The 949777-nt window shown below is 41.7% G+C and overlaps 6 protein-coding genes, 6 pseudogenes and 37 gene segments (V, D, J or C); 23 read left to right on the forward strand and 26 right to left on the reverse strand.

Annotated features, from left to right (window-relative positions):
* Positions 1–45572: 45572 nt before the first annotated feature.
* On the forward strand, positions 45573–923058 carry LOC127235735 (ribose-5-phosphate isomerase). 2 transcript variants are annotated; one of them, XR_007835730.1, is made up of 10 exons: positions 45573–45872; positions 52521–52581; positions 54170–54225; positions 57446–57505; positions 58849–58913; positions 59522–59590; positions 60229–60370; positions 62517–62616; positions 66290–66469; positions 923048–923058. XR_007835730.1 is itself a non-coding variant. In XM_051203109.1 (9 exons), exons 1-9 carry the CDS (start codon positions 45609–45611, stop codon positions 66382–66384), a joined length of 912 nt encoding a protein of 303 aa, XP_051059066.1. In that variant the 5' UTR covers positions 45573–45608; the 3' UTR covers positions 66385–67224. The 2 variants fall into 2 exon arrangements, 1 of the variants encoding a protein (XP_051059066.1); XM_051203109.1 differs by lacking the exon at positions 923048–923058 and having other exon boundaries at positions 66290–67224.
* Positions 97795–101129, reverse strand: LOC127235741 (Ig kappa chain C region, A allele-like). The segment is given in 2 exon segments: positions 97795–98326; positions 100828–101129. Coding segments are annotated over 2 exon segments (330 nt in total).
* Positions 107565–111486, reverse strand: LOC127235830 (probable ribosome biogenesis protein RLP24; annotated as a pseudogene).
* Positions 129038–136905, reverse strand: LOC127235831 (immunoglobulin lambda-1 light chain). The gene is made up of 3 exons (XM_051203262.1): positions 136587–136905; positions 130815–131108; positions 129038–129156 (listed from the first exon to the last, which is right to left on the reverse strand). The coding sequence occupies exons 1-3, from the start codon at positions 136903–136905 to the stop codon at positions 129038–129040; spliced, it is 732 nt and encodes a 243-aa protein (XP_051059219.1).
* Positions 144593–157395, forward strand: LOC127235832 (Ig kappa chain V-III region PC 3741/TEPC 111-like). The segment is given in 2 exon segments: positions 144593–144692; positions 157067–157395. Coding segments are annotated over 2 exon segments (429 nt in total).
* LOC127235834 (Ig kappa chain V-III region MOPC 63-like) lies at positions 164075–164613 on the forward strand. The segment is given in 2 exon segments: positions 164075–164148; positions 164285–164613. Coding segments are annotated over 2 exon segments (378 nt in total).
* LOC127235835 (immunoglobulin kappa variable 4-1-like) lies at positions 175939–176626 on the forward strand. The segment is given in 2 exon segments: positions 175939–176020; positions 176220–176626. Coding segments are annotated over 2 exon segments (456 nt in total).
* On the forward strand, positions 192102–192768 carry LOC127235836 (immunoglobulin kappa variable 4-1-like). The segment is given in 2 exon segments: positions 192102–192150; positions 192353–192768. Coding segments are annotated over 2 exon segments (465 nt in total).
* On the forward strand, positions 203105–205832 carry LOC127235837 (immunoglobulin kappa variable 3-11-like). The segment is given in 3 exon segments: positions 203105–203153; positions 203315–203599; positions 205828–205832. Coding segments are annotated over 3 exon segments (339 nt in total).
* LOC127235838 (immunoglobulin kappa variable 6D-21-like) lies at positions 206417–207040 on the forward strand. The segment is given in 2 exon segments: positions 206417–206501; positions 206694–207040. Coding segments are annotated over 2 exon segments (396 nt in total).
* Positions 208386–214787, forward strand: LOC127235839 (Ig kappa chain V-VI region NQ2-6.1-like). The segment is given in 2 exon segments: positions 208386–208461; positions 214474–214787. Coding segments are annotated over 2 exon segments (390 nt in total).
* On the forward strand, positions 226687–227481 carry LOC127235840 (Ig kappa chain V-II region 26-10-like). The segment is given in 2 exon segments: positions 226687–226735; positions 227108–227481. Coding segments are annotated over 2 exon segments (423 nt in total).
* Positions 234229–234755, reverse strand: LOC127235841 (Ig kappa chain V-IV region S107B-like). The segment is given in 2 exon segments: positions 234229–234539; positions 234707–234755. Coding segments are annotated over 2 exon segments (360 nt in total).
* LOC127235842 (Ig kappa chain V-V region L7-like) lies at positions 247114–247705 on the forward strand. The segment is given in 2 exon segments: positions 247114–247190; positions 247395–247705. Coding segments are annotated over 2 exon segments (360 nt in total).
* Positions 250986–251611, forward strand: LOC127235843 (Ig kappa chain V-IV region S107B-like). The segment is given in 2 exon segments: positions 250986–251064; positions 251298–251611. Coding segments are annotated over 2 exon segments (363 nt in total).
* LOC127235845 (Ig kappa chain V-VI region NQ2-6.1-like) lies at positions 256354–256976 on the forward strand. The segment is given in 2 exon segments: positions 256354–256408; positions 256585–256976. Coding segments are annotated over 2 exon segments (441 nt in total).
* Positions 264944–265457, forward strand: LOC127235744 (immunoglobulin kappa variable 1-39-like). The segment is given in 2 exon segments: positions 264944–264997; positions 265124–265457. Coding segments are annotated over 2 exon segments (372 nt in total).
* On the reverse strand, positions 270608–271141 carry LOC127235846 (immunoglobulin kappa variable 1D-33-like). The segment is given in 2 exon segments: positions 270608–270939; positions 271053–271141. Coding segments are annotated over 2 exon segments (399 nt in total).
* Positions 296662–297204, reverse strand: LOC127235743 (immunoglobulin kappa variable 1-9-like). The segment is given in 2 exon segments: positions 296662–296984; positions 297111–297204. Coding segments are annotated over 2 exon segments (372 nt in total).
* LOC127235847 (immunoglobulin kappa variable 1D-33-like) lies at positions 306165–306512 on the forward strand. The segment is given in 1 exon segment: positions 306165–306512. A coding segment is annotated over 1 exon segment (348 nt).
* On the forward strand, positions 314805–315412 carry LOC127235848 (immunoglobulin kappa variable 1-39-like). The segment is given in 2 exon segments: positions 314805–314861; positions 314994–315412. Coding segments are annotated over 2 exon segments (468 nt in total).
* LOC127235849 (Ig kappa chain V-IV region S107B-like) lies at positions 329636–330259 on the reverse strand. The segment is given in 2 exon segments: positions 329636–330030; positions 330201–330259. Coding segments are annotated over 2 exon segments (444 nt in total).
* Positions 348254–349934, forward strand: LOC127235850 (Ig kappa chain V-IV region S107B-like). The segment is given in 3 exon segments: positions 348254–348313; positions 348481–348858; positions 349882–349934. Coding segments are annotated over 3 exon segments (480 nt in total).
* Positions 352557–353066, reverse strand: LOC127235851 (immunoglobulin kappa variable 1D-33-like). The segment is given in 2 exon segments: positions 352557–352879; positions 353000–353066. Coding segments are annotated over 2 exon segments (390 nt in total).
* Positions 354283–354910, reverse strand: LOC127235738 (proliferation-associated protein 2G4-like; annotated as a pseudogene).
* LOC127235852 (Ig kappa chain V-IV region S107B-like) lies at positions 361982–362544 on the reverse strand. The segment is given in 2 exon segments: positions 361982–362316; positions 362485–362544. Coding segments are annotated over 2 exon segments (384 nt in total).
* LOC127235853 (immunoglobulin kappa variable 1-5-like) lies at positions 374885–375380 on the forward strand. The segment is given in 2 exon segments: positions 374885–374942; positions 375061–375380. Coding segments are annotated over 2 exon segments (369 nt in total).
* On the reverse strand, positions 383307–383814 carry LOC127235854 (immunoglobulin kappa variable 1-39-like; annotated as a pseudogene).
* LOC127235856 (immunoglobulin kappa variable 1-5-like) lies at positions 392494–393015 on the forward strand. The segment is given in 2 exon segments: positions 392494–392551; positions 392663–393015. Coding segments are annotated over 2 exon segments (402 nt in total).
* LOC127235857 (Ig kappa chain V-V region L6-like) lies at positions 471754–472267 on the reverse strand. The segment is given in 2 exon segments: positions 471754–472076; positions 472198–472267. Coding segments are annotated over 2 exon segments (378 nt in total).
* On the reverse strand, positions 483600–484151 carry LOC127235858 (immunoglobulin kappa variable 1-6-like). The segment is given in 2 exon segments: positions 483600–483946; positions 484078–484151. Coding segments are annotated over 2 exon segments (396 nt in total).
* LOC127235859 (immunoglobulin kappa variable 1-17-like) lies at positions 496259–496767 on the reverse strand. The segment is given in 2 exon segments: positions 496259–496581; positions 496701–496767. Coding segments are annotated over 2 exon segments (378 nt in total).
* LOC127235860 (ornithine decarboxylase-like) lies at positions 500263–500956 on the forward strand (annotated as a pseudogene).
* LOC127235861 (immunoglobulin kappa variable 1-39-like) lies at positions 508756–509286 on the reverse strand. The segment is given in 2 exon segments: positions 508756–509078; positions 509208–509286. Coding segments are annotated over 2 exon segments (372 nt in total).
* Positions 517380–517877, reverse strand: LOC127235862 (immunoglobulin kappa variable 1D-33-like). The segment is given in 2 exon segments: positions 517380–517702; positions 517823–517877. Coding segments are annotated over 2 exon segments (378 nt in total).
* On the reverse strand, positions 526240–526804 carry LOC127235863 (immunoglobulin kappa variable 1-9-like). The segment is given in 2 exon segments: positions 526240–526562; positions 526706–526804. Coding segments are annotated over 2 exon segments (378 nt in total).
* LOC127235736 (serine/threonine-protein phosphatase CPPED1-like) lies at positions 530001–530860 on the reverse strand (annotated as a pseudogene).
* On the reverse strand, positions 538214–539271 carry LOC127235740 (Ig kappa chain V-II region 26-10-like). The segment is given in 2 exon segments: positions 538214–538848; positions 539213–539271. Coding segments are annotated over 2 exon segments (579 nt in total).
* Positions 543891–544447, reverse strand: LOC127235864 (immunoglobulin kappa variable 1-16-like). The segment is given in 2 exon segments: positions 543891–544273; positions 544393–544447. Coding segments are annotated over 2 exon segments (438 nt in total).
* Positions 561709–562231, reverse strand: LOC127235865 (immunoglobulin kappa variable 1-39-like). The segment is given in 2 exon segments: positions 561709–562031; positions 562152–562231. Coding segments are annotated over 2 exon segments (372 nt in total).
* On the reverse strand, positions 566772–567327 carry LOC127235867 (immunoglobulin kappa variable 1-16-like). The segment is given in 2 exon segments: positions 566772–567154; positions 567273–567327. Coding segments are annotated over 2 exon segments (438 nt in total).
* Positions 572962–573463, reverse strand: LOC127235742 (immunoglobulin kappa variable 1D-33-like). The segment is given in 2 exon segments: positions 572962–573284; positions 573403–573463. Coding segments are annotated over 2 exon segments (378 nt in total).
* Positions 583114–583634, reverse strand: LOC127235868 (immunoglobulin kappa variable 1-39-like). The segment is given in 2 exon segments: positions 583114–583433; positions 583561–583634. Coding segments are annotated over 2 exon segments (369 nt in total).
* LOC127235869 (immunoglobulin kappa variable 1D-33-like) lies at positions 591473–591967 on the reverse strand. The segment is given in 2 exon segments: positions 591473–591792; positions 591913–591967. Coding segments are annotated over 2 exon segments (369 nt in total).
* Tacstd2 (tumor associated calcium signal transducer 2) lies at positions 615745–617437 on the forward strand. The gene has a single exon (XM_051203108.1). The coding sequence runs from the start codon at positions 615810–615812 to the stop codon at positions 616761–616763; it is 954 nt and encodes a 317-aa protein (XP_051059065.1). The 5' UTR covers positions 615745–615809; the 3' UTR covers positions 616764–617437.
* Il23r (interleukin 23 receptor) lies at positions 637876–690658 on the forward strand. The gene is made up of 11 exons (XM_051203102.1): positions 637876–637945; positions 642324–642620; positions 651652–651775; positions 658421–658581; positions 664187–664332; positions 669192–669348; positions 681444–681530; positions 681716–681721; positions 684090–684186; positions 687858–687948; positions 690009–690658. The coding sequence occupies exons 1-11, from the start codon at positions 637876–637878 to the stop codon at positions 690636–690638; spliced, it is 1866 nt and encodes a 621-aa protein (XP_051059059.1). The 3' UTR covers positions 690639–690658.
* On the forward strand, positions 723501–783107 carry Il12rb2 (interleukin 12 receptor subunit beta 2). Its single transcript, XM_051203111.1, has 15 exons — positions 723501–723621; positions 725370–725654; positions 726982–727096; positions 727936–728120; positions 729098–729240; positions 730696–730846; positions 738538–738617; positions 758665–758881; positions 763746–763946; positions 768795–768893; positions 768984–769142; positions 773916–774053; positions 774487–774577; positions 777803–777902; positions 782041–783107. Exons 1-15 carry the CDS (start codon positions 723546–723548, stop codon positions 782578–782580), a joined length of 2580 nt encoding a protein of 859 aa, XP_051059068.1. The 5' UTR covers positions 723501–723545; the 3' UTR covers positions 782581–783107.
* On the reverse strand, positions 790514–805273 carry Serbp1 (SERPINE1 mRNA binding protein 1). 4 transcript variants are annotated; one of them, XM_051203107.1, is made up of 8 exons: positions 804778–805273; positions 801147–801297; positions 800458–800598; positions 800259–800330; positions 799620–799694; positions 795358–795535; positions 792440–792613; positions 790514–791346 (listed from the first exon to the last, which is right to left on the reverse strand). In XM_051203107.1, exons 1-8 carry the CDS (start codon positions 805256–805258, stop codon positions 791290–791292), a joined length of 1329 nt encoding a protein of 442 aa, XP_051059064.1. In that variant the 5' UTR covers positions 805259–805273; the 3' UTR covers positions 790514–791289. The 4 variants fall into 4 exon arrangements, with proteins under 4 accessions (XP_051059064.1, XP_051059061.1, XP_051059063.1 ...); XM_051203104.1 differs by having other exon boundaries at positions 799620–799739; XM_051203106.1 differs by having other exon boundaries at positions 800259–800348.
* On the forward strand, positions 822061–823067 carry LOC127235737 (40S ribosomal protein S2-like; annotated as a pseudogene).
* Positions 923059–949777: the final 26719 nt, after the last annotated feature.

A 949777-nucleotide genomic window follows, 5' to 3' on the forward strand; every position in this document is an offset into this window, starting at 1 on the left:
ACACTCTGGGCAGGTCCCTTGCCTACTCGGAGTTAGCTGGTGAGGCAAAATATGGGCCGTTTTTCATGCTTTTGTTCTGTTTTACTGGTTTCTCTCTTATTATTTTTTTTTTTTCAGTTTGCTTGACTATTTGATTTTTGGTTGTTGCCTCCACCCTACCACCCATTTTTGATTTTGTGTTAGAGAAAAAAAACATGAAATTCCCCTATGACAGCGTCCCTTACCAGCAGGAAGTAGTTTGGAAAGAACAACGCCCAAATTTCCAAATATTGTCTATAAATGTTTGTTTTCATTTAAATGGACTTTGTTATATAAAATAAATAAAAAAAAAAAAAAAAAAAAAAAGAAACACCAGAAAAAAAAAGGACATGAAACTGAGTGGGTAGGGAGGTGAGGAGAAGTTGGGCGAGGGGAAAGAATCCCATAAAAATATATTTTGTATGAAAAAAGTTAATTTTTAATGTAAAAAGTTTTTACTCTAAGTATGTTTAATTGTGTGTGCTTGTGGGTGTCTGAGTGTAGGTTTGTACATGTGAAGGCAGTGCCTGTGGAGGCCAGAAGAAGGCACAGAATCCCTTGGAGCTGGAGTTACGGGGGTTCTGAGCTGCTTGATGTGAGTGCCAAGAACCAAATTATTGTCCCAAACAAGAGCAATACATACTTTTAAGCACTTAGCCAGTTCTCCAGACCTTCTTTTTATTCTTGGAAAGACATCAGCCATGGGACTTCATTTTTAACTAATCACCTCCTGGCAGATTTTTATCTCCTAATTATATTCTCAGATACTAGGGATTAGGATTTCAACATACAGATGGGAGGGGCATAGTTCAGTATATAACATCTGCATACCCATAGATGTGTTCTTTCACTTTATCCAATGTTTTACTACCTTCCCTATGAGGCACCTCCTACCCACCTCATTAAAATGGAAACCCTTACAACCTCACTTCCTATTCTTTTCCCCTGATTTATTTCTCTCAGACCTTAAATGCTACACATACTATTTTTCTCTTTATTGCCTGTGAAGCGCTACTTGTATGTAAGATCTTTGATCATTTTCTCATCAATGCATTGTTAAGTGCCTAACAAAGCTCAGGTGGTAGTAAGCATTGAGTAAATATTTATTGGATGAATAAATAAATACTTAAGGTTGGAAAGGAAAGAAACAAGTATACAGAAAGAATGTTGTTATGGATAGAAGGAACTATGGACACAACATCCTAGACAGCCTGAGAACACAGGCACTTTCTACTTTGCATGGAGAGATTAGGAGGCATTCCTAGAGTATAAATTGTTTGGAAACAAAGAAAAGTAGATTTAAAAAAAAAGGCTCAAACAAGTTTAGTTATTCACTCAAAAAAGTAAGTGATAGATTATAGTAAATTATATGAGGAAGGCACCAGAAAATGAACATCAGATAAAAAATAATTCTTAACAGCCCACTTAAAATTAGCTGGTGCATATTTTACTGGAGACAGTCTTCATGATTTTGTAAAATTTTCACAAAGTGATTAGGGCATGAAAGAGGCTATTAATATAAGCTAATTAATTGGGAGTCTGCTTAGATCTGTAAATTATGTAAAGGTTTTGTTCATGAATTTGTTTCTTTAGAAGTTAGGGTATTTCATGGCACCTGCCTGCAGTAATTAATAAGAATGTGACCAACACCGTTGTCCTTGTTCTTCTGAAGCTTAACAACTATACAGGTAGGGAGACAGACATCAATGACTATGCACCGCTTGCTCGCTTGCTTGCTTCCTCCCTCCCTCCCTCCCTTCCCCCTCTTCCTCCCTTCCCCCCCCCCTCTCTCTTTCTTCCTTCCTCTCTCCCTCCCTCTCCCCTCTCTCTTACTTCCCTCCTTCCTTCCTTTCATCCTCCCTCCCTCCCCCCTTTCTTCCTTCCTCTCTTCCTTTATTTATAAAAACGAAGATAAGTGCTCTAATGGATAGAGTACCCGAAAAAGAGCAGGGATGGAAATGCTAATAAGGACCATTCCCTTTACTCAGGGAAATGACAAGCAAATCTTTCTGTTTCGGAAAGAGAAAACATCATGACTCAGAAGCAGCTGACTGGGGTAATAACTTGAAGGGCAGAAAAGGAAGCCTGCCAGCTTCCGGTCAGCATAGCATGTCATAGTGACAGACAGAAGCTCTGAACCTGGGTCTGAGTGTCTGGGGGAAGTGAAGGGAAGCGGGGACTAGGCATAGCAGCTGGTCAGGGAGTCCTGGCCAGGAAAAGATGCCTGTCACTGAAGTGCCCTGAGCCAGGGATGCTCTGAACAAATAAGATCTGAAAGGAGCTTGGTCTAGAGGGTCTGTGAGATGGATCTGAGCTTTAGAAACTGCAAACTCAGTCATTTAAAGGAAAGGGAAGAGTCTCTCCTCTCTCATCATTTATACCCAGACAACATGTCTGGGTATAAATAACAAGAGCCTTTTAAGCAATGACTAAGTTTATTATTCTCCACAGCACAACAGTCCCAGGAAACAAGCCATTGAAGCCATCTTAATATCCAACAAAATAGACTTCCCACCAATACCAGTCAGAAGAGACAGGGAAGGAAGATACTTACCCATCAAAAGAAAATCCACCAATATTACATTTTTACACTTATGCATCAAGCACCAGGGTATCTACTTTCATAAAAGAAACACTATTACAGCTAAATTTACATATAGATCCCACACACAGTGGTAAAGAGCGACTTCAGTAACCTCCTCTTGCCAATTCACAGATCATCCACACAAAAACGGAACAGAGAAATGCTGGAGTCAAATAACATCATCAATCGCATATAGATACAGAGAGGACATTTCCCCAAGCACAAAAGAGTATGCCTTCTTCTCAGCAGCTCGTGGGACTTTCTCCAATGGCCACATTCTTAGACACAAAGGAAGTTTCAATAAATATAAGAAAATCGAGATAGCAATGTTGCAGCCTACCTGAGCACCAGGGATGAGAGTTGTTTGTTTGATTTGCCTTTTTGTTTTCTAAAGAGAGAGCAAACACATGGAAAGGGTGAGGAGATGGGAAGGATCTGGCAGGAGATGAGGGGAAATCATGATCAGAATATGTTGTATAAAAAACTGATTTTATAAACAAAATCAACCTAAACTTTACTTTTGAATTTTATTTATGTATTTTTATGTGAAAGGATGTTTGACTGCGTGTATTTCTGAGCATCATGTATGTGTCTGGTACCCCTGGAGGCCAGAAGAGGACATAGAGACACTGAGATTAGAGTTACAGACAGTTGTGAACTATCATATAGGTGTTGAGAATTGAACCTGGGTTCTCTGGAAGAGCAGACAGTGCTCTTGGACAATGAGCCATCTCTCCAGTGCCCTCACTGTGCTCATATCTTTTGTAAAAATGGTTCTTCAAAGGAGACAAATCTTTTTTATTTAATTTTTAACTTTTTGGGACAGGTTCCTGCTACATATCCCTGGCTGTCCTGGAACTGACTATACAGACCAAGCTGGCCTCGAACTCACGGAGATCCTCTTGCGTCTGCTTCTTGAGTGCTGTGTGGTCCCAGCGGCCTGGTCGGAACAACCCAGCAGCCACCCAGACACACATCTAGGGCTTTGAGTTGGCACTCCCCAACATCTTCCCCACTTAGGATCTCCTGGAACATGTGAAGAAACTGGTCCTAGGATCTCCATGACTTGGGGTTACTGCAGGGTATCCAAGAGGAGTTCCGGTAAGGGTCCAGTACTGATGGTGTACCAGAAGCCAGAGGTTGTGGTGACATCTTGTTTTTCCAGTGAACTTGCAGTGGCGGCCACATCCTAGGAGCGTGGCTTCAGGTGTGCAGCCCTGACCCCCTCATAAGGAAGAGGAGGGGCTGGCTTGCGCTCTTGGGTTGTGATCAGAACTTTGGAAGGGCAAAGACTGCATCTTCAGGAGCAGGAAGACCGTGGCAGTTATCTGTGTGTTTCCCTAATAAATACCTGTTTATCATTTACCTTGGATCTTGTGGACTCGTTTAAACCCCGCCTTGAACCTGTCCAGCAACACATTAAACAACGAACATTTGCAAGTAAAGCTGTGTGGCCAAAAGGGTGTGCTGAGTGATACACAGCAGCTCTCAGTGCCACAGAGAGGGGGCGGCCGACGAGTGATGGGTTTTGGTTTTGTTCTCTTGTTCGCTTCTTGTTGTGTTTTGTTTGTTTTCAATTAATTCGTACTCTTGTTTTTAATTTTTACTTTTTGTCTTTTTTTTTTTTTTATTACTTTTCTTTTAGTTTTCCCTTGGGGGTACACTACAAGGGTGAAGGGAAGATGCAGAGGGAATAGGACATGAGTGTGGTTAGGGTCCATGATGTGAAATTCCCAAAGAATCAAAAAAAAAAAAAAAAGAATGTGCCACGATGCCTCTTCTCTTTCTTTTCCTTCTTTCGTTTATTTATTTATTGATTGATTTTTGAGAACTCATATAGGTGATGGACTACCATGAATTCTTTAGGAGCAACACACACAACACAGCTGGGCACGGAAGTGCCCACCTTAAAAGTCAGTTTGCGGCCAGCCTGTTCTACATGGTGAGTTCCAGGACAGCCAGAACTGTGGCTGTGAGACCTGGCTCAAAGAAAGGATGAAGGAGGAGGAGAAACACAGAAAACTTTAAAAAACTTTAAAAATCGAGAAAACAATGCAGAGTTAAGTGAATGAGAGAAGGAAATGGGGGCAGGGAACAGGTCAGGGTACATTATATACTTGTGTGAGAATGGCCCTGGATACTAAGAAAGAAGAAGAAGAAAATTCACTTTTGCTGGTAAGCCACAGCGTTCTAGGATGGATAGTCCCATAAAATTACCGTGACAATAGTGAAGATAGTGAGTCCTGGGGTAAAACCAATTCCTGTGGTTAGGAAGGAAAGAAGAAGCTGCCATACTCAAACAGAGCAGCATGAGCCAGACGAGCAGGCAGGAGACAGGGGCGTGCATCCGAGCCACTCTTATAACTTTATCAACTGAGTTATGAAGCAATTAGAGTCCTGATATGGTACAAAGAGATACAACAATTCCTCAAACAGTTTGACAATTTCTATTACAATTAAGCATACACAAAGTGATCCAATCTCACTCTGAAGTCTTTTAAGAGTACTGATTTATTTGCAACCAGGTGCTGGGTCTGTGGGCCTTGAAACAGCACCAATACTGAAATGTGCACAGCTCTGAGGGGGCCCTAGACAACTGCCCAGATCTTCTTTGCTTTCACTTCTCTTCTGAGGAGGTGGAGAGTGCATTCCTTCAGGAAGAAATGGAGGTTATGTGGAGGAGAGGACCATCCCTGGAATTGCCCAGTGGCCCGCTGTGTGCTCAGGATCCATCTGCCTGCTCTCCTCGCTGGCTCTCACAGTGTATTGCTGGGGTCTCGCTGGCTCTCACAGTGTATTGCTGGGGTCTCGCTGGCTCTCACAGTGTATTGCTGGGGTCTTACTAGACGCCGTCTCTGATCTCTTACACTGGGACTCTGAGTGTCCACTTTCATCAGGTGTGCGCTGAGGCTACTTCTCCAGGTGTGTCAATGGTCACTTGTATTGGGAATGTTCTCCTGTTCCACGTTTCTACAACACTCCTCCTCTTCCCTTTGCAGGGAAGGTTTACACAGTTTTATTATCAGAAAAATCAAAATAACTAGGTAGTAATAAGCAACAAGGGGCTCAGTCCTTCTTGCTGCCCTTGTAGAGGACCTGGGTTCAGTTTTTAGTACCTACACCGGGCAGCAAACACCTACCTTTATTACTCCAGCTGCAGGAAATCCAATGCCCCCTTTTGTCTCAAGGACACCTGGGCTTATGTGACACACAGATACAGACACACATTTTCTTTTTAATTCTAAAAAAAATGTTAAGTAGCATAAATGCCAAGTATAACTTTATATGCCAAAGACTGTATAAATACAATATTTCTTGTACAAGCATCATCAGTATGGCTGGCCAGTGCTAATGTTCTGTAAGAATGGAATGAGATGATTAGGGCTTTGTTGTTTCTCATTTATATGATAATCTTTTAATGTATCATAGGATCACCTGGTTAGCTCTTTTTTTTTTTTTTTTTTTTTTTTTTGGCACCTGAGGGTCCAACCTTGAATTTTGTGTCTATAGGACTGACAACAAAGTAATGCTATTTGAACTGTCAGAGGCAACTTAGGAAAAAGAGCTTTGTTCTTACGCTAAAGAGATTTATTCCTTCTAAATACCAACCAAACTGCTGGCGACCTCCAAGAGCAAACACTCCACAGTGGTTCAAAACAGGATGGAAAATGCTTCGAGAATGAAATCCTCACATAGCTTGTGGCTGCGTACCTGAGCCAGGCAGAAAGCAGCCCACATCCCCGCTGACAGCACTGTGTGATCTCAGCATAGCGCTGGAGTTTCATTAGATTATCACCCGTTGGGCATGTGCTGGCTCTAGAGCAAATCTCTTACTGACTTCGTCCACCGATTATATTAAAACAGCAGCAGCAACGGCTCTTGGAAGGCAACAGGCAAGGACCAAGGCATCCAGGACCGGACGGACTGAAAATGAAGAAAAAGAAAGCCACTAAATCAAGGTACTCGCCTCCTCTGTGTCTCTGTGTCCCCCCTCTGTGTCCCCCCCCTCTGTGTTCCCCCTCTGTGTCCCCCCCTCTGTGTCCCCCCCTCTGTGTTCCCCCCTCTGTGTCCCCCCCTCTGTGTTCCCCCCTCTGGACACTTGCTGAATTATAAGGAAGACTGTCAAGGCCTCCGGAAACTTGTAGCTTAGAGAGATTTTTAGAGTCTCAAGAGGCAAAAGAAACAGAATGTAGAGGGGAGGGCTAGCCTGGGAGCCAGGATTGGAGGGCTGGGAGAGCAGCAAAATGACCAACACTGAGAATCGAGGCTGACGTTGTGCCCTATTAGTCTATCAAAGTGTTTGCTGATTCCTAAACCAGCAAGCAAGAGATCGAAACTGCAAGCAGACGGGGGCAAAAAACAAACAAACAAACAAACAAACAAAAAACCACTGAAAGTATTGTTCTGAGGAGTTGAACGTGCAGGTCAAGTCCAGGATTACAGCCCTGATGAGCACCTCCAGCTTTGCTGAGACCCTGGGGGCTTCAGATAACAGCACAACGGGGGAATACACTGATGTCAGAAACTCTAACAGCCTCAGAGAACCAAATTCCCTAACTGAATCAGGGAGACAAACAAGACATCTCCTAGAAAATGAAACACCATACAGAATGTTCACAATTTACATCAACTGTTGCTAAAATGTGACCCAATAGTGATCATATTCATAACTGATTCAGTAACGGAAAGCCTTTCCTTTTGTTTGGACTGTCTGCTTCTGTCTTTTCATCTTGAAGATTACGTGCATCTCTGATGTGTGTTTCTTATAGGCAAGTTAAAAAATAAAAAATAAAAAAAAGGTCCTTTTCGGTAGACAGTGACGACTCATGCCTTTTAATTCCGGCACTCAACAAAAACTGGAGTTACAGGTGGTCATGAGCTGCCGGACATGGGTGTTGGGTATCATACCAGCCAGCGCCCTCTGGAAGAACAGCAAGCACTCTAGACCAGTCACACACTTTAACGGTTACTGTTCACACTTTCTTATAATTTTATATTTGTCACTGTCTACCTGTATTTGTCTTGAGCCATTCTATATTAAGGTTTCTCACCGAGTTTAGTTTATAACCTTTTATGTGACTTAATTGAGGTTTTTGTTTTAAAGTCTGATTTTTTTCATTATTTCTCATCTCTTTATTGAAATTCTCTTCCTTATGCCGGGCTGGTTTCCTTATTTCAGTTAGATTTTTATTTATAATCCTTCGGAATTCATTCATTTCCATTTTGTTCTTTTGTTTTTTTTGGGGTAGGGGATTTTGTTTTTTAAGACAAAGTTTCTCTGTGTCATCCTGGCTGTCCTGGAACTCGATTTGTAGACCAGTCTGGCCTCAACCTCACAAAGATCCACCTGCCTTTGCTTCCCAAGAGCTGGAATTAAAGACATGTGCCACCATGGCCCATCTAATTCATTCCCTTACTGTGTTGAATATTCTTATAATCACTTTTTCTTTTCAATCGTTGGGATTTTATCTAGTGCAGTCTCATTGCTATGGAACTGCTAATTTTTGGAGGAATCGGGTAGTCTTAAGTTCCAGGGTTCTTGCATTTCTGAAATGAGCCATGCACATCTGGCTGTGTGGTTTAGGTGAAATGATTTGATCATCTACATTTTCTCAGTTGAAGTATTTGTACTATTCAAGTAGGGCTAGGTTGAGGCAGGATTGAGGTAGGAATCCCCTCATTGGACTACAGATGGAGCTCAGTAGCTAAGCCCACAGATGCCTGAGCACCACTGCAGGGACAGAAAAACTGACTTCCAAAGCAACCCTAGCTAGTGGGTAGGCCTACTATGAAAATCCAGTGACAGAGCTTGGCATGGTGGCGCTCATAATCCCAGCACTAAGGAGGCAGAAGAAGTTCTGTGAGTTCAAGGTCAGCCTGGGTCTACATAGTAAGTTCCAGGTGGGTCTACATAGTAAGTTCCAGGACCCTGTCTCCAAAAAAAAAAAAAAAAAAAAAAAAAAAAAAAAAATGTTGCTTAGTGTAGAAATCAGAAAAAAAAATCTGAGTAAGACTATCCATTAGTATTAGATTAGCAGAGAAAAAATAAAAGGGGAAAATGTAAATAGAAAAGAAGGAAAAATAAGGGCGAGAGGAGACAAGGCAGCTCCGGTCAGTGAGGAAGAAGAAATGTAATCACACAAACCAAGACTAGCCCAACACTCAAGAGGTCATCTGAGAGATTCCCAGGCCCAAGTCCAACCTTTGGGAGAGGCAGCATAAAGAGAAACAGACACAGACACAGACACACACACACAGACACACACAAACACATACACGCAGAGACACAGACACACACACACAGACACAGACACACACACACACACACACACACACACACACACAGACACACACACACGGGGGTGGGGGACCCGCGTGCAGCAGACACAGGACAAACTGACCCACAGCATTAAATCAGATAGTGAATAGCATCTGTCAGCATGCTGGCCCTCACCTGAATACAGGTGCAGATCCTGTCATCTTGCTTTTTCTTCTCTTTCTATTTGTGTTGGTGGCTTCTGACCAGAGTAACGCCTTTGTGGTATTTCATTTCCTGTGTTGACCTTTGGTTGTTTGCTTGGCAACCATAGGGTATCGTTTGTGTGCTGGGCCTGAGGAATTGTAACCAAAGATGTCTTTAAGTCTCTGGGTACTAGGAAGGGCTGCCAGGAAGCCCTCCACTGACCTACCCTGGATACCAGCATCTTTAAACACTTAGTACTGCCCTTTCCTCTTCCAGAAAACTAGTAAGTCTAAATCCAATCTATAGTTCAGCCAGATTTTCTGTGTGCTGGCACTCAGCAAACAACAGTCCCTTGACACCTGCCCTGTCGCCACGCTGCCACGTAGTCAAAGGAGGCACCCTTGCCTCTAGAGCCACCTAGTCAGTTTCTCAGCAATGGTCTTTTAAAAGCAGCTTCTGCAGGTTGCTTTGGTCAGAGGCTGAGAGGAGATGATTTCCTGAAATGTGTATTGTGTGTGGACCCAAAGATTACTGCCTGGATGAACTGTAAATGTACTCAGTGATATGCCCAGTGTGTAGAAGGGGTACATTTTGAATCTCTGTTTCGTTTATTGTTTTGCTTTTGGTCTCTACCAGCATATGCAGCTGCCATAGGCTCTCTGGGTCTCTCCCTCCGTCCCTCACTCCTTCTGCCCCCCCACCCACCCCATTTTGCTCTGCTCTGTAAATCTGGTTCTGAAACTAGAGTGCAAATATTCAGCTTTCTGTCTGAAGCTTGCACTCACTTTGCACAAGGCGCCGAGTCCACCTGAAGGCTTCCTTGCCTCTGGCCTCACCTACTAGTGGTAGCTCTTTTCTTGGCTTCCATACAACCCCGCTCATCTCTAGCAAGCACTTACCATAAGGCATTGGCTCACCTGTTTAATTACCTGCTTCCTCTCAGGCTGTGACTTCCTTAAGGCAGGTGCTATGCCTTCCTAACTGGGTCCCTAGGGCCCGCCCTGCAGGAGGCCAAGGAGCTTTGATCTGTTCCTCTCCCCCTGAGTTTTCTGCCTTTAACACTCTTCCACTCAGTTAGCAGCTAACCCCATAACATCATATCTATTCTCAGACAACCAAAGTAGGCTTCTTCCTGAAGTCAACCGCATGCCTTACGTCCAACCCTGCAAATATATGAGAAAATAAGGGCTCCCACCGCGCATGACTGGCACACCCGTCTCAGGAACACTGATGGTCAAGGTGCTGGTTGAAGCGTTTTATTCAGGCGAGAGCTGTAGTCTTCTGGAAGAGCAAGTAAAGAAAGTAGGGAAGGGGGAGGTCAGAACTGGGTGTAGGGCTTGAGAGCAAAGCACAAACTGGGAGATAAAATCAAGGGAGGCAGAAATCGGCACTGTGGGTGACAGTGGAGTGCAGACAGAGCTTTACAAAGCATGGAACTTAAAATGCAACTGGATATATGTGCACAAAGGAAGGAAGGGGGGTATGAGAGTCGTGTACTTGGATTTTCAAGAAGGCTTTATAAAATGTCAGTGCCTGGACCCCACTCCAAGAAGTCTGACGTAGTTAATTTCTTGTGAATTCTTCCTGAGCCTCCTTATAAAAATTCAGCTAAGGTAAATACTTATGGCTTTTCCACAAATTTGTATAATGTTGAAACACCATTTTTCACTACCATCCCCTTCCAAAAATTAAGACTGAGTGAACCCCACCCCATCTTTGTTTTTGTTCTTTTCAAGACGGGGCTTCTCTGTGTAGCCCTGGTTGTACCAGAACTCGCTCTGTAGACCAGGCTGGCCTCAAACTCACAGAGATCTGTTTGCCTCTGCCTGAGTGATGAGATAAGGCACGTGCCACCACTGCCTGGCTAAGATTAAGTGCTTTAAGACCTATGTTAAATGCTAAATATCAATTTTCTCTTAAAGTAAGAAAGATTTCTTGGAGAAACCACTTACTTGTTCTAGATTTGAACAAGAAATACACAAGGAGATTTAGGGATATCCTATCTTAAAAGAAAAAGAAAGACAGAAAAACAAAGAAAGAAAGTGAGTTGATGGGGTGTGGAGAGATGCCTCAGAGGTTAAGAGCACCGGCTGCTCTTCCAGAGGACCAGGGTTCAACTTCCAGCACCCACATGGCAGCTCACAACTGTCTATAACTCCGGTTCCAGGGGATCCAACACCCTCACACAGACATACATGCAGGCAAAACACCAATGCACTTAAAAACAAATAAATGATTTTTTTTTTTTTTTTTTTTTAAAGAAAGTAAGTGAGTTGGTTTGTAAAGACTAGAAGGATCACACACAAAGAATTCAGGTTCTGGAACTAGAGAGAAGGTTCAGCCCTTGTAGTGCTTTGAAAGAAAATGGACCCTAAAGGGAGTGGATTAGGGGATGTGGCCTTGGAGTAGGTGTGATCTTGTTGGAGGAAGTGTGTCACTGTGGAGGCAGGCTTTGGGGTCTCATATATGCTCAAGTCATGCCCAGGGAGACAGTTCACTTCCTGTTGCCGATACAAGATGTAGGTAGAACCCTCAGCTACCTCTCCAACACCATGTCTGCTGCACTGTACTCTCAACTGTAAGCTACCCAATTACATGTGTTCCTTTATAAGAGTTGTTATGGTCATGATGTCTCTTCACAGCAGTGGAAACCCTATGACAGCAGTTAAAAGTGTTTTCTTGCAAAGACCCATGTTTAACTCCCATCCCTCACTTCAGCTGCCTTGTAACTCCAGTTCCAGGGGATCTGATATCTAGAGCTCTCTTCTGGCCTCCTCCATGGCCAGTGCGCACGCGCACGTGCGTGTACACACGCACACACACGCACACACTACTAAATATAAAATGATAATTTTTTTAAAAATTTGGGTCTAAACTATGGAGACTTACTGTGGCAACAATGGGAACAGGTTAGTGAAGCCCGTAATTGTATAATGATATTCCAAGATGAACGTTTAGAGGCATCTAGAAGAACTCATTAGTTTTAAAGCTAATTTCAAGCACACTTGATCACTGAGTGATCAAATAGAGTGAGAGAAGTGTCTCTTTATAGACTAGTCTAGCAAATAGATACAAATGATAGGGTATTGTCACTCCGTTCCCCTCACACTTGAGAGGATGGGAGGCTGCACTGAGGCAGGAGAATCATAGTAGAGAAACAGCCCAGTGTGACAAATCTCAAGGTACATAGTATTGCTTAGAAGTCATCTTTTCACCAGGAATGATAGCAAACATAGCCACCACTCAAGCTGCCTGAGGACAGAACTACCAGCTCTTGGGAAATACACGGCATAGAAGGATATTGAACAATTGTTCTAGTTTTCTCTCTGTTGCTAAGGTAAAATACTGACAAAACTGAACTTAGGGAATGTCGTAGTTGAGGTTCCTATTGCTGTGAAGAGATACCAAGAGCACAGCAACTTTTATAAAGGGAAACATTTAATTGGGGCTGGCTTACAGTTTCAGAGGTCCAATCTGTGGTGATATTTTGCTTATGATTTAACAAATAAAGCTCGCCTGAAGATCAGAGTGCACTATTTAGCCACACTATTTAGCCATAGAGGCCAGGCAGTAGCGGTACACCTTTAATTCCAACACTTGGGAGACAGAGGCAGAAGGCTCTCTGTTAGTTCAAGGCCACCCTGGGCTACACAGAATTGATCCAGTTGAAATATAAACGGAGCTCACACAAAAGTGATCCCAGCACTTGGAGTGACACATCTTTAATCATGGCACTAAGGAGGCAGAGACAGAAAGAGGAGTATAAGAGAAGAATATAAGATGGGAGGAGGCAGGAGCTCAGGGCAGTCTGGGTAGCAGTCAGTCTGAAGTAGTCTGAGGACAGGATTGCCCCTTGGGTCTGAGATAGAAGTAAGAGCTAGTGGCTGGCTATTTGGCTTCTCATTCAGCTTTCCCCATATAATATCTGGCTCCAAGTTTTTATTGCCAGGTGATGCCTACACCTTGGTTTTTCCACTTTCCTCCCTTATTCTCTCAGTCTGGGACCCCATTTTCTAGTGTAGTACCACCCACGCTCACAGAGAGATTCCCCTCTTGTGGATTTTTTTTTTCTGGAAATATCTTCCCAGGCACGCCAGGAGTGCACTCACTAATCTAAATGCTTCCTTCTCCTTTCAAGCTGACACAAGCAGTATCCCATAAGGGTCCCCATGTCTTTCAGCAAGCTGGAGGAGTGCCCAGGCCTTCGGGATCAGTCGACGGGGACTCTGAGGGAGTGAGAATGAGGGGACAGGAGACTCGAGAGATGGATCAAGTATCATTTAATGAATGTAACCACGGGGTTTAAGTGTGGAGAGATGAGGGAATGGGCCAAAGGGAGGATGTGAGGGAGGCAGAATGTCCTTACAAGCAGGATGCAGGTGTTCTGCTGCTATAAGATAACTTGCTATACGATAAGCCTGCAGCTGGGACTCTTTCAGGGTCAGGCTGCATCATATGCGTAACAGGGGAAAGGAAAATTACCAGTATGTTAGTATCTAAGAGAGTAGCAGGAGAGATGGCTGTTAAGATGCTAACTTAACTTTGCTCTGGGGTTCCCCACAGAGGAGGTGATTGCAGTCAGGGGACAGTAGGGCTTTCTTTCAGGGGGTCCTAGTTCAGTGGCTGGTGATAGTTATGCCATTATGGGATAATTTTCTGTAAGGCTTAGATGAATGTTAGTCAAGACTCTCCTGTGGTGAGCCACATAAACCAACTCGTTCCATTTTTGGAGAAGGGATTTTAAAAGGCTGTTTCAAGGATATGGATACCTCACAGAATTAAAGGGAAAACACCATGGCTTGGATGTGACATGCTTTCTCAAGGACTCCTGGGCAGAAGGCCAACTCCCAGCATGGTGCTATCGAAATGGTGGGACTTTTAAAGGTCCTCTAAAAACATTTTGTTTACTTACTTTTATTTTATGTATGTACCTGGGTGCAGATCTATGCACAATCTGCTTACAATGCCTGAGGAGGCCAGAAGAAATCATCAGATCCCTGGAAATGGAGTAATAGATTATTGTGGGCCTCCAAGTGGGTGCTGGGAATAGAACCCAGGTCCTCTACTCTTGAAGAGCAGTCAAGGCTCTTAACTGCTGAGGTCACTGCTCTCAAGCAAGAGTAAGGGAGTTATTTCCCACAAGAGTGAATTGTTATAAGAGTCTCAGCCTGACCACTGAGGGTTTGGCTTTTGTCTGGCATCATGGTATCATCCTCTTACTTTCTCTCCTCAATGGCCTCAAGGGAACTGAGCAGACACTACTGCCATGCCCTTGAAGCTTCAGAACTGTGAACTTGCATGCTGTTTTTCTTTATAAACTATTTAGTTGCAGACAATCACTATAGTAAGGGATAGAGATAGACATAGAGATAGATACCAATGCTGACTAGGAAGTACAGGAAGCAGGTCAGGTTTGAGGCATTCTAGGAAGCAGGGACTACTGGACAGTCTCTCCAGAGACTCCCAGAGAGGGAAGAGACCTGGCTTAGCTTGGGTTATGGGTGTATTCTGAGCAAGGGGAGGGTAAGGCCCCTTAGTCCTCTCATGACCAAATACAGAGGGTAAAGGTGAGATGTGTTCCTATAGGGCACATGGGATGAGGACTATGACAGATATCAGGGTTGGACAGATGACTCAGTGGTTAAGAGCACTGGCTGCTCTTCCATAGTCTGGGAGTCAATTTTCAGCACCCACATGCCAACTCACGAAGGGCTATGGGGGAGCAGATGTCCTCCTCTGTCCTCTGTGGGTGCCAGGCAGGCATGTAGCGCACTGACATGCACACAGGCAAAACACCCATGTATAGAAAATAACAGGTTTTTAAGGCAAATGATTGATGTCTGTCACTGAGAACTTCCAGGAAGACTGGTCAGGATAACCTGTACCACTGATTTTTCTCCTGATTAAGATAGCCTGGCAAATGGGTTATGTTAGAAAATTTCACAATATATAAATTGTCCTCTCTTTCCTGCACAAATAAGATTTCAAACTGCTTGGATAGTGTGTATGTGTATGTGGTGCATCTCTCTCTTTCTCTCTCCCATATATATATAATATATAAAATTATTACATAAAAATCATATATAATATTTAAATATAAACTATATAAATATATTAAATTATTGTACTATATGAAATTATTATTAGAGTCTTATTCATATATCAGACTGACCTTGAATTCACTATGTAGCTGTTGGTCACCTTGAACTTCTGACCTTTCTGCTTCTATCTCCAGGGCTGGGACTGCTCCCTGCACCACCTGGTTTGTGTGACACTGGGGATCAACCCTCCCTCGGTGACAGAGCTGTCTTGCAGTATGGCCCACATCCTGTTCCGGGAAGATGAAGGGGTAGATGACATGGGGGTTCCAGGTTCTCGTCCACCACCTGTCACTTAGTAGACACTCATTAAATATTTGATGATATAAACGACAGGCAAATATATGCGTGACTAGCCTGAAGGGTAGTGGCTGGACTTGTTCTGGAATGACACTCCAGGGCCACCACCCTTCTCTAGCACTGAGTATAGAAAGTCCAGGAAAAGAAAGAGTTTAGTAAAGGTCAGTCGTGTCCCCACACTCTACCTCAGTCCCAGCCACAGCCAGAGGGAAATGGCCAGCGGGAGGCTGAGCTGGCACGGACGACCTCTGGTCTGTGTAGAGAAAGGCAGCCTGTACTTTGCGCTGACCGTGTACACATATCCCCACACCTTGCTGTCCTTAGCAGTCTGCAGCTCCAGGACTCTCCTGGTCCCTGGAAGGCAGCTTCCCTTGACTCAGAAGCAGGGAATGCGCTCTGCCCGTGCACTCTCCTGATTGGCTAAGGAGTTGTGCTTTCAGCGTGGTGGCAGTCACCTGACTCCCGAAGCACCGCGGCGCGGCCGCTTCTGCCCCTTTTGCCTGGGTTGTGTTTTTCTGGAATGCCCGAGGGTGGGGCTGTGGCCGCTGCTCCGGGGTGGGGCTAGAAAATGCTGCTTTTATCCCGGGGAGGACAGGCAGAGCTGGGGAAGTGAGACCTGAAGGAGATACTCCCCTTGGCCACTTCCCTGATAGTCCCCCCCCTTTGCTAGTTTGGAGGTTGGAAACTGCCGTTTAATAGGAAAACTCTACTTTTAGAACTGAAAAGAAGGCAAAAGACAGGCATTTTTCATACACAATGCTGGCATCCCGCATTCCCGAGAACTGTAAAAGTTCTAGTACCTGGGACCTGCTCGGCCAGGAGGGTTAAACGCTGCTAAGGGTCCTTTGGTGGGAGAGAAACCTCTCTGGGAAGAAACTGAAGCAGTTGTGAAGGGACTTGTGGCAAATGGAGGAATGCCTGCTGGTATTCACAGCCAAATGAAACTCCTCATCAGCCCTGGCCACATCGCTCCACGCCTGCATCTGGGTATTTCTCGGTGTGTGTTCCGGGGTGAGGTGGGTGGGGCGTCTATTTTTCTGCCCGGGTTCTTTCCCACCTGCGCATCTATGGTGCTAGAATTGCAGGATTACGATGGTGCCTCCGCCCCTGGTTAATGCCGTGCTGGCATTCAGGCTTGCTAGGCATGCACTCTGTCAACTGAACTGTATACATCCTTAGCCCCAGATTTTGGTTGTTGCCATTTGGTTTATATCTCTCTTTGGTGGCTAACGGAGGAATCTGTAATTGGTCTTTTGTATAACCAGGGCATATACTTAACTGAAACCAGAAGAGGGAAACTTCAGGAAAAGCCCTTTAGATGTAAAATCCCAGTCCTATTATGATAAGGGACAGAGCTTTCGTGGAAGTTTTGTTGGGGGAAGGGAAGGGAGTAGGGGAAAAGGACAGAGGAGAGACGGTGAGCAGAGAGATAGAGATGAAGGGAGAGACAGGCAAAGACCTGCCTGTGTCTTCAGCAACAGCAGAAAAGAGAGAGCGGTGTGGGCAGAACTTGTCTCTTAAAGGGACCTTTTGTGCCTGCCAGGTACTGCTTGCTATGCACGCAGGGGTGACACACTCTGCCAGGTCCCCAAGGGGCGGGGCCAGGTGTGCCTAGATGATAACCCCTATGGCTGCATCTTAGTGTAGCATAAACTTCTAGCAGTGTAAGGCTGTCACAGACCCAACAGCCCTTTGTCATACAGGATATCTGGGCAGAAGGTGTTCAGAGCCGCAGCAAAGCCACTACAGTTTCCTGTTAGTGAATGACAGGCCTGAGCTCCAGACTCAGCATATTTGCTACTGGAGCAGAGCAACTGAGCAGAGACTGTGGGAGATCAGCTGGAGAGGGACAGGTCACAGAAGGGACTCTCAGACTAAGGGACTTGTTCTCCAAGCAAAAGGAGCACGGACAAGTGGAGCAGGAGGGCGCTAGGAAAAGAATCCCTTTTGAGAAACACTAATGTGTGATGTGTGCTTGCATGCACACTTCATGTTGGTGTGCATGCCACAGCGTGCATGTGGCAGTCAGAGGACAACTTTCAGGAGTCAGTCCTCCTTAGCAGGTAAGTGTCAGGGACCATAACGTGGGCCGTAACCTCAGACCAGAAGCTCAACAAGGACCTTCCCCAACTGAGCCAGTCCAGGGAAACTATATTTGAAAGAAGATTACTTTGCCATTAGTTCACGTGTTACATGAAACATGAGTCCATAAAGCTGCTCCCTTATACACCTCCCATGGACAAAGAGGCTCGAGAAACCTTGTCTGTTTTAGTTTTTTGTTTGTTTTTGTTTTTGTTGGTTTCTGTCCTGAAACTAGCTCTGTAGACCAGGCTGGCCTCGAACTCACAGAAATCTGCCTGCCTCTGTCCCCTGAGTGCTGGGACTAAAGGTGTGTGCCACCAATATCCAGCCTTGTCTGTTTTAGTCTTGGAGTCTCCTGGTGATTCACAAAACATTTGTTTTCAAGTCTCAGAGAGAGAGAGAGAGAGAGAGAGAGAGCACTTGACTCTAGACTTCTAGCTAACCTCACAACGAACCCCTCTTCTTTAACCACACCAGCAGCTTTGAGATATGGTTGTAGGTAGCTTGGTTTTCTGCAGCAGTGTGCTGGCCTATCAGTGGAAGAGCAGGCAAATCTAACCAGCATGCCCAAGTAGCACTAGAAAACACCTCAACCGTTCCGTGACATGGCCGTTACACACAGAGCTTACAACTGCTGTGGCTATCTGCACAAGACTGCACAAGGTCAACCCAGTTAAAACTTCAGCCACAGAGGGGGAGGGGCTCCCAAGGTCCCACCCCTAGCAGGGAAGCGAATGGCAGTTGATGGAGGCTGAGAAAGAGAGAAGCATTTCTTTGGCGGCTGCCGCCATTGGTAGGGTTCCACTCCCCAGTGATGGCCACACACGGGCATGTGGGCAGTACTGACTGGCCTTGTGGTTCATAAAAAGAGAGAGAACGAGATAAAGTTGGGAGGGAGATAGGAGATATGTTAGAGGTGGTGGGAGGAGCTGGAGTGGGGAATGAGTAGATGAACGTGACCAAGGTACATTGTACACACGTGAGGATCTTCACACAGGAGGACAAAAAGGTCCCACTAATAGAATATTATGGAACTTAATATGTAGCGCGTTTGGCAGTGTCCTGCCAGCTACTTCCTGTGACCTTGCAGGTAGAGCCGGGCCTGTTTGTGGGTCTATGTGTATATTCTTTCTTTGACGTAGGGCACAGTGGTACTGAGCGGGCAGTTGACCCTGAGGCCCCAGTTCACAGTCTGCCCCACAGTCTTCTGCTGTATCTTACTGCCTGCTCTTATTCATGGGCCCCTTCGAGGTGGCCAGCAGGGAGAGGCATTGCCCCCGGGAGAGTAATAGGGCACAGCTCATGCTTCATGGCTCCCTTCTTAATATATTCCTCTTGGTCTCGGAGCACAAGGCTTTACATGGGCACACTAAGTATGGGTACTGGAGAGAGCCGGACTGGCAGGTGATGAGCGTGTGTGTGTGTGTGTGTGTTCAGAGAATTGTTTACCGTTATTATTATTATTTTTTAAAGATTCTATTTATTTATTATGTATACAGTGTCCCAGTGTCCTGCCTCCATGCCAGAAGAGGGTCCAGACCTCATTACAGATGGTTGTGAGCTATCATGTGGTTATGTGGTCGCTGGGAATTGAACACAGGACCTCTGGAAGAGCAGCCAGTGCTCTCAACTGCTGAGCCATCTCTCCAGCCCCAGATTATTGTCTGTTAAGTATTTATTTTTGATGAGTATAGAATGAGCTAGACATCATTATGACATTTTTGTGAAAAACTGTAGAAGTTCACCCTCCCCGTCTCCTGAGCCTTTCCATTCCCAATGGCCCCTCCAGCCTCCTGTTGTCCCTAGCCTCTTCCTCTTCCTTACCCTTTGTATTCTTTTGCCTGCTCCAGCCTTTCTCATCACCTGTTACTACCTTCTCTTTGTCTCCTGACTAGATATTGAGGCTTTATTTACACTTACCTCTGTTTATATGTAAATACTATAGGCTGGGGTCTTACATAGGAAAGAGAATATGAGTCTGTTGTTGTCTGCTGAGTTAGGGTCGCCTTGCTTATATTATACTTTCTGCATCTATCCATTTTCCTGGAATTTTCATTTTTCTCCGTGGCTGAATAAAATTCCATTGTGGTATATGCTACAGTTTTACTATCCATTCCTCTGTCGATAGACATTTGGCTGGTTCCATTTTATATGTGTACACATGTGCATGAGTGTGGGCACATGAGTACCGTGATGCACTGTGGTCAGAGGGCCGCTTTCAGTAGATGTTCACCCTCCACCTTATCGAGGCAGGGTCTCTCTTGCTTCTTCTGATACGCTTCATATTACAGAACAGCTGGCCATGCACTGGCTCGCAAGCTCCCGGGTGAAACTCTTGTCCCTGCCTCCCATATCTCCTTAGGAGTGCTAGAATTATAGATGTGCCCTGCCTCGTCTGATTTTATTTATTTTTTTTTTTTACATTATTTCTGGGGATTGAATTCAGGTTGCCAGGCTTTTGTGGCTAGCCTTTACCTGGTGATCCACACCCTGCCCGAATGATTAAGGCTAGCAAGTCTGCAATGCACGGAATGAGATACAAGCTCAGGGAAGAGTTAGCATTAGTGTCAAGTTGAGGTTTTCCTCTAGGAGCCTCAGTCATAGTTGATAGTTAATATTGTTTGCTTAACATCTTCTGCTGCAAGTACAAATCTCATTGAAAATATATTTTCACAGTGACACTCAGGCTAGGGTCTGACACCAAATGGCTATAATGGCCTTGGCCAACTAAACTGTTTCCTTAGGGGTCTGTGGAGTGGGCCCATCGCATCAGACACTCCTGGGTCATGTGAGGTGACTTTCTTCTTGGGCCACTGTCTCCCTTGGAAGCCTGACTCCCATGAAGGTCAAACCCTAACTGAACACTTACCTCTGATCCAAGGTGACGGATGAAGTGAATGGAGTCATGGTCCTAAACCCATCAAAGCAGCCTTGGTTTGCATGAAATTTATTTTTTCTTCTTTCAAAAATTCCACTCCCAAAGAGTGTCTTCAATAGTTGAACATCAGAAGTTTTAAGTTTAATTATTAAAAACTCATAGAAGGCCAACAGAGAAATTAAAGATTAGGAGCTGGCTATCAGTCAGTAGCAGGAAGGCAGCCAAACAGCCTGCATTCAGTGTTTGGAAGACTGAATGGAAATAGTTAGGGTGTCATTGTGTACTCAACAAGGAGGTAGGGCAGGTGACTGGACCTCTTTGGGTCCAGATAGGACAGGAATGGGTTTTTAAAATGTAAAATGTCTTCATAGCATGTGGGATATAGCTCAGTGGGTAAGATGCTTATCTAGCATGTACAAGTCCTTCAGTTTTATTCCTAACATAATATAAATAGGACATGTGGTCCATGCCTATAACTGTAGCACTTAAGAGAATCAAAAGTTCAAGGTCATTGTCAGCTATGTAGCAAGATCAAAGTCAGCCTGGCATTCACGAGACCTTGACTTATAAAGAACTATATATTTATGTTATTTTTATGCAGCAAGTTTTGCTCATCAAGGTCATAATAACTGTACATATAGAGGGTATGGTGTGATGTTTCCATACACATTAACAGTGTATGATGATCAGGTCAAAGCAACTGGCCTACCTTCCACTTCAAACACTTAGCATTTCTTTGTGTTAGGAACATTCAATTCCTGCCTATGAGATTCAAAGTCATAGTATGTTTTCAAATATGCAATCAGTTGTTGTCAATCATAGTTACCCTACTGTGCTTTACAACTGTGGAAGTTATTCCTCCCAGCTGGGCATGGCGGCAAACTCCTATAAAGCCCATGGGAGACCGAGGCACAAGCCACGTTGTTATGTGTAGTGAACTCTGTCTCAAACAGCAAACACTCGAGGGCCGCTTCACAGGAGGGAATTCATGCCTTGTGCTGTAAGCCTGCAAAAGCCCATGGCTGGGGAGGTCATAGGCCTTGGGGGAAACCAACCATTGTTGTCTTGCTTATTGGCCATGTGTCCAGCTGCCTTCAGGACTTCTGTTTGTAGTCACAGGTTAGTGCGCCTCCCAGCCTTGGTCCGGGAAACTTCTCTTCAGCGGGAAGCAGTCAATGCAGAGACTCCTCTGTGGAAAACGGGAGAATAAGGGACTGTTGAGGGCTCAGTCCTGAAAGGGGCATCGACACCAAGCTCTCCAGGGCACGGGGCACATTGTGGAAGAGGGGCTGGAGAGAGCGTAAGAGCTGCAGGATGGGGAAGGGTGCCATGCAATGCTGCCCAGCATGACCCAGCATGGGTGGAGAAGGGGCTCTCGAGGCTCCTCCCCCTAGCTGAAGAGCTATGGGCAGTTAATGGCTGCCAGGGAGGAAATGTCAATTATCTGCCTTTTGTTTTTTTTTGTTTTTTTTTTTTTTTAGAAGAATTTACATGTATGTGTGTGTATGCGGATGTTTTGCCTGCATCCGTGTCTGTATATCATGTGAGTACCTGGTACCCACAGAGACCAGAAGGCATTTGCAGATGGGTGTGAACTACTACCATGTGTGTCTTGTGTCCTGGGATTTGAACCCTGCTTGGTACCCTCTGTTTTACTCTGTCCCTCTATGTGAGGGCACTCTAGCCTGGCTTATAGGGCCATGGGCTCTTCCCCTCCCTGACCCTCTATCCTCTCCTGTTATTGGTCCTGCTCTGGTACCCACTTGGGCATTCTCCTTTCCACTACAAGCGGATGACTCAGTCACAAAGCCCCCAGGAAAAAGAAGCAGTCCCCTTAGAGGGATATGTCTCTGATTTCCTTATCTGCCTAGGTCTTTCTAACTCTTCCTGAACACGACTAATACAATATATTTTAAATCATTGACAAGGTGATAGCTTTTTCATTATGAGTTTTTCTTAGTCAATGAATACTAGAGGATTACTGGGCACGGTGACATGTACATGCAATCCCAGTGCTCAGGAGACAGCCCCAGGAGATCAGGAATCCTCAGTGAGTGGGAAGCTAGCCTGAGTGACTGAACCCCTGTTTCAAAAACCAGCAAACAACAGAACTCAAACCAAACACTAGAAAATAACTACCAACAATTACAGGTTTCGATGCTTTTCTTTTACCCACTGAAAGAGCCCTCATGTATATAGAAACAAGTGTTATGGTCCGATCCCTCTTAACTTTGACCTTGCATGGCCCAGCCTTGTTTTGGCTGTGATTAAAAGGTAGCCAGAGTTTGTTCACAGCTGAGCAAGCAAAGGAAAAGGCCAGAGTTTGACTAGAACTGCAACCTCTCGACTTACACGCACCACCTTGCTTGGGGATTCCTCATCTCTTGTTCAGTTTAGAGGTTTTGTTCTCATCAGGAGGATTCTGACTCAGAGACACAAAAGGAGAAAATTCTTCTGGACCTGGGCGCAGCTTGTAACAGCAATATAATGCTAAGTCCCAGAAAATCCTGATGCAGGATCTAGTCATTGACTTAGTAACAGCCAGTGATACTAATTATCAGTGAAGTGTGGGGTTGGGCGTATTGGACATCACCTTCCCTTTAGGAAGCTCATTGCTGAGTAGAAATATATTGGTGACTGTGATGGCTGAACTTGGTTAGAATAATCTGGGAAGAGGGAACATTAACTGAAGAAGTACCTCTCTGATTGGCCTGTTGGCTGGTATGTGAGGGTATTTTCTCTATTGCTAATTGATGGAAGAGGGTCCAGCCCACCATGGTAGTACCATCCCCGGGCAGAGGCCTGGGCTGAGTGTGACCCTAGGACCAAGCCAGTAGGCAGAGTTTCTCTGCTGGTTGGCTTCCAGCTCTCTCCTTGAGTTCCTTTGCCTTCCCTCAGTACTGACTATAACCTGTAAAATGAAATGAGCCCTTTCTTCCCCAAGTTGCTTTTGATCATGGTGTTTGTCACGGAACAGCAACAGAAACCAAACTTAGACGGTAACAAAATACAATAGCAAAAATGTCATGATGGAGAGTCAGGAGCATGATGAAAGGGACATAAAGAGAGACATTCAAACATTTACCAACTCTCTCCCCCCTTCTTCCCTCCCCTTCCACCCCCACCTGTGAGTCCACGTGTTTGAGCAAGTATACCTGTATGCATGCCTGCAAGTAGAAGCCAGAGGTTGACATTGTGTGTCCTCCTCTATTTTTCTCCACCAAAATTTTGAGTTACTCTCTCACTAAATCTGTTGCTCACTAACAGGCTAGCCTGAGGATTCACTTGTTTCTGTGTCCCCAGTGCTAGGGTTACAGAAGTGCCACCACATCCAGGCTTGTTGTTTATTTGTTTTATTTTTGTAACCCGAGTGCTGGAAAGCCAAGCTCAGGTCTTCATGCTTATACACAGCAAGAACCTGCCCCGCTGAGTGGTTTCCTCTATAAACTTTATCTCAGCTGACCAGGATCAACCAAGTCAGGGTTACTTTTATAGACGTCTAAATCTGTGCTCTCAAGACCCAAGTATGAGAAACTCAACTGCACCCTGTTGAGGGAGGGGGTGAGAATGAGTCCGCTCAACAGTGCCTGTGACTACCAGGTTGGGTCTCGGTTCTCCCACGGATGTTTGCAGGGCAGCTCGCCTCATTCCCCAGCTGCTACACTTCTCAGGTGATGTCAATAGCAGAACCACGAGTCACTGTCACGAGTTGTCTGTGTCCGTTCCCACTCTTGTCCTTGCCAGACCAAACACACCGATGTGTAGGCAGCTGGCCCTGGGTCCCAGAGCCTTGTTTACCTTGAAATTCAGTAAAGTCTTTGGAGTGCGCCCGTTATCGACTTACAGGCTGTCTTCGGACACACCTTGCTGGGGCCCAGCTTCCTTCTTTATCACTGTCTCCCTATGTTTCCATGACCCAGATTTGGGGGAGGAACCCTTCAGGGCACAGCCAGGGCCCAGATATTCCACCTTTGCTGGATTCCCTCTCACTTCTTTCAATCATTTATTCAGCTGCTACTCTTAACATGCTAACTCTGTGTTTCTCAGAGCAGAAAGAAGAGTTGTAACATGTTCTTGAAGGATGAGATGCTGAAGACGGATGGTTTTTGTTGTTGATTTTTTTTTTTTTTTTCTGAGACAGGGTCCTTACTATGTAGCCCTGGCTGTCTGGAGCTCGATATATGTAGAACAGTTTGATGTTGAAAGACAGAAATCCATCTGCCTTTTTGGGGGGGGCAGGGTTTCCGTGTATCCCTGCCTTTCCTAGAACTCACCCCATAGACCACACTGGCCTGGAACTCAGAGACCCGCCTGCCTCCGCCTCTTGAGTGCTGGGATTAAAGGCGGTGAAGCCTCACCTGCCTTGTCTCACCCCTGCACGGCCGTTCACCTTCTGCCTGCCAGACTCACCTGCCACCTATTACCTGTTAGTCTCATCTTCCACCTCCAGGCACACCCCTGCTTTCATCCTTCGCTCTGCACACATAGCATCCTGGGTTCTGGCAAACTTGAAATTTCCTGTTTCCTTGGTGCCGTTTCCTTTGCCTGCAGTACTCTCTCTCAAGGGTCAGCTGCAGCCTCTCCTCCCAGGACAAGTTTTCCCATCGAATCACTGGGGTTTTTCCAGGCTCTGGTGACTCAGATTTGCTTATGGATGTTGTCCCAGAATTCAAAGGGCATCTTTAGACCCAACTGACAGCCGTGTACAGTGCCTCATGACAGAACAGGCTTAGTGGCAGGAGAGGAGAAAGTAACCCTGAAACCCATCCGCATGGTCCGCACTGACACGCCCTTCCACGTTGAGAGAAGCCACCTCTCGACAGAGTGGCCAACCCGCTGTTCTTTTTTCCTAGTTTTGTGAGATGTGAGACTTTTAGATTTAAATCTGAGAAAGTTCCGTGAAAGCTTCAACAAGCTGGTTACTCTCTGACCAGAGATTTCTGAAGGAAGTTCCTGAAGTCCAGGTGTTCACAACCTTCTAAGCCTTTCTCAAGTTTGAGAAGTCAAGGACTAAATCATGAATGTTTGTAGTACCTTCCTACAGGGAAGGCTCAGAAGGAACACACCCTGCAGGACACACACATCTTATCAGGCAGTGTGCTGGGTGGCTGACATTTTATACAACTCTGGCCCCAAGTCCTTGTATACATAGTACTCACTGAGGGGACTTGGTAAATATTTGACAGACCATTAAACAAAGTTTAACTAAATGTACTGTTGGATCCTTTGGCCCAGAAAAATCTAAAGAAACTGGATTGTTCCAGAAATTCTTCACAGCAGGAAATAGAAGAAGCTCACAATCTAAATATAGCTAGTCACAATTTCCTGTGGCGACCAAGTCTGTCAGTCAGTGGGGGTGGTCTGCCACCTAGTGGCAATGATAAGCATTGCTCCCTGATAAAGTGCAATTTCTGAGTTGGTTGAATTAACTGGGTGCAGAATCAGAGAATGTACGATCTGGAAAAATCACTCTTTGCATTTATTTATAACAACTGCAATAGAAAAATCAGACACAGGATATTTTCAGATTATTTGTGAATGTTTGCACATGAAATCTTGTAATGGGGTAAAGAAAGAGACCACACGCTAAAATCTGCTGATGGTCTTCTGCACAAGCTCATGCCATTTCTAGATCTCACTCTGATTGGTGCTGACAGCACAAGGAGTGAGCCTTAACTTCCTGTTCTTGCCCCTACGCCTTCACTCATGGACTTGACCCTCAGAACCGGAATCCAGATAAAATTCTCTAGTCAGTTGCTTTCGTCACAGTGTTTTATCACGGCCACTTGAAAGTAGAGAGGCTAGTAGGTATGAAATAATTCCCTTCCTCCCTCCCTCCCTCCCTCCCTCCCTCCCTTCCTCCCTCCCTCCTTTCTTCCTTCCTTCCCTCCCTCCTTTCTTCCTTCCCTCCTCCCTCCCTTCCTCCCTTCCTTCTTCATGCTTTCTGAGAGAGAGTGTGTCTCACTATGTAACCCTGACTAGTCTGGAACTTGTTTTGTAGACCAAGCTGGCTGTGAAATCCACCTGCTGCTGCCTTCAAAATGCTGAGATTAAATATGCCCAGCATGGATATCATTTCTAATTAACTACATTTCCTATAGATATCATTTCTAATTAATTACATTTCCTACTGCCTAGTGATGTTGATCATTTTTTTCTCTTCAAGCCTTTTAACATTACTGTACCCTCTTCTACAAAAGGCTGTTTTATGTTGCGTGATTAGATTTTTTTTTTGAGTTATTTTAATTGTGTGTGTGTGTGTGTGTGTGTAGAGACTAGAAGAGGGCATCAGATTGTCTGAGCTGAGTTACAGGCAATTGTGAGCTCTCTAATGTGGGATCTGGGAACTGAACTTGGGTCCTACGCAAGGAGCAAGACATGCTTTTAACTGTTGAGCCAGCTCTCTAGTTGGAAAGTTTTGTTTTGTTTTGAGACATGGTCTCTCTAAGTAGCTCTAGCTGTCTTGAAATGCTCTACGTAGATCTAACTGGCCTCAAATTCACAGAGATCTGCCTGCCTCTGCCTCCCAAGTGCTGGGATTAAAGGCGAGAGCCAACAACACAGCCTGGGAAGACAGTGTTAATGAGAGATTGTCTAGATCAGGTTGGTCTGTGCATGTGTCTATAGTCTATAGTGGTTTCTCTCGATTATTGATAGACAAGACCCAGCCCACAGTAGGCAGTGTTACTCCCTAGACATGAACTACATAACAGTAGAGAAATCTAGCCAAGCAATGAAAGGAACAAGCCAGGATTCATGCCTCTCTCTCTCTCTCTCTCTCTCTCCCTCTCTCTCTCTCCCTCTCTCCCTCTCCCTCTCTCTCTCTCCCCAATCTTGACTGTGGACGTGATGGATTGTCTGGATTGTCTGTTTGGTTCCTGTCTTGACGTTCTGAGTTGACGGATTATAAACTATAGTTCTAAGTCAAATACATTCCTTCCTCTGTCATGTTTTCTGTCAGGATATTTGCCATAGCAACAGACATGAAACTTGGACATGCCTCCCCCACTTTGTAACTGGTTTTTGTATTGATTTTAATACTAAGCTCTGAGTGATCATGTGGCCTTTAGATCTGTTTGTGCTATGTGTACAAGCTTAGGCTGTATTGTTTGAGGATTATTTTCCTGTGCCTGTGGGGTTTTTTTCTTTTTCTTTTTCACTCAAACAAGGCACAAAGTCTTTTACAGAGCAAAAGTTTGAATTTTGGCGAAGTTCAATTTATCAGCCTTTCTTCATAGATTATGTTTAGTGTCCACTTAAGAATCCTTCCCCAACTAGAAAGGGGCTGTGGAGAAGGAAGATGAGGTCTGAAGGGGGCAGGGGTGGAATTAGAGAGAGCAAAGGAATTCGTGTGACAGAAAAGCAAAGGAGGGCTACTGCGGGAAAGGGAAGGCCAGTGGCAAACTCCGTCCCTATAAAATGCAGTAAAATATTTTATTGCCTCTCTGGGGGCCTGGGCAGCCACTGAAGAATAGGGATGAAGGATAACGATGTGTGTATGAGCGTGCAATAATGGAGCCTGTTATTTTAGGTGTTAGCTTTAAAGAATTAGTGTTCTTTGAGGTTAAGCGATTATTCTGGATTGCTCGTGAGGCCGGGGAGTCTTTGGTCTATAGAAGGGAAACAGGAAGCCAGAGTGAGTGTAGTCTCGAGATGTAAATGCAGGACCAAGATGATGGACACAGGGGGATGGGGAGGTCCCCGAGCCAAGAGTTTCAGGCAGCCTCTGCCACTTGTAATTAATGAAGAAGAGTCTAGCACCTGATTCCTCTAACTCTGCCTTTATACTTTGTTTATTCTTGTCACTGCACCACAGCCCCACGTGTGCTTTCAAAAGCTGTAAATCTTACACAATTTCATACTGGACTTTCACTATGCCGATTGATCCATTCATTCACCACATACTCGGCACTTGCCACAAACACGCCAGTCTTAACGACACAGGACCTAGGATGCAGCTTAGATTCTGAATCAAGGAGTTTGCTCTCTAGAGGGCAAATGAATGTAATTATAGGTGCATGATGATACACAGGGGAGGTCCAGATGAGACAGACCAGAGACAATGCATAGGATCTGACACACGTATACCAATGCACATGAAATACATTTAATTAATTAAAACAGAAATCTAGATAAAGCTGAGTGGGAAACGATTTGGTTTGGGGAACCAGGCTTTTCCGATGACCACTCTGGGACAGGTTTTGTGCCCTAGAAATGAAGGGTTTCCTTTCTTGTCCCTAGAAGAAGCACTTACTCTGGGAAGGCCAGAGCCAGTGAGAATGAAGGACCAAGCGGCTTGAATGTGTGGCCTCTCATCCCTTTTAACTTTGACGGGGGTGGGCAATGCCTAAGGGAATGGAAGACCAAACTCAGAGGCTCCAGCTTCCTCTACGGAAAGCCTCCAAATGAGTGCAACTTTGCTCCAGCAAGGCTCTCAGAGGGATGCTGGGGGTTTGGAAGGCACCGACCCAGGGAAGCCTCTGGAAGAAGCCTCTTCAGATTTGCTTGCTTTCTCCTACCTCCGCTATGGGCTCTTTACTATGCAGAGAATGCCATTGAACATATCTTAGGCCCTTTCTCAGCCGACATGTACTGGGCCCCAGGGACAGAGGTACCAGACAGGCACTAGTGACCAGAAGTCAGCCTGAGGTAGTGGTTGTCAAGTTACTGTCTCATGTCAATGAGGGATAAAGATGTGGGCTGGGAAGAAATAGAGCAGAAGCAGATTTTAGCAAGAGAATTTAAAGGAAGACAAGAATTTCAGGGAAAATGAGAGAAACTCCTGAGAGTCAGAGGGGCCCTAAGAAGGGGAAGTCCCTCTGGGGTCTACAGGCTTTTCATAGGACTTAGGGAAGAAGCCAGACGAAGACAAAGCCACTTCTATTGACATTGGTTGCTCTCCTGGGCACATTAAGTCCGAGATACTGCAGGGTGGGGGTGGGGTGGGGCACACATCCTGCATCTCCCTCTGGCTCAGCCACGGAGAGACAGTCACATGCTGCTCATGTGTGCTTGCATAATTAGGGGACAGTCATGTGTCGAAGCCCCCCGCCGTTCATCTTTGAGTTCTGCCTTGTTAGCCGCTGACCTTGGATGCCTCGCTGCTGCTGGCCCTGACCCGCTTTGTTAGTTGATGCTCTGGAGCTTGGCTGTTAATTAAATTATATTCTCTCTGTTCCCACTTTTATGTGATCAGCTTGTAGTTTTCATCAAGCAAACGTCCTTACTGCCTAATTTAGGCTTCGTCACTAAAAACTCCTTTTATTGGAGGTGACTGCTGCAACACTACCTTTTAGCCACTAGGTGACAGCAACACTCCCACGCCACCAAAAATCTCTCTGGGAGCAAGCATGAGGACTGTGTGTGTGTGTGTGTGTGTGTGTGTGTGTGTGTGTGTGTGTGTGTGCGTGTGTGCACGTGTGTGTGTCTGTGTAGCTCTGCCTGCTCTCTGCTTTCTGCCTGCTGGGATTAAAGGCATGCACTACCACCACCCAGCCAAATATCTGAGTTCAAATTCACCATCTACTTTAAAAGCCGTGCCACGTAGATCAGAGACAGGAGAATTGCTAGGTTTGCCTGTTACGATCCTGGCTCCAGGTTCAATGAGAGACCCTGCTCAAGGGGAAAAGGTGATAGAGCAGGGAGCCTGACGTCCTTGCTTACACTTGCCCCCCCACCCACATATACTCTCCCCACCTCCTCTTCAAAGTGCAATGAGGATTATACCCTTATAACCTACCCCTGTCAACCTACTACCCCATCACCTTTTGACATCGATTATTACAACATTTAAAGTGAAAGAGTTCCTTACTTGAAGACCTCCCTGGAAGGGGGTTCATGCTCTGGGGAGGTGAAAACTGGTGAAGATTGAAGAGAAAGAAACTTGAAACTGGCTGCTGACACCTACTTGATCCTGGCTAAAGGGATCATCCAGGGAGCACAATCCCCTGTACATTTGAAAGGTTTGTAGTTGTCACAACTAAGATGCTGCTGCCACCTAGTGGTGAAAGGACAGCGCTGCAGTCCCTGCTCAACACTCAACTGTGTGAGTGAATTCAGCGCTATCTTTCTAGAGAGATCCCACTGGATGCCAGAGTCCCATGAGCACAGGCTGCGGGGGCCAAGGACTCCCACCCTCCCCTCCCCCAACAGCACCACACCGAACCTGCTAGGAATTCCACCTTTCAACTCAGCACACCTATGCCTGCAATTTACTCAATAAATCATTCTTTTTTATTTCTTATTTCCTAGTACTTCGTTTCTATTCTTGCATATGTATCTCTATGCTTTTGCTTTTCTTTGCATATTGCTCAGTGAAATCTTAGGACTGTTGTTCATGTTTCTCCACTTAGTTTATTGTAAGGTATTCTTTTTTAATTATTTTATTTTAGATGTATGCCTGATGCATATCTGTGCACCAAGTGTGTGCCTTGTACCTGTGGAGGCCAGAAGAGGGTGTCAGATCCCCTGTAACTGTAATTACAGATGGGAATAGCTACCATCTGGGTACTGGGAATTAAACCCAGCTCCTCTGGAAGAGCAGCCAGTGTTCTTAGCCACAGCCAACTCTCTAGCATTACGAGCTACTGTTTACTACAGTAATCTTCAGTAGTTTAGTAATCTATATTCTCTTTATCCACACCTCATAAACACCCTACTTATTTCTGCATCTTTTCTACTTTTATTCATCCTTACCCTCCCCTCTTTTTACTTCATAATTTTAATCTCCTACAGATTTAACAATCTACAAAATCTGTGGACCCTAATCATATCCCAACTTCCCTCTCTCAGCTACTTAAACCCACCTTGGATATTTTTCTTTTCAAAACTGCTCAAATATGAATTCTTATACACACCCACTCTAACTGTAATAACTAAAATCAAAGGATGTGCCACACTGGCCTTGGTTGTTTATCCTTTAGCAGTTAATGAAGTCAAAGGCGCCACTGTGGCGAAGGGGTGTGTGTGACATCTGCCTAGTGGCAGTGGTCAGCAGTGGATGGTTCTCCCAGGTAATGCCCACTCGGAGTGAGACAGTGTGTCTGTGAGGCACACAGAGTCCTGGACCGAACTCACACCCAACCCCACCACATCCAAGGTCCACTTGACCATCACAAAAACATCAAATGAAAGAACACAGCTTATTTAAAACATAAATCAAATAGAACACCAGGAGACACATAAATTGCAATGCTGTGTTATACACACACACACACACACACACACACACACACACACACACACAAAACCATTGACAACAAAACATTTCTAAGAGTATTGACCCGATAGTAATGGTGTCTAGCAAGAGTGAGTTAGATAAAAATACCAGACAGAGGACTCAAAATAATGATTATAAAAATGTTCAAAGGCACAAATGAACAGCTGAATATGAGATAGAAATTCATCAAAGAGGCAGGAATACAGAAGAAAACCCAGTTTGAAATGCTGACCACTAAAAAACTAAAACATAGTAAATCAAATAAAAACCTCCATGGGAACTCTCAACAGTGGATCAGAGGGAGGACAGAATGTCTGGGCTCTGAGACATGGCGGAGGAGATGGAACAGTCCAACAGGGACAAAGTAAAGCCGTAAGAAAGTACTGGTGAGAATTTCAAGATATACGTGACACTCTGAAAAGGGAATCTACGGATGACAGGCATCGAAAAGGGTGTAGATTCTAGTTCTAAAGGTATAGGGAACATTCCCAAAATGATCAATAGGAACTGTCCCAGAGTCAGGAAGAGAGATGCCAATCCAGATAAGGAGGCATTCAGGACACCAACCAGACAAGACCAGGGGAGAAACTCCCTGTGCCATATTCCAATCAAAACCCAAAATACACAGGACAAAGAGAATAGAGTTAAAGCTGCAAGAGAGAAACACTGTAGTACACATACAGGCAGGCCCTGAACATATTATTATCCAACTGGAACTTTAAAAGTGAGGAGGTCAGCCTGGCGTTGGTGGCGCACACCTTTAATCCCAGCACTCAGGAGGCAGAGGCAGGCAGATTTGGGTGAGTTCGATACCAGCCTGGTCTACAGAGCTAGTTCCAGGACAGCCTCCAAAGCAATAAAGAGAAACCCTGTCTAGAAAAACAAACAAAAAATAAAAATAAAAGTGAGGAGGTCCTGAAAGATCCCAACTGCCAATGCAGATGACTATACCCAGCAAAGCTGTGTGTGCTGACTGCACGAAAAGAAAATGTTTCCCTGATGAATCTAGACTAGAGGAGTTCAAGAACATTCAGCTAGCTCTCGGAAAATACCTGAAGGAGTCTTTCAGACTGAAGAGTGCAGCTGGCAATTTCTTTGGGTCACCAACCAGCTCCAAGATAAAGGCCTGGAGACTTATTATTAATCAAGAAAGCTTGGCCTTAGTTTAGGCTTGTCCCACTAACTCTTTTAACTTCATTTAACCTGTTTCTATTCATCTATGTTTTTCCTTGAGGCTTTCTACTTTCTTTTCATTCTGTATGTCCTACTTTTCTGCTTCCTCCATGTCTGCCTATTTACTGGCAGAGGACAGGATCTGGAATTTGAGATTTTTAGGGCTTTTTAGACAGTATTTCTAAACTTTTAGCTTCCTGGGGTCATTGGAGAGTTAGGCTGTATTTTCATCCTTACAGGGTTAGTCTTGTAGGTCTCTGGACATTTCTCTAGGGTCAATTTTCTCTTCAAACCTATAATGGCTCCCTCTTTTATGGTATCCCTCTCTCTCTCTCTCTTTTTCTCTTGTCTATTCCTCCCCTGACTCAATCTTCCTAGTCCCACGTGCTCGCCTCTCCTCCCCTTCTCTTTCTCCTAGCTCCCTCTCCACTCACTGCCCCCCCCATATACTCAGGAGGTCTTTTCTCTTTCCCCTTCTGTGAGGGACCTTGTATGAATCTCTTAGGTTCCTCCTTATATCCTAGTTCCTCTGGCAGTGTGAATTATAGGCTGGTGATCCAGGCAAGCACATATTTACATAGCTAAACAAATGCAACACATCTTTGCATAGTTAAACAAATATTCTGCAACAAAAGAGAAAATCAAGTCCATCAATACGGCGGTTGGTGGTGGTGCACACCTTTCATCCTAGCGCTTGGGAGGCAGAGGCAGGTGAACCTATGTGAGTTTGAGGCAGCCTGGTCTTCCAAGAGAGTTCCAGGACAGCCAGGGCAGCACACAGAAAAACCCTGTCTCAAAAAACTAACCCCCCTCCCCTGCTCAGGCAGAAATTAATAAAATAGAAACAACAACAAACCCCAAAATGATATAGAGGATCAATAAAACAGAGTTGTTTCTTTGAAAAGTTAAAACAAGATGGATAAACACTTAGCCAAACTAACTGTGGTGGTTTGAAAGAAAATGGCCCCAAAGGCAGTGGCTCTATGAGGAGGTGTGGCCTTGTTGGAGGAAGTGTGTCACTGTGGAGGTGGGCTTTGAGGTCTCATATGTTCAAGCCACACCCAGTTAAACAGCTCACTTCCTGTTGCCTGTGAGCTAACATACAAGAACTCTCCATTCCCCCTTTAGCACCATGCCTGCCTGTATGCTGCCTTAGTTCCCACCATGATGATGATGGGCTAAACCTGTGAACTGTAAGTGAACCACCACAAGTAAATGTTTTCCATTGGAGCTGCTGTGGTCATGGTGTCTCTTCACAGGAATAGAAACCTTAACCAAGACACTAACCAAAAGAAATAAAGAGAAGATTGAGTTTAATAAAATTAGACATGAAAAAGGATCCATTACCACAGATACCAATGAAATTCAGAAAAGCATTAGATCTGACCTACAGAGCACATAATGGAAAAATGTGGAAGAAATGGGTGCATTTCTAGACACAGATTGTAAGCATTACAGCTCAGATGGAAAGGTGTCCTGGCAGCTGAGAGCCAAAGAACACCAAAGTCATTCCGCACAACATACCTCACACAGAAAAGTTATTGGAAGAGAAAACAAACAAACAAACAAACAAACAAAGAAAAACCCAGGAGGTGACTGCCTCTGCTCCCAAGAGAAAAAGCACCAAAGGCAACAGGGTGCAAATCCGGGGCTTATATAGAGTTTCTTGGAAAGGGGGATGGGACTGTTCAGGGTTGAGATTGGTGGGATTTCTTGTCTAGAGATTGGGCTTTTTACTCTGTAGGGAAGTAGTCCAGCAGTTAGGGCAGTTAGAGTGTTCTGTGGGTGGAACCTGGCAATTAGAGGTCCTTGTGGGAGGGGCCTGGCCACTCATGTAGCTTGAGGGACTTACACAGATGACCTTATGAAAATTACATCTTGAGATAAACAACTTATACAGAACTATAACAAACAATGATGTTGGAGAAGTAATAAAAAAACTTCTCAACTTAAAACAAACAACAACAACAACAAAACACATGTCCAGATGGAATATTCTTAAATTTTACCAGCTTTCCAAAGAACTCAACACTGATGCTTCTCAAGCCATTCTACAGATACAGAAAGAAGTCAGGGACAACATCTAGATTTTTATGAAGCTAGACAAAGGTGCAACAAAATATATATAAATCCAGGCCAATCTCTCTGGTGAACACAAAGTCCTCAACCAAATATTTGCAAACTGAACTGGAGACTACATCAAACAGATGGCTCACCATGATGCAGAGATTATTCGATACAAGTAAAGCAATGAATGAGGGAGGAGGAGCAGAAGTGGGGGAAGGGAGTTCAGACCGCTCCATGGAAGGAACTTTCCGGGAGACAGGTTTCAGTGCTACAGTTCTGCTTCATTCCAGGGGAAGGGGAACAGCGGCTGGGACATCACCTAACTAGCACTGGGCTGCACTGTCCTACCATACAGCTGGAAGCACAAAACCTAATTATCACGTGGGCAGCATGGGAGAGCATCTGTAGGGATCTGTGTCAAAGGTCTCGAACCAGGCTTAGGGACAGCTTCTGGACAAGGTCAGGCCTCTGAGCCTACAGACCCTTCCCAGGCATGTAGGGAGCCCTGCTGCAAAGGGAGACTTCCATTTTGTGCCCAGCCCAGACAGTTGTCCAGACATGGTGAGCTGCAACCTTAAGTGCAGGATGTGCCAACATTTCTTAGATGTCTGTCCCCATTTTTACTGTTGTAGCAAGATTTAGTTCCCTTTATCGTCCTCCTTCTCTACCCTCACGGTTCTTGGAGCTCCACTGGAAGGTTATCAGGGGAACTGGGTGATAACTCTGAAACAGGGGTGAGCTTCCATGGGTGCTGTGGGCAACAGGGAATAGTTAATGTGGATGTTGGTGCTGGGGGAGGGGTTCCGAGTTCCTTGGCAGGGCATGTCTGGAGGAGACTGCTCACACAGGAGTTGTGGGTGTGAATGAAACAGATGAGACAAGCTGTATGGGATGGATGGGCTAACCACAACTCCATACTGAGTGTGCTTTAAGGCGACATTGTCTCCTTTGACACTTGAGTTGGGGAGGAATGGTTTGTGACTGTCTGTTTACGTCTGTGCACCAAAAGGCCTGAAAATGGTCCCGGATCCCTTATCGGCATTCCTAGCCTCTACCTACCAGATGCTAGTAGCACTTATCCAATTGTGACAATAAAAAGAGTCTCTACATATTGCCAAATACCCTATAATGGACAGAACCAAACCAAACCAAACCAAACCCCACACATTCTAAGTTGATAACCACTGCTATAAAGATTGAAAAAGGAAAAACAAACAAAAAATGGATCCACCCCCATCCAGTAAGAAATTGTCCTAGATACATCACTCCACTTTGCCCCTAGAACTACATGGCCTTAGTCAAATAATAGGAAGATAAATAAATTGCAATATGGTACATTCCATTGTTAAGTACACAACAGGGTGGTAATGTCATAGCAGTGAATCATTTTGGTCATCGAGCACTGAGTAAGGTCCATGCATTTCTATGGATCTAATAATCAGCATTGCTAGTAGACAGGAAACCTGCCCTTGTGAAAAAAGGAGGGAACAATAGAGGCCCCAGGGTGCGTGCGTGAGTGTGTGTGTGCGTGCGCGAGTGTGTGTGTGCGTGCGCGAGTGTGTGCGTGAGTGTGTGTGCGTGTGCACGCGCGTGTAGCAGGTCAGAGGACAACTTTCCAGAGTCACTTCTTTGCTTCCACTGTGAGACCTGGGGATCACACTCAGGTGTCTGGGTTGTGGCAGGTGCTTTTACTTGCTGGGCCATCTCAAGTTCCAGAGATACATGTGAGCCGGGAAAACTGCAGTCTCTGTCAGGGTTCTCAAGGCTGGTTTGCAGCCATGCACAAGTACTTCTCCTTCCCTTCCTGTCTGTCTTTCTCTCTTTCTTCTTAAGATTTTATATATGTATTTATTATGCATAGTATTCTGTCTGCATGTATGCCTGCACACCAGAAGAGGGCACCATGTGGGTGCTGGGAATTGAACTCAGGACCTCTGGAAGAGCAGCCAGTGCTCTTAACCTCTCAGCCATCTCTCCAGCTCCCCCCACCCCACCCCCCACACACTTTTCTTGATACCGTGTTTCTCTTAGCCCTGGCTGTCCCATAACTCGCTGTGTAAAGCATGCTGGCAACAGCAGCAGCAACAACAGCAACAACAGCAGCAGCAGCAGCAGCAACAACAACAACAACAACAGCAACAGCAACAACAGTAACAGCAGCAGCGACAGCAAAGCCACTTCTCATTGTTGTCTGGGAATGGTGGCATGCGCCTATGGTCACAACACTGCGGGGACGGAGAACCACAAATTTGAGGCAGACGTAAGCTGTCTAGTGAGAACCTACACTGTGGAATGTTCATTTACAGTAGGTGTAGTTGGAATGTCATTGGCCTCATAGTCTCACAGGGAGAGGCACTGTAAGGGGTGTGGCTTCGTTGGGGGTGGGTGTGGCCTTGCTGGAGGAAGTGTGTCACTGTGGAGGTCTGCTCTGAGATTCCTTTACTCAAGCTTTCCTGAGTGTGACAGGCAGTTGACTTCCGGTTGCCTTCAAGATGAAGCACGCTCAGCTCCAGCACATCTGTACACGCTCAGCTCCAGCACATCTGTACACGCTCAGCTCCAGCACATCTGTACACGCTCAGCCCCAGCACCACATCTGTACACGCTCAGCTCCAGCACATCTGTACACGCTCAGCCCCAGCACCACATCTGTACACGCTCAGCTCCAGCACATCTGTATACGCTCAGCTCCAGCACCACATCTGTATGCCCACTGCCATGTTCCCTGCCATGATGATAATGGACTGAACCTGACACTTAAGCAAGCTGCCCCAACTACATGTTTTCTTTGTAAGAGTTGCTGTGGGGCGGGGGCTGGAGAGGTGACTCAGTGGTTAAGAGCACTCACTGGTTGTTCTTCCAGAAGACCTGGGTTCAATTCCCAGCATCCACACGGCACCTCACAACCATTTGTAACTCCAGTTCCAGGGGCTCTGACATCTAAACACAGACATTCATGTAGGCAAAACATCAATCAATGTACATCAAATAGATAAATAAATAAATAAAAAGAGTTGCTGTGGTTGAAAGACCCGCAGAGCGTGGACCTTCACGCTCCCACTCAGGAAAGGCGACACCCTAAATCACTCACGAGAAGCGGTCTCGGTGCAAATAGCATGAGGAATTTTTATTCCAAGTGCACTGGGGTCCACAGTCATGCACCACGCAGGCAGGGGTAGAGGACTGAGGACCTCGAGGGCAGAATTGAGATGGCTTTTATGGTCATGGTATCTCTGCATAGCAATAAAATCCCTAACTCAGACACAGTGTGAAGATGTGTCTCTGCCAAGGCACCTCCTGATTGGTTTAATAAAGAGCTGAATGGCCCATTTCTAGGCAGGAAGAGGTTAGACAGGACTTCCGGGGACAGAGAACTCTGGGAAGAAGAAAGGCAGAGCCCTGAGGAGATGTGGGACAAGCAGGATGTACAGGAGGAGAGGTAACAACTATGAGTCACGGCGTCAGAACACAGATTAATAAAAATGGGTTAAGTTATGAGAGCTGGTTAGAAGTAAGCCTAAGCTTAAGGCAAGCTTTCATAATTAAGAAGTGTCCATGTTGTTATTTGTTTGCTAGAGGCCCAAGGAAAAACACAATTACAAACCTACTTCACAGAAAGGATCTTAGTTTGTTAGCACCTGGAAGCGGTTCAGAATCCCAACACTAAAGGTTCCAGAAAGCCATCTGGGAGGCGCTCTTTTCTGTCCCCTGGCATCGCAGCGTTAGGGCTCAGTGATCAGTTCTTGCCACACTTGCTCATGCAGGCTGAGCTGGTGACATGAAGAGAGCATTACAGATAGCAGAGCGCAGCTATGGCGGAGAGCAGTAAACAGTGCCAGCCAGCGATCAGCTAGCTCAGCCAGAGCCAAGGTCCTGATGCCAGAGGCTTGCACAGAGCCGAACACTAGAGGACACCACCTGATGTCACCACCACTTACAGCTGTCAGATGTCAGAAAGTTAGCAAAGGCCAGACTCCCAGTTTTCTTTTCCACCCGCAATAGATAGGATGAGAGTGGGTGATTGGTGGCTGTGATGGTTGATTGTCATGGTCAACTTGATATGTCTGGTAACTCATTGTATCCACGAGGAAGTTCCCAGAGTTAGACTCACCCCGAATGAGGGTGGCACCATCCATGTATTGGTATCCCAGAATGAATAAAAAGATTTAAAAAAAAAAAAAAAAAAAGCCAGGTGTTGGTAGCACTCAGGAGGCAGGGACAGGTGGATCTCTGTGAGTTCAAGGCCAGCCTGGTCTACAGAGCAAGTTCCAGGACAGGGTCCAAAACAATACAGAGAAACCCTGTCTCTGCTTCTGTACCTTGGATCAAACAGCTGCTGGCATGGCTTCCCTGCCATGACGGATTTATCCTCCCAAACTGTGAGCCAACTTAAATCCTTTCTTCTTTAGGCTGCTTTTGTCACAATAACAAGCAATGTAACCACTATAGAAAAGCAGTAATAGGGTGTGATTATTGCTTTGACTACTCAGCTGTGCAGTTCCTAGACTTCTGGAACTAGTTTGCAACAGGGGCCTGGAAGAATTTGGAGCTGTGACCAAGCGGAGTCCTAGAATGCAGAAAGCAGAGCTTTGTGGGCCATTGCAGTAGGAAACTGGAAGACCAGAATGCTGAGAGAAATTGCATAGTCCAGGCCCAGTTTAGGAGATTGGGTTAGAAGCCATTCATATTACATTCTGGGAAGGAATTTATGCATCCTGCCCATTTCTCAAGCAGAGGAGTGAGGCTGAATTTAAAAGTAGACTAAGTTGTTTGGTACAGATATTTTTTATAGCTTACCATCTGGGACGTGGCAGGGTAGCTGCTCTTTGTCAGATCTATAGTGACCACCAGTAGAAATACATGGAAAAATGAAGGGAGTGTGTGATTGAAGTATCAGATAAGGCAGGCTGGGGAAAGCAACTGCAATTATTAAAAAGATTAGCACCATTAAAGAAAAAGCTTATGCTTTACACTGGGGCAATAGGAATGGTACTCTGGGGGCGTGGTCTTATCCATGAAAAGCTTCACACTTCATTCAAAAGGAGAGAGAGCAGGCCAAGAACACAACTGTTGCAGGATATCTGATCATAGTGTGAACCCGGGGAATGTGCTAGTAAATGAAGAAAGCTGCTTCTAGCTGTGGTGTGGCTCAGCCCTAGCACACACCTTTAATTCAAGAGCTTCCTGCTTGAGCATCATAAACAGGATTAAATAAAGTCATCAGGTCAAGAAAATGAACGTAGGATTATTATGAAAAAACCCATACAGTTGTAAGAGGGAGTCAGGTAGAAGTTAGGGACATTGAGTATGAGGAGGTTGGTTTGAGATGCCCTTGGGGGTGGGGGCTTCTGGGATGTTGGTGGAAGATGAAGGCCATCTGGGTGCTCTCTGCCTCTCTGAGCTACCAGGCTTTTACCCCAGTATTTGGCTCTTGAGTCTTTATTTGGTAAAACAGAACAACTGAGATTTGTTAAACAACAACAACAACAAAGCAACAGAAGGCATTCTCTGCGTAAATCAACTACCAGGAGAAGCTCAGCTACTAAGGTACACAGGGGCTACCACAGTTGTGGTACACAAGGGCCAGATTACATCTCAAGTAGCCAGGAGAACTTGACAGTGTTATTGAAACTGAAAGATCTATGGTGTCATGGGGACTTATGTGGAAGTCATTGATATCAGACAATATATAGCATGCCTGGATTCCATGCAAGGGTCCTGGAAGACTCTTTTGTATAGTCTGCACAATGACCTATGATAGCTGTACTTTTGGTTTCAAATAAGGGCCTTTATTTATTATACAGCATGAAACATAAAAGAATTAATACCAAGGAGTATATATAGAGAAGCAGCAGACCATAATCAAACTGGGCACTCACAAAACCCTGCAGAGATGGCTGGGGTTGGAGAGTCATTAAATTGGGACTTACAGCACCCAGCAGAAACAGGCTAGGAAAATGTTGTTGAAGTTAGCTGGGAGTTTCTAATTCATAGTTTTCTCTCCATGGATGCCTTTCTGGGTTCTTATTCCCATTGTAGGCACTGTAATTTCAAGAGTAAACAACAGTAAGCTCTGTTGGACATGGTTTACTAACACAAGTGTTAGTATTCGGCATCTGTGCTGGCCTGCCTGTAAAGGATACATCCTCAGCTGCAGCCACTAAGAATAGCTGTGCACATATGCTACACTCCCTTTTAAAAGGTGGGCCTTGCCCCTTCCATCTCTTTCTCTCTCTCTGCCTCTCTTTTCTCTTCCACCATTCCTGTTCCCAGAGGCTGGCCTCTCCTCTTCCTCCCCCCTTTCCCCATTCCCCTCCCCAAATAAAACACCTCTCCCTATGAGCTTTGTTGCATGACATCTTTTTTCTCTCAAGGCACTTTATTTTTAGCAGTTTGCTCTTTTCCATTCTCTCTGTCACAGACTCGGGGATTGGGGGGGGGGCAGTTTGACCAAGGTCAGGGAGCTTTGCAGAACACTTGAGATAAACATGCTTCTCAGATCTATGGGGGCATCAAGGAGATAAAAGAGGCTTCCTGTTCTCTAGTTCCATTTTAACAAGCTTAAAGCACAGGGTAACTTATTGTACTGTGAAGGCTACTGATGAAGCTATGAAGGTTAGGTTAAGTTGCAATAGAGACCCCAGGACGCTGGACACGCAAAGACTTGGATGCCCACCGAAGAAAGCTGCAGGCACCGAGTGGAGCTGACCCAAGAGAGAAAATATGTGTTAGGTGGCTAGAAGTTCAGGGCTACCCAAGGATGCTGGCTGGAGTCAGGATGATGCCAATGAGAGTTGGTTCCAAATGCCGAACATGGAGCTACAGGATTTGGTGTTTGCCCTGTTGGGTTCGAATCTTAGTTTGATCTGATTTTTCCTTGCTAAGCCCTCATTCCTCCCTTTTGGGATGGGAGTGCTTACTTTGTGCCATCGACTATTGAATGTCTGTAACTTGTCTTCCCCTCCCCCACAAAACCAGGGATTGAATTTAGGACCCCATACATGCTGGTCATGTGCTCTGCCACCTGCAGTGGTTGTAACTTAAAAAAAAAAAAATGTTTTACAGGGCCTCACAGAGAGCCTTAGTGTCAGAAGGAACTTTGGGTTTTAGACAAAGGATAGGATTGTTAAGATTTTGGGGATTAGAACAAATGGACTAAGGGAAGGGTACAGGTGATCAGAAGGGATGCTCAAAGGGGTAGCCTATGAAAGTGGAAGTCCAACTGAGTGTTGTTGAGATACAAATAACAGTACGGAGTCTTTTTGAGAAGTTTTATTTGTATGTATGTGGATGCCTAAATGTATATTTGTGCACCATGTGAATGGCAGATGAGAATGTCCTCTGAACCTGGAGCTAGATGTGATTGTGAGCTGCCTGATGTGGGTGCTGGGAAATGAACCCAGCCCTCTACAAGAGCAGCAAGCACTTATCTCTCCAGGCCATGTTGTAGTGAGATCTCCACCCCGCCTGCCCGCCCGCACCCATTGCACTGACTACGCCCCTGGTCACAGGTGCAGATGTGACAGGGAAGGCCAGGCCTGGGGTCCTGGACTCCAGCTCGCTCTCTTGCTTCCTGGTTGGGTTGGGGAGAGCATCTGGGTGGCAGGGTGACATCGGTGGAGCGGGGACCCTCGGCTGTCATCTGTTTCATTTGTAATTGAATTCTCCCTGAATAAGCCTCACTTAACCTATACTGAGTTCAGTGAATCTTAATCCCCACACTTTACCCTGTCTTTCCGTTTTTGAAGCCAGGGTCTCACTGTGTTGCTCCAGCTAATCTGGTACTGCTACCTAGGGGAGCCTGACCCAGAGCTCTTAGATACCCACATGCTTCTGCTTCCCAAGTGCGAGGATTAAAGGTATGCACCATCATTCCCTACAAACACATATGAGTTAGACAATGTGCTCAAAACCAGAGCACAGAGCATAGTAAGGGACAGAAATTCTGTATGCCTGGAAGTGGAGTGTATTGTTGAGGTACACATGGGTTGGGTGTTAGTTCATCTTGCTTCTGACAGACGTATGTTGAGGAGCCTTTGTATGTTTGCAGCAGCCTGATAGCCTCTACAAAGGATGCATGATAAGCATAAAGTGAGTAAAGAAAGGATCACAGAAAAGTCCTTAGTGGGTGGTGTGATCCTAACTACTGAGAACATGCGGCATATGGGTTGAAAGTTCAAGGGCTGCCTGAGCTACAGAATGAGGTCAAGGCCGGACTGGTCAACTTGGTGAAACCCTGTTGTTAATGGCAGTAGGGTATGTGGCAGAGACACAGCTCCACAGGGGTGAGCACTCAGGGTTCTGTTCAGACTTCTCTGATGAAGCCATGATGAAGCCAGGATTCAAATCATAGTTCAGTTTGTTACAAAGGATTTTATCACACATGTAAACATGCGGTTGGCATAAAGAGAGATACCATCTGCATTGCACAGTTTTACGTCAACTTGAAACAAGCTTGTCATTTGAGTGGAAGGAACAATTGAGAAAAAGCCTGGATAAGATTGGCCTATAGGCAAGCCCGTAGGGCATTTTCCTAATTAGCAATTGATACGGTGTAGTGAGACAGCCACCCCACCTGCACCTGTTGTCCAAACGGGCGCGGTCACAGGTGCAGACGTGACAGGGGAAGGCTAGGTCTGGAGTCCCCGACCCCAGCTCCATCTCTCTTGATTCTGGTCCGGTCATGGATTGCAGCCTTGGGAGTGGGAACTTGCTAGTCATCAGTTTCTTATGTAAGCGATTTCTCCCCCCATATTTAATCCTGTGTATCTTAATCTGTGCATCTATAATATGGGAGGGTCCTGGGTGCAGTAAGAAAGCAGGCTGAGAAAGCCAGGAAGAGTGACCCAGTAAACAGACCCCCCCCTCCCATGGCCTCTGCACCAGTTCCTGCCTCCAGGTTCCTGTCATGGCTTCCCTCAGTGGTCTGTGATTCAGGGTATGTAATCTAAATAATGCTTTCCACTCCAGGTTGCTGTTGGTCATGGTGCTTCATCACAGCTAACTAAGACAACTAAGGTCACAAATGTAGGTGTGGGCTCAAGAACATTGTGTGCCTGCTTTTGGTGGCTCCTGAAGCTAAATTTCTAATGGTGACTGAAGAGCTTGCCCCCTCCTTTTTTGGTAAAGGAGACTATGGAGGGGGTTCCTGAGTGCACTGGGCAGGGTTACAGTCTGATAAGATAAAACTCAGGTTATAAAAGTTGCAAATAGGTGTGGCAATTTACCTTTTATTGTTCCTAAGGGTTCTTGGAAAATTCTAGCTCTTAGGGTTGTGGTGGTACACACCTTTAATCGCAGCACTGGGTAGGTAAAGGCAAGATGACCTCTGTGAATTCAAGGCCAGCCTAGTGTACAGTAGTTCCAGGACAGCCAGGGCTACATAGAGACCTTATCTAAAAAAAAAAAAAAAAAAAAAAAAAAAAATCCTAACAAGCTGGGCAGTAGTAGCACGTGATTTTAATCCCAGCATTAAGGAAGCAGAGGCAGGCAGATATCGGTGAGTTCAAGGCCAGCCTAGTCTACAGACTGAGTGCCAGGACAGGCTGCAAAGGTACACAGAGAAATCCTGTCTAGAAAAACCAAAAAACCGGCAAACAAACAACAACAACAAAACAAAACAAAACACCCCTAACAAAACAATAAAAAGAACTTCCAGCTCTATTGGATGACATACTCATGTAATACAAGTTTAGGAGAATACTCCAAGTTCCAGGCCAGCCTGGGCTACACAGTGAGTTCAGGCTAATGCGATCAAGAACTTCCAAGTGTTCAGCCAGCACTAGCTTCCTGCCTGTAAATGGTGGTGGTAAGAATTCCCCATCCCTTACACTGCAGCAAACTAAAGGCAGAGAAGGAAGCCCAAAGTTTTGATTTTTAAAATTACAAGTCGCCAGGAACTGCAGGGTCGGTTTCTAGAGGGACACACTGGCCTGTGCGCGGGCACTTAGGCTCCATCTAGACACCATGGCATCCAATACCAACAGCGAAACAATGTCCAGGCAGGAGCTACTGGCTGAGTTTGTGATTCTGGGTTTGTGAAGGTCTTGCGCAGACTTCAGAAGGCCTGGGTGTTTCAAGTGTATGTCACCACGGAGTGCCTCTTTAAGGCTGTGAGTTGGTGGCTCAGCCAGTGAAGTACTGACATAGGTAGGTGTTCAAGCCCCACTACCCACGTTGTCAGATAACGGACTCCAGCAAGTTGTCCTCTGACCTACACAAGCCTGTACTCATGCACACAAAGCACAACTTAAGTAATAAAATGCAATTAAAAAAAAAAAGTTGTGTTGTTAGAACTTGACAGAGGACTAGCCCACAACACAGTATTTTCTGGGGAAAACACGTTTTCAACAGTTCTCTCCTTTTTTGTTTTGCACTGCATTTTGAATGCGTGTACATCCAGAAAAGTTCTTGGAGTTCACGTAACGGTGTAAACACTTTACCTCAGGGCGGGCAGTTGTTGGCTTTCTAGACAGCTGCTCTCCCGACCTTCCTGGACGGAAAGGCGGGAGTCAAGGCGGGGGAGGGAGGGGATTTGCACACTAGGTCGCGGGCCTTGTGGGGCTTGTAGTCCAGATTGCCGCAAGGCCTGAGGCCGCTGCCGCACCAGGACTACATTTCCCAGCAGCATGCGCTCGGCAACGCGCGCGGATCAGGTCGCGCCGGCGAGCCGATTTCCGGAGGCGTCGGGGGCGGGGCGGCCGCAGAGGCTGGAGCGAGGTGGCGGGATGCAGCGCCCCGGGCCCTTCAGCACCCTCTACGGGCGGGTCCTGGCCCCACTGCCCGGGCGGGCCGGGGGCGCGGCCTCGGGCGGGGGCGGGAATAACTGGGGCCTCTCGGGCTCCCACGTGCAGCTGCCGGGGCGTGCACACTCCGAGACCCGCGGCGACAAGGCAGGCTCGAGCGCGGGCGGCCCAGCCCCCTCCACGATGTCCAAGGCCGAGGAGGCTAAGAAGCTGGCGAGCCACAGGGCGGTGGAGAACCACGTGAAGGTGGGCAGCTAGTGGCGGCGTGATGGCTTCGTGCTGCGCGCCCAGGGCACCGCCAGGGGGGAGAGGGGGGTGAGCCCTGTGTCCGAATTCCCGCTGCTCTTTCCAACCCCTGGGGCGCCTTGTAGACGTCGAGTCGGTGGGTGTGGGTGTCACCTCTCCCCCCAATAGAGCCTTTCCCCCAGAGACCCCTGTCGGGCTGGAACCGAGTGCCTGGCATTGCCTTGTTTAGAAGCTGTCAGGCTGTTAGAGCCTGCCTCCTAGTCAGCCCGTTGAGAATGGTGAGCCCCGAGGCTCTTGAGTTCTTTCTTCACTTCTCGTTCCCCGGGTTTGCAAGGAGTTTTGGAATAATTTTTACTCCAAATAAATCCCTCCTGCTTGGGAGCTTGAGTGCCGTCTTTACAAAGAAGCCATCAAGTTCAGCCTTGCTGTTGACACGGCCGGCTGGGTGGACACCTGGAGATGCTGTTCTTCAGGTGGGGCCCAGATGTTTAACAGTTACTCAGTAAGGTTGCGTCCCCACTTGGTTTGTTAAGTGGCAGGTGTGCTGCTATGAGTGGACTCCTGAAGTGTAGTTGGGTTTGCTGCCGGGACTGGTTAATTATCTTAAGTTATCTTAACTGTATGACTGTATTATTTCTGCCGCCCTGTGGCCGGAGTTTCCTGGTCTCGTTTCCGACTTCTTAGATAGGGTTATCGGAATCCATTTCTCCATAAAAGGAAGTTGTTTTTTTATTTTTTCGTTTGGTAGTGCTGCGCTGCACAAAGTTACTCTGCAAATGATGGTCTTAGAGCTTTGTCTATCTTCCTGAAGAGTGAGGGCGGCCTGAGTGGGTGGGTCCGGGTCTGATAACCTCTGGCTGGCTCAGTCTGTTCTACACCACTCTTGTTTCAGGCAGGGCTCCAATGCTTCTCTGTTCTGGTGTAGCTTTCTGCTCCTTTTAGCATAGGGTTTTATAGGAGAATTAAGAGGGTGTAGGTATAAGCACGAATGTAAAATGTGTGATTTGGCTCTGTGTTTGGATTCGGGGCCACAGCTGTAAGACTGGGACGCTAAAATAAAATTTCAAAATACCTCCATGAAGTAACTTAATAGATTGGTAAATGAAATCTATACCTTAAGAGAGCCCATTATCTAGTTATCCTTTTAATGTTCAGGAGTACATGCCTCCTTGACCTTTGCTTTTATAGTAAGGTATTTGATTAAATTAAAACCTGCAAGCCTTCATTCATCTCATGCTAGAGTCCCCAAGCACTGAATTCTAGCTATACTCAAACATGTTAGCAGGAAATCCTTGGGAGATCTCTATTGGGTTTTGGGGCTATCTGTTAAAAGAGGGTGGTTTGTCCTGTAGGGTTTGATTCAAAGGGCTTTACTATTTCCAGTTTTTTCCTTGGCTTCCTAAGGACATTAGGAGAGTACACTTTCCTCTTCTTATTTGGAGACTCGGGCTGTCTAGCAGCTTGCCAGGAACTTGATATGTGGACCATGCTGGCCTTGAGTGCTGGAGATTAAAGGTGTGCACCACCGTACAGCTATATCTACCATTATGTATCTATATCTAGCATTATAGATTTGTGGCACCATGCTCAGCTTCCTTCAGTTGTTCATGACTCCCAGACACTTGTGACCTCTGTTCTAGTCCTCTGTGCATTTCTCTTGCCTAACTCCCTACGACCTCTGCGAGGAGAGTCCTCGTTATCTGCAGGTTCAGTGTAGGGCGCCGTGAGGCCATGGCAATGTTCATCGGGTTGTGTAGAGTGCGAGCTGACATATGGTGGTCGTGGTTATGGTGGCCCTTTCCTAGGCTCTCTGAGTTTGGGTTCTCAGCCCCAACTGACTGTCTCTACTTCAGGGTAGATGGACAACTCCGAATTCTCAGGTGGATCTTTGTCAGCCACCTGACTCTGCCTTGGATAACTGAATCTCTGCGCTGTCCTCGTGGCCGGTTGCTTCATCCTTTGCTGTCCGTGAGGCCTGGGCTTTGTTTTGAGATTGCTTAACCGGAGGAAAGTAGTGGGCAGACACTAGTGTTACTATTATTATTATTAGTAGTAGTATTTTGTTTGTTTGTTTGAGACAGTCTCACTAGATGGCCCTGGTTACTCTGGAATTCATTGTGTAGACCAGGCTGGCCTCAAACTCACAAGAGATTTGCCTGCCACTAACTGTCAAGTGCTGGGATTACTCAAGGGTCTACCATACCTAGTGATTTCTGTTCTCAGTCTTGTAGAAGCCTGTTTTACTATCATACTATTCCAGACTCATCAAATACCCCCAGAGCCTTAGCCTCCAGATCCAGTCTCATAGATATTTGAGATCACCCCATTGGACACTGTACTGTTGAGCATTGCCCATTAGAAGGGCTGTCAACTGTTGGGCCAGTTTGCAGGCAGCCTTTGGTCACTTCTAGTTGGTTTTGACTAGGGTACAGACTCTGGCTCCTGTCCTTTTATTTCAAGGTAGCAGGCCTTGCAATTCAGCATTTCTGATGTGCTAGGTTCATCTGAGTGCAGCTTGACTGCTGGGAGCAACACAAGATAATGAGGAGTCTGATAATCAGATTTTCAGCCTCGGGTCAGAAGTGAAGGTCAGATTAAGTTTACCTAAGCTTTAAGAAATGGAGACGTTAGGCAGGGTGGTGGTGGCACACCTTTAATCCCAGCACTCTAGAGGCAGAGGCAGACAAATCTCAGTGAGTTTGAGGCCAGCCTGGTCTACAGAGTGAGTTCCAGGACACCCAAGACTGTTATTCAGAGAAACTCTGCTGGGAAAAAAAAAAAAAAATTGGAAGTGTTCACCATGATTTGAATACTTTTCATCTTGACATCTTTAGCTGTTTTAAATGCTTTGTGTTGTTAGTTTCCTTTACTTGTATGAGTCCTTGCATTTTTGGGTTTGTGGGGGCAGCTGATGGCTTTATTAGCTGCTTTGCTCTTGTGAAGGCACCCTGGCAGGTGGAATCTGTAAGATTGGCTCTGGTGGGCTAAGCCTCTTGGTGTATTAGGCGAGTTTTGAACTGTTAATCGGGGCTTCTATCTGATTGAAAACATAGACATTGCTGGGTATGGTGGCGCTCGCTTTTAGCTGGGGCATTTGAGAGGCAGAGGCAGGCAGATCTCTGTGAGTTTGAGACCAGCCTGGTCTACATAGTTCCATGGCAGCCAGAGAGCTACTTAGTGGGACTCTGTCTCAGTAAACTAGCAAACAACCCACAGAAGTTTAGGCCCCCTCACTTCTAGAGCTCACCCTTCCTCCTGCAGTCACCTGTTGTAGGCTGTTTCCACCCAGGAAAGGAATCCTATTATGTGTCCTATATCCAGAGCCTCTTTCCTTCCACTCTGCTGGTGCAAGTAAGGATGATGGCCTGCTTCCTGTCAGCATTGAGGAGTCTCTCTGTACAAGAAATCAACAGAGAAACCTCAGGAAGATTCTTATGGACTCTCCCAGGGGTCCTGATGATCATGATAAAATAGGGAAGGTAGCAAGAAGTTTGTCCACATTGGCACTGTCGCAAGCATTTAGCGTGTGGAGACGACTCAGCTACAGAGCGAGCAGGCAAGGAAGGGCAGAGCCTGGATGACTGCCTCAATTTACTGGGGTTAAGTGCCTGTGTCTTCTTAAAGCATAAGTGAGGATTTCCTTGAGACAGTAGAATATCCTTCTCCCCCATCCCTTAATTACAAACCCCACAGCTTGTACAGTGTTACCATTTCAGGTGCCTTTAACTTTGATTTGTGAACTTCTTTATGCAGTCTGAAAAGAGACCTCCCCCAACAAACCCCCCAAAAGAAAAAAACCCACAGAAAATGATGGATAAAGTCTTATGTAGACTGTGGGTAGGAGAGGCCCAGCTGGAAAGATTTTTAGTGTGTGATTGCCATTAGGATTTGATTTGTTTTTTCTAAAGTTTTTGTACTTGTTGGTCATTTTCTGTCTTTTAGGTTTAGTCTAATTTTGAGAAGGACCAAATGAGGCATGGGGCTCTGGGGCTCTGGGGCTCTGGGCTACCCCTGCACAGTTACTGCGGCTTTTTAGTGTGGGGGATGAGATGTTTTAGCTGCAGCCCTTGGTTTCTTCCTCCTACAAGGAAATTTCACAATGGCCTTTCCCTTGCCAAGTGAATGCTAATAGTTGTTCCACTCTAAGAAATTTGAGACGCCGTGCCTTTTCAGCAGTCCAACTCCTTGAATTGTGGACAAGTTGTGTGTGCTTGATAGGGCTATGAGATGATTTTCTTTGTAAGGTAACATGATAAGGACATTAGCTGTTGTATGTCAGCATTATATTAAACTCATTAAAGTAATGCTACATGAATAAAATGAAATGAATTTTTAAAGACTGGAATTTATTGTACAATAAATGCAGGATAATAACCAGTCGCATCCCATGGAGCACAGTGAGTTGGATTTTATGGATAAGATTTGCTAACAGTTTTCTACAGGTTGAAATCAGCCTTTGGAGCTGTCAAGTTGCACACACTCTTGTAGGATGGGTAGTGTAGGCATGTGGCAGGGTTCTGCTGAAGGGACCTAGTAATGTTTGACTTACTTCAGGGTCATCAGTCCTTGTAGTGTTGCATGAACCTGTGGAGTGGGCTAATGGGTCTCTAGGTCATATAGGGGTCATTGTGAAACTAGGCTTTATGTTAAGACATGCAGGCTCTCCGGTATTGCTTCTTGTTTTTTATTGAAACTGAGTTTCTCTGTGTAACAGCCCCGCCTGTCCCAGAACTCACTCTGTAGACCAGGCTGGCCTCAAATTCACAGAGATCCACTTGCCTCTGCCTCCTGAGTGCTGGGATTAAAGAGCGCCGTCACCATCTTGGTGGTATTGCTTCTTGGTGGAAGGCAAGTGTAGATCTTCTAGGCCAGTGGTTCTCAACCTTCCTAATGTTGCGATTCTTTAATACAGTTCCTCATATGTGGTGTACAGCTGTACAATTATTTTCATTGCTACTTTATAACTTGTGATTTTGCTACTGTTTTGAGTTGCAATGTGAATATCTTACATGCAGGATATCTGATGTGACCCTGTGAAAGGGTCTTTTGACCCACAGGTTGAGAACCACTATTCTAGGCAGTGTTCAGTGTTAGCTGCAGCTCTGGTTGGCGGTTTTGCTGTAGCCTGAAGGGTGTTCCCAGAAAGTTGCTTAGGAACCAGTTCCATGTTGGTTTTGGTAGTTACTGCTGCCCCTCTTCTTTTTTGTGGTCTACCATCTGATCATAGGTATCTTCTCTTAGGATGGCAGGCTTAGTGTGGGCACGTGTTTCTTGTTCTTTGTATTTGGGAGGCAGAGCAGATTCTAAAGAGACTACTACTTGCTAAGGGCCCACAAGGTGACTAAAAGCAGGATAAAAAAGCCTGTCATCTTTTGTCTGTACCCTTTACTTTGAGTTAAACACTCGCTTAATTATGCACATGGGTACGTTAATCATTCATGGAGTGTGTTGGTCTAAAACTCAGTGCTGTCTGTCTTCAGGGTGAAGGTAATGGAGCAGTTTACTGCCATCAGCTCTTACAGTGTGCTATTCCAGACCCTCAAACATGCCTGGAAGTCTCCAGTCATTTACCTAGACCTGTGTTTCGGGAATGATGGAAATTAGGCAGATCACTCTGTAATGTAGCCACCCTCCAGTAGGAGCTGTCATGTCTTGGATGCTTCCTTCAGCAGTGAGGATATCTTTGAAGCACCGTGTAGAATCTTAACTGAGACAGTGATCAAACAGTTCAGCATTGCTTAATGATGTGTCCCTCTTGTCTTCCCCTTCCCCTGTGTAAAATGAAAGCTCATATCAGAGCCCTGAAGATGGCTGAAATGCTTGATTTTCTTTTTTTCTGTGTAGTAAGATCCTTTCCTGCTTTTCTACCATTACACCTGTATCTCTGGGGTGAGGCTGGGCCTAACATGTTAGCCCTCGCGGTATCAAGCTTCCAGCCTGGGTTCTGGCTATAGAAATGCTCTGCCTGTGAAGACTTCCTAAGCTTTCATTGTCTTCCCATGCAGAGTAGGGCCCCTTGGTGTTAGCTGGGTTACTTGGTGTTAGCAAGGTTTACTCCTGAAGTCACTTCCTATTCTCCCTTCTCTTACTGACTTCAGCAGGGTTCTGGGTGTGTCCCTGAGGTTCCTGTGTGAAGATGGTAGTCCCTGCGCTTCGAGACTTGCACCAGAAAGCCCAGCTTTCCACCCTTACCCAGGCTGTTTTTTTTCCCTGCTGACCTTCTTCCATTTATTTCCTTCCCTTTTCCTCCCTTGGATTGGCCAGGGATCTTTACTGTTTTTTTTTTTTTTTTTTTTTGTTTTTTTGTTTTTTGTTTTTTTTTTTTGTAGGCCAGTTCTGTGAGGCCAGCTTCAGTTAATGTAGAATAATTGAGCCAGTGTTTCATGTGGGGTGTATGTAGGGAAGAATGGTGAAGTGGGGCGGTAATAGTGTCAGAAAGGAAAGAGGAGGGCTCTTTGGGCTGGGTAGCGGGAGGGATAAAGAGCAGCCTTGTGGGTACAGCTGTAAAGTAGGCATAGATAGGATCGTGCCTGCCTGCCTGCCTTGCACCTGTGCTAGTGAACTGCTGTTGATGATTTCAGTGCTTTAAGTCTAGTCCTAGGGAGTGAAACTACTGTAATGAATTTTGTTTTTCCTTCTTTTTGGCAGAATAACCAAGTGCTGGGAATTGGGAGTGGTTCTACAATTGTCCATGCTGTGCAGCGAATAGGTATGTTCTCAAACTGTTTGCTGGATGTTTCTTGTGTGTTCTGGGATAGGAGGTGGAGGAACGGGAGGGAGTGGGCAAAGGTTTGGCGCTTGTCTTAGCTCCCACCCAGCCCAGCTTTGCAGAGCTGGGTAGAGTGGGCTGCTCACCTCAGGTTAGTTGAGTGTTTTTGTTGTTCTTAGTAAAGAGAGATCCTTGACCTCTTCAGCTGACGTTAGGAGAGCCTGCCTATGTTCACTGTGTTTGGCCAGAGGGGAGGGATTGACGTAGGTGAGGCCTTAGCAGAATTTGGTACACACCCATCAGGGTTCCTGTATGTGGTCTCAGGTTTCCTCTGAAGCCTGTGTGTTTTCTTAGGCAAACAAATTGAGGTCACAGTGTCTATGACCCAAGCAAGGATGAGGCTCCTGTAGTTGGTGGCTGGTTTTGTAGGTGTTGACTTCACTCTGATTGGGTCCTGTCTGTGCTTAGGAGAGGCTGAGACATTATCAGCTTCCATGGCTGCTCAACAGGTTCTACTGGCCTGTTCTTTGTTGGTAAAAACAAAGCCTGGAAGAGGCTTGCCCAACCTTCCCATCTTCCACAGGTGCCAAGGGTCAGAGCCCAGGAGACAAAGCAAACCCTGGTTCCTGTTGTGATCAGGAAGTGGCTATATTCTGGAGGTGATGACTGATTGGAGATTTAGTGACCAGTACATCTACTTTAACCCTGTGTATGGAGAATTTTATGGCACAGGAATTACTGTGGATTCAAGGAGTGACAGACATCTCAGCCTCCCAAGAGACAGACTTGATTAAAAAGACTTGGCATTTTAAGAATAAAAAAATTTTAAAGACTCATTAAATTAAGATTTCCTGAAAATTTAAAATGAACAAACAGATTTAAAATTAATAGGTACCTTTCCCAATCTTTAATCATCCTCTGGGGCCTATAGATCTTTATATCTTATTAAATGCAGATTGAAGTTCTGATATTTTCCTGGAAAAGGCAAGGTAGGATTGTAGTTTAGATCGAAAAGTAGGCCACCAACCACACCTTTAATCCTAGCATTGGGGAAGCAGGGGCAAGCAGATCTCTGAGTTAAAAAGGCCAGCCTGCTCTACAGAGTTCAAGACAGCTAGGGTCACACAGAAACCCTGTCTTGAAAATCCCCCCGCCTAGCTCTCCCCCAAAAGAAAAAGGAAGAGAATGAAAGATCACTAAGGACCACATTCCAGCCACTGGTTAGCTGTGTGACTACCAAGGTAATTTACTTCTCAGTGACTCAGTTTCCTCATGTGTAAAGTAGGGGTGATAGTTAGAACTTTTGTCTTGGGCTGCCAGGACTTAAAATAAAAGGCGGATGCATATACAACTGTTCTCAGATTGCAGACACATAGCCCAGTGGCCAGTGCTTGTCTCCCAGGCTCTCTAGTGTCCCTGCCTGCCCAAGTATGGAGTGAGGTCCCTAGCGTTTCCATCAAAGATGGTAACAGTCAGCTGTGAGTGGGGGATGGGCCTTTCCCCTTTGGCTGGATTTGGGAATCACACAGGTGACAAGAAAAGTCAAGTGTGGGAATGAAACACTACCAGTGTGACTCTGTCTCCACAGCTGAAAGAGTGAAGCAGGAGAACCTCAGCCTCATCTGCATCCCCACATCCTTCCAGGTACGCCATGGCCCGTGTTCCTTCTGTGTCTTAACTGCCGCTGCCAGGTCTTTGTGTTGTCATCAGGGCGGTTTTCCTTGAAAGAGCCAGGCAGCAGCAAGCCAGCTGACCAAGCTCTTGGGTGGTGTAAGGGTTTGAGATAGGGTCTCAGTATATAGCATTGGCTGACATGGAACTCGTTGTAGAGCAGATTGGCCTTGAACTCATGAAGATCTTCCTGCCTTTGCCTCCTGAATGCTGGGGTTAAAGGCATGGGTCCCCATGCCCATCTGGTCTTTTAACTTTATACATACTCATTGACTTCAAGGCTGTTTCCTCACGCAGAGTACACAGAGACAACTGCGTGGTCTTTAGCCGTGTGGACTATTGCTCTGTTAACAGATGAAGACAAAAGAATTTGTGCAGTTGTAGAAATGCAAGCACAGTGTGTCCTTTGATTTGAAGCACCCGGGGCTGGATGGGGAAAGCTGGAGAGTAGCATGACCAGGGAGATACGGCTGTCTGTTTTCATCTGACTTTGCAGAACTTTGTTAAGAATTTGCCATTGTCCACGATGGCTGTTTCCATTGGGGTTCCCCAGAGAATTGCTGTACAAGTGGATTTATAAGAAAAGAAGTTGAGTATTCCCACAATGGCAGGTGTGAGAGCTGGGAACATTGGCGGCTGCTTAGTCCATGAAACTGGAAACTCTGTTTTCTCTGTTCTTCCCTGACCCCTGTCTTCCCTCCCCATCTCCATTTGATCCTCTCTTCCAGCCCCCCCCCCCAGTCTATCCATGACTATCCTATTTTCTCTTCCTAGGGTGGTCCAATCCACCCCCTGTCTCTTACTCTGCACCTAAACTCTGGTTGTATGGATTATAGTCTGCTTTTCAAAGACTTAAGCATCTGATATTCACTTTTAAGTGAATATCATCCATTTACTTGTGAATTTCATTTTTTTAAAAGCTGAGTAATAAATACTCCATTGTGTAAATGTACATTTTCTTTATCTTTTTATGAATAGAATAGTAATGAACATGGTTAATCCAGCATCTCTGTGGTAGGATAAGCATCCTTGGGTATATGTCCGTGAATGATCTAGCTGGATCTTGGGGTGGGTCATTCCCATCTTTCTGATAAATAGTCACACTCATTTCCATAGTGGCTTGTTGTCGACTTTCTTGGGACTGCCAGCTCCCGAATAATAACTCTTCATTAGTTATGAAAATTTGGCCTTAGCTTAGGCTTGTTCTCAACCAGCTCTTAACACTTACATTAATGTGATTATATTTACCTGTGTGCTGCCATGTGGCTGGTTACCTCTCCTCAGCACAGTAAGCCCAACTTCCTTCACATCTGGAGAATCCCCTTCACCACAGTAAAGGACCTCTCTGTGAAAACAGGTGTTTGGGTGTGGTTTGTGCCTAATCTGGCTCTGAGAGGGAGCCCCACTGTGGGGGGGGTCTCCTTCAAGCCCTCCTGAGTACAAACAGACTGAGAAAGAAATTAGGGAAACGCCTTTTACAATAGCCTCAAATACTATACTGTACCATACCGTGCAATACCATACCCTGGGATACCTCTAACTAAGCAAGTGGAAGCAGGGAAGAAAGTTAAAGTGGCCGCTTTCTGACGCATAAGAGAAAAAGGGAGGTCTGTGTGTGAATGGGCTAGGATGGGGCCATATATATTGACTGGGCATGTCAATTAGGTGAACAAAAGGGGTGGGTCTTTTGATTGCTGGACTTTAATGCTTTGCTAGCTGGACCTTGGAAGTCAGCCTCAGGAGAAAGTGGACCTTGGGGGCTGGCTTCAGGGATGTAATTTAACTTGTTCTTTTTGTTTTTTCTTTGCTGCTTTCTTCCTCTTCCCCCCTCCCCCCATGGATCTTCATGTGGTTTGGGCATCAGGATAATTAATTGCCTTGTGGAATGAATTGGGCACTGTTCTCTATGTTTCTATTTTGTAGAATAATTTGAGAAGTATTGATGTTAATTCTTTGAAAGACTGGTAGGAGAAAAGACTGGTAGAATTCTGTTCTAAAATTAGCATTGGGCTTTTTTTTGTTGTTGCTATTTGGGAGACTTAATTACTGCTTCTGTTTCACTATGGGATGTAGGTCTGTTTAAATTGCCCTGGAATTCTGTTGGTGAGCCTTACCTCTGAGGTTCCTCTTCAAGTTTCTAAATTTTTCATTTCCAGTGTCTTTCAGTTTGTGTTTTCTTTATTGACTATTTTTCCACTTTCATGTTCTTGAACTGTTTATTTTATTCCACAGTTTGTATTTTCAGAGTTATTGAAGGATTTATTCATATCTCTTCAAGGTCCCTGATCATATTTATAGTAGCCATTTTGAAGTTCTTGTCTTGTGTTTCATTCATATTTCAGTTCTTAGCACCTACTGTAGTGAGGTTGCTGGGGAGACATACATACAGTCCTGGCTGTTACTGATTGCATAGGCATCTGGGTTTGGGATGACTGTAACTCTAGGTGTTGATATCTGGTCTTGTCTTTGTTGGGTAAGTATTCTGTTGCTTGGTTCCCATTTCCCTCTCTGGATCTTAGAAGAGTGTGGTGGCTGTGGGTTTCCTGATAGGGAGTGCTTCTGAGTCTGTGCCAGATGTGGCTCTGGGGATCCCAGATGGAACTTATTCATAGTATTGTGAGCTGACATGCAGGACTGGGGATGAGGTAAAACAAATAAATAAAAGACTCAGAGACAGATATTGGGGTTCAAGCTGAAGATCAGGGAAGCAAAGCTGCCGGCCACTAGCCCTCACCTCTAGCTCTGGCTGAAAGGGCCGATACACACATGTGCTCTTCACCAAGTCTCAAACTGCTGCCCTTCTCAGCCTGGCTGGAGAAGGAATGCCCAGTCCTTGTTTTTTTGAGACATGGTATCCTTATTTTAGCTGAGGCTACATTTGAATTGGCTGTGTGTCTGAGACTCCCAGATGTATTGTTAGAAATGTTAGGAGCACCCTGACATTGTTTCCCAAACCAGGGAGGGGAAGCTCTTAGCTCACCTCTGGAACTGTCTACCCTGTGTGCTACAGTCCCAGAAACTAGCAGTCAGCATTGCTTTTTGTGGGCCAGGGCTCCCACCTGTTGGTAGGTGTGTTGAGGATATGAGAGAACCTAGGTCAATCTTTAAGGTTTGGAACATCAAAAGAATTCTGCAGACCCTTGCCATAATTTCAGAGTAAATGATTGTGGTTGATTTTTCTTGCCCTCTCCAGGCCAGACAGCTTATCTTGCAGTATGGCTTAACCCTCAGCGACCTGGATCAACACCCGGAGGTAAGGCAGGGAGAGGAGAGTGAGGACTGTATCTTTTTCTCCTTTTTTTTGGTGATGGTCTCTAGTTGTTCCTGGGCTCCAGATATCTTGGCAGGCCCAGGAAACATTAGTCAATTAGTCAATTCTGACCAAAATCACAAGCAGAGAGGTCATTAATTTCCAGTGTAGGCATAGTACAAGTTAGCATCCCTGAGATGTAGCCTCTAGGTCTCAGCACAGGTATAGTAAAGGGGATGTGGACAGCCTCAGGGCTGGGCCATAGTCTCCTGAAAGTTCCTTCTTGTAAGTGAGCCGACCTGCATAGCAGAGGGAAGAAGTCATTATCTGAGGCAGCTGTGGCCATTTGAAAACTAGTGTCTGTGGAACATGCTGTTAAAGTCAGGTGTTGTCACCCAGAAGAGATTAAAGCTGAGCGTGAACAGCAACCCTGTTACCCAGTCCACCTGAGCTGTCAGGGTTATAGGGCGAATTTAATCTGGACAGTGGGCACTCTGGCCATCCCAGTGGATGGGTGTGGAAAGGGTTGTTTGTCATTTGCTTAAGTGGCAGAAGCAGAATCGTAACGTGTACACTTCAGGCTCTAGAGCAGTGTTGTAGCAAGAGACTTTAGTTTTTGCTTAGCTGCAGAGACACCATGGCAGGCCAAGAGAGGATCATTGGAGGGGAAGATAATAGCTGTGGGTTTGTGGGTGATTTGGACATAGTGGGGCAGGCATGGGGTGGGCATTTGACAGGGTCTAGCAGTCCATGCCATGGAGTACATGGTAAACATTGGGAAGGACCTCCTGAGAGATTTCTGTGGGCAAAGAAATTATTTCAGGATTGTATCAAATGTTTGTCATCAGAGATAGATGTCTTAATATTCTTGTCCATTTGATAATGCCTGTGTCTGTCCATGTTAGTGATATCTTTGGATCAGTTTTACTCTGCCCTGCCCTGCCCTTTTCATTACTGATCTTTCTTGTCCCCTTGGAATTTAATGCTCCAGTCCTGCTGTATATCTGTGTATGGGCCTTTAGAGGGCTCCACCCTACAACATCATCTTAAATGTTTGCCCTTGCCTGCCACCCCTAGAGTCAGTGTTTTAGCTCCTTTGGGAATGCATGCTAACAACTCCACTTTGTTCATGGAGAGCAAAGGAAGCAAATGTGGGGGCAAGAGCTGGACAGTGTATGCCTTACTTAGGCCCTCAGTTCCTTTTTCTTGTGACCCCTGCAAAGCACCTTTTAGTCTCTTTGGGTGGTTGAGTGGAAATAGTGGGCCCAGCCAATAGGCTGCCAAGAACCTGATGAGCTGTCACTGCTTGGTTTGGCACAGTAGCTCAGCTCCTTCCCTCCTCACAGATTGACCTTGCCATCGATGGTGCTGATGAAGTGGATGCTGAGCTCAATCTCATTAAGGGCGGTGGGTGAGTATTGTGGGACTCGGTTGCTAAAGAGACTCTCAACTACTCCTTAGCAAAGCAGGAATGGGTTGTCCTGGGTACCCGTGAGTTTGTCTTCCTATTAGCACATTGATTCCATGTGCCTTTGAGCCAGCCTGGTGTTTCTGATCATTCTTGGGTTAGAGGGTTAGGTCTGTGGCTTTGTGTTAAAACTCTGAAGTCTGTGATCATTTGGGAAACTCTTCCTTTATTTGGAAACACCAGAATGACACAGTGTTCATGGGTTTTTATGTTATGTAATCCTGGCTGCAGGTATGAAGTAATTACCTGGAGAGACAGGGTCTGGGCAGTGTGCTGTCACATAGTTCTCAGGACATGTCTAGAGATGTCTCCCTAACACAGTGCCTCTCGGACCTCTCTCAGAGGGGACGTGCTTGGCCTGAATGGAACCATTGTCCACTTCCTAGGTTTCTGTTGGACACAGGCTAATGGTTCTGTATTCCATTTACTAGAAAGCAGCAGCACTCTCTTTCAGTGTCAGGATTGAGCACGTTTGGGGTTCCTGTGTCTGACCCTAGTCCCTAAATTAAGATGATCTCACGCTAATGTCCCCTTTCCTCTTCTCCTGTCAGAGGCTGCCTGACTCAGGAGAAGATTGTGGCTGGTTATGCCAGTCGCTTCATTGTCATCGCTGATTTCAGGTACTGGTCAGTTCTGTGTTCCAGCTGAGAAGGTTTATGGGTTCCCAAGTCTTCCCCATGTACAGAGAAGGAACTTGTAGAATAATACAGAAAGGACTGACTGCCTGCATGCCAGGAGTCTGGGCAGTCTGCTGATCATCGCCACACTCTTGCATGGACCTCATGTTTGGGGATGGGGAGGAAACTGTTAGCCTGTGGGCATGTGTTTTCAGAGGGAACCTCAGGAAGCAGGACAGGCCCTGTCCACAGGCAGTGACTCAGCACTTCCCCTCTCCTCTGGGGTCAGGCTAAGCCACACGTGACTGTGCTGTGCTCTGCTCAGACTGTCATCTGATTTTTTTTTTCCCCAAGTAGCCTGAGGGGCCCTTGTGCTGAGCATGCTAGAAGAGATGCCTGCATAAGAATTTACTCAAGAAATACTATAGCTGCAAGGAAAGCCTAGGCTAGTCAACAAGCCAGCAGAGCAGGTTTTAACGTTTTTGCCACATTATCCAAGCTTTTCTTTAGTAGAAAGCAGCCCATACTTCTGAAGTGCCCTGTACTTCCTGATCCCTTTCCCTCCTGCTGTCTACTTAGCACCTTGCCTGAATATTTGCTTGTACGTTGAACTTACTTAAATTGATTGGCATTCTTTCCAGGAAAGATTCAAAGAATCTTGGAGACCGGTGGCACAAGGGCATCCCTATTGAGGTCATCCCAATGGCCTATGTCCCAGTGAGCCGAGCTGTGACTCGGAAGTTTGGGGGCGAGGTGGAACTTCGAATGGCTGTCAACAAGGCAGTAAGTGGTCATCGGGGGCTTCCTAACACCCTGGCTCAGTGTGCTTCTGTCCTGCTTCCTGTGGTAGATAGGCCCCTGAAACCTCTGTGTGTGTGTGTGTGTGTGTGTGTGTGTGTGTGTGTCTGTCTGTGTCTGTCTGTCTGTCTGACCGTATAGAGGGGTCATGCTTCCCTGACGTTCCTGGGGGATACCAAGCCTGAACTGCCCAGTGAGCAGCCTCCAAACACTGTCTTTTGGAAGCTCTATGGGGCAGAAAGTTTTTCAGATTCCCTGGTGTGATATTTTCCTCTTTCAGCCCTTTTGAGGCTATCCCTGTAAGAGTACAACTCTCAAAGAGCATAGTGATAGTTTAGAGCCAAATATGAGTAACGAAATACAGATTTAGGTTACCCCAAATTCTGCATTCCAGTGAGGTAACAGTTTTAAATTTGTACAGAGACAAAACAAAAAAGGTCACAAATGACACTTTTCAAATACATTGGAAACACTAGGTAGGCAGGTCACAGAAAAATGGGGAAATCTTAGCTCTGGGCCTCAGCTGTCTGATAGTATCCTTTTGTTTTGTTTTATTTATTTATTTTTGAGACAGGGTTTCTCTGTGTATCTCTGGTTGTCCTGGAACTCACTCTGTAGACCAGACTGGACTCAAATTCTCACTGAGATCCACCCCTGCCTCCTGAGCGCTGGGATTAAAGGCTTGGGCCTTTACAACCCTGACTCTGGTAGCATTCTTATTTTGGCTGATGGGAAATTATGGGTGGGTGTGTCTACATTTCAAAGGGTCTGTTTACCTTACAAAAGGTGTAGATGGTTCAAGATAACCTGCCTCTGGATGAGTGACAGTCTAGACTCCACACGCCCTTCCATGACGCTCCAGTTGGTTAATGTCCTGCAGAAGCCTGGAGGGAGATGCTGATCTTTCCAGGAACTTTCTGCTCAAGGCAGCACCACACCTTTCTTTGTTTTTTTCTTCTGCAGTGTTAGGAATAAGGCCCAGGGCTTGTTGAAATAAGAGGCAAGGACTCTAGCCCTGAGCTATTGCATTCTCCTTCTATCCTAAATGTAGGAAGTAGACTTTGTTTGGGTGGGAGGAGAACACAGCACCCCAGTAGAGATGTTTCTCTTAAGTTTCTACTGTGGGTTGCAAAGAACTTTTTTCATTTACGTAAATAGCCGAAAGTAATGAACCAAACTGAAGTGTATGTAGCTGTGAGGAAAAAAATTGGTCACTAACTGTGTCCTGCCATGCTTTCTTGACTTTATTGAAAAGGAGCTTTAGGAACTGGGTACATGGTGCCTCACAGAGGCCTTAGCCCTCTCCCTTTGCAGGTTTGTTTGATGAGAGGGTCCTACATAGTTAAGGCTTCTTTGAACTTGCTGTGTAGTTGGGGTTGACTTTGAACCTGTGATCCTCCTGCCTCTGCCTAACCAAGGACTGGGATTATAGACATAAGCCACCACACCTGGTTTACCTTTGTATAGTTTTAAGTGGACTCCACTCCAGGCTGCTGAGGAGTCTTACTTGCCTATGTCAACATTTTATTGCTGAACAATCCTATTCTCTAGTGTTCAGTGGTGTTGAGGACTTCAGGATTCACAGCTAAAACTTTCCATCCCCTTACCTGTTTGACTGTCCCATCTTTTTTTTTTTTTTTTTTTTTTTTTTTGAGACGATTTTTCTATGTAGCCCTGGCTATCCTGGAACTCACTCTGTAGAGAAGTCTCTGTAGAGAGATCTCAAACACAAAGATCCAACTGTCTCTGCCTGCTGAGGGCTGGGATTACACACAGGCAATTGTCACCACTACCCAGATGCTCTGTCCTTTAAATGAGACATTGATGGGGAGGATGTGATGTGAAGTTGGTACAGCCTTCTCTCTGTTGAGCTCTTACTATTTGCACCTCTGTCCCCCCTTTTGCTGCTTAAGAAACAGATGGCTCCTCTTAATTCTGTACCTGTGTGGCATTCACCTTAAATCCAAGTCTCCAGACTCAAAGCACACGCTCACTGCTTGCTGCTTTACACCACCTTCTAGGAAGCACAGAGCGGGCTCAGAGCCCATCAGTTAGGACCCCTGTCTAATTGTCCTCTTTCCTTTGCCTACCATGGTTTCATCCTTGGTCACTGTGGAAAATTATCTCGTAGGGGCCTGTGGTGACGGATAATGGAAATTTTATCCTGGACTGGAAGTTTGACCGAGTACACAAGTGGAGTGAAGTGAACACAGCTATCAAAATGACTCCAGGTAATCTGAGTGGTATTCACTGGGCATAGTCTCCATCCTTTCATAACTACCTGCTCTTCTGGCCACAGAAAGCATGATGGACATGTGCTTTGTGGCACTTAGTTTTGTTAAACTTTAATCATCTCCTCTTTCTTGGCTTACGTAATAATAATGCTAATGTGTATATATTTTAGTCTGAATTGGAATAGCCCTGGAGCTTGCTTTGAAATAAGGTCACCATCTTTGGGAGAGATCCCTCTTCTCTTTTCTAGAAGTTTAATTGCAGCCTCTTTGATCTTTTTTAGGGAAAAGCAACCCACAGGCTTACCCATATGTGACCCATATGGTTACATATGATAGGCAAGGTGCTATGCTTGTATAATAATACATGGAATTGGTTCTAGATTAAAGCTGATGTAAACCTGGGGAAGGCTGTGTGAAGCCATGCCTGCAAATACTGAAAGTGATGATTCTGTTGGAGAAGTAGCAGAAGTTTAGTTCACAGAGAATCCTCTGTTTGAAAGGTATGGGGCAATTTCATAGAAGTGATGTTGATCTGGGTATTAGCAGCACATTATCTAGTCACTGCTTAGAGTTCTAAACAGTTTATTTGGATTCTCACTTGGATGATGTGGTTACAGGAGACAACATGGTCCGGAAGTAAGCTAAGTGATTTGTCTGTCTCTTGACCTTGAACTTTTAACAGTGGTGTTACTTTTATTTAATATGTGTGTTCGAGTATGTGCAGTCTGATGCAGGTGTCTATGGAAACCAGAAGAGAGCATTTGTTCTCCTGGAGCTGGACTTAGAGGTAGTTGTGTGCTTTCTGACACAACATGGGTTCTGGGAATTGAACTTGTGTCCTCTACAGGAGCAGTATTCTCTCTTAAGCACTGAGCCATCTCTCCAGCCCTTAGACACTGAACTTGAATGCTCACTTGCTAAATGCCATGCTGAAGTGAGGCCAAATGTGTAAGCATAGACTTATGCCAAGGGATGGTTAAGTAGGAATTGAGGATCTACTTGGATGAAGATTGGGGGAGCTGGGTAGAGATGAATTGGAGCCCAGGCTTAAGAAATCTGGAGGATCAGAGCTTGTAGGAGGCTTTTAAAGGAGATGATCTGAAAGGCATCATTCTTGCAATGTTGAGGAACAGTCTCAATCTTACGTGGGTAGTGAGTTTATCACAGTACAGTGGCTGCTGGGGGAAGACTACCTGGATAAAGATTGCACCTGAGCTTTAGCAGTATGGACTTGGAGCCCCTAGCTGACTGCTGCTGTATGCCTCAGTTTCTCTTCTGTAAAAGTGCCAATACCTACCTCATAAGGGTTAGTGTGAGGATTAAATGAGTTATAACGATGACCACTTAAAACAAATGTGGATGAATAAAGGCCTAGGGAGAAAGGCTACACTGCTGTCATCATTAATTAACTACTACATTAATGCGCCTGTAATCCTGGTGCTTGGGAGGTGGAGGCAGGATGATCAGTAGGTCAGGGACTTCCTTGGCTACATAATGGATTTGAGGCCAGCTATGTGAGTCCTTGTTTCAAGAGAGAGTCCTGGCTGCCCTGCCACTCTGTAGACCAGCTGGCCTCCAACTCAGAGATCCGCCAGCCTGCCTCTGCCTTCCTAGCGCTGGGAGGAAAGGCGTGCGCCACTGCCATCCCTCACACCTTTCCCCTTTTTGTTAGATTTTAAGTTATTTGTGCTAGCTGGGAATGAAGCCAGTGTGACTGAGCTCCTTCCAAGTCCAGACTCTCAGTCTTTTCCTCATTCATTAAGTAAAACATGAATTACTCTGTTACCTTAGTGTTCCCTCTCCAAAAGGCCTGGAAGGCAGGAGGAGCTAGAGGATGGGCGGGTCATGCCTGATGATCAGACTGGCCCAGGGTAGAGTGCAAAGTCGGTTCCTCCTGTGCCCACCAGGGAGCTCTCTTGCTCTTCCTCAGGCCTTTCTTGGCCTTTGTGACTTTGAAGTGTTGGATGTGAGGAAGTTTTGTCTGCATTGCATGAAGAATCTATGTCTGGAGACTTCAGGGTTCCACCGAGAGTGTGAGGAAGATGGCGTGCTACCACAGGCCCATCCGTGGTTTGTCGTTGGCTTTCCTCTTCCTGCTTGCTGTTGGGAAACACCCAGGAAAGAGGGATGGGGCAAGCTTTCCTGCTTATTCCCAGATGCATTTGCACAAGCGAGACACTCAGCAAACAGCCTCTCAGTGTGCTTCATTGGGTCTTTGCTTGAGTTTTTTTTGGGGGAGGGGTCAGTCAGTTCTAGCACTTTGTTGATCCGAGGCTCCAGAATCTGCCCTGATACTTGTCCGTGGCCTTTGAAGTGGTCAGAGCGAGTGTGGAGCACGGAGGAACACTGCTTCGTTCATTCTCAGAAAGCTCTAGTTGTGCAGGCAGTTTGTGCTAGGACCTTCATCCTTTAGTCACTCAATTCCCTTCTGCTTGTGTATTGAGGGCTGTCTACAGATGCTTTAATTTTACTTTATCCTTTGGAAATTACCTTATTCTAAGCGATGAGTGAACAGTGGCAAATGTTACTAAAAGAATTGTATGGCCTTTTCTGAGACAATCTTCCTCAAAAACACAAGTTGAAACTCCCATTGACCCGAGTAATGGCACACGGTGCTCAGGTGTGTTCTGTGTTCTCATTACACAGTGACTCACAAAAGACTGACTTTACTTAAAAACAAACGATGGTGATATTCCAGTTTTGTGGTGAAGTAACATAATTTCCATAACTAGATCCCTGCTAGTGGTCATTTGCATCTCTAGTCTTGTGCTAGCATGGAAGTACCATATCAAAGGATTGGTCTCATTTTACAAAATGACATTAAACTCTTCCCCACATTAACATACCAGTTTACCAGTACAGGGAACCAGTGCAGGTCCCTGTTTCCCTACACGAGGTTCAGTACCCTTTGATAGTTGGCCAGTGTTATTTCACTGTAGGATATGTGTGTTTGTAAACATTTTTGATGAAGGCCATATATAGTTAATTCTCATTGCTGAGTAGTATTCCACTGTTAGTATGCCTGCGCAAACAAGTATGTTGATATATTCATGCTACTGTGTGCATGTGTGGTGCACTTGAGCACATGCTGCATAGATATGCGTGTGTGCATCCATGTGCAGAAGCCAGAGGGCGATGTTGTGTGTCCTGTCTCTTCGAGTTGAGTCAGGTCTCTCACGGAGCCTTGGGCTGTGGACGGTGGCCAGCAAGCCTCAGCAATGCTCCTGTCTATGCCTTCACAGTCTGGCCTGTCACTAGAGAGCTTGAATGCCCTTTGCAACGCTGGCTTTTTGTGATTGCTTTTTAAAGACCCGTTTGATAGTCACTTTCCTTTTGGTTTGTCTTTTCCTTAGTGGCGTGTATTCTGATGTGACTCCTTGACTGAAGATGCCTGGGGGAGGGGTCTACATAGCATAGTGGGAGGATGAGGAGGAGCAGCTAACCTTGACTCTGTTAAGGATGAGCAGAGGCACACAGAGCAAGCCGTGAGGTAGTGGGAGGAAGAGGTGCCAGGAAGGAGCAGAGATAACCCCAGTCTTTCAGTTGCTGGGAGAGAGCAAGGCTTAGTTGTGTGTTTTGTCTGGTGCTGTTTATGTTTGCTCCCTGAGACCCTGGATGGCGGTGTGGTGTCTGGAAGCTGGACCTTAATCTCCTATTCTTCATTCTGCAGGTGTGGTGGACACTGGCCTGTTCATCAACATGGCAGAGAGAGTCTACTTTGGGATGCAGGATGGCTCAGTGAACGTGAGGGAGAAGCCCTTCTGATCCTTCGAGGAGCAGGGTGCTCACCTTGAGTCTCCAGGCCAGGCACAGTGGACATGCCTCTCCAGGAGCCTTTGCCTTAATGAACCTTAATGTAGCTGTCCACAGTGCCAGAGTGGATGGCTGGCCACGGGTGGGTGGGTGAGGGGGTAGTCAAATCCAGTCCTATGAAGTATTGCTATGTGTCTTTTTAAAAAGAAATTTAAATATATATATTTTTACTATTAAAATATTCAGTTGTTTTTTATAAAATAAAACTTGATTTTATGTTTTATATGAAACATTTACCAAAAACAAAAAAATGTATAAAAACAGGAGGTCAGGACTGTCTGTGAATGCTTTGACTCGACCTGTTGGTTAAGTTTCTGAGGTTTTGGATTTGCTGAGGAATAACAACATGGCATTTCCTTAAGCCAGCCAGCAGTGTCTCCTGATGCCTTATGGGAACCCTTGTTTACTTTCCTGCCATGCTCTGTTCCGCTTAGGTTGTTTTCAGGGTACCACTCGCAAATCCTGATTACATGTTTAAGATCAGGGTCACAGGGGCCTGAGTGGGGCAGTAGGGCTTGTAGTGACTTGGGGATAAACTCCCAGGTAGATGCACCTTCCCTGGGACCCTGGCTGTGCTTGGGTCCTGCTGTTGGAGGCACGCGGTGGGGAGCTATTGCCTGCTGGCAGAGCACAGCGATGTGAGATGTGAAGCACTTAATTTTTGTTGTTGAATGATTTTCTTTATGTTAATATTGTTTGGTTCTCTAATAATACTTGTATGATCTGGCATCAGAAGCTGTCACTTCTTTGTGCTGTTCGAAGGTTGAAATAAACATTGTTGTGCCACTTTGACCTTTGTCTTGACTATAGACTTTTGCACTGCAATGGGAACCAAGTTTGCTCACCTAGGTTGGGGTCCATTTGGGAATCTGAGATAGGCCAGGCAATGTGTCCGTCGTTTCCGACAGATTATCATCTCCTTTACTGAAAAAGAACCGGTGAGCTGCAGAGGCCTTTGCTGCAGGTGTTGGACTTTTGTGCCTGAGTGAGGGCAGCATAGTTGAGCACCTTTGTTCATGTTCAGCCGCTCTGTTCTACCTTCCATCACAGAAGTAAAGGGGACTGGACTTTTCGTTTCCCTTAGTCTAGTGTTCAGATAAACAGTCTAGTAAGCAGCAGATAACCCAGAAAAAGCTTCATAGAGTAGGGTAGGCCGTGACCAGCTCAGCACTAGTTCCAGAAGGGCCTCATAGGTCTATTCTGTTAGCCATCATGCTAACACTGCAGTTGTCTCCAGTTTAACCTCTGCTTTGAAGCTGGAACTCTGTTACATGTGTTGACACCCAAATTCCTCCTGAATCAAGTCTCACAATACAATTTAACCGAGACTGAGCCTTCAACAGGCATTTTCCAGCCCGGTGTGGTGGTATGCACCTTTAATCCCAGCAGAGGCAGGTGGATCTAGCCTGGTCTACTGAGTGAGTTCTGGGATAGCCAGGGCCACACAGGGAAACCATGTCTCAACAAAGAAGGCATTTCCCTCCTTGCTGAAGTCTTTTTCCACGGTGAAAGGACTCTTAAAGGTTGTTGCCTCAGGTGCTGTTACGAAGGTCAGCGTTAGGACTGTGTTTTAGTTGGCTTGTCAATAACCTTTGTGCAGAATGAGCTGAAATTTGATAGAACAAACCAGTTTGTGTGCTGTGGATTTAACTCATGGATAGAGATAATAAACAAGATTAACTGGGTTTCAGAAACACCTGTTTGCTCCATGTCGCATGTAAATTTCCTCTTGGCTTCACAGGCTTTGGCACATGTGACCAGACTAGGGTTTTTGAATGTTAATGTGAGGTTTTTCCTTCTCTTAGAGAAAAACAACACCTGGTAGGCACGATAGGGCAATTTAGAGGTAAACTTTGATGAAAGATTCAATTAAAATGTAAACATTTCCACTGAATTATTAAATGTGACCTTGCAAGTGATGCACCCAAGAAGTCTGTGCTCTATCTCAGGCATGTAGGGCACATTGGAGTTTGGATTAAAAATAGATATCATATAACAACGCATATTTAAGCTTGCTTCATGTAGTCAGACATGGTGACACGTGCCTTTAATCCCAGACCTTGGGAGGCAGCGGCAGGTGGATCACTGTGAGTTTTAACCCAGCTTGGTCTGTATAATGAGTTCCAGGACAGCCAGAGCTACATAGATCCTGTCAAAAAACAACACAAAATGATATTTGTGTTTGTGTGTTTCTGTGAGGATTGTGGGTTCCCCCAGAGGTGAGAGGAGGGTTTTGGAAACTGAGGCCTGGAGTGACAGGTGACTGCGAGCTGCCTGATGTGGTGTGGGCAATGGAATTTGGGTCCTCTGCAATTGCAGAACAGTGCATACTCGCTAACCCGGGTCATCCCCAGGCCCTGAGTCTGGCTTCTGGGAAGGTTTGTAATCAAGGCAGGCTGCCACCTTTCTGGGAGGCATATGAGGAAAATTGTGGGGATTTGGGTAGAATTGACTCAGTTTTGGCTTCAACTAGAACTCAAAGTGAGGAAGGAAAGCAAGGATTTTTGCTTTGAACTTGCCCGGAACACTCTACGGGAACTTTGACCCGTCATTCTGCAACATCTTTGAGTGTACCTACATTTTCAGAGTGAGAATGTGAGGCTCTGTTTAAGTACCTGGTTCAGATCAAGCCCTGGAAAGCTGAGCAGACTTCTGTCTGCTATTCATGCTTGTACTTCCGGGTTGTTGTAGTTGTAATGATATATAAGAAGGTTTTTAAAGACCTGAAGTTAGTGAATGGTTCTGTGCACATATGTGTGCTTATGTAAGTTCATGGCTAATTCTGTTTATTTCTGTAGTATTGAGTTTTCTTTCAAAGAAAGGGGATAGAACATTGCATGTCACCTCTTTGGAGAGTGCCACTTGTCTAATCTGTCACAGAAGGGACACATAGCAGCCACCGTTTCTCCCCATCTCCTCTGTGCTCCTCCCTGATGAGTTCTCTGTATGAAATGGGGCATTGGCCATGGTAGGCATGGCCAGGAAAAGTCGATGTGAGTTTCTTTCAACCGTGGTCAAGTCATCGACCCATTCATTTCGTGCAGGGAAGCTTGCTGTGGGTAGCTTTGGGGATGTCTTGGTCTTAAATCTCAGAGGGTCTGTGTGTGCTTACAGTTAGTAAAGATGGAGGCTTTCTCTGGGACCAAGTGCTGGTAGACAGCAGGAGTGATCTTGGGGCAGGCATCTTAACATTTTTCCCTACATGAGAAGAAGAGCTGTGGGCCTTGTAGAGCAGCCATGATCAGCCAGGATCAGGCTGTCTGGTCCTTTTTGTGATTTTGGTGGTGGTACTGTTTTACCTGGGTTCACATATGATCATGGAGGGGTCTTGCTTTTCTTGACATGAACAAAGAGTGGCCTTGCCTAATGGCCACTGGAATTGTTGATGCTTACCAAAAGGGCTCCTGGGCTTAGGAGTGGGTGCCAGGCTGGCTGGTCGCCATCCCAAGGCCTGACTCAAGCCAGACCAGCTGTGCTAGCTCAGGCAGCATTCCTTTTTCTTGAGATCAGAGGGCCTGAGCCTTGGGTTAGCAATTCTTCACACCTGTGAGTAACTGGAGCGCAAGCTTGCCATGAACTGGGCACTGGTGCGGATGGATGACTTGGGGTCCCAGATACGTTATAGCTTCAGCCTCAGACTTCACTGGGACCACGGCAGTTTCTTCCACCCTGAGATGCCAGACTGCTTCCTTCCTGTCACACGTTGCAGCTGATGCAGCCAGATTTAGGATTGCATCAGCCCTCACGCCACTAACCTAGTAATCAGACGATGTTTTGAAAGGTTCAGTGTCATTGTGTTTTTTTTTTTTTTTTTTTTTTTTTTTTTTTTTTTGTAACTGGGCTGAATCACAGAATTGCAAAACACTCCAGGATAGCTTAGCAATGAATTGGACACAAGTGGGTCTGTCTCAGCTGGTAAACATGCAGCCATGCTGTGAGAGATGAAACGATCATTAGCTGCGCTTGGGTGGAGGCATAGCCCAGGGAAGGAAGGACAGCTCTTCCTTGCAGCAGTGACTCCATCGTTTCCTGGACAGGGTGTTATATGCAGGTTGATGAGTACAACAGATTCAGGTTGAATCCCCCTTCTGTTTTGCTGGGTCACTTGGAACTTTGGCTCAGCAGTAAGGTGGGAGAGGAAGTAGCTGTCTCAGGGAATTGGATTCCTGGCTGGTGGCATCTCTTGTCAGGCACTGGCAGTCAGACTCACAAATGGCCCCCGAAGACAGAACTACCCTCTGAGGGGATGGTTTGGCATCTTGAGTTTCAAAGAGGCGAGTGTGTTAGCCCTCTCTTCAGAAGTTGGTCTGAATGGAGACTGAGGCCAGTCTGCTGTCACTGATGAGTCCTGATGATCCCAAGTTCTGATCTCTGAGTTTAGTAGTTAAGTTTGGCCCATGTTCCTCAGTGCTGAGGATGTACCCCTGCCCCCCCCCCCCCCCCCCGCACCCACCAATGCCTGGCTATAGATGGGTCTTAATGTGGTCAGGTAAATAAACCACTTGGGGGCATTTCACACAGTGTCATTGTGGGACCTACTTTATAGGTGACAAAGAGGAGAGAGCCCATCAATAAGCTGAAGGGACCCAGAGTTTGTCTCAGGCTCCAAGTTATGCACTTGGTGAGAGCAAGAGTCGAGGCTACTGGAAAATTCCCCCCTCCACTCTTTAAACTTGCCAGGGCCTCTGTCGGCCCAATATGGTGGGGATGGGGACCAAGGCAGGGGAATGAAACCAGAAGTAGATGGAAAACGACTACTGCGGAGCTTGGTCTCAACTATGTAAAAACGATACCACTAAATGCTGTTAGGGATAGTTGTCTTTGCTAATGGGTCGATAGCTGCCTCTTATTTTCCTGTTTTCTTTGAGAGACATACGATATTATTAACATCAGAGATGGAAGGTTGTGTGAGTGAAATGCCAAATAACGTTTTAAAGAGGTTAATGCCAGTTAAATGATGATATTTTAGATGGATTCAGTGGCCTCAGAGCTTGGTGTACTCCAAGGCAGTGGCCAGGAGGGGGAGCTCCAGCCCAGCACTTCAAGGCATCTTGTCCAGGCTGGGCTGGGATCTTGGGGATAATGTGTGTGTGGCCTTGTCAGTCCCTTTCCTAAAAGCCTATTATTTCTGCCTTCATTTCAGAGCAGTCCTTTCTCTTTGGGAAAGTTGTTGCCATGGTTCCTCAGGAAGCTAAGCTGAACAGCGGAACTCACGGGTTCTTCCTGGTGCCTTTGGGGTGTCTGGCGCATGCTCATTGATGTGCCCATCGACCAGAGAGCCTTACTCTACTGGTTATGCGTGGCCTAAAGGGTCTTGAACTGAGGCGCTTAGGGCTCTTAGCTCTGCATAAAACATGCCCCATAAAACCCGCTGTGGTATTCCCCTAGTAAATCCTTTAGGTCTCTAAGTTTGTTTGCATTTCTAGTGTTTCTCCAACATTTGACTCTAGGATAACATCCGGGGCCAGTTAACCAGCAAACCTGCAAGTGTAGTTAGTTATGCTGTGAAGTGGTCAGAGGGCATTTTCTCTCCGCGAAGATGTGTTATTTTGAGTATTTGGTATGTCAGTTCACTGCCAAGCCCTTGGATTTTTTTTTTTTTTTTTTCCTCTTAAGCGCAAGAAGCCACCGATAGCCGGACATGCTGGCTGAGTCGGGGTGCAATTCTGCCTACCTGATGCCCCTCACCCCCACAAGCATTTCGGGCTTGTGGGTTTCCCATGGACATCTACTGACAGGTCATCACGGGTCAGAGGAGGTTGTTTTAGGGAACATGAAAGTTTTCCTAGGGGAAAATGGGTCATATTTCAAATACTGGACATTCTAAAGCTACACCAGGGCTGAAACCTAGCACAGCTGCAGTCCTAGGGAGCCATCATGGGCTGTCACTATGAGTGACACTATGGGCTGTCACTAGGACTCCCACAGTGACTGCTGCCAACCTGCTGCCTGTGCACAAACTGGCCAAGAGCTGCACCCTGGGCTGCCACCCAGGCTATGTCCTTCGTCCTCACAGTGTGCTCTCCTTGTGTGTGGGATCGGTGCATCAGGAATTGTTGGAAACCCCGAGGGAGGCTGAGGAGATTGAAGGATAATCTTGTGTAACTCTTCATAGCTTGGCTTTTCCAAGTACTCCTGCCCTGCATGTTTTCCCGAGCAGAGACAGTCCTCGTTAACTTCCGTGGCTTTCCCTACCAGCTTTACTAAATCCTGTAGTTTGTTGTAGTCTTAAACTTGTGTTTTGGAAAATGAATTAAAACCATGTACAGGAACAGATTGTTTTGCTGCAACACAGACAGTTTGTGTAAGCAAAATAGAATTTTAAATTACATTCATTTGGTTCCTGCTGAGTGGTAGAATGTGTCTTCCTCTTATACCCAAGGCCCTGAGTTTGATCCATAGCAAAAACAAACAAACAAAAACAACAAAATGTCTCAATAAAAAACAAAACCAAAAGCCAGGCACATGCCTTTAATCCCAGCACTCAGGAAGCAGAGGCAGTCAGATCTCTATGAGTTCGAAGCTAGCCTGGACTTCAAAGAGAGTTCCAGGACAGTCTCCAAGCCTACAGAGAAACTCTGTCTCGAAAAGCCAAAACCAAAAAAAAAAAAAAAAAAAAAAAAAACAAAAACAAAAACAAAAAAACAACAACAAACCAAAAAGCAAAACAAAAACCCTAACCAAACCCAAAACAAATCAAAATAAAGGTATGCTTGTAATTAAAACTGTTAAAACATAGAACATAGCCTGGATTCGTTAGGTGTGAAGATTTTGTTGCTGAACAAGTGCTATCCTGACTGCCAGTGGCAGAGGCCAACACTGGCAATTCCTAGGATTTTGCAGAGCTGGGGTTTGCATTTCTAGGCTAGTGCCCAAACATCAGTTCCCAAGAACAAAGTCTTGTTTTCCTTGAAAATGAATTCTCATTTTGTTGAGATATAGTTTACAGGCAATAAAACCCACAGGGCACATGCTTATTCCAAAAACAAACTGCTGTATAATGTGTCTGCATGTAAAGTTCTGTATGTTTCAAAGTTTCAAGAAGAGAGTAATCTTTCCTCTGAGTAGTCTTGATTGTGTTTCTGACTGCATCTGACATTCAATGATTATAAATTCCATTCATGGGCACCCTTTTGTAGGCACCCCATAAGATTACTTCTAGTCCCCAGTTTGTACATAACTGTACATAATGACAATGGAGAAATGATCCAAAGTAGTTAATTAAATACAAAGTTTTCTAGAACACATTTTTTTTTTGCTGAATAATTTTCTGTACTTAATTATCTCTTAAAAGAGATACAGAAAACTATAAATAGCTGTAATTTTATAAGTAAGGATAATTGTAAAGGAAGTCCAGAAGTCATTCTTTGTTGTGTTTGTGAGGCAGGGTCTCACTCTGTAGACCAGGTTGGAAGTGTGCTATCACTTGGAACTGTGGCTCTGATGCTGATAATTTAAGAGAGACATTTTGCCATTCAAGGACAGTTCACACAGCCCCCTTTAAAAAACCCAGTTCTTTTTCTGAGTCACTGGCTTAAGAAGTTCTCCGTTAGATCTAAAATGCTTTATTAAACATTTCTCAGCCTGGGGGACGGGGTAGTAGAGAGGAATATTTTCCATGGCTACTCCTCTGTTCTATTGCAATATATTGTCAGCTCAGTATTTTCCAAAAATTAGTTGAAGAGATTTCCAGCAGGCAAATCGGTAATAATGTGTATTCATCCTTAGTTGCTTTTCTTTAACATGCTTTGGAAAAACCCAAGGAAACAAGCAGACACACACATGTGGGAGTTAGAGAAATGGCTTAATTAAAACATGCACCTTTCCCCAGACATGCTCTCATTAATTTATTCTTCCTAGACAGTTTTGTAAGCACAGCATATTCTCAGAATGTCTTAACCTGCTTTTATAGCTTATATATCACTAGACAATGAAGAGTAATTGGTGATTCGGTTTACGCAGGCAGTGAGATATTACCTTTCTGATCATTAATTCCAGCTGTTAGGAAACTGTTAGCCTGAGTATTTGGTTAGCTAGCAGCTTTCTGCTTCAGGAGCTGGAGCAGGTTCTCCATGCTGTGAGATGATCTTGACTGGCAGAGAGACATCGGCTTCATCTCTGTTTGAAACAAGACAGAGAGGTTGAAGTTATGCTTGCACTGTGAACAGTGGCAAGTTTTTCTGCTTTTTCTAGTTCCTGGATAGTGCTTATTATAAAACAGTATTCAACATCAAGAAGTTATTAGTGTATATTAATCATATATACATATTTGTCCTAATATGGCTTATTTTGCTTAACATAATGATTTCCAGTTCCATATATTTCCCTACAAATAACATAGTTTAGCTCTTTATGGCTGAGTAAAATTCCACTGGAGGGGCTGGTGAGATGGCTCAGTGGGTTAAGGTACTTGTCACCAAGCCTGGTGACATGCATTGGATCCTGGAACCTACATGTTGGAGAGAATCCTCTGACCTCCACATTTCTCCCTCCCCACCCCATTCACTCTCTCACACACAATGTAATGAAGAAATTTCGTTGGGTATGTATGCTATATTTTGTTGTCCATTCATCCATTGATGGACATCTAAGCTGATCCATAGCTTGGCCACTGGGAACACTGTTGCAATAAACAAGCATTTTGAAGGAAGACATGTTAGCACTTGCCTTTAATGCAACACAGACTCTACATTTTGTCTAAGTTCTTTTTCTAATCCTTACTTCTAGATACATGCATTTTTACACAGGGCTGATTGTAATAGAATTCAATGCTGCAAATATCTTCTTAACATGTCGCTATCCATGTTGTTAGAAAGGCCTTGGAAGTTTCTTTTCACATGATAGTAAGTTCATTGAGATACTTCTCCATATTTCCATGGCCAGCTCTCCCCTTGTTGGTCACCGTGCATTCTACTGATGTTTGCCTTTTTATTTTATTACTAATACTTTTGTGATGTTATGGATTGGACCTGGAGTCTGGAGCATGCCAGACAACAGTTTGACCATGAAACACATTCCCTGCTTTTAAATGGTCAATGTTTAGATAAAGGGTGACAGAATTTTAGTAGGTTTTGACATGTATTAACCTAATTCTCTTTCAAAAACATTATGCTGATGTATAGCACCAATTAAATATTTCAGAAGTCTTATTTCCAACCATGTGCAGTTTATTTTTCAGTTTGTTTTTACACATCTGTATCTCTTCTCAAAAAAAAAAAAAAAAAGCTTGTAGGTGAATTTGCATGTGTGTTGATGTTTACTGTGAACATTGAGTTCCAGGTACTGAATTCTACAGATGTTCTCTTACTGAAAATTGCAAAAATGACCAATTTAGCTCCCGGACTCACTTATGGCCTCTGGATGTTATTTTTCCATCTGTAAAGTAGTTTCTGTTTCTGTGATTGCAGGTGTCTGTACAGAAAGAGGGAGCTGGGGCAAGCTGGACCTGTTGTTCTAATTACACAGAGAAAAGTAAATACAACATGGAGTAAATCAGATTCAACAGATTCAGAGTTTGTGAGGAGAGCAGGCCATGGCCCATCACACCTGGAAAGGCTTTTCATGAAGTGAATCCTCGACATCCCTCTGAACAATTTTCAGAGGCTTGTCTACAAGTGTAATAGACTGCAAGGAGTTGTTTTTGTGATCACTACTCAATGTTTTACAAAATGTAGGCATTAGATGAAGAATACAGCCCAGTGTCACATTGGAGAGGAACCAGAATCAGGTATTAGTGTCCTCAAATCCATTTTTCTTTTTTCTTTTTTCTTTTTTTTGTTGTTTTGAGACAGGGTTTCTCTGTACTGCTTTGGAGCCTGTCCTGGAACTTGCTCTGTTGACCAGGCTGGCATCGAACTCACAGAGATCAGCCTGCCTCTGCCTCCCAAGTACTGGGATTAAAGGTGTGTGTCACCAACGCCAGGCTTCAAATCCATTTTTAAAGTTTTATTTCCTCCACGTAACTATTTTGAAACATCTAAGTGTCCATGTCAGTCCATGTGAGCATCCTCAGCACAAAGAAAGATAGACCAATTGCTTTGGCAATTTTATCCAATTGTTGACACTCAAGCCAGAATATCCAGACATTTCTAGACTTATTGTGTGTTTCCAACAATTCCTTTATTTAAACAATCAGGACCATCTCCTGTTCTTTTCTAGAGATGTCTGGGAATGTAGGTGTGATTTGGTTCAGATATTCTTCATGGTCTGTGGAGGTCAGGAGCACTGAGAGGTCATGGGTCAAGGTGTGTCACAAACTCAGGACATTTGCCATTTTAGTTCCTCTTTGCTAGTTCCCTTTCTTAGAGACGTATTTCTCTAAGAGCCTCTTCATTTAGTAAAATTAAAAAAAAAAAAAAAAAAACAGATCCAAAGGGAATACTGCATGGCCTCTTTTCCATATTAAAAATCAGCTTCAAAGAGAGTGCTGCATAGCCAGGTGTTGGTGGCACAGACTTTTAATCCCAGCAGTCGGGAGGCAGAGGCAGGTGGATCTCTGTGAGTTCAAGGCCTTTTCATGTTAAGGTGATTGTTCCCACATTATGCTCAAAGAAAGGATTGTGAAAATTCTTCACATGGCTGTACATAAATAGCAGCTTGTTAGACATGAAGAGACAAGTCACCCATCCAACTAATTGCCTCATGTTACAGACAGGGAAATGGGGGCTGAGTAAGCTGTTGAAGATTGTGGACAAAGTAGAGTCAACCATGGGCTCCAGTCTGTTTTCTAGGACTGGATACTTGCTATAAAGCTCATGGCCTTTTGATACTTGCTATAAAGCTCAGTCTATGAGTGGAAACAGATCCAGCAAGTGTCAGTCATGACTGTGAGCATCTTATAATTATCAAGACCTTTGTAGTTAATAAACTTTTTAAAAAGACATCTGTTCAACTATGTTCATAGCAGCATTGTTTGTAATAGTGAGAACTTGGAAGCAACTTAGATGCCTCTGAACTGAAGAATGGATAAAAAAGATGTGGTACATTTACACAATGGAATACTACTCAGTGGGGGAAAAATGGAACCTTGAAATTCGCAGGCAAATGGATGGAACTTGAAGAAACCATCCTGAGTGAGGTAACCCAGTCACAAAAAGAGGAACATGGCATGTACTCACTCATATATGGATTTTAGACATAGAGCAAAGGATCACCAGCCTACAATTCACACCATCAGAGGAACAAGGATACAAGGAGGACCCTAATAGATTCATACAAGGTCCCTCACAGAAGGGGGAAGGGACAAGATCTCCTGAGCATATGGGGGTGGGGTGGGGCAGGGAGTGGAGAGGGGGAGAAAGAGAGGGGGAGGAGAGGAGGGGAGAGGAGAACATGAGGGACCAGGAGGATTGAGTCAGGGGATGAATAGACGAGAGCAAGAAAAGAGATACAGTAATAGAGGGAGCCATTATAGGTTTGAAGAGAAAACTGACTCTAGAGAAATGTCCAACTACAAGGAAGACCCCAACTAAACAATCTGAGCCATAGTGGAGAGGCTACCTTAAATGCCCTTCCCTGATAATGAGATTGGGAACTAACTTATATGCCATCCTAGAGCCTTTATGTGGTGGCTGATGGAAGCAGAAGCAGACACCCACAGCTAAACACTGACCCAAACTCCTGGAATCCAGTTGCAGAGAGGGAGGAGTGATAAGCAAAGTGGTCAAGACCAGGCTACAGAGACCCACAGAGACAGCTGCCTGAACAAGGGGGAGCTCAATGACCCCACACTGATAGCTGGGAAACCAGCATTGGACCCTGAACGTGGGTCTCAGTTAGAAGGCCTGAGCAGTCTAAGGGACCTCTGACAGTGGAACCAGGATGTATCCCTGGTACACGAAAGGACTTTGGGATAACCTTCCTCATGGAGGGATACTCCCTTAGCCTAGAGGCAGGAGGGAGGGCCTAGACCCTACTCCAAATGACTTGACAGATTTTGATGATCCCTCCTGGAAGGCCTCACCCTCCCTGTGGAGTGGGTGGGGAATGGAATGGGAGGGAGTTGGGGGGTATGGGAGGATGGGAAGATGAGGGAACTGGGATCGATATGTAAAATAAGAAAAAATAATAAAAAAAGAAAGGAAAAAACCTCTTTTTAAAAACATTTTAAAATCGATTCTTTGGGAATATCATATCAGGCACCCACAAAGCACCCACTTCCCAGTCCCTCTATATCTGCTCTTTACCCTTGTAGCATCCTCCCTTTGCAAAGGAAAACTTAAAAAGAAGTAATAAAAGTAAGAAATAAAAATACAAATAAGAATATTAATTAAAAAATAAAGAAGAAAACAAAAAAACCCTCAAACATACAAACCAACAATAACAACGACAACAAAAGGCAAGCAAACAAAAATCCCTTCTCTCCTCCCTCTTCCCCTCTTCTCTATGGTCTCTTCATTCGTCTCAGTGGCATTGGGAAACGCTGTGTAGTAGTTAGTACATTCTTAAACACACAGAGGCATAGGTATGTAGAAGAAGGATTATTTAACGTTTCATGAAATAGTCTTGATGCACTAGCTTTTTAAAAATACTACTTTCTTGTGATTTATGAATCATCAAAGGAAAAGTCATTAATGAAAGGAAACTATATGTACTGTTTCTATTTTACTTTAGTCACGATCCTTAAAATAATATTAATTTTAACTCTACTCATTTATTAAGTAAGGCAATAAATGTGGAAATTTCTGAGGCTACTTAGCAAACGCTGGATATTTCCTTCTGTCTGTAATAAGGTATTTTATGGCGTGTGTGTGTGTGTGTGTGTGTGTGTGTGTGTGTGTGTGTGTGTGTGTAGGTGTATGGGAGTGTTTGTGCATGTGTGTATGTATGTATGTATGTATGTATGTGTGTGTGCACACCAGGGGACAACATCAGGTGCCACTCACCTTCATGCTTTTGAGACAAGTATACTTTCATGGGTTTGGAGTTCACCAAGAAGGCCAGCCTGGCTGGCCGGGAATCCCAGAAATCTAACCTTTCCAATCCTGGGATTATAAGTGTGTCACTTACTGTTCATGGCTATTTTTAATTGGGATGTAGGGATCAACTTACAAGACAAACACTCTCCTTACTGAGCTATATTCCAAGCTCTGAATTGAGGTTAAAAGCAATTATGTGTATATGTATGTGGCTGTGTATATGTTTATACTACACGTGTATGGATTTTACAGAGGCCACAAGAGGATGCCAGTTCCTGGAGTTACAGGTGGTTGTGAGCCATCAGATGTGGGTGCTGGAGTCTTAACCGGGGTCCACTGCAAGAGCGGCAACGGCCCTTAGACACCTAGGCAGCTCTCCAGTCCCTGAATTGAGATTCTTTACTTCATTTTTATGTGAGCACTGGGGATTTGAACTCAAGCCTTCATACTTGCACAGCAAATATTTTAACACACTGAGCCATCTCCCTAGCCCCATGATTTATTTGTTTTTTCCTAAAGGAACTGAGTTTGATGATTTTAAAAAATTGTACGCAGTAAGTCTTCGTCAGGTTTTGTTAGAGAAAGATTGTCTAATACATGATTTAAGCAAACTTTGAAAAATCTTTCTGATTTGAATGGCAGATTCTCAGAGGGAGGAAGGTCGGTCTGTGTGTCACTGGGGAGATGCTAGATGGGATTGTTGCTTTTATGTTCTGCTGTGAAGACACAGAATAGTGAAGCCTCTAGTCTGAGCTTTGAAGCAGTGTTCACATGGATTTATAACTATAAGAAGAGAGGCCTGCAAAATGGCTTTGTGAATGAAGGCACTTGCTAGGAAGCCTGACAACCCGAGTTCAATCCCCAGAAGGAGAGAACTGACTTCCCCAAGTTGCCCTTTGACCTTCTTTACGTGTATGCTGTGGCACTCTTGTGCGTGTGGGAGTGTGTGCGCATGTGTGTGTGCGTGCGCGTGAGCAAATAAATAATATAAAAAAAATAACAAACATTTGCCCCCCCCTCGATCCTGCTCTACGTGCTGTTCTATTACCACTATAGCGATAGCCACATTCAGAGGTGTGCTTTGTCATCTAAAGGTTACTCTTGGGGAAACTGGGGTGTAGCCACTGTTAGCAATTGGGTCAAGACGAGTCACCTGGCTTGAGGAAGAGCTAAGGTCATAGTCAGGTTTGTTGACTTCACAGTTTGTCATTTTTCCACTGCAGTTTTGTTATTATACTGCAGGCACGATGGCTAAGATGTTTTCCTTCCTTTACTGACAAATCATTCCAAGTCATACCTGTTTCCTTTCCCTTGGCTGCTGAGCTTCTTCTGGCCAATGGCAGTGCTGGGCCCTCGTGAATTTAATTTCCCATTCTTTCTGCTCAATCAGCAAACCCTGGGACTACACACGAGCCAGGATACTCCCCTCTGACTTTGCCTTGTCTTTTCCCTTGGTGTTGGGGGACAAACTAGAGGACAGAAAAACTAGGAATCCTAAGGCAAAAAGACTCTCCATCTGGATGGCCTGCATGATGACAAAACTTGGCTCTCTCACTGTCGCTCATCTAGCCCGTGCCCTGCACCTTCACGCCAGCCTGGCGTTGAGAAGCCGGTTTTCGTTTCTCCTTTTGCGCAGTCCATCTGCACCGCACAGGTGCAGGCCTGGGCTCTTAAAATAGAAGCGTTCTCCTGTGTGATGTGGCATGGTGGAAAACCCCTGGCTTCCTTAGCTCTTGTTCAGATTAATGAAATGATGATGCGTCCCTACCTTGTGGCACTTGCCTGGCTTCTGTCAGCTCTTTCAATTCTCAGTTGACGTCTCTAGTTTTTCCGTTTGTGAAGCAGCACCTGCTCTTGGCAGTGTTACGTTCCTTCCTAACTTTGGTTTCCTGTGCTTGTGTTTCTCACTAGGTCTCTGGCTTTGGAATTCTCTCACCTTGTTTGATTCTCCCAGCCATGCTGTTATAGTTGGGCTAACCGTGGTGTTTGATATTTAAAATCCTTTGCCTCCCCATTTTGACACCACATCTACCCTGTTGTAGACACACTCGAAAGCTTGATTAGGTGCTCATGTGTGCTTAGAATCACAGGAAACGAGAGGTGATTCAGTTTAAAGTTTGGGATGGACATTTCCATGACAACTGCTCTTACTTTTTAGCATAAACATTTAGGATTCTTCTCAGAATCTCAGCATCTTGGGAGATTGTACTGTAAAAGGCTGGTATTCATTAGAGTTTACTAATTTCAGCAACTCCAAGAAGAGGGTATTGTTACTAATTTACAAGGAAGACAGTGAGGCTCAGGATCTGCTAACAGTTCCAGCTGGCACAGTACTGTTTAGCAAGTGTCTGGCTAAGCAACAAGGGAATGGTTACTCTGGGTCAAACAGTTAGCTCCATTTCCTCTGCTCTGAGCTAGTGATTGACGGTGAGGGTAGAAAATGTTTGAGATGAACCCTCTGATCTCAGTTTTATTTTTCTATTTGTTTACTGTGATGGTGATCAAGTTCAGGGCCTTGGATACGCCAGCCACCCCTCTACTCTTGGGCTACACTTCCAGCCCATTATCAAACAAGCCAACAACGTTTTCATGAGACCAAATGAAACATTTACAACATAGATTGTTAAGAAATGAGCAATTTATGAATGGGCTAAAACGTACCCCAGGCAGAGCAGGTGAATTCTCACAATGGTGGAGGCTGTGAGGAGCCAGCCTAGCTGGTCATTCTAGGAAGAGCCGAGACCACAGCTAGGAGCTGAGACACCAGGTCAGCTATGGGCTGTCAGAATGAGAACAGTGCAGTGTGGTGATCAACGCCAGGCCTTGGCGAAAACAAGTGCTCTGAGAGGACAGAGTGCAGCATACACTTGTAATTTTGTGGCTGATCCAGGGGCTGTGCGTGGAATATCAGATAAATATCAGAAAAGAACCCGATGTGAGAACTGAAAGTCATAGATGCTACTAGGGTTAGACATTGATAGGCAGATTTAAAAGACTTTCTCTTTAATGATTGACATAAGATACTTTAAAAAAAAAAATACTGAATCGTGACTGGGTTGAATAATGAAATAGTCCCAGCCTGAGCTCTCTATCTGTCTCTGGGGCAGAACTTTCTTTCTGGTTTTCATTGTGTCTTAGCCTTGGATGGACGGTTTTCTTAAAGAGCGTGGGATTCAGCACACACAGTGGGTGATGGGGCTCTGTCCTGCTTGACTTGCTATGGATCTTCTTTCCCAGGTTTTCTATAGTCCTGGCTATAAACCTAGTACTGAGTCCAAAGGAAGGGGCGGCTCTGGGAGCCCTGATGTCAGGCTTGAGGAACTTGCCCTACTGTTCCTTTGGAAAAAATGCCCAGTCCTCCAAAGACTAGTCAATTCTATAGAGGTATAAATCCTTTAGAAGAAAGAAAGAAAGGAAAAGAAAGAAAGCAGTATGGCAACTCTCAACTTTCCAAGTAGACAGTGGGGAGATTTACATCATCTTCATCTTGAAGTGTGTGTGTGTGTGTGTGTGTGTGTGTGTGTGTATGTGTGTGATTTGTGTATTTGGATGTGAGTTCAGACGCATGTTGCTTTATGTGGAAGTCAGAGGACAGCTTGGGATGCTGGCCTCCACCTTCACTCTGGGAGAGTCTCTTGTTTGCCACCACATATGGAAGGCTGGTTGGTCCACGAATTTCCAGGGATTATTTTCCCACCTCCCAGGTCACTGTAGGAGAGCTGCAATTACAGATGTGTGCTTCTGCGTCTGGGTTCTGGGGATCTGAACTCAGGTCTTCCTGCTTGCACACATGGCAAGTGCTTTGACCACTGGGGCATCTCCCCATCCACACATCTCTCTTGGCTCAGGGAGGCTTCAGTCTCAAAAGACCTTACAAACTCGGGAAGCCCGGCTTTTCATCAGTGGGCTGAATCCACGCAGCACAGTGGCCAGCAGTCCTTTCGTAGGGCTTTCCCTTCCAGGACCTGAACAGCTGGGCTCTCGCAAAGAGAGGAGACCACACAACACAACTGTGACATTTGTCAGCCTTCAAGATGTTGGTTTGATTCAAGGCACATCAGTTTAAGCCAAGCCAACCCAGGGAAACGTGTCTAATGAAATCATCCCCCAAACTGAAGAGTGTTTGTGCTGGTGAATGCAGTGACCAATTCCTGCCTGCATTAGAAATTAAACAGGATGGCTGACATGCTGTGGCCTTTCTGTCACTGAGGGGATGCTCACGGACACTTCGCATGCCACAGACAGATTCTCAAGGTTAAGAGTGTAGAGAAAAAACAAGAAGGACAAAGTTCTAAGCCCTGGTTTTTAATCTTGTTTCAATGTTAGCTGCTAACAAGGCTGAGTGAATCAGGCCACGCGAACAGTAGTCACTTTTAAAAATAAATCTAGAATGTTTACAGGCCATATTTATGTATGTCTATATTGTAATAAATGCTGAAAAATTAAAAAAAAGGTTTATTTGTATAGTTAAATGAGGTTAATTTTTCTGGACACACACACACACACACACACACACACACACACACACACACACACACCTGTTCTCCAACTTGATGAACTCTTACATGGGGCCAAATACCTCAACCCCAGTGTAGTCTTGCCATCTTGATTCTAACAGCAAATGGCCATGTATACTCAGAGGTAGTGAGTGGTGCCTTGGTACTGAGTGGAGGGTTGGGTTGTGGAATACAATTGGATTATCCAGAGGCAGGAGAAGTAAAAAAAATAATTCCTAGCTGCCTGGCTTCAGAAGGTACAGTGTGCTGTCCTTGCAGCAAGCATCTCTGGAGCTTCAGGCATCAATACACAGATATGATACAAGGACAGTAGAAAAGTAAGCAGAGCGGATTGTTTGTGCAGCAGATGCTCCGGAAGCTGGAGACATCGATCCAGGCAACTGATTGTGTGTACAGAAGGCCTGAATGCATGGGGCAGGTGTGGGAGGTGACTTCCTCTCTAGATGGTTCTGCTCCTTCACCTGTAAACAGAGGGTAATAATGTCACACTCTGTCAGTCAATGTACTCAGAAAACAGATAAATACACCCATGCGTACAGAAAAACAACTCTATAAACCCTGACAAACATCAACAACTCTTTTGCTCATCTATTCACTTTTCAACAAGTGCTCTGACTAAGGCACTAGGCCTTGTACAAAGCTCTAAAAGCTATAAAATTATATAAGGTTCAAGGTGTGAAAAAAATCCTAGTTCAGGTTTCCAATGAGTGTAGATTCATTCAAAGCTGAAGTGTGAAAATCAAGAATGGTTTTATATAAATCCTCTCAGATTGGAATTACAATTACACTAAATGACTTGGCGCACAGTTTTCAAGGGAACAGCATCAGTTTCTGCTTAATGGACTATAGAGTTTATGAAATATATTTCTAAAAGTTAGCTGTGTAAAATTTATTATTATATGTATTGTTATTTTGTGGTACTTGGGATTAAATCTAGGGCCTTATACATGCTAGGCAAGTACTCAGCCATGGAACTATATCACCAGCCTTTAAAATACATATTTTTTTTTTCCGTGATATTGAGACAGTTTCACTAACTTGACCAGGCTTGCCTCAAACCTGCTCTGCAGCCTGGGCAAATCTTAAATGTGAGATCCTCCTGCCTCAGCTTCCCAAGAAGCTGGGATTTCAAGTTTGTGCTACTGGGCCTAGCAGGTTTGCATTTTAACAGGAAATACTTGGAACTTGCACAAGTCAAATACATATATGATTGGTGGTATTTAATAAACATTGACATGGAAAATCAGGGAGAGGTTGAGCATGGGGAGGCCAGTAAGAGACTGTCATTACAGATGCTCTAGGTATGATGTATTTCTTCAGGTCAGATGGAAGGAGAGCCAATCTTTTCATTGTTCAAGGTAAACAGCCCACAGGAGTGTTGAAGTTAACAGATTCGGTAATAGTGAAGCCATTTATGTCTCATTATCATGGGGCACTGCATGAATCTGGGAAGCAAACTCAAGTCCTCTGGATGAGTGATGCACGCCTTAAATGCTGCCCTATTCCATGTATCTGTCTGACAACATGGGTGACAATGTTATTTACCACTGTTGTACCAAGTAGGTCAGTGAAACAAACGTTAGGAATTTGTTTAGTAACAGGATGTAGGATTGGAAAGAAGGGATGCTTTCCCTTTTCTTATGTGATAATTAGGGCTCACTGGATTTCTGAACAATAGTGTGTTAGAAAAGCACAGAGAGGCTGAGAGCAGACAGAACCAGCAGCAGACCAAGAAGCAGTCTGGACATAAGCATGTACTTATGCTTGCGTGTACTCATGCTGGGGGGGGGCGGCACTGGGATTTCGGCACGGCCATTAAATATGTACGGCTATTTTGCTTCTACAGTTCTAGGACTTTGATACTTTTTCAATAGTTATACTGAGAAGATTCTGTCTGTGTCTTCAACATTTACAACCCTAAAAGGATACACGGAATGGATGGCAGATGTGAATAAGTCAAAGGCAAGCCATCGCAGGGTTGTGAAGCATGAGCCTTTCCAACCCTTTGACTGCAGTGGGCCATATACTTACTGAAATAATCCAAGGGATTACCTCCCACTCTTTTCCTGTTTTCATTATTTCCACCTCTGTCATCTTTCACCCTGTCTTTTTTTTTTTTTTTTTTTTTTTTTGCATATAGAGTATTTTTTATTTAATTTTATATAACAAAGTCCAATTAAATGAAAACAAACATTTATACACAATATTTGGGAATTTGGGCGTCGTTCTTTCCAAACTACTTCCTGCTGGTAAGGGGCGCTGTCTTGGGGGATTCGAAGAAGATTCAGATATCCTAGCTGTAGTCTGTAGGGCTGTTTTGTCCAGCTGTTTGGAATGTAGGATCAGCTTGTACTCTGTTTCAGGCGGTCTGGTGTGATCAAACCACATTAGTCTGGAAGGAATCCACATCTTTTCATTTTCTGTTCACCCTGTCTTTTAAAAAATCTTTTCCATATAGTCATTTAGATTTTTAATTGTGCATATTGTAGAACTAAAGCATACATAAACATTAACTTGCTAAATAAATTAGTTCATAACTACTCTTACCCACAGAGTATTCTCAATTGTTGTTTCAGAAAGAAAGAAGAAAGGAAGGAAGGGAAAAAGAAGGGAGGAAGAAAGATTATTTTTTCAGAGGTAGGGTTTCTCTGTATTGTTTTATAGCCTGTCCTGGAACTCACTCTGTAGACCAGGCTGGCCTCGAACTCGTAGAGATCTGCCTGCCTCTGCCTCCCGAGTGCTGGGACTAAAGGAGTGTACCACCAATGCCTAGCCCCTAGGAAGGAAGACTTGAGATGGTGGCTTGCACACTTGTAATCCTAGCACTCAGGAGATAGAGGCAGGATGATTGTGAAATTGGGTACATTGTGAAATTCCATTTCAATAAAGCCAAATAAACAAAAACTAAACCAGAACACACACACACACACACACACACACACACACACACACACACACACACGCGCGCACACACACACACGGCAATGGGGGGCAGGGAGAGAAAGAGAGAGAAGGAGGAGACTGGACAACTGTAGAGGGTGTCAGATTTAGTGTTGGGCTGGTTAACCTCAATCCAGAATTTTCTCATGACTAGATTGTTGTTTTTGGCATATGACAAAGCAATTATGTAATGGGAACCCCTATGTGGAACCTTAAGTCTGTGAAAGAACACTGTGAACTGAATAGGAATAGATCAGAGGCCCTATTTCTCCTCCTCTTCCTCCTTCCCGGGCAACACATCTGAGCTTTTGTCTGGAGACAGGCTCTAAGCTGAAGGAAGGCGAGGGACGAGTGTGGGTCATGCTCCAGCACCAGAAGGTCTGGGCTTACCACTTCCTCCTGGTCCTAGAGTGCCTTTCCCAATCTTCCTCTGATTCTAATGTGCAAGTCACACGTACAGACAAAACAATTCAGGAATGCCTGTGGGGGCTAACAATTATAACTCTCATAACTTCTGTGTTAAATACATCTTAATTCCCAAAGGTGGCTCCTTTTCTTTCTTCTTCTTTTTCATTCTTCTCTATCTACATCGTTAGTTTGTCCTCTTAAAAAATGGAATGAAAGGCCAAAAAAATTCTTAGGCATGAAAGAGTTTCAGTAAACACACCATCACTCCCTGACTGTGAACTGAGTGGGTAGGAAGGTGGTCTTGGTTGGTTTGTAGGTCAACAAATATTTGTGATATTTTAGTGTTCAGGGTCTCTTTGCCCACAAGGGTAAAGAGTACACCCTTAACCCATGGTCCTGGTGGGGAAGACAGCTGGATGGTTGGATTTCTTGAAACTCTATGCTCATGGTTAGAAAGCATATTTTTCTTTTTCTTCAGCATTATTAGTCTTTTGGGAAATGCATGTTGTATCTTAACCTGAAAAATTTTCTAAGCTCCTTTATGGCACTGGATGGTGTGGATGGGGCAAATATGTAGAGTTGACCAAGCTCCTGAAGTCTGGGGGTTAGACACAGGACTTGCAAACAGTATCTTCACCTTGTGACTCATTTTCTCTTTCCAACAATGAGGGTTTTTTTTTTTTTTTAATCACCTTTTTCCTGTTAAATTGGTAAGTGTGTTATTGCATATTGGAAGAAACAAATATTTTAGTCTTAACTGGAGAATTCCTTGTGGGATTACTGTATGAAGATATCTATAGACCCCAAAAAATTGTTAGTAAATAAGAATATGAACTAGGTGATAGTGGCACATGCCTTGATCCTGGGAGGGAAAGGCAGGCAGATCTCTATGAGTTCGAGGCCAGCCTGGTCTACAGAGTGAGTTTCAGGACATCCAGGGCTACACAGAGAGACCCCATCTCAAAACTTTCCCCCAAAAAGAAAAAAAAATAATTACAATTATGAACCCTGAACAGTGCCACAGGCCTCTAATGTAAACACTGGATGGTGGAGGCAGGAGGATCACTATAATTTGAGGCTACCTTGTTCTTCATAGTGAGTTTCAGGTCAGCCAGGGCTATATAGAAGGGGGTTTTGTCTCAAAAACAAAATAAGCACAGCAACAGCAACAAAATTATCAAACAGATCAATAAAAAAACTTTTTGTTGACTATATTGTTCACAGAACGAAATCCAGAGGCAGTTGCATGGAGACACCAATAACTGGAATGAACCAGCATGGATGGATGGATGGATATATATATATATATATGGAATCACATTAGGTGGGAGAATTGTGGGCTTGAGACCAACTTAGGCTTCATAATGAGATTCTGTCTAAAAACCATCCACAAACCAGGTATGGTGCCACATGCCTTTAATCTCAGAATTTGGGAGGCAGAGGCAGGTGGATCTCTGGGAGTTGGAGGACAGCCTGCGCTATAGAGTTAGTCCCAGATCAGCCAGGGCTATATAAAACTAAACAAAAGACAAAAGTCCATGAAATGAATGAAAATGACTGCTCATATATCCAAATACACATTTTTCTCTCCTGGGTGGTGGGCTTTCTTTGTGAAGGACATATAACTTAGCCTGAGTTGGGTAGGAACCAACATCTGGGTGAATGGATATGAGGATGGTCATATGCATGTATTGTAACAAGAAGAGAGTACTTCTGTTGTGGGCGGTAGTGCATTTGCTGACATCTATCCTGAAAGGCTGATATAGTCCATCTCTATACTTCCAAGTCTCTCAGCCTTGAGATGACCCAAATACTTAGCACAACTATTTCTTGCTGCTCTCTGGTACTTCCAGAACCTGCCCGGGCCTCATGAAATATCTTTTTCACATGTATTACATTGTACATGGGCCCAGTGACTGTACCAGAACTGTTCAAGGGAACTGGTTATTCCAAGGTGAGCTTTGACAGTGGAAGAGTATTAGGACTGGAGACCAGCCTGGGGCTTGAGATAGAGTAATATCAAAAAAAGATGGAGGTTGGTGCCATATTCATCCCAGTGTTGGATACAGCCTTGGCCAGGTGCTGGGGTGGGGGGGCCGGTGTGTGAGGCTTTGGAAACTTGAAAGGGCGTGCAGTGTACCACCCAGCCTGCTGGAGGAGGATGGGAGTGAAAGCAACAGATGTGCCTAAGGTTCTGTTTTCAGTTCCTCAAAGGGTCTTCTTCACCACAGCAGTGTGACCGTTGCTATGGCAGCTGCTATCTTGGTCCATGGGACACTCCCTCATAGGGCAGCATTACTTTTTTTAATCTTCTCAGACCAGTCACCATGAAACTCAATAACGAGTCTGGGGTGGGGGGATGGGTGGGGAGATATGTGTGGGTCCTCAGTACTGTAAAGAAATGGTGGGAGATGTTGGCTCATAGTAGTTTTCTAAATGAATCTAATGCTCTTGGAAAAGTCAGTAGAATCTTCTCATTATATATGTACATTTAGATCCTATTGCAATTCAAAAACATAACAGGTAGAAAATACTGGCCTCGAATCTCAATTTTGTCTCTTAGTGACCAGATCTTATCATTCAATCTCCTATTAATTAAGCAGCTGGTAATTATTTTGGGGACAGTTTCTATAAGCTGGTTTGAGCTTGAGAACTTCCTGCCTCAGTCTTCTTAGCAATGGGATTACAGGAGTGTACAACTACCTCAAGTCTATCATTCTGTCTCCATCTTTTCATTTCCTCATTTGTTAAATGAGTCATTTAATTTCTAACTTGTTCCCTACTGGGATATTCACTGACCCTTTGCTTCTGGAATCAGCAACTGTATGCAAGGATTAGTGAAGGTGAAGCATTATTTTTGAATTGGGCCTCTTGATCGGCCCATGTTGGACTTAAATGATTGTATGATCTTATTCATGGCATTTATCTCCTCTAAATCTTAACTTCCAGATCTTTAAAAAAAGAGGGTAATGCTTCAGGGGCTTCTTGAAGAGACAATGACGTGAGTCGAGACACTGTATCCATTTCTGTTAACAGAGTAAAACTGTTGCAATTTGGAATCTGTGGAACCACCACAGGCTAGACGTCTGTCTGCTGGTTTCCTAGTTTGAAGAGACAATGATGTGAGTCGAGACACTGTATCCATTATTGTTAACAGAGTAAAACTGTTGCAATTTGGAATCTGTGGAACCACCTCAGGCTAGACTGTTGGTTTCCTATCTGATCATCAGAGTTTTGAAGCTTTCTTTGTCTTAGGTTGGGGTCTATTTCTAATTTGCCCTTGAACATATGATGGAATCAGAGCTTATGTATTTATGTAGATGGCTGATAGAGAGTGAAAACCCATTTTTGTTATCCATTTGAGCTTATAAATCAATGTTTAAAAAAATTCTATGCAATGCTTACCACGTGGAAAGCTTTGGAAAAGGCTGTGACTGATGCACTCCCTTCTCGCTTGATGCTGTGGTGAGCAGTCTGTGCCTATTCAAGGGTGACGCTTCCACCTGTGTTAACCCACTGTCTCACAGATCCAGAAACATCGCTCCAGAAATTTCTCCTTTTGTGCTGCACTCTACATTTGTCACCTCTACGGGACCCTTCTCGTAAGCATCAGCAATGCTGCCATTTCTCTGAATTTCACATGCATCCTCTGCAGATACCTTCTCTCTTTCTGTCCTTTCTCTATTATTGCCTCATTTCTCTCCCATTTTCTACTTCGTTCCTTGACATAGTTTTCCATGCATCCTCTATCCAACTTTCTTCCCATAATTTTCTTTTGAATCTTTTCTGACCAAATTCTTGTCCTTACCTTCTATAGAACCTCTCTCCTTTAGTTCACCAATGATCCTCTCATCATTGAGTCTGTCAGCCTATTTCCACTCCCGATCTTAGGTGACCTCCAGAATCCATCAACACAGTTGAAATGCTGATCCTCGTTGTAACATTTTTTCCCCCCTTCCTGATACTGGAGTCTAGTATCTTGCCATCCTCCTAGTGTCCCTTAGCCTCTGGGGAGTCCTTTCTGTCTTCTTTTCTCGTCTTTCCTCAATTTGTTAGCTTGCTAATGCTGGAGTGCTTTCCAGATCAAGGCTTGGGTTTCTCTAGCCATGCTCTCTAGTGGATCATGGTAGCATCTCTGTTTCCAGCATTTGCCTCTTAGTCCTGATTCTGGACATAGTATCCAGCTGTCATCTCTGCTTGGTTATCCAACAACTGTCTCAGAATCAACATGTTTGAGAAAGATCTCCTAAGGCCTTAGCAATCAAGACACTGTCTCCTGGCATAAGGATGGTCAATTAGATCAATGAAATGAAAGAGGAAACATAGATATAGATTCAACTTACACAGCCAGTAGAGTTTCACAAAATATTCCAAATCAACCCAATGGAGGCAGGAAGTCTTTCTAAGCAAATAGTGCATATTCATGTGGAAAGAAGGAACCCTGAATCTCACTTCACAGTATACACAAAAGAAGTTTCAGCAAGTCCTGGCTTGTTCTCCCAAACCTGTGCTTTCTATTGGCATCATGTTTCTAGTTAAGACAACAGAGTCCTTCCAATTGTAAGATGAAGACTCAATTTACCCTTGAATCTCAACAGATACCCTGTAGTGTGTCTTGTCACTCTGAGTTTCTAAGTAGCACCATGTCTTGTTTGGACTCCTGCCCCACATCCATTCTTGAGGACTTTTCAGCAGGGTACCCAGAGGAAGCCAGACATTGTCAGGTGAAATTTATTCTTTTAGCCCCCAATCTCTCTATCACCAAGAACTCCTAGTCTTAAAGTTTGGAACTACCAACCCTCACTCATTTGAAGTAAAATTAATTCTTTCTGTGATTCTGGAGGGTCTACTTGACCTGCTTTGCATCCCTGTAACCCTGAGCTGTGCACACATCAGGCACAGGTATACCTTAGGACTTTCCATTGCTATTCATCAACACCTGAGAAAGAACCTGGTATATTGTGGGTATTTAGTAGACATTTGTTGAATGAAAACATGAACTGGAAATCACATTGTTAGGTTTACAATTCCCCCAAACGCCTTAATGTATTTGATAGGATTTGTTCACTTTCCCTGTATATGGCTTGGTTGTTTGATGGATTATAAGAGCATTAATGGCAGGAAGTAGGGGTCATTCCTCACCTGACTGTATATTCTCCACTCTTGGCAGCACCAGAAAGGATACAGGGAGTGACTCAGCTTCTCTTAGTCTCCTGCATCATATCAACATATGAGTGCTTATGAGGTCTACTTGCATTTGAATCTTAGGGAATATATGTTCTGGGACAGTGATGTAATTATGACTTATACTTTCATAACTACACTGATACAATCGCAAGCAAAAGCATTGAGGGTATTTTCTGCAGATTAATTGACTAGCATGAGATAGAATGGTAAATAAAGAATGAATTGCTGGGAGCCACAAATTCAGCCTTTCCGTAGTTAGAGGATCTGAGGCAAGTCTTTGCCAGTTTCTCATCTGTTGCCCCCAAGCCTGATCAGTGCTGGGGATTGAAACAGGAGCCTATGTATGCTTGGCAAATACTACCACTGAGCTGTGCCTCTAGCCTAGAACTGGGTCCTTCTGTTAATGTTTATCTAATACCTGGTAAGGTATAGAGTGTGATTCAGGCAAACACCATCCTAGTTCTCCATGCTTAATATCAAGTCTAGGAACCTATTGTTAAAACTTGAGATTCCTTGCCAGGTGTAGTGGTGCACACCTTTAATCCTAGCACTCAGGAAGCAGAAGCAGATAGATCTCTGTGAGTTCAAGTCCAGCCCGGTTGGTCTACATAGAGAGTTCCAAGTCAGCCAGAGCTTTATAGTAAGACCCTGTCTCAACAACAACAACAACAATACCTCAAACAATCAAGCAAACTGCACATTTAGCAGTTTAGCATAATCTAGACAGTACTATGTGATAAAAATAGAATATGAGACATATATAAAGCCCCATTATAAAAATAAGCCTTTGAAATTAAACTTATTGATATATTGATTTAAGCCAATATACCCATAGTATTAGTATCTTGATGTGTAATCAAAATCTAGATTGTACCATAGCAATTATTAATTATATACATATTGTACAAAGTTTTCAAATTTGGTGTTAAAAAAGTTGTAGCACATCTCAGTATGGACTTCCCTCCCTTCACAAGGGTACCCATTATAAACAACCCTTCAACAAGAAGATAAAAGGGGTATAAACACCAGCTTACTGGGGGCATGGTTGTAAGAAAGAAAAAGGTGTTGGTGGGTTGACACAAGAGAAGAGTTTCGTCTTAGACTCATCAATAACTTTTGCAAGACCAATTGCAAATCACAGACAAGCACACGTCCATCTTGACTTCCTGTTCTCCTTCCTGTTTTGTTTCTTATCCTGCATCAACCAGCTTTGCTTCCTCTTTCTCCTCCGTCTCCCTCCATCCCTGCCTTAATTTCCGTATCCTCCTCTCTCCCTATTGCCCTCTCCCCCTTTGTCTTTTCTCCAAAACAACTTATTAAACTTGTTAACTTCTCCAGCAGCAAATTTTAGGAAGCACAGCTGATTCTGGAAATTCTTTCTTTTTAAAAGAAAAGTTTTAGTTGATTCTTGGAGAATTTCCTGCATTTAAATTATTCACTCCAGCTCCTTCACTAACCCCCCCCAAGTCTACCCCTACCTCCCTACCCCCCCCCCCAACTTCATGGCCTCCTTTTGTTTTTAAAATGACCCATTGACTCCAGTTTCTGCTGTCTGTGTCCTCCTGGATGTGAGGTTTATTCACTGGAACATGCTGGACCTAGCAGAAGCCACATGATTAAAGCAAACTGACTCTCCCTTTCCCAGAAGCCGTCAACTGTGCATAGCCCCTCATAAATGCTGGGGGCTTATGCATCCTTTCCCACTCTGAAATTCTTTCATTTATAGCCAAAAAGTTAAAAATGGACAGCTACCGCTCATTCAAAGTCACAGAGGAACCCATCCTGAGGTGCAGACATTACAGCTGGAAAGGCACTTTAAGTCTCCTAATGCAACGCTCTGTCTTGCTGACAGGTGTGGGGTGAGAGGAACCAGGATGGAGGGGAGGAATGTGGGTGACTTGATAGAAGTGACAGGAGAAGGTGGTGGGCTAGCCCTTGACCCAGTCTGTGACACTAAATTCCATTGCCCACTATTGAGAGGTTCTAATTTTTCCTACTGTGTTTTTGTCTCAGTATAATCTACACAGTGCTCCTAAGATGTCTAGGCCTAATTATCCAGTTGCTGGCATTCCCCTCTGTACCATGGTTGTGGGCTTGCCTCTTCTCTCCCAGTATCAGGCAAACTCCACAGTGTGCTAAGAATCTGTCTGACCTATCTATGGGTGGGGAACGCCATGCAGGGCTTTCCTAGTTTTCCTTAGCAGCTCTCCTCCGTCCTTCTCCATCCTTCTACTCACTGTGTGGCTTTGGCTGGCCTGGAATTCATTCGCACAGACCCACCTGGTTCTGTCTCCTGAGTGTGAGGGTTGCTCTGTTTGCACCCACTTTTTTTTGTCTTCCTTCTTTAACCATACTGTGAGACTCATGGGACTTGGTGCTGAAGACACAGTCCACCCTGCACCTCACTGAAAGCACAATGTGCCAGCCTCACTGTGCTTTGAAGATGTGGCCTGCAGCGTGTCTAACCATACACATTTGGTGAGCCTTTCAGCCTTTACAACTTCTTGCCTGTCCAGTGATTACCTTCATTACATGCATCGAACACATAAGAAATTGAGTCCTGTGCAAGGTAACAAATTACACAGCCAGTACATGACACAATTGAAGGTTGATTCCACAGTTTATATTTTAGAGCAGAAGGCTTGTATGTTTCTTACCAAGAGAAGCGGTCTGGATCTCCTGTGTGGTTGATCTTTAATTTGTGTTGACTTGAACTTTCCAAATGTGAGGGACTACAGAGGCCTGTGAGTGGACACATCTATCTCTTGGCAGATGAACACCTGTGGGCCAACACAAAAATTTAGAAGGAAGGTCCTTGGAAGCTAAGTGATCCTTTTGGCTGTCTGCACTGTACCATTTTCTTGGTTAAAACAATAGGCTAGATGTCTTAAGCAAAAAGGTATTGGTTGTGTTGGCTTCCTCTGGATACTTTGAGGGAAAAGCCATTTCATACCTCTTTCCCAGCTTTTGGCTGCTTCAGGCAGTCCTTACTCTTCCTTGACATGCCACTATGTCACCACAGTCTGTCTCCATGGTGATATGATGTACTCTCTGGTGTCTCCACATCATCAATCTCCTTCTGTATATAAAGAAGCCAAATATTGGATTTAGGACTCATTTTGATCCATTATTTGGGATGTCTACAAAAGATTTGTCTTTCTAATATGCTTGGTTTATCCACACATACATTCCTTATAGTATCATGCTAATATAAAAGTTAAGCAGACATCTCACCTGGTGGGGAATAGTTGTTTGGGTAGAAGTGATGCTGCCGAGTCCCACTGGGAAATCTTCTTTGATGAGAATGCTTTGGAAGCTTTCAGGCTCAACCCATATCTGTGGCGACATTCTTCAGCTGTGGCAAGCTGGGAGATTGGCACTGATGGAGGTCCAGGAGGTCCTTGAGAATGTAGGCCAATGACTAGCGCCGACAGCTGGGCCTATGTGGGCCCAGTGACAGTGTGGGAAGTTCAACAGTCACCGAAATCAGGGCCACACCAAATTTCAAGTCCTCTTGCTGATGGTTATTAACACAAAGGCCAGAGAAGCCATGTCTCAGGAGCACCTCAGAGTGATCCTGGAGATCATTCCCAAAGTTCCAATTTTTGTATCATTTTTCTGGGCAGTAACTTTGTGCTATCATGGCTCACAGCTTGAGGCTGGTTCACTAGTATATCAACATCACCTTAGAGGTAGTTCATTAGTATATAAAAGTCTTTCCTGGGCATAGCTTCTTTATGAGCTGCCTGGTGGCCTCTCAGGGACTTGATTCTGAGGCTTAGGTCTTACTATAAGATCTACCTAGTGTCAAACTCAGGCATCATATTATTTCAAGTCACACAAAATGGCTTTGAGTTACACAATTTCTTTTTTGTTATGTTACTAACAAGTATGGTCTCATCTTTGATGTGACCTCTACCCACTTTGTGAAAATAATTATTTATTGCATAATTATATTATAATGGCAAAACTAAGCATTTGACATTGGTGCAATGTGTGTATCTAGCTCTAAAGCATTTTATCTCCTATCTAGGTGACCTTAACCACCACTGTAATCAAGACAGTGATTTCATGACCATGAAGAGCCTCTTTGTGACATCCACTTGATAGCCATATCTGTTTTCTTGTCCCTATTATCCTTAGCGTCTAGAAATCTGTGATCTGTCCCTTCTCTCTAATGGTGTAATTTCAAGAAAGTTAAATAAAAAAAATGGGGTATGTGACATTAGACTAATTTTTCCCCCCACTAAGCACACACATGCTCAGAATTATCTATTGTGGTCACTGTTGTAGTTAAGCCTTGAGCATACATATGTTTGAGGAGCATGATTCAACATAAAACATTTATTTTCTCTTGTTTGGGTCCTGATGGATCTGGTTCAGAATCTTGCCCCTCAGAAGAGGATCCCAACACCACAATATGAATTTTCACAAAGTGACAGCTCACATTGAGAAACTGAACACCCCCAATCTCCAGAGTTCCCTTCTTACTGTGTTATAACCTATCCCACTTCCAGCAATGTGCCTCCTAATTTTTAATTTTTTTTACCCAGTTTTAAACTTATGTGCATGAAAAGACCCAGCTGTCTCTTTCTTTTTTTTTTTTTTTTGCTTACTATCATGTTTATGAGATTGCTTTAGTTGTATTTCATTTATTGAGTAGTAGCTCAATTGTGAACATAACCAAATTTTAACTGTTGGTGGATGTTTTGGTTGTTTCTAGTGTTAGACTTTTATAAATGAGTCTCTGAACACTGGTTGCTGCTTAAGGTCTCTGGTGTGCAGGGACAGCCATATAAGAGTGGTAGAGCCAAAAATAATGATGAATACCTCTCAGCTTTATAGAATCTTTCCCTAATTTGGATGAACCTGTTTAATCTCACAGTATAGTGAGTCTCAGAGTAGGCCGTGGACAGTGTCCAGCATTTCCAATGGTGGATAGGAATCAATTCACGTTTAAAAACACAACGAAGGCCTAAGAGCTCATGGAGCCCAGGTGCTTTGATGGGCACAAACCTTTCCCTATTGCTTGTTCATTTAGGTTGTCTCCACTTCCTGTGGAGACTCTCCATTGCTTTGTCAAGTTTTCAGGTTGGGCTGAATCAGATCACAGAATGTGTCCCTTTCTGGACTTTGAGGACTTAGGAGAGGAAAACTAGGAATCAAGCCTCCTCCAAGCCACCACATCTCAGAGGGGCGAGATGTGAATAGTACTTGTGAACCTTAGAGAGACCTGTCATGTAGAGGGCAGTCACAGGTGATGGATGATTTTATTTTACTGTTTTAAGTGTATTGGATTTCAGGGCAACTAAATGTTTAACTTCTTTAGACGAGAAACCAGGTAACTGGAAAAAACAACTGTTAACCTTTTAATGACAAAGGAGACAAAGATCTCAAGTGCAAAGATTCACTTTATTTAATGTCTTCCCCAAATATTAGCCAAGGGAAGGGACAAAAGCCAAGGGAAGGGAGGGGCAGGAGGTGGTGGGGCTTTGGAGGACTGCAACAGGGGTGGGTAGTCTACGGAGAAGGCGCCAAGACCTTAGGAGGGAAGACTGAGGCTGGTCCCAGAGCAGGTGGCGGTGCCTCGGGACCTCTGGCTCTAACACTCATCCTTCTTCAAGCTCTTGACAATGGCTGTAGATGATGTCTTATGAGTGACCTCACAGGCATACAAGTTATGCCTCTCATATTCTGCTTTGTCCAACGTGAGGGTGCTGCTCAGGCTGTAGGTGTTGTCTTTGCTGTCCTGGTCAGTGACACTGTTCAGGACACCATCTCGTTGTTCACTGCCATCTATTTTCCACAGGACACTGATATCTTTGGGGTAGAAGTTGTTCACGAAGCACACGAGTGAGGCGCTTCCAGACTGTAACTGCTCAGTGGATGGTGGGAAGATGGAGACGGTTGGCTTGGCATCAGCCCCTGAAGAAGGAAACACAGAGGATGTATGAAGTTACAGGAAAGGTCTTTCTTTGGGTGCATTGTGTGTGGAGAGTCACATTGTAGACAGACGCACAGAAAAGCACATACATCCTTCAGAATAGAATGAAGTTAGGAAGTAAACCTATGCAGTTCTTGCTGGTTTTGAGTTATCCCCTAGTTCCTGGCGACTTCTTTGGGAAGTAAATTGTGTCTGACCCCTTGAAGCTATCCCCAGACTTCCTTCTATACCTGTCTGCCCTGAATCTGTGTTCCCCGTCAGCTGCAATGGTTCTAGGCTTCAGAGAGAGAAAACCAGCCAGTTTATCTGACACCCCTGGGGTTTGGGAGTTTGAACACACAAACACATAAGGTAGGAACAGAAGGTTGGTTTTCCTTTTCTCCTGCCTCTTTCAAGAATTCTCTGATATCAACCTTTCTATGGCTTCCTTTGGTGCAGCCAAGCTAGACCCACCGACAGGGACTTGAGCCAGAGTCTGTGTTTGGGTGTATGTCCAGCAACTCTCTCAGCTCTCGCCAAGGCCTTCAGGTGAGACCTGGGTCCTGGTCTGATGGTCCGTAACCACATGGGGCAATTTTTAGCCACACCAGAAGAGGTCAACTGTAATCTGGGCCACCTGCCTGAGAGGAACTGGCTGGCTTCACTTCTGACCTTTAGCAGCTGTCAGATGGCTTTTTGGAAATCCCCCCTCTGTGGGGATGCCAACCCTTAGGTGACAGAGTGATAGTAAAAATGAAAACCGAGAGCCCTTTACCAAGAAAAACAACAGAATTAAGGACAGCTTTTCTCCCCCTTTAAATAAATCAGGAGTTGACATTGTTTTAAAGTAATTAAAAGTGGTTAAATAACTTGAATGACTCCAAAATGATTTCAAGAGTTTTGAAAGGTCCTTAAATGGTTGTGGTTGGCTAGGAAAGGGCCAACCATAAAAACATATTAGTAAATAATTCTAGAGGCTACAGAATTAAAATAACCAGGTTAAACAATTTTCTATCACTGAATTAAAGTACTGGACTGGAAAAAATGTTTATGCTAAATTTTTATTAGTCATATTTTTGCACAAAGAAAAATATCTTACCTAACCAGTTAAAACATGTCACAAATTTATCTTATTTTAACCAGTTAATGTGCCATATAATTTAATGGAATTTAATGAGAGCTTAGTCAAAGTAGATTTACCATGACTTAATGGCATACGAGTGGTGTTAATTCAATTTCCCTGGTTTGATTTTACTTTCAAAGAATTATATGCACTAATATAACACTGGGTATAAAACAGTTTTCTGCCTTTTATAACTCTCTAATGAAAAATAAGGGAATATAATGATAAATGTATTTTACTTCTGAAATCTCTAATAAGTCACCTTTTCCCCATGTTAGTGTACTGTCTGTCACATCTCTATTCTCTTTCCATTAGCGGCCCCGTTCTTATCACTGTGCCTCAGGAAAATGACCCCCAAGCAGCAAAGGGCGCTATGGCGGGGTTTGTGTGACCCTTTGCGACCACTCTGAATGGTTGGCATGGCCGCGTAGTCATTCAGTCGTAAAGAAGAGACTGCGGACCATTTCAGCCCCTCGTTGGCGGTAGAAAACTGACTGGGGAAGACAAAGGGCCATATATCTTGCACAACTGTGGCCATTAAAAATATAATACTATTTCTACTATTATAGTTTACATTCATGTAGAAATGAGACAAAAAACGAGCCATCTGCCAAGTACTTGTTCTGCCAAGTCTCTTACTTTGACATTTTTGTGACACATTTTTGACTTTAAGAATCGCATTTCTTCAGACTATTCAATAAGTCACCTTTTCTACACCCCAAGCAGTCATAATTTTAAACAGTTTGCTAATTTTTATTTCAAGGCATGATACTGATGATTTTTGTAGTTATAAAAAAAATGAGACAAAAGAGGGAAAGCCGCCTAAGGCCCCCTCACTCAGCTGTGCGATGCCATATGTAATGTAAAGGTCAATGCAGTGCCTGAGGAAATTCAATACAAGTGAACATATGCCTGCCCTTGGCGCTCCAAGCCTCTCTGTTCACTGCAGTTTCCACCCTTGGAGTCATTCAGCTGATCTCAACAGAAAGCTTTGCTTCCACATCCATTTTTACAGCCCAACCCAACTTTAGTTCTTGTTCATCCTGAAGTACCTACATTCCGCCTCTCCCCAAGTCTCCTACTTAAACTTTTAGAAGCCAACACTTCCAGCAGTTAGCCCCAGATAGGCAAAAACGACTTAGAGTTAATTTCCAGGCTAATCTCTTGACAGTGATCACAGTATTAACTACTTTTTCCTCAACTAAAGCCTCCCTTTTTTGGTCCCTAACCTCAAGAAACAGATAATCTGACATTGATGAGCCCTTTCTAATTTCTCAAGATGAACAGATTTTTCTGCCACTCAGCTAATTTTTGGAACTGACTTTAACTCCTAACATGAAAATCATACACATAAAAGAAAGATGAGAAAGATGCACTTACGTTTCATCTCCAGCTTGGTGCCAGCACCGAACGTGAGCCACAGTGAGGACTCTGACAGGTCCCCTCAACAAAAACCTGCCTCTGAAGCCAACCCAACTAGACTGGCCAAATTCAGAGGAAAAGCCCAGCTCTTTCTTCTCCATTCTCTCGCAAACCTATTCTCACAAGCCTAACTTGAGTTTCTTTGCTCAGCTGTCACTCTGGCTATTTTCTGGGACTCTTCTATTGATGTATATGGGTCACCAGGAATGACTTATTTAGCCAAAATATCACAAACTAACATAAATGATACAACAGAACCAAAATGTCACAAACAACCGAGCCAAAATCTACTTACGTTTGATTTCCAATTTGGTCCCTCCGCCGAAAGTGAACCACAGTGACTCATGTCAATGACCCCCTATGCCAAAATCTGCCTCTGAAGCCAGCCCCATCAGATTTGGCAAACTCAGAGAAAAGCTGTTTCTTTCCCGTCCCTCTCACAAATCCCAGTTTACTCACAAGTCTGTCTGTCCAGCCTCTATACTGGCTATTTTCTGGTACTCTTCTATTTAACTTTTGGGTCACCAGGAACAGTTCATTTAATCCAAAACATCACAGACTCACACAAAAGACCCAATGGGACCCAAACTTCATGAACAGTTGAGTAAAAATGTACTTACGTTTAATTTCCAGTCTGGTCCCTTGACCGAATGTGATTCACAGTGATCTACTTTGACTTCTCCCTCTACAAAAACCCCTTGATGGGCAAGAATCCCTCTTTTCCCAATTTAGTTATGCTGGTTTAGAAAGCCTAAAAATTAGCCACTAGCCAGTCTCCTGTGGAACAATTTTCCCTCCTTAACACCTAGTCTGAGAATGAAGTTTGTCACATCCCCGAAATCTCATTAAGGAAAACACACAAAAAAGAACAAAGTAGCCTGATTAGACACAGCGAAGAATCAGTTGAGAGGGATACTTACGTTTGATTTCCAGCTTGGTCCCGGCTCCAAACGTGTATACACACTGGTATCCCTTCACTTCCCCCCCATACAAAAACTGAGTATTGCCTTCTGACTACTGAGCAAGACTCTGTCTAGAACTATCAGTTGTCTTCATTATTACATTTGCACTTCAGAGGCCATGCACAATCTATTCCCAGCTTTGCTTACAGAGTTATTATTTATCTTGGCCCTGGAGAATGCCAGGGTCTGGTTTCAGAGTCAGATTTTGTACTTTTAGATGAAGAGGCTATGAGACATAGACAATGGAGCAAAGAGAGTTTGGATTCTACTTACGTTTGATTTCCAGCTTGGTCCCGGCTCCGAACGTCCACCACAGTGGTAGTACTCCATTGTCTGGCTGTACAAAAACCCTCCTCACCGAAGAGGAACAGAGCAGTAGGTCAGCTGCTAAAGCTGAACCCCTTCTCCAAGCATGCGTGGAAGCTCTTGGGCTTCTCTGACAGAGACATATTTATTTTCATAGGCAAGGCTTGAATTTGTAGAATATAATATATTTCATTATGTATATATGCTATTACACATTATATCTCTTTCCTCAGCAGCTTGCCATATAGGGCTGCTTATCATTTATTCATTTAAAAATAAAACAGAGGCTGGAGAGATGGCTCAGCAGTTGATGGCACTGGGTGTTCTTCCAGAGGACCTTATTCCCAGCACCCATGTCAAGCAGCTCACAACAGCCTGTGACTACAGCTCCAAGGGATCTTATACTAGCTTTTGGCCTCTGTTCCCCCAAACACATGGCACTCACTCACACATTGATAAAATAATTAAAAAAACCAAATAAAATAAAGAAGAGCCATTTGTTTATAACATTTCCTAGGGTGAGTGGGTATAGGAAATTCTGCAAATTATAAACTTTGATATTAAGTCAGAACTCAGTTCCATCTCTCAGTTAATAATAACTAAGACTGATTTTCTATGCTTTAATGCTGTTTCATAGAAGGTACATTATATATCTCTATCTCAAGGTTCATATCTTTGAAATGTACTTTGGAATTGAGTTATGGGCAACATATGGTAATGGGAACCATCAACAAAGGAGAAAGATAAGCTTTTACTCATGGAATGGTCTGTTGTTACAGGGCAGGTAGAACTCAGGTGTCACTGAGATCAAACAAGTTTATACTGCCTTTGGAGTTAGTGTCTCCACAGCAACCAATTAAAGATACCGAAGAACTCGCTTTGAGTGCTGGTTTATTTACTATAGCCTTGTTTAATCATCCATTCCCATCCTCTCCCTACCATGGTAAACTCCTTACAGCTCTACCATGGCCTTCAGCATTTGCAAAGCATCTTCTTTGCTTCTGAACACTCTGCTTTCCCTAGGATAGCTCAGAAACAGCTGTCATTCAATATTCAGCTCAAGAATGTCTTCAGACAGGTCGTTAGGGCTATAGAACCTATTTACTCTTAACTGCTGTTGGATTCTCTCTTTCCTAGTAGATGGCAAGATATTTGCTGTTTTTTTTTTTTTTTTTAACAGATATTTGGGAACTGTGGTCAACTATATATAACTGACAAGCACTAATCAGATATTTGCATAATAAGTAAATAAAGCAATTGAAAAATCAATAATCAGTGAGAGTAATCTACAGTGTGGCTGCAAGGTTAGTACTAATCATTACAACAGCCAACTTTCCTAGAGAAATTGCAAATGTAGCCAGATTAGAAAGCCCAGTTTGTTTTTGTTAATGGGAATTTTGCTAATCTGGACAGATTCTACATTGTGTTTCACCAGAAGATGGAGAAAGAGAAGAATCGAGTTGGAAGTAGAGAGAAAATAGAAAGTAAATGTGTAAAATAGCTGATGAACTTAATCAATACACATCCTAAAGAGAATGGAGAGTGATTTTCTCCTTAGCTATAGAAGTGATATAAACTATAGATTGACATTTGTTGAGAACTGATAAAATGCCAGGCTCACTATATTTAGCTATCCCATAAGACTCTATGAAGTAGAAATTAATATCGATTGCCTTATAGCATTAAAGGGGAGAGCTTGCACCTGAATCTACTGCTTACGTGCTTAGCACTCTTTCTGCAGGGTGGACACCAGTAACACAATCACCCGACAGAAGCAGTATGTATGTGAGTGAGTATTGGAATGGGAGGAAGGAAAACTCCTTAGGCCATCCTGGGGTGGGAAATGAGTCACTAAGTGTACCAGACATCTGTACACATTGTACTGTTACTTAAAAGGTGAAAAAAAAAATCACAAATAGCAATCCATCGATAGGAGTTTGGTTGAGCTAATTTTTGTAGAGCACAGAGAACACAAATCAGTCCACTAAGAGGAAAACCAGGTTTCCTCTTAGGGGGGGGGCAATGAATACTGTGTATGGCCTGACACCATGGACCTTTGAAAATGGATCCTGAAGTACAGGCTTCTTCTAGAAGGTTACACCTGCTGTGCTTGACAGTTTCTCCCGGGTCACTTTAGGAGAACTAATGACACATTCTGTTCTCCTGTCTATTGTATATATGCCTTTATATGGCATATTCTTTGACTGTTACATACACTCATTTGATAATAGGTCATTTCTTACATTTATTTTATAGTTGTCAGAAATAGACTATGTCACTGGAGGGGGGATGTAAATTCTGACATTGCCCCTTTTTAGTTTTCTCTATTCATTTTTTAAAAATTCCTTTAAACAGAGTTCAAAAGCCTCTCTGGTTCTGTGTAGGAGATATTTTTTCATGTACAGAATTGGGGATTGTAATATGGGAGTGGGCTAGATGAGCTGGCACTACAACAGACACGGTTCCGAGTAAGCAAGATTTAGTTTGAACAGTAGATGACGCTGGTAGCAGATAATCTCTATGAAGCTGTGTTCGGCCACACAGTGGTAGCTGATGGGGCTGGGCTCTCTATTCTAGTAAACGTGCATTGCTGAGAACTCTTCGAAATGTTTAATATGGGACTCATTATTTGTAGGCAAAGGATGTGTCAGGTGCATTTATGAGGCTTTGCTGGGATCTCTGCTTCTACAGTGTCCATGCTGGGAATTAGTTGATCTGTTGATGAAAGTCTACATATCAACCAAACAAACTGGGTGGTCCCTGGACTTAATGCATCAATTCTGAGGGAAACATTCCAAGATACTCATCCTTAATATTGCTTCCCATTTCACGCTCAGGAAAGCCAAATAAATTCTCAGAGTAATTTTTAACGTGTTTGTGAAGAGGAAGGGAGATGGAGAGGAAGAGAAAGAGGAAGAGGAAGAGGGAAGCCAGTAAGCATAACAACACATCTATGAATTATCCTAAATGCAATTCACAAGTTATGTCAGCGATATTCCTTAGATATAACAATTCCAGAAACACGTTTCCTTTTTGCCATTATTAAATAATTTTGCCACCATTAAACAGTCTTTTAAGGAGGGCTTTTTTCACATTAGCAACACAGAAGATCACACAACATGTCAGAAACAAACAATTTTGTTCTCTGCAATGTTTGAGGGGTGTTGGCTTCCCTACCTGGTACCGGAATATCCACCTTGAAGCCTCCTGTTCCACATTTCCTTCTTAGTTTATCAGTCATGATTGAGTCCTGGACAAGCAAGTCTTCTTGCTCCAGGTGGACTTGTCTTTGGAAAGTAAATTCACATTGTAAGAGGCAGGCTGGTCCCCTTGGCCAGAAAGGAGGGAGTCAAAGTCATTTGAGAGTGAGGTGCCTGCCCCTGCTTGTCCCTGGAGAAAGGCATGTGGGCACAAGCCAAGTCCTTTCCTGCCATGTGCATGTGTGAACGCCATCAACACGACCCAAACTCTGGTCCCATCTGGAAAATACAGCTGCATCTCTTGTTTTCAGAAGGGCTTAGGCTACAGCCATTCTCCGTCAGATGGAAGGGAAAACAGCAAGTGGGCGGGGCTTACTAACCTCGGGGGCGGGGCTTACTAACCTCAGAGGGGCTGAGCCACTGACATTTGCATATTGGTTGCTGTGGGTACCAGCTCACTTTACCGGGCCTGGTGAGCTGTATTCTCTGTCTTCTCCCATGTGCTCACCACTGACATACTGTGTGTGGTTGTTTTTTGTCATTCTTAGTTTTGCTCCCAAGGTGATGTGACTCGGCATGTATATGTGTTATATTTGGGTGGCCTCCTTTGTATCAGTCATTGAGGAGGAAGGCGGTGAGCTAGCCAGGTTGGAGAGGCTGTGTCTTGTCCATGGACTTGTAAGGTTATTTGTGCTAAGCAGAGGAAGTTAAATTTACTTCCTAATGTAAGACACAGGATCTGTACATAAACTTATTAAGCTGAGTAATGTTTCTAGGGGGAAAGCAGGCAGAGGGATGGGAACCTAACTGCACCAAGCTGCTCCAGTGAGGGCAGTGAAAATTGCCAGGGAAGTACTTCTGTTCACATGTATGCTCTGTAGAAACAGTCAGCTGGGTGGCCAAGGGTTGGATACATGATCTTCAGTGAAACCGGGCAACCGAAGAAATTGAAGGAGCGTATAGAGATCGGCCGAGGTCTGTGGGCGACGACTATAACTTTCCATTCTAGTCATGTACATACATGCACAGTCCCTACAATAATGGCCTCCAATGAGAATGAAATAGATGTAACACGGACAAAACTCAAAAGAATGATTATAAGCAAGCTAAAAACATCAAAGAAGAATACAAGCTCCTACATCCCAAGAAAGACAGACAGTTGAATGAAATTGGGAAGTTGGTGCAAGGTATGAAAGAATTCAATAAAGAGTTAGACACATCAAATAAAAAGAGATAGTGGGGATAAAAACCACAGTAAGTCAATTAAAAAGATCCATGGATTGTATCAAGGAGAGGACAGAATTTGAGCTTGAAGATATGGGGTCTGGGAAGATTCCAAGGACAAATGTAAGTTAATAAGGAGTTATTGGGATACTTCTAAACACTCATACAAGCACGAGAAGACCAAATATGCAGGATAAAGAATGTGTACTGAAAGCTGCAAGAGAAAAGCACAAGTCATATAAAAACCCCATCAGAAGAACAATGGATTCCACAACAGAGACCTTAAAACCCTGGAGGGCATGTGATGACGAATTTCAAGAAAGACCACTCATCTAACCCAGACTCCTATACTCAGCAAAATATGTTGCAATGATGGAAAAAGAAAAACTTCCCATAATAAAACCAGGCTAATGGAATTATTACCACTAAGATAGTGGAATAAATTATTAAGAGTTAAAAGAATGATAAATACATTCAGAGGCTGCAAGAAACATGGGATGTCAGGACAATAGTTAAATAAGTAAAGATCAGGAAGACACTATAAAATCAACAAAATGATAGAAATTAATGTATGTTTCTCAATAATAACTATGAATACCAATGTCTCAGCTTCCCAAACAAAACTTACAGACTAGCAGGTTGAATTAAAAGTACAGGGTCCATCTATTTGATGCCTCAAAGAAACACACATTATCATTAAGGGTAGACACTGCTTTCACTGAAAATGGAAAAATGTATTCCCAGCAAATGGAACTAGAGGATAAGCAGGTATTACCATTCTCATACCAGAAAAAATAGCCTTTACGCCAACAGTAGCCAAAAGAGATCAAGAAGGTTGTTTTGTATTTTTAAAGGACAAATTCACTAAGAGGGCATTACTATTCTAAAAAAAAAAAAAAAAAAAAAAAATGCACCAACACAGGTGGGCCTAAATTTATATAAAAACCCAACTAAACATAAAATCACATGTTAACCCTGACACAGGAATAGAGGTTATGTAACCAATCAATAGTTTAGGAACCAACAGCCTCCACCGGTTTCCAGTGTGCACAGGGCTGCTTGCAGGCGGCACCATTAGGAAGCATCCTCCATGTCCACATCCTCCTGTAACTGCTGTACCATTTTTTTTTAATTTTATTTTATTCCAGCTGCTTCCCTTGCCTGCAAGAGGAGCCGGAATAAGATGGATGTTCTGCTTGACTTCTTTGATGTCCTGGTTGTTCATTATAAACTTAGCCTGGCGTTTCTGTTTGATCTCTTTAACTCTGTTCATTGCATCAATAGTTTTACTCCATAGCTCTCACTGGTATTTCACAGGTTCATTTCTTCATTTTTTCAAATTCAAATGAGTTGTCCACCGTGAGCTCCTTGCCAGCTGCTTTCTGGAAGGCTTTAGTTAACCTGACCTTGCGTGGGTTCCTCTTCTTCTTAAAGTTTTTATGACACTTGGATTTGCAGAATCGGAACACCTTGCAATCGTGGATGAACATCCTGCCGTGGCCAGGGTAGATCGGCCCGGATGACCGTCTATATTTCTTTATTCAGTTCATCTCTTTTATTGATTGGAGGTTTGCACTTTTGTTGTTTGTTTTTGCAGTTCTTTATATATTGTAGGTGTTAATCCCTGATTAAAGTATAGTTCGCAAAGATTTTCTTTCATTCTGTAGCTTGGCTATCATTATGCTGATAATATCTTTTACTGTGCAGAAGCCTTTTAGTTTTATGTAATCTCATATGTCAATTCTTGAGGGTATTTCTTGTGTCATGGAGGTTCTACTTGGAAAGTTCTGCCTATACATACTTTAAATTTTTGTTTTTTTTTCTATGCAGTTGTAACTTTCAGGTTTTAAGTCAAAGCCTTTGATACAACTTTGAATTAATTTTTGTGTAGGATGACAGATATGGATCCAATGTAGTTCTTGTGGATGTCCAATTTGAAACATTTTTTTTCTAGTGCACATATATGGTTTTGACACTTTTGTCAAAAAAAAAAAAAAAAAAAAAAAAAAGGTATGTCCACAGGTTTATTTCTGGGCCTGTCACAGTTCTTTGTTCTACATTCTGTTTTTGTGGAAGTACCTTACTGTCTTAGTTACTATGGCTCTGTGGTGTCATCTGAGGTCAGGTGATGTGATAGTTCTGGCAGGATTCTTCCTGCTTAGGACTGACTGGTTTGTTTACTCATAGTCTTTTGTGTTTCCATATATGTTTAGTATTTTTCTAGTACTGTAACGAATGTTATTGGACATTTGGTGAGGATAACAGTAAGCCTGTAGATTGCTTTTGCTAGTATAACATTTTATACACATTTCTGCCAATCCAGGAACATAGATCCCTCTTGCACAATCTATCCTTTTCTGTGTGTTTGTGATGTTTAGTGGGTCAATCTTCCTTCTCTGCATAGCATTTTCAAAACTACCTTCTGTCATGTTGACTTGATAATCATGAGCTCAGATTCTGCTATTCTCATACTTTAATTAGTTATCAATTTTAAAAGAGAAGCATTGGCATATATATCAATCTTGGTTGTTTGCTATTTCCTTTCAGGGATTGAAGTATATTATTTAGTGATTTCCTGACTTTTAGAGTTGCTGATGAGAGATTTGATGTATTCTGGCATTTGTGTTATGTAGATGACTTGGTATCTCCCCCTTCAGGTCCCAATATTTGTTCTTTGCTTAATGCTTATTATTATATTATCAATATTGTTTAAGGTTTCTTCATGTAGCCCTGGCAGTTCTGGAACTTGCTTTGTAGACTGGGCTGGCCTCAAAATCAGAAAAATTCTCCTGCCTCTATCTCTCAAGTGCTGGGATTAAAGGTATGTGCCACTATGCCCAGCCTATTTCCTGATCATAATATGGTATAGAGGTTTTTAATCTTATAAAGTCTGTTTAGAGTTCTGAATTCCTTTTGCATTTCAATGTCTCTTTCTTTTTCTAGACAGACTTGGGAAAAAGGAAAGACAGGAAAACAAATATAAAGAATGAAAAAGTTTAAAACCAAAATGAAGAAAAACCAGTTTAAGAAAATTATAAAACAATTAAAAGTATCAAAATATTACTCTCTCTCTCTCTGTGTATAAGAATCATAGGGATAAACAAGAAAGAAAGGACAAAGAAATTAAGAAAAATAACTACCCTAAGCTGTAAAGATGAACAAAATTAGATGATTGTATGAAGAGGGTTAACAAAAATATGAAAACAAATACAATACAGCAAAAATTCTGCTGAGAAGCGTGGGGGAAAAGAACCTCATGGAATAAACAATAGGGAGGAAGAAAGTCGGCGTGTGTCGGAGCAGCTTCCTCTACAAAGCATACTGAGGGGTGGAGACAGCAGAACTTGTGTTTTTGCTGAGTCTGCATTGTTTAAGTGTCTGATCTTCTGAGATGGCTTCCTTGTTGCTGACTAGGGACCTCTGCTGGCCCCACTGAGCTTTGCGGTCTGTGTTTCAACCTCCCGAGAGGGTGCCCAGGTGGGGTTTCTATCCATGGCTGATCCCGATGCTGGAGGGATCTCACTAAAACTTGTACCTGGATTTCAGGATGTGAGAGCTGTGTGTGTGTGCTTGTCTGAGGGTAGGACTTCTCTGCTGAGGTTAGCTCCTTTCAAGAGCAGCTTGCTTCCCTTCTCCGGTCTAGGGAAGTCTAAGTGGGAGGCAGTGTCGAGCTATGAGTTCCCTGTCACACTTACCTCCCCCCCTTCCTTTTCAAGGACCCTTTCATTTTCTTTCTTTCCTTTTTCAAGGTAAGAAAATGCATTTCATCACTTCAAACTGCAGCAGCCGCCACCTGAAACATATTATCAATTACTATTTTGAGAAACACATGCTTAAAAGTTGGTTTGATACCATTTAAAGGTTTTTTTTTCCCCCGTAAAGTGTGAGTCCCCAGACACCATCCACCTTGTGCTTGAGACAAGGGTCTCTCGTAGACTTGGAATTTCACCATGTAGGCCAGGCTGACTTCTCCGTGAGGTCCTAGGCACCCATCTGTCTCTGCCTCCTGTCTCACCATCTCACAGAGCCACTGCACTAGGTTCTTACAAGGGAGATCTGGACCCCGATCGATCGTCACACTTGTAAGGTTAGTGTGTGGATCAAACCATTTCCCCAGCCAAGAAAGGTGGATGATAGGGTTTTTTTTTTTTTTTTTTTTTTTTTTTTTTCTCATGAAAAGCCATTTCTCACATGCTTCCTTAGTTTTGTTCCAATGTTCCAAGTCCCTTCCTCTCACGTTGAAGTGTCTTCAGATTATCTTTTCAGCCGTGTTTATAGCATCCAGTGGCGTGTGAGCTCTAATCATTCTACCACTTTAACTTTCCTGAAATGTTTATAGATTCAGAACTGTAGGTGAGTTTTTTAATAGATATTTTTTCAGTAGCACAAACAAAAGTTTATTGATAACACAATAAATATACTTCAGTCAACTTTTTGAAGCCCAAGGAATAAGATCTGAATTACAATTTATATTTTTTGCTTTATGTTTTACAAACTCCATCCATGTCAGCTGTGGAATTTTGATCCTGAGTGATACTGTTGGTTTCTTGTGAGGATAAACTCTGAACAGTGGCCAAATCCTTAATTTTTCCCGTCCAACCACTTTCGTTGATCTTTCTAACTCCATACATTCCAGACTGTTCCATGGATTTGTAATACACTTCCAAAATGAAGGGAAATGAAATCTTGGCTCAAGTTCATATTTATTTATTTATTTTTCGAGTTCATCTTTTTAAACAAAAAATATGCTCCAAAATCAACCACAAGTTCAGCGGCTAAAACTTTAAAGATCTTCCTTGCCAGTGGGTTCCATGGTCCGAACCACCCGGATGTCTGTGCACCTGGACAGCGCACGCTCCTCTTTTCACTTTCTTAATGAACTGCTGAAATTCTTCCTCTATTCCTCTCTTTGTGACAAAGTCCATTTTGTCCCCTGACTCACCTTCCTCAGCTCACACAGAGGCAGTCTTCTGTTTTACCCTTGTAATATTGAAGTCCGGGTCCTCCCTTGCACACCACCGGAAGAAGCCGCACCTTAGAACACTAATCACTCATCGTGATTGCAGACAGCTGGGAAGGATGCAGAGCCAGAGCCTAGTTATCTTGGGTTATCTTTAGCCCCCCTCAAGCGGCCATTTAGTGACCCGTGAGGCTGTTTCCTGTCCTCTGCGTGTGACCTAACATCTTTGTGGTTATTAGGTAAATCCTTTGGAATATATGAAGGACCCGGCTTTAATTCCCTATCTAGGTAGGACAGAAGAACGACAACAAGCCATTTGATAACAGTAAAAGGAGGGGAAGTTAATTTTTTTTGGCTTTCTTTTCTTTTTTTATTTATTTTATATAACCAAGTCCACTTAAATGAAAACAAACATTTATAAACAATATTTGGGAATGTGGGCGTTGATCTTTCCAAACTACTTCCTGCTGGTAAGGGGCGCTGTCATGGGGGATTCTAAGAAGATGCAGAAATCCTGGCTGTAGGCTGCAAGGCTGCTTTGTCCAGCTGTTTTGAATGTAGGATCACCTGGTACTCTGTTTCAGGTGGTCTGGCTTGATCAAACCACTTTAGTCTGGAAGGAATCCACAGCTTTTCATTTTCTGTGGAAACAAAAATAGAAATCCCTTGGGGAAGTTAATTTGTAAAGATGGAGTTAATTATACAATTTGTGTATGTCTATATATGTCAGAAATGCTGTTTAGATAGCAAAAGTGAAAGCAAATGAAAGGAAATGCTTCCTGCTCAAGGCTGTGCAGAAGCTGTGTCAGCAGATGGCAGTGTTGTATAAGCAGTGAGCTCATAGAGCAGCGAGCTCACAGAGGCCTGGCCATGGGTCACTGACTGGCCCAAGAACAGAAGCAGTGATCTGAATCTGCTCAGCCCCCCCCCCCCCCAATGGGCACAGGCTCCACTGTTTCCTTTCCCCTCCCCCTCTCTCTGTGTGTCTGTCATTTTTGCACACACACATGAATGAATACCATATATAGGAACATATGTATGCTTCTCACAGACCAGAACATTGGTTGTTTTTTGACTTTTCAGACTTTACTTCTAGAATGTATGGATAGTTTTGACACAGAGAACAGCGACAAAAACCACAGTCAACAGAACCAGCTTTCAGGCTTTTAGTTATAGCATCCTCCTTTAACAAATCAACAAGAGGCAATGTTTCCTAGATGATAAATTGTCTCACCAATACTGCTGTTTGTACACAGGTTATCTGAAATAGCTTTGTGGAGTTTTAATAGCTGTGGAATTAGATGCATGAAAAAATGATACAGAACAGACCTTGTAATCTGGCCAGTTTGCAGTAGGGACCTTTCTTGTGTGGTTGCAAATCGATTACTTATGCTTCGGAGCTCCTGGTTTGGATATGTATATCAAAAAGGTTGTAATATGGGCCTGGTGAGATGGCTCAGCTGCTAAGCCTGATGGCCTGAGTTCAATCCCGGGGACCCATATAAGGGACCTATGGAAAGAGGGAACTAACTCATACAAGTTGTCCTATGACCTCCACACATGTGCCATGGCATGCATTACCCAACCTCATGCACACAGAAAGTAATAAATAAATAAACAAGTGTAATATAAAACTTTGAAAAGCCCAAATTGTGGATTTATTTACAAAGTCAGGAAGTCTGAAATTAGATAAGCTGGGTGTTGGCAGCACTTGGGAGGTGGAGGCAGGAGGATTAAGACTTTGAGGCCCTATCTTAAACAAATAACAGATGCAAATACTGTTCCTGTATAAGATGCTGTACTTGCATATAGCCCAAGAGCAGCCTCATGTTTACTTCAAATCATTTCTAGAAATGATTGTTTAAAAATGCCAAGTTCAGGCTGGGCATGGTGGTATATGTCTGATCCCAGCACCTGGAGGCAGAAGCAGGAGGATCTCTGTGAATTCAAGCCCTGTGTGGTCTACACAGCAAGCTCCTGAACTGTGAATTGTATGGAAAGACCCCGTTTAAAGAAGAGAAAACAAAACAATTGAAGTTCGATACACATGTTATGTAAATATTTGTAACACAGTGCTGTCTAAGGTACAATGACAAGGAAAATGTCCACAACATTCAGACAGATGAAATGAAAGAATATATTTGGAACTGGGGTACTGCTCAGTGGAAGTGTACTTGCCAAACTCTCTGCCTTTAATCTCAAGCACCAGATGCTCTCTCTCTCTCTCTCTCTCTCACACACACACACACACACACACAGGCATACAGGCACAGACAAATAGACACACAGACAGACAGACACACACACACACAGGCATACAGACACACAGGCACAGACAAATAGACACACAGACAGACAGACACACACATAAATCCCTCCAAATAATTTTTATTTGAGGTTGGTTGAATGTTCAGATGGGAAACACACTAATATAGAGGGCCAAGTTTACTCTATCTCTGCCTGGCCCACAAATATTGAGACACAATATTGGACACCACTCACTGAACCTGGAGATATAGAGCTGGTTGCTGCATAGAACCTTCACCCATATGCTCTGTTGTCTTTGGTGTGGGAAGGTACTCTGCAGGTTATAAAGAGAAATAAAATGTGAACAATAATCCAGCCACAAAACTTCGAGTCACGATCTGTCCTACCTGCAAGATACACTAGGGCAACGGTGGCACAAAACTTGTGGGAGTGACCAAATAATATCATATTTGGTTCCACAAGATGGAACCCATATCCGAGAACCAGAGACTACACATTACAGAGACCCAGGCGAAAACCAAACACTACCAATCTTAAAGGTGGCAATAAAATGACCACTAATGACATTCTGCAATATGCATAGATCAGTGCCTTATTCAACCATTATCAGAGAAATTTCCTCCTGCCAAAGATGGGATTCAACACAGTGACCCACAGCCAGATGTTAAGCAGAGACAGACGGAGAGAGAGAGAGACCTTGAAACACATGGCTCTAAATGGGATGTGTACATCTATCCCCCCTCAGAGCTCAAGGAACCCCAAGGATGGGGAGACAGAAGGAATGTCAGAGTAAAAAGTATGGAGGGTACCAGGGTCCTCTAAATCAACTGAGCAAAAGCCATATGGACTCACAGAGACTGAAGTTGCAGGTACAGGGCCTGCACAGCCTGCATCTGGTCCTTGGCACATTGCAACATGAAACAAGCAAACAAACAACGACAACAACAACAACAACAAAACCAGGGACAGATATTGGGGTTCAAGCTTCAAACTGAGGATCAGAAAAGCAAAGCAGCTGGCCACTAGCTCTCACCTCTGCCTCAGGCTGTAAGGGTTGATTCTGTCTCCACAAACTCTAGGGCTGGGATTAAAGGCATGAGCTGATTCTTTTTCAGATGGACACAATCTTGTGTAGCCCTTCATGGCCTTGGACTCACAGAGATCCAGCTGCCTCTGCCTCCTGAGTCCTGGGATTAAAGGTGTGCGCCACCACTGCCCAGCTTCTACAGCTGCCTTTGCATTCTGATACTTCAGGCAATCTTTGTTATATCATAAATGATATATCATCACAGCATATATCAGAGCTTTAGGTGTAGTGTTTTTGTGGGACTCCTGGATGTGTGAATGAGTGGGCCTATGATGCTTGTGTTTTCTCTTGGGCTTGTTTCCATCTGTTTGTTTGCCTTGTCCAACCTCGATGTGATGGTTTTTGTTTTATCTTATTATAGTCTGTTAAAAGTGAAGTTATCTCCTTCCTTGCTCTTCCTCTCTGTCCTTCCCACAGCTCAACCTTCCCTATCCCTCATGTTCTCCTCCTTCTCCCCTCCCCATTCTCCTCCCCCCTCCCCCGACACTTCCAGTTTCCTCAGGGGAGCCATTAAGGGGTTAATGAGAAACCTAGCACAAACTAGCCAAGGTGTTCTGCTCTACTGAGATTAGGTAATCAAGGTGGCCTCAAAATAGCCCTTGAACATTTGCACGAGCAAGTTACAGAAGCCAAAAAGAAATTAGTCATATCATAACAAGTAATTGGTCATGGCTGTCCATTTCTGAGTGGGGGGTCACTAGGTCGGAGTTACAGAGAACTTATATTTCAGGGACTTTCCCTGGAGAAAAACAGCTAGTGGGGATTAAGATGGATGCCTAGCATAAAATGGAGTTTCTTTAGTCATCACAATAGTTTCACAAAAAATATAAGAGCATTTAAGGTGGTTTGAATGAGAATCCCTTCCTCCCATAGACTCATATATATGAAGTCTGGTTCTGCAGTTGGCGAAACTGCCCAGGAAGGATTAGAAGGTGTGGCTCTGTTGGGAGGTGTGCTCTTGTTGGAGAGATAGGCCATTGGGGGTGGGCTGTGAAGCTTCAAAAGTCCACTGCCAAGCCACAGTCTCTTTCTCTTGGCCTGCTGCCCGTGGATCAGGATATGAGTAAGCTTTTAGCAGCCATTCCTGCTGCATACCACCGTATGCTAGCTGTGGTGGCCATGGATTAACCCTCTGAAACTGTAAGCAAGCCCTCAACTAAATGATTTCTTCTGTAAGCTGCCTTGGTCATGATGTTTCATTACAGCAACAGCAACCCTAACTAAGTTATTGATGTAACTCTTTCTTACACACATAGTGATCATGAACAGAGTTATCAGCTAGCCAGATTGGTGTGTTTCCTGGAGACAAACAGGCCAGACAATGGTAGCAAACCAGCCTTGACAAATTTACAAGGGCATACTGCAGGCTGATTTAGAGTTGAATGGACTCATCCACATGTTACCTACATGCTAATGTCCTTACTCACACCCAGAAACCTGACAGTGAATAGGCTGACAGCAGCATTTTCTGGTCAGCATGTCTCTGCAGATGTACAAAGTTTGGGGCTATTAATGAAACCACAATCCAGGCACTGGATTAGAACCTTGAGTGCCCATCTTCTGAATAGGCCAATTCCTTAACTTCCCTCAGCCTCAGTTTTCTGCCAAAGAATTTGCCATAGTTGCAAAGTTTAAAGTATCTCCAAATTGATAATTCAGATGAAAAATATTTAATATAATATAATATTAAAAGATCACTCCAAAACAACAGCGTTTTACTTTGTGGATAAGGAAATGTTGATAAGGACTTACGTTGTGCAATATAGCATTTGAAAGGTTGACTCTGTGTGTGCTATGTCAAATTCCTGCCACTAGGTGTAGTCAGTGTATAGTCTGGGAGAAGCATCAGTAGCTCATGATGAAGAGTCCCTGACAGTTGCATGTTGTGATGTGCTGAGTGGCCCGTGTCGGCTGACTTCTGATAGGGTTGAGTGGGAGTGGTGGTGGCGGAGTCAAATGATGGGGAGAGAGCTAGGAATCAAGTTTGACAACCTGAGCAAACAACCTCCCATTTCCCTCTCCCCGTGTGAGTCTGTTTCTCATGTGTAGAATGACAGATGAGATCAGTCTGATTGTCTGAGATACTGCAATGTTTGAGCTGGATCGCTGCAGGAAAGGCAAAGGACTTCAGCATGGTTTAAAGGATGACGAGCTACCATTCCCTTAAATTTGAATAAAACAGGTCAGCACTTAAATTTGAATAAAACAGGTTAGCAGAGGGCCGATGACAACTGGTGCTTTATTAATAATAACAATAGTTATTATTTTAATGATCTCCCAAATCTTCTAATTTCCCAGGGAGACAGACTTGTGGTTCCTCAATGGAATGTGTTAGAACATTAGATGTCTGACCATTTAGTAGCAATAAGTCTTACATTTTTTTCATTAGCATTTTAATTTCACATTAAAACCGAAGAGACAATCTTGGACAACATTATTGATTCAAGCTTCTCCTTGTAGCTGTGCCTTTCTGCTCATAGTTCCCCCTCATGCATTAAGTTCTCTGTACTGGGTTATCTTGTGGGACTCATCTATTTACATTCCTTGTCTGATGATCTCAGCCTGTATCCTATATTTGCACCTCTGACTCAGCCTGTTTCCCTAGACTAGGAGACATTGCTGGCTGGTGTTTTGTCAGCATCTCGGAATTCTAATGTGTTCTGCATGAAGTCCTGGTCCCACATGCTTTCCAAAGCTGCTTTCCCTCAGTATTACCCAGCTCAGAAGACACCGTTTCAAATTCAGTGGTTGCTCAGGTTCAAATACATGCAGGAGTCACCTTTGATTCTGTGTTTCTCGCCCATTTCACAATTGCTGTGTCAGCAAAACTTGTTTGTCTAGACTTTAAAATACAAGATTTATTTGACCATCTTTCACTACCATTGCAAACAGGAGTCCTGAGCAGGGAGACACACACATTCTTACACATATCAAAGGAAAGGGAATATTTTTTTGTATAGGCTGTCTCAAAGTTCCTAAACAATACAGCAAAGTATCCAGTGTCCCTGCAAGGAAACCCTGTATTTTCTTTTTGGGGTAGTGGAGTAGGACTGGAGGGGAGTTTTTTTTTTTTTTTTTCAGATTTGGGAAACGCTTTCCACATAGAGGATCATCAGCTGTCTTAAGGACCCCATGGAGGCGAGGGCTGTGCTGTTTAATACCTCTTGGTTGCATTCAGAAGGCTTAGACAAATGTCTCTATGGAGCATAAACCTCACAGCTAGTGGTAGATAGCAATGGCAAGTAGAGGGTTCCGTTAGATCATGCATCTCTTGGGCAATTGCAATGAACTGATGTGGGGAAATCTCCAAGAATACCCCCATTCCATTTCCATGGCAGCTGTAACTAGTGGTTTCTGGGGCACCATGCCTTCAGTGTGGATGATGTGGTAGTTGGAATTCTTTAAAAAGCAATCAATATCAGCTTTAACAGACACAAATAATGAAATTTATGAGATACACATTAGAAAAAGAAGAATAGACTATGTTTTGGTCTGTGCTTGCTAGCTTTCTGTTGCTGTAACAAAGTACCCGAGACAACCAATTTACAATGTCTCAAACTTTGTTTTCGTTCACAGTTGTGGAGGTTTCATTGATTCTGTTGCTTTGGAGCTTCTGGTGTCATGAAGGGTTTGTTTGAGGATCATATAGACTCGCCCCATGTTTAAGATGCAAAAGAGAGAGAAGATCCTACAATCTTTTTCTGAGGTAACAGCCTCCACGACCTAAAGACCTCTCACCAGGCCTGACTTCTGAAAAGTTCTACTGTGTCCCAGTAGTGTGCTAGCTGGGATTCAAACCCTGAATACTTGGAGATTTGGGAAACACTCCAAACTCAAGTTATAGCAGTCACAAATTCATTGAGGAAGCTGGAAAAGCAGGCTCAGAGTTGTGCATGAGACAGGTGTTCCCCTGTCATCCTATGAATCTGCTAGATGTGCTCATCACTGCTACTGCTGAATTCTGGGTTCTGCCTTGACTTCGATCTTGTTGCTTGCCATGGCTGCCTTCAGGATTTTCACTTGCTTTTCTCAAATTAGGATGACTGAAATCTCTAATCGAGGTGGCACTAGAGAGGCATTGTGAAGGCGGGCAAGCTCACTGAACAATTCATTAGTGTCCATGCAGTGTTTCATAAAAAGTGTTACACAAAAATTGACACCCAGATGTGTAGTGAGATATTCACTCTGTCTGCACCTGTGGCACTGACCATGCTCATTGGGGGTGGGGACAGGGGCACTGGTGACCTGGGGGAACGAGGGCTGGGGAAGAGGCCCCTGAGTGCTCTCTCGCTTGCTGGACAGGGATGGAGAGCACCCTAGGGACCAGGAATCTGCTGGCGTTCACCTGTCTCTGTTGTAAGTTATTTCTCCCCGAATAAACATTTATTCAGCCTATCTGTTTTTCCAGATCCTTATTAAACCACGATACAGATGTGTAGACTGGAAGTATTACTTGCTATGAGAAAATGATAGAATTTAAAAGATAAGCTTTCATCTAAACAAGCAACAGTGGAGAACCTTCATTCACTTCCTGCTAGGGTCTATGTGAACAGATAAGAAGCCCTGCCTTAAAGAATGTAACATGAATTTAGAATGTTTTTAATAGCACAGTTGCGTAGGTGGTTTTTAACCTCATGAGATACCAGACTTTGGACTGGAGAAGTGGTGAGAGGTGGCAAAGGACACAAAGTAGAAGTTGAGGGACCTAATTTTAGCCTCAGGTCTATCCTGCTACATAACTGATCTGCTTGAGATGTTTGTGGCATGACATTTATTTCCTCATGCCAAGGGTGTGATGGATGATTTCTAAGATATGTGTAGACTTTTGTCCTCTAAATAATCTAGGAGAGGAAGTGGTCTTCCTTGGGACTATTAAAGTAAGGATGAGCATCAGAGCATAGGCTCCTACAGATATAGTAATCTTGTACCTTCAGTTTCTCACTGAAATAACTTTTATGCACATGCTGCCATATGCATTGAACGCCTGAGGGAGGTGTGAGCTTCTAGACACACTGGGAAAAAGCAGTTAGAGTGAAAAGAGTTTTTAAAAAGCACTACTGCATTTTGACTGTCAAAGTAGTAATTTTATAAGAAAAGATCAACACAATAAGTGTCTCTTACTGTTCTCACTCAAATTTTCTTTTGAACAATTATATTGATCAGGGCAGAGTAAATTATATCATGCCTTAAATATCAGTGCACAACACCCTCTCATGTTACAGTCTATACCCTACCACTGTCAACAGGGGCCATGAAGATGCTTTGTTCCATACAGCTGTTCGAAGGCCCCTCCTGCAGAAATTCCACCATCTGAAAGACAAGACCGTTTTAGTTGCTACTGCAGGGAAAGAAGGGATGAAAGAATGTATACTACTTGAATGTTAATTTTGCACCAATAAAATAATTTTATTTTTTAGAAATTGCAGCACTGTATGTATGAACATAAAATGAATGTAGACTGGTCAAGTAACAGAGAGGACTCAGAAGTAAGTTCACACAGGTACAGTCACCTGATTTTTGATAAAGATGCCAAAAAACACGCATTGCAGAAAAGACAGCCTATTCCAAAGTGGTGATGGGAAATTAGATGTCCACAGGTAGAAGAATGAAATGCGATTCTTATGTCTCAAAATGTGCACAAACCAATTCAATACAAATTAGTGACTTTAGTGTATGACAGAGGGAAGAAGGAGTACCCCAAGATATGGAAACAATCACCTGGAAATAAAAACAAGCATTCTCAAATAAGACTGCACAAAATTAAAAAGCGTCTGCATAGCAAAAGAATGGGAGGAAAATCTTTGCTAGCTATCCATCACAGAGGAACAATAACTGGAGTTTATAAAGAACTACAAATGGTAAAACCAACCCAAAGAATCTGGTCAATATCTGGACAAATAAAAGACATTTCTCAAAAGATGAAGTGCAAATGAACAACGAGTATATGATAAAAATGTTCATATCTTTAACCAACAGGGAAGTATTGCGGTAAATAAGGATCAGGATAAACAAATAGGCCGAATAGATGTTTATTCAGGGAGAAATAACTTACAACCTAGACAGATGAACACCAGGAAATTCAACCCGATCCTCTCCTGTCCGAGTCACACCAGCAAGAGAGCGCCTTCCTGGCCCCCTCCGACCTCCTTCCTCAGGTCACCTCCGCCCATCGCTCCACCCCCAATGGGCGTGGTCGGTGCTACAGAAGGACTACCTCACTACAATTCCCCTTTTAGTCTAAAGAAAAGATTTAGGCTTAATACAAAACTATATACAAAACAGTGAATAACAAGTGTGCTCTAAGAAAAGGAAAATCGAGAACAAAATGACCTACATATCTAGTCCTAGGGTGAGGGCATAATGGAGTTTACAATAGAGTTGTCCTAAGCTGGAAAACGTAAGTCTAGTACCTAATATATCTAACTAGGAAGAGAGAATAATAGTTGTGATAGTTTAATCTTCAACCTCATCAAGACCTGAGAAGGAAATTAACAATACTAGAGTAGACAGGAAATGCGGATGGACAACTTCCAAAAGGTGCAGCAAGGACAGAAACAGCAAGCCACCTGAACAGTCACCCTAGGTCTCACAGCGACGTTGGTACACCCAGATTTGGCTAAGGCCAAGAGAACTTGACAGACCACAACAACAGCAGGGAAATAGAATGGCTGTCTTACCCTGACTTGGCAAGGTCAAGCAGTCTTCTATATTTGTCTCCTGCAAGCACATAGGACTGCATGTCCAAATCAGTGGTCAAGGTGGGGGCAATTCTATGCCCAACAGGCCATTAGCTGAGGCGAGATTGAACTCCAGCAGGAGCAACAACAGTGTCCAACATATTTTCGGGAAAGTGCACGGTGCTGTCAGGAGCAACAGTGTCTCATGTCAATGGAGTACTAATATTAAAACATTTAAATGCCATGTTCTGCATGTCTATGAAGTGATTGAAGATTAAGCATCTATATCTGACTAATCTCATAGGTACAGGAAATGTGAGTGAAGATAATCTGTAATACTCGGGAACTTAGCTAAAAAGACTGATTAAAACTTTCCTGAGTAAAGCAGGAACAAATACTTAAACAATATAACTATTTACATATACCTACAAGTAAATCCCTAAAATAGAGGTAGAGTATAAGTGTCAAGACAAGAGGTAGAACTATAAAGGGCAGCAAGATAAATATCCCAATTGTATCAATATACAAAATGTCTTGAATACAGGAAAAGTATACATACATAGAATATGGTAAAAAATAATGTGCATAAAATATTATAAGTGGAAACATTTAACACAATATAACAAAATATAAACTTAATTTTACATAGCTTACCACATAGGAATACATAACAATGTAAGCTGTAAAATACTATCTCATTCATACTCAAATTCTCAAGGAAATAGGCTAATCTACTTATATCCCATCTAAACCATACCTTTACCCACCATTCCCTATTCCTGTCTAAAAGATAAACCCGAGTGTAAGCATCACCCAATCCCAAATAACTAAAACCAACCCAAAGACGATGACTATTATCCCAAAATTCCAAGGGTAGGGAAAGGGGGCGTAGTCATATTAAGATTACTTCCTGCTGAAATGGGACGATGATTGCTCCAATGGATCCTGTAGGAAGAAAATTTTTAGCAACCAAATTTGTCAACAGAACTGGCTGTGACATATGTAGTTAGTCACTGTGTGGCAGAAAATTCTTGACTGTAGTTCTATTTGAAACTGGCCAGGGTGTAATAAAAAGGTGCACCATTACAGCTAGCTAGTCATGAGTTGACCTGGAAATAAAAACAAGCATTCTCAAATAAGACTGCACAAAATTAAAAAGCGTCTGCATAGCAAAAGAATGGGAGGAAAATCTTTGCTAGCTATCCATCACAGAGGAACAATAACTGGAGTTTATAAAGAACTACAAATGGTAAAACCAACCCAAAGAATCTGGTCAATATCTGGACAAATAAAAGACATTTCTCAAAAGATGAAGTGCAAATGAACAACGAGTATATGATAAAAATGTTCATATCTTTAACCAACAGGGAAGTGCAAATCAGAAGTACATTGAGATTTCACAGAACAGCTATCATAAAGAAAGCAAAGTAATGGATGTTCAGGATTGTGGTATCCTCTGGTGAGAGTGCAAAGTAACCCAGCCACCATGGAAGTTAGTATGGAGAGTTCTTGAAAACCTAGATTTAAGACTAGCATATGACTCAGTTGTACTACTCCAGAGTGTATATAACGGCAGGACTCTAAGTCAGCACATCACTGAGATGTGCTCACTGATGTGTGTCTAAGCCATGGAACCAGCATAGGTGCCTGTTAATAACAAATGGATAAAAAAAATGGGGCATACATGAGCAATGGAATTCTGCTCACTCATAAAGGAGAATGAAATAGCACCATTTGCTAGAGAACAGATGCAACTAGAGAGATCATTATATTAAGTAAAAATCCCTCCAAAACAAACAAACAAACAAAATACCCAGTCTTAGAAATATTAGATTCCCTTTATGAAGTCTAGATTTCAGACAGATACATAAAATTACATATGTGCATGAGATATATACAGGTATTGCTGTGGGGATGCAGGTAGAAGAAAAACAGGGTAGGAAGTAACTATTGTTAAACTACATGATGCATTTGAATTTATTATGATATTCATGAAGAGTTTACCTATGTGCAATGAGTTAGAAGAAGGTGGATCTTAGTGATTAGTAACTAGGTGGTTGTAAATAGTTTTAGAAAGGGTTAATGTTGGCCAAGTAGGGATTTTATTCCAATAAGAGTGAGTTCTTCACCAATGGCACAGACTCTGAGAGCAACAATTAATAAGTGGGACCTCCTAAAACTGAGAAGCTTCTGCGAAGCAAAGAACATAGTCAACAAGACAAAACAGCTCCCTACAGAATGGGAAAAGATCTTCACCAACCCCACATCTGACAGAGAGCTGATCTCCAAAATATACAAAGAACTCAAAAAAACTAGAAATCAAACTACCAAATAAATGGGATACAGATCTAAATAGAGAATTCTCAACAGAACAATCTCAAATGGCAGAAAGACATTCAAGGAAATGCTCAGCATCCTTAGTCATCAGGGAAATGCAAATCAAAACCACTCTGCGATTCTATCTTACACCGATCAGAATGGCCAAGATCAAAAACACCAATGATAGCTTATACTGGAGAGGATGTGGAGAAAGGGGAACCACTCCTCCATTGCTGGTGGGAGTGTAAACTTGTACAGCACTGTGGAAACCAGTATGGCGATTTGTTAGAAAATTAGGGATCAACCTAGCTCAAGACCCTGCAATACCACTGTTGGGCATATACCCAAAGGAGGCCCAGTCATACCACAAGGACATTTGCTCAACTATGTTCATTGCAACAATATTTGTAACAGGCATATTTTGGAAACAGCCTAGAGCCCCTCAACTGAAGAATGGATAAAGAAAATGTGGTATATTTACACAACGGAGTACTACTCAGCAGTAAGAAACAATGACATCCTAAAATGGCCGTTACTAGGAAAAAAAAACAAACAAAAACAAAACAAAACAAAACAACAACAACAAAAACAAACAAACAAACGAAAACATCCCAAATGAGGTAACCCAAAACCAGAAAGACAAATATAGTATGTACTCACTCATAAGTGGATACCAGACATAAAGAAAAAGATACCCAGCCTACAATCCACAATCCCAGAGAAGATTGAACCCTCTTCCACAAACAGATGGAAGCAGATGCAGAAATCCACAACTAACCAATGGGCCAGGCTCCTGGAGTACAGTCGAAGTGAGGGAGGAGCGATAATATGAACAAAGGAGTCAAGACCATGATGGGGAAACCCACAGAATCAGCTGACCTGAGCTAATGAGAGATCACTGACTCAGGTCTGACAAATGGGGATCCTGCATAAGACCAAACTAGACTCCCTTAATATAGGTGACAATGGTGTGACTGGGATAATATATGAGGCCACTGGTAGTGGGTTCAAGATCTAATACTAATGCACAAACTGACTTAATGGAGCCCATTCTATATGGGGAGATACCTTGCCCAGCCTAGACACAGGGGTGTGTGAGGTGGAGAGATGCCTTGATCCTGCCTCAACTGTTCCTGGTGGAGGTGGCGGCTGCGATGGCAACTGCACTACACTCTGGTTGTATTCTGTTTTTTAAGTGAATGATTACAGTGAAGATGAGTAAAGCACGTGTTTCCAATTTCCCTTACACAATTAAACATTTTATGTATTATAGGTGAGAAAGAAATTATCCCCGAGAACCTACATATGCTTTCGTCCAGCATTTTGCTATTACAGAGTGTAAGCAAGCAGGGTATTTCTCTCAGCTAGTTCTTTTACTGGCAGGCTGTATTTTCCAGTTACCAGGAAAGGATCACTCATTTTATCATCTCAAAAGGTAATCTTATAAATAATCTTAAAAGAATCACAAATCTAAACTTTTATATATGAAAGACAATAAAATCTACTTTAAATCCTCATGTATGCCCATTCATCAACCATTTTTTTTTTTTTATATCATGAAGCTGAGAGCAGAAATGGGTACAAGGGATTAATTATCATCTTTGATCACTAACCCATCTTAGCAAGTCAGCAATAGTCAGGCTGCCATTGTTTTTGTTCACTGACCTCAATGAGTCCCTCACTCAACTATTAAAACTGTGTCTCTCTAAACTTTAAATTGTTTCCCAAGATTTTCAAAGCCATTAACAAAAGCATCTTAACCTAACCATTTTTTTTTTTTACACACAGTTGCTATTTCTGGAGAGACCAGGAAAATACACAGTAACAATTTCTGGAGAGACCAGGATAATATACTGTTAGGAGCAGTTTTTCTGCCTGCCTGGACCCAGAGCCCCGCCAGCCCCAATTAATACACAGAGAACCAAATAACACATAGAGATGCTGTATTAGATATAAAGCGGTTAGCCTGTTACTAGCATTACTTATTGGCTAGCTCTGTCTTAAATATTAACCCATTTCTATTAATCTAAGTGTTTCCATGTGGTCTTATCGGAGAGAATTCTGCTCTCCCTGTCCTACATCTTGAATCTCCTCCTACCTCTTCTTGAATCATCCTTCTCTCCTAGTCCCGCCTATCTTGCCTTTTTAACATAGCAAAATATATAACAAAACAGTTATCAAATAAGAACCACAGTTAACAAAGTTCAATCCATTAATATTTAGCAAGATTTAAAGAAAATATTTTTATCATCTATCCTATGTTTGTGAGTCTAAAGTCCTATATGTAACTTATCTTTAATCCTAACTAAGGAAAACTATAACCATAACTATCTGTCTTCAACTCTTTCATAGACCACAGAAGGATAATATATAAATTCTAGAAATGGCAGAGACAACTCACTGCCTGGTCAGTCACCTGAAGTTCTTCTGTAAAGTTCCATCTTCAGCCTATAGGCCATAGTGTGTCTGGCAGACTCTTCAGCAAAGCAGGAAACTTTAAACTGTCTTCTTGTATTGGCAGTTTGTCATTCACTTTTCTCTGTGTCCTGCAGACTGTCTGGCAGACTCTTCCATGAAACAGGAACTCTGTAGCAATGTCCATCTTGAATCAGCAGTCACTTTTCTGTGGGTCCTGCATGTCCAGTTTATACAGCATAAAGTCAAACAGTTCAGACAAGACCAGTATCTTGCCTAAATGGCTAATCTTGCCATATCGAAAGCAAACTTCATAATGTGTTTCTTTGATGTCCATCTTCCTGGAGCAGTTACGTCTCACCATCAAGAAAAACCCTAAACCATTTTAAATGCCATATTCTGTAGGTCTTTGAAAGGTTTGAAGAATGCCTATCTATCTCAAATACATCTCTATATATCTAGAAAATCTAACTCACCTAACTATAAGTTTTGACTATTATAGGTACCGATCTATAATCTGTACTAAATTATACATTACATTTATAAATGAGCTATTTAAATACAATACCTAAACAAGAGGAGAAATATACATATCACAAAATTGTCCTTAAATTATATCAATAAATGAAAATCCATTCCAAGACAAAGTAATCATTTCTATACCATAATCCACTTTTTACCTTCAAAAAGAGATTGGTTGTGATCATTAACCATTTATAACCAACTCCATATAAATGAAAACAAACATTTATAAACGATATTTGGGAATTTGGGCATCATTCTTTCCAAACTGCTTCCTGCTGGTAGGGGTTGCTGTCATGGGGATCCTAAGAAGATGTAGAAATCCTGGCTGTAGTCTGCAAGGCTACCTTATCCCAGCTGTTTTGAATGTTGGATCACCTGGGATGCTGTTTTAGGGGGTCTTGCTTGATCAAACCATGTTAGTCTGGAAGGAACCCACAACTTTGCATTTTCTGTGGAAACAAAAAACAAAGAAATCCTTTTCCCCAGTAACCTGTCCTTGGACTTATATTTTGAAGTAAAACATTTTTAAAATATATAAATTGGATTAATTCAGCAGTATTTCTTTTAAAAGTTTTTGTTATTTCCTCAGAAGTCAAACAATTTAAAGACAATACGATAACATACAGTATCCAGATTCATTTTGTGCTTACCATCTTTACATGGCTTTTACTCTATTTCTTCTACTTGTATTTTTTCATTTTTTGAGACAGGGTTTGTCTGTGTAACTTTTATCTGTCCTGTAATTAACTCTGTATATCAGGTTTACTTTGAAATTATAGAGATCTGCTTGCCTCTGCCTCCCGAGTGCTGGAATTAAAGGTGTGTGCCACCACACCTAACTACTCTCTCTTTTTATTATTCTTTTAAAAACCATTTTATCCTGTTTCTTTTTCTCTCCCGAGCCTACATATATTTTAAAACACACTGTAAACCGTTAGAGGCTTTTCTTAATCTGAATCTGTCTTTACTTTAAATCTTTATCTTTTTCTGTCCACGAGTAAACAACAACATTGCTAAACTGAAAGCCACAGCTGTATTAACTGCAGTCTATCAAAGATGGTGGTGGGTACTTTTACTGCCAGAACTACTTTGCCATCCAGCAGCATGAAGCCAGCTTGGAGATGTGGTCACTGCCATTGTCAGCTCTCCTATGCACCATTCACCTGTTAGCAGAGCTCTTTAAAGCCTTGTGGTTTTTTTTGCCACTTACGCTGAGTCAGGAAACCTCCCTTAAAGGAGCCGTGTAAATCTCTGCTTGTCTCTAGCAAAACCAAGAAATATGCTGTTACCAAGAAGCCTTGCTTGTCTCTGTTCTTTTGTTTCTAAAACCTCTTTAAAAGCTTTTGTTAAGTTTTAAGTGGAAGTTCTTAGCCACATTGCTGGCGTCATTTTGTTAGGATATGGATTTTCCGCCAGCCTGGGCCCACAGCCGAGCCACCCCCAAATAATACACAGAGACGCTGTATTAGATATAAAGCTGCTGGCCTGTTACTAGTGTTTCTTATCGGCTAGCTCTGTCTTAAATATTAACCCATTTCTATTAATCTAAGTGTTTCCACGTGGTCTTAACTTACTGGAGAGAAAGGCCCGGAGTCTGCTCTCCCTGTCCTCCATCTTGAATATCATCTCACCCTAACCTTAAGTCGTTATTTACAGCTTTGTTTTAGCTATGATGACACCCAAACCTGTGCATACCACAGTCTGTATGACCCCTCAAGAGGAACTCAAAAGTCCTAGCTGTGTGACACTGCCTTGTTCCCATTTCCCACCTTTTGCAGCCCCTGCTTTATCAGGAATGGGGGCAACACTACATCCTACCTTTATATTAATTTTCCCACTAAACTAACCTCCACCCTAGTCCCTTACTATAATTGTTAAAAGCCTCTAATCATCAACATTCTATTTGAACTAACACTATTATGGTATAAAATCATTACTCTGGTTAAACAGTACAGCTTAGGAGGAAATCGTCTTCATAATAATCCACAGGTAAAAATGCCCAGTAGAACAGGGTATTTCTATGAGATAACCACACTACACTAAAGGCAGCGTGGATCCTCCCACATCCATTCACGCCGTTGCTGATACCAGAGAAAAATGGCAGCAGCAAACACGGAAAAGCACAGCGGCAGCAGGGGACATTCTGGAGCCGGAGCCCTAGGTGCCTGGCCCATCTGAGACTCACCCATCCGAGCTTTGCTGCTGCTGGGTCAGTCTCCTAAAGCTCAATTGCCCCCTGCTGCTTCAGTGACAAGGTACAGGTACACCTCAGTGAGAGCAGAGATGCGAGGACTCATAGAGCAGATGTAGAAGGCTGGGTACTGCTCAGCTCCCAGTGTACTTCCTGGCCAAAGATACATAAAAGTAGGTTGTTTTTCTGCAATGACATACGGGGGTTTGAATGAAGGAGCCACAGATGCCAGAATGTTACCCCCTGGTGACTATATTTTCAGGAAATTCAGGAAAAGCCTATATTCCCCCCCCCCTCTCTCTCTCCTGCTCCAGGTGACTGCTAAGACCCAGAGATCATAATGCTCCCTCTGGAGAAACTGCATTTGGCCTGTGACCAGATTTGAGATTGTGAGATTTTGTAGATATAATAAAGATACAAATCCCGAGTACTGGATGTTCATTTAAACAGAGATTGACCTGGGTGTGCTTGACTTCATCAGATCAAATCAATTAAAAAGAAGCTGTTTTCTCTTTGCTGTGCATCTCCTTGCCGGTGTGCTAACTGGGATTCCACATGTCAGGGAAACCTCTAGCCCACAGTTAGTAATGGTGTAGCATACCCAGCCACACGGTTCCTGTGTAAACATGTTGACTGAGCTTGGAAGGAGATTCTTTGATCACCCAGATGAGAATGCAGCCATGATAATTCCTCATCTACAGCCTATGAGAGCCTGAGGAGAGAATCCGGAGATACCCTGCTCAGACTACAGGTGTTGGGGTCTTAAGTCATCAAGTTCGAATTAGCTGTTGTGTAGTAGTAAGAAACCTACAGTCTTGTGATGCAGGACTGTAATCCTGAAAACTCTCAGGAGATGCGCATCTGAGAAATATTGTCAAGGATTATTCTGTTGAGTGTTCCTGCTCCACATGGGGAGGATGCAGAAGCGCAAAGAAGGCTCATGTAGAAGAAGAAGGTATCCGGGAAGCGAATCTTCCATGACCAGGGCTGTGCACTCTTGGTCCTCGAGGGTTCAATGATAGGACAACAAGAAAACGAAACTGAGCTGGTTGCGATGTCGTGATCCAGCAGTCAGGGGGAAATAGACAGTCAGGTTGCAAGTTGAGGGTCACTGGGCACTAGATAGTGATTTCCAGGTCAGCTCAGGATATATAGTGAGAACTTAATTCCTCGCATCCCCAAAGAGATAGTGAAAATGGAATTATAAAGGAAAGAAAGCAAAGAGAGTGTGTCCACACATGTAGAAAATACTGTGGGAAACGGCGTGACTATTGGACATGGGGAAAGACACAGCTGATAAATCCAAGGCTGTGAGCCCATGTTGGTGATGGATACAGAGATGCAGGTGAGAATCAAGGCAGTGAAAGCAGCTGTGGCATTTGTGATCTATGGAAGAGGGGGTTGTCATACCAAGCACATAGAAATGAAGACATGTTAGGGTCAGAACATCAGCTTCAATGTTCAAAGCTCTTATTTTTAATGACACAGAAAAAGTTTTTTTTTTTTTTTGTAAGTTTAAAATTGCTGTCTAGTTAATCTATTGACTAGAAATGCTTTGGAACTAGATCAGAGATGCCTTTATTAGCAAGCAAATAGTTAAATTATAAAGCATACAGAGTGGGACAAACACACATAACTGTTTAAAAAAAATTTCTATTTCACAGCTTCCTCCTTTTTGGAAACAATATGTTCAGGGTTCCAGGGCTGAGATGTACTGTGAAAAGACACAGCTCAGAGACGGAGTCTCAGTGAGCGGCAATCCCAGGAGGTTTTTGTTTAGCCCTGCAGCACTGTGGGAGGAAACTCCTTACTCTGCTGACAGAAATAGGTTGCAGCATCATCAGCCTCCACAGGATGGATGGTGAGCGTGAAGTCTGTCCCTGACCCACTGCCACTGAACCTGGCAGGGACCCCAGATTCTAGGTTGGATCCTGCATAGATGAGGAGTTTGGGGGACTGTCCTGGTTTCTGTTGATACCAGTTTATAAAATTGTAAGATGCTATAGAGACACCCTGGCTGGCCTTGCAGGAGATGGTGGCCCTTTGCCCTAGAGACGTGGTCAAAGAAGCTGGAGACTGGGTCAGCACAATGTCCCCAGTGGAACCTGGAATGATAAACACATATCACTGTCACAGATACACTAAAAGCAGTCCAGTGTAAAACTATCATGCATGAGGAATCTATAACAGCAGTCATGAGCTATGTTCTGAGGAGCTATAAAACAAAAGAGAAAATTAAAACTAGCAAAATGCCATCATTTCAATGATCATGACACCAAAGCATAAAAACCAACTGTGGCCACAATGGATATGCCCAACACTGCATCCTCTCACCTGGAACCCAGAGCAGCAGTACCCACAGCAGCAGAGCAGCTGACCCCATCTCTGAGACCTGGACTAGAGGCTGCTCCCTGGGCACTGCAAGCCGCCTTTAAAGATGGTGTGAGGAATCTGCACTGGGGTTGATGCCTCCATATGCAAATCAACCCAGAAGAGCTTGACTTGGTGCTCACAGGACACCTGCTCTTGTGTCACCCTATGGCAGTTAGGATTAGCAAAGAGTCCCCTTGAGTGTTGTAAGCGGTGTATCCCAGGTGATTTTGTGCTGGCCCTGTGGAATCGTCACGTTCTGTTACTGTGAGTGTCCATGTGGGGAGTGCACTGTCCCTGCTCTGCTGTAAGGATGTGATTTGTAGGAGCACTCTGATCAAAAGGATTCAACTTAAAAATAAGTCTTTTACTGACTCTTTGTGGGTTTCACAGCAGGCAACCCAATTAAACATCTCCTTGTCCCCCTCGCTCCCACCCTGCAACCTCCCCACAAAACAAAATGTAAAAGTAAAACCAAATCCCCCAAACTTGAAAAACATCTGAGCATAGAAGCTGTGGTGTGGCCCACTGAGTCACACAGTATATACCCTGTAGCCCACGCATCTTTACTTGTCAGTATTTATTGAAGAGTCACTCATTGGTGTAGTCAAGGCCTCTGGGTTCTGCTGCACCCTCATTGGGAACCCTCTTGGACATCCTATCGTTGCCTCGTGTTCTGGAGATTCTGTAGCTCTGGATCTGATCGTCTAACCCCTTCAGCAGTTCATAGGTGAGGTGGGGGTTGGAGTCGGCTACTTTTTAGTTCTGGTTCTGGGCCTGGGTGGTAGCTGGGATGGTCATTCTGCCAGCTTTCTCTCATCATCCCCCGGGTGAGTTCTCCAGCACTGCTCTGGCTAGCTCCACCAACGTCGCAAGCTCAAGGGGCAGCAGCTCTCACACCCCAGGGTCACTACCAGGGTCAGCTCTACTGTTTTCCCCAGGTGAGGTGCAGGGCATCCTCTCCGGATTGTTGCATTTGGTGAGGACGGGTAAGACCAGCACATCTGTTTTCATGCCCCTGAGGTTGACTCTTCTGCCTGTCACAGGTGGCAAGGGGTCAGAGGGAAGGCTTGCTTCCTTTACCTTGCCATCCCAGGGCATACCAGGGAGGGGGCGGGGCAGCTCTCCTGCTCTCCTGCCCACAGGCCTGGCTATCTGAGCCCCACCAACAGGGTCAGCTCCAGTGTATTGCCCTGGTGAGATGCCATCACTCTTCCCTGTGCTGAAGCGAATGATGGGCAGGGCCAGTTGTCCCTCTCTTGTGGTCCTGGAGCCGGCTCTCCCCCCTGCCACATGGCAGATGAGGGGGTGGGATCAGTCCCGCTGCTCCCATGACCCCCAGCCTGGGTTTTGGTGCAGTAATCCTGGATTGGCAAGGCATATCCCTTGGACATCAATTTGGTCACAGGTAATGGACAAGACTCTGGGCGTTCACACGGCCCTTGGTGGAAAAGGGAGCCACAGACATCTACACAGACCCTCTCAATTGTTTTAGAGTCATGGACCAAGTCATGGCGCGGAAGCCGTCCAGACACCTGGCCTTGAGTGTCTGCAGGGCATCTACCTCCACCCACTCCTACTGCCCTTGCCTGTTCAGGTCAGGGGTGCCTCTCTCCTCAGAACCTTCACAATTCTGCTTCTCTTTCCCATTCCCACCATGTACTCACGTACCCCATGGGTGCCTTTCTGCCAGGTGGGTGTGTTTGTGGGTCAAATCCTTTCCACTTCAAGTCTAGAGACCTGGGGTGGAGCTATGCTTGTCCTCTAGAGTCCGTCAAGCCTAGACCAGAGTTAAACTTTTAACAAATGTCTTTGTATTTATTGTATATAAGTGAGCATCCTGTCTGTATGTTTGTGTACCTTATTTGTGCCTGTTGTCTTGGATGCCAGAAGGGGGGCATGGGATTCTCTCTCAAACTAGAGTTACAGATGGTTTTGAATGTGGATGCTGGAAAGTGAATCCATGTCCTCTGGGCCAGCTCTCCAGGCGATTTTTTTTTTTTTTTTTTTTTGCTGAGAAGGTAATTGGAAAGGTGCTTACAGCAAAGACTGATGAGTCTGAGTTTGATTCCCAGACTCCACATGGTGGAAAGAAAGAATGAACTCATGCAGGTTATCCTCTGACTCTCTCTGGTGAATGCACTCCACAAGAAAATATTGCTTCCTTATCTTTTTTACGTATAGGCTCCCATTTAACTTTTGTATATCCTTCTGGATGTTTTTTTAGAATACGATATGAATTATCAAATTAATAGCAGCCATGGCTGACAGTGTATACATCCCAGGTCGGTAGTATAGCTCTTTTAAAATTCCATCCATAACAGGAAATTTCTGGATGGTGCTATTTTTCTAAATTCCAGGATGGTGATATTTTTTGCCATTGGCATGGGAGTAGTTAACAGATTGTAAAAAAAAAAAAAAAGAAAGAAAATTATTTATCAGATATTTATCAGATTAAGTTGCAAAAATATCCAGTAATTTACTTCAGGTGAAATCCCAGATACTTGTCCTGTGTCTCAGGGTCTCATCAGCACAGGCAGAAAAGATGTGGTAAGCTAGTGGCAAGCTCCACTCTCTGACCCTCAGACAGGCTTTATTTGTGCAAGAAATATATAACCTCGTGAAAGTCCTTGTGGAGAGTTAGTCCTTTATGCAGAATACTCAATATATTTTTATAACCAAATTATGCTATACACATAATATATAATAAAATAATGCCACACATAATCAGAAAATATAGGGGAATTTTCATATTATGTAATAAATCCATAAACATTTTAAAATTAAAGTATATTAATTGTTGGATAAAATTTGGACAATTTTCATAGACTAATCCATAATATATAACATGGCTTATGTATAACACAAAATGTTACATGGGTTATATGCTGGAAGAATATTTTGAATTATTTTGCTATATGACAAATGTATTTGGTTATATATTCTGTTATTTACATAAAAATGTAAACAATAGGACCATTATTGTTTGTAGAACACCTATCCAGGACCTTCTGGCTTTCAGAGTTTCCATGGAGAAGTCAGGTGTAAATCTGGTAGGTCTGCCTTTATATGTTACTTGGCCTTTTTTATTCACTGCTCTTAATATTTTTCTTTATTATGTATGTTTTGTGTTTTGATTATTATGTGGTGATGGAACTTTTTTTTGGCTCCGTCTTTTTGGTGTTCGGTAAGCTTCTTATATTTTCATAGGCATATCCTTCTTCAGGTTGGGGAAGTTTTCTTCTATGATTTTGAGGAATATATTTTCTGCACCTTTAAGCTGGGATTCTTTGCCTTCTACTATTCCTGGTATTCTTAGGTTTGGTCTTTTTGTGGTGTCCCACATTTCCTGGATTTTTTGTTAAGGATTTGTTGGATTTAAGATTTTCTTTTGTGGATTAATCTATTTCCTTTAGTTTATCTTCAGTGCTTGAGATTTTCTCTTCCATCTCTTGCATTCTATTGGTTATGCTTGCATCTGTAGTTCCTGATCGTTTACCCTTTCTTTCTATTTCCAGCATTCCCTCAGTTTGTGTTTTCTTTATTGTCTCCATTTCTGTTTTCAGGTTATGGACTGTTCGAATTGTTTCCTTCATCTGTTTGTTTGTTTGTTTGTTTGTTTTTCCTTAGGCACTCTTTGCTTTCTTTAAGAGATTTGCTGATTTCTTGCATTTTTGGGGTTGTTTTTTCTTCCATTTATTTAAGGGATTTTTCTCATATTGTCTTTGAGGGCCTTTATCATTTTCATGAAGTTGTTTTTAAGGTCATTCTCTTCTGTGTCATCTGCGTTGGGGTGTTCAGGTTTTGCTGGCCTAGAATCCCTAGACTCTGGTGTCATGTAAGTCTTGCTGTTGTTGGATGTGTTCTTATACTGTTCTCTTCCCATCTCTTCTTCCTCTCTTCTCTAGTGGAGGGTGGAGGGGCAGGGCAGGAATGTTACCTGATGCTGGGTCCTTTGTTCTGCCTCGAGGTCCCTCTGGGGAATTCCGTGACTTTAACTTGCAATGATGACGTTTGGCCAGCAGATGTTGCAGGTATATCACCAAAGCTGGCCCAAGCACAGCTGTAGGCAGCCTCACTGGACATCGTGGGAGAGAGACATGGGGATGGGAGAAAAACCCGTGGCAGAGGCGGTAGTGGTGGCTGACGATCACACTGGCCGTGGTGAGCGCGTGTGGAGGACTGCACAATACTCTAGAAAGTCAGGCAGTCGTGTGTGTGTGTGTGTGTGTGTGTGTGTGTAGTGCCCTGGGCAGTGTAGCCGTGGAACGTAAGTGGGGGCTGAGAACAGGTCAGGAGTGTACCCAGCATTCCCGGCAGGCATTGCAGCCACTGAACATGGGTGGGAGTGGTGGCCATCTAACCAAGCTAATGAAGCATGGTGGGTGGAGGAGGCAGGCTCTGAGTCCCATACACTGGTACGGAAGACGCCTATGCCCAGTAGTTGCTGATGTCAAGGCGGCTAGGCACTGGCTGGCTGTGGGGAGTAGGTCACATGGGCGCCAAATGAGGGTGGATAAGAAAGTCCATGAACACCCAAATAAAAGAATAACAATTATTTATTTGGGCAATACTCACCCACTGAAGATAAATAGCCTCATTAGTCTTCTTCCCCTGGAGGCTCAGTATTTTCCTTTCCCTTATAAGGGATCACCTTCTGCACACAGAAGCCACGCCCTAAGACTGGTACCCCAACTATTTGGTGGGAACAAATTCCCACTTCTCCAACTATTGGTGGAACGAACTCCCACCTCTCTCTGTTTCTCTCTCTCTCCTTTCCCCAAGAAATTTGTATTTATTATCTCTTAAAAACACATAAAAAACCTCCCAGCAATATTAAGTGTTAGGAAAGTCAAAGGAGGAATACTGAATGTGGGAGGGAAGAGGCAGAAATATGGTCACGGAGACAGGGATCTCCAAGAGAAACACGTGTCAATAACAATTTAAATGAATAAACAATAATTAAGATACAGTCATAAAGGTCTATATTTTGTTAGAAAATCACTAGATTATGAAGTATATAAGATGAGACAAACATGCAAATCACTTTATAAAAGCTTGCTTCTTTGTTTAAGATCTCTCCCCAAACAAGACTAGAGCTGTGTATGGAGATGTCAGACAGTAAAGGACAGCTCAGAGACTGAGCCCTAGTGAGCATCAACCCCAAGAGGTTTTTGTTTAGCCCTGCAGCACTGTGGGAGGAAACTCCTTACTCTGCTGACAGTAATAGGTTGCAGCATCATCAGCCTCCACAGGATGGATGGTGAGCGTGAAGTCTGTCCCTGACCCACTGCCACTGAACCTGGCAGGGACCCCAGATTCTAGGTTGGATCCTGCATAGATGAGGAGTTTGGGGGACTGTCCTGGTTTCTGTTGATACCAGTGCACAAAATTTATGCCATATGCATTGACACTTTCACTGGACTTGCAAGAGATAGTGGCCTTTTGTGTCATAAACACAGACAACGAATCTGGAGACTGAGTCAGCACAATGTCACCAATGGAACCTGGAATCATAAACACACAGACCATGGTTACACAGGTTTAGAAACCTTGCCAGCAAAGGGATTTTTCATTAAAGAATTTAAGACTCCTTGTGGTCATCGCTTTGAGAAACCAGAAAATCAAAGGGAATGGGGGAGCTTAAAGCCAATTACAAATGCCTTAAATGTAATGATCAAAAACTAGAGGCATGGAAAACCACGGAGGCTACAGTGTCTGCTCCCCACACTTCTCTGTACCCTCTCACCTGGAACCCCGAGCAGCAGCATCCATAGGAGGAGTGCATTTGTCTCCATCTCTGAGTGCTTGAAAAGAGAATGCTTCTTAGTTAGAGTCCTATCAGCTGACCTTAAAGGAGCCTGGGCTGTTGTATAGTAACTCAATATGCAAATCAGCCCAGAAATGTTTGTGCTGGTATTCAAAGGGGCACCTGCTCTGGGTTCACCCATTGGGAGTTGGTGTCAGCAGACAATTTACTAGAGCATGGGAAGTGTATCTTAAAGGAGCCTTGCAGCCTGTTCTATTGAGTCTTTAGCCTGTCATCTTTCTGAGGTGTGATGTGGGAGCGTGCACTGTGGATGTACCATGTACAGAATGTAAGTTATCTCAGGAACAACTTGATCCTTCAAAATTGTACACACCCAAGTGAACATATTATCCAAGAGGGAATGGAGAGTAAAGACTTAGACAAAAGTCACATATTTAATTCTTGGCATGTTTCCTTATTTTCTTTTAAAAATCTGTGTTTCAGTGTGTGTGTTGTTGTCTGTGTATGTTTGTGTGTTTGTGCCTGCTCTTGTTGGAGGGCAACCTCCTTGCCATGGCACTTAGAAGGAGGTAAGGGTATGGGTTTTGCCTTCTGCCTCATCTGAGACAGGGTCTTTTGTTCACCACTGCTCACGAAAGGCTGCCTGGCCCATGTTCTTCTGGAGATTCTCTGGTCTCAATCTCTCATCTTGCCACAACATCACTCTGAGTACAGTCATGTGCTGAGCCTGCCTTGATGTGGGTTCCTGGGACGCGAATCAGGTTCTCACACTTATGTGGCAAGCATGTTACCCATAGAGCCACCCCAGGCCATTTTTAAAAAAAAAATCACTAAAGGAAATTCTTCAGGTTGAACATAACATACTTCTTGATCATGCCCAACCTAAGCCCCACATCTTCATCTGTTTTTTGCATATGGTTGTTAATATGCATTTTCATTTATAGTGACTTCATTCTTGTTGTTATTGACTTATGATTTAAATTTCTATTCCTTAACATTGGGACTTTTCTTCAGTGCAGCAGAACTACCCTCTCATAAGGAAAGGACACTCAGTACCCTCTGACAGAAAGAACACAAGACGATAGGACAGAAGATGTAAGGAACAAGGGATGTTCCTGTGTGGAATGCAACACAGATATGCAAACAGGAGCAACCATTGCAAAGGAGGTACTTGATCTTGGCCCCGAGGCAAGAGATTTGGCAACAGCTCAGAGATGAGCCCTTTAAAATGCACAGAAGGCCCGAATGCGCTGGGTACGGTGAAAGGCTGGGCTGAGCCATATGAAGGAGGACAAAGGAGTTGAGGTGTGAAAGCAGACACTGGCCTGATACTAACACGTTGTAATTTGACAAAGAAGGATGAGGCTCATGTATAGCACAAAGAGAGGCCATGGGTCAACAGTCAACATTAGCTCATGTGAATACTACTTAGTGGATGTTGTGTTTGGCACACGATGAAGAAAATCGTAGTGATCACTTGTTTGTACAAATAATGCTTGTCTGGAGATCAGAGGATGGAGCTTACTACTAGCTAACCACAGAGGTTAGGAGGTGTGTACAGACAGATAGGAAGTGAGATGGCTGAGCAGAGACAGGAAGTGAGAAGGCGGGAGGAGAGAGGGTACAAGCGGGAAGAAACAGAGGCTAGCTCTCTTTTCCACTGGGAATCTAGTGAGGTAGGTGTGGCTGTGGCTTGCTCCTCCTTCTCTCTGATCTCTCAGCATTTTCCTCTAATTCTGACTCTGAGTTTTATTATTTAGACCAATTGAAAACTCCAATTACATTTTGGCATCCAACGTGGGTCAACAATTTTCATATAAAACCTAACGAAAGCTTAAAAAGGGATTCTAAACACAAAATGACAGAATCAATCACAGGTTCTTGGTAGCAAAATTTTCTCAGGTGGGCTTTGTTTGCTAGAGGCAAGCAGAGACTCAGCTCTTTTAAGAGAGGCTCCTGACTCAGTGTTAGTGGCAAAAACCACAAGTCCCTTTTAAAAGACCCTGCTACCAAACACTTAAATGGTGATTATGAGCAACCAGAGACATTCTTCTTGGGGGTGACATGAACCTAGAAATTCCACAGAGTTCTGGCCATAAACATGGCTCCCACCAGTACCTCTGCCATGAAACTAGACTCTCAGGAAGCCAAGGAATGGGGTGGAGCCAGCCTGTGATTTAATCCTAGCTGTGCTGTTTAGCAGATTAAAGACTGATGTGGTCAGAAAAAGATAGAGATATACAGTAAAGACTGTCTCTGGAGTTTCTGTCCAGCCTGGTCCTGCTGCCTTTCAGCCCCAAATAAACACACAGAGGCTTAAATTGATTATAAACTCTTTGCCCAATGGCTCAGGCTTCTTATCGACTAGCTCTCTCTTAATTATTAACCCATGACTATTAATCTAGTTATTTCTACATGGCCTTATCTTACTGGTGATTGCTAGCACCCTACCTTCCTGGTAGCTACATGGTGTCTGTCTGGCAGTTTCTCTCTGCCTTCTTCTCCCCAGAATTCCCCTCATCTGGTAGCCCCACCAATGTTTCCTGCCAGAATACTGGCCCATCTGTGTTCTATTCATCAACCAATAAGAGAAACATATATATAGAAGGACACCCCCCACCATCTCCTCTTTTCTGTCTAAATAAAGAGAAAGGTTTTAACTTTACAACATAGTAAAATTATATATAACAAAACAGTCATCAAGCAAGAACTATAGTTAAGACTATTTGGTCCTCTAATATTTGGTAAAATTTAAAGAAAATATTCTATCATATATCCTATCTTTGTGAGTCTAAAGTTTTATATGTAACTTATCTTTTATCATAACTAAAGAAAACCATAACTATCTGTCTTAAACTCCATCAAAGACCCCAGAAAGATAATATATAAGCTCTAGAATTGACAGATTTTGCCGTCTGGACAGAGAGATTTTGTTTTCTGTAATACTGGGGCATCAATCTTCAGCCTGTAGGCCTAGCGTGTCAGGCAGACTTCTCAGTGAAGCAGGAAACTTGAAACTGTCCCACCTTTATTGGAAGTTGGTAATTTTTCTCTGTGTCCTGCAGAATGGCTGGCACACTCTTCTGTGAAGCAGGAATCCTGAAGGACTGTCCCATCTCATTTTGTCAAGTTCAGCAGTCACTTTCCTGTGGGTCCTGAATGTCCAGTTTATACAGCATATAGTCAAACAGTCCAGCCAAGAGCAGTTTCTTGCCCAAATGGCTAGTCTTGCTCCATAATGAGTATTTTCACTGTCCATCTTCCTTTCTGACATGTAATTGGTATTGCCAGGAGCAGTTGCGTCTCTTTGTCATGAAAACCCCTAATAAACCTTTTAAATGCCATATTATGTAGGTCTTAGAAAGGTTTTAAAGACTACTTATTCAGTTGAAATATATCTCTGTATATCTAGAAAATTTAACAAATACAAGTTTTGACTATTAGAGGTTGGCATCTATAATCTGTATTTAATTATACATTATATTTTTAAAAGAGCTGTATATACACAATATCTAAACAGGAGTTAAAAACATACCTATAACAAAATTGACCTTAAACTTGTATTAGTAAACCAAAATTCATATCAATGCAAAGCATTCATTTCTTTTTTTATTATTTTTTCTTATTTTACATATAGATTCCAGTTCCCTCTCCCTCCCTCCCTCCCATGCCCTTCCCTCCTTCCATCCCATTCCCTACCCACTCCATAGGGAGGGTAAGGCCTTCCAGGAGGGATCAAGTCATTTGGAGTAGGTTCTAGGCCCTCCCTCCTACCTCTAGGCTAAGGGAGTATCCCTCCATGGGGAATGTGCTCCCAAAGTCCTTTCGTGTACCAGGGATATCTCCTGGTTCCACGGTCAGAGGTCCCTTAGACTGCCAAAGCTGAGACCCATGTTCAGGGGGTCTGGTTCTGTCCTAAGCTGGTTTCCCAGCTATCAGACTGGGGTCCATGAGCTCCCCCTTGTTCAGGTCAGCTGTCTATGTGGGTTTCTGTAGCCTGGTCTTGACCCCTTTGCTCATCACTCCTCCCTCTCTGCAACTGGATTCCAGGAGTTCAGCTCAGTGCTTAGCTGTGGGTGTCTGCTTCTGCTTCCTTCAGCTACTGGATGAAGGCTCTAGGATGGCATATGGTAGTCATCAATCTCATTGTCGGGGAAGGGCATTTAAGGTAGCCTCTCCACTATTCCTCACAAAGCATTCATTTTTTATATCACACTCCCTTTTTTCCTTTAGAAAGAGATTGGCTGTGATCATTTACCATTTATAAGCAGCCCCTTTTAAATAAAAAAAAAAAACCCCATTTGTAAACAATATTTGGGAATTTGGGCATTGTTCTCGATAAACTGCTTCCTGCTGTTTGGGGGCACTGTCCCAAGGAGATCATGAGAAAATCCAGAATCATGGCCAACTCCTGACTGTAGTAGTCTGCAAGGTTGCATCATCCCAGATGTCTTAGATATTGGATCACCTGGGCCACTGCTTCAGGGGCTCTTGTTTGATGAAACCATATTAGTCTGGAAGGAATCCATAGCTCTTCACCTTCTGTGGAAACAAAAAACAGAACCTCTTTTCCAAAGTAACATGTCTTTAGACTTTAATTTTGAAGTCAAGGCATTTTTAAAATACAAAGATTGAATTATTCCAGCAACATTTATACTCAAATATCTGTTAGCAGCTGTTGCTATTTCCTCAGCAGTAAACAATTTAAAGACAATGCAATTACATACAGTATCCAGACTTTCTGTATATTTTCCATCTTTATGAGGCTTTTTTTAATTACTGTATTTCTTTTCCTTTACTTTTTCATTTTTTTTTTTTTTTGAGACAAGGTCTCTCTGTGTATTTTTGGCTGTCCTGGAATTCACTTTGTAAACCAGGCTGGCCTTGAACTCACAGAGATCCACCTGCCTCTGCCTCCGGAGTGCTGGGATTAAAGGCGTGTGCCACCACACCCAGCTACTTTTTTCTTTTGGACTTTTTCTATCCTTTTTCTTTTCTTTCCCAATCCTATGCGAATTTTTAAACACACTGTAAATCATTTAGGGTTTTTTCTTTTTCCTGAATCTGTCTTTACTGTGTATATCTTTTTCTGACTCCCTTAATATAGGCAACAGCGGTATGGCTGGGGCTGTATATGAGACCACTATCAGTGGGTCCAAGATCTAATGCTAATGCCCATTCTATATGGAGAGATACTTTGCTTTGCCTAGACATAGGGCCGGGGGTGCCTTGGCTCTGCCTCAAGGAGATGATGAGACAGACTTAGTAGACTTGCTAGGGGAGGCCTTACCCTCTCTGAGGAGCAGATTTGAGGTGGGGTGGGGGAGAAGTGTGGGGGGTGGGAGGAGAGGAGGGAGGGGGACAGGGATTGAAATGTGAAAAATGAATTAGTACATTAAAAAAATAAATCTTTACTGAGCTCATGGCCTGATATGCTGCTGATATCCATGGCATGAGTGATAATGTGTAGAAACTCTGCCATTTATTTTTTACTACAGTTATTTACTTAAATGGTTTCATATCCACAAATTCAAGGCTGAATTCTCTTCTATAAAAATACAAATAGGAACAGATTAGATTCAAATAAAGTCCTGATCTGTCAGTTCTGTGTTCACAGCCAGGTTCAGTCATAATGAGAGGGAATCTGGGCAAGGTGCTCTGCATGGGACAGGGGGACTTAGGACAATCCAAACAGACCTACACCCTACTGTTGCTTGCTTGGTGAAGGCCTACTGATCGCTGTAAAAAGAAGCTTCTCTGACCAAGGTTAAGGACAGCATAGATCTAGTGGTGTAAATATAAATATTTAGAAGGCAGTTTGAGTATGTGACCATTTAGCAAAACATCCACAGTTAGTCTTCCCATAGGATCTATGACTTCCTTAGCCATGGGTTTTTGGCCAGGTTTACAGTACTAAGAATGAAATCTTCCTCTGGAGCATGCTTATACTCTAATCAGAAAAAGGTTGACTTCTCCAGTAGCAGCCATGGGTATATCCTGCCTGGCAAGTCATTTGCCTAGCACTGGATGAAATCACTGATACCTTTTCTCCTTTTGCAGCCTGCATTGGGTCTTCCAGCACTACAAAAGCTACCCAGCAAGCAGGGAGTTTCTTATCCAGTTTGGGACTGACTTTTCTATGTCCAGCATCCAAAGGGCATGGTAACTTTAGTAATAGTGTCTGACCAAGTAGTTATGTTGGGAAGCCAAGAGTGATGGCAATAGCCTGTGTTGTTTTGGGTGCTTTGAGGGCTTCCCTGACCAACAAGTCATAGTACAACAGCCATGCCTAGCACTGTGATTTTTACTTAGTATTCCATGGCTTCTGAGAGCAGACTTGTTCACACATACAGGGAGTCTCTTTTCAAATTCTTTTAAAAGCAATTTTAAATGGCTTATACACTAGTGGGTTTTCATAAGGTTAACTGCTTCCCTCCTTCCCTCCCATCTCCTTGCTCTCATCTTATTTACGCTGAATCCACACTATTCAACCCTTGATAGGGCAATATAGCAAGGATATTTGACTTTAAAGGTTGCTGCTGGAATTGCTAATTTATATTACATGAAAAACTGTCCTGAGACGAAGACAGAATTTCTAAAAGTTTCTGAAATTTTCTGAAAAGTTAGAAAGTGACTATGAGCTGAAGAAAGATGCCCCAGTGTCCAGAGTAGACTAAGAAGAGAGGGGCAGAAGGGAGAGGGAGAGGGAAAGGAAGGGGGAGGGGGAGGAGAGAGAGAGGGAGTGAGGAGGAGAGGGAGGGGGAGAGGGAGGGAGTGAGGAGGAGAGGGAGGGGGAGAGGGAGGGGGAGAGGGAGAGGGAAAGGAAGGGAGAGGGGAAGGGGGGAGGGAGTGAGGAGGAGAGGGAGGGGGAGGGGGAGGGAGTGAGGAGGAGAGGGAGGGGAGAAGGAGAGGGAAAGGAAGGGGGAGGGAGTGAGGGGGAGAGGGAGGGGGAGGGAGTGAGGAGGAGAGGGAGGGGGAGGGGGAGGGAGTGAGGAGGAGAGGGAGGGGAGAGAGGGAGGGGAGAAGGAGGGGGAGAGGGAGGGGGAGATGGGGAGGGAATATTAATTAATGTATCCTGCTTCCTTTTCTGCCTTTTAGTTGGACCCCGTGTCTTTTAAGTCTCTTCTGTGCATGACTGAATACCACAGAGGAGACTGAAGTGATGAGACTCCTCTGTGTAGCAGTCAGTTATGTGTTTTTCACTGTCCACATACTGATTGCTCAGCTGCTTCTCTCAGAGGAATCCCTGAGTCTAGGGCAGGTGCGGTGAGCAGGCCTATGGGGAGTTACTGTTCAGGGCTCAGTCATTGTGGGAGGCATCTTCAGTGTTTGAAGACAGTAATAAACTGCAAAGTCCTCAGGCTGAGGGTCTTCAATAGTGAGGGTGAATTCTGTCCCAGATCCACTGCCAATGAACCTGGCGGGGACTCCATCAATCCTGACTGAAGCATGGTAAATGAAGGTCTGGATGGTCTGTCCTTGTCGCTGCTGGTACCAGGACAAGTAGTGCTTCCCGTCTGTGTAGAGGAGGCTCTGACTGGCTCTGCAGGTGATTGAGACTCTCTCTCCTGGAGAAACGTGAAGGGACGCTGCTGGCTGAGTGAGCATGATCTGTCCCTTGGAAGCTATAACCAGAGGCATAGGGAGACACAGAGAGGCCGTGAGACACTAGGTTAGAGGTTGCTACTATCCGGAGGCCATAACTTGCCAGATCTGGGCTGCAAATGGCTTTTGCTCCTTACTGCTTTCAAACACATACAAACCATCCTCTAGGGAAAGTCAACGTGACATGTTATCTTACCCATGACACACAGGAGGAAGAGGAGGAGTGGGGTTGCCACCATATTGCTGCCTCTCAAGCTTCTGAGAATGCTCTGGTCTAACAAGAAGCTCCATTTATAAGCCCCGATCATGGGGAGGGGCCAGTGAGAGATGTTTAAGCAAACCCAGATGAGAATAAAGGCTGAGCAAATGGGGTGGATGGTTGTGGTTGCACGTGGCTACCACAGCCTCTCATCCTACCCTGCCTTACCCTTACCCCTGAGTGTCACAGGTGCTGTGACTATTGGGTGACAGCCACCGCTACCTCCAGGGTAACCAGCAGTCTGGGCTGAGGGAGATCTTTCTCATGAGTTAGTAACTCCACAGAAGGAGGGCCGCCAGTCACCCCGAACCTGCAGGCATAAGGCTCATTGCTGCTCTGTGAGGCCTCAGACAAGGCTCAGCTGCCCCTGTGACTGTGGGGCACAGACCCTGTTGATTTGGAACACTGCTTCCACCATTTACCTGGGCATGGTACTAAATTGTGACCTGGACACAGCTAATCTAACAACTCAGGAGGCTGGCTAATCTTTATCAATTTATCCTCAGGATGGGTTTAGGCCTTGATCTGTAGAGATTTTCATTAAATAAGTTGAAATCATGAGATGGAATCAGACAAAATTGTTATCATGTTCCCCCATGATACTCATTTCTACCTGGACAGTTACTACTCCTTTTTGTTAGGTAAAATTAGAAAATCCCACAGTTTTGAGAGGGACTCTTGACTAATGTTCCTTAGACGTTTCCTGTCACAGTAGAGCCTACTCTGGAGGCTTGCACATGAACACTTACTCAACACTCTATGTCTCTGCATCCTTGGGCATCGTGGGTTGTCTGAGGAAGAGAGTGAGTAGGTGGACATCTCTCTCTCTTTTCTGGATTCAACTTCCTCGGGCTCCCCCAATGTGAGATAGTGCCCTTCTGTACCCTTGTTAGGAGTTGCTGCCTCTTCCAAAGTCTCTTTCTCTTGGGCACTCAACTCCTACCTTGCAATGCAGGGCCCCTCCCAGAGTTAGTTTTAGTTCACAAATCAGAATCAGGAATGCATTCCTTGTTGACACAAAAACACAGCTCTCACATCAAAGGGGATATGAGAGATAGTTTATTCTGGAGCCAAGTCTGAGTGACCACCGATCCCTGAAACAAAGATTCAAGTTTCCTAAAATACTGTGTTCCAACTTGGCAGGAGTTTTATGAAGATTATATAGTAACTGAACAAAGAAAGCCATAGATCAACACACTTTTCAGATTAAATTGGTGGAAACATCAGGTAGACCAGTTTCTGAAAAGCGAGGAAGTCCCTGGGAGTTGAGGTCTGCAGAAGATTTTCTAGAGTAACTCGAGCACATCCGAAGGGACTTTATGTCCCATTGTGTTCACTCTTCATGCCCTAGCCATTCCGAAGAGGCATATGGGGGATGCCCTGCGGGTGCCTTAAGCAACATTGCTTCAGGAACACTTTGCTCTCTCACAATTAACCCAACAATAATACATTTCCCATTATGATTCTGTATAAGAAAAGGAATAATTTGGGTTTTGTAAAAAAGCGAAAGGAGCTGGCCTGGTACAGATTATAGGTAGAAGTCGTTCCACCTAGATGGCCTTTAAGCCAAATCTACAAATGTCACCAGGCACTAAAGAGGTTGATAGGGATGAGCATGGCCTGCAGATGAATGCAGGGATGTAAAGAAATGGGCAAACTCACCCCACAGTGAGTAAAGCAGGGTCTTCCTATCCTCTAGTCCCAAAGGTAATTCTGGATCAACTCAACAACCTCACAGATCGAAGAGTCATTCCACTTGGCCCTATTCAGAGCGGAGAGCACCCAGTCCCCTACACCATCTTTCTCTGGAAGCTAGAACCAAGGCAGGGTAGTCTGAATGAATGAGAACATTTCTCCACAGACACCCCCTGCCCTTTAGAATTTTTCCCCATGCATTTGAACACTTGGTTCCCAGGTAGTGGTGCCGTTTGGGGAGCTTATAGAACTTTTTGGATGTAGAACCTCCCTGGAGGAAGCATGCCACTGGTGTTGGTTTTTGAGTGTTCATGGTCTCCCCTCCCCTCCGCTCACGCTTTCCTTCCTGTGTGTGGCTGGCTGGAGGTTGAGCTGTGACCTCTCAGCCTCCTGCTTAGGGCTCCTTCCACGGGGCCTCCCTTGCCATTATGAACATGTAGCCCTCTGGACCTGTAATCCAGAACAAGCTCTTCCCTGAGTTGCTTTTGATGGTGGGATTTTATCACAGCACCAGAAAAGAAATGAATCCAGGGAGCATTCTAGTAAATATACTTACTCATAGACAAACACATCAGACATTATAAACTAAAAATATAACTCAGGCATGTGGTAACTACATGTATGGCGTTTGTTTAGAGCCGAAAGGATGGTAGAAGGAAGGGCCTGTGAGGGATTGGCAAGTTGGCAGGGCTGTCCCCTCCAGGGACTGTGGGGTGCCTGGTGCTACCTGGTTCAACAGCAGGAGCCTCCTACGCCCAGTGCTACCCCTGTTCTGCTCCGCCCCACCCAACCCCACCCCATTGTGCCCTGCTTGGTTTCCCCAAAGGTGGCCATTCCTCATGGAAGTAGGAAGGGCAGATGGCCCATCAACCCGCTGAAAACTCTTAGAATCTGCTTGCTGTGGACCCTGAATTGGAATGGTGAGCTTGTGACATCTCAGCTTTAGCCACAGCTTCGTTCCAATGGTGCTGCTATGTGTTCTGCATGATGTCAGCCAGCCCAGCCTGGGCCCCTGGAAGAAGGGCTTTGTACAAAGTGTTTCAAGAATGGCAAAGGTGTTTGCTTTTGTTTGTCTCGTTTTCCTGGGGAAGGAAAAGGATGCAGGATCTAAAGCATCCTCATTGAGTTCTGATTGAGTAGCCTCTGCTTGTGTCCCATCAGTCACCTCATTGCAAGCATTTTGCACACGATTGTGATTTTTTTATGTCAAAAGAAGCCAAAAATTGCAATACTATTTTTAGCAGCCAAAAAAAAAAAAAAAAAAAAAAAAAAAAAAAGAAAGAAAGAAAGAAAGTATAAAATGCATACATTTTTGACTTGAATGTTTTGGGTGGCTATAGGTGCAAGGGGGAACATTCGTCCCTTCAGTGGGATGTTTGGAGAAAAGGACCCAAGAGAGGGTTGTTTTGAAGGCACTGTCTAGGGATTAAAATAGTATCATAACTGTGACTGTTAGAAAAGAAGTTAATAAAATCAGTTGCTCCCCTCCCTCTAAGGAGGGCTTCACAGAACCACTGAGATAGAGCAGACACCACATCTTGGCTTTCTTTTGTTTGGGGGAGCAGGAGGCCTTTATTTTGTCTCTCCTTCTGTGCTGTGACCCTGAAGTGACAAGACTGTTACTTTGTAGCCATGGCTGACTACATTGTACCAATAACTAAAACCACGGTTGGAAACATTGTATCAATAACTAAAACCACAGCAATTGTACGCAAGCTAGCCAGGGAAACCCAAGAGCTACCAGCCTGTGCTCAGATGTTTCAGAGGTGGAAGTCCACGGCAAACAAAAGGATGTCATCATTAATTGTAAAGCGCTTGGTAAAATTCACATTTACAGAATAATAAAGTCAATTCTACCCCCCAAGCCCCCCCAACCCCCCCAAAACAAGAACAAAACAAGAGGAGACAGCAATTGTCATCAGAAACAGATGCAGAGACCCACAGCCAAACACCAGGTGGAGTTCAGGGGATCCCAAGGTAGAGGGGAAGGAAGGATTATAGGATCCAAAAAGGTCAAGGGCACCACAAGAAAATCCACAGAATCAACTAACCTGGGCTCATAGGAGATCACAGAGAATGAACCAACAACTAGCAAGCCTGCACAGGTCTGACCTAGATCCTCTGCATATACGTACAGGTGTGTAGCCTGGTCTTCTTATGGGGCTCCTAACAGTGGGGCCAGAGGCTGTCTCTTACTCTTTTGCCTGATCGTGGGACCCTATCCCTCATACCGGATTGCCCAATTCAGCCTTGGTATGAGCGGAGCTGCCTAGTCTCACTGTAACTTGCTATGCCACGTTTGTTGCCATCCATGGGAAGCCTGCCCTTTTATGGAGAGAAACAGAGGAGGGATGGATGGATGGTGGTGGGGTCAGGGACAACACACTGGGAGAAGACGAAGGAGAGGAAACTGTAGTCAGGATATATATATATAAAAAAATCAGGAACAATAAACAAAAGATAAAAAGAAGAAACAAAGAATGCAAGAGCCAGAGAGTGGGGAAGAGTGATGTGAAATGCCGTCTCCTGAATATGATTTCTCTGCCTCACTCATGAACTCACAGCAGTCGGAGTTACCTATACGCTGGCATAGAAGGGCTTGATGATCTCTAGGTGCAGATATCTCTCCTTACTGAGGACATGCCTGCACCTGACAGTTTCTGGGAGAAGAAAATAACCTTTCCTCCTTTAAGTTGCTTTTGTCAAGTCTTTGCTCACATCAGTGAGAAATAATCCACTGATTATTGTGTTAATTTATCATGGAACATTTGAAAAAGTAAAACAAATCCAATAATAATATAATTTCAAATGTAGTCAGCTAGGACTGTACACTTGAAATGTGCAGAAATGTGTACCTGCATTCAGTCATTTTGTTGAGCTTTCTCGCCACCTTTTGGAAGGATATGGAAGTACAAAGAAGGGCCAAGGTAGAGATAGGAGTAACTAACCTTCTGTGACTGCGGGTGTATAAGCCCAGGCTTCTAGAGTTATCCATCTGCAATGGTGGAGCAATTGGAAAATGAAAAAGAACTGGATAAGATGACACATTCCTGGAATCCCAGGACTCAGCAGGAAAAGACAGGAGGCCCATCAGTTCAATGTTAGCAGGAATGCACAGTGCATACTAAGTTGGTCTGGGTTGTCTAGTGGGAACTTGTCAAAACAAGCAAAAAAAAAAAAAAAAAAAAAAAAAAAAAAAAAAAAAAGACATATAATGTATCTTAAGAATAAGGAGATATTTTGGAATGGACACAGGGAGGAAGTCACTGAAATCAAAGATGCGGAAATAGTTGCAGCACAGACTTTTATTTTTGAAAGTGTGTAGGAAACTGTAAGGTAAGGAAGTAGAAGCAATGAGAAACTATTAAGGCAAGAATGTAAGTCTGTGTCTGAAAGTCAAATAGCTGATGATTCAACTGTTCAAACTCCTTTTAGTTTAAGGAGAAAATTTTATTTTTGTCAAAACAATTTGCTTTATACAAGAGGTTACTGAGCCTAAGAATACTTTGAGAAATAGCGACAGAGATGTCTTTCGTAAGTAATTTCTTAAAGAGTAAGACATTTAGGATGAGACAACCACACACCAGTTTAAAGATTTTGTTTTTAAATTCAATTTTTTTCAGTTTTTAAAATTTATATGATTGATTTTAAGATTTATTTTTATTATATGTGCATTGATGTCTTGCTTGCATGTGTGTCTGAGTAAAGGTATTAGATTCCCTGGAACTGGAGTTACAGCTGGGCCCTCCAGAAGAGCAACCAGTGCTCTTAGCTGTTGAGCCATCTCTCCAGACCAGATTTTCTTTTTAAATTTTAAAAAATGCTATTTTACTTTTTCTTGAAAAATTCATACAATATATTTTGAACATCTTTTCTTCCCCCATTTAATCTTAGATCTTCCTCACCTCTCTACCCACAGAACTTCATGTTCTTTCTCTCTTTGAAACAAAAATAACAAACAAGAAACCAAGACCTCCACAAACAAAAAATCAAAACAAGAAGGTAAAAAAACTGAAAAATGCTCAGACAAATAATGAAACAAACATCCTACAAAATACCATTTAGTTGTTTGTTTTGTGTTGGTCAACTCCTTCTGGGTAAGGATCTATCTCAGTCAGGAAGGGAGTGTTTATGTGTTGAAACTCTGCCATTTTTGTTACTATAGTTATTTCCCTAAATGGTTTCATAGCTACAAAATCAAGGCTGAATTCTCTTCTATAAAAATATAAATAGGAACATATTAGATTCAAATAAAGTCCTGATCTATCAGTTCTGTGTTCACAGCCAGGTTCAATCATAATGAGAGGGAGTCTGAGCAAGGTGCTCTGCATGGGACAGGGGGACTTAAGACAATCCAAACAGACCTACACCCTACTGTTGCTTGCAGCTTTGGTAAAGGCCTACTGATCGCTGTAAAAAGAAGCTTCTCTGACTAAGAGAACAGTGCAGATGTTGGGGTACAAATATAGATATTTAAAAGGCAGTTTGACAATATGACCATTTAACAAAACATCTACAGTAAGTCATAGGGTCTATGATTTCTCTAGCCATGGGTTTCTGGCCAGGTTTATAATACCAAGAATGAAATCCCTCCTGTGGATCACGCTTAAACTCCAATCAGAAAATGGTTGACCTTTCCAATATCAGCCATGCCACTACTGTACCAGTGGGCACAACTGTCCTGGAAAGTTAACTGGCAAATGGATATTATTTCAATTTGGTTTAATCATGGTGTTGAGAATCAGAATAATCAATGACATTTTCAGAGGCCTAATGAAATGACAAAGGGAATGGGTTCTGTGTCCTTGCTCAGGGCAGAATTGGCAAGGTCTAGTCTGAGATAGGGGCCTGGGCTTCAAAGGAGTTAAGATTTACTTCCTGGGAACTGGACTTTCTGGGAAGGGACATACTATTTCATGGTGTTAAAAATAATAAATGGTATAAGGATATGAGATAAAATTATTTACTATGAAGTCTCATGGTATTAAAAATTATAAGGATAAAAGATAAAATTATTTAATGAATAAAGATTTGTATATAAAGACTGAGGTGAATATATGTTTATAGAATAAAATTCTAAAAGATTCTAAAAGCAAGTTATTTAAAGTATATATATACTTTAAATATTTATCATCTATATCTATCTGATGGAATAAGCTATAATAAGGATAACAGTTAAAGATAGTATATACTATATTAAAGTTCATAAAGTCTATGATTAGCAATTACAAAAGCCTGCTGATAGCTTATGTCAAATTAAGGTTTACTTAAAAATGTCTCTCCTTTAAAGTGCTATGTGATAGTTGAAAGTACCAGACCGATGAAGAGCATCATCTGGGTGTTTCTCATGTTCTGTCACTGCTCTCTTTAATTGTATTGGGTTGCCACACACCACTCCTGCTTGTTTGTCATCGGTAGGTCGATATGGAAGTGTCCCTTTCATCTGAGTTATTTGTTAGGACTATGGCTTTGGGGTCTGAGGGGAATCAGGCGTAAAGTACTTCAAATGCCAACAATTCATTGATAATTTGAATTTTCCAGTCTCCCCACTGAGGGGAAGTTTCCAAGTATGCAGTGAGAATCCAGAGCCCTAAATTCAAAGAGATTCCTGTAGTGGCATGCTCCATGGTTCTAAAGAACTCTGTGCCTCTGAGTGGATGGGTGACCTGAGGTACTGGATGTCCTGTCTTAGATATGTTCGCCTAGTCTGGATGAGGGTGGCTTCCGGAGATCACTCATTGCTCCTGTCTTGTTGTGTCTCAAGTGGGAAATGTTTACCTGGACATTTAGTTGTTAGTCACAGCCTGGACAATGGGGTTGTCTATGGAACTTTTGGAGAAGATGAACAATTATAACATGGATATCCTTTTATGTTTCTGAAATGGGAGTCCTTCCATTCAAGAATGTGGGAACACATAAAAATTACCTGTACCAATTATTCTCTCCCTAATTGTATCTATTATCCATTTTTAAAAAATTACATTTAAGCTAGAATTAATCTTATTTTACATATCAATCCCAGTTCCCTCACCCTCCCATTCTCCCATACCCCCACTGCCCCCCCATTCCATCTCCCAACCACTTTCTAGGGAGGGTGAGGCCTTCCTTGAGGGATCATCAAAATCTATCAAATCATTTGGGGTGGGCCCAGATCGTCCCCCGTGTCTCTAGGCTAAGGAAGTATCCCTCCATGGGGAATGGGCTCCTGAAGTCCTTTCCTGCACAAGGGATACTTTCTGGTTCCACAGCCAGAGGCCCCATAGACTGCCCAGTCCTCCCAGCTGACACCCACTTTCACAGGGCCTGGTTTGGTCCTATGTTGGTTCAACAGCTGTCATACTGGGGTCCATAAGTTCCCACTTGCTCAGGTTAGCTATTTAGTGGGTTTTCCTAGCATGGTCTTGATCACCTTTGTTCATCACTCCTCCCTCTCTGAAACTGGATTACTGGAGATTGGGTCAGTGCTTAGCTATGGGCGTCTGCTTCTGCTTCCATCAGTTACTGAATGAAGCCTCTAGGATGACATTTAAGGTGGCCATTATAGAGGAAGGGCATTTAAGGTAGCCTCTCCACTATTGCTTAGATTCCTAGTTGGGACCATCCTTGTGGATCTCTGTGCCTAGAGCCAGGTTTTTCTTCAAACCTTTAATGGTCCCCTCTATTGATGTGTCCCTTTTCTTGCTCTCCTTTATTCATCTCCCCATTCAACTTTTATGAACCCTCATGTTTTCCTCCCCCCATCTCCTCCCCTCCTTTCCCCTCCTCCTTTCTCCCACATGCTCCCAACTCGTTAAGGAGCTCTTGTCCCTTTCCACTTCACTGGGGGACCACATATGTCTCTCTCACTGTCCTCCTTGTTTCCTACCTAATCTGGAGGTGTAGATTGTATCAGCAAATGGATGGAACTAGAAAAAGCCCTGAGTGAGTTTTCAGAACCAGAAAGGTAAATGTGGTATAAATTCCCTTATAAGGGGATATTAGCTGTTGAGTGAATTTTAACCAAACTACAATCTGTAGACCCAGAGAGGTTAGGTAAAGAGATGGGTGGAGGACTTCAGGGATCTCCCTGGATGGGGGAAATAGACTAGACTTTAGAAGTGGAACAATGGTAGGTCAGGACAGGAGGGGGTCAAGTACTAGGGAGACAGGGTGGATGGAATAGTACAGTTAGAGATGGCTGGAATAGAAGGGGACATTTAGGGATTTTTCTAGTTCCATCCATTTGCTGATATTTGCAACTCTGACTGTGGTAAGATGAAATCTCAAAGTTGTTTTGGTTTGCATTTCTTTAATTGCTAGAAATGGTAAAGTTTAAAGATGTTACTTAGCAATTTTTACTTCTACTTTTGAGAATACTCTTTTCAGATCACAAGCTAATTTTTGAATGAGTTTTGGGCTTGTTGTATGTTTTTTACTCTTTGTCTTTTGAACTCTTTGTTCTGTATATTAATTCTCTGTTAGAGAATCTTAGCTGCCAAAAACTTTTCTTCTTGTCTGTGGGATTCCTCTTAGCCTGATTGGTTTTTTTTCAGCAGTCTAGAAACTTTTTGTTTTATGCTGTTCTATTTGTTAATAGTTGACTTTAGTTTTTGGGCAACTGAATATCTAATCAGAAGAAGATTTCTCTACACCTATATCATGTAAGTGTCTGCCTTTTCCTTCTTCTAGAAGATTTAACATATATATAAACATACATACATACATATATATACATATACATATACATACATATATATACATATATATATACATATATATATATATATATGTATATATATATATATTCAATACAGGGTTTGTCTGTATAGCTCTGGTTGTTCTGAAACTTGGTCTGTGGACCAGGCTGACTTTGGACTCAGAAATCCACCTGCCTCTACCTTTGGGATTAAAGGCATGTGCCACCACCACCACCATAAGTTTATAGTTTTGAATTTAGGTATTTGACCATTTGAAGTTACTTTTGTGGAAGGTGATAGATATGGGTCTAATTTCATTCTCTCTCTCTCTCTCTCTCTCTCTCTCTCTCTCTCTCTTTCTCTCTCTCTCTCACACACACAGAGGAGAAAGATGGCAAATTTTGAGGTTTAATAGTTTGTCAAGTTGGATGAAAAGTAATTTGTTTAACTCACCTTATTTTTTTTAGAGATCTTGCTTAAATTTTTTCATTTTGAAAAGATGACATCTTGTGAAATAAAAAAATACAAATCATCTGTATTACAATATATAAAGTCACCAATTGGCCAGTTACTGTAGTCATAATATATTTTCTAGTTTTTATTACTTATTTTTATGATTATAATGTACTTATATCATTTCCCCTTTCCCTCCTTTTGCTTCAAATCCTCCCATATACTCTTTCCATTTTTCAAATTAAAGGACTTCTTTCCATTAAGTTTTGTTACCTTTCCATCTCTCTCTCTCTCTCCCTCTCGCTGTGTGTATCTAAGTCTATCTATCTGTCTGTCTGTCTATCATCTATTATCTGTCTATTTATCAATCATATACTATCTACCTATCACCTATATACCTACCTATTCCTAAGTACAACCTGCTCAGTCTGTGTAATGTTGCTTGTACGTATGTTTTCAGTGTTGACCATTTGGTACTGGATAATCAGTTGGTGTGCTCTTCCCAGGAGAAGATTCTTCCACACTCAGCATTGCTTAGTTGCGTGTAGTTTCTGTGTATAGGGTTTTGGCCTTCACTTTAGCATGCCTATTGCTGTTGTCCTTGTCCAGCTAGTGTATAGGCAGTCATGTAGGTGAGACTTTATAGGTATAGCTTTTGACCATACTCAGAATCACAGTTCATAAGAAACTTCCAGATTGGCTCTTACAACCTTTCTAATTAATTTTTGACCAATTTTAGTCTTAGCTGAGGGACTCCTTCTCCTCCTCCTCCTTTTTTAAAACAGGGTTTCTCTGTGGCTTTGGAAGATGTCCTGAAACTATCTCTTGTAGACCAGGCTGGTCTGGAAATCACAGAGTTCTACCTGCCTGTCTCCCAAGTGCTGGGATTAAAGGAGTGTGCCACCACCGCCTGGCCCAGGGTTCCCTTGAATGACATCTCCCATCAGTTCCTTTTGTAGATGTGTACATTGGGATTAGACTTGACAACTCTGCAGTTTGAATGTTATAAAAATTATAATACTTTGAAACTTTTATGATGGTTGATGTGTTTGTTCATGAGTAAAGTATAATGTTTAACTAAAATTGTCAGCTCATTTCACATTTTCTTAGATAGGCTTGTAAGATAATAGTTTCAGGTTTAACATTTTCAAAACCAATTTAACACTAGTTTCTCATCTATGGGCACCGGATTTTGTGGAAAGATAACTTAGGTTCCTCAGTTCTAAGTTCTAATGACAAGACAGAACAAGTGACAGTTGGTAACTAGGTACACCCATCTCTGACTATGTCCTAGTGGGTCCAGTGCCCTGCCTGCAGCATATCTTGTTGGCCCAGCATTACATTTTGGAGTAGGTAAGGGGGGAGGATGTGATCAAGCAGTTATTCACAATGAACTGCACTCCATGCACATGTCTCTCAGAATCTTAGCTCCTAATGACATGTGTAGATTTGTCTTGATGACCACTTAGTGTTGTAAACCAAAGGAAGCCATATCCTTTCACCATTATATAAGATTCAAATGCCCTCTCTTCTTGCTAAGGATCACAATGTAAACTGCACTGTTGTTTGAAAACTTTGATAATATTGAGACTTCACAATGAATCTAAAACTCTTCTATTCTTCATACTAGAACATCCGGATGAAGTAATTCTTTTTGTCTTTTGACTTTTTTTTTTTTTTGAGAAAAAGAAGGAAAGAAAGAAAAGGAGGGGATTATTAAGTAAGATGACTAGGGAGTAGGAAGGATGTAGAAGACTTTGGGAAAGGGAAAACATGATCAGAATACATTATATAAAATTATTTTAAAGAAATGGAGTGACGATTCAATCAGGCAGTCATGAAATCCCCGAGGACGTGCTTGAGCTGCTCTGTGAATGGTTTTTCAACCTCAGCTACCACTGAAACAAGAGTAGGTTGTCCCTCCAAGCAATAGGTTTACTGAGCTGCTTTGCATGCTGCATCAATAGCCAATGGTCCAGGCTGCTCAAAGCATCTTTAAGGGCAGCTTGTTAGTGACTGAAGACTGAAAGCTCTAGTTCAGTTCTCAGAGATGAAGCCATCTGCTTTCTTCCTATTGATTCTGCTGCTCTGGGTACCGGGTGAGAAGGTGCAGGGAAGTGTTGGGAGCACATACTGTTTCACATGCCTCTGGGATGTTGGTCTTTGGAGTCATATGTCTCACAGTGAGACGGTTTCAGTGCATCTGCAATAGTGGTTTTGTGTTTATCATTCCAGGTTCCACTGGGGACATTGTGCTGACCCAGTCTCCAGCTTCTCTGTCTGTGTCTCTTGGAGAAAAAGCCACCATCTCTTGCAAGTCCAGTGAGAGTGTCAATAAATTTGGCATAAATCTTATGCACTGGTATCAAAAGAAGCCAGGACAGCCTCTCAAACTCCTGATCTACAATGAATTCCAACTAGAATCTGGGGTCCCTGGCAGGTTCAGTGGTGATGAGGATGCATCAGGCTTCACCCTTACCATCCACCCTGTGGAAGCTGATGATATTGCAACCTATTATTGTCATCAAGGACTAGATCGTCCTCCCACAGCCCTCTATGTCTAAGCAAAAACCTCCTGGGTTTGCTGCATGCTAAGGCTCAGCCCTCAGTATATTTCCCTTGAGACACCTCAACTAGGGTCTATGTAAGGCTTGTTATAAAGAGGAGGAAATCTACAAGCAGAAAGATTTTATGCCCACAAGAGCATTTGTTTCCCTGACCATCTTCTAAGTAATTTTGTTACTATTAAATGATGTCCCAGCTTACTATTTCTCAAACAAGTTTTTTTAGATTTAATAATTTTTTACTCAATTATTAAAAACTAAAAGGAAGCATTCCCCATCATTTAATAAAAAGAACTTTAAATATTAAACAATGTTAAAGATATGATATCCAAATACTGCTCAATACTCTTAAGCTAAGATTTATTTGTTTTGTTTTTGAGACAGAGTCTCATAATGAAGCTCTGGATTTTCTGTAATTCATTATATAGAAAGGTTGGCCTTGAACTCAGAGATTTGCTTGTCTCTGCCTCACAAGTCCTTGGATTAAAGGATGTTGAGCATTTCTTTAAGTGTCTTTTTCACCATTTGAGATTGTTCTGTTGAGAATTCTCTATTTAGATCCGTACCCCATTTATTTTGACAACTTTTTTAAGATTTAAATTTGAAATAAATAAGCTTGTTTTAAATGTCAATTCCTGTTCTAACACCCTCTTGTCCTCCTCTGTCCCCCAACTACCACGATCCCATCCCCTTTCTGCTTCCCAGGGAGGGTGAGGCCTTCCATGGGGAGTCTTCAAAGCATGTCATGTCATTTGGAGCAGGGCCTAGGTCCTCCCCTATGTGTCTAGGCTGAGAGAGTATCCCTCTATGTGGAATGGGCTCCCAAAGTCCATTCCTATACTAGGGATTAATACTGATTCATTACCAGAGGTCCCCCAGAATGCCCTGGTTTACTAAATAACACCCACATTCAGAGAATCTGGGTAGGTCCTATGCTGGTTTCCCAGCTGTCAGACTAGAGTCCATGAACAAGTCCTGACTTGCTCAGGTCAGCTGTCTCTGTGAGTCTGGACCCCTTTGCTCACCACTCCTCCCTGTCCGCAACTGGATTTCAGGAGTTTGGCTCTGTGTTTAGATGTGTGTGTCTATTTCTGCTTCCATCATTTACTAAATGAAGGCTCTAGGATGACATATAAGGTAGTGATCAATCTCATTGTTGAGGAAGGGCATTTAAGGTAGCCTCTTCACTATTGCTTAGATTGTTAGTTTGGGGTCATCCTACTAAACCACTGGACTTTTCTTTAGTGCCAGATTTCTCTTAATATCCACAATGGCTCCCCCTATTATGGTATCTCTATTCTTGCTTTCCTCTATTCTTTCCATGACTAAGTCTTCCTGCTCCCTCATGCCTAACTCTCCTCTATTCTTCCTCCCACCTCCCTCTTCCCTCCCCCCATGCTCCCAATATTCTTGGGAGATCTTTTACTTTTTCCCATTCTCCAGGGGAACATGCATGACACTTTTAGGATCCTCCTTGTTTCCTATCTTTTCTGGTGATGTGAATTGTAGGCTGGTGATCCTTTGTTCTATGTCTAAAATCCATATTTGACTGAGTACGTATCGTGTTATCTTTTTATGACTGGGTTCACTCACTCAAGATGGTTTCTTCTAGTTCTATCCATTTGCCCGGGAATTTCATTATTCCATTTTTTTTTTTCTGCTGAGTAGTACTCCATTGTGTAAATGTGCCACATATTCTTCATCATTTTTTCATTTTAGGTTGCTTTCAGGTTATGGCTATTACAAATAATGCTTCTATGAAAATAGTTGAACAGATGTCCCTGGTATGAATGTGCATCCTTTGGGTATATGCCTAAGAGTGGAATTGATGAATCTTGAGATAGACTGGTTCTCATTTTTCTGAAGAACTGTCAAACTGATTTCTAAAGTGGGTGTACAAGTTTACACTCCCACCATCAGTGTAGGAGTGTTCCTCTTTCTCCACATCTGCTCCAGCATAAACTGTCATTGGTGTTTTTGATTTTAGCCATTCTGACAGGAGTTAAGATCATACCTCAGAGTTGTTTTGATTTGCATTTCCCTGAAGGCTCAGGCTGTTGAACATTTTATTAACTGTCTTTCAGCCATTTTAGATTTCTTTATTGAGAATTCTCCATTTAGTTCTGTACCCCACTTTTTAATTGGATTATTTTGTGTTTTGGTTACTAGCTTCTTGAGTTCTTTGTATATTTTTAAGATCAGTCCTCTGTCAGATGTGGGATTGGTGAAGATCTTTTCCCATTCTGTGGGCTGCTGTTTTGTCTGTTGTCTGTGTCCTTTGCCTTACAGAAGCTTCTCAGTTTCAGGAGGTCTCATTTATTAATTGTTGATCTCAGTGTCAGTGCTACTGGCTTCATGTTAAGGAAGTGGTCTCCCTGTGCCAATTTGCTCAGTGGTACCTCCTACTTTCTCTTCTAAGAGGTTCAGTGTGGCTGAGTTTATGTGGAGCTCTTTGATCCACTTGGACTGAAGTTTTGTGCATGGCGATAGCTACAGGTCTATCTGCAATCTCCTACATGTCTGCATCCAGTTATGCCAGCACCATTTGTTGAAGATGCTTTTTTTCCCCATTGTATAGTTTTAGCTTCTTTGTCAAAAATCCTGTGTTTGTAGTTCTGTGGGATAATATCGGGGTCTTCAATTCGATTTCATTGGTCTACCTGTCTGTTTTTGTGGGAATACCAAGCTGTTTTCATGACTGTAGCAGAGTTTGAAGTCAGGGATGGTGATGCCTTCAGAAGTTCCTGGATTGTTTTGGCTATCCTGGGTTTTCTGTTTTTCCATATAAAGTTGAGTATTTTTCCTTTCAAGATCTGTGAAGAATTGTGCTGGGATTTTGATGGTGATTGCATTGAATCTTCAGATTGCTTTTGGTAAGATTGCAATTTTTTTTTTTTACTATGTTTATCCTACCTATCCAAGAGCATGGAAGTTCTTTCCATTTTCTGGTATCTTCTTTAATTTCTTTCTTTAATGACTCAAAGTTCTTGTCCCATAGGTATTTCACCTGTGTTGTTAGAGTTACTCCAAGACATTTTATGTTGTTTATGGCTATTGTAAAGGGTGATGTTTCTCTGATTTCTTTCTCAGCCCCTTTATTGTCTGTATTTGTAGGACTACTGACTTTTTTGAGTTAATCTTGTATTATGCCACTTTGTTGAATGTGTTTATCAACTGTAGGAGTGGCAGGTAGAAATCTTTGGGTCACTTATGTAAACTATCATATCATCTGCAAATAGTGACAGTTTGACTTCTTCCTTTCCAATTTGTATCTCCTCGATCTCCTTTTGTTGTCTTATTGCTCTAGCAAGAACTTCAAATGCAATATTGAAGAGATATGGAGGGAGTGGACAGCCTTGTCTTTTTCCTGATTTTAGAGAAATGCACTGAGTTTCTCTCTGTTTATTTTGATGTTGGCAGTCAGTTTGCTGTATATTGCCTTTATTATGTTTAGGAATGTTCCTGTTATTCCTGATCTCTCCAAGATCTTTATTAGGATAATGTTGAATTTTGTCAAAGGCTTCTTCAGTCTCTAGTGAGAAGATCATGTGGTTTTTCTTTTTCAGTTTGTGTATGTGGTGGATTACATTGATGGGTTTTTGTATGTTGAACCATCATTGCACCTCTGGGATTAAGCCTACTTGATCATGGTGGATGATTTTTCTGATGTGTTTGTTCTTGGATTTGATTTGCATCAATGTTCAACAGGGAGACTGATCTGTAGTTCTTTTTCTTAGTTATGTCTTTGTGTGGTTTGGGTCCAAAGTAATTGCATTTTGTAAAAAGGGTTTGGAAATGATCCTTCTGCCTCTATTGTGTGGAACAATTTGAGATGTATTGGTATTATCTCTTCTTTGAATTCTCAGTAGTATTTTTAGGTTAGTCACTGCTATAGGCATTTGTAGTTGCTTCCACATGGATTCTTGTTTGGCTTCTTCCAGAAGTTCTGCACCACCATTGTGCTAGCATATTATATAGGCAGGGCAGATCCTAGATCAGAATTTTTGTGTCTGGTTTGGTGTGTTCGGTGTTTTATTGGTGTGAAAAGACAGCGCGGCCATGGCAAATCTTATGGAGGACATATTTAATTGGGGTGGCTTACTTCCAGTTTCAGAGCTTCATTCCATTATCATCATAACCAGGGGCATGGCAATGTGCAGGTAGAAGTAGCGCTGAAGTATTAGAAAGTCCTACACCTTGCAAAGAACAGGAAGTTGACTGATAGTCACAGTGAGGAAAGTTTGAGCAAAAGAGACTTTAAAGTCTGCCCCACACTGACATACTTCCTCCAAGAAAGCTACAGTTTTTAATAGTGCCACTCCCTTTAGGCTCCATTTTTTTTTTCAAGCCAACATAATTTGTAGCCTGCTAAGTACCTTCCCAAGGCAAAGAGAATGGAACTTAAGGATGTGGGCTCCATATAGGCACCAGCCTGACATCTTCATGTTCAATGAATTCTGGTGTTATCCTCCATACAATGTCAGTTTGCAGAGAGCAACCGTTTGTCTTAGAAACAGCCTAGATTTGGGAATTTCAGCGGGTCTTTTCTTGGCCAACAACTCAATTGAATGCAACTTAGCCCGGCCACTGGAATATTCATCTGACTACAAAAGACAGCTGGTTGAGACTCTATCCTCTGTTGCTAGGAGCCCTCATTAGGATTATCTTCATAGTTTTCAGGAAGTTTCAACTACTCTAAGATTCCATATAATTCCTAAGTGCCCCTTCTAATCTAGCTATCTCTCCCTGTACTATTCCCTTCATCCCATCTCCCTAGTAGTTGACCCCCTCCTGTCCTGACCTACCATTGTTCCACCTCTAAAGTCTAGTCAATTTCCCCCATCCAGGGAGATCCTTGACATCCTCCACCCATCTCTTTCCCTAACCTCTCTGGGTCTACAGATTGTAGTTTGGTTATAATTAACTCAACAGCTAGTATTCCCTTATAAGGGAATTTATACCACATTTACCTTTTTGGTACTGAAAACTCACTCAGGGTTTTTTCTAGTTCCATCCATTTGCTGATACTTGCAACTCTGACTCTGGTAAAATGAAATCTCAAAGTTGTTTTGGTTTGCATTTCTTTAACTGCTAGAAATGGTAAAGTTTAAAGGTGTTACTTAGCAATTTTTACTTCTACTTTTGAGAATACTCTTTTTCAGATCACAAGCTAATTTTTGAATGAGCTATTTGGGTTTGTTATATATATATATATAAATATATATATATAAATATATATATAAATATATATATATATATATATTTTTTTTTTTACTCTTTTGTACTTTTTTACTCTTTTTTTACTCTGTTTTTTTTTTTACTCTTTTGTTTTTTACTCTTTGTTCTGTTTATTAATTCTCTGTTAGAGAATCTTAGCTGGCAAAAAGTTTTCTTCTTGTCTGTGGGCCTCCTCTTAACCTGATTGGTATTTTCTTCAGCAATCTAGAAACTTTTTTTGTTTTATTATGTTCTTTTTGTTAATAGTTGACTTAGTTTTTGGGTAACTGAATTTCTAATCAAAAGATGATTTCTCTATAGCAATATCATGTAAGGGCCTGTCTTTTTTTTCTTCTAGAAGATTTATTTATTTATTTATTTATTTATATATTTATATATTTTTTCAATACAGGGTTTGTCTGTATAGCTCAGGTTGTTCTGAAACTTGCTTTGTAGACCAGGCTGACTTTGGAGCAGAGATCTATCTTCCTCTACCTCCTGAGTGCTGGGATTAAAGGAATGTGTCACCACCATCTAGATAAGTTTCTAGTTTTGAACTTAGGTCTTTGACCATTTGAAGTCACTTTTGTGGAAGGTGATAGATATAGGTCTAATTTCATTATTACACACATCCACACCCCCTCCCACATACACTGAGCAGAAAGATAGCACAGTTTTGAGCTTTACTAGCTTGTCAAGTTGGTTGAAAATTAATTTGTTTTACTCAACTTATATTTCTAGAGATCTTGCTTAAAATTTTGTTCATTTTGAAAAGATGACATCTTGTCAAATAAAAAATACAAATAATCTGTGTTACAATATATCAAGTCACATGCAACCAGTTGGCCAATTATTGTAGTCATAATATTGTTTCCACTTTTTATCATTTATTTTTTTGATTTCATAATGTACTTACAGCATTTCCCCTTTTCCTCCTCTTGCTCAAATCCTCCCATATACTCTTTCTATTTTTTTCAAATTAAAGGACTTCTTTCCATTAAGTTTTGTTACATCTATTTATCTTTCTATCTATCATCTATTCTTCAAATTAGAACATCCAGGAAGTAATTCTTTTTGCCTTACTGTATTTTTTTTGTTATGATTTTTGATTTTTTTTGAGAGAGAGAATGACATAAAGAAAAGGAGGGGATTGTTAAGTAAGATGACTAGGGAGTAGGAAGGATGTAGAAGACTTTGGGAAAGGGAAAACATGATCAGAATACATTATATAAAATTATTTTAAAGAAATGGAGTGACGATTCAATCAGGCAGTCATGAAATCCCCGAGGACGTGCTTGAGCTGCTCTGTGAATGGTTTTTCAACCTCAGCTACCACTGAAACAAGAGTAGGTTGTCCCTCCAAGCAATAGGTTTACTGAGCTGCTTTGCATGCTGCATCAATAGCCAATGGTCCAGGCTGCTCAAAGCATCTTTAAGGGCAGCTTGTTAGTGACTGAAGACTGAAAGCTCTAGTTCAGTTCTCAGAGATGAAGCCATCTGCTTTCTTCCTATTGATTCTGCTGCTCTGGGTACCGGGTGAGAAGGTGCAGGGAAGTGTTGGGAGCACATACTGTTTCACATGCCTCTGGGATGTTGGTCTTTGGAGTCACATGTCTCACAGTGAGATGGTTTCAGTGCATCTGCAATAGTGATTTTGTGTTTATCATTCCAGGTTCCACTGGGGACACTGTGCTGACCCAGTCTCCAGCTTCTCTGTCTGTGTCTCTTGGAGAAAAAGCCATCATTTCTTGCAAGTCCAGTGAGAGTGTCAATAGATTTGGCACAAATCTTATGCACTGGTATCAAAAGAAGCCAGGACAGCCTCTCAAACTCCTGATCTACAATGAATTCCAACTAGTATCTGGGATTCCTTCCAGGTTCAGTGGTGGTAAGGTTGCATTAGACTTCACCCTTACCATCCACCCTGTGGAAGCTGATGATATTGCAACCTATTATTGTCATCAAGGACTAGATCGTCCTCCCACAGCCCTCTATGTCTAAGCAAAAACCTCCTGGGTTTGCTGCATGCTAAGGCTCAGCCCTCAGTATATTTCCCTTGAGACACCTCAACTAGGGTCTGTGTAAAGCTTGTTAGAAAAAGGAAGGAATCTACAAAACAGAAAATTCTTTTGCTCATGAGAACATTTGTTTCCCCTGACTATCTTATAACTAAGTAATTTTGTTACTAATGAATGCTGTCCCAGCTTACTATTTTTTCAAACACCTTTTTTAGATTTAATAATTTTTTTTTACTCAGACAATTATTAAAAAACATCAAGGAAGCTTTTTCTAGTCTTTACATAAAAATACCTTTAAATATTAAACATTGTTAATGATCTAATTTCTAAATACTGCTTAATATTCTTAACTTAGATTTATTTGTTTTGTTTTTGAAGTGTTATAACCACATTCTGCTAGAAAGTTGAGGCAACTCTTCCTACTTTTCTGAAATTTTTTCTCATGGAACACAAAGAAGGATGTCTTTCACATATTGGAAAACACTAATGTATGAGTAAGTATATTCATATAGGTCCATAGGTAGTGCTTTTCCACAGATAGGGCTGTGTAGGAACCCATTGGAAATGCACTCCATGAAGAGGATGACCTAGTTTGAAGGGTCCTCTAAAACAAAGAGATACCTCCAATCCTCAAAGGTGGTCCTGGCAGTCTAAGTAAGCATGTAAGAATGAAGAGAACATCCTCAGGAGCTTTAAGCTCATGGCAACTTCCTTAACTAATAAAGGTAGTCTTTCTGGAAAGACCCAACTGTTGTCAACATATTAGTTAGCTTCAGGGGGCATTCATGGATCCATAATATAGCAAGACCACCACAAGATCTGTCACCTTTTCCTTATTCCAAGTTATAGCCAGGGTAATTTAAAGTACATGGAAACATCAAGCATCTCCAACATAAGGATTGAGGAGCCAAGAAGTCTCAATATCTCAGCAAGTCAGAGAACTACAAGCTGCAAAACCTCACTGCCCATCTAAAAAGAGAAGGTGTCCTTGACATTCTGTCTTTCCAACTGTGTTTGTAATGACATCTGAACTTTTAAGTCCTACGTGCATGGCAGTCATCATGGTTGAATAGGATCAAATCAGCAGGAGTAGCTTCCCTCACCAAAGTTGCAACCCTTCCTATCTGTGTCCCATCTTTGTGTTTCCTCTATGCTTAGGGCTGACTGGCTGCATCAAGGTTTGGGCCCTAGTCCAATTCATAAATGAAGTTGTAAATGGCCTCTTGTGCCAATTTAATGTTAATTTCATAAGGATAAGGAGAGGTGCTTGTCTTTTGGAATCATATGCTTTCCCCTAGTTGGTTCAGAAGTTATTTATGGCTATATCTGTCCGTCTTCTCATAATGAAGATCTAGATTTTTTTCTAAACAGAGAACAAGTAAATACAGTTGTCTAATAAATTGGAAGAAAAAGACAGTACCATTTAAGGGGCTTTGTTCAAGGAGAAAGACTCTCTTGTGTCTGTTCTAGCAGTCAAGAAAAGAATTCTGATGTTGGGAATCTTCTCAGGGGATGATCATACGGGTGGAATGATGGGTGCCCCAGTTTTGGTAACAGAGAAATTCTCCATTTGTTGTCCCCTTACCTCTACCTAGCTTATTTACTTACTTTCTGACTCAGTCATGAGACATGGAGGAGAAAACCATACCCCATTAAGAAGTGTAAGTGGTTTTTAACCACAGTTCTCTTACTCGAGACACCAGTAAGGAAACCAGAAAGGAGATCTGAGAGCAAAAAAAGCAAAGATGTCCCCACCCTTCTGCTGCTGACAGATCTCACTGAGTGATGATAACCCTGGATTTCAATAGTCTCATGTCTAGGATCAGTGGGTGGATCCAATCTAGAGTAGCCAATGTTTATGAACTTCTTCCTGTAGAGCCAAGGATCTCTGAAGCTCCAGGGACTTACTTGACAGTGAAGCAGCCTCTCTACAGAAGGGTTCTTTACACCAAGGAGATCATGTCACAATGAAGTCATGTCCCCCTTGTGTCCGTATCTCAGCACTGTAATTTATTTTCCCACTCATCACGTTCCCCGCTCATTGCCACCCAGGACAATACTGATAGCTGGGTATATGACAGAGAGGGTAGTAGACCCCACCCAGTATGCTCACTCACTCCAAAGCTAAATGTGGTCAGCAGAAGATTCTTGCATGCAAAGGAGGGAGGTTACTGGTTTGAGGGTAGACCTGTTGTCCACCAGAGGGATGGGAATAAAAAACAACCTTACGCACATGAGTCAAACTATTTACCCCTGCTCCCTGTGCATATAACAGACAGTACCTAATTTTTAAGGACACCAAGTTTCTCTAGTACTTCATCCTTTCTCCCTTTGAATGGGAACCTTGTGTGCTCCATTATTTATTTTCACTACATCTATAATAGTTTTCACTTTATTATATTGAAAAATACAAGTTATTTTAAAATTTTCGTTTTCTCCTTCATTAATATTGTATATACCTTCAATTCATTTATTGGGATGTCAGTTTTCATTTTAAGGAAGGAGGTTGAAGATCCCTACCATGACATCATTGGGTCATTGGCAAATATAGTTGAAGAAATCAGGATGAATTATGACACATGACAGCTATTATGGGGGTCAGATTCAGTGGCCTTATTTTTGAGGGCTTTGAGTATATCTATAATTTGTGCATTTTAGCATTCTGGTATTCATTGAGGGACATCCTGCTGACCCAGTCTCCAGGTCCCTTGGCTATGTGTCCAGGGCAGAGGGCAACCATGTCCTGCAGGGCTGGGCAGAATGTCAGTTAATGTAACAATTCTAAAACTCCTGATCTATGCTGCAGCTAATTTGGAATTTGAGACTTCACTGTGGGTCTGGGACAGTCTTCATCCTCACCATCCATCCTGTGGAGGCTGATGATGCTCAACCTATTACTATCAGCAGAGGGAGGAGTTTCCTCCGACAGTGCTCCAGGGTTAAATAAAACCCGGTGCTGCTGTTCACTGAGACATACTCTCTCGCTGTCTTTCTCTTACCTCTGACATCTTAACTACACAGCTCCGGGCTTGTCTGGAAAACATCTCAAATGATGACAAAGCTATTATAAACTGGTTTACATGAGTGTCCTATCCCATATGCTTTATAATTTAATGATTTTGCAACAAAATATAGACCTTTATGATTGTTTCTTAATTATTATGTTGGATGATTTTACCCCTCTTCCCCCATCTCCCTGACTACATCTCTGCCTATTTCTCCTACCCTCCGTATTCCACCTCTGGTTCTCCCATCACTTAGAGTTTACTCTTACTTTCAAAAGGTTTAAAAAAAAACATTTAAAAAAAGGCTTTGTGTTTAAAAAAGATAGTAAATATAAAATACATCACTGGAAAAAAAATCGTGTTAACCAAAGGTATTTATTGTGGTGTGTGTGTGTGTATGTGTGTGTGTGTGTGTGTGTGTGTGTGTGTGTGTGTCAGAGGCCAACTTGCAGGAGTTAGTTCCTTCTCTCCATGAGGTGTGCTCTGGGAATAAAATTGAGGTCATCAGTCTTTGCTGTAAGTGCCTTTTATGGTACTGGCTGAGCAATTTTGCCATTCTGAAGTTCTATTTCCTTTTCCTCCTTTATTTTATTTTGTTTTACAGTGTGTGTGTGTGTGTGTGTGTGTGTGTGTGTGTGTGTGTGTGTGTGTATGCGTGCGTGTGTGTTTGAAGTGGGGTATGTATGAGTGACTGCCTATAGCAGGTAGAAAAGGGAATCAGATCCCATGGAGCTGGAGGTACAGGAGATTGTAAACTAGTTGATGTGGGTGTTGGGAGCCAGTCTGGGGTCCCCTGCAGCCGCAGGAAGCAGTTGGGACCACTGCCTAATTAGGTGTTTTATAGAGTGCATAAATGCTTTGCCGTAGGACATTGTAAAGTTAATGGAAGCGTTGCTCTTCATCATTTAAGCTGAAGAGAGCTTTGAGAGGTTAAGACCGTCAGGGAATCTTTCAGATGCAGGCTTGCCTCCTCACCCCAGCGTTTTATTCTCCTGTTGCTGTTGTGTGTGTGTGCGCGCCTCACAGACAGCCTGCTGTGGTTACTTGGAAACGTAAGGCTGTGCTGCAGCTACCTTTCTGCTTTGGCTCCCATGTCTGTATCTCTGTGTCCGTCCCCAGATTAAGTCTTAAGTCTTTACTGATTAGCATTTTGTTTTTTATCAAGTATTCATTTCTTTTGTATGTGTGGTCAAAGAGTTCCTGACAATTCTTTCTTCATTCTTGGTGTATAAGTGTACAAGCTGTGAGTGTGCACGTGACTCAGAGTGCACGTGGAGATCAGAGAACAAATTTCAGGTGCTGAGTGCTGATCCTGAAATCTCACTTTGTTTGAGGCAGGGTCTCTTATCTGCTGCCATTGTGAACTTTTGGAGATTTCCTGTCTCTGTTTCCCAACTTTGAGTATGAGTGCTGGGACCCCAGATGCTTGAAGCATCTCATTTGTCCATATGTGAGTACCAGGATCCAGCATCTCATTTGTCCATATGTGAGTACCAGGATCCAGCATCTCATTTGTCTACATGTGAGTACCAGGATCCAGCATCTCATTTGTCTACATGTGAGTACCAGGATCCAGCATCTCATTTGTCTATATGTGAGTACCAGGATCCAGCATCTCATTTGTCCATATGTGAGTACCAGGATCCAGCATCTCATTTGTCTATATGTGAGTACCAGGATCCAGCATCTCATTTGTCTACATGTGAGTACCAGGATCCAGCATCTCATTTGTCCATATGTGAGTACCAGGATCCAGCATCTCATTTGTCCATATGTGAGTACCAGGATCCAGCATCTCATTTGTCCATATGTGAGTACCAGGATCCAGCATCTCATTTGTCCATATATGAGTACCAGGGTCCAGACTCAGGTCATAAAACTGAACAGCATTTTACTCACTGAGCCATTTTCCAAGCCAGGGCCTGTTCCATTGAACACTTTGTCTATTGTTGTTTCTGATAGGGTAGTTCTTCCTTGTTTCCCCCCAATACATATTATTATTTAGACCTCTTTATAAATGCCAGATTGCCCTGGAAGTCATTGTAAAGCCCAGATTTTATTTTTGAATTGGGATATTCATAGTTTCTCCTCCTGAGTGCTGGGATTAGACCTGACTCACTATGCCCAACTCCTTTCCACTTTTTAATCACTCTAACTGGGAAGTTACAGTCACAGTCATGACAAGTTTAAAAAAAAATACGTGTCACTCTAGCCTTGGAAACTTTGGGCTTCTACATGCTTTACAAATGTTTCTAGAAAGCTCCATATCACTGTTTTTGTAGTATTTGACTCAGCATGAATCACATTGTGTACTTCCAAGTTTACACACATACATTTTCACGAGAAATTGTGTTGTGTTAATTTTCTATTGCTCACAATAAGGTGATACAAAGTAAGTGATAATAAAAGTCACTTACACTCATAAATTGGCAAGGTGTAGCTATATCTTATCCTCCAGGTCTTATGATTGAGTCAGAAAACAGAACGCAAAATTAATTATATAGAGACAATGAGCCACAAGTGGAAAATCTGTCTGTTATTAGGACCTGAGCAGACAAGTAGAAACTTTCCACCTGAAGGATCTCAACACTTATCTTAGTTTTGATTCTGTTGCTGAGACTAAACATCCTGACCAAAAGAAGTTTAGAAGAGAAAAGGGTTTGCTTGGTTTATACTTCTGGTTATTGAGGTCATCTGGTCATTCAGGTCATTGAGGGGAAATTAAGGCAAGAACTCAAGCAGATTGGCACATCACAGCCAAGTCAGAAACGGAAAGCAATGAGTGAAATCCGCGCTGCCTGCTTGCTTACTGCTTCTACCCTTCATTCTTGTACAGTTCATGGTGCCATCCAAGAAATGGTGCTGCCTGCACTTGGGGTGCCTTTTGGCCTCATTACAAACCAGGACAGTCTGTCATAGAAATGCCCACATACCAACCTCAGCTAGATAATTCTTTTTTTCCTCATGTATCTCTAGGGGAAATTAACAAAGTAAGAGGTGGATTTGACAGGGAAAGAGGATCACCACTTGGCTAAGCTTTCTCAGGTAACCCCATCTGAACACAAAAATAAAAACATTCCATGGGCCAGGCAGGGTGTTTCTCAGGTAAAATTTCCAAAAACCAGGTATTTTTTTCCCCTCCAAATTCTTACACATTAGTTTCAGGGTTTTTGTCCTTGTCAGGCTCTCTGTAACTAGTGTACATTTTCTTCATTTGAAATATATCTCTGTATAAGAGTACAAGCTGATCCTACATTCCAAACAGCTGGACAAAACAGCCCTACAGACTACAGCTAGGATATCTGAATCTTCTTCGAATCCCCCAAGACAGCGCCCCTTACCAGCAGGAAGTAGTTTGGAAAGAACGACACCCAAATTCCCAAATATTGTGTATAAATGTTTGTTTTCATTTAATTGGACTTTGTTATATAAAATTAAATAAAAAAATTGTAAATAAAAAAAATTAAAAAAAATTATGTGGTGAGACTTAGGTATGGAGTATTTTGTAGTTATAGCTACTTTACTGGTCTCTAAAACTCTGTATTACAAGTGGTTGTAGATTTCTGGACATTACCTTATTGCCAGATTTTTTTTTTAAACCTACATTGGCTCCCTCTACTAAGGTATCTATTTGCTTGCTCTCCTCTATTCCTCCCCTGACTCAGTCTTCCTGGTCCCTTTTGTTTTCCGCCCCCTCCTCTTATCCCTAATTTCTTCCCCTTTCCCTACTCGGTTTCCCAGATTCCTCAGGAGATCTGGCCCCTTCCCCCTTCTTAGGGGGACCATGTATTTCTCTCTTAGGGTTCCCCTTGTTTCCTAGTTCCTCTGTTGCTTTGGATTTAGGCTCTATGTATCTATCCAGTTTTTATGTAAGTCAAATCAGTAACACTTACATGTAAATTTAAACATTTAAACCCTATTGAACCCAGGGAGATATGATATTGATATTTACATGTTATGAATAATGGTAGGTGACTAAACTATTGTTTTTATCAGAGAAGAAAACTTTGTATATTAAAAGACTGCAATGAATAATATAACATGCAGTAGTAGTGGTAAATCTGAACCCATGCCTCAGTTGCAGTGTTCCAGATGTGTTGGCATGCATAGTCAAAAGTGTGCATGTTTAGTGTTCAGAATTAAGGCTGCAGAGAAATTAAAAAATGCAATAGAGGTCCATGCTTCCAGAACACCTTAAATTAACTCTTCATCTGCTTTTAATTTATTTTTGGTTGATGTGCTTTTATATATTTTATTGTTGGCAATTTTTGTTTTATTGCTGACGGGATCTGTTAAGTGACCCACAGTTTTAGCACCTGGGCTCTAGGATATGAACTTCTGGAAAAGGGGAAAATTTTGTCAGTGTTGGGCTTCAGTGTTGAATTACAGCATGCCTTCCTGAGGAGTTCTTGAGTTTGCACTCTCATCTTCTGATTTTGGTTTATCATATGACTCTTTTTATTCTCTAATGTTTGGAAGGTTATTTGGCGGACATTTACAATGGCATTAAAAGCTATTTTAATATTATATTTAAATGAGGAACTGTGGGCCTGTCTACCTCCTGGTGGATGCCCAGCCCAGAAACTGCAGCTCAGGAGTTTGCAGTGCTGTCTATTGACTTAGGACAGGAGTGGATTCAGTGCTCTGCAAATTCATAAAGTTTGGTAAATCATTGGTTCAGAATTTTCCACTTTTGCTCACTCATTTTCCTTCTTTACCCTTCCTTTTTATTCATCCACTATCTTTTTTCTGCTCTCTTTTTATTGTTAAATTTACCCTTTGTCTATTGATACTGAACCAATCAGAGACCCCAGCTGGATCCCTCATAGATCAGGGGCTGTGGAGATTGAACTGGTTTATGTAGAAGTCAAGCTAAATGGCTGTTTCCATCACTGTAGAAGAGGTTCTGACTAGAGCTGAGGAGATGAAGACTGACACTTCAAAGCTGACTGAGAAAGTGTAGTTTGGATAATCTCAGTATCTCCAGTGGTTCTTAAGCAAATAGGAAAGACATTCACCTGGGAAAGAAATTCTATGTCATATTCAATATGGCCATCTGTTTAATAATTTAACATTTCTGTGACTTACAAACTAAAAGTATTCAATTTTAAAACAGAGCCAAGGTTTGCAAACCATGCTCTAGGATTTGCTCACATCATCTCATTCCTTCCATGTGACAATCTTCATCAGAACACAGGTTCTTGTCAAACTCTCTGAAGATCACAGGTCCTGTATTTGTACTTGGTGTAGTGCACTGAGTCACATGCAGGGCAGCAGCATCCCAACGATCATCATGCATCCCTGTTTACCTTATTTCTGTCTTCTGTCCTTGCCACGGATCCAGAGCATCAGTAGCCCCAGAAGCTGAGTAGGGAACCTCATTTGAGAAGCTGAACTAAGGATTCCAGACCATTTAAAGCAAGGCTGCAGCTGATCTTTATCTCATACTTGCAAGGGAGACTCAGAGAACAATATTCAAAAGAGCTAAGTGATATAAATATCTTTTATATTTGCAAGAAACCAGTAGACATAAAAAATCCATGTTTCTTGAAGTAGTCTGCAAAAAAATGATGAATATCTGAGATCTGTGGGGAAAACAGTGTACATATAATATATAAGGAAGTTAAAAAAAGTAGGTATCAAATGACTAAGTAATCTTCCTGGTCGCACATGTTTTCCTTTCCTCCCCCCTCGTTTTCTCCTACTTCTCTCTCCATTCGCTGCCCCCCCCACTTCCCCTGAGCTCTGGGGGACTTGTCCCTTCCCAGTTCTGTGAGGGACTTTATATGAATCTCTTAGAATACACCTTGTATCCTAGTTCCTCTGGTAGTGTGAATTATAGGCTGGTGATCCTTTGATCTAGGTCTAAAATCCATATATGAGTGAGTACATACTGTGTTCCTCTTTTTGTGACTGGGTTACCTCATTCAGGATAGTTTATTCAAGTGCCATCCACTTGCCTGCGAATTTCAAGATACCATTATTTTTTTCTGCAGAGTAGTATTCCATTGTGTAGACGTGCCACATCTTCATTATCCATTCTTCAATTGAGGGGCATCTAGGTTGCTTCTAGGTTCTTGCTATTACAAATATTGCTGCCATGAACATAGTTGAATAGATATCTTTGTTGCATGGATGTGAATCTTTTGGGTATATGCCCAAGAGGGGGATTGCCGGGTCCTGTGGTAAACTAATTCCCATTTTCCTGAAAGTAGTCCAATTAAAACTGAGTCAGAGATCTACATAGAAAATTCTTAACAGGAAACTAAAATAGCTGAGAAAAACTTAAATGTTTAATATCCTTAGCTATCAGGGAACTGCAAATGATATCCTATGTTATACCTGTCAGAATGGCTAAAGCAAATAACACACATAACAGCTCATTCTAGTAAGATATTCAGCAAGGGGAACACTCCTCCTTTGCAAGTAGGAATGCACGGGGTTTGTGGGATTTTCATGGGACGTCCTTGGCCAAAAAAATAAACAGGACATCCATTTTGGAAGTCAATATGGCGGTTCCTCAGAAAGTTGAGAATTAATCTACTTCCAGACTCAGCTGTAGAACCCTTGTACATATACCCAAAGGATGCTCCATCTCATCACGAGGATAGTTGTTTAACCATGTTCATGATTATTCACAATAACTGAAACAGGAAGCAACCTTGACTTGCCTGAGCAGAAGATAAAGACATTGTGGTACATTTACATAATGGAATATTACTCATCTGTTAATAAAAATGACTTCATAAAATTTGCAGGCAAATAGATGGAACTAAACATTTCATCCTGAATGAGGTAATCCAGACCTAGGAGGATAATGTAATATGTATTTGCCTATAAGTAGATATTAATTATTAAGCAAATGATACTAAGCTACCATGCATCGGCTGAGAGAAGTTAGGTAAAGAGGAAAGTCTAGGACAAATGCAAGCATCTCCGTGGGAAGAGGAAACAGAAAAGCTTTTACGGGTGGCCTGTGGGGTAGGTGTTGACAGGAGCAGGGAAATCAGGTCTGGGGGGAAATGGGTTGGAGGCAGAGAGAATTCAGAGAGTGATTGTTTGAACTGGATGGGGCCATTGGGGATGGGTGTAAATCTAATGCAGTGTAAATTTTCTGGAATCTATGAAGTTTATCCTAATGAGGACTTCCAGAACTGGGGGATACTTAGTATCATCTGGCCATCTCTTTTAGCTACATGAGGCTGCTAGTGGCATCACTAGGCTACTAGTTTTTTGGCCAAGGATGTCCCATGAAAATCCCACAAAACCCATGCTGTTGCTAAGACAAAAGTTTGTCTCTGTAAATGAGAGTGGAACTCCATTGCCATAACTCATCGAGAAAGGAGAAGTCAAGTTGTTGTCTACAACATTACTAACCGCCATGTTCTAAAGTCTATGACATGCAAAGGTACTCTGCAGGCTACCAAAAGAAAAAAAAAAAAAAGTCGTGGCAGGAAATCTGTTGCTCTGGCATAGAGAATTAGAAACTAGGCCTAACACCCACTGCCTCACACCTGGCCTCGCTCAAGAAAGTTAGCCCCTAGGCCTAATTAATCTTTTGTTTTGAAGATACCCTTTGTTTCTCTTGCCATCCTATGTGAATCTTGTCCAAGAGTTTCCCAAGGATACACAAAGCTGAAGCAAAACGTTGGGAAACTCGGAAACCTGTGGTACCTGACGAATGGAGACTTTGCGCTTGGCGCTGTACTTTTGGAAGCCCCATTCAAGTTATTCTGAGCATATGGTAATCAACTGGCTAAAGTTCAAATATTGAGAAAAAACGCTCAGGGCAAGAAGAAAGAACTTCAGTCCATTGAGGCTGGAGCCCCAAAGACTAAGTTTATCCTGGAGTGTTTCTGAGTCTTCTTTCCATGGACCCATGTGACCCACACTGGCACTGTAATATCCAGGACAAAACAACAGAAAACTTTGATTCACAGTCTGTTCTGTCTGCAAAATATGATAGGACAGTGGTCGTGGTCGTGGTTGTGGTAATTTGAGGCTGTAATATTTCTGAACACATCATTTCCCCAGGATTATCACTCTGAGGTAGCTCTCTTACTATTTCTGCAAATATCACCTCTTTTAAATATGTCTTGGATTTTAACCAAAGCTTTTATTAGAGAACCTAGTAAGCCAGTATCTGTCAGTGATACCAACAGTATATGTGCCTGTTGATTTGCAACAGCCACTCTCACACAACTGCCCCGGCATCTGCTTTTGTATTTGCTGGGTGATTTGCATGCCCCCAGCAAACCCAGCCCAGCTGCTCAGATTTTATTAACCAGGCCTTGATAGTGAGAGCTGAGCAGCTTCACACAGGCAGGGCGAGCAAGATGGAGTCACAGACCCAGGTCCTCATGTCCCTGTTGCTCTGGGTGTCTGGTGAGAAATTTCAAAGTTTTAAAGTATTTTCAGTCACTTCTTTGTATAAAAGAAATTCATAATTTGTGCCAAAGTGTAATATTTTTATGCAACAAAACTCTGACAATATGGCACTACAAAAATATTAAATGACAAATCTGATCTGCATTAAATTCTGTTTTTTTAAAATAATACATGATTATTGGTTTTCTGATCGCAGGTGCCTGTGCAGATATCGTGATGACCCAGTCCCCATCCTCCCTGGCTGTGTCAGCAGGAGAGAAGATCACCATCAGCTGCAGGTCCAGTCAGAGCCTTTTATCTGGTGGCACAAACTACTTGAACTGGTACCAGCAGAAACCAGGGCAGGCTCCTAAACTGCTGATCTATTTTGCATCTAATCGAGATACTGGGGTCCCTGACCGCTTCGTAGGCAGTGGGTCTGGGACAGATTTCACTCTCACCATCAGCAGTGTCCAGGCTGAGGACCTGGGGGATTATTACTGTCAGCAGCATTATAGTACTCCTCCCACAGTGCTTCAGCCTCCAGCAAAAACCTCCTCTGAGAGTCTCACCAGCTGCCTGCACCACACAGCCCTGGACCTCACACTTCCCCCTTCTGCCTGAGAGTCCAGACAGTAATAAAGACATTTGCAGAGCTCAGCATATATAATGGGTTCTACTTCTCCTATGACTTTTGGTATGAAAAATCTTTATACAAAAGTGCAAAGGAGCACTCAGTATCACTCTCCTCCTTCTGCAACACATCACCACAAACCCTGATGTTTGAATATGAGGAACTTATCATTTTATAGTTCTGGAGTTCTGGTGTCCAACATAAGACTCTGTGGTCTGAAGTGATGACAATGACAAACTTTATTTTGGTTTGGAAGCTCTAGGAGAGGGTTTTTCCTGCCTTTTCTAGATCCTTGAGTGCTTTCTTACTTACTGATACTGGTGCTCAGTTCTTCCGGTTTTGTTTTCCTTTCCATGTGTTATTTTAACTTTTGTTATATTTTAGGTAATTGCCTGCATCTGTGTGTATGCATGTACACACAGAAATGTGCCATATTCTCAGAGGTCGAGGATACTTGAAATTATCCCTTTTATATTTGGGTTCTGGGGATCATGCTCAGGTTTGTTATTAGGCTTGTTGGCAAATGTCTTTGTCATCTCACTGATTATTTTTATTTCATTTTAAATATTTATTATTTTTCTTATTTTACATATCAATCCCAGTTACCTCTCCCTCCTCCCTCCCATACCTCCCGACCTCCCTCCCATCCCACCACCCCCTCAGGGAGGGTGATGTCTTCCAGGAGGGATCACCTAAATCTGCCCCTTCCTCCTGCCTCTAGGCTAAGTGAGTATCCCTTCATGGGGAATGTGCACCAAAGTCCTTTCATGCGCCAGGGATGAATCCTGGTTCTACTGTCAGAGGTCCCTCAGACTGCCAGGCCTCCTAACTGAGACCCAGGTTCAGGGAGGGGGACTGAGTCTGTCCAATGCTGGTTTCCAAGCTATCAGCCTTGGGGGGTCCATGAACTCCTCCTTGTTAGGATCAGCTGTCTCTGTGGGTTTCTGTAGCCTAGACTAGACCACTTTTCTTATCACTCCCCCCTCTCTGCAACTGGATTCCTGGAGTTGGGCTCAGTGTTTAGCTGTGGGTGTCTGCTTCTGTTTCCATCAGCTACTAGATGAGGGCTCCATGATGGCATATAAATTTGTTATCAATCTCATTATTAAGCAAGAGCATTCAAGGTAGCCTTTCCACTGTTGTGCAGACTGTTAGTTGGAGTCATACTTGTAGGTCTCTGGATAATTCTCTAGAGTCAGAGTTTTTTTAAAACCTATAATGGCCCCTCTATTATTCAAAGACAAAGCTACATTTTCACAATGCAAATACACAAATCCAGCCATACAGAAAGTTATGGAAGGAAAACTCCAAACCAAGGAAGTTAACTACACTCAGAAAGAAATAGGCAATAGATAATCCCACTTCACCAGAACCCACAAGAAAAAGTGTGGCAAATATACTCACAATTCCACTGCCAAAAACAAACCTAAAACAAAACAAGAATTAATAATCAATGGTCCTTACTTTCCCCCAACATTAATGGTCTTAACCTGCCTATAAAAAAGCACAGGCTAACAGAATGGATACTAAGACAGAATCCATCCTTCTGCTGCATACAAGAAACACATCTAAGATTCAAAGATAGACATTACCTCAGGGCAAAAGTTTTGGGAAAGATCTTCCAATGAAATGGACCCAAGAAGCAAGCAGGTATAGTATTCTATATCTAACAAATTAGACTTCAAACAAAATCAATCAAAGGAGATGAAGAAGGTCATGAATATTCATCACAGGAAAAGTCCATCAGTACAAAGTCTCAATTCTGAACATCTATGCTGCAAATACAAAGGCACCCACATTCTTAAAAGAAACACTACTAAAACTCAAAGCTCACATAAAACCTCAGTCACTCATAGTGTGAGACTTCACCACCCCACTCTCACCACTAGACAGGACCAGTCAGAAACTTAACAAAGAAACAGAAGAAGTAACAAAATTTATGTCCAAATTGGGTTTTACAGACATCTATAGAACATTCTATCCAAACACAAAAGAATAACCTTCTGCTCAGTTCCACATGGAACATTCTCTAAAATTGACCACATACTAAGCAACATAATAAACCTCAACAGATGCAAAAAAAAAAATTGGAATACTCCCATGGATCTTATCAGACTACCATGCTTTAAGGTTGGAATTCAACAACAAAACAAATTGTAGAAACCCTACAAACTCATGGAAACTGAACAATGCAAAACTGCACCATTCCTGGGTCAAGGAAGAAATAAAAAAAGAAAATAAAGATTTCCTACAATTCAACAAGAATGAAGACACAACATACCCAAACTTATGGGACACTTTGAAAGCAATGCTACAAGGGAAGTTCATTGCACTATGTGCTCATATGAAGAAAATGGAGGGTAGTCACATTAGAGAATTAACAGCACAACTGAAACCCTTAGAACAACAAGAACAAACTCACCCCAGAGGAGTAGATGCCAGGAAATAATCAATTTGAGGGCTGAAATCAATAAAGTAGAAACCAGGGAAGCAATACAAAGAATCAATGTAACAAAGAGTTGGAGTATTTTTTTGAGAAAATCAACAAGAAAGACAAACCTTTATCCAAACTAACCAAAAAGCAGAGAGAGAGAACATGGAAGTCAACAAACTCAGAAATGAAAAGGGTGATATAACAACAGACAATGAGGAAATCCAGAGAATTTTCAGGTCACATTTTGAAAACCTGTACTCTACAAGATTTGAAAATTCAAAGGAAATGTTCAAATTTCTGGATAGTTATCACTTACCAAAATTAAATAAAGAACAGATAAACAACTTAAATGGACCTATAAGCCCTAATGAAATAGAAGCAGGCATCAAAAGCCTCCCACCCAAAAAAAGCCCAGGGCAAGATGGCTTAAGTGCAGAATTCTATCAGAAATTCAAAGAAGAGCTAATAACAATACTCCTCAAATTGTTCTACACAATAGAAGCAGAATGTTATTTACCAAACTCTTTTCATGAGGATAAAATAGTCTTGGTACCCAAGCCACACAAAGACATAAGAAAGAGAACTACAGAACAATATTCCTTATGAACATTGATGCAAAATATTCAATATAATACTGGCAAACTGCATCTAAGAATACATCTGAGAAATCACCCACCATGACCAAGCAGGCTTCATACCATGGATGCAGGGATGGTTCAACATAGGAAAATCTATCATTGTGATCCACCATATAAACAAACTGAAAAAGAAAAAAACTCATGATCATCTCAGTAGATGCTGAAAAAGCCTTTGACAAAATTCAACACCCTTTCATGATAAAGGTCTTGGAGAGATCAGGGATAACAGGAAAATACTTAATCATAATAAAAGCAATATACAGTAAACCAACAGCCAACATCAAACTGAATGGAGAGAAGCTTAAGGCGATCCCTTTAAAATCAGGAACAAGACCTCTCTCTTGTTCTCTTCAATATTGCACTTGAAGTTCTAGCTAAAGCAATAAGACACCAAAAGGAGAACAAGGGGATACAAATTGGAAAGGAAGAAGTCAAACTTTCACTATTTGCAGATGATATGATAGTTTATGTAAATGACCTCCCCCCAAAAAAAACTACCAGGGAACTCCAGAGCTGACAAACACCTCCATCAAATTAGCAGGATAAAAGATAAACCAAAAAAAAATCAGTAACCCTACTATATAAAAAAGATAAAGGGGCTGAGAAAGAAATCAGAGAAACATCACCATTTACAATAGCCACAAACTACATAAAGTGTCTTGGGGTAATGCTTACCAAGTAAGTGAAATACTTATACAGCAAGAACTTTGTGTTTTTAAAGAAAGACGTATTATTGGATATCCCATGCTCTTGGATAGGTAGGATAAACATAGTAAAAATGTCAATCTTTTTATTTTTTTTTATTTTTTAATTAATTTATTTTTTATTTTACATGTCGATCTTACTTCCTTCTCCCTCCCTCCATCCTTCCCTCTCTCTTACCCTCTCTCCCCCCTCACATGCACCCTGACCACCCTCCTCTCCCATCCCCCACCCCAATTCTACATGTAGGGCAATGCCATCCAGGTGGGGTCATGTAAATCTGTCAAACCATTTGAAGTAGGGACTAGGACTTCTTTCCTGTCTCTAGGTTAAGGCAGTATCCCTCCATGGGAGATATGTCCTCAAGGTCCTTTTGTGTACCAGGAATACATCCTGATTCTACTGTCTGAGGTCCCTTAGACTGCTCAGTCCTTCTGGCTGAGACCCATATACAGGGGGGCCCGAGTCAGTCCCATGCTGGATTTCCAGCTATCAGTCTGGGGGCCCGTTAGCTCCTCCTTGTTCAGGTCAGCTGTCTCTATGTGTTTCAGCAACCTGGTCTTGTCCTCTCCCTCTGCATCTGGATTCTAGTTCAACTCAGTGTTTAGGTATGGGTGTTTGCTTCTGTTTCCAGCAGGTAGTAGATGAGGGTTCCATGATGGTGGATAAGTTAGTTGTTGATCTCACTATCTGGGAAGGGCATTTGCCAAATGCAATCTACAGATTCAATGCAATACCTGTCAAAATCCCAGCACAATTCTTCACTGAACTTGAAAGGATAATACTCAACTTTATGTGGAAAAACAAAAGACCCAGGATAGCCAAAACAACCCTGTATAATAAAGGAGCTTCGGGAGGTATCCTCATCCCTGACTCCAAGCTCTACTACAGAGCTATAGTTCTGGAAACAGTTTGATATTGAGACAAAAATGGACAGGTAGACCAACGGAATTGAATAAAAATTCCTGATATTAACCCACACACCTATGAACACCCGAGTTTTGACAAAACAGCTAAAACTATATAATGGAAGAAGGAAAGCATCTTCAACAAATGGTGCTGGCACAATTGGATGATGGTGTGTAGAAGAGTGCAGATAGACCCATGTCTATTGCCATACACAAAACTTAAGTCCAAATGGATCAAAGACCTCAACATAAATTCAGCCACAGTGAACCTCTTAGAAGAGAAAGTGGGAGGTATCCTTTAACAACTTGGTACAGGAAACTGCTTCCTGAACATAACTCCAAGATCACAGACACTGAGATTGACAATTAATAAATGGGACCTCTTCAAACTGAGAAGCTGTTGTAAGGCAAAGGACACAGTTGACAAGACCAAGTGGCAAAGACCAACTGGGAAAATATCTTCACTAATCCCACAGCTGACAGGGCTGATCTCCAAAATATACAAAGAACTTAAGAAACTATTCACCAAAACACCAAATAACCCTATTAAAAAGTGGGGTACAGACCTGAATAGAGAATTCTCAATAGAGGAATCCAAGATGGCTGAAAGATACTTAAGAAAATGCTCAACATTTTTAGCCATCAGAGAATGAAAATAAAAACAATTCTGAGATCCCATCTCACCCAGAATGGCTAAGTTTAGAAATACCAAGGGCAGCTTATACTGGATTGGATGTGGGGAAAGGGGAAGACTCCTCCACTGTTGGTGGGAGTGCAAACTTGTACAGCCATTTTGGAGATCAGTATGGCAGTTCCTCACAAAAATGGGACTCAATCTACCACAGGACCTGGCAATTTTGCTCTTAGGCATATGCCCAAATGATCCACATCATGCAACAATAACATGTGTTCAACTTGTTCATAGCAGCATTATTTGTAATATGAAGAATCTGGAAGCAACCTAGATGCCCCTAAACTGACCAATGAATAAAGAAGATGGTGCACATTTACACAATGGAATACTACTCAGCAGGAAAACAAAACAAAACAACAATGACAAAAAAACAAACAAACAATAAAAAACAATGGAATCTTGAAATTCACATGCAAATGTATGAAACTTGAGCAACCCATCCTGAGTGAGGTACCCCAGTCACAAAAAGAAGAACATGGTGTGTACTCATTCATGTATGGATTTTAGACATAGAGCAAAGGATAACCAGACTATAATTCACACTGCCAGAGAAACTAGGATACAAGGAGGAATTTAAAAGTTTCATTCAAGGTCCCTCACAGAAGGGGAAAGGAACAAGATCTCCTGTGCATATTGGAATTTGAGGGGGGGGGGTTCATGACAGTGAGTGGAAAGGGAGCTAGGAGTAAAGGAAGGGGAAGAGAAGAGAGCATCAGGGACTAGGAAGATTGTGTCTGGGGAGAAAAAGACAAGAGCAGAGAGAGAGAGAGAGAGAGAGAGAGAGAGAGAGAGAGAGAGAGAGAGAGAGAGAGAGATACCATAAAAGAGGAAGACATTATAGGCTGAACTCCTGGAATCCAGATTCCAGATGGAATCCAGATGCAAAGAGGGAGGAGTGATAAGAAAATGGGGACAAGACCAGGCTACAGAAACCCACAGAGACAGCTGACCTGAACAAGGGGGAGCTAATGGACCCCCAGACTGATATCTGGGAAACCAGCATTGGACTGACCCAGACCCCCTGAACATGGGTCTCAGTTAGAAGGCCTGGGCAGTCTAAGGGACCTCTGACAGTGGCACCAGGATGTATCCCTGGTGCACAAAAGGATTTTGGGAGCACATTCTCCATGGTGGAATACTCCCTTAACCTATTGGCAGTAGGCAGGGCCTCTTCTCTCCTCCAAATGACTTGACATATTTTGTTGATCCCTCCTGGAATGTATCACCCTCCCTGTTGAGTGTGGGGGGAAATGGGATGGGAGAGGGATTGGGGGCATAGGAGGGAGAGGGAACTGTGATTGATATGTAAAATAAGAAAAATAATATTTATAATAAAAAGAACAATAGGTATAGGAGAAAGTGAAGAAACCCAACTCAAAGTGCAGAAAATACATTCAACAAAATCATAGAAGAAAACTTTCCTAAGCTAAGGAAAGATATGCCAATGAAATTACAAGACACTTACAGAACACCACATGTAGTGGAGCACAAAATGTCCCCTCACCACATAATAAGCAAAACACCAAACATACAGAGTAAAAAAAATATAGGCTAAGTAACATATAAAGGCAAACCTATCAGAATTACACTTGATGTCTCCATGGAAATTCTGAAGGCCAGAAGGTCCTAGATAGCTATTCTGTCAACATGAAGAGGTTATATATGCCAGCTCAGACTACTGTACACAGTAAAGCTTTCATTCACTATTGATGGAGAAACCAAGATATTCCTTGACAAAACCAGATTTAAATAATACTTATCAATTAATTCAGCCCCACAGAAAGTTCTGGAAGGAAAACTCCAATCCAAGGAAGTTAACTACACTCACAATGCCATAGGAAATAGATAAACCCACTTTAACAGACCCAAAAGAAAAAGGGAGTCAAATATATACTCACAATACAACTGCCAACAACACATCTAAAACAAGAATTAACAATCAATGGTCCTTACTTTCCCTCAATATCAATGGTCTTAATTTGCCTATAAAAGACACAGTCTAACAGAATGGATATGAAGACAGAATTCATCCTTTTGCTGCATACAAGAAACACACCTCACTTCCAAGACAGATGTTACCTCAGAGTCAAGGGTTGGGGACAGATTCTCCAATCAAATGGACCTTAGAAAAAGTGGGTATAGCAATACTAATATCTAGCAAATTAGACTTTAAATTAAAGTCAGTCAAAAGAGATGAAGAAGGTCATTACTTATTCATCACAGGATAAATCCATCAAGATGAAGCATCAGTTCTAATCATCCATGCCCCAAATATAGAGGTACCCATATTTGTAAAAGAAACATTTCTAAAACTCAAATTGCACATAAAAACCTCAAATACTTATAGTGGGAGATTTCAACACCCCACTCTCAACCCTAGCCAGGTCCATCAGACAGAAACTTAACAAAAAAACAAAGTAACTAACAGAAGTTATGACCAAATTGGTTTTTACAGACATATACAGAACATTACATACAAACACAAAGGAATATACCTTCATTTCATCATCCTGTGGAACATTCTCTAAAATCGACTATGTACTCAGCAATATTATGAACCACAATAGGTACAAAAAAATGGAATAAGTTCCTGCATCTTATCAAACTACTACTATGCTTTAAAGTTAGAACTCAAGAACACAAATTAGAGAAACCCTACAAATTCATGGAGATTGAACAATTCACAATTGCACCATTCCTGGGTCAAGGAAGAAATTAAAGAATTGCTAGAATTCAATGAGAATAAATACACAACATACACACACTTATGGGATACTTTGAAAGCAGTACTAAGAGGAAAGTTCTTAGCACTAAGTGCACATATGAAGAAAGTGGAGAATAGTCACATTAGAGAATTAAGAACACCACTGAAAGCTCTAGAACTAAAAGAAGCAAAATCACCCAGAGGAATAGATGCCAGGAAATAATCAAATTGAGGGCTGAAATCAATAAAGTAGAAACTACAAAAACAATACAAAGAATCAATGTAACAAAGAGTGGGGTCTTCAAGAAAATCAACAAGATAGACAATCCTATATCTGAACTAACCAAAAGTCAGAGAGAGAACATGCAAATTAGCAAAATCAGAAATGAAAAGGTGGACATAACAATTAACACTGAGGAAATCCAGCAAATCTTCAGGTCATACTTTGAAAACCTGTGTTCTACAAAATTTGAAAATTAAAAGGAAATTGACAATTTTCTGGATAGGGATCACTTACTAAAGTTAAATCAAGAACAGATAAGCAATTTAAATAGGTCTATAACCCCTAATGAAATAGAAGCAGTCATCAAAATTCTCCTACCCCCTCCCCCCCAAAAAGAAACCCAGGGCCAGATGGTTTCACTGAGATTTTGCAAGGGTAGAATAATCTTTTTACCCAAGACACAACTAAGAAAGATAACTACAGACAAATATCCCTCATGAACATTAATGCAAAAATACTCAATAAAACACTGGCAAATCAAATCCAACAACACATTAGAGAAATCATCCACCATGACCTAGTAGGCTTCATCGTAGGGATGCAGGGGACATTCAACATGTGAAAAAATCTATCAATGTAATCCACCATATAAACAAACTGAAAAACCATATGATCATTTCACTTGATCCTGAAAATCCTTAGACAATATCCAACACCCATTCACAATTAATGTCTTGGAGAAATCAGGGATAACAGGAACATATCTAAACATAGTAAAAGCAATATACAGTAAATCAACAGCCAACATCAAACTGAATGGAGAGAAGCTTAAGGTGATTCCTCTAAAATTAGGAACAAGACAAAGCTGCTCTCTCCATATCTCTTCAATATTGTACTTGAAGTTCTAGTTAGAGCAAAAAGAAAGCAAAAGGAGACCAAGGGGATATGAATTGGAAAGGAATAAGTCAAACTTTCCCTATTTGCACATGATATGATAGTTTACATAAGTGACCTGAAAAACTCTACCAGAGAACTCCAGCTGATAAACACCTTCAGCAAAGTGGCAGGATACAAGATTAATTAAAAAAAATATCAGTAACCCTACTATATACAGCTGATAAAGGAGCTGAGAAAGAAATCAGAGAAACATCACCTTTTACAATAGCCACAAACAACATAAAATATCTTGGGCTAATGCTAACCAAACAAGTGAAAGACCTATATAATAAGATCTTTGAGTCTTTAAAGAATGGAATTAAAGAAGATACAAGAAAATGGAAAGATCTCCCAAACTCTTGGATAGGTAGGATCAACATAGTAAAAATAGTAATCTTGACAAAAGCAATGTTCATGTTCAATGCAATCGCCATCAAAATCCCAGTACATTCTTCATAGATCTTGAAAGAAAAATACTCAAATTTATATGGAAAAACAAAAGACCCAGAATAACCAAATAATTCTGTATTATAAAGGAAATTCCAGAGGCATCATTATCTCTGTCTTCAAGCTCTATCATTGACCTGTAGTTGGACAAATGGAATCGAATTGAAAACCCTAATATTGAACCTCACACGTATAAATACCTGCCTTTTTTTTTTTTTTTTACAAAGAAGCTAAATTTATACAATGGAAAAAAGAAACATCTTCAACAAATGGTGCTTGCATAACTGAATGCTTACTTGTAGAATACTGCAGATAGATCCATATCTATCTGCATGCACAAAACATAAGTCCAAATGGATCAAAGAGCTCAACATAAATCCAGCCACACTGTACCTCTTAAAAGAGAAAGTGGGAGGTACCCTTGAGTGAATTGGTAAGGAGACTGCTTACTGAAAAAACACCAGTAGCACAGACACACAACAATTAATACAATGGACCTTCTGAAACTGAAAAGATTCTGTAAAGCAAAGGACACAGTCAACAATACAAACAGCAGCCTACAGAATTGGAAAAGATATTTACCAACCCCATTTCTGATGGAGGGCTGATTTCCAAAATATACAAGAATTCAAGAAGCTAGTCACTAAATACCAAATAATCCAATTAAAATGTGTTGTACAGAACTAAATAGAGAATTATCAATAGAGGAATCTAAAATTTCTGAAAGACAATTAAGAACCTGTTCAGCATCCTTTTCCATCTTGGAAATGTATATCATAACATCTCTGAGATATCATATTACTCCTGTCATAATGTTTAAAATAAAAGAAACACCAAAGACTGATTCTGCAGGAGAAGATATGGAGAAAGGGGAACACTTCTCCACTGCTGGTGGGAGTGTAAACTCATACAGCTACTTTAGAAACCAGTATTGCAATTCCTCAGGAAAATGGGAATACGTCTTCCACAAGATCAAGCAATTCCATTCTTAGGCATATATCTAAAAGATGCAAATTCTTACCACAAGGACATTTGTTCAACTATGTCTTTGCCCGAATCTGAAAGCACCTTAAATGCCTGTCAACTGAATAATAGATGGTGTCTGACTCCATCTGAGAGCTAGTCCTGTTTGTTGGGCCCTGGTAAGCTACCTTTAAAGGTGCTATGAGCACCCTGGACCACTGCATAATGATCCAACATGCAATTCAGCTAAAAACAAAACAAAACAAAACAAAACAAACATAGGTTGGTGCTCAAAGAACCCCTGCTCTTGTTATGAATGTGGGGGCTGGGGATCACCAAAACCAGTTTCCTAGTGTAGCTCATGTGGAGGCCTCTGTTCAGAGATTGGCTCAGATGCAGATGGTTAAGTGCTTGGAAAAGAGAAAGAAATTACAGTACCAACACCTGAGTTAGAAAAGTTTTGATTTGAGTTTCTACAGGTAAATTCTTAGTTTTCTATACAGGGGCTCTTTGACATAGAACTGTAAGCAGAGTTTTGAATAAGCATGGGCAGAGGACGTTAGGACTGGAAGTTCTTTGACTGGATCTTTTTTATCCTATTACTATGGCTACAATAAGGGTGCCAATCCTACAGGGGAAAATAATAAGCACGTCAAGCTTTTCTAGTGGCAGATAGAGATAATGACAAGCGAAAAGAACAGGGAGGAAATCAGGACAGCCCCGGAAGAAATTCTTGCTGTGACACAAAACAGAAAGTGTCTGGGAGGAAGTCAGAGTAAGGGATGAAGGCCTAGAGTTGCTATTCTCTTTATACCCTTCCTTGAATGCATTGCTTGAACACTGTAGCTTAGGAAGTGAAGAATTTCAGCCACCACCACAATTAGACCCCTTTTCATGGCTTTGTGCTGGTCATGATAATTGATGATTGAATGAGCAATCCAAAGACTCTGCTTTTCCCATGTATATAAATCCTACCCTGCAGAGCCATTTAGCACGGTGTCAGCAAGACCTTAAAACCATCCAGCAGTTGCAAACTACTTGTTGAGATGATAGGTGTTTGTCTCCATATATAAAGCATGAATTTTTTTGTTGAATAAACTGTTTTTTTATTTAATTTATTATTTTACATGTCAATCCCAGTTCCCTCTTCCTCCCTCGCTCCCTCCCTCTTACCCTCTCTGCCCCCTCACATGCACCCTGACCACACTCCCCTACCATCCCCCACCCCAATTCCACATGTAGGGCAATGCCATCCAGGTGGGGTCATGTAGATCTGACAGGTCATTTGAAGTAGGGACTAGGACTTCTCTCCTGTCTCTAATACCTGTTAGAAACAGAAGCAAACACCTATACCTAAACACTGAGTTGAACTAGAACCCAGATGCAGATGGAGAGGACAAGACCAGGTTACAGAAACACATAGAGACAGCTGACCTGAACAAGGAGGAGCTAACAGGCCCCCAGACTGATAGCTGGGAATCCAGCATGGTTCTGACTCAGGCCTCCCTGAATATGGGTCTCATCCAGAAGGACTGAGCAGTCTAAGGGACTTCAGACAGTGGAGCCAGGATGTATTCCTGGTGCACAAAAGGCCTTGTGGACACATCCCCCATGGAGGGATACTGCCTTAACATAAAGCATGAATTTAAACATGTGGAGAACTGTAAGCAGCTGGCCTGAGCATGTACGAGACCTCAAGACATTTTTATTTGGAAGGGACATTATTGTGATCAATTTATACTTCAGGATGAGAGAAAGTGAAGCTCAGGGATACCATCAGATGTGGAGATGTTACAGAGGGAAAGAGTAGTCCTACCTCCTGTTGAACAGGCTCCTGGACTGCCTCAGTATTTTGACCAAATTGGTATGTGTGGACTAAGAGCTAGGAAGGCTGTGTCCTCTTCAGGGGAGAAGCGAGTTTTACATATTTAAGACATAGACCTACTGAGCCTTCTACTAAATATTTGGCTCCAGTTCAATGTTCTGCGAAACAGAAAGTGCAGCAAGCTGATGCAGCTGGCATACTGGTATGCCAACTTGCTTATGATGAGGCCACAGCAGAGATACAAATGGTGCTTGCTCCAATCAGGAATGGCTCTCCAAATCCTTAGACCCTGGCATGTCAAGAAAGAGGAACTCAGATATATACCCCCTAGAAAAATTACATGGAAATCTAGGAAGTCTGTCTGAATACCTCAGAGGCCCTTAAAAAAAGCTACAGGCTTTCCATTAGTTAGATAATGGTTGGAGAATGGGCACATTATACCCTCCTTTTCTCCCTGGAATGCTCCAGTTTTTGTAATGAAAAAGAATCTGATAAATGAAGATTGTTTGTTGATTTATGCACTGTTAATGCCACCATGTGGCAATTGGGAGCTTTAAAGCCTAGTTTACCTATGCCCACAGCTATTCCTAAAGATTGGGCTTTAATAGTTGTGGATTTAAAAGATTGAATTTATGCTATACATATTCATCTTGAGGAAGACCTAATTATGCACTTACCGATCTATTTAAAATTCTAGCAGGAGAGGCAATGGACAGTCTTTGCATATAAGCTTGAGAGGCAAAGAAAGAACTACATTTGAATCTAGACTAAAGGACACATTTGTGTACTGTGTGGATTCTTCATTTTCTTTAAACAGTTTTGTCTCCAATGGAAAAATCAACATGTTACTGGGATTCCTTATAGTTTCCAAATTCAAGCTACAGTGGAGAGAGCATATAAATATCTCAAAGAACAAACTGATATATACAGAGAGGGGAATATGGGTCTGAGTAAGGTTTACCCTCAACATCGTATTAATATGGCATCATTTACTTTGAAACTTTTGAAAACTAATGACAATGGAAATACTACAGCTCATAAATGTCGGGCACCTTTGTCAACATCTTCCAGGTTACATCTGGTTACTAAAAGATGTGATAGCAGGTAAATGGTAATCACCAGCCTCATTACTTACCACAGAGAGAAATTTTCCTTTTTTTTTTTCCAGGAAATTTACTACACAGCATATGGATCCTCTCTTGTCTCACTGGGCTTTGAAGAGCTGATACCATCAGTGAAGCAGATTAACTCAAACAGCCACAAGAGATGGTGGCACACCTACTTCCTCGGGTGTTTGCTTACTGCATTGACTCTAAATAATGCCAGTGCTGAGGATTATTGGGCACTGGTACTTAGCCATCCCTTACTATCATGGCTGGAGCTCAGAGGACCTTTTACTCAGCTGTTAGCTAATGACTCCAACCTATCTTGTGATATGGGTCATATGGCACCATTCCTATGCACAGATACTCTGCTTTCAGAACCTTTATAATTTTTTTACCTATGCTATTCTCTTTTTATTTGTAATGTATTTGTTGGTATATCCTTTTTTTGAAGATTAGGAGGTTCTGCTTTCAGGAAAGCAAAATGTTATAGATTAGGGAAATGTATGATAAAATGCAGGAGAACCATGGGAGAATAATGCAGGCATGAGCTGATGATGAGCTTATTTTGTACATTTGGTTCTAAGTACGAAACATGGAACGTCATGCTCCTGAGTATTTCCAGAAGTTGGAACATTGAATTCTGAAGTAACATGAGTATTGTTCATTGTCCTCAGTATAAGAATGGCTAGCAAAGGAACAACAGCCTACAGTCCAGTCCACCAGAAGAGTTAGGAAATATGGAGGACCCTAAGAGAGACATACAGAGTCCCCCTGAGAAGGGGAAAGAGACAAGATCTGGTGAGCAAATTGGGAGCATGGGCGGAGGGGAGAGAAAGTTAGGAGAAAAAGAAGGGGGGAAGAGGAGAGGAGGTCATGAGGGAGCAGGAAGACAGAGTCTGGGGAAGGGTAGAGGAGAGCCAGAGAAGAGGGAGCCGTTACAGGCTTAAAGAGAAATCTGGCATGAAGGAAATGTCCAGGGATCTACAAGGATGACCCCAACTAACAATCTGAGCAATAGAGGAGAGGCTACCTTAAATGCCCTTCCCCTATAATGAGAGTGATGACTACCTTATATGCCATCCTAGAGGCTTCATCCAGTAGCTGATGGAAGCAGAAGCAGACACCCACAGCTGAACACTCAGCAGAAATCTCAAAACCCAGTTACAGAGAGGGAGGAGTGATGAGCAAAGGGGTCAAGATCGCTGGAGAAACCCACAGAAACAGCTGACCTGAACAAGGGGAGCTCATGGACTTCAGTCTGACAGCTGGGAAGACCTCACACTCCCTGGGGAGCAGAAAGAGAAAGTGATGGGGGTTGGGGGGACAGGCAAGGAGAGGAGGGTGAGGGAAACAAGCTTGGTTCAAATTCAAATAAAAATATCATCATCAGACAGTGGCTTTGTAAATGGGAGATGATGAACAACTTCAGCCTCATTTTCTTCCCCTTTTCCATCCTCTTCCTTCCTCCCCTCACACTTTCCTTGAATACCTTCTTACTCTGCTTCTTTCTTTTGTTGCTGTGATTTTTAAAACATATTTCCGTAGTCCCATCAATCTGAGATAATTTTCCTCACATTTCTGCAAAACCCAACTGATTTACATATGTCCTGGTTTTTAATCAAAGCTGCAATTATACCATCTTGCATATTTTTGTTGAAGTGCTGTTAGCTGATTACTTTCAGTGATCTCTCACTCTCTCTGAAGTAGTATGTTTGCCTGTTGATTAACCCCAGCCAGTCTCACACAACTAACTGCCCAGGCAACTGCTTTTGTATTTGCTGACTGCTTTGCATAGGCCCCTCCAACACAACCCGGTTACTCAGGATTTATAAGCCATGCTTTTGTGGTGAGCACTGAGCTGTTTTAGAAAGACATGGGGAGCAAGATGGAGTCACTGAGCCAGGTCCTCATGTCCCTGCTGCTCTGGGTGTCTGGTGAGAATTTTAAAAGTATTTTAATCTTTTCAGAGTCCCATCCTTGTATATAAGAAATTTACAGATCATGCCAGAGTTCTTTATTTTTTTACATAATAAGATTCTGACAATATAACATTATAAGGACATTTCCATTACAAATTTCAAATATTATAATCTGTGTTTGTGTATCTGTACGTTCGTTGTCCTTTCATGATTGCAGGTACCTGTGCATATATTGAAATGACCCAGTCCCCATCCTCCCTGGCTGTGTCAGTAGGAGAGAAGGTCACCATCAGCTGCAAGTCCAGTCAGAGTCTTTATAACAGTAAAAACCAGAAGGACTACTTGGGGTGGTACCAGCAGAAACCAGGGCAGATTCCTAAACTGTTGATCTACTGGGCATCCACTCGGAACACTGGTGTCCCTGATCGCTTCATTGGCAGTGGGTCTGGGACAGATTTCACTCTCACCATTACCAGTGTGCAGGCTGAGGACCTGGCAGATTATTACTGTCAGAATGATTATATTTATCCTCTCACAGTGCTTCAGCCTCTAACAAAAACCTCCGCTGGGAGTCTCATCAAATGCCTACATCATGCACAGCCCTGGGCTTGCACACTTCCCCATTCTGCTTGAGAGCCAGTGTTTTTGAAACACTTAATCAAAAAGTTTGCAGAACTCAGAAAAATAAAAGTTTGCATGTCTCTTACGTCTTCTGTTATGAAAAACCTTTATATGAAAATGCAAAAAAAAAAAAAGAGCTCAGTGTTATATTTCTAGTCCTCCTGTAGCACATTACCCAAACTCTGTTCTTGAACATGAGGGATTTATCTTTTTATAGTTCTGCAGTCCTGGTATCCAACAGAAGAAAAAAATTTTTGGGCTGAAGTGATGATGATGAGAAACACCATCTTGGTTTGGAGGCTCTAGCAAGCGTTACGTTTCTAGCTTCCAGAGGGGTTTCTTCCTTACTGGTGCCCATTTCTTCTGATTTTTCTTCTCTATTTTTATAATTCTTTTATCCCTTATTACATTTTAAATAACTAATTATCTTTGTGTGTGCACAAACATGCATGTGTGCATTTGTGTGTATGTGTGTATATGTGCATATGTGTGCATGTTCGTATGTATGCATGTATACATGTGTGTGCTTACTTGCTTGAAGCCAAATATTGTACACATGAACCCTTTGAGTAACACTGCAGAAACAAAGTATGATACTTTCCTGTGCATGGGTAATTGGAATATAGGCAGAATTGGAGAACAAGGATATCCAACATGAGTAATACATACTTTTCCTTAGATTAAGATAGCAATTTGATCTTTTTGTTGACTATCATCAAAGAAAGTTTCTGTTTCGAATTGCTTCAGAGCTTCAAAATTTTGGTCCAGTGTTACAATCACTTGGTCTAGAAGTTTTTCACGTTTGCTTTTTGGTTTTCCTCCTATACCTCTGTTTTATTCATGCCATTTCGTCTTCTTTCCCCTCTCTTTTCATTACTAAATTTCCATTCTTTCCCATTTCTTTTTCCATCTTTGGGCCTTCATTCCTTTTTTAGTTCCTTTCCCTCCCATTTTAATTTGGAGATTTCTGTTTTTGCCCACCATGCTGATTATGTCCAAAAGATTGCTATAATGCAGCAGGTAGTTCTACTATCATGTCTTTAAACTGGTACAAACATGTCTTTGGTTGTGAGCTGAAGCCTGTCACTAGCGTATCTAGATGTTTGGTTTGGGAGCTCTAAGTTGGAGCTCAAGCTTCTGTGCGGACTTCCTTCCCATTGAGTGCTCACACTCACTGTTAATTGCCATCAGCCATTCTCACATGCTGCTGTTAAGTTTGCTTCCTCATTGGTTGACTGCTTTGCTTGGGCCCCTAGGGGCCAGTTCAGATGCTCAGATGTTATAAACTAGGCCTCTGCTGTGAGGACTGAGCTGCATCAAACAGGCAAGGGTAGCTCAAGGTGGAGTCACAGACCTAGGTCCTCATGTCCCTGATGTTCTGGGTGTCTGGTGACACATTTAAGAATACTATAATCTTTTCAGTGTAATGACTTTATTGAGAAAAGCCATGTAATCGTATAGTAAAATGGGAGATAATTGCTATATTCCATATGAACCGAATAATACACAGGCATTAGAAAATACCTTTCTTCCTGATAAACAGTCTCTCTAGATAGCCCTTGGTACTGTGGAAATCACTATGTGGACCAGAGTAGCCTCAAACACACAGAGATCCTCCTGCTTTTGCCTCCCAATTCCTGGTATTAAAGGTATATGCCATTACACTAAGATTAGAATAGACATTTTAAATATCAATGATCATGTCATGACACTTGTGAGTGTATATGTATGTATGGCATTTAGTCATTCCCAGTTGTAGGTGCCTTTGGGGACATCATGGTATCCCAGTCTCCATCCTCAGTGGCTGTGTCAGCAGGAAAGAGTGTTCCCATTAATGGTAATACCTGCCAGAATCTGACTCACAGCTACACTGAGAAGAACCATATGGCCTAGCATCAGCAAAACCAGGGCAGGCTCCTGAACTGCTGGTCTCATGGGCATCTGGGGTCCCTGAACAGTTCACACTGGCAGTTTGGGTCAGATTTCATTCTCACTATCAGCACCGCCCATTCCAATCTCCTGGGCATCTGCTTGGAACTAAGGGGTCTCTGATCACTTCACAGAATGTTGATCTGGGACAGATTTTACGCACACCATCAGCAGTGTCCAGGCTGAAGACCCGATAGACTATTACTATGTGCAGCATCACAGCGCTCACCCCACAGCTTCACTCCCTAACACAAAACTCCTCTCCGGGTCTTACCATCTGACCACACCACACATGGACATGGACACTTCCTTTGTCTGCCTCACAGCCAGTGTGCCTGGCACATTGATGAATAAACTTGTAAGACTCGGCAGTGATTAATAAGACAGGGCCACCAAGATCCTTGGAGCAGAATGTATTTAAGTTCTCCTGTAAGTGGCTACTTAACAATCTACCATAGACTGTGGCTTGAGCAAAAGAAACTCGTAATTTTAAAGTTCTGGAATCCAGAAATCAATGGCTTGAAGTTAGGGTTCTGGATGAAGTAGTTTTTAAGTGTCCTACATGTATGTAAGTCTTACACCTTGTGAATACAGTGACCACAGAAAGTAAAGAGGGAATTGGCCCTCTGGACTGACTTTTGGATGCTGGGAATTGGTCCTGGGTACTCATGAAAAGCAGCCAGTGTCCTTAACCATTGAGACATCACTCCAGTCCCCACATTTCCATGTGAATGATTGGGAAGACACTTTACCTTTTTTGTTTCCAGATCTTGGCGAGCTCCTCACTATCAGCATTATGACAATTCCTATCCACATAATATTTTACGAAACATAATTTTTACTGCAGCGTAGTATCTGAAACACATTTCAATTCCTTTTAAATATTACATGAATATTGAAAAAAATGTCCGCCTATTTGCCCTCTCCTTACTCTTCTCCCTTTTTACAGCCACTTGCTTCATCCCTTCTCTAGTTTTGATTCCACTTTTCTCTCTCCCCCACTTTCTCTTAATAACATATAAATATGAGAACCTATATTTCCATACGATCTAGGGCCTACAAATTAGACTTAAGGTGACATATTATGTGTTTTCAGCAGCATTTCTGCTTTCTTCCCTTTTCTCGTGGTTCACATTCTCCTCTGACAGATCACTGTCTGCTTTTGACCTGTAGAGAAGGAGAATGCTCACTGTCCTGATGATGGTTTTATTTTTGTGTCACTGTGATGCGTCTTCCTTTTCATATATATTACAATGATGGGTAGAATGAATTTGAGTTACTGCTCCCACTTCCCTCAGTGATGGACTGTTAGCTGGAACGGGAAGAAGAATGCAACCTTTCATCCTTTGAAGTTGTTTTTGGTCCTGATGTTTCATCATAGCAACCATAACTCAAACTAAGACTCCCCTTACCCGGCTATATCACTATGTTCCATGTTTTGTTTCCCACAAGTTTCCTTCTTTCTCTTAGTAAGCTTTTATGTTGATTTCTTTCCCAGTGATTGCTTGCTCTCTTTGTTGGTATTTTTACTGCTAATTTAAGCTGGATACTCTCACACCACACTGGTCAAGCAATTTGCTTCTTTATTTGATGACTGCTTTGCATAGGTCCCTACAGACCAGCCCAGCTGCTCATGTTTTATATAACAAGGCTTGCAGTGAGAACTGAAATGTATCAGGCAGACAGGTGCATCAAGATGGAGTTACAGACACATGTCTTCATACTTCTGATGTTCTGGGTCACTGGTGAGAAATATAAGTGTATTATAATATCTTCAAAGAAATAATTTTTATAGAAATACCTATTTTCCTATAGGAAGCCAATAGCATGCAGACATAACACCTTTAGAAAAGAAATTTTAAAAATTGTATCATGAAGTCTTTTGTGTATATATGTTTAATCACTGGTTAATTTTTTTCAGGAGCCTATGGAAACATTGTGATGTCCCAGACTCCCATAACACTACTAGTATCAGTAGGAGACAGGGTCTCCCTGAGTTGTAAGTCCAGTCAGAATGTGGGCACCGGTATACAATGGTACCAACAGAAACCAGGGCAGGCTCCTAAATTACTGGTCTACTGAGCATCCAATCGGTATACTGGGGTACCTGATCGGTTCACAGGCAGTGGGTCTGGGACAGATTTCACTCTCATCATCAGCTAGTGTCCAGGATGAAGACCTGGCAGATTATTACTGTCAGCAGGATTTTAGCTATCCTCCCACAGTGCTTCAGCCTCCAATACAAACCTCTTCTGAGAGACTCACCAGCTGCCTGCATTACACACAGTCCTAGACCTGCACCCTCCCCTCTTCTGCTTGAGAGGTGGTATCACTGATACAAAACTCTGTAGATAATGAATGAACAGATGGCCTTCTAGATGCTTTGAATTATAATGTCTTTATAGCAAAAGAAAATGAAGACATAGTGTTTTTTTATTTCCTCAGCACAAATTCTGTGGATTGAACACAATAAATTTATTTTTTTATTATTATTTTATTTAATTTTATATAACAAAGTTCAATTAAATGAAAACAAACATTTATACACAATATTTGGGAATTTGGGTGTCGTTCTTTCCAAACTACTTCCTGCTGGTAAGGGGCGCTGTCATGGGGGATTCGAAGAAGATTCAGATATCCTAGCTGTAGTCTGTAGGGCTGTTTTGTCCAGCTGTTTGGAATGTAGGATCACCTGGTACTCTGTTTCAGGTGGTCTGGCGTGATCAAACCACATTAGTCTGGAAGGAATCCACATCTTCTCATTTTCTGTGGAAACAAAAATAGAAATCCTTTTCCCCAGTAACTTGTCCTTCAACTTAAATTTTGGAGTCAAAGCATTTTTTAAATTTAATTTATTATTTTACATGTTGATCCCAGTTCCCTCTCCCTTCCTCCCCCATCCCTCCCTCCCTCCTTCCCTCCCTTTTACCCTCTCTGCCCTCTCACATGCACTCTAAACACCCTCCCCTCCCATCCCCCCACCTCAATTCCATATGTAGGGGAATGTCATCCGGTTGGGGTCATGTAGATCTGACAGGTCCTGTGAAGTAGGGACTAGGGCTTCTCTCCTGTCTCTAGATTAAGGCAGTTATCCCTCCATGGGGGATATGTTCACAAAGTCCTTTTGTGCACCAGGGATATCCTATAATTCTGGAATGCAGACTTGAGTCTCGGTTGGCTGAAGTCAGAGGCTGGTAGGTTATATTTATTTCTACTCAAGGATATGGAAGAGAACTTGGCCTTTGCTTTTTTCCTAGCTCTCAAAAGCCTCTCTCACTTTTGAATTTCTGGAGATTTCTCCCAAGGTCTCCTTTTTGATTAGTTTTATTTATTGGCATATATAATGCTGAGTTTCATGAAACAAAAATGTAAAAAGTGTACCATAGTTTGTCAATAACAATTTCTCTTGTTTTTCCTTTTCCATACCTATTTACTTCATCTAACCTCCTTCCTTTTGCTAGTTTCCCTTTTATTTTTACATGATATATACACGCGTATCATTGTGTTTATTCATACATAAACAGACATAGACATACAGTTTTATGAAACTGCAAAAATTTAAGATCCACAAATCAGAGGAAAGATGATGTTTCACTTCCTAAATTACATGTTAGATCTATGCCTTCTGTTCCTGGGCCACATCTCTCTAAAGAAAATTATAAAAATGGAAAACAGCCTTTATCCTGTAAGAATAATGTAACAATTGATATTTTTCTTCATGAAGGTAAACATCTATATAGGGTACCTGAAAGATCTGGAGCCTTCATTCAAGATATAGACAACAGTAGAGTTCAAGTTTTGATTTTCCTCAGTTTTCATACATCCTTTAAGAACACCTTGCTCATGGTTTCTTCAGTGATCATTAATTATGGCTATGAACACAGACTGCACTGACTATGACATTCATTAAAGCTAATCTTTTGCTATTTGTGTTGTTTTCGTAGAACAAAATTCAGCATTGGTTGTGTGATTGTGCATACATTTAGGAAATTGACTGTAGTAGCAAATGGGTAAATTTGCAATGCCTTGTATCCCATCCCAAAGAAGACATCAGCCTATCAGCCCATCTTCAATGGGAAGATGACATCCGTATAGATATTTGCCTCTTATAATCCATGTGATGCTTTGATTTCTCTATTGTTTTCTGTGGTTGAGTAATAAATGACTATCACTTTAGTAGCTCATTAGTCCTCATATTTCTACTCTACAAGTCTAATAATCCTGTGACTGAGATATGAGCTCAAGCTCTTTCAAGATCTATATTGAGAAGTTGGGTATGGCTTGAAACATGGCCCCCTTTATCTCCAAAGCAATCATTAAGGCTGTCCTTTATGTATCATGATCCTTTCTGGGCATCCCTGAGTCCAGATCCAAATTCTACGGGCTTTCTTAAAGACACCTTCTGTCCTTATAGGTACAAAATCCTTTTTACGGAAGCAATTAAATGACTATTCCAGGTTATTTTGTTGCAGACAGGGAAGTGTAATGAGCAAAGTGGTCAAGGCCAGGCTGGAGAAACCCAAAGAAACTGCTGACCTGAACAAGGGGGAGCTCATAGACTCCAGTCTGATAGCTAGGAAACCAGCATTTGACCAACCCAGATTCCCTGAATGTGGTGTTAGTTTGGAGGACTGGACAGTCTATGGGGCCTCTGGAAGTGGATTAGTATTTATCCCTATCATATGCATGGACTTTGGGAGCCCATTCCACACAGAGGGATACTGCCTCTGCCTAGATACATGGGAAGGGCCTGAGCCCTTCTCCAAATGATATGATAGACTTTGAGGACTCCCCATGGAAGGCCTCATCCTCCCTGTGGAGCAGATAGGGGATAGGATGGCGGTTGTGGGGGGATAGGAGGGGGGACAGGAGGGTGTAGGAACTAGGATTGACATGTAAAATAAGCTTGTTTCAATTTTAAATTTAAAATTATATAAAAAATGACTGTTCCAGGAAGACAAACATAAATTCTTTGTTCTTTGTGGGACTTAGCTCCAAATTTCTATATGGGAGTATATAACCTAAAAGAGCCTCAGAAACCAGAAAATAAAAGGGGCTCCCATGGGTGGGAGACGAAGATCTAGAAACAGAGCTAGTAGGACATGAGAAAGATGAATGGCAAAATGACAAAATCAAGTGGGAAGTCAATTTAACAGAGGCAATCAGAGGGAGAGAAATGTGGTAGAGGGAAGGATTAAGGATAAATAACACTAAGGGTGGAACTTGTAGGGTCATTTATGTATACAGTCATATCTGCAAATAAAGATAATTTGACTTTTTTCCTTCCTAATTTTTCCCCTTTGTCTCCATTCATTTGTATTACTTCTCTATCTAAGACTTCTCATAGTTTATGGAGACAATGGGATACCTTGTCTTGATCCTAATTTTAGTGAAGATGCTCTGAGATTATCTTCATTTAGGTTGATTTTGGTTGTGGACTTACTGTGTACTGCCTCCATTATTTTGAGGTATATCCCTTTATACCTAGTCTTTCCAGGACTTTTATCATGAAGGGATGTTGGCTTTTTTTTTTTATTTTTTACAAAGGTCTTTTTTACATCTATTGAGATAACCATGTGTTTCTTTTCTTTTTCTTTCAATCTGTTCATGTGTTATATTACACACAGTACTTTATGTTTGTTGAACCATCCCTGCATCTCTGTGAAGAATCCTACTTTATTATAGTTATGATAGTTCATGCTGTTTTTGATGAGTTCTCTGATTCAGTTTGCAAGTATTTTAGTGAGAAATTTTGCATCCATGTTCTTAAGACAAAGGGGTTTTCAAGGCTTGTCTTCTCATGTCAAGACAGGGCACCTGTACCCTCTTCTTTTTTCTATTTACTAAGGCAAGAAAATCTAGAAGAAATTGAAGTTCATATTTTCTCTTAGATTTGCTCATGTCTAACCTTACAATTATGGGTTTCCTGATCCTGCACTGGTTCCTAATAGGCTTTCTGATTTAGCATCTTATGATGCTCTGTATTAGTCTGTGTCTATTGGGCTTTGCTCTGATACTTCATTTCTCCTGATATGGAAATGGGACTGATGATTTTTAGTTTTTCATTTTTCCGATCTGTTATTTCAACTGAGTCCCTGACAGATATGCAGAACTGGAAGCTGAAAGTCTGCTTTATTAACTTTCCTCAGAATTTTAAAAATGCCTATTGTTAATATTTCTCTTTTCCCTCAAAGTCGGGATAGATGTGCATCTGTGTGTGAGTGTGTTTTTATGTATTTCTGTGTACACAAGTCTTTCCTTGGCTTCTGGTCATCATGAATGTGGATGAACCTTGGTGTTTGCTGTATGACAGTTAGCTTGATTGATTTGTATTTGTTACCTAAAGTTATAGGCTTATTCTGTCTTTACTTGACTGTGTCTTCAGGAGGGGGAGCCACTAAGAAAAATTGTCACAGATCTCTACCCATTAGGGTATACACAGTAGTTTGAATGCCTTTTTAGTGCTGATACCCCTTTCTTATTCACTTATTTATTTATTTTACAAAGCAACCACGGTTCCTCCTCCCTCCATGCCTTCTGCTGCTCCCCCCCCACCTCCCCTTAACCTACTTCCATCCACTCCTCAGAAAGGGTAAGGCCTTCCATCAGGAGTTTTCCTTCCATCTCATTGTTTTAGAATTCAAACTTCACCTTTATCTTTGGATTAAAGGAAAAATGGCAAAGCCCTGAACTTTATTTCTGGGTTCTTACTGTATTGGTTACTATTTTCTTTGTTGGGACCAAAACGACTTAAGAACGGAAGGTTTTATTTTGGATTATACACAGTCTTTCATTGCAACAAAGTTTGAGGGAACCTGTCACTTTGAATCATTAGTATTTAGAAACAGAGTTTTGCTGTGTCAATTTTTATTTTACCAGGTCTCCATTACAGGGAATGGTGCTGTCTATGTTTAAGGTGCATCTTTCCATCTCAATTAGCCCAATATTATTACTTCCTCACAGACTCACTTAGCAGTTTGTCTCCTGGAACTATTTTGGATACTATCAAGTTGAAAATTGATATTAATAATCATCACACTGATAAGTCAAAACCTGTTTGAGTAATTATTATTATTTTTGTTATTAATCAGGTATGCTTATACAGACTGAAGAAAAATATTTAAAAATGAATTGTGTGGTCAAGTAAAGAAAAAAATTCTCTCAACAATTCACTGAGCAGAATACTAAATGCTAGCTCTGTTATTCCTAACAGACACCAAGAAGAGAGATAATGAGGAAGTGATGGACAGGAAACAATTTGAGCTGATCTTAAGGTTCATCCTTTAGCTTAGGTTCCCAAATTTCCGTACTCCATGTTCTTGTCTCTCCATCTGTTTATTTTCTGGCTCCATTTCTAGATGTAGATAAAAGGCCACTTACTGGAGATAATCTCCCTTTCTAACTGAACAAAGTCATTCTCACTCACCCTTTCATGAAAACCAGTTCATTTTCCCATCTTGCCAATACTGTGACATGAATCGCCATTTCAGAACTGCAGCACTGTTGAGGAATTAGGCTGTTCTTACATGACTACCATGCTTTGTGGGAGAGCGTTCTCATTAAACACTCATAGCACACACCTCAAAGAGAGTAGGATTTGAAGCTTTTGCGCAGGCGTGGGCATTGTGTGTTCCCAAGTGGCAGCATAAGTCACGCACATCAGCTTGTTCCTCTCCGTCTTATCTACTTCATTTCTGCTTCTTCCGTAGCACATGCATCTACTACTACTTTTCTAACACTACTCTACCACATATCAGTTCATCATAGTGGTACCTGCATGCTTGCTCAGAAGGATGCAGGGCAGGCGTGTGGGTCAATATTTGTTCTCTTATGAGGCTTATGGCAAATCCCACATGATTGATCCAGTCTAAGGAGAAAGTGTAGTAGGGAGAAACAGGAATAACTTGTAAACCCAAGAGTGAAAGTCTACCCTCAGACTGAGCCAATGCCTGTCATCTTCCTTCCTTCCTTGCTTCCTTCCTTTCTTCTTTCCTTCCTTCCTTTCTCTCTCGTCCTCTCTTCCTCTTTCTTGCTTCCTCTCTTTATTATTATTATTTATTATTTTGAGTTTGCAAGAGAGGGTTTCTCTGTGTAGCATTGGAACCTGTCCTAGAACTCACTCTGTAGACCAGGCTGGCCTTGAACTCACAGAGATTCACCTGCCTCTGCCTCCAGTGCTAGGATTAAATGCCTGTGCCACAACTGCCTGGCCAGTGTCTTTTCTTAATGTGTCCCCGTGAGAATAAATTGCTTAAGTGCAGAAAAATGGATGGACAAAAAGTCTCTGTAGCTGGAAGCCCGGTCAGCCCCTCCCTTACTGTTTTGCATCTCTTCCCACAGCCTTCTTTTGTCTAGAGTTCTTAACAGTGACTTGGGGCTCTGCAGTAGGATCTACTTCAGAGAGAAAGCCGAGTAAGCCATGGGATCTCCAGCCTTGCCGCTCTGTCTCCTTTTACTGTGGCTCTCAGGTGAGAGGAAAGCGCGTAACTCTGTACAACTATATCTAAACATTTTTACGTTCTATTACAAGGAAGTCAATCCAAGTGAATTTATCATAGTTCTGTCAGGAAGATAAGGAATGTGGTCTAGATTGCACAGGTGACTTTCCTTTTTTCCCTCCCATTTTCAGATGTCACTGGTGAAACTATAACACAGTCTCCAGCCTTCCTGAGTCTTTCTCCTGGTGAAACAGCCACTCTGACATGCAGATCCAGTGAGAATGTTGGCAGCTCCTTAGCTTGGTACCAGCAGAAACCTGGACAGGTTCCCAGGCTTCTTATCTATGCTGCATCCACCAGGGTCAGTGATGTCCCAGCCCGGTTCAGTGGTAGTGGGTCTGGTACAGATTTCACTCTCACCGTCAGCAGCCTAGAACCAGAGGATGCTGCAGTTTATTACTGTGAGACTTACAAAAGTTGGTCATCCACAGTGATTTCGCATGTGACAAAAACCTTCAAGAGACCACTGTGTGTTTGCCTCTACCAGCTGCTTACTTTTTGGCAGCTGCAATCCTGGTTGTTTAGTTTTAGCATTTTGTCTTCATTGTAAATACTGAGATGCTAAAAGTAACCTCAAGAAAATATCTGTGTTCCAATTTCCATAGGATGTGATAGGAAATTTCTTTATCTTATTCGCATTAATAGAAGCATTTATAAAACTTCTCAGTAACTGTTTCCTGAGCATTAACTAAAGAAGAGTGAAATTGCAGATGATAGATGTTATCTGGGAGAAAGGGACGAACCTGTTAGAGGGCGACCACATGCCTGGGACAATATAATGAGCAATGCAAAGAAGGAAATATAACGACATACATGTTTGAAAAATCCAGTGATTCTATCTACTATTTTGCATATAAATATACAAAGTTGTCAAGAAAGAAAAAAAGAGACACACTTACTCTTTTGAGTCAGAGCACCTCTGGGATGGTGTTCTTGGGCTATTGAACAAAGCAGGCAGAGCAAGCCACGGAGAGCAAGTCGGTAAGCAGCACTCCTTCATGGCCTCTGCTTCAGATCCTGCTTCCACGTTCCTGCCCTGCTTGAGTTCCTGTCTTGACTTCTGTCAATGATGATCTGACAAGAATGTCAACTGAGCCATTCCTCTCCAAAAAAGAGTTTAGATTTGTGATTATTTTATTTTTATAATATTACCTTTGAGATCCTTTCTTTGTAATTGCAAAACTGTGGCTTGCCAGAAAAAAAAACTTGCTGAGAAAAATACCTTACTTGATTACACGCTGTTAATCTATATCAAGTTGCTTATACTTAAAAGTATGTAGATCCTTGAGACTAATTTGTTTATACCATGTAATATATAATATGTTTAATCGTGTAAGAGTATTGGGGAAACACAATGATTTTTTAATTGTTTTCGTTGTAATCAATTATTAGAAAAACATAATGTAATCACATTGTACTTACTTTGATTATTATTTGAAAGATTTTGTTGGGATATATAAACTATAGGGGGGGGGGGAGAAGGAAAGAGTTAGAAGAAAGACATCAGGAACCAGACAGAAAGAAAATATCACGAAAGAGGAAAAATAAATGAGAGAGACTTCGACATGGTGAAGATGTGAGTGTGTGTTTTCCCCTTACTCTGTTCCCTAGGGAAATAAGTATTCCTCCCTCAGGCAAAAGTGTCGGTTGTGGGATCAGTCACTGACATCACACTCCTCTTTAGTGCCTGAGCCTTACAGCATCACCTTTCCTTCTATGTGTTTTTTTCCCAATTCTGGAGTGTTAATCACTTCTTATATTATTATATTATATTTTGTTATTATCCTATAGAAACTCATTTCTTTTCTAATAAGAGACATAAAGAGTGTGAATCCAGATGGTAGGGAAGGGGCAAGGAGCTGGGAAGAGTAGATGAGAGGGAACCGTCATCTAAATATATTATTTGGGGATAAAATCTTTATTCACTACAGGAAAAAATAAAGAAATGAGTTGATAATTTCTATGATAATTTAGTTTATTCATGCATTGATGGTTTTTGGTGTCAACATACTCCATGATATCCTATTTAAGTTGTTTCATTTTACAATCTTTGTGTACTGATAGTTAATAGAAAGTGTGATTACACACATCTGTTCCTTATCTGGAACCCTGTTGGAGACCATCACCATCCTCACTACCTCAGGCCTCTAAGAGAAAATTGTTGCCTCGTAAGTAGTAAGCAGAGCATTCCTAGAAACAGTCTTGCAGTTTTACAGCCAGTTAAAGAATAGCTCAGGATATTCCTTCTGCTGCAGTTTTACAGCCAGTTAAAGAATAGCTCAGGATATTCCTGCTGCAGTTTTACAGCCAGTTGAAGCTTAGTTCAGGGCATTCCTTCTCCTGACCTTTCCATCCTGCCTACGTGCAATCCCTCTCACATCCTGCCCATGGTCCTATACAAGCCTCCCCTGAGAAAATATAATTTGTCAGCTTGATCAGAGTCCTGTCTTGCTGCTGTCCTTTAGTAACCCCTTGTTCCTCATTCTCTCTTACATGTTCCCTGGTTCATTGTTCACTGCCCTGCGGGTCGAGGCAGAATCCCTGAATAAAACTAGTCAACAGATACTCCATTATATCCAATTGCACATTGTCCTAATATGATCATAAAGTATGATTTACTAGTCTTACTCATTTTCTTTTTCAGGATGATAAAATAATTTTTTTTTCCAGGAGAGAGTTTCTCTGTGTCTTTGGAGGCTGTCCTGGAACCCTAACCCTAACCCTAACCCTAACCCTAACCCTAACCCTTTTATCTGGGAAGCACTAAATAAATACTTTGCTATCCTGACCTTTGAAATTCTATATTGTGGCAGCTTGTAAGCGTCAATAAGGCTTCCATTCCACATCTGGAGAAATATGTCATTCTCTAGCATCCAGACTTTCTATTTTCTTGTCCATGATATCTCATTGTACAATATCTCTATAGTAGTACATGTTGTGATGCTTTGTGGATGTGTAGACTGTTAATGTGATTCAGCACATATTGTAAGAAACATCAAGGAAAATAACTTAACCCTGGACTAAGATGTTGGCAAAGAGAGGCTCTTTATTTCAACATATCATCAGGTAACCAGAAGGGGGAGATATATACTCCTCAAAGAGACAAGAGCCTACTCTCCTGAGCAACTCTTTATTGGAGTCAATATGAAGTCAGCATCATTTGCATAAGTACTTTTTCTTCTTCTAGTGTTCCCGCCTCTTAGAATATTATAAGAAGGTCCTCTTCTGGGCTGTGTCATGACATACTCAAACTTGGGGAAAGCAGGAAGATGGTGTCCACATCTCAGTTCCTTGGGCTCCTGCTCTTCTGGGTTTCAGGTATGAATGTTTAGATACAGGAAAATGTAGAGATGTTAAATTCAGAGTTTTCTTATATCATTAAGAAGTCTAGCATGATGTGGAATTTGACTTCCTTTTAAAGAAATTGATACAATAAAACAAGCTTTTTAATTAGTTTAGAAATGGCTTTCATAATGTAGTGTTCTACTAATATTTCTTGTATGTATTCAGCCTCCACAGGTGACATTGTGCTGACTCAGTCTCCAGCCATACTCTCTGTGACTCCTGGAGATAGAGTCACCATCACCTGCAAGGCCAGCCAAAGTATTAGCACAAGCTTACACTGGTATCAGCAAAAGCCAAGCGAGGCTCCAAAGCTCATCATCAAGTATGCTTCCCAGTCCATTACTGGGATCCCCTCCAGGTTCAGCGGCAGTGGGTCAGGGACAGATTTCACTCTCAGCATCAACAATCTGGAGCCAGAAGACGTTGCAATGTATTTTTGTCAACAGAGTAGCAGCTTACCTCCCACAGTGACACAGACCATAGCAAAAACCATCAGGGAAGCAGAAGTGTGAGGCTGGGCTGCTTCAACTACTTGTGGTAGTGACTCCACCTTCTTCACAGTGTTTTTCAGATGTAGTCAGCCTTGCGGTTTACAGGGAAAACTGGAGTGAACCAGCCTGGAAAGCTCCCTTGCCTCTGAACTCTCTTCACTCCACTTTAGCTCCAGAATACATACTCTACAATGGCTGTATTGTAATCAGACAATCTTCCTCCTCTATGCTATAGCCCAGAGAAATTGTAAGCTTGGATGGGCAGAAGAAAGGATCGATTCAGTGCTCTTATAATTGTCGAAAGGGCATGCAAGCTATTTCCTGAACTTATAGCCTATAAAATAACACTATCCCCATGGATATGAGGGCTGCGAATCACTGATCCATGTGTCAGTTGCTAATTTCCCATGCACATTTTATAGTAAGTGAACAATTTTGAATACAAAGTAGTTTCATGTTTATGGATCTATGTGAACTGTACAATCTAGTTTCATAAAAATGGCTAATTTCTTCATGAGTAGTTACAGCTACTACTTAACATAAAAAAATTAAAATTGGAATCAGTAAGACTGTGTCTGGCACAGTTCCAGTTATCTTGAGTTCAAACGAAGTAGCTTTTACTAACTAAGGAATTTTAGGGAATATACCAGTTTTTCCATTCCCTTTCCCACCACCTAATTTAATGGAGTTAGATGAAGCTCTTTGTGAGTGAAATGTGTGTAAGTGCCTGGACTGAAGCTTAGAAAATGAGAATTACTATAGAGGTATTTTAGATAAGTATGAGAAGGAATTGGGATTGTCTCCTGCTGTTTCTGCAAATGGAAGAAACATTGCAGGGAACAATCTTCATTCTTCAAGTGAGCGAACTTTCATTAAGTATTGTATATAATAGATAAGGGCAGAGCGATAAAAAGATAATTATATAAACATGATTAAGAATTTAAAATTTCATGGAGCGTGTTGTCTCATGTCTCTACACATAGCACTAGAATGCTGAGATAGAAGAATCCCCAAGAATCTAAGGCCAGTTTGGACTGCATGGCAAGATGCAGGCCAGTCAAGGCTACATATATTTTATATATTTTACACCCTATTACCCCTCTCATGCCCTGCTCTTACCTGCTTAAATACTTCTCCGTGCCAACAAGACCTTTCTGGTAATAAGATTGTGTTTACTAGCCTGGGCAAGGGAGGGAGATTATTTCTAGAACATTGCCTTATAAGTGACAAACTACTGAAAAAGTTGATAACCTTACCCCATATCCACTTCTGTCCATAGTCCTCCAGTGAGGCACAGGGTCTCATTTGCTCCTCTTTTATGAATGATGAAATGGTGACAGGTGCAAACTTGTTAAATTTTACGCCAATGACTATAGCTGCAGTGAGCACATGGTTCAAAACACCATTAGTAGATTTTCTTCTAGGGCTGGTGAATTTCCCAGGTATGACTTTTGAGTAGGTTTACAATGTAAGTCATGAGACTCATCTGCTGGAGGAACTTCCCAATCCAACTAGAAAGCAGGGTTTACTCCCATTATAGATGTAGCACTTTTGCACTGGTGAGTATGTCTTGCCGGATATCACAAATAACTAGGGGTCACTACCTGGGTCTATTAACCAGTGACTACTTTCCCAAGGAGTGTATATCAGTTTCCTGCCTGGTGAAAGCTAACTAGCGGAGAGGAAACTTACAACATCAGTTATGCTCAAAATAAAAATAAAATAAAACTGCACTTACATTTCAGCTCACACCATTTTAAAGCCTGTTTAAATAAAAAGGTAATGACAAATACCAATGAAGCAGTGCAGGAAATGCAACTTGTGTGCACTGCTGTTGGCACTGCAAAATATTAGAGCCATTATAGAGAGAGGTATGGATATTTCAACTTGAGAATGGGACTATTACACAGGACAATAGCACAACTTTTCTTACCCATCCATAGAAAGAGAAATAGTACACCACATAGCTCCCTTGTTGAGTGTATTTATTGTGGATTAGTTTCCTAATAATTTTAAGATGTTAGTTGATAGGGATGAAAAGTTGAATGGATACTATTTCAGCAATAAAGAAAAATGAAACTTTGGGTAGTCGATCAAAATGAATAGCCAAGGAACACATAATTTTAATTGAAATAAGATTGACTAGGGAGGCATATTATGCTCTGTAGGTGAAAGCTGTAAAATTTTACAGAAAGGGTGGAATAATACAATGGATATTTAAGATACAGAAGCATTGCAGCTTATTCAGGTGCCTCTTGTTTTAGATGTTTAGATTTTTCCATCTACACAATGAAGGGTTTGTTTCTGTGTATTATTTCCCAATAGCATGTGAGGTCACAACATTCACAGGTTAATTCTCACTCTTAGTAGTTACAGGTAGCTTTGGAAAATCTACAGCAACCTTGTGCCTTAAAAACAGCAAGTTTTCTGGTGGGTCCCCCATAGAGCCCTCCTTGTTATTTAGCTTCTCTGGTTCCTTGGTTTGTAGCATGATTATTATTTACCTAACATTTATTAACTACTTTTAAGTGAATGCATACCATCTCTTTTGGAAGGGAAATAGGATAGATTCTGTGAGTGTGTTTGGGGCAGGTGGGAACAGGAACCGGAGGAATGAGAAGGATGCAGGAAGGGTACGGCAAAAGGCAACTGGGATTGGAGGGCACGTAGGTGGTGATGTTGAAAAAGTGCAATAGAAACTCCCAGGATTCTACAAGAGTGTCCCCAAGACAGGACTCCAAGTAATGCAAGATTTGGAGCCTGAACCAATAGCCATCCTCTGTAACCACAAAAGACTTCCAGTGGTAAGATTGGGACACCAACCCAGCCACAAAACAGTCACTTTACAATGCAGAACTTGTGAGATTAGCCAACCAATGACTGGTCTAATTTGAGGCCCATGCCAAGAGAGGGTGCCTATGCCTGGGACTGCCTGGGTAATCAAGAAGGGGATTCTGAATAGTCTAGAGACCTATTATAGAAAATCATCAATAAAATGATTCCTAATGGCATTCTTATAAACTCATAGAGTGGTATTTAGCCCCATTGTCACCAGAGAAGACTCCAACTGAATCTGATGGGAACAGATACATAGACCCACAGCTAAACATTAGGTGGATAGAGAGGCAGAATTGTAAATCTCCATTGGTTGCCTCCCCTTGGAGCTTGTGAAGTCAGTAGAAAATGGGGAAGAATTGTTGGAGCCAGAGGGGTCAAAGATACCAAAAGAACATGGCCTACAGATATTAACTAAGTAGGGCTCATAGGGTCTCTCAGAGACTTAAGAAATGATCACACAGTCTGCATGTGTTCTTTTTATTTATTTATTTATTTTATATAACCAAGTCCATGTAAATGAAAACAAACATTTATAGACAATCTTTGGGAATTTGGGCGTCGTTCTTTCCAAACTACTTCCTGCTGGTAAGGGCGCTGTCATGGGGGATTCTAAGAAGATGCAGAAATCCTGGCTGTAGTCTGTAAGGCTGCTTTGTCCAGCTGTTTTGAATGTAGGATCATCTGGTACTCTGTTTCAGGTGGTCTGGCTTGATCAAACCACATTAGTCTGGAAGGAATCCACAGCTTTTCATTTTCTGTGGAAACAAAAATAGAAATCCTTTTCGCCAGTAGCTTGTCCTTGAACTTAAATTTTGGAGTCAAACCATTTTTTTAATTTAATTTTTTATTTTACATGTTGATCCCAGTTCCCTCTCCCTTCCTCCCTTCCCTCCTTCCCTCCCTCGCTTTTACCCTCTTTGCCCTCTTACATGCACCCTAACCACCCTCCCTCCCATCCCCTCACCCCAATTCCATATGTAGGGGAATGCCATCCAGTTGGGGTCATGTAGATCTGACAGGTCCTGTGAAGTAGGGACTAGGGCTTCTTTCCTGTCTCTAGGTTAAGGCAGTTATCCCTCCATGGGGGATATGTTCGCAAAGTCCTTTTGTGCACCAGGGATACATCCTGGCTCCACTGTCTGAGGTCCCTTAGACTTCTCAGTCCTGGCTGAGACCCATAATCAGGGTCTGAGTCAGTCCCATGCTGGCTTCCCAGCTATCACTCTGGCAGCCCGTTAGCTCCTCCTTGTTCAGGTAAGCTGTCTCTATGTGTTTCTGCCGCCTGGTCTTGTCCTCTCCCTCTGCATCTGGGTTCCACTTCGACTCAGTGTTTATGTATGGGTGTTTGCTTCTGTTTCCATCAGGCATTAGTTGAGGGATCCATTGATAAGTTAGTTGTTGATCTCGCTCTCCGGGGAGGGCATTTATGGTAGCCTTTCCACAGAAGCTCAAATTGTTAGTTGGTGACAGTCTTATAGTTCTCTCGACCTTTCTTTGTGTTCAATTTTATCTTCAAACCAATATTGGCTCCCTCTTTTATGTTCTCTCTCTCTCTCTCTCTCCCTCTCTCTCTCTTCCCTGTCTTCTATTCCTAACCAGGCTCAATCTTCCTGGTTGCACATGTTTTCCTTTCCTTCCCCTTGTTTTCTCCTACTTCTTTCTCCATTCACTGCCCCCCCACCTCCCCTGTGCTCTGGGAGACTTGTCCCTTCCCCCTTCTGAGGGACTTTATAAGAATCTCTTAGAATACAGCTTGTATCCTAGTTCTTCTGGTGGTGTGAATTATAGGCTGGTGATCCTTTGATCTAGGTCTAAAATCCATATATGAGTGAGTACATACTGTGTTCCTCTCTGCATGTTGTTCTTGTTAGGTCCTTTGCACAAATGTTATGGTTGGTAGTGATGGAGGATTTTCTCCTGTATATATGTTTTTCTTATTGGTTGATAAATAAAAGACTGTTGGCCAATAAAGCATGAAGATAGGTGGTTCAAGGAGATGAGGAGAATTCTGGGAAAGGTAGGCAAATGGAGTCGCCATAGGGTAAGATAAGGCCACGTGGAAATACTTAGATTAATAGAAATTGGTTAATAATTAAGACAGAGCTAGCCAATAAGAAGCCCTAGTCATGGGCCAACAGGTACATAATTAATATAGCATCTGTGTGTTCATTTGGGGCCCAAATGAGCAGGCAGGATAAGAAGCTCTAGTTACAGGGAGGGATGCAGTTGAAGAGCAATGAAAAAGATATATTAATAGAGAGAGCCACTATTGGCTCAGGGAGAAACTAGATGCTAGGGTAATTCCCAGGAATCCACAACTAAGACTCCTAACAATAGTAGGGAGGTTGCCTGAACTGGCCTACCCCTGTAATCAGATTGATGAATACCCCAATTATCACCACAGAGCCCTCCTTCAGTAATCAATGGAACCAGATGCAGAGATCCACAACCAAGAACCAGGCTGAGGTCTAGGAATCCAGGCAAAGAGAGGGAGGAGAGAATAAATGAGCAAGGAAGGTCAAGATCGTGTTGGAGAAATCTACAGAGGTAGCTGAACCAAGCTTGTGGAAACTCACAAATTGTAGAGCTGAGCTTTGATCTCAGATTTAGAAAGGAAGGTCCTCTCTAGGGAACAATATGCAAATCCCCAGCTGAGTGCAGTTGTGGGTAGTGAAGAATTTCTGTTCCTTGAGCAAAGGACTATGAAATGATTCCTACGTTTGAACAAAAACATTGATATAGGTAAAAAAAAAATCTATGCTTCCTGAACAGTAGAAATAAAATGTCTTAATTTTTTTCTTAATTCTGTAAGTGTTCTAACTATTTTGCACATTGCCAGATACCTCAAAAGTTTCCATAACTATTCAATAAATATTTCTTTGTTCAGGATTTTAAAATTATCTGGTTTTTTTCCATGTTATGGTTAGTGACGTAGAACACATACAATAAAGGGCAAAAGCCTTAGGTGTACTTAAATTCATTTCCGTGTGTATTCACATTACAAATGGAACTAGAGAATGTGCCTGACTCCCTTCGTGCTTCCCATATCCCATCTCAGTCAATCATCTACCACATAGCTGTTATGTGAGGGTCCTTCCAAACTTTGAATTTTCTTGAACTTGAATTTCATAATTTTAAGTATTACTTAGTTTCTAAAATATTTCTCCACCATTGACTGTGATTCTTAAGGATCCTTCCTTCCTTCCTCTTTTTTTTTTTTTTTTTATTTTTTGAGAGAAGCTTTTACTCTGTAGCCTCATGTAGCTGTTATGTAACTTCCTATGTAGACCAGACATATTTTATTTTTTTTCTTGAATAGTTTTCTGTTTAATTTTTTGTTTTCACCAATTTCTGCCTTAGTAGTAATTATTGTTGTTTGTTTGTTTTTTTTTTTTTTCAAGCACACTAGGATTTGCACTGCAGGTTTCCCCCTTGGCTTTAAATTGTGCTATTACCTATCATGCCAGCAGAGGGGAATATTTACACGTTTATCTAGTTAAGGACACCTTCCTTAGTGTTGAAATCAGTTTAACACAATGAATAAGAGAAAGTTGGTTCCTGGGCTCTTGACTCACTTAGGCATCTACAATGTCTCCAGGCCTTTGACCCCTTCTGTGAGACTGTTCTCAATCCATTTAATTGGTACAGCCTCTGTTATCTGACGATACCGAAAATTCAGTGTCTTCAGAGAGAGAGAGAGAGAGAGAGAGAGAGAGAGAGAGATCTTCCTGGCTCTCCCTCCTGTTTATAACAACAACCCTGACTCAGGAGGATCAAATGCCCAAGCCACTCTTAAAACGGCATGAGGCAGAATGTTGGATTCATGATAGATGGTATAAAATCAATATTCATGTTTCCTACTGTTTCAGAAATGAGGGCTTTACAGTGTGTGACTTCTTGGAAATATCCCTGAAAATATGTGAGCAAAGCTTAGTTGAGCCACTGCAAGTTATAGAGAAGATAAATCTGCGGACTCAGATTATGCAATATACATTTCAAGAGTCATTATTAGCTGAACTTTAGCATGGGAAAAATTAACCTCAGACATTGAAGGACAGAACCTGTCATCCATGCAGGTCAAATGAAGCATGACTATGAGGAGAATACTCTAGATGAGGAATACACAATATTGAAGAGAAAAAAATATAAAATAACACTGAGAGCTTACTTTGTTTTTTACCAACTTAAATACTAGAAGTGAAAGGACTCATGTATTTGTAAGCCAAGATCATGCTAGCCTATGCCCTGCTTTTTGCATATTTACTTCTCAGCAACCACAGATGACTCAGACTCCCTATAAAGGGAATGAAATTAGAAAAGAGATGTTTGTAGTCAGAGAGAGGGACCAGACAAGAAGATGGGTTTCCTGGTGCAAAGTTTCAACTTGCTGCTTCTCACTGTCATAGGTTAGAAAGAGGGCAGGCTCTAAACTCACACTTAGCATCTTTTCTCACAGAAGTTTTAGTTTAAAGGAAGCAACTATCCTTCCTTCCTTTCCTTGTCCTGCTCAACCTCTTGTCCTCATATTTTACTTCTTTATAAAGTATGTAGGATGAAAATATTCTGGGATCCCATTTCCTACTAACTTACATTTCTTTTCATCTTCCCAAACATAGTATCAAATGGAGAAATTCTTCTGAGCCAGTCTCCAGAGTCCTTGGATGTTTCTCAAGGGGAAAGGGTCACTATCACCTGCAGGGCCAGCTCAAGTGGCATCCCTGATAACTTCCACTGGTACCAGCAGAAGCCAGGATCTTCCCCTAAGCTCCTGGTTTATGGCACATCCAACCTGGCTCCTGAAGTCCCAGATCGCTTCAGTGGCAGTGAATCTGGAACCTCCTACTATCTCAAAATCAGCAGTATGCAGGCTGAAGATGCGGCCACTTACTACTGTCAGCAGAAGAGCAGTGTCCCATTCACACAGTTCTAGAAAGCAGAACAAAAACTCCTTCCACCTTGTCAGAACACAGCTGATTGCCCCTCAGAAGATACAATATAGGCAAAAGTTTGACTGATATGTGACAGAATCTCCCAGTATTTCTGCCATGGAAGCCGGGCTGGATTTCACTTAAAGTTCTTATGCAGCCCTTCTTGCAAAGAAGAGTAAATGTGTAAATGTAGATAATAGGATAAGATATCCCAGGACCACATGGTTTTGGAATCCTTTGCTGAGGAATGCTTGAAGGCTGTGATTGAGATTTCCTTACCTTGGGACACTGATTCTGGGGGAGTGTCGTTGGGTTTTTGGGAATATATGTAGGTTTCATATTTTCTTAACTGTTTCCAATTTAGCAGGAACAGCTTCTCTGTCTCAGAGAAGTATTTTACTAGCAACTCTGTCTTCAGGAGTAAGAACTAAACAATGATAGCAGACTTCTCTATTACTTTTTCTTGGGATGGGGAATATTGATGATAGCATCTTATATTTTTGTAGGCTGTGCAGTGCTGTGGAAATAGATGTACCTAACAAACAATTGTTAATGTAAAACCTTCAAACTATAAAGATTTGTCTTCATTCCACTAAGTAAAGGGTAGAGACATTGTACAACCTAGTCTTTACATTTTAGAATCTGGATGTACACACAGGTATACATATATTCACATTCAGATGTCATCAACTATGCTTCTATATAAAATGGTTCAAATGACTAAAATAAAAATTATTCCAAAGTGTTATATATTCAATACAATCCTTCCTTCACATTAAATATTTATATTTTACTTCATTGTGGTTTATTTGCTTTACCCTGAGCTGCTCCAGTACTAGCAACTCCTAGACAGCCAGGTGGATATCCATTTGTCTGCGAATTTCAAGATTCTATTTTTTTCCACTGAGTAGTATTCCATTGTGTAAATATGCCACATTTTCCTTAATCCATTCTTCAGTTGAGGGGCATCTAGGTTGTTCCCAGGTTCTTGATATTACAAATAGTGCTGCTATGAACATAGTTGAACAGATGTCTTTGTTGCATGGATGCGGATCATTTGGGTATATGCCTAAGAGGGGGACTGCCGGATCATGTGGTAGACTGATTCCCATTTTCCTGAGGAACCGCCATACTGATCTCCAAAATGGCTGCATAAGTTTGCACTCCCACCAGCAGTGGAGGAGTGCTCCCCTTTCTCTACATCCTTTCCAGCATAAGCTGTCATTGGTGTTCCTAATTTTAGGGTTCTGACAGGAGTGAAATGATATCTCAAAGTTGTGTTGATTTGGATTTCCCTGATGGTTAAGGATGTTGAGCCCTTTCTTAAGTTTCTTTCAGCAATTTTGGATTCTTCTATTGAGAGTTCTCTATTCAGTTCTGTACTCCACTTTTTAATATCGTTATTTAGTGTTTTGGTGACTAGTTTTTTGAGTTCTTTGTATATTTTGAAGATCAGCCCTCTGTCAGATGTTCGGTGAAGCTCTTTTCCCAGTCTGTGGGCTGCCTCTTGGTCTTATCGAGTGTGTCCTTTGCCTTACAGAAGCTTCTCAGTTTGAGAAGGTCCTATCTATTAATTGTTGATATTAGTGTCTACGCTAATGGTTTTATGTTCAGGAAGCAGTCTCCTGTACCAGTTTGTTTAAGGATACCTCCCACTTTCTCTTCTAAGATGGTCAGTGTGGCTGGATTTATGTTGAGGTCTTTGATCCTTTTGGACTTGAGTTGTGCATGGCAATAGACATGGGTTTATCTCCAAGTATTTCACACAGAGAATTGGTCACATTTTAGGTATAGGATTCAGCCAGAATGTCATAAGCTTGTGAGATGCGGGAAATAAAAATGTTCTTGCCAGTTTTTAGAAAATGTTTTTCTCATGAAATGAGAAATATGAGAAGCATTTTATTTAATATTTAAACAATGTAAATAATTTCTTTGTGATTTTCATTTTATTCTCTGAATATAGATTTTAATGTAGTATAGCTCAGATATTTCGTCTTTATTGCAGTGTATCATGGCATTGGCATTTTCTATAAAAGGTCACCATCTACACAAGGTCATCAAGATTTTCTTCTTTGTTCTCTAGGAAATTTATAACATTTTGCTGTGTATTTAGGGTTATGATACATTTTGGGCTAGTTTTTGTGATGATTGTAAGGTTTATACTTGATGTCACAGGTAAGTGGCTGTTCAGGGAGATGAAATGGGGACATGGTAGGAAGCAGCAGTGGCCCCTGAACTGGTCAAAGCAGATGGAACTGGCATGGGTATCTATTTTCTTATTTGTAAACCCTCATTTCCCAAGTATTCCCTGACACTTTTGATAGGTTCTGAGATCTGGCTGGGAATCCTCATTGATGTTGTGGAAGAAAGTCTTGGTTTGGGTACCCTTCCTTCTGATGCCCCCGTCTTCTGTGTAGGGCTAAGTCATGTAAATATAGCACCTCCTTTTGTTGTACTCTTCTTGATTCCTCTTCCTTTCCAGGTCCTCCTCCTGTTTTCCTGTCTCATGTGTATCACCAGAGAGCACAGAAAAAAGAAACACCCAACATAAATAAACGAATACTTATTTTCACACTAAAGAGGATATTAGCTTGACGTTCATAATTCTTTGTTAGAAAATAAATTGAGGTAAGTGATTGGAATGAACTCTGAGTTTCTGATCCTTCTCAATAAAACTTAACTCAATAAAGTAAATGTTCAAAAGTTCCCCACATGACCTGATGTGTAAGTGATACAGCAGAAAAACACTCAAAGATCTTTCAGAACTATGAAAATCTAGAAGAAATTACTCATGATTTTTTTTGTGATACTTTCTTTATCACTTGCAAAATTATGTCTAGTAGGCATGTATCTAAGACCTAGTCATATACATACATGAAGTTAAAGAACTGAAATAAATTAAATTAACCACAGGATTCCTTTCTACCCAATTAAAAACATATAATCTTTTGAAGGTCCATGTCCTTTTACATATAAACTTGGGTCTCCAGGCACTTCTATTATTATCAGTAATTGAGTAGACATGTTTTCAAAGAAAGTACTTGAATATGTTAGGTGAGTGTTACCCATTCACATAAACAGCCTGTGTGACCCAGTTTTATGGATGCTATTCTCATTTCTCTGTTAAAACACAAAAGCAGATTTATATCTTTGCCTTGGCTCTATATCTTGTTCACCTCTAAAATAACATCAGTATGTACCAGCATCTTTCCCTCATTTTGTTACGTAGATGAGTTATAAGCATATGTGGGAAGATTCATTGTGTGCTATGATAAGAGAACATCTCTCCTGATTTTCTGAGATATACTTAATGTAAATAATTCATGGAAATCAAGGTAATATTCCTTCTGAATAAAAACATGGAATCAAGACTCACAGCAACTTAGACTTTGTTTGCTCACCTATGAGAAATCAAGTTCATTGTAAATGACCCCACACTCACCTGTGGAGTGGCTCTTCTTTACCCATTTGTTCTGGTAAAGAGTCTCTTTACTTGGTTGTTTCTTGTGTTCCAGAACTTTTGGTGGTGGATTTCTGAGTCAGCATAGCATAGAGCAGTCTGAAATCAAATTACAATGTTTAGTCTAGGGTTTCAAAATGCCAATATGAGTATTCATTTACTTGTAAATACTTCCCATCAAAAAACCCATTTTTGATGTGGTATCTGATGTACAGAAACATCATGTGGTATGAAAACAAGGACATTGTAATATTTAGGAAAAATAGATTTAGAAACAAAGCTATTTTAGAATATCTTAGAATAAACAAAGCTCATTAGAATATTTACTACAAAGAAAAAAATCATACTAGAAGGTATGTTTTAGAGATTGGAACATTGACAAAGTATGTTACTTTGTATTTCAGGTTGGTCTGAAACTCAAAATATTACCATATTCTATTACTCATATTCTATGAGTCTCAGACTCATAGAAACTCTCCTTCCTCTGCTTTTACAATACTATACTAGGGTTATAGAGATAAGCCACCATAATTTTCTCTGAATGATATTTGATGCAAAAATTATTTGGGACAACAGAATGTCCTAATGGAAGCGTTTTATGCCTTACCATATAAAAGAGCTATTCCAGGCTTGTACTACAAAACTTTCAGAGCTCAAATCATGGTTGTGACACACAAAATGAGACTGTGACACACAAAAATAATACCTTATTCTCCATTCATTCAAGAGAAGCATAAAGTCACATGATTTCTGTTTTGATCTTCTATTTCTCCTACCTACTTATACATCTTTCTCATTATTGTGTTCTCTTGTCTCATATTTTTCCACTAAGATGATAATGGCTTTATTTGACTCATTTAATTCTAGTAGTTAGTTTGAGTAAGAGTACAATCATCCTGCCTGCATTTCTGGTTCAGTTCATGGCCTGATAAGAACTATGTTGCCATGTGTTCTAAGGAAAGTGCATTTCACCACCTCTAATAATGTAGCTGTTGAAGAATGGAAGCAGAATGTGCTTTCAACTCTAACTGAATCTGCTTTGCATAGTCCCCTAGGGATCCACACACCACAGTTACTATTGTTGACTCCCCTGAGGGCCAACAGATTTCTTAGAGTGGATCAAACCTTTCCAAGCAACAGAGGATCTTCATCCAGCTCTGTGCTCTCTGTTGCTCTTCACCTCATATGAGAATAGAAATGGAGTAAAGGAATTCTTGAAGCTTCTTCTCAAAGAGGATTCTGAAGAATGTCAGAAAATTCCATCCTACTTTTGACATCACCCATATGATACTGCAGACATAAAAGCGGATAAGTAACCTAGTTTCCAGTTTTCTTTGCTGTCTATACTGGACATAGAAATGTTGTCACCTGAAAAATTAATCCACGAGTTTCTGTTAGAAAAAAGTGCCAGGACATGTTAGTAAATCCTGGTAATGGGGTTTGTCTCTCCTGGTTTCAATTATCCTGTAGTGAGATTGGTCTTTCAAAACTTAGCCAGGGAACCTTAGCATGTGCTAGTCAATATTTACCTAATCTACATGACAGAGTACACAAAATGAAATCCATACTTCACACAGTGTGATAGCATGTTACAAACCCAGAAAATCCTGGAAAGAGAAAGGATTGAGCCAACACAATATGTAACTTTTCATAAGTCTGGGTTAGCTTTTGCCATGGGTTATTTGAGCCTGTTCTTGTTGCTACTTCTGGGTCTCTTTTTATAATACTATGTAACAGTGGTCTAAACCCAGTTAGTATGGATTTTCATGTGACCTCCCAACTATAGAGAAAAGAAACCCGTTAGAAATAGTGAAAAGGCATTTCTGGAAATTTTAAGACTAATCACTCATCAGCCACTATGTAAGTAACCAGAATAGATTTTAATGATCCAGATGAAGTTATTGGGGAGAGACAGATGGGTTGAGAGTTAAGAGCAGTACCTATTCATGCAGATGGCACAATCTTGGCCATAAGGTGCCACAGTTGAGGGTTCACAGTCAAATATAATAACTCCAGTTCCAAGAGATCCTTTACCTTTGTCTGGCCTCTCTGGACACTGGGATATACATGGCATACATACATACATATGAGTTAATACAAAAACAAATATAAAAATATAAGCTTGTCCTTTCTATGCTTGGATTGTTGGTCTCATCCTCACGTGAAATACATTTTTATATTTATCTATCAATAAAATTTATTCAACAAATCCCAACTTACTCCATGATAGTTTTTACCTTCATTATTCACAATGTGGGCAAATTAATATTTGTTTCTTCACTGTATAGCCTAGACACAGCATTATGTTTGTTACATAAGCCTCCATAAATTCAGAAGCCCAGTACATCATTGCTAATGTGTGGAGCATCAGTACAAACCTGCTCAAGCACTACTTTTGTCCTTTTAAGTGTGGGAGCACTTCCTATTTTATCACTATTGCTTTTTAACTCTAAAGATGTTAGACTACTGCCTCAGATGAAAAATGGCAAAGTATATGTTCTTACCAAATAAATCTAGGTTCTAAATTATTTATTAAAAATAAAAAAATATATATATTCACTTGACAGTTATTTCTTTTATGGAGCTACGTCAAGACCTGGCAGGCTGCAGAGGACAAACACAGTCTGAGGTATTGTAGACTTGGGGTGAAATAAGAGAGAGAGAGAGAGAGGGAGAGAGAGAGAGAGGGAAAATGATTCTTTTGCTGGGGAGAGAGGCAGATCTGAAGACATGAGGGCAATGATGAATCGGTTAAGGTAGATGCTTTTGCTTGCCATCCATGGCCTATGGGCTGTTGCCATAGGCCATGACTTGGTCCATAGCCCTGATATAGTTGTGGAAGTCTGTGTTAATATCTGTGGCTCCAGTGGTTGCCAGGAGTCTGTTTTAAATTTAGACAGAAAAGAGGAGGTGATGGGAGATGTTGGCTACATGATGTGAGTGATCTACACTGGGACAAGTTGACATCCAGGCTGCTGTCAAGGACTGTGTCTGGGTCCATGGTCCAATCTCAGCTAGGGTATGTGTTTGGGTTTATGGCCTACAGTGCCACTAAAGGCCATATGGATTTCAGGGGTCTAGACTGCCACCTAGTGCCAGGTTAGTGTCTGAGGGTGGATCTTCTGCCTGGGCCATGCAGAAATTGTGCTCACGCCCTCTTGAGTTTTCTTAAATGCAGATGTAATGGTATCTGAAACATCTGGGTGATATCATCAGTTGAGATTCATGTGTTAAAACATAAGACACTATAGATAATATGAGAAGGAACTTTTGGAAATTAGACCATACGACAGGCATTAACTGATTGGAATAAAGAGGTAACAAGTGGCCACAAAGGTAAACATTAGTAATAGAGTATGCTCTGTTGCTTTCCAAAATGCAGAATTTACCTGCCAGTGAAAATCAGAACTATCAAAAATGCATGCTAAGAGATGTCCCATTAGTTCGAGGTGGAGATGATGCTGTCCCATCTGAAAGAACATAGTAGCGATTATACAGCCCTTATCTAATTCCTGCATCTGTCTCCAGCAGCTGGTGGATGCTGCACTCCTTTTCCTGCTCTCACACTTGATAAGGTGAGTAGGAATTGCTCACTATCATTTTAGAAATCATCAGCAGCAGCATTTTCATCACAAATGGCTTGTTAGTGATGCAAATTACTTCCCTGCCATCTAGAACATTTAGCTTTCAATAAAGCAAGCAGAGGTAACAAATATGATGTAAAAAGGAGGTGAATGAGTCAAAAATATTTATAGTGATGTGTTTCTACACATAAAGAGTCAGCCTGAAAACTCTTTTAAAATTAATTATTTTCCAACCTGACCACACTTTTCCTCCCTTCCACCTCTCCTCCCAGTTCCTCCCCTGTGCCTTTCCCCATGGACCCCTCCTTTGTCTTCAGGGAATGATAGGCCTCCCTGTATATCAGCCAGCCATGGCATATCAAGCTGAAGGAAAACTAGGCACCTCCTCTCCTATTAAGAGGCAACCAATTGGAGGAAAGGGTTCCAAAAGCAGGTAACAGAGACAGAGACAGCCCTTGCTCCTAGTGTTAGGAGTCCCACAAGAAGACCAGACTATACAACTTTAACATATGTGTAGAGGGCCTAGGTCAGTCCCATGTAAGCTCTCTGGTGGATGATAACATAAAAACTCTTAAATCTGACATAAACTTTTAGCAACGTGGTAGGACACAAAGTTAACAAAAAGTGTAGCCTTTTTTTGTTCCCTAGAAGCCCATATACTCTTTGTGGAAAATATTCACATTCTGGTTTTTGTGGGGGATACTCGTGGAGCCTAGATCCTTGCTGAGGCCTTAGTGAGATGAGCCATCTAAGCAGCTGTGCCCAGTCCTACAGGTTTGCATGTAATTTCTCTAGTTCACTAATCCGAGGTCTTCTTCAGAGGCTGGACATACTCTTACAAGAATTATTTTCTGTCAGGACACAGCATGGGCATGTGGATCCCCCCTTGGCTCCTTGGACTGCTGCTGTGCTGGCTCCCAGGTAAGGAAGACAGCAGTGAGTATTTGCTTAGCTCTGACCAGTGATGACCAGCTCTTCAGGTAATGTCTTTTTAGTACGCTTAACCATGTGAGTATTTGCTTTGTAATTTTAATGCCAGGTGTCACATGTGAAGTGCAGATGACTCAGACTCCAATTTCCTTGTCTGTATCTCTGGGAGAAAAAGTCACCATCACTTGACAAACCAGTGAAAAAAATTTAGCTCATTAGTTTGGTGTCAGCAGAAGCCATAGACAATTCCTATGATACTGATGTAGGAGGCATCCAACCTGGAAGATAGAGTCCCACTGAGGTTCAGGGAGGCAGTGGAACTTGGGCACAGTATTCTCTCACCATCAGCATCTCGAGTTTAAAGATGGTACAAATTATTACTGTCAGCACTATTGGGGTGGCACTCCCAGTGATACAAGGCATAACATAAACCATTCAGACAAGCAGAAGTGAGGTTTTATTAGAACTAACGAAGCATTCTAACGATTGCATTTAACGAAGCATTCTAACTATTGCATTGCAATAGCAATTGATGAAAAACAAAGCCATACGTTTAGTGTAGCAGGGAAAGCTAAGGGGGAAGCTTTAGAGGAAGCAACAAGAAGAGCGGAATCATGTAATGCAAATACAATCTCAGAAAAGAAACAAAAAGTTAAAATAAAAACCTATACAAGAATATTATTTGTCAAATTTAGCTCAGCCTTTAGCAATAGCATCTACATAACAAGTTGCTTGTTACATACAAATTAGTACTTTGTATTCTGCAAATTTTTGAGAGGCACTGAAATTGCACATAAAGGCAAAAAAAGGTGATTTAGTATCTCTACAACATTAATGACATTCCTTCTTTGCTTTTCACAGTATGACTTAGGAAGTATCTTGGGATTGCTGATAACACTGTCTATTGTAAAATCTTGATCATCACCAGTACATCTGGAATCAAATTTCCCAGGTACCCAGTCCTGCTATTAAACATGGCATTGAAAGGAAAGATTCAGTATCCACCAGGATCTGCATAAATAACATGGACTGGTGAGGTGAGGTGAAGGTTAGAGAAAAGAGTGTACAGATATCATCCCTGGGTGTCCTGGACATTTCTGAAAATAACAGCTTTGAGTTCTCTACTTTAGAATAAAAGCAGTCTAATGAGCGCCAAAGAATCCCCTATTTCAAGTATCAGTATTCTTTTTATTTATTTATTTATTTTGCATATCAATCCTAATTCCCTCTCCCTCCCACCCTCCCATTCTCCCCACCGATGCCCATCCCATCCCTCATCCACTCCCCAGAGATAGTGAGACCATCCATGAGGGATCATCAAAATCTGTCAAGTTGTTTGGGGTTGGACATAGGCCCTCCTCTGTGTCTCTAGGCTTAGGGAGTATCAATCAATGGGGAATGGGCTCCCAAATCTCTTTGTTCACTAGGGATACATCCTGGTTCCACTGTTAGAGGTCCCATAGACTGCCTAGGCCTCCTAACTGAGACCCATGTTCAAGGGGTCTGCGTCAGTCCTATGCTGTTTCCTAGCTATCAGTTTGGGGTCCATGAGCTCCCCCTTGTTCAGCAGATTTTTTTTCTTAAATAACAGATTCCCACTAGTAGTTAATTTTGCATTGCTGCCACCAAAGTACATGATGAGGTAAGCAAGTATGGGAGATTTATTTTGGCTCACATGTTCAGGGGTTGCCATCCATCCCAGGAGAGGCATTAAACGCTTCTCAGGTGCATCATGGTGAGCCTGGAAACAGGGAGCAAGAACAAAAATGGTCATAGATGATATGAAGCCGAATACTTCTCCCTGTGAATTGTTTCTGAAGTTTAGACTCATCCTCAGAGTTTCCAGAATCTATCAAAACATCAGAAGTTGGAAACCAGGTATACAAAATAAGAGCTTTGGTGGTCATTTAAGTTTCCAATCATAGTATTTATAACTCATCCACTGTCTATTATTGAGATATCAGATTTGCATGTTATCATAATCCTAGCTTAAAATATCTAAAAATATTTCTGTTTTGATATGTAAATCCCAAAGATGCCAAAATTCAGTTTCCGTGAATGTGAATAGCTCTGCTCCTTTGGAAATCTTGAGAGTTGTAGCTCCTGTGTGATAAGGAAGAGCCTTGGTGGCAGTGTAGCCTCTCTGGGTCCTTCTACTGAATCCTCCTAGTGAACTTCGGAACCAGGTTATGTTTCCCTCATCTTTTTTGGTTGCTTAATCATTTTCATTTTTAATTAGCATACAAGGTATTAGACAGCATTATAGATGTTTAGCAAAAAGTAGTTTTTGCAATTTTTCTTCTATCCCATTGTCCTGAGCCCCTGATCATTCTTATAGCTTTCACTTTGTCTCTTTTACTCTTTTGTGACCCATTGTCCTTTTGCCAACCCCCATACTTTCCAATAAACTATTACTACTTTCTTTCGGTAAAGCATTTTCACGTTAAGTATTTGCATGTAAATGTCATACTATTTATACTATTTATGTTATTTTTCAAAAGTACTCTATTGATATTTTTATTATATGTATCAAATAAACCATTCATTGTAATATAAGTCAGAACACTATTAGGTGAACAGAAAAAGAGTTCTTTAAAATATTGAAAATGGGATTCCTTGTGCTTCATTATTTGATCTACATGACAGTTACTCTTTATTGTCAGAAATACTCATCTCTATGAGGGTATTAGTGACATTAGAGTGGAGAAAGGTCTGACATAACACATCCTTTGAGGGATTTAAAATTAAAACAAAAGATTGGGAGAAGGAGGAATTAAAGAGGCACAGATCAGTTTGAATAGTTATTTTACTGGAAACATATTCATGGGAGCTAAATATTTCCCTAATCCTGTGTTACAGGCATATTGCTCTTTGAACTTTTTCTCCCCAGTGACATGAAAAACTACAATATTTTTCTTCATTTTGTGTCTTTTTCAATTATTAATTCATTCAACAATACTTTCTCTTGCCTTTGGAAATGTATGAAAACACAGCTCTCAAGGAAATAAAAGAATTCTGTTTTTTTTTTTTTCTGGAGTAATTTTGAATTGACATGGGTATGCGTTTCTTGGGGCTCCTATAACAAAATACATAAAAGACAACAGAGATCCACAGGGATGACACCAACTAACAATCTAAGCAATAGTGGAGAGGCTGCCTTAAATGCCTTCCCCTGTAATGAGATTGATGACTACCTTATATGCCATCCTAGACCTTCATCCAGTAGCCGATGGAAGCAGAAGCAGACACTCACAGCTGAGCACTAAATGCTGGAATCCAGTAGTAGAGAGGAAGGGGGGATAAGCAAAGGGGTCAAGATCATGCTGGAGAAAACCACAAAAATAGCTGACTTGACCAAGTGGGATCACACAGACCTTAGTCATAAACCTGGGGAACCAGCATTGTACCGAACAAGCCTTCTGAATGTTGGTGTCAATTAGGAGGCCTGGGAAGTCTATGGCACCTCTGAAAGTGGAACCAGTATTAATCTCTAGTATACAAATGGACTTTGGGAGCCCTTTCCCAATCGAAGGCTACTCTCTCAACCTAGATACACTGAGGAGGGAATACCAAATGATATGACAGACTTTGATGATTCCCCACCCTCCATGGGAAGTGGATAGGATGTTCCTCAAGCCTCATGGTCTTTATGTCGGACTGTGTAGATCAGTGTACCAGCTTCACACTCTTTTATTAAACAGGCACCAGGAGGCCCCTCTTGGATACATAAACAGTTTTGACTATTTTCGGCCTTTTGTTCTAACTCTGGTAAAGAAGGGCCATTATGAGAATTCTCATGACATTTATACTACATCACTAATGAAGGCCTTTGCATATTGCTCTCTAGGGAGGACCTACCCTCTTAGTCTGAGATAAAAGTAGTCCTCTTGCAGTGACTGATCAGTCTCCTTGGGCTGCCTCCTCAAAATGAAGATGCCCGTTAGACTGTTGGTGCTGCTGTTGTTCAGGATTTCTGGTGAGAACAATGAGAAAGGGTGATGGATAGAGGGGATGAGTCCCAAGTCTTACTTCCTGTGTTCTGTCCATGTAGGGAAGATGGGTCTTACGTTCCAAGATGGGGCCTGTGAGATTTACATCTGTGAGAGGGTGAAACTAGATGGGAAAGAATATATACTATAATGAAAATTATGACACAGATGGACTGGGGTGGTCTAAATAGTGACTAGAAGCCTCTTAATGGCTTTCAGTTCACTTGTTTTGTTAAAAAGCAAATTTTAGCATATAAGCAATTTTATGTAACAGAAACATCTAAGTTGCAAATAATATAAAAATAATAATAAATCAACTAAGTTTTCCATGACTTTGCACTTCTCTCTCATCATTTCAGCTTCCAGGGGGGATGTTGTGATGACTCAAACTCCACCCTCATTGCCTGTCAACCTTGGAGATCAAGCCTCTATCTCTTGCAAGTCTAGTCAGAGTATTGTACATAGTGATGGATACACCTATTTGGAATGGTACCTGCAGAAGCCAGGCCAGTCTCCGCAGCTCCTCATCTATGGGGTTTCCAACCGATATTCTGGGGTGCCAGACAGGTTCAGTGGCAGTGGGTCAAGCACAGACTTCACGCTCAAGATCAGCAGAGTGGAGCCTGAGGATTTGGGAATATATTACTGCTTCCAAGGTACACATGTTCCTCACACAGTGATGTATACCTTATCAAAAACATCCTTGCTGGGATGGCCCAGCAGCCAAACATGAGAGAGCAGTGCTGTAGAACCCAGTGTTGGTTGTTGCTGAGGGCCTTTGAGCATGACTGCCTTGGCTATACCTCACTAGTCATGCATTTCTGGCCTCGTCAGCTGCAATAATAACGATATTGCATTTGTCTGTGGAAAATGGTGAACATGTACCCGCTAGTAACCAGGAATAATGGGGTTAAAGCTGAATGAAAATTCATTTTGATTCTACAGGTCTTGTCTAACTCCCCATCTCGAAAGTATCCCTTAAATATGCAGGAAACTGAGACATACTCCTTTATTAAACTATCTCCTTGGCTATAATTCTTAGTCAGTGTGCTATTGCTGTGAAGAGATACCATGACCAGAGCAAATCTTGTTTTTTTTTATGATGTTATGTTTTTATTTAAATTTGAAACAAGCTTGTTTTACAAGTCAGTCCTAGTTCCCTCACCCTCCCCTCCTCCCCTGTTCCCCCAACCCCCATTCAATCCACTTTCTGCTCCCAAGGGAGGGTGAGACCTTCCATGGGGATCTTCAAAGTCTGTCATATCATTTGGAGCAGGGCCTAGGCCCACCCTCATGTGTCTAGGCTGAGAAAGTGTCCCTCTATGTGGAATGGGCTCCAAAAGTCCATTCCTATACTAGGGATAAATACTGATCCACCACCAGAGGCCCCATAGACTGCCCAGTCCTCCTAATTAATATCCATGTTCAGGGGGTCTGAGTCAGTCCTATGCTGGTTTCCCAGCTATCAGTCTGGGGTCTATGAGCTCCCCTTGTTCAGGTCAGGTGTTTCTGTGGGCTTCTCTAGGACCATGGCAAATTTGTGATAAACAGCATTTAATCAGTGCTTGGCCAGAGTTTCAGAGTACATTGTCAGGTGGAGAAGAATGGTGGCATCCAGGCATACATGATGCTGGACCAGTAGCTTAGATCCCATATATGGATCTGCAGGTAGCGGGAAGAGTAAGCCATCTGGCCTGGTTTGGGCTTTGGGAAACCTCAAAGCCCTATTTCAGTTCCAGTTCTTCCCACAAGGCCAGATTTCCTAATCCTTTCAAATAGTGCCACTCCCGGATGACTAAACATTCAAATCTATGATCCTGTAGAAGCCATTCTCATTCACATCACCACACAATATAATTATTTTAATGTCACATTGTATCCTTTCTACTTATTCCATTTTATTAATGTAACTATTACATGCCATACTTCATTTTGCTTTCTATTTATGAAAGGTATGCTCACTTACTTTCAGGCTATGTCCTTATTAATGAAATGTTTCTTTTCTGACAAATTGTTCTGTTTTCTCCATCTAGCTGTTGTTGCTATTTGTCTGCACGATTTTTTCAATCATATCCAAAGTTATTGATGTATAACAACCTATCTATGATGTGTGTATTATAACTTATCTTAATATTTTCTAGTTGTTTTGAATATTTTTCCATGTTCCATTTTTTTTATGATTTGGTGTTCTGATGTGTTGAGAAAATTTAATTTTTCTCTTTCACTTTTTCCTCTACCTTTGTGAGTTTTGAATTTAATGCAAACATATTTTAGGTTAAATTATCTTTGCTTTGTTTACGGGGAGTGGTTACTTTTCCTTCATTTCTAAAGTTTTCTGGTCATTTTATATTTTGCTTTGAAGGGAGATTTTTGATTATATTTCTTCGTAGAACTTTGGCTACATTACTCAATTATCTCATTAATGCTAGCTTTTTTATTAAGAAATTAATTTCAGTCTAATAGGATTCTTTTAGAATAAGTAATCCCTTTTTATTTCCATGTCTTATTTTTCTTTCTGAACTTTGATATTTTGGATTTTTTTAAACTAATTTGAGTGCCTTTGCACTTCCATGACCTGCATGGTCAGATAGAAGTTCATTAAGAATGCTTCCTGTATGTTCATTGTTCTCTCTGCTTTCTAGAAAGTCTGTATGTATGCATTCATTTAATGGTGTACTTACTATATGGTGCTTATAGTGTTTATTCTTTTTATGTTTTTACATTTTAATTAATTTATTTAATTTATAATTTTGGCAATTTAAAAAGGTAAATAATGATTTATTTTAATTTCGTTCCCATTATCCTCTTTCCTTCCTCACTGAAACTCTATCTCTATAATCCCCACCAATGATAATGCTAGTCTTTTATTTGACTCAGAATTTATTTCTGTTTGTTTGTATGAATATGAGTTGGAGGTTGTTTACTGGAACACTCAACTTAGCAATGGTTCCAAGGCTACATACATACCCTTTCCCAGCAACTATTAACTCCTAGTAGTCTGACAGTGAATAGTGCACAGTCAATCTTTTCTCCATAAAAGTTGAAATGATGATGCATCCAAACTTCTGCAGATCTTGTGCTAGTAACCACAGTAGTGAGTTCAAGAGTATAGTAAAATGATCGTGTACAGAATGCACTGTTTCACAGGACTCCTTGATATCCTCTGGTTCTTACATTCTTTCTGCATCCTGTTGTGAAATATTCCTTAATCCTAGTAGGGATGATAGAAGTATACTCTTGAAGATAAGTGGGAGTACTCCACAGACATCCTTCATAATTTAAGAAGCTGTGAGCTTCTACTTTAAATACCACATACAGAAAAAGATTTTCTCTGGTAAAGGCTAACAGCATAACAAATCTATAGGTATAAATATAACTATGTAGAAGTCAACTTGATGCCATGACTATTCAGAAAAATCAATACCAGTTGTAACTTATAGAGGGCATATGACTTTCCCAGCCATGGACATTGACTGGCTTTGGAATACCAGACAGTAGTTCTCTGTCAGAGAGAGGTTCACAGGTCAAAGGAAAAAACTCTAGATTAGTCCCATGATAGAGATTATTGTACAAGTTAGCATCTTCCCATGCAGGTTGCCATCATTTTAGGTTAAGAACTCCACTGTTAAGCAAGACTTGATTGCTACTTTATCTACCAGGAGGTTTAAGAGCACCTTACAGAACTGCGACGGCTAGCTAACCAGTTTGAAATTTTCAGCTGAAGTCACGTCTTTAGCAATAGGGATTTATGTCTTAGTTATGGTAGGCAATCAAGGAAACTAACAATAGACTGTATTGAATCATGGCTTTAAGGAATCCCTCATCAGGAGAATTTCTATCCATGTGCTTCTTTATAATCACTATATTGCGAAGCCAGGACAGGAAGACTGCAACTTCAGGGCCAGCTTGGGATTTGTAGTATGTTCTAGAGAAGTCTGAGCTTTCAAGAGCAAGACTATGTCTCAGTTAAACCCTAACCAATCAACAAAAATATCAGCACTTATTTACCATATTCTGTAAATCCTCAGTGTTTGCACTATACAAGAAATGCTTTCACTGGGACAGAAAAGAAGCCTGTAAATTCTAAATCTACAAGGAAGTGCTAGCTGAGCAAGTGTCCAACAGGAAACTAGGACATTGTTGTTGTGCATTTCCCCTTCTATATTCACTTCTGAAATTACAAGTTTTATCTCATGTTCAAATTCCTATTCTCATGTATAATCCTGGTGGCCTAGTAACTTTTCTATTACTGGGATGAAACACACAACAAAGTTAACTTAATAAAGAAACAGTATCAGGAAAATTACTTTGGATACAGTATCAGGAACTGTGGATAGTTGTCCACTGATCTGGCTAGAACCGTCTTCACAGGATATTTAAGAAAGTAGATAATTCAGCAAGAAGTTCAGAAATAGTATGGAAGATAACTGGGTAATATGGTAAACCCATATTACAAATGTTTTTTATTTCATAGAAGGTGGTCTGAAATAGCTGAATAATTTAGACTGCCATTGAAACTGCAAAAAACAAACCAAACCAACCAACCAACCAACCAACCAACCAACCAACCAACCAACCAACCAAACACAAAACTAGCACCAACTAGAGTCTCTAAATTCAGAGATTTAGCTCTAGAGGTAACTGAGAAGGTAGGAACATGGACACAGTGGCTATTTCCTCAGGATCTGACTGAACAATAAAGCAAACACCACCATGCTTTTCAGAGGTGGAAAGATGTATATCTGTCCCGAGGCAAAATATAAGAATGAAGAGACTGGATGACTGATGAGAAATATTGGATTATGAAGGTCATGTAGAGAATTTTCACCTATCCATAACTTAGTACTCAATCTTAACCTTTTTATTCTATTCAATAAATTGTTTTATTTAAGAAGGGGAATATACACTGATTCTTTTCTCTTAAACATGTAAGTCAGTAAATGAATCACATGTTTATGGAATGTTACTCCAGGTCATTCTGAGTATTTCCATGATGGTATCCATGCCCTTGACCTTAATATGATATTTAAGTCTTGTGTCTAGTGTAGTGGTGAAGAGTGAAATCAAATTTAGAAGAAAATGTTATCACGACCATCAAATCTTTATACTTTTATTTTACTGAAAATATGCATTTATCACTTCAAATAATGAACAAATTATGAATGATAACTTAAAAATGTACAAATTAAAATTCTGTACATTACATATAATTTCACAATTTATGAGACAATTTAACTTAAATGGTCACTGCCAATTTGTATGTGTTTGTGTATAAATGTATGTGGTGTGTGTTTGTGTGTGTGTGTGTGATGTGTGTATGACTGTGTGTATGTGTGTAATGGTGTGTGTATAATTGTGTGACTAGGTGTGTGTGTGTGTGTGTGTGTGTGTGTGTGTGTCTGTGTGTGGTGTGTGTGTTACTAGAGTCAAACCAGCACCTTCATGGCTAATGTCTTAGTTAGGGTTTCTATATAAAAAGACACCTGGACCACAGCAACTATTTATTACAAAGGAAAAGTTTTAATTGGGGTGGCTCACTTACAGTTCAGGGTTCAGTTTGCTATTATCATGGTTGGGTATGGCAGGCTGTAGGTAGACATGATACTAGAAAACATTTAATTCAGGGCTTGCTTACAATTTTATAGGGTTATTCCATTATCATCATGGCAGGGAGTATGGTGGCAAACAGGGAGCCGAGTGATTACATCCTGACCCACATGCATCCAGGAGAGAGAGAAGTGAGCCTGGCATGAACTTTGGAACCTCAAAACCAACCTCTAATCCCATGCTTCCTCTAACAAGGACATGCCTACTTCAACAAGGTCACATTCACTCCAAAAAAGGCCACACCTCCTAGTTCTTTGACGACACCCTCGGAAATAAGCAGCAAACATATGAGCCTATAGCGGCCAGTGTCATTCAAAGTACCACAGTCCCAGACCCGTGCAGAGGGTTTACAGTCCTCCCCACATAATATATCCCATAACTTCCAGATTTTTCAGCCTCATGTTTTACATTGAGGTACTTGAATATTTTGGAATTTATTTTTGTATTGGTGAGGTAAGGGACACATATTCTGTATGTGTACATTCATTTTTCCTAAACTCATTAGTTGATGATCATCTTTCCTTCTGTGTTTGTTTGTTTGTAAGTTGGTGTATTTCCCTGTTTGTCAGCATTGGTTGCTTTCTCATTATCTGAGTATTCATATCTATTTCAATTATCTAGGAGTTTCTCTGTGTTAATTTCATGTTGTTTATTTTCTTGCTCTGTGACATTACTTGAGATTAGTTATGGCAGTACATCCCAACATTATTCTTTTGTATTCAGTTGTCATATGCATGTCATATGCAGTCGGGACTTTTTCTATCTGTGAATATGTTGATCACAGTTATATTGTATCTAAAAGTTGTTTTTGGCAGAACAAACATTTTTACAAAACCAATTCGGTTAACCAATGAGCATGAACAGTTTTTCTATAATTTAGTGTTGTCTTTGATTTATTCTTTTTCAGAATGTACAAGAAAAAAAAATGGGTAGTAGACATGGCTTGGCAAGTAAAAATACCTACCACGAAGCCAGACAGTCTGAGGTTAATTCCTGTGACCCACATGGTAAAAGGGGAAAACTGACTCCAGAATGTTTTTCTCTGACTTTGATACACACACTCACACACCCACAGACACACACTCTCACACACACCCTCTCACAATACACACACTCACACACTCACACATACACACACACTCACACACACCCACTCACATACACACTCACAAACACTCTCACACAACACACTCTCTCACACACACAACTCACACACACACACACACCACAAAATATAAATAAATAAACAAACTAAAAGGAAACATTTTAATGACCATTTATTAGTCCTCTATTGCCTTTTGGGGTTTTTCTTTCTTAGTGGGTCGTTTCAGCAATTTGTCATTAAGAATAGAAAGATAATACAATATATGACTGTCATGAATTATTTTTTTTGGAAAAGAAAATCATTTCAACTATTAATTACCAGGATACTTTCCGCGAGATCAAAGGTCTGTTAACGAAAATCAGAAGTCAGAGAAAGATGGATATCACCTTCAGTAGGATAACAGAGGCAGTTTACTTTTAGGAACCGACTCTCATGAAGGGGAAGCCACCTGCCAGAGAAGATCCTGTGATCAGAGAAGGTAGAAGAAACCAGGTATTCAGGCTCCCAGAGGCCTGCTGTAGAACAGCTGAGAAGAAGTGCCTACTACACTTTGCTTTAACAAGCAGAACTAAAATAGAGAATAAGCAGGCACTGGCCAAACTTGAGAACAGCACTGAAGCACAGTGTGGTATATTGGATTACGCTAAGTTACCCAACCATGTAAATGTCCTTGTAAAACAGCACTTAAAACTACAACTAAACCTGTGGCCACATTTAATTGCTAAGAGGAAGCCACTGGGAGGGAAAGGGTTTTTGTTCCAGTCTGCATCACTGTGTGGCTTGGTTATTACCCAACTGTTGACAGTGATAGATGGCAGCATCTTCAGCCTCCATGCTGCTGATTGTGAGCGTGTAAGATGTCCCAGACCTACTGCCACTGAATCGAGCTGGGACTCCAGAAGCCAGCCTGGATGCTCTATAAATCAGGAGTTTGGGGGAAGCTCCTGGCTTCTGCTGGTACCAGTTAAAATAATTGGAGTTCACGCTTGAGCTGGCTCTGCAGTTGATGGTGACCTTCTCTCCTTGAGATGCAGCTATGGAGGCCGGAGACTGGGTGAGCACAATTTCTCCCATGGACACTATGAGCAGGACAAAGACAAAAATGTCAGTAGACACAGGGATATATAGATAACTTCATACCACCCATCATTCAGAAGAAAGAAAGAAAAACATTTTATCGTACACTCAAACTTCCCCAGGTTAAAAGATTGTGGAATCTGATCTCAAATGGTCGCCTCCACCTTACCTGTGACACTAACTATCAAGAAGCTGAAAATCTGCACCTGAAAAGCCATTGTTTTCTAATCTCAGTCTCAGGCTAATTATTGCTCTTCTCATGAGTACATCTCTTTAAAACAAATGTGAGCCATTTGTGGTTTCTGAAGGTGAAGTATGCAAATAGCAGGATATAGTCTAGGCAGTTCTTGGCTTATAAACTCTTGTGGTTCTTTATCTAGGGAGAACCTGTAAATCCAGAAAAATATCAAAATATTTGTAGATATTACACTGACAAGAAAATTTCTGCTTTTTTTTCCCTCTTTCATGGTGCATACCTCTGATCTAGAGTTTTATTCATGTAATTATGTGAAGGCCAGCTTAAATTGATACACTCAGTAAGGCAGGTTATACTGAGTGGTTTTCAGACATAATTTCTCCCATGATTAAGCTGTCATGATGATAACTGTTTATATTGTTTTCAGAGAAATTTTAGAAGCCTTGTCTATTTCCTATTTTCCTAGATGTTGTTCACCCTCTATGGGTGATCTCACTCACCCATTCCAGTCCAACCAGATTACCATGCCCTCAAAATACTTGGAAAGTCAGCATCCAAATGTGTGTTGTGGAAGACAGATGTGTGTACAGAGACATTTCTTCAATACTCAAGGAGCTATGCCATCCCCCTGACAATAGGGGAGGAATCTGCCAATGAAGTGGATGGAAACACAGGAACTTATTATATAGAAACCAGCACTTGTTTATCCCATGCTAGATTTAAAAAAATCATGGGATAGAGGTTAATGATTCATTTGTCTGAATAACCACCATTCTCAATATATACCATGCTCCGTTACTCCGTTACTCATATCATAGTATTATTTGGGAATATGTGAGGACACATTTCAAACAAATTACATTTTAAATTTTAAAGAGTGACAGCTCCTGAATCTGCAAATTCATGTATAAGTTTGATCAAAAGTTTTACTTTATCTTACAGCAAATTTTTATTATGTTTCTATAAACCTTGAAGTTTACCACATCTATGAGGTAGCATGAGGATCTCTTCAGCTCTTCCTTAAGACTTTCCCTGGAGCAGAGAGGGAGTTAGGAGAAAGAGAAAGGGAGAAGAGGAGGGGAGAGGAGGGCGTGAGGGAGCAGGAAGATTGAGTCAGGGAAAAAGTGGGGACAGCAAGAAAAGTGATAACGTAATAGAGGGAGCCATTATAGGTTTTAAGAGAAATCAGGCACTAGGGAAATGTCCAGAGATCTACAAGGATGACCCCAACTAACAACCTAAGCAATAATGGAGAGCCTACATTAAATGCCTTCCACTATAATGAGACTAAGAACTGCCTTATATGGTATCCTAGAGCCTTAATCCAGTAGCAGACACCCATAGCCAAACTTCTGGAATCCAGTTGCACAGAGGTAGGAGTGATGAGCAAAGAGGTAAAAACCAGGTTGGAGAAACCCACAGAATCAGCTGACCTGAACAAAGAGGCGCTCATGGACCCCAGTCTTATAGCTGGGAAACCAGCAGAGTACCAACTCAGATTCCCTGCATGTGGGTATTAGGAGGCCTGGGCTGTCTATGAGGTCTCTGGTAGTGGACCAATATTTATCTTTAGTATAAGAATGGACTGTGGGAGCCCATTCCACATAGAGGGATACTCTCTCAGCCTAGACACATGGGGGAGGGCCTAGGCCCTGCTCCCCATGATAAGACCTGCTTTGGAGATTCCCCATGGAAGGCCTTACTCTCCCTGGGGATCAGAAAGGGGATGGGCTTGGGTTTGGTGGGGGCAGAGGAGGAGGGGAGGGTGTGGGAACTGGGATTGACATGTACAACAAGCTTGTTTCAAATTTAAATTAAAAAATAAAATAAAAATGTCTCTCTTGTTCCCCCTTCATAAAAAGCCTTCTTCTACTGTATATCAGTGATTAGGAAAAATAACCAAGAGATTTGTTTTTTGGTTTATTTATTTATTTTTCTTATTTTGCATATCAATCCCAGTTCCCTTTCTGTCCCTCCCCCACTCTCTTCCACCCTCCCATGACCCCTGACCACCCTCCAATCCCACCCCCTCCCCAACTCCACATGTAGGGTAATGCCTTTCTAGAGGAGTCATCTAAATCTGTGAAGTCATTTGGAGTAGGGGACTAGGCCCTCCCTCCTGCCTCTAGGTTAAGAGAGTATCACTCTATGGGGAATGGGCTCCCAAAGTCCTTTTGTGCACCAGGGATATATCTTGGTTCCACTGAGAGGTCCCTTAGACTTCCCAGGCCTTCTAACTGAGACCCATGTTCAGGGGGTCTGAGTTGGTTCAATGCTGGTTTCCCAGCTATCAGTCTGGGGGTCCATTAGCTCCTCCTTATTCAGGTCAGCTGTCTCTGTGTGTTTCTGTAGCCTGGTCTTGTCCTCCCTCTCTGCATCTGGATTCCAGTTTGGCTCAGTGTTTAGCTGTGGGTGTCTGCTTCTGTTTCCATCAGCTACTAGATGAGGGCTCTGCGATGGTGGATAAGTTAGTCATCAATCTCATTATCAGGGAAGGACATTTATAGTAGCCTTTCCACTGCTGCTCAAATTGTTAGTTGGGGTCAGTCTTGTGGCTCTCTGGACATTTCTCTAGAGTCAGTTTTCTCTTGAAACCTATAGTGGCTCCCTCTTTTAGTCTCTCTCTCTCTCTCTCTCTCTCTCTCTCTCTCTCTCTCTCTCTCCCTCTCTCTCTCTCTCTCTTTTCTCTCATCTATTCCTTCCCTGACTCAATTTTACTAGTCCCACATTTTATTCCTCTGAATCCCATGAGCACCTTCACTCACATACACATACTGACACACTGGCACACACATATATAAAAGTAAATAATTGAATGAAACAGACATGAAATTATGAAGATAGATGTCTTTGTTGGCATTCAGGTTGGGGGAATAGAGAGAGGAATGGTCCATGCCTGAAATTCTCAAGGAAAAAACATAATTAAAAAATATGGGCATGTCTCCCAAGAAGTCCTTGTGCCAATACTACTTCTGTAGTCAACAATATTTATCAGCAGCAATGGCATGAGGAATAAGGTTCCTTTATGTGCCTAGAATTGCAGCATAATAAAAACACCACATGGACAGGGGGTGATAAAAACAACATTGTCCACATGGACCCTATGTCAATGTTCTTTGCCCACAGACATGATCATGATCCCCACAAATGAGTCTATGCTGTTTTGCCCTGTCTTCAACACCTGGGAACCTTCCTGTATTGAATCCCAAAGAAGAGCCACAGGAATTCTGAAGTCATGCTAAGTGCAGTCCAAACTCTCTGTTGGCACACTGTACTGTCCCTAAGATTGCTTAACAGGTTGGTAAAACAATGTTCAGGAATCAGTTCAAATTGAGGCACAGTATGGGCATGAGTGACCCTGCTCAGTCCTTTGTGTTCCTGCTGCCCTGGTTTTCTTCAAGGAAGAAGGCACCACATTTGTTTAGCCCATTATGCTCAAAGCTATATGGTTTTCCAGGAAGGCCATCTTGTAGCATGACTACTCAATGTATATTTATTTTATGTTTCTAATCTCAGGTGTGAGATGGGACATCCGATGGACCCAGTCTTCATCCTTTTGTCAGGGATACACATCCTTTTGATTGGGATACACAATCAGAATCACTTACCTGATCAGTGGTTCAAAAATGACTGGCTAGTCAGGTACCTTCATCGGCAGAAATCAGAGAATGCTCCTAAGCTCCTGTCTCTAAGGCACCTAATATGAAAAGTGGGAAACATTTGAAGTTCAATGGCAGTAGGTCTTGGTGAGATATCACACTGTCAGTAACCTGCAGCTTAAAGATGTTATAACCTACTACTGTCAATTGTACGACATTACCCCTCACATAGTACTATAATTTAATATAAGGAAAAATCCAGGAAAGATAAAATTATTTGTGGTTGGCCTGAATCAGTTGCTGCTCCTGGTGCCTACAACTGTTGTTACCCTTTACAGGTAAGTTTAGTACTGAAGGTCAATGGAAAGTTTGGGTAGAAAGGGTCAGGGAAACTGAGTGATATCACAACTCTCTCCCTTTCTTCATTCTCAGAACCTGTAAACATCAGGAGCTAGAAAAGACAAAGTGGATCATATCTACTAAAACCTCTGGAGGGATGCCAGTTCATGGAAACCGACCATGGGGTTATAACATCCAGTCCTGACAGAGAATGCATTCATAGTTATCTATCATTTTGTATTATGTTATTTTTGAAATTTGTTACTATAGCCCTTGGTCATAATTGGTCAGAAAGAAATACCTGATGCAACTTATTCTCTGATTATCCTTATGTCATCATTCTACTTCATAATGTTCCACAGAAATGCATCCTAGAGTGTGAATAGTGAGGTAAAAGTTAACCCAGAGTAAATCCCAATTACTTTTAAATGAAAATGATGAGAGACTCAGCAGATGCATGTCCTTGGTGCTCAAGACTGGTGATCTAAATTTGGGACCAAGATGCTACAGAAATGTAGGAGAAAGGAAAAGGATCTACATCGATGTTTTCTGATCTCTAATGTGTGCCACAGCAATGCTTCTATACACGTGTATCCTACACACACACACACACACACACAAATGATACAAATTTCACAGAAAGATATGACATCTGGCTAGTACTAGCTTATATTTATGCTCTTCCTTTTTAGATATTCAGTGATGCAAAAAAAAAAAAAAAAAAAAAAAAAAAAAGAAGATGAGGCGGGCACCCTCAGCAGGTGCTTGTCACTAATCTTCCAGGAACTGGGATGAGGAGACCACAAGCTAAGTTTTCCAGAACAGCCCAGGAGGTGGAGACCTGACTGCCTCTTCTTAGAACAGGTGTCTATGGGCAACTCCCAGTCCTTGGTGATAGTGCCAGATGAAAGCAATGATGGTAACAATCCAGAGCCTGTGAAAATCAAACCCATGCACCCTCCTGGAAAAGGCCAAGACTTTGATACCTGTGTATTTCAGAAACACTGGGTGGGAAGTCAACAAAAATTTCAGAAGCAAAAGTTGACAGAATGAGCATCTTCCTAGGCCTTCATGAAGTTTCATTTCCTTAATGATGCAGTATCATACATTTTCCTGTATGATTCCAAGGATAGATCCCATCAATCACAAATATTAATTAAAGTATTTGTTCACAATCAATTTGCCATTCCTACAATGTCTACAAAAGAGGCAGTAACTGTGACCCTCTTGTTTCAGTTGTAATTAGTTTTGAAATCCAAGTGAATGCCACATGGGAGAGGAATCTCCATTTATTCAGCCAGAAACAGCCCTTCCAGGATCCAAAAGCATCTAAATATAGGTTCCTCTGTTTGGTGGTCTCCATTTGAATACAATACATGCATGCTCAATTTGGGAGATCCAGTCATTGCCTAACAAACTAGCCAAGACCAGGATCACACTCCTGCTGGCCTTGGCCACCTATAATGTGACAAGTCTTTTGGTGAAGCATTAATATAATCAGCTGTCCCCTGCTGTGGAGGCATTAGACCTGCATTTGGCTGATGAGGAATGTCCTTGTATATACTGCAAATATATGTTGCTCTTATTGGCTGATGAATAAAGATTTTTTGGCCAATGGACAGGCAGGATGGTTCCAAGCAGGAAGTATAGGCAGAGGTAGCGGAATAAGAAAATTCTGGGAAGAGGAACTCAGAGAATGAATAGCAAGAGAGACACCATGTAGCTACCTGGAAGATAGGATGCTTGGGAATTCTTCAGTAAGCCAAAAACATGTGGAGATATATAGATTATCATCAATGGGCTAATAATTAAAAGTGAGTTACATAATAAGAAGCCTGAGCCATTGGCCAAATAGTTTAGAATTAATATAAGCCTCTGTGTATTTATTTGTGCCTAAATGGCCAAGGGACAATGTGAAAGTGAAACTTCCTTCTACATGTGGTACCCAAAGAAACCAACAGTCCCACCTTTAAAATGGCTGACTGAAAAACCTGTATGGGCTGCACAATGAATGGCCTTTAACAATAGAAAAACTGCAGGCTTTAGAAGAGCTGGTACTGGAGCAAATTAAGGCTGAGCATATTGAGGAATCATCCAAACCTTGAAATTCTACTGTATTTGTTAATAAAAGAAATCAGGAAAATGGAGAAGGGTAACAGATTTAAGAGTTGTTAATAAGGCGGTACATCAAATGGGCTCTTTATAGTTTAAACACTTTGCCTTCTCTATTGCCTAAAGGATGGCCTCTCATAGTTATTGATTTAAAAGATTCTTTTTCAGTACACCATTGCAAGAAAAAGACTGAGAAAAATTTGCCGTCACAGTGCCTACTAATAATAATTCTCAGGCTTCTAAAAGATACCAGTGGTCTTTTCGCCCACAAGGAATGTGAATATTTTGTTAGGCAGTTGTTGGAAATAATATCTATGCAGTTTCATCAGTCTATAATATACAATTACAGGGACATTGTTTTATTATCTGATTGAAATGTAGATAATTTAGAAGTAAAGAAAATTTCATCTTGTTTGGGGTTACAATTTTTTTCCTGAAAAAATACAAAGAAAAAATTCTATTAATTATTTAGGCTATAAAATATATTTACAAAAAATGAGACCCCCAAGACATGTAAATTAGGAGAGATTGATTGAAGACTCTTAATGATTTTGAAGTATTGCTAGGAGACATTTCTTATCTATGGCATATTATTAGAATAAAATTGATCAACTGATTAATTTAAACAAAACCTTAGAAGGTGACAAAGACTTAAATCATCCTAGGGAATTAATATCTGTAGCTGAGAGATAATTGGCTTTTGTGGAAGAGGAGCTACAGATTGCACATGTGGACCGTGTAGATCCAAAACTCAACTGCATTCTAGTCATGTTACACTCTAAGCATTCCCCACCAGGGTTTTAATGGAGAGTGAAGATACTATCATCATGTGGATGCGTTTACCACTTAAACCAAGTAAACAATTATAAAACTTATGTGGAGAAGAACTTTGAGTAGATTCTGAAAGGAAAACAGAGACTTTGTCAATTAGCAGGAATAGATCCAGCAGAAATTAAAGTAATTTTTATTAATGATGAAATTGATAAATTATAGGTAAAGAGTGAACCCTGGCAAAGAGCTTGAAGTAATTTTTTTTTGAGGGGAGGAGAGATTAACTAACAACAATTATCCCAAAAGCAAAAGAACTAAACTTAAAAAGAGAGGTAGCTTGCATTGTATTGGGTACACCAATTACTGGACTCTCTACATTCTATACTGATGCAAATAAATCAGTAAATGCAGGATACAAATCAGAAAATTTAAGTAAATTGGATCTTAGTCCTTATGATTTTGTTCAAAAGTCAGTATATGCTATTCTTATGGTGTTAATGGATCAAAAAGGACCTCTCAGCACAGTTTATGATATGCAAAAAGAGGTGCTGTACATACTGAAACCACAGAATCTTTACCAGATGATACAGAATTGACTTCATTATTTATTTAGTTATAAGACATAGTCAAGGACAGGAATCATCCATAGCACAATCCCATCCCATACAGGTCTCCAAGGTCCTCTAGCACAAAGCAGTAATGAAATTGATAAACTATTGCTAGAAAGTATGCTAGAGGCCTCAGACTTTCATAAAAACACCATGTCAATAGCAAAGGTTTGACAAAAGACTTTGCCATCACTTGGCAACAAGCCAAGGAAATGGAAATATCCTACTTGCTCTTTATACAACCAAACTTCACTACCTGCAGGAAATAACTCAATGGGTACTCAAACGGAATGAAATCTGGTTATTTGGGTTACAGATCCTGGTTTCTAGAATGGCTAAGCTGCTCTTCAACTTTAACTAGGTTTTCATTCAGTATTGCTCTGGGAAGAGGCATACAAGACTTAAGTATGAGAGGCTAGGTGTAAAAGTGGCTTTTTGTTCTTTAAATTATAGGTTTCTTCCGGCTGTTAGGCAGTTTGTTACTATCTCAGTGTTACTGTGTCAGAGATAACATAGTGGTAACTCCCTCCCTGTGCCTTTCAGCACTTCACAGGGACTTCTGCCCTTGCAGTTAGTGAGTGCTTTGTGTGTCTAAGCCAGCACTCTGGCCATGTAGGAGATGTATCTCAGTTTTTACAATTGTCATACTGTGACTAACTGTAATCAATACAGGGGCTCTTTGTCTGTGGTGATGTGTCTGCTAAACTAACACACTTTGCAGAAGTCACACCCCAGACATGACATCTGCTTGTACAGGGCCTCAGCCTTTTATTCTCTCAAATGCAGTTTTTTTTTTTTTTTTTTTTTTTTTTTTTTTTTTTTAGGATTAAAGACATGTGCTGTCCCCACCCAGATCAATACTGAGAGTTCTTATTAATGAAATTCATGAAGCCTAGACATTGTCTGTATTTAACAAACATGCTTGGCTGTATGACCTCATAGAAAGGTCATTGGATTTAACAATAAGCTCTCTGAAGTGGCCTCTCCTGATTTAAATTCCTTCAGAATGCTACTTTTTATATTATATACAATAGCAAGTTAGTAGCTGTTTTGTATTATGTATTGAGAGCTTTCTAAGAACCCTGCATTACACTGGGTAGCAAGAAATAAATGCAAGATGTAGTACTTGGTTTTTAACTGAAATGGGGAAAACTAACATTTTGATATTCAGACCTCTATGTTACAATGTTAAGATCCATGAAATTTTTTTTTAAGGTTTACTTTCTACCCACTGGAAGATAAACGCCTTATTAAGATCTCAGTTTAAAGTTTCCTGCTTTGCTGAGGAGTCTGCGAGACACACTATGGCCTACAGGCTGAAGATGGAACATTACAGAAGAACTTCGGGTGACTGACCAGGAAAGATGTCTCTGTCATTTCTAGAGTTTATATAATACCCTTCTGTGGTCTTTGATGGAGTTGAAGGCAGATAGTCATGGTTATAGTTTTCCTTAGTTAGGATTAAAGATAAGTTACATATAAGACTTTAGACTCACAAAGATAGGATAGATGATAGAATATTTTCTTTAATATCTTACTAAATGTTAATGGATAATGGATAAATATTGACAAAAAAGATCTTAAATCTTTCAGTCTCCTGTTCACTAATTCTGATTAGCACTATGATGTTATAAAGTGTGAATCTTTAAATGTTAAGGTGTTAAAAGTAAACAAATAAATTCAACCTATACCATGAGTACCACAATATATCATTGGACCAAAACTAAGGGTCTGAGGTGAAGTTCTTTTGAGATGACTACCTATACAAAAGTCAACCCTGTATAGAGAACAGCATGCCATGCTTACATCTCTATCAACTATCAACACTTCATTAAGTGGCCAGGAGAGGGAGCCAAAATAAGCTCAGAGATTGGTCAGGCTTCCTATTCGGTTATTCTCTGTACTTAAAACAATATGAAGCCTGTTACAAATAATGTAGTGATAAATATAGTTGAATAGTTGTCCTTGTGGTATGAGTGTGCATCCTTGGGGTCTATTCATAAGACTGGAATTGCTGGATCTTGACATAGACTAATTCACATTTTTCTGAGAAATCCCCATACTAATTTTCAAAGTAGCTGTACAAATTTGAATTCCCAGAAGCAATAGAGAAGGGCTCTCCTTTCTCCACATCCTCTCCAGAATAAACTGTCATTGGTGATTTTTATTTTAGCCATTCTGACAGGAGTAATGTGGTGTCTCAGAGTTGTTTTGATTTGTATTTCCCTGGTGATGGCTATGGATGCTGAGCAGTTTCTTAAGTGCCTTCTGGCCATTTGAGATTCGTCTGCTGAGAATTCTCTATTTAGATCTGTATGCATTTTTTAAATGAAAATCTGTTCAACTATGCTACCATCAACATTATTTGTTATAGCCAGAACCTGGAAGTAACCTAAATACCCCTTAACCTGGTCCTATGGAAATAACCAGGGACTCACAAGGATGACCCCAACTAAGAATCTAATCAATAATGGAGAAGCTACCGTAAATGCCCTTCCCTTTATGAGATTGATGACTACCTTAAATGCCACCATAGAGCCGTCATCCAGTAGCTGACAGAAGCAGAAGCAGACACCCACAGCTAAACACTGAGCAGAACTCCTTGAATCCAGTTGTAAAGAGGGAGGAGTGATGAGCAAAGGGGTCAAGACTATACTGGGGAAACCCAGCGAAACAGCTGACCTGAGCAAGTGGGAGCTGACAGACCCCAGTCTGACCGCTGGGGAGCCAGCACAGGACTGAAGCTGGCCCCCTGAACGTGTGTGCCAGCTGTGGGTACTTGGAAGTCTATGGGGCCTCTGGCAGTGGGACCAGTGTTTATCCCTAGTGCATGAATGGGCTTTGGGAGCCCACTCCCTTTGGAGAGATACTTTCTTAGTCTAGATACATGGGGTAGGGGGAGGGCCTAGGTCCTTCCCCAAATGGTGTGACACACACTCCCTAAGGAGTGTATGGAGGGTAGGATGTGGGAATGGTCGGGGGGGAGTGAGGGGATGGGAGGAAGAGGGAACTAGGATTGGTATATAAAATAAAATTCTTTTTAATTTAAATAAAAATTTATTAAAACAATATAAAGTTAGCATCATTTACACAGATGTTTTTTCATCTTGTGTCCTTGCATCCTGGGATATTTTATAAATGTCCCTCTCTGCGTTGTGGTATGATCAGCTTACATAAAGAGAAAAAAAAAAGGAAGACACTGCCCCATGGGATTCTTGTCATTAGATTTCAGGTGACATTATTGGATGAAGCAAAAAAAAAAAAAGCAGAGGATGGCTTATAAATGCCCAGTTTTCATTCTATATCTGGGAATTCTGAGTCACAAGAATTTTTATTGTTGTTGTTTAGAACTGAAATTTAAAATGTACATATTGTTCCCCCTTGTCTACAAATCTTTGCTCTTGTCTATTCCTCTCTTGACTCAATCTTCCTAGTCCCCCATGTTCTCTTCTCCTTCTCTTCTCTTTTTTTTTTGGGGGGGGTCAGTGAGCAGAGATGGAGTTAAGCTCTCTCACACATATAAACACTGAGACTTCTTTCCAAGTCTCTCTTGCTATCTCTGTCTCTCTCTGTATCTCCTCTCTCACACACAAATCATCATCATCAGTAGCAGCAGCACAACAACAACAACAACAGCAACAAAATATCAGCACTCAATAAACACTGCTCATTGACATATCTCAACAGCAATTGCATCACTTCCTCCAGTAAAAAACACACAGACTAAAAGCTTGGATTAAAAAAGGATCAACTGTTCTGATGCATTCAAGAAACATCTTAATATCAATGATAGATAATAAATCAGGGTAAAAGGATGGAAAAAGTTGTTCCAAGCCAATGGACCTAAGAAGCAATCTGGTATAACCATTTCAATATATGGAAAAATACACTGGAATCTAAAACTGATCAGTAGAGACAGGGATTGATAGTACAAACTCATAAAGAGGACATTGCAATTTTTAATACCTAGTCACCAAACACAAAGGTATCTAGGTTCATTAAATAAACAGGAATGCAGTTTAAATCCAATATTGGTTCTCACATACTGACAGTGAGAGACATCAATATCTGATCCTCACCAATAGATCATTTGAAAAAAAGCAAGATAGAAATGTTGAAGTTAACAGATGTAATAAACCAAATGATAATAATGGATATTTATAGACCATTTAACCCAGACACAAAAGCCAAAGGAATAGGCCTATTTTCAAAGGGATCTGATGAATTTTTCTCTCCTGATTTAAACTTTATCAGAATTGTCATCTTTTCTCTAGCATGAAAAATCATGTACTCAGTAAGAAATTTCAATTCTCCAAAAATGCTTTCCTAGTCCTCTGCATCACTCTTGGAGGTAAGGTATGCAAGATGCAATATTTGGCTTTTAACTGGGAAGTGCTATGTGAATACCTTGGTATCTTGACAGCTGAAATTCTACTCTACTGTGATGGACTACAGATTTTTATGTAGCTTCCATTCTCCTTACTGGAGAAATATGTCTTCCTGAGACATCCAGACTTTCTAACTTCTAGACCAATATATCTAATTACCATGATAACACTCCAATATTATATGTTGTGATACTTTGTAGAATGTTTAGACAAATACAAATGCTTCACCCCATTTTGTAAGAAACATCAGGAAAGCAGAATAACCCTGGATCATGACAATGGATTTGAGATGCTCTACTGTTGAAACTACTATTCCAGAGACTTCCTTAGACTGTGCTAACTTTGTACCCATATATGTGAGATACATGCATATGTCTCTTTCAAATCTCAACATCTTATCAGGTAACCACAGGGGGAGACATATGCCAAGAAGACACAAGAACTTGCTCTCTTGAGGATCTCTATGACAGGCAATATGAAGTCAGCATTATTTGCATAAATACTCTATTTCTCTAATGTTACTGCTTCTTAGAATGTCATAAAAGGTCCTTTTGTTCACATTGTTCACATAGACTCAGGGAAAGAAGGAAGATGATGTCCACATGTCAGCTCCTTGGGCTTCTGTTCTTCTGGGTATCAGGTATGACTGGTCATTGCAAAAAGTGAAGATGTTATTTAAATACAGAACTTTCTTGTTTCACTTGGAAGCCAAGCATCACATGCAATTTGATGTCTTGCTTAAATAAATTGGAATAATAAAATAGTATTTTCTATTAGTAAGTAGCTCAGAAGTGACTTTCATATTCAATGTTGTGATCTACTAATCTTTCTCATATGTTTTCAGCCTCCAGAGGTGACATTGTGCTGACTCAGTCTCCAGCCACTCTGTCTGTGACTCCAGGACAAAAAGTGACCATGACCTGCAAGGCCAGTCAGAGTATTGGCACATACTTACACTGGTATCAGCAAAAGCCAAGTGAGGCTCCAAAGCTCATCATCAAGTATGCTTCCCAGTCCATGTCTGGGATCCCCTCCAGGTTCAGCGGCAGTGGGTCAGGGACAGATTTCACTCTCAGCATCAATACTGTGGAGTCAGAAGACTTTGCAATTTATTACTGTCAACAGAGTAACAGTTATCCTCCCACAGTGATGTAGACCATAGCAAAAACCACCAAGGAAGCAGAAGTGTGAGGCTGGGCTGCTTTAGCTACTTCCCATGGTGCCTCCACCTTCTTCACAGTGCTTTTAAGACATAGTCAGCCTTGTGGTTTATAGAGAAAACTGGAGTGAAGAAGCCAGGAAAGCTCTCTTGCCTCTGACCTCCCTTTATTCCATTTTAGCTCCAGAATACATACCCTCTAATGGCTGTATTGTTGTAATTAGACAATCTTCCTTATTTATACTATATAACCCAGAGAAAAATATCAGCCTGGATGGACAGAGGAAATGATTGATTTACTTCTTCTATAATTGTTAGAAGTGGATTTAAATCATTGTGTGAACCTATAGCATATAGTTTACTCCTGTCCCTCAGAGATGAGATCTGAGAGTCACTGTTTCATGTCTTAGTTGCTAATTTCTCTATGATTATTTTATAGTAAGCGAGAACTCTTCAATGTAAAGTGTTCTTCATGTTTATCACTTACAGTGGAAAACCATGCAGAGCTTTACAGTGGGTTGCAGTACACTGGAGGAAGGTTATCTAATTACACCAGGAGAGCCACTATGTGAGATGTATACTGTGCTTCGCTGGTGGGTTTTGCTATGGTCTGCACCACTGCAGGAAGGGATCTGTTACCTGGCTGACAGAAATAAATTCCAACATCTTTAGTCTCCAGACTGTTAGTGATAAGAGTGAAATCTGTCCCTGATCCACTATCAGTTACCCTGGAGGGGCTTCCAGAGATGGGATTGGAATCATAAGAGATGAGGAGCCTCGGAGCCAGAGCCTTGTTTAGTTTTGGATGTTACCACTATAAGTGACTAAAAAAAGTAAATGTAATGATTAAGTCCATTATTTTTATGCTAATTTAAAAACAAAACAAAACAAAAGACTTGTGTGGCCTATACTGCCTTGGTAAGGTGCCTTTCATATTGTCACATCAGAGGCAGAGGCAGACAGATCCTGTGTATTTGAGGCCAGCCTGGTCTACATAGAGATTTCCAAGGCATCCAGCGTGATCCTGTATCTCAAACAAAAAAAATCAAGTGTGTCCCTAGCGATCTGCAGAACTTTGAGTAAACTTGGCTCTTATCCATAAATAATATATGCTTAACATAAACAATTTAATGTTTCCTTATACAAAGTTATTTTTCCCACAGGAAAAGACATGTAAACAGCTGCATTACAAAGGCAAGGATTTGAGGGGCAATTGCTCCTTAGTGGTATCAGGAGGTAGCTGAGTTATGTTTATGCTGGTTTTCATGAATCCTTTTTGAAAAACAGGTAGATAGCTCCAAGTATCTTCTTATTGAGTATAACACCCAAATCACAAACCTCCCTTCCATTTTTCATGCTCCTGAAATGACCCTTGTCAACAACTCGTGTTGACATATTGTTCATGATCTAATAAGGCCACTGAAGATCAGAATGCAAAGTCAGCTATAGAGGCCCGGCAGTGGTAGCATACATGTTTAATCCCAGGACTCAGGAGACAGAGGCAGAGGCACTTGAATTCTGTGAATTTAAGTCCGCCCAGGGCCACATGAGAGGGTATCAGTCTAAGAGAGAAATAAAGCTCATGGTTTTAACTCCAGCATTAGAGAGGTACAGAAGTAGCAGCCCAGGGTCTCATGCAGTATCCAGTATTCAGTGCCCCAGCTATGTGGGGAGGAGTGGAAGGGGGCAGGAGGCAGCCCCCACCAGATCTGTCTGGCCGGCTAGAAGCACCTAGGCTCCAAATGTCACAGGACCTACCCACCCTAGACTGGTTGGCTTTGACTTCAGGCCACACCCACCAAATAAGTTGTTCCTAAACTTCCCATGTGCATTTTTCAGATCCCTGCTCTCTCGCTCTCCCGTCCTTTCTCCCGCGGACTGTACTTTTCCCACAGCTCCTCCCACTCTCAGCTCGTAGCCCAAACCTGGTTCTCAGGTCAGACTTGCCGTGCCTCACAGTCACTGTCGGCAGATTTGCTAAGACAATTGGGAATTTAAAAAAAAAATTTTTTTTTCTAATTTTACATATCGATCCTCGATCCCAGTTCCCTCTCCTTTCCTCCCTCCCTCTCACCCTCCCTCCCTCTCACCCTCCCTCCCATCCACTCCACCACCGCCCTCCCATCCCATTTCCCCACCCCACCCCACTGGAAATTCTTAAAGGAGGAATTAGTTAAAAGAGTTTTTCCCACATTAAAAATGAGAAACACTATTATACTGGAGATAGTTAGATATCTGTGTGATTACATAATAGATGGCTTAAAATGGAACAATTAAAGGAAGGGATAATCAACTAAATGGGATTGGGATTGGCTTAGTGTTAATTATCCTTGTGGGCTTTTTGTTTTGTTTTGTTTTGTTTCCCCAGGCTTGGACTAGGCCTATTCCCCATCTCTCCAGTAGAGGGCAATAATACACTTTCTAGTCAAGTTGAACAGCCCTAGTGCTGACAGTCAGTCCTGGAAACACTTTCAATTAAAGAGGTTTCCAGGTTGTTGATGCACTTAACATCGGCAAATGTCTCCAGGCCTTTCACCCTGTCTGTGAGATTGGTCCAAGCACATTTCACTGACACACATTCCCGAGCTGGGGACCCTGAAAACCTTGTCCAAGAATCCCATTCCTGCTCATAACAGCAACCTTGGTCTAGGAGGATCAGGGTCTCAAAGTCCTTCTAAAACCAGCATGAGGCAGTGTGTTGGAATCATGATAGCTGCTGAAAAACCAATAAATGTTTTCCTCTGCTTCATAAAGGAAGTTTTATCAGCCTGTGGCTTCTATGGAAATATACCTGGAAATGCTCGAGTTCCAGATCATGCACTGGCACAAAGGTGTTCCTAAGGAACTGACAGCTTGGGTCCATTTGATTAGACTGGAGTGGATGAGCAAAGCCTTAGCTGAGCAGCTGCTAGATAAAAGAGGAGGCAGATATCAGACCTCAGATTTCCCAATGTACATTTCCATTGTCCCCAACGGAGGTTTATCATGGAAACAGTGTGTCCCACACAGTGAAGATCAACTTGTCATGCCAGTTAGGTCAAACATATGAAGAATTCCCTGGGCCCGTGATGTTGGACACCAAACAGAAGAAACAGAAAAAACCAAAGAAGATGTTGAGAGTTGGTCTTGATCAACTTAAATACTGCAAGAAAGTGAAAGCGCAGGCGTGTTTATGAGCCAAGGACATCCTCCCCTGCAGCCTCATGTTTGCATATTTACTCCTCAGAGGCCACAGTTGGCTCAGACTTGCTTTTAATAGAACTAACTTAGAAAAGAGAAGCTTGTAGACAGAGACCAGACAACAAGATGGGTTTACTGGTGAAGACTGTCACCTTGCTGCTACTCAGTGTAGTGGGTGAGAAAGAAAGGGGTCTCAACTAAAAACATCCTTTCCCTCATGGAAATTTTAGTTTAAAACCAAAACCTTTCCTTCCTTCCTTCCTTCCTTCCTTCCTTCCTTCCTTCCTTCTTCACTTACTTTTATCCTGTTTCTCCCCTACTTTTTTGTTGCCATGTTTTTCTTCTGTAAGGTATTCTGTAATCTGATTTTGTTTTTACTAATTTCCATTTTCCTCTTTCCCTCCATAGTATCATATAGTGAAAATATTCTCACGCAGTCTCCAGCATCCATGGCCATATCTCAAGGGGAGAAGGTCACCATCACCTGCAGTGCCGGCTCAAGTGTAAGCTCTAATTACTTCTACTGGTACCAGCAGAAGCCAGGAGCCTCTCCTAAGCTCCTGGTCTATGGCACATCCAGGCTGGCTTCTGGAGTCCCAGCTCGCTTCAGTGGCAGTGGGTCTGGAACCACTTACACTCTCACGATCAGCAGCATGGAGGCTGAAGATGCTGCCGTTTACTACTGTCTGCAGAAGAGCAGTGCACCTTTCACACAGTTCTAGAAAGCAGAACAAAAACCTCTTCCCCCTTCTCAGGACCAAGCTGCTTCCCCGTTAGAAGTTACCACATGGTCAAGATTTTTGACTGGTGTCTGACAAAAATCTCCAAATATTTCTTCAGTGTAAGCAGAGCTAAATTTCCACTCAAGGGCCTTTAAGTCACCTCTCCTGGCAAAGAAGAGAAACATGCATAAATGGAGATAGTGACACAAGACAACCATAGAGCCCACCTTAGTGGCATCCTCTCCAGACATGGTTGCGAATACTCTGGTGAGTAGCACTGTGTAGAAAGAAAGTGCACAGCCTAAATACCTCTTAGTCTTCTTTAAAAATATGTTCAATGTACACATACACCATTTTCCAGATATAAAATACAATAAATCTCTTTAGACTCATTTTCATCACAAAAATCCCAAAATTCTTTGTGGGGGGGTCTCACTCATTCTATACATCTGACTCTATACATTACATGTCATCATGATAAAAGTATTGCATTTGACACTGGATTCAGCATCTTTGTTATAGACTCTATTGCTGTGAAGAGATACCATGACCATGGCAACTCTTTTAAAAGAAAACGTTTTTAAATTATTATTTTTTTATTTATTTTATATAATCAAGTCCATTTAAATGAAAACAAACATTTATAGACAATATTTGGGAATTTGGGCCTTGTTCTTTCCAAACTACTTCCTGCTGGTAAGGGGCGCTGTCATGGGGGATTCGAAGAAGATTCAGAAATCCTGGCTGTAATCTGTAAGGCTGCTTTGTCCAGCTGTTTTGAATGTAGGATCATCTGGTACTCTGTTTCAGGTGGTCTGGCTTGATCAAACATAAATGCCCTTCCTGGATAGTGAGATCAACAACTAACTTATCTATGGAGCCCTCAATTAATGCCTGTTGGAAACAGGAGCAAACACCCATACATAAACACTGAGTCGAAGTAGAACTCAGATGCAGATGGAGAGGACAAGACCAGGTGGCAGAAACACATAGAGACAGCTTACCTGAACAAGGAGGAGCTAAGGGCCACCAGACTGATAGCTGGGAAGCCAGCAGGGGACTGACTCAGGCCCCCCTGATTATGGGTCTCAGCCAGAAGGACTGAGCAGTCTAAGGGACCTCAGACAGTGGAGCCAGGATGTATCCCTGGAGCACAAAATGACCTTGCAGACACATCCCCCATGGAGGGATAACTGCCTTAACCTAGAGACAGGAGAGAAACCCTAGTCCCTACTTCAAATGTCAGATCTACATGACCCCAACTGATTGGCATTCCCCTACACATGGAATTGGGGTGGGGGGATGGGAGGGGAGGGTGGTTAGGGTGCATGTGAGAGGGCAGAGAAGGTAAAAGGGAAGGAAGGAGGGAGGGAGGGAGGGAGGGTGGGAGGGAGGGAGGGAGAGGGAACTGGGATCGACATGTAAAATAATAAATTAAAAAAATGCTTTGACTCCAAAATTTAAGTTCAAGGACAAGTAACTGGAGAAAAGGATTTCTATTTTTGTTTCCACAGAAAATGAAAAGATGTGGATTCCTTTCATACTAAAAGAAAACTTTTGATTAGGGCTGGATTACTGTTTCTGAGGCGTAGTCCACTATTGTCATGAAAGGAAGAATGGTGGCATACAGGTTATATATGTGTACACACACACACACACACACACACACACACACACACACACACATAATTTCTAAGTCAGGAATGCAGACCATCAGAATCCAGAGAATCTAATGCAAGGTGATTTCTCTGAATGTGTCTTCAATTACATGACCAGTATCAGGATAGAGCTAACTTTTATACTTGACACACAGGGAGCCAAATTTCTCACATATGTTTTCAACACAAAGTTCTTCAGGTATTAATCACAAGTCTCTGAATCTCATTAAAATGTTCCCACCAATGATAACACTGTGTTGTAACTTATGAGTTTGTTCTGTAAAGGCTTCTAGAGTTACTTCAAACATGGAATTATTTTCAGCCAGCCATGTTAGCAAGTCAGTTTTTTTTTTCAGTGATTACAGTACATTTCATGAACTTGTGAGGTTTCAACAGTTGTCATTATGTCCTATATGTTCCGCAGTGCAGTCTTGCCATCAGCCTGTGGTGGGCAGCAAAGAGCTGTGGTGTCTTAGGGTTTTGGTCGCTGTGAAGGGACACCGTAATTAAAACAACTCTAATAAAGGAAAACATTTAATTGCAGAAAGTTTACAATTTAAGATGGTCTATTATCATCATGGCAGGACATGGTGGTTTCTAGGCAGATATGGTGCTGGAAAAGGAGATGAGGATTCTACATCCTGATCTGCAGGCAACAGGGGGTGAACTCGCTTCCATACTGGGTGCAACTTTTAAAGTCAGTTTCCACAGTGAATCACTTCCTCCAACAAGGCCACACCTACTCCAACAAACCCATATGTCCTAATACTGCCACTCCCTATGAAGGCCATTTTCTTTCAGACAACCATGAATGATAATGACTTACATTGTTTGAGCCTCTTAGAACTTCCCAAGACAAGTCAAGGGGAGATTTCTCATATCTGCGAAAATGGAAATTCAGTTTAAAAACCCATGTATGCATTCTGAAAGAAAAAATAATCCTGCCATGGAGGGTATATCCACTCAAACGTTTTAATACTGTATTTTAAAATAGTGGTCCCTTTAAAATTTTCTGGCTTTTACCAACCAATTAATGGTTTCTCTTTTTAGTTTTACTAATAGTGATATTTATAAACAGTGGGTGTTGTAGAACACTTGAGAGAAATTTATCATAAACTCAGGGCATTATGACCACAACCATATATCAACCATCTATTTACTACCTATTAATCCACAGAAACATGTATATTTCCCAACGCAAATAAGCCTTGAGTCTCTGCTGCTATTTTAATTACATCCCAAGGGCACAGGACTTGTTTAACTTCAACATAATACTCTAATACTATGTACTGAGTCTATATATATGAGTAGTGCATTTCATTAGTTAATCGATAGTCTTATGCTAAGCAAATCAATTTTTTTGGCTACGCCACTCTTATATCCCCTCTGAACATACATACTCACCCGTTCCATTTTAATACCTCTTCTGTCTGTGTCCATCTTCTTCTGTGTGTCCTCACCCTTCCTTGCCTAACTTCAGTTAATGTTTTTACTTATTATACTCTCCCATTCATTTTCTCATGGACATACCACAATGAGCCCATCATAATACCACAAACATGCCTGAACACATACAAGCACACAAAACATATATATCCATGGAATAAAATAAATAAATCAAGATATATTTAAAGGAAATCTTGGATGTCTCTCATTACAAGTAGGTCCAAGACACTTACTGTGCTTTTGAGGGTCTCTTGATGACCAAATCCTAATTTAAGGAATGAGCTGATGGAAATAGCTTGTCCTTTATCAGCAGGATGATCTTTGATCAATGTGCTGATGGGTTTGTTTCATACAACATCAAGGATGATTTTAGTGCCCTTACTTTTGAAACATAAAACCTGTCTTCATAAGAATATTGGAAACTCATTGTTAAGAAAAAATAAGAATAGCAGCTTACTACTAAACATAACAATGAAAGATGAGACCATTGATTTTCTTGAAGGAAAAGTAGCCATTTCTCTAGGACTGAGTGCTTAGCAAAGCATACTTTACAATTTTATTTCAACAATTTGATGTCAGTGTCTCTCGTTGTGTATACCTAGTCACAAATTTTCACTATTATTTTACCTAATCTTTGACACACAATGGGAAAATCTTTCATGATGGGAGGGATGAGGGTGCTCTTTTTAAGGAAGACCTAGTGAGATTTCTATCTCCCTCATAGACTCTGTTTAACTTCCAAGATTAAAATTTTATGTAGGATAAATTCAATTTTTAGTCAACATTTTACCCAAATTTTCAGATTCAGGAGCTCCCACCCTTTAATAATTAAAATGTAATATATTTGAAAAGTGAGTTCAGATATTCTAAGATAATAATATGACATGAGCTAAACAGTCACAGAGCAGGGTGCACATTGAGAATGGTGGTTATTTAAGTAAGTGCATCATGAACTACAGCCCAAGGTTCTCTTAAATCCCACATGAGGTAGAGTCCTGGACAAATGATAGTTTACTAAATTGGTTCCTGTTTTTCCATTCACTGAGGCAGGGTGGGAGGGCATTCTTTTTCCTACTCTCCTGGGGCTGGTGTATGTATCTGACTGTTGCAGAAATGTCTGTGAACACACTGAGGTTCTATATCACACACTTTGATGCTGGTTTCCAAGTGCAGATCTCAGTTAGGTGGTGTCCAGGATAACAGGAAGCAGAGAAAAGATCTAAAAGCTCTCTGGGAACATTATAAACAGTCATCTTTCACACAGTTTTATGTTTTTAATGGGAGATTTAAGGCTCAAACTGCTAAGTAGATTTGGCTTTTCATAGAGGATCAAATTAAGCCAGGCTTCACAGGAATACACCAGCATCACTCTGGGTCTAAACTATGCACCACAAATGAGAAAAAGTAAAACATTTTTTTATCCTCATCAGTGTAATATCTACAAATATTTAGATATAGTCCTGGTTTAACTATGTTTGCTATAAATAAAGAGCCACATGGGTTTATAAGCCATAAATAGCCTGACCTATATCTTGCTATTTGCATATTTTTTCCTCAGAAATAAAAAATGGCTCACATTTGTTTTAAGGAGATGTACTTATGAGACGAGCAGTAGTTAGCCTGAGGCAGAGGTTAGGAAGAACAATGGATTTTTGGGTGCAGCTCTTAAGCTTCCTGCTAATCGGTGTCACAGGTAAGACATGGGAGGAGTTAGGAGCTCAGAATCTAGGATTCTTCTTACTAGGGAAGTTTGAGTCCAAGATGAACTATTTTTCAGTTTTTTCTTTTGAATATTGGTTGATATGGAGTATTTTGTATATCAATGTCTACCAACCTCTCTCTTTTTTCATCACTCTCTTTTGATCATAGTGTCCAAAGGAGAAATTGTGCTCACCCAGTCTCCAGTATACATGACTGCATCTAATGGGGAGAAGGTCACAATCACCTGCAGAGCCAGCTCAAGTATAAGTTCCAATTACTTGCATTGGTACCAACAGAAACCAGGAGCTTCCCCTAGACTCCTTATTTATAGCGCATCCTACCTGGCTGCTGGAGTCCGCGGTAGCTTCATAGGCAATGGGTCTGAGACCTCTTACTCTCTTACAATTAGCTGCGTGCAGGATGAAGATGCTGCTACTTACTACTGTCAGCAGGGGAGTAGTAGCCCACCCCCACAGTGCTACAGACTGGAACAAAAACCTTTCACTTCCCCTAGGGTACAGAAGTTTTCTCAAAGAGATGAAATGTGGCCAAAGGTGTGATTGACATGTGGTAGGATTGTCCACGTTTTAATGTAGTATTGATGTTGTTTAGAGATATGTACTTTTTCCTACTTTTAACACTTCTCATATCTAAAAATTTTAAATTAATCTGGTAGATTTTTACCATATTTGTTGTTTTTTATGATGAAAGACTTTCTCGTGGAAATGTGCCTAGTAGGTACCTGGCTACATCAACCAAGTGTGGTTGTCTGTGTAATTAAATTATATTCAACACCAGCAATGCTTCCAAGTGTCCCAGTGACTGTTACTTGTGAGGTTGTGAATCTCATTCACTTCCTGTGACGTGGGGCTTCTCAGACTGCCGGGTTTCCCGGAAGTTCTGAGTAGGACAGAATTGACACAGATAACTCAGAGTGTGTTCATCTTTGTGACTGGGTTGCTTCAGTGATTCGTCACAGCTATGGCGAAACTGAAATTCTCCAGTGCCTCAGGGTAGAATGACGTTCGTTATACGTTAGACAGATCGGGCGAGACAAAAGGCCATTTCTCTATGGCATTGGTAGATAGAGTGTTAAAGTGTTTCTATGAAGTACTAGTTTCTGTGGCTAAGAGGACAGCACCTTCTCAGTGACTTCTTACATCTATTTATTGTGCAATGTATTTTCCTGGTGGTTTCTCTCACTCGGACACTCCCCTCAGGCCCTCTCCATTAGGAGGGAATGCAGTGATGAGAACTCGGCACCTCCAGTCTCTTATCTTGGGACCAGAGATGGTGGATTCAACAGCCAAAGAGTCCATTGTCTTGGCATATATTGGAACTGCAGCAGGCCTCACTCATTCTTTCTTACAGCCACAGGAAATCCACGTGTTTTACAGGTTGTTTTCAAATGGTGACATGCAATAGTCCGCACAACCTGCTTTGAGTACTTCTTTACAATGCCATTTGCAGTTTGGGAAAATATAGTTTCTCTGTGATATCCCTCTGTATCTCAGTGCTCTCCTTAAAGTCATGTTGGGCATGTTTATTCTGTACTTAGATTCTGTGTGCTGAAGGAAAGTATAGCTAGCACCTCTCCTCAGCCATTTTTCTGGATGGCTCCAGAAAGTTTTGCCCCTATTTTCTGCTACCTTAACTCATCTCAGAATTTTCTATGGCAGGTTTTTCTCCTTCAGGACAGTTGTTTACTGAAAATAAACTGCCTCTGTCATCCTGCTAAATGTAGTATAGCATCCATGCTTCTCTGTCTTCTCCTTGTCGGTAACGGACCATTTCTCTGAAATTGTCCTGTTAAGTTATAATTGACATTTGTTTCTCTCAGAAAAAAACAGTTCATTGGAGTCATATATTTTATTATTATTCAATTCATATGGAGAATCTCGGAAACAAACCACTAATAATTAAGCAAATAAGGCAACAGAGAACTATAGAACAGATATTTAAATTTTATTTAAATTTATTTGTTTATATTTATCTGAGTGTATGTGTGTGGGCACACGTGTAGAAATCAGAGGACAATATTCCAGATTCAGTTCTTTTACCATGTGCTAATTGAACTCAGATTTTCAGAATTGGTGAGAAGCATCATTATCTGCTGAGCCGTATCTCCCATCCCTAATTTTTTCCTTTCAATTATTAAGAAATATATCAAGAACAACACTAGATTATAGAACAACTTCAAATGTTCATGGGTTGGTAGAATTAATATTGTAAAAATGATCAACCAACCCAACACAATTTAAAGATACAATGTAATAATCCCTATCAAAAACTACATAGATAGCAAAAGTCTTAAGATTCATATGGGAACTTAATAAAACAATAATGCTAGGGTACTACCATAACTAATCCTGTTGTACTATAGAGCTATGGTGCTAAACACTGGTATTCAGCACAGAAAAACTCATAGATGATCAAAACAAATCTGAATATTCAATTTATATAAAAGCAGTTAGAGCCAAGTGTTTAACAAACATGGGAACACACAATCCCAGAAACAAATGAACAAAAAGGAAAAACAGTGCTACCAACAAATGGTGCTGGAAAAGAATGGATGTGCTCACACAGAAAAGGAAACTAGATTCCTAACTTTCAGTCTTACAAAAACTAACTCCAAGATGTTCAAAAATATAACTCTGAAGCTGAAAAATCTGTAAGCTATTGAATATGCTGCCAGGGACTTCATTAAAACATGTAGAGGTAGATGAGAACTCTCTACACAAGACTGGGGCAGGGGTATTGCATGGGAATCAAGATTCACTAGACTCAGTACAGGTTCTGTGAATTTTATTCAAGGAGAATGCACTTTCACAAGAAACAGGTGACCACTATCAGTTCCAGCTCCAAGGATTCACCCAGGTTGCCCTTTGTGACCGTAGCGCACTGGGGTGGGGGACCCCAGACCTAGTCCTACCCTCTAGCCTATCTGCTCCTGTGACCATGCACAAATGGGCGTATTCCATGCTACAGGTGTGGGAGGCGGGGAGGATATCTCAATACACAGGAGTGCTTTGCATGATACAGGTCCCCATAGGCTCATACATTTGCTACTTATTCCCTAGTTGGTCATCTATCAAGAAAGCATTGGCCTAGATGCAGTAGGTGTGGACTTGTTGGAGGAGTGGTGTCACTACAGAAATGTCTTTCCCTGCTACCTATGGTTTAGGATATAAAGCTCTCGGTGTCTTGTCATGCTTCCTGCAATGGTAATGTAAGGACCTCTGAGACTGTAAGGAAACCCCCAATTCAATGTCTTCTTTTGTTAAGAGTTACCCCAGTCCTACTGCCTCTCTATAAAATAAAGGAGTGACAGACACAGTAATCAGGCAAGAAATCTGGTCAAAAATTGACAATTGGACCTCCTGAAGCTACAAAGCTTCCGTATAACAAAAGAAACAGTCCATTAAATAGTCAATCTGCTGAATGGTAGAAAGTCCTGCCAGCTGAATATACAACAGAGAATCAATATCTAGAATACATGAAGAACTGAAAAGGCATCAAGAAAACAAATAACCCAATAAAAATGAGGTATAGATATGAAGGAGACACATAGAAACCTACTGTCTTATAACCAAGCAAAAATATAATTCATTAAATTAGAAATAGTTTTAAAGCATATGTTACATACATAGGTCTAGAAAAAAGTTATACCCAGATCTGCATTTACTGAACAAATCTTCAATCATAGGAGTGAATTCATTACTGTGAGTTGTTCTTATGGATGACCCAGGTGTTACCCATTAGTTAGTCTTGTCATTTCTTATTTGAGTAACAGAACTGGATGACAATAGCATATTCCTGATTACAACATATACTGTAGAGAAATGAGGAAGTGAACTAGAAGCTTCTTCCCAGCTGAGTAGCTTTTATTATCCTGGAAGATGCCATGAAGTTTGTTAGGGGAGAGGAAGCCTTGATGTTTTTATCCTTCCATGAATTCTACCATCTAGAAGCCTAACCTGGCAAGCAAGATACTCTCCTCTTGCCTCAGCTCTCAAAGGGTTTCTTTACGAGAGTATATAAATGCATGGTTGTTGAATGTGGTATTTACATGTAAAGTAAAATACTAATGAATTAAAAAACAACATTTAAATGTTGTTATAAAATATTAGAACAGGAGTCCACCATGTCTCATATGTGCTGCATAATAGAGGCAATGATCTTCATGGGTAATACATTTTACAATATTAAACTACAAATGTGTATATCTACTTTTAGTCAGACCACTGTTCATAACTTTGTCTACTTGGAAACAGGCCCAGGAAAAGAGGAAAACACAAAGCTAAGCAGAGTCTGGTCTGGTATTCTCTGACATATGGGAAAATGAATGTAATTATAAATTTGTGTCATTTCCTGCTAATTGACTGAGCTCTTAATTTTGTATTTTAAGTTATACTTTCCTCATGATTATTCTTTTTGTCTTTTAGTGAAGTTGTCAAGTAAACCAAAAGCTCACATTTCCCACAAATGTTTTAGACATTAACACGATTATTATTTTTTACACTGATTTTTCTTAAGGATATTTATTCATTTATAGCTATCCCTACTACATATAGTTTTATGATTCATCAGTTCTTTAAATTTTGTATTTTGGTTGCACATATTTATTTTCAAACATAAACATTGTTCTTTGTGCCTTATGTGTGACTACTTACAATAGTTAAACTGAATTTTAAAAATAACTTTCTAAAGCCTTGAATGCTTAGAAGAATCCTTATTTCAAACTGTGAATATACATCTTTACTGCTGAGCAGTGTCAGAAATTCACTGCTCAAATCAAGAGCACACGACAGTGTACCATATATAATGGACTGCGTGGAATATTCACCTGTGTTTTATTAAGGGGCTTTATATCACTTTGTCTCATACAAAAGTACACAATGAAAATTTCTGAGTACATTTCAACATAGGGTTTTTGGAGGATATGTGTGTCAAATGAACTTTTGACATAATATTATTGATTGATATAATTTTAGTTGCTATATCCCCCGTGTAAGAAATGATATCTGTGAAAAGGGACAGAATGTGTTCATAGGAATTTATACTCTTTCCACACTTCTGCATCTATATTTAATGCTTTCTTCTAAGTGCTTCATTATTTATTAGTAGCAACGGTTTGGATGCATGTTTTTGGGTCTACACAAGTGTCTCTGACTGTATTTGGAGAATATTCATTTTCTTTCACCATATAGAGTGATGAAAACTCCAGTCTTTGCTCCCTCCTTTCTGTTTTCCCCCATCATGCTAGGATTTGCACTGACCATCATCCTTTTAGATTTCCTCCAGGCTCATACTTGCCCTATTCACATCTCTCCAGCAGAGGACAGTGTTTATATTTATCTACCTAAAGACACCAGCTTTAGAGCTGATAATGACCCGAAACACCATGAATAAGGAAAAGGTTCCCAGGTTTTTAATCCACGCAGCATCAAAAATGTCGCTAGCCATTTAATCACTTCTGTGAGATGGGTCAGAGCCTATTTCATCAGCACAACCAATAGAATCTGGAGAGCCTGAGTATTCCCACTCTTCAGAGAAGGAGTCAAACTTCTCCAAGATGTTCAGTCCTATTTATAACATTAAACTTAGCGTAGGAAGATCAGAAGTCCAGAGTTGGATTCATCACAGACGCTACAAAATCAATAGCCCTTTCTTTCTGTTTCAGAGAGGAGGGTTTATCAGAGCTGAGTTTCTGTGAAAATGTCCCTGGAATTTCCTGAGTTACAGGTGACACACTGACACACTGGTTTGGATATATTCAGGGTCATTTAATCAGAACGGAATGAATGAGAAAAACCTTAGTGGAACATGTGCCAGTAAAAGGAGGAGGCAGAGATGGGTCATCAGGGTTTCAGTGCACATCCCAATCATCCTCCTCTGAGCTTTATCATGGAAAAGTAAGCTCCACATGCCAAGGAAAAGAACCTGCATGCCATGTAGGTCATTTCTAAGTTTAGCTGTGAAAAAAAAACATGGAATAATATGTAAAAGAAAGTTACAACACTGTAGAGAAAACAAAAACAAAAACTGAGAGCTCTAGTGTTCACTAAATTAAATACTACAAGTAAGTAAAGGCAGAAGTGTGTTTGAGTCAAGATCCTGCTAGCCTACAGCCTGCTGTTTGCATAGTCACTCCTCAAACGCCACAAATAGCTCCTATTTGCTTTTAAGAGAATAAACTTAGAAAAAAGAAGTTTGTACTCAGAGAAAGAGGCAAGACAACAAGATGGGCTTGCTGGTGCAAACTGTCAATTTTCTGCTGCTCACTGTCCTGGATGAGAAAGATGGGAAGCTCCAAGCTCACACTCAACATCTTTTCCCTTGCAGAAGTTTCAGTTTAAAATCTGCTCCGTCCCTCCCTCCCTCCCTCCCTCCCTCCCTCCCTCCCTCCCTCCCTCCCTCCCTCCCTCCCTCCCTCTTCCCTCCCTCCCTTCCTCCCTATCCTCCCCAACTTCTTCTTTGTCATCTATTCTTCTTTGTATAGTGTGTGGTATGAAGATGCTGGAATCTTGATCTTCTAATATTTTTGCTTTTTAAAGTACATTTCATTTAAATTAAAAACAATCTTATTTTACATACCAATCCAAGTTAACTCTCCCTCCCATCCTCCAATGCTCCCCCATCAACCCCCCATCCCACCCCATCTACTCCCCAGAGAGTGTGAGGATTCCCATGAGGGATAATCAGAATCTAACACATTATTTTGGGCAGGACATAGGACATCCCCAATTATTTAGGGTGAGAGATTACCCCTCTATATGGATTGTGCTCCCAAAGCCCATTTGTGCACCAGGGATAAATATTGTTTCCACTGCCAGAGGCCCCATACATAGACTGCCTAGGCCTCCCAACTGACACCCATGTTCTGGGAGCATGGTTGGGTCCTATGATGGTTTTACAGCTATCAGACTGGAATCTGTCAGCTCCACTTGCTCAGGTCAGCTGTTTCTGTCAGTTTCCCTAGCCTGGTCTTGTCCCCTTTGCTCATTGTCCCTCCCTCTCTACAGCTGGATTCTAGGAGTAAGACTCAGCTCAGTACTTGGCTCTGAATCTCTGCTTTTGCTTCCATCAGCTACTGGATGAAGGGTCTATGATGGCCTTTAAGGTAATCATCAATCTCATTATAGGGGAAGTACAATTAAGGTAGCCTCTCCACTATTGCTTAGATTCTTAGCTGGGGTCATCCGTATAGATCCCTGAACATTTCTCTAGTGTCAGATTTCTTTGTAAACCAATAATGGCTTCCTCTACTAATGTATCTTGCTATACTTCTCTATTCTTCCCCCAACTCGATCTTCCTAAACTTCACCAACTCCACATCTGATAGAGGGATGATTTCCAAAACATACAAATAACTCAAGACAATAGTCACCAAAAACACCAAATAGTCCAATTAAAAAGTGGGGTACAGAACTAAATAAAGAATTCTCAGGAGAAAGACACTCAAGAAATTACTCAATGTCCTTAGCCATCAGGGAAATGAAAATCAAAACAGCTCTTATACCTGTCAGAATGGCCAAAATCAGAATCACCAATAACAGTTTATGCTGCCGAGCATGAGGGGAAGGGTGGTGCTCCTCCATCCACTGCCGGTTGTAGTGCAAAATTTTACAACCACTTTGGAAATCAGTATGGCAGTTTTCAAGAAAATGGGAGCAGGGGAAAAACAAAAAACAATGGCGTCTTGAAATTCACAGGCAAATGGTTGGTACTAGAAGAAACCATCCCGAGTGAGGCAACCCAGTCACAGAAAGAGAAATATTGTTGGAACTCACTCATAATTGGATATTAGACAAAGAGGAAAGGATAACCAACCTACAATCCACAACCCCAGAGAAGCTAGGAAACAAGGAGGACCCTAAGAGAGACATGCATGGTGCCCTGCAGAAGAGGAGAGGTCCGAGACCTCCTGAGCAAATTTGGAGCACAGGGGGAGTAGGGAGGGAGTTAGGAGACAGAAGAAAGATGAAGAGGGGAGAAGAGTACAATCCACTAACTTTTATCCCTTTTCATTTTAATTCTTTCCATAGCATTGAATGAAGAAATTGTTTTCATCCATTCTCCAGCATCACTGTTTGATTTTCAAGAAAGGAGAGTACCTATCACCTGTAAGGCCAGTACAAGTCGCATCTCTGATAACTTCCACTGGTTTCATCCGAAGATTGGAGTTACTCATAAGCCCCTGATTTGTAACATATCCAACCTTGTTTCTGGGTCTTAGATTGCTTCTGTGGCAGTGGTTCTTGGACTTCTTACTCTCTCATAATCACAAGTATAATGGCTGAAGATGCTGCCACTTATTAATAACAACCACAGAACCATCTCCCCATTCACACAGTTCTACAAACCAGACTAAAACACCTTTTAAACATCACTGACTTGACTAGTCCTGATCTGTGGCCAGACATTGCTGATTTGCATATACCCAGAGCACAGCCCACTGTCCTGAGGATTTCTTCATAGTCAGGTCTCATGCTGTGGTAGAGTCAGCAAAGCACAGGGCACATCACAGACATGACGGGCCTCACTCATCTCCTTGGTTTACTGATGATCTTCCTTACAGGTAAGGATGACATCATTGGAAATTTATTCACTGGAATGTGGATCAGTGCCGGCTGGTCTCTGGGAAAGTTTTCTTCTAACAGGATTAATTGTGAGGAAATTTGCTTTCAATTTTTTTTTATTTCAGGTGCCAAATGTGACATCCAGATGACCCAGTCTCCATCCTCTCTGTCTGCATCTCTGGGGGACAGTGTCACCATCACATGCCAATCAAGTCAGGACATCTACAGTTATTTAGCATGGTATCAGCAGGAACCAGGGAAACGTCCTAAGCTCCTGATCTATGGTGCAACCAGCTTGGCAAATGGGGTCCCATCGAGGTTCAGTGGCAGTGGATCTGGCACACAGTATTCTCTAAAGATCAGCAGCCTGCAGCCTGAAGATATTGCAACTTATTACTGTCAGCAGGGTTGGAGTACCCCTCCCACAGTGATCCAAGCCATGACATAAACCACCCAGGGAAGCAGAAGTGAGAGCCCAGGCTGCCACAATTGCTGCTTCTGGTGCCACCAGTTGCTAAAAGGGTTTCTCTTTGTCAGAATTTAGAGGTCAATGTGATATTTTTTTTAGTGTGTAGAAATCATGGAAACTTTTCTGTGCCACAAATTGTCCTCTTGACCAGGCCTAGCATTATTAAAAACGCAGGAATCCTTCACATGAGTAACCAAGTCAAGGCAACAGCTGAGATTCATAGAGCAGAAATGTCAACACACACACACACACACACACACATACACACACACACACACACACACATACACACAGAGGTGGGGGGAGGGAGGGAAGGAGAGACAGAAACATAGAAATGAGAGAGAGGAGAGGAAAGAGAGGAATTCACACCTCTACACACACATATACAACAAGCTATAGTAACTTAGATTTGGACCAGAAAATTATTATCTAACTATGGCATAAAAATTCTGAGGAAAAAGATTTCTAACAGAGCAGTAGGGTCATTTCAACCCACTGCCTTTTAGTAGCCTCTAGCACAGCCAGAATATATGCTAAGAATACTGACTGCTCTTTCAGAGGACAATTTTCAGAGTCCCAACATCCACATGACTGCTAACACCTGTTGCTAACTGCAGTTCCAGGGAGTCTGAGCATCTCATCTTGCATCTGAGACTTTGCACTGACAAGTTACACAAAAATACAAGCCAGAAAAATAGATGTACACATAAAACACATAAAATAAAATGTCTTAAATATTTTAAAATCCTAAGGGACTGGTATTCAGAAAAACTGATACTGGGAACAGATATTCTCGGAATCTGGAGTTAATTTTTTGTTTTAAACTCAAGTAAGGCTTCCTGACAACAGGGGCCTCAGATAGGGGTCAACTCTCATATCATATACGTGGGGTGGGGGTCATCCATTAACTGTCCCTTTCCTTACCAGGAGTACAAGTGTCTTAATTGCTTTTCTATTACAGAGAAAAATATCATTAATTGACAACTTATGAAAGAAAGTATCAAAATTTGGGTCCAGGGTTCCTTAAGATTAATCCATTATCAGCATGGTGGAAAGCAGAGCTGCTGATAGGAAGAAGGCCTGAGGATTTTGTTGTAGATGACTCAGGAGCAGTGGGTAAGTGTTTCCATCTATATGTGCAAGTTTGGAGAAAGGGAAGCAGAGAGCTAACAGGGGATGCAACAAAAACCACACCAAGTTGTATGCAAGTCACTCTCCAAAGAAAACAATATTGTCATTCTAACCCATGGTTTCATAATAACCTCTAGAACGGTCAAATACACTTGGAACTATATAATGGAATAGAATTAGTTGACCGAGCCCACTCTACGACCGACTTTGGGGCAGTAAAGAGGGTCCTTAAAATATCAAGTAACAGAAAACCTCCTTTTTATTATCATATGCATTTTCTATAATGCAGATGATTACAATCAATTGCATCATAGGAAAGGTACATTTGCATTGGACAAAAGCTATAAATGAAAACAGGAAAGCATATGTGTTAGACTCCTCGGCAACCAACATTTTTTCTGGACCACAAATAGAGGGTCCTAGAATTATTTATTGAGTGAATTTCTTCAGATGCTTATGTTCTATTGAAGTGTCTATAGTTCTAACTAAAATCATTGAAACCTTGTTCCAACATAGGTCACAGTGAGAAATTCTTCTGTTAAGAGAAAGAGAGTTTTAGCCTCATTTTTCTATTATCAATGTAGTCATTTTTTTTCTCACAAGACTCCTGCAATGTTAATGAAACTTCTCATTTTCCACCTGCTTTATGACTCTATGATGTTACTCGTTTTACTGAACTTAAACTACCTGAAGATGCTTCAGAAATTGCATATACATATTATAAATATGCCTCCAAGGAATAATATTCTGAAAATTTCAAGGACAATAGTGGGATGCTGAAGATTAAAGATAGCATGATTGGGTGTCCTAGTTCTTAACGGCTTTACTTTTGAATAAAAATGATAATGAATTTAAAGACTAGGAAGTGAATTCATAGTTGTTATGCAGACCCCAATTGCAATTATTGAAATAATCACTACACAGAACTGGCACAGGTATTCCTCAAGTCCTCTGCATATATACCATACGTAATTTGTAAAGAAAATGAGCATACTATCAACTATATAGCTTGCTATCAACAAAAACCAGAAGAAGTTCCTAAGCTCCTGATCTATTATGGATCTACTTTGCAGTCAGGAGTACCTGAATGGTAGTAGGTGTGGGACATATCTGCCCTAAATATTCAAAGAAATGATTGTTTTAATATAGAAAGATAGAATATTAGTAACAGCTAGTAACCGTCTTGAATGCCCTTGATGGTTATAAAGTAGATACCAAGTAGTGCACTTAGCTGTTCTCTCAGAATACAAAGCTCTCTACCAGGAATGCCAAGGCTGCCTAACCATTCTGTGCTCAAACCTGCTCAGAAATCTAGGTCTGACATTTGGTGATGACAACAACAACAAAAAAATAATATGGGTGCTATTAAAGAATTTTCAAATAATGGCTGACAAGGGATAATAAGTTCATAATATGTGAATGTGTTCTTTGAAGCATTATCAGTAAGTCTAGGATCAGAGTAAGAAAAAAAACTGTTAAAAAGCTGTAATTATGTTCTGGAGATTTGTTCCTTTCCCCTTCTATGGGGGACCATGTATGTCTCTCTTAGGATCATCCTTGTATCCTAGCTTCTCTGGCAGTGTGAATTGTAGGCTGGTGCTTTGCTCTATGTCTAAAATCCATATATAATGAGTACATACCATGTTCATGTTTTTGTGACTGGGTTATCTCCCTTAGTATTGTTTCTTCTAGTTCCATCCATTTGCCTAAGAATTTCAAGATTCCATTGTGTTTTCCACTGAGTAGTACTCCATTGTGTAAATGTACCACATTTTCTTTATCCATTCTTCAGTTGAGGAGCATCTAGGTTGTTTCCAAGTTCTAGCTATTACAAATAATGCTGCTATGAACACAGTTGAACAGATACCTTTGTTGCATTGATGTGAATCTTTTGGGTATATGCCTAAGAGTGGAATTAATTACTGGTTTTTTTGTACAGTTTAGAAATGTGACTTTGTTCACAGAGACATGCATCCCTTCAACTCAGGTGAAAAATGTTGCTCTTTCATTCAAGAAGAGACAAATTCCTCTGTCCTTCTTTGTAACCTTTTTATTTAATTTGAACCAAAAGTGAGCCATCAATGAATAAACAGCAAGTTGTGGACAGTGTGAAAATGAATATATTTGAATACATCTCATAATTAATTATGTGCCTAGTGATTTTGTTTAATTTTTGATATATTGGGGGCTTGTTTTTTTTTTTTTTTTTTTTTTTTTTGTTTTTTGTGACTGGCAAATTTTGAACATGTTGTCAGTTCTGTTAGAAGCACAAAACAAGATTATCAAGTTTTGTGTTGTTTTTTTTTCCAGATCCTCCTATATCTGTAAAGCAGTCTAACTAAGGCTAGCGAAGAAAATCAAACTGAATGAAAACCAAGAGGGCTTCCTATACATGAAGTGCCTGAGTGAGATAGGGCATGGCATTTCATAGATACAGAAACAGTAGTTTTCAGAATGTAGGAATATTAGATATATTAAATGTAATACATGGTTGAAATTAATAAAAACTGGAACTCTTCATTATTTTTGGAAGTCTAAAATTCCTTCGTGACCTTTGTTAGATCACGTCTAGTGGAATCATAGAATAAAGCAAGATCACTGCAGGATCATCAGCTGAGTGACTATTAAGCAGGGGGTGACCACACATACCACAGAATTCATGTAGATGCTTGTCTGTGAAAAGGTAAAGGGAGAAGAGGCTGCGTGGTCACAGGGAAGTATGTGGTCCTCAAGTCCAGAGACATATAGTTGTCCATATATACTTAAATATACATACAATGTTAGGAGTGATCTATGAAACAGAGAGAAGAGGGGGGAGGAGAAGTAAAAAAAAATGAAAGAATAGGTATGAGAAACAAGTGATGAAACAAGGTATCTGAAGGAAGATTCAATAGGGGAGTAAGAGAGGAGAGAGAGAGAGAAACAGAGAGAGACAGACCGATACACAGAGAGCTTCAAGGAGAAAGAATTGTTGTCGGTTTAAGATGGTCTTCTGCTTTTGCTGAAATCTGAAGTTCTCAGCAAATACATTAGGTGGTTCACAACTACACATAACTCCCCCTCATGGTATCTGACTCCCTTTAAGAAATATTTTGACTTGTTGACATAAGAACTGATCTCAGGTACATGTCAATCTGAAACTGATGTCTTGTTAAAATGTAGACCATTATTAGTGCATGTTAATTATAGACTGCTGTCTCTCATTTCCAACAAGTTGCTTAAAAGTAAATGAATGACCTATTGACAAATTTAAGCATCAATACCTTTATCTATTAATGGAAATGAGGGAGTTATATCTTATTTTATTAAGATAACTGGTATGTTAATTTTCATTACAAAGTATTTTATGCAAATTTTAACTTTCTGTTTGCTATATGACTTAGATAAGACTTTTTTTCTGTTTTTAATTTTACTATGATCTTAGAATTACTCATAATCCTTCAAAGATTACATACACAAATTATGAATCTATCCCTTGCCAGTTGTTATCTGAAAATTCAGTAACATCAACTATACTATGTTTTCTGATGTCAATACCCAGAGATATTCCTAGACTTCTGAATAGGTCAGAGTATAACATGATTAGAAAACCTAGATATTCCTGATATAAAGCTCTGTATTCTTGGAGAGCTGCTGAGAATACATTTCCTATCTACTTCAGAGATTATAAGAGAATACAAGCCAGTTAATGGTTATTCCTTTTATTCAACCTCTGTGTACTAAAACGGTCCCTTCTTTGATTATTTAGTTTCTTCAGTTTTCTTTTATGCATCCCAAGTACTGCTGATATTCAGATGGATCAGCTATATATACTTTTGTTTTCATGGGATAATGGTATGCATTGTCTTGCCTCTAAAATTGTACTGATCAAGTAGAGAGTGGGGTGCAGAACAACTTTTCTGTGCCATTCACAAAAGCTCCGTGTGGTCAACAGAGCCTGTTCGCATCTGAGACATGGTGTCAGCAACTAAGAGAGTATTTGGGACAATTTATATTCTCACTTCTGCTTTTATGAGTGGTTTTTGTCATGACTTCTATCACTGTGGTACAAGTTAGAACCTTGCTGACAGTAGTACATTGCAAAATCTTCAGACTCCACACTGCTGATGGTAAAGGAATAATCCGTACCAGAGCCACTGCCACTGAACCTTGTGGGAACACCTGGTTGCAAATTGGAAGCATAATAGATCAGGAGCTTAGGAACTTCCCCTGGTTTCTGTTGGTACCAAGCCATATACTTGCTAATATCCTGACTTGCTTTACAAGTGATGGTAACTCTGTCTCCCAAGGATGCAGACAAGGATGATGGAGACTGGGTAACTTGGATGTTACATCTGGCACCTGAATTAGGAAAATAAAAGCAAAATTAATAATACTACAGAAGGATTACCCTCAAAGACAAGCAACAATGATCACAGTGTTTTGAGAAATTTCCCAAAGCCAATCCTCCTTACTTGTGAGCCAGAGCATCACCAGTCCCAGGAATTGAGCAGAGGTCCTCATGTCCATGCTGTGGCACATGTGATTCAGACAGACTCTACAGAAGGATGTGACCAGATCTTTAAAATATACTCAAAGCAATGGGTTGTGCTCTGGGCACATGCAAATCATTAGGAGCTAGGTAGGGCTGAGCACTGGCGCAGAAGTAACTCCTCTCTCTGAAATCACATGGTCTCTCAGAGTCCTCATTCCTAGCACAGCACAGAGAACATTCTTCCTTCTGACTAGAAATCAGGGACTTTGTATATTCTGTGAGTATGTGATGTGTTTCCTTGGCCACATCTAAGAAACTACAAATTTTCAAGCTCCTACCATTTGGCACTTTTATTACTGAGATCACAGAGGATTCCTCTTTAACACAATTAGTTAATAGGCTTAGCCTGAAGTTGAAGTATGAAGCAGTCATAGGAAACACACTTTGTAAGGAAAGATAGAGTCTTTGGTGCCTAAGTGGTATTCTTTTAGTATTTCGTTGCTGTTCAGAAATCCTTTGCTTTATTGGCTTCTAAAGTCAGGTATAATCTGTCTTTTTTCAGAAGCAAGTGAGCTGCCATCTTAACTCTGATTTTAGTTAAACATATTCGTACATAGTGTTCTCTACGTCCTTCATGATATTGGTTTTATCCGCTCTCTTAATTCAAGCCATTGTGTTTAAATATTGAGGGCTTTCCTTGCCAATTAGTCATTCACTCATTTGGAGATATTGTGCTCATTAAAATTGAATATCTAAAAGCAAAATCTCTAATTCAGTTGCTAAGAGAAATAAGATTTAAATTGCTGGTTAGAACAATGCATGGATTTCACATTTATTATCTGTTGTATTTTTACTTAAAATACAGATATTCACTATGATTGCAGAAGTTATATTCAATGGTATTTTCAAAACTAGTAATAGAAACCACTCACATTTTATTTAACAAAAGAGGTAAAAATTATTTGCTTGACTTTATTTTCAATTTAGGATACAATGATTTTGAATTCGTATATCTGTCACTCCCCTGTCCATGAAATCACCCTCCTCCATGCATTGTTCTAGAGGAAAAAACAACATGGAGCAGACAAATCTCTGGAGAATTCAGCACATGCTGTAAATGTTGGGTTGTTTTTTTTTTTTTTTTCTGCTATGGGTGGGAGGTTAATAGAAAAGATGTGACAGCAAAGTAAAGGAAGCTGTTCTCTATCCCAAACCTACTCCCTTCTTTTTTAGTTCCAGAGGCACAGGCAAGGGCTCACTGGAATTAATAAAGGACTCAGATCTTGACAGATGAGGCACCTTGACTTGACGTAATCGGAGTTCATACTCCTATTCAGCAATAATGGAATCTGTTTAATATGTACTTGTTAGAGCTTCTTTAAATGGCTCAATGTAGCTAGTGGATATGTAAAAGTCTGTCATTGACTTTGGTACCTGGTATGAAAGTTCATACTACAATATGGAGTTTTTTGGTGCCTGTGCTGAAGTTATCAGGTTTAAGGTATAAGCAGCCTCTAACTTGCTCAATTGCTCTAGCTATTTCATACCTCTATTGGGAACAGGCAAAAAGCACTTTGTCTTAAGTACTGCTAGTTTGTCTTCCAACTCCATGTTTCCTGTGGGGTGAAACAAAAGTTCAGGCTTCCAAGCCCTAGGGGAGCTTGGGAACTTGCAAGAGCTGACTCAGCTCCCACTTAATCTGTAGAAATAGTCATTATGAATCTTCATTTCTCTGAAAACACCATGGATGTTCCTAACAACAGAAGAAACAAATGACTCTGATTGGTGGGACTTAAAAGCTTACCTTGTGGTCAGTTGACAATGATGGCATACTCAAGGAAGCCCCTAATCTCTAAATCCCGATTGGTGAAAATTGTAACTGTAACTTGGCAACAAATGTTTGTGTTTTTTTGTTGAAATACTTGCTTCAACTTGCATTTGGGGTTTCAGCTCAGCTCCCAAGTCTGTTCTGCAGCCATGATTGATCAGCTCCTTCACCTACCCCCCTTCTTTTGGCCTGCCCTGCATTAAATCTTGCCTTATGGAGACTTTTTGTGTCTGCTTGGGTTCATTTGGAGCCTTGGACCATGGTACAACCTTACCTAAGCTATTCAACTTATTTTTGACTAATTAGCTGTAGTAGTAGAGTATTTGCTTGTAATAGTGCCTTCTGGCTTTTCCATAGGACTTGAAACTAACGAGGTAATACATATTCCATATGTGCATTAATATTTGTACATAGGAAATTCAGCATGAGTGTTAGAGTGTGGAGCCTGATGCTTTGGGACCTTTTGAAGAAATTCATGTGGGATTTTGGGCTTTTGGTGTCACAGATGCAAAAATGAACTCAGTTAGCAGCCCTTGATTCTGGTTTAATTTTGTTGTTGTTCTCATGACTGTTCATTCTGATACCCCATCTACATTACCTGAAACATCCTTATCCATTTGCTTCCTTGATTGTTGTCACTGACACAAACTGAAAAGAAAAATATACAATTGTTCTTTGTGAAGGAATCATTTGTTTTTGTCAAGAGAGAATTGGTGTAAAACATACCTAATGGACAAGAGAGTCACCACTTACCAGTTTACATTTCCAGGGTTTTTTTTAATTGGGTTTACTCATATGACTGTTTTCTCCTCAAATATTTCTTATAGTCTTGAGTTTGAACATAATTAGAAACATAATTCGTAACCCTGCAGCTGTGTTTGCCCTGCCATTGTACAGTTATCAAATGCTTTTGGGAAAGGAAGCAGCTTGTCCGGTGACACTCAACAATCTGAAACAGTATTTTCTCAGGTGTTTCCTGGGTCACTCTTTCTGGCTTTTCTGAAGACATTTGTATGACCATCTGTCACCACAGGTTGGCTGTGACTTGGGAATCTCACCAACTTAAGAAAAGTGGTCGGATATCCCACAAATGTTGAGATAGAAAGCATAAACATTCGTGACCACACTCAAAACTTAGAGAAAACTATGCAGAACAATATTGTATCAGTTACTAATAGTAGTTAACAAAGATAGAAATAGGAAAGTGATGATACATTTTATAATAATAGAGATAAAACATGAACAGAGTGAAAATATCCTGAGAGGGGAAATGAGAAAGAAAAACAGATTTCTGCTTTAGATGAAATACGGGCAAACCAGAAAAGAGAGAAAAATTATATTAAAGAGGACAAAGGATTTATTAAATATTAAAGTTGATTTTTTAGTTTGTTCTTGCAGTAATTAAAATGAAGAGGCGGAGTGAGAGAAACTTTGAATTTAGGGTCTACCCGGATGCTAAAGTGAAGGTTTTATTATTTTCTTCGATTTTGAGTTGCAAAAGTGTACACGAAAATATCATAATATCTACTCCCATTTCTCACTTCATTCTTTCCATGTCTCTGTCACACAATTCCCTTCCCAACTTTCCTCACCCACTGTCTTTATAGCCCACTAAGTCTTGCTAGTGCTGTGTATTTGTGCATGAATATAGAGCCATCTATTCTAGCATGAGAATGCTACCAATGAACACATCCTCTACAAAGAGTGGTTCTGCCTCCACAGAAAGTATGGGTGAAGTTGTGGAAACTGTCTTCCATATGCATACATACATACATACATACATACGTATATATATCAGAATTCTGACTCTCATGATTCTCTGTAGATCTTGTGTGGGTAAACACTGCTACCATGAGTTCACAATTGCAACAGTTATGCCATGTCAAAGGGCATTTCTCACCATGTTTCCTCATTTTCTGCACCTCTTCCATGATAGATAGTTCTTGAACCTCGCAGGGGGGGCATATTTAGATATCTGATTTTGCTGTAAGCACTCTGTTTCTTGCTCTTCTTATCATTCTGCCTAGTCACGTATCTCTTCATTAACTTCTGTCCAACTGAAAAAAGTTGACAAGATTCAGACAAAATCCAGTGCCTGTACAGTGTGTGTGTGTGTGTGTGTGTGTGTGTGTGTGTGTGTGTGTGTGTGTGTGTTTATAAACTATGTATACCTAGTCCTTATATTTAGCAGGGAATCTTTAGGTTTTATAAAATGCTATCATACTTTATAAAACGTGTTTTAAAAGTACAGCAGCAATGTGTCATTAGGAGATACTTTGTAGATACCAACTTTATTCATGTCTATTTTCAAAACTGTGTGTTGTCTTCATCAATAGGGTCTTGCCAATAAGTTTTGTTGCAAATCCAAAAGGAATAGCAATGGCTTGTAGTATACTGAATGATTCCATGTTCAGATAATTTTGATAGAAGACAGATTGTGTCAGGAACATCCATAGCAGTATAGGAAGCTGTTGGACTGCTCTGGAACTTTCCATGGGAAAAAAATCAGAGAGTCACTTTCCACATTCCTAGTCTCCTTTATGAAAAGAAGCTGAAATCACAGCGCTTATAATATGCTCACATGATACTGCATAAACAATTTATTTCTCTTGTCTGGATAAGACCATTTCATTCTCACAGTTCTTATTTAAGGTTAAGTCCCTCTGAGATTTCCCATTTCTATGTATTCAGATTTGTTGACATTGTTCTTGTTGAGATCTTTTGTAGGTATTCATGTTGACAGGACCTCATGGATGCTGTCTCCCTGACATTTGTAGGAGACACAATCTCACAGCAAACTTACTGTTCCTCTCACATTTAAAATCTTTCCATCTAATCATCTACAGTTATCTCGAACCATAGATTCAGGAATTGTGCTGTAGATATACCAATTGGGACTTGGCACCATATAACCTTCTGATATATTTTGATCAATTGTGTTTTCTCTAATGGTTTTTACCTAGGGAATCTGTCTCCTCTCAATTGATACTTAACAATATCAACTCCTTCAGGAGGGAATGTCAGGGAGGGCTATGAAAACCAAATTTTAGTGGAGTTGAAATGATAGTGATATTCAGTAGGACCTTCTGTTTCCATTCTTCTTCAGGTGACAATACAATACCCAGAATGCAGAGGAACAAAACAGGAAAACTTACAGGATGATTTTTTCCCCCTTCTCCTGTCTACTGAGCCAATGAAAGACAGATGTCATCATACCTAATCAGAAGATCTAATAAGCCATACATCTTTAGAGAGACAATTTACTCATCTATTCATCCAACATTGAATATTTTGAGTGAAGGTGCTATGCAAGCTATTAAAATTCAAAAGATTTTCAATAAAATTCATCAACATTATCCCACAAAAGCTTGTATCGTGCTGTCCTTTGTGGGATTTTGTAGTTCTCAACTTATTATATTACTATATTCATTCAGTGGTTTAGATTAATAACATTTTGCCTTTATAAAGGAACAAATGTATTGTATTTTCAATAGAAACTCCATTTCAAATTGCAATTATGTATCTTACACTACACTACCCTTTATGGTATTTCACTTGATGCCATGCACCAATAGCAACCTACCATTCAAGACACCCAGTGAATACAAGAGGAAATGTAAACATACATAGTGTGTCACCCCTTTAAAACTGCAAAGGATATTAAAATTTTTATTATATTTTAGCTTTATATTAAATGACTTAGTACCATTGTTATCATAAGAATCTTTGACATTATTTTAGCTATATGTAACTTAACTTTAAGGTGGTATGTTTTATCTATGAATTTTGACTTAATGTTCTTATCAGAACACTTACAAGTTAAACACTTTTGAAGACGTATTTACCATTTTCTTTTTATAGTTTTTAAATTTTTTATTTATTTAATTTTATATAACAAAGTCCAATTAAATGAAAACAAACATTTATACACAATATTTGGGAATTTGGGCGTCGTTCTTTCCAAGCTACTTCCTGCTGGTAAGGGGCGCTGTCTTGGGGGGATTCGAAGAAGATTCAGATATCCTGGCTGTAGTCTGTAGGGCTGTTTTGTCCAGCTGTTTTGAATGTAGGATTAGCTTGTACTCTGTTTCAGGCGGTCTGGCGTGATCAAACCTCATTAGTCTGAAAGGAATCCACATCTTTTCATTTTCTGTGGAAATAAAAATAGAAATCCTTTTCCCCAGTAACTTGTCCTTCAACTTAAATTTTGGAGTCAAAGCATTTTTTTAATTTAATTTATTGTTTTACATGTCGATCCCAGTTCCCTCTCCCTCCCTCCCTCCCCCCAAGCCCTCCCTTCCTCCTTCCCTCCCTTTTACCCTCTCTGCCCTCTCACATGCACTCTAAACACCCTCCCCTCCCATCCCCCACCCCAATTCCATGTGTAGGGGAATGCCATCCAGTTGGGGTCATGTAGATCTGACAGGTCCTGTGAAGTAGGGACTAGGGCTTCTCTCCTGTCTCTAGATTAAGGCAGTTATCCCTCCATGGGGGATATGTTTGCAAAGTCCTTTTGTGCACCAGGGATACATCCTGGCTCCACTGTCTGAGGTCCCTTAGACTGCTCAGTCCTTCTGGCTGAGACCCCTATTCAGGGGGGCCTGAGTCAGTCCCATGCTGGCTTCCCAGCTATCAGTCTGGGGGCCTGTTAGCTCCTCCTTGTTCAGGTAAGCTGTCTCTATGTGCTTCTGCCGTGTGGTCTTGTCCTCTCCATCTGCATCTGGGTTCTAGTTCGACTCAGTGTGTATGTATGGGTGTTTGCTCCTATTTTCAACAGGCATTAGTTGAGGGCTCCATGGAGAAGTTAGTTGTTGATCTCACTCTCTGGGAAGGGCATTTATGATAGCCTTTCCACGGAAGCTGAGATTGTTAGTTGGGAGCAGTCTTGTAGTTCTCTCATCCTTTCTTTGTGTTCAATTTTATCTTCAAACCAATATTGGCTCCCTCTTTTATGTTCTCTCTCTCTGTCTCTGTCTCTGTCTCTCTCTCTCTCTTTCCTATCTTCTATTCCTAACCAGGCTCAATCCTCCTGGTCGCACAGGTTTTCCTTTCCTACCCCTCATTTTCTCCTACTTCTCTCTCCATTCGCTGTCCTCCCCCACTTCCCCTGAGCTCTGGGGGACTTGTCCCTTCCCAGTTCTGTGAGGGACTTTATATGAATCTCTTAGAATACACCTTGTATCCTAGTTCCTCTGGTGGTGTGAATTATAGGCTGGTGATCCTTTGATCTAGGTCTAAAATCCATATATGAGTGAGTACATACTGTGTTCCTCTTTTTGTGACTGGGTTACCTCATTCAGGATGGTTTCTTCAAGTGCCATCCACTTGCCTGCGAATTTCAAGATACCATTATTTTTTTCTGCAGAGTAGTATTCCATTGTATAGATGTGCCACATCTTCATTAACCATTCTTCAATTGAGGGGCATCTAGGTTGCTTCCAGGTTCTTGCTATTACAAATACTGCTGCTATGAACATAGTTGAACAGATGTCTTTGTTGCATGGATGTGAATCCTTTGGGTATATGCCTAAGAGGGGGATTGTCGGGTCCTGTGGTAAACTAATTCCCATTTTCCTGAGGAACTGCCATACTGATCTCCAAAATGGCTGTATGAGTTTGCACTCCCACCAGCAGTGGAGGAGTGTTCCACTTTCTCTACATCCTCTCCAACATAAGTCATCACTGGTGTTTCTAATTTTAGCCATTCTGGCAGGGGTAAGATGGTATCTCAAAGTTGTTTTGATTTGCATTTCCCTGATAGCTAAGGATGTGGAGCATTTTCTTAAGTGTCTTTCAGCCTTTTTTATTTCCTCCATTGAGAATTCTTTCTTCAGTTCTGTACCCCATTTTTTAATAGGGTTATTTGGTGCTTTGTTGACTAGTTTCTTGAGTTCTTTGTGTATTTTGGAGATAAGCCCTTTGTCGGATATAGGGTTGGTGAAAATCTTTTCCCAGTCTGTGGGCTGCCGTTTGGTCTTGTCGACTGTGTCCTTTGCCTTATAGAAGCTTCTAAGTTTGAAAAGGTCCCATTTATTAATTGTTTCTTTCAGTGTCTATGCCCCTGGAGTTATGTTCAAGAAGCGGTCTCCTATACCAATTTGTTCAAGGGTACCTCCTACTTTCTCTTCTAAGAGGTTCAATGCGGCTGGATTGATGTTGAGGTCTTTGATCCATTTGGACTTGAGTTTTGTGCATGGCGACAGACATGGGTCTATCTGCAGTCTTCTACACACCCTCATCCAATTGTGCCAGCACCATTTGTTGAAGATGCTGTCCTTGCCCCATTGTATAATTTTAGCTGTTTTGTCAAAAATCAGGTGTTCATAGGTGCATGGATTAATATCAGGATTTTCAATTAGATTCCATTGGTCTACCTGTCTATTTTTATGCCAATACCAGGCTGTTTTCAGAACTATAGCTCTGTAGTAGAGCTTAAAGTCAGGAATGGTGATGCCTCCTGAAGTTCTTTTATTGTATAGGGTTGTTTTGGCTATCCTGGGTCTTTTGTTTTTCCATATAAAGTTGATTATTATCCTTTCAAGGTCGATGAAGAATTGTGGTGGGATTTTAATGGGGATTGCATTGAATCTGTAGATTGCTTTTGGTAAGATTGCCATTTTTACTATGTTTATCCTACCTAACCAAGAGCATGGGAGATCTTTCCATTTTCTGGTATCTTCTTTAATTTCTTTCTTTAGAGTCACAAAGTTCTTATTATATAGGTCTTTTACTTGTTTGGTAAGCGTCACCCCAAGATACTTTATGTTGTTTGTGGCTATTGTAAAGGGTGATATTTTTCTGATTTCTTTCTCAGCCTCTTTGTTGACCATTAATGTTGAGGGTGAGTAAGGTCCATTGATTGTTGATGCTTGTTTGATTTAGGTTTGTTGTTGGCAGTGGTATTGTGAATATATTTGTTCTGCTTCACCCTAGGTTTCTGGTGTAGTTGGATTATCTGTTGCCTACATTTTTGTGGGCGTAGTTACCTTCCTTGGGTTGGAGTTTTCCTTCCAATACTTTCTGTAGGGCTGGATTTGTAGATACATATTGGGAAATTCTGGTTTTGTCATTAAATATCTTGTTCTCTCCATCTATTTTGATTGAGAGATTTGTTGGATATAGTAGCCTAGGCTGGCATCCGTGTTCTCTTAATACTTTTAGAACATCTATCCAGGACCTTCTGGCCTTGAGGGTTTCCATGGAGAAGTCAGGTGTAATTTTGATAGGTCTGCCTTTATATGTTACCTGTCCTTTTTCCTTCGCTGCTCTTAATATTCTTTCTTTATTCTGTATGCTAGGTGTTTTGATTATTATATGTCAAGGGGTCTTTTTTCTTTGGTCCAGCCTATTTGGGGTTCGGTATGCTTCTTGTACTTTCATGGGCATGTCCTTCTTCAAATTTGGAAAGTTTTCCTTGATGATTTTGTTGAATATGTTTTCGGCACCTTTGAGCTGGGCTTCCTCACCTTCGTCTATGCCTATTATTCTTAGGTTTGGCCTTTCCATGGTGTTCCACATTTCCTGGATGTTTTGTGTTAAGGATTTGTTGGATTTATGATTATCTTTGGTCGATGAATCTATTTCTTCTAGTTTATCTTCTGCGCCTGAGATTCTCTCTTCCATCTCTTGAATTCTATTGATTATGCTTGTGTCCGTAGTTGCCGATTTTTTGCCCAGCTTTTCAATTTCCAGCATTCCTTCTGTTTGTGTTGCCTTTATTTTCTCAATTTCAGTTTTCAAGTCTTGAACCGTTTCCTTCACCTGGCTAATTGTTTTTTCTTGGCTTTCTGTACTTTCCTTAAGGAATTTGTTCATTTCTTCCACTTTTTTCTTTGTTTTTTCCTCCATTTCTTTAAGGGATTTTTCTCACATCTTCTTTGAGGGCCTCTATCATTTTTATGATGGTAATTTTTAAGTCGTACCCTTCTGCTTCCTCTGCTTTGTTGTTGCGTTCCATTCTAGGTGGTGTGGATTCCCTAGATTCTGGTGGTGTCATGCTTGTCTTTCTGTTGTTAGGTGTTCTCTTGTATTGCCTTCTTCCCATAGCTTCTTCCAGTAGGTGTTGGTGGTGTATCCCCCCTCTCCCTATGGTACTTCCCCGATGGGCTTATGTGGGTCTGAGATTCAATATCTGTAGCTCTCTGTGGTAGGGGGGAGGTAGGCTGGCAGTGGGGTTGGGTGGGGGTGTATCAGAGCTCCAAGGGTGCTCTAGATGGGGACCAGAGACAGGAGCAGCAGGATCAGGGGCCAACCCAGGGAGTTCGGGCGGAGGAGGGGGGAAAAGAGGTTGTAGGGGACAGGCAACCCCGATTGGGCCCAGACTCACCTCTGGCCACAAGGGCTGAGCTGGAACTTGGGAAGGTTTTGCAGGAAAGTGGGATCTCACTGGAAACTGGCGCTCTCCAGCTGAGACCTCGTTCTTTGGCAGAGGCCAGGATTTGGGGGTCAAGGATCTTGCCTGCAGGAACTCCGAGTGGACCCGCAGAGATAGCGTATTTACCATTTCTAATTGATGTTTCTTTACTTCGTGTTAGCATGTATTGGAGTGTGTGTGTGTGTGTGTGTGTGTGTGTGTGTGTTTCTGACGGTGTTGGCATTATTCTTCTTCATAGCTCTGGTCACTGGGAGAAAAGAACAGCCATTGTCTGTACTTTTCAATAGAAGCATTTTTTATTCTTTCTTTCTGAGTGCAGTAGTATTTAGCACTGATCACTGTGAACATATCTTTTTCTTAAGATTTCAAAACAGACAATACTGTGCCCTATAAGAAAGCATTTCTCTTCATTTTCTAGCTCTCAAATTTTTGTGAATCATCTTCTTCAGGTTTCCCTTGCCTTAGACCTGGTAACATGGTGTTTTGCTTATGGCTGAATATTTGACAGTCACTTGCTGTAATTTTCATGACTATCCCTCATTCTCTGTACTAATAATATTTGATTAAAAAGCAACTTCATTGATGACTGTAGAATTTGTCTTAAGGTTATTAATGAAAACAACAAAAACAACATAAAAATTATATTAACATTTACGGTTTGTGAATTTATCTCTTCATACAAACCTTACCAAATGACCTAATACTATTCTCCCTGTCTACATCTCTTAAAAGTAGAGTCAGCATCGCTTGTGTGGCAAATCAGAATATAAGTAAGAAATAAACTGGCATCAGCAGACACCTGGGGAGTGGCTTTCTGCTAGACCAGTCATGTGAGAACAGTGGAAACATGAAAGCCAACAATGAGCCATTTTAACTAAGCTACATGAAATAACCTACAATGTGTTTCAGAACAAAGGAATGCCTTCAAATTCAGGGACCTTGCCATAATATGGCCAAATATCAAATAATTAAATATAAACTATTATTAGCTAATTTTCCCCCATCAACATAGTTTTATCTTCTGTAACTCAAATGTTTATTGAATGTGTTGGAAGTAATACATTCAGTGCTGCTTTAACTTTTGCAACTATGTTTAATACATTATAAGTAATATTTCCTAACTGGCGTTCAAAGTACATTTGTTTCCTGATAAATTCTGGGTCTCATCTAGCACTGCTGGGCCTACTGTTATAGTGAATAATGACCTTGAGATTCAGGAATCCCTGCCTCTAACTTCCAGGGTCTTGTACATCAAGAATGCACCATCTGCCCAGTACATGAAATGCAGAGTGTAATCCAGGGTTCTTTATTTCATACTAGGAAAGAAGCCCACAGTTAAGCTACATCTCAGCAATATCACAGTATAATATTATGTTTCTTCTTTATAGCAAGAATTGGATTTCATATGCATGTGTTTCAGATTCATGTTGTTTGTAGCATTTCTTCATAGCCCTGCCCACTTATGTGAGTCTTTACTACCCACTGTTAGTCGAGACTGGAATGGGCAAAGGTATGAGGTCCCATGTAGCTCCTACTTCCTTTTCCCTTCTCCATTTTTACTTCAGCATGGAGCTGGTGCAGTAGATAGATTGTGGATTCTTATAAACTGAATGGAGAATAATGGCTAACATAAAGATCACTGGAAGAAATCATGTAGGTAAAGTAAAAAAAATCTCAACCTCATTCATCTGATATCAAAATCTCTAATAATTTCAAGAATCAATGGCTGTTGAAATTTCTTTTGTCTATTTTTTTTAAATCTTGAGTATTACTACTGGTGTCAGTCTATGAAAATGAACTCCTTTTATACCTGGCTTCCCTCCCCTTTTTCTAAGAATTGAGACAGGAAAACACATTTTTTTCTATATTTGAAGCCATGAAATAACTGGTATTGAACCAATGTGGGTGTGAACTTCATGATTTCCAAAGTCCCTTGTCACTGTTGTGGGAAGAGTCTGAAGACCTGCACTTTCTCCACATGAAATAAATAACACCACAATGTGTGGTTTCCCTGTGTTCTTCTCTAGTCAATTCGTAGACAGTACTGCAGTACCAAACTACAGTATTAGAATGAGGCTAGTCCTATAAGTGATAATGTGATTTCCACTGTGTAATATCACCATTATACACAATTTTATGAACAACAATACATGCACAATAAATTATGCATGCCATGGAGGTTTAACCAGGAGACCAGAATTAGACTGTAGTTTCACTGCATTGTTATTTGTCTATGGCAATGGCATCTGCCTGAAAACAGAATCCTAGTGGAGTATGAGCATGACAGATTTGGTGTGCACATGAGCTGACATTTTTGTATCATATTTTGTGATCAATTATGATTGTGGTGAGTTCTGAGACTTCAATTCCACAGAAGAAGTGAAGGCAGATGTAGACACCTGGTCAGACATTGTATCAAACCAACCATGAAACAGATTTAGTTTAAGTTATATCATAATTCCTGGAGAATAAGATAGAAGAATGGCTTCTCTATTAGTTACCCTCAGGTGTGGGACAGGAACAGCACACAAAAAGACTGATTTCCAATAACTTTCTTGGCTGGGGATGTGAATGATAATGATTTCATTTATGCTTGTAACCAGAGAATGAATACACTCTGTATAATCACCGTGGGGGTGAGGTTGTATGAGTTTCAGCAAAGAGGGTGAAAGTCAGTATGTGGTTGGGGTGAGCTTTAAGAACATATAATGGATAGGGGAAAGTAATAAATGTGACTTGATTTTTCAAAAGGGCCATAAACAACCTAAAATTTACAATATGCCAGCCAATAACCAGGAGTCACACTTGCATGGCCTTTGAGGAAGTGCAAGAGATGTGTTGATCGTATGATTTTTTTTTTCTTTTTTTTTTTTTTTTTTTTGCATATAGAGTATTTTTTATTTAATTTTATATAACAAAGTCCAATTAAATGAAAACAAACATTTATACACAATATTTGGGAATTTGGGCGTCGTTCTTTCCAAACTACTTCCTGCTGGTAAGGGGCGCTGTCTTGGGGGATTCGAAGAAGATTCAGATATCCTAGCTGTAGTCTGTAGGGCTGTTTTGTCCAGCTGTTTGGAATGTAGGATCAGCTTGTACTCTGTTTCAGGCGGTCTGGTGTGATCAAACCACATTAGTCTAGAAGGAATCCACATCTTTTCATTTTCTGTGGAAACAAAAATAGAAATACTTTTCCCCAGTAACTTGTTCTTCAACTTAAATTTTGGAGTCAAAGCGTTTTTTTTTTTTTATTATTATTATTTTACATGTCGATCCCAGTTCCCTCTCCCTCCCTCCCTCCCTCCCCCCAAGCCCTCCCTCCCTCCTTCCCTCCCTTTTGCCCTCTCTACCCTCTCCCATGCACTCTAAACACCCTCCCCTCCCAACCCCCCACCACAATACAATATGTAGGGGAATGCCATCCAGTTGGGGTCATGTAGATCTGACAGGTCCTGTGAAGTAGGGACTAGGGCTTCTCTCCTATCTCTAGAATAAGGCAGTTATCCCTCCATGGGGGATATGTTTGCAAAGTCCTTTTGTGCACCAGGGATACATCCTGGCTCCACTGTCTGAGGTCTCTTAGACTGCTCAGACCTTCTGGCTGAGACCCATATTCAGGGGAGTCCGAGTCAGACCTCTGTTGGCTTCCCAGCTATCAGTCTAGTGGCCCTTAGCTCCTCCTTGTTCAGGTAAGCTGTCTCTATGTACTTCTACCGCATGGTCTTGTCCTCTCCATCTGCTTCTGGGTTCTAGTTTGACTCAGTGTTTATGTATGGGTGTTTGCTCCTGTTTTCAACAGGCATTAGTTGAGGACTCCATGGAGAAGTTAGTTGTTGATCTCACTCTCCGGGAAGGGCATTTATGATAGCCTTTCCACGGAAGCTGAGATTGTTAGTTGGGAGCAGTCTTGTAGTTCCCTCGACCTTTCTTTGTGTTCAACTTTATCTTCAAACCAATATTGGCTCCCTCTTTTATGTTCTCTCTCTCTGTCTCTGTCTCTCTCTCTCTTTCCTATTTTCCATTCCTAACCAGGCTCAATCCTCCTAGTCACACATGCCTTCCTCTCCTCCCTCTCATTTTCTCCTACTTCTCTCTCCATTAGCTGTCCTCCCCCACTATACCTGAGGTCTGGGGGACTTGTCCCTTCCCAGTTCTGTGAGGGACTTTATATGAATCTCTTAGAATACAACTTGTATCCTAGTTCCTCTGGTGATGTGAATTATAGGCTGGTGATCATTTGATCTAGGTCTAAAATCCATATATGAGTGAGTACATACTGTGTTCCTCTTTTTGTGACTGGGTTACCTCATTCAGAATGGTTTCTTCAAGTGCCATCCACTTGCCTGCGAATTTCAAGATACCATTATTTTTTTCTGCAGAGTAGTATTCCATTGTGTAGATGTGCCACATCTTCATTAACCATTCTTCAATTGAAGGGCATCTAGGTTGCTTCCAGGTTCTTGCTATTACAAATAGTGCTGCTATGAACATAGTTGAACAGATGTCTTTGTTGCATTGATGTGAATCCTTTGGGTATATACCTAAGAGGGGGATTGCCGGGTCCTGTGGTAAACTAATTCCCATTTTCCTGAGGAACCGCCATACTGATCTCCAAAGTGGCTGTATGAGTTTGCACTCCCACCAGCAGTGGAGGAGTGTTCCACTTTCTCCACATCCTCTCCAACATAAGTCATCACTGGTGTTTCTAATTTTAGCCATTCTGGCAGGGGTAAGATGGTATCTCAAAGTTGTTTTGATTTGCATTTCCCTGATAGCTAAGGATGTGGAGCATTTTCTTAAGTGTCTTTCAGCCTTTTTGATTTCCTCCATTGAGAATTCTTTCTTCAGTTCTGTACCCCATTTTTTAATAGGGTTATTTGGTGTTTTGTTGACTAGTTTCTTGAGTTCTTTGTATATTTTGGAGATCAGCCCTTTGTCGGATATAGGATTAGTGAAAATCTTTTCCCAGTCAGTGGGCTGCCGTTTGGTCTTGTCAACTGTGTCCTTTGCCTTACAGAAGCTTCTAAGTTTGAAGAGGTCCCATTTATTAATTGTTTCTTTCAGTGTCTGTGCCCCTGGAGTTATGTTCAAGAAGCGGTCTCCTATACCAATTTGTTCAAGGGTACCTCCTACTTTCTCTTCTAAGAGGTTCAATGTGGCTGGATTGATGTTGAGGTCTTTGATCCATTTGGACTTGAGTTTTGTGCATGGCGACAGACATGGGTCTATCTGCAGTCTTCTACACACCCTCATCCAATTGTGCCAGCACCATTTGTTGAAGATGCTGTCTTTGCCCCATTGTATCATTTTAGCTGTTTTGTCGAAAATCAGGTGTTCATAGGTGCATGGATTAATATCAGGGTTTTCAATTCGATTCCATTGGTCTACCTGTCTATTTTTATGCCAATACCAGGCTGTTTTCAGAACTATAGCTCTGTAGTAGAGCTTAAAGTCAGGAATGGTGATGCCTCCTGATGTTCTTTTATTGTATAGGGTTGTTTTGGCTATCCTGGGTCTTTTGTTTTTCCATATAAAGTTAATTATTATCCTTTCAAGGTCGGTGAAGAATTGTGGTGGGATTTTAATGGGGATTGCATTGAATCTGTAGATTGCTTTTGGTAAGATTGCCATTTTTACTATGTTTATCCTACCTACCCAAGAGCATGGGAGGTCTTTCCATTTTCTGGTATCTTCTTTAATTTCTTTCTTTAGAGTCACAAAGTTCTTATTATATAGATCTTTTACTTGTTTGGTAAGCGTTACACCAAGATACTTTATGTTGCTTGTGGCTATTGTAAAGGGTGATGTTTCTCTGATTTCTTTCTCTGCCTCTTTGTCGTCTGAAAAAAATAGGGCTACTGATTTTTTTGAGTTTATCTTGTATCCTGCTAGTTTGCTGAAGGTGTTTATCAGCTGTAGGAGTTCCCTGGTAGAGTTTATTGGGTCGCTTATGTAAACTATCATATCATCTGCAAATAGAGACAGTTTGACTTCTTCCTTTCCAATTTGGATGCCCTTGATCTCCTTTTGTTGTCTTATAGCATTAGCTAGAACTTCTAGTACGATATTGAAGAGATATGGAGAGAGAGGACAGCCTTGTCTTGTTCCTGATTTTAGAGGAATTGGCTTAAGTTTCTCTCCATTCAGTTTGATGTTGGCAGTTGGTTTGCTGTATATTGCTCTTATTATGTTTAGGTATGTTCCTGTTATCCCTGACCTCTCTAATACCTTTATCATGAAAGGGTGTTGAATTTTATCGAAGGCTTTTTCTGCATCTAGGGAGATAATCATATGGTTTTTCTTTTTCAGTTTGTTTATATGGTGGATCACGTTGATAGATTTTCGTATGTTAAACCATCCCTGCAATCCAGGTATGAAGCCTACTTGATCATGGTGGATGATTTCTCTGATGTATTTTTGAATTCGGTTTGCCATTATTTTATTGAGTATTTTTGCATCGATGTTCATCAGGGATATTGGTCTGTAGTTTTCTTTCTTAGTTGTGTCTTTGTGAGGTTTGGGTACCAAAGTTATTGTGGCCTCATAAAAAGAGATTGGCAATAAACCTTCTGTTTCTATCTTGTGGAACAGTTTGAGGAGTAGTGGTATTAGTTCTTCCTTGAATGTCTGGTAGAATTCTGCACTGAATCCATCTGGCCCTGGACTTTTTTTCGTTGGAAGGCTTTCGATGACTGCTTCTATTTCATTTCGGGTTATAGGTCTATTTAAGTTGTTTGTCTGTTCTTGATTTAATTTTGGTAAGTGATAGTTATCCAGAAACTTGTCCATTTCCTTTGAATTTTCAATTTTTGTGGAATACAGATTTTCGAAGTATGACCTGAAAATTGTCTGGATTTCCTCTGTGTCTGTTGTTATGTTCCCCATTTCATTTCTGATTTTGTTAATTTGCATGTTCTGTCTCTGCTTTTTCGTTAATTTGGATAAAGGTTTATCAATCTTGTTGATTTTCTCAAAAAACCAACTCTTTGTTGCATTGATTTTTTGTATTGTTTTCCTGGTTTCTATTTTGTTGATTTCAGCCCTCAAGTTGATTATTTCCTGGCGTCTGCTCCTGCGGGGTGAATTCGCTTCTCTCTGTTCTAAGGTTTTCAGTTGCGCTGTTAATTCATTTATGTGACTATCCTCTGTTTTCTTCATATGGGCACTTAGTGCAATGAACTTCCCTCGTAGCACTGCTTTCAAGGTGTCCCATAAGTTCGGGTATGTTGTATCCTCATTCTCGTTGAATATTAGAAAGTCTTTAATTTCTTTCTTTATTTCTTCTTTGACCCAGGAGTGGTGCAATTGCACATTGTTCAGTTTCCATGAGTTTGCAGGTTTTCTGCTATTTGTATTGTTGTTGAATTCCAATTTTAAAGCATGGTGGTCCGATAAGATACAGGGGACTATTTCTATTCTCTTGTATCTGTTGAGGTTTGTTATGTCTCCTAGTATGTGGTCGATTTTAGAGAAGGTTCCATGTGGAGCAGAGAAGAAGGTATATTCTTTTGTCTTTGGATGGAATGTTCTATAGATGTCTGTTAGCCCCAGTTGAGACATAACTTCTGTTAATTCTTTTGTTTCTTTGTTGAGTTTCTGATTTGTGGTCCTGTCTAGTGTTGAGAGTGGTGTATTGAAGTCTCCCACTATAAGTGTGTGAGGTTTTATATGAGCTTTGAGTTTTAGTAGTGTTTCTTTTACGAATGTGGGTGGCTTTGTATTAGGGGCATAGATGTTCAGAATTGAGACTTTGTGTTGATGGATTTCTCCTGAGATGAATATGAAATGACCATCTTCATCTCTTTTGACTAGTTTTGGTTTGAAGTCTAGCTTGTTAGATATTAGGATAGCTACGCCTGCTTGCTTCTTATTTCCATTTGATTGGAAAATCTTTTCCCAACCCTTTACCCTGAGGTAATGTCTATCTTTGGAGCTAAGATGTGTTTCTTGTATGCAGCAGAAGGATGGATTCTGTCTTCGTATCCATTCTGTTAATCTGTGTCTTTTTATAGGTGAGTTAAGACCATTAATGTTGAGGGTGAGTAAGGACCATTGATTGTTGATGGTTGTTTGATTTAGGTTTGTTGTTGGCAGTGGTATTGTGAATATATTTGTTCTGCTTCACCCTAGGTTTCTGGTGTAGTTGGATTATCTGTTGCCTACATTTTTGTGGGCGTAGTTACCTTCCTTGGGTTGGAATTTTCCTTCCAATACTTTCTGTAGGGCTGGATTTGTAGATACATATTGGGAAAATCTGGTTTTGTCATTGAATATCTTGTTCTCTCCATCTATATTGACTGAGAGTTTTGCTGGATATAGTAGCCTAGGCTGGCATCCGTGTTCTCTTAATACTTTTAGAACATCTATCCAGGACCTTCTGGCCTTGAGGGTTTCCATGGAGAAGTCAGGTGTAATTTTGATAGGTCTGCCTTTATATGTTACCTGTCCTTTTTCCTTCGCTGCTCTTAATATTTTTTCTTTATTCTGTATGCTAGGTGTTTTGATTATTATATGTCGAGGGGTCTTTTTTCTTTGGTCCAGCCTATTTGGGGTTCGGTATGCTTCTTGTACTTTCATGGGCATGTCCTTCTTCAGATTTGGAAAGTTTTCCTCGATGATTTTGTTGAATATGTTTTCAGCACCTTTGAGCTGGGCTTCCTCACCTTCCTCTATGCCTATTATTCTTAGGTTTGGCCTTTTCATGGTGTCCCACATTTCCTGGATATTGTGTGTTAAGGATTTGTTGGATTTATGGTTTTCTTTGGTCGATGAATCTATTTCTTCTAGTTTATCTTCTGCGCCTGAGATTCTCTCTTCCATCTCTTGAATTCTATTGGTTATGCTTGTGTCCGTGGTTTCCGATTTTTTTGCCCAGCTTTTCAATTTCCAGCTTTCCTTCCATTTGTGTTGCCTTTATTTTCTCAATTTCGGTTTTCAAATCTTGAACCGTTTCCTTCACCTGGTTAATTGTTTTTTCTTGGCTTTCTGTACTTTCCTTAAGGAATTTGTTCATTTCTTCCACTTTTTTGTTTGTTTTTTCCTCTATTTCTTTAAGGGATTTTCTCATATCTTCTTTGAGGGCCTCTATCATTTTTATGATGGTGATTTTTAAGTCATACCCTTCTGCTTCCTCTGCTTTGTTGTTGTGTTCCATTCTAGTTGGTGTAGATTCCCTAGATTCTGGTGGTGTCATGTTTGTCTTTCTGTTGTTAGGTGTTCTCTTGTATTGCCTTCTTCCCATAGTTTCTTCCTGTAGGTGTTGGTGGTGTCTCTTCCCTCTCTCTATGGTCCTTCCCAGATGGGCTTATGTGGATCAAAGATTCAATGTCTGTATCTCTGTGTGGTCCAAGCTCTCTAGGAGGCTTCTCTCTGGCCAATAGCCGGGAGAAGAGGACGAGGGCTGGACTGGAACTTGAGAAGGTTTTGCAGGGTAGTGGGATCTCACTGGAAACTGGCGCTCTCCAGCTGAGACCTCGTTCTTTGGCAGGGCCCGGATTTGGGGGTCAAGGATCTTGCCTGCAGGAACTCCAAGTGGACCCGCTGAGATAGGCGGATCTCTGGGAGGGGCCTGGGACTCCAGCAGAGGACTGGAGGCGGGGTCAGGGACCAAGCCGGTGGAAATTACAGGTGGTCCCACGTGGATAGTCAGGTCTCCTTTGTTCGGAGTTGCTCTGAGAGGTCTCCGAAGTAGGGTGGACTGTTGGCTCCACCCTCTGTCCCAGTGCTCAACCAGAGCAGCAGGACCGTAGGTGGGGTAGGGCACAGGGTGGGGGGGGTAGGCTGGAGGTTGGGATGGGTGGGGGTGTATCAGAGCTCCAAGGGTGCTCTCAAAGGGGACCGGAGACAGGAGCAGCAGGATCAGGGGCCAATCCAGGGAGTTCAGGCGGGGGGAGGGGGGTAAAGAGGTTGAAGGGGACAGGCAGCCCCGATTGGGCCCAGACTCACCTCTGGCCAATAGCCGGCAGAAGAGGGGGGGGGGGGGGGGGGGAGGGGGGGGAGGTGGGGGGGGGGGGTGGGGGCTCCCCAAAAAACCTCGTATGATTTTTAAAAAAAAAAAATATTTTTTTTTTTAAATAAAAAACTTTTTAAAAAAAAAAAAAAATTTATAAAAATTTTTTTTTTTTTTTTGTGTTTTTTTTTTTTTAATTTTTTTCCTTTTGGTTGGGGGGGGGTTTGGGGGGGGGGGGGGGGGGGGGGGGGGGGGTTGGGGGGGGTGGGTGGGGAAGGCTGCTTTGTCCAGCTGTTTTGAATGTAGGATCACCTGGTACTCTGTTTCAGGTGGTCTGGCTTGATCAACCCACATTAGTCTGGAAGGAATCCACATCTTTTCATTTTCTGTGGAACAAAAATAGAAATTCTTTTCCCCAGTAACTTGTCCTTGAACTTAAATTTTGGAGTCAAAGCATTTTTTTTTTTAATTTAATTTTTACATGTCGATCCCAGTTCCCTCTCCTTCCCTCCCTCCCATCCTCCCTCCCTCTCTTCTTCCCTTCCTTCCTTCCTCCTTCCTTCCCTCTCTTTTGCCCTCTCTGCCTTCTCACATGCACTCTAAACACCCTCCCCTCCCATCCCCCCACCCCAATTCCATGTGTAGGGCAATGCCATCCAGTTGGGGTCATGTAGATCTGACAGGTCATGTGAAGTAGGGACTAGGGCTTCTCTCCTGTCTCTAGATTAAGGCAGTTATCCCTCCATGGGGGATGTGTTCTCAAGGTCCTTTTGTGCTCCAGGGATACATCCTGGCTCCACTGTCTGAGGTCCCTTAGAGAGAGACTCATCATGATCTATCTAGAAAATGCTGTAAATACTGAAAACGGTTTCAGTGGGTGAATCATCAGAAATTACATCTGGGGCAGCCAGGACACACACTTCTGCTTCCTTGGGGGTTTATGTTATGACTTGAATCACTGTGGGAGGAAGGTTATTATACTGTTGACAGTAATAAGTTGCAATGTCTTTAGACTGCAGGCTGCTGATCTTGAGAGAAAACTGTGTGCCAGATCCACTGCCACTGAACCTCGATGGAACCCCATTTACCAAGCTGCTTGCACCATATATGAGGAGCTTAGGACGGTTCCCTGGTTCCTGCTGATACCATGCTAAATTACTACCAATGTTCTGACTTGATTGGCATGTGATGGTGACACTGTCCCCCAGAGATGCAGACAAGAGAGCTGGAGACTGGGTCATCTGAATATCACATCTGGCGCCTGAGATGGAAAATTGTAGTAATTAGAACAAGTATTTCACAGATTCAATGAAATTCTAACCAGATTCAGAAGAATGGATTTCCAATGCTATTTGGAAAATAATTCATAGAAATTAAAATTTCTCACCTATAAGCCAGAGCAACTGCAACACCAGGAGCTGTTTGGGGACCCTCATGTCTGTGCTGTGACCCGTGTGAGGCTGATTCCAGCACAGATGTGACCTGATTATGAAGGAGGGCAGTGGACATGCTCTTGGCACATGCAAATCAGCAATGACTGGGCACAGCCACAGGACTGGTTAAGTCAGTGACTTATTACACGCCTGTGCTTCTCTTTAATCTCAGATCAGAGAGGCAGTGCAGGATTGTTGAATCTGAGGAGCTTTTGTAAGGCGTAACACTGAGTTGACTAGACAAAATAGCAGCCCTCAGAGTGAGAAATTCTTATCTTTAGCAGCCCCTGCCGCTGTACACAGTGCCTCATCTTGATAACGGGTAGCCTGTGGGGTGATCAGTCATGGAAAGAGTACAGTTGAGCTTTTACCTCAGACTTGCAAGGGAATATCCTCCCTTGGGAGGAATATACAGGTACTCTTCTCTGTACAGCACAATTCTTACGCTGGCAAAAATAAAATTATAAATTTTCTATGTTCTGGGTGAAAATAGTAAAACACAGTATGTTGTGTGGTAGAATATAACAGGATACTGAAAATGGTCTATGTGGAAGGTACCATGTGTGCATGGTCCTGACATTCTAGTAAGCACAGCATTATGGGTACACTGCAGGGAGTGATGATGAAGACACTTGTCATTCATTGGGAATTGAACAATCTGTTCTTATAGCACTTTAGTTAACCTCACAAGGAGATGGCAGATTAAAAATGTTAAATGAAGGTACAGGACAAATTTTACTTGTGGCTGAAAGAATTGGTCTGATTATCAGCAAAAAGTTAAGATTTTACCGGAAATAGGTGTCATATACTGTTTATAGAAAATAAAAAATGAAAGTCATATTCCTCTTAAACTGAATTAGAGTATATTTGTTAAGTGATGGACAGATATATCTTCTTGTTTGGTAATTGGAATGACAGAAACTGAGTCAGAGCCTACTCGTATGTCATCATTCCACAATGAATTAATTTTATTACCAAATTTTGCCGGAGAGGAGGAGAATAATCTTCACACGACAGACAATACCATTTCTACATAAATATAAAAAAATAGGAAACCTTATATATCATAATATGAGTGGGTAATATGTCAGAATATGGCAATATGTAAGCTTTGTTTCATTTCAGTTAATATCCTCCTCTGTTACACATGAATACTTGGAAAGCATTCTTTTTAAATTTTAAGAATTCTTTAACAAACTTTGAACAGCTTTGCTGCTGATGAATCCTCCTAGGTTTATTTTTCATGTACACTTCAATTTATGTATTACGGATAATTTACTAATATGAAAATGTACTGCTATGTAATAGTATTCTTCTAATAAAAACATATGTGCTGCATTTTATTAAACAATCACAAACTTTAGTTAATTTTATAATTTATAATGTAAAATCATATTTGAAGGTATTAATTACACCTATTAATTATTAATTTAAGAAAAAGTATTAGATACCACATTGAGATATTCAGCTGAACAGAAAAACTCAAAGGAGAATAAATTAACCAATTAATGGGTAGTTTATAGATCCCTAAATATTTTTGAAATACAACAATATGTCTCTCTAATAAGAAGGATAATATTATAAAATATTATGTTTTCTAGTAGAGATTCCAACAGCCAAGTTGAACTCATGGAAATCCTAAAACAAATTTCACAAGAATTGGGCATTGATTGACAAAATGCAGTTCTCCAAAATCAGCATCATGGGGTCATTAACATCAGCCATGACTATTTATTTGTTATTTATTTATTTTCACAAACTGATTTATGGTATAGAGTGTTTCATCATAGGGAAGCAACTAAAATACATCAAACTATCTGAACTGAACATATAAATATAACATGTATACATACATAAAGTATGTGATGTAGGCTGAGAGGGAGCTATTTTGCATTGTGGTGTTATTCTCCCATCCCAAAGTCTTTCTGTCATGTTGTTATTGATCCCAATGACTCTGAATTCCTTCTTTTTAAATACTGAGATTGTCAGTAGACTACCTGCCTGGTCCATTTTCTGAGCTTATTGTACTGCCCTCTGTTGGTAAATTAATGCCGTCTCAAAAATTAACAGGTTTTTTTTTTTTTTTTTGTGATTCACCAATTACAGGGTTGAGCAGTGTGAACAATCTAACTCAGTTCTTTAATAAAGTTGCAGCTTTCTGACAGCACAGAAAGTTGCACTTTATTGTTGATACAGGCTTGTGTGGAAACTTTCTCAGTTAGGTGCTGATAAGTCTTCGACTATCAGAGCATTCTATAAAACTTCCTACCATTTACAGCAATAATGAGATTATATAAAACAAAATCCATGAATTAAAAAGTGCAAGGATTCAGATATCTTACATGCAAATCCTCTAGAGGGTGTGACACAAATGTAAAGAACCATGGGCCTATCCAATTATAGCAAAATTTGAGAGGTCTGGATGTCAAAATATCCATGTTCTCATATCATATCTCACACCACAAGAGTTACTTATAGTGATGTGTAGACAACGCATATCTATTGCTCTACATTGACTGATGTATCTAATTATCTAAAACACCTGATTCTGATTAAGTAAAATCAGAAGAAGAAAATTCAACAGGCTTAAATTTTGAGTAAGTAGAATTTCACTGGGGCCATTAACCTAGTTAAAGTTTATATGTTATATAAGGATAACGTCTTAATTATGTCAGGATTTTGTAAAGATTCATAATCAAGAGTCCAATGTCATTTTAGAGCAAGATTAACACTATCCTCATGATGAAAAAAGTAATAGCTTTTCACTCTGAAAAAAATATTAGCTTCCTGGCTTTGTTGTACTGTTAGATAGGTTTTTAAAATTTACTCAAGTATATGATAGCATTGCCAAGCTGAGTTGTTGTTGACTTGCAAAATTACAATTTTAATGAGCTTTCCAGTGGGATCTTTTAAGGTGGAAATGACGTGTTCACACTGGACCCTAGCAGATTCAATGGGTACCGCAATTTACATGGAGGTATCAGTAGTAACTTATAAGTGTATGTAAGAAATTTTCCTTATTGTGCAGAGGACTTTTCCATCACAGATGTTTCAGTCAAATTTGGCAAATAATAAACCAGAAGCTGTTCAGTAAATGAATGGCTAATGTTCTCAGACATGAGCTTAATGGGGGTTAAGTGCACAGTTACTTTTTTGCACTGGGCTTGGTTAAGATATCTGATAATTAAGTGAGGAATTTTAGATATTTCTTTTAAAACACAACATTATATAGTAAGCTACTAGACAGTGTCACACGTAGACAGGTAGGTGAACAGAATTCCCTGAGGAAATTCCTCTTTCATGGCTCTTCCCAGAGCCTGACATGACTGCAGCTTGAGAGAAGAGATGCATGGTACTGGAGAAAAGGGCCCTAACTCTGCCCATGCTCTTCTTTAAGTGTTCCAAGGAAAACCACTGGGAATTTTATTACCTGAGACTTTTCTGTTGCTATATGATTGTGCTTTCATTAATACATAAACAGACTGCATAAATAGCTAAGAGTCAAATGTATAGACATATTTATAGGATAACTACAGCTGTGGAATTTGTACTTCTTCATGTTAGCTGAGACATAAACCAATTAAAGCAAACCCACATAGTCATTTTTATGATTTATCTAAAATAAACTTCACTAGATAATCTTGGCTATGGGATATTTTTCAAACCAAACCACCTGGAGCCACATTAATTTAGAATTAACTTGATACTTAGAACTAACTTGGTACTTAAATGTATTACTGAAAACCACTAGAGTCAATGAATGTTATATTTAAGTGAAAAGGCAAAAAGGTGTGTGTATGTGTGTGTGTGTATGTGCATGTATATGTTTGTGTGTATGTGTTGTGAGAGAGATAGAGAGAGAGATAGAGAAGAGACAGAAGAGAGAGACTCATCATGATCTATCTAGAAAATGCTGTAAATACTGAAAACGGTTTCAGTGGGTGAATACTCAAAATGAACATCTGGGGCAGACAGGCCTCACACTTCTGCTTCCTTGGGGGTTTATGTTATGACTTGAATCACTGTGGGAGGAAAGTTATTATACTGTTGACAGTAATAAGTTGCAATGTCTTTAGACTGCAGGCTGCTGATCTTGAGAGAAAACTGTGTGCCAGATCCACTGCCACTGAACCTCGATGGGACCCCATTTACCAAGCTGCTTGCACCATATATGAGGAGCTTAGGACGGTTCCCTGGTTCCTGCTGATACCATGCTAAATTACCATAAATGTTCTGACTTGATTGGCATGTGATGGTGACACTGTCCCCCAGAGATGCAGACAAGAGAGCTGGAGACTGGGTCATCTGAATATCACATCTGGCACCTGTGATGGAAAATTGTAGTAATTAGAACAAGTATTTCACAGATTCAATGAAATTCTAACCAGATTCAGAAGAATGGATTTCCAATGCTATTTGGAAAATAATTCATAGAAATTAAAATTTCTCACCTATAAGCCAGAGCAACTGCAACACCAGGAGCTGTTTGGGGACCCTCATGTCTGTGCTGTGACCCGTGTGAGGCTGATTCCAGCATAGATGTGACCTGATTATGAAGGAGGGCAGTGGACATGCTCTTGGCACATGCAAATCAGCAATGACTGGGCACAGCCACAGGACTGGTTAAGTCAGTGACTTATTACACGCCTGTACTTCTCTTTAATCTCAGATCAGAGAGGCAGTGCGGGGTTCATGGTAGTGAGTTTGATCCTCTTTTGATAATAAAAACAGCACCAGTCTAAGAATTGCACTTAATTTTCATTTCTGTCATGTTCAGAGTTATTGTCTTGTTGTATTTACCTCCATGGCAGGGGCTGTCAGATATGGTACAATTCCAGAATGTACATAAATCCTTACAGACTCCTTTCATAGTAGATGTAGATGCTAATTTTCTCTCAGAAATTATCCCTCATGACCTTGAGGGTAAATGGTTAAAACTTGTCCATGTCGTTGACACCATATTTGTTTTAGATATTTAGAGGACATGTCCCTATAGGTTTAGTGCAGAGAGATACAAGATGCATGATGAGAGAAATGTGTAAGGAAACGAACACAGGATGCAGACATTGGGAATTATACCTGAAATGAGGTCTATAGTATATCGACAGTAGGCAGGAGTAAGGTTGTGATGGACTGGGAGGATTATGTTAGAAGTTATACATATGCAGATAACCATTATTAGGATACAGTGTGAGAAGGACACACACTTAGGGCCAGAAAATGATTATGGACACAAAGGAGGTATCAGAAAAAATAAATAGGCAGATCTTTTCATTAACTGTTTGACCTTTATATCAATGAAAGGAGTAACTCTGGTGATTGTGAACACTGATTTTTCCTTGAGAAATATAATAAGTAGCCTGCAGTAGTGACAAAATCTTCACATTCTTCCCTAATTCTGTTTATTAATTTTGTTTATTAATATAAATATACTTCATGTACTGACAGCATGTTTCAAGTTTTATTTAAACAATAAAATCATGCTCACAAACGTACAGAATCCATCAAAATGTTAATTTTTTTCATGACTGGCAGCAACTATCTTGGAAAGTACAGCTATAGGGCAGCATTATTATTTAGACAATTGAACATTACTGAAGATTATAATTAACTATTTTACTCTCTGGGTTTTATGTATATGGCCATTCTGATGTGTGTGTATAACCAGTGTGTCTGCTTCCCACAGACTTCTGATGTGGGTGACACATCCCCTGAATCCTGGATGGTTTTATACCATTATGTGTGTACTAGGAATTAATCCTCATTCCTCTGCAAGGACCGAAATTGCTCTTAACTGCTGAGGATCTTTCAACCACCCCTGAACACTAAATTTTTAGGTTGTTTATGGCCGTTTTGGAAAAGTAAAATCACATTTATTACTTTCCCCTATCCATTATATGTTATTAAAGCTCACCCAACCACATACTGACTTTCACCCTCTTTGCTGAAACTCATACAACCTTAGTATAGAACACTCACCCCCACAGCGATTATACAGAGTGTATTCATTCTCTGGTTACAAGCATAAATGAAATCATTATCATTCACATCCCAAGCCAAGAAAGTTGGTGGAAATCGGTCTTTGTGTGTGCTGTTCCTGGCCCACACCTGAGGGTAACTAATAGAGAAGCCATTCTTCTATTCTCTAGGAATTAAGATATTACTTAAAACAAATCTGTTTCCTGGTTGAATTGACAAATGTCTGAACAGGTGTCTACCTCTACCTTCACTTCTTCCATGAAATTGAAGTCTCAGAACTCACCACAATCATAATTGATCACAAAATATGATACAGAAAAGGGTCAGCTCATGTGCACACCAAATCTGTCATGCTCATACTCCACTAGGATTCTGTTTTCAGGCAGATGCCATTGCCATAGACAAATAACAATGCAGTGAAACTACAGTCTAATTCTGGTCTCCTGGTTAAACCTCCATGGCATGCATAATTTATTGTCCATGTATTGTTGTTCATAAAATTGTGTAAAATGATGATATTACACAGTGGAAATCACATTATCATTAATAGGACTAGCCTCATTCTAATATTGTAGTTTGGTACTGCAGTACTGTCTACGAATTGACTAGAGAAGAACACAGGGAAACCACACATTGTGGTGTTGTTTACTTCATGTGGAGAAAATACATGTCTTCAGATTCTTCCCACAACAGTGACAGGTGGCTTTGGAAATCATGAGGTTCACACTCATATTGGTTCAATGCCAGTTATGTCATCACTTCAAATATATATATTTGTTTTCCTGCCTCAATTCTTATCAAATGTAGACAATCTCCCGCAAAAGGGAGGGAAGCCAGGTACAAAAGGAGTTAATTTTCATGTAAAGCGCTACATATGGGTTGTCTACTCAACACACACACAGACTCACACTCATAAAATCTGCAAGAAGATAGAAGGATATTTTGACACCCAGACCTCTCAAATTTTGCTCTAATTGGATAGGCTCATTAATTTTTACATTTGTGTCAGATTCTCTAAAGGATTTAAGTATAAGACATCTGAATCCTTGCAGTTTTTTTTTTAATTCATCAATTTTGTATTACATAATCTCACTATCACGTTTTGTGGAATGCTCACATAGTCAAAGACTTATCAGCAACTAATTTGAGAAAGATTCCACACAAGCCTGTAGCAAGAATAAAATGTAAGTTTGTGTGCTTCCAGAAAGCTGCAATTTTATTAAAGAACTCAGTTACATTGTTCACACTGCTCAACCATGTAAATGGTGAATCACAATAAACTTCTGTTATCTTTTGAGACTGCATTAATTTACCAGCAGAGGGCAGTACAATAAACACAGAAAATGGACCAGGCAGGTAGTCTACTGACAATCTCAGTATTTAAAACTAAGGAATTCAGAGTCATTGTGGTCAATAACAACATGACAGAAAGACTTTGGGATGGGAGAATAACACCACAATGCAAAGTATCTCCCTCTCAGCCTACATCACATACTTTATGTATGTATACATGTTATATTTATATGTCCAGTTTAGTTTGATGTATTTTAGTTGTTACCCTATGATGAAATACTCTGTACCATAAATCAGTTTGTGAAAATAAATAAATAATAAATAAATAGTCATGGCTGATGTTAATGACCCCCTGATGCTGATTTTGGAGAACTGCATTTTGTCCTGTTGTGTCAATCAATGTCCAATTCTCAGGAATTTTATTTTAGGATTTCCATGAGTCCAACTTGGCTGACAAATATTACTTTCTACTATAAAACATAATATCTTATAATATTATTCTTTGTATTAGAGAGACATATTGTTGTATTTTAAAATATTTAGAGATTTATAAACTGCCCATCAATACATTATTTTATTTACCTTTGAATTTTTCTGTTCAGCTAAACATTTCACGTGATATTTAATGGTTTTATCATGAATTAATAATGAACAGAGGTAATTAATATCTTCAAATATAACTTCACATTTTAAATTACTAGATTAACTAATTTTCTTGGATGTTTAATACAATGCAGCACAAATGTTTTTATTTGAAGCATATAATTACATAGCAGTACATTTTCATATTAGTAAATTATTCATAATACATAAATTGCAGAGTATATAGAATATAAACCTAGGAGGATTTATCACCAGCAAAAGTGTTCAAAGACTGTTAAAGAATTCTTAAAATTTATTCCTAACTGGGCTCAATCTTCCTGGTCGCATGTGTTTTCCTTTCCTCCCCCTCGTTTTCTCCTACTTCTCTCTTCATTCACTGCCCCCCCACTTTCCCTGAGCTCTGGTGGATTTGTCCCTTCCCACTTCTGTGAGGGACTTCATATGAATCTCTTAGAATACACCTTGTATCCTAGTTCCTCTGGTGGAGCCAGGATGTATCCCTGGTGCATAAAGGGACCTTGAGAACACATCCCCCATGGAGGGATAACTGCCTTAACTTAGAGACAGGAGAGAAGCCCTAGTCCCTACTTCACATGACCTGTCAGATCTACATGACCCCAACTGGATGGCATTCCCCTACATATGGAATTGGAGTGGGGGGATGGGAGGGGAGGGTGGTTAGGGTGCATGTGAGAGAGCAGAGAGGGTAAAAGGGAGGGAGGGGGGAGGGAGGTTGGGAGGGAGGGAGGGAGAGGGAACTGGGATCGACATGTAAAATAATAAATTAAATAAAAAAATGCTTTGACTCCAAAATTTAAGTTCAAGGACAAGTTACTGGGGAAAAGGATTTCTATTTTTGTTTCCACAGAAAATGAAAAGCTGTGGATTCCTTCCAGACTAATGTGGTTTGATCAAGCCAGACTGCCTGAAACAGAGTACCAGCTGGACAAAGCAGCCTTGCAGACTACAGCCAGGATTTCTGCATCTTCTTCGAATCCCCCATAACAGCGCCCCTTACCAGCAGGAAGTAGTTTGGAAAAAACAATGCCCAAATTTCCAAATATTGTCTATAAATGTTTGTTTTTATTTAAATGGACTTGGTTATAAAAAAATAATTTTGAGTCTTCTAATTCTAATTGGTCCTGAAAATGATAAAAATCACCATTTGTACAACTATTAAAGATTTTTCAAATGGTGTTAAATTTACAGAAAAATAAAATAAAGTCATCCCAGTACCCCAAATACATTTACATCTAAGTGACTTACTGCAGGTCAGCAGAGCATAAGCAGACATGAAGCATCTTTCAAAGCCTTGCTTACTACAGGACATATACCATGGCTACAAAGAAAGAATCAGTCACCTTACTGTTTATCTGAAATGTTAATCTTACAATGAATCATAAAGGAATAACAAACATAAACTTTTTCACATAAAAGACAATCTGTCAGCTGCACTTTAGGTCTTTAGGGTTTATACCCATCTATTACTAGTTTCTTATATCAGAAGAATTGAGAGCAGGAATTGATACAAGGGAAATTGAGTTCCATGCCTGCATTTATTCAGCATTAACAGAATTAGGACCAGTCTGATTCCTGGAGAATTAAATTATTCTTCTTTAATCATCAGAATGAGCTGTAAATTAAAGCAATTTCTCAGGAGAGATCATACGGTCTTGGCTGAAAAGCATAACCGATATATAAATCAGAGTTCTGAATATTATTAACAATTGAAAGGTAGACCATAGGGAGACATACAGAATATTTCCAATGAGATAAACATTACCTACAGGCAGTGAGGGTTTTCCCCACACCAAATTCAACCATACCAGATATCAGAGAAAGATAGCTCTAGCAAGCATGTAAGATCACAACATAAGCAAGAGACATTCGAAGATCTGTGGTATCAGGTGGCCTTGCCTGATGGAGATTTATGCATCAGGGGATTGCCTCCAGGTGGCTCCACATCTTGAACCTCAACTGCCACCTGCAGCTCTTCTGACATGACCTCTGGCATCAGGGATTCTGGCACCATGGCATCTGGCAGACCTTAACATTAAGGAATTCCTGCTTCTAACTTCCATGATCTGTGACTATAACAATGCTCCAACATGTCCAGATCAAGCAAAGCTGGAATTGTAATCTAGGGTTACTTTTACATAGTGCATTAGGAATCCATGATTAATCTATATCTCTGCACATTTTGTTGCTTCTTGATAGCAAAAATTGGAGAGCATATGCATCTGTTTCTGCACATATTTAAGTGTGATAGGCTGTGCATAATTCTTACAAATGCTGTTGATAATTCACAGGAAGAAACTGTCCCAGATTTGGTACATTATTTTTTGCTGAATGCATTATAGTTTGGCATAAATCATTGTCAAACCTTTTGATACCACATTTGGACAAACCCAATTCTGTCCTTATCTCAAAACTCCCTCTAACAGGTGAGGCGAAAATAAGTGTACATCCATTCAGAATTATCCAGATTTTTTTCATCAAACACTATACCACTAAGGAAAATAGAAGTTTCTACTTTCTGATACATTTGGCTTGCAGCATTTTCTCCTAGCATTTTACTTACTCATTGGCAATGGAGACTGGAGATCCTGATAATTCTTTATGATGCAGATGGAGAAAAGCCTAATCTATATCTCTGATGCTGAATAATGATCTTGCTGGATAAGGAAGGTAAATGTAACACCTACTTCAGCCATTGTTGTCCAGTGCATTGTGGATGCAGCAACAGAATTGCATATTTTTATAACCTGAATGGAGGATGCTGTTTAACATCTCAGAGTTCCCAAATTTGAGAACATAAAGGCCATAAGAAGAAATCATGTAAGTCAGAAAGAAAACATGTTAAACTAATTAAACTGGCATCCAAATCTCCATTCTGATTCAAAGGATCATTATAGGAAGTGAGATATTTGAATAGTATGACAATTCATTAGCTGTTGAAATGTACATTTTTTTCCCAATCAAGAATATCGCTAAGGGTATAAATCTATTGAAATGAGCTTTTTATCCCCTGGTGGGTTATTTTGCTATTTGGAAGGCTGTCCACAGTTTATACTTGTGGTGATGAAGGACTTACCTGTGAACCTATATGAGTGTGAACTTCATGATCTTCAAAGAATCTTGTCACTGTTGTGGGAAGGATCTGAAGGTCTGTACATTCTCAAAAGTAAATAAGAAGCACCTTAAGGTTTCTCTGTGTCCTTTTCTATTTAAAATGTAGACAGTATTCCAGGGACCTAATACATGATATTAGAATTAAGCAATCCCAATTAGTAACAATGTATTTTTCTACCGAGTGACCTCATCATTTTACACACTTCTATGGATAATACATTATTCATGCCATGGAGGTTTAACCAGCAGTCCAAGAATTAGACTATAGTTTGACTGTATTTTTATTTTCTCTATGGCATTAGCATGTACTGGAAAATAGTCCTTTAAAAGAGTATGAGCATAACAAATTTGGTGTGGACTGGGACTGACCCAGAGTTTTTTGTATCATATCTTATGACCAATAATAATTGTGACATGTTCAGAGATGTAACTTCATTAGGGAACTGATGGTATTGGTAATTAGCTGAACACATTAAGACACTGTATCAATCCAACCATGAAACAGATATGAAGAAAGTGCTGTCTAAATTCTCAGAGAATAAGACAGATGATTGGATTCTCTATTGATGCTCCTTAAAGCATGAGACAGGTATAGCAGACATAGAACCTGACTTCCACCAGCTTTCCTTACTTGGGATATGGACAATGACTTCAGTTCAGCTTGTATGTAGAAAACAAATACACTCCATATAATCACTGAATGGATGACTGTTCTGTGCTATATAATGAAATGCGGCAACGATGAAAGTCAGGATGTAGTTAGGTGAGCTATCTCTCTATCCTCACGTAATAATTGTATGCACCTGGGAAATTCCTCCCAACCAACCTCTCAGTAGGACCATCATAATCTTATCCCTGTTGTTGACACACTTTACATCTTCCACACTTTGGTATAACACCCCATGTTTACTTCCCCCAGGCACACGTATGCATATTTCTCTCACCATGCAGCTGTACCCTACTGCTGTAGAGACATTTTCTCTCAAGATCTGGAAGAAATACGGTGCCCACAGCATTTGCAGGTTTGAAACCATTTCACATTCAAGGACATGAGGTATCATTTTAACAGAAACCTCAAAATTCTTAAAGACAATAATTTGATAGATCAAGGAATAGATGTCAGGTGCAATAATCTGAAACATCACAAGATAGGATCCCAGCATAATACAGAAAGACTATATGCATAAATACAAGAGTATAAAACCCATGGCCTTCTCTGATCTTGATAGAAGTAGTTCTTGTGTAGCTGAGATATGATAAATAAGTAAAATGAGATCATTCATCTGAAAAGATGTTTGTTACATGAGATTCCATCATCCCTTGTAAATTATGTCTTCAAGTAGAATTCTATTACTCTTGTGGGAATCATTGTGAACAAGAAGCTAAATGGGGGGTTTTGGAATTAAATCCCAATGGTTACATATACACAATCCTTCTATACCCGAAGTTCTGGGAACATTTTTGAAAGTGGGATTGAAATATTCTAAGAGCAATAGGATCAGGGAGTTTGCTGTGAGATTTTTGACTCCTAGTAACATCAGAAGATATACATGCAAAGTCTCGCTGACATTACTAACCCATATGAACTGAATAGTGAGGACACCAAAGAGTATGTGGAACATTGATTGTCCACAAAGTATTATAGACAACTGAGTAAACTCAGGAGCAGGAGAGATGCTCATCCCTGAGGAAGAGCACACCAACTGGTTGCCCATATCCCTATGATCAGGTTTCATTAAATAGACATAACACATTTTGGAACATATATGTATATGCAAGCATTGGTATGCATAAAATAGCAAAGTAATGAAAACTAGGCCATGAATTTGAAGAATAATGAAGAGCAATATTAGGAAAATTTGAAGGGAGAAAGGAATGGAGAAATGAAGTCTTAATTAAAATACAGTTTCACAAGTAGAAAAAAAAGAAGTAGCTGCCTGGCTTCATTAACACCTCTATTTACCTATTAAAGGACACTGTGAGGATTTATGTACTGTCTAGAATTGTACCACATTTGACAGCCCCTACCATGGAGGGAAATGTAACAAGGGACTTCTACATTGAACCTAACAGAAATAAACACAAAGAACTACTCAAATACTAGTGCTATTCTTTGCTATCCAAAGAGGAGCACATTCCCCACAAATAAACCTGTACTGCCTTTCTGATCTGATACACAGATCTGTAATTTGTCACCAACTTGACCAGTCCTGTGGCTGTGCTCAGCTGTGGCTCATTTGCATGTGCCTGGAGCATGCCCACTGCCCTCCTTCATAATCAGGTCACATTTGCGCTGGAATCAGCCTCACACAACTCACAGCACAGACATGAGGGTCCCCAAACAGCTCCTGATGTTGCAGTTGCTCTGGCTTATAGGTAAGAAATTTTAATTTCTATAAATAAATTTTCAAATAGCATTGGAAATTTATTATTTTGAATCTGGTTAGTATTTCATTGTCTCTGTGAAAGCCTGGTATAATGACAGTAACTGTGTAGAAATGTACCTACAATTTTCCATCTCAGGTGCCAGAAGTGACACTCAGATGACCCAGTCTCCTGCCTCCTTGTCTGCATCACTGGGAGACAGTGTCACCATCAATTGCCGGGCAAGTCAGGACGTTTACAGTAATTTAGCATGGTATCAGCAGGAAGCAGGGAAATCTCCTCAGCTCCTGATCTATGATGCAAACAGCTTGAAAGATGGGGTTCCATCGAGGTTCAGCAGCAGTGGATCTGGCACACAGTATTCTCTCAAAATCAGCAGCCTCCAGCATGAAGATATGGCAACTTATTACTGTCTACAGTACGATAACTATCCTCCCACAGCGATTCAAGTCATAACATAAACCCCCAAAGAAGGAGAAGTGTGTGGCCTGGCTCTCCCAGATATTCCCTGGGGAATCATCCAGTGAAACTGTTTCTCAGTTATTACTGCATTTTTAGCATTGCTCTTTAGTTGAGGAGGTTAACCACTCCTCTCTTTGCCTTAACTACCATTCTTTCTGTTCATCTGCAACATGACATAGAACCCATGTCTTTTCTATGTTAGCAGAGGACACAGACATTTTCTAGGAGGTGTCTGAGTTTCATTACCAGAATCTACACTTCTGTGGGCATTCCAGCGCATATTCTCTTAAATACAGGAAATAAACTTATAAACATCAGTGTTTGAGGGGTAGGGGACATTACTGAGTAAAGTTGGCAGTAGGAAGGATTCCACATTTTCTCACAAAAGCTGGAGCAAAAGTGGCAGAGAATGGGAAGGCTGCTTAGATATAATCTTCTGATGTGTCTTCAAATTTCAGCAGTGCCTGTTGATACTCTCAGCTGTCTGCAGCACTTCACATAGTGTTTGGTTTTTTTTTTTTTTTTTTTTTTTTTTTTTTTTGGCTCCTGTGTTTACTGGTCTTCTAATAAGAGTGAAGCATTATTCAATCAGCCTCAATTCTACTGCATGAGGCAGAATACAGACTTGTAGATGTGAAATAATAGAAAGTAGAGGATTGTTTTAAATATGCTTCCAGAAGTGAAACTGATGAAAACCTGATATTCCAGAGCATATATTTGGGAACAAGCAAAACACCAGAGCAACAAAAGAGATGATCTGAGCTCATCTCTCTCTCTCTTCATGCTCTCTCGGTGGGTGTAGGTGGGTCAGCAGTTCGATGTCAGCAACTCTGGATGATCCGAGCTCTCTTGGAGGTCTCTCCTCTCTGGCAGAGGGCTGGTGATGGGGCGCAAAGATCATTGACTGTGGTCTCAAGGTGTTCCAGCGTGGGTAGGCAGGTCCAGTGTGCTTACAGCTGACCCAGGAGGTTCCAAAGAGGTGGAGGGCGTGTTGTACCCACACTCTGGCCCAATGCTCACCCAGAGCAGTGGGCCCAGCAGGACCAAGGGTGAGGGGAAGATAGACTCTGGGTGATATATGGACCAGAGTACCAGGACGGTACCATCCAGGGCAAGGTTATAGGGGGAGCAAGATGCGAAGTTAAGCTAGGGAGTTCCCAGGGAAGGATGTGGGGAAGGGTATGGCCTGAACTGGTTCCAGCTTCACCTCCAGCAGAGGGCAGGGGATAAGGCCCAAAGATCGGGCGAGTGTGGCCTCAAGGTAGTCCCATGTGATAGGTGGGTCCAGTGTACTTAGAGCTGACCCATTGCACACTCTGGTGCAACACTCACCCCAAGCAGCAGGCCCAGCAGGCCAAAAGGTCTAGTTTTTGTAACTTAATGCATATTTCTGAATATATGTTCTTCCATGAAGTTTATTGCCTCAACTTTGTACTCTCTCGGCATACATACATACATACATACATACATACATACATACATTCTTTCTCTGCCCAGAAGTACCACATATACTCTCCTGCTAGCTATTGAAGTTCAGCTTTTTATTACAACAATCACAACAATACATCTTCACAGAGTGTACAAATATCTCACAACAGCAGGGTTTCTCAGTGGACAGTAGTCTGCTGAGAAGCCTAGGCTGGCCAGACAAGTCCCTGCAATCCACCTATCTCTACTGTGACTATAAACTCTGGGCATCGCCCCTTTTCTTTATTTGCTTGCTTTTTTTTCCATATTGGTTCTAGATATCAAACTGATGTTCTAATCCTCACAAGGTTATCAGTTTGTTACCCAAGGACTACTCTATATTCTGTGATGAAAATGTGGAATTACAAATCAGTGACAGAGATTTGAGCCCTTTCCACGTAGTGAGAAACTCTCTCAGCCTAGACACATCGGGGAGGTCGTAGACCCTGCTCCAAATGATATGACAGACTTTAAATATCCCCATGGAAGGCCTCATCCTTTCTAGGGAGCAGAAAGGGGATGGGATGGAGGTTGTTGGGTAGGGACAGGGGAGGACTGGAGGGTTTGAGAACTGGGATTAATACGTAAAACAAGCTTGCTCCTAATTTAAATAAAATATTATATAAAAAAGGACTTTAAACTCCCAAAAAAAGAGATTTGAAAATGACCAACTGTGAAAGAAATATCTGAAAATTTGCTAATAAATGGATTCAAGGAAGGAATAAAAGAAACCAAGTATTCTAACAGAAAGTAAAAGAAAAATACAACACTAAGTGTACTTGATCTATCCAACAGTAGAAATGTTGCTTGTGGTGTTAACACAGTTTGGAGACCTCTATAGTAGGAATATAATCCCTACTTCATTAAGAGTTAAGCTATTATTCTTGCTTCAAGTATCCTTATTACTCCAAAGACCAATGTAAAGGGCAAAAGTCATTGTCAGAAAAACTTGAGAATCTTGTCAAAAATTTTATCAATTCCCCATCTGGTGAACCAGCATATTCTCATAACAGGTTGACAATATGACTGTAAGTGATGGAGCTTTAAAGTTACTGTGATTATGACTATTGAAGGGAAGTGAGATAGGAGAATGTGAAGAGAGGATGAACTCTGAATATCACTGATGATGACATGTGTTCTGTTCATGAATGAGAAGACAGGTATTTTCCTCCATGGTGGGGCATATGAGATTCATATTTGTGAGAGGATGGTTCCAGATGTGAGAAAATCTGTAGTATAATTAAGATTATGACACAGATGGACTAAGGTAGTATAAATTATGTGTGGAAACTCTTTATGGCTTTCAATTCTGCCTCCTTTGATCTTTCCCTCTACACTTTCGCAAGAAAAAAAATGTTCTCTTCTCACCTCCAGGTTCCCTGACTGTTTCATAATGAGAGAGGGTCACTATCAACTGAAAAGCCACCTAATGGTTCCTGGTAACTTCCACTGGTACCAGCAGAAGCCAAAAGCAAGTTCTAGTCTCTGGATTAATGTCACATCCAATCTGACTTCTGGAATCAATCAACTCACTTCAGTGGCAGTGAGTCCAGGACTTCTTAAGATGTTACAATCAGCAGCATGCAGGGTGAACATGCTGCCATTTATTATTGTCAACAGAACAACAGTCTCTACAAACTATTTACAATAAAACATGTTTCACCTGGTCAGAATCTAGCTACTTTTGCCTTATAAAATGCAATATGGTCAAAAGTTTGACTGATATGTGACAGAATCTGTCAACATTTTCTGCAATAGAATCAGCTAAACTGCAAATAAGAGTTGTAACTTAATTAAAAATTATTTTCTGCAGAAGCCTCAGTATCCAGACTTTTTGTTGTAATCAACCTAGTTATCCACCAGTACATGACATATATATAAAAAAAATACTGCCTAGATCAAAAAAATATAAAATCACAAAATTTTCAGAAAAATGGATCTAAGTAAATCATATAATATTAATAAAAGTGACATCTTCTGAGAAAGCAAAATCTGACATACTCCCTCTTATGTGTGTATATGCAATAACATGCATATGTATTTAAAGTAGTGTACATGTGGGTATAGCATCATATGTCCTGTTGTCTTGTGTCAGTGTAAGCAAATATTAATATCCTGACTTGCCTGGCATGTGATCGTTACTCCTTCCTAGAAATGCCAACAAGGAGGATGGACACCGAGTCATAGAATGTCATATATAGCTCCCAATGACAGTGGTAAATATATGCATAATAAACAGTACTTCAGCAGTATTTTCCTCTAAGACCAAGTAGCAATGACTTCTATGATTCAAGAAATCCCCAGAGTTAATTCTACTATCCTCAAAGTCAAAGCACAAGCAGGGAATCGAGTCAAAACTCTTAAACCAAGGTTGTATATCAACTGTAATTGAAGCCTGCTTAGGTTGTGACCGACTTACTTAACAAGTACTCACGCAGCATGATGTGATCTGAGCACTGAAAATCAACAGTGATTGAGAGGAGCTGGGCACAGAGATCATCAATATTTCTTGCCAAATCTTCATGGTTTCATGACACACTATTCATTACATACATGATACGTTGTGTTTTCTTCCTAATGTACAAACTTCATCTACTTCTTCGTAAAAAGCCCTGGAAAATTCAACCAGGAAATTTAGTCAACTACAGAATCTTTAAACTGTTTTGCTCTCTGAGTCAAATCAGTGCTATTTGTTCCAAGGACTCTCATAAAAAGTTAACAAAGTGTGGACTTTAAATGAAGAAGATGTAATCTCACGCAGTTTTACGGAGAAGAATTATCATGTCAGGATCATTGTGCCATGATCAGTATGGATGAGGATGGTAGGGCTTCAAAGTGAGCATAATGGAGGCCTTACTAAATAATTCTTCCATCCCCTGCACAGCTCACTTCTTGTGGCCACATCACTTTATCATTCTTCTCCATTCTCATATTCCTATGCCTTTTAATCACATCTGTGTTAAACCCATTATTCAGATTCTTTTTTACTCCATCCAGGGCCCAACAGGTTATTCAGCCTACATAAGGAAAAAAAACTGAAGCCATGATACTGAAGAAGAAAGAATAAATAAAAATAAATAAGTCAATTTCTTTCTATATGTTCTATGCATTCTCCATCTCCATTTCTCATTCCCTCTCCTCTCCCTTTCCATCCCCCTTCATTTCCTCCCCCCTCTCCTCTCTCCATTAAAATCTCTTCACTTCCTCAGTGAATGAACAGCAAGTGTGTGAAGCTCAGAGGGTTCCTGTGGGAGCCTTGTTATAGATTTACATTAACAGCTTCTCTGTTCCTGTTCTCATTCGGAAAATGACAGAGACAGAGGTGATCATTAAGCATTTGGACAGTCTATATAGAATTCTTTTGGCCTATTAAAGCCTGTCAGTCTGTTTAATAAATATTTATGTCTGAGAATTTCATGCCTATATACTATATATTGATCAAATTGCCCATTGTACCTTTTTTAAAATTATTTTATTTTTATTTTACATATCGACCCCAGTTCCTTCTCCCTCCCTCCATCCTTTCCTCCCTCTATCTCTCTCTACCTGCTTCACATGTCCCCTGACCACCCTCCCCTTCCATCTCCCCTCCCACTCCACATGTAGGGTAATGCCATCCATGAAGGGTCATCTAAATCTGTCAAGTCATGTGAAGTAGGGACTAGGACTTCTCTGCTGTCTCTAGGATAAGGGAGTATCCCTCCATGGGGGATGTGCCCGTAATGTCCTTTTGTGCACCAGGAATACATCCTGGTTCCACTGTCTGAGGTCCCTTAGACTGCTCAGTCCTTCTAGCTGAGACCCATATTCAGGGGTTCTGAGTCAGTCCCATGCTGGCTTCCCAGCTATCAGTCTGGGGGCCTGTTAGCTCCTCCTTGTTCCGGTCAGCTGTCTCTATGTGTTTCTGTAGCATGGTCTTATCCTCTCTCTCTCTGCATCTGGATTCTAGTTCGACTCAGTGTTTAGTTGTGGGTGTTTGCTTCTGTTTCCAACAGGTACTAAATGAGGGCTCCATGATGGTGGGTAAGTTAGTCACTGATCTCATTATCAGGGAAGGGCATTTATGGCAGCCTTTCCACTGTTGCTCAAATTATTAGTTGGAGTCATTCTTGTCGGTCTCTGGACATTTCTTTAGGTTCAGTTTTCTCTTCAATCCTATAATGGCTCCCTCTTTTATTTATGTTCTCTCTCTCTCTCTCTCTCTCTCTCTCTCTCTCTCTCCCTCTCTCTCTCTCTCCCCCACCCTGAATGTGCCCAATCATGTCCAATGTACATTTTTTTAACATGCACTATGGACACCATTATTTTGTATAATTTAAAAACATCCCTAGAGTCAGTTTTCTCTTCAAAACTCTAGAAAAATGTCCAGAGACCTACCATAAATGCCCTTCCCTGATAACAAGATTGAAAACTAACTTATATGCCATCATAGAGCCCTCATTTAGCAGCTGATGGAAATAAAAGCAGACACCCACAGCTAAACACTGAGCCAAACTGGAATCCAGATGCAGAGAGGGAGGAGTGATAATAAAAGGGGCAAGACCAAGCTAAGAAACCCACAGAGACAGCTGGTCTGACCAAGGGAGAGCTGATGGATCACCAGAGTGATAGCTGGGAAACCAGTATTGTACTGACTCAGACCCCCTGAACATGGGTCTCAGTTAGAAGACCTTGGCAGTCTAAGAGGCCTCTGACAGTGGAACCAGGATGTATCCCTGGTGCATGAAAGGACTTTGGGAGCACATTCCCCATGGAGGTGTACTATCTTAGCCTAGAGGCAGGAAGGAGGGCCTAGTCCCTACTCCAAATAGCTTGACAGATTTTGATGATCCCTTCTGGAAGGTGTCACTCTCCCTATGGAGTGCAGGGGGTGGGGTGGGACAGGAGGGGTCAGGGGGGATGGGAGATGGGAGGAAGGGAGGAAGGGAGGAAGGGAGAGGGAACTGGGATTGATATGTAAAATAAGAAAAAGTTATATATATATATATATAATCTCTTGAACTTTTAAAGTCCTGTATCACTGAGACTCGGGGTGGAAATTATTGCCTCATAAATCAAGAATAAATTAACTCTGTCCCCCATTTTAAACAACTTTCCTCTTTTCATCTGCGTTCTGAGCACAAAGCCCATGACTTACACAATTAATCTAATTATTAAAATGTATAGATTTGAAAATGAGAGTTTTATTTTCCTTAATTAAAATTATGTATACTAGCTACCTTTTGGTTCAAATAATTTGTACTTTGGGAATAAATGATTCAAAATTTAACACATTTACATGCTTGTTCTTTTCATACTTTGGTATTGTTTCCCATCCTCTACTACTGAGTAAAGGGTGTCTCCACATGCTCTACAGCCATGAGTGGACACTGTCTTCACTCATTGCTGTGTCACATCCCATGATCTTTTTTTCCCTCTATCTACCACACACAGAGGATGTTTTCCATATTGTCCCGAGTACTCTGTCTTCATGTGCTTGACCAGCAGCGTGTCTTGAAACCTGATTAGGATCGACAAAGGAATGAAGGATAGCTTTCGAGTCAAAATCACAGGACATTTGGGATCTAGTGGGATTCTATTACCCTTTGCAACACAGGACCACAGCATGTATATGAGGTACAGCACAGGATGTGGAATTACCTGGTCTCCATAGGAGTTCTCTTTTAGACCATCATCCTCAGGCCATAAACATTCAAGAGGAGGAAGTCTTCCCATACAGATACCTTGTTCATCAACAATCATACTAAGATCTTTCCCATAACGCTTGAGCAAACTCCATATCAAGAAGTGGCTTTGCCAATGTTCTGTAAGTCCAAGGCCTTGAAGTACTCAACACAGGAACACCCTTGTTAACAGTGTTCATTAACTTCCGGGGAGATGGTGTTGCCCTTAGGAGGAGTCATTAACAGCCTCACAGGAGCAGATGAGTCATTTGAACAGACTTTCATCGTGACCACAGGACTCAAAGGTAGCATATACATTTTCAGACACAGAGACAGAAGACTACTCATGCTGACTGTCTCAGAAGAAAGGAGTGAGATTTTTTTTCTATCTACCACATACAGAGGAAGTTTTCCATACAATATTTCTCCCCAGTGCTCTCTCTTCATGTGCTGGGCCAGAGTGTCTTGAAACCGAAACCCTGATTAGGATCAACAAAGATCATCAACCAGTTATTAGAAGAAAATAAATTGGCAGTGGCATATGCTCTTCTGGCTGGTCTCTCCTGGAGAGATTAAACGGTTTAACATATATTACAATTATTCACATATTTTTATTTTCTCAAAATGTAAAAGTATATTTCTATATAATCAATAAGTAAATATACCTATCATTATTATTCTTTTACATTTCCCCACTATTGATTGGTGGTATAGAGGATAGCTGGAGCACAGAATTTTGGGGTCAAAGACCTCTCTAAATGCACATGACCAAATGAAGATGACTTCTAAACACATTCCAGTTTTTTGAAATGCATTTGTAAAAGATGGAGAAACAGGTAACACTGGCTAGAAATGTGTGTAACAAACCATGCAGGGAAAAAAAAAAAACCCACCTTCAGGACAGCAGAGGCAGTCAGTCCTCTGAGTCTTTTAGAGACAACCGTATTTCCTGTAGTATACCTAAAATGCTTTGATCAGGTGCAGAACATTGAATCCTGAGGCTAATCCAGGGTCACTTGCTGAGAAGAGAGAGCCCTGCCCTACAGCTGTGCCCACATCATCGAGGCCCTGCTGATTTGCATGTAACAGAACACTCCACTGATCTGAGAACCCTTTTATAGGCTGCTCACACCCTGTGCAGGAGTCAGTCCCCACAGGACGCAGCAGACATGAGGGCTCCCGCTCACCTCCTGGGGCTGCTGCTGCTCTGGATCCCAGGTATGGAGGACAGCGGTGCCTGTCTCAGTGTGCTCAGTGCTGCCCGGCTTGTGGCAAAAGTGAACTGACTTTTGAAGAGAGTATTATATGTGTCTTTATGTTTTGAGTTTTTTTTTCTCTCCCAAATGCCAGGTTCCAGATGTGACATTCAGATGATTCAGTCTCCAGCCTCCCTGTCTGCATCTCTGGGAGACAGTATCACCATCACATGCCAGGCCAGTCAAAGTATTAGTAATGGGCTAGCATGGCATCAGCAGAAACCAGGGAAGCCTCCTAAGCTCCTGATCTATAGTGCAAAGTACTTGGCAAATGGGGTCCCATCGAGGTTCAGTGGCAGTGGATCTGGCACACAGTTTTCTCTCAAGATCAGCAGCCTGCAGCCCGAAGATGTGGCAACTTATTACTGTCAGCAGGGTTGGAGTACCCCTCCCACAGTGATTCAAGCCATGACAATAACCACTTGGGGAAGCAGAAGAGAGAGCCCAGACTGCCCCAATCGCTGCTTCTGGTGCCTCCAGCTGCTGCGACTGTTTTTCTTTGCTCAGAAATAAAGGTTAAAGTGACTTTTACTTATACAGGAATCAGAAAAATTTCTCCATGTCATAAATCTCTGACCCTTTCCATAAGTCTAATAGTAAAAACACAGAAATCCTTGCTATGAGTTACATGAAAAAGTATCTTCCTGAGTTGTAACCACTAAAATTCATACAACACAGATGTTAACACACTAAAACCTATACACTCACCCTCACACATCCCTAAGCACACAGGCACACCAAGATGGAGTTATCTTTGCCAAAAAATGACTATCTAATTAGGATATTAGAATACTGGGGAGGCAACCTGGGAAGAGCTTACTGGTTAAGAGCCCTGGCTGATTTTCCAGAGGACCTGGATTTGATTTCCAGCAACCATGCAAATGCTACCAACCATCTGTAAGTCCACTTCCAGGACCTTTGAGCAATCTTATGGCCTCTGAGGGCACTGCATTAGTATTATACACAAATATTATGCAGGTATAATGCCAACACACATAAAGTAAAAACAAGTAAATCTTGACTATTTCAAAGTCTTAAGGGAATAGGATTTACAAAACTGATATTTGGAACAACTTATGCTTAGAATGTAGAGTTCTTTTTTGTTTATGTCTTTTCATTCTTTTCTATTTTTAATGAAATTAATAACAAGCCTTTTTACATGTCAATCCCAGTTCCCTCGCTCTCTGAGCTTCCCTTGCACCACACCAACCCTCTATCCCATTTCTTTCTGCTCTCCAGGGACACTGAGGCCTTCCATGGGGGATCTTCAAAGTCTGTCATACTGTTTGGAGCAGGATCTAGGCCCTCTCCAGTGTGTGTAGGCTGAGAGAATGTCCCTTTATGTGGAATGAGCTTCCAGAGATAAATAATGATCCACTACCAGAGGCCCCATAGATTGCTCAGGCCTCCAAACTGATACCCATGTTCAGGGGGTTTCTTAGCTACCAGTCTGGGGTTCATGAGCTCCCACTTGTTCAGGTCAGCTGTTTCTTTTGGTTTCTCCATCTTGATCTTGACCCCTTTGCTCATCACTCCTCCCTCTCTGCAACTGGATTCCAGGAGTTCAGCTCAGTGTTTAGCTGTGGATCTCCACTTCTGCTTCCATTAGCTACTGGATGAAGGCTCTAGGATAGCATATAAGGTAGTCATCAATCTCATTATAAGGAAAGGGTATTTAAGGCAGCCTCTCCACTATTGCTTAGATTGTTAGTTGGGTTCATCCTTGTAGGTCTCTGGATGTTTCTCTAGTGGCTTCTTCTGTTAAGATATCTCTTTTCTTGCTCTCCTCTCTTCTTCCTTGACTCAACCTTCCATTTTCCCTCATGTTCTCTCCCCTTCTTTTCTCCTCCTTCCTTTCTCCTGACTCTCTTCCCCTTCCATCCCCTGCTCCTTACTTGCTCAGGAGATCTTGTCACTTTCTCCTTCTCTTGGGGGCCATGTATGTCTCTCTTAGGGTTTTCCTTGTTTCCTAGCTTCAGTGTGATTTATAGGCTGGTAATGCATTGCTCCATGTTTCAATCCCATATATGAGTGAGTATGTACCATGTTTGTCTTTTTTGTGACTGGGTTACCTCACTCAGAATGGTTTCTTCTAGTTCCATCCATTTGCCTGGGAATTTTCAAAATTCCAATTATTTTTGTTTGTTTGTTTGTTGGTTGGTTGTTGTTATTGTTTTTCTGCTGAGTAGTACTCCATTGTGTAAATGTACCACTATTCTTTATCCATTCTTCAGGTGAGGGGCATCTGTGTTGTTTCTAGGTTTTGGATATTACAAATAATGCTGATATAAACCAGCGATGTAGCAGCGTTCCCCTTTCTCTACATCCTATTTAACATAAACTGTCATTGGTGTTTTATATTTTAGCCATTCTGACAGGAGTAAGATGATATCTGAGTTGTTTTGATTTGCATTTCCCTGATGGCTAAGGATGTTGAACACTTTAAGTGTCTTTCAGCCATTTTAGAGCCTGTATTGAGAAGTCTCTAGTTAGATCTCCAACTTTTAATTGGATTATATGGTGTTTTGGTGACTAGCTTACTAAGTTCTTTGTATATTTTGGAGATCAGCCTTCTGTCAGATGTGGCATTGGTGACGATCTTTTCCTATTCTGTGGGCTGTTGTTTTGTTTTGTTGACTGTGTCCTTTGCCTTTCAGAAGCTTCTGTTTCAGAAGGTCCCATTCATTGTCAATATGAGTGTCTGTGATACTGATGTTATTTTCAGGAAGTGATCTCCGGCACCAATTTGTTCAAGGGTACCTGTCGAGCACTATCGCCTTGCCTGCAAGAACGACACTCAACAACAGGATTCTTCTGCAGCTATGTTTATTGCGCGGCTCATTACAGCAAGTTGAGGGAAGACCCGAGGAGGAAAAAGGGATCTGCTTATATAGAGGAGCTGTGTCTGTTACTGACAGTTGCAGAGGAGCTGTGTCCGTTACTGACAGTTGCAGAGGAGCTGTGTCCGTTACTGACAGGTGCAGCCCACAACGCTCGTACCGGTCACCCCATGACGTGGATCCCGCATCCGCGCCTTGCTGGCTTATGGACAGGAAACTGGTGCCATCTTCGGGAATGGCACCGGTGGCTCTCTACATCTCCCCCTTTTTTGTTTCATAAACGCAACAGACAAGGGTAGTAGTCTGATCTCCAGTAATGAGATGGACATTGTAATGACCCTGAATCCTGGTAGTCAGCCAAGTCAGTGCCATACCCGTCAGGCATCTTTTCCCTGGAGGTGGGGCCTTGGACACCAACCCACATGCAACCAGACTTGCCCTTCTCAGAGCTGCTCATGGCCAGAGTCAACCCAGAGTGCAGTGCTAAGCCAAGCAACCTGAGCGTGAAGAATTTATTACAGCAGGCTAAACTAAAGAAGCACCTGTCTGCGTGCAATGGGAAAAAACCCCGCAGAACGTTAGGGCTGTTTCTGGTAAAAAAAAAAAAAAAATGGACACCCTAACCTGGTGCAATGTCATAGAAGACTCAGGGTGCAAGGGCTGTCCTATTGGACAATTAATGTCCATTTTTTAATGTGCTTAGCCACACAGTGGGAGAGGAGCCTATCTCCGTAGCAGCTAGGGCTTGAGCGATAACCACTTTGTCACATGTCTGTTGAGTACGTAGCTTACACACCAACCAGAGCAGGAGCACCACCCCACCACATAACAGCAGGCCAAACCCCATTACACCCGCCCACTCCTTAAAGTGGGAAAAAGCGGTGGAGATCCAGGAGAACAATCCTTCTGATAGAGAGGCGTCCACACGGGTGGAATTCACATGGACGATGGCCATTCAGAGTTGGTCCATCAGGCTATCAAATTCTCCTGTCCATTCACCTAAAAGATACTGAAAAAGTTGTTTAGAAAGGTTTGCAGCTCTTGTATAATTTTCATGTTGTACACTGGCAACACATAAACTGGAATATTTCCATTGACAGCCCAGTTAGGCTAGCTGCCAGAGTGTGTCAATTTGTTCCTGCACCAAATCAATTCTCTGATTGACTACCATCATCCTCCTTTTAATCGTGAATCAATGGAGGCCTGTGATTGGCTAAGATCATGCCATATGGCTTTCCATTCCAAATATTGCCCCATAGTGAGGCATGCTTTTTGTGACAAACATCCAGTCTGCAGAGGTCATAGCCATAGCAGACAGTCTCTCTACTATGAGGAGGTGTAGTTAGAATTAATGCCATAAGCACAGACAGATTCAGCCAATTCCTTAACCTGCTTATGTTCCAAAGGTTGATGAGTACGATTTCCATCCTCCTCAAAAACAGGAAACATCTGAGTTAACTGCAAGGCTGCTTTGTTCAGCTGTTTTGAATGTAGGATCACCTGGTACTCTGTTTCAGGCGGTCTGGCTTGCTCAAACCACATTAGTCTGGAAGGAATCCACAGCTTTTTATTTCCTGTTGAAATAAAAATAGAAATCCTTTTCCCCAGTAACTTGTCCTTGAACTTAAAATTTTGGAGTCAAAGCATTTTTAAAATATATAAATTGAATTAATCCAGCAACATTTCCTTTAACAGTTGTTTCCTCAGCAGTCAAACAATACAAAGACAATATAATATTGTACAGTATCCAGATTCTCTCCCTCTGTGGCTTTTTATTATTCTGTTTCTTTTCTATTTTCTTTCTTTCTTTCTTTCTTTCTTTATTTTTTTTTTGATCAGTCTCTCGGGGCTCTTTCACTTTCTCTTTGCTAGCCTTTTTCTTTTTGCGCGCACCCAACTTTTTGTCACGTTCTGCTTCTGACATGCTTTCCTGATAGCATGTCTATCAGAACTTACCTTATTTTGTTACCTGTCTGCCACAGTTCTGAATCCTCTACAGCTGACTGAAGGGTCCCCCTTTTGCCGCTGATGTCAGGTTCCCAGGTTTCGGCACCACTTGTCGAGTGGTATCACCTTGCCTGCAAGAACGATGCTCAACAACAGGATTCTTCTGCAGCTATGTTTATTGCGCGGCTCATTACAGCAAGTTGAGGGAAGACCCCGAGGAGGAAAAAGGGCTCTGCTTATATATGCTCAGAGGAGCCGTGTCCGTTACTGACAGGTGCAGCCCGCAAGGCTAGTAACGGTCACCCCATGACGTGGATCGCGCCTTGCTGGCTTATGGACAGGAAACCGGCGCCATCTTCCGGAATGGCACAGGTGGCTCTCTACAGGTACCTCCTAATTTCTCTTCTAAGAGGTTTAGTGTGGCTGGTTTTATGTTGAGGTCTTAATCCATTTGCACTTAAGTTTCATTAGTGGTGATAGATATGGATCTATCCAGTCCAGCACCATTTGTTGAAGATTGTTTCTCTTTTCCATTGTATCTTTTTAGCTTCTTTGTCAAAAATCAGGTGTTCATATGTGTGTGAGTTAATATCAGGGTTTTCAATTAGATTTCATTGATATACCTGTCTATTTTTGTGCCAATACCATGATGTTTTCAGGAGTATATCTCTATAATAGAACTTGAAGTCCTTTCTTTTTCTGTACTACCTGGTCCTCATCTATGATGTCAAATATCATATAATATCCATGGAGAGGAGGAACCTTTCTTCAATTAACAATTTATCCATGTCTTTTCTGACTAGGAGTTCAAGAATCTTAGTTAAATTTCCATTGTTGTGACATGAATCCCAGACTGAGACAATTTATAGATGAAATAACTTAATTTATATTCTTATGGTTGCATCTTATGTTTGGTGCCATGACCAACACGGCAGTAAGCATTTCCGCAGGTGAAGAGGCATGGTCTTGGAGCAGTAGCTAAGAGTTTACACTTTTCTCTCTAAGTAGGAAACAGAGTTTACACATTTTTTCTCTAATGAGGAAACATAGCAGAGCAAAGGAGAAAGATAACTTGGAAAGGCTTGGGCTTTTGAAACTTTGGGCTGTTACACAGAGACATCCCTCCTTGAAAAAACAAAAACAAAAGGACATGTGTACTGAACAACTCATATCAATCAAAACAGGCAGTCATATGCATTAGACCTTTCAGAAACCAATACCTTCTCTTTTTGGACGAATTATCTTTTGAGTAATTTCATGCAGCTATTATATTCTAATTCAGCTTTCTATTGCTGTCGAGAGACACCATGGCCATGGCAACTCTTATAAAGTAAAACATTTTATAAAGTCTGGCTTACAGTTTCAGAGGTTAAAGTCTATTTTCATCATGACAAGAAGCATGCAGTCATGTAGGCAGACATAGCACTGAAGAATTAACTGAGATTCCTATATCTTGTTCTGCAGGCAGAAGTAGCAACTCTCTTTATCCCACATTGGGCTTTAGTGGAGCATAGGGCACCCCAAAGCCCATCTGCATTGTGATATACTCCTTACAACAAGGCCACACCTGCTCCAACAAAGCCACACCTCCTAATAGTGTCACTCTCTATAGGGGACATTTTCTTTCAAACCATTACAATCCATTCCCTGGTCTTCTTTATCTGAGAATCAGACATCTTAGCTGTAGGCTTTTGCTGTAAACTTCTTGCAAGCCAAAAAAAAAAAAAAAAGATATAGAAACAGAACCCAGTTCTCTGACATGGACTCCGATTCCTTGCAGAGACCCCACCGTTCACTCTTTAGTGATAGGGACTGAACTATTCCTGGAGCCTTTCATCCTGCTGTCCCCCTATGTTTGTCTTTTCACCACATAAATCAGTAATGACTTTGATAATAAATACATTGGCCCTCAGTAATCCATTTCAGTGTCCTCTTAAACTAGGATAACACAACTAAAACCTAATTGTCTGTTCTTTTCAGAGTTTCACTTGTCATTCATGTCATATACACACATGTGATTATATATGCCTAAATGTGATGATATGTCTCAGTATGACTTAACGCATGGTTATCTCCCATTGTTCTCAGTTTCCTTCAAGCAACATAACTACTTTCTATTTTTATGGGATAAAAATCCATCTGTTTATTTGGATATGAAGAAAATTTAAATTGTAAAATTCTGTAGTAAATTCAGATAAAAAATCATGTATTTCACATTGTGTGCTCAATTTGAAGTAGTTGTTGAAACCAGGAAATTAGAAAGGGACTATTAGGGTGGGGCATAGCAAGAAAGATCATAAGATTGCAAGATAAAGACTGATACTATGAAAGGAGAAACAAAAATAATGGACAGGGGGCGTAAAGTTTCAAGATGAATGGCAGAAAATTTCCAAGGAGGGAGCTGCAGAGGAAGATAAAACTAACACTAAGTAAAAATGCATAAAATAATTTATTAATTGATAAGTTTCATATATAATCTTACATATACAAATGAGTTCAATTTTAGTTAGCCTTCACGGGGTATTATGCTCATTTCAAGACTAGTAAGTTGCCAAATAATAAACTATATGCATGTTAGTTATAAGTCCCTTCAAGATGTTGATAAGAGGTATAGTGTAGATTCCCCCCTAAACAATGTGATTACTATTGTTCTTAGCTGCTGTAATCATTTGAATAAGAGTGTACCCTATCAATCAGATCAAGTGTTTATACTTGGTCCTCAGTTTTTGTCACTGTACATATTGGAGGTGTGAGTTTGGTGGAAGAAGTATATTGCTGGGGAGAAGCTTTGATATTTCAAAGCTATACAAAATTCTATTTTGTTCTTTATTTTCAGCTTGCAGTTCATGACATGTGCTTTCAACTGCTACTCTAGGCATCATGCCTTCTCTCTACTGTCACAGACTCTAAACATCTAAAGCCTTTCTTCTAAAATAAATCCTTTTGTAAGTTGCTTTTGGTCATCATTTTATCAAAACAGTAGAAGACAAACAAACACAGTTCCACATCATAATTTTAAAGTGTTTTGAAGTGGTGAGATGCTATTTCTAAGAACACTATACGCATTTGCCAAAGGATGTGGAGAAAGCAAGTCAGTATTAATCAGGCAAAAGAGAAACCCTGAAGACTAGTCAATAATACAGAAATGTTATGTGAGTTGCTAAAAAGAAATAAACATGAATAGTCTTACACAACTGTGAACCATGTGACCCACAATAGTGACATTAAATGTAAGACATGATCATGTGATGATGAGTGGTACAGGTGTTTTGGAGTTACAAGAAAGATTTTTAAATTAAGTTTAGTGACAATTTCAAATAAATGACCCCATTTCTCTTTAGTGCTGGTATGACCCAAAAACCAAGGTTTGAGGAGCTCACAGGCTCGGGTGGACCAACATACTGGTATTAGTTTGCTAAATGCATTCAGTGTTAAGCTACCTTCTAAATTAATTTCTTTTTACACATAGATTAGTAAAGCTATCAATTCACATTAGAGAAGCTTCTTTGGGTAATGCATCATGGCTAGCATAGACACTTACAAAGAGTCAAACTGTAAAAAATAAGTATTAGTGGTGTATTCAGCCACAAAGTGGCTATCTGTAACACATCTTTCCAAGGCTCAGGAACATTTACAGAATAGGGCAGGAAGATTGTAAGAGCCAGAGGTTGTTTACTCTTCCTTTGTGTTTTACTTTTGATAATTACTAATTTTGTTAGTCCATTTATTATATTTCTTGTTGAATTTTGTCTATACTCTTTGTTTTTTAAGTATTCAAGTAATATTTCTTTGTGGAATGCACTATATGTATCATTTGATCTGACAACTTAGTTCAACATCTTGATATAATTTAGCCAAGTCAAAGAATTCATAAAAATCATGTCAAATTCCTTTAATGTGTATTTTAACTCTTTCCCAACCAATAACACTTTCATTATACACAGTTGTAACACAAATCCGTTAATAATTAGCATGATATTTTAAATATTGTCTTGTTTTCAGATTCTGGAGCTCATCTCTTACTAATCATATAATATCATACAAGGCATTCAATTTATGATCCATTTTTACATCTGTATCTTCTTGTGTCTTTAAAGTTATAGCAACATACTTAGATAATTTATTAACAAACTCTGCATAGTGAAACAAAGTCATTGAAATGGCCAGAACAGTAGTAATCATAACAATAAGGGATGTAATTACTGCTAAAGCTAATCTGACAGTACATTTTTGTATACTTAAAGCTTTCATGAATTCTTCATTTACTTGAAACACATTATCATCAAACCAAGCATCATATATATACATTTGCAACATTTCAAAAGAGGTGTTTTTCACACTAACACATGGGTTTGATTATCCACATAAGAAAAAAAATTATCCAAAATTCAATTAGGGCATGATATATCAAACATAGAAGCATCCTTTCCCACTAAAAGAACATAGGGCACTTTCACAGAAGCAAAAACTGTTTTATTTTCTTTCAGAGGACAAGAATGTGTCAAAGAACTGTATTATCCTTCCACTGGTCCCATGGAAGCACCAAGTTTCCAACATAAGTTCGTGAAATGCTCATGCTGGAATATCAAATTCCAGCTGACAATTCTTGGCTCCAATATTCTGTTGCAGACACAGGATAAAAGTCACTATGACCACACTGATTTTGAGACCAGTTAAAAATATACTGTGATATCCCTCTGATCTTGTACTTTAACAGGATGATGCCAGTATAATGTTTTCATACCAAAGTTCCATTAGGCTCTTTTAATTCTTTCATGCATGGAGGAAATCATTGAGGGAGTGAAGTATCATTTACCCAATTACTTTGAGGAAGCAAAAAACGTGATATAAGTATATTGTTTATCATATACCATCATTGGTTTTGGATATACTCCAAGACAACCCTCCAAAGTAACATTTTTATACAACATACAAGGATCCCTTTACCATACACAAAATGTGAAGATTTCAATCAATCTGGAATTCTTGAGTGGCAGGTCAATCTAAAAGTGGTGTATCATTCACTACAACAACATTTTTTTTCCTACCCAGATTCCTGGGTATAAAATTGGTGGATCAGGGACATAGACACGTAGGCCTCTCTCTGGTATTTCTGGTTTATTATCAACAATATCAGGATCAGAATATCTTTGCTGCAAACACTGTACCAGCCATTCGAGCAACCATGGAGTCTCATTTTCATCCTGCGGGGGGGGGGGCATGCCACTACAACTTCTCTGTTTTTCCACACGCTCTTTTTTAATGGTCTATCTACATGGCAGCCTACTGTAATTCTTATGACTTGGGGACCTGTCTTGGATGTATATATCTCCAAGGAAAGGTTATTGACAGTGAGGTTGAAAGCAACTAGGATGGCACATTATTCAGACTGTACCATGGGTCTGTGAAATGACTCTTTATAAACCTGTGCTTTATAGGTTGAGATTAAAAGTAAATTGTGGTTTATTCATGCCGACTAGTATGGTTTATGCTATTCTTTAAGGGAATGGATTTCAGGGATAAAAATTCAATTCAAATATTCTCAAGCTTCAGGCATGTGTAAGAAGACTCCAAAGCTCAAGAGCATGCATGTTGAACAAATCTGAATGTTTCATTTCAAACAATTTACTGCAGTGAAAATTGTTTCTCTGTTATTAGAGATACATCATGTAACACGTGTGTAAGAGCTTGCTTGCTTGCCCACCTAGCTTCTCAAATGTCAAAATTTTGTGACACTTTAATACAATTATTTAGGCTGTGGTGACCTTAATTTTAAAATTATTTTTGTTGCTACTTCAAAATTACAATTTTGCTGTTATTGATTGTAATGTAAATATCTAACATAGAGAAGGCCTTAGACAACCCCTGTGAAGGGGTCATTCAATCACCAAGAGGGTTTGGCCTCACCTGTTGGGAAGCCCTGTGCTAGAGTACAATGTGAGAATATAAACTAGATCTAGAATCAAACCCTTTCAAGAGACATCCTGGTCTTATTGCATGGATGACATCTCCTATCTTCCACTATCCTTGGCTTTAGAGGACTTATTACATAAAGATTCCCACAACAAATCTCCTGAATAGGAGATAAGAGTATTCAATTACCACTTAGATTCGGTGATCTATCTCCACCCCAGTTTTTTGTTTTGTTTGAACCTCCATGTTTATAGTCCTAAGCATGGATTCCCCCTCTGGAGTGATTCTCAAATACTATCAGAAAGTGTTTGATTATGTGACAGTGGTTCCACTGCTGTTCATGTGGCCACCTCTTTCTTGTCATTTTAGGTTACTGGATATAGGGCTCGCTCCTAAAAATGTAAAATCACCAACACTTTCATTTCCCCAGCAACATCAAATATCATCCAGCAGGGAGGAAGCACCTAGCCCATATGCACTCAGATTCCTCTATTGTTTATGTGGTTTTATCCTATTCTGTTGGTCAAACAAGACAAATGTGAGGATACTCTAATAGCTGTGAAATCTCTAGATTATCCCTGACCAACAACTAATGATATATTCATGCCTGTTAGTGGGCATTTATTTAATAATGCAGTTCCGATAATAGCAGTGTCTAGGTATATGAAATACAACTATATTTTACTTAATAAATTAAAATTCTGTTCATTATAAGATATTAAGTTTCTATGTTACTCCTTGATATCATTAGATAATTCCTTATGGTTTATTTGTTGGTATTTTGAGAATTTGAAATCTTTATGGTCTAGAATCCAGTAAGCCAGAGAGATTTTTCACAACAGTATGATCTAAGATCAGCCTTGTTAATTGATGGCTCTTTTCTTAGACACATTCCAATAGTCCATAGGGATGCTGGACCTTGCTGGGGTCAGAGCTCAATATGATTGCCAGTGAAGGTGGCAAGGTCTGTCCTCTGAAGACAGACTTCTTTGTCAGAAGAGCTGAGATGGCTAATTTCTTTAAGCATAACCTGAAGAATATGTATGGGGCCAGTTTCTAGACTCTGCAGAAATTTTTGTACTGTTAAAAATACTTATTAATAAATTTACTTTATTATTAAAACAGAAAGAAAAATAATACTATGAAGGGTCTTTTCAGTGAACTTGAAATAGTGTTCACACTTCCTTGGGCATGGCCTCAGGCAGATGAAAGCAGAAAGAGTAGAGCTTCAGGAGGTTTTCCTTTGCACTCTCTTTCTGCTGGGTCAGAGAGTCCAGTAGGAAGAACAGGGAAATACACCAGTGGTTCTTAGTATTTTTCTGGGTAAATGTTCCCCAATAAACACACATTTATCTTGTGTCTAGTGATATAATCACATCCTCGCCTTCAATGCTATATATGTCTCTCATAAATATTTTTTGAGAGAAAAGCATTTCAAGAATAAATTACCAGTGCAATTTTAGAAGAAAGAAGGGTTGTTATAGAATAAAAATCCGAAGACAGAGGAGGATACTCTTTCAGTAGGAGGACAGAAGAAGTCATAAGTAGTAAGAGATTATCCTAAAGGAGAACATCAGCCAGAGAAAATCCTGGGATGAGTGAAGTTAGAAGAGACCACATGAAAAAGTTCCTGGAGACCTCCAGGGAGGAGACTAAGTGGAGGTGTCTTCAACCCTTCACTTCAACAAGCATAAAAAAAATAGAGAATAAAATAAGTATGTTTACGTAAGGATAGCACTGGGATACAGTGGGACAATGGGAAAGAAGAATGGTTAATGAAGATGTGGCACATCTACACAATGGAATCGTACTCTGCAGAAGAAAAAATGGTATCTTGAAATTCGCAGGCAAGTGGATGGCGCTTGAAGAAACCATCCTGAAGGAGATAACCCAGTCACAAAAAAGAGGAACACAGTATGTACTCACTCATATATGGATTTTAGACCTAGATCAAAAGGAACTAGGATACAAGGTGTATTCTAAGAGATTCATATAAAGTCCCTCACAGAACTAGGAAGGCACAAGTCCCCCAGAGCTCAGGGGAAGTGGGGGGGGCAGCGAATGGAGAGAGAAGTAGGAGAAAACGAGGGGGAGGAATGGAAAACATGTGCAACCAGGAAGATTGAGCCTGGTTAGGAATAGAAGACAGGGGAGAGAGAGAGAGAGAGAGAGAGAGAGAGAGAGAGAGAGAGAGAGAGAGAGAGAGAGAGAGAGAGAGAGAAAACATAAAAGAAGGAGCCAATATTGGTTTGAAGATAAAATTGAACACAAAGAAAGGTCTAGAGAACTACAAGACTGCTGCTAACTAACAATTTGAGCTTCTGTGGAAAGGCTACCATAAATGCCCTTCCCCGAGAATGAGATCAACAACTAACTTATCCATGGAGCCCTCAACTAATGCCTGTTGGAAACAGAAGCAAACACCCATACATAAATACTGAGTCGAACTAGAACCCAGATGCAGATGGAGAGGACAATACCAGGCGGCAGAAACACATAGAGACAGCTTACCTGAACAAGGAGGAGCTAACAGGCCCCCAGACTGATAGCTGGGAAGCCAGCATGGGACTGACTCAGGCCCCCTTGAATATGGGTCTCAGCCAGAAGGACTGAGCAGTCTAAGGGACCTCAGACAGTGGAGCCAGGATGTATCCCTGGTGCACAAAAGGACTTTGCAAACACATCCCCCATGGAGGGATAACTGCCTTAACCTAGAGACAGGAGAGAAGCCCTAGTCCCTACTTCACAGGACCTGTCAGATCTACATGACCCCAACTGGATGGCATTCCCCTACATATGGAATTGGGGTGGGGGATGAGAGGGGAGGGTGGTTAGAGTGCACGTGAGAGGGCAGAGAAGGTAAAAGGGAAGGAAGGAGGGAGGGAGGGAGGGTGGGAGGGAGGGATGGACATGTAAAAATTAAATAAAAAAAATGCTTTGACTCCAAAATTTAAGTTCAAGGACAAGTTACTGGGGAAAAGAATTTCTATTTTTGTTCCACAGAAAATGAAAAGCTGTGGATTCCTTTCAGACTAATGTGGTTTGATCAAGCCAGACTGCCTGAAATAGAGTACCAGGTGATCCTACAATCAAAACAGCTGGACAAAGCAGCCTTACAGACTACAGCCAGGATTTCTGAATCTTCTTCGAATCCCCCATGAGGGCACCCTTTACCAGCAGGAAGTAGTTTGGAAAGAACGACGCCCAAATTCCCAAATATTGTCTATAAATGTTTGTTTTCATTTAAATGTTCTTGGTTATATATAAAAAAAACTATAAAAAATAGAGAATAAAATAAGTATGTTACTTGAGGGTAGCACTGGGATGCAGTGGAATATTGGAGACATTAAATCACCAAAAGATGCAAGGGGCATTAGAGAGAATACATGAAGCAACCTGTATGGACTACAGCATGCCATTATTTGAAACCAATAGGTAAGTAAGAGGATTTCCTGTGTCTGTTAGAATGAGTGAGACATACTATAGTCTCAACTCCAACACCGCTTCTACCAATTCTCTACAGAAGTAACTTATTGGCATGGCTCTTCTGACTCATTTATAATTACATACCCCTCCCAAGACACTAGAAAATTTCAATTTCTCCATATTCATAAAGAAACATGAAAGTAGCATAATCACACTGCTGATTATACTCCTATGAACTTGTTTCTATCTTGCCAGACTCATAAATACAGGAAAATCAACCTGTCGGAGATGCTCATCACTGTGAAAAAGTGTCACATGCCCAGAAGCCAAAGACTTTGGGACACTTGTATGCATCCTTTTCCACACCTATCCTGACTCAACTTCATGTAGCTCTGTGACATCCAAGGCTCATTTTCAGGAGAAAGGTATTTCTCATGAAAACCAACCAAGAAAATTGATAGAGGTAAAATAATGTACTGTACTCACATAAAACATTTCAATATGAGAAATTTTAATAGTAGGAAGAAATGTACACACACACACATACACACACACACGTATGTATGATATAAATTGTCCTTTGAAGAATACCTGAGAGATTCTGCCATTGTCACTGAAACACTTGGCTGTATTTCATCTCTAGGAGGAAGCAGCTGGGCTCTAGGTTGGTTAAGGGTTTTTGTTCCAGTCTACAGCACTGTGGGTATGGGTAACTATCAGTCTGCTGACAGTAGTAAGTGGCAGCATCTCCAGCCTCTATGCTGCTGATTGTGAGAGAATAAGAAGTCCCAGACCCACTGCCACTGAAGCGAGTTGGGACTCCAGAAGCCAGGTTGGATGTTTGATAAATCAGGAGTTTGGGGGCAGCTCCAGGCTTCTGTTGGTACCAGTGCAAATAATTTGTGCTTACACTTGAGCTGGCACTACAGGTGATGGTGACCTTCTCCCCCTGAGATACAGCCTTGGATGCTGGAGACTGGGTAAGCACAATATCTGCCCTGGACCCTATGAATAGGATTAAGAAGAAAAGACAGAGATGTTAGTAGACATAGAGATGGGCAAATAACCTGATACCATCCAAGATTTAGAAGAAATAAAATTAAAGGTAGATTGTGCTGGACACAAACTTTTCCAGGGAATACAGTATTGAATTCTTAGCTCTGAGCCTATCTTACCTGTGACACTGATCAGCATGAAGCTGAAGATCTGCACCCAAAAATCCATTGTGCTTTCTAATCTCAGTCTCAGGCTACTTACTACTGTTCTGAAAATTCATTACTTTTAAGCAGCTACCAGGTGTTTGTGGTTTCTGGTTTTGAAATATGCAAATAACAAGATAAGGAATAGACATCTATTGGCTTATACTCTTTTTCAGTCCTTTATTTTAGGTAAAGCTGGGTAACCCAGAAGAGTGTCTACTTATTTATAGATATCACACTGACAAGGAAGGACATTTCAGTGTTTTCCTTTTCTTCTCATGAATAGTTCTGACCCAGAGAATTGCCTTTGCATTTCTGTGAGCCTGATTTAAAGTGATTTCCTAAGCAAATTCTAGTGAATAGTTTGAGGCCTATTTGTATCTAGATAAAGGTGTGTTGAGAATTATTTTTAATGTACTCTGAGAATATTTAGACACATTTTATGCTTGCTTTTTTCCTGGAAGAGATCTTCATTGTCCATTCAACCTTACCTTGTATATTTTCCTCCAATCAGAAATGGGGCTACGGATAAAATGAATTGATGGAGGAAAAGGATCCTATTGAACTAGAGATGGCTGTTTCTAGATGACAGTTCAGGGAAAGGATTGTTCCCCTCTTTAGATGACCCTGGACTTGCTTTATCTCTGGGTTCAGTGGGATAATTTTGGGTTTAGTCAGTGCCATGAGAACTCTAACCAAAGTGAGCAAAGCCTTGGGGATCTTACTGGGGACCAAGATCAATTGAGGGACATCTTGATCTCTATTGTGACAGTGGTTTTTGCTCTATGGCTTGTGACATAACCTAGAAAGATAATGTGTTCCTGATGCCCTCTTCTGGTATTGTCCATTTTGCAATCTCAAAAAAAAAAAAAAAAATGCGTTCACAGGGATGGGAGTCAAATATCAGTGTAGTAAGAAAACAATACTTTTATTAAAAACAGCATAATTGAGCTGTTATTTCATTCAAGTGGTTAGTATGTCACAAATCACAAACATGCACCCATACTCTATGCCTTTTCAAAGTATAGATACACCAGTAAGCGCTGAATTCACATGGAAAGGAGTTTAAAGTGTTTGTGCTCCAATGAGCTCAATAAGACCATGTTCTTAGATATTATGTACTCCATTTCTTACCCTGAGGTTACACACAAATAAAATAATATAGACCTAAATTATGGAAACAATGTACCAAGTCATTTAATATACATCTTTACTAAAACAATTTTTTAAAAAAGTTCTTACAGTTTAAAATATAATGGTACACTATGGATGTTGGTGTTTCTCATTGTGATCAAATGACTACATGTGAGTTTAAGATAATGCTTCACAATAGCAAGACAAGAATATGGTGCCACATCCCATAATGTAGTAAAAGGCCAATATTTACAATGTTTAAGTTTATATTGAAAATGCAGTATTTTGGGCTCTTTATGAAGTGGAAAGTTACTCAGCTTAACCACTTAATATAGTGCCACATTATGTGAAGATCATGTAATTCCACAGAGGACAGCAGGGCACAGGCTGTTGCTCCATAAATGTTGATGCCTTTTTGGAAAATGACATTAGAATTGTAGCTGCTTGCATAGCATATTCATTGTAAGATATTCAAGGATTGATGTATAGATGACTGATTAATTTCTCTGAAGATGTACAGTTCTGTACATCCTCTTGTTAAAACATATGGCATTCTGGCTTATAAGGGCACTCAATTCTAAGTATTTTGGATGAGGAAGGAGAATATCGATTATGTTGAATTCACTGTTTTGCTCCACAACCTTCTAGGCCCTGTATTGTTACATAAAGAAAATGGAAATAGTTCACAGCTGAATATTTCTATCATTTCAACTGCAACCACCCTTACTCTTTATAGTCCTCCCTGAGATGCTCTACCTCCCAGAGTTGATATATTTGGAATCCCAAGTGGGAGACAAATTGTCAAAAGACTATGACTCTACAATAACCATGAATTTTCCATTTTAAAACATGGATCCATTTCATTATTTTATTGGTAACTTTTGTCATTCTTTGATCATGAATAAGATGTAAAAATTAGTTTTTATAATTATCAGATTTTACATTTTGAAATTGTAATTTAATCACATAATTTTTCCACTTCCTTTATATCCTTCCAAATACTGCCATGTACCCTACTTGCTCTTAATCAGACACACTGCCTCTTTTTCTTTAATTGTGATGTATCTGGGTACATAAATACAGTTTTCTCACTCCACATAGGGTTTCTGATATTTGTAACAGATAGAGAACATTATAATAGAAATAACTAGACAAAATGCAGAAATCAGGGGATCATGTAGTGCTCAGTCACAAATGTCACATCTACAATACAATCCCTGCACATATGGCTCAGAGATAATTGAAGTTGAGGCAATGTGGTTGTTGTAGAAGCCAAAGAAACAGGCTAATTTCATATTGTGTTTCCCAGAAATACTGGGGAGGCTGCATCCATAAGGTCTAATTACAGTTATCTAACAAGACTTGAACAATGATGATCACAGAGTACATGGAAACATAGATGTGGGAAAGTATAAAGGAAATCCACCATAGTTGAAGAACTGTGACTAATAAGGGAATGCTAAGAGGGGGAGAAATGGTCTTACTGGGAGTGGACCCACCAGTGAGTTAAACAATGTCAAGATCAGGGCAATGTGGGATTACATTCTGAGCTGTAGGTTTTCTTTTTCTCCTTGCTTCAATGGATACTAAGATTGGGGGAAGGGACTACCTGAGTTGTTTCATATGGAAAGCGATAAAACAAGGGCAGGTTCCTCAGCTGCTGATCTATTGGACTCCTGTGTGGGTCTCTGGGGCCCTTGATTGTTTCTTTTAGAGGCCCCAGAGCTTCTCATTCTCATCCTGCTATGTTTGTTCCTTCAGAATCTGTCTTTTAGATAAAATGATCTGAACATCAAAACATTCAGAGCAACACAAGATATTGCTATTGCTATTAAATTCCAAACAGAAGTTGATGATAAGACCTTATTGATAAATACAGCACAACTTTTGAAACAGGACATGAGGCATGAAGATATCAAGTTGGTATGTACCTGTGGGAAGCCACAGCCCCAAGATGGCACCTGGCTGGATGCCAGGTAGTCCGAGCTTAGCTGTAAACAAGCCTTATTTGAAAGTGCTTAATGGATCTGGTGTGCTTCCTCCTTATGTGGCCTATCCTGGATCGCCAGGTGGCATGAACTGATTGGGCAGTGAGCACACATTTAAGGGCTTGCTGGGGCTGGGGGAAGGAGGAGCGGAAGCTGATGTACAAGGTTCCTGAATAAACTGCTTGAAGAAGAGTCATGGTGGTGTTTCCTTGCTGACCGAGGTAGACGCGACATGTAACAAAGTAGCTTCTAATGACAGACTGAAGTTGACAAAAATACACTTTTTTGTAGTATGATACTATATTAGGAATCCTAAAGGATCCCTGATAAGGGCAGGAACCATAACACACAAAGACTCAACTTTCCAACTATCTGTTTCTGTCTCTCTCTTGTCTGCAATGGTTAGTGAAGCTCCCTTGTTATTGGAAAGAAGTGCATGGAGAAATGCATGACTAGTCATAATAGTCATAATTGGCAGAATTACGACAAAAACAAGAAACTGGGTGCTTAGGCAAAAATGAGACCTCTAAATTAAATTACCACAACCAAGGTTAAGAAATTATGATAGAAATTGGTCAGAACAAATGCAAAGTCCAGAAAATGGGGAGGTGTGCTATGAAATGCTTTCACTTGGGCTTAATGTGCCTATTGCAATCATTAAATCATGGTTGTAGTGGTTATCTACAAAAGACTACACAAGTCCATGATAGTCAAAATCTTGGCATAGATGGAGAAGACGATCTCCAGGACCTAACCCATACTTAGCAGTTATTGGTATGGGTAGTTGTTTCTGAGATGGGAGCATCCTTTTTGAAGAATTTGGTTTCTGGTAGTATCCCATGGTCTAGAAGATGAACAAATTTTATTTTTAGTATTTTTATATGTCTGTTCAATGTTTTTTCCTCAGTACAGCTCCCTATGGAGATATAGTGGAACTATTGTGGTGAAACAATCTCCAGACGCCATGGATGCCTCAACAAAGCAGATTTTCATCATTAACTGTAGATACATTAAGAGTATCTTTTATGATGCCAGCCAATCAAACCAGTTGGCCTGATAACAATAAAAACAATGGCAGGTTCCTCAGCTGCTGATCTATTGGACTTCTGCATGGGCGTCTGGGGCCCTTGATTGTTTTCTTTTAGAGGCAGTGGTTCTGTGAGAAATTTTACTTTCATCATCAGCATTGTCCAGGCTGAAATCTGGCAGAGCTTTATTTTCAACATTATTGTGAGTTTCCTCCCACTCAAACTGAAATGTCCCCTTCATACCTGCTCCTTGCTGAATAATAGGTCAGGAAAAATTTTGAGGATAGGAACCATCTTTTCAGTTATGTACCAGTGGCAAGATCACCAGGTTCCCATGTATGTCTCCAAACCCATTGTCAAATGGATGTACATGGTTAAAATCAGCTAGTTCCAAAAGAAAAGATGTGGAAAAAGAATTTTAGGGGCAAATGGAATTTTAATTTGGGAGGGGATAAGAAAACAGAAAAAAAATAATTTGGCGTGTTGGTGATAATGGGGACTTGATAATTAATAGTACCCATTGCAAAAATATTGTGATTATCATTATACCGTATCATAAAGATAACATGAGGAACTTCAATAATATGTAAAACTCTTAATAAATGTTGTAACAAGGACCAAATGTTCTCAGATATCCAAATATCTTGCTGCTAAGAATTTATCTAGAAGCTATAGTATTCTTTTCTTTCTTGCTCTTGAATGTTTGTGTATGTGAATGTGCATATGAGTGCATATCTGTTCATCATCCCATGCACAGAGACAATAGGAGAATGTCAGATATCATGATCTATCACTTTCTACATTATACTCCTAACACAGGGAATCTCATTGATCTTGGAATATGGTCATATATAGCCAACAAACTGCATGTACTTTAGACACACATTAGCAATGACGTAGGCCTCTGAATGGGTTTTACAAACTTTAATTCAAGTCCCCTTTCTTTTAGAGCATGCTCTCATGATTACCAAATGATCTCCTCAATCCTTTATTTTCTATTTCTAATCATTATCTTTATCAAAATACTACTTTTGTCTTCCTAACTCAGTTTGACAAACAACACTTCTGTCTTCTGTAGTTACTAATATACTTCCTCAATTAGGAATTTAGCTATAAAATTTATAAGGAAGAACATAAGGTTGTAAAATACGGTATCACATACTGGCATGAGCATGGAAAAGTGAGGATGCATAGAAAGCAAAGTAAAGCTTCATGCAACAGAGAGCACCAGTCCAATAACACTGGGCTATCAAAAAGTTCTTGTTTAGACAGCCTATCATTGATGGTCATCTGAGATCTGGCTTCTAAATGAGCATCAGATTATTTTCTGTCCTAAGTATTAATCTTCCTTATGACTCTTTCCAAGCTCTCTAAAACTAAGCAATAGTTCTATTGTCGACATCAGTTATCCCTTTTAGAGCAACCCTTATTTGCAACATCTACAATGACACTTGTTTTGCTATATAAATAGATCTGAGGCTAACAGTTAGATTCCTCCGGTACAATGACATCTAGGGTTTATGAAATCTTGAGTGTCTCAATGTTATCTGTGCCATAGAGGCATATGAGAAAAAAATCTATGGGCTTCTGCTGCCAAAATCACTCAAGTCATTCACAGCCCAGAGGCATCAGAAACATTCTGTCAGCAGCTGAAGGAATCAATTATGAATAACAGCTGTGGGAAAAAAAACCAATGTCAGACTTCTGAATATCGAGGTATTTTATGTAATGACTTGTATCATTGTGGGACCAGTTGTTATACAGTTGACAGTAATAACCGACAACATATTCAGGCTGCAGGCTGCTAATGGTGAAAGTGAAATTTGTTCCATACCTGTAGCTCCTGAACACTGTTGGGATGGCAGATTGTAATCTGTTTGCAGTATACATCAGGAGTTTAGAAACTTCTCCAAGTTGTTGCTGTTACTGGGGTAACAGCTAATGCTCTGACTGCTCTGCAGTTGATGTTGACTTCATTTTCCACAGACACAAAATGTGTAGATAGATACTTGGTCATCTTGATGTCACATCCTATGCCTGATATTAGAAATACACATCAAATATATACCACTTATCATATTAAATAGAACTTTTATGAAATACCAGATGCACAGCTGAGTCTGTTCCTAATATTGCCCCCTTACTTGGAAGCCAGAGTAGCAGCAGTCACAGACTGAAATGGAACCATCATGGCTATCCAATGTCCTGACTGATTGAGTACTATAGTGTTTGGCCTATCTAATAAGAAGTAATAGGTCTGGAATTGTGTTCCCAATACATTCAACTTATATGTGATCTGTGCAGATTTGGCTCAGGAATTCAGTAAATTCCCGATGTTTCTGCCAGTCACAGAAATAAGTTGGGATGCACTGATTATTCTCACAGGGAACATGTTTCTCTGGAGAAGCAGGGAAGTGTTAGACCAGTGTACTGTGCATAATGGGTTGTTTTGAGTATCAGTTTCTGCAATTCTTTTCTCAGTATAGCTCTATATAATAGAAGAACTGTTCATTATGACACAGCCATAGACCCAGAAGTCCTGAAATTCAGTTCATAGGACACCTTTTATGGATGTCCTATGGATTATGGCAATAATGTTGGTGATGGTGTCTTACCTTTTGTTTCATTCTCACAGTCTTCGTCCTGTGAATCAGAAGAGACACCACAAAGCAAGAACACAACAATTGTGATTTATAAAGACCAGGAACTACAATCATTGAATTAAATACCATTGTATTATTGTGGAAGAGTACCCAATTTACTGTACACAATAATATGTGTAATGTCTACAGATCCCATGTTTCTAATAGTGAGAGTATGATCTGACCCTGATCAGTGTGTATTGATCCATGATGGAACCCCAATTAACATAGTGAATGCATATTTGATCAATATTCTTGGTGCCTTTCATGTTTTCTGTTGAAATAAACTAAATACTCCTTAATGTTCTTGCTGGACTGTCAATGGATGGATACACATTCTCCTAGAGAAGCAGACAGGAATGCTAAGTACTGGGTCATCTGGATGTTTTATCTCACATCTGAGAACAGAAACATACAACATATGTGTTATGTTATATATATATTACCGGGAAAACATACAAAGGACCAGACAGCACTCACTACAGTGCTCTAATTAACTCCCCAATGTTGTTTGTCACTACTTGTGATTCAGAGCAGCTGCAGCCCCAGGTAAGAGCAGGGACTCTCTTAATTCATGATGTCTCCTCTTTTCAATTGAATCCTAAAGCATATGGATAGCCTATGAAGAATTCAGGGAAGTATACTATGCTCTGGGCACAGGAAAATCTTCACGAACTGATATTTGGGCGTATCTGTAGGGTTGTTTCAACTCAGTTACTTATCAAATGATCAATGGCTACAAGTGTTTACAGCAAAAGGAAATATACTCAAATTTTCCTACAAAGATGATCTGCTGTCTGTGTTCAATACTGACAGAGTCCATTTTGTGCCCTGTAAATATGATCTTATTTTCATTCATTTGAGTTCTGGTATATGCTTGTTTCATAATCTTTCATCTAAGATAGACACTGTTCATTATGAAACAAATTCAGAATATGAACTAGTTACAGAATTCCTTCATTGGTTAAGCTTCTTAGTCACACATCACCTCTCCCCCTACATGTTCCTGATATGCTTGATGAGAAATATTATCACTAAGGATACCTACAGCCTAAAAGATAGCAGTGATCCATGGTTTCCAGAGAGGGTAGTATTCATCATCACATGACTTGTATTATGTTTGCTTGCTTTTGTTTTATTTGTTTGTTTTGTTTTTTGTAAGTAAATCATCTGTCATACACCATCTGTTGTATCACACTATTCTATAGCTGCCAATCAACAGGGATTTAATCTCTTTTCACCTCTATTACTCTTTATACACATCTAGCACTGAAGTTTCCTATATGCTACAGACCTTTTCTTCTCTTTCTGTCCTGTCTTACTTAAAAGAATTGTCTTTTGGAGTAGAGGTCTTCAAACAAACAGTATGTGTTCATACACTTGTACTTACTATGTTCCCTAAACCTGCATACTATGCCACCATCAAATCCCTTCCTATAAGATAAATCTAATATTAATGTCTATTATTAGGTTATAGGTCCAGAACAAGGTGAGTAGAAAAGAATATAGCATAAAAGTGTGTGCTTTCTACGAGGAAATGCAACTACTGTGGGGTTCAGATTATTTTCTCACATAGAAATATAAGCTCTTGTAGATTATGGTTAAGAGAGTTGGGCAGAAAAGACTATTGTTGAGGACAGCAATCCAGAACAAAGTTTGTACAGAAGACACCTGTACAGCAACTGATATATACTTGGTGGCCAAAACAAGTATATGAGGGCACATCTAAGGGTTTACACATGTTTCAAAAGTTTGCAAATGAGGTGTAGGTAATATTGACAACAGGATCTTAGTTTTCATGGAAGAGTTAATGAAACCAGAAATGTGATAAAATGTAAATAAAAGCTGTGTGTTTCCCTGGTTAAAAAATTAATAGTAATGGGATGCATGTGGGCAATAATTGTACATTGCTTTAATAGCGGCACTCAGGAGGCAGAGGCAGAATTGGATGGTAACTTAGACTATATAGTGAGTTCCAGGACAGCCAAGGTTCCACAAAACATCCCTGTCTCAAAAAATAACAAAAAAAAATTAAAAAGGAGTGATGTGATTTTGGAAAGGAATTGGACATATTATTTTAAACTCATGCCTTTGGTAGTAGAGGTATAAACTTAATTTTCTGTGCTTGAACAGCAATATAAGCAGATAACTTTTCTGGGTGAAGGAAGAGTCTTCATACACAATGAGCATCCATAATCTGTAATTTCAACATTACTGAAAGGAATAATTAATTTATAATAAAAATATTTTTGAAAATAATATGACAACTATAGAATAACAGTAAACCTACCTTCCAAATTAAGCTAAAATGTTATCACTATTTACAAACACAAAGAACTTATTGTACAGATCTTTCCATTCTGTGCATTTCTCCTAGAGTAGGACTTCTCATTTTTTAATGATCAATGTGTTATCCAGCCTTAAGGAGGAGACTTTTTAAAATAACAAAGGCCCAATGAATATACATTTTCATTTCTAGTGAATAATTTGCAAATTGGTTTCATTTAGTGATGACATTTTCTTTACAATTTTACAGCTAAAAATTGTATCTTTGAACATTAAAAACCAATAGTAATAAATTCAGGGTGTTCCCTCATGGAAAAGACAAAAGTACTGCATTCAATTGTTACAATAATCCTTAAGAGTCCATGTTTCATGAATTGGGCATGCTGTTCTAGGATTCTGGAGCTACAGAGGTTTTTGTTTGGGATATGTAATGCAAAGGTATTCATAATGCACAGAAACAATAAGCATCATTTTGAACAACTTTCAAATAATTTAGGTAAAAACTGCCTTGCAATATATATTCCAACTGTGCAGGATTTGTTGAATAGATTATTTCTGCTGTCATCAGAAATACAAACATGCTGAATTGCCAATAAATGAGCTCTTTGTGTCTAATATTTAAATTAAAACTAACCAAACTCTAGGGCATCTAAAGACAAGAGAGAGTATTCCAAACCAGGATTTTTTAACATGTCCTGGTATATGTTTTAAAGCACAACACACAAATCAGAAATATGATTAATTTTTCTGATGAAATTACAGATATAAAAAAAGCTTTGACTTTTTATATCTGTAATTTCATAAAGATTCTATTTAACCCATATGTTTATGTACATGTTACAATTTTCAAAAGAAGAAGTTTTAGTGAAAGACCGGTTCTCCTTGGACAAGGAGTCCTTGCACAATTGATAGTATGATTTCAGTCTCTGGCATTCATCTGGCATCGTCTATGAAAGGCAGCCTGAAGAAGTCCTTTACCCCACATTCATTCTCTTGTGAGGTGTAGTGAAACAGAGAACACAAAGCTGAGATGAATATCTTCTGCTGCTTGTAAAGGTCTACACAACTACAGGCCATCTGCTGACCCTCTGGGGAGCCAACAGTAGTAACTACGAGATGTGTGGAATTCCCTAGAGGCCACTATGCAAATCAAATTCAGTTACCGTTGAAAGTATATGCTTATTCACAAGACAAGTTAAATTTCCATTCTTATTCATCAGAAACATTATTAGATGTGGTGAAATTTATTTTCCATAGAACACAAGACATAATGTAACATGAACAAAACCAAAAAGGCTGGTAGGGTTATGGCATTTTTACTCACCCAAGCTACTGAGAATAAAATAGGTCATGGAATGTGGGATAATCATAGAGGAAAATACTTAGAGACACAAGAACAGAGTAATGAGATACATGTATAAGGATGTCTGAAAAATATGACATATAAAGAGAAATATGGTGACTTTATCCTTCTTTTGAATAAATGAAGCACAGAACAAGGCTGTGATTTATTCAGTCTGTTTGTGAAAAATTGTATTAGCAGATGGAAGCAGTAAAAGGGACAGCTGGGGACTCTGCTAACATCCTTCAGTAGTTTGTGTCATGGCTTGCATCACTGTGGGAGGAGTACTACTATACTGTTGACAGTAATAAGTAGCAGCATCTTCAGGCTGCAGATTGCTAATGGTGAGGGTAAAATCTGTCCCAGACCCACTGCCACTGAACCTTGAAGGAATCCCAGATTCCAATTTGGTTGCTTCGTATATGAGGAGTTTAGGAGAGTTGCCTGGTTTCTGCTGATACCAGGCTAACCATTTACTAATGCCTCCACTTGCTTTGCATGTAATGGTGACTCTGTCTCCTAGAGATGCAGACAAGGATGGAGATTGGGTCATCTGGATTTCACATTTCATGCCTGTGATTGGAAACACACAAAAAATATATACTTGTTTAGTCATGACAGAAACACATTCTCTGAAGTTCCATTTAGCACTGATTGCAAAGGGACAAACAAATTCTTTGTCCTTTCTTACCGGGGATCCAGAACAGCAAGAACACCAAAAGCTGAGAGGGAGCCTTCATGTCTGTGCTGTGATGTGACATTGACTGACATTGGACAGGGTGTGACCAGTTTTTTAAGAAGATATGAGTGAACACATGCAAATCATCAGGGCCTCGGCAGAGCTTAGCACAGAAGCAGGTCCAGTTTATATCAGCAACTCATCATGGCCATGTGAAGGTGTCCCAAACTAGACAAGGAAATTTTAGATTTTACTGAAGACTATTTGTCCTAATGTTGGAGTTCATTACAAAAAGTATTTTGATACATTTTGAGCAATGGTTCCATTTGAAATACTAGACACACTATTCAGAAACACAAACTGATTCAAAATTATGTGTATGTGTATGTCTATGTCAGTGTTATTGTTTGTGTATGTGATTGAAGATGCCTACAGAAGCAAGAAGAATCACTTCCTTCAGAGCTAATGATTCAGGTTGTTGTGAGCTACCCAGTGTGCGTGCTTAGAAACAAGCTTGAGTCCTCTGCAAGAGCAGAGTGTGAATTTAACTAATGAAGCATCTCCCCTGGTCCCTATCACGAAGTTGTCTCTTTAAAAAAAAACAATTACAGCCTTCCCTATGCAGTTAGTGATGCATAGGGCTGAACCTTTGGACTTTAACCTACCTATGGCTATAACCTCAAATATAAATGGCTATCATTCCCTTAATAGCCATCAACTGAAATAGTTTGTTTTCAATGGGATGGGCCTTAAGAGAGTATTCCTTCATCTATTTGTTCAAAAGGCTCTGGATGGATCTCAAAATAGTAGGCAGAAAGACTTTTAGATCCAAAATGTGAGAACTATGAAATGCTTGCTTCTGGACAATTCATGGATGTTGTACTCATTTAGGTGTAACAGCTGTAGTTATATGCACCAACTCCCCATGAAAGCAAGATTGTCAAAATTTATTATCCCTATTAATAGAAGCTTTATTTTTTTTAGTTAATTATAAATTTGTTGGTCTTTTACTAGTATTTCTTATTGGCTAGTTTTGTATTAAATATTAACCCACTTCTATTAATCTAAGTGTTTTCATGTGGTCTTATCTTACTAGAGAGAGGGTCCGGATGTCTGCTCTCTCAAGTCTCCACATCTTGAATCTCCTACTATACCTTCCAGAATCCTCATTGTCTCATAGTCCTGCCTATCTTGCTTTCCTATTATTTGTTAACCAGTAACATATTTACAGAATGGCATTTCCCATCATCTCCTCTTTTCTGTCTAAAATAAAAAGAAGGGTTTTAACCTTAACATAGCAAAATATGTAACAAAACAGTTATTAAATAAGGACTATAGTTAACAATATTTGTCCATTAACATTATTAAGAATTAAAGAAAATATTTTATTTTATTATCTATCTTATCTTTGTGAGTCTAAAATCTCATATGTAATTTTTCTTTAACTAAGGGAAATTATAACTGTAACTATCTGTCTTCAACTCCATCAAAGACCACAGAAGAATAATATATAAACTTTAGAAATGACAGAAACATCTTTTATAACAAGTGTGCATACCGCTTTGAATGCTCTACTCACCTTTTGCTACTTCTGCCATCTGCTGTTCCTCTGACAGGTTCCATATTAAGGAAAATATTTGAAATCCTATGAACAGATCATTTTATGTTCTTGATTATCACTGGTGTTACTTACTGACATTTAGTTCCTCTATTGTTGATGTTCCTGTTATATGTGGACACCTTTACTTAAGGAAGAGTCATTATAGATGTCACAAACAAATATTGACTCAAAGGGATAATTAGCTATTGATTAGTTTTGGAGAAGTTGGAATCAGTCATAAAGAAGATTGATGCTTAAGACAGAATAGTCTGATGTTCATTTAGAAACCAGATCTCTGCTGGACATCAAGGATGGGCTGTCTAAACATGTGATCCCAAGACCTTTTTGATAGCCCAGTGTTATTGGACTGGTGCTCCCTGATGCATGGAACTTTACTTTGCTTTTTATGTAGTCCTCACTTTTCCATGTTCATGCCAGTATGTGACAGTGTATTTTACAACCTTATCTTTCACCTTATAGATGTTATTGCTAAATTCCTATTTGAGGAATTATATTAGTAACCACAGCAGATAAAAATGTTTTGTCAAATTGAGTTTGGGAGTCAAAAGAGATAACTCTTAAAACTAGAAAATAAAGGGCTAAGGGGATCATTGACTATGTATAAGAGATTGCTCTACAAGAAAGGGGATTTGAATTAAAAATGTTAAGATCCATACATAGGTCTATGTCATGGCCGATGTGTGTCTAAAGTACATGCAGTTTGCTGGCTATATATGGTCATGCTTCAGGATCAATGAGAGATGCTGTGTCAAGAGAATAAGGTAGAAAGTGATAGATCAAGGTATCTCACATTCTCCTATTGTCTCTGTGCATGGGATAATGAATAGACACACTCATCTGTACATTCACATATATACTTTCAAAAAAGAAAAAAATAACACTATAACATCTAGATACATCATTAGCAGCAAGATATTTGCATACCAGAGAACACTTGGTCCTTGCTAAAATATTTATTAAAACATTTTTATATATAAATGAAGTTCCTCATGTTCTGTTTATCATATTGTCTAATGAGAGTCACATATATATTTTTGCCAGGAATTCTGTATCAAGTCCTTATTATCACCAGCACATCAGGAAATATATTTATTAGAAATCCTTTTTTCTCTCTCTCTTTTCTTATCCCTCCCATTTTAAAATTCCATTAGTCCCTGCAATCCTCACATCATTGTGTTCTGTTTTCCTTTCCTTTCCTTTCCATTCCTTTCCTTTCATTTTGTAACTGACTGATTTTAACCAGGTGCATCTGTTTGAAAATGGTTTAGCGATCTTGTCACTGGTACATAACTGAAAAGATGGTTCACCACTTCTCACAGTCTACCCATAGCCTGTTATTCAGCAATGACAGGGTATAGTGAGAGTATTTGCATTTGAGACTGAAGCATCCTGGGAGGAAACTCACAACAATTTTGACAATAAAACTGCCATATCTATAGCCTGAACACTCATGATGGTGAAAGAAAAATCTCTCACAGAACCACTGCTTCTAAAACAACAACAACAAAGCAAGCAAGGCCCCAGAGGCTCTGCAGAAGTTCAGTAGATCAGCAGCTTTGGAACCCACCTTTCTTTTTATTGTTTCCAGGCCAACTGGTTCAACTGGTTAGCATCATAAAAGATACTCTAAATGTATCTACAGTTAACAGTGACACAGATACATTGAGATATCCATGGAGCCTGGAGATTGCATTCCTCAGTCCATAGGGAATTGGTCTGAGGAAGAAATATTGATCAAATGTATAAACAGAGAGATTTTTAAACACTAATATTAAATTTGTCCTCTTGGTCATGAGATCCTACCAGTAGTCATAGCCTATCTCTGGAGCAGCTACCCACAGCATTAATTGCTCAGTATGGGTTAGCTTCGGAAGATGGTCTTCCCCAACTATACCAGAATTTTGACTATTGTGGCCTTGTGAGTCTCTTGCAGACGGTCAGTAAAACCATTTTCATGTTTGAAATAGGCACGTTAAGCACTGGAGGAAGCATTCCTAGCACACCTTCCCACATTCTGGGTTTTGCATTTGTTCTGTCTCATTTCCACTACAGTTTCTGAAGCTTGGTTGTGGGAGGTTAATTTAGATGACTCACTCTTGCCTAAGCATCCAGTTTCTTGTTCTTATCATAATTCTGAGTAGTCATGCATTTCTCCATTCCATCCTTTTCAGTAACAAGTGAGTTTCATTGATCAAAATAGAGAAGAAATGGTTAAAAAAAACTCAGATACCTGGAAAGTTGAATATTGACATGTACACATTTCTTGCCCTTATCATGGAGACTTCAGATTTTATAAAATGATATCATATTAAAAAGGGTGTATTTGATCCAACTTCAGTCTGTCATTAGCAGCTACTTGGTCCTTACCAAGTTGATTTTTGCATGAGTAATGTCCTGTGTTAAAAGTTGTAGTAAATTCCTCAATAAAATCTTATCATCAACTTCTGTTTGGAATCTAATAGCAATAGCAATGCTCTGTGTTGTTTAGTTGTCTTCATGTACAGATCATTTTACCTAAAAGACAGATTTAAGGAATATACATAGCAGGCTAAGAAGTCACTTCCAGCACCTTCCATGGTAAGGGACACAGGTAATCCTTTTCTACGCTATTAGTATCCATGGAGGCATGGAGAAACAGGAAACACCGAGCTAAGAATGTTATTCCATGTTGCCATTCACTTGATACTGTGTAACTCATTGGTGCATCTACTCCAAGTGAGACCATTCTCCCACTCCTAGTATTCTATTAGTCAGAGTTCTTCATCTATGGTGGATTTTCTCCAAACTTTCCCACAGCTATCTTTGTATGGACATTGTTGCCATCATTGTTCAAGTCTTGTTAGGGAACTGCTATTAGACCTCATGGTGCAGCCTCTACAATGATTCTAGAGAACACAATTTCAAAGTCACCTGTCTGTTTCTCTGGCTTTTACAACATACCCATTCCCTCTACTTCAATTATCCCTGGGCCATATGTGCAGGCATTATATTGTAAATGTGTGACTGAGCACTACATGACCCCCTAATTTCTGCAGTTTGTTTAGTTGTTTCTATGATGTTCTCTGTCAGTTACACATATTAGTTGCATATTATATAGGAAACCAAATATGGTGTGAGTAATATAATTATGTACCTGGATGTATAAAAATTAAAGAAAAATAGTGTATTTGAGAAACAAGTAGGGTACAAGGCAGTGTTTGAAAGTAGATAAAGGAAGTGGGAAATTATGTGATTAAATTATAATTTCAAAAAGGAAAAAATGATTACAAAAGAAACCAAACTAACTTTACATCTGAGTCAATATCTAAGGAATGACAAAATTACCAATACAATAATAAAAGTGTTTCCTATTTCAATATGAAAAAATCATGCTGATTGTAGAGTCATAGTCTCTTGACAATTTGGGAATCCAAATATAGCAACTCTGGTGGTGAAGACTCTCAGGCAGGATTAAAGAGAATAAAGTCAGTTGCAGTTCAAATGACAGAGACATTCACCGGGGAACTGTTTCCATTTTCTTTGTGTGACAATACAGGGCCTAGAAGGTTGTGGAGCAAAACAATAAACCAACAGAATGGACACCTCCTTCCTCATCCCAGCTACTTAGAATTGAGTGCCTTTGAAATCCAGGGTGCCATATGGTTTAACAAGATGATCTACAAGATTATACAACTTTAGAGAGACTACTCAGTCATCTATGCATCCATCCTTGAATATCTTACAATGAAGATGCTATGCAAGACCTACAATTCTAATGCCATTTTCCATAAAAGTCATCAACATTTATCCAACAACAGCCTGTGCCTTGCTGTCCTCTGTGGAATTTTGTGGTCTTTACATCATGTGGTGCTATATTAATTGGTTAAGCTGAGTACGTTTCCCCTTCATAAGGTGCAGAAAATATTGCATTTTCAATATAAACTTGAATTTGCAGTGCACATATTTGCTTTTTACTACAGTGTGGTGAGTGGCATCAGTTTCTCCCTTGCTGTTGAGCAGAAGCATCTTAAACTCACCTGTGGTCACGTTATCACAAGGAGGAACATTCATAGTGTGCATTTATTTAAAACTATGTAACTATGTTATATTAAAGATGTGTATTAAATGACTTGGCACCTTTTTGACATATTAAGTTCTGTATAATCTCAGCTGGGTGTAACCATATGGATAGAAAGGGAGTACATAATACCTAACAACATGAACTTATTGAGCTCATAAGGACACACACACCTTAAATTCTTTTCCGCCTGCATTTAACACTTACTCGCTGGTGTATTTATGCTTTATAAAGACATAGAGTACTGATCATATGTTTGACTCTGTGAATATTATTTTCCGTATGCCCCTCACCACTTGAAGAAAAGAACAACACCATTCTGGAATTTTCAGCAAAAACATTTTTTCTAAGTGCACTAATACTTAGCATGGATCACTGTGAATGCATCTTTTCCTTTAGATTGCAAAATGAAGAATAGCAAGCAGTCTCTTCATTGTGGCCATCTTACCAGAAGAGGGCACCACTAACACATTATCTATCTAGTTCATATGCTCAGCCATGGAGCTAAAATCACTGTCACACTAGAAAATGAAAGTCCTAGGTTCTTGATCCACTTGGCCCACAATAAAAATCCACATGGCTATTCTCACTTTATTTAAGTTTCTGTGGCAGTGACCATACCCACCATTGACCCACTGAACCTGAAAATCCAGCAAGTCCAGGGTCTTTAGAAGAGGGGAACTTGAACTGTCAAGAAAAAGTCTTCTCTGGTTCAGCCGGATCCTTTTCCACTGTCAATTTGTTGTATACATAGTTCCATATGTGATTAGAGAGAAATGAGTTAGCATACAAGTTAAGAAGTGATGGGCAAAGGAGGTCTCTGCTGAAGAGCTTCCAAGAAAACAAGGAAGCAGATAATGTGTCTAAATGTTCTCTGAGTACGTTATAAACAATCATTCTCAACACACGTTTATCATGGGAAAAATATGCAACAAACTGCTCACTACAACTTGACTTACCAGGAAGATCCAGTTAAAGCAGCCTTCACACACAGAAATGCATGAGCAATACTCTGGGCCAGAATATTCACACAAGAGAGGAAAAGAAAGACACAGAAATGTCCTTCCTTGTCAGGGTAATATCTATAAATAAGTAGATTACCCATAAAGGACTACCATGGTGTAAAAGGCAAGACCTCTCTATTCTATATCTTGTTATTTGCATATTTGAACCTCAGAAACCACAAATATCTCACTGTTGCTTAAAAGTAACGTTCTTTTCAGAAGAGTGGTAACTAGCCTGAGACTGAGGTTAGAAAGCACAATGGATTTGTGGGTGCAGATCTTCAGCTTCATGCTGATCAGTGTCACAGGTAAGACAGGCTCAGAGTTAGGCTTCAATACTATATTCCCTGGAGTAGTTTGTGTAAGATAAACTACCTTTCAATGTGTTTTTTTTGAATGTTGGATTGTATCAGTTTATTTGCCCATCTCTATGGCTACTAACATCTCTGTCTTTTCTTCTTAATCCTATTCATAGGGTCCAGGGCAGATATTGTGCTTACCCAGTCTCCAGCATCCAAGGCTGTATCTCAGGGGGAGAAGGTCACCATCACCTGTAGTGCCAGCTCAAGTGTAAGCACAAGTCGTTTGCACTGGTACCAACAGAAGCCTGGAGCTGCCCCCAAACTCCTGATTTATGAAACATCCAACCTGGCTTCTGGAGTCCCAACTCGCTTCAGTGGCAGTGGGTCTGGGACTTCTTATTCTCTCACAATCAGCAGCATAGAGGCCGGAGATGCTGCCACTTACTACTGTCAGCAGACTAATAGTTACCCATACCCACAGTGCTGTAGACTGGAACAAAAACCCTTAACCAACCTAGAGCCCAGCTGCTTCCTCCTAGAGATGAAATATGGCAAGGGTTTTGTGATATGTTGCAGAAGTTATCAGATTTCATTCAATGCAGATTTGATATCACATATAAATGTGATATATATATATATATATATGTGTATATATCACATGCATATGTATGTGTGTGTTTTGTATGCACATACACTTCTTTTGACTTTTAATATTTCTTCATTATTTATTTATTTATTTATTGCCTCTCAAAGTTCCTTTATTGTATGGAGTTGTTTTTTCTTACTTTCCTTTTCCATCCCAGTTCCCTTTCCCTCCCTCTATCCCTCTCTCCCTCCCTCCCTCACTCCTCCCTCCCTATGCTGGTTTCCCAGCTATCACTCTGGGGTCCATGAGCTCCAACATGCTCAGGTCAGCTATTTCTATGGGTTTTTCCAGCCTGGTCTGGACACATTTGCTCATCACTCCTCCCTATCTGCAACTGGATACCATGAGTTCAGCTCAGTGTTTAGCTGTGGATGTTGGATATCCTTCAAGGTAAAACCAGCCAGAGAAAATTCCGATTTGAGTGAAGTTAGAAGAGAACACTTGAAAAGTTCCATGGAGCCCTCCATGGAGGGGACTAAGTGGAGGTGTCAGCGTCATGTTCCTTCAAAATCATAACAAAAATAGAGAATAAAAAACATGTTTTACTTAAGGGTAGCACTGGGATGCAGTGGGATATTGGAGACATTGTGTCATCCAAAGCTGCAAATAGCAATGAAAGAATCCATGAAGCAACCTCACCCCCCCTAGGAATCAGAAAGGGAATGGGATAGGGGATAGCTGGGCAATGGGGGGAGCTAAGGGAAATGGAACTGGGATTGACATGTAATACACGCTTAATTCAAATTTAAAATTGTTTTCAAATCATTTACAAAAAATAAAAGAAAAGAAAAAAAGACAGAATATGGTCTGGTCTTTTTTAACAGAAAAACAAATGGCTGATTAGGGTCTGTAGGCTATGAGACAGAAGTGAGGGTGTACTCTGAATTATACGTTTTCGTGATCTTCTTCTTTTTTATGTCCTGTATAGGTATGCTGTATGTTGGTTTCTGTGGTGAGAGTAGACATTTAGAAAGAGCTTAAGGCCAGTCAGTCTTCTATTTAAATCCCCACCCCCCCATCCCAATTGAGATTGAGATCTTTATGTTCGGATGGCTGAATCTCTCCTCCAAAGAGAAAAAAAATGCTAAATACTTCAGTAGGTGTTAAACATTCTAACCAGATTATCTAACATTAAGTATGATTTTTCTGATAGAAAACAAATGATAATATTCTGCTTTACTTATCATTGAATGACTTAGAATGTGGATGTTAGATAATGAATTACTAGATAAATTCATTTCCATATGAAGCCCTAAATGTTTGTTCTACATCTACAATGTGTTTGATGTGTTGTTGGCCAAATGGCTTCCATGAAAATCCACAAACAATCCAGGCTTCTGCAAAAACAATATGTTGCTCTCAAAGAACTAACAGTAACACCTCATTGATGAAGACAACACCCACATCAGTCATTGAACATGGAGTGGTCAAGCTGATGTCTACATAGAAAGTTCACTCCTGTGTTCTAGTGTCTATGACAAGGAAAGATTCTCTGCAAGATACCAAGTGAACGACAACATAAACACAAAGCATTTAATCTATAATCTGACCTAACTGCAAAATATGCTAGGGCAATGGTGTTACAAACCTTGTGAGAGTAACCAACTGATATCTGAATTGACATAACGCCCAATCCATGTCATACCCGACACTCCTTTGGTAACCAAGATATACAGCACAGAGACCAAAGATAAATCCAAATACCACTGATTATTAGTTATATATATGACTCGCAATGGTAGTCTACTGTGGTAATAAATTGGTGCCCTTTTCGGCCATCATCAGAGAGTCCTCCTCATGCAACAGATAAGAACAAGTAATGTGACTAATAGTTAGACATTATTCAGAAAGGGATTGAGACCTAAGAACACACAGCCATACTTGATATGTCTCCATCAAATATCTCCCTCCCAGAGCTCAGGGAACACCATGGAAGAGGAGGCAGAATGTGTGGGGAAGTCAGCAGGGAAGGAGGACTCGAGGAGAACAATATCCTCTATAGCAAGTGAGAAAAGTTGATATGAACTGATAGAGACTGAAGCAGCAGGCATAGGACCTGCCTGTGTCTACACCAAGTCCTCTGTATAGATAAGTACTATAGTTTTTACTTTAATTCTCTTTTGTGAATCCTGACTGGGGAAACAATGTGTCTCTGAGTCTTGCTGCTTCCTTTGGATGGAGTTCTTTAGGTTTTTTTTTCTTGGATTGTCTTTTCCAACTTCAATATGCCAGTTTTCATATTGTTTCATATTTTGTTTTGTTGTTATATCCTCAAAGTGTGCAATTTTCCAGGGAAATTTTGAAATGAAGTATATCTGTATGGTTGGTGGAGTGAAACAGAGAGGAATAGAAGGAAGGAAAACTGTATTTCAATAAAAAATACAAAAAGAAAGAAAAAAATAAAGCAAACTGAACAAACCACGACGAATAAACCTGAAAGCATCACCCTCCCATGGTTACTACATCAGCTCCTGCCTCTAGGGACCAGCCCTGTGTGAATTCCTGACATAACTCCCTTCTGTGATGGGCTATGATGAAACAGTATAAGCCAAGAAAAGATTTCCCTGTCAAAGAAAGAATGAAAGAGATAGATATAGAGAGAAAGGGGGGTGGTGAGGTACAGGAGAAAGAGAGAGGGGGGATGGAGAGAGAGAGGGAGGGATGAGAGAGAGAGAGAGAGAGAGAGAGAGAGAGAGAGAGGGGGGGGGGGAACAGTAAATTAACTAAGGCCCTTGCCCTTTAAGCAAAGAGACGAACAGGTAATGGAGGAAACTTCTACCTCTCCGTTACTTGGTACAAGAAGTAACCCCCTATCTAAGAACCATGTGGTCTAGAAGAGTTGATTGGATTCTGAGAACAAATCTCTTCCCTGTATCAGTGTTTCTGTATACTAGTCCCTTCGGACTTTCATATTTTTGATGCTTACTTTTTCATGTGCACTCGTGTTCTGACTGCACATTTCTGGTTCACCATATGACTGCAATGCCTTGGAGTCTAGAAGAAGAGAATATTTTAGACACCCTGGGACTGGAGTTATGAAACATTGCTAGCTGTTATATGTATGCTGGGAATCAAACCTGGGTCCTCTATAGGAGCTGTGATGGTTCTTAATAACTGAGTATCCCGCTAACCTGCTTGCTCAGTGTTTTAATGCTATAATTAGATGAAAAATTACTTTCCAAATGAACTCCACCTTGGTGTGTCTTTGTGGGCCGATGTTGACAAACATGTTGTATGAATGTTGCCATAGCTCTGTTGATCTGGATTTTTTTTTGTATACATCATTAAATCATGAGAAAAATTTCTTTGTTTTTGTCTTGTTTTGTTTTTTGTTTTCTTGCTAGACATCAGGGAGAGGAGATATTTAGGAAAAAACAGTTTCTCTGATACATACATACATATATATATATATATATATATATACACACACATATATATACATACATACATACATATATATATATACATACATACATACATACATATATATATATGCTTCACATTGAACTTTAACTCCAGGCAAAGAGAAAGTGTCATCATTTGGTAATGGTGGAATAAGGAATCAGGGCAGCCTGGGCTCTCACTTCTGCTTCCCTGGGTGGTTTATGTCATGGCTTGAATCACTGTGGGAGGGGTTCTGTCATTCTGTTGGCAGTAATAAGTTGCCACATCTTCAGGCTGCAGGCTGCTGATCTTGAGAGAAAACTGTGTGCCAGATCCACTGCCACTGAACCTCGATGGGACCCCATCTTCTAAGCTGTCTGCATAACTTATCAGGAGCTTAGGAGGTTTCTCTGGTTCCTGCTGATACCATGATAAATAATTACTAATGTCCTCACTTGCCTGGCATGTGATGGTGACTCTGTCTCCCACAGATGCAGACAGCAAGGCTGGAGACTGGGTCATCTGGAAATCACATCTGGCACCTGAGATTGGAAAATTAAGAACAAATTTCCACACAATTCTGTTAAATGAGGACATTCCCAGAGACCAGGCAGATCTGACCACATATCAGATGAATACATTTCCAATGCTGTCATCCTTACCTATAAGGCAGAGCAGCAACAACCCTGCAAGCTGAGTTGGGGTCCTCATGTCTGTGCTGTGACCCATGTGAGGCTGACTCCAGCACAGGTGTGACCTGACTATGAAGAAGTCCTCTGGGCAGTGGGCTGTGCTCTGGGCACATCATGCAAATCAACAATGACTCGTTGGTTTGTCATTGGTTAAGGGGTCACTGATTGAGTAAGGCCTGTGCTTCCCTTCTGTGTCAGATCACAGGCAATACAGGTTTATTTGTAGAGAGTATGTTCCTTTATGGAAAACAAAGGACAGACTAGTCTGTGATTTACACTTTATTTTGATTTCTGTCATAAGCAATGTAGAATTTCCTTGTTATTTTCCCTCCTTTACAGAGAATGTCACATATAATATGTTCTACAGAGTAAATAAATGTTTGCAGGTCCTTACATAGGTAGCTGTAGTTGTTATGGAGGCCATGAAGCTTATTCTGTTTCATTATCTGTTTAATTGTGAGACTGATTTTTTTGTAGACCATTTTCATTCTGTATATTGATGCAAGAGATTTCTTTTTAAAAGTTTTTTTTTATTTTACTATTTGGCAGAGCAGATTGTGAAAGGATTGACATTTTAAAGTGATTTAAAAATTGTCTTTTAGAAACACCTGAGAGTTATGCAAACTCTACAGCAAAAGTTTCCTTTTGTTCTGAATATCTTCATTCATTAAAGCGCTGGCCTCCAGTAAATGTGAAAATCAACATATTGAGAAAGATTAGAAACAGCTTGAGACACAATTGTGAGTAATTTTGCTCCATGGACAATAATGACAAGATAAAGTCAATGAGTAACAAGTGATGAATCTCCATGACTTCTGCAAAGATTCAGGGTGGGTCAGCCATGACCCAAGTAAGTTGTGAAGATGTAGGGGAATCTCAGAAAGCCTCATAACCAGTATTACCTGGCAAGAAGATGTTTGACACACTGATGAGGACACTGGAAAAAATTTGTGGTTTTTTGTTTGTTTGTTTGTTTACTCCTGATTTTATTATTCAATTTTTTTTTTCTGCTGAAAGTAGTCTTCAGTGGCTGGTTGGGAAGCCTGGCCTCCCAAGACCAGATTCAATTGGAGCTGGTTTGTTGTTGGAAAGAGTGGGTGGGTAAGTGGGTGTGGGAACTGGGATATGGGCAGAAGGCTCTGCTTGCTCTGCTGGTGGTCTTGGGTGTAGAAGACAACTGCACTTCATAGATCCTGGGGTGCGGTGGGAAGGGGATGAGGCAAAAATGACAAGCTGGGCATATGGGATCCACCTCAGTCACCAGCCTCATTCTCTTCTAATGTTTCTCCAGGTGGCATTCTCTGCAGTCTTGAAGGCCTTCTTTTTCTTCTTCTGGGATTTTCAACTTGCAGAACTCTGGAGAAGTGCCTTAAGCTCTGCATCCTGGACTTCCATCTCAGACCTGTAGAGGTCAGGCTCCAAGGGACCACTGGTTATCTGCAGGGGGCCGTTGGGTATAAGTAGGACTGTAAATTTAAACTGGGCAACAAATTCGCCCTCCTTCTCATAGAGAACATTAAATGGCTGTAGTAACTCATGTTTGGCACACTCTACTACACCCATTCGAGCCTTCTTCTCATCTTCAAATGCTCTTAAAGTAAATGGCAGGGCATCAAAATGCCTTTCCACCTCCCTGAAAAAGGCATGGGAAGTTTTCTTTTTCAGGCCATATTGTTTAGAGGGGCCTCGTTTGTAAATGGTGGTTCTCTGTCCTGAATCTTTGGCCTTGCCTTCTCCTGAGCTGACGAGGACATGCACAGCATAAACTTCATGTACCTCAAACTCAGCCTTTTCATTGTCCTTCTTCTGCTGGTCTGTAGGGTTCTGTATGATTGTTTTCTCTCCATCGATGACATGCTGCTTCAAATGGTGTGACATCATACGTTTTTACATTTCCTTTTCCTTCTTGAAGATTTTCCCTGCCTCATCCATTATCATGGCATCGCCTTTCTTACACAAGCTCAGTACCGACACTCCTTAGCTGGAAGCTTCCACCAAAGATTGGAGAACCTGGTTGGTGATGTCGACCCCATATTTTTTTCTCTCTCTCTTTTTAATCTATCCCAGTTCCCTCTCCCTCCTTCTTACTCTCTCTCTCCCCCCCCATCACATGTACCCTGACCCCCCTCCCCTCCCATCCCCCACCTCAATTCCACATGTAGGGCAATGCCATCCAGGTGGGGTCAAGTAAATCTATCAAGTCATTTGAAATAGGAACTAGGGCTTCTCTCCTGTCTCTGGTTAAGGCAGTTATCCCTCCATGGGGGATGTGTCTGCAAGGTCCTTTTGTGCACCAGGAATACATCCTGGTTCCACTGTCTTAGGTACCTTAGATTGTTCAGTCCTTCTAGCTGAGACCCATATTCAGGGGGTCTGAGTCAGTCCCATGCTGGCTTCCCAGCTATCAGTGGGTGGGGGCCCGTTAGCTCCTCCTGGTTTGGGTCAGCTGTCTCTATGTGTTTCTGCAACCTGGTATTGTCCTCTCCCTCTGCATCTGGATTCTAGTTCGACTCAGTGTTTAGTTATGAGTGTTTGCTTCTGTTTCCAACAGATACTAAATGAGGGCTCCATGATGGTGGATAAGTTAGTTGTTGATCTCACTATCCGGGAAGGGCATTTATGGTAGCCTTTCCATGGTTGCTCAAATTGTTAGTGGTGGCAGTCTTGTAGGTCTCTAGACCTTTCTTTAGGTTCAGTTTTCTCTTCAAACCATAATGGCTCCCTCTTTTATGTTACCTCTCTCTCTCTCTCTCTCTCTCTCTCTCTCTCTCTCTCTCTCTTGTCTTCTATTCCTATCCTGACTCAATCTCCTGAGTCGCAGGTGTTTCCTCTCCTCCCCTTCTCTTTCTCCTACTTATCTCTCCATTCACTGCCCCCCACTTTCCATATGCTCTGGGGGACTTGTCCATTTCCCCTTCTGTAAGGGACTTTAAATCAATCTCTTAGAATGCACCTTGTATCCAAGTTCCTCTGGTGGTGTGAATTATAGGCTGGTGATCCTTTGCTCTAGGTCTAAACTCCATATATGAGCGAGTACATACCATGTTCCTCTTTTTGTGACTGGGTTACCTCATTCAGGATGGTTTCTTCTAGTACCATCCACTTGCCTGCGAATTTCAAGATTCCATTATTCTTTTCTGCAAAGTCGTATTCCATTGTGTAGATGTGCCACATCTTTATCCATTCTTCAGTTGAGGGGCATCTAGGTTGCATCCAGGTTCTTGCTATTAAAAAAATAATGCTGCTATGAATATAGTTGAGCACATGTCTTTTTGCATGGATGCAGATCACTTGGGTATATGCCTAAGAGGGGGATTGCTGGGTCCTGTGGTAAACCAATTCCCATTTTCCTGAGGAACCGCCGTACTGATCTCCAAAAACGGCTATACGAGTTTGCACTCCCACCAGCAGTGGAGGAGTGTTTCCTTTTCTCCACATCCTCTCCAGCATAAGTTGTCATTGGTGTTTCTAATTTTAGACATTCTGCAGGTGTAAGATAGTATCTCAAAGTTGTTTTGATTCCCATTTCCCTGATGGCTAAGTATGTTGAGCACTTAAGTGTCTTTTAGCTTTTTTGATTTCCTCTATTGAGAATTCTTTCTTCAGTTCTGTACCCCATTTTTAAACAGGGTTATTTGGTGTTTTGTTGACTTTTTTCTTGAGTTCTTTGTATATTTTAGAGATCAGCCCTTTGTCAGATGTAGGATTGGTGAAAAATCTCTTCCCGGTCTGTGGGCTGCTGTTTGGTCTTGTCGACTGTGTCCTTTGCTTTACAGAAGCTTCTAAGTTTAAGGAGGATCCATTTATTAATTGTTGATCTCAGTGTCTGTGCTCCTAGAGTTATGTTCAGGAAGCGGTCTCCTATAACAATTTGTTCTAGGGTACCTCCTACTTTCTCTTCTAAGAGGTTCAGTGTGGCTGAATTGATGTTGAGGTTTTTGATCCATTTGGACTTGAGTTTTGTGTATGGTGATAGACATGGGTCTACCTGCAGTCTTCTACAAACCATCACCCAATTGTTCCAGCACCATTTGTTGAAGGTGCTGTCCTTGCCCCATTGTATAATTTTAGCTGTTTTGTTGAAAATCAGGTGTTCATAGGTGTGCGGGTTAATATCAGGATTTTCAATTCGATTCCATTGGTCTACCTGTCTATTTCTGTGCCAATACCAGGCTGTTTTCAGAACTATAGCGCTGTAGTAGAGCTTAAAGTCTGGGATGGTGATGCCTACTGAAGTTCTTTTATTGTACAGAGTTGTTTTGGCTATCCTGGGTCTTTTGTTTTTCCAAATGAAGTTGATTATTATCTTTTCAATGTCAGTGAAGAATTGTGCTGGGATTTTAATGGGGATTGCATTGAATCTGTAGATTGCTTTTGCCAAGATTGCCATTTTTACTATATTAATCCTACCTATACAAGAGCATGGGAGATCTTCCCATTTTCTGGTATCTTCTTTAATTTCTTTCTTTAAAGTCACAAAGTTCTTGTTATATAGGTGTTTCGCTGTGTGGTAAGCATTACCCTAAGATACTTTATGTTGTTTGTGGCTATTGTAAAGGGTGATATTTTTCTGATTTCTTTCTCAGCCTCTTTGTTGTCTGAATAAAGTAGGGTACTGATTTTTTTTAGTTTATCTTGTATCCTGCTAGTTTGCTGAAGGTGTTTCTCAGCGGTAGGAGTACTCTGGTAGAGTTTATTGGGTCGCTTATGTAAACTATCATATCATCTGCAAATAGAGACAGTTTGACTTCTTCCTTTCCAATTTGGATCCCCTTGATCTCCTTTTGTTGTCTTATAGCTTTAGCTAGAAGTTCAAGTACAATATTGAAGAGATATGGAGAGAGAGAGCAACCTTGTCTTGTTCATGATATTAGAGGAATCAACGTAAGTTTCTCTCCATTCAGTTTGATGTTAGCTGTTCTTTTGCTGTATATTGCTCTTAATATGTTTAGGTATGTTCCTGTTATGCCTGATCTCTCCAAGACCTTTATCATGAAAGGGTGTTGAATTTTGTCGATGGCTTTTTCAGCATCTAGGGAGATAATCATATGGTTTTCCTTTTTCAGTTTGTTTATATGGTGGATCATGTTGATAGATTTTCATGTGTTAAACCATCCCTGTAATCCAGGGATAAAGCCTACTTGGTCATGGTGGATGACTTCTCTGATGTCCTCTTGGATTCGGTTTGCCAGTATTTTATTGAGTATTTTTGCATTGATTTTCATCAGGGATATCGGTCTGTAGTTTTCTTTCTTAGTTGTGTCTTTGTGAGGCTTGGGTACCAAGGTTATTGTGGCCTCATAGAAAGAGTTTGGTAATTGTAAGAAGCAAGGTTTTTCCTCCCACCGTTGGTCTGGTCCTGTCGCCGCACCAGCCCCAATTAACACACAGACACTCTGTATTTGATATAATGCTGTTGTCCAGGTACTAGTTTCTTATCGACTAGCTCTGTCTTAATTATTAACTGATTTATGTTAATCTATATTTTTCCATGTTGTCTTCTTACTGAAGATCGGGGTGCCAGCAGTTCTGTTCTCTCCAGACTCTCCATCTTGGCTCCTCCTTACTACTTCCTCTTACCTCCTTGTCTCCTAGTCCCACCTATCTTGCCTTCCTATTTGCCAACAGTTCTTTATTCATTATACAGTATAAGAAACATATTTACAGAATGACATCTCCCATCATAGATGGAGAGACTGGGGAGATCAGACCTGGCCCCATAGTCCGGTAAGAAGACCACGTGGAAATACTAGATTAATAGAAATGGGTTAATAATTAAGAAATAACAACAACTGATAAAAGAAATGCTGCTGGTTTAATTCAATTTATATATTTTAAAAATGCTTTGACTTCAAAATTTAAGTCTAAGGACAAGTTACTGGGGAAAAGGATTTCTATTTTTGTTTCCACAGAAAATGAAAAGCTGTGGATTCCTTCCAGACTAATGTGGTTTGAGCAAGCCAGACCGCCTGAAACAGAGTACCAGGTGATCCTACATTCAAAACAGCTGGACAAAGCAGCCTTGCTGACTACAGCAAGGATTTCTGCATCTTGTTAAAATCCCCAAAGACAGCACCATTTACCAGCAGGAAGTAGTTTGGAAAGAACGATGCCCAAATTCCCAAATCTTGTTTATAAATGTTTGTTTTCATTTAAATGGTATTGTTTATAAATGGTTAATGATCATAGCCAATTCTTTTTAAAGGTAAAAAGGGAATTAAGGTATAGATATGGATACTTTGTTTTGGAATGGATTTTCATTTATTGATACAATTTAAGGTCAATTTTGTGACATGTATATTTCTCCTCTTGTTTAGGTCTTGTGTTTATATAGCTCATTTAGAAATGTAATATATAATGTAGTGCAGATTATAGATAATTACCTATGATAGTCAAAGCTTAGAGTTATGTTAGTTAGGTTTTTAAGATGCACAGAGATGTATTTGAGATAGAAAGGCATTCTTCAAACCTTTCAAAGACCTACAGAATATGGCGTTTAAAATGGTTTAGGGTTTTTCTTGACAGTGAGACATAAATGCTCCTGGCAACACCACCTATGTCAGAAAGGAAGATGGACATCGAAGAATCACATATGGAGTTTACTTCCAATATGGCAAGACTAGCCATTTGGACAAGATACTGCTCTTGTCTTGACTGTTTGACTTTGTGCTGTATAAACTGGACATGCAGGACCCACAGAAAAGTGACTACTACAGAGTTCCTGCTTCATGGAAGAGTCTGCCAGACAGTCTACAGGACACAGAGAAAAATGACTGACAAACTGCCAATACAGGAAGACAGTTTAAAGTTTCCTGCTTTGTGAAGAGTCTGCCAGAAACACTATGGCCTGTGGGCTGAAGATGGAAGATTACAGAAGAACTTCAGGTGACTGCCACGCAGTGAGTTGTCTCTGTCATTTCTAGGGTTTATATACTACCCTTCTGTGGTCTTTGAAGGAGTTGAAGACAGATAGTTATGGTTATAGTTAGGCTTAAAGATAAGTTATGTATAGGACTTCAGACTCACAAAGATAGGGTAGATGATGGAATATTGTCTTTAAATCTTGCTAAATGTTAATGGACTAAATAGTGTTAACTGTGATTCTTTTGATAACTGTTATGTGATATATTTTGCTATGTTAAGGTTAAAACCCTTCTTTTTATTTAGACAGAAAAGAGGAGATGATGGGAGATGCCATTATGTATATATGTTTCTCATACTGGTTAATGAATAAAGCACTGTTGGCCAATAGGAAAGGAAGATAGGTGGGACTAAAAGAGAAGGAGGAAAGAGGAAGTAGTAAGGAGGAGTCAAGATGGAGAGTCTGGAGAGAACAGAACCGCTGGCCCCCCCGCTCTTCGGTAAGAAGACCACGTGGAAAAATGTAGATTAACAGAAATGGGATAATACTTAAGACAGAGGTAGCTGATAAGAAACTATTACCTGGCCAACAGCATTATATCAAATACAGAGTCTCTGTTAATTGGGGCTGGCACGGCAGCGGGACCAGACCAGCGGCGGGAGGAAAAACCCTACTCCTTACAGGTAATGAACCTTCTCTTTCTATTGTGTGGAACAATTTGAAGAGTATTGGTATTAGTTCTTCCTTGAATTTCTGGTAGAGTTCTGCACTGAAGCCATCTGTCCCTGGGCTTTTTATGGTTGGAAGGCTTTCGATGACTGCTTCTATTTCATAGTGGGTTATAGGTCTATTTTAGTTGTTTGATTTAAATTTGGTAAGTGATAGTTATCCAGAAATTTGTCCATTTCCTTTGAATTTTCAAATTTTGTGGAATACGGGTTTTCAAAGTATGACCTGAAAATTGTCTGGATTTCCTTGGTGTCCGTTGTTATGTTCCCCTTTTCATTACTGATTTTGTTACTTTGCATGATCTCTCTCTGCTTTTTCATTAGTTTGGAAAGAGGTTTGTCTATCTTGTTGATTTTCTCAAAAAACCAACTCTTTGTTGCATTGACTTTTTGTATTGTTTTCCTGGTTTCTATTTTGTTGATTTCAGCTCTCAAATTGATTATTTCCTGGTGTCTACTCCTCCGGGGTGAGTTTGCTCCTTTTTGCTCTAAGGCTTTCAGTATTGCTGTTAATTCTCTAATGTGACTATTCTCTGTTTTTTTTCATATGGGCACTTAGTGAAATGACACTGCTTTCAAGGTGTCCCATAAGTTGGGGTATTTTGTGTCCTAATTCTCATTGAATTTTAGAAAGTCCTTAATTTCTTTCTTATTTCTTCTTTGACCCAAGTGTGGTGCAATTTCACATTGTTAAGTTTCCATGAGTTTGTAGGTTTTCTGTGATTTCTACAGAAGTATATCATTGACATGGCTCTTCTAACTCACTTGTAATATTATCCACCTCCCAGGACACTAGACATTTCAATTTCTCCATTGCCATGAAGAAACTTGAAAGTAACCTAATCACAATTCTAAATACACTCTGATATATCTGGCCCAAATATGCCTTACTCACGAAGGGAGGGAAATCCACCAGTCTGAGTAGCTCAACACCATCCCTCACCAAGTAAGTGAATAAGCCTCACATACCCATAAGCCAAATGCACTAGGACAATTTTAAGCACAGTTTTTCCACACTTATCCCAACTAAATTCAATGTAGCTGTGTGATATCCAAAGCACATTTGCAGAAGAAAGTTTTTCATCATGAAAACCAAACAATAAATTTGATAGAGGTGAAAGAGTCTACCAGATTCACATAAAAAGTTTTGATATAAGAAATAGTAAAATTCAGAAGAAGTGTATACACACACTCACACAGACACACATACACATATACAAGTGATATATATATATATATATATCATATATATGTATATATGATATAACATCTCTATTAAAGAAAATCTGAGAGATTCTGCCATTATCACAAAAAGCCTTGTCATAGTTGACCTCACAGAGGAAGCAGCTGGGCTCTAAGTGGTTAAGAGTTTTTGTTCCAGTCTATTTCACTGTGGGTCGGGCTACTATGCCACTGCTGACAGTAGTAAGTGGCAACATCATCAGCTTCTATGCTGCTGATTGTGAGAGAATAAGAAGTCCCAGACCCACTGCCACTGAAGCGAGTTGGGACTCCAGAAGCCAGGTTGGATGTTCCATAAATCAGGAGTTTGTGGGCAGCTCCAGGCTTCTGTTGGTACCAGTGCAAACGACTTGTGCTTACACTTGAGCTGGCACTACAGGTGATGGTGACCTTCTCCCCCTGAGATACAGCCTTGGATGCTGGAGACTGTGTAAGCACAATATCTGCCCTGGACCCTATGAATAGGATTAAGAAGAAAAGACAGAGATGTTAGTAGCCATAGAGATGGGCAAATAAACTGATACAATCCAACATTCAGAAAAAACACATTGAAAGGTAGTTTATCTTATATAAACTACGCCAGGGAATATAGTATTGAAGTCTAAATTCTGAGCCTGTCTTACCTGTGACACTGATCAGCATGAAGCTGAAGATCTGCACCCACAAATCCATTGTGCTTTCTAACCTCAGTCTCAAGCTAGGTACTACTCTTCTGAAAATTACATTACTTTTAAGCAACTGTGAGACACTTGTGGTTTCTGATGTTCAAATATGCAAATAATAAGATATGGAATAGACACCACATGGCTTTCCACCATGGTAGTCCTTTATTTATTGCAAACCTTGGTTATCTACTTATTTATAGATATTGCCCTGACAAGGAAGGGCATTTCTGTGTTTTTCTTCTTCTCTCTTGTGGTGAATAATTATGACCCTGAGTATTGCCCATGCATTTCTGTGCAGCCTTCTTTAACTGGCTCTTCTAAGTAAGTCAAGTTCTAGTGAGCAGTTCAAGGCTTATTTTTTTGTTTATAATGTACTCAGAGAATATTTAGACACATTATCCGCTTCCTTGTTTTCCTGGATGCTCTTCAGCAGAAACCTCTTTTGCCCATCAAAACTTTCTTTTTCTTTTTCTTTTTCTTTTTATTTTTTGATTTAATTTTATATAACAAAGTCCAGTTAAATGAAAACAAACATTTATACACAATATTTGGGAATTTGGGCATTGTTCTTTCCAAACTACTTCCTGCTGGTAAGGAGCACTGTCATGGGGGATTCGAAGAAGATTAAGATATCCTGGCTATAGTCTGTAGGGCTGTTTTGTCCAGCTGTTTTGAATGTAGGATCAGCTTGTACTCTGTTTCAGGCGGTCTGGCTTGCTCAAACCACATTAGTCTGGAAGGAATCCACATCTTTTCACTTTCCGTGGAAACAAAAATAGAAATCCTTTTCCCCAGTAACTTGTCCTTAGACTTAAATTTTGGAGTCAAAGCATTTTTTTTTAATTTAATTTATTATTTTACATGTCGATCCCAGTTCCCTCTCCCTCCCTCCCTCCCTCTCCCCAGCCCTCCCTTCCTCCTTCCCTCCCTTTTATTCTCTCTGCCCTCTCACATGCACTCTAAACACCCTCCCCTCCCATCCCCCCACTCCAATTCCATATGTAGGGGAATGCCATCCAGTTGGGGTCATGTAGATCTGACAGGTCCTGTGATGTAGGGACTAGGGCTTCTCTCCTGTCTCTAGGTTAATGCAGTATCCCTCCATGGGGGATGTTTTCGTAAGGTCCTTTTGTGCACCAGGGATACATCCTGGCTCCACTGTCTGAGGTCTCTTAGACTGCTCAGTCCTTCTGGCTGAGACCCTTATTCAGGAGTACCTGAGTCAGTCCCATGCTGGCTTCTCAGCTATCAGTCTAGTGGCCGTTAGCTCCTCCTTGTTCAGGTAAGCTGTCTCTATGTGTTTCTGCCACATGGTCTTGTCCTCTCCATCTGCTTCTGGGTTCTAGTTCGACTCAGTGTTTATGTATGGGTGTTTGCTCCTATTTTCAACAGGCATTAGTTGAGGGCTCCATGGAGAAGTTAGTTGTTGATCTCACTCTCCAGGAAGGACATTTATGGTAGCCTTTCCACGGAAGCTGAGATTGTTAGTTGGGAGCAGTCTTGTAGTTCTCTCGACCTTTCTTTGTGTTCAGTTTTTTCTTCAAACCAATATTGGCTCCCTCTTTTATGTTCTCGCTCTCTGTCTCTGTCTCTCTCTCTCTCTCTCTTTCCTATCTTCTATTCCTAACCAGGCTCAATCTTCCTGGTCGCACGTGTTTTCCCTTCCTCCCCCTCATTTTCTCCTACTTCTCTCTCCATTCGCTGTCCCCCCCCCACTTCACCTGAGCTCTGGGGGACTTGTCCCATCCCAGTTCTGTGAGGGACTTTATATGAATCTCTTAGAATACACCTTGTATCCTAGTTCATCTGGTGATGTGAATTATAGGCTGGTGATCATTTGATCTAGGTCTAAAATCCATATATGAGTGAGTACATACTGTGTTCCTCTGTTTTGTGACTGGGTTACCTCATTCAGGATGGTTTCTTCAAGTGCCATCTACTTGCCTGCGAATTTCAAGATACCATTATTTTTTTCTGCAGAGTAGTATTCCATTGTATAGATTGCCACATCTTCATTAACCATTCTTCAATTGAGGGGCATCTAGGTTGCTTCCAGGCTCTTGCTATTACAAATAGTGCTGCTATGAACATAGTTGAACAGATGTCTTTGTTGCATGGATGTGAATCCTTTGGGTATATGCCTAAGAGGGGGATTGCCGGGTCCTGTGGTAAACTAATTCCCATTTTCCTGAGGAACTGCCACTCTGATCTCCAAAATGGCTGTATGAGTTTGCACTCCCACCAGCAGTGGAGGAGTGTTCCACTTTCTCCACATCCTCTCCAACATAAGTCATCACTGGTGTTTCTAATTTTAGCCATTCTGGCAGGAGTAAGATGGTATCTCTAAGTTGTTTTGATTTGCATTTCCCTGATAGCTAAGGATGTGGAGCATTTTCTTAAGTGTCTTTCAGCCTTTTTGATTTCCTCCATTGAGAATTCTTTCTTCAGTTCTGTACCCCACTTTTTAATAGGGTTATTTGGTGTTTTGTTGACTAGTTTCTTTGCCCATCAAACCTTAACTTGTATGCTAACTCATTTCTCTCTAATTAAATATGGTACTATGTATATAACAAATAGACAGAAGAAAGGATCCTTCAGAACCAGAGAAGACTGTTGATGATAGTTCAAGGAGATGCTTGTCCCCCTATTCTAATGACACTGTACTTGTTGGATTTTCAGGTTTGGTGGGCTATTGATGAGTATCGTCACTGCAATGGCAACTCTAAACAAAGTGAGCAAAGCAATATAAATTTTATTGTGGGCCAAGTGGATCAAGAACTTAGGACTTTTATTTTCTAGTGTGAATGATTTTACTTCTATGGCTGATTATATAAACTATATAGATAATGTGTTAGTGGTGCCCTCTTCTGGTAAGATGGCCACAATGAAGAGACTCTTTGCTATTGTCCATTTTGCAATCTAAAGGAAAAGATGCATTCACAGTGATCCATGCTAAATATTAGTGCACTTAAAAAATTCTTTTGCTGAAAATTCCAGAATGGTGTTCTTCTTTCCTTCAAGTTGTTAGGGGCATAAGTAAAATAATATTCACAGAGTCAAACATATGATCAGTACTCTATGTCTTTATAAAGTATAGATACACCAGCAAGTAAGGGTTAAATGCAGCTGGAAAAGAATTTAAAGTGTATGTGTCCTTATGAGCTCAATAAGTTCATGTTGTTAGGTATTACATTAGTAATCTTACTGAGATGATATAGAATTTAATATGTCAAAAAAGTACCAAGTCATTTAATACACATCTTTTATATAACAATTTATAAGATATCATATATAGTTTTAGAAAAAATGGCACTCTGTGGATGTTGGTTTTTATCCTTGTGACATCATGACCCCATGTGTGTGTAAGATGCTTCTGCTCAACAGCAAGGGAGTAAACTGACGCCACTCTCCACACTGTAGTAAAAAGCAAATATGTACACTGCTAATTCATGTTTATATTGAAAATGCAATATTTTCTGCACCTTATGAAGGGAAAAGTTACTCAGATTAACCAATTAATATAGCACCACATTATGTGGAGACCACAAAATTCCACAGAGGACAGCAATGCACAGGCTGTTGTTGGGTAAATGTTGATGACTTTTATGGAAAATGGCATTAGAATTTTAGGTCTTGCATAGCATCTTCATTGTAAGATATTCAAGGATGGATGCATAGATGACTGAGTAGTCTCTCTAAAGTTATATAATCCTGTAGATCATCTTGTTAAACCATATGACACCCTGGATTTCAAAGGCACTCAATTCTAAGTAGCTGGGATGAGGAAGGAGATGTCCATTCTGTTGGTTTATTGTTTTGCTCCACAACCTTCTAGGCCCTGTATTGTCACATGAAAAAAAATGGAAACAGCTCTTTGCTGAATGTCTGTCATTTCAACTGCAACTGACCTTATTCTCTTTAGTCCTGCCTGAGAGGCTTCACCTCCAGAGTTGCTACATTTTGATACCCAGATGGGAGACAAACTGGCAAGAGAGTATCACGCTGCAACCAGCATGATTTTCCATATTGAAATATGGATCTCTTTTATTATTTTATTGATAATTTTGTCATTCCTTTGATATTGACTCAGATGTAAAATTAGTTTGGTTTCTTTTATACTCTTTTTTCCTTTCTGAAATCATATTTTACATATTGATCCCAGTTCCCTCTCCTCCCCCCTTTCTTCCATGTGCCTGAACCCTTCCCATCCCATTCTCCCCTCCACTCAACAGGGAGGGTAGTGCCTTCCAGGAGGGGTTAACCAAATCTGTCAAGTCATTTGGAGCAGGGTCTAGGCACCCCCTCCTGCCTCTAGGCTACGTGAGTATCCCTCCATGGGGAATGTGCTCCAAAGTGCATTCATTCATCATGGATAAGTCCTGGTTCCACTGTCAGAGGACCCTTAGACTGCCCAGGCCTTCTGAGACCCATGTTCAGGGGTCTGAGTCGGAATTCAATCACATCACTCCCCCACTTCCTTTGTCTCCTTTCAAAAACTCCCTTGTACCCTACTTGCTCTTTCTAAAATATACTACCAATTTTTCTTTACCTTTTATATTTACAGGTACATAAACATATTTTGCTCACATCATATTTGGCTTCTCATATTATATGCAACTTATATTTGTTACAGATAGTGATGAAAGACCCCCAAGAGACCCCAAGAGTTTGGAGCCTGTCAGGGGGAAGCCCTTGCCCCCAAGAGACGAGACCAGACCACTGGATGCAAGTGCAAGAGGTTATTTATTGTTTACACAGGTACCTGTGGACGCTTCAGTCTTTCAGGGGACTGAGCGTGCCGAGGTTAAAACTCAGGCAGTTTATATAGGGTTGGGGTGACAAAAAGCAGGCTTACAGAAGCAGAAGCATGGTTACAGGTATTTCATTGTTTCATCTAAATGTAGCAGTTGTAGTTAACCAAGGACAGTTGGTTATTCGGGTTGGGCACAAAGAATACAAAGAATTCAGTTATGACTATCTCAGCATACTGGACACTGTCCTGCTGACCTTGCTTTGGTCCAAGCTGCAGACCAGAGATATCTGGTTGGCGTTGGATGAGAGCAGCACCTGGTTCCCTCCTGTACTTTTCTCATAACTTGACCTTGGCAAATTAGCAAGAGCAATTTAAACAGGCAATAAGCATAGTGGGGGTCTTTCAGTGACCATCATAGAAATATCTACTCAGACTGCAGGAATCAGAGGATCATATAATGCTCAGTCACTAACGACACAACTACAATGCAATCCCTGCACATGTGGCTCAGTGATAATTGAAACAGAGGGAATGGCTATGTTGTAAAAGCCAGAGAAACAGACAGGTGACTTTGAAATTGTGTTCTCTAGAATCATTGTAGAGGCTGCGCCATGAGGTCTAATAGCTGTTCCCTAACAAGACTTGAACAATGATGGCAACAATGTCCATACAAAGATAGCTGTGGGAAAGTTGGGAGGAAATCCACCATAGATGAAGAACTCTGACTAAAAGGAGAATGCTAGCAGTGGGAGAATGGTCTCACTTGGAGTAGCTGCACCAATGAGGTACATAGTATCAAGTGAATGGCAACATGGAATGACATTCTTAGCTCGGTGTTTCCTGTTTCTCCTTGTCTACATGGATACTAATAGTGAAGAAAATGTTTACCTGTGTTGTTTCACATGGAGGGTGCTAGAAGGGTCTCAGAACTTCTCATCCTGCTATGTGTATTCCTTACAAATCTGTCTTTCAGGTAAAGTGATCTCTACAAGGAGACAGCAAAACCACACAAGATATTGCTATTGCTAATAGATTCCAAACAGAAGTTGATGATAATGATTTATTGATGAATTCAACACAACTTTTGACACAGGACGTGAAGCATGCAAAACTCAACTTTGTATGGACCAAGTAGCTTCTAATGGTAGACTAAATTTGGCCAAAACAAACTATTTATAATATGATATCATTTTATAAAGAAGTCTGAAGTCCATGATAAGGGCAAGAACTATGTACATGTAAATATACAACTTTCTAGGTCCTGGTTTTTTTTTCTGTTTCTTGCCTATTTTGATTTGTGAAAGTCACTTGTTATTGAAAAGAAATGAATGGAAAAATGCATGACTAGTCAGGATTATGATAAGAACAAGAAACTATGGGCTTAGCCAAAAATGAGACCTCTAAATTAACCTCCCACAACCAAGCTTCAGAAATTGTGATTGAAGTGAGGCAGAACAAATGCAAAAGCCAGAACGTGGGAAGGTGTGCTAGGAATGCTTTCCCCAGTGCTTAACATGCCCAATTTAAACATGAAAGTGGTTGCACTGTTCGTCTGCAAGAGACTCATAAGACAGCGGTAGTCAAAATTCTGGCATAAATGGGGAAGACAATCTTCAGAAGCTAACCCATACTGAGCAGTTACTGCTGTGGGTAGCTGCTGCAGAGATAGGAGGTGGATACTGGTAGGATTGCATGACCAATAGGACAAATTTTAATGTTAGTGTTTTAAAAATCTCTCTGTTTATACATTAGATCAATATTGCTTCCTCAGACCAATTCCCTATGGACTGAGGAATGCAAACTCCAGGCTCCATGGATGTATCAACATAACAGTGTCACCATTAACTCTAGATACATTAAGAGTATTAATTATGATGCTAGCCAGTTGAACCAGTTGGCCTGGTAACAGTAAAAGCAAAGGTGGGTTCCAAAGCTGCTGATTTATTGAGCTTCTGCAGGGGCCTTTGGGGGCCTTGATTGCTTTTGTTGTTGTTGTTTTTAGAAGCAGTGGTTCTGTGAGAGATTTTTCTTTCACCATCACCAGTGTCCGTACTATAAATATGGTAGTTTTATTTTCAAAATTGTTGTGAGTTTCCTTCCACGGTGCTTCAAACTCAAACTCAAATACCCTCACTGTACTCTTTCCTTACTGAATAATAGGCTATGGGGACATTGTGAGGAGTGGGAAACCATCTTTTCAGTTATGTTCAAGTGGCAAGATCACTAAACCATTTTCAAACAGATGCAGTTGGTTAAAATCAGTCAGTTCCAAAAAGAAAATAAAGGAGAGTAGAGGACAGGAGAGGACAGGAGAGGAGAGGAGAGGGGAAAACAGAATACAGTGATGTGAGATTTGAAGGGACAAAGGAATTTTAAAATGGGAGGAAATAAGAAAAGAGAAAAAAAGGAATTTTAAGAAATACATTTCCTGATATGATGGTGATAATAGGGACTTGATAAGAAATAGTATTCCTGGCAAAAAAAAAATCTCATGATTCTCATTATTCAATATCAAAAACAGAACATGAGTAATTTCATTAATATATAAAATCTCTATTAAATGATCAATAAAAGATCAAACGTTCTCTGATATGCAAGTATCTTCCTGTAAATTACTTATCTAGATGCTATAGTATTATTTGTTTCCTTTTATTGAATTGTGTATGTGAATGTGTGTATATGAGTGTCTATTCATTATCCCATGCACAGAGACAATAGGTGAATTTGAGATTTCCTGATCTATCACTTTCTACCTTATTCTCTTGACACAGGGTTTCTCACTGATCCGGAAGCATGGCAATGTACAGCCAACAAACTGCATGTAGTTTAGACACACATCAGCAATGACGTAGGCCTATGTGTGGGTCTTAGGAATTCTAATTCAAGTCCCCTTTCTTGTAGAGCATGCTCTCAAACATATTCAATGATCCCCTCAGAACTTTATTTTCTATTTCTAATAATATCCCTGTCAAAATACAATGTATGACTCTTAAACTCAATTTAACAAACAACAATTTTATCTTCTGTGGCTATTAATATAATTATTTACACAGGAATTTAGCTATAAGACCTATAAGGTAAGGTTGAAAAATACACTACCACATACTGAGATGAGCATGGAAAAGTGAGGACTACATAAAAAGTAAAATAAAGTTCCATGCATCAGGGAGCACCAGTCCAATAACACTGGGCTGTCTAAAAAGGTCTTGGAATCACATGTTTAGACCGCCCATCCTTGATGGCCAACAGAGATTTGGTTTCAAAATGAACATCAGATTATTCTCTGCCTTAAGTATCAACCTTCCTTATGACTAATTCCAACATCTCCAAAACTAATCAATAACTCTACTGTAGACTCTAATTATCCCTTTTAAAGCAATCATTGTTTGGGACATATATAATGATACTTCTTTGTTCTATAATTAGAGCTGGAGCTATCGCTTAGATACTTTAGGTACAATAAACTGCATAGTTTATGAAATCTGGAATGATTAAGCTATGTCAGTGCTTCTGGGGCATAAGAGATAAACCTATGGCAGACAGCAGTCTCCTGGGCCTCAATACCAAAATCATTCAAGGCTTTCACAGCCTAGAGGCATCAGAAACATCCTGTCAGCAGTTGTAGGAACCACCTACAAATAACATCTGTGGGAAAACAAAACAATATCTCACATTTCTGAGTATCAAGGTGTTTATGTAATGATTTCTATCATGTTATATTGTTGACAGTAAAAAGTGACTACATATTCAGGTCTCAGGGTGCTAATGGTATAAATGAAATTTGTTTCAGACCTACAGCTCCCGAACCAGATTGTAATCTGTTTGTCACATACATCAGGAGTTTAGAAACTTCTCCAAGTTTTTGCTGTTACCGGATAACAGCTAATGCTGACTGGCTGTGCAGTAGATGTTGACTTCATTTCCCACAGACACAGAATGGGTAGATAGATACTTGGTCATCTTGATGTCACATCCCATGCCTGAGATTAGAAATACATATCAAATATATACCATTTATCATATTAAAACAGAACTTTTATGAAATACTAGACACACAGCTGAGTCTGTTCATAATATTGTCTCCTTACTTGGAAGCCAGAGTAGCAGCAGTCACAGACTGAAATGGAACCATCATGGCTATGCAATGTCCTTACTGATTGAGTACTACAGTGTTAGGCCTGTCTAACAAGAAGTCATAGGGCTGGAGTTGTGTTTCCAATACATTGAATTTTTATGGAGTCTGTGCTTATTCGGCTCCGGAATTCAGTAAATTCCTGATGTTTCTGCCAGTCACAGAAATAAGTTGGGATGCACTGATAATTCTCACAGGGAACATGTTTCTCTGGAGAAGCAGGGAAGTGTTAGCCCAGTGCCCTGTGCATAGTGGGTTGTTTTGAGTATCAGTTTCTGCAATTCTTTTCTTAGTATAGCTCTATATAATAGAAGAACTGTCCATTATGACACAGCCATAGACCCAGAAGTCCTGAAAGTCAGTTCATAGGACACTTTTATGGCTACCTGGCAGTAATGTTGGTGACAGTGCCTTACTTTTAGTTTCATTATCACAGTCTTCGTCCTATGAAATAGAAGAGACACCACAAAGCAACAAAACAACATTTGTGATTTATAAAGACCAGGACCTACAATCACTGAATTGTCATTTCTACGCAGTGGATATGACTCACTGTATTCATTCATGACTGCTTTACAATATCACGTGACCACTGTTTCCCATGTAAGGAGCTAGAGGTCCTTTACCTGCTCCTTCTCTGGCTACACGCATCTGGGCCTGATGTTTGCAAAGTCATTCAGACAGTTACTCCTATTCTCTGTCCATTCTGGACACTGAGCATTATCATAGGCAGAGGCCTTTTCTCTACCTTTAGTCATTAACAACATTTAATGTTTAAGACCCTTAACTGCCTTGAGAATGCACATTCATTTTACTTCCTTTTCTTTTATCTTTAAGAGTGTACTTCATTTTATGTGTAGCATTATATTTTACATACTAAATGGCAGGAACGATAGTGATGAGGAACAGAGTTAAGCAGCAGAAAAGGTGAAATTCCCAGTTAAAATAAAACCTCCCTGCCCTCACAAATAAGTTTCTGCATTCCAAATGCATTTAGAGTATTTTTGTGAATTATTCAAATGAGAAAAGGGAAAGTATCAGCTCAGTTCATAACAATCCACATTGTTCTATGTGTTTCTTTAGAGCTCATTTTGTTGCAGATTGTATGACCATAGAACACACAAAGACAGGGAAGAATCTGTGACCTGAAGATTGAACAGTAATTCAACCCTATGTCTTCTACAATGCACTATTCATATATCCATGATAAATACAAAGAAACATCTATAGACAAGAAGATATATTCAGGAAAAGAAAATTAGTTGTACTATAGGTCATTAGATATTTTTCTTTTTTCTTTTCTTTTTTATTTTGAGCAATAGGAAGGCTCATACACAGCTCTTTAATGGCTGGGAAGCCAGACCACAAAAGTAACTGAATTGGAGCCAGGTACATTATGTGTCTGTAGAAAAATGGGATCCTGCTCTGCACATCTTGAAATCCCTGCTTGAAGGCCTCAGGAGAGCCTTTAGGTTTTGTTCTTTCTCTGACCTATAGGATGAAGATGATTTACCCAAAAGGGAAAAGGCAGTTACTCTGTCAGGGAGCCATACTCCTAAACTTCACTAAAACATCCATTAGCCAGCTAGTGTATTTCTGTAACTATCAAAACCATTTTCAGCATTACAGAAAGTCCTGTACAAAGTAAACCAGAGATAATGGTAGGGTACCTCCCACTAGCCATGTTCTATTTGTGTAACAGTCTTAGGGCAGGCTATTCACTTAATTACACAACTAACTCTTTCACAACTATGCAGGACCATGAACTGGAAACACTAATGAAGCAGATGCTGAGGACAAGACTCCCTGGCTTGAGAGATTTCTTTCCTCCAATTAGGAGCACCATGCATGTGGTGGAAGGATGAGTTTTGTAACAATGCCGACCGTAACAAATTGACATTTCTTAAGGCTTCCAATTGGGAGAATGAAATATGCCTCGTATTCACCACCTCTGAAGTAGTCAGGGACATTAGACGCATGGGAGCATGCTCACTCAGGAGGCAATAGGCTTCAAAATGGATCTCTAATTCTGATCACATCAAGGGAAGACATACTGGTTGGATTTCCATGAAAGTTCAATTGATGCGTCTATCTGTTCTCTAGAGTAAATAGGGAACACAAAGACTTGTCAAATTGAGGGCTCCACAGATACTATGAATTTGATGTTGAAATAATCACATACTGCAATACTCATTGGAAAAATATGAAATATATATACTTTTAATTCATTAAGCATGATACTGGATGATACTTCTTTAAAGTGTTGTGTTAAAATCATTCCTTAAGTAAAGATGTCCACTTATAACAAGAAAATCAGCAATAGAGGATCAAAATATTAGTAAGTAATGCCACTGATAATCAATTACATAAAACAATCTGGTCACAGGATTTCAAATATCTTCCTTAATATAGAACCTATAAGGGAAACAGCAGATGGCAGAAATAGCAAAAGGGGAGTATGGAACATTCAAAGCTGTATGCACACTTGTTATAAAAGAACTGTTTCAGATGTAAACAGCTCATTTTAGGAGGGATAAAGACTTGACAATCTTGCTCTCATGGGGAGTTGGTGTATATAACTACATCTATTATACCTAAATGAGTGTAATTGTCCATGTATTGTCCAGAAGAAAGCATTTAATAGTTCTCCACATTTTAGATATAAATGTTCTCTGCATAATATTTTGAGATCTATCCAGAGCCTATGAACAGTTGGATGAGGGAATACTCTCATACGGCCCATCCCAGTGAAAAAGAACTATTGCAGTTGATGGCTATTAAGGGAATTTTAGCCATTTACCTTTGCGTTTATAGCCACTGGTAAGATTAAAGTCCAATGGTACAGCCCTATGCATCACTACCTACATAGGGAAGGCTATAATTGTTTAAAATAAGAGAGACAACATCATGATAGGGATCTGAGGAGATGATTCTGTAGCTGAACATACACACTGCTCTTGTATAGGATTCAAACTGTTTCTCACCACCCACACTGGGTAGCTCACAACTATCTGAATCATTATCTCTGAGAGAAATGATTCTTCTTGCTTCTGGAGGCACCTTCAATCACATCGACTTTCAATCACACTGACATACACATACACATAATTTTGAATCAATCTGTGTTTCTGAATAGTGTATCTAGGAAGTCTTTCAAGTTGAACATTTCAGTCTCTATGTGAATAGAGAAATGAAGGAATTTACCCATGTGTTTATATCCATTGCCATGCTCAAAATGTATCAAAATACTTTTTGTAATGAACTCCAACATTAGGACAAATAGTCTTCAGTAAAATCTAAAATGTCCTTGTCTAGTTTGGGACACCTTCACATGGCCATGATGAGTTACTAAGATAAACTGGCCCTGCTTCTGTGCTATGCTCTGCCCAGGCCCTGATGATTTGCATGTGTTCACTCATATCTTCTTAATATTCTGGGCAAACCCTGTCCAATGTCAGTCAATGTCACATCACAGCACAGACATGAAGGCTCCCTCTCAGCTTTTGGTGTTCTTGCTGCTCTGGATCCCCGGTAAGAAAAGACAAAGAATTTTTTTGTCCCTTTACAATCAGTGCTGAATGGAACTTCAGAGAATGTGTTTCTGTCATGACTAAACAAGTATATATTTTTTGTGTGTTTCCAATCACAGGCATGAAATGTGACATCCAGATGACCCAATCTTCATCCTTGTCTGCATCTCTAGGAGACAGAGTCACCATTACATGCAAAGCAAGTGGAGGCATTAGTAAATGGTTAGCCTGGTATCAGCAGAAACCAGGCAACTCTCCTAAACTGCTCATATATAATGCAGCAAACCTTGAAACTGGGATTCCTTCAAGGTTCAGTGGCAGTGGGTCTGGGACAGATTTTACCCTCACCATTAACAATCTGCAGCCTGAAGATGCTGCTACTTATTACTGTCAACAGTATAGTAGTACTCCTCCCACAGTGATGCAAGCCATGACATAAACTACTGAAGGATGTAGCAGAGTCACCAGCTGTCCCTTTTACTGCTTCCATCTGCTAATACAATTTTTCAAAAACAGACTCATTAAGTCACAGTAACATTAGTGTACAGCTGCCCATAGCATTTCCTTTGCCCCAAGTGCTTGAAACCACAAACACTGGTATCTTATGATATTTCTCCTTAATTCATGACTTCCATACAGAGACCACCATTGTGCCACTTTAGGCATCTCATGGAACACCCACAGCTATTCCTTCCACCATAAACCTAGAGAGGAGCTCAGAACCTGGTAGCTGCTGCTTAAGACCCTCTCCATGGACCCACACTCTTCAACTTTGAAAATGAACACAGTTATGACCCTGTTCTTCCAGAATGAAGACATTACCAGAGTCCCTGCTATTGACAAGTAACAGCTATATTCCCTTAGAAGCTTCAACCGACTCTGTGGCTGTAGAACATGGCATGCAACACAGGATATCTAATAGTAAAATGCACGCCTGTTTGAAAGGTTCTCCGTTGCTGAAAACAAGGGTCTGTCAAGAAGCAACAGAGGGCAGGAGCAGTGAGGCATCAAGCAAACACCAGGGTTAGTTCCGGGCCACTGGCAAGCTCACTCCACTTGGTTGAGAAGTGGGAAAGTTCCTGACCTTGGATGGCTCTGATGAACCTAATTGGGCAGAGCCTTGATAAATGTAGTGTCAGTCTGAGCTCCATAGCAGATCAAATCCATCATGGTTTTTTGTTCTTCTTTTCTTATATCTTTTTCTCTTTCTTTTTCTCCTTCCTTCTTTCTTTCATCCTCTTTCTCTTTCTTCTTGTCATTCTTTTTTTCTTTTCATGTTTCTCCAAATAGTAGCTCTGAATAGAGCGTAACATGGAGCAATTCTATTGGATATATATATGGATATATATATATATGGTTAAGCTCATGCCTTTTGTAGTAGAGATACATGTGTCTGTGCGTGGATAGAGATATAATGAGATAATTTCTCTTTGTGCAGAAGGATTCTGCATACACCACCAACATCCATGATCTGTAGTTTTAACCTTACTGAAAGGAATAATTAATTTACAACAAAAATATTTTTGAAAATAGTATAAAATTATAAGATAACTTTAAACTTGCCTCCTAAATTCAGGTAAAAAGTTATCATTATTTACAAATACAAAGAACTAATTGTATATCTATTTCCATTCTGTGCGTTTCTCCTAGTGCAGGACTGTTTTGTTTGTAATTATCCAGCCTTAGTTAAGAGACTTTTCAAAATAGTGACTGCCCAACAAATGCACATTTTCATTTTTAGTGAGTAATTTGCTAACTGATTTCCTTTTGTGGCTTCATATTCTTTACCATTTATAAAGCTAACAATCACATATTTGGACATAAAACACATTAACATAAAACCATAGGTATTGCTTCATAAAAAAGACAAAATTTATGCATTCAAGGATTGCAGTGTTGCAATGGATACATATTACATTCTTTGGGCATGGTGTACATGTGTTTTATATCCTTTTTTTTTTCCTTTTCCTTGTTTTATTTAAATTTGAAACAAGTTTGTTTTACATGTCAATCCCAGTTCCCTCACCCTCCCATCCTCTCCAATCACCCCCACCAAACCACAGAGAGGACACAGAGCAGAGATGATCTTTTGTTGCTTATAAAGGGCTACACCTCTAGAGACAATCTGTTGACCCTCTAGGGAACCACAGTAGTAACTGTGAGATGTATTGAATTCCCAAGTGGGCACTATGCAAATCAGATTCCGTTACAGTTGAAACCATAGGGTTATTCAGAAGACGAGTTCAATTTCCATTCTCCTTCATTGGCAATATTATCAGATGTGGTGAATTAGATGTAAACAGAAATATTGAGAATTTATTCTTTTGAAAAAATGAAGCAGAGACCAAGGTGTGATTTTTGTGTATCAGATGCTGATTTGAACACAAACAGAGCCTCACCTTAAGTTTGTAAGTTGTTGGAAAAAATTGTTATATAATTCAAGGCATACAAAGCCTCCTTTAGAAACTGCTGTTGTCCTAAATAAGTCATGCAGCAAAATGTATTCAAAGTCACTTACAATTATCTTTGCAATCCTGTCATAAAAGTAGGAGCAGGAGGATTTATATGAGTCTAAGACTTTCTCAGAGTATTTCAGGTCAGCCTAAAATACACTGTGAGATATTCTGTCAATGTTCCATCCCAGAAAACATAACTTCCAAGTTGCCTTTTCCTTTGAGGAAAGTTTTTGAATAAGGTTTGTTTTTGAATCTATTTTATCGCACTCTTACCCTGTCTTTCTTGATTATCAGAACACATGATGTATGTTCCTCATTAGAAATGGGTTTCTTATGCATAGTATTCAAAGTAAATGAAGGCTCACACTGGCATTTTTAATTTCTAGACTCTAAACTACTGTGGGTGTACTTTCATCAGAAAGCCACACCCAAAGTTTGTCATAACAGAAAGGCCCATCTTAAGAGAAGGACTCTGGCTATGTGTAGTGTGGGGGTCTTTCATGATGAACTTTATTAGCCAATAGGAGAGCAAAGAAAGTCTAAGTAGTTGTTGTATTTCCTGATTCCACATGTGGATTAAGAAAGACTATCTTAATTTCCATGATTTGGAGAAAAATAACACAAATAAAACTCAGTCACATAAGGCTGTTTATGTAGATCAGTCACACTCACCCATCATGGTCCAATTCTAGTTTCTCTCTTTTTTTTTTATAAATACATCTACTCAATTATATTAACATAAGCTAGGCAATGAAATTGCCTTTGAAAAAGCATAAATCATCTAGAATGCAGATATTAGAAAAATGTAATTCTTGGTTTGACATTTATCTGGTCTGACAAAGTTTGATGACGTGTTCCTTATTCATTTATCTAGTTTGTCATCATTTCAAAGGTGATTTAGAAAACAGTGAGGTTTTTTTTTCTTTTAACCACTGAGTAGTAAATTAAAGAAGTTATCAGAAAATGGAAAGATCTCCGATGCTCTTGGATAGGTAGGATCAACATAGTAAAAAACAGCAATCTTGCCAAAAGCAATCTACAGATTCAGTGCAATCCCCATTGCCACAAAACTTTATCATTTGTTACAGAAATAGCAATTAATATTATTGGTGTCAACTCCAGAATATTTGTTACTACCAATTTGGCTCTATATAGAAAATATACAGGGTGCTTTATATTGTCAAATAGGCCCCAGGTAAAGAAATTACTTCTACCCAGGGTGTCAGCTTTATGATGTCCCACTGCTTATTGGGGCTGGAAGCAACAGCCTCCATATCTCATATTACACATACTTTGTTTTTCCCCCTTTGACATAGCACTGAGATGTTCCCTTTAATCAGTTAACAGCACATTTTTTGCCAGGTGCATTCGTCCCCCCACCCCCCGAGATGTGAGAAGTCAGCTTTTCTCAAGAATTCTGAAATTCTCAGGGAAATGTATGGAACTAGAAGAAACCATCCTGAGCGAGATAACCCAGTCACAGAAAGACAAACACGGTATGTACTCACTCATATATGGATTTTAGACATAGAGCAAAGGATCACCAGCCTAAAATCCACACCACCATAAAAGCTAGGAAACAAGGAGGACCTTAAGAGAGACATATAGGAACCCCTGGAGAAGGGGAAAGGGACAAGATCTCCTGAGTAAAATGGGAGCACAGGGGAGGGGAGAGGGAGTTAGGAGACAGAGAAGGGGAGAAGAGGAGGGGAGAGGTGGCCATGAGGGACCAGGAAGATTGAGACAGGGAAAAGTAGAGGAGAACAAGAAAAGAGATACTGTAATAGAGAGAGCCACTATAGGTTAAGGAGAAATCTGGCACTAGTGAAATGCCCAGAGACCTACATGGATGAACCCAACTAAAAATCTAAGCAATAGTGGAGAGGCTACATTTAACGCCCTTCCACAATAACGGGATTGAGGACTACCTTATATGCCATCCTAGAGCCTTCATCTAGTAGCTGATAGAAGCAGAAGCAGACTCCCACACTAGCCGAACTCCTGGAATCCACTTACAGAGAGGAAGGAGAGATGAGTAAAGCCCTCAAGACCAGGCCTGAGAAACCCACAGAATCAGCTAACTTGAACAAGGGGGAGCTCATGCACCCCAGTCTGATAGCTGGGAAACCAGCATAAGACTGACTTAGACCCCCTGAATGTGGGTGCTAATGAGGAGGGCTGGGCAGTCTATGGGGCTTCTAGTAATGGAGCAGTATTTATCCCTAGTATATGAATGGACTTTGGGAGCCCATTCCACACAAAGGGACACTGTCTCAGCCTAGACACATAGGGGAGGGTCTAGGCCCTGCCCCAAATGTTGTGACAGACATTGAAGACTCCCCATGGAAGGCCTCACCCTCACTGGTGAGTAGAAAGGGGATGAGCTGAGGTTTTTTAGGAGTGATAGGGGAGGATGGAAGGGTGAGGGAACTGGGATTGACATGTAAAACAACCTTTTTTCAAATTTAAATTTAAAAAGAGGAAAAAAGGAATTTCTCTGCCTTTCTGGCTCTGAGGGATAAGCTTTTCTATTTTATGGGAGTTATTATATGTGTGGATATAAAAACTAGTAAACTTGTGGAATGAGAAGGAACTTTTAGAGAATTTTTACAAGAATCTTATAGAGAACTTTTAGGAAGAACTCTGGGAGAACTTTTAAAGAACTTTTGAGAGAGAATTTTAAGATAGGGTGTATAGAGGGAAATTATTAGAGAGAACTTTTAGAGAGAAATATTGTACAGAACTTTTGAGAGAGAAATTTTGGGAAGAACAATTTTTGAAGAATAAAGATCTATGAGAAGAATTATTCATGTATGAATGATTCATTATCCCTCAGGAACTTTTAGCCAGCCCTAACCCATCTGCTGTAAGCCTCCTGCCTGAACCTGTGATACCCCAGTAACATTCAAACACCATTCTTCACAGAATTTGAAATAAAAATACTCAAGTCCATATGAAAAAACAAAAAAAACCCAGGATAACCAAAACAATCCTGCACAATAAATGAACTTATGGAGGTATCACTCTCCCTGTTATCACGGTATAGTGATGAAAACAAATTGGTATTTGCACAAAAACAGATAGGTAGACCAGTGAATCAAACTGAAGACCCCGACATTAATCCACACACCTATGAATACCTGATTTGTGACAAAGAAGCTGAAATTATACACTGGAAATAAAGAAAGCAACTTCAACAAATGTTGCTGGCATAACTAGATGCTGACATGTAGAAGAATGCAGACACATCCATATCTAGCCCCATGTAAAAATCTTAAATCGAAATGGATCAAAGACCTCTACATAAATCCACTGAACTTCTTAGATGAGAAAGTGGGAAATGCCCTTGAACACACTGGCAGAGGAGATCACTTCCTGAACATAACACCAATAGCACAGACAGACTACCAAGGTAAAACCAACATAATCATAAAATATTTGATCTGTAATCTGTACTGCTTGAAAAATATGCTAGGCAGTGTTGGTACAAACCTTGTGAGAGTAACCAGATGATTTCTGATTTGACTTAAAGGCCCAAACTATGACAAGGAATTATACTTGATACTCTTTTGGTAACCAAGAACTAGAGTCTAGACAGACAAGATACCTAAGGAAAACCAAATACTACTGATCTAATATACACATATACACATATACACATATACATATATATATATCATAATGATAGTTCACTGTGGTCATAGATTGGTGACTTATTCAGCCATATGCTGCAGGAGGCCTCTTCCTGCATATGAGAAGTAGTGAGGCCAATAGGAAGACCTTATTCAGAGACAGATAGAGATCTTGGAACACAAAGCTCTCTATGGATGTCTTCATCAAATATCTCCCTCCCAGAGCTCAGGGAACAGCATGGAAGAGGAGGCAGAATGTGTGGGGAAGTCAGCAGGGAAGGAGGACTCGAGGAGAACAATATCCTCTATAGCAAGTGAGAAAAGTTGATATGAACTGATAGAGACTGAGGCAGCAGGCATAGGACCTGCCTGTGTCTACACCAAGTCCTCTGTATAGATAAGTACTATAGTTTTTACTTTAATTCTCTTGTGTGAATCATGACTGGGTAAACAAATGAGGCTCTGATTCTTGTTGCTTCTCTTGAAGCTCTTTTGTTTTCCTATTGTACTTGGGTCCATTCTTCCAGTAGTCAGATAGCCAAAGAAAAAAAGTACAAGTGTCTCTTTAGAATATATCCACTCCTGTCAGACAGGACTGTTACCTCTTCCCATTCTGTTTTACATCTCAATCTTGAGATGAAGATGCCTGTGTCTGAAACAAATATGAGCAATATGCACAAAAGAATCAAGGTAAGAGAAAGCTAAGAGTCCAACTTTAATATGATATCTTTCATTTTATTTTATTATTTTGTTGTTATCTCCTGGAAGAATATTCTTTTCCAAGGAGGGATTGAAATGAAGTAAATCCGTATGAAAGAGGAGGTAAAGGAGTCTCTACAGTTATATGTCTAGAGTTCATGAGCTTCCATAAACTTGGTTGAGTTGTCTCTGTAGATTTCTCCATCATGATCTTGACCTCCCTAGCTCACGTATTCCCTCCTCCCTCTGTTCGACTGGATTCCTGGAGCTCAACCTGGTTTTTGCTTGTGGATCTCCGTGTCTGGTTACAATAATTACTGGAGAAGGGCTCTATGATGATAGTTGGGGTATTCATTTAACTAATTACAGGGGTAGGCCAGTTCAGGCATCCTCTCTACTATTGCTAGGAGTCTTAGCTGAGGTCGTCCTTGTGGATTCTCAGGAGTTACCCTAGCACCAGGTTTCTCCCTAAGCCTATAGTGGTTCTCTCTATTAAGATATCTCTTTTAAAGTTTATCCCTCCTCACCTGAGCCATCTCATTCCCTCCCTCCTGCTCTCATCTGCCCTCTTCTCCCAATTACCATCCCCCATCTGCCAGTTTGCCCCATAGTTGTCTTCTAATTTCCTTTCCAAGGGTGATCCATGTGTCTCTCTTAGGGTCCTCCTTATAATTTAGCTTCTCTGGAACTGTGAATTGTCCTCTGGCTATCCTTTGGTTTACATCTAATATCCACTCATGAATAAATGCATACCGTGTTTGCCTTTCTGAGTTAGGTGTACCTCACTAAGGATGATTTTTTTTTCTATTTCCATCAATTTTCTTGAAAATTTCATGAAGTAATGGAAAGGTTCCCCATGTTCTTGGATAGTTAGGATCAACAAAATAAAAATGAAATCCTACCAAAAATAATCTACAGATTCAATTCAATACCCATCAAAAGCCCAAATGCAATTCTTCACAGATCTCAAAAAAACAATACTCAACTTCATATGAAAAAACAAAAAATACAGAACAGCTAAAACAATCCTGTACAATCAAGGAACTTCCAGAGGCATCAATATCCCTGGTGTCAAATTTACTATAGAGCTATAGCAATAAAAACATTTTGGTATAGAAACAGACAGGTGGATCAATGAAATCAAATCAAAGACTCTGATATCAATCCACACAACTATGAACACCTGACATTTTACAAAGAAGCCAAAATAGTGTTCTTAATCATTGAGCTATCTTGCCAACCTGATTGGTCAAGATGTTAATGCTATAATTATATAAGAAATTACCTTGCAAAGTAACTCCAACTTTGTGTGTGTATGTGGGTAGGTGTTGACAACACTGTTGTATGAATATTCCCATAACTCTGGAAAAGTTTTTATGTAAGTCATGATAAGCATTCCCTTGTTTTTAATGTTAGGCCTGATGAAAAGGACATATACTTAGGACAGAATAGCTTCTAAGGTCTCTGTATAAAAACATCACATTGGCCTTCAACTCCAGGCAAAGGGAAACATTGTCAGCAGATTGAGACAGCATAACAAGCAATCAGAGAAGCCTGTGTTCTGTTTCCCTGGGTGGTTTACATCATGGCTTGAATCACTGTGGGTGGGGTACTCCAACCTTGTTGACAGTAATAAGTTGCCACATCTTCAGGCTGCAGGCCACTGATCTTGAGATAATACTGTGTGCCAGATCCTGCTGCCACTGAACCTTGATGGGACCCCATCTTCCAGGCTGGTTGCATAACTTATCAGTAGCTTAGGAGGTTTCACTGGTTTCTGCTGATACCATGCTAACAAATCGCCAATGTCCTCGCTTGCCCGGAATGTGATGGTGACACTTTCTCCCAGAGATGCAGACAGCAAGCCTGGAGACTGGGTCATTTGGATATCACATCTGGCACCTAAGAATGGAAAATTAAGAACAAATTTCCACACAATTAATTCTTTTAAATAAGAACTTTTTCAGAGATCAGGCAAATCTGACAACACTTGCTGAATAAATTTTCAATTTTCAATTCTGTCTTCCGTACCTAGCAGGCAGAGCAGCAACAACCCTGCAACCTGAGTTGGGGTCCTCATGTCTGTGCTGTGACCTGTGTGAGGCTGACTCCAGCACAGGGTATGGCCTGACTATGAAGAAGTCCTCGGGGCAGTGGGCTGTGCTCTGGGCACATCATGCAAATCAACAGTGACTCATTGGTTTATTGTTGGTTTATCATTGGTTAAGGGGTCACTGACTGAGGAAGGCCTGTGTTTCACTTGTGTGTCAGATCACAGGCAATACAGGGTTATTTGTAGAGAGTGTGCTCCTCTATAGAAAACAAAGGACAGAACAGGTCTGTTATTTATACTTTATTTTGATTTCTGTCATAAGCAATGTAGAATTTCCTTGTTATCTTCCCTCCTTTACAGATATGTTACATTCTAGAGAGTACATACATGTTTGCAGGTTCTTTAATAGGTAGCTAGCTGTAGATGTTATGGTTGTCATGAAGCTTGCTCTGTTTTATTATCTGTCTAAATGTGAGACTGCATTTTAATGAAAACACTTCACATCTCCTTGTCCAATCTACTCTATTTGTCCTCGTCCAATCACACTCTATTTTGATTCCATGGTCATTTCTTTTACTGTTATTTCATTCATATATGTATTTTTATACAATTACATATTCTTAAATATAAACAGTTGAAACATATAATGTTACTTGTATGTATGCTTTCTGTAGTGATAATTTGGCCATTGGCAACCAATCGTATGCCCTTCCATGGGAGGAGCACCTCTCCTACACCCAGTTTTATTCAGTTGCCTGTTGTTCTTCTGAAATATTAAAGCTTTGTGGGCTTTTCCCCATCCAGTTTTTCATGTTTGTTGGTGTCTTGCTTCTTTGACTCACATACTGTCTGTAATGTTGGTGAGACTTTACAAGGATAGCTTCTGATATGAGGAGGAGACCAATCTCACAGCAAATTCCTTAATTCTATGGAATTTACAACCTTGCCACCCACTTTTTCCAAAATATTCCCTGAGTGTGGTGGGTATGAGAGTGTTTTGTAGATGAATTCATGTGATTGAGCTCCACAACTCACCGTGGATCTCAGCAAGAATCATCCTTCCTAACAATGATTCCCAAAATAGTAACAGAATAACACTGAAAAACATGTTTGTAAAGAACTTCAGGATCTCCTGTGACTAATCAGCCTTTTCAGGTTAAAAATCTTGTTTTACTCTATTTGTGATTGCTCAGCTACCCCAGAACTACTTCCATCAAGGCCAAACAATGTCATGGAGCTTTTTCTTCCATCTGTGCATATAAGCTTTCTTTTTTAGGTGTGGCTGTGATTAGATCTACATCCAATGTTCCTGTGAGGCTTCAGATTATTGCATTTGACTTTTATCTCCACTTAACAAAGTTACTTAACAAAGTCCACTTAACAAAGTTACTTAACAAAGTCCACTTAACAAAGTTTAAGGAATATGATTTTTCTATCAGAAATATCGTTCATGTCTTGACGATACAGTGTTTCTAAACTTTGCATATGCTATAGGCACTATAAGTCTTCCAGATACTAAGAGGACATGTCTCTAAGTTTAGAGTTGGCCAGAGGGATACAATTTGTGGTGAGAGAAACATGTAAGAAAGTGGAGGTAGAACGTACACATGGAGATTTATAATTATAGTGGGATCCAAAGTGTGTCTTCACTGGGACTTAGTGTGAGTCTCCATGAAGAGTTGAAGAGAAGAGTTTTGCATGTGCAGGTAACTATTTTGCAGGAGACATGGCTGAGGCAGGATGAGAATGGCACCCACTAAGGGAATGAAAATGATGATACATAGGAGAGACGTCAGAAAGATGTTCTTGGGTTAATATTATATACAGCCACTTCACTGAAACTGTTTGTCAGCTACGGGGTTCCATGTTAGAATTTTATGGTCACATACATATACTGTCTTATCATCACATGGTCAAATGATAAGATAGCTTTTCCTTCTTTATGAGGTAGATCTGGATGGTAAGGAGCTTATGAGGACATGTTCAAAGTAATACTTTATCTGACTTCATGTACTCAAAATTTTGGAAGCTATAGTTACATAATAAATTTACTAAAATAAGTGTGTGTGTGTGTGTGCTTGTGTGTGTGTGTGTGTGTGTGTGTGTGTGTGTGTTGTCAACCTGTTTTATAAATCTCAGTTCTTGCCATAACTCTGTTACTTTGGAAAAGTTATCTTTTTATGTAAGTCATGAGAAACATTCCCTGGTTTTTAATGCTAGGCCTGGGGGGAGAACACAGATATTTATAACAGAATATTTTCTCTGATCCCTATATAAAAACATCACATTGGCTTTTAATTCTGGCAAAGAGAAACACTCTGAACAGCTGGAAACACAAGAAGGACAGCCTGGATTATCACTTCTTCTTCTCTGGATGGTTTATATCAAGACTTGAATCACTGTGGGAGGTAAACTCCTACCCTGTAGACAGAAATAAATTGCAGCATCTTCAAGTTGCAGGCTACTGATCTTGAGAGAATACTGTGTGCCAGATCATGTATTATGAATTCAGTATTCTGCCTCATGCTGATTTTGAGAGGAACTTGGCCTTTTATTCTCCTTAGCCAAGGTTGTTGTTATAAACAGGAGTGAGCTTCTTCTGGGAGAAGCATTACAGGGGCACCAGCTTGCAGTAGCTATGCCAGTAAAAATGCTGAGACCAGTCTAAAAGAAGTGGTCATAGGCCTGAAGACATTCATAGCTGCTAAGTGGGTCAAGAGCCTGGGAACTTCTTTCTCTATTTTGAATTTTTTTATTCAAAAAGAACATAAAACTTTATTACGATCTTACACTGTCATCAGATACAGCTAAAGAAAAGGGTTTGTAAGGCATCATCTTCCCTGTGGAGTTTGGGGGTGTGGGGATGGGAGGGTAGGAGAGAGGAAGAGAGGGGGGAGGGAGAGGGAACTGGGATTGATATGTAAAATAAGAAAAATAAATGAGGATGATGATAAAAGGGTTTGTAAAAGACAGGGAGAATCCACTTCCCATGGGCTCCTGCCAGGTCAGACACTGTGGATGGCAACACAAGCTCTGTATAAACAAATCCATTAAGTGACACAATGTTTCCTTTCCCTACAGAGGAGATCTGGATTCACACTGTTCAAAGCTTTGTAGTGCACACCTAGGAAGTGAGGTTCATCTTTAGGAGTAACTCCTATCAGCCAGGGAAGCAGGGCTTTGTGGTTCATCACATTCTGTCCATCAGGGTGGGAATTCAGGAAGGCCTCCTGCCTCCCAGAAACTGTCCTTCTCTCCAGACTTCTCAGACCAGTCCATGGTGGTGGCACTGCTCAAGACAGTGACAGCGGGCATTCTTTAAACTCTGAAAACCATAATGGCTGGATCGCCCTAGCTGTTGTTGTTTCTAAGGAATTTCTTGCTTCTCCGCCCTGATACAGAACGCTGTGGAAAACTATCTCACAGCTGCAGGGGTAGTTTTCCTCAGGGAAGGCTGGCGCAGAACACAGCTCCTTCCCAGGTTCCCAGCTCCCACGATGGTTCTTTTATGTACTGTAGTGTTGCAGGAGCTGAGGGGTTTCTGGGAAATCTGTTTCAATCTCCACTGCAGACAGCTCTCCACACTGTTTGTGGAGAAAAGAGGAATGGTGTCCATTCACAGCACAGGACCGCTGCAAGTGTGACCCATTTTCCCTTGAGGGCCAGGACAGGTGGCTCTCACACTCATATGTGCATGGTTTACAGTTCAGTATTTTATACCCCTCACCTAAACCCCTTTCTTCCTTCCTTTCTTTCTTTCTTTTCTTCCCTTTTCTTCCTTTCTTCTTATTTTCTTTCCTTTTTTTTTTTTTTTTTTTTTTTTTTTTTTTTTTGGCAAGGTCACACCATGAAATTAATGGCACGAATCTCACTCCATAGAACTCTGGAGAAGAACAGGCTGGCCTCAAACTCACAGAGATTAGAGCAGGTACATGCTGTCTATCCAGCTTTCTTCTAAGTTACACTGTGAACCTGCAGGTTTGTATTTGATAATGACAGGAGATTATTTTTCTCCTTCATTGCTCTGCATTTCTTGTTGTAATCAGAGTCAAACTAGTCAGTTAATCAAACACCTTTTAAATTTCACAGGGCAATTATATATCACTACTCTGAATGGCTAATCTGTTTCTCAGTATTAGAGATTACAGTTGAGATGAATTACATGAGAAGGAATGGCAGGTAATTTATCTTTAATAACAGTAGATTGGGAAGCAGGGTCTTAACAATCTGACCTCTCTACAACACAGTTCCATGGATGGCATCATCCATCCCCTTCATGTCCTGTCTTCCAGTGCTTTAGACAACTTCTGGGATTCATTTCCTCATAGAGCCATGGCAGGTTCTCTGTGCACACCGCAGAAGCTCATGTGGGGGCCAAACCCCCTTGGCCACTGATGCACTTAACTGTACGGTGGCTGAGGAATGGCTCATGGCACATCCTGGGCAGCATTTGTCTGTCACAGTAATGGGTTTGTGTGCAGCAGCTAGACCCTCCCCTGACAGTGCTGCTATCTTCTCCCTGGGTGTAGGGATGGAAGCAAGGATTCAACAAAGGAGGATGGACAGATGCACAATACACACTCTGGTTGTGCCTGTTTTCAAAGGATGCCAAGTAAGTTAGTTTTTGTTTATGTGTGTTAACTTATTTTCAGTATCTTGGACTTCTTTATAATTGCTCACATGGTGATTTATACATCTAAAATAGGTAATTTTTTTCCTATTTAAAGCTAATTTATGAATGGTATACTCTTGGGAGGATATAAAATCTTTTGGAAGTTTGCTCAAATATTTTCACCATAAAACAGAGTTATATACTCTTTTGATGCCAATATCTGATCTAAGTATTTATGTAAAGTATATTTTTATAGAGCTTGATGAGATCTGTGATAAATGCTAGTACTCGAAATCCAAATCCCCCAAACCTCAGTTGTTAGTTAGCTCACTGACTGAACAGTCTGTACAGTCTGTTCTAGAAGTAAGTCTTCCAGCCCTACAGCAGTTAACATGGTAAGCCTTAGGAGATAGTCTAAGTGGGGTGTGGTGGTGCACGCCTTTATCTATTTTGTATTTTTACAGTGGCTTTCAGCACCAAGGCTAGTGCCCTCTACTAAATAAATGTGTTAGTAGTGCCATCTGCTGGAGATGGCCCCTAGTGTGCTGGGGGGGAAAAATCAGTCTGCCTGATCAAAGAAAAAAGAATTGTGTCAGACACACATGTGTCAACACATAAACATGCATCCAAATTCTTGAGATCAAGAAATAAGGAAATATTGACAAGAAAGTATTAAACATACATATAAAAGTCTGGAAAGTGTGTTATGAATTGATTCTGTGCATACTTAAGATATTATGAATAAGAGTGGGGATATGCAAATAAGGCATATCAAAATTGTGGATCAAAAGTTCATTTGACACACACATGCGACCAAACAATCTAGGCTGGAATGTGCTAAGGAACTTATATTGCTATATGGTGGAAAGAGTTATCCACTATATAAAGCCACTTAGTAACACTCCGTGAATATCCCAGGCAGTTGACTATACACAGTACACTGTAATGTATACCTACTTTGAACTATGGATTGCTGCACTGCTCAGCAACAAGGATTGATGTTTACAATTTGAGATAAAGTTTCCACCGAGCACACAGCCTTTGTGGAAACTATAATTAAAAGTTCAGTTAAGGTACTCTCCACTGTTGCTTCAATACTTAGTTGGGTCACTTTTGTGGACTCCTTGGAGTCCAGATTTCTTACCGCCAGATTTCTCTTTGAGCCCATAAGAGCTCTCTCTATCAAGGTGTCTCCCACCTTGCTCTAAGTGGGAACTTTCTGATCCTTCATGTTCTCCTTCCCCTCCCCTTCTCCCTTCCTCTCTCTTCCGTCATTCCCCATCCCCCAATACTCCCAATCAACTTAAGAGATCTTGTCCCTTTCACCTACTGCCCTCCCCCTATAACGACATTAATGACTACCTTAAAGGCCATCATAGAGCCTTCATCCAGTAGCTGATGGAAGCAGAGGCAGAGATTTACAGCTGAGCACTGAGCCAAACTCCTGGAATCCAGTGGTAGAGAGGGAGGAGTGATGAGCAAAGAGGTCAAAGCCATGCTGGGGAAACCCACAGAAATAGCTGAGCTGAGCAAGTGGGAGCTCATGGACCCCAGACTGACAGCTGAGGAACATGCAGAACAAGCCCCACCCTCAAAGTGGCTGTCAGTTGGGGGACTTGGGCAGCCTATGGGGCCTCTGGCAGTGGAATTGGTATTTATCCCTAAGGCATGAGCTGGCTTTGTGGAGCCCATTCCCTATCGAGGGATACTCTCTTAACATAGATACATTGGGGAGGGCCTAGGTCCTACCCCAGATGATGTGACAGACTTTGGTGGTCCACCATAGGGGGCCTCACCCTCTCTGAAGAGTTGATGAGGGTGGGATGGGGTGGGGGCAATGGGAGGATGGGAGGGAGAGTGAATTGGAATTGGTATGTAAAATAAGTGTTTTTTATATTAGTAAATAAATAAATGTTCAGTTTAACCATCTTAAGAAGTAGGAGCAGTTATGAATAAATAAAAAACTCTTAGAGAAATGAATAATAGTTGTTAATTCTACAACAGTACAGGCAATGTGAGTTTTACTTGTCTAACTACACTCAAAAATTTAAGACTTAAGACAAAGTACAATACAAAATAAATGTGTATTTATATCTACTGCTAAGTTTTTCAGACAATATCAGCCTTTTCTCAGCTTTGGGTTTTCCCTCTTTCTTCTAGTAGTGATCTTTCTGATGAAGTATTCAAAAATAGTTTGCAGGCAAAGGGCATGGTTAAAAGGCAAAGCGGCAGCCCACAGAATGGGAAAAGATATTCACCAACCCAACATCTGACAGAGGGCTGATTTCCAAAATATACAAAGAACTCAAGAAGCTAGTTACCAAAACACCAAATAATCCAATTAAAAAGTGGGGTACAGAACTAATAGAGGAATCCAAAATGTCTGAAAGACACTTAAGGGATACTCCCTTAGCCTATAGGCAGGAGGGAGGGCCTAGACCCTACTCCAAATAGCTTGACAGATTTTGATGATCCCTTCTGGAAGGCATCACCCTCCCTGTGAAGTGGGGGGGGGATGGGATGGGAGGGAGATCGGGGGACATGGGAGGGAGAGGGAACTGGGATAGATATGTAAAATAAGAAAAAAAATAATAAAAGAAAGTGCTCAATATCCTTACCCATCAGGGAAATGCAAATCAAAACAATTCTGAGATACCATCTTACTCCTGTCACAATGGCTACAATAAAAAACACCAAAGACAGTTTATGTTGGAGAGAATGTGGAAAAAAGGACATAGTCCTCCACTGCTAGAGTATAAACTCCTACAGCCACTTGGGAAATCACTAAGGCATTTCCTCAGGATAATGGGAGTCTGCCTCAAGATCCAGTAATTCCACTCTTAGGCATATAACCAAAAGATATACATTCTTTCAACAAGGACATCGGCTCAACTATGTTCATGCAACATTGTTTGTTAATAGTCCAAACCTGGACGTAATCTAGATGCCCCTCAACTGAAGAATGGATGGAGAAAATATGGTATATTTACACAATAGAGTACTACTCAGCAGAAAAACTCAATGGGATCTTGAAATATGCAGGGAAATGGACGGAACTAGAAGAAACCATCCTGCGTGAGGTAACAAAAAGACAAACACAGTATATACTCACTCATATATGGATTTTAGACATAGAGCAAAAGATTACCAGCCTACAATACACACTGCCAGAAAAGCTATGAAACAAGTAGGACCCGAAGAGAGACATACATGGTTCCCTGGAGAAGGAGAAAGGGACAAGATCTCCTGAGCAAATTGGGAGCATGGAGGGAGGGGAGTGGGAATTAGGAAAAAGAGAAGTGGAAAGACGAGGGGAGAGGTGGGCATAAGGACCAGGAAGATAGAGATATGGAAAAATATAGGAGAACATGAAAAAAGATATCATTTCTACACAAAGACATGTGCTCAACTATGTTCATAGCAGCACTATTTGTAATAGCAAGAACCTGGAAGCAACCTAGATGCCCCTCAACTGAAGAATGGATAAAGATGTGGCACATGCACACAATGGGATACTACTCTGCAGAAAAAAAAAAAAACAAAAACAAAAAAACAAAAAAAAAATGGAATCTTGAAATTCGCAGACAAGTGGATGGAACTTGAAGAAACCATCCTGAATGAGGTAACCCAGTCACAAAAAGAGAAACATGGTATGTACTCGCTCATATATGGATTTCAGACATAGAGCAAAAGATCAGTCTATAATTCACACCGCCAGAGGAACTAGGATACAAGGAGGATTGAAGATGCTCTTTTCCTGGGATTTCCATGCATAAGAATCCTGTCCTCATGTCACGTCTAGGTCACCCATCTTGAACATTTAATAACATAATGACAGCGTGGGCATGGATTCTATTCTGGGTGCATCTCCGAAATGTACATTTGTTACATCCACTCTGTTGAGCTCCTTGCCCTCTTGATTACCTGAGCATTCTCATGCTTCTGCTGAGTCTATAAGATGAGCCCAGCCAATCCTGCAGATGGCTCTAGCCCCACTCGTCCTTGCTGATTTGCATGTGGTCAGAGCACAGCCCACCACTATGAGTATTTCTTCAGAGGGGTTTGATTTCATGTATAGAAGCCATACTCAGTGAAGACAAAGCGTCAGCATGCTAGTCCTTGCTGAGCTCCTGGGGCTACTGCTGCTCTGGCTTGCAGGTAAGAAAGACAGTAATAGAGAGCACTGTGATGAGTGCTGCCTTGCTCTTTATGGAAGTTATCTTATAATATGGCTAACACCATATGTTTATCGTATATTTCCAAACTCAGGTGTGAAATGTGACATCCAGATGACCCAGTCTCCATCCACTCTGTCTGCATCTCTGGGAGAGAGTGTCACCATCACTTGTCATGCCAGCCAGAACATTAATAGTTGGTTAGCCTGGCACCAACAGAAGCCAGGGAATGCTCCTAAACTCTTAATCTCCAAGACATCCAACTTGCATACAGGGATCCCAACAAGGTTCAGTGGCAGTGGATCTGGGACAGACTACTCTCTAACCATCAGCAACTTGCAGCCTGAAGACATTGCCACTTATTATTGTCAACAGGATCAAAGTGTTCCTCTCACAGTGATACAAGTCATAACACAAACCTCCAGGAGTGTGGCGAAGCAAGACTGAGCTTCTGCATCTGCTTCTTGTAGTGCCTGCACCTGCTAATATTTTGTTGTAAGAATTGGCTAGGCTTTGAAGGTCACTGGGAGGATTGCAGAGAACTGTCATTGTGGCTCTTTTAGTTTTAACTCTCTTCCTCCTAGGCCCAAGAGCACAGGCATGACAAAATATCTTATAATTTACTTAAAAGCAGTTTCTTTTATGTTTGAGTAATCCAAGGTCTTCTATCCTTGTGAATTTATACAGCAAGACACCTCTAATAATACATCCAGGAAGACTACTGTAATTTAAGGAACTGTTGTCTAGATAACAGGACCTCATGGTCTGTTACATGCTATGATTTGATGCTGCAGTATCTCTTAAAGCTAGCACTTTAAATACTTGGCACCAGTTTTGGATATTATTATGGTAGGTTCTAGGCTCCTTAGTTGTGTGTGCTCATGCTGGGTGAGGTAGTTTAATGGACAGACATTTGGATGTATATTATGTCTTGCAGTTTCAAACTGAGCTCTTGATTTCATGTCCATCATGGTGCTAATGGAGTGACTCCAAATGCTTTCCCTTCATCTAAGGCCTGAAAGTTCTGAAAAGCTGAGACAAATAAATATGTTCTTTTAAAAATTGATTCTATCAGCTATTTTCATCATTACAATGCAAAAGTTATCAATATGAGGAGTCTACTATTTCAAGAAGTAGATATTGGAAGTAGGGAATTATTTGTATTTATTTATAGTACATCAATCCACACTATAATATCTCCAGTTATGTCTGTGCTTAACTGATATGAATATGATTTCTTCTTACATTGTGTAATTTTGATGACTAAATATATGCTTTCATAGCTAGGACTTTTGTTCCATGAAACTGTGAGAGACTTAGAAACATAATTTCCTTATTCATTCTTCAGTCGGGGGGCATCTAGATTGCTTCCAGGTTCTTACTATTACAAATAATGCTGCTATGAACAGAGTTGAACAGATGTCTTTATTGCATGGATAGGGATCATTTGGGTATATGCCAAAGCACAGAACTGCAGGGTCCTGTGGTAGAATGGTTCCCACAGGTAGAAAGCCAACAGTTATTTGCAAAAACACGAGAAAAGGGAATATGTCATATCTCTGAAGTAGAATAGGGAATTCAAGAAAACCAGTCATTACAATTGGAGGCAAGATTCCAGAAGCTGCTGGTCATATAGTTTCAAGTGAACGGCAACAATGGATGATATGAAAAATAGTATTTAACATACCCTTCAGCTATTTTCAAACTTTACTCAACTTACTAAATTCAGTTTTAATTATAATAAAGCATACTTTTTAAATTTTTAAAGTGTTTTCATAAATTTATACATAGAAACCTAGAGAACAATTTTTATGTCTTATGTATCAAATACTATATATACTATATTATATATATATATATACATATATATATATATATATATAGTGAAATTTCAAGCACAAATGAAGTGAATTACAATCTCATATACTAGCATGGATCACATTCATGCTGTATCTACTCTTATCTGCAAATTTTTAAAATTCTTTCCATTGTTTTTCTTTAGTGTCCTTATCAGAAAAACCCTGAACAACTTGTTTTCACTATGAATTAGATTTTTTTCTCATTTCTAAATTCTTTTAAGATGTGAATTCTTTTGTGACTTACTACACTTTTGAAATGCTTTTGTGGGAAAATACAGAAAAAGGCATAGTTTTTGATTAAACAGTTACAATAGAAGTCTATATGTCTAACACATATACTGTTGAACATAAAATAATGAATAGGAGAATGAAAATGCAATTTTTTGGCCTTGGTATTGAACAAATATTAATGAAAAGACAGTGGCCAAGAGCAAAAAGAATATCTAAAAAATTTTGTATTTACTTAAGTATATAGAAAATATGTATCTACTATTTAAGTTCTTACAAGTTAGCTTCCCTGTTCTGTATATTCTCTGTGAAGGGACTCTAAGGACACAATGATGTTTTATTGTAGTGTTTTTTTTCTTAACCACTTTATTGAAAACTTTATCTAAGTTGCTTCATTTGCAATTTACATAACTTACTTTGTTATTTATTTTGCTGATTTTCTTTTCTTTTGATTGCAATCAACCAAGTTTTCTAAGCAAATCAAATCATTTATATTGCATGTTTTCTAGGGCTTAAGGCTAATCTATCCACAGTTTCATGGCCCTCAAAACTGTTCCAGATCTGAATTTCATCTTATAAACTGGGCATTAAATCCAGTCCAAAAGCATGTGGTGATACTTATTATTTTCATGCCACTACACTAATAGTAGGATTGTTTTGTAAGACCTGTCATTATTGTAACTTCTCATAGGTAAAGAAAAATGTAAGATCATATTTTAGTTTTCCTATATCATTGAGACTTGATTTATATCCTAATTTTATCAATTTGCATGAATATTTTGGGGTTACTGAGAAGGAGTTTACTGTTTTGTAGAACGATTTGGTAAATTTTCATTACATAACATTTGGTTTATTTTGAGATTATCTTCTGATAATAATCATATTGTGTATTACATAAAGCCAAAGTATGCAATTCTTTTGGTAATAAGTGGTAATTCTACGTCATATATATATATATATTGATGTTGATTATTATTTTTTCATTTTTTTGATTTTATCTTACATTCCAACCACAGTTTTCACTCCCACCGTTCCTCCCACCCACCTTGCCTGCTCCTACTCCATGTTAACTCACTCCTAGTGAGTCCATTCCTCCTCACATGTAAGGGCTTCCATGAGGAGTCAACTTAGTTTGGCACAATAGGTTGGGGCCAAGCCCTTCTCCCTTTGCATTAAGACAGCACGGCATCCTAACACAGGAAACAGGTCCAACAAGCTAATTCATGTACCAGGTTTGTATCATGGTCTTACTGCCTGGGGCCCTCTGATGGTCCAAGCTTCACAGCTGTATCCCACATACAGAGGGCTTAGTTTGGCTCCCTGGAGTCTCCAGAGTTGTAGGTCTAGATTTCATGAGTTTCCACAACTTTGGTTCAGATGTCTCTGTAGATTTATTCCATCAGGATCTTGTTCTCCCTTGCTCCTCCCTCTCTTCTCCTAGATTCCCACAGCTCAGCCCAATTCTTAGTTGTGAGTCTCTCTGTCTGGTTTCATGAATTACTGGATGAGGGCTCTATGATGACAGTTGGGGGCATTCATCATTCTGACTACAAGGATAAGCCAGTTTAGGCATGATCTCTACTATTGTTAGGAGTCTTAGCTGGGGTCCACCTCTTGGATTCTTGGGCATTACCCTAGCATCAGATTTCCCCGTAAGCCTATAGTGGCTCTCCCTCTTAAGATATCTTTATCTTTTTGATTGCTCTTCCATTGTATGCCTTCCTACCTTGACCATCTCCTTCCCTCCTGTTATCATTCTCCCTCCCCCTCCCCATTGCCATACCCCCACACCCAGTTTGCCAGACAGATATCATATAATTTCCCTTTCCATGGTGATCCATGTATCCCTATTATGGTGTTCCTTGTTGCCTAGCTTCTCTGGAGCTGTGGATTGCAGTCAGGTAACCTTTGTTTTACATCTAATATTGGCTTATGAGTGACTACACACCATGATTGTCTTTCTGAGTCTGGGGTTCCTCACTCAGTATGTTTTTTGTTTGTTTGAATTAATCCGTAGAAAAAGTTTTCCTTAAAACCTCTCTAGCACCTCATCATATACATGTTCTTGACTCACTGAATCAAATTTTATAGTTGTTCTTTTTAGAAATATGAGAGATTATATGCCCTATATTTAAACCACAGATTTTAGTAATTTGTTACAATCGTTCCTGCAATAACTAATACAAATTTGTTTCAGAGAATAAAACAGGGTTTATTTTATTTTTGTAGATCTAATGTCTTATGAAAGTGGAAGATATTTATACCTTAGGAAGAAAGCACATGAAACCCCATCAATTATCATAAATCTCATGAGAAAAATGAAATACATTTTAATGACTGTTGAGCCCAGCACCCCTTAATTCCTGCTTATTTACATATACCAAGAGCATGGCCTACTGCATGCATACTTCTAGTCACAACCTGTGTAGGCATCTGTTACACTCAGGGCAAAGCATCAGGAATGGGAGTTTCTACTCAATTCCCATGGATGTTGATGCTCTGGGTTCTAGGTGACAGATGGATTAAGTCTGGGGAGTTCTCCAATCCTAATGATCATTGCTGTTTTCTTCTTGAAAAAAATATCCTTTAGGACTATCATATGTTTTGTATATATTTGCTTTTAATTTTCCAGTCTTAGAAGCCAGATGTAACATGCTCATGACCCAATCTCCATACTCCCCATTGGCATCTGTAGGAGAATGGTACCATCACATGACAGGTTATTAACACTTACTTTCACTTGCACCAGAAGAAATCTGGAAACATTTCTAAGATCATTATATATGATGCAATCTGTTTACAACCAGGGGTCTTATCAGGGTTAGTGGCAGTGATTCTGGAACAAATTTCACCCTCACACTCAGCAGTGTGATGTTAGAAGGTGTTGCAAGTTATTCCTGTTAACAAAGCAATGATAGATCTCTTGTGATTTAAGTCATAACACACACCTCTCAGGCAAGAAGTGTAAAGCTGGGCTGCTTCAGATCTTTCCCCTGGTGTCTCCATCTGTTGGCAGTATCTTTTATATGTAGTCAGGGTTATTAAAAATCACTGGGAAGTTTTGTTAGCAGATCCCACCCAGTAAACTGAGGTCTACCTAAATCTGCAACATCTCAACACCAACTGAACATATATGATATGCCTTTACTGATTCTCCACAATGAGAAATCTTTGTGCCTGGAGTACCTGTGTGATGCACACAGGAAAACAAAAGCCATTTTATATATTCAGTGGTTATTGTTTTGATTTACTTGCAATATCTTAAAATGTGAACATTTTTACTTGAAACATTTTCTAATGATGTTCTGCACTCAGCTCTCTGCTGTGAAAGTAGAGGATACCTAACAATTCTGTCTCCATACATCCCCAGGCAGTCCGATGTTGTTCCTAGGTGTTCACAGTTAAAAAAAAAAAGAACAGCTGTCATTACTGTCACAGATTCTTCAGAATGTTGACTAGGGGTAACATTTATAATATGTATAGACAACCTTTAAAGCATCCTCAGAAAGTCTCAGATCAGTTAAAAATATTCATAGAGTCAGAACAGACTAGACAAAAGCAATTTCATTAATTATTCTAGAGACTGTATGGAAGTTAATGAAGAAACTTATTACAGAAAAAAGGAACATATAACTCTTTTTTAAATAGAAGGATGTCTTATTGTGATCTATGTTGTAAAATGGTATCAAGTATTTTATTCAGAATTAAAGGGAAGTATAGGATAGAAACACTGAAATAGAACAGAAGTCCCTGTATGAAATTTCCTCAATAGATAATTCTAGGACCTTCTGTTTTGTCATTCAGAAGAAGTTGGTGGTGATTGCTGAGGGGTCTCATGTATTCAACATTCTGTTTTGATTGATAGGCTTAATTCAATGCAAGAAACATTTTCCCAGCAGGCAACTAATTGCAGCCATATGCACAGTGGATAATGCATGTGCATAAGATAGTAAACAGAACATGCTTCACAGAATGCTATTTTAAGGATACTGTTTACTGCCCAAAGTCAGTTACTGGCTACACCTACTTTATTATATGGTTCTAAGTTTATATGACTATATTAGAGGCTGCCATGAAAGTTTGGGTTAGGAGGACCTGATTGCTTTGTTAGAAGAGTGGTGTGCATGCATTGCAATGAAGTTGTGTTTCCAAGTTGATTAGTGTTTTGTTTGGACAAGAATGTATCTGTAACTCGAGCGCAGGTGGGTTAAAGCTTGATTTGCTATTCCTACACTTGCCCGCACCACTCTGACTCAGCCCTTCCCTGTAGTGTTTTATCACAGAAATCTTACTTACTGTGGTACTTTTAATGAAAATGCCCCCTATAGGCTCATATATATGAATTCTTGTTCCCCAATTGTTAGATTGTTTAGGAATGATTAGGAGATATGGCCTTGTTGGAGAAGGTGGGTCGAGGTGCATGCCTTTGCCTTCTGAGGTTTCAAAATCCCAAGTCATTCTCTCTCTTTGCATGCTACTTGCAGATAACAATGTGGGTTCATAGATACTGCTCCAGTTCCATGCCTACCTGCCTGGTCATGCTTTCTCATCATGTTGGTCATGGACTAACCTGAAAATGTGAGCACCCAAATTAAATGTTTTCTTTTATAAATTGTGTTGGTCATAATGTTTGGTCACAGCAATAGTAAAACAACCAAGACAATTGCTTTCTTAGTAATGATAAAAGTGAACAGTTGAGTAAAACCTTTCCTCATCCATCCATGTGATATGAGTGTTGACACCCTAGGTGAGGACTCTGTGGTAAGAAAGACTTAGTTTCAGTAACAAATGGAATATAGATTCTGAGAAGAATCTGTTCTAAGTGTTTGTTTGAGTATTAGCCCCTTAGAATTTTCAATATTTAATACTTATTTTTATTTAATGTGTATTTGTATTTTTTCTACATGTACTTTTGTGTACCATATGAATACAATCTCTCAAATGCTAAAAGAGGGCCTCAGACATCCTGAAGCTGGAGATATAGATTTTTTTTTAATCAGTGATGTGGGTTCTGGGAATAAAATCCAGGTCCCCTGAAAGTTTAGCCTGTGCTGTTAACTACTAAACCGCCTCCCCATCCTGATTACTCATGAGTTGAATAAGTATAAACATATATATATATATATATATATATATATATATATATATTTGTGTGTGTGTGTGCGTGTGCTGACATCTCTGAATTTGAGTTGCTGTCATAAATCTGCTACTTACTCAAGGAAAAGCTATTTTTTCACATAAGTCATGAGAAGCATGCTGTGTTGTTAATGCTAGTGCTGGGCAAGAAGATAGAATTTCAGGAATTTAAAGAATTTCTACATTGACTTTTAAAATCCAACTAAGAGAAAGATTCATTGCCAGCAACTGGAGAATACAAAATAAGCAATTGTGGCAGCCTGGGCTCTCACTTCTGCTTCCCTGGGTGGTTTATGTCATGGCTTGGATCACTGTGGGTGGGGTATTAATATACTGTTGACAGTAATAAGTTGCAATATCTTCAGGCTGCAGGCTGCTGATCTTTAGAGAATACTGTGTGCCAGATCCACTGCCACTGAACCTCGATGGGACCCCATCTTCCAAGCTGTTTGTGTCATAGATCAGGAGCTTAAGGGGATTCCCAGGTTTCTGCTGATACCATGCTAAAGCATTGGAAATATCCTCACTTGCCCAGCAAACAATGGTGACACTGTCTCCCAGTGATGCAGACAGGGAGGCTGGAGACTGAGTCATTTGGATGTCACATCTGGCGCCTTAGATTGGAAAATTGAAAACAAATTCACACAATTAATTCTGTTATAAGAGGACTTTCCCAGACACTAATCAGCACTAACCACAGTCAGATGAATAAATTTCCAGTGCTGTCTTTCTTACCTATTAGCCAGAGAAGCAGAAAAGTCAGGAGATGAGCAGGAGTCCTCATGTCTGTGCTGTGACCTGTATGAGGCTGACTCCTGCACAGGGTGTGTGACCTGATTATGAAGAAACTCTTAGGGCAGTGGGCTGTGTTCTGAGCATATGCAAATCATCAGTCACAAGGTCAGGTCAGTGATTCATTAAAGACTTGTGACCATTTTATGTCTCAGATCACAGAGGCAGTTCAAGTTTGTCAGAAATGTGATCATCTTTCTGAGTGGCAGATGGGAGGAGCCGGGAGAATTGTGCAGAATTTTCACATTAGTTTCAGAAAATACCTCATTTTTCCTTTTTTAGCAAACAGAACACTGTCCAAAATGTAAAATATGATACCACAAAATAAATGTTAATTTATTTACTTATTTTGGTTTTTCAACAGGGTTTCTCTGTAGCTTTGGAGCCGATCCTGGCACTCACTCTGCAGCCCAGGCTGTCCTCCAAGTCCCAAAGATTGGCCTACCTTTGCCTCTCAATTGCTGGGATTAAAGGGGTGTGCCACCACCACCCTGCCACAAGATAAATCTTAAACGTTAAAAATACAACAAAGCAATCAAATGAAATATTAATGAAGTAATAGATAAATTAAGGAAGCATGCAAACAATGAACATGCTTACTCTTGAATTACAGAATAAGAGATAATAATAATTATAAATTTAAATTTTTCTTTCAATACATTTAAATTAAGAAAATAAAAAAAAAAAAACGCAAGTCTTACACAGTTCTTGTTCAGTGTTGTAAGGAGTAAGGTTTTTCCGCCCGCCACCGGTCTTGTCCTGCTGCCACGCCTGCCCCAATTAACACACAGAGATGCTATATTTAATATAATGCTGTTGGCCAGGTACTAGTTTCTTATCGGCTAGCTCTGTCTTAATTATTAACACATTTCTCTGTATTTCCACGTGGTCTTCTCTTACCGGGGAAGAGGGCAGGTGTCTCGTCTCCCAAGTCTCTCCATCTTGATTCCTCCTTACTGCTTCCTCTTTCCTCCTTGTCTTCTAGTCCTGCCTATCTAGCTTTCCTATTGGCCCACAGTGCTTTCTTCATTAATCAGTATGAGAAACATATTTACAGAATGACATCTACCATCACAGTGTAGCGTGAATCACTTGTTAATGGACAGGGTTCTCAGGAAGCTTTCCTTGATTGTAGCCGGTGTGAAAGACTAGATCAGTGTTTGGAAAACATTATAAACAGTGTTTATAAAAAAAAGTTTGTTGTTTAAATGTGTTTGTTGATGGTATGAGCTTTTTTCTATATATTTCTTTATTTATCTCTTCAACTCAAATTTCTAAAATAAAATATTTTCCATAATGAAAAAAGGCATGCTACTAATGTATGACATGAGAAAACCACAAGTATTTAACATAAATTTTGATGAGCCAAACACCATCAATACAGTCACTGTTGTGAATCCATCCCTCAGCTGCAAAGGTTTGATCATATGAACTGATTTACTCGTCTGCTCTCTCAACATTAATTTTGCACATGTAGACAAAATTTCATTTTTAATTACAAATAACATCCATTTCAGATTATGAAGATGAATTTGTGTATTTATTCTACTCTGAAGCTCATGGTGTTAAACTCTTTGGGGTGAATGATTTTTATATAAAATGATTATACAATGAATAAAAGTTTTTCAAAGTGGGACAGGGGCTGCAAAAATAGTTCAGTTTTAAAAGAATTTCTGTTTATTGCCAGAGAACCTGGGTTAGGTTCTCAACAGCTGCATGGCAGCTCATAGCCATGTTTAATTCAAAATTTAGGGAATTGAATGCCTTCTTCCTAGCTATGGTGCACCCACATATGTGCAGACAAAACATTCATACACATAACATGTTTAAAAGTGACAAACATGGCATTGAAATTTAGCCCTGGTGTAGCTTCTGCCTAAAATGCTATTATAAACGTAAGATATACAGTGCTAATTACATTTTAGAATGACTTTGACAATAGTTTTTTTATTATTACATAGAGTTTGCTCTACTAACAAATGAAATTTCCTTTACGTTTATCGGTAACACAAATGTCTGAGGAGGTAAAATCCCACTATTATACTTTGATCCTCCGACACAAAGTGTTGATCATTCCCTACAAGCAGGAACTCTTCTCTAGCACTGTTCATTATCCATGTCCAGCTACTCACATGCCAGATTCTGGGTTTCAACAGGAACTGCTGCAGAGATACCTCTCTCTCTGTTCACCTCCACTTTCTCTGTGCTACTTTTACAAACTTGACTATGTGATTTCCTTTCTTGCAGTCTAAATACCTGAATCCCTAATTTAACACATGAAATCTTAGTTCGACCCAGAAGCAGCAAGGAACTTGATTTGTACTCATCTATTTACATGAAACTGATGTCCATGCCAAATATCCACTTATTTAACATAGACCCTTATGGTCATGACCTTAACATGGGTTGGTCATTTTCCTTCAGTAAGTCATTTCCTAATAAAACTGCCCCTGTCATTTATTTAAAATATTTCCACTCCCTTTCTCTCAATCTGTTTATATCATATCTCTCATCTATTATTAATTTTAAATAGTAGTTCTCTTTTCCATTAAATATTTCTATTGTTTGATGTGGATTTCTGTTCAATAATAAGACTGAAATATGCAGGTTTTCAATAATGCTTTATAAAATGAATGAGCAACAGATCCCCCAAAACATAATGCACATATAAAGCACAGACTAATTTTAGCCATTCTGGCAGGAGTAAGATGTTATCTGAGAGTTGTCTTGACTTTCATTTCCCTGATGGCTAAGGATGTTGAGCACTTTCTTAAGTGTCCTTTTAAGTTTCCCCACAGAAGGGGAAAGGCACAAGATCTCCTGAGCAGTGTGTGTGTGTGTGTGTGTGTGTGTGTGTGTGTGTCTTTGCAGTGAGTGGAGAGGGAGTTAGGAGAAAGAGAAGGGGAGGAGAGGAGAAAATGTGGGACCAGGAAGCAAGAAGAGAGATACCATAATAGAGGGAGCCATTATAGGTTTGAGGAGAAAATTGACCCTAGAGAAATGTCCAGAGATCTACAGCGATGACTCCAACTAACTATTTGATCAACACTGGAGAGGCTATCTTAAATTCCCTTCCCTGATAATGATATTGATAACTAACCTATATGCCATCTTACAACTTTCATCTAGTAGCTGTTGGAAACAGAAGCAGACACCCACAGCCAAACACTGAGCTGAATTCCGGGAATCCAGTTGCAAAGAGGGAGACATGATGAGCAAAGGGGTCAAGACTGGCTATAGACACTCACAGAGACAGATGACCTGAACAAGGGGGAGCCATGGACTCCCAGACTGATAGTTGGGAAACCAGCTTTGGACTGACCCAGACCCCCTGGACGTGTGTCTCAGTTAGAAAGCTTGGTCAGTCTCTTGGAGCTCTGACGGGGATGAATTACAGGTGCATGAAAGGACTTTGGGAGCACATTCCCCATGGAGGGATACTCCCTTAACCTAGAGACAGGAGGAAGGACCTAGTCCCTACTCCAAATGACAGATTTTAATGATCCCTCCTGGAAGGACCCACCCTCCCTGTGGGTGGGTGGGAAATGGGATGGGAGGGGGTGTAGGGCAGGAGAGGATGGGAGGGAGAGGGAACTGGGATTGGTATGTAAAATAAGAAAAGAAAAGAAAAACAAGAACACGTGATAATTTTCAGGAGAGCAGATTCTGTCAATACTGAATGCCCTGTTTATTTCATACCACCAACTTAAGTAATCAACCAAAGGAGGGGTCAATTGCAGAGGACTCCTATTATTATGAATAAAGGACAATTAGCAATTACTTCCCCTAATCCCAGAGGCATCCCACAACTGGAAGTACTCTCTGCCTTCATGACAAATGTGAAAATGTGTGGCCCTAGCCTATAGTAGTAATTCAGATAAGAGCCATTTACCATGAAGACCCAGGCATCCTGTAGCAGGTAAACTAGGATATCTTTGGGACAATAGAAATGCTCTGAGCTCTCTGAACATGTGGCAAGATGGAATGGATTCTGTCTATGATCTTTATGTATCTGTAGCTTCTTCTCTGAACATGAATTTGCTAGCAAACTCCATTGTTTTCAAACTCTGGGCTTATTAATAATTTATGATAGGATATGAGATGTGGAAGTGATTACACACTTTCTTGTTACACTCTGGGATGCTTTATTACACACCTGTCCACAAAATTGCATCTTCTAAGGCTCAATACTAATGCTACCATATCAATTTTAAGAATAACTACAATTGAGTCCAATCAAACTATGAATTTTGACAAGTTGGAAACCCTAGCTTGTGCAATCAGAAGATATATTTAAATAAATTTCCATATGTCCAGCAAGACCTCATGGTCTGGGAGCAAACAGGACTTTGTGTTTTCTGACTATTAAATATTGTCGAACGATAAACTTAATGGCGGATGTTGTAAGTCTTTAATAAGAATTTCACAAAGCCCAGTCCTTGTCTGTTTAGCCTCAAGGTATAATATTGTGATGACCCACCTAGGCCCCAGCAGTCTTGATCTAACTCCAGGATAAAGATTGACCATCCACAATAGAGCCAAACCTCACATTGGCATGAGCACATATTGGTACCAAAGGCTGTAAGGCACCATATCGATTATGCATCACAGACCATATCTGGGTGCCCTCTAAGTTCAATGATAGTGGATCAGTGACATAGAGATTTCTCCTTCACCTTCAGTAACCTGCATCTTAATGATGCTGTAACTTGCTTTGTCAACAGGGAACCATCTAACCATTCACACGTATACAGAGCAGAGCATAAACCACCCAGACAGAAAAGTCTGAGGTTGAGCTGCCAGTACTGATCCTTGTTGTGTCTCCACCTGATAGTGAAACACACACACACACACACACACACACTTATTCAATCTTTAATTTGTAAAGATATTTAGTGTATAGAAACCTTGGAAGCTCTGCTTCAGGTGACCTTTCTTTACCTCAGGATCAGACTCTGAAAGCTGATAGTTTCTCTCCTGCTTTGACTGATATGCATCCCCTTTCAGCGAAATAACTCCAATGAAGGAGCACTGATGAGGTGAATACATTTAAGAGGGTCTTTATTTTCAGCACTTCATTTGATAATCCAGTCTATATGGGAAATAGGCATGGATGACTGAGTAGCCACTGGAAAATGAGATGAATGATACAATCCCCAGGGATACTGTTAGCTGGAACAAGGAAAAAATAAGTAAGTCCATTTCTTTTGGGTTCAGAAACAGCATAGAATTTCAGGCTGAATAACAAATGTCTCCTAGTAAAAGATCATGAAGAAAAGATTATATGTAAGATGACAGATAAGCTTGAGAAAAAATTGAAAAGTGAGGTAATAATTGGAAAAAGTGAGTGGTTTTATTTCATACATTGGGTGTGAGGGGGATGAGGGTGGTTCTGGGACTGTTTGTATAGATGGGTAAATAGGATCAAAATATATTGTATAAAATTCTCAAAGATTTAAATAATAAAGCACCATCATTCTTGTCTCAAGATTCGAGGACCTTGTGACCAATGATAGGTAAGCATGTTATAAAATAAAGATGTAGTTTGTCTTCTACGTTTTGTGAGCACATATGCCTGCATGTGTACATTGCAGACGTTTAGTTTGAATAAACGTGGTCCCCATGAGCTCACAGTAAATTGTACTATTAGGAGGTGTTGTCTTGCATGTAGGTTGAAAGAGTGTCACTGTGGGGTAGACTTTGAGGTCTCTTATGCTCAAGCTCAGCTTACATCAGTTCATTTCTTGTTTCCTGTGGGTCAATGTGGAACTATTAACTATTTTTTCCAGTACCATGTCTCGCTATATGCTGCTATTCCTACCATGTTGACAATGAGCTAAACTTCTGAACTATAAAACACACAATCAAATGTTTTCCTTTATAAGAGGTGCCATGATGGGTGGGGTAGTGTTGCCCTTCCCAGCACACATCAATGCCAAAGGCAGGTGTGAGAGCTGACCCTGTGGTCATAGGAGCATGAGAGCTTCCCCTGACTCTCACCAGCTGTGACCCCCAGGAAAGCAGGCCCTGGGCAGCACAATATAGCCAGCTCTGTTGGAGGCAGAGGTGAGCCAGCCCCCAAACTGTGAACCTGGGAGAGCTGTCCACACTTCTCACATGTCATGTGGTTGTGTGAATGGAGGATAGTTGAGCTCCCTTAATCCCTACAACAGATGAGCAAGATGGCTTTCCCCCTTACCAAATACAGTTCTCAGGAACATGAACCATCTTCCCAGCCAAGGCAGCAGAGCACAGCTGACCCTTTTTTCATAGGTGTGGATGACCCAGACATGATTTATTAATTTTAGGGGAGGGGTATGTCCTCATGCCTGTCATAGAGCTGACCCTGGGTTTGGGGAATCGGGAGGGCTGTCCTTGCCCTTCACCTACTACAACATTCAGGAGTCTGGCCTGTGTACCTTACTTGGGAAACACAATAAAAGCTGTTCAGGGTATTGTAAGTGTGGGAGACCTGAATCTGAGGGCTTGAAGGCAAGAGAATTGGCCCCAACCTTCATTCATTGCTGCAACCCGTGAATTAACCAGGCTATGATAGATTGTTTACCCTGCTGAACGTGAGAAGAGGAGGTAATTGGCAGGTTGACCAACTTTATAGATGCCCAGACTTGGTCTGCTCCAATATCTACCTCATCTATGATCTGCTAGAGCACATGAAGGAGTCTCGTGCTCAGAACCATAATTGCAGATTCTCCACAACAAAAGGCACCAACAGGATATCCAAAAAGAATCCAGTGAGGGTCCAGTATTGATAGTATAGTGGAAGCCAGTGGCCTCAAGCCAGACCAATCACTCTGCAATGAAAACTTGCTAGGAAAGATACATGGACAAAACATTTACTGAGTGACTCACTGTGTCACACTGCAACTTCCTTATTTGTTAATCTTTCAACTTCCTGTCTTTCATCAGTCATCACATTTAATTTTATTATCTCTGCTTCTGTTACAGAAGTGGTTTTTGAGTTATTTTTAAATGTAAGAAACTCACATAACTGTCCCCTCTATATACACTGCTATGCAGACCACAGTATTTGCATATTGCTCCTTAGGGAGGTCCTTGACTTGCAGGCCTGGTTTTAAATATCAACTGTTGTCATCTTGCCTTCACTGATCACTCTCAGTTCATCTGCTCAAAATGATGTGTCCTGTCCAGTTTTTGTTTCTTCTAATGTTCTGGATTCTGGGTAAGGAGTGAGGGTGATGAAGGAGGATAATGGGAATGGAGAGTGAGCTCTGGCAGCCTATGTGTACCTTCTGTGTATGATGAGGCAGGTTCCATTCTCCAGGATGGGCATGTCAGGTTTAGTTATATGACAATGAGAAATTACAGATGAGACAGATGCTGAGCTAGGATGGATATTCTGTTGTATATGGGATGGAATGGTGTACATTATCACTTTTAGGAACTTTAACACACTTATTTTGTGAAGAAAGCATGCTTGTGCTCTCTCTCTCTCTCTCTCTCTCTCACACACACACACACACACACACACACACACACACCCCACAAACAATCTCTTTAAAGGAATAACATGAGTGAATTAATAAAGATTGCTCAGGAACTTTGTATGTGACTTTTCACTATTCTAATTTCAGGAGCCAGGGGCGATGTTGTGATGACCCAGACTCCACTCTCTTTGTCTGTTTCCATTGGACAATCAGCCTCCATCTCTTGTCGATCAAGTCAGAGCCTCTTACATAGTAACGGATACAATTATTTGCATTGGTTCCTACAGAAGCCTGGCCAGTCTCCACAGCTCCTAATCTATTTGGCAACCAATCGGTACTCTGGGGTCCCTGACAGGTTCAGTGGCAGTGGGTCAGGGACAGATTTCTCTCTCAAAATCAGCAAAGTGGAGCCTGAGGATTTGGGAGTTTATTACTGCATGCAAGATTTATCTAGTCCTCCCACAGTGATTTTGACCCTAACAAAAACCACTTTGCTCTAGGCAGTCCACCTGGCAATGTACAGATTGTCTAGAGAGGAACAGAACACTTTCCAATTGTGTTAGAGTGAGGGGTGGGGTAATCAATAATTGTTTGCTGCTGAGAGTTGTCTTAACTCATCTGCCTATACGACTGGTTTAGCTAGGCATCAAATGCTAACAATTTCTGATTCTCCTAGCTGAAACAGCCATGTTTTTGCTTTTGCCTGAGGACAATTTTATCACATTGATATAATTGGCTGACAAATATTTTTTATCAACTTACAAGCACTTTTTATTAATTTATTTTTTAATTTAATTTATAATTTACATGTCAATCCCAGTTCCCTCTTCCTCCCTTCCTCTCTCCCTCCCCCCTCCCTCCCTTTTATCCTCTCTCCCCCTCACTTGCAACCTGACCCCCCTCCCCTCCCATCCCCCACCCCAATTCCATGTGTAGGGCAATGCCATCCAGGTGGGGTCATGTAGATCTGTCAAGTCATTTGAAGTAGGGACTAGGGCTTCTCTCCTGTCTCTAGATTAAGGCAGTTATCCCTCCATGGGGGTTGTGTTCACAAGGTCCTTTTGTGCAACAGGGATACATCCTGGCTCCACTGTCTGAGGTCTCTTAGACTGCTCAGTCCTTCTAGCTGAGACCCATATTCAGGGGGTCTGAGTCGGTCCCATGGTGGATTCCCAGCTATCAGTCTGGGGGTCCTGTTAGCTCCTCCTTGTTCAGGTAAGCTGTCTCTATGTGTTTCTGCAGCCTGATCTTGTCCTCTCCCTCTGCATCTGAATTCTAGTTTCACTCAGTGTTTAAGTATGGGTGTTTTCTCCTGTTTCCAGCAGGTATTAGATGAGGGCTCCGTGGATAAGTTAGTTGTTGATCTCACTATCCGGGAAGGGCATTTATGGTAGCCTTTCCACAGTTGCTCAAATTGTTAGTTGGCAGCAGTCTTGTAGGTCTCTAGACTTTCTTTAGGTTCAGTTTTCTCTTCAAACCAATAATGGCTCCCTCTTTTATGTTCTCTCTCTCTCTCTCTCTCTCTCTCTTCTCTCTGTCTGTCTCTCTCCTGTGTTCTATTCCTACCCTGACTCAATCTTCCTAGTTGCACATGCATTCCTCTCCTCCCCCTCTCTTTCTCCTACTTCTCTTTCCATTCACTGCCCCCCCCACTTCCCCTGAGCTCTGGGGGACTTGTCCCTTCCCCCTTCTGTGAGGGACTTTATATGAATCTCTTAAAATACACCTTGTATCCTAGCTCCTCTGATGGTGTGAATTATAGGCTGGTGATCCTTTACTATAGGTATAAAATTCAAATATGAGTGAGTACATACCATGTTCCTCTTTTTTGTGACTGGGTTACCTCATTCAGGATGGTTTCTTAAAGTACCATCCACTTGCCTGCGAATTTCAAGATTCCATTTTTTTTTTCTGCATAGTAGTACTCCATTGTGTAGATGTGCCACATCTTCTTTATCCATTCTTCAATTGAGGGGCATCTAGGTTGCTTCCAGGTTCTTGCTATTACAAATAGTGCTGCTATGATCATAGTTGAACAGATGTCTTTGTTGCATGGATGTGGATCATTTGGGGGATTGCCGGGTCCTGTGGTAAACTAATTCCCATTTTCCTGAGGAACCGTCATATTGATCTCCAAAAAGGTTGTATGATTTTGCATTCCCACCAGCAGTGAAGGAGTGTTCCCCTTTCTCCACATCCTCTCCAGCATGAGTTGTCCTTGGTGTTTCTAATTTTAGCCATTCTGGCAGGAGTAAGATGGTATCTCAAATTTGTTTTGATTTGCATTTCACTGATAGCTAAGTATGTTGAGCACTTTCTTAAGTGTCTTTTAGCCTTTTTGATTTCTTCTATTGAGAATTCTTTCTTCAGTTCTGTACCCCATTTTTTAATAGGGTTATTTGGTGTTTTGTTAACTAGTTTCTTGAGTTCTTCGTATATTTTGGATGTAGGATTGGTGAAAATCTACCAAACAAGTGAAAGACCTATATAATAAGAACTTTGTGGCTCTAAAGAAAGAAATTAAAGAAGATACCAGAAAATGGAAAGTTCTCCCATGTTCTTGGATAGGTAGGATAAATATAGTAAAAATGGCAATCTTGCCAAAAGCAATCTACAGATTCAATTCAATCCCCATTTAAATCCCAGCAAAATTCTTCACAGACCCTGAAAGGATAATAATCAACTTTATATGGAAAAACAAAAGACCCAGGATAGCCAAAACAACCCTGTACAATAAAAGAACTTCAGGAGGCTTCACCATTCCTGACTTTAAGCTCTACTACAGAGCTATAGTTCTGAAAACAGCCTGGTATTGGCACAAAAATAGACAGGTAGACCAATGGAATCGAATTGAAAATCCTGATATTAACCCACACACCTATGAACACCTGATTTTCGACAAAACAGCTAAAATTATACAATGGGGCGAGGACAGCATCTTCAACAAATGGTGGATGATCGTTTGTAGAAGACTGCAGATAGACTCATGTCTATCGCCATGCACAAATGGATCAAAGACCTCAACATCAATCCAGCCACACTGAACCTCTTAGAAAGCAAAGTAGGAGGTACCCTAGAACAAATTGGTATAGGTAACCACTTCGTGAACATAACTTCAGGAGCACAGGCACTGAGATCAACAATTAATAAATGGGACCTCCTGAAATTGAAAAGCTTCTGTAAAGGTAAAGGACACAGTTGACAAGACCAAACAGCAGCCCACAGACTGTCAAATATTTTATCCATTTAAAAAGTTTGGTGATTTCTTTAGCTTCACTTTTATTGTCTCCTTTTAATGACATTGGTTTTAAGCTCACATTCAGCTTTATAAATGTCACGATCTCTATCCATATTTTCTTTAATCTTTCTAAGTAAATCTGAGAGCATTATTTTTAAAACCTTTTTAAAATAATTGTATAGATTTTATTTTATTGCTGCGTGTTCCTTTCAGTTTTTCCCCAACATAATAGTTTTATTAATTACTTGGGGATTACATACAATGAGCACACTAATCACACTTGCTTCCCATTTCTCCAAGATCTCCCCTCCCAACCTTTTGGTCCCCCCCAAGAAAGTCCATATGTGCATTGGAGCATGGTCAAATTTCCAGTGCCAAGCCACTAAATGGAAACTGAGTCCCTCATGACACCTCCTCTGTCACCACCAGAATTCATCAACTGTGAAGGGCTACACTTCAGCATCTATACCACAGTTGTTAAGGACACCATTAAACAGCTTCCCATCTAGACTGTTTCTTTTGTCTTTGTTTGTTTGGGTTGGGATGCTGGATGTTGTTACATTCTCAGTTATGAATCTGTAGTCCTAAATTCTACTGCAATATTAGTTTCTTTGCCCATATCATCCATTGACTACACTGTTTCTTTAGGGTCAGTGACAGCAACATGTATCACAGACAACATTATGGTCTCTGGTGACAGCACAAGCCATGAGCATATGCATGGACTCTGGAAGCAGCCCGGACTTTGTGTACTATCATAGTCTTTGGCAACAGCAATTCTTTCAAGGTGACATAAGCCAGAAAATGAACCATCCTTCATCTGGGATATCTTTTTATTGCTCAGAGTCAGTGTGATTGTGATTGTGCAGGTAGATATTATGTCCCAGGGCAATACCCTGGAGAGCTCCAAACTTTAGCACACCACAGTTTCATTATCCCAGCCATCCTAAGCATGACTTAGATTTTTCAGACCATGGGCTGCATAAGAAGCAGCAACAGCAGCAGCAGTGGCTCCATGTCCTGGGCAAACCCACAGGCTGAGCATCGGGCTGCCAGCCAGTTAGGTGTCAAAGCTGGAAAGATTGATCTCTGGGGTTCCAAGCTTCCAAATGGCCCAAGGACTGACCCTAGTTGGTATGACACATTCCTTGTCCATTATAGCCATTCTCTTATACCCTCAGTGCATCTTTAAATCTTCCTCTCTACCAAAAGCTTGTTCTGACATCTCTCTGTCACACATTCATCTGTTAAATTAGGGTTGCGATCAGCTGTGTGTCCCAGAGTATATTAGTTTTCCCAAACAGCTTTACATGCAAAAGCTTTTTGCAATAGGTCACTGATCTTGTTCAAAGTTTCTGAAGCACCATAAATACGGGAATATCACTAGGACTCATCTATAATATCCTATGGTTGCACAGAGTCAGGATGATAGTGCAGCGGGGCAGCACTTTTTGAGTCAGGCATCATTGACGCCCAGGCTGCACTTCACCATGCACTCAGTGGCAGCTGCCCCCCCCCCCCCAGTCACAGCCCACCATGCTTGCGCCCGCCCTGTTCCTCCCTCAGCAGGATTGGCTGCATGTCACAGACCTTTCCCTGCTGCCATTCTCTAACTCCACTTATTGAAGACTGCTCTGGCCCCATTCCTTCACCTTCCTTTCAGATTCTACTAAATCACTTTTAAGAGCATTTTCCCATAGGACCTGCAGCAGTTTTAGTTGTCGTCATGTTATTTAAATCTCTGCAGGCTCATCCTCCACCACTTCTCACTGGAAGCCTCTCAGCCCCTCAGGGTGGTCCCACAGCCCTGCGGATGTCGGTAGCCACCACCACCCTGAACCCAATTTATTCTCTAAGTTCAATGTAGATTTATTAGAGTATGTATATTTATTATTTGTTATTACTAAATGGGAATATTTATTTGTAAATTTAACTGTCTTTTAAATCTTTCTTACATATTTATATATGTAAGACTTTTTGGTCAGTAGGATTTGTTTTGATTTTGTTTTTTGTTGGTCAGCTGATGAAAGTTAAGTGCTAAAGGACTCTCTTTTATTATATGGGAACCTTGGTCCCACAGTAGATCATAGATCCTGAAATATTCTCTTTACTGTCTATTTTATTGTTGGGGAAATAATTCACACATGTACATAAATAGTTTAGGAGTGGCATATAAACAGTGTATATTAACTACTCTGCTGTAACACACTAAGCAAACCGTATCAGTTTTGTTTTCCCAGTAGTGTAAAGAAAACTCCACGTGCTTCCTTTTAAACCCGGTCTCCACATATTAGCAGTGTAATTTACATTATGTGGATAACCTGTTGCTGGTTATAATTCTCATTATTCAGGAAAACACATGCCTTACATCTAAATCTTATTTGGTCTGTGCCTTATATGTGTGTTATGTTTTGGGGGATCGGTTGCTCACTCATTTTATGAAGCATTAATTGAAAACCTGTATATTTCGTTCTTAATTGGCTATCATTTTTTAACAGAAATCCACATTTTAACATCAAACAACAGAAATATTTAATGGAGAAGAGAACAACTATTTAAAATTAATAGCACATGGGAGAAATGATGTAAACAGATTGGAAGAAAGGAAGTGGAAATATTTTAAATAAATGACAGGGGCAATTTTATTAGAAAATGGCTTAGAGAAGGAGAATGACCAGCCCAATGCTGAAGTCATGATCATAAGGGTCTGTGGCTCTCTGTACAATAACTGCACTATAAGAATAGTGCAAAGAATAAGCACTGTCCAACGAGAGTATATGAGAAAAACCACTACAGTGAAATGAGACATCAGGAAGAGACTAAGGTATTTAAACAAATCAAATGACCTTGTACGGATAGGAAGGACCTTGTGTCTACTAACACATGTCACTACATTAGATCAACTTGAAAGCAAATGCATCTTCTATAGCTGTAAGAATGTACTAGTGAGACCTATGTCAGTGACTACATCTTTCCCAGTAGTCTTTGGTCAGGTGAATCTTCAAAGCCTCACAGGCACTAAGGGAAGATGCTGCAAAGTTCTCACACTGTAATTCTCCATAGAAAAAACATAGTCCATATTGTTCTCTCATTCACCAGTGTCACGCCCGCATGTAATACCATGCCCACCCGTAAACACAGGAATATGGATCCTCCACAGATTGAGAAGAATGAAGAAACTTAACACAGCTTTGTACATTCTGTTGTCCTGTTCAAAACCCGTTTTTTATAGGAAAGCGATAACACACAAGACTGTCAAATGCCACATCACAGTTGGGAAATAAGACCCCAGATTTCAAAACTGAGACTACTGGGAAACTTGCAGGATTTTTTATGTTGATTACCTTTACTGATTGCAACAGTATACATACTGCAAGCTAAGCATAGCCTACAGTAGCTGGCATATGTCCTAGGCATATCTCCAGAAAAAAAACTCTGTTATTACAGAAACAATAAATAAAATTTCCAGAGTCAACAACTGTGCCAGTCTCACAAACATCAATATATATATATATGTATGTATGTATGTATGTATGTATGTATGTATGTATATATATATATATATATGTTTAAGATGCATTTGAAAGGAAGTAAAATTATATATGCAAATGAATATATTAACTTTCTGCTTGCATTTCATTAAAAAAGATAATATACGTAATGTTTTTAAAACATCTTCAAAATAATGCTTTCAAATCTACTTGGAATGATAAAAGAAAATATAGACATCTCAGTATTTCAAAAGCTGAATGAAAATTTAACGAACAGGTGTACATCATTAAAGGTAGCATGTCAAGTAATGCTCAAAACATTAACAAAAAATTTTAAATAGTTAATATTTCCAAAAGTGAGCAAAATTGGAATAAAGTTCTTCTAATGCAAAGGTAACAACACAGTGTTTAGATGTTGAAGGACCAGAAATTGGTGTCACTGTAGGTCTACTCAAACCACTCATCAGTGAGATGATTTTAGCCAGAGCTCTAAGTTCAAGCAACTGATCTAGAAAACTTGGCCCTGCCTCTCACAGTGATGCAGAGGGAACTGTTCATTCCCAGTCGAGCAGCATATTGCAGCTGGGCCTCTCCAAGCAAGGAGGTTTTTGCTAGGGTCTGTATCATCGTGGGAGGAGCATGTGTACCTTGCATGCAGTAATAAACTCCCAAATCCTCAGGCTCCACTCTGCTGATTTTGAGAGTGAAATCTGTCCCTGACCCACTGCCACTGAACCTGTCAGGGACACCAGTGTTCCTATTGGATACCAAATAGATTAGGAGCTGTGGAGACTGGCCTGGCCTCTGTAGATACCAATCCAAATAGGTGTATCCATTACTATGTAAGAGGCTCTGACTTGATCTGCAAGAGATGGAGGCTGATTGTCCAATAGTAACTGACAAAGAGAGTGGAGTCTGGGTCATCACAACATCGCCCCTGGCTCCTGAAATTAGAATAGTGAAAAGTCAGATACAAAGTTCCTGAGCAATCATTATGAATTCCCTCATGTTATTCATTTCAACAGATTTTTGTGTGGGTTTGTGTGTGTGTGTGTGTGTGTGTGTGTGTGTGTGTGTGTGTGTAAGAGAGAGAGAGAGAGAGAGAGAGAGAGAGCACAAGCATGCTTTCTTCACAAAATAAGTGTGTTGAAGTTCCTAAAAGTGATAATGTACACCATTCCATCCCATATACAACAGAATATCCATCCTAGCTCAGCTTCTGTCTTATCTGCAATTTCTCATTGTCATATAACTAAACCTGACATGCCCATCCTGGAGAATGGAACCTGCTTCATCATACACAGAAGGTACACATAGGCTGCACATAGGCTGCCAGAGCTCACTCTCCATTCCCATTATCCTCCTTCATCACCCTCACTCCTTACCCAGAATCCAGAACATTAGAAGAAACAAAAACTGGACAGGACACATCATTTTGAGCAGATGAACTGAGAGTGATCAGTGAAGGCAAGATGACAACAGTTGATATTTAAAACCAGGCCTGCAAGTCAAGGACCTCCCTAAGGAGCGATATGCAAATACTGTGGTCTGCATAGCAGTGTATATAGAGGGGACAGTTATGTGAGTTTCTTACATTTAAAAATAACTCAAAAACCACTTCTGTAACAGAAGCAGAGATAATAAAATTAAATGTGATGACTGATGAAAGACAGGAAGTTGCAAGATTTACAATAAAATACAAGTCAACCCGAAACATAGACGAACAAGTAAGTCTTGTCTACTTTGAAAGTTTTAAAATTTTATCTACATGCACACAAATTACAGAACACAGGGCAATGCAGTTAAGGCACATAGCTACTTATCATTAAAGATGGAATTTGCTCCCAAAACTTTGTCCTAAGAGTCTCTGGTGTGTTGCAAGTTTACAAGATGAAAGCAAATCATTCAACTCTCTCTTCAAATGTTTGGTTGTACACCTATTCAATATGAGAGAGTAGATGTGTAATTATAGACAAAGGAAACCACTTAAATTTCAATGTATTTCAGAAAGAAATGCATGCTAAGTGGATTAAAATAATGACAATACACATTATTTTTATAACATTGAAGTGCTCCTGATGATCAATTTCTCTTAAGCTTACATATGAGACAAACTCTAAAATTGTTGTCATCACTGTGTACAATGAATTTTGTACTTCCCAGATCATATTTGAATGAAATCCTACAGAAAGTGTACATTGTGCCGTAAATTAATATTCACAGTATAACTGTTTCTTTAAAGGATTACTCATATACTGTGAAGAAATAAAGTGTCCCCACTGCTGGAACTTCTAGAAATGATAACACTTAATTCATCCATGTGGAAATATTTTAACCTTGAAAAGTTATTAAGCTTACTATGAATGTTTTTGTATTAGGTTATACATGAGCATATATCCCCACTCATCTTGAGCAGATACCTGTATTTGGCAGCCTTCATGTGAGAAATAAAAATGAAGTCTATTATAGTTTATTAACTGTAGCCTGCTTTCTATAGCAATGTCAATGTTTAGTAATGATCATACTTCCTCCAATCATTATGAAAATCATTTTTCTTATTCTCACAAGAGATATCTGATCACTACATTCTTATTTTAATATTTTCTTATGGTTCTTAGTACAAGAGAGGGTATGACCATAGGTATAAAAGTAGATGCATTGCATATACTTTGTTCACAGCTCTACTTGTAATCTTTCACTGTTTCTTTCAAAATTTTTTCTCTGTGTCTTTGACTACTTAATACTAAAATCATTTTATTGCTTCACTGGTGCTTTCTAAACTTTTGACAAAATGTGTCTGATGTTATTAAATAAATGACAATGTGTAGATATAGTTGCCCATAGAAAAATGGTGATTACATATGACAACTGACTCAATCACATTTCCTGTGCTAGTAATCATTTTCATAATTATCTTCTTTCCAATACGTGAAGTTCAAGGGATATCTCAGCAAGGCAAAGACACATATACTGCATCAAATAGCTTTCCAGAAATACAGTAAACAAATAACAATTCCTTGAACAAAGGCAGAGCAAGTGTATATCCAATTAAAAATATGTTTCTGTTTTATTGATTTCAGTGCTGGGTTTGATTATTTATTGCAATATACTTCTTTATGGTGTGTCTTCTTTTTCCTTTCCTCAAGAGTTTCCAGGTGTATTATTAAGCTACTAGTACAAGACTTCCAATATTTTTAATGTAGAAACGTAGCACAATGAACTTGCCTCTTAGGCTCTGTTCATTCCTTCTTCATTGTCATCATACAAATGCAAATTAAAATAGCTACAGTCAAGAATTCTGACCACAAATGTTAATGGAGAGTTGGGAAAGAGGAACCTTACTCTTTCTTATTCACCGAAGTTGGCAAAGCAAACTAGTGCAGTATATTATGAAAATCAATGTGGACTGTTGTGAAAATATTAAAAATAGAGTTTTCATATACCCCAGTTACATCACTCATGACATGTACAAAAACTAAAACAACTCTACATCGTACCACTGAGACACTTTCACGACTATGCTTATTGCAGGCCTAGCCACACTAGATAAAACATGGAACCAAGATTGATGTTTATAAACATGGGTAGATAATGAAAATACTGGGTTTTATTAAACTTGAAAGAAAATATGAAATCTGAGAAAGTGAAGGAAAATGTATAAATCTGGAAAATATATTCTGAAATGAGGTTACTCAAAACCAGACAAAAATTATGTTTGTTCTCATATATAGATGCAACCCTATTGTCTCAGTTAGGGTTTCTATTGTTGTGAAGAAGCGCCATGACCACAGCAACATTTTTTTCTTTGTTTGTATTTATTCTATGTGTCTTTCACATCATGCATCTTGATCACATTCATTTCCCTGTTCCTTTGAATCTGTTCTGCACCCCTGCAACTCCCCAACAAGAAAATAAACTTTAAGAGTTAAAAAAGGGGGGAAGGGCAAATAAGGAAGTTGCAGTGTGACACAGTGAGTCACTCAGTAAATGTTTTGTCCATGTATCTTTCCTAGCAAGTTTTCATTGCAGAGTGATTGGTCTGGTTTGAAGCCTCTGGATTACACTACACTATCAATACTGGACCCTCACTGATTCTTTTTGGATATCCTGTTTATGCCTTTTGTTGTGGAGAATCTGCAATTATGGTTCTGAGCATGAGGCCCCTTCGTGTGCTCTAACAGATAATAGATGAGGTAGATGTTGGAGCAGACCAAGTCTGGGCAGCTATAAAGTTGGTCAACCTGCCAATTACCTCCTCTTCTCACGTTCAGCAGGGTAAACAATCTATCATAGCCTGGTTAATTCACCGGTTGCAGCAATGAATGAAGGTTGGGGCCAATTCTCTTGCCTTCAAGCCCTCAGATTCAGGTCTCCCACACTTACAATACCCTGAACAGCTTTTATTGTGTTTCCCAAGTAAGGTACAAAGGCCAGACTCCTGAATGTTGTAGTAGGTGAAGGGCAGGGACAGCCTCCCAATTCCCCAACCCAGGGCCAGCTCTATCACAGGCATGGGGACATACCCCTCCCCTACACTTAATAAATCAGGTCTTGGTCATCCACACCTATGAAAAAAGGGCCAGCTGTGCTCTGCTGCCTTGGTTGGGAAGATGGTTCGTGTTCCTGAGAACTGTATTTGGTAAGGGGGAAAGCCATCTTACTCATCTGTTGTAGGGATTAAGGGAGCTCAACTATCCTCCATTCACACAACCACACGACATGTGAGAAGTGTGGACAGCTCTCCCAGGCTCACAGTTTGGGGGCTGGCACACCTCTGCCTCCAACAGAGCTGGCTATATTGTGCTGCCCAGGGCCTGCTTTCCTGGGGGTCACAGCTGGTGAGAGTCAGGGGAAGCTCTCATGCTCCTATGACCACAGGGTCAGCTCTCACACCTGCCTTTGGCATTGATGTGTGCTGGGAAGGGCAACACTACCCCACCCATCATGGCACCTCTTATAAAGGAAAACATTTGATTGTGTGTTTTATAGTTCAGAAGTTTAGCTCATTGTCAACATGGTAGGAATAGCAGCATATAGCGAGACATGGTACTGGAAAAAATAGTTAATAGTTCCACATTGACCCACAGGAAACAAGAAATGAACTGATGTAAGCTGAGCTTGAGCATAAGAGACCTCAAAGTCTACCCCACAGTGACACTCTTTCAACCTACATGCAAGACAACACCTCCTAATAGTACAATTTACTGTGAGCTTATGGGGACCACGTTTATTCAAACTAAACGTCTGCAATGTACACATGCAGGCATATGTGCTCACAAAACGTAGAAGACAAACTACATCTTTATTTTATAACATGCTTACCTATCATTGGTCACAAGGTCCTCGAATCTTGAGACAAGAACGATGGTGCTTTATTATTTAAATCTTTGAGAATTTTATACAATATATTTTGATCCTATTTACCCATCTATCCAACAAATCCCAGAACCACCCTCATCCCCCCACACCCAATGTATGAAATAAAAACACTCACTTTTTCCAATTATTACCTCACTTTTCAATTTTTCTCAAGCTTATCTGTCATCTTACATATAATCTTTTCTTCATGATCTTTTACTAGGAGACATTTGTTATGCAGCCTGAAATTCTATGCTGTTTCTGAACCCAGAAGAAATGGACTTACTTATTTTTCCTTGTTCCAGCTAACAGTATCCCTGGGGATTGTATCATTCATCTCATTTTCCAGTGGCTACTCAGTCATTCCCATATAGACTGGTTTATCAAATGAAGTGCTGAGAATAAAGACCCTCTTAAATGTATTCACCTCATCAGTGCTCCTTCTTTGGAGTTATTCCACTGAAAGGAGATGCATATCAGTCAAAGCAGGAGAGAAACTATCAGCTCTCAGAGTCTGATCCTGAGGTAAAGAAAGATCACCTGAAACAGAGCTTCCGAGGTTTCTATACCCTAAATATCTTTACAAATTAAAGATTGAATAAGTGTGTGTGTGTGTGTGTGTGTGTGTGTGTGTGTGTGTGTGTTTCACTATCAGGTGGAGAAACAACAAGGATCAGTACTGGCAGCTCAACCTCAGACTTCTCTGTCTGGGTGGTTTATGCTCTGCTCTGTATATGTGTGAATGGTTAGATGGTTCCCTGTTGACAAAGCAAATTACAGCATTATTAAGATGCAGGTTACTGAAGGTGAAGGAGAAATCTCTATGTCACTGATCCACTATCATTGAACTTAGAGGGCACCCAGATATGGTCTGTGATGCAAAATCGATATGGTATTTTACAGCCTTTGGTACTAATATATGCTCATGCCAATGTGAGGTTTAGCTCTATTGTGGATGGTCAGTCTTTATCCTGGAGTTAGATCAAGACTGCTGGAGCCTGGGTCATCACAATATTATGCCTTGAGGCCAAACAGACAAAGCCTGGGCTTTGGGAAATTCTTATTAAAGACTTACAACATCAGCCATTAAGTTTATCGTTCGACAATATTTAATAATCAGAAAACACAAAGTCCTGTTTGCTCCCACACCATGAGGTCTTGCTGGACATATGGAAATTTATTTAAATATATCTTCTGATTGTACAAGCTAGGGTTTCCAACTTGTCAAAATTCATAGTTTGATTGGACTCAATTGTAGTTATTCTTAAAATTGATATGGTAGCATTAGTATTGAGCCTTAGAAGATGCAATTTTGTGGACAGGTGTGTAATAAAGCATCCCAGAGTGTAACAAGAAAGTGTGTAATCACTTCCACATCTCATATCCTATCATAAATGATTAATAAACCCAGAGTTTGAAAACAATGAAGTTTGCTAGCAAATTCATGTTCAGAGAAGAAGCTACAGATACATACAGATCATAGACAGAATCCATTCCATCTTGCCACATGTTCAGAGAGCTCAGAGCATTTCCATTGTCCCAAAGATATCCTAGTTTACCTGCTACAGGATGCCTGGGTCTTCATGGTAAATGGCTCTTATCTGAATTACTACTAAAGGCTAGGATCCACACATTTTCACATTTGTCATGAAGGCAGAGAGTACTTCCAGTTGTGGGATGCCTCTGGGATTAGGGGAAGTAATTGCTAATTGTCCTTTATACATAATAATAGGAGTCCTCTGCAATTGACCCCTCCTTTGGTTATTACTTAAGTTGGAGGTATGAAATAAACAGGGCATTCAGTATTGACAGAATCTGCTCTCTTGAAAATTATCACGTGTTCTTGTTTTTCTTTTCTTTTCTTACTTTACATACCAATCCCAGTTCCCTCTCCCTCCCATCCTCTCATGCCCTACACCCCCTCCCATCCCATTTCCCACCCACTCCACAGGGAGGGTGGGTCCTTCCAGGAGGGATCATTAAAATCTGTCATTTGGAGTAGGGACTAGGTCCTCCCTCCTGTCTCTAGGTTAAGGGAGTATCCCTCCATGGGGAATGTGCTCCCAAAGTCCTTTCATGCACCTGTAATTCATCCCCGTCAGAGCTCCAAGAGACTGACCAAGCTTTCTAACTGAGACACCCGTCCAGGGGGTCTGGGTCAGTCCAAAGCTGGTTTCCCAACTATCAGTCTGGGAGTCCATGAGCTCCCCCTTGTTCAGGTCAGCTGTCTCTGTGACCAGTCTTGACCCCTTTGCTCATCATGTCTCCCTCTTTGCAACTGGATTCCCAGAATTCAGCTCAGTGTTTGGCTGTGGGTGTCTGCTTCTGTTTCCAACAGCTACTAGATGAAAGTTGTAAGATGGCATATAGGTTAGATATCAATATCATTATCAGGGAAGGGAATTTAAGATAGCCTCTCCAGTGTTGATCAAATAGTTAGTTGGGGTCATTGCTGTAGATCTCTGGACATTTCTCTAGAGTCAGTTTTCTCCTCAAACCTATAATGGCTCCCTCTATTATGGTATCTCTCTTCTTGCTTCCTGGTCCCACATTTTCTCCTCTCCTCCCCTTCTCTTTCTCCTAACTCCCTCTCCACTCACTGCACACACACACACACACACACACACACACACACACACACACACACACACACACACACAATGCTCAGGAGATCTTGTGCCTTTCCCCTTCTGTGGGGAAACTTAAAAGGACACTTCAGAAAGTGCTCAACATCCTTAGCCATCAGGGAAATGAAAGTCAAGACAACTCTCAGATAACATCTTACTCCTGCCAGAATGGCTAAAATTAGTCTGTGCTTTATATGTGCATTATGTTTTGGGGGAATCTGTTGCTCATTCATTTTATAAAGCATTATTGAAAACCTGCATATTTCAGTCTTATTATTGAACAGAAATCCACATCAAACAATAGAAATATTTAATGGAAAAGAGAACTACTATTTAAAATTAATAATAGATGAGAGATATGATATAAACAGATTGAGAGAAAGGGAGTGGAAATATTTTTAAATAAATGACAGGGGCAGTTTTATTAGGAAATGACTTACTGAAGGAAAATGACCAACCCATGTTAAGGTCATGACCATAAGGGTCTATGTTAAATAAGTGGATATTTGGCATGGACATCAGTTTCATGTAAATAGATGAGTACAAATCAAGTTCCTTGCTGCTTCTGGGTCGAACTAAGATTTCATGTGTTAAATTAGGGATTCAGGTATTTAGACTGCAAGAAAGGAAATCACATAGTCAAGTTTGTAAAAGTAGCACAGAGAAAGTGGAGGTGAACAGAGAGAGAGGTATCTCTGCAGCAGTTCCTGTTGAAACCCAGAATCTGGCATGTGAGTAGCTGGACATGGATAATGAACAGTGCTAGAGAAGAGTTCCTGCTTGTAGGGAATGATCAACACTTTGTGTCGGAGGATCAAAGTATAATAGTGGGATTTTACCTCCTCAGACATTTGTGTTACCGATAAACGTAAAGGAAATTTCATTTGTTAGTAGAGCAAACTCTATGTAATAATAAAAAAACAATTGTCAAAGTCATTCTAAAATGTAATTAGCACTGTATATCTTAAGTTTATAATAGCATTTTAGGCAGAAGCTACACCAGGGCTAAATTTCAATGCCATGTTTGTCACTTTTAAACATGTTATGTATATGAATGTTTTGTCTGCACGTATGTGGGTGCACCATAGCTAGGAAGAAGGCATTCGATTCCCTAAATTTTGAATTAAACATGGCTATGAGCTGCCATGCAGCTGTTGAGAACCTGACCCAGGTTCCCTGGCAATAAACAGAAATTCTTTTAAAACTGAACTATTTTTGCAGCCCCTGTCCCACTTTGAAAAACTTTTATTCATTGTGTAATCATTTTATATAGAAATCATTCACCCCAAAGAGTTTAACACCATGAGCTTCAGAGTAGAATAAATACACAAATTCATCTTCACAATCTGAAATGGATGTTATTTGTAATTAAAAATGAAATTTTGTCTACATGTGCAAAATTAATGTTGAGAGAGCAGACGAGTAAATCAGTTCATATGATCAAACCTTTGCAGCTGAGGGATGGATTCACAACAGTGACTGTATTGATGGTGTTTGGCTCATCAAAATTTATGTTAAATACTTGTGGTTTTCTCATGTCATACATTAGTAGCATGCCTTTTTTCATTATGGAAAATATTTTATTTTAGAAATTTGAGTTGGAGAGATAAATAAAGAAATATATAGAAAAAAGCTCATACCATCAACAAACACATTTAAACAACAAACTTTTTTTTATAAACACTGTTTATAATGTTTTCCAAACACTGATCTAGTCTTTCACACCGGCTACAATCAAGGAAAGCTTCCTGAGAACCCTGTCCATTAACAAGTGATTCACGCTACACTGTGATGGTAGATGTCATTCTGTAAATATGTTTCTCATACTGGTTAATGAAGAAAGCACTGTGGGCCAATAGGAAAGCTAGATAGGCAGGACTAGAAGACAAGGAGGAAAAAGGAAGCAGTAAGGAGGAATCAAGATGGAGAGACTTGGGAGACGAGACACCTGCCCTCTTCCCCGGTAAGAGAAGACCACGTGGAAATACAGAGAAATGTGTTAATAATTAAGACAGAGCTAGCCGATAAGAAACTAGTACCTGGCCAACAGCATTATATTAAATATAGCATCTCTGTGTGTTAATTGGGGCAGGCGTGGCAGCAGGACAAGACCGGTGGCGGGCGGAAAAACCTTACTCCTTACAACACTGAACAAGAAATGTGTAAGACTTGCGTTTATTATTATTATTATTATTATTTTCTTAATTTAAATGTATTGAAAGAAAAATTTAAATTTATAATTATTATTATCTCTTATTCTGTTATTCAAGAGTAAGCATGTTCATTGTTTGCATGCTTCCTTAATTTATCTATTACTTCATTAATATTTCATTTGATTGCTTTGTTGTATTTTTAACGTTTAAGATTTATCTTGTGGCACACCCCTTTAATCCCAGCAATTGAGAGGCAAAGGTAGGCCAATCTTTGGGACTTGGAGGACAGCCTGGGCTGCAGAGTGAGTGCCAGGATCGGCTCCAAAGCTACAGAGAAACCCTGTTGTGAAACCAAAATAAGTAAATAAATTAACATTTATTTTGTGGTATCATATTTTACATTTTGGACAGTGTTCTGTTTGCTAAAAAAGGAAAAATGAAGTATTTTCTGAAACTAATGTGAAAATTCTGCACAAATATTTATTGGGACTTTTTGGTCAGTAGGATTTGCTTTGATTTTGTTTTTTGTTGGTCAGCTGATGAAAGTTAAGTGCTAAAGGACTCTCTTTTATTATATGGGAACCTTGGTCCCACAGTAGATCATAGATCCTGAAATATTCTCTTTACTGTCTATTTTATTGTTGGGGAAATAATTCACACATGTACATAAATAGTTTAGGAGTGGCATATAAACAGTGTATATTAACTACTCTGCTGTAACACACTAAGCAAACCGTATCAGTTTTGTTTTCCCAGTAGTGTAAAGAAAACTCCACGTGCTTCTTTTTAACCTGGTCTCCACATATTAGCAGTGTAATTTACATTATGTGGATAACCTGTTGCTGGTTATAATTCTCATTATTCAGGAAAACACATGCCTTACATCTAAATCTTATTTGGTCTGTGCCTTATATGTGTGTTATGTTTTGGGGGATCTGTTGCTCACTCATTTTATGAAGCATTAATTGCAAACCTGTATATTTCTTTCTTAATTGGCTATCATTTTTGAACAGAAATCCACATTTCAACATCAAACAACAGAAATATTTAATGGAGAAGAGAACAACTATTTAAATTAATAGCACATGGGAGAAATGATGTAAACAGATTGGAAGAAAGGGAGTGGAAATATTTTAAATAAATGACAGGGGCAGTTTTATTAGAAAATGGCTTAGAGAAGGAGAATGACCAGCCCAATGCTGAAGTCATGATCATAAGGGTCTGTGGCTCTCTGTACAATAACTGCACTATAAGAATAGTGCAAAGAATAAGCACTGTCCAACAAGAGTATATGAGAAAAACCACGGCAGAATAAGCACTGTCCAACGAGAGTATATGAGAAAAACCACGGCAGTGAAATGAGACATCAGGAAGAGACTAAGGTATTTAAACAAATCAAATGACCTTGTACGGATAGGAAGGACCTTGTGTCTACTAACACATGTCACTACATTAGATCAACTTGAAAGCAAATGCATCTTCTATAGCTGTAAGAATGTACTAGTGAGACCTATGTCAGTGACTACATCTTTCCCAGTAGTCTTTGGTCGGGTGAATCTTCAAAGCCTCACAGGCACTAAGGGAAGATGCTGCAAAGTTCTCACACTGTAATTCTCCATAGAAAAAACATAGTCCATATTGTTCTCTCATTCACCAGTGTCATGTCTGCATGTAATACCATGCCCACCCGTAAACACAGGAATATGGATCCTCCACAGATTGAGAAGAATGAAGAAACTCAACACAGCTTTGTACATTCTGTTGTCCTGTTCAAAACCCGTTTTTTATAGGAAAGCGATAACACACAAGACTGTCAAATGCCACATCACAGTTGGGAAATAAGACCCCAGATTTCAAAACTGAGACTACTGGGAAACTTGCAGGATTTTTTATGTTGATTACCTTTACTGATTGCAACAGTATACATACTGCAAGCTAAGCATAGCCTACAGTAGCTGGCATATGTCCTAGGCATATCTCCAGAAAAAAACTCTGTTATTACAGAAACAATAAATAAAATTTCCAGAGTCAACAACTGTGCCAGTCTCACAAACATCAATATATATATATGTATGTATGTATGTATGTATGTATGTATGTATGTATATATATATATATATATGTTTAAGATGCATTTGAAAGGAAGTAAAATTATATATGCAAATGAATATATTAACTTTCTGCTTGCATTTCATTAAAAAAGATAATATACGTAATGTTTTTAAAACATCTTCAAAATAATGCTTTCAAATCTACTTGGAATGATAAAAGAAAATATAGACATCTCAGTATTTCAAAAGCTGAATGAAAATTTAACGAACAGGTGTACATCATTAAAGGTAGCATGTCAAGTAATGCTCAAAACATTAACAAAAAATTTTAAATAGTTAATATTTCCAAAAGTGAGCAAAATTGGAATAAAGTTCTTCTAATGCAAAGGTAACAACACAGTGTTTAGATGTTGAAGGACCAGAAATTGGTGTCACTGTAAGTCTACTCAAACCACTCATCAGTGAGATGATTTTAGCCAGAGCTCTAAGTTCAAGCAACTGATCTAGAAAACTTGGCCCTGCCTCTCACAGTGATGCAGAGGGAACTGTTCATTCCCAGTCGAGCAGCATATTGCAGCTGGGCCTCTCCAAGCAAGGAGGTTTTTGCTAGGGTCTGTATCATCGTGGGAGGAGCATGTGTACCTTGCATGCAGTAATAAACTCCCAAATCCTCAGCCTCTACTCTGCTGATTTTGAGAGTGAAATCTGTCCCTGACCCACTGCCACTGAACCTGTCAGGGACACCAGTGTCCCTATTAGATACCAAATAGATTAGGAGCTGTGGAGACTGGCCAGGCTTCTGTAGGAACCAATACAAATAGGTTTTTCCATTACTATGTAAGAGGCTCTGACTTGACCGGCAAGAGATGGAGGCTGATTGTCCAATGGCCACTGACAAAGAGAGTGGAGTCTGGGTCATCACAACATCGCCACTGCTTCCTGAAATTATAGTAGAGTAATAAAAAGTAATGTACAATGTTCCTGGGAAATCCTTTATATATTTCAATCAAGCAAGATCCTGGAATTTTTTGTGGTATTTAAAATATACCAAATGCTTTTTGTCCATTCACATCTAAGTCAAAATCTTCATCTTAGTAAAACTTCTGTCTCTTCAATTTCTCATTGTCACTTGACTGAACCTCACATGCCCATCCTGGAGAACAGGACAAGTTTCATCACACTTGCACAGCAAACATAGGCATGCAGAGCTCACCCTCTATCCCCATTCTCTGCCTTCATCTCCCTTGATCCTTACCCAGAATCCAGAACATTAGCAGAAACAGGGACTGAACAGGACACATCATTTTGAGGAGATTAATTAAGAAGAGTTATCAGTGAAGGCAAGAACACAGTTGATCTTTTATCTCAGGCCAACAAGGCAAAGACTTCCCTAGGGAGCAATATGCAAATACCCTGGTTTGTACAGAAGTGTACATATACTAGCCACTTATCAGGGCTTCATAAATTTGAAAAATGACTCAAAATTTTCTTCTGAACCAGGAGTGAAAGTAATAAAACAAAATGTGCTGACAGATGGAAGAGTAGCAGGATGCTGAAAAGGTGTCAGGGTAGTTCAAATCAGTAGAGAATATGAATTGACAAGGTCATGTCTCATTTGAAATCTACTTCAATTTTATCTAAAAACACAAATAAATTCCAGTGAACTTGAGGAATATAGTTAAAACGCATCACTAATTATTCTCAGGGATGAAATGAGCTCTCAGGACTCTGTGTTCACATTCTCTAACGCACTTCAGGATTACATGATGGAAACAAATAATTCAATTCTCTTTTCAAATTATTCATCATGTCATAAAATAGCCTTTTTATTATAAATGAAGGTGACTCAGTTAAGTGATCAATATATTTCAAATGAAATCCATACAATAAGCCATACAATACATAATCATCACTATGTCTTTACTGCTGAATCTTCTAGTAAAGATAACATTTATATTTCCATATAGACATTTTCATTTTATACCTTAGGAAGTTATCAATAAACATGAAGAATGATTTTGTATCACATTATAAATGGACATCTATCTCCATTTATTTTGAAGAGATACACAGGCAGGTTTTTGTCAGCCTCCATGTAGAAATAAATGAAGTCTGTTATAGTTCATTCACTATAGATTTTGTTGTGCAGCAATGTCTATGTTTTGTAATGTACACCCTTCTCCCAGTCATGAGTATAACTTTTAACTTATACTCACAAGAGATACATAATCTTTTCATTGCTATTTTAATATTTTATTTTGTTTCCTTGTACAAGGGAGATACTATACCTCAAAGTGAAAATGTAAGTGCACTTCTTATATTTTGTAAACAACTTTCTTTGTAATTTTCTAGTTCTTTATTATTTCCTGTTGGTCATTAACTGCTAAATATGAACATTATTTTAGTGCTTTTCTTAATTTTTTGACAAAATGTAACCAGTATTTTTTCATTTATTTATTCAGTGTGCCTTTTACATCATGTATCTCTATCACATTCATTTCCTCATCTCTTTGCATCCACCTTCCACTCCTGCACACACACACACACACACACACACACACAAACACACACACACAAACACACACACACAAACACACACACACAAACACACACACACAAACACACACACACACACACACAAATAAAACACACTTTAAGAGGAAAAAGAACAAAACACCAAAAAAATAAATAGCAAAATGAGGGAAAATTAAAAATCTCATCACAGAAGCTACAGTGTAAGTCATACCATGAACATTTTGATCCATATGACTTTACTTCCAAGTGTTGCCAAATGAGCAATGTATCTGAATCATGACTTCTGGTTTCCAATACCCTATCTTTGTTGAGCCTTTGTTAGGGCTCCTGGATATCCTGTTGTTGGCCTGTGTTGTGGAGATCTTACAGCTTTGTGTCTGTAGATCATGTACTCCAGCAGGTCATAGATAGTGAGGATAATGGGATAGGCCAAGTACACCCTTGAGTCTAGCCCTGGGTTGAGTCTAGCTGTTGGGTTGGTCTGCCAGGTGTGAAATGGGGGCAACCCTCCCATGCTCACCCACACCTGCATTAACAGGGTTGGCTCTATTGTGCTGCCATGGTGAGGTGTAGGGCCCCCTCTCCAGAGTGTTGCAAATGGTGTTGTCAGGTGTGGTTCTCTCTTTCTTATACTCCAGTGTCACCTCTAACGCCTTCCCCAGACATTGATGAGGAGAGGGATGGTTCTGCACCACCCATGCTGTCACAGTACAGATGGATGATGGGAACAGCTATTGTATGCTTACAGATGTAGGTCTGGCTCACCCACACCCGTGCCAACCTGGCCTGTTGTTCCAAGTGTAGATGTATGGTAAACATATGGAAAAATAGGCAAGCACATGTATACATGAAAAAAGCACATATTTCAACGGAACATATGGATTGCTTGAGAAATAAGGACTCTAAAGCTATCCTGATACTTTATTTTAAATGTGTGTTTGAAATGAGAGTTTATCTGGTTGTGGAAAAGGGACAAGGAAATTATTTTCTTGGTTATTTAATGGAGACAAGAATTTACCTGCATAAGATTAAGTATCTGAACTGAGAACTCTAATTTTCAATACTTCTGCACTATAAAATTGTATTAAGAATCAACAAAATATTGAGGTTAAGGTGAACTTTAAATACATATTTTGAGAGATGTAGGAACCATCAAATACCAAGTAAGTTCCTTAAACTCACTTTTGTAATTCAGTCAAATTTTATTTTAGATACTTGTTCCATTTCAGCCTATAGGAATGAACAGTTGAGGTTAAATATGACTCAACAGATGAAATTGCCACTCCACATAATTTTGTAGTGGAAATTCACAGGAAGAGATGCTTATTATCTGCAGTGAAGAAGTAGCACAGGAATCTGTAAGGAAGGAGACATGTTATTGAAAAGTCAATGATAGGGGAAAAGGATGGACAGAGAGGGATGGTGGGAAAGAGGGAGGAAAACTATGAATAAAAGTAAATGGGGAGCTTCACTTAAATAAATGACTTCCTGAAAGAGAATAAACACCCTGGCTTTTTAGACATAATCATAAAAATCTGTGGCTCTCTACTCAATAACTGTATAAGAAGATTTATGTCTTTGAAAGTGGGAGAGAGACCTGTCAGGAGAAGAAAGGGTCATCATGAGTGTGAAGAGACTAAGTGTTCTAGATGGTATGTGTACATATGTGTAATTATCTATAGAAAGAGAAGGAGGAACAGAGAGACAAAGAGACATTTGGCTGATAGACCAAGTGATTAATCAATAGATAGGTGATTGATATATAGATTAGATAGTGGAGAGAGCCATACATACATCTATGCATACATACATACATACATGATGGACAGATGAAAGAGAGAGAATTTTATTTTTTCAAGGTAGAAGAGGGACTATCTACAAAGGCTCCTGGAGATATTCAGGTGCCTTCTGCGCTTCCCCTTATACAACAAGAACCAGTGGAAAGAATAAATACTGTTCATATAGAGTATTTGAGAAAAAACTACTAGGGTGAAATGATACATCAAGAATATACTAAAGTACATAAACAAATCATGTGATCCTAAAAGAATACAAAGTAACCCTGTCTACTCATCTGTGTCACTGTATGAAAATAACTTACAAACAAATGCATTTTCTGAGCTGTAAGGATGTACTGCCTAAGTCAGTCCCTTCGTTTGCCCGAGAAGTCTTAGTTGCTGGTAAAATCCTCCTCACACATTGTAGAAAGATTCTGCAAAGTTCTAATTCTTTATTTCTTCTTAGAAGTAAGCTAGTACATATTGTCCAGATAATTACAAAATACACATGCTGAATCAAATTCACCATACAGAAACATACTATTTTCCAGGCACCTTTCCAAGAGAAAACATTATGAAAACCATTGGTATCATTTGTAGAGCCAACCATTCTGCCAAATTCACAAATATCAATATGAATATTTAAGAAGCATTTAATGAGATTGATGACTACCCTATATGCCATCCTAGAGCCTTCATTCAGTAGCTAACTAAAACAGAAGAAGACACCTATAACAAAACACTGAGCCAAACTCCTGGAGTCTAGTTGCAGACAGGGAGAAGTGATGAGCGAAGGGGTCAAGAACAAGCTGGAGAAGCCCACAGAAACAGATGACCTGGACAAAGGGGAGCTCATGGACCCAAGACTGATAGCTTGGAAACCATCATAGCACCTTTGCAGATCCCCTGAAAGTAAGTCTTAGTTAGGAGGCCTGGGCAATCTATGGGATCTCTGACGATGGAACCAGGATGTATCCCTAGTGCACCGTTGGACTTCGGGAACCCATTCCACATAAGGGCCAAGGCCCTGCCTCAAATGACTTGACAGAATTTGATGATCCCACATGGAAGGCCTCACGCTCTGTGAGGAATGGATTAGGGATGGGATGGGGGAGGTTTGTGGGAGGAATGGAAGGGTGCGAGGAGAGGGTACTGGGATTGATATGTAAAATAAAAAAATTTTTGTTTAAAATCGAAACATTTAAAAGGCAGTCAAATTAAATCTATAAATAAATATGCCCACTTAATAATAAAAAAATACATATACTTTAATAAATCTACATTGAACTTAGAGAATAAAATTGGGTTCAGGGTGGTGGTGGCTACCGACATCCGCAGGGCTGTGGGACCACCCTGAGGGGCTGAGAGGCTTCCAGTGAGAAGTGGTGGAGGATGAGCCTGCAGAGATTTAAATAACATGACGACAACTAAAACTGCTGCAGGTCCTATGGGAAAATGCTCTTAAAAGTGATTTAGTAGAATCTGAAAGGAAGGTGAAGGAATGGGGCCAGAGCAGTCTTCAATAAGTGGAGTTAGAGAATGGCAGCAGGGAAAGGTCTGTGACATGCAGCCAATCCTGCTGAGGGAGGAACAGGGCGGGCGCAAGCATGGTGGGCTGTGACTGGGGGGCAGCTGCCACTGAGTGCATGGTGAAGTGCAGCCTGGGCGTCAATGATGCCTGACTCAAAAAGTGCTGCCCCGCTGGACTATCATCCTGACTCTGTGCAACCATAGGATATTATAGATGAGTCCTGGTGATATTCCCGTATTTATGGTGCTTCAGAAACTTTGAACAAGATCAGTGACCTATTGCAAAAAGCTTTTGCATGTAAAGCTGTTTGGGAAAACTAATATACTCTGGGACACACAGCTCATTGCAAACCTACGTTAAAAATGAAGGTGTGACAGAGATGGCAACAAGTTTTTTGTGGAGAGGCAGAATTATAGATGTACTGAGGGTGACAGGTATAGGAGAATGGCTATAGTGGACAAGGAATGTGTCATACCAACTGGAGCTAGTTCTTGGGCCACTGGGAAGAATGGGACCCCCATGATCCATCTTTGCAGCTTTGAAACCTAAATAGCTGGTACCACAATGATCAGCCTGAGGGTTTGTCCAGGAATCTGGAGCCACTGCTGATTTTATTGCTGTTGCTGCTTCCTATGTGAAAAATCTTAAGATCATGCGTGTGCTACTGGCAGGCTGGCTGGGATAAGGAAAGGGTGGTGTGCAGCAGTCTAAAGCTCCCTAGGGTACTGCCCCTGGACACAACATCCAACTGCACAGCACCTCTGACTCTGAGCAATAAAAAGATATCCTAGATGAAAAATGGTACATTTTTCTAGCACAGTGGAAAGTGCTCTGTTCCTCTCTAGAAAATCAACATGTTGGCAGCTGGGCTCCCTAAAGCAAGGAGGTTTTTGTTAGGGCCTGCATTACTGTGGGAGGAACTTGTATAGCTTGCATGCAGTAATAAACACCCACATCCTCACTCTCCACTCTGCTGATTTTGAGTGTGAAATCTGTCCCTGACCCACTGCCACTGAACCTGTCAGGGACCCTAGAGTCCCGATTGGATGCCAAATAGATTAGGCGCTGTGGAGATTGGCCAGGCTTCTGTAGGAACCAATACAAATAATTGTATCCATTACTATGTAAGAGGCTCTGACTTGACCGGCAAGAGATGGAGGCTGATTGTCCAATGGAAACAGACAAAGAGAGTGGAGTCTGGGTCATCACAACATCACCACTGGTTCCTGAAATTACAATAGAATAGTTTCAAAGACATATGCAAAGTTCCTGACCTATCTTTATGAAATATTTATGTTATTCATTTCAGGTGAGATCCTACTTTTGTGTGTGTGTGTGATTAAAAAAAATGCTTTTTGCACAAAACAAAAGTGTTGAAGTCCCTCAAAGTCATAATCTATACAACTTTTCCCCATCTACAGCAGAATATCTTAGCACAGCTCTGTCTCATGTGGAATTTCTCATTGTCATATAACTAAACCTGACATGCCCATCCTGTAGAATGGAACCTGCCTCATCACACACTGATAGTACACATAAGCAGCCAGACCTCCCAATCCACTTCCATCCTCCCTCTTTTCTGTCTTGCTCCTTACCCAGAATCCAGGACATTAGAAGAATCAGGAACTGGATAGGACACATCATTTTGAGGAGTTGAACTAAAGAGAGTGGTCAGTGAAGCCAAGAGGATGACAGTTGATATTTAATCCCAGGCCAGAGAGGCAAGGACCTCCCTAAATAGAAATATGCAAATACTCTGGTCTGTATAGCAGTGTATATAGAAGGGACAGTTATGTGGGCTTCTTACATTTAAAAATAATATGAAAAAGGATTTCTATAACAGAAGTAAAAATATTAAAATGAAACGTAATAGCTGATGGGAGACACAGGAAGGTGAAAAATTTACAATGTAGTTCAAATCAACTGTAATCATAGATCAACAAATTAGTCTTGTTGACTAGCTTGAAATTTACTTCAGTTTTATCTGTGTGCACACAAACACAAGTTGCAGAACACAAGGGAATGTGATTAAGGCACACAGTTAATTATCGTCAGGGATGGGATTCCCTCCCAAAACTTTGTCCTAAGAGTCTCTGGTGAGCTGTAAGATTCTAAGGTGGAAGCAAATCATTCAACTCACTCTTCTAATTACTGTTTGTACTCTTATTTAATATTAGAAAATAGGCTTGGAATTATGCAAATGGGAAATTATTTAAGCATTCAATGTATTTCACAAAGAAATGCATGCTAAGGGCATTAAAATAATGACAAAACACATTTCCATAACACTGAAGTGTTCTTGCTGATCAAAAATTTACATATAAGACAAACTGAACTTCCTGTTGTCACTTGATACTGTGTATTTTTCTCAAATCTTATTTGAATGTAATCCTGCAGTAAGTGTCCTTGTGACTTAAATTCATATTCACAGTGTAACTATTTCTTTAAAAGCTTCACTCATATTATGTGAATAAATAAATTAAATAGCCCTATCACTAGATCTTGTAGTGTTGACAACACTTAATTCTTCTTTGTGGAAATTTTTTTATCATTCAAAAGTTATTAACAAGCTTACTATGAATGTTTTTGTATTAGATTATACATGAACATATGTCTCCACTTTTTTGAGCAGATACCTAGGAGTGTATTCGGCAGCCTTTGTGTCAGATATAAAAAAGAAGCCTACCATAGTTTATTGACTATAGTTTGCTTTCTGTAGCAATGCTCACACTCCTCACAGTCATTGTGAAAACCATTTTCTTATTCTCACAAGAGATACCCGATTACTGCATTCTTATTTTAATATTTCGTTATGGTTCTTGGTACAAGAGAGAGTATGACCATAGGTACAAATGTAGATGCATTGTGTATACTTTGTTCACAGCTCTACTTGTAATTTTTCACTGTTTCTTTCAATTATTTTCTCTAGATCTTTGGTCAGCTACTTAATATGGAATATGGCAAACAAATAACAGTCCTTTGAACAAATGGCAGAACAAGTATATATTCAAATAAAAATCATTACATATGGGCACAAGTAATTTAGTTCTCATATAAACCAAGTGAAAATTGTCAGAGAGCTGAATGTAACAATGAAACTAGGGCAATTTTATTGCAGTGTAGGAAATTCTAGTGAGCCTCAGGTTTGGAGATGACAACAAAGTCATGATCTATGAAAGAAAGTGTGCAAGACAGACTTTAATAATGTGATAAATGGTGATCTGTGTACTGGCTATATTTGTGTGTCAACTTGAAATAAGCTGCAGTCATCAAAAAAGAAGGATCCTCGTGAGATCCAGCTGTAAGTCATTATTTTTTCAATTAGTGACCAATGGGGAAGGGCCTAGCGATAACTGGTCTGATGGTCATGGATTCTATAAGAATACAGGTGAAGCAAGCCAATAAGCAGCCTCCTCTGTGGCCTCTACATCAGCTCCCACCTTCAAATCGTTTCCAGTTTAATTCAGTTCCTGTCCTGACTTCCTTCGGTGATGATCAGTATTGTGAACATCTAAGCCAAACAAACCCTTTTCTCCTCAACTAGATTTTTAATCGTGGTGTTTAATCACAGCAACAGAAACCATAACTAAGGCAGTCTATGAAAAACATTGCCCAAAACTAGGTTGTTTTCAAAATAACTTTCTTAAAGAAATCTGCCTTAAATATTCAAAAAAGCTCTTTATTCAACAATAAAGACAGACAATTTTATTCATTTTACATACAATATTTATTTTTATATTATAATATAGTTACATAATTTTATAGTATGGAGCAATAGTCTCAGCATGTACCTCAAAGAAACAGATACACATGATAGTTCACTATGAGAAAATGTATGATACATTATATGGCATTGGGGCATAAAACTAAAGCAGGTTATAAAGTATGAGAAAGTCCCAAATATAATTCAGTGACAAAACAAGATGACGAAATGTATGGGTTTCTTTTCAAGGGTTGATGGAAATAAACATCTTTGAACTCCTTGCTAAGACATTCTCTCCCATGATTGATTACATTAAAAAGCAAGTTCTTTCTCTGTCTTCCTGCAATTTTGTATTCCCTGAACACAGTTGTTTTCAAATTGCTGGTTGCACCCTCATTTGAGGCTGAATGACCCTTTCACAGGTGCCCCCTAAAACCATTGAAAATGTCAAGTATTTATAGATTCATGACTAACAAAATTACATTTATGAAATAGCAGCGAATGAAATTTTATGGTTGTGGGTCACCAAAACATGAGAAATTGTATTGAAGTGTGACGGCATAAGGGAGGTTGAGAATTACTGAAAATAATTTAAAATTTATGTCTACACAAAAGTTGATACAGAGTGTGTGTTACAGCTTTATTTGCAACTGTCAAAGCAAAAAGTTAAAGTTCATCCCTTTCTGTAGGTGAATGGATAAACAAACCAAAATAATTGGAGACAGATAAGTTCAGCTGTAAGTTTCATGGATCATTTTCCTGAATTTTCAACAGAATCTTTGCGTGTAGTTTTTTTTTTTTTTCAGTTAGACTCACAGCAACCCTGCTTGTTTTCTGCTTCCCACTCCTAAGTGAAGCATTTTTCATCCTTTCCTTTTCCAGTCTGTGTCTGCCTATTTTTATTCTTTTAATATATATTATATATTTTTTCTTATTTTACACATCAATCCCATTTGCCTCTTCCTCCCAAGCCCACACAATTAAGAACACCTGATCTTTGACAAAACAGCTAAAATTATACCATGGAATGAGGAAAGTGTCTTTAACAAATGGTGCTGGCACAACTGTATTGTGTAGAAGAGTGATGATAGACCCTTGTCTATTGCCATGCACAAACCTCAAGCCAAATGGATCAAAAATCTCAGCATAAATCCAGCCACACTGAACCACTTAGAAGAGAATGTTGAAAGTATCCTTGAAAGAATTGGTACAGCTGACCACTTCCTAAACATAACTCCAGTAGCACAGACACTGAGATCGACAATTAATAAATGAGACCTCCTGACACTGAGAAGCTTCTGTAAGGAAAAGAACACAGTTGACAAGACCAAATGGCAGCCCACAGACTGGGAAAAGACCTTTACCAACCCCACACCTCAAAATATACAAAGAACTCAAGAAACTAGTCAACTAAACACCAAATAACCCTATTGAAAACTGGGGTGCAGAACTGAAGAGAGAATTCTCAATAGAGGAAATCAAAAAGGCTGAAAGACACATAAGAAAGTGCTCAACATCCTTAGCTATCAGAGAAATGCAAATCAAAACAACTCTGAGATACCATCTTACTCCTGCCAGAATCGCTAACATCAGAAACACTTATAATGGAAAACTGAAAGTTTGGATTCTGGAATTTATGAATATGGCATTCCACATTCAGGTTTGTCTTACACATGTCACACACAATTTAGAAACTGGTAGAAAGAGGTGATGGGGATTTCCATTCAGTAATATGTGATCAGAATGCTTTCCACAGGTGCAACCCATAGACTGAAGTATTCATAGGTCAACATCTGGAACTGGGGTGTTGCTAGGACCACATGGGACCTCACAGAATATGGTGACAGGTTCCCAGGACAGCCTGCAGGAGGCCTTGCCACACTGTCTACTATGGCTCCCTATCCGGACCTCCCTGTCTTCGGTAGCATCCTCTCATTCACAACGCTGTGGCTTCTGCACTCTCTCATGCTCCCCTCCACACCAACAATCAGCACAGAAGTCAATCCAATGGTGCCTGTTCTGCTATAAAACCAAGGCTGTAGCATGTCTCTAGGAAGTGTCCTGCAAAGCCTGTGACTTGGAGGGTGGCCCTGATGCCCCTGATTAACTAGTGAAGCTTCAGTGACAAGAGCATTTCCTCCAGGGTTAGAGTGTTCTTAAAGTCAAAGCAGAGGGGTCATTGACACTGGCTTCTGCTGCAGACCTACACTTTTGAGATCTGCAGATCTGCAGAGACATTATTCTATTTATTTATTCTATTTATTTATTTATTTATTTATTTATTTTTGGTGTTCTGAGCCAGGTTTCCCTGTATGACACCTGCTATCCTGGAACTATCTCTATAGACCAGGCTGAACAATTGCATCCCAATTATTATAATAATTATTGTAATTACTGTTGTTGTTTTCAGTAGATTTTTCTCTTTAATTAAATTATTTATTTATTTTTGGTTTTCATTCATGGTGTTCCACGGTGCCCTGGTACTTGGTCTGTAAACCTGGCTGGCGTTGAACTCACAGAGATCTGCTGCCTCTGCCTCCTGAGTTCTGGGATCAAAGGCATGGGGCACCACCACCTGGCACATCAGGAATTTTAATGTCACTTACCCTTTCTGCAATGATGACTCAGCTCTCTTCCTGCAGTGCACAGGTTCATACTCTCCTTCCTCCTCCACACAATATGAAGATCTTGCAGAGATGATTATATAATGCAGACTGAAATGATTCTCTTACTTAACAGATAGAAGTGTGCCCCAGAATATTAAAAACTAAAGAGAGAATTTAGAACACCAACGAAGATATTTGATCTGTGGCTTCTTGCTGAGGTTAGGGGAACTCAGGGTACATTTTACCTGGTTGTCACAGGCCCCTCAGACAACCATTAGAGAAATGCAGGAACCATATCACAAACAAGATGATAAATTTTTCTCCTGCCAGAAGCCTGGATGATATGTCATTGCATTGGGAATTTTATTCCTGAAATTCAGCACAAATTCTTGAGAAATGAATAAGAATAAAAAGTGTTGTCTCCATGGTTAGTTGAATACTGAGAAAGTGGCTGGGGAGAATGCCTCTATGAGCACTACGGTGAGCCAGCACAGCTTCCCCAGTGGGCAGGTTAGAACACATCTGCATTATTCCCTGTTCTCTACTCGAACAGGACCGGGTTCATATTTCTAAAGCAATGCAGCCTTCATCCAGCCTTCTGATCAGAGACACACGTATTTTCTTGTTTGAGATCTGGTTCCTGTATTTCTACCCTGTGAGTCTGAAGTCCAAGTGAGAACCAGCAACAATTACCTTTAGTTCATATGACTTCAGTGTGAAACTACAGAATAAACATCTCCTATTGTGTCCTAGAATTCTCTTAATTGTTGGGACAGGGAATAGTTACTTCAACCACATTACTTACTGTCCTGTGCAAGCTACCTAGCCATGTTGTATCCACAAGGAAGAAGAGATTACAGGAAGATAGCAGGGTTTGCTATTGGAGTCTGGGGCAAGTGCTATATAAATGCATATCTCTGCTAATCTAGAAAATATTTTTGTCTCGGGTGGAAGACAGTGTCAGGAAACATTGTACTGTGTCTTTAAGGACTGTGTAACCCTTGTCACTCAGGCCTCAATATCCAATCAGGCCCTCCAGGTAACCTGTCATTATGAATAATTACAGGGCACATTCTTGTTTGTATGATTTTGGTTTGGTTTTGTTTTATTTTTGGAGATAGGGTTTCTCTGTAGCTTTGGAACCTGTCCTGGAAGTAACTCTGTAGACCATGGTGGCCTCAGTCTCACAGAGATGCACCTGCCTCTGCCTCCCCAGTGCTGGGATTAAAGGTGTGTACCTCCAACAGGTTCAGGTCCCATCTGGGTGCCAGTTTCACGTTTGCCTCTGAAGAGAAGCTGGTACAATTTTTTGTTTGTGTTGTGCTTCAATTACTGCTACAGGGAGTTGACTGGAGATATTGCAAAAGTCTGGGTAATCAATACATGGTGAATGAGGGGCTGCTGTTCCCAGTAGGGGAGGGGCAGATCCTGACATTGCTGATGCCTGTTGCTCATTGACAAAAGCAGCTTCTCATAGCAAGACTGAGAGCATCTTGTAAATGTTTAGAAGATACCCTGATAGCATGTTGATTTAGCAAAATAAGAGCAACAGTTTCTTCTGTATAGGGCCTATGACCTCCCTGTCCATCCACCTTTGAACTGAGTTACAATAACAGACAGAAACGCCCTTCTGGGGAGTAGGGCTGATCTCCAATCAGAAAGAAGTTGGTTACAGCCTAACAGTAGCACCATTATTATACCAGTAGACACATTTGCGTAGTAGGTCAGTATCCTTGTGATGAAAAGAACCATTGATGCATTTTTTTCTTCTCCACCACCTTTCTCAACACCATCAAAAACTATGAAAGCCAACTAGCAGAGTGGAAGTTTGATGGCTGCCTTGATGTTGATTTCTCTATATCCTAAAGAAAAAAAGAGTGTGGTGTCTTCAACAATCAGACCCTTTCCATGGAGATACAGTGGAAGACACAGGCCAATGTCAGTATACTGTCTTTATTTTCGAGATTCCGTGTCCTCCCTGACCCCAAAGTGGGATATCCCATACCTTCTATGGAAATTTCCATGTAATAACCCATATCTTCTAGGAGAGGCAGTCCACCCATGTCTGGCAATTCAGTTCAAACTTTTTTTTTAGTTGTATTTTGAAAATAGCTAACCAGCTAGTTGGTTGTCATATGGCTTTTTGTTAAACTTGCCCACTATCCCCTTTTCCCACATCTTCTCCCTGTTATCCCCGCACCCTTCAACTTCATTCATTTCACGTGCTCTACTATCTTTCCTATTGTGCTTTACATTTCATTGTGAGACAATATGTTTCCATAGGATTTTTTAGTCTTTCCAAAAGACAGGAATAAAGAAATTAAAATATTCTTAAAATACATTTAAAAACTTAAAATATAGAAAAAAATTAAAAGGACGAAAATTTGGGTTGCTTTTTCTACCATGAAAATCTCTATCTGAACTGACGGTTACCAGTGATTGTCAACCTGACAGGGTCAGCAGTAAGCAATTAGACAGGGTCTGCACACCTGTGAGATGTCTACAAGTAAGGATTATATCAGGGCATGATTGTGAGTGATTCTCTTAATTAGGCTGACTTAAGTAGGAAAACTCACATCTCATCTTTGAGACACCTTCTTGTTTATTAGGATGGAGAACAAGACCACAAATACATCATAAAATCAACAGAGGACTACAGAACAGAAAACTTAATCAGCCAACTTCCTTCCACCATGGCTTTAGCAGCAGCTGAAGGTTCTTTTTATTAACACATATGAATCACTTTATATGAAGAATGTGTCTATCAGGCCAGTGTGCACTGGTCAGCACACATTTCTCCAGTTTCATGATTGAGATTCTCTCACGAAAGAACAGAACCCCAAATGCCTAACAAATTTTAAAAGCTGAGTGGTATAACTTATTTATAAAGGTGTCACTGAGGGCACTAAGAAAGTCCCTTTCCTTAGTTAAATTCAGTCACTTCACGCTGAATTAAGAAAAGCTATGATTATGTGATTTCCTATACCACTCCAGTAAATATATGAATCACTGAACATCAGTTTGGACCATGTTTTGTGGAATGATGTCCAGCGCGTATTTGTAAAACAGAAGGAAGGTACAAGAACAACAGAAAATGGCTAAGCATGGTGGCATACACCTTATTTAATCCCAGTGTTTGGGAGGTAGAGGCAGGCAATGAAGCAAAACAAATATAAGCTAGGATAGGTCTGAAATTTTTTCTCAATCAGGTGAAGGCACCACAATGATCAGTAAAGGCAACTCAACCTCAGATTCCTCCTTCCTGGATGGTTTGTGCTCTGATCTGTATATGTGTGAAAGGTTAGATGGTTCCCTGTTGACAATAGCAAGTTGCAGCATTATTAGGATACAGGTTACTGATGGCAAAGGAGAAATCTATATGTACCTGAACCAATATCATTGAACTTGGAGGGGGACCCAGATATGGTCTGTGATACATACTCAATGTGGTGCCTTAGAGCTTTCTTTCTGGTATAAATATGTGCTCATGCCAATGTGAGGTTTGGCTCTACTGTGGATGGTCAGTCTTTACTCTGGAGTTAGATCAGGACTGCAGGAACCTGGGTTATCACAATGTTACCTTTGAGGTTAAACAGACAAGGTCCAGGCTTTGAGAAATTCCTTAAAAACTTCCAAGATCAGTCATTAATATTATCATTCAACACTGTTTAATCATCAGAAAATACAAACTCCTGTTTGCTCCCAGACCATGAGGTCTTGCTGAACATGTGGAAATTTATTTAAAAACATGTTATTGTTGCACAAACTAGGGTTCCCAACTTGTCAAAATTCATAGTTTGATTGAACTCAACAGTGGTCATTTTTAGATGGATATGCTAGCTTTAGTATTGGGCCTTAGAAGATGCAATTTTATAGACAGGTGTGAAATAAAGCATCCCAGAGTGTAATAAGAAAGTGTGTAATCACTTCCACATCTTCATATCCTATCACAAATGATTAATAAACCCAGAGTTCCAAAGAAATGGAGTTTTCTAGCAAATTCATGTTCAGAGAAGGAGCTACAGATACCATCTAGGTATACATCATGTTTTGGTACTATCAAAAGCTGATAATTTTACACTACAGCTACCCTCATGGGAGGCAACAGAGGGGAAAAATATTAAATTAGTGGATATTGGAATGGACACCCAATCATCAGTATCATGTAAATAGAGGAACAGAAATTAAGTTCAGCCTTCCAGATTGGACTAAGATTTCATAAAGTAAATTAGGGGATTCGGGTATTTCGACTGCATGAAAGGAAATCACATAATCATGTGTAACAGTAGCACAGAGAAACTGTAAATGAATAGAGAGGTGTTTCTGTGGCAGCTCCGGGTGAAACCAGTCTACCCTGAGACTGAATTGTGAGTACCTGCACACGGGAAATGAAAAGTGCTAGAGAAGAGGTTTCTGAGTTTAGGTGATGATCAACAGTGTGTGTCGGAGGGATCGAAGGGTAATAGTGAGACTTTAACTCCTCAGACATTTGTGTTACCAATACATGTAGATAAAATTTCCTTATTTTGTAAAGCAAAGTCTATGTAATAATAAAAAGGTAAATGTCAGAGTCATTTTAAAATGCAATTAGCAATGTAAATCTGAAGTTTATAATGCTTTTTAAAATGTTACATGTGTCTCAGTTAGAAGGCCTGGGCAGTCTAAGTCTAAGCGACCTCTGACAGTGGAACCAGGATGTATCCCTGGTGCACAAAAGGACTTTGGGAGCACATTCCCCATGGAGGGATACTCCCTTAACCTAGAGGCAGGAGAGAGGGCTGAGTCCCTACTCCAAATGGCTTGACAGATTTTGTTGACCCCTCCTGGAAGGCATCACCCTCCATGTGGAGTGGAGGGGGATGGGATGGGAGGAGGGGGAATAGGAGGGAGGGAGGAAGAGGGAACTGGGATCAATAAGTAAATAAGTAAAATAAGAAAAAAAATATATATACATATATATAATTAACACTACAACAAAGCAATGAAATCAGATGCTAATTGGAGCAAAGCATAAAATAATGAAGTATGCAAACAAACAAAGAGCATGCTCACTTTTGAATAACAAATAGCATCAGAGATAATTAATAACTACACATTTAAATTTTTCTTCAAATACATTTAAATTAAAGTGAAATAAAGAAGCACACAAGTCTCACATAGTTCTTGTTCAGCCTAGCATGTATTGCTTTTTAATGCACAAAAACCTCAGGAAGCTTTCCTTGATTCTAGCAGGTGTGAAAGACTAATCAGAGTTTGGAAAACATTATAAATAGTGTTTATAAAAACGTTTGTTGTTTAAATGTGTGTGTTGAAAGTGTGGGCTTTGTTTTATTTATTTATTTATCTCACCTGACTCCAATTTCAAAACTAAAATATTTTCCATAATGAAAAATGGCCCTTTATTAATGTATGACATGAGAAAACCACAAGTATTCAACAAAATTTTGATGAACCCAACATCATTACTACAGTCATGTGAATCTGCCCCTCAGCTTTATCCTATCAACTGATTTATTCTTCTGCTCATTCACAGGTAGACATGGCAAAGGGAGAAAAAATTTCATTTTTATTTACAAATAACATCCTTTTCAGATTTTGAAGATGAATTGGTGTATTTATTCTACTCTGACGCTCATGGTGTTAAACACATTGGGGTGAATGATTTCTATATAAAAGTATTAAACAATGAACAAAAGTTTTACCAAAATGGTACAGGGGCTGGAAACATAGTTCAGTGGTAAGAATATTTCCTTTTATTGCCATGGAACCTGGGTTAGGTTCTCAGCAGTTGCATGGCAGCCCACAGCTATGTATAACTCAAATTCCATGATATCTAATACCCCCTTCAGAGCTCTGGTGAACTCACATGTATGAGTACAAAAGAGTCGTACATGTAACATTTATTTACTTATTTATTTACTTATTATTTTACATATTGATCCCAGTTCCCTCTGCCTTCCTTCCTCCCTCCTTGTCTCCCTTCCTCCCATGCCCCTCCCCCCCCACCACCACCTCCCATCCCATTTTCCCTCCCACTCCACACGGAGGGTGGTGCCTTCCAAGAGTGGTCAACAAAATCTGTCAAGTCATTTGGAGTAGGTTCTAGGCCCTCCCTCCTGCCTCTAGGTTAGGGGAGTGTCCCTCCAGGGGAATGTGCTCCCAAAGTCCTTTCATGTACCAGGCACATATCCTGGTTCCCCTGTCAGAGGTTCCTTAGACTGCCCTTCTAACTGAGACCCGCATTCAGGGGGTCTGAGTCGGTACAAGGCTCGTTTCCCAGCTCTCAGTCTGGGGGTCTATGAGCTTCCCCTTGTTCAGGTCAGCTGTCTCTGTGGGTTTCTGTAGCCTGGTCTTGACCCCTTTTCTTATCCTCCTCTCTCTCTGCAACTGGATTCCAGGAGTTCGGCTCAGTGTTTAACTGTGGGTTTCTGCCTCTGTTTCCATCAGCTTCTAGATGAGGGTTCTATGATGGCATATAAGTTAGTTACCAATCTCATTATCAGGAAAGGGCATTTAAGGCAGCTTTTCCACTGTTGCTCAGATTGTTAGTTGGGGTCATCCTTGTAGGTTTGTAGGTCTCTGGACATTTCTGTAGTCTCTATTTATAATATATCTTTTTTTTTTTTCTTTCTTTTTTTTTTTTTTTTTTTTTTTTTTTTTTTTTGCTCTTGTCTATTAGACCTCCAAATCAGTCTTCCTAGTCCCATATGTTTTTCTCTCCTCCTTCTCTTTCTCCTAACTCCTTCTCCAGTTGCTGTTCCCCCACTCCCAATATGCTCGGGAGATCTTGTTCCTTTCCCCTTCTGTGAGGGACCTTGTGTGAATCTCTTAGAGTCCTCCTTGTATCCTAGTTACTCTGGCAGTGTGAATTATAAACTGGTTATCCTTTGCTCTATGTCTAAAATCCATATATAAGTGAGTATATACCATGTTCCTCTTTTTGTGACTGAGTTACCTCAGTCAGGATGGTTTCTCCAAGTTCCATCCATTTGTCTGTGACTTTATCTTGTGCTGTATCATACTTTACATTTTGGACAATTTTCCTATTGCTTAAAAAAAAAGAGGTATTTTCTAAATCTAATATGAAAATACTGCACAAATATTCATTGGGACATTAGGATACTCATTTTGATTTTGTTTCTTTTGATCAGTTGAGGAAAGGTAAGTGCTAAAGGACTCTCTTTTATTGTATGGGAACCTTTGTCTTGCAGTAAATCCTGAAATATTTTCTTACTACCCTGTTGGAAAAATTGTGCACATAGTGCATAAATAGTTTAGGAGTGCCCTGTAAACTTGGTATATTAACAGCTCTGCTGTTAACACACTAAGCAAATTGTATCAGTTCTGTTTTCCCAGTAGTCTGAAAAAAACATCTAATTACTTCCTTTTAAACCCAGTCTCCATGCATTATTAGAGTAATTTACATTATGTGACTGACCTTGTTGATTATAACTCTCATTTTTCAGGAAAATGCTTGCCTTATGTCCCAATCTTACTCAGTCTTTGTTTTCTATGTGCATTGTGTTTTGAAGAATCTGTTGTTCACTCTTTTATGAAAACATTCTTTGAAATATACACATTTGAGTATTATTAGAGATCATTAATGAACAGAAATCCATATTTCAACATCAATCAAAGAACTACTATTTAAAATTAACGATTGATAGGAGAAATGATTGATACAGATTTGGAGAAAGGGATTAAAAATATTTTAAATAAATTATAGAGCCAAATTATTTTAAAGAAATGACTTCTTGAAGGAGAATGACTAGCCCTACATTGAGGTCATGAATATAAAGCTCTATGGTTCTCCATACAATAACTTCATAAGAAGAGAAGACAGGAAATTAGGAGGCAGAGAAGTTGGAAAGAAGAAGGGAGTCGGCATTGTTGGGAAGAGACTAAGATGGAAGTGGTAAATTGCCATACATAATGTAATTGTTGAGAAAAAGACAGAAAAGGATAGAAACAGACACAGAGAAAGAGAGATAAGAGATGGTAGAGATAGATAAATGATAGATAGGTCACAGACAGGTGGATTAATGATAAATAGGTAGGAATATAGATGATAGATAGACAGACTGATACATAGGCAGCAGACAGACCAACAGATAGATATTTGATCGATAGAAATTTATTGATTGGCAGTAGCAGAGAAACAAAGGTTCCTGGAGACCTCCAAGACAATGGTTGATGCCTTCTGTTCTTGTGTATGCTACAAGAGTCAGAACAAAGAATAAGCACTGTCCAATAGAGTATATGAGTAAAGCCACGGCAGTGAAATGAGACATCAGGAAGAGACTAAGGCATTTAAACAAATCAAATGGTCTTGTAAGAATATAAAATATCTTGTGTCTACTAATACATGTCACCATTTGAGATAAACTTGAAAGCAAATGCATCCTCTATAGCTGTAAAAACTTATTAATGAGACTTATGTCAGTCCCTACATCGTTCCCAGAAGTTTTTTGCTGTTGAATCTTTTTTGGTTGGTTGGTTGGTTGGTTGGTTGGTTGGTTGGTTGGTTGGTTTTTGGTTTTTGTTTTTGTTTTTGATTTCGTGAAAGTATTTTTTTTTTTTTTTTAGTTTTTCTTACTTTACATGTCAATCCTAGTTCCCCTTCCATTCCTCCCTCCCTCCTTCCTTCTCTTTCCTTCCCTCCCTCCTTTCCTCCCTCTCTTCCATCTTCCTGGACCCTCTCAACCACACCCCCCACTTCACAGGGAGGGTGATGCCTTTCAGGAGGGATCACCAAAATCTGTCAAGCCTGCCTCTAGGCTAAGGGAATATCCCTCCATGGGGAATGTGCTCCCAAATTCCTTTCTATCTTTAAAGCATCACAGGCACTGAGGGAGCTGCTGTAAAGTTCTCACTCTTTAATTCTCTTTAGAAAATATATAGTCCATATTTTTCTCTCATTCACCAAAGTGGCATTTCCAAATGTAATCCCATACCCCTCCTTAAACACAGGAATATGGATCTTCCACAGATTGAGAAGAATGAAGAAACCAAATAAGTCTTTGCCCACTCTGATGTCCTGCTCCAAATCTGAGAGGGTAACACACAAGACTGAGAATAGAAACATCCCAGTGGGTAAACAGGACTGGAGATTTCAATGCTTAGTCAATGGGTACACTTGCAGACTTTTATGATGTTGATTACATTTAAAGAAGAATTACACAGATTGCAACAGTATACACACTGTGAACTAAGTTGGTTTATGTCCTAGGCATATCTCCAGAAGAAACTCTTTCATTACAGAAACAATAAATAAAATTCTAGAGTCAACAATTATGCCAGACTCACAAATATTAATGAAAATATTTAAAATGTATTTAAAAGGCAGCAAAATTAATCTCAAAATGAATATATCAACTTTCTGATTACATGCCATTAGAAAATATAACATATGTAACGTTTTTAAAACATATTCAAAATAGTTCTCTGAAGTGTACTTAAAAGACAATATGCATAGACATCTCAGTATTTCAAACGCTGAGTTAGATTTTAACAAACAGGCATACAAGTGATGCTCAAGAAATTAACAAAAAATTTAAATGGTTAAATTTTTTAACAATAAATTGAGATAAAATTCCTCTGGTGCAAAGATAACATCATGGCTTTTATATCTTGAAGGACCAGAAATTGGTGTCACTTTGGGTCTACTCAAACCACTCATCCAGTCAGATGATTTTAGCCAGAGCTCTAAGTTCAAGCCACTGATCTAGAAAACTTGGTCCTGCCTCTCGCAGTGATGCAGAGGGAACTGTTCATTCCCAGTCGAGCAGCATATTGCAGCTGGGCCTCTCCAAGCAAGGAGGTTTTTGCTAGGGTCTGTATCATCGTGGGAGGAGCATGTGTACCTTGCATGCAGTAATAAACTCCCAAATCCTCAGCCTCTACTCTGCTGATTTTGAGAGTGAAATCTGTCCCTGACCCACTGCCACTGAACCTGTCAGGGACACCAGTGTCCCTATTAGATACCAAATAGATTAGGCGCTGTGGAGACTGGCCAGGCTTCTGTAGGAACCAATTCAAATAGGTTTTTCCATTACTATATAAGAGGCTCTGACTTGACCGGCAAGAAATGGAGGCTGATTGTCCAATGGCCACTGATAAAGAGAGTGGAGTCTGGGTCATCACAACATCACCGCTGGTTCCTGAAATTATAGTACAGCAATAAAAATTAATATACAATGTTCCTGAAAAATCTTTGTGAAATTCTTTGTATTATTCGAGTGAAATCCTGATTTTCTTTCTTTCTTTTTTATTTTTTTTATTTTATTATTTTTGTTGGTATTTAAAATACATCAAATTATTTTTTTTTCTGCACACAAAAACTTGTGAACTGGAGGTCCTTAAGGTCATCCCATTCCACGTAAGTTCGGATCTTCATCTTAGCACAGCTCCTGTCTCTTTAGTTTCTGATAATCGCACAACCAAGGCTCACATGCCCATCCTGGATAACAGGATCTGCTTCATCACACATGCACAGCACACATAGGCATCCAGAGCTCACCCTCTATCCCCATTCTCTGCTTTTATCTCCCTCTATCCTTACCCAGAATCGAGAGCATTAGCAGAAACAGACACTGGACAGGACACATCATTTTGAGGAGATTAATTAAGAAAAGTTATCGATGAAGGCAAGAACACAGTTGAGCTTTTATCTCAGACCAACAAGGCAAGGATTTCCCTAGGGAGCAATATGCAAATACCCCGGTTTGTACAGCAGTGTACATACAGTAGACAGTTTTGAGGGTTTCAGAAATTTGAAAAATGCCTCAAAAAGTTCTTCTCTACCAGGAGTAAAAGTAATAAAACAAAATGTGATAATCGAGGGGAGACAAGCAGGATATTGAAAATCTGACAATGTTAATCCTAAACAAGGATTAACAATGCAATCTTGTCTAATTTGAAATTTACTTAAAAATTATCTAAATACACAAATAAGTTGCAGAGACCTTATGGAATGTATTTAAAACACATAGTTAATCATCCTCAGGCATGAAATGAGCTCTCAGAACTCTGTGCTCACATTCTCTAGTGTTCTTCAAGATTATAAGATGGAAGCAAATATTTCAATTCACTTTTCAAATTATTGGCCATGTTAAAAAAATAGACTTTTAATTATAATAAAGGAGACTCAGTTAAGTGATCAATTTGTTTCAAAAGAAATCCATACAATAAGCAATACAATGAATACTCAAACACTATGTCTCTACTGATGAATCTTCTAGTAAAGATACCATTTATTCTCTCTTGCATCCACATGCCACATGTTAGGTTGCCTCACTCACACCTGTGCTAACAGATGGCTCTGTTGTGCTACCCAAGGCCTGATCTCCCAAGCGTTGCAGCTGATGTGAAACAGGGTCCTCTTTGTTACCTAGGTTCTCTGAGGTTATGACCTGTAGGCTGGTTTCCCTTTGCTTTACAGCTAATGTCCACTTAGGAGTGAGTATATATTTTATTTGTCTTTCTGGATCTGGTTTATCTCACTCAGGATGAAATTCTCTAGTTCCATCCATTTGCCTACAAATTTCAAGATGTCATTTTTTTTTAACTGCTGAGTAGTAGTCCATTTTGTATTTTCCTTATACATTCTTTGGTTGAGGGGCATCTAGGTTATTTGCAGGATCTGGCTCTTATGAATAATGAGCATACTTCATTATTTTACTATGAACAAAGTTAAGCAAATGTCCTTGTAATATGTATATCTTTTGGGTATATGCCCAAAAATATTTCTGGGTCTCCAGGAAGAATGATTCTCAATTTACTGATTTTGAAAGGAACTGTGCAAGTGTGACTCCCACCAGCAATGGAGGAGAGGAATGTTCCCCTTGCTTCATATCCTCTCCAGAATAAGCTGTCATCAGAGTTTTTGTTCTTAGCCATTCCAACAGGTATAAGATGGTTCCTCAGAGTTGTTTTGATTTGCATTTCCCTGATGACCAATGATGTTAAGCATTTCCTTAAGTGTCTTTCATTGGGAAGTAACCTTAAATGTATTGGCACAGGAGACCACTTCCTAAATATAACACCAGGAGCACAGACCATACATTGCAATAAAAAATATTTAATCTTTCCTATGAGCTGTGTTTATAAAGTCAAATATAGTCAGCTATTCATCACAGCACAAACAGGCGCTGGAAAGAGGACTTGCCAGCTTAAGAGGAGGTCTCACTTGAATACTCAAAGTGACTTGGGCTGCCTCCCCCATTTTGTGCCAAAGAATTTATCACATTAGTCAAAATATACAACTTCCATAAAGAGGTTGGTAAAATACCTTATAGGGAGAATACTAGAAACTTTACAAACATATCCAGTACTGTTAACTCACTAGGTAAATGTCTATTTGCTCCAAACATATATTTGGCTACACATGAAGCAGAAGAAACACACACACTCAAACAAACCCAACAAGATGACTCATACAATCTAGAGACAATACAACTTTTTACAGATAATAATTTTGCATATTTATAACATGGAAGCAAAACACCCATAAACTACCACTAATATTCCTTACCTTGCTGTGTGACATGGACTAAGCTACTGGCCACTTGCAGTCATTTATAAATGAGAACTGTCTTCTAAGCTTCAATATTGCCAGGGGTTGGGGGCGTTGTACAGAGCAGTCTGTAAGATAGGCTCTCATGTAGCTGAGGCTGGTCTTCAACTGAAAATCCTAGAGCTTCTACCTCCCCATGAGCTGAAATTAAAGGTATGTGGACCACACTTAAGGAGAGATGATTATTTTGTTAATTCCCTATTTATTTTCAAAATACTACCTTGACTTTAGCATCCACTTTCAGTTAAAATTTGAAGAGAGCAGATAGGAAATGCAAGCACTTCTTGGGTTTTTTGGGGTGGGGGTGCATGTAGAAATCTCACTTTGATTGCTGAAAGGAGCCTAATCCCCTGTTCTGCACCAGTGGAGCAGGAATGTTAACAAATGTATTGCTCAGCTGTGGACTTCATAACCAAGAGTAAAGGTCATCTCTTTGGCAGGGTGCTAACTGGTGCAACAATCCTTATCATAGCGCTAAAATAGAGCTTTCTGGTTACACTGTGGCCCTCTCTCTGGCACAGATCCATTGTCTGGAATTGCAAAGCCAGTCTAGTGTCCATGTCTGGGGAACTGTAAGACACTTTAACTGGTGTCAAAGTGTTTTCTAAATTCTTATGTTTATACCTATAGTTCAGTGATACTGTCACCCTTTATCAATGAAACTCCTTTTAATAGTGGGTTAACGTAGAGGCTCAAAGCTCTTCAAGTGCTAAGGATGACTGTGGAGTGCTCAAATTATCTCAATGAAACATGTACAACATGTACATAATATGAATCAGGTTCCAGAAACATTTCTTTTCAGTAGAATGTAGGAAGCAAGAAACAGAGGAGAGTAAGGAATTCTGTGAAACACTGGTTTTTGGGCAGGATAACTGCACTGCTGAACTTACTGATGTGGTAACCTGCTCAAGACTAGACCAACTGGCATTTTTCATCAGTGGAGGAGAGACTGAAGAGTCCTTCATCCTCACAGGCAGGATCTTAGCAATTAATATTTGCTGGGACATAAATTATAGCCATTTGTAAACTGCTATGATCAAGTAAATGAGCCCCAAAATCATGTTCATGCAAGCAAATAAAATAAATTTACCCTCTCAATAAAAAAAGCTTCACAGGTGAAATTGGACCATTGAGAATAAGAATTTTTGTGTGAGAAGGAAGATGATAATAAGAAGCAAAAAAAAAATTATTTACATTTTTCCTGTTTTCATTTAAATTTGAAACAAGGTTGCTTTACATGTCAATCCCAGTTCCCTCACGCTCCCATCCTCCCCTATCACCCCCAACAAACCTCAGCCCATCTCCTTTCTACTCCCCAAGGAGTAGAAAGACTTCATGGGGAGTCTTCAAAGTCTGTCATATCATTGGGGCACTCCGCTATGTGACTAGGATGAGAGAGTATCCCTCTATGTGGATGGGCTCCAAAAGTCCATTTGTATACTAGGGATACACACTGTTTTATTACTAGAGGCCCCATAGACTTCCCAGTTCTCCTAACTAACACCCACATTCAATGATTCTGGGTTAGTTCTATGCTTGTTTCCCAGTTATCAGACTGAGGTACATGAGCTCCCCTTTGTTCAGATCAGCTGATTCTGTGGGTTTCTCCAGCATGGTCATGACCTCTTTGCTCATTACTGCTCCCTCTCTGCAACTGGATTCCAGAAGTTGGGCTAGTGTTTAGCTGTGGGCGTCTGCGTCTGCTTCTGCTTCCATCAGCTACCAGTTGAAGGCTCTAGGATGGCATATAAGGTAGACATCAATCTCATTATCATGGAAGGGCATTAAAGGTAGCCTCTCCACTGTTGCTTAGATTGTTAGTGGGTTCATTCTTGTAGATCTCTGGGCATTCTCTAGTGCCAGATGTTCATAGCATCATTACTTGTAATAGTCAGAACCTGGAAGCAACCTAGATGCCCCTCACCTGAAGAATGGATGGAGAAAATGTAGTACATTTACACAATCGAGTACTACTCAGTAGAAAAACACAATGGAATCCTTAAAATCACAGGGAAATGGATGGAACTAGAAGAAATCATCCTGAGTGAGGTAACCTAGTCACAAAAAAGACAAACATTGTATGTACTCACTCATATATGGATTTTAGACATAGAGAAAAGGATTACCAGCCTCCAATTCACATCACCAGAGAAGCTAGGATACAAGGAAGACCCTCAGAGTGATATACATGGTCCCCACAGAAGGGAAAATAAACACAGAAATCCTTTTAGAAATGTTTTAATTTTTGAGAGACACAGACACAATTAAATAAGATCATACATCCCCAATGCCCCTTCCAAATCCCTGCATATGGCCCTCACAATACCATATCCTAACTCCATGTCATTCTTTTATTATTATTTTTGATTACTCACTAAGTCCAGTTAGTACAGGCCATGGGTATGGAACCAAGCAGTAAAACATAATGAAACTGCTTTAGCCACATCTGGTTTTTGTTGTTGTTGTTGTTGTTGTTTTTGTTTGTTTCTACAGAATTTCTCTGTGTAGCAACCCTGGATGTCCCAGAACTCTCTTTGTATACCAGGCTGGCCTCTAATTAACTGTCTCTACCTCCCTGGCTCTTACAAAATAAAGAGTTATGTTGCACCCTCCATCAAATATCCATTGCCAAAAGCTACTCTGTACATTGTAGAACCTAGAGATTGTCTACCACTTCTATATGAGGGTTTGGTTGCTTTGATCTTGTGCATATTTTATGTAGATATTCAGCTTGTGTGATGGCCATATTTGTGATGGCTTTTTGATTAGTATGTTATGTTCAGAAGACAAAATTTCACAGCACTCCTTCTCATGCTCTTCATTTTTTCTCCCTCTGCCTTTGCTTTCACAGTATAATGAGCTACCTTCACTGAATAGTCACATGTAAGTTCTCAGAACCAGGCTTGATTTCCATTGAGAAATTCTTTGTGATCCTCTCTAAGAAATACTGTCTTTCTAAGGTACGCATATATAGTAAAGTCCCCAAGATTCTTAAGATTCAACCATGACCCATTCAGAGTGTTTTCCATAGTTCTCTTTATATACACCTCTCATCTAAGGTTGTTGTGCTTACACTGAATATTCAAAAGTTCAAATTTTCTTAAGTACATGCTCTTTCTTTAATGAAAATTGCCCCATAAGTCATCCCAAGTATGTTATGGAGTCATAACCAATCTCAAGTTCTCATGTGTACTCCCCTGTGTGGATTAAGAAGGTCTGGTTTGACACATATTGAAGCCTAACACTAATTCACCTATTTATTTGTTCATACTATAGACCTGGAATCTTACTTAATGTGACTCTTCTCTCTGATTCTTCATTTATATTAAGTCATTTAAAATAGAAATCCAAGCAATTAAATTTGTTATTCTTTCCAAAAAATAAATATCAATGTCCATAGTGCTTCAGAGTTCAATTCCAACACCATCAACATCCCCATCAAAATACATAAGCCATAAGCTCAGTACTACACAATGCCAGGCTATGTGATTACCCATAATATCACTTATTAAAAACTATTCAGTTTTCTGATTCATTATTTCCTATACAAATTTACATTTTTTTCTATTTTTACTAAAATTTTGGTGTGTAAGTCTGATAAATACACTAAATTACAGACTTTATTCTTTATTTTTAAACTCCGTAGAAATTTGAGAAATTGTGACGTATTATATTAACATGCTGTTGTAGAGAATATTCAAAGTTGTTTGGTAAAAGCCTTTTGCAACATTTTAAAACTCCAATGTCAAAGAACACACAGGTCTTTGAAAATCTGGCAATTTCATTGGTCAATCAATACTAGGATTGTGACAGTCCCGTGCCGGACAAGCATTTATGGTAGATGCAGAGGTGGCAGTCTGGGTAGGATGAACCAAGAGACTTTGGTCTCTTTTTGGATTCAAAGTCTTGTTAAGGAATTGATTTAAAAGCCCACTTGAAATGAAGTTTATTAAAACTGCAGTATCAAACAATTTAATAAGCAAAACTTTTAGCATTCTAGGAAAGACAAAAATACATTGCTCAACTCAGCACTTGTCCATCCTTGCATGTTCTCCTTGCTCATCTCTGCTGTTCTTATCAGCCATCCAGAATACCAGCAATTGCAGGTACAATCTTAATATTTGAACTGAAGCACCATTGGCAGTCAGGCAAGACTGCAGCTGAACTTTGATCTCAGGCATGCATGGATGGATCTCCCTAGAGAAAAAAAATATGCAATTTACAGATCTGTGCAGCTTTTTGAGAAAAGCCAGGCATGTTTGTGAGGAAAATTATATAAAGTATTTTCTTGTTTTCAGTACTGCACACAAAAGATCATTGGTTTGAAATTTGGGATTAGTGAGGGTCACTGATTGCACAAGCCATGGGTTTCCAAGACAATGTCAGAGATCCATGCAATGGACAGTCTTTGGAAAGGCTATATTATTCTCCTTAATCTACAGAAGTACAAACATACACCATCTCATATTGATAACTGAGGGATTTTCTTCAGTAAAAGAATGAAACTTAAGAAGTTTTCGGGTATTTGTTGTTCCCAAGATAACCCTCAAGGATATGATCAACAAATCTGAGAAACAGGCATTCTATGGGGATATATATATATATATATATATATATATATATATATATATATATTCTAACAAATAAATAATATATATGTGTTATATATATTATATATATGTAACATATATATATATTCTAACACAAATGAGAGCAACCATGTGATAATTGTCATTCTGATATCCTCTTAATCAAATAATATAATTATCTTCAGTTGCTTTCCGTTTCCTACAATCACCATAACTTCAGTTTTGTTGTTGTTATTTGGATACAAAGAAAAAAAAGGAAATTATAAAGTTTCCAGGTAAATGGATATAGCTGGAAGAGGTTGTACTGTATAAAGTAACCTTTAGAGTTGAGTACTTAATTTGGAGTAGTTGTTGAATCTGGGAAAACATTGTGCTGGGGAAGGGCATGCACTTAAGCCGTGCTAGTTACAACACATTGCACCAAAATTAAGGAACTTACGAGGCAGGTTTGTCACCTCACTCAGGGAGGCTTTTTGTTCAGGGATGCATCACTGTGGAAGGATATTCTAGTCCTTGCTGACAGTAATAAACACCCACATCTTCAGCCTCTATTCTATTGATTTTCAGTGTGAAATCAGTTCCTGACCCACTGCCACTGAACCTGTTTGGGACTCCTGAGGCAAGGCTGGACATCCGATAGATCAGGAGCTGAGGAGACTGGCCTGGCCTCTGCAGGTACCAATGCAAGTAAGTGATACCATTGCTATGCAACAGACTCTTACTAGACCTGCAGGAGATGGAAGCTGACTCTCCAAGAGTGACAGGACTGGAGAGTGCAGTTTGGGTCATCACAATGTCTCCACTGGCCCCTGAAATAACAGAAATTAATAGTTAGAAACATAATGACACAATGAATAATTTTTCTTCCTTTACGTATTTCCTACTTAACTGTTTTCCTGACTCGTTCATGTTTTATAAATGTTCAACAAAAATACCCATGTAGAGAGAGTGTAAAGTCTCTCTACAAATCTCCTGGACCATCTGATTTAGTACTTGCGGTTATAGTTGTCATAAGAGCACAAACTCTCCTCCTTCACTCTCTAAGTCTCACAACCCTATTATTGAAGTACAAGACTGCCATTCTCACAAATGGACAGAACATGCCTCCACATCAGGAGGACCCCAGAAATCCCTAGTCTTCCACGTTCTCCTTCAGCATCTTAGTTTCTTTCCTTACCATGAAGCCAGAGCACAAACAGTCCTAGGAGCTGAGCAGGGCACCTCATTCTGACAATGTACTATGAAGAGTATTGTGTAGTCAAGGCAGAAAGAAGGGCTAGCTTTTGTCCTGTACTCAGAAGGGGAGGTTCGCCCTAGGGAGCAATATGCAAATCCCCTGGTTGGTACAGCTGTGTGAGAAAACTAACAAGGGAGTGCAAAGCCCTCTCTTTGTATGAAGTGACCTAAAGTGGCTCCTATGCTTGTAGAAAAACAGATTCATACCCTACTGCCTGTAGGAGGGTGCAGGTAGCCACCACCATGAAAGCTTGGGTCTGTATAAATGGAGAGGAGACATACAGGGTCTATAAAGCCCAAATGTACAAAGATAGTGCCACAGAACCAAAGTAATCTTTTCAAAACACTTTGTATTTGCTAATGTTTCTCCACGATAGCATCTTCCTACCCAAGTGTAGCTGGTTGCATTTTTTGTTTGTTTTGCCAGAATTGAGAACCCAATAAAGATAACTGAAGAGGCAAGTAATCTTCATTTCTACAAGAGAAATGACTCTCCAATGGCCACTTCCCACAAGAGTGTTGATACATTAAAGATGGACTAGGAGGAGTGAAGTAATAAAAACACATATATATTTCCCAATACACAGTAATTACTTGGACAAATACTTGGTTAGATGAATTGAATTTAAATCACTTAGTTATAGGACTCAAATAGGCAGATATAACAAGCTCTGAGCTACTTTGGTGTGAGAAGATTTAAATACTATTTAAATACTATTTCATATTACAGCTCAAGCAATTAGTTTCCAAGACGTAAGTCCTGAGGCTTTAGCTGAAGAATTTTGTGTTCAAAACTATATAGAATTTCCTTCTAGAAATAATCTGTATAATTATCATTTTGTGTTTATTATATAAATAAATAATAGCATCTGTCTCTAAAGTGCTATTGAAAACATGTCTCATCACAAGATGGAAACCTGGGGGCATAGAAAGAGGACATATGGACCCGGCATTGGTGGCATACACCTTTAATCCCAGCACTTGGGAGGCAGAGGCAGGCAATTCTCTGTGAGTTTGAGGCCAGCCTGGTCTACAGAACTAGTTCCAGGACAGCCTCCAAACCAAAAAACAAAACAGAAAAGAAAAAAGAACGAGATCATATCACACATGAGACAGTGAGGTTTTACTTGATATTTTCAATCTGATCTGGAAGGATTTTTCCCCTTTGATAATTTCATATATATGTATTATTAAATATGATGATATTCATCCCCCATTTTCCCATCCATGTACTTTCCCAGCACCTTGCTCTCCAAAAAATATGACTTCTCTTTTTGTTTTGTGTCGTTTCTTGAATTATTAAAATCCCTAATGTCATGGGTATAGGCCCATATATTGACCATGAGAAACCTACCAGTGACTACATTCTAAAAACTAATAATTCTTCCTCCCCGAGCAGCTATCAACTGCCAATAACTTCTCAGAGAGCAATGGGGGTGTAGAGCACTTCATAAATCTATGCCTAAATTTCATTCCCTTGATCTAGTGGATGTTAGGACAGCAGTTACGACTTCACACTGTTGCTGTTGAGCTAAATGGTTGTGCTGATAAGTTGCTTTCTGAATGCTTACACTTATACCCACTGACATGGATTGTCTACAACCTTGGTTTGAGAAGCTTATTTCTACAAGATGCAAAGGGATGTAACTGTTCAATAAGAGACTGAGTGCAAGTCTCTAAATGTCACCTCTTTATCATCACCACTCCTCCATGCATTTACACATCAACAAGGGTAGGAAACATCTATTTTTATTGCAAATAGATTCTTCTCTCAGACTATACATTACAACACAATTTCCCCTATCTCAACACCCTCTCCCCTCCTCCTAACTTCTCCTCTACCCCATATTCACTCCCTCTCTGTTTCCTTTTCAGAAAAGAACAGACATCCCAGACACGTCATCCAAACAGGACAAAATAAGATATAATAAGACAAGGCAATACAGTAGAAGGAAAAGTATCTCAAGAGTAGGCAAAAGAGTCAGAGATACACTCACTCCCACTGTTAGGAGTCCCGCAAAAACCCCAAGCTAACAGCCATAACATACGCAGAAACCTGGTGCAAATCCACTGAATGCCCGGTGCTTGCTGCTTCAGTTTCTATGAACCAATGTGAGTCCTGCTTAGTTAATTCAGTGAGCCATATTATTCTCTTAGTATCCTCAATCCCCACTGACTCCTACAGTCTTCCTTCCCCATCTTCCATGGTTTCTGCAATCTCTGAAAGGAGAGACCTGATGGATACTCTCAATTTAGACTCTCTGCATATCTTAATGCCAAGATGTCTGCATTTCATTCAGCTCATGCCACATCTGTTTTTATAACTAAAAAATATGACAGAAGCTTTTTTTAATTTTATTTTTATTTTACTTATCGATCGCAGTTCCCTCTCCCTCCCTCTTTCCCTCTCACCCACCCTTTCATGCCCCCCGAACACCCTCCCCTCCCATCCCCCCAACTCCACTTGTAGGGTGATGCCCTCCAGGAGGGGTCGTCTAAAATCTGTCAAGTCATTTGAAGTAGGGACTAGGCCTTCTCTCCTGTCTCTAAGTTAAGGGAGTATCCTTCCATGGGGAATGTGCTCCCAAAGTCCTTTTGTGCACCAGGAATACATCCTGGTTCCTCTGTCTGAGGTCCCTTAGACTGCCCAGGCCTTCTAACTGAGACCCACGTTCAGGGGGTCTGAGTCAGCCCCATGCTGGATTCCCAGCTATCAGTCTGGGAGCCTGTTAGCTCCTCCTTGTTCAGGTCAGCTGTCTCTATGTGTTTCTGCAGCCTGGTCTTGTCCTCTCCCTCTGCATCTGGATTCCAGTTTGGCTCAGTGTTTAGTTGTGGGTGTCTGTTTCTGTTTCAATTAGCTACTATCCCTCTGCATCTGGATTCCAGTTTGGCTCAGTGTTTAGTTGTGGGTGTCTGTTTCTGTTTCAATTAGCTACTAGATAAGGGCTCTATGATGGTGGATAAATTGGTCGTCGATCTCATAAGGGAAGGGCATTTATGGTAGCCTTTCTGCTCTTGCTCAAATTGTTAGTTGGTATCAGTCTTGTAGGTCTCTGGACATTTCTCTAGGTTCAATTTTCTCTTCAAACCTATAATAACCCCCTCTTGTGCGCTCTCTCTCTCTCTCTCTCTCTCTCTCTCTCTCTCTCTCTCTCTCTCTCTCTCTGCTATCCTCTATTCCTCCCCTGACTCAGTCTTCCTCATTTCACGTGCTTTTCTCTCCTCCTTCACTTTTTCCTAATTCTCTCTCCATTCACTGACACCCCCCAATCCCCATATGCTCAGGAGATCTTGTCCCTTTCCACTTCTGTGAGGGACATTATATAATTGGGAAAGGCGTTTTAAAGAGAAATAAAAGTTTTGAATAAGGTAAAGATTTTCCTGTGCAATATATTCAATAATAAATGTTTCTCATGCAACAAAGGAAGAAGGAATATCTCCATTGTGGTGGGGATTCATGTAGTCTGTGGAGTAGTCCATCTTTAGGAGGCAATGAGAGGATTGATTTGGCCAGCCACCAGATATCAGTACCACTAATTAAAGCTAATATTTACTTAATCTGAAATCAAAAGGAAGAGTACACAGAATGTATGTGAAAAAATACATGAACATAATGAAGAGGTTTTAACTGTTATTCTGCTCCATCGGTCCTCAACATCCGAGTGAACAATCAGAATACTCTTCAAATGTTAGTTTTTTATCACGTGAAAGTATCCCATGGTAGAATAGAACCAGTGAGAGTTTTTAATATACAGGGTCATTAATATACAGGGTCATTAGTAAAAATGTATTGTAATGAAAATAATTGATTTTAACTTTTCAAGAATAAATATGGAGACTTCAGTAGGAGATGCTATTAACCCTGATTTAAATCTCTGTGCCTAGAAATCAGACACAGCACAGCACAAGAATTTTCATTATATGTGAACTAAAATATATGAAGGAAAGCCCTTCGTTTTTCTCTTAAAACCTTTTTAAAAGGTAATGATCCTGATATGTGGGAATTGTGAGATAAAGGGAAGATTTCAAAATTCAGGTTTACATCTCAGAGAGAGGGGGAAGGACACATTCTAACACCTTGCTGAGCAATGAAAGATGCTTGGTGTTAGGGGCAGTTTGTTCTATCACACTTCATGTGTAAATCTATACATAGGATGACAGAATTTTTTCAATTTTTAACCTCATTTCCACTCTCAAATCCTTGGTCACTCATTAGTGATCTCCTTCCTCAATTTTTGGATAAAAGTCTGTTATTGGGCAACTGATAATCCTTTCATTTTTGACCCAGGATTTCTCTAAATAGCCCTGGCCATCTTGAAACTTACTCTGTAGACCAGGCTGGCCTAAAATTAAGTAATTCACCTGCCTTTACCTCCCAAGTAATGGGATTAAAGGTATACACTATGACTGCCCAACTGAAGATTCTTAATGTCTGCCTCCTTAATCCTAAAGTCCTGTTCTACTCCCTAGACTTTGTACAGAGGAGTCTGGTTTTTCACAATTAGAACTTGCTAACACTAGAATGCCAGAAATGACTACAAAGCAAAAACAAAAAACAAAAGTCTCATGTGTCTTTGATAACTGTATGATTTCCCTGTGAAGTATTCTACCACAAAGACCTTTGAGAAAATTTCTAGATAATGGCTTCAGAAAGGAGACGATATATTAACCTGGAGAAGGAAGAAATAGATCTATCTCCAAGATGTATTTATTTACTTGGAAAAAGCACCATTGGTAAAGTTGCAACTGAAGTATGGAACAATCATTTGTGTTTCAGTTTTATATGTTTGTGTCAGAGGTGATCCAGACTCCCCCACATAGCTTGGGTCATGAGCACTCATGCATACACAACAATTAGAAGGACATGGCATTTTCCGGTCTTTATAATGGGTGGAGTTATCTCTTTAAAGTGTCATTGCAAGTTGTGAGAAATACTGAGGATTCTATGACAGAAGTGAAGTGCTCTGTCTTTAGAGCCCAGAACGTGCACACTGACTATGAAATCTGCCAAGAGTTCTTTACTACTGACCACAAGAGGATTTCAGAGAAAGACTGTACTTTTGGAGCCTGATAAAGATTCTGCTAGTAGAAGTATCAGCTTGTGACTTCACTAGTCTGAAGATGCTAGAAGCACTATCTCCTGGAGCCATAGGCAGAGAATAGAGGCAGGATCTACACAACTGCACTACTACAGGCTGAAAGCAAACATGAAACACAGGCAGAACATGATTATGGTGGAAGTCACTATTGTCAATCTATGGAAAAAATGCTTTATTTTCATTCTCACATGTTAACAGACTGATATTCAATATATAAGGAATTAAAAATCAATACCATAATGAAATACTATTTCACAGTAATCATTAAGTTGATAACAGAAAAAGTGGCAAACACTTACCTGTGGAGAAATCATAAATTGATGACTTATTAGTGGGCATGGAAATTAAGTAGAGCCCATAGAAAACATGAGACCTAATCAAAAGCTCAGAGATAAGTATACTCCTCGGCAAATCGATTTCACTCCAGGGTACATACATTCCAGGGAACTGAAGTCTGAAAGCAGTGTGGAAGTTTGTACTCATCCTTTTCACATCAGCATTATTCACAATAGGCAAAATGATGATAAAAAATTAAAATAAACAATACAATGAACTATAGTAAGGTCAGTATAAAGTCATAGCTTGATTAATAGTGACAATGAATTCTGTCTAATGCATCATGAGAAAATTTAGAAAGAACTAGATGAATTTTGATGCTCACCAAGCCTTTTCCTTGTGTAGTTTTCCATAGATTCTTACCCAATTTTTTAAAAATATGAACTATAATGCTAGAAACGTTACACACTAGATGCTCTTGGTGCTGCTGCCTCACAGATTATGCCATACTCCTCTGCAATGTCTCTCTCCTCTGGGTACAGCTAGGATGAATTAACAAGTTATGCAGTGTTCTTTCAAACAGTCAAATCCTCTGACTCTAACGGTCTCCTGGGAATGGAAGATACCTGATTTCAGACATGGAGTATAGACAGCACACTAAGTTGTTTTGAGGTGTAAGACATCCCTCTCCCTAAGAAACATTTAAAAGTGGATAAGTTATTTTGCCTGCAAGGAATGAAGGAGCTGCCTTTCTGCCTGCCTGCCTGCCTGCCTGCCTGCCTGCCTGCCTGCCTGCCTGCCTGCCTCTATCTATCTATCTATCTATCTATCTATCTATCTATCTATCTATCTATCTATCTCGGTATGCTGTCTGTGGTGTTAGCCTTAATGAATGCTCCATTTCTGCATCCTTTTCCCTCAAACTTCTCCTCTTCCTCCCTATAACCTAACACATGATAGATGGGATCTTTCTTGTTAAATGCTGGGTTAAATTAAGTCTTTCCTTCTTTAAGTTGCCTTTATCAGTTTCTTTTGTCACAGCGATGAGAGAGCATAGTTAATATGTATGTTAAATATATGCATGCTTAAAATGGTTCATGCTGTCAGGGCTCAGCTGATTGGTTTTCTTGAAGAAAACCATTCGAACCTCCAAACTCAAGATACAGAATACACAATCAGTCATAATAACTTTTCACTAAGGGGGGAATCTCACACACAACAAAGCATGCTTAGAGGAAGACCTTCTGTAAAGCAGAGAAAGGACTCAGGAATCTTGGTATCTCCTTGAGGGCTGTGGATTTTATGAAAGTTTGAGGGATCTTCCTCCCCTATTTATGGCTGTCCAGCTTTTACTAGGAGAAGAACCAATAGGCAGGCCCACAACTTTGAATGGCAGTCAGGTGGCTAACCCTTTCTCTAAGGAAACCTTTACTGGAAAAACAAGTGGTCATGGCACCCTCTGCTGGGAAGAAGGTCAAAGTGGTGACAAAATCAGCTCATTAATCAAACTTTCCTAAAAACAGTGTCCTTACACTTATTTCTATCCAGTGTTCACAATCCATTTCCATGGAACGTCTCAGGTCTACTAATAATACATCATCTCATCTCTCTTGTATTATTCTAATTTCTTCAGTGTTATGTGTAAAAAGACAAATGGACTCTGGAAGACAGAGGGTAAGCATCTACAACAGTGAAGAATGTACTTTTTACTTCTTTAATCCAACTGCAGACCTTTATAAGTATACTCAAGTGTCCAAGTATATGTACTTGGATGGTTCTTGTAAATGCGACACAAACATAGATATATCTGATACGATCATACTTTGTTTAAGGAATTACCTCCATCAGATTGTCCTGTGAGCAAGATTGTTCTTCATTAATATTTGATGTGGGAGGACTCAACCACTGTGGGCACTGTCACTCCTGGACAGGTGTTCTTACTTTAAGTTCCATTGTATCTGCTTCAGTTCCTGCCTCAAGGTTTCTGGATTGAGTTCTTGCCCTGACTTAACTCAATGATGGACTTCACATTGTAAGCTGAATAAGCCCTTTCCACTCAAAATTAATGGTCTGGGTTTTGTAACAATCTGGGTTTTGAAATGATGGAGCTGTGACCAGGGCAAATAGAGGGAGGCTTGAGTACACTTAGGGGTGAGGTGTGGACAGTAAGGGAGGGCGAGAGCTCCTTGTATTAGTCAATCCAGCCTCATTATTCTTATCCCAGAAATTTCACCAGTGCAGACTCTTCACTTTCATTAGTTGTAGCACCTGACTCATTAATCCCATATTTTCTGTGATATGTGAAGGAGTCTTAGGTAAGTGTAGAATCCTGAATACCCAATCCCCCTTTTCTTGGATCATTTGTTTCTCTTAAATATGCCCCTGACTGACAAATTTATGATAGTTTTGATCTAGAAAAATATTATCATTCTTTAGTTTAAAAAATTAGGATGGAAGTTCTCACAGAATGGCTGCATCTTTGTGACACAGAATTATTGCTGAAACTAACATCATCTGTGACAGATGATCTTTGGATATTTCAAATATCAATTGATTCTAAATAATTATTATTGATTGCACCAGAGATGAAAGAGGAAAAGATGTCTAATGCTCACCCTTAAAACATGAGTCCAAATAGCAAATTCCTCCCTCTGAATATTTGCAGGTAAAGCAAAGATGGAAAGAGATGCCTTAGATTCCTGCAGAGGCAGCACAGAAAAGTCTTGTATCAAAATGAAAAGGTTTGACTTATTATATAGCATTGCAGTGCATCTAAAGATAAGGTAGATCAGGTCTCCAGCTTTGTTGTTGCCTATTTGTTTTTTAATGCTCAAAATTATTTGGATATTCAAACTGTATTTATTTTGACTGCACATGATTTTAGATGGTTTAACAGCCTAATGTGCATGCTGCTCTTCAATGATCAGAGTGAACTGGATAGAAGGGAGCACATATATATTAACATACTTCCGATTTTCCATAATGAGGGTAAGGCCACCATTTTAGAAATTTTTAAAACATGTTGACTTTGTTGGACCTTAGTGAGTGTCTTAGTTGGGGTTTCTATTGCTGTATATAGAAACTCCATGATCATAGGAATTCTTATAAAGAAAAGCACTTACTGTGGTAGCTTGCTTATAGTTCAGAAATTTCAGTGCATTACCATCATGGTGAGAAGGAAGGCAGCATGAAGGCAGACATGGTGCTGGAACTGAGTCCTTACACCTTGATTCACGGGTAACAGGAACTGGTCTAACTCACTGGGCATGCTTGAACATATAAGACCTTAAAGCCACCTCCACAGTGACACACTTCCTCCAACAAGTCCACACCTCTTAATAGTGTCACTTCTTTAGTTACAGTAACTCAGGCATCATGATGGTGTCAGCAATAGGCATATGCTATAAAATCCATGGCACACAAAAGGCAGTGAGCTCAGGACTTAGTCAGGACAAGATACAGCTCCCAAGAATATAAGGATATTGCAACTAGATGCAGTCTTCTACATTTTACCAGCTCTCCATGATTCCTTCATATGATAAAGATGAATTCATTGATTAAGATAGGTTTCTTATGATCTAGCCATCTCCTCAGAGTAATTCTAGAAGGTATTCCCTGTTATGTTTTATCTTGCTCTGGTTTTGTGTAAATTTGCTCAATAAGATCCTTCCTAAAACTTGATGTCAACGAGAGGATTTTCAACATCCATCAGCATCAGTGGCAAAACTTATGAAGGGAGGATTGAGCGTCTCCTGTGATGTGCTTCATGAAGTCTGAAGCTTCAGCATCGTACTCCCTTGGACTTCCAAACTTGACCAAGGACCACATGATTAGACACTTTATTCCATCTGTTATGGTAGATGTACATTGAATGCTGCCAGAGGACCAGAGAAAAATGTGTTAATGTTCAGATACCTGGGAAATTTCTAGAAAAACCACTTCTGGACAACCAACCAGTCTAAGCACAGCCTCCCACTTCCACTTCCATGATTTATATTATGGTTTGTATCATTGTATGATGGCTACTATAATGCTATAGAAAACAATAATTTCTAACATCTTCAGGATCCAGTGTTCTGATGGTTAGAGCAAAAACTCTGCTATAACATTGGCCAGTGAAACTTTATGGGACACCAGTTGGCAAACTAGTTGCAAAATAGGTCAATGTTTCAGAAGCTTTTCCTGATTTCTGATGGTACCAATTTAGCTCATTGCAAGTGCTCTCACTTGCCAAGTAAGTGATGGTCACTCTGTCTCCTATAGATGCAGAAAAGGAAGACAGTTATTGAGTCATTTGAATATCACATCAAGTTCCTGACAGTAGAAAATTAAAACAAATATCACAATTAACAAAGTTATAATACGATTTTCTGATTAGAAGAGATTTGCTGACTACCCTTAAGTGAATAAATTCAACATTTTGTACAATTCACTTAAGAGTCAAAATAATCAAATTGCCAGCACATGTATACCTACATTCAGGGCCATCTCAGGTTCTGACTGGGACTGACTCCTGTAGGGACTGAACAGCCAGCTAAGATTCTGTAAATTGAAGGGTATGTGCTCCGAACACATGCAATTTCAGATGGGGATATAAACCATAAAAGTCAAGACTCAAAAGACCTAAATAAAAGTTCATTCATATAGGATGGGACTTAAAGTTGATATACACTTGAGGATTAGGATTTATTAATTCTTCAGGTTATATTTATCTGTTCATGATAATAAAAATTACTTTAAATGCTTCATCAAAATGATCACTTAAGTCTTCCCTAAATTTGTTTAATTTTAAACATTTGAAAACTGCTGTCTCTGCCTCAGGTCCCTGGAAGATAAATTCCCAGAAACTCTAACTCAGTGAATCCACCCAAAAAGTGTGCCCCCATGAACATCTACTTGTTATGATATGATTAACTGCTTTTTGGCGTCTGTAACTTGCTTATGTAACTATTCAAGAACAATATTAAGGTCACCTTGACTATATAATCTTGACAGAGAGATAATTGTTCTGTTAACATTAATCAACACATCCTTTAAGTATAATTGGATTGACTCTATGTTTTTCCATTCCCAGGGATCTCAAAGTCAATAAAACACTTTGCAATAGATAGATCATAACTATAAAGGTTTGGAGGGAAAAAAGGAAATGGAGAGAGACTATAATTAAAATAGAATTTCAAAAAGAAGTGTATCAACAACAAAAATTAAAGATAAAATGCAAGGTAAGAAGTCAATAACCTATGTGTGATTAAAGGTGTGCACCACCTGGTAAGCAGGCTTTTTTGGGGGGCCATTAACCACCTCCTAAATCATGACATAGATACTCCTTATGATTTGTGAATGCTCGGCCTCATCTAAACTCTCATTTTTAACTGTTTATCTCTATGTCATGCCTCTGGGCAAACCGTTTATATTTAATATAAGCCTCTGTGTGCTTACTTTGGATGAAACAGCTACAGGACCAGGCAGGACAGAAATTTCCCTCTACAAAATTCAGTCAAGAGTCCATGGCTATGAAAGTCATATGCTCTATGAAGTAACTTAAAACTGGTATTTTTCTGAATAGACATGGTGTTAAATTATTTTCTTAATTGTTGTTTACACCTGTGTTACATAAGGTTTCTTGTCCTTCCAGGTTCCACAGCCACTTCTTCAGCCCCAAATAAATGCACAGAAATTCTATATTAATTATAAAATTTTTGGTCAATGATTAGGACTTTTTATTGTCTAGCTCTGTCTTAATTATTAAAGTATCTTATTAATCTAAGTATTTTCACATGGTCCACACCTCCTACCTCTTTGAGATCTACATGGCAACTGTCTTTGTCGGGCTCTCCCTGCCTAATTTTCCCAGAATTCTACTTGTCCTTGTTCCCCTATCTTCCTGTCTCATTGGCCAGACAGTATTTTATTCATCAACCAATAAGAGAAATACATACACAGAAGGCCAGGTTTGCCAAGAAGAAAACAAAGTCCAAATTGTGTGTCTCCAGTACCCATTATACACTTGGGAATAGTTTGGTTCTGCCAGGAGAATTGTGTCTAATGTCTCCTTTACATAGATACAAACATAATAGTTAAGTGCAAACACAAGAGTAAAGGAAACATTTTATGCCTAGGAAATTGAATGTGGAATTTAGGGTGCCCTGTTATCACAGTGTTATTTAAAAAAAAAAAAAAAGCCTTGTCTTCTTGTCTTGGTTGTTTCTGTCAGCTTGATACTAAGGGCATATGGGAAAAGGGAACTTCAATTGAGAAAATACTTATATCTGATTGACCTCCGGACAAATCTGTAGTAGGAAGAGATAGCATTTAAGGTAGTCACTAATCTCATTATGGAAGAAGGACATTTAAGGTAGCCTCTCCACTATTGCTTAGATTCATAGCTGGGGTCATCCGTGTGGATCCCTGGAGATTTCCGTAGCGCCAGATTTCTCATTAAGCCCATAATGGCTCACTCTATTAAGGTATCTCTTTCGTTGCTCTCCTTCTCTGTTCTTCTCCCAACTCGACTTTCCTGATCCCTCATATTCTCCTCCTCCATCCTTTCTCCCCTCCTCTTTTTCTTCCCTCGCCCCCAACTTACACCTGTCAGAATAATTAAAATAAATAAATAAATAAATAAATAAAACACCAACAACAGACAGTTTATGGTGGAGAAAAGAGAACACTTCTCCAATGCTGCTGGAAATGCAAACTCATACAGCCACTTTGGAAATCAGTAGGTCAGTTTTTCAGGAAAATGGGAATCAGTCTACCTCAACATCCAGCAATTCAACTCTTAAGCATATACCTAAAGGGTGTACATTCATACCACAAGGGCTTCTGATCTACTATGTTCACTGCAGCATTATTTGTAATAGCCATAACCTGGAAGCAACCTAGATGCCCCTCAACCAAATAATGGATAGAGAAACTGTGATATGTTTACACAATAGAGTACCACTCAACAGAAAAAAAAACAAAAACAAAACAAACAAAAAACCAATGAAATCTTGAAATGCGAAAACAACAGGATAGAACTAGAAGAAACCATCCTGAGTAAGATAACCTAGACACAGAAAAACAAACATGGTATGTACTCTCTCATAAGTGGATATTAGACATAGAGCAAAAGATAACTAGCCTATAATCCACAACCCCAGAGAAGTTAGGAAACAAAGAGAAAACTAAGAGAGACATTCATGGACCCCGCAAAATGGAAAAGGACAAGATCTCCATTTTTTTATTTATTTTATATAACAAAGTCCAATTAAATGAAAACAAACATTTATACACAATATTTGGGAATTTGGGCGTTGTTCTTTCCAAACTACTTCCTGCTGGTAGGGGGCGCTGTTTTTGACCTCTTCATTTACTTCTATTTTTTTGGCTATTATGAAAAGTGAAAACTAAACAGAGGTGGAAAGGTACACACTAAGAGAAAGTAGATGTAGCAGGAATGCATTACAATGGCAAGAACTATGAAATAATTGTCGCTATTCTCTGCAACCCTGACTGATGTTCTCTAGGACATTCTTAAAGTAGCTGAAAAGGAGTGCTGGATCTCAAGCAACGGAAGTTAAACCCAGCTTTTATTCAACAGCACTGCGTGCTCTTCACTACTGGTCATTCCCCAGCCCCACAAACCACTTTGAAGTGTATGTTATTTCCAGATTTCACATAAACTCAATGTGATGCATGCAAAAAATATTCCTGACAGAGTTTCTAAAGTTGGTTAACTCAGTCCAGAATTTTCTCAAAAAAATCTAAAGAGAGCAAAAGTAAGTAAATGTAACGAACAGAAACGTGGTATTATATCTTGTGACTTGTTCTCTTTTGTATAGAAATCTTAGAAATTAAGTCTGTGTGTACTTTACTTACAAAGATATGCACCTATATAAATGAGATATCATAAAAAAAATCCCACAAGAACAAGTTCTTACACACACACAATTTCCTAAAGAGAAAAAAAAAAAAAAAAAAAGACTTAAAGACAGATCACAGCCGGTTGGTGATGCAGGCCTTTAATCCCAGCACTCGGTTGGCAGAGAAAGAAGGATCTGTGAGTCTGTGAGTTTGAGACCAGCCTGGTCTACAAGACCTAGTACCAGGACAGACTCCAAAGCCACAGAGAAACCCTGTCTCGAAAAAACAAAAACAAAAAAGATAGATCACTATGGTGTTGATGTTTTGTCTTCTTTCTAAACCTGTTCTATGGGATATCAATTCTTCAGTAATACCACTTCTGGAGTCATGTTGAAAACAGCCCTTTACAATTTCTCATAAACTACATTACATACATTTCACACAGTGGAATTGAAAGTCATGTGGGCGTGGCTCAATTTTGTTTGATACTTGTAAGCAGACCAGTAGACAGAGGAGCCAGAAGAATCCTGTGTTCGTGCTGCAAGGTCAAGGTACAACAGAAGATGATGGCTAGGCAGCGACCCCTTTCTCTGACACAGGTGCTCTAGCTTTTGTGAGAAAACCAGGAACCCTTTTCACCCACCGTCAGCTTCTTTCCCTGCCATTTAAATGCTGGTGCTTAGGAGCTATTTCACTGCTTGGAATGTGCACAGAAGCTTCTACTCTTCTGTATGAATTCCAGCTGGAGATACAGCTCAGACTCCTCACTGGAAATGACTGTGTTCTGTTAAGGCAGAAAACATATTGGTACTCTGTATTTCTGGAGATGCAGAGGGGGGAAGTAAGAAAGTTAAAGCACAGAGAGGACTGTTTACCCTCTTCTACTAAAACAAAGTCTCTCTGTGAGATTTGGTAAAAATCCTGTGACATCTGAGAAACAGTTCCAGTGAGTGACTCATGAGGAGGAGCAGCTGGGGTGGCCCAGCCTCTCACTTCCGCTTCCATGGAGGTTTATGTTATGACTTGTATCACTGTGAGAGGATACTCATCATACTGCTGACAGTAATAAATGCCAGCATCTTCAGCCTCCAGGCTGCTGATGGTGAGAGAATAATCTGTCCCAGACCCACTGCCACTGAACCGCGATGGGATCCCATCTGCCAACTTGTTTGTATAAAACATCAGGAGCTTAGGAGCTTTCCCTGGTTTCTGCTGATACCAACTTAAAGAATTACTAATGTCCTGACTGGCCTTACAAGTAATGGTGACTCTGTCTCCCAGAGAGGCAGACAGGGAGGCTGGAGACTGGGTCATCTGGATGTCACATGTGGCACCTAGGAATGGAGACATAATTAATATCCATAGTTAAGAATGATAAGAGAAGACCTCCTCCAAAATCGATCAACAGTAACCACTGTGTAACAGTGAAATTCCCATTTTAGTCCTTTGTTTTACCTGGAAACCAGAGCAACAAGAGTCCAAGGAGCCGAACAGGGGCCCTCATGTCCATGCTGAGTCCTGACTGCAATGAAAACTGCAGAGTGTGGCTGGTATATGAAGAAATCCTCAAGGCTGATCAGTGAGTACATGCAAATCACTGAGAACCCGTTAGCACTGGTCTCAGCGGCAAAGCCTACTTATCTCACTGACTGAGCACTAGCCCTGTGTCCCCAGATTCCTGAGGTTGGGCCACACATATGCCCACAGAGAATGCACTTATTTTCAAGTTTTAAAATTATAGGTGGTATTTTTGATGAAAATTTCTACTATACATAAGTTCTTTTTCGAAAATTATATTTCAAAGATATCTTAGTATTTATTTTTAGTAATAATTAATTAGTATTTAATATTAATACAGACAAATATTTGACTGTCAGGAAATATACAACAGAGGGTGGACTATAAATCTTTAACTCACTCAAGTAATTCCTATGGATAAAAAAAAAATACTGTGTCCTCCCTGTGAACTGTTGGTTTCTTTGTTTGGAGTGGTCATTTCTTCAAATTACAAGACTAATTTATCAGGACCAACCAGATTTTCCCCTCACTCCCCACCCCAAGCCTCTTCACCCCACCTCAGCTCTCCCCCAGGTCAATTTCCCCTCCATCTCCACTCAAAATGAGCAGACCTCCCAGAGACATCAACCTCATGCTGCATAACGTGCCACAATAAGACCAGGCACATACCATCACATCTACTCTGGCTGAGGCAACTCAGTAGGAGGAAAAACATCTCACAGGAAATCCAAGCTAGTCATACATAATATATATGTGGAGGACCTATGTCAGAACCATGCAGGTTCCCTGATCTCTGTGAGCACCCATGAGTACTGATCAGTTGATTCCAAGTTCTCATGGTATCTCTGAACACTTTTCTTCCTCTGATCCTTCCCGTCCCTGCTCCACAGGTCTACCAGAGCTTTGCAGAATGTTTGGCTTGGGACAATGCATCTGCTTAATTAGTTGCTGAATGAAGATTCTCTGGTCTCTTTGATGTTCTGTGAATTGAAATAGTGGCATAGATATTTTGCATAACCACAAAGTGATACGTGGGAAATTTTCCCTAAAATCTCAGTTAAAGGAGAATCAGCCGTCTGCTACATAGACTAACATGAGATGAGCTTTGATTTTGGCATGTGTTCCTGGACATGTATGAATAAATAATGAGTGTACTCAAAGGTTTTATGAAGGTACTCATATATTTCAATTGCTCAAAAAAGATACATGCACAGGCTGATAGTGGATAGAGGAAAGAACTAGAGAAAAAAATGGATATGTGCCTTACATAGGGCAAGGTTCAGGAGAAAGTAAAGGGTGGCAGCTTCATTGTACTTCCCAACTCATGTGTGACTCCCCTGGGATGAACATATACCTGGTCTATCAACAGGGGAAAAGGAATGTGGCCCTGTCATAAACCTTAGGCCCAGTGGGAGTATATGCCACTTTGGTGGGTCATTAATCATAACGTACACTTTGTCAAAATTAGAAAGAGTATGTTATATAAAATAAAATAATTATTTAATACAGTGATTTAATAAGTACTTACATACAGTGGACCTAATGTTTATTTCTTTATTTTTTCACAATTGTTATACTCCCCAAGTGAAATTCACTTGAGCTGAGATCGTATAAAGGCATGGTATCCTTACTTCTGCCAGAATGGCTAAAATTAGAAACACCAATGACAACTTATGCTGGAGAGGATGTGGAGAAAGGGGAACATTCCTCCACTGCTGGTGGGAGTGCAATCTCGTACAGCCATTTTGGAGATCAGTATGGCTGTTCCCCAGGAAAATGGAAATCAGTCTACCACAGGACCCGGCAATTCTGCTCTCTTAGGCATATACTCAATTTTATCCTGTAATGTAAAAAACAAGATGGACAGAATTTTTCTCTTTTATGGATAAACAACAGGAAAATACAATATTTTGCATCTTTCAAACTGAAAAGTAAAGTTAATAAAATGTAGAAGTGAGAAGTGTAAAATGGAGAGAAAACTTTCTAAGAAAATTGTCTAAAGGTGGCGTAGCAAAGTTTTAATAGTAATGACTTTCAAAGTGAATTTTATTTTCTTTGTTATAATTTATTATTTCTTTTAAATTTCATTTTACATTTCAACAATAGTTCTCCCTCCCAAACCTTTTCCTTGTCCCAGTCTATCCTCGGTCTACTTATCTTCATGGGTAAGGGCTTTCTTGAGGAGTCAACAAAGTCTGACACAATAGTTTAGGGCTGGGCCAAGCCCTTCTCCCATGCATTAAGGCTGAACATGCATAGCAAAACGGAGAATGGGCTCCCACAAGCTACTTCGTGTACCAGGTTTGTATCATTCTCCTCCTGCCAAGGGACCCTCAAATATGCAATTGTGACATTAAATTGGAGATTTTGACACTATAATAGAGAAAAGTGGTTTTCTATTTTCCAGTGATTATCAATTGCAAATGGGACATTGTGTCTACTTCTCCTTATCTCTGCTTTGATTTTGTCTGTTTTGAATTTGTGCAGGTTTGTGCATACTATGACAGTCTTTTGAGTTCCAATGTGTATCAGTGTAACGAGTACGGGTTTTTCCTCCCGCTGCCACGCCGCCAGCCCCAAATAATACGCAGAGACTCTGTATTTGATACAATACTGTTGGCCTGGTTACTTGTTTCTTATCGGCTAGCTCTGCCTTAATTATTAACCCATTTCTGCTGATCTATGTATTTCTCTTACCAGGGAGCCGGCGGCATACTGCTTTCTCCAGACTCTCCATCTTGACTCCTCCTTACTACTTCCTATTTCCTCCTTGTCTCCTAGTCCCTCCTATCTTCCTTTCCTATTGGCCAACAGTGCTTTATTATTAGCCAGTATGAGAAACATACAGAATGACCTCTCCCATCATATCAGTTATGTTGTCACTGTTTCTTTGGAGTTACCTACCACCTCTGGCCTTTACACCCCAAGAAAAAAGACTTACCAATAAAGTTGTCCTACAGAGTATCTACAAATTACTGATCAGACCACTCAATCTCTAAGAATATAATAGTATACTACTAATAATAAAAACCTAACTTGTAAAGGTGGCATATCAAGAGATATGGAGAGTGGACAACCTTGTCTTGTTCCTGATTTTAGAGGAATCACATTAAGTTTCTCTCCATTTAGGTTTATGTTGGATGTTGGTTTGCTGTATATTGCTCTTATTATTTTAGGTATAGTCTTGTTATCCCTAATCTCTCTAAGACCTTTATCATGAAGGGATACTGGATTTTGTCAAAGGCATTTTCAGCATCTAGTGAGATGATAATTTGAGTTTTCTTTTCTAGCTTGTTCATATGGTGGATTTCATTGAAGGATTTACATATATTGAACCATTCCTGCATCCCGGGGATGAAGCCTACTTGATCACGGTGGATGATTTTTCTGATGTGTTCTTGGATTTGATTTGCCAGTATTTTATTGAGCATTTTTTGCATCAGTGTTCATGAAGGAGATTGGTCTGTAGTTGTTTTACTTAGTTGTGTCATTTTATGGCTTGGGTTCCTAAGGTAATTATAGCCTTTTAAAAGAGTTCGGCAATGACCCTTCTGCTTATATTGTGTGGAATACTTTGAAAAGTATTAGCTGTTCTTAAAATTTCTGAAACACCAATGACAGTCTATGCTGTAGAAGATGTGGAGAAAGGGGAAATCAGTATGGGGGTTTCTCAGGAAAATAGGGGTCAGTCTACCTCAAGGTCCAGCAATTCCACTCTTGGGCATATACACAAAGGATGCACATTCATACAACATACATTCAACCATGTTCATAGCAGCATTGTTTGTAATAGCCAGAATTTGGAGCCAACATAGATGTCCCTCATCCAAAGAATGGATGGAGAAAATGTGGTACATTTATATAATGGAGAACTACTCAGCGGAAATAAATAACAGAATCTTGAAATTCGAAGGCAGATGGATGGAGCTGGAAGAAACCAGCCTAAATGAGGTAACCCAGTCACAGAAACACAAGCATTATATGTATTCACTCATGTGTGGATATTAGACATAGATCAAAGGACTACCAGTCTATAATCCATGCTTCCAGATAAACTAGGAAACAAGGAGGACACTAAGAGAGAAATACATGGACTCCCAAAGAAGGGGAATGGGAGAAGAATACCTGAGCAAACTGGGAGCATGGGCAGGGAGGGGAAGGAGGGAGGAAAAAGAGAAGGGGAGAAGAGGACAGGGAGGAGAACAAGAAAGATCAGGAAGATTGAATCAGGGGAGAAATAGAGGAGAGCCAGAAAAGAGATACATTAATAGAAGGAACCAGTATAGGTTTAAAGGGAAATCTGGCACTACAGAAGTGTTCAGAGATCCATAAAGGTGACCCCAACTAAGAATCTAGGCAGTAGTGGGGAGGCCAACTTTGATGCCCTTTCCCTATAATGAGATTGATGACTACTTTAATTGCCATCCTGGAGCCTTTATCCAGTAGCTGATGGAAGCAAAAGCAGACACCCACAGCTAAGCACTGAAGTATATTCCTGTAATCCAGTTGTTGAAAGGGAGTGGGGGGTGAGCAAAGCAGTCAAGATCATGCTGGAGAAACCTACAGAAGCAGCTGACCTGACCTAGTGAGAGCTCATGGACCTCAGTTGTAAAGCTGGGGAAACAGCATTGAACCAAAACAAGGCCCCTGATTGTGGCTGCCAGTCAGGAGGCGTGGGTCGTCCATGGGAGCTCTGACAGTGGAACCAGTGTTTATCCCTAGTGCACAAATTGACTTTGGGAACCCATTCCATATGAAGGGATACTATTTCAGACCAGATACATGGAGGAGGGCCTAGGCCCTCCCCCAAATAATGTGACAGATTTTGATGATCCCTCATGGGAGGCCTCACTATCCTTGCTGAGTGGGTAGGACTGGCTTGGGAGCAGTCGGTGGGAGGTTTGGGAGAAAGAGGGAGGGGGGGGGATATTGGTATGTAAAATAAGATTGCTTCTAAATAAAACAAATGTGAAGTAGGGAAAAAAGTGGCACATGAATTTGACAGTTTGAAAAAAAAAAAAAAAAAAAAAAAAAAAAGCTTAATGAGAAATTCGAAATTTGTCATTCCCCAAGTCTGATAACCTGTTTTACTCCTGGAATCCATGTGATGGAAGGAGGGAACCCACTCCCTTCATTTGGCTTCAGGTTGCGCGCGCGCGCGCACACACACACACACACACACACACACACACACACACACACACACTTAAACCATATACCCTTTGGAAGACTTTACTATGTGCATGCGCACAGTTGGGGGCAGTTAAGAAGACTGATCAGTCCACTGTCCTCTCCTTCATCTGAGCTGCACTTGGACCCACCGCACTATGCTGCTGCTTGTGGTATGCCATTATGTAGCAATCGATAGAGAAACCACATAACTGCATGTCGCAGCATTGACCTGTCTTCCAGAATGATCAACCCTCACCTGTTTTTTGTTTTATTTTTTCTGTTTGTTTGCTTGTTTGTTTTGTTCTTTCTAGACATGGTTTCTCTGTGGTCTTGGAGGCTTTCCTGGAACTAGCTCTTGTAGACCAGGCTGGTCTCAAACTCACAGAGGTCTGCCTACCTGTACCTCTGCGTCCCAAGTGCTGGTATTAAAGGCATGTGCCACCATCACATGACCAACCCTCACCTCTTATAGGAGCCTGAAGGGGCTGTCATGGTCTGATACAGTGCTCTCCAGAAAAACATGTGGGAACAGCTGACCCATTCAAACACAGAGGCGTTTGTTTAGAAATGTCCCCGAATGGGAGGAAGATGTGTTCCTTGAAAGCAATAATAACTCCTGAAACCCTCAGGCTTTGCCCTGCTGGTTTTGAGTGTGAAATCTGTCCCTTCCCTAGTGCCACCAAATCTGCCTAGGACCTCAGAAAATTGGATGCAAAACCTCTAGATCAGGAACTGGGGAGACAAGCCTGGTGTATTCAAGTATAACCTCAAATAGAAATTTCCACTACTAAGTAGCAGGCTCTGACCAATGCTGCAAGCGACTGAGTCAGTCTCACCAAAGAGGATTAGCAACAGTGGGGTCTGGTTTAGCACATCTACTGAACCCTAAAACAATAAAACCCAGAAGTATATTAGGGTAGATACAAACACAGCAATACATAATTTTATGATTTTTCTTTTATTTTTTCCTTCCTTTGTATTTCTAGTTACTCTTCTGAGAATCTGTAATATAATAAAAAGAATGCTTGCAAATGAAGAGGGACCCTAGATGTCTTCCATGCAGTGCCAGAGTTCACCCCAAAACATGTGTCCTGGATGCTTCTGAAATCTCCATTACCTTAACAGAGTTACTTTCACATACTCTGTGAGATTTAGAAGAAGAAAACCCAATACTATTCCATCAGGATGGATAGTAGGGCATTTAATTAAGATTACTAATCTAGAGAGTTACACCAGGTGAGCAACTGAACCTATAGCTCAATCAACTTGGGCCTTCTCAGACAACTCTATGAGCTAGATGGCAAGAAAGTTTAGATCTTAGGTGACAGATACATGCTTGCCAGTGGGGAAATTCTATGACAATGACTCTGTTATTAGTATTTGTACTCAATATCTTTCTCACAAACACTGTGTAGGTGTATATATATATATATATATATATATATATATATATATATATATATATAATCTTTGTGATTTTCTTTCAAAGTTTGCAAATGCAGCCCTCTCTCTTTTTGAAACTCAAAATGTGACCACTACACCATGCAGAGATTATTGTCTAGGGTTCTTGATAGGGTACATTTTCTCTGCCGGTTAAAGAATTAAAAGACAGAAAACATCTTAAGCAAAACCAACAGGAGCACAGAAAATCTCAGATGCAGCAACAGAACCAGTACATGAAGAAAGGTTGTCAATAGAAGAGAAACTTAGCAAGGCCACAGAGAAGACCCTCTGCAGAGGTGTAAGACATTCCTCGCCCTAAGAAAAATTTAAAAATAGATAACCTTTGCCTGCAGGGATTGAAGGAGCTTTCTCTCTCACTTACTGTCTGTCTGTCTCTCTCTCTCTCTCTCTCTCTCTCTCTCTCTCTCTCTCTCTCTCTCTCTCTCTCTGTGTGTGTGTGTGTGTGTGTGTGTGTGTGTGTGTGTGTGTGTCCCTGTGTACTGTAAGTTGTCTTCATCAGTTTCTTTTCTCGCAGTGATGAAAGAACATAACCAATGTTCATGTTGCATATATGCATAGAATGGTTTATTCTGTCAGGGCTCAGCTGGTTGATTTTCTTGAAGGAAACTGTGTGAACCTCAAATTCAAAGCACAGAATATACAATCAGGCAGTGACGAAAGGATTTCATTAGGGGTGAATCTCACACACAGCAAAGAATGCATAGAGGAAGTTCCTCTGTAGAAGGTGAGGAGCTGGAAGTAGAGAAAGGGAAAGTCATAATGAGGTTATAACCATGTGAGAAAAATCTATTTTTCAATAAAAGGAGGAAAAGGAAAATGTATAATCTAAAATAAATAAATAGAGCTCTGTTGTCTTAAGAATTATTTTTTCGGAGCAAAACACATCTTTTTGCATCAAACTTCTACATGTTCCCTTGATGGCAAGACCATAATTTCCTTGCTGTTCCTGCTCCAAATGATATGACAGACTTTGGAGACCCCCCGTGGAAGACCTCACCCTCCCTGGGGAGCAGAAAGGGGATGGGATGGGGGTTGTGGCAGCAGAAGAGGAGGGGAGAGGGAACTGGGATTCATATGTACAACAAGCTTGTTTCAAATTTAAATAATGGGGAAAAGTGCAGGAAGACAGACAACATAATTGAAAAAGGTAAAAATATATAGCATATGAAATGATGGTAAATGCTGTAGAAAAGAGACGAAATGAAAGAAGAGCCTGAGGGAGTTGTTTTAAGCAGTCGTAGAAACTTCAGTGGTCAGAGAGGACCTCGGGAGTTAAAACACAAAGATGAGCATAGATACCCAACAACTTCTGTTCCTGCTGTAGAGACGTGTGTGCAGACCCAGCCACATAAATGGCGGAAATGCAGTCTAATTGAAAGGAAGAACACTGGGACAAAGCATAAGGTTTAGATCCATAACAGAGGAGAGAAAAATGGCATGTTAATAGGACACCAAAATATTCACATTTTCTCTAAACGATTCTGAAAGAAAACCCCAGGAAGCTTTTCATCAGGGTTTGGCAGAACTGGTTTCTGTGAAAAAGAGTTATCATTAAATCAGGTTTGGAAAGACTGTATAGAAACAAAGCTAAGATTGCAATGATTCAGAGAAACAGTTCCTTGGAAAGACTGTATAGAAACAAAGCTAAGACTGCAATGATTCAGAGAACAGTGCCTTGGGAGGCAGGGAAGCAGTGATTCTACAATGTTCTGTCTTAGTGTCCCCAAGGATTGATTCAGAGCTCAAAATTGTTGGGTTGTATCTAACATATTAGAAATTTAAAAAAAAGTGTTTGTTCAATTCATTTAAAAGGCAAACAATAAGTCTATGGGAGTGATGTGTTATGAAACCCAGACATTCATCTAAATGTAAAAGGAAGCATGTATTGTGTCATAGTTTTCAAACTTCACATTTGTTTCCATTGATGTTGGATTCTTTTACACACACACACACACATTTTTTTTCTTATCTTACATATCTATCCCAGTTCCCTCTCCCTCCCTCCCTCCCATGCCCCCAGAACTCCTCTCCCTTCCAGTCCCCTACTCACTCCACACAGAGGGATGAGGCCTTCCAGGAGGGATCATCAAAATCTGTCAAGTCGTTTGAAGTAGGGTCTAGGCCCTCCCTCCTGCCTCTAGGATAAGGGAGTAGACCTCCAGGAAGAATGTGCTCCCAAAGTCCATTCATATACTAGGGATAAATACCGTTCCACTACCAGAGGCCCCAAAGACAGTCCTTCCAACTAATACCACATTCAGGGAATCTTGGTCTGTTCTATGCCAGTTTCCCAGCTATCAGACTGGAGTCCATGAGCGCCCCTTTGTTCAGGTCAGCTGATTCTGTGGGTTTCTCCAGCATGGTCTTGACCCCCTTTATTCATCATTCCTCCTTCTCTGCAACAGGATTCTAAGAGTTCTGCTCAGTGCTTAGCTGTGGGTGTCTGCTTCTGCTTCCATCAGTTACTAGATGAAGGCTCTAGGATGGCATATAAGGTAGTCATCAATCTCATTATCGGGGGAGGGCATTTAAGGTAGCCTCTCCACTATTGCTTAGATTGTTAGTTGGGGTCATCTTTGTAGATCTCTGAACATTTCCCTAGCACCAAATTTCCCTTGAAACCTATAATGGCTCCCTCTATCATGATATCTCTTTTCTTGTTCTCCTCTATTCTTTCCTGCCAAGTCATGCCCACCTCTAGGCAGAAGAGGAGGAGAGAGATTACTAAGGGTTTTCTAAGGGTAATAATTTGTTTTAAATGTTTGAAATAGGTGTATGTGCTGCCTCGTGTAAGTGTAGAATTTCAGGGAAGGAATAGAGAAACACTGGATAGAGAGAAGAATAATGCCATGAAAGCACCATACTAAAGAATCATGTGTGAGGAAGTAGAATTAGGAACTGTAGAGAGTAGAGTATGGAATGAACCAGGAAATTTTGCAGTCTTTTCTTTGGATTTGAAGTCATGCTAACAAAATAATTTTCAAACATACTTGTTAGAATTGGAGAATCAAACAATACAGTAAAGAAAATGTATATCTCAGCAGCTGACACAAGAGAAATGGGAGAGAGAAAGCCAGGTCCTTTGAGTTCTGTAAGCAGCTATGTGGATGGAGTAGAGGAAATTCAGACAATGAGCAAAGACAAGGAGGAAATTGAAGCAGGCTTAAGGAAGAGATAGGAAGAGAAAAGAGCAATTTGCACTTTCCTTTGAAGCTAAAAAAAAAAGGTAGCAGGCACCTCCGTGGAGCACTATACAGGAGACTGTACCATGGGCAGTCTGAGAAGGACACAAATACATTCTCTCATTAAACAGTTCTCCCTCCTTCTGTGTTCTCCTTGTTCATGTCTATTGTTCTTATCAGTCATCCAGAATATGAAGAGTCTCAGAAACAAGACTGATTACTGACTCAATCTTAATATTTGAACTGAGGAGCCATTGGTAGTCAAGGCAAGTCTTAAGACTCAGATTTGTCTCAGACTTGCATGGATTGATCTCCCTAGGGGAACTATGCAGCGTTCAGACATGCACAGCTGTTTGAGAAAAGTCAAGCATTATTAAGGACTACCTTTTTTGAGGAAAACAACATAAAATGTCTTCTTGTCTTCAGCATTGGACAAAAAGGTCACCAGTGTGAAATTCTGGATTAGTGATGAAAGTACTCTGTTCACAAGGCAATGCTATTCTAAGACAGCATCCGTGACACGTGCATTGACATCACCTCCAACTTTGGAATTCACAGAGCAGTCATTTTATTTCAGCATGCTATAACTGATACTGTCAAAAACTTTTGACACCAGCCTTTTGCTTTTGAACACTCTTACTGATTTATCCTATAATGTGAAAAATAGGATGCACAGACTTTTCCTGTTTTTGATGGCTTGAGGACAAGAGAATGCAATGTTTTCCTCTTCCAAACTGATGAATACAGTCGACAGAATGTGGAAGAGGGAAGTGTGAGATGGAGAGAAAGCTATTTTTGCTTTATTTTTAATAAAAAACTTTATGAAGGCATTGTAGGAAAAGTTTAAGAGTGATTAATAATGATCTATGGTATAAATTGCATATTTTTCAAATATGCAATTGTAACATCGCTTTGGAGGTTGTGAGTTCTTTCCTTTACATCCATTTTCCACTAATAAGTGAGACACAGCCTTGGTCTTAAATGGCAGTCAGTTGGCCCTGCTGGCAGAAGAAAGAGCCTGCCAGACCTTTAGGCCTTTGCCTTCTATCAGATCAGGCATATGAGAAAGTGGCCAGAGGTTTGCATCTTTATCTTCTGGATAGTTATTATTTTTTATTATCTATGTGTGGCTCCTGTTTGTCTTTCTGCTTCAGTGATATGTCTAATTTCTAGTCCTTCACATAAAAAATCCTTTAGAAGGCTTCACTGTAGACTCTCATTCTCATTCTGTTTTTTTTTTTTTTTTTTGTCTTTTTTTGTTTTTCATCTTTGTGTAAATCTATTATTATTATTATTATTTGCTGTCTGAGTTCAAATAGATGTCATAATCTGAATGCTGTTGAGAAATTAACAGTATCTTTACCAAATCGGAATTTCCCTTGTTGTGCGTTTGCTGCCAGGGCTGAGGAAGAGGAGTAATGTTTTGGTCCTTTATTCCAAAGCTACTCAATGCACTTCAATGCCAAATTCATCTCAGCAGGTAGAGGCACCAGGATGAGGAGCTGAGGCAGTTGAGGGTTGCTAGCACTTTCTATTTTGCTCTGTGGTTTGTGTTAGGATTTGTTCCACTGTGGGTGGGTAACTTAAGTCCTGTTTACAGTAATAAGTTGCAATATCTTCTGGCTCCACTTTGCTGATGGTGAGGGTAAAATCTCTCCCAGAACCACTGCCACTGAACTTCGATGGGACCCCAGGATACAAACTGGAAGCACCATAGATCAGGAGCTTAGGCGATTCCCCTGGTTTTTGCTGGTACCAGTTTAATTCGTTGCCAATGCTTTGACTGGCTTGACACTTGATGGTGACTGTGTCTCCTAGTGATGCAGTCTGAGATGGAGACTGGGTCATCTGGATGTCACATCTGGAACCTGGCATTGAGAAAGAAGAAAACAACAACAACAACAAAAATATGTAATTCTGCTTTTAAAGGTCAATTCATAAAGGCGTTGACAAGTCAGTAAGCATTTATTACAGAGACAGGCACCGCTGTCCTCCATACCTGGGATCCAGAGCAGCAGCAGCCCCAGGAGGTGAGCGGGAGCCCTCATGTCTGTGCTGTGTCCTGTGGGGACTGACTCCTGCACAGGGTGTGACCAGCCTATAAAGAGGTCCTCAAGACAATGGGATGTCCTCTTGCTATATGCAAATCAACAGGGACTAGATGATGTGGGCACAGCTGCAGTGCGGTCTTGCCTCAGTAACTAACCCTGCACCAGCCTATGGAAGGAATCAATGTTCTGGTCCTGAACGGGGCACTGTGGGGTTTCTGCAGATAATGACTTCCCCTCAAGGACTCAAAGGACAGACCAGCTCTGCTGTCCTGAGAGTGAATTTTATTTCCTATATGGATTAACATAGATTTCTTGCTAGCCTTAGAAATTTGTCCATCTCTCAAAAAGACATATTTTCAAAAACTGGAAGATGTATTAAAAGTAACCTTCATTTGGTCATGTGGATATTATTGAAACCTGACAATGTTCTTTGGCCAGTTTCCCAGAATTCTCTGCTGCAGTTAGCCCTCATATAATTGATCAATGCTGGGGAAATGTTCAAGAATAATTATAAGCCAGGCAGTGGTACCACATGCCTTTAATCCCAGCACTCAGGAGGCAGAGGCAGGTGGATCTTGGTGAGTTCGAGGTCAGCTTGGTCTACAAAGCGAGTGACAGGACAGGACAGGCTCCAAAGCAACACAGAGAAACCCTGTCTCAAAAAAACAGAAATAAAAATAAATAAAAGAATAGTAACAATAGATGAATGTAGTTATTGATAGGGTGAAATATACCTTTAGATTTTGAAAATGATAAAAATAAGTGAATAATTAACATATGTAAAACTGTATTATATTTTTCTTAGTAGGGACCAGCCATAAGAGCATTATGCAGTATCAACTTATTGTCCTCAAATAATTACTGGTCATTGTCCTCCTTTTTGAAATGTTCTTTCCCACTCACTTATTATATAAGAATAAGCATGAGGAGTTTTCTACTTTTGGGCCTGACAATGTATATGCTACTTCCTAGATCTCTAGTGTCGATGATAAATGTCCTGTCCTAATGACTCATGAAAACTGTTCATGATTGTTTGTTATCTTCAACACTTTCTCTGCAGATGTTGATTTGCTCTCAGAAAATATTAAATGATGCTAGATCATATGTGGTTCAACAAAGCTTCACATCCCTCTGTGACCCATGGCTTATTTTCATGATATAAAGCAGTGATTAATGTCTGCTTAATGTGTGATTACCGCCAAGAGTTCACAAAGATAAAACACAATGCTATAAAGCAGATAAAGGCCTGAGTGAATGAAGTCTTGAGTGATGGCATTTTGCTAACATGGGCATGGCCATGTGGAGGGCTACAAGACTTTGGTCTCATGAAACATTAGCAAAGCAAGTTGCAGATTTGGACCGGGTTCAAAGGGGGTAGTAAACATCACCTTAGGAGTCCAAGAAAGGTATTTTGTGAACAATTGATCACTGTGTGGAAAAGATATCCTCCTCCTGGATGTTTATATCTTGAGGTTGCTTGTCTACAGAGATATCTTGTGGAGGTCATCTAACTCCTCCCCCTGTACTATATCTAATAAATCATGCTGAGAGGTTGCAGAATCCTACCTGATCCCAGATTTACTGTACCTTTTATGTGTGATTCTGTCCTTTCTTTATTCCCTTCCTGCCCCTAGTCTGAGTTCCACGTCCCAAGCTGTTCTTGTCTAGCAGATGAAGAATGAGTATTGTGATGAGGGCTGTGTGAAAGACATCCAGTGTGGGTGGAAAGAAAAACAGAGCATGGAATGTTAGGCAGCAATGGACTGAAGAGAGTGTTCCTACATGGCAGTAGAACATACGGAGACACATTCCATACAGTAGTAGAGGATTGACTCTTGGAGGAGGAACAGGGCTCTCAGATGACACTGAATACCCTTCACCACCTTATAAGAACAAAACAGCTACTGCCAGTGAGCACAGATAACACTAATAATTAGATACACCATGGTCTGAAGTTATGGACTCATTAACAACTACTAGTGGACAGATCCAATTCTTTACTTACAGACCTCTCAAATTCCATACCACTACTACCATTTCTATTAACATTATACACACTACCAGTGTAACATTGATGGATTGTCTATGTTTTTATAAAAAATAAAATAATGCCTAACAGTACATCAATAATGCATTCATTTTAGAACTATCCCTGGTCAGTCATTTGTTACAAATAGATGTATATATGAATGCGGTGACCCTCTGGATTTAAACTTAAAGGCTAGGATTCTGGAATAACAATACTGTGCTAGAAAATGCTATTTGAATATCCTTAAGAAGGTAATGTTTATCATTTTTTCCCTCTGACCTAAAGGTGCATCTTAGAAACTATGTTTGGATTGTGATGAATGGGAAACCTTGGCTCAGACATATTCTCCTGAGAATCAGTGACCAATAAGGGCATTTGATACCAATGTCATTTACTGAATGGCACAACAGTATTTGAGATTGGACATCAAGACTTAGAACATTACTATTATCAAATCTTCAAATGTGGACCTCAAACGTTTGGTGTGCCATGTCCACAGCATAGGACTGGGAAACTGGATTGCTCAGCGTATATTCTGCCTAATGTGTCAGTGATAAAGCAAGTTCCATCTCTTATGTAAAAAGTCTAATTTGGTGTCTTTTGACTTCTGTGGTTTAGATTTGTTAGTAATAGTGCCACTAAAAGGCTACACATTTTGACTTATGGAAGCATTTTATATCTCATGATGAAGAATACACAGATAAATCCCCATGTAACATGAAACATATTGCTCTGTCAGCTGAATGGACCATTGTTAGTATCAGTTTTGCTCTGATTTTCCTCTAAAAATATTTTTATGTGCTCAAATCCAATTTCCTTCTGCACTCATATCAATTTCATACCTAGGTAAGTTATATGTCAAAAACAACCATATGCAAACAAAGTTCAGGCTAGAGTGATTTAATTACTTCAAATCTCGAATATTTCTATGAATACTGGAAAAAACATTTTCAGATAGGAAATATGATTACATACAATTTTGTCCTGCATTTTAAGTAATAACTTAGAATAAAAATAGATTTACTTTAAGTCATGGTTCTCCCATGGTTCATTTGTTTATGATATAGGGTGAGGAAGAAAATGGGCATGATTCAAACCTCATGACCAAAATATTATCACTTGAATCATTACATATTCAATAAAGACCAACAGACAACACAAGCCTTTACTTACATGCATTGCATAGATTATTGAAACCAAAGATAATTCTGGAGAGAAAGTCTTCAAGAAAACTAAATCCAAGCTGACCCTTGTATTTTTGTAATTCAGTTCTCCCCCATGGGCACACTGTGCTCACTGACTGGCTCCTTCAGCTGGGAAAATGTTAACTGGGAACACATGAGTTCATGGCGACCCCTGCTGGACATACTGGCAAAGTGATAGCAGAATCAACTCTTTATAAAGCTTTCTTGAAATCTATGTCCTCGGTGTTAGTTAGTTTCCTTTCATTTTATCCAGTGTTCACAACACCTTTCCAAGGTCCTTCTTACATCTACTAACAATATATCCTCTAGCACTTTTATCTTTGTCTAATTTCTCCAACATTATATGGAAATAGACCCTAGACACCTGAGGGTAAGCAGCTACAATCATGGATAATGTGTTTATTACTTCTTCCATCCATTTGCAGACCTAAGCATACTCGAGTGCCCAAGAGTACTGTTATAATTCGTCATCTTGACAAAAACATAGATATATCTGAGAGGAGGGGAATTTGGTTAAAGAATTCACTCGATTGGATTGGCCTGTGAGCAAGTTTGTTCTTCATTAAAGATCGATGTGGAGGGCTCAGCCCAACGTGAGTGCTGCCACTAATGGACAGGTGGTCCTAGGTTGTAGCACCGTGTCTCAGAGTTTGTTCCTGCCTTTAGGTTTCTGCAGCATTGAATCCCAGCCTTGACTTAACCAAATGATGGATTATAAAACGTAAACTGAATAAATCCTGAATTCTACACATTAACAAGCTATGTTTTGTGATTCTCATGAAATGGCAAATATGTGACTTCAGAAAACAGATGAAGTCCTGTGGACACAGAAAAAGGGATGGAGATTAGAAGGATGCTGAGTGCTCCTTGTGATAGGTGACCCTATCTCATTCTCCCCATCCCAGAAACTCTCCCAGAGCAGACTCTACCCTTCTACCCAGGGGCCGTTCCTGTCATTCATTTACCGCAGTTTTTCTGTGGCAAGTGAAGTCATGGGCCTCAGTTACATTTGGGAGCCCACCTAGCTACCTCTTTTCTGGCATCATTTGATTCCTGTACTGTGTCTCTACCATCAAATGTATGACAGTTTTGGTAATCTCTCGCAGAAAATTTTTCTCATTATTTCTATTAAAATAAATGAACGTGTAGGTGGAATAGAATGGCTGCAATGAGAGCCATGGAAGCTTTGGTTGAATACACTGTGACTAAGCTGGAGGAATGTTGTTTGCACATCACAAACAGCAGTTCATTTTGAGAACTCTGTGAATAATGGCACCAGAGCAAAAGAGGGAGATATATCCAGTGCTCACCAACAAGTGCCAAGTCAGAATAGCAAGTATCCTTCTCCTGGTATTTGCAGGCAAACTGAATATGGGAACGATGTCCAAGATACCTATTGTATCAGTACAGAAAAGATGTGCATTAAAAAGGAAAGGAGAAGGGGAACTAAAGCTTTTATTGTGCTTTTAGAAAGTTTTACAAGAAAACAATGACGGCAGAGAGCACTTCAACTTTGTTTTCTTTTAGTATTTTCATAGTTATATATCTCTTATATTTAAATGTGTCTTAATATTCTTACATATCAATCCCAGTTCCCTCTCACTCTCACCCTCCCATGTCCACCAACCCCAACCCCTCCCATCTCATTCCCCACTCACTCCACAACGAGGGTAAGGCCTTAGAGGGGTGATCATCAAAATCTGTCAGGTCATTTGGAGTAGGGACCAGTCCCTCCCTCTTGTCTCTAGGCTAAGAAAGAATCCCTCCATGGGGAATGTGTTCCAAAGTCCTTTCATGAACCAGAGACACATCCTAGTTCCATTGTCAGAGGTCCCATAGAATGACCAGGCCGTCTGACTGAGACCCACGTTCAGGGGGTCTGAGTCGGTCCAATGCTGGTTTCCCAGCTATCAGTCTGGGGGGTCCATGAGCTCCTCCTTGTTCAGGTCAGCTGTCTCTGTGAGTTTCTGTAGCCTGGTCTTGTCCTCCCTCTCTGCATCTGCATTCCAGTTCAGCTCATAGTTTATCTGTGGGTGTCTACTTCTGTTTCCATCAGCTACTACATGAAGGTTCTAGGATGGCATATAAGTTAGTTATCAATCTCATTATCAGGGAAGGGCATTTAAGGTAGCTTTTCCACTTTTGCTCAGATTGTTAGTTGGGGTCACCTTTGTATGTCTCTGGACATCTGGACATTTCTCTAGAGGCAGTACATGGCAATAGACATGGATGTATCTGCATTCACTACACATCATCGCTCAGTTGTGCCAGCACCATTTGTTGAAGATGCTTTCTTCCTTCCATTGAATAATTTTAGCTGTTTTGTCAAAAAATCAGGTGTTCGTAGGTGTGTGGGTTAATATTAGGGTTTTTATTCGATTCCATTGGTCTACCTGTCTATTTTTGTGCCAATACCAGGCTGTTTTCAGGACTCTAGCTCTATCCTAGTGCTTGAAGTCAGAGATGGTGATGCTTCCTGAAGTTCCTTTATTGTACAGGGTTATTTTGTCTATCCTGGGTCTTTTGTTTTTCCACATAAAGTTGAGTATTATCTTTTCAAGGTCAGTGAAGAATTGTTCTGGGATTTTGATGGGGATTGCATTGAATCTGTAGATTGATTTGGCAATATTGCCATTGTTACTATGTTTTTCCTACCTATCCAAGAGCATGGGAGATTTTTCCAATTTGTGGTATCTTCTTTAATTTCTTTCTTTAAAAACACAAAGTTCTTGCTACATAGGTCATTCACTTGTTTGGTAAGAATTACCCCCAAGACATTTTATGTTGTTTGTGGCTATTGTAAAGGGTGATGTTTCTCTGTTTCTTTCTCAGCCCCTTTATTACCTGGATATAGGAGGGCTACTGATTTTTGTTTTGAGTTGATCTTATATCCTGTTAATTTGCTGAAAGTGTTTATCGGCTGTAGGAGTTCCCTGGTAGAGTTTTTTTGGCCGCTTATGTAAACTATCATATCATCCGCAAATAGTGATCGTTTGACTTCTTCCTTTCAAATGTGTATCCCCTTGATAACCTTTTGTTGTACTATTGCTATAGCTAGAACTACAACATTGAAGAGCTATGGAGAGTGTGGACAGGTTTGTCTTGTTCCTGATTTTAGAGGAATCATCTTAAGCTTCTCTACATTCAGTTTGATGTTGGCTGTTGGTTTCCTATATATTGCTTTTATCATGTTTAGGTATGTTCCTGTTATCCCTGATCTCTCCAAGACCTTTATCATGAAATGATGTTGGATTTTGTCAAAGGTTTTTCAGTATTTAGTGAGATGATTATGTGGTTTTTCTTTTTCAGTTTGTTTATATGGTGGATTGCATTGATAGATATATTTATATGTTGAACCATCCCTGCATCCCTGGGAAGAAGCCTACTTTGTCATGGTGGGTGATTTCTCTAAAGTGTTCTAGGATTAGATTTGCCAGTATTTAATTGAGTATTTTTGCATCAATGTTCATGAGGGATATTGGTCTTTAGTTCTCTTTCTTAGTTGTATCTTTGTGTGGCTCGGGCATGAAGGTAATTGTAGCCTCATAAAAAGAGTTAGGTAATAAATCTTCTGTTTCTATTGCGTGCAACAATTTGAGGAATACTCTTCCTTGAATTTCTGGAAGAATTCTGCACTTAAACCATCTGGCCCTAGGGTTATAGGTCTATTTAAATTGCTTATTTGTTTTGATTTAATTTTGGTAAGTGATAGCTATCCAGAAATTTGCCATTTCCTTTGAATTTTTGAAATTTTTGGAGTACAGGTTTTCAAGGTATGGTCTGAAGAATCCCTGGATTTCCTTGGTGTCCAATGTTATGTCCCCCTTTTCATTTCTGATTTTGCTGATTCACATGTTCTCTCTGCTTTTTGGTTAGTTTGGATAAGGGTTTGTTTACCCTGTTGTTTTTCTCAAAGATCCAAGCCTTAGTTACATTGATTCTTTATATTTTTTTTCCTAGTTTCTACTTTATTGACTTCAGCCCTCAAATTGATGTTTTTCCTGTCATCTCCTCCAGGGTAAGTTTGCTTTTTTTTTTTTTTAATTCTAGGGCTTTCGGTTCTGTTAATTTTCTAATGTGTCTATCCTCCAATTTAATGATATGGGCACTTAGTGCAATGAACTTTCCTTGTAGCAATGCTTTTAATGTGTCCCATAAGTTTGGGTATGTTGTGTCTTCATTCTCATTGAATTCTAGGAAATCTTTAATTTCTTAACTTTATTTCTTCCTTGACCCAGGAATGGTGCAATTACACGTCGTTCGGTTTTCATGAATTTGTATGGTTTCTGCAATTTGTGTTGTTGTTAAATTCCAACTTTAAAGCATGGTGGTCTAATAAGATAGGGGGTTATTCCAATTTTTTCTGTAGCTGTTGTGATTTGTTATGTTGCCTAGTATGTGGTCGATTTTAGAGAAGGTTCCATGTGAAGCAGAGAAAAAGGTATATTCTTTTGTGTTTGGTTGGAATGTTCTATAGATGTTTATTAAACCCAATTGGGACCTAACTTCTGTTAGTTCTTTTGTTTCTGAGTTAAGTTTCTGTCTGGTGGCCCTGTTTAGTGATGAGAGTGGGGTGCTGAAGTCTCCCACTATGAGAGTGTGAGGTTTTATATGAACTTTGAGTTTTAGTAGTGTCCTACAAATGTGGGTGCCTTTGTATTTGGGGCATAGATGTTCAGAATTGAGACTTTGTGCTGATGGATTTCTCCTGTGAAGAATATGAAATGACCTTCTTCATCTCTTTTTATTGATTTTTGTTTGAAGTCTAACTTGTTAGATATTAGGATGACTTCACCTGCTTTCTTCTTGGGTCCATTTGATTAGAAGATCTTTCCCAACCAAAACTAAAGGAAAAATGGTGATCTATAGACTGGGGAATGGAATGGCTATTACTCAGAAGGAACTGCCAACATGCTGAAGTAATAGCACACTATTTACTATAGACAAATAGCTAAAGAAAACAAAAGGAAAATCAAGATCTTGTCTGATTTATGGTGTGTGTGCAATGGTATAACTATATAAGGTCATCAAACTAGCTGACAGAAATGTGGCAAAGATAGCTTGTCATGGGAGTCATGAATGTAAATGACAAAACCTATCAAAACTTAGCAAAGATATCAAATGTGTAGTTCATACAAGCAAGACAACAAAAATGTCTGAAAATAATGAAATAGTGGACAAATTGGCCTCATAGTAAAATAGTAAAATTTTCCAGGAAGCAAATTCAGAATAAATTAGCATGAATGATAGACTACACATTCAAAAGAATTAAAAGTTTATCCCTAACACACACACACACACACACACACACACACACACACACACAAATAATAAAAATAAAATAAAATAAGGGGAAATAGAGAATCAAATTATACCAGGAAAATCCCAATGAGAATATTATAAGGAATCCATAGCCAGGCTCTCGTTCACACATTTAACGCAAGCACATGAGAGGTGCACACCTTTAATCCCAACACTTGGAAGGCAGAGGCAGGTCCATAAAAATTACAGTGTTTGAAATTCAAAAGCCACTTGAAAAAGTCAGGCTGAAATTCAAGGTGAATGTCTTTTTGAATCTAAAAAGAAATACATTTAAACCTTGAGTTTGCATATAAAGAGAAAAGAGAATGTTTATTGGCATAAACTAAGATATATGTAGGTTCAAGTTTTCAAAAAAGAATATTTTTAATTGGAAGATTATGCTTTTTCTGTTGCCAAAAATCATTTTGCCGTAGGGAAGACAGAACTTGCTGAAAAAGGAAAACCCCACACAGTAAGAGATGGGGCAGGATTTTGCTTTTTATCTTTCCAGGAGATTAAAAGAATTCAACTGAAGAATTCAGGGACCACTGAACAAATGAAACATCTGAAGAAAAAGGGTAGATCATCAAAAGAAAATGTCCCAAAAGAAAGAGTAAATTGACCAAATGGTATTGCCCATCTCTAACAGAGTAGAATGGCCTAAATCATCCCAAATGCTTCTTTCTGCTGCCCTCTACATAAATGGCAAATGGTCATATGTGGTCCTAATTCAATTAAAAATTAAAGCTGTCTTTGAAGTTGGAGCTTGGCTCTCTCCTTGTCTAAAATCATGCATGCTTGCTAAAGGAAAATCCAAAGTCTCTGCCTCATATCAGAACAATCTAGTATGGTACAGAGGGAAACAAAATATAAGGAACTATTCTATTTTCACTAATCTAATCTAATTATCACTTGGTTTCCATTTGACTCTCTGGAATTTTTCTTAAGGTATAAATAACACCTCAGTCTATAAGATCATTACGTATAGATAACTTTCTGTGGTGATGTCATACATAGCACTTTCTCATTATAGAATAAGTTTCATCTAGCTTCTTTCACATGTTTTCAGACTGAAGCAGGTAACTAGGGGCTAAGTTTGTGTACCTTGGATATATTTTAATAGATGTATTTTATAGTGGTTCAAACCCTTCAGACATCTGCTGAATATGGCATTTAAAATGCTCAAGTGCTTTGTTTTTGTCTTGTTTTGTTCATGACCATTCCTAATAGTAACCTTTAAGGTCTCCAAGAACATGATGGGGCCCAGCAATGATAAATTCACCTGGACTTTGGTAATTGTCAGTCACTAAGCTGGCAAACACCAACCAAAATCAGCTCCAAACTACAAACTGCTCGGGACTTTCGAGTCACTGAGTTTGTATGAGACTGCCACAAGCATTTTACAGAACTTTCAACTCAAAAATACTTAAGCTGGATATTGTGGGGAAACTTGGAAGACACTGTTTCATTATTGTAAATAGGTTTGCTGTACTGGAGTTAAAAACCTTTCCTTTTCATTTAGACAAAAAAGGGAGAATATTGCACGATATTTGATTACACTGTGGACCTTGAGAGTGTGTTTTTCACTCTTTGTTGTGTGCTTTCTGCCTGAATATTGTGAATAGGTAGAGTTAGAGCCATGGAGAAAAGGGAAAAGCAAGCAACTAGTTGATGGGGGAAAACAAAAACAAAACAAAACAACGGTGAATGTAAGAGGGAGTCAGGAAGACAGAGACTTTGACAGAGAGAGGGCATAGGAAGTAGTTGGGAGGGACATCTGGTTGGAGGAGTTTTGTTTGAACTGGCATGGGAGAAACCATTTTCAGGAATGGCAGCAGAGGAGAAAGCGGCAGGCTGCTTTCTCTGCCTCTCTGAACTATTAGATTTTGACCCCAGCTTCTGTCTTTATTGGTAAAATCAAATTATTGAGATTTAATTTAAAACATATGGGCAAGTGTGTGAAATGTCTTGGCTGAAAATTGATGTGGGAGGACCCTGTCCAGTGGGCTTGGTGCTACCTCTGGTCACATGGCCCTGGAACTTACAAGAGAGAGAACTGAGCAAGCCCCAGGAACTGCAGTAAGCAGCATTCCTCAGCAGTCACTACTTGAATTCCAGCTTCCAGTTCCTGCCAAGTTCCTGCCCTGGCTCCCTCAATGATAAGCTGTAAGCAGATGTAGAACGCATAAGCCAAATAAACCCTTTTCTGTCCTAAACGGAGAGTATTTCATCACATGAACAGAAACATAATGGAAACAAGGCATTTTTCCCCTTTGCTTAAATGTATTTCTAAGTCTTCCTCCTCTATTCTTCCCCCTTTTTTCCCAATCTTATTTATTTCTTCTTCAGTTCATCACTGTTGTCATGTAGCCATGCTTTGCATATTTTTGTATGTTGATATTGTATTCTGAAATGTGACCAAATTCTTTGCCTATCAGTAAGTGCCTTTATACACAAACCAAATGGTCAGATGATAGGTGGGTGGGTTCTATTGTATTTGGGGTGCTAAATGTACGCTTATTTGCAGGCTACAAGTGAGAGAATTATTCCCTTTCTTTGCCCTGGTATATTTGATAAGTGGTTGGTACAAACATGTAGTTTCTGTTTTTATTCCTTAATGTGCCAACAATACATTTTAGTTACCCTATGAGTTTTATTTAATGCATCAGTGGACACATTTTGGTGCCCCCTGTGAGGAATATTTAATAAATTATTAACACAAATAATTAGAAAGAAATCAAAACACACCAGTAGAATGGTAGAGTGACTCATTTTACAAACAATTATACCCATAATGTTGCAAAAGAGCAGAAACAACCATATTTTTCGTTCATTTTCCAGAGCAAAATGGATAAAAAGGAACAAAAAAAGTAGACTAAATATTATATACCTTCAGATGTTCAAAACGTAAAAAACCAACATTTTAAAATTTTGAATCCACATTGGTTTTGTTAATTTGGACACTCGTGAGGCAGGTCATCTTAAGGGTTTAAGCAATTAACCCCTTATGCAAAAGAGGCAGTGGCCTGTGATCTTAGGCCAAGACATCTCTCAAGAATAGAATCCCAATGTAGGGAAATGATGTTCCAACCAGCCCCAGTCTTTTACATTTCAACAGCTCTGGGTCTCTCATGATCGGAAAATCTCTGGAAATGCCATCAGAATAATTCTGGAAGTATGTTGTTTATTTTCTTTATCTTCCCCTGGTTTCCTGTAGAGTTGCTCAATAAAATCCAGGATGAAATTCAAAGGCAAAAGAGAGGGTTTTCACTACTATCATCACCTGTGATAAACCGTATGAAGCAAGGATAGAGCCTCTCCTGTTGTATGTCGCATGAAGATTGAAGCATCAGCAATGTCTCCCTGAACTTCCCAGACCTCTCCAAGGACAGCATGGTTAGGCAGTTTATTCCCTTTGTTATGATAGATGCCCATTGAATACTGACAGAGGGCCAGAGGAAAAAGGATTAACATACAGATAACTGAGTACTTTCAAGCAAACTGTTTCTTGATACACAATAGTCTGAGCACATATACACTCAGGGAACAGCAGCTGGCACAGCATAGCCTCAAACTTCTGCTTCCCTCAGTGGTTTATGTCATGGCGTGTGTCACTGTGTGAGGAGCACTGTAATGCTGTAGACAAAAATAAGTTCCAGCATCTTCAGGCTCCAGGCTGCTGATGCTTAGAGTGAAACTTCTCCCAGAATATTGGCCACTGAACCTTGATGGGACACCAGATTGCAAACTATTTCCATTATAAACCAGTAATTTAGGAGCTTTTCCTGGTTTCTGCTGGTACCAGTTTAGCTCATTGCTAATGCCCTGACTTGCCAGGCAAGTGATGGTCACTTTGTCTCCTAGAGATGCTGTCAGGGAGGGGGGAGACTGTGTCACTTGAATGTCACAGTTGGCAGCTGAAAGAAGAAAAACAAACAAAATAACACAATTAACAATGTTTGGTAGGAATTTCCTGATTAAAAGGGGTGTGATGGCTACTCTGGGTTGAAAACAATTTATATCCTGTACAACTTACCTGAGAACCAGAGTAGCCAAATTGCCAGGGCCTGAGTAGGGGTCTTCATGGCCATGCTGTGTCCTGACTGGGACTGACTCCTGCAGGGACTGTGAACAGTCACCTAAGAATCTGTCAGTTAAGGGGGATGCTCTGGGCACATGCAAATTAGCCAAGTCTGTCAGACCTATGGACTGTTGCAAGGTGTGCTCACCTCAGTTCAGTAGCACAGGAAGTCTCGGTCTATAGAAACCCTCCACAGGTCATGGGGGGGGGGATCAGAGGCTCACTACTGAGAAAGTGTTTCCCCCGGGGACTACAGGATATAATTAGTCTAGAATCCTTTAAATAGAGTATTTTTGTTTTGTTTCTCACTGCATGGATAAAACCATACTTTTCTAACCTTGAATATAAGATAAACAGTTGGAGATTTAATTCTTTGGGAACTGCAAGCAATTTGGGTGAGGCCAAAGTGTTTTGGTTTTTTTTTTTTTTTTTTTTTTGTTTTTTTTTTTTTTGTTTTGTTTTTCTTCTTTGGGGTTTTATGTGATAAATCATCAGGCAAGCCATGAACAGAGATATAACTTTGATGGAAACTTAGATGCATAGAATGGAACAAAGGGAGGTGAATATGCATGCATACATTTATAGCCATATGTTAAAATAAGAGAATGTAAAAATCTCCTTTTATGAACATAGTTTAATGGCCTATAGGGAAGGGCTAGACACTGAGTGTCGTAAGCAAACTGTCACCCCCCACAAGGGATACCCTCCATTTCTCAAGGCCTTTTTCACTCAATCAATTTAGGAACTTGTTCTTTGCCTTTTGAAAGTCTCTAGCATACCCCTTTTTCTAAGATACTAAATAATTCCCAGGTCAGTGTCCTGTACTACAGAGATGAACCATTCATGATCTTTCTTATTCAAGCTCTTCACTATTAGAAAAGCAGAGACATTCTACAGAATGAGTCCGGCCTTGAAATCTCTGTGATCCACAAACCTGAAAGTTCCACATCAAATATCGCTTCTAGTTCTATTTCACACAAAGCAAGCTAGTTTTATATCAATTTGGCCCAAGCTAAAATCATCTGAGAAAAGGAAACCTCAGTTGAGAATGTCTCTATAAGATAGTGCTGTATGCAAGCCTATAGATAATTTTGTTACTTACTAATTGATGCAGGAGGGCAAAACTCATTGTAGGTAAGGGCACCCCTGGACAAGTGTTCCTGAATTTTATAAGAAAGCAGGCTGAGTAGGCCGTAAGGAGTAAAGCCCTCTCATGGCGTCTATATGAGCTCCTAACTTCAAGTTCCTACCTTGTTAGAGTTCCTGTCGTCTCTTCCTTCAATGATGTACAGTGATGTGAAAGCATACTACAAATATGCCTCAACCTGATTTTGGCCAGGTCTTTCATCACAGTAATGGTAACACTAAGACACACATTGAAAGCAATCCTCCTCCTCTTCTTCCTCCTCCTCCTCCTTCTTCTTCTTCTTCTTCTTTTCCTTCTCCTTCTTCCTCCTCCTCTTCCTCCTCCTCCTACTCCTTCTTTTTATTTTATTCTTTTTTTTAGTTTGAAAATTCTAATTATCGTGTGCTACCTAGCAATGAACTCTGGTGTGTCACCAACCTCTAACTTAATTAACTTCTTGTATCTTTTGTTCCTTATGAATTTAGATGTCAAATTACCTTTTTATTTAATTTCTCATAGTTTTGCTAGAGTGACATAAACTTTTTAATGATAATTTTTTTTAATGTAATGGGCTTTGCAGTGAGTTTGTAAAGTCAGTTTGGGATTCTTCTGTGCCACTGCAGGACACTGCTAAATTTCTGCAGCAGGATATAGAGTCCTCGTTATTTTAGCATCAGGTCAGAAGATTCAGGAGGAAGAACCACAGAGGACAGAGCAGAGTGGATTCCACAGTGAAATGGGCTTTCTTTTGTGTGGCCAACATTAATTTATTCCTTTAACTTCACAGGAGAATGTCAATCAGGCAAATTCATCTCTTTTCCTTGAGCTGGCAAATATATCCATAGTTCCAAAGTATATTTGGTTACACATCACAACACAACAATTATTAAGTACACCAAAGTTAATATAGAAAGTGAATTCTTGGGCTTCATAAGAAAGAATGCTGTTCATGAATAAATACAATTTCCCATCTGCATATATTTGCACACCTTACAACCTTGCTACTTGGAGATATTTCTTAGTTCTGCTTCTATTATTTTCCTATTTTTCATACTCTTTTCTAGAGAGTCACTTCATATGTCCCTTAATCTCTCAGATTTTTCACATAAAGTTTTTGTATAGGTTGAAGATGTAGCTCTTCAGAATTCAGGTGGTGGTCAGCGAAGGGCTTGTGTAGTGACATTCCTTTCTTTTTATTTTTAGAAACACTCTTATTTTACACATCAGTCCCAGTTACCTCTCCCTCCCATCCTCCCATGCCCCTGCCAACACCCCCATCCTACCCATATCCACTTCCCAGGGAAGGGGAGGTCTTCCTTGGGGATCACCAATGTCTGTCACATCATTTGGGGCAGGGCCTAGGCATTCTTTCGGGTATATGCCTAAGAGTGAAATTGCTGCATCTTGAAGTAGACTGATTCCCATTTTCTTGAGAATCTGCCATACTGAATTTCTACTGCACAAGTTTGCTCTCCCATCAGCAGTGGAGGAGTGCTACCCTTTCTCCACGTCCTCTCCAGCGTAAACTGTCATTAGTGTTTTTGCTTTTAGCCATTCTGACAGAAGTAAGATGGTATCTTGGAGTTGTTCTGATTTGCTTTTCCCTAATGGCTAAGGATGTTGAGCAATTTCTTAAGTGTCTTTTAGCCATTTTAGATTCCTCTATTCAAGCATCTAAATTTGAACCAAAGATTCAAATGGGCTCCATGAAAAAGGTAAGGTCTGAGGGGTATGCATTCCATACAAATTTGTTTAAAAAAGATTTAAGTGGGGAGAATTCTTTGACTTTTGCAAACAACACTTGAAAAGAGGAACAATGGACAATTGCAACAGTGAACATTAGTCTTCCAATGACAATAAGATTGTTCCAAAATTGCACAAATTCAAGGAAGTAAATGAGGGAAGATTAATACTACCAGATAAATGAACACACCTACATTTCCTAGTGCATAATACCATTCCAGGTGATGAGTCTAAACAAAACTAATACCTTATTTTGATATTAATAATAAGGCTTCAAGTTTCCATAGAAGTAATTTCCTTGAATTTAAACTCATAGTATTCATGACTCTAACTTCACATAGTTTATACTTGTAGAGAGAAAAATCAACAGATAATGAAAAACCTGTTAGAAATAATAGAATCCACACTTCCAGAACAAGGAAATGAGTTGAACATGAATTAAGTAAATACCACCAGCGATAGCACCTCAACAAGACCATGAAATACACAGGGGGTGGGGGGGGCAGGGGCTGAAGCAAGACTAATGTCTGCAGATGTGATCTGGATGATGTGATCACTAATGATTTGTGAAGGGCCAGGTGAAATTAAATGTCAGAAAAAAATGAGGTATGACAATGACCTTTCAAAGAAGGAAGCTAACTGTGTCTGTTTGGTATTGGTGGTGGCTTTCCTGTACCTGAGGATACAGAGCTTAAATTTGAAGAGATCGCCAGTGTTACCAACCCTGCTCTGGACAAGTACTTCTCGCACGACTCTGGAATGAGAGTTATAGCGAGCCAGGCAGATACTATGTGTCGCCTCAAGTTTCACACTGGCAGTTAATATCACTGCCAAAAAAAAAAAATCGTATGGAAGGAACAGACAGGCTCTGATGATGAAGATGAGTCCTGAGTCCAGTGAGCAAACCTTCATGTATTACATGAATGTCTGAGTGTATGGGTCATTTAACTGCATTCTTTATGATCATGTGCCTGTGAAGCCCCTGCTGCCAAAGAGAAATGAGAAGTATTAAGAAGTATTACTCATCCAGCATCTGGGGACCAATGTGTGATGGCCTTGACCAGATCGTCGAGCACTCTAACCTGCCTGAAATGCACGTGGGTGATTGGATGCTCTTTGAGAACACGGTTGTGCTGTCTCTACTTTCAGCGGGTTCCAGAGGTCTTCTATCTACCATGTAATGTCGAGGCCAACGTGGCAGCTCATGAGGCATATCCAGAACCACGGCTTCACACCAGAAGTGGAGGACCAGGGTGTTGGCACTCTCCCCATGTCTTGTGCCCAGGAAGGCGGGATGGACCGTCATCCATCATCTTGTGCTTCTGCTAGCATCAATGTGTAGATGCCATCCATTCTTGTAGCTCTTACCTGCAAGTTTAGCTTGAATTAAGGGATTTTGGCGGGGAACCATTTAACTTAACTACTGCTAGATTTAGAATGTCTTTATAAGAGTAGGAGTTGGCACAGATGCAGTATGGAAGGCTAGGAGATGGGTCACACTTACCTGTGTTCCTATGGAAATTTGAATGTTTGTTTTACTCGGACTTTTATCACTTTACAGACCTGATACTACCTTGTGCCCCTCAGCCACTGAGCAAGCATTTGTAGCTTGTACATTTGGCAGAATGGGCCAGTGTTGTGATGCATTTTGAAAATAAACTATCTTGAAATAATTGGGCATCAGGGAATGTTTGCAAGTGCTCCTTAAAGAAAGAGCACATTTCCTGCACAGGCTGCTGTAGTCATAGCAGTGAGTCCGACCCACAGCACAGCAGAGAAGGAAAAGGTGGACGGGACAAGGCCACACACCCTCTATATACAGCATCAGTCAGCTGTGAAGTTGGTGAGGAATGTCATTTGCCTAGTGACCTGATATCCTGGCCACACCCCAGGGAAGGCATCTAAGGCTCTTTGAACCTTGCCTGTGGAAGCCTTGAATGTTTGTTCTCAACCCTTGATTTCATCAGCATCACCACCTAGTAACAGTTCGAAGCATCCTACAGCACTTGGCAATCGGCTTTCTGTAATGGATGTGGAGCTGTGTCTCACTTTCCTGTCAGCTTCACAGGATAGTTTTTTGAATGATGACAGCAGAGACTCGCTGTATTATAAGACTGGGTTTTCACTCAGCCTTAGCCCTATCATTCATGGTTGCTGAGAATGCCCGTGTTCACTGTTCTCCTGAAGCAATTTCATTGTTATTGCAGATGAAGAGAACTGAGACTCGTGACCCTTGAGGTGCCCATCCTTCAAGTTCCCCAGCTTCAAGAAATAATCTGGAGTACCACTGTATCTCTCTCATACAGCTGAGCCACCCCAAGCAAGGATGTTTTTGTTAGGGTCTGAATCACTGTGGGAGGAACATATGAAGCTTGCAAGCAGTAATATACTCCTACATCCTCAGGCTCTACTCTGCTGATCTTGAGCGTGAAGTCTGTGCCTGACCCGCTGCCACTGAACCTGTCTGGCACCCCAGAATACCGGTTGGAAATCTTGTAGATCAGGAGCTGTGGAGACTGGCCTGGCTTCTGAAGGAGCCAGTTCAAATATGTGTTTCCATCACTATGTACAAAGCTCTTGCTAGACCTGCAAGAGATGGAGACTTGATCTCCAGGGCTGACAGACAAGGAGGGTGGAGTTTGGGTCATCACAACATCACCTCTGGAAGCTGAAATATAGACAGAGAAATGCAAAGTTAAGGAAACATTTCATGAACAATCTTTATGCTTTCTTTTTTGATATTTATTACAGGTAAGATGTTTATTTTTACATACAATTTTTTATGCATTAAATTTCCCTTATTGATAAACCAAGTGAACTGAAAGCCCTAAAGGGCTTCAAGGCATGAATTATACCACCCCATTCTAAATGTTTCATTATCTTCGTTATAGAACAAGTTATATCCTATCTGAATCCTCCCTCTAATATATGTAAACCTCACATTCCCCACCTGTAGGATAAGAGCCTCTTGTCTTCTCATTCAGGGATAGACTATATGCATGTGATCAGCAGAGGGTCCCTGGCATAGCCCTCCCTATCCGCCCTCCATTCTCACTTCCCTCTCTCCTCACCACGAATCACGAACAACAGCAGCACCAACAGCAGTGCAGGCAGCTTCATCTTGAGGAGGCAGTCTGCAGAGACTGATCAGTTATCACAGGATGTCAACGGAGCTTTTATCTCAGACTAGCAAGGGTGGGTCCTCCCTGGGGAGCAATATGCAAAGGCATGGGCAGTGTTACAGTATAGATAAAGAGTCGCACAGGCTTCTCATGATTGCAAAAATCATGTGACGTATATTTTATGTCAGGGATGATAATAATAAAACAAAATGTGGTGCTTGATAGGAAGAGAACATGATAAAATCTGTTCACCTGTAGGACACCAGACACTTAATCAGTACTGTATCACAGAAGCACTGTGAGGAGGAAACCTGAGCACATGTACGCAGTCATTCCCTGAGAGATGAATTCCTGTGCTTTTGCTCCCTTTCACCAACTCTACAGAGAAATGCCTCTTTTAGCAATGTTAAACGTAGAAAGTAGGAACTGGCTTTCACGAGGTTTATTGAAGTTGTCTCTGCAGGAGCACAAAAACAAATAGTCTTCCTGGGAAGGCATATATTAAATGTTTGTCGTGAAAATGTGAAAGTGATGGATATTAAAAATAATTGCCATAGAAAATATGGTTTGAGGAAACTTGGAATGCAGGGAAGGGTCCATGGTGTTTGTGGCTATTGATATTTCGCAAGTGAATTCCAAATAATTTCTTGTATATGCATTAATTATATATAACTTTTCATCCAACAACTATACCTCGGTAAAATTATATTTTCTCATTTACTTATTATGTTTGTCTGTGTATGTGTGGCCATGTTCATTCCATGGTATAAAGGTGGAAGGCAGTCCTTACCATGTTGGTCCAAGGAAAACTCAAGTTGTTTCCCTTGATGATGAGGTATTTAGACAAGAACCTACCAAACCATGAAGCTGAAGAGTAATGGCCCAAGATTATTAGAAAAAGAACCTTTATAGCCGGGCATTGGTGGCACATGTCTTTAATCCCAGTATTCGGGAGGCAAAGGCAAAGGCAAAGCCAAGCAGATCTCTATGAGTTAGAGGCCAGCCTGGAAAGACATGTGTTATGATGACCCCTGCTGGATGGACAGGCTATGTGATGGCAAAATCAGCTCTATCAAGTTTACCTGCAATCTGTGGCTAGTTAGCCATCCTTTTATTTTCATCCAGTGCTCACAACCATTTTCCATTTCACTTCTTTACTCACAATATTTCTTCTCGCATATTTTATCTTCTTCCAATTTCTCCAGCATTACATGTATAACGGACTCTAAAAGCCTGAAAGTAAATAGCTACAATCATGAAGAATGCATTTATAACATCTTCCGTCCATTTGCAGTCCTAAGCATACTCAAATGGCCAAGAGTTCTGGTAAATTTGTGTCATCTTGACACAAACATAGGTATATCTGAGAAGGGGAAATTTTGGTTCAGAAATTACCTTCATTGGATTGTCCTGTAAGTTTGTTCTTCATTAATGATTGATGTGGGAGGGATCAGCCCATTGTAAGCCCTTCCATAGCTGGACATATGGTCTTAGGTTGTAATCTATTCCCTCAGTTTTGATTTCTGCCTACAGGTTTCTGCATTTAATTCCTGCCTTGACTTAACCCAAATAATGGCCTATAAACTGTAAGCTGAGTAAAGCCTGTCCTCTCCAAATTAATGGAGTGTTCCTTGTACAACTTGATCCAGCCTCATACTTCCAAACCCAGGAACATTCCTAGAACTGACTCTCTGCTTTCAGCCACGGCCAACCCTCTGATTCATTCACCCCAGTTTTTCTGTGGTATGTGCAGGAATGGTCCTCGGGTAAATTGTGGACCCACTTAGTCCCCCCATTCTGGCTTCATTTGATTCCTTTAGTATGTCCTTGTCATCAAATTTAGGATAGTTTTGATGACTCCTCTCAGGAAAGATTCCTCGCTATTTTTTATTAAAATAAATAAATGTGGAAGGTGGTAAAGGAAGGCTGAAACTGTGAGGCACTAACTGTGACTCAGCTGGGGGTGTTATTTGGACATCACAAATGTCAGCTTATTCTAGGGAACTCTACAATCGATGATACCAGAATGGAGAAAGGAAGAGATATCCAATGCTCACCTTCAAAGGTGAAGTCAGAATAGCAAACTCCTTTCTCTGGGTATTTCTTGGCAAATTGAAGATGGGAAAATATACATGTCCAAGACACCTGCTGAGGCAGTACAGAATAGACATGCATTTAAAAGGAGGGAAGGGAATCTAAACCTTTCTTATGATTTTAGATTCTTATTTGAGAATTAAAAAAATGTCCTAAAGCATGTAATGTTTGTTTTCATTTAATATTTTCATAGTTATTTATCTTAAGTATATTTAGTTATTTTCATTTTTAGTAAGTTGTTTATGTCAGTTTTCCTGACAACATGTATTAGGAAGGAAGGAAGGAAAGAAGGAAGGAAGGAAGGAAGGAAGAAAAGGAAACAAACAAACAAACAAAAACAACAAAACAAAATGAAAAACACCTCTGTCCCAGCCAGGGAGGCAAGAGATTTCCCCATGGATAAAAGAAGTACATGTAAAGCCTCGTGCTCTACAGGAGGCCACTCTGTTACCACAAACCTGAGGTAATACCCTTTAAACCCTGTCCAGCTGTTCCCAATACAACTGCCTGTCCTGGCTTAATATCCTGGTTCACAACTCCAGCAAAAAATGCCTGCCTTACTGGAGACCACACTAGTATTTAGAAGCCCAGGTACCAAAATCCTCAGATCACACTAATACCTAGAACACTGAGGCCATGTCAGTTCCCCAAATCCCAGAAACAAAGCCAGCACCCAAAATCACAATTAAAACCCCAGCAGATACACACTGCTGGATCTGAAGACTCACTGGTCATCAGAAGCACAGACAACTCAGGCCAGAAGACCAGCGAAGAAACAGCAATCAAGGGAAGCAAATATGTAAAAAGCATTTACACAACAAAGATAAAGTCAGCAACTAAGTGATAATAACCTCAAACCCAGATGGCTAGAAGTCAGAGTTAAAAACACAATACCCAGGGCAGTATAGCATCACCAAACCGCAGCTATTCTACTACAGTGCACTCTAGATATCCCAACACATCAGGAGAACAAAAAGTACAAGTTCAAAATAAATCTTATGAAGATGATAGAGGTGCTTAAAGAGGAAATTAACAAATCCCTTAATGAAATCCAGGAATCTTAGCAATAGTGAAGAGAGTGACTGAAATGGCCTTCTGTAACCAGATTGGAAACTACCCTAATTGGCATCACAGAGCACTCATGCAGGAACTGAAGGACCAGATAAAGAGATTCATAGCCAATCACTGGGCCTACCTCCAGGAGTCCCGTTGAAGATAGGGAGAAGGGATTATATGAGAAAGCGGAGTCAATATTATGATGAAGAAACCCACTGAAACAACTAACCCGAGCTTGTGGGAGCTCATGAACTCTAGACGGATAGCTAAGAAGCCTGCAAGAGACCGACCTAGGCCCTCTTCAGGTGGGTGACTGTTGTGTAGCTTGGTCTGTTTGTGGGTCCCATAGAAGTTGGAACAGGGGATGACACATGAGCTGGCTATTTGGATCCTATTCCCTAGGGTGGGGTGCCTCATTAAGCCTTGATGAAGGAGATGCTTTGCAGTACTAGAAGTTTATAGAACAACAAATGGATTGGACTATCACAAAATAATCAAATGACCAGAAAAGAAAGCCCCTCTTCACATAAGAGTCAAAACATGAAACATACAGAACAAAGGAAGAATATTGAAAGTTGCAATGGAAACAGGCCAAAAACAAACAAACAACAAACATATAAAGGCAGACGTGATTATCAACAGAGACAGTACGGCAACAAGCCAGTACGGCATGGGGAGATGTCTTGAAGACTCTAAGAAACCACAGATGCCAACACAGACTACTATACCCAACAAAACTTTCAATCACTATAGAGAAAACAAGGTATTTCTTGACAAAGTCAAATTTAAACAAAATATAAATATTATCTATCCATGAATCCAGACCTAAAGAAAGTTCTAGAAGGAAAACTCCAACCCAAGGAGATAAAATACACACATGAAAACACAATTAAAAAATAATTTCCCATAAGCAAAATGAAAAGAAGAGAAACACACACACACACACACACACACACACACATACACACACTTCTACCACCACCAAATTAATAGGAATTAACAAATAACAGGAATTAACAACCATAGTCATTAGTATCTCTCCATATCAATAAACTCAATTTGCCAATAAAAAGACATAGGCTAACAGACTGGATGTTAAAATAAGATTAATCCTTTTGACACGTACAAGAAACACACATCAACAACATCAAAGACAGACATTATGTCAAAGTAACGGGTTTGGAAGATTTTTCAGGCAATTTCACTCAAAAGGTAAGCTGTTGTGATGATTCTAATATCTAACAAAATAGACCTTCAATAAAAATTAATAAAAAGAAATGGGGATCCCTACGTGGTCTCTGCATCAGTTCTTGCTTCATTTCCTGTTTAATTTACTGCCCTAACTTCCCCCAATGGTGGGCTGTGAGACACTTAAATCAAATGTTTCTTCTCCAAAATGGTTTTGCTCAGTAATGTATCACATGACCAGAAACCTAACTATAACAAGTACAATGCATTTAAAACTTTAGTTCAATATATTTCTAAGTCCCACTCCTCTACTCTTCCCCTCCCCCTTTTTCTCAAACTTACACTTTTCATTTTATAATTTCTTTTTCAGTTCATTCCTGTTGTCATATAACAATGTTCTGCATGTTTTTGCATGCCAATTTGGTATTCCAAAGTGTATATTAATTCTCTGTCACACGCTCTACATGGTCAGATGACAGGTTGTTAGCTTATTTCATTTTTAGGTAATAGATATCAACATGTATTGGCATCAGGTAAAAGAATTGTATCTTTTCCTTGGTCTGGTATGTATAATATGTTCTTGGAACAAAGACAAAGCTTTTGTTTTCATTCCTTAATGTGCCAGCAGGGCATTGTGGTTGCCCTCTGAGTTTTTTAAATGTGTAAATACATGTACTTTGGTGCCACTGTGAGGAACTTTTAATAAATTAGTGACACAAATAGCAAGCAAGAAATTAAAGCCCAGTAGTAGAAATGAAGAATGACACACTTTATGAACAATTACACCCTTAATGACACAAATGAACAAAAACATCCATGCTTTTGATGTTTATTATTCAGAGCAAAATGGATAGAAGGGTACAGAGACATACTACATACTAATGTACCCTTCGGATGTTCAAAAATGTGAATTAACAAAATGCACTTATGTATTTCATATTTATATATTTCATATTTATGTATTCTTGTTCATGTTTATAATCTAGACTTTGTAATGCAGAGTATTACGATGATGTAACCACATGGTAGAAGCTATTAAACCCATGACACACAAGAGGCGGGGCGCATAGGACTTGGTCAGATAAGGTACATTTCACAAGAATAAACTGCCAATGTAGAAAATGAGGTTCCACCCAGGCACACTCTCGAATATTTCACTAGCTCTCCATGACATGACATCTTCGTGTAATAAAATAATTAAGGGTTTATTCCATTAATTAAAGCAGATTTCTCATGATCTGATCATCTCTGCAAAGGCCCTTTGAGTAATTCTGTAAATGTATTGTCCCTTAACATTTTTCTTTCTGTAAAGTTGCTCAATAGAGATCCTCTCTGAAAGTCAAAAGGATTTTCACCATCCATCAGCACCTATGGTAAACCATACAAGACAAGGATTTAGCCACTCCTGTGACATGTCATATGCAGATTGCAGTATCAGCAGTGTCTCCTTGAACTTCTCAGACCTCTCCAAGGTCCACATGGTTAGGGAGTTTATTCCCTCTGCTGTGGTAGATGCACACTGAATGCTGGCAGAGGAGCAGAGAGAGAAGGGTTAATATGCAGGTACCAGGACACTTTCAAGCAAACCTATTTCTTGAAATACAAGCAATCTGAGCATATAAATGCACAAGGAGGAGTAGCTGGGACAGCAAAGCCTCCAACTTCTGCTTCCCTCAGTGGTTTATGTCATGGCTTGCATCACTGTGGGAGGAGCACTGTAATGCTGTAGACAATAATAAGTTGCAACATCATCAGGCTCCAGGCTGCTGATGCTTAGAGTGAAACTTCTCCCAGAATATTGGCCACTGAACCTTGATGGGACACCAGATTGCAAATTATTTGCATAATAGATCAATAGTGTAGGAGATTGTCCTGGTTTCTGCTGGTACCAGCTCAGGTAATTGCTAATGCCCTGACTTGCCAGGCAAGTGATGGTCACTTTTTCTCCTAGAGATGCAGACAGGAGGGATGGAGATTGTGTCACTTGAATGTCACATCTGGCACCTGACAGTAGAAAAACAAACAAACAAACAAAAAGTAACACAATTAACAATGATTAGTAGAAATTCACTGATTAGTAAGGAAAGGTAGGATCCCCTGGGCGGAATAAATTTTCTGTCCTGTACAACTTACCTGACAGCCAGAGTAGCCAAATTGCCAGGGCCTGAGCAGGAGACTTCATGGCCAAGCTGTGTTCTGACTGGGACTGACTTCTGCAGGAACTGTGAACAGTCACCTAAAAATCTGTCAGTTAAGGGGATGCTCTGGGCTCATGCAAATAAGCAAAGTCTGTCAGGCCTATGGACAGCTGCAGGATTTGCTCAGCTCAGTAGCACAGAAAGTCTCAGTCTATAGGGACCCTCCACCAGTCCTGAGGGACACACACTTCCTGCTGAGAAAGCATCCACCATGCAGGGACTATAGGTTATAATTAGTCTAGTGTCTTTAAATAAAGAGGTTTTGTTTTATTTTGTTTACTATTGTTTTGTCTTATTAATACATGGATAAAATTTTACTTTTCATTCTAACTTTGATAGTCAGTTGGAGATTTAATTCTTTAGAAAATGCAAGAAATATAAGCTGAGGTCAAAGTGTTTTCAATTTTCTTCTTGGGGCTTTTATGTGATAAATCATCTGGACAAGAAAAGGTGGAGATATAACTCTGACTGAAAGTTAGATGCACAGAAGGGAACAAAGGGAAGTCAATATATATGTACACATTTATAGCTGTATGTTAAAGTACAGCTATAAGGACATGTAAAACGCCCTTTGATAAGCATAGTTTAATGATCTACAGGGAAGGACCTAGATACTGAGGTTATAACTGAAGTATCACCCTCACATGAGGGTTGTCCTTTATTTCTCAAGGCCCTTTTTCACTCAGCCTACATTAGGAACTTACTTGTTCTCTGCCTTTTGAAAGTCTCTGGCATTTCTCTTTCTCTAAGAACACTAAATATTTCCCAGGTCAGGGTCTCCTGCACTCTGGGATGACCGACCATTCATGATCTCTCATAGTCACGCTCTTCCTGACAAAAGCAGACGTTAGGCAAACTGAGCCCATCCTTGAAATCACTCTGATCCACAAACGTGCAAATTCCACATCAAACATCTCTTGTAGGTTCACACCAGGGCACTTAGTTTTATGTCAACTTGACACAAGCTAAAGTCCTATGAGAGGAGGAAGCCTCACTTTTAAATATGACTCTATAAGATAATGCCGTATAGAGTCCTACTAATTGATACAGGAGGGCTCGGCTTATTGTAGTAAGACCACACCTGGACTGGTGGTCCTGGATTTTATAAGAAAGCAGGCTGAGTAAATCATAAGATTAAAGGCTTCAGATGTCATCTGTATTGCCTCCTGCCTTCAAGTTCATGCCCTGTTAAGAGTCCGTGTTTTCTCTTCCTTCCACCATATACAGAGATGTGGAAGTGCATGCTAAATATACCCTTTCCTTCCCAAATTTGCTTTGGTCATCACAGGAATAGTATTACTAAGGCAAATATTGAAAGAAGTTCTTCCTTTTTCTAGTTTGAAAATTTTATTTTCTTGTGCTACCTAACAATAAGTATGTCACCAATCTCTAACATAATTAACTTCTTGTATCTTTAACTAAACTATAACATTTAGGTCATGTAAGACATGTGTGTGAACTTATAAAGTACATGCTAGCACCGCCAAAACAGAGATGCTCCATTTGCCCAAGTTGACAGTTTGATTGAGCTAAGCAGTGGCCAGCTATAAGGTAGCATGTTACACTACCAGATTCATTGGGCAACTTAATATGTTGATGATACCAATAGTACATTGTAAGTGTTTGCAATAAAAACTTCCTCAGTGCGATGTAAGCATTTTCCCATCTTCAGGTCCTAGGGTAGGTGACTGACACATTAAGAGTACCAATCAAACAGAAGTTTTCCAGCAAATGAATGGTTAATGTTCACAGTCATGAACTGAACTTCATGGTAATGGGGGATAGGCTGTGCAGTTACTATAGCGTACTTCCTGAGTTAAATGATGTTGAAGTGAGTCGGGGTGAATCAAAGCATACAGCACATTGTGGCACACACGAAGTGGCAGATGAACAATCAGATTCCCCGGAAGTTCCTCTGACAAGGCTCTGTCCAGGTGCTGACAAGACAGTGCCTGGACACAGGAAAAGAGAGAGGGAAAAGTGGTTCCTGTCTCTAGGCGCTGGGAGAATTGGGAGTCCACGGTTAAACACTGGTGATGTTACTGCCTAAGGCTTTTCTCCCTTTCTCTTTCTCCATTTTTCTTTTGAACTTAACTAACCTTAGTTATTCATGGTGTCACATGTCAAAAATTTCTAAATGTTTAACTTACTGCTGAAATGCCATTAATCTCCTTTCCTCCAGTTTCTACTTCTACGGAACTTTGAAAACAATGGCAATTACTTTGTAGTACACTTTTGTAGTTTTCATGTGTATTCGATCTCTAGCTGTTAGGGAGTTCATAGCTCTCATTATTCTAATGATTTTGCTTTAATCAACAAATTCCACAAGCTTTCCATCTTGGACTTTCATGCTCATTGTACTCTGAAAACTTTACCTTCAGAAAAGAGCATGTGACATTGTTCTTCTGTCTTACACACTCTTCACTCATCTTTTGTATTCTAATCATTTCACTGATGTCTACCCAATGGCTTGTGTTGTTGAAAAATGAATATTGTTATCTTGGCACAACAGAAATGACCACCTCAAACAATTCCCTCAAGATTTTATCATATATTATAGTTAAAGACAATTCCATAGCACGGCATTTCATAAAATAAGGCTTTTTATAAATCAGTGATATGATTAATTGAACTTCATTGGTTATTAATTTTGCCACATTTCAGAACCTCTTAATTTCCTTTGCTCCCTAGAAGTTCCATTTATAGCCTTAATGAATTTAAGGAATCATAATGACACACTTAAATGACATAACATTTAATGGCAAAATGGAGTGAAAATCTTTGGTTATTTTTCATGAATTAATTGGCTGTTTTGCTTCAAGGATGAATAGTAGAACGGACAGAAAGAGACACATTATCTACCTATCATCTGTCTGTCTACCTTGTCACTGTGTGTGTACTGGAAGCCCCAGAAACCGAGAGTTAGTAACTTCAAAAATATCTCTGCTATCTTGAGTCTTACTGATATTTTTCTATTATACACATGAGAGCTGTAATGATGGTGACTACTTTGCCCTAGTTTTGAAAACAACAAAGGAATTAAGACTGCAATATTCACTGAGATACAAACATTGGAAGGATTAAGGGCTCATATTGTGATCTTTTTGCTGTTATGGTTATGAACTCCAGGGAGTGACCCACTAAAAAGTGACCAGTATGGCTCCCCCTGGAGATGAGCAGTTGACAATACTATAACCTCTGACACCATAGGGAATTTTTGTTATTTTCTTTAAAATGCCCTTTATAAGTCATCCTGAATGAGGTAACATAGACCAATAAAGACATAGATGTATGTATACACATAAAAGTGAATATTAGCTATAAAATAAAGGATAACTATGCTACAATCTACAGACCCAAGATACTCAATAACAGGAGATTTCATGGGGCCAGGACATCCAGATCTCCCTGGAAATAGGAAATACAAGATATTTCCTGAATGGACTGAAGACAGGTAGGGAAGGGAGCATGAGTGATCATTTTTGGGGCATATGGAAGGGTAAAATGCCATGGGAGACTGATGGTGGAGGGACATTTCATGGTTGGGTAGCTGCATGGCACAGGTAAATCTCCCAGGAGTGTATGGGTCTGGGGAACCCTAGCTTAAAGTCTTAGCAATAGTGGATAAGTAGCCTGAAGTGGCTGTCTCATGAGCAGATTGGTGCCTGGCCCAAATGTCATCAGAGAGGCCTGGGGACATCCAGCAACTGATGGAGGCATACACAGAGACCCATAGCCAAACATTTGGCAGACTTAAAGAATCCTAAAGAGGAGGAAGAGAAAGGAAAGAAGGAACCAGAGGGTTCAAGAACACCATGGGTAGGCCCACACAATAGACTAATCTGGGCTCATAGAGGATCACAGAGACTGAACCGACAACCAGGGAGCTTGCATAAGACTGACCTACCCATTATGCATATATATTATAGTTGTGTCACTTGTTCATCTTTAGGACTCCTAGCAGAGGGAACAGGGGCTATCTCTGACAATTTCCTGGCTTATGAGACCCTACTTCTCATAGTGAGTCACCTTGCTGAGCCTTAATACCTGAGGATGTGCTTAGTTTACTGCAGTTGATATGCTTTATTGATCAATATGCTTTATTGATACTCATAAGATACCTATCCTTTCCTGGATAGATACAGAAGAGGAAAGGATGGGGGGGGTTGAAGCCAGAGAATTGGGGAAAGAGACTGGGTGGGAAGGATGAGGACTGGGGAGGGGAGGGAAGGGGAGAGGCTGGGACTGGGATATAATATAAATAGATGAAAAACAAACAAATAAATGAGATGTCTTTCCCAACAAAGTTGTTTGATTGATCTGTGAGACAGGGATATGGAGAAAAGGAATAAAGTAATTTTTATTTTAATATCGCTTCCTCATATTCCTGCTTCTCTTGTTCCCTTTCTGATACTCCACCATTACTACCTTGTTTCTCTGTGGTGTGTCATGACCTAGTAGAATATATTTGACAAGACAAAGGTCATTTTAACACTATAAATTGTAGCCACATCCTTCCGACATTTAAGATGAATTGTATAAATATATCTAGACTGTCTTAAAAATCATTCCTATGGGAGTCAATAAGTGATTATGGTAAATCTCTAAGGAAGCAACGCATAGTGACAAGAGTATCTTACTTCCATGTTCTGTCTATGAAATTCAAGCAAAAAATGAGCATTTTATAATTCAAATTACAAAAAAGAAGATGAATATGTCTGCAATCACAACTTGTATCTAAACAAATAGCAAATGTACACTATGTAATAAAAAATAAGCTATGGAAAAAATAAAATAAATTATTTGCTAATAGATCTATGTACAAATTCATACAAAGGAATATCAACATAAATATTAAAGACTAATTACAATAAAACTTCTACATACACCAAGGAGAGAAAAACAGCCCTTGTATACTAAAAGCCATACATGTGAGTAGAGAATATGTTTATATTCACCAATTAAAAATATTTTCATAATCAAAAGACCAATGCTGTTGGTTTTTGATGGAGAGGATGTGGAGAAAGGGGAACACTCATTCACTGCTAATGGAAGCTCAAACTCATACAGCTACTTTGGAAATCACTATGGCAGTTGCTCGGGAAAATGGGAATTCGTCTACCACAAGATCCAGCAATTCTACTCTTAGACATATACCCAAAAGATACAAATTCATACAACAAGGAATCTGTTCAACTATGTTCATAGCAGCATTATTTGTAATAGCCAGTACCTGGAAGCAACCTAGATACACCTCAACTGAAGAATTCATAAAGAAAATGGTGTATTTTTACACAATGAATATTATTACTCAGTGGGGGGAAAAACCATGGAGTCTTTAAATTCACAGGCAAATGGATGGGACTAGAAGAAACCATCCTGAGTGAGGTGACCCACTTACAAAAAGGCTAACTCGTATATGGTTATTAGACATAGAACTAAAGATTACTAGCCTACAACCCCCACCTCCAGAAAAGTTGGGATTCAAGGAGGACTCTAAGAGAGACATACATGGTCCCCTGGAGAAAGGAAAAGGACAAGATCTCCTGTGCAAATTGAGAGCACGGTGGGGGGAGGGGAGTTAGGAGAAAGAGAAGGGGAGAAGAAGAGAGGAGGAAGTCATGAGGGGCCAAGAAGATTTGATGGGAAATGTCATTCTCATATATGTTCCTCTTATTGGTTAATGAATAAAGCCCTGTTGGCAAATAGGAAGGCAAGATAGGCAGGACTAGGAGACAAAGACATCTGAGGGATGTAGTAGGAAAGAGTCAAGATGTAGAGACTTGAGAGAGTAGAGGTCCGGATTCTCTCTCCAGTAAGATAAGACCACGTGGAAATGGGTTAATATTTAAGACAGAGATAGCCAATAAGAAAAGCTAGTAACAGGCCAACAGCTTTATATATAATACAGAGTCTCTGTGTGTTACTTGGCACTGATGCAGATGTGGGACCAGGCTGGCAGCAAAACTGCTCATAACAAAGACTGAGTTGGGAAAGACTAGAGTAGAGCAAGAAAAGTGATACCATAATAGACAAAGCCATCATAGGTTTAAAGAGAAAACTAGCACTATGGAAACATCCAGAGATATACATGGATGATCCCAACTAAGATTCTAAGCAATAATGAAGAGGCTATCCTAAATGCCCTCCCCCTATAATGAGAGTTATAACTATCTTATATGCCATCCTATAGCCTTCACCAGTAACTGATGGGGGTAGAAGCAGAGACCCACAGTTAAGCACTGACTGAATTCTTGGAATCAGGTTGCAGAGAGGGGGGGGAGAAAAGGGGTCAAGACCAGGCTGTGAAACCCATAAAAACAGCTGACCTGAACAAGGAGGAGCTCGTGAACCCCAAACAGACAGCTCAAGAACCAGCATAGGACCAAACCAGGCCCCCTGAACGTGGGTGTCAGTTAGGAGACCTGGACAGTCTATGGGACCTCTGGTAGTGAAAAAGTATTTATCCCTAGTATATAAATGGACTTTGGGAGCCCATTCTCCATATAGGGATACTATCTCAGCCTAGACACACTAGGGAGGGTGAAGGCCCTGCCCCAAATGATATGACAAACTTTGATGATCCCCCATGGAAGGCCTCACCCTTTCTACGGTACAGAAGAGGGATGGGATGGGATGGGGTCAGTGGGGAACATGGGAGGATGGGAAGGAGAAGGAACTGTAATTGATATATAAAATAGGATTGTTTCTAATTTAAATTAAAAACATCAAAAATATTTTCATATGTATGATTACTTTGCCTGCATGTTTGTAAGAGCATTACTGTCCAACTGGTTCTCTCAAAGGGTATATAAGAGGGTTCTAGATCCCCTGGAACTGAAATCAAATATAGCTATAGATCACCATGTGGGTGCTGAGAATGGAATCCAGGTCCTGTTCAAAAGCAACAGATGCTCTTATCCACTCAACATTCTCTCAAGCTCCATGGACCACTTTTAAATGTATATTTTCTCAAATTGGTACATTAAGTCAGTGTAATGTAACAAAATGTAGATGATTAACTCAGTAAATAATTTATGTGGAAAATCAGACAGCATGACTAAGAAAATATGAAGCCTATAAAAGTAGTGTTGTATCTTTTGACTTGATGGTTTTCTTTTGTATAAAACTATAGTAATTAAGCATGTATGTATTGTAGATGTATAGATAGGTGGGTAGATGATTGTGACATCATAAAAAGACAAAAAAAAAGAATAGACCTTCAACAATTCCTAAAACAAAACAAAATAAAGAGAATATAGTATAAATCACTGTTCTTTTGTTGATTTTTTGTGTGTGGGGGGGAGAATTTCAAACAGCATTTCCTGTGTAGATTTGACTGTCCTGAAACTCACCCTATAGAACAGACTGCCCTTGAACTCGCAGATACGTTCCTGCCTCTGCCTCCCAAGTGCTAGTATTCTGAAACTGTGCTCTGAAATATCAATCCATCATTAATATCACATATGGGAACATGGTTAAGACAAGGTCATATACACAAACCTATATTAAAAGTCATATGCACATGGTTAAATATAGCTTGATAATTTTAAACAGGACAGTGGACATAGGAACCATTAGAACTACATGTAAAATGCTGTAGACAGCTGAGGACATCAACAGCCACTGCTGGAATTTGAAGACACAGCTGAGGATCATGGTTAGACATCAGCTTTCTCTAACACCTGTGCTCTAGCTTTAGTGAGAAATCCAGAAATCTGGTCTGCTGTCGGCTCCTCTCAGTAATATTTCTCTTCCTTTTAAATACTGGCACTTAGAAACTAATTTTCTATTTCAAATAATGTGTGCTAGAATGTTCACTGTAGTTTCCTCTGCCCTTTATGAGTCCAAGCTAAGGTTACAATTCAGAAGCCTTGCAGGGAATGACTGTGTCCTCCATAAAGACGAAACGGCACTCTGTATGACTGCAGGTAGCAGTAGGGTACAGAGAGGACTGTTGCCTCATCTGCCAAAAAAAAAAAAATCACTGTACATGAGCTTTGCTAAAAAAAAAATCCTGTGACACCTGAGAAACACTATCAATAAATCACACATGAGGAATAACAGATGGGACAGCCCAGCCTCTCACTTCTGCTTCCGTGGAGGTTTATGTTATGATGTGTGTCACTGTGAGAGGAAACTTATCATACTGTAGACAGTAGTAAGATGCAATGTCTTCAGACTCCAGGCTGCTGATGGTGAGAGAATAATCTGTGCCAGACCCACTGCCACTGAACCTCGATGGTACCCCATTGTCCAAGTTTGATGTATAGTAGATCAGGCGCTTAGGAGCTTTCCCTGGTTTCTGTTGCAACCAGATTAAATAGTTGTTAATATTCTGACTTGCCCTGCAAGTGATGGTGACTCGGTCTCCCAGAGATGCAGAGAGGGAGGATGGAGACTGGGTCATCTGGATGTCACATCTGGCACCTAAGAATGGAGACATGATAAAAACCCACATAGTTAATAATCACAAAAGGATTGCCCCAAAATGCCAATCAACAATAACCACAGTGTAACAGTGAAATTCCCATTTTATTCCCTTTTTACCTGGAATCCAGAGCAGTAGGAGCCCAAGGAGCTGAGCAGGGGCCCTCATATCCATGCTGAGTCCTGACTGCAATGACAACTGTACAGGGTGTGGCTGGTATATGAAGAAGTTCTCAAGACTGTGCAGTGAGCGTATGCAAATCATTGGGATCCACTTAGGAGTGGACTAGCTGCAAGGCTTACTTATCTCAGCAGCTTGGTACAAACAGAGTTCTCAGATGCCCACAATCAGACCATACACATGCCTCCTATGGCCACACTTCTTTTTCAAGTTTTAAAATTATACATGTCATGTCAATGTATATAAGCTCTGTTATGAATAATATACTTCAAAGGTATATTGGGGGTTCATAGACAAAAATCCTGTTGTAAGAATATAAAACAGAGAAGGGACTATTAAATCTTTAACTCACTCAAATAATCCTGATTGGTTAAAAAGTACTGTGTGTTTTCCTTGGCAAATGGTGGTGAGTTTGGAGTAATCATTTCTATAAATTGAAGTAATAATTCATCAGGATCACCTTAATGTATTAAAAATAAGACTTTACAGCTTCAACTATGCTTGTTACAGTACAAATAGAGAAAATACACAGTAGGTGCACATATAATACCTTGATCTCAAAATTGTGTGGGACCTGACTCTTAGTATTCAGGCATTTGTATTGGCCTTCCCTTGGAGTTCTGACAGGATATGCCCTCTACTGCAGCCATTAAGAGCATCACCTGTGCACATTCATTATGTTTCCATTTAAAAAGGGCTCTGCCCACCTTCTATCCTCTCTGTATTTCTCTCCTCTCTCTGCTTCTCTCCCTCTCTTTCTCTCTCTCTCTCTCTCTCTCTCTCTCTGTGTGTGTGTGTGTGTGTGTGTGTGTGTATGTATGTATGTATGTATGTATGTGTGTGTGTGTGTGTATCTTTCTCCCTAGATGTCCCATGTCTCTGTCTGACTCTCTTTCCCCTCTCCACAGGGATGGTCAGGCCTCCCATGAGTGATCATCACAAACTATCACATAATTTAGAACATGTATATACACTGAGAGAGTATCCCTCTATAGTAAATGGAATTCCAATGTCCATTATTACACTACGATAAATGCTGATCCACTGCCAGAGGTCCTATAGACTGTCCAGACCTCCCAACTGACACCCACATTCAGGAGGCCTGGTTTGGCCCTATGCTGCTTCCTAGCTATCAGTCTGGGGTCCAGAAACACCCCTTGTTCAAGTCATCTGTTTCTATTGGTTTCCGCAGCCTGGTCTTGACTCCATTTGCTGGCTCCTACCTCTCTACAACTGTATTCCAGGATCTGAATCTTACCACACCTCCTTTAATGATCTGTGAAAATATTATGGGAATGTCAGAAACATTCAACTTCCCTTTAGATTGGATAAAGTCAATAAATACTTTTATTTCCTAAGAAAATGTGTTGATGGTATAGTAATGAGCATAGCTGCCTTCTAAAAAAAAAAATCTAATGGGGAGGAAAAAAAGAGTGAGAACAAATGGTTTGTCTCAAGACAGGAAGCAGAGGAATCCCTATGATGTGTCTCTACTTTTGACCATGTTGAAGAAGGAACATGGAGTCAGGCAGGTTAGCTGAACTTCAACTGCTCTGTGTTCCAAGTACTGTATGCTTATGGAATATCAAAGGGGCAGACTGCTGTAATTCACATGACTTGGACAACAGGCATATATGTGTGTGCATGTATGTATGTGTATATTTATGTATGCATGTATGTGAGGTTAGTGACAGTGAGGTTGGAAGCATGAAAGAATCACATATTCTCTAGACTTCCCTGTATATTCGTCAACTCAAACATTCTAAACAAGTACTCCATAGGACAAGATCAGGTCACTGAGAGGATTATTCATGCCCAAGATTATAGGGGATGCTCTTCCTGAACAGTGTGTGTTTCCTTAGATAGAACTGAATTCAAAATGCTCTCTTTACAGATATTCTCCATCTTCAGGCTGGTTGGTAGGAGATGATTCTAAACTAAAGGGCATGTAGAACACAACTTGACGTCTTCATCTAAAAACAACAACAAAACTCTTAACCCTTCCTGGAGTGGAGGCTCTTTTCCCCTAGTTATGGATGCTGCACAGCTACCCTCAATATCTATATCTAAACTATAGTTACTTTTCCTTTTATTGTTAAGAAATGTTGTCAAATATACTTTATGAATAGGGAGAATAAGTTTGCAATGCCATCCTATATATTAAAAATTTTCTCCTTCTTGCTGAATGAAGCATCAGGTAAGGCACTTCTGGCTTCTGAGTGCTTCACATACCAGTGCAAGAGATGATATTAAGATTATTAATATTGAGGCTTAATATTAAGACTATTATAATACTGCATATTGACTTCTGCTCAGAAAATATCCGTGAGCTAAAATTACCTGATGACAATAAGTGAAGGGCAGAGGCTTTAGTTTGTAACATTTGATAAAAAAAAAAAAAGATCATGGATGATACAACTGAGCACTAACACTATTTTTCTGTACTCTTCTTGCTCAAAAATGGGCAAAATGGCACATGTATGTCCAAATACTCCTAACATTGTCAATGAGTGGCTCAATTACAAAAAAAAATAAGTAAATAAAATCTTGGGAGTAGAAATTATGAGGATCAAATGGGACTTTAACACTGTTGATATAAAGTAGGAATAGACAACAGGAAGTTATAGGAAAGCTTTAGGTGACTACAAATGCCAATGTGCTGACCATAAGCACTCTCAAGGACATTGAATTGTAAATATAAGTTTGAAATGCCTAAAGGATTCAAGGGAAACCTCCAAAAGCAATACAAAATGGTACAGATTGTGTGGGCTGTAAGGGGCCTTGTTTCAAGTGGATCAGTGCTCTGGCTGTTTCCCAGAGAGAGCAATCCCTATCACTTCTGTTCTACAAAATGGAGCACAGTATGTCACATACCAGACACCTGCACTTTAACAACCCTACCTCTTATTATTATACTTACTTTCTCTCCTCTCTCTCTAATTTCATTCTCTTGAGGATGTGTCTGCTTGATGGATGCATTTGCTTTGGAACATGCAAGCATAAAGATTAGCTAAGCCAACAAGGTCTCCACTTTGGGACATGCCACTCACCTAATGCACTTGACCTCCTGAGATCCTTTCCTGAATATGCTATGGGCATGTACCAGACACTGAAAAATTAAATTAACCACCTGCTGGCAATTTCATGGAGCTGACTGCAAACCCAGTACTGAAGAATAGGATACATTTCCCCTCCCCTTCAAGTCCTCCAAACGTGGACATATTCTATGAAATCTCACTCTGGGTAATGTCAGATGAAAAGTTGGGTAGCCTGAGATGATTTGAAGGTAAAGCCTAAGAGAGGAATCTCTGTACAAGAATCAATAAATCTTAATTTTTCTCTCTGATAATCTGGCCACTGAGATACAAAAACAAATAATACACCTGTATTGTGAGAATTTCCCTGTCCTTTAATCAACAGCAGGATAGAGCTTGTGTTCAATAACTAATGAATGGGACACTGTTGCCTAAAGGGTATACATAATTATCATATTTCAAATCTTATTGTCCTTCTCCATTAGCTTGAATATAGAGAGGAGAGCTGAAGTAAATCTTTTTTTATATGAGGTTCAAACAAAAGAAATGTATTAAAAACTTTAATTTCATAGTGAAAACCTTGGCTTTGCTAATTATAGAAATGTGATATGTGTATACAGAGACCACTCAGACAATTCTGCCTGCAGCTTGGGCTGAAGCCCTATAGTAAATATAGAAGACACATAGTATGAATGTTTCGGCTAAGAACATATTTTACATATACAGAAAACAAAAGGGAGATGGATGTATACTTTAATGTTTGCTAAAATGAGATATATACCTAAAAAGGACAATATGAACTAGTATATAACAGTAAAGGAATGGTTTTAGCCAAAGCATATTTCTGTTACTTGTCTGTGATGCTGAATGGTTTTGAGCAAGAGAGACATGCTTAATTGGGATGAACCTTGATTTGGATTTCCCTAGATTGGTCCTGTTTGATTAGAGGCCCTCACACAACATAATCCTGTTATAGAAGCAATGCCATGGCTGTTCCATTTCACTTAGCTAGCAATGAATGACGCTTGAGAGAACACTGGTGGTCACATTTCCTCCACAGCAAATAATTATCCTGAACTCTCCAGCAACTCACAGATGAAGAATGTCTTATACACCTCATCCAACAAAGTACACACTTGTCATCTAGGCCATCCTAAGCAGAGAGATTCCTGTTAGTATCTATGTGACTGAGGAAGGATCATGTAGACCTTGAAAACAAAATAAACTCTCACATACTCAAGCCCCACTCTGCTAATTTTCCATTTGAAAAGAGTTCTGATCTACTGCCACTCAATGTATCTGGGGAACCCTGAAGCACACTTGGAAAACTTCTATATTAGGAACTGTGGAGACTGGCCTGGATTCTGCAATTGCCATCTCAGATAGGTGTTTCTATTAGTATTTAACTGGCTCTGACTAACCCTACAGGAGATGGAGACTGGCTTTCAGGAGGTGACATGCAAGGACAGTGAAGTCTGTGTCATCACACCATCACCACCAGAAGTGAAATGATGAGATGAATGCAAAGTCATATACAATTTTATGAAACATCTACAGTTTTCTTTATTTTGAGTGAGATCTTTTATTTTGAGTTTTTAGTATTTCTTTGTGCATCAACTATATTTTCACTAAAAACAATAAACGGAAAGCGTTAAGAGGACTCTAGATACCACCATACTGGCTATGCCATCCTATGCCATTATGCCAGCTAAGTTACTGATCACTAGAATGATAGGTTAATAGACAAAGCCTAGATGATTACATATTCCCCAGCAAATAATCAATGATGAAATAGAATTCTCAAATAAGAATAGTAATATTACAAAATATAACTTGGACAGGTAGAGAAAATATTTGTCAACCAAGTTGGACTCATAGAAAGGCTAAAATAATTTAGGCAACAGTTGGTCATTAGTTGGAACACCAGTACAAAATCTAGTCCTCCAAAAGATAGGTCGGAGGATCTAAACTATCATTACTGATTGATTACTTACTTACTTATTCTCTTTATCAATCGGTTTTACTGTACAAAGTTTAATCTAAAAGAACCAACTAAAACGCATTAAACTATCTAAAGTAGGCACATAATATATAACACACATGCATACATGAAATATTTTATATTAACTGAGAAGACATTTTGCATTGTGGGGTTATTCTGCCATCTATAAGCCTTCCATGAAGTAGCATCTTATCTAAGTGACCCTGAGTTCTTCTGTTTCAAATTCATTGTCAGGAGAGGAGATCACATTTCTGATGATCTGCCAAAACTAAAAGAGAGGTCTAATCTTTCTAAGAAGATAAACTTCCTGGAAAGTCTCAAAACGTGCAAACCTTGCTTTCTAGCTTCTGTATTTCCACTTCTGGCTAGCTGCTCTTGTTAACCGAAGTGTATCAACCCAAAACATCATTGTTGTGTTTAAATCTCACTCTGAGAAAGGTACAGTGCTACACTGGGACCCCCAAACACCCAGGGTAGTCACTGGCCAGCTAATAAAGACTTTCTATGGGCTTAAACTTATGTCCTAGCAATCTTCTCTGGTGAACGCCCCACATGGTAGGTGACTCACAACCACCTGCAACTCCAGCTGCAGGAGATCCAGTGCCCTCCTCTGGCGCCTGTGGGTACTTGCACACATGTGTTCTTAAACACACACATTCATATAGGCATGTAAATTAAAAAATAATAAACATTTAAAAATTATTTCATTTTTAAAAGATGGACCATACTCAAATTAGCTCTTCTTAACTTTCCCATAAAAAAGATCAATTGACAGCCTACTTCTAGCCCATCTAATCTACTTCCTTCGTCTATGTGTTTATGTCAGTACAATACTTTTTTACTTACTACAGTTTTTCAGTATGTTTAAAGGTAAGACACACCAGGTCTCTTGGCTTCTTATTAATGATGAAAAAGCCTTCGGACGGGCAATTGTGATTGCAAATGATTTTAGATTGATGTAACATTACTGTGAATAGTGCCATTGTTATTTTGATAGAAATTACACTGAATTTTAAATCCCAAAGTGTAGTACATACATTTTTGACAGTAATGATTCCTCTGATCAATGAACACAGGATGTCTTTGCTCTATCTTTATGTTTTAGGATTTTTCATGAGGTTTTTATACCTAAGAATATAGGCACTTATTGGTTGATTTATCAACTTAACATAATCTGGGCTCACCCAGGAAAGAAAACCTAAGCTAAAGATGTGCTTCCATTACATTGGGCTATGAGCAAGCCTGTGAGACACTTTCTTGATTGATGATTGATGTGGGCACCAACCCTGGGCAGACAACCCTGCAATATATAAGGAAATAAAACTGAGCAAGCTATTCACAACAAGCCATTAGGAGCAGACATCAAGCAGTATTGCTCCACATTCTCTACATCAGCTCCTGTCTCCAGTTTCCTGCTTGATTCACTGCCCTAATGTCCCTCAATAATGGACTGTAAGCAAGACAAGTAACTCTTCCCTCTCTGAAATGGTTTTGGTCAGTATTTTATTACATGAACAAAGACCTCTTTTGGGGGGGGTGGTTTTGTTTTCTTTTTTATTAGTTTTTTATTATTTTTTCTTATTTTACATATCGATCCCAGTTCCCCCTCCCTCCCATACCCTCACCCCCTGACCTTCCTCCCATCCCATCCCTCCACCACTCCACGGGAAGGTGATGCCTTCCAGGAGGGATCAACAAAATCTGTCAAGTCATTAGGAGTAGGGACTAGGCACTCCTTCCTGCCTCTAGGCTAAGGGAATATCCCTCCATGGGGATGTGTTCCCAAAGTCCTTTTATGCACCAGGAATGCATCCTGCTTCCACTGTTGGAGGTCCCTTAGACTGCCCAGGCCTTCTAACTGAGACCCATGTTCAGGGGGTCTGAGTCGGTCCAATGCTGGTTTCCCAGCTATCAGTCTGGGGGTCCATTAGCTCCCCCTTAGAACAAGAGTCTTAAGTCTTTTCTTAAATATGTTTCTAAGTCTAATTCATCTAAACTTCACCTCTCCCCTTTCCCTTTTTTCTGAATGCTTTAGTTTTTATTTTTTAATTTCTTTTTTAGTTTATCACTATTTTCATATGACAATGCTCTGTATATTTTTGCATATTTATTTTGTATTCTGAAATGTGTCTGAATTCTGTGGTTCATTTACCAAGTGGTCTGAGGAGAGGTTGCTGGGTTCTGTTGTCCTTAAAGTGCTATATGTCAACATTTATTGGCTCCAGGAGAGAGAATTATACCTTTTCCTTGGTCTGATATGTCTGATACATTCCTTAACCAAAGGCAAAATTTCCGTTTTCATTCCTTAATTTTTTAATGTGTTAATAGAAATATTTTCATGCCTCCTGTGATGATATTTAATAAATTACAGACAAATAATAAGCAAGAAATCAAAGCACAGTAATAAAATGATAAATGATCCATTTTATGAACAATTATATCCTTAAGGATTCAAATGAACAAAAACAATCATGTTTTAAGGTTCATTTTCCAGAATAAAATGGAGAGAAGGAAAAAAAGGTATTCTACATACAAGTATATGCTCCAGATGGTCAACAATATGGCCAAAACCACCATTTTAGATATCTCAGTCCACATTGGTGCTATTAATTTAGACTCTGTGTGGTAGAACATTATGATGGTGCAACCACATGGTAGAAGCTGTTGAACATATGACACACAAGAAGCAGGAAGCAAAGGACTTAGTCAGGTAAGACACATCTCCCAGGAATAACTGCTAATGTAGACAATGAGGTTCCACCCAAGCACACTCTTGAACATTTCACCAGCTCTCTGTGATTCCTTCATGTAATAAAACAATTAAAGGATAACTCCATTTATTATGGCAGATTTCTCATGATCTGATCATCTCTGGAAATGCCCTTGGAATAACTCTGTAAATGTATTGTTTGTCAATATTTATCTTTCTCTTATTTCCTGTAGAGTTGCTCAATAGAGATCCTCCCTGAAATTTGATGTCAAGGATGATTTTCACCATCCACTAGCATCTGTGGAAATCCATATATAAGTGTTGAGCCACTCCTATGGAATGTCATACTCAGATTGAAGCATCAGCAGTGTCTGCTTGAACTTCCCAGACCTCTCCAGGGACTACATTGTTGGGCAGTTTATTCCCTCTGTTGTGGTAGATGCACGCAGAATGCTGTCAGAGGACCAGAGAGAGAGAAGGATTAATATGCAGCTATCTGGGCACTTTCAAGCAAAACTACTTCTTGATACACAATAGTCTGAGCACATAAGCACACTGATAACAGCAGCTGGGACAGCATAGCCTTCAACTTCTGCTTCCCTTAGTGGTTTATGTCATGACTTGTATCACTGTGTGAGGAATACTGTTATGTTGAAGACAGTAATAAGTTGCAACATCTTCAGGCTCCAGGCTGCTGATGCTTAGAGTGAAACTTCTCCCAGAATATTGGCCACTGAACCTTGATGGGACACCAGATTGCAAACCAGTTGCATAATAGATCAATAGTGTAGGAGATTGTCCTGGTTTCTGCTGGTACCAGCTCAGGTAATTGCTAATGCCCTGACTTGCCAGGCAAGTGATGGTCACTTTTTCTCCTAGAGATGCGGACAGGAGGGATGGAGACTGTGTCACTTGAATATCACATAAGGCACCTGACAGTGGAAAAAACAAAACAAAACAAAAAGAATCAAAAATTAACATAATTAACACTGTTATAGTAGGGATGGATCCCCTGATTAGAAGTGAAGTGATGGATACTCTGATCTAGAAAATTTTTCTATCCTGTGCAACTTACCTGAGAGCCAAAGTAGCCAAATTGCCAGGACCTGTGCAGGAGACTTCATGGCCATGCTGTGTCCTGACTGGGAAGGACTCCTGCAGGGACTGTGAACAGTCATCTGAGAATCTGTCAGTTAAAGGGGATGCTCTGGGCTCATGCAAATCATCGCAAATATTTCAAGCCTGTGGACACCTGCAGGGTTTGCTCAGCTCAGTAACACAGGAAGTCTCAGTCTATAGTGATTCTTCCACCAATCCTGAGAGACACACACTCGTTATTCACTGTTTTGTATATAGTTTTGTATTAAGCCTAAATATTTTCTTTAGACTAAAAGGGGAATTGTAGTGAGATAGTCCTTCTGTGGCACTGACCACGCCCATTGGGGGTAGAGCCATGGGCGGAAGTGGCCTGTGGAAGGAGGTGGGAGGAAGAGCTGGGAAAAGCTCTCTTGCTGGTGGGACTCAGACAGAAGAGCATCCAGTGGAACTTGCTGGTTTCATCTGTCTAGGTTGTAAGTTATTTCTCCCTGAATAAACATCTATTCGGCCTATTTGTTTAACCTGATCCTTATTTAACAGCAATACTGCTGAGAAAGCATTCTGTCCTAGGAACTAGAGTCATAGTCTAATGTCCTTTAAATAGAGTTGTTTTGTTTAATCTTGTTTAGTTTTGTGTTGTTTTCATAATGCATGGATAAAAATTATGCTTTTCAATCTAACTTTGAATATAAGATGGTCAATTAGAGATTTAATTCTTTTCCTTTTTCTTCTTGGGGATTTTATGTGATAAATCATCACAACAAGCAATGGCCTGAGACATAACTTTGACTGAATGTTAGATGCACAAAAACACCACAGTTTATGCTTGGGAGGATGTGGAGAAAGGGGTACACTCCTCCACTGCTGGTGGGAGTGCAAACGCGTACAGCCACTTTGGAAATCAGTATGATGGTTCATCAGGAAAATGGAATCAGTCTACCACAAGATTCACTAATTCCACTCTTAGGCATAGACCCAAAGGATGCACATCCATGCAACAAGGACATCTGTTCAACTGTATTCATAGCAGCATTATTTGTAATAGCAAGAACCTGGAAGCAACCTAAATGCCCCTCAACTGAAGAATGGATGTAGAAAATGTGTACGTTTACACAATAGAGTACTACTCAGCAGGGGGAAAAATATGAAATCATGAAATTCGAAGGCAAATGGATGGAACTAGAAGAAACCATCGTGAGTGAGATAACCCATTCACAAAGAGACAAACACGGTATGTAGTTACTTTTATATATGGTTTTTAGACATAGAACAAAGGATCACCAGCCTACAACCCACACCGCCAGAAATGCTAGGAAACAAGGAGGACCCTAAGAGAGACATACATGATTGCCTGGAGAAGAGGAAAGGGACAAGATTTCCCAAACAAATGGGGAGCATGGGGGAGGGGAGAGGGAGTTAGGAGGAAGAGGAGGGGAGAGGTAGGCATAACATAGCAAGAAGATTGAGTCAGGGAAAGAATAGAGGACAGCAAGAAAAGAGATACCATGGTGGAGGAAGCCATTACAGGTTTTAAGAGAAATCTGGCACTAGGGAAATGTCCAGAGATCTTCAAGGATAACCCCAACTGACAGTCTAAGTAGTAGTGAAGAGGCTGCCTTGAATGCCCTTCTCTGATAGTGAGATTGATGACTAGCTTATATGCCATCCTCAGACACCCACAGCTAAACACTGGGTCAAACTATTGGAATCCAGTTGCAGACAGAGAGCAGTGATGACCCCCTTGGTCAAGACCAGGATGGAGAAACCCACAGAAGCAGCTGACCTGAACAAGGGGGAGCTCATGAACCCAGGAGCTGGGTCCAGTATAAGACTAACCCAGATCCCCTGAATGTGGGTGTTAGTTAGGAGGCCTGGGAAGTCTATGGGGCCTCTGGTAGTGGATCAGTATTATCCCTAGTATACGAATGGACTTTGGGAGCCCATTCCATATAGAGGGACACTCCCTCAGCCTAGACACATGGGGGAGGGCCTGGGCCTTGCTCCAAGTGATATGACAGATTTTAAAGATCCTTCATGAAAAGCCTCATCCTCCCTGGGGAGAAGAAAGAGGATGGGAGGGGGTTTGGTGTGGGTGATAAGGGAGGATGGGAGGGTGTGGGAACTGGGATTGACATATAAAATAAGCTTGTTTGAAATTTAAATTTGAAAAAGAAAAAAATTAAAAATACTTACATAAATGCATATATATATATATATATATATATATTGCATATAGTTCAAATGAAGCTATACTACTTGGGGTGATAATAAAGAAATAAGAAAGAAAAAAGAAGAATCTCCCTTGCTCTCTTCTCTCTCTGGCCCTCCACTGCTGCCCTTTCAACATGGCTCCTTTTCTGCCTCCCCACTCAGCTCTGCTGCCTCTCTTCTTACTCAGACAAACTCTGCTATGTGTTTAGGACCCAGTCCATTCTCAAAACCCAAGACAAGTCACATAGTTTCTTTTAGACTAGTGATGTCACAGTCGCCGGCCAGTGAACAACAACAATATCTTGTACATTGCTCTAAGTTGTTGAGGATTCCCTGATAATAAACAATTGGCTGAACCTTGAGGTTGGGGCGTACGTGCAGACTAAAGTTGCTTCCAACTCTAACACTAAACAGTGCCTGGGAAAACGACCCTGTGTATCTGTCTCTAGGGGCAACCAGATATTGTCCCCAAAGGCCTGCTTTGAATCTGCTCTAAAGTCTAAAGTTAGTTGCCTCTGTGAAAGGCTGTGACTGAAAATCCTCTGTAAGTCTGAGTAACATACAACATCCTAGAATTATTTTCATTCATCAAACCTATACAGCCTAAGCCAAAAGAATTCTTCTGACCATCCACACTTATATGTGTGCCCAACAAGCATAAGACACACCACCAAAAGGCTGTGGAAATAATCCTACAGCTTTTCTTATTAGGGAGGTTTAGTAGGGGCACTCAAGAAAGATAAAGAGAGAGAACAACCAGTCATATACAGTCAATAACACCACAGCTTTAACAAGTGGGGCTCCCCCAACTGCATGGACTTATTAAACACTAGCTGTCACTGCTGTATACTCCCATGGCCCTCTGCAGCCTTCTCTTCTGGATGTTTAAAGGAAAGATATCTGTCTTTTAAACATAATTAAGTATAGTATCAAGCTCTTTGGTTTATGTAAAAAGAAATCCACTCACAACCTGTCTATTCAGACATTGTTAAAAGGGACGGTGAAAATTCTGCCAAGATGAAAGGTCATGGGCATGATAATTGGGTATAATACACGGAGTATCACTCCTTCATCATCTCTTTCAGGTCAGTTCCTCTCTTGCTCAGCTCATCTGAGCTGTAGCAATAGTGAACAATTTCCTCAGCAGTGATGACCACCACACAGAACTCATGGGTGTCTTTGCCTAGCTGGCACCAGATTGCAGATAAAAACAGCAGCCCTGTGTAAGTGGCCAAAGAACATAACTCTCATATCTGATCTGGTGAGCTTGTCTGCCAGCTCCTTCAGCACAGCCTTGGTAAGTTTGAAGTATTTATCATCTTCATCAGTACTTCAGAGGAACTGCTGGATTTACTGGAAGACAATGGCTTGCCAGCATCTCTGCTGTTCTGTGATACTCAACTGCTGGGGACTTGGATCATCTTAAAAGAACTGGGAACTGAGCACAAGAAATAGTATGCCCCACTCCCATCCAAAAACTGAAGTAGGCTTCTCCTCGTGTCTGGCAGTATTCATCCATGGTCTCAACTGTAGAGGCAATGCCCAAGTCATGGTTTCCAGGGACCAGCAATAGTGCAAATCTTGGTCAAAGGTCATTAGTACTTGCTGCAGATCCTTGGTCTGTTCTTTCCCCACAGGAAGTTCTTGGCATGGTGTGGATGAGGTCATCACAGTGAACAAAGAATTTGGGTTTGGGGTTCAGCTTCTGGATGACCTCAATGGCTTGTTCAGTGAGATGGGTCTCCTAGCCCCAAGCATCACAGTCATTGTCCCAGACACCTATCAACCCAAACTGGGGGTCTCCACCTTGGATGAAATAGAATGGTTCTTTCCATTCCCTTTCCTTTTCTGAAGAAAACACATCCAGGGTCCTGCCCCAGTATCTATGGGAAACATTCCCCGCCCCCTCTGCAGATGACATGGCTAGCAACTTTCTAACGTTGCCTGGGCACCTTCTGTGGGAGGAGACAGTGACTCTGCATTGCCCTGAAGCCCTGCCTGAACAGTTTCTCTAAAAGAAATTCCCTTTTTATGGTAGAGGAGAATGTTTGTATTGTAGATATAAGAGAAAGCACAGCCAGAGACATCGGGAAAATCCCATATCGGGAAAAGAAAGTGGTAGACTGAACAAGGCCATGGGGTAAGGGTGGGTGGACACAAGGAGAGAGGAAGACAAAGACAGCATGGACAAAGGAGACCAAGAGAAAGGGACAAGTGAGGGTACCAAGGACCAAGGGAGGAAAACAAAAGAGAGACCATGATGAAAACAGTAGGGTTGGATGGAAATGAGAAATTAAAAAGGGAAGTACATGAGCTGGAGAAGTTTAGGTCCTGAAAGCAATTCTTCAAGGCTGAGTTCGAACACACCATCCAAGAAAGTTCAGAAGCAATTCCAAGCAACCATATACTTGTGAAGGCAGGCATCCAGGGTCCGGCATGAGCAGTCTAGTATGGGAAAGAACATCACACTTTTGGATACATGAGAAAGCGACAATAAACTGTGTATGATAGAATGATATGGAGAGAATATTTCACTAGGGAATTCAGGATGAACTACTGTCTACTGAGATTTTCATGGAGAGGAAAAGTCAGTGTCTTTTTTTGTGTATCCATCAGTGAGCCCACTAATCTCAAACACATAATGACAAACTAAACACAAGATCAAAGGAGCATCCTGGTTAAACTCAGGGGCCACAAAACAAAACATATGAACAGAAGAAATGAATATGGAAAGTGGGATTGTAGGATGGAAATGAAAGGCATGGTTTGAGTATATATGCATGTATAAAATTTTCTAGGAACAAACTATACCAATAAAAAAGCATAACATCTAAACCACTGTAACACATACTACAGAAAACAAAAGTAATAAATTAGTTCAAATATGAGACCAATCTAGAAACTTTAAGTAAAGCCATACAAAAGAGACTGGAATCATGGCTCCGCAGTTAGGAACATGGAGAGACATGGAGAGCCATTTTTATCATACTGTAATTAGCCAAATTGTTTGGAACAATACAGATACTGTACTATGTAGAGAAGAGAGACAACTGAGTTTGGGGGTTCTAGGAGCTTCCTTCACAGAGTAGATTTGAGCTGAGCCACAGGAGTGGGCACCATTTTTTCTTGGTATATTTTTATGAAATCGGGGATATAAAATGTGACTAAGGAGGTAGATTAGACATGAACAGGGTTCACCACTAGGGTACAGCACTTACTGTGTTTGAAGTTCCTCCCACCGGTGTTGGTTCCCTTCCCTGTTTGTTAGCCCTCCTTTCAGACACTGTATGGTTCTATCAGGTCCAACAGCTTGCGGTTGTCATTGCAACCCAGGCTACATCATCACAACTTCATGATGGGTCACTGAGGACTTCATCACTGGAATCCAACCGAGCCACGGCAGCTCTCTGAAGCTGCAGAGAAGAACCCACATTCCCCACACTCCTGTATTTTCCGTGTTTTCAAAATCAGTATCACAAGAATGATGCTACCAAATTTTCCTGACAGCTAGGGATGGAGCCTGCTCTTCTTGAACCACAGTTGTTTTCCTAAATAACTTTTGAAGTTATCCTAAATAAGGGTGCCTTAAGTTTCAAATTGCTGAATACAAATGTAAGACCTTTCCCCTCCATCAATAGGATCTCAATTTCAACGTTTCAAATTATTTAGACCAAAGACTCAAATGAGCTCCATGAACAAGGCTAGGTCTGATGGGTAAGCATTCCATATAAATGTGTTTAAAGAATTTCTCTTGTTGTAAAGAAGATATAAACTGGGAGAGTTCTTTTAATTAATTAATTTTTTGTAAACAACACATGACAAGGGAAACAAATTAAAATTGAGCTAATAACTAATTATGGCAATGCATGTTAATATTCCAATGCCGAGATTGTTCCAAAATTGTACAACTTCAAGGAAGTAAATGAGGGAAGATAAATGAATAGGCCTATGTTTCCTAGTATATATTAACTTTCCAGATGATAAATCTAAATGAAAATAACACCCTATTTTGAAATTAGTAACAATAAGGTTTCATGTTTCCTTAGAAGTAATTTCCTTGAATTTAAATTCAATTTGTAGTATTCATGACTCTAGCTTCACATAGTTAATATATGTAGAGAGAAAATTTAACAGATAATAAAAAACACTTGTTTGAAATAACAGAATCCATACTTTCAAAACAGAGAAATGAGATATGGAGCATGAATTAATAACAATAGCATCTCAATGATACTGTGGAATACAAAAAGAGAAAGATAGGTTGGTGGGGGTGATGGCTGAAACAAGACAAATGTCTGCAGATAATCTGAATATTGTGATCCCTAATGACTTGTGAAGGGCCAGGTGAAATTAAATGTTAGAGAAATGAGGAGTGGCAATGCCACATTTAGATCCTTCTAATAAAGGAGCTAATGCAGAGATAAGGTTGCAACAGAAGCTAGATCATCTCAAATTGATCCAGACCTCAGCCAACATGAGATCCTGTAACAGTAACCTTCCGAGCTCCCTCCAGATAACATTGTAGCCAATTATTGAAATGTGTGGAGTGAAGTTTTATAGAAATCTGGAAAGGGGCTCTGAGACCATCTTGACCCTGCCCTGGGCCCTCTTCATACATAGAGGCTTCAGGTGGCTGCTACAATATCTCCCCTAACCCCTTTCCTAAGGCTCTGCAGCATTTCCAGCTAAGACTTCCTGGCTTCTCCTCCACTATTGACTCCTTAGCTGATCCTATGACTCACTCAATAACATGTTCCATCACTAAGTTTGTGGCTCACAGACCCTTCATCATTCAAACTGCAGAACTCTTTCACACTCAGGGTAAGAGGACTTGCCCTAGATGCCCCTCCATTTTTGTGGGTTATTTGAACACATTGTGAATGCTGAATTGGTGTTAATTAAAGAAAACCTTGCCTCAGAAGGTGGAGCCAGCAACTAGTTGACAAGAAGTAGCCACAGAGAGTTAGAGGGACTCCACAAAATGGATAGAAAATGCATAGGAAGTAGTATGGAGGGATTTGTGAATTCGGCCATCTTTTGTGGTTTAGTATCACAGAAGAATCTGTCTCTTGCTGGGTCGCTGTCTGAGGAGAAAGTCAGATAGCTGCTTCTCTGACTGTCTTAGTTATCAGGTTTTCACCCCAGCATCTGACTCCCAGGTCTTTATTGGTAAAATAGAGCAACAGAGACTTACTTAAGAACTAAGTTTGGCTGCAGAGGCAGAGGCAATTCTGGAGAATGTAGAAACCTTCCCCTGAGCAGTGGGTCAGTGATTGTGGATCGGAAGATGTAGAACCCTTCCCCTGAGCAGTGGGTCAGTGATTGTGGATCGGAGGATGTAGAACCCTTCCCCTGAGCAGTGGGTCAGTGATTGTGGATCGGAGGATGTAGAACCCTTCCCCTGAGCAGTGGGTCAGTGATTGTGGATCGGAGGATGTAGAAACCTTCCCCTGAGCAGTGGGTCAGTGATTGTGGATCGGAGGATGTAGAACCCTTCCCCTGAGCAGTGGGTCAGTGATTGTGGATCGGAGGATGTAGAACCCTTCCCCTGAGCAGTGGGTCAGTGATTGTGGATCGGAGGATGTAGAAACCTTCCCCTGAGCAGTGGGTCAGTGATTGTGGATCGGAGGATGTAGAACCCTTCCCCTGAGCAGTGGGTCAGTGATTGTGGATCCAGTCAGTGGCTGAAACAGCAGTAGGTTCCGGTGCAACCACTGTGATGACAAAATAATAATAATAATAATAATAATAAACCCTCCATTCTACCCACCGTTAATCTCACAGAAAATCTTTGACCAGGACGGCCACTCCTCCCTTTCTACATGCGCAAAATCACTCGAAACACAGTGAAGGTGCATTTAACAGTCACTCACTTTAAATATTTTTAACAATTCAAAAAGATTTTCAGAGTCTGTTTCTGTGGTCAATGTCAGTCTATCTCTCTGTGTATCTCTGTCTGTCTCTCTCTCTCTCTCTCTCTCTCTCTCTCTCTCTCTCTGTGTGTGTGTGTGTGTGTGTGTGTGTGTGTGTGTGTGTATTTGCCTGAAGAGACATTTCCCAGCACTCTTAAGAGCTGTCTTGGTCTTGTGGATCTTACAAGCATTTCTCTTTTCTTCCTTGGTGTTACAGCTGGATGGGACTATTGATTTCTCCACTGGGAGCTTTTCAGTGAATTTAAGCAATAATATATTTCCACTTGCTGCAATATTGGGGAAGCATCTAGCAAGAAGCGCCTATCTGTCCAGGAGTCATAAGAATATTCCGCTCCCTGCAACAAACAGATCAGAGGTCACAAATCACATGTGAGCGTCTTTCATAAATTTTGAAATCTCCTGCAATTTTTTAAATCATATTAAACTTTAGAGAACAAGTACCATGTTAAAAGTTGTAGGATACATTCCTTTGATGAGAGGTAACATGGGTATAAGGATAAATATTAAAAATACGATTAGGGATTATGCTGGTTTAGTTAGTGTGAGTCTTTACAGTCCCCAAGATCCATGGCCTCACTAGCTCCAGGTCTTTAACTAGGTTTCAGCTGACAGACATGATTCCCCTTTTGTAGACTGGGCCTTATGTCCAATTAAAAAGTCCCCGGTTATCTCCAAGGTATGTGTACCACTACTGCACTGCAACCTTAGACACTCTGTCCTGGTTACTGTTTTAGTTCATAATCATCACGACCGAGTAAGACTATTGGTGGTTTCCCTTTCTTGACAGCTTGTGTAGCACATTCTGGAATGAGGAAAGCTAATATTTTAGATGAAGCTTGTTATAATTATATTTTAATTTCAGAACAACTGTTTAAGCTGAAAAATATGAAATGTATGCAGTCTCTATAATAAAATGTATCTATGGTGATGTATGGAAACTAGGAATGTTACATTTCAATTGCTATTGAAATTATAATATAAAAAGGAATTGCTATATGACATAAAGTGATTGCATATTTTGAATACATGAAATCAGTGAAATCAGTCTGGTTATGAGGTACTCATACTATTGGCAGAGAACTGCCACAATGAAGGATAATGACTGTGAGAAGGCATGTTGTAATGAGGGAAAGGGACCTTAGAACACAGTTTGAAGCACGTTGGAGACGAGAAGACAGAAATGGATTCTCGTATTAGGGTGTTGAATGAGTCTGATTACCACCTTGTGATTCTGGAAGGTATGAGGTTGTATTCATTTATCACAGGGGACACATAAACTGATACACAGAGTGTCCTTTTCCTCTTTTAGAGGAAGGTTGTCTTATGTTTTTGGAAACCTTTCATCAAATGATTATCATTTGATGTCCATTGTTTCCAGAGACATATAACATCTTATGGTGATAAAAGTCAGCTTTGTGGGCTGGAGTGATGTTTCAGTGGTTAAGAAGATCTTTCAAATGACACATTAGATACCCAGCACACACATGATAATGGATCACTATTATCCTTAACTGTGGTACAAGGGGATCTAACCCTCTTGTGGCCTCTGCAGACACAAATCAGTCATATGGCTCACTGACATACATGCAGAAAAAAAATTCCTACACATAAATTAAAATAATAAAAAATAAGAGTAGTCTTTAGTACTGTGTCAGAGATTGGACAAATGGGCTGAGATCCCCACATTTCTCAGACAGGAAACATATTTATGTAAGCTCAAATAGTTTCATCTCCATGCAAGTTAGTTTACTTATGTAGAAAAGTAAACAAAATTCAAGGGACAATGTCTGTAAACAGCCTGAGACTGCTACTCAAACCCAGAGTATGATGAAATCCATAATATGAACTAATACATAAAATGAAACAATCCACAGTTTAGACTAATCCATAGTATGAAGTAACCCATAACATGAACAAATCCATTTTATGAGCATCTTCTTTTAACCAGTTCTAAAGACTTCTTTCATATCCCATTGAGCCAGTGCCACAAGGCTCAAAATGGAATAAAAGGTCTAAACCTCAATTAGACCAAGAGCAGTAACTAGTGTTTCTCTCCACTAGACTTTTTGTGTATGGGCTGCTCCCTCATCCTTAGCATCCCTCCAAGGCCTTGTAATGTATAACTTACCTGTGTCACTCACAGTCCATTACATGTATATTTTTAAATTTCTAAAGTATATAATAAAGCAAAAAAAGCAAATAAAAAATGAACAACACTGAAAGTAAGTGGGACAGCACTAAATGAATACAAACTCATAAAGAATACATAGTTAATCAAGGACCATGTAACATCCAGGCTCTGGAAGCTCAAATACTCTCAAAGAAATTCAATGCAAAACACCTGTCTAAAAGATCAAATATCAAGAAAAAAAAGGACATGAAATGGGGGGGGGGAAACTAAATTACATTGAAGGGAATCCAACTAAGCTGGCACTAATTTCTTAATAAGAATGTAACATGTGGGAGATAATGGAGTAATATAGCAAAGCTCTAGCAAGGAACAACAACACAAAGTTCCCCTCCCATCAGTATTTATCCCTAGTATACGAATGGACTTTGGGAGCCCGTTCCACATAGTGGGATACTCCCTCAGCCTAGACACTCGGGGGAGGACCTAGGCCCTGCTCCAAATGACAGACAGACTTTGAAGATCCCCCAATGAAGGCTTAACCCTCCCTAAGGAGCAGAAAGGGGATGGGATAGAGGGTGGGGGGGCAGAGAAGGAGGGGAGGAGGGGAGGGAGAGGGAACTAGGATTGACATGTAAAGCAAGCTTGTTTCTAATTTAAATAAATAAAAAGTTCCCCTACCACCAAAAAATACAATTACCAGATACTCTTCAGAAATGAAAGAAAAAACTGACTCTAGAAAGAAAAGAAAGGTGATTTAACCTGAAAAGTAGTCTGCAATAAACCTACAAAATTTACAGAACTATAGTAGAAAAAAATTAACATTTTATCAACACACAAAAACACCAAATCAAAACAAATTAATGGACAGAAAATGTTTGAACCAACCAGAAAATATTAGCATGGATATGTACCTACCAATCATAAACTGTGTGCATACTAGGAATAAAACATGGAGTGAAAATAACAACAGCTGGATAAATATTAAAATAATTACTTATTCATCGGACAAGAAACACTTCATAAGAAAAATATAGCCTGAACTTAAGGAGTCAGACTGTACACAAAGAGAAAACAAAGGGGAAAGGAATATAAAGTATTTAAATTAAAAAATGGAATTTAAGTCAAAAGCATAATGTGACAAATGATGAGTAAACATATAGTAAAGGGGAAAGTTAACAAAGGAATGTGTCTCAGTTTCCTGCCTGCTTTATTGGATAATTTTGAGTGATGAAAACAAACAGGGCTGTTGGATCAGAATGGGTGTTCGCCCAGCTTTATGCCCATCATTTATGGTTGCTGAGAATGTGCTTGTTCATCCTTCTCCTGAGGAAATTGTATTGTTTTTGCAGCTGAAGAAAACTAAGATGCATGATCTTTGAGGTGTATCCAAGGCAGGGGTGCATGCTTCGAATCCTTCAGCTGCAAGCAATAAGCTGGAGTACCACAGCAAATCTCTCATACAGATAAGTAACACATTTGGCAGCTGAGCCACCCCAAGCAAGGATGTTTTTGTTAGAGTCTGAATCACTGTGGGAGGAGCATATGAAGCTTGCAAGCAGTAATATACTCCTACATCCTCAGGCTCCACTCTGCTGATCTTGAGTGTGAAGTCTGTGCCTGACCCGCTGCCACTGAACCTGTCTGGCACCCCAGAATACCGGTTGGAAACCTTGTAGATCAGGAGCTGTGGAGACTGGCCTGGCTTCTGCAGGTACCAATGCAAATATGTGTTTCCACTACTTAGTAGGAGGCTCTTACTAGACCTGCAAGAGATGGAGACTTGATCTCCAGGGCTGACAGACAAGGAGGGTGGAGTTTGGGTCATCACAACATCACCTCTGGAAGCTGAAATACAGACAGAGAAGAGAAAAGTTAAGGACTCACATCATGAACAATATGATATATTCTTCTTTTATATTTATTTCAAATGAGATGTTTATGTTACATACAATTCTTTATAGATTAAATTTTCTTTGTGGACAAACCAAATGAACTAAAAACTCTAAAAGGGCTTCATAGCATGAGTTATACCATCTCATTCTGTGTCATAATCTTCATTATAAAACAAGTCCTCTTCTATCTGAACCCTCCCTCTAATAGATGTAACCCTCAACGTCTTCTCCTACATGGTTAGAATACCCGAGATCAGCAATGGAACCCTGGGCTCATTCTCCCTACCCATCCTGCCATCTTACTTCCCTCTCCTCACCAGAAATCGTGAACAGCAGCACCAACAGCAGTGCAGGCAGCTTCATTTTGAGGAGGCAGTCTGTGGAGACTGATCAGTTATCACAGGATGTCAACTGAGCTTTTATCTCAGACTGGTAAGCGTGGGTCCTCTCTAGGGAGCAATATGCAAAGGCGATGGTTAGTGCTACAGTATAGATAGAGGAAAGAGTCATGCAGGCTTCTCATGAGTGCGAAAATCATATAATGTACCTTCGATGTCAGGACTGACTGACAATAGCAAAACGAAATGCGATTTATAGGAAAATAACGTGATAAAAACTGTCCATCTATATGACAATAGGCAATAAGTGTTTTGTTACAGAAACACTAGAAGTAGTGAAAATGAAAACATGTATGCAACCATTCCCTATGAGTTGAATAACTATACTTCTGCTCCTCTTTCGTCAATTTTACAGAGAAATGCCTATCTTTTTATGAATATTAAATGTAGAAATTATGAGATGTCTTTCCTGAGATGTATTTGTTTCTGCAGGATCACAAAATAATCATACTAGGAAGTCATATCTCAAATGATAATCATAAATATGTAAAAGTGATGGATATTAAAAATAATTATCATAGGAAATATGGTTTGAGAAACCTTGGAATAGAAAGATGGGTCCCTGGTGTTTGTGGCTATTGATACTTCACAGGTGAATTTCAACTCACTTGTTTTACATACATAACTTTTCATTCACCAATTATACCTCAGTGAAATTATATTCTCTCATTTATTATGTGTTCATATGCATATGTGTATAGGCATGTTCATTCTATAGTAAACAAGTGGAGGGCAGAGCTGAGCCACATGATAGTTGGTTTTGACAGCTACATATTGCATGATTAGGGAGATTTAATATTTGTACAACTTGGGAATCTTTGATTGATTGAAACTTTCTTTTTTATTAATTTATTTTATTTTATATAACAAAGTCCAATTAAATGAAAACAAACATTTATACACAATATTTGGGAATTTGGGCGTCGTTCTTTCCAAACTACTTCCTGCTGGTAAGGGGCGCTGTCATGGGGGATTTGAAGAAGATTCAGAAATCCTGGCTGTAGTCTGTAAGGCTGCTTTGTCCAGCTGTTTTGAATGTAGGATCACCTCGTACTCTGTTTCAGGCGGTCTGGCTTGATCAAACCACATTAGTCTGGAAGGAATCCACATCTTTTCATTTTCTGTGGAAACAAAAATAGAAATCCTTTTCCCCAGTAACTTGTCCTTCAACTTAAATTTTGGAGTCAAAGCATTTTTTAAATTTAATTTATTATTTTACATGTCGATCCCAGTTCCCTCTCCCTCCCTCCCTTTCTCCCTCCCTTTTACCCTCTCTGCCCTCTCACATGCACTCTAACCACCCTCCCCTCCCATCCCCCACCCCAATTCCATATGTAGAGCAATGCCATCCAGTTGGGGTCATGTAGATCTGACAGGTCATGTGAAGTGGGGACTAGGACTTCTCTCCTGTCTCTAGATTAAGGCAGTTATCCCTCCATGGGGGATATGTTCGCAAAGTCCTTTTGTGCACCAGGGATACATCCTGGCTCCACTGTCTGAGGTCCCTTAGACTGCTCAGTCCGTCTGGCTGAGACCCATATTCAGGGGGGCCTGAGTCAGTCCCATGCTGGCTTCCCAGCTATCAGTCTAGTGGCCGTTAGCTCCTCCTTGTTCAGATAAGCTGTCTGTATGTGTTTCTGCCGCAAGGTCTTGTCCTCTCCATCTGCATCTGGGTTCTAGTTAGACTCAGTGTTTATGTATGGGTGTTTGATCCTGTTTTCAACAGGCATTAGTTGAGGGCTCCATGGAGAAGTTAGTTGTTGATCTCACTCTCTGGGAAGGGCATTTATGATAGCCTTTCCACGGAAGCTCAAATTGTTAGTTGGGAGCAGTCTTGTAGTTCTCTAGACCTTTCTTTGTGTTCAATTTTATCTTCAAACCAATATTGGCTCCCTCTTTTATGTTCTCTCTCTCTCTGTCTCTGTCTCTCTCTCACTTTCCTATCTTCTATTCCTAACCAGGCTCAATCTTCCTGGTCGCACATGTTTTCCTTTCCTCCCCCTCATTTTCTCCTACTTCTCTCTCCATTCGCTGCCCCCCCCACTTCACCTGAGCTCTGGGGGACTTGTCCCTTCCCAGTTCTGTGAGGGACTTTATATGAATCTCTTAGAATACACCTTGTATCCTAGTTCCTCTGGTGATGAGAATTATAGGCTGGTGATCCTTTGCTCTAGGTCTAAAATCCATATATGAGTGAGTACATACTGTGTTGCTCTTTTTGTGACTAGGTTACCTCATTCAGGATGGTTTCTTCAAGTGCCATCCACTTGCCTGCGAATCTCATAAGTCATTGTTCCTTTCCCCAGGAGCTCTGATTCTTAGCTTCCCCAGAGCAGTCCTGGGCATACCACCTGTCCTGCTCTTAGGAAGATATTCTTATCTACTTGAAGGTTTTCCTTATCTCTTCATGAAGCTCTGAGATATTCTTGATATGAAGATATAAAGACATAAAATGTAAAATTTGCATTATGCCAGAATTTGAGTAATAACTACAGCACCTTTGGCCTGAGGACTTTTCTTGGATTCTCTGATAACTAACAGGTAATAAATAATACACTGCTCAGAACATGGAAATCTGCCCAGGCTTCCTTGGAGACTTTCTGTTATCATTCTCTTTTTTATTTATTTAAGACCTTTGTTAACAGGTGCTTGCAGTTTGTTGACTTTTTTTGTTTGTTTGTTTGCTTTAAATCAAGTTGCAAAATTTTATTACAAATTAAAAATGAAGTTCTTAAATATCTCAACTTGACCAGATATGAAACAATTTAAAAACCATTAAAGGTGTATTGAGAAAAACCAGGACCCCCCCCCAAAAAAACACTTTTGTCATTACCAAAAAGAGACACCTTGGTAAAAATAATAATAATTTTAAAAACCTATGCTACATAGATGATGCAGGTAGTTCTAGTGTATCTGGTCAATGGGCAAAAAGCAAACACTTAAGGTCTTCAGCTCCAGTCTTTGTCCATTTCTTGTTGCTGGAATTTCATATTCATTTCTTCTCATTGGATGAGCAAACCGGATGATGGTAGAGGAGATGGTAGAGGTAAGCTGGCATTTACTCAGCCCCGCCCTGCTCAGCCTTCAGTGATGACAAAATTCTCAGCTGGTGGATCGGTTGCTTTTGTCTCTTTGCCATCTTGTGGTTCAGGGTTCTCTGGGCGTACTGATGTTAAGGTGGCTGCTGACCCTGGGTCTCATCTCTTTGATTTTCCTTGCCCTCTTCATTGCTGTCCTCTCTAGGCTGTCTTTGACGAGAAGGGCCCCTGCTGAATCATCGTCAGCTGTATCTGTGGGTTTCTGTAGCCTGGTCTTGAACCCTTTGCCCATCACTCCTCCCTCTCTGCAACTGATTCCCAGGAGTTGGGCTCACTGCTTAGCTGTGGATGTCTGCTTCTGCTTCCATCAACTACTAGATGAAGGATTTAGGATAACATATAAGGTAGTCATCAATCTCATTATCGGGGAAAGGCATTTAAGGTAGCCTCTCTACTATTGCTTGGATTGTTATTTGGGGTCATCCCTGTAGATCTCTGGACATTTCTCTAGTGCCAGATTTCTTTTAAGACCTATAATTGCTTCCTCCACCATGGAATCCCTTTTCTTGCTCTCCTCTATTCTCTGTTATTCTTTAGACTGATTCACTGCCTTTGTCTCCTAAGTCCTGAAACTAAAGGTGTGGCTAACTGGTATGGCTGCTGGAATGAAAGGTATATAACACCTGGCTCTATGGCTGTGACTAGCTTTGGATTTTAATCTCCAATGGCTTTATTAAATTATGAACAATATATCATCTTATCTGTGTGTACTGTAGATTCATAGATTTGTGATTAGATGAATGAATATCATAAAGAGACAGGAAATAAAATAAATCTTACCCCTTAAAAAAAAAGATAGAGTATAGATCACTGTTGTGTTGTTTCTAAAACTATGCTGTGAAATATCTATTCTTCAATAATATCAATTTTGGGAGCGTGCTAAGAAAATACTTTACAACCCTTATGATATCATAGATAGTCTAATTCTTCATACAGTGGGATTGAAAGTCACAGGAGCTTGGCTCAATATGGTTTGATATTTGTGAGCCACCAGTGGACATAGGAATCAGAATAATTTTCTGTGAAGAGCTGCAGATAGCTGAGAGCATCAACACCCAATTCTAAAATTTCAAAACACAGCAGAGAATTGTGGATAGACAGAGAATTGTGGATACCCTTTCTCTGACACTAGTGCTCTAGCTGCGGTGAAAAATCCAGGAATGCTTTCTGCTGTCAGACTCACTCGATAATATTTTCCTGCCTTTTAAATCCTGTCACTTCAAACCAAAATTATGTATTTAAATAATGTGTTCTGGAATGCTCACAGCAGTTTCCACTGTCCCATATGAGTTCACGCTGGTGATGAAACTCAGACTCCTCAAAGAGAAAGAGTGTGTCCTTCGTGTAGACACAAAAAGGCATTGTTACTCTGTATGGCTAGAGATAAAGTTTAAGGGAGATGGGGTAAAGAGATGACAGTTTAGACTCCACTGCCTAAACAAATGACTGTATTAGCTTTGCTGAAAGTCCTGTGACATCTGAGAAACACTTTCAGTGAGTTACTCATGAGGAGGAGCAGCTGAGGCAGCCCGGCCTCTCACTTCTGCTTCCGTGGAGGTTTCTGTTATGACGTGTGTCACTGTGGGAGGGTACTCATCATACTGGACACAGTAGTAAGATGCAGTATCTTTAGACCCCAGGTTGCTGATGGTGAGAGAATAATCTGTGCCAGACTCACTGCCACTGAACCTCGATGTGACTCCATCTGCCAAGATGGATGCACCATAGATCAGTCTCTTAGGAGCTTCCCCTGGTTTCAGCTGCAGCCAGCTTAAATGGTCATGAATGCCCCGACTTGCCCTGCAAGTGATGGTGACTCTGTCTCCCAGAGATGCAGACAGGAAGGATGGAGACTGAGTCATCTGGATGTCACATCTGGTACCTAGGAGAAGGACATAATAAATTCCCACATAAATAAGTATAATACAGGACCTCCCCCCCAATGCCAAACAACAATAATTACAGTGTAACAGTGAAATTCTCATTTTATTCCCTTTTTACCTGGAAACCAGAGCAACAGGAGCCCGAGGAGCTGAGCAAGGGCCCTCATGTCCATGCTGAGTGCTGACTGCAGTGACAATGGCAGACAGTGTGACTGGCATATGAAGAAGTTCTCTGGGCTGTGCAGTGAGTGCATGCAAATCATGGGGATCCAGTTAGTGCTGGACACAGCTGCAAGACATGCTCATCTCAACCACTTCACAGAAGCCCATGGTCCACAGATGCCCATGTCAGACCACAGCCATGCCTCCAAAGGCTGCACTTCTCTTTCAAGTTTTAAAATCTTACATGGCCGTTCTAATGAATGTAAGCTCATTTTTGAGTAATATATTTCAAAGATATATTGGGGGAAACTAGACAAATATCCTGCTGTGAGGGAACATACAACAGAGAGTATACTATTAAACCTGTAACTCACTCAAATAATTCTGATTGGTCAAAAAAAAAAATACTGTGTTTTACTTGTGAGTTTGGAGTAGTCATTTCTTTACATTGAATGTATAATTTATCAGACCCATTTTAATGATTTAAAAATAAGATTATACAGCTGTGACCATGCTTACTATGGTACAAAGAGAGGAATTACACAGTAGGTACCATACAACACCTTGATACAACAACATGTATCACTTGGAGTTCCAACTCCTTATGGAAATTGAGTTGTTTTTTACTCACAGTCTAAATGGGTTGCATCTTTTCCTCAGTTTGGCATCCTCCATATTTGCTATTTTCTACCTTTGATTTCTATTTCCCACAGTTCCTCATCAGAAAGCATTGACTAGTGATGATAGACATGAATACTATACCAGAAAACACAACTACTCAATACATGCTCTGCTCTGTAGTACCAGTGATATTTTGACCTTACTCTCTTGAGCAGTAACTGGAGACGTTTTCCTGACTTATGTGACAGTCTCACTGTCCTCATGTGTGTCCCAGTCTCCAAACGAGAAGAAGCAGACGCGTTTGTGCACACTTATAAGACAAACATTGGGATACAGATGATCACGCACCTACATCTTTGCCTGGGCCATCCAGCCTTATTTATCCTGAGAAGAAGTAGAATCTATCAGACTTCAGTACCCCTGTCCTAGAGCCTTGGAATCCAGAGGGCCTTCAAGAAACCTAACTTTGAGAGGATGGACAGTGCTCCAGCCCCAGTCTGACCCTACTGATCTTCAGCATCTGGTCTTGACTGGTGTGTGTGAACAAACACCTAGGATTAAAGCAGCTTCTTCAGGATACATGATACCCTCCCCATCAGGAGGACCACACAGCAGCTTTTGTGGATGAGGAGGACCGCTGCTTTCTCTGCCTCTTCACCCCACTCTCTGCTTTCACCTGCCAGCTCTATCTCTGCCTCTCTTTGGTCTCGGAGTCTTGTAAGACAGTTCTTCCTTCTCACTTGAAAGCCAAGGATCTGGAGAAAGCCTCATTCAGGAAAAGTCAGTGCATGATAACAGGAATTCCTGTCTACCCAGAACAACATGCAAATCATTATTTTTTTTAGAACACTTGGGATCTGAATTCTTGCCATACCTACTTTTTAATGATATGTGCAAATATGAATGGAATTCCAGAAACATTCAACTTCCCTTAAGCAATGTCACTTAGCTTGGATTAAGTAATAAATTTTTTTTCTAGGTTATATCTTCCTAAGAAAATGTCTGTTGATGGTATGTATGCTTGTGGGCAGAGATGCCTTCTTTAAAAAGAATTCAACAACTTCTTCATGGCTCTCAGATTTCAACAACACATGCACTTCCTATGAGCCCCTGTGGTTATACAGGGAATGGACATCAACAGCTGTAACAGGAACAGAGACCCAGACATGGCTCTTGGCATTGCTAAGGTCTGTATGGCAGCATGGCCCAGACAGCATCACAGGCCACCCAGATCAGTATGGCCCTGGCAGCAGCAAGGACCTCAGACACCAACATAGTCTAGGTGGCTGACCAGACCCTGGGCATCTGTATGTGCCTCTGTGATAACAGGAGCTACAGACATCAACTCAGACCCTGGCTTCTGAGGAAAATGGACCCAGGCATGGCCCTCAGCAGCAGCTAGTGCCTAGAAAACACCAAAGCTCTGGGTGGCACCACACGCCACCCAGATCAGCATTGCCCGTCGGTGGCACAGTCCTCAGACACCAACATTGCCACAGGTTTCAACATAGACCTCATGTATCTGTGTGGCCTTGGTGGAATTATGGGACAGGAACATCTCCCCCAGGTGTCAGCTGTGGGAGTCCCATGGACCCTGACATGGTCATTTGCATCATCCCAGGCCTGAATGTCATCATAGCCCTAGGTAGCAGTGTATGACATTCAGATCATCATGGCCCCAGTGACAGTGTGGCCCACGGCTGCCAACAAGGCCCCAGGTTGCAGCCAAGGACCCTGGCAATAACATGGCCCCCAATAACATCAGAAGATATGGACATCAACAGAGACCCTGGTTTCAGTAGGGCCCAATTCCCAGACATAGCCCTTAGGTGCAGTGTGGTCCTAGATGTCATCATGGCACCTAGAGGCAGTGCACAGCACTCAGATCTCTATGGCCACAACTATAGCATGACCCTCAGACCTCCGACTGGCCTCAGGTGACAGTCCAGTCCCCTGGAATTTGCATGACCTTTGGTTTAAATAGGAGCTATAGACATCAACAGAGACCCTGGCTGTGGCAGGGCCACAGATCCAGTCATGGGCTCAGATGTCACCACAGCTCCAGGGGGCAGCATGGGCCACTCCAATCAGCATGGCCACATTGACAGTATGGCTTTTGGACACCACCATGGACTGCAGTGGCTGAGCAGACACCGGGCATCTGCGCATCCTACAGTGGTTACAGAAGCCATGGACATCAACACAGGACTTGGTTGTTGTTGGACCACAGAACCCAGTCATGGCCCTTGGCAACAGCTCAGGCATGGGTGTCATCATGTGCCCTGCTGGCAGCACAGGCCACTCAGATCAACATAGCCCCTGTGGTGCCATGACCCCTTGATACTAAAGTGGCCAAATGTGGGAGCGTAGGCTCCGAGCATTCTTTGGTGGCAATAAGGGGTATGGATGTTAATCCTGGCTGCAGATTCTGGCTGCAGTAGGAACACAGAATGAGACAAAGCCTTAGACAGTAGCCCAGGCCTGGACCTCACCCTGTCCCTAGGTGGCAAGCAGGCTACCCACAACAGCCTGTTCCTTACCACATTCACTTCTTCAGATCTGCCTCTTTTCACAGCATATGACCGTTCTGTTTCTCTCTTTTTTTAATTTAATTTTTTTATTTAATTTATTGTTTTACATGTTGATCCCAGTTCCCTCTCCCTCCCTCCCTCCCTTTTACTCTCTGCCCCCTCACATGTGCCCTGACCCCCCTCCCCTCCCATCTCCCCACCCCAATTCCACATGTAAGGCAATCATCCAGTTGGGGTCATGTAGGTCTGACAGGTCATGTGAAGTAGGGACTAGGGCTTCACTCCTGTCTCTAGGTTAATGCAGTTATCCCTCCTTGGGGGATGTGTTCGCAAGGTCCTTTTGTGCACCAGGGATACATCCTGGCTCTACTGTCTGAGGTCCCTTAGACTGCTCAGTCCTTCTGGCTGAGACCCATATTCAGGGGGGCCCGAGTCAGTCCCATGCTGGCTTCCCAGCTATCAGTCTGGGGCCCTTAGCTCCTCCTTGTTCAGGTAAGCTGTCTCTATGTGTTTGTGCAACCTGGTCTTGTTCTCTTCTCTGTATCTGGATTCTAGTTCGACTCAGTGTTTATGTATGGGTGTTCGCTTCTGTATTAGATGAGGGCTCTATGGATAAGTTAGTTGTTGATCTCACTATCAGGGAAGGGCATTTATGGTAGCCTTTCCACGGTTGCTCAAATTGTTAGTTGGCAGCAGTCTTGTAGGTCTCTAGACCTTTCTTTAGGTTCAGTGTTCTCTTCAAACCAATAATGGCCCCCTCTTTTATGTTCTCTCCCCCCCCCCTCTCTCTCTCTCTGCCTCTCTCTTCTGTCTTCAAACGGGGACAGCTTGTGTTGGCCAGGAATCGAACCGGGTCAACTGCTTGGAAGGCTGCTCTGCTCACCACTATCCCACCAACACCCTACCCTGTTTCTCTTTTCTCCTATTTCTCGACCACATGTTTGCTCAAAGTGATGTCACCTACCCATCCAGCTCCACAGGGCACCAGGCAGGCCTGCAGATGACTTCAAAGTTCAGACTGTGAGAACCCACGCTGGCCCCTGAGTGTTTCACCGACCTCAGTGTGGCGCCAGGCTTGCCAGTGAACGCTTTCAGCCAGCCCATATGTTGTCGAGAAGTTGTTTGTGGTCTTCTCTGAGAAACATTATTGTCCTCCTCTGTTACAGATGTACAGTGAAGTATCCAAGATTCTTAAGCCTTTGACAATGTTCTACTGAGTGTGCTTCACATAACTCTCATGGTTCGGCTTAGTGCTTACACTGCATATTCTAAAGATCAAGTTCTCTTATGTGCATTGCTTTGCTAAATGAGTATTCCCTGTGGTGGAATATTATTCTAAGATGTGTTATATTTGGAGCACATTAGACCTGCCTACCCACGCGGGACCACCCTGAATACCCACCTGCCTGATCTCTGACCCCCACTGCCAATCCTCTGCTGGAGTTAGGGCCCCTCCCAGAGACCTGCCTATCCCGTGGGAACCATCCTGAGTCTCTGCCTGCTGGATCTTTGACCCCCATCACAGAGCCTCTGCTAGAGGCCTCAGCTGGACAGTGCTAGGCCCTGGCCAGATCTGCCTATCAGCAAGGGGCCAATCTGAGTCCCTGCCTGCAGGTTCTTTCACCTCCATCACCTGGTCTCTGCTAGAGGCCCCTCCCAGAAATCAGCATATCCCCTAGGGACCATCTTGAGTCTCTGACTGCTGGATCTTTGACACCCAGGGATGGTGTGACACCCAGGCCTCTGCTGGAGAGAGAAACTATAAAAGAGGGAGCCTTTATAGGTTTGAAGAGAAAACTGAACCTAGAGAACCTTGTAGGTCCAGACACCTACAAGACTGACCCCAACTAATAATTTGAGCAACAGTGGAAAGGCTACCATAAATGTCCTTCCCAATAGTGAGATTGACAACTAACTTATCCACCATCATGGAGCCCTCACCTAATAGCTGATGGAAACAGAAGCAAACACCCACAACTAAACACTGAGCCAAAATGGAATCCAGATGCAGAGGAGCAGGACAAGACCAGGCGGCAGAACACATAGAGACAGCTGACCTGAACAAGGAGGAGCTAACGGGCCCCCAGACTGATAACTGGGAATCCAGCATGGGACTGACTCAGATCCCCTGAACATGGGTCTCAGCTAGAAGGCCTGAGCAGTCTAAGGGACCTCAGACAGTGGAACCAGGATGTATTCCTGGTGCACAAAAGGACAACAATGAACCTATCCCTAATTACAAAAGACAGATTAACAGAATGGATGCAGGAACAGTGACACTTGCAAACATGAGGATTATCTTAGCACCCAAACACTCCATTTGTTTGGGTTATGTACACACATTCAATGCTGCCTGAGACCTTTCCAGAATATATCATGGGCATATATATACCCACACTGAAAAATACTAACAATCTGCTAGCAAGTGGGCAGAACTGACTGCATAATCAGTTCTGAGTGTAAAACAGATGTCTCATCCCCTTAGAGAACTCCAAACATGGACAGATTCTATATAGTCTTACTCTGGCTATGTCTGGTCATGTGGTTTTTGCAGCCTAAATTGGTTTGGATGATAAGACTATCTCTGTCCAGGAATCAATAAATATTCTTTTTTTTTCCTCTAATAATTTGGTAACTGAGATACATAAACAATACACCTGTGCTGGAAGAGAATCCTTGTCCTTGTAATCAACACCACCACAGAGCTTGTGTTTAGTAACTAAAGGAAAGAGACACTGGTACCCTAAGTGGTTTGAATAACATTTTCCTAGTTCAAATGTTATTGTGCTTTTAAATTAGCTTGAATGGACAGTACAACATTGGAGGAAATCTTTGTCTGGTGAGTTAGAAACAAATCAGATCATGATGACAAAAATGTATTAAGATTTTAATTTTTCAAGTGACAATCTTTGCTTCACTAATTGAGAAATGTTATCTCCATATATAGAGACCACACAGAATTTTCAGTCTTCACCTGGGGTGGAAAGTCCTGGAATAAATGAAAAAGACAAACTATCAGAGAAAAACATATGACGAAAGAACATATGTTGCATGAATAGATGACAAAAGGGAACTGGATATATTCATTTGCTAACATGGAGTTTAAAAAACTGAAAGACGAGACTATTACATGAGGAGTGAATTTCAATAGACTATATTTTTCAGCTGGCTTGGATACTAAATATATTACTACAAGAGTGACATGATATCAGGATGAACTTTGATTCCGTCTTTATTTCTGTTGTCTCTGATTGCTGAGTGGCCTCCCCATACCATCACCCTGTTGTAGAAGCAATGACAATGCTGTGGCAATTGACTTGCCTGGAAATGGATCCCACTTGAGAAAGTGCTAGTGGTCCAAAGCCCTCAGCTCCAAATGCTTATCCTTTGTCCTCCAACTTCTTACACATATGCAGTGTGCTGTGCTCCTCACCCAACAAGATACACATTTATCATCTGGGCCATTCCATGCAAAGATATTTTTGTTAGTGTTTGTATCACTATGAAAGGATCATGTATACCTTGAAGACATAAATGAACTCCAATATACTTAGGCCCCACCCTGGTGATGTTGGATATAACGTAAGTTCTGATCTTCTTTGACTGAATGTTTCTGGGACCCATTGAAGCTCACTTGGAAACCCCATAGATGAGGAGCTATAGAACTTGGCCTGGGGGGTGGGTAGCTGCTGATAGTGTCACCAGGATTTATCCCAGGTATATGACTGGCTTTTTTGGAGCTCTTTCCCTATAGTGGAATACCTTGCTCTGACTTATACAGGAGGTAGGGGCTTGGTCCTACCTCAACTTGGTATGCCAGACTTTGTTGCATCATCAAGAAAGACCTTACTCCCTCTGAGAAATGGATGGGGGTGGGAAGTAAGTGAGGTGGGGGGAGGTGGGGGAAGGGGAGGGAGGAGAAACTGGGGTTGATATATGAAATGAACAATAATTTTTAAATAAAAAAGAAAACCAAGGAAATAAGGAAGCAAATATTCACTAGAAAGAGTGAGACACATACTGTGATCCTCTTGCTGTTTTGGTTAAGGACTACAGGGAGCGCACACAGTAAATAGAGACCAACACAGCTCCCTTTGGGGATGAGCTGCTGTCATCACTAACGTCTGACAGCATAGAGAAATTTGTTAAAGTGAGAAAGGGTATAGGAGAATTTTATTTTAGTGTCTCTTCCTCGTGTTCCTGCTCCTCTTCTTTCCCTTCTGATTCTCCACTTTCAGTACATTGTGCTGCATCATCAACTAGCTGAATGTATTTCATAAGACAAAGACCATACTAGCATTATACACTATCCACATAGTTCATCCTTCTGACAATCAGGAAGAATCGCATAATTATCTCCATAGGGTCTTAAAAATCAGTTCTATAGGAGTCACTAGATATTTGTGATACATTTCTAAGGAAGCAAAGCATAGTGACAAAATTATCTTACTGTCCTGTGCTGTTTATAAAGTTCAAGCACATAAAATATCCAGTAAAAAAATTGCTGGGCATTTTATACCTCAGGTTATAAATGAGACCAAAATATCTGTTGTCACCGCTTGTGTCTAAACTAATAGCATGATATACAAAATATAGCAAGAAATGACAATTAAAGATATTAAATAATATATTTCCTAATAGATCAGTACACAAATTCAAAAAGAAGGAATATCAACATAAATATTAAAGAGTAACTACAATAAAATCTCTACATACACTAAGGGTAACACAATCTCCCTTGACCATACAAGTGAATACTAAAAAGTATTTCGATGTGTATGACTATTTTGCCTACATGTTTGTAACATTATGTGCATCTGTGGTACCCTAAGAGAACAGAAAAGCGTACTGTGTCTCCTGGAACCAAAGTCAAACATAGCTGTGGGTCACTATGTGGGTGCTAAGAATCAAACCAAGATCCTCTTCAAGAGCAGCAGATGCTATTTAACCTCTGGACATTCTCTAGAGCTCCGTGAACCACTTTTAAATGTACATTTTCTCCAATTGGCACATAAACTCGATGTAATGTAACTCATAATCCTGAAGGTGTTTCTAAGGTTGACTAATACAGTTGAGAATTTATGTAGAAAGTCAGACAACAAAACTAAGAAAATCTGAAGCCTCTAAAAATGGTATTCTATCTTCTGACATGGTTGTTCTCTTTCATAGAAGATTATAGCAATTAAGTCTATGTGTACTGTAGGCATACATAAAGTTGGTTAGATGAATGGGATATCATAAAGAGACAGGAAACAGATCTTACCCACACACAATTTCTAAAGCAAATAAAAAGAATAAAGTATAGATCACTGTTCCATTGTTGTGCTTTTTTTTTTTTTTTTTTTTTTTTTTTTTTGAGACAGGGACTCTCTGTGTAGTCTTGGCTGTCATGCAACTCTCTGGAGGCCAGGTTGGCCTTGAACTCACAGAGATCCTCCCGCCTCCACCTCTCAAGTGCTAGGATTAAAGGCATGTGCCACTACCACCAGCGCTTGTGTTATTTTTAAAACTACTCTCTGGAACATCAGTTCTTCATTAATGCCTCTTATGGGAGCATGTTTAAAGCAATCTTTTATAATCTGTATGATGTCATATTGATTTGGGGGGGTTCTTTTGAAGACAGGGTTTCTCTGTGTAGCTTTGTAGACCAGGCTGGCCTTGAACGCACAGAGATCTGTCTGCCTGCCTCTGCCTCTCAGAGTGCTAGGATTAAAGGCATGTGCCAGTTGTATCAACACTCACCACCAGAATTTGAAGACACAGCAGAGGATCATGATTAGACAGCCTTCCCTTTCTCTGACATTTGTGCTCTAGCTTTTGTAAGAAAACCAGGAGTCATTTCTTCTGCCAGTTTCTTTCAGTAATATTTCTCTGCCCTTTAAATATTGGCACTTAGAAACTAATTTTTTATATTTAAATAATGGATTCTGAAATATTCACAAAAGGTTTCTCTGTTCTGTGAGTCCAAGCTGGGGATACAACTAACTCCTCAAAGGGAATGGGTGTGTCCTCTGTTAAAGCAGAAAATACAATGTCGAAGAAGGACAATATTTAGGGTACAGAGAGGAATTTTAAGGATTTAAAAAAAATAACTCCATGAACTTTGATTTAAAAAAAAACAAATACTGTGACAGCTGAGAAGAGTTTCAGTAAACTATGCATGAGGAGGAGCAGCTGGGGTGGCCCAGCCTCTCACTTCTGCTTCCGTGGAAGTTTGTGTTATGACTTGTATCACCGTGGGAGGATACTCATTGTATTGTAGACAGTAGTAAGATGCAATGTCTTCAGACTCTAGGCTGCTGATGGTGAGAAAATAATCTGTGCCAGACCCACTGCCACTAAACCTCGATGGGACATCATCTGCCAAGTCGGATGCACCATAGATCAAACTCTTAGGCGTTTCCCCTGGTTTCTGCTGGAACCATGCTAACCAACCATTAATGCCTGGACTTGTCCTGCACGTGATGGTGACTTTGTCTCCCAGCGATGCAGAGAGGAAGGATGGAGATTGAGTCACCTGGATGTCACATCTGGTACCTGGGAGTGGAGACATAATAAATACCCACATAGTTAAGAGGTCCTCCCCCAAATGCCAGTCAACAATAATAACTGGGTAACAGGGGAATTCCCATTTTATTCACTTTTTACCTGAAAGACAAAGAAATAGGAGCCCAAGGAGCTTAGCAGGGGCCCTCATGTCCATGCTGAGTCCTGAATGCAATGACAACTTCACAGGGTGTGACTGGTATATGAAGAAGTTCTCAAGGCTGTGCAGTGAGCTGATGCAAATCTTTGGGATCCAATTAGTGCTGGGCACAGCTGCAAGGTTTACTTATCTCAGTCAGTAACTGAACACAAACCCAGTGTCCCCATATGCCCAAGATCAGACTACATAGATACATCTAAAGGTAACATATTTAAAAAAAATTTAAACTATACATAACATTTGTAATATATGTAAGATCTGTTTTTGAATAATAAATTTCAAAGATACACAAATATACTGCTGTAATGGAATATACAACAGAGAAGGGAATATTAAATCTTTAACTTACTCAAATAATTCTGATTAGTTCTGTTCTCCTTGGGAAGTATTTGTGGGTTTAGATTAGCCATTTCTATACATTTAAAGGAGATTTATCAGGATGGCTTTAATGTATTAAAAAAATAAGATTTTACAGCTTTACCCATGCTTAGTATGGTACAAACACAGAAATTACATGGCAGGGGCACATACAATACCTTGATCCCCCCAAAATGTGTGTCACTTGTAGTCCTGACTCCATATGAAGATGGAGGGATACTTTCATACTGACAGACTAGGTTGCACATTTTTCTTCATTTGGAATCTTTCCTATTTGCTCTTTTCTACCATTTGCTAGTATTTTCCACGATTCCTCTTCAGAAAGGGTTGATTAGAGATGACAGACTTGAATATTATAACAGAAAACATTACTACTTCACACATAACTCTGCTGTGTATTACCGATAATAATTTGCCCTTTCACTCAAGCAGTAACTAGAGACAAAATACTGATTTGGTTTCAGCTTCACTCTCTTCATGTGAGTTTCAGTCTGCAAACAAACATGCAGGGATGTTGGGGTATTCTTATAACACATGGATTTGAATACCGCACGCCTTAGCCAGCCAAACTTATTTGTCACCAGAAGAAGTAAAGCCTATGTATTCTTCAGTACCCATGCCCTGGAGCTTGGGAATCCCAGGGCTGTTTAAGAATAACTGTGAAAGGCTAGGCAGCGCTGCAGCCTGGGCCTGACTCAGCTGATTTTCCAGCATCTGGTCTTGAGTGGTGGGTATGGACAAATACCTTGTCCTAAGGCAGTTTCTTTGGGATACAGGCCAGCCTCCCCATCAGGAAAACCACACAGCAGCTTTTGGTGGATGGATAGCAGTGCTGACTCCTCTGCCTCTTCACTTCACTCTCTTTCTGCTGATTTCTTCCAGCTGCATCTTCGTCTCTCTTTGATCTCTGAGTCTTGAAAGGCAGCTCTGCCTTCTCACATGATAGCCAAGGATATGGAGGAAGTCTCAGTCAGGACACCAGTATATGATAAGAGGAGGGTGACAGTTCCTCTTAACCTAAAGCGACAAGCAAATCATTACTACACAGGACATCTGTGGTCTGGATTCTCACCACACCCCTTTAATGATGTGTTCTGAAAATATTAACATTTAGCCACAGAAAACTAATGGAAAACACTGTCTTTGCCTTCTCTGTGTATGTGGTTTTCCATAATATTCCAACATTTCTAGAATTCTTATCAGTGGGTATCATTGTGGACACATAATGGCTTTACTTTAATTAACCAGAATTAACCTTGGCTATAAAGCCTTGTTTGCCAGCTGTGAATAACTGAGAAAAAAATTGAAAAAAATGAGTTTTGTCTCACGGAATCCCAGGCAGGTCCATGTACATCATGACACCAGTATACTGTTTCTGAGCCTGTGATGAGGTAGAGCACGGTGGTACAGGGTATGTGAAGCAGAACAGCTACTTCTGACATGATTTCAGCTGTAAAGTTATAAAAAAAAAATTGTGAAGAGAATCTGGGAAGGGCTGTAACCATGGGATTCCTGCCATTTATTGAGGGTGATAACCTGGGTGAACCTAGGCTGTGCTCCATATAAAGAGCATGTCTCAAAAAAAGAAAGAAGGAAGAGAAAGCAGAGAGCAAGCTCTCCACTTTCAACACACAATGGAAAGGGGGGAGCATTCTCATTTGTAAAAAAAAAAAAAAAAAAAAAAAAAAACATGGCAGAAAAACCACAAACAGTACCTGAATGAAAGCAAGATCCTAACCACAAACAATAAGTAATGAGTCCTCGGGTACTGTGTGTTATAATGAATGCAGCACATGGTGGGACCGTGTCCGTTCCACCCTGGGTGAAGGACAAACATGGCAGGCAGACAAAGCCTAAGTGTGAAGTTTTACTGGGGAAAGGGAAGGGAGAACAGAGAGAGAAGAGAGGGGGAGGGAGAGATGCAGAGGGGGGGAGGCAGGGGGAAGGGAGGGAGAGAAGGAGGGAGAAGCAGCAAAAGTTCTGTTTGTTCCTTCAGAGGAGCAAGAAAGAGAGCCAACGTGGGTGGTGGCTTCCTTTTTTTTTAATTTATTTAAATTAGAAAAATATTATTTTACATATCAATCCCAGTTCCCTCTCTCATCCTTCCATGCCTCCTCCCCCAAAGGGCCCCCATCCCATCCCCCATCCACTCCCCAGGAAGGATGAGGCCTTCCAGGAGGGATCATCAAAATCTGTCAAGTCTTTTAGGCAGGGCCTAGGCCCTCCCCTGTGTGTCTAGGCTAAGGGAGTATCCCTTCATGGGGAATGGGCTCCCGAAGTCGGGCACTAGGGATACATCCTGGTTCCACTGCCAGAGACTCCATAGACTTTCCAGGCCCCATAGCTGACACCCTTGTTTAGGGGGCCTGGTTTCGTCCTATGTTGGCTCCCCAGCTGTCAGACTGGGGTCCTTGAGTTCCCACTTGCTCAAGTCAGCTGTTTCTGTGGGTTTTCCCGTTTGCTCATTACTCTTTCCAAAGAGAGGGAGTTTTCCTCGTAAAAGGACATTTGCACCAGCATGCAGACCATGTAGTGACATAGCAGCCATAGTCCTGCCTGAATGCATCCTGCCGCGTGACAGGGCATAGGCCGGCATAATACCTGAATCCCAACACCATGTCTACCATGCAGAGCACATAGTGGTTGACATGAACTCAGACAAGTTTGGAAAGCCCTAAATGTATGACTTTGTCCTCTCTCACCACATGATCCCTGCCTTAGATTGGCTTCGTCTTTTGCCTAAAGTTTTCATCAAAGATACTGAATGTTCTTGGCATGTATTCCTGGTTGTTCTTTTGTTACAGTTATAGGAATAAAGCTGGAGAAGGGGGGGATGGTCCCGAGTGAGGGTCCCAAGGTAAGGGACCACGTGCGAGAGCATAGCAGGTTCCACAGCCGGTGAGGGTGACCGAGGCAGAGGGTGTAACACCCCAGGCAGATAGAGCTTGAGTGAGGAGTTTATTTAAAAAGGGGAGTGAGGGGGGAAAGAAGAGATATAGAGTCACCAGGAACAGAAGAGAGAGAACAGGAGAGAGAGAACAGGAGAGAGAGAACAGGAGAGAGAGAGAGAGAGAGAGAGAGAGAGAGAGAGAGAGAGAGAGAGAGAGAGAGAGAGAGAGAGAGAGAGAGAGAGAGAGAGAGCGCTCAGAGGTGGAAAGCAAAAGAGAAAGCAAAAGTGAAAGAGAGCCTAAGTGGGCGGGGTCTGACTTTTAAAGGGTCTTTTGCACCTGCCTGCAAACTAGTACTCATGGAAGCCTGGGCTGACCGGAGCACTGCCTGAGTGCATTCTGCCAGGTGACAGGGGCAGGCCAGCGTAATGCCTGAATACTAACATGTCTTCCTAAGGAACTGCTGTATCCTTTGCTTCATCCTCAGAAATCTAGCCATTGCCTCCAGGAACTACCTTCAGGGATTTCAAACGTAAAATATAGTGTCTGGTCTCAAAGACAGCACTATGATATGGCTCTGCTTCTTCAGGATTATTCTACGGTACTAGTAGTGAATGGGACTGGGAAGCCTGAGGACAAACCCTAATTTGCATAAAGTGCCAGATGTCTATGATAAGGCTTCAAGCACAAGACATAGTTATCATATGCTCGTCAGGGAAGGCTTCTAGCAGTAATCTGTGACATCAGGCATCTTGCTTAGAGAGAGCTTTAGGGACCAGGGACATTTTCCAGATAAGGGCATGTAAAGGCAGAGAACAGGAATCTTTGCTGGTGAGGGAGGGAGTCTCCATGTTGTAGAGCTCTTGGAGTAAGTTGCCAGGCCATGATAGACTGCAACCTCTGTCAAGCCACAAGGCCTTCCAACACTCTGAGATCTTGGCTGCAAGGAACCTTCCTACCTTTCAGCACATACCACACACACTTCCTTTCATTAGCCCTCTGTGTTCTCCTGTGTTCCATGCTTTGTAATCCTCGGTTGCTTCTGCTAAACATATTTGTGTGCAGCACGGCTGGCAGTATAACTAGTTATTGTTTTCCTGAAATGACTGCACCTGGAAGAAAAAAAATCTCCTTGCATTTTTACCCCAGTTGCACTACAGATCTTGGCTTCATCCACTGCTACCCTTACTTCAGCCCTGTTAGCATGTCCCTTCATCTTTAACTTTTCAAAGTGAAATATATTTTCACTACACACAACCTCTTTTACTTTTCCCCGTTTATACCCAATCATGATCTTTCTACAGACTACACTCTTGTCTCTCCCTTTAATCTCTGCACAGGAGAGATTAATATCCCTGTTAAATGGAACTCACCAGCTCTTAAGGGGGTCCAGTTCATTCCACTTACTCAGCCAACTGCTGGGTCTATCTGTCCATGAATGTCCAGTACTCCTGGCCTTCCCCCTGACAACCCTGTCAATGTAGATCCACACCCTGCTAAATCTTTACATATTGACTGACCCCTTTCTGGGGTTATACAGATTACAGTCTCTTTCAGGTTTATCAGCTTTCTCCAGGCTCTATTGCCCCCTAATTTTTCCTTATTCCTGAATGATGAACTATTATTCTACTCCAACTTATCAACTATGTTGGCATCCTTGAAATTCTGACCAAAATTCATCCCTGCCAACTACCCACATCCCATTGTAGCAAAACAGGGAATATTGCCCTGTTGGGAGCTGTTTCTGTAGGGCTGCAATCAGAACCAGCTGAGCGGCCCTGGGTCCTTACCTGAGTCAGGAAGTGTGGATTAGGGAAAGGCTAGCTAATAGACTTAAGAGATGGAAACACAGGATAGTCGTCAGGAGGGCCAATTCAGATCCCTCCAAATTTAAGTAATCAACCAAAGGAGGGGTCAATCATAGAAGACTCTTTTCATCGAGAGTTCACAAGCAAGCTTGTCAGTGCTAGGTAACATGTGCTTTTACAGCTATGACAACCTCCTACAAAAGGAGAGGATCAATGGAGTTAAAATGGACTTTTAAAATTGGTCTGGAGTGTCTCCAATGGCTTTGGCTCTAAGTCTAAATCTGCTTTTCTAATCACATTGTATCTAAAGACTCAGAAGCATCACATCAAATCTCTGTCATAATGAGCTCTGACCTTTTACAGCCATAAACATTTGTATAGCATAGCAAAGGTTACAAACATCAATAATTCAAGTATACTCAGTAACAATAGTCATACAATTTGCTGGGTTACAATTATCATAAATTCAATTTGATAAAATGTCCTCATGACGAGTGGAGTATAAATAACTCCACAAGTCTGAACCTTTTCTTTTTCCCTATCTAAAGTCCAATGCTCCACTGCTTGTAAAGTCCAAACAATAGGTTTGAGATACCATAGTCCTTGTGTGCTGAGTATTAACTGCAAACTTTTGTCCATGTCCTGTTCAAATGCTGAAGAGGGGCATTTGCCATCCATCGTGTCCATAATAGTGTCCTAGATGAGTCCTTTTTTCTCCCAAAGGAAAAAACTAGCAAAACAAGTTCTTTGTCCCAGTATGTTGTGAAGTTGACTGCTAAAACTTCAGTCCTTAGCTGGGTCCAGGACAAAAACTCAAGGGTCTTGGAAGTTGGTGCAGCAGGCTTGTTGAGAAACTGGAAATATCCAATCAAACTGGAAGTCTTGAATCTTTCTCAAAAATCTCAAGCTAATTAGCAGGGGTGATTCGACCAGCCTGAACTGGTCCCAGACTCACTTCAGGCAGAGGGCAGGCGATGTGGCACAAAGATCAGGTGAGTGAGGCCTCAAGGTGGTCCTGCATGGATAGGCATGTCCAGTGTCAGAGCACACCCAGGAAGTTCCAAAGAGATGGAGGGTGTGTTAGGCCTGCACTCTGGCCCAGTGCTTACCCCTAGCAGCAGGCCCAGATGGACCAAGGGTGAGGGGAAGGCAGGCTCTGGGTGGTGTCCCTCTGAGGTTTTTTTTTTTTTTTTTAACATGTTAATAGACACATTTTGGTGTCCCCTGTGAGGAATATTTAATAAATGACTCACACAAATAATAACCAAGAAATCAAAGCACAGTAGTAGAAATGTAGAATGACTCACTTTATGAACAATTGCACCCTTAATGATTTAAATGAGCAAAAACAATTGTGTTTTGATGTTCATTTTTCAGAACAAAATGATTAGAAGGGCACATGAGTGTACTCCATACAAATGTATCCTCCAGATGGTCAAAAATGTGGCCAAAAACACCACTTTACATATCTCAGTCCACATTGGTGCTGTCTTCATGTAATAAAATAATTACGGAATTACTCCATTAATTATGATAGATTTCTCATAATCTGATCATCTCTGCAAAGGCCCTTGGAATAATTCTGTAAAGGTATTGTCTGTTAACATTTATCTCACTCTAGTTTGCTATAGAGTTGCTCAATAGAGATCCTCCCTGAAATTTGGAGTTAAAGAGGATTTTCACCAACTGTTAGCACATGTGCTAAACCATATTAGACAAGGATTGACCATATTAAACAAAAATTGACCATATTTGATAAGGAGGGCCTATAGCAAGTCACATGAAGACTGAAGCATAATCAGTGTCTCCTTGAACTTCTCAGACCTCTCCAAGGTCCACATGGTTAGGCAGTTTATTCCCTCTGTTGCGCACACTGAATACTGGCAGAGGACCAGAGAGAGAAGGATTAATATGCACTTTAATTGGCACTTTCTTTTTATGATAATATTTTTTATTTAAATTTGAAATGAGCTTGTTTTACATGTCAATCCCAGATCCCTCACCCTTCCCTCCCCCCTGTACCCCCACAACCCCCATCCCATCCCCTTTCTGCTACCCAGGGAGGGTAAGGCCTTCCATGGGGGGTCTTCAAAGTCTGTCATATCATAGGCCCTCCCCCATGTGTCTAGGCTGAGAGAGTATCTATGTGGAATGGGTTCTCAAAGTCCATTCATATATTAGGGATAAAAATTGATCCACGACCAGAGGCCCCATACACTGTCCATATCTGGGCACTTTCAAGCAAAACTGTTTCTTGATACACAATAGTCTGAGGGCATAAACACACAGGGAACAACAGCTGGCACAGCATAGCCTCCAACTTCTGCTTCCCTCAGTGGTTTATGTCATGGCATGTGTCACTGTGGGAGGAGTACTGTAATGCTGTAGACAATAATAAGTTGCAACATCATCAGGCTCCAGGCTGCTGATGCTTAGAGTGAAACTTCTCCCAGAATATTGGCCACTGAACCTTGATGGGACACCAGATTGCAAACCATTTGCATTATAGATCAAGAGTGAAGGAGATTGTCCTGGTTTCTGCTGGTACCAGTTCAGGTAATTGCTAATGCCCTGGCTTGCCAGGCAAGTGATGGTCACTTTTTCTCCTAGAGATGCAGACAGGAGGGATGGAGATTGTGTCACTTGAATGTCACATCTGGTACCTAACAGTAGAAAAACAAACAAAAAACAACACAATTAACAATGTTTAATGGGAATTTCCCGATTATTAGAGAGCGTAGGATCCTCTGGGCTGAATAAATGTTCTATCCTGTGCAACTTACCTGACAGCCACAGTAGCCAAATTGTCAGGGCCTGAGCAGGAGACTTCATGGCCAAGCTGTGTTCTGACTGGGACTGACTTCTGCAGGGACTGTGAACAGTCACCTAAGAATCTGTCAGTTAAGGGGATGCTCTGGGCTCATGCAAATCAGCTAAGTCTTCAGGCCTATGGACAGCTGCAGGCTTTGCTCAGTTCAGGAACGCCAGCAGTCTCAGTCTATAAGGACCCTATACCAGTTCTGAGAGACACACACTTCCTGCTGAAAACACTCCCTACCCTAGGGACTACAGGACATAATTAGTCCAGTGTTCTTTAAATAGAGTGGTTTGGTTTTCTCTTATTTTCTATTGTTTTTTTTTTCTTAATGCATGGATAAAAATAGACTTTTTATTCTAACTTTGAATATAGGATGGTCAGTTGGAGATTTAATTCTTTGGAAAATGCAAGAAATATAAGTTGGGGCCAAAGTGTTTTCTTTTTTCTTCTTGGGGGGTTTTATGTGATAAATCATCAGGACAAGCAATGGACAGAGATACAACTTTGAAAGTCAGATGCAGGGATATTGAAACATGAAAGCATAATGGTTATGTTAACATCAAAATACTTCACTGTGTTTGGGTTGTGGACACACACACCCAATACAATTGGCAGTCTGACACTCTTTCTAGAAAGTACTATGGACTTCTACAAGCATTGAAAAAGGCAACCAACAGCCTGCTAGCAATAAAGGAACTGACTGCAAACCAAGATCTGAACAGTGAGATAAATTACTCATTCCCTTAAAGACTTCCAAACATGGATAGATTCATTATTGTCATAGACTTCAATATTAATTGTATCTTGGATCCAATCCTCCAAAGGTGATGACCTTCCCTTCAAAATCCTAATTATTCTTTTGCATTGTGAATTAGCATTTTTAAACCATAGTTTCAAATATTATTTTTTTACCTTCAGTGTCTCATAGCATTCTATTTACTGATGAAGTAAATGTTTATAAGAATTCTATGCAGGCTTCCTTTGGGCCCTATATAACTTTTGTAAATGATTCAATTTTCTTTCCTACTTCTCCAATGCTGTCCCAAGCATTCAAAGCTGCTACACAATTAAAGGTAGTCAGCATATAGACATTGCCTTTCTAAAGTAGCATAATCTCCTTCTCCAAGAATTTGATCTTGGCAGATTTCCATACCTCTAGCTTTAGCCCATTGTTCAATAGTCATAGCCTCTTCTCTGAACCAGGTAGTCCATTGTAATTGTGATCTGGGCTCTAAAACAGCTTTAATTAAGTCTATCCAGTCTATATGGATAACTATTACAACTGACCACATGTTTATCATCTGCTTCACAAATGGTGAATGCATGTCATATGGGACTACTGCTTTTGGTACTTCCCTAAATCTAACATTGTTACAGACATCCAATTAGCATTTACAGAACCTTTACTTTTTTTAGGGGGGGTACTTCCTGTAAGATTACTGGATATATTTTCTTAAGACCTTAGATTATTCCTCTTTAACTTTATAATCCAATACTGAATTTGGTTCTGCATTAAATTCCTCAATCTGGATTTGAATACCTCTAAGGCCTAAGAACGTGACACTCATATCAACCAGCTTTTTTAGAGATAAACCAAGAATCATCAAAATGATAACAGTATATCAATCCCAGTTTAGTTGGTTATCTCACTTAATTGTTCCATTTTTAAATCATCTATTATGTAAGCATACGGAGACCTAGGTCTCTTCATTGTAACAGCATTTCCCATTTTTAATGTGTGAAAAAACTCTCTTTTCAAACTAATTTTTCCCTTAAGAATTCTCAAGAGTCTTACCAAATATGCAGTGTCAGTGAACTCTGAGGCATAGCAAGTCTGAATTGGAGAACAAGCTTGTGGCCTCAAGATGAGTGTGTCAGCCTAAGGAGAGGACTGTAGGGAAGCACAGAAGCCCATTGGGGTGGGAAGTGAGAGAGAGAGACAGAGAGAGATCTGTCTGATGAAATGCACATGGGATTGTTGGGAAGAGGAAACATGAGTGTCAGGAGTGGCCAGAGGGCAACAGCTAGCCAGTCTGGGGTAGCTAAGTCCTGTTGCTTTTGTAGCCCATGTGCCTCAGGAGTTTGGGTGTCACCTGAAGACTTTTTAGAGAGGGTACAGCAGAAGAATCACAAATGACTCAAACCCTTGTGGGGAAAACAAAAGAAAAACACAGCCAGGTGAACAGGGACTCCAGCAGGGAGTCTCAAGTGTAGCCCTGCCCTGGGTGGGTGGCTTCACAGGCAAACAGCCTTTTCATGAATTCGTACATTAACATTAGGTGCCAATTGTAACATGATTAGTAAAAACCCAAAGACCAGGCATTGGTGGTGTACAACATTAGTTCCAGTACTCGGGAGGCAGAGGCAGGCAGATCTCTGAGTTTGAGGCCAGCCTGGTCTACAAGAGCTAGTTCCAGGACAGGCTCCAAAGCCACAGAGAAACCTTGTCTTGAAAAACAAGACAAAACAAAACAAACAAACAAAAAATCCAAAGAAAGACCTAAGAGATCCATACAAAGTCCCTCACAGAAGGGGAAAGAATCTCCTGAGCATATTGGGGAGGGGAGTCCCGTGAGTGGAGAGGGAGTTAGGAGAAAAAGAAGGGGAGGACAGGAAAAGCATGTGGGCCCAGGAAGATTGAGTCAGGGACCAAATAGACGAGAGAAAAAAAAAAAAAAAGAAGAAAGAATGAAAGAAAAGAAAAAAAACAAAAAAGAAAAAAGAAAAAAGAGATAGAGTTATTATAGGTTTAAAGAGAAAACTGACTCTAGAGAAATGTCCAGAGACCTACAAAGATGACCCCCAACTAACAGTGTGAGCAACAGTGGAGAGGCTACCTTTAATGCCCTTCCCTGATAATGAGATTGATGACTAACTTATCTGCATAGAGCCCTCATCTAGTAGCTGATGGAAACAGAAGCAGACACCCACAGCTAAACACTGAGCCAAATTCCTGGAATCCAGTTGCAGAGAAGGAAAAGTGATAAGAAAAGGGTTCAAGACCAAGCTACGGAACCCCACAGAGACAGCTGACCTGAACAAGGGGGAGCTCATAGACCCCAGACTGATTGCTAGGAAACCATCGTTGGACCAACTCAGACTCCCTAAACATGGGTCTCAGTTAGAAGGTCTGAGCAGTCTAAGGGACCTCTGACAGTAGAACCTGGATCCCTGGTGCATGAAAGGACTTTGGGAGCACATTCTTCATGGAGGGATACTCCCTTAGCCTAGAGGCAGGAGGGAGGGCCTGGTCCCTACTCTATATGACTTGACAAATTTTGATGTTCCCTCCTGGAAAGTATCACCCTCCATATGGAGTTGGGTGGGGGGGATGGGATGGGAGGGGGTTGGGGGTCATGGGAGAGAGGGAGGGAATGGATATGTAAAATAAGAAAAAAATAATAAATATAAAAAAAGATATTGGGGTTCAAGCTGAAGATCAGAAAAGCAAAGCATGTCTATCTCAGACCAAAATAGGTGGTCCTGCGTCCGGGAATCCTCAGATAACAACATACACTTCACTGGTCTCACCGTGCCTCAGACTGCAATGCTGAGTTCCTGCCTCCTTCTGCCTTATACTCTTCCTCTGCCCAGACTTTACTGTCTCTACCTCCCTGGGATTAGAAGTGCTGGGATTAGAAGTGTGTGATCCCAGTGGCTGAGATGATAGGCATTGATAGGCATGAGCTCTATTACTCTTTAGATTGATTCACTGCCTTTGTGCCCTAAACCCTGAGACTAAAGGTGGAGCTAGCTGGTACAGCTTCTGGGATGAAAGGTGTATATCCCTGGCTCAATGGCTGTGACTAGCTTTGCATTTTGATCTCCAGTGGCTTTATTAAATCACGAATAATTTATCATCATATATGTGTGTACTGTAGATGCTTAGGTTTGTGGGTAGATGAAGAGAACATCATAAACAGACAGAAACTAGCTCTTAGCCCTATAAAAGGGATAGAGTGTAGATCACTGTTGTTGTATAACTTCTAAAATTATGTACGGTACCATGTTGAAGACAAAACTTTACTACCTTTATGATGTCATATAGACAAATCTATAGTCTAATTTTTCATACAGTGGGATTGAAAGTCACAGGAGTGTAGCTCGACATTGCCTGATTTTTGGAAGCTGCCAGTGGACATAGGAGTCAGAAGAACTTTCCGTGAAGAGCTGCAGATAGCTGAGAGCATCAACACACACTGCTGAAATTTCAAGATGCAGCATAGGATTGTGGGGAGGCTGCCCCCCCTTTCTCTGACACTAGTTCTCTAGCTGTTGTGAGAAATCAAGGAATACTTCCTACTGTCAGACTCTCTCAATAATATTTTTCTGCCCTTTAAACACTGTCACTTAGAAACTAAATTTATATATCTAAATAGTGTGTTCTAGAATGTTCTATAGGAGTTCAAGCTGGTGATTAACTCAGACTCCTCACTGAGAATGAGTGTGTCCGCTCTATAGACAATAAAAAAGTCATTGTTATTCTAGAGATAAGGTGGAAGTAAGATAGGGTAAAGAGATGGTAGTTTAGCTTCTGTTGGTTTTTCTGAAAGTCCTGTGACATCTGAGAAACACTTTCAGTGAGTTACTCATGAGGAGGAGCAGCTGAGGCAGCCTGGCCTCTCACTTCTGCTTCCGTGGAGGTTTCTGTTATGACGTGTGTCACTGTGGGAGGGTACTCATCATACTGGACACAGTAGTAAGATGCAACATCTTCAGACTCCAGCTTGCTGATGGTGAGAGAATAATCTGTGCCAGACCCACTGCCACTGAACCTCGATGGGACCCCATCATCCAAGTTGAATGCATGGTAGATCAGTCTCTTAGGAGCTTTCCCTGGTTTCAGCTGCAGCCAGCTTAAATAAGCACTAATGCCCCGACTTGCCCTGCAAGTGATGGTGACTCTGTCTCCCAGAGATGCAGACAGGAAGGATGGAGACTGACTCATCTGGATGTCACATCTGGTACCTAGGAGAAGGACATAATAAATTCCCACATAGATAAGCATAATACAGGACCTCCCCCCAATGCCAAACAACAATAATTACAGTGTAACAGTGAAATTCTCATTTTATTCTCTTTTTACCTGGAAACCAGAGCAATAGGAGCCCGAGGAGCTGAGCAAGGGCCCTCATGTCCATGCTGAGTGCTGACTACAGTGACAATGGCAGACAGTGTGACTGGTATATGAAGAAGTTCTCTGAGCTGTGCAGTGAGTGCATGCAAATCATTGGGATCCAGTTAGTGCTGGACACAGCTGCAAGACATGCTCATCTCAACCACTTCACAGAAGCCCATGGTCCACAGATGCCCATGTCAGACCACAGCCATGCCTCCAAAGGCTGCACTTCTCTTTCAAGTTTTAAAATCTTACATGGCCGTTCTAATGAATGTAAGCTCATTTTTGAGTAATATATTTCAAAGATATATTGGGGGAAAGTAGACAAATATCCTGCTGTGAGGGAACATACAACAGAGAGTATACTATTAAACCTGTAACTCACTCAAATAATTCTGATTGGTTAAAAAAAACAAATACTGCGCTTTCCTTGTGAATTTTGAGTACTCATTTCTTTAAATTGAAAACATAATTTATCAGAACATTTTTAATGATTTAAAAATAAGATTCTACATCTGTGACCATGCTTACTACGGTACAAAGAGAGGAATTACACAGTAGGTACCATACAACACCTTGATACAACAACATGTATCATGAAAATGGAGGTATTTTCATACTCACAGGCTAAACGGATTGTATCTTTTTATCAGTTTGGCATCCTCCATATTTGCTATTTTCTGCCATTTACTTCTATTTTCCACAGTTCTTCATTAGAAAGCATTGACTAGTGATGATAGACATGAATACTATACCAGAAAACACAACTACTCAATACATGCTCTGCTCTGTAGTACCAGTGATATTTTGACCTTACTCTCTTGAGCAGTAACTGGAGACGTTTTCCTGACTTATGTGACAGTCTCACTGTCCTCATGTGTGTCCCAGTCTCCAAACGAGAAGAAGCAGACGCGTTTGTGCACACTTATAAGACAAACATTGGGATACAGATGATCACGCACCTATATCTTTGCCTGGGCCATCCAGCCTTATTTATCCTGAGAAGTAGAATCTATCAGACTTCAGTACCCCTGTCCTAGAGCCTTGGAATCCAGAGGGCCTTCAAGAAACCTAACTTTGAGAGGATGGACAGTGCTCCAGCCCCAGTCTGACCCTACTGATTTTCAGCATCTGGCCTTGACTGGTGTGTGTGAACAAACACCTAGGATTAAAGCAGCTTCTTCAGGATACATGATACCCTCCCCATCAGGAGGACCACACAGAGCTTTTGTGGATGAGGAGGACCGCTGCTTTCTCTGCCTCTTCACTCCACTCTCTGCTTTCACCTACCAGCTCTATCTCTGCCTCTCTTTGGTCTCGGAGTCTTGTAAGACAGTTCTTCCTTCTCACTTGAAAGCCAAGGATCTGGAGAAAGCCTCATTCAGGAAATGTCAGTGCATGATAACAGGCATTCCTGTCTACCCAAAACAACATGCAAATCATTATTTTTTAGGACATTGGGGATCTGAGTCCTTGCCATACCTCCTTTAATGATATGTGTGAATATGAAGGGAATTCCAGAAACATTCAGCTTCCCTTAAGCAATGTCACTTAGCTTGGATTAAGTAATAAAATATTTTTCCAGGTTATATATTCCTAAGAAAATGAGCATTTATGGTATGTTGTTGAGCAAAGATGCCTTCTTAAAAATATCCAGGTTTCTACCCTGCCTTCTGGGGCCATGCTCTGAGCCTCCTGATGTCTGGGGCCTGTGCAGGCATGCATAGGGCAGCCCATCCAGAGTCTGCCAGGATCCTGGTCCTGCCTCCACCCACTGAAAGAGCCTGCCTTTGGAAGCCTCCTGAGGACTGGGGACAGCATGCAGGGGAGCCCATCACGGAAGACCGGCCTATCCAGAGTCTGCCAGCTTCCTGGTCCCACCTCCATCCACAGAAAGAGCCTGGCTTCCTGTGTCCTGCTCAGAGTCTCCTGAGGACTGGGGACTCATGCAGGGGAGCCTGTTCCAGTAAATCAGCATTAGTCCCAATTCCACCCACTGGAGGAGGAGAGCCATCAGAGTATGGGAGCTGCTTGCACCTACTGGAAGAAAACCTTGGTCCCATCAGGAGAGGGAGAGACCCTGATGATGCACACTGGAAAAAGGGATAGGTAGACAACAGTATAAGAACATAGTCAACAAGAGAAAGATCAATATGATGCCACCAGAGTCTAGGGACTCCACACCAGCAAGACCTGAACATTCCAACTCAGATGATGCAGAAGAGAATGATCTTAAAAACAACATTATAATGATATAACATATATAATGATATATAACCTGCAAAGAGGTAATGAGAAAATCCCTTAAGGAAATGGAAGAAAAACAAACAAAAAAAATCAAGGAATGAATGAAAAGACAAACCAAAAATTGAAAGAAACAATTTAAATAGTCCAAGGTTTGAAAGCTGAAATAAAGAATATTAAAAACAAACAAAAAAAAAGTCTGAGGGAATTCTGGAAATAGAAAAACTAGCCAAATGATCAGGAACTACAGAGGCCATCATAACCAACCAAATACAAGAGATGGAAGAGAGAATCTCTGGTGTCAAAAATATGTAACAAAGGGTTAGATCTATAGCCATGCACAAAACTTAATACAAATGGATCAAAGACTTCAACATAAATCCAGCCACACTGGACCTCTTAGAAGAGAACTGGAAGGTACCCTTGAACAAATTGGTATAGTAGAACACTTCCTGAACCAAACACCAGTAGCACAGACACTGAGATAACAATTAATAAATGGGACCTCCTGAAACTGAAAAGCGTCTGTAAGGCAAAGGACACAGTTGATAAGACCTGGCTAGCCCACATCTGACGGAGGGCTGATTTCCAAAATACACAGGGAACTCAAGAAGCTAGTCACCAAAACACCAAATAATCCAATTAAAAAGTAGAGTACAGAACTAAATAGAGAATTCTCAATAGATAAATCCAAAATATCTGAAAGGTACTAAAGAAAGTGCTCAACATCCTTAGCCATCAGGGAAATGCAAATTAAAACAACTAAAGATTGATGGAGAAAAAGTGGTACATTTACACAATGAAGTATTATTCAGGGGAAAAAAAACAATGGAATCTTGAAATTTGCAGGCAAATGGATGGAACTGGAAGAAAACATCCTGAGTGAGGTAACTCAGTCACAAAAAGACAAACATGGTATATACTCACTCATATATGGATTTTAGAAATAGAGCCTATAATCCATACCACCATAAAAGCTACGAAACAAGGAGGACCCTAAGACAGACATACCTAATCCCCTGGAGAAGGGGAAAGGAACAAGATCTCCCAAGCAAATTTTGAGCATTGGGGAGAGGCAAGAAAGAGTTAGGAGGAAAGGGAGGGGAGAGAGAGCATATGAGAGTAGGAAGATTGAGTCAGGGAAAGAGTAGAGGAGAGCAAGAAAAGAGATACCATAATAGAAGGAGCTATTATAGGTTTTTAAGAAAAATCTGGCACTAGGGAAATGTCCAGAGATCTACAAGGATGAACCCAACTAACAATCTAAGCAATAGTGGAGAGACTTTAAATGCCCTTCCTCGACAATGAGATTGAACACTACCTTAATGCCATCCTAGAGTTTTCATCTAGTAGCTGATGCAAGCAGAAGCAGACACCCACAGCTAAACTCTGAGACAAACTCCTGGAATTCAGTTACAGAGAGGGAGGAGTGATGAATAAAGGGGTCAAGAACAGGCTGGAGAAACCCACAGAAACTGCTGACCTAAACAAGAGAGAGTTCATGGACCCCAGTCTGATAGCTGGGAAACCAGCATAGGACAGACCCAGACCTCCTGAATGTGGGTATTAGTTAGGAGGACTGGGCAGTCTATGGGGCCTCTGGTAGTGGGTCAGTATTTATCCCTAGTATAGGAATGGACTTTGGGAGCCCATTCCACATAGAGGGATACTCTCTCAGCCTAGACACATGGGGAAGGCCATAGGCCCTGTTCCAAATGATATGACAGACTTTGAAGATTCCCCATGGAAGGCCTCACCCTCCCTGGGGAGCAGAAAGGGGATCGCGTGGTGGTTTGTGAGGGGACAGGTGAAGACAGGAGGTTGTGGAAACTGGGATTGAAATGTAAAACAATCTTGTTTCAAATTTAAATTTTAGAAAATTTTCAAAAAAAGAAAAAGGAAAGAAAAGTAAGACAGCATGACTAAGAAAATCTGAAGCATATAAACGTGGTATTATATCCTTTGACTTAATTGGTTTTTGTATAAAACTACAGTAATTAAATCTATTATACTGTAGATGTACAGATAGGTGGGTAGATAAAAGGGACATCTTAAAGAGACAGTGTGAAGATACAGAGCTGGCTGAAGGTGGAGGTGCATCATGGGTCTGATGAGTCGAGAGTTAAGATATAAACACTTGGCATAACAAGCATAGATGGAAACATACTTTTTCTACCTATGTGTCAGTGGGTCTGAAGATGAGGAAGTAGCTCTTGAGTTCACTGAACTGTGCTCCAATATCCTGCCTCTTCTTTAAATATATCAGAGACATTGCCCCATACTGACAGCTGATGATTCTTTGTGTACTCTGAGCGTGGTGACATTCTGAGATAATTGTCTAACCTTGTATATAAAAGTCCTAAAAAGATAAAAGTGCCTCATGCCGTTGTCCTTACTCTGCAACCCATGTGTTCTGATTTATGTGAGGGTCCCCAAGGCACTAGATGTTGACAAGGAAGTAGCTCTTACCCACATAGGATTTCTAAAATAAAATAAAAAGAATATAGATCACCGTTCTTTTGTTGCTGTTCTTTTTGTTGTTGTTGTTGTTTTTAAACAGGGTTTCCCTGTGTAGCTTTGGCTGTCCTGGAACTCACAGAGATCTCCCTGCCTCTGCCTTCCAAGTGCTGGAATTAGAGGCACGTGCCAACAACACCAGGCTTTGTGTTGTTTCTAAAACTATGCTCTGGGATATCAATTCTTCATTAATATCACTTTTGGAAGCATGTTTAATACAACCCTTTACAACCTATATGATGTCACATACACAAACCTATATCCCAGCTCATGTAGTGGGGTTGAAAATCGTAGGAGTGTGGCTCTACATTGTTTAATTTTTGTAAACAGGCAAGAGAACATAGGAGTCGATAGAATTCTATTTAAAATGTTGCAGACAGCAGAGCGCATCAACACCCACTGCTGGAATTTGAGGGCACAGCAGAGGACCAGGGTTAGACACCCTTTCCTTTCTCTGATACTTGCAGTCTAGCTTTTGTGAGAAATGCAGAACTCCTTTCTGCTGTCAGCTTCTGTCAGTAATATCTTTCTGCCCTTCAAATGCTGGCACTTGGAAACTAATTTTCTGAATTTCAGTAATGTGTTCTGGGATATTCACAGCAGTTTCCACTGTTCTGTATGATTCCAAACTGGCCATACAACTCAGACTCCTCACAGAGAGTGGCTGTGTCTTCTTTTAAAGTAGAAAAGAAGTCGGTATTCTATATTGCTGGAGATGTCGAAGAAGGAAGACATTGGAGGTACAAACAGGACTCTATCCTATCTTGTCAAAACAAATGACTCTCCGTGAGTTTTGCTGAAAATCCTGTCACATCTGCAAAACACTTTCAATGAGTGACTCACGAGGAGTAACAGTTGGGTCGGCCAAGCCTCTCACTTCTGCTTCCATGGGCGTTTATGTTATAACTTGTATCAATGTGGGAGGATAAATATCATACTGTAGACAGTAATAAGTTGCAGCGTCTTCAGACTCCAGGTTGCTGATGGTGAGAGAATAATCTGTCCCAGACCCACTGCCACTGAACCTCGATGGTACCCCATCATCCAAGTTTGATGTATAGTAGATCAGGCGCTTAGGAGCTTTCCCTGGTTTCTGCTGCAGCCAGATTAAATATCTGCTAATATCCTGACTTGCCCTGCAAGTGATGGTGACTCTGTCTCCCAGAGATGCAGAGAGGGAGGATGGAGACTGGGTCATCTGGATGTCACATCTGGCACCTAGGAGTGAAGACATAATAAATATCCATACAGTTAAGCATGATACAAAAGGATTGTCCCCAAACACCAATCAACAATAATTATGGTGTGACAGTGAAATTCCTATTATATTTATCACCTGGAAGCCAGAGCAGGAGGAGCACCAGGAACTGAGCAGGGGCCCTCATGTCCATACTGAGTCCTGATTGAAATGACAACAGAACAAGGTGTGACTGATTGATATATGAAGAAGTTCTCTGGGCTGTGCAGTGAGTGTATGCAAATCACTGGGAACCAGTTAGTTCTGGACACAGCTGCAAGACTTGTTCATCACAGCAACTTGGTACAAACACGGGATGCCTAGATGCTCAGGGTCAAACCATACACATGCCTCCAAAGAATACACTTCCTTTTCAAATTTTAAATTCCACATGACATTTTTAATGTATATAAACTCCATGATAAATAATACATTTCAAAGATAAATTGGGGTAATGGAGACAAATACCCTGCTGTAAGGGAACATACAACCAAAAAGAGACTATTAAATCTTTAACTCACTCAAATAATTCTGATTGGTTAAACAATATTATGTTTTCTCCTTGGAATGTGTTTGTGAGTTTGGAATAGTCATTTCTTTAAATTAAAAGGATAATTTATCAGGGCCTTTTTAATTTTAAAATAAGATTTTATATGTTTAACTATGTTTACTATGGTACAAATTGAGGGATTACAGAGTAGGTGCACAGGTAACACCTTCATCCAAACATATGTCTCACTTGGAGTCCTGACTCTAGATTAAGATGGAAGTACTTTCATGCTCACAGACTAAATCCATTGCACATTTTTTTCCATGTGATATCTTCTGTATTTAATCTTTCCTATGACTTTCTAATACTTCTTACAATTCCTTAGCATAAAGGATTGACTAGTGATGACAGACTGGAACACTATGACAGAAAACATTACTACTCAATACATGGCTTTGCTACGTATTGCAAATGATATTTTCACCTTTCACTCTTGAACAGTGACTGGAGACACTATACTGTTTAGTCAGGAGCCTCACTCTCTTCATGGGTGTCTCAGTTTGCAAAAATAAACTAAGATGCAGTGATAATGATTTTGTATTCTTATAACACATATATATGAACACACGGCATCTCAAACCTGTGTCTTTGCCTTGGCCATTCAACCTTATTTATCATCAGGAGATGTGGAGTCTATTCAGTCATAAGTATCCCTGTCCTACAGCCTGGGAATTCAGAAAATCTTTTAGAAAACTACCTGAGAAAGGACAGACAGTACTACAGCCTGCTCTAACCCTGCTGATTGTCCAGCATCTGGCCTTGAGGGATGAGTGTGAACAAACCCTAGGATTAAAGGAGTTTTTTCAGGATACAGGACACCCTTCCCAACAGGAGTAGCACACACAGCTTCGGGTGGATTGATAGGGATGCTAGTTTCTCTGTCTTCACTCTCTTTGTGCTGATTTGTATCAGCAGTACTCTTTTATCTTTGAGACTCAGAAGACAGTTCTGCCTACTCACATGATAACCCCAGGATCTGGAGGAAACCTTGTTCAGGACACTTTCAATAAATATCAACAGGAAGATGACAGTTCCTCTTAATGAAAAACAACAAGCATATCACCTGGGATCTGAATTCTTACCACACCTCCTTTAATGATATGGACAAACGTGATGTGAATGCCAGAAATATTCAACTTCACTTTACCAATGGCCTTTAGATTGGTTTAAGACATAAATATTTTTGTTCTCTATAAAAATGTGTGTTGATGGTAGAATAGTGGCCATAGATGCCTTGGTTTTTTTTTGTTTGTTTGTTTTGTTTTTTTTAATTTTATATAACCAAGTCCATTTAAATGAAAACAAACATTTATAGACAATATTTGGGAATTTGGGCATTGTTCTTTCCAAACTACTTCCTGCTGGTAAGGGGCGCTGTCATGGGGGATTCCAAGAAGATTCAGAAATCCTGGCTGTAGTCTGTAAGGCTGCTTTGTCCAGCTGTTTTGAATGTAGGATCATCTGGTACTCTGTTTCAGGTGGTCTGGCTTGATCAAACCACATTAGTCTGGAAGGAATCCACATCTTTTCATTTTCTCTGGCCAATAGCGGCCTTGTAAACAAACAACAAACACACACACACATACATACACACACAAAAAAAAAACCAACTTGTCAATTTCTTAGGAATCTCTAACTCATGTATACTGAGTTACCTGTATGCCTTGAAATTTTGGTGTCTTCCTCTTCTGTTGCTTAATAAATAGGACTTCAGAAAGCAAGCTATCCACTCCCAACAGACATGGAAAAGTGATCATTTCCATTTCTGAAAGAATATTAAGAAAGTACCAAATAAGAACTGAATGAAAGCCAAACCATAACCACAAAGTGGAGGCATTAAATCTTAGTCACCATGTACCATGCAGAGCACATAGTGGTTGACATGAACTCAGACAAGATCGGGGAGGCCTAAATGTGTGACTTTATCCTCTCTAACCACATGATTTCTGTCTTGGGTTGGCTTCATATTCTATGTTCTTTGCATGTCTTCCTTCCTAAGGAATCTGGTGTAACCTTTGGTTCATCCTCAGAAACCTATCCATTGCCAGATACTACCTTCAGGGATGTCAAAGATGCAGTACACTGTTTGGCCTCAAAGACATTACTGTGGTGTGGTTCTACTGCTTCTTCAGGATCATTGTCTGCACTGGTTCATGAGAGTGGAGTGCACAGAAGCTAGGAAATAAAGTCCAGTCCACGTACTATGAATACAGCCCTCTGGGAGACAGACTTGGGTGAATCAGCTCAAATTTATTCCAGAGTATAAGGAATGTGCAGGACTAGAGAGTTGGGGACTAACCCTCATTTGCATTAAGTGGCATGCTCCCATCATAGGACTTCTAGCACAAGTTTTAGTTATCATATGTGCAGCAGAGAAGGCTTCTAGCAGGAAGCTGTGCCAAATGTCAAGCTGAAGATAAAGCAGGCAGCATTCTTAGAAACTGCTTTCAGATAAGGTCATTCCTCTAGGCTCTGGGATATCCTCAGGATAAGGGCATGTAGAGAGCAAGAATCTTAGCTGGGGGTGAGGAAGTCACAATGTTGCTGAGCTTTTGGGAAAAGCTGCCAGGCCATGATGGCCTGCAACCTATGTCAAGCCAGCAAGGCCTTCTAACATTATGAGATCTTGGTGGAGGCCTTCATGGCCTCTTAGTTGTTGCAGTTTCCATCTGTGAAACACCAGCACCTTGTGGGAGCAACTCTGTAGTTGTACAAAACTTCTTCCCCTATGACAGACAAGAGGGAAGAAAGTGGGTGAGTCAGAGACTGAGGACAGTATAAACTGTCACTGGCATTACAAAACTTCTTCCCCTATGACAGACAAGAGGGAAGAAAGTGGGTGAGTCAGAGACTGAGGACAGTATAAACTGTCACTGACATGCCCTGAGTGATATACCTTCCAACTCAGTCATATTCCTTCAGATCCCACAGATTTCAAATGTATCACCCGAGGAAGAAGTTTCCATTCATGATCCTGGAACCCACTGCAGGACCTAAAGGGTAACTCTTGAATTAAATACTTCCATTACTATTGTGCTATTTAGGCAGGTGAGGATCTGAATATTAATACTTTGCAAAACACCAATGTTATCTTCTTTTCATCTTATTATTGATTCTTTTAGAATTTGATACTGACTTTTTATCATACTTATTCATATATCCACAAGTTCTCCAAAATTTATTCCTTTCTCTCTACACCCATTTTTTTCCCATTATTTATAGACTCTCCTAATATGAGGAGTCAGTGAGTCAGAAATTTAAATGAAAGAAAGCCACCATACTACAGCAATGTCATGTACGCCTTGCCCCCCCCCCAGTTCTAAACAAGCTTAGATTCCATCTTGGAAAGAAACAAGAGATTTGTGTTTTATAGATTGATCTGTAGAGGGATTCACCTTGTATTTTGCAGCAAATAAAACTAGAAATTTTGATGTTCACCTAAATCTGTTCCAGTGTTGCATATGCTCTAGACACATAGTGAACAAATGAGTCCCTAAGCGAGGAACCTGTAGGAAGCCAGCCATGCCCACACTTAAATTCCATTCCCTGCACTCACTGACCATGTAATTTCTAACAAACAATTTGAGTGCATTGATAAAAGCATAAACAAAAGCAAGGGTGCACTCAGTTTTTAATAAGATGGTGCACCATGTAGAGTAAGTTTTAACAAAACATGTAAGTATTTATTGACTGGTTGTTTAAATGTGTATGCGTTGAACCTGAGTGAGTTTATGTACAGCATGAACAGGCACTTCCAGAGGAGTCCAGTAGAGGGCAGTTGTCAACACTTGATGTGGGTGCTCGGAACAAAAATGGCAGCACCTCTGCAAGGGCAGTAAATGCTCTGGGCTGCTGATTCATACTGCAAGTCCTCATTTTTAAAGGGGAGTCACACGAAGGGCTAAGCTCTATTCACACCTGACACAAACTCTGAGTCATATGCAGCTAGTATTAGGTGACCAAAAATCCCTGGAAAGAGTTCCACTGGACCGTCCACTAGGTTGTTTCGCTGAGAATAACTTAATGATTGTGGAGAAAGAAGGAATGTTGTCAGTCCAAAGGTTAATTAAAATGTGTTTGGGGCAAACTTTGGAAATATATATACATAGAGATATATAATTTTTTTCTTATTTTACATATCGATCTCAGTTCCCTCTCCCTGCCCTGCAATCCCATCCCCTCCCCCATTCCACAGGAAGTGTGATGCCTTCCAAGAGGGATCATAAGAATCTGTCAAGTCATTTGGAGTAGGGTCTAGGCCCTCCATCCTGCCTCTAGGCTAAGGGAGTATCCCTCCATGGGGAATGGGCTCCCAAAGTCCTTCTGTGCACCAGGGATACATCCTGGTTCCACTATCAGAGGTCCCTTAGACTGCTCAGGCCTTCTAAATGAGACCCATGTTCAAGGAGTCTGAGTCAGTCCAACGCTGGTTTCCCAGCTATCGGTCTGGGGGTCCATGAGGTCCGCCTTGTTCAGGTCAGCTGTCTCTGTGGGTTCTGTAGCCTGGTCTTGACTCCTTTTCTTTCTTTTTCTTTTTTCTTTCTTTCTTTCTTTCTTTTTTTAAGAAAGGATTTATTTCACACACAGTTCCATATAACAGTCTGTAGTTGGAAGTTTCTGTCACACCCCAGAAGCCACACATGCTCAGCTAAGAGCTCAGGCTTGTTGTTATCTAACTCTCACATTTAAATTAAACCATATTTCTTATCTATGCTTTGCCATGTGACTCACAGCTTGCTACCTCATTTTCCACATGCCCTGCTTCCTTGGCAGCTGGCTGGCATCTCCTCTGACTCCGCCCTTCCTCGGCCCATCGTTCTCAGTTTGGCTTCCCTGCCTAACGTTATCCTGTTCAGCGACTGGCCAGCCAGCTTGTTTACCAAGGCAGTCATAGCAGCATACATTCACACGTGTACAGGATTATTCCACAGCATCATGAAAAGCAGTCAGGGCAGGAACTCACACTTGGACCTGGAGCTGATGCAGAGGCCATGAGGGGTGATACTCACTGGCTTGATCCTCATGGCTTGCTCAGCCTTCTTTATTATAGCACCCAGGACCAACAACCCAGGGATGGCCCCACCCAGAATTGGCTAAGGCCCTACCCATCATTCATTAATTAAGAAAATGCCTTATATAGGCTTGCCTACAACCTGTTGAGCCCTTTTCTTATCATTCCTCCCTCTTTGCAACTGGGTTCCAGGGTTCCAGTGTTTAGCTGTAGGTGTCTACTTCTGTTTCCATCAGCTACTAGATTAGGGCTCCATGATGGCCTATAAATTAGTTGTCAATCATTATCAGGGAAGGGCATTTAAAGTAGCCTCTCCACTGTTGCTCAGATTGTTAGTTGGGATCATCCTTGTAGGTCTCTGGACATTTCTCTAGAGTCAGTTTTCTCTTCAAACCTATAATGGCTCCCTCTATTACTGTATCTCTTTTCTTGCTCTAGTATATTCGTCCCCTGACTCAATCTTCCTGGTCCCACATGTTCTCCTCTCCTCCCCTTCTCTTTCTCCTAACTCCCTCTCCTCTCACCGCCCCACTTGTAATATGTGCAGGAGATCTAGTTTCTTTCCCCTTCTGTGAGGAACCTTGTATGAATCTCTTAGGTTCCTCCTTGTATCCTAGTTTCTCTGGCGGCATGAATTATAGGCCGGGGATCCTTTGCTCTAAGGCTAAAATCCTTATATGAGTAAGTACATACCATGTTCCTTTTTTTGTGACTGGGTACCTCACTCAGGATGGTTTCTTCAAGTTCCATCCATTTGCCTGTGAATTTCAAGATTCCTTAGTTTTGTTTTGTTTTGTTTGTTTGTTTTTCCGCTGAGTAGTATTCCATTGTGTAAATGTACCACATCTTCTTTATCCATTCTTCAGTTGAGGGGCATCTAGGTTGCTTCCAGGTTCTTGCTATAACAAATAATGCTGCTATGATCATAGTTGAACAGATGTCTTTGTTGCATGGATGTGGATCATTTGGGTATATGCCAAGAGTGGAATTGCTGGGTCCTGTGGTAAACTAATTCCCATTTTCCTGAGGAACTGCCATACTGATCTCCAAAGTGGCTGTACAAGTTTGCACTCCCACCAGCAGTGGAGGAGTGTTCCCCTTTCTCCACATCCTCTCCAGCATAAGTTGTCATTGGGATTCCTAATGTTAGCCATTCTGGCAGGAGTGAGATGGGATCTCAGAGTTGTTTTGATTTGCCTTTCTCTGATGGCTAAGGACGTTGAGCACTTTCTTAAATGTCTTTCAGCCATTGGTCTACCTGTATATTTTTGTGCCAATACCAAGCTATTTTCAGGACTATTACTTTATAATAGAGCTTAAAGTCAGGGATGGTGATGCCTCCTGAAGTTTCTTTATTATACAGGGTTGTTTGGGCTATCTTGGGTCTTTTGTTTTTCTATATAAAGTTGAATATTTTTATTTAATTTATTTATTTTTATTTTACATATCTATCCCAGTTCCCTCTCCCTCTCTCCCTCTCTCCCTCCCTCCTCCCCTCCCTCTTTTCCTCTCTCACACCCTCCCCTCCCACCCACCCCCGACTCAACATGTAGGCTGATGCCCTCCAGGAGGGGTTATCTAAATCTGTCAAGTCATTTGGAGTAGGGACTAGGCCTTCTCTCCTGTCTCTAGGTTAAGGAAGTATCTCTCCATGGGGGATATGCCCCCAAAGTCCTTTTGTGCACCAGGAATACATCCTGGTCCTACTGTCCGAGATCCCTTAGACTTCTCAGTCCTTCTAGCTGAGACCCATATTCAGGGGGGCCTGAGTCAGTCCCATGCTGGCTTCCCAGCTATCAGTCTAGGGTCCCATTAGCTCCTCCTTGTTTAGCTGTCTCTATGTGTTTCTGCAGCTTGGTTTTGTCCTCCCTCTCTGTATCTGGATTCCATTTCGGCTCAGTGTTTAGTTGTGGGTGTTTGCTTCTGTTGGAAACAGAAGTAAAGTTGAGTATTATCCTTTCATGATAGGTGAAGAATTGTGCTGGGATTTTGATGGGGATTGCATTGGATCTATAGATTGCTTTTAGCAAGATTGCCATTTTTACTATGTTTATCCTACCTATCCAAGAGCATGGGAGATCTTTCCATTTTCTGGTATCTTCTTTAATTTCTTTCTTTAAGACATAAAGTTCTATCTCCCTCCAGTCCTCCCATTCTCCACCCATCCCCCATCCCACCCCCATCCACTCCTCAGGGAGGGTGAGGCCCATGTGGGATCATCAAAGTCTGTCACATCATTTAGGGCAAGGCCTAGGCCCTAGGCTGAGAGAGTATCCCTCCATAGGAAATGGGCTCCCAAAGTCTGTGCACTAAGTGTAAATACTGGTTCCACTGCTAGAGGCCCCATAGACTGTCCAAGTCTGTAATTTTTAAAAGCAAAAACAATTGATGACTGGTGTAACTTTCTATGAGTAACTATTATAAAAGTCAGTAAGGAGATGTCATTAACTCTAATGTGAATCTCATAATAAACACTGTATGGATAAGTACAAAAAAAACATGAAAGAAGAAAAGTCCTCTTTTGTTCTCTTAAACCCCTGACAAATGGGAATTGTGGATTAAAAAGGAAGTTTTCAAAGTGCAAGTTTGCATGTGAGACAGATTGGGGAAGAAACATTCTAAGACTTTGCAATTCTAAGACTGAGCAATGGAGAACACCATGTAGAATGAGAGGATTTTTCCAGCTGTTAACCTCATTCACTCTCAAAGCCATGGTTTCTGGTTAGTATCAGCTCCCTTAGGTTTTAGTAGAGTCTTCTATTGAGCAACTGAGAATTCTTATCTCAGCCTTCTTAGCCCTAGATCCATAGACTTTCATGGAGGACTCTGTTTCCTTACTCTTAGAACTTGCTAAGACCAGAATGCCAGTATCTGATTTTTGAAAGTTGTTTTCTGTATCTGTTCCAACTATGATTTCTTGATGAGATACTCTACCACAAACACCTTTTAGAACTTTTTTGTTTTAGCTAATAGTCCCAGAAAGAAAACAAAATAGAACTCTATAAAAGGAAGAAATACATTTAGCTCCAAAATTTACATTGGAAAAATCTGATTTTGCCTTTGGCAGAAGGTATCAATGCAAATAGCTTCTTGATTAGGGATGGGACTTTGTGTCCACCTCCTCTTCTTCTTCCTACTAGGATTTTGTCTGATTTGAATTTTTGCAGGGTGTGTGTGTGTGCGTGTGCGTGTGCGTGTGCGTGTGCGTGTGGGTGTGCGTGTGCGTGTGCGTGTGTGTGTGTGTGTTTGCATCACAATCTGTGAGGTCATATGTGCCTGGAAAGAGTATTTCTTTGGAGCCATCTACCACCTGGGCCTCTGACAGTCTTTCTACCTCAAGAAGGAAGTTTTATCAGCAAAGGTTTTATGCTGCAAGTATACAGAATACTGATCAGACTACTGAACTACTAAGAAGACAACAACATGATAATATTAATAAATATATGTTAACATATGAGTTTGACAGCTGGCAGAAAAGCTTAGGGAGCAAAGTCATCCATAATAGGTATGACCTTTGGAATCCTCATGAAGCATGGAGTCTCCATAATGGCTGGTGACTTTATGAAATTTTGAGAGGTCTTCATCCCCTAATTTAGGTTTGGTCAGCTTGAACAAAGTCAGGGATGCTGACAGGCCCACAGCCTTTGGGAAAACATATCTTGATCCTGTCTTGAACTTGAAGGATAGTCAGGGGTCCTGCTAGCAGATGAAAAAGCCTCCCAGGTCTTTAGGCCTTTGAATCCAATCACACTAGGCATATGAGAAAGGGGCCAAAAGTTTACCACCTTTATACATAGGAATTTGGTCAACTTCATTGTCGATTTGCAGCCCCTCTATTTATCTTTCTGCCTATCAGGGATCTGTGTAAGTCCTACTCCTTTACACACATATAGAAGAAGATTGCATGTGCCAAAAAAAAATCATTTTAGAGGCTTCACTGTAGATTCTCAGTCCTTTTCTTTTTTTTTTTTTTTTTTTAACTTTTTAAAAATCTCCTTTGAAGTTTTCTTTGCTGCCTGAATCCAAAAAGATCCTATGATCCAGATGCCTCATGAGTACTGAACTGTATTTTTGCTAAATCAGAAGTTAACCCTTGCTTCTGGAACTGAGAAAGAGGGGGAAACTCCATGGCCACTTATCCCAGTGCACCTCAAAGGCAACTTTATCTGAATAATGACCTCAGCAGGTAGAGTCAGCAAGAATAACAGCTGAGGAAACCCAGGCTCACACTTCTGCTTTGCTCAATGGTTTATGTTATGAGATGTTCCACTGTGGGTGGGTAATCATAATACTGTTGACAGTAATAAGTTCCAATATCTTCTGGCTCCACACTGCTGATGGTGAGGGTAAAATCAGTCCCAGACCCACTGCCACGGAACCTGGATGGGACTCCAGTATTTAGATTAGATGCAGCATAGATCAGGAGCTTTGGAGATTCCCCTGGTTTTTGCTGGTACCAGCTTAATGCAGTACTAACACTCTGACTGGCTTGACACTTGATGGTGACTGTGTCTTTTAGTGACACAGGCTGAGATGGAGACTGGGTCATCTGGATATCACATCGGGAACCTGGAATTAAGGGGAAACACAGTGAAATCTATTCAACACTGACTTTAAGGTCCTTATAGAGTTCCCTGACAGACAGACAGACAGACAGCACGGAGCACACTGAGACAGGCACCACTGTCCTCCATACCTGGGATCCAGAGCAGCAGCAGCCCCAGGAGGTGAGCAGGAGCCCTCATGTCTGTGCTGTGTCCTGTGGGGACTGACTCCTGCACAGGGTGTGAGCAGCCATTAAAAAGTACTCTGGATAAAGACTGTTCTCTGCTTACATGCAAATCAGCAGGGGCTAGATAACAAATTCACAGCTGCAAATCTCTCTCAACTCAGGAACTAACCCTGAACCAGCCTCAGGACACAAAGTTCTGGCCTTGATGAGGGCACTGTGTTATTTTTCTGCACAGACTTCGTTTTTTTTCTAGGGCTCAGGAAAGACTGGTCCTGCTTTCTTATGAGTAGTTTATTTTTTGCTAATAAATGGTCAGTGCCATGTATTTCTTCCCAGTGGCAATTCCAGAACCTTGAAGAAATATGTGTGTGTGTGTGTGTGTGTGTGTGTGTAGATATATTTCTTATTTTACTCATTGCTCCCCGTTCCCTATCTCTCTCCCTCTCTCCCATATCCCCGAAACCCCTCCCACGCCATCCCACCCCCCCACTCCACAGGGAGGGTGATATCACCTTAAGATGTTTTAAAAGTCACATTCAATTGATCATGTGGACATTCTTAAGGCTAGAACAAGTTCTTTGAACTGTTTCCCAGAATGTTGTGCTGTGGTTACACCATTATACCATCAATCCATGGCGGGAAGTGTACAAGAATATGTGTGTGTGTGTGTGTGTGTGTGTGTGTGTGTGTGTGTGTATACACACACACACATATATATATATGTGTGTATATATACATACATATGTATGTATATATATGGAAAAATAGTTATTGATAAGATAAATACTTTTATATTTTGAAAAATGTTAAAATTATGTGAATAAATAATATATGTAACACTGTACAAAATATAATCTTCCCAGTAGTGACTAGCTATAAGAGCATTTGCCACTGTCAACTTACTCTCTTCTACTAACCCTGTTTAAAGTTCTTTCCTACTCTTTTCCTATAACAGAATCAGCATGAGGGGTTCCTGTGTTTAGGCCTGAGAAGGTATAAGCTACTTTCTAGCTCTGTGGCCATGATGAATGTCCTGTCCTAATGCCTGTGAGGTTCTACATGACTCTTCCTGCAAACACAGTATCTTCTCCTCAGAAGCTGATGTGCTCTCAGCAAGAGTTCAGCGATGTAAGAACACATGCTGTTCCACAAAGCTGAACGTCTCTTTGAGGTCCACATCTCACAGTTCCTGATAAAAAACCAGTAAATAATGTATATTTAAAGTGTTACACCCCCCCCCAATAGTTGACAAAGATAAGACACAATGATATAAAGCAGAGGGAGCCCTGACCTATGAAGTCCTGAGTGACTGCACATTGTTAACATGGGCATGGCCACATTGAGGACTCCAAGGCTTTGGTCTTATATAAAATTGTCAAACAAAGTTTCTGATATGGGTCAAGCTACGTACTGTCTGAGACTGACCCCTGCAGGGACTGTGAGTAGTCAGCTATGGATCTGTCAGTTAAGGGGGATGTGCTCTGGGAACAGGCAAATCAGCAGTCTGTCAGACCAAGGGACAGCTGCAGAGTTTACTCAGCTCAGTAACACAAGAAGTCTCAGTCTTAGGGATCCTCCACCAGCCCTGAGAGGCAAACATAGGCTGGCTGCTGAGAAAGTGTTTCCCCTGAAGACAGGAGGATGTGGTTAGTCTGGTGTCCTTTGAGTGGTGTCCTTTGATGGGAGATGTCATTATGTATATATGTTTCTCATACTGGTTAATGAATAAAGCACTGTTGGCCAATAGGAAAGCAAGAGAGGAGGGACTAGGAGACAAGGAGGAAAGAGGAAGTAATAAGGAGAGTCAAGATGGAAAATCTGGAGAAGGAAGAACCGCCAGCCGCCTCTCCCTGGTAAGACCAGGTGGAAATACATAGAAATGGGCTAATAATTAAGACAGAGCTAGCGGATAAGAAACAAGTAACCGGGCCAACAGCATTGTATCAAATACAGAGTTTCAGTATGTTAATTGGGGCTGGCGCAGCGGCGGGACAAGACCTGGATGTGGGCAGAAAAAACCATACTCCTTACAGTCCTTTTCTCACATTACGGACAAAGTCATCCTTTTATTTCAAATTTTGGATATAAGATAGACAGTTTGAGATACAGTTCTTTAGAAATTGCAAGAATTTAAGTTGAGGCCAAAGTGTTCTCCTTCTGAGGCTTTTATGTGATAAAGCCTCAGGACAAGTGATGCACAGATACAACGCTTTTATAGAGAGTTAGATGCATAGGCAGGGACAAAAGGAGAGCAATATAGATGTAAACATTTATACATATATTTTAAAATAAAGAAGGCTAAAGAAAACATATGTCAAACACAGTGTAATGATATGTATTTAACAGATACTGAGTGTCATAAGTAACATGTCACCCTCACAGACGAGAAACGTGTACTCTATTTCTCAAAGCCCCTTTTCTCTCAGCCAATATAGGGGACTTAATTCTTCTCTGACTTTTGAAAGTTCCTGGAACATCTCTTACTCGGAGAATAGTTTCCAGGTCCATGTCTCTTCCACCCTGGGATGACATTCATGATCCTCATCCTTCTTACTCAAGCTCTTCCCCAGTAGAAGCAGAAGATCTGCAGACTGGGTCCATCCTTGAAATCACTCTCATCCACAAACCTACAAATTCCACAGCTATCTCTTCTAGTTCTATCCCACACCAGGGTGGTTGCTTTTATGTCATTTGACACAATCTAAAGTCATCTGAGAAGAGGAAGCCTTGAGTGAGAAAATGCCCTCTTGAACTGGACTATAGGAATGCCTATAGACCAGGGGTTCTCAACCTTCCTATTGTTATGATCCTTTAATACAGTTCCTCCTGTTGTTATAACCCAACCATAAAAATATTTCTTTGCTATTTCATAAGTGTACTTTTCCTATTATTATTAATCATAATGTAAACATCTGTGTTTTCCATTGATCTACTATGACCCCTGTGAAAGGGTAGTTTGACTGTCAAAGGAGTTAAGACATACAAGTTGAGAATCATTGCTTTAGGGAACCCTCACTAATTTGGTAGCCAAGCATAACCTTGAAGTCCTTATCCACTTTCCCTACATTCCAACAGCTAGGATTGCAGGTGTGCACCACCACACACACAGTGTATACGGTGCTGAAGACTGGACACAGGACCACGGGAATGTCAGAAAGTGTGTGGGGATACTTTGTTTGTGCTCCTAAAAAGGGGTGGGGGAGAAACGCGCCTGGAGATCAGAGTGCAGAACTTGCCACTCATTAACTACAGAGTTCAGGCAGTGATAGCACACACATTTAACCCCAGCACTAGGGAGGAGGAAATAGGGAGTGATGTGGCTGGGCAGAGAGAGAGAGAGCAATATGAGATGGGTAGAAACAGGAGCTCCCCTCCTTTCAGACTGAAGAGTGGTCAGGTCTTCATCGTTTGTCTCTAACATCTTTCAGCATTTACTCTGCTATCTGACTCCAGTTGTTTATTACTGAGACTAGTTAGAATTTGCGCTACAACTGTCATCCAACTTTGGGGCATCAATTCACTAAAAAAGTCACTTGCCTGTGACTTTACAACCATGGGACAGAGAGGAGTTGACAGCAGAGACCCCCTCCAGAGTCCTCACCTCACCCAACTAGGTTTTTCTCTTTGGTTCTCCAAGAATCTGAGTGAGTTTGAAATTTCTGTGTTGCAGAGTCTCTGCTGTAAACTCCATAGACTCTTGGGCTCCAAATGCTGCGGGAGTTTGCCTCTTCATCACATTCCCCTGTGCAAAGAGCTGGCTCTTCACTGTCTTTTCTCCTTAGGGATGTGGGCATTCCTGGATCCTCTTCTCAGATTCCTATCAAATTATATAGCTGCCTTGAAACCTGCTTGGGCTTCTACTGTTCTACACAGCAGCAGTCAGCTTCACATTTCACCATCATCTGAATCATCATTGTCAGCAGATTTGGTGAGACAACTAGGAATTCTTAAAGGGAGGAATTAGTTAAAAGACAAACTTTTTCCTCCAAGTTAAAAAAAAAAATGGGCCTTTAATCTGAGAGTTAGTCTCAAGCCACATTGAGGAACACATAGCAGTCTGAGGGAATCTGAGGAGCAGTGAAGTCAGGAGCAATATGTGGATCAGCCCTTTGGTCTGAGCATATGTGCAGGTAAGAGGTAGTGGCATGTGCTTTGTGTTGTGATCTTCAGCTTAAAGCTCTAACACCAAAATCAGATGATAGGATAGTATACATAAATGACCCAAAAATATTCTATCTGGGAACTCCAACAGCTGGTAAAAACATTCAGTAATTTTAGATATAAAATTAACACAAAAAAATCAGTAGTTCTCCCATATACAAAGAATAAATGGGCTGAGAAACAAATCACAGCAATATCACTCTTTACAATTGCCACAATTATAAAATACCTTGGGGTAAATAAAAAAAGAAATGTAAGACCTGTATGACAAGAAATTTAAGTCCCTACAGAAAGAAATTGAAAAAGATATAGAAAATGGAAATGTCTCCAGTGTTCTTGGATAAGTAGGATCAACATGCTAAAACTGACAATCTTACCAAAAGCAATCTACAGATTCAATGCAATCCTCATCAAAATTCCAACATAATTCTTCTCAGACCTTGAAAGAATAATATAAAAACTTCATATGGAAAAGTAAAAAAACCAGAATAGCTGAACAATTCTGTACAATAAAGAAACTGTTGGTGTCATCACCATCAATTAATTCAAAGTCAACAACTAAACAGCCATAGTAATAAAAAAAGCTTGGTATTGACATAAAAATAGGCAGGTGGATCAATGACATAGAATCAAAGACCTTGACATTAATCCATACAACTGTGAACACCTGATTTTTGGCAAACAGGTCAAAATGGTACAAAGGAAAAAGGAAAGCATTTTTAACAAATGACATAACTGGACATTAACATGTACAAAATTCCAAATAAATCCACATCTATCACCATGCACAAAACTCTGTACACTGTACTTGATAGAAGAAAAAGTGTGAAGTACCCTTGAATTTATTGATATAGGAAATTAATTCCTAAATAGAACTCCAGCAGCACAGCCACAGAGATCTACAATTAAGAAATGGGACCTCCTGACACTAAAAAGCTTTTGCAAGGCAAACTACATTCTCACTAAGACAAAGTGACAGCCTTCAGACTGGGAAAAGAACCTCACCAAATCCACATCTGACAGAGTACTGAACTCCAAATTTATAAAAAACTCAAGAAAGTAGACCCAAATACAAAATATTCCAATTTAAAACTGGGTTACAGGCTGGTAGTTGGTGGTGCACACCATTAATCCCAGCACTAGGGAGACAGAGGCAAGTGGATCTCTGTGAGTTTGAGGCCAGCCTGGTCTACAGAGCTAGTACCAGAACAGGCTCCAAATCAACACAGAGAAACCCTGCTTTTGCTGTGCATTTGTTGTTGTTCATAATGATGATCAGTGCCATTTTGACTATGGAAAGGTTAAATCTTTTCTTAATTTATGTATTTATTTTTTATTTTCCATATCGATCCCAGTTCCCACTCCCTTCCTTCCTAATTCTCTCCCTCCCTGTCATGTCTCCTGACCACCCTTCCATCCCATCCCCCCCACTCCACAGGGAGGGTGACTTCCAGGAGGGGTCAACAAAATCTGTCAAGTCATTTGCAGTAGGGTCTAAACCCTCCCTCCTGCATCTAGGTTAAGGGAGTATCCCTCCATGGTGAATGTGCTCCCAAAGTCCTTTTGTGCACCAGGGATACATCCTGGTTCCACTCTTAGAGGTCCCTTAGACTGCCCAGGCTTTATAACTGAGACCATGTTCCCAGGTTCAAGGGGTCTGAGTCGGTCCAATGCTGGTTTCCCAGCTATCAGTCTGGGGGTCCATTAGCTCCTCCTTGTTCAGGTCAGCTGTCTCTGTGGGTTTCTGTAGCCTGGTCTTGTCTTCCCTCTCTGCACCTGGATTCCAGTTCAGCTCAGTGTGTAGCTGTGGATGTCAATTTTGTATCCATCAGCTACTAGATGAGGTTGGTATGATGGTGGATATCTCATTATCAGGAAAGGGCCTTCCCACTGTTGCTCAAATTGTTGGTTGGGGTCAGACTCTGGACATGTCTCTAGAGTCAGTTCTTTCTTCAAACCTATAATGGCTCCCTCTTTTATGTTATCTCTCCCTCTCTTTTTTTCCTCTTGTCTATTTTTCCCCTGACCTAATCTTGCTAGTCCCGTGTGCTTTCCTCTCCTCCCTTTCTCCTTCTCCCTACTCCCTCTCCACTCACTGCCTTCCCACTCCCAATATGCTCAGGAGATCTTGTTCCTTTCCCTTCTGTGAGGGACCTTGTAGGAATCTCTTAGATTCCTCCAGAAAGATTATATCTTAATGTTGCTGTGATCTGCATCTCAAGATTTCTAAGATATTGAATGGTTTTTGAGGTATTTGTGTTTTGTTTTGAGGTTTTGTTTGTTGTTTGTTTGTTTTGTTTTTGTTTTTTGGGATTTTTTTTTTTTTTTTTTGCTTTAGAGAACTCTCTGTTCAGGTCATGAGCCAATTTTTTAATTGCACCTTGCTCTTTTTGACAGTCAGGACTTTATTCTTTTGATGGGGTATGAACAGGAGAATCCAGAGTTGCACATCCTTCATACTAGAGAAGGGACAAAGGGAGATGGAAGGAAGAAAAGTAGAATGGAGAGGGTTTTATAAATTTTCTTGGGAGATTTTTAAAGAAAACTTTATTTAAAATAGGGAAATTTTAGAAGCAATTAATAACTGTTTGTGTAATAAATTATATTTTAAATTGGAGATTATGACATTAGAAATAGCTTCCTGGTTAGGAAAGGGCCTTTGTGTCCACCTTCCCTTCCCACACGAGGATTTCGTCTAGTTTGAAATCGTACAGGTGTGTGTGAGCTACCACAATCTGTGAGGTCATAAGTTTATCAGCTGCACTGTGCCTGGATAATGCTATTTCTTTGGAGTCATCCACCACCTGTGCTTCTGACAGTCTTTCTGCATCAAGAGGGAAGTTTTATCAGCAAAGATTTTCTGCTGCAAATATCAATACTGATCAGACTACTGATCTACTAAGCTTACAATAAATTATATGGTAACATACAACTTTGGCAGCTGGCAAAAAAAAGCTTAGGGAGCAAAGGCATCCATACCCAAGTCTGATAATGTATGTGATCCCTGGGATCTATATGGAGCATGGTATCACCTTGATGACCTGTACCTTTATGAAATTTTGAGAGGCCTTCATCCCCTAATTTATGTTTGTTCAGCTTTAACAAAGACAGGGATGCTGGTAGGCCCACAGCCTTGGGGAAAACATATCATGATCCAGTCTTGAAATAAAGGATACTTGGGGGTCCTGCTGGCAGAAGAAAAAGTCTTCCAGGTCTTTAGGCTTTTTCATCTATCTTCACAAGACATGTGGGAAAGGGACCAACAGTTTACCATCTTTATACTCAGCAAGTTTGTCATATTTATTTTCTATTTGTTGCCCCTCTGTCTACCTTTCTGTCTATCTGGAATCTGTGTAAGTCCTAGTCCCTAACACACATATGTACCAATAACAATCCTTTTAGGAGGCTTCATTGTAGATTTTCAGTCCTTTTCTCTTCTTCTTTTTTGTTAAACCTCCCTCTAATTTTTATTTATTCTGTGAATCCAAATAGATGCTGTGATTCAGATACATCATAAGTACTGAACTACAGTTTTACTAAATCTATAGTAGTAAGCCCTTGCTTCTGGGGCTGAGGATTATCCTTACCCAATTGTTCCAAAGACACTCAGTGCACTTCAAAGACAGCATTATCTGAATAATGATCTCAGCAGGTAGAGTCGGCAAGAATAACAGCTGAGGAAGCCCAAGCTCACACTTCTGCTTTGCTGAATGGTTTATGTTATGAGATGTTCCACTGTGGGTGGGTAATTGCTATAGTGTAAACAGTAATAAGTTCCAATATCTTCTGGCTCCAGACTGCTGATGGTGAGGGTAAAATCAGTCCCAGACCCACTGCCACTGAATCTCGATGGGACTCCAGTATTCAGATTAGATGCAGCATAGATCAGGAGCATTGGAGGATTTCCTGGTTTTTGCTGGTACCAGCTTAATGCAGTACCAACACTCTGACTGGCTTGACACTTGATGGTGACTGTGTCTTTTAGTGACACAGTCTGAGATGGAGACTGGGTCATCTGGATGTCACATCTGGAACCTGGAATTAAGGGGAAACACAGTGAAATCTATTCAACACTGACTTTAAGGTCCTTCATAGAGTTCCCTGACAGCGGGGCAGCACTGAGCACACTGAGACAGGCATCGCTGTCCTCCATACCTGGGATCCAGAGCAGCAGCAGCCCCAGGAGGTGAGTGGGAGCCCTCATGTCTGCTGTGTCCTGTGGGGACTGACTCCTGCACAGGGTGTGAGCAGCCTATAAAGAGGTCCTCAGGTCAGTGGAGTGCTCTCCTGTTATATGCAAATCAGCATTGTTTAGATGACTTGGGCACAGCTGCAGGGCTCTCTCTCCTGAGGAACTCACCCTGTTCAGCCCATGGACCTGATCAGAGCACCGTATTAAACAAGTTTCTCTGTAGGACACAGAGGACAGACTGACTCTGCTGTCTTAATAGTAGGTAATCTTTTGTTAAGAAATGGTCAGGGTACTTCCTCCTAGCATTCCATGGTTGTCCATCTTTCACAAAAGCAATTCTAGAAACTTGAAGATGTTTTAGAAATCACCTTCATTTGGTCATGCAGATATTCTTCAGGCTACAAAAAGTTCTTTGGCCTGTTTCCCGCAAATTTTTGCTGTAGCTACCCTACTATACCATCATTCCATGGTTGGGAAATGTGCTAATATAATAATAAATATATATATATACATATATATGTATATATATAGAGAGAGTTATGAATAGTTATAAATAGTTTTAAATTTTATTTTTTAAAAGTTAAAAATATGCCAGGCATTGATGGCACATGCCTTTAATCCCAGCACTCAGGAGGCAGAGGCAGGAGGATCTCTATGAGTTTGAGGCCAGCCTGGTCTACATTGCGCGTTCCAGGACAGTCTCCAAAGCAATACAGAGAAACTCTGTATCAGAAAACCAAAAAGAAAAAGAAAAAAAGAGCATATGCCACAGTCAACTTATGATCTTCTAATAAATGGTATCTGTCCTCCTTTGTGTAATGTTTTTTCCTACTCCTTTCCTATAAGAGAATCAGTAACAGAGGTCATGGTCCTTTGGCCTGAAAATGTATAAACTACTTTCTAGCTCTGTGGCCATATTGAATGTCCTGACCTAATGGCTCATCTTGCAAACACAGCACCTTGTCCTCAGAAGCTGATGTGGTCTCAGCAAGTGTTCAGCTATGAAAGAATACATGCTGTTCCACATAACTGAACATCTCTTTGTGGCCCACATCTTGCAATTCCTGATAAAAACCAGTAGTTCATGGATATTTAAAGTGTTACATTCACCCCCCCAACAGTTTACAAGGATAAAACTCGATGATATAAAGCAAAGGGAGCCCTGATTTACTGAAGTCCTGATTTAGTTAAGTCTTGAGTGACTGCACATTGTTAACATGGGCTCGGCCATGTAGAGGACTCTGAGGCTTTGGTCTTTGAAACACTGGCAAAGACAGTTCCTGAAGTGGGCCAAACTCAAGAAGGGTAGCCAAGGTCTCCTTAGGAATCCAAGTATGAGTGTTTATGAGCAGTTGAAGAGTGTGTAAAAGGACTTCCTCCTCCTGGATATCCTCCTGATCCTCCTGATGCTCCTGGTCTACAGAGATCACCTATGGAGAGCAACTAGCTCCTCATGCTGTGCTGTGCCTAATAAACTTGTTGAGGTTCTGGATTACGGAGGTAGCAGAATCCCACCTGATCACAGCTTTACTGAACATTCATCTGTGTTTCTGTCCTTTCTTTATTCCTTTCCTGGCCCAAGTCAGGATTGCAAACCCAAGCTGTGCAGGTCAAGCAGATGAAGATGAAAGATTGTATGCTAGACATTCTCTGTATGGGATGGAGAGTATTATGGTCTGGAAATAAAAACAGATCATGGGATGTGAAGCAGCAATGGCCTGACAAGAGTGTCCCTATGTGTCAGTAAAGCACACCGTCCACTCTGTAGTAGAGAATTGAAACTTGTAGAAGGAGCAGGTCACACAGACAGCACTAAATACCCTTCCTCGCCATGCAGGGACAGGAAAGTTACTGTCAGTGGATGAGAAAAATCTTGTCCTCAGCCTGAGTAATCTCTAGACAAACCACTGTAGGAAGTCATGAGGCACGTTAACAATGGCCAGTGGACAGAATCAGTTATTGCTCTGAGCACTTCATAAATCTCATACATCTACTGCCATTTCTATGAATATCATACAATCCACTAGTGTGACATCAATGGCTATCATGGATTATCTACTTTTTCATTAAAACATCATAATTGGAACATAAAGAAATGATAATGCATTTTAGAACTAAACGTGGTTAGTCATGGTTTAATTTCCTTGAAAGGAAAATATAGAAGATCATATGAGCCTCTGGATTTAATTTAAAAGTTTAGAATCTAGAATAACAATACTGTGCTGGAAAATACTATTTTTAAGCCGGGCAGAAGTGGTGCATGCCTTTGATCCCAGCACTCAGGAGGCAGAAGCAGAGGTGAGTTTGAGACCAGCCTGGTCTACAAGAACTACTTCCAGGACTGCCTCCAAAGCCACAGAGAAACACTCTCTCAAAAATCCAAAAAGAAAAAGAAAAGAAAATGCTACTTGTATATCCTCAAAAATATAATGTTTGTCATTTTTCCCTCTGACCTAAAGAGGCAGTTTTGAAACTAATCCTGGATTGTGATGAACAGGAAACACTAGTTCATACGAGGTCCCCTAAGAGTCAGCTGTCTTAAAGGGCACCAGATACTGAAGCCATTTACTGATTGGAAGAGCAGTGATTTGAAACGGGATATTTAGTCAGAGGATTACTTACCCATATCCTTGTTATGACTTCAAACATTGTGTATTGTGTGCACAGCATAGAGTAGGCAATCAGGATTGTTGCCTTCTACCCTACATTTGTGTCAGGGACAAACCAAATACCACATCCTACATAAATAAGTCTAATTTGGTGTCTTTTACTTTCAGTATTTTAAATTTATTCATAACAGCTCTGTTAAAAAGCAACATGTTCAGACACCTAGCGCTAAACACTGAACTGAACCCCTGGAATCCAGTTGCAGAAAGGGAGTAATGATGAGCAAAGGGGTCAAGACCACAGAAACAGCTGACCTGACAAAGGGGGGGGGGTCATGGACTCCAGACTGAGAGCTGGGAAACCAGTATAGGGCTGAGCCAGGCCCCCTGAACATGGGTGTAACTTAAGAGGCCTCTGGCAGTGGATCAGTATTTATCCCTAGTACATGAATGGACTTTGGGAGCCCACTCCACATAGAAGGATACTATCTCAGCCTAGACACATGGCGAGGGCCTGGGCCCTGCTCCAAATGATATGAAAGACTTTGAAGACCCCCCTTGGAAGGCCTCACCCTCCCTAGGGAGCAAGAAGGACATGGGATGGGGTGGGTGGGGCACAGCTGAGGAGGGGAGGGAGAGCGAACTGGGAATGACATGTAAAACAAGCTTGATTCTAATTTAAATTTTAAAAAGCAGCGTATTTTCTATTAAGGAAGTATTGTGTATCTCATGAAGAAAAAAATTATGAAGAAATCCCTGTGTAACATAAAACAGTGGCTATATCAGCTAAATGGACCATAGTTATCATTTTTATAACTTTTATCTAAAATGTTTGTGTATGCTCAAATGCATCTTCTCTCTGCATATCAAGTTCATGTTTATGTAATGATGTGGCAGAAACAACCATTTGAAATTAAAGGCCAGGCTAAGATATTTTAATTATTTCTAATCTCAAGAATTTCTGTGAATATTGTGAGAAACTATTTTCACACATAGAAAATAGGAAGATATATAATTTTCCCTTGGTTTTAAGTACACTCTATGATAACAATATATAATTTTTAAATAATGGTTCTTCCATGGTCCATTTTTTATTTATGCTGTGGTGTAGGAAATGAAATGGGGGGGGTAAAAAGATGGCTCAGTGATTAAGAGCTCTGACTGCTCTTCAGAGGACCAGGGTTCAATTCCCAGAACCACCATGGCAGCTCAAGACTGTCTTTAACTGCAGATCTGACACGTTCACATAGACATACATTCAGGCAAAACACCAAATGCACATAAAATGGAAGTAAAAAATTTTTACATGAAATAAATGAAGTAGGGATATTTCCAATCTCATTTAAATCAGTACACATTCAATAAAGACTCATTGACAAACCTCACCTTACATTTCATTAAATATATTACTGAAACAAATTATAAATCCAAAGAGAAAGACTTCAAGAAAGCTAAATTCAAGCTACACTTTGTGTGACTCTAATTCAGTATCCTCCAAGAATCTTCAGCGGTGTGTGTGTGTGTGTGTGTGTGTGTGTGTGTGTGTGTGTGTGTGTATCATATAGATATCATAGATACCCATATCCCATGGAGTCACATGCTTCTTGTCATACACAGTGTTTAGTCACCATGTGCTGTCAGGATTGTATGTTTAGTATGTCCTGATGAATCTTTGTTTCCAAAAGTAAGTACTGGACCCATTTGTCCTTTGAGTAAAATAGTTTGCCAGTTATATGACTGTTACCTTGCTTGTTTACTCCACACACACTATTTTATCCTAAATAAACCATACACCTAAAATATATGAGCCATTGCGCTCAATGTTGGAAAAGACACTTCCTATCAAGCCTGATGAGGTGAGTTTGACCCACAAATTAATCCAGTGTATAGAGAGTTCAAATTTCTCAGGCATGCAATCAAACGCATGTGTCTACGTGTCATGATATATTGTTTATGATCTAATAGAGCCACTGGAGATCAGAATGAAAAGCCAGACACTGGGCAGGTATAGACACTAGGCAGCGGTAGCACACACCTTTAATTCCAGAAGACAAAGGCAGATGGATCTCTGTGAGTTCAAGGACACCCAGGGGTACATGAATCAGTCTAATGAGAAACGGAGCTCACACCTTTAATGCAAGCACTAGAGAGGTAAATAAAAAGGAGCCCAGGGTCTCATGTAGTGTTCAGTATTCAGTCTCAGAGCAATTAGTCTCCCCCACCCACTTTGAGGACAGGCTCTCCAAAACCTTGGGAGAAGTTAAGAGTTCTGTGGTGGCTTGGCTGCTTTGCTTCTCTGATCTTCAGCTTGAGCCCCAATATCTATCTGTCTCTTTATTATCCATGTTACATCTACATGAACCCACAGATACAAATAAATAAATATGTAGATATACTAAATTTTCCTTAAATCTAGAAAATTGGGCTACTAATGCTACAATCACAAATCTATAAAGTTGTTCTTTACTGTAATAAAATTTCAATAGTCATCAATATGAAACATTTTATAGAGCTCTGAAAGTAAGGATCATAGCTAAACGCTAAGGAGTACCAAGGCTGTATGCCATGAGGAACATGAGATTATCTCAATTATATGTCTCTTCCTTGCATATTTCAATTACTCTCCTACCGGTGACATGTGTTCAGATTCAATACTTACTGAGAATGTCAATCATGTGAAGTGTCAGACTTACTTGGACTTAGTAATATAAACACAATATCAAAGCAAGAATTGGTTCTTCCTATTGTCTCCATGCATGGGATGTTCACCAATATGGGTATATGTTTGCTATGTTACAAATTATTTGATTTATATACAAGGACATAAATAGGGTGGAAGGCCATTATTTTAGAGTAAAAATCTCACAGCAATAATATCAACAAAAGAAAGAACAACTTCACTTAAGTAAAAGAAATTTTCTGGAAAATATCTGCTCCCTGCCACTAGATTCCTCAATGTGAAGTGTACTTCGATATTTCACCCCAATCCTCATTGCCATCTCCGCTTTCTGTGCTATTTAGTTTTGACATAAATAACTCAGTGCCTGGGGCATCTCAGCTGTTTTCTATGAACCTGCAGTCAGGAGAATCCTGCCCCCAGGAAGAATTTTGATGTTCAGTACATTTTAGGAGAGGCCTTTTGGCTCTTCTGAAAACAATGAATTAGCAGGATCACCAGCTCCCACAGGATCATGACCAAGTCACTTTCAGAGAAGCGGCCTGAGACCCTGAAGATGTTCTTACTTGCTAAATGGATGGAAACCTAAGATTACAATCAATAATCTCTTCCAACATTGTGAAAATGACTGACCATTCTGCTGCAGACCATTTAACAGAAAGACATGTGTTCATGGTGACCCCTGCTGGAGAATCAGCTCATTATCCAAGCTTTCCAGAAATGGGGGAGAGGGATTGAGAGGAAAAGGGGAAAGGGAAACAATATATCTTTCGGTTTAGTGTATGAGAGAGTATATGTAGAATGTGTAGTAAATAACATTCTGTACCTTGTGTATCTTATGAGTTAAAGACTGTGCTTAGGGGCTGGAGAGATGTCTCAATGGTTAAGAGCACTTTTTGCTTTTCCAAGGATCCAAGTTTAATTTCCAGTACCTATATCAGAGGCTCACAACCACCTGTAACTCCAATTTTAAGAGCATCAACATCTTCAAGACATTTAATCTTAAGAAGGAGGAGGACACAGATGAGAGAAAAGAAATGAAATGAAATGAAACTGTGTTTAGAATGACTATGGTGAGAAGGCAAAGTCCCTGAATGAAAGTGTAGTTTTAAGTACTCTTCAGGGCCCTGAGAGTCTAGCTGAGTAAATAGTGTACTTGCCTGGCATATGCAAAGCCCTCAGTTCCATCCTCAACACTGTAAAGCCAGCATAGTGGTATACAGCTGCAATTCCTGCACTCCGAAAATGAACAAGAAAGATCAGAAGAAATTCAAGGCCATTCTCGGACACAGACCAAATCTGAGGCTAGTTTGGGACACAGGAAACCCTGTGCAAAGAAGGGGAGGTGGTTGGAGTGCAAATCCCTTAATAATTCTCTGCTTCTGTCAAGCTATAAAGGTGGAGTATGTTTCTTAGGCTCTGTTGCCACCTAATGGTACCTCGCTGCTATCTTGAGAACCTGTCTGTCTCCCTCAGGGTTATGGTGAAGAAAAAGAAGAACAGCAACTAGGGGAGAAAGTGTTTTACTTTACTTACATTTCCAAATCACAAGTTATGATTGAAGGCAGGCAGGGCAGGATGTCGGAAGTAGGAGTCGATGCTGAGGACATGGTGGAGTGTTGTTTACTAGCTTGCTCAACCTGGTTTCTTATGAAACCTAAGGCCTAGAAGTTGAAAACCTCAAAATGGATTGGGTCTTTCCAAATCAATCAATACAATCAAAACAAAGAAAGGTACCTGCCGGCTTGTCGACAGCCATCTAAGAATGGTACCTGCAGACTTGCAGACAGTCATCTAAGAACAGGACCTGCAGGCTTGTAGACGGTCATCTAGTTGAAGCATTTTCTCAGTTGAGCCTCTCCCTCTCAGATGGACTGTAAGTTTGTATCAAGTTGACATAAAACTAGCCAACACAGACTGAATAGGGAATCTTGGCTTCATTTAGGAGTGAGTCTCCCAGGACTCCATTTCAGCCCCTACAGCCCCTACTTCCGACATACCAGGTCTCATCCACACAAGGCCTTTGTATCTTTCTTTTCCAATGCCGAGAATAACACAGCAGCCCTGCTCATTACATTGAAAGGGAGCAAGGCCTTGAGTGAGTTTAACTGGGGAGCCGTTCACTGCATTGCAAACAAATTATCCACACTCTTGGGCCTCAATTATTCTCTCCTCTTCAGGGTGAGAATGGTAACACCTGCCTCATAAAGCTGTTCTCATTAAATCAATTAACATAGGACCTAGGGAGATGGATCAGTGGGCAAGCGCTTACCTCAGAAGCCTGGGTACAGATTTCCATCACATGCATAAAAAGGGCTAGATGTGACGGTACAAGCCTGAAACACAGGCATTAGGGATTAGGGAGCCAAGACAGGTAGTTTCTGGTGACTCATTGGCTGCCGGTCTAGCTAAAATGGTGAGCTCTGGGTTCAGCAAGACACTCTGTCTCAAAAAGAAACTGAGGGCTGGAGAGATGGCTCAGCATGGAAAAGTGCGTACAAGTATCTAGAGCCGACTGAGTTCAACCAGAACCTGAATAGAAAGTCGTGTGTGCAGTGTGCACCTGTACCCTGTAATCCCAGCCCTCACACAGTGAAATGGGCAGTAGAAAAGGGAGAATCACCTACGAGCTTGTGGACCAGCTACCCCGGAGTACCCAGCACAGCAGAAACAAGGGGAACCATGGTTTAGGAAGGATAGAACCAATTCTTGAATGTTGCTCCTCTTTGTTTCTTGAGGCAATGTCTTGCTGCATAGCCCTAGCTCAGGATTCCTGTCTTATCCTTTCAAATGCACCAGTGAGAGCCATGTGCCTCCTGGCTTGTCTTGAATTAACTTGGGTATCAGTTTAACACAACTCAATCCTGTTCAGTCTAAGGTTGAGCTGCTATCGTAGAGTGTTCTTGTACGCAATACAGTCTCATAGACATATATGTCAGTATACTGCAAGCTCAAGGTCAGCCTGGTCCACACAGTGAGTTCCAGTCCAGCCGAGAGGTACAAGTGAGACCTAGTCTACACACACACACACACACACACACACACACACACACACACACACACAGAGGGAGAGGAGAGAGAGAGAGAGAGAGAGGAAAGAAAGAGAGGAGGGAGAGAGAGAGGGAGGGAGGGAGGGAGGAAAAGAACCCATCCCCAACACCACATACCACCACATACCAGAGAGAGAGAGGTCCAGGCTTAGTAGACACATTTGTAATCCCAGATCTGCATGGGTAGAAACAGTGGACCCCTGGGATTCACCAGCTAGCCAGCTAGCCTAGCCTGCTTGGAAATTTCTAGTCCAGCACAGCAAGAGAATTTGAGAAGATGAAGAAGGAGGAGTACCAGGTTTCCCCTGGCCTCCACACACATGCTCACAAGGACACTCACATGCACCCACACGTTCACGTACATATGAACACACCTGCACACAAACTATTTTATTCTCAGTGACATCGGAGAAAAGGGCAGTATGCAAGCAATTTTGTATTTCTGCTAACTTTAAAGAGTTTGTGTGGCTTTCACGTTTGCTTTTGTAGCCCCTGCAGTCTGGATCACAAAGAGAATGGGGCTCCTGGAAGTGGACCGCCAGCTAGAGAGCACTCCATAGTAACAAGAAGTTTGGCATAGCAGCTCTCACATTGTTCACAAGAGCAGCTGGTGATTTTTCACATCCCTCTCAGTGAAAGATCTCACTTAAAAATCATTAAAAAGCAGCACTGGAGAAGATGCAAACTAAAGAATACGAGAACTAATGACACTAACTACTCAGAGAAACAACAATTTGGGTATAATGTTCTACACATCATGTAATTTCACTAGCAATTACCGCATGTGTGCATTCATATCTTTATGCTTCCTCTGGGTACAAAAGGCTATAGTGGCCACTGGTAGATTTTGAAAGATTTTGTAGCTGTTCTCTGCCTTTAGTCACTTACAATTTGAGAAGTGATAGAGGGTATTTAATGTTTAATTGCAATGATAAGAAAGTTCTGGGAAAGGCACTGTATCAAATAAAAGTAGACACTGGTTTTTCTGCTGTACTCTGGACTGAAGATTCTCACCACCAGGCCCTTACTAACAGCAGCCTTGCCTGGGTTTGAGAACGCCTTACATCTCATCCTGAGGTTTCCGGGTTTAATGCTTGAGCATTGTTTTGATACCTAGAAACTGATAAGAAAACATCTCTTGTTGCTTTGTCTGTGTGGTTTACTGCTCCTCTCCCTAGACTAGATGACTACAGCCATATTGTGGTAATTCTTCGTTGTCGGGTCAAAAGGAAGCTGACATCAGGCCCCAGTACATGAAGCTGGGTTAACCAACATGTTTTCTCTGATCACATTGCCATGTGAGTGAATGCTCTTCTCCTTCAATGATTCAGTGTAACCACTGAAAGTTCTCACTTGGGGAGTTAATGCCCACATGAATCTTGTAATACCTCCAGCCAGGGACAGGGCTCATGTGGGTTTGTATGTGTTTATTATTTAGCATTACATTTAGAGGAGTTAGACAGGGTTTCTCTCTGGCTTTTGAGCCTGTCCTAGAACTCTCTCTGTAAACCAGGCTGGCCTCAAACTCACAGAGATCCATCTGCCTCTGCCTCCCGAGTGCTGGGATTAAATCATGCGCCACCATTGCCTGGTCACACTCCATTTTTACAGTAGAGAGACTGAAAAGCTCATAGAAGCGAGTTCTACAGGAAGGATAATCTACTTGGCTAATAATATAAGAAAACCATAATGGCATACCTCAGAAATTCAAAGAATTGATATCATTTTAATCTTTGTGGCTTATGGTAGACTTTGATTATTGAATTATTTTTTCGGTAAAATAATCCTAATGTCACAGTTTAAGCAAATAAAAAAGAGCAAAGAACACCTTCAGTTTATGTGACTTGCATTCTGATTTGAAAGAAAATTACGTAGCATTGATGAGCATCTGTAAACCATTCTAATATATGAAATCATTTTGTGCAGCAGTTTATGTGGTGTATGAACTGTGAGAAGGCAATGCCATCAGCTTCAACCAACACATGTAACCACCCTGGATGTGGACACTGAAAACCACCAGTGGTATGGTATCAAGGGCTCCTATGCAGACAGCTGGTTTGGAGGTGCATGTAGAAGTAGATACCCATGCTACATGTTATGCAGCAGCTTCCGGGAGAAGTACTTAGCCCTGAACCAAGACCAAGGCAACAAGTTCTGAAAAGTTCCTTGAAATTGCGCTGTAGATTCCAGATTCCTTGGATGACATCTTATTCTATTAAGACACCAGAAAACTGTATTTCTTTTTTCACATAGGGAATTAATTTTGGCCTTCCCCGAAGTCCTGTGACTGATGAATTGAGGGTAGAGCAAATAGAAGTTGAAGAATTCTGTCCCCAGTATCTGGGAGCCGTTTCTGCTCTCTTGAAAACCAGGAGTAGTGAGTGGTATGGCAGCAGACCCTTCATGGCAGTTCTGACTCTGTCAAACATTGGTGTCTCAGCAGGCTGTGGCAGGGTCTTCATCTTCAAACCCTCAGGAAGTGTGGGGACAAGAATTCCAATTGACAATTTCCACCGTGTTTCTGGCATCTGAACTAAGATGTTTTCCATGACGGGGGAAAAAAATATGTACTGCTCTATTAAATGAGCTTCTTGGTGGGGGGGACTCTCTTTATATGTGTGATCTCTAGTTTTGCCAACTGTTGAATTTTCAACACCTCTTGGGACAAAGTTTGATCAAAAGGACTATTGTAGGTAACCGGAAATGGCACTGTTTTGTAAAACCTCGATTTATCTGTAAGCACGTGTGTACATGCAGCAATTTCACCGTTGTCAAATAAGGCCCCTTTCATTCCAGCTGCTCTGCTAATGAACTCTTCCAGTAGTCGAATGGCTTGCATTTGGGTCACTAGCTTTTACATAAAACCACCGTGCTCCGTGTTTGTTGGAGGTACGAGGGAAAAGCCTCCGGTCTGTTTGGCAAGCAGTACAGGTTGTGTAGGGGTGGGCGGTTGTTTTGAGGGCCCCCTTATTTTACACGTATTTTATGTCTACTCCGTGCTTAGCATCTGCTGCTGAAGTTTGCCATCTTGGGTGTTTGTATTTATGTGTATAGTAACTAGACCTTTTTTCTAAATGCATCCGAAGTACTTTGATAGCAAAGATCCCAAAATCAAATGTCAGCTTTACCATTTGTACGATTTACTTTTTCAGAATAGGGACAAGATGCAACAATTAAAAGTTTTCCTGTCCTAATTGTGAAAAAAAAAAACTTAACATTTGAAATGTGCTGTCCTATTTCTTGGAGCACGCACCTCTGTGACCAGCGGTAACCTGTGCTGTAGCTTTCTGTGGATTTCATTCCACTTCCCTTTCCCTTGGCTCCCACATGCCTCGGGAATGCAGTTTGATAACCGTCCATCAGATGGTGCCATAGTTCATTTTGTGAGCGCTGAACTTTGACTCCTTCGAAGTTTTGTATGTGTCTTAAAATAGCCGTTCTTACCAGAACTATACCATGTTTCTATTCACATGACATATATTTACTTAAATTCCAGAATATTAGCACATGGCATTGCTGGTGGGGATTTAAAAAAAAACTAACAGGTGAAGAAGACTTTGAATTGCTTGCTGGACCGCTTGGTTTAAATGACTGACAAGCTCGTTGTTCTGAACCAGGTCAGTTCCTGGACAGCGGTACACTAGGAGCATCAGTAGCAGAGGTCACAGTTACCAAAAGTATGTTAGAGGTGCTGATGTGAATTGGTGAGCTGAAAGGCTTATTTCATTGTCTGTCTTAATATGTTTCTTAGGTAAATCATAAGGACAGTGGTTTAGCATCGCCTTGCACCATCAAGTTTCTTTAGCCATTTGATAGAGGAAGAGCAGAGAGTGGAGGCCAGAGATTAACAAGGTGATTTTCCCTCTGTTGTTTTCCACCTTAGTTTTTGAGACAGGGTCTCTCAGTGGACCTGGAGCTTACTGATTAGGCCAGACCGGCCACATGCATATGTGTATGAGTGCACACACTCAAATAGGTACATAAACACTACAAATACACACACACACACACACACACACACACACCAAAATAAAACTTGATGATTTATCTCTTTATGTGTTCTCAAATCATATTTTATGTATGCCTCTTATGAAACTGGAGATATTGTTCAACGGTTAAGAGCACTTGCTGACCTTATAGAGGATCCAAGTTCTGTTCTCAGCCCTGATACGGCAGTTCACAAATGTCTGAAACTCCCGTTTCAGGGTATTTTATGCCCCTTGGGCACTGCACACACTCAGTGTACATACGTACATGCAGGCAAAATACTCATAGACATAAAATAAAAACAAAATATTAAAAGGAATTACCTATATCTATTCATATCAGAAGTGACACATAAACAGAATGAAGAAAAACAAACAGGTATTTAGTGGAAATTTTCTCCTAAGAACTCAGAAATCTCTAAGTTGAATATTTTAAGGAATTTTCCACTAGTTCTAGTGAGCTAACACATTGTCTTGCTATTTATTGCTGTGCTGACTAGAATGCACATAAAATAAAGGGGTGTGTTGGGGGGGTTCTGGTAGCCCAGATACTTTTTATCTCTTTGTTGAGACCTGAACAAAATCCTGTTTTCAGGTTGCCATGGCTACGGAAAAGGGTTTTTCTGGGAAAATAATGATTAAGGGAGCAGGCAGCAGCCCTCGCAAACCCAATGACTTGTAAGGAGAATGGCTGCTGCTATTCCAGTCCTTTTGGCCAGAACCACGGCCATGCAAGTCCTGTCTCCTCTCTCAGGTAAATGTCGTTTTGTCTCAGGTAATACAGTCAGTTCCAGGCACAGGAGCCTGGTGGCGGGAGGAGGAGAGGAAACTTGCAAAGCTTGGAGGTGTATTTTTGCCTGAGTCTAGAATAAATTTGGCCATCATCGCTATTTATTCAGTTAGTAGTTGGCTCTTTGGGGGTTGAAGATAATGCCAACTTAGCAACTGTGTGAACTGCACACCTTTGTTGCCGTCCTTCTGGAGACCGGAAACGGATGCTATTCCACCTGGGACTCAGTGACACAGAGTGAGTGGGTGCTTCTGCTGAACTGTTGTACTGCATAAAGATAAAAAGAGATAAAATGAGTTTATAGCTGTAGATGTTCGGTAGTGGTCACTTCTGAAGGCACAGTTGCTTCGAGGAGCCCCCAGTGGGCTTCAAAAGTGTTGCTAGTGTTCTGTTTCTTGGCCTGGAAGATAGCTACATGGGGATTTCCAGACTGAAATGCCACATGCCAGTGACTCAGTGACATTCTTGGTGCATACAATATTCATTAAAAAGAAAATGTTTAGTTGGCAGTTTCCATTTTGTATCATGTTTTGATATCAAGACATGTGTGACTAATGATGACACAGTTTTTGTTTGACTTGGCGTTTTGGTGATGGTTGGGCCTGAAACTGTCCCTGAAGAAACATGCTTTTGTTTTCTATATGAAGTGCTTTTTTTTTTTTTTTTTTTTTTTTTTTTTTTCTCCTGGCAGTGGTTTGAGGTGTAGCCTGGCTGCTGGTCTCGGATCTCTGGGTTAACAGATACCCATTAATGCGCTTACTAGAGGCAGCAGGAAGAGCTGGCCTTTCCACCAGCCCTCCTACCACACAGACTCCTTGGAACAGTCACATGGTAGAAACATAAGGCCAGCAAGCCCATTTTTTGCCTGGTCTACCTGAGTGGGATGTCTGGAAACAAGTGCTCCAAAACTACGGGTACAGCTGATTACACCGGGAAGCAGAAGTTTCTGCTGTTTTTCTGAGGGATTTTTGAAATATTCTCTAAATCATTTTGTTCATAAAGTATAGGTAAAAAAGTAAACTGTTTGTCCCAATTGCCTCTTTAGAACTTGATTTCTGTTCCAATAGGTATCAGTCTCGCCATCGTCAACAATCCAACTCAGAAGTTTCTACCCAGCTTTCTCCAAGGAAGTGATGAAGAAAATTAGCTTGTAACCGCCTCTAAACTGGTTGCCAGCCAAGCCCTATTGGAAGGCATGAGACATAACTATGGTCATAACTGAGACATAACTATGACCAGTCAGAAGTAGGAAAGAAGGGCAGGTTTCATAGAGTTTGAGCAGTCTTCAGATTGACTGAATTCATGGTTTAAGAGGTGTGGTTTTGCATTATGTGTGTGATAAAGGGCATTTCTTAAGTTTGAAACACAAAAGGATTACATAGATATCTTTGGTATTTGGGACAGGGCTTCTGTGTGTTCCCAGGTTGGCCTCACACCTGCAATCCTCCTACCTGGACCTCTCCAGCACTGGGATTGCAGGCTTACATGGACGTGAAAATGAGGAGTAGAAAAATGAACCCATTAGTGTGCTTACTGATAATGGCTTGAATTAACATAAATGGTAGGTTTCTTTAACACAACTTAAATTGAGATGGTATTTAGGATAACACTTTGAAAGGACTACTTAAATTATTATTTAACCTATGCTTCAGTCAAGAGCATTTGACGGAGATTGGGGGGGTGGGTCTTTGGGATCCCCTGATCTAGTTCCTTGACTAACTGCTACTGCTAACATCAATTTTTAAAATATTTGTTTATGTATTTGGTGCTGAGTATTGTGTATTCTGAGAGTGTTCTCTGCCACTGAGCTCTAACTCCAGTTATATCCCAGCTGAGGTGATCTGTAAGCATCAGACACTAGAATGTTATCCTTAAGGACCAATTACCTTTGCATAGGCCAGAAAATTGTCTGCTGCATTCCCAGTCTGTTAAGTCCTTAGAGCAAGGACTGCTTATTGACCTATGATAAAAATTATGTAGTGCTTTAATAATAGATGCATGTGCATGGCTTAACTAGCACATTCATGTGCAATGATGTGCTTGTATGTCCTTGCATGCAGCTTCCTAGTTCCATGAAAGCTGACTGCTGCCATTACATTTGTGTGTTTCAGTAATAGTGCATCTGTATACAACTATACTCTTAGAGCCATGTGTGCTGCTCTGTGCAAACATGTGCGATCACTCCTGTAATACTCTATGTATACTCCTTTACTGTGTTTCTGTGTGTGCTTATGTACTGGTACATCTGTGTGGACTGCTGTTGATGAACATCCATGTGTTCTGATTTTAGTTTACGTGCAGAGCTGTCCTGCTTTGCTGCAAATGCACATCCGTTTACCCTGCAGTAGTGTGCATCACTTTTTTGCAGAGAATCCATTGTGTAATGCTTTAGGAGTACGCTGGAGTGTGCTGCTGCTGTACTGGCACACTCGTGCAGCAATGTACTGGGAGGCTCTTAGGTGCATCTGACTGGTACTCAATGTGTGCTGGTGCTGTTTTTCCAAGTAGCTTAGGCTCTAGGCACAAGTGTCTGCCCTTTTATAATTATCTGTGACTCCAGGCACAGGTGTCTGTGCTTTTTCTGATTATATGAAGCCCTGGGAACAACTCTCGGTGGTTTTTCCTGATTGGCTGGACTCTGGGCACAGGAATGTGCCATTTTCCTGATGAATTGCACCACTGGACATGGGTTTCTTGATTTTCCTGATGAGCTAGAGTATTGGTACAGGTGTCTGCTGTTTCCCTGATTACCTATGGCCATGGGCAGGGCAGGCCAACCTTGTCCTGATTACTAAGTCCCTTGGCAAAGCTGTCCAGTTTTTCTGTTTGTTCCTCTTGTGTTTTTTCTCTCTGCCTTAGGTAGATCCATTAATGTTTATTCCTGATTATCTGTGCACCCTGGCATGTATGTCTACACTTAGCCAGGTTAGCTGCCCTCCTCAACACAGGTATCTGGATTTATCCACATTAAAAGCACCATGGGGCAGGTGTCTACACTAATCCAGAGTATCTGCAGCCTGGGCACAGATGTTTGCACTTATCCAGACTACCTGTGACCCTGTCAACGGTTCCTTTACTTTTCTTGAGAAGTTGATGCACTAGCCACAGGTATGCATACCATTAGTTAAGCTGTGGTAACAGCTGTCTTTCTTTCTTTCTAAGCTGGACCTCCGGAATTGGTGGAGTGTTTTCATAGTCAGATGCACACTTACACTCAGCTCTCTCTGCCTTTCAGTGTAGTTTGCAACCCCTAGCTCAGCTGTCGCACAGGTGCCTTTCCTATCCTTAATTAGTTGTAACCCAGACCACAGCATATTCAGTCCTAACCCTAACCCTACACTAACCCCTAATCTTACATGTAACCAGAAATCCAACCCTTAACCCTAACTCCAACCTAATGCTTACCTCAAACTCTAAATTCTAATCTTAACATTTTGTCTAATTATAGCTTTAACCTAAAGTGAAGCAATATCTCTAACATTATACTAAGCAAATGATTGATCATAACTACAATTCTCATTTTAATCCTAATTAGAACCCTAGCAATAACCATACCCCTAACCCTAGCACTAACCAAAACCCTTGTATAAACCTACAGGTAACCCTAACAGTAAAGAAAGCTCTATATCTGTTAGAAACTTAACTGAAACCATCCAGAGCTTGCCACCAGATAGCACTAATAAAAGGTAGGTCTGAGAAGAAAGCCCCAGGCTGGCCACCCTGCAGCTCAGATAGGAACCTAGCTCAAGACAGGCCTTGATATGCTAATGAACACCTCCCCAGGGTGATGTTGTTATGTTAGTGATCCAGCCCCGAGCTGATAGTACAAAGCTATCAATATAGCTGTCAAGACAGCCAATGAAATAATATAAAAAATGGAACTTTGGAAGTGGTCTCTAAATTTAAGCCTAACCCCATTCTTACCCCTGACTCTATCCTTACCTAATGCTTGGCCTAACCCTAAACCCAACACTAGCTCTATCCCTAACCCTAACTTGAATACTAACCCAAACTATAGCTCTCACCATAAATTTAATCTTAGCTGAAGCACTAGCCTTAAATACATCACTAGTTTTAATGAAACTGTAAGCCTATCTACAACCCAAACTCAAAAACAAGGCCTGAACCCTATTTCTCATAATAACTACAGCCATACATCAACTTTATACCAACCTCTAAACTCACCATATCCATAATCCAACCCTGGTTCGGCCATTAACACTAAACTTAAAGCTAGCCATAATTCTAACCCAAGGACTAACACCAACCATAACTGTAAACCTAGCCCAAAAGTTAACATTAGGCCAACCTCTAACTATAACCTTAGAAATAACACCAATACTGCACCTAACCCTACTCTAAAATTAACCATACCTCTAAATCTCACATTCAACTTAGAAATATAACTAAAACTTCCATTCCCTAACACAAACCTGGCCTAACTGTAACCCTATTCCTAACTCTAATGCTAACATTAATCTTAGAATAAGCATAAAAGTTCTCAAGAATTATCTCTAACTTTAGCTATTACCCTGAACTAAATTTAACCTTATCTTACTTAACCCAGTGCTTTTCATCCTAATGTTAAACCTAAACTTAATATACAATAATTCTAATCAGATCCTATCCAAAACCCTAACCCTAACAATAAATACATCTAGCACACAAACTATTAAAAAGTAAATTAGTCTAAATCTAATAATAACCCAGTTTCTAACACTAACCATATGCCTCACCCTAATGATACACCAAGCTCTACTCTGAGTCCTGTGCCTTATTCAGGTACTGGCCCTAACCATAACCTCAGCTGCTAATAGTGCCACTCCATATGAAATTATGTGGTCCAACTACATTCAGCTACCACACTATCCTAATCAAAATCTTAACCCTGACATTTAACAAAGATCTATACCTTTTCTAACCACTGGCTCTAACACTAGTTTTAAGCATAAATCTCACACTACAGAACCCTAATTCTAACCTTAACCCTATATGTATATATATATATATATATATATATATATATATATATATATTTCTAAGTCTAGCAAAAGACTTAAATTTAATAGCTCTGAATTTAAATCTAACACTAATTTCAAGCCTAGACACAACTTAAATACTTACCCAAACCACATCTCTCACACTAAACTCTAGCTTTGGTGCACACCTTTAATCCCAGCATTTGGGAGACAGAGACAGGGAACTCTGTGAATTCAAGGGCAGCCTGGTCTACTGAGAGAGTTCTAGGATAGCCTCTAAAGCTACAGAAAAACCCTGTCTCAAAAAACAAAACAGAACAAAAAAAAAAAAAAAAACTCAAACAAACAAACAAAAAAAAATAGCCCTAAACAAATCCCTAGAATTAAATAAAATTGTAACCCCACCTCAAGCCTGGACCCCAAAACTAGTTCTAGGTCTATAATTAACATTAATCCTACTGACAAGTCTAGTTGCATTTCCTAACACTAACTTTGCACCAAGCTTTAACTGAACCCCATCCATAATTCTAACCTGGGATCTGCCATCAAACCTCACCATAAATATCACCTTATATGTAAAACTAACCCCAGGATTAACACTAACACAACAAATATAGCCCTACCTTAAAACTAAGCTTACTCTAATTCTTAAACGAACCTTAGAAATAACAGTGCTACTGTTATTTCAAATCTCTAAATCAAACCTTCACCCTACATCTAACCTAAGCAAAACATTAAATCAAACACTAACCATAACATTATCTAAACAAAGCCATAAACCTACCACTAACCTTATTCCTCAAACTAAACAGTTTTACACCTAATCCAAATACTGGCTCTAACCCTAGTTTTAACCTAAGACAACCCCTAAGAATAGCCCTAATTCTAACACTAGCCCCAACCTATTTCTAACCTAGCCATACCTTAAACCTAACACTATTTCTACCCAAGCCTCAACCTTATTTCTAACCTAAGCTACAGCCCTAGACCTAACCACAAACCTAAAACTAGCTCTACCCTAGACATAACCGGAATACTAACCCAAATCCTTGCACTCACCTGAGCCTTCAAAAAAACCCAAACTCTTGCCCTAAGCATATACTTTGCCCTAAACAGAACTGGAGTACTACCTCAAGCAAAATGCCTAAAAATGGGTTTAAAAGGTAATCATAAACTCTTGTTATAACAAGACCTGTAGCTTTTACAAACTTTACAGCAAGCCCTAACCTATCTATCCCTAACGATAATCCTAACAATGGCTCTCCTAGCAATCTAAATCATAAACCTAAAATTAGTTCTAACTCTAACCACAGGACAAATACTAATCCTAATGATAACATATCACTGATCTTAATTCTACGCCTGCCTCCAACTCTACCAATAATCTTATAAATACCACTAAAACAAACAGTCCCGAGTTCTAACACTAACCCAGGTGTGACCATAATCCAAACAATACCTGCAACTCTAAAAAATCTTAGAAATAAACCCCTTCTGTTGGAATGCAGCCAGTTAAAAAGAAAGAAAGAAAAGAAATAAACCCATAATACTAACCATAGTCCTAACCCTAACCCTATCCTAGCCCCAGACTAACCCTGTCTAACCCTAATACTAATTATATCCCTAAGCATAACCATACAATAATCCTAATCTGACCATAACAAAACCCCTAAACCTAACTCTAGTTCAACTTGAACCAAAAACTAAGTCTAAAACTAACCATAAAGCAATTTCAACACTAACTCTACACTAAACTCCCTAAATCCTGAGCCTAAAATTAGCTCTGACTCTAACCACAATTCCAAGCCAAAATTAAACACATACATAGCTCTGTAAGTTTACATCTACCCCAATACTTACCATAGCTCTGAACTTACTCTAAGTCTATAACTAATGTTCCACCTAAATTGACATGAAAACCAAATCTTAGCTTTCACAGTAAATTTAACCCTAGTTCAAACACTAGCCCTAAATAAATCAGCAACCAGAAACTCTACCCCTAACCACTGTCCTTTACAATAACACCTTATACCCTATATCTAGTTAGAGGAAATGCTAACCCTATATGAAATCTGACCCTAACCATAAACCTATACCTAACACTTACTTATATGTTTAATATTAACCATAGAGTTTGCCCTACCCTAACACTCCAAGACTAACCCCAAATGTTAACTATAACCTGACACCAACACTAAATCTAAACTAAACATAATCCCAGTGCCAACCACTTACAATAGTCATACAAAAACTCCGAACACTATTTCTAACCCTAACTCCCTAAACTTAAACCTAACCCTAAGCCAGCTTTGATCCTAACCTGATCTGGACTCTAATGCTAACCCCAATTATAGCCTAACCAAAAACTAATCAAACCCAGACAGTAAACACTAAAAACAAACCCCCTAAACCAAACCTCAAAACTCAAACTTTCACCATAAACCCAACCCTTTCCCTATTCCTACCCCTAATCTACAATTAACCTAATAATACTAAACAAAAAAGGAAGCCTAACTCTAACCTTCTAACTATAACACTAAAGGGAACTGTAAATCAACAGTAACCATCTTATCCTAACGTTAAGCTTCATTCTAACTCTTAATTTTATCCCTAAACCCTTATACCAACCCTAAATATAACCCCTAAGCTAACTGTAACACTAACCTGAACTCTAACCACCATATTTAATCCTAACCCATACCTTAACCACCAAACAGAAACTCTAACCCCAACACTAAAGATAACTCAATCCAAACGAGTCATAACCAAACCCTAATCCTAACCCAACACAAACCGAAACCTAAACTCTGACCCTAATCCCCAAAGCTAACCCTTCATCAGAACATATCCCTCCTCCCTACAGGTATAAGGCTAATAAAAAAATTTGTAAATGCAATTCATTCTAATCTCCCATAAAACTAGGCATCTGGAAGGTGGGCTAAGGTAGGAATGGTAATCCAGAATGTCACAGGTGATGATGATATCACTTGTCCCACGTCACAAACATTGAAATGGTTCATATATACATTTGGAGGAAGCATATCAATGTTGGGACGTTCTGTGCAAAAGCCACTGTTAATTAACCCAACGCACATTACTTAGTGCCTCCTTATACTCATGTGCCAGGATCACAGGATACTGATGTGGTTCTTGCCCCTTGTAAGCACTTGACAGTCCCAAAATGCTGGAAAGCTTTTGTTGAGTACTTCTAAATTACAATTAAAATACAAAGAAATTAAGCTACTACATGATTTTGCTTTTAATTAGAGGAGGGGAGAATTAGATCTGGGTGGGCGTGTGCCTGCTGAGGAAAGCTGGGAAGAAGCAGATATTAAAGAAGGAAGCCAAGGGATCTGGAGGTCATCTTTGTTCACTCCATCTTCCCAAAGAGGATAACAGTCTGGCATGCCTACTCCTCCACTCCTCCCAGAACCTCACAAAATCCTATTCTTGGCTGAGCTAACTAATTAGTCAACACATCATCACCTGTGTTCCAGGGCCTTGAAAGCCCTTCCTCACTAGCTTTCCTCCAACTGGCCTGGGACTCCCGGGAATGAAAGCCAGGTGGAGTACACCTTTAAGCCCAACATTTGAGGGTGTGAGGGAGGGAGAGGCAGAAGCAGGCAGATCTCTTGAGTTCAAGGCCAGCCTGGGTTGCACACAGAATAAATCCCAGGGCAGCCAGGTCTATACACAGAAACCCTGTCTCGAAAAAATAAAAATAAATAAACTTTTAAAAGAAAAGATAAAGGAAACCAGGTGTTTTTGCCAGTTTTAGTAGATGATGATCACTCATACAACCACTGGAAAAGGTGAGGAGACAAGCTCAGTTTTCACTGGAATATACATTGTCTTGGAGTTACAAAGCTTTACCATTTACCATCTCGTCTGTTCAGTTTGAGTATCAGAATAAATAACCTAAGAACGGGGCCTCTGATATACCAATTTTACAGATGGGCAATGGAAACCCAGGAAGGGTAGTTTTTGTTAATCTTAGGATGAAAAGATAAGGGAGTACAGAAAAGAGGCATTTTTCCCTTCAGAAAGTAAACAATGATTGAGTAGAAAATCACAGTTGTATACTAGAGCCAATTAGAGAAGAGGAGAATCCAGGTACATGACTCTGCAAAGGTTTCAGAGCATGCAAAAGTCTGGGGAGATGGCAGGGATACAATGATGGCAAATAACAGCAGCTGACACTGTGCACTAACTAATAAAACTTGAGTTTCACCCTTAGAGTCTAGATGTCTCTCTCTTCCCCTGTCTACACACAGGGGGGTGGGGGGGAAAGTATTCTCAACAGAGAAAATGTACACAGATTTGTGCTTTAGGGCTTTCTCTGTGGCAGGATGGAGATTGGACAGGTTAGGCTAGTTGTTCAATAGACCTAAAGAGATGGTGGGGGTGGAAATCAGAGGCGTGTCCCTGGTGCTACTGGGTAAGAATTTGTCCCACATGTCTATACTTCCTCTGCCTATAAAGACAAAATAATATGTTTGAGTCTGTCTGCCTCGGGAATTGCTTGAAAATTAATGGTGCAGAGGCCTGGCTGGCTTCCAGTAGTCAAACAACACCCTTGCACAGTATACTACTGGCATACATTAAATGCTGATATATAAAATGTGTTTTGAAGGTGGATCTGAGAATAATTATAGTTTGTTAATTATTGTTAATTTTACCACAGCTTAGAATGGTGGACTTTCTCTAGATTCTGGGAGAGATTGCTATCCCTCCATCCCATTAAAGAGGCGCAGTTTCCCACAGGCTCCATTCTCTCATTATATTTAGTGGTTCAGCTACCTCCATCGGTTATTGAGAAGGAAAACCAATGATTTCCTCTCTTAGAATCAAATTGTACAAGATGTCTCTAGTAGTCTTACAGACTCTCCAAAATGTTGTTTCCTCCCAGTTATCTTTAACAAGTATTGGCATGCGTGTGTGTTCAACAAAACTTCTAAGTTCAACAGAACTTCTAATCCATGGCACACCAGGACAACTGGACTCTGTAGGTGATGTAGTAATGGGATCGTTTCCCTAGCCTGTCTTCACGTTCTGCAACACTTTGTTTTCGTAAGTCTTTATTTATAGTTTTTATAACCAAACAGAAGACCCAGGCCGGAAGGAATCCTGGGAAATTAAAAGATGGTGACTTCGGGTCTCCCTCATCTGCATCGTCTCTCCTAGAGTAGGACTTACAGACAGTCCCACTTAAGTCCTGAAAGGCAAGGCCACATGCTAATGTTGGTGACAAGCGCGAAAGAACTCTGTAGAGGAGTTAATGAGGTGAAGTGGATCAAGAACAGAGGGAAGGAAGACTGCAGACAGGAGTCCGGAGAGAATGGGAGGAGGTATGGGATTATGGGAGCTGGAATGAGAGTGGTGTGGCGGTCAGGAGCCGGGCCTCTGGAGGAACTCCGGAGGCTGCGCTATGAGAGGTGGGACGCCCTAGTTCTGAGCCATAAGGAGGGCAGCGTCCCCCAGGTGGGGCCAGGTAAATACCGGTTTCCTCTATGTGCTTTTGGTCAGCAGATGGCAGGAGCAGCCTCCCCTGCCAGATCCTATCTCGGGAGGCTTCCTCCGTGGGACCTGGGAATGGAGAGTACCACCCAGATTCCATTGGGTGAGTCACTGGCTAACCAGTCCTGCAGGTTCAGGAGGGTATAAGAGCCTGAGGAAGCTTCCTGACAGCATTTGCCTGAAGTGTCTTTACCTAGCCTGATCGTTCAGAACCCAGGCTCCTGGTCAGTTAAGACTGCTCTCCTCCACCCCACCATGGCGAGGGGCTCGGAGTTAGCACCACTGCTGCTGCTACTGGCGGTGGTGACCCGCTTTTGCGTGGCACAGAACAATTGCACGTGCCCCACCAACAAGATGACCATCTGCAGCTCTGATGGCACAGGAGGCGTCTGCCAGTGCCGGGCAATCGGCTCACAGATGTTGGTCGACTGCTCCACGCTGACTTCCAAGTGCCTGCTGCTCAAGGCTCGCATGAGCACCCGGAGGAGCAGCGGCCGCAGCCTGGTGAAGCCTAGCGAGCACGCGATCCTGGACAACGACGGCCTCTACGACCCAGAATGCGACGACAAGGGTCACTTCAAGGCACGCCAGTGCAACCAGACCTCGGTGTGCTGGTGCGTAAACTCGGTGGGCGTGCGCCGCACGGACAAGGGAGACCTGAGCCTGCGCTGCGACGAAGTGGTGCGCACCCACCACATCCTCATTGAGTTGCGCCACCGCAAGACCGACCGAGCCTTCAACCACTCTGACCTGGACTCGGAGCTGCGGCGGCTCTTCAAGGAGCGCTACCAGCTGCGCCCCAATTTTCTGTCGGCCATTCACTACGAGGAGCCCACCATCCAGATAGAGCTGCGGCAGAACGCCTCGCAAAAGGTACTGGGGGACGTGGATATAGCTGACGCCGCCTACTACTTCGAGCGGGACATCAAAGGCGAGTCGCTGTTCGCTGGCCGCCGCGGCCTGGATGTGCAGGTGCGTGGGGAGCCCCTGCACGTGGAGCGGACGCTCATCTACTACTTGGACGAGAAGCCCCCCCAGTTCTCCATGAAGCGTCTCACCGCCGGCCTCATCGCTGTCATCGCTGTGGTTGTGGTGGCGCTAGTGGCCGGTGTGGTCGTCTTGGTGGTCACCAACAGGAGGAAGTCAGGAAAGTACAGAAAGGTGGAGCTAAAGGAGCTGGGGGAGATGAGACGCGAACCTAGCTTGTAGATGCCCGGCAGGTCCTGGCCTTCCTCATCACCCCAGACCAGTATGCGTTGGCCTGTTGATTCTTGGCCAGGAGGTAATTTTCCTCCCAGCTCTGACCTCTTCCTTCTCTCTCCACAAACAAATTCGCTAGATGCTGAGTTCAGGCCGCCTCCTCGCCTTCGGTCTTGAAGGAAGCATTTCTGAAATTCCTTGTCCGGTCAGTAGAAACCTGCCTGACCAGAGTTAAGCAAAGGCGGGCTAGGTGGGTTCATTAAGAAGCGAATTCCAGGCAGCTCTGGGTCGTTTCCCAGCGACTTTAATCCACCTAAAGATTTAAATGGTTTGAGAGGGGGAAGCGATGCTTTCACTGTCCCGAGTTGATATCCGTCTGCTCCCTGCCTTACTGAAAAGTTCACTAATTGAGCCTGAGCGGTGTTCTTCATCTGCCGTGGTTTGTACGGGAGGAAAAGGCGTTTCCGATATCTGAGTACATTTTAGACGTCTCCGTTGGACTGCGTCTATTCTGCCTGCCCTTGATGGAGCTGATACTAGCAATGTTCTCTTTTGTAAAATGTTTGTACAGATGTGTCTTTGATAATGCTGCTGTTTTTTAAAGCAACAACTCGAGTTTAATAAAATATGGGAAAGGCACAAACCAGAAGATGGGCTGTGTGAAAATTCCCTCCAGATTTAAACCACTGTGTTGCTCTCCTTTGTCTAATGCTTGGATTTTACATTTTAAGTTCTAACGCTTCCGTGTGAAACTCTAACATTGACTATTGATGTTCTGGTGTTTTCCGAGGGCTGGGATCTTGTGTTTGCCTGGCATCTGGCAGGCCCTGGGTTCTGTCCTCAGCAGAGGGTGGGGAAACTTTGGGATTGCAGTTCGTTTGAAGGTAGTTCCTAAAACTGCTTATTAATAGACAAACCTTCCTTACAGTTCTTAAACCAGGTGGAGGAGCAGGAAATAAATGACTAGGTGGCTGCAGGTCTCTGCTACTCATCATGGGGCTGAGTCCCTTTCTTTCTTGTGAGGATAGTCACCTGTTGGGGGTGGACTGTATACCTGCTTACTATTGAGTGTTTGGGAGGAGGGGCAAAAAGTGGGGGGGGAGCAAGGGGGTATAAATTGAGGCAGTGGGGTGGGGCAGCGCCTCTAGACGCTTTACTGAAATTCTAACATTTACTATTGGTTCTCTGGTGGTTCCTGAGGAGGGTGAGGCTTGGTTGCCTAGTAAAGGGAAGCCGCGCGGGGGTGGAGCCTGGGCGAGTATCGGTTTCCTCTGCTGGCTTTCGTTTGCCCAGAGGCTTGTGCAGTCTGATGCTATCGCGCAGGGATGGCTGGGTACTCTGTGAAGAGGGAGGGCCACCCAAATTCCTTTAGGTGAGCCGCTGGAACCAGTCGATCCGGTCTGGCGGAGAGTAAGGGCGTGAGGGCAAGAGGGAGCGGTCCAGCCGTCCGCAGACTTCCACAGTGTCCCAACACCCAGCCCGAGTCTGCCAAGCCCTGCGCCTGGTCGCCTGGTCCGCCTCTTCGCGCTTGGAGTGCGGGCTCACCCCAGTGCGGTGGATGCGAATCGTGATGCTCCTCCTCGCGTCCGCGCAGGACAGAGACACTTGATCTGCCAACTAGATGGCAGACCCAGGGGCTGTTGCCACTGTTCCGCTTGCGTTTGGTGGCCGACTGCTCCACGCTGACCTCCAACATGCCACAGCAGCTCAGGTGTGTGAGCTTGTGAGGTTCCTTTGTTTCACAAGCGTATTTCTCTTAGGTGTCCTACTCTGAAGTAGGAGGTGCTAATCTCATTTAGCTGTTGGGCAAATACATTAATCTTGGTGGTGAGCAACTGTTAAGCAACTTCCCCAACCCCATGCTTATGAGCACTTGCACCATTTTTTCCTTTGCTGAACAAGCCCGTCACGGATTCCATCGAGCTCAAGGTTTCCTTTTCACTCACTGGGACTCACGCTAAATCAAGTGTGTCGCTATGGGACAAGTCAATGCAATAGCCGGGAAGCTGATAGTCCACAAAAATCTAGATGCAAGGCTTTCTCCCCACAGAAATCCATCTCATGCCACCCCTCCTCTACAGCCCAAACTGAGCCTCGGCCTAAATGCCATGCTGGTGGTTAAGGGGCAGCAGCTCTCAGCTGCCTGTCTTCTCAGCCTGGGGCTGTGGTGGTTTTTGTCCGTTGGTGGGTTAGGTTGCCGCTAAGGGAGAACCGAGTGTCTTCAAGCTTTAGAACTTCCTCTCCTGTTCATATGAAACCACTTAAAGGAAGGGAGCGAGTTCAGGCAGGTTTCCAGCCGTCACGTGGAGGCGGAAGTGCCTCGTTTCCCCAGTGAGAGAGACTGCGAAGTCTTGATTCTCTTGCCGCCTTCAGAGTCACCCTAGGGCCCTAGCCAAAAAGCCTCGGGGGAAGGCAAGACATCTAACCTTCCCTTTAAAAGGGTAAAATGAACAAGGGGTTTCCCAAAACTAAATTTCTGTGGCCCAGCTGAAGCTTACCGGTTTCATTATTTTAACTTACCTTCAAAAAGCAAATAAGCAGATTGGGATGAAGCGGGCTGCTGAAAAAGGCGCTCTCTGAGAAACCCTTCTTCTGTCAGAATGGCGCTGTCTGAAGAAACATCGGTTTCTCGTCTTAGAGTAGATGCTCTGCGCTTTACAGAGCTCCAAGTTGGATACCCTCTCACATTTACTGGAGAAGCTGAATTGAATCCTGCTTGGGTGAGAAAAATCACTAACGCCCCCCCCCCGTGAAGATGACAATGAGGTATTTGATGAGTTCAACGTATTTACACTGCTCTCTTTTCTAGATCACATGAATGACACACACAAGAAAACTAAGAACTAAAGAGGGTGGCATACATGTACAGCCTCCGTGAACCAAAGTCGACTGCATTCCTGGACCAAGTGTCTGCCATGGGCACCTGGTGTGCTGAAGACCTTTCGTCCTCATTTCTTCCAAGCAGGACATATTTCTGTTTTCCCGCTCAGCCTATCAGCTGAGGACAGGGCTCCTAAAACAGTAACCTTCAGGACCTTAGCCTCTTCCTCCAAGGCTCCTCCTCACTCCAAAATCTCCCTTTCAGTGGCTGGTGTGAGCACTGGTGGGTGCTGGGCTTGAGATCAATGTGAAAAGCAGACAGGTCTTAGCTTGTCTGAGCCTCCAGCAACCCCGGCTGATTTCCTTATGTGAGTCACCAGGGTTTTCTCCACTATTTCCATTCTCTCAAGAAAAACAATGCTGATACTGGACCTTATTTACCACTCTTGCATAGTTTTCCGTGTGCAGCATTAGAGACAGGGAGGAGTGCTGTTTTAGTTCAGGGTTTTATTACACAGATGAAGGGATGGAATACAGACAATAGACTTCCCCAAGCCATGCAGCAGGGGGCAACTGCACTTGAGTTCAAACCCCCTCATCTAGTGATCCTTGGCTGGCTTACAGCTCACTGTAGATCAGGATGGCTTCAAATTCTGCTTCTACCTCATGAGTACTGAGATTAAAGGTGTTTGTCCCTACACCTGCTGGTCCTTTAGATATCAGTTAAATGGGAGCAATACTTTGGCTAAGTGGATGTAAAATGGTAAGATTTGAAGTCACCTGGCTGCTATTTTCTTTTTTGCAAAATGGGTATACTTTTATTTAGCAACATGCTTGGTTTTAATAGTTAAGACCAGGCGTGAGGTTAATGAGATTCTATCACTCCTGGTTGATCTACAGCACATTAGCTTAAGAATCTGGAGTAAAAAAGTTGCTGGTTGTGAATGAGTTCATAGATCATCCACCCACTTGCCCATGGGAACCCTTTCTAGATTTCTATGATAGGGAAACTAGGGAGCCATCTGTTCACAGAGAAAGCCATGGCCCCTCTGGCTTAAACAAAACATCCATGTTCAGCTAGGTAAGCAGAGACAGAGCTTCAACCATGATATGAAAAACAAATGTGTATTGTTTTTATTTTCCCAAGACAGGGCTTCTCTGTGTAACAGCTCTGGCCATCCTGGAACTTACTTTGTCAAGAACAAAGATACATTATTGAAAACATACAAATGGAATATGGAAGGTCTATGAGATGCTAAGAAAACAATAACATGCTAAAAGCATAGAAATGTTGTCAATATAACAGAAGAGTCTGCACTTCTGTACCTACACTCAGGTACAAGAGGCATGTGACTATCAAACAAATAAGATCAGAAAAAGAAAAAAAAAGCTCCACACACCATATTAGAATCAAAACAGAACAGCTAATGTGTCAAAAAGGTGCAGAAGATAAAATAAAGTTACATGTACAGGCAGGCCCATTAGAATAACCCTGATTTCTCAGCAGAAACTTTTAAATTGAGAAGGATTTGTTTGGAATGTCATATTTCAGCCTCAGACAGATCATTGGTGCCAACCTGGGTTATTATACCCAGCAAAATTCACTGTCTCTCTATTCACAATTTCCAGGAAATAGAAAGAGCCTTTATGTTTGCTGATGGGTGGATAATTTCAAATATATATATATATATATATATATATATATATATGTGTGTGTGTGTGTGTGTGTGTGTGTGTGTGTGTGTGAATATTATTTATGTGTTAAGAAAAGAAAATGCAATTAAACTGGATGGTAGTAGTTCATGACTTTAGTCCCTGATTAAAGGAGGAGGCAGAGGCAGGCAGGTCTCTGAGAGTTCAAGGCCAGCCTGGTCAACAAAGTGAGTTCCAGGACAGCCAGGGCTGCTACACAGAGAAACCCTGTCTCAAAAAGGAGCTGGGGAGAAAATTATAAAATGTGCAGATAAATAAATAAAACTCCCTCAGTGAGGTAACACAGACTCAAAGAGACAAAGATCATGCTTTCTCTCATATGTAGACATTAACTTAAAGCTTTAGATGTGGGTTTTTTGTTTAAAATACCCATACAAGTTAAGAAAGTAATAAAGAAATTTTTCAAGCAAGGGAAAATAGAATATAATATTATAAGGGAAAGAAATAGGAATGATTAAGGGGTGGGAGTGGGAAGGCAGGATAGAGGCAGGGATGAGGGGAGACTAACACTAAAAGCCTTTTTTGAGGAAACCTACCAGAATAGATGCATCTTAAAAATATATACATATATAAAAAGAGTTTAAATGGAACTACACTATAATGGGAGGCAAACAAAATTCCAACTGACACCATGCACTATCAAAACTTCCCAGTAACAGGAATAGGAATCTTTTTTTTAGAATTGCTGGCCAATGGAGTCCATAGGACCCCCACAAACATTACAGGCTATTTCCATTGCTCTTGGTTACCCTACAGCACCTGACAGCAATACTCTACTGAAGATACTACATACTTGAGTCATAAACATGAAGAAATCCAGTAGCCACTGATATGGAAGTTTCATCCCTATTGGATAACATTCAAAGTGCTAGAGGATACTTTACACAATATGGGAGGAGAAAAGTAATCATCAGTAGCTATGAACCTTGCATACTGTAATAATAACCTGTCTGGCAAGATGTGCCCATTAGGAAACAATAGCATGAATGTTATGAGACTGATCATCCACTTTCTGACTGGGTCTAAGGCTCAGTTCATGAGATGGGACAAACATATTACACTGTTAATAAGGTCAGTATCCTAAGGCCCTAAGAGAGAACCTACTACTATTGTTCTACTAAATGGGCATAGCATTTAAACTTCTAATGACTTACTGCTATACTCATAGATCAGTGTGTCACTCAACTCTGCTGTAGGATATTCAATAACACGGTGAACCCCAAGTTTGCATTTGTGTTAATTAAATAAAATCAACCTTGGGTCAGGAGGCCAAGTTAGCAACTAGTTGATAGAAAGTAATCATAGAGACTCATAGGATGTCTATAAAATGATAGATGTTTCTTTATGATAGATAACTACCTTAAATGCTGTCATAGAGCCTTCATCCAGTAGCTGATGGAAGCAGAAGCAGAGATTCACAGCCAAGCACTGAGTCAAACTCCTGGAATCCATTTGTAGAGAAGGAAGAGTGATGAGCAAAGGGGCCAAGACCATGCTGGGGAAACCCACAGAAAAGCTGACCTGAGCAAGTGAAAGTTCACAGACCCTAGTCTGACAGCTGGGGAACCAGCATAGGATGGAACCAGGCCCCCTGAACATCAGTGTCAGTTTGGAGGCCTGGGCAGTGGAACCAGTATTTATCCCTAATGCACAAATGGGCTTTAGGAGCCCATCCCCTGTGGAGGGATACTCTCTCAGCCTAGACACATGGGGGAGAGCCTAGGTCCTGCCCCAAATGATGTTAGACTTTGATGATCCCTCCCTCATGGGAGGCCTCACCCTCCCCGGGGAGTGTATAGGGGGCAAAATGGGGGCTAGTGGGGGCATAGGAAAATGGGAGGGAGAGGAAACTGGGATTGGTATGTAAAATAAGATTGTTTTTAATTTAAATAAAATTTGTTTTTAAAAGTATGATAAACACACAGTGTAGAGTGGGCTCTTTTGTTTTGGCAGAGCAAAAGGATGCTCTCATTCAGAGATGCTGGCAATGACAGAATGTCGGCTGGCTGCTACTCAGCCTCTCTGAGCTAGCAGATTGTCGCCCCAGTCTTTGACTCCTGAATAGTATTGACATACAGCGATTTAATTAAAAGCTTATACCCGGTACCTGCAGGAACAGGCCTTAGCCTGAGTAACCGGGCAATGGCTAAAAAGGCAGGCCAGTAACTGTGGAGCCATATTTGCTGGCTAAAACAGCGGCAGGTTAAAGCAAAGCCTGTGCCATAGGAAAAACAGCACAACCCTCATTAGAGAAGCTTCTTCTTTTAGCAGATAGTGATTAACACAGAGATCCGCTACTGGAATAAGAGAATAACAGACTGTGGGATATTCAGCCCTAAATGGAATATCTATGCCACAACTTAAGGCTCAGGGATAATCATGGAAGAGAGTGGAAAGATTTTAAGAGCCAGAAATAGTGGAAGGCTTCAAGGAAATAGAGTTTTCTGGACACAAGGAGGCATAAACACAGGAACTCACAGTGATTGACAGCATACACAAGATTCAACAGTATTTATCTCTGTATGAATTGACATTGGGAGCCAATTTCCCGTAGAGGGATGCTCTCTCAACCTAGACACACAGGAGAGGGCCTAGGCCCTGCCCTAAATGATGTGACTTTGATGATCCCCCATGGAAGGCCTCACCCTTTCTATGGAGCAGAAGAGGGATGGGATGGAGGTCAGTAGGGGGAGAATGGGAGGATGGGAGAGAGGGAACTGAGATTGATATATAAAATAAGATTGTTTCTAATTAAAAAAAAAAAGTTTAAGTCAGACAAAGTCCCAGCAAGAAGTTTGATGTAGTACCATTCTTAGCTGAGGAGATAATTGACATTTAACAGCTGCTAGCAAAGGCAGAGTCAGTTTTCCTTAACTATGTAAATTCTGATATATTGACCATACTGAAGGATAGGCCCCATACCCAAGAAAAGTTAACCAATGTAAACTGCACCCAATGGAATTAAAAAGAGAGATTGGAAGATTGGGTGGGTGAGACAGAGAGGGAAACAAGAAGTTGGGTGGGTAAGAAGACTATGGTAGATCTGGAAGAAATTGGGGTGAAAAGATCAAATAACGTTGTATAAAAATTTCAGAGACTTAATAAGATGTTATTTTAAAATTAAAACAAAAAGAAAAAACATGAGCCATCTCTTTTCCGACTTCAAGAAGAACACCCGATCATCAAAGTTAGATACTACCTTAAGCGGAGAGAATAAAAGGATAAAGAAAAAGTATAACATGCTAAAGGAATCAGAAAGCAATCAGGAATGTCTGTTGAAATGGACTTCCAACAAAAACTACTCCGAAGGGAGACAGAAGGTCACTTTAAGATGATTAAAAGCAAAGCCCATCAAGAGGACATTACAATTATAAATGTACGTGTATCAAATACAATAGCACTCAATCTCATTAAAACAAATCCACAGACTGTGATGATTAGTATTGTCAACTTAACTGAATCAAGGATCATCTGGGAGATGCCTGGGAGGCATTATTTTGGTCATTTTCACTGGGGTGGGAAGACTCATCTACTGTGGGTATTTCCTTGTTGGGGTCCTGGGTCATATACATAGAGAGGGGAATTGAAGAATGTGTGGTATGCATTCATTGCTCTTCTGATTGTGGCAGTCATGTGACCCACTGCTTCAAGCTCCTGCTGCTCTGAATTCCTTGCTTAACAGACTGTATCTTGAACCACGAACTAAAACAAACTTTATCTCTTAAGTTGTTTTTGTTTAGAGTGTTTTTTCACAGCAATAGGAAAGGAAACTAAAATACAGATTAACAGTGTGTTTACACTGATAGTGGGTGACTTCAATACCTACCGCACCCTTACCCTTAAACAGATCATCTGGACAAAACAAACAGAAACATCTAAGTTAAATGACATTATAGATCAAATGGACTTAATGGATATCTACAGAGCATTCCATCAAAATAATACAAAACACATATTCTTCTCAGAAGCCCATGGACTTCTCTCAAAATAGATCATATATTAAGACTCAAATAAGTCCCAAAAAATATAAGAAAGTTGAAATAACTCCTTGCATTATATCTGGCCGCAGTGGAATAAAGCTAGACATCATGCAATGACGAAAGTGTCACAGAAGAAATCAAGAAGGAAAATGTAAAATTCTTAGAACTGAATGAAAATGGAAACCTGTGGGAAATAATGGGAGCAGCACTCAGAGGGAAGGTCACACAGATAAATACTCACATGAAAAAGTAAGACTCCAATTAATAAGCATGGACCTCGCAGCCTTAGAGACACAAAAACAAGCCAAGTGTAAAAGGAGTACAGATAAATATTATGATCAGGACATGCCAGGTATTGGTGGCACACACCTTATTAAAGGATCACCCAACACACAGGAGGCAGAGGCAGGTGGATCTCTTGAGTTCAAAGCCAACTGGGTCTACAGGGTGAGTTGCGGGACAACCAGCCAGGGCTACACAGAGAAACCTTGTCTTGGGGGGGAAAGAAAGGTAAGGACACAAATTAATGAAATGAAACAGAAAAGAAAAATACAAAAGAATTCAATGAAATAGAGTTGGTTCTTTTAAAACATAAGAGAGTTATCCCTTTTCCAAACCAAAAAAAAAAAAAAAAAAAAAAAAAAAATTGTAAAACTAGGCATAAAAAGAGAAATTTAAAACAGCAACAAAATTCTAAAATTCATAAGAACATGCCTTACAAAGTCATTTTCCACTGAATTGAAAGGAATAGATTTATGTTCACATCTCTCCAGAAAAAGACAAGATTATAATGATCTCATTCAGAAACGTTTATAACTGTACCCAAATACATTTTACTAGCTCTCTGATCATGCTTTAGTTCAGCCAACCTAATAAAAATTAGCTATCACAATAGGTTCTGTGTTTTCAGAGAAGTTTTAGTCTCACAGACAAAATAAGCAGAGTACACAAATATCTCTGATATATTCCTGGCCCCCACATGTGTGCAGCCTCTGTTGTTAGCAACACTCCACACCAGAATGTCGTATCTATGAAAACTGATGAACTATCATGGCACGTCATTGTCCCCTCGAGTCTGTAGAGTTTCATTAGAGTACATCCCTGGTATTTCACAAATATCTAATGACCAATCAGTCAACCTAAAACTCCTTTGTGTTTTACTTGTTCATTTTTGTTTTCCCACAATCTCTGGCTACCACTGGTCTTTTTTGCTATGTCCATAGTTTTTCCCTATGAAGAATGTCATATTGTTGGAATAATACTGTGTATAACTTCTTCATTAAACTCCTTTCATGTGTTTTCATGGCTTAATAGAATGTTTACATTTAGTGGCGAATATTATTCCATGGCTTTAATGTATCACAATTTATCCATCACCTCCTAAGAACATTATGGTGGTTTGAATAAGAACATTCCCACAGGCACATATTCTTGAATGCCTAGTTCCCAACTAGAAGACTGTTTAGGAAGGCTCAGGAGATGTGCTGACCTTGTGGAGGGAGATGTGTCATGGGAGTGGACTTTGAGGTTTCAAAACCCATATCAGGGCTAGGTTCTTTGCCATGACATGGTTGATAAGTAGATGGTGGTAAGGGTCTAGGTTCTGGCTGTCTCTGACTCTGCAATGGGGGAAGAGGAGGAGGTCTTTCATGCTGAGGAAAGAACATGGGACTTTGAGGCTTTAAGGAAAGTGGAAAGGAGGAGCCAACTTAGTTAATGTGCAACCATCATATGTGATGCGTGTTCTTTACCCTTGGGCCTGTACACAGAATCAGCTATGGGGTTGGAGGGGACGTAACTATACATGGCATGATCTAAGCAGTGCCTGATCTGGGCTCTAACACAAAAGTTTACAGGTCAGTGAAAGGAATGTTTTCTTTTTTAAAAAATGGATTAAGAGAAATAATAAGCATTTGTTTGAAAAAGAAATTCAAACAGCACATAAGCATGTTTTCCTTGTAAGGGACAAAGGAATGTGCATTTAAGCGACAAAAAGGAACTTACTATGTAGTGTTTCAAGTACTTGAAATATTTAAGATATTTGAATTTTGCATTTGAGTAAGGTTACATACCAACATGTGAGAGATAGTATTGCAAGAGTAGGATCGAGGACAATTTTCTTTCTCATACTTATTTTTAGTTATTTAATTAGGAAGTAACTGCAACCACTTAAAGGAGTTCTCAGCTGGAACTTCTGGATAAAAGCTGTGGTTACCTCCTCTGATTCCCGCTGAAGGACAGTCAGCCATTTTGAATTTTATCCTGTCTCCAACTGCAGAAACAAGATCTTAGTGGCTGCTAGCTAGATAAGAACGAGTAGTGAGGGTATTAGTACACTCCCCATCCAAGAGTCAACTATAAAAACAACACCCTGTGCTGGTGTGGCCATTCTCCTCAATTAAAAACAGTAAGTTTAAAGTGGAAAATCTGTTCGGTATGAAGAGGGGTTAGGATGACAAAAAAGTAGAGGAAGTCAAGAATGGATAAAGGAAATGCCAAGCTAATTTTTATTGGACTGCAACTTGTAAATAAGAATGCAGCCAGTATTGCAAACATATGGATAGTCACACCCAGTGTGTGTTCCAGAAGGATGAGGGGGCATTTCAATCAAGATGCTGCCGCTGTACTATCATCTATCACATCTGTGACTCTTGTCAAACCTATGCCCATTTCACCTGCATCACAGGCAGTTAATGTCTGAGTGCTACAACGAGATCACCTGTTACAAAACAAGTCGCACTTCATAGTTCTGCGGAGTTTCTATCACCTTTAACTTAGTATTTAGCTTCCCATGCCTCATAAAAGATGTGAATGAAAGTCTCTGTGCACCTGTGTGGTACACAGGTGGGAGAACTGGAAACAAAGCAGTGTATCCGTGTGCTAGATAATTGTAGAGAATCTCTAGAAACAAGGAACACTGAGGGAGAGAGCAAAAGAGTATGGCACTTCTCATCGAACTCCAAGAAAAGGTTCGGTGCTTGTAGGGTTGTGCTCACTTGTACCACGGGGGCTGGGGCTGCAATAGATCTATTGTGTGTATGTGCTGTCCCAGAGAAGAGATATGTCTTTATCTGTGAAAAATTTAGGAGTCAGGCAGCTGCTGGGACAAGAAACTCTGTGAATGGGGATCTAGTATGCAACATAGTGACTCCTCTGAGTGTAAATAAAGTTCTAATGGCAGTGATGGTGTCACAGGATAAATGTTTCAGTGGAACTCTTCAAGCAACTCTCCTATCCTGACTATTCAGGGAAGAATACTCACAAAAGGCACACGAACCTCACCTCAGTCATATTCCACATTGAAACACTTTTTCCAAGGGCTTAGACAAGGGAACTTATTTTTGTTGGTCCTGAATTCAGCAAGAGTAGCGTGCTGTATTAATTTTCATTGCTGTGAGACATAGTTGAAAGGGAAGAAAGGCTTGTCTGAGCCATGGTTTCAGTACATGGTCGATCAACCCCATCACATCTTAGGGATCAAGGCTGATCACTGTTTGGCTTCTGGGAAACAGAAAGACAGAGAGTGGAAAAGACTAGAGATATAATACAGGCTTTCAAAGACATGGCCCCAGAATTCATTTCTTCTGATCATTCCTGGCTTCCAGAGTTCCCATCTCCTCCAAATATCCTGTGAATTCATCAATGGATTAGTCCATTGATAAAGCCAGAACCTTTATGATCTAAATGCTTCCCCAAAACTCTACCTCTGAACATTGTAGTGGGAACCAACTCTTCAGCATACCAGCTTTTGGGGGAAACGTTGTGTGTTCAAACTATACAAGCCAATGCAAAGGTATTGGTTCCTGAATGGATCTGATCAGGTGTCTAAGTCTGGGCTGATATAACAAATTACTACAGAATGAGGACCTTAAACAGAGAGTGTTGTTTCCTCAAAGCTCTGTAAGCTGGAAGTTAAAGATCAGGATGAGTTTATGGTCAGATTCTGGTTGAGGATGTCTTTCTTGTTTTGCAGACAGGCATTCTCTATTTGCATGGTAGGAGGACAAGTCTCTGGTCTCTCTACCTCCACAATACAGGACTATTGTCATTCAGGAGGAGTCTCCCTCCAGTTACCTCCTATATTAGTTATCTTTGTATCACTAGAATAAAAATATCTGACATAGTTAACTTCTAAAAGTTTGAAGGTTTGAAGGTTCTAGTCCCAGATGAGGTAGACCCATTTCTCTCTGACTCTTTTGAGGTGCCAGACAGTCACAACTAAGAAAGTGTGGTAGAGTAAAATATTCCTATCATGAACTAGAGCTTGTGGGAAGAGAGAAAGAGAGAGAAGGGACAAGAGAGGGAGAAGACTGCTGGTTGGGGTCCCATTAACTCCTTTTGAATGTAGCATCATTACCAAGGACCTCATATAATACCCTACTACCTACAAGTTCAGAGAACCGCCCAATCCCAATAATGGGGATTAAGCATTTGGGGCCTTTAATCCTGTCCATAGCATCTAGACACCATCATATTGGTATACAAAATATGAATTTAGGAGGTACGTAAACATGTTGAAGAACTGTTCATTTGGTAACATAATGATGTATATCCAGAACATAAAATTTACTCAAACTCTAAAATTATCCAGATTTGTTTAGATGTGAAGATATGCTTCTCAGATCCTCTACTGTTGAAACTTCAGGAGGAGGATTTTAAGGCTAAGGAGAGCCTGGACTACATAGTAAGTTCCAGGTCATCCTGAACTGTCTATCAAGTCCTATTTCCAATGAAAAAAATAAAACCAAAATCCTATAACTTTGTAGTATATAGTGCTTCCCACTTTTTTCAATTATGAGTCAATTAATTTCCCAGTAATATTTTTACACACAGTTAGTTTAAAAAGTTGGTTTAGTTTGCATAAATTGTTTATAACAAATTGACAAAAGTTTCCATTAAAGCTACCAGTAGTAATTATAATTATAATGTGTCATTAATAACTATTTTTATTATATTGCTGACTTGTTCTTCTTTGAGTCAATAAAGCTGAGCATCTATTTTGCAACTTCACTTTAGAGTTATTTTTTAATTATATGTTCTTATTAGTCAGGGTTCTCTAAGAAACAAAACTGGTAGAGTGAACTAATGTGCTCTGATATATTAGTAAGGAATTTATCATAGCACTTTGCAGGCTGTGGTCCAAGTACTCCTACAATGGCTGTCTCCTGAGGGAAAGGCTAAGAATCCAACAGTAGTTCAGTCTACGAGACTGGATGTGTCCCATTCTGGTGCTGAAGTCCCAGAGAGGTGCTAGAGAGCTGCCAGTTTCTGTTCCACACTGGAATCACAAGGAAGTGAGTTCTAACACCAGCAAAGGAATGGGTCAGGATAGATGAGCTTGCCAGTGAGAATGGGGACAAGCAGACAGAAAGCACAAGCTTCCTTCTTTCATAGTCTTTTATGTGGACTGCCACCAGAAGGTATGGCCCAGATTTAAGGTATATCTTCTGACCTCAAATGGTCCAGATTCAGGGTGTGTCTTCCCACCTCAAATAATTCTACCGAGAAAAATTCATCACAAGTGCAAACTGGCTGCTTCAGTTTCAGTTCCTTCCAAATGTAGTCAATTTAACAACCAAGGTCAGCCAGCATAGTGTACATCTGTGTGTGCATACGAATGCAAAAGCACCTGGGGGACAGAAGAGGGACTTCGAGCCTCTGGAGTTAGCATGACAGGAGGTTGTGAGCTTCCTGGTGTGGATGCTGGCACTGATCTTGGGGCCTCTGCAAGAGCAGTATGATCTCTTCATCACTGATCCTTCCCTCTGGGGCATGGCCCACAGTTCTTAGATCCCATGAACATGCTCTTTTTTTTCCCCATTGATATTTGAGTGTAGTATTTTCTCAGTCTTCTTCTGCATCCCTATCAATCTGTATTCTGCATGATGAAGTATATTGGCGATGTTTCTACCTCTAAGTTTGAGCCCAGTCAAAAATAACCCTTCAAGAAAATGACCCATCAGACCTTGAATCTTAAAATGAAAAGACAAGAAAGAGGAAGAAGAATTGTTTTTCTAGTTCTGATCCCAATTCTATTGTAGTGTTGTTTTTTGTTTTGTTTTGTTTTGTTTTTTGTTTTGGTGGTGGATATGCACATAAATATATCCAATAGTGAAAGTGTTAAATTCAATGTGAAGCTTCAGAATGACTGCTCTAACTATATAAAAGACCACTGAAATGTACAGGGTCTAGATCTGGGTAATGATAGTGTATGATGTTTATTTTTAATATTCCCCTTAATGCATTTATTTAGTTTTGTTTATGTACTACTGGATGAGGGAAAGAGAGGAGGGGAGATGTAGGAAGGAAGGAGGGAGGGAGGAAGAGAGGAAGGAAGGAAGGAAAAAAGGAGCTGGAGCAGCTTCCTTCTGGGCCTTTGGAAATTAAAGACCGGCTGAGCATGAAAACCCAAGCTTGTGATCACAGTTGAAGGCTAAAGAATCGATAGTTCAAAGGGGGGCTGTGGCCTACACAGCTAGGCTCACAAGACACCTTGCAACAACATACCAGGAGGGGACAGAGGAAGAAGTAGGACAGTGAAGGGAAAGGAACCTTGGAAGACTGGCAGGCATATATAGAGATAGGGGATGAGGCGCTAACCAGTTGAAACTGTGAACTAATTTCTTAGTGTTATCATTTTGATTTAGGGTCTACTTTGTAGGTCAAACTGACCTTGAGCTTACAGAAATCCTGCCCCGGCTTCCTGAGTACTGGAAATACAGACATGAGTCTGTCCTATGACATATGCTCTACCCAGCAAGTGTTTGTTGTCTGCAAGAACAGTCTTCATTTCAGTAGCTGTTGTTCTTTGCATACCAGTGGCCTCTGCTGGCCACACTTAGCTTTGCAGTCCGTGGGCTGGACATACTGCCTCTCTCTGGAGATGACCTAAATCATACCTGGTGTTCTATTTGAGGAGGTATCTTCCAAGTGCAATGGGTGCAAAGGGCAGAAGCCACAGCACGGAAGTCTCTATAGGCTACCCTCTTGTCATGCTTTCAAAATCCACTAAGCATGAATCACTCAATGGGAAGGATGGGACAGCAAGATGTCTGCTGGAGCTTCGGAGTTCATGGGCTCTACAGCAGTGACCCCCCAGGCAGAGAGATGCTCCAGAGGTTGGTCCACCTACTGTCCTCAGGCTCATGGATTTCACAGTGCAAAATTATTCCCAACTAATGTCATCTGTTCCGCAACACCTAAGTATGTCACCGCCTGGGTTGAGTCTCCTCTCACTGAATTTCCTGACTTGTCCTTTTAATTTCACTTTATTTTTACTTTGTTGGAGCATGTTGTTCTTGCCATATATTTCTTGTGTACTTTATTTCCACACCTTTATCAGTGCACTACATTTTGTTTTTAAGAAACGATAAGCCTATAGTGACATGCCATTATCACACAAAGTCCTGGTTTGTGGAAATGTGATGTGAATTCTATGGGTTTGAATAAATACAGAATGACAGAGACCATCACTCAGTGTAGTCTCACTGCCTTAAAGATTCCCTGTACCCTTTCATCCCTTCTTCCCTTCCACTCAATCCCCAACAGGCCCTGTGATTATTTTGTTGTTGTTTGGTTGGTTGGTTTTCAGTTCTCTATAATTTTTACCTTCTGTAATGTCATGCAGTGGGAATCATACAGTATGTAGTCTTTCAGACTGGCTTCTTTTACCTAATAACATTTGTGCAAGCTTTCCCTGGGTCTTTCTATGACATCATAGTTCATTTTTTAACACTGGATACTATTCCATCATCTGTCTATACCACAGTTTATCCATTTGCCTACTAATTGACATGCTGGTTGTATCCAAGTTTGAGTAAATATGAATAATGCTGTAAACTCCCATATGCCGGATTGGGTGTACTATTCGCTTTTTATCCTCTGAGTAAATCCCAGGAGCACAATTCCTGATTTGTATGTAAGAATTTATAAGAGCCTGCTTAAATTTCAAGTCAGTTGTTCTATTTTATATTTCCCATTAGGGGTTCTAATGTGTCTCTGTTTCTTAGAGTTCTTAAATGTCTTGGGAAATGAAGCAAAGCTAACCTTTAGAGTGTGCCTCACAGGAAATGGGGTGAATCAACCTTCTGTTCCTTTCCCTCTAACATAGCTGAATGAACCTAAGGTGTCTGAAGCCAAAGCCCTGAGATGCTGGGGGTGGCATTGTCTTTCAGATAAGTCAATATATGGCTCGTCTCAGAAAACCTCCAGGTACCAGTTCAGTGTTGTCATAACTAATAAGACAAAATTGCTCCCCACTTATTTGGCATATTTAAAGAATAAATAAAAGTAACCTCAATTTATCTTAAGATGTATAATTAAGCCATAAACGAAGAAAGAATTAACTCAAAGAATGAGTCTAGAGCCTACATATGCTGGGTAAGTGCCCCTAACTCTACTTTAATAATCTTTTTAATTCATTGAAAATGGTCTCTTCCCTTCTTAAATAATAGCTATGTCTTTTAGTCTGTATGTTTCTAATTACTCACACTTTCCAGTGTTGAAAGGTAGGTCAGGCTCGGTGAGCCATGCATCACTGGTAAAGGAAATACACAGCAGTGGATGTTCACCCACTGGAGGATGTTAATGTATAAAAAAAAAATAAAAATAAAAAAAACAGTTGAAAGAGAAATATCTGCACCACAAAACCTAGTTCAACGTCAACATGAATAACAAAGTCTAATACATCAGTGAGACTCTATCAACCCAAAAAACTAAGACAGACAATTTTCAGTAACCTGGTAATGATAATGTGTTGCTTGTGCTCAAATAAACTGGTAATTTTATGTACTCAAATAAACTGGTAATGTTACCCATTCCAAGGAAATTATTTTTCAGAACACCTCCACATCTCCACATAACTCTCCAAATCCCTACCGCTTTGTTTTTCTTCTGGCCTCAGTTGAGTGAGTCTTGGTAGCCCTCTTGCCATGGGTGGTGGCTTCCTCTCTAATCAGCTCTCCACATAGTCATCACAATTCTCTTCTAAACCTTCATTGGATAGTGTTATCTCTTTACTTAGCAATATCTGACATCTCTTTTTTGCCTTCGGAGTAAAACTTAACTATTTAGCTGGAAATACAACACCAATTTCAAGCTGCTACTGACCTGAAGTTCATTTGGTTTTAGCCTGCCAGGGGTGGAGTGGGCAGGGAGGGTCTTGCCAGATATCTAAGGCTAAACTCAAACTCATGACCCTTGTGTCTCATACTGCCAAGGACTAGGGTGACAGCCATGCACTGTCTCGCTCACTTCTCCACTAACAGGCTTTCTGGTTGAAGCTCTCTCTTCTCTCACCATGGAGGAGCAACTTGAAGATTCTTAGAGACTGTCCCTTGCATTTTCCGTTCTCCACAAGTGAAATGTTTTCACACCTCCTTCACAGCTTGTTCGGCTATAACTGGTCATTAAATCAGTCGGTCTGTAGTCATTTTAGTCTTCAAAGTTATAATACAGTCAAGTTTTCCAGGGGTTCTGGGCTTGGCCATTAATTACAGTCATTCAGGAGGCTTTTTAAAAAATCTGTGTTCAGATTTTACTCACAGAAATTGCAGTTTCACCGTCTCCAGTGAGTCTGAGCACAACAGCCGCGTTTTAAATGTTCTGCTACAATGTGGTTGCTAGGAACCGAACTTGGGTCCTCTGAAAGAACAGCAAGCACTCTTAACAGCTAAACCATATTTCTAGACCCAAGCTTTCTTTTGGTTTTGAAATGGGGTCTTAATCAATTTCCCACATTATCTTTAAACATTGTGTAACCCAACTGTCTTTGGACTAGAGATCCCCAGCCTTCCAAGCACTGGAGATTTAAAAGTAACTTTTCTTTTTTTATATATAATTTATTTATTTTCATTTTTTCTTGCATTGGTGTTCTTTGGGCATATATGTCTGTGTGAGGGTGTCAGACTTGTAGTTACAGACAGTTGTGAACTGCCATGTGGGCCCTGGGAATTGAACGCAGGTCCTTTGGAAGAGTAGTCAGTGCTCTTAACCACTGAGCCATCTCTCCAGCCCCAAAAGTGACTTTTCTTAATAAACGTAGTTATATAAATCCCAAAAATAAGCTGTAAGTGGATCAGTGTCCTGGCAAGCACTTGACATACTTAGCCATATCCCCATCTTTAAACTGTTGATTCTTATTCAAGGCTATTTTTCCTTGTAGGGAGGAAATGTCTTATTGTCTTTTGGAGAATGGGAGGGTATTCCTTCTCTCATTCCAGTGGCTGTTTTTGGAGCCAAGTAGCCTGGTGACATGGCGTAGCACCTGGTAAGTGAAAGTTTTTAATGGAGACTTGCTGACCTGGTAAGCAGCCTAGAGTAAGTGAAAGTTTTTAATGGAGACTTGCTGACAGCTTCAGAGAGTTAGTTAATGGTCACTATGGCAGGGAGCATGGTGACAGGCAGGCAGCTGGTGCTGGAGGCAGACAGAGTAAGACTGTGTTTGTGTGGACTTCAAAAGCCTCAAAACTCACCTCCTGGTGACATGCCTGCTCCAAGGCCATGCCTTCCTAAATAGTCCACCCACTAGATAAGGGACAGGCAAGCACATGGGGGCTGTCCTCCTTCAAACCACCATAGGAACCAAAAAAAGGGGGGGAGGATTGTACATAAGCAGTTACCATTTAACTCCCGGGGCTTCAAAGTTGACTTCACCCTCACCTGCTTTCCCCCTTTCCTTCCCTCACTGGCCTGCCATCCCTTGTCTGCTCCCTGCATTTGTTGATAAACTAAGGACTAACAGGGGTATAAACCCTGTCTGTCTCCCTTACCCTTGTGAGGTGCCTGTTGATTGATGCGACTTAGGTTCCTCTTTGGTATCTTTGGTGGGGCAGGGCTATCATCCCTCCCTTCCACACGCCCTTCTCTGCTCTGAAATCTAATTTCCCATCATTTGTTACCCTGTCACCCACCATTGACCCTCGCAGCCAAAGGAAAGAGGGGGAGCGTTGACAGAAAAGCTGTGCTTCTTGCTGGGGATGCACAGCCCCTAGGTTCAGCCTCCTTGAGCTTCTCCTCAACAGTGTGCATGCGGATCGGTAACCCTGAACCTGGAAATGAGGCTGACAGGAGAGAGCGTGCGACTTCCTCCTTACTTGCCCCACACTGCCATTATCTCTGAAGGAGCTGGGGGAAATAGAGAGTTTCTCTCCACCTCTCCTCTCTCTAATCCTCACTATTCCATCGCTCGCTTTAGTATATGTTGCAGGTAGAAAAATAAGCTGCTACGTGGATTGATGTTTTCTTTTTGTGTGTGTGTTTATTTGCTTTGAGAGCAGATCTCACTATATGTAGCCCTAGCTGGTCTAGGATTCCCTACATAGACCAGGCTGTCCTTGAACTCACCGAGATCTGCTTGCCTCTCCCTCGAAGTGCTGGATTAAAAGCACGTACAACCATGCCCATCCATTTGGCTTCCTGGATAAGACATTATTTTCAGTTAAGGCGAGAGGGGAAAGTATTGACACAGCAGTTTACTTTCAGCAATCTGGGTTTTCCCAAATAGGGACATGAGGGCTAGTCGTTGTGACATGGACACCGAGTTCCTCTTCAGGAAATGGAAATGTAGGTCAGGGCACTGCTGACATTTCCATTTGCCTCATAGGTAAAAATCTGAAGCAGTCACTACAGGCAGGCAGTAGGGAAGACAGGGCAGCTGCGTGGCTCTGAAGAGAGGGCAGTGCAAATGAGCAGGCAGGTAAAGAGACCCGGAACCCTGGAGTACTTAAAGACAGCTGTGCTTTCCTCTGGCCACGCACAGACCAATGCGCTCTCTCGTGTGTTCTGTGATTCTTTCATGCAAGGCTGCTGATGAAAGGTGAGTCTCTCCTATTGGCTGCCACCACACCATTCTGATAGCTGGGTGGTGAGCAGCTAACTTTTGATGAGGCAATTCTACAGCTTGGACTGCCTCTGATAGAACTATGCAGTCATGAATTAAGAAAGGGCTCTCCAAATTTGTAAGCCACCAAAAAAAGAAAAAACTGTAATCACATGTTTTATGCTGGTTGTGTTTTGAAGTTCTTTAATATGAAAACTCAGGTTTAACTAAATTGACAAAAGCATAATAACTGTTACTGAGCTACCTTACTCCACAACTGGTGAAGAGCTAAGACCCCAGATGTAAACTGTGGACAGTGTCTTCCATCACAGGTCTCTTCTGAGCCCCAGAGATGAAGGGCCCCCTGTAGCTTTGACTTGTCACAGTATATGTCACTGGCTTGTTCCACTTTTCCTCAGATCATGATAGGTGTGAGCCAGTCAGACATTAACTGTGCATCGTCAGAGGTTACAGCAGACAGAGGAACTGTCTGATGAGGGAGCTCTTTGATTTTAAACAGGGTGTGATGACCTCCTAGGATAATCTGCAGTGATGCTCAAAGGCAGACATTCCACCTGGAAGCTCTGCATATCTCTGCCTGTTGATGAAGCTCCTAGAAGAATGTAGGCATCTGTCTGCCCTGCTTCTGTCATTGTGAATGACGGGATCGGATTCAAGATAATAATCATGAGAAATGCAATGCTCAGTATCTCATTAAAATGTAGCAACATAAAGATTTTTCATATTTTTTTTCCAGAGAGAAATGAAAGGTTTCTTCCTCATTTGGGACATGAGTCATCTCTCGCTTCAGTTGAATGTAGGAATAGCCTTTTATGTGCTCTTCAGATGGTGTCATGGAGGTATAGTATTTCGTGTATCTGTCTCTTTTCATTTAACAAATAGAATGAATGATCATCATTTACAAGCAATTATGTCATAATATTTGGAAAATGCAAAAATTACTGCACTGAGAAAAATTAACATGGAATGGAACAAACTAAAAATAATCCAACCTCCCTCTCTCTGCTAGCTTTTAGTCCATTATTACATCATTATTTTTGCTGCTGTTGCTTCTGTCTTATAATTCACATAAACATTCAATAACACAAGTCCTCTGAGACTGCAGAAGTTTAAGGAAGGCTATAATTGGCATCTGGGAGCTCCTGTTGGGAACAGCTGTCTCCTGGGCAAGGGTACAGTTACAGGAAGAGAAACCATACCATCACAGGGTTCTGACAGCGAGTGACATTTTTTAGACTAGGTGATTCAGAATACTGACAAGTGCGTTTGCTTTCTTCCTTTTTTGTTTTATTTTTTGGGTGTTTTGTTTTGTTCTTTAGTTTTTTGTTTTTTGTTGTTGTTGTGTTTTTTGCTAATGTGAAATGCTCCATAGATTTGTAAGTCACCCTTGCTTGGGACCATGCTGACTTTCATTTTGCTCATCTAGTCATGGACACAATTATGTTGGTGCTATATATGTAGATGTAAAAACTTGCAGCAAGATAACTGGGCTTTTCAGAGTCAGACCGACAGATTCCTTACAGGGTTTAGGAGGAAAGATGCCAGCAGCTTGAAATTCGCAGCCAATAGAGCTTCTGTTTATACAGCCAAATGATGAGTCCACAGCAAGTGGAGTGGGGCAGGGGGACATGGGGTGGGGCACGGGGTGGGACACGGGGTGGGGCAGTGGGGCACGGGGTGGGGCAGGGGGTGGGACACGGGGGGGGCAGTGAGGCTCGGGGTGGGGCAGTGGGGCACGGGGTGGGGCAGTGGGACATGGGGTGGGGCAGGGGGACACGGGGTGGGGCAGGGGGACACGGGGTGGGGCAGGGGGACACGGGGGTGGGGCAGTGGGGCACGGGGTGGGGCAGTGGGGCACGGGGTGGGGCAGTGGGGCACGGGGTGGGGCAGTGGGGCACGGGGTGGGGCAGTGGGGCACGGGGTGGGGCAGTGGGGCACGGGGTGGGGCAGTGGGGCACGGGGTGGGGCAGTGGGGCACGGGGTGGGGCAGTGGGGCACGGGGTGGGGCAGTGAGGCACGGGGTGGGGCAGTGGGGCACGGGGTGGGGCAGTGGGGCAGTGGGGCACGGGGTGGGGCAGGGGGACACGGGGTGGGGCAGTGGGACACGGGGTGGGGGCAGTGGGGCACGGGGTGGGGCAGTGGGGCACGGGGTGGGGCAGGGGGACACGGGGTGGGGCAGTGAGGCACGGGGTGGGGCAGGGGGACACGGGGTGGGGCAGTGAGGCACAGGGTGGGGCAGTGAGGCACGGGGTGGGGCAGGGGGACACGGGGTGGGGCAGGGGGACACGGGGTGGGGCAGTGGGGCACGGGGTGGGGCAGTGGGGCACGGGGTGGGGCAGTGGGGCACGGGGTGGGGCAGTGGGGCACGGGGTGGGGCAGTGAGGCACGGGGTGGGGCAGTGGGGCACGGGGGTGGGGCAGTGGGGCAGTGGGGCACGGGGTGGGGCAGGGGGACACGGGGTGGGGCAGTGAGGCACAGGGTGGGGCAGTGAGGCACGGGGTGGGGCAGGGGGACACGGGGTGGGGCAGGGGGACACGGGGTGGGACACGGGGTGGGGCAGGGGGACACGGGGTGGGGCAGTGAGGCTCGGGGTGGGGCAGTGGGGCACGGGGTGGGGCAGTGGGGCACGGGGTGGGGCAGTGGGGCACGGGGTGGGGCAGTGGGGCACGGGGTGGGGCAGGGGGACACGGGGTGGGGCAGTGGGGCACGGGGTGGGGCAGTGGGGCACGGGGTGGGGCAGTGGGGCACGGGGTGGGGCAGGGGGACACGGGGTGGGGCAGGGGGACACGGGGTGGGGCAGTGAGGCACGGGGTGGGGCAGTGGGGCACGGGGTGGGGCAGTGGGGCACGGGGTGGGGCAGTGCCTGGCACTGTTGTCAATTCCTTGTGATGTTTTAGTAGAATCCAGGTAACATCTGTCCAGGTTTTCACTAGGATGGCGTTACTCCATTTCAGTGGCTTTACTCACCTAGTAATCCTGACACTCAGGAGTCAGAGAAAAGAAAACTATTGCAAGTTTGAGGCTGGAGTGGACTACAGAGTGAGTTCAAGGACAGCCTGCCACACATAGCTAAACTACTCTAAAAAAAAAATCTTAAATAAACAAATAGCTTCATAAAGATATAAACGTATGATTACACATTTCTACAAAAAAAAAAAAAAAAAAAAAAAAAAGCACCTCTAGCCAATCTAATAACCTTATGTAAGAAATTCAGTTAGCTGGGCAGGGCAGCTCATGCCTATATTGTCATCATGCAGGAGGCTGACAGGGGGAGGGAAGTTAATTCAAAGCCAGCACGGGCTGCAGAGGGAGAGCCTGTCTCAAAAGGGGAAAAGAAGGAAAGGAACTAACAGGTTAACACAGTCTGCTCCTCTCTAGCCTGTGCTGCCCCTCCTGATCAGCAGCTTGCCCCCATTGTGTTCTGAAAAGCCATTTCTAAACCCCAGGACATGTGACCAATTCTTTCGATACTTTTGTATGTCTTCTAAAACTGGTTTCACAATGAGTCACAGAGATACAATTTTTCTAAACTTGAATTATCAGACTTATTTAAAATAGGCAGGTATTTCCTTTAAAAAAAAAATAGAAAGAGTGCTTCACAAATCTGTCTGCCATGCTTACTCCGGACCCATGATACTCTCTCTCTACTCAGTGTGCCCAGTTTTGCCTCCTCCTCCTCCCTTTTCCTCTTGCTCCCCCCCCCAGCTCCTTCTTTCATTGGTTTTTGAAGACCATCAGCCTTGAATTTGCTATGTAATACAGGCTGACCTCGAACTCCCCATCCTCCTGCTTCAGCCTCCCAAGGATTTCTTGGATTATAAGCATATGCTACCATGCCCTGATAGGTATTTCTTTCTTCCTGTTTAAATATTTTTCACACTGACTTACCTGCTTGGGGGAACAAAGTGTATGTCATGGCACAAGGGGGAAGCCAGAGGACAACATGCTTCTCTCTTTCCACAATATGGAGCCCAAGAATAAGACTCGTGTCTTCAGACTTGGTGGCCAACTCACCTGCTCTCATTCTGCGCTGTGTAGCCTAGGCTAGCTTAGAGCTTGTCATATATATAACACAAGCTGGTCCCAAACTTCGCTGTGTAGCCTAGGCTAGCTTAGAGCTTGTAATATATATAACACAAGCTGGTCCCAAACTTATGCTCCTCCTTCCTCAGTCTCTTGAGTCCTGGGATTACAATATTGTCATACTTTCCCTTTTCATGTCTCTCATGATACTCCCTATTGATGATGTTGTAATTATTTTATTACTGCTTCAACATGTGTAAATGTTACTTAAAGAAACGGAGATCTTAAACTGCATACTCAACAAGCTAGTTTTTTAAGATCCGTGTTCCAAAAACAAGGGCCTTTTTAAGATCAAATACTGATCTTTATTCTTATCTTAATAAGAATTGAATAATTTTAATACAAGTATTTCCAGGAAAGACTACAACAAATTTCATAAAACTTCTGGTGCATTTTTTTTAGATAAAAGTTGTATTTCATTAACATTCGTTCCATTTGACTTTACGGTTAGGGGAGACTGATGGGAATGTAACTCAGGACAAGCTCTGCATGATTTGGTGTCATAAAAGTAATATACCCATTGGATAATGTTTAAGTCACAGACATACATGATATAAAATAAAAATATTAACGTGGAGATTGTTATTGCTAACAGCTTTCAGGATTTCTCCTTGATTTGGTCATTGTTTGCTTTTGGCTTGCTTTCTAACTCAATAATGTATTACGTTTCCCTTATATTAGTAAATTAGTGATGAGTTTCATGTGGCTATGAAGTGCTCTTCTGTAATGATTTGATCATTGTATTCACATTATGCTGATAAAGTAACTTTTATCTCTAACAAGCAGACAAAAACACCCCCCCCAAAAAAACAACAAAAGATTAGTTGAGTGTCAAGAGAAGAATTGGATTCCGCTGTGCCCCATGCTGCTTTGAGTCTCATCTTAGAAGAAAACTGCTATGGCTTCCCAACATTCTCCACCTTACAGTAGGAGAGGAAATGATATTTTCTCTCTGACAATGAGAAAGCACAAGGCTGTATTGACCGCTGGCCTTCAGGGGAACTATATAAGAACACACAGCTACTCTTCCGTAATCATTCAGTTATCGAAAGAATACACTTCACAGGCACTGCATGTTCTACGTCCCTTACAATATTTTGCATAAAATCGATTATTTCATGTGTTTGTTTCCAGGAATTACAAATATAAACTGCTCTGGTGACATGTGGGTAGAGCCTGGTGAAATTTTTCAGATGGGGATGAATGTTTCTATATACTGCCAAGGAGCCCTTAAGAACTGCCATCCAAGGGAACTTAACTTTTATAAAAATGGCTTCAAACAAAGGTTTCATATCACGAGGATTAACAGAACAACAGCTCGACTTTGGTATAAAGGCTTTGAGGAACCTCATGCCTCTATACATTGCACTGCCGAATGTCCTGGGCATCGTCAAGAGACACTCATTTGTGGGAAAGACATTTCCTCTGGATGTAAGTACTGTAATGTATCCTAATGGTTAACTGAAAGTTGCTGGGCTTTTGAACTAAAGCTAGAGAGAGGCAAATCAACATAGTTTACCCATCAGAGAGGTTTAAGACAGGGACTCAGCTCAAATGGCTACAGAGTCAGGTTGATGAACTGAGTTTTAGAGACTGGCGAGGTTTGTAGAGAGAGAGAAAAAAAAGACCATGGCTCATTGGGACACATAGGGCCCAGTGTACCTTGACCTGCTGGGTTTTCAAAAGAAGACAGAAGTATGCAGGTTCCATGTGAACACCATAATTTTAAAATATTGCAAATCTCCCAGAGGACAATTTTCGCCAGTAGCTGGAATAAATACAGTTTATGTGAAAGCCAACACCCTGAGTCTGAGAGGCTACTCCTGTAACCCAGCATTTTGGATGTGGAGGAAGCAGGATGGTGAATTCCTGATCAACCTGAGCCTTGGCAACAACAAAAAGCTTAAATGATGCTCTTTTCATCTGTTTTTCACTTGGCTTTTGTTGGTGAATTTGTTTTCCGCACTATCATTAACTTTGAAGTGGGTTGATCTCTCTGGGAGATTTTGAAACCAAGGTTCAGGGTATATTCAAAACTACCTTTGTATCCTCACTGTCCTCCCAGTGAGCTGTGTGATCTTGGGCAACTTGTTTAGCTGACCTCAGCCTCCAATTTTTTTTCTTTTCTTTCTTTTTTTTTTTTTTTCTTTTCTTTTCTTTTCTTTTCTTTTTTTTTTTTTTTTTTTTTTTTTTTTTTTGATGAAATGAAAGTACTTGTAAACACCATACTTCAAAAATTTATTTGAGTACATGTTAAAAAAAACTTCAAAGTATGTTAGCATGTTTTAGTAAAATATAAGACTCCACAGATGGGCATGGTGGCTTTTGCCTTTAATCCCAGCACTTGGGAGGCAGGCAGAGCTCCATGAGTTCAAGGCTAGCCAATTCTATATCAGGATTTCTAGGTCAGCCAGGGCTACATAGTGAGACCCCCATGTCAATAAACAAACAAGTAAACATACATAGAGAGACTCTCATAAAATCTCTTGTCCTTAATCCTTTAGCCCCTGTTACGAGTTACTGTTACTGTCATTATTAAGAAATATTTTTTTTGCTCACTGTCTCCCCTTTATTAAAAAAGTTGATGTAGAATAAGCATTTTAATACCCTTACATATTTTGTAAAAATGTGATATCAAAATTATTTTCTTTTGTATTTATTTATTTTTTATAACCAAGTCCATTTAAATGAAAACAAACATTTATAGACAATATTTGGGAATTTGGGCGTCATTCTTTCCAAACTACTTCCTGCTGGTAAGGGGCGCAGTCATGGGGGATTCTAAAAAGATGCAGAAATCCTGGCTGTGGTGTGCAAGGCTGCTTTGTCCAGCTGTTTAGAATGTAGGATCACTTGGTACTCTATTTCAGGCGGTCTGGGTTGATCAATCCACATTAGTCTGGAAGGAATCCATAGCTTTTCATTTTCTGTGGAAACAAAAATAGAAATCCTTTTCCCCAGTAACTTGTCCTTGAACTTAAATTTTTGAGTCAGAGCATTTTTTTTAATTTATTATTTTACATGTCGATCCCAGTTCCCTCTCCCTTCCTCCCTCCCCTCCAGCCCTCCCTCCCTCTCTCCTTCCCTCCCTTTTACCCTCTCTGCCCTCTCACATGCACCCTAACCACCCTCCCCTCCTATCCCCCCACCCCAATTCCATATGTAGGGGAATACCATCCAGTTGGGGTCATGTAGGTCTGACAGGTCATGTGAAGTAGGGACTAGGACTTCTCTTCTGTCTCTAGGTTAAGGCAGTTATCCCTCCATGGGGGATGTGTTCGCAAGGTCCTTTTGTGCACCAAGGATACATCCTGGCTCCACTGTCTGAGGTCCCTTAGACTGCTCAGTCCTCTGGCTGAGACTCATATTCAGGGGGGCCTGAGTCAGTCCCATGCTGGCTTCCCAGCTATCAGTCTGGGGGGCCCGTTAGCTCCTCCTTGTTCAGGTAAGCTGTCTCTATGTGTTTCTGCCGCCTGGTCTTGTCCTCTCTATCTGCATCTGGGTTCTAGTTCGACTCAGTGTTTATGTATGGGTGTTTGCTCCTGTTTCCAACAGGCATTAGATGAGGGCTCCATGGATAAGTTAGTTGTTGATCTCACTCTCCGGGAAGGGCATTTATGATAGCCTTTCCATGGAAGCTCAGATTGTTAGTTGTCAGCAGTCTCGTAGTTCTCTAGACTTTTCTTTGTGTTCAATTTTATCTTCAAACCAATATTGGCTCTCTCTTTTATGTTCTCTCTCTCTCTCCTGTCTTCTATTCCTAACCGGGCTCAATCTTCCTGGTCGCACGTGTTTTCCTTTCCTCTCCCTTGTTTTTTTCCTACTTCTCTCTCCATTCGCTGCCCCCCCCACTTCCCCTGTGCTCTGGGGGGGACTTGTCCCTTCCTGGTTCTGTGAGGGACTTTATATGAATCTCTTAGAATACACCTTGTATCCTAGTTCCTCTGGTGGTGTGAATTATAGGCTGGTGATCTTTGATCTAGGTCTAAAATCCATATATGAGTGAGTACATACCATGTTCCTTTTTTTGTGACTGGGTTACCTCATTCAAGATGGTTTCTTCAAGTGCCATCCACTTGCCTGCGAATTTCAAGATACCATTATTATTATTATTTTTTTTTTTTTGCAGAGTAGTATTCCATTGTGTAGATGTGCCACATCTTCATTATCCATTCTTTAATTGATGGGCATCTAGGTTGCTTCCAGGTTCTTGCTATTACAAATAGTGCTGCTATGAACATAGTTGAACAGATGTCTTTGTTGCATGGATGTGGATCATTTGGGTATATGCCCAAGAGGGGGATTGCCGGGTCCTGTGGTAAACTAATTCCCATTTTCCTGAGGAACCGCCATACTGATCTCCAAAATGGCTGTACAAGTTTGCACTCCCACCAGCAGTGGAGGAGTGTTCCCCTTTCTCCACATCCTCTCCAGCATGAGTCATCATTGGTGTTTCTAATTTTAGCCATTCTGGCAGGAGTAAGATGGTATCTCAAAGTTGTTTTGATTTGCATTTCCCTGATATCTAAGGATGTTGAGCACTTTCTTAAGTGTCTTTCAGCCTTTTTGATTTCCTCTTTTGAGAATACTTTCTTCAGTTCTGTGCCCCATTTTTTAATAGGGTTATTTGGTGTTTTGTTGACTAGTTTCTTGAGTTGTTTGTATATTTTGGAGATCAGCCCTTTGTTGGATATAGGATTCGTGAACATCTTTTCCCAGTCTGTGGGTTGCCGTTTGGTCTTGTCCACTGTGGCTTTGCTATTAAGAAATATTTAGTCATCAATTTCAAAACATACTCTATCAGTTTGTGCTCACAATATTATGAAGGTGTGTAAGTTTCTGTACTCATCTGTATAAATATCTATGGACCTTATTTTTCATGTGTTTGTTTGTGTCTGTGATTGTGTATGTAGGTGTGTATGTATGCTTGTGGGTACAGAGGCCAGAGGTCAAACTTGTGCATTATTTAAAAGGAGTCTTTCACCTTGATTTTTGAGATCAGGCCTCATACTGTGACCTTCAGCTCACCAATTGGTCTGGCTAGCCAGGGAGCCTTAGGAATCCTCCTGTCTCTCCCCTCTCGGTGCTGGGATTACAAAATCATGGCATCATGCCAGGCATGTTATGTGGATGCTAGGGACTCAACTCACCATGGTTTTAAAGCCGAGAGTCATTCTTTGCCACTGGGGGTAAAAGATTAGGAGGGCTCCCTTCCCCCATATTTTTCATAATACTACATAAGTTCTTGCTTCTTCCTTGGCTCCAGACCATAGATAAGAGGAGCTAGAGCAGACCCATCCCTTGGCCTCTGGATTGGCTACTTGGAAGCTCAGAGACTTCCTCGTTCTGTAATAAGGGTCACCGTCCTACTTAACTCCAGGCAGCTGACCAAGTATTCCTGTCTATAGGATGAGGTGGAGGAGAGTTGAAGAAGTAAGTTTTAGACTTCAATAATAAACTTGCTAGCTACATGTGCCTTGAGTTAATGCATTAAACAGGAAAAAAAAAAAAATGTGCCTACACTGTGAAAATCAAACCATAGACAGGCAGCTCAACTGATACATGAAATTTTGTTAGCTTGTCCATATCCTCGGGACAAAAATCTTAGTATGGCAGTGTTTTGCTGTAAAATGTAATTTCTTCAGAGGGAAAATGAGAAATCTCCACAGTTTCTGGGAAAGGGGAGCTGTTGGTTTAAGTGCAAGGGGAAAAAAAAAACTCTAAAATAAGTATCACTTCAATGAAAAGGAAAAGATACTGCAACTTTGGTTTTCAGCTCTGTATCTTACTTACAGTCAAAGAGCACCTCATCCTATAGATGGACAGATACAGTAATGGAGATCAGAGCAGGTGATATTATAGGATGGAACAAGAAATCCAAACGGCTACCACCATGTTACTCTTGGTTAAAGCAGAATGCTTCTGTCTTATGCTGGGTCTGGTTGAATGGACTATCAATAGATTGTTGTTGAACCTCCTATTCTCAGGCAAAGCTGGCCTTAAACTTTAGTTTGGCACTGAGCACAGTTTTGGTTTGAACTGCTAGCTTATTTCCTAGGATCTTCAACAACAAACATGCACTTACAACTTTTACTTAGTAGCCCTTCCTGGTACCGGAGTGCAGGTGACCCTGGCCTCTCTGCCACCCTTCTGGTGTTGGTTGGGGGATTTCTGCCCAAAGCCCAGAGCTCTGGCCATGCTTCAGGCCAGAGAGTGGTCCCCCTCCAGGAGAGCCCAAGAGAAGCTCTCATCCTCTCCCATCACTCTCTCCATTCATTAATTGAAACCTAGAGTTATGAGTGTGAAAACCCAACTACGGGGCCAGAATTCACTCAACCCCCTGTGTTCAAGCTGAATGTGCTTTGGGGCCACATTCTCAGCGAACTTGAGTCCTATTAACTAGGTCAAGAAAGGGGGCTTGAGGGTTTTGTGGCATCCCAAAAAGCACACTGCTTTCACTAGGCAGCTTTGATGCAGGGTATTTGTTCTGTAAGCTTTCCAATGCCAAGTAGTCATCACTGTTGTGAACAGAGTGATGGCAGGCGTTTTGACTCATCATGGAAGGTAGAGGGAGCGTGAGTCAGTGCTTTCCCTGAAAAGGCCCAGGCATTTCAAAGTCTCTCTACTGAGTGATTTCAGAAATGCCACTTTTCTCTGATTAAAGAGAGCATATTATGGGAAGTTTGTTCAACACTGATCAAATTAAGTAAACCGTGTATGTGATGTTTCCACTTAGCCATTTACTTAAACTTTGAAGCATTTTTGTCTTACACGTTTGCAGTCTTTGACTTTGATGAAAGAATTGTTAGCCATTCAAAACCCTGAATATGTTCAGTGTTGCCCCTTATGTGGATGGCCTGGCCCTCCTGCAGGGGCTTAGTGAGCTCCGCCAGAAACACCATGCCTCTCTCCATCTTAATTCTTGTCATTGTCGTCTTTTGAATTGATCCATTCGTTCATGGGATAAACTTCAGTGATTGTCTTACAAATGTACCCAAAAATGTTCTAAATGCCGGAAATGCAAAGAGAACCACAGACCCTGCCCCTTCAGAAGACCTCAATGGCAAATGGCCTTTGGTTAGACTAAATTACTAAGTCTCCCAGTAAATGATGGGGATCATCCTATAAGGGTACAGATGGGAGGGAGACAACACAACCTTAATCATCACTGTGTGCTCAGGGTATTCTCGTGAAGCGGACAGCCAGTTTTATTCTTGGATATTTATAACCTGGCAGCGAATCTGACAATGGGAAGTCCCTCTCGGGACTTTATTCTCTAGCCCTTTATTCTGCTTCCCACTAACATGTATTGATCACTTAGCCATATGCAGCATTGTTACTTTTATCTTTTCCAAAGTCCATGCCAACCATGCATTGACAGTCCTGACCGTTTGCTTCATGGAGAGTAGTGTGAAACAAAGTTCAGAAAAGTGACATTTGTCTCCTGTAGTTGTCAAATTACAGTGCTCTCAGTCTAAAACCACAGGAAAAAAGCAGCAAAACTAGAAACCCCTGTTAAGCCTATGAGTTTTATCATTCTACCCATGACATAATGCCACTGTTATAATCCACAAACTCTCACAACCCAGTGTACAGAATATTGTACAGAACTGTTGCCATGCTTACTCCCTTCAAGTTCAAATGAAACTTAAAAATTTCTTTCCCCTTGTAGGAGCCCACATTTCTCTTTGGGACCTAATGCTACCACTCAACAAGCTCATATGAGACACTTTCACATCATCATCGCAATTGAAATAGCTTTTTTAAAAAGTTTCTGTGTGAGAATACATGCACATATGTGTGAAGGCATGAAGGCCTGGTTGTTTTCCTCCAATACTCTCCTTCTTTTTCCTTTGAGGCAGAGTCTCTCTCTGATCCCAGGCTTCGCCTTTTCTTGACAAGGCTGGAAGCCAGCAAGTAGCACTTAACTCTCCTGTTTCTGTCACACGTGAAGCTAGACTTGGAGATGGGGTTACCATTTGTGTGCATGCCGTTTGTTCGTGGCTCATCATCTAGCGATTTAATCAGGGCCACCCGTGTGACCATGGTTTGAAACTGTCCATTGTGCCTGGAGTGCTCACTGCTGCATGAACAACTGAGGATAACGCTCACCCCTAAACATCAGCAGCCAACAGTTCATCAGCAAAGGTAGAACTCCATGAATCCATGATTGTCTGTGGACTGGCCCAAGCTTTACTCTTCACAATCCCCGCTCCCTGCGTCCACCATGATTTCTCCCATTTGTCTTGTAATTCTCAGCATAGACATCTCAGGCAGGAGCTTACCTGGAGGGGAAAACCAAGAAAAGTGCCCTGGAAATATAGAGGTATGGCAAGCCATCAATATCCCCATGCTTGGTTGAAGACATCAATCCTGGAGGCTTATTGTTGAATGACATAGTTGGACATCTGAATGCCATTCTGGGGTTACAGAGGCCTTGAGGGTCCGATAACTGTCATCAAAACTCTTTGTCCTAGGCTGGATTCACTCCCAAATCCAGAACCACTGAAAGGACTGTTCGATGTGACAGGAAGGACACAAACAGCTGAGAGACAGAGAGAGAGAAAGAGAGAGAGAGAGAGGGAGAGAGGAAGGGAGAGAGAAGGAGAGAGAGAGCGAGCACCTTGGAGAATTCTTATAGATTCATCCTGAGTCGTGAGCTGATTCCCAAGGGAAATGCTCTGGTTGGTCACTTAGGCGCCCTTGTGCATAGGACCTAGTTACTGACATCCTTGTGCTGGACCGGGGAAGACAGGGGAGCTGAGGAGATTGGGAAAAGTGTCACTTTTCATAGGAAAAAAATGGTAGCAGACAAACTAAAAAAAAAAAAAAAAAATGAGGTTATGGGCTATGGGGAGGAAAAGCTGAGCAGGAGTGGGTGGGTGGGGGTGTGGTCAGGGATGTAGGAAAGAGTACATCTTACAATAGTTCTATGAATAAAAAAAAAAAAAACCTTTTTGATGTGGTGATGGTAAAGTCTGCACACTATAACCCACTTATTTTTGCCATTTTGCTTCAGTGTGGTTTCTGCATTTGCTTGTAGCCTTCCAGCACTCTCTTTCTAGGACTCTTCTGTATCTGTATCTGTTGAATAACAGCCCTCATCTCAGACTTCTGCACAATGGGCCTCCACTGTCACTCTGCCTTTGTTTTGTGAATTTAACTATTCGAGATACCTTGTATAAGAGGAAGCATGCAGTGTTTTGTGTCTGACTTCTGTTCAGTGTCCTCGCGTTTTATCCATATTGTAACATGGTTGGAAGTTTCCTTCCTCCTACTGCTGAATTGCATGTAAACAGCCAATTTTCAGAGGGGAAGGTAAACTATATGCTCCACAGGAGGAAATAGGGGAGAGCTGTAGAATCTCTCCCAGAGCCTAAGAACAGCGGTGTGAAGGGGAAAGTAAGAGAGGCTCGGCTGCTACAGAGGTCAAACTGCAATACTGATATAATTCTCTTGGGGCAGCAAGGAATTGTGCAGATAGAAAGTTACTGTGACCCTGACAACTGGAGCCTCAACAGAACTGTGCCAACTAACCCTGAGTAAATTAGAGGGGCTGGGGAGATGGCTCAGTTGATAAAGTGTGGCTGAAAAAGCATGAGGACCTGAGGTTAGAGCTCCCGCATCCACATGAAAGCCAGGCATGGTGATGCCTGCCTGTAATCCCAGCACTGGGGAGGCAAAGACAGGAGAATCTCCAGGGCTTGTTAGCCTACCAGACTAGTCAATCAGTGAGCTTCCGGTTCAGGGAGAGACTGCTTCAAAACAAACAACAATAGTAACAAGGAAAAAGCATGAAAGGCTGTAGTGGGTCAGAGCACATACTGTTCTTGTAGAAGTCCCAAGTTCTGTTCTCACCACTCACACTGGGCAATTTACAATTGCCTGTGACTCCAGCTCTAGGGAATTCAATGCCCTCTGTTGGCCCCTAGAGGCACCCGTAGTCACATGCATATATCACCACATAGACATATATAATTAAAAATAAAATAAATGTTTAATATAATATGAAAAGTAATGAAGGAAGACATCCAATGTGGCCTCTGGTTTCCACATGCACCAGAATTCTCACACACACAAGTGTACACAGACCACACACACACACACACACACACATTCAGGCAAAAATATGCACAAGAATAATTTTTAATGCCTTGATTTAAAAGAAAGAAAAGGAGGGTGGTAGCTGAGGGGAGATAGAATTGGAGAATTGGAAAAGGGGTTTGCTTTATTTGCATGGGAGGATCTTGACCTTGTTGTCTCCCACAGGAGTAGAGACTATGGTAAAGTATTGTGTGGGCAGGAGAAATGCCTGGTGACAAACTGGATTACAAGATAACAGTAGTAGTGTAAGGATCCCATAGGTACTCATTGCCAAGTGGCCTAGTTTTCCTAGGAAACTGACAAAGTATCAACTACCTACTTTATCAAGAACAGTTCTTAGTGGTTCATTTTGTTGCAGATCCGCCAGATGCCCCCAGCAAAGTGGCATGTGTCATTTATGAATACTCAGGCAGCATGACTTGTACCTGGGACACTGGGAAGCCAACCTACATAGACACCAAGTATGTGGTGTACGTGAAGAGGTAGGTTCTACAGCACTATCAGACATACATCTTCTACTGAAAGCGGATCCAGCTGAGCTCAAAACCAGCCTCAGACCTGAGGAATATAAAACCACTCCAGGGACTCTGCCACTGTCTGCTTCACGGGACAGCAAACTCTGTGGCAAGCTCATCCTTTTCTTTTGGTGGTAACTGGTAGCAGCAGTCAAACAGCCCAGTTTAAGCTGTGACTTGAATCTCAGTCCTGTTCTCCTTTGAGGATTAGTATAATGTACCGAGTCCCTCAAAATTCCCATTCTTTATCTTTTAAAACAGGCCCCCCAATGCATGCCTATTCTAATTGTTTGAATGATTCTGGCTTTCAGTTTGTATGATGGTGCCAGGTCCTTAACAGGAAGTTCAGGGGAAGTAGTGATGATTAATTGTGACCTTCAAGTTTTAGTTCTAATGTAGGTATTACAACTCTAGCTTGAGTGGGAATTCAAGTTCCAGATAGGAAAGGAAAAAGATTTCCTCCCATGGTGTCCTCCCTCATAGTTCTGAGCAGGAAAAAAATGTCATGCACCTGTCTACTATATCCAGATGGAAGGTGGCAGAAGGTGTTACAGGGCAGCCTTACTACTGCCGTTCAGCACTATCTGCTATCCAAGACTATTGCCGCTGTGTGTCCTCAGAGAGGTTGTTAGCCTTTCTGGATGGCTCTCAACCTCCTGTTTCAGAACGAGGATAATTATAAAAGCAACGATGAAACAGGAGGCATTTTAGCCCATTCGTGTCACTATAACTAAATACCAGTGACTGACTAATTAAGAAATAGAAGTTTATTTCATATAGACTAGAAGCTGCAAAGTTCAAGATCAAAGCGCCAGTACATCTGGTGTCTGCCACAAGCCCATTCCCCATGAGCAACATCTTCTGTATGTACTCAGATGAGAGAGGGAAACAACTCCATCCTTCATAAGGCATTGACATTATCACTGAGGGTAAAGCCCCCGTTATATCGACACCATCTGACAGCACAGCTCACTCCCTTAAGATTCTTGCACTAGAGTCTGAATCTTACACATGAAACTGACCCATTGCTCAAGAGAGCTGCTAGGTCTCAGCATGTGCGTCTGGAGAGGTACTAATCAGACTACATCAAAGGGGGTTAGGATATTATGGTGCACTCAAAACAGAAAGGGGGTTGCTGGGGAACAGGAGAGGATGGGAGGGAGAGGGAACTGGGAATGATATGTAAAACTAGATTGTTTCTAATTTAAATTTTAAAAAGAACTAAAAAAAAAAACCTGACTGCCTAGGCTGATGTAGTTGTCTTACACCAAGCCTGATTCATATAGGAGAAGAAAGGTTAATAAACCCATAACAATCATTTACAGAGTACTGTACACAATTTTCAGATAACTTTGGACGAATCTAGAAAATAATGCTAAATATATTCTAATATCAAAGATCAACTTTATAGCTATTGAACATAGATATGCCATTATGTATATGCAATATTCTAAAATATGGGAAAAAAATCTAAAATCCAAAATTTCTGGTCCTGAGCACTTTGGATAAGGGAGGTAAACAATAGTTAAACTCTGACAACCTCAACCTGCATTTCAAATTGATGGAGTAGAGATCAATGTAATGTTATTATATCTTAAGGAAGACACTGTGAGACTGGAACAGTTTAGCAGTTAAGAGCATTTACTGCTCTTCCAGAAGACCTAAGTTTGGTTCCCAGCACCTATGTCAGATGGCTAATATCCGTAACTCCAGCTCTAGGTGATCTAACCCTCTGACATCAATGGGCACCTGCACTTACATACCCCCATGTGTACAGACACACACATACACAGACACACACACACACACACACACACATACCCACAATACACACACACATAGCCACATGCACACACACACACTCACATACCCACATACACACACACACACATACCCACATACACACACACACACATACCCACAATACACACACACATAGCCACATGCACACACACACACTCACATACCCACATACACACACACACATACCCACAATACACACACACATACCCACAATATACACACACATAGCCACATGCACACACACACACACACTCACTACCCACATACACACACACACATACCCACAATACACACACACATACCCACAATACACACACACATACCCACAATACACACACACATACCCACAATACACACACACACGTACCCACATGCACACACACACATACCCACAATACACACACACATAGCCACATGCACACACACACACTCACATACCCACATACACACACACACATACCCACAATACACACACACATAGCCACATGCACACACACACACACTCACATACCCACATACACACACACACATACCCACAATACACACACACATACCCACAATACACACACACATAGCCACATGCACACACACACACACACATGCTCCCACCACACACACATGCATACTCCCACACACACTCACCCACATGAACACACACACTCACATAGCCCCATACTCCCACACACTTACATTCACACATACACACACATACCTACATGTATACACACATACACATAATAATTAAAAATGGAAAATAACAAAACTCAATTCTTTAAAGATGACATAAAGCATTGAAAAAGTTATCATACAAAAATGGATGTTTTCTTCTAGCCAGTTCAAAGCACACTTTCCAGGAAGCACAGTCAAACAGAAGGAAATGCATCTAGTCATCTTCTAACTCATGGGAAAACCCATCGTGAGCTTAAAGAAGTTAATAAATTGTCAAAAAGGCCTTCTCCCTCCAAGAAAAAGCTGAGTTATGCTGAATGCTGTGGGCAAGGTGGAAAGATGCAGCAGGGAAAAATAATCAGAAACAAAAGACCTGTGTAGATCCTGGCCTCTCAGGGAATTTCCATTTAGCCAACCAGCAAGAGCTCAGCATAGGCAAAGTTTCCCTTTGCAGCAAGACCACACACACTGTGAAGCCTGCCACCCTGGCCACCCGCCTGTCCCACAGGAAAGTGGCAGCCCTTCCATGGCAGGACAGGGAAACAGGAGGCCCTCCAGTGTTGCATGGACTTTGTCGCCACAAGAGCTCTTTCCCTCCCTGGAGATGGCCCCATTGGACAGAGCTGTGTGCTGTTTTCCCATGTAAAATCAGTGGACGGTGCTGGGGAATGATGAGCCTCTACAACTGTCTACTTCCTGTCGTCCCCTGCCTTCGGCCAGCCCTTATAAATGGGCTACTATAGCACTTCTGTAGCAGTGTCTGACAGTGCCTTCCACTTGTTAATAGTTGTTGAACAGAGATCAATGGATGGGGCTTTGTGTCAGCCTCACACCCTCAGTTTGATTCCTGAGACCCACAGAGTAGAAAGAGAGAGCGGAATACAAAAGTTGACCTCTGACCACAATATCCTGGAATGTGTACCAGTGAGTACACACACATACACATACAACAAACAGTTCAACAAATATTTAGCAATTTCAACAAGTTTTAGAAAGACAAATGAACAAGTAGATAGGCCTCCATTCAGTCCCAGCCAAGCCAATTTAGCAAATATTTACTTTCATTTTTATGACTTTCAGTCCTGTATTGAACCCTAGAAATTAAAAGGAAGAAATGATAGCAACAAGCCCAACAAGATCATAAACATTTGAAAGCCAGCAGTTCCTCCCTGATGTAAAAAAAAAAGGCAACGTTTTTCTCAATTAAACACCAGGCTCTTCTTCCCGGCTTCTCCCAACAGGTTTTCAGGTTTGGAGACAAGCATTTTGAATTGCTGAGGCCTATTTTGTAAACCACAGCTTTCCTCTTGCTGTTTGGGTCACATCCTTAGTACCCTATGCATTTCTCCTTATAAGACTTGAGGTCTCAATATGTGCTGTAAGAGAACTAGCCACAGACTAGCTAAGAATGTGTGTGTGGTTTTCTCTAACTGGAAAAGAGTCAAAGATGCCCCACTTACCACTAAGCAAAGCTGTAGCTTTCTTGTTTTCATCTTCGAATTCTTATTTAACACAGGTTAGCCTGTTTTCCAATAAGTTCTCTGATGATAACCTTATGAGCCCTCTTATTTCAGAAAGAATATGAGGTTCCTACATAAATATCTAAACACAGTGACATAATGTAACTTTAGATACAAATTATATATTTTTATATAAGTGTATATAAGTGTGTGTGTGTGTGTGTGTGTGTGTGTGTGTGTGTGTGTGAAGCAGATGTAGTAGGACATACACACAGGCAATTCCCAGTACTTAGGCAGCCACAACAATGGAATTAATTCAAGGCCATCCTGAGACACAGAGGAACCCTGTCTTAATTTTTTTAATTTTTATTTCATCTATATTCATAAAAGTGGCATACAAATGCCTTTTAACTTGTCATAACTTAATGAGTCCTCTGTCACAATTCAGTGAGGCCCATTGTCATAGCTTAATGAGTCCTCTGTCACAATGCAATGAGGCCCACTTCTGGCTCTCTGTTCTCATGCATCCATATTCATTCATGATTACAGTAATGCCGTCTTTCCTGTCTCACAGATAATTAAACTGAAGCATATGAAGGTTAAGTAAATTATTTTAAGTCTCACAGTGTATGAAGGGAGGGAAGAGGCAATATGGGAAAACGCCATAACTGAAAGCCTTAGTTGCTAGGGACATGTTATTTGGTCCAACCCCTATGCCATCCATCAGCCTAAGAAAGCCCTTTATCACCTCCTAAGGTGGCCTTCCTATGGCAGAACATTTCTGTGGTATCTTAATTGATAAAATTGTTTTTTGATTAAAGTGTAAAGTAGTTCCTCATATCTATGTGTCTGCAAGCATGTCACTTGCATCAAGTTCTGATTCTCGAATCTGTGTGTCTCTGTGAGTAAGTCACATGAGTCAAGTTCTGGTTTCTTGCTGAGGTATTAGGAAGCTGCAAAACCTCGAGTTGCTAAATAGGCATGTAGTAATAAATGGAGCTAGAATGGAATGCTAAGCATTACGTGGCAGTAACTTTAAAGTTCTCTTCCTCGCCAACCCTATGAAAGCAGTCTCCAGGAGAAAAGCAATTGGTGGTGTAGATGGAGAAATTGGGCCAGTCCTTACTTACCTCAACTCAATAGCCCAAACAGTACAAGGGAGGTGCAGATGACTTCCCCGTTCCCATGAGTGGCGATGTGCAGATCTGTGAAGTATGTCCATTTCTTAGAAATAAGAATTTCAGAGATGAAATGTGACTCAATTAATGGAATATTGTCTAGTATGCACAAAGTCCCAGGTTCAACCCCCAACTCTGAATAAACTGGGTGGTCTTCAGCAAAACAAGGAGGTTAAAAGCCAGCTAACGCTACGTGAAACCATGTCTCAAAAAAAAAGAAAGAAAGAAAGAATGAAAAAAGAAAGAAAGGAAGGAAGGAAGGAAGGAAGAAAAAGAAAAGAAAAGAAAAAGAAAAAGCCAGACATAGTGGTGTAATCCTTTAATCCCAGTACTTGGAAGGCAGAAGCAAGCAGATCTCTGTGAGTTTGAAGCCAGCCTGGTCTACATAATGAATTCCAAGCTAGTCAGGGCTTCATATGAGGAGATAGATAGATAGAGAGAGAGAGAGAGAGAGAGAGAGAGAGAGAGAGAGAGAGAGAGGACCAACACACTATGGATATTTCAGAGTAGATTGAAAAATAGGTCAGCAAGTAAAGGTGTTCTCAATCAAGCCTGATTACTTGAGTTTGATCGTGACCCATGGGGTGACTTCCATGGGTTGTGCTCTCTCTCTCTCTCTCTCTCTCTCTCTCTCTCTCTCTCTCTCACACACACACACACACACACACACACACACAGACTCAAGCATGTCTCCATCTCTCAAGAGCTAGAAGACTCCTATTCTGATCTACTTCTCCTGTTTGCTGTCCAAAGGCAATATTGGCTAACGAAATTTGACAGTTTAGTAAAAATCAAGTGGAATTTATCAGGATTAGCTGGCTGACTAGACATCCTCAGTCATGCAATTCAAAAATACTGATGTAATTGAAGTGGCATTTGATGGTTCTCTGTACTGCCTAATCCCCAACCTCCTACCATTAAGGTCTGTTGTCTTGGATTCCTCTTTCTCAATTAATTGGCTATCTTGTAAAAATCAGTTCTACTTTCTTATGTTTTTGAGATAGGATCTCATTGTAGCTCAAGATATTTATTTAAAGTTGTGGACAATGTCAAGTTAGCCACTAACAGGCACTGTAAACACAGAGTCTGCTGCACACAATACCCAGAGGAGTCCATGAATATTTTTTTAAATAAGAAAAGAAATATAACTTAGAATTTTCAGTATATAGTATTAATATGTCTACAAACATACATATAAACCAACATATATGAACATATGAATGGATATGTATATTTTGCATATATGTATATTTTGCACACTCTTATACATGACTATATAACCACTTTTTTTAAGTGGAGGAGGAAAAGTATTTGGAACCCATCAAAGTTAAACCATGGCCTTTGCCACATTTGCATTTGTTTAAAAAAATCAGTAGATTAAAATTATGTTTGATTCATGTTTTAGTAACTGAATTTAGTTCTGAAATCAGGTGAAAAAGATAGCATTCACTATTTCTGGAACAAGTAATCTACATAAATATAACTTGTGGGTTTTCTTATAGTTTAGACACAGAAGAAGAACACCAGTATCCTGCCTCAAGCTATGTGAATATCTCCACTGACTCACTACCAGGTGGAAAGAAGTATTTGGTGTGGGTCCAAGCTATCAATGCCCTAGGCATGGAGGACTCACCACGACTACAAGTCCATCTGGATGATATAGGTAAGGAATGAGACATGCTACAAGTCTATTACAGACAACTAACTTGCATCAATGGCATCAAGTGGTCTAAATCTGCACCGAAAGGTCCTGCAGATTATATGCAATCGAATTTTTCTTGCCAGTTCTCAAAATCACTGCCATCTAGAGGTGAGACTGGCATTCCAAAAGCCAGGGAGAGTAAAAGAGACATGAAGGGGTCAAGACCAGGCTGGAGAAACCCACAGAAACAGCTGACCTGAACAGAGAGGAGCTCATGGACCCCAGACTGACAGCTGGGGAACCAGCATAGGACCGACCCCTGAACGTGGGTCTCAGTTAGAAGGCCTGGGCAGTCTATGGGACCTCTGACAGTGGAACCAGGATGTATCCCTAGTACACAAACGTGGGAGCCCATTTCCCATGGAGGGATACTCTCTTACTCTAGAGACACGGAGGAGGGCCTAGGTCTTACCCCAAATGGTGACAGATTTTGATGATCCCTCATGGAAAGCCTTACCCTCCCTAGGGAGTGGATGGGTGAAGGACTGGGGGGGGGGGGTGTCTGTGGGAGGCATAAGAGGATGGGAGGGAGGGAACTGGGATCGATAAGTAAAATGTTTAGGTATGTATTAAATAATTTAAAAAAAGAATTCGCCACCTTTCAAGGGCAGATGGGAAGAAACAAGGATTGTTCTCAGATATGATGAACCTTATGCTGTAAAAGGCATGGCATACTAAAAGACATGTACTCTGTGTACTGTGCATCAGGGAGGCTCCTTTATAACTATGTAGAGATTGTTGAAAATTGTATTGACAGCTCCAACTTCACCAACCAAATCAGTGCTAGCAAATTCAGTGCATGACCCATTTTATGAAGCTGAGCACAGCAATCCTGAAAGGAATTTCCATACAATAGCTCCAAGTTTGGGCTTTAAGAACATTATGAAGGCTATCCTGAAATATAGAACTGCAAAATAAATTTAGGCATAGAAAAAGGATTGTCTCCTGACAATTGTGACCATTAACTTTCTCAGACTATGGGCAATCATGCTGGAAAGACACAAAACAACTATAATCTCATTATCTATTATAATACAATTGAAATACAAATACATACCACCCACGATGAATTTAACATTTTTTTTCTAAAATTGTAAGGTGAGAATGTTTGAAACATTAGTGACGAGAAGCAGATTCAACAGTTAAGTCTTATCATAGTCAAGCATATGTTTATAGTTTGCTTCTTTTCAAAAGATTGAGTTTTCTCAAAACTGAAGGCTAGCTCTTCATTGCATTGGTCTTTCATGCTAAACCTCTTCTGCTACTGTATTAGTTATTTTTCTATTACTGTGGTAAGTCACCATGACCAAGGCGACTTCTAAAAGAAAGATTAATTGGCATTATGGTCCTATGATGGTGGAGCAAAGGCTAAGACTTCACATCTCAGTCCACAAGCAGGGGGCTGAGAGTTAACTTGAAATGGCAGGAATCTTTCGAAACCCCAAAACCCACCTCCAGTCACATACTTCCTCCAACAAACCTCACCTTCTAATTCTTCAAATAGCCACCACCTGGGGAACAAATGTTCAAATGCCTGAAGCCTATTTAAGGGGGCCAGCCTCATTCAAACAACTACATTTCCATCCCATTCCCTGCTTCACATACAGTAGTCTTATGACCATATCATAATGGAAAATTCATTGACTCCAACTTCAAAAATCCCTGTAGTTTTTTAGTCTTGGCACTGTTCACAAGTCTCAAGTCTTTTCTGAGACTTAAGGAAGTCTTTTATTTTTATTTTTATTTATTGACTTATATTTTACATTCCAATCCTAGCTCTCCCCCCTTCCTCCTCCCCCGCCCCTCCACCACCCATCTGCTCCTCGGGGAGGGTCTACTAAGTCTGTTCCATCATCTCCTTGAGGCACAACCAAGGCACCCCTCCACCCCCCACACCGCTGTGGCTGGGCGAGGTATCTCTCCGTATAGAATGGGCTCCACTAAGTCAGTCTGTGCATTAGAGTTAGATCTTGGACCCACCGCCAGAGATCTGCTGGTGAGAGGTCATTGACTCTGATCTGACAAATGGAGAACCTGTGTAAGACCGAACTAGACTCCTTTAATACAGGTGACAGTGGTGTGACTGGGACAATATATGACTCAAGACAATCTTAACTATGACCCTTTGTAAAATCAAATTACATGCTTGCAGCATGCAATGGCACAGAATATGCATTATCACCCTGAAAGGGGGAAGAATGGGAGCAATGTCAAGAAATGCTGAACCAAGGCAAGACTGAAAACCAACAAGGCAAATGCCAAATCCCGCAGCTCCACGTCTAATGTCAAAGGTCGTAGATGACGGCCCTTCCCTTTCTCAGGCTGGTTCCAGTCCCTGTGTTCAGGGACTATCTCCTTGCCAGGTCTCCCACAGTTCTGTGGTCTTGTGACCTTCAGCATAATTAATCCCTCACTTTCACAGCTCCACACAAAGGCTCTGCAGAGCCTCTTGCCCTCTCGGGACCTTCATGCAGGGACTGCCCTGCCACATATTGCCTGGACTCGGTGACTCTCCTTAACCGTGGAGGGGGATTCTATAAGCTCTTTCCTTGTGTATCAGTCATGACTCTAGCGTCAGAACCATATGGATGACACTGTCAAATCCAGCTTCCCCATTGGGAAGGACCTGACTCCCTTGAATCACATTTTCAGCAGCTTTCATTAGTTGCTACTTTTTAGGAATATATAAACCCCTTAGGCTTTTCCTGTTAAAGGCAGAAGTTTAGTTGGGTGGGACCTTTCTCTGAGAACACCTTTCCCTTTATTCCACTATAGATGAGGCCTTCCTTGCCTTGATTGTCCTATCTCTTGCAGCACAACTTTGGCTGTGGTCCTTTTTCTCTTCAAACTGTATGGTTCACATTTCTTGCTCTTATGCACTATAGACCTGCTTATGAATGATTAGTGATCCCCCCCCCCAGACCAGCAGACCGAGTCAGTGTCAAGCTGCCTTGAAACCTTTTCCAGAGAAATTAGTCTCACTACTTTTCAATTTAGCCTCAGGTAAATTCTTAGGACCACGGCAAGAGGCAGCCAGATTCTAGGCCAGAGTATCACAGGAATAATCTCCAAGCCTGATTAAAGTTCTCGCTTCCTTCCGAGGTCTCTTGAACTGTGGCTTCACACTCTGTATAGCTGTCATCACTTCCCTGTTCCTTGCCCCTACGAGGACAGCCACCAATCCCTGCTTACAGAATTCAGCCACTTTTCAACACAAAACATACTAATGTGGTCCAGATTCCTCCAAAAACTACTCCTGGTATCAACTTCTGTATTAGTTATGCTTCTTTCCCTCTGGTAAGACGCCATGGCCAAGGCAATCTATAAAAGAAAGTTTGATGTGGCTTACGGTGTCAGAGGGTGAGAGTCTGTGATGGCAGGATGAAGGATTGGTGGTAGGCAGGAGGAGGAGCAGCTGAGAGCCTATATTTTGATCTGCAAACAGAAGGCAGCAATAGATAATTTGAAATGTCAAGGGTTTTTTGAAACTTCAGAGCCTGCCCCCAACTAACACACTTCCTCCAACAAACCCATACCCACAATCTTTCCTACATAGCTACCAACTGAAGGCCAAGACTTATGGGGCACATCATTCAAGCAACCACAGGTACCACCTGCATTTCTAAAAAAAAAAAAAAAAAAAAAAAAAAAAAAAAAAACTAAGCAGCAATGTGAATATGTTGCCACTGTATACTATTTGTGAATTGAAAGAGGGTGAGATAAGAAGTTTCAAAAGCAAAATGAGGATGACTTTATAAATTGTTTTGAACTAATTACCCTTGACTACAGGGATTAGTAACAAAGATGATGTCAACCCAAACATGGCCAGACAACTGATGGACAGACATCACACAATCACGCAAGCATTTTCTGTAGACCATCAAGGTTCTGGCAGAGCATTTTGTGACCAGTCCTGTAATGATACACCTGGCCATGAGTTCCTTTCCCTTTCTATCCTCGCCTACAAACTTTATGCACTTACTTTTTATGAAGAGGACTTAACACAGTCATTATTTTGTTGTTGTTGTTTTTTGAGATTTTGGTAATTTTTACAGGGTTCAGAATGCTTAATGGTGCTAATCTGAATGCCTGCATGGAACTCAAGTAGGAGACAGGAGAAGGAATATAATTCATAACCTTGATAGTACTTAAAAAAGTTTTACATGGTCCCAGAGCTCTGTAAGTCTACTTCCTTTACTTCAGAAAGATTTAGAAGCTGATTACTATAGAAACAAATCTTGTACCAGTCAAAGGAAAGCAACCGTGTAATGTAGGTGACATAAATCAACTTCAGTGAGCCCTGGAATGCAACTAATTCTACTTTGATGTTTTTTGTTGTTTAGTCCTGTGTAAGACTATACTGAAGAAAACATATTTTAGTTTTATAATTCTCTATAAAGTACCTACCTCTGTACATAATTTTAGATAACTGTTAATATAACAATAGCTTCCAAAAATGTATTCTACGAAGAAAAGTGAATTAATTTATAGAAAAAAATGAATTAATTCATATTAAGTTGTAGCAACAGTTCCTGAAGCCTAGATGCAGGTTTTGAGTTGATAATTTATCTAACAAAGACACAGATTTTCAACTTTGTGTTACACATATAGAATAAATGAAAAGTATCAACAGTATATTCTGTTCAGATAAAGAATTTACAAGTGTTCACATGGTTTAGAAATATGGATATTCTAGTTACTAGTTACACAGTTTCTTGTAAAATATCGATAAGGTGACCCATCAGAATATCAGCCCCCCCCCCTTTCAGGACACACAATCTCTTACTCTTAGAGGACTTGTTTATTGCAATGAGAGAATGAAAGAAGTTAGCAGCAAATATAAATATCCACAGGCTTCCTTATTCCCCAATCCAAAAAGAGGATTGCTGTGAACTGTGTTTAACAGCTTATCAAGCAAGATTATCTGAAATAAACATTGATGCAGCGTTACCTCACTATTACTGTGAAAAAATACCTGAGATGTTCAACTTGTAAGAAGGAAGGATGTAATTCAGCTTGCCACTTTGGTAGTACTAGTCCATGACTGATTCATTCCATTGCTTTGGGCCCATGTCGAGAAGCACATCACGGTAGATCGCATGGTGGAAGAGGCTATGTGTAGCAAAGAGAGAGAGAGAGGAATGGCCAGAGTCCCAAATATGCCCCCTTGAAGTCACATATCTCTTATGATCTAAGATCTCCTGCTAGATTATGCATCTTAAAGTTCCCATCATCTACCAGTGGTGTCAATCTGGATACTAAGCCTTTAACACACTATACATTGGGAACACTTAAAATCCAAGCCATGGAAGAAAAGATCTCTCCTTTATATCTTTTTATACTCCAGACAATGAGGCCAACAGCTGGAGTTCTATTGGGCTTTTGAGGAGTACTTCTCTCTTATATAACAAGTCAGAAAATAAGACAAAGTTCATCAGCTGTTGCTTAGATCATGAATTTGTAGGGTTTTGTACTTTGAATTTTGACATGTCTGTATACTGATGGAAAGCTACCAATTTCTTCCTGGGGAACGTCCTTAACACTAGTGTTTCGTTTCTTCTTCTAGTAATACCTTCTGCATCCATCATTTCCAGAGCTGAGACTGTAAATACTACTGTGCCCAAGACCATACTTTACTGGGATAGCAAAGCCATGATTGAGAACGCATTCTGTGAAATGAGACACAAAACAACAAGGAACCAAACGTGGAATGTAAGCTACATTTAAGTTTTCATTATCCCTTAGCGTCCGAGGAAAGACGTACAGAACAGCCAGTTAGCAGGGTTCAGACTGGACTTGGGAAGGATCCGCTCCACATGCTTTTGACATTTGAATTGCTCTGGTTTCAGTGATTACCATGTCCTTCTGAGTGGGGTTGCTTCTGACGTCTGTAAATTGCTAAGTAGGCTGAGTTAACCCCTCAATGGGATCATTTTTAGTTCCTTAGGAGTGTCTTAGAATAGAATTTACATCCATATCCATGGATATAAAGCTAAAACTTTCTATGCTTAAATTTGAGAGCATGGTAGGTGGCAGAGATTCAAAATGGAGATGTTAGAGGAAGATGTCTGTTTTTTCACTGAAAAATGTGTAATTCAGGAGCTGAAGCAGTGACTCAGCGGCTAACGGCAATGCTGTTCTTGCAGAAGACCATGATCTGGTTTCCAACAAGACACCCAACAATGGGTATCCTACAACCTTCTTTTGGCCTTAATGGGCACCTTCATACATGTACACAAACACACACAGAAACATACGCATTAAAAAAAAAAACAAATCTTTAAAAAGTGTACCATCAAACTCTAAGGTTTATTACTAGTATAAAGTTTAATCTTAGGTGAGTTTAAAGTAAAAGTGAATTTCTGGGCAAACTAACTGAACTTGAATAGCAAGATTAAATTACCAAGTATTTTAGGAGAAACACAGTTGGTTTCCCATCAAAGCTCTTAGGATACAAGGCTGGGTCCTGGCAGCCTCAGCAGGCTAGCCGTGGTCATTTGTCTCCAACATACTAATCAAACAGAGAAAAGTGAGAGTGGGCATGTGAAAAGGAGAAGACACTCACTGAATGTGACCACAGTGGGGAAAAATAAAGGATTCAATAACCCGAGTCCATCTTCAGGGTACTAACATGAAGTCTGGGTGTAAATAGATGGTAGGAGGCATACATACTTACCCAGTCCTACTCTAGTAGTTTCTGTTCTCTTAGTCATTGAAGTGACATTTTTTTTTTTTTTTTTACCTCCTAAACTTCATGTATAAACAGAGGTTTCTCTGTCCCACAGCCATTTCTAAATAATCACTCAGAGGCTTCGTATTAATTAAGAAATGTTTGGCCTATAGTTTGGGCTTATTTCTAACTAGCTCTTACATTAAAATTAACCCATTTCTATTCATCTGCACATGACCTTGCGGCCTGTTGTTTGCCAGTTGTCTGACATCTTGTCCCTTAGGCAGCTGGATCAGGTCTCTCTCCACTCCACCCTACTTTCTCCCTGTATCCAGTTTAGCTTTCTCACCTAGCTATGTTCTTTCTTGCTATAGGCCAAAGCAGCTTTCATTATCAACCAATGAGAGCAATCTATAGTCATAGCATATTATCCCACAGCATTCATGAGCCTCCCCTCCCCCATGGAGGGAATTTTTCTGAGGAAACTGCTACACCACAAATGTAAAGATGCCTCTATCCATCCCCCCCCTTCCCCTATCATATTCATTATCTCCTGTAATCCTCACAATAAACCTCTCAACAATCCTTTGTGACAGGAAGCATTAACTCTATTCATCATATAAATGAAGTAAAGCCTGAGTGAATCAAGCCGAGTACTTCCAAGTTTACGTAGTTAGTACCTAAGGGCCTCTCAGGGATCTGTATTGTTCCAGGTATCCAGTGGAGAGTCATGAAAACGAAAACAGCAGATTCCAATCCAAAGCCCAAATCCCATCCCCACTACCATGCTCCTAAAACACAGCCACTAACACACACACACACACACACACACACACACACACACACACACACACACACAAAGTGGATCACCATTTCGTTCTATAATTTTCCAGTTAAGTCAAAGATAGCCAGGATGAAGCTTTGTTTGATATTTTCATCTAGGTCATTCCAGTAAAAAAGAATGGAGAGAGGCAAAGGGCTACTACACCTTTCACCTCAGTTCCAATAGCATCCATCAGATTAGCTGGAGGGCAATGACAGACAGCAATCTGAGGAAAGCTTTGTGGCTCAGATCACAGGGTCCAAGGTCTGTTCTGTTTTCAGCTGTAAGCAGTTATACAGCCTACAGCAATCTCCTATTAAGTGTGGGTAATTGTGAAGTTAATGGATGCCTCCATCTGCTGAACTTGGTGATACATTCTGAGACACCCAAGTGAATGTTAGGCCAGATGCAAAGACAGATGGCTGTTAAAGGGGGTAAGAATGCCCAAGAAAATTGGGTGTAAACTACAACAGGGCATCTTTCCACAGTGAGGATGTTCTGATCAGCCAAGATCTAGCAATCTGCGAGACCTTTAATATAGATTTAGCTTCCTCAAAGAACTTCAGTTCACAGTCTCATTACCACGTAGTGGTGGCACACGTCTTTAATCCTAGCACTGGGAAAGCAGAGGCAGGTGGATATCTGTGAGTTGGAGGCCAGCCTGGTCTGCAGAGGAAGTCCCAGGACAGCCAAGGCTGTAGCACAGAAGAACTCTGTCTAGAGAAAAAAAATCTAAATATACAAGAAAATACACAATATTTGGGTCTGGGTTACCTCACTCAGGGTGACTCTTTTTAGTCCCATCCATTTACCTGCAAATTTACCTGCCACGTTTTCATTTTTCATTCATAAGATGGTGGGCATCTCAGTTGTTTCCAATATTAACTGTTATAAATCAGTAATGACTATCGATTAAGATGTTTCTCTGTAGTGGAATGTAGAGTCCTCTGGATACATGCCAATTGGCCAATTGGATAAACTCAATTTTATGGTAGATAGAGTCTCAACTTCCTGACAAATCCACACACTGATTTACATAGTAGCAGGATTTCAAGAGTCCATTGTTTTTCCCCCCGCTGAGTAGTATTCCAATGTGTAAATGTGCCACATCTTCTTTATCCATTCTTCAGTTGAGGAAGATCTAGGAGACCGCTTCCTGAACATAACACCAGTAGCACAGACACTGACATCAACAATTAATAAATGGAACCTCCTCAAACTGAGAAGCTTCTGTAAGGCAAAGGACACAGTCAACAAGACCAAATGGCAGCCCACATACTGGGAAAAGATCTTCACCAATCCTACATCTGACAGGGAGCTATCTCCAAAAATATACAAAGAACTCAAGAAACTAGTCAACAAAACACCAAATAAACCTATTTAAAAATGGGGTACAGAACTGAAGAGAGAATTCTCAATAGAGGAAATCAAAAAGGCTGAAAGACACTTAAGAAAATGCTCCACATCCTTAGCTATCAGGGAAATGCAAATCAAAACAACTCTGAGATACCATCTTACTCCTGCCAGAATGGCTAAAATTAGAAACACCAATGATGACTTATGCTGGAGAGGATTCCCCTAGCTCAGGCCAGTGCTTAGTTGTGGATCTCTCCGACTATTTCCATCAGTTACTGGATGGCCAGTTCAGGAACCTCTCCATTATTGCTAGGAGTCTCAGCTGGAGTCATCCTTGTGGATTCGTGGGAGATTCCCTGGCATCAGGTTTCTACCTGAAAAAGACTTTTTTTTATCCAAAGCATTTCCCTTTTGTTAAAACTTTACTTTATCCATAGTTATTTTTCATGTGGTTTTTCTTTGTTTTGCTTTGTTTTGGAATAAATTACATTGCAAATGAAAACTCAGGAAATCATATTCCATCGTGGGAATTAGTTAGTATCCAGAATGCATCATAAAAGAGAAATCATACTTTTGATGTAAGTAAAATGAAGCCTCTCCATAAATTCCAAGATGTCTCTATCTCTGAGCCAAGAGCGCTTCATCCCAGAATTTTCATGTGCATATACATAGTTACAGATAGGCATTCATTCACATGTCTACATCTTTAAAATGTAGTTTTTAATCATTTGGAAGATAAGACGTACACTTCACCAGGCAGATTAAATAAAAGCCTTAGGGACACATATGAAATCTGGCCAACACAGTGAAGTAACATGTACCAGTGCGTTTAACCACTAAGAGGAGCAAAGGGTTGAGCAACAATGTCCACATCTTCTGTATGAAGTTTTCAAACAAGTGTGTTAGGGACAGAGGTCCCCTCCTCCATCCTTGAGTGGTTCCCTCCTCTCACCCATCCCTGGTTTATTATTATTTTTTTCACCTGTATATTTTGTCGATTGAACATAAATCAGCACTTTCTTGAATGTAATTTGGGAATGAGTTGGTGGTAGAAGGCACACTCAATAGAACAAGCGAGCTCTCCTAAAAACAACTTGTCAGGGTAAAAAGGTGCCCTCACTTTGGTCACAAGGTAGCATGCAGGAAGAAGTAGGCTCCCCATTCTGGAACCTCGGAGAATATGAACCTGCTTTGGTCTGGCCAGGGGCGGGGGAGGGGGAGGGGGACTGCAAGTAGGAGCCTGGTGCGTGTGTTACTAGAAAGGCAGCAGAGGCTCCTATGAAGTGCATCCCTGGAGATGGGGCGCGCAGGGCCCCTGTAATAATCCATACAAGGAAGACACAGACAACCGCCCTGATTAAGTCAATGAAAAGGATGAGTCCTTCATTAGCCAGGGACCAAGAGCAGGCTTATGCCTCAAAGTCTCTCCATGCCAAAGCTCAGGGAACAACATTTTTAAAGGGCAAAATCCATATAGACCATAATTTACATCAAAGTGAGATGATGATTGGAGTCACCTTGAAACATTCATTTCTGGAAGAATGGAGTAATTATTTTAGACATGGCCCGATAATTGTTTTTTGCTTATACCTTCCTCAGATATTTTAGTCCATGTTTAAGTTTGTATTAACTGTAATTATTTTAGTTACTACGTCGGCTGAATGGGACAGCCATTCTAAATGCCTGTCACATCGGTTCACTGCCATTGTGCATCTATTTTAGGTTAAGGAATTTGACACCAACTTAACATATGCGCAGCAGTCGGAATTCTACCTGGAGCCAAACAGAGTGTATGTATTTCAAGTGAGATGTCAAGGACAGGGTGAAGGAAACTGGCAGCCTTGGAGCTCACCCTTTGTTCACAAAACCCCCCAGACAGGTGGGCATGTTGAAGCACGGTCTATTCTCCTGCAGCTTTCCTTTTGACTCTTTCTTGTAAGCATCCTTGCAGCTTTCCTGCCTGCCGCCACTGAGAAGGTTATTCTGTGGAGGGTGACAATGTTAAAATCCTCATTTGCTTTGAGCTTTTTAAGGGTGACACTTTGTGAGATCATTTAAAACACCTGGAGATGCTTAGGTCTCCACGCATTTAACTCACATGTCTTCCCCCAAAGGGACTGATTGCACCCACTGTTGGGATGACAGTTCTTACAAACACACTGATTTGTTATCAGTCCTTGTTTGGAATGTGTCACTGAGTTACAGAAAAAGAAAAGTATCACAAAAATAAAAATACTAAATAATATGAATAAACACTGATTGTCTCTATACCGCAAGTAACCAGAAAGAGTTAAAGCAAAACACTTAACCACGGAATTAATGATTTCTCAGCAAGACCTCACTGAGAGAGACTTAGAAACAGCCCGTTGCTATTATTAAAAGTTTACTTATTAGTCACACCACACAATGCCACCTTCTTAGCTGAAGAGATTGCAATTGTAAGCAAGTAATAAAGCCAAACAGTGACAATGGTCATAATATTCCAGAGAGGCTCCATGGACCAGGGTTATGCCTTTCATGTATAGTGTATGTGCCAGGTTTTGTTTTGCTTTCCAGAAACAACACGTTTGGCTTGGTTATACTCACACCATTAATAACATGACCATTATTGTAACAGGCTGACACCTATACTCTGTGATTTCAAAGGGAAGGAGTCGAACAAACCAAGTTATTTTGGCGCCACCTGATGTCCAAATCTTAGAGATACATATTTAAGGGAATAATTTTCAATAAATTATCTGTTTATTCTTTGAAGTTAAAATTTAATATTTCCTGCCTTAAGTTGACAAAACTTTTTGACACTTTCCATATAACATAAAATAGATTTGCTTAATAATTAAATCCTTTTCCAAATTTTATTTTATTTTGACTTTATGTGTACAGGAATTTTATTTACATATTTGTCCGTGTATGCCTAGAACCCACAGAAGTTTTTTTTTAAAAAAAAGTCATTAATCCCCTGGAACTGAAGTTATGAATGGGTGTGAGCCACAATGGGGATGCTGGGAATCGATCCCAGATCCTTTGGATGAGCTCCTAACTGCTGAGCCACCTCTCTGGCCCCAAGTAACCCGGGTCTTTTTAAATGAAATCTAGGGCTACTCGATCAGTATGATCAGCATAATTTACTTAAATTTACTAAACACTGCTCTCTATGAGCTTTTCTGTATTCACCGCATTTGGTCGCGGCACTGGCGCCGTTTTGCAGATGTAACACCTGAGTCGTGATTTGCCGGACAGCGCAGTTCATGCATGGTTGCACTGAGTTTCTCAGATGTTGAACTTTCTCATCCCCGCTGCTCAGCACTCTCCGTCATTGTTGTTCAGTTCTATCGGAACAAGTAGAAGGGCAGGTACATAATCTGTCCCCTCTGCAGGTCCCGGGCAGGCTGACAGATGCCGTGCAAGTGTGCGCATGCCTGTATTTGGTTTTTTAGACAGAATGTAACTCTGTAATACTGGATTGCCTTGAATTTGTGACAGTCCTTCTGCCTCAACCCTCCGAGTGCTGGAGTTACAGGCGTTTGCCATCATAGCCAACAAAAATGTGGTCTAAGGAAAATGGTCCTCCATCTAGGGTAGTAGAGAATAAGGACCTACAAAGTCCGGTCTTAAAGTTTCCTATTTAATAAGGAGAAATTTCACTTAAAAGGCAAAACAGCCGTCAAACTTAAATGTTTATGCATTGTACACACTAGTTAAGAGGAGCCACGGGCTATTATTTTGCCCCCCATCTCTTCTTACATTAAATAAGTACATTTATTACATTACATTAATACATTAAATAAATAGTGAAAATACTAGAGAAAGTAAAAATATTAAAACTCAAATACATATTTTACACTTTGCAAACACAATGTAAGTTTATTTACGATGTGACCTAGAAACATCTACTCCTCACACGTTAATGAATTTATGATAGTATCTCCTAGGTCGTAACGTTTTTGTGACTGGAACTGCAGTGTTTTCTGGATTGTTTATGTAGTCCACCTTGCTGAGTTTTTAAACACCTTGTTTAAACATTCCAGTTTATGGACATAGCTTGACTTATTTAATTGTTTACTTTTTGAGATTTTTTTTTTAAAAAATGTACATGGGTGTTTTGTCTTCATGTATGTTGTCTGTGCACAACATACATGCAATACAAAAGGAGGCCAGAAGAGGGCGTCTGATCCTTTGAAACTGGATTTTACATATGCACCAATATGCACATGCTGTGAATCCAACCTGGACGAGCAGACAGCACTCTTGACTGCTGGCTCATCTCTCCAGCCTCCATTTCCTCATTTAAACAAAACTTCAGCTACGTCGTTTCATCATTACCAATAAGCTTCTTTAAATAGATTTGCATTTAAACTTTTATTTCTTTATTCTAAAAAAAGAATTATTAGATCAAGAGTTAGGCAAATCTGGTGCAGGGAGGAGGCTTTGTGGTTAACGTGCCTATTGTGCACAAATGGGGATCTGAGTTCAGATTTCCAGCACCCAGGTGAACGTCATGTTCAACCTTGTGTGTCTGTGATCCCAATGCTTGCGTAGGGAAGAGCCTGGCAGATCCTAGAGGCTGACTAGCCAGCCAGTCTAGCCCATCAATGAGCTCCAGGGTCAGTAAGAGATCAGTGTCTCAAAACGATAAGGAGAATAACATAAAAGTGGACACTGGATGTCAGTCTCAGGCTGCCATGTGTACATTCACGCCATGTGTACATGCTCACATGCACAAGCACACCTACACACAGATAAGATAAGCACATACATGTATACATTTCACACGCAGTGTTAAGCATATGCACCGAGTTAAGCATGACATTTCCCTCATCTTCATTGGCAGGCCAACTGATGTGTCCTTTATCCAGGTCTTGTTTAGGCAGCCACGTTGTTGAGATAGCGTGGGAGCAGCCGCTTGCAGCGTCTTGAAGACACTGTCTTGCAGCACGCATCTTGATCCTCTGGCTCTTATAGTCTTTGCCCTCCCTTCCTATCACGTCTCCTGAGCTTTAGATTTGGGGATTGTTTGTAGATGGACCAATTGGGTCTTTGCATCCCATAGTCACTTAGTCTCTGCATTTTGACCAGTTGTGGACTGGTCTCCATCTGTTGTGAAAAGAAGGTTGTTTTTTTTTTTTTTTATTTTAGTGAGGAATATGATTCACACTTATCTGTAGGTATAAGGGTAAGTGTTCAGAAATAGAAGTTATATTGACTTAGGAAAATGGCAGTAGTAGTTTTGCAAATATCTTTTAGCAAAGCCTTATTATTTACCTTTTTAAGAATATATGAGAACACAGTTAATATTGAATTAATATTAAATATTAATTTAGCCTATACCTTATTGCAGACCTTATAAATGCTTAAGAACCTCGGTAAGCAAAGGTATGGAACAAGTTCTATACCTTGAGGAAGTCTTATTCTTGTGAAGATAGCAAAAAGTAATTGCATAACAAATGCCCTTACCTTATAAGTTCAAAAACAAAAGCAGGGGAAGCAATCTACACAGGTGGGATTGGCATGACTTGTGCCTGAAAAGTAAAACAAAACCTGTTTCCGTAAGATCATCTTGGCTAACCACTTCATTTGGTAATGAAATTCTTTTCCAACAGCTAAACTCCAAGTAAGTAAGGGTTTCTTTATAAGAAAGTACATATAAGCCTGCTTTGTCCAGCTGTTTGAATGTAGGATCACCTGGTACTCTGTTTCAGGCGGTCTGGCTTGATCGAACCACATTAGTCTGGAAGGAATCCACAGCTTTTCATCTTCTGTGGAAACAAAAATAGAAATCCTTTTCCCCAGTAACTTGTCCTTGAACTTAAATTATGGAGGAAGTAGTTTGGAAAGAACGACGCCCAAATTCCCAAATATTGTCTATAAATGTTTGTTTTCATTTAAATGGACTTGGTTATATAAAATAAATAAATAAATTAATAATAATAATAAAAAAGAAAGTACATATAGTCCAAGGAATAATGTTCCTTCCATAGAGAACTTTTCCAATTTATTTTCTAAAATTGTTACATGCGCATCACTGATTTCCAAAATCATATCCAGCTAGGCAAGTAGGCATTTCTCAGTATTGCCCTTAAAGCCTGGTTTTGGGCACTGGGCAAGAGGATTTAGAGTTCGAGTTCAGCCTAGGCTACGTAGTGAAGGCCTGCCAATGGATGCATGGATGGGTGGATGGGTGGACGGGGAAGGATACAAGCAGCAAAAACTGGTCTCAAAATGACGTATTAGTCATTTGTAGAGTGCTTGGCCTGCCTGGTTCAAGTACTGCCAGCTATGACAATAAAAGCTTTAAAAAAAAAAAAAAAAAAGACCTCAGCCTCAAAGAGAAAATGAAAGAGCTCATTTATAGTAAGAGTTGGGTGACTTGAATGACTTAATCTCTTTTCCTTCCTTGAGTATTGAGCCTTTACTGGAAAGCAGAGCTTTATTTAAAAAAAAAAAAAAAAAAAATCAGTTCCTGATAATAGAATGTCAGGCTTCTGCACCCACGGGGAAAGTTTTGCTGGTTAGACAACCAGGCTCCTCTATGGTATCATGTTCTCAAGAGGTCACTTAGTGAGACTGGGAGCCTTCAGAATATAAGATATTAGATATCATTCCTTGGATGATTACTATGGGTGAGGCACTGTGGTTGGCATTTTACCTGTGAATTGTCCTTTATGCCATAGTCCTATAAATCCAGCATAATCATTGTTCCACTATGTGGATGATGGTAATGGGGTACAAAAACTTATCACAAGTTATAAAACAGATGAATGACTAAGTCCTGGTATGATCATGCGGTGGGGTTCCAGAACAGCCCTGCTGTTTGCCTCTCCCAGAGACCTGGGAATAGCCTGTGTCAAGCCCATCTCAGCCACCTGTCTAAATGCTCTACAGGTATGTCAATAATAAAACTATGTGGACAGGGCTTTGTGTCTAATGTGGGGCTCACTTCGGAAATGCACACGTGAGAACATAGTCGTAATATGCCATCAGCTCCTTCACACCTTGTCATGAATGCCATGAGGCGGCAGGCTGAGTTAGAATTGACGATAATGAACTCACAGGACTCCAAAAATCTTGAGATGGTATGAGGAAGGGGGTGGTCTGAGAAAAGAGGAACCGGTATGAAAGGTGATACCCATGGGCTCGTTATAAGTTTGCCAAGCAGGTTCCAGTGGAGTAAGCTATCTAGAGTACGATGCGTCTCGATGCGGGAGCCCTGGCCAGTGGCTTGGAAATGCCTGTGGAGTTTCCCGAGCCACCTCACCCCCACGCTCTTCGGTAATGAAGTATAAGAACCGATGTTCTGAGTGGCATGCGCAGACCAACCTTCAAATGGAAGCTCTGGTTGTGGTGGCTGCTACCTGGAATTCCAGGGTGAGGCTTGAGTCCCAGCAGGCGTTGGAGGGCAGCCTGGAGAGTGTAGTGAGTTCTAAAGCAGCCTGGAAGATGTGATGAGACCCATCCCCCGCCCCAGGAATGGAGTTACTAGTTACCACTCTTCTCAGGTTCGTTTCCAGCTCTCTGTTTTCAGGGTTCCCAGCTTCCTCTTGGGTTCTTTAGGCAACTCAGATGGAAACCAGCGGCAAACAGTACCGTCTAATGTGCCCAAACGTAAGGGAGGCACACACAAAACAGGGTCCCCAGGGACTCAAGGGTCACGCTTACATAAGCAGAAGGTGGGCTTTCAAGGCCACGTGGTCAGCTACTACACACAACCCGGCGTTTCTACACACCCCTTTAGAGTTCTTTGCTCTCCCTTCTGAAGTGTATGCTTGGCTTAATGATCTACTTAAGTGCACTAGGTCTCTCTGCCTCGTGCCCCCACTAAGAAGAATGGATAAGTCCTGGTGTATTATAAAAGTTGGGGCTGTGGAGAAGCCTGAGAGAGGAGTCACCAGCTCTGCAACCTGCTCATTGGTGGAAATGTTCTTTGTAAGCAGCATGCGCGGGCAAGAGGCCTTGGTGGGAATCTGGGACCCTGCTACTTAGTCTCCTTAAGAAAGAACTCCCTGTAAAGGCAAGAATCCGGGAGACACGAGTGTAGAAGCCAGTTTTAGTAATTAACAGGCTTCAGAGGGCACAGGAGAATGATAGGAATTCTCCCTAGTGCTGGCGGACTGTTTCCCAGTGAGACTGCCCATTCTGGCATGCGTGGCAGCACAGGCTCCTAAAAAGCATTTTTAAGTGCAGGTCTGTCTTCTGGAATAGAGTTCACATGACCCTCTCGGTCACATCTGGTTTGTTCTGGCTGTGATGCCTCAGCGAGCCACAGCCACTGAGGTCTTCTAAGCCACCAACATGGACAGCTGCCATTAAAAAAAACCTCTGAGGTCTTCAAGCACAGAATGTACCCCGGAATGACAGAGATAATTTGTCAACAATTTGTAGAAAACCAATACTGAAAACAAAGTCATTTCCCTGAACTCAGTACTACCAATGTGAACTGGCAACACCGCTCTGTCCTACAGACATCTCTGTGATGGAAAAGTGCCTCAATTTCATAATCCTTTTATGAAGGTAGAGTGCTGAGCGAAAGGCAGTAATTTCATAATGACTAATTAGTGTGCCTGAACTGCAACTTTCGGTAGAAGTTTCCCAGAGAAGACAGACACCGATTTGGACAGTTTTCCAGAGCAAGGCAAGTATGAGCAAGCCAAGAAATTTCTTTTCAATTTGTTCCCTGTGAAGTTGCTATTTATAGTGTCTCCAGCCCTGCTTAGGTGCTCATTATTAGTTTTTCAGGGTGTTTAGTGCCTAAAGAAGAAAAAAAAAAAAAAAAAAAAAAAAAACAAGCATCTTAATAAAACGCAATGTATGTGCTATATGTGTAATGCAACTTTGATAATAGTGTAGAGTGTTTTCAAAACTTTCCCCTATTTATAAATAGTGAATTGTCATTCGCAAATATATAAAGTATAATTTGTAGATTCTTAGTTTAAAACTGTGAAACAAAAACAGCGTTCCTTGAAATATGAGCCATTTGAACTTCTCATAGAGGTTTTATCCTCTTTTGGTCCTGCCTCTAATAAACCACTGTGTTTCTGGAGGATAAGAAGCAAGACTACTGAAGTGCTAGAGAGATTGCTCAGTGGGTAGGAGTGGGCGCTGTTCTTCCCAAGAGGCTACTAGACTGTTCAGACTTGAGAATAGGGCTGCACTGTGCCCAAAACCAAGGCTGAAACTTTGAAGAATCTTTGACAACAGGCAAAATTCTTACCTCTACAATTTTAATGTGCTCTGACCTCCGACCCTCATCTCTGTGTGGTCCATGTGGCTTGGAGAACCTTTTTGAACCAATTCTGGTTGTTTTCCTTCCTGTTCTTCTATTCGCTGCTGCAGCAAGATGTCTTCGTTCACCTTCCCTTTTTTTCTATAAACATGTAAGTGATGAAGGAATGCATGAACTAAGAGAGTCTGTTGATAGTGTCTCTGTACACCTTGCCATCCTTAATTATCATGGATGGTATGATTCATTAATCCATGAAATAACTCTTGATCTAGCTTAGTTTTCCAGGTATCGTGGTGAGTTGGTTGCTGACTTACTATGCTTTCTTCCTTGAGCTTCTGATGCCTACCTGATACTGTATGGTCAGTGTGTTCACTTTACCAATTAGTAGGGGTTAGACCAAATTTTTGCCCTTGGACTGATGGTATTGAATTCCATCAACCCAGGTTTGGCCTGGGATGGTAACACTTAAATAACACTGTTACATGGCTGAATTATTAAAATAAGATTAGAAAGATAAGAATAAAAATAAATATTTATGTTTTCAAAAATAGGGGGAAAAAAGAAAATAGGTTGGTTTAAAAAAACATTACCTCTAGCCTTTACTCTTCTTGCTTTTGGAAAGAAATAACCAGGATGGCCACCTGTCTGCTCTGAGTTCTTATACTACAGAAGAAATAAATAAACTATCTCAAAGAAGCCCACTCATAGAAGCACAGCCTTGAAAAAATAGAGATATGGAGTTCAAGATATATGGGAAAGAACCAACAGATAAGGAATGGAAATTCATATGCAATGACATTTGTCCCAAAGCTAATTATAATAGCAAGAATTTGGAGCCAATTTAAATGACCAACATAGCAATAAATAAAGTACTTGAGGCTTTAATTTATGTACTAATGACATTTAGTGCTTTATGGAGCTGTTTCATTGTAGTGGTTTGAATGAGAGTTGCTCCCCACCCCCCCATAGCATCATATGTTTGAATACTTGGTACCCAGTTAATGGAACTGTTTGGGGATGATTAGAGGTATGCCTCAGTGGAGAAGGTGAACCCAGACCTGACCCAATCCCCCTCCCCTCTCTGTTTTGCTCTGTCTCTCTCTGTCTGCAAATTGCAGGTCAGATGTGAGCTCTGAGCTGCTACTCCTGTCCCTGCCATGGTGATCACGGACTAACTCTCTGAAATTGTAAGCAACTACCCAACAAAATGCCACCTTTGATAAGCTGCCTTGATCAGAGTGTCTCTTCAGAGCAGTAGAACAGTACCTACGATGGTCGTTAAAATCCCTGAGTGAAGCATGGCTGTCTTCCAGTTTTGCTGGGAAGAACACAAGTCACAGAAAGGATGAAGGATTTGTTTGGGGTTATGTAATTCCAAGTGGTGGAGCTAGGACCTGAGCTAGTTCATGTGAATCAACAGTTTATGTGCAAAACAACTTCTCAACGGGAGTGTGATTGACTGGAGACTGTATTGTATGGGTATAATGAGTATTAAGCAATCAAGTGTGTTTTGAGTCATTTTTAATGAGGAAGTGTTCGTTATATAACACTGAATGCGAAAGACACACCATGACATTGCTAAAACGTGTGATGGCCAATAGGGTATTGGTATGGAAATGATTGTCTCTAGGTTGTGACAGTCTGAAATCCTGTGTGCCCTCCATAATCTTCTGTGCTTCCCAGGCCTCCCATAATTAGTGTGTGCTGATGGAATAATAAAGAGAAATATCTGGAGAAAACAACCATAGGCTGAAGCTTTAAAGAATCCATGCTCAGTGCTTCTGGCACAGTAATATGTGCTGTTGTGGGATTGAGAACCCAGTGAGGTCAAGCAATGCTTACACACTGAGACTCTTCACAAGAGGAGCAACACCACCTTCTGCGGGCCAGACTGTTGGTAGGGCCACCACCTTGAACTTCCTTGCTACAAGAGTAAGACCATTAATTTATGAGCCTAGTGACCAGTACAAAGTACACGTAGAAGCCAGGTGAGAAGCTCCACTGTTGACTGCCATGTAGATGACGTCGACAAGTTAGTCACCATGGCATGTTTCATGATGATGAACTTACAGACATGTTTGTGAGGCTCATCACAGAGCATATGAGGTCTATGGTGTCATCTGAAACACACAGGAAGGTACTGCACGGTTGTCTTACAGGGATAACAAACATGGTTTTTCTGGAGGTCACCACACAATAAAGGACTAAGGAGATCATTTGGCACTAACTCAAAGAAACAAATACAATGCATTATTTCCAAAAAAAAAATGGTCCTTTGGAGAAGATTTGGTTAATGTAGCCTGGTATTTGTTGGGCTAAAGTGTATACTTATGTTGTGCTTTTTGCCCAAGAATGAGGAGCCTGTCTTATTGTAAAAACTCCAACTTTTTCCAAATGCTTTGTCTTCTATTGGACCACTCTTACTTTCCAGGTCAGTATGTGTAAGCTACAACAACAACAAAAAAAACTTTCCAAACTATAAATTATCTGGGCTTCTGAATATCCTCAAATATATCCTGTGAAGATGCAATAGTCAAAAATTCAGCACTCTACTTCAGGTAGAATTGTCCTACTCTGAACAGAACACCGCAAGTAATAAAGGAATAACAGAGATAGTATGAGGTCTCTTCAGGTAGTTAATGACCTGGTGGCTAAAACTTACAGAAACAATGCTTTACAGCTGTGAAGGCATCCATGTTATTCTATTTGTGGATGCGTTCGTGGGTTAAAATACTTAACAGTACTACAAAATACTAATAGCAGGTGAATTAAGAGTGTAGAATTGTGGGTTTTTGTTTTTGTTCTTGTTTTTTTTTTTTTTTTTTTTTTTTCTCACATGTCTGTTTCCTGTTAAATACCTTCACCACAACTTTTACTTTTATAATGAAAAAAACTGAGTTACAAAAATAAGTAGCCACTAGGTGGCAGTATAACATGGAGCATGCATGGCTTCGTTTCAGTCTTACGCTAAAAAGAATTGTCATAGATTTGATTTCTTCTCTGATAGTCCTGTTTATAAGTTATTTTATTCAGATACCTAATTCTTTGTGAAATCACCCTCTCATAATTAAGCCTATTTTAAATGACTAGTTTAATTTAAGTGAGTATGCCTTGTTGATTTGAAACTATGATAACAGACTCTAAAGGAAAATTGCATTGCTCATTAAGGCTAATAATGTGAAATACAGTTATTTTTGTATGATATAAGTTAATAATCCTATAAAATTTTTGTTGCCAAATAACCAACTTTGTTTATACAACCAAATTATAATAACTTGTATTAAAAAATACAAAAGCATAATTTACTATTTTTAAATAAAAATGCTAGTTTTCAAATAATAAAAGTAAAAATAAAAGTACCAGCAACACATGCTGTAAGCCTCTGCCTTTGCTAAAGAGAAAATGAGGCTGCATTTTAATATTGTATTTCTGTTCTTGAAATTCCAAAGGCGTGTTGCTGCAGGTCCTTCTTGAGTTGTGGGAATGATCACTGCTCTGTGAACCATTCTTCTACATGAGCAAACCTGGCAGTTGGCCATGACTACTTAACCTTCATGACTCAGAATTTAGGAGAATTATCTGCTGGGGAACATAAGAAACTTAGTGAAACATCAATAAACTCAAAACTATTTCTGATTGGCACAATTGACAGGGAACATTTTCCTCTTGCTGGAGAAAGAGTCCGAAGACAAGACAGACCTTAGAGTTTTCTCATGTTTTCATCTAAAATCCCCAGCCCACAGTTTACAGAAAACTGCCCCTCGTACAATTAGCTCTTTCAAAAAATTCCGAAGGCCTCGGGAATCTTTTCTTTGGATATATGTTGTTCATTTCTTAACAAGTGTCCCAGGGACCACACTTTATAATACAAGCCTTTGGTGGCTTGGCAACAGGGACATCTGAAGTTGTGCAAGACTCTTTTCCAGAAGGTGAATTTGAATGGTGATGCTGGAATAGCTGGGTACCTAGGGTTTGTGGAATGCTGAACTTGGAACCTTTTCAGAATCAGAACCTTCTTCAGAGCTGTCTTCTGCTGTTGGGGGTTGTGTCCTTAAAGTCACCTCTGAAGGCTCTCATTTATTAGGACACGGGAGATGGACATGCTTGCTCTGGAACTCTTTTGAATTCAGACTTAAAGTAAATTAACTGAGAAGACTTCTTACCTCACCCAGTTCTGAAGCTTTCATTAGTGGAGCCCTGAAAGTCTGATGGCTAGACAGGGCTGGCCAGGATCCTTGTGAGCAGGAAAGCAGCAGAGAGGGTCATTAGTGATATATCACCTCTGTGTTACAACCTCACAGTGTCTGCTCATAAAAGTTCACCTTAGTGCAGCCATGGCAAGATGAACAAACCAGAGCCTGTACCAAGGCAGAGGCGATGCAGCTTGGGTAGTCAAGGCAACTTGGGATTCAGAACATCACCTATTGGAAGAAACAAAGTAGCCACAGGTTATTGTGCATTTTTGTGGCTGGGTGGAATCTTTATCTTGGTATTGTCTTGGTGTTTGTTGCCTAGAAACCAAGTGAAATTGCTAGCCACATTGGTATTTTTAAGCCTGGCGCAGTTTTTAACTGTCCACACAGAGATTCCTCCTTCAAGATGTAGTCACTGAGAAGAAAATAAGACCTTCACTTTATCCCACCCTCTGAACCTGTGAAAATTACTAGTTTCATCATCTCCAAAGACATCTGAGGAAAGTTGGTCACCTGAATGCTAAAACCTAAAATACTGATCCTCTTTTTTCTTGTTTTAAGTTCTCCAGGTCACATCAAGATCATCCCATGTATCTCAGAAGACTGAGATGCTCACTGCCACAATCTTTAAAGGACATTCTACTTCTGGTAAAAAAAAAAAAAAAAAAAAAAAAAAAAAAAAAAAAGTGTGTGTGTGTGTGTGTGTGTGTGTGTGTGTGTGTGTGTGTACTAAGGCTTCCTCAGCAGGAAACTTCCACACCAAAAATAGCGCATCAGCATTTCTGGGAAATATTTATTTGACTAGGTTCAAAGTGTGCTTCCACTGACTGTAGGCAACAGTTCAGAAGCACTGTCTCCTGGGGCAGTGGGGCGGTCCCATTTTCATTTCAGCAGGCAGGCTCTGAGTCTAATGTCCCAAAAGTGTCTTTTAAAATACATATCACCTGTCCCCCATGTACTAGGATTGTATATGCATCGTGTGGCAGTCTGAAGAACCTGTTGAGATACACACCGCAGATCTACTTTATAGTTGGGAAAATGAAGTGCATGGAGGTTGAAGCATGCTCAAATGCACAAAGCTGTTAGAAATTTGAGTCTTATCATTTTGCTTTCATTTATTTGCTTGTTAGTTTCTGTTTTGTTCTGTTTTTCAAGACAGAGTCTCACACTGTAGCCCTGTTCCAGGATGTCCTGAAATTCATAGCAAGCCTCCTGCCTCAGTTTCCCAAATGCTAGGATGACAGGCATGAGACATAACACTCAGCACTATCCGTTTAAATATACAAATCTGTGTTCTTTCTCTTAGATGAACCACTTATCTTGATACATTTTCATTGATGGCCATATGTAAATATTTCAGGCATGTAAAAATAGTAGATAGTACAATGAGCAAACATAACTCCAAATTGAAATTTGACATTGAAAAATTTGAGCCATGACTATTTCACTAGTAGACTATTTACTTCCTGGCACAGAAATTTAACAGGACTAGAGTAGGAAATTTTGCAGGTTGTATTGATATTTTTGCATTATTGTTAATTTATTCAGCAAACGTGTTAAATAACTGTGCACCTGGAACTGTTCCGGGTGGTGGGAAATTAACAATGGAAAAAAAAAATGGTCAAAGCTGGGCCTGGTGGTATACTAGCTACTGGAAAGATCACCAGTTCAGTACCTCAGCTACAGAGCAAGTTAGAAGCCAGTCTAGGCCACATGAGATCTTGTCAAAGAGTGAAGGAGGCAGTTAAGGGAGGGAGGGAGGGAGGGAGGGAGGGAGGGAGGGAGGGAGGGAGGGAGGGAGGGAGGGAGGGAGGGAGGGAGGGAGGGGAAAAATAACCAATGCTTTGTCTTGAGCTTCTAGTTTTCATAGATAGGGAAGAAAAACAACAAAATAAGAAGGAAAATATCTTATGCACAGAAACATGAAGCAGGCAAAAACATTCCAGTATAAATTTCTAATTGCATACATGCACTTTGAATTTTCTGTGGCAATTTTGAAAGCTTGGGACTCATAGCTGCTACATTAGACAGACAGTACTATCTAGATTTATGGAAAATAAAACGTGAATCTCAACAAGCTTATAATCATTCCCCAAGTTCACGGAGCTGATGAGTGGCAGAGTTCAATTACAGTCCTGGTCCCTCCGATCTCCTCCTTAGACCATTTCTCCATGCTACGGAGAGAGCCTTCTCTCTAATTCCAAACTCTAATGCTCCTCGGGTGGGCAATAGCTTATAACCCTGTTTGTTGGTTAGAATATTCACTAACAATTCTGAAGCCCTAGAAAAATACTTATTCCCTAGTCTGTGAGAATTAGAAACAGGCTGAAGTTCACAGGCCCCTACCTACCTGGGAAGTGGGTTTAAAGATGAGGGAGGGCAGCCTAGCGTGAGGCCAGTTGCTGCCCAGGGCTAATTATCAACGTGGGGAAGGGGGCAGGAATGGAAGGAGAAGAATGGGAAGGAACGTGCTAGCTCAGTATGGCCCCACAACAAGTTCCAAATTGCTAAGTCACATCTGAAACATCTGAAAATACTGAGGTTATTGTCCCCTGCGCTAGGGGGAAATGGGATGAGCCTATGAGTAGCATATGTTGGATAAACTACACTGAGAGAGCTAAAGAGATCAATTCAACTTCAAAATGAAAAAAAAAACCTTCTGAAAATAGGTATGAGATATAGCGATTTTTATTTCTTTCTCACACTGTATATTGTTCTAAGCAGTATTGCATGCTTTCTCATAGGACAAATTTCATTTTAAAGAATCGGGAAGTCACAGATAAACTTTGCTTCTCAGAAAAGGTTACAAAAGTATCTTAGTTGTGACTTTGGGGAGCCTTAGACGTTGTCACAGCAATCGGGAATTCTCGGCTGTGTCACACAAACCAAATGTGGTTCATCACAGCACATATTCACATAAAATATGTGTGTGAGAGTTGACCACATTTGCTGGAGATGCACTTCTAGAAACCCACTGACCTCAGATAGATGCGGTCCTGTTTCCCCAGACAGAAGATGGTTTCCTGGGCTACACAGTCAGGCGATCTGCAAGGGCAGCCACTTGTAGTCTTAGGAGAGTGTAATCTCTGCCTTCCCTCCCTTTGAGATCAGTGACTGTCGCTTTAAACAAGGTACAGAAAACACAATGGCCCGATCACCGTGTGAACACTAATGCCTAGTTAAAATTGCTTTCTTTTCCTCTATTAGGTCAAGACATTGGATTTTTGTACGGAATGGTCTTCTTGGCCATCATGTTGCTGATTTTTTCTCTGATTGGGATATTAAACAGATCACTTCGAATAGGGTAGGTTTTTGTAGTTTCTGGTTCCTGATTTAGACCGTACATTATGTGCACTATCAAAATGCAGTCAAGTCGATTATTTACTAGAAAAACACACTATCCTCTATACTTTGAAAAAGAGAAATTTTAATCATTATTGTGTGTGTACCATGTGTGGCTGGGAAAGTGTGCACATGCCGTACGGTGTGCATGGAGGTCAGAAGCCAATTTTGTCGAGTTGGTTCTCTCTCCCTTTACGTGAGTTTCAGGCCTCGTACAGGTAACCAGAGCTGGTGTTAGCGAGTGAGTGTGACAGCCATGCTGTGTTCTGAAGACAGCATTTCATAGCACTCCTCCTCCCCGTCCCCTGGCTCTCACAATCTCTCTGCCCCTTCGTCTCTTGTGCGGTCTTGAGTCTCGCAAGGTGAAGGTGTAATAGGTGTTCCACTCAGACTGATCACTAGACAGTTACTTGTCCCTCAGCACTGTGATCAGTTATGAGTCTCCTCACTGACTTCTGCACACCGCAAAGAGAAGCTTCTCTGGCCCAGGTTGAGAACACTAGTACGAACCTAAGGGTATAAACAAATACAGAGAAGGCAATTTGACAACATGACCATTCAGCAAATGAGCAGTACTAGATCTCTTCCGTATTTGGGCCTACGCCATCCCTAGACATGCGCTTTTAACCAGGTTTACAATACCACAATTGAATTTCCTCCTGTGGAAAGGGATTCAAATCCAATCACAAAGTTGTTGGTTACTCCTGTAACATCCGTGGCACTATGGTACCAGTGAACATGTCTTGCCTGCCACTTTAGAATTGTAGAATATGGGGTTAGCACGGAGTAAAACCATTGATGACTTTTTCTCTCCTACATAACCCCTTGCAGCACTATGAACACTAGCCAGTGGGAAGCTCCAGGTCAGTTCCAGCATGATTTCCCTGTATTCTGGAACCAAAATGTATGATGTCTTCAAAAATAATGTCTTGCCATCTACTTATGGTGGGCAATGAAAAGCAGTAGTAACAGTCCGTTGTCGTGAGGAAGGGCCTATCTTTCTTCAAACCAACTTCTCTCAGCACGGTATTAGTAAAGGTTTATGCCCAATTGTTCAAAATGAGATAGGAGTAAGGAAAGGTCTCTGACATTTCTAAATGTTATCAGATGCATTTAGCATTTCTAATATGTTAATAGACTAAAGTTGCTCAATGTTCCAGTTTTCTAGTGTGTCTAATAATGCACACATGAACATTCTTTGGTTTCTGACTTAGACTGTATATATAACTGATCATAACTTGGAAGCCAGTGTCTTTTTTTTTTTTTTTTTTGCCATCACTTGTTTAATGAGGTAATCTTTCATCTAAATGTATAATCAAAATGAAGAAGAAAGACTTTAAGCAAGCTAGTTTATAAATTATACTAATCTATTATCCATAGCCTTTTCCCACAGAACTTAATCTTTCAAATTTTAAATTATATGTTAATAAGTATGTCGCTAGTGCCCTTTCAAAGTGGACAAACTAGAATGTAATTTCGCTTGGGAATGCCCTAAAATGTAATTAAATACAAAGACTCTTCAAACGTCTTAATGTTCAAATGATGCCCCCAAATTTTTTATATTAATAGAATCATCTAAAGATATCCTAGGTATTTTTTGAAATTTTAAATAGTAACCATTTCATAAATATAATTAATATAACCCAAATACTTTTAGTTAGCAATAATCCAAAAAAAAGAAAAAAAAGATCAGTTCTTAGATAATTTAATTGCTTAAATTCTGATTTAAGAAAATGAAGGAGGGGCTGTAAAAATGACCCTTGCATTACAGGGCTTGCCTGGCAAACAGTAGGACTTGAGTTTGAGTCCTAGAATCATAGTTAACAAAGGCCACAGGTATGGTGTTGCTTACTTACAACACCAGTACTGGAAAAGCAGAATCAGGCATATCTGTGAGACTCCTCACTGGCCTACTTGCCAAGCACTAGGCCAGTAATAGGCCCTATCTTCCAAATAAGGCAGACAGCACCTAAAGCATGACATCCAGGGCTGTCCCCGGGCCTCCACATGTACACATATCCACAAATCTACATGTATGTATGAAAATACATATTTAACATATTTGTAGATAAAATATTTAACATATATGTAGATATTGTTGGTTAATACAACTATACATTCCTGATGAAAAGCCTGTTATTAGAATCAGAACTAAAACAGAGGCAAAAGTCATATTTTAAATATGCACAGATTACATGCATTAGTGATTAAGATTAAGTTACCAATAATGCATCAGTCTCACGGTAAGAAGTAAAGCACTTCCCCTGGAGTGGGTTAACTAAGAACCAAGTTCAGACTCGAACCCTCTGCGTCACGTTCCCTGTACCTTCAGTCCTCATCCGTCTTTTGTGTAAATCTGAACCTGTACCTTCCTGAAGGCTGCCTTGTGAATCTGTCTGTCCATGTGTGGCTGGCTGGCTGTGAGTGCTGTGTATGTGTGTCTTTCACAAAGGGCTTCACTCTGCATTTATTGAACAACACAGAAAGCATCACACAAGGGCTTCACTCTGCATTTATTGAACAACACAGAAAGCATCACACTGGGAAGGAATGGGATTCTTGACAGAAATCTTTAACAGAGTTGTGCAAGGGATTAAGTCCCTGGTTCCCACGACCCCACCTGACCCAGATAACATCAATGATAAACATCATTATTTATCAATCAATATCCATACATGATTGCTTTCAACCTTCATGGTAGATTTTAGAAAAGGACTTTCAAAGTCTTCATTTGGTGCTTTCAGCAAATGAATACACAGTAAGATGGCAGTCTTAAGTCTTAAGTGACCTTGAGGTATATTATTATCTCTGGCTGTGAGGTACAGCAAAAGTTTCAGTCTTTTAGAATGCAAAATATTTTCAGAATAATGTATTGCTACATAAATATAACAAAAGTAAGAGTAGATAAATTAAAATATATATGTAAAATCACTAGTGTATCCGTGTGCTATATGAGAACATCACAGTAGCATCAACTCATTAGCTTGGTTTAATTATAAATATATAAACAATGTGAACTAATTTTAAAAACTGAGTCATAAAAGATTGTATAAATATATTCAAAGAAATCATTTTCCCTAGTACCAATCAAAGTCAAAGGAGCTTGCAAAGTTCATTTGGCCATTTTTGTTGTTACTTAATAAACGTGTTTAGGGAACCTGTTAACAAATAGCAGGTCTTACTCATTTTTTGGTCTCTTGATGTGTTAAAATATACCTCAGATCAGTGCAGTCTTGTCTATATCCCTGGTGCAACCTGTTTGCCCAAATGAGTTCACACAGTCAAAGCAGAAAGTGCTTTTATACATGAAGATCGTGCCAGGAGGAACATTTGACAAGACTGGCTTCTCGTTGAATTTTTATTAAGTAAGAGATGGAAGAATTTGCTTCATCGGGTTAAACCGCATTCTATTCTAGCTCAGTGCATCGCCTATAACTGACTGCTCTGATTCTAAAGAAATGTGCTGACAGAGAATGATGGTGCACACCCTTACTCCCAGCATTTGGGAGGCAGAGGCAGAGAATCTTTGAATTCAAGGCCAGTCTTGTCTGCAGAGTAAGTGCATGTCTCTGTGTAGGAAGGACAGAAGGAAGGAGATAGGTACTACTTCTAATGTGTCATTTTGTCTTCTAGAATCAAAAGAAAAGTCTTACTGGTGATCCCAAAGTGGCTTCATGAAGATATTCCTAATATGGAAAATAGTAATGTTGCAAAATTGCTACAGGTAATCAAACAGAACCTGACTGTTTGCCAGTGTGGTCCGTATGCTGGTAATACTAGCATTGGGAAGGTTGGGACAGGAGTGTCACAAATTCAAGGCCCACCTGAGCTACATAATGAGACCTTTTTAAAACAAATAGGCAAGGGCTGAAGAGGTTGCTCAGTGGTTAAGAATATTTGTTGTTCTCAAAGAGGGCCCAGGTTCAATGCTTAGCACCTGCGTGGAAGCCCACAGTCATCCCTAATTCCAGTTCCAGAAGATTCAATGCTCTTTTCTGAACTCTTCAGGCACCATATACAAACATAGTGCATATACATATATGCAAGCCAAAAATCTCTCATACATATAAAAATAAATCTATTAATAAATAGTAAACAATAACAAAGTCCCCACAATTGAAATACCAGTTGGAGCGCAATCTGGTCATTAGAGTGGAAATATAGCTAGTGTGTGTGGAAACAAAATCATATCACTTCAAGCCCTACATAGATGAAAGAACCATTGGGGGAGTAAAGGACAGGAGAAAAGGAAACTACTACTATTCAGGAAGAAAGTGTCTTCAGGGTAGAGGAGGGAGGGAAGAAGCGTTCTGTGAAACATGCATTAAAGGCTCCAAGTGGATTTGTTTACAAGAGATGGAGCAGGGGAGGGTACCACTCCGTTGCTCCAACTTCATGGACTATGCATAGATTATTGTTGGATGACTGTGATACTTGGTGCACCAGTGGTGGACCAGGATTTATATCAACCAGGAAAAACGGGGCATGCACCAGGATGGTCCTGGGAAGGGTAGGAGAGGGGAGAGGGCTTTGCCAGCTACAAAGCAAAGGGTCAGAAGTCTACGTTCCCAGAACTCTGCTTAGCCATCACCATTTCCAATACCCAGTTAGTGGGACAGAAATGTTATCTAGTCATGTGGTACTACCATAGAAAATGAGCCCAAGTGTGATGGAGGCAGAGAGGAATTATGGGAAGATGAGGACTTTCTTGAAAGAATATTATAGGCAGAAGAGTCATGTGAGCTCAAGTGCAGAGGGGACAGCAACATCTTGGGCAGTTCAGAAAACAAACACACATAGTTCTGCTTAAAGCTGGGTGAACATCCTGTCTTAGTTTGCTTTCTATTGCTGGGATAAACCCCTATGGCCAAAGGCACCTTGGGGAGGAAAGGGTTTATTTCATGTTATAGATTGAAGTCCATCGTGCAGTGAAGACAGGGCAGGAACTTGAGGCAGGTACTGATGCAGGCCATGGAGGAGTGCTGCCTACTGGCTTGCTTCCTGTGGCTTGTTCAGTGTGCTCTTCTATAGCTCGGAGGCGGCGCTGCCCACAATGGTCTAGTCCCTCCCACATCGATCATCAGTCAGGAGAACGTACCACAGGCTTGCCCACGGGCCAATCTTGTGTCCACATTTTCTCAACCTTTTTCCAGAATGGCTCTAACTTGTGTCAAGTTGACATAAAACTAGTCAGCACACCCACCAATCAACTTAGCCCAGACATGCATCATATGAACAAAGGGTTCCCAGGATAAAATAAAAATAAATAAATAGAATTTTTAAAACTTTTTTGTTTGTTAGTTTGGTTTTGGTTATTCAAGACAGGGTTTCTCTGTGTATCAGCTCTGGCTGTCCTGGAACTCACTTTGTTGACCAGGCTGGCCTCAAACTCAAAGAGATTGATCTACTTCTGCCTCCCGAGTTCTGGGTTTGATGTTGTGTGCCACCACAGCCTAGCAAAAAAAAAAAAAAAAAAAAAAAAAAAAAAAAAAGAAAAGAAAGAAAGAAAAAGAAAAAAAAACTTTTTAAGAAGGTTTTAACCAAGAAATGTGCTTAAGACATGATTATTTTTAATTCTATCTTTGGGATGCCTGAAGACACCAAAAAAACAGGCGGGGGAAATCAAAATCATCCAGGACATAAACACTAAGATAAAGGGGAAAGAAACCGGGAAGACGGAGAAAGAAAATTCCAGCACTCACTCGATTACTCAGTTGGTGCCTTTCAAAAACTTGTTTCTTGGGTTGTTTTGTTTGTAAAATGAAGCCATGTCTTTTTTTCCAGGAACAAAGTGTATTTGAATACAACAATGCCGGTGAGTTGGCCCTGTATGTAGATCCTGTGCTCACAGAGGTAAGTGAAGTCACTCCACTGGAGCACAAGCTCACGGGTTACCAGGAAGAAAGGCTCTCAGAGACCAGAGCCTGTCCACTAACAACACTGTCTACCTGTTCTTCTGTTGTGTACATCCCTGATCTCAACACTGGGTACAAACCTCAGGTTTCAAACGTTCCCCCTGGGGGAAGCCTCTTCCTCAGCAGGAACGAGAGGGCATCTGACGCCCTGGAGGCCACAGGGGACCACTTTGCCAGACTGAAAACATATCCCAGCTTTCCTTTTTCTGCCTCAAGTTCGACTTTACTAAGCAAAACACTAATTCTTGATGAACTGAGCCTCGTTTTAAATCAAGGTGAATTCAACCCTCTCGACATACAAAACTCAAGACAGGAGGAAACCAACATGATTTTGGAAAGCAACACACACAGTGAAACCATTCCGGAGCAGACCCTCCTGTCGGATGAATTTGTCTCCTGTTTGGCAATCGGGAGGGAGGACTTGCCTTCTATTAATTCTTACTTTCCACAAAACATTTTGGAAAGCCAATTCAGTGGGATTTCACTCTTGCAAAAGTAGACTCGTTTGTCAAAGTCAGTGAAAGAACCTGCCTTTCCATTGAAGGCCAAATCTTCCCTCAAAAGGAGTGTAATTACATCTCCAAGACACCAGGGATGAACACCTTCCCCTCCCCCCCATTGCCAAAACAAAACAAAAACAGCAAGGGTAGGTTGGTTTGTTTTTATTTCCTTTTTTAAATATTCCCTCTTGAGACAGGTCCTCACATAGCCAGGCTTGACTCTAGCTCTCTACATGGCCATGGGTGACTGATCTCCAGCTTTTCCTGCCTCTTTCTCTAAGTGCCAGGAGTAAAGGTGTGTGCCACCAGGACTATTTCTGTCATAGTTTCTTCACTAAGTTGTACAGAACATCTCTGTTTGTGTAAAGGATAAGCAGCGAAGAATACGTAGTAGTGAAATAAATGTAGGTCTATAAAATCAAAACGTGAAAATTTCCTTGCACAGGCAGAACCGAGCTTGATTTCTATCTTTTCACCTAAAATTAGACACAGAGCCTAACAACAAAAGAAGTAAAAGCTGCACTAGAAGCTAGCAGCTGATTAACATAGTGGCTTATTGTGCTGCCTGGTTTTAGACTAAAAAGTTGTAAATCTTTTTGTGTGTAGAGGCACATCCACTACATCTGCCCTTGTCCCGAAGTGTGTGTCTACTGCAGACACTGCAGGCTGGTCCCTACATGCCTCGGTTTACTTTTTCCTCATTTTCCGAAGCCGTTGTGCTCCAAAGTTACAGTGTAAAAAGCTTAGAACCTGGTGGAAATTCTGTTGTCTGTCCTGAAGTATATACGCTATTTGTTGTACTTGACTTAATCTAGAAAGGCTGTTTTGTGTCAGTCACAAAATGGAATTGCAAAACAGCCTGACTTGTAAATTGTCACGACTTTGCTTTATTTTCTGAAGGGAGACTGGCGATAAGGGAGATGGGCAGGTCAGATTTGGTACAAAATGGTAGGACAGACACCTGTCTGTGGGCGGATCTGGTGTACTGCGAAGGACATTTCCATAGGTCATTTCATTGTATCCGTAAATCTGATGGATTTAGAAAGCTTTTGTCCACTTTAAAGGATGAATGCAAACAGTCCTTTGCGCATCTGTCAATGCTTCCAGAGTAGTGCACGCAGTGCGTGCCTCTCACGCCTTTCGCCCAGGTAGTGTGAAGGGAGCACGAGCTTCTGTTATGTGGTGTTTCCTCCCACCACATCCCTGTTCACAGAAAAAAACTTCTTTTTTCAAAGTAGCTTACAAAGTAGCAGGTTTCTTTGTGGCTTTTTCATGCATACTGCTTTGGTTGACACTCTCACCATGTTATGTCCTAATCCCCATACCTACTTAGTCCCCACTCCCGCGCTGCCCCTTGACCCTACATAGCACATGTGTTCTATTACCCTCCCCACCCCTCTCCCCTTAAAGCCTTATCACCCCCTCTCAAGGGCCCCTTTCTAGGTTCCTGGCTTCTACCCATACTCACATCTACAAACGCACACATAACCAGTCAGAGCTAAGGACATGCAATGTTGCTTCCGTTCACATAATGTCTGGGGGATGAAGAGATGGTTAACAATGGGTACGGCTCTTGCAAGGGACCTGAATTCCATTCCCAGTACCCGTGTTGGTTGGTTCACAGCTACTCAAACTCCAGGGGATCTGACAGCCTAGTTTCGGAGGGTACCTGCATTCATGCACACATACAGACAAACACATAATTTAAATATATTTATAGGAAATGATACGTAATATTTTCTTGTCCCATTCCTTTTCCTGCAAATTTCATAACTTCATTCTTTTCTTTGCTGCTAAATAATATTCCATTGTGCATATGTATTGCATGTTCACTATCGGCTTCTCAGTCTACGCATATCCAGACTGGTGCCATTCCATGGTTATTGAGAGCAGAGCAGCAATGAAGGATGAACAGTATTTCTCAAGTGCATGTTAAGTCCTTTGCATATAAGCCCAATGGTAGCTGCATGATCGATCTACTACTGGGTTTTTGAGAACTTCTCCATACTGCTCCCCTTAGTGTCAGCACAAGCTCACACTTCTTCCAACAGTACACAACGGTTCCCCTTTCTCCACATCCTCACTAGTATTTGGTTTCTTGATAATAGGCAATCTGCTTTGGGTGGAATGAAATCTCAAAGGTTTTTTTTTTTTTTTATAATGTAATTACTTGTTGATTCTTAGGGAATTTCACACTTTGCACGTCAATCCCACTCACCTCCCAGCCCCTCCAAGTCCACCCCTCACCCCTCCCAAAAGAAAACCCAAACATCTATTAAAAAACAAAACAAAGAAAAACAAATACCTCACTCGTCCATCTTCCCCCCTCTCCCACACGTCTTCCTTCATCTTAGTGGCATTGGGAGATGTGGTGTGATGCACAGTACTCTTTTGTACACTCAACTTTACTTGCAAATGTTCATTGCAGTGAGCTGTTGGTCTGGTCCAGGGCCTCTGGTTTCTGGCACACCATCATTACTGGACCCTCACCGGAACTCCTCTCCGATACCTGCTGTTGCCTTACGTCATGGAGATCCTGCAGATGGTTCCACAGGACAGGTTCCTTCATGCACTCCAGCAGGTCATAGATGGGGTAGATGTTAGAGTGAGCCAACCCATGGCTCAAGATGTGGGCCTGGGTGGTACTTCAGCTGGACAGTCCAGGACTATTCTTTTATAGTTTCTTCAGAACACAGATATACAGAACAGCTCTGTATAAAGGATAAATAGTGAAGAATACATAGTAGTGAAATAAATGTAGGTCAATAAAATCAAAGCATGAAAATTTCCTTGCAAAGGCAGAATCCAATTTAATGTTTATATTATCACTTAAAATTAGATATAGAACCAAACAACAAAACAAAGTAAAAGCATAAACAGAAGACTTGGCCCCCTAAGATGAGAGGCAGAGCCAGCTCTCCCACACCTGAGTTCAGATCTCCTGCTGCAGTGTCCATCATGGGGCAGGGCCAGCTCAGCACAGCCCTCAGATTTCAACATGCACGGCCTAGGCAGCAGCCCAGGCCTGCACATCACCATGGACCCGAGTGACAGCACAGGCCTCCCAGTCCGGTATAGACCTGGTGGCAGCATCGCGCTCGGACACCAACATGGTCTCAAGTGGCTGACCAGATCCCTGGCATTGGCACAGCTTTTGATGGTATCAGGAGCCATGGATGTCAACACAGACCCTGGCCATGGTAAGGCCAGATGCCCAGACATGGCCCTACGCAGCAGCCCAGGCCCAGATGATACCATGGCCCTAGCTGGCGGTGCAGGTCACTCGGATCAGCAGGATCTCCATGCCTGGAAACCACAAGCAAGATATTTGAGATATTGAGTCTCGGTGAGGGGCCAGTACTGACGGCGTAGCAGAAGCCAGACATCTTGACCCAGACTCGTTGCAATGACTCATTGCAGCGAACATTGGCAAGTCAAGCTATTTGAGCGAAAAGGAACGCCGTGTGACCCATGCTTCCAAGGCCACCGTGACAAATGGAGGTGTGATAGCGTGGTGGCATAGACGGAGGTGTAGAATGGTACATGCCCAGCGGAGCTGGAGACATCACAGCTGTGAGGGGAGGGAGAAAAGGCTGCGGTTGACAGATGAGCAGGTTGTGCCCCAAGGGGTAGGTGAGACGGTTTGGGGGTTGTTTTTTTGTTTTTATTTCTGGGGTTTTTTTTTTTTTTGTTGTTGTTGTTATAATTTTCTTTGGGGGAGGTTACCAGGGTAGATGGTAGATATTAAAGGAAAATAAGTGGGGTGATACAGAAAGACTAGGCAATGAGTGAGATTAGGGTTCATGGTGTGAAATTCTCGAAGAATAAATAAAAAATTATGTTAAAAAAAAAAACGAAGCACAGATGAAGTGTTAGTGAGGCCATTTCCTGGGGCAGGTTTTGTGCATCTGTCTGTCTGTCTGTCCATCTGTCAGTGTGTCCATGTACTTTATTTAGAGTAGAAGTTGTGTAACCAGGGTTTGAAATAATATGGAAGCGACAATAAGGCAAGCGGCCTTCAGGGTGCGGCTCTGAGGCAGCGAGGGATGCTGGGTTGCACACTCTGCGTGTTCCCAGCTTCTTTTCTTGTGTTTTCAATCTTCCTCGTTTTGACAGAGGCTTTTCGAAGATGCGCCTTAGCGATTCACCCTTGCTCAAACACGATTAGCTGCAGAATCCCAAGGTGTAAAGGTGAGGAAGGCAAACTTCCCGCTGAGAAAACACTGGAGACCTTTTCCAGGCCTCCCTTTCTCCGTCTTTTATCTGCAGCTGCCTCTGAAGCAGCGTGGAGAACGCAGACTGGGCATCTCTCGCCTGCCTTTCTGTGGGCTGAGTCTGACCTAAACAGAATTCTTCATCCCGCCTGACATCATGTGGGCCAGCCCAGAGCAACCATCCAGAACATCCCCGAATCTGTCTGTGCTGTGACTGGGCAAGGGGGCTCCTCCTCACACAGCTGACAGAGGCACACTGCATGACCAGCGACCTCGCTGCTCTCCAGTTAGTCTGGGCTTTGTTCAAATGTGGGCTCTGAGAGCAGGGAAAGTAAAATATTGAATTGTGAACATAATTAGATTTTATAAACCTGGAATCCTGCTGCGGCTTCTCTCTGTGTGAGGTAATTACACTACTGATTTAATGTACAAGAGGTGATTAAAAACAAACCATGGCTCTCCCTGAGGTAAAAGCATGAGACTAATACAAAGTAATTAGATCAAATTCATGAACAGATTGTATACAATTCTGTTTAAGTTAAGACCAATTACAAAGAGCTACCAGAGTCTGAACAGAGTATCACTATGTCTCTTCCCCAATGCTAAGATTAATTCCAATTAACGTTTCATGTTAGGGCTCTTTTAGCCATTTTACTAATTTCATATTCAACTTAACTCAAGATAATGACTCTCCGCCTTGCATGAGTAGAATTCCCACAATTGCTTTGCAGATATATTCTGTTCACCCTGATGTTCAGAAATACAAGCTATTATCTATCCTCCTAATTCACATTTAGTAAATATTAAAAATGTGATTTTAAATGATCCACTTTTACTCAGAGCAGTGAGAGCATCCTGGTTGCATCGCATAACAGGAATACAAACAGATAAACAAAACAATGCCAAGCTAGGCAGCCGTTTGTAGAATGCTTTAGTTTATTGATAAATTTATACATTACATGAAAGGGATGAAGAACCGCCTTTCCTTAGATCATTGTCTCAAGCAAAACAGAATGCTTCCTCAAACCATAAAGACAAACCTAAAATTAGCGTCTCTCTCAGAGACAGGAAGGAAATCATGAACAGTCCGACACCAGGACCCAAGCAAGGCAAATGCGGAAGCCAACGAGACCTCCTCCTCTTCGCTTCCTGCCTGAAAATGTGTTTACTCCATTTTTATTAGTTTTTATTAGTATATGTTAACTCTATTTTCAGGTGATGGGTTTCAATGTGGCCTTTCATACAGTTATGTAATGTAGTGTGACCACATCCACCCCGTTATCATCTCTTGTCCACCTCCCATGCTTGCTGCTGCTCGCCCTCTTCCCAGCTGGCCCCCTTTTACTTTAACTTCCCTCCCTCCTTCCCTCCCTCCCTCCCTCCCTCCCTCCCTCCCTCCCTCCTTCCCTCCCTCCCTCCCTCCCTCCCTCCCTCCTTCCCTCCCTCCCTCCCTCCCTCCTTCCCTCCCTCCCTCCCTCCCTCCCTCCTTCCCTCCCTCCCTCCTTCCCTCCCTCCCTCCCTCCCTCCCTCCCTCCCTCCTTCCCTCCCTCCTTCCCTCCCTCCCTCCTTCCCTCCCTCCCTCCTTCCCTCCCTCCCTCCTTCCCTCCCTCCCTCCTTCCCTCCCTCCCTCCCTCCCTCCCTCCCTCCTTCCCTCCCTCCCTCCTTCCCTCCCTCCCTCCCTCCTTCCCTCCCTCCTTCCTTCACTCCCTCCCTCCCTCCCTCCTTCCCTCCCTCCCTCCTTCCTCCCCTCCCTCCTTCCCTCCCTCCCTCCTTCCCTCCCTCCCTCCTTCCCTCCCTCCCTCCTTCCTCCCCTCCCTCCTTCCCTCCCTCCCTCCTTGCCTCCCTCCCTCCTTCCCTCCCTCCCTCCTTCCTCCCCTCCCTCCTTCCCTCCCTCCCTCCTTCCCTCCCTCCCTCCTTCCTTCCCTCCCTCCTTCCTTCCCTCCCTCCCTCCTTCCTCCCCTCCCTCCTTCCTCCCCTCCCTCCCTCCCTCCTTTTCTCCTTCCCTCCCTCCCTCCCTCCTTCCTTCCCTCCCTCCCTCCTTCCCTCCCTCCCTCCTTCCTTCCCTCCCTCCTTCCTTCCCTCCCTCCTTCCCTCCCTCCTTTTCCTTTTCATAATGATGAGAAGGGTTTCATTAGAGTTCTTCAAAGGAGTGTGAGAGATGGGTTGTTTGCAGGAGCATTGGCAACTTACCAGTGGTTACCCCGCTTCAGAAAATAACCACCTCCCCCAACAATTGTGAATATATAACTCTTCAGGGAGGATGAGGCCTCGTGCGCTCCCCCAATGCAATGACAGCATGGTCTCCCTGAGAATTTGAAGGAAGTACAATACAGCAAAGAATAAATATTTTGTTTTGAAGCTACATAGTAATTCATGAAAATACATTTTGAACAATGTGAGGCGGCATATATGTGTGTGTGTGTGTGTGAACTGTTTGACCCATATGTGCATGTGCACATATAAACAAATATGTATGTATGTATGTATGTATGTATGTATGTATGTAGGACTGTGTGAGGTGGTATCTCACTAGTATGCCCTAGCTCAAGCTCCTAGGTTCGGGCAATCCACCTGACCCAGCCTCTGGAGTAGCTCTAACTGTAAGTGCAGCCACCATACTCAATAAACATACATTCCCAACACAAAATAGGAAGACAGTGGGCATTAGGAGCCCACAGAGCTGCTGAGTAGAGTTCTGCCTTCCCACGTCATAGGAATGTGGTTTCTAGCACTCACTTTTCTCCTGAGGATTTCATTTCTTCTTCCTTAAGATGAAGCCGTATTGCCAGCGATTAGCGGCTGATGGTGACTCCACGCTGTCACCATCAGCAGCCTCAGGAATTCCCCTACTCCTTAAAGAATCCTCACTCTGGGTAACATGGATTTGTGATCTTTATTCAGGGAAGAATTTTAAGCATACTTATTCTGAAGCACATTTAGAGGTCTTATGAAAGACATATTTTGAGCGGCTATGTTGTTTTGCTTAGAGTTTTACTTATTATTAATGGGAGAGAGGTGCTACATGCCGTGTGTGTATGTGAAAGTTACAGGACAACTTTGTGTGAAGTCAGTTCTTTCCTTCCCCGTTACACGGGTTCTGGGAATCAAACTCAGGTCGTCATCCTTGTGTGACAAGTGCTCCGCCTCCTTAGCCACCTCAGTGACTCTGAAGGTCTCTTAATGTAAGCTTAAACTATAGTAAGGGTTGGGAGAAAGAGGCACTCAGAGAGAACAGGCATGTAAGTTCTGGTGCGGCTTGCTACAGACGTCCCAAAGTCACTTACTCCTTTCTTGAAACCATTTCTTCCCTCCAAGGACGTCACATGCTGATGATGGCTTCTTTCTTGGACCTTCAGTCTCAGTCTCCTTTCACAGGTTTTCCTCGCCGCCTCATCCCGGAGGCACCGCAGGCCCCAAATACCGTTCTCAGTATCTCCCTGGTAACCATCTCCCTGGTAACCTTGCCCGTTTCTGTGGCTTCACACACTTCCTAGACGTTACAAAATCAGGTGACTCCAAACTCTCTCCTGAGTTCCACATTCATGTATTCAACAATCTGCTTGTTATCTCCATTTGAGCATCAGGGAGGCGGATAAGGCCTCCTGGCTGTCCTATAAGGGAGCAATTTTTAAGAGTTACCACGGAAATGGTGGGTGTCTCTTTACAGCAATAAAACCCTAAGGGTTTTAATAAGATTTTATTTACTAAGACACTGTTTTAGATAACATCTGATTTATTTGGATTCGATCCATTCTTTCTGTGAATGAAGCTGGAATTAGACTGGTACAGAGTATGTTGGGCCAGACCCTCTCCCTCACTCCAGTCCAGGGTTCTATTACAACTCACACCAGACTAATATTCTCACAAATAGATCAGTGGTTCTTACTCTGTTTCAATTACCCAGATTCCATTTAAGAAAAATTAGGGACAAAACCCCAGTGAGACCAAACTACTGACGATGAAGCTCCTGTGAGCCCTGCTGGGACTTTCTAATGTTTGTCAGGTGTATTTTATACACTTCCAGGAACTGAGTTTCCTCCTCATAGGAAGGGGCTTTTTCACCGTTACTGACTATTACTTGTCACTCCAAGTGCCTCCCTTATCAAATTTACAGATGCCAGGCAATGGGAGCTTCGTCACACTCCCACCAGTTCGTCTACAAACTCAATAGCCTGCACCTTCTCGCCTTCCATACGACACAAGAAGCACAGCTCTCCCATCACCCCATCTTCACCTGCCCTGGACTCTGCATCTGGTCCTCTGCAGAGACGGCCTGCGATTGTGTGCTCATGATACACATCCCATGCTCCCAGAACTTACCACAGTGTTGGGTTCCAATTAACTGTAGCAGGGACTGTTAAGTTTCTGTCAGTGTTCTACCTAGTGGAAGAGACACACTCAGTAAAGAACGATACAGTGCCTCCTGGCTTCTCTTGCGGCTACGTTTGGCCATAATGACACATGCATAGAAACTATTGAGAGAGGGTCTAGGAAACGTTGTTAAAGCAGCAGAAAGATATGGGGATAGACAAAGGAAGACGCCATTTTATTTATTATTTATTTATTTATTTATTTTCTTATTTTACGTATTGATCCCAATTCCCTCTCCCTTCTCCCCTCCCATGCTCCCCCACTTCCCCTCCTATCCCATCCCCGCCCCCACTCCACATGTAGGATGAGGCCTTCCAGTAGGGATCATCTAAATCTGTCAAGTCATTTGGAGTAGGGACCAGGCCCTCCCCCCTGCCTCTAGGCTAAGGGAGTATCCCTCCATGGGGAATGTGCTCCCAAAGTCCTCTTGTGCACCACAGATGTATCCTGGTTCCACTAAAATGCCATTTTTTAAAGCATTTGATTGGGGGCTTGCTTACAGTTTTAGACTGTTAGTTCATTACCATCATGGCGGCTTGCTTACAGGTTTAGATGGTTAGTTCGTTACCATCACAGTGCAAAGCATGGTGCTGGAGCAGTGGCTGAAAGCTTTACATCGCGATTCACCCGCAGCAGGCAGAGGGAGAGGGATAGAGAGAGAGAGTAAGGAAATTGATGTTAGAAAGGGTTTACTAATAGATTCACTTAGAACACAGGACGTCTCACAAGTGGGATTTAGCTAAGAGAACGCTGCCTCCTAAGTATCCCAAAGGTAAGTACTGTGCTAACTAGGCCTGATGGCAACAAGGGAAATTTGGATGCTGGGCTGTGCATGTTCACCAGGATGGACTAGCCATTATGCCCTGATTTCCACACACAGGAATACCTCTAAAGGGCGGCTCAGGACACAGGCAGTTCAGAGTCGCAGTCACCATTAAGTTCAGGTCTGCCATTAAGACCGATGTACTCGTATCAGGAAAAACATAATTCTACCAGATGACCCTGGGTAACTACTACTTGTTGTCACACTGGCATACTTAAAATAACTCTGGCAGTATGTAATGTCTTTGTGGTATAAACTCCTGTCTGCCTAAGCATCCAGACTTGCAGTCTCCTGTCCTTATTATTTGGACGTGTAACCTGGAGACAAGCCCAAAAGAAATTTAAGATGACAACATGTGTAAAATGCATAAGCCTAAGGTGGATCAAATCTAATGAAATCTTCAGCTGGGGCTGACTCTTATTTGGGTGTCAGCCCCAATTGGTCTGGTCCTTAAGGAAAGCGCTTTTGCTTCATCTTTAAGGGTGTGGGGTAATTCCTTGCTGAGGAGGCATATTATTTCTACTACATAAAAAAATAAAATAAAACAAAGTTTAATTACAGGACGTGAGAGATGGCTCAGCAGTTAGGAGTTCTAGATGTTCTTCCAGAGGACAGCGTCCACGTGGCAGCTCACAAACATCTTAACTCCAGCCCCAGGGATTCTGACACCCTCCTGGCCTCTGTGGATACTTCTCACACATGGTGCATGGACATACATGTAGACAGAACCCCCATATTCACAAAAGCAAATACATAATTTTTGAGACACTGTCTCACTCTGTAGCCATAGCTAGCTCTCCTTTCTCTGCCCTCTCAAGTGCTGGGATTGCAGGTCAGCTATAAATACTTCCCTAAAGTTCAATCATACTCACTACTGATGATTCCCTCTCTTATCATACGTCTATTTTCTTTTGCTACTTAGAATCCATTCTCAACTGATACCATTTCTCAGAAAAAAACTGAAGAAAAAACTTTAAGCTTGTCTTCTAAATGTACATGTTTTGTGTTAATGATGGTTATCAATAATTCATAGTGGGGTTTTTTTGTTTGTTTTGTTTTGTTTTGTTTTTTACACCTAAAGGGCCTGGACCTGCAGCCACCCTCACAACTCTTCTCCCATTAACATCTGTGCAATTTCGGATGCTAGAACGAGTGAAATCACACAGAAATGCAATGAAAACACGTGGTCTTAAAGGCCTTTGAGGAGGCAGTAGCTCATGTTATCAACTCACTGAACTTCCTGCTTGGAAATCCGAAATAGACTGAAAGCCCTGCTGTTTTTATGGTGATAAATGGTCCTAGTCGTGACCTTTATGTCTCTGATTGAAACACTGTCCCTAAGTAAAGATATCAAGCATCAAGTAAGAGGAAACCACCGCCGCCCCTAAAACACAGAATGTGAACAAAGCATAGTTAAACAAAATAGTCAAGCCAACTGATGCAAGTTTTCTTTCCTATGACTACATACGCAGACATCTTTTGCATGGTACTGAGTTTGATGTGGTGTAGCACATAAAAGAGAAAGCATTGTATCTGCACAGAAACCAGTTAACTCTTCCTACAAACTGAGGAAGAAATTACCTAAGTGTCAGCTCCTGCACCCCCTGCTATAAATACAATAGGCTACTGAGGGACCAGGCATCATTACCATTAGTCCATGAGCTTGACAGAAGCTAAATCTCAGTGTGCACATTCATTCACGCCGGATTCTTCCGCTCCATTGTTTACTCACTCTTCCTAACAACCTCTGAGGAAACTGAGGACTGCCCAGTATCACCTACGAGTGTGTGGTAATAGATAGCTGTGACTTCTGAAGTCATGTGTCTTCATTCCTACTCATGTGCCTAATTCAGCAGTGCACCAAAGGCTCCTCGGGGAGTCCCAGGGGCTGCTGTTTAAGCTGTTTCTTTAGTTAGGCATGCACACCTGGATCCTTCTTTTTAGTAGTAATAATACATTGATCACCAAAAAATGTAAGATTTATACCAAGACAACATGAACATTAGCAGGTGTGCGTGCGTGCATGTGTGTGTGTGCGTGTGTGTGTGTGTGTTGTCCTGAAAAAGTTACTAAAAGCACACCTGTGGCACACATCCAGATCCAGCCCCAATAAGTCATTCAAAAGCCAGTGTCTACCACTAAATGTGACACTTGAATCTGGACCAAACGCTATACATAAGGAAATATGACAGACTTTTTTGTTAAGTGCTTTTGGACCAGCCGCCCAAAATTTGATGCCTCAGATTATAAAAAGAAGTATAGAACAATGTTAAGTGCCTTTCGTATGAGCACTTAAAAGCCTATTTTTATTTCTATTAAAACACATACAGGTTTTGCAGTTATGTCTGCAAGTAGCCTCTCTTAGTTCAGGGGGAAGACAAAAGAGAGAGAATAACATGGAATCATTGACACAAAATACAGCTCTCAACTCAAAGAGAGTAAGAGAAAGTTTATTCTAGAACCAAAATTTAAATGACCATGGTCTGGGTACAATGTCTCACTGTTGGAACAGTTTTGTGGAACTTTATGGTAACAGGAGAAAGAACATTATAAATCAAGGCATTATTTTTTTTGGGTTTGGGATTTTTTGGTTTGCGATTTTTTGTTTGTTTGTTTGTTTGTTTGTATATTGATAGAAGAACCTAGGAGATAATTTCTGCAAAGTGGGAAAGCCTTAATTAAGGCCTCAGGTGTAACCTTCTGGCGCTCCCCCCCCCCTCCCTGTATTAAGCAAACACATTCCAAGGGAATTTTTTTTTGTATCTGTTTATCAGGATATTACATCTGACACCAATGTGGACGAGGAATGACTCTTTGGGGGTCTAGAGACAGAGAAACTGCATTTATGCTCTGGGACCTGCAAACTCTCCACAATCACTGAAGCTTTAGTAAATATTTGTGGACATAGCTTCTTTTCAGGAATTCTTGTGCACAGGATAAATGTGGCAAAGTCTTTAAAAAGAAAAAGAAACAGGTACCTTGGGGAAACTTGTAAAGTTTTTATATGTCCTTAATGTTTGTTCTGCCAGTTGAATGATTTCAAAAATGTGATGATGATGTTTGGCTAACCCAGGAGCCCTGGTTTCAGATTCAGATTTCCCACCATCCCTCTACAGCATATATAATGGTCTGAATGAAAGTGGGCTCCACAGACTAGTGTGCAGTGTCCTTATTGGAAGTGTGGCCTTGTTAGAGGCAGTGTGTCACTGGATGTGGGCTTTGAGGTTTCAAAAGCTCAGCCTGGCTCTTCCTGCTGCTTGCCAATCCAGATGTAGAACTCTTAGCTCCCTCTCCACGTCTGCTTATGTGTCTCACCATGAAAATTGTGGCCTAACCCTCTGAACTGTAAGCTAGCCGATTAAATGTTTTCCTTATAAGAGTTGCCATGGCCATGGTGTCTCTTCACAGCAATAGAAACCCTAACGGAGACAGTCATATTTGTTATTCTTTGGACCTTTCCTCTCTGAGCATCAAATATACACTTTTTTGAAGTGTGAGTTGTCATTCTATTGTGCAAACAAACCTCTTTATTCAGGGTATAGAGCCACCTACAGAGTATCCAGGTGATGCTCCTTAAGGAACACATTAAATTGCTAAGAATTATGGCTACTCTTAGCAGCAGACTGGATCAGCTGTATAATACATGCAACGTGAAAATGTGAGACTCTGTGAAAAAAAAAAAGATTTACACTTTATGGAAGATGGTAGTAGAACATTAAAATGACCATAGGGTTCTTGGAAGCCTGGAGCTGGCAGCTTTCACGTGAGGCCAACCTGGACTGCAATCTTCTGTTTCTGAGTTTGTGTTGGGTCCAGAAGTGTGGATCACCCTGGAGGGCAGAGGAGGATACCCTGAAGGGCCTTCAGTCGCACCTTTCAGTAAGGTCGGTTATTTGGGCAGCAGCTGTACAGTAACACCATTTCTCACCTGTTTGTGAAGTCATGTGTCTCAGTCCCGTTCTGTCAGGAAAGGCCTGTCGTGTTCTCCTTTTTCATTTTTATCCGTGTTGCCCTTAATCTAGGCTATATCATGTTGCCGTGTGTTCCCAAGGCCCCTTCACAATCAGTGCTCAGCTCTTTTGACTGGTTGAGTTTTCTTCCTCCTTCTGGGTCTGTAAGTTCAAAGAAGGTAGAACAGCCTTTGTTTTCTTTAGCTCTGCGATGCATTTCTCTAGAACAGTGCCAAAGACAACCTATTGTAAGTATCTATTGACTGTATCGATAACTATGATAGGAGCTAAATTTTTTTTTGTGCCATCAGATATTATAATTATAGCCATTCTAGGAAGTGGGGAAGGTTAGCTTGTTGTGGTTTTAATTTGCATTTTTCCGATGACTAATGAGTGCCTTTCCATGTGTTGTTGGCCTTTAGGGAACCCTGCGAGTCAGGGTGCTAGGGTTGTCACAACAAAGTCCTACCTCAAATGGGGGGGCTGAAACAGCAGAAATTCATTTTTCCTCAAGTTCCAGAGACTGGAAATCAGACATCAAGGTGTCAGACTACTGTTTGACGTCCAAATGGCTGCACCCTCTCTGCACCTTCAAAAGATCCCCTGTGAATGCCTGTGTCTGAAAACACACACACACACACACACACACGTACGCACGCATGCACACACACACACACACACACCCGCACGCACACACGCACGCACGCACACACCCACACACACACCCCACACCCCCACACACACACACACCCGCACGCACGCACGCACGCACACACACACCCACATACACGCACACGCACGCACGCACACACACACACACACGCACGCACGCACACACATACACACACGCGCACACACACACGCACACACACGCACGCACGCACGCACGCATGCGCGTGCACACACACACACACACACACCCTTCCTGGTTGGTGTACCCATGCACTCACTCCTCCTCCCTCACACTATCCCTTTGAATCAGCCATCAAGAGTTGGCGGTACTGTCTACCTGGGAACCCACTGGGCACACTAACCTGGGAATCAAACAAGTGATCAGCACTCTCCTTCCTGTCCTCCATTATTAAATCCCCGTGTAATCCCCTGCCCTGTAGACGACTACTTGCAAAACCTTTCCTCCCTCTCTGCCACTACTCCCCGGGGACTTCACCAAACCTCATGAGAGGCTCAGTGTTTCCCCTTCCTGTGGAGCCTCTCAGCCCCTATTCTAACCCAAAATGGTTGGAAGAAACAAATTTAAGTAGCATCTATCTATAAAGCCAGCTCTGCAGAAGGTGCTATAATGAAACTTAAAACTGAAAAGGTTAACCCAAGAAAACATAGGAATAAATAATTCCGGAGCAGCATATCAAGAGGGTAGGGACCCACTCCACAACAACAAAACAACAGGAGTCACCAAACACTGCTCTTTGATAACTCTCAACATCAATGGTCTCAAATCCCCAATTTAAAAAAAAAAAAGACATCTAACAGATTGAATACTAAAAAAGGGTCTATCCTTCTGCTGTATCTAATATACATCTAATATACATATACCTCCAATATACATCAAGGATAAGCATCACATCAGGGTAAAAGGATGTACAGAGATATTTATTCCAAGGACATAGACTCAGGAAGCAAGCTGGAATAGCCATTTTAGTATATGACAAAATAGACTCAAAAAAAAAAAAGTCTAGTCAGAAGAGATAAGGAAGGATACTATACTGATTAAAGGAAAAATCTCCCAAGAGGACATGGTAATTCTAAGCAATTATGCATCTAACACAAGGGCACCTAGTGTTTCCTTGTAAAAGAAACACTGCCACAGCTTAATCACATACTGACCCTCACGTGGTGATAGCATGAGCCTTCAGTACACTTTCATCAGTATACAGGTTATCCATATAAAAAGTGAACAGAGGAATTCTGGCACTAAATGACATCATAAACCAAATGGAGCAAACAAATATTTACAGACCATTTCATCCAAACACAAAAGAATATACCTCATTCTCTGCATCTCATGGAATTTTCCCTAAAACTGATCACATACTCAGGCACAAAGCAAGTCTCAACAAATATAAGAAAATTGAAATAACCCCCTGCATACCATCAGACCACCATAGATTAAAGCTAGATATCAACAGCAGAAATAAGAGAAAACTTACAAACTTAAAAAAAAACTGAAAAGTGCTCTACTGAATGAAAATTGGTTATATTTAAAAAATGGCACACCTGAAATAATAAATCAATGGCACACCCGAAAGCTCTAGAACAAAAGCAATGGCACCTAAGAGAAGTGAATGCAACAAGCAATCACACTTAGGCCCGAAATCAATGAAATAGAAACAAACAGGATAGAATAAATCAATGAAACAACACATAATAATCAACAAAGAAAGGACACTAAAAGCTGCATGGGAAAAAGTATTCAGTAACATGTAAAGGCAGACTTATTACAATTACACATGACTTCTCAATGGAGACTCTAAAAGTCAGAAGGGTCTGGACAGATGTCCTGCATACTCTAAGAAACCACTGATGCTGGCCAGCCCAGATTACTATACCCAGAAAAAACTTTCAATCGCCAATAGAAAAAAACAAGATATTTAATGATAAAATGAAATTTAAACAATATCTGTCCATAAATAGGGAATGCAACTCAAAATGACTCTGAGATACCATCTTATACCTGTCAGAATGGCTAAGATCAAAAACACTGATGATGGCCTGTGCTGGAGAGGAAGTGGAGTTAAGGGAACATCCCTCCACTGCTACCGGGAGTAAAAACTTGTATAGCTACTTTAGAAATCAGTGTGGTTGTTTCTCAGAAAACCTAGTATCAATCCACTTCCAAACCCAGCCATACCACTCTTGGGCATATACCCAAAGAATGCCCAATCATACCACAAGGGCACTTGCTCAACTATGTTTATAGAAGAATTATTCATAATAGCCAGAACCTGGAAACAACCCCACCCCCACCCCAGAATAAACAATGGCATCATGAAATTTGCAGGCAAATGGATGGAACCAGAAAAATATCATCCTGAGTGAGGTAATCCAAACCAGAAAAACAAATACAGTATATACTCACTCATAAATAGATATTAGATTTAAAGAAAAAAAAAAAAAGGATAACCAGGCTACTATCCACAACCCCAGAAAAGCTAGGTAACAAGGAGGACACTAAGATGGACCTAATCATAACACACATGGATCTCCTTGGGAAGAGGAAATAAGATATCCTAGGTAAATTGAAGGTGGAGGTAGAGAGGAAAGATTAGGGGATGAGAACTTGAGGGAATGGGACTGTAGAGTTGGAGGAAGGAGAGGGAGGGCAATGAAAGAGATACCTTGGAGCCATTATGGGGTTAGGGAGAAGCCTGATGCAAGGGAAATTCCCAGGAATCCACAAAGATGACTCCAGTAAAGATTCCTAGCAATAGTGCATGTTGTGCCCAAACTCTGAACCCAAAAATCACCAAGAGACCTGATCTGATGCGAAAGCCAAGAGTCTTTAATTTTACAAGTAAACCCGATTCCTGTCCATCTGACACAGCCCGTGAGACAGGCAGGACCAGGCAGGTGACCACGAGCAGCAGTGGGACAGGAAAAATATTGGGGTAGAGCAAGGGGAGTGTCTAGGGGGTCCGCTAGTTGCATAGCAACAGTGTCAGGATTGATGCACCTCCCAGCTTGGGTGACCTGTTCTGTGTTGATTGGTCAACTACAGCTACAGGAATGTTGTTATGCCTAGAGGCCCTCCCAGGGTGGTTGCTACAGCACATCCAGAGCCCGCCAGCTAACTTCTGATTGGTTCCTTGCCACATGGAGGGTATCTGTTGGTTTATTCATGGTAATTAGGTAAGGTCTGGAGCTCAGCACATGTTGCTGAGTCAGAGACCTTTGTCTTACTGGGTCTTTTCTACAGCCTGGGGGCTGGGTGAGGGTCTGGTCCTTTCGCATAGAGGATGCCTGAACTGGTCTTTTCCTCTAATCAGATTGGTGACTACCCTAATTGTCATCATAGACCCTCCAGCCAGTAACTGATGGAAGCAGATGCAGTGACATCCACAGCCAGGCATGGAACCAAGCTCCCTGAGTACAGTCCAAGAGAGGGAGGAGGGATTGTATGAGAAAGGGGAGTCAAGATCGTGATGGGGAAACCCACAGAGACAGCAGCTGATTCAAGTTTGTGGGACCTCTAGGACTCTTGACTGACAGCTGGGGAACCTGCATTGGGCCAAACTAAGCCCTCTGCATGTAGGTGACAGTTGTGTGGTTTGTGGGACCCTGACAGTAAGACCAGAATCTATCTCTAGTGCATGAGCTGGCTTTTTGGAGCCCACTCCCTACGGTGGGAACCCTTACTCAGCCTTGATGCCTGGGGGGAGGGGGTTTTGGTCCTGCCTCAGAGACTGGACAGAGCCAGGCTTAGTTAACCCCCCATTGGGGAAGCCTTGCCCTTTCTAGGGAGTAGATGGGAGTGGGGGAAGGGATGGGTGGGGAAGGGATAGGAGGCAGGGAGGGAGGGAGAACTGTGGTTGGTATGTAAAAATGAATAAACGTAAAATAAAATAAAGACTATATATAATGTGTGCGTATTTCGTCTCCAACGAAGCATATTGTAGTACAAGCATATTGTAGAGTTATGTGGATTTAGCATTTGAGTGGTGAGTGAAACCAATAATTCAATAAGTACTGTTAAAAATAAAACTTGTTGGGAGCAAGGCAACAAGGAGGAGTGATTGATTTTAGATCGAGTCTCATTGGTAAAATGTTAAACTTGTGTTGATACCTTCTATGATGGTTTCGATGAGATTGACCTCCACAGGCTTATGCATTTGAATGTTTGGTTTCCTATGGGGGCATTCTCTTCCAAACCATGCTTAATTAGTAGCAGCACTGTCTAATACCATCAATCTCCATGTCGACAAGCACCTTTTAATATCCCCCCTAGGAGCATTTAAAGCAGAGGACTCAGTTACTCTTAGAAGGCCCAAGTAAGAATATTCAAGAAGCTTAGTGTCAATAGTGAGCCAAAATAAGCATTCAAAGGAATAAAAATACGCCAGAAATGGAAACTGAGCTAGTGTTTCCTAGAAAAGCCTCTGTCAGTGTCACTGTGGTTATACACTTAGCTGAGTTTTTCTTTTGCAGAAGGCTGTGTCACAGGCACAGGCTGACATGTTGGGCTCCTGCTGCCCCTCATGAGCCACCTCTACTGTCTTAGGCTTGCTCCTTGGAAAGCGCACCTGCAAGCCTCCCTCTGCTCTCTAGACAAGCAGCCACTTAGAATGAGGAGGAAGAGAAGGGACGTGGAGAGAGAAAAATAGAAAGCTCTGTACTGATGAAAGGGTCCTAGTCTTGCTAAGAATATTGTCATTTTTCAACAACTTTTTAACTCTGTTGAAAGTTTTGAAAATTCAAAACACCTTTAATTTTGGTTGACCAAAGAAAGGGAGCTCTTTTGGAGAAGGGCGAATTCAACTCGGTGAAACTTTATTGAGCTTCCTACCCCGTGCCCTCCATCATGCCAGATGCTAGAGGCAAGAGAGCAGGTTTGGAACACAGGGTCCTTGGGTTCTAGGAATGCAATACCTAGGGACTGAGTAGGACGAGAGAAGGACTCGTGTGCATGACTAATAGCACAAGTTCTAGTTGACCTGAACCCTGAATTAAATGACAGACAGACGAGGAACATTCTTCTATGTTATGTAAGAAAGACCATCTGACTGATTTGCCTCTGGAGAAAGAGAAAAACCAAAGGAAGGCTCACAATTGGATGTACTTTGCTTCACCGTTGTGTTTAAACTTGCCTCTTACACTCCCATGTCTTATTCTGAGGTTGATAAAATGTCTGAGGAGCATTTAAAGCAATGGGCATCTGATAATGCTGTAGGTAGATGGAGATCGGTAACCAGTGGCCTTTTGGCATTTTAGACTACACTCCTTCAGAAAAGAAAAAGGGACTTTTTTTAAGACCACAGTTCCAACACATGTTCAACTGCTTTTCATTATATATGCATAGGCAAATAATTTAATAAGCTGAATAAAATTATTGAAAAATAGTCCATAAAGCATAGAGAGTTTACCATCAACATTTGGCCGCCATAGTTTTTTTTTTAATCACATCATGTCTGATGTCTCCAGCCGTCCTTTCAACTAACAGAAGCTACTGTGTATTTACTTATTCATTATTTATTTAGCTTATTCTCACTTGGTGTTAGCATTACTTAGATGGCACCACAAAACTTATAAATTCTGGGTTTTGTAATGTTTTGCAGAAAAAAAATAGCATTTTTGGACCATCTTATGGAAAAAGTCAGCAAAGTTGAAATATTTGTCTCTGTAAAAACAATAGTGACTTAATTTTAATTCTATAGCTCAGGCAGACCTGAAATTTTCTGAAGCCCCCCTGCCTAGGATTACAGTTGAGAAACTAGGTTTGCATTTCTTACTTTAGACTGGGACAATTCTGTTAACTTCATTACAAAAGAGTTTCCCGGTCTCTGAGCCTTCTTGTCACAAAGCTGTGTTGAACCTGAAATTTAAAAGCAGCATTTGTAGCCATTATATAACTTATTAAATGTGGCACAGTCGATTTGCAAGTTGTAGATTTTAGATATGCACTTTTCCCAACTTTAACACCAGAAAAGCAGAAAAGTGTTAGTTGGGTTAGTGGCTTGGGCAGGGTGGGATAGAAAGGGGGGGGGGGGGACAGGGGCGGGGGCGGGGAGTGGAATCCTGGGGAACACACTGGGACAGCAGCGCCTGAAGTTCTGCTTTGTTCATCAGCTGATAATGAGGAAAAGAAAAGAGTTTAGCTAGGTGTGTTGGGTTCTCGCTGTGAACACAGATAAGAAATATTTTACCCAGTGTATTTTGTTTTCAGCCACTCTTCTGTTCTGTGTTTCCTTTAAAGGGACGTTTAAATAGATGAGATGTTAAGTGGATCTGGAGCCTTGTCATTTTCTGGCACACGCCTCCTGCCCTGGACATGTTCCCCTCTTTTCTCAGAACCTCTCTAAGCACGCAGGGCGCTAGTGGCTGGGGGGTCACACGCCTAGGTTCCTTTCTCACTTCGTTTGGAACCCTCCCTCTGTGGCTGCACTGGGCGTGGTGAGAGCGCAGGAGGTACTTCCCCAAGGGCCGGGCACCCCCGCCGGGGCACTTGCCGGTGGCCACCGCACGGGAGGACCACGCTGTCGCGCGCCCGGCCAGGGGTGCCGGGATCCCTCTCCGCGTCCTGTGCGCGGGAACACCTCTGGTGAGTGGGGACAAGGGGCGAGCTCCCAGGAACCCGGTAAAGCGGCCTTGCTTCACCCTCCACCCTCGGGACTGAGCCTCCCTGGGACGGGAGTAGTGGTTGGAAGGGAAGCCACACCTCGGGGCGGGCCGTTAGCCAAGCCCACACTCGGGAAACTGAGGCAGGAATCGGGGCTTCATTACAGAGTGAGACGCAGTCTTACAAGTAGAGGAGAGAGGGAGGAGAGAGGAAGATTGGATTCCTGTTCTCCATCAGTGAGGAATGGGTACAGCACCCTTTCTCTATGCAACCCCACCCCTGATTCAGTGAGTTCTCTATCCCTTTGTTGGGCACAGCTGTATGCTCAGATTCACTCCTAGCAGCTCTTGAATGCCACCGTGGTTAGTTAGATAGGATGGCAAACTCTGAACCTCAGTCTGACTTGAGAGAAGAATCCTCTTAGAACAGTAAGTGTTGCAAATCATTTATCAGTAATGGGATGGCTTTCCCACTGCTTTTAATATGTAACCGCCAAATCTCAGAAGAGATCTGGAGAACAACGGTTTCCTTTGCTCTTGGAAGTTTCTAGAAGACTTATTTCGTTCGTTCAAAGTTAAAACCAGAGATATACTTAAGAGTATAGCAAACGAAGAGATGGTGCCTAGCTTTAATCAAATTAATCGTTCGGTGGCACTAGGTGAATTTTGCTTAAAGGGAGAGATCAAAAGTTCAGGCTACCTAGCTGAATTTTAACAACGTCCTTAAAAAAAAAAGTGTTGTTCTTTTCCTTTTGGGCATGAGAACAGGAAGGTTATTTACTGAGCTGTATTAAGAGCATCTCGTTTTAACCCCACGATAGTCTGGTGAAGCGTGGGCCATTTTATTTCTCATGTTGTAGACATGCCACACAGCTAGAATCATCAGCTGAGTTTCAGCCTCTTGGCTAACAGGGTTGCTCAGGGGCTCTTTTAAAGGATTGGGTTGAAGTGATACCTACTTTGTGGCACACCAAGCTGCCAATTCCCAGAGATCTGCAATAGACGGTATGAGAGGAGCTGTTGTTAGGCTAGCAAGCATCCAGAGTAACAGAGGAGAGGAAAGCACCGGACAAACTCTAGTGTGGCTCTGAGTCTGCTCCCAAGTCTCCCATGGCATCTTTATCAAAGTACATGTCCCCACAGTGTAGACATGATAATAGTCACTTTGTGTAGTAACAACAAGGGTTAACTACACAATTAATTAAATGATATGCTCTGCATTATGGAAAATTGTTAACAAAGGCCAGAAGATGATCAAGTTTAAATTAATCAGAATGTGTTTTGTCACTACAATGTCAAGGAAAGGAACTGGTTATGTAAACATCAGGCAGAGACGTTGGCATGTGGGTTGTTGGGGCAGAAACTTCAGCTGAATTCTCTGTATGAGAAACCTTGTAGGATGGCTGTTCGTCTTGAGTTTACCTCACTCTATGCAAAGGCAGAGGGTGATGTCACAAGATGAAGTAAGCAAATTTGTCAGGATTTCCCAGTGCTCACGAGGCAGAAATAAACCTCGAGCCTCCACACATTGACCACACATAGAGACTTCAGCACTGAGGTATCAAACAGAGGCCTGTCCAATAAACCAGGAAGAAACATCTTGCAGGGGATTTGACTTATTATTGTTGTTTTTAATCTTGTGTCTGTGTGGTGGTGAGGAATGGCTATGTTCACATGAGGGCAGATGCCCACAGAGGCCAGATATGTCCAATGCCCTGGAACTAGGGTTCCAGACAGTGAGTGGCCTGACGTGGGTGCTGGGAAGTGAACTCAAGTTCTCTGCAAGAGTTATTCCCACTCTTAACCACTAAGCCATTTCCCAGCCTTATGGTTTAATTTTCTCAATAAATGCTTGTTGCATCTGGTTTTATTTGGGGTCATTTTCCTTTGCTCTTGTTTTGTATTTTTGAGATTTGTTTGCTTGCTTGTTTTCGTCTATTTTGTTGGATTTGTTTCACCTTTTTTGTTTGATTGGTTTTTGTTTTGTTTTTACATCCCAACCAACCCTCCTTTTTTTGTTTTGTTTTCGTATTATTTGTTTTAGGGTGTGTGTGTGTGTGTGTGTGTGTGTGTGTGTGTGTGTGTGTGTGTGTGTGTTGAATGCTGCTTCTCCCAATTCTCTGTCCACATGTTCATGTGTTTGTCATACATATGTAGGAAAATTAATAATTCTTAATATGAATTTTGTATCCTGCCCCACACTGGTGAAGGTGTTAATCTGTTCTGAGTTTTCAGGTGGAGTCTTTAGGTTGGTTGGTTGGTTAGTTGGTTGGTTTGACTGGGCTAGAACTGCCATGTAGACCAGGCTGACCTCTACTCACACCGATCAGCATGCCTCTGTCTCCCCAGGGTGAGGACTGTCACACTGAGCTAAATTCTCTTAGGTATAGAAGAGTGTGTTCTGCAAACAAGTACACCTTGACTTCTTCCTGTCTTGTTTGCTTTCCTCTTATTTCCTTCTCGTGTCTTACTGCTCTGGCTAAGACTTAAATACTGTATTGAGTAAGAGTGGAGAAAGTAAAAACCCTTGTCTTGTTCCTGATCTTAGAGGAAATGATTTGAGGGTTTTTTTCCTCCATTTAGCATAATGTTGTCAATACGTTTGTTGCATATAACTTTTATTATGTTAAAATATATTCCTTCCATTCCTCATTCCTAACCTCTAAAAGGATGTTGGATTTTGTAAAAAAAAAAAAAAAAAAAAAAAAAAGCCTTTTCTGTATCTGTTGAAATGATCAAGTGATTTCTGTCCTTGATTCCATTAATGTGCTGTATTATAGTGATTGACTTGTGTGTGGTAAGCCATCCATACATCTCAGGAATGAATCTGGCAAGAATTTTTTTAAGAATAAATGATAAAAAGATCCTAGAAGGGCTGAAGATAAACAAGCAAACAAACAAACCAAAAAGAAAACATTAAGGAGCTTCCTAAACTCAAACGCAGGCAAGAAAGGTAAGTCCCTATCCTTGGATCAAAGCTAAGGAGACCCACAGAGCTGGAAACAGTGAGATGAGCGGGAATCCAGAGGTGCCTCAGCAGCTGCGTGAGGATGGAAGACAGGTGTGTGTGCAACAATTTGGTTCACATCAATGGAGAAGGGCTGCTGGCTCCATGGTGGCTGGCTTTAGAAACTACCTACTAATTTCAGAAGAAGGTGGGAAAGTTTAGCTCTCTCAATTTTACTTAGCTGAAAGGCTTGACTTACTGAAGCTTGTGACACCGTATGGGAAATTATCAAAGAACACACCAAAAGAATAGGTAATGGGTATCACAGCAGTTAACTATCATGTGATTGGAGCAGACCATCCTCCTCAAACAGTGCAGACCTACATACCCTTCACAAAAGGTCCAAAGGGTATTGCAAACAGGAGCTATTGCATCAGAAAAGATCAGTCTCTTTGTAAAGCAGTATTTCTGTGTCAGATAAGAACATAACAATGACAGTTCCCCAGGTGTCCAGCTTTTGCCTGGCAAGAGGCAGGTATGACATACAAATTGCAAACTTAGACCAGGCTGCACAGGCTGGACCAGCTCCCAGCAGGAAATACTCACCATCCTGTTGCTGTTACAGCAGAGGTGAAATGAGATGTTAAGGCAACCCCTCCCCCTGCTTGTAAGCCCTTTAGACTCAAGCAAAGAGAATGCAGGTAATGGTAATTGCTAGTACATGTAATAAAAAGATTCCTGCCACCATCACTTTCTTCTTTCTAGAGATATGAAAATTACACCATCTCTATCTTCTACTCCAAGGAGGGGTGTGTGTGTGTGTGTGTGTGTGTGTGTGTGTGTGTGTGTATTTGGTAACGACTAGAGAAAACTTTATGCTACCAAGGCCCAACCCTCGGCATCTGCAGGTGTTTAAAGAGAAGTAGCAGAGAACTTTAGAGAATCCAAAACTTTTGGATTGTTTATTCAGGAGGAAAGGGACAGACTGAAAAACAGAAGGCAGCATCCAGAGGAAGAGCTGAAGTGGACCTTGAGCACAATGTACCTGGATAGTGCTGTACCTACCTTGTTTCTTTTTCAGTCTTGTGATTTGATCATTTTTATTATTTTATGTGTGTGGATGTTTTGTCTGTGTGTCCTATCCATGCCCGGGCCTGTGAGGGCAGAAGAGGGTGTGAGAGCCCCTGGACCTGGAGTTATAGATGATTGTGAGCCACCATGTTGATGCTGGGAATCAAACCCAAGTCCTCCAGGAAAGCAGCCAGTACTCTTAACTCTTAATCACCTCTGTTGCCCCAGTTTGATAATTTTAATGTTGGTAAAATATTATTTTATGGGAGTCTAGGCATGACACATGCCTTTAATCCCATCCCTCGGGAGGCAGATCTCTGTGAGTGCAAGGCCAGCCTGGTCTACAAAGCAAGTTCTAGAACAACTAGGGTTACACAGAGGAACCCTGCTCGCCCGCAAAAAAAAAAAAAAAAAAAAAAAAAAAAAAAAAATTTAATCTGGGAATATCTTGGAACTGAACATATGTTCCATAAAAAATGTTATTTTTCTCTATTATGGAAAATGCTTTTGATGTGGCTTTCTTTTCTTTCTAACGCTCTCCTATTTAAAGCATAATTTTCTAATTATTTAATTCTCATTTAGATATTAATTTTACTGATTGGTCAGCATACTAAGATTTCTCATTGTCTTTTCTTCTTTCTTTCCTAAACTATTTAAGTATTAATTTTGTAAAAGGTCTAGTATTTTGATTATTTAATAGCACACAAGTATAGTAGTGGCTCAAGCCTGTAATCCTAGCACTTAGAAGAGGGAGGTAAGAGGATAAAGAGTTCAAAAGCAGGACTGATGAGATGGCTCGGTGGGTTAAGGAACTTGCCACCAAGCCTGACAACCTGAGTTCAATCCCTAGGATCCACAGACTGGGAGAAGAGAACAGACTTCCACAAGTGGTCCTCGGACCTCCATACACTTACCATGGCAAAGTGCACATGATAGATAGATAGATAGATAGATAGATAGATAGATAGATAGATAGATAATGAATGAAAGTTAGAATCTTAAAGATTAAACAAAATGTTCAAGATCATGCTCAACATACAATGAGTATGAAACTAGCTTGGATTACATATGACTATGTCTCAATATTTTTTTTAATTACACAAAAATATTTGTATTCTTTCAAAGTTTCAAGTCATTGAATTTTTGTATTAGAGCCTTGAAAGTTATAAAAAGAATTTATTTTGTTTGGTTTATTTTTGTTTTGTTTTGTTTTTGTTTGTTTTGTTTTTTTAATAACAGGCTTCCTTGACTCTGTTAATTACAGTAAGCTTTGCAACACAACAAGCCCAGTGCACATTCAGATTCAACATTTGATAGTTCAGTGCTAAACAGAAGTGTCACCTATCAAGATGGTGGCAGGTTGGGGGAGTAGGGGAATGGCAAACAGCAGCTCCTGACAGTTACCTGTCAACCTTTGAAAGGTCTTTTGTTGTTATTGTTTTCTTTTTCTAGTTTTTTAATTTAAATTAGAAACAAATTTTTTTTACATGTCAATCCCAGTTCCCTCTCCCTCCCCTCCTCCCCTGCCCCCCACCAACCCCCATCCCATTCCCCTTTTGCTCCCCAGGGAGGATGAGGCCTTCCATGGGTGATTGTCCAAGTCTGTCATATCATTTGGAGCAGGGCCTAGGCCCTCCCTCATGTGTCTAGGCTGAGAGAGTATCCCTCTCTGTGGAATGGGCTCCCAAAGTCCATTTGTATACTAGGGATAAATACTGATCCACTACCAGAGGCCCCATAGACTGCCCAATCCTCCTAACACCACATTCAGGGGGTCTGGGTCAGTCCCATGCTGGTTTCCCAGCTATGTCTGAAGTCCCTGAGCTCCGCATTGTTCAGCTCAGCTGTTTCTGTGGGTTTCTCCAGCCTGGTCTTGACCCCTTTGCTCATTACTCCTCTCTGTCTCTCTGCAACTAGATTCCAAGAGATCAACTCAGTGTTTAGCTGTGGGCTTGAGAGGTCTTCTTTCAATGCCTAATAGCCAATATTTTACCTTGTTCAGAAAAATGTACAATTCCAGTACACTGAAAGTGATTCAGAAGGCAACACAACCCAGGACTAAAGAGAAAATGAAATAGTCGGTGGCCTCGGTGGACAGCTTCCTCGGTAAGTCATGGGCCTGAGACCCTGCCACATTAACCGTCCTAAGGGCTTTGTTTGGGCAAGCACTGCTAACAGGGTGAGGAAATGAGGCTCTCACACACAGGAGCATACAGCAGCAGGACTGAAATATACTAACCTTCTTCATCATCATCATCATCATTATTATTATTACAATACCACCTTCTTCCTTCAACTTACTACAGCACCACAGAGGATAACAAATGTGGGTCTATCAAGTGTCCCTGTCTGGGTGAAATTCTCACGTGTGGAAGACCAGGTGTTTTGGTTTTTCTCATAGTCTGCTCAAGGACAGCTTCCCAGAAGCTACTTATTTGGTGCTTGTCTCTGAGGTGACTGGCAGAGACTGGCTGGGAGTAGCTGCGGTGCCTTCCTGCCTCTGTTGGGGTCCTTCACTGTCCTCCCTCTGAGCATTATTTTCACTGTCTGGAAGCCGAGCCTGATGAGTCAGGGTGTCTTTCATCCTGTGATTCATGAGTGAGCTGTAATTTTGATATTGACCTTAGAGGCGGGCTATATAAAGGATGTTTACAGCCCATATGAGGTTTCATTTTATTGGAAGATGCCTCATTTACTTGAAGGTTGTTGAGAGGTTTGAACTTCTCATAAATGGAATTGTTTTCACCTGGTTTTCAGGGAAAATCAACGTGTGTGTTTATATCACTGTGTTATACTCCTCACTGGATCATTCCCCATCGCTCAGTGTGCTGTCTTATACCATCCAGTACCACTGGCCCAGAAGTGGCCCCACCCCCAGTGACATTAGGTCTATTTACTTTAATCAGTACTCCATTCAGGACACCTACTCAGGAGTGTCATTGCCCCCCAGTGACCCGGGACCGCCTACATTAACCGTTAATCAAGAAGATACACCATAGACTTGCTTACAATTTTTTTCTTTTTTAATACGCTATAGTTGGATCACATTTCCCCTCTCCCATCTCCTCCCAGACCGTCCTCCGCCTCCTACCCATCCAATTCAGCAATTCCTTTTCTGCCTGTTCATAAAACAAACAGGCAAATAAAAAACAGAATTTTAAAAAAAATGAAAAAGCATAAGAAGCACACAGATAGAAAAGAATATTAAACACATCATCAGAACCCAAAACATACAAACAAAAGACCAGTAAGATTTTTTTTAATGCCCAAATAAAGCAATATGAAACAAAAAGAAATGTACAAAAGCACCACTGAGTTCCTTTTGTGTTAACCCTTTACTGCTGGGGATGCAATCCACCTTTATCTATCCAGTGAGGTCTCACAGGAGAAAGGAATTTTTACCTTTGCAAATGGGTGTCAGTTGGGGACAGCTTCTTGAGCAGGGATGGGAAATGGTGTTCACTTTCCCTTCTCAATATTGGAGCCCTGTCCAGCTTGACCCTTGCTGGCCCTATGTGTGGTACCATGGTCCCTGTGAGCTCACATGTGCATCCTTCCTGCTGTATCTGGAAGACACTGTTTCCTTGCTGTTCCCCATCATCCCTGGCTCTTACAATCTCTTCACCTCCTCTTCCTGAGAGCTCCCAGAGCCCTTGGTGGAGGAGACTGATGAAGACCGTCCATTTAGGAGCGAGTGTTCCCAAGTCTCTCACTCTTGGCACATGGTCCAATTGCAGGTCTCTGTATTAGTTTCCAGCTACTGAAAGAGAAACCTTCTTGATAATGGCTGAGCAAGGTGCTGACCTATGAGTATAGCAAAAATGTCATTAGAAAGCATGTTACCGTTGTGTTCCTTTAGCAGAACAATAGCATATTGCTTCCCCTAGGCAGGTGCCCTATCTAATCCCAAGTTCTTGACCACCCAAGCAGTGTTGGGCATGTGTTCCCATCTCATGGAGTGGGCCTTACATCCGATCAGAAAATGGTTGCTTACTCTCACAACGTTTGCACCTTTATTGCACCGGAGTATCTTATAGCCAGGTCACCATTGGAGATTTCAGGGCTTGTAGTGGCTGGGTGGCTGTCTACCTTTCTCCTCTGGTACCATGTAGAATACCTTCCTGTACCCTGAACACCAGTCAGGATAACGTCTATAGTTAGATACCAGCTCAACCTCTTCATGTTCACTGAGATATGTAAATGCTGTCTTCAGCAAAATAGAGCCTTACGACCAGTTTGTGGAGAGCTACCAATAGCCTTCACCTGAGTTGTTTGAGGGTGCCCATGGGAGAACCCCTTTGGCTAACAACTCAATTAGATGTAGCCCATTCCTGTCACTTGAGTTTCACTTGGTGCCAAAAGATACCATTGTCTTCTCTGTCATTTGGTGACTCTATTTAGATTTATTTTAAGTGTGTATATAGTTTAAGAGACTTATACATTAGTAGGTTTCCATGTAACCCATCAAATGACCCAATGACCCTTCGTGTTTTCCTCTCACCATTCCCTCCCTTACCCCCTTTTCCTTCCTTCTCCCCATTTAACCCTCCTACTCCACTCTTCCCACTGTCTTCCCATAAACTACATATTTCATTTCCTCCTCCTTGGTAAACCCTACACCCCCCCCCAACTCCCTCATTAGCTAACTAATCTCTGGGGTTATATGAATTGTAGAGTATCGAATGAAGGCTTAAAAGCCAACATCTACTTATAAGAGAATATACACCATATTTGTCTTTTGGGTTACCTCACTTTGAATGAACTTCTCTAACTCCAACCATTTACCTGTGAAATTTATGCTTTTATTTTTAACAGCTGAATAATAATCCCATTATGTGAATGTACCGTATGTTCTTTATTCATTCATCAATTGATGGATATCTAGACCATTTCCATTATCTGGCTACTATGAATAGAGCACAAGGTTAAACAAGTGTCTCTGTAGTAGAATGTAGAGTCTTTCATAGGCCCATGAGTACTATAGATGGATCTCGATCTGTTCCTAGCTTCTTGAGGAATTGTGGCTCTTGAAGTGTGCATTCCCACTTGCAATGATAATATGCCCCTTTCTCCACATCCTCACCAACATGAGCTGTGTTATAGGGGTATTTTCTCAGTTGAGAGTCTCTCTTTCCAAATGACTCCAGCCTGCATCAAGACGATGTAAAACTAACCAGGACAACTGAACCCAGTCAACTTCATAAATAAACCCTTCACTATCAAAACATAACTTCCCCTTCTTGCTCATCCTGATTATCTCAATATTCATATTATAATATAAAACTTTAAAAATCTCACAGTCTTTAAAAATTAAAACACTTACAAGTTAAGTCTCCTCATAATATCCAAGCTCTTTGTAAAGTTCTAAAGTCTCTCAATTGTGGGCTCCTGCAAAAGTCAAAAATAAGTTTAATACTTTCTTACTCTGAGAGAAAAATCTGGGCACACTCAAATCAGATCAAAGCAAAACCCAACAGTGTAAAGTTGAGTGTCAGACTCTGAGACTCACAGTCTTCCGGGCTCTAAAGGACATGCCACAGCACTGTGCCTTATATATAGGCTTGAGTTGACTTCACACACAGCCCCTGCTATCCTTGCTCATCATCCCATGATATTAACATCTCCAAAACATCAGGGTCTCCACTGAAACTGGGCTGCTCCTTCACCAGCATCCTCTCCTGGGATCCTCCCCCGGGACCCTGGTCCTGCCATATTGTGTCAAGACTCAACTCTTCTCGATGACCCCTCAATCCTAAGAATTCAATTGCCCTTGAGACCGCACCTTCACTAATGAACTCTCCTGCCTCTCTTTAGGGACTCCTGCCCTGCCACACAATGACAAGTCTCAGCTGCTCACCGTGATCCCTTCATGCCTTCAAAACCAGCACGACCTAGCTGACTCTTACATTTTAGGAAGTTTCGGCTGACAGCATGAGATGTAGCCTTGGACCCTCTGGACCACAGCTTCTGTGTGCTGATGCTGAGGAAATACTCCCAGAAGATTTCACCTAAATGATGTTGGCCTCTCTTAACCACAGCTGAGTGTACCGATCGTCCCAAGAAAGCAGTTTTCACCTTACTGGTTCTTAATTCAAGGTATCACTCAAACAATGCTGAGCTGACAGAGCCTTTGCTTCCCTCTGGAACTTGACAGGTTCGCGCTTCACCATCTGTGCTGGCGGCAGGCTTGGCTCCCAGTTCCCACAATACTTGACTAAGCTCTAGATGCTCAATGATCTTTCCAGTCCAAAGTTCGAAAGTCCTTCCACGGTCCTCCCCAGAGCAATATCCTACTTCTGTTCTCAATTTCTGTCTTAATTAGCATTTCTATTGCTGTGATAAAACACCATAGCTAAAGGCAATTTTGGGAGGAAGGGTTTATTTCCTCTTACCCTTGCACAGCACAGTCCATCATTGACAGAAGATATGGCGGAAACTGAAGCAGTACCATGGGAGAATACTGTTGGCTGGCTTTCTCCACTTGGCTACTCAGCCTGTTTTTGTTATTGTTTATCTTTAAATTAATTTTTATTTAAATTAGAAACAATCCTATTTTACATATCAATCCCAGTTCCCTCTCCCTCCCATCCTACCGTACCCCCCACCAATTCCCCATCCCACCCCCCATTCACTCCCCAGGGAGGATGAGGCTTCCCATGAGGGATCATCAAAGTCGGACGCATCATTTGGGGAGGGCCTAGGCCCTCCCCTGTGTATCTATCAGCCAGTTTTTTTCATAGCACCCACAACCACCCCTCCCATAAGTTGTTCTGCTCCTAGTGAGCTGGGACCACCTATCCCTATCATTAATTAAGGAAATGCCCCCATAGAGTCTCTGACAGACAGATCTTGGAGGGGACACTTTCTAAATGGAAAGTCCCTTTCCCCAAGTGACTCTAGCTTATGTCAAGTTGACATAATTGATTAACCAAGACAAAAATCAAAACGATGCCCTTCTGTTGCTGTTATTTTGAGACAGGGGATTGTGGAGGCTGACTTCAAACTTGTGAGACTTCAGCCTCACGTTCCAGAGTGCTGGGGTTGCACACCTGTGCTATCTTCTTGTGACTGATGTCTTTCCAGTGCTTTCAGTATTGCTGTCGAATGTTCTATGATAGTGTATTTTAACCTTTTCACTGCAAGAATGAAAACCCATGAAAGATGCCAATCACAGTGTAGCAAAAATAAGCAGAATAAGATATAATGTTCATGCTACCACCCCAGTGTGAGCCATTTTTTAATCTACTGTTTTCAGGGCTATAATGAGATTAGAAATTCTCCCCCCAATCAAAAGTTCTGTTTGATTGTGATGACACAGCCACTTTAAAAGGAAAAACAAGTTTTATGTGTGGTATAGGCTGTTTAAATAATTTCCATGTGGTCACTAAGTATTTAACACAGTTTTTGGTTTTGTGGGAGCTTTTTGGAGGGAGTGGTTTGTTTTGTTTTGTTTGGTTGGTTGGTTGTTTGGTTGGTTGGTTTTGGTGTTTTGAGACAGGATTTCTCTGTAGTTTTGGAGCCTGTCCTGGAACTCTTTCTGTAGACCAGGCTGGCCTTGAACTCACAGAGATCTGCCTCTCTGCCTTTTCAGTGCTGGGATTAACACCAGCGTCACCAACACCCAGCTAAACCCAATTTTAAATGACTTCAAAGTTTGCTTTGTTCATTTTTCCTCAATATTCACATATTTAAGTGTTAATCCCCAGTGGTTTGAGGAGATGAAGCCTTCGGGAAATGATCATATCCCAGAGCTCAGCCTACATGGATGGGATTAATACCCCAGCTGCCTTGCTCCTTATACCATGGGAAGCAAGCCCAGAAGTGCCATCTGTGAACTGAGAAACAGGTCCTCATCAGACATTGAAGCTTCTGCCTTCTTGATCTTAGGCTTTCTGTTGCTCACCAGCACCACACTGGAGCTGTTGCAGCAGCCTGAACACAATGAGATACCCAGCCCCTTCTCAGACTCTGTCCATTGTATCTTATACCTGCACATCACAATCCATCACTGAAAGAAATTATGGCAGAACCAAGGTGATTCTCTGAGATGGACTGGGGAGCACAAAGTGGCTATGATTCCTCAGTTTCCTACTTTTACCGTCTTAACAACATAGGGAAACAGTAGTGCTTGAATTGTTCTGGAAAGTGGTGGTTCTGGTATTTTCTGAATGTTCCTAACATGAATGAATTTGTCTTCTTTTCCAAGGGGAACTCAAGTTAAATTCTGGAGTTGACTGCTCATGGCACACACTGTTAGAGAATGCTTGTTGGGACTGATCTTTTTATTCATGTGGCTGTTGAATAAAGCAAATATAGGTAAGATATTTCTGTAAACTAGTCTGTGGAAGGAACTGAAGTTTAAATTCTCAGGTAGAAATGAACCATGCATTGTGGTAAGTGTTCTAAGTGGATTTTATGATCACTTGTTTAATGGATAAGTCTGGCCCTGTAGTACTACTTTATTTATTTTATAATTAATATAAGAATATAATCATGCATTTACTCTTCTTAAGAAACTGGCTAAGAAACATGAAGCATAATGGAAGCATAGTTTACATTAAAGTGCATTTTAGGCCCAGAGAGATGGCTCAGTAGGTAAAGGCACTTGCTATGTAAACCTGACCATTTGAGTTCGATCCTGCGAGCCCACACTCTAGCCTCCATATGTGTGCCATGATACATGTACACACACACATACATACACACACACACACTCACTCACACACACACACATACATAAATATTAAATAAAATTAAAAATTAAAGTGTATTTTAGCAGGGATATTTATGGTCAAATTCAGCTATCATATGTATGTGATATACATACATTTATTATGTATGAATGTATATTATGTATGTGGTGGGGGCTGCATTTTCCTGTCTTTATAAGTATGAGTTTGATTTTGTTTCCCTGACCCATTATAATGAAGAATCAAAGAAACCAAGACCAAACATAGAAGAAAAATAAGAGAGGGAGAGAGACTCCATTTTGCTTTGAGTGTTTTATCTTAAAGGATTGTTCAGCATTTCATTTACTTGAGGTAATAATAACTTCTTTGCTAATTCCTTCTGATGCACATTGATCCTATCATAGAATTATTCCTAAAGAAGACTTCTGGTGGGAACTTGACCCACATCTGAAGTTGAGAATGAGTCTGTATTTTGTAGTTCTTTTTACTGGAGTGTGTCAGCAGAAGGCTTTTGGAAGTGAGTTACATGGGAGTTCAAGGTGGCATTGGCTATAGTCACTAATCCATAAGAGTCACCCATGCCACCCAGGGTCTTACAGCTTGAAGAAATATCAAAATGCAGATTATTGGACCCACTTTCCTTTGTTTTTCGTTTGTTTCTTTGGTACATTCTCTAACTGTGTAGCCTGGCCTGGTCTCTAATTCCTGACGCCCCACCTCAGACTCCCAAGTGCTGGGATCATAGAACCATACCTGGCTTCTGAATTTCACCCTGATGTCAATTGAAAACACACTTGAACTTTTAAATATTTTATCTTGATTATAATATGACATTAGAAGTTAAACTCCTTTAATACAACCAATTGATAAGAGAATAAATTATTTAAAGTGATGTTACAAGTTATACTCATTTAACACAACTGCTGTATTAAGAGAAATTATTTCTAGATATGTCCCTAAAGTCTTGTAAAATTATCTTAATTTTTCTTAATGTAATACAAAATAAACATTTTAAATTACAAAGACATTGGTAAGCATGTAATTTACTCTGGGAAGCTCTCTTTAAGTGGTTTGGTGTGAAATCTGCAAGTGGAAAAGTCCCATGAGAGATTTTGGAACTGCATTCCAGAATGTTCTTTGAATATGATCATAGCATGGATGTTTTAAGAACATATATTTAATTCAAATACATTTTAGTATGGCTGTCTTCTGGTCTCTGGCATTGCTAATGCTGCTGGAGCAATGTAGGTTATTAATAATTCTGTGACCTGATGAGCTTTCATTTTACCCTACTGTGGGGCTGAACCAAGCCCTCTCCATCTCAAAATGGATGTCTTCCTTCCAGCTGAGTTTCGCATTTGTCTCTTCCTGCAGATGTGTGCAAGAGAGGTACCGTAACTGTCAAGCCTTCCTCCGTGATTCCATTTGGGTCAACTGCCAATATTTCCTGCTCTTTGTACCCCAAACAAGGCTGTTTGAACCATTCTGGTCCTAACAAATTGGTCCTCTTAAAGTTCAACAGAATAGTCCAAGTCCACTCCGGCCACTCCTTCACTTTTCAAGACACCAACCTTACACTTGGTATGGCCATGTTCACTTGCAGGCTGCACTGTAGCCCTGGTCAGCACCATGTGTGTGGGACAGAGATCTCAGTTGGTGGTGAGCATTCCTTTCTGAACTCTTAGGAAGTAGTCGTGTGTGTGTGTGTGTGTGTGTGTGTGTGTGTGTGAGAGAGAGAGAGAGAGAGAGAGAGAGAGAGAGAGAGAGAGAGAAAGAGAGAGAGAGAGAGAGAGGAAGGGAGAGAGAGAGAGAGGAAGGGAGAGGAAGGGAGAGAGAGAGAGAGGAAGGGAGAGAGAGAGAGAGAGAGAGACAGAGAGAGAGAGAGAGAGAGAGAGAGAGAGAGATGAGGTAAACAGAAACCCGAACACCAAATTTCTTTGTTATCCCATGACATTAAGTATTTTGTTGTGAGAGCAGTATGAGCCTCTCTGTGTGAAAAGGCCAGATATGAACAGGGTTAGCATCATATTTAGCAACTCACAGCCTCTCCCCACCTCTTGCCCCCGACTCTCCATCACTTTTCTTTCTTCTTTTCCTCTTTCTCTGACAATTGGGAGAATCTGCTTACTCTCTGTCCCTGGCTCTCTGTAGCTAGATTGCCATACCCTCTTGATTTAGAAAAAACGGTTCAAAGTTACAGGCTCCTAAGAGATGAGAGAGTATCTTTTCCAACTTGTATGTCCCAGGCTGGCAGCATACTGCCAGACTGTATCACCACAGTATTAATACAACTGACTTCTAAATAGCATATTCACAAGGAAAAAAAAAAAAGCTCCTGAAGCCTATTCTTGGGAAGAATGAATTTTGCCCTTGTGAAAACAAACCTTTACTATCAAACCAGTATTCCAAGTACACTGAGGCAATAAGAAAGAACAATAGCAACGAAATCCTGCAAGAACTAACAGATTTCACCTTTATTTGGCAGAGAATGGCATGCAATTATAAAGCTATCAAGGCTCTAAACCCATACATTTAATTAATAAAGATGAGAGAATATTGAAATACTAAAAAAAAAAAAAAAGTTTGTCTTTCCAGAGAAAGGGTAGAATTATGGCTTGCTAGCTACACCTGAACTGGAGCCCTGACAGTTCCCTTTATAATTTTGTAGTCTGACCAGATGTTTTGTTTCATCTTTGGGAATATGAAAAATAATCTTACCTACTTTATGGAGTGCTCTAGCTAAGAGCTGCCAAAAGACACTTGGCACAGGTTTTAGGTTACAGGAAGTGATCAATATTGATCATTGTTGCTTTAATTAGTAGAGAAAATTCATGCCTTGGGAGCAAATGTGAACATGTAAGAATATGGCTTCATCTAGATGTGTGGGTCATGTAAAAGATATTATCAATATACTGCAAATAACAATGTGATCTAGATATCACCTACAGAATATTTCAACACCAGGCCTTGCTTTTCTCTTTTAAAGTTGCTCCAGAGCCACCTCGAAACCTATCGTGCATCCAGAAGGGAGCATATGGGACTGTGGCCTGCACCTGGGACCCTGGACAAGATACTCATCTGAAAACCCATTACACTTTACAGTGAGTGAGGGACTTTGTGGCTGCTTTGTATATATTCTTTCTTGTATGGCTTTCAGCAGTACCAAATATTCTTGTATTATTGAATGCCAAAGAGAAGCAACAATAGATTGATTCCTCGCCTAGAGTTTAAATACTGCTCCCAGCGTCTGGCAGTGAAACCGTCTCAGTCATTTTAACTGATATCTTGGTCCTACATTCTCATTCAAGGTTTCCTTTGGGACATCCAAGACCTCAGCTAAAATGATCTCTCTGCTATCGGGTTAGGCTGGCTGTGTAAAACCTCACCTCTTTTGCAATCCCACACTCTTGGGCACGGTGACCTACAAATAAACTCCTCTTGGAGGAATTACATTTCAAAATGCAATTGACAGATGTGAGAGCCCTCAAGAAGAGGGACTATGGGGAGCCTTTCTTCCTGAAATACATCCCATAATCCCATCACAAGTCCAAGGGTGATCAGGAGATAGAAAACCCCGTGGGAACAGGATTGGAGTCTTCCCATCACCATACGAGTTCACACCATACTTCCATTCAATGGAGGTCAGATGTTCAAAGATCTTTGGATAAAGGTTGGAAGTGCCCCGAGGAGCCAAAATTACAGCCAGGGTTTGAGGACTTGAACAGCGTAGGCGAATACCCCTCTATACGAGAGCACCTTTAAAAAGATTTCAGTTGTGCCACCAAAGAGGGTAAGGAAGAGACATGGTAACCCCACAGTATCTCTCTAGTAATAGGAATGTGTCTGGAGTTTTTGACGTTAGAACATTTTGTTCTTTTGTAGTGGTTGCAAGAAACAGCACGTAAAGCACATTGCTAACACAGTTGTGTTTGGGAAACAGGTTAACCGGACCGAACAATGTGACCTGTCAGGACCAGTGCAGCTGTCAAAATTGTCATCACTTGAATCTTGGGATCAGTCTCACCTCCGATTTAGCTGAATCCAAGTTCACAGCCGGTGTCACTGCCACCAACAATCTCGGGAACGCTTCTTCATTCCCATTCATCTTCACGTTCTTGGACATAGGTAAAAATTGATTGCAGTTGCCCAGGTGCTCTTTACTGGCACATGAGAACTATCTTAAAACCCACTCAAATCTTCTACATGTAGTTGTTTTAAAGGAGACAAGAAAAGTAATGAATAGGTACAGACAAAGTCGGGGCTAATTTAATGCGTGTAAAAGAAGGGCTGGCCTGTGGCCGTGTAGAGGTGGCTGCAGAATGGCACCTTCAACTTCGTTCTCTTAGAGAAATAAGAGTTTTTGACTTCTTCACATGACAGAAGCTGCTACCAGTGACATCACTGATGGAAGAATATCCCGGGAGGTTATACACGTGTCCTTTTATGCCACTGGCTACTCCCGCTGTGCACACTGCACAAACAATGTGTCATGATATAAATGTGTCTGCTCTGAGATTGCTAGGCTCTAGCCCTCATCACTGGGAAGTGAACCAGCCCCAGCATGCATGTGAACAATAGTAGTGACCTAGAGTGAATTAGAGGCCAGTCTCAAACATCTCAACTGGCAACCATCCAGATGAACCTGGGGCCATCCAAGTGGGCCTGGGTGTCTGCGCTGCCTGTAGTTCCTACTCACATGTGTCTCTCTCCCTTCCTATGGTATCTCTTTGTCACTGGCATTCCTATTTGCCTCCCACCTTTCTCCTCCTCCACTTCCTTCCCTTTAAAGGCCGCGTGTGCCTACACCGCCTTCTTTCCCTGTGCTTATCTGTTTGCCCTGTATTTTTTGCTCTGCTTTGCTTCTTCCTAACATCTTTTTTCCTTCTCCTGAAGTGGTCACTACTAGTCACCTCTGCCTTTGCAGTCATTGGCATATTGGCTTTCTTTAAATCTAGAGAGTGCAGTCAACACAGTCACTATTTGGTAAGATAAGGTTGGGTTAAAGCAATTATTTCAATGGCTGAGAAGTGAAAGCTCAGGACTGAAAGCAATCGCTGATCATAAAGCCTGACTTGCACATTTTGGTTTGTCTTGGTTACTAGTGAGGCCTCTTCCTCCGTGGGACCTCAGAATCAGTTTTCCAAACGCGTCTGGGAGCAGATGCACCCTGCAGTGGAAAGAGGAGGGGCAAGTGGCACTCAATCGACTCAGATACCGACCTTCTAACAGCAGGTCCTGGAATATGGTAATAGTCTTTAAAGGGGTGGGAAAAATCAGTAAGGGACCTTGACACTGCTGTGCAGACTCCTCTTGTCATGTCAACAAAGTAGGGAGCTTACGGACTTTTAGCCTGGAAGCCCATATTGGAAATCTATCAAGCTGTATATACCTCTGTCTACCTTTTGAATTTTCTTTATGTGTACAAGTGTTTCCCTGCGTGTATATGTGCCTTGTGTCCCCAGCCCCTGGAAGCCAGAGGAGGGCATCAGATAGATTCCCTGAAGCTGGAGTCACCATATGGGTGCTGGGAACCAAAACTGGGTCCTCTGCAAAGGCAGCATGTGTTCTTAATCACCGAGCCATCTTTCTGTTTATTAAGAAATATTGGAGGGGTTGGAGAAGTGGCTCAGTGGTTGAGAGCTTTGGTTGCTCTTCCAGAGGTCCCTGGTTCAATTCCCAGCCCCTACATGGCAATTCACAACCATCTGTAACACCAGTTCCAGAGGATCTGACACCCTCTCACAGACGTGCATGTAGGCAAAACATCAGTTCCATAAAATAAAAATAAATCATAAAGAGAGAGGGAGAGTGAGAGAAAGAGAGAGAGGGAGGGAGGGAGAGAGAGAGAGAGAGAGAGGGAGGGAGGGAGAGAGAGAGAGAGAGAAGGAGGGAGATCTCTATGGGTTTGAGGCCAGCCTGGTCTACAGAATGAGTTCTAGGACAGCCTACACAGAGAAAACCTGTCTTGAAAACCCAAAAAAAGAAAAAAATAAAGAAATATTAGGATAGGAGAGATGAGTGAGTGGGTAAAGTGTTTGCTGAGCAAGCATAAAGACCTGACTTTAAGTCCTCAGAGCCCTCACTAAAAAGTAGAGCATGGCAGCATATGCATGTGATCCCAGCACTAGCAAACAGAGACAGGGGATCTCTGGAAGGCACTGGCCAGACAGCCCAAACAGTCAGTGAGAGCCAGGATCGGTGAGTAATTTATCCCTGCCCCCCCCCAACAAAATACAGTGGAGAAGCAATTGGGGAAAGACACCTCTGGTCTCACGTGTACATGCACATGCAAAGACACCTGTGTGTACACACATGAACAAGTATGTACACATGTACAAGAAATATCTTGATCCCTGGCCCTGAATTGTATTTTCATTGATAGCTTTCATTTATTTATTTATTTATTTATTTATTTATTTATTTATTTATTTGTATGATGTGTGTGTGTGTGTGTGTGTGTGGGGGGGGGGGGGGAGGGAGAGAGAGAGAGATGGGAGGCATGCAAGATTAGCCAGTGCTCTTAACCACTGAGACGTCTCTCCAGTACCAATGCCTATTGTTTTGTGGGGAGAGGGGCCTTAGTTCCTTGTTTTGGCCATTGCATAACCTCTGCCTGTACTAAACTGTCACAATTCAGAGTCCACTCTATAAGAATACACAAACGTTGTCTCTCAGTGGAACAAATCTCATCTGATTCAAGGTTAATGCCACAAATGCCAAAGGAAGATACAGCCTCCAAGATCTGAAACCATTTACAGAGTATGAATTCCAGATTTCCTCTAAGCTTCATCTTTCTAAAGGAAGTTGGAGCGATTGGAGTGAGTCGCTGACAGCACAAACACCAGAGGAAGGTAGGCACCCAGCAAAAACGGGGTGGGGGGAGTCAGGAAAAGGGAGGCCAAGTCTTCCTGGGAGTAGACTCTTTCAGAGCACACCATACAGAAACTGCCAAGAAAGGTAAGTTTATGATTCTAAGAAGCTTTAGCGCGAGGACACTCCGCCTCTGTCAGCCATCAGTCAAGCTACTGCTTTATCACCGTCCAGTTAAATATGTTCTTATTTCTCTTAATCTCTCAGTACCTGCTATTCCCCAAAGCTGTAGCAGTAATCAACTTCATTTCTTTGATATATTTTATCTCTTTGGTTCTTTGAAGATCAAAATGATAATTTAGAAACTATAAACCGTACTATAAGTGTGAATGGATTTCTGAAGACAGTATCTAAAATAAAAGTAATGTCCAACAATTCTTTTCCTCAAATGTTGCATTGCTCTTCTTCAAGCCTTGGATGTTATCCTGCTCAAAGAGGCCCCATTCTACCAGGGTTAGGAGCAGCATAACAAATTCCAGTCTTTATCCAATGAATGGGCTTTCCCTTTTGACAATTATTGAGAAGTCAGTTTCATTGAAATATAAGCAAATATTTTCTAGAAACAGAAATTTATATAATCTGTCTATCTTATTAACCAATCGTTTCCTCATTAGTTCTTAAAAGAGTTTTGTGTAATCTACTTTGGTCATATTCACTCCCGTCCCCAAATCCTACCAGATCCATAACTAACACATAAGTATATCTTCTTCTTTTTCCTGTTGCTTCTTTGTTTGTTTGTTTTAAAAACCCATGAAGTTCCATTTGTGCTGCCCGTATACACTGGGATGTGTGGCCATCACTGAAGGGTGGCCAACCCACCAAGAGCCACACACCTTCAAAGAAAACTGACTCTCCCTATCCCAGCAGTCATTAGTTACCAATAGCTCATCGGCAGGGAGTGAAACTTCTTGCTCACCTTCCCGTCCATGCTTGAATTCTGTCTGGCTTCAGCTTGCACAGCTCTTATGCATGCTGTCTCAACTGCTGTGAACTCAAATGTGCAACTGTCCTGTTGTGTCTAGAAAACACTTCCCAATAATAGCAACCCTTTGAATTCACAAGAATCCTGTTGTTTGTTTGTTTTTTAAGCACTCATTAGTGGCATAGTATGGAACTTTTCATAGTGTGGTGGGGCATTTGCCATGATTAGACATGGGCTGATTAGACATGGGTTTAAGCCAACAGAAAATCTTTATTAGCTGGCCAGTATATTGGGTGTTTAGAATCCCAGGGTAGCCCTGAGCCTTTCTGGGGATGAGCTTTTAAGCACAATAAGTAAATAAATAAATGTTCTGGGTTGACATAGTTCAGTTAACAAGAACAATTAGCCAGAAGCAGAACTGCAGAAACTAAAAAGCAAGGTTAGTACATTTTGAAACTTTCTCAAAACTGTGGACTTTGATGGATTAGGCCATTTGTTTTAGTTTTGGCAGGTAGTGTCTACATGCTGAGTCTTGCAGCCTGAATGGTATTTTTATCATGTGCTAAGGTCAGGGATCTACTCAGGTCTGGAGCCCTGTCACTTCATGTAAATTTATATCAAAGAAAAAATATAGAAATATAATCAATTGCTAGAGATTTATTTGTTTGTTTGTTGTGAGACAAATTCTGACTGCCTTGGAACTCACTATGGAGACCTGGGTGACCTTAAACTCACAGAGTTCTGCCTGCTTCTGCTTCCCAAGAGCCGAGATTAAAAATGTGCACTCCACACCCAACTAGAGTTTTTCTAACCCTGCTGTGAACACCTAAGTGGTTATTTGCAAAGGTAGGAGTATGTGTGTATGAGAAGTCACAGTGTGATTGGGCTGCTGTCTTTGAGCTCTTAATAGTTGGCAGTTTTGCTGGTTTTGTTTGTTTGTGTTAAGCCAGTCTCACCATGTAGTTCTGTCTAGCCTGAAATTCAATATGTAGACCAGGCTGACGTCAAACTCAGAGACCACCCCCTGCCTTTGCTTCCTGGGTGCTGGGATTAAAGATGTGTGCCACTACAACCAATCTCTTAATAGTCATCTGGAAACAATGATACTTAACAGTGATGTGTTCGTGGCATCCAAGATCCCAGAGAGGCTATTACACCCAGTACAGTTTGAATAATAATCTTCATGCCTTTTGATAATTGCATTTCTCCATGTAAGAAAATAAAATGAGCTCATCTAGCAAGTGCTAATTAAATGTTTCGTTTTGTGACCACATGTCCCTCTGTAGTCCAGAGACTCTCTTACACTCTTTAATGTAGTTGAAGCGTTTTTTTGTTTGTTTGTTTATTTGTTTCAAGACAGGGTCTCTCTGTGCAGCCCTGACTGTCCTGGAACTTCCTCTGTAGACGAGGCTGGCCTCAAACTCAGAGACCTGCCTGACTCTGTCTCCTGAGTGTTGGGATTAAAAGCATGCACCATCCATGTAAAGGGTTTTTGTTTTGTTTTGTTTTAAATACCTTGTGGATTAGATTTTGTTTGCATAGTGAAGATAAGATTTTTCAAGTGGGTCATATTTGATATTCAAATCCAAGATAGTATATGTGTCTAGACATCTGTAAGCTATGTTATGGCAGCACATGGGGCCGAGCTATAAACAACAGAAACTCAGACTTATAAATCCTTGTCATTTATACACAGATTAATGACTTACTTAGATGTATTGAAAAGGATTTTCTTTTCTCATGTTTTTAACATTTAACTTCTCCGAGGCAAGCTAGTAACTCTACTATGCTATAAATAGGCCACCAGTCACTGTGAAGCTGTGCGTTCAGAGCTGAGCAGGCACTCAGAGCCCTGAGGCACAGCTTACCTCGGCAGTAGGCTTCCTTTCGATGTCTGCATCTTGCTTCTCTTGTTTGATCTTTCTGTGGGTTGCCCTGTACTCCTGCTCTTAACTTTAAGCTCTGCGGTTTTTACACCCCTCGCCACTCCTTTCTGACATCAGTTTCTTTTTGAAACATCAACTGATGTAAACCTAAACGTGTGAAATTTTTTTTAACACTTCTTCCTTTTAACCCTTTTAAGTGTCTAGTCACACGAAACTTGCTTTAAACGCTCTGAAACTGTGAATGATTTATGATAGGACTCTTTTTCTGTGGCCTCGGCTTCAAATACCTAGGAGGAGCGTGGTGTCCCCTGGTGGTCCAGATGTGGCTATGTGTGTCCTTCCAGCTGAGTGAAGGCTCTCTCTTCACTGCACGTGGGCCCCTTCCTTTGGTGTTAAATTTGATTCCTGTCATGGTCTTCAGAGAAATGACCACTAAGGAAGGGGAGTAGAAAGGAAACCATGTCACTTTCTGAGAAACGCTGTCTAATTCAGCATCCACCAAAAGCAGTCTTGACTCTGGGGATGTGAAGCCATATTTTCTTTCTAGTGTGAAAACACTCATGACTTTGAGTTCAAAAGTACCCAGACCCGTGCATACTCAAAGCTCCAGAACCTGGCAAATGGCTCCACATTGATGAATAGGCCTTCTTTTATGTCTGTAACTCTCTGTTTACAGGTTTGAGTGATACCTCAATTAATTTGGAGAATTAATTAAGGATGGATGCCCTGCTTATCTTCAAGCCAGAGTGGCAAAAAAGTGTCTCAGGTTATGGTGACAGCCCAGATGAATGAAAGATGCCCAAGAAAGAGGGATTCAGTGGCCCATTATAGACAACCCTACTTGAGAAGCTAGGAAAATCACTCATTCATTCATTCATATATTATACCAACCTATGATCACCATTAAGGTAGATGTGAACAATTAAATACTAGAGTTATTCTAACATCTTAGAAAACAAGCCTTCCATCACAGTGAGGTTTGAAGTTAATACTTGTAGCTTTGTAGACCATGTAGTCTCTGCAATTGTTAAAAGTTGTTCTTGAAGTCTCTAAGCAGCCATTTTCACCAGCCAGAGATGTGACTGGGTTCCAAAACATTTGACTGTGTGAATACCAACATTTGCTTTTACATAATTTCCATGTGTTACTAAAAATGATATTTCTGATGTTATAACCACTTAAAAATGCAGAGTAACTATTATTGTTTACAACTGTACAAAAAATGGAAATCAGGCTGGAATTGGTCCACAACCCCTAGAATAAGGTCAGAGATTATCATGCTTCTATCTCTTTGCCTAAGGCCAGAGAAACTGAGTATGAAGGTCCCTGTATGCTACTAAAAGGAATCCCATGCGAACATTTCATTAGCAAGGAGTCATTTTTGAACTAGTCCGTGGCTGGACCTTTTCCCCTTCTTCAGTCTTCCCTCAGGTTGTTCCTGTCCCTGAGTGGGAAAAAATGCCTGTGCTCAGTTATTTGATACATGGTGGCTACTCCAGTACTGGAAAATGCCTTCCCTTGAAATAGAAAGCATGACGTACAAGAAATGTGTTTGCATCAGGAACTACAGCGGGTACTGGTACATAACAATAACCAGTCAGAACTTCAGGCTCCAAGAGTTCCAGTTTATCCTGGTACAGCAAAATTCCTGGGAGAGGCAACATCAATGTGAAGCCTAACACATTGGGCTGGGAGCCTTTTTACATTTCTTCCCTGCTAAAAACTGACGTTCATGTTCCCACAAAACGCATATACTGAAGCCCTGATCCCTGACGGGATAGAATTAGGTGAGACTTTTGCCAGTAATTGGGTTATTAGTATGAAGCCATCATAAGGAGAGGAAAAGATTTCTTTCTCCTTTCTATGTGAGGATTCAGCAAGAAGACAGCCTCACTGAGCAGGCTCTCTCTAGGCATCAGCTCTGACAACGCCTGGATCTCCACTTCCCAGCCTCTAGAATCGTACAAATAGCTGTGTGCTGTTCACGTCATCCATTCTAGTGTTTTGGTTAGCACAGGTGCTTTGTCTGGGATTTACAGCCTTCGAGGTCTTGCAATGAGGAAAGGGAGGGATTGCCCCCTTGAAACACGGAATGTGTTTGAGTTCTCGGAAATCTCGTGGTCTTGGCTTTTTATCGGTCTCTTGTGCTGTCTTCCCATTTTCATCTGGAATCTTATTACAAGCAGGGCAACATTCGCACTTCCAGATTCAGTGTTTGTCTTAATTCTGCCACATCACCAGTGTGCTCTCCTATCATGTCCTCCCCACTGGCAGACCTGTTCTGAGCCATGTACTTCACACCCGTGTGTCCCTAAACAAACATCTAGCTGTCCTTGCTTGAGCTTTATGAAAGTTGCGTTCTCTGTATAACCTGCAACCACTTTTCCCATGAGACCGAGAAAGCTTTGTTCCCTCACCACTTTCTCACATATAATCAGGTCTCCAGAAATATGCTTGCATCAGAAAAATGGAAAAGAAACAACCTCTTGAACTGAGATGCTAAGAAAGGCACTGAACTTGGTAACAAGACAGAGATGAAGGCAGCATCTGAGAAGTATATGGTATTAAGAAATTCTCTGTTTTTCTCTTGGGGCTCAGACACCACACAGTATATTTGCAATAGAATGACAAAGGTCTGAGGATCCAGGGAAGGCAGTCTGAGTCCTGTGCAGACAGAGAGGACCACCACAACTTCGCTTGTGATTGTTCTGGAATGTGTAGAGGGGGCATAACTGCAGAATCGGACTCCTGCTCTGTAATACTCTGTTAAGTGCTGGATCTAGTCTAGTGAGTGCAGTCTAGTGAGCAATGTCTTTAAATTTGTTGCCAATACATAATTAACTGAAAGCATTATCCTGTGAACAAGCCAACTAATTTGATACTGAACACACCCAATCCTAATTACATGTCCAAAGCCTGGACTATGTGATCTGTGGAATATTCGGTATAGATCTTTTTTCAATATAGCAAACTGCAATGGGAAAACAGGCTCTTTGGAGACAGCAAGAGCTGGCCTCAGCTTTGCCAGTTATCAGCTCTAAGTCTTGTCCATCTGGTCTTTGCCAACCTCCTTATCCACAGCTGTACAGATGTCATCATGTGAGCCTCCTATATCAGAGGGGGGCTCGATGAGACTGTGTGCACAGCACTGTCTCACCCTGACCTTACTCTTGGAGTGGTTAGTGTCAGTTGCCTGTACTTTTCAGCTCTTCGTATGTGGACGATCAGATACAAGTCCCAAGCTCAGATCCTATGTCAGTCACTCTTTGGCGTCCTGAAGCACTGAAAGCATCTCAGATTGCTTCATGAAAGCTTTTCTCATCTTGTTGTCCTTGCTGAAAGGGCAGTGGGAAGACAGAGGGAAGAGAAAGGCTGTACGTGAAAGAAAACATAAATAGAAGATAGAATAGAGAGACAGAGAAAAAGAGAGGAAGGAAGAGCCTCAGAAGAGGTCCACCTGATGGGGAATGTGAATTTTTCTGAACCGAGTCACACCGCCCGCATGGTGCAAAGGCCAGACCAGGCTGTAGTATCAAATGGACCCATGCTCAGAACCTGACTTCCATAACTATTAATTCCAACTTTCTTAACCACTCGGCAGCTCAGTTTTTAAATGAGGAAAATGGCAAGCTAAATTTGCCAGCCTCCGTGATATGGAGCTACCGACTCCATTTGACAGATGAGGAAACCTGCTAAAAGGGGTACTTGTTAAAGATCACACAGCAGGCGGCTGTGATAGATAGCTTAGTCCCTTGGTAACCCTTGCACCAAATCTACAGTACCAGCAGGGCATGGAGGAGAGGTGGTGCTAAGAGCCCCGGAAGCCCTTGAGATGGTACTAACACAGGGCTGCCCTGGCTTGCCCTCCCTTTCTCCATTGCTGGTCTCTCCCTAGCTGCTTAGCTTTTGCTATCCAGGTAGTAGATGTTACTGTTCTAGAAATTCTGTTCTGGCTGAGAAGAGCTCCAAAAGGAGCCCGAGTGCAGCCTCACCTCAAACACACTGTCAGTTTCCCTGTGAAGAAAGGTGGGCTGGAGCAACGGCAGTTGACTTCAGTGGTTGTTGGTACTGAGTGATTGTACTCCTGGCTAAAAGCAAATCTATCAAGTAGGAGAGAAAATACACAAACACACACGCACGCACGCGCACACACACACAAAACACAGGGTTGATTGTTCTCTTTTCCAAGTGTGTTTGCCTTTCTCAAGTTCAATTGTACTATATTCAACCATTGTCTCATAGCTTGATGCTTATTTCTTCTATTTGTTCAGCTTGTGTTTTGACATCAAATGAATAGCATTGCCTGGTCTGTTCATTCATCATCAAACCATACTAAGTACATCCTAGATACCGTACTCAGCATTGTGAGATGTGTCCTTGCTCCAGTAGATCACACCAAATAACCACACTTTAGTCCAAGGTTAAGATTGGGGTAAAAATAAGCCTTGCTGTTGTTACTTGTGTTATATATTCTTATAATACCTTGGGTTTTTTAATGGCCTTACTTTCTCACATTCCAATAAAAAATAAACAACCACACATACCTTGAATTTTTAACTTAAATACCTGTGTACAAATGAAACCTGAGTTAATATATTTTAAAGATGGAATTAGGAAATAAATTTCCTTAATATTTTTTAATTTTTTTCTTTTCAAAGTATCCATCTTTATTTACTTTTGCGCCAAAGGTATACATGTTTGCCTTTAAGTAAAAGAAAACAAAAAAAAATACTAGATTACAGTGAAAATAGAAATTAACCTATGATACTGTTTCCAGAATTATTTATTGACTTCTAAAGGTTTTCTACTGTGTATGTATGTATATTTACATGAAAATGTATTTTTCACCCCTCCCTCTCATCAGAGCCTGTTGGAACGTTAGACATCTGGTACATGAGACAGAACATCAGCTCTAACAGACAACAGATCTCCCTTTTCTGGAAGGTACGTTTTCAATTTTCAACTCAAAGAGAGTATATACTTAACTGAGTATGAGAACGTGTCCTTCTGCTTCCATGGTCGCTCCAATGTGACACTTTAGGGACACGGGAGCTCAGGCCGTTCCATGATACCTGACTTAATGTCGTGAGCACTCCAGCTGAGTTCCCTCCTCCGGTGTTCACATCCTTGCGTCATACACCTTCCATTCTCAACGTTTCTGCCTCTAAACTGCGCGCTCCCCTTTAGCCTCCACTCTTGCAGCTCAGCAGAGATTTTCTGTCTTATGGAGTCATTCCCAGGGGACAAAAGGTGAGCGGACTGTGAGTGTGGATGTTCAAGAATTTTTCTCACAGTTAGACGAAGAGCAAAGTTTTCAGAAGTGGAAAATAACTTACATGGTAATGGAAAGAGACCCCTCCTCATCAGGAAGAACAGAAAATGGTTCTTCTTAGGAAGAACCAAAACTGCACCTGGGCTGAAAGCCACCGTGAATACCTCATTTAATTCTCACAATCTTGGTGGGTTAGACACTAGGTATTTCACTACCAGATGAATAACCAGAGAAAGGCCGTGCATGCCTACAAACACCCACTGGAGACGGGGACTTGAGAGCCTCTCTAAACCTTTTTCTGCTACTTGATGAGTCATCTTTGTTAGTCAAAATTCTGTTTGAACTTAGCTATGACTGCATGCCCACAGGACAATGTTTCCAGGTGAGGTGTACTATATTTTATTTCTCAAAGCTCCTTCCCACCTCCCCCACCACACACACACACACACACACACACACACACACACACACACAGCATCTGATATAAGAGAATCTACTGAAAATCACTTGTTGCATCATGACCAAGCCCTTCACTTGAAAACTAACATTGCAGTTCAAAATGAAGTTGCTCTCAAGAACAGTGTTCAAAGTAAGATATGTTGAGAGTCCTATTTGTAAATGAAAAATCTAGCCAGGACGCTTTTTGACAAGGCCCGGATGATACTGCGTTAGAGGGAGGGCTCGAGGGGCAAGCTTATAAGTGTTCTTTTTAACAACACTGGAACACCTCAAAACTGCATGGAGGGGCACCAAGGAAGTCCAAAGAAGAACTCTATCTGCCTGCAAAGCTAGTGACAGAGTATTATTCTCGAATGAAAGGAAATGCAAAATTTGTGGTACACTTTTGTAGGGAGTGAGTAGGTGCGGAGTGGGTGCAGCCCCTGTAGGGAGGGAAGATGCGTGGGTTAGGTGTAAGTGTACTCACATGCGTATCTGTGGGTGGGTGGATGCAGGATGAGATTGTGTCATGTATGTGTGAATGTGTTTGTAGGTATATGAGGGATAAGTATGTACATAAGCGTTCATGTATATATATATACAGGGGAGAGGTTATGTTAGCATGTGTGTGGGAGTGTGTGCATGTAGGTATGTGTGTATATGAGTGAGGACATGAGTAGGTCGAAGGTTTACATATGTGGGTAGAGGGTGGGCTAAAGTGCATAGATGGGTGCCTGTATGAACGTGTGGGGTGCTAAGGTGAGAAAGACTGACTGTCTCCACAGTTCATCTTTTTCGCTATCTCAGTGTCTGCTCAAAACTTCATTTCCTCAAAAAAAAAAAAAAATCTTGTACTTTGTAACATTTTTCAATTTACTATTATTGTCTGTGTGCAATGTGTATAGGAGACAGGAGATTTGGTGGAATCCCTTCTCCTCTTCTACCGTGTGGTCACAGGGATCAAACAGGTCATCGGCCTTGGTGGCAGTGCCTTTTCCTGCTTAGCCCATCTCATTGGCCCAATAATCCCGTACTCTTTTTTTAATTATTCACAGCTATTTTTAAAAGTATGCCCTATCTCGAGGCATCAAGTTTTATGTAATCTAAGAAATGGAGGAAATGCTGTGAGAAGAAATGCTGCAGAATCTGTGGCAGGTTCTGCCCCGTGTGGCCCCTTCAGCAGGGGCATCCCGCAAGCCCCTTCCCGCTGCCCCAGGCTTCGTGCCGCTTGCTCTGATCGCTCTGATGGACACCTGTTTCAACCCATGGCTCCCGTGCGCCTTTCCCCCAGGGCACACATCCTTTAAAGGAAAGCTCCCTGCCACGTGTGGGTTTAGATGAGGTGAGGACTGAACGAAACACGGCAGTGTGTTAGTTAAAGCCACATCGGCCTTTGTGCTTGCCTCTTAATTTCTTTAGACTTGACCATAAAAATTATGGTTGAGGCCCAGTGATGTGGAAGAGCGATGTCTGTGTCCAAAGGCAGCTCTGCTCACTGCGGAGCTCATCCACTCCGCCATTCAAACAAGTGAGCAAGCAGCTCAGAGCCCCGACACTTGCTGCCTGGGAGGATGTGGAAGCCCCACCCAGGCTTTGCATCCCGGAATTAACAGGCCATCGGAAAACAGACTAGGATCCGGGTGATAAGAATACTTGTAGGTAAGGAAGAGTTAAAGAGTTCAAGTGTGAACCAAGGGGATTCGTGTCAGTCACCCAACAGATCAGGAATAAATAACGAGAAGCAGGGAAGGATGTCACAGTCAGTAAGACTAGACCTAGAGCCAGAAGCACAAGTTGCTCCAGGACAAGAGTAAGAGGGCATTTGTTGGGAGACCTGGAATGGAAACTTCATTATGCAAAGTACCACCTTGGTGAAACACTGACCTGTAGAAATGGAAGAAAAGCCATAGAGAGGAGCCATGTGTGTACTTTACATGTTCTTCTAGCCACGCTTGACTTACTTAGAGTTTGTCTTTAGTTTCAGGGGTTGCACTGCTGTTCATTGTTTGTGACAAGGCTATACTGTGTATCCCAGGTTGACTTTGAACTCACTATGGAGTCCAGGCTGGTTTAGAACTTGCAGCAACCTATCTGCCTTGAATTCCTACGTGCTGAGATTACAGCCCTTCTAAAAACAACAATGGCAGGAACAAAAACCAGCAACAAGCATGTCTTAGGGTTTCTTTTGTTACAACAAAACACCATGCCCAAAAAGCAAGATGGAGAAGAACAGGTTTGTTTAGCTTATATTTCAATGTTGTTCTTCATCACTGAAGAACAGGACAGGAACTCAAACAGGGCAGGATCCTGGAGGCAAGAGCTGGTGCAAAGGCCATAGAGAGAGGCTGGTTACTGGCTTGCTTCCCCTGGCTTATTCAACCTTCTTTCTTACAGAATTCAGAACCACCAGCCCAGGGATGGTACCACCCACCACAGGGCCCTCCCCCAATGATCACTAATTGAGAAAATGCCCTACAGCTGCATCTCATGGAGGAATTCCCTCAACTGAGGCTCCTTGACTCTAGCTTGTGTCAAGTTGACACATAGAACCAGTCAGTGCAAAGAACAATAGTAAAATGTTGATGATTTGTTGGAGGACTCTGGGCTCTTTTTTTTTTTTTTTTTCTTTCCAGTCCTTGACCTATCAAAGATGGACAGCATTTCCAAAGACAGTTTTTGTTGTAAGAGAGGTTGTTCTTCCCCGATTGCTAATTACACATTATTTCAGCTGAAAGGCAGGGGTTCTGGTTAAAGAGCAGAATGTGAGCAATGACCAGTGACAAAAATAGGAAAGTCAGGCGTAGAGAGTTACAAAATTAGAAAGCAGAAACAGAAGAGGAAATAGAGTTTTGCTTTCATAAAAGGCTCCCTTATTTTACAGCATTTCTAGGTTGCCAGGGCAACACTCCTGAGATTTCATTCTTGATTCAATCAGCTCAGAAGCAGAGCAGCTAGGGAACAGCTCATATGAATGCTAACTGGTCCAGCTACGAGTCCATCCTCTAGTCTAGATAGAGCTGTGCTATCTGGTTTAAGTTGTTTGTCTGTCATGTGATCCATGTGTTTATATGTGTACACACACACACACACACACACACACACACACACACACGAGCATGAATATGTATGTGTGTATGAGTCTGTGTATATGTATCTGTGACGTATGTGTGTGTATCTGTGGTGCCTATGTGTGTAAATGTTTGTGTTATATTTTTTTATTTTTTAAAATTTCATATAATGTGGGTTTTTTTAATGTCATGTGTACAGTACACACTGTATTGCGCTGTGATTTGTTGTTGTCTGTTGCTGACCCATCTTGCGAACCTCCTCATTTCTTTTTAACCAGCCCTGCCCCTACGTTCATGTCTCTTTTCATGAGTATGTGACCCACTGGATTTTAACTGAGGTTGCATGCATGAACACGAGTGCTATTTACTGAAGGCTGAGCAATTTACTAAGTGGCTACACCACTAAGGAAAATGACTTCCCTGCCATAGCAACCCACTATCAATTGCTCCTTAAGGAGGGGGAAGTACTCATGAGTCCCTCCGCTATCCTTAATTGAATATTGAAGGGCCCACTCTCACACATACCTTGTTCAAGTAACCACAGCTGCTGCTTCATGATTGCAATCGCCATGTCATTCCAAAAGACAGTGCTTTACAGCATGCTTGCTCATCCTACCTTCTTTCTGCTTCCTGTCTCCATTTTCACGGGGCCTCGAAGGGAATGATATAGATGTCCTGCTCATGGTTATTTCTATGTTTATTGTGTATTCTACCACTTTGTTGAAAATGCTTATCAGCTCCAGGAGTTTTTCTGGTAGAGACTTCGTCTTATGCACTAAATCATATTATCTGCAAATAGGGAAACTGAATTCGTCCTTTCCTATTTATATTTACTTTCATTTTCTTCTCTTGTCTTAGTACTCTAGCCAGGACCTTTAATGAATAGGGGTAGGAAAATGGACACCCTTGTCCCCTGTGTTCATGATCTTAACAGGTTTGCATAAGTAGCCTTTGCTGTGTTGAGGGATTTTTTTTTTTCTCCATTCTAATATTCTCCAGTGTTTCTTTTTTCTTTTTTCCTTATTTTTAAAATTAAATTTGAAACAAGCTTGTTTTACATGTCAATCCCAGTTTCCTCTCCCTCCTGTCCTCCCCTGCCCCCCCACAATGCCCATCCCATCCCCTTTCTGCTCCCCAGGGAGGGTAAGGCCTTTCATGGGGGATCTTCAAAGTCTGTCATATCATTTGGAGCAGGGCCTGGGCCCTCCCCTTGTGAGTATCCCTCTATGTGGAATGGGCTCCCAAAGTCCATTTGTATACCAGGGATAAATACTGATCCACTACCACAGGCCCCTTAGACTGCCCAGGCTCCTAACTGTCACCCATGTTCAGGGGGTCTGGGTCAGTCCTATACTGGTTTCCCAGTTATCAGACTGGGATCCATGAGCTCCCCCTTGTTCAGGTCAGCTGATTCTGTGGGTTTTTCTAACCTGGTCTTGACTCCTTGCTCATCACTCCTCCCTCTCTGTAACTAGATTCCAGGAGTTTGGCTCAGTGTTTAGCTGTGGGTGTCTGCTTCTGCTTTCATTGGCTACTGGATGAAGGCTCTAAGATGGCATTTAAGGTATTCATCAATCTCATTATCCGGGAAGGGCATTTACGGTAGCCTCTCCACTATTGCTTAGATTCTTAGTTGGGGTCATCCTTGTAGATCTGGACATTTCCCCAGTGCCAATTTCTCTTTAAACCTATCCTGGCTCCCTCTGTTATGGGAACTCTTTTCTTGTTCTCCTCTGTTCTTTCCCTGACTCAATCTTCCTGCTCCCTCATGCCCTCTCTCCCCTCCTCTTCTCCCCCATTTCACCCGGGTTTTTAAGGCCATTTCTGTACCTGTTGCAATGATCATGTGCTTTCTGTCCCTTGCATGCATTGAACAATCCCTGCACCACTAGTGTGAAGCCAACTTGATCGTGATGATATTTTTCTTGTGTTCCTGCATTCCGTTTGCAACCATTTTGTTGAGAATTTTCTTCATTTATGTTAATCAGAGAGATTGGTCTATAGTTGGCATATACTTTCCCTTTGTTGTTATTTTCATCTGCTTTTGGTGTTAGAGTAAACTGGCTTTGTAAAGAGTTTGGAATCCTCCTTTCCCTTCCATTTTACAGAATAATTTAAGAAACATTGGTTGTAGTTCTTTTTTAACGGCCTTGTAGAATTCTGCAATGAATCCATATGGATCCTAGCTGTTTCTATTACTGTTCCAATTTCATTGCTTGTTATAGGTCTGTTTAACTTAATTCTCTCGTCTTGGTTTAACTTTCGTATGTCATAGATATCTAGAAATTCATCCATTTCCCATAGGTTTTTCTAGTCTAGTGGAATGTATCTTTTAAAGATATGTCCTTTTTTATGCATTTCATTGGTATTTCTTGCAATGTCTTCTTTTCTTCTCTAATGTTATATTATTAAGTTTTTTTAATTAGTTTGGCTAAATATTTGCTAATATTGCTTATCATTTCAACAAGCCAATTCTACTGATTCATTCCTTCATATCTAATTTTAAAATTTGTTAAATGTTGTAGTAATATTAGGCCAAAGAAAATACAGTGTTAAAATTAATTTCACAAGTTTTCTTTTTTTTAACAGAATATCTCTTATTTATCCTTTGAGAATGTCTTACTTGTTGTGATGATTTGAATAGGACTGGTCCCCATAGCCTCTTGTGCTTGAATGCTTGGTCATAGGGAATGGAATTAGTAGAAGGTGTGGCTTTATTGGAGTAGATATTTCTTTGCTGGGAGGAGGTATTTCACTAGCAGTAGGCTTTGACATCTCAGATGCTCAAGCCAAGTCTGAACTGTAAGCCAGCCCCAACTAAATGTTTTCCTTTATAAGAGTTGCTGTGGTCATATTGCCTCTTCACAACAATAGAACCCCTAACTAAGACAAGTTGGTACCAGGAACTGGGGTATTGTTGTGATATGCCCGACCAGCCTTTTATTTGGAGGAATGTGGACTTTGGGACTTTGCATTAAAAAAGCAGTTGAACACTTTAGGTGGGACTTAGTAGGCTATAATAGTAGGAGCATGGCCAGTGGTGCTGAAGGTGGCTTGAACTCTGGCAGCCTGACTCAAGAGTTTTCAGAGAAGAAGAATTTTAGTATGTGGCATAGAGATGTTCTTGTGATATTTTAGCAAAAAAAAAAAAAAAATGTGACTTCTTTTTGCCCTTGTCCAAAAAGTCTGCCGGAGGCTAAAGTGGAGTTTCAGATTAGTACCATTAGCAGAATAAATTTCAAAACAGCCTAGTAGCCTAGTATTGACTCCATCGAGTGGTTACTCTTAAGATCTAGAATAAAAAAGAGCAAGCTGAGCAAGGAAAAATACAAAATAGACAGTTCGGGGAGAAAAGGGACACCAGGAAGTGGATGGAGCTAAACCCTGTGTTCAAGGAGATTTAACAGACTAAAGAAAAGCCTGGTGTCAGATAGAATAAAGGGAGTGGTAACTTCAGGGTAAGACTCCACCAAGCTAAGCTTACAACTTGTGAAAAGGAATTAAAGAAAAGCTTAGGGCTGGGTGAGGTGATGTACAACTTTAATCCCAGCACTCCAGAGGTAGAGGCCAACCAGATCTACAGAGTTCCAGGAGAGTCATGCTTAGGCAATAAAGGAAACCATCAGAAACAGAAAGCTGATGAAGATATAATTGAACAAGGCAGTAAAGTTCCAGCCCCAATGAGTAACAAAACTTAACAGCTTTGGCCATGTGGTGCTGAGGTCAGAAACAAGGATAGAAGAAAGGGGTTATGGAATCTCCTTCTGCAATTAAACAAGAAAAGCCACTGAGGCCAGGTAGGTATATGTCAGGGGTGTGCCTACATGGAGGCCTAAAGAGGCCACTGAGTGAAGCTGTGAAGGTGAAGCCTGGGTTGTATTGGAGACCCCAAGATGCTGGAGATGCCAGAGTTGTGGGTTACCTGCAGAGGAGAGCTGCTCACAGGAAGTGAAATGAGCCCAAGAGAAAGAAGTGTGTGGCAGTCAACAAAACTGAAAGGAATTGGAGATCTGAAGAGCTCTTTGACATCAGACATGGAGATGCAGGGTTTAAAGTTTGCCCAGCTGGTTTTTGGTCTTGCTTTGGTCCAATATTTCCTCATATGCTCCCTTTTGGAATGACAATGTATATCTTGTACCATTATATGTTGGAAGTATGTTATCTGCTTTTTTTTATTTTGATTTGACAGGGATTACAGTTAAGAGACTACATGAATCTCAGAAGAGACTTTTAACTTTGGGCTTTTAAATAAGTTCGAGACTGGTGTAGACAATGGGGACTTTTGCAATTGGACTGAATGCATTTCTGCACTATGTTATTGTCGCGTCTACCTTGACCAGCAAGGAAAACGCAACGCCCAGACTCTTCTTTAAGCAGTTTATTCAGGAACCTTGTATAATCTTCTCACCCCAGGGTAGCCCAGCCCACAGCTTAAAAGCCCCTGGGCAGTCAACCCCAGAATGCCATGCCGTGAAAAACAAAAACAGACAGGTCTACATACACAGAAGCAAGCCAGATTCTCAGCCTTAGCCAAATATGGAATTGTTTAATACAGAGAGCACTCACCATCGGGAAGGTGGAGGGCGGAAGCCAGCGGCGTCTTTAAGGTGCGGCACTTCGCAACTCTCTACATGTTATGACAACATGCGTGTGGGGGCCAGGGAGTGGAATGTGGTGGTTTGATTAGGAAAGGCCCCCATAAACGTATGTGCTTGAACACATAGGGATGGCACTGCTAGGAGGGAGGTGTAGCCTTGTTGGAGGAGGTATGTCACTAGGTGGCAGGCTTTGAGATCTCAGATGCTCAAGCCAGGTCAAGTATGGCAGTCTCTTCCTGTTGCCTGTGGATGGGGATGCAGAATTCTCCAGCACCATGTCTGCCTTCATGCCACCATGCTTCCCGTCATGATGACAATGAACTAAACCTCTGAACTGCAGCCAGCCCCAATTAAATGTTTCCCTTTATAAGATTTTCCATGTCTCTTCACGTCAATAGAGACCCTAACTAAGACGCATGTAAACAGTGTATCGTCATCTTCTCTATCCTCAAATCCCCTTTCGCACTTTCCCCACGGCACATCACATATCCTCCCCTCCCACTTTATGTCCTCTCCCCCCTCTTTAATAGCACAGTAGATACACTGTTGATGGATAGTGTTGGCTTGATCTTGTGTGTAGGTCACGATAGTGATTTCATGAGTGCAAAGGCCATGCTGTAGTCAGAAGACAGCATTTCAGAGCGTTCATTCCCATCCTCTGTCTCTTAGATTCTTTCTCCCTCTTCTTCTGCAGTGTTTACTGTGTCTTGGTTAAGTGGTTAATACAAATGTCCCACTTAGATTGGAGCACTCAATGGTGACTTATTTTCAGTAATTTGAGCAGGTATGAGTCTTTGCTTTGGCTGCTGACCACTGCAGAGAGATGCTTCTCTAGACAAGGTTGAGATGGCACTAATCTGTGTATAAATATTTAGAAGCCAGTTTAACAAGATGTCCACTTATCGGGACAACAGTAGTAGGGCCTCTCTAGGGCCTTTGACTCCCCTTAACCACGGGCTTTTGACCAGGTTTACAATACCAGACATAAATTCACTCCTATGGAGTAGACCTCAAATCTAATCCCCAAGTAGTTGATTGCCTCATAAACATCAAGTTAATGTTTTGCCAGTGAACGTGTCATAGCAGCAGGCCAGCGTTGTAGCACGCAGGGTTTGCCAGTAATAAACAGCATAGATGTCTTTTCTTCACAGATGTATACCCAGCACACTCTAATACTAGAAAACTGGCCAGCAGGGAGTTTTCAAGTCAGTTCCATCGTGGTGGGTAACCAAGCGCAATGATAATTGTCTTTGTTGTTTGGGGAACATTTGGGACTTCCCTATCCAGTATAGGATAGGGAACTATCCTATAACTGGCACTGAGATTTTCATTTAATAAATGTCTTCTATGGAAGGATTGCGACCCATGCAGAGCACCTGTGTTCAAGCTCCCTTTTTTTAAATTTCTGTATTTTTTTAATTAGCCTACAAAGTAGTGGGCTTCTATGGGAGCTGTTCACACATCCCTAGTTTCAGTTAACCCACACAGACTCACTACTGTCCTCTGCCTCTCTGGTAGCATCCCTGCTTGGCCCTTTCCCTCCAGTATCCTCCCTTCTGCCTTTAGACCTGCCCTTTCCCCCTCCCTCTCTCGTAAGCCCTTTTCAGCTTCCCGACTTCTACAGATACCCAGAGTAAGCACATAAATTTAACAATTCCAAGCTAAGATTCACATATAAGGGATAACATGAAGTATTTGTCTCTCTGGGATTACTTCATTTAGTATAATACTTTCCAGCTCCATCCATTTTCCTACAAATTTCATTTGTCTTTGGAGCTGAATGAAATTCCATTATGTATGTGTACCCATTTTCATTACCCATTCATCAGTTAATAGACATCTAGTTTCATTCCATCTTCTAGCTACTGTAAGTAGAATAGCAATGAACATGTATGTGCAAGTTTCTCCATAGAACTCAGAAGCCTTTGAATCTATGCCCAGGACTGGTACTACCGGATCATATAGTAGTCCTACATTTAGCTTTTTGTAGACTTCTACAGTAGCTGAACAAATTTACATTCCACCATCAGTAAATAAGCATCCACTTTACCCACGTCTGCCCTAGCTCTTATTAAGTTTATGGTTATTGTTATGGTTTCATGATGTCAGCCATTCTGAGTAGGAGAGATGGAATCATGCAGTATGTTTAGGTGGCGTTTCACTGATGTCCAATGATATCAAAAATTTTTAATGCTTATTAGCCATTTGTTTTTCTTCTTTTTGAAAACTCTCATGGTTCTATTGTTGCTTATCAGTTCTAAATGTTTCCTGGTAGAATCTTTAGGTCTCTATGTATATAGGCATACCATCTGCAAATAGATACCTTAACTACTTCCTTTCCTATTTGTACCCCTCGTATTTCCTTCTCTTGTTTTATTATTTTAGCTAGTACTTCTAGCACTATGCCGAATAAGTGTGGATTAAGTGGACATGCTTATTTGTTCCTATTGTTAGTGGAAAACCTTTACACCTGTCTCTCTTTGAATGCAATGTTGTCTAAGGTATGTCTTATATAAACCCTGAATTGTGTTACATATGTGATTTCTATTACAAATTTCTGCAGAGCTTTTCACATGAAAGGATGCTGAATTTTGTCAAAAGCTTTTTCTACCTCTAACAAGGTAGCCTTATGGCTTCTGTCCTCAACTCCTTTTATATAATTTATAACATTTATTGAACCATTCCTGAATCTCTGGAATAAATCATGTTTGATCAAGGTGAATTATCTTTTTTTTATATGTTCTTGAATTTGGTTTGCAACATTGTTTCTTTGTAGTCGGCTTTTTGTTTGATTTTATTTTAACATTAGCACTACTCCTAATTATTTCTTCCTGTCTGCTGTTTGAGATTTAGTTCGTTCTTGTTTTTCCAAATCCTTAGAGATTTATTTATTTGAATTTCCCTGGTTTCTTAATGTAGGCACTTAAAACTACATACATCCCTCTTGGGATCACTTTCATTGTATTCTATACGTTTTAGTGTGTGTGCGTGCGCACACGTGTGCATGCGTGGGTGTGTGCATGTATATCTATATTTTATTGCTTTATTTTATTTTAATATTTATTTATTTTATATCCCAACCACAGTCTCCCCTCGCTCCTCTCCTCCCAGTCACTTCCTCCACCTCCCTGTACCTCTCCATCCATTCCTCTGTTTCTATTCAGAAAAGGGCAGACCTTCCATGGATATTGACAAAACATCACATTGCAGTTAGACTAAGCACCTTGCTTTGTATTGAGTCCGGGCAAGGCAGTATGAGGACTAGGGTCCCAAGGCCAGCAAAAGAGTCAGAGACAGTCCCTGCTTCCACAGCTAGGAGTCCCACAAGAAGACAAAAGACATATGATATTTCTTTTAAGTGTTTCTCAGCCATTTGAGATTCTTCTGTTGCGAATTCTCTATTTCTTTATTGTGTTATTTGATTTGTTGATGTCTAGCTTCTTGAGTTTTTACATACTTTGGAATCAGCCTCTGTCAGCTGTGGGGTTGGTGCAGATCTTTTCCTGTTCTGTTGACCGCCATTCTGTCCTATTGATGGTGGTCTTTGCCTTTCAGAAGCTTTTTGTTGTTGTTGTTTCATGAGGGTCCATTTATTAATTGTTGATCTTAGTGACTGTGCTATCGTTCTTTTCAGGAAGTTGGCTCCTGTACCAATGCAGTCAAGGCTATGCCCCATTTTTTCTTCTATCTGGTTCAATGTATCTAGATTTATATTAAAGACCTTGATCCGCTTGGACTTGAGCCTTGATTGATCTGGATCTATTTGCATTCTTCTGCATGCTAATATCCAGTTATGCCAGCACCATTTGTTGAAGATGCTTTCTTTTCTCCATTGTATAATTTTGCCTTCTTTGTTGAAAAGCAGGAGTCCATAGGTGTGTGGATTTACATTTGGGTCTTCAATTTGATTTCATTGGTCCATGTGTCTCCTTTCATGCAAATACAATGAGGCTTTTATTACTACAGTCCTGTAAAGAGCTTGAGATTGGGGATAGTGTTACCTCCAGAAGTTCTTTTATTGCACAGGATTGTTTTAACTGTCCTGAATTTTTTTTTCATATGAAATTGAGTATTGTGTTTTCGATATCTATAAAGAATTGTGTTGCAATTTTAATGGGAATTGCATCTGTACATTGTTTTGGGTAAGATGTTCATTTTTACTATGTTAATCCTATCAATCCATGAGCATGGGAGATCTTCCCATCTTATATCTTTTCCAATTTCTTTCTTCAAAAGACTTGAAGTTCATGTCATATAGGCCTTTCGCTTGATTGATAAGAGTTACACCAAGATATTTTTTGGTTGGTTTGTTAGTTGGTTTTTCGAGACAAGGTTTCTCTGTGTAGCGTTGGCTTTCCTGGAACTCACTCTGTAAACCAGGCTGGCCTTGAACTCATAGAGATTCACCTGCCTCTACCTCCTGAGTGCTGGGATTAAAGGCATGCACCACCATCACTCAATAAGACCTTTTATATTATCTGTAGTTATTGTGAAGGGTGATATTTCCCTGCTTTCTTTCTCGGCTCGTTTATTGTTTGTATATAGGAGGGCTACTGATTTTGTTTTAGTTAGTCTTGTATCCAGCCACTTCACTGAAGGTGTTTATCCCTGGTAGAATTTTAGGGGTCACTTATAAATAGTATCATATCACCTGCAAAGAGCAATACTTTGACTTCTTCCATTCCAATTTGTATCTCCTTGATCTTTTTTAGTTGTCTTATTTCGTCTAGCTAGAATTTCAAGTACTGTATTGAATAAATATGGTCAGAGCGGACAGCCTTGTCTTGCTCCTTATTTTACTGGAATTGCTTTGAGTTTCTCTCCATTTAATTTGATGTTGTCTATCAGCTTGCTGTATATTTCCCTTATTATGTTTATATATGTCCTTTGTATTCCTGATCTCTTCAAGACTTTTGTCATGAAGGGGTGTTGGATTTTATCAAAGGCTTTTTCAGCATCTAATGAGATGATTGTGTGTGTGTGTGTGTGTGTGTGTGTGTGTGTGTGTTTTCTTTCTTTCTTTCAGTTTGTTTATATGGTAGATTACATTGTCAGATTTTCATATGTTGAACCATCCCTGCGTCTCTGGTATGAAGCCTACTTGATCATGGTGGATGATCTTTTTAATGTGCTCTTGGATTCTGTTATATTTATTTGATTCAAGAATTTTAAATTTTGCTTCTTGATTTTTATTGTTTAATCTCTATGAGTTTGCATATTTTCTATAGTTTCTTTTGCTGTTGATTCCTAGTTTTAATTTACTGTGGTAAAATAGACTGAAGAAATTATTTCAATTTTCCCATATTTATTAAGATTTGTGTACTAATATATGATCTATTTTGTATAGTTTCATGGGCTGCTTAAACAAAATAGTATTCTGTAGTGTTCAGGTGGAGTGTCTACAGCCTTCTGTCAGATACATTTGAACTATGATGTCAGTTCAGCATCCCTCTATTTTTTAGAATAACCTATCATTGGGTGACAGTGGAATATTGAAGTCACTTGCCATTGCTGTGTTGTGGCTAGTCTGGGCCTTTGCATCTAGTAATATCTGTTTTGTGAAACTGAGTGTACCTCTGTTCAGTGCTCATAGGCTTAGTACTATTAATGCCCCCGGATGGATTGTCTGCTCGCTCAGTAGGAAGTGATTTTGATCTCTTCTGACTAGGTTTTTATTGAGGTCTATTTTGTCAGGTAACACAATAGCAGGACCTGCTTGTTTCTTGGTTCCACTTGTTTGGATACCCTTTTTCCATCCTCTCCTCTGCCTTTGATGTTGAAGTGTGGGTCTTAGAAGCAATAAAAAGAGTACCCCTGTTTTCTAATCAAATCTTCTAGTCTGTGTCTTATGATTGAGGAATTGAAACCATTACTATTCAGGGTTAAAACTGAAAGGTATAAATTAATTCTTATCATTTGTTGGCTTGCAGTGCTCAGTGTTTTCTTAGTCCTTAGATGCATAATAACTGCCCTGGCATCATTTATTCCATCCCCTAAAGCCTCTTGACTGTGTTTCTTTCTCTTCTGACCATAATATTCCTTCCAATATCCTCTATGGAGGAGACTTAAAGCTTATAAATTCCCTTAGCCTGCTTTTCTTCATGGGAAGTTTTTTTTTTCTTCTTCAATTATGACTGATAATTTTGTCAAGTATAGGTAGGTAGTCTTGGTTTGGCATCTGTGTTCTTTTATAATTTGAAATATATTTTTCTAAGTGTTTCAGGCTTTATGTTGCTGTTGCTTCATTTTGTTTTCTTTTGTTTTGTTTTTTAAGACAGGATTTCTCTGTTTAGCCCTGGCTGTCACTCTGTCCACTAGGCTGACTTCAAACTCAGATTCTCCAGCCTCTGCCTCCCAAGTGCTGGGATTCAAGGCTTGCTCCACCACTGTCTGGCTCTTGTTTCTGGCTTTCATAGTTTCTATGTTTACTATGCCTTTGGCAGAGCGCTCTTCTCCTTCCTTTATTCCCACATACATATATTTGGCCATATGAGAGTGTCACAAAGATCTCTCATGTGTGTTCATATGTTTGTAAAACTTTATCAATAAAGAGATGGCTCAGGGCTTTTAAGAGCACTGGTTGCTCTTGCAAAGAAAATATCCCTAGCACCAAACAATGGCCTACAATCATCTGTAACTACGGTTTCAGGGGATCATCCCTTCTTCTGACCTCCCTGGGCACCAGACATGCATGTGATATACATAGTATACCTACACACATGCAAGCAAAAATTCACAATAAAATAAACAAGATTTTAAAATTTAATCAGTTTTTTTTTTAATTGAAGGATCTAGTCCTCTAGCTTGTCTTCTAACCCTGATAGTCTGTCCTATGCATGACCCCTTATTCCGGTGAGGCTTTCCACTAAGACTTTTTTTTTTAATATATCTTTTAACTTTTCATTTCTATTCATTTCAGGTTGCTTCTTTCCCAGCATTTCTATATCTTCGTTGAATGTATTTTTGTATCCTGAATTGACTATTTTATTCAAGCTATTTGTACAAACAAATACTCTTGAAATTCATTTAGGAGTTTATTCCAGTCCTCTTGAAATTAATTTTGGATCTTATTTATATACTCTTTGAATTCTTTGAATATATTTTTAATTCCTTGGACCACTTTGTCTGGAATTTCACCCAAGTTGCCCCTAGTGGGGACCATCACTATGGCATTGGCCATTTTGGGAGGAGCCATATTGTCTAGGTTTTGGGTATTTTGGGGTTTTTGTTTGTTTGTTTTTTTTGTTTTGTTTTTTGAGTTGAATTTCTACATCCGGAGTTTTTCCCTGGCTGAGATTGGATTTGTGGGTCTAGCCCACCTGTGTTGGGTGACTATTTAAATCTTTGCTTGAATTAACCCAGTTTATCTGGTTTGGGCTCAGCTGTGATGCTTGAAGTTCATTCATGGGAACACACAGTACTGGTATGTGATAGGGTATGAGGCGGCACCAGATTGGCTAGAAGGGGCATAGCCTCTGACCTCACAAGTGGCTAACCTGTGCAAGTAGGGGAGGGAGATGCCTAAGTAGTGGAAGTGTGGCCTCTGACCTCAAGAGCTAGAACTCAATGTGATTCTGCAGTATCAAAGAGACAGGGTGCCAGAGTCAGCTGTGATGCTAGCCCTTGGCTTAAAGAGCCCATGGGATCTCTATTCGGTTCTGTGGTAGCAGGGTGCTGCGGTATCAGGATCATCAGAAGTGCTGGCCTTTGATCTGATGAGTTGAATCACTACAAGGTTCTATGGCAGCTAAGGATGAGGTGCTCGAGTGTCATTCAGCCTCTGGCTGGCGAGATGGTGGAGTTCATGGTCAGAAGGGGTATTGGCCACTGACAGGATGAGCAGATGGGTCCTCTGCATGGTTTCACATGGCTGGGTTGGGGTTCTGGGAACAACAAGGGTGCTGGCTGCTGGCCTGACGAACTAGGTGCTCTACTCAGTTCTGTGGCCGATGAGGGCCATGCCAGGGCTGGCAGGAATGCTAACTTTTGACCTCAGGAGCAAGCAGGACTCCCTATGTGGGTCTGTTGCAGCTACATGGTGGGGTTCTTGAGCGCGGCCTTGAGCCTCCCCTGTGCAAACTTCCCTTAGAGTAAACTTAAGATAGTCCTAATGCCTGGCACGTGAGGCTGCCATAAAGACTCACCAGGTAATTATGAACGCCAGGGCCACACCCCTGTTATGAGGCAAGCATTGTGCAAATCCGTAAGGATACAAAAGTGAGCTGGTGGCCTGCAGGGGAAGGGAGAACACAAACATGGAAGATTTCAGTTGAATGATGCTTAAGACTTGAACTTGAAATCAGAACACTGATTTAGTAGTTGGCATGCAACTACTAAAGAGGCTGAAATTGGGGGATCATTAAGCCTGGGGACTTAAGACTAGCCTAGGCAACACAGAGAGCCCTCCTCTCAGTAAAGCAAACAAAAAGCAACTAACCCTTCCTGTTATTTCTCCACTTTGTACTGGGGGTGCTGAATTGAAGTCCTGAATTCCAAAATGAAGGTGCTCATTTTGTGTGTTGGGGGGATGGGGGTGGTGTTTTGTTGTTTTACTTCTATTTATTTTCTGTCACATGAATATGTGACGTGGATGGTATGGATGTCTGTTCTCTCTTTCCACCATGTGCATTTGACAAACTGAACTCAAGTCGTCAGGCTTGACGGCAAATGCCTTTACCCACTGGGCCATCCTGCCAGCCCAGTATTCATTTTTCAACTCCCAAATTATATGAGTTGAGATTCATAGAGAGATAACGCATAAGCCAAGAGTTTTTATTATCCTTACTTTGAAAATAGGGCTATAATGTCTCAAAGTGATTAAAAAAGCAAAAGCAAAAACAAAACTGTGTACCAGATATTACACAGAGACGTGAGGAAATCAAAGACAGATGGTAGGAGATTCCGTTCAGAGTGAGGAGCATGAACTAGCGTGCACAGGGCCTGTATTCACTGCCCAGCACCACCAAGCACAAAACCAGCAGCTATCCAAAGTTGAAACGATAGGAAACGAAAGCTAATGTGTCCAATGTCTGAGCTTCCAAAGGGGCCTTGATTACTGCTGCTCTTCTTTGGCATGAGAAAAGCTCTAATGGCCTTCCCTTTCTGTCATTAGAGCCAGTGCTCCGTCTGCTGTGCCACACAGCCACCTAGTATTTCTTCTTTTCATTGTTTGTACTCGGTGCTACTAGAAGGGAGCCAGGGGTCAGGATTGGCAACTGCACATCCCAAAGAAGGCCCTCCCGCGACATCCACCAGGGGGCGTTCTATAAACTAATACGTCTCCTCTCGGGGTAGGGCTTGAGCTAGCTGCTCAACTGCTCTAAGCCTGGCCAAGCCTCAGAAAGGGAAGCCAGAAGAAGAGCTAAACCAAGGAATGTAAAGCACATGGTTAACCAAATGTTACGTTCGTCCCTTATCACCTCCTCAAATGAGTAGCACTGGAGTACGAATATGTTTATCAGCAGAGTCAGTCGGTTAGTCAGGATGGCTATCTTCAGAGTTCACCGCTTGTCTTCCGTGACTCAGAGCCTTCTGGCTCTTGAAGAAAAACTCTGTCCCCACCCTTCCCAAATTGCTAAATGCATACCTTCTGTTGACGCTGTGTGTCAGAATGCATCATAACCTCTCGGCTGGAGAAGGTGCTTTGCAACTTTGGGCTGGGAGGGTGACTGGGATTCCACATGTAAGTTGCAGCAGCCTGAACCTCTCTGTCCTGGGCCTGAGGAGTAACACATCACAGCAGAGGGAGGAAAACACTACAGAAGAAAGCAAGTGTCGGTTACAGAAAGGCACCCCCTTGGCTATCTCTCAATCCATCCTTCCCTGCCAGCCCTATAGGTTCAGAGATAAGTGTATCTAACATAGACTGTCCCCAGTTCTCCCCACAAGGTCATTCCCCAGAAGTTAACTGTTCACACAGCTCCTGCCAGATGATGGCTTCTTTAACGGGCATGGGTTTCATCTATGTTGCTCTTCTCCTCGGATAAAGGTTTATTAATACGATGTTTGTTAGAATATATGACTTTTAAAAACATTTTCAGAGCTGGGTGTGGTGGCACACACCTCTTATCCCAGAGGCAGGGCACTAGCAAAAGTTTGAAGTCAGCCGGGCGTATGTAGTTAGTTCTAAGTCGTTGAGGGTTTCACAGTGAGATCTTGTCTCAAAAGAAGTGGGGAACATAATTTTAAAAAAAAATGCAAGTAAATGCTTATGTAATCCTCACAACAGCAATGAGACCGATTGTCGTGGGCACCTGAAGTGATAACGTCAGGGAGATGCTGAATATTCTCCAAGGGTTCCTGCCAGCGCTTGTCCTCACCTGGCCCACTGGACCAGGCTAAGATCTACATTTCCCCCATCAGACTTGCATTAACTAAGCTCCAGAAACGGCAATATTCAGAGCTGAGAGCTCATTGATTCATTACAAGAGCGCAGCTACTGAGCCAATCAGAAGACTTGACTCGGCACATCAGAACATTCTCTTTCCAGTACTAAATGTCTCAGGATCCAAATTACAACCAGGAAGGCAATTTATTCACTTAAAGTGAAAGAACCAAAGTGTGCCAGATGTTCATGCACAAACTCTTCTGACAGATAAACCACATAGGAAACCAAATTATTCAGTCATTTGGTAAGCAAGGAACCAGAGCAAGGGCAATTGCTGGTCCTCAGGTGTGTCTTCCAGTAAAGTCTCTTACCATGAATGGATAACTGTGCCCAGAGAACTACGCCACTTAAATCTGTGGTCCAAGCCTTCTTCCTACAGTGGGCAGGGATGAGAACTGCCAGGCTTAAACTTCACAACTTTCCAGGTCTATGCTTCCATTTGCCATGGCCATTATAGAAAACAAGAGAAAAATACGTTTCTGCTCACTTTGTGGCTTTGTTCCCAAATGATGTCAATCAGAATTTTGCAGTTTGCAACTAAGCTAATCCAAGTCCTTAAGGATCATTTTACTAGTTTAGCTCCCGAAAACGGTCCTTTTGGTTCTAAGCAGCCTTGCACTTTCTGTATCTAAAAAGGCACCTTCACCGGCTAGTGGTGCCACACACCTCTAGTCCCAGCATTTGGGAGGCAGAGGCAGGTGGATCTCTGAGTTTGAGGCCAATCTAGGGCTACACAGAGAAACCCTGTCTCAACCAACCAGCAAACAAAAAGGCACCATCTCCCCCTGCCCCCATCCATGGCTAGTGTTCCTCTGTGAGTACGTCTCTATGAGTGTCCCTGAGTGTCTCTTTGAGTGTGTCTCTGTGAGTGCTTGCCTCAAGATCTGAGTGAGGGCAAATTTGCAGCTCGGAACCTGTGCTTCTGCAGTCAGTCAGATGCCACAGTTCTCCAGTCAGTTGTGTTTGCCATCAGTAAGCTTCATTTGAAGAAAGAAAACTCAATGCGTTTTAAAGAATTATTTTTAAAATGTTAACCTTTTTTTAACTACAAAGAAGGTGTGAGGATGTGAATCACTGAATGAAAGTGTACAGTGGAAATGAGAAGACATAAATAAAAAATTCACTAAGTAAGACAGAGAGTCACCTGCAGCTGGGACAGGTGGTCCAGGCATAAAGGGCATCCATGATCTTGTCTGAGAGTAAGGGGTATTCGTATGTTTTCTTGAAGAGTCTGAGTCCATCAGAAGCAAGAGGGGAAATCCTCCACTATCAGGTGACCTTACAGGAGTTGACAAGGAAAATTACACTGCGGAACATTACAGAACATACTTCTTGGACTGGGGTCATTCCAAGAACGGGGGCTTGGACTGCATCAGTGTCTGCTGCCAATTCTAAAGGCACCTCTGCTCCTACTCGGATAAACATAGTGGACCTGTGTGGCACTGGTAGGTACCCAGTCACCTTAACACTGCCTGTGCGAAACTGTCGCCTTACTTTTTCTCTCTCCTGCAGCTGCAGGCCAGAGCGTGGTATGAGTAACCAAGAGTTTAGACTTTGGAGTCAACAGCTGTCTGTCTGTTCCTATTACCCTGGGGATGATCTTGAGCCAGTGAATTACAATTAACCCTCTGAGCTTCAATTTCTTTGTAAGATGGAAATCACACTTACTGTCTTGCAAGTCACTGTGATTACAATCTTATTATATAAGTACTAGTAAAGCTACATTAGAGCAATATTTTCTAATTAAACTAATTTTTATAGATTCAATAATAATAATTTATATTGTTAAATTCTAGACCAAAACTAGACTTGTATTTAAAACCCCAGAATTAAAATAAATTCTAACCTTAGTGAAACCGTGATAAAATTTTGTTCTTTATCACATACATTTAAATATGTATATAATTGTCTTCAGAAAAATAATCCCAACTAAATGTAGATTCTCACATTTATAATTATATCTTCTACAATTACCTCCTCAGAAAAAAAGACCCTGATTAGCTAAAAGAAATGGATCTTATGCTATGTCTCAAAGTCTGCACTGTAAAAAAAAAAAAAAAAAAAAAAGTCTAAGAAGGACAAAACACTGTAATTAGACCTTGTCTTACAATTTAGTGTCAAATGTTATGTATACATGGGTCCAGAAAGCATCAGTTTGAAGAAATTTCTGCCAAAAGATTAAGTTATTTTTAAGATTGATTTATTATTTTAAATGTATAAGTCTTTTTCCTGCACAGGTGTCTATGTACCATTTGCATGCAGTGCCTAAGGAGACCGGTAGAGGTCATTCGATCCCCTGGAACTGGAGTTACAGATGGTTGTGAGCTGCCATGTGGGTAGTAGGAACCTAAGATGGGGCCTCTGGAAGCACAGCCAGTGCTTTTAATGACTGAGTCATCTCTCTAGTCCCAAAACATTATTGTTTTATTTTAGATGTACCAGTAAGTCTTGTTTTAAGAACATGTGATAAAAACAACTAGAAAAAAAAAATACCAGTAAACATGGGTATCACCTCGATTTAGTATTTGTGTTAAAAATTGCTCCTCAGAGTCGGTCTGACTGAAGGTCTGACTGCTACTTATCTGCCCTCTCACATGAAGGAGGTTCACAGACAGATAGCTCAAGGTGGTGACATCAATCTCCAGGCTCCTCTCTCTTTCCCTCTGCCAAAGCTGGCATTTGTCTTCACATGGAAACGGTTCAAAAGGCTGCCAGAGCTCTAGCTGTTTCTTTGTAGGCAGCAGAACAGAGAGGAGGCAGAAGGGAGCGACCCCAGTCTGTGGGAGCTCACCCCAGTGCACAGCAACTTTGAACTTGCTGCCACTTGCTGACCTCGCCACTCACCTGACCACACCCAGCTGCAAAGAAGGGTCAATAAGCACATTTCTGGCAGTCACCGTCCCTTCCTGAAGAAGATGAAAAGTTATTTGGTAGGCAGTGGATTACCGCTTCCTCCTGTGGGAAAGAAACATGAAGGATAAGACGAATTCTCTAACTATGGGGAAACACTTCCAAGTTCATACAGTGTGAAATAATTGTATCTTAAAAACAGCATAAGTAGCAGGTGTGATAGTCCATACCTGTAACCCAAACAGAAAGCCTAGGCAAGATGTTTGTAAGCTAGAAGCCAGTGTAGACTTTATAGTAAGCTCTGTCTCAAAAAGAAGAAAAAACGCAAGTATAGCATAAAATGCAAATAACAGCTTAAATATATGTGTGTGTAACATATATATTATGTATGTGTGATATATATTACATTTTATCATAGAGTTGATATTGTCTATACATTTGCCTATATTAATCTTTTAATTAATTCTTAATCAATACTTTTTTCAAATATATGAGATATCAGAAATATGAACACACAACTCAAAAGAAAAGTGTGAGACCCCCCCCCCTTTTGGTATATTTTTTTCCTTTAAAAAAATCTTTTTTAAGCTGGGCATCGTGGCCCATGCCTTTAATCCCAGACCTTGGGAGGCAGAGACCATGCAGGAGTGCTAAGGCCACACTTCTTACTGGCTTGCTCATCATAGATTCTCAGCCTGCATTCTTATACGCCCTAAAAGCTCCTGCCCAGGGGTGGCACAACCTACAATAGGCTGGACCCTCCCGCATCAATCAACAAAATGTCCATAGTCTTGCCTATAGGCCAATCCTATAGGCATCTTCTCCATTAAGACTCCCTTTTCCCAGGGCTGGAGAGATGGCTCAGTGGTTGAGAACCTGGCTGCTCTTCCTAGAGGTCCTGAGTTCAATTCCCAGCAACCACATGATGGTTCAGCCCCATCTGTAATGGGATCAGATGCCCTCTTCTGTCATGCAGGCTTACATGCAAGTAGAGAACCCATATACATAAAATACATAAATAAATCTTATTTAAAAAAAAAAAAAGATTCCTTCTTCCCAGATAACACTACTTTGTGTGAAGTTGATATAAACATTGTCCAACACAATGACCCACACAGATGTCAGAGACTGTGGCTCATGAAGGCAAAGATGCAATATTCTGAAAATATCTCTTACATACTAAGAGACTGGTACTTTGGCTGGACCTCACAGCCAGAATTAATAATACACCTTGAAGTCACTTAAGGCTGCTAGCTTACTGTGTACTAAAACCTGCCTTTTACAAAAGCAATGTAACAACCTTACATGCTTTGGATTTCCCACATAATACATTTTTAGCACCTGAGCTAATGCATAGGTATAATCTTAAATTATGTACTCTTCCATGCCCCTGACCCACATGAGAGTATATTCATGAACTTCACCGTGACATTTCCAAACACGTTTACCATGTACTTTGATCCTACTTACTCTTCCCATTACCCAGTTCTTTTTTTTTTTTTTTTTTTTTTTTTTTTTTTTTTTTGCTTATTTGTTTGTTTTTTGAGACAGGGTTTCTCTGTGTAACAGTCCTGGCTGTCCTGGAACTCACTCTGTAGATCAGGCTGACCTCAAACTCACAGAGATAGATCCTCCTGCCTTTGCCTCCTGAGTGCTGGAATTAAAAGTGTGCATCACCACCGCCTGGCCCCAATTCTTCTTTAACCCATCAGAGAAGAAAAAAAAAAAAAAAAAAACAAGGAAGCCACTACCACAACCCCAGAAAAGAAAGGAAGGGTGAATATCTAAGGATTAGTAGGTGGGATGTGTCTGTGCAGTCTACACTGCAGACTCACCAGCCCTGGAAATCATAAATAAATAATAGCGTTTCCCCTTTTAAAAAAACAACCCCTTTGGCTTATATTTTGGGCTGAAAACCTACGCATAAAAAGCAAAAGTAATGGCCAATAGAAAACAATGTAGTTGAATGTATTCATAGCCCCGGGGTGGTGAAATTTCAGAAACAGGACTCAAAATCAAAACTGTGGTAAGTTTACCAGCACCACTGTAGATATCAAAGTTGCCAGAGAACTAACTGGCTGCATGCAGAGTAGAAAGCGGGAAAGCAATTAGGAGCATCAAGGCAATCAAGAAAAGGCAGAACACACACAGAAAAACCAGCCAACTCTACAAATAGTCACAGAAGAAGAGTCAGTGAGACACTTGGCCTTATGAAACCACAAACACGAAAATAGAACCTCTGATCACATACATTTCATGCCTACCTTATTGATAAACACAGAAAGGAAAATATAAAGTGTAGGTGAACTGAGACTCCTCATGCTAGCACTCTTGGTGAAGTGTCAACATGCTCTTTAATTTTCTTTTTTTAACCTCTCTGTGCATGCGTGCAGTGCCTCGAACAGGCTGGGCAAGGGCTACTACATCCCCTCTCGTCCATCTGTTTAGGGGATCAGTCAGAAGGACAGTTCTGTGCATGTGCATCCAGAATGGTCTTGCACACGCACAGAGGTGCTGCAGAGAATGAACAGTCTTTGTGTCATTGTGTCAAGACACTCCTGCTGGTCACTGGAGAGCAGACGTGCAGAGGAGTGAGCTAGGTTTGCATAAAAAAGGAGAATGAATCTATCCCAGAAACAGAAAGCTAAGTGAAAGGGTTTGACAAAACATGTGTTTTGTGGAAATACAACACACAAGCAAAGGGTCACACTATTTTTCAGTGACACATTTATGTCTAAGGAGACAAATGGGAAGTCACTAAAAGGGTGTGTATTACATTGAACAGAGTAAGCACTTTGAGGGAAAGCAGTAAGTGAATACAATGAGGAAATAAATCCGCAGAGAAAGCTACACAGGATTATAGGGCAAGCTGCTGAGGCTAATCCTCCATGAACTGAAAAGCATAAACTTAAGCCTTGACCTCGAAGTCCCTAAAGAGAAATTGAGGGCTTCCAAACCTTAGCTGGGACTTTTATCCTCTCTCTCCCTCTCTCCCTCTCTCCCTCTCTCCCTCTCTCCCTCTCTCTCTCTCTCTCTCTCTCTCTCTCTCTCTCTCTCTCTCTGTGTGTGTGTGTTCATATATAAACAGATGCATGTGTGCACATGTAGCCACAGGATAACTTTAGGTAGATGTCATTCTTTAAGCACTATCTACCTTGTTTTTTGTTTGTTTGTTGTTTAAAAAGATAAAATACAGATAAAGGTCTCTCACTGGCCACAGCTTACTAAGTAGGCTAGTCTGGCTGGCTGGAGATTGCTGGGGGTCTTTCTGTCTCCACCTCCCCAGAACTGGAAATACAAGTGTGCACTACCATACCAACCGTGCCTGGCTTTCCCCGCAGTGGGTTATGGGGATTGGATTTGTGTCCTCAAACTCTTGGCTGACTGAGCTGTCTCTTCAGTTCCCGTTTTCATCTTTAGCCACTCTGATTTTGTCCTTCCTCTCCCTCACCACCAAAGGGTCGCTGGCTCCTTACTGGGTGTCTGCGAAGTCAGAGAACACAGACAACATTGTGGTGGCCTGGCAGCCTCCCGGAAAAGCTGCCCCTGCTGTTCGGGAGTACATAGTGGAATGGAGGGCTCTACAACCAGGAAGCATCATGCGGTTCCCCACACACTGGCTTCGGATTCCTCCCTACAACATGTCTGCTCTGGTTTCAGGTACCTCACTGCTCACATCCCTTCTAGAAAGCAACCAAGTTCCCATTTGTTTGGTGTGCTGGCTAGTTCTGTGTCAATCTGATGACAAGCTAGAGCTATCAGAGAAGAAGGAATCACAATTGAGAAAATACCTCCATAAGACTGGCCTGTAGGCAAGACTGTGGGGTATCATCTTAATGACTGATGTAGGAGGGCCTATCCCACAAGGAGTGGTGGCATCCCTGGGTGGTGGCATCCCTGGGCAGGTGGTTCTGGTTGCTGTAAGAAAGCAGGCTGAGCAAGCTGTAGGGAGCAAGCCAATGAGCAGCATTTCTCTATGGCCTCTGCATCAGATACTGCTTCCAGAATCACACCTTGGGCCCTGCCCTGAATTCCTTGGATGGTAGACTACAAGCTGTAAGATGGAATAAGCCCTTTTCTCTCCATGGTGCCATGGGTTTTTATCACCATAATAGAAACCCTAAGACATTTGGGGAGACCTTAAGCAATTTTGTCTTGAATTACAGAGGGTTACATGGCATACTAAGGCCAGTGGGAACCTAGAGTCCATCAAGACTGCCCTGTGAGCCAAATGTAGCGGTGCACGCCTTTAATAGCAGCACTCGGCAGGCAGAGGCAGGTGAATCTGTGTGAGTTCAGGGCCAGACTGATCTACACAGTGAGTTCCAGAACATCGAGAGCCACATAGTGAGACCTTGTCTTGAAAAAACAAAAAAGCAAAAAGACTGTGCTCAGGACTAACGTGAGGGCCAACTGACTGAAGAAGTCTGGTGTCGATGGAAGAATTATGTCCCCGGGCACCATGCCCAATAAGATGAGAGAAAGTACGGCAGAAACCTAAGTTACTGTTACCTTTATCTTTGAAGAGTCATTTAACTCAAAACAATTTTGTGCATGGAGTTATTTTAAACCCATCATACAGATGACAAAGCCAGGAAATCCTCATTCCCAATCCTGCTATTTGTTATATGATATATGATAATTGGGATCTCCATTCCTAAGTGGTGTTTCTGTCAAGGTTTGCAATAAAATGAGGACACATCTGAAAACACGTTAAAAGGACTTGAGAGAACTTAATGTCAATTTAAATCCAAGTTCAGTATTGTGGTTCATGGCCGGGCTATAGAGACAGCCTACCCAGCTCTGAGTCCCAGCCTCTTCACTAACAGATGTGAGATCTTAGGCAGATTTCTGCTACGGACCGCTTTCCTTATCTCAGTGGTTATGAGGACTGACTGTATTAATGTATGGAAAGCGTTCTGAACAGTGCTTAGCATATTTCAAGAACTGAATAATTTAGCTAAGTGATTATTATTAAATGTGTCAGAAATAAGAGCTGAATAGACTTACAAGCTCTAAACACTGAACTATATTGTTGTTCTACCATGAAAATCATTATATCTCTCTAGGAGGATGTATACAACCTGCTTAAGAGAAGGTTTATATTATACAGTATCATATAAGCTGGTCCTTGACAGTGTGCCTCTTGTATGGCCTGCCTGCCCAGACTTCTAACTTTTCCTTAGTAGCCCTTAATGAGGAGGCCTCATACAGTGAGCATCCAGAGAAAGGAGAGCAAGCCACTGAGCATCTAGAACTTTTCATTTGGAAATCATTTAGCCTATAGAAAAGGAATTTAGAAGGGATGAGGCGCACAGTTTAATTATTGTTACTGGTTTCAACATAAATACCTCCAAACATGTGTGTGTGTGTGTGTGTGTGTGTGTTTCCATGGCCTCTCAGAAAAGCAAGATTCAAACCCTGAAAGGAAATGGTAAGAAAAGAAGGCATTGATTTTTGCTGTTGTTTGAAAGAGGGTCTCATTCCAGTTCTGGCTAGTACAGAACTCACAGAGATCCTCCTGCCTCTGCCTTCTGAGTGGTAGAATTTAAGGCATGCAGGAAGCATCGAATTTGAGAGCAGCTTTGTGACTTCTGGGATAGCTCAAGGCTTTGCTCTACTACCAGATTTCCTCTAGGGCTATCACACCCATCAAATTAAATAACACATGGACAGGAAAAGCAGTGACTAAATTGGGAGGTAATATCAAGATTCATCCATCATGAACAATTTGAACATTGCCTCTCTTTTGGAGATCAGGTGATTCTATAGAAATACCAGAAAGTAAATGACAAGCATGTTCTCCTTACTTAGTAAAATGAAAACTTCTGAATCACTTTTCAATTATGCATTTGAATAAAACTAGCTTAATAAAGTTGCAAAATAATTGATTAAGATTTGTTCTGACACTTGGAAATAATTGGTTTGCTATCACTTTCTGTTGAACTGAAAAATTCACTAATTGCTACTTACCACAAATTCAAATGTGGATGCTTATAAGCTTTCTCTGGCTCTAGCTGTATGGACAGTCTCAGTGTCCTGGAATGAGTCAGAACATGCCTGATTCCTGGACTTGGGATGGCGGAGCTAGAGACTATCAGCCCCATCCTGTCTGCCTACTCAGTGTCTGGAAGCTCTTCCCTGAGATTAGAGTAGCTGTGTCCCTGTGCTGCACGCTAGTCTCAGTGTGTACAGAATGACTCTTGGTTACAGTATTCATGAAAGAGTTGCCTACTCTCTCCCACACCTGATGTGAAACTAAATCTCTGCAGAAAAAAAAAAAAATAACTTATACATATAGAGCCAAGGCCTTTGCCCAAGGGTGTTGTGCATATAGATCACCATGGTGACATGAAGTGAGCTTGGAAACTGGGCCATATTGCAAAGGAAATGAGTCTTCTGCATGTAGACTTCCTCCACTGAAGGTTCTTAAGGTGGAGAACAGACACCGGGGGTGGGGGTGGGATCTGTCCATTCAAAATGACCCAAAAAAATGAGTTTCCTTAAAGGCCAGAATCAGGAAAAAGTTTCCCAGAAGGCTCTGCTCTTCTTCAAAGGGAAAAATGTCAGTGAAGACACAGCCATATATCTATCTTTCCTCTTTGACTAAGGGCAGTCACATCAGGAACTCCCAGGTTTCCACAGGGCAGTGGGTTGGCTGGCTCTTCCCAAAACCTGGGACAGGAAAGTGAATCAAACACTGGAAATGAGAGCTACTTGCCAGACCCTTCCAAAGGAAGAATGATTCCGTATCCTTCATTGCCCTTCAGCCAGGATCCCATGGCGCTCTGCAGACTAAAGTGGCAATGCCTTTATTATGGTTTAATAAGGATCAGGAGAAACAAATAGGCCGAATAGATGTTTATTCAGGGAGAAATAACTTACAACGTAGACAGATGAACACCCGCAGGTTCCTGGACCCAAGGATGCCTCCAGATGCTCTCCTGTACCCGTGCTGCAAGCCAGAGAGCTCTCAAGGCCCCTCCTCAGACCTAGTAACACCACCACCCCTCCCCCCAACATCCGCCCCTGTCCCCACCCCCAATGGGCGTGGTCTGTGCCACAAGTGTGGACAAAGTGAATAATATCTCACTACATATCTTCTCCACTGTCTCTGGTTTATGAACTCAAGTTGGCACCCACTTTCATCTGAATCTTATCTTGTCGTGTTCTCTTCCAACAATGATTGTGTAGTGACGATTTAGTGAACTTTTATGTAGAACACACACAATGTAATCAATAATTGTATGAGGTAAATTCCTCTGCACCCAAAAAAGACATTAAGTTGTAGTCAATTATCAGTGTAGGGGACCCAAGTGAGCCATCAGTCAGCACTAAGCACCTGATACCATAGTTACCTGTGCTTTGAAGATTTGCAAGTGAGGGGCTCAAGAGAGAGCTCAAAAGTTAAGAGCACTTCCTGCTCTCCCAAAGGAACTATGTTAGGCAGCTTACAAGAGCTTGTAACTCCAGGTCCAGGGAATCCTGTGCCTTCCTTATTCTGGCTTCCTTGGACACACTAATGCACCCTCCCACCCACCCACGCACACACATACACAAAACTAAAAATAAGATGGGGGCCAATTTGGAATTGGGGAGGGGTATTTGTTTTATTGGTTGGTTGGTTGGTTGGTTTGGTTTGGCTTAGCAAGACAGAGTTTCTCTGTATAGCCCTAGCTATCCTGGAACTTGCTTTATAGACCAAGCTGGCCTGGAACGTACAGAGATCCACCTGCCTCTGCCTCCCCAGTGCAAATGTTGAAATTTTAAAAGTACATCATGGGCAGTGTTACCATAATTTTACTGTGCTTCACAGGCACCACAATAAGGACTTTGGTGGAGGAAGAGACACTTAATTTCCTCATGACTGACAGAAAATTGCAAAGTATAGCATTTCAAAGCTAGAACGGAGCATTAACATGCCTGGAAATCACCTTAATCTTTGAGGCTGTGAGGCAACTGAGATCATCTGGAGAGGAGCTGAGGGCAGGAACCAGGGGCCGGACTCTACCACGTGCACCCCGTAGTCACAAACCGGGGTGCCATAGGAAAGTCACTGAGGTGCTATGCCGGCAAAACTCCTACAGCTCCATATAAACAGGTGACTCCTTGTAGAATGCAATATTCTGTATGCTTGTATTTGTATAGATATGTTTAAATCTTCAGTGGGCCTTCTTAAAGGCCTTAACTCCTTTTTAAGAACAATTTATCTGTTCTCTTAAATGAAGAAATTAGGCAGAGTGATCTATGCCTGAACTCTTGGCCTACGAAGTCTCAGGCAGAAGGACTGCTGAGGACTTGAAGCTAATTTGGGCTACATAGAAAGAATTCCACACAAACATAAATAAAATCCCTCACGTTTCTTGGAAGTGGTACCTGGAAGCTGGTGACATGGAAAATAAGATCCTGGAAAGCTGTAACTTAGGCTATCCCTTTATTCTCAGTGCACACTGCTCTGCTAAAAATGACTTGGATGCAGGTATTAACGTGACTCCCTTTCCCGTGCAGAGAACATCAGCCCCTATGTCTGTTATGAAATCCGGGTGCACGCACTGTCCAAGGACCAGGGAGGCTGCAGCTCCGTCCTCGGTGACTCCGAGCACAAAGGTGACCCTTAGCATCTTTCACTCAGGGTTCTGTTAGTGGTTTGCATGTGGAGGGTGACAGACACTTCTCTTGTCCCTTTTTTTCCCCCAGCACCACTGACTGGCCCTCATATCATTGCCATGGCAGAGAAAAAGGCGAGCCTTTTCATTTCCTGGTCCCACATCCCAGTCCAGGAGCGAATGGGCTGCCTCCTCCATTACAGAATATACTGGAAAGAACGAAACTCTACTGCGCAGCCTCGGCTCTGTGGTATGTGTGAAAGCCAAGTGCTGTGGGGCCTCCTGCTTAGAGGTTGGGAAAGCACAGATCGGGCAGGTCTTTCACTACACATGAGTGCTAGCTCCAAGTCAGCACTTGTGCAATGAGTTGAATTATGAAAAATAAAAGACACCTAAATGCATACATGCAAAGTTATTGAGTATGTGCTATATGCTAAGCGAACTGTTAAAGAAATGAGGTGAGTGCACCAGGCTCTCACAGCGCCTGCTCACAAAGACCAAACTAGGATGGCTAAGGCAAGAAGAGGTAAGGCGTGGGCTACACAGAGAGACACAGTCTTAAAACAAGTGACAAACAATGACACTGTGGTTTTGTTGAGCTGGTGCACAAACACATAAAGACAGGTAGGAGGTAAAAAGAAATGCAGTTTTGCGACCCAAAACCCATGGTTTAGCCTGAGATTTTTTTAAGCAAACAAGAGGAATACAGCACTCAAGGAAGCTCATAATTAGCCAGGCGGTGGTAATGAACATCTTTAATACTAGTACTCAGGAAGCAGAGGCAGCGGATCTCTGTGAGTTCGAGGCCAGCTTGTTCTACAGAGTGAGTGCCAGGATAGGCTCCAAAGCTATAGAAGAAGAAGAAAAAGAAGAAGAGGAGGAAGGGGAAGGGGAAGGAGGAGGAGGAGGAGAAGAAGAAGAAAGCTCAAAATTATGATGGCACTGATGAGGTTAAGTCTAAACTCCGGCGATTTAATGAAACAAAGTTACACTTTAGTACTAATTATATACATCCTTGAGGTTCAAAACGTTTAGATAATTTTTAACTCTTCACATCTGCAATTACCATCATTATTTTCTTGGAAGGGATAAAATACAGCACAGTTTAGATAACTCTCTTATGACCTGTAATTGCTCTATAGCTGAAAAAGCAAAACAATTATAATAAATTCTGGCTGGAGCACTATCTCAAATGGCTTCATGAGTCATTCCTTCATGTAACTAGTCACTTGTGAGATCTGATCTTCAGATCTTTGATCTAATCAGAGCTCTTCTGTTTTTATTTTTTGTTGTTTCTTGGTTTGGCCTTCTCTGTTTCATAAGCAGTTGGCTTTCTTTCGGAAACATTTGTTAGAAAGAAGGGGCATTTTCACAAATGGACTTTGGGAACCCATTCCCCATGGAGGGCTACTCTCCCAGCCTAGATACACAGGGGAGGGCCTAGGCCCTGCCCCAGATGATGTGACAGAATTTGATGATCCCCCATGGAAGGCCTCACCCTCCCTGGGGAGTGGATGGAGGGGGATGGGAGGGAGAGGGAACTGATATGTAAAATAAGATTGTTTCTAAATTAAAGAAAAAAGAGAGGAAGGAAAGAGACAGAGAGAGAGGGAGGGAGGGAGGGAGAGAGGCAGAGAGAGAGAGAGAGAGAGAGAAAGGGCATTATCATCCCTTCATTGGAGTTGTTGGCTCAAGAATTTCAGGCTGCTTGAGTGGCAGGCTCCAGAGTGTTACCATGGGAGATTTTCATGCCTCGGAACCTTAAGAAAAGTTGTCTTATCTCTTGGCCTTTCTCTCAGTTATGATTCTCAAATTAGTATTGAGAGAAAATAAAAGTTCTCCAGCTGCTCTGTGTATATTGCTCTGGGCAAAAAAAAAAGTAAATGCACACACTAAAAAAGTACTTGGGATCTTTTTCTACATGTACCTGCACCTCCAATAATTTTTCCACATCTGCCTTCTGTGAGTTGATTCATTCTTAACAGCTCTGTAGACGTACCATCATTTGCTAGCTAATTGATCACCGGGCCTGTCAGAAAAAAGAGTTCTAAGAGACCTCCTTAAAGCTGGCCTTTTCGTGGGCTATTTGGGACCCTTTGCCCCAGAAATGATTTTCCTTTCAGCAACATTTAAACCAAAATTTATAACCACAAAGATCAATATGGTTAGTTGGTCTTTGTAGCTGTTGCTGTAGATGTTGAAAATAACCTACTATATTTTGTCTCAGATCTGATGCATATAGAGCCTACACAAGGGTATTTTTAAATAAACCAAAAGGCAAGATTCACAGGCTGATTTTATACTAGTCTAAATTTCCACTTACTCCAGTAAGAACATGTTGGTGAGTAAGCCCCATTCCCTACCCTCAGAGCCTTCAGTGTTCTAGAAAAGTCTAAACAACCACCACAGTAGGATAGTGAAACCAGAAAGCACTAAATTCAAGACCCATTCTAGATGATGGGAAGGACCAAGGAGAAACAAGACACCCAGAAAGAAGATGGTCCCGACAGCAGGAGAAAAATGTTGCTGGTGCCAAGAAAAGGGGCTCAGCACTGCCTGGTTTAGGTTCTGAGTCCCAGAGATCAGAGCAAACACACATAGAAGTGTCAGATCTCTGTCAGTAGCTCTACATGGGCAGGTGAGGTGAAGAATTCAGAGTGCCTCCGCATCTCGGTGCACAGCCTGTTGTCTGGCATGGCCATACGCACTAGTGCTCCAACTGTAAGCACACCTCCCTTCTGCAAGACACATGACACTGGCTGTTCTCACCAACAAATTCTAAGCCTTCAAGGACACAAGCTATGGCGATTCCATCACCATTTCTCTCCCCTAGAGCACAGCCAGAGAGATGGAAGGTGCTCTTAGTTGAGTAACAACTGGTTGAACTCATTCCCAGTATCAGTGTTAACAGTTAGCAGCCTCGTCTTCTGGACCTTCACAGCCACCGTCTTCCAGATGGTTGGCAGCGATTACATCCTTCTAAATTCATCCCTTTATCACCCAACGGCTGAGTTTAAAATTTCCATCCACTGAGGCTTGAAGTGACCCCTTAATCTCTCCTGGGGATCACAGCCCACAGGCAGCAGGACCGGTCTCTCTTGCTTGATTTCTCTCATTACACAACTCGGGCTGTTTTGCCAACAAAACTGCTGACTCCAGCATCTCTCACCTACCCACATCTGCTACTGTTTTTGCTCTTCAAGTATGCATGTGCGAATGAATGTTACCAGCGCAGCAAACCATAGAAACCCCTCCTTTCCGTTCCAGTGCCTCATCTCACTTCCTCAGCTCAGGACATCTCACACAATTGGACAGCTGACTCCAGGCTGCCTGCAAGACGAAGAGAAGCGCTTCCTAAAAAAAAAAAAAAGAAAAAAAATGTAATCCCTTCCTTTAGAAATAGGGATCCCCACACACACCCACTTAATCATATTGCTTAAGACTGTATAGACAATTTCACCGGCTATAGCAGACCTTGGAATTTTCCACAAGATGTTTTTCTCAACAGGTTGTACAATGCAAGCGGTTGTTCTGATAGTTCCGATGAAATGATCTGCTCAGGCCTCAACCCTTCTCAGTGGGGTTGCTTCTTACTACCTACCCATAGGAAGTGGAAACGCCTGCTCTTCCTGTTACGTGGTGAATTCTCTGAGGTGATGCTGTGTGTTCAGAGCAGCCAACACTCATCCATGACTGTAAATGGACCCGTTTATGAAGTCAGGCACGGTGCTAAGTTCCCGTTTCCACTACTGCCCTCAGCATAGGCACAGGCTGTCTGAGGGAGCCCTCAGATAAGTTCTGGCTGTGCAGATGCTGGGGATGAAACCCGGGAGATTGTACATAGCAGGCCAACACTCTTGAAGCCGTAGACTACCCACTCTGGCCTTGATTTTCCAGCCCTCTCCTTTGCCTCCCACCTGCTGAGATTACAGGATTGTACCACCATACTCAGCATCCCTCCCTACCTGTTGAGGGATCCACCCTGAAACCCATCCCAGAACACTCCAGAAAACTGCCTGTTTAAGTCTACCAATACTCATGTTTCCTGGAAGAGAAAAAGCAGCATGGTACATTACTCCACCTTGAAGAGAAGCTAAAGGACTGTTAAATAAGGAACTGCAATCCAGGAGCCGAGGAAGCCTCTAAGTTTTTTTAACACTTTTATGTCAAATTGAAGCTAAGTACTGTAAGTTCAAGACCAGAGCCTAATAACTAAAATCTAAAAATGTTAAGTAGGGACTGGAGAGATGGCTCGGCAGTTGAGAGTATGGGTTGTCTTTCAGAGGATGCAGGTTCGATACCCGGCACCCACATGGCGGCCCACACTGGATGCACCTCAGGTTTCAGGAACCTGTGTCCTCTTCTGTCGCCTGAGGGCACTAAGCACACACTTGATACATAGTCATAGGTGAAAGCAAAACTCCCACACACATAAAATTAAATGAAATAAATTCTTAAATAAAAGTCTTCAAGTAAATATTTCATTAATTGCTATACTTAGATTTTTTTTTAAATTATATTATTTTAGACTGGGCAGTGGTAGCACACATCTTTAATACTAGCACTCAGGAGGCAGAGGGAAGTGGATCTCTGTGAGTTCAAGGCCAGCCTGGTCTCCAGAGTGAGTTCCAGGACAGCTAGAATACACAGCAAAACCCTGTCTCCAAAAAAAAAAAAAAAACTATTATCTTAAAAATAATTGTATACTAATTCCTCAGTAATTATAAAATAATATATATGAAAAATACAGACATAGGAAACAAAATTATTGCTTCCACTAAATAACTTCTGAGGCGAAAATAACAATTATTTCAGAATATCTTTATCATGGAAAAACTGTTTGCTGTAGCAACAAGGCCTCATAAATGACCATGCCTTATTGAAGTATTGATGTGTTGAATTTTGATGCTGTTAAAATATGCTTCTTTCCCAAATTAAATGATGCATTAAACATAGAAATAGGTGAGTATCCACATTGCTTATTTTCTTTACACAGCCATGTCTTCCTTTATCTTCCTTTCAGAAGTTCCATACAGACACTCCCAAAACTCACATGCAATAAGCAGCCTGCAGCCTGGAGTGACATACATCTTCTGGATGACTGCTCTGACTGCTGCTGGTGAAAGTCCCCAAGGAAACGAAAGGGAATTTTGTCCACAGGGTAAGAAACTAAAACCAGCCAGTCCACTGTGGACTCTGACACAGACACGTTCTCACAGCCTTTTTGATATCACTAGCGCCTTTCACTTCACACTTGACCTGTATGTCCGCCTCACTGCCTGCCTGAAGACAGTGTCAACTCATTTTCCAAAATGCAGTAGAAATATTACCCCTCATCCGGGAAGCCCTGGGGGGCCACTGTAGACTCCCTCCCACCTGTGAGCTGGGGAGCTCCTGTAGGGGTGGAATGCCTCTTAGAATATACCGTTGGGTCCCAAAGTGTCCTTCTAACTGAATTGTCAAAACTGAGTTGGCTTTGTTCCTAAACCCAACTACCCAGGCACTGTGGGTTAAGGTCCAGAGAATTTACACAAGTCCGACTTTTGACGTATTTACTAAAGATAACACAGTGACAAGATTTGCTAACTTCCTAGGCAAAGCCACCTGGGAAGCATTCATGGCATCAAGCATTTGCATTGCTGTCATCACAGTGGGCATCTTCTCAATTCGTCCATTCCGGCAAAAGTGAGTTGGTTTCAACCCCAATGTAACTCATGTGTCTATGTTATGTGTGTGTTATACATATATGTATGCACATGTGGGGAATCATGCACTCTGCATAGGAATGTGGAGGGCAGTCGAGGGTGCTGGGTGTCTTCCGTTATATTCGCAGCCTTATTCCCTTTCAGGGTCCTTTCATGGACTCTAAGCCTGACGCTTAAGCTAGGCTGGTGGGCCAGCCAGCTCCCAGGATTGTCCCGTCTCCTCCCCTCAACACTGGGTTCACGGGCACACACGGCTGGCTATAATTGGCATTTATGTGAGTTCCAAGGAAGTGAACCAGATCTTCATGGCTGTACAACAAATACTAGCACCCCAGTCCTGTAAATGTATTTTAAAAATATAAGCCATTGCTGCTATGAGTCAGGTGGATACATACATCACTGGTAGCAGAATAAATTTTTATTCAACCTTTTTGGCTGAATGTGTGCTAAATTTTTTAAAGTGTACCTTTAACTTTAAAATTCCAAACAAATATATTCAAAGTGTACATCATAGATGTATGTATATAGTTAATGAAAAATATGCTTACTGAAATACTGTTTGTAAGGAAAGTATTTCAAATAACCTACATGCTTATACTCAGTCTGACTAGATCAGTTCAGCAAAATATCACATGCAAATAACTTACTATTTATCCACTAAATATTAAATGTAATGAATGTTAGTCTTTAAATTTTGCAGACCGTATTTTTACATTTTGAAATAATGCATACACAGAAACTGTCACATAGACAGTCAAGGAGCACGCAATCTAGCTGCAACATCTGACACCCCACTAATCACCAGGGTGACTCAGCTCCTCCAGCTAACTCCTTCCTCCCTCGTCACTCCATGAAGTCCTCCCAAAGGTACAAGACTCTTCTTACATCAAGGGTATAAGAGTAGGTATGCCCCCTTGATAGGACCTCCAGACAAGCTCTCAATAAATAATCGGTTATGTGTACTCTATCAGCCTGAATCTAAGTAAGCTGAGCAGCAGATTTCCACCTGGGTAAACGGCTACTTTGGTAGCTCTGCAGCCGACAGGAACAAATTTTCTATTGTGCTACACTGATTTGGAGGACACATTGCACTGTGTCATCGTACAGCTTCTCTATGATCTCATGGCTGTGGGAACTACAGCTATTGTATTCCACAATCAGGAAAAAGGGAAAGCAAAGGTGTCAAGTCTTCCCTTTGAAGGCGCTAGAAAGTTGCACACGCCACTTTTAGTTATATCTCGGCAGACAGAACTCAGTGAGGCAAGAGTGGCTCATGCGTTCTTTTAGCTGCATTCACTGTCATCTCAATAAATCAAGATCCTGAACTGTGGAAGGAGGAGGAGATAGAATATTAAGTGGTGATGAACACTCTGTCCCAAAGATACACAATATTAAATGATGGTTATATCTGGGAACAAACTGCAGGTGACTTTATTTCTATTTATTTTGTAAAAATTGGGCTGAGAGGATAGGTATCTTTGTCACCAAGTCTGATGACAGATTGATACCTAGGACCCACTACCAAGTCATCCTTTGACTTCACGTGCATGGTAGACATGTACACCCACACCAATACAAAATTATATTTTAAATCATTTTTTTAAAAAATAATTTTATAAACATAATTTTGCAAAGGATGAGTCCTTTTTTTTTTTTTTCAACACAAAGCTTTCTTCAAATGCCAAGAAATAGGTGGCAAATACAACTAACTTGCTATTCTGCCAGTCAGCGCACTTTGGTAGCTCTACCCAGAGAGACTTTGTAAGGGGCTGGAGACGCGGTTCAGCAGTTAAAAGCACCATTTGCTCCTATAGTGGGCTCAGGTTCATTTCCCAGCAGCCACAGTGGCTCAGAGTGTCTGTTACTCTAGTTACAGGGGATGCAATGCCCTCTTCTGGCCTCTGTGGGCACCAGGTAAAACATTCATACACATATAAAGACAAAAACAAGTCATTAATTTAAAAAACACTTTGCTAGAGTTTATCTCGGGAGTCCTAGAGAATCACATCCAAGCTCTGTTACCCACCATTGTCAACAGAGTACATCAAGCTAACCAGTGGTTCTCAGCCTGTGGGTTCTCAACCCTTTCACACAAGTTGCTCGTCGGATATTTACGATTCATAACAGCAACAAAATTACAATCAAAATGCTGTGGTTGAAGTCACCTCAACATGAGGAATTGTATTGAAGGGCTGTAGCATTAGAAAGGTCGAGAACCACTGATCTAGCAGTTAAACCATAGCTGGCCGATTCATCAAAGTTTATCAATCTTTGAACAACTTTCTATTGGTTTTGACTTTTTTTTAAAAGATGTGTTTACTAATTCTCTCGTGTTCTGCCTGCCTGCATGCACACCTGCATACCACAAGAGGGCACCAGATCTAATAGACAGCTTTGTGCTGCACGTGGCTGCTGGAACTTGAACTCAGGACTTGAGTGCTCTCAACCTCTGAACCATTGATCCAGGCCTTGATTTTGTTTTGTGTTTTGGAGGCAGGGTTTCTCTATGTGACCACCCTGCCTGTCCTGGACCTTGCTTTGGACACCAGGCTGGCCTTGATCTCACCAAGAGCTGCCTACCTCTGCCTCCGAGTGCTGGGACTAAAGGTGTGCCTGACTGATTTTGACTCTTTAATGGCCAATAGTTTAAGTCATGTGCACTTACAAGCTTGAATTTTTTTCATCACATTATAAGACTTTATTTCCTCTGATCACAAAGTGTAGCCAGTTAACAGATAATTCTCTAGAATACCCTTTTTTTGGTATTTTAAATATGATTGTATTCAAGTTATTATACTACTATAGGTCCTAATTTCAATATTCATTATAATGTATTACAAACCCTGTAAATATTCTAATTAGCTTATTGGTAAGATCTCAAAACATATAAACAATATCTTCTCCTTGCTCTTCAATTCTCAGCATGTATCACTGCACTGATCACATATTTAATGTTATTTGCTGAATTAATGCATGGCGAAATAGTGAGAGACCATTAAAAACTAAGTGGAGCAAAACTTTGTAGTTTATCTAGCAAACTCTAAGTTTGCTAGATCAATCTAAGGAACTGACGCCCTGGACACTGTTTCTGAAAGTGTTTGTCTTTTACTCTCCATACAAAAGAATCCTCTGCCCTAAAATAACTGCACTGAGAGCCGGAGCCTTTGTACACATATTAAACCAAATGTCACTGTTTCATTTATAGGGTATTTGCTTCCCTTTCTGCTCTCAGACCTCAGTGGTATACCAGGACCATTCCAGATCCAGCAAATAGCACTTGGGTAAAGAAGTACCCCATTGTGGAGGTAAGGTATAAAGTCACACCGGCAGCTAGTTAGTATAGTGCTAGTGATGACCACATCTACGGAAATCCTCCCAAGAATAAGATTGTATGGGTCAGCAGAGTTGATGAGTCATCACTGTTTTCTTCTGGACTCAAGAGAAGCCCATGCATGTGAACTTCTGAAATGCATGAGCATAGGACTAACCAGGCTTCAAGCCTCCATGAGCTTCTATGCCCCTCCTCACTTCAACTAATTTCAAAAGAAGAAAATGTTTTTGTTTTGGGGTTTGTCATTTGGAACAGTACCCTGTTAATTGACTAACACAAATTCAGGCAATTGAATTTAACTTTCCCAATCCTGTTGGGAGCACAGAACGGAGAGGTAAAAGCAACCAGTGGTTTTGATTTTTGTGGGAAGCAATTATGTACAGAAAAGGCTTTAAGAAGAGATGGTTTAGCATGCAAATGAGAGCACACCGGTGATAAAAAAGCAAAGGAACTTTGCCACTGCTTACGGGAGGGAACAAGATGGGGGAATCTCTGGAGAACTGGAAGTTGTGGCATCTGAAAAGCAAGAGTAAAGGAAGCCATACACCAATCTTTCCTACTGCTATGAGCCCTGAAAGTTTGTTTTCAAGATTCTTTTGATTTACTTCCTTAAGCCTGAAGACAGTGGCCCAGCCTTGGCTTAAAGGAACTGTTCCTAGCCCACCTCACTGCAGTTTAGCATCTTTTCCAATGGGTTTGGAGGTAGCTACTTCTGTTGTTTACCGTGTGTGTATCTTGCTTGAGTAACTTGCCCAACTAACTATCTGAGTACCAAGTGCCATCATTTCATGTTTTATTACTGAAGAGTAAATAAGGTAGCTATCGAAGCAAATGCTTTTTACTTTTTTGTTTGGAGTTTGTTTTTGAGATAATGTTTCACTCTGTAGCTGAGTGGCCTCGAACTTATAGACACCCTCCTGCCTCAGACTCCCAAGTGCTGAGATTATAGGCATCATCCACCATGTCTACAACCATATTTGGAGACTTCTCTCTATTGGGGGATATCTTAGTTTCCATTAAGTTGCAATAGCAAGAATAATGACAATGATAGATGCATAGCCACAATATACTATATATTATGTACTAGTCAAGTACATAATTATAGTGCTTCATAATATATATATATACACACATATATAAAACCTACATATTATTTCCTATGTAGCATGTACTTTTAATTTCATGTATCAACAATTTATTGGCAGCTATAAGTCAGAGCATTTTCTTGATTTTTCAGAAGAGGACCAATACCAGTGATATTGGATACTACCAGTGATTTAAAAAAAAACAACGAATCCTATTGCGGTAAATAAGGATCAGGATAAACAAATAGGCCGAATAGATGTTTAATCAGGGAGAAATAACTTACAACCTAGACAGATGAACACCAGGAAATTCAACCCGATCCTCTCCTGTCCGAGTCACGCCAGCAAGAGAGAGCACCTTCCTGGCCCCCTCCGACCTCCTTCCTCAGGTCACCTCCGCCCATCGCTCCACCCCCCAATGGGCGTGGTCAGTGCTACAGAAGGACTACCTCACTACAATTCCCCTTTTAGTCTAAAGAATCCTAAATTCACTTCCAAGCAGGATATGAAAACATTGCACCTTACAACAGACCTTTAAGCACAGGATGAAGAGTGTTTCCAGTGGTCCATACCTCAGAGCTGAACACTCACTAGGGGAAGGTGTCCACACACACTAGCCCTCACTGCATGACAATGATCTATGGGAGTGTATAATGAGCCTTTGAGGTCTTAGGAAATGCCATGCTGGCATTAGAGAGGATGAGTACCAGGAATTGAACCAGCTGAGCTTGACAGTCTAAGCCTAAGACACAGTGGGAGGCAGCTCTGTGATGGGTGAAAGCACTAACCTTTACAATTGTATCCATGACCAGGAAACAGAGGCACTCAGAGATGCTACAGGCTGAACAAAATGCCAAATGAGATGCAGCATAGTGTAGAGACAGTAAAGTGGCAGAAACTAGCAGGTAAACACATTGTCACAGCAATCTGAGTACACATAAAACATGCATAAAGAAGAGACAGACCTGTATGTGGGTTTTGCACCCACTTACAAGCGTGAGGTCAAAGAGTACATGCATATAACCTCTGAACTGGGGAGGAGCCTAAAATACATAACCCCATCACCGTAGCTGCCTCTGGAGAGAAGTTGAGAATTGGGAGCCTTTTGCTTTTTATTGTGTATTTCTTTTAACTTCTGAACTATTACTTTGTAAAAATAATAATAATAATAATAGTCAATTGGGAAAAAAGTTAAATAGCTTTTAGGGGCTGGAGAGATAGCTCAATGGTTAAGAGCATTTGTTCTTGCTGAAGAGGACCTGAGCTCAGTTACTGGCATCCAAAAGGTGGCTCACAACCATTGCTAGGGTCCAGTGACCTCTCCTGACTTCTGCAGGTACGTCACACGTGGTACAGGACATATGTGAAGGCAAAATACTCAAGACACACAAAATTTAAGAATAAACGGCCTTTAAAATTTTAGTTGATGAAGACTTTGAGGCAACCCCACAGCCCAAATGTTTTGAGCTCCAAAGTACATAGATAATCCATTTCTTTAAAAAAAAAAAAAAAAATGCACTTTGTGCCTGAGGCAGAAAATAAAATTAGAATAAGATATACTTTAAAGCTCTGAAGGGAAAGGCCAAGCTACACAGAGGATCACTAGAATGGTATCTATCTTATACAAGCTAAAATCATTGCCCATGGTGTTCCTGGACCATGAGGTTAAAGGAACTTTCCCTGGGGCTTTCTAGAAGTCAGCCCCAAGGAAGTACAGGGTAGTAGTAAAAACAAACACCTTCTCCCATCCTGCTAACCCTTCCCACGTGTGGTAGCCTTGCCTTAGCACAACTGCCAAACACACATGCATGTTCCTAGACAGCCCTACATGCCAGGACCAGCTTGAGGATGATCAGGGGAGAGCCATCTTTTAAGAGAACGACGGAAGCCCTTCATGTAACTCTTGACAGTTGTTGACAGTGTCAAGCCCCAAAAGGTGGCCATATCAGACTAACTATACCAAGACTCTTGTACAACTTAAATGAGGAACTAATGGAAATGTCACATGCTAAACACATATGTGTTGATGATACCAAGAAGAAATGTGGAAAGCAGTTAATAGATACAGAAAGGAGCAGACTATGGGCTTAAATCTTTTCATATGAGGCTGTTAATGCAGGGAGCTCCACCTTGGGAAGTCCAGGCAAGTTGTGTGAAACAGTAAGATATAAGGAGAATCCAACAAAAGCCTAGTAGGACTTGGACTTGAGAAGTGGCAGTAAACTTAGAAAAGAATACACCATACAGCTGGTGGCCAAAAAATGTGGAGAAAGTTAACAGAAAAATTTAGTAATGAGTTATCAAGACTAGCTAAAGGGGAAAATCTGTTACATGAAAGCTATTCAAGTAGTCTTTTGAAAATGCTAATCTGACAAGAACAACTTATTTGAAATCATTGAATTCCAAACCCCTTAGCATGCCCTAAAAAAAGGCCTTCATGGCATGGTGATGCACACCTTTCATCCCAGCACTGGGGAGGCTGAGATCCTGGCTACTCAGGGCTACACACTGATGACACTGTCTTTAATAAAAGCCCTTCATGGGCATTCTAACCCATTTTTAAATCCTGTGTTTTCTAATACTAACAGATAGCACGGTTGGGGATGTGACTGAGTAAAGCACTTGCTTTAGCTTGTACAATCCCAAGTTTGATTTTCTCAGCAATGAAGGGTAGGGAGCAACAAACCAGGAGGCTCAATAGAACAACTTCCCTGCGCCACTTCAACCTGGCACATTCCCTCTCTCCAGAGGCTGCTCTAGCCTTGCTGCCCCACCTCCTCACCAATGTCACTAGGGGAAAAAAAAGCAAGTGGTACAGCTTGATTCTGACGGAAGGTTAAGTCTGAGCAGTCAGTCTGTCCTTGGCTGGAGACTGGCAATGACCAGAGTGGGTCTCTCTGGCCCTTCCAAAATTTAAAGACCCAGCTTTCCACCTGAGGCCGAGTCAGGGCAGGATGTGACATTTTGGAAACCCACAGAAACAGGTTGTTAATGTCACCTACATGTATGCATTCTTCCTTCTTCCAGGAGAAGACCCAGCTACCCATCGACAGTCTCCTGATAGCCTGGCCCACTCCAGAAGAGCCTGAGCCCCTGATCATCAATGAGGTCCTTTACCAAATGACCCCAGTCTTCAGACAACCCTATTGCCCCAAAAGAGGTCAAGGGTTTAAAGGTCACTCTACCCCCAAGGAAGACACAATATACATTGCCTCTAGTCCACAACCTACAGGAACTCTCACAGCTGACACAGGACAAGTAGTGAATCTATACAAGGTGCTGGGGAACAGAGAACCTGACTCAAAACTGGGCAATCTGACCAGTCCCTTGACAGTCACCCCAGTAGACTACCTTCCCAGCCATGAAGGGTATTTACCCTCTAACATAGGAGACTTCCCTCCACATAAGGATCCTCCAACTGATTCTTTAGAACTGGAGCACCAACACATCTCTCTTTCCATTTTTGCATCAAATTCTCTTCGCCCACTCACCTTCTGTGGTGAGAGGCTTACTCTGGACCAGTTAAAGATGGGGTATGACTCTCTCATGATGAGTAATGAGGCTTGATAACTAAAATGGCAGTGTGCCCATTAACATAATTACGAGCAGCACAGCACATCTACTTAGCCAGTCCCTCCTCCAGTGGTCATGTCTTTGGTACTATCAGACCTGGGTGTAGCTTCAGGACAGTGCAAACAAGCCAGCTATTTTGGGATTAGGTTAGCTTCACCTTGCTGCCTTCAACGCCAGTTTTCTCTGGGTCTAAAACCTCATCGTACAAACTAAACCTTGCTGTTTTTGTTTAACTATGGCCTGACTCAGCATCCTCTCCCATCCCACCACTGGGGAAGTCAAGTGCCTCTCTAAAATGCCAACCCTGTCCTCTCCAAATACATATTTGGTACTTTGACTTAATAAAGTATCTATTTCAAATTTGTACTTCCTTTTCTAAACTACAAAATTAGCAATGTGCCCATATAAGCCAGTTCTGTAAACTGTTCTCAGCTTGTATTTCCTATGCGGCACTAGAAATCGAAGGTATCTGTTCCATTTGCTCATAAATATCATTGCTTCTTGATGCTATTCAACTTAATTTTCAATCCTTTTCAGAGTATTAGGCTGTTACATTTCTACTCTACCCTAACTCCTGCCCAGTTGTCAGCGCTGGCATCTCTGCACCCATCAAGTGCCCTGCCTGACTGCCATGACAAGTCCACCTTCTCAGAAACAGGCCAGCCTATTACTTCTCATTGTTGACATCTTGCTCAGTTCTCTTCTAACTCCTTTTCTCTCCCCACCCTAGCCCCCAAAGCCACAGGTGACAGAGACTGTCAAGGTTTCCCAACTTATTAAGGGTTGTATGCAAGGCTGAATGCTTCTTCCATGCTTTCCTTCTCACAGCACTTTTATCTACAACTTGGCAAGATGTTCCCAATATTGTGCCTGGTCATGTCACCTGTCACCACCTGTTGGCCAATCCAGCTTACTTCCCACCTGTTCTTTTAACACAAGCTTTACAAGAGAAAACCCACATTATCAGGCATCCGATACTTTTAAGGTACATTAAGATGGGTCATTTTGCCTGAGATTTGAGAGCTCTCAATGAAGGTCAACTACTATTACTCCAAGTAATTTCTGGAACTTGTATTCTTCCCCTGACCGCCAGACAAAACTCCAAATCAAATAAAGGTTTCGAGTCTTTCATTCCTTGGTATTTTTAAATTCTAAAATATATTCCACCAATCTAACCTACTTTTTAATCCATAAAATCCCACAAACCCTAAATGCCATTGTGTACACCACTAAAGGTCATGGGAATCTCCTTGGGTTTTTTCCTTTGTTTTGAAGGTGTGAGGGCAGAATCCAGGACTGTTAGACTACTGTGTCCAGACCTCAAGTTCAAGTGGGGATCCTCAAACTACCCTGAAAATGCCCCTTTCCTAAATGTCAGGGTTTGTTTTGTTTTTTGCCTTTTTTTTTCCCCCCCTAGTCCTACCTTGCAGGCAAGTGGAATGTCAAACTTAATTTTCTCCCTTTCCTGCTTAACCCTAACCCTATCACCAATGCTTCTCAGCTCCCACCAACAGCTACAACCCCAGCACACCCATATCCTGGGGCCAGGAAAGGAAATGCTACTAGCTACTCCCGGGGTTCCATTCTTGATCTAAGTAGGGTCCACTCGAGTCACCAGAAAGTTGACACCTGTTCCAATAGCAAAGATCAAGCCCTTACAAGGTGTATTTTCCTTCTAGCCTACAGACTCATTAAGTTAACCAAAACTTTCCTTGAGAAGGTAGAACTTCCACAATGAAAACACTTCCAGATAACAGCTTTGGATGAAGACCATCCTTCTTCCCTAAAATAGAAAAGCAATTCAGACTAAAAGACATCTATGATACAGCAGCAGCCTAACACATGAGAACTTAGGTTGGATTCCCCACAAGCAGGTGAGGTAGGATTTCTAATATGAGTGATGGAAAGAATCAAATTAGAATTTATAGTTTACACCAAAATAAACTTCTAATAGTACTATAAAACCAAGACAGGTTCCTTAACAAGGCACTTATACAGGTATGAAAGACTGCACTTCAGTGACGCAAAATACTGCAATTAAATAAATGGAAACCAGGCCAGGTGGTGGTGGCCCATACCATCAATCCTTGCACAGGTGGAGGCAGACAGGTGGGAGTTTGAGGCCAGTCTGCTCTACAGAGAAACCCTGTCTCAAAAAACAAAGAAAAAAGGAAAAAGAAACAGCAAACCAAGTACTATAATTAGCAAACATTACAGAGTAGGTTAGCCATTATTAATCAGAGAAACTGTGTTAGTGGAGCAATTCTGAGGAGCAGCTGGACAGTTCAATAAAATAACTAATTCTCATCAACATAGCCAAGACCAGCTTAAGATGCCAAGAACACAGGATCTCAACAGTGAATTAAGATGGTGGTCCTAGAAAACAAGTACTGACTATCTGTACAATAACAAATACTGTGTATTTTAAGGAATTTGACCTCTAAATAAACAAAACTCTAATTAAGCTGTATTGTGCCACTGGTTTCTGCGTTACATTTTCTTTGTAGTGGTGAGAAAAATAAAACTAGTGGTCTTGTGCATGCTAGAGGCATGTAGTACTTAGCCTTTCACATTTGAATACCCCTAAAATAAGATAGGGCAGGAAACTGAAGAAAAGGCATATTACATACAGTTCAGTGGTTTAGAGCAACTTGCTCTTGCAAAGGACACAGGATATACTCACAACAGATAACTGTTTCTCCATGGTTACAGCATGTACAGTACAGCTAACATATAAAACACTCATACACAGAAAATGAAAAAAGTCTTACTGAAGTATGCACTGCTGTTGCAGGATACCAGAGTTTAATTCCCAGCATCCACATAGGACAACTTAGAACTACCTGAAAATCTGGCTTGGGGTGGGGGAACACTATACAATGCTTCTGCTTTCAACACTAAGTGAACATGCCCATACACTGCACCTGTCTATGTAGATTCAAACTCTACTACTGGTACCAACTTCTGCATATTTGCTTCTATTGGTATGATAAAGCTTCATGGACCACTATCAAAAGAAGCTAGGAAAGGAGTAGAGACCATGAACAAACACAACGTGTTTTCAGCACTCACTTTCCAAACTCCCACACAACAGCCCATTAGCTTTGAGCATGTTCACAATCTTACCCAAAGCCACAGGGCCAGGTCTGTCAGTCACAGCAATATTCCATTCCTGGTACCAATTTATGTCCTAATTGCTATTGTTGCTGTGACCAAAAGTAGACTAGAGAGCAAAGCGTTTGTCTTACATATAACTGAAGCAAGACACCATGTTCAGCTTGCTTTTTTTTTTTTTTAATACAACCTAGGAATACAGGGGTGCCCCCCCCCATCATTAGCCAAGAAAATGTCACCACAGATTTCATTACAGGCCAATCTAACACAAGCAATTCCTTAGCCATTGAGGCCCTCTCTTCCCAGACAACTAACTCCACTTATGTCAAGTTGACAAACCAAAAAAACCTATCACACTGATAAACCATGCTGTTTTCCTTGGGAGGTCTGGGGAGCTGGCTGCAAAGGTAGATCCTTGCTATGTAGTAAGACTGACCCTCAGCTCAACTTTACAGCCTCCAGTATCATCAAACCCAGAATGCCTCTGAAACAAAATAATCTTCGACCTCCTAATTCCACCTAGTTTATACCTCTTGAAGTGTGGCTTAAGTTATTTAAGCCAAAAAGCGATGTCTTAATCTTGTGCCATGAATACACTTTTCAAAATAAGTCTTTTATTCACTCTAGTTATCAGAAAATGGATAACCAAGCACCACTATGAAGACTGATTCTCATTAACATCTTAAAATAACTCAAGAATATTTTCATTAGCACACTGGAGTGCAGTGGCTCATGATTTTAATCCCATCACTCAAGACCTGCCTGGTGTTTGACTACATAGTTCATAGACTGCATCCCTGTTTTTAAAAAAACTGCAATACCTTCAAAACTGAATATAAGCACAAAAACCCCTACCATATTCATTTGCTAATCTTCAGATTTAACCATCCCTTTCACTAATATGTGGGATTCTCTAAGATTTCACTTAGAAACAGAATGTATAACTTATTCCATCTCAAGGTAAAAACTACTGACTACTTGTTTTCATTCCCTAAAACTGTAGTGAATATCGGTTTCCATAAATCTATGACAACTCAGGTTTTAGATTCTTTTCAATTCCTATAAACAATCAGAAAATTGTTTCTATCTCTCCCATCTTCCTCAGGGTGGTGAGTGCTTTAACATCTGCAATGAACTTTGTCGCATCTAGGCTATCCTGTGACTAGGAAGTGCTGGTAAAACTTCTCAGTCAAGTGTACTGGCAATATCCTCTACTTCAGGAAAAATTATTTCTACCTCTCGCCTTTTAAAATGACATGCATGGAAGCTAGGTCTACCTATCACTAATAAAAATTTAACCTAGATTCTTTCTGATATAGTGACAGTGTCAGTTTTTGAAGGCATAGTAAACTATTATGGACAAACAAACGAACAGTAAAGCGGGATACATACTGCATAACTGAGAATATGGATTCAGCATCCACCTTAAAAGCTGACAAGAGGACAATGAACCTAACCCAGGTATCCCCTACAGCAAAGCTGTCTAACATTATGATAGGTGTTAACACCCAAGTAAAGCCCTCATGAACAGACAAGGGATACAATTAAGAGTATAGAAAATCAAGTGGAAGCTAGTAAAAATTCTGAAATTTAGGAATAATATGCAAAAGAGCTGCTAAGCATGGTAATGCTTACCTACAAAAGAATGCTTATCTACCCACTCAAGAAATCCAGGCTGGAGACCCAAGTTTCATTCCAGCTGCGCAAAAGCATGGTCTCTAGAGAAAAAAAACCACTCAAATTCCACCCAATTGCCTATCTCTAAAGATACATTTTATTTCACAAATCATGGAGACCTAAGCATGTTCATGTATGTAATGGGAGAAGGCTATCACACATCTTCTTGAGCCTATTAAAATTCATTACTGAATTACCAAAAGCCCCACCCACCCACCCCCGGTCAAAAACTTTGACATAAGCTGCAAACTGCCACCACCAAACATAAGATCTCTGTGGATTCCAGGTATAAAAGAATCTTTGTAGATGCTCTAAAATTTGGGGGAGAAAAAGATAGCATAGTCATCTCAATTTGGTACTCACTGGCATTTAGTCCATGACAAAATCCTAGTCAAATTAACCTGGCTTTTATGGATTTTTATGTGTATGAAAATAAATTTCTAAAAATTAGACATTAGCACCAATTCAAGCAATGCAAGCTAAATTATCTTGTTTTAAGAAAAGCAAAATCAGGGGCTAGAGTTGTAATTCTAACTCTAAGGAATCTAATATCCTCTTCTGGACTGACTGGGCATATGAGCTCTCACACTCTCTTCACATTAATCTTTAAAAAACCAAAAATAAATAACAAGATAATTGCCTCATTTTTAGACTATGGGTAAGTTAAGTGGCTACCAGATAGAGACCGTACCCAACCCCAAACTTTGGATTAAAGTGACAGAAGTTTTTTTAAGAGTAGCATGACTTAATAAATACTTAGAGGTTAAATTTTTATTTTAAAGGAGCTTTTACATTCCGGCCTGGGATGATCCGAACAGCAGTCAGGAAGGGAATAGCTAGCAAAACCTCTCACACTTCGGAAAGCAGCCACTAGTTTCTCCCAACAAAACCCAAAAATTTGGGTTGAGGAATGCATGGTAGCAGAACATGTGCCTAGAAAACACAAACCCCTAGCACTTTAAATCAGCTTTAGAAAACTACTGACAATTATCTTTGCCAATGCAGATAAATTACTAAGGCTGTTCAATAAGGTAATACTGCCTTGTTATTAGACATACTCTTTAAAGCATACTAGTAGTCTGGTTTCTGGCTTTTAGTTAATGTGAAAATAGGACGTTCAGATTTAACATTTACATATTAATCTCACTTCAATTACAAAGGTTTGGGCTAGAATATATTTCCTAAACTTCCTTTACAATAGTGCTATGGTTGTAACTTTCAGCATACTTGCCCAGCATGGGCAGCCAGGTAGTGTGGGTAAGGAAGCAAATCGGCATGCACCATAGGTATACTAAAGCAGTTAGGGCATGTTGGGCCACCTGTCCAGATGTACCTGCACTGTCATGTTAAAGTCAACGTCAGTGAGTAAGGTTCTGGCAGCTTCCCATTTTTAATTTTTACTACCTGGTTTCTTCTACCTGCTAATACTCTGAAGATGTTTTTAAAAATTCAACATAAAACACATACTTTACTTGCAAACTAAGTATAACATCTTTTCTATTTCACCAATCTCTAGTAATTATAAAAATAACAATCACAAGGAATATGCAATAATCTCTCTAGGAACCCATACCCAAAATAAACCAAATACATTCACAAATCTAGAAATCACATGTCTTGAACTGTAGTACTTGCTGGTACATTTAAGATCTCTGAACAGCTCCAAATAGTTTTGAACTAGTAATCTATATCCTCCCTTCAACCCAAGCTGGAACTATGCTAAAAATTTCAACTGATGTTATATATATTTACATTATTTAAGCCAACTATTATATCTACTCTTGAAATTGTTTTACTAACTTCCCCAACTTTATCATTAAGACAGATACTGTTCGCAAATACAGGACTTAGCAGGTTCATTTAAAACCTCACATGATATCTAAACATTTAAAATCTTAAAAGTTACATTATCTTGACAGTGCAGAGATCAGAAAAAGGGAAGCCAAGAAACATAAAGAGGCTCCCACTTGATTGATTGCTTCTATATCTTTCAGGAAATGAGCATGAAAATAAATTGTTATTTTTTAATATACAGAAAGTCTACCTATAGTTCTTGACATAAAGTGAACCTGAAAGGAAATTCACAAGCATCAGGCAGAATAGACCTCTTCAATTCCAACCTACTTTGAAAGTTTGCAGCTATGTTGCAAATGCCCTGTGTTTTCTGGTGATAGTGACTCTGAGTAGAACCTATGTTTTTCTAAGAGGTGGTGTTTTCTACACCATGTTGCTGGAAATATGGATGTATAATGATGTTACTATTAAAAAGTGAATTAAAATACTTGACAGTTTAAACATTGATTTAAGGGTATATATGCTGCAAAATAAACTTGACTTACCTCTGGACAGGAGGTATCTGAACATGTGAAACATCAGGCATCTACATAAGTCTATTTAAAAAAATACCTTCTTTCCAAGCAGTCAGACTCACACCCAGTAAATACAATTAAATGAGTCTTTTAGATGTGTACATAAAAATTAATTACCTAACTAGCAAATGTAAGATTTAAGATCTCCATTATACCCAAAATTACAGTTTAAAAAAAAGTCTTAAAGCTTTGAATAAAATTCCTTCCCTGGTTAATTAATGAATGTGAATAAAAATATCCTAGAAAACTTGTTTTTCAAGCATTCTATGTATATACTTTTTAATAAGCAGCGATGTTTCTGTTCAAATAATCAATTACCTAATTTTCTAATGGAGGAAATGGAAACTGATACTTAACACTTTCCATGAAACATTTATCTATTAACCCAGGTCAAAATCATAACAATACATAGAAAATTCATAAACAAGATACTTGTCTTGTATTTTATGTGTGGTGTTGCTGATCCAAACTAAAAGTAAAGCTGTTCTGAAATACTACAAGATAGTTTTCCATCTCAGCATACTAACCAATGAGTGCCCTTTGCTTCTTCTAAATCAAGAATAAAGATTACAGATAACCATCTTGATTTGTGGGCCTTTCATACACAAATACCAAATGGCCAGGCTCTCATTTTATATAAGTTTAACTACTAGGCATTAACCAAACTAACTCCACCCACCTTGTTAGAGGGAAGAAAACACCCACACCCACAGAACTATTTCACTGAACACAGGCTATATCTGTCAACAAGAAGTAGCTTACACAAGTTCCAAAAGCAGTGTTTAGTTTTACTTTTAAAATGAGGAAGCCACGCATTTTAAAAGTAAATATAGGTGAATCAGGTATAATTCGAATCTAATAAACCATGCATGACTCAAGAGTTAAAAAACCAATGTGTTTTGAATTCATTCAAGTACTGATAATTCTGTATAAAGATTTAGTATATATCAACTATCATAAGATGTGGGGGGGGGGGGAGAATGCCAACTCCCAAATAAAAATATATAGTTAAAATACATAGTGGTTAGTATTCCATGGAGCACAAAGTCTGGTAAATCAGAAGTTTACATGTCCCAGTTGACATGTGTGAAAAGGCAAAGCAGATATTATAACCAGTATTTTGTCTAATATTTAAGACCGGCTTGTAATTGAGGGAACATCTAAACCCTTAATTAAAAACACAAATGAAGTGAAACCTTTAAACTGGTACACACTGTTCACACCTATATTTCAAGTTTGGAAATGCATATTTGCAAGCAGCAATACAAAAGTATTCATGAAGAATGCATAATCTCTGAAAATTATGAAAACATCCCTGCTACCAATACATTTCTAAATACAAAACTGACTAACATATTTGTTACTTCTGTGTAGCTAGAGAAGTTCGTTTTCAAAACAGATAAAATTCAGTCTTTAGGTGTGAATGGTATGAATGACAGTCTTTTTTTTTTTTTTTAATTCTTAGTTGTTTGGGATCCTTAAGCATGCAAAAGCTTTCAACAGGAGGGTCCACAAGGAACCAGTGTTGTATTATGGCATCCAGTTAGGCCAGAGCTGGGAATGCCTCTGGGTCATCTACATCAGGAGCAGAAGCACTTGACTGAGGAAAAAAAAAACAAAAGCAAAAAATTAACCACAATTCTGAAATCTTAAAAACAGTCTGCTAGTGCCTATAATTAGACACTGAACTCTAACGTCTTCCTATTGAAATACTACATACATAAGTCAGATCGAAGCTTTTACTTTAAAAATGAAATTATAAATATTAAAACTATACATATACCTCAGTTTCTCCAATAAAGTACTTTAATTATTGGACCTAACAGGAATCCTGTCAAGGCTTATACATTACTAGGTTAAGTGCTCTATCACAGATTGATACATTACCTGGCAACCCGCCCTTCAGAACAGATTTTGCTCTTAGCCATTTGGTCTACAGAGAGTTCAAGGACAGCCAGGGTTGTATAGTGAAACCCAGTCTCCAAAGGGGGGAAGCCCCCATGAATTCAGGAGTCTATGGCTTGTTTTTTCAAACCAGACATTAAAGTTATCCCTAATACTTTGTCAACAGGCAATTCTGAATTCAAAATTAACTCCTTGGGCATCTATCAAAGTTCTCATTCAGGACTTGTTTTAGAGGAAGACAGGGTATAAAATCCTACAGTCAAGTCACCATCCTTTGAGAGGGTGAGGCCTGACTGCAAGTTTGGGAGCAGCATGATAAAGCACCTATAGCACCCCACTCCTAAATTATGGCAGACTAGTGTTTCTGGGAAACTTTAGCAATCCTAGGAATATTCCATACCTCAGTGAGGATACCCCAGAGTAAAAAGAAATTATAACAACATGCAAAAAGCACCTTGACAAACAAAGAACTCAATAGTATGATTAATTCAACTCTTTGGCAGCACGATTCTTATCATTATGTCTGTTAAAAACAGAACTAAGGCCAAGTGAGGTGGTGAGTGTTTAATAAGCACTCCACAGAAGGTCAGTGCTTGCTCTACAGTTGAGCTCCAGGATGGCTGCAGCCACATAGTGCAATTGCCACAAAATGTTGTTTCTTGAAAATAAGTCACTTCTTTAATTCTATTTATCTGCCCCCTACCCCACAATCCAAAATATCCAGGCAGTAATCGTTTGCACGTCCTAAATTGCTCAAAACAGAAAAAAAAAATGCATCTTAAAATTACCTTATCAGTCCTGCTGCCACGGTTTGGACGTCCACCACGACCACGTCCACCACGTCCGCCCCTGCCACCACGTCCTGGGCGGCCTAAGTCTCCAAAATTGATCTCTAGTTGAGACGTTATATCATTTGCTGGCTTCCGGAAATGATGGTCCATGACCGAATCTTCAGCATGAGCCTAAAATATAAGTGAAGCCCCTTGCATTATTATAAAAGTAATGCTGCAAGATTTCTAAATGTGTTTCCTATCTAAAAGACCAATCACCAAATTTAAAAAGCTAAATAAAAATAAAATAAAAGACCATTTATCAATCCTGTACTTTGTGTGAATGACTATATCTACTTCTAGCTCTACAGGTAATAAAATAAATTCATCTGTGGGTCAGGTAGTGACTTTGAAGAATGATTCTTTTAACTTCATTACAAATTGCCAGCAGTCCTAGGCTGATGACATACAATGCAAGTGACAAGTTCCCACTCTAGTCCTAAATCTTCAGCAGCTTTAATCTATGTGACATTAAAACAGGCCCAAACTGAAATTCCAATGTGAGCCCTGATGATGTTTGGGTAAGGCATATACAGTTTCTACTAGTGATAAATCTGAGGTTTTTGTTGTATTTTCCCACAGTAGGCCCTGCTACCCACGATTGAATATACACATTAAAGTTTTGTTGTTTATATACAATTATTAGTTGAGGAAGCATGCCTATCTCAAATACTAAATATTTTGTGCACCATGACTTTCAAATTTGGGATGTTCTATACAAATATCCCAAAACTTGAAATGTTCAGTTTCAAGCATTACAGGCAAGGATTACTCAACCTTCATCACTCAACCACATAAACTGCCAACTTCAAAAGTCATAAATTATAAACTTTACATAAGAGACTCTAGGAACTACAAATACATCCACATCATAAATTCACTAGAAGCACTTTACTAATAAACAAGGCATTATAAACCTAAGATGATCATTACATATAAGCTTCGTGTCTCAGTCTGAAAGAAGAATTAATAGAATTCAATACTGCTTAATGCCTGCCTTTTACATATTTCAGATAAAACTAAGTTTTAATCCTTGGCTGAAAAGTTTGCTTTATACTAGTGAGTCCACTTTTTATTATTAATACATATAAAATCTATATGGAGAAGAACAAGTACACTGTCCTTTCTAGCCACCTGTAGTATCATAGCTACTAACTGATGTCATTATTAACTTTCTAGAGCACAAAAGCAAAACAAGCTTAAGTGATGTGTTTAAACCTGGACGGTTTTGATGACCAGGACACATTCCTAACTTTTAGGTTGGCTTGCAGAATGTGATAAAAACCAAAATAACAAATCCACTCGTATCTCTAGAGCATCTAGGGTTTTAATGTGCTCTGACCTCAGCTCTGTCAGTACAATGACTCAATTTCCCACCCCCAAACCACATTTCTTCCTTCACAGAACCATACCATTATTTCCACAGACAATGTCAATATAAAAATCAGTAAGCCCATATTATTATTATAAGTATTCACATCACAAAGGCACAATAAATGTATGGATCCAAACATTACGTTGACTTGCAACTGAGCATTTTAAAATTTTCAAAACTTCTTGTATCTTACCTTGCATGATACAGTAGTCCCTAATATTTGCAGGTCACTAAAACTCACGAGATTCCTAAAACCACAGTACCAAACCCTATTTTTTTCTTTATATGAGCTATTAGTTAACTAATGGGCAAGTAGTATATACAATGAAAATAGTTTTAAATGGATAATTATATACTCAAAGTAAAGGATAATGCTTCTACCACATTATTCATAATGGAATGCAATGTAAAAATGATTTCTAGTTTTCCATTTATTATTTTTGGACTTTAGTTGACTACAGGTTAACTGAAAATAACAGAAAGCAAAAATCACAGTTAAATAGGACTGTTGTAGTTTTATGAAAAGCTCAGAAAAAAAAGACTATCAATATATTAAATTACCTAATTTTACGACTAGATTTTAATGGGAAAGGCCAGAGCCTAGGTAAATCTTTTTCATATTAACATAGGCCATTTGTTATTTTAAAAAAGGAATTCCTACATTCATTTTTGTAAATCAGGACTTCCACCTATACTGATCTACTCATATAACACTAGCAAATTTATATGTAAGAACTGGGATAAAAAATTCATTCTAATGAAACAAAATGTAACTTTTTAAAAGACTTGACATTTAAGGCAATTTCCTTATTTTATATTTAATGGAATAAATATCCTTGGTTAACAGTGTTTCCCATATTGGTCTCAGCCATTTGTATGGCTAATAAACCAAACGGATTAAGAAATTGAGGGTTACAGGTTACGACTTAATGGCAGAGCATGTGCTTGCTTATTAGCATGTTTGAAGCCCTGAGTTCAATCCCCAATATCAAAAATAAGTGAACAAAATCCTAAATTATAGACTGCCCTACTAACATTTAAACTTCACGTTGGAATAGCATGATTTGAATTTCTGACATAGCCTAATTTATGACATTAGTAAATACAGGTATCAAAAAGGCCAGCAAAAGCTGCTAGAAGAAAATAACAACCCCACATCAGCAGGACTTTCTCAAGTAGTTACATTAGTTTCCATGTTTCTTAGCTAAAAGAAACTCTTAACCAGTCTTTATAGGACAAACAAAAATACTAACATTTTCTGAGTCCTGAATATCAAGTAAATCTAAAATAAGGCTTAAAAGCGTGGCACATGCACTTGGAGACAGAGGCAGGCGGATCTCTGTTAAGGTCAGTCTGGCTGCAAGAGCTAGTTCCAGAACAGCTAGAGGTAAACAGAGAAACCCTGTCTCGGGAGCAGGAAAAAAAAAGTTATCCATATTTAATTTACTATAAATTATAATTCAAGCCACATATGAACATATTCAAACAATTTTAACTTTACCTCTTCACTTTTTGATTTATGCAGAACAAATCCCTTTTTCCATTGTCCATCAGCACCTTCATTTGGTTTTCGGATATTAAACTCTACTTTTGCTCGGTCTTTATTTTGAATAGCTTTCCACTCATCCAAAGTCATCTCTTTTGGACCCTCTTCCTTAACCTCTTCAACTTCATTCTCCCTGTGAAAAAGATATTTAAATTTTATATCAAGGCTGATACTAATTTGTGGAAAAATATCTGGGGGACTGAAGAGATAGCTAAGAGGTTAAAAATACTGGCTACTCTCCCAGAGAACTGAGGTTCATTCAGAACCCAGCACATACATGGTGGTTCACCAGTCCCTGTAACTTCAGTTCCAGGAGATCAGGAGCCCCCTTCTCAACTCCATGGGCAACAGACAAGTAAATGGCACACATACATACAAGTAGACAAAACACAAACACACACACACACACACACACACATTTTTCAATATACATATCTAAAATTACAAAAATAAGAAAATTGACAGTATCTGTTAGGAAGACTATCAAAGAATTGCAGCTATCTGTATAACCAGCACCCAACATGCAGCATAGGAGAAATCAGTTCATCTGCATGCTGATTCGTGAGTACAGATTAAAACTTGCTTTCTTAAATGACTATTTACCATGAACTGGCCTTATCAATCCATAATATACATTCCTTTGAAACTATACTTTAAACTGTACCCTGTCGTGTCTCACTCACCCCTAAAACTGTAAATGGTACAGTACATAGCGGTGTTTACATGTGCATGCAGATATGTCAAAGGTCAAGGCTCGTGTTTGCTATCATCACTCTCTGCTTTTATTTTTGAGACCAGATCTTCCACTGAATCTGGAGATCACCAACTACCTAGAGACTTAGGTTGGATGGCTCTAGAAATATCTTCCCACACCCACTGTGAGGGTTGTTGTTCAGATGTGCACCGATGTCTGGCATCCAAACTCAGGCCTTAAAACTTGAGCAGCAGGAGCTGTACTGACTGAGCCATCACTGTTTTCATTTCATATATAATGGAGACCACTATGTTGTTCTACTTTAATCACTAGGACTCTAATGAAGTATGCAAGCATGATTTCTACACATCTGAAATTTCATGACTCCAACTCTCAAACCAACCTAACATGGACAGAATACTGGGGTTTCACTAGTAGTGGAATTGTCCACAAAACAAATTGGTTTCAACATTTACATCAAAATAGTTACTTCCCAAGTCTTAACTATTTTCATTATCTGCCCCCCCCCTTCCTACGTAAAGCACAGGCCTAGGAATCCATGATCTTAGTCTAATTCCAAATGCCACTAAACATATCATTTGCTATTTTGGGAGCTCTGTTTCCTTCCAAAGATAGCAAGTGATTTAGTTTAACATCATTGCTAAATTATCTTTATGTAATTCTTTATATTTGGACAGATTCTATCTTACAACTTCCTAAAACAAATTTACATTCAATCTTGACAGGACACCAAGTCTATCAAGTCATTTTTACAGATCATAGAACTAAAACTCTGTCTTAATGACTTACCAGCCCTGACAGTCCATGACTGTCATAGACTACCTTTAAAGACTACTCTAGTTTTACTTCAACTTATCCTGCAAATAAAAGACTACATACCATTTCCCCCTACTTTATAAGAGGAATCCTTTCTAACACTACATGAATATATCATTTCATTCTGAGAAACATTTACAATCTTTGAGGACACTCTGAAAGTGACAAGTTACATTGAATAAAGGAAAAAGATTGTGCTGAGTATTGTGAGGTATTATTAATCCCCATTATACCTACCCCTCCAAAGTAAAACACACTCAAATTCTTAATGCAAAAGACCACCTACTCCATTTACTTTTTATTTATTCCAGTGATTGTTTTCCTTCTCCAACAAGTCTATAAAATACAATTCTTCCACTTATCAACAAAACAGCACTTCACATTTCTTTCGCTCTCTCTTTTCATATAACCTCAGAGATTCCAATTCAACAGTTAAAAAATTTAAAACGACTTTAATAGAGAGTGGTAGCACAATGCCTTTAATCCCAGCACTAGAGACATAATTAAACAGTCCTCGTGAACTAAAGTCAGCCTGGTCTACATAGAGAGTTCTAGGCCACCACTACAACAAAGTGAAGACCCTGTCTCAAAAACCAAACAGGACTGGAGAAATGGTTCAGCAGTTAAGAGCACTAGCCACTCTTCCCAAAGACCCAGATCCAACCTTTAGCACCTATATAGAGGGTTATCATCTACAAGTCCAGATCCAAATCCAATAACCTCCTCTGGCCTCCATGGGCACCATATGCATGTGGGCAAAACTTCCTTACACATAAAATTACAAACAAAGTTTACCTGGAGGGAATTGGTCTTGCCAAAGAGCCCCCAAAGGCAAAGAAACAAAAGCAAGATCTGGCTAATAGGATTTCATCAAAACTAAAAGGCAATATGCACAGATGGAAGAAAATACCTGCAACCCATGACTAACAGAAAATAGAAAGTATGTAATGTAACAAATGCAAACAGCACATCAACCAAAACACACACAAAAAAAAAACACAAAATAACCATAATCTGACTTTAAAAAAAGGGTAAATAAGAGTGGGCCAACAGTTGGGAGACAGAGGCAGGCGGAATCCAAAGCCAGCCCGCTCTACAAAGTAAGTTCTAGGGTAGCCAGGGCTGTTACACAAAGTAAATGAAAGGGGGAAACAAGGTTCATCATCAGTAATTATCAGTGCAAAAATAAATGAAAAGCACAGGGCTGGGATGTAATTCAGATGGTAGTGCATCCTACCAATGTCCTAGCAATGCAAACTAGACAGTAATGGCTGAGCACACCTGTAACCCCTGAACATGGAAAGAATCATAAGCAAAATAATCCTCCATTACATAGTTCAAGGGCAATCTGAGCTACATAAGACCTGACTAAAAACAAAACACCATCAAAATGACATTAAGATCACCTCACCCTAGTCATGAATGGCTATTCACAGAGAAAGAAATGCTGGTGAGGATGCAGAGAAAATACCCTCATAAATGTACAACACAACCACCATGGAAATCAAAGATTCTCAAAAGCCTAGAAACAGATCCAACAATTTACCATTTGGTATATATTTTGCTGAGCTTATTTCCCAAGTAGACATGAATAAATATGTATTCACTCCAGACTGAGCGTGCACATGCGCACAGGTGCGCGCAAACACACCCCAATTAAAATCATTCCACCTGCTTGGTGCACCAAAGAGTTTCCTTGGATATATTTATAGGAGCATGGGTGAGTGGTTAATTACAGCAACATAGACAGTTCCCCAACCCCAACCCTTAAAGGGTTCTACATACTCAAGAGAAGATAGAGATCCTCAAATCACCTGGCAAGCCCCATAAATCACTGTTAGTTTAACAACTGCCAAGATTTCAAGACAGCAATACTCATGTCATGCAGACCCAGTAGACTGAGCTTCACAGCATACCCAAAGGAAATAAAATCAGCAGGCCAAAAATACACCTACACCCCATTGTTGTTTACGGAAGCATTAGTTAATGGTCCAGTTCCAGGGGATCCAATACCCTCTCTCTTCTGGCCTCTGTAGATACTTAACCCACGTGGAGGCCAACACTCTCAACATTGCTTTTCATGGTTTGAAGCTAACGTTTTTTCAAGTTGTCTCATTTCAGTATTTATAACTGATAATGCTGAACCTCGACTTAACACATGACTATATAACTCTTATATCAACAATTTGGTCCAGTTTGGTTTTTTCTGGGTTTATTTTGTTTGTTTTTGAGACAAGGGTGTCTGTGTAGCTCTGGCTGTCCTGGAACTCATTGTGTAGACCAGGCTGGCCCTGAACTCACAGAGATCCACCTGCCTCTGCCTTCCTCCACTGCCCAGCTTGTTTCATTTTTAGCACACAGCAACCCATTCAGAATCTCAGCTGTCACTAAAATCACCCTTCCTAAAGTTCAAATGCAAAGTACTTTGTTCCCTCCCTTCATCACCAGGTAACAACAGGTTATTTTAGTGATTTTTACTTAAAAGTCAGGCATGGTGGTACCACCTGTACTCCCAGGACTTAGTAAGACTAGAGAATACTGAGTTTCAGGCCATCCTGAACCAGACAGCAAGGCAATGTCTCAAAAGAAGACAGTCTCATGCCTGTGCCATCAATGACTGCAATTAAACCAATCACTTTATTGGTGAAAATGCAGCCGCACTGCATCCTCACTCAAAACCACTTACTTATTCTCAGTGTCTGCCACTGGGTGCTCTTCACCTTCAGGTGTTTCCTCAGTCACATTTGATTGATCCAAATCACTGCAATTATAAGATATTTGTTTCTGAATGTATTTGGGAGACTCTCTAAGGAAAGAAAGAAAAGAAAGGCATCTAGGTCCATTTACATGTAGCAAAAATCCTTCATAACAAAGTAAACACTTTTACATTCTTTATTTCTACTAATTTTATTCTATTTCTATTCACTTTACTCTCCAGTAGACCTCTAAGCGAAAACAAATTATATTAGTTTACACACTTTTAAAACATGGCTCTATAAGTCAGACACAGTAGTAGACAGCTGTAATTAATTAGACGTTCAAGACTAGCCTGGACTATATAAGACCTAGCTCAAGAAAACAGTGGGGGAGGCTTATCAAATTTTGTAAGGACAAACTATTAAAGGTCAAACTATTAAAGTCACAATATTCCCAGCTACATACATCCATCAGAAATATTTAACTATTACTTTAACTACTTTAAGGCATTATAAGGTTATCAATTTGAGGCAGAACATCCATTCTGTATTGATAAGCCTCTAATAAGTTAAGAGTTTTTTTTTGGTTTCAAATTATTTAACTTAAAAAAAAAAATCAGAATACCAACGTTAATTCATCTTTGACAGTTCCCCAGTTGTGAGATCCGCTACCTCCACGTTTGTCCTCATGCTTCAGGCCACTGTAATGCGAAAAAGAACTAACAAAACTGAGTTAACATTATACTCTTTAGTTCTAGAAATTCAAATTTAGTTTTTATTAAATAAGTACATTTAAATCTAAAACATACAAAAATCAATAAGACTTACGATCTATCACTCCCGCTATGTCTATCAAATTCACGTTTGCCACGAGAATCAAATCCATCGCCTCGGCCCATTCCACGTCCACGGCCACCTCGACCCCTTCCAAGACCACCTCGGCCTCGGATAGGCCGTTCAATAATCGGTCTACAAAACAAATTTAAAAATTAAACCTCTGATCTGATATTTCCAGAAACAGGAACAGTAAAAATCCACTGCAATTCTCAAAAATTTAGAATATGCTTACTGGCTCATAACCCAATAACTAAATATATGGTGTAGAAAATTCCAAGTTTATTTCTACTCATAATTAGAAACTGCTTCAAGCATTTCTGCTAATACACACTTTGTCACTGACTCACTGAATCAGTCACACTGTATTTACCAATACTCTATTAACTGCAGTAATCATATCTATCCTGCATGAGTGATAGATAATACCACTGTCCTTCTAAACTCAGTATATGGACAGAGGAAGTAGAAGAAATTGGTCATTGACTCAATTAAAAGATTTACTATTAAGAGATCTAACTTAGAACATGTTATCCATAAATATAAATGAAACAACACATATTCACATTTCTCTGAAATATACCTAAATAATCACCCCAACTACTACCTGGCAATTATGCCCAATTAATAGCTTTACATTAAGATCTAACTAACAAACTAAGAAAACCTTGCTTAAAGCTTACCTATCAACTGAAAATTCACCTCCTTCACCCTTTTCTTCAAGTGGCTTTTCAAATCTTCTTTCCCGAGGTGGTCGCCTTTCTGGTCTCCTATCAATTATTTTTCCTTCACCCTGAAGTTGTTGATCAGGTCTTCTTCCAACTCGCCTTATTCCTTATGACAAATAACCAGCATAAACAAATCATTTTTACAATACAAAAGTTTAGGCTACATTATTTGTAGGGCTTTGTGACATTCTTATTCAATAGTAAACACCTCAAGCTTCATCTACAAGTTATACTTGGAAATCACTAGGCACCATCACACCTTACTTTCCAAGATGTCAAAGTCTATTCCCACAAAATTTTAAACTTACAAATACTTCAGCCAAGTGACGTATTTTTAGCTTAAAGACATCAAAGCTAATAACATAGTAACCAGTAACCACTCATTAATAACCAAGCACTGGGTATTCACAAATGTACCCCTCAGAAAACAGTGGAATCCACTGAAGGCAATGAAGAACTTAAGTCTAGAAAATTATAATTCTGAAAGGAAAATAGAAGGTATTTATGATTTCTAGAAAAAAAAAACAATTTAAAATAGCTATTTGAGCTGGACATAGTGCCTACAATACTAACACTAGAAAAGGCTAAGGTAAGGCTGGTTTGGAAGGAAGTTCAATGCCAATCTGGATTACAGAGACTATGTCCCAACTCCACTCCAAACAAGCAAATAGAGATATTTAACCAGAAAAATTACTGCCTTCCTCATTAACATTCAAAGTCCAAGTGTGCATACACATATCATAGTCTTTTAACACTATTATGTGACCATTAGGAAATGGTCATTATTCATTATTAGCATGAACAGAAAACCTTTTTCTAGGTCTGCTCTTGGAAATACCTGTTTTCAAAGCATCTTCACAAATCACACAGAAAGGTTCTTGTTCAGCAATTATGTACTAAGAAAGCTGCGACTGTCCAGAATGTTAGTAAAAACCAAACTCTGAGTTCAGTCACAGCACCCACCCTCAAAAAAGAAAACAGAAAACGCATGGTACTAAGTGACACTTAAACTAATTTTTCTACCTTCGGTTTTTCTGATAACACAGGAATCTCATAAAAAGAACCAATATGAATTCAATTATTGGTAATCTTAAGGACAAGTTAAATACATGCTTACCATTTCAAGTATGCTAATTACCAAGCCACAAGTCTTGACAGTCAATGAACAGTTCAGAATTTGTTTTTGTAAAATCTCAAGTGTTGTGACTTAGCTAAAGAAAATGGAACACCATGAAGATACACCAATGGTTCAGATACCTCTAACTAGTCATATAGTAAAGATAAAATTCTTTAATATTTAAATCTCATTCTTTGTAAATTTTTCAGGACAAGCCCTAAATGTAAACCTATGCCAAGACATTTACATAAATTTCATCAGAGGTACAGTATGTTAGGGTGGAGCTATGGAACCAGCTCAGTCCTTGTAATGATAACCAAGCTAAACACACCCAAGGAACAATGGCTTGCTTCCCCACCCAATATTCAATGAGGCCTACATAATCAGGGAAAAAAACTTAATAAACTCATCATGGGGTTGGGAGTGTTGCTTAGTGAGAGCTACTTTATACTTTGGCCTAGTGGACAAAACGCTGGGTTCTACCAATACCACCCGCCACAAAAAGTAAACTCATCTAATGAAAAATGATTGCTACTTTTTAAAGCATGCAAGTTTCTTTTGATGTACTTACCTATACTTGAATTGTTAACTGCAGTAGAATCCAGGTGTTTGTTTTTTTTTTATCCAAAAACCTGGTCTACACTTAACATTTTGCCAACTCTCAAGTTCTTCAAATAGACAAAAGCTACAAAATCTATGTAAGGAAACCATTACATTCTAGTAATGTGTTATCGAGATACAGGACATACAGATGAACAAGTCTTTCCTTTCTTGGAGGTACCATCCATCCAATATAGGTAACTGACATTTTTATTCTAAATTTCCCTCTTTTGTATAACCTTGTTTTATGCAACTCTGGTTTTAGAGTGATTTAAGGGTCCTTGAGTCCAATTCCCAATACCATCAAAAAAAAAAAGATAAAAAAATGTGAAAAAAAAGTTTTCCGAAGGACTAAAGTAAATGGCAAAGAATACGTGCTATAAATAAAATTCCCCACATTTAAGACTTCCAATGTTAGTTTTCAGTTAAGATAATCGACTGGACTAGTGGTGAAAAAAACTGAGTAATTTAAATTAAGCTTCATGCTTTGAACATTTACTGAGTGAGCAAATCTGGTGTGTTTCAGACACAACTTATTCATGAACTTTATTAGTATCATGAAGGAGGTTAACAGTTTAAAATACACCAACCAGAGTTCCTTTACACAAGAATTAAATGGCTTATTCAACTGTATGTCAAGCTTAATCATCTGAGTACTTTTGCCCAAGTGATGTTTTACAGCAATCCAGACTAGGTTGCCCTTCCAAATCTATCATTTTTTGCACAAGAATTGTTTTATTCAGTCAACTAGGTACTGGATGCTTATTCCAACCCTTACACAAAAAGACCCCCACCCAAAAAAAGATACCTTGAACCAAAACCCAAACAATCCCTTTCATGAGCACGTGGCACCAACAGGCAACTTCAACATGTAATGGTAACCTTAAAGATTCAGTTTAGATTCTAAACCTACCTACTATCGATTTTGCACTTTCTTAACCCTTAACTGTTTTGCCTTTTGACCCGCAATGAGCCAGTATTTTAGAATGTAAAAATCAAAACAACTACGAAACTTTCAGCGCCCTGGAGGATAAAGACCTGACCATGCTTCACGCACGTGCGGAGGGAAAGCTGCAGGCTCCAAAGAGCTCTGCTGCTGGACGTGACAGGCTGGGCACTCTTTTTGACCCACTGAAGCCAAGAGCAGCAAAAAGCCCGATGACCTGGGGGGCTTCAGGGTGTTGGAAGAAGGGATCGCGACGTGAGAAAGGTTCTGCTAACGACCAGTCTTCAATTCACAACTCCCTCTAAAACGAGTGGGGCCAAATTCCTCTCTCCTTCCCCAGTTTCATTCATGCGAGCTAAGTTACAGCAAGTTTAACCCAAAGGCAAAAAAAAAAAAAAAAAAAAAAAAAAAAAAGCACACGTGGGACCCAAACAGCCCCTTCCTCCACTCTGAACGGTGCCCCAAACACACGCAGCCCAAGTGGAGAAACTCCGAGCCCCGGCCTTCCCTTGAGGGTCCGCGCCATTGTAGGACAAGATGGCAGGGCAGGAGCCCAGAGCGGGCGGCGGCAGCAGCAGCCCGCGCACTGGACGGAGCACGCCGGGCAGGGAACGTGGCCCGCGCTGCTCCCGATCACGGAGAGCCCGGCGGCGGCGGCGGCGGCTGCGATTGCCCGGCCCGAATCGGCGGGAACGCCCGGGCCGCCGTCTCGGAGCACGCTCTGCCTGCCTGCCCGAGGCGGGAAGGCGCCCGCCGCGCCTGCGAGCGGCGTGGGCTTGGGTGGCAGCCACGCTCGCGGCCCCGCGCGGGGCTCCGCGCTCTCCGCCGCCCCTCCAGCTGCACGGGCGAGCGGCGGCGCACGCCCCCGTCCTGCCCCGCCAGCCCGGGGCTCCCCACCGCCTCGGCCGGCCGGCCGGCTTTACCTTCTTTCTTAAGCGCCACCGGCGGCTGCGTGTCCTCCTTTTTGTCAGCCACGCCGACGCTGGCGGGCAGCGGGTTCTTGCGATCTTTCTGGGACTCTTTACGCAACTGTTTGCCCGCCGCGCTGGAGTTGGTCTGGGCTGCGGCCTGAGCGGCGCTCTTGGCCCCGGGGCCCCCAACGCCGCCCCCGCCGGCTTCTTTTTTCTTGTTCTCTGCTGCCTTCAGTACCTCGAAAGGGTCCGATTCGTCGTCAAATAGCTGGTCGAATCGGTTGGTGACCACGCAGCCGAACCCTTCCTGTAGGTGCCCAGGCATGATGGTGGCTCGGCGGCGCGTTCCTCCACGGATTGCAGCGGACCGCGCCGAGCCAAAAGCGCCTGCTTCAGCTCTTCCCACAAGATGGCCGGGCCGAGAGAGGGGGGCCGCCTTCTCTTCCGGCGCCAGGCACACATCCGGGAGGCGGCCTGCGCCGCACAGCACCATGGGGTATGTAGGCCACCGCTGACCGCCCCGTAGCCACTGTCCGCTCCTGGACCACGACTCCCGGCGTGCACCGCGCAGCCACTCTTCGCGCGCGCCTGGGAGGCGGGATCTCCCGGAGAGAGTGAAGCGTGCTCGCTGAAGGTGGAGAAGCGTGTGCGGGGCGGAGTTCTGCCTGCCACCTGCTCTTGTCACCCTTAAACTCTCGGTCTTCAGCTAACCCCTGAGAAAGGGGAAACGGGAGGGTGCCTTCTGCCCACGAAAGTGTCCTCTGTCTTTGGTTTCACCCACTCCGCCTCCGGCCGAGCACTTTCTCCACCTTTCGGAGAGGGTCAAGGTGACTCCCAGACATAGTAACTGGAGCCTCAAAAACTTCCGGGGGGGTTGGGGTGGGGGTGAGGTGCCACACTTAACCTCCCCGCAGGTTGCAAATTGTGGCCGATCGGCTGCACATCCCTAGCGGTTGGGTTTCTGGAGCTGTCTATCCTCCAGCCTTCGTAGCGAATCGAGGCACTTCGGTTTAACGTGGAACGGGATTCCGGGGTTGCTCTCACCGAGGCATTGGGGTGGCAGAACGAATCAAAAATGACGAGTTGACTATCTGGGTTGCGCGCCTTTTCCGGTCATTGCTACCATGCTTTAAGAGCTGTTAACTCCAGACTGCAGCACTGGGTGCCAGGCAAGCCTCCAAAAGGCAGTGTTTGGAAACGCTTTCTAAAATCAATCCGATTAACCCGAAGCTTAAGAGGCAGCGGTGTTGCTAAAATGTGCTCAAGAGCCATGAGGTGGTGACGTATGCCTTCAGTCCCGGCATTCTGGAGGCGGGAGTAGGCGAGTCTCCCAGTTCGAGAGCAGCCTGATCTACAGAGCAAGTTCAGGGGAAGCAGGGACCTAACAGCGAAACCTTGTCTTGAAACCCCCTACAACCCCCAAGAAATACTGTACACCACATTATTATGTATAAAGGAAGGAAAATTAATTTAGATAGTAAAGACTTGAAGACACTGACTTTAGTTGGGACCTTAAATCCCATTAACGCAATCCAGTGCCAACACACAGTATAGTTTTTAAACCATTCCCATTGACACAGAGTGTAATAGAAAGCATATCTCTCAGCTGCTAGGAGTGTTTGATCCTCACATCTTTTTAGGCAAATAATTGTCCCCCTTTCACAGGTGATGAAATCATGTCAGAAGTGATACGACTTAGCAAGTTGACACTTACATTAAATGCTAGTGGCCGTCTTCTAACTGCACTGAGGTTGCCAACATCGGTTCTGTAAACCAATCTCTGTCCTGATAGAAGTTAAGTCAAGAGTTGAAAGTTTGATAGCCTCAAGTCTAAACAACATGGTTGAAGGTAATAATTTCTGAACATATTTGTAGTCAATGCCTTGAAATTAGAATACAGAGTTCTCTTGCAGGCATCAGCAGCATACCTCTTGCTTTTCTTATGTTCTATCCTCCTTATGCCTCAAAATTATTTATCTCCCTATTGTTTCATTTCTCCACACATCCACACCTCTCTCCCACAGCCTGTGGCTCTTACCCAATACTAAACAAGCAGCCATTAGTCATACTCTTTGAGACAGGGCCCCAGACCTCAGCACAACTGACTCCATGATGGAAATACATTCAGGTTGTAAAACTCAGCATGTAGACATGCCAAAACTGAAACAAAGACCTAATCCATCAAAGCCCATATAGTTCTGGGAAAGTCTCAAAATGGACTAGCCTTGCTTTTTAGCTTCTGTAGTTCTGCTTCTGGCTAACTGTTCTTGTTAACTGAACTAAGTCAACCCAGAACATGGTTTCTGTGCTCCAAAGCTCATCCTGAGAAAGGCTCAGGGCTACACTGGGATTCCGGACACCCTGTGTAGCGTCAGGCTGCTAATAGAGACTTTCTATTGGCTTAACCAGTATCCAGTCAGTCTTCTCTGGTAAATACCCCCACAACACTCTTCCCACACTTTGAAGTAGCTCAAGTACAATTTGCAAGCTCATACTACACATAGTTACTATGTTTTCTCTTCAACAAGTATAGTAACTATCCAGAAACTCTGACCTTTTTTTTCTGACTACTGCTACAATAGCAATTTTAATAACTAAAACAATATTTTACTATATACCTAATGCCTTTTATATATGGGACCCCATTTAGTCCTCATTGGGTCTGTCAGTGTTACAGTGAGGAAGAAATGAGGGGCTGGGGATGCAGCTCAGTGGTAGAGCACTAGCATGAGTGAGATACTTCAGTTCCCAGAGGAATGGGGGCGGGGGAGGGGGGTGGTGAAGAAAATGAAGTACAGTGAGGCTAAGTTACGCTCCCGTACCCCAGTGTAGGAGATGGACAGGGCCTCTGCTTGGTCAGTTTTCACTGACAGCTCATTAGTTTCAGCAAACAGATCTTCACAGGTGCCATTGTTTATCCTAAGAATATAGATTAGACATAGAAATGTCTACTTAGGAATGCATAAGACTGACCTACTCCAGAGAATTTACCTGTTGTGATAATTTCAAAATGTTAGGAATAAACATTTGAGAGAACAGTAGGAGTCTTCAAAGTACTTGTAAATCTAGAATTTGGTTAACCAGGAAAAGTTTAAAGCCCATATTTAAAGTACACAAACAAAGCCCGAGATGTTAAATCTTTCACATCTTAAAATCTACTATCGAGTTATTATTTCACAACTATTAGCACCAAATTTGCCTTTATCCTAAGAAATTAACGTGCTATTTAGAACTAAGAATATAGCTTAGTGATGGAAAATCAAGTTAGCATGTAGAAGATAGTAGATTTGATTCTCAACACCACACATCCACAAAGCATGCATACAGACATACTTTAAAATATGAAAAAGACCGAACTGGCAAGATTACTCAGCAGGTAAAGGTGTTTGCCACCAAGCATGACATTGTAACTTCAGTCTCCTGTACCCACAGGATGGAAGTAGGAAAATGTCTCCAACAAGTTGTTCTCTGTTCTCCACACTCCTATGGTACATTCACACACACACACACCACAATAAAAATGGTTGAGAAGAAAAAAAACACTTCTAAAAAGAATGGTTGCCGGTATCACTAAGATTATTGGTGGGATAACCTTCACAGGAAGAAAAGGAGAGACTCTGCAACACTCCCATTCAAATTCCAGGTCTGCAGCATTACTTGAGCCGCGTGATGGTCTCTTCTCATGCAGCATCACAGTTTATACATAGCAAGCTTCTCTCAAGAATATTCTATCAAAACTATCCAAATAACTTGACTAAATACACAGTATATTTGTCGAACACTTGCCTAACAGTAAAACACACACACACACACACACATACACACACTTGCTTTGATGCTAATAGTCAATTCTCAGCCACACTTCAATCTCGTTTTCACCCATTGTGTGTGTGTGTGTGTGTGTGTGTGTGTGTGTGTGTGTGTGTGTATACGTGTGCATGTGTCTTCATACATGCACATGTGGAGGTAGAGGCTGATGCTGGGAATTTTCTTCATTCGCTTCTCCACCTTATATTTTGAGGTAAGCTCTCTCACTGAAACTGAAGCTCGCTGATTGGCTACACTGGCTGGCTAGCAAGCCCCAGAGGATCTCTGTTTTCGATGCTTTTACACGGGTGCCTGTGATTGAATTCAGGTCCTCATGCTTTTGTGGCAAACACTTTACTGACACACATACCTTCATAACCTCAATCCCCTGTTACAACAATTAGTATGTTAGCATTCATTATGTTCCAGGCACTCTGCTAAGTATATGCCTCATTTCTTTTAGTTCTCAGAATAACATGAAATAATAGTACTACTTCCTCTATCTTTTTTTTTTAATTTAAAAGTTTTGAATTTATTTTACATGTATGGGTGTTTTACCTTCATGTATGCCTTAGCCCCAGCTGTGTGTTTGGTGCTTTTGGAGACCAGAAGACAGCGTCAGATCCCCTAGTACTATAGTTACTGAAGTTTCTGAACCTTTACATGGTTGCTAGGAATTGACCACATATACAACCCTCCTCTGGAAGAACAGCAAGTGCTCTTAACTGCTGAGCCATCTCTCCAGCCCCTCTTTCTGGTTGGTTGGTCTGTTTGCTTGCTTGCTTGTTTTTTGAGACAGAGTTTCTCTGTGGCTATGGAGGCTGTCCTGCTGTCCTGGAACTAGCTCTTGTAAACCAGGCTGGTCTCCAAGTCACAGAGATCTGCCTGCCTCTACCTCCCAAATGCTGGGATTAAAGGCATGTACCACCAGTGCCCAGCTTCCCCTCTTGTATGTTTAGTGAAACTGAGTTTAAGTACTTCCCATAAATTCACATTTACAAAGAGCCCTAGCAGTCTGATCTTTTTTTTTTTAAGGCTTATTTATTTTTATTTTATGTGTATTGATGTTTTGCCTGCCTGTATGCATGTGTACCACATGGGTACCTAGAGGCTAGAAGAGGGCATTGGGACCATTGGAACTGGAATTACAAAAGTTGTGAGCCAACATGTGTGCTGGGAACTGAATCTTGTCCTCTTGGAAGACAGCAAGTGCTCTTAATTGTTGAGCCATCTCTCCAACCCCAAACAGTCTGATCTTATACCTTGGTAGTAGCCCAATCTTTATTACTGTGAGAGCCATAATCCAGGAAAAAGCCTATGCTTACATTGTTACCACAAGTACCAAAATAAAACTATAATTCTATTTTAATGGAACACATCGGGGAAATAGGCATCACATAAAACTAAGTAGGAGACTGATACATTTTAGTGTTTGCTTAGTGTATAATTCATTTTTTATAAAACAAACACATTAAAGATGGTTCTTAAGAAAAGGACCAAGCTTCTGTATATGAGGGTGGAAGGCTTTCAGCATAATAATGCAAGCCTAAATTCTCCTTAAATTAGGGACTGTCAGAGCTAAAAACAGAAACATTGTACTCCCTATTTTGCTACCTTAAACTTACTTTGAAGGGTAAGCCTTTTGACTTTAAACGTAAGTTCTTTTTGTCCTCCACTGAGCAGAGTGAAACTTTGTCTCAAAAGAATAAAACAACAAACAAAAACAAAACAACTTTACTGAGATGTAATTCATTGACTATATAATCCATTCATCTAAAGGGCACTGTTATGTAGTTTCATGTGTTTTTAGTATATTCACACAACTGAGACCATCCATCCCCAGCCTTAGGCAGCCACTAGGGTGCTTTTCTTTATGTGTGTCCATTCTCTGCCTGCAAATGAATCATATACAGTGTGTGTCTTGTCACAACTGGCTGCCTTCTTCTCTCACTTATGTAATGTTTTCAAGGTTCACACTTGTAGCACGAATCAATACTTTAGTACTTATGACTGAATACTGTTCCACTGCATGAATAGACTGAACTTTATCTCTTTTTCAAGTTGGCATAAATCGAGGTATTTTCACTTCCTGTCATTTACAAGTAATGCTGTATGAGTGTCGACTTATAGATTTTGTGTGACTACATCTATTCAGTTCTCTGGGATATTTCATTGGATATACCAGATTAGAATTTCTTGGTCATACAGTAACACGGTGCTTAACATTTCTGAGGAACTATTCAACTATTTTCCCAAAAGGCTACTCCATTTAATGAGCCACCAACAATGAAGGAAGCCCAGACCTTCATGCCTTTGTAGTGGCTTGTTCTGTCTTTGGTCATGGCTACCCTGACAGATATGACACAGGCTCTGTGTGTCTTAGGTTCCCTTATTAGCTTATGGAACTAAGCACCTTTGCTCCTGCTTGTTAACCTTTCTTACATGGTCTTTGGGAAATGTCTATTCAGATTATTTGCCTTTTATTAATTTCTGTGTTTATCTTTTTATTACTGGGTTGAAGGGTTTCTCTATATGCTTTAGATGATTATCTTGTCAGATATAAAATCTGCAAATATTTTCTCCTACAGGCTGAGTTTTCACTTTCTCTTCTCTTTATTTTTTCAAGTAATCTCTTTTATTTAAAAGATCATTCAAGGTCCAACAAGATGGGTAAAGGCATTTGCTGTCAAAATTTACAACTTGAGTTTGATTTCCAGGACCCACAAGAGTCAACTGACTCCGACAAGTTGTCCTTTAACCTATGCACATTTGCCATAGAAGGTGCATGTGCTACCCACCCACCCCACAAATAAATAAATGTGGTAATATTAGATTGTAAAATTCCCAAGAGTAATCACAAAATTTGCATATCCTTAGATTTACTCATTTCTTTTTTTTTTCTTTTTTTTTTTTTTTTTTTTGTTTTGTTTTGTTTTTTGTTTGTTTTCTTGGTTTTTGTTTTTTGGTTTGGTTTGGTTTGTTTGTTTGCTTGTTTTGTTTGTTGAGACAGGTTTCTTGTAGCTTTGGAGCCTGTCCTGGAACCCGCTCTGTAGACTAGGCTGGCCTGAAACTCATAGAAATCTGCCTGCCTCTGCCTCCCAAGTGCTAGGATTAAAGCTGGGCACTACTACCACCCAGCTGGTTTTTTGTTTTTGCTTGTTTTGTTTTCTGAAACAGGATTTCTCTGTATAGCTCTGGCTGTCCTGAAACTCATTCTGTAGACCAGGACACAAACTCACAGAGATCCACCTGCCTCCACCTCCCATGTGCTGGGATTACAGGGAGACACCACCACTACCTGGTTTAGATTTACTTTCTATATTAAAGCAGGATATTTGTGTTTAGAATTTAAAAATATGGAGGTTCAGTCTTAGCTGACTGAGGATGAAGTCTGAGGACAGGATCAGCTGTTTGGTCTGAGCATTGGTAGAGTTAGCAGAAGAGGCCCAAGGGCACCCACCGGAGAGTAGTGTCAGAGGCCAGCAATTGCTGGGAGGTATGACAGCAGTAGCTTCTGGCAGTGGATTCCAGAAGCTACAGAAAGAAGTTCCTCTGGGAAAGATCACCTGTGCCTCAGCCAGCATCCACTGCCATTTCTCAGTACAAGGTACCCTGCTGCGGCAGAGATTACCAGAATCTCAGCCCCATCTATGCCTAGAGGAGCAATTACCAGCCCACCTATACCTGGAAGAGCACCACTTGAGCTGTGGTCCCACCTGCACCTCAAGGAGCAACCACGGGAGCACTGGGCCCTCTTCTACCTAGAGGAGCAATCACTAGAGGATCTACTCATCCTGCACCTGTAGGAACATTCAACAGAGCCACAGCCCCCAACTACACCAATTGCAGGAAGAGGGCCCCCATGAAGAACAGGGTCCACCTGTACTAATTGAAGGAAGAGATGGGTAGATAACAGGGTAAGAATACACTCAGCAACATAAATAGCAATAAAGCACCACCAGTGACTAAGTGATTTGACAACAGCAAGACCTGAACATCCCAAAGCAGATGAAGCAGAAGAAAATGATTTTAAAAATAACTTTATGAAGATGATTGAGGCCCTTAAAAAAGGAAATGAAAAATTCCCTTAAAGGAATAAAGGAAAAGACAAACAAAAAAATATGGAAGAAATCAACAAATCCCTTAAAGAAAACCAAGAAAAAGCAATCAAACAGCTGAAGGAAACAATTCAAGACATGAAATCTGAAATAAAAGCAATAAAGAAAACACAAACCAAGGGAATTCTGGAAAGGCAAAATCTAGGCAAATGATCAGGAACTACGGATGCAAGCATAAACAACAGAATACAAGAGATGGAAGAGAGAATTTCAGAGGTTGAAGATACAATAAAGGAAATACATTCATCAGTCAAAGAAAATGTTAAGTCCAACAAATTAACACAAAATATCCAGGAAATCTGGAACAACAGGGAAAAAAACAAACCTATGAATAATAGACATAGAAGAAGGAGAAATTCAGCTCAAAGGCACAGAAAATATTCAACAAAATCATAGAAGAAAATTTTCCCAACCTAAATAAGGGCATGCCTATGAAAGTACAAGAAGCTTACAGAACACCAAATAGACTGACTGTACCAAAAAATAAAAAAATAAATAAATAAAGAAAAAAAGTTCCCTCACCACATAATATTCAAAACATTAAACATACACAATAAATAAAGAATATTAAGAGCTGCAAAGGAAAAAGCCCTAGTAACATATAAAGGCAGACCTATCAGAATTATACCCAACTTCTCAGTGGAAACAATGCAAGTCAGAAGGTCCTGGACAGTTTTACAGACATTAAGAGACCATGGATGCCAGCCCAGACTAACATACCCAGCAAAACTTTCAATCACCATAGACTGAGAAAACAAAACATTCTATGACAAAATCAGATTTAAGCAATACTTATCCACAAACTCAGCCCTATAGAAAGTACTAGAAGGAAACTCCAACCCAAGGAAGTCTTGCTATAAAGCCCTGGTTAGCTCAAACTGTAGCAATCCTACCTGTTGCCCACGTTCTATGAGTACAAGCATGGGCCACTATTCCCATCTGGCATCCTTAATTCTGTGAACTATTTTAAGGCCCTGTTTTCTCGGTCATCATGTTCCTTTCTTTCTCCTCCTAAGCCCGAGAGATTTCAATTTAGATTCTGGGCATAATTTACCACCTTGAGGATTTTGTACAAATTGCTCAAATTCATCCAGCTACTATATTTATTATTTTGTGGTGAGAGACTTATGCATGCTAAGCAAAATAGTCTACCACTGAGCTACATCGGTAGCCTGTATATTTATTTTGTCATTAAAATTAGAAATGGGTGATAGGAAGATGACTCATTGAGTTAAGTGTTTTCTGTGCAAGTATGAAGTCCTGAATTTGGATCCTTGGTACTAGTAGTAAAAGCCAAGTGGGTGGGGTGGCAATCTTTTATAACCAACTCAGAACATCCTAGCCAGCCCATCTGGTTGAAACAGCAAGCTTCTGATGAAAAACTAAAGTAGAGGCCGGGAAGTGGTGGCACACACCTTTAATCCCAGCACTGGGGAAGCAGAAGTAGAAGGATCTCCATGAGTTCAAAGCCGCCTGGTTTACAGAATGAGTTCCAGCACAGCCAAGGCTGCACAGAGAAAATCTGTCTTGAAAAAACAAAACAATAGAGAGCAATAGAGGAAGACATCCAATATCAACTTCTGGCCTCCAGAACCATACTTGCATGTGCATGTACACACACACACACACACACACACACACACACACACACACACACACACGAAAGAGAGAGAGAGAGAGAGAGAGAGAGAGGAAGAATGAAACAGTCCTCATCCTACCAAGGGAGTACAATGAAAAGTTCCTGGCTGGGGTGTAGTTTCATGGTAGGGCATTTGCTTGTCCCCAAGGCTGGGGATTGGATGTCCATAATAAAAATAAATAACAAATGAATAAGTAAATAAATAAATAAATAAATAAATAAGAATATTTAAAAATATTTAAAACGTCTCTAATACATTGAGGTAACCTGCTCAGGTATTAGTTATCACTATGAAGAGCGCTGCTTGATCTTTATGTCTATAGGAGAAACCAACACCTTCTCCATTTCTAGCACACAGATTTCTGGAGTATGCCATCTTTGTATGGTTTCCATTACATCTGCAACAATAACTCATTCCAGAGAATTTGGGCAGGTCCAGTAACTCAACCACAAAGTTTTGGGAGGAGAGCAAGAGTTAATCCATGAGAGTAAGTAAGTTGAATTAAAGGCATGTGATATGCTATTGACTGTTAGTACTTGTCACCTTCTGAGCACTGCTATTACACTCAGGAGTCATCACAGAACCACACGGGAGCTGCATCTCCACCACTAGCTTTGTTTGCGTGCTCATTTTGTTTTGTGTTCTTGTTGCTTTTGAGACAGGCAGCCCTGAATGGCTCATGGCCCAGGCTGCTCTTGAACTCACAGCAATGCTTCCATCTCTGCAGCCAAGTATCACAGGCACACACCATTACATCTGCTCCCTTCTCCCACCCTATAAATAAATAAACGAAAGGCTTCAGAGGCTTAAAGTAAGTAGTAGAGCTGGAATTCATTCCTAGAATCAAACCCCAAATATGCTCTCATTGCCTTCGTAGAGAAGAAATCTCCAGGAACCAGCCATTTAATCTAAGAGAACCTAATGTTTTCCTCAGTGTGAACTGGTAGGAAGGGGTTCAAAAAGTAATGCCTCTCAATACCTAATGTCCCCAGCTGGAGACCAGAGTGCTACTCAAGAATACTTCCACGAGGTACGCGCTTAGTTTGAGGAGTTTCTGAGCAAGACTTATCTTCAATCATAGTAGAAAGAAATCAAAAGACAGGGCCAATCGTCTGAAGCTGTTTTGTCCATCCACATATGGCAATCGGTGCCTCCAGATTGTGCAGAGAATCAATAAGTGAGTGAGGGAGTTGCGGTGATGGTTGAGTGGTTAGGGAGCTTGCTGTTCTTGTAGAGGACTGGAGTTCGATTCCCAACACCCATATTCGCTACCTCAATAATGTAAATTTTTTAAGTTTAAAGAGAATAGTAAAGCCTAATTTTCTTAACTTAGAACCTGAGTTGGTCCTCAAGAGATTTCCATGTCTGTATAATGTGTTGTGAGTGACTTTCTGGGTCTCCTGGGAAGCAGCTCAGTTTCTGTGATTTCTCCAGTCACTTATTCCTGTGATAGTCTTTCTGATAAACCTAAGCGACACAGAGAAGTGATGAGCAGTGACTCCAGGTGACAACCACAGTGGCCTTCTCATCCGTTGCTAGCCTTATCTGCCACCTATGTGAATGGAACATCTTGGAAGCACAGACTAGTCACACTTTCAGAGAGAACAGTTGCAGCAGAGAACAGCAGGGTAATTACATGGCCCAACAAAAAAAGAAAAGCCGCAGATTTACCTTCAAAAGTTTGAAGAAATGTTAAGACAGGGTAGAGCTCTGAGCCAAACTCGAGACCCTTCGAAGTAGAGGGCCCAGTATTTGGCCTAGGTCATGGGTCATGAAAGCAGCCCTGGCCCAAGCAGACGAACTAAAGGACTCAAGACCTGAGGTGAGAACTTTCCAGGCCAATCAAGCTATAGAAGCATAAGATTCAGTGACAAACTAGTTGGAAAAAGCATGATAGAATAGGTTATGCATAGGAGCAAATATTCATCAGAGAGCTTATTCATTGGGAATGAATTATGGAAGACACAATGATACAGAGGAAATGAGTCTCCTCTTGGAGTTTTTAGATTCCTTTTACTAACAACACCTGAAAATGGACTCAAATGTCAACACACCAATTTTATTAGAGTTTAAAAGAAAACCTACAGAGTAGGCAAACTCTAAAATCTAAGATTCTGTCCCAAGAAGGAGAATGCAGGGGAAAGCCATGCAAGGAAAGGCTGTGCCATCTTAGCTGCCATAGAGGTCAGATGCATGGTTGACAAGCAGCCAAAAGACCGGGAGAGAAGCTTCATCGACAGTAAGGAAGCCTAAACTTTGGAAGAAAGCCCCAAGTGTCAAGGAAAATATGCTCTTTTCTTTCTTTCTTTCTTTCTTTTTCAAACTAGATTTATTTGGGAAATTCGTCCATCATATTGCCAGCTGGCAACACTATGGGACATTTTCTTGATTAATGACTGATGTGGGAGTGTCCAGCACACTGGGGGTGGTGCCATTCTTGGGCTGATGGTCCTGGCTGGTATAAGCAGGCAGACGGAACAAGCCATGGGAGCAAGCCAGTAAAAAGCTTTCCTCCATGACTTCCTGCCTCTGGATTCCTGCGTTAAATTCTGCATCAGCTTCCCCTCAATAGACTGTGACTCAGGATATGGAGGTCAAATAAACCTTTCCTCCCCAAGCTGCTTTGGTGAAGGTGTTTATCACGGCAATAGAAGCCTAAGTAGGACACATGCTTAGAAAATTCACAGAGCAAAGAAAAGAAAACACTATGCTTTTCTGAATAGTTCAGAAAAGCAGGCATATTTATGGCTGTGGCCCATAAGAGTCTGTACTAGAGGTGGGGATTCTGAGAAGGAACACTACAGTAGCTCACTAAGGAGTTAATTATCACATCTAACTCTGTAGCTTAAGTTAAGCCCACCTTCCTAGGGGTAGTCCCTTAGCAAAAGTGATTGAACCAGCACAACTAGAATGTTGGGTCTCCACCAGGCCATTGGTTCCAATCTCTTGACCAGAAACTTTTTTCTACTCTAACAACAGAGTACCCAAAGAAAATAATATATGAATTAGTTTCTTTATCTTCCTCGTGTGCCTACGATGTGTGTGCATATGTGTGTGTGTCTACGATGTGTGTGCATGTGCCTATACATGTGTAGCAAACAGAGGAGAATGTAAGTTGTCCTGCACTATCACTTTACTTTGAGACAGGGCCGGTCACTGAATCTGGAGTCAGGACATTGAATAACAGTGATTCCCTGTCAAAGCGGACCACAACCTTGGGGTTATAGGTGTGTACATAGCCAAATCCAGCTTTTTATGTGGGTGCTGGGTTTGAACTCAGGTCTTCATACTTGTGCAGCAAATGTTCTTAACTAGTGACCTTCCTTTTCTGCTTGTTTGCCTGACTTCCTTCCCTTCCCTTCGTTCCCTTTCCTTACCCTCCCCCTCCCTCCCCTCCCTCCCCCTCCTTCCCTTCCCCTCCCCTCCCCCTCCCTCCCCCTCCCTCCCCCTCCCTTCCCCTCCCCTCCCTTCCCCTCCCTTCCCCTCCCTTACCTTCATTCCCCTTCCTCCCCGTCCCTTCCCCTCCCCTCCCCCTCCCTTCCCCTCCCCTCCCTTCCCCTCCCTTCCCCTCCCTTACCTTCATTTCCCTTCCTCCCCCTCCCTTCCCCTCCCCCTCCCCCTCCCTTCCCCTCCCTTCCCCTCCCTTACCTTCATTTCCCTTCCTTCCCCTCCTTCCCACCCCCTCCCCCTCCCCTTCCCTTTCCTTCCTGTTTTCCTTTCTTCTTTCCCTCCTTCCTTCTGTTTTTGTTGAGATAGTGTCTCTCCATGTTGCAGAGCTCAGAGAGAGCTGCCAGGCCATGGTAGTCTGTAACCTCTGACCAACAAAGCCTCCCAACATAAATAGTCTTACTATCACAGGTGTATGTGTGAGTGTGCACACGAAAGCTCACACATGACCTGGCCTTCTCTATGCTTCTGAGAGAGGGGAGACAAAAGCCAGGCCTCGGCCACACAGGCGGTTGGCCCAAAGTGAGACATCATAAAGGTCTCAGCTGAATTTCTCCAGCGTCTGTAGGTGACAGCACCTGATGAAAGACTACACTTCCCAGCTTCCCTTATAGACTATGGAAGTCATTTCTGCCCCTATAAGGCACAAGCATCCCATCTTCCGTAGGCATTTTGGCCAACTGCACACATGCGTGAAAAAAGTGCCCTCTTGCCATGAATAAGCGTGATCCTACCTAAGATCAGACCAAACTTTGCTTTCCACCTTCCATCTCCGCAGCTGCTTTAAAATAATCTAACATATGGTGCTGACACCCAGGAGGGGAAATCTGAGCATACTAGGGGTTCAAGCCCACCCACTGAAAACCTCCCTGGCTCTCATATGAGCCCTGGCCCCACACAGAGAAGGTAGGGCAGGGTCACCCATTTCTCTTATGCAGCTTTCCTTATGCAGCTTTCCTTTCCACCCTCTTTCCCTGCCCTTTCTCTCTCATTGTATTGTCTTAAACTGACACACTCACACTTTCTAGGTGTAAGGCTATGCTGCTTTCAACCAGAACCACACATGCACACGGCAAAATGCCAGGACAAGGTAACACATTGGACTCAACACAAAGGCACACCAGTTAGGTCTGGGAGCCCGCTGGAGCTTTCCTTTGTCTGTCTAAGACCCTCTCGGTTGACTGCACTGGAGACTTTCCACTATAGACCTTAGCACAACTGACTCCATGATAGACATTCCGTTCAGGCTGTAAAACTCAGCATGTAGACAGTACCATCTGCCGAAACAAAAATGAAGACCTAATCCATAAAAGTCTATACTTCTGGGAAAATGTTTAAAGGTACTAACCTTGTTTTTTGCCGTCTGTAGTTCTGACTCTGGCTATCTGTTCTTGTTAACTGAACTATGTCAACCCAGAGTTTCTTTTGGCTTTAACCCATGTCCAAGAAGTCTTCTCTGGTGAATTCCACTCAACAATGTGAGAGACTTTGACTGGGAATCCCAAATCTGGGAATTCTCCACTGTCCTATCATTCCAAGAGCCAAAAGTCCTGAGAACCTGCCACTGGCCTATTAACCCTGGAATTATAATGGTATGGGGATGTTCACTTGTTTAGTTCTCAGTCCAAAACTGGCTTCAAAATATATTGGACAAATGGCCACCCCTCGCCCAAATTCAGAGCTTTTGATTTTTAATAATTAAATTGATGTAGGTAACTCCACAAGAAGTACTAGTGTGGTTGAGGCCCCTCCCCCATGTGACTCACAGTTCTCATTAATCTTTCTCAAGGCTTGGGCTTACTACCACACCCAGAGCTGGAATGCCCATCTTTTCTGCTGGGCCTCCACACTTGAACTTTTACAATTATTCCTAACTGAGGAAATATAGAACACTTTTTTTCTTTATGCCTCTTTTGCCTTAAGCTTTCGGCTTATTTGTTCGTCTTCCTCTCCGGGTCTGGAAAAGTCTGCTTATATCTCTAACGGTAAACACATTCTAGATTGTCTGCTCCCATCTGCAGTAAACCAACTGTTTACAGACATGTCAATCACAGGGTTCAGTTTGACAGAGACTCTAATGTCTTTGGGGATCGATAATACTGGAAAACTATTTCATGTCGGTCTACTCTATTGAGAAGGCTGGCTATTGAGTGGGAATATGGCCTGTCTGCCCCAGATCCAAGCATGCTTGTTTAAAACTTTCCTCCAAAGTCTCTGTCCTGGGACAGACTGGCCACCTGAATCTGTGGCAGGGAGAGGGAGAGCAAAACAGAGTGACCAAGGAAAGACACTTTGTGCTTGAGAACAAGTGAGAAGTCAACTGTTTCTCTTAGAGGCTACAAACGACAAGGTGTTTAACTCTGAAATTTCCCCGCTTTCCTTGGTTTTGTTTACTACCTTTAAAACTTGTGTGAGACTCCAGCTTTCTGTGTTTTAGGAGTTGTAAGTTCATTGAGCATGTTTTTAAAAAGATGTGCAGATAGTTTAAATATACTATAAATACCATGTATGTAACTTGGGATCAGCTCTTATTTAAGAGACGCTATGTACCTGCTGGGCTCACTTTGGGGTACCATATTGGCTGATGGAGTAGTAACCATATGACTTACTACCATTTTGGCTGATGAACCCTTCAGGATAGAAACAAGCCATATAACTTTGCCACTATCTTGGTTAAGGTGATCATATGGTGTCTCTAAGCTTCTCTATGCCAGATGGTTTGTTTTAGAACTAGTTCATATAAAAACTGATTTTTTGTTGTTGTTGTTTCTTTGTTAAGCTTTAGCTATTTGATGAAACTGAGTCATATTTTAAAAAAACTATGATATTTTTGTTCTTTGTTAAGCTTTAGTTATTTGGTAAAATTGAGTCATAAAAATGGATATTTTTGCTATCTCTGTTAAGCTTTAGTTACTTAGAGAAAATAAGTCATATAAAAACTGACATTTAGCAAAAATACACTATAAAAGGATCATAAAAATGAGGTTCCCAGTCTCTTTGTGAATTGCATTTATGGTTTAAAAGTTATTTTAATACTGAAGGATCTATAACTCAAGAATTATAATATTTAAGGCTCAAATTTAACAGGGATAAAAATCTTGTAAAACTGTTAAAGACAATTAAGATATACAAATTAATGGTCAACCATGCTAAGGACAAATGTAATTTATTTACAGAGACAAATTTAGAGGATTAGACCAATTTATATCTCTTATTATATAGTCTTCTGTATATGTTGTCAAAGCAAGTAACTCAAAGACAGGTTTAAAGCAAACAGTTTGTTTAATGTAGAATAATATTAAAAATCAGGTATATTAAAAAACTGGTTATGAAAAATTGAATGCCTGAGTAAAATGGGGTAAATATAAAATACACTTGCATAGCGGGCAACCCCCAGGCTCAAGTTCCCTTGGATGGAGCACTATCCCACCAGAGTAAGTTTCATGCTAGCCTCATTACAGGACATGGTTTTGTGGGAAATAAGACCTCCCATAAGTCTGCTGCTTCAGCCTTGGCTTGTAGGCGGAACCAATTCTGGCTGTGTGGGCTTGACCAGCTCTGGCCATGAAGACTAAACCAGAAAGAAACCTCCTTATCCAAAGATGAGTTCATGATTGGGGGATGGATTCTCTTGCCCAGTGGAAGACCTCAGTCTTCACTCAAACAACATCTCAAAGAGCAGAGACGCAAATAACAATTACTCTGCCATAGTTGTCTCCCAAACTGACTTACGAGGATGCTGTGAACAAGTTTGTGTCTAAGCTACCACCTGACTGGGATGGGACCTGTACAGTAATTCAATTGATCATGCCCTTTACCCTAGCTTTCAATTCTCTTAACACAAGCTAATTCCAGATTCCATACCTTAGCCACCCTCTTTTCCTGATTAAAGGAGGATGCCAGGCACTGTCATCAAACTCACAGAATATCCAAATGGTGTCTTTGGCAGTTGGTATTGTATCTGTAGAGTCAACAAATGATTCTATTAAGTAATGTCCCCAGCCCTCAGGTATGCCAAGAGGAGATGATTTAGATGAAGGAGATTCTCTCCAAGCTGCACTCTACCCAGATAGAGAGTTCCAGGGCTGGTGGCTGAGCTCCTACCTTGAAGCCTACAAGGAATATGCAGGGGTTGGCAGTGATGCTTGGGATGTTTTCTAAGAAATTCCAAAAGCCAAAAGTTCATTTAACTTCGTTATCTTGTTTTATAAATTATGCCTCTAGACAATTTGTCTATTTTAAAATAGAATGATGTTGCTTCTTCTACTTCGGGAAAACACCAAATGGCGGATGACGTCGGTGCAGCGGGCGGGCCCGGAGGACCCGGGGGCCCAGGATTAGGAGGCCGCGGAGGCTTCAGCAGCGGTCTCAGGGGCCGCAGTCGTGGTCGAGGCCGTGGGGCTCGTGGAGGTAGAGCTGAAGACAAGGAGTGGGTCCCTGTCACCAATCTGGGCTGCCTGGTTAAGGACATGAAGATCAAGTCTATTGCGGTAAATAAGGATCAGGCCCCCTCCGACCTCCTTCCTCAGGTCACCTCCGCCCATCGCTCCACCCCCAATGGGCGTGGTCAGTGCTACAGAAGGACTACCTCACTACACAAGTCCCTGGAGGAGATCTACCTTTTCTCTCTGCCCATTAAGGAATCTGAGATTATTGACTTTTTCTTGGGGGCATCTCTTAAGGATAAGGTTCTAAAGATCATGCCAGTACAGAAACAGACAAGGGCTGGCCAGCGGACCAGGTTCAAGGCTTTTGTCGCTATTGGGGACTACAACGGTCATGTTGGTCTTGGTGTTAAATGCTCCAAGGAGGTAGCCACAGCTATCTGAGGGGCCATCATCTTGGCCAAGCTTTCCATTGTCCCTGTGAGGAGAGGCTACTGGGGGAACAAGATTGGCAAGCCCCACACTGTTCCATGCAAAGTGACAGGCCGCTGTGGCTGTGTTGGTGCGTCTCATCCCTGCCCCCAGAGGCACTGGCATCATCGTCTCTGCTCCTGTGCCCAAGAAGCTACTGATGATGGCCGGTATTGATGACTGCTACACATCAGCCAGGGGCTGTACTGCCACCCTGGGCAACTTTGCCAAGGCCACCTTTGATGCCATCTCTAAGACCTACAGCTACCTGACCCCTGACCTCTGGAAAGAGACTGTGTTCACCAAGTCTCCTTATCAGGAATTCACTGACCATCTTGTGAAAGCCCATATCAGAGTCTCTGTTCAGAGGACCCAGGCTCCAGCTGTTGCCACCACATAAGGGGTTTTATACAAGAAAAATAAAGTGAATTAAGTCTGTTTAATGCTAAAAAAAAAAAAAAATAGAATGATGTTCAGTAATATGCTTACTGCTGTCAGTTTTTGGTGATCTAGAGATTTGTCCATAGACAGAAGGAGTAGAATTGACCTTATTCAGCCTTCTTTGTAAAGTTCATGCTACATATAAATCATTTGTTACAGACTTGACATGACTGGCTGCTTTCGTCTTTCATCTGTTGGTTGAGTGTATGGAATGAAAATTAGAGAATTTTTTAACATTTCTATTAATAGAGTTGACTTTAGAAAACTTTGTGAAATGAATTATTTACTCTTGGCAAAGCAGTCATTTCTGGGAGTATACATTTTTAGGTGTAAGATGAAAATAATTTCTTTTGGGGAATATAACTTCATATAGTCTAATATTTAATATACAATATTAGAATATGGGTATAACAATTTGAAGTTGACTTTTTTTTTCTTTTTTCTTTTTTTTTTTTTTTTTTTTTCCAAGACAGGGTTTCTCTGTGGCTTTGAAGCCTGTCCTGGAAGTAGATCTCGTAGGCCGGGCTGGACTCAAACTCCCAGAGATCCGACTGCCTCTGCCTCCCAAGTGCTGGGATTAAAGACATGGAGTGCCACCAGCCAGCTGACTTTGACTTCTTTTACAAAGCTTCTAGGTCCTTGTCTCTAGTGCAGGAGTCTGTTGTAAACAAACAGCTGATGATAGTCACCCTATCTTTCTAAGATGCATGGTCCAGCCACTTGGGCAATTGCATTTAACCCATGTTAATGTTGATATGGAAGTTTTCCTCATGTAATTTCATCTATTAACGGTCCATACAAAGTTGTATGTTATTACCCCTGACTTATGATCTGGATCTTTGCCAACCGTTACGCTTTATCATGGCCTCTTAGATGGACCCTCTTCTGAGGTACTCTAACTGCTGTTCCTCTGTCACTCTTCTGTCAGTCTTGAAGCAGTTATCAAGAGATCAATGGCCCCAAAAAAGCAGTTCAAGTGACTAATGGGCCATGTGCCATCCAACTCAAGCCACTATTAGCCACTCTAGACATTTTTTGGGGGACTCCGAACTAAAACAGCTGGTTGGACTGAAGTGTCAGCTAACTTGTCTGTCTCACCAGCTCAGATCTGCTTAACATCCTTCAGGACCAGCTCAACTCCTTCCTTGACTCCAAGATTTTCACCCTCCTCCTTGAACAATAGGCTTCCATGCCAACAAATCCTAACTGGTTTGAGATGGTGCCTCGAGACATGAGCCAGACAAAAAGTCAACCACAATCTCCTCCTATGCATGGGCTTCCGGTTCTCTACTACCCTGAGTCTTCCATGGATCATTCCCTTCTTCTTTAGTATCCTCATAATTATGTTTTTACCTTGTTCTTTAAATATTTTACTTGCAGAACTTTACCCTCCACCCAAAGAAAATTTTACCCAAGGTCTCTGAGTAGCTTTCACCCTACAGCAGCTGCCTCCAATTGCTCTCGATAGATCTGCAAACACCTAGATTCTGTGGAGAAACTGAAAGGAGCCTCCATCCCTCTCACTGCAGGTCAGATCTGGTTCTTTACATTAGTCCTCTACTTTATCCCATTCCCTTCCCTCCATGCTCTGCAGCTCTCTGCTACTTCTGCTAGCTCATGTCCGTGAAGCAGTTCTGGCAAGGGGACCAGTCATTGTCATGAATCAGCCCTATGACCACTTTCTCAGTCACCTAGTTTGTTTCTCCCAGCTCCACTCCTCCGCCTGCCCTAACCTTCCCAGAAAAATCTCTCAGTTCTACTTCATAGGCAAGTCATCTGCTTACAGCCTTCTAATAAGTATTTTCCAAGTGTCTTCGGGAATACAGGTCAGCAATTGCCTGGTCCGTCACAGCTGATCATATTTGGAATCTTCCCTTGCTCCGTAACCAGGGGACAGTCCTTTCAGTGGCCCCTCTGACATAGACTCAACAGAAAAGAGCTATAACACCCTTACCCTGCATTTTTGTATATCCTCCCAGAGCTGGGAATGAATGATGGTTTCCTGCTACAAGACTGCATTTCCCAACTCCCCTTGTGGGCTATGGAAATCACTTCCATCCCTATAAGGTGCTGCATCCCATCTTCTTCTGTGGGTGTTTTTCCCACAAGGAGAACAGCATCCCATTCACAAGCGTGGGTGACAGAAGTTCCCCCTTGCAGTGAATAAACGTTCCTGCCTAGGGTCCATCTTCCATCTCTACGGCTGCTTTAAATAACCTAACAGTCGGGATGCTAGCAAACATTTGTGAGTTTGAATGTCAAGTGAACATAATCAAACATTATTTCTGCAGCAAAGTGTGTGAAGGTTCCTGGGAGGTGAGAAATCAAAGATGTTGTGTATATAGTCTATGACAGCTGAGCTCAGTTTAGGTTTGCCACGTAGTGGATACTGGTCAAGTGTTGTCTAGTCACCAAATGCCTTCAAAATAAACCAGAAATCATCAGATAACTTTCAGTTGAGAACTCTTCAGATCCCTGAGTTACACAGTTAATCCCAATATACCCTTAAATGTAGACCTTTTATCAAATGAAATTTAGGCTTTCCTAAGTTGTTCGTGGTTGTGCGCCTTGTCCATTGTGGTTTCTTCACTGACAGTTTTTTTAAATTTATTTTTCATTTTACATATCAACCCCAGTTCCTCCTCCCTCTCCTCCCAACTGCCCACCTTCCCCTTTCCCCAACCCCCATCTCCTCACAGAGAGTAAGGCCTTCTTCCGGAGTCAACAAAGTCTGGCTACCCATTTGAGGCAGAACCAAGCCCCTCCCCCACTGTATCAAGGCTGAGCGAGGTCTCCCACCATAGGGAATGGGCTCCAAAAACCCAGCTTATGCCCCTGAGATAGGTCCTGGTCCCACTGCCAGGGGCCTCCCCCCAACAGATCAAGTCACATAACTGTTCCCCACATTCAGAGGGTCTAGTTTGGTCCCGTGTAGGTTCTCCAGTTGCCAGTCCATAGTCCCTGAGCTCCCACTAACTCAGGTCAGCTGTCTGCGGTTTTCCCCATCAAAGTCTTGACTCCCCATGTTCACATGATCTCTCTCCTCCCTCTCTTCAACTGAACTCCAGGAGCTCAGCCCAGTAAGCACTCTGCTGCATCCGCTTCCATCAGTTACGTCATGTAATTCACCTGCCTCTGCCTCCGGTGTGCTGGGATTAAAGGCAAGCCAGTCTTCACTGACCATTTTTATTTGTTTGCTCCCAAGAAGTCCGTCCCAAGGTTCTGCTATAGAGAAAGGTAACCGGTACCTCCAAGCCCAGCTTTCCATTTACAGGTGTTCCCGGAGCACACCTGCGCACTTGCTGCCTTCCCTCACTACCGGCCCCTCTGACTTCCAGAGTGTCCTTTTCTCATGCTGACTCACTACATTCCTAGGATAATTTTTCTTTTAGAAAGAACCTTCTTCCTTAGGCAAGGGCCTCCTCCCCGGAGAGAGCAAAGCTTTGAGGACTGAGGAAACCTGGCCCTGAATGCCGCTCTTTTCCCACAAGGAGAAGCAACCTGGTGGTGCAAAGTGTGGAACAGGAAGCAGATATTTGACCTCTTCATCATTAATTTTCTTCAAAATGTCAGTTCAAAATACTTGCACGCACTCGGCAGAGTGGCCCCTACAATTGGGCAATCCTGTAGGGCTGGCCCTGAAGGGGTGGAAGGAAGAACTGACCCCCACCCTTGCTTATCGCTGCCCCTGCAAGGGATGAACTAGCAAGGGCATTGCTGGAGAGTTCGCCCTGGGGGTGAAGACGGAAATGCTGGCGGGCTGACCAACCCTGCAATTACCCAGGCCCAGAACCAGGATTAAGTGTTGGCCCACCCCAACACCCAACCCTTTTACGAGCTGCTGGTGCACGGGGGTGGGGTGGGGAGGGTCCTGTGGACCCAGAGCTACAGGATTTCCACGACCCAGGTCAGCAACAGGATGTCCAGGGAGGGCCCAGTGTGGATAGCGTAGCAGAGACCAGGGGCCACGAACCAAACCAATGACTCTTTGCGAAGAACGTCAAGAAGGATGGCTACAGGGGGTTTACTGCGTGACTCACTGTGTCCCACTGCAGTTACCACGATGAAAATTACCCTTTCGTCCTTTTACTCTTTCTTTCGCATTTAACGTTGTTTTATTTTCGAGGGGGATTGCGGGAGCAGAAGGTGGGTTCGAGGGGACAGCAAATGGGAGTGGGTGCATTTCGTGAAAGACACAAAGAAAAAAAAAAAAAAAAACTTCCGGCGGGTAGCTCCACCAGCGAGTAGTGGGCACAGAGTGAGGCTTCCTAACGCAGGGAGCTGCGTGTCTCAGTTCTCCTTGCTGGAACTGTGACATCTGCAAGTGAATAGAGAAGTTACAGGAGGCTGGCTAAGCAGGCAAGGGATGGTGGAGCCCTGACATTTCTTACCTAGTCTCCTCACTCAGGCCTAACGAGACAGTTGGCTGGGATACCTTTTGTTTTTATTCCTTGGAATAGTTTCTTTTCTCTTGAGCCGTTTCATGCACACATGTAAACAGTCCATCTTGAATATGGTGACCACTTTTTAGGTATCAGAAGGGAAGAAAAGAACAAGTTACTGGAATATACTTACTCCGTCCGGATCGTAACGCTTTAGACACAGCTGTGGCTTTTTATCGGTTCCCCATTGCCATCACAACGCTTTTAAGAAACACACCATGGCCGTCAAGCATCATCTCAACGATCTTCCCTGAAGGCAGAGGGTTCCACTTCCTAGGCCAGCTCAGCCACATGGATGTCCAGGAGCGCATCTCAGACCTTGCATTTGATCGTAACAGCAGTATCAATGCTACCTCATTCACAGGGCCATTCACTCACTCATGAATGCTTGGGTGTGCCCTTCGTGCATCAGGCTTAGTGTTAGACACCGAGGATAGAGAGGAAACACAACCAAATCCTTCCTTATAGTCTTTCTATTCTGACGGAAGAGCAGAGACTAAGCCAGGCCATGTAAATATGGCAGATGGTGACGACTACTGTAAAGAAAGACAAATAAGTCTGGTGACATGACTGGGATTCAGGGAGCCATCTATCCTTTTACATAGAGTGCTCTAAGCTCCATTATCAGCTGCCCTCTATGTAAAGTGAAAAGAGAGTGAAGTGTCCCGGGGCTGGCCTGAGAAATCCACAAAACAATGAGGGAATTTTAGCATAACACTTGGAATACACTAGGTGCTGTATCCATACTGCTCATATAAACCCAGCAGGCATTCTGTGCCATTGCAGAGAAGGCTGCGGGTGTTAGAAGTAAGTTTGGGGTGGCAAATAAAGGTATGGTCATTCCAAACTACTGTGTCTGGACAAGGCAAACTTAATCAAACGAGTGTGCTGGCAAAGGTGCGCTTGGTTTTTTATTCTAAGGAAGGTAGTAACCGTTTGTTTCCTTTGCCCTTTGACTGGTGCCCTCGCAGTCTTGCTCAGTTGGCTTAGTCTGGAAAGAATTAGTGCGTAGGAAATGCAAGTGACACACCACGGGGTCACATGCCCTGAGGGGGAAAAGGTCATTATTACAGGCCATCAAATTTCTAGAACGGAGAGCAGTTGGCCTTTGAGTTAACAAAAGTTTTACTGGGTGGGGAAGATTAAAATATTTACAAGTATTATGAAGTGGGAGAGGCTAAAAAAGCCTTAATTCCTTGTCCTAAACACAAGTTTTATAGTATTTGATAGAAAACTCATATTGATGTTCCTTTCAAAAGACCATGAAAATAATTGTAGTTCCACAGAAGATTCTCCTAAAAGAACTTCAGCCATTGTGGAAAAGAGGTGACTCAGGGACTTGGTATGCTCACATTTTGTTACAATTTATAGGCAAAAGTCCTTCTGTGGGAGAGATATGTTCTAATGCAGCGCAAAGAGGCTGAAGGAAATGTTCCCCAGCAGCCTTCAGCTTCAAGTCCTCTCTGTGGCAAATTTTCCCAACTCTGAAGTCTGCCATGTGCATTGAACTATTATTTCCCATCGTCAACCATAATAATGCTGCTGAGGACATTAATCATGCTGTTTATAGGCCTGTAAATGCATTTCTCCCAAAGACCTCAAGTGTTTAATGGACATGACCTAATTTAAACTCACAGGTCTAGCCTCATTTAATAGATGAGGAAAACCAAAGCATAAAGAAGCTGAGTAACTTCTTCAAGGTCAAGCATACACCTGGGAACTGATCCAGATGCCAAACCTCTGCTGTTTCTTAGCTCTGTCTCTGCAGATCTCAAAGGTGGTGTGTGTGTGTGTGTGTGTGTGTGTGTGTGTGTGTGTGTGTGTGTGTGTCTGTACACAACCCATAGCACTGGGTGTTTTAGTGTCTATCCCTTGCCTAACACATAGTCAGTGGTCAGGAAACGCTGGCTGCTTATTTTATGTTCCTTGAGGAAGGAATGTCTTTAGAGTATTACTAAAATATTAACAATGTAGCACATTTCTCTGAGAGATGCTTCTTACTTATATGTCAAGATGGCATAAATAAATGCAAGCCTTGATTGACGAGTGAAGCCTAGTTTGGAAATATCTTTTTTTCTCAGTAAAAGTCAACAGGAGCCCCTAGCAAAGGAAGACATTTGGTTGACTGTCTTTTCTACGCTTGGCACTGGACATTCGTGCACAACAAACCACTGGAGGGAAAATGTTCAACTATAAATCAGAAAACAAGTTATTCAGAATTTAAGCTAGTTATCTAGTGCTACAGAACCAATCAGTGACAAAGCTGAGACTCAACCCCACATTTTTGTGATTCCTAAATCTCCACACCCTCCAGAAAGCCAGATGACCCAGTTCATGCATCTCACGTGATCTGATGATCCAGGGTGAGTCAGAGTCTATTTCTTCCCTTGCAGAAAATATTAGCAAAAAGTTTTAAAACAAAATCATCATGCAGATTTTGATTTCAATTTTGCCATTGCTAAACCTTCCTCTTAAAACGTTTAACAGGTTTAATAGTTATACAGCTAAAATATGGATTTTTTTGGTTTGAGTTTTAATGTTCTAATTTATCCCTTTCTCACTAGAATAGGTAATGGAAATCTTTTTTATGTTTATTTATTTTTTTTATGTGTATGAATATTTGGCCTGCATATATGTCAGTATACCAAACGCATGCTGGTACCCATGGCAGATGTCAGAGTCCCTAGAACTGGAGTTACAGACAGTTGTGAGCTGCCTTGTAGGTGCTGGAAATTGAACCAAAATGTTCCAGAAGAATAGCAAGTGCTTTCAACACTGAGCCATCTCTTTTGCCAACGGGTGCATCTGAGACATGAGGGATTTCTGAAACCTGCACCAACGACATCATGTCTTTCTCAGGAGTCCATGTACTAGAATGCTAGACTTTGAACATCACTTACAATGTGACTATCCATGTTGTTCAAACTGATCACATGATGACATAAGATAATTATGTAGCTAGGTGTAGTGGTACACACCTTCAGTTCCAGCACTTAGGAGGCAGATGCAGGTGGATCCATGTGAGTTCTGGCTACCCTGGTCTACACAGAAAATTCCAGACCAGCCAAAGTTACATGCTGAACCCCTGTCTCAAAAAGACAACAACAAAAGGTGAATTGTGTATATATAATCCAATAACTCAAGCGACCACACAAGCTATGCTCAAAACACTGTGTGTAAATAAAATGGAATTATAAAAAATGCTGAACTACCCCTGGAATCCAGTTGCCAAGAAGAAGTAATGAGCAAAGGGGTCAAGACCAGGCTGGAGAAACCCACAGAAACAGCTGACCTGAACAAGGAGCTCATGGACTCCAGACTGATAGATGAGAAACCAGTATAGGACTGACCCAGGCCCCGTGAACCTGCGTCTCAGTTAGAAAGCCTGGGCAGTGTATGGAGCCTCTAATAGTGGATCAGTGTTTATCCCTAGCATACAAATGGACTTTGGGAGCCCATTCCACATAGAGGGTTGGTGGGGGACATGGGAGGATGGGAGGGAGAGGGAACTGGGATTGATATGTAAAACAAGATTATTTCTAATTTAAATAAAAGAGAGAGAGAAAGAGAATGCTGAACTACTGCATATATGGTACATACCTGTATTCTAGCACTTAGGAAGCTGAAGCAGGAAGATTATGGATTTGAGGCTAGCCTGGGCTACACAGTGATATCCTGTCTCAAAACTGGCAAACAAACAAAAATAACAGAAGTTTTTAACTAGCCCACAGGAAGGCAGGGTAGAGAAAAAAAATTAATAAAAAATAAAAACACATGAACCAGGCATGGTGGTGTATTCTGAAGTTCCATCACTATAGAGGCTGGGTTGGGAGAATCTTAAATCAGAGGCTAGCTTCATACATGTACTGAGTTTGAAGCCAGCATGGGGTGTATCACAGTATCTTCTCTAACTACAGAACAACTAAATTAGAATAGCAGGAAGACAACACACTTCTCAGAACATGTATATATTTGCACAAATAATTCCTGGATAAAAAAATGAAGTCTCAAAAAATTTTCAAAAAGACACTCAAAGAAATGACAGTGCTAAACATTGGCATTTGTAAGATGTAACCAGGGCATTGGATCGTGAAGACTCTGCTCTGTCCTCTGAATTCCCTAGTATAGAAAAATGGGAAAGTTTCCGCTTTAAAATCATTTCCTCTGCATCTTCTTAACTACTGGGTGGGCAATGTCTTCCTCTTTAACACTGTAGTTGTCTCAGAGTCAATAGATGTCATTTTAACAGGTTGATGACTAGACACAGCAAGCTACTTAGCTACGGGAGTTAAGACAAAATCAATTCCTTCGTGGAGCTGGAGAGTGTTTAGGGCATTCCAATGTGAGGTGCATCCTGCCACACTGCATGGGCACCTGTCCCAGGACAGCATCCTCAGCTGATTTGCAGCGAAGGGTGCATTTCAGGAGTGAACAATTGGAGTAGAAAATATTCAGCATGCATAATTCAGCATTTCTCTCCTCTGCAAAGAATCTTTTCATTAGTTAAGTCAGGTCTAGCTCAGTAAAAGAATTTGTCTAGCCTAGCAGCACAAGAAAAAGCGGTTCAACCCAGCTCTGAAAAAATGTCACATTAGCCTCTTCTCCTTTACCTGTCTCGTCTCTAACCTTTCCCATGCCTCCTTCCCATTCTTGCTCTGTTCATGGAACAATAAAGCCTACCTTCAAAAGGACCATAAAGGCCATTTATTGCAGTTTCCCATTCCATAACCGGATACACTGGAGTCAGGGAAGTACTAAGCTACAAGCTCACTTTGGAAATGACTGGACTGAAACGACTCTGAGAAAAGCATTTAGCGTGACTCAAAATCTAAAGCATAATGTGCTCAGTAAGTGTGGAAGTGACCCTGAGCAGGTAAAGGCAGACTGAAAATATAGCTACCTTCAAAAATTGGATGGGTCCCCAAAGGTGAGTGTGCCAAAATCTGCTGTAGTCTTAGAATACCACAAGGATGATAAAGCCCTAACTTCACAGTCTGACACTCCATCTCTAAGGTCCGATCAACACTGCAAATTTTTACATCTTTTCAAAATTTAAAAGTTAATTATTTTTATGCGAATGGGTTTTTGCCTCCATGCATGTGTGTGAGCCATGGGTGCAGTCCCTGTGGAGGCCAGAAGAGAATGTGGGGTCCCCCGAAGCTGGAGTTACAGAGGGTAGTGAGCTGCCATGCGGGAGCCGGAAACTGAATTCAGACCTTCCGAAATGGCAGCCAGTGTTCTTAACTTCTGAGTCATCTCTCTACCCTCTCCCCAACCTTTAAACAATTACATTTATTTATTGTGTGTTTGTACGTGTAGATGCCATGGCGTTCCCATGGAGGTCAGGGGATAGATAACTCGTTGGAGTTTGTTCTCCACTCCACTCATGCCATGTGGATTCTGGGGATTTAATTCAGGGTAGCAGATGGCAGCAGATACTGAGCCTTCTCTCCAGCTCCTGAAGACTTATTCTTTTCCTTCACAATTGATAATGCATTCAGTGATCTGAGGCATCCAGCCCACTGCAGCTATGTTTCTCAATGAGGATAAGTAAAAGGTTATCTGCGTGTGTGTGTGTGTGTGTGTGTGTGTGTGTGTGTGTGTGTGTGTGTGTGTTGACTCTGTAAGTTTAGCCCCTTAGTGTCTGATCTTTCCATGGTGCATTTATAATTAAAGCTATGAGATGCCAAAGTGGGAAAAAAATTCTGATGATGACACGCAAGTGATGTCTCTCTGGTATAATTTTGAGGTCCTCAGCCACCCTGTCTTGCCCAAGTAATGTGACCTTCCCCAAGCTTTTTCAGGACTAGTATAATAGGTTGCACTGACTGTATTTGACTCCCGCTAGAGAGGGTCCTTGGGATTCCCGAGGTTGCTCTTTGGGTCTCTCTGTGTCTCATAAGGAAAAGTATTGCCAAATATTAGGCTTGGATATCAGCCGTTTATTCAATACCGTCATTATTACTGTTTCACATTAATTTATGTTTTGTGTATGTATGTGGTAGTCAGAAGACTCCTTGTGGGTGTTGGCTCCACCACATGGACCCTGGAAGATCAAGGTCAAGTCATCAGGCCTGATGGCAGGTACCCGTATCCATGAGCCATCTCATTGATAGGCCCCTCATTCTTGTTTCGTTTGTCCTTTTTGTTGTTGTTAATTAGCATTAAAAACCTAAAGTGGCAAATTAAGCCGAAATAAAACAACTACACCAGCAAGCCCTAACAGTGGGTTTTGCTTTCCTTTCCAAAATCATTACAAAGCAAGAAAAGTGCAGACGCTTCAATCATTACCCCATCAAAAAGTTCACAGGAGGCACAAGCCCAGTAAATCAGGGTCTCCAGGGAGCCTGGGCTCTAAACCAGGAGCAATTACCCTTGTTCTCTGAAGTCAGCAGGGACCGGAGGGTGACTGCTTCCCTAGCCTCCTCGTTCCAGGTGTGGCGGAACTGGTGCTATTATCGCCGATTAAGTGCAGTCCGACAGATTCTGCGCTAAGAAAGAGAAAAACCAGTGGGACTTGTTCGTCAAGTGCCCGGCTACAGTTTTCCAGGTTATACACAAGCAGGGAGTAAAGTAGCAGCATCAGCAGCATTAAATCGTGGCAAGAGAGACCAGATCAAAAGTTTGGCTGGAGTAGGGTGTGGTGGTTCAGGTTTGTAGGATAGCTAGTTAGAGGCTACCCTGAAATACCTGGGGAGGCTGGGGTTGGGATGTTCCTGTTTCAAAAACTCAAAATATAAAGCAAAACGCGTCCATCTCTTTCCTTGGTCTTAAGGCTCAAGGTATACGTGCACGCCTGCGCGTGCTTGTGAGTTCACACGTGCCCTGAGGATACACGTGTGGAGGACAGGAGGCAGACTGCAGGAGTCTGTTCTCTCCTTCTACCACGTAGAACCTGGGCATTGAACTCAGGTCTTCCAGCATACTGGCAAATCAGCCTCTTCTATTCCAATTTCCTTAGCTGCTGAGATAGATGGCCTGTGTTTGGGATCTGTGAGGCTATCTCGGGGCTTTCAAGCATCTGTAACTGTGGCTCCTCAATGGTGATGACGGCACTAGCTGGATGTCAGTCTCAGCAGATGGAACGTCTTTCCCAGCTCTGCGTCTCAGCCCACACTCTGTGAGAACCCTTCTCCCCGAGGCAGAAAAATCAGTGTCAATTCCCTTCCTCTGTGTCTTCTGATGATCTCATTGACTTTGCTTGGGAGATCTCTCATGTCTGAGTCTCCAGTCCTACTACCAGAACATTACCCATAAGTCGTTTCACCAGCCCTACAAGCTAAAATGAATTAATTAATCAATTAAAAGGCACCAAATAATTTTTACTTCGGAGCAAGAGCCTGGGAAACTTTCAAATTTTTGTCTATGCATTTATATAGTCTGTGACACTCTTCACTCAGAACGAACTACCTTTGTGATTTAGAACACAATTTTAAATGGACAAAGGAGCGGGGTGTGCTTTTCAAAGAGAAGTATTTGGGGTGGGATGAAACAAAGGTAGGGCTGAAGCGTTTGGGAATAAATACATTTTCACATGCGACATAATCCAGAACCAAAGTCGATCCCCAGGGGGGCTGAAGCGGCAGGACTGGCTTCTATAAATAGACGGGCGAGCTGGATTCTTGTACAATATCATCTGACAGACAGAATGGATAAAACATGCTGGCAGAGGACTGAGCCGGGGAAAGGAGAGGAAAGCCAGGAAAGGGAGGAACGAGCCGAGCCAATCAGAAGACCCCGTCGGTGTGAGACTACCGCAGCTGGGCTGTCTTTCCCCCTCTCACGGGACCAGCCTACACTACCGCCTTGCAGGAGCCCCAGCAGAGCTTTCTGGCTATCTTCCCTTCACATGTCAAAGGTGCTATTTACAGAGCAAGCCCCAGGGGTCGAGCTCCACGGGCTGCTTTTTGAAGTGCTCTGCTAAGGCCAGACAAGTTTTAAGACAGCCAACAGATGCTACCAGTACTTAAGGAGAAAAGCTAGCAGGGCGAAAGAAAACCTAGGCGTGGAAAGCTTTTTCTTCGCTTCCCATGCCCCCCCCCCCCCCCACGCTGGATGCTACCACGTAGGCTTCTCAGCAGCTTTTCATGAGCCCAGTGCTCAAAGGTTGAGAAGCCTTGAGTGACAGTCTTTGGGCTGTGCCTCAGTCTCTGCTTGCTTCATCTTCCCTGCAATTAGTGCTTGTGGGGACTCTGCGATTAGGCCACAGGCTTGTGTTTGCTTCCGTGGTCAAATGAATTGCTGAGGTATGGAGAAGTTTCTGGAAGCCTTACGCAAACGTGTCTTCATTAATGAGTACCTGCTTCAGCAAGAGCACGCGGATTATATTTAGAATGGGCAAGGAGCTAAGGAAATAAGACGCAGTAAATATCTGTTGAACGGCTAGTGGTACACCATGTTTAAAGGCAAAGGCTTTTAACCTCGCTGGGGTTCAAGCTAAGTGTAGCTTAATGACCTTTGTCAGGTTCAAGCTTTGTAAATAAGAACATTTGGTTTCTAGTTCGGGCTCTAGTTTAATGACTGAATAAATAATTCTTTAACTTCTCTAAGTCTCGGTTTTTCTCATCCATAAAAAAGATAATTATACACTCCTTGTCTACAAAGTTGTCAGTGGGATTAAATGAGATAATGTCATAAAAGCCCTTTATAAATTAGAACATACTATATAAATGCAAACTATTATTATGCCTAATTCTAGTGACTAGCGAATAATAAACTGTTGTAACCAATAATCCCATTGTCCCTGTAGTTCTACCCACTCTACCTTCTAGGCACGTCCACCTTCTCCTTCCTCTACCTTTAGTGAAAGACACGGAAGAGAACACCATAGCCGTTTTCATAGTTGAGTTTTTCAGTCACAGCTCTGTGAAAATACAGCTAAGAGAAAAGAGGAACGTGTAGTGGAGTGCCTACTTTTTTGCCACCTCGTTGTTTTATTATCACTATTTTCATTTGTGTCATTGTTGTGAGTTTGAACTTATTGCCATGCTACCATATGGGAATGCGTTAGCAGGTTAGGCTTCTGGTCCTCTGTGACCTTGCTTTAGCCATCCGGAGTTCAAAGCAGAAGACTCACTAGTCCCTTGTAGTCCTAAGAGTCTATAGTTGTTTATTTTCATTGCTGGGTTTTGAACCCTGGGCCTTACACATGCTAGGCAAACACTCTGCCACTGCCCAGACAATGTTGGCTCTCCTCCTTCCAGACAAACATCCCCAGGCTTTTTGATGGTGACCTGCACTGCCAAGGGATTAGAAGACAAAGGTAAAGTCTCAAACATGGTGCTTTCAGGGGATGTTGGCTCGGCTTCTCTCAGACCCTCCTTTCATCTCCTGAAGCTCTGCTGGGGCTCTTTCAGAGGTCCCTTAAGAAAGAAGTGGGGGCTGGAGAGACGGCTCAGAGGTTAAGGGAACTGGCTGCTCTTCCAGAGGTCCTGAGTTCAATTCCTAGCAACCATATGATGGCTCACAACCATCTGTAATGAGATCTGGTGCCCTCTTCTGACCTGCAGGGATACATGCAGGCAGAAACATTGTATGCATAATAAATAAATAAATCAGAAGAAGAAGAAGAAGAAAAAAAAGTGAATTGGGAGGGCCAAGGGGAAGTTGTACTAAATTAGCTTCTTTTTTCTTTTTCTTTCTTTCTTTCTTTCTTTCTTTCTTTTTTTTTTTTTTTTTTTTTTTTGAGACAGGGTTTCTCTGTGTAGCCCTGGCTGTCCTGGAACTCACTCTGTAGACCTGGCTAACCTTGAACCCACAGATTTGCCTGCCTCTGCCTCCCAAGTGCGCTCCTGGCTGGAGTTTCTTCATCTTTAAAATGGAGCTTTATCTATCTTATGGGCTGTTAAAAGATGTAAAAGAAACGCCTTTGCCATCATTATTTATAATGCCACAGTGGCTGCTTCTAAATTGAGGAGGGTGTGACAGGTAACTTAGATTCATTCAGGTTGAAAGCCAAAGATAAAAATCACACCAAGTCTAGAATTAAAGTGTAGTTACCAAGCCTCCTCTCACCCACAGCAAGTTCTGCTACTGTTCATAGCAAATTCTTCTACAACTTTGTACCGAGTAAGTGCTTTTTTTTTTCACATTTATTTGTTTTGTCTATGTGTGTATTGTGGGCATATGTATGCCACAGTAAATATGTGGCAGTCAGAGGCAAATTTGGATGATTTGGTTCTCTCCTTTCATTTTAGGTTTTTAGACTTGGTGGCAAGCACGTTTACCTCAATGGCCCTTGAGTTCATTCTAGAATATCCCCATTCTCGGATGACTAGACTTGCATTCTTTCAAATGGCTCAGGTGGCATACACACAGTCCCAGTATATTTAGGAAAGTCTAAACAGGAATCTGAAATGTAGAGTGGCTTTCTGAAATCTGAGTCCACAGCACACTTGCCAGCTCCCTCCTTGCATAAGTTTGAGTTCACAACACTGATAGACTCAGTCACAAGAAACATGGGCCAGCAGCAGGCATTCTTACTGGCTGGAGATTTGAAGAGAACTAGCTAGGACAAGCCGATTTGCCACTCGGTGTAATTACCCTTGGTGGTTTAGGGCAGCCTATCTGAAAGAGAGGATAACTTGGAGTTCCTGTGAGTACACTTGCCTTTCCACACTCCTCACTCACTTCTGGGTAATCTCACACATTCTCAACCTTCTCTGGTGACTCCCAGACCTCTATTATCAATCTAGGGGTTTCTCTTAAGTTTAAGACATCATCTGTGCTCTTCCTGTCTCATTTAGATGGAGCACCGGCACCCAAAACTCAACAGCTCCCAGGCTGCTGTCCTCGTCCATCTATTCACAGAATCACCTCTACCCTGTGTTTGGTGCCTTCCATCCAGTGATCTTTATCTTAGCGAGTGATGCATCCTCCACCCAACTGTACTAACAGCAGGCAGTGCTTGGTATCTCCCTCCCACATCCAGGCTTTCATCAAGCCCAAGCATTTCTACTTGCTAAATATCTCTGGAATTCACCTTCCCTTCACCTCTGCTTTCATCGGTCCAAAATTTCAGACTGTGGTTATCTTTTGCCTGAACTACTACAAGAGCCTCCAAACTTTACGTTCATCACCAACACCAATCCATTATCCGAAACAGGAATGTTCTAAAGTATACAAGTCTAATCATGTCATCACTCCTTTATAAAAAACCATTGAGCTCCCTCCCCGGTGCTGAGGGAAGAAAATGCAATGTCTTCTACGCCTCCTGTGATCTGTTGAGCTGACTTCAGCAGTATCACCTCTCATCGTCCCTTTTCTTTTATCCATGCTCTGATTCTGTGTCGCCCAAACTTGGTTACATATTTAGGCCACCTGGGAAGTTTTTAGACCATCCTCAAGGCTGGGCTCTGTTGAAGTTGAGTGAAATTGTCCACCCACTCGCCTTTTATCCTTTGCACATTTTCTTTCTCATGATTTCTCTTCCTGCAACTTAGATGTCCAATTCATCCTCCATCCCTCACCGGGGACATCATGTTGTCCGCACGCTCCCAAGCTTGGTGCTTTGTCATGAAAAGAATTTAGACACTCTCAAGTGAAAAATTCCCCACATTTGGGTCTTGAGATGTTCATGAAGACAGCCAAGGACAGGGTCTCACAGTTTTATAGGGATGAATCACAGAACCAGAGCCAGAATACCTGGGAAGTTTCTTGGCTTGTGACTGTACTGCCTCTCCTTAGGGCACCAGAATTTGAGGATCAAGTCTAGAATGTGGCTATGTTGTGCCTGCATGGTGTGGAAGGAAATAGGGAGGAATTAATTGTCATCAAAGTGAATGACAAAGTCATCAAAGAAAGCAGGGAAGGGTAGGGGGAATAGAGTTTTCTTTTTTTCTCATCTATAGTGAGTCCATGCAGCAACACTCTGCTATGGATTCAGTGGTGAAGATAACAGACCAGACAGAGGAGAATGTCAAACTACAGTCATTATGCAAGAACCCAAGAAAAATGCTAGAATGTAGAAAGTGTTGATGAGCAAGAGTGAGGACTTTGGTTTGGTGCTTCTGGAAGGCTCCTTGTTCATGTGAACTAGGAAAGGCAAGGAGTTGGCCATGCAACAATCAGAGGGAAGATAATTTCATACATAGATAAGAGCTGGCACAAAGGCCTACACAGGAGGGAGTCCAGTAGGAAATCACCTGAGGCAAAGGCTGTGCAAACATGAACAGCTGAAAGATAACAAGAGGGATGAGGCCTAGGGACTGATGTGAGCAAAGACTGGACCACGTGAAGTCTATTGTTCACAACTGATTATTTGACTTTAATCTCGAGACAGCAGGAAGATATACAAAGGGTTTAATAGGCAGGGAGGGGATCTGATGTGTACTCTGTCTGTGAATTTATAAACAGTATCTTAACTGTGGAAAGGCAACAAACTAGAGAATGGAAATAGGGCCCCCTGAAGAAATGAATCATCTCTCACGAGTGGTTGCTCCATTTGGTTTAGTTTGGATTGCTCAGATCCTGAAGCAAAATGCATTTTCAAGGGTCCATTCCCAAAGCTCCAGAATCTGAAGTTGGCTCCCAGTGGCTGGTATTGAGGAATTCCAAAAGAAGTACAGAATACACTGCTAATTATGGGGGGAGAGAATTTGTGTATTTATCCTTTCCCCTACAAAACAGAAAATAGAAGAAATGTGTTCGTAGGAATCTCTCTCAGAAGAAGACATAGCACACTCTGTCCCCTCTCCCAAGGCACCTGGCATCCCCTACTCAGTATCCTTCTAATAGCTAACAAGTTAGCCCCTTTCTAGTTTCCTGAAGTGATTCCCTTAAGACCTTGGGTCCTTTCTGATTTCCCTGTCATTGTTAATTCATTGATTTTGTTTTCCTTTTCTGACTCTCAATAGAGCCATGGAGATAGGAATTGTTTGTCTGGCTTCACAACTATTCCAGCCTTTGGATTTCCTCCACTTCACTTGTTTCTACCAGATTTCTTCAGAGCAGTATTCTGTGTGAGAGAGAAGGGATTGAACTATCATAGCCCATAGACCTCTGCAACTACTACCCCAGCTTCCCAAACCCAGGAAGGATGTGCCTGGTCCAGCCTGGTTTCTATAAATAACCTGTCATAAAGTTACCAAAGGAAAATTTGATGAGTCAGAGCACAGAGCCAGGCTTTCCTGTCTCTTCCTTTAGTACTGGTTGCCATGACACTGTGCTGAAAGCCACATATAATGGCTCACATTGAGCCAGGACATGTTGTGTCCCTGGCTCTACACAAGGATCCCTGTAATCCCAGAGGCTTATAATCTTTTTACAATACTGGGCTTATCATCATTTTTATTGTCTAGGCCCTGTGGAGTTGAGCTTCCATTTGCTGAAGGTAATAGAGATGGGATTCTAACTGAGTTGGCCAGGGTTCAAAGCTTCTGGCAACTTAACTACAACTTGCTTATCCTAGCTATAGCCATCACATTCCTCCCCCTGTGAGTTCATTACCTGATATAATTCTTTCAAGATCACAATTACAAAAGATTACCCCCTATGAACTTAATGGTAGTTACTTCTGATTGTCAACATGACAGAATCTCCAATCAACCAGGATTCTGGGCATGCCTTTCAGGGATTATCTAGATTAGGTTAATTGAAGTGAGAAGAACTGCCTTAATTCCAAGTTACATCATTCCATCAGCTGGGACCCTGCTGAAGAGAAAAAGAGAAAGTGAGCCGAGCACAAATACTCACACATTCTTTTCTTGCTTATAGATGCAATGTGGCCTCCTCAAGCTCCTACCACCATGACGGACTGTACCCTCAAATTGTGAGACAAAATAAAACCAGTCTCCCTTCGGGTGCTTTGATCGGACTGTTTTATAACAGCAATGGGGAAGGTAGCTCATGCGAACTTGATTATCCATGCTTAGATATTTTCCTTCTGAGAATATATGGAGGAAGGAGGTCCTGGTTGATGAGAGATCCAAGGTCCCGAGTTTCAATTCAAGCAATTAACAGACTCTAGAGTCATATGTGAAAATGGTATTGTTGGAGTTGTGGGGGTGCTGTCAACATTTAACTATTTTTTATTTTTTAAAAATCAAATTCATATTTTACTATCAGGAAAGAAGAAAGGAAGTTAAGGTTAAAGAGAAAAAGTGGGAAATTAAAGAACAATGGAATGGGAAAAATTCATTTAAGCAAGCTGATAAGTTACTTGTGTCATGTAGATTATTGTTATAGTTGTTATCATCATCATCATCATCATGTTTTTTGAGACAGGGTTTCTCTGTGTAACTCTTGCTATACTGGAACATGCTCTTTAGACCAGGCTGGCCTTGAACTCAGAGATCTGCCTTCCTCTTCCTCCTAAGTACTGGGATTGAAGGCCTGCATCACCTCCACCTGGCTTGTACAGTTTTCTTAAAGTGAGTTCCTACCTGGTTGAAGGTTGACTTCTGAGAAGCTAGGAAACAAGGAGGACCCTAAGAGAGACATATGTGGTCCCGGGAGAAGAGGAAAGGGACAAGATCTCCTGAGCAAACTGGGAGCATGGTGGGGGGGGGGTGGAGTTAGAAGACAGAGAAGGGGAGAAGAGGAGGGAGCAGGAAGATTGAGTTGGAGGCAGAATAGAGGAGAGCAAGAAAAGAGATACCACAATAGAGGGAGCCATTATAGGTTTAGAGAGAAATCTGGCACTAGGGAAATGTCCAGATACCTACAAGGATGACCCCCAACTAACAATCTAAGCAATAGTAGAAAGGCTTTAAATGTCCTTCCCCGATAATGAGATTGATGACTACCTTATATGCCATCCTAGAGCCCTCATCCAGTAGCTGATGGAAGCAGAAGCAGGCACCCACAGCTAAACACTGAGCTGAACTCCTCGAACCCAGTTGCAGAGATGGAGGAGTGATGAGCAAAGAGGTCAAGACCAGGCTACAGAAACCCACAGAGACAGCTGACCTGAACAAGGGGGAGCTCAGGGACCCCTGACTGATAGCTGGGAAGCCAGCACAGGACTGACCCAGACCCCTTGAACATGGGTCTCAGTTAGGAGGACTGGGCAGTCTATGGGGCCTCTGGTAGTGGATCAGTATTTATCCCTAGTACATGAATGGACTTTGGGAGCCCATTCCACACAGAGGGATACTCTCTCAGCCTAGGCACATGTTGGAGGGCCTAGGCCCTGCCCTGGACTTTGGTGATCCCCCATGGAAGGCCTCAACCTCCCTGGGGAGCAAAAAGGGGAAGGGATGGGGGTTGTGGGGGCAGAGGAGGAGGGGAAGGAGAGGGAACTGGGATTAACATGTAAAACAAGCTTGTTTAAATAAATAAATACATGCATACATAAATAGTTTGACCTCTGGGTCTGCACCACGTGGTTCCTGTGATGAACAGAGGTGCATCTCAGTGAAGCTAGTTTGTGTCAGTGGTCAGACTGTATTACATTAGGGAAAGCATTTCACACACTTTAAAATATCTATTTATCTGTCTATCTATATATCTATCTATCTGTCTATCATCTATCTAAAGACCACATTAGGCACATGTGCACACACAAGACAGAAAGAAAGACAGAGATAGATTCAGAGACAAAGAGACAGATTGTTTCACCTAACGAGAAAGATAGATACATAAGGAAAAGGATGTCCCCATCCCCCACTGCAGGGTTTATTTCCTGAGCTGCTACACACTGCAGGAGTTCACAGAGTATTTCTGGAAGGGAGGGAGAGAGAGAGGGAGGGAGGGAGTTATTGCTTTCTCCATTTCACAGGTGAAGAGGCAGGGGAGGTGGTAACTGCTCAGGTCCGCATAATTAATTAAGTTGCAGGGTTCCAAGACTTCTCTCAGACACTGCTATTAAACATCGCACCAACAAAGCTTGTGCACTGGGGACCCTATCTATAACTTGCATAATTTTTAAAATAAAGGGGTTCTAATACATGACACAGATTATTTGGCAACACACACACACACACACACACACTCACACACACACACACACACTCACACACACACAGCTGCAAAGTGGTACTGTTGGGATATAATGTAGAACACAGTTTTCATCCCGTCTTTACATAGCCTCCCCAAGCTTGAGAGTACTCTCCTCTGCCAATGGGACAGCTATTGCAAATGCTCGGGCACAGGGTCTTATGTGAAAGGCCAGAACCTAGGTGTCTTAGACGGTAGACCCACCCTTTTTATACCACTAAAGCCTTTAGTCATCCAGCTTGTGTCTCCACAACCACATGGTTGCGAGCTTAAGGGTTTGGCACTATCCCTTTTCCCTCTTTCAGATTGGGGTAACCAAAATAAAATAAAATACAAAGCTCCAAATAAGTAAACCAGAGAAGGCAAGTTGTAACTCAGTGTTGTAACTCAGGGGTTATAACTCAGTGTTACAACTGTTTAGTGTATGCCGAGCTCAACAAATGCAACAAAAAACCAGAAAACCTCTTAGAGAACATCTGGTCCTTTTCCAATTGAGGAACATCCGGTAGTGGGAGATGAAGTTCTACTTACATAACCATGATATTCGGCATTGCTTTTTTTTAAGTTTTGCATGGGACTATGCTAGATGAATCAAAGTATGAGAATGCATGGCCAAAAAATTCCATGTGTTTCCTGAGGAACTACACTCAGCCATGACATTAGTAGTGAATGCCTTTAATCTCAGCACTCAGGAGGCAGAAGCAGTCAGATCTCTGTGAGTTTGAGGCCAGCCTGGGATAGAGAGTGAGTTCCAAGACAACCATATATTCAGCTATACGGAGAAACCCTGTCTCAAAAAGAATCTATCTCTGTGTGTGCACATGTGCCTAACGCCGTCTTTAGATTTCACTCTAAATGAGCTGGGAAGACACCGAAGGGACTTTGCAGAATAGTACCGCCATGATCTAAACTATGTGGGGAAGATCTACCTTCCAAGTTGTTTTCTTCTGTGGACTCTCTGTGTGTTTAAGGATTGACTTCCCAGACAACAGAGAAAGTTGGCGTGACTGTGTGAGGCAGGCAGTGTACGGGGATTGCCTATTATAGTGTCTGTGGCTTCTTGTTTTTTTGTTTTGCTGTTTGGGAAGCTGCCGCTCCATCACTAAGGACAATTTCATTGACAGTGACAGAACATCTGTCCGGAGGCCAAGGCAATGGAGAGAGAAACCTAAGTTCTCTTATGCATGTGCTCTGTCGATTGTGAACAAATTTAGCCCATATACAAAATAAAATAAAGGAGCATACAGAGCTCTTTTGCCTTGTCCCGGTCTTTTCCTGGTGCCGAGAAGTAATCACAACTTGGAGCAAAGGTCAACATGCAAATGTCCATTTTAACCTCGGATGCTGACAGCAGACCCCCATTCTTCCGTTTTCAACGTGCTGGGATCTTTATGGGTCAGAGTCACTAACTCGCCACCCAAGGGCTCTAGAAGCTGATGCTCTAGGGCCAACATCCAGCTCAGTTGCCAACTAGTTGTGCCTTAGGCTTCCCACCTGCACCACAGGAGTGATGGTGGGAGCCATTTTTTCTGTGCTTCTGTGAACCAGAATGAGGTAAAGCATGTACAGTACTTTATCTGCATGGGTGAGTTGATTGATGTGCAGACTAGAAGATCTTTGAAGAGTGGACTGCAGGAATGGAGAAAGCAAGGGGTCAGTAGTGCTACTGTGCACAAGAAAGGAGACTGTGAGAGCCTCAGGAGAGGAAGCCTCTCTATGGGCAGTGCAAGGAGACAGGGACAGAAAGGGCCTGGAAGAGCCAAAGACATGATCTGCCCACTTCTCTGCCTTGCCAGAGGCTCTTTGTGTCAAAGCAGTGCCTTCAGACACTTGGCATAGCTACGGTCTGTGGTTCTCCGAGGGAAGGTAGTTTCCATGTAGACGGATGGTACCTCACCTTGTGCCTATCTAAGGAAACTGGTTACCACGGTGAGGAAGAGAGTCACCAGTATTAAGAGGGCGTTTGGTGGTTTATCCATCCAACCTCCTCAGTGAGCAGGCCCTGCCCAGAGATGGGCATTAAGACTCGCTTGCTGTCTTATTTAGCAGCCACCATACCTAGTCTGTTTTATTTCCCAACTTACCAGTAAATTTGCCATCTCTTTCTGACTCTGCCAATAGGCAGACTAAGAAGTAGAGATCTGTTAATCAAAAAGAGCTGTAAGAGACTCTCCTTAGTCAGTTGCCCAAGAGCAGAACAGCCCGTCAGAAACATACTGGGAGACACTTAGGTAACTTACCAACTTCTAATGATCATCCTATAAAAAGTAGAAAGGAACAGGTGAAATTAATTTCAATAACTCATACTAACTTAATATAGCCAATAACCATTTCGATATAAAAATAATGAGACATTTTTAAAAATTTTTGAATATCATTTCTTTAAATTCTGCTGTGCATTCACACTTGTGGAACATGGTAATTTGAAATAGACATTTTGAAAAATTATTTAATTTTCTTATTATTTTATGTTTGTGAGTATTTTGCCTACATTTGTATCCAGGTGTCACCTGTGTGCCCGGTATCCACAGAGGCCGACAGAGGACATCAGATCTCCTGGAACTGAAGTTGCAGATGATTATAGACTGATACGAGAACTGAATACAGATCCTCTGGAAGCTCAGCCAGTATTCTTAGCTACGGAGCCATTTCTCTAGACCCTTCTTCCTGCCTCCCTTTCTTCCTGCCCTCCTTTCTTTCATTTGCTTTTATTGTGTTCTTTCTATTTAGCCCAGGCTGACCTGGAACTTCTAAAAGCTCTACTGCCTCAACCTTCCAAGTGTTGGGATCATATGTGTCAGCATATCATATGTCTTAGTTAGCATTTCTATGGACAGGCTTACAGCTTCAGAGCTTTAGTCCATCCCCTTTATGGCAGGAAACATGAGGCAGGCTTGGCGCTGGAGAAAAAGCTGAGAGTTCTATATCGTGACCCAAAGGCAGCAGCAGGAGGCTGTGTGTCACACTAGGCCTAGACTGAGCATATAAGGGCCTCAAAACCCGCTCCCACAGTGACACATCTCCTCCAACAGGGCCACACTTATTCCAAGGCCACATCCACTAGTGCCACACTTCCTACAGGCCACGCATTCAAACGCATGGTCTATGGGGGCCGTACCCACTCAAACCACCACACCATAGCCGAAGGGTTGTGTTTGCACGTTAGCCAGGTCTTTAGTGCTCGCTGTATCATGGTGCAGCCTCTTTTCACTGTGCTGTCTTAGCTTAAGTGGCTTAATAGGCTCTGGGTCTTGTCTGTCTTTGTCACATTGTTCATTTTTCTAAAAGTCGTCTCGAACTCAGCGTTCCAAGAGCACATAGAGTGCGCAAAATAAGGAACAAATATCCACAATCCCAGTCCCTTTCCACTTATCCTTCATTTGATGGTTCAGTTAAAAATGCTGAGCACTTCCTCCGTGACAGACACTGAGGCCACAGAAGTGTATAACAGATCAGCATCATGTCTGTAACCTAGTGGAAGTCCTAGTCCAGGGGAGAAAGCCTATGATGGTCAGTAAGCCAGGGCTGAGTGCTGAGAAGCTGGAAACCCCATGCAGTGTGCTAAGGGTGAACTGAGCCGAGCAGGCTTCCATTTGGTTTGGGTGGTCTGAGGAGGTGTTCTTGGGATGAGCCTGAGTGACCAGGAAGACTCAGTCACTAACACTTGAAGATGAGCACTTCCGTAGAGGGGTCACAGCTGGTAATGAGTGCTGTGTGTGTGTGTGTGTGTGGAGGTGTGTGTGTGTGTAGGTGTGTGTGTGGTGTGTGTGTGTGAGTGTGGAGGTGTGTGGAGGTGTGTGTGTGTGGAGGTGTGTGTGTGTGAGTGTGTGTGTGTGTGGAGGTGTGTGTGTGTGTGTGGAGGTGTGTGTGTGTGTGGAGGTGTGTGTGTGTGTGGTGTGTGTGTGTGGAGGTGTGTGTGTGTGTGTGTGGAGGTGTGTGTGTGTGAGTGTGGAGGTGTGTGGAGGTGTGTGTGTGTGTGTGGAGGTGTGTGTGAGTGTGTGTGTGTGTGGAGGTGTGTGTGTGTGTGGAGGTGTGTGTGTGTGTGTGGAGGTGTGTGTGTGTGTGTGGAGGTGTGTGTGTGTGTGTGGAGGTGTGTGTGTGGAGGTGTGTGTGTGTAGGTGTGTGTGTGTGTGTGTGTGTGGAGGTGTGTGTGTGTGTGTGGTGTGTGTGTGTGTAGAGGTGTGTGTGTGTGGAGGTGTGTGTGGAGGTGTGTGTGTGTGTGAGTGTGGAGGTGTGTGGAGGTGTGTGTGTATGTGTGTGTGTGTGTGTGTGGAGGTGTGTGTGTGTGTGTGTGTGGAGGTGTGTGTGTGTGTGTGTGTGTGTGGGTGGAGGTGCCTGCCATGTGAAGAAGGCATGGGGTTCCCTAGAGCAGGCGTTAGTTATACACACGTGGTTGTGACCACCCGCATACCTGCTGATATTTCAGTTGGCCCTTCTTCAAGAGTAGCAAGTGCTCTCTGAATTGATGAGCCATCTCTCCAGCTCTGAAACATGCTTTACTTTGAATCCAGAACTACAGGTTCACTCCTAAATACTGGGAATAAATAAGGCAGACGCCCTTTAATTTAGGTGTTGGAAAGCTTTCACACAAGATTTAAGTGATCGAGCGAGGCTCATCTCCAACAGCAGCAACAACCGGGGCCAAACGAAGATGGACAACACAAGGGTTTCAAACAATAGAGTGAGAGAAACGAGACGCGTAGGCAAGAAAGAAACAAAAACTTCACAGAAGTGTTTGCATCGAGTTGTCCATGATAAAAAGCAACACCGATTCCTTCCTGACTGTGAGGGGAGGCTTCTCTATACGCTGCTGAAGGCAGGATCAGTCAGCACAATCGTCCGAGAAGGCCGTGTGCTGATGCAGATTAAACATCTTTAAAAAGCTTAACCACTTTGAGGTGACAGTTTTGTTCACAGACGATTGTGCACCTGTTTATAGTATTGATTTTGTATGATTGCCATAGAATTTATTGTAATAGTTTAAAGTTGAGATGATATAAATATCTCCCAACTAGTGATATATTTTGCAAATGTTTTTTAAAAAGGCATTTGGGGCTACATATATAACTCAGTAGAAAATGCTTGCTGCTCTTTCTGGGGACCTGAGTTTGGTTCCCAGCACCCACAGTGGATGGTTCACAACTGTCTGTAATTACAGTTCCAGGAAATCTAATGTATTTTTCTCTCTGTGTAGACACCTCATCTGCAAATATATATAAATATTAAATATGAAAGGCATTTGCATCCAAGAATGGTAGTGTGCATCTCTAGTCCCCAACACCTTGTGGGCTAAGATGGAACACTTGAGCCCAAGAGTTTGACATATAACAAGATGGTATGTTTCTTTGTTTGTTTGAAGAAGATGCTGGAGAGAAGGCTCAGTGGTTGGGAATACTGGTTCTTGTGGAGAACTGGGGTTAGGTTCTCAGCACTCACAGGGTGGCTCACGAACCAGCATGATTTCAGTTTCAGAGCATCAGATGCCCTCTGCCGACTTCTGTAGGCACCAGGTGTACACATGATGCACACACGCACACGTAGGCAAAACGTGCGTACACATAGATAAACTTTTAAAATCTAAAAGACAAAGTCTTTTAGGAAAGGAAGAAAAAAATAAAAATAAATTAAAAACTTTTGTGCTTCAAAGAACATAATGAAAACAAGGAAACAATAGCTCACAAAACAGGAGAAAGTATTTTCAAATGCCAATTGAGAAAGGAACTTAAAATCAAACCCCTTAAAATTCCACATAAAAAGACAACCTAATGAAAACATGGGATACAAATACTTCCCCAAAGCAGGAATTGAGAATAGCTAAGGAGCAGATTGAAAGCATCATTCATTAGCCAGTATGAGAAACATATTTACAGAATGGCATCTCCCATCACATCATCACCATCAGCCACTAGGAAAATGAAAGTCAAAACTGTAGTGAGGTACTTTCTCACACTCGTGGAAAGTGTAATAATAGTAAAACAGGAAGATGGCAAGTGCTAACAAGGGTATCTAGAAATCGCAACTCTCATTTGCTGTTTGAGGGAATGTAGAGCGCTTCAGCCATGGCAGTTCACCAAAGGTTAAACAGGAGTTGCCATAGGACCTGGAAGTTCCACTGCTGGGATTGCATGCACAAAAGACATTTTTAAAAAGTTCACTTGTACAACTGTTCACCGCAGCATCATTCACAATAGTTATAAAGTGAAAACAGAGTGGATGGAATGGCTCAGTGGGTAAAGTGCTCGATGCACGAGCCTGGTGACCCGTGTTTGCTTCCCCAGAATAAAGATGGAAGCCACGACTCCACCCCTAAAAGTTGCTCATCTGACCTCCATGCATGTACTGTGCGTGGTACATGGGCACACACACACACACACACACACACACACACACCATTAATGATAATAATTAATAAATAATTTTAAAAATTGGAAATAATCTGAATGTTCACCAGCTAATGAATTCTATAACTATTAAACAATGCTATTTGACAACTAAAAGGAGTGATGAATTGACACATGCCACCATCTAGGTGAGCCTTGAGAAGACCATTCTAAAGAGGACAAAAGCCAGCGTCAAATGATCACACGTTATACAATTCTATCTATATGAGATGTTCGAAGCAGGCTTGTACCTGAGGTGGAAAGGTGAATGCTGGGTCACGGGGCTGGAATTAGCGAGGACAGCATGGGGAGTGGTTACAAGTAGTGCCATGTGCTAAGATTGACCACGGTGAAAGCTCCTCAACCCTCTGTGTATGCCCGATGCCCCTGACTAATATGTGGTAAGTGGGCGAATTGTATGGCCTGTGAATTAGACTAAACATCAGGGCTGGAGACATGGCTCACAGGTTAAGAGCATCTGTTGCTCTTGCAGAGGACCCAGGATACACATGAGAGCTCCCAAACATCTGTAGCTCCAGTTCCAGAGGACCCAATGTCCCATTCTATTCGGGCACCGTGTGCTGCATAGACACATGCATGTAAGACTCCATACACATAAACTAAAAATAAACGTAGGGCTGATAGAGATGGTTCAGCGGTTAAGAGCACTGGCTGCTCTTTCCTCGGGGCCTGAGTGCAATTCCCAGCACCCGCACTGGAGTCTGGAGCTCCAGTCCAGGGGAACGGACACACTCTCCTGGCCTATGTGCTACAGAGACATACATGCAGGCAAAACATTCATACATAATGACTTAAAAAATAAAATAGAACATTTAAAAAAAAAATCTATGTAAATACATGTAAATGGAAGAAATGCCCACAATGTGAATGGAGACTTCACATAAAATGGTTTTATTTGCGCTTGTAAAAAGAAAGAAAGCTTTTCACAAATACCTGGTAAGAAGTGCACCAGGAAATCAATATTCTATTCACATAAATAGGGTGTACGAGGTGTGGCCTTTCGAGACTAGATGGTGACATTGTTTGCCATTCCTTTTGGTTGCCAAAGAGTATTTTGTCTTACAGGGTGGAGGGTAACAGTTATTCTCACCCTCGATGAGCATATCCTTCCTAACAGGGGAAATGCTTGTTACCCGGAGAAAAGAGCGGGCACATTCTCCCTTAAATATGTCCGGACAAACAGCAACTGATGAGTAACTGCCAGTCTACAGGAAACAAAGTGTGGTTGGGGCCAGAGAGGACGTTTCCACACTCTCTGCTTCCTCTTACCTTAATACACCTTAGGCCAGGAAAGTCCTGGTTCAAAGTCCTCCACAAGGGCTAGGGATGTAGTTCCTTGGTAGAGCCGGTGCCTAACATGCACAAGGCTCTAGGATTCTCAGCACTGGAGGTGGGGGGGTGGGGACGTGTGGGGGGTGGAGGATGAGGGGTGGGTCACTGAGCAAATGAAAGCAGAAGTGTGTTGCTCTGGGGATGCTCACAGGCAGCTACCACAGGGCTTCTGACAGGGAACCTGGAAAGAAGGGGCTATTTGAAATGGTTAGTCTATCTGGTTGTTGGGTTTTTTTGTTTGTTTGTTTGTTTGTTTTTATCTGAGAAGCAGATGTCCAAAGAGGGAGGGACCTCTGCAGACAGCCCTTGGACCGCTGACTTGGCATCCATTTTCCTTCCCTGTACTGATGACCTGAAGCCTGAAGAGGGACAGAGAGCCTTTTATCTGGAGGACTGGTAATGGGACAAGGGACAAGGGAAAACCAAGGAAGATTCTGAGAGTTGAATCCATGAGCTGTTGACATGGGAAAAGTTCCTTTTGGAATGCTTCCAGGCAAATTGGACTAATACGGAAATGTTTCAAGAAAGCAAACTGCTTTAAAATTACAAAGAAACTTCAATATCTGGCTTGATCCAAAACACAATGGGTCCCATCATTGAGGAGATGATTTCTGATCCAGAAAGTCTACAGAAAAAAATGCCTTGTGCTACTCAAATATGACCAGAGCTGGAAGACCTGTCTAGAAATGCAGAGGACCCATGTGACCTGGTACATCTGAGCTCTTCAAGCCTGCAATGGGGCCCGGGGTGGGACTTCCTGGGAAGATGGCCAATAAGATGTAGCCTATCACTGAGAGTCAGAAGAGAAAGGAGGAATCAGAGCAGTGCTGGCACACACCTTTAATCCCAGCACTTGGATGCAGGTGGATCTCTGTGAGTTTGGGTCCAGCTTGATCTACAGAACTAGTTCTAAAACAGCCGAGGCTACACAGAAGAGCCCTGTCTTTAAAAAAGAAAGAAAGGAAGAAAGAACGGAAGAAAGAAAGAAAGGAAAGAAAGAAAGAAAGAAAGAAAGAAAGAAAGAAAGGAAAAAAACAAGAAAGAAAACAAAAAGGAAGGAAGAAGGCAGGCAGGGAGGGAGGCAGGCAGGCAGGGAGGAAAGAAGGAAGGAAGGGAGAGAGGGAGGGAAGAAGGGAGGGAGGGAAGGAGGGAGGAAGGGAGGGAGGGAGGGAAGGAGGAAGGAAGGTAGGGAGGGAGGGAGAAGGAGAAACTATATTTCAAAAATAAAGACAGAGGAAGAGCTTCAGAACCGCAGAAGTGGAAATCCCCTTAAAAGAGCGCACAGAAAGCTGAGCCGGGCTGAGTAGCCTCAGCAGCAACTCCTCCTGAAGGGGCTTGATGGCAGGAGCTGCTTCCAGGTGGATGCTGGGTAATCCTGTACTCAGGGCAAGCCCGGAATTCTCACAAGCCTCAAACCCAGTGCTTTGTCCACGGAAGGGTTAGTGGTAGAGAGAATCCCATTTTGTGTCATTATCTGGCCCAGAGTGGCAGCCACACACCGTTTTGAATGAATCATATTCTTAGACGCTGAGCTCCTCCAGGGGGTTGAGGGCAGGGAACCAACAGATGTCAGGGATCCTCAGTTTGGTCTTCTACAGCATTGGAAAGCCCAGAGAGGCAGCTGTGGAGAGCAGGAGGGATGGATGCTGACAAGGCCTTGGGTGCAGGCCACGGCAGGCTTGGCTCAGGCTGGCAAGTGTATACAGAAAAGCTGGCCTGCCTTCAGGAGCAGAAGCATATCTCACCAGCTGAGAGTAACTCTGGACTTGAGTCCGAGGCTGACAGGTACACCAAACCCTGGATCCACCTATCTGTCACTCACTGTGATAAACCCTAAAACTCTGAAGCTCCAGGGGTGTGCTTGATAGTCCTATCAGCATCCCTCCCAAGGGATGAGAGATGCTTAGGACGTCTTGGAAGCAGGAAGACAGCTACTCATTCATACAGATCTCAGTGTTGTGAACACTTTCCACTCTAAATGCACGCAGGAGACACCCCTCAGCTAAAACATTAGTCAGCAAAGAGAGTATGATCTGAGAAGTTTTAGGAGATAGAAGAACCTTCACAGCCCACAGATGGCAGAGGCCTAGGTATCCAAAGAAAGAAAACGGCCAAGATTAAGACAGCTCTAGTGGACACTAGCCATGAGTGCAGTACACACTCAGCAATGGCATAAACAGCAGGATGGACAAGAGTCCACAAGTTCAAGACACCCTGCTCCATGCTCAGGATGGAAGCCTCCAATTTTTGAGGATCCAGAAAGACAATTTTCCAGCATCTGTCTCATCTTTATTTTTTTCTTTTTTGTGATACTTTTGACTGTTTTTAAATACTGTTTAGCAATACTTTTACTTTGCTCTAATTTTTAAAATTATGTCTTGGGGTTAGGCCACAAGTGCTTGCCACAAAAGCCTGATTGATCGCTTGGGTTCAATTATCAGACCCCACGTAAGAACTCAGACGACACTTATCTCTAGTCCTAGCTCTCTTACTTTGAGACAAGAGGTGGGACAGGAGAATCACTTAGAAGCTTGCAGACCAGCTAGCCTGAAATCCACCATGCAGGGAAAAACACGAGAGTCCTGTCTCAACAAGGTGGAAGGTGGGAACTAACGACTCCCCACATGGACATGACATGTTACATGCATGCGTACACACACACACACACACACACACACACACACACACACACACACACGTGAGCAACCATAATAAACATCTAAAACTTTATGTTTCCGTTAATTCCACTTTGGAAGTTTACATAATTTTGCTTATGTGTTTTTTTTTTTCATTATCGGTCAGTATTTTTCTTTTCCTTAATTTTTTACCCCTTTATCTCCTCCTCCCCCATATATTTAGTAGTTAGAAAAAAATTTAGATATTTGTATTTGATTTTATGTGTATGAGTGTTTTAGCTACATCTATGTACATACACCACACACATGCTATGCCCATAGATGTCAGGAGAGTGTGTTCAGTCCCCTAGAACTAGTTACATGTGGTGTTGGGAACAGAACCCAGGCCCTCTGCAAGAGCAGTTAACGCTTTTGACTTTATTTTTAAAACTTCATTTATTTAAAAACTGTTTACTTAATATCTATTTAGGTGTGTGTGTATTTGGGTGTTGTATGTGTCAGAGGCTGGAAGAAGATATTGTATCTCCTGGAGCTGGAGTTCCTTACAGTCAGTTGTGACCTACCTCACACGAAAGCTGGAAACCAAACTCTGGTCTTCTGAAAGAGCAGCAAAAACTAACAGCTGAACCATCTCTCCAGCCCCTTACGAATTATTTTTTAAATATTTAAAAAGAATTTTAAATGGTATTATTGTGTGTGTACACATGGTGTGTATATGTATGGGCTCATGTACAGGTGTGGATCTTGGAGGACAACCAAACAGAAAATTAACGAACAAAATTATAGGAACTAGTAAATGTCACTCATTAGTAACTTTAAATGGTAATAACATTAGCTCACCGATAAAGAGATGTGGACTGGCTGACCGAATTAAAACTAGATACTAGTTATCTGTTGTCTTTAAGAAGCATCATCACCTGATAAAAACTCCACAGATTGAACATCAAAGATGGAAAACAGCCTATCAAGTTGTGGCGGTCTGGATGAGAATGGCTCATACATCTGAACACAGTTGGTAGAGCTGTTTGGGAAGGATTAGTAGATGTGGCCTTGTTGGAGGAAGTGTGCCATTGGGGTGGGCTTTGAAGTTCCAAAACTCCCATGCATTTCTCAATTAGCTCTATTTCTCTACCTATTTACATATAAAGATGGAAGCTTTCAGCTATTACTCCAGTACCATGCCTGCCTGCCACCATGTTTTCCTCCATATGGATCATGGACTCACCCACCAAAACTGTAGGCCTCAATAAACTCTTTCTTTGTAGTTGCCTTTGTAGTGGTGTCTCATAACAGCAATAGAAAAGTATCTAAGGCAAGTGAATGGAAGCTAAACACAAGCTGGGGTGGTTATTCTGATTTCTCTTAAAGTAGATTTCAAACCAAAAGTTATCAGAAAAGAAAGAAAAGGCCACTATGTATTAATAAAGACAATTAATCAAGGAGATATAGCTATGCACCAAGCATTGAGGCTCCCAATTTCATAAAACAAACACTAAGGAAGACACAAGTTAGCTAAGTCTGATATATTACTTCTGGGTAGTTTCATTTTTCCTCTCTAGATAGGTCATCCACTTTCAACTCTGGGTAGGTCATCCAACATAACAATCAACATGCAACATCAGAGTTGAACATCATAGATCAAATGGACCTAAAAGATATCTCCAGAATATTCTACCCAATAGAAGCAGGATACATATTATTCTCAGCAGCCTATAGAATTTTCTCTAAAATAGATCACATTCTTTGCCACAAATCAACTGTTTGCTAAATAAAAGAACCAAAATGATTTTGGGGGACTCTAGAGAGATGTCTCAGTGGCTAAGAGTTCTTTCTGCTCTTGCAGGAAACCTGAGTTCAATTCCTTGCACCCACACTAGGCACAAACACTCAAACATACACATAAATAAAAAGGAATAATAGAATATTTTAAAAATTTATCTCTTGCATCTCATCAGATCATAGGGCAATAAAACTAGAATCAACAGCAAGAAAAACCACAGAAATTTTACTGTATAGGGAGACTGAATAATATACTCTTGATGACTGATGGATCATAGAAGAAACCAAGATGGGATTTTAAAGTTCCTATAATCTTAATGAAAAGGAAAGCACACGTCCAAGCATAATTCTTAGTGCTGGGAGGGTCTTAGTAAAGCAAAGCATTCCATACCCCCCAAACAGTAGGCAATTTTAATTAATAAAAGTCAGAGCACAAAATAAAATAATGGGTACTAAAAGAACAAAACATGTACAGATTTCATTTTATTTATTTATTTTTTTGAAAAAATAAGAAAGCTGTACATGGCACGCCTTTAACTCCAGCACTCAGGACGTGGAGTCAGGCAGAGAGATCTCTTGAGTTCGAGGCCAGCCAAGTCTATAGAGCGAATTCCAGGACAGACTCCAAAGCTACACAGAGAAACCCTGTCTCAAAATAAATAAATACTCCATAACCAAGTGGATTTCATTCCAAGAATGAAAGAGTAGTTTGACAATGTACAAACCAGGAAGTACATATATAAATAACTCAGCACATAAACGCTCAACGACAGCACCCACCTGATCTCAATCAGTGCAGGGAGGGCCTGGGATGATACAAGCCCCAAGAAACTAGGAAACAAAGGAGCATACACCAACACCATAAAGAGCGTATGCCACAAACTCATAGTAAGTAGTATACTAAATAGGGAAAAATTGAAAGTATTTGTTCTAAAAACTAGGATGAGACATGTGTTCATTCTATTTTCGTACAATATAGCACTTGAAGTCTTAGCTAGAAATAAAAAGTAAAGCAATAGCTACAGCTGTCCCCATTTGTAGACAACATGATCTTGTACTAAATGGACTCTAAAGACTTCAGAAAACTCCCGGACGTGACAATTACTTTCAGCCCAGTAACAAAAATCATACGCCATCTTAATTCCAGTTCCAGAACGTCTGGCGCCCTCTTCTGGCCTCCATCACCACTGCATGCACATGACATCCCTCCCACACACGTGCACCTGAAAAAGAAACTAAAATAAACATAAAATTGACAAAAGAAAAGCATCCAATAAAACTACATCCACCCCCTCCCCACCAAAGCAGGAGAGAAACAGAATGGTAAGAAAAGTTGGAGGAGGAAAGCCTGAGGAATTTGTGGTAGAAATGTACTGGACAGACTCTAATTGGGACCCTTAAGAACATTTAGATTGCTCTCAAGTTAATTGAAACATTTTGGGCCCTCAAAGATAGTAAGGATAATGATGGTATAAGAAGGAAATCTTTATCTGATGGCGAATACAGTGATAGCAGATAAAAGGAGAAAAGAAATATTAACAAGGTGTATTCATTGCTCTCTCCCTTCGTGTGTGATTAAATACCCTACAAAAGTGATGGGAGGAAGAAATAAAGGGAGAGATGGGGTGTTTAATTTGGCTCACAGTTGGAAGGCGCAATTGGAAGTCGGCCGCCTTTATTTCTCTCAGCTGAGTCCTCTCACCTGAACTACCAAAGTAACTTAAACAGCCACAGTCCCTCCATCTCTTTCTCCTGGCCTCAGAGCAGAGAGAACCCGGGACAGTGACACTAGAGGAACCTTCAAAGCTTGTGTTTTTGTGCCCAAACATTAGTAGGAATGCAGTTGACCTGGGGGCTGTTTGCTTAAACAGTTTCCACCCGGCTTGTCGATATGACCAATCAGTGGTTATACATGCCTAGCAAATAGAAAACTCATTCCAGGTAAAAGTTTATTAACTTTGGGAGAGTGCATCAGCTGTGAAAGGAAATGAAGGAAGTAACTGAGAAACAACTCCGGGCCTGAGCCACTTCTTCAAAGGAGAATGACAGCAGGGACGAACCCCCTGTGCTTGGACCCTAGCCGCCTGTGTCTGCAGAGATCAAAGGGAACAAGGTTGCTGATATTAACTAGGTGTACACTTAGTGTCTCTGGTGATTAAAGGGAGGGGTGTGGGGCATTCCTATTTCCAGAGGAGTCTGTGATCCTATCTGGCTGAAACAAGAAACACAGAGGGATACATCTCCCTGTGCTCACGGAGCGGGAGATGTAGCCAGCCTCAGGTGATTAAACAATTCAAAGAGCCCCCCAGCAGAAGAGCCCAGCTGCCCTGCACCATGTTCTTGATAAAACAGAGGGTAGTGTCCTTATGCTACTGGAAAACTAGGTCCCAAGGTCAAATTCAGCCTTTGGTCCCTCTAATCCACCCATCATTCGAATACTTACTGTCTGTGATGAATTTCCTGCTACAGTTGCAAGCTCTGGGGCTCACTGAGCTGAAATGAAAATTCCACTGTTCTGTCATTCATACAGACTTGCTGAGCCTGTGCTCTGGGAACTAACAGTCCAATAGGAAACATTTTAACACACAGGAAGATTAATTCTTCCCACTGGAGTCCAAAGTATATAGGCGTGACTCCCACTGCCCAGAGAGCCTTGAGCCTTCTTTGTCGGCTCCGCCCTTCTCTGTCCTTCCAAATTTGGTGCCCCTTTCCCTTCCCTCCCTCCTCTGAAGCCAGGTTGTTCATGACTCTGTTCTCCTGTTCCCTACTGCTAAGTCTAAGAGCATCTTTTTATAATCCTAACCTACCATAGATTAGGCTGCTTTGTTTTTAATAAAATTTATTCTATTTTGTTTTTATGTGTTTGGATGTCTGTGTGTCACATTCATGCCTGGTGCCTGCAGAGACAGGAAGAGGGTGTTGGGTCCAGTAGGACTGGAGTTGCAGACAGCTGTGAGCTGTCCTATGAGTGCTGGGACTTGAGTCAGGTCCCTTGGAAGAGTAAGCAGTGCCTTTGATCTGTGAGGCATCATTCCAGGCTAGGATGAGGTTTTCTCTGTTGACTTTCTTCCACCTCTTGAATATGAGAGCTTTGTGAACAAGAACTGTATAGTACACATTTTAATTTTCTATTGTGTGTGCATGTGTGCATGCATGCATCCCTGCATTTGTGCATGCACACATGTGGAGGCCAGAGGACAGATTGCAGGAGTCAGTTCTCTCTCTTCTTTTTTTTTTTTTTTTAATTTAATTTTTTTTTTCAGTTCTCTCTTTCTACCATGTGAATTCTGAGGACTAAACTCAGGTCATCAGACTTGGCAGTAAGCGCCATTATCTGCTGAGCCCATTCACCAGCCTTATCATGCATTTTAAAACCCGAGAATAATCAACTTGGCTTCCATATTCATAAGTTGCTCATCTGCAGATTCAGCCAACCACCTAAACATTTTTAATTTTTTCTTTGTACTGAACATGTACAGATTCCTTGTGACTGCTGTGTAAGCAATACAGTACAGCAACTACTCACACCGCCTCCACAGTCAGGCCCCGGCAGTCACTTAAGAGACAGTCTAACATGTATGGATGGTGAGCGCTAGCTGCGTGTAAGCACACACCACTTTACAGAAGGGGCGTGAGCATCTACAGATGCTAGTACCTGTCCAGGCTTACAGAACCCAAAGCATCACAATCTCTCTCTCTCTCTCTCTCTCTCTGTCTCTCTTACAAAATGTGTATGGGTGTTTTGCCTGCAAGCATGTCTGTGTGTCTGGTGCCCACAGAGGCCAGAAGAGCCAAGGGACTTACCCAGTCACAGAGCTAAATATATATACATCAAGTGAAATTCCAAGCAACTCCTTAGTTAACTAACTAAGTCCACGGCCCTGGGATAAGCTTGCCCCCTTTCCCTTTGAACCGCCCATGGGTGGTTTCTGCCAGTCTGGAAATCCCTGCTCCAGAGGCTTTCCTTGCCTGTGCTGGTGGTGTATTTCCAGGGATTGCCTTCTGGGAGACTCTGCGGTTTTAATGATCGTGTCAGCTGGGTTTCCTCATTGAATTACACCACTTGCCACTTTGAAGTCGGCCTGGGTTATCAGATGTACTTTCCCAGGGTGCTGCAGAGGAACACCGCAGTGAATGCGTGTCCCAATGTCCCAATGCTGCTTTGACAGATTTTTCTCTTGCTAAAGTCAGCAGGATTGTGGATGGTGTGCAGCCAGAATGCTGTGTGGGCCCATCTCTGTCACCACTTGTCTCTAGCTCCCAGCCCAGTTGAGAATTAACCTGTTTTATGCATGGGTGTCAAAGAGGTCAAGGAGCTGGCTTAAAGAGATTTTGAGAACAGTGCTTCAAGATACCGCTGCTAAGCCAGGTGTGGTGGCCCACACCTTGAATCCCAGCACTCAGGATTCAGAGGCAGGTGGATCACTGCTAGTTTGAGACCAGCTTTGTCTACGGAGAGTTCCAGGGTTACAGAGACATCCTGTGTCAAAAAAAAAAAAAAAAAAAAAGTCATTGCTCCACCGTATGCTTCGTCAGACTTTACTTTCTTTTCTGCGTAGGAATGAAGATTTCAGAGCTCCAAATCTGGTTTTGAGTAGGAACACGGTATCCAGCGGCCTGTGCTGCTACCTGAGTCCAAGGTAATGTCCAGGTCTTTGTGGCTGCCGAGGGCTGTGTCTGGGTCTTAGGTCCCACTGGGGCTGAGGTCTGTGCAGATGTCCGCAGCCCATGCTATCACCGAAGGCCATGTGGAAGTGTGTGGTCAGCGCTGATGTCTGAAGCCATGTTGATGAGAGAGAGTGCCCTACTCTGCCACCTGAGGCCGTGGTGATGCCCGTGTTCCCGGCAGTCTTGGAGGACCACGTCTGGGTCCATGGTCCCACTGTAGCAGAGGGCCGTGTTCGTGATGAGGAAGCCCGTGGTCCATGCTCCCACTGACCGTAAAGGATAAGGAAGCTACTTTTGCACCGGTATCGATGACTGTAGATGCGCCACTGAGAAAGAGGGACAGGGAAGGCTTCGGTGGCAACCTTTACCCCCGAGCTCCCTTCAAAGTAGCTCCTAAACAGGAAGCCATGCATGAGAATCTTAAAAAGCGTGATAAGGGTACTGAAGACTAGCTCTCCACAACTGATGCTTTCTTTTCTGGCGGGGCTGTGGAAGGGGAACGATTCCGTTCTTTTAAGGGGTAGGCCACTGAGAGTTTGACCATGCTCCAGTGAGCATATAGATAACACAAATTGGATTTTTTTCTGTTTTTTATTGGTTTTCTTTTTTGGGGGGGACACAAGGGTGGGGGTAGATATGGAAGAATTGGGAGTGAGTGTGATAGGGTTACATGATTCCCAAAGAATCAATAAAAGTTGGAGGAAAAAAAAAAAGAATCATGGTATCCAAAGCCACTGGTCCATTCTCTCCTGGTTGCTGGTTTGCACTTGGTGCAGCCTTACTCCCAGAAGATGCTTGGACTCTGGGGTAAATACCTGGAGCAAGGGAGCAGGAGAAGTCTACTCCTGAGGAGGAGAGTTGCTGGAGCTGGAGTGTTCCTTACCTTAGCACAGCAAATTCCTTCCGAGAGGCAGGAGGGCATCAGGCTAAGGAAAGGTGCTCACGTGTGCAGGAGAGGGAAGGCCTACCGGCATGTCCATTCCAGCTTCCACATGTTCCCATACGAGTCAGTATGTCATCACCACAATGAGACCTGGCTGGGCTGCTCCGGGCCCTAGGCGAAGATAGACACGATCTCTGCCGTCCTGGAGCAGCGAGGACACTGAAAAGCAACTGTGCAGATGATCGCAGGCTACGATTATGGAACATGAAATGGGCTGTTATAGAGTATAAGCAAGAGTCGGGGATGATACGAAATGCCAGTTTTCAAGGGAAGAATCCAAGACGGCCTTTCTGGATGAAACAGGCTGTGTTGAAGGCAGGTCCAGGAGAGGGAGCCGGTGGTGTAAGGGCTGTAGTACAGATGTCAGCTCGAGCTAACTGAGAGAGACTCACCTACTTTTATTCTATATCTTCTGAGCCTGTTACCATCACTCTGCCTCTGAGTTTCATCCCCAGCTCTCACCAGCTGTTGAGCCCCCAGTCTCCTGCCCCTATTTCATGTAAACTCACTCCTGACTCAGAGTGGAGGACATGCTGGGACACAGGGTTGCTCCTGTCTTATTTGAAGGTGAGCAGAATATATCATTGCTGATTACTCTGGCTGTCTGATGGTCTGGGTTCAAATCCTGACTCTGCCGCCTACAGCCACAGCTTTTGAACTGTTATCTAACTGCTCCATGCCTCCGCCCCTGCATCTGTGAACGAGGTCCAGAAAGAAAAGCATCTACGTTGGCATCTTACTAAGAAAGTTTGCTGGGTTGTCTCCTCGGGGCTCTACTCTGTAGCCCCTGTGCTTTTCACGTTTTGCTCGTTGTTCCCTCCATGACTTTGGGTGGCAGAGGGTCAGTGCTGTGCATTTCCAGCTGCACGGTTCCTGGAGCCCTGGTGATATAATCCAATGCAGAGCTGTGTTTAAACCAGGTTCTGTACTACCTACTCCATCTCCTTTGATCCTCCCAATAACTTAAGAAGTAGGCATTATATCTTTATGGAAGCTCAGCCTACAATGAGACCAAGCCACTGCTGCACCTAGGCACACCCCTGAGCTTCTGAATCGGGAGAAAAAGGCAAGGCTTGGGAACCTTGATTACACCCATTCCCAATCCCGTTTCCCACTTGTAATGCCGACAGGCTAAGCTCCCAGGATGTCTCTAGCTACAAAGTCCATGTGTGCTAAGTGTACAGTTTAGCCAGAGAGGCAGGTAATTTCCATATAGTAAGGACTTAAAAAAAAGACTCTGTGTGTGTGTGTGTGTGTGTGTGTGTGAGAGAGAGAGAGAGAGAGAGAGAGAGAGAGAGCGCACGCGTGCGCACTCGAAGGTGCCTGGAGCCAGAGATTCAAAGTGATTGTGAGCTCTATCTACATGGGAGTTGAACTTGGACCCCTTGAAAGAGCCATATCTCCAGTAACTGTTTAGTTTTTATTCTGGGACTCAAATCCATGCTGTGTATACACACTCTGCATTGCATTCTGCTTCAACTCTAAAATTCTTTTTTTTTTTTTTTTTTGATTTTCAATGCAGGGTTTCTCTGTGTAGTTTTGGAGTTTATCCTGGCACTCACTCTGTAGCACAGGCTGGCCTTGAACTCACAAAGATCTGCTGCTCCCAAATGCTGCGTGTACTCCCACCACCTGGTTAAAATTCTTTTCTTAAGATAGGAGAATGTGTGAGAAAGCCAAGCCTGACCATCCTGAAATAAAGTGATTGACAGGTGCTCTTAAGCTCTTCGCTGTGAACATTTATGTACTTTACTGCACAAAGCAGCAATGTGCTGAATTGGGAGCTTGAAACAATTGTCTGTTGTCAGGTAGCAAATTACCCCCCCCCCCAACTTAGTTGTTGTTGTTTGTTTTTCTCATGGCAAGAATTCAAAGGCAGGTTAGCTTGGTGATTTGGCTCAGAATCTTATGGCTAATACTGTCACACAGGCCTATAATTCCAGCACTCTGGAGGTTGAGGCATGAGGATCCGTGGTTGGAAGCCAGCCTGGGTTGCCTAATGAGTTCAAAGTCAGTTAGGGCTACGTGACCTGATCCTGTCTCAAAATGAAGTAGACGGGGCTGGGGAGATGATTGCTCACTTGAAATGCTAGCATGAGGCCCATGTACCCAGAAGTGACAGGAAAGTCAGAGTCCGGTAGGAGGATGGTGTCCCCTCTGTGACCTCAGTGCTCCCACAGAGATGACAAGGTGGTGCTCCTCTGCAACTTCAATGATCCTATAGGGAGGTGGAAGGAAGATGCCTGACTGACATAAGCAGCAGGAGACGATAGAAGAGAGACCCTGATCTTATGAGGGAAGGTTGTCCTTTGACCTCCGCTCAGACACCTGCAGTCACACACACACACACACACACACACACACACACACACTCACGCCAAACAAAGGCAAGGAAACAGATGGGGGCTGGAGAGAGGGCTCAGCAGCCCAAGAACCCTTGTGTTCCTCCAGAGAATCTGACTTTTGTCCTCCAGTGCCCACATTAATTGGCCTACAATGGCTTGTAAGTCTAGCTCCAAGGGATCTGACACATATGCACATATCTACACTCACACATAAACATCATGAAAAAATTCTAAACCTTAAAAAATGTAAGTTTTAAAAAAAGAAACAATATATGTTAGTATAGTTTTAAATCTGGAAGGAACCTCATGAATCACCCAGCAGTTGGAATTCAGTGTCATCTTCTTCACACCCCAGATGAGTAACTTGAGATCCGGAAAAGAAAAAAAAAAAGGAAGAAAGAAACATTTGCTAAAAACACATGGCCTGCTTTTCAAACACGGCGCTGGGTGTTTCAGCTCTGTGACTTTAAAGTCTCCCAGCATATCTCTTTCTATTCTTACTTTACCCATAAGAAAGTGAGGCTTACAGAGACAAGCACCTTGTCCCGGAGCAGACTGCTGCTGCTTCCTGGAGACAAGGTCAAAATCTATAGCATCCACACACCTACCGGGACCCTCTTCCTCTAACATCCTACACCTCCCCCCCCCCCCAGGGTGAGGCAGCCCAGTATCCCGAGGATCAGAGCTTTCTGCCTGAATAGCATAGAGTCTCTCAGAGAATGTCTCACCTGTCTCCTTTAGCCAATGGCCCACCTGAGACAAGAACACCAGAAGTTATAGAGGGCAGCATCCCATGCTTGCCTCTCAAGGAGGGATCACAAATTTCAGAGCACGAGGTACTATCTAGTGAGGTCCCTATTGTGAATGATATATATCTTCATAATAGTTATTATAAATATTAACTAAATTAATATTTATAAGACACTACTATTCCCCCGGGCGGCTTTCCAAGTGTCTTTTCTCATAGTCTGGAGTCTGCTGTCATTACCATTGCACAGAAAGGCATCTGAGGCACAGAGAGGCTGAGCACTTTTCCCATACTCGCTCAGCTGGATGGCGGCAGAGCCAGGCCTTAAATCTCGGCACCAGGACCTCCACCTTACCCACGCATTCAGCACACATGTCTGAGAAGGGTTTTTTGTGACCTGACACAGTAGATGGTGTAGATGTAACTAGCGTCCAGCTCTCTGCCCACCAGACTGAGAAACAAATAGAACAGAGTATCTATCTGCAAGCATTTAAGAATAGTGTGCGAAGGTGTTCAGAGCGATCCAACAAGGTCAAGGAGATGATGCTAGAGGAGGCCAGGTTGAATAGAGTCCTGTAAGCTCAGTTAACTGAATTCACATTGAAACCTGCAGAACTGAAAGCCAGGGGAAAGGACTTGGAGCATGAGTGCTTCGTGGGTATAGAGTTTATTTTGGAGGTGAGAGATGTTCTGGAATTAGATGATAACTGCAGGAGATTGTGAGTAAAATCAACATGACAGAAGTGATTGGACTAGATACTTTCAAATGAGGAATGCGCTCTGTGATTTTTGTGTCATGGTGGGGAAAGTGAGCTGCTATCTGTCACTCAGAAATCGGGGCATGGGGTTGGGGTGTGATTGGGAACCACAGGATTATCTAAGGTTGGTGAGCTAGCCCAGAGCGGCTGGTGTCGGAAGCCTGGGGAGGATGGGGTATTCACTCAGGTCTGGAAGCAGATGTGTGAGGCAGGCCAGGGTCCCCTGGGGCACTTTCAGAAATCTAACTTTCCCTCACTAGGACCCAATCGTGCTGAGGGGTGTTTTTTATTATAATTTTTAATTAATTGCTTGATAATCTCATAAACTGTATTTTGATCATATTCTCCTTTCCCCTGCGAAGTGCTTTTTAAGAAAGAGGAACTCTAGCCAAGCAGAGTCATGCCTTTTCCCAGCAGAGGCAAGATTTCTGTGAATTCAAGGCCAGCCTGGTCTATGTAATGAGTTCCAAGAGAGCCAGACCTACATAGTGAGATACTGTCCCAACCCTGCCACTCCCCACTCCTCTCCCCCTGCCAAAGGAGAAGTAGAACCCTTTGGTGAAGAAGGCCACTGTGGTGGAGACAGGAGATTTTCCAGCTGCTCTGGGGAGTGTGAGGCCTTCACTTCAGGCCAAGAACAGAACTTCCATCGCTCCTGTAACTTCCACTCTTCCCTTTAAGCATTCCTCCAGGGGGAAAAGGTAGGTTTACATCTTGTTCATCCCTTGGATATTCTTCTGCTGGGGACAGCTCTGTGGACCACACAGACATGGCTCTGGCTGCCTCTGAGCCAATGGTCTGGCCAGCCAGACTGGCAACAATGCACTCAGAATGGCACATACAGTGTGATACTCGTGCTGTGAAAACCCTAGGTTGAGGTGCTTGCTTTGCTGTGCCTGTCACACCGCCTAAAGTTCGAGGTCCTGAGATCAAAGCCATGTCCCTTAGGCCAGAGGCTGCCGTGAGCAAGTCTTTCACGCTCTGCTGGCTTTCGGTGTCCACATCAAAGTGTAACAGCCCCAAGGCCTGGAGGGTGGGATTAGAGTTAATGCTGCAGGTATGAAGGTTGACCCCACTGGCACGTCAAGACAGCTGACTCTTCCCCATACCCATCAGTAACTGACATCGGGACTGGAGATCCTTCTAGATGCTGCAGTACGATATGTACAGTAGACTCTGAGGAAGTGTTTGTTTGGGTGTGGGTAGAGAGTTTTCCATCTGGAGCATGGATAATCTCTGTCCAGCCAGCTCCCCTGATCCATATAACTACACGGAGACTTATTGTTAATTATAAATACTCGACTGATAGCTCGGGCTTGTTTTTAGTTAGCTCTTATAGCTTAAATTGACCTATTTCTATTCATTTATGCACTGCCCCAAGGCTCATTTTCCTCCTGAACATCCTGCTCAGTCTGTATCTCATGGCATATCCTGTGACTCCCCAGGATTCTCTCTGCCCCCCAAAATCCTGCCCAGCCATTGCCCAATCAGCTTTTTATTAACAACGAGAGCAACACAGTTTCACAGTGTACAGAAGGGTTATCCCACAGCACCTGGGGGCTAGTGAACCTCAACACAGTTTCACAGTGTACAGAAGGGTTATCCCACAGCACCTGGGGGCTAGTGAACCTCAACACAGTTTCACTGTGTACAGAAGGGTTATCCCACAGCACCTGGGGGCTAGTGAACCTCAACACAGTTTCACAGTGTACAGAAGGGTTATCCCACAGCACCTGGGGGCTAGTGAACCTCAACACTGCCCTCTCTTCCCTCTCCCATGCCAGCTGTGTAGGAACAGCCTTGAATTTTATGATTTCTTAACAGTTCATTCCCCGAGAGAAGGCTATTCCCTGATATCTTACAGAATAACCATTTTGACCTTAACAGGGTCAATATGTCACTATTTTCTATAATTGCGATGGAGCTGATTCATCCTGGCTATAAACTCCTTAATGCATGAGTCCATGGTCAGGGATTGAAGCTTCCACAAGCCAGTCATTGAGCTAGAAGTTGGGATGACAGCAGAGAAAACAGAAAGCCCTAGGCCAGGCTCAAATGCTGTCTAACCTGTGGAAAGTTAGGGGACAATGAATCAATGCCTTCTGTATTTTAGGGATGCCAATAGAATCACAGAGGCAAACTGAAGCATCTGGCCCAGAGTGCAGTTCAGATAATCAGAAGAAGGCCAGGTTCCAGTGTCCAGGCCTGGATGGTGATAATTGCACTGCTATGTCCTCAGCACAAAGAGACACCTGCTTGTGTTCTTTAGTTAATCCTCCTGACAATTCCATGCAGAGTGTATTACAAGAGCCCTAACACCGGGTAGCATTTACAAAATGCCTGACTTAAGTCACCGCTCCATACACATTAGTTGCTCCGATGGAGGATCTGTGCACTGATTGGTCAGGAGAGCTGAAGTCGGATGTAGAAGCTCAGAAACCCACAGAGTCCAAGCACATGTGTGGGCAAAGTGCCAGCGAGGCCCAGACGGCGATTTGGGTTTTCACTTCTGGCAGGGTAGGGGGCACAAAGTGGTGAATTCACCAAGCTGGTTACTCTGGAGCAGGATGGAAACAACACATAAAATGCTGATGTGAACAGAGGGTTCTGTCACTGACTTCTGAGAGGCTTCTTAGGCCGTGGCCGCCCTGTGGGAGGGCAGAGTGGCAGGCAGAATGTCACTCAGCACCTGTGTCTCCCTCCTCATCCTTCCTGGATCCCGAGTCTGGAAAGAAAGCCACCTTGCTCATAATCCTTTACCGGGTCTGTGTGCAATCAGGGCCCACCACTGAGATGACCCACAATAGACTCAAAATGGGAGTGGATTTGGGGGTGAAAGTAGAGTCCCCCACAGTCCTGCTGCACGCACACAGCCATCATTGTCAACTATGTAAACCAGGCTGGCCTTGAGCTCACAAAGAGTTCACTTACTGGGTGAAGTCATGTACCTCTATGCCCTGCTCATTACGGATTTGCAAACTTCTCTGAGTCTGGGTCACCTCCCTTGATACCTTCACAGTCATCCGTTTTTCTTGCAGACTTCAACATTTCGTTTTTCTTTACGGCTGAGCATAAATTGCATAGTGTATCTCTGTCATATTTTCATTTTCTATTCATCTTTTGATAAGCATCTAGGCTGGTTCTACCACCTTGTCACTGTGAATAGAGCAGCAATAAACACAGACGTGTAAGTATCTTTGTGGTAGGAGAGAGAGGGTCTTTCAGGTATATGTCCAGGGCAGACAGACGGTAGTTGCCTTTTTCATTTTTTTGAGAAACCTCCACACCCACTTCCACGTTGGCAGTACTCATTAGCATTCCCACTAGAAGCGAATAAAGACCCTCTTTCCCCACATCTTAATTGTGTGTGTCTATGTCTATATACCACACGAATGTCTTGTGCCTGCAGAGACTGGAGAGGGTGTTGGATTCCCTAGGACTACAGTTACAACTAGTTGTGAGCTGCCATGTGGGTGCTGGGAACCAAACGCAGGTCCTCTGGAAGACTAGCCAGTGCTCTTAACCTCTGAGGCATCTCTCCAACTCCTTTATTTTCCTGATCATTATTGTTTCTGCTTGATGTGCGTACGAGAATGTGGGTGTGTCGGTATCTATCACAGCATGCATGGGGATGTTGAAGGCGACTTCTCAGGTTGTCAGGGACGTGCAGCAAGTGATTTTATCTACTGAGCCACCAGTGTGAGCCACCTCACCGGTCCCTTGATGACAGCTGTCTGGGGGGGGGGTGTGAGATGGTATCCCACAGCAGTTTTGATTTGTGTTTCTCTGAAGTTGAACTTTTAAATTCATTTAAATGAGAATTAAAAAAAAAAATCTTACTGTCCATTTGTGCTTTTTCTCTTAAGAATGGCAAATTCATTCCATTTGCTGGTTGGCTGTTTGGTTTTTTTGTTTTTGCTTTTGTTACTTTTTTGTAGCTCTTTAGTACCCTTTTTGAAGCCTAGCTGGCAACCGTTTTTTTTTTTTTTTTTTTTTTGCCCCCATTCTGTGGGCTATTTGTTTACTTTGCTGATAGTTTCTGTTGTTGTAAAGAAATTTTTAACTTCATGTAACTCTAATTACTTCTTCTAGCTATTTCTTGTGTTATTGGAGACATGTCCAGAAAGTTCTCATAGAAACTGTTATTTTATTTTTGTTCACAGATTTTACTGTGAAGGAAACACGCTACCTGTCACTGCTGGAGAGTCATCCACAGACCAAAACCACCCCTTTGATAAAAGAGAAAACTTTTGTTTGTGCTTTCAGACAGGGTTTCTTTGCATAGCCCTGGTTTTCCTGGAACTCCCTCTGTAGACCAAGACAGCCTTGAACTTACAAAGATCTGCCTACCTCTGCTTCTGGAATGCTGGGATTAAAGGCTTGCACCACTGCCAACTGCCCAGCCTAAACTTTTATCTTGACCTGTAATCTCCATGTTTTCCTCTAGCAGTTTTGGTGTCTCGGGTTTTGAACTAAGGTCTTTGATCACTTGGAATTGATCTTTGTGCAGGGTGAAAGACATAGGCTTACTTCATTCTTCTATGAGTTGGTGTCTATCTTTGTCAGTTGTTTGTTTTTCCTCTGTATGTTTTTGATGCCTTTCAAAAATTAAGGGGTCTTAGCTGTGTGGATTTATTTCTTCGTGGGGTCCTCTACACTGCTCCCTTGATCTTCCTGCCTTTTTTCTGTGCCAGGACAAGGCTCTCTTTGTCACTGTAATACTGTGTCATATCTTGAGCTCAAGGGTGACACCCCCAGATTTGTTCTTTCTCTTTGCTTTGGCTATTTATGGTCCTTTGTGTTTCCATAGGAATTCTCTGAATGACATCATCTCTGCAGCTTACTTTTGCAATATAGTCTTTTTCATGTCATGGTAGATGTTTGCTGACTTGCTGATGGTGAGGATGGCTTGAAAATAATGACTTCAGAGACACAAGGAGGAATGCAATCAAACCACCAGCCATGCTCTCTTTCTGTAATACAGGGGAAAATAAAGCAAAAGTGTCAGGTGTTATATGCTGCATGGGTTGCTCAAAGAAAGAGGCTCACTCCAAGATGTAACTTAGGTTCTCTGTGGCAGCAGGAACAGTTTCTGTGAACTGAACCCCAAATAGCCATACAAAGGCGTATCTGATTGTTACATAAAACTTGTTTTTTGGGTAAAACAAGTTCCTCATACCATAGCCCCTGATCTAATCTGTTTCTTTTCTGAAGGAAAACATCATACCCCTGCCACTTTAGTCCTTATCGTGTTCTGTTTGCAGTACCCAATATGTAAGATGCAGGTGTGCTAGAGTGGTCTTGTGACCAAAATCATGCAAAGGTTGTAAGACTCCTTCAGAAAATCTGGTCTGTAGCTAACAGAGAACAATCACTTTTCCATAGTGACGTCTTCAAGGTCTAAGTACTTCTAGAAAACCACTATTCCTTCTAATGTCTACCCTAGATTCAATAATTCAATGGATTTCTACTTCACAAAACAGTGTTCTGGTTCTTTGGGGACTGATCTTCTCGCATTTATTTCCTGGTACTAAGGCTTTTTCTCCTGCCATCTCAGTCAGGCATGGCTTTGCCTAATTTCATAAGACTTGAGCATCCCTCTGAGAGGGGACAGGGCAGAGATGCTCTCTGAGAGGCTGCAGTAAGAGTCAGTAAGATGGAGAAGGGAGGAGGGAGGAGCCGTGCCCGGCTCTTAGTAAGTAGGTTGGCTTGTTAAAGTAGAGGTAGGAACCCGGTGTCATCTCTGGTTGAGAGTGGCCGGATAGGGTCAGCAGATGGAGGAAAGGAGAGGCTAGAGAGGCACACAGAGAATGGGAGACACGGTGGCTAGTGTAGGGTTGCCCGCAGCCACTCTTGCAGAGGATTTACTGCTCAGCAAGAGGGTTGACTAGTGAAATCCACTGAGAAGGATGTGCAGAACTCTCAGTAAACATTTATGTTGGGTACCTCCTATGTGTTCCCAAAAGCATATAGAGTGAAAAATCTGGTTTGTTTTGGTTTGTTGGTCCCTACCAGAGTCTCACCAGTGGTGACTATTACATGGTGGCTGACATGCCAACTGGAGCTCATGGTAACTCACTGTTTGATTGAGACAGAGCATCTTGGGGGAAACTAGGCTGTTCAGCAAATGTTTGTTGAGTGCCCTCTATGTTTCTTCCGGGTGTCCTGGAGGCTGAGGACATGAAGCTGAATCCAGGATCTCTGCACACTCTAGAGAGAGATGCAGAAGAAGTCACTCAGCTAACAATGACTGGGTACTTGGCCTGGGTACATTGGCCCTTCACCCTCTTGCATGCTGGAGGGTTGTGATGAGGCCAGAGTACAGGCTACTACAGGGGACTTTAACTGGGGACAGGGCCGGAGAGGCTATAGAAGCCCTAGTAGATCTCTTCATTCAGAATGTGTGGGATGAGAAGATGCTAGTCTTAGACAGGAGAAGTAGGAAGTATCCAGGTGTGTCTTAGTTAGGGTTGCTCTTGCTGTGATGAAACACTATGACCAAGACAGCTTGGGGAAGAAAGGGTTTGTTTCAGCTTACTCTTCCAGATGACATCCATTACTGAGGGAAGTCAAGGCAGAAATTCAAACATGGAAGGACCTGTGGAAGGATGGAAAAATACAGCCTAACTCTCCAATGACCACAGGAAGCTAGACGTCTAGAAGTACTATCTAAAAAGCCCTAAAAACCTCAAATCCCAGGCCATGTCCTCTGCCAGTAAATAGGCAAGGTCACACTCCTTGCTGTTTATGACAGACGGGCCCTTGAGTACATAATCCTGATAACAGAAAATGAGCTGGCTAAACGCTTATCTGATGATGGTAAACTGCTTGTGAAACCCCCACCCCAGTGACCTATATGCGGGCTTTGTTGTAAACCCTATAAAAACTGTCTCAATTCTGTCCTCAAAGTCCTCAGTCCAATGCCTGTGGACCCTAGTGCACTTGGAATAAAAATTCCTCATGCTATTTGCATCGAGACCACTTCTCGTGAGTGATTTGTGGTGTTGCCTTTCCTGTGTGGGAGCGTGAAGGTCCACGCTCTACGGGTCTTTCACCTGGAGGCAGGAGCTAATGCAGGAATGGAGGAGAGCTTCTTACTGGCTTGCTCCCTATGGCTTGTTCTGTCTGCATACCAGAAGAAGGCACCAGATCTCATTATAGATGCTTTCAAGCCATCATGTGCTTGCTGAGAATTGAACTCAGGCCCTCTGGCAGAGTACCTGAGCCATCTCTCCAGCCCCCTCAGCCTCCTTTCTTATAGAACCCTGGACCACCAGCCCAGGGATAGCACTACCCACAATGGGCTTGGCCTCCTCCCCCACATCAATCACTAATTAAGAAAATGCCCTCCAGGCTTGCCTACAGCCAGATCTTATGTTGGCATTTTCTAATTGAGGTTCTCTCTTCGAGAATGTTAACTTATGTCAAGCTGACATAAAACTATCCAGCACAAGGGGTAAGCTCCAGGTAGTATGTATGGGTATGTGTTTCAGTCACTGAGGTAGGAAAAGAACAATCTAAGCAAAAAAAAATTGCATGGCTCAGGAGAGGACCTGGAGGCCTTAGAAGGTAGAACAAATTCAGTTCTGCTGGAAGGAAAGATTCAAGGCCTGGAAAAAGTAGTGAGAAGTGAAATTTGAAGCAAATTGGAATTGGATCTTGCAAAAACTTAACATTCTAAGTCAATGTCTTAGTTACTTTTCTATCACTGTGATAGGACACCATGATCAAGGCAATTTCTAGAAGAAAGTTTATTTGGAGGTTACAGTTTCAGAGAGTTCGAATCCATGAGCATCCTGGCAGGGAGCATGCAGAAGGCAGGCAGGCATGGTTCTGGAGTGGAAGCCAAGAGCTCCCATCTTCAGATATGAGCATGAGGCAGAAATGGAGAGTGGGAAGGGTATGATTCTTTTGAAACCTCAAAGCCTGCCCCAATGACACAACTCCTCTAACAAGGCCACACCTCCTAATCCTCCCCAAACAGTTCCATCAACTGGGGTCAAATATTCAAACCCATGGGCCTATGGGCCTAGCGGGGACATGCTAATTCCAACCAACGCAGTAGAAAAAAATTGGCTCCACTGAGAAGTAAATGATAAAGGACTTTAAAAATGCTTTAAAAGAATAATGGCTTAAGGTAATAGTTAGATTATCAAAAAAATGATTAAGAAATCTTCACACGCTCAACAGAGTCATCCAAAATAAATGCATAGTTATGACATCTGCTGTGCAGCGGACTCCAAGTAGCCCTGAGTTAAAGGGCTCTAATGACTGCTAGTTATAAGAGTTTCAGGCATTTGGCAGGTGAAGGCTATGCAGCTGTCCTCACAGTCCGTGGGGATTGGGCCACTCTGTCTTCAAAGCCGTCTCAAGTATAATCTCCATGGAGGAAGGAGTCTACGTTCCTCTGCAGCCAGCACCACTCATGGCTGTTGCATCTTGGCTTTCGTCTTTGGGTATTAGCAACTGTGGTAGACTACAGGCCATCAGCTTTATATCAAATACAGCGTCTCTGTGTTATTTGGGGCTGGTGTGGCGGTGGGACCGGCCGGCAGGGAAAAACCTACTTCTAACATTATACAGTGTAAAGGGAAAGAAGCCTGGCTAGCAGCTGCAAGAACTGGAGAGTTGCCCTGCTATAAATAGTACTGTGACAAACTACCTTGTATGCCAGCCAGCCTGCCTGTCTCTAACGGTGGCCCCAGGACCTGTGTGTGTCCCTGAAACACTTTCAGGTAGTCCTCAAAGTTAAAAGGTTTAGAACATCAACAAAACACTGTCATCTCCAAAATGGAGGGTTTTAATTATTACATTAAACAAACCATATTATTTAAAAAGTTGCAAATGAAAAAAAAAATCAACACATCAAAATTAACCAGACCCAAGGATTAACTCAATAAGCTTCTACAGAGTAGCCACTCAGATGGAAGCTGTGGAACTTCACATTGGGATTTTATACTAGCAAATATGCTGTTATGCATTTATCCATCACTCCAAATAAGAAATCCACGACAGACTTAGGACCAGAAAGGCAATTACCTTATTAAGAAATACCCTTTTACATCCTCTTTCGTAATTTGTGCCTGTTACTTGCATTCAGTCCTCCCTCATCCCTTAATATGTAGCCTTTCTTGTTCTGTTTTCTACATGCTATACTGTACTCGCATGTGCATTTGTTAAGCACATTATGGTTAGATTCCACATGTGAGGGAGAACATGCAGTTATTTTTTTCTTTCTGAGAGTGTATGATCTCACTTAACATTATATATTCTAAGGCCATCCATTTTTCTACAAATTTTGTGATCACATTTTTTTTCTTTAGAGCTGAGTAGTATTCTATTTTATATATACAGCAAATTTTCATTATCCATTCGTCTGTTGATAGGATATTTCTAATTCTTTGCCATAAGGGTCGATAAACATGGGGCCTGAATACCTCTATGGTAGGATTTGGAGTTCCCTGGATATATGCTAAGGAGTGAAATGGATGAGGTTAAATGGCAGTTCTATTTTTAATTTTTTGAGAAATCTCCAAAATGATCTCCACAATGGTTGTTTTCATTTGCAACCCCACCAATAGTGAATGAGGGTTCTTTTTTCCACATCCTCTCCATCATTTGTTGTCAGACTTTTTAGTGATAGCCATCCTGACTGAGGTATTAATTGGCATTTCTTTGGTGGTTAAGGACACTGAAAATGCCTCTGTTGAAAGGGATTTGCATTGAGTCCATCTTCTTCAAAGTCTATTGGTATTCTGGTTTCTGTGACTTTTCCTAGAGTAATACCCACTTGAAGTTCAGCTACAAGGACAGGTGAAACTTGATGTTGACTATGGAATGAGTTTCTGAAGTGATCAGGTCTTGGCTATATGCCAATAGGACCAAGAGTGGGGATGTACACTCAGCACCAGGATGACCAGACAGACTCTAAACCTTGGTCACCTCTAGATTCTGTGAACCTACTGGAGGCAGAATAATAAATTTCAGACCCAGTGATGTCTGTCTACTATCATGGGGCTACGGTTAAAGCTACAAGCCCAAAGTAACTGGTGGGTCCACAGCAGTACATACTCCACACCCTACAGTGATTACTGGAACCCACAGGAACCTCAAAACCATAACCCCAAACCCAAGATGACCTCAGAGACTCCTGGAGCCAAACTCCAGACTCTCAGGGAACCTGGACACACTGGGACCAAACTTCACATCCTATACTGATCTCTCAGGCAATTGTACTGAGGTTCTGGTTACCTCAAACACCCCAGTCCTGAAGAAGCAGGAATCTTGACCGTCAGTGCTCTCTAGTCCAGCAGAAACTTGACAGGTGAAGACAGGCCTCTCTGGTCCCAGAAGAAGACTGAGATCTGATCAACCAATGCTCTGGTCCTGCAGAAGCTGAAAGACTGTTTATTTGTTTATGTAGGAAAGAGCATGCTCATGCATGTCAGGAGACAGCTACAAGTGAGTTCCAGGTGTAGCTTTTACAGGGGCATGATGTGTGACCTTGTTTTGGACTGAATGCAGTAGGAATTCACCTTTTTAAAGATTAAGCCACATAGTAAAGAGAGTGGGAACAAAACTTGGTTTTTTGCTTGGGAAAATTTTTCCATTTATTTAAAAATATTATTTAGGGATGGAGAGACGGCTTGACGGTTAGGATCACATCTGCCCTTGCAGAGGACAAGAGTTCATTTCCCAGCAACCACACCTGGGGCTCACACATGCCCATCACTTCAGTTCCAGGGTACCCACCTCTCTTTTCTGACTCCTGTTGTACATACGCACAGACACACACACATAGACACGTAAGAATAGAAACTTTAAAAAGCTATGTATGCTAACATGTAAGGATGTACTGTTGCGATTTTAAAATGAGTATGTAATTTTAAACCTTGTGATGTAAGTGATGATGGGGAGGAGGAGGTAAGAGAGCAAGAGGAAGAGGAGGATGGAACACAGTCTTGCTGTATCACCCAGACTGGCCTCAACTGAAACTGGCCTGTCCCCACATCCTGAGCGCTGTGATTGCCAAGCGTGTGCCCATTCAAGGCATCAATATTAATTTCTATTGTTAAATATTGGGGGAGAGAACTCAGATAAATATCGACTTTTGGGGGTTGTTTAGTTTTTCTAGGAATACAAGGGAGTCACGAGACCAAAAGGCATTCTGTCTACTGTGGCACACAAACATGGAGACAAGTCTCCACTAATTTATTTGAAATGAATTCGTAGAATTTAGTCACAGAATCTTTTTCTCATTCTACAAAGGACAAAGCAGATAGGTCATTTCTCAACTCACCAACAAAGCTCAGCAGTTGCTGGATGACATAGGTGCCCTCCAGGGGCTGAAGGTTCGCTTGGCTTCTCTAGGTACTGGGTTTTTCATGATGACTTCTAAGCAAAGACCCATTTGCTGCTAAGGGTCCGGGATGGCCTCCTATACAGGCTATAGGCAAGCCAGTACAAGGAAGCTCTGCAGGGCGGGCTGGAACTTTCCTACCTGGCTCAGAGCTCCCTCTGCAGGCTAGTGGTAGGTTATACATTCTCCTTGCTTAATCTTACTGTTTAGCTTCCCCTTTTTAGGCCAGGAGTCTGAACTTCACAGAGAATCTGATACTCAGAGCAGAAGCATGCACAAAGTGCCAATTTCACACCAACAGTCTCCAGAATACAGAAGAAACACATTGCGATGGCCCCAAAAAAATCATTGCAATAACATTGATCATTTGACTTTGTGCATTTTAGACACTCAAGAGGAAAAGAACCAGAAAGATCCCTTCAGTGGCCTCTTATTCTTGGTGGAAAGTGGTCCCCCTTCCACAGAGGAAGAGACTTGGGTGAGGAATCTTCTTGTGTTCAGTCTGGATATTGCATTTAAAGGCGTCAGAGAGACTGTTCTTTAGCAACCACACATTTAAAGACTGTTTGGGTGCAATCTTTACAGTCATTAAATAAGCAATCATTAAGTTGGCACTGACTGGAGCACGGGACCGAGGGAAATAACTGCACGCGTGTTTTGAAGAAGAACGCCCCCCCTAGGCTCATATATTTCAATGTTTGGTGTTGCAGAATATTTGTTTAACTCTGCAAAGATGTGTTGCATTTGTTTAATTACGTAAAGATGTGTTACTATTTTGCCTCAACTGCCTATGGCACCTGATTGGTCTAATTAAATGCTGAATGGCTACTAGTAAGGGAGGAAGTAAAGACAGGACTTCTGGGAAGGCAGAGTAGTAAGTAGGAGGAGAAATTTAGGATTGACTTCAGGAAGATGCCAGGGACCAGCTTGCTAGACGCAGAGCAAGCAGGAAAGTAGGACATACAGAATGAAAGAAAGGTAAAAAGCTCTGAGACAAAACACAGATGAATAAGTTACAAGAATTAGTGGGACAAGCCAAAGCTAAGGCTGAGCACTCAATAAGTCCCCGAGTCTTTATTTGGGAGACGGTTGGCATCCCAAAGAAAATTTCAACTATAGTTTGGTTCCCCGTTGGTGAGCAATTTGGGAAGGATTGGGAGGTGTGACTTTGTCAGAGGAGGGAAGCTTTTTTCCAGGAAGGAAAGTTGAAACTTGTCAGACAGCCTTGCAGGAAAATGGAGCCAGACCAGGCATGGGTCACTGGTGGTCAGAATCACACCAGGGCTGTTTAGATATGCATGACACTTGTTAGATTTTCAATGGTGGCTTAAGAGAGATGGAAGGCAGAAAGAGAGGCATGTGACTTCAGACAGGTGGAACCCTGTTCTTTAGTGGACACACTCCGAAGAGGTGTAATCACAACCACATGGATGGTGGGAAATGCCCGTGGAGGAAACATGGCTATGACCCTTTATAGAAGCGGAAATGACAGTGGCACGTTTTTTTCCCACAATCCCTCTTTTCCAAACTGGCCTTAACGGGCTGCAAGGGAACCTGGTTAGTGTAGTTTTTAAGCAGGAAACTACCATCTCTGGTCTCTGTAAATCCTAACCTCTTGTGGGCCCCAAAGAGAAACCCTGACCAGGTGTATCTGTTTGTCCCTCTTCCATTTTCAGTGTTAATTTGGTTATTTTAATTGGCATACAGGTAGCCAAACTTGGTTTGGGTTTGATGTGGCACAGGCTGGGGCACTGCATTTGGCAGAGGCATTCCTATGGGTATGCTATCTTGATGCCACACTGTCCTTGACCACTGCAACCCTGTGAGTTGCAACCTGGAGCCTGAGGGACTAGAGCCTCTGTTTTTTTTAATTGCCTGCTGAGACCGGAGCCCAGGTGTTCATGCAGCCAGTGTTCTCCCTCTGAGTGTTTCTTTAATTGCTGACTGCATTTCACGTGGCAAAGGCAAGACCTTGGCAAACAAAAAAGGTAACTTGTTGGAGAAAGAAATGATTGGGGAGGGGGTGGGGACATGGCACACGCCTTTAATCCCAGCACTCGGGCAGGTGGATCTCTGTGAGTTCAAGGCCAGACTGGTCTACAGAGTGAGTTCCAGGAGAGGCTCCAAAGCTACACAGAGAAACCCTGTCTCAAAAAGCAAAACAAAACAAAAAACAAACAAACAAACAAAAAAGATTCAAAGAGAAAACATAACTACGAGTCTCTTCTAAAATTTTCCATCCTTTCCTGTTTGTTCTCCACCGACCCCACCCCCCTTTGCTCTTCTTGAGACAGGGTCTCTGTGTAGCCCTGGCTGTCCTGCTGGATGTCACTTTGTAGATCAGGCCACCTGCCTCTGCCTCCCAAGTGCTGGGATTAAAGGTGTGTGTTTGCAATACCACAACTCTGCTTCTCTGTAAACTGAGTATTTCTCACCCAGATTTGCTTTGCTGTAAACATAAACGAAAAAGATGGGGGAAGTTGTACATACTGAGCCCTCCCACTGAGCTGTGCCCTAGCCCAGCCTTACTGGTTTTTATGCCACACCCAACCCACCCTTTACCCTCTCTGTGTGGTGATGCAGTTATCTGTGCAAACACTTGCAAACAGTGGCTACTTTATTGACCAGCTTCAGGTAGATCCAGCCACATATCTTCTGAATTTCTTCATGGTCAAGGCTTGTACTTGGCTAACACTGGGTGAATGATAGGAAACTATACACATCTTGATAAAACAATCTAGAGGTGAAAGACAGAAATGTCAGGTAGAATTAAGTGGCATCAGTGTAGACATGGTCAGGTCACCAGTGGTGGGAAATACTGTACTGATGGCTGATAGTCTAGTGGATGAGCACTGGGAAGAAGAGTGATGGGAAACCCATGTCCCTTAGGAGACGTCGTGTTGGACAACGTTCCCACCCCCTCTGATCCAGAGCCAGGGTGTAGTGCCTGCTAGGCAAGTTCTCTTTCCAACCAAGCTGTATCTTCAGCCCTGCTTTGTGGTTTAGTCCTGGAAATTAAATGAGATAACCAACTAAAGGATTTTGGGTGGTGATGGGTGTTTGGAAACACTGGCTAAATGCCAGGCTTGGTTTCTTTTCTTTCTCTCTCTCTTCCTTCCTTCCTTCCTTCCTTTCTTTCTTTTTGTTTTTAAGATTCCTTTAAAACTTTTACAGGGATGCATGTGAGTGAGGGGCCTATGGAATCGTCAGCTGGCTGTCGTCACAGGAGTTGAGAGTTGCCTTCTGTGGGTGCTTGGAACTAAGGTTGGGTCCTCTGCAGGCACAGTCAGTGCTCTTAACTCTTGCCACCTCTCTAGCTCTCAGGCTTTTTGCTTTCTCTTCTTAGTACTCCCTGTTAAAAAAGAACATTGCCCATCCTTGCAAACTGGCATTTTCTTGTCTGAGGCCAGTGTACTGGGTAGCCAGCTTGCTTTATCTAACCTTATGAAACTTGAAAGGGCCTACAGAGATGGTGCAAAAGAGACTTTCAGGTAAATATTTGTAGGATAGACACATCAGTATTAGCGGGACCAGTCCCACATAAGTATAGATACTTGCTATTTTCTCCAAAATGATTCTTATTTCCTTTTATAAAACTTTATTATTTAAAAAACCTTGAAAATACAATCAAAGAAACATACACACACACACACAAATTAACCAAGCTCAAAGTCTATACATCTCAATGAACTCTGTACAATATGAAAGGTGATTCTGAAACCATGAAGTTTCACATTGGAGTTTACTCTTCCATTATCAAATATATCTTCATGCACTCTTCAAACAAAACAAAGCCTTGTATAATATGACTGCATATTTCTAGAAACTATTGCTGGCCATGTGGACATAGCCATCCTGATAATCAGTCTGATCTTTTGTCTTATTCCTGGTTTGGAGAGACTATCTGAGCTACTGGCTTGACCCTTGAAAAGGACAGGGAAAGCAGTTGAGGCCTCTGGGGTCTGTACGTCTTTGAAGCTCGTTTTGATCTTCTAAGCAGGGACCATTCCAGGACTCTTTGCAAAAGGCTTTTTCAGATCTAGGATGGAGGATGAAGATACTCCTCAGAGATGGTGAACAAAGAACCTAGCTAGCCCCGAGTGCACTATGCCCATGGGCCCCTCCCAATCTTGTCTTTGCCAGCACCCTGTGTCTGCTTCTTAGACCAGTTTCTTTTCTGCCATCCCTTGCCACGGTGAATCAAGTTACCACTAGTACACAGTTCCCACGCTGAGAACCTGGTGTACTTGCCTTCCTCTTTCCCCTACTCTGCCTGCCTCCTTCTACTCCAGGTCATTCATAAAATCTGCCTAAGTCTTCCCAAACGCCAGCTTTTCCTCAGCCACTGACAGAAAGGTCAGCACGCCTATCACCTTGACCTTGGCGATGGCTTCTATCTCCACCAAGACTCCAAAACAGTTGGCACTCAGCGAAGAAGAGCTGTGAGGCGGAGACTGGAGGATTTCAAGTTGGGAAACTGATAGATGCACCATAGCAAACAAAGCTGGCTCTGTGGAGCACAGTAGGAGTGAGCAGGCACTGTGCAAACAATTTACAGAGACCTCTCCTTCATCAAGATGGCCTGACACAATGCTTACTGCAAGTGGCTTCAATGCCACATTCTTCCCTTTCCCTCAGTAATTCTCTGCTCAGGTAACTTCCTGCTTCAGGCACCAGCCTGAGAGACCTTTGCTCAGTGACTGGAGGAGGTAGGTTCCTTGTGATAAAAAAAATAAAAATAAATAAATAAATAAATAAAATTACTACTTTCTATTTAAGGGATAAGAAAACAGAGGCTTGGAGAGGTTAGGTAACTTGCCGAATGTTGGAAGTGATTAAACCTTAATGTTATCACAGGTAGTCTGACTTTGCAGTCTTCATGTTTTGCCAGCAAGGACTAGCAAGGCCCTTGCATAGCAACAAGCCGTGTGGCAGTAGGAGAGACAGACAGAAACAAATAGCTGGTGCAGTGTATTGTACTTAAGTTAGTTAGTCATCATAGATGTTCTAGAGCCCTAAGGAAGAAGTGGTCAGCTGTGTTCATGACCTCTGCACACCTCAGTCTGGCTGTTGCAGGGTACCAGTGTAGTCTTCAATTACTAGGTCTAAATATTTCCATAGAACACTAAAAATACCATACAACTGGGGAGTGGCCCAGTGGAAGGATCATTTCTACCAACTCAGGCACCATACCTAAAATTGTTCCTCCACACAGGTCCCTTTAGCCTGCTACCAAAATAATGAGCAGCTTCTGGGAAAGGGTGACAACCTTGGGCCCCTAGTGACATTGAAAAGGCCTTTCTCCTTCTGAGGGGCTATATTAGGATGTCTAGGGTCACAGAAATAACTGCCACAGAACCATTTGCCTGATGCAAGAACCATAAAGATATACATACATACATACATAATATATACATACATACATACATACACACACACACACACACACACACACACACACACACACACACGTACACTGTGGGGAGCTGGGGATAAACCACATGCTACTTCATGAAGCCTAACCCAGTCTTCACAATTAAGGAGAGCATGCAACCTCTCTGTCCCTCTCTTTTTAAGAGACAAGAGGCCACGCCTAATGCCAGTACTCCAAAGCTATTGGCTGAATGAATTCCCACTACACTCTGCCAGTTCTTTTCTTTCTTGAAAAAACAGTGGTCTATCCGGCAGACCTTGGCCTTCATTTCAGTGGGAGCACCGCATGGGGATGACTCCGAAGCTCTTTTGTCTCTCATTCGTCTCTCAACACGCTGTTATGATTTTAATCTCAAATGTCCCCCACGGGTTCATGGTTTGAACACTCAGGTTCCAGCTTGTGGTATAATTTTGAAGTCCATGGATCCTTTAAGACGCGGGGCTTGCTTGGTGGACCTCGAGATCGATCGCTAGGGCCTTTAGAGGTTGTACTCACTGCTAGCTCAGCCTATCACGTTGTTCTTCTGGGCATGTCACAGAGGGAAGCCTCTACCACATACCTCTGCTGCCTCAACTTCTCATCTGCCTGCGGTAGGCTGAGACTTCTCTGAAAATCATGAGTCAAAATAAAAGCCTCCCTTGCTTAGGTGGCCTCTGTCAGGTATGCTGTAAGAGCAATGAGGAAAAAATTAACTCCTGCACGCGTATTAAGCATCCATTTCTTCTAAGTCTAAGTATAGGGCTGGAAGAAAAATAAGAGGAGCAGGCTTCACTCCGCTGGAGACTCAGTCTTCCTACCAGAGCAGGAAGAGCAAGGCCATTGGGCCCCAAGCCCGTCACGATCCCAGCTCCAGAATTATAGCAGCAGCAGCTATATGATCTTGACGAGTCAGTCACCTGTTCTCTCTTAACCTCATGGCATTGTGGTGCAACGACAGGAATTCTTTCCCTGACTCAATCTTCCTGCTCCCTCCTGCCCACATCTCCCCTCCTCTGCCTTCTAACTCCCTCTCCCCTCCACCCATGCTCCCAATTTGCTTGGGATCTTGTCCCTTTCCCCTTCCCCAGGGGCCATCTCATCTATGCTTTATACAATGCCTTGAATGCACTTGCATTGACACTGTCAGATGTGAAACTGCCACTTGTCACATCCTGTTGGGATTTCGGAGCATTTCTAACTTCAGGTTCTCAGACTGTGGGTCTGATCTACACTGCTATGTGCACAGAGTGGCTTCAGTCCTGGAAGCCGTGTTCTGTCACTTATATCTCCAAGGTAAATCACGCTGTGTGTTAGGAATAACTAGGCCCAGCATAGCCCCCAACTATGAAGTTAGCAGCCCTGACTATGGTTGCTTCATTTTAAATCAAGTTTGTCTTTCCTGTCCTTAGTGCTGACGTGTGAGGAAAACATGACACGCATCTGTTAGAGGCATTGTTTGAGCATAGCATCTTTTATACAAAAAGATAACCCATTAGAGAGGAGAGGCCAAAAGGCTCAACCATGGAAGGAAAAATGTCACTCTTGTGGCCAGGGAGCCAAAAGGCAGGTAAGTCAAGACCTAAAACCTCATAAGACCGAGTGCTGGGCCAGCAATTATCCAGGGAGGGCAAGTGTACCAGTATTCAGCTTTCCAGTTCCCGCTCAGGTCACCACTGAGCTTTGCCTACTGCAGAACCCAGGTGGTGTGCTCATACGAGTACACGAGTGTCTACTGATGCATGCGCGTGCATGTGTACAGATGTTTACTATGTACAGTATGTGCACGCACATAAATGTGTGAGCATAGAAATGCATGACTGTGTGTTTGAATGTATTAGTATGAATATGGTTGTGTGTGCATGTGGGTGTACATGCATGTATGCAACTGTTCTTGTGAATATGTGTGTGTGTGTGTGTGTTAATCTGTGTTGGTGGGTGCACGTGTGTGGGCCTTTGTGGGCAAATTTATGTGCTCTCATGTGTTTACAAACAAATTCAAGTGTGGCCATGCAGAATATGCACAAGTGTATGTGGTTTTGTGTACATATGTACATGTGTGTCTGTGCTTCTGTTTGTAAGTATATGTATGCAGGTGTACCAAGTACACGTGTGTGTTCATGTGCATATCTGTGTCTATTGTGATTATTCATTTTTATACAAACACGGTTTTGCATGCATGTATATATGGTGTTTGAAGTGTGTTGGGGTTGGTTTAAAAAAAGCCAGGCTTAGTACTATCCATGAGTAAGTAATGCCTAAACTTATGGTTGGACTGGTATTTCCATGTTTATTTGCCAGACCCTTACTTTTAAACATGCTCCTAGGAATAATTATTACTCTCTTCGGGAACTTGGTTTTGTAAAGTTAAGCCATTGCATGTGTTTTTGAAGTAGGTCAACAAAGAGGCTGCCTAGATCTGCTGCCTAAGCAATCTACCTGTGTTGTCATTTGCATGGCTTTTAAATTAAAGCCCCTCCAACTCCAGCTTTGTATGAGAACTCCACTGCCCTACTTGACGTGCCTTTCACAGTCACGCTAGCAGAGGTCTCCAAATTGGCATGCCGTGAACACGTGGGCAAAATGATCACGCAGGTCCTGCTGACTTCACCCTATGATACACACGTTTCCACAGGCAGTGGGTGCTGAAGGTGATACCAAGAGTCATGCTGTTACTCAGGGGTAGGTAGGGCTCAGGTGCCTTACTCAATCAAACCGGAACAGAATGTTACTGAGTAAGCCGGGCAGGCCAGTGCACGTTCTGTTCCAGAGACACCACTTTCCATGTGGCTCAGATAGGTTTCTAACTCTTCCGGGCCTCTATTTCCTTGTTTGTTTTCTGAGACAGGACTTTGCGTAGGCCAGGCAGGTCTTCCCATGTAGTTGAGATTGGACTCTACTTTCTAAGTGCTGGCGCTTCAATACCACCACCAGCTTCTGTCTTCATCTCTCCAGAAGCCCTCAACTTACCTTTAGCCCCCAACGCTGAGAGAAGAGGCTGCTGCTTCCTTAATTCATGCGGCGGTGACATTTAATTTACCTCAAGCAAGCTGAGCATAAAATGCAATCATAAGAGGGCAGTAAATTTCTCTCTTCTGTTTGTTTTACCTAATGTGATTCTTAGAAGACAGTGGTTGTGGAGAACAGCTCCAGATCCTGCTAGAAGAGATAAATAATGTGTGATGCTCTCAACTCACAGCTCACTGCTCCTCTAAAATTCAGAAGCTTTTGAATTAAAAAAAAGAAGGGATTTTTGGAACATGAGCTTCCGAGCCATCTCGCCTCATAGGATCACGGTAACTGCATAAACACCAGCAACACCCTCTGTAGGTCCCTTTCCCCTCCAAGCCTTTTCTTGGGCACAACTCTCTCTCCTTCAAGAAGCTCCTTGGGGCTCTTGAAGTTTTCATCACTTTTGAAAAAAAGAGTAAGTGTGTGTGTGTGTATGTGTGTGTGTTTACACATGTACATGTGTGGAAGTCAGGGGCCTGGGGATTGAACTCAGGTCATTAGTTTTGGCAGCAAGCACCATTACCCACTTAGCCATCTCACCTGCCCAGTTTTCGGAACTCTTGGTACCTGTGGCTGTTTGCCTGGTTTGCTTGCTGTCTGTGAGTTCCTTCAAGGTAGGAATCACATCCTAGTCATGCAGTCATGCTTAGTAAGCATTTAAAAAATACATTTTAGTTATGAGTATGTGTGTCTACGTTGGAGTACGTGCACACGAGCACATGTAAGTGTATTGCCTGCACTCAGTGTGGGTGCTGGGAACTGAACTAGGTAGGGTCCTCTGCAAGAGCAGTGCTCACTCTTAATTGCTGAACCATTTCTCCAGCCCCAGATTAGCAGGCATTTTAAAGATAGGTTCATCTAGCAGGTTAGCTCGGCTGATTAGAGTATGGTTCTGATAAAGATGGATTCTGCCAAGGAACGAGAGTGATGATGTCCCCGTGGTTAAAAGCTGGTACTGCTCTTGCAAAGGACCCAAGTACTCTAGTTCAGTGCCCATCATGATGGATGGCATACCAGAGCCTGTAAATCTAGTCCCAGGGGGACCCTACACCCCTCCCCGTTTCCTTGGGCACCTGCACTTATGCGTATTCTCCCTATCTCTCTCTCTCTCTTCTCTCTGTGTGTATGTGTCTCTGTCTCTCCTTCTCTTCTCTCTCTGTGTATGTATGTCTCTCTGTCTCTGTCTCTGTCTCTGTCTCTCTGTCTCTGTCTCTCTCTCTCTCTCTCACACACACACCAATAGCAATTTTAAAAAGCTGGAATCCACCATCAGTTACTAGGTACTTTGTGGTCTTCCTGACACTGTCAGCTAGCTCCATCACAGGAGGAAGATTTACTGCAGAAGCAAAAACAGAAAAGCTAGAGGTCTGGGGCTAGGTACCTGAGAGCCCACCCTGGGGAGGCAGTGGCAAGTGCTCCCTTTACGGGGGCTGCCTGTTGCTGACCTAGTTCCTGCCGGTGGCAGCATGATCTATGGGACTGTTCTGGCATCTGGATGTCAAAGCATGCGCGCATCCTACACCAGGGGCACTGGGGGGGGGAACTGATTGGTCTCTTTTTTTTTTATAGGGCTGAGGCTGTGCTGACAGAGAGAAACAAGTGCTTAAAGCAGTGGGAGCAGACATGCAGGGTGCAGGGTGCGGGGAGCAGACAAGGGAGAAAGGGGTCAGACCCAGGGAGGGGGAGCAGACACGGGGGTGGGGAGCAGGCAGAGTGGGGGAGGGGCACCCGGGGTGGGGAGGACTTCTGACAGTGAGTGGAATAGATCTTGGGTTAGGTAGATGGGGGCTGGAATCCCAGCTCTATGCCATAGCTACTGGATAAACCAGTGTTGTGTGTATGGTAGCCTCCATGAAAGCATGCTCACATCCTTACTGCAGGAGCATGTGAATATGACTTATTTAGGAAAGGGTCTTTGTAGGTTCGAGTAAGAATCTCAAGATGAGATTTCCCTGGGTTACCCCAGTAGGTCCTAAATACGGTGACAAATATCCTTAGAGAAAAACAGAGGGCTGGGACAATGTCTCTTAAAGCACTGGCTTTGAAAGCGTAAGCACCTCAGTTTGCATCCCCAGAACCACATAAAACGCTAAATGGGGCAGCCTAGGCACTAGGAGTTCCCTGGAGTTGCTGGCCAGTCTGTCTAGCTAGTTAGCAAGCTCCAGGTTCAGCAAGGCATCTGAGCTGAAAAAAAAATTGAAAAGCCACTGAGGACAACACCTGATGTCGATTTCTGGCCTTCAATACATGTGTACAACACACAAATAAATAAGAAATAAGAGGACAGAGGACTACATGGAAAAATAGATTAGAATGATGTACCTCTGTTAAACAGCCTTGAGCCACCAGAAGGGGAGGGAGCGTGGCTGGCCAACACCTGCATTGCTTCAAGTTAGTGGCGCCTGGATAGAGAAGCTCCAGAAGCCACTTGTTTGGGTGAGTTGCCCAGTCGGGAGCCCCAGTTAACTTACCTGAAAGTGCAGCTAAATTGGGTAGCAGCCCCCACCTGCAGGCTGCTTTGAGAGTTACAGAGACCCAGGCAACCACCGATTGCTATGAGGGCAGTAATGCTGAATCTGTCCAGCAGGTGGCAGAAGATGGATCCTCAGCCACGAAGGCGTCTGAAAGTACACGGCCCAGGGAAGCAGTTGCAGGAACAGGGAGGCCCTCCTAGGCTCACTCACAAACCCGTGCCCGCCCTACCCTGGAGGCGCTCCCAGCTGTGCACAGGTGGTTCTGTTTCCTTGGAACATTGTGCACAATGCAGGTGGCAAGGGTGAATTCGAGAATCCGGTTGCCAAATAAAACATATATGTCCAGATCTGGTCCTGTCACCCCACTAGCAAAGTGTCTTCATCTTTAAAATAACAAGAAGTTCAAACAAACAAACAAAAACCAAGCGCAACACACACGAGAGTCCCGCTTTGAGTCCAGAAGATAAACGTGTGAATTTTTCGGGAAACCAAGAAGGGCCCGGGTCAGGATTAAGTTAGGGATTACTTCCATAAGAGTCTCATATCCAGCCTTTTTATTCACTCATTATTCACTCAGCCAACACGAAGCCAGGCATTATGCTGGTCTGGGGAGTATGACTCACGTTCAAGAAGTTCGTGGCCATGTACGTGAGAAAGATGTTCACAGGGTTTGTGTTTGCTCCAGGGTCCCAGCTTACGAGCATCCAGATACTGTCAGAGCTGAAGGCACAGGATGTGAAATCCCCTGGCAAAGGGGATTTCCTTCTCAACCTCTTTTTAAAATCCTTAAAGAAACTGACCGTGAGACTGGGTGTGGTGGTGTACAACTGTGACCCTAACACTCCGGAAGCTGGTGTGGGAAGATTGGGAGTTCAGGGCCAGCCTCAGCTACCTAGTGAGACCAAGGCTCAACCCCACCCCCCAAACAAAACAAGACTACTCTAGACGAGCACACTATGTTCTCTTCTGGTTGCCTGACCAAATACCCAGCAAGACAGCACTGAAGGGAGCGAAGGTTTACCTTTTGGCTCATGGTTTGGGGATATGGTCCGGAAGACTGGCGGGAGCTTGAGGCAGCTGGTTCACATGGTATCTGCGACCCAGACGCATGCGCAATGAATGCTGGCTGGTCCTCAGCTCACTTTCCCCTTTTCAGTCAGCCCAGGGTCCCTGGGCTGGTGCCGCCCACATTTCAAGCAGGTCTTCACACCTAAAGCCTAACAGACTGACCCTGAGGGTTGTCTCTAAAGTGGTTGTAAGTCTTCTCAAGTTGATAATTTTGACCAGCTGTCACAATGAGCAGTGGGAAAAAAGAAATCCTAAAACAGGGTGCCTGCTCACTTCCCTTTCTGGAAAAGCTGGGCATACTCCCATACCACCACCAGGGGCTCCCCTGTGGAAGGGCTGAGTGGCGTTTGAAAAATTGAAGTTAACACCTTTTATTTTTCTAGACTCCTGTATCATCTTCATTTTAAAGGAAACACCGTGTTTTTTTTCCATTAAAAAAAAAAAAAGACCAATGATAGTATTTTCAATGACTTATCTACCTGGACAAATTCCAACACTGTTATGTTCGCTGATGTTGGGGATAATTGTTTCCCTTTTAGAAACAAAATTACAAGAAAAGACCATCTTTCTCTCTGCAGCTCGTAGTCTCCTACCTGCCTTGCATTAGGAGCAGGGGCCTACAATGGTGTTCCAACATGACACTCCCCTAACATGCGCACGCACGGAGCCTTGTGGGATCCAAGGGGTTTCTCCCATACCATGTAGCATGATCCTACCACGACCCTTCAGAAGCCACTGTTAGGGTTACCATTCCCATGCTACAGGTAAGAAGGAAAATATTCTGGATCGTAAAGTGGAAAAGTCCAAGTGGCAGATGCTAGTTTTCAACCAGACTTAGTGTCACCTTCGTGCTGGTTATTTAATAACAGTGGAAAAGAGGAAAAGACTTTGGCTGGTGTTAGCCCTCAGACACAGCATGAGGAATGGGGAAGGGAGAAGAAAGAGGATCTAATTCTCTCTTTCCTTCTTTTTCTTCTGTTCTCCTCCTTTCTGCTCTATTTGGAAAAGAGAAGAGATGGGAAGAAGAATCGTGTCAGAAGAATAGGCAGATAATCACAGGTTAGCAGCCAAGTGCTTTGGAAGTTGGAATTATGTGGCAGACTTGAAACAGTTGAGTTAGAAACACATTAACTAAGGCTGAACTGTGTGCAAATATTTATAAACAAAACAAAACAAAGACAAAAAACCCAAGCCATTTCTTAAATTAGAAGTTAGGACCAGAGATAAAGTGTACTGGTTTCCTGCCATGCACAAGGTCCCAGATTTGATCCCCAACATCACAAACAGCCCTGCTCCCCTCCCCCCACCTCAATTAGGAGATCAGCCAAGAATTGCTCATGCTCATTGCTGACCGAGAAGGTTCACACTTTTGTCACATGGGGGCGCCTGACACCACCAGGTCATGAATGAGAGCTTCCTGCTAGACCAAGTTGCTGTGGATTTTCTGTGTCACAATAAGGGCTCAGAGGAAGACACAACTCCACCCAGAAGGCCTAAAAATACAGGAAACAATTGATAGACCCACCCTTTTGCTGTCTAGAAGAGGAAAAATAAATAAATGTTTGTTTTCATTTAAATGGACTTGGTTATAAAAATAAATAAATACAATTTTAAAAAAAGGGGAAAAATAAATTAGACTTCTTGCTTAATGGGAGAAGATCCCTCTCCCTTTTAGCACAAGAAAATGTTCATTGCAGAAATGCAGAAAATAGTACAAAATGCACAAAAATCACCTGGGGAAAAGCTATCTATATTGCTAATAACCATATAACAATCAATGATCCATGTTTGTGTTGGCGTATGTTTCTTCTCACTGGAGAGTGAACTCGGGACCCACTATGCCAGGTGAATGCAACCATTGTGATGAACTACACATACAGCCTGGCACACTTCTTGATGATTTTTAATGTAAACATATACATGTATGCACACATACATATTTTACATTGTTATAATGTGAGATTATCTAGTGTGTATCATTTTGCACCACTGTGGCCTGGCCCCATAGTACAGCTTCCACATTTCCGTTCCAATTTCTTCCCAGCCTCTGCCCTTCTCTGAAAGCATGATTTCTCTTACATCATTCTCCTGCTAAATATCCTCACAGCGTCCTACCCGGACTTCCTACTCATAAGTTCCAAAGGACTTCAGGCATTATCCAAGGCCTTTCCAATTGCATTGCATCTCCCCTTCCTTTGCTTTCCTAGGTGTGACTGGTGATTCTTCGGTCCCTCGATGCCGTTCCCTGCCTCTACACAAAATGCTCCCTCCCAGCTGGAAGTCTACCTCTTCTCCATTCCTAGCTAAGCTTCACACAGAGATGGGCTTTTCCAGAAAGCTGTGTCCACCCCAAGGCTCCCGCAAACGCCCTACAAACTGAGCCAAGTGCTCAAATAATGTTATGACTCTTGTCAAGTCCTCAAAACATGGGTTCCTTCTTCAAATGTGTGTGTGTTCATACTAGAATCAACATGCCTGGACATACATTATGATAGGTTGTGTGAAGAAAGATTAGTCAGAGGGCACACTTAACACTTTCATACTTCACTTTGTGCATGTCTACATGGGCACAGAAATGTATGCATTTACCTCTGCAGTATATAAGGTTTTGCCTTGTTTCCTGGGGACTGCCATTCCCGAGGTACAGCCCCTGTAGATTCTGGGTGGCCATGGTGTTTGGTTAGGGACGCCAAGGAAAGGCACCTGAGCCTCACCCCTGCTTGCATCTCTGGGGTCCTTCCTTGGCTTTGTATAATAAAATTGACAAACGGCTCTTAATAAATTCACCGAGCTGACATAACTCAGCTTGGAGACCATGAGACTTGACTGAGTGGATGTTCAGTAATGTGCAAGTTGATGGATAAGGATTTAGTGAAGCAACTTGACTCTCCAGGTTAGATCTTCTAGCAAGTGTCAGTATTCAAGGCCCCTTTCATGGCTAAGGAGTTATATTTGAGTCAGCTGTACAACATCCCAAAGCCACAAAACAAGGCAAGGATGGGGGCTTCCTATGAATGGTTTTACCCAGGAGAAATTTCCAGTTGTCATAACATTAACCTTAGGAGTTGGATTTTTTCCTAAAGATTTTTAAATTTAACATGTATTAGCATTTGCCTACCTATATGTATGTGCACCATAGGTGTGCCCGGTGCACTCAGAGGTCAGAGCAGGCATTGGAACTTTGGAACTGTAATTATTGACAGTTGTGAGCCACCACATGGCTCGTCTGCCAGAGCATCAAGTGTTGCTAACCACTGAGCCAACTCTCCAGCCACCACCTCAAAACCCCCCTTTGAAACAGTATCTTGCTCTACAGCCGGGGTTGGCCATGAACTTGTAGTCATCCTGCCTCAGCCTCCTGAGGACTGGGCTGGGGTTATGGGTACAGCTAACATGCCCAGATCATAGGTCGGCTTATTTCAGGGTAATCGGGATAAGAACTTGTAGTCCTAACCTCCCCCAGAGGCTACCATGCCAAATTGTTTGGCTGACCTTCATCCTTTGTTGATCCAGTAAGCTCCAAGCCATGCACAGAAGAATCAGCAGAGGGTTCATACGACACCCAGACTCTCCCTGAGCTTCTGCTGCTGTTGATAACACTGTCGTGAAGCCTGGACCCGGGACCCTGGCTTTATCCCACTCAGCTTTCTCCTTTTATCACGGTGTCCCCCTCCATTCCATTTACTGCAGTGGCTTTAATGCCACCTCTCAGTGCCTCCCGTCCATCTCAGAGACCCACTGTCTTACCCTTACTTGTCACCACACTCTGGGTATTGACTTTGTAAAGTCCAGTGTTTAAAAGAGGCTTAAAAGCTCCTGACCACCACGCCTTACCAGGAGGATGGTAACACCTACCTCCCAAACCCTCAAGAAGGACACTGGAGAGGCACTATCATCAATGTCTCCCCTTGCGTGCTCTCCAGCCTACAGTGCTGCAACCAGTTCAGAAACGTTTAGTTTCGTTTTGCCTCTTTCGAGACAGGGTCCCACTATGTAGCTCTGCCTGTCCTGGAATCCGCTATGTAGATCAGGCTGGCCTAAACATCACAAAGGTTTGCCGGCCTCTGCCTCCCAAACACTGACATTAAAGGTGTATACCCACATATGGCTCAGTTCAGTAACTTCTTGAAGAGCTTTATCTTCTACTTTTTGATGTTCACTTCCCCCCGACACTCTATTCTAGGGCTCTTGCTAGGGTCCTACAAAAGCCCCTTAAACAAGTTCCTTGTATACATGGTGGGCTGGGTTTTCTTTTTCTGGGAAGCAGGGGGTTATAGCCCAACAGTTGTCCTATGTTATCTTTACCCACATCACTGTGGGGAGCTCTGTTCTCAGGTCAACATTTAGAAGGCTGGGTTTCCATGCCTTACCTGAGCAAGCCTAATGGAGTTTGCTAGGATCCCTCATAGTTTACCTTGTTTCTCCAGGAGGAGTTTCTCAGCACCCAAACTCTACTTTTCCTATACCTTATCATCATGAGAGTGGTGCAGAACTCTCCAGACTCAGACTTGAGTATGCAAACTGTGAGGACGTAGTAAAGAGACCACCAAAATGGCTGCCCCATGGTTGGGGCAGGGGGCATTGTAGGTAAGAGAGAGAGAAGGAACTCCATAGATATCTGAAAGAGTCCAGAGCAGAGAGAAAAAGAAGCAGACTGGACATGGTCAACTCTATCTGCGAGAGAAGCAAGGCTAGCAAGCGAGAGAACAGCGAGATTAGCAGGGGCAGGGAGGAAATCTTGCTTTGTGTAAAGAAGGAATGTGTCTCTAGGAGCTGGGAAGTCAATGAACTGGAACAGCCCCGGAGCTAGCTAGTATAGTGCAGGTGTGAGGAAGGGGACAAGCACCAGGAAGCTGGCATGGACTTTGAAAAGCATAACACAGATCTGTGAATAAGGACCGGAGGGGTCTGCAGGATGCCATGGGCTTTGATTGTAGCCACAGGTATATGTCAGTGGAGAGCCAGAGGTCCCTTTCACCAGAGTCAAAGGAAGATCATGGAAATGACTCCTTTTTGCACACGGAAACCTGTTTCTCAGGTTCCTGAGGAACTTTCTGCCAGAAATCCTTCTGTGGTCCAGCGGGAACTGAACCTAGACTGTCATTTCTGGATATCTGCACTGCTCTTTGGAGCTTGAGACCTAACACAAGCCAAAGGTGGGTTGACCTTCTCCGGGCCTGAAAGAGTTATGGTGGCCCACAGATTCCTGCTCTGCTCCAACCTGATACCGTATCTTCTGCAGTCCATTTCCACCTCTCTCTCTTCTACCCCTTGATCCTTCCTCTCTCTCCTTTCTCCACCTCTCTTTCCCGTCTCCCCTTTATGTTTTTTGATGCATAATTAATGTATTCCAAATCACAGATTGCATGTATATAATGTGTGCAGTTTATTGAGTTTGGACATGCCAAAGGCTTTTGCCCTCACTCACTCCTTCTTCCCATCCTCTTTGTGTTCACAGAGCAGCCAGAGAAACACGCATGTGTACATACGTGTGTGGGGGTGCGTGTGTGCGTGCGTGCATGACTGTGGAGTGTGTGTGTTTCCTTTTGCCATTTCATTTTTTTTTTTTTTTGTCTTTTTAAAAACACTAATATGATAATGTCATATAAGCGCTACCAACGTTACTTCATTTCATTAATTAAAAGCTCAACTCCTTTTCGGAGCTCACTATGCCCTGCCAGGCTGGGACACACTGTCTTTTCCAGTGTCACCCTGCCCTGTCTCTCTGTCCTCTCCTACCCTTTGGATCATTTGGTTCACAGATGCACAGAGAATCTTCCTGGTCCCAGTTGCTAATTCTTCCTGCTATGACTGATTCATAGGCATCTTATAGATTGCACCTTAGGGTGAAGCCACAGTGACCTGAGCATACTGCTTGTGTACTGTCCCTGCACTTTATCTTTTATTCTGATGGCTGTTATTTGGTCAACAGCGTTTGATATTGGTTTCCTCTATTGATCTGGAAGTATGCGAAGTGAAGTTAGGGACTGCACCTTCTTGTCCAGCGACGTCTTCCTTACACCTACCTCGAGTCCAGGCACTCGGCTACTGTCAATATGTTGTTAATGGATAAAAAATGTCCTAACTTTAGGTCTTTATGAAAGAGTAGGGCACATTAGTGCTATTTCAGTTTTGAATGATATTCTCTTTGCTCATTGCCTCTCACCCTGCTTCACTTTCTCGTAGACTTTGCACGAATACTCACTCTAACTAGCTAGCACACTGGGGACAGGGAACCAAAGCTTACTTAGACTTTGAGCCTGTCCAGAGGCATTTACTAGCTGAGCAAAAATAGATCACAGTTATGTTTTTTATTGGAAATGCAGACAGAGGAAGGGTTGTGGATTTTTATAGGAATAATATCCTCCCTTGTAATACTTGATGACACCATTTATCCAAGAATAGGCAGGTGTCAGAGAAAGGGTTTAGACCCTTTGACCCTGTCACTATGGTGATGATCAGGTTAATTACAGTTAATTCAGCCCAGGTTCAGGAGACCTGAGCTGACTCATTTGGTAAATACAACAACCAAAAGTCATGCCAAGCCAGGTTAGCAGGTTGGGGTTTATCCTGGGCGACACTGGACAACAACTCACCATGCTGTTGTGTCTCTGGATAATACAAGGGCCATTTGCAGCTGAAGACGTCTGTTGCTAAGCTGTGGCTTTCCAGCAAGGACAGACCTGAGGTCTCCACGCAAAAGGTTGAGCAACATCCTGTCTTCAGGAGTGCAAGGCTTTCATCTGGCATCACTGTCAAATGATGCTAACTTCTTGAGGCTGTTTCCTCTGGTAAAATAGGAGAGATGGAGTCCCATGGGGATAGTTCCTCTCTAAGCTTGACATTCACTCGTTTCTTCCGGTCTTCACATTATGCCACAGTTGTGTGTGTTTTGTGTTGGGGGCCCTTTCCTTTTCTTTCTCCACTGCCCCTCAACCGTTCTTCAACCCTGGGAACTGCCACTTGTGGAAAGACACACACACACACACACACACACACACACACACACTACACACACACACACACACACTACACACACACACACACACACTACACACACACACACTACACATACACACACACTACACACACACACACACTACACACACACACACACTACACACACACACACACTACACACACACACACACTACACACACACACACACACACTACACACACACACACTACACACACACACACTACACACACTACACACACACACACACTACACACACACACACACACACACACACACACACACACACACACACTACACATACACACACACACTACACACACACACACACTACACATACACACACACACACACTACACACACACACACTACACATACACACACACACACACTACACACACACACTACACACACTACACACACACACACACTACACACACACTACACACACACACACACTACACATACACACACACACACTACACACACACACACACTACACACACACACACACACACTACACATACACACACACACACTACACACACACACACACACTACACATACACACACACACACTACACACACACACACTACACATACACACACACACACTACACATACACACACACACACACACACACACACACCTTTCTTTCTTTGCCTCAACCCTAAACCTTCTTTATTGCATTTATATTGCTTGGTGTGGGATAGGTGTGAGTGTGCCACAATGCATTTGCAGAGATCAGAAGGACAAACCCCAGAAGTTGGCTCTCTCCTTTCTCCATGTGAATTCCAGGGACTGAACTCAAGTTGTCAGGCTTGGCGGCAAGCACTGGGCCCATCTTGATGGCCCCTGTAACCCTAAATCTTTTACCTCCCTGCTGCCTTTTGGATTCTCAGACCTCATTTCTGGATGTCTCTCCAGGTTGCTGCTTGCCTCACACCCACACCGGATCTTTTCCCCTTCCAAACGGACACACTTCTTACCTACCGAGTGTTTGCCATCAGCACAGTGTTGTGTAACCACTGCTAAGCTGAACACAAAACAAGAAAGGAAAAGACTCACAGGCATCACCACTGAACCTGCAGATTTAGGCCATGCCATTTGACCCACAAATGTGGTGGGATTGGCAAAAGAACCACTGGAAATCAAGGGACAGCCAGACAACTCAGTGGGCAAAGGCGTTCGCTACCAAGTCTGAAGATGTGAGTTTGATTCCTGGGATCCACGTGGTGTAAGGAGAGAACTAAGTCCCACAAGTTCTACAAGTTGGCCTGTGACTACCACACCCTCATAGGAGCACACACGCTCCTCAAAATAAATGGATAACTGTATTTTTTTAAAAAAAAAAAATTTAAAAAGAAAGATTTGAGATTCTGTCAGTATGTCTGGGTCTTGGACAAACTGAGATGGTGTGTGAGCACGGTGTCACTGTTGGCTTCTCCTTGTAGAGATTTGAAACAAACAAGCATGAGATTGTCATTGATGCCCCACAGCACAGAGACCTTGCTAACAACATGATTACATTCCTGTCTCAGACTCTCCGGGAGATTCCCGCTGGTGTTGGTGAAGCTGAAACTATAATCTCCATGAATGGGCAGACAGATGGACATGCGTTTCTGGCTTTCATGCTAGGTATGAAACAGTTCACTCTCGGTGTCAACAAAATGTATTCCACTACAAAATAGAGCGACTCCACAGCCAGCGAAAATCTGGGGAAATTGTTAAAGAAGTCAGCCTGTAGCTGGGCAGTGGTGGTGCATGCCTTTAATCCCAGCACTTGGGAGGCAGAGGCAGGCGCAGCTCTGTGAGTTCAAGGTTAGCCTGGTCTACAGAGCGAGTTCCAGGATAACCTCCAAAGCAACACAGAGAAACCCAGTCTTAAAAAAAAAAATAAAAGTCACTTAGTAAATTGGCTATAACCCAACAATTGTAGCATTGAGCCGATTTCTGGGACAACATGCTGATATGGATTGGCTCAGGAGGTAGAATGTCACCTGTGAAGATGACAGTGATAGAATCACACTGCTGTAAGTTTTGGATTGCTTCCTACCACTAGCCCTTCCCAGACAGTTATAAAATTAGAGGCTTATTACTGTCCCTGTAGACCGGGTGGAGCCTGGTGTTCTCAAACCTGACATGCTTGATCTAGTCAATGTCACAACTGAAGTTAGTCTATTGAAATGCACCACGAAGCTTTGAGTGAAGCTCATGGGGATAGTGTGGGCTTCGGTGCCAAGAACATATCTGTAAAAGATGTTCATTGTGACAGTATTGCTGGCAACAGCCAAAATGATGCACCAATGGGAGCAGCTGGCTTCACCACTCAGATGATTACCCTGAACCATCCAAGCCCAACTAGCGTTGGCTGTGTCACTATGCTGGATTGCCACACACCTCCCACTGCTTGTTGGTCTGCTAAGATGAAAGGGCACACTGCTGCCAGTTCCGGTGAGAAGATATAAGTGGATAAAAACACTTGTTGTGCAAGCCTGATGACATGAGTTTCATTCTAAGAAGGACCCACTCTGGAAAAGTGGCATAGCATACATGCAGCCACATCCATACACACACACACACACACACACACACACACACACACACACAAAGAATGAAGACAAGGAGGAGGAAAAGAAAGGCTGGAAGATGGTCTCCAATCCTTGAAATCTGTGATGCAGCCAGCATCAGTATGGTCCAGGCAACTCCCTGCATGTTCTGAGCCTTTCCAATGAGGTCATTTTGCTGTCTGTGATCTGAAACAAAGATGTTGGTATGGGCAAAGTTGTGAGCATGAAGGCTACTGGAACTGACACAGTCACCAAGTCTGCACAGAAAACTCAGGAGGCTTAATGAATATTATCCCTAATACTTGCCACTCAGTTTAAATCAGTGGTCGAAGAGTGGGCTCACAGATCTCTTACTAACCCTGGTTAGCTGATCCTGTGGCTTTCCCCATCATGGTCTTTACTCCTTTGTTCATATTATCACGCCTCCCTCACTTCGATTGTACTCTGGGAGCTCGGCCCAGTGGTTAATTATAGATCTGCACATCTGTGTCCATCTGTTTCTGGAAGAGGGATCTAGCTTCTCTGGGATTGTGGATTATAGGCTGGTTATAATTTGCTTTATATCTGGTATTCACTTGTGAGTGAATACACACCATGTTTGTCTTTCTGGACTAGGGTTATCTCACTCAGGATGGCTTTTTCTATTTGCGTCTGTCCATTTGCTTGTAAATTTAAAGATGTCTTAGTTTCTTACCACTGAAGTACTTCATTGTGTAAATGTACCACATTTTCTTTATCCATTCTTCAGCTGAGGGGCATCTAGGTTGTTTCCAAGCTCTGACTATTACGAATAATGCTGCTATGAATGTAAAAGTGACAATGGTGTAGCTTGGGCGGTGTATGAAGCCCCTGGCAGTGGGACCAAGATCTAACTTTAATGCATAAACTGACTTTGTGGTGCCCGATCTATATGGAGAGATACCTTACCCAACCTAGACATGGGGGGAGGCGCCTTGGTCCAGCCTCAACTAGGTGATGGGACAGACTTAGTTGACATCGTAGGGGAGGCCTTACCCTCTCTGAGGAGTGGATGGAAGGTGGGATGGGGGGGCGGAGGAGGGGAAAGTGTGAGGAGATGAGGGAGGGGTAACTGGGATTGGAATAAAAAAAAAAAAAAAAGGAATGAGAAATGTTCTCAGATTCTCAGAGCTGCTTGTATCAACTGGTCATTTACATTGAATAGTGGTATCCGAAAACCTCCAGAAGAATAGAGAATGTTTTGTGGATCAGCGTGTGTGTGTGTGTGTGTGTGTGTGTGTGTGTGTGTGTGTGGTGTGGCAGAGGGGAAGAGGTAGAGAAAGGGAGAGAGGAATTTAAGTTATTCATTTAAAAATCAGTACTTTCAAATGGCACAACTTGACCAAAAGTGGCTCAGATATCCATTAAAACAAAACTGAATAAGAGAGCAAGCACAAAAGACAGGAAAAGCTATTATACTGTCCTTTACTCCTTGGGTCACTTTGGACTTCCTTCATGACAACAAAACAATGACTAAGTGCTCTGCAGACTATGGAGTCCTAAGGACATTCAGTACAGGAGCCTGGGTGCAGGCGTGCAGAAGAAGAGAAAGGCAGAGTCCCCCAACCAACGGAAGAAAGGGCAATCTTTGCAGAACACCATACCAGAGGGTGAGCTACAGTAACAGCCTGGTCCTGGCAGGAGGGAGAGGGACACCAGGTCAAGTCAGAAGCCTGCTTATTAGTATACTCCTAGGTGAAGTGGGCGGCTGAGTCAGCTGGAAGATGGCAGAGGCAGTTTCCTTAGCCCTGACCTTTCTTCCCTTGGAGCCAGCCCTAGCACAAGGCTCAGAGTTTCCGGTCAGGTACAAGGACTAGAGAGAGCACATAGGAGAGCCTGGCGGGGAGGAGGGGCCAGTGGTGATGTGGGAGGGCAGACCCACTGGAGGAGAAAGGCTTCTGGAGCCAGGAACCACACCTATCTACACCTTTCAAAGCTGTACCACCTGTACAAGTTAAGCAATATCATTTCCACAGTTTCGCAGCCTGCGCCATTAGTTAAATAGAAATAGTACCTAATTTACTTGTCTCTGTGCAAGCGTGGGACAAACACCCTGAGCTTCATCCCACCCAGCACATATCCTGGTTACAACTATCTTGAATCTTAGATTTTTGTAATATATTTTTTTGTTGTTGCTATTATTGTATAAACCCATATTTTGTTGGTAAGGGTTTTTGTTTTGTTTTTCTCTTCGTGTTTTATTTTGCAAGCATTCTGTCTAAAGGCTTCTTCTCACCATGGGATTCTAGGTAGGAAAATCAATCCTTCCTTCCTGCTAAGGGTATCTGTAGATGCCATAAACCCAAGCCCTTGCTAGTGGTATTGCCTGCCTGCCTATCTTAACCAGCTTCCTTCATCTGAGCCCTGATGTACCAGTCACTCTTCACAACAGATCTAAGGCCACTTTCTCTACAGGCTTTCCTGGATTACACCTGGGCAGCCTTACTACAGTGTTAGTGCCACACTGCTATCATTACCAGTGCTCACTGATACTTCAGCCAGACCTATGCTTTGTTTTTGTTTGAGCCACAGATGGAACCCAGGGCTTAAGGTTAGTGGGTTAGTGTGTATGTGTGTCTGTGCATGTGTGTCTGTGCATGTTTTTGTTTTTGTTTTTGTTTTTGTGACAGCCTTACTACGCAGCACTCACTGGCCTGGAATTCACTATAAATAGACCAGGCTGGCCTTGAACTCACAGAGATCTGTTTGTCTCTTCCTCCCAAATGCTGAGATTAAAAGTAGGTACCATTGTGCCTGGCAGGTGGTCTTGCAAGCCATTGGCAGCTGTGAAATTAAGGCAGAGGGACAAAATTAATATTTTAAGCTTTGTATTAAACATTTTTTGGGATATTTTGTGCTGCGTTTGACTATTAAGAAACCCATGCTTGCTGCTTAATTATTTTCCATTTATGTTTGTACTTAAGAATACACATATTAAAAAGTGTGTCTCATGAAACCTTCCATTTGTATGTGTGCATGTATATCCATGTGCATTTGTTTTCATACGATGGTGAGGAACACAGGCAGAGAACTTCTGGGTATGATGGGCGACTAGCTTTGGCAATAAAGCCCTGCGAAGAAAAAGAGCTGAGAAAATACATACTTAGAAAGGAGGGTTTTGCTCATTTGGTAAAGCGCTTTGACATGGGGCATGCAGTGTATAACCCTCAGTGCTTGTGGGGCAGGTCCAGGCAGATCGCTGGAGCGCAGTGGCCTGCCAGTATCTGTGTAACTGAATCAGTGCGTTCAGGTTCAGTGAGAGCAACTGAAGAAGACAACCGATGTCCATCCCTGGCTTCTGTGTACACAGACACAAGATAACGCACTATAATCTCTTCCAGTAAGTGACAAGATCTGTAAGGGTCGCTTTACCCAGATGAGCTATCCCATGCAGGAGCCGTGACTCAGCCCCAAAATCCAACCCAGCTGCTCTTTCCACCATGTTTAGCACGGTGGGTAAAGGCTGGGGCGAGGTCTAGCTCTCACACCCGCCCTGCAGGTAGAAGAGAAGCTGAAGCAGAGTGCAGGGACAAGCTGAGTCCATGGAAACCACCAAGCAGTGGCTCGGCTCGCAGTGCCGAGCACCCAGACTGCTGCGGAAGTCAACTCCCACGTCCCACACCCACACCTCAGCACTGAGCACCAAGGGGACACTTGACAATGACACTGCTGACTCAGGGCAGGTGTGCCCAAACTCACTTTAAAACGGAACTGACCTGAATAGCACAGGGACAGCACGCATGCCAAAGCTGGTTCCAGAGGTTTCAGTTGGAATCGCAAATCTTCCCTCCCACGTGGGGCAGTTTGTTCCATGAAGCATCACGGAGAAAGAATTGAAAGTCCCTCCCACCAACAAAGAAACGCTGACTGGCAGAATATCTTATCTAATGGACTTTCACCATACTTGACCCCTCTTAATTTTATATTCTGGTTAACTGAGTCACTTTTAGTATCTAAAATCTCTTTTTAGCTGATTTTAATTTCTACCCTTGCAGGTATTTCTCACAATGGTTTTCCTTTTGACTGTATTTGCTCAGTTACATTTTAGGGTTGTCCTGTTTCCTCACCCAGTCTAAGATTGGGGACACTGTATTACTCTTTCCCCACACGGCTCACACTCTGTTCTCTCTCATCCCTCTCTTTTTTCTCTCTCTCTTCTTTGCCTGCTAGCCTCTGTACCTCACAACCACAACTTTCCACGGGGGGGGGGGGGGATCGGAACTCTGTGGCCCCTATCATATCCCAGCTGCTCCTTCTCCACTCTGGTTGACGAGCAGCTGCGGCTGCTCCAGCAGTTAATGTTCTACGCTGGGAATAATAAACCGCGGCAGAAGCAGGCACCCTGAGCTCCAAGACTAAGGATCTAAGGACTCCACACCTCTTTAGAAAACAAACGGGCAAACCAACAAAGTAGAATAAAATAAAACAAACGCGGGGGGGGGGGAAGCAAAGCGGAAGTACAGCACACTTAAGTAATTATGCGTGCGCGTGCAACACACACACTAAAAACACATATCGGGAACTTGCATCAAAAGTGTTAACTCATCTACAAATCCCTTTGGGTCTTAAAGGAACAAGAATCTTTGTACAGAGTTGGTGCTGGTACTCTGGAGGCAAAGCAGAGAGCCTAAGCCCTACACAGTTCTAATTCCTCAGCCCCAGGAAATGCGCATTTAGTGAATGCAAAACAAGTAAATTTACAGGCCAGACCAGTAGTTTGACTTTGATGTTATCTTGGAGGTCACAAAGCTCAGATGGGGTCAAAGGACTGCGTTGTGGCATCAAACAGTTCACCTTCAGTGTGTGGTACAGCCTCTGCAGACGGGCTGTGCAGCATGTCTCAGGGGCACTCAGTCTCCATGCTACCCCCAGCCGCTCTTTGCAGGCACAGGGGTAGAAGCTAGTAGCGTGTTCATCCCCATTCAGCCCAGAACTGCTTTCAAATGTGGGTGGGAAGATCCAGGTTGTGCTTGGAGGACCCACTACTCCTAGCTGTGCATATGCTGGACTCTCCAGATTTCTATGCTACGGTGGCTCATCGTAAGTGTAAGGACTCAGGCTTTACGCTGGCCTGCTCGGGTCACCAGGCAGAATGCACTCAGGCAGTACCCTGGTCAGCCCAGGCTTCCATGGTTGGAAGTCTGCACGCAGGTGTAAAGGACCCTTTAAAAGAAAGACCCCGCCCACGCAGGCTCTCTTTTTGCCAGCTCCCTCCAGGTTTCCTTGGAGCAAACAGGACTTTCCCTGTCTCCCTCTTCTCTTCGGTCCTCTCTCTTTACCTCTTTTCTCTTTCCTCCCCGCCCCCTTTCCCTTTTTAAATAAAACTTCTCACTTAGGCTCTGTCGGCCTGGCATGTTTGTCCCTCTGCCTAGGTCAACTTCGACATGGATCCAGCTCTGTATACCGCCTGCTTACCTCCCTGCCAGGACCCTGAGGGTGGGCTTGGGGCCAGTGCTGGGTCTTACTGCCTCTTCCCAATGTGGCTACACTGATTTTTTTTTTTTTTTTTTTTTTGCTTTCACTATTAAAAGTAACAACAACAAAAATAACCCATAATCTCATGGAATTCAGATCAAAATTTGATTTCAGCTGGACATGGTAATTGCCTAACACAGGTAAGGTCCTTGATTTGATCCCCAGCAACAGGCACACACACTCAAAACCACCACTCAACAATTAAAAAAAAAAATCACATCCACTTTTTAACTGGCCCTATGGGCTAAATCACCATAAATCACAAAGTGCAAAGGTAAGATGTCATTTTAGGTCAGTTATCCAGTGTCCAGAATCTTCTATATCCTCTGGGTTATGCCATGGCTTATACAGTGTTGAATGTTTTCCCTGTTGTGGTTATTGATCGTTCCTCCCTCCAAGAAATTGAATTTATTCAAGAGGTAATATTTTCCATAAAGAAACAAGTCTCTATGTGTGTGTGTGGGGGGGGGGGGGGCAGATGGTATGGTCTATACCTTAGTAGGTGCAAGCAATGGTAACCAGCTGATACCAGACGATGGCGCCAGAGAAGAAACTAGGCACAGCAGGTCAGGACAGTCACAGCACACAAAGCTCCTTTCCAAACAACAGACCTTTCCACATTCTTCAGGTGTCAGACACTGGCTGTTCTGCTCCTCACAGTGCTGCGATGTGTCATGAGATTTCAGTAGCTGGCCACCAAGTGTCAATCACAAAAGGCAAGCGCTGTCAATTGGAAACACACGCACGCACGCACGCATGCACGCACGTGTGCTCACGATCCTTGAGGCACCTAGCACTTGCCGCTGTCACTGAAGACTTTACTTTTGACACTCTTAAATCAGCCCCCAAGCCCTGTCCATCCATAAAGGCTTTGAGATTTTGTTCCCAGACACTCCATTTCTTAGAGACTTGTTGATGGGACAAAAAGCCATGCCCATATATAGCTTAAGGCCATGTGGCTTTTCTTTGTCACACTTTGTCAAGGAAGAAATGATGTCGTGTGATATGGGCATCTTTCTTGTAAACACAATTTCTTTCCCTTTGGGGGGGGGATGGGAAGATGAGAAGCTGTCAGCTGGGCAATAGCGCTCATGAGCGGAAGTGCTGTCCATTTATGGGAAATTCACCACAGCCAAAGCCCCTGGGGGTAAGTGGTCAGTCCAGCTTGAGCACCGACCGGAGGGAAAGTCCCCTTGACAATATCACAGTTATTCACTTTCAGCTCGCCAAAGCAAAGCATACATGATGCAAACACAATGAGCTGGGAGCAATCCAGCTCTTCCTGAAGATAGCAACCTGCAGGAAGCATTCTTCAGGCCAGGGATCAGCTGTCCTGCTCAGCCAGGACCAGCCAGTGAAGCCACATCAAGGAGACTTGCTCAGTTTGTGGCCCTACAGATGCTACATTCCCCAGCTCCACGTGGCTTTTCCTCCCCTCCCCCTCATACTACTGTTATGATGGGTAACTCTGCTTGAAGATGGTAGCCTTCAATTCTTTAATTTCACAGTGGCTTTTCTGCTCTACTCTGCAGAGAGGAACCCTAATCTTGGGAAGTTTACCTGGTTAGCTGTGGTCACATTGCTGGTAAGTGGCAAGGACTAGGTCTCCATCCCATGGCCTGATACCAAGGCCATTCGTGGTTTCCCACATCCAGTCTCTCTCATCTTGAGATTGCCTGCCCTCTCTCCTGGCCACCTGTGGTTTCCTGCCCTGGCCTGATGAAGCTGCATGTGTAGCAGCTGCCTGTCTTCCTGGGAACCTTCAGCAACCCCAGCTTTTCTCTGCTGAGTCACTGGCCATTCGTGCAATGTGCTCAGCTGGCACAGTCATAGGAAAGCGTCTGGAAACTCCCCTGGTCTTATCAGCAAAGAATTTGGTGAAGGTAATTCCTTTGCTTTCTCAGACTTCACTTTGCCCCAAGACATCAGATGAGAGTGAAAATGGACTCTTGGAATTAGGAAAAGTTCTCCATGCTAACACAGGGGTCCCGCAGTCCCTGCAAATATGCTAGAGACAGCTGCCATCAAGGGCCTGAGGACAGGCGCTCCCTTCCTTGGAGGTTCCTCAGCTCCTGCCTAAACCTACAGCTGGCACTGCCTAAAATGCTTAGTGTGCTTGAGGCAAGAGCCAGAGGTCAAGAGTGTCAGCTAGTGTGACCTCTCTGAGCCTTGGTGTTTTGATTTGTCACTTATCAGAATTGATGGCTTTGGTGGGAGATTAAATAAAGACATGCCCACTGTATTGTCTGATCCATCGGGAGCACTCAGACAGTCTCGGCTATTAGCATCATTGAATGTAAAGCAACCATATCACCTTCATGAATGCAGTCTGCCCACAGTTATGGGTCACCGAGTTTGTCTTAGCAGCTATGCATGTCTCTGGGAGAGGTGGGAAGACAGACATAATCTTTGCCTGAAGGGAGCTCACAGGACACGGGCCCATATGCAAACTATTAGAAAAATGTGAGGAAACCTATGTATAAAGTGTACATGGACAGCAGGTGGGTAGTGCGAACCCTGGAGCAGACTGAGATTGCTGTGGGGAGGGGGCCTGGTACTGAGGGCAGCAGGAGGTGACAACTTGGAGAAAGTCTTATGCATTGCTCCATGTATAGTGAAGGGAGGTCAAGTCTTATGCATGCATTGCTCCATGTATAGTGAAGGGAGGTCAAGTCTTATGCATGCATTGCTCCATGTATAGTGAAGGGAGGTCAAGTCTTATGCATTGCTCCATGTATAGTGAAGGGACATCAAGTCTTATGCATTGCTCCGTGTATAGTGAAGGGAGGTCAAATCTTATGCATTGCTCCGTGTATAGTGAAGGGAGGTCAAGCCTTATGCATGCATTGCTCCATGTATAGTGAAGGGACATCAAGTCTTATGCATTGCTCCGTGTATAGTGAAGGGAGGTCAAATGGCTTGGGACAGAAGCGCTCAGGGGTTGACTAAGCCAAGCTGAGCTGGAGAGGACTTTTACCTTCTAACCTGTGGCAGGCAGGACTATCTCTCATGGGGCAGGGAGAGAGACAGACAAAGAGAGAGAGACGGGTGGGGCAGGCATGATTGCACAGAGCAGGGCTGTGGCTTCTCTTGCACAGTAGTGTCACAGGGGAGGCTAGGACTTCTAGACACTCAAAAAAGGAGCACCCTAGTAAGTGCTCCTTGCACACCAGGTGTGTTGGGGGGAAAAAAAAAGGTCAAACCATGTCTGCCCAGTTAGCACTCCCCATGGTTAAGCTGAAGGCCATTAGCTCCTTCCAGATGGGTCCAGGCAGAGGTCTCCCTTGAAATCAGAAAACCCTAGTACATCTGGAGGAGCTGCTTAACCCAACAAACAAGGACAGGGAGTTTACCCAAGGTCCTGCTGCAGGCCAGCAGCCAAACTGCAATTCGCACCCAGGCTGGTTTACTACCACACTGTTGCCTCAGCTAGCGAATGATGTTCTCTCAGAACAGAGTGACTGCGGATCTCTGATTCATTTCCAGACATAAGAATGAGCCCTCCCTGTCTTACACTCACTAATTCTCCTTCCACACAATGAGCCTGACATTCCACCTCCAGCTACAATGCCTGTGTTCAGAATGCATCAAATATTGCCCCAGGAAAACACACCGTAAACAGGCAGGACAGCAGAGGCGGTGGAAAAGAAGGCAGGGGGAAAGAGATGTGGCAGCTGCCAACACCTGTTCTCCCAGGACTGAAACTGAACGCAATCTCAAGCGCTTTGCCCCCCGCCCCCCTCCCCCTAGCTCCAGTCAGCTCCGGGTGCGGGTGCCAGATCCAAATATTTGGTAGGCTCGCTATGTAGCTGGGCAGCAGCTGTGAAACAGGAGGCTGAGAGCAACATTGAACGGAGCAGGGAGTTAAAGCCACTGGGACCTTTGATTCTTTTCCCAAAGCACAGTTTACTCCAGCAACATGCTGGTGTGAGGCTGGCAGCCGGCAACGAAGGATGAGCTGGATGCCTGCTCAGCGACAGGCAGGGGTTACGACACAAGGGCGAAGTATTATTTACTCCCTGGGAACAGGTGCTGCCTGGGACTCGCAGTCCTCTCTGGCTTGCTTCTCTGCCCACATGTACCAGCCTTTCTTGGAGGCAGCTCCTTCCAGCACCTCATGAAACTCTAGTGATGGGCACCGCATTCTTGTTGGCCCTTGGCAGCGCAAAGCTTGCAGGCACCTGGGAGATGCCATGGTGTGGGGGGGGGCGTGGGGGGCGTGGGGGCGGGCACAACATCAGCTTGGGTTGTGTGCCTGCTGGGAATCAGCTCACTTCATAAGCGATTGACACCAAGTCATTTGAGTCTGCACCCTCCCTGTCTGTACCTACACAGATACAATGGAACAGCAAGAGGCCAGCCATGATGCCGCTCGCAAGGGTCTCTGCACACTGTAATTCACCTCCAGGGTACTGCTCTCAACTCCAAACTTCTCAGTTGTTCAGAGAGAGTGAAGACAACAGAGCAAGCAGAATCCCGTTCCCATTCCCTGCTTCCTCTCCTTCCCTGCTTAAGTGTTATTTCCTTAAAGCTCTGCTTGGTGAGTGTGCAAAAGGGAGGTTTAAATTTTGCTGACTCACAAAACAATCTAGAATATTTCTTTGCATGACATGACTATGGACAACGAAGGGGAGTGAGGAAGCAGAAGGCCGTTTCCACATTCCCTTACTGAGCTCCATATTCCTCAGACAGAAGCATCCCTTGGTTCAGGGATGCAGAAAGAGGAAACAGATAGGCAATTACCCCATGTGACTCAGAGCCACAAGGCCATGGGAAGCCACGCTGGACAGAAGAGGAGCTTGGGAGATGATAGCCATCTGGACTCCTGGTTCATCTTTGTCATCTTTCCAGGCTGCAGTAAACAGGCACCAGCATCTTACCTCCAGGAGTGCCCCAATGCTAATGTACCTTGCCAGCTGCTGTCAGAGGGGCCTCTCTAATTCCTAAATTAGCATAATCCTCCAGTTCTCCAAAATCCTAAGGTAGCCACCAGCGCGCTGGGATAAAGGTGGGTGTGGCTCATCGTCATCTAGAGCCCTCCCCACTACCTCTCAAGCTCATCCTTCTCCACCCATTTTACTACAACAGAACTGAAGAGTATGCCATTGCCCCCCTCTCTAGATGGGCTTTCTGGAGAACTCCATATGACTACGTCATAATAGCAACCATGTAGGCTTTCTGCTGCTTTCCTATTCTTGTTTAAATCCTTGTCTTCCCTTCAACTTCGACACCTCTCCTACCAGACGCTGCCTAAAGCAAGAGATGTAGACTCTTACATGATTGAGTTATCCTCTGCCTTGCAACCTGACTGTCATTTTATGGGACTGAAGGACTCCCTAGTCGGGTTGGTCAGAGAAAAGATCAAAGGAGAAAAAAGACTCAGTATTACTGAGCTGTGGGGCCTCCCATGTTCCTACTCATTTGGTCTCACAACCGTTCATCAGAGTATTTGACTTGCATTTTACAGAACAAGACACTGGGCTCAGAGACAGAACGTGACTGTCCCAACCTGAGAGTTCGAACCAGGCTGCCTCACGGCAGAGTTTGTGTAGAGAGAGCCAATGGCATTGAAAAGTGGTTCCTAAGTACCTTCCTTACAGGGTAAGAAGTTATCTTCCCAAATATCCCATGCTGGAATCCTGCTTCTAGAAGAGGTTCCTTCTAGAAGAGCCTTGGGTGATCTCTTTGTTTGACATCCTATCCCTCACTACTTTGCCCAATAGTACTGGTTCCAGCTTCTGGTCTCCTGTGTACACATTGCCCCAACCAAAGGCTGGGAACATTCCCTGGACAGTGCCAGGTACATGGCAAACAGACAACCAGTAAGTCCTTTATTCCAGACTTACCGATTGAGAGATGCAGACCCAATCCCTCCTCCCTTGTCATCTTGGGCCAGTCAGTTAAAACAATCTTCATCTCTAACATCAACATTAAGGCTTTCTTTCTGTTGACCTGAGTAACTTGTTGAATCCTCACAGCAGCCATAAGAGACAACTACTTTCCTGGAAACAGGAAACCGAAGCACAAAGGCTGAATGAGGGCCACAAAGTAACCTGCCCCGCCCGCCCGCCTCCCTTCCTTTTCTTCCTTCCCCTCCTCTCCCCTCTCCTCCCTCCCCTCCACTTTCTATTTCTCTTTCTCTTCTCTCCTCCTCCCTCCCTTCCTCTCTCCCTCCCTCCTTCCTCTCCTCCCCCCTCTCTCCCTCTCTCCCTCCCCCCCCATCTGTGTGTCTTTTGAAACAGACCCTCATTATGTAGCCCTGACTGGCCTAGAACTTGGTATGTAGACCAGGATGACCTCCAAATCACAGAGATCCACTTGCCTCTCCTGAACGCTGGGATTAAAGATGTGTGCCACCACACTTGGCTTTGTAGATTTCCTTTTAAAGCATAAACATTAACCTCACTCATTTCACAGCACGGTTGGGTGGTGAGAGGTAACCTGACTGTCCAGAATAGATTAGGGATTCCAGAATCCAGAGGTCTGGGCTAACTATAATATAGGCAGACTTGTGAGTTCCCAAAGTGTCCCACAAACTGGGTATTGTGTTTTGCTTTCTCAAGGACTGTTGCTGTATTGCAGATTCTTTACCAGGAGTTGGAATTAAGCACTGTAGACCTTTGAGAACCTCAGTCTTGTCTGCAAAGTAAGCTTTGGGTCCAACGGCTGAGGTCTCTTTATGCCCCCCCCCCCCCCGTTCATATGCTAGCTTCCCACAATACATGCCCCCCCCCCCCCGTTCATATGCTAGCTTCCCACAATACGTTCCTCGGCCTGCTTTTCTCAGAGGCCACACCCTCACCCTCCCACTGTTCAGCCCACCTTGGTTGATGGCCGCGACCTCCTCTGTCTAGCCTCCACTTTCCCTAACCATGAGCAACTACAACTACTCTCCTGGCTTCCTTCACCTTACAGAGTTCAAGTTTCTGGCAGGCCAGGACATGTTTTATAGGCATTTTTGTCCCCCAAGGCTCACAGCTCAGCAGTTCCTGAACAGGGGAGAGACTCTGAGCACCATAGAAAGTACAAGAAACTTGGCTAACAAATCTGAGTTCCCAGCCTGCGGCTTTTGTGCCTTTGCCGTGAAGCCAAGGCATTAACACATCTCTAGTGGTTTTTTCTTTCTTTTTTTTCTGATCATTAAAGATTATTAAAAATAAAAATAAAGGGCTAAATTATTCATTTCAATCACCCATCACCATGATTATTCTTGAGTGTTTCCATCTTATCTCCATACAGGTAACCTACATGGAAGAGACAATATTCATAATGTATTGAAACCTTTTTTATTTAACATTTTATTGACCTTGATAAAAATGTTTTTCTATTGGTGAAGATTTTGAAATTTGATTGAGGAACAACTTATACGCTCTCATTTAGAGAAAAGGCTGATACATTTCGTCAATTGTATGTACTCATATAGTCTTTGCCATAATTGAGATCTAGAATAGTCCCACCATTTTCAAAAGCTGCTGAATGCCCTGTGAAGTCAATCCTTACTGACTACGGCGGAGGAAAACCCGGATCATCATATATGGCCTATGCTAAGCAGGCACCGTCTCGCAAAGCTGTATTCCCAGATCTTACATGCTGACTTTTAATACCCACTCTTGATGTGAGAAGGCATTCCCTCACTTTTTGTTCATTTCTGAATCATTGAACATGAGATGTCATTCTGTGTTTTCCTCTGTTAGGTTATAACCCTATGAGCAATCTTTAATTATATCTCTGATATTTCAGTGGGGTAATATGCTCAGACTAGGAATTGTTAGGCCAAAGGGGGTAGGTACAGTTCTAAAGTTGATGGTAAATATTTGTGCAAGTTACTTTTGATCCCTCCAAGTCTGTTTCCTCCTTTGTTAAATAGGGATTAAAACTTCCAACCCCAAGGAGTGGTGAGGATTACATGGGACAAAACATAAGATACTCTGACTAACTAGTAAAGTATCCACATATTTGGGATGTGACCAGCAGGAAGCACTCTCCTGTCACATGGCTGGCCTACCCCCACGTCCACGTTTGCCTCTCTGAGGCTGTTGAAATGAGCTGTGTTACCTTGACAAGCTTCAGTCTTGCTTTGTCAAACAGGAGAAACAAGTCACTTTTCTGGGGATTGCTAGGGTGAAGTTTAATACTTCTGGGAGGAAGTTAAGTAATCCCTGGCCCATAACTGCTCAATAACTTTCAGTTATTAGATCTCGTCTGAGTTCTTGGTTACAAATAGACACCAAGTATTTTTACCTAAGGCCCCAGCCTTGCCTCTGAGGCTGTTTAATCAGAATCTGGTGTGGCTTTGCTGACACTGGAGGCCATTGCTGAGGCTGCCACTTGATAGCCATACCTTTCTGCTGTGATCACCACAGGCAGTCCTGTCTGTACCACTTTCCCTCAGAGAGAGCTGGCTCATTCATCCAGCAAGGCTCCATGGCTCAGGCACTAGGAAATGAAAAGAAGACACACACAGAAGCTGGGATTGGGTAGACTGGGCACCTTGGGAGGTCATCATGTTTATTACATACAGTTGAACAGGGAGGTGGGGTAATTGCTTATAGTTGGACAGGGAGGCATGGTTTATGGTAAGCAGACAAACAAGGAGGCAGGTTTCTCTGTTTTTAGTTGTAGGAGTCTCTGTAGGGGAGCAATTTGCAGGTCATAAACATCTGGGGGAGAGGGCATTTTCGGCACATTCTACATACAACAGTCACACATGGGCCAGGAGGGAAGACTTTGCCATTTCCCGTGGGCCTGATGCCTTTGGTGTCTTGTACATGGCTGTGTGTGTTCATGTCAACAACACGCATTTAGTCAGGACCTCACTCACTTCCTACAAAGAGGCATTCAAGTCAGCTGAGTTCAGCACACAGGCCATAGACTTCCTTGACAAGGCGTGGATCAAGATATGCCTGCTTTCCTTTAGCTTCTATAGGTAGAGGAGCCCCACACCCCCACCCTTTACTCCAGGCCTGTGAAATGAAGGGATTTCCTAAAATAAGAAATGGACTCAAACACCTGACAGAAACCACTATTGTTTTATTTTTGTATTATAATAACTAAAAACATGCTTAGTATTTATTCTGTAACCCATAATAAATTCTACTTAAGACACCTCTTGATGTCCTCTGTGATAAAGGATGCAGTTCAGTGGCATCTGTCATACTGTGCTCTCTTCCGATGCCACTAGCTCAGTAGAACTTTCTAACACTGAGGAGTGTGTGTCTGAGTGAGAAGGGGCAGACAGAATCTGTGATGACTGAAATTGAACACTTTTGACCAAATCCACACATTTATTTCCTGTTGCTTTGATCTGTAGTTGTTTTCGTTAGAATGGAGGAAGTTGACTACGTAGGATGCAGATGTCCAGTGCACTGGCCACAGCCCACGGGAACCTAAGGGCTGCTCTGATTTCAGAGCAGAGTCCGTGGAATACAGTCAACAAATAGGCCTTGCTATTCTGCTCTCATATTTTTTTTTAATCTCTGTTATGATTTATTGAACATTTAATAGTCATTTTCTTGTTTAATTCTGTTTTTTTTTTTTTTTGTTTTGTTGGTTGTTTTTGTTTTTTGTTTTTTGTCTTTTTGTTTGTGTTTGTTTGGTTTTTTTTTCTTGACACAGGGTTTCTCTGTGTAGCCCTGGCTGTCCTGGAACTTGCTTTGTAGATCACACTGGTTTTGAACTCACAGAGATCCACCTGCCTCTGCCTCCTGAGGGCTGGTATTAAAGGTGTGTGCCACCGCTGCCCGACCTCCTTGCTTAATTCTTGCAGTCACCCTGTATTAGGGACACTGAAGCGCTGAGGACATGGGGTGTGGTTTGAATGACATCTCTCCACCACCCGCTGAGATCTGGTGTCTGAATGCTTGGTCACCAGTCAGCGGAACTCTTTAGGAAGGATTAGGGGCTGTGACCTTGTTGGATGAGGTTTGTTGCTGGGCATGGGCTTTGAGGTTTCAAAAGCCCAATCCAGGCCCAGTGTCTCTCTCCTCCTTACCTCTTGCCAGCTGATTGTGAGGCTCGTAACTACTGCCCCAGGGCTGTGTCTCCCTGCCTCCTGCCATGATGGTGATGATGATAATGATGGTGATGATGATGAGGACAAACTAGCCCACTAAAATGGTAAGCAAGCCCCCAGTTAAATGCTTTCTTTTGTAAGAGTTGCCTTCATCATGGTGTATCATCACAGCAATAAAACAGTGACACTAGAACAGTGACTAAGACATGTTTCCAAGGTCATACAATTCTAAGTTAAAAAAAAAAATTCATAGCTGAAGTAGGGTCTGGCTGCCCTTGAACTGAGAGCATTTGGCTGTAAATGTGCAAACACCATGGACGTCTCGGCTGTAAGGAGCTGGGCAGAGGATCACTGTGTAAGTGTAAACGTAAACAGACACATGAGCGGGGTGAACACAGCACAGGCAATAAAACTGGGAAAGGTCATGTCTGCGAGGTGAGTTCCCCAACAGGCAGCTGAGGCATCCTAAGCAGATCCCCAAGATGTCAAGCCCAGGGAGGCCACTAGTGAGTTATACAACAGATAGTTCAAATTCCCCCTTGTTTACCTAAAAAAGAAGGTTAAGTGGATATTGACCTAAGCAGAATAAAATTTGGAGGGTTTTAATTTGCTTCTATTCCCTAAACTTCAAAACAATATTACCAGTTCTACCTATCCTCACGTGTCCTTTTTGTCTAAATGAATGGTATCACATTAAAGGCGTTGTGTTGTCCCGGAAGTGCTGAGGCCAGGACTAGTGCATGAGGCTTGGGGGTGCTACAATCCAACCAACAACATTTTCCTTCTAAAAAATATTTTACATTCGGATCAAAGAATGGTGATCGATGGAGGTCTTCTGGGACTGAAAGCCACTTGGCTCACTGTTGGGGATTGGAGATTCCGCTGTTTATCATCCTGTTCTGGGGCTGCAGATCTGGAAATCAAGTTTGCCTGTGAAAGTAGCAGGTGCTCTTTTTACAGCTAATCACACGGCACTCCCTGGGGCTTTGAAAATACCTTTCTGATGATACAGAATTTGAGCTTCTGGGCTGACAGTGTTTGTTTCCCAAGACTATGGTCTCCAGGTACTTTTTCAGCTCAGGATAAATCCCACCAGCTCACCCATGTGTCATCCCTGCAAGCTTCATGTAAGATGTGGTTGGGGACCGGGTCTGGCTGTGGTTCCAAGGCAAACTTCTGCTTGTCCTCTCTCTCCTCTGTGCTCCCTCGACCCCCAGGTGTCTGTCTGTCCCTCTAATCACCTGTCTCGGTTGTCTGCCTGTGTGTGTCTGTCTTGTTCACTGTGTCCCCTCAACAGCTGACACTGGGACAGCTGATCTTTCTGGAATAGTCAGCAAATCCCAAACTGCTTGTTCCAGAAACCCCCAGAGACAGGGAATGGCTGTGTCAAATTGGGTCAACAGAGAGGGAAGGGGCAGGGAGCAAGCTTGGGTATAGAAAAGGAGTCTGAGGAGGGGATGCACTTAAGGGGGTGTGACAGGAAGTTTGAGAAGGAGAACACTGATGGGTATGGGACCCCCAAGAGGCCTGTAGAGCCACCCATCTGACCATTATCCATTTACACACCTATTATGCAGGAGACATTATACTATGCACTAGGAATGACATTGGGACAAAAGAAAGTTCCCATTTAAGTGTGACAGCCAAAAGTTAGTGGAAGAACACATTCATGCCCATGCTTTGTGGCGAGGCATGAAACGGGCAAGGGTCCAGAGGGAAGGCCTCTGAGGAAACAGTAGTTTAGTGAAGACCTAAATGAAGTTGAGACGAAACAGTGTGGCCTAATGTAACTGAGAGAAAACCATGTGGGCTCACCAGGAGAATGTAGGCCAGCCAAGAGACAAAGATGTGTCAGGCCTTGCAACAAGAATGGGCCTAATATTAAGGAAGGAAACCAGCATGATTATAATGAGCAATTATAATCATAAGCAGAATAATCACAATTCGAGATGCTTCAACATATGCAAATTTTTAGTGTAGGCATGACACCCCAAAACATATGTATGTATGTATATACATATGTATGTATATATGTATATGTATGTATGCATGTATTATGTATATGCATGTATATATATGCGTAACTACATACATACATATATCATCTTTGCAGATGTTTTCTACTCTGAAGCCCTCTCAAATCCCACACTCTTCTGGTCCCAAACATATTGGATATGGGATAGTTAACTTTTGTTAATTCCTGCATTGCTCACAAATACTAAAAGGGAGCCAGTCTTATCACCTGTTTATAGTGAAGAGGCGAAACACTGGCTGATGGAACTTGCCCAGACACACAGCTCATTCGTGCTGCAGCTGAGTCCACACTCTAAACACACTCCTAACCGCAATCTGTCCCTGGCATGGCGCCTCCACCTTGTTTTGTGCAGCGATGATCCTGCTGGCCTCTTGTCTGCACTGGCATTTCAGGAAGAAGCTGATATCTTTCAGGCCCAAGTCTGCATGGCACCCACTTGTGGCTTTAAGAGAAAACACAAGACAAGGGGGAGTCAGCAAGAAGAAAAGCGACGAGAGAGGCAACTTTGAGATGGTTGGATCCACCAAGCCGATGTGTGAGGGTTCGAGGACACGGAGAAGAAGCCCTCACATACCAAGATCTTCCTGGAGGAAGGAGCTCTGAACCAGTCATCCCAGCCAGCTTTGGCTCACCTCTCTCTCCCAGTGAAGCTCGCATGTGGTAAACGCCACTGCTCTCCTCGTAGATTCTGCTCTTAACTGTCAGCAAATGGCTGATCACTTCTTCCTGCCTCCTTCCCTCTGACCCCCTGCTGGTTTCCTCAGGAGTGAGGCGGCCAGGAAGCGAGAAGAACCCCCAGAGACCTACAGATGTTGTCTGAGCTTTGCTCACAGGCAGGAAAGGGTTTTTGGATGCAATGCAATCTTTTGCAAAATGGTTCTCTCCCAGAAAGCCAGTATGGGCCCAACTGTGGCTAATGATCTGGTTGGGGAAGGCCACGCCTATTCCTCCAGCTGGTTCTGGAAGGAGAAAGGAGGCAGGAAGGAGCTGTGGAACCCTGGAAGCACAAGAAAGGCAAACCTAACAGCTGGGTGTGAAGAACCCCCCACAGCCTGGCAGGGCTGGAGCCACCCTGGCCCTGCCAACAGTACTTCCTGCAGCCCGGGACCTTATTTTCTTCCTCAGCAGGGAGAAAAAGGTGTGGAAGTGGGTGGCTCTCAGATAGTGTGGCAATTCCCAAGTAAAGAGTTGTTTCTGATGTCTGCCCAGAGGTAGAGCTGGATCCCACAGGAATGAATTTGTGGTTCCGGTAAAAGGAGCGATGTTGACATGGAATTCTTGGATTGGTCTCATGTCCTTAAAAGCTGCTGCCAAGCCAAAGTGGGAAGGGAAGTTCAGCAGAGAAGTATGTGCTGAGACTCCCTGCCCCCAACACCCACACAGACTTGGCCACCAGGGCCCATCAGCACATGACTTAGGCTCTCTAACCAAAGTTCTACCACGAGGGAATTTGGCTGGCAGGGTCCTGAGTTCAGGGGGCATAAAGTTGGGATGAGGGGGTGTCTCTCAGGAAGGCCAGCATGAGCTCAAAGCCTGTGGCTTCTCAAACTTCCTTAACAAAGAGGAGGCAAAAAGAACCAAGCAGAGCCAAAGCAGCCCAGAGGAGGTGTTCCCGAAGCCAGAGATCTCTGAAGACGCTCCATATTTTGAGTTGATACTTAGCATGAGGCCTGGAATGCCTTCTTCCCAGCTTGATTTCCATGGTGGGAAGTCGGGCCAGGTTCCGAAGCATCAGTCACAGGAAGATGAATGGCATTTGTACTCCTTCTTTACCAACCACCAGCTCTGGATAACTTGACCCCACACAGGTTGCTTAATTTTGCTATCTTGGTTCCCTTTTCTATCACACAAACTAAAAATGCCCACATAACCAGGTTCTTCAAAGGATTAAATAAGAGCAGGAACTTATAGAGCCGAGGCTTACTTAGCTTACAACCACTTGGTAAATTGCAGTGTTCTTTATTTCCATGAGTTTCTGTCAGGAGACACATGTCCTTTCTTGGAACTTTTTTTTTTTTTTTTTTTTTTTTTTTTCCCTATCATGAAGAGCTAAACTACTAAGAAGTGGGGAATTGAGCTTCAGTGAGTCTGGAAGCCTGGAGCGCAGATTTTATTCTTTGTCCTTCGAGCCTTCCCAATCAGCACAGCTCAGTTACTAATGATGGTAGGGGTGGTTTACGTTTGCATCCTGAAGCTGGAAAACTGAGTTTTTTTTCTGAGGCAGGATCTTACAGTGCAGTCCACGCTGTCCTCAAATTCATAATCTTCCTACCTCAGCCTCCCTGTGGTAGTATGATAGGCACCACTGTGAATGAGTCTCAAATATTAATTTCTATTACTATGGCTGTTGACTGTCTCCTGTAGCTCAGGCTGGCTTATACCTTAAGTACCTGAGTCTGGCTTTGGACTCCTGTCTCTATCTTTCAAGTTCTGCGATTACAGTTTCTGCCACTATGCTCAGTTCAGGGTGTGTATCTGTCTGTCTGTGAGCACATGAGTGTGTACATGAGCATACTTGAACACACATGCACACTGCACACATCGAGGTCAGAGGTCAAGGTGGAATTATCTTCAGTGACACTCCACCTTGTTTTTTGAGACAACTCCTTTCCATGATCTTAGGAAGCTTGCAGACTGGCTAGACTGGTTGGCCAGTGAGACCCGAGTTTCCTCCGTGTCTTCGTCCCCAGTGCTGGGATTGGAGGGGCTTGCCACTGCACCAGGCTTTTGTGTGGGTGCTGGGGATCAAATTCAGGTCCTCACATGTCCATGGCAAGTACTCTATCTACTTAGCCATCTCCCCAGCCCTCATATAATTTTATAATTTGAATTTAAACAAACTAATAAACCCAATCAGTTGAAATGATCATTTACATGAAAATTAAGTAAACACGTGAGGCTGCATTTTTAAAAATTAAATTGAATTTTTTTTAAGTGTATGAGTATTTTGCCTGCATGCGTACATGTATGAGCCTGGTGTCCACGGAAGTCAGAAGAGGGCATCGGATCTCTGGGAGCACAGCGATGGCTGTGTCTACCGTGTATGTCCTCTGCAACAAGTGCTCCCAACCAGAGTCATCTTTCCAGCCCAGAGCTGACGTTTTATGCAACAGTTCTAGGCTTTTCCTTTCTCCCTTTCTGCTGGTGCCAACCTCCCTGTCCATTCCATGGCCCATCACGTGCACAGCTCACTGGCAATAGGCCTGATGCTGAATATTGGTGCTGGGGTTTTGCTTCTAAATGCTCGAGAGTGGCTCGATTGACTTCACTCAGCTTTTCATGTCAGGCTAGAAACGGGAGTCCACACTTAGCAGGAAACTCTTAGATGAGGAGTTTATTGTCAGACCATAGGCTAATGGGACTTTACACTCTCCAAACAGAACTTGCTGGGAATACCCCCCTCCCCCCGGAAGCTGATTGAGGCACACGTCACCAGCTCCCTTTGCCTCAGCAATGACCCGGTGGTTATTCTCCACAATTTGGACAGCCCAGAACCTCGAGGCTAGCTAGGGATTAGATGTACAACCTTGCTTCCCCCAGCTTCTACAGTGATTCAGGCCTTGTTTGGGAGGAAAGCCCCAAGATGCTGAACTAGATAAACAATCCGAAAGAGGCAGTGGATCAGTCTTCAAGGTGCCCTGCTCAGTCACACTTGAACTGGGGTGCTTCTGTCACAGCTAGCTGATGAAAAGCCACTGAAGGAAACACTGGGTTTAAAAAAAAAAAAAAATGCTTTGTTCTCATCCGGTTCCTGGAGGCACTGTGAAGCTGCGGCTGCGCTTCAGCCTGGAAGAGAACAATGGCAATGGTAGACCTGGGGACTGTGTCATCATGGGCTGCTGGCATTGCCCTGTTGATTGAGCTTGACAAGGCTTCCCGCTCCAGCAACTGACCAGCGCCAGCAAACAGCTGGCCTGTCCAGTCTTTGTGTTCAGGCTTTTCAGTTGGGTGGCCCGATTCTTGGAATAAATGGAATCAATGAGTTGTTTAACTTACTAATCAAATGTCAGAGTTATTAAAGGGACAGCTGCATGCCCCAGACTGTGCACGTGTTTGTGAAAGACTCGAACAGGGTGCTAGTCCAAGGCAGGAGAGAGAATCTCCACATCGCATGGCTATTGTGAGCATGTGGTTTCTGTGAGGAGAGCTCCGGACACAAAGCAGGAGAGAATGCAGGCTCCCTCCCCGTTTCCTGTTTCCTGTTCAGCCCTCTCCCTTAGCCTGAGTCTGCTGTCACACCACAGCCAGAGGGACTGGTCAGGTTAGTAACTAAAACTTCACACTGTACATAGAGTCCAAATTCGGACCTGAAAGAGCCCCTGTTCTATGCCACCCCAGACCCTGTCCCCAAGTCCTGCTTGCCACACCCCAGCCAGTGTGCCCTGTGACTGCCCTTCTACACCAGTGTCCCTTCCCTCGAGGCCTTTGCACTTATAAGTGCTCCCTATGGGATGCTCTCCCACATTTCTTGCATGGTCCTTGTTGCTCTGTCCCAGAGTCCCTGAACTTCTTTCAGTAGTGGGGATATTTGGCAGGCTCCGCCCACATTTCCCCAATCCCTTTTGCCAGTTGCAGATTACTATCAGCCTTCTTACTGGATGTCATCCCTCCTCCCTCCCATCTTCAATCTGTTCTCCATTCCCCCAAAGTGAGTCACACCTTTTTACTCCTGAATTGGAATCAAAGCTCCTTAGTACGGCTTCAGAGACCTTGACCTGGCTTACTTCAGAGGCAGAGCTACCTGTGATATCTATGGTTACAGCGGAGTAGGGGGCCAGGGAGGAAACCCTGCGAGCGAGGGGTCACTGAGCTGGCCACCTGCACGCCCTTCCTTGTTTGTGCCTCCAGCAGGGAGACACTTCAGCCTCCCCTCCCATTTTTAAGCATATGATGTTTTAACAACAAGGCCGCGTTGCAAACCCAGCAGTCATGTGAAGGGGCAGGTAGCCTCGCGTGCCACGAGACACAGCTCTTTCTCAGATTTTCATATAGTGTGCCCATGGCTTTTGTGTTTGCTGACAAACACAGCAGGGATTCCAGCACGCTGTGTCCCTGTGTGTTCGCTACTTTTATGTGTATGGTTAAGAGTCAAAAGTTTTACAAACTTCAGTGCAAAAAAAAAAAAACAAAAAACAAACAAACAAACAAACAAAAAAAGACTTTGTCTCTGCCCTTTCCTCCTTCTCCAAACTCATACAATCCAAATTCATGATTTCTCAGTTTCTTGTATTGTGTGTTTGTTGGATTTTGAACCCGTGGCTCTACATACCCTAGACAAGCACTTTAACCACTGAGCTACAGCCATCCCCTCCACCCCTACCTTTACCTTTATTTATTTACTTGTTTGTTTGTTTGTTTTGAGGTGGGCCTGGCCAGGTAGCCCTTGAACTTCTCATCCTCTTGGCTCAGTGTCCTGAGTGGCTGGGATGGCCTGGACCAGCAGGCCCGGCGACACCACGCTAACACACATATCCCAGGACCCCATCCAATGCCCCTATTTTGTCTTTCTCGACACTGCCTCTGCAATTATTCATTGACTTTTAAAGTCGGCCTCATTTTCTGTGTACTTTCTTCTAATTCAACCCCAAGCATGACTGCAGAAGCATAAGTACTTCCTTAGTATTTTCAAATGGAATTGATATTCTATCAGTTTCATCCCTGCAAACCCCCCCTGTGGGGTGTCTAGCTCCTGTGAATTGGCTGGCCTCTGTGTCAAGTGTACAGCTGTCACCCAGGATCCCTCACTGCCATCCTGGGCTCCTAGCCCTCTCTGCGAGACACTTCTGAGCTACACCCTTTCTCTTCCTTTAGATTACCCTTCCATTTGGGGGAGTAGGAAAGGAAGGAAGGTCCCTTTTAACCTCATCACTATGGTTAGCCCATTTTTAACCCACAGGGACATTTTGCCTCCTGTCAGGAAAGAAACACTTGAAGCTCTAGGTGATTGGGCAAATTGTCACTGTCCCAACAGGTGTCATTGATTCTTTGTTTTTTGTTGTTTGTTAGTTTTTCATTTCCATTTAATTCATTTTTTCCCCCCACTCAATTATTTTTCTTTTACTGATTCGGATTTTGGTTGTTCTTGTTTATCCAAGACCCTAGAGCGTGTCATTAAGCTCTCTCTGACGGCTGTAGTGCGGGGACTTGGGGACTTGCAGTCAGACACTTCTGTCCTACACTTTCAGTGCATCTCATTGGTTTGGTGTGCATGTATTAGTTCTGCAATGCTCTCTCAATGAGCTGTTCGGCTGAATAGGAGCCACTGTTATCATTTCTAAGTAGTCTTGGTCTGAAGTTCGTTTGTTTTTGTTCTCTTGGGATTCATTCAGGAGTTTTGGAGATTTTTTTCTTCATCGTTTTCAGATTCTTTGAACATGTTCACAGTCATTCTTCTGGATTCATTGTGTGGAATGTTGGGCAATTCACCCTCAGCGGAGGCCATTGCTGCAGGTTCAAAATTTTTGGAGGATTAGGTTACCTTAGGGTCTCATGTTCTTATGATAGTGTGCTGATATTTATACACCCCGGGGTGAGGTCATTGCTTAGATTTTTGATTAGCTGTATGCTTAAGTACTTGCAGTGTTCACATGGGGCTAGGTTGCAGAAGAGTGGAAGTGAACAGTTCAGGATATAGATCCTTAGTCCAGGTGCTCAGGGTACCTGGTGTGTCCTCTGTATAACTCTCAGAGTAGAATACCAACTATGGGGTAACCCCAGCTGCTGGAAACACCATCTATGCAAATTTCCTACTAGCCAATCAACAACAATGACAATTTTCTTCTTAGCCAATCAACAATGACGGCACTTTGGGCGGTAAATGAACAAGGATAGTGTGTTAGTTATTCCCCCGAGTGGTTGCTGGGTAAAATACCTCACTAAAGCAATTTAATGAAGGAGGAGTTTGTTTCACCTCATGGTTTGAGGTTGCAACCCATCGTGGGGGTAGTGTGTGAGTTACAGCATCAAGAGCTCGAGGCAGTTGGTCACGTTATAGAGGCTTCTAACCTGTCACCTCACTCAGAAGTCCCCACCTCACCCAGGGTTTTTCCGGGATGAACACGCTGAGTCCAGTCCTGAAGGACATGGTGTATTCCTTCCCATTCACCTTTCCTTTCCAATCTCCCGACCCAAAGCAACCGTAGCTGCTGCCATGGTTTCCTCCCTCTGCTGCTCCATGCCTGTTGTCACTTTAGGGGATAAACATTTGTGTCTGACGGAGCTGAAAAACTGATCCATAGGAAGGAAGGCCCTGCCTCAGGTCCTAAATCATAGCTCACTCTTGCAACACTTGTTTTTGTTTTCCCTGAGACACACAGTAGAATGTCTTAGTCAAGCAAAGGCAATGAAGTGTTCATGACTCCCTGCCCCCACCCTGTTTTTTTTAGGATAACTCATGGAAATTTGATACAACAAAGCATTTGTTTTTGCTAGGTTAAATCTGAACACTGTCCACTGCTTGCTTGCTAGCCATTAAGTCTGAACATCTCAACTTGCAAAAGAAAAAAACCACTTTGATTAATAAAAACAACCTGACACAGATGCCTTCAGTCAGGTGACTGTATTATGTTAAAACTTAATGTAGCAAACACACAAACACAGCTCCAGTGCCCTCCCAGAACCCAAACCTACCGCAGCTAAAAATAGCCCGTGGCTTTTCCCTAAGACTCAAAACCAGGAATGCATTTCTTGTTTGCCTCCCTTGTGTGTTCTGCACAGGACTGATGCTGTGCATGCCCTTGCTTGTAGACACTGGAGCAAGCTCTAATCAGCTGATTATGAACCTACTAGTTCAAAGGAAGAAGGAAGGTCCTTGCTTGCCCAGAGTCCTGGAATATAATAAACTGTTCTGTGTCCTATGGCGATGGAGGTAGGTGCCTTGTGATTCAATCCTTTCAATCCATGAGGGTACATTACCCAATTTCATAGATTTCTTTTTTCTAACTGAGGCTTCAGGAGGTAAGAATGTCCCTAGTCACTTGAGACAGCGTGAGAGACAGCATTCAAACCAAGTTTAGCCTTAATGAACATCACACCAAGCTACCCTGTAGTAGTAGTAGTTCCTGTTCACATTTTAAAGAACCTGGTCTAGCCAGGCAGTGGTGGGCCACGCCTTTAATCTGCACTCGGGAGGTAGAGGCAGGTGGATTTCTGTGAGTTCGAGACCAGCCTGGTCTACAAGAGCTTAGTTAGTTCCAAGACAGCTTCTCAAGTCACAGAGAACCCTGTCTCAAAAAAAAAAAAAAAAAAAAACAAAAACAAAAACCATGTCTCCTTGTCTATAGGTTGTAATCATAGCTCTAATTACTTTAAAGAGGTTTTTATATTTCATCCTACACTGTCTCCTTCCACAGTAGTCTAGATACAGGTTTAGAGTTCAGATTTTGGGATATAGCGTACATATTTCATAATAAATTTAATAGGTATGATTTGAGTGTCAGTAGTCTTCTGACAAGAAAAAGAAGGAAGAGGGGAGAGAGAAGAAGGTGATGGAGGAGAAGGAGAGGAGAGTTGGAATGGAAGGCAGAGGAAGAGCAGAATATGATGAAAATTTCTACACCTCATAAGCCTCTCCACTGATACAGCAATCCAAATCAGTCCAAATTAAACCCAATTAAAAAAAGTCCACGTTTAATGGATACAATGCTCCCAGGTGTCTTTCCAGTTTCCCAGAGAAGACAGGAAAGGGAGACCAGAAAAACCACCCATCTGTTTTCTGGAGGCAGTTTAAATTCCCTGTGGGAGTGGCCTTGAGCATCTCTGGGGGAGGGGTCATCATTTGGCGGGCTTTCTGAGATGCAGCAGGGTTTAGAGGGAGATGGAGGAGAGGGTCTTGGGTGGAACCTCCACCATAACACCTCAGACTCTTTGGGTATATGGATGCCAGGGCTGAGGTGAAGCTTCCACCATTACATAAACAGCTGTTAGGTCACTGTGAATACAAGGCAGTGTGACAGCAAATGGCACACAGCTACTGATCATGGACTCACTCTGCCTTACTTCAGCTCTCCCATCGCAGCATGGAGCAAATGCCGTTATCCGCAGCGGAGGGCTACCCACGTGCAGGGATGCTCGCTTGCTACCTCCTAGGTGAGTTGGAATGATTCTCACTCCCAGGCCGTTCTTGCTGTCCTCATCCCAATTCCCCATCTTCTTGCATCCCTTCCCGGCTCAGGGGAGACAATGCTTTCAACCGAAAGCCTTCCCTGTCCTTTTGAGGGATCTCTTCCTCCACTGCTGTAGCTGCCTGACAGTAAGTCTTGCCAGTCAGGGCTAGCCATTCTTTCCAGTACACAGTGGATACTCACAAATATTATGAATGACTGGTTGTTGCAGAGGGAGGGCCGATGGGCCCTCAGTTCGGAGGTGTGGAGGGGTTGGCAGACATTCTAGGGGCAGGAATGTTGTGACATAATAGGTTACAGCTCCTCGAGCTGAAATACAATAGTTCCCTACCTACATATAGAAATTTCTTAAATACTGTTTTGTTATTGTTACTATTTTGTTTTGTTTTGTTAGTTAGTTCGTTTGTTTTTGCTTTTTTTGAGACAGGATTTCTCTGTGTAACAGCCCTGGCTGTCCTGGAACTGGTTTTGTAGACCAGATCTCCAACTCACAGAGATCTGCCTGCCTCTTCTGGGACCATGCTATCTTTTTCCTTTTTAAAAAATATTTTATTTTTATTTTAAGATTTGTTTATTCGCTTGTAAAAATGTATGTATATGTGTCTGAGTTTATACCTACCACATTCATTCAGCTGCCCTCAGATGCCAGAAGAGGGTGTCAGATACCCTAGAGCTGGAGTTATGGGTCCTTATGAGTCATCCGACATGAGAGCTAGGGACCAAACCCAGAAAAAGTAAATACTCTTAATCCCTGAGCCACCTCCAGGCCCCACCCAAAACAGGATTTTTGTTTAGAGCTCAAAGACTCTACCCAGGCATTTTCAAAATTGCCAGTTTGGTGCCTGCGGAGCTCTTCCCTCTCGAAAGAGTCCAGTAGTAGGTCCAACAGCATCCAGGCCCCCAGGTCTAGCAGCATCCAGGCCCCCAGAGCTAGCAGCATCCAGGCCCCCCGGGTCCAACAGCACCCAGGTCCTCAGGTCCAACAGCATCCAGGGCCCCAGGTCCAGCTGCACCCAGGTCCCCAGAGCTAGCAGCATCCAGGCCCCCAGGTCCAACAGCATCCAGATCCTCAGGTCCAGCAGCACTCAAGCCCCCAGGTCCAGCAGCATCTAGGCCCTCAGGTCCGGCAGCACCCAGGCCCCCAGGAGAAGGACCCCAGATAGCTTTTGTGTCTGTAGGATCCACTAATTCGCACAAAGACAACAAAGTTTAGTCACACAACCAAGTGAGTTTCATCACTTCCACAGCATACACAAGTCTGTACCTGGTGGCATGCTGTTAGAAAAGTCTGCCTGACTTGCATTTATTAAGTAAGGCATAAGTGGGGATTCAAAGAAGATATCCTGAGGGCAGGGGAAGGAGGGCTTGCAGGGGAGACCCGCTTACCTCTACCAGGTAAAGCTTCATGTTTTCAGAGTCCTGCATGAAGACAGCTCCTGGGGGTGGAGATCGAACCTCCAGGGTGCACCAAGGCACTGGACAACTGGATTTTCAGAGCCTCTGACCTGGTGCAGGAGCTGAGCCACGGAGTCTTTCAGGACAAGCAGTCTTGCACTCTGCCTTTTTGCTCGGCATGGCTAATTATTTTCCACTCTCTTGATATTAATTAACAAACTCCTAGTTTAGATATTTGTATTTGAAAAGCATAAGCAATCACTTCCAGAGTGTGGATTTGTGACTGGGGCATTTTGATTCATAGCTAAATGCCCTGAGGGGGAAGGTTAAAGTGAATATACAAACAGACATCAAGCTTAACACACACACACACACACACACACACACACACACACTTTGTTTTTTTTTTTTTATTATGCTTATCTAACTTTTTTGTGGGCAGAGGATGTATGGGGGTCAGAGGACAGAGGTCCTCAGGCTTTTTCTAGGGTCACTAACCAGTTCCCAAATCATGACAGAGAGTCTTCTTACTAGCTTTGACCACTCAGCTTTAGCTTAGGCTCTTAGAGCTTAACCTGTTTCTGGTCATCTACATGTTGTCTTGGGGCTTTCTTTCTTCTGTGTTTCCCGCATTCGCCGCTTCCTCCTTATGTGGCTGGCTGACTAGCCCTGGGTGCCTTCCCTCTCTCCTCTCCTTTTCCTCTCTGTCTCATCTAGACTCCTCCTCCTACTCATTCTCTGTCCACCAGCCCTGCCTATCCCTCTACTGCCTAGCTATTGGCCAGTTCAGCTTTTTATCAGACCAATCTGGTGCCTTAGGCAGGCAAGGTGAAACACCAAACATCTTTACACAATTGAACAAAATGCAAAGGTACAAGGATCAGAAAGTCTCTAACCCCGTTGATCTTATTCATGAATGGCATCCTCCCACACAACACTTCTGGAAGGTATCTGTGTACATCACGGCAGCACTGTTCTAGGAACGCGGCACCTGACATCCTGGGACTCACACATACTCGGTGGGCACAGTAGTTCACACCTGTAATCCAAGCACTCAGAAAACTAAGGCAGGAGAATTGCAGGTTTGATATGAGTGTGGGCTACATAGTGAAACTGGACTACATAGTGACATTATATCTAAAACTTCCCGCCACCATCTCCCCTCAAATAAAAACACACAGAATGTGAAGGCCGTATATGTGATTTCCTATCAGTCCCACTTTAAAAAAAAAAAATGCAGAGAATCAGTTGTACTTAATTTTATAGATTTATCTTATTTAAATGAATATAGAACAATTCTGTGCATCATTGTCAGCACAGAATAACTGTTAAATTGTTAAGGAGCTAGTTTAACTTACTTTCTGAACAAGTCCTTGACGCCCATTGTATTCACACTTGCGTCGCCCTCCCATTTGGCTTGCTGTATGCCAAGTGTAAAGTAGGCACGAGTGGCTGGCACTAACTTGTGTTGGGCAGCACGAGGAAGGTAAGTGGAAAGTCAGTGGCTAGCCAGCAACCGAGGCTGAGAAGGGATAGTAAAATGCAAGCCTTTTGGGGACTGGAGAAGACGGTCTATCAGAATGAAAGCTAAAGTAAGTGTGGTGTGACAAAGGACAGCAAGAACAGGTGTGGGGTAAACCTTTGTTTGCCCAGTGACGTCCAGGCCTACTGTTGCTAGCCATTGCATTGCTTCTCAAGCTGTCTGTGGCAAGGCAGCTGCTACTTCATCCCAACCCAGTGCAGATCAACAGACTTGTAAAGCATAAGCAAGCAAGTCACTTCAAAGCAATAACCAACATAGGAAACGCTAGGCCAATTTTTAAAAATTCCGTTTACTTATTGTGGGGGAAGGGTGTGCAGGTGTAGAGGTCAGAGGACAGCTTGCAGGGGTCAGTTCTCTCCGTTCACCGAGTATATCCCAGGGATTGAACTCAGGTCATCAGCCTTGACAGCAAACACCTTTACCTTCTGAGCTGTCTTGAGGACCTTACAAGATCAATTTTAAAATAATTCTATCCAGTTGTCAAAAAAAAAGTCGCTCCACCAAAGTGCTATGGCCCATCTCTGCTCACACTTTGCATTTGCTTTGCAGCAGGCTCTGAGAAGCCATTGTGTCCCAGGATGACCCAGAGTAGCAGAATTGAATGGACCACATATGGAGCCTGTCTAAGCCATGGAATTTTGGCTGGAAAAATCATAGAACTTCACCAGCTAACTTTTCCTTCTTTTCTTCTTCCTCCTCCGTCTACCTCTTTCGCATAGATTAAATAACGCAGCGTAGGCCACATCCGTAGGCCACATCCGTGACCGTCGGTCACCAGCCACCAAGCACTCATCTATGCAGCTGACTGCAAACCCAAGGGCAGCGAGGGGCAGCTGTGGCTTGCTGTTTTATAATCCCAGCCCTCTACAATGGCTGCAGAGCAAATACACAATATACGCCTATAAAATTCTTAGGAAAAAGGTGCTTTGTAACCCTCGTTGAAACAAACACACTGTGAACTAACTCAGGATTTTCATCCATTCTCTGTCAACAACCGCCCTGGATGAATCTGGTGGAATGTTGGAGCTGAGCCCAGCTTCAGACCCACTCACTGGACAGCATCTGGCCACACAGAGCCTGGCCAAACACTATTGAGGACAGAGAAACCTGCCATTTGAGGGTGACTAAGTATTTCCTGACTCTTTCTTTCCCCACTGGAATATTGGGCAGCTGGGTAGCAGCAAGCACCTGGGTAAGGTAGTCACCTGAGTGGGGCCTCACTCATCTGGCCCTGCCTGGAGGCTAGTCCAGGGACGGTGGGTATTCGAAACAGCTGCTTTGAAGTCAGCATTTGCACCCAAAGTACCTCCCAGACTTTACTTACCGCAACCCCAGAACTCACCCTGATATCAAGCTCTTTGTGTGGCGTCCATACTGGGTAAAGTCTGTGTGCTCCCATTACCGTCTGGAGAGTGGAACCTTTCCTAAAGCACAAGGTGCTTTGGTTTGGGGGCATTTGGAGAGTTCAGGGCAACAGTCGATGTCTCTCACTTGACACAACATTCCTCGGACGTAGGATGGTTTTAAATTGTGGTGAAACACACACATAAGCTTTACCACCTCAGCCACTTCAAATGCTCAGTTCTTTGTTAACCGAGTTGATGGTGAGCTGTGAAACTCCAGAGCTTTATATATACTGAAGACTAGCTCCACCCACCATCCTTTCTGTCTTAGAATTGGGTACATTTCACTTAGCTTAAGATCTTCAACCACACTGAGGCCGGTGTAGAAGGAAACTACTACTTTTTAAGATCTTGCAAATACTGTCCCTTCGTGTGTGTCCCTGATCCATTTGCTCTTTGTCTGGTGGACCCTTCACTATTGTAATGATTTGTCTATGAAAATGACCACAAATGCCTTTCTTCCCATCCTGCTTTCTTTGCTTTCGAGGATATGCTCAGTGCAGAAGTGAAGTGACTGAAAGGTAAGGTCGAAAGGCTTTTAACGTTTGAAGGACAGCGAAACTCTTTTTCCACGGTGGTTGTGCCCTTTTACATTCCTACTACTGACGATGTACTGTAGCAGGATCCTGCTGGTCTGGAGCCAGAGTGCCAGCAGCTAGCCCTAACCCCCCACTGGGCGGAGCTCAGGAGAGTTGGGAGAGGTAGCACCTAGCCCTAATTCGTCCTTTGTTGAGCTGATACCTTTTGTCCCTCTGTGTGAATCTTGTCTGAGAGTTCCCCGAGGATACAAAAGCGTATGCAAAACTTGGTTCGGGCAACCGGAAAACTGTGGCACCTGATGAATTGAGACTTTGCACTTGGCATTGTATTGTTTGGGAAGCCTCATTCAAGTTGTTCTGAGCATGTGGCAATCAACCGGCTAAAGTGTAAGTGTTGAGAAAAATAAAAGTGCCCTGGGCGCAGGGAAAGTGCTTCCAGGCTGGGGACCCCTGCAGCCACTACGTCCGCGTCCGCGACAGTGTTCAGATTCTAATTTCTCTGCATCCTTAGCGATGCTTTTCCTTTCTGCACTGGTGTTGGACCAGGGCCTCTTGCATGCTAGGCAAGCGCCCTACCACAGACATAAGTAATCACCCTGTGCCCTTTTCCTCTTTGAGTGTCTTGAACTTGAGATTTTTACATCTCTGACTCCTGAGTTCTGGAATTACAGAACTGGAATTACCACCTTGCCAGTTTGTTCCATGAGCTTTTTTTTTTTTTTTTTTTTTTTTTTTTTTTTTGCAGAAGAGAAAACTGAGATCTAAAAATAGAAGGTAACCTGTCCAAGCTAATCAGTAGTGAGGCTAGCCTGCACTGCACTACTCCCGAGGCAGCTCTGGCTATAAGCGGCTAACAACACAGGCAATGTGGACCCTGCTCTACCCACGCCACCTCTCCCCCGTGTCTGCAACCAGCCCTTGCTCCATCTGTGGCGATCAGCAAGCGAGTCTCAGGCAGCATGGTGGAAATTGCACCTGAGGACCCTGGAGCAGAGCTCTTGCTGTCTAACTGTAGAATCCAATGGAAGTCTGTCCACAGCCTGATTTTATTCCTCAAATGAAGAAAGAAAGAAAGAAAGAAAGAAAGAAAGAAAGAAAGGAAGGAAGGAAGGAAGGAAGGAAGGAAGAGTTGAATAAGCTCACACACTTCTCATCGCTGCTGGGAACATCCCATGAACCACACAGATGCTGACATGCAGGCTGCTGTGGCACCATATAACCCAACTTACTATAAAGAAGTTAACTAAACGTTTCACCAACAGCAGTCAGTTAGCAGCTCAGATGAGTGTGGAGTAGGGCTGGTGAGAACCGGTCTTTCCTCTCCCGGAACCAGCCAGCCTGGCTCTCCCTGCAGCCAGCCTTCCACTTACATAACAGGTTGAACTGCAGCCCAGGAGAGAAGGGCCCAGACTAGCTCCATCCTTCATACTGTACATTGCTCTCAATTCTTTCTTAGCTAGATTAGGGTGCTCTAATATTTGGTTCTCATGGTGGGAGCCCCGAGAAAGATTTTGGCTGGCTTTCCCCCTCCCCCTTTATTTAAGGGTGTGGGTTGTGGCTGGAAACTTCCATGTAGCCCTTGTTGGACTGGAACTGGCAAATAGCAGAAGATGACCTTGAACTGTCTGCTCTTCTGCTTCTACCTCCCACACTTTGGGATAACATGCCTGAGCCTCCAGACAGAGCATTTGTTTTTAAAAAGCAGCTCAAGTAGGAGAAAGCAAGGCTTCGGGAGGATCTGAGTGCATGGCGCCCATCACCTGCTGTACCTGTCAATCACCTCTGTAAGGACAGTCTCTGTGGCTCCCACACCCGGATATGCAGCACACATATTCCCTGGACCACAACAGACCCTGCAGTAAGCATGTGTTGGACAAGGGCATTCAAGCCAGCCCAGTATTTCAAGCACCCACTGGGGACCAAGTAATATTGACAGCAGTATGAATCAGCGTTTACTCATACAAGGGTGGTATGCGCCCACCCCAAGACAATCAAACGTTACAAGTGTTATCCCTATTTGGGTAAATAAAGAATCCGGGCCCCATATGTAATTGTTTTACCTAAATTCTCCTCACCTGGAAACGGAGGAGCCAGGATTTGAACCTAGGTCCTCTTGTGTCGTTGCCTACTCACTTGGCTCCCAGGCTCTGCTTGTGTGTGTGTCCTCTGCCCTCTGCACACACAGACCAGCCAGTGTAGAGGGAAAAGCACCAGCTCCCCAGCCTTCCCTTCTGGCGGTGGCTCTGAGAGGAGCTTGCATTTGTGTGTCCTCCACTCCGGAAGCATCACCGAGTTCTAGGGCTGGAGGAAAATGAGCTCTTCTCTCAGCGCTGGAGGCTTGGGTGGGATTCGCAGAAAGGGCAGCAGCTCCCGGCCTGCTCTGGGTGCTGGCCTCACTAATTAGATCCTCTCTCACACAGCATTTCCCCCACTTGCTTGACTTGCTAATCTTAGCCCCATCCCTCCAACGCTGCAGAAGACAAGCATAATTAGTCCTAGCGGGAGATGAACAAGCAAAGGAAAAACACTGGCCCTTAGGCTGCCTCCTGCCCCATGCTCCTCTTTTCCTGGAAGAAGTGTTTTAGCTTTCCCTTTCCCTTCCACACTGCCTTTTGGCACTCTGGTTCTGAAAACGAATTGTGGCTGCTGAGACTCCTCAATTCACAGATTTAGGGCACAAAAATATCACATAGTTTGTTTTTCAGCTTCTGGCTTACTCCTGTCTAACACGACTCTTCCATCTCTTTTGGGCTCATGGCAGAGCCAGCCTCCGCTTTGACTGACCTTGGCTGGCTATCCTGTGTCAGTATCCAGGAGCAGACAGACACATCCTAACTTCCCTGCGGCTGTCTGTGCTCTCCACTGCAAGGAGCAGGGTTACCTTTAACCCCAGCCTTCAGCTCCAGGGCTCTACTAAGTAGGCTCTTAGCCTGACCAGATGTCCAAAAGCCCCCAATCCTCTTTTAAGACAGTCTCACTGGCTGTCCTGGAACTATGGAGACCAGGCTGGCCTTGAACTCACAAAGGTCTGCCTGCTTTTGCATCCCAAGTGGTGGATTAAATGTATATGCCACCACACCCAGCTCAACAGCTACTCTGTGAAACAGGAGGAAAGCCGGTCTCAGTCCCCTGGTGGCACGGTCTGCCACATTCTGACCCTTTCAGGGCTCTTTCCTGCTCTTCAGTTTCTTTGATGAATGCTGGCTGCTACCAAAGCCACAGGCATTGTCTCCCGCAAACAGGGGAAATAGAAGGGCTCAGCATTCCCTTTTATTCTATAGCAGAGGACACAACACTGTAGGTAAGTAACATTATGTTTGCACACCATTAAAAAAAAAAAAAGATGCTCTCAGGGAAGAAGCAAGATGTATTTATTGTTCTTTCAGGGCAGCCACGGCTAAGCAACACAGAATGGACGCTTAAGCGATAGCCTTATTTTCTTGCCATTCTGGAGGGCGGAAGTCCAAGGTCGCTGTTGGCTGGTTTGATTTCTCCTAAAGCTTTCCTCTCACTATACCCTCCCACACCCTTGTGCACCTGTGGACTTACCTGAGGAGAGCTTCCCTTGAAGGCCTCGTCTTGATTAGTGACCTCTTTGAAAACCTTGCCTCCAAATGCATGACCACATTCTAAGTAAGGTACTAGAGGTTGGGGGATTCAACACATGAACTTAAGAGCAGAGTACGATTCAGCCCATGCCACACAGGTAAACTGCATTTTAAAAGCAACTCGGATTTATCCTCTTTGCTGTCTAATTGGCAACTACTTCCTTGTAGGTTCTGGAGTCAGAGATCTGGATCCAAATTCCTCTTTCAGCATCCCCTGGCTGTGGAAACGCAGACAAGTTGTTTGACATCTCGGCACTTAAGTGGTGCTGTCTGTAAAATGCAGAGAACTGTCCGTAGGAAGGCGCTTCGGAGATCGCATGAGATGGCGTTGCTAGCATACTAGAAGAAATGCAGCGTGTGCCAGCATGGGAGGTGTCCCCTGTCTACCCGCCTTGACGGATCCCAACCCACCCACAGGCGGTACTCTCTCCAGTGTGTCAAGGGTCACCTCCTCGGCATTTTCTCAGTCCTGATGCTTAACACACTGACAAAATGGTGCCCAGAAAATGCTCTAGGGAAGAGGGGAGGGCTAGAGTGATGCTCCAACCCCAGATGACTGACATTTGCTCCTGGGGGCAGAGAGGATAGTCTGTGTACATAGTGTCTTCTTGGCTTCCATATACCAGATGCCAGTGGCTCCTGCTCAGTTACATCCACCAAAAATGTTTCCAGACACTATCAAATGTCACTTAGAGTACCCAAGGCCCAGCTAAGAAGCACTGCCTTAGAATGACCTCAGGGATTAGGTCAGTGGGTCCTGAGCTGATGTGCCCTGGGACTCCCAGAAGGAATTTCCAAATGCAGGGGTCTGGGCCTCTTCCCCAGAGGCTCTGACTCAGTGTGCCCGAGTAGAGCCCAAGAAATCACATCTCATTCATCTTAGGTGTGGCAGGCGCTACTGCCCAGCACCGTTTGGGAACACCCATCCCAGTAACACCATGTCCGTGTGCCGAGTGCTTTCCGGGCTGAAACAGAAGCTGCTGAGCGGCAAGAATCTTGTAGACGTGGGCTCGTTTGCTTTGTTTTTCCAGACAGGGTCTCACTATGTAGCTCTGGCTGTCCTGGAAATCTGTATATAGACCAGGCTGGCCTCAAACCCACAGACATCTGCCTGCCTCAACCTCCTAAGTGCTGGGATTACAATTAGACGCGGAGCATTCGGGGACAAGATCTCCCTGACTCTGTGCCTGAAGGTGACTGGATGGGGAGAGAGTGGCTGCAATGGGGTCAGCCTATGAGTCAGGAGAGAGTCCGTGGAGCACAGGAAGACCGGAAGAACACTGATCCCCATCCCAGCAGTTCTGCACACAAAGGCCAGCACTTGCCAACATTCACGGGATTGAGCTGTGCCTCTATTTTAGTCACTCTTCTGGGTACTGGGGTCACATGAAGAGTCTCACAGACAGAAAAACAAAACAAATCAAGACGAAAGAAAAACACTTTGACTTCAAAGAGCCCCCAGGAGCAAATGTTGACAGTGACAAACCCTCAGAGAAACCCATGTTCCATCCTAGCTTACAGAAGCAGGAGGTCCCCACGTGACCTGGGGAAGCACGGAGGTAATACAGCCACTGCTAGGTCTCCATCGTTATTGGGACAAGACATTGAGGACCATGAGGACTGGCGCCTTGAGTTCGACTTAGTCACTTACTCTCACAAGAAACCCAGGAGACCGATGAATTAACAACAGTTAATGCCAGTGCTCTGAGTCATGCCATGGCGTGGTGACATTTACCACAGTCCCAGCAAAAGGGTGAAGAAAATCTGGGTTGAGAGCTGTTACTTTTTATCGCCCCCAAATTAAGCCCATAAAAAGCAAGTCTGTGTGTGAGCTAGAAAGTGCAGAAAACCCTCAGTGAATGAAAAGGCTTCAGGGGCAAGGCTAGGTTCCAGGGGTCGGGGGTGGGGGGAGAGAAAAGAAACGAGCCAGGTGAAGATGTGTGTCAAGGGCATCTCTGTCTCCAGTCTTGGAAGTGGGTGCCAAGGACTGGTTTCCCTCAGAGCTGTGAACACAACTGTAAGCAGGGATGGTCAGCAGACACTTTGCAATAAATAAATAAATAAATAAATAAATAAAATAAAAGATTTGCTTTGAGTCAGGCCTGGTGGTTTATACCTGTAGTCCTACTGTGTGTGTGTGTGTGTGTGTGTGTGTGTGTGTGTGTGTTGGTGATGGGGGCGAATAGAGAAGTAGGATAGAGAGCACAGGGTCAGCCTGGGCTACATTGTAAGACATTGTTTCTCAAAACAAAGAAATTGTAGACAGGTAACTGGGGTGAAAAGAGAGAAAACAGTTTTTCAAGATACCCAGTAGGTGATGCTTCCAGTGACACCCAGCCAATAAGTAGAAGAATTCGCCCAAAAGCCTGCTGTGGGCATAACTGCATCCCCTGCCTCCACCTACAAGCCAAGAAATGTAGTGATTGTCAAAAAGCCAACAGGCACAGGAGAAACGGGCTTCTCTCTCTGGACAGAACTTCTTGCATCTGCCTCGGGAGCTGTCAGACAATACACTTCTGACATTTGAGTCGTCAGTTTGTGGTACTTTGTTATGACCCCTTAAGACACTGAACAGTGCCTGACTCAACACCCTGTGACTTAAGCCACTCAGTTACACAGCACTTCTGTTGAACAATTTGCTGCTAGGTCCTAGAGACTAAACTCCTGGGTCTGCTCTGGTCCCTTTCCTGCATTGCCCCCCCCCCCCATTTCCTTCACACTGTTGCACACTTTCATGTGAAACCATGTCTAATTTTTCTGCCGAATACTACTCAAGCCTCTGTGTTTCCCCCCAAATCTCTGATGATTGTAGCATCATACACTATACTTAGACCTCTGGGGTGTGGCTCTTGCCACTCTATGCCTTATCTGAAATGCTATCCTCTGTTCACCTGGAAAGCTCCAGCATGTTCTCACCAGCCCTGATGAGATTTTAGGAAGCCAAAGTCAATCACAGCTGGAGAACACTGACACTTCTAATTGGTTTCACTTTTTTTTTTTCCCCTTATGAAATCCGAGCCAAGAATAGTTCCCACATATGCGGGAAACCATTGTGGTCCTCACTGAGGAAGTGCCTGGGAAATACCTGATGCTCTCATGGTAGACATTGACCTTCCAGCCTGAGCATTATATAAATCTGTATTCTGGAGCCTTGAGGAGAATCTGAGAAAACACCCCCCTCCCCCCCTGCACCACTGTGAGGAGAATCTGAGAAAACACCCCCTTCCCCTCCCCCCTGCACCACTGTGAGGAGAATCTGAGAAAACACCCCCTTCCCCTCCCCCCTGCACCACTGTGAGGAGAATCTGAGAAAACACTCCCCTCCCCCCTCCCCCTGCACCACTGTGAGGAGAATCTGAGAAAACACCCCTTTCCCCTCCCCCCTGCACCACATTCCTCTATTCTCATGCCTTGTTCCCTCTTATTCTCTCTCTTCTTCGGAATGGCAAAAGATCCCGCAGGGTTTCTAAGTTCTCAGCAGCGTGTCTGCAAGGGACAGAAACAGAGGCTACCTTAAGTGGTTTTAAAATAGGCCTGGATCATGATTGATCACATGTGTCTAAGGCCAGGGCATTTGTACTGTCTGACAGCAACCATCTGCACTGCTATTCCGAAATAATGAAAGTATTAAAATAAAATAGAGGTTATTCCTATCAGGTCATCCTTTCAAAATATTAAATCAGCCCTTAAAATGGAAATGCATCATGCTATTTCAAATTCATTTTCTGCCTCTAGATTTTATTATTGCCGCAGATGACGCTGGAGCCCCTTGCCTCCCATGCCTCCTTGAGGCCTGAGTTTGAACAGTGCTCATGATAGTCGGGAGGAGCTTGGAGTAGACCAAATGGAATACTTCTGCTTCTGGGGTCCTGGGGGAGGCTTCCTTCCTCAGATCATGGTCTCTGGGCCCATGAAGAATGGCTTGTACCTCTGCTATTACCTGAAGCAGAGACACACATATATTATCACAGAAAAGCAGAGAGTTCACCAGTCAGAATGGGTGCAGCAATAGAAGAAGGCTCTGGAATATCTCTCTGATGCCAGCTGTTCAGCATCTGGTACTGAGATCCATGATCTCCAGAGGAGAATCCAGGTGGAGGAATTTAGTGGGGTCCCAGGGCTCTTGGGATGCTTCCACTGATACAGGCAGCACTCTTCTCTCAAGGCTGTGGGCAGTTCGAGAGTATGGATGCTATCCTGCTTATGTACCTAGTACACAGTGGCTAATAACAGGTGTTTGTGAGTACCTGTGCAAAACTGAATTATACCTGTTCATTTAGACATTTGGTGTTTACCCTGTGCTAGACAGTTTGGGCTGAAGTCTCCCTCCAGTGAGTTTCCAGCCCAGTTCCTAGACTGATAGAGATTGTCTCATTTACCCTGGCATCCCGGGTGTCTACAGGGCTGGGAGCAGACCTCAGCAGGTTTGATTGATTAGCTCTCACCCCACATGTCTGGGCTGGAGGAGTTGCTTCAGACAGGTCACTCATCATCTCCCCTCCAAATCTGCCAGCCCAGCAAACAGCTTGCAGGCTCATTCCCACACATGACTGTGGTCAACCAGGAACACAAACCACGAGAAAACAACACTCCACTCTTCATCCAGCTCTTTCAGATAAACTGGAGTATGAAAACGGGGTCACAGTAATCCTGGTCATATCATTTTGTCAGCGGAATTACAGGGTTTTAGGCCAGCGGTGACCGCATACACCTTTGCAGCAATCAGAACCAGCGCTCTGGACAGTGAGAGCAAGAGCCGGTAAACAAGGCTGTGGTGTGGACTCCCTTGACCCAGACTTTCAGGAAGGAGCTGACTCACTGCCCACACCAGCACTCCCCACACTGCTCAGAGCCAAACAAACTCCTGTTTTCCCAGCTGCGTGATGCCTTCTCTTCACCAAGCCGCTTGCCAGAAAGCAAGAGGAGAAACCCGGATTCGCTTTGCAGGGAGAATCTCTGCGGCCGGGCAGTTTGTCTGCTTTCATGAAGAAGGGTCAAGGCATGGAAAAGTAGAGGAAGTTGGGCTCTTTAGTTACTGAGAAGGAAATGAATATTTGTCTCTTGTTGAGAGATCTGGCCTCACTATTACTTAGCTGACAAACTTCTGTGGCCACTTCAGACTTCTTGGTGCCGGTTCCTGGTCTTTTGAAACTTGTTTGAGATCTTTCCAGCCACACCTGTCTCACTTCCTCCCACTCAGCGCTGTTTGGGAGTCTCGCCAGGCTGTCGCCCGCAGTTCGTGCAGTGCTGCCCCCTCAGTGAGTGCAGTGCTGTCCCCTGCAGTGCGTGCAGTGCTGCCCCCTGAGTGTGTGCAGTGCTGACCCCTGAGTGTGTGCAGTGCTGCCCCCTGCAGTGCGTGCAGTGCTGTCCCCTGCAGTGCGTGCAGTGCTGTCCCCTGCAGTGCGTGCAGTGCTGTCCCCTGCAGTGAGTGCAGTGCTGCCCCCTGCAGTGCGTGCAGTGCTGTCCCCTGCAGTGCGTGCAGTGCTGTCCCCTGCAGTGCGTGCAGTGCTGTCCCCTGCAGTGAGTGCAGTGCTGCCCCCTGCAGTGCGTGCAGTGCTGTCCCCTGCAGTGTGTGCAGTGCTGCCCCCTGAGTGTGTGCAGTGCTGCCCCCTGCAGTGCGTGCAGTGCTGCCCCCTGCAGTGCGTGCAGTGCTGTCCCCTGCAGTGTGTGCAGTGCTGCCCCCTGCAGTGCCCCACATGCTTTCTTATGTCCGCGCTTTTACTAACGCCATCCTTTCACATTGGAACACCTTTCTATACAGCAGTCTCATGGAAATGCCAACCTCCCAGATCTACTCCTCTTACATCACCCCCCCCCAAGAAAAAAGAGTGGGTCTCCCAGGGATATCCACCAAACATGGTCTACCAAGTTACACTAAGACTAGGCATAAACCTTCATATCAAGGCTGGATGAGGCAACCCAGTAGGAGGAAAAGGACCCCAAGAGCAGGCAAAAGAGTCAGAGACAGCCCCACTCCCACTGCTGGGAGTCCCTCAAGAACACTGACCAGCTACACAACCATAAAACATAAGCAGAGGACCTAGCTCAGACCCGTGAAAGCTCTCTGATTGCCGCTTCAGTCTCTGTGAGCCCCTATGATCTCCGCTTAGTTGAGTCTATGGGCTGCGTTCTCCTGGTGTCAAAGGAGTTTCTATTCCATTGTGACTGAGCTGAGAAGTCCATATTCGTCTGGTTCACTGTCTTTAGACACTAGAAATCTCTGCTGTGAATCACTCATTTTTTCCATGTTGACATCTCACCAGAGGGGATTAGGATGGAAACTTGACTATTAGGTACAAGACTGAATAAGGCATTCAGTTGTTAACTATGTTCCTATTCAGTAATTGGGGCTACTGATAAGAGTGCTATTGTGAAATCAATTGTTAACAAGCAAGAGTTGATTTTAGCCAGGCAATGGTGGCACACGCCTTTAATCCCAGCACTTGGGAGGCAGAGGCAGGCGGATCTCTGTGAGTTTGAGGCCAGCCTGGTCTACAGAGCGAGCTCCAGGACAGCCTCCAAAACGCTGTTTTTTTGTTTGTTTTTTTTTTTTTTTAAAGAAAAGAAAAGAGAAAGAGTTGACTTTAGACCTTAGGATTATTTAAGGTTTCAATGTGGTTGGGGATGACCCTTTAACCCAATTTTGTTCCCCTGGTTTTTTCACAGTTTTATGATAAAAGTTAAGTAAAAGATAAAATAGCTTTATTTTTCATAATGGGGGAAATATAAGCTGGAGTTTTGATTGTCAAAAATTCTTTATTAAAACCACTGATCCCTTACAATTTTAATACATCATTAATACATCCTTAATAACCCCTTTCTCAAGGCCTGGCTCTCTCTAAAGCCTCCTGGTGTTTCCATTTGATTTCCAGTTTCATTCTATACCAACATGGTTTTAAACAGATGTACGGTATAAAGGGCTTTTAAGACAATCTGCTCTTTGTAATTTTTCATTGCTAGTCTTTCCTTTCTGTACCTCTTTTTAGAGCTGCTGGGCCTCAACTTGTGCATCTCATTACAGGAGAACATATGGTCTCCAAAAGCAGTGGGACAAAAAGTGTATCTACTATCCCGATGGGTGGCCTAGTTCCCGTACTCTGCATCCTCAACAATGCAGGACTTGCTTCATCATGAGCCCTCTCCCCTCACACCTCTCTGAATTCTGTCCCCAAGTGTATCTCCAGTTCAGGCTATTTGATTGCGGACCATAGAGTCCTCTTATTTGCCATCTAGATGACAATTTATTCATGGATTGATTCCACGTCTTGTGGTAAGTAAAAGAAAGGTGGGGGATGGAGTTTACCTTTGATTTAACTTCATTAAAAAAATCTCTAGGTATGTGCATGTAGTACTTGTACTAGAATGGGGGGAGGGGTATGATCAACCCTTGTCTTCTAAGAGATGGTTTCATAATATAGCCAAGCTAGCCTCAAAATCAAAGGTTTCATAATATAGCCAAGCTAGCCTCAAAATCAAAGGCCTCGGGCCTTAGCCACCCAAATGCTACTGTTGTCTTCAAGACAAGCAAATAAACAGAAACTTGGGAAAATGACTCAATGGAAAAGGCTCTAGTCATACAACCCAAGACCAGATTTCAGATCTTAAGGACATGCTTTAAAAACCCAGTGTGCATGGTAACCCTACAGCTAAATCAGAAGCCATCTGACATTCATCTCTGGTCTCTGAATACATGTTCACATACACATGTGCACATGTGCCCCCACACACGCAAACACATATGCCATACACATGAACATGTAAACAAACAAAAATAACAAATGGTTATGGGTGGAAGTGCTATTTCTACATTATTTCATCTAGTCATGAAACATCATGTTAAGGCAGTCATTTCCCGGTTTTGCTTGTTTGGTTGTTTGTTTTTTGCCTTTTTTTTTTTTTTTCTGCATACTCCAAACATTTGAAAATCTATTCTCCCTGTCCATAGTGAAGTAAGCATGGTAAAAGTTCTATGCTCAGTTAAGATAGAGCACGGTAGTGTCTGACTATTGCAGATGTTGCTATTACCATCAGGGAGTCAAGAGTTGGAGGCTGCCTTATTTGCTGAGCTTTTATTTCCCAGTCACTGGGATCCAGTTCAGCGATGATGTGTGTGGCAGTTCAGTGTACCAGTGCCAGACTATGTTGTTCTTTTGTAAGGATGGAGACAGGACATGGGTAAGGGACAAAAGGGCCATCAGGGAGGAGTCATCAGACACATTAGTTGACAAGAGTACTTATGGAACTTGGGGATACTAACTTGACTCTTTGGCACCCTTCTTCCGGATACACCCGTTGGAAACCCTTCCAACAGCATATCTCTTTAAAGCATACTGTGGTAAAAATCCATGATAGCTGCCAGGATTTGTTTACTTGACAATAAAGCTGTTTCTCAGAATACTTATTAATATCTGAAAGAATGAATGTTCTTGGAATGGTCCCTGGGAAACACACTTTGGAGGTTTGTTTAATAAGTTTTAATTGGCTCCCAACTAATCAGATCTAAACCTGTGGCCTAGGGATTGTAGCAGTTGTAGAGCAGATGAGGGTGAGGATGGATGAGGAGGGTGAGGAGAAAGAGGAAAGGGTGACGAAGAGGAGGAAGAATGGGAGGAGGAGGGAGAAGAATGAGAAAACTATGGTCATTGTGTTTTGTTCACACAGCAAGGCCTGGCAAAGGCCAATGGACGGCAGGCACTTGTGTAACACAACAGTACATTTCTGGACAGGTTGCATGGTCTGTTGCAGTTGCTCAATAACACAACAGTGTCCAAATGGTTCACAGGCTACCGCAGATTTCCTAGTTACTATGTCATTGGGTGAGGCCATGATGTGTCCTGAGAGATAGTGCTGTGGGCCACTGCAAGCTGCAGTATTGACAAACCCGTAGGAAGCTCTCCCGTCTTTCTCTTCTGCCAGAGCCTCAGATAGAGATGGCGATGCTTCCTGAACTCATGAGATATGTGGAGGACACTTGCCCCGGAGAAACACAATGGCCTTTAAGCAAAGGAGAAATAGGAGAACATTTTTGCTAAGTCACCGTGTATTTTAAAAAAATATTAACTTGTGTGTCTGTGTGAGTGTATGCCACTGCCCAGAATCCAGAAGAAAGTCTCCGGTACCCTGGAGCTGGAGTTCCAGGCAATTTTGAGCCACCTATGTTGCTGCTAGGAACTGATCTTGGGTTCTCTGGAAGAGCATCAAGTGCACTTAACTAACCATTGAGCCATTATTAGCCCCTTAAATTAATTAAGCTGTATACAAAATAACTTTATTATGGCATTTCCTATGTATGAATCAATAGAGTTTGTTCTTATCCATCTCTCTTCCTCACCTCCTCCCTTTTGCTGGCCCCTTTTTTCTCTCTAGACAGTTTATTCTTTGCTTCCACATCACGTGCATCCTATCATCTTTCAAGCCCCCGCCCCCCCAGCCTTAAAGATCGTTTCCTCCTCTCTCATGGTCTCCTTTCAACTTCCAATGGTGCAGTACCTTGAAAACCAGTGGATTTTGTACTGGTTTGACAATAAAGCTTTTTCTCAGAATATCTGAAAAAAAAAATACTGAACATACAGTTTTAAGTATAGGCTCTCCATATAACAGGAAAATAGAAAAAGGGGGCTTATTTTTCTTAATGCAATGATTTATAATCCAATCCACTTTCCTGAAAGTTTCATGATTGCGTTTTTCTTTACAGCTACATAAAATGCTACGTTTCACTGTCATTTTATCTGTTGATGGACATGTAGGCTGCTTCCATCCCCGCTATTATGATTAGTTCAGCAATAATCATGGCTATGCAAATATCTCTATGGTATGTTGCAGGCTGCTGATATCTTGCAATCATTCATAGCATAACTTGAACTCTTCCATTAAAGGGGAAGTCCTTGTGGCACTTTGAATGAGAATGTCCCCTGCGGGCGGAGTTTCTGTCCCGCCTGGTCTGGGAGCATCTATTAACTATATACTGTTGGCCGGTGGCTCAGGCTTTTTACTAGCTAGCTCTCTCTTAATTATTAACCCATAACTATTCATCTATGTATTTATACATGGTTTTACCTTAGCAGAGAACTTCCAGCATCCTATTTCCCAACAGCTACATGGCGTCTTTCTCTCTGGCAGCTTCTCTCTTTTCTCTACCCAGCATTCTCCTCATCTGGTAGCCCCGCCTATATTTCCAGCCTGGCTACTGGCCAATCAGTGCTTATTCATCAACCAATGAGAGAAACATATACGCAAAAGGACATCCCTCATCAGTCTCCCACAGGTTCATGCATTTGAGCACTTGGTCTCGCGTTAGTGGTGCTGTTTGTGGAGACTTAGGAGGCTGGAGAAAGTATATCACCAGAGGCGAACCCTTGAGAGTTTAAAAACTCATGCTCTTTCCACTTGTTTCTGTCTTTGTGCTTGAAGTTTACCTGGTTCTGCCCCTCCACAGCTGCTCTGAAACTGGTGTTTCAGTCTCTGTGATTGATCAGTGCACAGCAGCTACTGCCTCCTTCTTGTTAGCGTCTCCCCCATCCCTCTCAAACCCATCCTTTAGCCAGCTTGGGCATGAAATTCCTCAAGCTCCCACAGTTATTTATTTAAACCTGCAACTGTTTCATGCACTGGGATGTTCTGAGTCAGTGGCTTTACAATACGTAGAATGTTGGGAGAACAGCAGGTTCCCGGGGAGGTTGCCAACAGTAGAGTGAGCACAGTCAGGTTGCATACCTGCTCTGACTCTTGTCAGCTGTGTGGGCCTGGGCAATCTCTCTGATGTCTGCGTTTGACAGTAGAAAAATGCCCCTGGAGTGTCCTAGGGTGGACCAAGGAAGTGGCAGTAATTGTTACATCTTTCTATGGGGACTTGGGGGGAGGCCCTTTGTGAGCAGTCGTGGCTCTGCTACTCACTTAGAAATCTCTCTGAGGAAGTTATTGCCCATACCCTGATCTCTGGCTCTCCCTGGAAGCAACCATGCTGAGCTAGTTCAGAGTCATCAGAGTTGTTGTTGCTAGCATCCTGTCAGCAATGCAACTCTGGTTTTGAGCTATGACTTGCCCCTGAGTAGAGCCTCTTTTCCCCTCTAATGTGCTCACCAGGGCACACATCACTGAAGATGACATCACTGGCCTTTACATCAGCCTCCCTCTCCCACGAGTTGAGGGGAAACAGGCTGATTGTGTCCTGAGCCAGAAGGTTAGAAATACCCTGATTCTTGCACTGTAATAATGAGGGTAACTCCGTCCAAAAGAGCAATCTAGATTTTTGGCATGAGATCCCTGTTCAAATGCATGGAATTTATTGTCATGTGACTGAAAAGTGTGATAGATATTTGTCAGAACCAGGTCAAATCCAGGTCCATTGTCTCCCTACGTGTCACCTGATCATCTCTTACAATGTCTACACATCTGGTCACAAGGATGATGGACATTGCTCCCTTTCTGCTCACCTCTGAAATAGTAACTCTACTGCATTTCCTCTTATCCTTAATGCTTCCTTGTTATTTCATTATGTAGCTTCAAGTGAAAATGTAATAAAGTTAATAAGCTGTACTGCTCTTTCAATCAATTTCTTTTCATAACTCATTAAATCATTTTTTTCAAAGATTTATTAATTTTGTGTGTGTGTGTGTGTGTGTGTGTGTGTGTGTGTGTGTGTGTGTGTGCCACCTATGTGCATACACACAGGCTGGCCAGAAGGTGTTAGATCTCTTGGAACTGGAGTTGCAGGCAGTTGTGAGCCACCATGGGTACAGGAACCCAACCCTGGTTCTCTGGAAGAACAGCCAGCGCTCTTAACTATGGAGCTATTTCTGCAGCCCCCAATTAAATGCCATTTTTAAAGTTTTACTTTATTTTATATGTATGGATGTATGGCCTGCATGTGTACGTGTGTACCATATGTGTGCCTGGTGCTTTCAGAGGCCGGAAGAGGGTCCCTGGCACTGGAGTTACAATCGTGAACCACCAGGAGGATGCTGGGAACTGAAACAATGTCCTCTGCAAGAGCAGCAAATGCTTACAACCACCGAGCCTCCTCTCCAGACCCTGGGTCAATGATGTCTGATAGCTTCATGCTTCCCACATATTTGGAGTAGTCAGAATAATAATCTCTGAAAGAGAGTGGGAACTGAAAGACACTTATTTGGCCACTGTGACAGGAGACAATTGCTGTCATGCTGCAAGGCCATGAAGTTGGGTACAGTGATTGTCCCTTTATTTCTCCCTGCTCCAGTTTCAACGTGTTTCAATATGCCCCTACAGTTCATGTGTCAGAGGCTTAATCCCCAGGGCAATAGTGTTGGGAGGCTGTGCGTGTATGGGCTGACTGGGTCAGGCCTACGCCTTTGTGGGTAGATGGAGGTTGGAGGTCCTTATCTTGGTGGTGGGGCTTGACTCTAGCAAGAGTGGGCTTCTGCTTTCCGCCATGATGTGTTAGGCCCCGCGAGATGCTGATGCCTTGGTATTTCACTTGTTAGCCTCCAGAACTAAGGATTACAAAGTGAACTTTGCCAGTCTGCGGTGTTCTATTGTAATAACACAAAACACACTAAGGAACTACAAAGTTTGAAATTCATTATAGTCCCAGGCAGGTTCTCCTGAGGGGCGGGGGGAGCTAATAGCCAAGAATCTAAGCTATTTGGCATCCATCCGTTCTTGGGAACCCATGCTCCTAGCATCTTTTTGTCTATTGGTAGAGTCCTTCGATGGGACAGAGGAAGAGATTTGCTATCTGTCTCATAGCTGTTGTGTCATGTGTTCACTACATTGTATTCTGAAGTATCTTATGCTCTCTCCATTCATTCCACAAACAGTTACTGAATGCTCACTATATAAGCGCCAGGCTCTATGTGAACTAGACACTGGAGGCCTCGCTCTCCAGGAGGCTCCTAATGCTATTTATTTGACAAGTCAACCAGACGTAGAAAATGCCAAACGAGTTCTGTAGAAATGAGTGCCTTATTAATAGCATAATTGCAGGTATAGTTAAGCAAGTATTTGGGCAATTATTTTTTCAGTCTGTCTTCCCTTTCAGACTAAAGTCACAGAAGGATAATGATCCTGTTTCCATTGTAACTCTCACCCCAGGAGGTAGTCCATGAGTAGTTACTCAGTAAACATTTGTGAAGAAGCAAAGGAAAGATGAACAGGGAAAGGAGGGTTAAATGGGGAAGAGGGAGAAGGAAAAGGGGAGTGAGAGAGACGGACTGGAGGAGAGGAGAAAGTAGCTAGTCTCCCAGAAGAAGGGTGAAATGGCATTGTAAATACACTGGGTAGAACACAGAGGAAGAGAGGAAATGGTTAAAAACAAAGAATCAAGACCCCCGGTGCTGAGCTGTGCTGGAGGGGTTGTTCTCCATCCAGAAATGTCTATGAGAAAATGGCTGTGTGTGGCTATGCAATGCCCAGGCGTCTTCTGACGCAGGTTGAGGCATCTTGGCTTCCCACCTCGGGCAAGAACCAAGGCTGCCTTCGAAATGAGACCTGTGTTAAGGTCTGTGCAGTCTGGACTCAGAATGAGCTAGCTGCCTGCAGCCTATGATGCCCAGAGTCCAGAGTAAGTGTCTAGCTTATATCTCTGAGGTGCTGCTGGGCGAGGACTATGCTAAGAAGGACTCAATACACATGCTATTTTGAAACCTCCCTAGACCCTTGGCATAAAAATGCTTTTGACCTTGGTCCACTGACCCCCATGGACTGTTATTCTAGTTCCTTGGTTCTCATCTGTAGCAACAATAGCTCTAAATCTGTACCTCTCTCTCGCTCTCTTAGGTGCCTTTCATTTCACGTTGAACTTTGATCTGCTTATGATAGAAAGCAAATCCCCAAGCTAATATAACAAATGCTTGCTTTCAGGAAGGACTTGCAAACAGGCAGGACTCAGGACAGGTGTGCTGCATGCCACGCCTACTTCGAAGTCCCTTCATGGAAGGCTTTCCTGCAATCCTTGTAACATCCCTACAAAGCAGGGGCTATGGCTGTCCCTGGTTGCCAGAAGAGGAAATGAAGCTCAATTAACTGGCTTAAGTCACATGCCCACCTGTCAGTAGGCTCCTAACCGCAGTGGTGAAAATAGACAGATGACCTAAGCCAGGACAAACTGGGCCAAGGTGGGCCAGGTAGGCCCTGATGGCAGTGGGCTGTGGCTTCAGCTGAAACATGGATAGAAGATCACTAAAAACGTATTAAAAGTATGCTTAAAGCTTCCTTCTATTGGACATGTGATCCTCAGTTTTTCATTTTCTGGAAAGCCATATTTTTACTTTGGTTAAAATATGATTTTTTTTTTCTTTCTTTTTTGGACTTTCATTATTGTAGACAGAGTTTTTGTCTAGATTGCCAGCTCCAAATTAAACACACAGAGAAAATATTAATTATAAATGCTAACTGATAACTCAGGCTTGTTACTCGCCAGCTCTTACAACTTAAATTAGCCCACTTCTATTCATTCTATTGATCTACATTCTGCCATGTGGCGGTACCTCTCTTTCACCTTGCACTTCCTGTTTCCTCTCTGGCTATTCCTCTGACTCCGCCCTCCTTCCCAGCATTCTCTCTCTGCCCCCCAAATCCTGCCTAGTTGTTGACCAATCAGCTTTTTATGAACAACGAGAACAATACTTATTTACAGCGTACAAAGATTGTTCCACAAGCACTTTATGTTGCCCACGGTTCCTCGGAAGTGACGATCCTCCTGCCTCCGTCTCCCAAGCTGCAAGATTACAGACAGGTTCTAGTGCCAAGCAATGCAGTGACTATTTGAAGTAAAGATGCTCTGTGTGTGACATTGCGGTGGATGTGCAGTTAAAAAGGAGGAATGAAGATGGACACAGGGGCTTCTTGTAGAAGCCCCACAGCCGGCTTTGAAGTTGGCCCTTGATGACCGGAATGGGAGTTCGGGTTTTCCCTAATCTGTCTCACCTCTGTGGGTCTGTCTAGTCTCTGGGTCATCATAGGGTTTTGACAGGGTCAACACTAGGAATAGGGTAAAAGGTGACTGGGTAAAAGTCAGGGAGAGAAGTGTCTTCAGTGGAATCAGTACAAGAGCTCCCTGAATAGACAACAGAGCGGAGGACCCGGCCCTGGCTTGGTGGATAGCCAGGAGAGGCAATTGCTTGTGCAAGCATGCTCAGAACTTGAGGTGTGTGTATGTGTGTGTGTGTGTGGGGGGGGTCTGGAGAGGGAAGGTTTGTGAGGTTAATTCTCTTCGTTGTGCCAAAGCATTTCTTCTCCACGCCCACGTACCAGGACTCTGACCTTCGGACTCTCTGTGGCCACCAGGCCCTCCCACTCATGGGACACTCAGTGAGTTTATTCAAGACTTATTATCTTTGTCCCTGCACATGGGAGCATAAAGGTCCCCATGCTTGAGGATGGGCCTTTGCTGTTACATGAGCCTGAGTCTGAACTCAGCTCAGCCAGTTATCTGGTCTCTTCATCTGCCTGAGGTAGAGAGACTCATCCTTCATGAGCTGATAGTAGGGACCATCTGAGCAGAGCCTCCAGAAGCTGCATAAGGGCCTCAGAGCTGGAGCTGTGGCTCATTCCCTCATTATCCACCATCCTGGAACTCTTTCCACAGAGCACATGACAGCTTACCCCCCCCCCCCAGTCTACAATTCTCTCCCTTGTGACAGCTTCTCATCTCACACACCCTCTACCTTTTTCTGTACCACACGGAGCCTCCTTCCTGCCTTTGCCCTCAACTCTCTCAGGCCTCGCACGGTCTCTTCAGCTTCTCATCTTTCAAGTTCAGTTTCTAAAAAAAACTGCTTTCTTGTCTTTCTTGTATATATTGCAACAGGAACTTTCTAAAATCAAGAGTACACTTGGATGTTTCCTCCTGTGATACTCCACAAACTATTGGCCTGTCTGTGCTATTAGGTCTAAAGCCACCCTGATAACAGTCAGAATTAGGGTGTGCATGTGTGTGTGGCAATCAGACGGGAGAGATCAAAGCTAAAGGAGGCAACCTGCATTTAACTGAGCAGCAGCAACGCTTCTCTGGACAAATGTCAGTCACAGCAACAGACAGGTATGAATCACAAAACATGTTAAGAGGTTTGCATTAAGATTAAAGGAGAACATTAGTAGCAAACAGCACAGAACTAGAACATAGAGTAATGTTTTTTTAATTACGTGAGAGTGGGGTGTGTGCACGTATGTGGGAGTGTCTGAGGCCAGAAGAGGAAGTCAGGCCCTCTGGAACTGGAGCTACAGGCAACTGTGAACTGCCTGGTGTGGGTTCCGGAAATCCAACTCTGGAAGAGCAGGAAGTGCTGCTCTGGACTGCTAAGCCATCTCTTCAGGCCACAAGCTGATACTTCTTTAAAAAGTGGCTGTTGTTGTCACCCTCATGGTCCTCTGTCACCAAGCAGGGTAGGGATGCAGGGTGATTTGTAGGCTACCACAGAGTAGATTGGCTTGGCCCTTAGATAATGTGATGTCACTTAGGCTGTTGTCAAACACAAGTGACACTGGGTGGTTCTTTCCTTAATGCATTCAGTTTAACTTCAGTTAAGGGAGGGAGGAAGGCAGGAAGTGAACCCCGTGTGAACGGTACAAGCCATAAGAACTCTCCAGGGCAATCAGAGTGAACAGTACAAGGCATGAGAATGCTCCAGGGCAATCAGAGTTTCTCTCAAAAGGTACTGTTTCAAACTACACACAGAATCCTGGAAACCCATCTATACTCCTAATGACTTAAAAC

This window comes from Phodopus roborovskii, unplaced genomic scaffold (assembly GCF_943737965.1).
Source record: "Phodopus roborovskii unplaced genomic scaffold, PHOROB, whole genome shotgun sequence".
Lineage (NCBI taxonomy): Eukaryota > Metazoa > Chordata > Mammalia > Rodentia > Cricetidae > Phodopus > Phodopus roborovskii.

Bases quoted from the DNA above. Each gene is read 5' to 3' on its own strand.
- LOC127235735 (XM_051203109.1), top strand. From the start codon at position 45,609: ATGCAGCGCCCCGGGCCCTTCAGCACCCTCTACGGGCGGGTCCTGGCC. The intron at 59,591-60,228 runs GTACTGGTCAGT...CATTCTTTCCAG, and splicing joins ATTGTCATCGCTGATTTCAG to GAAAGATTCAAAGAATCTTG. The intron at 62,617-66,289 runs GTAATCTGAGTG...TTCATTCTGCAG, and splicing joins AGCTATCAAAATGACTCCAG to GTGTGGTGGACACTGGCCTG.
- LOC127235831 (XM_051203262.1), bottom strand. From the start codon at position 136,905: ATGGTCTGTGTGTTTATGATTCCAGGTTCCATTGGTGACATTGTGCTG. The intron at 131,109-136,586 runs GTAAGGAGTTTC...TTATCATTCCAG, and splicing joins AACCTATTACTGTCAGCAGA to GTTCCACTGGGGACATTGTG. The intron at 129,157-130,814 runs GTAAGGAGTTTC...ATCTTTGGCCAG, and splicing joins AACCTATTTCTGTCAGCAGA to GAAGTACACTGGGAGCTGAG.
- Tacstd2 (XM_051203108.1), top strand. From the start codon at position 615,810: ATGGCGAGGGGCTCGGAGTTAGCACCACTGCTGCTGCTACTGGCGGTG.
- Il23r (XM_051203102.1), top strand. From the start codon at position 637,876: ATGAGTCATCTCTCGCTTCAGTTGAATGTAGGAATAGCCTTTTATGTG. The intron at 658,582-664,186 runs GTAAGGAATGAG...TTCTTCTTCTAG, and splicing joins AGTCCATCTGGATGATATAG to TAATACCTTCTGCATCCATC. The intron at 687,949-690,008 runs GTAATCAAACAG...CTTTTTTTCCAG, and splicing joins ATGTTGCAAAATTGCTACAG to GAACAAAGTGTATTTGAATA.
- Il12rb2 (XM_051203111.1), top strand. From the start codon at position 723,546: ATGGCACACACTGTTAGAGAATGCTTGTTGGGACTGATCTTTTTATTC. The intron at 725,655-726,981 runs GTGAGCATTCCT...TCTCTTTTAAAG, and splicing joins GACAGAGATCTCAGTTGGTG to TTGCTCCAGAGCCACCTCGA. The intron at 728,121-729,097 runs GTAAAAATTGAT...CTTGGTTACTAG, and splicing joins CTTCACGTTCTTGGACATAG to TGAGGCCTCTTCCTCCGTGG.
- Serbp1 (XM_051203103.1), bottom strand. From the start codon at position 805,258: ATGGTGCTGTGCGGCGCAGGCCGCCTCCCGGATGTGTGCCTGGCGCCG. The intron at 801,298-804,777 runs GTAAAGCCGGCC...ATTTGTCATAAG, and splicing joins GGTGGCGCTTAAGAAAGAAG to GAATAAGGCGAGTTGGAAGA. The intron at 800,349-800,457 runs GTAAGTCTTATT...CAGTTTTGTTAG, and splicing joins CATAGCGGGAGTGATAGATC to TTCTTTTTCGCATTACAGTG.